Consider the following 1,101,314-nt stretch of genomic DNA (forward strand, 5'->3'; position numbering starts at 1 on the left):
AAAATTCAAAAAAAAAAAAAAAAAAAAAAAAAAAAAAAAAAAAAAAAAAGAAAATGAGGTTACAGACAGGCGCAGCAGCTCACACCTATAATCCCAGAGCTTTGGGAGGCCGAGGTGGAAGGATCACTTGACGCCTGGAGTTCAAGACTAGCCCAGGACAACATAGTGAGACACTGTCTCTACAAAAAAATAAAAATTAGCCAGGTATGGTGGCACATGCCTGTAGTCTTAACTACTCGGAGGGCTGAGACAGGACGATTGCTTGAGCCTAGGAGTTCAAGGTTACAGCGAGCTATGATCGCATCACTGCACTCCACCAAGTTTACAGTGAGCTATGATCGCATCACTGCACTCCAGCCTGCGTGGCAGAGTGAGACTTTGTCTCACAGAAGAAAGAAACAAAGAAAGAAATTGATATTGCAGGAGAAAAGCACAGGAAAGGAGATAGGATCCAGAGGACAAATGGAAGGGTTGGCCTTAGAAGCATGACACCTCCTCCACTATAGTAAGAGTGAGGCAGTGTTTGTGCGTACAGATACAGGTGGGTCAAGGAGGTGGTGGAGGAAAGATAAACTGATTCTCCTCTGCTAGCAGGGGAAAAAGAGCATAATCCTGGGGAGTAGAAAAGGTAGAGCATGGTGGACATTTAAGGAGGGAGCTAAAGGTGTGAAAGAGTTAGTCCAGAGAGTGAAAAGTGAATTTTCTACGAGTGTTGTAAAGCCCTCTGGCAGGGTCCACTTGATGACAAATTTAAACTGAGCTGGTCGGCATGGTGCACAATGTTCTTGCCGACATTCTTCTGTTTAGGTACAAGCAAAGGAGGAGTGAGAGGACAATCATATTTCACCAGGTTTGGGGTTTTGCCAAGTACAGTAAAGGGAAAGCAACAGGGGGATGTGGGATACAGGAAGGAGAGTGGCTAAGGCACAGAGTCGAGGGAGTTAAGGTTGGAACAGGTATTGTGGCTGCAGTAACACATCACTGGGCTCCACATAGATCCAAACCGCCTGCCAGGAGCCATTGGTGTGCCAACAGTTTTCTATCCCCCCCATAAAGGGAGCTCATTACTGATTTCTACTGGTTCCTGCCACATCCCAAATCCCCCTTCAGGCTTATACAAACAATTATGAGCCGAATGTTGGGCACCAAACTGGGAAGAGTCACTCCTGAGTACATACACTCTGCAGTTGAGTCTCAACACACGGCTTAGACCTAGGAGGCAGGTGGCGAGCAGAAAAGTACTCCAGACGTGCAGAGAGAAGACCTGGGTTTCAGTCAGTTACTGTAGCACTTGCCAGATGAGAAAGTTCTCTGAGGCCCCGAGCCTCTGCTCCCTCTCATCGTAACTCTTGCCTGGCCTAAATTACAGCTTCTTACACAGATCTGATGAGATGGTGAATATAAAACCATTTTCAAGGGTAAGGAATTATGGAGATGTGAAAAATTACATTGTTGTTATGATTCTGTAAGATGGCACCAAATGCAAATCTAAGGCATTTACTGGTTTGAGATTGATTTCAAATGTCAGCAAATATAGGTCACCATGGCTTATAAGCAATTTGCCTTAAAATTAGAAACTGATGAAATGCTTAAAATGAAAGGCAGTGCATTTCAAAACAGAGGCAATGAGGAGCAACTTTCTCTCCTTTTTGTGCAACATCCTACGAACCCGTGGCTCTCGCAGGCACAGGGTGCTGCTGCTATGGGCAGCCCAGTGCGTTTGAACAGCACAGGACTAGTGCTTGAGTCACTTTGCCGTCCTGAGTGAGTGACATTATTTTTGGATGCCTCAATTGTCTTCTCTCTAAAGTGGGAAAAATTGTACCTATTCAACTTATGGGGGTATCAAGAGTGGATTTTTTAAAAAGAAAAAGAAACCCTGAAAAGTACTTTTGGTTACTCCGAAAAGAGGTTGGTATAAATTTGAAGTGTCACTATTATTAAGTGTGAAGCAATCCTTCCCACCCCCATCATGTCCAAGGGCTACAATGTGAGCTGTGTGACAGGCTATTTTTAAATTCCCATCTCTGGAAGCATATGGTCCTGCACGGTGCCAAAAAGAGAAAAATGACCTGCTTCTGTGTGTTTGCTTGTTTGTTTTGATCTGATGGAACATTTTCTATGTTCCTGTTAAAGATCACCCTTTCTACTCTAAACTTAAAGGTGAGTGCTAAAGATTTTCTACAGCATGGTCTGAAACAGACTGTGGCCAACAGGACTTGCTTAGGCAATGATACAAGGCCATCCTAGGACAATAGTGTACACACACAGATCTTCTGTATTTGCTCTGTATCAATTAAAATATTTCAAAAATACTGGAGTGATTCCATTTTTTTTTCTCCAGTTTGATGGTAGTTTTGTTTGTTCAGTGGTAGCATTTTTAGATATGATGTATTTTTGCAAATATTAGAGCATTTATTTCATAAAATAAAACAGGACCCTTTGCTTTAATGTTACCTACCCCCAAAAGAAGTTGTGTCAGGGTTTTCCTGGTTGTTTATTATTTTTATTTCTTTTATTTTTATGATTTATTAATATCAACTGCTATTGACTGAAGCCCTTTTCTGCTCCAAATATATATAGTACATCCATCATAAGTTTAATTTTTGCTACACCCTTTAATTGACCTCACTTTACCCCCTATGCTGTGATACTTGGCAAGACTATTCTGAATCTTGTCAAACTTCCCACTCATTGGATTTGATTTCTGACACAAATCCCTGGAAAGATAGCCATCTGATCACTCAGAAAAGGAAAGAGATGAAAACATCTTTTTCACAGGTTTCATGGGACCTGACTTTTATGCAAAAGCAAAAATATTCCCCAGCTGAAGTAAATAAGGATCCCACAATCCTTTTTTCCTGTCTGTAAGGTCCAGGATCCAAGTCTTCTGTCTCTGTATCAAGTGATAGATAAAAATAGAATTGATGATGTTTCATGGCACTTATTCAATGAAAAAGGGACTTTTCAAAGGAGCACAGTGAGGAAGACAGGGTCTGCATCTGCAACTAAATGGCAGAATCGATAGCATGTAAGAGGAGTTTGTGTTCTGTGTGAACCTGGGGACCAATGAGAGAGCCCATCAGGAAAATTCACAAAAGCTCAAATAAAAAATTTGTGAATCTACAGACACACCCAACACTGGGAAGCTCATCCCCATTAGAGAGGTTCAGGAAGAGGACGATGAGCACTTCTGGGGATGTTGCTTCAGAAATTTTTAAATTGGCTACATGGGTGACGCAGTTACCTTTGTGGTCCTGTCTAGCTCTGATGATCTCTAATCCCATGGATCAGTTAGCAAATTCACATCCCTTTTGATAGACAGACAGATAGCCACTGTGAGACCACTTTGGGTTTTCAAGAATCTTCCAATGTACATATAAAAAGGCTCCCTATGTTTTTGTCCCTCCTGTCCAAATTAACTCAAATCCCAAAGTTGAGTCACCAAAAGAAAAGGAAGAGTAATATAACTTGTCCTCTCCCTGCACACAGAACTATCTTTCACTTAAAAGGAATTCTTTCTCCATCCCGTGGTCTGGTGCAGAACCACCTCATGTCAGCCAAACTCCTGCAGCAGCCCTCTTCCCTGCTGGGTTTCTCCAAAAGTTCATTATTTACATAGTTATTCCAAATTAGCATTTCGTCATCACCTATCATGGTCTAAAAACTGCTCTGTCTCTCCCTTACCTATAACTCTCCTCAGTTTTTAAATCCATACCTCCAGCCTGTCTGGGAGTTCTAACTCCACGTGGATTGGTCTATGCAAAGTCTCCTGAGAGAGCCCTACACTAGTAGACTCAGTGGTGCTGCATCCACGAAGACCTTCTTCATCTTCTCTGTCTACTTCACCACCTGGATGGAGCCTCACATCCTTCAGGAGACATTCCCAACTTCTACACTCCGTCGGTGATCTCCCCCTTCCCTACGCTCCTACAGTGCTCAGAGTCTTTAGTCATCATTTAAGTAGTAAATACTTCACCGCCTTGAGGTGTTTTATATATGTGTGTTTTTTAGGGATGTGTCTTGGTTTCATGACACTGGGCTGTATGTTCCTGGAGGATAGAGACTACCTCTTACATTTCTTTTGAAACCTTTTGGTGCTTAGCACACTGTTGGGCACAGAAGAGTAGTAACAATCATTCACACTCAAGACAAGCTTTAGAGTTTACAAAGCACTGCCACATGCCATTCATTGACTGCTCCCCAAAACTAGGTGAGGTTTGCACAGTAGATCATGAATAGTATCTTATGGGTGAGGAAACTGAGGTTCAAAGAGCTTGTTACACCTGCTAGTGCAACAGGTTTTCTAGTCCAGTGCTCTCCGCATAATAACTATTAAGTGGGTAAATAAAGAAAAGATCTTGCAGTTCAAAAATTTGTGTGTAGCCAAAGGAAAGTGGTCACGTATTTGGCAACTTCCCCATTGTGTTGATGTAGGCTGACCTCCAATGCAGGCCAAAAAATCCTCCTTGTACGGATAGGCTCAGTTTAACTGAACAATGGTACATGTCTCTTTGACTCTGGCCGTGTTCTGCTAATGAAATGAGATTCCAGTGAGAACCAAAAGTACTTCACGTGTTTCTATGGGAGCCTAGAAAAAGATCAGCGATCTCAGACCTTGTTTTGGGAAACCTCTGCGTCTGCCCATCTGGAGTCTTCCAGGAGCCTGTGACCAAGGCAGACAGAAAGGATAGGGCTGTGGAAGAGGCCTTAGGCCACCAATTGTCCTCCGAGTTCTTCACTTCTTTAACTATCAAATTCACCCAATCACATTTCAATAAATTTTAAAAGACTTTAAAAATGTGTTTCTGTTGCTCCAGAAATTACCTCTGAATTTTCTAGTATAAATGTCTGCCAGCTTTGTTCAGCCAAGTTCCTTTTCCCCCTCTTTTCTTTGACAATGAAAGCAGCTTTGGTGCCAATGCTCAGATCTGGCAGGTGTTTGATGACACATGTTCTGTGATAAATGTTTATTACATAAGTTCATTCAAGCTAGCTACCATAGCTTTTGAGGCATCATTGCTACTTATCATAAAATTGTCCTTGAAAACCAGAAGCCCAAGATAATCCCAAAAGATCTATTTTTTTTTTTCTTTCTTCTTTTAGGTTCTCTGTGTTCTCTCGACGTCTGGTGCAATGAAGAAGTCGGGAGAGGGTGCTTGAATCCTGACTCTGCCACAAGCTGGCTGTGTGACCCTAGGGAAGCCACTTCTCTGCTCTGAGCCTGAGCTGCTCATTTGTAAAATGAAGAGGTGGGAGCTGTGATTGCCAAGGTCTCTCTGATTTCTGACATGTCCTGATAGGAGGACAAACTGGTGGGGAAAAAAGCAATTTCAGTCAAGCAGAAACACATGCTTGCCTTTCCTCAACCAGAATGTGCTTTACATAACTGAATTTGCTTCCTTTCACACCGGCTCACCCTCCAGTCAGGAGCGAGGAGAGCGGCGCCGCCTGCACCAGCTTGGAGAGGGGGAGCAGCAGGTGCGGGTGCAGAAGGGGCACGCCGAGGAGGGCTGCGCTGCTGCGTAAAAGAGGGGCGGACACTACTAATTGCTTTGACTGCATCACACTTCTTATTTCTGTGATTATATTACATTAGAATGAAAGGGACCTTCAAGGTATTTAAAGTACAAAAACCTACAGGAGAACTACTAAGAAACTTCCAGTCCCATGATTATTCTAGATAAGACATTCAGAAGCCTTAATCCTGCAAATTAGATTTTATTTTTTGCACAAAAAGAAATAGGAAAAAAACTTGCATGCCAAGAATTTTTAAAATTACCACCTTGAAATTCTTTTCCCCCAAAACTTCCGGCTAGCCCATGTGAAACCATACTGTAGGTCTTTCCATGTGTTCAAGTTTGCACTAAAAACAAGCTCAACACACATACTTATTGTCTCCATTTTACAGGTGAGGAAACTGAGGTGCTAACAGGTCTAGCAGCTTGTCAGAGTATTCAAAGCAGAGGTGGCAAAGTTGAGAGTTAGCCCAGATCCCTTGCCTCCTGGTCCCAGACGCTCTCTGCCACTATGCTCTAAGGCATTCTGTCACACTGCCCCACAAGGAGCTTTTCACAGCCTCAGGAAAACAGGTGAGTGATCATCTCCAAGCCTGGATCAGGGGTTACATCTTTGCTCTCTAAAGAGCTAACATGGGCTGGGCGCGGTGGCTCACGCCTATAATCCTAGTACTCTGGGCAGCTGAGGTGGGAGGATTGTTTGAGCTCAGGAGTTCCAGACCAGCGTAAGCAAGAGCGAGACCCCATCTCTATTAAAAATAGAAAGAAATTATATGGACAGCTAAAAATGTATATAGAAAAACTAGCTGGGCATGGTGGCGCATGCCTGTAGTCCCAGCTACATGGGAGGCTGAGGCAGTAGGATTGCTTAAGCCCAGGAGTTTGAGGTTGCTGTGAGTTAGGCTGATGCCACGGCACTCTAGTCCAGGCAACAGAGGGAGACTGTGTCTCAAAAAAAAAAAAAAGAACTAATGTAGACTCGCAGACGATCAGAGCAGTCCAGTTCCCTAGATAGCATCTAAGCTTTTTCTCTCAGCCAAGTACCTCTCTGGTACTCTGTGGTATTCTGGGACAAGTTGGTGGCTAAATCAGCACTGAAATCCCTTCACTCCCACCTTCTACTATTCAAGAGCCTTTGTATTAAAAACCAAAGTGATTCAGAAGGTCAATCACTAAAGAGAAGATCAGGAGTTATTTTTTCCAGTTACTTAATAATCCTGCTGGCCAAGGTCGAACAGAGTTAACTTTGACCTCAGTTTCTTCAATGACTTCCATTAGATGACCTCACTAATATAAGATAGAGGGACTGAGGCAGGAAGAAATGTGACTGCCCATGAGTCATTCATTCTTGACCTTCGACATATTTTGAAAATGTATTGTGAAAGGCTTACCAATCAATAATTCCATCTCCAGGCAGTAGCGAGGCTGGGGCTTGTGCAAGAGGGGAAGCAGGGCATGAATGCTGTATCATCCAGGAGGCTCCAAATTTCTGCTGAGCGCAGGACCCTCAGCAGGACCGAGAGACACAAGGTCCCCATAAAAGTTTTTAAAGAAACAAAGTGAGGACAGAGGACAAAGGGGGAGTGAAAGTAGACTTTTTTCCTTGCATTGGATTAGTAAAGTAGGATCAGCAGCTAAGCATAGATGTTCTCAAACTAGCATGTCTGTTCTTTGCTTTCAAGGACTAAGACCAATGTTACACGCTGAACTGCTGCTGGACACCTCTTCTCTGTGCCCCAGACAGGAGCCTGCCCTCTAGGCATTGCAGTGTCCTAGGTGAAGGTACAGGGGAAGGAGCACAGAACAAGGGGGCTAAAGACCCAGCTTAAGCCCTGTCTGCCACTTGCTAGGCCTATGACCTAGAGTGGCCGCATCACCTGCCGGGTCTCCAGGCCTTCCTTTCTACCAAGGGCAGATGGCATCAAAGCTCAGAAGTGAGGAGGGATGTGAAACACTTTGCAAACTACACAAATGCAAGGGACTATTAGTAGAAACTCATCAAGCTGATTTTGCAAGGTCAGGTGGAAGGAGTCTCCCATTTAAGGACTGGCACTGGGGTATGACTTGTGTTTAGAGGCAAAATCAACCCCAAAAATGGTTCCATGCAGATAACAGAGGAGAATTTTCAAACTCTAGCTTATGCCAGTCACTGTTAGCTGTAAGCAGTGGTATGCTGGAAAATGTTTAACAACTGGTTCTGTGGTGGTGAGAAAGCCCTGAATTATAGGATTTGCTGATTTCTATGGTGTAAATATTTGCACCATGGCTGAATACTTGCTCATCCAAGGTATCATTGTGACATCAATAACCATGGAGTGAGGAAAAGATACCCACAACTGCCTCTCACCTGTAGGTGAGAGCACACTAATGGAAACTTTTATGAAGGCTTAGGTTGATATAACAAACTTTGGAAGCCTCCTTGATACATGGGACTCCAAGTTTTAACATACAGCCACAGAGTCCACTCTAATAATTCAGAAATGGGAATTTTTATTTTCTTGGACAATTATTGAGCCCTAAAATACAGTTCTAACATCCTAAGGAGCATTCTTCAACTTTCGAATCTGATGACTTAAGGATTCATCAGGCAAGGTGGAATGGAATACAGCATAAAAACGAAGTCAGAAAATCTCAGATCAGGTATTAGCAGCCCATCCATATGGCCTTGTACAAGTCACCTGCCTTCTCTGAGTCTCAGTTTCTCTGTCTATAAAATGGGAATGGCCCTGGCTTTGCCTGCCTCACGGGGCTTTTGTGAGAGCAAAGGAAATAATGCAAGTGAAAGAGTTTTGAGGACAGCAAAATCCTATTTGGATTTGAATTATTAATACTATTTTCTTCAAAAATTGATTGCTAGACATTAATGATCATGATACTTATCACCCTGTGCTGCACTGGGAAAGCCGTGCACAGGACCTTGCATTCTCTGTCGGGAGCACGAGCCCTTCTGCTGCGTCTGCTAAGCATAGCTGTGCTCAGGTGGGGTCTGCATGGCATGAAGTGAACAGACCCCGAGGCCTGTGGAGTAGCTCTATTGCGCCGGGTCTAGGTGCATCAGAAACTGCTTTTGGCCCCAAACCTTCATGCCGACTGACTTGTGGAGGTTTAAAACAAGATCCAGTCAAGCTCTGCCAATCTAGAGCTGTACTGTTACTCCCCGGAGGAGCTAGGCAATGGAGTCTGCTCAAAAATTTCCCCCAGCCAACTTTGAGACCACCTTTGAGGCTGGATCCTGTTGGAGGGACCTGGAAAATCTACATTATAAACAAGCACACCAGTTAATTCAGTTACAAGCAGAACTTGACCGAAAACTCTGTATGATGTGAAACTTGATGGAGTGGAACAAGGAAAGGATTCTCTATTGATTCTCTGCCAGGTACTTGATGGAAAGCAATACTTCTTGAGGGAAACCCTGGCTGTGCTCGGAGACACCCGTATAATCCACTTTCTGGTCGGGCTTCTTCCTTCCCTGAATATAATATCACTGCTTCTACCCACCCAACCACGTACGGGATGGCCAAGACGTACAGCTGTGCCGGGGCGGGCACACACAGCGCCAGCACTCACTGTCTGCCACCGGCTCCTACCAAAGGCCGGCACGGAGAGGTGATTTCAGAGAGGTTTATCTAAAGCACTGTCTAACCACCCACTCCTTCAGATATCCTAAAGGAAAAGTTCTGTCGATCAACACAGCACCCATTGTCCCTGTTCCACTAGTTAACGTTTCCTCAACTCGACCTTATTGCACCACGTGAACCAGTGTTCTTTCATCCACCCATTTAGTCAACAAATACTTATCAGCCTCCAACTATGTCAGGCACATATATAGAGCTATAAATCTAGAATGACTGAGATTACATGTCTGCCTTTAAGAAATTAATAGTCTGGGAGGATTCAGAAACTACACAAACAGTAACAGCATCACAAGGTAAGGACAGCTGAGATACATACAGGTGTTAGGGCATACAAAGAAGGGAAAACCTAACTATGGTGGCTGTTGGAAGGGGATCAGGAAAGCTTCCAAGAATAGCAGGGCACCAGGTTTGCAAAGGAGGAGGGATTTCTAGGCAGCAGTAATAGCCTGTGCAAAGCATGGAGGCAGGGTAGTGATGTGCACTGAGGGAACAAGTAGCCTGTGTTACTGGAACAGAGAATTTGTAAGGAGTGTGGCAGCAGATCAGGCTGGAAACTAAGCAGGTGAAAGTTCTCATCTGCTAGGCCATGAGTTTAGATTTCATCTCGAAGGCAATGGGCATCCTTTGGAAGATTTTCAAAAAGATTAGGTTCATATTCTTTATGGATGAGTTTCTAGAGAGGCAGTGTGGAGAACAGGTTGAAATAATAAGAAAACAAGAATCCATTGTGATAGTGAGAGATGATGGGGCCCAGAATTGAAGCAGAGGTGGTGAGGGTGGAAAAGAGAGGAAGGATTTCAAAGAAATTGAGGAGATAGATTCTCCAGAATTAATTGGATGTGTGCTAAAGATCAGGGGAGGGGCATGAACCAATTTCAGAAAGAAGTTAACAAGTGTACTTTGGAATATGTTCAGTTTGAGATGACTTTGGAATATCTAGGTGAAGAACTTTAGTTAGTAGTTAATATGCACCTGAAGTTCAAGACGGGATGAGATGGAAAGAACTTTCCTGCCTGCATTAGTTGTAAAACTCTCACTAAAGACATATTCATTAGTCTTGTAGGTTACTTAGTGATAAATTCCTTTTCCAAGTTAATACCAGAAAAAAAGTCTCTCAATCAGGACACTCCCTTCAATCAGAAAAAGAAAATTACATAAGTCATCATGTTTACTTTTTTACCTTGCCTGCCAGGAAGCTCATGCTCAATTACAATAACTATACTAAGCCTTACAACTCCACACATTTGCTTTTTTTTTTTTTTTACCATTTTCTTGGCTTTAACTTTTGATTTACAATTGAACATCATTAGTGTATGTCTTATATTGAAAACTGCATCAACTTCTCTCTGGAAATAAGAAGTCTGTATGATCACAAGGTTGGGCCCTATTTATTTCAAACATTTTTTAGGCTTCTAAGAAGAAGTTTTTCTTTACAATCTGTGAAAGTAACTGTTTTTCCCCAGTGAAAAGAAAGAAAACAAAAAAAATCCCTCTTTGGAAAGAGGATTGATCCTCAGGGACCAGTTAGAGGCAACGGAGCTAGAAGCTTATAGATTGCTGTAGAAAGCTAGAGCCATTGATGCAAAAAGAGTAACCAAAAAGATACGATGCACAAAACCTGAGCAGATGAGTTCCAACCCAGCCCCTTTCCTACTTCTCAGCCAAGTAGAACACTTTACTCTCACAATGAGGCAGGGCTCTAACAAAAATAGCATCATAGAGAGTTTGGGTAAATTCCTTTCAAGTTATTAAGGGATACCCTTAACCTTGGAGGAAAAAGGATATGTCATAATAATAGTAAGTTTTGTAATTTAGAAATGCCCTTACATCTGTTATCTACCTTCAGTGTTCTGACAGGCAGGTTAGCGTAGGAACTGCTATTATATTATTCACACTTTATAGGGCTACATATTCTTACATGATGTTACTTGGAGCCACTTTTAAAAAAAGAATACTAGGCTGGGCTTACTTCCTTTTACTAAGACCATTCACATTTATGAAAGTAGAATAACAAGGATAAAACGATGCTCCCTGATTTTCTCCCGGCTCTTCTAGAACACTTCCACCTCCATCAAAATATGTGACCCTCACAACCATCCTCTGAGGTAAGCTGGAGAGGATTTACCATCCCCATTTAATAGATATGAAAACTGAGGCTCAGAGAGGTGCACTAACAAGTTGTGCTCCCTCTTAGCTGCCTTTGTAGAGTAAAAGGGGGGGGGACAGTGAGACCCCGTGCTTCTAGATGTGCCCTCAAGGTGCCCAGCAGCGTGGAATCCTCTCAAGCTTTCAGAAGGGCCCTACTTCAGGCTTCACCAGTTCATTTACTGGCATAGTGAGATGCTAATGATAGAAATCACCAAATGGACAGTTTTAACTAATCTGACTTCCCCCTTCACAAATGAATGCAGCCACTTTGTCCCACAAAGCCAATAGCGGGTTAGAACCCCTTCTTTCTTTGTGATATAACTCACCTGCTTCGAGTTTCATCAGACAGAAGGCTCATGAGAAGCCAGGCAATAAAGCAGCAGTCTAAACAAATTTTTAAGGAAGCAATGAAATTAAGCACTTTGGGTCTTATAAGGCCAGGCTCAGAAGATCTTAGCCATGTGACCTCATGCAAGTCATTTTACCTATCTGAGTCTTACTTCCATCTGCAAATGGGTCAATAATAATCCCTGTCCTCACTCACTTTGTAGACTGGTTATGAAGCTCTAATATCATAGTTGGGTGTTACTAACACCTTGTGAATATGTTCTTGGAATGTGAGGGGCACTCAGTCCCATCCAAGCAGGAAATTCCAAACCTGTAACTCAAGAGGCAAAGAGGTACCATAGGAAAAGCATGGGTCTCATGGGACAGAAACTACTGGCTGTGGCACGTGCAGACACACCTGCATCGTACACAGCTACACAATGGCCCCTTCCACACACATCTAGGCTGACAAAAGTCACCAGAAAATACCATCAGAAACTCCTTTCAAAGAATCAATTAGTTTAATAATTTTATTCCCCAGAGAAGATAAAATTTACACACTTCCTGTAATCAATCAATCCCACAAACCTCTTGAAACTTTAGAGAATCTGAAAACTGCTAATACTCATTTTTTTAGAGGTGACAGACTAGAAATGGGAAGGAAACATTAGGATCTTTAATACATGTAAGTGAAAACATCATCTTGGTCTTTGAAGAGATGATGAACTCTCAGTTTCCCACTAGGAGACTAAAATTTTAAAATCATAGACAGTAGAGCCAGAAAACATTTTAGAGGCCAGTTTTCTAATTTATACCCCCTCCCCCATTTTACAGAAAAGGAAACTAAAACTCAGAGAGACGTGACCTGCTTCCAGTTATACTTCAAGGTAGAATCAGATAAAATCATGAGCTGTGCCGTCCCTGCATTTAACTCAGCACATGATTTGTGGAGCACCCACCAAATTCTTGCTGGGAAAACAGAGATTAATAAGCCACAGAATCCATTCTAGAGAAATTCAGAGTCCATTAGGGAGACAGACATATAGACAGATAATTCCAGCACAGATTGGTATGTGCTATTAATGATACAAAGTGCTATGGGAATACAGAATTCAGAGTGGCTAATTTTGCCTGAGGTTATCAGCAAAGGCTCCACCAAGGAGTGGGCACTTGGCTATATTGAGTGGAAGAGCATTCCACACAAAGGGAACAGAGTGAGCTAAAGCAAGTTTACAGGAGAGAACATAGCATGTGCAGAGAGCCCCACACGAATAGTTTGAAACAGCTGGAGGGTTTATAGAGGATGCCGCAGAATCATCTCAGGGGATGTCAGTAGGTTTCAGCTGCCATCCTCCACCTCATTTGGCATGCTCCTGAGGCTATGGCCTGTGTCCACCTAATGGGCCAGTACAACACCTGGCCAAGTGCCGATGGCATGGTGGTGCTTCATGAATTCCCTTTGAAGATGAGAGGATTGTGAGGGAGAAAAGAATTTGCCACTCAAGTGAGTCAACTGGAACGGAAGGTGTGTCCTGGCTCCTGAGGCCCAGCGCTTGGGCTGGTCAACCAGACAGCACGGTCACCTTCCCTGGGGGCATAGGGTTCTGCCTGGGAGCATCAAGTCTTTTTTCAGCAAGTCGTTCCTAAGCCACAACACTTCTGGCTCACTCCTTGCCTTTATAGTTCTACCAACATAATTGATCCCAGAGCTCGGTTTCTGCCATACCCCTTGGTTTCCTAGGGAGTGATGGTATATTCAGGCCTCCTTGGAGCCCCAGCACAGCCCAGGCCTCCTGGGGGATAGCACAGAGGGATATGTGACAGGCAGACATAAATAGTCCTGTTCTGCTGTAGTCATCTTTTTGGGTGCTCTGAGCTTCCTGTCCTGAGCTAAGATTTTCCTTTGGGGTTAGCTGAGGCACGGAAAAATAAACAAAGCTTTACAGTGACTCTCCCCGTTGGAAAGCTAAAAGCATTTCCAAGAAGCTGCTTTTTCCTACCTTCTGATGAGTGTGTCCAGGCTTCCCACGATCACACCCTTGTGAAGACTCTCTAAGGTGTGTATAGGGAGAGGAGAGACCTCCCTCAGGTGCCTGCTTACATATGCTAGGTCTACAAAATGCCAAAACAGTCAGGCAAATCATGGCAGGATTCATCGTGGCATCGGGGGAGGGGGTGGGGGGGGTGGAACAATCACCCCTGATACTCACCATTGAACAGCCCAAACAACCCTTAGTGACTAAGGTTTTTTCCACTTACACCTGGTTCTTTTGCTCTCACCGAACAATTGTGTTAGCATATGAGCTCCTTGAGTAAGCAAAATAGGTCCTTCACAGATTCTCTTGTAAGAACACATTCCTTAGCCTACTACAGATATTTAGAGTCAGGGAACATTTATTCACCTATCCTTTTCAAAACACACCTCCAAGCCATTTTCACCATGTAGGTGCTATGATCTGAAAAATCAAGTGTATGCAAAATCAGGCAGCTGATGGCTTGCGAGAGAATAAGCACTGGGCAATGAACAATATTAAAAGCAAGTCACAGATGCAGAGAATGCATTTACAATTTATGTAACTGACAAGGGATTAGTACCCAGAATATAGGAGACAAAAATTCTACATATCCATAAGAAGAAAAATATAGAAATACATTGTCAGACTACATCAACATGCAAAACTCAGAAAAGGAAATCATTCTTACACAAACGGAAAGATGCTCAACTTCACTAATAATCAAAGAAATGCAGATTAAAAAATTAAGAGATGCAATTCTATATCCATCAAATTGGCTAAATTTTAAGTCTGACAATATAAAGTATTTGACAATATAAAGCAACAACAAAATACATGCACACTGATGATAGGACTGTAAATGGATATAATCATTTCTGACAGAAATTGATAATATCTACTAAATTTGAGGATTAACATATCTTATGTCTTAGTAATTCCACTCTCAGATATACAGCCAAGAGAAGTCCCTGCATAAATATTCAAAGAACCTTGTACAGGGAGGTCTATTGCATCATTGCCTCTAAGAGAAAAAGCAATTTAAAAGTTCATTAGTAGGGAAATGCTCAATAAATTGTGAGGCATTCATACAAATGAAGCAATACTATATATTGTCTTGGACACACACTTATGGAATAAGTTTACCAAACATGAACAGGACAGAGACATACTATCTTTGGAATGGTAGGAAGGAAAAGGGCTGGGAAGAGTTGAGCTACAAAGGTACTCAGTTGGTTTTGGATTTGTTTGTTTACTTTTTTTTTTTTTTTGAGACAGAGTGTCCCTTTGTTGCCCTGGCTAGAGTGAGTGCCATGGCGTCAGCCTAGCTCACAGCAACCTCAAACTCCTGGGCTTAAGTGATCCTACTGCCTCAGCCTCCCGGGTAGCTGGGACTACAGGCATGTGCCACCATGCCCAGCTAATTTTTTCTGTATATATTTTAGTTGGCCAGATAATTTCTTTCTATTTTTAGTAGAGACGGGGTCTCGCTCTTGCTGAGGCTGGTCTCGAACTCCTGACCTCGAGCGATCCACCTGCCTCGGCCTCCCAGAGTGCTAGGATTACAGGCGTGAGCCACCGCGCCCGGCCTTTGTTTGTTTAGTTTTTTAAAAAGCAGAAACAAGTATAAAGAAATGTTAACATTCTTAAAAGTCAAAATGGTGAGGATATGAATGTAAAGGTCAGGAGAGGTTAGGTTTTGCCACAGTAACAAAAGCTCTGGATCTCAGTGGCTTAAAACAAAAACAATTTCTTTTTTGCTCACACATTGTGGCTTGGCAGAGAGCACTGCTTATCACTGTCACTCAGGGACTGAGGCTGACAGAGCAGTACCACATTTTAGCTGTGCCAGAGGGAGACAGTAATTACATGCTCCAGCATGGAAGTGACACAAGTCACCTCCTTCCACAATTAAGTGGCCAGGACTAATACATAGCTTTACCCTGCTCAAGGGGCCAAGAATTCTATCACATGCTCAGAAGTAGAAAGAACTAGAAATACTTAGTTAACAGCACAAAACTTTACTACAATGGGTGTTTGTTATAGTACTTGCCATTCTTTTTTCCATGTTTGAATTATGTTTCATATTTTAAAAAATGGAAAAGAAAAAGTCCTGGTTTTGGAAATAAGAAGGCTTGAAGTTCATTCTGAGAAATGGAAGATGAAAGAGGCCACGGTGGTAGACAGGGGTAGCGAGAGGCTGTCAGTCTCATTCCCAGGCCTGTCACCATGACCGCCATACCCATGTTGATGCTGCAATTACCCCTTCTTCAGAAATGGACCTCCACGTAAATGAGCCCAAGCAGGCTGACCTTCCTTGCTTTTGTTTATATCCACTGGGTCTGAGTAGGCAATAGGAAGCCTGATACAAAGAGATGTGATGCATAGAGCATGGATTACAAAGTCTAAAACGTAACTGAGTCCCAGGCCTGCAACTCACACTTCCTGTCACCTTGAGCAGCTTGCCATAGCTCCAGGGTCTATTTTCCTCATCTGTAAAATGGGTATAACAATAATATCTACATCTCTGAATAGTTGCAATAAACAGATGAAATATGTAAAGTGCTTTGTAACTGTAACGTGCTATACAGAAGGTCACTATTATTAATGATCTAAATTTCACTGCAAGGGAAGCCTCAAGCCAGATTTACATTTCTGGCCGACAATGACTCATACAACTTCCTTCACCAGAGCCACCTGGTTGACAAAATAGGCCCAGGCATCATTCTGTGGTCCAACCGCTTAAAGAATCTATTGACTTCCCCTTGTGAAAGTGAGTCTGGGAGCAGGGATTAAGCATTATTGCAGATTTCCCAGGGAAAATAAAGGCAGAGGGTACAGTTCTCATGAGCCTGGCCTGGCTGGGGAGATGTCCTAGGCCTAGACGGAAGCCTGAGTCCCCAGGCCCCATGGAACTTTTATTCTGGAAGAGCACAGAAGGGAGAGGGCAGCTCTTCCCCTCATTTCTCAGATGAAGACACTGAGGCCAGTCGAGACAAAAGAGATGGCCCTTCTCAAACGACAATAGATGGAGAATCAAGAGGCCTGGGATTTATCCTGGGGTCTTCTATTAACTCAAAATCACAGGGCAACCCCCTTTCTGCCAAATGCCTTACTTTCCTCATGGGTAATTAGGGAATTGAACCTGACCGCCATGGTTATTTCTGATGCCTGTTATCTTGAGGACACTCAATTCTATTAAATATGAAATGCAGTAGAATTCTCCTGAAAAGTGAGCTTTCCTGGTCCAGGTATTGACTTTACAGGTTTGGCTTTCAGGAATTATCTTCTTGTCTCTCTATGCGTGCCCTGAGTGACACTTATTTTCCTGCTAAAAGACAGTTTCTTGGTGTCTTGCTTGTTTTCTATTAGTCCTTAGAACTGCAATACTTTTGACTCTACCCTTAACGAATATTCCTACCTGCCAGTGTCACGTGCTCTGGGGGTGTGGCCAGAAGGCCTTCAGTGGACAGCAGAGAACACAGGACATAACTCCGAAAACAGCTCACAGGCATCTGAGTCTGTCCCCCAAGGTCACTCCCAGGGGATGCCCTGCATGGCAATATTGCTGCTGATAACATTTCCCCAGAGATCACAGGAAGCTGCACAACCAGATGCAAGGGTATGTCTGATCTGCCGACAACAGGTGCATCCTGCTCTGACAGGGGAAGCCAACTCCAAAGGAGGATCTCTCATGCCATGTTACCTGGGCCTTTGTCCCTGAGGCTGCCACAGGCCCCTCCCCAAAATTTTTCCTAACTCATTCTACCAGCAAGTCCCAGGAGCAGAGAAAAGACTAATGTCTCCACCCGTAATAATAAGAGGTGGTCGTCACACCTGCAAGGCACTCCTTAGTCTGTCTACAAAGCATTTTCATACCCATTAGCTCATTATGAAGAACTGAGAGGTGGCTGGGGAAAGGGTTATTCTCCCATGTGATAGATGAGGAAGTTCGTCTGAGGCCCAGAAAGGTTAAAGAACTTAAGGTCAGATCTTCTGATTCTAATTCCTGTTCTTTCCCCGTGGTACAACTAAAGTATTATCTTACTATAAAATTATATTCACGATCAAGCCAGAGGGCCAGTATTTAAATCACTCTCAAATATATAGGTACTCATCAGCTCACTTCTGCCCTCCAATTAGCAGTTTAGGAGGAGAAACCATTTCTGAAACCAAAACAGCATTTACATTGTGGTTTGTGTCGTATCTGGTTTCTAGAATCCAGGTCTTTAGAATCTTTGCAGCCCTTGTCCACTTTCACCCTCTAACTGGGTTTGTATTTTGATCAGTATAACTGGGGAAAGGAACGTGTAAAGCAAATGCTCACATGAACCCCACTGCTGTGCCGGTCGTTGTGCGTGTCCCCAACATCAGAATGTCTCCTTAAAGGGACTTGTGAGGCTGAAGGTTATAGCAGGAACATTTTCTTTACTGTTTCGAACCCTAATGATTCCCTATTGCTTAGAGGGGTCCATGGACTAGCAGCATCAGCTGCACCCCAGACCTACTACGTCAGAATCCATGTTTTATAAGATCCCCAGGGGTCAATGGCAGAGTCTTTTACCCACCCTGACTGAAGGCAACACTCACCAGTTCCACATCCTCACACTTCACATCTTGCCTTTCCTCCTGCAATTATTTCTTCCCTTGTTTGTCCCTGGACCAGATCCTGCCCATTCTTTAGTCTGGCTTAAAATACACCTTCTCCAAGAAGCCAAGCCAAATCTTCCCAGCAGGGAGTGATCTTTCCTTCCTCTAAATCCCAGTACCCCAGACCCTGCACTTTCTATCTTGGATTCTAATTTTTATGATCATGATGTATCTTCTTCTCTAAATTATGAGCTCTTCAACTTTAAGGTCTAGGTCTGATTCATTTCTGTATTTCCCAGAGCCACAAAATAGTTTGCAAAGTTCCTACTACAAATTAGTTCTCCAATACATTTGTCTATAATATTTCTTTCTGTCTCTAATTGAGGTATCCAGAGAGATTAGGAAATTCTGGTTACTGTTCTTGTCATTTTAGACAACCTTTACCATATATTATTATGATCTACACTTGGAAATATTTACCTAACATATTCAGTCACTGCCATCAAGCATACACACACAGACATTCTCCACTCCAAACACACACACACACACACACACACACTCAACTCTTTATTCCATTTGCTCTTTATGGTTAGAAAAGAAATTGGTCAGAATTTATTGAGAACGGGGCAGGGGAGAATAACTGCTATACACATTTTAGAATCTACCAAGAAAAAAACAAAAGTATTCAATCCTATGATCAAGAATGGAACATGGTATCCAGATCTCTAAGTCTCTATCAGGGTCTGCATTCGGGACAAGCAAAGGTCCCCTGGCCCTTGTTCAGTCGCTTAATGGAAAAGACTCCAAAGACAGAATGCCACTGGTGTTCTTCCAATTATAGAATCATCTGATTAGAATTACAGTAAATGCATAGCTCAGTTTGCATTGTCCTGAGGTGAACCGCACGCCAAGCCGCTCTGGTTGAAGCATCTGAGGGTACTGAGCTCTGAAAGTCCACTACCTCATCACGGTGGGGCACTCATGCAATGGCTGACTTGGAAAGGGGACAGATACAAGTTAGGACATTTCATTTCTGGGGACCCTGGAGCTCTGGGGGCCAAAGCTAGATGGATTATTTAATTAATGCTTGGGAGAAAAACTCAAATAGCACACACTCCAGACATTAAGCCAATCCAGACCTTTGGAAGGAAGGTCTGTCTGTGGGACTATTTTAGAACTAATTGTTCTAGTTTATTTCCAGCCTGTCAGCATTGAAGCTTGAGAGGTGGTCTATGAAGCATAAGTGTTTCCGATCAACGGGTAGTATTTTGGTCCATGGCCAAATGGGTTTGCTTGCTCTGTCTGGCTGTAGAAGAGCAAAGCAGGAATTCTGCAGAAGAATCACAAACCCATTCCTCCCCTTCTACCTAGTTCATTTACAGCTTGAGAATTGGGCCTCATTAGGGTGTTAGAACCAAATCTGACTGTTGTGTTATTATTGTTTCTAATTTAACTACCAGACTGTTAAACATTACTGCCCCAAACCCAGCCAGGGGGTGGGCAATGCACTTTGAAGCCACCAAGTCAAAAGTGCTATTGGATGAAACTCTGCTCTACTGGACCATGAAATGGGTTTTCAAAGGGACAGAGAATGACAGGCGTGCGAGCTGTGAGGAAAACTGTCTCACCAGAGTGGTAACATTCACAGTGGAACAAGAAGCACCACTATGTGATGGGAATCTGTCCAAGTTACCTGCAGAGCCACACCAAATCACAGACCAGGGGTCACTTTGGAGATTAGCTATGGAGCCTCTGTTTCCTCATCTACAAAATTGCATTAATACTGTGCACGATGAGACTTACACAATTGCACATTACTTTTTTTTAAAGGTAGCGCTGAGTTCTAGTGCTACGGCTTGCTAGCCGGGTGGCTTTCTGAGCCTATGCATCTTCATCCAGGCCTGCCTACCTCACAGGGTTATCGTGAGCAACCGAGGGAATGATGTGAATTGGGGTCGGCTGGGCTTCAAGTTGGGAGGATAAAGTCTACTTTCTTATTTTCTGAAGTCTTTAGTATAAGAGAGATCAGAAAGCCCCTCAATCCTAGGCTTTCTTAGAGCAGTAAGGTTTTTCCTGCTCTCCTTCCCTGGTCTGGACCAACGACAGGAATCAGAGATGTATGGCAATCAGGGGATATAATGTACAGGAATCAAATCTTTGAATGTGTACTATATACATACACACACACACACATCATTGTGAATACATCGAAAACAAAAAGCTTCCCAAGCAAACTCTTATCTGTCAGGGAAATTTCTTCTTAGTTAGAAGGCTATAAGGAAAGAGTAGGGGTGAAAGAGAAAGCTTCAATGACTGGTTGTTTGGACCAAACCAGTCTGCCCATCCCTAGCCCACTGCTCAGACCACACTGTCCATCAGCTTCACGAGGCCTGAGCTGGTTGAACGCTGCACTGCCTGTTTTATATGTCAAATTTAACAGTTCAGACCCACTGCGCCCTCATCAACAGAAAATCTTGAAACTATGTAGAAGTCACCCATGAAATGCTGGTACTGAAAATGTTGTGGAGAAAACTTATTTGCAGTTTGGGTTTAAGTGACAGGACATCAGCAAGAAAGAGAGAAAGCCCTTCCAGACAAGCATAGGCAAAGGTGGTCCAAAGCCAGGTTAAACGCTGCACAGGCTCCTCTTGTGAGGGCTTCAAGTTTTGGAAACACAGTACATCAGGGATACAAAGACTCAGAAATCATGGACCGACCACCTTGCTTTAGAGATGGGAAACAGGGCCTCAGACTGGGGAAGTGACCACATCCAAGGTCACAGGGCCCATGTGTGGCAGAACCAAGGCTAGAAACAAAAATGCTACACTCTAATTTCAGGACACTTGTTCCTACTTCATGCCGACACTCTGAGAACTGTCACGGGCCATCAAGCTTTCAGGGTTGGGAACTTATCGAATAACATGGAAACATTTTCTCATTTGTCTCTGAAGGTTGCAGAGTCTAAGCATTCTTAGGCACTTGTACAACAAACCGGAAAACCCTGCCAGGGCTTTGGCTCTCAGAAAGTGGCAGTTCAGTGCTGTGGAAATCTGGACTCTAGTCCCAGTTCAGACACTAATCCTTGTGTCTGATGTGCTTTGGCTCCAAACTGAAGCCCCTTTGTAACTGCAGGAAGAAAAAGGGTGCTATAAATTAAGGAAAAGGAAGGCAGCTTTCTCTTTTCAGGAGCGTCCCGAGGAGCACAGTGGTGGTGTCAGTGCCCTGTATCTATTCAAAGTCCGCTCTTCATTGAAAGAAACGTGGGTATGGAGATGAAAACCCACACCTGCCTTCTAGAGGCTGACAATACTAAGTCCTGGGCTGTGCGTGCATGTTTGATTAAAGCTCCAAAGCTCCTTTCTGACTTTAGATGTCAATTCCAAATTGTTAGTCTTTGAGTGAATGTCTATAGACAACTTGTATTTTGTGACTTCTTGTTAGAATCAGCGTTCTGAAAGAGACGTAGGGTGTGTGCTGTTCCACTCTACAGATGCAGACATGGCACACAAAGGTCCTAGTCACAGAGAAAAGCCCAGAAGTGGAAGTCACTGAAGACCCAAGACCAGGGCTCAGCAGCTGTTTCCCAAAACGAACACAAGGGCAGGGCCTCAGTAACTGAATTCAGGGCCGCGATGAGGAGCTGCCACCTTCCAGACCATCCTGCCCTGGCATTTACTAGAACGCTTGTTACATCATCTGTCTCCTCTTTGTTAGTGACATCCTTCTGGAGCAATATTCCCTGCACCTACCCTCCGTCTCTACCACTCCCTACACACACACACACACACACACACTCACACTCATGCACACGCACACGCACACACACTCTCACTCTGGATCTAAAAGCTCCTATTCATTTTCAGATTCAGCTTAAATGCTATTTCTTTTTTTTATTTTTATTTCAGGATATTATAAAGGTACAAACATTTTGGTTACATTTTATGTCTTTGCCTCACCCAAGTGAGGATTAGAGGCATGCCCTTTAAATGCTGTTTCTTCAAAGAAGCCCTTCCCAACACCATGCCCTTAAAACAGTTCCCTCTGTCCTGTGGTCTCTCACACCATCGTCCTTTCCTTTTTGACACGATCCAAGTTTGCAGACACCCATGGAATTGTGACCATCTGATGAGTCTCTGCCCTCCTTGATGCCGGTGACTGTCCCTGCTTTCTGGTCTCCCTCACACCCCGACACCAAGCCCAGCACTGTGTGCTGAGGAAGCAGGCAGGAAAGACCTGTGGGTCAACAGAGGGACAAACAAATATTCAAAAGTTCAGCCATTCATCTCCCGTTAGTAGGGCTTTAAAAGCTTGTTTCCAATACACGGCAACCACCCACCATCTGCCAACCCTTCCTACTCTCCGTACCTGACGTTTCCTGCACTTCCCCGCACAGGGTGCTTGTCACCCTTTCCTGCAGCTCTGGTTCTCCTGCCCAGGTTCTTTGTCGATCTTCAATGTCAGTCTAAAAGTAATTCTAAGATATCTTCCCTGAACTCTCCATAGAATATTTAATGCTCTGTCCTCTGTGCCACAGCATGCTGAGCTCAGTGTCATAGTGTGCCAGGGCGGGGACCCTGGGTTATTTACCTCCATGTCCCCCACGAGAGCCCCACTCACAGGTGGTGCTCAGAGAACACTGAGTGAGCAAATCAAAGGACCAAGAGTTTCCATGATGAAATGCTGAGCTTCTCCAAAGCAGGAACCCTCTATTCCACTCTGGCACAGTGCTCTGCACATAGCAGGTACTGAACTCTGAGTTGACTCTAATGCCATCGTCCTCCAGAGATGATGAAAGGAGGCAGAGTAATGCAGTGGAAATAGTGTGAGCTTTGAAATCCTTCAGCTATACCTGCTGTGTGACCTTGGAAAAATGGCTTAACCTCACTGAGCCCCATGTTCCCCCCCCCCACCCCAGAGGATAATGCCATTGTGCCAAGACTATTGTGACAGGGAGTAAAGTTGATGACTCTGGCATTTGCCTGGCACACAAGAGGTGCTCGGTCCACATCAGCTCCTTTTTCCCCTTCTTTCCTGGAGTCAGAGACTGACCAGCCTCACTCCTCCCTCTACCTCCTGGGCACCAAACGGTGGTGAAGGAATTGGAACCCAGAGTTGATGAGCCATCCCCTTCTCCCCATCTGGCCAGCAGATGGCAATACCTATGCCCAGTGGCTTCTGCCCAAACCCTTTCCAACCCAATGGAGGGGAAGGCGACAGGAATAGGCTCAAAGGATGACTCAGCTGCAGTGACTAAGTGGAGGAGGTGGTGGTGGTGGGAAGGGGGTGGGGGCTGCAGAGGAAATGAGTGAACACTATATCTGATGGGAGATGGCTCCAAGATAAAGGGATTTGGCCCTATAGGTTCCTGCCTCTGACACGGGGCACAGGAGCAGGCCTGAGTGCCTCCCCACAGCTCTCTCCTCTCACCTCGTGGTGAATGCCCTGCCTGCCCAGGGAGGCCCTTCCACAGCAAACGCTGGGTGTTCTGTCCTCTGGAGCCTTTCAGCCTAGACACTGGGACGCATCTGAATGCCACTTTGGACTGGTTTTTATAGTGTCCATATCACTGAAATCAGCACACATGAGTTCTAATACTGACAGCCACCTGTTTCCCAGCCTTGGCCTCTCTCCAGGACCCCAGGCTATCTTCCCCACCCACACTGCCACCTTGATATCCCCAAACAGTGCACATGCAGAGAGTTTAGAACTGAACACGTGATGACCCCCACTCGGCTCCTCTCCTGGCTGGCCCGGCCCATCGTCCACCCACACTCCCCATCACTCCAATATCACATCAATCCCAGTTCCTAAATTTCTCACACTCTCCTCTCCTTCCCCATTGCAGCTGGCTCTGGCCAGGCCTTCATCATCATCCACTGTGCCTATTTCTAGCACCTTCTAACTGGTCTCCCTGCCTCTGGTGTCTCCCCAGTCCATTTTCCAGACTGTGCACAGTATGTTCAAAACTCATTTCTCATCTCATCACTCTGCTTAACATCTTTTAAGGCTTTGCCTCTACAGGACAGTCTTACTCTTGTCCTCTATGGGACAGTCCTCCACTCCTTAGTCTGGTGTACAAAGCCCTCGTGCCCCAGCACCTCCCCACCTTCTGGTTTCTCCTGTTGACCCACCCTATAAACTCAGACGTCAGAGAACTGCCCCAGACTCCAGCCAGCCCTCCTTGCAGCACATCGTGATCTTCCCACCTCTGGATCTTTGAACAAGCCACTCGAACAAGCATGCAGTGCTCTGCCTTTCCAGATTTGGCTGGGATGTTATCTCTGCTGTGTGGCCCTCTCAGACAATAGGTGTGACCACCTATTGTCATTGTGACTTCTAGTTCTGGCATGTCTCTCTCCACTACATTGCAAGATCCTTGAAGGCAGATCTTTCCACAAATGTTTGTTAAATAAACAAAACATCAAAGACAGGCACAAAGCAATAAATAAAGCCACTTTTCCCCTCTGGTCTCCAGTATTTCCATCCATAAAATATGTGTCTGATCTAGGTACCTTACAACTCTAGCAGTCTCAGATTTTATACTGTATCATCCTTCAGATATATAGGTCACACTCTTGGCCCACTAATTAGTAGAAGATATCGCTGAGTTACTTTTCCCAAGGAGAGAATAGGACAGTGGGTCCACCCACACTGCACAATGGCTGATCTCAGAAGCTCCAGTGGAAGTTGCAAAACTGCTCGAAGCCAGTGCTCCACATAAAGACCCAAAACCCAGCATGCAGGCTACCTCAGACCAGAGCTCCTGGCCATGTTACCAGCACAACCGTGGGTACCATTCATCCACAGGGGTGCTCGTTTGCAGACACTCAGATGAGCATTGTCACAGTCCTCAGGCAGGCTCAGAGGGTGACACAGCCGTGCAAAGGAAGCCACCCACACAACCTCATCTCGCCTAGGTCATCATCTCCGTTATCCCTGCAACACCCAGCTCCACCCACACACTTACACACCCACAGGGTATCGGGTTGTCTGTCTGCAGATCTGGAGTTCTACATGTGGGACCACAGCATCCTTCAGCAGGTAGACCAGTGCATCTGACTGCGACGGCTCTCCTCCGATCTCTGCCATCAGCAGGCCCCTAACCGAGTAGCTTCTGCCAGTACTTCGGCAAGAAAAGACCTGACTTCACCTTCCAGCTTTCTCTGTAGAAATCATTTATCTTCTCTGAGCCTCAAATTTCTCAGCTATAAGATGGGACTAATGGCCCTGCCTACTACCTACCTTACATAGGTATTGCCAGCATTGAGCTGATTCGTGTGACTGTGCCTCATCCACACAGGCACAATGCAAGTCACGGGACTCACAGAAATAATACTATTGGTAGGCACTAGGCTCTGTCTCCAAGGAAGAGTACCTTTTCGTATAAAAAGGAACAAATCAAAATCAAATAATTATTGAGTGCACATAATGAGAAAGGGATTATCATGAACCAGAACTCTAACTACTACATAGCTGTATTAGATAGTGCTATAGTATAATATTTATATGTCTGAAGTCAAATGTTTCATGTTTTGGAGTTTTAATACACATGCATGTTAGTGCATTTCACATACTTGGAAATAGAAACAACATTGTCATATGTACACATGTGTGTGTGTGTGTGAATGTGTGTGTGTGTCTGCATTTGACAGAAAAAAACATTTGCCTAGGAGTCAGCAATGAAGCATAATGGAAGAAAAAGCATAAGTTTTGGAATGAAGCCCACATACCTAGATTCAAATCCTGACTGTTACTTATTAGCTTTTTGACTTGAGACAAATGTAATTTAATTTAATTTTATATTTTTTTGAGGTTTTTTATTGACATGTAATAGTTGTACATATTTTGGGGCTACATGTGATATTTTGATACCTGTACACAATGTATAATGATCAAATCAGGGAAATTGGGATATTCATCCCCTCAAATCTTTATCTTTTCTTTGTGTTGGGAACATTACAATTCTTCTCTTCTAGCCATTTGGAAATATACAATAAATTATTGCTAACTATAATTTCCCTACTGTACCATCAAATACTAGAACTTATTCCTTCTAACTATTTTGGGGGACAAATTTTAAATTCACTGAAGCTTCAATTTCTCAATTAAAAATGGAAATAATGGAACTTAGCTCGCAGGTCTGCTGTGCACATGACACAAAACCATGCACACGAAATACGGAACAGAGAGAGCTCAATAAACGTCACCGTCCCCTATTTTGTGTTCTCCGTCTCACCAACCCACTGTGTGACCTGGGGCAAGTTGCTCAGCCCCTTGGAGCATGTTGTCTCATCCGTAGAGTGAGAGAGTTGGATTTGATGATTCCATGGATTCCTTCCAGCCCCAGGATGCCATAGTATCATATATCGAACATCTATTTTATGCACGTACGTGGGTTTAAATCACGAGTGCAGCCAAGGGGCAGCCCCTTCAGCCTGGCATTTGCTCCATTTCCAAAGCGTTTCCTTTCTCCGAACGTGCCAGTTGCTCGCTCTCATATTTTCAATACAGGGCCCATTGATGACCACAAAAAGGAATGTCCAGTGCAGCTGCGGGTCCACTTGAGCCCTCCAAGCGAGCACTCTCAAGCCCGCTCTGTCTGTGAGCCCTGTGTTTTCAGAGCCTGTTGTTGCAGCGATGTCTGGAATCCTCAACACCTGCACGCCAGCTTCCTGGGCATTTCCACACACACCCCCTCGCCCCCTCCCTCATGTCCCATTTGCATCTGAAATGCAGCTGCTCTGGCCCTATTAGAGGGGAGCCAAATGGACAGGACGTCTCCTTGTTTGGTCTCCCTCCCCTGAGTCAAACTGAATCTGAAGCTCCTCTGTGCAAGGCCTTTTGTTGCCTCCTCATTATGTTTAAATGAGCCTCATCTGCAGGAGGATTTTTTTTTTTAATAAAATAAAATAAAACCACCACAAAAGACCAAAGCATATGACATCTGCTCTTTCGATGAAAGCTTTTTTTTGTCCTGAATTAAACTAAAAAAAGATTTTAAAAAAAGAAAGGAAAGAAAAGAAAGTAAAAAAAAAAAAAAAGAAGAATGGGGCTGGGCCTCATTTGTACCATTCCTCCAAAAAAATGAAACAAAATTAACGTACGCTGGAGGCAAAGGGGTGTAGAATGTACAACAAGAAAAAGAGGAGAGAAAAGGAGAAATAAAAGAGACACTTCCCACTTCTCCAGCAGTTTTTTGCCATCATTTCACACCCGGAATATTCAGACACTTAAGTGACCACTTATTTTGACAGAATGTTTCAATTTATATTCTTTGTGCCTATTTCATAGGAAAAATTGTTGAAAACTCTTCCCAGGCTTCCCTAGTAACCTCTATGTTTATGAAGTACCACAGGTGGGTCTGGCACAGGTGGTACCTGGAAAAGAATTTGAGAAATAATGATCTATGTGCTGATAACCCCCAAATCTTTATCTTCATTTTCTCTCTCATCTATAAACTAAAGCCCCCAACCTGGCTCACACGCTGAATTTTCCACCTGTCTGCCAACACCTGCTTCTTGCCCTATGTTTCCTTCTTGTTAAATGGCACCCAGTGACCCGGCCAAATTCCTGGGTATCATCCTCGACTGCTCCTTCCTCCTTAAGCATCCTGCATCCAACCCACTGCCAAGCCCTGTTCATGTTTCACCTAAACATCCCTCGATCCCTCCTCTTCTCTCCTTCCCCATGGCCACTGCCCATGGCCAGGCTGCCTTCACCTCTTGCTGGGCCTGTGTCTGGACGTGCCTCACCCAGCAGCCAGCGTTGCTGGTTATGGTCAGTTTTTGATCAAAATGCTTTCGGTTCTCATATAGAACCTAATCCCTCAACTTAGCCTCCCAGATGTTCAGGAACTGGCTCCTGCCTGCCACCCTTTCTAACTAATCCCCACTGCTACTCCAGCCCAAGAAAACATCCTTCACTCTTCTACCTGGCTTCCTGCTCTTTCACCTGGGGCCTTTGCCCATGCTGGTTTTTTTACCTGGAACACTCTTCTGACTCTGTGTCTAGGTTTCCTCTACTTGCACTTCAGATCTCAATTTAAACGCCACTCCTCCAGGAAGCCTTCCCTGACCACAACTATCTCTCATATCTCCCACCTGGGTTAGGTACCCGTCCATGCTATGTGATCTCAGGGCACTATGTGCTACCCCTCTCAGAGCACCTGCTTAATTTATTTTTATTGCTTGTTTAATATCCATCTTCTCTGCTGAAGACTTAATAACAGCCAGGTGAGCATCTGTCTTATTTCCTCTAATATTAACATGATTATAGTTCTTCAACTGATAAACCTCATTGCTCCTGCTTCTTCGATGAAAAGTCAACTTTTAGCAGAAAGCAAAAATGACCATATAGTTTTAAAATGAAATTTTTCCTCTGGGGTTTTAGGTGTATTTCAAAATAGCCCATAAGTCTAGACTAAGAAATTTAACCACGGCTTCAATTTCATTTCTAGGTCCCAGGCCCTGAGTGTCAAACTCTGGTGCAAATTCCAAAGATGAGACTCCTTCAGGTACAAAATTAACCTGATAAAGGGAGCTCCTTGCCTCTCTCCTGAAGCCCCTGAGACCATTCCCACCTGAAACTTTTCTTCTTCATCTTCTTCATTGTCCCTGATGTTTGCAAGTCTCCTATAGCAGCACATGGCAGAGAATGGGAGGTAGAGCAAGGGAGCCTACTAGCACTGACTGTTGATCATGTGCCAGGTACTCTGGGGACATTTGACATAATCTCTTCCAACAATTCTCCGAGGTAGACGCCATCTTCCTCCATTTGCCAATATGAAAACTGTGCAGGTAAAGGGACTGGCTGTGGTCACATTGCTGTAAATGGCAGAGCTGGCACATGAACTCAGATCCTCCAACTTAAATTGGCCAACACTTTGATTCTAGGCTCACACCTTTCAAGCAGTAGAAATCTCAAATGAGGAGTCTGGCATAGATCTGGAAGCTCTTTCCTACCCTGGGAACATTAGCAGCATTCTGCATAGCAGATACATAGGAAGAAAACAAAAAGGCAGCAGGACCAAAAAACTGGTTCCATTGGAAGGCACACAGAAGTGGAAAGAAACAGTTGGAAAACCAGGAGGTTTTCTCACCTTTTTCTAATGTTACCAGCTTAGTCATGTCTCCCAAGCAAGCATCATATTCTCCAAGGCAGAGCCTTAATCTTCTAGGAGTATCTTTCCATATTTCCTCATTCACTTAACTTCTTGAGGATCATATACCTTACTGCTAAGGGAACTGATTTGGAAAAAAAAAAAAAAAAACTTCCTGATTGAGAGCCCAATCATTTTTCTCTGGGCCAACATAATAACCTGAAAGTTCTATTTTGATGATAGATTTGCCAGTAGCTGCATGGCATGTCCTTTGTTTCTCTTTTGATCATCTCACATTCTTTCTATGGTTTCTTTCTTTGGGAAGTAGAGATGGAGCATGTTTGCAAAAACAAAAAAGTGAGATGGTTCCAACGAAAAACTCTTTTTCCACTAGATTTCTAGTTATAAATGAGTGAGAGAGATTGAATTTGTTTGTCATTAAAACCCCTTCACTTTGTAACAATCTGGATGGAACTGAAGATCATTCTTCTAAGTCAGCAGTCCCCAACCTTTTTGACACAAGGGACCATTTCCATGGAAGACAATTTTTCCACGGGCCAGGGAGGAGAGAATGGTTTGGGGATGATTCAAGTGCATTACATTTATTGTGCACTTTATTTCTATTATTATTACATTGTAATATATAACAAAATAATTATACCATTTTATATAATTATGATAATTATACCATAATTATACCATAGGTTGGGGACCCCTATTCTAAGTGAAGTATCACAAGAATGGAAAAATGAACACCATGGGTACTCATTATTAAATTGGAACTAATCAATCAACACTCATGTGCACATGCGATAGTAAAACTCAATGGAAATCAAGCAGGTGGGGGGGGAAGAGGGGATAGGTAAATTCACACCAACAGGCACAATGCACACTATTTGGACGTATAACTTTGACTCAAACTGCACAAAAGCAATTCATGTAAACAAAACACTTATACCCCCGTAATATTCTGAAATTTTAAAAAATCCCTTCATACACTGGAATTTTAAAATCTATTGCACATACAGAGCTGAGGTGGAAAATCTGGTGAGAGATCAATGCCCCTAACTGATTGATCTTCTAAACTCAATCCACTTTCCTGATAACCAGGTGGTTTAACTGTAAATGATACTCTTCTCCCATCCTGGGTTGAATCACATGGATTCTGGAGTGGCCAAAGAAGTGCAGAGAGAAGTGAAAGTGGTAGATTAATAACCAGTTGATGTTTACTGAGCATCGAGTGTCAGACATGGAAAAAATACTATTACACATGTGATTAAATTTAGTTTTAAAAGCTCTTGTAAGGTTTTAACCTCCATTTTACAGATAAGTCAATGTTTAGAGATACTCACTGGCTTTTCTGAAGACGTGTAACTCCTTTTCTTCTTTTACTCTTTTTATTCCCACCTTCTCCTAGGTTTCTGTGTCCACTCTGGAAGAAAGTTTTAGGCTGGAAAACAATCAGAGCCACAGGTTCTGAGAAAACACACCTGGAGAAATTCTAGGCTCTGGCATCCCAAGGTTTGTAGGGATGAAGTAAAGAGAAAGCTGAGCAGAAAGCAGAGGGCCCGGGCTGTGAGCCCTTTGAGAAAGGATTTGGAGAACAGTGCAGTTTTGCACTTAGTATCTTCTCCAGCCATTTCTGAACATCTCTTTTAACCTCTCCAAGGTTATTGAGACAATACGAAACTTCTAAAGAAAAAGTAGATGGTGTAGGAGTGAGTCTTCAACTGTTGACTTAATTGTTCTTTACAATTTACCTGGCTTGTTAAAGGCAGAGACAATGACTAACGGGGCTAAAGAAGAGATGCAGCAAAGGTGCGGCTACCCTTCATGTTCTTCATGGGTTGACAAACAGAGACTGTGTCTAATCCTTACTACATGAGCTAGTGAACTTTGAACAGAGGGGAAAAGGAAAAAACAAAAAACTCTCCATCTCAATTCCTTCCATACCCAATTGATACCCCAAAATCTCAAAGTGCAGTGTAAAACAAATATCAAAATGAATTCCATAGCTAGCTGTAGAATAATAGAGTAATGATGACAAGCCTATTTCCATTTTATGGCTGAGTAATTTGAAGTATTATGAAAGCCAATAGGTTGCCCATTCTTTCTTTCAATAAATATTAATTAAGCTCCTCCTATATACCCAGAACTTGATACCATGGTAAACAAAGCAGACATAGACATAAAGCTTATCGACCAGCACACGGAAATATATTCAAAATCACAAATTATAGTACATGATGAGGGAAGGTGTATAGGGTAGCATTAACAGAAGGAATGTGTAACTTGTAGAGGGTAGTGTGAGGAAACATAACAGAAGAAATGCATAACTTACATCGGTTGGTCAGTGAAGGCCTGTCGGATGAAATGAGCCTTACACCATGAGCCAGGAAGGGAGCAGAGAGGCCAGCAGGCAGCAGGGATGGCCTGTGTGAAGGCCCTGAGGCCAGAAGGCAGGTGGTCAGTGTAGCAAGGGGACAGGACAAAAGAATTAATGGGGAAGGCAGTGGGCAGTCTATGTAGGGCCTTCTAAATTGTGGGAAGAACTTTGAATTTTAACTATAGGAAGCCATCAATGTGTTTTAAATAGGAAAGAGATATACTTTGATTGCCATTTTTAAAAAATTTACCCCACTTATTGTGGAAAATGGATTGGATGAGAATGGGAAACTATTGCTGAAGTCCCTGTAAAAGATGATGAATAGAGCCTAGGAAAGCTTGAATCCTAGTTACCTTGACCCAAACCCCAAAAGCCTGTTTTTTAAAAAATTATTACTTATAATTTATAATCTAAAAAGTCTGTCATTTTATTAAACAGAGTCATATTTTTTTCAAATGTCTTATCAACTAAGATGAGCCAAAGTCTTTGGGGGTTGCTTCAGGGCAATGCAATTTCTAGATGGCATTCCTGGCCATCTTTTTCTACTTTCAAGGTTTTCCAAGAATTGTGGCTGGGAGGGGTAGTCATAATTGGGGAATAAATATATAGGTCATTTGCATCTAATTCTCCTACCCAGCCTCAACCTCATTACACAGCAGCAGCAACAAATGTCAGTGGCAGGAAGTACACAACAAGAAGAATTAACCACAATTTTTTTTCATCCAAACTTACACACAGAGTCACACACACATACAGTTGGTTTTAAGTGGGGTGAGGGGAGGTAGCCAGCCTTCTCACCTTTTTAACCAATAGGATCTCATGTCAGTCATCAAAACAACAGGCTTTAAGTCAGTTGACCTTTCATGATAGAGGGTTTTGTGGGGAGGAAAGAGAGGAAGAAGAGAAAAAAACTTGGGCTTTGTATCATTTGTCATTCTATAGTTGAACACTGAATCAGTCTTATGTTGCAGACACATTAATTTGATTAAGATACAATCCATGGGTCATTCAGGCATATAAAGTACTCTTGCTTAATTGTGAAATTAACAATAGAACAGGATAAATCATTACCAAACTGGAACTTATTCTGAGACTCATGGATTTTTTTCCCCACTCAATTCATTTTCTCATCTAAAATTGGTTTTGACACTTAGTTAAAGGAAAAACGTTGGCTAAGGAAACAGTACGTGGCACACCAGTGTTCAGCTCTCATGGCAATGAAGAGCTCATGCTCACTAGAACAGGAAATGCTGGTAGACCTATCTTACCAAAAGAACCCAAGAGTTCCCTCACCTCCAAAGTGTTCATAACCATCCCATGACTCACAGCACTGCAGGAAGCTACCCACTGCTTCAGAAAATCCACTCTGACATCCGAAGGCTGAGATTCTATAACAGTTTCCATTTCTGTTACAGAACTCCTTGCCTACTACCTTATTTCTTTTTAGTTTCAGCCTAATTTTCAGGCCCTGGCCAACTTTTAGTCAAAAAATATGTATTATATTCCAGGTACTGTGTTAAGTGATGAAAATATAAAAACAAAGATCTGATTCTGGATCTCAATAAGCTTCCCCTCTAGTTGGTCACTGGGTTATCTCCCTTCTTTGACGCCGTGGGAAACACCTGGCCACAGCTCAGTGCCTGGTGATGTGCCGTAGCAGTGTCAAGGGAAGCACTACAGAGACCTGTAAGAGAAAATTCGTCTGAGAGCAGGTGTGATTGGGTTGGCCTTAAACTCATTCAGGAGGAGCTGGCCATTCAAAGAAGGGAAGAGGAGACTATTCCCAACAGAGGGAACAGCATGAATCAAGGCAAGGAAATTCAGATATGCAAAGAGGGTGTGGCCATTATTTTGGGATGGCAAAAAGCAGGTGTTTCCTCATCTTGAGAGAAAGTATCAGTGACCAAATCTGGGAGAGTTGGACATTTATCCCAACAATATAGAAGAAGGAATTCTGGATTGGAATTCAGGAGACCCATTGCTTCTGTATCTGGCACACTGTGTGACCTTGAGCCGGTCATTTCACCTGCCTGCACCTCAGTATCCTCATCTGCAAAATGGAAATAAAGATCTCCTTCTCATTCACCTTTTAAGTCCTTTGAAGGGTCGAGTGGGATAATGCACATGATAAGTGTAACCCAGTTCAAGAAATGTCTAGCTTAAAATCCTTTTTGATAAGAGTATAAAGCACTGATATCAAATTGAAGAAGTTATTGGTATTAGTTTAAGTGGGAATTTGCATGATATATTCAGGGACCAGCAAGCCATCCAGTGGCAGAAGTGTAAGGGAGCATGACTAAGACTAGCTTGGAGAGACCCTTAAATATCTATGGATTTTATATCTCATTGGATTTAGAAACATGGTTTTAATGCATTACTCTATTCACCTGATGCATGAATAAAACTGGCCCATAAACAATATTCAAGGTAAAAAATAGGTCTGATCATCAAAACCACTTATTCCGTGCCCTTGCAAATGACCTTGATTATCATTATACCACAAGGTTTACTATCTGAGAATTTCTCAAGGCCACTGTTCAGATGAAAAATGTGGCAAAATGTGGCTCAGAAAATAAGACTTCGTAGTAGTCTCTGACAGTCCTTTCGGCCCTAATGTTTTTCAAACACCCCCCACACAGTGCTGTAGCCACACCCCAGAACACATAGCCATTTCTGATATGCCAGAGTCTAGGCCATCCTGCATGTGGCTCAGAGAGACTGGTGTTTATGTTCTGGCTGTGAATGTAGACTATACATTCCCTAGAGAGTTGGTGAGATGAGACAGGGACGTTTCTAGAAGGGCTTTCCTCTGGAACCCTTAGCGGTTTGGAGCAAATCAAGGAGTGAGAGAAGCAAATGCATCACCATTTTGAAGGGACGATTTAGCATCACATGACACCTAAGATCACAAGATAGTGAAAATAAGAAAATAACAAAGCAGTTTATTCTCCTCTTGCACCTTTATCCTGAGGGACTTAAAACATTTTATAGACATAGATGTATATATATTTTTTATTATCAGCAAGTTACTTTTCTTCCAGAACTTCAAACGTTCCCCTTCCCTCCTTTTTAAGAATAGTGAGCAGACCAAGTGAGAAGCCCTGTGAAAACCGCCATGTCTGTGGTGATCATTGCTTAGCGACAGAGCCAGAGCAGGCCTTGACATTTGTTCCATCCATCCCAGATGGCAGTTTCATCTCTTTGTTCCCCTGCTGTTACATGGAGAAAAAAAGACTGGACCACATGCAAGCCCAGAAGCACAGGTGGATGTGTCAGCTCTGCTCTGTGCCCCGGAGCAAATCAGTTTAAGTTTCTGGCTTTGGATCTCTTTTCACCATTATCCTCAACAAGTAGACATGACCTCTAATATCCCTTCCAGTTCTGATGCTTTGTAAAACTAGGATTTCCCCAGACTGAGTTCTATTAACTTAGCAAAGTCCAAGAGCCATGAAGAAAATCATAGCTAGTGCCTCTTCTTCCTCACCTCTAAAATGAGGACAACACTTACTTTGCAGAGTTGTTGGAAGGATCAGATAAAATAAATGCAAAGCTGCTAGTACAGTGCTTGGTATCCAGCAGGTGCCCCATAAATGGTTTCTTAAACCAAAACTAAAATATTTCCAGTATAAGCCTCTGCCAAATTGATCGTTTGTCTTCCTAGTTTCAAGCGTCTTCGTGGCTTGAGCATGTGGCCCCTGACTTACTGCTGGTCTCTATGAACTCTAAGTCCAATCATTAGAAAATTTTTAGGCTTTTATATTCCATGCAGAGGCCACACAGAAAGCCTGTGAAGTTTTCTGTGTCTTTTGGCTGGAACCTTGTGCCCCTAAGCACCAGTTTCCTCCAGGTGTCTGTGAATGACCCCAAGGAAGGCTTTTCCTAAGAACAACTATTTGGTCCATTGTGCTCAAGCCTGCAAATGCCTTCTTCACTCCTACAATTTCAGGAGAAAGGAACATAGGAGACTGCAGGTCTGAAGCCCTGAGTCAGCAGCACCATGTCCTTCAGTGTCCGCTTTGCCCAGTTGCCATCCGCCCAGGGTGACAGGCACTTGAGAATGGTAAGTCTTCATCAGCAACAGTGACGTCATTGCAGGCACTGCACAGGCTGGAAGCCCTAGAAATGTGCCTCACTTGCTCAGAGAGTCCTCATCCCCTGCAGAACCTAGAAAAAATCAGGAAATTCTACTTGCTTTTTCCTATTTAATGAGGTCAAACATTCTTAAGGAATGAAAAGTGCAGCCCCGGCCTAGCTTTTAATTAGCTCCCGGAGCCCTTGTTTCAAACTAGACTGGTTCCCAAAGCTATTCTCTCTCTGCTCTGAATGAGATGGAAATTCAATGGCATTTCCCTTTGTCAAGTCACAATAAGATGCTCCTCTGGCCCCCCAAGGTCACATGAGGAAAGGCACTTAGTAGCCAGACACTGCACTTTTTGACCCCAGGAGGACACCAAAAGTTAAAAAGCGCAGTCAGAACTCTAGTTTAGATCAAATTTGGTGTTGTTTTTGATAACCCAGTATGCGAACTTGGGCCAGTTTCTCCACATGTACAACGGAAAAACAATATGGACTTTAGAACCAAACAGACCTGGGATCAAATCCTGCCTTCTCATTTGAGTGCCTGGCAAAGTTAACTAAGCACTCACAGCTCTGGCCTTTCATTTGTAACACAGATATTGGTGCCTACCTTGTAGGATGACAAGAGAAACTAAATGAGATATTGTAGGTTAAGCATGATGGCCTGGACTTTAATAGATACTCAAAAACATTATTCCTCCACTTTCCTCTCTTCTGAAAAATAGAGTCAATCCTCACCCACCCCTGACTTTGCCTGTTTCACAGGGTTGAAGTAATGACCCAAAGAGATAATGATTCAATGGTTAGGAGCCTGAATTTTGTTGTCAGAGGCCAGGGTTCAAATCCCAGTCCTGCTCCCTCCTGGCTGTGTGACCATGGGCCAATTCCAGAGCCTCTCAGTTTCTTTGCACTGAAAGTGGGGATAATGTCAGTAGCTCTTCCATGGGGATTTTTGTAAGGACTAAACGAGATAGTATATCAAAAGCCCTTGCCTAGTGCCTGGCATAGGGTGAGTGTGCCATAAATTATTAGCTAACAACAGCAGCAACAACATCTGAGAGTGTGCTGTAAAATTTAAAAATCCTCTAAGATGTTCCTTTCAAATCATTTTTGGAAAGAATGTGCCAATGTTACCAGTGCTTATGTAAATGTAAGTAGTTATTATTTATGTAGGAGAGCATTACTGAGCATTATGCAGGAAGAGCAAGAGAACAAAGTAGACGAAGAAAAAAATTTACGATGGGCTCCAAAGGGGAAATAACCTCTCTCCCAGCAATATAAAAGCAGCCCCATATAACTCAGCTGTTCTGCCTGCAAAAAGTTACATCAATAGCTTCTCTGAAGAGAGAAAAAATGAAGGGAAAGGAATGGAAAAGAATAGAACCTCATTCTATTTCCTCTAAAATTAATCTTAAGGCTGTATTTATCCAACAGAATGTTACTAAACACCCACCCCACGAGAGTTGCAGGGACACAGCAGGCCTGGCTCTGCCCTCAGGGAATTTGCAGTCTAATGAGAACCTTACAACAAGTACATAAATAACTAATTAAAGGTAAAAAGTGAAGTGTCATGAATCATTACCATCATCATTATTAAAAGTCATTTTTATGTAGTTCCTTTTCTTTATTATACCATCTCTTATTCCAAAAAGAATTTTAGACAATTTATAACATAAAAGGAGTTATACACTGAAGTTTTAAAAAATAGAACTAGAAATTTAGATTAAAGCAAAAAGACATGGCAAAGGCTAATATAATTGTTGGATTGAGCATCAGATTCAACTGAGTTTCCTGGAAGTCAGGGCAAAATGGGAAACACATCATTATAATTTACTATTCCTTACACGTTCATGATCTCTTAAGCAATATACAGAAGCCCAATTCAGTAATCTTGCATTTTCTATTCAATCGAAAAACACAGAAGGCATGCATGTCTGTGTAATTTTAAGACATTCTGGTAGGCACTGATGATTATCAACATTTAAGGGCATTATTTTGGAAAAATCATCTGTATAATCACTGAAATATATTTATTGTTGTTTTTCACTTTTGTTGCTAACCCTTATGCAGAATGCCAGCTGTTTCACATCTTATATTTTATAAGAAAAAAATATATATAAGCTAAGACCTGAACAATCTTTTTATCATTAGGCTGGACCCACCAATTTTATTTTCAACAAGATTTCAGTGCTCCAGAGGACTTTGATCTGTCACAGGGCTCTTTTGGGTTAATTGCTGCTGTTCTCAAATCATCCCCATTTAAACAGGTAGGTGGGAGTGAGTAGAATTAGCCGATTGTACAGAGAATCAAAGCCACTAGCCTGTAGTGTACCTACTTCTGAAAATTACCATGAATTTTCCATGCCGCCGATTCAGCAAGGAGGGAAGGAAGCGACATCTTTACGATTCTGGGCTTGGGCGAGCTGTGGTGAAGAGCAGCTGCCATTGTTTTTTTGCTGGTTCTGGTCTATTGCGATGTCTTTTATAAACCTAGGAGAACTTGAATTTTAAAGCCTGTTTTAAAAAACCATGTTTTGCCTTTTTAAAATGTAATCCTTAAAATGCTCATGAGCTTGATAGAAAGAAAGGAAGAGAGAAAGAAAGAAAGAAAGAAAGAGAAAAAAAGAAAGAAAGAAAAGGAAAGAAAGAAAAGAAAAGAAAAGAAAAGAAAAGAAAAGAAAAGAAAAGAAAAGAAAAGAAAAGAAAAGAAAAAAAGAAAAAAAGAACAGACAAGCTAACAAGGTTCGGGAAGAGGCGCTAACCTGAAAGAAATAAAAAGAATTGCAAGGTGAGGAGGAGGGGGACGAGGACGCCCAGAAGGCAATGGCGTCTGATCATTTCCCTGTTCCAGGCCTTGCCGTGCCCCTGAGAGGGGGTTCGCACTCTTTGGCCAGTTGAGAGAGAGCCCTGGTCAGGCACAGGGCTGGACAGAGACCGGTAACACGTGCCAGCCAATACCGCACACATCTGTTTGATTTGGCATGCGCACGGGCCAGCTGCTGGCAGAGAATCAGAAGGGGCAGGTGGGAGTGTTGGGGAAGGGGGAAGGAAGGGAAAGGGGATTACTCACAGTTGTTCCATAAAGGGAAAAGGGGAGGAGGCCAGGGGGAATGAGGCTGATAGAGCCCCAAGGGCAGGCAGGGGCAGGAAGCCCACAGCTGTGGTGGTGGGCCTTGGTACTAATCACCCCCTGCAGCAGGTGAAGGTCCTGAGTCAAAGTGCTGAGGCACCAGGGCTGTGGCTTCAGTAGACATTCAGATCCTGGGCCAGATTTGGGCAGTGTCAGGAGTGACTTCTCACTCTCACTTGACCCATCTGCTATCCCCTGACAGGGAGCCTTTTAGGGATTGCAAACTAGCTACCAGGTTGCCTCTCTCTCTCTTTTCCCTACAAGATTAAACATTTGATTTCCTACCACAAATAATGCTTTTGTTTTTTCTTTCTAAGCTCACAAATACTTCACTTTCTTTAAGTCATTAAGATCCTCCCAACTATCTGGAGAGAATGTTGGAAGGAATAATCTTGCCCACTTAACAGAGGACTTAGGAGGTATAAGCAATATTCCTGGTCACCCAGCCCTGCCCATGGAAGAACAATTTGAGCAAATGCTGACTCTTCTACCCCAGTACTATTTGCTCTGCCAAAATTTGCTCTGGTCCAACATTGCAGCCTTATGCCAAGATGCTGAGTTGGTGAGTGGTGAATGTACATACCAGGGGAGAGCCATATTATTAGGTCATCTCAATGTGAAACCTTACACACGCATACTTTTGGTGTTCGCCGTTTATTCAACACTGTGTGCCAGAAACCAGACCCTTTCTAGGTGTCTATTCAGCTGTCCATTGCCTAAAGCAGTGGTCCCCAACCTTTTTGGCACCAGGAACTGGTTTCATAGAAGACAATTTTTCCACAGACCGGGGTGAGGGGGGGATGGTTTGGGATGATTCAAGTGCATTACATTTATTGTGCGGTCAAACCTCTCTGCTAATGATAATCTGTATTTGCAGCCGCTCCCCAGCACTAGCATCACGGCCTCAGCTCCTCAGATCAGCAGGCATTAGGTTCTTATAAGGAGCAAGCAACCCAGATCTCTCACATGCACAGTTTGCAGTAGGTTTCATGCTCTTATGAGGATCTAATGCCATCGCCCATCTGACAGGAGGTAGAGCTCAGGCAGTGATGTGAACAATGGGGAGTGGCTGTAAATACAGATAAAGCTTTTTTTTCTTGAGATAGTCTTGCTCTGTTGCCTGGGCTAGAGTGCTGTGGCGTCAGCCTAGCTCACAGCAACCTCAAACTCCTGGGCTCAAGTGATCCTCCTGCCTCAGCTCCCGAGTAGCTGGGACTAAAGGCATGTGCTACCCTGCCTGGCTAATTTTTTCTATACATATTTTTAGTTGTCCAGATAATTTCTTTCTATTTTTAATAGAGACGGGGTCTTGCTCTTGTTCAGGCTGGTCTCGAACTCCTGACTCGAGCAATCCTCCCGCCTCGGCCTCCCAGAGTGCTAGGATTACAGGCGTGAGCCACTGCGCCTGGCCCAGATGAAGTATACACATACCCATCCCCTTCCACTCATATATTGAAGGGGGAGGTGGGGATGGGTAAATTCACACCTAATGGGTGTGGTGCATGCTGCCTGGGGGATGGGCACATTTGTAGCTTTGACTCAGTGGTGGAAAGACAATTTATGTAGCCAAAGCATTTGTACCCCTATAATACTCTGAAAGAAAAAAAAGAAAATGGGGAAAAAAAAAAAAAAGCTTCGCTGGCTCGCCCACCGCTCACCGCCTGCTGTGTGGCCCCGGTTCCTAACAGGCCATGGACTGGTAACGGTGGAGTGGCTTGGGAGTTGGGGACTGCAGGCCAAAAGTGAATCAATTCAAGTCATTTCTACATGCTTAAAAATCACAAGCTAATCACTTCTGCTTCTAAAAAAGTTCTCTTCCCACTGTTGGCATCATATGTGACAAAATAGGAAGGACACCACATTGCAGCTGAGATTGATTATTGGTTCTACTCACCGGAACAGCAAGGTCTGTTTACTCTAGGACCCTTGCAGTACCCAGAGGGTCAAAAATCACATGCCATGGAATTACCAACATTAAGTCTAAAAAATCTACAAAAAAAAGGGACAATTTTGCATGGTTTGCCATAATAATATAGGTTCATGTTCAGAAGAGTGTCCAAGATTCAACACTCACCTCTGCCATTTATGAGTGGGGTAAGCTTTCCTCTGTATGACTTAACATGAGGAGAGTAACAGATCCTAGCTCACGAGGTTGTTGTAGTGAAAGAATTCACCTACATAATGCAACTGGCACAGATTTCCGCCGCTAGCACACAAGAATGCAAAGGGAGGTTTGTCCTTCGTAGACAGGGCATCTACAGTCACAGCTTCCCACTTCAATTTCCTATTGTTTTTTTTCCAATAATATTCTAATTTGCCCCACTTGTGCCACTGCAATTCTGCACATCTGAGACTTAAGAGATACAATTAAACTCTGCTATTCCAGAAAAGAACTTGAAAAACATAAGCTATCTACAGATAGCACATACCATGGAAGTTAAATCTGATTTTTTTTTAGCAACGTATTATTGCTTGGCTTCTTTTTCAAGACAGCTTCACATTCCTTGGGGCCTTTTAGGCTCCTCTCAATCCTGGGTCGTCTTGGTCCTCCACCTGGAAGGTGCTTTTACTGTAGTTTTCTTTAGCGTGATTCCTAGGCTTCTCTCTCTCCATATTCATCTCATCCTTAGGCTTTCGGTTCCCTCCAAGCTCTCGCACTGTTGCGTCCCTCTCCCAGTACCTAGCTCACCAGCATCTGCACGGGCACCATGCCCACCCAGCTCCTCCTGCATCCAACCCTCATGCCTTACACGGTGCCCAGCTGCACAACAGCCTCCACTCTGCCTTGGAATGATATTGGGTCATAAGCAATTTATTAATTAAGAACATATTTGCATTTTCAAATTAGCTTCCATAGGCTGTATTACAGTTTTGAAGTACTGTGGATACCATATTGACATAAAACACAGATATCCATAGTCATCCTACATGGATTCCTTCCCCAAAAGTCCCAACTGCCCCCACAGGACTTGCTCATTGATACCCTGACTGCTTGACACCTAGAGTCTCAGCTCTCTCCAGGAGAGAGGACCTTTGCTATCTTCAGTTGGAGGGCATTTAAGGAGTCAGGTTCAAGTTCATCCCTTTCTAACCTTGCACCCTGGGTCCAGTGATTCATCTTGTCCCCAATCCAGATTCTCTGACTTTTGAATCCATCCAGTGCCCTCATTCCTACAAAATTGTCAGACCCCCAGAGTTAAAGTGCACCACCAGCAGCTGCATAGCCGCCCATTTCAGAACAGAACTTGCTCCCAGCCTCCCCCTGGCCTGACGGTAGAATGGAAACAACTCCAGGTTGGAATTCTTACTCCACCACTTCGTACATGACTAGTCACTTTATCTCTCCAGGCCTCAATTTCCTCATCCATAAAATAGGAATAAAAATACCCTTGCAGAGATACTGGGAGAATTAGTGATAATGCAGACAGACTGTTTGACACACAGCATTGCTCTATGAGCAGGAGCTGTTTTTCTTGGGATGACCATTTACTACGGCTGTCTTAATGCTGGCTGCTGCCCAGCCTATCCACCCCTCACCTGTCCCCATGAGCTGGTGATGCTTTCTGCATAAGTTCCAGGTCCCCCTGCTCCTCCAAATACATCTGTTGTGTCTGTCCTGACTGCAGGCTGGCGGTGTGCTGGAGCTGCTGTGTACCAGTCACGAGAGCTGGTCCTTGGCACCTCTTTGACTCCATGTTCAATGACTGTGACATCGGTAGCTTGAAATCAGCCACAGTGGGAGCATCACACAGAAATTGGCAAACACCACAAATTAGGGCTTCCCTACTCACCCACCACCTGAGTCATTTGTTAAAATTTTACAAGCACATCAGTGCAGAACGTTTTTTATTTTCTAGGCCTTCTCTGGGTCTGATCATCTGACCTCAACACTCAAGTGCGGCCCTTTCAAGGGAAGACCTCAGAACTTTTCTTATGTACACAGACGGGCTCTGCATTTCAGTGAGTGAGCAGCTAAATCCATGCCAAAGTCTACAGAGCAACACTCTGCTTAGGAATGGAAACATTACACCAGGAAACAAAAAAGTCTAGCAAATATACATTAACCTCAGGATTAACCCTACCACTAATGAGATCAGCTCAGCACAACCAAAGTGGTTTCTTCCTGCTGAGCTCCCTCCTGGTGATGCAGGCTGAGGGGCCAAGGCCTTCACCTGAGCTCTCTGATGGAAATCTTCCAGACCCTGAATAGTATGTTCTCTGGGCCACTCCTTAAATGCCTCTAGCTTGGAAACATTGTGGTCCTGTAGCAAACAGGGTGTAGGACAAGAGGAATCCTTTATAGGTGGAAAAGGAAGCCCTCCCTTTCCTTGTTTGTGATGCAGGTTCTGAACCACATGAGTTTGCTAAGGCATAAGCATTTTGAGGGCTCCAATCTTGTTCCAGTTTGTGGCCTCTAGAGGACTGAACAAGTGCCCTGCCCCTCCATGGTGTTTAATTAAGGTTTGCTATACCACAGACCACATTTGGAGTATGTAATGGTTACTTTGTGCTTGGACATACTTATCTTTGGGGGTTACTTATCTTTGTAACCCCCTTGAAGAAAGACTCCATTAAGCAAATAAACAGGTGTGCCTGCATGCACATGGTGGGGCAGGAGGAGGGATGTCTTTCCTTGTGAGGAACCGTGTTCTCACAGATTTTAGACGGCAAGACATCATCTGGTGTCATGGAATCTATCTGCAGTGGATGTCGTGAATCTCCTTTTAGTAGTATTTTGTTTCTGACTGTACTTCAAAGGACTCCCCATAGTCCATTCTGGGGTCACACTCCATCCCCCTGGCCTTTAAGCCTTAGATACTCTTTTTCCTTTGAAGGATCTACAGATTCTACCCATTTTCCTCTCTTCATAATCGCAGACTGCCTACAGAATGCAAAACATTTCTCACTACCCCACATCCCCCTACATACCAAACCCTCAACCTGTCCCCCTAAAATAGGCACCTAGGGCATGTGTCTACTTTGATACCTCTTATGATCATCTTCATAGGGATAGCAACAGAAAATGAGGAATGTAGGAAGGGCACAAAAGTTCTAGAATATTGATCCAGTTTCAGACCTGGATCAATATTCTCCTTACCTAGGTCTCTGGCCCAGCTGAAATGTGAAATGCAAGCCCCTCATTCTAACAACCCTTTTCTGTCCCCTCTCTTGTCTTCAGGTCAATGTTTCTGATGTCATCAGGTACCACTGGTGAGCTCTTAATAATACTGTCAGATGTGAAGCAGTCAGGACCTTAATGGGGCACCTCATGGCTTATAAATCAGTCTCTCATCCATTATGTTGGTGAACCCCAGAACTGCCCCATGACCTAGGCGTCACTGTGCCTGCCATCCTTCAAATGAGCTAAGGAGACAGAGCTGGCAAAGTGCCTGCTAGGTGCCTGGGCACAGCCCACTGCATTTTTCTTCTCCCTGCTTTACCAAGGACATACAGCGGTTATGCATTGGTTACATGTGACCCTTAGAAAGAATCTGATTCAAGACATCTTTTTCAAGGAGAGGATCTCAATTGTGTCTTAACTCCATTTTATGAAGAAAAGCCACACGTACTTTTCCCCACTGGCAACAGCTTCACTCCTGGCTGATGACCAGATCTCTCCTCCCAGGGTGACACAGTGAGGTCAGGGAGCCTCAGACTGGACATCGGATGACCTCTTGCTGTACTTCTAAAATCGAGGTGTGAGCCAGGTCTGGATCAAGATGGAAAACCGCCATTATTCCAGGACTGGCATTTTATTTCTTACTTTGTCTTTGCATACTTTCTTTTCATGCCTTACTTCCAAGTTATCAAAGGCACAAGTGCTTCAAAACACAGAACTTCAGTCTCCCTTCATTTCTCCTCTTACCGTTCTAGTAAGAATTAACACCGGAGCATTTAGCTTCTTCAGATACAGATGCCTATTCTCCATTCTGTGTAGTCATAAGACAGAATTGATTCTGGAATGTTTATCAAGTCAAACTTTTCCCTGACTCATACTGACCTCTATAAATAGATGGCACTTCTCTTCCTATACATCAGGTGTCCCCTTCAGTACGTTGATGTCAGATAAGAGAATCAAGAGGACCAGTGGGCTATTCAGCTTAAGAGGTCATCTTATTAATTAATTGGATAGAAGATGAATTTATTCATTCAATGCACATTTACGAATCACTTAACCTGAACTCCTGTAGCACTTGAGATCCAGTAGCACGTACTTGTTACGAGTGTGCCATCCACACCTTCCAATCAGGTGGTGAGGCCCTTCAGAGGAAGCTGGTCTCACCGGGCCACTGCCGTCTAACTGCACTGGGCAACTCACTTCACTTCTCTGGGCCTTGGTCTTCTCGTTGTGGTGGGTGGGTAAAAAGAGCGCTCTAAACCACCGATTCACTGTCTTTCCATTCAATTCAGCAAATATGGGTTAAGCACAGAAGACAAGAGCTACCACTGAGGGAGGTCAATGAAGGAGGGATCAAGTGCTATTTAAGAGGATTCAGATAAGTGCTGAAGCTGGGTTAGGGTACATGGAAGTCCATCAGATAATTCTGTCTACATCGGTGCATATTTGAAAATACCCCTACTTAAAAAAAAATAAAAATAAGCAGAAGGAAATCTAGCAGGCTTCACACAGCAAGTCGCAGTGCAGCAGAATTAGAGCATGGGTAGGATTTCAGTGAGCTGACACTGGGTCAGGGGCCATTCCAGGCAGGAGCCAAGGCACAGAGACTGGAAAATACAACGTGTCCACCAGGAACTGGAGCAGTCACGGACGGCTGCAGCGCCGGGTGCGAGAGGGAGCAGCCGGAGACAGGCTGGAACGGCATTGCGGGGCCAGAGCCGAAGGGCCCAGAGAGGCACCGGGGGAGCCTGCGCCTAGCTCGGTCCGCCAGGGGAAGCGGCCTCATTGGTTAGCCTCGCGCGGGCCCTGCCGCTTCCCCGCCAGTCTGGGCGCAGGCTCAGAAGCAGGGCAGGTGGCAGAAACTGGCAGAGGAGGACTCTGGCAGCACCACCAGCACCAGGAAACAAGGTTTCCTGTAACTCAGACCCATGAATCAGCATTTCCTCTGTCAATAATACACAGCAAGAAATGCACCGGCCCGGGGGGGAATGGAAGAAAGGAAGGAATATTCCGTGACACAGCCGGGCTCTGCCCTCCTCTACCCTAGTGAAACACTCATAATAAGCTCCCAAACAACGATCGGGTTTCATAAGATTAGTTATCCTGAGAACCTCACAGTACCCCGTGAAGATTAAGGCCTGCAGAATACTCAGCTCTCTGGTCGCATTATGCGTTCCTGTTGCCAGGAGGATAAGATCGCTTTCTGAATTCTTTCATTACACGGTAACTAAACATTAGTAACAGTGTTCTATCCTTGCAGAGATTTGGGTAGATGTGTGACTTGCCTTTGAGTTTTGACACCTCTACGTTCAATGTTGTATCTGGTCCTCACGATAATCCTGTGAGGTACACAGGGAAAATCATTCCCATTGCGCAAGTGCAGACACCGAGGCAGGGAGATGAAATGCTTCTCTTCTGTCACATCTGCTTGGAAGAAACCGGAACTGGCCCCCAACTCTTTAAACTCCAGTGCAGGATTCTTTTCAAAGTCATATACTTTAGAGAAATATATATGTATTTTAATTTTAATTTCTTGTTTTAGAGACAGGATCTTCCTTTGTCACTCTAGGCTGGAATGCAGTGGTGTGATCATAGCTCATTGTAGCCTTGAACTCCTTGGGCTCAAGCAGTCTTTCCGCCTCAGACTCCCAGACTGCAGGGATTACAGGTGTGAGCCATGGTGCCTGGCCCTTGTATTTAAATATTTATATTTAATATATTTATATTTAATATATTTAATAATATTAAATTAGTTGATAAATTATTTAATATATTTAATTTATACTATTAAAATATACATTATATAAGTGTATATCTTACCTAAGACCAGAAAGAGTCTCATTCACTCCATCATTCCATTCATTCATTTATCACATATTTACTGACTGCCTACTGTATGTCAGGCTCTGTTCTAGACACATTCAGTAGGGAACAAAACAGACAAAATGCCCTGCCCTCTGAAAACTTACATTCTAATTGAGGAACTCAGACAATGAATACGATAAAAGAGGAAAATTCAGAGTATGTTAGAGAGTTACACGTGCTTTGGAGAATAAAGAAAGCAAGAACAGGCCGGGCACGGTGGCTCATGCCTGTAATCCTAGGCCTCTGGGAGGCTGAGGCGGGTGCATCGCTCGAGGTCAGGAGTTCGAGACCAACCTGAGTGAGACCCCGTCTGTATTAAAAATAGAAATAAATTTTTTGGACAACTAAAAATATATATAGAAAAAATTAGCCAGGCATGGTGGCGCATGCATGCCTATAGTCCCAGCTACTCGGGAGGCTGAGGCAGTAGGATCACTTAAGCCCAGGAGTTTGAGGTTGCTGCAAGCTAGGCTGATGCCACGGCACTCACTCCAGCCTGGGCAACAAAGTGAGACTGTGTCTCAAAAAAAAAAAAAGAAAAAAAAGAAAGCAAGAACAGGACATAAGGTGTTGGGAGAGGAGTGATGCAATTTTTCAAAGGGTGTTCAGGGAAAACCTCACTGAATATGTGACATTTAAGGCAAGACCTGGAGAGGTGAGCAGGCAAGCCATGTGGCTATATGGGATAGGAGGGTCAGCAAAAGAAACAGCAAGTGCAACAGCCCTGAGGCGGTACCTCCTGGCGTGTTCAAGGAAGAGTAAGTGATCAGGTGTGGCTGGGCTGGAGGGAGAGAGGAGGACAGGTTAAAGAAGTTGGAGGCAGAGACTGGGGGTTAGGCCATTATAAAGACCTGGAATTAGAGAATTTGTTATCATTTACTAAAAACCAAAAAAAACCAAAAAAAAACAAAAAAAAACAAAGCTAAAATAAAACAAGCCAAGAGTAAAATGCAAATAACAAAAACATGTAAGCAGAGGTTAAGACTGTTGAGGAAGACAAGGAAAGAAAAAGCAAAGGACACATGGAAGGTAAAACCAATGAGTGTCCGTGTTCTGTTCACTTGTGCTCTCCTCACTCTCTCAGATTTGGATCCAGGATCCGAACCCTCAAGCCAACTGCCATGGCCACTTTTGGAGGGAGCCACACAGGGCAAGGTCAGGAAGAGGAGCAACTTATCACCATAAGCCTGGGCCCGGCCCTAGGCCTTAGTCAAGTTCCTGTTTAGCTGGGCCACACGAGCTCATCCAGCCTCATCTTGCCTGGGCTACAGGCTGAAAGCAGAGGAAAACTATTCATCCTGAGCCCCTTACCCTAGGCAGTCCCTGGAACAATCACCCTCCAAGCACAGCCCATTTCCAAGCAACAGGCAAAGAAACCCCAGCAGAAGGAGGGAGACGGGTGAACATCCAAACTGTTAGCTCAGTCCATCCTGCAAAAGCTCGCTCACTCCCTAACGCAGGGGTCCATAATGTTCTTGCTTTGGACAGCCCTGACTCATCTTTGGGGTAGAGCGTGGGTATGGGCAAGGACAGGGGTATAAAGGTTGTGGTGGCTCCCTCACTTTGTGTTCCCCCACTTTGTGTTCCTTCTCTTTATTCATTCTATGAGCTTAACAGGCAAGCTCCTGTTCGAGTCATTCCCCTTACTGTCTCCACCAGCACCTCCCCGCCATCTTGGAGAGCTGTAGCAAATTTCTTTGTGTGACTTCTCCAAACTTTGACACTAGCATCAATGAGAGGGCAGTTCAGCCCCTCAAAGCCTTTTATGAATGTTTCTTTGATTTGCCTCCAGAAGTCTCTAAAATAGATCAGAACAGGACAGTGCTGTCCAGGTCATCAACGGACAGACACTGGGTGGAGAAGTCTCTCACCATTCTTTTCATCAAGTCAGTGAGCAAACAAAAGAGATGCTGTCATCAGAGTCACATGAACAACCCCAATCACCCGGGAGATACCATGATCAGGGTGGGGGAGCGAGGATGGCTGAAATGGCTCTTTGACTTATTTCTTTCATTCATGCCTTTTTCCCCGACTACCTGCCTCTGAAGCTCCGCCAGCCCCGCCGGCACCATCCTAGTTTGGTTCTCCTCTGAACGTTTTTGTTTTTTTTAAATTAAACTTTTTATTTTGAGGTAATTGTAGATTCATATGTAGCTGTAAGAAATAATATAGAGAGATCCTTCGTACCTTTTACTCAGTTTCTCCCAATGTTAATGTCTTACAAAACTATAGTACAAGATCATCATCGACATATTGACGTTCATGTAGTCAAGACACAGAATATTTCCATCACCACAAGGATCCCTCACATTGCCCTTTTATGGCCACATCCACTTTTCTCCTGCCCACACCCCTCCAGCATCTTGGCAACCGCTATTCTGTTCTATATTTGTAATTTTGTCAATTCAGGAATGTACTATATTTTAATAAATGGACCCAGACCATATGTAACCTTTTGAAATTGGCTCTGTACTATCAGGATAATTCCCACCAGGAGGTTCATCCAGGTTGTGTATGTATCAATAGTTGGTTCCTTTGTCGAGTAGTATTCCGTGAATGAACGTACCACGGTTTATTCACCCATTGAAGGACATCTGGGTTGTTTCCAGTTTGGGGCTATTATGAAGCAAGCTGCTATAAACATTCATGTATAGGATTTTTTTTTTTTGTTTTATTTTGTTTTTTGTTTGTTTGTTTGTTTGGAGGGTCTCTCTCTGTTGTCCCAGCTAGAGTGCAGTGGCATCATCATAACTAACTGAAACCTCAAACTCCTGGCCTCAAGCGATCCTCCTGCCTTAGCCTCCCAAGTAGCTGGGACTACAGGCATGCACCACAACACCCTTCTAATTTTTCTATTTTTTGTAGAGAGTGGGTCTCGCTCTTGCTCAGACTGGTCTCAAACTCCTGGCCTCAAGCAATCTTCCCGCCTCAGCCTCCCAAAGCACTAGGATTATAGGCACAAGCCACCATGCCCAACCTCATGTATAGCATTTTGTGTGATCACAAATCTTCATTTTTCTGGGATAAATGCTCAGCAGTACAGTTGTTGAGATATATGGTGATTACAGGTGTTCTTTTAAGACACTGTCGAACTATTTTCCAGAGAAGCTGTACCATTTTACATTCCCACCAGCAATATTAAGTGATCCAGATTCCCTGTATACTTTCCACCATATGGTGTTGTCACTATTTTTTTATATTTCAGCCATTCTGATAAGTGTGCAGTGATATCTCATATGTTCTTAATTTGCATTTCCCCGATCACTGATAATGTCGAACATCTTCCCATGTGTTTATTTTCCATCTGTACATATTCTTTGGTGGAATGCTTCTTCATATCTTTTGTTGATTTTAAATTGGATTGTTTGGTTTTTAACTGTTGAGTTTTGAGAGTTCTGTATCCATATGTTCTAGATATTAGTCCTTCACTAGATATATGATTTGCAAACATTTTCTTCCCCATCTGTAACTTTTCCTTTCTTCCTATTAATAGGGCCTTTCACAAAACAAAAAATTTTAATTGCGATTTATCATTTTTGTCATATTTATCATTTTCTTTTATGGATTATGCTTTTGGTATCAAGTCTAAGAACTCTTTGCTTAGGCCTAGATCATGGAGATTTCCTAAAAGTTTTTTGTTTCATATTTTATATTTCAGTCCATGATCTATTTTGAGTTAATTTTTTAGGCTTCTTTTTTTTTTACTTCAGAATATTACAGGGGTACAAATGTTTTGGTTACATGAATTGCTTTTGTACAGTTTGAGCCAAAGCTATAAGTTTGTCCATCATCCAGGTAATGTGCATTGTATTCATTAGGTGTGAATTTATCTATCCTCTCCTTCCCCTTCCCACCTGCTTGATTTCTGTTGAATTTTACTACCATATGTGCACATGAGTGTTGACCTATAAGTTTCAATTTAGTGGTGAGTTACGTATGGTTTTTGTTCTTCCATTCTTGTGATATTTCACTTAAAAGGATGGTCTCCATTTCCATCCAGATTGTTACAAAAGGTATTAGCTCACCATTTTTTTATGGCTGAGTAATACTCCATGGTATACATATACCACCTTTTATTGATCCACTCATTCATTGATGGGCACTTGGGTTGTTTCCATATCTTTGTGATTGTGAATTGTGCTGCTATAAACATTCGTGTGCAAGTGTCTTTTTTATAAAATGTATTTTTTTCCTTTGGATAAATACTGAGTAGTGGATTTGCTGAATCAAATGGTAGGTCTACTTTTAGTTCTTTGAGTAAATTTTATAATTTTTGTAACCTTAGATTTGAGGCTTAGGTTAAAGTTTTTGTGTTTGCTTATTATTTCTTTGCTGTTTACCTGGGGATGTCAAATTGCTCCAGTGCCATTTGTCAAAAAAGCTATCTTTACCCCATTAAATTGTTTCTGCATCTTCATCAAAATCTATGGGCACATTTGTATGTGTCTATTTCTGTGCTCTGTATTCTGTCCCGTTCATCTATATATGTCTTTCTCCCCTACAAATACTACACAGCGTTGATTATTGTAGCTATATAACAAGTCTAAAATCAAGTAGACAGATTCTTCCTACTTAATCCTTCTTTTTCAAAATTGTTTTAGCTATTCAAGTTCTTTTACCTTTCCATATAAATTTTAGAATAATCTTGTTGACATCTACTAAAAATCTTGCTATGATTTGGAGAGAAATTGTGATAAATCTGCATGTCAATTTAAGGAGAACTGACATCTTTACTATGGTGGTAGGCAGAATAATGACCCTTGAAAGATCTCCATGTTCTAATCCCTGGAGCCTGTGAATATGTTACTTTATACAGCAAAAGAGACTTTTCAGATATGGTGATTTGCTCTCCCCTCAGAGCCTTCATAAAGAACATACCCTGCCAATATTTTGATTTTAGCCATGTAAGATTCAATGAGACTTCAAAAATTTAAAACTTTAAGAAGATAACTTTGTTTTATTCTGAGCCACTAAGTTTGTGATAATTTGTTATAGCAGCAATAGGAAACTAATACAACTATGCTGAGTCCTCCCATCAATGACTAAAAATGGTGTGTCTCTCTATTCATTTAGATCTTCTTTGATTTCCTTCCTCAGCATTTTATAGTTGCAGTGCACAAGTCTTGTATTGTGTTAGATTTATACCTGAGTATTTCGTTTTTTGAGTGATGATAAGTGGTTCTGTACTTTTAAGTTCAATGTCCATGTATTAATTGCTAGTATGTAGAAATAGAATTGATTCATATATGTTTATTTTGCATCATGCAACCTAGCTGAACTCACTTATTAGTTCTAAGAGGTCTCTTTGGTGGATTCCTTAGATTTTCTGTGTAGATAACCATATCATCTACAAATTGAGGCAGTTATATATTTTTTTCCTGATCTTTATTCCTTTTATTTCTTTCTCTTGCCTAATTGCACTGGCTAGAACTTCCAACACTATGTTGAATAAGAGTGATAAGAGTGAATATCCTTGCCTCATTTCTTATCTTAGGGGGAAGAGATTCAGTCTTTCACCATTAAGTATAATACTAGCTAAAGGATTTTTATAGATACTCTTAATCAAGTTGAGAGCTCTCTATTCAATTTCTGAGCATTTTTACCACTAACAAGTGTTGAATTTTTTCTTCATTGACTGATATGATCATGTGGGTTTTTTTTCATTATACTGTTACTATAGTGGATTAACACTAATTTTTTTTTTAAATATTGAACTAGCCTTGCATCCATGAAATAAACCCTACTTGGTCATGGTACACAATTCCTTTTATAATTGCTGAATTATATTTGATATTTTCTTCTAATTGTTCCATTCTATTTTTAAAAATATTTTGCTTCTATATTCATGAGGGATATTAGTGTGTCATTTTCTTTATTCATACTGTGTTTGTCTGGTTTCAGATTTAGGGTAATACTATTTTCATAAAGTGAATTAAGGATTATTTCCTCCTGTATTCTAGGAGATGTGTGGAAGTGATGTTAACTCTCCTTTAAATGTTTGGAAGAATTCTTCAATGAAAACATCAGGGACTGGAGATTTCCTTTTTCAGAGTTTTTAAAATTATAAGTTCAATTTCCTTAATAATTACAGGTCTCTTCAAATTGTCTATTTTATACTAAATAAACTGTGGTAGTTTGTGTTTTGAGGAATTGGTTCATTTTATTTAAGTTGTCAAAATTTTGTGTGTAAAGTTGTTTGAGTATTCCCTTATTATCCTTTTGGTGATGCAAGCTCTATAGTGATATCCCCTGTTTTATTCTTGATATTGATAAGTTGTTTTTCCTTTCTCTCACTCTCTCTCATCTTGATAGAGGTTTGTCAATTTTATTGATTTTTTTAAGAACCAGCTCTTTGTTTCACTGATTTTTTTCTGATGTTTTCAGTTTTCTATGTCCTTGGTTTCTGTTATCTTTATCATTTTTTTCCTCCTGATTACTTTGGGCTTATTTTGCTTTACTTTTTCTTGTTTTCTTGAGGTAGGAATTTACATGATTGACATGAGACTCATTTAGTACTGTGAATCTCTCTCTCTCTCTCTCCACTTCTTTAGTTGTGTTCCACAAATTTGAAATGTATTCTCATTTTTCATTCAGTTCAATGTATTTTTTCATTAAGTTCAAGTGATTACGTTAAGTGATTTCACTTGAGACTTCTTTGACACATGGATTATTTAATCTGTGTTGTTTAGTTTCCTAGTGTTTGGAGATTTTCCTATCTTTCTGTTATTAATTTCTAACTTGATTTCATTTTGATCAGAGAACATATTCTGTATGTTTTCAATTATCTTAATATTTTGAGGTTTGTTTTATGGCCCAGAATGTGGTCTATATTGGTATATATTCTGTGGTGCTTGAAAAAAATGTGTATACAGCTGTTGTTGTATGCAGTGTTATATAAATGTGGATTAGATCTTGTTGGTTGATGGTAGTATTTAATTTTACATTCTTGATGATTTTCTGTCTAATTGTTCTATTAATTATTGAGACTAGGTTGTTAAAATCTCTAAATATAATTATAGATTTGTCTATTTTTTCTTTCAGTTTTATCAGTTCTTATTTAACATATTTTGCAGCATTGATGTATGATGCATTGACATTTAGGATTGCTATCTCTTCTGGATGGAGTTACCCCTTTACTATTACATAATTCCCTCACTGTCTCTGATAATTTTCTTTGCTCCAAATTCTACCTTATCTCATATTAATATAGCCATTTATGTCTTCTTTTGAGCACTGTTTGCAAGAAATATCTTTTTCTATCCTTTTACTTTCAAATCATTGCAACACTGAGGTGAATTTCTTATAGACAGCATATATTGGGTCCTGTCTTTTAATCTACTTTATCTGTCTGTCTTTTAATTGGTACATTTACGCTATTGACATTTAATATAATTATTGATATGCCAAAATTTATGTCTGCCATTTTATTTTTTGTTTTCTGTTTGTTCTCTCTAGGTTTTGTTACTCTGCTTTTTCTCTGCCCTTCCATAGTTTGCTTGAACATTTGTTAAATTTCCGTTTTAATTTATTTATGGTGTTTTTGAATACATCACTTTATAAAGCTTTTTAAATGGTTGTTGTAGGCAGTCTATTACATATACATGTCATGATATACTGGAATCATCATTTTATCCCTAAATATTTTAATATAATTATCTTAAATATTTTCTCTACATACATTTGGGACCATATCAGATAGTGTTATACTTTTTGCTTCAACAATCAAGTAAAATTTGAAAAACTCAAAAGGAAATATGAAGTCTTTTGCATTTGCTTATATTTTTCCTTACTGTGTTCTTTCTTCCCTTTTGATATTGCAAGGTTTCTTTTTTTATCACTTCTTTCTGTTCAAAGAACATCCATTAGCCATTCTTCTAGGGGTACTCTGCTGATGAAAAATCCTCTTAGTTTTTCTTTATTTGAGAATGTCTTGATTTCCCCTTCATTCCTAAAGGATATTATTGCTGGATATAGAATTCTGGATTGACAGTTAGTTCTTTTCTTTTATAACTTGAAAAATGTTATGCCACTTCCCTCCAGCCTACATGGTTTCCAACGAGAAATCTGCATTGCTTAAATTGCTTTTCCCCTGCAGGTAAGGTATCATTTTTCTCTGGCTGTTTTTGAATGATTTTGTTTGTCTTTAATTTTCATAAGTTTGGCTATGATATGTCTTGATTGAATTTTTTATTTTGTTTGAGGTTTACTCAGGTTTGTGAGTCCGTCTTTTGCCAAATCTGAGAAGTTTTCAGTTGGCTTTTTTGGACATTATTCTGTCAGAATATGGAGTGCCACCTTATTACTTCCAGGTGGAAGTAGAAATCCAAGTTCCACTTCAGCTTCTGTTGACACTTGCAGGGGGTGGCTTCTAACTGTTGCTCAGCAGGGGTGGGAATTCTGGCTTCCCAGCAGGCCTGCACTGATACCTCCTGGCCAGTAGGGGCAGGAATGCCTCATTGCTGTTCCCCACATGGTTTCACTGACACCACAGGGAAAATGGCCTCATTGCCACTGGGTGGTGAAGTTCGGACTCTCCACCAGACCTGCTTTCACACCATCCCAGTGGGGATGGAGAGAGGTGCCCCATTACTGCTGGGTGGGAGTGGAGGTCCAGGCTATCCATGTGGTCTCCACTTACACCACGGTGGTAAGGGAGGGTGTCTCATTACCACTTAGCAAGGATAAAAATCCTAGCCCCCTACTCATGTAATACCATCTCAGTGAGGGGAAGGGTTTGGGGCACGTCATTACAGCCTGGTGAGAGCAGAAATCGAGGTTTCCACTTGGCTTTTGCTAGCAGGGGTAAGAAACAGCTCACGGTACTTTGTGGCATTTGGCTAAGGTAGAATGTCTATCATCTAAAAGTTTTCTATCATGCCATGCTGCCCCTTTGGCTAAAGATGGTAGTCTTTTGTTGAGGCTTTCTTGTCTGCACCCATAGGCACTTCCAGTTTCTAGCTTCTTTAGCTTTAAGTCTTGGATATATGGGACACAAGAAAACTAGGGGAACTCACCATTATGTTGCTCCTTGGGTCTTGAGGTCCCTCGCTAGTCTGCCTCCTTCCCTCTACCTACCAGAATATTCTTATGTTTGTTTTATATGTAACATCCGGTGCTTTTAGTTGTACTTTGCAGAAGGTATAGAAAAAAGTATGTCTACTCCATCTTTCTAGAAGCAAAAGTCTCCACTGAACTTTTGAAATGGTCTTCTGACTGTATTTCTCACCCCAGTGTCTTGTCTTTGCAGATAATGTGTTATGCTCTCTTTAAAATACTGATAGACCATGTAAGTTTCTTTCTTTTCTAGAACTCTCATGAGTCCTTGTTGCTTCTGGAATAATATACAAATGTATCTGCCTGGTGTTTAAAGTCCTCATGATCTTTTTTTTTTTTTTTTTTTTTGAGGCAGAATCTCATTCTGTTGCCCCCAGGCTAGAGTGCTGTGGCGTCAGCCTAGCTCACAGCAACCTCAAACCCCTGGGCTCAAGCAATCCTACTACTTCAGCCTCCCAAGTAGCTGCAACTACAGGCATGTGCTACTATGCCCGGCTAATTTCTTTGTATTTTTTTAGTAGAGATGGGGTCTCGCTCTTGCTCAAGCTGGTCTTCAACTCCTAAACTCAAATGATCCGCCCACCTCAGCCTTCCAGAGTGCTAGGATTACAGGCGTGAGCCACTGCACCTGGCTCCTCATTATCTAACTCTTACTCAACTCTTCAATCTCTTACTCCTTCATTCCCCAAGCCCTGGAATCTCAGTGAATTGAATTCCTCTCTGGGATTCCCTGAAAATTCTTTGGACTTTCTTGCTGTCTCACCTTGCTATTGTTATTCTGTATACCTGGCATACCCCCCAAAATTCAGTTTTTTTCCTTCCCATTCAAGAGCCACTCAAAAACTGCAACCTATCTTTCCTACTTCCCTTTGAACTCTCATGACCTATATCATCTGGGGCACTTCTGTGGTGTAAACTGCTTACTGCTTGTGTAGAAGCTATATGTAAACATAAATCTATCACCGCTACTAAATTGTGAGCTCCCTGCAAGGTGAAGCACTCTATGATTCTTCTTTGCCTTCTCCATAGGCCCTGGCACAGGGTATGACACAAAATACATACACAAAAAGCATCTCAAGCATTAACTCACCTGGTTCCCCACATGATGGTCCATCCCAAAAATCTCCTTGACTTTGTATCTTCAGGTATTTAGGGAGCTATTTTCCGGGATTAGCTCTTAAGACAGACTTAGCATCTGAAGAGAGTGGGTTTCTTGAATAATTGGAGGGAAAGCATTACTCTCAACAACAAGCCAGATCTCTAGGGAAAGACTTCCTGTGGCTTTCTGAGCCATAAAGTCTGTCTCTTAAAACTACAGGTTGATTATGCAGTGATGGGACACAGACCGAGAACCAGAAATCTACTGATTTACAAAAATACCACCTCCCACCATCCAAATTAGTAGTTCAAATTCTTCTTAGCAGCACCATCCTAAATGGGGATATATTTAAAAAGCAGGGTAGGAAAGTGATCTCCATCTATTCTCAGCTCAGCAGGCATCTATATCCAACAATATCATTGAGATTGGCTTTACATCAAGAGTCCCAGGCTGGGAATGAATATTCTTCAGTGAATTCTCCCCCCATCACAAATCAGGAGAAGGTAGTATGGCTAGGAAGGGAGGCAGAGGTGAGAACAAGGAAAAGTGGAGGGAAGGGGAAAAGTTCTTCATTCTTATGACTGTCCCTAGCTACCACTTGGTGATTCCATTGTCCCCTCTTCGTCCGAGCCTCTTTGTTCCCCACCACATCTGCTGCTGTATCCTTTTATATGATCTTCCAGCCTGCATGTTTCTCTGTATCAATCTATGCTAAACACAAACACCAAAATGATCTCCCTAAGACTGAACTCTGATTGTATCATTGACATTTTCAAAGACATTTTCATCCCTTCCCTATTGCACAGCAATAATGTTTAGGTGCATTCACAGGTATACAAGGCCCTCTACATGTTATAATTTTGTCTCCCACCATCCCAGATACACCCAAGCAGGTGAAAGCAGAATGGGAAGAATATAGAATCTAAGTCAGACCTTAGCTGAACTCTAGCTCAGTCTCCTAATAGCATCATGATCTTGGGTAACATATCTAACTTCGATGAGCCTCGGTTTTCTTTAAAAATAATAATAACTCAAAGGGTTGTTGTGAGGAATAAGTGAGGTAGTGAGTAAATTGCATAGCACAGAATAGGTGCTGAATAAATGGTAGCTATTTTTATTATGCTAATGCGTGTTCAACAATTTCTTTATTGTCAGAACACTCCTGAGTCTCTTCTCAAGCCCAATGGCCCTGGCAAAGTTGCCAAATGCCCTTGGTATAGATTATACCATGGGGAAAAAGAACTAGCACAGGATGAAGGGTGGAGGAGAGGGAGCACCCACATGAGGTAAGCTGCCAGTTGTTAGAAAGAAATGATGAATGGAACTCTGAGAAAAATTGTATGAGGCACAGGTGAGAAAGCAGGTGCAGAAATTCAGAGTGGCCTGGCAGGGTATGGCAGTTTCAGGATCTGATTTTCTTCCCTTATCAGAACAAGCCCAGCCCATCTTTACACTCTGAGGAGAACACGTCTCCCATCTCTTCATACAGATGAATTGTCTGTATTTCTTTAATAAAAAGGACTTACTCAACTTCTATGTCCAGCACCAAGGAGAGGTTTGCACTGGGCAATTCAGCTTGGGGTTTAAATCTGAAGTAGATTTACTATGGCTTGTACAGCTATAACACCCATTATGTATGTGCGTTATTACAAGGGGCTCAAGGAAATAGTGTCAAGAGACCCACTTCATAAGTACGTTTATTATTATCTCCGCTGTTCAAGCTGCACAAAATAAATGTCTGGCATTTCCAGAAATTGCTATCGATTCAGAAGCAGATTTTACAAGGCCAATCAATAACAGTTTCCTCCTTCCCTCCTCCCTCGGTGTATATTTATTTGTGATCAAGCTTTCTTTCCTCCTGTGCTTTCTAGTGCTTATAATTGGTCCAGAATAAATGGATGATTTCATCTTTTTCCAGGAAAAAAAAGAGGGGATTAAAAAACTTGCTATTAAAAACATCTCTCTCCCTCATCCAAAAAACAAAGCTGTGTGTGAGAGAAAGAGATGGAGATGAAGATGGAGATAAATATAGATACAGACATAAACTGAATTCAGGCATGTCTGCCAGGCTGAGACCCTCAGCACATAAGCCACACTTTGTGGCCTCGTTTCTTTGTACTGAAGTCATGCTGTAATAGGAGATTAGGGGACCAGAAAGACCCCTTTTAGTCATGAGTTCTTCTATTATAATGCTTTTATATCTTTTAATGTCACTAACGGTCTAACAGAGGCTCAAATCAGGCCAGAGCTTCAAAGTTTACCAGCGCCCGCCCCCCCCTCCCCCAACTTACAGGTTAAAGCACAAAAGTTCAAGAAAGAAATATACATCTAAACTCAGGTTTCTTGCTTCCCTGTCCAAGACTTTTCCCTGCCACCCTAATACACCCACCAGGGTGCTTGATTACATGCCTGTCACTAGAGAGAATAGGTCTTCATAAGCATTTGTCATGAGGAACGTTGCTGTGGCAGACAGTGATGATGTCTCTTCCCCATTGCAACTCATGACATCCAACAGCTAGTCATTCACTCCCTGGCCTTTGTGAACAGAACATGGACTGACCTTCCTTGCCTCTTAAAGTCTATTGACTGCCTCCCCCCACCACCACTCCCATCTCACTGACTAGACATGGCCCTGAGCCACAGCCAGAGCAGAATGTCACCGGCCAGCAAATGGGTGTGGGAGCATGTGGGAACCAGGCCCAGCCAAAGCTGCTGGTCAGAAGTCTGTGCCCAGAAGAACAGTTTTCTCCTTGTTAAGGGTTGAATTGTCCGTTTACCCCTCATAGCCCTGCTGACTGGCACCTTGATTTTAGACTTCTGGCCTCCAGAGCTATGAGATAATAAATGTCTTTCGTGTAGGACACCCAGTTTGTGGGACTCTGTTACAGCAGCCCTAGCAAAGTAATACATCCCCCTTTCTCAACACTGATTGTTCAGGGGGCCCAGCACTAAGGAATCCAGAGCTTAGAGTCAGCAAAATGTTATAACTAGACTGGAGGCTCAGAAACCATCTTTGTTAACCCCATCCCATCAGGAGAAGGGTGAGGATAAACATGTAGCATATATATCCCCAACTTCCCAAACAAAACAAACTGTTTACAGCTGTGGAGAAAGTAAAATACTGCCCAAACTACATAAAATCAGTTGTCTATGTAGTAAAGCATAAGTTATGGTACAATTTTTTCTATGATGGGGTAAAGTTCACATATTTTTCACCGAGATAGCATATAAAAGTAAAGAAAACCCCTGAGTACCTTGGCAAAAATAATGCCATAGAACTTTTTTTTACTTATCTTTTCCTGGGCACACAGGAAGACTCTATTTCCCACTCTCCTTTGCAACAAGAATGGACCCTGTGACTAGTTCTGACCAATAGGCTATAAGTAGAAGTGATATAAGCAGAAACAAAAAAGAGTGGATGTAAGTCTTCCATGTTCTCTCTTCCTCTGTCATGGAGACTCTAGAAGTCCTAAGTTGAGATAGTGAAGCTGCAAAATTAAAGTAGGTTAGATCCTTAAGTCAGGATCCTTAGATCTTGACTGAAAGGGATCTGCCTTTGAGAACGAACTGTCCCTCAATGAAGTTTCTGTGAGAAAGAAATAGATTTCTATGAGGTTTAGGGAGAGTAATCTACCTTGACATTTTGGCCTAAATCAGCTGATGAAGGCCTCTCACCTTTGTGATCTGTATTTGACTAGTATGCTGTCAAAAAACAAATAAGCTGTTTGAAAAATATTAACCTGAAATTTCTCATGGCTCCTGTTTGCTTAGTTCACAGTCGTTGGTGGAACCACCCATCACAACTATGTTCATGTGATGCCTCCTGAAAAGAGATTGTGGACCCTTGATAAAGGAAGTATCTCTTTAGCACTCTTTTTTTTTTTAATTTTTTTTTATTCTTATTTCAGCATATTGTGGGGGTACAAAAGTTTAGGTTACCTATATTGCCCTTGCCCCCCCACCCCCTGAGTCAGAGCTTCAAATGTGTCCATCCCCTAGACAGTGCACATCGCACTCATTATGTAGGTGTACACTCATCCCCTCCCCCCACATCTGCCCGACACCCAATCAATGTTATTCCTAAATGTGCCCTTAGGTGATGATATACCTTAAACAGATACAAGTAGCATTCTTAACTAGTCCTCCTGTGGTAGCTTGGACCCTTACAGGAAGAGGGTGCTTCCTACCTCACAAGGCAGCCATTCTTGGCACAACTCTGATTGTTAGAAATTTATTCCTTACGACTACCTAAAATCAGACTCTCTGTTACTTTCACACATTGACCTTCCTAGTTCTACCCTCTGGAGTTCTGGAATAACAAAGAACAAGTCCATACATCTCCCAAACTTCTCTCCCCCAGACTGATGTTTTAATCAAAGAAGATTTTTTTCCCAGAAGCCTTGTTAATGAAGTTATCACTAATAAGTCAAATCCCAATAGAATGTAGGCCAAAGCATTGTCCCGATTATTTTGTTGTGTTAGGGTTTTATGGTATCAAAAAGTATTTCAAATAAATGGAATTCCACCTGGGGCCTAACATTCTTTCAGTTATAGAAAGATTTGCATCATAGCAATATTTGTTTTATTGGAATTTAACCTGCCATTGTGCTGCTGAGTGCCTGATTATGAATGTGGGAAATAGCTTTCTATCACCATAAACTCAGAAAAAAAATGACAGTGAAACACAGGCAAATAGATTATGATTGCATCGACCACCCTCTTCATAAGTTAATGGGCTGTCTAACCTATTCATGATTGCTGTCCCCCATAGGCTCTTGGAAGCAGATTGCCAAGGAGTTTGTTGAATTTGGCAAATTGATATACTAGGCTTGTTTGACTTCCCACTTCTATGAATGATTGCTAGGTATTTTAACAATACATGAATGTGCTTAGAACGCCTAATGGGGCATTAGTTAAGGTAAATAAGCAATTCAGTTGAGAATTGTAATGTTAACACAGAAGAAATCTACTTTCCTTTTTAATAGTGGATTCCCTTCATGTTTTAAGTGGAAAATTTTAAATGTATGCATACAAGTGAGGCTTCTGAGTCCTGTAATTCACATTTGATCACTGGGATTCCTACGGCAGAGATAACATACCATTGTACTTGAAAGACTAAAGGAATCAAATCAACATGAAGGCTAAAAAAAAAGGCATGAAAAAATTTAACCTTACTGTAACAATTTTTTTTATTTAAATTAGAATATCTGGTATTGGCATGGCTGGGCAAACACTTTTATATACTCCTTGTGGGAATTTAAATTGAGATAATCTTTCTAAAAGGCAATTTGGCAAATATTATCAAAAGCCTTTAAAGCATGCATACCATTTGACCCAGACCTAGTGATTTCAATTCTAGGAATTTATTCTAAGGAAATAATACTGGGTGTGTACAAAGATTTATTTACAAAGATGCTTACTGCAACATTATTTATAATAGGAGAAATTGGAAAAAACCAAATAACCAACAAACAATATTGACTTTTTAAAAAACATGATGCATTCATTTATGCAATGTTATATTATACAGGCCTTAAAAATTGTGTTATGGAAGAATTATTAACATGAAAAAATATTCACAATATACTGTTAAGTTTAAAAAGCAAGCTTCAAAACAGTATTTTCAGGAAACTAATTTTGTAAACACTCATATAAACATAGATTAAAGACATATCAGAGCTCAGCAGTTTTTATTTATGAAGGCTGGGACTATGGGTGGTTTTATTTCCTTCTTTATGTCCTCTGAATTTTTCTAGATGTTTTACAGTGAACACATAATATAGTTGGTGTACAAAAATATTATAATGAGATTTAATTTTATATGTAATAGATTCTGATTTTTCAAGATGCTGTTGTTACTAGGAAATCAGGGGATCCTCCTATTAAAATAAACCTTTTTTTTTTTTACATTTCTAACAAGTACAGAGACAAACATACCACATCTTTTAAAGCAAGTTTGAAGACCAATGGACAATTCTACAATTAGCCAAAATACTCAACTCAGTTTTACTGGAAATAAAGAGATGTGTATAATTTTTAAAGCTGAGAAGGGAATATTAGTATCACCACCCAAGAGCATTGAATGTGGAGTCACAACAACTACAATCAAGTTCTAACTCTAATATTAACTAGCAGGTGGCTTGAGCAAGTCTCTTAGTCCTTCCATGGGGCTCCCAGACTGGAAATACAGATACCTAGATATTTTTTAAAATAAGGGATATGAAAGGCCAATGCATATTTATCTAAAATATCATCAAGGCAGTTACATGTTATATGTTGCATAATTTTGAACCACCTCTAATCTAGAATTGTAATAACTAATAACCAATTTGGGTTGAAATGACACAAAGAAACTTATTTTCCTTTCCTTTCAGGATTTTTGTTTGACGTGTGTGAAATAAAACATACACACATGCACAAAGTGCGTAAGTCATAAACGTACAGCTCAACAAACTATCACAAAGTGAACCCCTGTGTTAGGCCCAACCAAGTGAAGAAATATAACATAGCCAGGGCCCCAGAAGGCCTGCACATGCTCTTTCCCAAACACATCTCCTTTCCCCCCTAGAGACAACACTCTCCTGACATCATTGTGATCATTTCCTTGACTTGCTTTATAGTTTTACCACCTAAGTATGCATCTCTGAACAATATAGTTTACTTGTATTTATTTTTGAATTTTATATAAATGAAATCATACAGGAAAAAGTTGCCATGAAAATGGCTGTAAAAAATATTTTGTAAAGTGTAACGTATATATGAGTAAATGGCTTTATTATCAATAATCCTATTATATGTGGATGTAGGCATTGAATTTCAACCTTCCAAAGCGTGTGGCTGATCTCACAAGTTCGATGTTAAGTCATTCCTAATCAGGTCTAGACCTTTTCACTCCTCCAGATGGTCAAAAAACACTCACGTACAGGGATCCATTGGGGCTCTGTATTTGTGACTTCTTCTGCCACCTGGATGGAAAAATACTCACCTGAGGCTGAGAGGGGTCTGTAAATACCTGCTTTGTTCATAAACTACCAGGCTTCCCTCTGCTGAGTGAGTTCCCCAGCTATTATCAAGGCTGTAAGGTCACATCTGGTTAATCGTTGGCTAGAAATCAATACACGCAGCGTGATGGGTTTTGATAAGAACTTATAATAAGCAAGTTCAAGTTCAAGAAACTGGCTGCCTTTTTGCTTTTGGATGTTGAAAAGAAAGTGCTGATCCCCTCACCCATTGGTAAAAACAGAGCACCATTCATGTTGCTGGCTAAATCAAGAACTACTTAATATTTTTTAATAGGTCCCCTTCCCTCTTTGGCCAATTCATTTTGTCCTTAGGCCCAACTATTCAAGCAACACTTAGAATTTTTTTCAATTGCAAGCTAATGCATCAGCCTATTCTCTGGTGTCACAAGGTCTCAGGGTTACAGCTACTCTTTGTCCCAGTTCTGGAACAGTCCTGCCGCTCTTTGATGTTAGTAGCTACCTTGTGAACTGATCCATGGGGCTCCCATTGCCTGAGGCTCAGTATCACTGTGGGTTTCCCAGCTGGCGTTTGGCCAATGCTTGCCGTTCCTCCTGTGCAACCACCCATGCACTTGTACACGAGCACATGCATGTGTGAATGGGTGGGTGTGTTCAAGCGTGTGTAGGCATACTGTCTGCTCATTCCACCAGCAGACAGCATTACCATGAACTGTAGCAATAACAGTAAGAATGCCTTTCATATAGTAAATGTTGGGTAAATAAGTGAACAAATGAGTAATGCTTCAACCAACTTTCTACCCCAACATGCCTCCTCTTTTCACAGCTGAGGCCATTTGAATTTCACCTTCAGGCTCAACACTGCGCCATTCCTAGGACCAATTCAGGACTTAGTCAAGTAGAATTTCAGAGGCTTTTGTCTGGTTCTCAAAAGATTCAGAATTTAGTGTACCTGGCCCATCTTCCCATGATGATGTTTCATCCAAATTCAGATCACTGCCTCGTTCCTCTCCCATAGACCTGTGTACTCTGGTTGGAGTATCAGGAGCTCTTGCTGCTCATCCTGGGGCCCTTGCTGACTATCTCCACTCCTGTAGAGACTGGACATCTCCCTTATAAATCCCAGTAGTTAGGACCCTGCTTCCTGACTTCTTGAGTTGCTTAGACCCTGCAAAAATCAACATTCATTGTCTCATCACTGGAAGATTTTATACTGAAACTTTATACTGATTCTGACCAACAGCCACTTTTCACCATACTGTCCACATACCACATGTATCCACTTGCACTTCTCATCCCACTAGCAATGAGGTCTGTCCCCAGATCATCATGTTCTGGGGCATCTCTAATTTCCAGTTCTACTCTTCTCCTGATCTTCCCTGTCCACTGCCTACTGAAAGGCCCTTCAATTTTTAAATTAAAGATAATAATACATTTTAAAAGTAGGGGACTTTCAAAGTAAGTAAATAAAAAGAAAACAATCATAAACTTTGTTAAAGTCTTAGAGCAAATGGAAAGACTCACCATATTCATGAATTGGAAGACTGGATATAGTTAAGATGTCAATTCTTTACAAATTGACAGAGAATTAATTACATTTCAATCAAAAATCCCCAGGAAGATTTTTTTAGATACAAAAAGCTGATTTTAAAGTTTATATGGAAAGAAAAAGAAACTAGAAACCAAAACAAATTTGAAAAAAAAAAAAATAAAGCTGGAGAATTCACTCTATCTGATTTCAAGACTACAAAGTAATTAGACAGTGTGGTATTGGCAAACCAATAGACAAACAGATTATTGAAACAGAACAGAGAGTTCATAAAAAGCCTTATATACATTGGCAAATTAATTTTTACAGAGACATAAAGGCAACTTAATTTATTTTCAAAAAATAATATTGAAACCACAGGATATTCATATGCAAATTTATGAACCAATTCAACCTAAACCTCACACCTTATGTAAAATGAACTCAAAATGGATCACAGATTTAAATATAAAATGTACAGTTATAAAACTTTTAGAAGAATAAATATGAGAAATCTTTATGACCTAGGGTTAATCAAAGATTTCTTAGCTATAACACTAAAAATACAATATGTAAAAGAAAAAATAATAAATTGACTGAACTTCATCAAAATTAAAAATCTTTTCTCTATGAAAGATACCATTAAGAGAATGAAAAGATAAAGACTGAGAGAATATAGATGCAAATCACATATCTAACAAAGGACTAGTATTTAGAATATACAAAAAACTCTCAGAACTCAACACTAAGAAAATACACAATCCAATTTTTCAAAATGTACAAGAGACATGAATAGACGTTACATCATAGAGGATATACAGATGGCAAATATTCACATAAAAATGCTCAACATCATTAGCCATTAGTAAATAAAATGAAAAGCCCAATTAGATATCACTACATACTTATAAGAATGGCTAAAATAAAAACTTTTTAAAATTGATAATAGCAAGTGCTGACAAAAATGCTGAGCAACTGGTATTCTTATGCATTCCTGATGGGTAAGAAAAAGGTAAAATACTCTGAAAACGGTTTGGTAGGTTCTTATAAAATAAAGCATACACTTACGATATGACTCAGTGAAACATATGTTTACACAAAAACCTATATGCAAATGTTTATAGCACCTCTATTCATAGTATTTCCAAAGTGGAAACAACTCAAATGTTCTTCAGCAGGTGAATGAATAAACAACTGTGGTACAACCACATAATTGAATAACTCCTCAACATAAAAAGAACTATTACTGCACATATCTCAAAGGTATTATGCTGAGGGAAAGAAGTTGTTTTTTAAAAGTTAGGTACCATATGGTCTCATTTATATGACATTCTTGAAAAGGTAAAACTATTGCAACAGAGAACATATTTGTGGTAGCTAGGGGTTAGAAGTAAAAGGAGGGTGTGATTCGAAAAGTCAGCACAAGATTTTTTTGAGGTGATGAAACTGTCTGTCCTGATTATTGTGGTGGTTACACAAATCTATACATAGCTAAAACCCATAAAACTATACTTTACACTATGTCAATTTTAAAACTAACACTAAAAAAATTTTAGCACACTTCACCTCAATTTTTTTCCATATGGATAAATATTAATAGGATCATTCTGTATTATATAATACTGAACCCATTTTAATGTTAAAATGTTATAAATAGCTTTCAAGGTAATTAAATATGCATTTGCATCTCAAATTTTAATGGTTGATTTGGGTTTCATTGAATGGATATAATGCACATTACATAAAGAATCTGGGCTGATAACTAGAATCTATAAAGAACTCAAGCAAATCAGCAAGAAACAATCAAACAGTCCCATTAAAAAGTGGTCAAAAGACATGAAAAGAAACTTTTCAAAAGAAGATAGACTAATGGCCAACAAATATATGAAAAAATGCTCCACATCTCTAATCATCAGGGAAATGCAAATCAAAACCACAATGAGATATCCTTTAACTCCAGTGAGAATGGCTTTTACCAAAAAGTTCCAAAATGACAAATGCTGGCATGCATGTGGAGAGAGAGGAACACTCATATGCTGTTGATGGGACTGCAAACTAATACTACCTATATGGAAAGTAGTATAGAGATACCTCAAAGAACTAAAAGTAGAACTACCATTTGATCCGGCAATCCCACTACTGAGTATTTACCCAAAGGAAAAAAAAAAGACATTCTATAAAAAAGACACCTGCACGCAAATGTTTATAGCAGCACAATTCACAATTGCAAAGATGTGAAACAATCCAAGTGCCCATCAATACATGAGTAGATTAATAAAAAGTGGTATATGTATACCATGGAGTTCTACTCAGCAATAAAAAAATGGTGAATGAATGCCACTTGTATTAACCTGGATGGAACTGGAGACCATTCTTCTAAGTGAAGTATTCACAAGAATGGGGAAACACAGCATGTACTCACCATTAAATTGGAACTAATTGATCAACACTTATGTGCACATATGGAAATAACATTCATCAGAAATCAAGCAGATTGGGGGTGGAGGGGATGGGTAACTTTACACATAATGGGTACAAGTCACCCTATCTGGGTGATGGGCACACTTATAACTTTGACTCAAACCTCAAATGGTACAAAGCAATGTATGTAACCAGAACATTTGTACCCCCATAATGTTCTGAAATTAAAAAAAAGAATCTCATGCTGTTGGGCATTTGGGTTGTTTCTAATTTTTTAATATTAGAAATGATGTGATAATCATTCTTGCAACTAAATATCTGCACAAATCTTTAATTTTACTTCTGAAAATTATTTAAAAGTGGACTTGCTGGGTTCAAAGTATGAACTTTCTTGAGGTTTTTGACATGTTTGTCAAAATGTCCTCCCGAAAAGGTGCGCTCTAATCTGAGCCCCCATCCACAGGAGGCAGCAAGAGTGCTCATTTCAGCATGTGCTCCCCACTAACATTCTGCTGTTATATTATGTGGGGTGAAAATTTCTTCAAAGCCCTTCCACATATCAAAGTAAGTGATATCATCTTTGAACAACAAAACAACCCACAGAGCCTAGCACACTGTCTGGCACATAGAAGGCACTGTTTAATATTTGCATTTATTTGTTGGTAAGAAGAAATGAATGACTGAGATTTTTCTTTGCCAATGAATTTTCCTATTTAAAGCTAAACTCTTTTAAGTTACTTAACTTTTCAAGCAACAATCAAAAATTCAGCACTAGAGCAGTGGTCCCTAAACATTTTTTTATCAAATCCCACCAATAAAAAAATTGAGCATTCACCCCAATACATTTATATTTTTATATTTCATATGTATATATTCCTGTCAATCTATACTTTAAAGAATAATAAACCTTAATTCTTTCTTCTTTGGGGTTAAAAATAAACATAAATAGAAGCTCTAATATTTCCTTTCCACTGTTCAGAAAATTGTCCTTTACATTCCCTGAAGTGAGGCACATTTTGCAGATTACTGCCCTAAGGAGCCTGGACACCAGAGTTCTGTGTTGGGCGCCATGAAGAATTTAGCAATAGATAACACAGTCCCTGCCCTTGGGATTTCATAGGCACTCTGGGAACAAATGCCATGAGAACTTCATAGATATCAGAGTCATGTGAAAGCCAGGATGGAGAGACTGATTCCTACTGGGGAAGCCAGGAGTCTTCAGGGAAGAGGGGGCCCTGGAGCATAAAACATAAACAGAATTTTGTGTTCTATACCCTGAGAAAAACCTTCTTTACCCCTGTTCTATTCCAGCCTCAGCAACGTTACAGGATGTCAGGGTGGGGAGGGCTGTTGAGTGAGGAAGAGGGTGTACACCTGCCATGTGTGGCTGTTGGTGGGTTTTTCTTCATGCTTTTTTTTTCCTGTTTGTTTAATGTGTATTTTTCCCTCCTAACTTCAAGACACAGTGACACACATTTCACTTTTTTCTTTTCTTTCTTTTTTTTTTTTTTTGAGACAGGTCTCACTCTCTTGCCCTGGCTACAGTTCAGTGACACCATCATAGCTCACTTCAACCTTCAACTCCTGGCCTCAGGCAGTCTTCCTGCCTCACCCTCCCCTAGTAGTTGGGACTATAAACGTGCACCACCACACCTGGCTAATTTTCCCATCTTCTCATTGAGATCTGGCCTCGCTCTGGCTCAGGGTGATCTCAAAGTCCTGGCCTCTAGCCATCCTGCCTCTGCCTCCCAGAGTGGTAGGATTATGGTTGTGAGCCTCACATTTCACTTTTAGCAAGAGAAGTGCCAGAGGAGTGTGAGGAAGAAGATGCCTCCGGCAAAGATGGCTAAACTGTGGCAGGTTAATGTCCAATGCTGCTTCCTTGTCTTCTTACTTTAAAATATAAGCATCACACCTTCCAAAGTAGGAACAAGTACATTTGATCTCCCAAGATCTTTTCCCTTTCTCTTACTCTGAGGTGCTCAGGAATAACTTTTTAAAAATTCATGCAAACATTAGATGCATAAGACTCCTTGAGTATTCCTAAAATTTGGCTCTGATCCTGTCACCACCCTGATTAACAGCTTCAATGAGTTGTTCCTGTCTACAGAATAAATCTCAAATTTCCCATGGTGGTATTCAAGACACTTCAAATTCTGGCCTTGTTTCTGTCTCCCACCAGACATACCAAACCACATGCTTCTCCCTACACACTGGCTTTATCTCCCATAACAGCTCAGCCAATTCCCTACCACCCTGCCCTTTCTAAGTCCCACTCACCTTCCCGTCCCAGTTCAAAAGTCCCAATCTCTGCGAAGACTCTACACTCCCATCTGCCACCCTCCCTGGCAGAATCAAGCTCATTCTCTTTTGAGTTTCAGTTATCATTCACTTCCCTACTATTGTACTTTTCTTAACCTGCCCTGAAACACAGTTGGCTGTGTCCATCCCTGTCTCTTGCTTAAGACTAAAGGTTTCTATGAATAGGGCAAAATGTTGAATTATCTCTTTCTGCATCACAGCATCTCATACCAATGAAAAGGAAGGATTGCCCAGCTGTCTCAGTAAGCTGAGGCAATTCTCACCTCATCTAGGAAGCTGTTTAAATTTTCCTAAGTTTCAAAGGTTTGCATCAAGCTGGAAGAACAGATTGGGTGGGATAAGGAGGCTTCCAAGTTTTGTTTTGACTTCTTGGATTTGACTAGCTTGTAGGACTTTCAAGTGGAGATGTCCAGGAGGTAAGTGGATATACACAGCTGGATATGAGAAAAGTGACAATTTAGTGTTCATCAGCAAACAGATGATAGGAAAAACTCTGAGAGTCTATGAGATTTCCCAGGCAGAATATAAAGTGAGAAGAAAAGTGCACCAGAGACAGAACCTTCAGGGGCACCAGTATTTGATAATCGTGGGAAGAAATGCCCACAAAGGAGACCAAGAAGCCATAATCAAAAAGATACCAAAAAACCCAGGGATTTGAAAATTTCAAAGAGGAAGAAAGTGGTAAACTGTAAAATGCTACAAAAGTCCAATAAAGTAATGGCTGAAAAGTGTTTCTAGACTTTGACAGTTGGAATGTGCTTCAGATTTCAATCGAAATAACTTCCGTTATGGTTAAGGGATGAATTGATGTTAAGCTAGAAAGAGGGCAACCCTTTCCAAAGCATGAATAAAATGAAAGAAGAGGAAGCATTTGCACGGGCCCAAGAGTTGAGTTTGTTTTTCTGTTACCATGAAAGAAATGTGAGCATGTTTTTAAGCTAAAGGAAAGGAATCAGTTGAGAAAAATATTGAAGATAGAAGAGAAAGAGAGACTCAAGGAACATATAAAATGGTTTATATATTGTGACCAAGTGAGATCTATCCCAAGAATACAAGATTGATTCAACATATGAAAATCAATGGTTTAACATATATTATTAGAATAAAGAAACAAACGATCATTTTAATATACACAGAATATCTAACACCATTTCATGATAAAAATACTCAACACACCAGGAATAAAAGAGAACTTCCTCAATCTGATAAAGAGCATCTATGAACACCCACAGCTAACATCATACTTAATGATCAAAGACTAAAAGCTTCCTCTTTAAGATGAGAAACAAGGCAAGAATGTCCATTCACTACTTCTGTTCAGTGTGTACTAGAGGTTTTTGCAAGAACAATTAGGCAGGACAAATAAGTAAAACACATTCATATTGGAAAAAAAGAAGAAAAACTATCTCTATTCACAGATGACATAATCTTGTATACAGAAAATCCTAAATAATTCACCAAAAACTATTAGAACCAATACAAAGTCCAACAAAGTAGCAGGATAAAAATTCAATATGTAAAAATCAATTATATTTTTATACACTAGCAATGAAAAACCCAAAAATGAAATTAAGAAAACAACTCCATTTACAATAACATCAAAAAGAATAAAATACTTATGAATAAATTTAACAAAAGTAGGATAAGACATGTACACTGAAAACTACAAAAAAGTGTTAAAAGAAATTAAAGAAGGACTAAGGAAATTAAAAGACATCCCATGTTCATGGATCAAAAGACTAAATATTAAAATGACAGTATTTTCAAAGCTGAATTAAAGTTACAATGTGATTCCTTTCAGAATCTCAGCTAGCTTTTTTGCAGAAATTGGCAATTGATCCTAAAATTCATATGGAAATGCAAAGGACCCAGAATAAGAAAAACAGTATTTAAAAAAAATAAAAACAAAATTAGAGGACTCACATGTCTAGACTTTAAAACTTACTGCAAAACCACAGTAATCATGACAGTATGTACTGGCATAAACTAGACTTACATATCAATGGAATAAAATTGAGAATTTAGAAATAAGCCCTTATCTTTATATTGAATTGATTTTTGTTTGTTTTTCATGCCTTTTAAAAAATCACTATGGGTATATAATAGTCATATATCTTTATAGGGTACATGTGATATTTTGACACACATATACAGTATGAATGAATCAAATCAGGGTAATTAGGATATCCATCACCTCAAACATTTATTATTTCTTTGTATTAGGAACATTCCAGTTCCACTCTTCTCATTATTTTAAAGTTTGCAATAACTTATTGTTAACTATACTCACTGTGTTTTGCTATGAAATATTAGATCTTGTTCATCCTATCTAACTATATTTTTGTATCCATTAAACATGCCCCCTCCCCACTACCCTTCCCAGCCTCTGGTAATCATAATTCTACCCTCTCTATATATATGAGATCAGTTGTTTTAAATATTTAGTTCTCACATATGAGTGAGGACATGTGTATACTCAATTGATTTTTGACAGTGTCAGGGAAATACGATGGAGGAAAGAATAATCTTTACAATGACTGGTGCTGGGACACCTGGATACCCACATGCAGAAAAAAAAAATAATTTAGAGAGATGTGGCTAACAATTCCATAATTTATACCATATACAGAAATTAACTTAAAAAGGATCATGGACATAAATGTAAGAGCAAAAGCTATAGAACTCTTAGAAGAAAACATAAGAGTAAATCTTTGTGATCTTGGCAATGATTTCTTAGGCTACCAAAAACATAAGTAACGATAACAAAAATTAATAAATTAGACCTCATCAATATTAAAAACTTCTGTGCTTTTAAAAGCACAAAAAAGTAAATGTAAAAAGAAAGTGAAAATGAAAAGACAATCAAGAAGGTGAAAAAGATAATCCACAGAATGGGAGAAAATATTTGCAAATCATATATCTGGTAATGGACTAGTATCCAGAATATATAAAAACACAACTCAATAATAAAAATACAAATAAGCCAATTTTTAAGTGGGAAAGCAAAGCATTTGAATAGACATTTTTCTAAAGGAGGTACACAAACAGAAAAAGATGTTCAGCATCTGCTATGGCTTGAATGTGTCCCCTAAAATTCATGTGTTGGAAACTTAATTCCCAATGCAATAATGTTGAGAGGTGGAACCTTTAAAAGGTAATTAGGTCATGAGGGCCCTGCCTTCATGGATAGATTAATGCTGTTATCACTGGAGTAGGGTCCTTATAAAGGATGAGTTCAGGCCCCTCTGTGTTCTCTCTCACCCCTGTGGTGCCTTTCTCCATGTTAATGCACAGCACAAAGGCCCTCACTGTATGCCAATCCCTCTCAATCTTGGAGTTTTTCTGCCTCTAGAACTGTGAGAAATAAATTTACTTTCTTTATAAGTTACCCAGTCTCTGGTATTCTGTTATAGCAGCACAAGATAGACTATGACAACATCAATAGTTACTAGGGAAATATAAATCAGAAACACAATGGGATACCATTTTACACCCATTAGGATGGGTATAAGCAAAAAGACAGATATTAACAAATGTTGGTAAGGATATGGAGAAATCAGAACCCATGCATTGCTGGTGGGAATGTAAAATGGTGTAGACACTTTAGGAAACCATTTGACAGTTCCTCAAAATGTTAAATATAGAGTTACCAAATGACCCAGCAATTTGACTCCTAGGTATATGCCCAAGAGAACAGAAAACATATGCCCACACAAAAATGTGTTCATGAATGTTTATAGTATCATTATTCATAAGAGCCACAGAGCGGAAACAATTCAAATGCCCACGAGCTGATAAACAATCAAACAGGATATAGTGGAATAATATTCATACATGAAAAGGAAGGAGGTAATGATATATGTCACAACACGGATAATCCTTGAAAACATTGTGCTAGTGCAAGAAGCCACTTACAAAAGACTACTTATTGTATGAGTCCTTTGATATGAAATGTTCAGAACAGGAAAAACTAAAAAAACAGAAAGTAAATAAGCGGTTGCCTAGAGCTGGGGGTGGGGCACGGGCAGGGAACAGGAATGCAGAATTACTTTTTAGTATGTGCCAGGTTTCATTTTGTGATGATGAAAATATTCTAGATTAGGTAGTGGTGATTAATGCAAGCTTCTAAAATATACTAAAAACATTATTTTATACTTCAAATGGGTGAGTTTCATGGTAGGTAAATTATATCTCAATAGAGCTACTATGAAAAAGTGAGAGCGAGGGACCAATCGATGGAATGAAGACCAGAGGACACAAGAAAGGCGAAACCTCCCTGTCAAGGAGGACTTGGCTTTGAATGGTTCTAAGACTGGGAGAAGGGAGAAAGGATGGATATGAAGGTAGGTTTGCAGGTGAGGGAGTGGAGGAGGCCTAGATTGAGGGAAGTACCTTAATTTTCTAGAAATTAAAAGTGATATTAACGGCTAGAAGCAAAGGGTTGGGAGTTATGTAGGGAACTTGAGGAAACAGATGATAATTAATAAAATTAGATGTAGCCCCTGAGGAAAATTGGGGAGGAAACGGCCTAAGAATAAAATGAAAGAAGGAAGCTGGCATTTGCTAAGCCCTTCTTTGCATGGCATCTGGCCCTCGGGCACAGTTTGTTCTCTTTTTCCTTCAGCACTTCAGTAATCTCCACAAGAGGCCTAAGAAGACAGTACTGCCAGTAAACTGTTCAAACAGACATGTCTGTAGGGGACCTCAGGGCTGCACGTGACTCTGTTTTCAACATCACTGGCCAAAGTGCAACAAGGTCATGTACTGCAAATATTTGAGATTAGAAAGATTCTTTCCTCTAAAACTTGCCATGAGATAGTTCTGCAAAATATAAATATTGGATCAGGGTGATTGACAGCAACTGAAAATTCAGACAGAGGCAGTACAGCCCAGGGGTGCTCTGGGGTCCCTGCAGTAGGAAAACCATGTCACCATCAAGACGACATGAAAGGCCTTCTTCCTACCTCGGGCTCAGGGGGCAGGGTGGGGTAACTTCTGCTTGGGTGCCCCTCTTAGCTCACTGCTGGGTAAGGAGAAAGCTTGGCTTCAGCCACCTCCACAACCCAGAGCATTCCTGCTCTGTGCCAGCTGGTAAGACAAATACTGTAATGTAAAGGAACACTTAGAACTGTTTGAAGCATGTTTAAGAACACACTGATGTCTCCAGGCAAAGAAGCCTATTATATAGTGTAGTAGGTTGCGTAACAGCCACCCAAATATAACAAGTCCTAATCCCTGGAATTTGTAAATGTTACATGTTTGGAAAAAGGGTCTTTGCAGATGCAATTAAATTAAGCATTTTGAGATGGGGAGATTCCCCCGGGTTAAACAGGAGTGCCTTGAATGCCATTCCGAGTGTCCTCATAAGATAAAGGCAAAGGAAGATAATGCAGACACATGCAGGAGAAAGGCGGTGTGAATGAAGACTGAGCAGAGGGAGAGGTGGATAATGGGCCAAAGATTGCCCGCGACCACCAGAGCTGGAGGAGGCCAAGAACAGATTTCCCCCTAGAGCCTCCAGAGGGAGCATGGCCCTGCCAACACCCTGATTTAAAATTTCTGGCCTCCAGAACTTTGAGAAAATACATTTCTGCTGTTTTAAGCCACCCAGTCTGTGGTAATTTTGTATCGCAACCCTAGGAAACTAATAGGCATGGCAACAATACGCTCCTTACTCTCACTAATCCTAAAAGTTCACCTGTGGAAAGTGAAAAGTCGAGGTAGAAAGGCTTATGAAGTTGAGGCAATGGGACTCTCATCTCAAGCCATCTGCCTCTTGTCAGGAGAGTTTCTACTTCCTTTCTAATGATTACTGCATACCCTAGCCCCTCACCACCACCCCAACCCTAAATACTACCTTAACAGGAACAGAAATAGTTAATCGGTTCTTGTAACTCTTGATGGAAAATTATATTCAAGTGTAAGAAAAACAGCCACTTTGGAGCCAGAACACACAGACTGAGCCCTGACCTACCACTTGCTGTACACCTTTGGCCTTGGATAGCTTATTTCACCCCTGGTCTACTCAACTGGAAAAATGGCAGTGATAATTCCAACCCCCCCCCCATAGAATGACTTTTTATGAAAATCAATCAAACAGATTAATGCCTGTGTTTTCATCTGGGTCATCTAGGCAAAATCCGATGCAAAGCCTATACTTCAATGCCTTCTGGGAGTGTCTAATCACAAGGAAGCAAGAGTGAGGGTGAAAGAGAAGGGAGGCAGAAGGAGGGGGAAGAAATGCAACAAGACAAGGACCACACTGGCCCCAGCACCACCAGGATGTGCACTCAGCAGCTGGGTCTTGTGAGACGTCTTCCTCCATGGAACTTCTGCCGTAGAGAACAGTCCAGGGTTGGAGCAGGGAGAGGCCAGAAGAAAGGTGAGGGTGTAATCGTCCCCTTCCGTCTGCCTCCTGCCTCTCACTGGTCAAACGTTACCTCTCCTGGATTTCTGTGGTACCACCTGGCTCCCCTGGGTAGCCCCCGGGGAAGTGACATCAAACTCATATCTGGTAGAGGGAGAAGAGCTGACGTGGTCCTGTCTGGTTGGTCCTGGGCACTGGGGCTGCTACTGTGACACTCCCATGCAGCAGGTGTGGTGGGGGCCGTGCCACACTCCGGCCCTTTTGTGAGCCGGGGGAGGGTAGCTGAGAGGGCTGGCGGTGGCAGGAGATGTCACCATGGCAGCATCCACCAGGGCGCTCCCGGGAGCCCGCTGAAGGCCCAGCCGAGCAAAGGGAGCAGCCCATAAACGGAGTCCAGTGCTTCATGTGAATCAGACTGGCGAGGCATCACCTGCTTTACAAATACTGCTTCACTTTGGCTACTTTTATTGCCTTCCGATCATTTTAACCTTTTTTTATTTTTAAAATTTTTACTATAAATGCAACCTACCATCATTTCAAAGAAAATGCTATTTTTTAGGCTAAGATTATATTTTTAATTTCTAAAAGTTCTACATGTTTTTGGTTTGTGTCACAAAACTTTAACTTTTGTTATCTCAAGCTGTTTAAGGGAATGACCCACCATTCTTTTAGGTGCACCAAGAATCCTTTGTTGGGATGTGGTTTGTCTCTACTTCAAGCACAAAAAGCAAATCTAATAAAAGGCTCTGGTGAGAAATTGGTTCTCACTGAGGAAATAAGGCAGCAGATTGGGGAAGCCACAGCCAGAGAGGGTTGTGTGTGTGTTGTCCTGTGAGATGGGGTTTTGTGAGCAGGCAGTAAGCGAGGAATGCGAGAGTGCCAGGGAGGCAGGATTAGGTAGCAAGAGAGGTTAAACACAGCGCAGCTGGTCTGGAGCTGGCATGACCATTCAGAATTGTCCTGGATTGAGGAAAGGGGGACAGGCCTTTGTACCCACGCATCGACTTGTCATGAAATGAGAACTGTGCCTAGAATGGACATGTTGCCTTGGGTAAGGCAGCTCCCTCCAGCCTAGGGCAGCTGCTGGGAAGAGACTCGGCTGTGATCCCCGTGGTACTGGACAACAGAAATGAGGTCCTTGATTCTGGGGTGGGGTTCAGAGAGCTGCATCGCAACATTGATGACAAATGTGCTCCTGTAGAGAGGGAGAAATGAGTAACATTGGCCTTTTCCCTCATCTTAGCTTTCTCTTCTGGGGCGATTCTTTTGCAAGGAAAGCTATGTTTACCATCTTCATAGCTTCACAAATAAGATAACTTTCAATCCCTTTCCTATCTCTCATTTCAAGGTATGGATTGAACACTTTCAGGTTTTCCAACATCCCTTACCTTTATCCAGTCCCAAGGAGGAGGAGTGCCACTCTGGTCAGTGGCAGCTGACAGCTTCTGGGCCACATGGTCCCAGTGAGTGGGCTCTGAGCCACTGAGGCTGCTTGTGGCCGCACATATGGACAAGTGGGTCCTTGGCCCCTCTCGTCTGACCTCTTGGCTCCTTGCAGTGATGGGCCCAGGGTCTGTCTTCAGAGGCAGGGCTGGCCTGCCACTCTACCTTGTCCAGCTTCTCTCTGGCTGGCTGGGAGAATAAGTCAGGTGGCCTGTACATTGCAGGCTCAGATGCCTGCAGTTCAGGGGTGGAATTGGGGGCCCCACCGTGACCTCATCTCCAAGCTGCCTTCTCTAGCAGTTTACCAAATGCATATTAGGGATTACCAAACAGCTGATAAAACTTTATATTAATCCTCATTGGACTAGTGATCTAAGTGTCTACTTTCACTTTTTTCAGCTTTTATTCATTTAGCAAATATTTATGAAGTATGTATTATGTGCCAGGCCCTGTGCTAAGTGCTAAAAAAGGAGAAATAAACAAGGTAAGATCCTTGCTTTTACAGAAGTTACACCTAACTAGGGGTGGAGAAACAATAAATAAATCAGCAAATAAAGAGACTGTGCTAGATCTTGGTAAGTGGTTAAAGGGGCTGATATAAGGAAGGACTGCAGGGTGGGTAGAGTGGGGTGTGAGACAGCTGGCTTAGACTGGGTGGTTCCCTGAGGAGGAGACATCTGAGCTAAGACTTTAATGTCCAGAAAGAGCCACACATGTGAAGAAGTGGGAGAAGTGTTCCCTACAGAGGTAGCAGCCAGTGCAAAGGCCCTGGGGTGGGGATAAGCATGGCAGGTTTAAGGAACAAAAAAATCAATGAACCTGGAGGACCATGGGCAACAGGGAAGGGGCAGAATATGAGATCAGAGAGAAAGCAGGGGTCAGATCAGGAGGGATTTATATAGACTCAATCACAGTATTTTTCAAACTATGCAAGGTATACTACTGGTGATATACAAATATTTGGAGTGATATATGTGCAAATATTTTTATTTGAATAATTATATATTTATTTTAGAGTATATTAGGGAAATGTAATTATCACATCAAAACCATCATTTCCCAGATATTACTATTCAGGTGAAACTAAATTAAATAGTGGATCATTTTAAAGAGAATATTAAGTCAATTACAGTACAGGTGTTATTCAGATATAGCCAAAATCTCAAAAGTGGTGTTTGCAGAACTGAAGTTTAGGAAAACTCTGCTTACCAATTAGAAACACGAGGGGGTGAAGATGCTCTGCCCTCCAGCCCCCGCCCATCATCTCACCTACTGCCCGTGCTGGCTGCTCAGGAGTGAGGGTTGGAAGAGTTGCCCTGGTGTGGCAGAGATGGGCTGCTTTCCCCCAAATGTCCCCACTCCCACTGTGCAGAGTGGTCTCCAAGGGCAGCAGACCAGCCAGGGACGGTACTTCCCAACCCATGTTCCTGTGAAGTGCGACCATAGGACTTGTCTCACCTATGGAAAGAGAGTGGAGGGGTAAGTGTCACTTCCAGATGGGGCTCTCTGTGCCTTCTCCACCTCTGTCCCCCCATTGGGCAGCAGGATCAGCAGGGCTCCCCTGCCCTGCCTGGAGGACAGCAGAGATCCAGGGAAGCAGGAACCCGGGACCCTGAATCACTGTGTGGAAGAAAACTGCCACCCACTGACTAAGGATTGTCACATACGGGAGAAATAAACCTCTTTGCGTTAGGTCACTGGCATTTGTGGTGTGTTTGCTACAGACGTTAGTCCACCCATATCTGGAAGTGTTGCCCTTTTGGAGACAACATATCCTAAGCATGTGGCAACTATGCCACATATAAATTGGTTGAGTTTAACTGGCAGAAAAGTAGTTGGAAGGGAGTTAGATATATGGTCTTTTTTCATATACTCAAAAGACATTTGGTATGTTCTGGGAGGGCCAATCCCTGGGAGTTACAAAAAGACAGTATTCATGGCTATGTGGAAGACAGTTTTGAAACAGGACAGGACTGCTCCCCTGCACAGGCATACATGAAGTGTTCAAATGAAGGCTGCAAGACTAGACAGACGAAAGCCACAGAAAGGACTCTGCATTGGCCAGAAGGGTGGCACCACAGCCTCTGAGAAGCCCCACACCTGCCTCCCCAGTTCTGAGTCTCTTTCATCTCCTGCCACTTGGGAAGGGTGGGGCAGGAAGGGGTCAGAGAGGGTTTGATGAGAAAGCCCGCCTTAACAGCTTTCTGTCTTTGAGATCTTCCCCTAAGGCACCTGCCCCTATAGCCTGGGATGCCCCAAGAGCATAGGCAAAGTGAGCTCAGTCACACTAAGAACCTCGGCTTCACAGGTCACAGGTCCTGAAGTCATTTCCTCCTGAAGAGCACAGAGCACAGCTCCACCCAGCAGATACAGTCTCCAGCATTAAGTTCTTTGCTCACCAATGCAGAGAATCCAGACAGAGACCTGAAGAGAAAGAAGCAGGCTTTCTGAGTCAGAGACAGGTGGCAGCCCAGCACAGGGACGCGCAGCTCTGAAAGATGATCTCGTCTGCCACGGACAGCCTGACTTTCCGAAAACAAGCAGGAGAGACTTGCACATGGCGACAGGGCCCCCAGGGGGATCTAGGCCAGGGCTCAGAGGTGCACTTGCCTTCAGGTGCAGGCAGAAATGAGTGAAGTGGGCCTAGAGTAAGGCAAGAAGAAACGGTGAGGACGGTGGCAAAATACAGTAGCACAACTAGAAGGCAAGAGAAAAAAAAAATGGAGAAGCCCTACCTTTTGCAAGAATTTCATTTGGGAATGAGAAGACAGAAGATCAAAGACGGGAAGATCTTCCTCAAAGTCATTCCGGTTTAGGGGCAGTGTAAGGATTAGAACTCAAACCTACTCTATCTAGTCAGTGCTTGGCCAGGAGAGGCAGGAAAGAGAGAAGGGTCATGAGAAATGGAGAGCAGCCACCCCAGAAGAGAGAGCCCCAGCTGGGGACTTGGGAAACTGGGATCCCATCCTGACTCTGCCAGCAACTCCTGGGCTTGGGCAGTAAGTACCTTGCACTTCTCTGGGCCACAGAGATAGTTGAGCGGGTGGCCCCAAACATCCCTTCCAATTCTGACATTTGCAGGATACTTGCAGGGAGAAATAGGAATTAGTATTTAGACCTTCCTTCTCTCACCCGCACCTCAATCAAACTCTAAGCCTTTGGAGTTTACCTTCTGCATATCCCTTGAGCTCATCCTCTCCTTTCCATCCTCTAACTGTGGCATAACCCTCATCCTCTCCCTCCAGATGGCTGCAAAGGCCTCCGGCCTCCTTCCTTCATGCTCTACCCATCTGATCCATCCTCAGCTGTGCAACATCAACAACAGAGTTGATGACAAGGTGCTCCTGCTTACAACCCTCAGTGGCTCCCCAGTGCCTTCTAGAATAAAACCCAAATACAGCACAGTATGTTAGGCCCTCAAAGAATTGGCCCAGCTTCATTTTCAGTTCTTTTCCAGCTCTCCTTTTCCAAATACTCCATGCCCCATTATACCAAACTCCTTGCCATTCCGTTAATATACTCCGAAGTTTGATAATTTGGTGCTTTTAACAGAGGCTGCTCCCTCGGCTTTGAATGCCCTGCCGTGCCTTTTGTACTTGATAGCAGTGAGAGGAGTAATCTGGCCCAGTATAGGTAATAAGGAGATGCGCTGTTTGTAGAAATTTTAAATCAATAATAAAACAGACTAAAATTTAGCCTTCTTTTTATTGTCACCTTGCGCTACAATTGCAAACATTGACAGTGATAAAAGGCTGCTCCCCACTGGAGCAGACCACTCAAACCATCACCTATTTGGAGTACCCTTGGAATGTAGAAGCCCCCCATTTAACCTTAAAAACCCAGCATGCTAGTGAAGACATTTCTTGACCCTCCAGCCTACCCTTTCTCTCTCCACTGGATTGCCTGTTTTCCTACTTTACACCTTTATTTCACTGTCCTTGTAATGCTACATTTTACTTCTGTTTATGAGTCTGTCCCTCCCAGTGGACAGTGAATTCCTTGACAACAGTGGCTATGGTATACCTATGTCTTCCTGAAACTTAGTACAGTGCCTGGGATGTAACAGGGGCACAGAAAATGTGTAGTAAGTGAATGAATGAGCCTACTTTGTGCTCTTCTGAACATTGATTTAGGCATGATGAATTTCCAAGTCACAGCCCAATTAAAAGCTCCAATTTATGTTTAAAATGTTGCTGCGGATCAAGGCATAATGATCTGGATGGAGGTGCTCTCCTTGCTGGGACGCCACAGGAAGGTGTTTGGGTGGTACTGAAATGACTCACTGCCCCAGCGGCTTAACAGGATTACCAAGGGGCTTACCTGGCTCAATGATGCATGGTGGGAGCCCCAGCGGTGCCAGCCAGGCCAGGAGCCCAAGCTGTTATCTGTGTGACTGTTTCCCTGGTGCCTGGGGACAGGAAATTAAAAGTCACGGCAGTCTACTTGCTAAGAAGAGAAACGTTCAAAAGAAACACACAGAGTGCCTTCCTCTCCTCATCCGATTTCATTTCCCTTTCCACCCCCAAGATCCCCGAAGGCCTGCCGAGAAGGGACTCGGATAAAATCGGAGCCATCTCCTCATCTTGCAGGTTGGAAAGCGGAGGTCCAGAGAGAGGCATGAACAACTCAAGGCCACACAGCTAGCAAGTGACAGAATTGAGAACCGGGTCTGCATATGTTCACTCCCTGTCCAGTGAGGCAGCTCCGTGACCTGGAACCACACAAGGAAGCACAGGGCAGAAGGCAGGGGGAGTGAGGCCACACCTGTTTATTTGTTTTTCCTTTCCTTTTCAACTGAAGTAAAATCCACATAACATAAAAGCAACCTTTTATGGTATACAGTCTACTGACATTTAGTCCATTCACATGTAGCACAACCAGCACCCTCTATCTGGTTCCATTTCATCACCCCAAGAGGAACCCCTGTACCCATGAGGCAGTCACTCCCCGTTTCCCCTCTCCTGAGACCAGCACCCACCCGCCTGCTTTCTGTCTGTGTGGATTGGCCTTTTCTAAGCATTTCGCACAAACGGAATCACAAATGGAGTCTGTGGCCTTTCGTGTCTGGCTGCTTTTGCTTCGCGTGATTTCAAGGTCCATCATGCTGTCATGTATCAGTGTTTCATTCCTTCTGATGGCTGATTAACATTCCGTTGTGTGTCTACGCCACATCTTGTCTGTCACACCTGGTTTTAACAAAGAGTCGGATGCTGGGGCAATAAGAAGTCCTGCCGCTTATTCAAGCTTTCCTCCCTCCGCACTCTTGAAGGCAGGCGCAGACTGAGGCTCAGTAATGTCTACTGGGTGGGCACTGATTGAACACCTGCCACGGGTAAAGCTTGCTGAGGCTCCCAGAGCAAACCTGGTAGCACGACGTGGAGAAGGATCATGCACTGAACCCAGTAGAGTCTGGGTTCTGGTTCTCGCTCATCAGTACTCAGCTGAGTGGCCTGAGGTAGGTTCTTCCCCTTCTCTGGGCCACAGTTCCTCACCTCTAAGCCAGGATAATAATGTCTGATGTCTTAATCCATTCAGGCTGCTCTAACAAACTACCACGGGCTGGGTGGTCTATTAACAACGTACATTTATTCCTCTCAGATACAACGGAAGCTAGAAGTCCAAGACCAAGGTGCCAGTACAGTCGGGTTCTGGTGAGGGCCATCTTCCAAGTTGCAGACTACCAACTTCTCCTTGTATCCTCATGTGGTGGAAAGAGGGTAAGAGAGCTCTGTGGGGCCTCTTTTATGAGATCATTAATCTTATCCATGGGGGCTCCATCCTCATAACCTCCCAGAGACCCCACCTCTTTATACCTTCACATAAATTTTGTGGGGGATGCAAACATTCAGACTGTTGCACCTGTCCACCCGACCATCAGTCAGGGCTACTAAGAGGTCTGAATGAGATACTACCTGCAAAACCCTGTAAACAACTCCTCATTATATGAGTTTTATCCCACTTAAAACCAAAAACTCTCCACTAGCCACTTACCTGTAAGGACATGGTTATTGATAGCAGATGGCAACATGAAGAAAGATTTTCTACCAGAATTTCTTTTAGGGAACAATACGAAGCTACTTGGGGTGAAATGCCTGGATGGGGGCAGCAGGGGCCTCAATATGGGGGAACTATTCTGAGAAGGCCAAGGGAAACCAGTTGCTGTTGCTCAGGGGAATGAGGTTGAGAAAGATGACAGGGGCAGAAAGGTAGCAAAGGGCCACGCAGTCTATGGGGGGACACTGCCTTGTGGCCCCCAGTTTTCAGTAAAGTTATGAGACTCACAAAGGTCCGGGTGCAAGTGGACTTTTGTGAAGACTGGGTAAGGGACTAGGCTGTGTTCGTGGGATGGATGCAGGGCAGAACCAGACAGCACACTCGGACAAGAGGCCGTGAAGCCTGAGCAAGTCGACGACATACACTATGGACACTCAGGGCAATTGTGCTGTGGATTTAAGGCTCTCACAAGGCTTGGCTTAGGGCTTGGGTCAAGTTTAATCAGCTCTCCAGGGGCCTCAGCTGACATTTGTGTTGCACATAATTAGACATCTGCCAGTGATGAGGGCCATGGTGTCTCTGCACTAACACAATGACTTGTACCTTTCAACGCCATGCGGCCCTCACTCGTACAGCCAAAGTACAAGAACTGGAATCTAGGGGCTGATTTGCTTTTTCTCCCAAGCAGTTGTGGGTTCAGAGGCCCTTATATGGCAGCCGCAAATAAATAACCTCTGTAAACGAGGCTGGCCCCTGGAATGGCCCGCGCATACATTCTACTGTCACCAGCCAAGAACTTGTGCAGCAACAGCCTCCCCCAGGACCTAGTAAACCTCTGCTCTTCTGCTCAGTTGCCAGGTGATATGCTAGTTACTGGCTTAGAGCACCACGCCAACGAGACCAGTATGAGGCTTAGAGCCCTGCCAGACACAGCTTTGTACCAGAGGAAGTGCTGCCCCTCACAAAGGGGTCCATACACTTCGGCCAAGTCAGTTCCCTGCTTGAATTTGGCCCTAAAGAAATCAACAAAAGCACAAAGCTAAATATCCTAAGATGTTCTTTACAAAATTATTCATAATGCTAAGCAGCTGGAGACATAAAATTCCAGCAATAGGTAAAAGGCAAAAAACTTACTGTGAATCACCACAATGGCATTTCTGCAGCCATAAAATAAAGATTGGAGCAATATGGCAAATGTGTATAATATTAAGTGAAAACATAGAACCCTAAATAGTATTCGTAACATGATTGCAGCTATGTAAAAATGTGCATTCTATATGGGCAAGAAGATGGGACAGTAGGAAAATAAAAAATATTGCAAAAGATAAAATATCCACAGGTGGCTTTTGCTTTAATATTGTCTTCTACATCATCCTTACTATTTCAGTAGGTCCAAACCTGTATCCTTCCAGCTGTTTATATGCATCTGTTTTCCACACCCAGTTAGATTTCATTCATCTGTCACTATCAAGATATTTATAGTTCTGTTTGAGCTGACTTGTCCCTACCTCACTTACCATGTAGGATCTTCTGTAAGTGAAACCCACATGATATTGGACAAGAGGTGGCTAAACAATAAAGTTCCAGGCTGCTTTTGCTTGGGAGATGTCTAATGATACTGTGCTGGAAGTGTCCTGGTGCTTGTAAATGGAGGACCCATTTTCGGTTTGGACTCTAATCAGGAGGAGACTCTTCCCACCTAAGAGGTTTTAAGACCTTCCAGGAAGACAACATGTGGGGACCAGAGCTTCCAGGACTTGTGAATCTTGATTCTGACTGAGAAAATGCACCTCCAACATGATCACGGGGCAAGGGAGTATGGAGTACTCCAGCATCGTCAGCGTGGGAAACCGTGCTCCAGCATGATCGGTGAGCAGCCACAGCATCCATGGAGCTGCCTGTCCCAGCGTAAAGAAGCACAGACTAAAAACTCCCTGTGATCAGTATGTCAGGGTCTAGAAAAACTGATGGGTGTCAAATCCAGATGAGGCCATGAGGAAGCAGAGGAATGTGGCCCAGAGAGGAGGATGCTACCATCTCCAGGACTTCCTCTAGCCACTTGGATGCCAGATATCCCCACCCACCCCCTCATCCTTCCTAATTGGCCCCAGAACTCATGGTACAGTCTCTGTTTGATTCATTTTATATGAGATTATTCAGGGGCTGGTATTTCCATATCATTCCAGAGAGTGAACTCAGGCATCCTCAGCTAATCTTCATCAACGGCCAGGCTAAAGACTGCCAGGGATCGCTCTGTAGATACCTGGACCAGGTGAGGTCTATCCAGCATCTAGAATCAGGGTTCAGCACCCTGAGCAGGAAAACCCAGGACAGCAACTTCCCTTAGAGAACTCTGTTTGAACAGGCTTGCTTCTTTCTGAATGTGCTACTTCTACTGGATGAGGAAAGCCCTTTGTAATAAATTCAGTAAAAACATCACAAAGGAGAAGGATACAAAAGAAAATAGCAACATGGCCTGCTTTGGGGGAGAACATCAGGACAGTTGGGGAAGAGTGAGAGGAAGACTTTTATTGTTTTCCCTTTATACCTTTTGACTTTTTAAACTACTCATTACCAAATCAAATAAATGGGTGAATAATGAATAGTTTGGTAAAATTAAATAAAATGAAAAACTGAAGAGCTTTGCCAATGCCATTTCCCTGAGTTGGAGACTGAGGCTGGCCAGCAGACAGTTTAGGTGATGGCAGTAAAAACCAAGGGCTACTGAGAAGACTTTTGCTTCACATAATAGGTGGCCAGCCATTAGGTAAGCGGGTTATTTGAAATTCACTCTTTAAAGATAATATCTCATCATAAAATGCTGTGTATTCCCTTAAAAGGGAAGAAATAAACTTACTGTCACCCGATACAAATTCAAGAGGAACCCTCACCATAACCTCTTGGAGGGACAGGGAAGTGGCCAGTTCCTCCATGACCAGAATCTATGGCCCCGTGGGTCAGCGTTTGCATTGTGAAGGAAGAAAAGTTTGGTGGGAAGCAAGGTTTGCTACCAAGATTCACCACATCACCTCTTCATGTTCAGCCTCTATGGCCATGAGGCAGGGGCCAGGTATGAGGAACAAGCTCCAGTCCTTCACAATCCTCTGCCGAGCTGGCCTTGCTGGGCAGTGGGACAGCCTGATGCCCAGAACCCAGGTCCAGAACACTGAGAGGACTTCATTGTTATGCTCCAGAGCACCTTGGGTCTTCCTCCAGGGCACAAAGTTATCCCTGCTCTCCTTCCAAGAGGGGTCCAAAGCACTCTGCAAAGGCCCCATGCCCCCTGGGCATGGTGGTGCCTTGGTAGGGATAGGAGTCCAAAAAGAAGGGACAGAAGCCATAGACGGGAGTGGAGGGGAGGCTACTGCTGTGTCATCAGCTCGAGATAGACAAGTGCAGGCGTGTGAGTGGTGGACGCCTTACAAAGGACAGGATCTCTGAGATGAGATGGCATCAAAGTGTCATTGCCTTTCAACCCTGGGTGCCTTTTGATAACCTCCCACCAAAAACAACTGAAGATTAGCTTCTTTAACCACATCTAAATAGTATGGCTAAGCCTCAAAGCAAAAAGAGAAGTGGACTAAAGTGGCCAGTCCTAATCCTCTTCTGGGGAAGAGTCGATGGTTGTTCAAAGAGCAGCAGTGCTCTAAGACCGAGCAGTGCTTGACTCTTGGGATCTAGGTGGCTTTCTGGAGAGCTAGGCCTCCATGCCTGGGAAGGGGGCCACGACCCACCCAGAGCTCTGCTTCAGGAAGTAGCATTTTTCTGACTTCAAGGAGATGGGAAAAAGGATGCCTCTCCCTCCTGCATCTGCTACCAGATCACAATTCCTAAATCTCTGCACAAGGCACACCTCTTTCAAGCTCAAAATCTTTCAGTGGCTTTTGTCTGTCAATAGCTTGCATCTCCTCTTCCCTCTGGCATTTGGTGCCCACAAAATGTGATGCTTGTTTTGCAACCACAGCCCCCTCCACTCCCAGTCTCACACACCTGGCTGTGCCCATCTCCCTCCAGGTGCCCAGGGAGCCCGGGATCTCCTACCACCACATCTTGCTCGTGCCAGTCCCCACTCACTAATCTCTCAAAATGTCACTTTTTGAATTCTTAGCTTTTCTCCTACTAGACCTTTACTAATTTACTCCTTTGGACACATAGTCAAGAGGAATTTATCCCTACTCTCACTTCTGAGAGCATTTTCTCTTTGTCATTCTTGGGGGCATTTAGATCATTGTGTGTCTGCTCTGGATGGTAAACTCCGTGGAAACAGATATTTCCTCCTGGTTTTTGTAACTTGCTTCTCTTTGTACCCTTGGGTGCTCCACAATGGTTGACACATTGGAGTGACCTGTAGATGTGGGATGGACTGACTTGAGGGACCGAGTTCATGGTCACTGGAGAAGCACCAGCTGGCGGAAGGTCCACCAAGCTTGCTGGAAAGGTGATCTCAGTTCTGGGTGGAGAGGTCCGCCGGCTGACCTGTTTGCTTGTAGCTCCAGGGCTTCGGGCATCTTTGTCTATGAATAGTCAAACCAAAAGGCCACACTAGGCACCTTTTTTGCTCCTACCTCCAATCTCAAGTTCAGGGAGATTCCTTAGGGATCAATGTTTTAAATCACCCCTCATCATATGCTGTAGAAAGGCCCTTCCTCCAGGAGCTGACTAATGCTTACTATCCTTTCCCAAGGAGCACTCTCTGTCGCTTTCTGGGCAGACTGTGTTTTTCCTCTGCACCCATCTCAGGCTCCCAGGCCCTCTGGCCTGCCTGGCACATCAAAGGTGTCTGAGGAGAGTCATCCTTCTCCTACGAGTGTTCCAGTGGCTCCTGCTCTCCCCACGGGAGGTGGAAAAGGCACCCACACCAGGCTTCTCCCTCCCACTCATCTCAGCTCCCTGCTTTTCTGCACTGGACAGTGCCCAGGGCTGGGAGCTCTGTGGTCACAAGGAGAAAAGAAGATATGAGGGCACAGGGTAGGGAAAGAGGCCAAACAGTGATCCCCTTACTCATACATTCTGCAAGAAAGAGAGAGAATTTGACCTGAACCTGTTTTCTGGATAATTCGGCCTCAAACAGCAACGAAGCCTGAGACTTTGCCAAGTCTTTGTTTTGTTTTGTTTTTTCCCCGTTTCCTCCAATCAGCCCAGGGCGACGGGGAGTGGGAGGGCCTGGAGGGAGTGGGGCCCGCGCACAGTGGGGCTGAGAGGGAATGCTGAGCCTGCAGAAGTGACCCATTGAGAGCTCCTGCGCACAGCGGAGGGGCAGCGGCACCCCAGCCTACTGCCACAAGGGCAGCTCTGTGCTGTGGGCACAGGGCTCCATCCCAGCCCCACTGGCTGGGAGAGAACAACATTTCCTTATAAGGCCCCGGCCGCCTTGCCAAGGCTGGATGGCTCCAACAGACTGTAGCTTTCCATTCTCCTCGCCGGCTCCAGTGCAGGCCTTGAATGTAGCCCTTGTTGTCAGGCCCCTCCCCTCCTCCACAGCCCCCCCCCATCCACCCACTTCCACTCCCTGCCAGAGCCAGCCCCACTGGAGCAGGATAAACAGCCCAGAGGCCTCTCCCACGCAGGGCCGGCCACGGCTCAGGCCTGCTGGAGGCAGCACAGGGTAGCAAAAAGAGCACTGGAGGCAGATTTTTGGGCCGGCCCTGAGGTTGCCTTACTAGCGAGTGTGCCTTCCATGAAGGTCCTTTCTTCATTTGAAAAACAGAGATCTAATTGCTATGGGGTCCAAATTCTTTGCATTGCATTCAATGCCCTTCCCGGTTAGGCTGCAGCCTGGCTTCGCAGTTTACCCTGTGTTCCGCATCCCCCAGGACGGATTCCCCCAAGCTCTTCGAAAGGCTCCGTGTCCATCCAGGCCTCTGCTGCTTCAGGTGTGTGGTTTTCTCCAGCTGGCATGGCCCCTGTTAATCTACCTAGGAAACTCATCCTGTGAGGCCCCAGCCTAGGCATGCCTTCCTCCCCTCCTCAGGAAAAATAAATCACTTCTTTCTCTTCTCTCTTCATCATTTCTATGTACCTCTCTTACAGCTTTTCTATTTTGCAATCGCAGTGATTTGTTTAGCTGCTTATTTCCTCCGTCAGGTGAGATCCTTGAGGCTCACATGGTCTTCTCTTTCTCTTTATGTCCCTGAGCTCTACCAAAGTGCCAGGCACATAATCAGTGCTTCATGAAAGATCACTGTGTAAATGCCTGAATATACAGTGTTAAGTTCAAAAGAGACTGTTGTGCAAATACTTCGAAAGTGCTGTGCACCTGTGAAGGGTACTACTGCATCATGCTGCCCTCCACCCCCAATTCTACCCTTTGTTATGCCACCACAAATCCTTTCCCTGTCTGTCCACTGCTATATCCTGAATTCTGGGCTCACTGCAACCCCTCAGGAGACTAACGTCTATCACAAAGCTGTTACTCATCCTTAGAATCCCAGTGTTGGGGGCTAAAAGGAATTTATTCAGTCATTTCCACACTGAAGGGTCCGCAGATGCCAAATGGCCACACAGTGATAAAATGGAGGGGCTCCCCAGTCCCCGGCCCTCTGCTTTTACCATTTATACGCACTAGGTTCCTATAGCATTCTCAGGAAAAGAAAAAAACTGCAGGCTTTCAAGGTTTGAAGCACACCGATTGGTCCAATCTCAACATTTGACAGTTCAAAAAAACTGAGTCCTATAAAAGAAAAGTGGCTTTCCTAACATCACATGAGTCAGCCACAAACCCAGGACCGTACCTGGGGTCCCTGACTCTCGCCACCAAAGCCCTTGCCCCAGTATGGCCGCCCTGCTTAGGGGAGAGCGATGATGGATGTAACTGCATATCTTGTCAAGCTCAATTCTTACGGGTCTGGGATGCCTCAAGTTCCAAATAAAGAATTGCAGTCTCTGCCAAAACAAATATTTCTGAAATGGGGATTCTGCAAATTATCAGGCCAATGACTTGCAAGCACAGCACAGTTAAGTACTGTAGTAAGACTGTCCCTCTCTTCTCCAGGGTCCCAGCAACAATTTTAAAGAAAAAAACTCTTGTCCCAGGATGAAATACCTTGTTCTCTATCCACATACTCAGTTTTTCAGAGATGATATTTGTAGAATGAAGCCCACAGTTGGTCATGAATACTATTTGCCACAGAGCCAAATTCAGGATATAAAGTGGTTCTGCCTTGGGCTCCATCCAAGAGGCTTTAGTTACTTGAATACCAAAAAGACCTTATTATAATGAGATTTCTGCCTTAGATGCCTAAGGGCAAGAAGCAAAAGGCATACTGGGGAAGGAGATAGAAGACTAAGCTCTAGTCTCAACTCCGATAGTTACTGCAAAACTTAAAACAAGTCAATCAGTTTTGTAGGCCTCAGTTTGGTTAACTATTAAATGGGAACGATGATTCCTTCATGACCATTTCCAAAGACAGTAAGAATTAGATCAACTGAGATCATGAATGTGAAGGTGCTTTATGAACAAAAACAAAAAAACACTATGTACCTAAATAAGGGCTAATTATGACTAGGCAGCTTTTCTCCCTTTGGGCCTGTTCTCAGTGCAGAAGAGAAGAAGCTTCCTTTTCCAGGCCCTGTAATGTTTGCTCCATCCCCAGCCCCCTCATGGCCACTGGCAGCCGCCATTGCTGATCACTTTCCAGGAAATCAAGGTGGGGTTGCTGCAAGGAGCCAGGGAGCAGACAAAGGGAGCCATTCTCTCACGCTACTCTCCTCCCCTTCCCTCCCAGGTACAGAGACCGGTTTGCCAGTGCCAGGCTCTGGGCTGAGTGAATTTGGGAAGTTGGTTCTCTTCACTGAGCCTCCATTTCCCAATATGTGAAATAAATGGGGAAATTGAACAGAATGATATTTAAGTTCAGGGGTAGCAATGTAATTTACTGCCAAAACAGAGACACTTTTTTTTTTTTGAGATAAGGTCTCGCTATGTAACCCAGGCTGGAGTGCAGTGGCTATTCACAGGTGCTATCCCACTACTGAGTTCTGACCTGCTCCATTTCCAACTTGGGCCAGTTCAACCCTCCTTAGGCAACCTGCTGGTGCCTGGCTCGTGGGAGGTCACCATGTTGATGCTAAACTTAGTGCAGACACCCGAGCCGCATAGCCCACTACCATGCAGAACTCCTGGACTCAAGCAATCCTATTGCCTCAGCCTCTGGAGAAGATGGAACTACAAGTGTGCAGCACCACATCCAGCCAAAGACACTTTTAAGAGTGAAAATACATATTAATTATTCACCAAGATGGTCACTGCAAACAGGACTGTCCCAGGGAAACCAGGACATATAAACATGTTATTAAGCCCTGTTTCAACCTAGATTATTACTGGGAAAGCAAAATGACCTTGAGGGAAAGAAATTTTAGTTCCCTCAGTGCCTTTTTGGCCACACTGAACTTTTGAGTGATTCTATAGGTTGTTTTTACATTGCTCTTAGTCACTAAGGACACACTCAATTAAGTTACATATATAAAAGAGTCTGCATATTATAGAGCATTTCTACTCTTTTGTCTTCTGCAACAGCCCTGTGAGACAAACATGGGCAGGTGTTAATCTCATTTTAAAGGTTAAAAAAAAAAAAGTCCTAGATAAAGTCAAGGACTTGCCCAAGGGCATGGAGCAAAGGGAAATAACGCCATGTCCTACCACTTAGGACTGTGTTTGTTCCACTGGGCCAAGTTAATAAGGGAGGCACTTAATTCACAAAAGCAGGCTGGCTTTATGCAAGTCACCTTTAATCCAGAAAGGTCCTTCTCCTTCCATGACAATAATACTCAAAGTATAGATATTTTTTTAGACCCCTACGTGAAAGTTGTCAGAATTAAAATGGAGTCGCTTATGTTAAAAACCCTGAAGAATAGAGCCAGGGAAGGCCATGAAGGGAGGATTCTCATGCAGGAATGCCTGAGAGCAAGAACTATCACAAAAGACTCTACAAAAACCACAACCTTGCACAAAGGTCTTTGCAACCTTGCAGAAAAAGATACTTCTGAGAGGACATCTGATGAGCAACGGCCTGTCCAACCTCCAGCTGGCACCACTCTTGTTATTAATCCTCATAGCCAATAATAATTATCTCAAAACAATTATGTAACCCTCCTCGCTTTTCTTTAAAATCCTTTGTCTTCCTTTACTGCTCTGAATACATACATAGCTTACTACGGCAAGCATATTCCCATTACAATGCCCTATTCCCAAATAAATATCATTTTCTTTTATAGAGCTTCTCTCTGTTATCCAGGTTGACACTCTAAACTTAAGGCTGACCAACACCCTAAGAATCAAGTAAATTTACAAGTGAGAAAACCAAGGCCCAGGGAGAATGTCTTGTCCAAGATTATGCAGCAAGACCCAGATCTAAGTAGAATTTAGATCCCCCAACTCCTCCTTGAGCACTCTTTTAATATTAACTGAACATAAATATACTTAGAAAAGTAAACATAATTTATATACCCTCACTCTCTTAAAAAAAACTCATAAATTATCATTTGATTTTCTAATGTTGTAGAACCCCGGGCTATTCCTTCCTTCCTTCCTTTAGCTTGGAGAAATGAGAGTTGAGGATATTTAAGTCTTAAGGCATTGCAACAGCCACTTATCATTTCTCTTCCCTGCACTTCCAGAGAAGATTAAATTAATGAAGTTTTCTAATGGGCAAAGCTCCCGTACTTCAAAATGTTTACTGAAATCCTGAGGGCAAAACCAAAGGGAGCTTTCCATGCAGGAATGAGCACTTGGAAAGTAAGAAGCCTTGGGTTTGAGTTCTGGTTCAACTACTTTTTTGCAGTACAAACCTGAATAAGTTATTTTCCCTGTCTGGACTTATTTTCTTCATCTGTAATATAAAAGAGTTGGATTAGGTAATGTCTAAAAATGCTTCCAGCTCTAACAGTCTATGAGTATCCAAACTATAAGCGCAGATGCTTTTGAGTGTAGGGCTGATCAAGTTCTTTTCTGTCCATTAATCTCACAGGAGTCACAGCCCAGGAGAGGTTTCATCATTAACGTCTCGCTGGTGGATGTTTCATGCCCCTTTGCTCTCTGCTTTTTTCCTGCTAATTAGCACAAGCAACTACCTGTGCCAGCTAAAAGAGGTACAGGGGCTAGTCAGGCTCTCCAGTACAAACCAGGGGTGTTGAGTTAAATCAGAGGCATTAACCAAGTTGCCTAATTGGCTGGCTCCTCATAAATTAAGACAGCACTGGCAAACATTGTGCAAAGCCTGATCAGTTATTTTCTAATTTATTACCCATGCAGAGATTACCACTGTAAATATTTCTCTAAGAAACTGTAACTACAAGGCAAAATAATGACTCCATAACATTCAGTGATGTCACTGTTTGAATCCAGATGTCTCTGAAGGTAGGGGAAAACTTTCCAAAAGACAAACAGGTATATAGCAATGTCCTGTTTCGAATACTGAGGACCAACAACCCGGCTTGTGATTCTTAGCTGAAGGCTCAGACTCATGATATTCATTATTTAAGTGGAAGGTGAAGTTGGTTAGAATCTAATTCCGCTCTTTCTACTTGCCCGGGACTGGACTCTCCCCGCTTTCTCCCCATACAGAAAGCTGCTAATCTGTGGAAACCCCACCCCATGCATTTTGTATAAGACAGACCGTTCCCACATGGCCACAGGCAATGGACATTCTGGACCCATCACTGTACCACATATCCTTGGCCACGATGAAGGGCTCAGGGATGAATATATGACCAAGTTGGAGCAATCCAAATCCTCATCAGGACTTTTCTGCTTTCAGAGAAGATAATTATTTTTCCCCATTAGGTTTACTTAGTTGGTAGAATGTGAATCTTGTAGGCAACTATCCTGCTGATACATGGAGAGAGCTGGAGAGAAGAAAACTTGAGGATGTTATTTGAGCCCCTGAATATAGCCAAGCTTAAAACAAGACTACTCTCAGAATTTCTGTTACTGAGCTACTAAATCATGTCTTTGGTTTAAGTGAGCTTGAGGTAGGCTCCTGTCATTTGTAACCAAAGGGGGTCCTGACACATATTAGCTTGTTATTAAATCTTCCAGAGGACCTTTGAATATCTGAGCTGAAATAACGTCTCATGTGTTTGAGTCCACTGTATGTGGACAGACTGAGAGGATCAGCTCAATGTTATCCAAAGAAGTTACAGGAGTAGAAGCCAGATCTCTGAATTAGTCTAAAAGGTCCCTCAGAGGTCACTGAATTCAATCCTCAAGTTGATTCTGCTTTTGACTCTATGGTGTGAAACACAGAGAAATTTAAACAGTCTCTTAACTTAGAGCATCATTCTTTTCAAGAGCCTTATAAACGCCACAACCCTGGGTCTCCCAAATGTGCTCTGATCATACATCCGTGTCATTCTTTTATTTTCCCACAGCACTTTCATTGCTGTTATAATTCCAGAGTAAAATGCCTATGTTCAAATCACATCCACTATTTACTTAAAAATTGCATGAACTTGAACAAATTAGTTGCATTATTGTGCATCAGTTTCTTCATCTACGACATTGAAGTGATAAAAACAGTGCTCATTCATAGAACTATTATATGCATTATTGAGAAAACCCTTGTAAAGCATGTAGCCCGATGCCTGGCGTTCAGCACTCAATAATTTTGATTATTGCTATTAGTTTGTTGATCTTTTCAAACATCACCAGAGACAAGGTGTTTGTAGATAAGAAAGTCACATGTACTCACCATCAAATTGGTTTCACTGATCGTCACCTAAGAACACATTTAGGAATAACATTGATCGGCTGTCGGGCAGATGTGGGTGAGGGAGGGGATGGGTGTATACATACATAATGAGTGCGATGCGCACCGTCTAGGGGATGGACACGTTTGAAGCTCTGACTCAGGGGGGTGGGGGGAAAAGGGCAATATACGTAACCTAAACTTTTGTACCCCCACAATATGCTGAAATAAGAATAAAAAAAAAGAAAGTCAAGGACCTGGGAAGATAAGGGACATGTCTAAGGCAACACGGCAGTTAGTGGAAGAACCAGAACCGGCTCCCAATTCACACGATTCTTACTTTAGAATGTATTCCAAAAACCAAGTGGTCATTTCAGAGTGTGTTCACTTGTTCATACATTCATTGTTTCTTCTGTCATTCTTTCATATACTCATTAATTCAGCAAATATTTCCTGAAAACCACAGGTCCCTTCCAGCCCTACCATCAGAGATCTGGGTTCCAGTCACAGCTCTGCATTAATTCCCTATTGAGGCCAAGAGCAAGTGAGTTCTCTCTGGGCATCAGTTTTTTCAAGAGACCAGACGAGATATCTCTGAGGCTCCTTCCACACCAAGCTGCCTTCTGGACTACATGCTAGGAGGACAAGATGCAGTCATGGCCCTTGCTCTAGAGGAGCCTGCAGTAGTTGCTCCACCATGCTGGAGTACAGCATACGTCACCCAAAAAAATCTTTTTTAATCAAATGAATTTGATGTCTTCCACACTCCAGGGATGGCAGGAAAGTCACTTCCCTGAATATTCTGGGGGGCCCTCTCCTGTCCCCCAGATGGGTGACCGTGCACAGGAACTACAAATAGAGTTGCACACTGGTGACCCTTGGGCCCAGTGAAATCTGTACAGTGTTTTCTTTCGCCCAAGGTGCTTTTTAAAAAATTTAAATTAACATTTAACAGCTGGGAAGTTTCTCATTAAAACTCAGCTTTCTAGCCTTTCTTAAAAAAGCATAAGATCTAGCAACACCAACCTGGAATATTGACAATGGCAACAAATATCTTACAGCTTTACTCTTTTAGAAGAAATATACTTTCCCCTTCTTAGACCTGAAAGTTTGGGTTTATCTTGAGGCAGACTACCTGAATTCAGGGGAAACGACCATTGTGGCTTTTCAATCATACAAATTTAAAAATTTTTGTTGGAGAAGGTAGGGGGGACTGAATGTTTTGTTATATGTATGTTATTTTATATATACTTATACACAACACATATATGTATATGTATGCACCACAAGATTCAGAAACTTAACTTTCTAAACTTAATGCAAAATATGTACTTAGGTATTTATTTTAGCCTAGCTAGGGCCCAACATGCTTTGATATTTCACTGGGAGAAATGTTTGGAGACCTAGCTAAATCCTTAATAAATGTCATCTTCCTTTCCCCTAAGGGCATTTGAGTTGGTGGCTCTGGTCCTTAATATGACATGCTGATAACATGGCTTACTAAAGAAAAAAGCCCTACTTTATGAAGTTTGCCAAATTCCATTTGTAAGCACTCCCACCGTGACCAAATTCAAGGATGGTTTAACAGTAGGCTTCCAACATTTCTGACATTTTAGCTGTTAGCTCTTGTAAGCCAGTACAGCAGACTCAGCATACCTGGCCTATCTAATTCCAGAACATGGGAGTATCACAATTTTATTACTTTTCTCTCACCCTGAACTCTATGAAGGAAACAGAAGAAATATGAAACATAAGCCCTGCCTGCCTTCAGGGGAATTTTGGTCTAGACCAGGAGACAAAGCTAATACAGTTGCAACAATCAGAGGGCCTTTAAGAAGAATCAGTGTTCTATCCGACATCTCTACTTAAATGTCTAATAATTATAGGAAGTTTATTAATCCAAAACAGGTTTCTTGGATTTTGTTTGAAAGCTGTACTGTAGTCCCCAAATCTTGCCATCCTAATAGATAACCTTCTACCCAGTTCTTGAGCTGAATGTTAGGAATTGCCCTTGATTCCTCTCTATTTCTCGACCCCCTTGTCCAATCCAGAAACAAATCCTGTGTGTCCACCTCCAGAATTTATCATGCACTTCCCTGCATCCCACTGCAACAACCCTAGTCTAAAATAGTCCCATTTACTCTCACCTAGAACATTTTTCTGCTTCCTTGTCCATTTCCTTACACTTTTCCAAAATGCAGCCAGAGGGGTCTTTTAAAAATATAAATTATTGGTCCCTGAACTCAGCATAAAATTCTAATTCCTCACCATGGCCTAAGGTGGTGTGATCTGATTCCTGCCCTCCTATCTTTGTCATGCACCTGCCCCTCCCCAGCCCCTCTTTTACCTCTCTCAAGCTTTCTAAACTCTCCCAGTTCTTCCCCATCATAGGGTCTCGAGCAGTTATTTCTTCTCTCTGCCCTAAGCAGTTGCCACAATTGGCTCCTTCTCATTCTTCCCATACCTGTTTAAATGTCACCTCCTCACAGAAACCTCCTCTGTCTACCTATCTAAAGTAGCTCTCCATTCCGACCAGTAACTCCCCATTCCATTGGCCTATTAATTATCAAATACATTGCTTACTTCTTTATGGTTTACACCTACACAGAAATTGTAAATTCCATGAGGGTAGAAACCTTTTGTGCCTTGATTTTGCTCTGTGTTTTATGACTAGCACAATACTTAATAAATAGTAGGCATTAGCTAAATATCTGTTAAATGAATGAACAAATAAGCAAATGAATGAATGCTAAAATTAAAGGTGAGGTAAAGAGATTTGACGTTTCAAAGTTCCCTTCTGGCTTTAACATTTTAGGAGCCTGTGACTTGAAAGTATAATTTTGTACTTACTGATGTGGGTCCAACTCTTATAGCGGAGGAGTACTCAGAGGGCAGGGAAATGAATGAAGGTGCCAGCATCCAGCTGTAGTCAGGAGGTACTCCCTGGAGAAAGTGCTAAATAGTTCCCTGGAGGAAGCCTTCAAATTACTTAGCAAAAGGCATTTACCATCTTGCAAAAAGTTTCACCCTAATCTTCATTTCAGTTGCCAACTACTTTTCTACATTTAAAATGTGGTTGTGTTGATAAAAACTTGATGGGCACACCTTTCAGGAACATCAAGCTTCCAGACTGCTTGATCCCTAAATGCCCTTGGGTATGTGTGTCTGCTGATTTCCATATTTCATTTAGCACAAGTAAAGAACGTGAAGAATTTGCCCGGAGGCATTGACCCCTAGGCTGGCTCCATATCTGAGGGAGGATCTGTTCCACACCTCAGAGAAGACCCACTGAGGACAGGAAGTGAGTCATCTGTGTTCTGCCGAAGACCTATCACAGGTTGGACTGTACTAAATGTGAAACGGATCAAGCTGGAACGAAATCATGACGTATTTGTTCCCTCCCACACTATGGGACATTTCAGAACCTTGGTATTTTGCCCCGAAACTTTCAGAGCTGGAGAGATCTTTAAAAATCACCTGTCTGACTCTCTTGTTCCATGGAGGGGAAACTGAGGCCCAGAGAAGACTAGTGCCTTGTCCAAGCTCACCCGGCACATGTGGAGCAGAGCCAGTATGAGATCCTTGTCCTGAATCCCAGTCAAATGTCCCATAGAAACATATATAATACCAGCAAGCTGATTTTTTAAAAATAAAATCTGTTGTATTCTTTTGTATAATCTTTATAAGCAATCTGATTATCTATTTACTGACTTTTTATAATTGAAAAATAAAGTTTTAGCAAATAATCTCTAGTAATATTAGGGTCCTGGGATATTTGAAAGGCATAGACTTAAAATGCTAAAAGAAATCATTACATGATGAAATATATAAGACGCTACGCCAACTTGTAACAAGAGGAGGTAAATGTTAATTTAACTACTAGTAAAGAGCTATTTACTCTTTGAAAAGTCATTTTAAAAGCAACCAAAAGAACTGATTATTCTCATTTTAAAATCTGTAGTTAAGATTTGGAGATGTTCACATGTGATTTTCACCAGCTTAAAGTTTATTTGAGATAGGAAAGCCATAGAAGGAAGCTATTAAACTGTTATACATGAAGTGCTGGAGACTAGTGAGGAACTATTAACTTAAAAAAAGAAAGAAAGGAGTGTATAGGAGATTTTTCATCTGTCAAATGATCATTTGGACCTTAGACAGTAACAGTGTTTCAAGACACAAATACATTTAAACGTCATGGTGCTTGACAGGCAAGCAGGCATCATTTGCCCAATTCCTTTACATCTAGTCTGAAAAAATGCAACGGGGTCTCTCATATTGTAGAAGAATTAGAAACAATACCTCACGCCTCACAGCTCCCTCCTTCACACTCCTGAATCTGTGTTCTCCACAGGTCTCTGGCATCGGAGAGAGTCTGAGCCCTTCTGCAGAGTTCATCCAGAAGCAGCTTTGGAAACTTAGACTAGTGGTCCTCAAACTTGCAGTGTCTAGGAGTCACCTGGGAGTACTTGCTAAAATGCAGATTCTTGGGCCCTCATCCAGAGCATCTAATTTCGTAATTCTGGCATAGCTTTTAAAAATCAGCACTTTAACAAGCACTCCCAGCTCATCCTGATGCAACGAGATGGTGGAACAAATGTACCCAAACTTTGCCAGCCTTAAGTAAATCTTCCTTTTCATCTCAATTTCCCTATTGGTAAAAGGAAAATATTGGACCCGGCTCATCTCTGAGGTTTCTTCCTCATTTGGGCAATGAAGATATTATGATTTGGGAACTGGCAGAGTCTCCGCCTTGCCTCTGGGTTGCCTTAGTAGCCCAAACAGGTCGTGTGCTCACAGAAGCATGTAACTCAAATACAGGCACTCCTTCCCACGGAGTTCAGTGTGCACAGTGGAGGGCTCAGAGCTTCCCAGCTGGTTGGTCCTCACTGCACACCATCCACAGTGTGCAGTCTGTGGCTTGTTCTCCTCTTCAGCAAGCGGGGTTCACAGCTGCGGGCCCTCAGATGGTGCTTCTCCAAGCCCTGTCTGTCCGCAGCAGGAATGTCTAGGGAGTGCTGGCTCCCTACCCCCTTGTTCTTGCCTCAGATCTAGAGCCTATGACACCCACTCCCTTGAGCCCGTTTGGAATGATGTTCCAATTTAATCAAATTGAATTACACATTTTAAAAAAAACAAAACATGAAAGAGAGTGAGCTCCTTAAAGATTAAAGACTCAAGGCAGAGGAGATTTATTTTTCTTTCTTAAGATATTCTAATGATTACATAAAGCAACTATAAAATTCCTCCTTAACATTTGTAGGTGTTAAAATTGGAGAGTCAACTGTTCCAGCCTGGCCCATAAAGGAGCCTGGAGCTGGTTCCCAGCCTCTGACTCCCCTAGGTATGGATCTTCTGGTTCCTTTCAACGCCCTAAAACCATGACCTGCCCTGGCCAGGCTCCTCCCCCTTGTAATCATCCATCTTTCCCTGCTGGGCTCACGTGTGCTCACCAGGCTCTCCCTAAGGTCAAAGACTTTCATAAATGCCTAATTGCTTCTGCATCTTCACTCTAGACCTTTTCTTTGACAGCTCCTTGTGCTCTGAATTTCAAGCTCTAGCAAGTTACTCAACTTTGTTTCTTCATCTTCCTCCAATACTTATACTTCCATATCCTTTGTTGAGTATAGAGGGTAAAGCTACTGACCAGAGCACAAAACAGACAGCAGGAAGAGAGGGTTTACAGGGGAAAAAACACAAATTGCCAAGCACTCTCAATTCTCCAAGTGTAGGGAGGTGGTGATCATTGGCTGAGAGAGCCTTGTCAAGTTGGTTCCGCTCTCACTGGCTGAGAACATACGCTACCCCTCCAATCCCAGTTGGAGCTAGTTATCATATAGTATGATGTATGATACGTTTCAAGGAAAAAAAGTCATAGAAATTAAGATTATTATGAATCAGTGCTGTTAAGTGGGATATGCTAGAGACTAACTTCTCTTTCCATTCTTTAAGAGACAAAGAGCTACTAGTCAGCAAGAGATATCCAGTGTTCCCTGAGCTAATATAATTTCAGACAAAGGCAAAGAAGCTTGACATGTTCATTTGCTTGTACAGCTTTAACGTTAACAAATGGACTACTTCTGTTATGCTTTTTGAAACTCTAAAACTATTTTGAAAATATGCCCTGATGGTTCTGCTATGAGCATTCATTCTCCTTCTGCTGGAAACAGTGCCCCCTTTTTCTTTAGGTACTAATACCAGCCTGCACTGCCACCCCCAGTCCCTTGACCTCACCCAGCTTCAGGGTTGGGCATGTGACCAAAGTCAACCAGAGTATCCTTCTCCTTTGTCTATAAGGACTGTTAATTAATAATGACCTTTGAGAGATAACCCTAGCACTCTTTAAAAGTTAGAGATAACATGATTTTTCACTTTCCCTGGGTTGTTGCCTGCCATGTTGCCACCAGGAGACGTAGGCTTCAGCACAGAGCTGACACAGAAGGAAGCAAAGATGAGCGATGGTGAGCAGAGGCTTGCTGACGGCAGCCCAGCACCTAGCCTGTCAAGCCAGAAGCCAACTTTGTCCCCAGTGATACTCCCTTCCCCCACCCGCTTTTTTTTTTTTTTTGCTGAAGTCAATTTCAGTTGGGCTTTTTCCACTTATAACCAAAGTAATTCTATTAATATCTAATCCCCTCCCACCTCATTATAACCTACGCAGATATCTGGCCTAAGAATCATTAACTAAGCACCAAGGAGATCATAGAAATGTATTTGTTAGATCTCTACAATCTAAGTCCGTATCTTGTTTAAATCTCAATCTCAAATTCCCCAAGTCACTGATTCATATTTATTGAGCACCTACTAAATACAAAACCCTGCCCTGGATCTATGGGAAGCCAGGATGCTCTGCCTGCCCCCAGCATCCTCCCAGACTGTTAAGGAAACTGAGACGAGGACATGGTTAATTATGAGACCACACAGAGAGAGGTAAGGGCCATCAGAGGGCTGCAGGGAGTGTGCCGTGACAGTCCAGAGGAGAGACAGAATCTCCCGGGTGAGACACTGAGAAGGCTTCAAAAAGGCGGGTTCGCTAGAGTTTGGCCTTGACGGCCTGAGTGAGTCACAGCTGAGCTACAACATTCTACCTCCTGGTCCAGTATCCAGCCGCTTAAACACAATGGGGGAGCAGTGCTGACAGAAGCCAGGCTCTGGAGGAGCACGACAGCTGCTGTTTGTTCCCAGGCCTCGCAAATGGATATGTGGGGTCTCATGTGGCAACTGGGTTCAGGCCACCCAAAGATGCACTGGGGCGTCGTAAGACCAGGGCTACCTGCCTGTGAATTCACCGTAGAGCAGCCAGGAACCACGACACATTCATAGACTGTCACAGAGTCACAGCACGTCAAAGCTCACAGGGGCCTTGAGGATTAATCAGCTTGCCCATTTGACAGACAAGGGCCTGGGAGCCTGAACAGATGAATGACTTATCCAAGGTCACTCCTGCAGTGTCATTCCCAGGGTCCCAGGCTCCAGGCCCCTGAGCCTGGCACTGAAATGAGATACAATCATTAGTTTGTTCGATTTCACCCCAGCAGGAATGAGAAGATTCTGGAATTATATTTTAATAGATGTTGCCTTTTATCTATTAATAGAAAACTTCCTGTGGCTTGTCTTGCTTCAGCATTTCCCTCTATTTTAAGTTGGGAATGAGCCTCTCTTGGGGCTGAGCCATGCAGGCCTGGAGGACTTTCACTGGCTCTTTAGCAACAACCAGCAGATGCACTAAGAAAGGCCTCACTGGGGGTGCATGCTGCCCTGAGCTGCTGGCCCCGGTGAAATGGGGGTGCTGGGGTGTGACGGCAGTGTGGAGATCCGGTCCCATTGCTTGCCAAACCTCCTCCAGAGTCTCTGTGATATAATAAATGGAGAAATAATTATTCCACATACACAGAGGATAGCAGGGCACACCTGGGTTGGAAGCCTTTTCCCAAAGCAGGAGAAGGATCCTAAGGTATGATGAAGAGGGACCCACCCTCTATTGTTATTATTTGCTAATAATCTTCTCTGTCTCTTGTGTAGTTTTTACCATTCACACCCATGTGAATTCCTCAACAACCTTGTGAAGCAGGCAAGACAGGGTTTTATGAATACTTGTCTCCCAGATAAAGTAACTGGGGCGCATAGACAGGAAGCGACCTGTCCCCTGTCTCTTATCTAAGAAGGGGCACAACTCAGGCAGGTAGAACCCAGACTGTCTCACTGGTGGCCAGAACTCATTTCACAACATCTAAGGGGTCTCTCTTGCCCCACTGCCAGTCCGGAACCACCACTATTGCCGACAAAGGATGAGAAGCCAGGGCCTTTGTGTGAGTGACAAGCACACTGAGGCGAGAGTTCCTTTATCCTGAGCTGTACCTGACACTCCCTGAGCCCTACCTGACACTCACAACAAAGCTGCTCCTTTTATAGCCCTCTGATATAGGTAGCAGGCCTGATTAGAGGCAGTGTTACATAGTGGAAATAAGCAATAGACATTGGATGGCACACGAATGCATTTGCTTACCCGTTAACTCAGTACGTAAATGTTGATTATGCCTCAGCTGTGGTGCTGAAGGCGGACATGAAACCACATCTAAGACATGGTCTCTGCGTCAGAGGAGCACACATTCCAATAGGGGAAGGCAGAGAGCTGTGCAGACAAATAAATGGCCACACACCATGACAAGAGCCAGAGTGCAGGTAGGTACGATGTGTCCTGGAAGCCCAGGGGAGGAGGATGTGACTAAGCCTCTTTCCCGTGGGATCAAGCTGTGAGCTTCTCAAGGGTAGCAGGGGCTGGCATAGCTCATCTTTCCCTCTCTATCAAACGCAACACCAGGAGTATTCGAGATCACCAGTCAGTGCTTGCTGAATCAATTCTCCTGGAGGAGTCATGAAAGGGTGTGCACTGCAGGTGACCTGGGCCATATGACTGAGTTTGCAAAGACCCCAAGCTACCTGTCCTGGGACAAGGACCCCAGCCATCAAAGCCTTCCCTTGGATCTGTGCTCAGAATCAGCAGGTCCTGAGGCCTCTCTCACCTGCCAGTTATCTTAAAAGGCAGAGTAAGATCAAAGCTCAGGGAACATCACAGTCACAGTAACCCTGCTCATCCATCAGGGCTTGAACACCTCACCTTGAACAAGGGAGATAAGAGAATAAAATAACGCCTGACACGGCCTTATCACCTGATAATACAACTTCAGTTTTTCCATTAAAATAACTGAGAGACAGAGTCCTATACTTGAGCTGATAAAGAGATCACAGGAAACAAAGCTATTAATTTTTATCTCTGCTGTGCAATAGCACATTTGAGTGAATACAATTTATCCAAGAGAGAAAATACTTCTCTGGCAGTGGAAGTTGGATATAAATTTTTTTCCCCTCCTAACTTTCATTCTCATGCCTTTTTCAGCACTAAACTCTAGTAATTTTTAGTCACAGACATATTAAACCCCGCGGATCTGGCTATGCTATCACCATTGCATCATGTTATAAAGCATTCTTTCTCTCCTTACTCTAACTCCATCCTTGGAGGATCTGGTACAGATATGTAAAATACAAGTTAAGGGACTCAAGCAAGTTAATTTCCTCTCCAGTCCTCAATATCCTTATCTTTGAAAGGAGGAGTTGGACAGCTTGTATCCATGATTGCTTCCAGCTTTAATACTCCAGGATCCCAAGACTGAAGGGGGCACAGATTGGGTCAGTTTTGATGACACAGGCAGTCTTTCTAAGCATGAGAGTTGCCAGATAACAGTAGAATCAGGTAACCCCTGTTCCTGCTCTAGGCCTCATGCTTCAGGGACCCACCTCTGGCCTTCCCCGCTGGGTGAGAAGTCCATGGGGCCACATGAACATGTGTACCTGGAACCCACCTCCTCTTTCCAGACCAAAATCTGGGGACCTGGGACCTAAAATTCTCTGTGTAAATGTTTCAAAGCCTGCTTCGAGGTCCTGGCCCATCTCTCCCCAGGTTTCTCATCCCCAGAGCAGATTACAGCCCCAGGGTTCACCCCCAAGACCAGGGGGTGGTCCAGAGGTAGAGAATGGGATTGATGCTCTACCTCCAAATCCCACTCTTTCCTGCCATCAGGAATACTTGGGTGGGAAAGATTAAGAAGCATTCATCTTTGGGGTGGCTACACCCACCAATGCAAGGCCACCAATGGTGTGTGCAGAGCCAGGGATGGAAGAGAGTGGGGTATGACTGGTAGCCCACATTTGTACTCTTACTTGGTTTGCAAGTGGAGGGGAGAGGACAACGCCATAGCACAACACGCCTGGAAGGGATCCTTGCTGGAGAAGGTAGTCAGAGGAACAGGAAGTCAGCAAGTGGCCAAGCCAAGGTGATGCTCTTCCTAAGAGGAGCTGTCTAATTGGGTAGTTCAAAGACCCCACAGGCAGACCCAGGCTCTTTTGCAAGCTTGTCTCAGACCTTACTTCTGCAGGAATTTAATTTGTATTTCAAATGTGAGTCTTAGCACCTTCTATGCTTGCTTCAGAATAAAGCTATCTCAGAATTGGTTTCCTCACAATTGATATCCTACCTATTTCTTTAAAAACAAACAAACAAAAGGCAAAAAAAAAAACAAAAAAACCTGGAGAAGACTTACAGTAAAATCACCAAGTGGTTAAATATACAGACCTGCTACTGTATGAAGGAAAGGTGATGATCAAGCCAGGAACCTCAGATTCACTTGCTAGTTAATATAAAAATAAAATAGCACTGAGCCTCCTGACTGCCATGGAAAAACAGAAAAGGGATGGGTTACTTTGTTTTGATTGTGTGATCAAAGGTACCACAATCCATTCTTCAGAGGAGACAACCTCTGGGCAAAAAATCTGAGGAAGAGTTTTATCACCTGCATCCTTTTATAAGGGGCAATGAGTAAATAAAGGACCAGATCTTCAGCACTGTTTTTTCAGACAACACAGAAACATTCTCCATGCAACTATTTATTATATTGACATTCAGTTTTAGTGTGCTACTTTATAATAAATTTATGTTTATTTTAATATAAAATTTATTTCTCCTAAATCTTCACTAAAATTGATATCTAAGAAATACTATGGCTTTGGGTATGCCCTAGAACTATCAAGTATTCAAATATTTGTAAAAATATGGCTTAGATAGTCTCTTATTTGTTCCTTATAATAAACTGATGGAGTAGGTATTACTCATTTTCATGAAAGGAAAATTGAAGAGTAGTGAGAATAAGTTTTCTAGTAGCACATGGGACCAGGATAGGCAATATTTGAATGAAACCCAGATCTACTAACCGCAAGGCCAGACTTTTTTCCTGGCTTTCATGATATTAATATTATCATTTAGGAAACAATCAAGGAGTGAGTTGGATGATCCAACTACAGTCTCTGGAGTTGCATTATTGAGGCACAGAGCCTATGATGACCAGATAAGTTAAGCCCACTGTGCCAGGTTTCCAAAGTCCTGACACATTCCACCCTGACATGCATAAATGTCTCTTAATTTATTAGTGGATTCCTCCATAGGATGAGTTACCCCATGCTCAAAGTTTTCTTTAGAATCAGCGTATACACCATCAACTATATGAGCCTGGGGCAGGAAAAAGGTGTCTCCTTTCCCAGCGTTGCCCAGCAAATGTCTGAAGCCATTATAACAGTGATGGCCAAATATTCTCTTCTCCATGAGGTAGATAATTGGTCCTGAGAGCCGTGTGAGGCAATGAGCAGGCTGCAATGCTAGAAGTCTGGTGACCTGGGTCCTGGCCCTGACTCTGCCAGGGGGTGGTTGTGGGAAAACCCCTTAACCCGTTGGAGCAGGGTGTGCCAGGGAATGAAAATGAGAGCTGCCCTCAGCCACCCTCCAAAGAAGATGGTGAGAAACAGTGAGATAATGTCTGGGAAGCCCTTTGAGCTCCTCAGAAGCAAGAGGCTACGTAAACACAAGGTGTTATTAGTTCCGATCCCACATCAGCCAAGGACATCACAGTTAAAGTTCCTGTAGAAACCTACTACTCACTGCCCCCACATAAGAGGACTGGCCTATACTTTGGCTTCTCATCCAGTTGAGTTTCCCAAGCTTTGGAAGAACTGTGGGGAGTCCATCATCTGGTTAAAGATGATAAGTATTGTTGAACTGAAGACTCATCTTAAAATTACAGACTCTCGGAGTGGAAAGGGATATTAGCAATCTGCCCTATGCTCTTTACATAGAGAAGAGGAAGCTGAGTCCAGAAAGTTTCATAAATAACTCACATTCCTCCAAGGCCTCACATTAGATAGGTGCTGGATAAGAAGATGACTAGGATCTAGCCTTTGACTTCACAGAACTACACCTGATAGGGGAAACAGGCACATTCACAATTTGTGTACAGTGTGATATGTGCATTATTGCAAAGTGCCACCAGGACCACTATGACAAAGCTGGAGCCTAAGCTGTCCTGTAGTTCTGTGTCCTTGGGTAAATCACTTTGACACTTTGAGACTTGGGAAAATGGAAACAGGAGAAATGACATCAACCTCTATCATTTTTATCGTGTTTGACAGCTGCCTACTAATTTTATAATCACTGGCTGATTTGATTCTTATAAGAAAGCAGGAAAGGAAACATCATGACTATCTCTCCACACTACAGAGGCAAAATCTAAGGCTTTGAGAGATGGAGTTCCAGGCACATGGCCCTGACCTGACTTCCAGGCAGGTCATCTGGAAAAAAACTAGGAAAGTGGCTGAACTCTGCTCCGCAATAGCCTGCCTCTCTATAGCTGAACAGCAGTGATCTCTAAGTTCCTCTAGCATTCAGGTTCTACAGATCCATAAATTTGTCAAAGGGTTGACAACTACCTGGTACTGAGTAGGCTCTTGATAAATATTTGTTGCAATTAGAAAACTCTGAAAGGAGCCAGCATTTTTCCCCCTTTAAACTCAGCTACAAATAAAGCATTTAATTCAAATGATTTAATATGTTTTAGTAAGACCTTGCAGTACTCTATATTTTAATATTTTAAATTATACAAATACAATGTGAATACATTCTTACTGTGAAGGAGTCAAATATTTAAAAGCAAGCATCCTCTTGACTGCCCCACTCCAACTGCAATCTCTGCCCTATTCCCTGCTAACTTCCACAGAGCCCCATTGCCTTCTCCCCATCCCACTTCCACTGCTATTAGTTTGGTATTATTTTAGACTTTTACTCTAGACAATGAATGTACGTGTATGTATAAATATTGCAGCCTGTTTTTTATGTAAATGGCCTAATGCTGTATATATTGTTCTACAATTTTTTTTTAACTTAACATGTGGTAGAGACCTAGCCATGCCAGCTGCCTTAGACATATCATATCCCCTAAATGGGCCTGGTATTCCACAGCGTCACCAGCCCACAGGTAAGACATTCCTTAGGAACGTAATTTCAGGTGGCTGCGATTGTTTTCTCTATTAAAAACGATGCTGCAATGAACATTCTTGCATGTGCCTTCTTAGAAACAAATTCCCAAAGTGCCATTAGTTTTTAATCTGAAACCAAAGATATTGTACCAATTTGCAGACCCACTCACAGAGTATGAGAGGATCTGTTTTCTTATACTCTTGCTAAAACTTGGTATCACCAACCCTTTCAAAATTTTTTTGTCAATCTGATTGTAAGATGAATATGAATTGTTCATGTTAATCTGCATTTTGAATACAAGGCTTCTCTTTAAAATGGGAAATGATAAAAAGTGTGGACACTTTTCCAGAGAGGCCATGGTACGTTGGAAAGATAAAGGTCTCTGAGGCGAAGGGCCTGGGTTACCACTTACAAGCTGAGTGGCCTCCAGCAAAGGGCCCACCTTTCTCAGCCTCATTCTCCTGTCTGTGGATGAGGACAGGCAGTACTCTGCCTTCATGCAAACTGTGAAGTAGTGCTGCATAAATGGATGGCTCTGTGAAGGTATTAGCTCTTACCTCACTTCTAGAAGATGATAAACCGATGTTCAGTGAGGAGGTTACATACTCCCAGAACAAGTGATCAGCAGCAGGATGCCATGTTACCTGAACCCAGGACCACCACTTCACCCAGGGAAAGGTTCCACTCTCTTCTGAGTTCATGTCTACTGTCATAGCTGCACTGAAGTATTTGCTAGAGAGCAAAGCACTCTCTACTTTGGGGAGATGGAAGATTGGATACACCAAACACACAATGAAATTTTCTATCAGACATAGAAGCACGGGAAAGGTGCAGAGGACTTTTTTCACTTTTTGGCAACAGAGCCTCATTTCCCCTTTCTAGTACCACCCCACTCTCAGTCCAGAGGGCCTGAGCGGGACCCATGCCCAGCCCTGGGTGGAGGACATGGCCCAGGCCTGGATCAGTCAGTGCAGTGCAATCTCCAGCCCCAGTAACTGGCTCGCAGCTCACAAGAGAGCACGTGATACGAGTGGTCAGTCAGAGTGAACCTTGAGATTTTTGCAGAGAAGCCGGGGACGGAGAACTTTCCTACTTCCCCATTGTACATTATCCTAAAATAATGTAGCCTGGAAGCTTCTGGAGGCCTTCTGCAGGAAAAGGAGAGCCTTAGAATGGAGGTAATATGAAAGGAAGAGGAGCTAAGAGATGGAGAGTGCAAAACCAGATCTCCAGAACAGTGCAGAGCCAGATGTCCCCCTGCTGTCTCAGCGGCACAAGCTAACACAGCGGCTCCCCGCTCCCCCACCACACACACACTGTGTCTGGCTGAGTCTGACCTTCTGTCACTCGTAATTACTGACACTAGTGGAACCACGTGTACATATGCACATTCGTGCTCAATGTTCCTTTCCACACACAGAAGGCAGCATCGTGGTACGGCAGAAGCCCAGGCCTGGAAGAGATGTAGATCTGTCACTGGCTTTGTCTTTTTGTGACTCAATTCCGCAGCTGTAAAGTGGGGGAGTTGGACAAGTAAACTCAGGACACCTTACTGCTCTGACACTCTCTGAATCAGTCAACCGCAACTCTTAGTGCTCCTGTGACCATTGAGATTGCCACATGCTGCCTCTTTGAAGTATTTCATTCATTATGGTAAAGGAGGGTATAAGTGGCCACCAACGGGGGGACCTGAAGAACACAAAACAATTAGGTTTTCTGTATCTCCAGCAGAATTGGCCCCAGAAGAGGGTCAGGCTTTGCAAAGACACAGAACATTTTTCCTGCTGGGCTCCTTGGGAAAAGGTCTCAGCATTATGGAGGATGTCTCTTGCTATTCACAGCTTGCCAGTGAGAACAGCCAAGAAGGAGAAGAGGTCACATGGCCAGGCCTGCTGCCAGCACAGAATGTTCTGGGCAGCTGACGGCTGGGCAGGGATGAGGACTGCCCCGTCCCCTGCTGAGGCTTCTCCTGTGAAAGGTGGGCCCAAGGGTTGCCAAAACGTATTCCACAACAGTGTCTAGAAAGGTCTCTATAAAGCAGATTCTGATCCGCCATTAATCAGTCACCTCTTCTGTAAGAAGTATTATGCCAAGCAATTTCAAATGCATTGTTATTTTAAACCTCACAAAAACCTTACTGTCCCCTAATATCACCTTCAGTTTATAGTTGTAGAAACTAAGCTCAATGAAGTGAAATTGCAGTAACTTGCCCAGGGTCACACAGCAACAGAGCCACAGTTAATTTCACTAAATGAGGACAACCTAAGGGCTTGCAAGGTAATTTAGCCTCCCCTCCTTCCCCTGCTCCTTTATGCTATGAACAGGAGCCACAAACAACAGGGATCATGAGTGTGTGCTCCAGTCACTTCTCACAGCTGCTTTCGTAAACACTCTAAGACAGAGTTTTCTGGCCATTTATGTGCATGTCACTGTCTTGACCAGCTTGGAGATCTTGGACATCAGGGCCCTGTGTGATCCAACAGTATGTTTCCCATAGTTCCTTGCACAAAATAGGAATGTGAAAAGCTGTCCCTCTCTCTGGCCAGCCAATGACCCTAGGAGAGGACTGGACCCAACTAAAAGTCAGAAACTGAATTGACGTAGGGCGCAAGCAAGCAGTGGAAGCACTAGGAATTCCAAGCCAGGTGGGAGACAATGGGGAAGGGAAGGAAATTAAAGAAATAAAATGTACAGGACCCACCTAAGTCATTCAGGTCAAAAAGTTTCCAAAAGATTACACAGCCAAAATAAACCCAAGTAGAGTGAATTGGACTTCAGAGCCAACAGTATATAGCTCCACTATGACCTTATCCCTGACCATTCAGTCTGGTGTGGATTGATAAGCATCATTCCTGCACTACAGCTCCAGTCTCACACATGGAAACTATAGCTGAGAGTCTCCATATGTGGTTCTCATTAACACAGCATGAAGCACACAGTAGACATTTAATAAATATTTTCCAAATTAACATTAAAAATTAAATTAATGTTTTTCCAAACTGCTATAAGCCTCACTAAGACAATATTTGTGAAAGAAGCTACTGACTCAGTGCCCACTGCTCTGAAAACCAGAATGCTGATTATATTATTGTTTGGGTGGAGAACCTCCCATATCAGGTATCTCTCTATATGTATCATAATACCTAGAAGAGTACTGTAGGACAATTGAATGGTCCCCATGCTCTACAATGAGAACTATATACACTCCATCATTTTGTAGGATATCCAATCAATCATTCATTCACTCAACAGTTATGGCATTGAAATCATATGGTCACCAAAACAGATATAGTGCCAGCAGTTGTGAAACTTACGATCTAGTAATCAGCTAATCACATAAATAAATGCAAAGTCACAATACAGTAAGTGCTCAGAAGTATATAGTGCTTTAAGAAGCCTGGCCCGGGAGGATCAAAGAAGCAGTGCATGAGTTGGCCAAAGAGGGAAAAAAACAGCAGACACAAGCCCCCCATGGAAGAAGTGTGGCAAGGAAGAGGATGTGTGAGGCCAATGTCACCGCATAGAGCAGGGAGCAAGTCTGTGGGTTAAGATACTGATGGAGGGCAGACCAGTCCAGGTTTGCAGGCTTTGGTAGGAATTCTCGTCTTTATTCTAAGAGCAATGAGAGTCATCTGCTCTGCTAGAGGAAATGAATAACTGGATGATGCTTCAGTTCTCTGTTGATCTAATCTGCGCCTCTGCTCAGGTTGTCACTTTGTTGTCCACCTTCTCTCTATGGGAGATGGGGCAAGGGAAAGTGTTTTAAGCTCTTGGGATGGAAAAAGTTATTTCCTTCTTGGAGTCTGAGCTGCAAATGGTATTGCTCCTTCCAGTGAACCATGACAATGCCACAGTAACAGGGTTTGATAACCCTCTGGCAGTAGAAGCTCAGGGCCTTAGCCTTAGTTACTTCATGTCCAATACACATAAACCAGCACTTTCTCATCTTTTGGATTATGTAGACCACATTTTAACCTGAAAAATATCATAGATCTACTACTTAATACTACTGATACTTTAGAAATTCTAAAGATATGATACCATTTACATTAGCACCAAAAAAGGAAAGAGAAATATTTAGGTATAAGTCTAACAAAACATGTGCATGATCTACATGAGGAAAACTGGAAAGCTCAGATGAAAGAAATCAAAGAAGAGCTAAACAAATTGAGAAATATTCCATGTACATGGATAAGAAAACTCAATATTGTCAATATGTCCGTTCTTCTAAACTTCAGATTTAACACAATCCCAATCAAAATCCCAGAAAGTTACTTTGCATATATCAATAAACTGATTCTAAAGTTTATATGGAAAGACAAAAGACCAAGAATGGTGACTGCAATATTAAAGTAGAACACAATCAGAGGGTTGACACTATCTAAGACTTACTATAAAGGTGTAGTAATCAAGACAATATGGGACTGGCAAAAATAGACAGAAATAAATCAATGGAACAGAGTATAGACCCCCAAAATAAACTGACACAAATATAGGCAACTTATCTTTGACAATAGAGCAAAGACAATGGAGAAAGGATAGTCTTTTTAACAAATAATACTAGAAAAATTGGACATCCACATACAAAAAAGTGAATCTAGACACCTTTTACAGAACACAAAACAAAAAAAAACCCCTCAAAATGGGTTATAGACCAAAATGTAAAACACAAATCTATAAAACTCTTAGAAGATAACATAGGAGAAAATCTAATGACCTTGGTTTTGGGGATGATATTTTAGAAATAATGCCAAAAGTGCAATTCATGGAAGAAAGAAGTGAAAATTAGACTTTATTAAAACTAAAAACTTCTACTCTCTGAACAACACTGTTGAAAGAATAAAAAGAAAAGTCATGGTGGAAGAAAATATTTGCAAAACACATATCTGATGAAGGATTATTATCCAAAATATGAAAAGAACTTTTAAAACTCAACAATGAGAAAACAAACAACCCAATTAAAAAATGGGCATAAGATCTGAACAGAGACCTCATGAAAGAAGATATACAGATGGCAAATAAATATATACAAGATGCAACACATCATATGTAATTAGGGAATTGAAAATTAAAACAACAATGACATATTACCACATATCTATTACAATACAGAAAACCCAAAATACTGACACCACCAAATGCTAATGAGGATGTGGAGCAACGGGAACTCTCATTCTTTGTTACTGAGAGTGCAAAATGAAATAGACACTTTAAAAGAGAATTTGGCAGTTTCTTACAAAATTAAACACACTTTTGAGATCGGAAACTGGCAAGCCCAATTCTTTAAAAACTTGCAAGACCCAAACCAAGGCCTCTGACAAAAACAGGAAAAGAGGATGCAGTAAAGAAACTTGGTTAAGACAAGTAAAAGCCAAGATAGTGACGTAAATGACCACTGCTTACCCTTGTAGCTCACTCTACCCTGCTTATAATGTATTGGCATACTAAAAGAAACTCCTGCCAGTGCCAGGACAGTTTACAATCACCAGAGAAACCCCAGAAGATACCTTATATGGTGTAAAAAGAAGAGGTGCTCTAAATTCCTGGAAATCTCTGCCCTTTTCCCAGAAAACCCATAAATAATCCACCCCTTATTTAGCATATAATCAAGAGGTAGCCATAAATAGAGTTTTCCAGCAATGTATAAATGCAACTCTGCCTATAGAGTGGCCTGCTTGCTGTTTATTTAATAGATGTTGCTTCCATTTCCAACTTAAAACTCATGTTCAAATTCTTTCCTGTACAAGGCCAAGAACCCTCTTGGCCTTCCAGCCAGACTCCAGTTTTGGGATCCACTGTCTGGTGTCACTGTTACCACACAATCCAGCAATCAGATTCCTTGGCATTTACCTAACTAAACTGAAAACCTTTGTCCACACAAAAACCTGTATATGAATGTTTATAACAGCCTTATTTATAACTGCTAAAACTTGGGAGGGACCAAGATGTCCTTCAATGGGAAGATGAATAAACAAACTGTGGTACAGCCATGTAATGGAACATTACTGAGCAACAAAAAGAAATAAGTTATCAATCCATGAAAAACCATGGAGGAAACTTAAATGCATATTGCTAAGTGAAAAAAGCCAACCTGAAAACACTACATACTGCATGATTCTAACTACATGACATTCTGGAAGAGGCAAAACTATGGAGACAGTAAAGAGATCAATGGTTTCGGGGAGAGAGAGAAGGATAAATTGGTAGAACACAAGGGATTCTAGGGCAGTGACGCTATTGTGTATGATGCTGGGACAGCAGATACATATCATCACACATTTGTCAAAACCATAGAATATACAACACAAACAGTAAACCCTAATTTAAACTATAGACTTTAGTTAATAATAATGTTATCAATATTGACTCATCAACTGTAACAAATGTGCCACAATACAAGAAGTTAATAATATGGGAAACTGGGGGGAGGAGGAAGAGAAGGGATGTAGGAGAACTCTGTACTGTCTGCTCAGTTTTTCTGTAAACCTAAAATTGCTCAAAAAAAAGTTAATTTAATTTAATTTTTACTTAATTAAAACATTTTTAATTAAAAACTGTAATGACTAATAAAATACATGGTGACTAAAAGCAACATAGCTTTAGTAGCATGGTTTTAAAAATTATATTTGACTCATCACAGTAGCATTTACATACACTTGAGAAATTCAGCATCTTGAGCACACATTTGGATTCATAAATCTCTTGCAATAACTCCACAGACTCAAAAGAATCCAGAGTTTGGGAATCACTGATGAGGGCTTCATAGGCTTTTGTTGCTTTAATGAATGAAGCACAAGTCCTTAGGAGATGAGAACACCAGCTGCAGGTCAGTGTTCAAATCTCTCTCTCGAAATTCTGGCGTCTGAAGTACCTTTCTCACTGGATAGAAGGGAAGATTAAGTGAGACACTATGTGTAAATGCATCTAACTAAATACCTTGTACATCACAGCTTCTCAGTAAATATTAAGCAAACCTGCATCTGGTGTTGCAAAGGAAATCAATTATCCAGTGCTGGACTGCACTGATTGGCATTCAGTATCTCTTCCACTTCGATCTATGCCTCAGGCCCCACCCCCTTTCTAACACTTTGGAACCTCATTTCTGTTGGGGGCCAAAAGTTTTGTCAGCATGTGACTGGGCATGGAAAAGAGCTCCCAATAGCAGTGGGAACGATCTTGCTGACACCCTACCTCCCCCACTTTCCCATGTGCCCTCAGACCTCATTTTGTTGTGAGCACCTGAAAATTGAGACTCACAGGCAAAACTTTGGTGGGTTCAATACATCTCAGTGTTGAAGAAGAACCTAAAAGCTGTCCTGTCCCTCCGTAGTGATAAAACAGCTGAAAAATTATTTGAAGATACTCCAAAATACAATGTTCTGAGATAATGAAAATATATATCTATTAAGTACAGCAAAACCTTTATTGCGTTTATTCATTCACAGTGTTTATTCATTTAGCTCCAACTGTGTGCAAGGCACAGACAGTGCTGGGTGCTGGGCTGGCTGACTCTGTGTAATAAAAATGTCCTTTTTCATGCTGATCCTTGTAACCTTGAGTACACATGGATCCAACCATTCCCACCTGCTCTACTGCTGGTCCTGGACCCTCTGCTTTCCCTATTTGTTGGAAATATCACTGATCTTACCTTTGTAATGGTGAAAGGCCTGGAAACAGAGTATCATGAGAAAAATTCAAGGAACTGAGGGGTTTTAGTTGGTCATGAGAAAACCCAGGAAGGACATAATCCTTGATTTCACAAATCTGAAGGACCGTTATAGGGAAGGAGGGTTTGATAATTTTTTAGTGTGGAATCAGGAACAAGAATTATAAACCATTTCTGGAAGCTACAGAGAAACTGATACCATCTCAGCCAGAGGAACGATTTTTTGAATAGGGAAACACTTATGGATATAAGATAGACTGCATCGGTATGTAGTGACTTCCCCATTACTGCGGTGTTCAGAGGTCGGATGATCAACAGACAAAGAGTTTGTAAATGAGATTCTTTCAGCAAACCTGGAAACAGGGGCACTGATCTTTATGATTTTACTGCTCACTCTAAATCTGTCTATGCGCATTGGCTGTATCCATTGATTTCGGCATTATGGATCAGTTATTTTTCCACCTCATAGCTGTGTTTACTCATCATTTAGAGTTTGCAAAGTGCTTTAATTTACATGATCCCATTAACTCCTCAGGACATCCTTTTGAGAAAATTAGTTCAATGATTATTATCCCCATTCTATGGTTGAGGGATCTAAAGAAAGAAAAGAGAGCAAATCAGTGATAAAGCCAAGGAAATGATCAGACTATGATGGGGTCTCACTCTTCCCACTGTGGAATCAGAGACCAAGCACATTCATCTTATTTTTAGAATGAAGAGCTAGAAAATATCACAATCCAGACAAGGGAGATATGTTTTCCAAAGGACTAAGAAGCTGTCACTGATGGACAGGATGTTTTCTCTGTAGCTAAGAGAACAGGAAGTAAGGAGTCTTTGAAATCAACAAACTTACTACTAGTGGGTCAGCTTCTGCACTCTGAGCAGCCTCCAGGATAAGATCAGGCTGAACATTGACCAGGTGTGAAGAAGATGAGGCCTTTGCCTTGGGGAAAAAGATAAGTAAAGGGGAGTTTGCAGTCTAGGAATAATGTTGAACTGAGAGAGAAAGTCCCAGAGGGTGCCTTGGGGAAAAAGATAAGGAAAGAGGAGGTTGCAGTCTAGGAATAATGTTGAACTGAGAAAGTCCCAGAGGGTGACCAGAAAATCAAGAACCACTTGTTTCTTTCTGTGCCAATGTTTTGCATCTAGAAATGCAGTCCAGCGACCCCCATAGAGAGTACAGATTGAGCAAACAGAGAACTCCTAAAGGCTGATGAAGGGATTAATTCTTCTGTAATAATCATGTTGTATTCTTCTCCAAGGTCTTTCATCTGTAGATCTCAGAAGGTTTTGCAAACATTAATTAAATGTTACAACATTCCTTTGAACTAAATATTATTACATCCATTTTTCAGATGAGAAAGCTGAGAGTCTAAGAGTCTTGCCTAAGGGCTACCCCACAAGATTCTTAGAGGCGTATCATCTCAAACCTGAACTGTGCAGAGCTCTGGGCCTCACAAGAAGGAAAAAACTAAGACAATCTTAAAGTGCTATCCCCAGGCTCTGAGAAAGAGAGATTGCTGAGGAGCATTACTTGCACTGGTCCACAAGGTCTAGAAGAACTCAGCAGGGCTTTTGTCTTGTCAAAGGGACCAGGCCCAAGAATCATAAGACCCAGAGATTAGACTTCATGAATCATTCCTAAGCCCCCTAGTAAGATGCCATCTCTCCTCTTCCAAGCTGTCAAACACCATTGTTATAATTTCTTTTATAGTCTACCTTGGATTATAATTATTTATGCTGGTATCTCGTTTTTCTCACAAGATTTACACTGTCCGTTTTCAGACAAGACTTACACTGTCGATTATGCTTGGTATATAGTATGAGGTCATAAGTAAATATGTTTTGAATTTGAAGTTGGTGGGAAAAAGAGCAGTACACAACTTCTAAAAGGTGGAAAGACCAAAGTTGATAACCTTTTTGTCCTCCCCGAAACAATAATAAGGCCTGCCTAAAGTCCATATTTGCAGGTCAATAAAGGTACTTCTGGGTTTTCGTCCCTGCAAAAATCTCTATTTTTACTCCAAATACTGATGTTCGGTTGGGATGTTCAAGCCTGGCCATAAGTTAGTGAAGCAGTTTCATGGAAAGCCACATGGGTGATAAGTATATATGGTAATAATAGATCTTTATATGAGTACCATATTTTACAAGTTTACAAAGCATTTTTATGAGCACTTGCAAATTTGATTCTATAAAGACACCATTATGTGGACAATAGAGATGTCATTATCTTAATTCATTGATGAGTTTCATCAAGGTTAAGTGACCTGTCCTGGGTCACACAACTACTAAATAACAGAACTAAGGCAGAAACCAAGAAACCTGGAGGAAGAGAAGAATGACCACTCTCTGTTTTCTACAGCCTCCTTTCTCTTCCCAGCCTTCCAAAACTGGGATATTCCTGTGCTTTCTTTTTTGCCCAGATTTGTTGCTTGCAATCTATGCACCAGTAGTGACCCCAGCAGGGTCCACACTAAAGCTCTTTTGGTCCTACTAAGCCCTCATCACCCTGTGGGCAGTACCTCTCCAGCTGGAAACACAGAGCTTACCTGAATCTTATTTGACTTTAAAGGAAAAGTTGAGCAGCAGGTGCAATTTTGCTCATTTAGAAACTGACTTTAGGAGAGACCAAAAAGAAGAAGGTCCCCATAAGAGATTTTGTTAGAAAATTTATTTGAATATCTTGGTGCAGTTGTCCAAATTCAAGGTGGACACATGGGAGAATTTGATTCCAGCCCCAGTGCCCCCAACCAACTGTGGGCCTTTGCTTTCATTCCATTGGTATTTAATGAGCATCTACTACATGATCAATACTGTGCTAGGTGCTAAGGACATAGAAATGAATAAGATTTGTTTCTTACTCTCAAAGAGCTAATAGTATATTAGACAAGATAAAGAAGCAAGCAGTTAACAGTGTGACGATGTAGTGCATGATTTATGGAGGTATAATGCTGCAGTGGGAGCCAGCGGTAGGTATCTAGTCTGAGACGTCTTCCCGGAGCCCAAGACCACCCCAGGATCAGGGCCCTTCTGAGCACAGGGCCCTGTTCTACTGCATGGTTCACACACCAGTGACACTGGCCCTGCCTAGGCATTCTCTGTGTTGCATAGTTTTTCTCTAGAAGGGAGTACAAATGCGAGTGGGCACCACAAAGTGGTGCAGAAATTGAGACACTCAGAGAGTTCACAGTGAGCTGAAGCTACCAGACAGGAGAAGCAATGAGACAGGAGAAAAGCTGAGCAAGGGAGTGAGCCGCCGCTGCAGAAAGAAGTCCTGGGATGAAGACAAGCTGAAGCTGCGCAGTGCCAGAGTGACCTGAGGAGCAGCAGTGGGCTTCCACATGGGGGGACGAGGGGACAGAATGGGGCGACTGTTTTCAAAATGGCAGCAAAATGTTCCCAGCAGCCTGAGGCCCAGCTTCACAGCCAGAGGCTTTCCTCACTCTTCGTTTCTCCATTAACATTCAACTCCCATAGCCTGAGGAAACAGCATCTCTCTGACTCTTGCAAACTGGATAAAATTAATCCAAATATATAAAGATGCTTCTAAATAGTTATAAAACATCACACTTCATGCAAGAGAAACTTTTAGCCAAAAGACTCCACTAGCAGCAAAAACAAAGACAAAATTAGTCATGCAGGTGGGTGAGGATGTGGGCATGGGCTACACTCTTGAGAGTGCTGTCTGCACTTTGCAGTGACACCCCCAAAAGCAGCATCATTGCACCCCCCCCCCCAGCCTCTGCCTACTTTTCAGACATTGCCTCTCCTAAAACAGGAAGCCTTGGTTACTTAATAATTGCATGGCAATAATTCAGAAGCTACACAACCCCATTCTCTGTTATTCCACAATGAGCTTTCCATGCTAAACCTTTGGGCCAATCAGCTTTCTAGTTCTCAATTCAGTAGAATGCCATCAATAATTAGAGATTAAACATCAGCAGTCTTTTTCCCTCTAATAACACTAATATTCCAGTTATCCGTAGGATAATTAACCTTCTTAACCCTAGGAAGCTTTCTTTGACACAATAGACAATTATCTCTGCTTAGTCACCTTTTTTAACTTCTAGTATTAATGTTAAGTTAGTCCTCCTGTACAGGACAGCGATAGCTGCTCCCTGTGACACTCTGTCAACCGCAAATTTCATATGACAGTCATTATCGTCCCCAGCATGCTTTCAGGAAGTTGCTTTCTTCTTGCTACTTGGCAGTCAAATATGAGTGAGAGAACTGCCAGGAAGCAAACTGCTAAGAAGCCTCTAAGGCAGATCAGATTTTCCTATCCAGTGTCCTGGTGAGGAGAGAAGGCAAATGACCTGGCCGAGGTCTTGGAGCAAGGTGAACACCCTCTCTTTCCTCTAGTATCTGGCCCACCCAACCACATTCTGAAACACAACATTACTTTGCTCGTTAATTGCCTCTACAACATTTGCTGAGTGCCCAAGATGTGCTGGTCCTCTGCTAAACGCCATCCGTCCAAACACGAGGAAGAGGAAAGCCAGTTCACCAATCAGGGCCTGATTCTCCTACGTGTGCTGCTAAAAGTGATTCTTTTGTCCATTCGTTCAGGAAATATCTAGCAGAGATTTATGTAGAGCCCTTTAAAACCTGCTTAACTCTCCCTTTTTCTACAAGCACCCCTCCAACCCACTCCCCAGGGGTATTCAGCTCTCCTTCAACAAAGAGCCTGTGTTGCCTTTTAAACTTCTGCCTTTCATTAGAGCTACTTGTGTGCTATAAAAAACATTTCTTACCCAACTTTGTATCGCCTGCAACAGTGCATGGTGCAAAGTAGATTCTTAATCAGGGTTTGTTGAATTAAATATATATCCATGATGTATGAGGCACGTAATAGAGGAGAGGTGGAATGACAATTATTAACTATGGTCATGGCTGTTACAGTGATGAGAATTACTGCAACAACAATAGCAAAAGTGATGTTTCCTAAGAGCTCTCCATGTCTGTGCATCAGCAAGAATGCAGGTAGTTGTGGTCCTTGTTCTCCTGGCTCTTCTAAGCAGAGTCATGTCCATCCTTTCATGTTTGGACAATCTTGCAAAGAGCTGTCACATCTATTCCATTATTTAAGCTCCTCAGCAAGCCAGTAAGAAAGGCACAGAAAGGATGCTTATTCAATTTTACCGTGGCCAACAGGGGAAGTGACTGCTCCAGATTCAAGAGTTAATGAGTAATAGAGCCTGTGTCAAACTCTCTATTCTTAGTTTGGGGCTCTTGGCATTGAACATACTAACACACAGTTATAAATCATAATAATTATAGAAACCCAAAATCGACAGAGCTGCAATTAAAGATGGCCTTGTTTTTACCTTCAAAAAATATTTTTGGTAACTTCCAAAACGTAGTTGATTTGTATAAATCTAAACTGGGCTATGCATTTGTTAATAGTCCTTAATAAACAGACTCAGTTGTACCATCATGCAAAGAACACAGGTGAGAAGGGTTTACCGAGGTTCATTTGCATTCAGTTATCAAAATAAAATATGAAAAGCACCTCACATGAGAAATCAGAACTTTTCAACACTGATATTTCACAGTTCAGTGATCCTTAATAATTCTAGAGAAACCAGTGCCCTTCCATATCTGTAACTGTTCTTTGCACACACTTATTAGTCAGAGAGAATGCTGATGGACAAATAAAAGCAAATTGCTACTGACATGCTATATTGGTTCAGGTTTATGATTTAACAGCTTGAGGACAATTTGTGGCTAAGTTTCTCATATTTGTCATGTCATGGCTGCAATCTATTTCAGTTTAGAGGAACTTTTTTGGTCAGTTTTACACTATGCAAAAAACAAAAACTGGCCATGCAAATAGAGATAAGCTACTACATTTTAAATAAAATTAGAAAATAACATTTATATCTTCTTAGAACCTGAAACCAGGTATATACTGGAGCAATCTTCTAATCACCACTTAATTATTTTTTTCCACTAGAATATGTTGAGATTGAGGTGCCTGCACCACTATCTATGTGTTTTGGTCCCATTTCCCTCTCATTTCCTATCCAGTTTAGAGGGATAAACTGGAGGAAAGTGGGAAAATAGGAATTGATAAGATAATTGTGGACTAGAATAAATTTCCCTATCATATATCTGTTAGATGTAGAATAATCTCCTTACCTAAAATGTCTCTATTCCAAATGTTCTCTCAGTGTAGGAAGCTTAAAAAGTGGGATACTCCTGGCTTCTCTGCACCCCTACCTGGGCCACTTGGAAGTGGGCCCATGGCCTGTGCACCTTCCTGTTTTCTGCCCTGTCCTCTCCTGAGCCAGCCTGCCCTCAGAGAATCTGCGTTCTCAGTTGTCCTTGATCCAGTGTAAACTAAGCAATCAGGTCCTTGAACATATGGGAGGCTTTTATCGGTCCAGCACTGCTGGTGACAGGTTGGGTAAGTCAAGGAAATCCTCTTGAGTTCAATATCAGGAAGCTCACTTGCCCAGGGATGTAAACCACCCTCGCCAGGAAGGTTAAGTGACACAACCATGGGACACAGAAGGTGGGGCAGCCACTTCTTCATCGGGCCCAAGGATCCACCAGCACCTAACATTGGCAACCCTGAGGTGTAGTAGGCACTCTCTGTACCTTTAGTGAATTAAAGGAAACGTCAGGACAAGAACCTCAGATGTCTCCGTTTCTGGCTGCTTAGCCCACTGCTGCCATGGCTACCAAGAAGCACAGTTCCGTGTGCTGCATACCATGTGCAGACCCTTGGCACCTTCCACACAGAAGGTTCCTGGCCCGCCCACCCTCCAGTGGAAGCCAGTACAGCTGGCAATGGAGCTGTCTCTCACACAAGGTTTCTTCCCCCATCTGAGGATCTCGCATTTACCACAAGCTTTCCCCTTCCCCTTTCTTTCACCACGTACCACACCGCTGAGGTAACGCCCCTCAAGCAATTTCTCTTTCTCGTGTAGAAACACATCCTCTCTGGTCCTCTTCCTCCTCGTCTCTTCTCCAGATCTTTTCCATTTACCATAGGGGGAAGCCTCTCCTCTTCCTTCCTTCTCCCTCACTGATGCTGTCATGAGCCCCAAACCACTTTCTCAGACTGACAACCCTAGGAGTAGTGCAAATGATACCTCAAGTGAAAGGTGAAGGAAGATTTTCACTTTGTGGTGAAATTGGACATTACAAAGAACCAGGTTCACCAGCCTGTCAAAGTCCTTGAAAATGCCCACATGTCACTCTGAGAAATTCTGCGAAAGCCTCAATCGATATCCTCACATTCTGTTTTTCTTGTACCAATATGCCAGGTAAAAACTCAAACAAAAATACCACCCTATATTTTAAATCACTACAGTATGTTTTACTATTTTTAACACAAACATACCATTCTTCAATTATATGATGGGGACCAGAAACCTTAGAGAGATGGGCTGAGGCTCCAGTTGCTATTTAAAGCATTATCTAACAAGCATACCCTGAGCCCCAAACCAACTCAAAAACCCCTGGACCCAACGCACAGGTAACTTGCTTTGTGATCCTTAGAGAATTCCTCAAGATGCTCAGTAGCTGGAGTTGAAAAATGGAAACATGCAGATTAATTATTTGGAACAATGTACCTCTTCTCAAAAAATGGTCATTTATTGAATTTGATCAAACAATTTTTATAAGGCGGAGTACTCATCCTCAAGGATTATAGTTTCACTTCAGGCACAGAGTTTCACCCTGATCCTAGGTATTCTCAGCCTTCCTCTTGGACCCTGGAGCCTGCTTATACCTGCCAGGCTCTCTGCATGCTTGTTCTCCCAGCTCTGTGGTCTGAGGAGTGGAACAGTACAGCTGCACCCTTGGGTATTGTGCACAGTGAGTCCCTTTATTGTTACACCTGTCATGCAACATGCAACAGGGCTAGGGACACAGTATGGGCTACAGAACAAAATTTTTTAGGAAAACTTACAAAGTGAAGGTCAGCAGGAGAAGGCCTATGGACCAATCTCTTTCTTTTCCATGGAGAGGCACACAAGAGCCAGGCCAGCCTATAGATTTGCCATGAGTATATGTTCCCTTTTTAAGAGTCACCCATAAGAGCATACTTATGTCAGGGAACAGTTGATTGCATGAGTGCCAAGCTGTCTGGCTTTCATATGCAAGTGGGCTTAGATGTTTACAGGAGTTACTTGGGAAAGCCAAGTATCTGATACCTGCAAACCTTGTGGATCATAGGAAGTTGGGTTCAGGAAGAGATCATCCTATCTGGGAAAGGAAGCCTCCTGCCAGGTCCCATTAGAAGCTGAATTTGGTGCAGCTCCTCCTGCTGGGAAGGGCGGGGGTAGAGGGGTGGTGGTGGTGGTGGTGGTTGGTCCCAAAGAGGCAATTGTCCAGGAAACCAAGAATGAGTTCCCAGAGACATATTTAGGCAATCATGCTTATTGCACCAGAGAAGGACACTGAAACTAGTCAAAAATGTGTCTGCAAATCAATCTAATTGTTTACTAGGTCCTGTGACTTCTCCTTTTTCAAAGTCACCTTTGAAAGTCACTGCATCTGTCCTTTCCTCTCCGTCTTCCTGGCCACTGCCCTCCCTCATGTGCTCATTATCTCTTGCTTGGCCTGCTGCACCCTCTCCTAACTGCTCTTCCTGCCTCTAACCTCCCCTAAAGCAACCTGTCTTGTGCACCATAGCAAGCCTGACACTTCTGAACTACAACCCTGACCCTGTTCCTTGTATCAGTCAGGATAGGTTAGGCTATGCTGCAGGAACAGACAACCCCAACATTACAGCAGCTTAAAACAGCTAGCGTTATGTTTTACTGTCACTGTACAGTCATTGTCTGGCATCTGGGGATTCAGCTCCCTGTCATTACTGTCCTCATTATGAGATACAGGCTGATGGACCAGCCCCTATTGGAAACATTGCTGAGGATTTGGAAGAGACAAAAGAGAGCTCTAGAGGGTCTCACACTGAGAATCAAATGTTTGCCTGGAAGTGGCAGATGCCACTTCTGCTCACAGTTCATTGGTCAGAACTGGTTCATGGCCCCACTCACAGGTGGCCAGGAAATACAATCCTGTCAGGTGTCCAGAAGATGGAGACCCAGAAATATTCAGTGAACAGCATTAATGACTATTATATTACCCCATTGCTTAAAAAGCAAGCAAAATAACCAAAAAACCTGATAACTTCCCATGTGTTCCAAGATAAAGCCAAAATTCAAATGCCGTGTCTTCCATGAAACCACCTGTGATTCTCCTAGCCAGAAACAACCTCTTCTCTACTCCATAACTTTATAATGACCCAATCTGTGCTCTTCATGGCACTTAACACAATTCGTCTTCTTTTAAAATGAATAAGATTTATAATTTAGTCATCAGGCTAAATAAAAGGGACTTAAGAGATCATCTCTAGTTCTTAAATCTTCCATCTACCACTGTCAAGTCTTCCGTAATCTGTTTGACAATCCACAGTTTGGGGAAAGTCACTACCTCTCAGGTAGCCCATTCTACCCTTTCAAACTTCAACATCTCTGATTATTTAAAAAGGAACAATAACACATTTTAAATCCTTCATCATATGAAACTAGTACCTACATGCCTCTTTTCCAAACAAGGAAACCAAGATACCATAAATAGAATAAGAAACTTTATCTTAAGTAGCACAGAAATTAGCAAAGAAAAGCTCTGGTTTAATTTATCTTGCTGTGTTGCTCAGAAGCTTCTCAGCTTTTGCGCAGTGATGTGGATAATCACTTAAGAGACCGAGAGGGATGGAAAGACACCAAGGCAACCACCCTGCCTTGTTTACCAGAGAACTCAAGGGTGCCTTTCACACAGCTGTGCTGAGTGGAAGTGTTTAGACAGAGGCTGTGTGGTCCTCGACAGATGTGTTGGTGCCGTGACTCACTGTCAGGCTGTCAACCTGAACTGCTGGGAACACCACACAATGTGCTCTGGGTGGGCCCTGAGCACAGCAGTGGAGGAGACCTGCAGAAGACTGTCCCTTGTTACCGAGCAAACAGGAGAACAAAATCCTACCAAGCACGTTACCGCGTAGCTTTACTGACTTCTGACAGCAAATAACACCGCCTCTGTCCAGAAACATCCTTAGAGTTTTCTGGTTCCTTCTTTAATTGTCCTGCAGACCAACACAGCTTTTGAAAAGAACACAGACTTTAGAATCATTGCCACTTACTCACTGTGTGACCCTGGACAAGTCACTTCAATTTCATGAGTCTCACCTATAAAATACGGCAAATAATACTTTCTCAGACTGTACGAAGGATCAGGTGGTAAGCAAAGAATGCCCTGCTATGACCTGGCTCAGTGAATTGTAGCTCCTCCTACGATTTATTTCCTTCTTTCAGCCCGGAGCAACCCAGCCCTTGACCACGACCTTGCACACCGGAGGCCCCAGAGCACAGGGGCTCTTCTGCAGGCGTTCTCTTCTCCACTGGGGGAGGAGGCCGTGGGTCCAGGGAACATACCCATCCAGAGTCATGCTCCACTTCTAGACCACTCTCCCTGAACCCAGGAGTCCAGAATTCCCTGCCACATGACCATGAGCCCACTGGTTTCTCCAGGTCTGTCCTGCAGAGGGAAAAACGTAATGCTAGTATGTGCACCTCTAGGCTGAGGGGCGGCTGTGCCCAGAGTGTAGGGGTGGGCTAGAGCAGGGATTGGGCTGTGGGTGGATCTTAGTAGTGAGGCTGGAGCCCACATGCATGCACGTGAGGTCCTTATGATGCAGAAGCAATCCTGGCTGGGGAAAGAAGGGGGTGAGCTACAAGCCAGGGCCTCATTTTATACACTCGCCCAGGCCTTCACAATTATTAGGGGCAGAATTTGTTCCTTCTCTTCCTTATTTCTAATCCTAACCTAATCTAATGTAATACCTGATTCTGAAGCTTCAGAACTTCTTTCCTTTCTATGGTTGAATAATATTCCATTGTAGGTATATACTACAATTTGTTTATCCATTCATTTGTTGATGGACATTGGTTTTTTTCCATCTTTTGACTGTAAATAATGCCACTGTGAACATTGATGTACAGTTATCACTTTGAGTCCCTGTTTTCAGATTTCTGAGGAAGACATCCAGGAGAGGAATTACTGGGTTATATGATAACTCTATGTTTTAACTTTTTGAGGAACCACAAAACTGTTTTCTGCATGGCTGAACAATTTTACATTCCCACCAGCAATATATGAGATTCCATTTTCTCCACATCCTCGCCAATACCTGTTATTTTCTAGTTTTGTTTGTTTGTTTTGTTTTGCTTTGTTTATTATAGCCGTTCTAGTGAGTGGGAAGCGGCACCACATTGTGGTTTTGATTTGCATTTCTCTAGTGACTGATGACGTTGAGCATTTTTTCACGTTTGTTGGCCATTTGTAGATCTCCCTTGGAGCGACGTCAAGGATGACCTTTAATGAGGTCATTGACATCCTGGGAAAAATGAAAGGGAAGGAATGCCAAGACTAGCTTGAAACTACCACTAACATCCAGGCTACTTCCATCCCACGTCTTGTCCTTGACCTGCTTCCTTGAGGCCGGGGTGGCAAGCTCCATACTAGGAGAATCACTCCAGGCATCTCCATGATTTACAGCTCACTATACAGCACTCAACACATGCAACCCCCTGCACACTCCTCCCTCCCTCTATACCCACACCCACATAAACACACCCCATTCTCATTTTCAGCCCCGGGATTCATAGAAACTGTGACCTGGATTCCCCTAATGCAACAGCCCAAACTCTCCATGTGTAGTCTGCTCCAGGGCCCCAAGAAAACTACTACACAGCAGTTTATACTGCATACTCCCCAAACGTTGGAATACCCAAGGTTAAGGAAGAAAGCCACACTCCACCCCATTCAGGTGGGCACTCCAGGCTCAACTCTGCTCTTTTCAATGTCTCCAAACACCACTTCTAGTACTGAGAAAGGAGCTATAGAGAGAAAATGATCAATGCACCTCCTCTATCCATTTATCATATGGGAAACTGAAGCTCAGAGGGTGACACACTCACCCAAGGGCACGGCCCAGTAGGGGTGTAAAGCGTGGGTTTTCAACTTCCCAGACTTCACTCTCATAGCACAATATGACAAAACAAATGTTTAGACACACTTATGTTTAGACCACCAATTCAGGCTATGATTTGAGTCTAGATCAGTTTATTCTATGCCTTGATTTTCTCATACAAAGTGAGGTGGACAATAACTGCTCTTCCTTTCCCCTAGGAGAACGAATGAAATTACATACACACACACACACACACATATTTGCTTAGACCTCACGGGAAGGCAGTAGCTATATAAATATATGTGTATGTTTGTACTTACACTTTTTTTCTTCATGACCTAGTTGAGGTGGAGAACCATTTTGGGACTAGGTGAAAACGGCACATACTAATTCTACCTGTTCCTTCCTGCTTGGTCTAGTCAAATATTCCCAGGTAAAATGAGTGCCTTTAACTCTAAAAACGGAAGCAGATTCTGATGCCAGGTGCATTGAAACCCCCCAAGGCCTGAGCCCAAGGCTCTGGGTCTGCCTTTGGGACTTACGTTGTGAAAGTGGCATGGGGGGGGGGTGGGGAAAGGGACATGGTGGCCTCCTAAGTTCTCCAGACTATCACTTAGAGACAGGGTTCAAGAACAGGCAGGCCACTCCACAGCTGATAGGAGACCTTGAATAAGTTACTCTCTTGCTCTGGGCCTCAGTTTTTCCCATCAGAAAAACGAAGGCATTGGGCTGGACTACCAAATTTCAATCTTTTTTAACATCAAAAATCATTCTTAAAAATAAAATGCCATGCTGATCCCCCATGTATAAAAGCAGACAAAAATGGAACGGCTCTGACTAAAGGTTCCCTCCCCCTCCCCACCTGGAACTACTTGCTCAGCCTCCAGCGCACTGGAGTGAAACTCTCCTAATTAAAATATTCTGTGATTCTATATCATGAGATTAACCAGTTGGATCTAGGAACAAAGCAAGAGGCTGAGTAGGGAAACAGGATGGCAGGGCCTTGTGGGGATGGAAAAGGGATGGGTGAGGACGAAGTGGGAAAAGGAGCGGCCTGACAGCTCTCAGACAGCAGCCCCATCTTTCACCTCAAAATCCCAAAGAGGAAATTGAGGCCAGACTGTCAAGATACAAACTTTGTAGCTTTCTGACCCAGGAAGTTTTGAAAATCATAATAAGGAAATGATTATAGAGTGCTTTGAGCTCCTCAGAGACAAGCAGTATTTAAAATACAAGGTGTTATTACCTCCACAGAGCTCTCTTTTGATTACCACTGTGCTTGAAAATGTGGGCAGACCACTTTTACTTTCAAAATTCAGGTGTTTAAAAAATATTCACATGTGCAGTACCTTAACTCAATCCTTATAAGCTCATTCTCAGCTTCCTTGTTCTGGGAGAATTTAAATGTTCAAAGAGATACTATACTAGCTTTATCAGCTAAATTGGCAGTGCCCCCATTAAAGACATCTATCCCCTCCAGCTAACTCTCTCTGCCCATTATTTGAAGGACTGTAAAATTAATAGCGAAACCAATATTGTATTTGGAATTTTAAATGCAAGTACCAAATATCATTCAACAGATGTACTAGGTAAAAACTTATCTCTAAAACACCCTGAATAAATCAGAGTACCCCTGAGCTAGTTGGTTCCTTAATACAGGATCTGTTGCTGAATCTCGGAAATCAACCAAAAAAAATTCAGTGTGTTTTTTCATCACTGAGTTGCTTGAGCACTCAGTTTGTCTTGGAAGAGCACAGGACTTGAAGTCATAAGATGTAGTTCAAGTCCTAATCGGACTGGTTGACCTTGGGGAATCATTTCACTTCTTCAGGGCTACATTTTCTTCTCTGTCATCTCCCTGGTCTACCTTTTTCACAGGGCTGCTCTAAGGATCAAATTCAAGTGATGGGCTGGGTGCAGTTGCTCACACCTATAGCCCCAGCATTTTGGAAGGCCCAAGATGGGAGGATCATTTGAGGCCAGGCATTTGAGACCAGCCTGGGCAACATAGCGAGACCCTGTTTCTACCAAAAAAAAACACCAAGTGATACAGAAAGTCCTGTACGACCTTGCATGAATGAAGGCTAAGAGCACAGTCTCTGAACGGGATCACACAGACCATGGTTCAAATCTCAGTACTGCTACTTACTAGCTATGTGACCTTAAACAAGTTGCTTATTTGCTCTGAAGCTTAGGTTTCTCATCAGAGAAATGAGGTTATTAATAGTATTTGTCTCATAGCATTGTTTTGAAAATTTAAAGCACAGAGCCTGGCCCATAGTCAAGGCTCAACTGGTATTGGCGTTTATTAAAAAGCTGTAACACTCCATGTGCCCAAGGGGTTATTGTTGTTTCTTCATAGTTCTGCTTTCAGAGCACGACAGAACTAAAGGTAACCATACATCTGTTGTCTCTGAATGGCCCAGGTACTCTCACTAGAACGAAAAGACAAAGGAAATACACTGTGGCCCAGAATGGGCTCCAGAGAAATCCAAAATGAGCTGTGGTCTAAAAACGACTTCTCTCCAAGCCTATTTTTAACTGGCTGTGAACTTCTCTAATACGCAAAGAGTGATGCTGGGCTCCCTGAATAGCTCCGCTGACGAGCTGCTGCCTGCTTCTGCTACTATGTGAATTTATGGAGTTCTGGTCTCACACTTCATTAAAGAAATATACGATGGTGCTGAGACAGGGGGCCAGACACCTATAACTCGTGTCCCAATCTCCCAGTTATAAATCCTAGTGCCTCATTCACTGAGTGAAGAGGAGTAACTGAAGAGATATTATCACTTGCTCCTTTGTCGTGGGCTCTCCATTTTAAATTGTTTGCAACAGACAACTTTATTAAGAGATCACCAAACAAAAGATCTGGCCAAAAACACACTCCCAAATCTGTTAGAAATGCTTTTAGTTGCAAGTAACAGAAAACTGAACTACAGTGGCTTAAACAAATGGAAGTTGATTTTTTTTCACTTAAAATATTCAGAGATAAATGATTGCTGGTGCTAGTTTAGAAGCTCAATAGAGTCACGACAACTCTATCAAGTTGGTAGTCACTGCACTTTCCCCTCATGTTTGCATTCTGCTGCAGCAGCTCCAGTCATCATACACACGTCATCTAGTAAAAAGAAAGAAGAAAGGGAAACAGTAGCACCCATGTCAGGGAATCAAAGTATTTCTGAGGATCCCTGCAGCAGTTTTACGCTTTTACCTCGCTGACTAGAATTGGGTCAAATGGCCACCCTTGTTTTGAAAGCAATTAGGAATAAAAAGATTGGAAACGAACATTGACCATACAGTAGACCCCATAAAAGTCTACTGTACTGAAGGAACAAAAGTGAATGATTAAATAATGACTACAGAAACCGATGAATGAATGTTCGACACAGAGACCTACTGTTTGACTCAGCTCACCTGTTATTTTTTTCCTGCTCCTCTATCCAGGTGTCATACATCCCCATCCCCGTGACAGCCCATCAGCATAGTCCCATAGCATTCATCTCCTATACTTGACTTCCTACTCTCTTGTCTATCTTCCTAACTAGGCAGCAAAGTGTGTGTCTTATTCATCACTGTATTCTCTATGCCTAGCACAGTGCCTGGAATATACCAGTTAATCTATAAATAATTGTTGCTTTATTTGTTGATAGGCTTTCAAGAAAAATTCCAGAAAATGTAAATGACTTATTGCCCAGTACATGCATATGTAAAGCCTTTCAATTCCTCTTTTGAGTTGGTCTATCTAAAAAAATTAGAATCAAAGTTATTTAGATGACATAACCAATTCAATTTGAGAGTATATTATTGTGATTTCTCTAATTTAAATCAAAGAATACATACAAATCATTTTTATTTTGTTAACTCTAAAGTATTACAGATTAATTTCAGCATATTAAATCTGTTCCTGATTCTGAAAGTCTTTGACATACACAAGGAGCAAAGTATCAAGACCAGAGAATTATGTTTAAAAAATCATAAGAGAAACACTATGTGTTGGGTGTTGGAGGAAGTAGGGTACTCAGTGACAGGGTAAGGGGTCTCTAAACTGGCTGTTGACTGACTTTTCTGTTTGCCTTGGAATGGCCCTGACTTCCTCTCTCCAATTCCTATTGACTCCACATTCAACCCCCAGTTTAGTGTCTCCATTGTGTCAGGCCATGGAAAGTAAGTAAGGTTTTGATGTACACATACACAATAGAAATGGCATGAGAAAAGTCATGACAACAGGAAGACCTAGAATCAGAATCATTATCTGGGATTAGAATACATGAGATTAGAGGGGGTGTGAAGGGAGAAAGAATGCTGGGAAATCAGGGAAATAATTTAAAAGGGCATTAAACTTGGGGCTAAAGTGTTTGGACTTCATTACTTGAGCAATGGGAAGCCATTTTTATGTGGAGAATCACATAAACCAAGCTGTCATTTTATAAACTTCCCTCTAGTAAATGTCATGAATGTAGAATGGAGAGATGAGGATTGAAAGATAGAGATCAGTTTAAAGGATTTGCAGTAACCTATGTAAGAGATGAAGCACATCTGAACCATGGTAGTGGGAGCACACTTGTGGCTAAGGAGTCTGATAAAAGGCACATTGTGATGTGAATATCAGATATGCAACTGGTCACTCTACCATGCAAGCAAACCAGACCAGCTGAAGTGCTGTCGGGGGCTGGGGACAGCAGCCTTAGTCATCTGTCCATGAAAAGGGGAGATATTTGTTGTCAATCTGACATGGTCTACACTTTTTTATTGGCCAGAGTTTAAGCCTCAGTTTTGAACTAGATGCTTCCTCTACTTTTCAATAACTCAAAAGAGGAATCTCCAGGGTGCCAATAATTAGTGTGACCAGTGCTCCCAGATCAGATAGTCACAATTCCTCTTAGGCAAGCTTAATTGTCATTTAATTCAGTGTTATTCTCTGAAAAAAAAATGAAGTTGAGATTAATGCACAGCCAAGCAACTCTGAATTAAGTGTTCTTTCAACAGTAGGAAGCACAAAGAAAATTACAATTATGCTTTGTCCAAGTAAATAGGATAAATTCACACTCATCCACTTTGAGGAAAATCAGTAACAAATGTTTCTTCCCAAGCCAGTTTTGTTCAGACCCCTCTGGGACATGGCTTCAACAGATGTTTACGAGTGTGGATTTGGGAAGATCCACTCTTTGTTGTTACTTGTTAGTGTTTTGCCGCCTTCTCTCCCCTCTCTCTGTGAGTAGAATGGTAAGTTAACTGCAATACTATAATATTCCTACCTCTCTTTCCTACGTTCCCACAGCATCAGCTTTAGACTGCCACTGTGAACCAGACTCTGATGCCAGAATCTGGTGGAAGGAAAGCCTTGGAACTCTTTCTGTGATGCTAATTTAGGTAAAGCATTCCTCCACTCCCGCTGTAAGGTAGGTCACCTGCCCATCACCTTCTCCACTTTCCTCTCCTCAGAGCAGCAGGAAAGGGAGAGGTCGTGGCTCTCCTCTGCTAGTTCTAGCTGAAGAGATCAGAAATGGCTTTGGAAGCTGAGGGGCGGCACAAAAAAAAAAAAAAGGCAAACTCCTGTCTTTGGAAGGATCCTCACAGGAAATGCAGCTTGACGCTTGACTTGGGAGTGTGCAGTTAATAATAAAGAGATGAAAGATGAGACAATCAGTCCCGTCTTCAGCTGCATTCTTCATCTCTAGACCCAGTTCCCTCCAGGGGCAACTCAGTACTGTCTTTTTTTCCCCCCTCAATTCTCTTTCTTCTCTCCCTGAAACACATCTCAGAAAGAGAAAGACTTCTAATGAGGGAAGACAAGCAAGACATTAGCTCCTAGCACCAATTTTAGCATGGGCAGTTGAAAGCATTCTAGTTAGTCACTGAACGCTACCTGCAGGGCCCATCTGCTCACCTTTTGAAATGTTTGGCCCTTGCTTTGAAACTTTTTTAAAAAAATATATAACCAAGAATTCTTTTTATCAAAAGCGCTCCCTTTGGCAGAGGCAAGAGATTGAACTGTCAGAATATTCCAAAGCCAAGCTTGCTCTAGGCAAAGGAAGGCAACACTGTTTCCTAAATTTACAGCTGTGTCATCCTCCATAGCATCTCATTCATTCATCATTCACACCCTGAATGCATGATACGTTCATAGGGTGGAGGTAGGGGAGGTAGAGAAACAGAGATGAATTGGTACAGTCCAGTCTTTTAAGAGTTTAGTCTAGATGGCAGAGAGACCACCACAAACCAATAACTTTAATACAAAATAGAAAGTGAATATGGCGTAGCCGCATCAGGGTCTGGGCTGAAGAGGTAAGAAAGCATTGCTATTAGAATCATTCATCAGCTTTTTAAAGATATGCTGAACTCCTCCTCTCATGAACTTCTTATTTAGAATTATTTTATTTCTTTGTTCGTTGTTTGGTTAATTGGTGGATGGGCAGGTGTGAGGAGCCTCAAGTCTCATTCTCTCTCTTTTCATACATATATTATATATATAAATATACATAATATAAAAGTATATATGAAGATAGCTATATATGGATAGATAGATGGAGGTGGATATAGCTCTGCAGATATTTCAATATATTATACAATATATATCTATTAAAATATTCAGGTGATACTGATATGATCAGGCGACCATGGAAACTAACTCAACTGATGTCTTCATTCATTCATTCATACAACAAATGTTTATAGAGTGCCTATAATGTGTCAGGCACTGTGTCCTGGCATACAATTGTGACCAAGAAAGAGATGGTCAATGTCCTTATGGAACTTATGCAAGAATTGACGGAGATAGACCTTAGCCAAATAATTATGCAAATAAATATACAAATACAAATAGAAGAGAAAATTTAAGGGAGTCTTAGGGGAGGAAGGGGAATTGTTCCCAGCTTAGGTATACAGGGAAGGGTATCAAAGAAGGTTTTATAGATAAAGTATCATATGTGCTCAATTTTGAAAGTCGTGTATGATTTAGATGTTGAGTTACAGTAGGGGAAGGGGACTCCATTCAAAGGGCACAGTGTGAACAAGGGCAGTGCAGCAGGAAAGCGCAGAGGATGGATGTGGCCTGAAGTAATGGGAGAGTCACTGAGCTTTCCTGGGTGGTGGAATTGCCAGCTACATTTCAGAAAGATTAGTTTGGCAGCATTGCAGGAAAGAAGAGGGAGGGACAGACAAGAGGAAGGTGGACCCTCGGGCAGCTACCAAAATATAAAACAGAAGAAGAGTAGTCTGTGGCAGTGGAGGTGACAAGAAGGAAATGGATATAAGAGGCATTGCTGTTTTATATAATAATATTCAGGATTGGACAATAACTAGATGGTGGGGGATGGGGTAGAGGAGTAGGTGGGAGAGGTAAGAATAAAAGATAATTCCAACATTTTTACCCTGAGAACACAGAAATAGAGACCCTGGTGATGGCAGGGGTAGCAGGGATGGATTTACAGAGAAATTCCAATAGGAAATACCAACCTAGATACTAAGAATGAGGAATCCACCTTATAGCCAACCCTCACCCTTGTTTTCTATCCCTTCTTCTCCCACCCCTACCCTCTGTGCTTAGCACTCTATATTGTGGATATTAGATTACAAATTACCATAATTTTTGATCAGTTGGAAAATTAATCCCAGACTATGATCAGCAAATTCATTTCCCATTAGGGGCCTGGTTAGCGGCGGGAAAGGACTCTGGCAACATTAGACACCCAACAAACAGCCAAGCACCTTCCACATGGCCACCCTGCCATTTACCAGTGGTGACCATAGGCAAGTCACTCCACCTCCCTAAGCTCAATTTCCTCATCTGGAAGAAATTAGGGATAACTAAATCTGTGCCACCTACCTCAACAGAGTGTCAAATGCTTCAGGAAGAATCCAGAAGAGAGAAGAGAAACTTGTGCCTGAACAAAGACAGTAGTAATCAAGGTGGTAGCTTTAAAAGACAGCTAAGTGGACAGGAATGCAGAAAGAAAGTGTTGGAAGATGAGTAAATGACATACAAAGGAGTGAATGAGAGTACATGCTTTTTCACTGTGTCACAAATGCAGACTTTGAGGCCAGAACTCAGATCCCTAAAAATCACTGTGTGTGTGAGAGAGAGAGAGAAAGCCCTTTTCTTCTATCTTCAAAAAATGACAGAAAGACCCTGTCATTATTTTGCTGGAGTCTGCTGGCTGTCTCCCAACATCTGGTCTCTTGTCTTTAGTAACTACCTTGGTTCTTGGCTGGACACAAAATGAGTCAGCTAAAAGACTGGGTCTCCTAGCTTCTCTTGCAACTTCGTGTGCCCATGTGACCAAGACGTGGTTAGTGAGAAATCAGCAGATATGTGTATGGCTTTCAGAATCTCTTCTTACCATACTGACCAAAGTAATTTTACAGATTTAATGCAATCCCCATCAAAATACCAATGTCATATTTCACCGATCTATAAAACATAAGACTAAGCTTCATTTGGAACTAAAAAAGAGTGTGAATAGCCAAGGCAATCTGACGCAAAAAGAACATGTCTGAAGGCATCACGTATCTGACTTCAAATTGTACTACAGTTATCTCTCTCTCTCTGTCTCTCTCTCTCTCTCTCTCTCTCTCTCTCTCTATATATATATATATATATATATATATCTTGCTATACATAAAATTAATTCAAGATGGACAAAAGACTTAAATGTAAGGCATGAAACCATAAAATTTCTAGAAGAAAATGTAGGAAAAACTTCCAGACATCGACCTAGGCAAAGAATCTATGATTAAGACCCCAAAAGCAAATACAGCAATAATAAAAATAAATAAATGGGACTTAATTAAATTAAAAGGCTTCTGTATAGTAAAGGAAGTCAGAGTCAATAGAAAACTTACAGAATGAAAGAAAATATTTGCAAACTGTACATCTGATAAAGGGATAATATCCAGAATCTATAAATAACTCAAACAAATCAGCAAGATGAAAGCAAACAACCCCGTGAAAAAGTGGGCAAAAGACATGAACAGAAGTTTTTCCAAAGAAGATAGACAAATGGTCAAGAAACATATGAAAAAATGCTCAACATCACTAACCATTAGGGAAATACAAATTAAAACAACAAAAATATACCACCTTACCCCTGTCTGAATGGCTATCATTAAAAAGTAAAACTCATGCCTGTAATCCCAGCACTTTGGGAGAATGGCTATCATTAAAAAGTAAAACTCATGCCTGTAATCCCAGCACTTTGGGAGGCTGAGGCAGGAGGATTGCTTGAGGCCAGGAGTTTGAGACCAGCTTGAGCAACAGCAAGATCCCATCTCTACAAAAAAATACAAAAATTAGCCAAGTGTGGTGGCCTGTACTTGTAGTACCAGCTATTTGGGAGGGTGAGAGAGGTGGATCACTGAAGCTCAGGAGTTTGTGGTTGCAGTGAGCTATGATGATGCCACTGCACTCCAGCTCAAGTCAAAAACAGAGTCAAGGCTGGACGCGGTGGCTCACACCTGTAATCCTAGCACTCTGGGAGGCCAGGGCAGGTGGATCGCTCGAGGTCAGGAGTTCGAGACCAGCCTGAGCAAGAGTGAGACCCCCGTCTCTACTAAAAATAGAAAGAAATTATCTGGCCAACTAAAATATATATAGAAAAAAAAATTAGCCGGGCATGGTGGGGCATGCCTGTAGTCCCAGCCTCTTGGGAGGCTGAGGCAGTAGGATCGCTTAAGCCGAGGACTTTGAGGTTGCTGTGAGCTAGGCTGACGCCACGGCACGCACTCTAGCCCGGGCAACAGAGCGAGACTCTGTCTCAAAAAAAAAAAAAAAAAAATAGAGTCAAAACACAATAGATACTGGTGTGGATGCAGAGAGATAGGAACGCTTATACACTGTTGTTGGGCCTGCAAATTAGCACAACCTCTATGGAAAACAGTATGGAGATTCCTCAAAAACATAAATATAGACCTACCATTCAACACAGCAATCCCACTCCTGGGTATCTACCCAAAGGAAAAGAAGTCATTTTGTTAAAAAGACACCTGCACTCGAATGTTTATCACAGCACAATTTACAATTGCAAAGATGTAGAATCAACCTAAATGCCCATCAGTTCATTAGTGGATCAAGAAAATGTGGTATGTATACATATACCATGGAATGTGGTATGTATACATATACCATGGAATACTACTCAGTCATGAAAATGAATGAAATAATGTCTTTTGTAGCAACTTGGATGGAACTAGAGACCGTTACCCTAAGTGAAGTATCTCAGGAATGGAAAACCAAATACCACATGTACTCTCTAATAATTGGGAGCTTAATGATGGGCACACACAGGCATAAAGAAATGTAAAGGACATTGAAAACCAAGAAGGGCAGAGGGTAGGAGAGTGTGAGAGGTAAAAACTTACATATGGGGCACAATGAACACTATTCTGGTGATGGACACACTAAAAGCCCCGACTTAAGCTTTATACAAGGCATCCATGTAACAAGAACATTTGTACTCCCTTAATATTTTGAAATTAAAAAAAAAAAAACAATATTGGGCCCCATATTTGGTTTTGTGCTTCTGGTGACCAGAGCAATGATGGCATAATAAATGATTATAAAATTTTCCTTATTCATGAGGAAAATAAAACCTGATTCAACTCAATTCCATTTTCCTTCTCTTTCATAAGGAGTAGTTCATAATTTTCTGTCTGAAGGTGACATGAGAGAAACAGATGTTTAACTATATTATTTAACAACTTAGGGACAACCATCCAAAGAACCTACGTTTCCTGTCACATTCCAGATTTCTGCTGGTGCATGATCAGATTTTCCTCACCACCTATCTTAATTCTATAAGCTGGCCTCTTCACTGTCTTATATTGAAATCATATATTTCCCTGTGTATGGTGATATTATTCTCCCATTTGATGAACAAATGAAAAATCTAACTTGTTTTTAAAGTCTAGTTCAAATTCTAAATCTTTGTACGAAGAAAGGAAACCTTTCTTAGAGAGAGATACTCTCTTCTTTTTATCCTTTCTTCTACTTAGACTGCAGATATAATGGTTGGAGCTCCAGCCGCCGTTTTGTACTTGAGGTGACCTTGCGAATGGAAGTCACGGTAGAGCGACAAGAGAAAAGGAACCTGAGTCTCTGGTCTATGGGGCTGTAGATACTTACCTCAGGCTGCTTATCTCAGATGGCTTTTAGTTTCTTATTGCTGCTCTGACAAATTGCCACAAATTTAGAGGCTTAAAACAACACTGCTATTTTTTTATCTTATAGTTCTAAAGACAGAAATCTGACAGAGATCTCACTGGGCTAAGGGTGTTAGCAGGTTGCATTCCTTTCTGGAGGCTACAGGGGAAAATACATTTCCTTGTTTACTCCAGCTTCTAAAAACTGCCCATATTCCTTGGATCATGGCCCTCTTCTTCTATCTTCAAAGCCAGAAACATAGAGACAATCTTTCTCATACTCTGGTTCTCTCTTCTGATTCTCTTTTTCACTTTTAAGGACCCTTGGGTTTACCTTGATCCCATCCAGATGAACCATGATAATTGCTCTATGTTAAAGCCAGTTTATAAACAAACTGAATTCCACCTTCTTCCTTAATTCCCCTTTGCCATGTACTCAACATATTCACAGGTTCTAGGGATTAAAACAAGGACATTTTGGTGAGGCTACTGTGGTGAGAAATAAACCTCTATCTCGTCTGAGCCATTAGTTTTCAGGTCTTTGTTGTTCACAGTTAAACCTAATCCCAGCTGCTATAATAATGCATTCTTATAACAGATCTTTGCTGAATACCTATGGTGGTGCCATTTGTGGTCTGATAACTGTGGATTATTCTGACACCTACAATCCTCCAGAGGCTGTGAGACCCACCTCGCACAACACCTGCCCACGTATCCCCATGTCCACAGTGAACTGACGTCATTAACTGCCACAGGAGCAAAGACTGTCCACCTGTGAACTGAAAACAACTCCCGCTCCCCGACACCTGCAGACTTGCCTCAGCACAGAGAAGAAAACTGAGGGCCAGACTCGAGAAGGAACTTACCCAAGGTCCCATAGCAAGTTCTTGGCATTGCCAAGACTAGAACGCAGGTCTCTGAATACCACTCCTGCATCATATTCTTCTTCTTTAGGCCACTCTGGGCTTTTCAAAGAAGGTTGCATTAGACACTTTCACAGCAGCGTGGTCCCAGGCACCCCAGTCACAAACCTTGGTACAGGCTGAAAACCATGTTCACCTCTATTACAATGTTTCTAGTGATACTAAATGCTTAAAACATCAGCTGGATTTTCTATATTTTCTTTCTATCTCTAGAATATGCATAGTAAAGTTTTCTGGTCTGTAGACTACTGATTTCCCTGCCTCTCACACCCTCACTCTCTATTTCTCATATTTGTTAAATGAGGACTTTTTAGGACTTAAAAACACTTACCAAGATAACACAGACATAAGGAGACCAAGTCAAGGAGACAGGCCTGAGAGTTCATGGATTCTAGTGCCATCTCTGACTTTGTCTTCATTTCTCTGAGTGTTAGCATTTCCATCTTTAAAATGGGGCAACAGCAAATGTACCTCAAAATAATTGCAAGGCACAGCTAATAAAATCCATTCTAAAGCACATCACCGCCATGCAAAGTGTCCTCTAACTGCTAATAATAAAGCACTGAGCAACTAGAAATTGTGCTTGCTCTGAGGCACACTCCCTAGTAATGCCGAGTGAAGGTGAGGAGAACTAGAACAAGCCCAGGACATAAAGCCAGAGGAAGACACCTGATGGGGCAGCCAGCCTAGCGCAGAAGTGTGCTGGAGAGCTAACGGGTCAGGAAGGCCTTGGCAGGGCATCGGCTGAAACCTCTCACTCTGTTCTTAAAGATCTGATTTCCCAAGTTCTTTTTGGAAACTCTTTATGCGTTACACATCTCAGATAGTTGGAAAGACTTCCCTTACGCAATTTAAGTCAGTTTTGCTTTGCTTCTGTCTGCAGAAGGAATGGAACAAGGCTATTCACACCAGCCCCCATATCCCTACACCTCCGCATCCCCACCCATACAGCAATATCCTTTCTTATGCCTGATGGCGGGTACTGAGATAGCTTTTCCGTAGCATCTCCCAGTGCTCCTTGCCCCAATTATTTATAAATGTAGTGGTTGTTGTTATTGTTTTTATTCAAGGGTTTTATGGTGAATTAAAATGCTACAGTCAATTTTAGAGCTGGATAGGATCTTTGAGATCACTTCTTCCAAACATCTATATTTGCACATGAGAAGGCTGAGGCTCCACTATATATGGTATCGCCAAGGTTACACATTATTGTGTTGAGACAACGGTAAAAAGAGGCCTAAGGAATTTTGACAATAATGTTTGACTAAATAATATTGAACTTATGCTAATGTCTAATTTTTTTATTCTCCACATAATACCTCCTGATATTTGTATGGTACGCTGATATTTATTTTGAGCATAAGCAGTCATCCTGCTTCTTGTATAATAGTTGTTTACTGTTCTTCTGTCAGAGATATCATTTTTCCTCAATTAAGCATAACCCTGCACATTTATACCAACTTCTTTAATTTAAGGGGTCATACTGAATTCTAATTCTACCTTATTTTCTCTAACAATTATGGAGCAGCTCCTATGAGCCAGACACTGTCACATAAGTACTTCATTTGATCCTCAAAACACCCGTATGTTGAGGATATTATTATCTTCATCTTAGAGGTGAAATAAAATGAGTCACAGGGCAGTTCAGTAGCAGACACAAGATAGTCCATCTGCTGAAGTCTAAGTCTTCTGATTTGTGCTCATGAAAGCAAATGACTTCTCTAATAGTATCAGCTATCCCACCTGATTTTCTTACAGCAGTAATTCAGGGAATGATGCTCCTTTTCCCATACCCTCATCGTGGACATAAATATTAAGTAGAATAATTAGCCAAGGCTGATACATAGAGATTGTCATATACTCATCAACTTGAAAGTAAATAACTTCAATGCTCCCCAAGATGTAGGTCAATGAGAAGAAAGTATGGCCTTTCCTTTTTGTATATGGCCACAGATGTGCAAGCAAGGCAGGAAATGATGAGGGCAGACGGAAGAGTCTGAACGGAGACGGAGCGCTCATTTCTAAGGGGGGGTCAAGAAAGATGTCGTGGAGAAGAGGCACGTGCCCAGGTTTCCATAAATGGTAGGGTTCAAAAGGGAAGACGTTTGGGGAAAGGCAGGTGAGCTAAAGGTTAAGAACAGGGGCCCAGAAGGAGGGAGGGTTTGTGGAAAGGGGTGAAATGACAAATACATGAAGGAACTGAGAGAGATTCTGTGTTTCCATGTGTCTTAAGGGTGATCATATCAAAGGTAGGCAAGAACTGTTCTGTGAAAGTAAGATTCCAAAAGTCAGATAATTGGGCCTAAAGTCACAGAGTCTGTCAGTGGGCAGAGAGCCAACACCAAGGCAGAGAATGAGACACAGCTTTTCTAACAATGGACCTGCTCACTGATGGCATAGGCTTTTCCTTGGAGAGTTGAGAAACTCATCAGGAAAAATATTCAGGAGGCCTGGAGACCTCATCCCCACGAGCTGGGTTACAGAAGGTGTTTCTGCACTTTGTTGGTTCTGGCTGAAATGAACTCCAAGGACTCTCCCATTTCTGAATTTCTAGGATTCCAAAAGTTTACCCCAAGAGAGACTGGATCTCCTCGGATGGCAGGACTCTGTGCCAACAATGCTCAGCCTCCACATGGAAGGGACATTTTTCAAAGCATCTTCCAACTGTGAGATTTCAGTGATTTGTGTTAAACTACACCGAGGGAGGGTTTTTTTGCAGCTTATATTTTTTTATCCCCCAAAAAATTCTTCAGGAAAAGTCTTATCTTCCTTCCAATATTTTATTAATGTTCACTTTCCTACATTTTTCTGATTGTTGCCCTATAGGTAAATTTTATGCTAAACATATTTGATTTGTTGTATTTTGATTGGATATACTCTGGGCAAAAATGTATTAAGTGTGCCAGTGTCAAGTGTTTAAACAACCACATAGAATCATTGAACTTTTGCAGCCTTTGTAATAGCTTTTATGACATATGCATGACCTTGTTTAATCCTCATGCAAGGCAGTGATGTAGACCTTGCCATCACTAACCTTAGAAGGAGGAAAGCAGGCTCACTGTAGGGTACAGCGAGTCTGAGGTCTGGTCCTGTGGGCCTCAGGCCCCCCTGTCAGCCTCCCATGGTGACTCGGGGCACTGTAGCATCGCCACAATTGTTAGAGGAAGAACCTAAGACATGGATGGGTCAATGGATTGGGCCTAGGGTTACAGAGTTCATTTGTAACAGGGCCAGATTAGCTTTGAATATATGGCCACAGAATCTTTACTTTTTGAAAGCCACCTTTAAGGCACCCCAAATCATGCATCTAGAAAGACCTGGAAGACATCATAGAATGACTTGTCCAAGCTCCTCACCCACAGTCGCTGAGTTACCATCTGTCACTCTGAGCACTACAATAGATTTTTTAGCATTAATAATACGCCAAAGAAGGAAAGCCAAGATCCATCTTCTCAAGAACATCTGTGCTCCTTACCTGCCCATCACACCTTGCTGGATTATTAAATATTGGCATCATCTTCCTAAGCATCTCATTTATGGTTTTTTTCCCCTCAGGTGAATATTGGGTAAACTTCTGCAATAAGAATAATAAGGAAAGTCAGTTAGATTAAAGTAACTAAAAACAAAAGAAAACAAACAAATTCTCCCTTCTAATCCCTTCTCGAAGATCTCCCAGGCTTCTATGTTTCAACAACGTGGCCTACTTCTGTGCCCCCAAAATATCCTGACTTTCCCACTTACAATCACTTATTCTCATCATTATCTCAGTGTGGAGTGCCCCCTTTCCCTATCCCTCATATATGAAGATTTACTGATCTTCTAAGGGCCAATTCACATGCCACTCTGTATGAAGCCTTTCCTAATTTTCCCAGTCAGGATGAATCCTTCCTTTCTCCAGCTCTTGTTTCATGAAGTCTTGTAAAGTGGATTTTTTTTTTATTACTTGTCTTTCCCCTACACAAGACTGTGACTTCTTAAGGACCCAAATCAAGTGGAATTCACGTGGGCTGGATGCACAGGCTCACAGTATGCACTTGGCATATGTTTATTGAATGAATAAAATTAACATCAAATGCCATTTCCCCTTTTTCCTTTTCTTATCAGACATTCAAAGATATTCAACGTCTCAAGTGTCTTCCTGCTTACAATCTGTACCTCCTTTTCTACAAATATTCCATAAAGGGTAAGCAAGCTGCTACTGTTATGAAACATTTGCCAGAGATTGCTAGAAATGGTGCATAGTTCACCAGTTCTATTAAATCATAAGGGTTTCCTTTCTTTTTTTCTTTTCTTAAATTACAATTCAGCATAATCTTTTCTCTCCTGTTAAGCACTAAGGAGAATGCTCATAAATCAGAAATCACTGAATATCAGACCCAGAAGAGAGAATCTAGTAATCTAGCCCCCCTTCCTTTTATTAAGCAACAGGGAAATTGAGCCTTAGAAAGAGTGAGTTACTTTCTCACAGTCAAATAGCAAGTTCCTAATGTGCTGAGACAAGGTTGAGATCTCTGATCTTTGCAGGGTGGTGCTGGGTCCAATCCTGATAATTTGTTCCAGGGTTTAATTTCTAAAACAGTGCTTGGCCCTGCCCCTTACTTCCTTCCAGCTGTGAATTCCTTTTCTTCATTTAAGCACTGGGCATCCTGGCTTTCTGATGCACCCTCAGTTACCTGATGTTCCCCAGCCCTCAGGGAGCAGTTCTGGCAGGTCTCAGCCTCCTGCTGCCCCTTGCTCTTTGCTGTGGCCATGCCCAAGTCAGACATGCTCTCTTCCCATGTCTCACCACCCACAGGCTCCCCTCACTCCAGCCTCTAGACCTGTGTTTCAGCTCTTCTGTTAACAGGGAAGTACTTTCACCATGCTTTAGATGCAGTAAATCATTTATTCATTGTAACAAACTTATGAGGTATATGTCAGTGTTGTCCCTCTTTGAGGGTCAGAGAGGCTAAGTCGTTTGCTCAGAACAACATGGCTTGTAAATAGCAGACCTGGCAGAATTTGTCATAAGGAATGGATATAGGAGAGGACTCCAGGTCTCCTGTCCCAAGGAGGCCCCTGAATTTTACATTCATTCCATTCTCTTAGGAGGTAACATCTATAGTTTCCAAACTCTTTTTTTTCTTGAATACGTTTGAGGAAATTAGTTTTTACCCTAGGGAGTCACTTCCTGGGGCAATAAAGTTTTGGAGAGTTGGGTCTTCTGGTTTGGAAATTTTTTTCCTGTTAAAAATGGCAAACAGAGTCATGATTTAAAACAAAAAAAATCTGTAAATGAGATATTCACATTTCCTCACTAGAAAAGTTCACCTTTTGGGTAGAGTACTTGATGGAAAATTCCAGTGGAGAAAGGAAAATTTCTCAAAGAATGGTGAGCAATCACAAAGAAGAATTTTGAAACAGACAGGACAGGCATTTGGTAACCTAGGGTATTTGTTACTGCAAATGCTAGGCCTTGCAGAAATAATAACTTCATAACAAATGAGTATATTAGTCAGACTTAAGAGGGATTTTGTACTGGCTTTGGGTATAGACTTTCACAAAGAAACAGTGTTTGATGACCTAGTTGCATTCTGCAATGGGCAAAGAAGCTGAAAGGTAGAAGAGAGCATTGTTGAATTAGAGGTATATATACTAGCTCTTAGAGTTTGAACATTCATTCCTCAATTGGGGAACATCTGCATTCCCGAGTTGGAAAATTCAGAAAGAAAGGAAGAAAGGCAAGAACAAAGGAAGGGAGGAGGGAAGAAGGGAAGGAGGAAGAAAAGAAGAAAGGGAGGGAGGAGAAGAAAATTGCTAAACACTATTTCTCTCTTCACTTCATTAAAAAATTCTCCACTACTATAAGGATCAATTCTATTTTCTTCTAGATTCCATTTTCCATCCATAATACTAACTCTGGTCTCAGATACACAAATAAACACATGAAAGTAACTCAGAGAGGGATTCACATGGAGAATTGCCCAAAAAATGTTTAGTGTGTTCATTTAGTTATGTGAGTTGCAGCTTACAAAACACCTGCACGGCGCTGTGCGCCTGGAGATTTCCTCATTCCGAGTGTGGCAGCACTGCACACCCTCCTGAGGCCAAGCAGAGAAGGTGGCACTGTGGCCCAGAGGCTCAGGGCTGGCCCTCTGTGAGCTCAGCTCCAGCCTCCCTGCATCCCACAGCAGAGGGCACTTTTCCTAGTGGAAGAGCTAGAAGGAATAGCTCCTCAGTGGAAAACAGGAGGTGAAATGTGTAACCAGTGGAAACACCACGCTGGCAGACAAGGGGCTGGACTGCAGTTTCTGCCACGCCATCCCTCATTTTGTGATCTTAGGCGATCACTCGTCTTCTCAGGAAAGTGAGGGGGCATGGTCAGAAGGGGCATGGCCTGAGATTCTCCTCTAACTCCAATGTTTAATGGTATTTGTGATTAAAGTTGCACATTCACTGTCTGTTTCTCTATCTATGATGTGGCCAGGTTGGACCAAATGACCTCTAAGTGTCCTTTAAGCTCTACAGACCTGTGGTTCTAGGACCAAATCAAGGCTCACTAAACTGTGTGAAAGGAGAGAGGCTGTGGTTCCCAGACTCACAAAGGATATCAGGTTGCTCCCAATGCCTTAGCTCAGGCTAAGGCATGAGATTCTCCAGTCCAGATCAGAGGGCAAAAGAGTGAGGCTCTTGGCCACTTGGGTGCAGAATGGGAGCTGCCCAGGCCATCATTTGCCCCCACAACACTTGCCTCCAGATCTGCTGCTCCAGCAGCCCTGATCATCAGAACATTGCAAGGGCATCACAAGAACTCAGGGTCCCTTCTGGGACCACTGAGGTCAAACTTCTTCTTCACACATTCCTGACAAAGAGTTTTCCAGACTCTGCCTGAAGGTAGCCTGTTCCATCTTTAGAGGACTTTACTATTGAGAAATATCTTGGGTGAAGGTACAGGCCAAGCTCTGTCTCCCTGTAACTTTTACCATTGGTCAAGTTCTTCCCTCTGACAAGTCTGCCTTCTCTTCCCTACACATTACCACCAGGCCTTTGGAGACATTTGGAGACAACAGGCAAGGCTTCTTAAGTCTTCTCCTGAATAAGGAACTCTAATTCTTCTGATGACGTGGTTTTCAGCCATCTTACTCTTCTGGCCTATAAATTCTCCAAATTGTTAAACACAACCTGGGTCTTGGAGGATAAAAGACTGAGGTTTCAGTGGTGTATCTACCAATGAGCTGTATTTTATCAACACAACTGAACTGAAGTTTTTAGGGTAAGTAAAATGTTGAACATAAAAAATCTATAAATGATAAAGTGCTGCATAAAAAAATTATTACTCCTACTACTACTGCGACTATATATTGCTACTAAAAATAACAATTACTACTATTAAATCAAGAATATAATCCAGGCCGGGCGTGGTGGCTCACGCCTGTAATCCTAGCTCTGGGAGGCCGAGGCGGGTGGATCGCTCGAGGTCAGGAGTTCGAGACCAGCCTGAGCAAGAGTGAGACCCCGTCTCTACCAAAAAAAAAAAAATAGAAAGAAATTATCTGGCCAACTAAAAATATATATACAAAAAAAATTAGCCGGGCATGGTGGCTCATGCCTGTAGTCCCAGCCTCTTGGGAGGCTGAGGCAGTAGGATCGCTTAAGCCCAGGAGTCTGAGGTTGCTGTGAGCTAGGCTGATGCCACGGCACTCACTCTAGCCCGGGCAACAAAGTGAGACTCTGTCTCAAAAAAAAAAAAAAAAAAAAAAAAAGAATATAATCCAGTTGTTTTCTAAGAGTACCGAATAGGAAAGGGAGATCTCTCTTGCTCTAGAAATTGCATTGCTAGGCATTCAGCCTAACCCCACTGCAGCCGTTTTGGTAGCCTATGTCTCAGAGTTGTTCATCCTGAGCTTACAGACAACTAAATACTGCAGCTTTATCACACATGCTGCTGTAAGCCTCGGTTTTTCCCAGTTCTTGTTATTGTAAAAGTTAAGAAATTTACGTTTGTCTCTGACATTTCATCTTGTTTGTTTTACCCTGTTCAGATACTTTTGGACTATGATTCAGCCATTAAAACCAGTGCTTTCCAATCCTGATTTCGTGTCAGAATCATTTTATAAAGTTTTTGAAATATTCCTCCTGATCCCCAATCTCAAAATTTTGATTCACCTATTTTAGGGTGGGACTCAGGAAGCTGTACCTAAAAACAAGCGTCTTAGGTGATTCTTATCAGTCAGCACACCAAGCTCTATCAGACTCCATTTGGAAATCCAGGCTATACCACAACCTCCTCTGTTCAGTTTCACCTGAACACTTGATAAACATGATTTTTTTTTTTTTTTAGGGAACTGCCTAGAGGATAGGAAGATATCTACATGAAAGGGCAGGCAAAGGCTCTCACACCTGTTAATGTTCTTTCACGAGTCATTTTCTTCCTTAGTCTCTAAAACAAGGTAGATACTGCAATGTATAGGTGAGCTTGCCATATGTGTTAGAGACGAGGTGTTTCAGAATCCCCTGTTTCTTTTCCTTCAGGCAGGGTCCTGTCTGCTCCTAGCAGAAGTGTGGAATCTGGCTAAAAAAGAACATCCAGACTCAGAGCCCAGAGAAGTCAACTGAGTAGACATGTGAGTAGAGACCTATTTACAGCCCCTAATTAGCCAACAACTCATCCTTTCATTTCACAGGGAAGCCCCAGAGAGATACATTTACTTGCCAAGTTCACTCAGTTTTGTCTAAGATGATCTGGGAAGATTCTTTCTGAACTAAAAGGATCCCTATGTCTTCCTTGTCCTGTTTCATACTTCGTTCATTCAGCACACTCACATACTGTGAATATTCTACGGGCTAGGTAAGCATTGTGTGGGGGTGGGGGGAGAAAGAAATAAGATACAGCTCTTTCTCTCATCTCCAAAGTCCAGTAAGACAAGACCTGGCCAGGCGCAGTAGCTCACACCTATAATCCTAGCACTTGGTTGTGGGGTCTAAGTGGGAGGATTGCTTGAGGCCAGGGGTTCAAGACTAGCCTGAGCAAGAGTGAGATCCCATCTCTACAAAAAATAGAAAAATTATCCAGGCATGGTGGTGTGTGCCTGTAGTCTCATCCACTCTAGAAGCTGAGGCAGGAGGATTGCTTGAGCCCCTGAGTTGGAGGTTGCAGTGAGCTACAATGTACTCCAGCCCAGGTGACAGATCAAGACCCTATCTCAAGAAAAAAAAAAAAGGACAAGACCTACATACAAATAATGACCCAAAATGGAAAAGGATGGATGCATGAAAGGTCAAGGAAAGGAAGAATATATGTCCTCATTCTAAGGAAAAGTGTTCTTTTAATCTCTCAGTTAAAAAAAGAACACTAATTTACAATGATAACCAAACAAAAAGAAAATATGTTTCATTAAATCCATGCCTGTGTCCATGTGATCCTTCAAATGTCTCCTCCTACAGTACAGGGACGCTGATGTCTTTTATTGTCTCAATAACACTTAGCATAATACCATGCACACTGAAAAACATCTCTACCCTCAACTTAAATCTTTGTATTCTTATGTTCTGGGCATATATGAGTACAATTGTTACAAAAGACCTTTCAAAATGTCTTAGCTCAGTGACTACTAGATTTCTTCGTATGTATCTGTGTTAAAAGGCTTTCCTTCACATTACTAAAGTTGTGGTCTAGTTCCTATATACCACTTAGACAAGAACCTCCTTGTTACATGAATCCGGAGATCACTCCTCTGGCCGGTTCAGCCCCTCCAGCCCTGCTCTAAGCCCCTGATTCATTGTTCTCAGAACTAGGCATTTCTGAAAACAAGATGCCATTTTATTTCTGGGGTCAGAGCTCAAATCTTTATTGCCTCTGGTGAAATGATATTCTGTTCTCTTTCCTCCATTTAAGTATATAACATGCCCTAAAGTATGTGCTAATTAATACATCTGTTTGTCTTACGGAGCAGTTGAAAAGCATCTATTTAAACTGTGATTCACATTTTCCCTTTCAGCCTGTCTGCAGATTTTTGTGCATGAGGAGCCTGATTGCACTACTATTTTAAAGAGCCAATTAAAAATTTCATTAAGTGATGCTGGTGTGTTTTAGTGCAGGTAATAGAAGTATACAGCTATACATGGCATTAACAAGCTGGAAGATACAACTGGATTTAATGGCAGAATTTATTTCTTCACCTTTCCAAAATAGTCTTCTGGAGAATAACTTCATGTCTTCACTGGAGGCAGGCAGCGGGCGCTCAGTCTGCGCAAAGCACTGTTAGGGTGCAAAGCAATAAGCTGTATATCTGTACTCAGAGAGTTCACCGACAAAGACTTTATGATCATCCCGTTAGAGAAAGAAGGGCTGGCTTGTAAGTTTGCCAAGTCTAAACTAAATGGCTTGAGACTGGCCAATCCCTTACTTGCTCCAAGGCTTCGAATCTTTGGAAAATGAAATGCAGATGGAGGAAACATTTGTGGTTCAAGCAGATTAGAGCACCTACACATGGGCCAGACTGTTCCTGATATGTGACCTTGACTGTAGATCCTGTCTTTCGTCCAAGCTCATTCTTTCAGTCTGCTCTATGATTACTTAGATACACAGAGGCTTTTTGACTTGCGATGGGGCTACATCCCAAAAACACAAGTCAAAATGCCTAACCTGCTACAGATCATAGCTTAGCCTAGCCTACCTTAAACATGCTCAGACACTTACATCAGCCCTACAGCTGGGTAAAATCATCTGGCAACACTGCACCCTGGAGAGTGTGAGTTGTTTACCCTCATGATCACGCGGCTGACTTCCACCGCCCAGTATCATAAGAGTGTATCCTACGGCTTTCTATTTAATGTGTATCGCTTTTACACCACCCTAAAGTAAAAAAATAATAAGTCAAACCATCCTAAGTCATGGACTGTTTGTAGCCCCCTCTCACACAAGATAACCAGAGTCTGTTTCTGTTGCTTGTTTGCAGTCAACAATCCTGATTGGTTCTAAAAAAGATGATTCCTCCCTTAGTAAGCTTGATATTAATACAAGCAATGATTGAAAGACATCCTTTACTTGGTTATGGAGAGATGACTATCATGATATGACTTTCTAACTAATTGCTGTGCAAGAATGGGGCAGGTTGCTGCATAAAAGCAATAAATTCCCAGTTGTTGGAAAAGTTGGAACAAAGAAGAATCAACCATTTGTCAGGAATGTGCCGGAGGGGATTCCTGGACTTGGCAGAATGAACTAGAATCTAGTCAACAGGTTTAATGAAAATGTTTTTCAAGTGCTAGAGATCAATGCTCTTTGTCCAGCTATGCCTCTTGGATGGCTGTGACTCACTGAAGACTCGTGGGCTGGAAGACTAGAGACTTGGGCTGTGCACCAGGGGCAAGGGCTGAGATTAGCCTCTGCCTCTGGTATTGAGACTAACTTCTTAAGTCTATTAATAGATCAATTATATGATTGTTTGTGAGAGGCAGCAAGCCCATTCTCAGAGATGAGTGGGTAATCTTCCCATAGCCATTTTGGTCTATTTTGAGGTGCTTTCTTTCCAAGTTGGTTCATTGTACATTGCCAAGCAATACCTTTTCACATAAAGAGCAAAATTTTTCTGTTCCTGGGGTTGAAATCTTTAATCAGTTAATCCACAAGGTAGCTAGTATTACACATAGACACACAGTTCCCGAGGTAGACTACACTAGTCCAAGATGATGTATGAGTTCGAAAGAGGATCCAAGAGGCACATTCTCACATCCAGCTCCAAAGGCTGGATGAAGTTATATGATCATGAGTGGACCTCTTTATTAGATTCTTTAACCATCTGTCAGGCTAAGTGCTTCCTTTTAAAGCTGAAAAACCAGAGGCCTGGAAGGACCGTGTCTTGCCCGACATCAGATCCTGAGTTGGGGTCTATGCTAGAATGACATCTCGTGACACCTAACTCTGTGCTCTTCCCTGCTGTCTCCTATCACATTCCCTGTCACCTCCAGCCCCACCTGGCAGGCTGCGATCTTTTCAGCAAAGGCTGAGTAGGGCTCTGCTCACACCCCCTCAGAGAGGTGTTTGTGATGCTCATGTGTGGGGGAAGCTCTCACAGCAGTTCCTGCTTATGCCAAAAACACCCTGGGAATAAATAAAGTTCCCCGTTCTAACACCTTCTACTCATACCAAGTATGCACTTGAAAAAAAAAAAGAGAGAGAGAGAAAAGAAAGAGTTTAAAAATAAAACTCACAGAGGTAGGGATTCTCTGCTATTGAAAGAAATTCCTTAACACACGTTACTTAGGTAATAATTTTTTTTTTTACTGATTCCATGGTATTTTTTTAGAGCTAGAAATAGGGCCTAAGAAGGAAGTGGTCCAAATTCCTTTATTTACAAGTGGGCAAACTGGAGATCAGAGCAGAGAAGTGAGTTTGGTCAACCCAGCGAGGTTTCTGTTGAATTAGAACACTGTTTTTCTTTCACAGGGGCTCTCTGAAGTGCTGAGGGTTTGCATGGGTGACACAGATTAAAGAATACTAATGCATCATTCTTTTGAACTCCATTAAAGAAACTGAGCTACTTGCACCAAAGCCTTCCTTTGGGGATGCTGGGGTGAAAGGGGTTGGCTTCAGGGTCAGCTAACCCCTTTTAGCAACATGACTTTGGACAAGGTAACCTCTTAGAGCTTTGGTTTACCTGTCTGCAAAACAGAGAAAATAAAACTAGTTGTCTTTTCAGTTGTCTGAGGATTAAAGAAATAACTTTTGCAAAGCGCCTAGCCTAGTGCCTGGCACAGCCTCAAGGACCAGTAGAAGTTCATTTCTTTTTCTGCTCCTTCCCCACCTCTCTTCTCCCTACCTTGGTATGTGTGAGAGCACTGAAATAGGAAAAACCAAGAGAAGTTTACTCCTCTTATTAAAGCCTGTCTCCCCAGTAGGAAAGGCACATGGCCAAGGATATTCAAGACCCTTGAAGACTCTACCATAAATGTTTTTGGTGAAATATTTGCACATGTGAAGGATTGATGAGTTTCAAGTGCCAGCCTACTGGGGCAGATCAAATGTTCTTTATGTTCCACAAGAGTCCTGAATAAAGGTTCTTTAATGTTAGGAGAAACAGTTGCAACAGAACTCCTCTTATTTATTTATTTTTCAGAGAGTCAATAAAAACAGTAATACTCACTTGAGACCAGGGATCTGAGCTTTTGTAAACTTCCTTACAGGAACCTCACATGTCAGATTATCCACTCTCTTAACCAGCCCAAGAGACCCATCTGCACCATTGTGGACACCTTCTGGGACAGGAGCTGCCAATGTGTGACAACAATTAGGTTTTTTGAAAAAAGGCTTTTTTTTTTTTTTTAACTTGAGTCACAATCTGCTCTTGCTACTTCCAATTTTGATCCTACTTCTATACCTCTGTAGTCACAAGGATGCATTTGTTCCTTTTTTATGGGTTCCTGATGGAAGAGAGCCATTGCTTTTCTAATATTAGGGCATAAGCATTTATACAAGAATATCAAAACATAGGCCATTTCACTCTCTAAAAATTAATCATGAATCTTGGTTTATGGTGATTATGACAAGTGGGCAATTATATATATATATTTTTAATAGTACATAATTTACCTGTGGTTTAGCTTTGACTCAACAGAGTTACAAGTTCCCAGACATCATTGGCAAGGGTGAAAGATCTGGGTTTAGAATCAGAAGACCTATGTTAGAGCTTTGCCCAGGCTGAGTGATCTCAAACAAGTAACTGAGCCCAGGTTTTTCCTATGCAGAAAATGAAGATTTAATGGAGTTCTAGAGATGGTGGTAAAGAGGTCTAGAAAACTGAATTTGTGTGTGTGTGTGAAGGAGGGGTTCATTAACTTTACTTTCTGTCTGTGAATGAATAGTATGAGCTATATAAGTGTCATTTCATGCATTTATAGCCAGTGGATGCTTTCTTCAACTGAAATCTTAATTGGATCTTCAGTGTCTAAAAATAGATAACATGGAACGTTGGGGTGATGGCCCCCAGATCATTTCCAATTCTGTAATGCCAAGTTTGAAAACTGCTGAATTTCCGGCCTTGGTCAGCTCTAACCATAATAGATACTGTACATTTGACCCATGAACAACATGGGGCTTTGAGGAACCAACCTCCTGCACAGTCAAAAATCCATGCATAACTTTTGATTCCCCCAAAACTTAAGTATAAACAGCCTGCTGTTGATTGGTTGACTGGAAACCTTACTGATAACATAAATAGTTGATTAATGCATATTTTATAAGTTATATATATTATATTCTGTATTCTAAAATAAAGTAAGCTAGAGAAAAGAAAATTTTATTAAGAAAATCATAAGGAAGAGAAAATATATTTACAATTCATTAAGTGGAAGTGAATCATGATAGAGGTCTTCATCTTCACTGTCTTCACATTGAGTAGGCTGAGGAGGAGGAGGAAGAAGAGGGAATGGTCTTGCTGTCTCGGGGGTGACAGGGGCAGAAGATGTAGAGGAGAGGCAGGCACACTTGGTGTAATTTTTATTGAAAAAAATCCATGTATAAATGAACACACAGTTCAAATCCATGTTATTCAAGAGTCAATTGTAGTTGAAAGTATTTGGTAAACTATAAACTGGATTCTAAATGTAAAGATTATTTTGAATCATTTTGAAAAGTTAATTTGCTACTGTTTTGGCCTGTTTTGTGCTGTTGAAACAGAATACATAAGGATTGGAAATTTATAAAGAAAAGAGGTTTTTTTAGCTCATAGTCCTGCAGGTTGTACGAGAAGCGCAGTGGAAGGTCAAAGGGGAAACTGACATGTGCAAAGAGGCAAAACCCAAGGGATGTCCTGGCTTTATAACAACCCACTCTCATGGGAACTAATCCATTCCTGCAAGAACTAACTTAGTGACGCCAGAGTGAGAACTCACTCAGTACCAGGAAAATGGAACCAAGCCATTATTGAGAGATCCGCCCCCATGACCCAAACATCTCCCACCAGGCCCCACCCCTCAACACCACCACACTGGGGATCCAATTTCAACATGAGTTTTCATGGGAACAAACAAACCATACCAAACCATAGCAATTACAAATTCTGAGTATGTAGTTGCTTCATTCCCACAAAAAGCTAGCATCTCCACAGTGAAAACTCTGTCCCCTGGAACCACCCATTGCATATTCTTTCTCTGTGGTGAGCTTGCTCCCACACTCTCATAGTGGCCACTTTCATTTCAGACTCCTTTTAAATGGCAAGGAGCCTTTAACAGCCCAAATACCTTCACTGAACCAAAGGGCAGATTTTTCTTTCAATGGCATGTACTAGGTGTGTCAGTCTTTGCTATGTAACAAACCCAAACAAAACTCCGGGACCTAAAATGGCTATTGATTAGCTCACAGTTCTTTTGGTCAATAATTTTGTCTGGGTACAGCTGGGTGGTCATTCTAATGAACCCACCCTGGGGCAGTCATGTAAGTACAGTCAATTGGCAGGTCAGCTTGGAGCTAATTGCTGCTGTCAGCTAGGCCATGTGTCTCCAGCATTTAGCAGGCTCTCTCAGCCTTTTTCACATGGATGTTCAGATGTGTACACAGCAGTAGAGGTTAAGAGCAGTAACTGCAAGGCTTCTTGAGGCCTATGCTCAGAGGTTACAAAATGTCACTTCTGCTATCTTCTATTGGTGAAAGCAGATCACAAGGCTGGCCCAGATTCAAAGAGCACGTAAGTAGATTCCACCTCTTTATGTGAGGAGTAGCAAAGTCACATTGCAGGGGTGTGTACTTACAGAAATGGGTGAGGTTATTGTGGCCATATTTGCAAACATGCTACTGTGCTAACCAATGCCAGTTTTTGCTTAAAGATATTACATTTGATTTTTCTTACTCCCTGATATTTAAACCCTGTACAGCATTTGAAAGATGCCGTTATGCAGTTTGGTAACCAAAATATATATGAGTTGTGAAGAAAGTGAAAATAAATCTGAGTCTTTCATTCATCTTTGCTAGTATAAAGCCAATCTCCTGCCCACAGCCACCTCATATCCAGCCTATGCACTCACTTGGCCTCACTCAACTGACGCTTCTTTTAGGATTCCAGTTTGTCATGTGCCACTGAGAAATGACCCAGGAAAGTTCTTCTCTAGGGACATGGTCAGGCCAATGAAGTCTTCAGAGGTTCAATGGCCTTGCTGCTTGTTAACAGTTATACAGTCCCTGAACGAAGTTTGCCACAGAGGGAAGAAAGTCTATTTATTATTTTATATATATTATTTTATATATATATTATTTATATTATATTTTATTATTTTGTATATATTATTTCTATAAAAGTATAAAAATAAAACAATGTATGGACTAGTATGGGTACTTTGTGAAGACCACAGACAGCTCTGATTTATTAAGCTAAGTCAATTAACTAAATCCCCTGAGCAGTTTGTGATACAAGTATATGCATGTGGTTGTGCTTCACATCAATAGAATTATGTGTATATGGTTTTATATACTCAATCAAACAGTTCCTGGTGCAGATCTCCGTAGGGGACAATAACAACTGACACACAGCACATACTAAGTGCCAGGCACTCCTAGTGCTTGTGCATGTTGACACAGTTAAGTTTACAGTAAGCCTATGAGTCAGGGACTATTGTATCTCATTTACACATTAAGTTCACAGGGGTAAAGTGACCTGTCAAAGCTCTAACTTATAAGTGGCAGAGCTGGGATGTGAACCCAGGTAGTCAGGTATGCCACTACCTTGGCTCTTAACCACTGTGTTCTATGGTCTTTCAAGGGATCTGTGACTTACGCATGTGGCTCTTGTCCTTAGCGCAGATGTCCCTGGCTCCACATATGAACTGTGAGGCTTTTTATAATCACAGATGCCCCTTAGATTCTGATTCAATTGGTCTAGGTGAAAATAGTAAAGGATATAAAACATGAACAGAAGAAATATGTAATAAAAATGTTAAAATATAATAAAAATGAAAAAGTAATAAAAAATAATAAATCATGTACAGGAAAAGTGCTGTGAGCATTCAGAGGGGAAAAGATATTTCTGGCTGGAGAGGTGCGGATTTAGAAAGACTTCATGGAGAAAGAAAAATGAGATTTGTACTTGGGCAATTGAGACAACGTATGGATACACAGAGTGATCACCTGTGGCTGAATGAAGAATATAGAGTGCCTCTGCCTGTGTCTACAAGGTACTGTTGACTGCTGGACTTTGTGCTGTAATCACAACAAAGTACAAGGAGCAAGCCTCTCTTGGTACTTCTTAACTACAACACATTTGAAAGTCAACTTGACAGTCATTGATATGAATTCCACATATACATGGAAATTATTCATAAACTGTAAAATTGGAAATAAATGTTAGTCGTTTGTGTGGTATATTATATGTTAGGTATTGTTCACAGTTTACAAGGTATTAACTATGTACCTAATAATCAATAAAATTTCCGCTGAATGTATTAAAAGTGGGTCATTTAATTGGAGCTGGAGATGTACACTGTGAAGAAAGTGGCATTTGCTGCGCTTAGGACTAGCGTGCGGGGGAAATGTAGCTGCTGACTGCTGTGGGGACAGGCTCCTTTGGAAGCTGGGATTGCTGAGTCATGTGGGCCCGGGCGCTGGCGGCTGGGAGAAAGGTTAATTGGGGACAGCTGTGGCTGCAAAAGGCGTGCCTCCACTTGAGAAGGTAAACAGTTCGGAGAGGAAGCCTTTGGCTTTAAGTTGTTCTAGAAAGAAAAAATAACACTGTAGGGGACTGGATGATGTGAGACAAGAGAGAATTAGATTGAGCACTCTGTAAATAACTAAGCATTATTAATCATTACGGTATTTTGACATAATAGCTAAAACATAACAACTGAAGTCCCCGAAAGCCAAAGCCAAACTTGGTTTCATCTTTTTTTTTAGAATTATAAAAGGCTAGATTTGGAAGGGGCCTTAGTGAGCTCTTAATCCAAATTTGTTTCTTTTAATTTTAGAGCAAACAGTTCTTCTGGAGCTGAGGAAGCAAGTTGCCTGAGGTAGGATAGTAAGTTGGTTTAAATAGAGACACAGCATGTTCTGTTGGTGTTTTGGATTTTTTAAAGAAACACTTAAGTATTTTCTTGATATTTCTATTGACAAAGCCTACAAAGTTATTGATACTTAAGCTTGCTTGCTGTATTAACCAAATGTAAAAGCAATGCCACATAGCTAGTAAAAGAGGAGAGAAGAAATGGCATGATGTTTCCATTCTCTTTTGGACCTGCCTTAGCCCCTAGGCCAAATTATTAGTCATTCTCTTAACAATCACCTATTGATGATTAATATAATCAAAATATTTTCAAAACACCAAAAGGCCTTGAAGAGTTCTCAGTACATCAAAGACATAACAGTATTACTACTACCACCATTATGATTACTACTATTGCTACTATGAGATATAAAGTGTTAAATACCTGAAGAGACATACAGAAAGTTGGAGGAGGGTTAGAATAGCAGTGATTCTAGCTATCAGGAAAGTCTTCATGGAGGAAGTGTTACCTGGACTGTCTTTAAAAGACTGTAGAATTTGTACCCATAGACATTTTGGGTAGCCAGGAGGGGTGGGTTTCCTAGGAAGCAAAGATACGGAGGTAGGAAAGCATGAGGAAGCTTTATCACAACACAGAGTGCAGGAAGAAATGGTTAGAGAGAATGCTAGAAAGGAAGGCTTAGGGACAATATCACACACAGGTTATAATTTGCTTTCTGGCTGAGGTATTCTCTTCACGGTAGAAAATGTTTAAAAATTTTAAGTTTATCTTTACACTCTATAATAATCAATTCATTCAAGAAAACATAAAAAAAATAGAGATTTCAAAAGAAATAATTTTTATCACTTAATAATTTCCTCTATTCCTTCTCAGTATTTTTCATAGACATAGATATTTTGATTTTTTTAACATTGTTCTAATCAGACTTCATTGAGTTTCTCAAACCTATGTTAAACCTTACATGAGAGATAAATCCTTCAAGAGAAATTTATGTCCAATTACAGGATTAGACTCATAAGACATAAAAAGGTTCAATGAAAGAGATAAAAGGGAAACATTTTTCCAGATGCTGCTGTGAGAGGGCACCAGTCTCTTCCTGTTCTTGCAGAGGCAGAGATTGGTTCAATAATGGGTCATCTTGATTGGTGGGTATGTTCCTTAAGGACCTCCTGACAAGGTGATGGCTCTCTGTGGACAGTTCACAGAGCAGTTTGCCTACCACATATATGTATCACCACTTACTTCCCCATTCTTGAGTTCTTCATTTTGGTTCCATTCTTGGTCCATAGAGTATGTCTTAAACCAGTGTATCTCAGACGGTAACATGCATGGGAATTACCTGGGGATCTGGTTAAAATGCAGGTTCTGATTCAGTAGATCTAGGTTGGGCTGGAGATTCTCCGTTTCTAACAAGCTTCTAGGTGCTGCTGCTGCTGCTGGTCCAGGGACCACACTCTGAGGAGCAAGGTCTTAGGGCACTTTCTTTTTCATACCTAATCTGTCTTTTTGTTGCTTTCACGTGAGTAAAACAAGTTAACTTGTTCATGGCCTTTCCCCACATCTCTTTATTCACTTTTGGTACTTTGTGATTGCTGAGAAAGCTGAGGCCAATGTAATTTTTATTACTTTCCATGTAAACAGTTTTTGCCATCTGGATGCTTAGAGGATATGGTGTTGTTTTGCTTTCCTCCACGCTTCAAACATTTCACCCTGATGGGTCGAAGTGTGAATAGCTTGTCTTTGATTTTGTCTTGAATGCAGTGGGCCTTCTGTCTTTCATGCTCAGGTAAAGCTGCAGCTCAGGAAAGTTTCTCTAATTATGCCCTCAACCATTGTTTTTGATCAATCATCCTGCTTTCTTCCTAAGGGCCTTCATAAATTCTCAGTTTGGATCTCTGACCCCTGTCTTACTTAGATCATTTTCTCTTTTTATTTAATTTCTTTTGTTTTTTCTCTATAATCTAGAAGAAATTCTCAAGTTGATTTGCTATATTATAGGCTAGATTTTTCCAGGTCATTTCTGCTTTTGGTTCTTGCCCCCGAAAGTGGATGTTAATTCTGCTGTTGCATTCTTAATTTCCTAAAATACTTTCCCATTTTATTCATTTCCCATTTTAGTTATCTAAAGTGTTGCCAGTTGTCTTTTTATGTTGGACTTTCTCTTTTATTATTTATTTATTTATTTTCAAAAGCAACTGTCTGTAAGCTTTTAGAAAATGCCAACAGTTTATTTATCATTTTCTTCTGGTTCCTCTAGCAAATCCTTTCTAGACGGTCTCCTTTTGTTTCAACAGGGTGATGTTTTCTGCTCCCTTGTTCTGTGAGTGTAATGGACAGTTCTCATTGTTTTTTAATCTCAGCATCTGAATCTATTCCCCCACCTCATGTCTTCCTATGTTTGGATAATCTCTCATCTTACGAAGCAAAGTTTGCCTTCTACATAGAAAATGAAAATGCCAAAAACTCAATTTCCCAGTCTTCCTTGCAATGTATGTATCTGCTCCAGGCATTGACTAAGATAAGTGGTTCAAGGAAGCAGAGCAGAACTGGACACCTCCAGTTTTCAGAGGCAGCACCCAGTGCTGGGGATGTTGGTGGTATGAGTAATGTCCATAACCAGCAGTTGCATTAACAGTGTCACCACTGGACCAGTTAATAGTTTCATTCCTGGTGCAGAGTCTCTGAACATGTTCTTTAGTCTCAATGTAGACTCTAGAAGCTACTGTACCTCTTTTAAATAAATTATTTCCTACTTATGTTATCAGAGTACAATTCACTCCTTACAACTGGGAATCCCACCTGATACAATCAATATTGTTTAACTAGACCCCATAATGCTCTTATTTTCTGCTTACTTTTCCTCAAATGAGTGATAATCTGCTACTCTTATATAGTGGACCTTGGATTCCACTCTGTACACTTGGGTCCTTTTCAAACCTGTTCTCAGAAGACAGCTGTATGTCATACTCCATTTCTGGTCCAATTCTTGGTGTCTTTAGGCCTTCATCTTGTGCAGGTCTGTTGGTTGAGGCTGAGATTTTTCTAGCTCTGAAAAAGTAAAAATAAAGGTCAAACAGGGAAACGAATAGTTAGTTACCCAGTACTCTGCCAGGTACAGACTTTGCCCAAGGCTCAGAATTTCTTCAATCAGCAAATTAAAAGATTAGATTCAGTGCACTACATGTCTACACACACATGTATATGCATGAAGGTTGACCCACAGGTGATGGGGTAGGCAAGCAGGGACAAGAGGCAGGGACAAAACTCATACAATGCCAGTCCCATGGCATAGAACAACCATCGTGGGCACAGCTCTGGGCAGCCCACCCCTTGCTCAAGAATTTTCTGTGACTTTAGATACAGTTAATGTCCAGGATACATTGCCTGCCACTCTGCCACACTCTGTTCCTTTCTCTGAATAATCTTCCTCTCCTTGATCCAAATTTTGTCAGTTCTGTTACCTCCTTATAAGCTCATCTTTTCTTATTCTCCTCACGATATGCTCAAGCCATAATGAACTATGTTTAATTCCTTTATTTCACTACCCTCTTACAATTTTGTCTTTGCGCGTGCTGTATTTTTTGCCTGGAGTACTCCTCATTGCCCTAAATTTCTTCACCTAACTAACACCTACTCTTCTTTAAATTCTCATTTTACCTATTATTTCTTTCTGCAAATCTCTCTGTCCCACTCCCAAAAACTTAGGGGCACCTCCAATGGGCCGCCATAATACTCTGAATCATCTTAACATACGTCACTCTATAGTAGTAATTCCTTGGCCACGTCTTATTCCCTGTTATATTCCCAGTATTTAGTCAAGTACCTGCTGTATAGTATGTACTTGAAAATATTTGTGAAAGAATATAAGAATAATTAAAAGTAATTCTTCCCCACTCTGAACTCCCATAGCACTTTAAAATACAATAACCATATACACTTTGTGTAAAGTCTTACATACAGCTCATTAGACTCTTTGTTCTATTAGAGTAGGATCCATAACTGCTTCAGGTAGGTATCAAGTTTAGGAGCTTCTGCATTAATAGGTGCTCAAGAAAGTTTACTTGAAGAAGTCCTTTGCTAGAGGGCTGCTGTCCCCAACCCCAACCCCAGTCCATGGCCTGTTAGGAACCGGGCCGCACTGCAGGAAGTAAGTGGCAGGTGAGTGAAGCTTTATCTGTATTTACAGCTGCTCCCCATCGCTCAGATCACCACCTGAGCTCCGCCCCCTGCCAGATCAGTGACGGCATTACATCCTCATAGGAGCCTGAACCCTACTGTAAACTGCACATGGGAGAGATCTAGGTTGCTCGCTCCTTATGAGAACCTAATGCCTGATGATCTGAGCTGGAGCTGAGGAGGTGATGCTAGCACCAAAGAACAGCTGCAAATACAGATTATCATTAGCAGAGAGGTTAACAATGTAATAATAATAGAAATCAAGTGCACAATAAATGTAATGTGCTTGAATTATCCAGAAACCATCCCCTCTCCCCCATCCATGGAAAAATTGTCTTCCATGAAACTGGTCTCTGGTGCCAAAAAGGTTGGGGACCACTGCTATAGGGTATCCAAAAATTCAATCATTCAAATTGGTCCAGTTTTGAGAGTGAAAGACAATGCTATTAAGAATTGGCCTGAGACAATGGGCAAAATTTGGGATTGTCCAGGGCAACTTGGCTATATGGTCACCCTATTTAGCCAGTAACACACCATTAACAGGTCATTAATGGTTGTTTTTTAAAGACTGAAGGTGCTGGGTCAGAGAGAGTTTCTTGCACTATACTCACTCTCTCAAAGGGCAAACTGAGTATGAAAGATTATCATCTCATAGTCACATACCAAGTGAGTTAGTGACAGGGATGGATAAAACACCCAGGATTCTTAATTTTCTTATGCTTCACCCCAATCAATGCTATTAATCTTTTGATTAAGTGGGCTGCATGCAATAGGAGACATTGCAGTTTAGATAATTTTTTTTGAACTGCGCTAATTAGCCATTATAAAATGGAAACAAAATCAAATCTGTTTCTTCTTCTTACCTCTGTAACAGTGATCAAACATAATCCTTTAAATATAATCAGAGGTAAGAATAAAATGTCAAAGCCTTGTGCTTTAAAGAATTCAATTGGAGATTCAGCCATCATTCCAATGCAGCAACTACTTTTCTTCCTTAAAGTAAAGCACTGAGAACTTTTAGACATCAGCTCAGTAATCCTCAACTTAAGAGCTTATTACTGGAAAGTTATTCACACTCTACTTGGGGAAATGAAGGCTCAATATATATTGAATTTAGGTTAGTTTGTGGTTTATAGTTCCATTCTTACCCATAAGTTAAGAAATTAAGGGTCAAACAGACCACAAGAGAACACTGGGGGTTAACTTTGAAAGCAATGGTGAAAATTTGAGTAGGGATAGGATAAGCAGTGTTAGGAATCATGAACTCCCATATCAATAGCTCCATACATTTGCACAGTGTTTACTGTTTGTAATGTACTTTCATATTCATTGTTTTATCTGATCTATGCCATAAAAATACAGAGAAAGGTGTGACAGGGATTAGGATCTTCATCCTGTAGATAAATGAATGAATGAATGAATCACTTAGGCTTAGGGAGAGAAAATGACTTGTTCAGCATCATACCTTTATCAGCAGAGCTGGGACTAGAACCTGAGTCTCCTGCCTTCCAGCCTGAGCATCCTTCCTGTGCTCAGTTATATGGTTGAGTGTTTCATCTCAACTACCTCTCCATGGGAGACCTAAAGAAATGTGACCAGTCCTGGTTGGAATTTACAAATGCCACCAAAACTATCCAAGCTGCTTACGTTTCTGCTCAGGAAATCCTGAAGCGTTCCAGTTCTTTCCCTGCCAGTCTTTTATGCCACGTGTCATAGGCAAAGAGGAATCTTGTAATCAATGCTAGATCTTGTAGCTAGAGCCCCCTCAGTGCCTCAATTTACAAGTGGTAGTCACCTGGGTGATCTGGAGCTAGAGGGGATGAGGATTGAAAAGTAAGATAATAAGGTAGTTTAGTGCTCCCTGAAAAATGAAGTAATACCATGTGCCTGACTGGGACTTTATAAGGTTCAAATGGAAGGTAAAAATACTGGCGCCTTTGGTTTAAAAAATCATTTTCAAGAGCCAGGCACAGTGGCATGTGCCTGTAATCTCAGCTACTTGGGAGGCTGAGGCAGGAGGATTACTTGAGGCCAGGAGTTCGAGACCAGTTTGGGTAACATAGCAAGATCTCATCTCAAAAAAAAAGAAAGTAAAATCATTTTGAACCACAAAAATGAATTACTGCCCTACTGTTCTCTATAGAGACCGATTTTTTTCAGGTTTGCTTATTTTATCATTGTGCTAATATTGTATATTTAAACCACATTTTGATTTTCCTGGTAAACATGCAGTGGTATCCCAACTAATGAAAGGGTTAGTGACTGAAATGAATGCATATAGTGGAAATTTTTGCTTGAAGTTATCTTTGAAAAATACTTAGGAAGGTGACACTTTGAAGCCCAACACAACTCTTTTTCCTACTGCTTTGGAACTAATCATTATTTATTAGTTGAGTACCAGAAGAAGCAACTGGCTTTTAACTGGGGGCCATGCTGAATAAAATAAACAATAGAATCAGCCAGGTAAGAGCACACACTATGAAACGCAGGCAAAGATTGTGAAATGTGGTCCAGTAGAGTCAGATCTTGCATTGTTACTCACCAGAACACTGGAGCAGAGGACCACCCATGCATTTAAATTGTTACTTCCCTTCTCTCTCTGCTCATATTTTGAATTTTAGGGCAGAATCAGCCAGACTTGACAATGGATTGGAGAGAAAAGTTAGAGAGAGGGAAGTCAAGAATGACCACAGCTTGTGACTGTGAGTTTGGTCTGCTATGAATGCAAACAGGTGTGGAGAAGTCAGGGCTGCGGTGAGTTCAGTTTTGAGCCATGCTGAGTTTGATGATTCACAAATAAAGACTGGATTACCTGTAGAGAATCTAATTTTAGTCCACAAACTCAAAAGCAAGATATAAAAATTTGAAAATTGTCTATATTTGGGAGTACACAATTAAAATTAAGTTTATTCTGCAAAGTAGAAGAAACTTAGTCTCATTCCATTTGAAGTCCATACTATCCCTTCTTTGGGAATGCACTAACATAAAATGTCTTTGCTAATTGGGTAAGTGAAGGCCCAAGGTTTAGAAATACGGGTAAAGATCTCATTAAATATTTCAAAATAATATTCCATCTAAAACGATTTAGCTTGGATTGCTGAGAAGATTCAACTATCAAACAAAGGATTACATCTTCCCAAGTATCTGAGGTTTTTTTGTCTTAAAAAAGTTTTATTGTCTCTGTCTTATTACAGACATGTAAGGACAACTTAGAAGTGATACATGTTTTTCATAAGAAAATTAGAAAATTTGGATAAGCAAATAAATAGAAGAAATAATCCTATCACTTAAAAACAACCACTTTTAAAACATTGAAGCACAATTTTTCAGATCCTTTTTTATACATCTATATTTTTTCTTCCACTTTAAAATATCATGTAACAAAGAAAAATGAAAATATAGTCCACACAGAAACTTGGACATGTTCATAGTAACATCATTCATAAAAGCCCCAATGTGGAAATAATTCAAATGTTCAGCAACTGATGAATGGATAAACAGGATATGGTATATCCATGCAATGGAATGTTATTTGGCCATAAAGAAGAAAAAAATATTAATACATTATGCTTTAACATAGTTGAATCTTGAAAACATGCTAAGTGAAAGAAACCAGACACAAAAATCCACACATTGCATGATTCCATTTATTTGAAATGTCCAGAATAGGCAAATCTTATAGATACAAAAAAAGTAGATTAGTAGTTCTTTGGGTCTGCAGGTAAGAATGAGTACTGACTATAAATAGGTGCAAGGTTTCTTTTTGGGCTGACGTAACTGTTCTAGTATTAGAATGCAGTGATGGTTATCCAAGTCCATAAATTTACTAAATTTACTAAAAACCCACTTGTATGCTTAAAATGAATGAATTTTATGGTATGTAAATTATACCTCAATTAAACTGTATATATATGAGATATATAGAGAGAATGTATATTTCTGTGTATATATAGAATATATATACATAGAGAATTATATAGCTATGTAGAAACAGACATATATTTATATATATATCATGAACTTCATTCTATTTATCTAAAACTGACCTAACATCTGCTGTGATGTCCAAGAAGTGTGTGAGACGGTGGATTGTAGCCATGAATGAGGCGAAGTGCATCCTAAAGCTTATGCCTAATACCCAGATCACCAAGAACTAGCAGACCTTCTTCAACAGCAGCACAACTCTGTGCAACTTTCTAAAGGAGCCAGGGAGGGCACCATATGAGGCCCTGGCCACAGACATCAAACCCTTGGACATCACCCTTTACCTCCTGCTGCTGCTGTGTGAAGACAAAAATGTGTGCTCCATGTCTGTGTTTTCCCAACAGGCCCTAGGGTGTGTCTCTAGGCTTATTGTTGCCCTCCTTTGACTCTGTCAGCATCAAAGGAGACTTGCAGCTGAAACAGTGGATCCAGTTCATGCAGGGGTCCACTGGGAGGTCTCAGCCGAGCTATCTCAACAGACCCCTCCCATTGGAGTTAGTATTATGTATTATCTTTGTGTTAAGATGTAGGGTAGGAATTGAGTCTATTTTTCTCCATACTGTATGCCAGGGTCTGATAATGCTTGTAGATGCTGTTAGAGCAAAAAAGGTGGCATAAACTGTCTGCCTTTGGATTTAAGCCTCTTTGGGATTAAAGCTCTTTCTACCAACATCTCCACTACTACAGACTGGCCCCCACTGTCAGACTGCACTATCTGACCTCTGAACATTCATAGGCTTCTGGGAATGGCCATAACTCTTCTGGATCCTATGCTTACCTGAGGTCAAAACAGCCAGCAGACTGGTATAGGGCATTGAGTTGGAATAGACCAAAATACATTCAGATGATCTGATCTTGTGATCTTGCAAAATGCAGTGATAACTGTATAGCCACTCGCTAAAAACTGGGTAAAAGTGTGCAGAAACCCATAGGGCAGATCCAACTCATCATTTGTCCACATTGGTTTGACTCGCTAAGCCAATGAAGAAAGTAAGTTGTGACCCCATTGTTTCCCTTAGGCAAAGACCTAGTAGTCAATAATGGGAGAAAACATTCATTTAGGGAGTCTGATGATATATTCTTTTTTTACATTGAGATCATTTTTTTCCCATTGTACAATGAGGTGTGAAGAACAGACAGTAAACAAACCTTTTGCAAACTGCTTTATTCTCTTTAATGCTGCATTTACTAAAAGCCTACTATTACTGTTCACCATGTTAAGTTTTCATCTCTTTTCAAAAGGCTGACGGTCATCCAGCCAGGTTAGAGTCACTGTCACCCAGAGGCCTTTGCATAATACACTAGTATTATAATCTTGGGAAGAGAAATATGTTCAATTATAAAACAGAATACATCAAATATTAAAACTGTCACTTGTGCTTAGTTCTTCCTGAAAAAAGTGTGACCTTAGCTATTTTTTAAGAATCTGTTTCATCTTTACAAAATAACCATTGCTTTAATTCCATGTCTATTCTTATAGCAGTACTATATCCTCAGATAATTTATAAAATGTGTGTATGCTAAATGTTAGAAGGCCTAAAACAGCACACACAGCCCACATTGTAGCAGATTACAAATATTAGTCCTCTCTCTTCCCCTTGCCCCTTCTGGAATCTGCCCAGAGTCATGGTTAAACTGTATACATATGTGTGTGTGTGTGTGTGTGTGTGTGTGTGTAAGATATATATGTACATATACAGAGAGACAATATACTTATGTATATATAGAACATATATGTATATATAGAAGATATATATTTATATGTATATATGGAAGATATATATCAAATATATATTTGTGTGTATATATAGAATATATACATATATAGAAAAGATTTATATAGATATATAGATACAGGTATATGTGTGTGTGTGTATGCATATATATATATCTCATGGACTTCTTTCTATTTATCTAAAACTGATCTAACATCTGCTGTGAGGCCCAAGGAGTGGGAGCCATAAATGTGGCAAAGTGCATCTTACAGTCTATTCCATATACCCAGAACATCAAGAACTAGCAGACCTTCCAGAGGAGGGCATCCATCGTGTTGCTTTTCTAGCCAATACTAAGGATAAGCTCCCTCACTCGCTTACTGGATAACAGTTGGTTATATGTGCCAGGTACTGCCTTGGCTGCTGGGGAAGGGAAATGAACAAGATATGAAGCCTATCGTAAAGGATGTATGAGACGAGGAGATCAAACACACCTGTGAAAAATTACATTGCAACAGGATAATCAAATGGATACCTTTCCTAGAAAACAGAAAAATTAATTTTATATCACCGGAGGGTGTGTGGAAGTAATGTGCCACAGGGAAGTGATTCCTTGAGAAGGGGCTGGCAGGACATGGAGAATCTGCATTTGTGGAGATGGGCGGGGGCAGGGGGGACACACATGGGTTTAGGAGGAGGAAATTAAATGGATAAATGGAAAAAAGCCCAGAGGTAGGAAATGAATGAATGAAGGAGTGTGTGTGTGTGTGTGTGTGTGTGTGTGTGTGTGTGTGTGTGTGTGTGTGTAGGAGCGGAGGAGGGGGTATTGGATGTTGAGTTGTAGTTAGAAAAGTCGATTAAGATTTGATCATGGAATGAGGAAGTGACAGCTGAGAGTTTGAACTTGGTTGATATTAGTGAACCTTTACAAGTTTTGGAGTATAATGCAGCATGCCATGATTTGGGGAAATGCATTTGGTCACTGGGCAGAATGCAGCATCAAATTGAAAAGCTAGGAGAGTGTTAGAGACCATCAAATCCAAGAACCTAATTATAAAAAAACTACAACCAGAGAGGAGTGACTTGCCAAGAGGTTGCACAGCAATTTTAGGGCAAGGCAAGGGGTAACCTTTCTCTCCTTTGTTCTTCCCCATGTGAGTCTTTTTTTTTTTTTTTTTTGAGACAGAGTCTTGCTCTGTTGCCTGGGCTAGAGTGCTGTAGGGTCAGCCTTGCTCACAGCAACCTCAAACTCCTAGGCTCAAGTGATCATTTTGACTCAGTCTCCCGAGTAGCTGGGACTACAGGCATGAGCCACCATGCCTGGCTAATTTTCTCTATATAGATTTTTAGTTGTCCGGCTAATTTCTTTCTATTTTTAGTAGAGACGGGGTCTTGCTCTTGCTCAGGCTGGTCTCGAACTCCTGACCTCAAGAGATCCTCCAGCCTTGGCCTCCCAGAGTACTAGGATTACAGGCATGAGCCACCGCTCCTGGCCCTCATGTGAGTCTTGATGCTACTTCAAAATGGCTGGGCTCCTCTGACTCTTCCTCTCCCTCCCATTGGTCTGCTTGCATCCAGGCATCATCGCTTGATGAAGTTACCTGATTTTATCTAAGCACTCAGCCCTATAGCTTCCTCATCTTTCTCTGTCTTTGACCAGGAACAAGAATTAAAACAAACCAAAAAACAAAAACAAAAACCAGTGGAATGCCCACAATGATCAAGGCAGGCACTATGTTAAGGACTCAGAGACAAATCAGATTCTGAGTTGGAGAGAAAGACATTGTAACTAACAGCAGGATCCAGGGACCTAGGGACAGAGGGTAAGCACAGAGTGACAGGAGCATTCTGTAGGGACAATGAGTAGATTGGAGGTGGCAGTAGGGATGGGAGGGCCTCCCAGAGGAGAATAAGATTAGTCTGAAGAGGTTGAGTAGAGGTTGTCAGGTGTATGGAGAAGGAAGAGGGTTCCCGACAGAAAGAGGAACTGTGTAAATGCAGGTAAGCATGGAGAGGTAAGATGTCCTTGGGAAACCACTAGAACTTCCACTGGCTGGAGTGTGGGGCCATGTTAGGCCTGGCAGACATGAGGCTGAAACAAGCAAGTAGGTGCCCAATTATGAAGGATTGTGCAAACCATACTAAGGAGCTTGGCCTGATAGGTTTTGAGCTGGCAAAGTTAACATCAGATTGGTATTTACCTTCCATCTTCCACAGCCCTCTTGCCTTATTATTTCTCTAACAACCTCCTCATAGCTTTTCCTCTTGGTCAGCTGCAGGAGATCATGAGTTCTTCACACCGGAGTGTTCAAACTGAGACCAGATGGCCACTCAACAGTGGCTGAGCGAGGTGCCAGGCTGCCTGGGCTCAGGGTGGAATCTTACCTTATCCATCCTCAGCTGAGTAAGAGCTCACTGAGCTCTTAACACAGAGCTAACACTTAACCCCCTGGGCTTTAGTTTCCTCATGGATAAAGTAGAGAAGTAATAACCTCAACTTGAAAGGGGTTTTGTGAGGGTTAAATGAATTACATATGAAAAATCCTGAAAATATTGCCTGGCATATCATAGGCATTTCAAAAAAAGAACTAGCATAAGCTACAACAAAGTCCATTGGGTACAGGACTGTAATGATGCAAAAGAAAGGTGGGACCACTGCCCAGCCTGCCCAAAAGTCTTCTGTGTCATCATTGGACCATCAAGTCCAGTCCAGAATGCTGCTGTTGGCCTTCAGGCCACCAGGGTGCCATTCTTGGACTAATGACCCCTACCCCTCAAGAAATTCTGTGCTTCTTTTAGTCTCTGAACTGGTAAACCAATATTTTTCTAGCACTGAGTCTGCAAATTTGTACAACCTTCCCATCTGGCCCAAGCCCCTGCACACAGCAAGTTTTAATAAGATGTTGAGAAAAGTAAGGGCACAGAAGGAACCAGAACAGCAAGTGAGAATGTGGCTTTTGGTTTGGATTAGCACTGATGACAACACAGTTGTGTTCAACAAGCATCGAATTTATGATTTTGTCACTTATACTCCTGGTGAGTGCCTCACAAGTCAAAAGTATCTTTTGTGATGGTTTATAGAATGCTTATGCTAACACCATGCTCACCTGAGCAATCCATAAATATTTCAGGAGAAACACAGTGATCTTCCTCAATACACTCATACAGCAGTTTCAACATAATTAGTAGCATTTTCTCGATCTAACACGGTACGTTTATAATGTGTATGATACAGGAAATGAATGACTCTAATTATACCTTATTAAATCTTATTAATCCTTATGAGAACCCTGTTATTCTTTATAAGTGGGTTACTGGAGAAAAAAATGCTGGTCAAGTCCTGCTATATCTGATGAGGATTGGGAGATCCATTCTTATTTCCTGTGATACTAGGATTTTTTCATATTCTGCAGTAGTACTCAGAACATGAGTATGTTGAAATATTTAAGATTGAGTGAATTGTGTTATAATGGGATCTGATCTTTTTAAAGCTCCAGAAAAAAATGTCTTTAAGGGCTCATATTTCCCATTTCAAACTATGTTAGTTGTGAAAAGAAAAATATTTCATTATTGTGTGGAATGGGTAGGTAATTGTGACCTTATCTCTCTGCTACTACATTCATATTTTTGTAGGTGTAAATGAGAAAGTTGAGAAGAACAGGGAGGTTAGGTAATTTGCGCCCAGAAATGTCTGAATTTAAAAACTCTGCACAAAGAAGGTGCTCAATAAATAAGTCCAATAACATGTGTTTTTTCATCTTTCCTGAATTCTTTATTAAAAGAATCCCATCTCTCGCTCTGGGAGGCTGAGGTGGGAGGATTGCTTTAAGTTAGGAGTTTGAGACCAGCCTGAGCAAGAGCAAGACTCCGTCTCTAAAAAAATACAAAAAATCAGCTGGGCATGGATGGACACACCTGTAGTCCCAGCTACTTGGAGGCTGAGGCAGGAGGATCACCTGAGCCCAGGAGTTTGAAGTTGCAGTGAGACATGATGATGCCACTACACTACGTTCTACCTGGGGAGATAGAGTGAGACCCCGTCTCAAAAAAAAAAAAAAAAAAAAATCTCACCCAAATTCAGCTTGGATAGAACCATGTTTTGGAGTTTGCATGAATAGGTAACTCATGCTCTGCTCTCAACATTCACCAACGGAATTCGGTCCTGTCAGAGGTCAGGGCCAGGTAGTTGAGTGGAAAGATAAAGAGATTAGTTAGGAGATCTGAATGGGGGAGTTGAGTTCAGGTGCTGGGGGAGTCAGTTATTTTGGGTTGGGCTAGTTATCTTTCCTGATTTTTTGCCTCGAATGAAAAAGAAGGACTATAGTTTGTCCTGTCTCACTCACTTGAAGATGTAATAAGCAGGTGAGAACTTGCTTTTACGAAGTGCCGAGGTGAGAGGTTATTATTTTAGATATTAATAGGATAGAAATACAATGAGATGAAGTCTCAGGTCTTGCAGTGCCTTCCAGGCAATGGCTGCTGCATATTATAAGCCCTTGGCACAGTAAATGGTGCTTCTCATCCTTGTTCACATTTACAAATGTCAGAGGAAAAAAATCCGACTCAAACCTTCCAAGAACAGGCTTGTCTTTATTCAAACCGGTTCACCCAGTTCGCAGAGCAAGCCTTCTGGGTTTGCAGGCAGAGGTGAGAAGCAAACGTTAAACTCCAGGGGTTCTATCTAAGCACAGGACAGAGGAAGTTGCCCTGAAGCAACTGACTGTCACAGCAATTCAGGGCTCACTGTCAACCAAAACCTTCCAGGAACTGGCTCCCGGGCCAAGAGAAGTAATCGCTGGTGGTCAGCGCTGCCCGCAGACGTCTAGTGAGGTTCAAGGCTCAGGCGGAAGTAGGGAGTGAGGGCCCTGCCTGGAGGCGGGAACCAGGCCGGGAGGCAGAGCACCCGGTCCCAGGTCCCGCTCCTGGAACTGCTGAGTGTGTTACCCTATACAAGTCATTTCCCTTCTGAGAGCTTCAGTTTTCTGACTCGGGAAGTGGACGGGTTGGAAGTTAGTCTTTGCGAGCTCTGACACCTTGTAAGTTTGGAGTCTTGCTGGGAACCCAGGGCGGGACTCACGAGGAAGATCTTGGAAGGGGATTCCATGGCAGGATCTCTTCCCTCAGGCTCAGCGCCCTCATTTGACGCCGTAAGAGTAGAGGTGCCCTTATTTCTCCAGCAGCCCTTCCACTCGGCCACTTCCTCCTACGTCTCCTTCCTCTTCCTCCAGCAGAGGCAAAGCCTCCACACCTCCCTCTTTCCCTTCCTCCTTCGCAAGCTCCCCGCATTCCCGCGTCTCCTCCGCTTCCTCCCAGGAAATGCAATGCCCTCTATGCGCCCACCTTTTGGCACAGCCACTGCCGGCTGCGGGTGTCCCCTCCCCCGCCAGGCGAGCTCAGCGCGGCGGCCCCGCGGGCACACGCCTTCCCATACCTTACATGGACAAATGCGTGCAGGCAAAGTCAGGAATTCAGGCCCCTGACGTCAGCCTCCAGCGCTCAGGGCACCGCACGGGAGACCGAGGGGAGGGGGTGGGGACGGTGGGGAGGAAGGAGGGGGGAAAGGCACCAACCAGCAGCCGCTCCAGCCCTGCCGAAGTTTCACTTTTTGTCTGTGGGTTCGCTCCCGGGTCCCGCGCGAGCTTTCCCGGGATAAGTAGCTTTAGCGAGCGGGGGAGAGCCAGGCACTGCAAGGTAAGGGTTGGCTGCACGGCACCCGGCGCGGGGCACTGGGCGCGGGCAGCGCGCTCGACGGGGCCAGTGCGGGGCGCTGGGCAGGGCCTGTCCGGGGCTGGGGACAATGGGAGGGGGAGTGCCCCGGCACCTCCTCCTCTGCCTCTGCCTCCGCCTCCGGCCGCCGCCGCCGCCGCTGCCCCGGCTGCCTCCTCCCCGAGGTATTGTTGCAAATCCTTCCTTCCCCCCACCCTCCGCCCGCGGGCGCCTCGGGAACCCCCGGCCCTCCCCGGGCGCGAGCACCTCCGGGGTGGCAGGAGCACAGGGTGTAGAGCGCAGGGCGCGCGCCCGGCCCGGGCCGCCAGGCCCGCGGTGCGGAAGTGCCGGCCGCGGCCCAATCACGGGGTGCACGCCATGGGGGAGGGGGACCCAGAGTTTTTCGGGAAGCATTGACTAGAGGCTGGGTGGGACCGGAGCCTTTCCCTGCGCGCCCCCTGCCCGGACTTTTCTGGGCGCCCAGGGGGCGGGGCCACGCCCATCCGCTTAGCGCTTTCGCGGAATCACAGTTGTCACAGTGGAGAGGGCCTAGGGACCCAGACATCCAAGTCCTTCCATTTTACAGTTCGGGTAACTGAGACCCAGAGAGAGGAAGGGTCTTCCCGGAAGTCATTTACTTGAGGCCAAGCTATAATTCAAATAGATGGCTCCGGACTTCTAGTTTCCTTTCCCTAAGAATTTCTCTAGTACCTACTGTGTGGCAGGCACTGTGCTGGGTGTGTTGGGCCTAGACTTTGCCCTCAAAGAGTGCTCAGTTGAACCTTGTCAAACTTGAGGCGGGTAGCAAGTGCTAAGTGCTGGGGACAAGGCACGGATAAAGTTTTAAGGGGGTGCAGGGGAAGGAGTTTGATTTTCTGGTCCCCAGAGAGGGACCAGAGATGTTCCTTTGGAGGGGCTGCACTCAATCAGGGATTTTGAAGCTTGCAGAGTTGTCTGAAGCCAGGCAGCAGCACGGAGGAAGGTCATCTCTTCGAGGGAACTGCAGACCAGAGAACACTAAATGGTGTGGGGAGTGGAGATGCAACTGTAAATGTTCTCATGTTGGAGGCATGGGGCTCGGGGGTGGGGTATTGTGACATGAGATGAGCTAATCAGAGGAGTTGTGCCTGGGTACTTGGACAGGGCAGTGTCTTTGGAACCTTGGAGTCCCAGGAGGACTGAACAATCTCTCTGGCTTCCCTTCCCTTAGCAGGAATCTGCTGCTTTCACTCCCCCAACACACACCAAGCAGCAAAAACTTAGGGTCCTCTCTGAGTTACTTTCCTAATACCGGACTCACTTAACTTTGTTTCCAATCTCTTTTCTCTTCCTACCCGCTCTTCCTTTTCTAAATCTCTTGCATCCCCAATAAAACTCATTTTCACTAAGGTGTTAGTGACTTAATGGCTTATCTCCCCCTGCAAAGATGCATTTTAGGAAAGCCTTTCAGTGCAGGGAGGGAAAGTGTGGAAAGGAAGGAGCACCTTTAGAAAACAGCTAATCCTTTCTCCTTTTCATCCTCCCTCACTCTTACAGATAGAAGAAAAGATAAAGGCCCCAGAAGATGGGTGCTTGTCTTGGAGCCTACAGTGAATAATGGTGGACTGTGAAGGGCTGGAACACCCAGTAGGGTTCTGTCTACCTCATCACCAGGTTTCCTCCTTGCAGAGTTTCTCCCAGCACCAGAGGACGTTAAAGTGTGCATTTTGTATTTAATTTTCGTAAGGCAGCTCCCAACTCCAACACACAGGCCTTTACAGTCTAGAATGTGGATTCTAGATGGGATTAGCTGTCTGAATGGTAGGGGTACAAGCCTGGGGCCTTGGGGTCAGGCAATCCCCCAGAGTCAGGATCCCTGTAAGCCGCATGGGCCTTGAGCTGGTTTTGGGTGGAGGCAGACGGAGGGGAAGCTGAGCTGTTGAGCTGATTGCTGTGGGTAGGACTGAGTAGGACCCTTCTTTGAGTGACATATTCTGGTAGAAAGGTGATCCTGCTGTGGGAGGTAAATAGTTCCCAGAAGTGGTGGGTGGGAGAAGAGGAGACTTGATTATGAAGGACCTTAAAAATGCCAGGCTAGGGAGTTTGGATATGACTTGAAGTTATCATTTGAAGGTTTTTGAGCAGGCTGGAACATGGTTTAGAGGGGAGGTACTGGCATTGGGAAGGCTCCTGGTGCCTGATTCCAATGAGAGAGGTGATAATTTGACCTAAGACGTTTATTATCCTTGGGTGTTTGTTCATTTGCTTGACATATGTTACTGAGTACCTGTTATGTGTCATTGGCAAATATGAAAATTTTATAGCAGTTTACTGTATTGAGACAAATAAGTCACTTGTCTCAATAAATAAATTTACATCAATTTGAAAATACTTTTTTTACATTTTAATATCACTGAAATCTGGTTGTCTTGTAATCATGGCTGTGTCATAGTTGAACAGATTTTTCATTCTAAGTTGACAATGGCACATCTTACAATCAGTGGTTTAAATTTGATAAAATGTGTTGATCATGTCCTTTATCAATGTACATTGCTTTGCACATCACAAAACACTTTCCCATCAGATATTCCATTTGAATCTCAAAGATCCCCTAAGAGTTAGGCCTGGGGATGCTTCCGTCTCCATTTTAACCCTTGCCCAAGGTCACATGGCTAATTAGAGATGTGCTCAAAATTTCAACCCAGAACTTTTGATTCTTGGTGATGACATGTAACTTTGCCCTGCTATGGATCTAGCAGGGGTTAATTGGGAATGGGGCAAGAGTCAGACTGGATTTGATTTTAAAATTATGGCTTAAGATGCTGGGATGATGATGGGGTTTTAGCCAAAGACAGAGTGTAACTAGTGGGAACTAGGAAGCCCCCTTAGCCCAGAGATTTGCTGCATTAAATAGAAATAAGACAGAGAGATAGAAAATGGCAGGTAACATGGTGAAACCAGAGGTTGGAGCCTGCTTACTGTGAAGAAACTGGCTAGGCCCTGGGAGCACAAAGATGGGGTGAACATGTTCCTGTCCTTGAGGAGCATACAGCGGTGTGTGTGTGTGTGTGTGTGCTGGACTTGGGGTTGGGGGCATCTCAGTGTATTAAGTGTTTTACAGGGGTGTGTGCAGGATTCCTCTGCACTGAGGAGGGCCAATCTCAGGGAAGCCATCACAGAGGGGTGATGTCTTAATTGAACTTGTAGGACTGAGTAGGAGTTGCCCAGGTGGAAGAAGGACAGGTGAGAGAAAGCCCTATTAGGCAAAGGCAGTGGCATATGCAGACGTAGGGAAGTAGACGGTTTATTCTTCAGGCTGTGTTTTGAATGGCCAGCGTGAAGGGGCTGTGGAAAATGGAGAAAGGGGAGGACATTTATTTTTTTTTATTAAGTAAAGTTTCAATTAATGGGTGACATAGGGGCCATTAAATGGTTCTCTAGAGATTCACAGGAGAACAAGGCTCTGGAATCATCTCTGAGGGATTAGATATTTGGGTGTTAATGCAGAAGGCACAGTAGCACTTTTAGTAACTTTTAATCTGAGTGAACCTGGGACTTTGACCCAGGGCAGTAATTAGAAGCTCAAAGCTGTGTATGTGCATTGGTGGGTGGGACTTTTCCTGGAATATGGCTTTGGAAGGCTGTGCCTTGCTAGAAGAAGCTTGCTAGAGGTGAGGAAGGGGGAGATAAAGTGGTGCCGCTGCATGCAGGAAACGAGTAGCTGGGTGGAAATCCGCTGGCTTGAAGGTGCATGTAAGGCGAGAACATGAGGGTTAGGGGAAGGGCGGAAGGAATTAAGTGTGTTGTGGGAATCCGCTATAGGCTTCCCAGAGGCTGGGAGGAAATGGCTGGTGCATTCCAAATGTTGGTCTCAGAAAGGAGATTGGTAGGTGGATGTGGTGGCTGCAGAGTTAGTGAGATTCATGCTTGGGAGCAGGTAAACTACACAATTGATGCTAAAAAATATTTATCTTCCTATCATTTTTTCTTAGAAATAATATAATTTTGAAACATTTTTGAGTGCTTACCATGTGTTTTCATAATTATTGTATTGATTCATTAAAGAAGGTTTTATGATCATCAGTTTCATTTTGCAGATGAGAAAATGAGTTTGGTGGAATAAGGTTGCACAACTGCTCAGTGACCTTTGAACTTCTGCCAGATTTATGGCCTCTTCACCACTCCTTTCTGTGTCCACAAACACGAACGGTTCAAATCAACATTGTTTTTCGGCGTTCTTCCCTGGAATATAATTCAGCCCACATTAAGTTGAGGATTTAGTTGGGTGAGCAGGCTTCTCAGTTCCACACTGGTGCTGTCCCAGCCCCTTCCTCTCTCTGAAGACACTACCATCTCCTCTCTCTTGGGCGTCTTCTCAACACAGACCTAACTAGAGAGAGCGGAGCCTCCTAGCAGCGAATCACCTGGCCCTCTCAACAGTGTCCCGCTCACAGTCCCCTGTGGTGGCCAGGAGCTGGTGCGTTCCTATAGAGAGGCAGCTGCAGCAATAAGGTAACAAAGTGGGTAGTGGTGGGAGAGTCTGGATCTCAGTCATTGCCCTTGGTCTTGTGGTTCCTGCACAGTGCTAGATATTCTCTGGGGTTGAACCAGACAGCTTCTGTTGGATCCTCCCCTCCTCTGGGTCATACTGATCCCTTCTGCCAAGAAAGCTTTCTGGCTCAGGATTCAGTGGGATCAACTGCAAGCGTTCCTATCACCTACCTACTTCAGGTGGGTCATTTGCATTTTGATGACTCAGAGATTAAGACATGAATGAGCTGCTTATTCTCTGATGAGAGAAGGTAGACCCTAGGAATGCCACCCAGCAAGTGAATAAGTCCTTGTCTTTCTGATCTTTGAATCCGTCTTATCTCTGGTGCCCTGAAGATGTTTAGTAGCTGTTTGTTAAGTGAATGAACAATGTTTATTGACACAATATAAGCAGGAATCAATCACCACTTCATCTTACATATTTGCTTGTCTGCTCCCTTCCACTTTAAAATAAGCTTCTTGGGGATTGTTAATGGCCATATTCCCAATGCCGAGGAGAGCGCCTGGCATGTTTTAGGTATTTCAGAAATATTTGCTAGATGAAGAGAGGGAGCGACTGCCACCGCAGGACAGCAGTCATGGGGGAGGGGGCTGTTTTTACTGTCCCAGAACCTTGTGGGCCTATAGAGTCCCAGGACTAGATTCAGAATCACTGTGCTGTAGCTGCCACAGATGGCGTCGGCAGTCCTACCTTCAGGGGAAGATTGGGGGACTGGGAGTGTAGTGTTGAGGGTTGCTGGATTAGCTATGCTATGAGTAATTGCAATTGCCACTGGTCTTTCACTTTTCAGGTGAAATACAGCCAGGTGGTTGTATTATCCTTGGACATTCCTCTGTTTTCTTAATCTATGCCTTTGCTTATGCTGTTTTCTCCACCTGGAGTTTCTAGTCTGTCTATGCCTGTTGTAAACCTACGATCCTTTAAGATCAAGATCAAAGTCTACCTTGTGCCATGAAGCAATTTCCAGATGCCTTGACCCTTCTGTTACACATATGTGTGTGATCACATACAACCCAATCTCTTGCATTAAGTACAGTACATGTGTACAATGTGATTATTGTATGCCAAATAGAAATGCTGGATACTGGTTTACAAAGAAAATTAAGATATAATAGGATCTGTCTTCAAAGAGTTTCATTCTAGCATAGGCAAGAGGCTAAAATAGAACATACTAAATAAATATACAGATAGAACATCCTAATAAAGTAATGAGTGAAGGGCTGATGGGAACACTAAGAAAGAAGTGAACAACTGCCTGGAAGAACTGGTGAAAAGAGGACATTTGGATCGGGTTTTGAGCAGTGAGTAGCAGTTCACATGGGGGACAGGGGTGGAAGAGCTTTCCAGGCAGAGGGAGCTTAGTATATGTGCATAGGCCTGAGGCCCAAGAGTGTTTAGGGGAACATAATGGTGTGTTTGGGGCTCACTGTGAGAGATGGGGCAGGCTAGGGAAGGTTTGATGGTAAAGGGCTGGCAGGCTGAGCTGGGAACAGTGGCAGAGGTGAAGAAGGACAGGAAGACTTTCATTACTTTTTGAGAGAAGGAGTCTGTCCTTATGGGGTTTGTGTTTCAGAGCACTCTGGTGGCAGAATGATAGCAGGTCAAGACCAGAGGCAGAGACCCAGTTTAGGAGGCTGCTGAAATGTTCCAGGGCAGGAGATACGGGCCTGTATCAGGTTAGCAGAGTAGAGAAGGAAAAATGGATTCCAGAAACTATATACTGTTAGCATAATATCAGGTAGTTTAGTTACTACTCTTGTCCTTCTAATTATTTGCCAGCTCATCAGTCTTGGCTGGAAAAAAAATTGTTTCAGGGACACCAAAGTTTGTGGTCAGTAGAAGCAGCAAGCTGCCAGCCAGCTCCTGCCTTATACACATGGGCTGGGGCCTTGTTGGTCGTAGTGATCTGATCTCTCATTGTACAGACAAGGAAATTGAGGCCCAGAAAAAGGGACAGACTTGCTCAACCACACCCTTGTCAGCTGAGCTGGAGTCGGGCCACAGGCCTTACTCCCAGGCCAGTCTTGTTCCCAGGTGTTTTTCATTTTTTGTTTCTGCTGCACCTGACACATTCGCTCCCCACTCCCCCCACCCCCCATCCCCAGGGGCTTTGCTTTGGAGAATTTGTAGACGGAATAGAACTTGAGATTATTGTATCTCAGGCTTGAACCTTGTACTTTGCACTTTGAAAACTGTGATTAAGCTGGTTCAGTTTGAGTGTGTGTGTGGTTGGGGGATTTATTTATGCCACTGCCATGAGTGCCTGCCACTGATGCTTGGCTGCAAGAACTAAGCTGTGACTCCATGCTAACTCCAAGGTTCCCTGCTTGTGACAACTCCCTGCCCCAGCTCCCCACGGTTCTCCTTTTATATTTACTTATGTTTGCTTGCCTAAAGGTTTTAGGCTGACAGTCTTAGATCCATTGCAAGGTAGCTCCTCGTTTCTTAATTCTTTCCCTCTTAAACCTGCCGATCACAACCCATCTCACAGAACCCATTAGTAATTCATGGCCTTCATAGCACTCTTAATGTGGCAAATGCATTTGACAATCTTTTTTATTACTTAGTTCTCAATTGCAATCCAAGAGATGGGTTGGCAAGATCAATCTTGTCTCGCAGATAGTGGGCAACAGTTGCGGGTGAAGAAACCTTTCCACTGGGGCACAGGGCCTAAGGGGCAGAGTGGGAATTTGACTCTTATCTCCAAAACTCCTGTCCTGCTTCTTTTGCAAGTGAGCATAATGGATGTGAATGTCCTTAGGAGGACCTTTACACAGGTGAGAAACTGTTATTATTATTTCATTAGTACTAATGAGTAGCATTAGCTGCCTGTGTCTGAGGCTTTGGGAGGCAAGATTGAAAATTGGATTTGGGACTGTGGAGCCCGAGGATCCGGGCTTCCCCATGCTGTATCACTTTGGCAGGACCGGTGGCTTTTGCTGTAGGGAAAACAAAGACCTGTGTTTGGGCCACCCACGAGTCCTGTGATCTTAAGCAAGTTCTGGAACATTCCTGAACCTCAATTACCTTTAAATAGAGATCATGTGATATATCACAATGCATGTGTAAGAACCAGGGGGATTTCTGTGACAGTGCTTTGTAAATGGTTGTATGTACATGTGGCCGATTCTGGTGCCTGGCAGGGCGTCTGGCACAGTGTGATGGTGCCTTACTCTGTTGGCAGGGATGGTGGGAGTTAGACCCAGATAACTCCTAGTTCAAGTCCTAGCTGTGCTGTGTAATAGAAGGTGGTCCCCTGGGGTGGTAACAGGCACTGTTTGGTTTCCTGGCTTACTCATTTTTAGACCTCTTATTAATGAGGGCACCACTGTTGAGCATAGTGTGCTCCATAAAGTGGGGTAAGTGCTGCAGACGTTCACAGGCATTTCCAGGCTATGCAGAGAAGAGGTTTGTCACCAGCGAATGGCTGTGCAGTGTCCTTTCTTCCACTGCGACCATCCTGTTCTCCCTTGGATTTTGTTTGTAGTATGTTTGCATCTTTTAGCCTGGTAGGATTTGCTGCTCTGAAGTAATTGCTTATGTTGTGACCTCACATCAGGGCGGGAGGGCTCCCTGTGGTTCCTACAGGAAGCTAGTGTCAAGGGTGGAGCCAGGTTTTCCTTGTAAACCTGTGGGAACCTTTCACGGGCAGGTAAGCACGAAGGTCAGGACAGGCCAGGGACACTGACTTAAAGAAGTGTGCTTTGGCCTCCCGCCACGCGGTGGGCATGCTTTTCCTGTGTAGCCCTTGTCAACGTTCCTTAGTTCCTCGGGCCATCACCCAGCAGTTTGGCTGCCGCCTTGCAGGGGACGTCAGGAGGCAGAGCTGTGGACATATTTACTACAAGTTGTTTCGCATTTTTAGGAGAACAGTTTTGCATGTCAAGGGATCTGTATCCTTGAAGTTAGCCTCAATATCCTCATCTGTAGAAATGGCTGTAGCAGCAGTACCTGCTTCCCAGGCAGAGTGACCATACTTTCTGGTTTACCCAGGACATCCCCATGTTATGCCTATGTCCCAATAGTATTAATAATGTGCCTTTTTACCTTCAGAGGTATTCTGATTAAGAAGATAAATTACACGGTCGCTCTACTTATAGGTGAGTATCGAGTGAGGCAGTGTAAGCAATGTGTGTAAGGCCAGCCCTAAGGTAAAGACTCAACAAACATCTACTGTTCTTGTTAGGGCAGGTGCTAGGTGCTCAAGAATTGTCTGAATTGTCTGTTGAATGAATTACCTTTATAAAATTAAAGTTTAAGGACATTGAAGGGGATGTCAAGATTGTAGACACTTAGTGTTTATTGAGGTTGGTAAAAACACGTTAATATATACCTACAATATAAGAAAGTGCCATGAGAGAGGTACAAATGAAAGACTCATGGACTGTGTGAGTCTGCTGGAGCTTGGACAGAAGCCTCTTGGAAGTGCTGGGCCCTGGGTTAAACATCGCAACTGCCGGCAGGGTGGGGAACCTGTGGCCTTAAGGTGAAATGTGGCCTTTTAGGTCCTTAAATGTGGCCTTTTGACTGAATCCAAATTTTACAGAACAAATCCTTTTATTAAAAAGGGTGCAGCAGAGAAAGAGGAAGCTTTTCTTGCTTCCTTTTGTGCTTAAAAACGAACAATCTTGAAATCAGGAGGCCACAGGTTCCCCGCCCCTGGCAGGCAGCCAAAATTGCTCTGGCTAGTGATAGTTAAGAAATAAGATTGAGTCTCTGCGTGTGTACTTTAGCTGGGTTCCTGAATCTATTATTTTACATCCAGTGGCTCATCTTGATAATGATCTCTAATTGTAACTGTGGAAGCCCAATGCTGTACTAAATTCTGTGCCAAGAGGTCACCAGAGTCACCTACACTTGTACTTCCTAATGAATTTCCACTGAAGATGGTTCTTATTTAGTTCCCAGGAAGAAAACAACTTGGTCGGCACCTGGAGCTTTTGTCTTGTTTGGTATGAGAACCAACCATTTTCAGGAACTGTAGTACGGAGTTGCCACCCAGAGGGTGGAGCATGCCCTGACTCATGGGGAAGGCGACTCTGTAGTGATCGAGCAGGTACATAACGTCTTTTCTTAGAATGAGGTGAAAGATAGGTCAGCGTTCCAGTAGCCAGTCATTTCCACCCTGGAAGTCTCTCTTCTTGGCCATATGCTAGCAGCCTCACCTGGAGAATATTAGGGTCCCAGTAGTGACAGCTGGACAGGACTCCAAATATACTTTTGTCCATCAATATGACACATTTAAGTATTTATGCATGTGTCAGGTGCACCTGTGAATGAATCAGTGAAAGTGGTGTCTGGGTTTTGGGGATGGAAACATGAATGTAGTGTGACCCTGCCTCCAGAAGGTCATGTAAACATTCAAGTCAGTATGTGCAAGTATGTGCAAAAAATATCTGATGGCTTTGATTGGATGGTGACTAACTGTAGGGACCTGGAGAAACTTCCCAGATGAAGAGACTGCCATTTGATTGGGCATGGAAGGACGAGTGGGAATTGGTGGGCTAAGGGAGGAGAGGATGTTTAAGTGGGGAAATCACATGGAGGTGAGGAAGTAGTGGTGCCTTGGAAATTGGAGTTATAGGGGTGGACTGCGTAGTAGCGAGCTGTGGAGATAAGGGCAAGAGGTGGCTTGAGGCCTGGATTGAGAAAGACCTTGATCGCTGTGTTGAGGAGCTGAGACTGCACTCTGAAAGGAACATCAAGTAGGACGGTGAGGCGATTGGATCTGCGCTTTGGGAAAATAATTAGTTAAGGGGTGCCGGATGGATTGAAGGGGAGGGTTCTAGAGATAGCAAGAGGCACGACAATAGCCCAGGCAAAGGGTAAAACAAAACTGAATTAGGATTGAGGCCATGGATATGAGAGATGATTCACAGGCAGAAAAGTTGCCTAATCTTCTCATTTTACATAAGAGGAAACCCAGGCCCTGAGAAGGTGACAGATGCCAAGTCTACAGCCTTGGTCCCAGCGTACCCCTGAGGTAATCTTGTCCTCTGCCCAGTGTCTTAGAAGGGTGACAGAATGAATGCATGGTTTTTGAGAGAACTGTTTGTGAAGGAAGATCTTCACTCTTTTTATCTTGTAAGGATTCCATGAAACCTCTTAATTCTGAGTGAGGTGGGATTGGCTCTTTCTGGAGTTACTGAGTTATCACTGGTGATATTCAAGCATGGCTGACTGGAACGGCACAGTGAAAATCCAGGCATTGGTTGAAAGCTTAACTAGAAGGTCTTTGAGGCCTGTCAACCCTGACCTTTTTTCTTTTTTCCTTTTTTTTAATTCCTGGGAATAGATACTTATAACAGTCTTATCTGGGAGTCTCTTATCCATCTGGCTCCTGAGGATCATTTTAGCCAAATTAGACAAAAGGCAGAGAAAGTTTGGGCTCTAAGCATGGTGAGCTGTAGTTCACTTAAGGTAGTGGTGGAATAACCATTCTGGTGCCAATAGATGATCACCCGCTCACCAGGCAGATCTCTGTGGCCCAGGCCAGTTTGCATGATCCTAATCAAAATGGAATCTTTCTGCCTGTTGCCATTTTTATAGGGCTTTACAGTTAGCCACATGTTGTCCTACAAATTATAGGTAAATTGTCTCAATAGTCCTGCAGGTAGCTATTATTATTGTCCAAGTATGACTGGTCAGGAACTTGAGGCTGGGAAGGGTTAAATGACTTGCCCAGGGCTGAAGCTATTTGGATGTTAAAACCAGGACTTGAGTTTTTCTGTTGGTGCAATACCATATTCCTCCTGTTCCCTCCCTGTGTACCTCTCTGAGTCAGGCTCTGGCTTTTGTTCATATTCATATCCCCGGCATCCACTGCAAATCCTGATATGTGATGAGAATTTAATAAATGTTTGCTGAATGAATATATGAATGAATTAATAATATAAATGAAGTAATAAATGACAACTTGAGTTTTAAGAATAAAACCTAACTGAGCACCTCCTTGGCACTTGGACTTTCCCTTGCAGTGGTTACCATTTTGTCCCTTGTATTCTCTGGTTATATCTCAGGGATATAGTAGAAACTGCCTGGGTGGTTTGGAGAGCCAGAAGGTTTGGATTCAAATCATGCTCTGCCATTTGTTAGCCACATAACCTTGTACTGGCTACTTAGCCTCTCTAAACCTCCAATTCCTCATCCATAAAAGGGGATGATGGTGTCTTTCACGTTACATGATTGTGGAAGGAATTCTATGGTCGGTGTAGTAAAGCCCTAAAGCCTGCCATGTAGTGCCACTGAAAACTGTTATTAATAATATCTCTGCTTGCTTTGTTGGGTTCTCTGTCAACCCATCAGCTGGTAAGGCAGCCAAGGTCTTTTCCCTTTTATTTCTGCACAGAGTATGACCCATAGTAGACATAAATGTTTATGGACTGGCTAAATAAGTTTTAAGTTCTTTCAAAGGAGAATTATAGGCACAAAAGTCCCAAATATTTCTATTACTGTTCATATCTGTTGCCATTCAGCCTCCAGAAAGACTGCTAATTTGCAGAGTTATTAGCAGTATATGAATCTACTTGTTTCTCTGTATCTTCACCAGAATTTAATTTTATGACTTGTATTTATCCTTGCTAAATTAATAGCAAGAAATAATATTTCATTATTGCTTTAATTTGCATTTCCTTAAGTACTAAAAAAATTTTCAAGTAGCAGTTTTGTGTTTGTGTGTCTCCTTATATGAATTATCAAATAACAATATTTAAAAATGGTTTGGGCTGGAGAAGCTTGATATAAAAGGACTAAAAATGTTTAGTTTTTTCAGTTGTTTAAACTTGATTCGTCCATTCATTCAGTGATGTCTACTAAGCACCTGCTATGTGTGAGACACTGTTCTGGGGTCTGCATATACTACAAAGAGAAGAAAATGAATAAAGTCAGTGATCTCCACTCTAACCTCCTTACTTAACATGTGTGGTAGCTGAGGCCCAGAAAACTGAGGTTAATTGCCTAGGGGTCACATGGCTTGTTCAGTAGCAGAGCCAACCATTTATTTGAACAGTAATGATTTCAAATGTTTTGCATCCATAGGCTTTTAAACCGTGGAGACATCCTGGAATTTTCAGTGTTGTCATGTTAAATATCTCTAAACTGTATCTGCATTGAAAAAGCAAAGTGCTGACTTTCGGTTTAGAAAATATGGTCACCTGGTTCTTCAGTTTTTTAAAATATAATTCCTTCCTAGACTTTTCTAGGGCTTAAATTTACATGCATTCTTAAATGAATAAACTTAATTTTAAAACAGGACCAGAAAACAAAAGAACCCCAATCCAAGCAGTTTGGACAAATTGTGAACCTTTTTCAACATGTTTTTGGTAAACGAGAAGGTCTGATGACATATTTCCCTATCAAATAAAATAGACAATTTAGATTTAATAAGGCAGTTATCTTCAGGTAATAAAATTTCAACTAACTTGCCATAACTATCTTGTTTAAAGTCAATTAAGAGCCTCATATTCTTCACTTGCTGGGTAAAATTTAATAGAACTTCGGTTTAGCATTTATTGCTTATTTAATTCAAAATTAAGTTAATCACCACAGTTGGTAACAACCACTGAGTATTTAATTAACATTCAGCAAACTATCTTATTAAGTCTAAATTAGATACAGACAGGTCTTGTTTATACCCATTAGTTTGCAAACACCATTTCCCCACCCCTCACCCCAAAGGGCCTTTGGTTTCCCATGGTTTTTCTTTTCCGATTTGTCATCTTCATTTTCTTCTGGTTGAGACCCAGCTCGGGCTAAGGAGGAAGAGACGAGACTGGAGTCCATCATGTTATGGAAGCTCTTGGCTTGGGGTATAGCTGAGAAACTTTTTCATTCCTTTCCATTCCATTCTATTCTATTCCATTTTTCAAGAATTATTGAGCACATTCTCTGTGTGAGGCATTCTTTTAAATACTGAGGAAGATAGAGAAGAGGTCATCTTGACATTTTGGGTTTTCTCATCTTAGAAATGAGATGATTGGTTCATCCATGGAACACATACTTACTGGCCTGCGGTGTGTAAGGCACTTTGCTGGGTGGCAGAGGTACACGAGGATTCATACACGGCCCCTGCTCTTATGGAGGACACACTGTCCAATGTGAGAGCTGCAAGGTGCTGCTGTAGGAGCAGAAGGTCCCTTAGAATGCTGTGATTCTGTGAAACAGTGTTTCCCAAAGTGCGAAGGCTGTTCTATGAGGAAAGGTTCCTCCTGTAACCCAGTAAGTTTGGAAAGTCCAAGTTAAACAAAATTAAATGAGTGTCTTTATCATGGGATTTTCTGGGTCATTAGTACACTAATGCACATGTGATCTCTCAGGATGTTTGTTTCTCAGAGTTATTTAATCATAGAACCCCTGTACCCCTCTCTCTCTTTTTCCCCAGAGCATTTTTTGGGCTTAGTGATCCAGTATGCTTTGGGGAAAGCTGCTGTGGGCCGTGGATCCTGCCCACCAGCCTCTCACAGCCCAGGAGGGGCACCCGGACATTCACCCTGTTGTAGCTATGACACAGAGAAGAATTCTACTTTGTTTGAAAGGTGTGCAGATAAAGTGGGTGATTTCAGACATAGGGACTTCTGGCTGGGGTGGAGGACATGAAATCAGGTCAGGCTTTTCTCCTAGAGGAGAGCTGGGCTTTGTGGGAGATAGACTTTGTATAAGCAGAGAGGCCTGGAGGGTTGCCAAAGAGTCACTGGGAACAGAACAACTATGAAATTCTGACATGACTGATTTGATGGAGACACTCTAACACAGTGACATAACTTAGGCCAATTTTCTTTATAGCCTGAAACCTGAAGAGGTAAGAGGCAGCGGACTTTTTGATGGAGAACTCCCTGCTTTGGGCTTTGTTCCAACTCAGTGACTGCAGAACTGATGGTTGATTCACTTCTGTAAGGCATTCTGACGCTTTGTCTGGGGCAGAGCCTCTGCCTCGTGAATCACAATCTCTTTTAAGAGTCAGTCTCTGCTCCTTCATGGACAGCTTCTTCCAGCCAGTGCAGTTTCCATTTACCCTGTCACATACCACTTCCTCCACCTTTCCTTGCCCCCTAGCTTCCCTTATTCTTGTGAATCACCTGTGTCTTCGTTTTTCATTCTTGTTCATCTGTATCATCCTTTTCATCTAAGGCAAGCTACCCTTTTAAATTCTTCCTGAAAAGACATCTACTTCATTTAAAATAATGCTGCCAGTTTTCTCTTCTCCAGAAAACATTAAGTTTTAACCTATGCTAAGCCAACATAAGTGGAAGTTAACCTGGATTGTTTGATCAGGCATGTATTTTTGAGCCTGACATTGTGAGAAAACAACTGCAATGAGCATAGTTCATGCCCACACATAGTAGGCATTCCATGAATATTGGTTCTCCAACACCCTGACTGCTTCTGGATTCATTTTCTTTCTATTGACTGTTGCTTCTTAGTCACATTTTCTTCTCTGCCACCCAAGCTTATCTCTTTTTAGTCTATGCTTTCACTGCTATGAGTTTTCTTTTCTCATTCCCCAGCTGGATAGCTTCCTCTCTCCTCATCTTTCTTCTTTCCAGCTCTGCCCCTGGATGGTATCCACTCCAGAACCTTCTAAAGACAAAAGGCTGCAGTGGAGGGGCAGATTAGGGGGTGGCGGTTTTGGCCAGCTGCAAATCTTTTTAAGAGACTGTTCTTCAGAACCATTTCTTTATTGAATAAATATTGTTCAATGAATGAGACCCTGGAGTCCTCAAGAAGTCCACAGTGGAGGTGAGAAGCTTATGGAGGAGCCTTGTTTTTGACACCTGATGGAAACCAGTCGATGAGGTACATTATAAATTGGAGAGGAGGGGTTTTTGCTTTCTAGGACTGGGCAATGCACTGTTAAGTTCTCGGCATGGATTCTTCAGGATCTAGGAAAACCAGTCACGTGGAAAGCTTAGCCTTTGTTCCGCAGACCTTGAAGAGGCAGCCTGCATGTTTCATTTCACTCTCTACCCAAACTGACACTTCAGGGATGAAAATGTCAGCAGGCAGCCAACAAGTGGCTGACTAGAGCCACATGATGTGGCTGGTGGTGCAACTCTTGAAGAATGATGTGCCAGAGAGGGCAGAGCTCAGTTAGGACAAGCCTAAGGATGTCGTTCAGAAGTTGAGGCCATCGCTAATGTCAGTGAAGTTTGATTCTGCTCCAGTAGAGAGTGTCAGAAGTTAGGAACTTGCCTTGAGAGTTCTTTTGTTTCCTCTTCTTTGTATTAAATATACTGCTCATCTTTCAGTCTTTGTGTTTAGTCCTTTCGATATTCCTAGTTAGATAGGGCTCTTTGAAAATCCCAGAAATATTTTGAAAGCCTTGGTCTAAACATGCAGCACTTAAGAGCATGAGCTCTGGAGTGCCACTGCCAGGATTTGTACCCAGGCCCTGCTGGTAATAGCTTGGCTTGTTACTCAGTCTTTCCAGGCCTCTGTTGCCCCACCCATAAGAATGAGACAATCACGTGTCTCATTGTTGTGAGGATTAAATGAGTTAATACGCACGAAGCCCTTAGCACAGAGCCTGGCACATGGTGAGTGTCCATTATGATGTGTCATCCTTGTGGAGGCACAAATGGTGATTTGGAAAAGATAGTAGAGATCATGTAGATGAGTGTTGTTTTTTTTTTTTTTGTTATTGTTGTCTTTTTAAATGAACCTTTAATTTTGGAATAATTCTAGGTTTATAGAAAGATTGTAAAATTGTACGGAGAATTTCCACATTTCCCTCACTCAGTTGCCCTCATTTTTGACATCTTCCATTTTTATAGAACATTTGCCAAAATAGGAAACTGACACTGGTACATTCCTGTGAACTAAACTCCCAGCTATTTGGATTTCACCACTTTCCCATGAACTTCCTCTTTATGTTCCAGGATCCAGCCCAGGGTACTACCTTGCATTTAGTTGCTGTATCTCCGTAGCTTAGAGTGGCTTTACAACTTCATTTTTTTTTAATATTCAGAGAAGGACTCTTTATAGAAAAGCCTCTTACAACCTGTGATGTCAAACAGTAAACTGGGGCGGCTGGGGTGACGTCGAGTGGGACAGGACCCACATTTCTGGCCCTCCTTGCTTTTGCTCCCTAAATGGGCTCTGGCAAGGCACGGCTTAAACATCACTACAGTCCAGTCTCCTTATTTTCAGGGGAGGGCACTGAGGTCCCCAAAAGTGAAGTGACAATGCCAGGGGAAGCTGGAAGCCCAGAGAAGGTCAAAATAGAATCTTAGAGATGCCTTGATCCTGCCCCTGTTGTTGAAAGAATCAGTGAGCAACAATCAGGGACTCCACCAAATCTGGGTTTGGATCCAGATTCTTCCACTTTTCTTCTCAGTTTTTCTTATCTGTAAAGTGGGTTCAGTGGTCAGTGGAATCTCACAGGACTTAACCCTCACAAAGTACCTCAGTTGTACCTTGTGAAAGTTAAGTAAGCCAAGATGCTCACTTTTAGCATAGCCCAGAACATAGTAGGTTTTCAATAAATGTTTGAAAAAAGAAGCCTTGAAAATTAGGAAACTTTGTCCTTGGAACTTACTTCAAGAAGACTGGGATAAGTTGATGCAAAACAAAGAACAGTCATTCCTAATGAAATCTGTGACACTCAGGAGTAGAACCAGTGTTTGAGTATCTGATAAAGAGGATATACTGTCTGTTTTTATTCTTGGAGGCTTTTATCATACAATACTACATTATGTTACAGTCTGACTTTCACACAAATTGGATCCCAAAACTTCTTACAGGAATTAAAAATATAAACTCGTGGGCAGTATGTGTTTTATAAATTACAGAAAACAGTAGTGTAAAGACACAGCATAGTGCGTGCAGTGAAGCCCGTGCAGGCTTCGATACCGGCGGAATGTGCGATGAGGCAGCTGGGAGGGATGAGCTGGGAGGCTGGATGAGGCGGCAGGTGCACAGTTCTGTCCTCAGTGCCAGGGGAGGTGGGGGAGGGACCGTCTTGGGGAGGCCGGGAGAGAGAGCTGAGCCCCAGAGAAGTAAGCCCTCTGAATATCTTTCCTATCCTGCCACCTACGGGGCCAGCTGACTTTTGGAACCTCACCTCCATTGTTTCCTTCACTCTCGCTTTGCCACAGCACTTTCTCGGTCTAGATTGCTCTTCTCTGCCATCGTCACCTGTTTGAATCCCAATTGATCTTCAAGGTCCAGCATATTAATGCCGCCTCTTCCATGAAGCAAGCCTAGATTTCTGCCCATCCACCCTAAGTAGGAAATAATCACTTCATCTTATGATGATCTCCATTGGTCTTTTATCTGTACAGCTTGCATGGCACCGAACACTGTTTACCTTCTGTTGTAGTTATCAACATGCCTATCTTATTTTGGGCTTTTAACTTCTTTAGGACATTTACTCTTGCCTGGAATTTGGCAGATACATAGTAAGCATCCATTGAATGGATATATGTATGGATGGGTGGATGGACAGGCTTGACATTACCGACACTAGACTCAGACTTGGTTTCTTTAAAGTAGAATTTTAATTTGCTTATCTCTATGTCTCCCAGGACCTGCTCTGAGAAGGTGCCCATTCGTTCATTCATTCATTCTATAGTAGCGTTTCAGGTACTATTTCATGGTTGCAGCAGTGAACAGTCCATTTGCTGATAGTCTGCACAGAGAAAGCTGTACTTTTGGGGATGTGTTTTTATACTTGTAAGGTTAATCTGGAATTTTTTTTTCTTTCGATATATAAGGGCCAAGCAAGAAATGGTTTGTTTCATTTATAAGTGTTCCTAGTGTACAGAGCAAATGCTGTCTCATTTCTTTAGCTGCTTTTGTACTAACAAGAGATCACTGGCTTAGAAAGGCCCCAGTTTGTCAGATTATATGGCAGTTCCTTACTCACTTGCCTCAGGGATAAACCCCCTTCCCAGTTTTTTTAAAAGGATAGTACCAAGATGCCACAATGCTCATGGCTGGGCTTCCTCATTCATGTTTCTACTTAAAAAAAAAAAATACAGTGACAGAATGCATACCACTGAGACGGTAAATGGAAAAAGAGGTGCAGTGGAGTATACTGTCTGTTTCTTGGGGCCTTTTGTATTAATCGCAGGAGGAGGTGTCAGACATGACCAGATGAGAGAGCCAGCTGACTTAAGTTCATGCCAGATCAAAATCAGAGTGGCAAAATTGGGAGGAGTCTGATGATGTTGAATTGAGGAAGCATAAGGTTCTCAGAATGATGGAGCTGGGAGCATCACAGGGATATCTAGTCTAGTGGTTCTGAAACTTGAAGGGGCATTAGAGTCATTTTGGAGGGTTTGTTTGCTGGGCTCCATACAGGAGATTCTGAGGCTGTAGGTCAGGTGGAGCCCATGAATTTGCATTTCTAAGAAGCTCACAGATGCTGCCAATAGTTCACCTGCTGGGATTTCTTTCTTTCTTTACTTTTTTATTTTTTAAAGATAGGGAAATGAGACCTGGAGATAGGTGGAGAGGACTTGCTTAGGGTCACACAGCCTGTCAGGTAAGCCAGAGTCAAAACCAGGCACTCTGACTCGTGGACTGTTCCACATTGCCACCAGAGATTGTCCTGGAATAATATTATTTTTAGTTCTACTGCAGAGCAATAACTGGGTTTTTCCCTGCTTTGCTTGATCTGGTTACAAACTTATTTTTCAAAGATTTCCATTTGGCTCTCTTCAACTGATTTTTTTAATTTAGTTAACCCACATTTATTGACCACTGCTGTGTGCTCAGAATTGCATTTAGACTAGAGGTGGCATAGCACTGTGGTAGTCTAAAAGCATGGGCCTCAACTAGTGAGAACTTGAGTAATTACTTACATTTTTTTTTTATCTGAACACAAAAGACAATCACACTTCCTAGGGGTGAAGGAAGGCACCTCAGTGCACATGCCACCTATAATCATTACTAAATAGAATAAGATGTGGTCCCCGCCTCTCATGCACTAAAGGCTCCTTGAGCAATGTGATGGAAAGAGACAGCTGGGATTTAGTGGAACAAATTTAAGGCTTGGAATTAGGAGAGCTGAGCTCAAGACCTAGTTTTGCCATGTCTTAGCTGTGTGATCTTGGACAAGTCACCTGCCCTCTCTGAGCTGTGATTTGAGGTGGGTACACTTAGCTTAGGCAATAGGAGAGCATTAGTGAGAAAGAGGAGGGATGGAAATTGGGAAGAGGTGGAGTTCTGCTTACCAGGTGCCAAGTTTTGGGCTGCTGGGTAATTAATTTGACTGAGGAGAAGGCACCCGTGGTTTCCAAGTGCGGGAAGAGTGAGGCTCTCAGATAGGGTATCAGGGCTTTGATGGTGCTCTAGGAGTTTATACGCTCTCTGTCACTTTATAGCCAGTCAGTGCTGGGTGAGTCCTCAGGGATTCAGCTCACTTTGCAGATGGGGAGAGTGAGGCAGCTGGAAGTCTGTCCCCAGTGAAGGCCACCACACGCCCACAGGGAGGTGCCTCTCCCACCCCTGTCCTCACGCTTCTCCTCCTTTCCCTCTGGCAGTCCCAGTTCCCTCCTCATGTGAGCCCCTGTTAGGCTGATGGCCCATGTTTCTCCATTTATCTGTTTTTTTTCTGTTGCCCAGGGACTGCTCTAAGCACCATGCTGGTTGCTGTCTACCATTTGCTTTTTTAAGATCTCAGAATCTCCCTTTCTTCAGATCACAGTGCCATACCCTCTCATTCTCCCATGTCTTCTGCCCACTGCATCAAACTGCTCTTCCCTGTTTGGATTTAAACCCATAATAATCATTTGTCTCTATGGTTCTTTTTTCTTTCTGTCATACTGTTGGTTAGTCAAAGTGAGAACCTATCAGATGTTCTGCTTTTTGCAAAAGGAAAGTCAGAGCCAACTGTGGAGCAGTGAAGGACACTTCTTGGCTCCTTATTTACGGTCTGCCATTCCAGGGACTGGGGACATAGAAGTGAACAAAGTCTCATTTGGGCCGTCTAGGTCTCTAGGAGGTTGTGGTCTACACAGGAAATAGACATGCAAACCAAGTTGGGGCGGCGGGTGTATTATCTTAATAGAGGTGTCTATGTATAGAGTGTGGAGGAAGTTTCCTAGCAGCAACAGCATGGTTGAGAGAGTCCCCCAGCATTGCAGATTGGAGGCTCTGTGGACATGCAGACACATTAGGCCAGAGAGAGAGATTTGGAAGGGTTTAATGTTAACGTAGGGCCTACCTGGCCACAATCCTCCTCATTCTTTATGAGTCCTAGAAGCCTGCTGCCCCCAAGGCTTTTGAATTTGCCACCTCTGAAGACCATGCATTGACTCTTCCATGGTGGCCTTTCTGTTGCCCCCTGTCTCCATAGTGGAGCTTCCCTGACTGGCTCATCCGCATACCTCTGAGCGGCAGCCTCTGTCATCACTCTGCGGCCTCCCCCCAGGCTGCTGTGTCCAGCTTTCCAGTTGATTTCCTGCTGTGGCCCCATTGCCACCTGAGAGCTGGGAGGGCTGTCTGACGCTGTCCCCTTGCTTCCCTGTGACTCCAGCACGCCACGTCTGGGACACACTTGTTTGCCTAGTGTATTCTCTGCACTCGTGTTCCCTCTCTTGCTCTCATATTTCCATTTAAAGCCCTCTGGAGAGGTCTGCCCCCTGCCAGCAGCATTCCTGCTAGCTTACTAGAACCCTGTGGCTTATGCTGCCAGGAATGCAGCTCGGAGTGGGCTTCAGCACAGCCTCTCTGCAGCCTCTCCTCTTTGCCAGGATTGTGCCGTCTGGCTGTGAGAAGTGACCCTCCTGGCCCTGTCTCACCTCAGAGTCAGTGACGCCACCAGTTAGTTTTCAGCGTCTCCCCACTCCCCGTGTGAGCTTTCCTTCATCTCCCTCCTCTTCCTCTCAGCCTCATCTGCCCTGGGTCCATTTGACAATGATACCTCGTTGTCCTTTGCTTGGCATCTCCACTTGCAAGCAACATAGAGGGTTGCTGGTTGGGTCTACTTTTAGGAGGAAGTCAGAATTGCCTGTTCGTGATGCTTGGACAGTGAGAATGTGTTGATTTGATTTACCAATTACTTTTATTTCCAGACACAAATATATGCATGGCCTGGTTAGAAGGAAATTAAGGAGAACCATTTTGTGAGTGGAAATGAGCGGAAGACACTTAGCTGTCCGCTCTCTTCCCGCTTTGCCCTCCGCAGGCTTTTGCGCTCCCCGACTCTGCTGTCATGAAGGGCATCTGGGAGAGCACGTCTCTCTTGGCTTCCCAGACGGCCTCCTGCCTTCCCACTCAGCGGCTCCTGTGGCCTGTGGGTAACGTCCTTCGTGGTGCACACCTGGGCCTTGCCTTCGTTTCCCGGATTTTCTCTGCTGTCCCCTGCCAGTCGTGCCCTGCGCTTTCCCTACCCCGAGTGCGTGACTGTCGTGCAGCCTGTGTGTCTCAGCACAGGTGTCCCTGCTGGCCCACGGGCCCTCCCTCTTCCTTTCTGTCTGGAGACGCCTGTGTATTCCTCAATGTACAGCACAGGCATCTCCTCCTTTCTGAACCTTCTCTTAATCCCTCAGGAATAATTAAAAGCAAAAACAAACCCAGATTGTATTATTTGTGGTATTTTTCTGTTATGAGTAGTATATACTTATCATAAAAAATTTCAAAAATACAGAACCATATAAAGAAGAAAATGAGAATTAATCGTAAGTCCACTATTTAGACACATTGTTCTTAATATTCTTTCTTTAGTAGTTCCTTTCTATATTTTTTGTGCATTTGCATTTTGCTCACTTGAAATCTTACTGTATATACAGTTTTATATTTTGCCATTTTATCAAACAGTAGAACATAAGCAGCTTCTCATGGCGTTAAGAATTCTTCATATATATAATTTTTAATGCCTGCATATTATTTCTTCTTAAGAATATAACATAATTCTAATTTTTCATCATTGTAAATAGCACTGTGATGAACATCCTTTTTACAAAATTCTTTATCTGCACCTGTGATTATTTTCTAAGATAGATTATTAGGGTGTTAAATTGCTTGCATAAAGGACAAGAACTTTTCTCACCTTTAATTTCAAAAATAACATGTGGTCACTGGAGGGAGTTAGGAACATATGAGAAAGCACAAAGAAGAAAATAGAAATCACCTGTAGCCACTTGCAAGGACCAATGCGAAATTTAATGTATTTGTATCTGTGTATCCTCTCTATCTTTCTACCCCAGCAGTTGTTAAACATTTTCCATAAAGGACCAGATGGTAAATATTGTAGGCTTTGCAGGCCACACATGGTCTCTGTCACCACTGCTACTATTTCTTATTCTTTTTCTTCTTCTTTTCCTTCCTCTCCCCAACCCCCTTCCTCCTCCTCCTCTTCCTCCTCCTCCTCCTCCTCTTTATTCGTCAAGATTCTTTTAACAGTATAAATATTATTCCTGGCTAGTAGGTTGTACAAATACAATTTTCCAACCTGATCCTAGCCTCAAAATGGGGCGATTCTATACATACTATTTTGTAATTCATAATTGTTCTCTTCCGCAACTTAACTACATCATTGTTCCTCAAGGTTTTCTGTTTTATGCTGCCCAACTATAATTAATGGCTTCCTCCTGGGATGCCCACGGCACATTGGCCGTGTCTCTGTTATAGAATTTAAAGCACATTTTTATTGTGAGCAATTGCTGAGATGTTTCTTTTTCATGTCTTACTCATCTCTGTCTTTCCAGCCTCAGCACATTTCCTGAGTGGTACTAAGTAGATGCTCAGCAAATTCGTGTGGCAAGATTGCCTTAGGCTGCAGGTTTACTCCTGGTATTCAGAATGCCTGTGTTCAGAACCCTGCTACTCAGGTGTGTTTCTTGGGCCAGCAGCATCAGTCTCACTTAGGACTTGTTAAAAATGCAGAATCTCAGCCCCAACTCAGAATCTGCATCTTAGCACATTCCTGAAGTGATTTGTATGCATGTGAAAGTTGGAGAAGCATCACTGTAGAGGTCACTTCTGCTTTATTTGTCATATACTTATTTACAGGCATCCCGGCTTCAGTCTTTCCATTGATAGGAACCTCCTGTGAATGGACTATGGGTAGTCACTAATTCGGGACTCAGCCTGGTAGACCAACAGTTTGTTTCACGTGTGGCACCAGTTGCCATCTTGCCTAGTGAAACCTGTGTGGCTGCTGTTGCTTTTGGCTTGGGATGGATGGGATAGTGGAAAGAGCATGCATTTAATTAGCACCTGCTGTGTGCAAGGCCCTGTGCCAAGCTCTTTACATATGTTCTTCCAAGGGTGAGGCATGATGGTCTTGGCTGAAGAGGCTGTAGGGAGCTTTCACTCCAGTGATTCTTAACCAGCTAAAGAATTTAAAAAATATTACATGCCCAGCCCCCAAACTGGTCCTGAGTAAGAATCTCTGAGAAGTAAGCCTGGGTCACAAGTACTTAGAAAAAATTCCTTCAGTGTTTCTGCTGGGCATTGCTGTTAAAGAACCAGTGGTCTAGGCGAGTATCCTATTGTACAGATGAGGAAAGTGAGGCCCAAAGAGATCAGTGAGCCTCCCAAGGTCACTTAGATTTTAATAGCACAGCCAGGACTAGATCTTGTGCCGTCTGCCTGATGAGACACTTTGTAGCCCCTGAGCTGCTCACCAGCCTGCGGTGTTGGGCTGGGAGTAGGGCTAGGTGAAGAGGTGGACCCCTTCGGAACTCTGAGCCTGATATATCACAGCGCTGCAAGTGACTTGGCAGCCAGGGGTGCAGAATGTGGACACTGAGTCATGGTGTATCCTTCCTTTTCCCTCTCCACCTTTGCCTTCCTTCCTGGTGCCTGTTTTTGGGGCTGTGATTGGAGAGTCTTAAGCAATGTTGGCAGCTCCAAGTGGACTGGTGTCCTCCTTCCCCTTTGCCGAGTCGTGGACAGCACCCTTAAAGGCAGGAGCAGAAGCAGCTATGTTTGTGCTATTATTTCACTGTCCAGACCTCAGTATCACGAATTTTAATGGGAACCCCATCAACCTCTTGCTTCTGGTTGTTCCCAGCCAGCAGCAAAGTGAATGGGACGTTGGCTGAAGCTTTGCAAAGACATCCCATGGAAGGCTTACAGACGTCATATAGAAGCCAAGGGTGTGATTGGCACTCTGATTACGTGGAAAACCGGAATGGAAACAGGAATAGAACTAATTACCGTGATAGCTGCCATTTATTGAGTGCTCACTGTGCCGGGCACTCTGCCTGCATCATTTCCTGTAATCCTGTACCAGTCATGAGGGAGGGGGCTGGGGAGGTTTGCTGATTTTCCCCAAGTGGCAAGCTGAGATGTGGACCCAGTTCTGCTTGATTTCAAAGTCCATGACCTTAACTATCATGCTACACTGCTTTTCCAGCTGGTTCTGTGCTCATCCCCTCTCACCTGCTACTCCTTGGGATTTAACCAAAAAGCCCACGGAGATGGCTTGAACTCAATATGGAAGGACACATGGTAAGAGATATAAAAAAAAATGGAGTGGACAGCATCAAGTGGTGGAAGATTTCTGGTCCTTGGAGGTATTCAGGTAGAGACTGTGGAACCTCTCTGTGGGAGATTGTCAGGTGGGAGATTTTACTAGCCATTATAATTCCCCTGGGATTCCAGCTCATCAGGGATTCTAAGATGTTGTCAATCTAATTGGATGATCGAGTCATAGAACAATAAAATGTACGTTGGGTAAAAATGTTTAGATGGGGCATTGGTGAGGTGCTAAAGTATTTGATTCTGCACTGCCTATTTTCAGCCCTGAGAGCCCTGCTGCTGTGGTTTCTGAGTGCCTGTCATGTGCCACACACTGTTTGGCTCTGGGGGTGCCCCAGATGCAAGAACTTTCCCACAAGGGAGGGAGAACATGCTCTCATTGAAAGATAAACTAGGCCAGGCACAGTGGCTCATGCCTGTAATCCTAGCACTCTGGGTGGCAGAGGATTGCTTGAGATCAGGAGTTCGAGACCAGCCTGAGCAAGAGCAAGACCCCATTTCTGCTAAAAATAGGAAATTAGCCAGGCGTCATGGTGCGCGTCTGTAGTCCCAGCTACTCGGGAGGCTGAGGCAGGAGGATCACTTGAGCCCAGGAGTTTGAGGTTGCTGTGAGCTAGGATGATGCCACTGCATTCTAGCCTGGACAGCAGAGTGAGACCCTATCAAAAAAAAAAAAAGATAAACTATATGGTGACAGAGAGTGTGGAAACTGGGTGTGTGTGTGCCTTAGGAGCTTACAAGAGGGATGAATTCAACAAGCAGGGAATTTTTTTTTTTTTGTTACTATTGGACTTGAACTGGGCTTTGAAGGCTCTATGGCTCTCCTTTAGGTTGTAGGAGAGTGGCCTTGAGTTACTACATTGAGCTGTGTGGTGGGAAAAGCAGATCCGTGCCCAGAGTGAGGAGCCTTGAATGATAAGGAGTTGAAGAGTGAGTCTCCTGGGCTTTTTCCTAAAGCCAGTAGGGCCCTGTTAGACCATGTTTGCAGGGTGGTACCTCCTCTAATTCGATAAGCATTTGTGACGCGGCCACTGTGGCTCGAGTGAGTGAGCAGAGCCGACCTCTGAGGGTGAGTAGGAGTTAGCCTGAAGAGAGGTTGGGCGGGGCTAACCAGGAAGGGGGACATGCATAGGTAAAGGTGAATGCAGTGTCATTACCCAGGTTTTGAAAGGCTCTAAAGGCTGAGATGGTGACAGCTAAGCTGTTGGACATTGTGAGAGAGAGTTATTAAACACAAGCACAAGTGCAGTGTGAAATTTTTGCACAGAGAAATGTTTGTGCATGGTCACTGGCCTATCTTCTTAGCTCTGTTTGCAGAGTTGCCTTCCTTCCCACTCCTTCCGATGGTAGAGGGAGAAAGGGCTTGGGTTTTAGAGCCAAAGAGGCCTGGTTTTGAATTCATGCTTGGTTACTTTACTGCTCTGTGACTTTTAGAAAGTTGTTTTTCCTCCCTGAGTTGCGGATTATTCATCTGTAAAACGGGGGGAAAGTATTCTTACCCTGTAGGGCACGGGCTGCAGGAGTCTGTGCTGGCACGTGGAAGGCACCCAGAAAATGTGAGGCACGAACATTAATCCTCTTTATCATCCTTATTCCATCCTCAGTGGATAACTCTCTTTTTTTTTAATATGCCCCACAGTTTGCTGACTTTGTGCCTTTACTCATGTAATTTCCACCTTCCAGAAAGCCACCTTTTCTTCACCACTTCAAATCATTTCCATTCGTTCAAATGAAGCCTCTGCATGGTTTCTGGGATGCTATCCCCTGGGATCGCAGTGGGCAGTGGCCTCCCCTCAGTCCTTCTCTCATGACGTGGCCCATTTTTTACCTAGTGCTGTATCTTAGTTCTGTTTACACCTGCCTGGCCTGTCAGCTCCCTGCGGTCAGGGTTAGGGTCCGATTCATCCCTACAGCACCGAGCACCATGCCTGGCACATAGTGGGTGCCTGGTAAATGGGTCTTAAGTGACTGAGAAAAAAAAGTGGTATTCCCCTGGCTTTAGAAATCTGAGAGAAGAAAAGGTGGTTTAGAGATGGAGTGCGAGGCCTGTGGGTTCCTATTTCCGCATTCAGGGTGCAGGTTGGGATTGCCCGGAGCCACAGTTCCTTGAGACTCACCACCTCAGGCCTAAAGCTGCCTCCTTTAATTACCTCCTTTCCAGGGAACAGGAGTCCTTGTTGTCTGCTGCCCAGAAGCTGCTAAATATAGCTCCAAGCCCCGGGCCTTGGTGTGCTTCTGGGCCACAGCAGTGCACAGTCTCAGCTGTCTGTTGATTTTGGGGTTTCCTCAGGGATTCTTTACATTTTCAAGTTTTCATAAGGGATTGCTTTTTGTTTTAAAGCCAGCCAAGAGACTTGAAGGGCACAGAGTGTTCAAAATTTTATAGGAGGGTGTTAGGAGAAGAGTTAAAGAGCTTGGGGACAAAAGGGGAAAAGGGAAGTTCTGAAAAGAGGATTAGGTGTCTTTAAAGGAGACCTCCTTCCGTGTTTAGTGATCTCTGAAAGAGTAACGTGTTGTAACAGTTTTCCTCCCAAAGCCCTTTCACATTTGACTTTTGTGACCCCTCTGGGTCATGCTATTTGCAGTTATTCCTTTTTAGCTTGAAATAATGTTTTCTCATTATGTTTTTAGTTTTAAAAAATGCTACAATACATGTTCATAGTAATAAAATAATACAGACATGTTTATAATAAAACAAGAATTTCTTACTCCATTGCTTCCTATCCCAATTTCATTCCCAACAATCAACCACTTGTGACCATTTTTTATTTTTAATTCTAGTGGGTACTATCATATCTCTAAACAATAGACTCCTATCTTTCTTTCTTGAGTTATTAGCTTTAGATATGCCTATTGACTTTCTTTTATGAGAGACAATCACTAGCTTATTTATTTCCTGTTGGTACTTCCCAGTCTCCTTCCCAATTTTCTTTTTAAATTTTTAATTAATTAATTAATTAAGTTTTAGAGACAGGGTCTTCCTCTGTTGCACAGCCTGGAGTGCAGTGGCCCAGTCATAGCTCATTATAACCTCACAGTCCTGGGGTCAAGCAATTCTCCTTTTTCAGCCTCCCAAGTAGCTAGGACTCTAGGTACATGCCACCATGCCTGGCTAGTTTTTCTTTTTTCTTTTTTGTAGAGATGGGGTCTTGCTATGTTCCCCCATAACATAGAGTTGAGGCTGTTCTCAAAATCTTGACCTCAAGCAGTCCTCCCATCTTGGCCTCCCTATGTGCTGAGATTATAGACATTAGGCACGGCATCTGGCCTCCTCCCCAATTTTTGGCAGTTATGTCACTACTTTTGTTCTCTGTGTTAGTTTTCTGTGTAAGTTTGTATAGCATGCATAAACCTCAACTTCTTACAATATCCACTTTTGACAGTTTCACTTCACCCACCATTTTATAAGATGAAGATTAACGTTAGAGTTTCTCTCCACCTGTCTGCTCCATATTTACCCTTCAACTTGTCAGTCACATTTTAGGTCACCTTTTTTGAGTCTCCAGGATTTATGATGGATAAGTGTACACATGCATATGCATATACTTTTGTATCATAATTATAACTAAGTCTTCTGTACTCTGTGGTTTGATTGTAAAAGTTGAAAAAATAATAACATTTACATTACGATTTCTAGGTAAGTATTGCTCAATACAGGGCTAAGTCATGCGCTGTGGTTTCATTTCCTTTTCTGGGGTTCTGAGGTCACCACCTTTAAGCCTCTCACAAGAGGCTGAACTTTCCCTAAGTGTCAAAAATCTTTCTAATTTTTTTCCAGTTCAAAATCACCCCAGGTTTTTATATGTTTTGTTTCTACAATAAATAAATAATAAATAAGCTTCTTGTTTATCATTAGTTTTTTTTCTTTACTTGGAGTTTGGGATTATATTGTTTTTGTTGGGAGAAGAAAATTAAGCATTTTCTACCATATCCCTTATGTCTTCTGTCTTTCTAATTGTTCCCTTGCCTGCTTGGAGTCTATTGTTTCTTCTTCAAGTTCCATCAACTTTTTCTCTTATTTTGGACTAGTTTATCCATGTTTGGGCCATTTCTTATGAAGCCTTTTTTTTTTTTTCCCCTGGAGTTTCTGATTGCCTCCTATATTTAAAACCTCTATGTCTTTATCGTACTTTCAAGTATTTCCTGGCTTTTATGGAGGAGTACTTCTGGACCTCCTGAGTCATGTCATTAGCTGTTAGTCATTGTTACTATTATCCAAAAGCAGATATATTACTAGAATATTATTTACCAATTTAAAAATACTAGGCAGTTTTGTTTGCTCTTTGCTTTTTCTCTACTGAATATTCATAAACATTCCTGATTATTTTATAATTTCCATATATTTCATGGCCACTGTTATTTCCTTGAATGGATATACTATGTTTTAAATTTAGCCATTTACATATTGTTAGATAGGAGTTATTTTCATTTATCTCCTCTTATAAATACCACTCTGCGTACAAAGCTTTTTTCATTAATTTATTTGAGTTCTTAGTAGAGGAAAAAACTGGAAACCTTGTGTCATCATCTTTGAGGACATGTTTTAATGGCTATACTTGTGTTGGCTTTTAGTAGAGATCACCTGACATTTCTTATTAAAAAACTTGTTTTTTTTTGGAAAGGAGCAGTAGGAATTGAGAGAGGAATACCACCTCTAGATCAGCACATTTAGTTTTCTTGGCAGCTCTGTGATGTTATATTGTGAATTATTGTAAGCCCGGTACTTCCCAGTAATCCACTGAGTATCACCCTCTTTAAAGGAGTGTTCTCCGGTCAGCCAGCACTCTATGACTTAGGCCCATGATGCTCTCATCACCTAAAAACTTTCTGTCATAATTTGTTGGCCAAGTATTATTCAGCATGGTCATCTCCAACCAGATCACCACCCTTACTCACCGGAATTTTTTCTCAGTGACTTTTAGAAAAATCAGATTCATTCTTAAAAATCAAAGAGGTAGTCCCATTGAGAATATTCTACAAGATCTACAACTGCTTCTACACATGGTATATAAGGAAGAAATTTGAGGAATGTCAGGTTATTAGAATCAATGGACTGCTGTGGAGAGATCTCTAGTCATGGGAGGCATAAGTTTTGATATATTGAAAAGGCTATCTTATTGTTTTATTGTCACTCTACCATATTGCATTACTTTATAGTAAGGAAATGTACTTTATATGTCAGTCTGGCAACATTTACTCTATAGTTATTTATGAAATCTTTATGACATAATTACACAAAAATGGGACTCTTATCTTTGAAAAGCTTAGCAATTAACTGATGAACACTGATCACACACTAAAGGATATATGTCCAGTTGGACTAAGGAGAAATCCTGAGCTTAATGGTGCACAGTGTCATTTTGGACAGCGGGTGATAATACTGTATTGGAGGTGATGTTGAGACACATAGATCCAGAATGTCACAGTTCAGAGAGGTTGTGGTCCAGTAGTCCTAGTTTAATTTGAGAAAAGGTGGGGCTGGATGGGAGGAGACTCACTCAAGTTCATATGAGTAGTTAATGGCAGAACCAAGTCTGGATTCCATACCTCCTTGCTAGTCCATTGCTCTCTTCTGATACCATCGCTTATAATTTAAAATTTTTGCAATTTTGTTTTTTGGTGTATAAACTGTACTTCAGGGGGATGGAAATTAGAGTAATTTTTATTCATATATTGAGAGGCAGAACATTTAGTGATGGAGAGAAAACATTTGCCTGGAATGGTATCAGGAAGAATTTGAATTCTGAGACATAAAGATGAGGGAAAGTGGTAGGCAGGCCAGGGCCCTATCTTAGAACATAATTGGGGCCGTGCTGTTGTTTCTAATCTTTGGGGAATTTGGAGGTTTATTTTTTGCCTAAGACACCTCTATTCTCTAGAACACAAATACCACATTTATAAAATAAGAGGGTTGGATCTGACAGGCTGAGCTTTATAGACCCTTCTGGTCTGAGTTCTATGGCCCCATGATTCTGGGTTATGTCCCATGTCCAAGATTACTTGGAAAAAAAAAGAAAAAGGACCTCACTGAATCAGTATGGGCATCACCTGCTTTGGTCTGGCTGGGAAGTAGGTCAGAGCTTGGCAGACATGAAAATGTGTTTGGCTCCAGCTGTGAGCCCTGCCAGGGACCCCTTTGTAGACACCTGCCTTAGAAAGGGTCTTCGGGAGGGGTTGATGCTGGTGGAGAAGAGTGTATTTGTGGCCCTGGATGCTGCAGGCAAGGAGGGGTGATTGATAGGAGAAGGAGCTGTTGGGGGTGGGTAATGAAGGATGCCTCACTGGGCACCGGTAGAAAAAGGAAAAGCAGGCATGTATTGAGTGCTTAGCTTGTGTGGAGCACTGGCTAATGTTCTTTTACCCCTCCCAAACTCGTTGGGCAGTAGGTGCCATTCTTTGGATTTTAAGGATGAGATTGAGGCTTAGAGAGGTTTAGTTACTTGTCCGTGGTTAGGCTGCTGGTAATTGAGGGAGGAGGGAGTCAATGCTGCCTCCAAATGGCTTCTTCTTTTCACAGTCACACCATGCTGTGCTCTGTTCCAGCTGCTGGAACATAGTGCTGGAGGAGACACGCAAAGTCCATGGCCTCATACTGCCTGCAGTCGAGGAGGCAAGACAGACAACAAACAAGTAAACAAATATGTATTTCAGAGAGTGAGGGGTGCTGCTAGCAGGAGAATGTGGCGGCATTAGGAGATAGGGAGTGACATAGTTGTACATTGTTTTTACATCCCAGCCTCTAAGATAGTGCGCTGCGATGTGCTGATCTGAGGAAACCAAACAGCTCTAGGCTGAGATTCTTGAGGTTAGAGTTTAGCCCCGGCCATGATATGGGCCAACTGTGTGACTCGGGGCAAGTCACCTCCCCCGTTGTTGTTAACACCAAGGAAAGTAAACCCTGTCCTTCTTATTTCACTAGATGATGACGGAAGGTGAATCAGTTTGATGTGCAACCATTTGTAAGACCTCAATTAGTTATAAAAATACAAGGAGCTGTTTTTAACAGCTTTGATTAACTTTTAAAGGGATACTTACATTTATTTACTGCCTTTTATGTGCTTTGAGGAAACAACTGTTTCTTTGTTTTTTTCCTGATTCCTAGAATGAGGGCCCCCTTTGCCATTCTCGGGAGAGTTTGGATTTGATCTGTGGGCATCAGAGCACCATTGGAGGTGTGGAGCAGAGAGCTGGCCTTTAGGTCATGCCACTGAAGGCAGGGGAGGAGGGACTGGACGGCAGCCGCACGCGGTCAGGGAGAGGGATTGTGTAACTGGGGGAGCTGGGAGTCAAACTGGATCTGACCCCACAGTTCCACCCAACAGGGCAGTCAGGTCCGTTGGTGAGCAAACACTCACTGAAGGCCTACTAGGTGCCAGGCTGGGGAGGGGGTGGCACAGGAGACATGGATCACTCCAGCAGTTGCTATGCGCTTGCTGTGTGCTGAGAGTTCTGGATGCCGGGGAGCCACGTGCTTCTGGATCTCAGAGCATCCTTCTCAGCAGTTAATGTCTATCCTTTTCCCAAAAGTATATAAATCAACATTAAGTTTAGTAGGTGAGTTATATATATAGACAGATGGTATTTAAATATACATAACACCTTTATTGAAGGAGCTCCTGCTCTGCCAGAGGGAGCCTTTTTGTGGCTAGATCATGGAGAGGTTCAAGGGGTCTAAGAGAGGGACTGGGAAGCCTCAGAATTGAAGCTGTTTGACAATGGGTAAGGAAACATCTAAATATTCTAACAATTCATGTTGCTATGTTTCCGTGTACTGGTCAATGTTGGTCTTGCATGTGGTTATACAACTATCTTATACTGTCATCAGTGTAATACTTGATGTGCACACAAGCCACAGAGAAGGAAATGATTGGTAAGGCTTCATGGGGTTGGTGATGTTTGAACTGGGTTTTATAAGATGAATAGGAGTTCGGTAAAGAACTTTCTAGGAAGAAGGGAGATCACAGGCAAGAGCACCAGTGTGTGCAACAGCACAGGACTTGACCAGACAGTTGAGGGGTTGGGGCTTAGGGGATTTTGTGCTCAGGTGATTGATTAACAGAGCAGGGAAAAATGGAGGAAGAGCAGCATGTCCATTTTATCCCTCCCACAGGGTAGAGAAAAGAGCTTGGCAGAAGGGTCAGGCCATTTTTATTCTTATTTTAAATAATAGCTACCCTGTGCCAGGTGCCAGGCAGTTGGCAAGCATTGTCTCGGATCTGCCAGTAACCCCATGAGATAGGAACTTTTACCCCTGACTTATTTTACAGATTAAGAAATCAGAACTCAGCATGTTTAAGTGACTTGCACAAAGTTACACAAAGGCAGGAATAGGATTTGAGCTCAGGTTGTCTGACTCTAAAGCTGGAATTTTCCACTCCTTCACTGTGTTGCCTCTCTAGCTTGTGAATTTGCAGTGACATCCATGAGGAACAGGGTCCTTTTCTGGCATAGAAATGTAACTTGCAACGAAAACTGGAAGTACCAGTATCCTCTTCTGCACAATGAAGACAAGAGTTCTTGCTCCAGGCATTGGCAGTGCTCAGGGAAGAGGGGGCCTTGAGTGCCGTGCCTTCCAGTACCTTCAGCAAGACCACCTTGGGGACATGATGTTTCAGTCGGCCTCTCCTTGCTGTGCCTAAGCCTTTTACTTGAAGTTTACTCTCGTGAAATAACCTACTGATGGTGACAGAATAGGCTGGTCACATGGATGCTGCATATTTTGGGTCTGTGACAGGGCTCTCTGAGTAAATCAATAACATGGTTCCTGGTTAAGATTTGGCCCGTCCTGTAGCTGGACTGGAGGGAGAGAATGTGCTGATCATGGTGAGGATAGCTGGTCGGTTTGTGTGCTCGTCATATTTCTCACTGTACAGTAATAAGTTGGTGTTCTGGTATCCCCCTTGTCCCAACAGGAAGAACAAGAAAAACGAAACCAGCTGAGAGGCAACGTAGCGTGGTGGTCAAGAGCACAGACCTTGCGCTAAACTGCCCGGACTCAGTTCCCAGCTCTGCCACTGTCTAGATCTGTCACTCTGTGTTTCAGTTTCCTTATCTGTAAAATGGGAATGATGATAATGGTAGCTACTTCGTAAGGTTGTTGGAGATGTTAAATGAGCTAATATTTATAACGTGTGAGGGAATTGCTTAGCATCTAACACTTGCTATAGAAGTGTGTTGTTAAACAACAACAAAATTTTACAAACGGGTCCTGCCTTCCACTGCCCTTTACCTGACATAATATGTTAGTGCATCCTGGTTTTTCTTGAAGACTGGGCAGGTGAGGGCACAAGTCTGACTTCTCCTGTGTGTGGTCAGGCACTGAAGGGGGACACATTCACATGTGTCGTCTGGTGGAGACTGGTTGTGATGACTGCTTTGCCATAAGAACTGGAAAATGTGTGGCTAAGAAATACCAAATGAAACAATGATTTTTTTTTTTTCTGTTACTAGAATAGAGTTTAGGTTAAATGGCACTTGCAGCTGAGTTTATCTTTTAAAATTTTTTCCTGGAGTTACAGTCTTTAACCTATGCATCAGTAGTTTTATCTGATTGGGACAGTCAGTGGTAGCTTTTTATTTGGCTTTAAAAAAATCATGGGTCACATAAAGGGAGAAGGCAAAATAATTGGATTCTGATCAACAGGGTTTAAAGCTCAGCTCCGCCATGCGATGTTGTGTGCCATGGGCAAGTCCCCACGGTGCACCCTTGGGCCTTCAGTTAGTTACTCTTCTTGTTCTTGCTGTTTCTTCCCCGATAAAGTTAGGGTGCTAGATGGCCAGAGGAGCTCCCTCTTCTCTGAGCGGCCCTCATTCTTGATCTGTTAGCCACGGTCTATTGAAGGAAGTTTTTTTTGTTTGTTTGTTTTTAATCAAGTCTGTCGATGGTGACTCTGTTCAGTAAAAGAAACAAATAGGTCATCTTGCTTTTTGCCTCTCCACTTGGTAATTGTGCCCCTAGGAAATTCTCATTTCAGCTTCACATCCTTTCTAATCTCCAAAATATTTCTATGCATCATACAAAATAAAAAGCAGAATGGAACCAAATAGTTATTACCACTTAGCTCCGAGATGTTGTTTGGGGTGGGGGAGCATTTTAACTGTTAGGCAGCAAGTGATGCCAGTCCCATACAGGACGCTTTCGGGGCCCCTTCTGTAGAGAGGCAGCTGAGCCTTCAACTGTACTGTCTCCCAGGCTCAGTCTGTCCTGCCCAACCCTTCTACAACTCTACTTCTTAGGCAAGCTTTATCCAGTTCTGCAAACCTCAGTATGATGACTCAGAGAAAACCTAGTTATTTTTCCCTAGGAACATCAGAGTGACCACAACTTCTGTGGTTTTTGAAGGGAGAAGGAAAGGAGAGTGATCGTGGGAGTTAAAATCCTGATGCTAGCATAGCCACTCAGAGTTTTATTTGTTCATGTATGTAGGCATGCATGTAGACATGATTGAAGTTTACATTACAAGCGCGTGTGGTATGTATTTACAATAGAAAGGCACTTCTGGGTTCCACCTTACTTCTGTGTAGTGTTTTTGCTATTGCATTTGAGTTTTACAATAAGCCTACAAGATATGTGGAGTTGGATTTATATACTCATTTTTTTTGGTAGGAAAAATTGAGGCTCACTCAGAGAAGTAAAGCGGCTTGCTTGAGATCTGTGTGAATGGTAGTTTTTCTGACTAGTGTTTGGCAGAGTTGTTTTTCCCTAAGAAAATTAGAGACTGACAACATTTGTGAGTTTTGAAGTAAGAGAGAAATTTTAGAAGTGGAAGTCATGCCATTGATACTAAGTTATACCAAGTCTCTACTTAATATAACACAAGTCCGGGAACTTAAAGTACTGTTAATAGAGGGAAAGAAGCCACGGAGAAGTCACTAAATTTCTCAATGAAATGGCAATACATCCACCCATCCTTCCATTCTCTATCTATCCATTCATTTTGTCATATTATTAAAAAAAATACACAGCTTGCCAGCTACCATGCTGAGCCATGATTCATTAAAGTTAAATTAGAATGACATGTGGCAGTTAAGGATTTAAAATGTGGTTAGTTCACATTGAGATGTGCCGTGAGAATAAAATACCAGATTTCAAAGTCTTAGTACTAAAAAAAAAAGTAAAATACCTTATTAATAAACTTTATTACATTCATTACTTCTTAAAATAATATTTTGGATGTATTGGGTTAAATAAAATATATTATTAAAATTAATCTCTCTTGTTTCCTCTTTTAAAAAATGTGCCTGTGAGGAAATTAACAATTCCATACCTGGCTTGCATTCTGTTTCTCTTGGACAGCACTGTTCTAGAAGCTTCTTGTCCAGTAGGGGAAGTAAGACTGCTTTTGTCTGACAGCATGCCACCCGACTTCTATCTTCTCTGCCTTTCCACTTGTCTCTGCTTCCTCACCTTCTTTTGGCTTCTTAAGCCATTTCGATCTGGTAGAAGCTGTTCTTGCCCAAGTCCTGGCCAAATTCATTTCTTTTTAGCATTGCTCCTTTCTGGCCTCTGAGGTCCTGACACTGTTGACCACTCTTACTGACCTGGCTTCCTTCATTTTCCCCTTACCTCTCTGGCCTTTCCCCTAGGTTCCTTTGTTGGCTCTTTCCTTCACATTCCATAAATGTACGTATTGCAGAGCTTTGGCTCATGACTCCTAGGTGGTTATCTCTGATTTGGAACTCCTGAGCACCAGACATGTGCTTAAGTTTTGTGAGACTCAGCGTGTCTTTTAGCATTGTCACCCTGGCCAGAAACATCACCATCTATCTGCTCAGTCACCTGAGACTCATGCTGGATGGTCCTCGGATTTATTGGGTCAGCCATGGTAACAACTCCCACCCAGCCCTCCACAGTGCAGGCCCTCAGCATCTTTCTCCTGGAGTGTTTCAATAATTCTCAACTGGCCTTCTTTTTCGCTTCCTACCCTCCTCCATTCCATTCTCTGTTCTTCCAGAGACATATTCCAAAAATGCAAATCTGTTCATGTTATGTCCTTGTTTTTAAAATCCTCCAATGATTTCCTCATTCAGTGTAAAATCCAAAAATCCTTTGCATGAACTAAAGAACAGGGATAGAAAGCTGCAGGGGGTGATTTGGCCCCTGGTGCTTTCTGTCCTCATCTCACTAATCTCAGCAACCCTGTGCTCCAGGAATATATCTGGGATTCTCTGTAGTCTCCATGACATAACACATGCTGTCCCGTTGTCTGGAACACCACTGCCCACCCTGTCAGTGTAGCTCCGACACACACATGCCTTTACGACTTTGCTCTGATACCACCTCTGTTTGCAATACGCCTCTGACTCCTGTTACCTCTGCTTCCTCCGTTTTAGGCTATTTCTTGAACTTGGCTGCATTTCCTAGGGGCAAGGGTTACTCCTTTCATTTCTGTGTCCTCAAGTCCGAAATAGGTACACAAGAGATATTTGTTGAACAAATAAATGCCAAATAATAACGGGTAGAGATAAGGCATTGTGGGAGTTGCAATATAAATTTTAGCCAGGTAGAGATGGGAATGGGTTGGGTCCTAGGAAAGGTGACATTTGAACTTGGCCTTCAATTCTGTATTGGGGTGGAAGTGTGCAGAGGGGACCCTTGTGGTCATCATCATTGTGCTGTGTTCTGTGGGACTTAAAGAAATGGAATACGCCCATCCCCTGGTCAATGCCATCATCACTAGAGTAAAACAAGGAGGGTAGCCTCAGGAGCACACTTGTGCTAGTGTCTGTCATTTGTTCCTGAGCTGGGCTATGTAACTCAGCAGAGCTTCTGTCCCCTAGCACACAGCTGACATGGCAGGCAGGCCGCCCTGTCCTTGCTTGTGAGCTGCCTTGGAGGAAACGATTGCAGAATGGTTGCTTGTATTTTCGTCTTTACCTCTCCTTCGGAGCTGCCTTTCTGGATAGCAGACAGGTGACCTCAGCAGCTAGAGACAGGAAAGAGCAAAATGAGTCATTTCAGGCCCTGATGAGGTGCATGAGGGACCCTTCTCAGGAATGAGGGTCAGGTGAGGTTGTGCTGTGCCTGGGGTGAGTTTTGCCTTGGGGCTCCAGGCAGCACTGGAGCAGAGCTGAGCTAATTTTACCCATAGGAGCTGACTGTGCTGAAGGGCAGGGCTTATGACATTGGTCTTATCATCCTGTGATGCCCAGAAAGCTCCCAAGGTACAACCCTGTTATGTCTGGGCTGTTTTTCCCCCTTCCAGTTAAATACATTTTTCCATTAGGCGTGCATATTGGGAAGCAGGATGCTGAGGTGCAAAGAGCCTTGGATTTACGTGGAAGGCTATAGACTTGGATTTGGATCCTGCCTCTACCCCTTGCTGATTAGCAGTCTGACCTTGAGGAACTTATATAATCTCAGAGTCTCAGTTTCCTCATTTGTAAAATAGGACTTGTACCTGTGTCCAAGATTGCTCCTAGATTTACACACTTGGTGACACTTAGCAAGCGATTATTATGTGCCAGTCAGGATTTTTGTTGCTTTATTCAGAGTGTTTCACCCAGTCTCCTAAACAAACCTGTGGGGAAGATGCTGTTGCTATCCCTGTTTTACAAATAAGGAAACAAATGCACAAGGAGGTTAGGCAGCTTGGCTCTGGCCACGAGTGAGTGGTGGCGGAACTGGAACTTTAAGCTAGGCCGGTAGCTCCAGGGACCACACTCTTAACTACTGTGGCTTCGTGCTTTGAAATGATACAATGAGGGGGAAATGGAAGCCGAGAGAGGTAGCATTGCCTCCTCATGTTTACTTGGTAGATACTGAGCAGACAGGGGCTGTTGGACCCTGTTGTCTATGTTATTTCTTTGTTTTCTCCATTAACTGTGCTGCCTTCCCAGAGCTGTTATTGTCACAGAACCTCCAACCCCCATCCACCACTCAGAGCTCTGGAGAAACCAGTGTCCACGAGAAACGTGGGCCATCAGTTGAGGAAGGCACGTCTGCATGGTCAGAGCAGGTACCAGCTGAAGGTAGAAGAAGGGGCTGGGCTTTGTTCCAGTTGCTTATTACTGTGTAACAGATTACCCCCAAACTCAGTGGCATACCACAACTGTTTATCATGCTCATGGGTTTTCTGGATCAGGAATTTGGACAGAACAAAGAGGGGATGGTGTCTCTACTCCACAACACCTGGGACTTGTAGACTGGGGCTAGAGGCATCTGGATGCTCATTTGCTCACGTATCAGCTGAGACCTTAACCAGGGCTGTTGGTCGGAATGTCTATATGTGGTCTTTCCAGCTGCCTGGACTTCCTCACAGCATGCTGGATATAAAGGGCAAGCCTTGAGAGGAAGAGAAGAGAGGGAAAGAGAGAGAGAGAGAGAGAGAGAGAGAGAGAGAGAGAGAGAGAGAGAGAACGAGCACTAGCAGGTGTCAGGTGGAAGCTGTCTCACTCCACTATGCTCCATTGGTTGGAGCAGTCCCAAACTCACTCAGGTTCAAGGGGCAGGGAAAGAGATGCCACATCTTAATGAGTGGTAAAATTCTAGAAGAGCATGTGGATATTCCTGGGGCCATTGTTGGAAAATACAATCTGCCACAGGATCCTTTTGGCTAAAGAGAGGAGGACAGGAGCAGACATTTCTGGAAGCCTGTGCTGTTGGGCTGTACAGAAGTAGATGGGCCAGGTATGTAGCCTGTGTGGTGCTGAGGGATTCAGTGGCAAATTTGCTAAATGAAGAGATCAATCCAGGAGATCTCAGGAAAGAGCCCGTAGTTATGGTATAACCATGTTTCATTTTATATAAATTAGAGTTTATACTGACTATAAACTAGTTTGTGTCATTCTGATTAGCTTGTTACACCTGTTAGCTATGTTATCTTGGAGTTATAGGTTTATTTGGCTCAGTATAGTGAAGTGAGTTATTTTTGTTCTTTAACAGAGGCAAGAGAGGTCTAGGTATATACAGACACAGGTCTGGGGCAGATAAAGAAATAGAATAATGAATGATCAGTTAATTGATCTATTTTTTTCCCTCCTGCATCTAACAGGCATAAGTCCAGGAAAGACATTCCATGTAATTTAATTGGAAATGAATTAATTCAAGGAAAGAAATGCTAACAAAATTGTTGGAAAGACTGGAGCAGTGGATCCAGAAGGCTATGTCTGGAGCTATTGGGTTTGAGAATTTATTCCAGAGCCACAATCCAGGGATAAGGAAGATGTGATTTGGAAGCCACTGCTATGACCTCTGAAACTTTTCTCAGCATCCTCATAGTTGGTGACTGGACACTGGATTACCAGATGGACTGGCCTTAGACTTTCATCATTTCATGGTATTACTTTCCAGTAGAAATGGCAGCAGGAAGACTTAGCTTCACTTCCACCTTCCACATCTCATTCAAATACACCTTATTGGTGGCATCTAATTTATTAGTTTTGAGGAAGTGTTAGAAATACAGTTTTAATGTCTGCTTCTGCCGTGCAGAAAGGCACTCTAGAGGGTGGACATGGACTCTGATTGAACCAACTGAGAGAATATGTCTGCCCCCAGTGCATTCATTCAGACATTCCCAGGAGCTATTACCCTGAAAACTTAATGTTTATAGTTAATTATAGTACTGTAATATAATTAATTACAACATAATTAATGTTTGTGTTTATTTATATAAAATTAATATACTTAATATCCTGAAAAAGCAGACCATTTGCCCACTCTCAGTTTTTGAAGTGAGTTCTCCTTAGTCTCGACAACAGCAGTTGATCTGTTATTTTCCAGTTCACTTCAATCTCTTCCCGGGAGTCATGGCCTAGGACAGTTGTCTTATTTACATAATTTGTTCACAAACATATTGAACACTTATTATGAGCCTGACCCTGAGCTTGATTTGGCAGTGAGGGGAGAGACAAGTCAGGGCTTCGTCCATTGGAGCCCACCCTGGGAACGGGAATAAGTCAAGTGCATCGTAAGAACAGTTCAAGGAAGATGGTGATCAGTGCCCTAAATAGCAGGCTGAGCAAATCCAGGGAAGAGAGGTTGTTCTTGCTGGGCGGTTTCATGTAGGGTGGCCATGGTCCAGTGATTCTCAGTGGTGACGTTTGAAAATGTGGCAGAGTGTTTTGTGTTGTCTCAGTGACTGAAGGCCAGGCTGCCACTGGCATTTCGTATTGAGGGCCAGGGACGCTAGATGTCTTGGAACGCATGAGACGCTAGAGATAAAGGGCTGTCTTTCTCCACAGGGCGATCACATTCCTGTTGAGAACTACCAGTGGGCTTGATGGATGTGCAGGGTGTGGAGAGTTGCTGCTGGGGCAGAGGGTAGCAGGCCACGCAGAGGGGACAAAGTGAACTGAGAGTTCAGTCTGAAGAAAGCAGAGTGTGTGACAAGTGGCAGTGGGAGAAAGCTTACAGTGGGAATAGAAGGTGAGTCCGAGTTATGGAGAAACTTGAGATATTAGGTAAAACAATTGGACTGTTGCCCTTGGGAAGCCACTTAAGATACCGGAGCAGGGTCTTGGAGAGCAGAGATTAGCCTCATGTCATTGCTGTGCCCCATGTAGACATTGGTAACGCATTTTGAATGAATGAATGCCCCAGACAAATTGTAGTTTACAGGATTGGACTAGTTGGTACCTGCATTTCGCCAGATCTAGGATCCTGTGGTCCTGGGAGAGCCCTTGCAGTCAGAGTACACAGAGAGGGCTCAGTGGCCGGCCACACAATACTGTCTCACATCCAGACGCGTGTTGTGGTCAGGTAGCAGCAGTACTTGGCGACACTGAAGAGAGATGTGAATGTCCTGAGAATCTTGAATGACCTCCCTTGTGGAGCTCACAGGCCGTGAGGCATGGAGGGAGCGTACTGTGCTGTCTGCATCAATGCTCTTGCATCTTGAGCTTATTAAAAATTGCCAGTCAAACCGGCGATTTGCTGACAATGTTCATGCGCTGTGACCGTGACTGCAGTTGTTCTCGGGGAGTGTCTTGTCTGCGTGGTGATGGCTGCTGCACGCATTCCCTGTGCTGTCCTGTAGGGTCATGGTGCCTGTTGACATTCAGGTCAGTCCCTTTTCCTTCTTTCTAGATGGGCTTTGGAGTTGGGAGGGGGAAGCTCAGGGTTGGAACTGACCAAACATACGTGAGATGTTAACTTGTTAGTTCCTCTCTGAAGTTTCATTTCTGAAGTCTTTCAGGGGGAGGGAATAGGGTGTGTAGGTATATGGGGTGATTTGAGAATCTTCACTTTATGGATGAAGAAACTGTGGTTCAGAGAAGGAAAGAGACTTGTCTGGAGTCATGTGGTGAGCTGGCTGTGCCACCAGCCCTGCACCTTTTGTAGCAGAGTTTAAATCGCACCCTCTCTCGGGGGAGAGTACAGTGTGCCAGGCTCTGGAGCCAAAGGCTTGCACATGGCTATAGGCGTAGCCACTTACTATAAAATGTGTAAAATGGGCATCCTGGTCATGTTTGATGGCAAGCATTTATAAAGCTCTGTTGATTACTAAGAGTTACAGAAGTATTTCTTCTTATCATGATATTTATGCTTATGGACTGGGAATCGGTGGGACCATCTGTAGAGAGAGGGTGGGTCAGTGAAGGTGTGATTGACTACACCCCAATCAAGAACACTCCCCAAAAGTTCACTTCCCTGCTGTGCAGTAAAGAGATTTTGCACTCAGATTTGCGGGTGTGGTACCAGGGCTGGGGGGAAGCATGAGCCAAATCTCAGGGTTGTGTGGAATGGGGGGTACACTCTTGCCTGGAGCCAGGGATTCATGTAGCAGTAGAATGGGAGACGTGGCTAGAAAGATGGGTTGGCACCCATCCTGAAGGCCCGGAGGCTGGCCTGAGGGCAGGTGGACATGATTTTTTGTGTGGTTCAGAGCCCTGGTGAGTGGTCAGCTGGGAAAGTCCCGATGAAATGCACCTTCAGGCTGTGCAGGGAACCTGTTGCAGTAACTTAGGTGAGCGGCAGGGAATCCTGAAATTGGGGCAGGGGCCTCAAGACAGGGAGATTCCCAAGTTTTGGGTAAATTCTAAGTTATTTTTTTGGTAGTGGGTCAACTTTTTATTTGAGGCTATAATAGAAATATTAATATTTTGTATAGGTGTAGAGTTGTGAAGTTGTCAAGAGTTTTTGTGTTTATTAACTCCTTTTTTCTATATAACAAATTTGGAAGATGGGATTGTTCTCACCCCCGTTTTGTGGGCAAAGAAATTGAGGCTCAAAGAGCAGATGGGATTTCTCAGGCCACTCAGTGGGTGGGTGTGGAAGCTGGGAGGGGGGATGCCAAGCCTAACACTTCCACCTGTGCCAATGACCTAGTGCAGTGGTTCTCTCGAACTCACTTTTCTCCACCTTCCATCGTCTTGCTTGTCATTCTCAGAAGTCTAAGATGGCCATGAGTTTCAGAGATTCCAGAGACAAACTGCAAGGTTTTCAAAGGTGAACTATAGAGAATCTGGGGCACAAAATGTGTTTCTCCCAGTAAGTCCTTATTGCTGTCATAGTGCTTGTTCAGGTTGAATATGCCCACGAGAGCAAGGAGGAAAGGAAATGAGCCTTTTGCTACTCATTGGGCATCTTCTTTGCCCTGAACACAGTGCTACCTGGTTTTCCATTTGTGGACTTAGGTAAATTTATGGATGGGGTGATCAGAATTCAGCACTTGTTGTGGCATTCTACTTACTAGTTTATTAAATTAGTTAATTTTCATAAATGCTTTAGTAGGTAGATAAACAATATTATTTTCCATTTTACAGATGAGAAAATTGAGGTTTAGAGAGATTAAATAACTTCCTTGAGAGAACATAGGTCCTAAATAGATTATAATCCAAGTTTTCTAATGTGAGACCTCTTTCTTCTTCTGCTACACCTATACCATATATTGCCTGTCTCATGGGTGAGAATGCAAAGCTGCTTGCTAAGAAGGTGCATCTCAGACCTTTGATGTTACTGGAGTCAGAGATAGAAGGTACTGTGAAGAGCTCAGGAGGCTGGTGGTTTTCAAGCTGTGCTCTCCTGAGCCTGGGAGACTCCAGGAGCGAGCAGCCTTGGGGTTGGGGTGCCTAGGAAGGTGAAAAGGAACAAACTAAACATCTTCAAAACATTCATTTAAAGGAAAACTTCTGCTGCTAAGAAAGAAAAAGTTGTAAAAGCACTGTAATAATCCCTCTTACTCACACTGAGGGACAAAGCCTACCGTAAGTTACAAGGTATAAGGGGTCTGAGACCTCCCAGCCTCCCAGCCCAGAGGTCCCTTAACTCCGGGGCACTTTGTTAGAAGTACCTTCTTTAACCCAAATTCCCATCTTGGTGGGACATGGCTTTTTCCTTTTTCAAGGAAATATTTAATCTGTCCAGCTCCCTCTGAGGTTTTTGGAGCACTGGCTGTAGGTTCAGGGCCATGCGGCCTCTGAGTAGCTACAGGACCTTTAGGAGGCTCCTTGCACAAGGTCCTTGACCTACATTTTCAACCTGTCTGTCTCCCCTTTGGACCCTGGGAACCTTGGGTTCAATTTCTGTGCAGAAAAGAGTTGAAATTACAGCCAGTATTGTGTTACCTCCCAGGCCCAACCTTCCAAGACACTGTCTAACTAAATACCTGTAAGTATTGAGTATCCACTATGTGCACAGGCTGAGAACAAGGGCAAGGTTCTTGATCCCAAGGGCCTGAAAGAGAGACAGAAACAAATAAAGAATTTTGTCAACTCTTTTTGCAGATAGTTTCATTTATTATGTGTGATTGTTATGCCTGCTAGTTATGTGAGGAGGATTTCATCTCATAGAAATGAGATTAAGAAAATCTGAGCAAGGGGAAAGAGGGCCAGAATTGGGGAGGGCAGTATAGAATTGCAAGGAGTTGAGTTTGCACTGTGAATTAGTTAATCCAGGCCTCTCACTACTTTTTCTTTAAGTGTTTATTTCCTCATTTGTAATATGGGAGTGAGACTGTCTAGCTCACAGAGTTGTTGCTGGGATTAAATGAGGTAATGCAGGTAATGTGCTTAGTATAATACCTGGCACAGAGTAAACACTCATTAAATTATAGTTGTTATTGTTGGTATTATTTGGCAATGAGGAGCCAAAGAGTCTATTTTCTTAACCTCATCAATGGTGTAATCAGAGCTTTGATTCTCAGAAAACAACAAACAAAACGAAAACCCTGCTTTTAGAAATAGAATCCAATCACCTTATCCGACAACATTTATCTTCAGTCTGCCTTTCTGAGTTACCTCTGTTTATTCCCACCCATTTGCCCACTTCTTGCACTAGTGGTCTACACCTTCTCTAACTAAACTTGCCTCTAACTTGCTGCTTCCTGGACATATCTTCTCATTGCCAGGGTTCAAATCCTTTTTGCTTGAAATGCCCTTTGCTCCTTCACCTGCACCACCTGCCCCACTTTTAATGCCTAGCCCCAAAGTCCAACCCATGCACTAAGAGGGATCCATGGAACTCATGGAGTTTACCACGTCTTGTCCTTCATTATGGTCATCCTCTTTCTTGCATGAGGCTTGTGAGCTCCTTGAGGCTGTCTGCATCTCACAGCCCTTTGCTGCATCATCCCTGGAGATTGAAGCACACACACATAGTGGGTGTTCACACATCTATGCAATAAATTAACTTAGTGCCTTTCTCAAAGGACATGATGAAGTGCCAACCAGAAAATAATCGACATTGAGCTGTGTGCTCATTAGCCTTGGGAGTGGATTTCTAGGGAAGATCTTACATCTCCATAAATGGCAGCAATGTCTGGGCTCTTTGCAGGAATTGAAGAGAATCCTGACAAGTTACGTGCTGGGAGAGGCCTGAAGGAAGCCAGACCAGCCCACTCTCAGCAGCCCGTGGGTCCCTCGCGACCTCCAGGTGATCTCCAGCAAGACCTCTGGTAAGCGAGCGAGCCTCATCTGCTGGCCCAGCCTGCTGGCCACTGCCAGGGCTGCCAGAACTCCAGGTGGAGCTTCTGTGGGCTGGGCTGGGAGGTTTAATGGGTTGGAAATTACTATCTTTTTGGTATCTGCAACTTGAAATATCTTGTGCCCTTGATTAATTCATGATTGGGAGCTCCTCAGTGCTCTTTGGTAAATAGCTCCTTACTGTATGTTTATTTCCCCACGGGCTTATTTGAGAGAGACTGGAGCCTGTGTTTCTAACAACCTCTCCAAGGAAAACATCGCAGGCCATGTTTCCGGAACTGAGAATCTCAGGGGGTCTTTCAAACATCCATCTCTGTTACCTCCTTTTGGCCCAGCATTTGCTTTAAGCTGAAAAGGGAGATTTTGTCTTGAGCCGTCCTGTAGACATATGTGACTTGGAGTTTGAAAATCTGACAGCTGCTGCTGGGCTTTGAACTGCAAGGGTGAGCAGCATATAGACATAACCCTGTAGAACAGCAAATCATTTCCTTTAATTCCCAGGGCCTTAATGTTTCTTTGTCTTGCGAATGACCTCACGCTTTCTGTATTTGTAATGGAATGCATAGTCATTTACAAGTAATCACACAGTAATCCCTTACACTTTTATAATGCCTTCCCTTTCCCAGAGGGCTTTCACTCTCATTATTTCATATGATCCTTGTAACTGCTCTGAGAGGTAGGCAGAGTGGTTATTTTAATCTCTAATTTACAGGTGTAGAAACGGAGGTTTAGAAAAGTTAAACAATTAGCCAGAAGTCAAACAGTATGGAGCAGAATTGGAACTGGAATCTCATGTAGTCTAAATCCTAAACCAGTGTTCCTTTTACTACTTACTGGTGGTGTGACCTTGAAATGTACTCAAGCTCTCTGAGCCTCAGTTTTCCTACCACTAAATTGGGTATAATGCTGCGTCCGGAAGGAGTTGTTGGAGGGACTAAAGGAGACTGTCTGGGAAAGCGTTTAGTAAAGAGTAAAGCACACTACTAATGGCAGGCATCATTGTTCTTACTACATGGACCTTGAATTCAAACAGCGCCATCAGAACTGTGAAAGAAAATGACATTTTTTTCTCTCTTTTTAAAAAGACACTGTGGTCCAGAATGGTGCTGAAGTTGTCAGGGATCACAAGCTCCCAGCCTTGTGATTAGCAAGTTGACCCTGCTGCCCTGCCTGCCAGCTGCTTTGTGATTCTGAGAATTGTGTTGACAGGACCCTCCTTTCCTACAGAGCTCTCTCTCTCAGTGTTCCTTGGAACAGCCTTGTATCCTGGAGACAGTTTTAGGTCTCCCAGGACTGGAGAGCAGGAGTGGGGACCCGGGAACGGGATCTGCATCCCTGAGCCTCCTCACCAAAGGGTAGGAGTGTGGTCTGGGAAGAGGGGTAGAGGCGGATGGAGAGCGGGCCTTGAAGGCCTGTCTTCTTTAGTTTCTCAATAAGCTAAAGAAGTCCATCTGCCTGGTATTTAATCGGGTATATCTTGTGATTCCACAAGGCCAGCAGTACATATGGTGAATGGATTGCTTAGCAGTAACACATTGGAAAAAACCAAAAAGAATGGATTTCAAGTTGGCAACAAATGCATTAGGAATCAGCAGTGTGATGTGGTCAGGAGAACAGTCAGAGTGATTGAGGGCTGAGATCTTGGAGAGCTTTGTTTCTATATACAGTCAGCCCTCCATGTCTATGAGTTCTGCATCTCTGTATTCAACCCACAACAGCTCAAAAAATATAAAAAAATAATAAAAATAACAATACGACAATTAAAAAATAATACAAATAAGAAAACAGTACACTGGTCAGATGCGGTGGCTTGTACCCGTAATCCCAGCTGCTGGGGAGACTGGGGTGGGAGGATCCCTTGTGTCCAGGAATTTGGGCTGCAGTGAGCTATGATCATGCCACTGCATTCCAGCCTGGGTGACAGAGCAAGACCCCATCCCGAGAAAAAACCAAAAACCAAAAACCAGAAAAACCCAACACAGTATAACAACTATTTATATAGCATCTACATTGTATTAGGTATTATAAGTAATCTAGAGATAATTTAAACTATATGGAAGAATGTAAGTAGGTTATATGCAAATACTACATGATTTTATATAAAGGACTTGAGCATCTGTGGATTTCAGTTTCCTTGAGGGTTCCTGGAACCCATCTCCCACGGATACTGAGGGATGGCTGTACATATTCACCTACAAAAATTTCAAGCCTATGAGTCAGACGTAGGTTGACACATGGTCCTTAGAAGCAGGATGAGGACAAGGGAGTTGAAGACCAGGGAGCCAGATTTTTGTTCCATATAAGGAAGAACTTTTGGGTGCAAAGTGGAATTAAACAGCTGCAGAAGACAATGATCTTTGCCTCACTGTAGACCTCAGGAATACCATTCGTGAATGGGGCAGGCAGTGGGCTCTGTGGCCTTTAGGGCCTTTTCTCATCTTGTGATCCCAGAGCCAATGGTTCTTAGTGGCCAGGAAGAAGAGAGGCACACATACATTAAGGAGGTGCAGAGTCCCTCTGTGTATGTAGAAACTGATCTCGAAGTGTCTTTTGCAAGATGGAGGGTAAATTTAAAGTCTCTCGTTCTGGTTTTCATATCCATCCCTGTGGCTCACCTTGGTTTTGAGAGTTTTCAGGACATCTCTTTTCCATGGAATATCTCTTTCCTCTGCTGAAATCCTCCTGGAAGGGGCGTTCTGACAGATGAGGACCATCCTTTTCCCCTCTTAGGCTTAACTTTGAGCCCCTAGGAGGGCCGCAGTGGGAACAGCTCTATGCTGAGTTCTGGTTCTGGCATGTGGTGGAAGGTTCTCTGATCTTGTGTTTCCTTATCTATTTTAGTAGTCACTATTATTTGTGTTAATTTATTAAACATGCAATAAATAAGAAATGTTTGCTTGTGGCATGCTTGTTAAAACATAAAATTGGTAAGCAAAATAAATGTGTAATGATTATTTGGATAGACCAAATAGAAGCAGCTTTTAGAGCATGTAGTTGAACAATTTCTGGATATCCACCCAATTTTGAATGAGAAAATGTAATCTACAGGAGGCAAACTGACTTGTCTAAAATCCTAATGAGTGACTGACTTGGGCTTGGGGCTTGGGGCCCCTCCTTCCCCTGAGCAGTACAGTTTGTAGCTTGAAGATTCCCTAGGGGTGAGAACAAACAGCCTGGTGCATGCTGGAAAGCCAGGAAATGGGTGATGATTCTGAAAAAAAGGCTCATCTGACCTCCAGAAAGCCTTTATAAGCAATAGTAGAACAACATCACACGAGGCATAGGACCACTGGGAAGCCAGGTATGGTACCTGGATTCCCTTCTCTGAGCAGACCCCTACCTCCTCACACCTCCACTTTCCCCAGTGTCAACTCTCTTTCTACTGCTCTGACTCAGTCTGCAGTCATTTCAGATCAGATTCATTCCTGATCGGCTTTACGGGTTCAACTGAGGCATCGCAGAACCTTAGGGTTGGAATTAATTTTACGAATTAAACTGAGAAGTTGACCCCTTGTCCCCCAACAAAAGCAATGTTCTTTTGATAGTCTGGTTTAGCTCTGAGTCTTCAAGCCTGGTGTCTGCCCCGTGAAGAACACACACAAAAGTAAGTTCCGGGGAGGACTCCCAGTCCAGGAGAGTCAGGGACTGGGGACCGAGGAGGGGAGTTGCTTTAGGACTCACATACCAGCATAGGAACCGTGAACTATATTCTTGGCAACCTTCTCAGGTTCATCCCGCCAAAATCCCTCCCCATCCCCCAAATTAATAGATTTCATAAATGTAGTTGTGTAGTTACATTCTGGATAGTCTCATTCCTAAGGTGGACTGAAAGCCTTTCAAACTTGTTACTTCCTTGTTTGGTTTGGGGAGGCTTTTTCTTTTCTTTTCCTTTTTTTTTTTTTTTAGTTCATATATTATATATATATATATATATTATTTCAGGACATTATGAGGGTACCAACATTTTGGTTATGGTTTGGGGAGGCTTTTTCCCGTAACAAGTCAGCGTAAGGAAGGGTTGGGACTCTACTTCTTTGGAAGTTAATAATTTACTCTGAGTAAGGAATTCTGTCTTAAGTGGGGCATGTTCTTCAAGTGCCAGAGAAGAGAAGGGTGATTTTTCTGACATCCTCCAGTCTGCTTCTCCATATTTGGAAATGTTTACCCACCACACTGATCTATTGGAAGAGAAGGAGGTGACTCAGGGTTTAGGAGAAGCAGGATTTGAATTCTTGTTTCCAGAAACAAAGTCGTCCCCCTCCCCCGCCCCCACCCTTCCTTCTCCATTCCTCTGCCCCTTGTTCTGGAAGCTGAGGAGAGAGTGTCTCAGTTCTGTTCCCCTCGAGCTTCGGGACCATCTCTTTGCTGTGTCCTGTAGTGGACTGTGGGCCTGCGACAGGGCGCGAGGGCCAGCGGAAGGCCAGCTGCCTGTGGGGCCGGACGTCCAGTGAGTACGTTGTCACTGCCAGACGAGTGGCATTTCTGCTCCGAGACTGGGGCTTCTGGCCTGTGGGTCGGCTTGCTTGCAGGGGATGGGACATGTTGCTGGGGGGTGCTGGTAGCTTTAATTTGTGGGTGTGGACAGTTGCTTTCCCAGGGGAGAACTTACAGTGAGATTGAGAGACAAGGTCTGTCTAAGGAAAAATTCTATTTGTTTGTAAAAAAAAAAAAAAAAAAAAAAAAATTTGGACAGATATGTCCTCCCACATGAGGCCAAGCTTGAGTTGGGTAGAAAGATAATTTGGGAGTGTTGTCATCTGTGTGATTGCGAGGGCTGCAGCAGCAAGCCAAAAGGGATGTTTGTGGACATTTGAGGAGGGGTGGTTTTAGCTTGAAAAACAGTTATGGTTGGACTTAAGGATATGCAAAATGTTGGTGTATAACATTTGTGTGGCATCCACAGTCTGGAATAAATACCTTACCTTATGTGCAGGATGTTATGTAGATTTGATGGATTGTCAGAGGTGGAAAGAGTCTCAGTGATTATTCTGTGTGTTGGTCTCATTTCACAGCATATAGCGGGCAGTGGAGGCCCAGGGAAGGTAGCTCACTTGTCCTGAAGACACATGGCTAAATAGGTATGATTGGAACCTGGATCTTCTCTCTCAGTTCATTCTCCTTCCACTGGACTTAAGCTGCCTCCTCTGTTGCAGATGAGGAAACTGGGAGCTGCTAGAATTGCCCACATTTGCTGATCTAGTCAGTGGGAAACTGAGGACTAGAACCTACTTCTAGTTCAGACTTATTTCCATCATGTTAAATAGGCTCAGATGCCTGGATTTTTTATTTTTAATTTAATTTTTTTCTCTTTTTCCTTCCTTAGTTTTTATTTATCTTTCCCTTCTTTTGGTCATATAAATGCTGTTTGAATGCAACCTTCTGCTCTGCATATCTTTTTCTTTTCTGAAAGGGGATAATAGCTTGTCCAGAAGGTGTAACTGAATAGTATAGACCTTTATTTCCATTTCATCTGTGGAAGTGAAAATTATGAACGGACTTTGAGAGAAATTGAGCAGGGATTTCTGTCTGTCTAAGCCTCTACCACTATTCTTGAAGCTGCAGGAATTCTGGAGTATTATTCTCATTCAAAGGTGAGCCCTGATTCTGACTAGATTTTAAACACATGCACACACACACACACACACACACACACACACACACACACACTTTTTTAGTCTGCTTTGATGTGACCAAGGCAGGACAGAGACCCAGAGATCACTACTCTATTACGTTGCCCCAGATGTTACATAGCCGTAATAAGTAACTTTGTAGTCTGCTCAGTTTCCAATCAACTTGAGGACCCGCTTCTCCAGCGCAGGGAAGAGCAGTGTTTTGGGGAAGTACTTTGATGCAGTGGCATTAGGTGGCAGATGTAACAGAGCGCAAGTGCTCTGACGCCTCCGTTTGTTCTGGCCGGTGTTGAAAGGAGAGGGAGGCAGCTCTCTAAGCAGCTCTGAAGTAACTAGGAAGAAGGAACTTGCACAGGACTCACTGGAAACTGCATACAACATGTCTCCCCCTCTGACCAGCCGTGGCTGGGCAGTGACTCTGGGCCCTCCCTGCTCGTGGGATGGGAGGAGAGTGCCTTGAAGAGTGAAAGCCTGGGAGTTTTTCCTGTGGTGCTGAGGGACGGGGGCACCAAGAGGCTAGAACTCATAATACCACTGTGAATGCTAATGCTGTTAATAGGGACAACCAACAGGACTTGGTCACTTGCTGAGTGCCAGGCCCTGGGGTAAACACTTTGCCTAAATTGCTGAGTCACTACTACAGCTGCCTTTGTGAGTAGGTACTATTTTTTATATTCTTTTAAATTATGCTGAAATATAACATATAGTTTACCATCTTAACCATTTTTAAGTGTATAGTTCAGTAGTATTGAGTACATTCACACTGTTGTGTAATGAATCTCCAGAACTCTTTTCATCTTGCAAAACTGAAACCCTATTCCCATAACCAACAACTGCACAGTCTTGCTTCCACCAGCCCCTGGCAACCACCATTCTACTTTTTGTCTCTGTAAATATGACCACACTAGGTACCTCCTCTAAGTGGAATCATACGATATGTGTCTTTTCGTGACTTGCTTATTTCACTAAACATGATGTCCTCAAGGTTCATCCATGTTACAGCATGTGTTGGAATTTCTCCTTTTTAAGGCTGAATAATATTCCATTGTAATGGATACACCACATTTTGCTTACCCATTTAGGTACTATTTTTTACGTTTATTTCATAGAAGAAGAACAACCTGAGGCTTCAAGGGGTTAAGTAACGTGCCCGGAGCCCCGCAATGGGTAGCAGACTGGTTTGAACCCAAGTGGTTTGATAACAGAGTGCATGTGATAAAAAGTAAGTAAATATTGGATTATGGTTGGCAAGAGAGTGACAAACCAGGGTGATTCTCAACTGCTAGTGACACCTCCTCACACACTGCTGTGGCATTTCAATAAAGCAGGTGTTCCAAAGGGCTGCACACATATGTTCCTTTGTTTTGTATTGGCCTCCGGGAAGCTCTGAGCCAAATTTGAAGCCCACCTCTAGCATATGGTCTGAGACTCGTGGCTCTTATTTTTTGTATCCCTTTCCCCTTTTCTTTAGCTTATTTTCCCATCTCCCTCCCCTTTTTCTCATTTAAAAAAAAATCATGTACTATTTGTCTCTTTCGTCAGATACTTCAGATCCTTTCTGGAACAAGGCAGAACGCGTAAACAAATGGCATGGTATCTAGTATTTTAGTTATTATTAGGTCTGTGGAATAGTGGGCAGAAGCTGGAGATGTGATTTTCTGACCTGACTCTGCTCCTGACTCAGCGTATCCCTCGGGCAAAGCCCGGTTCCTTTTTGCCTCTCTCTTTTCTCGACCGGAAGAGGAGGGTGCTGTTGATGACAGCCAACATTTAGTCTGTTCTGAGCCGTACACCGAGCACTCCCAACACTCTCACAAGGCTGGTGCTATTATCCCCATTTCATCTTTGAGAAAAGTAAGACCTAAGTGGGGAAGCTTGCCCAACCCCCCACAGCTCCTGAGTGCAAGCTTTACTGATCCATGTTTGTTGGACACCGAAGCCCAGGATGTTAGCCACGGTGCTGGGCTGCTTTCCCTTTAGAGAATCTGTCAGGTTTCTTCCATCTGTGGCATTTATTCATTTAATTTTAGTAAATCTTTATTGAGTTCCCACTTAGGTGCCATGCACTGTTCTGGGCACTATCCCAGTACTCCATTTAGAACGAAGAATAAGACACAGGGAGCAACGATCCATTGGAGCTTTGGTCTCATACGGGTGCGTGGAGGAGGCAGATAAGAAATCAGCAGGTAAATAGGAATTATAAGTAAGGTAGAGGAGGATGGCAAAGTGCACTCTGGCTGTGCGTGAGTGGAGGAAGAGCTCTGGGAGGTGATGTGTAAGTCAAGACATGAACTGAGTGATAGGGAGGCAGTCGTGTGAAAGTCAGGGGAAGAGCGTTGAAGGCAGTGGAGACGTCCATGCAAAAGGAGTTTGTTTGAGAAACAGAAGGAGCCTCCTGTGCTGGCAGGTTGCAGGCTACACGGGAAAGGCAGCAGAGAGAGCCAGCAGCGGCTAGGAGGTGTCAGTGAGCAAGAGACCTGAGCTGCTTAGACCTGAGCCCAGGAATGTGTTTTAGAAGCATCATTCTGGCTGCTGTCGGGGGAACTGGATTGTAAGGCCTGGGCAAGAGGAGAAGCTGGAAGGTTAGGAAGTGACTTTTGCCATAATCCCGGTGAGAGGGGGTGGTAACTTTGACCAGGGAGGCAGAAGTGGAGCAGCAGAGAAACGGGCAGGTTCAGGACACATATTGGAGTGATTGTCTCTAGGATATCAGGGGTGATTTCTTTTAGAGGAATGTCAAGCTAAATGCGCAGGAATCTGGGAGACACAGAGGAAGGTGAAGATATGGGCAGTGGAGGGTTACACAGATAAGTAACTGGAATTCCAGGACCAGGGAGTGTACTCCCCCCACCTTCCGCTTGGTTTCTAACCTTGAGCTTCTGGCCAATGAACAGAGGACAGTGGCTTCCTGCCTCTGACTTCCCGGCGGAGAGCTGTTGGAACGCCCCAAAATAAGCCCCGCAGAATGTGCAGTTTCCCTTTGCTCTCTCTGGGTATTTTTATAAAACATTCTTTCCCACCAAGAATAAGGAACATTCAGAGTAATGTTGACTTTATGGGCTGTATTTAACATACTGTTTTTTCTTGATGTGTTGTCTGTTCTTGCAGAGATTTCTGCCTCCTGTGAACTCCCTGGTGAGGAGCCTTCAACCCTCTTGTAAGATGGTTCTGGAAGGCCCAGTGGGAGGGCCCCTCAGTGGCTGGAGGACTGTGCTCCAAAGGCACCTACCAGCCCTCCTTTCTCATTCACATTTGAATTCACACTTGCTAGCTTTTGCTGGCTCTCTATAATTCCTCTTTTCAGGCTGGGCTTTCCTGCAAATACTCTGTTTTCCAGTGGAGAAACTGGGCTCTGAGAAGTAAGGTGATTTAGTCAATGTCCTGCAACAAGGTAGTGTCTGCAACAGGTTGAGAATCAGAATTCCTTACCAAGCCCTGTGCTGCAGCCACCAGGCCAGAGCGACCTCACACATAACCTCATCCTTCTGAGTATTTCATGGCAATCTTATACTACGATCAGCCTAAGCCCAGAGATGCTCAGAAATCATAAACTAAATCATCTAAAACTCATTCCTGAGGCTGCTTCACATACTCCTGCTCAAAGAGTTTGCAGTATATAGTTATCAGTTTTTTTAAAAAATCAATGTAACATCATCTCTTAAAAACAGTGTTTTGTTATTGCTCATTCGAGTTTCTTTTAAAATTTCTTTTATATTGCCCATTCATTTAGTCAACAAACATTTATTGAGTTCTTACTGTATGCCAGGCATTGTGCTAGGTGCTGGGGATTGATTCAAAGATAATTTGGAGGCGTATGGAAGGGGAGTGGATAATTACAGCGCAGTGAGATAAGTGCTATAATAGGGGGATATATAAAGAGCTAGAAATAGCACTATGAATAACATCTCCGAACAAATTGCCTTCTTTTTTTCTTTTGGATTATTCCCTTATGTATATTGCCCAAAGTGGGATTACTGGGTCATTTAAAAGATGAAAACAATTTGGCACAAAAAGATGTAATGACTTGCCTGGGGAATACAGCTCAATTTTCAACAGAGGAAAAGAAAATTGTTGACAACTCCAGATTTAGACCACCTCACTGGGAGAATTGGGCAGTTTTTATACTACTTTTTGTCAACATGGTGGCTTTCAGGGGAACAGCTACTCTAGACATGTTAGCCTGAATGTACAAACATGTGTCCTCATGTTTAATCTCACAAATTAATTGTTCTTACAAGAACTGAGCTATATAAGTATATGGTTTCCATTTTACAAATGAAGAAACTGTGCCCTTGTTAAAAGGAAGTGACTTTCTCAAGATTTCATAGTTAATACAGTATCCAAGAGTCAAGTGCAGTTCCTTTGATTTTAGGACTCCTGTCCTGTTCTCCATGCTGTGTTTGCCAGTTGAAAGTACTCATGCTCCAGCTGGGGCCTAGAATTTAATGAGCCATGGAAACTTTTCTCGAGGAGGTCGAGATCTATGAAGTAGGTGTAGACTTTCTTACCCCAAAGTCATAGCCAGGGAACAGTGTCCCCTCTGTACATTGACCTGAAAGGACCCAAGGCCCATTATTCCTGACTTGGCCCAGGTCCTGAAAGGCACAGCCTTCCCAGTGGAGCTCAGAATCCCACGTAAAGCTGAAACCATGCCCCAGCTCTGCTGTGAAACATTTATTTTCTAGTATTTAATGATGTTAAGCAAAAACTCCTGCCCCCAGTATCTAGGGCCTGTCATAACCAGATACCACTTGGGTCCACTGTGTGGACTTTCTCAATGCCCTTGCTCACTCATCCTTAAATCAGCCACATCCCCTGCCAATCCCCAGATATACCCTGCATTTGGTCACCTTCATGCCTTAGCTCATGCTGTTCCTTTTGCCTGAGATGACCTCTTCCATTTTCACCCATAGAACTCCTGCTCTTCTGCACAGAAACCACCTTCTGAAGGAAGTAATTCCTGATCACATCTGCTCCCAACTATCCACTTTTCCATACTAGAAGTGATCTCTCTGTTCTGCTCACACCACAGTTAGCGATGAGGCACTAGAGTACAAATGTATTGTACTTATGATGGTGGGATCGGAATTTGAATCCTGGCTGTCACATTTCCTGGCTGTCAGTTAACCATCTTGAACCTGAATTTCCTCCTTTGTCAAATGGGTATAAATGATAGAATATGTGCTCCCCCTGAAAGCTGTTCTGTTGACAGGGATAGTGTGAAAACTACCCAACTCTCCCAGTGAAATAGTCTATATTTGGAATTGTCAACAATTTTCTATTCTCCTGTTGTCATTACATATTTTTATGACATCATCCTATGTCATAGTGTGTTATAAAAATTTGCATTGTTATCTGTGCTTCTTTTGTGGTGCCCGTTCCTACCTTGTGTCTTATTTCTCCTTCTAGCTGGGGAGCTCTTTATAGGCAGGGAGTGCATTGTATTTTCCTAAGGCCTTGGACATGTGGAAACTGCTAAAAAGGCTCCTTTAAGGAAAAGGAGGATGCCATACAACTTGACTGGTGACATCAGTGCAGGCTCATTATTAATCAGATGCCCCAGCTGCAAGGTGCCGGGCCTGGCCCTCAGCTCTGTGATCTCTGTAGAGTAGACCTTTAGGTACATGCAGTCTGGTTCCTACTTCTTGAGAGACAGGAAAGAGTCTGTCTCAAGCCCATCTTCTTCTGAGTTAAGGATTTGGGTGGTGCTGGCACTTCCCTGAAGGCAGAATGGTAATCCTGCTTGGAACGTGAGATTGGTTTCTTGCCTAGGTCTTCCATGAGTCTGTTCTGTGGGTGAGAGTTTCAGACTTAGAGGAAAGGGTCACTGAGGGTAAGGGTTAGGGGCAACTCTGAGAGCTACCTTCCCCTCTGACTTCTCTGTGGGTGGGGCCTTCACCGGGAGCTCTCTTTTAAACAGACACTCCTACCTTTGCTATGCTTGGAAGCTGACCACCCAAGAAGATTTCATTTCTTAAGGGGATGGCATGGCTCTACCATTGAACTTTCTTTTGTGTTATTTCCCAAAATGCAGCACCTATGAGTTTCAGGATCCAAGTGGTTTAGCCTGGAACATAAGGTCCTCCATGTTCTAGCTGCAACATTCTTTTCCAGCCTCATGTCCCACCGTATCCCTCCACTTCTCTGTCCCTGGCTTCACCAGATTAGTCTCTTTCCCTGAGAACACCCTGAACTCATCCTCCTCAAGGTCTTTGCACGTCATGTTCCCTGGGGCTATTTTCCTCCTCCTCATACATGGAAATCCTCTTGGGTGTTCAGGCTTAGTTTAGAAGTCACATCTGTAGAGAACTTTCATATTCTTAGAATGATATTGCATGTACTTGTGCTTTTGCACGCTTTTCATTCTATCGTGTGTGTTCCAGCATGTCCCCAGTGAGGCTGTGAGCTCTTTCAGAGCTCTAGGCATGTCCAGCTCAGCACTTACATCTGCTAGGTCCACACACTGCCCTATCAAGGACAGGAGTTGCTAGTAAACCTCCATTTCTGAATGTAGAACATGTGACATCGTGTCAACTATCATTTGGGCCAGAGAAGCTTCAGAAGCCCATGCTAGGGTTTCCATGATTTTTTAGATCATAAACCCAGCCATTTGAATTCTGTTTTTGAATTGGCCTGATAACAGCTCATTGCTAACCCTTCTCAGGCCTGTTTTCCACATACCAGTAGATGTTTGCTTAGTGCCAGGGCTCTGAGCTTTGTATTTCACTTAAGAACATAACAGCAAGGTGGAATTCAGGAAGGCTTTACATGCTTCTAATATGAACATTGTTTTTTTGTTTTTGGTTTTTTTTTTAGTTTGAAAATGTAGGCATTTTTTATCTCAGAGCTCCCTGAAATGTGAAAATAGTGGAGTTTTAAAGGTATATTTCTGCCCCTAGCAGAATAACTGCCCGTGTTATAGTTGTAACTACAAATTACTAAAGCTTGTGTTATAGAGCTTGATTTTGAAAACCTGTGTTCAAATCCTGGCTTCACTACTTACCAGCCCCAAAACATTGGGCAGGTGCCTAGCCTCCCTCCCTGTTCCTCAGTTTCCTCAGTGTACAATAGGGAAATTTTTCTCATAGGGTTGATGGAAAATTTAAATAAAATTTTGGACATGAAATTGAAATTTTATTAGTGTGTATGTTTTAGAAACTGGATTTAGAGGCTATTTTTTAAATAGCAGTTCCAAGAAGTTTGCTTTTGAAGGAAAATTCTTAGTTGTGTAAGTTTTCAGGAAAGTGTTTTGTTTTATTTTTTAAGAGATAAAATAAATGAATTTATAGTCAGGGGATGCACAGTATCTAACAGACTTAGGAAACATACATGGCTTATAAGACTCATTTTTAGTCCAAATAAAATAGAATCACAGAGCCACAGCCTTTGAGAAGTAGAAATCTTGGAAGAGGGTGAACATGAATTAATGCATATTGTATGCAGACTTTGTGCAATACACACTGGATATGGAATCCTAGGAAATGATCACATATACCCTGTTAAGTAGGTGGTACTAGCCCTGTTTTGCAGACAGGCAATCTTGAGCTTAGAAAGGTTAAAATGAAAGTCCAATATCAAAGCTTTGACCTTCATACTGCATTCATGATGGCCCCTAGAAATCTCCTCTATTTACGGATGTGACAAGACCTGCTTTCACATTGTTGATTTTTCTATCCTCTCCCTCCAGGGGCAGCCACTAATTCAGGGCTAGATAAAGCAGTGGAAATCTGCAGTCTTGATGTCCTGTAACTTGTTTAATGAATCTAGATGAGTGTCTTGACGTTTCCTACCAAAAGTCTGCACATAAAATGTCTAAAGATTGGGCTCCTTTGACTGTATTCATTCATCAGCCTTTACTTCTTTTCTTGTCTTTTGGAGAGATATTTGCCATTGCTTATCTCTGCGTTTGAGGTCAGGAGTATACTTGAAGAGGGCTTTATATTCTCTTTTAAAACACACAAGTGGAAAATTAAATTCCTTGACTATTCCCACCATTTTCCTCTGCCATTTGTGGGCAACCATGTGGAGGAGGTGGCAGAGGGCTGGGAGTTTGGAGCTATGATTCTCATCTTGAATCTCTTGCTGACCGGAGAGGACTTCAGGGCAACTTTCCTTTCCCTTTTGGGGGCTTTGTATCTTCATTTTTAAAGAATGAGGGCACTGCTAGGTGATTCCTAAGATTTTAAAATTCTGCATGTTTTGTGGTGTCAAAACCATCAATTTTTGCTGAGCTGCGTAATCCTGTAGCTGTTTCTCTGATACTTTTCAATCTTTAGATTTAATCTATTCAACAATGTATAATTTTTTAAAGGGAAGCTTTTATAGACACTTCTGAAATATAAGGGTGTGGGGGGGGGATAAATGGATGTTAAAAAATAGAAAACAACCAATTAAATAGTATATAGCATGTAATTCTCCTTGGAAACTTACCACGAAATTGAGGAGCACTTTAACAACTGGTAATTTAAATTGCATTTGAACTTTGCTAATGGTTTGTTTGCATGGGAACTTCAATCATTTCGCAGCGGTTCTTTAGCAAAGCTGCTTGTTCTCTTTATGGAAAAGATGAAAAAAATTATTAAAAGAGAAGTTGCCTATGGAAAAGGGAGACCACTTTGATTTGTGCATGGGGAGAAGCTGGAGAGTCTGTGCGTGAGAGTCCCCCAGGGCCAAGGGTGGAGAGCTTTTCCTTCCAGTGAAGTCTGGAAATCTGGGAAGTCAGATGCTCTTTGCTGCTGTTGTAGAAACTGTTCTGATTTATATCTCTCTCTCTGCAAGAAGCTTTGCTTTCATGGGGCTGGGGGTGGGGGCTCTCTTTTTCTTTTCCATGGAATTGAACTGTCCACAGATGTGATGTTGGCCTCCTGACAATCCATTTCTCAGCAAGTTTGAAATTATGCCTCTCTCATTTCAGTAGAAATGGCTTTGAGAATTCTGAGGTCCTTGAATGCCACTAGCTCTCAGGAACTGTGTTGCTTTCCTGGGCTCATCTTAATTCTGTTCCATTTTCCCTACTTTATCTCTTTCTGCTGTTGGGATGTACTGAGTGAGCTTTGAGGCAGTTGTTCAGAGGCCTGGGTGTATCAGTCATGGTTTTGCTCTGGGTGTAGCTGGTTGTGTGACCAATGGCAAGTCCCTCTGCCCAGGGGTCTCAGTGTCCTATGTCAAGATAGGCAGTAACTGGATCTAGTGGAGCAACAACTGGACTGCCTGCCCCTACCGGTGGGCTCCTGGGGTGGCCATATCCCCACCCCCCACATGCCTGAATTCTCTTCCTGTCAGTTGGAAGAGTTGAGGTGGGTCATTTTAAAGCTCCCTCTCAACTTTCAGCTTATCAGGTATTTGAACACGGAGTGAGATATTACACACAAAATAATTGTAAGATTGGTTAAATATTTAAAATGACAACAATGAAAATGGGTGTGGTAGTTTCTGTGGTATGTGGATTTCTCCTGCATACACAAAGGACAAGTTTTATAACAGCCCACTGCCCTGGAATACTTGTCTGTTAAAATATACATTGTGTAATCCTTAGCAAAAAAGTAATAGTCCTTAATGAAATAAAACTTGTCATGAGGATTTTCCAGAAACTGTCAAAATTGTCCACCTCTCTGCCGCCCGCTGGGTTTCATTTTTCTGGCAAGGAAACTAAAGTTCAAAAAGGACATTAGATCCCATAGTTAGAAATTTGTCTCGAAACTCATATTCCTTTTCTCTTTTTATTTGGTATAGTTTAGATTTATCTGTTAATGTTTTTTTTCTTGCTTACAATGTATCTAATTGATTTATCTCTTTCACCTCCATTATTAAGATGAAGCTGTTCTCCCAGGAGAACTGAGGCACCAGCATTCTCTTTTCTTATTATTCTGAGACAAATTAGTGAAATAAAAGTGCCAGGAACCAACTGCCTGGGGGGTTGGTGGGGATAGAGGTAAGCCACTGGGGTTGTGGGTTTCAAGACTGGTGTGATTTTCAATGTGGCCCAGTCAGAGACTTTAGAATCCCGGGAAGTTCCGAAGCTGGTAGGACTCTAGAGATTCATAAGCAACTAACTGCCTTCTCCCGTTTTCCACAGGTGGGAAATTTGAGGCTCAGAGACAGAGCAGAAGACAGAATCTGGTCACCTGATTGCCAGTCCACTGCTGTTTTCATTTTTCCACTGGGCACTCATCAGAAGGAAGACATTTTTTCCTTACTTGGTGAGTCCTATCACAGAAAAGAAGACTTTTCTCCTTTAAAATCAATGTACATGTTATTTTAAGTTTTAAAAAATTAGTGGTTTCCATTTAAAGCCTGGGTACCCATAACTAGGATGGATTAAGAACTGGAGAAGAACCAAAATGTTCTTCCTTTTTCCTTGAGTTGATTTTATCAGCAATGGACAAGTTATAATAATGCCTTTGTGGCAAAGCAAAGGCAGGGAATAACTCTTAGAAGGTGGCAGGCAGAAACATTGGAAAAAAAGCTGGAGTATTGATTTCAGGTTGCCAATGATTGTATTGCTTCCTTCTTTCTCCTTTGTCATGGTGGGAAATGTTCTTGATATTGAAAGACCAAAATGGAAATGTCAGTGTTATGGGCATTTGTGAGGAAAGAAAACAATATTATTGAGTGTCTCTTGTTTATCCCTGTGCAAGGTGCTTCTTCTTTTGTGGTCTCATTTTATTTTCCCAACAGGCCTTTGAGGTAGGGGAAGCTAAATTTACTTAGGCAAAGGGTGTGAGCCTTTGTCTTAAAGGGCCTGCCAGAGCTTCATTGGGATCTGAGTGTGAATCTCGTGTGCTCAGAAAGGAGAATGGTGACCAGATAAGGAAAGCTGCCCCTTGTGTTTGGAGTACCTCTGTATTAGTGGGTACAGTAGAATATCATGTTCTTAAAGATGGGGTAGTAAAAAGATCAGTGGTGTGTGGAGATACCCTGGGCTGTGGTGAGATCTGAGGAGAGTTGCTGGGAGTTCTGGGAGAGGCTTCCATTTAGGGTCCTAGCACTGTGGTCTCTGTGCTGAAGCCAGTGCATACGTGCCCCGAGCATTGGCTTTACACCAAGTAATACACCTTGCCATGTCTGCAGTGCAGTTTTCCAAAACAGGGCAGATGCCGTTGTGATTAAAAAAACCTAACTTCATTTAAAACTGTGACTGAGTTTATAGTTGTGTTTTGTTACTCTGTCTTTTCTGAATCAATGTGCCTTAAAAGTACAACTGACTTTCTGTGCACCTTTTGATCTGTATAACATAAAAGGCTGAAAACCACTGGTTTGATGCTTAAACATTATAGTCTTAAAATGTCAAACATGGTCTGGAATATTTTCCCCCTCACATATAGTCTAAGTATTAAATGGGAATCTTTGTTACTTGCCCTACCTTTTTAATTTTCTCAGTGTTTAAAATTAAATTGTGATAAATATGAAGCTTTGCACTTGGGTTTAAAAAAAATCAAGTGTGCAATGACAGAATGGGACAGATTGCCTTAAGAGGAACAAGCTGGAAGAGACTCAGAAGTTTTTGTTGTTCATAAGCTAATTATGAGCCAGCAGTGGCTTTTGTCTTCTAAAATGCTGATGCAGCCTTAGCCTGCATTTAATGGAACATAGTATCTAGAACAAAGTGGGTGGGTGATCCTGCAACACCCGGAAACCGGCAGTGCAGACGTAGGGTGGGCTTCAGGCCTCCAGCTCTCCTTCTCTGCAGTGCTCCTCTTCTGCCCTCTTTTGTGTGTTGGCTTCATCCTCAGGATGTTTTACCTCACAGTCATGAGATGGCTGCCCACTGCGACCCAGACGATAGGCATCCTTCTTCCCATTTGGGAGTCAGAGAGCCTTGTTTGCCATATTCTCATAGGCTTGGGCTACTGTACATTTCTAAGCCAGTCACTGAGGCTAAGAGAATAGCATTATACTAATGTGTATGAATCAGAACTCTCCTAGAACTGAACTGGACACAATCCCACCTCATGGCAGCTACACAGTGAAGAAGACGTGGCTCCTCAAAGGAATATCTGGGTGCTATTAGGAAGGGGAGAGAGGACTAGAAGCTATGTGGTCAACCACAGGCCTTCTGAAAACCTCCTTACCCCCTGTCAGAGCCCCTCTAGAGTGTCAGACTTTAGTTCTTATTTCACCTTCTGAAAGGGACATTAGCCAGCTGGACTGTCTACACAGGGATGCTGTGAGGACCAGAAATGATGTCCCACCAAGAACTGTTACGAGAATGAGACTGGAGATGGCAGGGTGCGGGGGAACATGTGATCATGGCCTTCTAGAATATAAAACCCAGTCAGGGGAGGGGCAGCATCTCTCGTTCACATGTGCGTTTCCAGAGTCTTGTGGGGTCTCTGGCACGTAATAGGTGCACCATGCATTTTCATGGATAGAATAAATCTGAAGGTGGTGAGTGTCCGTTTGCCTGGGGGTGTTCTGTCAGGTGCTGGCTGACTCTCTGTTGGGGAGTTATAGGAATTCTGGCACAGATGAGGCTGCACTACATAGTTTGATGAGAATGAAACAAATGACTGGACAGAAAGAGGCTTTTGGGATCAGTATGGCTTAAGAAGTTTGTGAGTCCATAAAAAGGCAGTCAGAATGGCGGGATGGGGTACCAGAAGGCCTGCTGAGTATTAGATACGTGACCCTAGAAAAACATCCTTCTACCTTCATTTTCTTAATTTGAGAATTAGAAACAGTAGTCCTGCCTACCTCTCATGTTCATTTAGAGCAACTATGGTGTTAAGTGACAACCTGTTTTGTAAACTATAAAGTGTGATCCATACATGATAGGCTATTACAGTTGTTTTCTTCTTTAAAGGCTCATCCTGAGTATGAAGAAAAAGGCAGAGTTAGGCCAAGTAGTACATGTTCAGTGCGTGTCCTTCCTCCAAGCCGGCACCCCCGTCCTCCCCAGGACCGGATGGGCACCGACTTATCTTCAGTCTTGGGCAGCAGCTAGATCTGGAACCTTGCTTAATAATGATGGTTAAAGCGAAAATAGAATTGTATATTATTATTATTTTTCACATACATTTTTGCCTGAGGCAACAGGAGGTGGAGGGAGGTAAATTTGGAGACCTAGGAAGCTCAAAGCTTGAGACACTCCATAGAAGCTACAGTCTAGCCCACTTGGCTCCTTGCTTTGTTTGGTTAGATAATCACACCTTCTGCTCCAGGCGTTACTGACCCAGTGGGAGTCAGGAAGGAAATTATTTCCCTCTGTTGATACCCGTGTACAATTGTTGACTGTAACCAAGGGCTTTCAGTTTTAATATTTCCTCTTTGGTCCTCAGAAGTATCAGGTATTAGTCTCTGCCGGAAGCAAAGCATTGGTCATTTCCGTTAGAGGTGAATGTCTTGGCTGTCTACAATTAGGTGTTTTCTGGGCATGTATGACCATTCGCTTAGCTGGCTTTTATGTCATTTGCTTCAAAAATTACAAGAGGACTTGTTGGGTTGGAGCAGTGACTTATTCAGTCTCTGGAGATTCTGTGGCTCTTCATGTAACCCAGGGTCGTCTTGTTGGAGATATGTTTGCTATCCATGAAAGTAAAAGGTAGAGATAGATCTCAATACCTGTCTATCTCTTACTCTCTCTCTTTCTCTCTCTCTCTCAGACTAGATTAAAATAATCCAGGTCTGGGCATTGTATTAGTTGTCTACTGCTATGTAACAAATCACCCCAAACTTAGCTTAAATCAAGAAGCATTTACTATCTCACAGTTTCTGTAGGTCAGAAATTTAGGAAGAGCTTAGATGGATGCCTCAAGGTGTCTCATGAAGTTGCAGTGCAGGCGTTGCCGGACCTGCGGTCTCATCGGAAAGCTCAACTGGGCAAGATCCACTACCAAGCTCACTCACATGATTGTTGGCGGATTTAGTTCCCTGCAGGGGGTTGTACTGAGGGCTTCAGTTTCTTGCCATGCTGTCTTCTCCATAGGGCAGCTCACATGGCAGCTGGCTTCCCTCAGACCAAGTGAGCAAGAGAAGGTCCCCACGATGCAAGTCACTGTCTTTTTATTACCTGATCCTGGAAGTGACACACCATTCCCTCTGTCTCAGTTTCTTCACCAGAAGTGAGTCGCTAAATCCAGCCCACACTAAAGAGGAGGGAATACACAAGGGTGTAAATACCAGGGGTTGGAGTTATAGGGGCCACTTGGGGGTGCCTGTCATAGATACTCCAGGGGACATGGGAGCTGCTAAGGAGGGAGTGTGGGTTACCTTTTACTTGAAGACTTCTGAGGGAAAACTCCATTTAAAAATCTTTATATAAGCATTTATGTATAATACCACAGAATGCAAAATTGGCATAGCTTTTTAGAGGAAAAACACAAGTTTTCAATTAATGCTGTGCTCCCATACCTCTGTGTGTTTGCCCTCCTCAGCAGTTAGGGCTGCTTTAGTAGAAATGTCTAAAAGTTCTCACTTGAGCCCTTTGCTGTATAGGTGAAACCCCAAGACCAAGAAAGGGGGCACACTCTTCCGGGGCCACACAGCCAGTGGGTGGCCAGGGGACGAACCATACGTGTCTCCAAGAGCTTCCCTTCCATCTCCACACACAGACTCTGCTTCATAACGAGTCCATGCAACTTTTGGGCATGTTTTCTTTTCTTTTCTCAACTTCTCTCCTGTCCTGAAATAGATGATGGAAAATAGGTCAAAATTTGGAGTCTTGAACCTTGATTTTGCCCTTTTAGTTAAATTTCAGGGATCTGCATCTCCCGTTGGGTCATGCTGTGTCCTGAAAAGTTGCATAAATCATTATTACTTGGCTCAGACAGTGTGTCTCTGCACTTATGAATAACATTTGTATTAGGAAAAGAGAGCTGGTGCACAGCATTACCGTGAGATGGACAGGAACAGACACAAAGCCTCAGCCAGTACCTTCTGTCTGGCTGAAAGTTTCTTTTCTAGAGCATCCGTCTCTTCCCCCACCAAAGTAGTCTTTTTAAAAATCAAGCATGGCAGTTTGTTTTATAGAAGATGACAGGTTCTCTTCGAGTCCACCTTAACATTCCTAAAAAATTAGTGGAAATGGGATACTTGCAATTATGGTCGAGTTTATTAGCAGCCATGCAGCCAAACGAGGAAAGCACAGCTTTGGTCACTGAGGATGTCCCTGGCCAGAATGTGAATACTTCTTCCCCCTCCATGGTCCTTCTCAACTCTCGACATTTTTTTATACTTTTTGCTTTTAAAGTGATTCTAATCAGTTATATCATTTTTATTGAAAGTGCATAGAAGGAAATAGAGGTTTAGTTGGACGAAGGCAACATGGCAAAGCGGAATGTGGAGCAGGAAGACTACCACATATTAGCTGTGTAATCTTTAGTCACTTAATCAGTTTTAAAACCTGTTTCCACATCTTTAAAAAAATGGGGCAAATAGTGCCTACCTGAGTCTGTATTCACAAAGCAGTACAATGTAGATAAAGGGCCTACTGAGTGTGGTGCTCAGTATGTAGTTGGTGTACCTTAAGATGTTGGTTTCTGATCTCCTTGATAGTCTGTAACTCTTTGCTACACTCCACCCTTCCTTCTCTTCTTTGTTAGACTCTTGTGTCATGTCTTCACTGTCCGCTGTCCCCTCAGATTGGACCAGATCTGTAGCATTTACGTATCCGTCACCCCAGATTTCACGTTTCCTGAATGACTAATAGCCTTAACATTTGTAATTTTGCTCAATGGCTCCCCAAACATAAATACAATCATCATAATATGCTCATGTTTTCTGACATTTGGAAATATAGTAGCTCTGGGAACAAAATATTTATAAACTGTGTTTCACGAGGAAGACCTTTTGGGCATCACTACTGAAAATTGTTAGTTTTCATGGCCAGACTGTGAGTCCAGAGGGTGAGCTCCACTCAGGTGCAATCAGCGACCTCTTCCTCTGCCGGTGGAAGTGTCCATGGGACCTGCCCAGCTCTGACCTGCTTTGGGTTCTCTTTGACTTCTCTAGGATGAGATCACCTCCCTGTGTTTCAATGGCAACTGGCTTGAGTTATATCAGTTATTAAAAATGATCTAATATTTTCCTTTTAAATCTGGGGCCCTGGCTCATTCTATGATTAAGCTAGTGATTTATTTATAATATGGTACGAGACGGCTGCAGTCACTCTATGATGTAATCTAAGAATGACATGAAAACAAAATAGGCTTTTACATAATGAAAGGGTTCCTGTAATGCAGTTTATAGCAAGGGTTTTTTTTCCCCATTGAGAATGGAGATGTATCCTTTACTTTCCCTTCCTTTCCTTTATCTTCTTTTCCCATTTATGAGACTTAAGGCCTTTAAGTTAATTTTTTTTTTTTAAATCAGCATTTACAACTCCACAGAGTCTCTGGTTTACTCTTTGAATCTTGTCTTCTTTGTCCTCTTCCCCCACTGCCACCCACCATGGTCTCTATTGTATGTAGCTACTGTTCAGCCCCCACTCAGCACTCAACAGGCCTCACCATTTCTTTGCTTATGCTGTTTCTTCTACTGGGAATGCTCCCCTGATCCTGAATTTTCTTCTGCTAAGGACAGATATACTGCACAGGTTCCTACAGATAGTATCCTTTTGCAGGCCAGCTCATGTGCACCACTTCCTCCAAGCATTCTGTGGAGCTTCTACCCCTTAACTATACTCCTCAGAGCACTTTCTACAATAGCATTCCCTTACTGCAAGGAATACCCACAGACTATCAGAGGTAGAGGGGGAGAAGTGACTTAGGGGAATGGGAGAGGGGACCTTTGTATTTCCAGGTCTGTTCCTAACACTGGCACCTGGGCAAGTCATGGCTTATCTTTGGGGTTCTGTTTTCCTCATCTGAGGAATGAATGGTTTGGATTTCATTTCACATGGCCAAAAGGTATATTCAGGTTCTGTACTGAGAAGGATTCTGAGGCTACATCCTGACCGAGTTCATGATCACTTAGCATTATTGCTATGGGTGTGGATAGGGAGGAAAGGGTGAAGGCATACGAGAGGTCTCTTGGCTGCTTGAAGTAGATGATTAAAAGATTTCTTTTTGTTTTACTTCTCAGATGCTTTGATTTACAGACTCGAAATGTCATGCTCAGGGTCACAAAGCACATTAAGATCTAGAACCCAATTCTCAGAAATAGAGATGGTTAAAAGTTACACATTCTAACCTCGCATTCATCCATGTAGGCTGGCTGTGGGAGTTGAGAAGCTGGAATAAGAAAAACTAGAAGGTCCATGACTTACTGGAGGTAGAAGACTCCTCAAATTCTGTATGTGTTTGAGGTTGGGTAGGGTCAAGGGATAGTTTTCACCTCTGTCTTCTTTGCTTCCAAGGAGTTATAATGTCCACACTATTCTAATTTATGTCTAAGATGGCAATTCAAATTCAAGGTCAGAAAGGGAGGTGACCCTTCCAGGGTCTTAACTGGATCAGCCTTACCCCGTGAATCCATTAGATCTCCTGTTCCCCTCCCTCACACCCCAGACAAAGTGCTTAGCTCTCAGCAAAGAGCCAAATTGCCTGAGTGGTAGGTTAGCTCAGCAACCAGCTTGTGGAACAGTGGGGAAGGATAGAGAAGGAAAAGGAAGAGAGGGCATTTTAGGATGGTTGAAGGCACCAAAAACCAGAGCCTTGGAAAGGGATAAAGAAGGAACTGGAAGTGGTTAATGTGAAGAAGAGAGAAACAGGATGGAGGGGAGAGCAGAGCAGGTGTTGCTCTCCTGGGACTGTGCCACAGAAGGGACACAAACTCACTCCTTGTGACTTCAGAAAGAGTTCTGGGAGCAATAGATAGAAACAACAGAAGGTAGTGTGAGATACAACTTTTTAATACTAAGAGCAATCCACAAATGGAATGTGCTTTTCAGGGGATTGAAGTTCTCCATCATTGTAGGTGGTTCGGTAGGGGCTGACGCCAATAGGTATTTTGTCGAGGAAATAAGAAGTTGTACTCCATGACCTGTAAGGTCCTCCCTGTCTTGAGAGTCTGGAGTTTTTTGAAGATGTGTTTTGTGTGCATTTAAATAATTCCGATTTTAAAATGAAGGTTTTATGAAGGAAAGTGATTCTTCTTTCTCCATGGTCTTGGCACACGTAAATGCTGACTTATCTTGGGCAATCTCTTCTCCCACTTAGCATTGATGAAGGAAAGGAGGCTAACTGAGGATGCATTAGTATTTTGTATACTGACTATATTTTTGAGGGTTGTTTCTTTGCTTCTCTTCAACATAGTTCTAGAGAATTCTGTTCTTTACGCCTCTTCCAACTGCCTCCCCACCCGTTGTCAATGATTTCCTTTCTCTACTACCCAAGTGCTTTGCTTATACATTCAGTAAAGCATTTGTGCCACTTCACTCTGTCATATAAGCAGAATTTCTAGATTATAGAAGTTCCTGGAGGGCATGAATTCTGTCTCATTCCATATGAGATCCTTGGTACCTAGTATAGTGGTTTGCATATAATAACAATGATGACTTATTAACTTAGCACCTATTTATTGAGCACCTATTATGTGCTAGACACTATTCCAGGTGATAGGAATAGAACAAACTATAAAAAAATCAGTGGAATCAATGAGTAAATGTATAATATTTAAATTGTGATCTATATTAAGAAGAACAATAAAGCAGGTTAAGGGTGTGAAGGGTGGACATGGTACAAATTTAAGATCATTGGTTTGAGAAGGTCCTGCTGATAAAAGTGTACTTAAGTGGAGACCTGAATGAAATGAGGCAGTGAGCTGGAGATATGTGGGTAGGGGGCAGGAGAAAGAGTGTCTCACACTGAGCAAAAACAATCGCAAAGGGCCTGAGCTTGAAGCATGCTTGGTATACACCAGGAAAGTGAGGAGTCCAGTGTGGCTGGAATGAACAGTGTAGGAGAGGTCTCACATGCTAAATAAAAATAATTGTGACAAGAGATACAGGCATACCTCAGATATTGCAGGTTTGGTTCCAGACCACTGCAATAAAACAAATATTGCAATAGAGTTAGTCACAAGTTTTTGGTTCTCAGTGCATATAAATGTTATGTTTATACTATATTATAGTCTATTAAGTTTGCAATAGCATTATGTCTAAAAACCAATGTACATACCTTGGTTAAAAATACTTTATTGGTAAAAAATGCTATTGGTCATCTGAGCCTTCAGCGAGTTGTAATCTTTTTGCTGATGGAGGGTCTTGCCTCAGTGTTGATGGCTGCCGACTGATCCATATGGTGGTTGCGGGAGACTGAGGGGTCTGTGGCAATTTCTTAAGATAAGACAACAATGAAATTTGCTGCGTCGATTGACTTTTCCTTTATGAAAGATTTCCCTGTAACATGCCATGCTATTTAATAGCATTTTACCTACAGTAGAACTTCTTTGAAAATTGAAGTCAGTCCTCTCAAACCCTGTTACTGCTTTATCTGCTAAGAGTAAGTAATATTCCAGAACCTTTGCTGTCATTTCAAATGTTCACAGCATCTTCACCAGGAGTAGATTCTATCTCAAGAAACCACTTTCTTTGCTCATCCATGAGAAGCAACTTCTCATCCATTCAAATTTAAGCATGTAATTGTAGTAATCCAGGCACGTCTTCAGGCTTCACTTCTAATTCTAGGTCTCTTGCTATTTCCACATCTGCAGTTACTTCCTCCACTGAAGTCTTGAACTCCTCAAAGTCATCCATGACTGTTAGGATCAACTTTTTCCAAAATTCTGTTAATGTTGATATTTTAACCTCCTCCCACGAATCAAAAATGTTCTTAGTGGCATCCAGAATAGTGAATGCTTTCCAAAAGGTTTTCAATTTATTTTGTCCAGATTCATCAAAGGAATTACCATCCATGGCAGCTATAGCCTTACAAAAGGTATTTCTTAAATAAACAGACTTGAAGGTTGAAATTACTCCTTTACCCATGGGCTACAGAATGGCTGTTGTGTTAGCAGGCATGGAAACGTTAATCTCCTTGTACATGTCCATCCACAACTCTTGGGTGACCAGGTACATTGTCAAAAAGCAGTAATCTTTTAAAAGAAACCTCTTTTTCTGAGCAGTAGGTGACAGTGGGCTTAAAATATTCAGTCAACCATGCTGTAAACAGATGTGTTGTCATCCAGTCTTTGTTGTTCCATTTATAGAGCATAGGCAGAATAGGTTGAGCATAATTCTAAGGGCCTTAGGATTTTCAAAATGGTACATTGGCTTCCACTTAAAGTTACCAGCTACAAGCTTCTACCAAGAGTTGGCCTGTCCTTTGAAGCTTTGAACCTAGGCATTGACTCTTTTTTCTTGCTGTGAAAGTCCTTCTTTCAATATAAGCCTGTTTCATCTACATTGAAAATCTGTTGTTTAGTGCTTGCCTTCAATAATTATCTTCGCTTTATTTTCTGGATAACTTGCTGCGGCTTCTCCACCATCACTTAATGCTTCATCTTGCACTTTATGTTATGGAGTCATCTTCTTTCTTTAAACCTCATGAACCAAACTCTGCTAGCTTCAAACTGTTCTTCTGCAGCTTCCTCACCTCTCTCAGCCTTCACAGAATTGAAAAGAGTTAGGGCCTTGCTCTGGATTAGGCTTTGGCTTAAGTGAATGTTGTGGCTGGTTTGATCCATCCAAATCATTAAAACTTGCGCCATATCAGCAACAAGGTTGTTTTACTTTCTTTCTCATTGTTTGTGTGTTCACTGGAGTAACATTTTCAATTTCCTTCAAGAACTTTTCCTTTGCATTCACAACTTTGCTAACTGTTTGGCACAAGAGGACTAGCTTTTGGCCTAGCTCAGCTTTTGACATGCCTTCCTTATTAAGCTTAATCATTTCTAGCTTTTGATATAATGTGAGAGATGTGCTACTCCTTCTTTCACTGGAACACTTAGAGGCCATTGCAGGATTACTGATTGGCCTAATTTCAATATTATAGTTTCTCAGGGAATAGGGAGATGCGGGGGTGGCGGGGTGGGGAAGAGGGAGGGAGAGAGACACTGGGAATGGCCAGTGGAGCCATCAGAATACAGACAACATTTATCATTTATGGAATAAGTTTAACATCTTATATGGGTGTGGTTTGTGTTGCCCCAAAACAATTACAGTAGTCACATCCAAGATCATGGATCACAGATCACCATAACAGATATTATAATAATAATGAACTAGTTACATTGCAAGGAGTGCCAAAATGTGACACAAAGACACGAAGTGAACACATGCTGTTGGGAAAAGGCTGCCTATAGACTTGCTTAATGCAGGGTTGCCATAAAGCTTCCATTTGTGAAAACACAGTATCTGCAAAGTACAATAATGTGACGTGCGATAAAATGAGGTATGCCTGTATTTGTTAATCACACAATGAAGATGCTCAGAAAAAATGTGCCTTTGTGACTTAAAGAATCCATAGAAATCTAACAAAAGAATGACAAAAGTTATTTCTGTTTTTCAGCTTTAAGACACAGGGCAGTAGATCAGGAGCTGGGGCGGTAGCAACGGACAACTCAGAAAAAGTCGATTTGTGAAGGGTCCTGGTTTCCCTCCCACCTGTAGTCCTCTGTGGGGGAGGGCCATCCCTTCAGGTTCTCTGCTCTTACAGCAGGCACACCTGCAGGGATGCTAGGGCCCTGGGTGCAGATGGGCAATTGCATGCCTAATCACCCATTCAGGCACCCACTTATTTGTTTTCCACATGCAAATATGGGTTTTTTGCAGATGGATTTAATATAGTTGTTGCTTCCTCATTTTATTTAAAAGAAAACAAATGGTTAACCATGTCAGTTGAGGGTAGCAAATAGAAACGTGAGTATTATGGTCTTTGCCGCTCGTGTTGATTACACGGCTGACAGCGATCCCAGGCAAATCAGTCTTTTCTGTGCTCAGTTTTGTTTTTACTTTATATCACCCTTTCTTACTAGCATTATTGATTAAAAAGTTTTAAAGAGGGATATCGTATTACTTTCCCTAAATTATTTTCTCAATATTTCAGGCTCTATATTTTTATTGCATGGTTTTCACTTTTACCTTTTCAGTTTCTGAACTTGGGGCGGGCCCGCTGTCCAAAAAAGGGCTTTATGGAGTCTCCAAAAGCCATTGGCAGGTGGTGTCTGCAACTTCCTTAGCCTGGAAATAAACAAATAAACAAGCACAAATTAGAAGTATTTGCTCTTATTAACGTGCTATTATTATTGATTACGCAAGCTCATGCAAAAAGTCACTTTCATTTATCTCGGAGGCCATAGGTAAACACCAATACCAACCAGCGAGAGTGCTTTGGTGGGTGTTTGCTTTTATTTCTAATACAATTTTAAAGCGCTAGAGTAGGATATCAAAATTGGTAGATACTTTGAAATTTATTTTCTTCCAAACACCTCACTTTACAGTTAGGGAAACTTTAGGCCCAGAGAGGTAAAATGACTTGTTCAAGGGCTCAGAGAGCAGGAAGTAGAGCCTGAACTTGAGCAGCTGGAACTCTGGCATTGCTGGCCCCAGCCCATGGAGCTGGCAGATGCTACCCCATGGCCGGGGGTGACGGAGAGACTGCTGGAGCCTGCAGGGGATCTCATCTCAAGGTGGGGTTTGTGTGTAAATGGTCTGTGTGTCTTGTTTTCCTTTCATAAACTAATTTCAAAATCCTTTTGGTATCCTTTTAGGTAAAGAAGTAGTGAGGGAGAATGTGGGTAGGAATTCCTTGCAGTTTGCCTGACAAAGTCATTGGCTGGTTAAGAGTCAGAGTTGGAGTAAGTCTGTGTGCATGAGAGAGAGGGAGAGAGACAGAGAGAGAGAGAGAGAGAGAGAGAGAGAGAGAGAGAGAGAGAGAGAGAGAGAGAGAGAGAGATGAACAAAGACGGAGAGCTCAGACCAGACCATTTGATAATTGTAACTTCGTAGGCACAGAATTTCTGAGCTGGGAGGAAGTCTAAAGCTTACCGAATTTAACTGCTTTATTTTATAGGAAGGAAACTGATGCACCCATTATAGTCGAGAACTTTGCTCAAGATCGTTCAACTTTAATTGAGTAGTTAAGACTAGCAATATCCTTGGATAGAAACTTGTATTTGGAAAAGTATAATCATAACTATCAAATCATATTTACTAGTTAGCCAATAAGGCTGCTCAGGTGAGGTGAAGCATCTACCTTCTCTGGGATTCTTCCCTCAGACATAGTTTTGGCAGAAGGAGCACAGCCAGGGCCATGGGGCTCCAAGTGCAGGCCCTGTCTGTCCTTGCAGGTATGAGCAGACACAGAGGCAGAGATCCGATAAAGGCTTAACTAATGCACCTTCCCTTTGGCTATATTAAAAATAATCCTCTGAAAAATTTAGGTTTGGAGATCAAGGCCAGTCAGGTAACATTTTGTAGATCTTTTATATGTCTTAAATATAGTATCCTTTTTACTTTTAAATATAAAACATTTAAATGTTATTGAGTATGTATGCAAAGTCCAAAGTGATATTTTTGGAGGTGGCATGACAGCGAGAACGTCCACATGTGTGAAATGGGCAAAGTTTTGTCAGGAAAGTATTAAGAGAGGGTTAATGTTTTGTGTAGTGGCTGTGAGAATGATCAATGGTCGTGGGGATAGCCTGATCCTCTCAGAGTAGAGCGTGGTGGGTGTAGAAAGGGCTACTGATCCAGCGTGAGTTCAACCTGCTGTGTCTGTTATCGGTGCCGGCCTCTTTGCAGCCGTTCACCCTGCAGTACATGCCGCACATTTCTCCAGCTGATACTAAGTGGCTCGATACACACACTTCTCTGCAGTGTGCTGGCTGGTCCCAGACACCGACGGCAGCCTCCGTGTCCATGTCAGACACGCTGTGATAGGGATCTAAGTGTCTGCCTACTCGTCCCCATGGTTTTCTCTTCTCCTCCTTGTAGTCCCCACCCACCTTTCCCTTTGGGGAAAAAGAAGTCATCAGAATTGTTTGAAGGTTCATTTATGTTGATTTGCTTGTATTTTGAAACTAATTTGTTTCCTGCTCCTGTCTGCAACTGATGATCCACTTTATGTGAGACCGCACGATGACATATTTGAGTTGGCCCTCTGATTTCTTTTTTACTTTTCCTCAAAGATAAAGGATATCCTTCTTTCCTCAGACTTCCAGCTTTCTCATCTACATGGACGACCTATGTTTGCAGAATCTTTAGAGTTACTGACTTTGTTAGAACCACTAATATAGAAGCAATTCAGATGATAGAATCCTATTGACTTGCTTTTCTAGAAACAATTTATTTTCCCTACAGCTTCAAGGAGCAAGGGTGGATTATAGGGCATTCTGAAAATAAGAAGAAGATGCCAAATGAGTTGTGATCTCCAGCTAGGCATGTGGATAAAAGGCCTTTATTCCCAGTGACTTCTCTGCTCATTGGAAAACTTTGGGCTGGTAGATTTCATGATTCTGATGCTGTACGTCCTCTCGAGTTACAGTGGGTGATGAGGTTGAATTGCGGGGTGGAGGATGCCCTTCTTTTGGGCTAATGGATGTTAAGGAGACATGCTCTCCTTTGGCATTAAGACAGATCGTTTTTTTCAGTTGGATAATATTTAAGGAATCCACCAAATCTCTAACCTAGAGAACATAAGAAATGCAGAGCTTTTGGAGGGTCAGCCTTAACACAGGTTAAGTTTTAGCATAGCTGGTGGCTAAACTTGGTGATTTCTACTGGATTTGTTCAACAGATTTCTTACTTATAGGCACAGGCCTTCTTCTTATCCTCTCCACCCCCAACGCCTTTTGGGCGGTGTCTCTATTTCATTATTCTTGCATTCTATATGATATTATTGAAAAAACAGAAAAACACATATTGAACAGGAGAGCTGAGCTCTGACCCGCTCTGCCATAGCCACCTATGGAACCATTAATATTTGCAAACATTTTCATTCATTCAGCAAATGACTCTTGCGTAGCAAGTACTGGAGGTACAAAACTACCTAAGACAGTTGTTTTTTTTTTTTGAAGAGCTGGAGTGCAGTGGCACAATCATAGCTCACTGTAACCTTGAACTTCTGGGCTCAAGCAATGCTTCCACCTCAGCCTCCTGAAAAGCCGGGACTATAGGCATGCACCACCATGCCCTGCTAATTTTTTTTTCATCTTTTGGAGAATGGGGTTTTGCTATGTTTCCCAGGCTGGTCTCGAACTTCTGGCCTGAAGTGATCTTTGTGCCTTGGCCTACGTGTGTTGAGATTACAGGTGTGTGCCACGGTGCCTGGCCAAGACACACTGCTTACAGTTAGGGGTAGAGAGCTTAGTACACAAATAGAACATGAAGTCACTTCTCCTTTCTGGGCCTTTATTTTACATTAGTGAGAGCCAGAATTGGGCTAGATCATCGCCAAGGTCCCTTCTTGTGCTAACATGTAATCATTCATACAAAAAAATTATTAAACATCCAATAATCACATATCTAACTAAAAATTGGCAAATATTTTCTCTTTTTCCTTAGTTTATAGGGGATGATACTGAAGACGAATGAGGCAATGTCTAAAAAATGCTTTAATAAGCAACTTGGAGAAAGATATTATATAAGTTTGAGGCATTATTATTAATGAAAAATGAAAACAAGGGCTGATGTTTTTAGAGAGAGAACAGATGGTTCCTTTGTTTAGAATTTGAGTATAAAGGAGAGAGGAAAAAAAAGATACTTGCCATATTGTTTAGGCCCTCAATGTGAGTAACTTTAAAATGCCAAAACAATCTGGTTAGGAAAGTCCCATAGATTCAAAATAGCTCCTACATTGATCAAACTATAATTAATGTAACAAAAAAATGACAGTAAGAAAAATACTAATAAGAAATGCCACAGCGACAGTTGATACAACCTAACAAAAACTCCCATTTTTGCATCAGCTCTGGAAACTTAGTTTTTCCTGTCTTCAGGAGTTATGTATGCCACACCGGGGAACAAATTAATGAGAACTGATTTAAAACTGTGTCTCTTTCTAAAGTTCCCCCCAACCCCCGAAGTTATTTTAGTTTCCCATGACTCATAAAGGAAATCTTCAGGATTCACAAGAAATTTGCACTTCTCTCCCACCTTTGCTGTTGGGTACTAATAGGAAAATGGTGTGATTGGGGGCAATTTAATTAGGGAGCAAACCTCTAGGGGAGTTGGAGTGGTGTGGCAGAAGGCCAGATCTGGGAAGGGCTTTTTAGAAGCTTGCGTGAAGAGTTGTGAAATGGTCTCTTTCTCTCTCTTTATGTCTTCATTTCTTATGATCTGTCTCTACAATACACTAGTTAATTAATGTTATCGTTCTGGCATGTTACCCCTTTGCCATCGTGGGTTTATCGCTTTTGAGTCTGCAAAAAAACATGGGCTGTAAGAATGAGACCATAGATCACCAAGCTGGCAGCGTTGAGCAAAAGGTGCTAGACCCTTAGTTCAGGTGCTGTGTGACCTGTGGCGTGACCAAACAGGGTGACCTTAGTCTCCTTAGGTCTCAGTTTCTTCACTGTGGAAAGAGGAGATTAACCAGAATGTTCGTTCTGACATTAATCTGAGTTCAGATCAGGTTGAACTGGAGGAAGGCTGAGAATGGCTTTTAATTTGGGAGTGTTTAAAAGCAAACATGCCCCCTCAAGACAGCAAGAACGAGAAGTTCTCATTGCTGCAGTGGGAGCCTCTTGCTGAATGGGTTCTCTGCAGTGCGGCGTAGCTGGGCACGGTGAGCTCATTCACAGACCGGGAGAGGCAGGGTGGGCTTGGGGAGAGTCACTGGTCTAGCACTCGGTTTTGAGTTCTGGGTTCCGGTCCTACTTCTGCTGATAACCACGTGAGGCCTCAGAAGACCTACCTCTAAGGTTTCTTTCGAGTCGACTCGCTGGTTGGTCTGTGGTTCATCCAAGCAATTAGGACACACTCTACCGTTCCTGCAAGGCCACGCCTTTGCTCAGAAGACTCCCTGGGGACGCTCTCACCGTGTGCTGCGCTTGTCTCTGTCAGACGCTTAACTCATCCTCCCTCGTATCAGAGTCAGAAGTGTCACGATGTGTTGCAGAGGCGTCCCTTCCATGTCATCTCTGCTAAGCTACCCTCTTGTCTGCGGAAACCACTCTTTTAAAGCACCTCTCTTTCAGCTTAACCACACTGAATGGTGTTGACTCAGTAGTGTGTGTTTCTCACGTGCCCTGGACTGTGGACCTCAGCCGTGTCCTGGTCCTTTCTGAAGTCTGGGACCTGTACAGCAGTACCTGGCACAGGGTAGGTTTTCAGTAAATGTCAGGTGCATGAATGTGAGTGGTGACACGAGTTCCTTGAGGGCACAGACAATGTCTAGTGGCTTCCTGTCTTCCTTGGAATGTCCCACCTGGGGCTTTCAATGCAGCATGTGATCCACTGCTGTTCACGTGTGTGGAGAGAGGTGGAGACGGATCTGGGGCAGGAAAGCACATTCACGTAAATGCTGCTTTGTTTGGTCACATTCAACATCTTCGAGGAACTGGGCTGACGAAGTTCACAGAGCATGGCGGGTCTCCGATGGAGTGCCACGGGGTGGGAGGAAACCGCTCTTCCTCATGCCCTCACAGTCACATCTGGGCTCCCTCGGCTGGCTGCACCACTGACGACTTGGTCTCTCATCCTTGGTCTGTTGCTAGTGATTTTTGTTTTCTTCTTTGCACTCATCATTCATGGCTTGAATTAGGGTAAATTGGTGGCATAATTCTGCCTCATTTGATTTTAAATAGTTTGTGGGCAGGGATGGTGTTTTCTACTTCTGTTCCCCACGGGTCCTGGGCCAGAGCCATTCACAGAGAAAATGCTCAGTAAATGTTTGTTGACCTAAATTTCATTCCACCCCCTTTGCTCTCCTACTGCCTTTCCACCTCCTCTTAGGAGCCAACTTGTACAATAATGCTGCCCATGCAATAAAGACCGCAAAATAAACTTAATAAAATAGCAAAGTGTGCTTCCTCCGTCTACTCCCACATTTTTTCTTTTTAGATCAAAATAACTTTGCATTTGGGTGTGCCCTGCCTTAAAAAAAAATCTTATAATGACAAATACATCCTGCTACTGCTTTCCTTTGTCCACGAATTCTTCTTGTTTTGTTAGGAAGATAAAAAGATTTTAGTTTCTTGACTACAATTGTTGAAGCATATTTTCAAAGTTTTTAACTTTATTTCTTGGCTTATACCATAAAATATATGAAATGATGTGATGATTTTTCTAATGGAGAAACAACTTAGATTATCCCTTGGATGTTCTACCTGCTTCTTAATTGTTTTGTCATTTTAGGCACTTAAAAAAAAAAAATCTCTGTCTATTCCTTTATCTTTAAAATGAGGTTATTGAACAAGATGCTCCCTACAACTTTTTTTTTTTCTATTAACATTAAATCCATGGTACCTGAGGACTTTGGGAACAGAGAGATATTTCTAGGTGTCTATTTCATTTTTCTGCCCTTTAAGTGGAATAATAACCCATAAACCCCTGTAATTATTAGCGTCAATAACTTTCAGAAGCCTTTAGGAAGCAGACACCCTGCAATTTATTTTGCTAATTTGTTTGTGATTAACATCTTCTGCCCCTTCTCGTATCCCAAGCTCAGTGTTTTGATATTTAATTATAGGGAATTCTTTCCCCTCCATAAATGATATACCAATTGTATTTCATTTCTCTTATCTGAAATCTCTGCTGACTTTCCACATCTTAATTTAAGTAGTCTAAATAGGGCATGAGATCTTAAATATTCTTTCCAGTTCCTACATTTGCTACTGAGGAATAAAGTTTTCCCTGGAAAAGGGTGAGAGCCTGAGAGCTCCCCAAAGGGCAGGGGCCTCAAATATACCCACTTTTTCCTAGCATGTGACATAGATGAGACACAAAGTAGGGGCTCAGATACTTACTTAATAGAATCAATTGAATTCTTTAATTCTCACAAAATTATCCTTCCTATCAATACTTTGTAGATGCGGAAATGGAGGCATAGTCACACTCAATAGCTTGCTCAAAGTTCCTAATCCATTAAGTGACTTAATAATTTATAGACATCTAAGACTTTTCTTTCATTCTGTGGCCTCAGACCAGAGGTTATGGGATTTCAGCCTCCTTTGCTAGAGATTGGTGAAGTAAGGTCTGGAGAGGGGACCCTGGCTGTCTCAAGTGACCTTGATGAACTAGAAAGGAACTCTATTCAGCCCATACTTAAAAGCTTGACATGTGAATGTGGAGACCTGAATGTGACTGAGCTCAGATCACTTGAGTCTTCTGATCCTCACTTGACCCATCTATGAAATGGTGTAATGAACGCTTTTCTGTATGAAGGCAAGGGGTTGTCCAGACAATCTCTGGGAAACTCTTCTTACCCTGGGATCTATGGTGCTGTGAGCAGTACAACCCACAGCCAAGGTACTAGTTGTCAGGTGCTTTGGAAAAAAGGTCGAAACTATTTTTAGAGGCTTAATCTCTTTATAGACTAGTTGATAGGAGAGCAGTACTTTTGAAAAGTTAAGGAATAGTTTTATACACTGCTTAAACAAGTTGATAAAACTAATATTCACACATGCAAAGTACTGTAAAACTTATTAATAATTTTTTCTAGACTGGTGAAATTGGTTTGTTATTTTTGCCATCTTTTGTAGAAATTGAGCAAGGGTGAGAAATAAAATGATGGCACCAATGTCAATATAAGGACACTGTCAAGCAGCAGACAGCTGAAGCTTTTCCTAACTTAGGGGCTGCAAAGGAATCTAAAATCTTCTAGTCCAGTGGTTTGCAAACTTTGCTACCTATTAAAATTTTCAGAGGAACTTTAAAAAACTGCTTGGTCCCTAAAATAAAATGCTCATCTGAATCACAATGTCTGTGGGTGGGACCTGAGTTTCAGTGTATTTTAAAGCTCTCCAGGGTTTAGCACCATTGATCTATTCTTGATTTTTGATACATGTCTTTGATAGTATCTTGGTTGACATCTTGCTAGGTGGGCTGCACTTCTGGGCTGTCACCTCCCTGACACCCAAATGAAAACTGCTGGATGACGAAGAAATTCACTCAGATAAGATGAACACAATGCAAACCCTTGAAAAGACTTATGATCCTTGAAATAAATGTTGGACAAAGAAAGAAAAGGGTTAACATTTTTTACATTGGCGTAAGTTTTCTTTTTATGCTTCTAAGAACGTTTAAAAATGACAAGGAACATATTTCATTGCATTAATTGTTCAAGTTCTTTTAAAAGTATGTGCAATAAAATACCATTTAAGATAACTGACCTTTATATTTTAATGCTTTTTGGAAGGGAATAATACCTAGTATTCAGCTGCAGTATAACTTTTAATTATATATATATATATATATATATATATATATATATATATATATTCAGTCAGCAGAGACTGTTTTGGAATCAGAGGGCTGAGGGTTATTCTGCCTTCCCCGATATTTTCCCTGTTTCGGTTTAAACATCAGGTTCTATTCAGTTGATGTTTCTTGACCTCATAATGTCTAACCTGCATATCTTTTTTTATTTCTTCTCCAAACTTATCCAAGAAGGAGACTTCAAGGCCTAACTCATTAATTTTTCTTTCTGCAGGGATGTTTAGGTGTGTAGTGGGAAGCAGCACAAGTGACCTAATCCTTATTTTGACAAGGAAGAAAGCACCTTCCCCCCACCCTCAATCCATTTGGTGATCTTTAACCCCAAAGGCCACTGCTAATAGATTTTAAAAAATTGATGCTAGCTATTATGTTGTTGGATATAGCTCATCTTCCAACTCTAAACTTGTTCTTTCTAGAAGGGAAAAAGTACTCAGGTTGCAACCATAGTGAACTGGAATTTCAGAGGCTTGAATCGACCTACAAATCTTGTAATTGTAGCTCTAGTTATATATCCACTGTGGTCTTGGATATGTGAGGTGTTGTCTACCTCCAGGAGTTTTAGAAGAAATTATAGACTCTTTTTCCATATTAAGAAATTCAAATATAAAAAATTCTTTGTGTAGCTCTGAAATATATGTATTTTATATACATTTATATACATAAATATATGGAATGAAATAGCATGGACTTTATTAATTATTTTCAAATCCTTTTAGAAAATAGAGCTAATTCTCAATTACTACATTTTTTCTTTTTTCTTGATGGTTATTTCCTTTCTACTTTTTATTATAAATGATTTCAACTTATAAAAAAGTTGCAAAATAAACATAGTCCGAGTAATACGCATAGTTTCACCCAGATTCATCTATTGTTAATATTTTATCTTGTTAGCTTTATCATATTCTCTTCTTCTCTCACCTTTCGATATTTGTATGTATATATGTATATGTTTATACACACATATGTTTAATTGTTTTCTGAAGTATTTGAAGTTGCATACATCATGGCCCTCTACCCCTAAATACAGTGCATATTTCCTAAGAATAAGGAGAATACAGATAGTTTCATCATTTTCACAGTATGGTTATCCACTTTAACACTTTAATACTTTAGTCTACTGCCTGTGTCCTTTGTCAAGTGGCTCAGTTATGTTCTCGATAGCATTTCTTTCCCTTCAGTGTACAGTCCAGCCTAGGGTCAGGCTGGGCATTTAGTTGTCATGTTTCTTTAGTCTCCTTTAATCTGGAACATTTCCATGGCCTTTCTTTATCTTTTATGACTTTAACATTTTTTTATAATACAGTACCCTTCCCCCTTTAAAAACATAAATTCCTCATTTTGTATGACTCCATTGTTTCTTCATGTTTAGATTCAGTTATGCACTCCCTGAAAGAATATTACATAGATGGTGTGTGTCCTCCTTAGGCATCACCTCTGGAGGTGCGTGCTGTCCATCTGCCCCTCACCAGTGATGTTAATTTGATTACCTGGTCAAGGTGTTGTCCAATTTCTCCATTGTAGAGTTATTTTTTCCTTTACAATTATTAAGCAATCCATGGGGAGATACTTTACTCTTGCTCCTCATCAAAATATTCTCTAAATTCTTGCCTAAACTAGTTTTTACTATGATGGCTGAAAAATTAGGATTTTCCCTATTTATCATTCATTTTGCATTTATCAATCAGCATTCTGCGTTCTACTCTGCACAGGAGTCCCTTCCTTTTCCCCTCTCCCTCTTCCCTCTTCTCTTCCTTTCTCTCTTTCTAATTTAGGTTATAGACTTCCAGATTCCTGTTTCAATCTTTCATCACTCATTCCTGCTATGTAATTATTTGGGTTCTCAAATTGCCCCAAATTTGGCCAGTGGGAGCCCCTTCAAGCTGGCTCCTGTGTCCTTCGGACATGTCACCATCATTTTTGTTGTTGTTAGCACTTATTTAACTGCTGGAATAAAAAGATGTTATAATTTTTTATTGTATCTTTTCTGTCCCAGCTCTGAAGCCAGCCATTTCTTTGCTATGTCCTCATTCTTTTTCAGTGGAGAATGGTGTTAGAGACCAATATCTGAGTGCTAGGTGTGCTCATTGCTTCTGTGGTGTCTTCGCTTGTAGGCCCTTTCAGTGGCCACAGCCAGGAAGTTTTATGCATAAAAGTATTTATATGTGTAAAAAAACAACTACATGTATACATGCCTGTAAATATACTGATGTGTATACATATATGTATGCAGAAATAATAATTGTCCATATTATTTACTACACAAAACAAACCTGTGAAAAAGTGTTCAGGATTTGTTTGTGCTACCCCTCTCTCAATTTTAACCCCCCCCTGCCCCTCAAGACTGAGGGTGTATTGCCAAACACTGTTCAGGAATTACCTGGATTACTTATTTTTGCTTTATGTCTCTTCCATCTATCTCCCAATGTCATTATATTGTTTATTTATAATACAATTGGGTTCAATTGCTTCAGTTTGCTTTCAATTTTAGTCTCTTTCCTTCCCATCCTAGTTGGTTTAATTTTATTTTTTGAATATGTAAAATATTAACATGCTTCTAAAAGCCAAAACTATACTAAAAGATATATTCAAAGAAGTGCCACTCTTGTCAGTATTTGTTCCAGCCTGTTATTCCCTATACCTCTTTTTGGTAACCAACCCCATTGTGCTCTTTTGTACTTTGCTTTTTAAAATTCTTTTTTTCTTTCTTTTTGTTTCTCCACTACCCTCTCTCCTTTTCTTTTTTTTCCTCTTTCCCTCCCTTTTTCCTCTATCCCTTCCTTCTTGGCTTCCCCTCCTTTCTCTCAACCAATCTGCTATGCTTGAACAGTGGGGTAGTTTCCTGCAATGAGTAACATTATGCATATGTAGTTTTATGTCATTAGAGGTATATCTTCAGGTTATATTCCTAAAAATGGGAATATTGGGCAAAGAGTAAATGTTTTGTTAGGGTTTTTGTCCTGCCAAATTCCTCTTCATGGAAATGTGCTACCAGCATCCTCAACCACAGAGTGTCTGTCAAGGTTGTTAATTGTTGATGATATGATGGGTAACAAATGGTATCTCAGTATAGTTTTAATTTACACATATATTATTATGAATGTACTTAGACATTTTTTATGTGTTTAAAGTCATTATTTATTAATTTTATGAGTTCCATTTTTTGTGAATTTTCTGTTCATGTCTTTTGCCCATTTTTTTTCTATTGGATTTTTGCTCTTTTTTTCCCCCTTTAATTAAAAAATTCTTTGGAAACTAGGTATATGAGCCCTTATCCATGAAATATGTTACAAATATTTCTCCCAATTTGTTATTTTTCTTTTGACATTGACTACAGTGTTTTTTCTTTTTTGTCATATAAAATTTTTATATTTATATAGTCAAATTTAAGAATCATTTCTTTGATTGCCTCTGGACTTTGTTCATAGTTAGAAAGCATTTCTTAACACCCATATTTGCTCATGTTATCTTCCAATGCCTGTATAGTTTCATTTTTCAAATTTAGATCTCTGATTCATCTGCAGTTTATTCTTGTGTATGATGTGATGAATGGATCTAATTTGACCTTTTTCCAATGGTTATCTAGTGTCCCAGGACTATTTAGATAAACATATGTTTTCATACTGCCCTGTCATTTGAGATTGGGGGTTACTTTTTAACCTACACCATGACTAGGTGTGAAGGAGCATGAATGATGGTGTACAATGGACAGGGTGATTAAAGGAAAATGAGGTCCTGGTTAGATAAAGACTGAAACTTGATTAGAACTTATATCTTTTGATTTCAGCTGAGAACTCTTTGACAAGCCAGCCTCTCTGGTCCATTTCTTTTGTCAATAAATTGATTAATGTATTTAACAGAAAAGAGGGGTTAGAGTTTTTCCGTGCTTTCCCTCTTCTTAGTAAAACCTATAAACGCCCCTCTTTCCAGAAATAGATTATGAGAACTTGCCTGCATACAATTTCGTGAGCACCTGTGGCTCTGTGTCTGTTGTCTCTAGTTCCTGGTCACATGCTGATCACTCACTGTGCCCTCTTCTGAAAACTGCCCATGTTTCAGTGATGCCTCTGCTTGTAGGCCGTAGCTATAATGATGAGAAGTGAACTTGGGAAGTTTTGCACTAAGTAAAGTTGTGTTGCATGAGTCTTTACCTTTGTACTTCCAGAGTCTTACTCAGGGCTCTCTGTGCACATGGTTTTTGCCCAATAAATGCCTGATGAATTTAAGTGACTAGACATTAAACTAGAACAGAGTCTGCCCACTTGTTCTTAAGAAGTTAAACTCTGCAAGTGATGTATTCCAAAACTACAAAAGAAGGTGAAAGCCAAAACAGATGAAGCTGTCCTTATATGGGTAGGAAGAATTCAGTAAGATTTTACTACTTCAACAGGTGTTGCCTATAGTGATTTGGAACTGTGTCACTTCTGAGACGGGGCCTCACTTGATCATGTGGTCTGCACATTTTGCAACTGGTCCTTAATCATTTTATGCCTGGAACTTCGCACCCCCTTTAAAAACACCAAATCAGCATTTTAGTGGTGGGATGGGGAAGAAACTGGCTTGCATTAGTCAGATGTGTAAGGCAGGCAGTGATAAACTCAATCTCACTTTCATACATGTCTGGGAGAAAGAGCTTTTCCTTAATTGGCTTGCCTGCGTCTTTGCCCTGCTTGGGATGGTGCAAAAGTGGAATTGGTTGTGAATGTCATTGTATGGTGAAGGAGAATCAGAACAAAGGGGTTGGAAGATCTAAAGGAGAACATTTCCAATTCTATAGGCATCTTCCTCTTTGGGATACCAACAACGCCCTGCCTGCCAGACATGGTGGGTAGAATTCCTCCAACGCCTATCCTCAGGTGAAAGATGTGGCCTGTGTGACTGAATGATGAGCATCGCCAGGGCAACTGTTACCAAAGTGTGGCCACCTCCTGCAGTGCAGCCTCCTAGCAGGACTTCAGACAGAAACTGACACGTAAACATTTAGATCCCTCCTCTTTCCCAGCCATGCTTACCAGTTACTGAAGTACCGAAGTATCTTTTGTCGCTCTGTGGTAGTGGCTAAACACAGGTAAATCCTATACCCTGACTTACTCCTACCTCATGACAGGGACGTTATAAAATGTTTGAGTCCCTTGCTTAAGTATTATTCCTTCTTGATGGGTCTTGGTGGAGATTTGGAAAACATCTTGGTGGCTTCAACATAAAGTTGTGAACCATTTTATAATTGGTTGCTCTCATCTGCTCTGTGGCTTCATCTTGGAAAAGGAACAGAGAGGACACCGAATACCATATCTTCCAAAGACTGTGCTAGATGCTTTCACTAGATATCTCATACAGTGCTTTCAACACCCACTCAAAATATTGGTGCCGTCCCATTTTACAGATGAGGAAACTGCGGCTCAGAGACCTTATGTTACTCTCCCAGGTCAGAGCTAGTGGTCACAGAACTGAGACTCAAAACCAGGTCTGCACAGCCATGAAATTCGTACTTTTCTTGTATGCTCTGACATCTGACACATCATGTCAGAACATCACCCTTTTTCTAATCTTGTCCCTAGATTCTGGGCAAGCAGCCTCAGTTTGGGACTTGGTTGTCCTGTGAAGCCTTTTCTGATCTCTGGCTGCACCACTCCATCCCCTCGTCCCTGCCCATATACTCCGAACACTATAATGGTTGGTTGTGTACGTGTTTGTCTCCAGTGCCGATATGTGTGTTCTTCTAGATGTCTTAGTATAGTCTTTAATTGATAACAGGCTTTTGATACATAGGTTGAAAATTCTAGTTTTTGCTGCGTGTTATGTTTCCATGCTGACACTAAAAATCTAGGCATGCCTTCTTAGAATTATTAGGCAACCCAATTTTTAAGCATACATGGACTTTGGTTTTTTTTGTTTTTTTTTTTTTTTTAATATTTGGCCAAAAGCTGCTCTTTGAGTTAGACCTCTGCTTTATCCCTTGGAAGCGAAAAATTGCCAAATGCTTACCTCATTAACATTTTGGACATCTCTGAATTTATTAAGGATTAATAATTGTGTGTAAGATCAATGATGTTAATATCACATTGGTTACTATTATATGAGTGTAAAAATGTTAGTGATGAACAAACATGTATTTCAAATTTTTTAATATCCAGATATGTACTTTCAAATATAGGTAACACTTTACAAGTAGTTTGGATTGAAAAATCTTAAAGTGCTTTATACTTTGAGATCCTACCAATCAGTTGAAATATAAAGAAACATATTATTATAAGAGTATAATGCTACAGTATTCAGTGATGATTGTGAAAGCTGTTAATGTTACGGGTTAAATAATTATTAAGAACTTTGAAATAAATAAGTAGAGAAATTAATTGATAATATAAATATGAGATTAGTTAAATCTTAGTAGAGTTTATTAGCTACATAACTTTGGGAGGAACAACGTATCTTTTTGGCTAATAAGTATTTATAAGATATAAATTGTAATCGAATCATTATAGGATTAGATTACATAGTAATTATAATTATTATAGGCATGTTTGTTGAATGCATTTATAATACTAAATAGAATGACCATTAAGAACTATTTTTAATATTTAGTTATTTAATTTTATTTAAGGCCATGAATATTTCAAGAAAAGGCCTATTTAAGAATTTTTCATATTTTCTGAAAATAAAACTAGTATATCTACATTGTCCCTTCAACATTTCATGATCCTGACAACTTCCCAAATCATGTATAGCAACATCAATGATAAATTATCTTTGACACAGAGAAATTTTGTATCTATTTTTGTTTCCCAGAAGTTCAGATGGTGGTGATAATAGATTTTAGCCTCAGCTTTGGCTTAATATTGATTTTAACATTCAGTCTTTTGGTACTTGGCCCAAATGGGTAATGGGTGCAAATCTTTTATCAGTAGATCTTTGTACATTTGCACAGGAAGGTACAAATGCATATAGGTGAATGTTTCAAGATCAAACTGGAATGAGCCCCACACATTTATCTACTATTAATTTGTTTACAAATTGTTTCCATGGTCACCATCCACTATGTCTCCAGTAATCCTGGAGGAAGTTGGGGAGTAGCATTCCATTAGAAAGAGGGAACCCACAGCTGCGAGGAATGATGGGCATTAGTTGCCTGAGGTTCCAAGATAGAGGGAGGTGGAACCTGACCCTCTGACCCCATCTCCAGATTCTATGCCCAGTGCTCTGAATCCCAGGCTTGGCTCTAGAACTGTCCATGACACACATATACCAATATACTTAATTTTCATTCTGCCTGTCTTATGAAAAGAAGTTTTGGTAAACTCATTTATTAGGGTTGTGTTATATTAATAGTTTTATTCTGACTGCTGATGACTTCTTGAGGACAGGCATGTTCTGATGAGCCTTGTGGCCCCGGGCAATCCTTGGTGTCCTCTGTTTCCTGCAAAGTGAGAGTGATGTTCATGTCACTTCTTGAAGCCACCTTTCAGCTTTGCCATTCTGTCGTTTGATAAGGACTGGATAGACGAGAGGCAAGATTTAACAACTGTTGAAGTCCAAGCCAGTTTGTATTTGCTGAAAGATAACTGAGGGGACATAAATTGACATGTAGGTTTAAACAAGCTGGTTTTTAGTTAACATTGGAAGTGTGAATACTACTTCTTCCTGGTTTATGAGATATGAAATTGGTTGTCTACTTCATATATTTCTTATTTCTGTTCTCAGTTCACGGTTTGGTCATGGAATGCAATTTTGAAAATGACTTCAGATTGGTTTATTTGGTCAATAATCATAGTAGTATTTGCTGTTGTTTATTGAGTACCTAAAGTAGGTACATATGTCATTCCTAATCTTAGAAGAAAAATGACATGTAAGACATATTCTGTTTCCCAGTTTGCACATAAGAGGACTGGGGCTCAGAGAGATTAAAGGACTTGCTTAAGTCTACTGAGACAGTGGCAGAGCCAGGATCAGGTGCTGGTTTGCCTGACTGTGAAGCCTGTATCCTACCTACACCCCACGCTGCCACAGCATTGAAGGTTGGAAACTGGGTCCCACGCATTCCTCCTTTCCTCTGCACTTTTACAGTGGTCAGTAAAACTTGACATGGGCCAGTGCTAGCCCCTAGTGCCAAAATGTCCCTGACACATGTTCTGAGGCTTATGACACTCCCGTGTGGCATCTGCTAACAGGCCCAGGGGGCCCAGACACCCCCACTGCAAAGAGGTTATCCCAGACTCCCCAACCAGGAAAAGAGACCTTGAAAAGGAACCAGTTTGTGATGAGGGGTGACTGTGATGCTTGAACTGAACAGTCAGTTCTCATTTATTTGACTTCTGACTTCCCTCTGAGCATTTTATCCAATCTTCCTGCAGTGACTCTCAACCCTAGCTGCACATTAAAATCACCTGGGGAGCTTTTCATTCATAACCATGTCTGCCACCATCCTTCCCACCACCCAGAAATTCTGAACGGAATGGGCTGGTGTGGGGCCCTGGCTATCAGCATTAAAAAAAAAAAAAAAAAATGCTTCAGGGAGGAGAACCACTGCTTTAGGGCAGAAAGCCTGCTGTTCACTCTTTTGTTGGTGCAATATATGGTATACATTTTTTCTGACTTCAATAAACCCTCAGTGTTATGATGCATCTATTCCATTGAAGGGTAGGATTTACGCACCAAGAACATTCATGTTTTTTGAAGTGGCCTAGACTGTGGAGAGGATGTTACAGCAATGGACACAGATGCTGAATTTAGTGGCCCCAAAGGAGAGGGATGAACCGCCTTGGACTGGATTATTGGGACCAACCAAAAGACAAAGCTGTGGCTTTTGCCATCATCCCTCCTAGTCTGTTCCTCCGCTCCCCACGCGAGATTTTCTGAATCAAAGGAGTGTATTTTCTAGTTGTGGAGTATTCATAATTGCTTCTAATGATTTTATTGCAGAACATATTATGGTTTGTTTATGCTAGCTTGGATATTTGTTTGTAGTCTCTTTAATTTTTGCTTCCTAATTTAATTCACCATCCCTTATAAAAGAATGGCTTCAATTGAGATCATCGCTCTGGCACACAGTGTGCATCCAGAGACATTCTGCCTTACTCCTGTGCAAATGCACCCAACTCCTCAATGTGGCAGTCGGTGTTCACTCTGCACCTGACACCAGTCTTTCTCGCTAGAATTAAGGCCACTCTTTCCTGTCCCTGGGCTACAGCCAGCTGAACTATCCCCTGGCCTGGGATCTGCCCCATCCTGCCTTTGTGCCCGTGTCTTATCCTGCTGAAACATTAACTCTGCCCTGAAGCTGTCTGTCATTCCAGCAGCCAGAAATAATCTTTCCTTTCCTAGAACCTCCATACTGCTTTGAGCAGGAATGCTTTTAGAACTTATCACATTGTACCTCGAGCTGTTCTTATTTATGTGTGTGTATAATTCTTTCCTTCTACTACTGTAAGCTTCTGGAGGGTGGGGCAGCCTCTGCTTAATTTTGGTATCTCCTGCTGTGCCAAGAATATTGGAGGCTTTCCCTAAATGTTTTTGAGTAAATGTGTTAATTTTTGTTCAGTTCAGCAGTTGTACAAAGTTAACATCCTGAGCTGTTGGTAGGTTTGGTGAACATTTGGAGAGGCCTACTGTGATGGAGTGAAATCCGGTGACCTAGTTATAGAATATCCCCTGCAGGCTCACTGGTAAGGAAGGCTCATGTTCAAACTCTGTGAAAGGAGAGCCTGGCTTATTTATGGAGGTGGTTGTTTACGTGTCTTTAAATGACCCTCTTTAAAATAATAAAATAAAAGCAACATACTCTAGTAGAAAATTCAGAAAATGTAGATCAGGGTTAAAGAAGGTTAAAGAAGAAAATAAAAATCACCTCCAGTACGTCCATGTAGTATTCATAAAACCTGCCCTATTTTAACAATACATGATAATGTGGGGTACCCTGTACTTGGAGAAAGGAATTTGCCTCTTTGTATTTTTAATAACTGGTGATAAGGCCAGTGTCCCCAGTGGGTGGGCTGCTGCTGCTGTTATTATTATTATTATCACTGAAAGTAAATCAAAATAAATATTGTCACAATTGGTATAGCCCCAAGAAGGACCCTACGGCTGCACTATGATTAACTATCTTATATTTACAAAGTGCTTGCTTGTCTTTTTTTAGCAACTGTGCCTCAACAACAGCTGTTTGAGGAAAGCCACATCACAGATGAAATTGGTGGAACCAAAGTTTGAAAAGAGAGTCTTTCTGGAGTACGGTGGTGATGTTCTGGTGTGGGGGCCAGGTGACAGGTCTCACTGAGGGTCTGGAGAGGGCAGGGACTGCCACCCCTTTCTGGTGGAAAATGTCTCCTGTGTTAACTCGGAGGCTCTTGCTCCTTTACAGCAAGGTGCTCTGAAGCTTGCAGCAGCCTCTGGACCTTAGGGTCTCTGTCCACCCCCCCCACCTCCCACAGTGTATCATGTTTATGTCGGTCATGGCCAAGATACGCAGTAAAATTTGTGTTTTTAAAACATACTTGGCCAAGTGCATGGGGCTGGTGGGTGCTTTTTTATTTTTTCTTGTTTTTTAGGTTTTTATCTTTTTCCTTTTATTTTTAAAGTTTTACTATTTTAAAAATGTCTTCCAAGCATTAAAGAGTATTTGAAAAAAGCAGAAACAAAGAAGAAAATAATAATTTTCCCAAATCTATTTCATAGCAATAATTCTTGTTAAAGTTTTAGAAAGTACCTTTTAAAGTCTCTCACAGTCCCACTACACACACACACACACACACAGGCACGTGCAAACACACAACCTTTACGTGAAGGACTATGTTAACAATTTACATGAATTGCTGCAGGCTTCTGTGATTTACTTTTACATTTAGCAACCTGACTTGAAAAAAGTTTTATGTCAATATATATTAATACATCTATGTCATCTTTTTAACAGCTGCTGATTTTCTCTGAGACTCATAAAGTCCCATTTTTTAAAAGACTGGCAGTCATATTTAGAATTATGTGTGCACATATATCTATCTTCATGATTAAAAAAGCACATTCTTTAGACATAATTGAATATTATCTGCATTTACTACTGTAGCAGTTCTTGGAAGGGTTGTTTGTGGTTCTTCGAAGGGTTGCTTCTTAACTTAGAAAGTATTGACTGAATGTTTGGAACACAGCAGGCACTTGCGAGGTGCTGGGTGGGCAATGCAGCTGGGGTGGGCAATGCACAGGCTGCTGCTCTGCCCTCTTGGGACTCCCAGCCTGGCGGGCAGCGGACGCACCATGAAGCCAGTCTGTGTTGTGCAGGGGCTCAGGGCAGCACCGACTTGATGATGGTCATCTCCATACTGTTTCTCATTTATAAAAATGAGAAGACTGCATCTCACATTGCCGGTGAGCTGCTTCAGTCTCCTGCTATTTTCTGTCAGGCATCATTCTGGGTATTATTAAAATTAATAATAAAATTGATATTGAAAATAATGTTTTTTTAAATGGTGAAAGTAATATGTGCTCTTGTATAAGTTTCAAATGTGCAGGAAAATATATAAAGAAAATGAAATTCACCCGTAATCCCACCCCTTACAGGTTACTACTGTGACATTTTATTTATGGAAGTCTATTTTGCTATATGACCCCAGGTTTTAAAATCTTAACTTACCTTCTGTAACCTAGTTTTCAGCTCTACTTTATATAACATTTTTTAAAGGATTCAAGATTTAAAAAAAATCCTGTCTCACTCAAAGTGCACTTGTATATTTTTTGACACCCCCTCATCATACACATACACACACACACACACACACACACACACACACACACACACAAGAAAAATCACTCTAGTTAAGAATCAATCTCTCACTTGACACTTAGGAAAACTGAGGCCTAGAACTTGTCCCAAGTTACGTTAAAAAAAGTGGCAGTCTGTGCTCGAACCCAGGTCTGCTGAATTCTTGCCTAGTGCTTTTTCCGTTCTACAGTGATAGCTCCTTACTAGGTCATAGAAGCAGTGGCAGAGGGAGAAAAGGAAAAACACGTCAGTTCTAAAGAGTGCAGTTTTTTTTCTGTGTCCTTTAGCTGAGCTATTTTTGTGACTATTCAGTACATGTACAATGCTGCCTCTTGGAGCGTTCTGGCTAGACTAAGAGGCCATTCACTGCCTGCTGCAGCCATGCCATCCCTCTGTGGAATCCTTTGCCCGGAAACCAGATGGGAACAAACTATTCCAATATAAAAATCAAATTTCAGAGTCTGAGTGTACACAGAGAAAAATTACTGCACATCCTATTGGACTATGTACATAACAATGAACAGTGATTTATGAGCATGTGATGGGACAAAGGGTAGGGGGTGATGTTGGGGTTGATTTATCACTTAGTCTCTAATCCATTCACAAACTCCAATCAGACTTAAGCACAAATGCTAAATTATTCATTCTCCCTAAATCTGACCCTGTTATTCTCCTCCTCAAAACCTTCTGTTATTTCCTTTTGCATATAGAAGAGAGCAGGGACTCCTCCATCTGGCATTTAAGGCTTTCTGTGGTTTGTCCTTCCAGATATTGGTATACTATGGAGAGGTAGTAATGTGTCAGTTAAGAGCTAGACCCTGCAGTCAGACTGCTCCATCACCAACCAGCACTTTACCTGGGCAGGCCACTGCACCTCCCTGTTCTTCATTTTCCTCATCTGTGAAATGGGAATAGGGTTGTTATGAGGATTACATGAATTAATGTTTTTAAAGGGCTTAAGGGCTAAAGGGCTAGCTCATAATCCATCACTTAGAAAATGCTGTATTAGTTTATTAAATAAGTATCTTTCCAACCCACCGCTGATAGCATTTTCCTTTGCGCTAGACTTCTAGTCATTCCTGAGACAGTCCTCTCCTTTTCCTACCTGCATGCAGCTGTCACCTTCACCTTGAACCGTTGGCTCTCTCATTTCTGCCTGCCCAACTCTTACTCATCTTTTAAGTCCATGCACAAATGCATCTTTATCCATTTCATTCTTCACTTATCCGTGTATTCGTTCATTCCTTTAACAGACTTTCATGGAGGGTCTGCTTTGTGCCAGGTGCATTGTCTAGGAGGCCTTCCACAATTCTCTGAGCTGGGGGAGGTCTATTGTGTGTCCTGTCATTGACATCACTGTACAGCTTGTGATAGGCTTGTTTGCTCGCCCCTCCTAGAATGTAAGCTTGCGGAGAGTAGCGTACTTATTTGTAGGTGCTTATTAAGCTTTATTTAAAATAAATACATGAATAAATAAATTAATGAGCTGCCTTTTGTAGGTATTTATTACCTTCTAATAAAGGCAAGAACAATAGGAATGAACATTAGGGGTGTGTATGTGTGTGTGTGTGTGTGTGTGTGTGTGTGTTTGTGAAAGAGAGAAAGAGAGAGATTTGGGATGGGAAGAAGGATAAGGCTTGGTCTGAGGGCAAAGAACCAATTCGAGGTTGAAGCAAGGCAAGGAGGAGACAGGGATGAGAGGAGGGCTGCGGAAGTCGAGGGAAACAGGATGAGAGTAGGTTATTTTCTGGACCATAAAGCATTCACTCCAAGAAATGTTTTTCCTTAAGTGGTATAAAATGTGAAGTAAAATGTGGGTCTCAGTTTTCCTTTTCCTCTTCAGGAGGTTTGAGCTGATTTTTAAAGGAGGTGGGGGAGGGAAGTGGGATTTGGAGAAAGAAAGTGAAAATTGTTTTCTGAAACTCTTTTTTCCAAATAACTCTCTGTAGAGAAAGTTCAGAGGGGAAGGCCTGCCAAAGCTGACCAGCAGCACACAGGCCAGCTCATCTTTCTTTAGTCATTGTCCTGGTCACTTCCCCACCCCTGTTCTCCACCCCCAAACACCCTTTCCTTCCTCCTTTCCCTTCTTCTTTCCTTCCTCCTTTCTTTTCCCCTTCGCTTTCCCTTTCCCTCTCCCCTCTCCTCTTCTTTCCTTTCCTTCTCACTTTTTTTCGTTTTCTTTTCTTTTCTTTTTTCTTTCCTTTCCTTTTCTTTTTTCTTTTCATTTTCTTTTCTTTTTTCCTTTCCTTTCTTTTTCTTTTCTCTCTTTCTCCTTTCTTGCTTTTCTTTTCCTTCTTTTCTTTCCTCTCCCTCCCTCCCTCCCTCCCTCCCTCCCTCCCTCCTTCCTTCCTTCCTTCCTTCCTTCCTTCCTTCCTTCCTTCCTTCCTTCCTTCCTTCCTTCCTTCCTTCCTTCCTTCCTTCGTTCCTTCCTTCCTTTCTTCCTTCCTAACATATTAGTATTACAAGCAAGTAGCTGGGGGAAATATAAAAGCAAAACAACACACAAAATAAGCCGACGAGTTCAACCCACAATTATTTTCCAGGTCATAAAAATGATGTGTTTTAGACTTATTTACCTGCTCACCTCATCCGTTTTCCACTGGAAGCCTTCTGCTCCTGCCACCTCCCTAATTTAGTCCCCCAACCTTCCACCCACTTGCTGCCTCAAAGCAAGAGAGGAGAACTCAACACCACAGGATTTGAAGAAGAGAGAAGGGCAGCTTTCAAAAGCTGACTCTAGAGGTTTAGCATGAATTAAATTCCTGGACTTTTCCTTCTATAGATTTTTCAGCTGTTTGGGTTTTTGTTTTTAATGTTTCTTGAGTTTACCCTAAAGACATGTTTCTGTGAAAGGCACAAAAGTTCAGCTATGGGCGTGCAATTACTGAGTGCCTGTGTGTGGAGGCTTTGGGGGAAGCTGAGATGGTAAAAGAGGACTTCTGTCTGCAGAGCTCCTGTTTGTGCGTGTGCTCATGCTGTGGGTGCCATGGGGAGACTGATGTCTGGGGAGGGGAGAGAGGGCAGCTGTCCAGGGGGTAGGTAAATAGGTGTGCCGACAGCTGACAATACCTGGGGGCAGGCTGTAAAGTGATCAGTGCCAGAGTTAGGAGCACTGTTGGTGGGGGAAGGCACAAGGTGTTCTGTTTGTGCCACTGGGGAGGGCTTTGCTGGGCGTGTGTGTTGTTCTAGACCTTGTGAGACGGCTGGGACTTTAATAAACAAAGAAGAGAGATATGACAAAGGGAATAGCAGAGACATGAAAGTATATAGATGGATTGGGAGTGGGAGGCAGAGTCTGGGTGGTGTATGGAGGTGAGACATCTGTACTAAATCATAGAAGTCTCCAGTGCCCCGCTGCAGCATTTGGGGCTTTTTTTCTGTTAGCAGCAGAAAGCTATTGTGGGCTTTGGAGAAAGGCTGTGATAGGATTACTTTGGGTGTGTGTGCGCGTGTGCGGTGTGTGTGTGTGTGTGTGTGTGTGTGTGTGTGTGTATGTGTTGTTTTGCTTTTACTTTTTAAATTTTAGAGTCTTTTTAGGAACTGTTAAGCAACCTTAACTCCGGGAAGAGTGCACTGCCTGTCTTTGCTTGTCTTCTCTTCTCTGTTCCCGCCTGTCCCGGCTCCTTCTCATCCCTCTCCTACCTCTGATAATGAAGTGCGGTAGCCGTGCAGGCTCCTAGGAGCTAATGTGGATATCTGAGCCCTCCGTGTGTGTGTGTGTGTTCTTCTTATCCTCCCCCCTCCTTTCTCTTCCTCCTCTTCTGTCTCTATCACCACCCCCAGCAGCAGCAGCAGCACTCCCCTCCCTAAAATAAATAAACCAGTCGCTCCAAAAGGTTCCAGGCACATTAGTCACATATCCCAGAAGTTTAATACAGAATTATTTTGACAGCGAGAACAAGAAGTGTTTTCTAGTTGAACGCACAGAACTTGCTTATTCCAACTGGGCTTTCTGCCGCACAGACAGATGATATGTTTTTTAGATGGATTGGCTGTACCGCGCAGGAGACTGTGACGCTTCCCTTGGATACATAACAAACTGCTCACTACCAAAAGTGGCTGGGAGAAGATGGGAAACGAGAGGGAAAGAGAAAGGGAGAAAGAGAACGAGAGAGAAGTGAAATCAAGTTCTTATTGTGAACATAACTTTCTCACTAATAGCTTCCATAAACTTTCTCTGTGTTTATTTATTTATTTGGCTGCTCCGGAGCCGGGAAGTCCTTTTTTAAACTCGGGCTTATGCATGTTCTAAAAGATGAGGACAGATCGAGTTATTGCCATGCGGGTGGCTCTCCAAGCATTTCAGTTGAATAGCTCTTCCAGAAATATTTCTTGACTCACTTATTTAGCACTTTCTATTGTCGTTACTGAGCAGATTAAAGAATCCTCCCTGCCCTTTTGCCAGACTATTCTAGAGTCGATGCGGATCTGCTTATCCCTATTTGGCAGACAGAAAGATGGAGGAATGAAAAGCTGAGGTTCATTGTTGCCCGTGAGGGATTTTGACCTGAGGGGCCACGGTAGCATCGGTAGAGTCAGGTTAAAAATAAAGGTGCATGCTCTCCTCTTTCCCACTTTGCTTTTCTCCTTTAGGGTCTTACCTCTAAGCAGGAAGATCTTTCCTGAGCAACAGGTCACCCCGGGGGGAAGACCCAGAGGTGAATGTTGTGGAGAGAAGTGAGGGAGTTAGTTCCTGGGGCACCTGCTCCTTTGGGCTCCCATAATCCTTTGCTTGTTGCATCTCAAATCCTTCTAGGGACTTCCAGCCTTTTGAGGCTGAGCTGCACTGCTCTAATTGCAGTGCACGCTCTCCGAAACTCTCTTATTCTTTTCTGATTGTCTCTTACTCGCCCCTCATTCCCAGGCCTTCCTCTGGGAAACCTTTGTCAGTCCAGGTACTAATTGGCTGTGAGACCTTCGACAGTAAATTCTTTGGGCCTCAGTGTTTTCAGATGTTTCTCCTTTGTGGAATCTCTCTTTAAACCTCCCACAAAATGTGATGTGGAATCCCAATATGTAAAATAACCAAAATGTAGTTAAATGGTGGTGCTGTTGTTAAATGGTGGAAGATCTAATAGGCTTCTACCCAGGGCCAAGTTATCTCTGCAGAACTCTGCGCCTCTATGAGACCTGCTTTGAAAACCACTGCATTGGAGGCACTTCAAGGTTCCTTGCAGCCCCGATGACCTGCGGTCTGCCTTCTTTACGCTTTCTGCCTCTTTGTACATCTTTTTTTAAACATTTTTTATTTTTAATTATTATGGGTACTCTTTGTACATCTTTCAAAGTAGGTAAAATGTCACTTGTATAGATCAGGAAACTAGGCCCAGTAGGAGACTCGACCTCTGCTGGTTTCTGGGCATAGGCTTTGATGAAGGCCCTTTAGCTTGCTCACTTTAGGTGATTCTGTTCAGTGAGGACAGTTGGCTCCCAGTGCTCCCCTGGCCTCCATCCCTAAGCCTGGGTTTGCATGTCGGGGCAACCCAGGGCTAGCACTTCAGTGTCATTCATTATGCTGAGCTGCGCGGTGGTCTCAGTACAGCCTTGCCACCGCTGTTGTGGGGCTGGCACTGTAGCTACTGTCTTAGGAACATTTGTGAGAGGACTGACATGGCATTCAAACTATTTCTATGGAATTTTTTTTTAAAGGGCTGTGTTTACTTTTTAAGAGGAAGGTAGAACATGGGCCATTTCTCATTCTGCCACTTATATTTATTCAGCACCTACATTCATGCGAGACTCCACTATTCTTCTAGAAGGTTCTGAACTTTATGATCATACTTTACATTTTCACATTGCAAGGCAATTTCTAAAGAGCTTTTCTCAGCTAAGATCTCATTTAAGCCTCACAACCACTCCGAGGCACAGGAGACTCAAGGAGATTATACACGTACGCCCAAGTTCACAGTTAGGTTGAGAAGAATCGTGGGGATTTGAACCTTAGGTTTGTTGACTTATGCTGTTGTACCAAACCATTCATTCTCCTTGTAGCAGGAATTAAGAGTAATTATGCTATTGACATATACTGGCCCATTAAGTGCTTACTTATATGTCAAACACTGCTATGTGAATACTTCGTAAAAAGCCCATTTAATCTTTCCAACAACGCTATAAGGTAGAAATAATTATGTTCAGTTTGCAGATGCATGACTAGAGATACAGAGAGGATGAATAACTTGCTCAAGGTTCTACTTCACACAATTGATAAGCGTTGGATTCTAATTAGGACAGCCTGCCTCCAGGGGCCTTTCACTATAGGATATGATCTTTGCCCATCCTCAGTCCTGACTAAGGAGACAAAGAATACACTCTTTGTGGGTGACCACATGCTACAGCGAATACTATAGACCTTTAAGGGTTTACCGATGGCTGCCTTCTCTCTTTGTTGTTGGAGACCATAATGGCTTTTTGCAGTCCCTTCTGTTTCCTTGTGAGATTTTATGTGCTCCATGTTGAAATGATGAATCTTCCTTCCTACTGAACTGTGTGCCATTGGGCAAGTCATTTCTATTCCTGGGACACTGGTTTCCCCTTCTATCAAAATAGCTATCCTTTCCTGCTTGGACCATTCTGTCCTTCTAAGTTTTACATGTCTGGGGAATGTGCGTATTGAATCCTCTTTGTATGATTTCTTTCAAAAATACTGTATGGAATTATAAATACTTAATTTCTTGTTTAAAATTGCAATGACAATCGCAGGTTATCCCTGCTTTCAAAAAGATTTTCTTTTTCTAAAATGCAACTTGTAAAAGTTTGAAAGTCAGACACCACATGAGGAAATAACTGAGCTGTATCAAGAAAGACAAATGTTGAATACATGTTCTGATTGGCTAGGTGGTTGTGCCCTGTATGTGTGTGTGTGTGTGTGTGTGTGTGTGTGTGTGTGTGTGTGTGGTGTGTCAGTTTTTTTCTAATGCTTATGTTAGAACAACCCTTGCCCCTAAACACACAAGACGTGCCTGTACACACATAGACACACACACACGATTCTTGAAAAAGAAAGCCTCTTACCCTCTTACATTTGTTAAACTTGCCACTTTCTGCTCAGAATCTGCTTCACTTACCTCTGGGAGAGCAAAAGAAAAATCTTTCTCTTCTTTCCAAGTTTAGGGTGTGAATCAATTCTCCCTGCCTTTTGCATTTCAGTAAATGTTTCCTAGATGGATTCATCGGGTTTCCAGTAAAGACAAACAGGTCAGACACCAGATTACATTCATACCCGGGGCCTGAGTTCTGTGACCCAGGCATCAGAGCTCAGCACCATATATGGCGAAAAGAGGACCAGGAGATGGAATGGAGGGAGAATGCCAGACATACAATGCATTCCTAAGAAATGTGCATTCGTAACTGGCAAAACAGGACCCTTGTTAGTTTCCATCTTATGCAGAACATGAACTGTGAAGTTTTAAGAAAGAAGCCAATGTTCCAGGCATCTGCCACAGCAACAGTTTATTTTCCCTTTTCTTTTCGGTCACATGTCGGTTTAATTTGGAGTCAGTGTTCAAGTCAGTGATAGCATGGGATGAGGGCTAAGAAATTGTTCTTGTAGTCAGCAGATGTGGATTCTCCGCCCAATTCCACTGCCATCCAGCTGTGAAGCTCTCTGTGGCCTGTTTTTTTCAATGGCAGAGTGGCAGGGTTGGATTTGATGATCTCTGAGATCTCTTCTATTTCTGTTTTCTTTGGTTCTAATTTTGCCTGAGATTTTCCAGTTCCTGTGGAATTCCCCACAGAAAGTATTTTCTAATTCTTCCAAATACTTTCTGTGGTTTGAACTTAAAATTACAAAATAAATTCCGATTTTGAATTTTTCTTTGTGATTTCCTTAAATATGTTTTGGACACATTATTAGCCTTCACTTGGCAGATAATGTATTGCTTCCTGTAGAGATAAATGCATTTCCTGCATCTTCATGGTCTTCTTCCACTGGTTCCTCTTGTTGGAGAAGAAATGGGGGTATTCCCAACACATAATTGGTGCAGGAACAGGTGTGTACTTCACAAAGGCAGGCTTTTCATGGCCGTCTTAGCTGTCTCCATCTCTTATGCATTCAGCCTTCTCTGTGGGAGAAGTGGGAAGCAGGAGGCAGATCCTACAGCTTCCTCACACCTTAAGGTATAGAACTAGGGATGTGAAGCTGAGGTGTTGGTTTCCCAGTCAGTAATCGGATGAGTCACTTGGCTGTCACAGATGTTAGAAAGGTTAAGAAAAAATAGAATTGCAAAACTCTGGCCCTAGCGTGGACTACAGTCACTTCTACTTTGAGACAAGGCATGATTTTAAATGTTCCTCTTTATCTTTATGGGTACTGTAGTCGATTGTCCATGGACTACAGCAGTCTTGTTGCAAAAGTTTGTAGTTGTTCCCTTCTTTCGGAGAGGGTTTGAGCTAAAGCTGACCTCTCCCCTTTCTCTTTTAAGAGCATGACACAGAGTTTCTCAGGGAAATAAAGTAAGGTTCCTTAGTTCCCTGAGAAAATATTCCAGTGCTTAGGCTTTAATGTTTTGATAGCAGCTTATGTCCCAAGCTGGTACACGCTGAGTGACTGTGGAAAGTTACTGCTGTGAGGAAGCCACAGTGGTTTAGCAGGCACCCGTGAGTGAGTCCCCTCTGCCTTGCTGAGGATGAAGAACCAGGGACAACTCTTCAGAAACTCAGACTCTGCTTTTCCTTGCAACTGATGGCACCTTTTCTGGAAGCTGGCTACAGCACAGCCACCGTGTCGTGGGGAGGAAGAGGTGGAGAGGGATGACTACTCATAAAGCAGAGGGGTCGCTCCAGAGAGTGTGGAAATTAAAAGGTCTGTGTTCCAATGACAACTTTGCCACAAGCTTGCTCTGTGACTAGGTCAAGATGCTTTGCATTTTGGGGCCTTCATTTCTCTATCTGGCAGGTGGAAGTGCTGGTGGGCCTTGAAGACCTCTTTTAGTTCTTAAAGCATGAATTTAATACATTTCCAGTTTGTCTCTTCATGTTGCATATTGCTGCTACTTGGTAGCCATGGTGATAGGGGGCTTATCAACTTGCACAAACTTCTGACCGTGCCATCACCCGCTTCGATGGCAAACAGAACAAAAACAAAATCCTCCCTTCGTGGGTGCCTGCTCACCATAATATTAGGTCCGCATTCTTTGATGTTGCATGCCACTCCTTTCCCAGTCTAGTTCCAACTGACAGTTCTCGTTTTGGGGAAGCATTTGCTTCCACGTGTGGCGTTCACCTTTACTTTGAGCTCTCTGTGAGCCCTTTGGAGCTGCAGAGGTAGGTGTGTATATAAAAAGAGGAAGCCGTACATAATGACGTGGGGCAGAGTCAGGGGTCAGGAGTGGAACTGAGAAGAATGAATCAGGAGTCTGGGGTTCTGTGACAGGCTCTACAAATAGTTTACGGGAAGATTTAGGGACAGTGAGCACAATGCATCCTCTGCTTTAGTAAAAAGCATAAATTTTAATGGTTACAAATGCCTGGTGCTATTATAAGAAAACCACAGGAAAGACCAATCATATAAACAGTAATAATTTATTGACCATGACTAATCCTTTGGGGAGTATGATATGTGACTTAGGCTTATAAGGGCTTTTCAGTGGACTAACCCTTTTCACACCCATTAACCCATCAGATCTTTCTAGCAGGTCCATGAGGGTGGCAGGCTAAGGAACACAACCCGCATTTTACTAATGAGCTAAGTGATGCTCAGATAAGTGAAGAGGCTGTCCAGTGTCACCTGGTGAACAGATGGCATAACGGAGACTTGTTCAGTGCTTTTATGCCTGCATCCTGTTTCCTGCCTTTTGAGGCTTCACTCTAGTCCATAAAACAGGATAAAAACACACATTCACCCTCTTCCCTCTCCAACCAGAGCATGGCAGAGGATGCTATTTAATTAGTCGTGAATCACGTGAGCCATAATGTTTGGTGACTCAGTCTTGGTGATTGGCGGGGTACTATGTCAGTCAGTTTACTTTCATAGCTGAATTATCAACTAGGGCACCATTCTGGGAGGTGGAATTGAGGATTTCTTATTCTTCATTCATGCATGTGTACTTTCATTTATTTAAGGCAACAAAGAACTAATTATTGAACATTTACTATGTGCCAGGCTTTGTACTAGGTGCTGATCTGTACAAGTGAACCATAAACTGAGGGTGGAAAAGGACTTGAAGATTCATGGGGAATCCCCACCTCCCCTTTCATCCTCTGATATTCTTGCCGGGTGATAAGTCCAACTTGACTATTTTATGAGATGTCTTATAGTACAGTGTAATTGTTCTTAAGGCTGTAAACTTCAGTGTTTAGACATACACAAAACTATTTGTGACTTCCATCAATACTAATTTATGAAGCTATTAAGTGGCTTTATGGAAGCTAAGTTTTCCTCTTAAATTTATGTTTTCTTCTTAGAGTAAGTTTCTTGGGTTGGCTGTCTGGTCTCCCTTTCTCTTTCTCTCTCTCTTTCTAAAAGGGAGATTAACTCTTATTTGTCCTAAATTTTCCTCTTATATGATTTGAGGCTTCCTAACTTAATAATGGAAATTGAAAATTAGGGAAGTAAGCCCATTCTATATTCTTTCCTTTTGATTCTATTTTTCATAGTGGAATTATATCTATACAATTGCTAAAATTTTGAGTCCTGTAGAAACATGCTATATGTTTCTGCATGTGGTATTTGTAACCTATTTATGCTTTTCTAGAAACACAAAGGGGACCATAAAGGTCCTCTCAAATAGTCCTAGGCTTATAAATTCCTTGAGGGCAAGAGCTGTGTCAAATTTATTTCTGTATCTCCTCCTGCTACAACTCTAAAGACCTAACCTAGTGCCAGGTGCCCTTGGTAAATGCATGTTGGGTTAAATTGGATTTCTCACTCTTACTGCTCCCTCTGCCCATTTTTCAATTCGTCCATTTACTGGGGAGGAGGACTTTGGACCTGTCAAGTGTGATCAATAAGCAGCTCATGGGATTTGCCATCCTCCACTAGGGCTTTAGCTGTACTTAGATTTAAGAATGCTGAGGAACTAATAAAAAGCAATTCCAAAGCACTCTGCCGATAGAAAGTGCTCATGTCTGATAAATAATAACAGTCTCTCAAGATTAGGCACAGCTACTGAAAGAAAGAATTAATGGTAGACCTTATGGTTGAAGAGTGCACTGGTTGAGACTGACTGCTGTCACCATTTTGTAATTAGCAGCTTCACCTCCAAGTCTCTGTATATTTCCCATTAGGGGCAAAGTTTACTTTCTGAACTAGCTAGGAATTAATCCTTCTAATTATTATTAGGACACTGAAGGAATACCATGAATATGACCAGCAAGCCTTCTAAGCAAGACTTTAATTCAGGGCTTACATTCAGTCTTTCTAGATCCTGTCTTCTTCCCCAACTGCCATGAAGGAGCCAATAGTCACTTCTGTTTTAGTTCTAGAACATGTAGTAGTCTTAAGAGGTGGAAATAGGCACCTTTTGTCAAAGGAGACAGTGGAATGGCCAGGGTCCCTCCAGGCTTTGGACCATCAGTTTCAGAGTAAAATATCATTTGGCTGTACATAGTGCATTTCTCCAGATTTCCTGCCTGTTTCCAGAGAGAGGCCCTGCTTTTCCTCTTGGGCTTTCATTGAGGGAATGGCCTTCCTTTCTTTTGTCCTGGGATGTGGGTCCATTCAAATTTGGTAAATAAATGGCGACTGCCCACTAGGAGCCATGAACTGCATTTTTCACTTGTGTTATCTCACCTTATTAAAGCAAGCAGAGAGAAGCATAAATAGAATCTTGCTAGTCTTCTGGATTACTTTAAAAGCCTCTTCTCAGCAATGGGAATCCACTCTAACTGGGCATTATTCATTTAGTCTGCAAATGTTTACGAAGCGCCTACTATCTTCCAGGAACTTTTCTAGGTGCTGGTTAGTGAACAAAACAAAGTCTGCTGGAGCTAACATTTGAAAGATTTTAACAGAAGTATGATTTAAAAAATGACCTGACAAAAAGTGTTCTTTAAAAAAATAGATAACAAAAAACACACAGCAGCTCTTTCATTCTGGCCTTTCCTCCTACTTTCTCTTGTCTCCCATTTTTTTCCCTCTGCGTAACCTGACTCAACACCCTTTACTCTCTTACCCTGCCTTACCAAGGAATGTATATTTTCTTCTCATTCTCTTCTCTGTCTCCTTGTGTCTGCTTGTGCGTTTCATGTGGTGGTGATGCAGATGCAGCTTATTGCTGGCTTGACCCCAGCTTCATATTCATCCCCAGCTGTTCTCTTGCCCCTGCTTCCTCTCCAGGGGTGGTGTGGTAGGTAGATGCCCATGCTGCAAATCAGGGGACCTGAGGGAAGAGTGGCCAGTGGCCCTGGGGACTTTGAGGGTCCATCTAGCAGGACTGCACCATCAAGATTCCTCTGAAGAAATGGGTGTGGCCCCAAAAGCTATAGCATGGCTGCCTAGGTGCTCCAGCATATTGTCAGCTCAACGGGACTTCTCTCAGGAGACCCTCTTTGATTCTCTCCTCTCCATTTTTATAATGCAGCTATCCCAGAAGAGGCTGGTCTTAGCCTGTTTTCATTGCCATAAAGAAATACCTGAGGCTAGATAATTCATAAAGAAAAGAAGTTTATTTGGCTCATGGTTCTGCAGGCTGTACCGGAAGCATGGCTGCAGCATCAGCTCCTGGTGAGGGTCTCAGGCTGCCTCCACTCATGGGGGAAGGTGAAGGGGAGCCGGCATGCAGAGATCACATGTCCAGAGCAGAAGCAGGAGAGAAGATGGAGGAAGTGACAGGCTCTTTTCAACAACCAGTTCTAACAGGACATAAGAGAACTCACTCATTCCCAGGAGAATGGCACCCAGCCATTCATGGGGGATCTGGACCCATGACCTAAACTCCTCCCACCAAGCCCTACTGCCAACATTGGGGATCAAATTTCAACATGAGGTTTGGATGGTCAAACATCCAAGTTATAGCAAGGTGCTCAGTAAATTTTAGTTCCCTTCTCTATCCTGAAATCTTAGGTCTCTTAATCTGCACTTGAGTTAATAGAACTTAATAATAATTAACAATAAATAATGAGAACTTGTTTAATAATAAGACTTAATAATGGAACTTTCTCTTTAATTCCATGGTTATTGTACCAATTTTTTAATCTCCTTAGGAGGTATGGATGGTGTCCATGTGTGTTAAATGAACTGGGTATGGGGGAAACATTTTCCTCCTATGAAAACTTGTTTCTTGCTTTGGGATAGGGATCTTGGAGCTACATTTAACATTCATTAGATTTCAGTGGCTCATGTGCAGAGAGCTGACCTCTGTATTGACTGAGTGGTTGGATCATGCTGCCCGCGGATTTCCACTAAAGTCTGAGGTTTGCAGGTGCCTGACTATCCCTGGGCAATTTTCATTGACCTTAAACTAGATATTTGGAAATGGGGCCAGTGATGACTCCTTAGTAGAGACAAGGCAGGGCTTATGGGGGAAAAAATCTTTTCTTCTCTGTTTCCATGACTTAAGACCTCTAACTTCATGCTTTTCTTTTTGCCTTTGTTCTTATGCTGGATTCCAGCCCCCAGCCTCTCTTTAGATCATGCATGGTTAGCGTGATAATTTACATTTATTACACACGTACAATGTGCCAGGCACTGGGTAAATTGCTTCCCATACCTCATTTCATTTAATCCTCTAAGCCAGCCTGTACAGTAGGTATAGTTATCTATCTTGGATGGATGAAGTATTGATGGATTAGAGAGGTTTAAGTAACTCACCCAAGGTCACACAACTTGTAATGGCAGGGTAAGGTTTAGAAACTAAATCTCTCTGACATGAGCTTTTGATTCCATATTTACCCTAAATCATCCCTGGTTTCTTCTCCTGCCCTTCTCTCCTCACTTGGTTTGGAGTGAGTTCTCGTGTGCAGACAAGGACAGCGTAGGTGGCTGGAAGGAGTACTCTGTCCTCACCTCTGCCTCCCATGGCACCTGTAGCCAGAGCCCTCCCCTGTGTGCTGGGCTCTTCAGACCTCTCAGATTCTGAATTGGCTTTCAAGGCTGAATTTGCTGATAAGCACCTTCTAATGGGTTGTTTTTCATGGTTTACTTGTTTTATCACAAACGAGGGACAGCTTGACATTTGCTTTTCTGTCAGTGGTCTGAGGATGTGCACAGAGCTGCTCGATTCAGATCTCCTCTCAACGTTTCTCTACACTTAGCAAAGACTCTATGACCATGTTTCTGCATATCTATCACAATGCAGTATGTTATAATAAGATCTAGAGACCATTCTTGGGAATGCGGGAGTAGTCTAAGAAAGGGAAGTGAGGCCAGGCGTGGTGGCTCATGCCTGTAATCCTAGCACTCTGGGAGGCCGAGGCGGGTGGATCGCTCGAGGTCAGGAGTTCGAGACCAGCCTGAGCAAGAGCGAGACCCCGTCTCTACTAAAAACAGAAAGAAATTATCTGGACAACTAAAAATATATATAGAAAAAATTAGCCGGGCATGGTGGTGCATGCCTGTAGTCCCAGCTACTCGGGAGGCTGAGGCAGGAGGATTGCTTAAGCCCAGGAGTTTGAGGTTGCTGTGAGCTAGGCTGACGCCATGGCACTCACTCTAGCCCGGGCAACAAAAACAAAGTGAGACTGTGTCTCAAAAAAAAAAAAAAAAAAAAAAGAAAGGGAAGTGAGGTGAAGAGAGGAGTGGCCTTTGCCTCTTCTGGTGGGTAATGGTGGAGGCAGTGAGTGTATCACGCCACAGCCCAGCCCTAGCCCACTTGAAATCATCACGCTCCCCAGGGAACTGCCTCAGCCTTGGGGCACTTATATTATTGGTGCTTAGCATTTTTGTATTACTTTACATTTGCAAAGTGATTTCCAGTAATTTATTAGCTGTTCTTGCTTTTAATAGCCCCTGGAGGTACGTTTGATCGTCAGCCTTCTGAGAATGTAAATGTGTAGAGAAGGCATCAGATATATTTGGATCTGGGATCAGAATTGTGACCTCCTGGGATGAGGCCATTTGGGGTCACTGCCTAACATGGATTAGTAGGAGATCAAGTGGTCTTAACGTCAGCTCCCAGAGTCTCTAAGGCGGAGGTAGGATGACTGCAGCTATTTGAGGAAATGGCATAGAAGCCATTATCAAAAGAGCTGGATTCCAGTCCTCATGCTGCTGCTGACCAGCTTTTTTGACCTTGAGCAGCTGCTGTTCCTGCCTACATCTCAGATTCACCCCCTGGGAAAGCAGAGGGCCCTGTAGATCCCACATTGTGTTAAATATAATTCTGTGACTTTGGACTCCTTCTCCGGAACCCCTTGGGCATCAGTGAATTATATGACAGGGAACATGGCTGTAGATCTAAGCCATTAGGGAACCTGCATTAAAAAGGTGCTCACCTTCCTTTTTCTAGGATCAAGGACTAACTGACAATGATACGCCTTCAGATTCATTTTAAGACGCACACAATTCTCATTCACTATAAAACTGAGAGAGTGAGTGGAGCTGTTAGAGGAACGTCAGACTGGAGCCAAGACCATCAATTCTGTATCTTATGGGTGTTGTAGAAAGTAATTAGCAGGCTTGATTATCTCACTGGTTCAACACACGTTTTAGGGATGTGATGTAATGCGAGGAAACATTTAGTTGTCAGATTTTAGGGCTGTATCAAATTTATTCTTGCAGGAAAAGTCTAGTTGTCCTGGCAACCTGAAATTGATTTTCTTTTTGCTCTTGTCAGCTGGAACTGGTCCCCTTTGAATCATTCCTCTAATTTAATATAGAGAACTGTGTGTCCCCACCTGGTGACCGAATCGTTCTTAATGACAGGTAACTCCAGCAAATGGTTCCTCTTTCCTCTGTGAGCCAGAAGCTATAGTTTATTACTGCTTTCACCCTGTGTTGTTCTCTTTGTGGTTATTTATTTGTCTGAGGAGTCAGGTGTAGATGTAAAGTGGCATTCAATTAATTAAGAGTTTAATCAGGCCTGTAGAGCAGTGATGTAATTGGCAGCCAATCATGGCTTTTCATTTTCAGTTACCTCCTGGACATGGGTGGGGATTAGAATGGGCTCCAAAGAGGAAGTCCTTTTGTGAGGATGCCTAGCATTTTTTGTAACCTGGGGAGGGTGATGTAATGGCCCAGATGACTGAGAGAGAGCTGCGTGGCTGCTTTCTGCCTCAGCCAGTCGTCTCTATCAAGGTAGGAGTGACCGACCAAGGGTGGAATCGACATCATCGAGAAGAAATTGATGAGGAGGTTGTGAGAGAGCAAATCACTTTGCATAGATGATCGCAAAGCTTGTGGACCACACATTCTGCATCTCTTGATACAGAGGAGAATGTCTGATGGGGAACTGCTGCCAATAATTTTGAGGAAACCTGGAAATCAGCAGAAATGCCAGAAAGTGAAGAGATTAGGAAATAGATATTAGTTATCAAAAAAACAGGTATCCGGAGTCTACAGTCTGCTGACTTCATCGTGATCCCTGGCACAATGGTAGACTGACTTATTAGACAGGTGATTTGTGAGTCTTTGAAAGGAAGTAGCGTTCACTGGGAGCCAGAATAGGGTCACTTAGTCATTTCCCTCTTTATTTGGATTAACCATCTGGCGGATTACTATGATAACACCAGCACAGTGTAGGGAATGCAGGCTTTGGAGTTGGAATGTCTGAGTGTAAATCCAGGATCCTCTGCTTTGTAGCCACATGACCTTATGCAAGTTGTTTAATTTTTGTGACTCAGCTTCCTCCTCTGTAAAATAGGGCTAACGGGAGGACTAACAAAGGAGTTTTTTGAAAGCTGAATGAAGTAATGCATTTGCAGTGCTTAGAACAGTAATTTGCACATATATTAAGCATTTAATCAGTGGTGTTCTCGTCACTATTTGTAGGAAGACATTTGAATTTAGTAAAGCATTTAAATGTCTTTATATATTTATGGACAAGATGGAGACATGTAAACTGGATTATGAAATAGTCAGTGGATCAATTTACAGGTCCATGAACAAATATACACTTATTAGTAATGTGGGTTGAGAAAGCATGTACTTGCTGATGGGAGAAGCTCAAAAGTCATATCTCAAGGATTAGGATGCAGGAAGAATTGTGACCATTTGGAAATTTACCAAACCCCCTCCCACTGCCGTATCCTTTTTTCTCCCAAGAAGTAACTATCATTAACAGTTTGGTTTGTGTCTAGTTTTCTCCCCAACATTTATATGCCTATAAATGTATGCTCAATTTTTGCTTTCGAAGCCTCACAAGTTATTTATATAAAATTTGAATCCTTTGTTCTTTCATAAAATATCACAACTACCAACACCGAAATAGTTACTTGGAGCTGAAGTAACACGTTTGACCTATATATAATCATCCTTCTATCCATAGACGGAGTGGAATCTGTAATGTTTTCCCTTTTCTGTCTCACCATGGCCCTTGGGAGACATTTCTTCCTTCCTTCCTTTGTATCTTTCTTGCTTGTCCCTCCCCTCCCCTCCCTTGTCTTAACCTTCCTTTGTCTTCTGTTTCCATCCATTCCCTTCTGTTCCTCTCTCCCTTGCTATCTATCTTCCTACCTTTCTTCCTTTCTTTATTATATTTTTAAAGTCTTGTCCTTAGCCCGACTTAGGTGTCAGTGACCAGGCATTTACGTGATGTTATGGGCCCTTGAAGAAGCAGGCTTCAGCTACCCAGTCCCAGCTTTGAATTGTCAGATCTCCACCACCATACTTTCTTGGGCCTCTTTCTGTGCATTTAGTACTGGAGGTTGTGATAACATTGTGCAGCCTCAAGAGGCCATGATGGGGCAGGAGTGATGTATAGTTAGTTGTGTAGTTCCTTGACCCAAATGCAGGGTGATAGGAGGTTGACTTGTGCATACCTGTTCATCTCCTTTGGCGGTTGGGGACAAGTCTTTACATTGGTGGGGTGCCCCCAAGAGCAGTGAGCCCAGAGCCCCTGTCATGAGACTTGCAGTGTGCTTTCTTGGCCTGCCAGCATCTCTGACATATCCCTGCTTGGATCTCTCTGACTGTAGGCAACCTTTCCACCTTCCCCTGACTCCTCCCAATCCACCCCGTGTTCATACTCCTTGTCCCACGTGGAGAGCCATCCCTCATGGCCATATCTGCCAGTCAGCATCCTTCATGCCCATCTCAAATTCCACCTTATCAGAAACATCAGCTTTCCTGCTTGGAATCAGTCCCTCCCTTGCTCCATTCCCATCACATTGTTTGTACTTTCAGAAACACTTTCCCCCACATTGTAGTTGATGGGCAATATCTGTTTGTGCCTTTGGAGGCTAGCTAGTGGCTGGCATTTGTAGGTACTCTGTAACTGTTAAATTGAATTACTGAAGAGGCCTGAGGGGTTGGGAGGTTAAATACAGTTAACCTAGGGAACTAGAAGGGCCCCTGGGAACTGACTTTAGAAACATAGCTTTTATGTGCAGCTATCAGCTTTTCCCCAGGCTGCTTCTTAATCCTGTTTCTCTACAGGCAGAGGGAAAGGTGGTGTTTGCTTAAGAAGCTGGTGGCATTCCCAGTGAAGTCGGGTCAGAATGTGCCATCTCTCCTCCAGCTCTCAAGTACTTACAGTACCAACACTTCTTCATTGGAAAAGCTTAGCTCTTAGAGAGGAGAAAGTGGTTTACGTGATGACCTCTGAATTTCTGACTCTGATTATTAATCTTCTTGAAGAAGACTTTGCAGTTGTCCCTGTTACAAGGAAGGCAGACATACCAACGTGCTGCATTTGTGAAACTGAATGAAATTCCAGCTTCGTTTTATGACTCTGACCTTTGGGAACAGTCCAGGGTCAGACTGCTCACATGACATGCTTGATAAATCCACTTTCTGCCAGCGCTGCTGGGATCTCAACTAGATTGCTGCTTGTGAAACACCTTTTCCTGACTTTCAGTTCAGATTCTGCGTGTACTACTGAATGCTGCTTCCAGTGAGTCATAAAGATAAAAATCCTTTATGTTTAAATTGCTGCAGATAGAAAACGTAGGTAGAAAGAGGATGCATGGTGCAGAGGAAAGAGAAAAAGGGCAAGGCCAGTCTCTCATCTGCTACATACTTGTTTGACATGGGGCCTTAGTTTTTAGATCTGTAAAATAGGGACACTAATAATTATTATATAAGGAAGGGCTGTTATGTAAGTCAACTGAAGTTATTTAGGTAGAGCAGCTAGCACAGCACCTGATACTGTTCAACAGTAGAGTTTCCCAAATGAAGTTACATAGACTTGGCTTGTGAGCCCGGGCTCCAGTAGCTGCTTGAAGTCGATGATTTACATAACTTCAGTGAGACTGAGTTACTAATCCTATCTAAGCTCCAGGTTAAATGGTTTTAATTTGGGGTTAAATATACCTTGCATGCTAAATTGTAAAGATTAGAGAATATTGATAAAGGCCTAATATAGTAGTGTTTCTCCGTTTCTGGCCTGAGGATTGATATGTTTATTGGGGTGGCACGCCTCAGAGGTGTTGACTGAAGTTCTCCTCTATGGCCATGTTGCCTTCCTGTGTCCTGCTAATAGTTTCTCTTTAGAAATCAAACTCATAAAATAGTTATGGACATGTTGATTTTAGAAAGATACAAACATGCATAGAGAGGAGCAGCCAGTTTGGTGGAGGGTGTTTTCAGATCTTTCAAATGAAGAGCTGTTGAATATCTGGCAGTATTTTACTCAGAGAAAGATGGGGTGGGAAAGGAAGGTTAAGATTGGTGACGTGGAGATGAGTTAGTGCTCACCCAAGGTAGAAGTGCCCAGGCTTAATCTAGGACACTGAAAGGTGGGGCTGGAGAGGAGGGGCTGGCAGGAAGGGGGCAGAAGAAAGGAGATGGGATCCAGGAGGTGCAAGGCAGAGATGGAGAGTTGAAGTCAGAGCCTCTGGATGCAGAGCCTGGAGACACTGATTGAACTACTAGGAGGTAGCTGTGGTGTTTTGCAGGGTAAGAAAGACAGGGGCTCTCTGTAGCCACCATCCTGCTGGTTAAAAGAAGGGATAGTCTGAGGTATGTGTACATGTGTGTATGGGCACCCACATGTGTGCATGTGCGCGTGAGTGTGTACTGGTGACAGGACTACAGAGAACAGGGACTTACCCAGGGCCACACAGCTAGCAAACACCTTTCATTTGATTACAATGCTGAGTTTAGTAATGACTGCGAGTGACAGAAATGGGCAGGGGGAGCGTGTAGGGAAAGGGCCTCAGCCCCATTTCCTGCCCTCTCAGGCAGGTAGTGAGTAGGAGTTTTAAGTTTCGCTGTTTGATAGCATCACCTCCTCTGCTTTCCCAGAAATTATTCCTCGAAGTATGACTTGAATCGTTCCTCTGTTGGGAGATGTCTCAGTTCAGAGCTGACTTTCTGCTCTGGTTGTTTACTAAAAAATGGTAGCACTGGCAATTCAGAGGGTGCGTAATCAAGTGAAGAAAACCCAAACACACAGGGCGTGTGGGATCAGGGGCCCTGGATGTGAGTCCTGGCCTTGCTTTTAGAGACCTATGTGAACTGGGCAAGTGAATCAACTTCTTAGTGCCTGAGCTTTTCCCCCTTTGAATTGGAGGGGAATGATAAATTTGTTGTGATAGTGCTTTGCAAATTGCAATGTTGGTTATAGTATAATAAAGATAAAGGGGTATATGGACTTGGATTTTGTTTCTGTATGTGTGAAGCTGTAGAGGGAGGTGGTGAATCAGTCAGCTCCCAAGGGTTGTGCGCATCTCTAACATTATGGTAATGCCAGCAGTCTTCTCTTTTGGTGGGGTGGGGTGTCCTGGAACAGTGTGGTTAATGAATGTAGAATCTATTAACTCCTTATTTCTACTCTGCCTGGTGCAAAGCAGCAGCACCAGCAACCTCCCTTCCCCCAACCCCCACCCCTGACAGCTATGGGAACAGTGTCACTTAGGTCTGAAAATTTCCTAGCTTGCTATCTTGTCCTGGGATAAGGTCTTCATTTCTTTTTCCGTAAAATGGGGATAATAATAAGCCCAATTTTGCCCATGTCGTGAGCATTAGCTGAAGAAAGCAATAAGAAGACTCTTTGTAGGTTATACTGGACTCTGTATTTTTGCAGCCCATTTTCTCTTTTTTCTCCTTCTGCTAGTGGCCGAGGGACCTCTTTAGTCTTGAAAAGACCCACTTGTGCAGAGGAAGGGGGAGCTTATAGAGGGAAGTGACTTTCCAACGGCCTTGGAGTGAATTGGAATCCTGAGATCTGTGCCCAGCTTTGTCACATATGTTAAATTCCACTATTTGGTGTGAGCCTGATTTGCCCATACCTAAGACTTTCCGAGGGGGAGACAGAAACTTCTGGAAACTCTCTGAAGTCTTAAAGTGGGGTGGGAGAAGTCTCCTGGGCTGTGCCGCTGTGGGTATGGAGGCTCCTGTTCCCCTCTCCCTGTGTTGAGCAGTGAATTGTTCCTTGGGTATTTGGGTTTTGAATGAGTCCACATGCATGTGACCCAGGGGACCTTGTGGTATGCTTGGCAGCATGCTGGCATTAGTCAGAAGGCAAACCTGCCCGTCTTGACCCCAGAACCCACTTACTCTACGTGGATGAGAAAGTCCTCTCTGATCCTCAGTTTCCTAGTTTACAGTAGCTTCTGGAGAACAGTGTTTTCTCTCGTACTGCTTTATGGGGTTGGTATGGAAATCAAAGGAGAGAAAAACTCGTTTTTTAAATGCTATTTCAGTATTCAGATATCATTAGTTTCTGCCATATAAATGGGCAGCTGACTTCTTTGCTTCCTTCCCATGTAAGTGTATTAATACTACAAAAGATGACCAGCTAACTCTCTTCTCTGAAGATAGTTGGTAAATGGGCCAATCTGTTTTTACTTGCTGTCTGAGGTCACTGAATTTAAGCTTGGACCATTTCAAATGTAGATGGAGGATGTGTATTTCAAATGTATATTGAGGATACGTGGTGAGATGTGACCATGTAAATCAAAGCACAAATTCAAGAATCTTAGGTTTCCATCAGCCTCATATCTACCTTAGCTCATAATATTCAGTTCTTCACAGACACTGGGGTTGCCCCTCCCCCTTAAATGCAACCCACGGAGAACTGTTTGCCATGGAGCCTTAATCACTGGGCTCCAGAAGGTCTCTATTTAAGAAACTGAGGTCTGGCAAGGTCACACGTTGAGGAAATGGCAAAATCAAGACTAGAAGCCAGCTCTTTGGATTCTCAATCCCCTGCTCTTTCTGACACATCACTCTTCCCTCCTGTCAGGTGAAGAGAGAAGCCAGATGGTTTGACAAATGGTTCTTGTTGCTGTCAAATTTGCCTTCTCTTTCTGCTCAGACAGACAGTTCTTACCTTCCCTTTTTGGGGGGGAAGGGGAGGTGGGGTGAGGAGAGAAGGAGGGAGGTAGATGAAAGAAAAAAAGAATCATTTTATTGCCTGATTCTTTATGTGGTAGAGATGGCCAATAAGTTCTTGTTTCTTTGGCAAGAAGCAAAGCAAAGGCAATGAGTAATCGTCACCTTGAATTTAAAGCACACAGAGGCCTAGAAATGGCAGGCTGTATAAGGAGACAACATTGATTTCATATATATTTGTCTTAAAAAAAACATGTTTAAGATGCCATATCCATAAATACTAATAAGGCTGTCTGATTCCAATTTTCAGGTGAGATTAGCATTTTATTGAGTATTTTATTTGTCAGATTCAATACTGGATGTACCATCCTCCCAGGCTTATTAGCATAATTGCTGTGCTTAAGCAACAATAAAAAAATCAGCAGTAAAATAGCAGTTAGTGCAGGCAATTTGTTATCAAAAGCTTTTACTTAAGGACAGCTCTAGCCTGTATTTATTAGCAAGTTAGGGTTATAATTTATTTTTATTTTGAAATACAAGAGAGGGGGAAAGATTTTGCTTTTCTGTTTTGGAAATAATAGAGAAATTAGAAAGCATTGCCTCTCTGGAAAATTGTCTGCATCCCTTCTTGCTTTGCAGAAAGCAGGAAGAACAAACAGGTAGTAGTGTCTCTAGATGTTTTTACAGACATTTCCACCACACTTTCAGATCTCTTTTGTTGCTTAAATCTCAGACCAGTTCTGTGAGATCTCCATTCTTAGAAATGGAAAACTGAAATGACATGCTACAGAAGAGGCAGTTGAGTGGCAGAGCCAAGATGCAAGAAATATTCTTGCGGCCTCCAGTCTTGTCTCAGCATTGCTACCCTTCGTGCTGTTACCCAGAACTCCTGGTGTGGGTGCTGTTTCTCCTGTGCGTGTTTTTTAGCCTTGCCTTTTTGCATATGTGTATGTGCAGACATACACAGACATATGTATATATGCATATCTGCAGACACATTCACATGTCTATACACATATGGGTTCATCTGTACACACATACCTATGCATGTATATTTTTCTCTAAAATTTAATCGTAAACTCTTGCATTTGTTTTTCTTTTGGTGCCCTAGTTGGAGCAATTCTGCCACATGAGTTTCTCTTGACACCAAATGTCCTCTGTTCCTTGCCTTTAAAATCAATCTCTCTGTTTCTACCTAGAGACTGACTCAGGAAAGCACTTGTGATTACCGTCTGTGAAGGACCTAATGCAAAATAAATGATTTTATAAGTAATATGGCAGTCTTTGTAGAGAAGACAGAGATAAGATTTAAAAATGTGGAGATTGAGAAATCATTTTTCTTTCTTTATTTCTTGAGAAAGTGTCAGAAATAAATAAGAACATTAAATTGATGCTTTTTAGTGGGTTTTAGGCTTCAATTATGGGTAATAATTTTCAAATTGGAGATAAAATTTTGAGTGAAAATGGACAACAGAAGCTCCTAAACTTTGAGAGAAGTTATTTTAGCATCTTAGATTTTCTTTTCTCAGTAAATTCAGAGAAAGATCATGTAAGCATTGACTCTGAACATCTCTAAAATGCAAGACTCTGTTCTGGCTACTGTGAGGTTCCACACTAGTTCACACAGGGCTGTGAGACATGTTTAGACTATTAGAGAGGATATTAACAATAAATTAATAATGTTTTGTTTTAGACCAGCTATTATAGGACAGAAACTCTGGTATGATTTTTTTCTTACGTCATTTGAATTTCATGCTTCATTCAATTATTCATTGAATAAATATTTATTGAGCACTTATTATATAACCAGTCCCTGTTGTATTTTATATGTATCATCTCATTTAATTTTTATAATTGTCCTGTGAGATAGTGGCAGATACTGTTATCATTGTTCTCTTCATTTAGATGAGGAAACTGAGGCATAACGAGGCTAAGTAGCTTGTCTAAGTCACACAGCTGGTAAGTAGCAGAACTGCTTGGTCTCCCTGTCCTCCAAACACATGTTCTTTTCACTGTACTACGTGGCAAAAAATGAATAAGTGAATAGATAGGTAGATAGTGCTAATGATGATTTGAGAATGTCAGAACCCATGCAGAACCTGAATGTTTATAAAAAGTATAGAACTTGAAACTGGACAGATGTTCAAATCCTATGTTTCTCAGTGTTTATAAAAACCTTAATTAAATGACCTCCTAGGATTTTAGTGTCTTCCTTTGAATTAAGGATAATAAAATCTCTCTTAGAAAATGTAATATGAGAGCCTCCAAAGGTACTTGGTTATTTGGGTATTCAGTCCATCTTGGAAGTGCCTATCAACAGAACGTTTTGTGCACTGGTTAGGGATAGCAGCCAAAGCCACATTACCTGGGTTTAAATCCATTCTGCCACATAATATCATATGACCTTGGGCAGACAACTTTATCTCTTGTGCCTCAGTTTTCTCATCTGTAAAATGGACTTACATCATAGGGTTGTGGTGAGGATTAAATACGTTAGAATATGTGAAGCATGTAGAACAATGCCTGGCACACCTCAAGCCGTGTACCAGTGTTTGCTTTGCCTATTCTGCTGTACCACAGTGATGAAGGACAGGTACACAGTGAACAGTTTAGGACTGGTTAGCATCTTGGCCCATTCACTCAGGGACAGTGAACAAGTTTAGCCTAGAACATAGGAGTTGTATTATATTTACACAGCCACTAATGACCTTGGAAAACTTCTTGGCCTCCCTGCCCTTGACCTTCGCTTATCTGCAGTTGGTGGCTGAGAGAGTAAATTTCAGGTGATGGAGGGCCTGGGGAATGGAGTGCGTCCACATCCTTGATAATCTTCCCTGGTGGAAAGTTGGCATGTGGCTGCCTAGGGTCTGTTTGCTGGTCAAAGGTGACCTGTGGGGTGATATTTTTTCTGTGTCTTCCTGGCAAGTTCTGCCTTTCCTCAGTCTGTACGTGCCTGGGTCCTGTCCTCCAAGCTGTCTTCCATTCCCCTTCTCTCTAGAAAGCGTTGATATAATACGGCCACCTCTTCCTTGGATCGTTTCTCTAGCACCAGAAGGAAGTGGGTGGGAATTTTGGCATGTCACTTTTTGAAAGGTAATACATTCTAACATATGTATTTCACCTACCTTCAAAGAGTAAGAATACACTGAAAGACACTCAATTTTAAAGATGTGTTGCTGATGTGAGCTCTAAGATGAAAGGTTCTTCAGGATCTTGTGCTTTCTTGGACTTGTTGTCCTCAACAATAATTATTTTTACAAAGCATGTGTGTGCACACGTGTGTGAAGCTTCCTAGAATTGGTAGTGTTAATTTGGGGGTATTTCTTTGGCCCGCTTGAAATAGGAACAGAAAAGCAAAAGTGTTCTTTCATGTCATTAAAAATATCTTTATAGGAAAGGACATTAAGATGATACCTTATAGTATGTGGGGGCCTTTGTAGTTTTCAAAGCACTTAAATTCACATTTTCTTATGTGTGTCTTACAGCATCCCTGTGAGGTAGACAAGGCATGGCTTATCATTATTTCTTTTTTAGATATACTGTAACTGAAGTTCAGAGAGGTGAAGTGAGTTTTCTTAAAGCAGTGATGGATGAAAACCCAGAACATTGGAGTCTGGGGTGGTTTTTGCTCCACCACCCTGATTTGAGTGTAGTGAGATCATTCTTACCAAATCCTGTCCAGGTTATATAGACTTGTAATATATCTTAAAAATACTCTCTTTTACTTTTCTTGTTTAAAAAGATAAGATAAAAAGTTAGCTATGATTTGATACTAACTTGTTTCTCCCCAAGTATAAACAGTGATGAATCTCTAGGACCTGCCGTTAAACCAGCATGTGCTTTTCAAAAATCAAATGTCAAAGTATTTCCTGAACCTTGCTTTAATGAACAAGAGAAGTGAAGGTAAAATTCCTTTTTTGCATGAGGTAATTAGGAAACAGGATGTGCAAAGTTGCTATATGAATTTAAAGAGGAACACTTGTACTGATGTACAAACTGGATGGGCACATTACAGAGGGTTTCATGCTGGTAGAAATTTTAAGTAAAATAAATTCTCATTAAGCATATCAATTATTTTTGGTTTGCTTGAAAACCTAATCTGTTTCATGAATTCAATCTAAGGAAGTCTCTATCTCTACACTCCAAAAAACAGAAACATGACTCAGACATCTAGTTCTGATTGCAAAGTGCCTTTATCTGGAAGCCCAGCATGTCCTCAGAATTGGAACAGAGGAATGGAAGATGCACTTAAGCGTCCTAATGACTCAGGAGTCTGCCCTGTGCTTGCTTAGAAGGCGGGAAGGATTAAATTCTCTTTGGCAAATGCCTTTGAGTCTCTTAGACACATGGCATCAAATAAGCCCATTGCTGTATTATTAGTGTCATGTACCAGAGTATGGGGTGGGTGACATATGTTTTGGAAACCTATTTCTTTCCTTCACACCACATGGTTTCTTAGTTGGCAACTTCTCGGTGAATTGCCAGCTTCCTTACAGTGTTTTGAAATACCTGCTTTAGAAGGAGGCAGAAAGTTTTTCTTTTAGAACAGATGAGCCCCTAGACCCCCTGACTTTCCATCTTTGATGGTTTTCTTTGAGGTCTCCATTGTCTGGTAATTGCATTAGTGTGATTTATGCCACAAATGCAGATAAACTTGTGCTTTTTCAGGACATACATAGCTATAGATTTTCTATCCCCACGGAAGTCCATGCAACATCTGTGTTTCCCATGTAATAATTAGCTCCAAGTCTACAATCAAGGTTAGAAATGAAATCACTTCCATGGCAAGTGAGTTGTAACAAATGGCAGATTCCCTCCTCTGAGTTTCTCTCACATTCTTAATTCTGTTTAATCTGGCATTGACTTATTCTGTGTGTGTTTCTTCTGCTAGATTTTGAACTCCTGGAGGACTGGTGTCATATCTTATTAATTACCATTGTAGTCCATGGTGCCTTGTAAGTGTTTATTGCTAAGTGGTTGGGTTTCATATCTAAAGAAGCTGAAAAGGTAGTTTTCCTTGAGAGAGAAATGGTTTTGAGGGTTGAGCCTTCAGTGTGTGCCCAGTCTGCCTGCTTGGAGCACTGTGTCCTAACTTAGGGAGCCCAAAGTCTAGTTGTCATGTCAGCGAGAGTGCCTCGTCACCTGAAACGATGCACTTACGAACCATCCTGACGAGTTCTGCCTGTAGAATGGCTTAGGTCACCAAGCTCTGGCATGTCTTCTTTCCTTTCAGAATTCCCGGACATAGCCCTCACTTTCTTCACACCTGTGATGGGATAATCACGAAGGGGTCATTGAAGGAATAAGCAAAACATTTGCCAAATTGAGAGCTAGCTAATTTGGTAGATGGAGGTCTATTTTTTTAAAAAGTAGATTGCTGAATGAATAAGCAAAATGTGGTATAACCATAAAATGGAATATTGGTAGGCAACAAAGAGGAATAAAGTACTGATACATGCTGATACAACATGGGTGAACCTTGAATTCATTATGGTAAGTGAAAGAAGCTAGTTACAGAAGATCATATGTTGTATGATTCCTTTTATATGAAAAGTCCACAACAGGCAAATCTATAGAGTCTATAGAGACAGAAAGTAGATTAGTGGTTGCTGGCAGGGTTGGAGTGGGGGATAGGGAGTGATTGCTAATGAATATGAGTTTCTTTTTGGGTCGCTTAATATCTTAAATTATATTGTACTGATTGTTGTTCAACCTTGTGAATGTACTAAAAACAGAGCTGTATACTTTAAATGGGTGAATTGTATTGCATGTGAATTATATCTCAATAAAGCTGTTAAAAAAAAAGTAGATTGCCCTTCAATCTACAGTTCCTGAGGGTTGCTTCAGGGGTTCAAAAAGTACCAAGTTTTTAACTCATCTTGATTTGTTTTGGGCAAAGAAGTCATGTATACCTAACAATGATGAACACACTTAAGAAAAAACTGGTAACACTAGAGCCACTGAACTTGAAATATGTTTCCATCTAACTTTATGCACAATTTTTTTCAGGAGCTTTAAAAATTTATACTTCCTGAAATGTTGATTAGTGAGATATCCAATAAGAAATAACAGGGTTCTGACAGCCCTGATTGTATAAATAGGCGTTTGGGATTGTGTTCATGGTTTGCTTGTCAGCACTAGAGAAATGTGTGATTATGTTGAATGATGGTTAATTTCCTTACCCACCCATTTTAAAAATAAAGATGTACGGCTGGGAGACAGGTGCCCAGAGAAAAAAAAGAGACCTGCAGCTTTGATAATGAACCCCAGAAAGAAACTAGAAGGAACAAGTTCCTATTTAGGAGTTGGCATTTGAGTCCTGCCTGGTTTCTGGCTATAGCTGATGGGTTGGAGAACAGTGGCTAGCATCTCACAAAGGATTTTTCATTTACTGTTGTTTTGTGTTTAAGTCTAGGCAGCTTTTCTCCCCTCCTCCTTCAAGGTCATTGTCTCACCCTCTCTGATTCACTTATTGTGTCAACAGAGTTAAAAGAGCAGCCAGTGGACATGCGTAGAGGCTGGAGGAGAGTTGTGCTTTCTAGCTCTGTATTTGAACAGTTCATACACAAACAGTTCTCTTTGATTAAATATCCGGTGAAACCAATTCACATGAACTCCAATTAAACTTTAATGAACACGTGGGTGTATTAATATCAGCTGAGTAATGCAGGCTGCACAGATTCCAGTAAGTGACTCACTTCTCTGAGCACTCATTCCCCATGCACAGTTAGAGTTACTAGAAAGCTTCCAGCTATATTTGAGTGGATCTGGTCTGGGCCTTGTAATTCGAGCAATCTTCAAAGCTTGTTATTCATCTAGTGACAAAACCATAGTCATCCAGACCTCTGTTTTCAGAGCGAGTATTGGGTATGGGGAGACTTGTTCACATTGAGCAATTAGGCCCTTTGTGGAGCAGTGACCATTTGGATTTTTATTTTCTCCATCTTCCTGTTTTGTTTTTTTTCTTTCAATTTTATTTCAGAATATTACGTGGATACAAACGTTTTGGTTACATAAATTGCTTTTGTACTGTTTGAGTTAAAGTTATAAGTATGCCCATCCTCTAGACAGTATGCATTGTAGCCGTTAGGTATGAATTTCCCTATCCTCTCCTCCCCCCTCCCACCTGCTTGATTTCTGATGAGTGTTATTTCCATATGTACACATAAGTGTTGATTGATTAGTTCCAATTTAATGGTGAGTACATGTGGTGTTTGTTTTTCCATTCTTGTGATACTGCACTTAGAAGAATGGTCTCCAATTCCATCCAGGTTAATACAAGAGGTATTAGGTCATTATTTTTTTCTGGCTGAGTAGTACTCCATGGTATACATATACCACATTTTATTAATCTACACATTTTATTAATCTACTTATGTTTGTTTGTTTTGTTTTTAAGTAGGAATTCTTTTTGTCCTTAAATCCAGGGTCAGTGTAGGTGAAGGTCAAGGCAGTGAAGGTAGAACACTCAGTTTTGAATTGCACATAACCTCTCTGAGCTTCACTTCCATCCACATCTGCTGGTCGGCCTCAGTCTCTGAACTCCCCTACACTGGAAGCAGCAAGGCGTGCTTGGAATGAGGAGCCTTTTTGAGCACAGACCCTGTTCCATCTAGAGATTGTTGACTGGACCTAATTCCTAGGAAGGATTAAACAAGAGAATAAATATAATGCTCTTAGTTTCATGCCTGGCACATAATAAGCACTCAGTAAATGTTTGTTAATTTCATCCAGTGGGGGAGGGATGGGAAGGAGGATTTGGACATGAATGGGGCTTGGTCCCTGAAGATTCAAAAACTCAGAGTCTTTTAGAGATTTAGCTTAAAATTGTCTGTGTAATTACAGAGTGATGACGAGCAAAAGCTTGAAAGAGATGAAAATAAGTGAAGATTTAAGAATTGGAGAAATGCCAGAGGTTGGCTGCATCTGAGAAGGCTAGGGGTTAGGGTAGGTAGTTCTAGGCTGATTAAAGAGTGTGCGCAAAAGCGGAGGCATGGGTGTACTCAGGCACAGGGTACTTACTGCCCATTTAGCGTGGTTAGAACAGAAGATACGCTGGGGATTGAGGGGGCTAAGTGACACTGCATTTAGCCTCTGCCTTAGTCCCCAAGCCTCATTCCCAGCTCCATTTGCTGTTCTGTCTCCTGTCCATTTGTACCCCTCTGGAAACCAGGTGAAACGAAGGCAGGAGTCAGGTAGAGGGCAATAATGTCTAGGTTGTGGAATGGACTTTAGATCTGTTAGTTTAGTGGGCTTGCTAACATAGCACCCCTGAATGAAATTTACCCTCTTCCTCTCGGATAACTCCTGCACATGACAACTATCCCATAGGGGACTGTGCCTGTAAAACTCTGAACCCAAGGAGCAGGGAGTAAGTCCCAAAGACTGGGAGGAAGCAGCTAAGTTTCCCATGGCCAGTTCCTTCTCCAAGCTCTGTAATTGGGTAACTCACCTGCCTCACCCCTGAGGACAAGAGGGGTGGAGGCAGGCCAACAAGGAAAGGGGGAAAAAAAAAAAAAACAAGGGAGAAAGGAGATGTTCTGCCAGTGCCAGCCTCAACATAGTTCCTTTAGGGGAAAAAGAGGCAGGCTGGAATGGTAGGACAGGCCCAGATCATGGAAGTGAGGAACCAGGGGCAGTTTTCTGAACAGGGAATGATGTAATCCATTCTGTAATTCAGGCTGGTTAATCTACTTATGCAACACCAATTGAAGGACACACTTAGATAACTCACATTGGAGTCAACAGATCTTGCATAATGCTGTCAAGGTCCGTGATGCAATAATCAGCCCCTACTTCAGAAATAACAACGACCCCTCAGTGCCAAACGTTGGACATTACTTGCAAATCTTAGACTCTGTCTTCCTCCCAGACATCGTGAAGAGAATGTCATAGGATAAAAAAAACCCAAGGTGTAAAGGCATAAATTCCATAATAATACCATAGGTGGGAGGATCTAATAAAGTAAATAAATTCTATCTTTGAAATTTTGAATATAGCAGAAAGGATTTTTGCAAATCAGGAATTAAATACATTCATGGTACAACCTAGGAACTATATGTTGCTTATAGAAAACAAAGGATTGCCTATTAGGTTTTAAAAACGTGAGCCAATAGTTTATTTAGTGATTGGAGGTAGGTATTTCATTATTTAACAGTGAAACTTACTGAACAACTGCTGCCTAGGTCATTAATTAAAATCTGTTATTTTCATTTTACTCATGAAATAATAAACAAATACAAAGGTCATTATCCAAGGACACTGGGGCTAGGTTTCATTAGCTAGTTAAATCCTTTGTTTCATAGTGGGGATTTAATACTGAAGTGAAACAATAGGATTTGTATATAGAGATTTACAAGACAACTGAATTGGATTTGGTTTTGACCTTCTGAAGAATCTGGTAGATACGCTTACTTAAACTCTCTACCTTGTTTTGGCTGAAGAGGTTTGTTTTAGAAATTCACTAGTCATGATGGATTATACATCTTTGAATTGGGAGCCTATGCCAGATTTCTTCCAGTTCAAGGTTTCTTTGGAGCCTGTCATGTTTCCACAATAATTAATTTATTGAGGATATGTTCATCTATGTTTACCTACTGTTATCTTTTTTTCAAGACTGAATGTATTGTTATAGATTAGTTGGTTAGTCTTCCTGAGGTGAATACCCTTTGCAAACCAATTCTTCCAAATCCAAATCCTGCCCACATTTCCCAGTTTGCCTCACTCCAAGGCTCCTAAATGGATCTTCTTTTCTAGAGATCTTGGGCAGACAACACTGCTCTTCTCTTGGGAACAGTTTTCTGTTTCCTTGTCCAGAGAGGACACTACACTGTTATCCTAGCCACTCTCTTGTCCCCTTCCCTTTGTCCACCATAAGCTTGATTGTCTTAGGGACACTAGCCCAGCTACCCTGTTTCTTTCCTTACCTTTGGGTTGTCTTAAATATCAGTGTTGATGATTGCCCCCAATAGTTATCTCCTAAATTTGTGGATAAAATTAACTTAGGTAGGTTTTACCAGCATTCAGTCCACATTGCATTCCTAAATCTTTGGGTGTCAACTAGAGTGTTTGTATTTTGAACATCTTCTCAGGTAATTCTGACGAGCACTTCTTCTCAAAACCTACTGATAACAGTTGCTTATGGTGTGTAGTGCTAAAGTGAAAGCTGTTAAAAAGACATTTAATCAGGATGAGAAAGATACACTCAGGGCATGAAAAGAGCAAGATGGTCACAAAAAGGTGTGGTCCCTGCTGAAGAGGAAGCTAGATGATGCTATTAGGGAACAGAAGCTCAAGGTCCTGACCATCTGCTTCTTTTATACCCAGGCTGATTCCCATAATGAATATTTATTCTGCTCAGCAGTAGTTTCCTTGTTCCTACATACATGTGCTGTGGGTTCTATTCTAGAAGTTTCCATGGGTGGGGGAGAGGACTGAGGTAAGGAGTTTTTAGCTCAGCTCCACTAATGATAAGGACAATCTTGAGATTCTGTCTTATCTACAGGCTTCAACCTTTCCATAAAGACCCAACTTCTCTTCTTGTCCCCAGGTCCTAAGCAGGTCCTGTATACATTCTCTACATGGTTAATCTTACACCATTAGTGGTGCACCAGGTTTTGTCAGAATCAGTTAACTCTTTAGCAGAAAACCCCTGGGGTGGAAGGGAGGCCAGCTTTCCTTCACACGGCATTGGACTCTCCCTGGGCTTTTTTGTGTGTGCTGTGTGGACCATTTTATAACATTTCAGTCATATCTTCCTTATTTTAAAACTACAGAATTGATCTTACCAACTTACTGGGGAACACATCATCAGTAAATTCTAATGGAAAAACCTGTCTGCTGAATGGGACAGGAAAGCGTCACAGCAATACTGGTGAGTCATCCCAAGACCAGCCAAATTTGAGCTGTGTTGCTTCTTCGATGCTGACTCTAATTCTCCCTCAGATTTTGTCGTCTTTAGCAGCTTTTGAATCTTCATCTCTGATTCCCTTTGTAGGTCAGAGTGTGTCTTTTTAAAAATTTTGCCTGGACACCCCCTTAATAGCTTGGACCAGTCCTGTTAAGGTAGTTAGTTGTGTGAATTTATGAAAGTAGCAACATAGGAAAATTTGAAGTTGTGGAACAGAGTCTCTCTCTCCCACTGTGAGGTATGGTATTAAGGGTAGGCTATATGTTTTTTGTTTATAATGAGCATGTTTGAACTCTGGGGTGAGAGGGAAGTAGAACAGTTTTGGATCTCTTTTAGGAAAAAAAAGAAAACCAAAACTCCTTTCCTGAGAAAAACAAATGGGCACTACAAAGAATGCAATAGGGCCCCAGGAAGCTTTGTGTGGGTCTGCCTGTCTCACATTCTGCTTTGTGAGCTTGGCTGCTCTGCCTTCCACGGGGTCCTCATCAAACCTATTTCTTTGAGTTTTCAATGGATCAGATGAGTTCATGCAAATGAAAATACTCTTTAAACAGAAAAATATCTATTTGTTATCTTAACATGGGGACTTGTGTTATTCCTAAAATAAAACAAACCTTTCTTTTTGAATTATAAAACTTATACAGACTCATTTTAAAAAATTAAAATGCACTAAAGGGTGAGAAAAATTCAGTCATGCATAAGTCCATCTAGAGAAACCACTGTTTTAGTTTTCTCAAGTAACTATTCTTTTTTAAAGGGGGATTGTGTTTCATCTGTGTATACATGTATAAATATAGACAGTTTTATTCAGTTTTCTTTACATAATATCATATTGTAAACATCTTTCCATGTCATTTAACATTCTTCAAAATATAAACTTCAATCACTGCGTAATACTGCATTATGTGATATATTTGCATGCATTGTGATATATTTGACCATTATTTCCATAATTAAGTGCTAGCCGCTTACCAAGAAGGGAAGTGCTTTAAAATAAGATAAGGACACTTAGCCATTTTTCTTTCTTTCTTTCTTTTTTTTTTACAGTAGAGAAATTTGAAGTATTTTATTTCATCTTAAAATAGTATGTGTTGGGCTGGAGTTTAGCAGTACCTTTAGTGAAGATCCCAATCAAGGTAAAGTTAGACCTGTAGAGTTATTAATTTAGAGAAAATTCTGACCATAACAAAATATATTAGCCCAAGATTTCTTAATTAATATAATATTAATTAAAGAAACATTTAAAAATAGTTTGGTTAGTCTCATGAATGTGCTGCATTAGGTAAGTTGCCTTACGTTTTCTGGAAGACTTTTCTTTTTCTCTTTTTAGAAGGATGCAATAGGTTTGCTTTGCCCAAAGTGTTAATTTTCTGTTGCTGGACATATGCATAATACAAGAGTTAATACATTTTTGGATATGATGACATAATGATAAAAGAAACATTTGAATATTTTCAAAAGTGGAGATTTAAGGAGTAGTAGGCTATGAGAAGGGATTTTCTAATATTTCAATCCTAAGGTTGATATTTTTGTTATGGATTTATCCCTTTCTCTCTCTTTATGCATTTCTATGTGTCTGTTCAGCATCTTGTCTTCCACATTTTCCTGAGTTCCATCCTCCTATCTGTCCATACATGTATTTTTGTACACCCACCTATCCTCCCTCCTGGCTCCTTATCCAGTCATCCATCTAACTAACCATCTCTGGCTATTACCCTGTCTCACTTGTGTCTCTTCATATACCATTCATATCTGCCTGTTCGCTGCCCATCCACGTGTATCTGCTGACCATCTATCTGTAAAGTGAAGGCAGACTTCTGATGGGAGCATATGAATTTCTTTGTTGCATTTTACACTGAAGATCACAGGGGCCAAAGATCACAAGAACCAGAAAGTGAAAATGACTAAAACTCAGCCATATTTGTTTCTCTTCAAAATCAGGAAAAATGTTCAGAACTGACCTGATTACCTATTCTATAATGGTTATCAGGATGTTCTTAATGTAATGCTTTTTAGAGAATATTATTATTTCAACTAGTATTTTACTAGGAGTCAGTTACCAGGACATAGAATAAACAAGAGCTGTTGTATAGCTTCCGAGTAGTAAGTTAAGAAATGAAAAGAGTTTTCATAAGGTCAGACTAAGGAAGAGTCAGACATACAAATGGCATTCTCTCCAAATTTATTGACTTTATAAAAAACCATACTGTAACATTTTCAGGGAGTTTGGATACGTCATAATGAAGGTATTTTTTAGATGTAGGGGTAGCATTTGGTATTGGACAAAATGGAGGGAAAATAACCAATTATTATTGAAAGCCAATTTTCTCCTTATTCGAAGAAAGTTTCTCTGCACTTACTAATTCTCACAGCAGCCCTGTAATGTAAATCTGACTATTTGCATTCATTAGATGAGAAGCAGAGACTCAGAGAGGCTAAAGGATTTGTCCAAATTTACCTGGCTAGTGAGTGGCATAGCTTTTGTGGAATAGAGACTTATTGACTCTAAAACTGTTACTCTCTGCAGTAAACCACATGGAAACCATGCAGAAGACTTACTTATAAAACCTTAGCTATGTATCAGCTCTCCCCTTTAAATTTTATGGTAACTCAGCCTCCTGCAAATAGTGCTCTTTCCAGTTCTTTTCTTGGGAGAAGAGAAGGTTTTTATATGAACAAGATAAAGAAGACAGCTCTTAGGATATGGATATGGATCAAATTTATAAACTTAACTTTGGTATTTGACAGAATGGGTTTTTCCTCACATGCTGCTTGCCATGTGTTTGTGTTTAACCTAATCCGAGTCTTACAGTTGATCCAAAAGACACAGAGGTCTCTTCCACGAGATGCATCTTATGAAGGCAAACAAACCAATGAAATACACTAACTCTTCCCAAACTTTTGTAAGCTCTAAAAAGCCAGAAAAGACTGCTATAGTAATATATTTTGCCAGACTAGCTGTAATGATCACAAATGGGCCCGAAATAGCAATGACTTCTGAAATCACAGCAAATTCATTTAGTTCTTAACTTTTCCATAGGTTTGAAAGCTTGCTCCCTCCCGTTTTATCATGCTAAACTGTAGTTGCTAACAACATTCTATTCTGGGTGGGAATTAGCTTTGGCATAATTAAGAATGAAGATGGAGACAAGTAAAAGAAGCTCTGCTATAGGACTTGCCTTATATTTTATTCTTACTTTTAATCTTCATTTTATCCTTTAAGCACTTATTAATTATCTACTGGCATTGTGCTATATGGGAAGGATACACTAGAACAGGGGTCAGCAAACTTTTTCTGTAAAGGAATAGATAGTAAATATTTCAGCATTTGTGATCCATAAGGTCTCTGTTGCAGCTACTTACTCTTCTCTCAGACAATATGTAAAATACTGAAGACTCTGGCACAGACAATATGTAAACAATTGAGCATGGATATGTTCCAATAAGAAGTTATTTACAAAAAAAATATACAGCAAGCTGGATTTGGTCTGTGGGCCAGAGTTTGGCAGCACCTGTACTAGACTGTCCAGAAAAAGAGAGACCGTTGTCTTGTTCATTGCTGTGCTGCCAGTGCCGAGAGCAGTGCCTGGTGTGTGATAGGTTCCTAATAAATATTTGTTGAATGAATGAACTCATAAATGAATGAATGAAACAGACTCCTCTAATCTCTAAGAGCTCACAGTCTAATAGAGTATATAGGAAATATATGTATATAATTTATGTAATTAAAGAAAGTACAAGGACTATGGGAGGTGCAAGGTACTTTCCTGGGAGGAAGGGTCATGGAATCAGGTAGTATCTGAGTTGTATCCTGAAGGATAGGTAAGTATATGTCACCAGCCAGAGACAGGAGGAACACTGCAGGCAGAAGAAACACACAAAAGGGAAAGAAGCAGGACATTTGTGGTGAAAAATGAGTAGATCGGATGTTCTAATATCAAGAGTTTCCTGACTTGCCTGATCTTCAAAATTACTTGTTATTAAAAATAGATTCCCAGTATCCTCCCTGGAGATTTTGATTTTGTAATGCAAGTTTGGCCAGTAATAATTTACAAAATAAATATTTGAAAAAGAGTATAACTTTGGACAGATATACTGGGACCATTTGTAATGGGAAATTAAGTTCTCAACTCTTCTTACAAACAGGACCAGGATCAACCAATGGTTGCTGGACCTTTAATTACCTTGTACTTTCCATGCCATAGAATGGAGGAAGAGCCCTGGTGAAAATCTACCCTACTTACCTGCCTGCCATCATGTGTGCCCTATGGATATTGTAAGGGTACTCCAGCCTTCATGATAAAATGGCATGTAATTTAACCAGTAAATTATAGTCACATAAATGATAATGAAAATATCAAATTCTGTGAAGCTGTTAGGTTTGTTGTTTTTGAATCTCTTGGTTGACAAATGTCTAAGAGGTCAAATGGATTCAAATGGCACATAGAAAGTTTGCATTCTATTGCTGTACCTCCAGTTCAGAGGATATTTTAATTCAATGCTCAGATTTGTTTGTAGACTGTGATTACTGGAAGGTCTATGTAGTCTAAGTCTCCTCTTTAATGACGGGAGGCACACTGAAGAGGTAGTTATTGACTTGCTCAAGTTCTATCACCAAATTATCGGCAGAACCAGGAGTTCTGCAAATGTTAAGTTACTTAATTTAGTTTTCTTTGCATAGTACCATGCCACTTTTATCAATACATTTCCTCATTTGCATAATTTCTCTCTCTTTTGAATTTCATAGCCTTTTTTCCATACCTCTTCTATGCTGCTTATCATAAAGTTATAGCTTAATGCCTTATCCTGGACCAATAACCCACTGTTATCCCAAATAAATGCTGAGTCTGTTTCCCTGGAGAGCTTAACATATTTCCTGGCACTTAGCATGTGTTCAGCAAATAATTGTAGACTTGAAATATCTTGAGCATCTTTTCTTTTCTCATGTGTTTTGACTCAAGTTCCTTTGCAGTTACATTGTCAGAGAAGTCAAGCTCTTCCAGAATTGCTAAAATACAAAGATACTTTCTTTTAAGCTTCCTTGAAAAAAAAAGTTGAATTCCCTATTATGGCTGAGACCTTTCTTAACAGCTCTTCTGATAGTTAAATGTCAGCAACTTCAAAAAAGAAATGTCAGTAAGTTATCAGGGAAAGAAATTGCGTATTTATTTGGGTGGAAATATTTTAATTGACCAGTTAAATAAAGACTGATAGCAAAACGCTGAGAAATTTCATAGCTTGCACATTTCTTTCAATTGCCAGAACTTTTTTTGTTTGTATCTCTTAGAAGACTTCATTTTTTGTTTCTTCTGCATTTTGGTTGTATATGTGCCTTGTCTCTCCCAGCAGATGGTGAGTTCTTTGAGTCAAAGCACTTTAAAAAAAATAATCTCTGCATCCACACAAAACCTAGCTATGTAGGTGCTAAATACTAAATATATATTTACTTAAAGAAGCATTGTTAGAAGATGGTCAGTCTCACCTTGAATTCATTCTTATTTTGGAGCCCTCAACTCAACAGCCATTTCACCAAACATCTGACTTTGTGCCCTTCTTTGAGCTCAGTGTTGGCAGTGGGCATGGATTGGGGCAGGAATATAAGAGTGAGTAAAACATAGTTATTTGTCTCAGGGAATTCTATTGTTTGGTGGGAAGGTCGATATACAAAACAAATATAATGTGATGTAGCAATCTGCAGTAGGTACAAATACCTGTGTTAGAATCTGGAGGCAGATTAAATCCAACAAAGTGAAACCAGAGAGACTTCAGCAAAGAATTAATATTTGAGATGAGCTTTCTTATGTCTTGGAATCCATTTCAGTTCTTGTTTTTGATCTTTCTCAACACATGTCACACACGCACACATGCTGCACACGCACACATGCACACAATGTGATTTTTTTTCTTTTTGTAATCTATAGATTTAAGAGTAGAACTGTGTTTATGTGGGATAAAAGGAAGAGAGGAACAGGTTTCATTGTATAATCTGAAGGTTTCTAAAAGTCTGAAAGACACAGCTACTTGAAATCATTGGGATGGACGTTGTCAATAGCGACACAAGCACGGAGTGCCTTGCACATCGGGAGACATTTACTGTTCTAAACTCCTGGTGTTCTATTCCAAGGATTTTTCCATCTACTTGTTGTTTTCCTCAATAGTTTAACTACATAAAATATTCCCCTTGGTTGGAGGGAGCATAGTATGGTGGAATAAGTTTAGACTTTGAAGTCAAACAGTTCTGTTTCTGTCCTAACTTTGCCATTTATTATGTATATGACTGAAGACTGTTGTTTGTCTTTTCCAAGGTTGTCTCCTCACCCTTGCAAATGGTGATAATGGAAGGTACCTCATAGAACTGTGGAATTCAAAGAGCTAATGTTTGCAAAGTTCCTATTTCAGTGTCCAGGACCTGGTAGGCCATACACCTACCTACAGAGCCAGGCAAGTTTAACCTTTTCCTACTTTAGAGTCTTGGGTACAGGAAATATTTTGTTCTCCTCTTTCCTGTAGGGAAGGTAATGGTACAAGTGTGCTGATGAAATACAACTGGTCCTGGGCCACAGTCTGGGCATGGTTTTGGGGAGAGAGCTGCAGGGTGTGCTGAGAGAGGTGGGAGCTCAAGAGGGCATCCTCTCTGAAAGAGGTGGCAGCTGCTTGACACTAGCCAATTGTTGCCACATGGGGATGCATTATTGCCAGATTTTTATGTAAAATCTTTGTTTTTTTTAAAATGTTGGCAGCTCTTTCAAGTATTTCTCATGGAAGGAGAAAAGTGCAACTTATGATCTCACTCAGTAGCATCAACTTTGGCTCAAAACAACAACAAAGCATGTTATAAGTCCACACTGTACATGGTAAACGAAACTCATCTAAAGACCAGATTTGGCCTGCAGCCCTTCAGCTTACATCTTCTGTGTGTATTTTTAGCTGGTAGAGATAACAGAAAATGATGGCAAACAGTTACTGAGTCCTTTTCATGTGCTAGACACTCTGCTATGTTTTATATATATCATTTAATTCTCACAATAACCCAAAGAAGCATGTCTTACTATTATTATCCCGTTTTACAGATACAGGCACTGAGGCTCAGAGAAATTAAGTATCTTTCCTGAGGTCACATGGATGATATGTGACAGGTGGGTTTCAAACCAAGGGCTCTTCTCCTTTAAAACCTTGCTTACTAGTGGGTCTCAATCCTGGTGGTATGTTAGAATTACTGGAGTGCCCTTAAAAACACTTGCCTAAGCCCATCCCCAGACTGATTAAATCAGAATATCTGAGGGTGGGACTCAGGCATAGGTTTTTTTTTTTTTTTTTGGAAAACTTCAAATCAATGGTTATAACTAGAAGTGATATGGAATATACTTCTATCTCCACATCAGTCACTCCCTATCTCCTGTATGCTATTTTATTTTTAAACATTTATTGCTTTCTGAAAATTATATGTTCATTTACCTGTTTGTGAATTTTCCACTTTTACCACTGGGATATAAGCGCTATGAGTGCAAGGATTTAGTCTTTTTAAGTTTTTTGCTCTATCTCTACCTTCTAGGTCAGTGCCTAGCACACAGTAGGTTTTAGGTGCTCAGTAAATATTTATTTGAATGAATAATTGGTGCTCCATGGCAAGGAGCTTACAGTCTAGTGAGGGCAACAGATAATATGTACTTGGTCCTATGAGATAAGCTGATAACAGTGATGTTCAAGATGACTTCATTAACACTTGGAATATTGCCACTTACTTCTTAGACTTAGTTAGGATAAATTGTCTCAACATGTATTGACTGGACTGTGGAGCATTTTTGATCTCCTGCAGTGCTAGACTGGATCCATTCTGTGTTGTGTGTGTGTGTGTGTGTGTGTGTGTGTGTGTGTGTAATTTATCTAATAGGTGACACATTTATGTTACCTCTATTTGGACACAATTTTTCAGTGAGACATCTAGGGATTGCAAGTGGGACATTCTAAGTTTTGTTACCCAAGTGTCAGACACTGGAAAAAATTCGGAATTGATGATAGAGGTTTACTCAGTCTACAGGGAATTCAGATATTTTCTTCTCTTTTTCTAGGAAAGCCAACTTGTTGGTCACTGCCCACACCATGTACAGTGGTAGTTCTCAGCCCTTATCCAGCCAAGATTTTTGTGATGGGTGATGTTCATCTAACAGCGTACTAGGGTTGTGATGGAGGGAAGGGAGGATGTGGTTGAGTGGAATAACTGAAAAACTGTCTATAACTCTGCCTTTAGCTCCTCCACTTAAGAAAATGAATGTGAATGTGAATGACAATATCATAGGAATAACCTTGAAAGGGTGTTAGTTTCTAAGTCAAAACAAATCATTTGGACCTTTAGGATTTTAACAATTACTGGTAACAAATTCTTGTGACACATCTGGGAACTGATGGACCTTGATGATGGTGGAGATATTTAGCTGTTGATATGGTGTGGGCATTGGACAATCAGAACCAACCCTGATAAAAGCAGCAGTGCCGTCAAGTATGCCCCGATTGTCAGGCTTGCTGGTGGAGTCACAGTGTGTCATGATGAAGCAGCTAAGAGCCAGTGATATACAAATTATTGAGGGAAACAAACAAAAAATCCAGGTTGCTCTTCTTAGGCAGAGTAGAGAGTGGAAAGAGCCCTTGCTCTAGAATGATAAAATGTGGGTTGAGGACTTGGTGTTGCTACTTATTGCACTGGGAGACTCCAGGGCAAATCATTTTTCCTTTCTGAGACTAAGTTTCTTTTCATATATGGGGAGGAAAGTAATTTTTGTACTTAGGAAGGAACTTTCAACAGGAGGCACTGTAGCCAAGGTAAAGGTGATGGCTAAGGGCATGATGACAGTGAGGGTTTTTATCTTGTTGGGGACTAATTGATGATCCCTGATTTCTCTATTTAAATTTAGCCAGAAATATAGGTTGAGAGGTCTTTGGGGTAAAGAGGGAGGACCTGGCATTCTTCTTTGTTTTCCCAGTACAGTTGTGTCCTGTGGAGTGCACAGACAAAATGTGAGCAGTCTCTTTCATAGTTGAGATTGTGTAACCCAGTAAACTGGGACTAAATGGCTTTGTGCCCATATGATATTCATGAAAAGTGCCATGTGTGATGTGGCCTGGTTGTTTTGAAAATGGGCTGATTTTGACAAAGGGGAAAAATCGGGATTCATTTACTGTAAATTGCAAGTAAGAAACAACAGAAAGTTGAATATTAGAAGAACTTGGCTATCGCAAAAACCACATACTTTCACATCAGTAAAACATGGAGTTCTGATCTGAGTGAAATGTGAAACTTCTTGCAGACCACAGAGAGTAAAAAGGAGTACTGTTGTTTCATTATTAATACCATTATCCTTATTTCTTTAAATGAGAATCAATAGCAACCATAACAATCTTTCTCAAAGACCAAAAACAGAAAGAAAGAAAAATTAAACAAAACAAATACCCAAAAACCTCACCACCACCACCACCACCACCACCACTGCCAATAAAACCCGGAGCTCTGAGGATGCATCATCTTTAACCATCCATTGTTAAGTCATTGGGTTTTGGAGGAAGGGGTTCCATATTTCTTTCTATCAAAATAGAATCTTCATTAGACCTTCCTTTCTTCCTTCCCTTCCTCCCTTTTATTCTCTTTCTTTTCTTTCTTTCTCTCCTCTTCTGGAAGATTGACAAAGTTGGCCTATTGGTGTACTAAAGAAGGGTGATTTTATCCCCTGATGTCTGTGATAATACGAGACTGATGACTTCGTGTATTCTGTGGCCATTCCTGTTCACAAGGAGAGACAGGCCAGGGATGCCAGGTTGATGAGAGTGCTATAGGTCCTTTGTAGTGAGAAGCTAGCTCTCTGGAAGTAAAACAAGATAAACTTTAAGTATGTATAGGCAGTGGAGTTGAGGGAAAGATGTCCATTCCTTGCTGACCTGTAAAATATTGTGGTGTAAAAGTCTGCTGAATTCAATGGATTTGAATTTTCATCCCTTTAGCCAGCCACTTACCTATAGATGGCCTCCACTGTGAAAGGTGGGAGCTGAAGTAGATGTTTTCTAGTCATTGTTCTGACTGGCATTTAGAATTTGGGATTATTTATTCAACTCTTGCTTCCTGAGAAATTGGGGTATTATGGCAATGGGAAGGGAACTGAGGCCAGAGTAGTGGGGTAGGTGTTGGATAGAATATGTGTGGTTCAGCAGAACATTATTATAGTTATTATAATTATTATTTTAAGAAGAGTCCTTATAATAAAGGAAGTTTTTACCATTTATTGAACATATATTCCTGGCCAGACCTGGGACTAAATGCTTTATTACATGTTGTTTTATTTAATTTTCGCAACAACCTGTTGAAGTTTAAGTTTTAGCTTTTTGTTTCCAGATGTGGAAACTGAGGTGCTGAGAGAATAAAGAGCTTGCAAAAAGTCAAAGCTATTAAGTAGCTGCATTAGGCTTTATAACCTGGTATCTTTGTCGTGCTCATTCTGCTATGCCACATTAAATTGCAGAGTTGGAAAGTTGCAGGCTGTCTTTCTGGCTTCCCTGCCCTGCATTCACCATTCTTGTTGATGTGTTACTGTCCAGCCTTCCTTTAAGCAAAACTAACAACTAATTTGAATAAGCAACACAAAAATATACTACAAAATATAGCATAAAATTCAAAAGCATGCAAAGACAAATAAATCTATTACCTCATCTCTCTGCTTCTCCCACCCAAACTCAAATTCTTTTATCAGTTCTTAATATACCCTTACAGAAATAAACTGAATATAAAAAAGTATACATCTATATTTATATTGCTTTATATTCCAGTGTGTATAAATATTTATACAAAGGGTAGCATATTATACACATTATTTTGCATCTTGATTTTTTTGTATAGTCATATGATTAGCTAGGTGACCATTTCTGTATCAGTATCTTATATTTGGTATGTTGTAATTTTAATTTGCATTTTTATTATTATTAGTGACTTTGAACATCATTTTCAATGTGCTGTACCCATTTGTAATTCCATTGTGTGAACTTTGTTTTGCTTCTTTTTCTATTGGATTGTTGAACTTTTGCTTATAGATTTATTATAATTAAGAAAATTAACCCTTATTCTGTGATAGGAGTTGTAATACCCCACCATTTTGTACTTGTCTTCTTTTACTTGCAGAGTAAAATGAAAGTTTTACACAGTTAGTACAGTTTTTCTAATTTTATGGTTTTTATGGTTTGGTATGACACTAAGAAATGCCTTCCTCACTTTGTGATTATTGAAATTTTTTTTTCAATTTTTCTTTTAGTTATTTTATCCTCTGCCTTCCTCTCCCTCCCTCCCCCCTTTCTCTCTCTCTAATATTTGAGCCATTGACATTTTATTTTGGTAAAATATGTGAGGTAAGGATCTATTTTGATATTATTCCAGATCTACCTTTCCAAACACTATTTACTGGGGAGTCCACCTTTTTTCCACACTGTTTTGAAAAGCTACCTTTATTATACATTAACACATTAACTACCATGTGAGTTGTATTTAACTCATGCTAGCTTTGAGCCCGGGGTCTCATGAAGCACATGTAACTCACACATCCCTTTACCTTGGGAGGCATGTGAACTATTTTTCAAGTTGCATATAGCTCATGCACAGAAAACAATAAAAAATAACAAATTTTTCATTAAATTAGGAAGGATCATTTTGTTTTCAAAGTTTTTATTCTATTTTTGTAATAAAACACTGTGGCCCCAAGGAAAATTATTTTTTTCTAATGTGGTAGTCAATGTGTTATAATCCTTAATAATTAAATATTTAATACTTAAATACTTAGGAATTTTAATCGATTTTTGGACTTTCTGCTCTATTCTTCTGTCATTTCATGTATCATTATTATGCTTTCAATTATTGTAGCTTTATAATATGTTTTATTACCTGGTAGGGTTACTCACTCTCATTAGTTACCCTTTTTTCAGAAAATTTCTGGATTTTAGTGTTTATTTTTTCATGAATATTAGAATTAACTTGATTACGTCTAAAAATAATGTTCTGTTGATATATTTATGGGAATTACTCTAAGGTTATTCCCTAACAGTATGCATTGTAAAGTTGTTAATTCTTTTTTTTTCAAACTCTAATGCCTTGACATTTGTTGAAGTCTTCTTTTATGTCCCCTGGAACTTTAAAATTTTTCTTCATGTAGCCCATGCATATTTTATACTAGTTTATTTTGCTAGATACTTTCTGTGTTTTCTAGTGGATGAAATTATTTCTTATGCCATCTAATGTGTGTGGGTATAGGGACTTGATTTCAGTATACTGATTTTCTACTCACCCACTTTACTGAATTGCCTCATTATTTGAATAATTTTAGATACATATCTTTGAGTGTCTAGTTAAGTAATCATATCATCTGCCGATAACTATAATTTGTCTTTTTCTTTCTAATTTTTACAACTGATAGCTTTCTTTTAATGATTTTCTACTATCTTCAGAATAGCAGTGTTTGAATGAATGTCCTTCTCTCGTTCCTGACTTCAATGGGAATGCTTATAATGTTCCCTACTAATAGTGAGGTGGCTTTTGATTTGAGAAATGTATTGTATATGCATCCTTATTGAGAGATTTTTTAAATTGAAACTGGTTGTTAAATGCTTATCTAATTCTTTTTTTAGAAACTATGGAATTATTCATAGATTCTAAGAAAATATCTTAGAGTTTTCTCTTTTGTCCTATAAATGTGGTATAACATATGAATAAAATTTTCAAATATGAAATCATGTTAGTATTCCTGGTGAAATAATATCTACTTGGTCAGAGTTTATATATTATATATTTTTAGTGTAGTTGGATCCTAGAGGTCAATAATATATTAATTTCAATTCAATTTTCATAAGTGAGATTATTTGAAAAATCTGTGTGTGTGAGTGTATTAGCATTGTCAAGTTTTAGTGTCAATGTTATGCTTAAATCATCATAAAAATAATAAGCAAACTACTTTGATCTAGTGTCTTTTCTAGAGGGGTGGGGGTGTTTGCTTTTTATAAACTTCTTATATTTCTTTTATTATAGTTAGACTAATTAGCTTTTATATCTCTTCTCAGGTTAGTTTTGTTAAATTACAGTTGTTTAGGAAAGTCACCGATTTAAAATTCATTTGCAACTAATTTCTTGTGATTATTTTCATTTCCTCTGTATTTATGGTTATTTTTCACATTGTTATTTAAAGTTTTGTGCTCTATCTCTCCATCCCTCTTTCTGATTAGTTTATTAAAGTGTTATTTATTATTTATATGAAAAACAGCTTTTGCATTTATTTATTGTCTCTACCATTTTGTAATTCTTGATTTTTTTTTCTTTAAAATCTTCAATAATATCTTCTGCTTTGTCTAGGTTTATTTTGTCCTTTTTCTCATTATTTGAGCTTGACTTATTACCCCCATATTTTTATTTGGGCTTTTTTATTAATATATATGAGGTATAAATTTTCCTCTAACAATTGCTTTAGCTATATGCCTTCTATCTTGTTAAAGGGTGTTTTTGACCTTATTTTTAGTTATTTGGCTATGTACAGCTCTTAAAGTGCCAGATCCCATGGGACCTAAGCCTCATAGAAACAAGAACCTTGTCTGTTTATTCATTTTAGGCCTGCTGTCCTGCCTGTTACATATTTCTTAAGTACATTAGCAGGTGCTTAAGAAATATTTTTGTATAAATATAAGAATCCCCGTGAAGTAATTTTGGAATTTATGGCTGGTTCACTCCTGTTGTGCTACTTTATCTCTGCTTTCTTTGGATATTCTCTTTAGGTATCCATTCCTGTGGAGGGATAAGAAAATATTAGACATGCTTCAAATTTACATTTAGGCAATTAGAGCCTGGTATTCATAGATTTATTTCTAAAGTCTGTTAATATAATTTTTCTCAAATCAAGTAAACTTTAGTAAAAAAAAAAATAAAGACTTCCTAAAGATTAGCCCAAGAGAAAACTTATTTGTATAGAATTAGAATGTTGGAGCTAATGGGATCACAGAGGTCTTATGGTGCCCATGATTTTTATGATTGTGGACACTTTGTTTAAGCTAAATCTTGCACGGAGCCCCAAGGCCCGTATGCAAAATGATAAACCTGCTCTCATGCAGGGGAAGGTACAAAGCCAGGGGAAGCCCAAACCCCTGCTGCTGGCCACTTTTCCTTCTGACCTCCTCCCATATCTCATTTGAAAACTAGTAGTTTTAGTACAAAAACTCTCAATTTTCAGATGAGAATGAAAACAAAAATGCAAAGAAGGCAAATGAGTCATTCAAAGTTACTGAGTGAATTAAAAGTATAATGTGGGACTACAACTCCGCCTTTGTGTCTGTGCAGCTAGTGGTATTTCCAGGTTCCCAGGGAGCCTCCTGTCCCTTGCTCCACTGTGCATTTTTAGATGGACCTGATATTTGACTACCTCCCTTGGCAGGCCCAACAATCCTTGCTAAAGCACAGACTGTGTATTTGCTGATCCCTGAGGGGAAAGCTGTGATTCAGGCTCTGAAGTCTAAGAATTGCAGACTTAGTTTCTAGTCTCCTGAAGAGACTGCTAATCTGGGTGCCAATGGTGTTTCTGCTACACGGACACCTGCCCACACAGCATGATTAGAAATTATAATGATGACGACGATGAGTCTTCCAGGACACCCACGTTCTTTGCAAGATATTTCTGCTAATCGTTTCTACCAGAATCAGTTGGAGAACTTTTTTTTAAAGTTTTTTTCTCCCTTTCTAAGTCAACTAAAAATGCTGGTCTAATTCAGATGTAGATTAAAGACTTGTGCTTGCCATTGCTGGTATGTCGTTTTTCCTACGGGGGTTCTAGGACCTTGGGTGCATGGTGTAATGGAAAGCATGCCAGGCCAGGTATGAGGTTTGGATTCAAGCTTCCGCAGTGCTAAAAATTTCCTGTGTGGCCTTGGTAAATGTTACTTCCTATCTCTGTGACTTTGCTTCCCCTTCTGTTAAATGGGCATCCAAGTTTGTTATACTCAATTTATTAGAGTTGTGAGAATCAGATGGAGGTGCTGGGTAAGGAAATGCTTCCTTATCCACGCTATAAATGAAGAGGATTGTTATTAAAATTATTTTTGCATTATGGCTATCTTAGCCCATTAAGGTTATATTTAGTGTGGTAAAATCAGGCAGTGTAGGTGTGAGAGCTGGGAAGGTAGATTGTTGTAGTAATCCGGTGTTGGGATGGGTCAGGGCAGAGAAAGGACCAAAATAATGTCTGAAGTGCTGTCTTAAGGGGCTCCACCTTGAACTGCTGTCTTGAACTGGGGAAAAAATAAAGCTCCAAGGGGATGGAGCCCAGGGAAGAAAGAGGATCTCAGGAACTGGAAGTCTCAATGGAGAAGTGAAAGAGGTGGGAGAAGAATAGGAGGCTGGAGTGAAGGCATGTGTTGGTGGAGGCAATAAGAGGCAATTAGAAAAATGCCAGCACTGTCTTTGGACCTGTGTATCTGGAGTGTGGGAGGAGAGGCAGACACAAATAGAGAGGCTGTAGGGAAAACAGCATCCTCAGAGAAGAGCCTTCTCCAAAAAAAAAACCCCTCCAAATGCCCTCCAGGGACGGTAGAAGCTGGTTTCAAAGCTCCTTAGGGCCAGGAAGATGCTTTTCTTACTTGTTTTTGCATCCTGCTCTTTAACTTGGTTCTTTGCTCACAATACTTCTTTAAAAAAATTATTTTAGGCCTTTCTTTTAAATTTAAGGCCTGAATACCCAATGAAACGTTTAGGAGGTGTTCTGATAAGAAACAGCTAACTTGGGCAATTCCATTTCTCTTTTTGGTTCACTATTTCCTCATCTGAAAAATGTTGGGCTCCGTGACGTGGTTTCTGTGACAGTACCTTTGTTGCAGGGGAAACGTTTTTCTAAAACTAGGATTAAATAAAAAGACTCAGTGAATATGTGGATATTTTTGTGATAGTAATGAGGTTTTGGGAATAAAGTAAAATGCTTTCCAAAGCCTTTTTTTTTTTTTTTTTAAGCGGAAGACTTCAGTTTGTAAACTCAGCTCAGATAATTTGAGCAGAATTCTTCCTTCCTTCCTTCCTTCTACCTACCTACTTATGCATGGATGGTGGTGGGATTTAATATTTCTTTTTTGGTCTTTGGTTGGTTTGATAAACCAAGTAAACTGTGTTGAAGAAAAACTGACTTCTGAAGGAAAAATTTGAAAGAAAAATATGATTCTTTGAAATGGAGTTTTCCCAAGCTAGGTTATATAGTTTCAGAGACACTTGAGATGAGGATTAAAAAGTCCAGACACACTGAATCTCCAAAACCCCCTGTGAATGTATTGGTTAAGCTGCTTTCCTTCTCAGAAGCACAGATGGGGGACAGGCTTTCTTTCAGTAAGACAGGGCCAGTGTAATCTTTGAAACCTTCAAATGCAGTTTGGGAAGATGGTTTCTATACAGCGCCAGTCCAAATAGGAAACCAAAAATTACAACAATTAGCAAAAATGTGGGTTTTTGACTTACCAATTTCTTGTTTAGCAAAGTTGGCCTTCTCATTCTATTCATTCATTTATTTATTCATTCGTTCATTCTTTATTTTTAAAAAACTTTAATTCAGCTGATTTCTTGCTTCCAGTGAACCTTTTAATTAATCAAATGCATTTCAAATGCTTTTAATTTATTAAAACAACAAGACCTGAGACATCACTTTGTATGATATCTTTTATTGTAGTTCAGTGTTGTCAGCTCTTTTCCTGATGGAGCTTTGGTTTGGCTGGAAGCTGTTAAAGGGTATTCATTCCCCAGTAATGTTTACCTGTTGATGCTGGTGAGTTAAAATAGCAGTACAGAGAGTTTCTGTGTGCCCTTCGCCCAGCTTCCCATGATGTTAACATCTTGCATAACCAAAATATGTTTAAGCTAAGGAATTATCATTGGTATAACATGATTAGTGAAACCATATATTTTATTCAAATTTCCCCAGTTTTTCCACTGATGACGTTTTTTTTTTTTTTTAAATTCCAGGATCCAGTTTAGAATACTTCTCTGCATTTAGTCGTCATGCTTTCTTTGTCTGCTCCTGTCTATAAGTGTTTCTCAGCCTTTCCCTGTTTTACATGACTTTGATACTTCTTAAGTGTAATGGTCAGGAATTTTGTAGAATGTCTCTCAATTTGTATTTGTCTGATGCTTTCACATGATTAGACTGGGGTTGTAGATTTCTGGCAATACCACCTCAGAGGTGGTGGAGTGCCCTTCTCATTGCTTCATTTCATAAAGTGAGCATTGGTATGTGATATCAAGGTAAGTTATTACTGGTGGTGTTAACATTGATGGTGGCCAGTTTTGCTTTGTTTTTTGTTTTAATGGAAGACCAGTTGTCTGGAACTATTAACAATCCGACACCATTGCAAATTAGTGGTAACAGTCACTGACTAGTCCTCACACTACCATCTTCATTATAAGGGAAAGCCAAAACTCCCAAAGCACGTGGATCCCAAAGCACAATCAGAAGATGTGGTTTAGATTTGAGGACCATGTTGGGATTTTCTATAACCTGCCCTCCAGTCTCAACTCTGGGGTTCACTGGAGGGGTGAGTTGAGTTACAGTGCTGGTTTTGTGTATACTTACCCAGTAAACGACACAGGGATTGGGGACCTGCCTCAGAAATCAAATCTCCAATAGAAAGGAGAAAACTAGAGAAAGCAGGAAGGAGTGAGAGGTGGACTTCACCCATTCATCCCACTGATTTTGGGCAATGATATTTGCCCTTGGTAACTATGGCTCACTGGAGGTCAACCACACACCAGTCAGGTAATATCATCCCTCCAACTATGAGACAGGAAGAAGTGATGGAGAGAGAGCTATGTTTCCCTTGAAAAGGGCATAGAATTTTTCTTTCCATAGATAGAGACTAAAAGTTGAGGAGGGGAGAGGGTCTCTTACCTCTTTCTTTCAGGAACTTCATGCATTGATGCATCGCACTTACCGAATTGTTACTTATTCTCTGCTCTTCTCAGAAAATGCACAGAGGGTTGGGAAGAGGAAGTATTGTTGACTAGAGCTAGAAAAGGAACCTTGTTTCAAGCCACAAAAGGTTCAAAGATAGAATCTCAAGTCCTCTCTGTAGTGATATTAGTAGAAAAGGTATCCCAGTGGGTATAATGTCAGCTGTCATTTAATTGGTAGTAATCCATGGTCTGTTTAGTTTTCCTCATTCTCACATTTGAGATGGAGCTGTTTCCCCTCTCTGGCATTTGCTATCACAGTGTTCTGCAGTCTCTTGGTCCTGAGGTATAGGGTTGAAGGAAACTCTTTGCAATATTGGGAGAGCTGGGTCTGCCTGTGGGAGTACTTGTATCTCAATAAATATTGTAAAACATGGCTTCTTGTCTCCAACAAATGTTTTACTCTGTTTACAACTATGAGGTGAAGGTTGAGGAGAGTCTGGAGACATGCTGTCCCAATACGATAGCCACTAGCCACATGTAGCTATTCAACATTTGAAATGTGGCTAGTGCCCCATGTTGAAAGGATAATACTTTGGATATATTTGTAAAATAAATTTATATTTACTATTCTTTTTAAATGTGGCTACTTGAAAATTTAAAATTATGTATGTGGCTCATATTATATTTCTATTGGATGGTGCTGGGTTAGAGCCTGGGAAGAATATGGAGCATAGTAAATTGACCTTGTGTTCTCCTCTGAGTTCCAATAATATTGGCATTAAAAGGAAAAGCTTCAACAGTCATAATTTTCATTAGAAAAAGTCTAATTCAGAAGAATTGGCTTATTTTATATTATTGCTTGGACTGGAGAAGAACCTGACATTTGGTATTTTCATAATTGAGAACATAACTTGCTGACTTAAAAAAAATCACAACATTTTGTGCTTGGCCTTAGGTACCAGACTTTGAGCTCTTTGCACAAAGGGATTGTGTCTTTTTCTCTTTCTACCATCCTTTCCCCCACCAAACCACACACTAACTAGCACATAGAAGGTGGTTAACTGGCATTTGTTGAAAAACAAAATAACTTTAAAATAGAGAAAACTTTGTGAAACTACACTATATTTATGGTTGGAAGAGAGAAATATTCACCTTTACGAGGCAACCCATTTTAAGACAGACAGCAAAAGTAGAGAACATTGATCCAAGTGTTTATTTACTTATTGATTTAATTACTGTTCTCATCAGGTATTCCTGTCAGCTCTGCTTATGATAAGGAATCTTTCAAATGGCTCAGTCTCACCGCCCTCTGGGTAAAGGGAGACAGAAAAGGATGCTTCTTACATATAATAATCTGCACTTTGCTCAGATATTCTATCTGAGGACCTGAAGACTGGGTTATTCTTATTTTTCCTGTGGTTTGATCCTTTTCAACGTCTAACTGTACTATGGAGGATGTAAGAATAGTAATGGAAAAGCAAGCTTGGGCTATATTACTTTTCCTTTGGTGATTTTATTTTATAATACTTCTTAATGAGCAGGAGTCTCTGTGAACACATGGCTTCAAGGCCATCAGTCTTGCATTATGTCCATTCTCCTGATTCTTCCTCCTTCAGGGCACGCCCTGGGGAGCAGCTTTCTGTGATGTTGTTATTTTGTCAGAGCCCTGTGCTGGGAAATGCAAGAGCCTCTGTGATTCCAAGTTAGGCGTGGTACAGTCTCCAACTGATTTCTGAAACCAGCTATAGTCAAGAATGTGCTGAGGCAACTGTCATATGATCTATGATAGCTTTGTTGCTTACTATTGTTTTTTAGTTGTATACAGCCTGATTTCTAAGTAATATTTGAAGCATTAATTCTCTCATAGAAGAGAATGGAAGGTTGTGGGTGCTCTTGGAGGTGTACAGCCGTAGTGATAAGAAAAGTATTGGCCTTGAAGTCAGAAAGCCTAAGCTATTTTCCAATTGTATGACCCTAAACAAGTAACTTACCATCTGTGAGCATTAATTTCTCCATCTGTTCAACTTAGTATCTGCTTCACAGGGCTGTCATATGTTCACGTATGCAGGGTACCTATTCTCAGGGCCCAATACTTAGACTGTATAAACACTAAATGAATTGGTTTTCTCACATGTCATGTGATGTTGCTGGTGATTGGCCAGTAGCCATCTTCTGCCCTTACTTTGGAGGTGGGGGAGAAGGGCATTAGCGTGATTGTGTGGTAAAATCCACTTTAATTCTAGCTGTGAGAAAAAGAGCAGTGCAAATGTGGCGAGCAATTGCTTCTAAAGAGCCTGGACTCAAGCACTTGATGGATTTGTGCTGGCTTCCCGGTAGACTCATCTCTGTCCTGCCCGCACAGCACAATTAATAGTTATTACTCGAAAAGGAACAAATAAAAAAGAGAGAGAGAGAGCAGGCACAAAAACATCTTCCTGAAGACGGTCTCCTTTGTCAGGCTGGTTAGCCATACCTGTGAATCATCTTGGGAAAGCACAGTGTGGGTGATGAGAAGGAAGACGCTGTGGCTCATTTCTCACCCACTTCCTGGGCTGGGGAAATGGCTAAGCTCATCTTGCTTATCTGCTGAAGCCTTGTCAATATCTACTACCGTTCACCATGCTTCTTCACAAATGAGGCCTCTTTCTCACATCCTCACTCCAAACACATCATTATGCAAAGAGCCAGTTACTTTATACACAAAAATTTGCAAGGCAAAAGCAAAACAAAGTCGAGAGGCTCAATGTGGGGCTGTGGAAAAGCACTGGGATAGGAGTACAGAGACGTGAGTCTGAGCGTGAGCACACTGAATGCCCATGAAACTCTCAAGCCACCTTTGTGATGTGGATATGAATGAAATCAGTCATGGTTCTGCTACAGACTAGCCACCTGATCTTAGGTACTTCACTCCTAAGTTACTGCATTCTATGGATTAAGTTTACCCTGTTTCGTAGTCTTCCAGCTTAGACAGAGTGGAAGGGAACCCTGACTGTGAGGATGAATGCCCCAAGTGAGCATCTTACTCTCCTATTGATTCAACTTCTTAGGCAGAATGGAAGTGAAGGTCATGGATTTTAGGGTTTGTTCCTCGCTTCGAATTCAGCTGAAGCAGGAGTGATTCTGGACAAGGTACATAGTGTTTCTGAGTATCAGTTTGCCATTTGTTAAATAGGAATAGACTTATTGTCAGATCTGGAAATAGTACATGTTGCAAAGTGCTTAGCCTAGAATAAGCTCTTAATAAATGATTGTTGTTGTTATCATTACCTGTAACCATAATCATTTTCCCTAGCCCTATTTTATAGAGATAGATTGCGACTACATGAAATATTAGTTGTAAAAGTGATTTGTACCAGGTAGATAGAAACGATGTAGTTCTATCTATATAGTGAACAATGTCATTAAAGAAAACTTAGAATTGATTCTACCATCTTCTTTTTTATTTCTGCTCATAGATTATTCATCCTCAATCTTGAGTAATTTCATTTTTGCTGTATCTCTTGAATTTTTCCTCTTGTCTGTATTTTACCTATTATTATGCTAAGCCAAACTTTCACCACCTCCTGCTCTGCTGGTGTTCCTGACTCTCTTAGAGCCTGGTTCTCAAAGTGTTATTCATAGAGCAGCAGCATCACCTGGGAGCTTGCTAGAAATGCAGTACTTCAAGCCCTACCGAGATCTCCTGAATCACTGGTCATGTTCCCATTGTATTATAGCCTCCATTCAACTCATTTTTACCACCACTCTTGCTCAGAATACATGCTTGGCCAGTGTGTGTATGTTCTGCCTCCAGAGTATTTCCTTACGCTCTCATCTCCTCCTTTTTGACCCATCTAAATCCAAGCTACCATCCATTGGCTTGACTACGGCAATAAATAGAGTCTCTGAAATGGTCTTTCCCTGTGGCCTTTTTCCATACCACATGGAGAGATCCTGAAATTGTTGATTGGGTAATATCATACACACACTTCCCCAAACCATACAGTGGCTTCTGTGTTATCTACAAAGCATCCCGACTTATGATGGTTCAACCTTATCATAAGGCAAGGAACATCTGGACCTATGATGGTTTGACTTCTGATTTTTCCACTTTAGGTTGGGTTTATCTGGACATAACCCTATTAAAATTCAAGGAGCATGTATAGAAACATTTGAAAGACCCTTTCATGGCCTCCAAAACCCTGTGAAGTGGTTCTCTGTCCTCTCCTTTATCTTATACCCATCATCACTTTCCATGATAAGCTATAGGCACACTGGCCTTCCTTTAGCCCTGTGTATAAGCCAAGTTTGTTCCTACCTGATCTTCCCCTGATTATATACAAAGCTGGTTTGAAGTCATCCTTCAGGGCTCAGCTCAAATGTCATCTCATTACCTAGATCTTCCCTATTCTTTAGCTAAATTGACATACCTCTCCTGTATTGTTTTCTTCCATTATCTTACTTTATATTCTTCATATCACTTGTGGTTCTCTAAAAGCATGGTTAGTATGCATTTATTTTCTTTATATACATTGCAAACTTTTGATCAGAGATATCTTAGTTATAATAATGGTGAAAATTTGCAGAGTGCTTGCTATAAGCCAGGCACCGTGTATGTTAAATTAAATAATTTAATGAACCATTTCATTTGGATTATTTCATTTATAATATTATATTTCTCTTTAATGGATTATTTATTTATATTTGTACCTTAGGATGTCAGCTTCTTGAGGGCAGGGGCCGTGTCTTTTTGTTTCATCTATATCTCCAGCCTGTAGAAGATTCCCTGGCGTAGGAATCTTTGCTCATGAAATGTTTGCTTAAGAAATGAATGGATGATAGAAGATTATCATTTGGGAACAGGTCTACATAAAAAGAAAGGACAAAGAGTCTCTCTCATCTTCATATATATATCATATATATATCCCAAAGGAAAATATCCTGAAGTTTTTCTTATCTTTGGTCTAAGAGAGGGAAGTAGGTGTTGGATTCTGATTTAGGATTTTCTCTAGTGGCCCTGGATACAGGGCAGATCCCGGAATTCATCTGACCATTTTGTGACAGAGGTTCTTGAGTGGTACCTTAATGGTAACAAGTTCTTTCTAAAGCCTTAAGTTTAGCATTTCACGTGGTTGGAAATGCCAGCCTTCCGACTTTTACGTTCTTTGTGCGCACGTCGGTGATGTGCGTGTGTGAACCTTGTATTATTATGGACTCAGCCAGCAGTAACCATGGTGAGTAGACCTATCACACAGCATTTTTCTGAGTCAGTTTAAAATGCTGACAATTAAATATACCGTACTCTTTTAAGCAATCCATCAGTCTCTCTTGTTGTCATGGTGACTGGAGTATATTTAGAAATGTGACAAGTACACTGAGTTCAATTGCACTTTTGCCAAAACATAGTTTTGCAGCTAAAATTGAATTTCCTGATTGAAGATCCAAGTGCTGTTAAGGGGGCATGATCGTTTCTATACATTATTCTGGAAGTATAACTTACATCATTCTATTAAATCAGCAGTTACAGTATTATCAGGCTAGTCAGGTATTGATACTTAAAGTGGTTGTACTTAAAGTTGATGAAATAAAGTGAAATAAAGGTGGCATCATTCTTTTTCCATTAAAAGTGAAATTGAACCTCACCAATATAGCTAGTTTAATGATTAATTCCCTTATGTATTTATGAAGAAATTGTAGGTAAGTGTGCACATGTCCGTTCCTCAGGATTATATTTCTAATTTAAAGGAATTTATCAAGGGGATCCTCCCGTCTTTATTTCCTGCTGTAATCCAATCTCTTCTATATGAAGGCATCCTTTTTTCTTTTGATTCTTGATTCTTTAGATTAATACAAACATTCTTATTTTTCTTCAACCTCAATTTTTCTGGATTTTAAATGAAGTAAAGAGATACAATGAACATGACTATTTTGTCCAAACAAAGGAAAAGTAAAAATCTTCTCTCTGTCTAATCAGGAACTTGGTTTGAACCCTCACTTCCTGGTCATCCTCTGTCCTGTTAGAGTGCTGGGAACAATACTGGGTGTGAACTGCTTGCTTATTTGACACATAAAGTTTAGGAACTTGTGTGGTGGTTGGGTCATGATTACATTCCTGACCAAAGACTGATTCTTCTGCTCTTGAGGTGAGAGACCAGTACTCCTGGATACCTTTCTTCTGTTTTTATCTAACTGAATGAGTATGCAGCTGGGATAGATTTTGAGCCCCTGACAATACATCTTTAGACTGTCTTTATCTCTTTCATGAACATTTCAAACAGTCTTTTTTGGTAAGAGCCATCTTAGCTACTATAACAATGGGTAAGATTTACTGAGTGTTTACTGTATTCTCGCTGCTGGGTATAGTAAGCTCTTTAATGGATCATTTTATTGGGTGTACACAATAATCTCATTCTTACTTTACATTAAAGAGGTTTTTAGAGATTTTGTATTTTGACCAAGAGAACACCCTGAGTAGCAGTGGAGTCTGATCCAGGGGCTGTGTGAACCAGTGCCTGCTGCATGGAAGGCACACAGTGAATACTTTTGGACTAACCAATGGCCTTCTCCATGGTGAGACCACACAGATGTTTCAGTGGTTCCAGAGGCTCACTGAAATGGTGGTTACATAAAGACAAACGGGTAGCAGAATCTGAAAGCAGAGGTGAGCCACTCTTTGTCTTTCCTAAAGGTTTAGAACCAAAGGAGATTACTGCTGGGTAGGAGGGAGTATAAGTCCCTTCTAGTCCAGTGGTTTCATCTCTGGACTCTTTTACACTCTTAAAAATGAGCTTTTGTTTATGGAATTTTTATCTAGTGATATTTACTGTATTAGAAATTGAATCCGAGAAATAAAGGTTTTTAATGAAAAATATTTGTATAAAAAATAAGAATATTTTGAAAACAAAAAAATTTAGTGAGAAAGGTGTTAATAGTAGCTGGATTCTATGCTTAATGTATTGTGATATATTATTTTGAATAAAATTTATGAAGAAAATCCAGTCTCACACAGCTGTGTAGTTGAAAAAGGAAGGAAAAAAGGAAGTAATTGTGGATTTTTTTTCTTTGATATTATACCAAAACTTGACAGTTACTTTTAAATTTTTTTTTTTTATTTCAGCATACTACCAGGGTACAAATGTTTAGGTTACGTGTATTGCCTTTGCCTGACCCAAGTCAGAGCTTCAAGTGTGTCCATCCCCCAGACAGTGCACACCGCACCCATTAGGTGTGAACATACTCATCCCCTACTCCCACATCCCACCTGCCCAACACCCGATGAATGTTATTACTATATGTGCACGTCAGTCTTAACTTTTCAGTTATGACAGTTATATTAATGAACTCTTTATACTCTGTTGTATTTAAATTAATGAGTCTAGTATTCACTTTGAATGGATCTTCTATGATTTTGTAACATCATGCATTGGTTATTTAGAAAATATGGGTTCACTGAGTTATGTAGATCTTCTAAACATTGACATATTTCATTCTATGATATAAAAGAGTCATATTTATTAATAATACCACTAATTTAACCAAAAAGTATTTGAAGTATTAGATATCAAGTGCACAGTAGAAGTAAGATTTTCAAAATTCTGATTTTTACTTTAAAACTTGAATTTATTATTGGCAACAAATTCTGTTAGTTGTTTTCCTGGAAGTGATAGGCTCTCTTGGTTTATTTTTGAGAAAATGTCTGGTGAAACCCAAATTTTTAATGAGCCATAGTTTATTATTAAATATGAACATTAAATAAAGATGATGTTTCCTGATAAAGAATGGTTAGCAGCTTACAGTTTAAACAATCACACAAGTGCATTTCTTAAGAGGAGACAATCATTGTAGCTTGGTATTAAGCAGAATTGCTTCATGGGTACTTCCAATTTCGTCACACAGAATATCAAAAAGATGCATACTCAAGGTTTGAGATTTAGTAAAAGTAATAATTTCCAATGCATTCAGGAGAGTCTTAAGTGAAACCAGTCCCCTATTCTGCTTTGCTGTACGTGGCTTATGGTGAAAAATACAGTGACTGTCACTACAGTTTGGTGCCACTGCTTTGATTCACCTTAAGACTCCACTAGTTTTTAACCCACTATTGCTTTTGCACCTTGGTGCAAATGCCAACACAGTGAAAAAGGCTCATTAGATAGTATTGTTATGAAAATAGTCTTGAACTCTTGGACTCCTGGAAAGGTCTAGGGGAGTCTTACACACTTGTAGATCGCACATCAAGAGCCACAGATTGAATCCAGTCTTCTCATTTTACTGGAGTGGAGAGTGGGAATAGACCTGCCCAAGGTGGCAGCATGAGTTAATGGCAGAGCTGGAACAAGAACCCCGTTGTTAGTGAATTTTTCTTTCTTTTTCCTTAATTTCTTATTTCAGTTTCAGGAATTTCAATGCAAAGGTTTTTGAACTTCTTTCTCAGAGATGGTGATGACAAATATACATAGGTTGATTATCTCTTATCCTAAATGCTTGGGACCAGAAGTGTTTCAGATTTTAGATTTTTCCAGATTTTGGATTTTTCCAGATTTTGGAATATTTACATTATTCGTATTGGTTGTGCATCCCTAATCCAAAAGTCCAAAATCCAAAATGTTCCAATGAGATTTGAATGTCATGTCTGTACTCAAAAATTTTTGGATTTTGGAGCATTTGAATTTCAGACTTTTGGATTAGGGCTGCTCAACCTGTATAATTATAGAACCTTTTGGGAATAATTCCATTTTTTAGTATTAAACCTTTTACATGTTTTGCCTACTCTTCAGTCACCACTACTTTCTCTTCTGCTTTTCAATAGTAACCACTCACTCCTGCCTCTATAAACAGAAGTTGCTTTATCCTTGCCAAGACTGAGAGGGAAGTTAAAGGAACAGTTGACTGCTTGTTCATTTTCCGGATAAGATAGAATTCCAGCTTTGAGCGAAAAAAAGAATCAGTGAGTTTGGGTTGAAGGACCCACTTCTTTCTTTACCTAAATTAAATTACTTAAAAGTTACAGGAAAGAAAATTGCACACAAAACTGTCATTTTTTATATCACTACAAGTCATTTTACTGGACAATGCCAACCCCCACCCTTCAATTATTCTCTATTAAAGTTTCTCTCTCTTTCTCTCCTCCCTCCTTCCTTCCTCTTCTTTCCTGTAGGAAGGAGGTTGCCCGTAAAAGTTGCTCTTAACTTTGATTTTAATTATAGTGATATTTTATGTGATCTGTTTTCTTCAGTACAAACTAGTCCAGACTGTGAGACTGTATTGAAGAATGCTGAGAAAATCAATAAAATTGGACCCAGATATTACATGTCCTTTTAAATATATCTCTTCTCTTTTAGAGTAGCTTTTGTTGGGAGCTAGGGATTACAGGCGATGCTATGTGAACATACATGTCTGGTAAACTGTGAAAGGAGGCTTGCAGACTCTCAAATCTATTGCTATCTCATTTTCAAATGAATTGGATATTCTTTTCTAGGATCTCATTTTTTCTTGCTTTTCATCCAACATTTGATTGCCTTCCCATAGCTATGAGCTTTTTGAGTCAAATCTTGTTTATTATTTTTTTCTGATTTCTCCTTTCATATCTTTCTTGGCCCAAAGTGTTATTTGATTTGACCTTAGGTTACCCTTGTGAATTAGCTCTTCCCCAATCCTAGACCTTTGGTGACTTACTTTTCTTTCCACAAAACTGATATTTCTTGCCTTTTCTGTTCCCTACAAATCATTTAGTCTTCTTGTTCTTTTTTCCTTAGACTTCTAGTTATTGTCCTTTCTAGCCACTTATTAGGCTTACGAATTGCTTTGTAATAGCTAGTTGAAGTTTTCAAAATACGGGTTTTATTTCTCCTTGTCTAAGCTTCCTGAGAATGGGGCTATTTCATGCTTGGTGTATAATGGGGGGAGGTGGACTTCAGGAGGTGATGATAGTGATGGGGAATGGCTGTAAATACTGATGAAGCTCACCTCCTGCTCTGTCTCCTACCCCATCCCTTTTTAATCTATCCAGCTAGTCTACATCTTTCAAGTGGGGAATTTCATCTGTTTGCATTCAAAGTTGTTGTTGATAGGTGAAGACTTACTTTTGTAATTTTGCTAATTGTTTTCTGGTCATTTTGCATATCATTTGTTTCTTCTTCTCTTATTGTTTATCATTGTGGTTTAGTAGTTTTTTGTAGTGATAAGATTTGATTTTTTTTCTTTTTCTTCTTTGTGTATTTGCTCTACCAGTGAGTTTTATATTTTTGTGTGTTTTCATGATATTGATTATCATCATTTTACTACCAGGAGTAGGTCTCCTTTAGGCATTTCTTGTAAGTCTGGTCTAGTGGTGTTGAATTCTCTTAGGTTTTGCTTATCTGGAATATACTTTATTTCTCCCTCATTTCTGAAGGCTGGCTTTGCTGGGTATGGTATTCTTGGCTAGCCACTTTTTCCTTTGAGCACTTTGAATATATAATTTCATTCTTTTCTGGCCTAAAAGATTTCTATGGAAAATTTTCTGTTAATCTAATGAAGATTCCTTTGTATGTGTCTTGACACTTTTCTCTTGCTGGTTTTAGAATTCTGTTTTTTACTTTGACAATTTGATTGTAATGTGCCTTGGGGAGGACTTTTTATGTTGAATCTATGTGAAGATTTTTGAGCTTCCTGGATCTGGTTGTCCATATCTCTCCCCAGACTTCAGAATTTTTCAGCTATTATTTCATTAAATAGTTTTTTTAATGCCATTTCCCTTCTCTTCACCTTCCAGAAGTTCCTTGGTACAAATATTTGTTTCTTAATGGTGTCCCTTAAGCCTTGTAGGATTTTTTCACTCTTTTTCATTCTTTCTCTGACTATAATTTCAAATGACTTACCTTCAAGTACAATGATTCTTTATTCTGCTTGATCAAGTGTGCTGCTGAAGTTCTCTATTATATTTTTTATTTATTGAATTTCTTACCTTCAAGATTTTTGTTTGGTTCTTTTTTATGATTTTTATTTCTGTTGAATTTTTTATTTATATCATGAATAGGTTTTCTGATTTAGTTGAATTATCTCTTTGTATTTTCTTATATCTCATTGAGTTTCCTTAAGATCATTATTTTGAATTCCATTTCTGTCAATTCATGGATTTTCTTTCATTAGAGTCTGTCAGTATAGACTTATGTTCCTTTGGTGGTGTTATATTTCTTGCTTTTTCATTTTTCTTGTGTCCCTGAGTTGATTTCTGTGCATCTAATGGAACAATCAACTCTTTCAACTTTTCTAGAGTGGATTTTGTATGAAAAAACCTTCACTTGCAGTTGGGTTTTAGTGTTGTGGTTGGGAAGGGTGTGGTTACTCTCTTTCTGGTTAGGTACAGTGGTATAGTCTCTGTTCAGCTTCTTCAGCTGTGTTCAATATCTGAAATAACTGTGGGCACCTCAGTGGCCTAAGCTGTAGAAGTTTGTGGCAGTGTTTCTGGTGGTATAGGTTATTAACATCCTCAGTGTCGAGAGCTTTGAGGGGTCCTCCGATTCTCATTTTCCTCAGCATGGGGAGACTTAGCTAAGAGGATGCCTCTTTGACTGTTTTTCTTTTTTTTTGAGACAGAGTCTCACTTTGTTGCCCAGGCTAGAGTGAGTGCCATGGTGTCAGCCTAGCTCACAGCAACCTCAAACTCCTGGGCTTAAGCAATCCTACTGCCTCAGCCTCCCAAGTACCTGGGACTACAGGCATGCACCACCGTGCCTGGCTAATTTTTTCTATATATATTTTTAGTTGGCCAGATTATTTCTTTCTATTTTTAGTAGAGACAGGGTCTCGCTCAGGCTGGTCTTGAACTCCTGACCTCGAACAATCCACCCTCCTTGGCCTCCCAGAGGACTAGGATTACAGGCGTGAGCCACCGCGCCCGGCCCCTAAGAGGATGCCTCTTGCTGTTAGTTCTGACACGGGCTACAGATAGCTGTAGTAGTGCTGGGTCCCAGGTACAGGTCCTCAGAGCAGCTGTGAGGCCAGCGTCCTAGGTCCAGGGTCTTGCTAATCTATAGTGGCACCTGGGTCTTGGGCTGCATGTTCACTCTATATCAGGTTTGGATGTAGGTTTCCCACAGAGCCAGGATCTGTGGCTGAGAGGCACCCTTCTAGCAGCTCAGGTCTAGCTGATTCTGCCTCTGGGGAGTAGACACAGCACTGGCCCAATTCCAGGGTAAAAGGAGTGCTTGGAGGTTTTTGCCTAGTGAGTGGGATATGGCTGCAATTGGGAAACAGCCAATTGGGCTCAGTGGCAACTTGAGCCCTGGGGGATGAGGCACTGTGTAGCAGTGATTCTGGACCCTGGGAAGGTAGGGCTCATCAGTACCCTACACTCTGTGAGGCCAGGTGCAGCAGCAGCAGTATCCCAGAATGGCAAAGCACAGCTGTCATTTGGGCCCTGGTGAGGCAGGGAAACAGCACAGCAATGACTACCCACTGCGGGGAGAGGGGTGTCTCAGCAACTCTGACACTAGGGGCTTAGACCAGCTCCAGGGAAGCAGGGTATTAGAATTATTTGGTCTATAGGGCAGAGTAGCTCAACTCAGCCACTGCTCTATTTTCCTAGGATGTAGGGTATCATAGCTGCTCAGCTATGGGATGCACAGCTGCTCAGTTCAGCCAGGGTACCAATTCCTGGGGGATAATATGTCACTTCAGCTTAGGCCTGGGGGGCAGGTATGATGTTCTAGGTGGCCCAGGCACCGTTTTCCTGGGATGTAGGGTGCCACTTCAGCTTAAGTTCTGGGGTGGTCAACTGCTCTTAGTGCCCATGGTACTGTTTTCCCAGAAGGCACGGTACCCGCTTCAGCTCCAGTCTGAAGGATGGGGATGGGTAGGTAGGGTGACTCCACCTCCATTTGGTACCATACAGAAGAGTGTAACAGCTGCTCACAGCTTGGCTTGGGGATATTGGGCCACTGAGCTGGGATGGTTCAGCTACTTACCCCTGAAACAAGACACACTCCAGCCATAGTTCCCCTTCCAAGATGGTGTGATGCAGTAGCTGTGCAGGCTACAGGGGACAGGGCACAGTATTGGCTTTTTCTTTGGGGGAGCACAGCTATGTGGACTTCTATGAGGACTGCAGCTGACCCCAGGGCTGAGATCTGTAGGTGTCCAAGGTGCCGATGGGGCTTGCTTGGATCCTCTTGCTCACCATCTTGCCATAGGGAGCAGTTCCTCCTGGTTGCCAGCTAATCTCAGCTGGAAGATGGGGTGAGTAAGGTCTGGTGTTTCTTTCCATTCTCTCCATGGCTATCTTGAATTTCTCTGCTAACCATGGTTTCTATTACTCCCCTGATATACCTTCTGGTGCTCTCTGTTAGTTATTTTCATTAAAATGTAGTTGTTGATTGTTGTTCTAGCTGTCTTTGTGAGGGGGATGTGCACTGGGGCTTGTTGGCGACTTTGCCAACACCACTCTTAGAGTACTTATCTTTCAAAGTCCAGTGCTGGAGATTTTTAAGCTTCTTTCAATTCTCAGGATTACTAATGTCTCTCATTTCATTTCTAGATTATAAGTTTCATTGATAGAACCCTTATAAATATCACATTAAGAAGTTAAGCATTACCTTTATGCCAAAGCAATTTACTTTTAAAAAATCTGATTAATTTCAACACAATCAGCCAGGATGTCAGAAGATTTCAGTGCTTCTGATAGATGCTGACAGGTGAGGAAATTAAAATCAGGGAGGGAAGCAATTAAATACTGGCAAACATTACTTTAATGAGACAACCAAATCATTCATAAGCTATGGAATATCTTATATTCTTGATGAGTATCTTAGGGTAGTGGGAGAGAGTGTGCATTTAAAATTGTGTGTGTTATAGAGGGTGGTTGAGTCTAGGAGATTCCCTGGTTGTCATCTCATGCCTTTGGCCTAATCTAAGATTTCAGTTTCTTCTGGGAACAGATTTCTATGTTTAAAACATTGTTTAATTTAAACTTAATATAAGTAATCCTTTTTCTACCACCTCCACTGCCATGTGAAACTTACGAAAATGCATAAAATCTAGACAAAATAATCTTTTGACTTTGCATAGTGGTTTTAAGATAATAATTGTCAAGACCTATGAAGATAAAAGCTTGATAATGTATATATTTTATACAACTTCTAATAAAAAGATTTGGGAATTATAGCACTAAGACCAGAACTCAGGTTCTCAATCCCCATTCCATGGTTCTTTTCAAAACAGTGCCTCCTACTCAGAAGGAACATCTGGGATGACAGGGCTAAAGAATTACCAATTTACTGGCTTAGTGGAAGTTTTTGTAGGATACTGTTATATTGCTCATTTGTACTATAACACTTACAAAATATCAAGTATTATGAGTTATCTTTATACTGGTCCAATGCTATTTAGTCAGAACTTTTGTTCGTAATATTAGGATCATCATCCTAGGGTTATGTTGCTTTTAATTTGTCTTGGGGTGCAGGGGTAGATTCAAAGGATACCAAGGTTTGTGACAAATCTGTTGAAACAGGTCTTTCTGTTCTCTTAATTTCCCAGGTTCTTCCATTCCCTTCTGCTTTTTTCTTACTCCTTATTATTGCTTATCTCTTTTTTTCTTGGCTTCATTTATTCTGTTCCTGTTCTTTTCCCAAAATACAGTAGAAATTATTAATATCTTATAGAAGTCTCCATTAGGTTTAACGAGTCTTGGTTTGCATATATTCTAATTAATAGGTTGAAGTTTTGCAAGTTTGAGGTGGATTATACAGATTTCTTTATTTTTGGCTAAAATTGCTTCTGGGAGTGAGGACATTTTTTGTGGGGAGAGGATGGATGGTTGACAAAGGATGTAGATATGCCAGGTTCTGGGTCAGCAGTTGTAAAATATACAAAGGCAGCCAAGGATAGCTGGCTTCATTACCAAGAGGTTAGAGTGGGATCTGTCAGTTGTCCCAGATGTCTTTATGGGTTTATGGAGACCTCCACTACGTTGTGAAATACCCAGGAGCTACTGAGGACACATGACACTCAAACAATGTGAAGAGGGCTGATGAATTTAAGCTAGAAAGCTTCAGCTTTTCTGTTACTTAAAATGAGGCTTATTGATGAAGGATTCTTCACAAAAACTCACTGGTGCAGACTTCTGTTGTTTATGTGGCTTGTGTTTCAACACTTTGCCCAAGGATGTTGCATCTCTGAAACTTCACTGGGGAGCTCTGAGAAAGTGTTCATGGCAACCCTGCACTGAACACTCCTTTTACCTCAGCTTAGTAACATGTTACCTTCTGGTTAGACCACAGATGTGAAGTCTCCTCTTTCTCCTTTCACTTGCTAGTGAAGTAGAGCTCAGGACTATAATACATGTGCTTTAGTGCTTTAACAATTGAATTTTCTATGTTATGGACTGGTTTTCCCTTTTCTGAAGTTGTAAAGTTACTCTCTACAAATAGCATGTTCTCAGTTGGGAAGCTAAGTCATGTAGTAGAAGGGTGTTTACTGATTTTGGTATCAAGATAGAATGTTAAATTTTTATTTGCTCCATGTTAACCATGTGATCTCTGAGGTTTGGTTTCCATATTTCTAAAATTGAGGTAATAAGCTCTCAATGGAGTTATTAATGATGATGATTGAAGACATTATGATCATATAATTTTTCCAAACTTTAAAGTATAATGTTAAAAGGTGATTAATGTTTTGAATTTAGTGGCAGATGACGAGGTTCTTGCAGGGCATCTTATTAACCAAGCTCTTTTCTTAATCTGTTTTGAATTCTTTACGAAAATGGAACATTTTAAGAAAACTTCCCAGAAGTCATACTTCTCAATAAAGCTGTCCATTTTATAATATTAAAACAAATTCCCTTTGTCAGATTGGAAGCTCCATGTCTCTGAACCTAAGGCACAAACTTTAAAATGATACTTTAGGTCTTTCACCTAAAGCAGTATGTCTTTTGCTTTTTAGGGGTTGAGGGCTATTTGATTTTTTTTTTATCTTGAGCACTTGTCTTTTGAAATAAAAATTCTTTGTGTTGTTTGTTGTGAGGTGAGATCATGTGAAATCGACATAGATGAATACTGTGGTGTTTTAGAACTATGAAACATAGGTCAAAGAAATACCCCATCCAGAGATATTCTCTAGCATTTCATGCTTATAAAGTTATCTTTTAATCAGATAAATATGGACTCATGGGAAGAAATACCATTATACGTATCTATAGATATGGGATAATGGAGGAAAATGTTCTAAAAAAGTTGAACTTAGGACAGCTTTGGCCATGAAGTGTATATTATAATCTTCATTTACATATGAGGAAATTGACACTCAGTTTAAATAATTGCCTAAGGCCATTGGTAAGAGGAAGACAAGTCTGACAGGTTCTAAATCCCATGTGCTTTTCCCACTTCCTCATGTCAAACAAATAGCTGGTTTTACTTTGTTATTCTCTCCCCACCAAATCATGTGAATCAAGTCAATGAAATGTTGTTTTTCCCAACTTAATAACCTGGGAGAAACTAAGGTAGAAAGGAAAGATTACTGGCTCAGCAGACAGAGCCCCTGATTCCAAACTTGTGCTCCGTCATGTACTGTACTGTGTAGTCTTGGGCAAGTTACTTGCTTTTCCTGAACTTCAGTTTCAACACCTTTAAAATAAGGACAATAATAACCATTTTACATGGTGTTTGTGAAATTAGTCATAAGAGATGTGTTAGTTTTCTTCCCATCCTTCCTGTCCCTCTGTGAGCTTCTGTTTGTTCACCTAGGAAGTGAGTAGAATAATCTCTTCTTGCTTCTTCATTGGGCTGTGCGGTGAAATGAATATGCAAGTGTTTTGCAAAACAAGAATCCACTATATATAGGAATAAAATAAGTTATAATTATTAAGGAATAAACATAGGCTTCGTGCCTGGGAGTAACTTTTACCTATTACATTTGCAGATACTAGTGTGGCAGTTGGCTGAACTGTGTCCACTGACCGTTCCAAGAGCCAGCTGTCTGAGGTAAGGGAGGATCAGCGTCTTCATGTTTATGGAACGCTAATAGGCATCTGAGCTGATACTGTGTAAGGCTGATTTTATCTCCAATAGAAGAAATTTAAGAGTACTTCATGAACAACAAAACCTAAAAAATGGCCGAGACAGTGAGCTTTCTTCCTTTTTTTAAATTTTGTCTCCTTGATTTAATTTCACTTTCAATTCCTCGCCATTAAGGTTCAATATCAAAAGCAAAAAAATCAGGGCTATACCAAAGATTCAGATTTAATGAATATCTCAGTGTCCATGAAATGCTATGTACTAGAATGTTCTTACCCATTGTTTTATTGTATTCCCAGCTAGTGCGTGGCAGGAGGGCTTTTTACCTAGTTCCCTGGCCCTTGATTGAGTGCATTTTTCACTCCACTATGCTGTCAGAGTTACCTGGCTCTGAAGGGGCCAAACATTACTAGTTGGGTCAGTCACTGCCTCTTAGCTGCCGAATAAATCATCTCAAAAAGATATAACCAAGGCTGCAATAAAAAAATCCTAAGGACATAGAAAATTAGTTAGAATCATTGAAACCCTGGGCCCACAGTATCTGTGTGCCATTTTACTTGCAGACGAATGTGAAGGAGATCAGCCTTTGGCAGAAGAATACATTCATCTTAAGTTTGTCTAGAAAACAGGATAATGGAAAAAAAACTTTAAAGGAAGCATCATAGTTGTAAAATTTTCAAAATGTGATTTTTTTCACTTGCAGTGAATTTGCTGATATCTGTACCTCCTAGGGAGCTCTTCTGTGTTCTATGTAATCTTTTATAAATCTGAACCAAAGAGAGGGGAAGTAGGGAATATGGTGTTCCTAACTGTTGGTCTTGTGGGATAGTAACTTTGTAGAAGATTTGATAACACTATTTAAAGTGCTGTAAACATTTGTTCTGCTGCTATTTTGTTAATTCCTTTGGTATATTACATTGGTGATCTTTTTTTTTTTTTTTTTGAGACAGAGTCTCACTTTGTTGCCCGGGCTAGAGTGAGTGCCGTGGCATCAGCCTAGCTCACAGCAACCTCAAACTCCTGGGCTTAAGTGATCCTACTGTCTCAGCCTCCCAAGTAGCTGGGACTACAGGCATGCGCCACCATGCCTGGCTAATTTTTTTTCTCTATATATTTTTAGCTATCCAGATAATTTCTTTCTATTTTTAGTAGAGACAGTGGTCTCGCTCTTGCTTAGGCTGGTCTCGAACTCCTGACCTCGAGCGATCCACCCGCCTCGGCCTCCCAGAGTGCTAGGATTACAGGCGTGAGCCACCGCGCCCGGCCTTACATTGATGATCTTGAACTGAAAACATGACTTTAGTTGCACAGACCTTTGAAAAAAATGAAGTTGATTAGTATTGCCCCATATTTGTAGGACTTAGATGATTTAGAAATTGAGTGGAAATTATGGTGTTAGGTTAACATGATTTTCAAAGCTAATATTTATTATATATAAAAAATAAGGACAGATTATGTACATACAAGGTCAGTTTTGTATGGACTATGAACTCTAATAATTAAATCAGGCATAGAGTTATTTAGATTTTCTTTTCATTCCTACAGAAGAAAGCACTGTTTTTTTTTTTTCTTAAAAGAAAAAGCTAGCAAAAAATACAGGAAAGGTGTCTGCGTGTCTTTATTCTCTCTCTAGTCCATAAAATGCCTATGCAAAAACTTCTTTCTAATATATTATTTTTATGGATAAATATATCAGAAATTAATGTACTGTAGATATCTACATCATAGTTTTTGGTAGCTCTGTGAGGCAGAGATCTAACTTGTTCATTTAGAAACTGCAATTATCATACTCACCTTCCCCCAGATGTCAGTTGTTAAATATTAATAGAATAAGCTTTGAAAAGTAGTTAACTGTGCCCCCCTTCCCCACGGAAACCCATCTCGAAACTACAACCGGGAGTTCTAAGCAAGCCTTGAAAGTTTACAAAAAAATTACTCTTGAGAAAAATGAATTCTCTCTCTTCCTTCCTTCCTTCCTTTCTCTCTCTCTCTCTCTCTCTCTCTCTCTCTCTCTCTCTCTCTCTCTCTCTCTCTCCCTCTCCCTCCCTCCCTCCCTCTCTCTCTCTCTCTCTGTCTCTCCACCCTCCCTTCCCCTCTCCCCTCTTGCTCTCCCCATCCCTCTCTCTCTCTCTTTCTCCCCACAACCCCTCCTCTGTATTTTGGAGGTGGGGGCTAGTGGGAGGGAAGGATAGAAACTTCTCTAATAACCTTTGGAAGGTGGAGAAGTGAATATTCTGGGGGCATGCTGTAGAAATTTAAAATAATCTTGTGGTAATAATTGGTATCAGTGGCAGTAATGAAGAAAGAATAACAGTTTAAATAAATAATTAGACTTGACAGTAGATGTGTCAACAGGTACCCACTTAATGAGTGTAATCATTGTTTTTCTCTGCTTTTAATGTTGATCCACCGACTGCGGTGTGTTCCTTGTTCCATTTCCAAACCAAATCTATTTAAAGCTGCACTTCATGGGATCTGAAACAGTATACCCTGTTTACTATTTAGAGCTGATACCTAATGTTCTTTAATAGGCAAGATCTGTACTTGAACAAGAACAGGCTTCTGGCCTCCTGTAGACCGTTGATTATCCCTGTTTTCCACAGGGTGATTCATTAGCAAGGATGAATAATACCCAATTAATTCTCCTGGACTTGTCTGTATTGCCAGAGTGAATTGTTTATTATAATTTGGTGGAAATAGTCCTTGTCTGCCTTAAATAAAATTAATCAGTTACTGTTTTTTGAAACGGAGTTAGAGGCAGCAGTTATAAGTGAAATTATTCCTTTAATTACCTGGGTAGAATCTCATTGTTTTGGGGAGTGAAGCAATGTGTTGTATGGTAAGTGAGCCAAAAGCCAGGAGAATCTAATTCTCATCCCAGTGCTGATGCCAACAGGCTGTGTCACCTTGGGCAAATCACCTTCCTCTGTGAGGTCTGTTTGAGCATCTGACAACAAACAAAGTTGCACCAATTGATCATGGGATTACTTTTAGTTAAATGTTCTATTACCTATGATTTTATTTCCTGGCCAGTCCCTTTTCCTTCCTGCTGCCATACTTCCAAAATCATAGGAAATCCTATGACTCTACTACAGAGTCAATGTGTGAACATAGTTATTCTTCTGCTCTGCTTTGGCTTCTTTTACATACCAGAAGAGAAGTTAGTAATTTGGATTATATGTGCTATATAACTGGGCATTTACACGTTGGTCGTCTCTTACCCCCAGCAACTTGCAATTTCTGATCAGAAAAGGAAAAAGTAAATCCATCTTCCCCCATGTTACTCTATGCTATGACACTGTTCCATGATCTGGGCCTTATTTTTAGAGAATTTGGTAAACTTACTCCCTATTAAAACTATTGGGAAGAGATAGATTCTCCTTCTGTTATTTTACTTTTCCAGAGTGAATCACTGGACTTGTAAAGAGAGGTCAAAATGTCAAACCCAGAGAGGACTGTAAGAATCAAAATAACCAAATTCTCTTATTTCAGAGATGGAGCTTTTGGGATCGGGGAGGGAATCTGGTTTGTGTAGGGGGTTGGTGACTGATCCTAGACTAGAATTCTTTCTTCTAACTCCATAGTTGTACCTTTGTTTAAGCAGAGAAATCTTTTTGTAGAAACTGTCTTTTCCCAATATTTTTTAAAAGGCCATTGTCTTTCCAGCAAAACAATTTCAGTGTCAGTGCAGGGATGTGAGATGTCTTTAATGCATACATAGACTCCAGGTGTCTCCATTAATTCCATGAGGTACATGAAGCAGTGGCACAGAGGGTTCTGGCTGGCTGCTGCATGTTATGTTTGTTAGGACACTGGATTCTTTGCAGTCCTTCCTGGAAGAGGTTATTTCACTCTGAGATCATCACTCTTTCCTCCACCCGCCTCCTGCCCTTTTCTGATCCAGTGAATTATAGGAAGCTGAGGATGAGTTCCTAGCTGTCTGTTTACTGCACATAGTTTGGGAACATTAATAAAGAGAAGACAGATGTGGGATTAATAAGCAAGAGGACAGTAAATTAATAGCCAACACAGTGAAATCTAGTTCAAGGCCTGCAGTTCCCAATTGCTGGGCTACTCAAGATTAATAGCAGTGTCTTTCATTCTTTCAGACCCCTTTCTCTGCCTTGTGGGACTGGGCTGGGACTGAGAAACAGCTGGTGTAATCTTTGCCAAAACCAAACTCATGTTTACATGGGACTTCCATGTGGAGAGAAGAGGGTAGTAATTATCTATCAAATAGAAGATAAGTAGAGACCACTGGATCTAAACACTTACCTTGAACTTCATAGTACAGAGCTTCGGAGAGTGGAAATCATTTTACTGGGTCTGAGGTTCAAATCCTGCTAATTTATTAATTTGCTGTGGCTTTAGTGAATGCATGATCTTCCTCTGAGCCACAGTTTCTCCATCTGTGAGGTGGGAGGAGGAGGGTGGAATAGATGATGTCAAAGGTTGTCCCAACTCTGATTTTCATGGGTCTCAGATTTGCTCCAGGTCCCGTAGCAAGTTTGCAGCCAAGCCAGGTGTTGAATTCAGAGCCCCTTTATCTGGTGTGGGTGGTCATCATTGTAACTTCCACTACCCATGATTTCTAAACAGTATGTTTGTATCTGTCTGTCAACCTTGATTGATTAAATAACCTTGTTCTTTTTCATTGGACAGGTCCCTTTCAATCAAATGACTTGCCTAAGGCAGTTTATCTGAATGTGTACGTGTGCAAGGGTGCACATGTGAACATGTGTTCGGGGTAGGGGTGAGGGTTATGAAATTTTGGAAACTCAGATGAATCGATGAAATAGCTGGAAATCCACATCCATAAAGAATGCTATCTAAAATTTCAGGAGGTTTGTAGAGGCACTGAAGGTTATACATGAGTTAAGCAAAAGATGGTGTTCTGTGTGGGAAGTATGAGATGATATTTGGGTGACGTATTTTTTTTTGCTGTTGAATTTTCCCATAGTTCCCACTGTTCCTCTCTGAGTGTTAGACTCATTTATCAGCATGACTCTGGATATTTAGATGTCTCAAACCATTGAGTGATATTTTATTATTGAAACTCTTATTCTGCTTGCTTTATTCATTTATTTATTCATTCACTTAAATGCACTTTTAACTCAGAATCTGCTAAATGCTAAACATTTGAATACATTGTTTTATTTAATCTTATAAAATAGAAAAATTATTTTTTCCCATGTTTTGTATGAAGAAACAGCTCAGAGAGGTTGAGTAATTTGCCCAGAGTTGTACAGCTAATAAATACAAGTCTGAATTTAAATCCAGATCTACTCTAGAATGTCTGAATACCTCCAGATATAACAGTGAAAATGAATAGGGACAAGGAAAGAAGTTCATAGACCATAGGAATCCCTGATAGGAAATGGTAAATGGGCCCCAGAGGAGTGTAGAGAATGTGTGCTATGGGAGTTCAGAGAGGGACAAGATCACACATCCTGAATCACTTATATGATAATTCATTAATTACGTGCTTATCTGGGTCCTTAAAGGAGAATAAAAATGTAAGTGTTTTCTCATTTTTTAAAAACTTCTATCAGGTTAGTGGTCTCAACATCTTCATTTTATGAGCGAGATGATAAGGAGAACCCAGGTCATAGGGCCCTGATCATACTGAGTTATTGACTGAATTGGAATTTCAATGCTTTGGGGAATCTGTTTGCTTTTTTTTTTTTTCCCTGTTATATTGAGCGTGGGACTTTTGACAGAGATAACTTCTGACCATGCACAGATCAGCACAAATGCAGATGTGAGCAGCTAGAACTTGGATCCTGCCAAGCTGTAATGACTGCCACATGTGTGAAGCTAAAACTTAGTGCTCAGCGACCCACTGAGTATATGTGGGAACCAGAGGACTGAAAGCCAGTGTCAGAGATGGAGGAGGAGGCCTCAGAGTTTGTCAGGAGCGACGCCTCCACCTTACAGATGGGGAAATGGAGGCTCATAGAAGGGGCATGGCTTAATAAAATTCAAGCAGCAGGTTAATGGCTCCCTGGGAATAATGGCAAAATAAGAACTAGGCTTTATACCAGCATTCTACAGTAATAGCTACTTATATTTTTTGTCTTCCATTGGCTTATACTCACACTGATAGGCTTGACAGGTAGATGTACCTGGATTTGAAGCTCAGGATTATTGGCCACGTGGCCTTGGATATTTGAGTCTCAGGTTTCTTGTCTGTGAAATGGAAATCATAGTCCTCCTCACAGGACTGTTGTGAGGATAAACGAAATACCATTGTGTCAATATGATTAATAATCCTCATCACAACCCCATGAGACAGGCACTTGCCTTGTTTTTATAGATTCTATTCCCTCACTTCATCTTGATACTTTCTAGGTCCTTACTGCTCAAAGTCTGGTCTGAGGACCAGCAGCAGCAGCATTACAGGGAGCTTGTTAGAAATGCAAATCTCAGGCCATACTCTAAACCTTCTGAGTTGGAATCTTTATTTTAACAAGATCCCCAGGTAGTTCATTAGCGTTTGAAAAACATTCTTCTAGGCTCTAGACCAATTTCAAGGCGATTGGCCCTGACCTGCTGGCACCCTGCCAGCATTCTTGGGCTTGCTATACCATGGCTGGGATAGCGGGAGGGGACCCCGTGAAGTCCCTCCCTGGGAATACTGGAAGATCGGGTTGAAGGGATCCAGCAGGCTTTATCTTTTCAACACCCTCCATTTCCTCAGAAGTACTATTCACACGGGGTCAAACCGGGATTGGATGCTAAGTCTTTCTGATCCCAAAGTCCATGTTCTTTTCATTAAACCACGGTGTCTCAGTCAAGAGGAATGCTGGGTTGTGTGTGTGATAACTCTGCATTCCCCATAGTGTGAATATTTCCACACTGGCTGTTTTACTCTATTTCTCAATTCCTAGAGGGGGAGAATTAAAAAAAAAAAAAATTTAAAAAGCATGAGTTGAAAGCCAGGATCCCGCAGCTTAATCAGTTATTTTCGTTTTTTAATGAGGGTGACTATTGTGAAATAAGTAATTATTAATTACTCAAAACTAATGAAATATTTTAGTTTCCTTGCTAAAAAAGCATATGGAAGCTAAAAGAAAGCATATGGGTGTTTTTCGGGAAGCATATTGGTGAATGGACAAATTATGGTGGTGCCAATATGCCTTTGCTGTCTGGCTGGGGCCATCGCTACGTGTGCTGGCATCTGAGTCCTTGTGGGATAAGAGGGTTTTTTAAATTCGCATTTGATACGTGTGGTGGGATGCCTCTGCAGTCACACAGCTCCGTCTCATAGTTCTTTCTGCCATGTGTTCACTCGGACAGTGCTGGTTGAGTGTCTCCTCAGTGTAAAACCTCTGCTATAAGTAGCTGTGTGGCTCTTCCTTTCCAGGTTTCTCAGCCTCTGCAGCAGACTGGGCCTGCCCGGCTGATAGCAGGTCTTTGCACTGTAACAGTTTACCACTCGGGTAACAGCAGTACCCGAAAAGGCAGCAGAACTGGGACCTGCTTGCTCCATGAGGGACTCTGTGTGAGGCCCTTGGCCAGCCTTTGAATCCCTGCACTGCACATTTCTTACTTGTGAAATTGGAATCATTCCAGTGTTCCTTAGCTCACAGGCATGACTGTTTATCTAATCTGTAGTCCATGGCCTTTGCACCTCCTCTCCTTTCTTTTATCTTTCTTCCCCTTTGCTATACGTTCAGTCAGTCTGGTAAAAAGCTTGATGGCTTTGGAGGTGGTTGAAATGATTTTGGCTGCCTTGGGGACTGCACACGTCTAGGCTTATAATGATCAGAAGCAACACGGTATATTTTACAAGATAATTGGCTGAGTGTCAGAAAACGCAAGGTCCATACCAACCTGACTTAGTAAGCATTTACGTAGCACCTACAAGCAAGGTAGCATGCTAAGAAATTGAAGGAAGGAGCTGGCTGGTCTGTGGAGGCGAGTTTGATCCAGGGCCAGTCAAGACTCACTGTGATGTGTGAGCCCAGTAATTGTATTTTGGGAGAGACAGAATTTGGAGAACTCTTTCTTCTTGGAGGTTTCTTACAGAGCCAGCTGTTGGAGTTGGTTTTGAAAGCTGATTGACTGGACTTTGATATTACAGGGATTTGAAGAATAAATTTCTGGTAGGCAAGAATCAGCTTGAGGCCGGACCCCAAATTATCAGGCATGTCCGAAGAACTGAGCATAGGTCACAGGAATATGTAATTGAGAGAAATCACTTCTTTTCTGATGAACCTCAGACTCTTCATCTGCAAAATGTGAGCTTTGGGCAAGATGGTTTTCAAGAAGCCTCAAGAAGTTGGAATTCTACAAAGTCTCTTATCCCACAGCCAGATGAGCCACTTAGTTAAACTCTGGTAGTTGAATAGTGGCCATGGAGCAAGGCCTTGCCTAGGTATCCTGCCTTTGCTTCAGTGGTCTTCCTACTGTCCACATGGCATTACAATGGCAGGTAGGTGGGGGGTCGTTACTGTTCTAGCCTTTAATGTATGAAATGGGGAATGTTAAAATGATCTAAAGCATGAAACAAATAGGAAATTTAACCATCCAGATACCAATGACCCTTCTCCCTCAAAAGACCAGCTTTTGCGAAAGCTACCCCCTTTCATTTTGCATGTGTGGACCTTGCTTTCCTGCCTGAAAGGACAGCACATATCGCTCCTCCTGGCAAAGTCTTCCCTGTCCATCCCTTGGCTGTGGAATCCAGTCTCAGCGTTGGACGTTTTTTATTATTAAACTTTATTAAAATTTTCATGTTTCCTCTCCTCTCCTGTTTCCCCTTCCTCTCTCACACATACTATAAGGGCTCTGAATCGAAGGATTACTTTCTGCTTTTCTCACTTCCCTGTAGCTCCTGGCACAGTGCCCTAGACATAGTGCTCAGTAAAGAAGCACATGGCCGTGTTCTTCAACAGTTTTTCCCTCTGCTTAGGACTTGTTTCTGAGATGGATATGAGACTCATAGGCTTAAAGAATGTCAGAACTGGAAAGGAACTTAAAAACAATCTGTCTACTCCAGGCTGCATCCCAGAGAAGAAATGACGTACTCTAACTTACCTGCCTAGTTTGTGGCAGGTCTGAGAATGCCACCCACATTTGATCAGGCACCAGAGTGATGGTTGGCACCTGAGTCCCTGCTTAGCTTTCGATAGCCTTGGCTGGAGTCCTTCTTTCTATGAAGACAATTAGGAATAAAGGTGGTACAGGTGGCACTGTTGCTGTATTAAACAGATGGAAAGAAGCAGACATTCATTGGTGTCTAATGTGTGACAGGCCCTTTGACAGGTGTGTTTTCACATAGTTTAGCTGGGTCAGTCATTGAAAGCTAGAATTCCCATCCCTACATGAGGGAGACATGTTGTTTGTAACAGAACATTTAGCAAAAGCCCTTTCCTCTAAGCTCTGAAAGGCAATCGATAGTGGATAGATGCCTCCTTCCTGGAACTTGGGTCTAGGGCTCTGCAGAGTGGCATGCATGACTATTCTAAGGGGCACAAATTTTGTGATTAAAATTGGGGTAGAGGGCTTGTGGCCACCTGAGTATACCAGAGGACTGAACTCTCCTACTCCCTTCCCCACACATACATATTTGACTCTTTGGAGAGCTGGGACTTGGGTGCCTCATTCTTTAGTGTTTGTAGTATTACCTTTTACTAGCTCTTGTTATATCTTATTCCCTCCTCTCCCCTAGCTAGCCCTGACCCCGATGAGTATCTTTTCCTCCTTCCAGATCATTTTTCTTCTATTTCTTTTGCTTCTCCCCCTTTCTCTTTCTCCTGAGTTCACCCTGGGTGGCCTAAGGTCTTGAAAGCTCTCTGATGGCAGAGTTCTCTGTACTGGACTGTGAAAACGCTGGCAGGGAAGACGATACACAAATCTGTTAAATACACAGTAAAAATAGCTTATGATCTATGGGACTCGGTATTAAGCAAGATGATATTAACGAGGTTTGAGTGCCTTTCTGAAATGTGGCAGCTGCACACGCATATTGGCTGCTTTCCTCCCTACCTCTGGCAGCTTGCGAGCGGTGTTGCCATGACACTCCTTGGGCTCTGTTTAGATCAGCTATTTTCTGAAGGAGTCCCTGACCTTCCCCACAATAGAAACCGTTGATGTGGTCATGTCAGTGCCTCTTCAGGAGCTGTGTGACTGGTGAGCCCCCAGTTGTCACTTGGAAACTGTTGGGAACTGTAGGTCAGACACAGACACTGAACGTTTAAGAGCAGGAAGGGCTTTTAAATACCTGCTCCTCTACTCTTGTTTGATGTGTGAGGACACTGAGGCCCATTGTCTGGCAGCGACTTGTTCAAGGTCGCAGAGTGAAGTACAGATGAGGCTGGGACAGCAACTCAGGACTTTTGTTTCCCAGCTTCGTGTCGTTCCAACTGTGCCACACTGATCGCTGCCTGGGTGCCCTCTGCAGCCTGTGGGAGACTGTGGGTGGACCAGACCTGGGGAGAGTGCTGTCCTTAGGAGGGGGCAGAGAAGGAGAAGAAAGGGAGAGTAGCTCAGTGTGGAGGAAAGCATGAGAAAATGGGGGAGGAAGATGCTCAGAGGAGATGGCTGAGGTGCCACTCAGCAGTGGCCATCCTCAGAGACGCTTCTGGGTAGAACTTTCTCATCAGACTCCACAGATTGGTTCATTGAGAAGTGAGTGCTTAAAGGGGCAGGGAAAAAATAACGCCAAGTTCTCTGAACCCTTTCCTGACCTCACACAAGACCTCACCTAAATCTTTCATAAGAGCTATTCTTTGTTAGTACCATACCGTTTTTGTAATTTATTATATAATGTCAAGTATTTTTCCAGTAGTTCATATGTGAAATGCTGTCTCCACCACAAGATTACAGGGTCCTTGGGGACAGAAATTGTGACTTAAATGGACCTGCCTTCTTTCCTCTTTGTTTCCCTCCCTGCCTTTTGATTAGGCACCTGACAGAGACCTAAACATATGGGACGAACATCTAGTAAATTTTTGTTGAGTTGAACTTAGTTGAATTCTGATGACCTCTTACATTTTTTTTTTATTAATTACTGGTGAAAGTTGGCAAATGGTGATTTTGTGGAACAGTGTTCTTACCAATTTAGATTCTGTCAAAAATTCTTGTATGTTTTAATTTTTATAAAACTCAATGTGCTGTTTATTATTATCTTCATTTTACAACGAAGAAACAGAAGTCAAGTAACTTCTCAAATTTACCTCAAGGAAAAAGTGATGAAGATTTGATTTGCATCTAAATCTTGATTTATCTAAATTTTAATGTTACTTCTTCTCTTGCCCAGTATTTACCAGAGTGGTCTTGCTCCATTGACAGTGGTTTAGCCTTCTATCGAGGAGTTTCCAACCTTTTCATATTGTAACCTACTCCTTAATAGTTTTGGAAAAGAAATTATGAGGCCTCAGGTTCAAATAGTAGTATGCTTTGGGCAACCCTTTCACTGAATTTTTTTTTTTTCGGTAAGCCAATGGGAAAATACTGTGTTTCTGTCTTCTTTAATTTTCTAAATTTGAAATAAGCTTTGTAATAGTTTGTAAGACTTCTTTGACTTTTAACAAATTGAGTTCATGTAGAATATTGGGGGAAAAGGTTCTCTTCTCTAAATGAATTGCCCGATTTAGCTAAGAACAAAACCAGACTACTTTTTTTGGTTACAAAAGAACACAGGAATTTTTGAGTGCTATCACTAAAACCCAGATTTTGTTTGATACTATGTTTTGTTTCCTCAATATTTGTTATATTCATTAGATGATATCCATTATGCTTTCCTCACTTTTATAGGATTTAGATGAGTTTGATTGATAACATTCTGCATCCTTTCTGAAAAACCACAAATATGGAGCAGTCTTCTTTTTTTGTGTATGTACTCAGAAAGAATACCATTGCCTAACTTAGCTACAGAGACAAAGCTGACTTGTAGTGAGTATATTATCTTGTTATATATAGCTTTTATGTTTCCTTTTTGTTTCCTTTCCAGGTGTTCAAAGAGGAGGATGAGTTGAATAATAATGGTATAATGTTTAGAAAGTTGAATACATAAGACAAATATGTGTATGGGTCTATTTCTATATTTTGTATGTGTATGTGTCTGTAATGAGCTTATAGTTTTTAATAACATTTTATATATTTTGAAAGCATACAGTAACTTTGGAATTACCAAAGAAAAACTGAAATGAAAACTTGGGTGTTTGGAAGTAGGGATGGATATTTTATCTTTTGGGTTTTTTTTTCCCCTTAGAGTTACAGATAAAGTTAAAAGTTAGAAAATTGAATTATGTGGTGTTAGATGGAAACCAAACACTATTTTTATACTTTCTTTCATAAGAAAGTTTGCCTTGGGAATATAAGCACTCTTGAAAACTTTCTAAATTTCTTCAGCCCCCATTGATACTCATACTTTGCTTAATTCAATTGAATCAGTTTACTATGAACATTGTCCTTGGGGATGTTAATTACTGTGATTGATGCACAAAAAAAAAAAAAGAAAGAAAGAAAGAAAAAGGAAGAAAAAGAAAGCATTGCTTTGCATCTTTCTTGCTTCAAATGTTTCTGCTTTGCTTCAGAATTTTGTTTGTATGTGTCTCTTTCCTCAAGTAGATTGGGAGCACCCTGAAGACATTATAGGTATTTTATATGTGTTTGTGACAAGGATTTTGTGAACTCAGGTGTAGTAACTTAATACAACCCTTTAACAATGTTTTGCTGGGAGTTCACAGGTTTATTCAGAATTTCTTTAGAAATCATCCCATTACTCTTGAAATCTCTCTGCTTCATAGACTTTCTGTGAAATGAAGAAAGTCCATCTGCCTACTTGTCATAGAAATGGGTAGTTTAGGAGTGAAATAGCCTGTTTACATAGTGTTCCAAACTGTCACTGTAGGAAAGGTTTCTTATATTATAAAATGTTACAGAGCTAGAAAAAATATACACATGTAATATATAGAGTGTGTGTGTATACATATATATATATATATATATATATATATATGATCTGTTCCTTGTCACAATATTTAACCCAAAGTGCTATTTACAGTAATGAATCAAAATGTCAGTCTTAAAAATATGAAGTGTCAAAGTGTTCCCACGTTGCGGAAAAGTTTGATGTGACAGTTTGTTAATCATATGACTATTATATCAAATGTGTCTCACAATGTTTTTTGCTCAGCTCTCTCTCCTGTAGGCTCCTCACACTTTTTTAGTGAATTTCTAGTTTAATTTACTAACCCAAGGAGTACATCAGGTTACGTGTCTCCCACACCTCACACAAAAGCTGCTGTGTTTTTCTGTACTTAAAACTGAATGGATTTCACATTATTTTAGAGTGGTTTGATTTTGTGCCTGACACATTTATGTATAATATCTGAAAAAAAAATTTCTCTACTGTAATTTTGCTGTTTTCACTGCAGAACCCTTACATGAAACTTTAACTTATAGAATGGATGTTTGTGTTTCTCCAAGCTGAGTTTCCCAGGGTATCATTTAGACAGCTTGTGTCCACTCTTTGACCTTGCGCACATTTTAAAATTTTGCTTGGCACATTTTTTATGTTAACTTCTTCATTCTACAAAAAGGGCAGAATCTTAGAACATAAATATTATATGTTTGGGAAAAGGCAACATGGTTTCTTTTAGGAGAATTTATGACTATGCTACCTACGAGTTTTATGTTTGTGGATCACACTTAATCTCTGTGCCTCAGTTTCCTCTGAAGAATCTTTTGAGAGTGAAATTAGGTCAGTGAATTTTTAAACTTATGCTTTAAGGAGCCCTAGGGTTCTGGGTAGATGTGAAGTTGGAGTGCCGGATGGGCAATGAGGACTCTAGGTCCTTCAAACCAAGCAGCTTTGCTACTGATTTATTAAAGTTTACAGTTTTATAAACTATTTCACTTAAATAAAAGGGCCCATAGCAATAACCATAACCTACATGCCTGTTGGTAACTGCTGTCCTAGTTGGTCAAGAGTCAGCCTTCTCTCACTCTGTGGCTTATTTCCCATGAGTTTTCAACAGGCAACCATGCTCGCATATCTTGGCTAATCTGGCCTCCGCGGAAGTTCTTTTGGTGGCAAAGGATTCTCCATACTGAGATTTGAGATAAGGTCTACTAACTGAGACCCCATCTGTATCTGATTTTAATCTTTGCATCATTTTAGTTTTAATAAACTTACTTTCCAGTTTAGCAAATTTTCCAGTCAGCAAAGACCATTGTTTAGACCAAGTACAGACAGAGGAAGGTATAGATGCTTTGGCTGGTGTTCACTTCGGCAGCACATATACCAGATGCTTTGGCTGATATTTCTTCTGCTTCTGGTCAAGGATATGAATTTTACTCCTTTAAAGCTAATGAGTTTGGGGAGGACTGTAGATACCCGCAACTTGAAATTTTAATCCATTCAATTAATTCATTTAATTCATTCTCAATTCTGCCCTCTCCTCCCTATACGTGTGCAGCCACCACCACCATGACCCACTTTGCACGGCATATCCCTGTGTATGTCCCCAGATATCATGGAGCAGGAAAATAAAAGATTGTGAATTACAAATCACAGCAGAGACTGTAAGAATGACAAATGATCAAGGGGCATGAAGTAGTAAACACTTGTTAACAAAAAGCCTTTATATAGCAACATAACAAAATCAAATTGGAGAAAATATTCTCCATGGATAAAAAAAAAGTCCTAAAAATGAGAAAGAGGATGAATGGCTATTTTGCTGGATGCTGAAGCATCATTTCCAGCATTCCTCTGGACTCAAATTATGGAATTAGTTTGATTTACCTCTTTTAATAGCTTGAAATCCAGAAAGGAGAGATTGGTTAAGTCTATAGTTTTGTGAATGACACCGATCTTTTCCTTGGAGTGAAATGCTCCTCTGATAACAAATCTCATAAAAACTGAGTGAGCTCAGAAACAGTAGCTGGGTGCCAAGTTAGGAATATTTTTTTAAAGTCACATATCAGCTACTGAGGATGCATATTGATCTATGGGGTTGGACCATCCAAATTCCACGTAGAGGAGAATTATACAAAACTCAGGAATGATTCCTTGTTCATTCCCTGAGAAATTGGTGAGATGAGGCAAAACATTGTAAAGAAATGTGCAACTCTAAAAATATAGTTGTAAATAAAACAGAAAGCATTCTGCATATAGTTTTGTCCAAAGTAGAACAGTATAATGGATCATTTGGCTGGAGAGTATGACATATGAAAATAAACTAAAAAACAGCATGTTAGCTATCTTGTTTGTTTATTTTACTTTTGTATCAACTCCCTTCTGCCTTCCTTTTCTCCTTGCTACAGTGTAAGGATCTTGAATTCACGGCCTTGTTTGTCTTGTTGCCCTCTGTTTTCTAGGTTCCTGGAGTCACACCTGGCTCATCTGTGAGCTCAATAAATATTTATTGAATGGATCAGCAATTTTGAAAGATAGCATATTGAGGGGAAAAATATGACATAAATCAGAAAAATTCTGACATGGCCACTTCTAAACTCCCTGGGACTTTTACTAAATGCTTATTGAGTTAGGCACTATTCTGAGTATTTGCATCATTAACTCCCTTATTTCTTTCAACCAACCTTTGAGGAAGGTACTATTAGCATTTCATAGATGAAAAATTGAGAACCAGAGATAGTCTATATTTACCCAAGGTCACTTAGTTCGTAATAGCTAAAGCCAGGATTTGAACTCAGGTATCTGGCTCCTGCAGCTGCTCTCTTAACTAATAAGCTCTGTTATCTCTACGCAATGAGTTTTATTCTACCTGCCTATTCTACCTTCCAGCAGATTGTGAAGCTGAAACAAGATGATAGGTGTGAAAGTATTAGGGAATGGGTAAACCAACTGGTAAAGATGAGACAACACACAGATAATTATAATTTAAAGTAGAAAGGAGAAACTTGCAGAGAAAGTTCAGAGAAGAAAAAAGAGTGATCCCTTCTACCTGGGATGGATGTAGGGTAGGGGCCAAGAAGGGTTTCGTGGGGGAAGTGACATTTGGGCTGGCCTTGAATGAGTGGAATCTTGATAAAGGGGGATGTTTTCTAAGCACATGGAATGAACAATGGAAGATGTACCAGTCTAATGCTGGTCAGTTGAGCAGATCCTTTCCAAATCAATATGCATTGAGGGATGGGGAGGAGAAGGGGATTGTGGGAGGAGAAGAAACCATGGAAAGGGTTCTGAATAGGAAAATGAAAGCATAACAAAAGCATCTTTATAGTCCTTCTGGAGGTCAACTCTGGGGACATCTGTGCCTTACCTTTATCATGCTTTAACCCATCAGTTTTTTTTTTGATGCATCTTCCATAAACACTAGTCCAAGGAGGTACCGCTCCACAGAGTTGCCACATAAGGCTGGAAAATGCTGCATCCTTTGGCGCCCTCTTAGGCGCTGACCATGTACATCAGCAGGCACACTCTTAGGAAGTCCTGTGAGACAGCAATCTTCTTGCTTTCTTTGACTCTTGAACTTGTTTGTTCTTTGGGCAAATACCAGTTAACATCCTTTACAAGACATACTCAGGAGACCTTGTGCAGCCAACCAGGTGGACTGATGTGTGTCCACTTTCCAACAAGTTGTACTTCCGTTGAACACAGATCATTTCAGAGCAGAACTTGATCCACCTCAGGACAGCCAAAAGTTTTATTTTGAAAGACATTAGAGTGTGATTGCCTATAGAAATTATGTATCATTTAGAAAGCAAGCTATGTCCCAGATGACAAACTTGAGGAGCTGCAGATCCTCTGACAAAGTAGGAGTGAGGAGCAGGAAGTGAAGGAGGCTCAGTTCTCAAAATGGGATGGTGTCCGAGAGTGGTAGTTACCAGCCACAAGAGCTCCCCTAGCAGCTGCCCTGAGACCACGTTAGGAGGAATCATGGTTAAAGTCGGCAGCTGATCCACTAGCTGCAGAAAGGGCTCGATGGCCTTTTCTTTCTTTCACCCTGCATTTTCCTGAAAGGGAAAGTGAGGCAGTGGACGGTACTGAGTGCCTGTTCCACACTGGGCAGGTTGTTAGGAGTGGTCATGTCAAATTACCTCATCTAATCCCCTCAACTGTCTGACTGGGCCAGGATTATTAAGCTTTTCTTTATTGATTAGGATGTTGAATCCAAGGGGCCTCACTGGTGCTGAATAGGTCATGTTGTTTTACATCTTGGAACTTTCCCTTGTTCCTCCCCTGCTTGTCTATCTGGTCAACTGGTATTCCTCCAGCTTCTAGATAAAGTTCTCCTCTGAAGAGCCTCTGAACCCCTGTGACTCTGGTCCCGAACTTCATGATGATACTCATATTTCCTGTGTTTACATGTCTTTCTCCCCTTCAGATCCAAAACTCAGGTCTGGGTGGCTCTAGATTTCATGTGCTTTGCGTTGTGCTGCTCGGCCTGCATCCAGCCTTCTCAGTGTGACCTCTCCACCGTGTGACCTCTCCACAGTGTGACTTCTCCACAGTGTGACCTCTCTCCAGTGTGACCTCTCTCCAGTGTGACCTCTCCACAGCATGAGACCTCTGCACAGTGTGACCTCATCATAGCTTTTTAGACCCAGTCCCTCTTCAGCCCATTGTTCTAGACCTGCTTCACTGACATATTTTGAGTTTTCTCAACTCTGGGCCTCTTTATTTTTAATGTCACTTTTTCCCTTCCTGGTACATATCTGTTCCCTTGTTGCTATTTGCTGAGGTCCTACCTTAGCTTTCAAGTAACACTTTTCAGACGTGGTATGCCTTGAAATTAGGGTAGGAAATTAGGGTAGGAATCCCACCCTCAGAGGTTATGGTTCAGTAAGCCTGAGGTGCTGCAGGAAAATTTGTATTTCTATTGCTCTTCTAGATGATGCTGAAACTGTTGTTTTGTGGCCTTACTTTGATTAGTACTGCTTTAAATTACAATGAAAGCCCCATGTTTTCCTGGAAATTTTACGAGCTATCTTATTCCAAAGTGATTCTGTCCCTCCCTCCCTCCCTTCCTTTCCTCTTTCTTTACTTTGTTTCTCCCTTCCCCTTCCTTTCCTTTCCCTTCTCTGCTTCTGCCCCTCTTCTTCTTTCCTTCCTTTCTCCCTCCCTGCTCCCCACCCTCTCTTTCATCTCATAGAGTCCACCGGATGCCCTGTCTGAATTTCATTCTTATGAGTCTCAGGGGCTCCATCTTCAACTTCCTGTGCCTTGTAAACACTTTAGATAAGAGAGACAACTTTGTATAAATGAACAAAAGTCTGGATGAAAAATCTCAAATCCTGAATCACATCTAGCTGTGTGTCCTTGAGAAATCACATCTCAGGGACTTGAGTTTCCTTATCTCTAAAATGATTATTCCACTGCCTTCTACTGCAGAGGCTCATGGAAAAGATCAAATGAGATAGTGGATATATAAAGTGCTATGCAAATGCAGTGATGTTGATAGTCAACTGTCAGTGTTTTGTTTGTTTCTGTGCAGTTAACTCATTTGCTTTATCATTAATGAGGAGGCACAAAAGAAATGCTGTTTGTTTTCAATGAGATGTAGAGTGGTAGGTGGGCCTGAAGGGATGCTGAGATTTCAGGAAAGCTCTTTTAGGCTCCTGGAAAGGATTCTCACACCACTAGTTGTGCGTGTAGGTCAGAAGAGCAGTGTCACATTTGTACTGTAATTTTCCTCCAGGTAGAGCATGATAAAGATTTTGAATATTGCTTCATATTTTGAATGTCTCATGTAAACTTGAGAAAAGCAATGAAATAGTGGTAGTGGTTGCCATTTCACGTGGATTTGTAGGGTGACTGTTATGGGTAAATTTATAAATGCTTAAAATTATGTTTTCGATAACAAGAATACCTATGACAGGAAGTGTCTTCTATGTTTTCTTAAGAAAGTGTATCTATTCCTCAAGTATTTATTCTGCAAAGCCGTGGCCTGCCACCAAAAAATAAAAAATATGGCCACACATACTTCATTCTCTCCTGGAGGTTACAGTTCAGTGGGGGACATTAACATGTAAATAATTAGCTGTGGTACAAAGCAAAACTTACTAGGTGATGAAGGAGAGGTGAGGCCAGCCGGCTGTGGGAACCTGGAGGAGGGTTTCCTGTTGGGTGTGAGTATGAGGGAGGGTCTTCCTGAAGGAGGCGGCGTGTGAGCACACCTGTGACTGAAAGGGTTTTAGCAAGTGAACTTTAGGGTGGGAACATGCTGGATGAAGGGACAGTGTGCTAATACTTAGGCAGTTAAAGTGTTTTATAGCTGAGGTTATGGAGAAAGTAATGCATAGAAACATGAGAATGTCTTCTTTGAAGATCCTCTTTTGATATTCTGGCCCATCTGACTATGCTTATTTTACTTCCTTTTGTACATTTGTTCCCTTTGTTGCTGGATATTTCTTTTGCCACTTTCCTCCTGAGGTTTTCTTCCCCAGCCGTTACCCTCTTTCTCCTGCCGAGTTGGCTCTCCCTCACTGCCATCCTCCTTTGGATGTCCTCTTTCTCTTGTCCCTAAATATTTTAAAATCCCCCTCCATCCTTGACTCCTTAGCTCTTGTTTTGATTTGCAGCTTTAAAGATAGCTTCTCTTTTATTTCCCTGTATTGATTAGATCGACGTGTTTACAATATGTACATACTGGTTTTCTCTTCCCTGGGCTCTGAATCATCAAGCCTGTAATGCCAAGACTAGTCAGTACTTCTATTTGTATAGTGCCTATTGTGGATGAGAGGAGATAAGGTCACAGTCAAAGAAAATGAGTTGTTAAAATCTGTTGGAACGAAACATCAGGTGCCAGGCTTGTCTGAGAATGTAATGTAGACTACATTCTTGTGGCCAGCATGTCACAAGCTTTTGATGTTCAGAGCCTTACATTTTGATACTTATAATAACGTAATATAAGTTTATATCCACTGAATCCAGACAATTTCACCATCCACTACATTATTAATTCCAGATGGGAAAATTCATTAGGGCTCAAATTTTGTTTGAGGCCCAACTGTTTCTTAAATTATTATTACAATTATTATCTATTTATTTTTTTACAACTGATGGGAAGGGAAATTTAACAGCTGTGTGATTAGCAGGGCATGAAATTAAAAATGTTTTGCACAGACTCAAGAGGTTGTTTACTACAGAAGTCCTCATCTGAGAATTAAGTATCATTAAGATTGGCCACAAGGTGATCTCTTTCATCATTCAAGTTAGGTTTTCACACCCAGTTCTTTGCTGAAAAACCTTTAACCTTTGGAAGGAAAATGCCCATGGACTCATCACAGAGGTAGCACCAGCATTTCTAATGTTAACAGTCAGGGTAACAACCACACTTCCATCACTCACAAAATAACAGTACAATGTGACGTTCAGCCTCATTGCTCTCAGGGAAGAATACGTTCCAATTTGAGAAGGTCAGGAAAATTAGAAAGGGCTGCAGACTGATTAGTGGCTTCAGTCTTTCCTTCTCAAACTCCAGGAGTTTCCTGTTTCCATGAAGGCAGGCTCAGACCCCTAGAGCATTTTCCTTGACATTTCCTTACATTTTCCCATATGTTTCGGGCCTTTTACTTCTTGGGTTCTTTTGCAAATGCTCTCCTTCCATTGGGTTCTAGAGAGTGCCACGTCCTTCCTCTTTTGGGCAGCTTATTGGCAGTATTCTGCAGAAGCAGTAGAGCATGATGGTCAAGCTCATTAGCTGGAGTGTCTTTGCTGGGGTTTGAAGCCAGTTCTGTTTGCTTGGGCCAGTTACACGAACTCTCTGCAATACACTAGCCTCATCATCCCCTTATCTAGTGGGGCTAATGACAGTACTTACCTCAAGGATGACTTTAGGGATTAAGAGTTAATACCAGAAGATGTCTAAAGCTCTGCCTGACTCATGGTTTTTGCTCAGTTAATGTTAGCTATCTCCATTCTTTTAAGTCAATATATGACTCTGTGTTCAAAGGTCTTAATTTCATGTTTTGCTTTCATTGACTTGCTTATTTAACTTCCATACTGTATTCCTTTATCTGTCCTTGTCTTATTGTCTTTAATAGAGTCTTTCTTGTAAGGCACTTATGTACATACTTGCCTTAATTCATTCTTTAGACAAATTTCATCTTTATTTGTTGGATTTAACCAGACACACAACCTCTGCCCTTAAGGGGTTTGTTTTTGGGGAGAATGGGGTTGGTGACAATTAATGCGAAAAATCTTTCACTGGAGATAGACATGCAGAACACTCAGAAACATAGTTAAGGGATTTGTGGTTGTTAGAGGAGAGAGACATGGTTTTGGTTTGGATTGGAGGTGAGTGTGGAGAAAATTAAGGAAGCCTTTCTGGAGAGGAGAGATTTGATGTTACAGCTACACAGCTGGGTAGAATTTGACCTGGCAGAAAAGAGGAAAAGACTTCCCACCTGAGTGAAGGGTGTGACATGAACTTGTTTTTTGTTTTCCTTCTGCTGCCCTCTGGCAGTCATCCAGCCCCTTGGGAGAGCTTTTATTGTAGGTGGGACCCAGGTTCCAGCACCAGTAATTGTGAGTGAGTCTTTATCATCTCCATGCCTTGTATATAAGGTGGACAGAGGAGCAATCTCCTGGTTTATTCTAATGAATACCTTTTAAAGGGGGCTTGCTTTTTTGTCTGAATGAGAGGGAGGAAGAGTAGGAGTGATAAAGGCAGCAAATGTTGGATGTTTATAGAGAGATTATAAAGAATTCTCTTTGAGTACTCAATAGAGGTCTAATAAAAGGCTGTTGAGTTCTCTTTATTTTTTCCGCCTCTCTCTCAGATGAGTTTTAAGGATAATAGAAGTGCTTTTGATTTTTTCTTTATATCTATATCTCACTTTTCTGTCCTTGTCTTTTCCTTTTCAAACCACTGTTGTCCTCTGCTATTAAAAAATAAATCTGGGTAGGTTTAGGCAAGAGGATATTTCCTGGAATGGATTATATGCTGGGCAGTAAATCGGAGTGTTTAAATACTTTTCCTGTAGAAGGTCATTATGACAAGTTGGGATGCCATCAGCAACCCTGCGGTAGATGGTGAGTGTGCTTCAACATCGTGTCTTCCCTGCCTCAGCTCTCTGCCTCGTCAAATTGGTTTTAAATTTACTGTCACTTTTAGCAAATGACCTGATGAAGCACGATAATGTGCAGCATGTTGATGGCCAAACATTACATGCCATGGTTGCAAAATAACAAGACTGGAGTTTTAGCCTACACCCTAGAACCTGTAACTGCAAGTGGTAGAGTAATTCAAGCAGCAGTCTTTGTGGAGGTGGGATTCAAACACAGAGAGCAGTTGTTCCTAAGTTGCTGCCATTTTGCTCGAAACATCTTGAAAATGTCTTTTATTTTTTTTGTCTGTGAAGCTATTTTTTATTTTGTTTTTATATTTAAAAATGAACTTTTGTACCCCCATAATAAGCTGAAATTAAAAAAAAAAATAAAAATAAATGTTTTCCAGCTGTTTTGAGAAATAGTTGACAAATAAAAGTTGTATAATAGTGAAGGTGTATAGCATATTTTGATATGCATATGCATTGTGAAATGATTACCACAATCAAGCTAATTAACATATTCATCATCTCACATAGTTACCTTTTTGTGGGTGTGGTGAGAACATGTAAGATCTACTCTCAACAAATTTCAAGTATGTAATACAGTATTAACTGTGGTCACCATACTCTTGTACATTAGATCTCCAGAATTATTCATCTTGCATCACTGAATCTTTGTACCCTTTGACCAATATTGCCTCATCCCTCCCCACCCCTAGGCCCTGATAACCATTCTCAGCTTCTATGATTTTGCCTTTTTTAGATTCTATATTTAACTGGGGCCATGTAGTATTTATCTTTCTGTGCCTGGCTTATTGTACTTAGCATGATTTCCTCCAGGTTCATCCATCTTGTCATAAATGACAGAATTTCTTTTTTATGACTGAATAGTATTCTTTTGTATATATATACGACATTTTCTTTATCCATTCATCTGTCAATGGCCATTTAGGTTGATTCCATATCTTGGCTATTGTGTAATGCTGTAATGAACATGGAGTGCCGATATCTCTTTGAGATACTAATTGTATTTTAGTGGTGAGTCTGGTGCTGGGGTCCACGGGAAAGGGAGTGCTCACTTCAGTCTCCTTCCTTCATCTGGAGGTATCTTTCCCAGTGTTGTGCCGAGAGATGTGCTGAAGGGTAATGTGGGTAATGTAGAACTGCTTTTCCTACTCTCGTCAATGTCTTTACTTATTTCTGTGTTTCACCTGGTTGCTATAATTTCTCTCACCTGAATTCCTTAACTCTTTTGAAGGCATTTTTTTTTTTTTTTGTATGGATAGCTGTTCAGTTGATGTCTCTGTGAGGGAACAAGTGTTATAAACTGCTGTGTGTCATCTTGCTAATGTAACTCTGCCTTGGAATTGTCTTCAGAGATAATGATGAGACACCCCCCAAAATCATAGAATCGTGAGATGGGAGAGCAGGAAATCTTTTCACCTCATAAGTATGTAAGAAAACTGAGACTCTGCAACAAATATTGACATGTACTGTAGGGTTTTTCAGTTAGATAGGGGCAGCATCAGCTCTCATTTCCTTGTTGGCTCTCTACCTGATACCTTTTCATTGTCTCTTTGCCTTAAGGATTATTGATTCTTAGGTAAGCCTGTGAATAATTAGAAAGAGGGAGAGAGAGGGAAGAAATTCTGTTTAGTATTGCCTATTATCACAGAATATATCTGTAGCAGAGGGAGAACCCTGCCTTTCTGGAGTGGAATTCCTTCTACATTCCAAGAAAGTCTTAAGAAATAGAAGTCACTTTGTCAAAGTTTAGTTGGTAATTGTCACATCTATTACGAAATAGATCTGGTGTAGATAAAAATAGAGTTAAATATACTAGTTAATATATAAATCTAGTGTAGATAAAAATAGAGTTAAACATATAAGTTCCTAACTGGATTGTAGAACTTAACTTTCAAGGGTAAGTGTGCTGCTGTCAAGTATTAAGCTATGTCCTTGTCATAATCAGTTGTTATATTCATAGCAGCCTTTCCTAAAATGTGCTCCATAGGTCCACAAATGCTCAAACCAGTTTGGGAATCTTTTGCTATTATGTCCAACCATTTTGGAGCTTCTCCATGCATCTTTAGCAAGTTTAACTCTGAGAAGCCTTATAGGCAAAAATAATAACCACAGTTTTCTTTTCTGTTATATTAAATTCAGATTTTGTCTAATTTATTTTATAATAGAACTATTTTGTGGATGATTTCCTGAACTTGTGTTCTGCAGACCATTCTTTGGATAGCATGACTTTATTGTTCAAATTCTTAAGGTTCACATCTGTCATCTTATAATAATCTTGTGTGAAATATAAAGTCATTTGGGCTAAACTGTAGACCTCCATCTGCCCTCCCTTCTCCACAGGAGAAATTACAGGTTTATCTGAGGATCAAACAGTTTTCAAATGAAATGTTGTTAGGAGGAAAAAAAGTCTTTTAGAGACTAATAATTGCAGAAAGAAGATAGTGTTATACCAGCCAAACCAATTTTGTGAATTAGAGCTTTAAATCAGACAGTTGTTCCTGAAAATAGCTTGTTTTTAAGCAAAACTTTGTTGGCTTTTGGTGGTACACTTTTTACCATCAAAGGCATGAATATGGGTGATTTTAAACTGTGACATATTTCTTGCATTCAAAACCAGGGCTTATGGAGGAAACAACACTTTCTTTAACTTTTCAGAAACAGTTGGCTTGACTATCATGGCATTTTTTTCTTGCTTGTTTAGGATATTAGCCTTTTATTAAACTGGAATGGCCCTTGGAGATCTTGTCCAAGCCCACACTTGACAGATGTGTAAATAGAGCCCTATAAAGATTTAGAGACTTTTCCAAGTCTCTTTGTTAGTGACAAAACCAGAACTAAAATACCTGTTCAATGCCTCTTTTTTTTTTCCTTACATGTACATTCTGTTAGAAAGGCATTAACTGTTTAGATAGTAGGTAGGTAGGTAGGTAGATAACAGATAAGAGCCCATGATTACAAACTCTTTTATGCTCAAGATAAGAAGACCCTCTATTGGACCTTGGGTGTCTTCTTTTCAGAAGAACTTCACCTACCTTAGGCCAGTCCTTTGATACAGTTCACTTGAAAAATTGATTCACCTTAAAGAAAGAGGTATGTGTGAAAGAAGGTCATGCCCCTCATTTTATCTGTCTGTCTTATTTCAGGCAGACAGATTCACTGTATCAAGGTGGTATTTAAGAACTGGCTCATCACCAAGCACTTGAGAGATATTGCTTAGTTATAAATCATCATGTGGTTATCCTCCTGCACCCAGTTTTAGCCTTCTTTCTTCATTGCCTATGTCTAAAGCTGGGGGACCATTTCACTCCATAGACAGAAAGTAAGGTCAGATCCAAGGAAGATATTTTTTCTGCTAGGTTTAACCCAGTTGTAGCAAAATCAAAATAGAATTCTCATGCCTCTGATATTCTTACTTTAGGTAGAAGGATTTAATAGGTTAGTGATCATAGGAGAGGCCTATTATTTAAATTCCCCAACAAAAAAATTACTGTGGAATTTGTAGTCTGGTATTAGCTATATCTGTGGTATAGCATCATGCGAAGGGAAGTATATGAAACTCCGTAATGGAAGATCCGGGTTCTGGGCTGCACTTCTCTGCTGACTAACAGTGGGATCCTAGGGAATTAAAGGAATGTTTCAAAGCCTCATTTGGCCCAGTGTCTTCATTTGGGTTTGGGGAGTCATGATTCCTGTCTTGTCAACCTCCTGGGGTTGTTGTGAGGATTAAATGAAATAATGGATATGAAAATTAGGCTTTGTAAACTGCAGCACACACTATAAATATGTGTAAGGCATTGTTATTATCAATAATAATGGCAAACACACACTGCTGCCTTTGAGCCAGGTACTATTTTAAGCACTTTCTATCTGTTAGCTCACTTAATTCTGAGGACAGCTCTACTTTGTCAATGAATAGCTGGGCATCCTGAATCAGCAGGTCTGGCCTCTCACCTGGATCAGCTGGAGATACACTCTTTGTTCCTGGGCACATCCCTTCCCTTCCCAGCTTGAGTTTTACTCTTTGTAGAACAATCACTTAGACTCAGATTGGATGTTAGGGTCCTTCTGTTCTGGTATTTGTGATTCTGTTAGGCAGTCTTTTGGCTCCCACGGGCCCAGCCACGGATTATTAACCAGAGCTCACATTTCGCTGAGAATTATCATCATCTTCATTTTACAAATAAGGGCACAAACAGAGAGCGCTCATGTAAGTTTTCCAAGGCTGCACAGCCTTTAAGTGGGGGAGCTGGGATTGATGCCTCACTCCTGTGTTCCAGAATGACGGCAGCTAGATAGATTTGGGTAACTCTCCAGCGATCCCAGGTGTGTTGACAGAATCCTCATCTAATCAGCATCATGATTATCATTTAGGTCTTTAGGTTTTCAGTTGTTGTTATCATTAACTCCACGATTAGATTTCCAGCTTCTTGATTGCAGGGTGTTTTGTGCTGGAATGTGTGTTCCCAGTGTCTTGCACAGGGTTTGACACAGGGATAGAGTCCCACTGCATGTGCACTTTGTTTTCTGCCCGTTCTTTCGATCCTCGGAACCCCTCAGGGAGGTCTGCTGTTGGCACTGGCCAAAACTGTGTTTGGCAGGATGGCTTTTTCACATTGCCTCCCACGGGGCTGGGAAAGCCATTTGAGGAGGCTGCTGTGGCGCGGATATGGACAAGCTTCTCCACAGGGGAAACACGTTTCAAGTTGTGGCCTGTTAGTTTTCTATATAACATGTGGAATCTGATTTTTCTCAGGGCTGCGTCACTTTACCAGTGTCTTCTGGCTGCTTGAGCTTTGTTTTTTGCTTTGACATTAGTTTATCTTTCTAAAGACCTGCTTTTATTAGGGTCTGCTTGTATACAACACAGGATTTGTGGCCCAATTAATTACATCTGGGAAAGAGACACACCACTGAAATTGGAGACAATTAACTCTTGGAGCCCAGGGAAACTGACATAAATATTAGACCATGGACATTTTCGACCTCTGACTCTGCCTGCCTTCTCCACAGGGTGCTGTTCCAAGATGTATTATTGGGATCAGCTTTCTTGGAGGGTTACCTTTAACTATTAACCCACTCAGTACATTTATTTTACCATTAACCCACCATGAATAGCCTTTCCAATCCCCATTGAATGACTCACTAGGGAGTTCATTGATTCATACATTTTTATGTGAATTATTTGATATTATCTACATGTTAGGCACTGAACCAGGCAACATAGGGGATACCAAAATGGATTAGACACAATCCCTGCTTTTAGGATCTAATACTTTTGAAGAGGGGAGATTTATTAATTTATTCAACAAGTAGTTCATGATTTCCCACCATGACCAGGTATCGGGCACTTCGTTGAACTGTCGGTACTTGGCAGATACAAGCCCTCTCATCACAGGGCTTTTGGTCTAGGGAAGAAAAACATCACATGAATAATTTTAGGTGCCACAGAGGACAGGTACTGATTGTTGTGAGAATTTTAAACTGTTTTTTTTTTTTTTTTTTTTTGGCCTAGTTGGGGGAAAGTATGTTTCTCCAAGGGAGTGGAGTTAGCCAGGTGAAGGTAGGAACAAGGTAGTTTTAGTTGTAGCTACCTCTCATATAAGATAGAAAGTGGTTGGTGCCCAGCTCAAAGGCTGTGGAAATTGAAAGGAGGAAGAATTTTTTAAAAATTGGTTTGCTGACAGACTCCTTCCAGTATATTCTCTTGTTGTTCCTGTCTTGAAATGATGGGTTTTAGTAGTACATGACTTGTAATTGTAAATTGGTATAAGAAAAATGTCTGTTTTCCCTTACCACCTAAATCTTTTAAAATAATTTACTATATTTCATATGTATATATAACCTCCTTGGATCGAATTAGTAAGAAAACTGCTTTTCATGTTATTATTAGATAATATGAAAATAAAAAAAATCCTAAATATGAAGCCTTGAGCTTCCTGCTGGAATCTGGGAGTGTCTTGTAACAAATGGTTTCAGACCTATCATTTTCATTCCACATGTATTTATTTATTTATTGAGTGCCTTTCCTGTGTTAATTACTACATTAGACTGTTGGAGGTGAGAGGGGAAGGGTGCAGGTGAGGCCACTGCTTACAGCTGTTCCAGCTGTTCTTGCTTGAAGGCAGGAGGGCAAGTGGGGCTAAAATTCCACCTTCCACTTGCCAGGCCAAGGTGAGGTCTGTTTTTTTTCTAATTTGCACAAAGGAACCTAATGGTTAACAGAGGCCTGAGTATAGGAATATATGGCACAGGTTTTTTTCTCTGAAAGCACTCCTAGTTTACCTGGTGAGGCAGACATGAGAATAAACATGAAATGTGTTAGCCAGAGGTACAAATAACATTCTGAGGGGGCTTGATTGAAGTATTTTAACTACAGCAGGATGGGGAGAACCAATTTATACAATATTTGACGAGTTTAGTAGGATGGGCAAGTTTCCTTCTTTAATGATAGTTTTTCTGGATATAATTCAATTTATTGATTTAATAAAAGTATGCAAGTCTATGAATTTTAATGTAGTCACAGAGTTGCACAACCATCACCAAAATCAATTTTAGAATATCTCTATCACCTGAAAAGAAACCTCAAATTCGTAAGCGTTCACTCCTGATTTTTCCCAAATCTCCTTTCCCTCAGTCCTAAGGAGCCACTATTCTACTTTTTACTCTGTGAAGTTGCCCATTCTGGACGTGTTATATAAATGGAATCATACGCTATGTGGTTTTTTTGTGGCTGGTTTCTTCTACTTAGCACAATGTTTTCAAGATTCATCCATATTGTAGCATGATGAATAGGTTTTTGAATGGTGGAGAATGGAAGGAGGTTCACCCTGAAGTGATACATTAGGGTGAGCTAGGAGAATAACCTTTATAAGAAACTATGGGCTATGTTTGAAAGGTGAAAGTAGACTATTAGGTCTTCAGAATAGGGTGATGGGGAAATGAAGTTGGAAATTTAATTTGGGAGCTGATCATGGAGATTATGAATGTTTGGACTTCTGGGATGATGTTTTTGAGAGGGGAATGATATGACATGATGGGTATAATCTGAAGAAAAATTGATAATTAAAGCTGTAAGGTCACCAGGTTGGTAGTGGGGAGCCAGGTGTGAAACCAAGAACACCTAACTCCCAAGGACTTTCCTCCTATGCCACTGCCTCTTACTTTTTATGTTTATTAGCTGGAGTAAGTAAAAAAACACACATGATTTTTCTGTTAAAATTATTTTTTAAACTATTAGAAGCATGAGAAAAAAACTCTACAGGTTGTAGTTATACATATGGTTTCTTAGGCGCTTGGCATGACGCAGCATTTTCACGGTACAGCCCACTCTGTGTGTTTTATTGTGCTGTGAGGAAACGGGCCCTCTTCTAGCCCATCTATCTGCCTCTACAGTACCCTCTAACCTGCTGTTTTGGATACAGAATCTTTCCTTGTTTTGGTTTCCTTTGGACTCATGGCCTTGAGTATGTTCCTTATATTCATTTGACAGATTCCTCCCAATCAAATGGAAGCCACAGGTGTTGGCTATCCTTGGGATAGTTGGCCTGTGTTTGCATCTCTTGCAGTCAAGAGAAATCTCTCATTGCTTGTTTCTGAGCTCTTCATATCATAGGATTTTGCCAGCAGAGGGATTTTAGAGATTATGTGGTTCAAGGGTCATTGAGTTAAGGGTTAGGGGCCCATGAGCCTTCTGAAATTGTTTACATAATTCTCTATATTTGTGTGGAGGTGTATTTTCCCCAATAAGATTCTCAAATGGGTTGTGTCCCTCAAAGCAGGAAGAATAACTTATCTACTAATAACATTGAATGTTGAACATGTATTGAGTATTTACACTATGCCATGTATAGTAATCCTTGTAAACACCTTGTGTTATCTCATTCAGTCTTTATAGATCATCCTCGTGGATTAGGAAACTGAGTCATGCAGCAGTTAAGTTGACTTGCTCAAGGTCACAGAGCTAGTAAGCAGAACCTAGATTCAGACTCTGCTCTCCAATGCCATTCTTCACGTCATTCTGCATTCTTAACTTCCATGCCCTTGGCACTAGATGCTAGAGTTGATTGACTCTCCTTTAACAAATGGGTAGAAGAGGCCCAGAGAGAAGCGAAACATGTCCATGATGTTGCTATGGTTAAAGACACATAGCTGTCAATATGTGACAATAATGCAAACACACTGAAAGTCAGATAAGAGGCTTTAACATATGATTTCTAAATTAAAATTTAAAACTCCTTTTTGACCTTTGCTTATGCCACTGATCCTTGTCTTCTTGCTTTTCTTCTTCTTCTTATCTCCTTCTCCTTTTCTGTCCTCTTTTCCCCCTCCTTTCTTTTCTCAACAAGAGTTATCGAGCCTTCACCTTATCCAGACCAAAGATAGCATTATTGGTAATTGAGTGTTTTAATGTTACTAAAATGGTTTTATGGTGAGGGGACCTGGGGACTATTCTGCTCCTTATTCTGCTCCTCTGTGGTCAATGTCTCTGTGCCCTGGAAGGTTTTCAATGGAGATGTCACACTTCAATCAACATTGAGGGAAAGCAAAGTGCCTGACGCCAATGCTTTATCCTGGTACATAGGAATAGGGACCCTTATTTCTGGTTTTGGAGCATGGTTGGTATCATTCATTGAAATAGGCAATTACAAAGGAAGCTTCACTTTTATATGGGTGTGGGGTAGGAGGAGAGTTTTTTGAGCTTTTCAGTTTTGAGACTTTTGGAAGTAAATTACTGTGTGTTTAAGGCTGGAGTTTAGAAGAAAAGTCCAGACTAGAGTTGGGAGCAGTAGATGAGGTGCCTCAGGGAACTTTTGAAGAGAGAGAGAGAGAGAGAGAGAGAGAGAGAAAACAAGCCCTTCTTTCTCCATTCCTTCCATTCCTTCTAGGTTTTGGCACCTATCTCAAGTTCCATTTGCCCGGAGAGCCCTTTTTAATCATTCCTAACTTAGGCAGTGTCCACTGGTCTCTGAAGTCCTGTAAGTCTACTTTTGCTACTTATTCATGTGCTTGCTTAGGTCAGCTGCATTTACTAAAAGAAGGGAGGGGTAACAATACAGTGGGAATCATATTTATCTAGAAAGCAGTAGACCTGTGCTTTGAGGTTATGCTTTGTCATTTGCTATTTGTGTGGCTGATTGATTGATTTTCTCTCAGCATCAAATGCTAAGTTTATAAAATGGAATTAATAATAATGTCTGCCCTATCTCACAGAATTGGCGTTCACTTTTTAACTATGAATAATGGATGTGAAAGCTCTTTAAAAGACATTTCACATATAGACTCAAACTAAAGGGCTGGAAAAAGATGTTTCATGCAAATGAAAACCAAAAGCAAGCCGGAGTAGCTATATTTACATCAGATAAAACAAACTTTAAGTCAAAACAGTAAAAAAAGACAAAGAAGGTCACCATATAGTGGTAAAGGGATCAATCCAACAATAGGATGAAACATTTCTAAATATATATGCACCCAACACTGGAGTATCCAGATTTATTAAGCAAATATTACTATCTCTAAAGAGAGAGATGGACTCCAGTACAATAACAGTGGGGGAAATTCAACATCAGACAGATCATCTAGACAGAAAATCCACAAAGGAACATTGGATTTAAACTAGACTCTAGACCAAATGAACCTAACACACATTTGTAGAACATTTTATCTGATAACTGCAGAGCATATATTCTTATCAGCACATGGAATATTCTTCAGAATATACCATATGTTATGCCACAAAACAAGCCTGAATAAATTGTAAAAAATCATAATTACATCAAATATGTTCTCAGACCACAATGGAATAAAACTAGAAGTCAATAAGAGGAACTTTGTAAAATATACACGTACATGGAAATTAAATAACATGGTCCTGAATGGCCAATGGATCAATGAAAAAATTAAGATGGAGGTAAAAATATTTTTTCAAATAAATGAAAATGAAAGATAACATACCAAAACCTGTGGGATATGATACAACAAAAGCAGTGGTAAGAGGGAAGTTTATAGTAATCAATGCCTACATCAAAAAAGTAGAAAGATTTCAAATAAACAACATAATGATACAGCTCAAGGAACTAGAAAAGCTAGTGCAAATCAAACTCAAAACTAGCAGAAGGAAAGAAGTGATAAAAATAAGAGCAGAACTTAACAAAATGGAGAATAAAAAAATAATACAAAGGATCCATGAAACAAAAAGTTGGTTCTTTGAGAACATAAACAAAATTGATAGACCTCTACCTAGATTAACCAAGAAAAGACCCAAATAAAGAAAATCAGAAATAAAAAATGAAATATCACAATTGATACCACAGAAATACAAAAGATTACCAGAGACTATTATAAATAAGTATATGCTCACAACCTAGAAAACCTAGAGGAAATGGATAAGTTCCTGGAAACATACAACCTGCCAAGATTCAATCGGGAAGAAATAGAAAACCTGGAGTGACCAATGACAAGTAGTGAGATTGAAACAATAACAAAAAGTCTTCCAACAAAGAGAAACCCAAGATTCTTAGCTGAATTCTACCAAATATAAAAAGAACTGATACCAGTCCTTCTCCTGAAACTATTGCAAAAAATTGAAGGATCTCTTCCCAACTCATTCAATCAGGCCAGTATCACCTTGATACCCAAATCAGACAAGGACAGAACAAAAGTAGAAAACTACCTGACAATATCTCTGATGAACAGCGATACAAAAATCCTGAAAAAAAAAACAAAAAACTAGCAAACCAAGTACAACAGCACATCAAGAAGATAATATACCATGACCAAATGGGATTTATACCAGGATGCAAGGATGGTTCAACATACGTAAGTCAATAAATGTGGTACATCATATCAGTAGATTAAAGGACAAAAACCATATGATCATCTCAACAGATGTAGAAGCATTAGATAAAATTCAACATCCCTTCATGTTAAAAATTCTCAATGAAAGAGTAATAGAAGGAACTTACTTTAAAATAATAAAGGCCATATATGATAGACTCATAGCTAATGGGGAAAAGCTGAAATTTTTGTTTTCTCTAAAATCTGGAACAAGACAAGGATGCCTGCTTTCACCACTTCTATTCAATATAGTACTGGAAGTCCTAGCCAGAGCATTCTGACAAGAGAAAGAAATAAAAAGCATCCAAATTGGAAAAGAAGAAATCAAATTGTCCCTCTTTGCTGATGATATTATCTTTTATCTAGAAAAACCTAAAGTCTCCTCCAAAAAACTCATAGATTTTATAAATTCAGTAAAATTGCAGCATACAAAATCAATATACAAAAATCAGTATCATTTCTGTACACTAATAATGAGCTAGCTGAGAAAGAAATCAAGAAGGCAATCCCATTTACAGTAGTTACAAAAAATATCTATGAATAAATTTAACCAAGGAGGTGAAAGATCTCTACAAAGAAAACTGTAAAACACTGATGAAAGAAATTGAAGAGGACACAAATGGATGGAAAGACATCTCATGCTCATGGACTGGAGGAGTTAATATCACTTAAATGACACACTGCCCAACACAATCTGCAGGTTCAATGCAATCTCTATCAAAATACCAATGTCATTTTTCACAGAATTAGAAAAACATAATTCTGAGATTTGTATGGAATTATAAAAGAGCCTGAAGAGTGAAAGCAATCCTCAGCAAAAAGAGCAAAGCTGGAGGTATGAGACTACCTGACTTCAAAATATATTACAAGGCTATAGTAACTAAAACAGCATAATATTGGTATAAAAACAGATACATAAATATGTGGAACAGAATAGAAAGTCCAGAGATAAATCCATGTTTTATAGCCAAATGATTTTTGATAAATATACTGAGAACATATACTGGAGAAAGGATACCCTTTTCAATAAGTGGTGCTGGGAAAGTTGATATCCATATGCAGAGAAATGAAACTGGATCCCTATCTCTCCCCACATACAAAACCAACTCAAATTGGGTTAAAGACTTAAACATAACACCCCAAATTATAAAACTATTAGAAAAAAACAGGGAAAACACATTAAGACATTGATCTAGGCAAAGATTTCATGGCTATGACCTTAAAAGTACAGACAACTTTAACAAAAATAGATAAATGGAACTATATTAAAATGCTTCTACACATCAAAGGAAACAATCAACAGAATGAAGAGATAACTTGTTAAATGGGAGAATATATTTAGAAACTACTTATTTGACAAGGGCCTAATATCCAGAAAATACAAACAACTCAACAGTTAAGAAAACAAATAATCACGTTAAAAGGGGGATGCGAAGGACATGAATAGACATTTCTCAAAAGAAGACATTCAAATGGCCAAAAGGTATATGAGAAAATACTCAGCATCACTAAGCATTAGGGAAATGGAATTCAAAACCACAATGAGATATCATCTTACCCCAGTTAGTATGGCTACTATTAATAAGACAAAAAATAGATGATAGTGAGGATGTGGAGAAAAGGGAACTCTTAGGCACTGTTGGTGGGGATGTAAATCTATACCACCACTATTGAAAACAGTATGGAGATTCCTCAGAAAACTAAAAATAGAACTACTATATGATCCAGTAATCCCACTACTGGATATTTATCCAAAGCAAAGGAAATCTATATATCAAAGGGATGCATACACTCCCATGTTTATCACAGCACTATTCACAATAGCAAATACACAGAATCAGCTTAAATGCCCATCAGTGGAGGAATGGATAAAGAAAATGTGATATATATACACAATGGAATACTATTCAGTTATTAAAAAAGGAATGAAATCATGTCATTTGCAGATGTGGAGGGAACTGGAGATCCTTATGTTAAGTAGCATAGGCCAGGCCCAGAAAGATAGATGCCTCATTTTCTCACTCATATGTGGGAGCTAAAACACTGATCCCATGAAGGTAGAGAATAGAATGATAGATCCCAGAGGCTGGGAAGCTTGTGTACATAGGAGTTGGGGATAAAGAGAGGTTGGTTAGTGGGTACAAACATACAGTTAAATAGAACGAAGCCCCAGTATTCAATAGCAGAGTAGGGTGACTACAGTTAGCAACAATGTATTACATATTTCAAAGTAGCTAGAAAAAAGGACTTGAAATGTTACCAACACATAGAAACCTTAAATACTCAAGGTGATGAATGCCCAAATACCCTGACATGATCATTACACATTTTATACATGTGACAAATACTCACATATACCCCATAAGAATGTAAAATATTTTGCATCAATAAATAATAATAAATGAATAAAAATAAAAGTAGTCTTTAAAATAAACTACCGTTTTCCACATTCACACATAGTAGTTATTATATTTGTTTCTACTCTGGCTAAATTGTGAGCTTTTTTGGATTTATATGCACTTTTTTAGCCACCTCAGTGCCTAGAACAATGCTATGTGTATTAGACGTTTATATGCACAATTCTAATTATAGTTTCATTTCTTCTGTCTTCTTTTTCTTTCTTCTGGTGACAACAATTTTTGATGAGTTTTCCTCAGAAGTTAGTTAGGTGTTGACATCTCCTTTAAAGAGCTTATTCTTTGACTTTCCTGGTCTATGCTCTTGCATCCTATCTCCCTCCTCCCGCTATCTAAGGCCCCGGTCTCCTAATATAATACTTTGCCCCAGCAATGATGACTTTAGTGTTTCTGCTGACACTTAAAACCCTGTTAGGGATAGAGGTCCAATCGCATCACAGAAACTAAGGCCCAGAGAGGTTTGTTCTATATCTGCTTCAAGTCAACATGGGTGTTGGTTTATGAGCAATGCCCATTCAATGCTTTTCACTGAGGCTTATTGGTGTTTAACTTCTACGTTTTGCCTTTAATTTTCTTTTCTTTTTTTTTTTTTTTAGTTTTCAGGATGAAATTACTGAATTTTCTCACAAGTTAAAATTTTATATGGATTCTATTTTTGAATCCAATTCAATTCTTTTCTAGCTCAATTTGCCCTCCCTCTCTTTTTAACCCTGTTATGGTATATTTGTTCCTAGACATAATTAGGGATGACACCAGACACAGAACATATTTTGATGTGTATCAGTGGAAGATTTAGTATGTTTATTTTATTATGTTGACTATAGACACTTTGGACATGTATAGTTAATTTTAATTGACATTTTGTTAATATGGTTCTCAATTTTCTTTGCTTTTTTCTTACCTCCTTTAGCATAGTGTGTCATGAATAAGTGCACATTTTATTTAATAAAATGTATAAAATATGTTTATGTATTTACAGTTTCTTTGGGACTTTTAATTACACAATATTAAAATAACAATAATGTAAATTTTCAAAAAGAATGAAGAAGACTACTGCCTACAGTCTCACTTTCTGGACAGCTCACCTCTTCTTATTTTTTCTTCTTCCCTTTTAGCCAGTTCTTACTCAAATATGGATTTTGACATTGCTTCAGTTATAATGTGTGCAGAATATTTTACTTTACTCCTTCCACTTAACATCATTTCTAAATTTTGGTGTTGCTACAGATTTTAATTTATTTCAAAATTTTATTATATATTATTGTTTTTGTTATTTTATTTCCACTAGATTTATATTTAAGATAGAGTGTCAGAAATGAGATGTTTGGGTCAAATGACATTTACATTTTGGCTCTTAGAATAATTACCAGCATTTCATTTCCAAAGAGACATTAATCATTTATACCACCTCCAGCAAAGTATTTTCATTTATCAGAACATGTTTACTTGTACATTCTCCACAGAAGAGATAACTATGTATTATTGTATGATTTACTTCTGCTAATATAATATTCAACATGTTTCAAATGGTACTTCATTGTGTTAATTCTTATCATCTCTGACCATTAGGAGGATTCTTTTTCCGTGTGCTTTTTCCTAACTTTATGTATCATGTTATGAAGTATAAATTCATGTCCTTGCCCATTTGATCTATTTGGTTTATGACTTTTTTCTGTATTTGGGATCCAAAATATTTATTAGTCCTGTCTGATGTATTTGTTGCCAACGTTTTTTCCAAGTCTGTTTGCTTTTTTGGCTATGGTAGTGTGTGTGTGTGTGTGTGTGTGTGTGTGTGTGTGTGTGTGTGTGTGTGTATGAGTGCATGCACACATGTGTATGTGTATTAATATATTTATACAGACATACACATTCAACATGCTTTATATAGTTATGGGGATAGTCTCACTTGGCAGATGAGGCTGCCCTGATGATCCAGGTGCTTACAAAGGGAATCAAACTATCTTAAATTGTTAAGATATTAAAAAGAAATTTCAGAAGTCCGAGGGTCGTTTCCATGATGCAGTTGAAGGGCCAGAGAGATGATCATGCCCTACTTAGTGTATCTTGCTTCTGCTTCCTCTATGTTTACCCTAAAGATCAAGATGTTCTTAGAATAATTGGCAGACAGCCTCAGACCAGTACCCAGTCTTTCTTGCTGAGACTTTGCCTCTCCTTGGCATGGCTACACACACCTAACCCTATTCTCTTTAAGGATCTAGTTGCTTACTTATTTTAGATAATACATCCTTTTATAGCTTAGCTTAAATGTAATTGCTTCCTATCTATCCACCCTGAGTGAGAACTAGTTTCTTTCCATGAACTCCTTACCTTTCTATAGCATATTAGTTATAGCTGCTTTATTGAAACTTCCACTTTTTACCTTGTACCAGACTTATTTATAAATTTTAAACATCTCTGTTAAGACAGATACTTTCATTCATTTTATATTGATACAGGACTTGCTGGATGATTGAGTAAGCATGAGATAGAGTGAGGGAGGAAGTCAGGGCTCAGTTCCACCCTCCCTGAGACAGAGCTGAGAAGAGTTAGCAGCGCTGGTGGTGGTTGGACCCCAGGGCGGATGGGCTCAGTGTGGCCCCACAGTGGAAGGGTTTGCTGTGCTTTCTGAACTTACATAAGAAACAGACACTGAAATTTCACAAACAATTAAGTGTGTTATAGAACACTATCTGAGATAAAAGTAGCTGCCATTCCCTACAGACTTCTCTGTCTCTCTCTACAAAGAAGCAAGTGTTTAATCTATTTCAGCAAATGTTGAGACCCCTTTCTTTACCAGGCACTGTGTAAGATGCTTTATTACTAAAAAAGGTGATTAAGGTGTAGTTTCTGCCTTCGAGGAGCTGTTTGTACATCTGATGAAGAAGACAGACATTTCAACAGGAAGGTTCTAATACCGGCTAGGCTGGAACCTTTTCAACCTTTAGACACAAAGCGTATTAGGAATATGTGAAAAGAAAAGATTAATCTGAGTGGGGACTCTCATGAAGTTGCCAGTATACTCATCTCTTATTAGGTATTTAACCCCAGAATTCTTTCTCTCTGCTAAGGTGATTCTTTTTTTTTTTTGTATTTCAAAATTTACCTGCCTTCTGCCTCACCCCAGCACATCGTCCTTTCATTTTAATTTATCACTATTTGAATAACACCACAGGGGAGTGAAAGATTTATTCTTTTTTCAAAAGGTGAAGAAAAAAAAAGGTGTGAGGGATGATTGATGTGTAGTTCAACACTGAGAAAGCCCTAGGAATTAGGAAGAAAGTTCTGTAGTGTATCAGGAAATAAGAAACTCTCTCACTGATTGCTGGAAGTGGTTGCTCAGATTCTTGGCAAGTGTGCCTTCAGTAGGTAATACGTAAATCATGGCGCATGTACTCAAACACACATACACACACACACACACACATACAATCTCTCTCTGTCTTATTAACTATTTATTCTTGACTGTCTTTTGGTTGGTTTCTTTTACCTTGTTCCTTTTTTAAATATTACCTCCACCAGGACCTAATTACAACCCCTCAAAATTCATATTTCATCAGAACAGATGTGAGCTCCCAATGTTATCTTTAGGTATTACAAAATATTAGAAACTAATTATAGTTATCCATTGTGTAAACAGGTATACGAACCTATACTGACTGCCAAAGTTGTTGTCAGATTGCAGTGAGAAAAGTCTAGGAAATATTTCCCATTAGCTTTTAAATGTTGCACACATTTTCTCCCCAAGAGCGATAATAATGCACACTGAGACTTTTTAAGTTCTAAAGTAAATGTCCAAAGCCAGTTTACCTTTATATTACGTTAATGTTTAACTTAGCCATTAAATTATGAGGAAAGAACTATTTCAAAAAGACATACGTTGATGATGTCCACTACTCTGTTAAATAGTCATATTTAGAAGAGAAGTTTAATTTAAACTCCGGCACATCAGTTCATTTTATAGGATTTTAAAAGCAGTTCCTGTCTTAGAAGGGTAATTGAACATTGGCATTTTCAATTACTTATTTATAACATATGAAAACATTATAAAGATCCCAGAGTTGGTTTACCTTTCAAAAAATGAGACTATAAAATGCTACATAGGAAAGAATACTATATGCTATGTCTGGAGACCTGGGTTCAAGTCATAGGTCTGCCTGTTACTTTTTCTGTGGGACTTATAATAAGTCCTTTCACATTGCTGAGTCTAATTTTCCCACTTTTAATAACAAAGGAATTACAAACCTTAGATCTGGAAGGAACCTAAGAATTGGCCCCCTCTTTGTATAAGTAAAGTTGGAATATGGTATTAAGTTCAGAACATGTAGTTGGAAAAAAAATGTTACCCATAAATCCACCTCTGGATACAGGTATAATCTATCATTTTTGTGTATGCCTTTCCAGTCTTTAGCTATTAGCATAAATTACCCATAGTGCTGTATCTCTTGAATTCATACATTAAACATTTTTCATATTGCTGCATATTCTTAAATGATTATAATTATAATATCTGCTTAATTTCATTGAGTGGTTATGCCTTATCTAAATTATTCTATTATTTAAAAATTTTCTTATGATTAACATTTCTGCATAAATATAGCTTAGTTCCTCAATAATCTTGTCTATTGTCTATTGATACTTCTGCACAAAAACAGTAAGTTGAGGACCTGTGATGGAGACCATCTGGTCCTCATACTCTAGAATATTTACTACTTGGTTGTTTACAGAAAAAGTATGAGGACCTCAGGTCTAAACTTAAAAAGTTACTGTTTCCAGTTTACCATAGATATGATAAATCTCTTCTTTTTTTTCCTTAGGCCTTTTGCTAGATACATGATATCTTAGGGTTGAGATGTCAGGGTCAGAGGTTAACATTTTTATGGTTATTCACATCTACTGATGACTTGTTTTCTAAAAGGGATATTTTTGTAACTTTAGCAGGAATCTGTGAGTGAGTCAGTATCCTTCCCAATCATGCTAGCATTAAATATGTTCTTTTTTGGTATTACCATTTATCTGGTTATTGTGAGGTTAAATGTGCCTCCGCATGCCTCATTTCCAGTTATGTTTTTTATATAGCATTTGAAAATGAATGCTTTGCAATCTTCAGGATCCCATTCACAGCAAAACAAAGAATAAACATTTTAAAGAGGATTGTACATGCCCTTTAAAAGAGATTCTAGAACATTTTTCAGTCATATGAAGGACCCTTTAAATAAGGAGACATACCTTACTCCTAAATAGGTATATAGATATTGTTAAGTAGTTACTTTCCCCTACATTTTATATAATCTCTGCACAACTCTTAGGTCAATTATTCTTGAATTTTAAGAAAAAAATTCTAAAATTGTCCTGATAATAAATAGCCAAAATAGCTATGAAAAATTTGAAAAATAAGAGTAATGAGGAATAGGTACAACCCAGCCAGATACTAAAGTGAATTATAAGGTGACCGTAATTGAAGTAGTGAAGTGTTGGTGGTAGAATAGATGGGGGACCTCTGCAGTGATAAAACCCACCCAGAAACAAAGCAACTGCTTGTGCAATTTAATATGCAATAAGAGATCCACCTTGAAACATTCTAAAAAGGAAGGATTATTCTAATGGCATTGGGATAATTGGTGGGTGTTAATGAAAGAGTTATATCATGAATATGTATCATAAGCCTTCATATAAATTAAAGGTCATGTTAAAAATACTAGCAAAAGGCCTAAGGAAAAAAAGAAGACATTTATCATATCTATATGCCGGGCATGGTGGCTCACGCCTGTAATCCTAGCACTCTGGGAGGCCGAGGCGGGTGGATCGCTCGAGCTCAGGAGTTCGAGACCAGCCTGAGCAACAGCGAGACCCCATCTCTACTAAAAATAGAAAGAAATTATCTGGCCGACTAAAATATGTATAGAAAAAATTAGCCGGGCATGGTGGCGCATGCCTGTAGTCCCAGCTCCTCGGGAGGCTGAGGCAGTAGGATTGCTTAAGCCCAGGAGTTTGAGGTTGCTGTGAGCTAGGCTGATGCCACGGCACTCACTCTAGCCAGGGCAACAAAGTGGCACTCTGTCTCAAAAAAAAAAAAAAAAAAGAAGAAGACATTTATCATATCTATAGTAAACTGGAAACAGTAACTACTTAAGTTTAGACCTGAGGTCCTCAAACTTTTTCTGTAAATGGCCAAGTAGTAAATATTCTAGACTATGTAGGCCAGATGGTCTCCATCCTAGGTCCTCAACTCATTGTTTTTGTGCAAAAGTATCAATAGACAATATGTCATACAGCTCATAAATAAATAAATAGAGAATATGTCTGTTTATATGAAGAATCATAATATTGTGAGTGTTAATTTTCCCACACATCTGGGCCCACAGTGAATTTTATGAATCTTTTAATTTTTGGGCAGATTACACAAAAAAGTAGTATCTCTTTGGCTATTTTAATTTATATTTTTCTGACTATTATTGAAGGAGTGTGTGTGTGTGTGTGTGTGTGGGTGTGTGTGTGTGTTTGGTATATTTGTCTGTCTATGAGGTCTCCTCTTCTGTGGAGCATAGGTAGGGTTAATTTATCTCACTTATTTCACCTCCCTGTCACCTAATGTCCCAAAGCCCCGAAGACCTCTGTTGTATGTCAGCCCAATACAGACTAATGGGTCATCATTTTGCTTCATGAATTATAACACTTTCAGTGCCTTTGTGCCATAGGGCCTGGGACTTGATTTTCAGCCCAGTTCTTACCTGTTTGCTTGCCTGGCTACCTGCCAATAGACTGAGGATGGGGGATACTTTGCCTCTCTCTGTCTTGAGTAGTCTGGGTTGTGGTTTACCTACTGCTTAGTCTTTCTGCACTTTCTCTTGGGATTCTTAGAGTTAGTTGTTGCCTGAATCTTATCTCAACTTGCCTATGCCTTTTGGATCTTGAAATCCAGCTGTAGATGAGATCTGCCATTGCATTTCTGTCCATCCAGGTGAGCAAACCTAGAGCTTGGCCTCACTCTCCCCAACTGTGCTGCTTTTGAAGAACCATCAGCATTAGGTTTCATTTACTCTTGAGTTATGATAGTAATTTCTGTTTTCCAAAAGATAGAACTGAGACAGTGGTGAAGTCACTTGCACCAAAATTTCACAGAGGACACACAATATGAGATTCCTGTTATTACTGAGGTAGAAATGTCATTTTCTTGGAGTCGTGTCTCGATGCCCTTGGTGAGCTGCGGTAGCCGGGCCCACTCCCCTGCCCGCATCTCCATCGTTGTGTGCTGTGGGAACTTAGACAATTATGACACAGCCAAGCTGGTTTCTCTTCTCTTTTGGACGTCGTTGTTTGTCACCATTCTCATCATCATTTCTTTCCCCAGATTATAAAATTGTAAAATCACTCACATTTTCTTTTGCTGTCTGGGCTTAAGAAATACCATTTCTAGCTTTCCTTTGAAATTCCTTTATGGATAATCTCCCTTCCTTTGTGTATTGCTCTGCTGTGAGGCAAGCAGAGCAGGAATTGTTGTTTCCATTTTGCAGACAGAAATTAAGGCCCAGTGAGGTCTGGAAGCCCTTGGCCCACAGCCGCTGTTGGATTAGAGGTAATGCCGGGTCCCTCTTGCTGGTTTTCTTCCTGTCCACAAAACTCCTTCTATTTTATGAGTTTCAGGGATTTTCTTGTCTGAGACATAAAGAAATTAGTGACTTTTCTTGAGAGATTTAAGCATTACTACATTTGTCTAATAATTCTTTTACTCCATCTGTTGGTCTGAGTACTTTAAGTGTAGCCAGTACATATAAACATTCTTTCTTTCTTCTCTTCAGCTATAGAGGTAGAAATTTTCAAGGAAGATAGAGACTCTGAAGAAGTTGTTTGTTCTCTGCTAGTCTTAACAATCACTGCAACCACATTTTTGGATTTTTCTCCCCAAGGTTTTCTAGCTGTAGGTTGCCACAAAGCATTTGGGGGTCACTGATTCCTGTTTTTTTTTTTTTTTTTTTTTAACTGTATTAAGCCTGTGTGTTAGGTGACCTTTGTGTTTTGACCTTCAGATTTAGGGAACTGAAAATTTAGGAAGTTTTGTTAGGACTTAAATCCAAGTAAATTCCCTCATGAGTACAAAGACTCATTTGTGGAGGTGTGGAATGTTAGAGATTAAGGGACTTTCATTCATTTGGTCCCCCTGTTTAGAAAACACGGCAGTGAGTGATGGAGCTGAGGGGAGAATGTCAAGATCAGATAAAATTAGGCTCTGTCCTGGTTTCTCCACATCCCTCAGTTCTGGAGCTGTGGCTCGCCTTTTCCCACTAGACGGGGAGCTCTGAGAGGGCTGGCATTGTGTGCTCCGCGCCTGGCTCTTCTCCCTGGTGGTGGTCAGAGTGCTTTGCATGGGCACTCAGGATACATTTGCATGGTAAATGATTTGAACTGGTCTCTTGTTGATAAAATATCATTATTGCTTTTTGGAAACTTAAGTTGTAAGATTCTTGAGTGGGGTTTAGTAAGGGTTTATTACGGGGAACAAACCACTCTAGGTATTTTAAGGGGGAGGGATTTAATACAGGGAGTTAGTTGCTTTGAAATTATTGGAAGGACTGTATGGAGCAGGCTCTAGGCTGAGTCTCCAGTAATGAATCCCAGAACCACACAAGGCCACTCCATTTTCTACAGTCAGGAAAGAGGAACATAATGAAACTGCCATGAGACTTTTGAGTTCAAGAATGCATCACTGTACTTGTGAACCAGAGATCAAGAAGCTGTGATTAGGAAGGTAGTAACTGGATAGTGAGACTTCGAGTCTATTTAGGTACTCCTCTGTCTCAGCTGCTTCTTGACAACCACCAAGCTGAAGACTGAATATGAGAATGTGGATGCAGAAAAATCGCATGCCTCTATGACTATGCTTCCAACAGAAAACAGGCCAAATATCAGGCTCACAGCTTTCATCTTACCTTTGCCTTCCAAATCTTGAGCCAGTTACATGTATTTTTGCAGAATTTCTTTGGGAGTCAAACCTTACCTACAAGACAGGCTCTGTGGCATGGCAAGTTTGAATGTTGATCCACCATATCCAACACAGTAAGGGTTATGGTTTTCACATTTTGGACACATCTTCCATAAGGCTGTGTGTGTAGTAGATATTAAATTGAGGCTGGAGTAACAATTATATTCTATTAGATCGCTACTTCTCAGTGTAGCTAATTATATAACAGAATGACATGCAACAGTTTTACTTTAGGGGATCCCTAAGGGAAATTCCTACTTATCAGAAAAATGCCATAAGGAGGGAAGACCCTGAGCTAAGAGAGTATTCTAAGCTGTTTTGGTTTCAAACATCTTGGAAAGTACTACAGGGAGATATGCAATATTATAGCAGTGCTTACCATGTCTGGGGGGAGTTCCATCTTGAGGAAATGTTGTCAACTTTCCATCCTGTGGCTATGCTATCTCCCCCCTGCCCTAAAGATACATTTAAAATTTGCAATTTAAATGATTGTAAAATAGTTTGTTTAAAATAAATTAAATAGACCTATGAACAATAGGCCTGCATTGGATTCTTCTGACTTTTCCCTTAACTCTTTGTGTAACCTATTTAGAAAGGTAAAATGATTGTTAGTAATCCCTTCCTTTACCCTGGTACCCTATGGAATACATTTTAGATATATGTTTTTTCCTGTTCCAAATTAAGAATAAGGCAGCTAGTACTTGTAACCAAGAATATATTATAAGATCACTGGTTATGTTAATGGGAATAATGGACAGGGAGGTCAGGTGGTAACAATATAATTGAAATAAATAGTCTGATTTTCTTAGAAAAGATGATGTTTTTTGCTTCAGGAGAAAAAGGCTGAGTGAATGTTAGTTGATAATAGCTTCTGCTAGATTTCTGTTATATCTTGCTTTTCTCAATTCCTGCAGAGTCATTTTAGTACATTCTTTCCTTCTTACAAAGGAGCACAAGCTTCTAGAGCAGGGAAGCCCCCAATGGCTCCTCTATTTCTTACTGCTAATTGTTCTGCCCTCTTAGTATCTATCTGCAGCAATGAACTCAAAGTATGAGAGGCCTTTAGCCATATGGAACTTTTGGGAGAGGACTCGACTGTACTCAGGATTCACTTGGACTATGTGACCCAAACCTCATTATTACATTGTCATAAGTAGGTGGCTGTGTGAGTTATCATCTAAACTAGGACAGTTTTGAAAAGAGGCACTGTTAATAATTATACCAAAACAGCAGGCAAAAATTAGATGTATGGTCATCCTAGTTATAAAGAACCATGGAGAATGGTGTTTGAAATGTGAGCTAAAATGATTTAAAACCAGAGTTTAACTCTTTGTATTCTCAAATTTTTAAGTTTACTTTTCCTTTTATATAATAATAATTTGCTGAGCACTGATGATGGGGTAGACTGTATCAGGCACTAAGAAAATAAAGGTAAGGAAGATAGCATCTTTGTTTTTTATTCACTCACAGTTTTATGCTATTATTTTAGGGCTTTCAGTTTGGCTCAAAGCATACTAGGCAGCCTAGGATAATATTGCAATTTATGTTTCCTCCCAACTTAAAGTATATTTTGCCAAAGTATGAAGATTTAAATGCCTGGGTAACTTTTACCAATTTGTTAATTTTATACTTGGGATCATGTTTAAAATTTACCATGGATGAACCATTTTTTGCTGGAGAAAAGTTTGAAAACTACTGGTTTGGATTTAAAATTTTGTTCTAAAATTGTCAGGCTAGTTGAAAAAAATGAAGAGATAGATTTATTTAACATGAAACACATAAAGATGTAAATTGAGTAGAAAACAAATAAATGACCTTAAATATCTGCAGGGCTGCCATGTTTTAGAGGTTTTGTGATTTCAGAGAGCTAAGGTAGGACCAATGGGGGTCCTTATGAGATTACAGATTTTGGCTACAGAGAATGTTCTAGCAGTCATAACTTTTCTGCTATGGAAGGGGCTGCCTTGTGAGGTAATGATTTCCTTGTCATTGGACATGTACCAGTGAACTCACAGATGGTGGGTGAGCTTGAACATGAGCTACACAATAGAAATATCTTCATTAACAGTTTCATGCTTCAAGGACATTAAAATTTTGTATTGATCAATATTGGATCATTGGCTACTACTTTAAAAATATCTGGTATGTATATGTGCGTGTATTTCCCCAGAATATTAGCCAGTGGAGTACATTCTTCATGTATTTCACTTTTTCGTAGTGGTCAATAATGTGGAAGGTACTATAGCAGTACTCTCATTGAGAGCAATTTGAAAGGGAATAACATCGACTGATGTGATTCTGAAACTGATCTGAAACAGCCTGGTTTGTTTTTACTCAGCTACCGTTGGTCAGTGCTTCACCAGATTGTCTCTGTTTCAAAATCTTGAAATAAAAGTGGAACAACTTCCAAAATGACTTAAGAAAAAGGTCACCAGATGAAAATGGTTTCAACTGTTTTGCTATTAAACATGAAATTGCAAAACTAGCCTTTCTTACATAATTTGAACTTGTAACACATTCTAATGAGAAGCTTGTCTGTTTTTCATACCATTTCAAATACTGAGAAATAATTTCTCTAAGGTCTTGGATTGGTGTCAGATGGAAATTATTATTCTAGAGCATATAATGCACAAAGTTGAATCTCTTTATTTTCTAAAACTGTATATCATAATCCTTAAAGACTGAAAATTTACATCCCATCCCCCACTATATTTTTTCCATTACCTGGGCATGTAAATATTTTAATTTAGCAATATGCTTATGTTTTTACATTAGAATAACATAAATTTGGGGTTTTTAACATAAATTTAAGATGACATGTAATTAGAGAAACACAAATTACCTGGAAACTTTAATTTATAGTAATAATATCTAAATTCAATAATATTAATTTAAATGGTCCAAACTCAATGCAGAAGCTCTAAGCTAGTTTACAAACAGTGGTTGTGGCATAGGATACAAACAGCACCGTTGATAGGTGACAGTTTTTTGAACAATATGGTATTCAAAAGGGTGAAGTATAATAGTTAACTCCACATCTTGTTGCTATGATTACTCTTAGCAGGTTATGTGGCCTGAATAACCATTGCTTCACAGAATTATATGCAAGATTATCAGATGTAAGTATGGCCTGAGATTCGTCAATAGTGGACTCATATTCACTGAAGAAAAAAATTAAGTATTCCTACCTTTTAGGTTATAAATAAAATTGCATTTTTTTCTGTTATCCTCTTCATTTTTATTGGGGTATCAAAATAAATTTTCAATACCAGAAAAATGCAAACAAAATTATTAAAAAATTAAAAGTAATTAAAACATCCTTCAAGTGGTAGTAAAATTCCATGGCCTGTCTAATGGGCATGACCGACTTGTAAACAGATAACTAACCAGAGTGTTTACGTGTTTTAATACAAGTTTGCACAAGCTGTTAGGAGGACACACATAAGTGGGGAGCAATTACCTTGCAGACCTACCCACTTATTGGTAGGTTTAGAAATAGAAGATTCCAGATAATCACCAAAGAGATTGTCAGGCCTCATTACAGATTATATTGGTGATTTTTCCCACCATCACTTTTTCATCCTGATGGAGGGGCACGACATTTAGGAACTAGGCACTTAGCATCTCATCTTTATAAATCCAGATTTACACTTTCAAAAGTATATTCACAGAGCTCAGAAGGGCTCAGGCTATTGTTGCCTTTTTCTCTTGGCCTTGTACAGAAAAGCAGTCTGGTAGAATGAAAGACTTAGAAGAAACCTCCTTAAGAACACATTTTTTGCAAGCACAGTGCACACTACAGACTGGCCATACTGTTATAGAACATAAGGTATTCTGGGGTGTGATTTTTGGAGATCATCTTGTTAATTGCTTATTATTTTAGAGCCAGAGAAACTGAGGCCCGGAGATTTAAAAAAAAGAAAAAAGAAGCATGTTCTTGATCACTTAGCCAAGTGGGACCATTGCTATTACATGTGACCTAGAGTGCAAGGTTGGGGTCACATGTTTTCTGTGCTAATTTTCAATGGCATTGTCACTAATTCTCTTGGAAGAAAAATTATTTACTCCTATGTCCACTTAAATGCTTTTACCCACTCTATCTAGTTATAATCCAACAATTAATACAGTTATTATTTTGTGTAGTGAAATCTTCCCACTGCAAATGCTCTTTGGAGGTTTGAATCCAGCCTCTGATATATTCTAGCTGGTCTGTTACATTGGATAAGCCATTTCAGGTTCTGTAAATCTTGGTTTTTGAATACTCAAATTAGAAGAAACAAGTTAGTCCCTAAGATTTTTTCTAGCTGGGACTCTTGATGACCTCTTGGCTCTTGAGTGGCCTGTCCTGGCTGTTGTCAACATGTCTTGTTTTTTTCCAGGATGGATAGAAGTTTTGGCAAACAAAAGCCCAGTTAGTTAGTATTTGTTCTGTACTCTCCTTAACCTTCTCCTGGGAGTGCTGGTCTTCCAGTGCTATTGTTTCCCTGTCAGGGTTGATTGTTTCCTTTTGTAGTGGCATTGTGAGTCTGAAGTGAAAGTGCAGTGTGGAGGCAGTCACTGTTCTGTCTCACTTCTTTATCAGAGACAATGTTTACTTGTCTGGACCTGCTGCTTCTCTTTCTTGCTGCTGCTTGGTTCATTTGGGATCCTGAAATGCAGCTGGGTTTTTCTTGTCACTCACAGTATTGCCAGGGACAAGTAGTGCACCACTAGCATTAATGTTTTGTTGATCCTAACTCTGTGTAAGGCAGGTTGGCATTTAATGTGTCTATCCCCATCGTACTTCCCTTCACTCTACATTCCCTGGTCTACGGGGCTTATAGGAGCTAAAACATAGTTTTGTAAAAAACCTCAACTCTTAGACTTACGGGAGCCTCATGGAACATGAGAGTTAGAGGGAATGGTAGTGGGTGTCTAATCTTTAATTTCCAGATAGGGAGAGGCACTGAGGTTCAGAGGTCAAGGGACTGAAGTCATAGAACCAATTAGTGACTGGGCTAGAAATTATGCCCGAGTGCTCTGCATCTAAGTCTAGTGCCTTTTCCGGTATTTCCAAGTGTCTCTCGGATAGCCTATATAAAGGCTTGGCATTTCTGTAGTGTTGTTCTCTCATTACCCCTTCTGAGCAATGCCAGCTGTCCATACAGAGAGTGGGGCACTTAGCCAGTGCTGGGCCAGAGCTGTCTGTTAGGAGAAGTTGAGTGAATGCATTGACATTTACAGCCCGTCGTAGATCCTGCTTTGCCCTTCCCGCTCTATCTGACCTGAAGCTTTAGAGGAAGAGCGATTACATTTGCTGTTCAACTAACAATTGTGTGTAATTTTCAGCCTGCCTTATTCCTCAGTGCTGTCTTCCCACGCTTTCATCACATGCCACAGCATATCTGCTTCGCAATTATGCCAGTAGGGACTTACCTACACCATTTAGAAAAGGTTGGCCTAAAGTACTTATTTACTTGTGCATAATAAATCTTGATTGATACCTTGGTAATCTCTTAGATCAGCCCAAGAATCCCTCCCACAATGGGGAGGATTGAAGACTCAGGGAAATGGGTGACAAAAAAAAGAGAGAACAAAAAAAGGGGATCATGCTTCCTCACTGATGAGCTAAGAGATTCATGGGTAATTTGCAATCTCTATGCCTGCCTTTTGCTTGGTGTGGGCTAGTTCAACAGTTAGGGTCTTTCACAGACTCATAAAAGTATGTGAGCAGAGTTGTCATTAGCATTCATCTAATTCCGTCACTGCATTTTTAGGAAAAAACACTGGCTCCAAGAGAATACAAAAGTCACACTATAAGCTCATGGGAGAGCTAAGATTGGAAGCTGGCCCTGAATTCTGAAGATCAGGTTAAAACAGTACAATAACATGTATTAATAGAAAAAGTTGGATAGCTGTAGCCCCGAGAGGGAAGCATGTTATACTGTTTAAGTAAATGATTAAGAAAGCAGTTTTGAAATTCCAGTAGGGTACTGACTTTTATTTAAGAGGAAAGTTAAAAAAAAGAAAACCTTCAAAGTTATGGGAAAGTATTATTGAAATCGTAACTACTTGTTTAAATGAAGAAAATGTTGCTAAGGGGCGTGAATCCTAAATTTTAGTCTGTCGTCAGCCACTTCAGATGCTTAGGTTACAGAGCACTTCAACCTCTCAATTCTTCTGCCACTAAAATATTGGTGTTAATATCTGTCCCTTTCTTCAGTATCATTCATTTATTCAGCAAACACCAAAAGCCAAGCCTCGGTTTAGTTGCCAAGGGAGATTTAGGGACTAATGCAATGTGATTTAAAGAATAACATAACTACTCTAAGTCAGTTATTCTAAAGCCTTGAATCAATATATACATGAAGATCTCCATGTACATTTATTATGCAGATAGTTTTGAGAACCACTACTTCAAGCTTGTAGCACTGGATATTAGATAATACCATGTAATGATTGGTTGTTTGTTTTTAAATTTCGGTGTTTTTATATAAATGTTTATAGAAGAGTAGAATATAGATTTTAGGGAACAAAAGAAAAAAGAAAAATATGGCCAAACACTACATAGTTCTACTTTGTGCATAACAGTAACTTGGCATTCACATGGTATATTTAGAGAAGCTGAGTGGCTTTGTTAGTATTAACTGTCACCTTACCTGTAGCTGTAAGTTTTCCCACCTGTAGAGAGAAGATCTTCCTCATCTTATCTTTTGTAATCGTTTGTATTCTCTTGTGCCTTGATTAGTTTGGTCTATTGACTGTTGGCATCATTGCTTTGTGATCTTCTGGCTCATTATGGTTAGGTTTGAGGGAACAGAATAGAGAAGACATTATGGCAAATGAGATCCAAGAGCTAGGAATGGAGATAATAAGAGCAAAAACTACTTTTGTGAAGTAGTAATCTTCTTTTGATTGTGGTATGTTCTTTTTTCCTCCAGATAGGGAGGTAGTACAACATTGAAGACCATGGATTTGGGGCCACAGTTCTGTGTCCAAGCTTCAGCTTTGCTATCTGTTTGCAGAAAAGATCCTTGAGCAAGATATTCAACCTCCTGCAGCATTACTTTCCTGATTTACTAAATGTGGATAACGATAGCGCTACCTCACATGGCAGTCAGGATGACTCTGGCCATTAGAAAATTGCTTGACCTATAGTAAGCCCTCAGTAAACACTTGCTCTTTACTGTCAGTCTGTGGCTTTCTTGTACCTGCAGGACAGTTAGTGGGAGAAGACAGAAGAGCAGCAGAGAAGGTGATAAGTGAAACCTCTTAGGGTCTTCCTAATTGCCTTGCATTTGACACAGTTCCTGAAAGAGCAGTGCTTAGGGTGCAGCAGCTCGCTGATTCCCTTCTGCAGTGGGCATCTTGCTTAGAGGAAGGCCGTTTCTCTTGCTTCGCTCTCTTCTGATGCTGTTTGCATATTTTCAGAGCCTCTGTGGAGATCTGATCCTCCCTTCCACTTCTTGCTTTCATGATGATTATAAGCTTAGAGTGAAACCTGTCTAGAGCCAGAGGAAGTAAAAGCAGGGTAAGTCTTGGACCAGCAACAACAGTTCTCACCACTCTTCATCTTTGTGTTTACGTTGTGTCTCTCTGAGAAGCTGAGAGACCCCAACGGACGTGCTGGTTCATCCATTTGCTATCTTGTGAGGTTTCATCAAACCCACTTATCAAAAAGAACGGCTGTAATTAAGATTTTAGAGAAAGAAAGCTCTGTAGAATATTAGAGCTTATTGGGACTTTATAGGTATTCATTTGGCAAATGAGTATCTTCTCTTTAAAGATCACACTGGAATAGCTGAGACTAGAACTGAGGCCACAGAGACTCTGTGTTTATATTGTTGCATTTGTCACCTGCTTTGGATCCATCTTACATGATTTAGTTTTTCTTATGTTGAGTTTTCCCTCGTTAGATTTCTGTTCAAAGATACAATTTCCAGCTTCTTATCTCTGTATATAGTATCTTTAAAAAGCAGAAGTGATTTTATCATTTAAACCTTTTCCTCAGCTAGTCTCCTGAGTCCCTCATTTCAGTCCAGCTGGTCTGCTCCCTGTCCCAGAGAAATGCCTTGCTTCACCTCTGAGCTTACAGTATTATTTCTTGTCATTGTCCCTGTTGCTTCAGTTTTCTTTCAGAGTCAGTCAACTTTCAAAGTCATCCTGGGTAAGGGCTACGTCTGCCAAGCCTGTGCTAGCCCTTGTGACATACCCCGATATTATTCATGTGCTTTCTGTGCTCTCTTTCCCGTTTCAAATATATAAATATTTCTTCCTCTGATAGGCTTTATGCTCCTTGAGTAAGGGATGAGAATCTGATTCATCTGGAGCTCTAGTACCAGGCAAACAAATTCATTCGTTCATTCATTAAATTAACAGACATTTTTGTTGAGTGGCTATAATGTACTAGGCTCTGGGATTATTAAATGATAAGTATTTTTGTTCTCAAGGATTTAAAAGTTTAGTTTGGGATTCAGACAAGAAGACAGGTAAAGTAACACATGGCGAGTGTGTGACAGCAGTATGCTAGGTGCTGTGGAAGGGTAGTAAAAGGGTACACTTGAACAGGAGGATAGAGTACATGACTTATGCCTTTATGAACGGGTAGGAAGTAATTCTCAAGATCTAAATGATGCATAAAAAATCATTTTTAACCAAAAGGTAGCTAGCTAGAAAAGGAGCAAAGATCAAAGCTAGAGGAAATGGATGAATTTCCAGCAGAATATAAATGCTGCAAAATGACCTCAGAGGAAGTAGAAAACTACAATTATAATAGAAGTTATTAGAAGTATGATTAATGTTTGCTAAAAGAAGATATCATATCTAGATGACTTTACACTGAATTTTAATACACCTTTAAAGATCAGATAATTCCAATGTCTAACCTAGATAGTAGAAAATGATGCAGAATGCTCATGTCAAAACCAAATGATGATAAGAAAAATAAGCAGTGGAAAAAAGGCTGTAAAGTTGATCTTATGACTATATATACAAAAATTCTAAATAAAATAGCATAGTTAATTCATCAGTATACCAAAACACTATGACTATGACTGAGTAGGATTTATTTTAGGAATGCAAAGATGGTTCAATATCTGGAAATCTATCAACATGATTCATTACTCCACCAAATTAAGGGAGGGAAAAGAAGATGATCATATCAGTGAATGCTACAGATGCTGTAGAAAGGCATGACTGACTAAAGGAGAGCAGCATTCATTCATTCACCCATTCCCCCATGAGATATATTTTTAAGCGTTTCCTGGCTAGGCATTGTGCTGGTATAGGGACACTACCCAGGAGCTTTCAATTTATTGGGGCATATAGGCAGGTGACTAAATAGCTTTCATTGGGACTGTTATCAGAAAAGTACTAGAAGAGCCTAGAAAAGAAATTAAGCTATTCTTCTTAGAGAGAGTTAAGGAAATGTTCACAGAGTCAGAGGCATTTGAGCTGGGGCAATATATTAATAAAAACATAGGGGTTAGTAGAAAATACAGGGAGAGAAATGACATTGTTCATGATGAGCACGGATTAAGAATCATGAAAGTTTATTATAAATCCTGGTACTGGTGTCATGGGTCACTGTTGACAAGCAGAAGAATGGCAAGAAAAGGTGCTTAAAAAGGTCATCTGCAAACAGATAATTGGGCAGAAGATGGCCCTTGCAGGAGGTGGATCTAGAGGTGCCTTCTTCGGGAAGGCAATGTCAGCATAATTTATGATGTTAGACATAACTAAAATGATGATGGAATCAGTGATTTGCACATTTATGCTTAAGTTTTCATTTTTATACTGTTTCAGGGTTGCCTGTTCCTACATATCTATGGCATATCTGAAAAAGCCAAGGTGCCACAATCAGTAACTTGGAATTGTTCTGTGCATATGCATCTTTCCTTTAGAAATCACTACATCCTATATCAACCCATTTTTTAAAGTTTCTAATTTTGAATAACTTTAGATATACAGAAAAGTTACAAGGACAGTTTTAACCCATTTTGAAATTGTACAATTAAGATTTCTACTACAAATATGCACAGTGCATTGAAACTTTCAAACCTTAATTTGATCCCACTCAGTCCACACTTATATTCACTTTAGTCATGCTGAAAGCAAAATAGTCAGTTATCCCCATTTAGTAGAAGACAAAGCCTCAATTAAAAACAAAAAGACAAGCACCTGAATTCATTTGCTAGGATTTTGTTGAGAATTTATGCATCTATATTCATAAGGGATAAATGGTCTGTAGTTTTCTTTTTTTGTTGTGTCCTTTCCTGGTTTTGGTATCAGGGTGATGTTGGCTTCATAAAACGTGTTGGGGAAGATTCCTTCCTTCTTGATGTTGTGGAATAATTTCTGCAGGATAGGTACCAGGTCTTCTTTGTAGGTCTGGTAAAATTTGGGTGTGAAACCATTTGGTCCGGGATTTTTTTTTTAGAAAGGTTTTTTATTGCTGCTGCAATTTTGGTACTTGATATTGATCTGTTCAGGAGTTCTATTTTTTCCTGATTGAGCCTAGGGAGGCTTTGCGTTTCTAAGAATTTGTCCGTTTCCTCCATGTTTTCAAGTTTATGTGCACAGAAGTGCTTATAGTATTCATGGATGATATTTTGTATTTCTCAGGTATCAGTTGTAATTTCTCCTTTTTCATTCCTGATTGAGCTTATTAGAGTCTTTTCTTTTCTTCTTCTCATTAATCTAGCAAGAGGCATGTCATTTTCATTTATTTTTTTCACACAACCAACTTGTCTTATTAATCTTCCATATAGTTTTTTTATTGTCAGTTTCATTTAGTTCTGCTCTGATCTTTGTTATTTCTTTTCTTCTGCTGGGTTTGGGGTTGGTTTGCTCATCCTTTTCCAGTTATTTGAGATGATTCATTAGATTGTTGATTTGTGATCTTTCTGACCTTTGGATGCAGGCATTTATGAATATAAATTGTCCTCTCAGGACTGCTTTAGCTCTGTCCCACATATTTTGATAACTTGTGTCTCCTTTATCATTTAGTTCAAAGAATCTTTTGATTTCCGTCTTAATTTCCTCCTTAACCCAATAATCATTCAGCAGAAGGTTGTTTAGTTTCCATGACTTTGTGTAGAGATGGGAGTTTCTGTTGGAGTTGATTTCTAATTTTATTCCACTGTGGTCTAAGAAGATGAAAAAATGTTCAACATCTGTAATAATCAGGGAAATGCAAATCAAAACCACAATGAGATATTACTTAACTCCAGTGAGAATGGCTTTTATCAAAAAGTACCAAAACAATAAATGTTGGCATGGATGCGGAGAGATAGGAACACTCATACACTGCTGGTGGGACTGCAAACTAGTACAACCTCTGTGGAAAGCAATATGGAGATACCTTAAACAGATGCAAGTAGACCTACCATTCGATCTGGCAATTCCATTGCTGGACATCTATGCAAAGGAAAAAAAGACATTCTATAAAAAAGACATCTGCACTCAAATGTTTATAGCAGCGCAATTCACAATTGCAAAGATGTGGAAACAACCCAAGTGCCCATCAATACATCAGTGGATTAATAAAATGTGGTATATGTATACCATGGAGTTCTACTCAGCCACAAAAAACAATGGTGATATATCACCTCTTATATTATCTTGGATAGAGCTGGAGCCCATTCTACTAAGTGAAGTATCACAAGAATGGAAAAACAAGCGCCACAGGTACTCACCATCAAATTGGTATTAACTGATCAACACTTATGTGCATATATAGTAATAACATTCATTGGGTGTCTGCCAGGTGGGGGGAGAGGGGGGTTGGGTATATTGACACTTAATGGGTGCGGTGCACACCGTCTGGGGAATGGACATGCTTGAAGCTCTGACTCGGGTGAGGCAAAGACAATATATGTAACCTAAACATTTGTCTTTTGTACCCTTGTGATATGCTGAAATTAAAAAAAAAAAAAAGCCAAATTTGGTGTTTTTCAACCCTGAAAGGTGGGCTTGATTTTGGTATTTAGGAAAAAATGTTCTCAAGTGATTCCAAATTTGCAGCCAGATTTAAAAACCGTGAGTAAAAGAGACATTCATTGTTTATTTTTCTATATTGGTTTTGTGCTAGGTCTTGATGGTGGTTTAGAGATGTGTAAAATATGGTCCCTCCTCTTTTAAGGAACTCACAGCTTAGTAAGTGTGTATGCATATGTGTGTGTGTATGTGTGTATGTGTGTAAGTAAAAGGTAAAAGGTGCATACGCATATGTAAAAGGTGCAGGGGAAAACAAGGAGAAGAAGGTCCCTGTAACCCTAGTGAAAAGCAGATATCATCACTGGCTTCAAAAACATGTGTCCTGATTCCCAGTTTTTAGAGTCTATCATTGATTCATATTATCCTCTTCTGTTGAGAAAACTACATCTCCAACTCTTTTCCTCCTTGCAAGATGGTCATATAATTCCCAATGACTTTGTCTGAGAATAGAGGCATTTCTTTCTTTTCACTTTGCACAGCACTTTATGGTACATAAAGCATTTTAATATTGCCTTATTGGTTGTCATAAAAACTCTGAGCCTTAAGGAGGGCTAGGTTTTTTAGTCTTAATTTTAAAGTGGAAATATCTGAGCACTAGAGAAGGTGCCAGTCAGGGTCATGCCACTCATTCCCAGCGTGGACAGATCTCTCCCTCTACCTTGCCTTTCTATTGCTATGCTGTGTGTTGAGGCCTTTATTTTTTTCCTGCATTTCCAGTGCTCTTTGTCTTTATAGACATCTGGAGATAATCATGTAGCCCTCTTAATTAATTCAGTTCAATTAATAAATTACTAGGTGGATTTGGGGCTGGGGGCAAGTGCAGGGTGCCTTCCGGGCCTCCCCGTACTGGAGAGCTCTTGCAATCAGGCTTGGAGAGCCCTCCTCAGCGGCAGTCTGTGAGGCTCATCCCCAGCAGGCAGGCTGCCTGGAGGGTGTGATCAGCTTACCCCAGCAGAGGAAACAGCATTTTTCTTTCTTCAAATAGTGTATGCAATTTGATCAGAACAGCATCCGGGCTGTGCCAGTTGCCCTCCTCCTAGTTAAAGTAAGTTTTTCATAAAGGTTCAAGATGGTGTCAGCTCAGCATAGCTCTTGATGGGCATTTCTTTGTTGTGGAGGGATGACCTGTGCCTTGCAGGTGTTGAATATTCTATCCTCTGGCCCTAAATGCCAGTAATTGTCTCAAGCATTGTGGCAACCAATGTCCCCCTCTTCCCCATTTCGAAGTGCTCCTTGGTGGGGAGTAGAGCTGCTCCTACAGATGGGTCATTTTAAAGTGTCCTGCCATGTACCTATTATGCTCCTGTTTCCAAAAGTAATTTTTGGTAGTTCCTTAATGCCTGCAGACTAAATTTAAATTCCTCAAGTGTGCATGATGAATTGTCTGGGCTTTGGTTCCATCCCACATTTTAGTTCTTTTGCTAGATACTTTCTCTTATTCCCTCTTCAGCCACACTAAACATAAGTGCAGTGTAGTTTTCTGCCTACATAACTGTGCTTACCTTGTTTAGGCCCAACCTCTACTTAGAACTCAAGGCTCAGTCTATCTGTCACCTCATCATTGAAGTCTTGTTAGTTTTGTTCCCACCAAGAAGTGAGCTCTTTTTCTGCATCCCAGCAACACTTTTGTATTTTGAACCTCATTTAGGTAACTTAACGCCTCATTTAGGTATAACCGTTTAACTGGTTTTAATAGAATATTAATAAAATAGAAGATTTTATCCAACCTTCTACCATAGAAACTTTTTCAAGTTAGGAATCATTGCTTATTCATATCTATTTCTCCAAGAGTCCTTTTCCTCTTCCTCCTCCTCCTCCCCCTCCTCCTGATGAATCTTCTTCCTCTTCTGTTTTCCTTCTTCCATTTTCTTTCATCCTTCTTGTTTTCCTTCATGCTCTGGAAAGAATCTCTGGAAAGAATCCAGAGAGCTTTATCAAGATTCATCAAGTATCACCTTCAGTTTTGTATTTCTACAAAAATATTGTTTGTTTCTTTTGAATTGCAGATTCCAACAATGTCTCACCCATCTTGGCTGCCACCCAAAAGCACTGGCGAGCCCCTTGGCCATGTGCCTGCACGGATGGAGACAACTCATTCCTTCGGGACCCCCAGCATTTCAGTGTCTACACAGCAGCCACCCAAGAAGTTTGCACCAGTAGTTGCTCCAAAACCCAAATACAACCCATACAAGCAACCTGGAGGTGAGGGTAAGTTCTGGGATTTCAGAGTTTCGTGCCCAGAGCGAGAAAGTTGAATGTAATAGAGGTGGCTTATAGTATAGAGTTGTGCTAGAAAAATGTAGCTCACAGATTCAGTGTGATTATCATAGTGTATGGACTATCAAAGGTTAAGCGGTCCCCAGAAATCATCTAGGCCACCCTCTCATTTAGGAACAAAGAGATTAAAACCAGATAGGGACATATGTCTGTGGTTACGCAATGAAGTAGGGTTAGAGCCCAAATTAAAAATCTGGCCTCTTTAGTCTTAGCTCAGCGCCCTCGTACTGCATTTTCCTCTACCTCTAGTCCATTCTCTTGTAAAGATGTGTCTCCCACCCAGTGGTTTCTTCCTCTTGCCAATAGACCACAGTCCCAGAATGCTGCCAAGCAACAATCCAATCAGAAACCCCTTCAAAGTGAACATAATAAAGTGCCTGGAATTAATTTTTATTTTTTTACCTTCTCTGGCCATTTTCTTCCCTTAGGCTGCTGTAGGATAAAGTTGTCTGGAGGGTTCTGGAGACGTACATTTGTTGAAGCTTATAGAAAAAATCTGAGTGAAGCCTAGTTTCAGGGGTTTTAAAAACAATATATTCAGCTTACATCAAATGGAGTTTGAAGTTCTACGTGAGCTCGGCATCTCACATGCATGTGTGTGTACACACTCACACATTACACCTCACAGGCGGTGTGAATGATGCCATAGTCTTTGGTTGAAGAGTTTTCCTGCTATTACCACTGTCAGCAGCTCATTCAAACCCATGAAAGAATAACTTATAACTAACAAACAACACATTAGCCTTCTGGGAGCTGAGCGAGAAGAGGCAGTGAAAGGAGATCCAGCTCTTCTTTCTCTGTTTTCTGCTCCTGTTATTACCATAGCTTCTCCAGGATGTTTCCAGTTGCTTCTTAGATGACATCAGTATGTTTGTTTATTAATACTACCTGAGACTACTTCATGCTCTGTGATATAGTTCAGTCCTTCTTTTTTCTTCTGAATCATCTCCTGCTCCCAGTAAACACTTTATTACTAGTATCTTAGGACCCAAATTATGAGTATCTCAGGACTGATGTCAGAAGCCTAGTCCAGATGTCTAGCTTGTGTAAGGTGACTGGACACTTAGGCCAGTGGTAGGGAAGGTTACGCATCATCAGCACACATGACTGAGCTGTGGATCTTTGGATATCCTTTCCCTAGAAAGGGCAACACCAAGACCATTAGAAAGCTTCTCTGGAAAAACAATAAATGAAGCCCTTGGTGCTATGCTAATCTCCATAGCAGTGCTTGAAGTTTTATTGCCCTTGAAGGAGACTGCATCTTTGCAATTAATCAAGGACTTAGTGAACTGGCTTTCTTTGGCTCATCATTCTTTTAGTGATTGCAGGGTTTGGGAATGGGATCTGGAGGAGAATTCCTCTCAACAGGGACAGGAGGAGCCATGTGTTGGCTTCCTCATTTATGTTTTCAAGGTGTCCCTATGTCAGCTTACTAGGGGCCTTGTTATTTTGTCTTCTAATTTTGGGGGAGAGCTAAAATGGACTTCTGTTTAATATCGAGGGAAAGTAAAGACATGGTCAGTTATGGAGTAGGAGGCAAAGATATGAGGAAGTCACTTCGTAGGTGTGACAATTGGTATATGCTGAGTGTTAGGGTGATGGCAGGTCCTATATTAAGTGGGCTAATAAATGGCATGCATGAGGTGGGGAGAAGCAAAGTGTATGATGGCCTCCCTTCAGACCCCGTCACTCTCAGTGCTATGAATCACAGTGAGTGAGCCTGGCGATGACGCCCCTGCTGTGAGAGGTCCTGCCTGTCTGTGTGTGGCTGTCTTACTCTCCAGGGACACTGGAGTAAACTCTCACTTGTTTGCATGCCCTGCAGCTCACACTTCTTGGCCTCTTCTCAACATGCCATCCCATGTACTTCTGTTTTCTGTCAAAATTCTATTTGTATCACTTTCTCCAAAATGTCTAGATCAGCAGTAATCACTCCTTCCCTGGGTGTCCACATACATCTTATTCTATGACTGCCAAATTTCTACAACTTTTTAAAATCACTCCTGCTCGTGTTCTTTTACATGTTACACATGAGTGTATGCCAGGCCCTATGTTTTTTCATTATTATTTTATTGCCTTCCCATATAATCCTATGAAGTGTTTTTTTTCCCCCATAAGTAAATGGAAACTTAGAAGAGGTGACATTCTCTGTGATTCTGTGGCTAGTAAATTTGTAAACGGAGGCTGTTGTTCATATCCAGCATGCGATGCTACTTGCCCTTCTATTCACGGCACTTGTGGCACCAAGCCCTGTATTACGGTGATTCTTTCCTACTTCCCTTATAAGAATATAAGCTTTGCCTCCCATTGAAGCAACAAGACATGGTTTCTCACTCGTCCTTATGTTCCTTGGAGCTCTTGTTGTGCTACTGTGTTTTTAGTAGGAATGGTTGCATATGGTCAAATGTATGTCTGTGTGTTCTTATGTATGTTTATGTATTTGGAGGGATGGCAGATGCTGGCTGGGTGAGTGCGCTGCTCGGTAATACTTCCCTTGCAATAAGGAGTTTGGAATATGGCATCTTCATGTCGAGCATCTCAGCCTTTTGTTTTCTGAAGTTTTGGTTCTTTCTTGCCATTCTGCCAGTCTTTCTCTCTCTCTCTGTCTCTCTCTAATATAACCTTTCCTGAATTTGAAAAAAAAGGTATTTCCCTTTAATATATACATGCTAAAGACAAATATGGGGAATCATATATATTTAGCCTTCTTTTTAAAATAGAAGCTACATATCTTCGTCTGCTGTGTATTATAACACTGGATATTTGTTGGAAGTGTAGGATTTGCTTTTACTTTATATTTAATTTAAATGTTATAGGTGCATTCTCTGTTACTCTAAACATTTTTATAATTCATGTTATATTTTGTTTAAATTTTTATATATTTTAAGAGTTTATATCTTTTTTTAAGTTTTATTTATTTATTTATTTATTTTGTTGTTGTTTATCTAGAATGTTCCTGAAATCCCAAGATAGCAGGTAGCTCAGGTTTTGCTTACAGGGTGGATTGGTGATCCCAGCTCATGTTTCTTATGCCTCAGCTCATGCTTTCTTTGCTTTCAGTTAATGCTTGTCCCCCTGTTTCCAGCTCCTAAAAATGTTTCAATCCATTGCTTAAAAGTTGACCACCAAGAAGCTCAATCCCGAAGACAGAAAGTTAGAACTAACAGAAATCACACAGTACAGCTGTTTCTGGTGTAAATGTGAAAGCTTCAGCCTCGAGAGTGTTTAGTTCTTTACTCGGAGATGAATATTCTGCTCAGAGCAGAATTAGCACCAAACCTCAAGTCCTTTCTAACTCTAGAGTTATCCAGAACCTTGCACTATAAGTGACAACTGTTCTTTACGACCTCATAACCTCATTATGCATCACATACAATTCTTATCATAGTGTGCCTTTTAATAGAGTTGCTTGTGTATGCACCTGTCTCCTCCAGTAGACCCTGAACTTTTGGAGGCAGAAGCTGCCTGACTGATTTCTTTATCCACAGCAGCACCCAGCAGGATCTCTGACACATGGGCACTCAGTGGTGTTTGTAGAGCTGAATAGGTAAACATAGCAATGCACACTTGCTTATACAGGCACACATTCTCTAGGTTCTCAGCTCCTGCTTAGACTCTGTGGTTCTGCAGTTTCAACCTACATATTTGAATTGCTGTTACTCTCCTGTACCCGTATTTTGAGCTTTTTAGTGTGAGATTTGTTTGACCACTGCTACCTTGAAGTTACCAATTACATTTCTCACCTTGCTATTATGTATATGATCGCTAGGGTTTGCTTTCTCATTTTTAAATTCTGACTGTGAAAGTAGAAAAGTACCCAGATGTTGTACGTATCAACTTGTAATTTTGTGATACCCATATTTATAATTTTCTTTTATGAGATATTCTGCTAATAAACTCTTTCTAAAGGGCTTTGTCACACTTAAAAGTGGGGCGTGTTTTTTCCCCATTTAGTAGCTCTTTAGGCCTCAAGGTCCTTTTATATGACTTTCATTGTTCTCATACTTTTCATTGATTTTATAACAACTGGTCTTTCCACAGCTAATTTAGAATACCCCTATGTTTCCAAATGTTTTTCTTATGTCCAGTACTGTAAGCTTATGAACCCATATCTATTTTTTATTAAGTTTTGTCTTCCTAGAGATTTTACAGTGTTAACTATTTCATTTTTGTGAAATGATTTTGATATGTATTTATGATTTTTTCCCATAAACTTCTATTCAGCTGATGAGAACAATAAGATAGTGCAATTTTTCTGTGGGTCTTTAAAGTCCCAGCCTTTAGCATTGTTTGTCCTGTAATCTTGGTGCTCTCTCTGCTTCAAATTAAAAAACAAAAAACAAACCCAGCAAAATAAACAAAAACCTCCAAAACAACAAAAACAAGAAAACCAAACCTTAGACTTTGATGCCAGAACAGAGTGTAGTTCTTTTTCTGTTTTTGGTAGATAGCAAAGTAAGTAAATTTTCCAACTTTGCTAATATACTATTTTCTTGAGATGGTTTTTGAAATTATTCTGCTATTACACTCTAGAAATTAGCTTCTCAGTCTCTCTCCCTGTCTCTTTCTTCCAGTTGTTTGGCCGAATGACATTTGGTAATGCTTTTTATCCATCATTACAGTAGATAATCATTCAGAACGATTTGTGAAGTTTTCAATTTTGTGAAGTTGGAGTAGTCTTGTGGCCTAGAATTCACTTTCTCCAGCCTCTGAAATTCCTTTTAAAAACATTTTTATGTTAGGTCTTTGAAAAAGTAAATCCACTGGGTACCAGTTCAAGGTGATTCTTTTGGTATAACCCCTTTATATTGGTATAACCCCTTATAGTTTATTTAGCACTTCCATATTCATTGTTTTTTAATTTTCAGAAAATAATTCTTACTGTAGCTCTGTGAGGCAGATAGAAATTATCTTATTGCCATTTTAATGTCTGGTAAACTACCGAAAGTGAAATAGCTTATTAAAGAATCATGCAGCTAGTAAAAATAGAAGGGAACCTTCATATCTAGGGCTCTTAATGATTTTAAAGAGTTCTATTTATTGGAGGTAGGATTAGACATCTTATATCTTTTCTGACTCCATTATTTTATTATTTCATGATTCTTCTTTGAAATTAATTTCAAAGTGGTGACCTTTCCCGCAAACTATTCCTACATGTATTACCCAGTACACTTCTATATAACATAAAAAAGGGCTGTGTTTTCCACCTTTGCCTACACTGTTTCACTTAGACTTGTCAAGGTAGATCAGAATAGGTAAGATGAATTTTATTGAAAAGGGGGTCCTAAGCCTGGATGACTTTTTTTGCTCCAGCTTTTTGTGCTTTATGCTACTCTGAGGTTATTAATGCATTGCATGGAGGAGGAATAGTTATAAATGATTGCTAATATACCTAAGAGTTTGGAGCTGAACTGGTCCAGAGCCCAGGTTTCCTAAATGCACTCATTCCACTATACCACCACTGTTCACAGGAATAGGCAAGTTTGGAGTTTGGTTCCTAGAAATTGACTAGTCCTGGGTTATTGATACTTGGTAGAGAATTAGCCATTAGTGATGTCAGTTATGTATTCTGGTTAGGAAGGACATATTTGTTTTCTTAACAGATAACCACTAACGTGAGGGAAATGAGTGGCCATCTATGGCAATATATTTAAAGGAATCATTTAGACTGGATTTTCCCCACCATTTTTATTTTAAACATATAGGCCAATTTGGTGCTACTTCTCTTTTTACTGTTAGGAAAACCTTTTTCTTTTTTAAACCTGGAGTAATTAGTGGTAGAAAACAGTTTCATTTAAATATTTAGACTCACAGTGTGCTTTTCTGTCTCTGGCGTCCTGTAGTCTTTGTTCCTCACGCAAAGAGAATCTTGCCTGTGACTCTAGAGGTACAAATGGGAAACATCTTCTTTTGGTAGCCCTGGCAGTCTTGTTAAATTACCAGCAATCACAGAAGAGCAGTTGCAACATCTCAGACATTTGTTATAATTATGCATGGTGTGCCACGAGGATAGTCACAAGTTCACTGAAACACCAGGGATTCTAATGAAACCTGGGTTTGACTGGCCTCCTCCTTCTCTGGATCGGAGTAAGCATCTTGAGCCTCATCCATCACTGTGGAGTGCAGTACACGAGTTTTAATTTTCAGGTCCTCAGGGAAGAAAGGACAAGCTGTTACTTCATTAAAGGATCAGATATTAATTGTATTAATTTGATCATTACATTGCATTTTTTAGCAGAGAAAATAATTTGCCATTCTTGGGGAGACATCAGGTCTTACCAAATATATGTAGACCTTATCAATGCTTGAGAGTGCCAGGGTCGAACACTGGCCTGAAGATCAGGGCATTTATCTTCAAGCCTTAGTTTTACCACTTGGTCTTGGGCATGATGCTTCTCTATTACAGTCTCCTGAATTTATTAAATTAGCTGGCAATATTTATTATCTTACAAGAGTGTTTTGAGGACCAAATGTAATGATAAGTGTAAAAATGTTTTCAAGCTGTAAAATACCATACAACTTTAAGAGTGACTATTGTATATTTATTCAACAGTTATTTATTTAAAACAGATTTTGTGCCAAACACTCTTCTAGGGGCTGACGTAATGGCAATGTGCAAAACACAGACTAATCTATTCCCTCTTAGAATATATTTTCTTGCTATAATAAAAATAGCTTATTGTTATTAATAAGTTAATATTGTTAAAATTATAAAATAGCATTTGCTGAATAAATGTATTTTATGACTTTATGCACTTTATTATTAATAAGTATTTCAAATTACAAAACAAATACTATAGTATAGGTCAAGCATTACTAATCTGAAATCTGAAGTGCTCCAAAATCCATAACTTTTTGAGCACTGGCATAATACTCATAGGAAATGCCCATTGGAGCATTTTGGATTTCAGATTTGTGGATTAAGATCCTCAACTGGTAGGTATATGCAAAATCTGAAATTCACAGCACCTCTAGTTCCAAACATTTTGAATAAGGATACTCATACTAATAAATGTATACTATTATAAACATAATTTTTACTAATAATGCTATCCATATATATACTGATAAATATCATTAGCTTCTAATAACAGTGATAGGAGTCACAGTGTCTCAATACTATATGAATTATAAAATTCTAGAACCAGGTTCATCAATACTCAGGAGCAATTAAAAAGGCATCTAAGAATTCATATTTAAGAGTCTTCCTATGTATGTGGTGAGTGTGGAAAAGTCTTCACTAGCAAAAGAAATCTTCAGCATCAAAGAATCCATGCTGGAGAGAAATCCTGAGAGTGTAGCAAGTATGCCAAAGCCTTTCAGACTTCTTCCCAGCTAGTTCATGTTGAGTGTGTCCACTCTGGAGAGAAGCTTATGCTGGACTTTTGTTGTTTTGGCCTCCCAGAATGTCCTTTTTATTGGTAATAGTGCACTCAGTTTCCTTTTAGATTTCATTATCCACTCAGGAGTGGAGTGTGTGACACAGGCCTGGCTCAGCCTCAGATTCTTCCCTCAAGCCACAGTTTAGAGTTCAAATGTTGGTAGTTGACCCAAGGTGGTCCAATAAGAGTCCTAGGACTTGGCAAGAACAAGAGCTAATAGGAAAAAAATACTCTTTCTCATTTTTTGCCCCCATTGGTTTTAAAGCTTGAGAGGAACTCCTAGATTTTCATGGAGGCTATGAATAAAGTCAACACAGCAAAAGATATCTGAGAGTTGAAGAGCAATCAAATGTTGAAGATATTATTTGAACAGCCTCATTAAACCATGTCTGAAGCTAGGGGAAAAAAATCCCTTCATTTCAATCCCTTCATTTCCTAGATAAGAGTAGTTAATTCACAAATGCATTTTAGGGAGGTAGAGGGTCTTTGTCCAAGAATGCTGTAAATAACAAATGAAAATTGTTGATGCAGGCAGGGGTTATTATCCCAGTTTTAGAGACTCAGGGTGTAGCTTGTTCAGTATTGCAGAATAGTAAGGGATAAAACTAAGCCTTGATCATTTGGATTCCTTCCATGATTGCCACAATTTTGTGTCATGGATGTGCTTTGGGTGACTTGTTTAGAAGCCACAGTGAGAGAACTAATATACCTGAACAAACCGGATTAGATGTTTTAGAACAAGAAGATGTTCATATATTGTTGACAGAAATCTCTTTTATTTTGTAATGTGTCATCCTAGTTAATTGCTGAAATGAACTCCTTACTAAGGTGATGGGTTCCTTATCCTGGTATGGTTCAAAAACAATGCTTAATGTTGACTTTTGTGGTGAATTGTACTTTAATTGTCTTTATTTTAAAATTATATAAATATACAATGCTATGGTCACTCTATAATTTAAATGTGAACAGAGCTTACTTTTTAAATAATAATAATATAGAGGGAGCCACAAAGAGATATCACCATACACCTATTAGATAATCTAAACTAAAAATTTGTACCATATCCTGGCAAGGATGTGGAGAAATGATCTCTCACCTTACTGTAGGAATGTGTAAAATGGTATAGCCACTCTGGAAAAATCTTGGGCAGTGTTTTATAAAAGTAAACATGTATTAACCATGACTCATATGACTCAGCAGTTGCACCCTTTGGCATTTAATCCAGAGAAATGAAAAGTTATGTTCACATAAAAACCTGTACACGAATGTTCATAGCAACTTTTTTTTCATAATGAAAATACACTGGAAACACCCCAAATTTCTTTCAGTGAGCAAATATTTAGGCAGACTCTGGTGCATCTATACAATGGAATAATACAACTCAGCAATAGAGAAGAATGAACTATTGATACATGCAACAACCTGAATTGACTTTAAAAGTATTATACTTAGTGAACAAATAAGTTAGTCTCAAGAGGTTACATATGTCGCATGATTCCATTTATAAGACATTCTTGAGATGAGAAAACACTAGAGATAGAGAAAAATTAGTGGTTGCTAGGGGACATAGATGGGGTAGGAGTGGGGCAGAGAGTGGGTGGGTGTTCATGCCAAGAGAAAACAACAAGAGTCCTTTCGTAGTGGTAAAACAGTTCTGTATCTTGATTGGAGTGGTGGTGACATGAATCTTTAGATGGGATAAAATTAAATAGAACTATATACACACACAAATGAATGCAGGTAAAAAAAATGGTGAAAACTGAATAAGGCCTAGTTAATAGTAACTTAATAATGTCAGTTTTTGGGTAATGCATTATAACTATATGAGATGTTACCACTGGGAGAAGCTAGGTAAAGCATCCATGGGACTCTGTACTATTTTTGCAGCTTTCTGAGTCTATATTTCAAAATTTAAAGTTTGATAATGGTAAGATAAAGAAATACATTTAGATTTTTTAATGTTTTCTTCTCCTACCCAAAGTGCCATCTTACATGCAATCGGAATTGCCCGCACCATATCTTTTAAGATCACTTGTATAATGTATGGTTTAAAACAGTGGTTTTCAAAGCTTTCCAAAGTCATCAGAAAGACTTGGAAAATATTTTTTAAAAAAGTGTTAGGTCCTATCTCAGTACTATACAATTAGAGTCTCAGGGCATGGGCCCCAGCAATCTGCATTAAAACAAAACAAAATAAAATGTTAATAAAATTCTGCAGGTAATTGTGAATGATGCTCAACCAAAATTTAGGAACTACTCCTTTATTTCAGGGACCAGTGATTTAATAATGTCATTTGACTCTCCCAAGTCCAGTGGGTATACTCTTTCTTCCTTGGTTAATGACAGTAACTTTTCAAGCCTTAAGCATCTTTTGTTATGTGAGCAGTGTAGAGATTCAGAGATCCAAAACTTCCTTCATGTTGCTATTCTTTTCCCTCTGAGGTTTCATCATAGAAACCAGTTTTTTTTTGCATATGCTGTCCCAAGGAACTTTATTTGGGATCCAAAAACAGAAGAAAGAAAATTTAAAAGAACAACAAACATTGATTCTTCTAGAATGTCCCAGCAATACCCAAGTTTCTGCACTACAGAGTATTTGCTATTGTGTTACTTCATGTAGCAACACCTGAAATGTTAGCCAATTTGGGTCATGGCAGGCCTATGTAAATTATCTATAAATGGATTCATTATGGATATTATAAAAATAAAACTGACACCTGAGCCTTTGGGCAAATATGCCATATAAAGAAACCATACCCCAGAACAACGATTGACCTAAGGAGCTATAAAAAAAAAACCAAAAAAACATAACATGGTGTTTATCTTCCTTCCTTAAAATTTCTGCAGTCGGAGACAGGATGGCTGAGGAGAACGCCTGGGGCAGAGGAGTACACATAGCTGGGATGTGGCACCTGACCCTCCTAGCACTTTGCCCTTCCAGCATTTTCCCTTATTACTCAGTCTTTACATTGTTCTGTACTTTGTCATCAAACAGAATAGATGGAATGCTAGTCAAGATAGGCATATAGCAGGTACCCCACACCCATAAAGTTACATTATGTAAATTTAGTGCCATAAAAGTACATCTTATAGGAGGAATTGGAGAAAGCTTCACAGAGGAGGGGACATCTGAGTCTTGGAGAATGAGTTAGTTGTTTACCAGGCAGGAAAGGGTAGTGAACAGCATGACATGCCAAGCAAAGGGAAAAGCATGTGCAAAGAGAATGACGCCCATCGTGACCCTTGTAATTTTGGCAGCCCTTTGCTTATGTCCTCAGGCAGTGCATGTGGGCTCCCAGAAGTAGCTTTGCAGTATGGACAGAGTGACTTCACTATGGGTAGACCCAACCATCTACTATGCTCTGAAACTTACCTCTAGGAATATCTCCAGGAAGTTGGGTAGCTACAGAGAGGAAAGACCAAGAAATAAGAACATACCTATCTTACCATATCATGGGCAAGAAGCACCTTCCTGGAGGTCTTGGCCAGAAGTATCATTGCTATATCTCCTCAGTGATCTGTTATGCTTTAGAATGAAATGTTTCTGTTCATACAAATGCTAAGGCAAAAATGAAGAGGCAAAAAGCAATTCTTTTTCTTCATTCTCCTGAAACTATTTCAAGACAGCCTTTTTACCTAGTCAAACACACATCCGTAAGAATGTGAGAGGTGAGCCAACCAAAACATTTTTTTGTTCTGTTTTGCTTTCTTACTTGTCCATACTTTAGGGTGATCCTGAGAAAACAGGAAGCAATGAAAGAAGGATTTTATTATGAAATATTCATTACAACTTGCAATTTTAAATATGTGTGTGAGTGTGCATGCATCTGAACACTTTAGAACACTTTCTTATATAATATCTAGTTCTATCACCCCAATGTCCTATAACATTATTACTGTTCCTACATTATTGTGGTTCCTAAAGACAAATGAAATATCCAAGATTCAGAGGACCCACGATGAGGCTAATAAATGGAGAAGCCACATTTGACCAAACTTTAGTATTTTTCCTTAATTATTGGTAATGTAAAACAACTATTGTACCATAATCATTGATTATATTATAGTTATTACTAAAACAATTTATCTGGTAGAATAGTGTCTTAGGGACATGAAAAACTTTTTAGTGAATTTATTAGTGTCCACTGTATTTGGACTCTACTTTGCTTTATTGCTACCCAGTCTTTTCAGCTACACTGTAAAAGATAGTTATCATCACCCTCAATCTGGAGAGTATAATATATGGAAAGTGAAATAACGATAGTGCAAAGCTGGGATTTGAACCCTTGGCTTCTAACTCCAAATCTATAGCTTTTCCTCAGCATAACACTACATCTCATGTTAATGCTATTATTATATTTTTATTAAAAGAAAAATTTTCTCATCATTATTTTCCAAGTCATTACTATTCAAAGCTGTTTGAAAATTGACACCATCCAAATAATGTGTGAAAATTGCTTAGAATCACCTGTGCATGGTTGTGTATGATGTATGAAAATATAAAGCAAAGTAATCTCAAGAATCATTACCAAGGAGACATTATTTCAGAAAGCCTTTGCAATAACTATTTGAAATCTTCATTAATTCAGGTGAATTATGTCATCTTGCTTAAATGTGTTAGTTATCACTGATAATTTTATTGACATTAAAATGAAATCAAAATGACATTTTAATTTGCCATTATTTTTGTTATTGATCTGTTCATATATGTTATAATGACTTTAGTTTTATTAAATGCTTCCTCTATAAAAATTACTTGCTGAGAAGGAAATCTCCAGGTGCTATGAGGTGTACCTAGAAACCTCACCATTTGAGGTAACAGTGAAATGTCATACATGCACACCCAATGTGGTCCCAGTAGACAGATTTTACTTTTTCATATCTTGATTTCTGCATTTACTTCAGTTCTTCTACTGGGGCCAATTTAGATCCATTCCATGCCAGTTTTATTGATCAGGGGTCTATAGTAGATGAGAAAAAGTAAAAACACATCTTAGCCCTTAAGCAGTTTATATTTTCATTAGAAATTTGACATATGAAAATGACCAGTTACCTAACAATATAAAGCTGTAATATAAGGCTTCTATTTGTGAAGTGACTCTTTGATTACTCTATCAGACGACTCAGAAGAGTTTACTTGGGAGGCCAAGACAGTGTTGGAAGGCTACAAAGAGGAAAGACGTAGGGGAGGCAGAGGTTAAGCACATAGACTTTGTCATTAGACAGATCTAGGTGTAGGTCTTGCTTTTACTCTTTAATTCTCTGGGGATTTGGGCTTACTAGGATCAGTAACTACCTAAGCTCTCTCAATTTGTTTTTAACTTTAAAATAGAGTTATATGTATCTTAAATGAAGTAATAAATTGGTGTAGCATCTGGTACAAAATAATGATTAATTCAATGGAAGCTACCATCATTATTATCACTATTATTATTATTATTATTTAAATTACAACATGAGCATTAGCTCTTGGGGTCATATTCATGTTTTTTTTAATTTGTAGATTTTTAATCATAATATTTCAATATAGCTCATGCTAGCCATTTAAAAAATAATCTTAGTTTTATCTTTTTTTGTAGTATTACTATGTATTTAATGATTGACATTTTAGAATTGGCTTGTCTTATGTTTGTCCTTGGTAGAATTATGACATGTTGATACGTCCTTTTTAGAATTTGCATAACACCTTTCTCAGAAAGAACTCTACTTGAACTCTATCAATGTAAATACTATATTTATAGTGTAGTATCTCTTTGAGAAGTAGTATTTTTATTACTGAACTATAACTACAGTTAACAATGTAGGTGAATATGTTATAAAGTAAATTAGTAATTTTTGTTTTTTAAAATTTGTAGTTTTACAAAATATCAAATTATACAGTGAAATTTTGGGGATTATTAGCTACATAATCTCAGAAAAAATAATTTAGTTAGGGATTTTATTTTGGGTGCTATTCATTTCTGGGATTCATATTTAGGATTCAACCAGTCTCCTGAAGTTCTATTTAAACTTAGTCCATGTGTATGTCTTTTTCAGGGAAAGTGTTCATAACATTATCAGACCCTCAGAAAGAGTGTTAACTCACTCATTAAGGAAGATAACACCCCCTGTCTAAGGGGTCACGAGTCTCCCAAGCAAATTATATTGGTGCCACTCAAATAAAAAACAGGTTTTCATTTTTTCTCTCACCCAATTTAGTGGGCAGTGTCTGAAGAGATATCTGAGTATGTGATTATGCTCCTGGGGAATGTTCTAATAACCACATTAGAGAGTACAGTGTATATACAATTTAATGTATATTATGTATACACAATTATTTCATGATATATGGTTTCTAGCATTAATATATATTCCTTGTTTATCTACACAACAAATATTTGCACAGCCTCTGGGCTGTGCATATGTAAGGCAGGGCATGAAGGTGAATAGGGCTTGGAATCTTTTTGCTGAGAGGGATGGGATCCCCATTTTATAGTTGAGGAGATCGAGGCTCAGTGATGAGATTGCTTGGACCAGGTCCTGTAGGTAGAAGGTAGTCTAGAGGAGATTAAAGCATAACTTTTCTAAACCAAAATTGAGTTCTTTAAATTGCAACATGCTTTCTGTTGCTTAGCATGTAACTATTACCCATACATTTTTATTTATTTTTCTTTTTTTGTGAATTTAAAATGTCATATTTGTTCTGCTTCCATTATTGCAGTTTTGAATGATGATTCATCAGTGCAGTGGCCTATTTTAGTGAACCACAATAGCTTGGGTAGAAAGAAAAAAGATCTAACATACTCAGGAATGGAAAGCAGCCATCTTTTTATAGCTAAAATTGCAAACATCTGGCAATTACTCTATTCTACCTCCCTTCAAAAAAGAAGAATCATCCCTTCAACTGGGGCCTGCTGCTGTGTTTAATCAAGGCCGTCTGCAAGCCTTAAGGAGCAATAGGTTTTGATTCGAGGAGTCCATTGCCTAACCCAGTTGGCCAGTCTCTTCAGAAAATACACCATTTAATGCTCCCCATATGCTACTGTGCTTTATAATCATAATAATGGTAATATGGCAATTAATAACGATAGAAAACCTCCTTTTGCTTTTCTGCCTGGGTAATTTGTGGTAGCTCTTATGGCAGCTTTTTATATCTTGAAAGTTAATTGTTTGGGTCAAGATTGCCTCTCCCCATACTCTTAAGCTTTTTCTATGTCTTAACAACAGATTCAAATATCAATGTAACCCGTAATTACCAACTTTATTTTATTATAAACTGGTCTAGAGTAAAATGGTGAAGGAACAAATCAATTTCTTTTTAGGGCCTAACAGTGACCTTGTACTAAAAAAGCAGTCCATGCCCTTGGTGCCCCACCCTTATTTCTTATGGTGATAATTGTTTGTGAAACTAGTTCTTCCCTCAATGGCCAAAGTCGACTCTGTTGGCAGGGGAAGTGAGAAAGACTGGTGGTTTACAATAAATGCTGAGAGTCAGAACTTCTCCATTTTTCTCATGGGGATAATACCAGCTTTTACTCTGACCTTGACCAATGCATTTACCTTTCTATTCCCCATTTACCTTTCTCTTCCTCTGGGCCTCTGCAGGATAGAGGTGGGCCTTTCCCTTCCCAGGTTGTGCCAACATTATTACCACTGTTCCCTTTTGTTGTAGGGTATCTTGGTCAGTAGTCATCAGTAATTGATAAGGAACAGAAAAGAAGTAGTAGGAAAAAAAATCAAGGTTCAATGGCATGGTTTTCAAAAACAACCTCAGGTACTAAAAATAGGTTGTTCTCTAGTGTTAGCAGATTATGATACTTGGAAATCATAGATATTCAGTGGGAGCCTTTAGGCTTATTTTATATGCCTGCCTTTTGCTTTTATGCCTTTGGTAGGACTATGTTCAGTACCCAAAGCCATAGCTTTTGCCTTGATATAAAAATTTTACTAGGCTGTCTTTCCTGTCAGTCTTACCAAAATCCCAGTGAATTTTGCAAACTTCTCATTAAACTAAATGCAGTTTTGGGAGAGGTGAGATTGTGACTAGGGAATTTCCTGGTTAAAAAAAGAGAAATAAAGAAAAAGAAGAAGAAGAAGTCTTAACAATCTAAAATGCGTGCTTTATTCCATACAGCTATTCCATGCAGAGCTGGGTAGAGTATGATCTCTGGAATCTCAAAATGAGTGTGTTCTGTTTTGTCTGTCTCTATCCAGTTGGATGGTTCTGATCTTTCTCCTGCACACGCATATCTTTGAAAGTTCACTGCTTTGTCATAGCCAGTGTTCTAACCCATGGGCTTTTGGTGATCCTGCTAATGTAGAAAAGGTTATGCCAGTGTGCCTTACCATGTTTTCCTTTTCCTTTGGGGCTGGCAATCTACAAGCTTTCTAGAATACAGTCCGTGTTGTATTGCAGAGGTCTTTGAATGTCTATAGTGGTTCTCTACCCTCTTAACACTAAAAAGAATCACCTGGGAAGCCTTCAAAAAATGTCAAGACTTGAGTTTCACCCTCAGATATTCTAATATAATTGGTCTGGGATAGGCAATATTTTTTCCAACAATCAATTTTCAGAAGTCCTAAGGTAGGTCAATCTCTCTCACCTGATACTTGAATTTCTACTCAAGTTTCTGACAAGGTGTTTTTCGGGATTATTTTGAATATTTCTAGTGCAAGAAACTGAAACAGCCCTTTCTGGCTTTGGTGGGCAGTTCTGATTTTTTGTTTGTCTTCATTTTTATATGAATTCTGCCTTTATAACATGTGGGCTTATCTCTTAGTCTTATAAATTTATAATTTGTACCCATGGAGTTAGTTATTACTTAAAATTGTAAGCATGTACCCTCCAAAATGAAAACAAAAATTCTAACAATCTCATCACATCTCCTTATCAGATAGGACCTCTCTCTTCTCCATTTTTGATTTATAAATCTCTGGGAAAGGAGCAATGAAGAAGAAACAGACAAAGAAATAAAGCAGGTACTTACTATAGTGAGGCAACACTACAGTTAACTTATCAACTAGACTGTTTGACTTGAAGGGGTGGAACTCTATGCTTTGCACCATTAAATTGACAGTGCCTAACATATAGCCAAGGCATAGAAGAAGCATTTAATGATTAGTCAATAAATAAATAATAATTAGGTTTATTAAGGTAATTCAATTCAAACTAAATATGGAAACTTGATATTCTTAAATGTAACAATACTTTAGAAAATACAGTGAATGTAAATGCCTTTGGTAGAGAGAATAAACTTTAAAATACCTAAGCACAAATTTATTACGAGATGTGTGTGTTATATATCCTAACAACAATGACAAAACCAAAATAATGACTCAAACTTCTCTGGAAGGACATAAGGCTTAATAGTAACAGTCCTCTAGGTGCAGATATGTACTGTTAGGTAATCTTAAATTAGCTTTGGCTTTACTGTATGGTGGAAGTGGGAGCATATTTTATTCATATTGTCACTCATGTTACTTTTTGATTGAAGTTATTTCCTCATGTTTAAGTGAGGCCTGCTGCTTCCCAAATCTACCTGCTCGCCCTTACAGATGGCAAAGAACAAGGCTAATTCCTCTTCCTTATGTGAGCCCTTCAGGCCTTTCAAAATAGAGATACGTCCCTCACTCTAACTTGCCTTCTTCCCTTTAAGCTGAACAGTTCCACTGCAGGGTCCCTAACACTTCGATTATTTAATCTAGTCTCTTCTGGAAGTCCTCATTTGTGAGGACGCAGAACTGAACATAATGCTATTGAATGCAGAGAATGGCAGTGTTCTCCCAGAGAATTCCTTTTTCTAAACAAATGTGCAAGTGCCAAGAAGCACCTTTACATTCTTCAACACAGTTCATTAGGCTCACTTATAGAACTTTTCTACGTGGTATCATTATGGATGAGTATTTTAAAATTATGTGTGTATATTTGAAAGTACCATCTCCTTTATCATAAATGGAAAAGAATACTGAGTCTCTGAGGGTAGGAGAGTCAAAAAATGAATTTAAACCTTTCTGTGATTAGATTAAGTACTTGATTAGGACAAACAGGGCTTCTTTATAGTTGAATAAACAAATTGGAAAACTTAGAGTTCAGAATAAGTAATATTAAAGACAAAACTAAGATTAACAAAATTATCAGAATTACTTATGTGATTGATTTTTTTAGACAACTTTCTCTGGCTTATGTTGTTCATGGGTTTAAGCCCTTTAAGTTTATTCTTTTATTTTTTTAAAAGAAAGTGGAATAATATGCTACTTTCCCTCTGTCTATACCAATAATTTGTTATTTGGGTACACTACCACTATCTGGCTGTAGTGTGACTGAAGTATTGGTTGATTGGAAGTGAACAAAACTCTTTCAACTCAACCTGTACAATCAAAGTGATGAAGTAGCAGCAGTCATTGTACTTCTTATACTTACCTTTGTGATTTATTATACCATGTGTTTGTTTAGAATGTAAATAACATGCAATTAGTGTAATAGATGCAGATGAGTCAGCATCCGTAGACATCTGGAGAGGGTGCACTGGCAAGATTATCTCCTAAAGCTTCTGAAAATCTGTGGCAACCTGAGAGGGCATAGGCATAACTCAAAGCCCAGTAGGTAAGGCCAAGTTCAATAAAACTGAAAGCACGTTTACACTATCACTTTAAGTCTCCCCCCCTACTGCCCCCCACAACCTGTCCCAGATTTAGATACTTTTTGGTACGTAAATTTTGTTTGTTCTAATTCATTGAACCATTACATAATTATGTTTTTTTTTTCTCTTAGGTTTCTAGGCTTCCAAATAATTTTATTCTTTCAGAAAGCTACTTCTCTTAAATATAGGGCTTTTTGAGGCATCCTCTTTTGCTAATGGTGATTTTATAGTATTCCCATGCAGCTCATCCCATGCAGTTTGGTCTATATTGAATATAGCCTAGATAAAAATTAACCTGTGTGACAATGTTGTTAGTTCTAGACTGAAATTGCCATCTGGAATTACTACCTCTTACCCTGGAAGGTTGAGGATATATCTTAGAACTTGTGCCCATTTTGAGGACTACCAAGAAATTTTCATTCTCTGGAACAGCTGCCAGGAGACATGTTGGTAATAGACCAGTGCATTAGTTAGGTGTGTCGTTGGAAGCAGAGGAAGAAGGACAAACCTAGAGTTACCGAGGGAATGGAAGGACCAAAGCTGTGCGGTTAGAAGCTGGGCACCATGTAAGATAGAAGCACCCTTCAGCCATTCTGCCTTGAAAAATAAATCCAACCCTAGGAGCACTTATTTATTTCCCAGACAGAGTATAAAGAGTCTTGATTTCTAGTTAATCGCTAGTATCCATCCTAAAGTTTGACTTTGTTCTGAATATAATCACAGAATTATGCACGGATATTCAATTGAAAAGGAAGAACAAAAAGTCTTGCCAGAATAAAGCTAATTTTACCTTGGGCACACTGAAAAGTAGGTGGCAGCCAATCAAAAAGGCAACCACTGAACATGACAAGAGCTAACTGGAGGGACGTGTGGTGGAATGGAAAGGACACTGCCCGCTTACGGCCCACGTGAATCAACAAGCTACCCTGGGTTAGTTTCCCCAATTGTAAAATAACGTGATTGAACAACATTATCTCTTCACTTCCTTCCTACTCTAAAATTGTATGAAAGTATGATTCAGCCACAAAAATTGCATAAAATTGGTTACTCCTGAAAGGCGTGGAGTGAAATTGTTCCCATGGTATGTTGTAAATTTAGTTGGGTTGTGAAATGGGTCATAGGCTCCCCATTGTGTACACCCTCAGCATTTTCCTCTAACAACCTCATGCTTTTTCCCATTCTAGGTGAATATCCTCAAATATTCTTTTCTCTACACCTGAGCAAAATATATGTTCACGTTCTTAAGCGCATACATTGTGTGATAGAGCTAACATTTAATTTGTTCCTACTATACGCCAGATATCTGATGTATCATCTTTCTAGTATTATTTGAAATTTGGTACTAATATTTCCATTTTTCAAATAATGAAATTGAAGCTCAGAGAGATAATAGATAAGTTGCCTAAGGTACCATGGCTTATAAATAATGGATCTTTGATTTGAATGCAGCTGTCTCTAAATTTGAATTCTATGATCTTTCTACTGTATTTTGTATGCTGACTTCCAAAGTCTATACAAGAAATATTTCTTAAACGTGCACATACTGAGACACAAATGTCTACCTATATGTATATCTATATAAACATATCTAGGTAGCTAGCTATCAAAAGGAGAGAGGTCTGAATCTTTGATAAAAGTATGTGAAAATGGAGCCTTGCCAGAAGGACCTCATTTAAAAATAGAAGTCAGAGCCTTGAGCAGAATGCATAAAGCTTTAATGATAAAAGTTTAGATTCAATCAGGGGAGGATTTGGGGTACATATGCTATAGGTAATTATATGTGACTTTGGCTTTGCTGTAAGAAGAGTTTTAAATAAAAGCTCTACCAGATTACGCTTGTGGTGGGTAAGAGGACAGAAGAGAGAAATGAATGAATGCCTGGCTGGATCTTTTAAGTAGTACAACGGATATATTAATAATCATATTAATAATAGCAACAAGGGATGATACACTGAATGGAAATCCAGAATCTTTGTTACTTTCTTGCATTTACTTTTGTTGTTGCTTAAATTTCTGTTCTGTTTTGAGGGCATTAGAACCTTTAAAATTAAACCTGTAACTTTTTCCTTTTCCTTTTCCTGAAATGTGTGGGTGGGAAGATTGGATAACAGCCTTAAGGGATGGGAAGGAAAACTTTATTTGAACACTCATTCATTTATTCATTCAGCAAACATCTATTGAGCACCTAGGACATTCCAGGTATTCTGCCAAGAGCTGTGTAGGATTAGAAATAAACAAGGGGTCGTCTTTGCCTTGGCTGTGTATACCAGAAAAGGGTGGGGACTGGGGAACTCTAAGAAGCTATTTAAAGGTTCCCTTGCAGCCTTATCCTTATCTGAGATGAACTCAGAACACTTTTTGGTCTACTTATTTATCTATAAAATCAAAGAAAAATCATATTAAGAATAAGGAGGTAGTATGGAGCCTTTAATGAAATGTATTTTTATTTGAGTATTGGCTGCTAAATGCTGGATAGTTGATATATCACAACCACCATTTCCAAGAAAGATGAGGAAATCCTTTGACCCTGTGTGAAAAAGAACTTAGGAAATCTTGATCTGACAGTTGAGAGAGGGTTAAGGAAGTCCATCGTTTTGTAACCAGGCACAGTGATCTTGTGTGAGCCATGTCAGGATGTTGTCTGCATGCCGTCTTTGCTGATCACAGTAATCGGGTCATAAGAGAAAGAGAAGTAATAGAGTGTCTCTTAGCAACCAACCCCAGGAGAAAGAGAAAATTACTCAAACCCAGCCAGGCCATCCAGCCCGGGAAGTAGAACGAAAAAAAATATTTTGAAAGTCTACCAAAAGAGCTCAGGGATGTGACTCTTATATGTGCTGGCTTCTGTAGGCTGGTTTGGGCCTCTCCCTTTTTATCATGAGAAAGAGAGAAGATGGAGGGAGGAGGGACGGAGGCAGAGAAAGACAGAGAAAGAAAGGAGAAAGGCAAAAATGAGTAAATTTTAAAAAAACTCCAAAAAAAACCACCCTGAAACCTTTTATTTCTCTGTCTTTCTTCCTCCCTCTTTTGGTGTTTTTTTGTTTTGTTTTCATTTTCGTTTTTTAACTTAGAAAGAGAGAGAAAGAGGCAAAGGGTGGATAGGAACAAAAGAAGAACTTGTCTCCTAAACCTGGAACTTGGCCGTCCAGAGCATGGGGGAGAGGGGGTGTGGTGGTGTAACTTCACTGTGGACAGTATTTCTAGTTGCGATCTGGAGCTCCTCAGAGTCATAGGAATGTGAAGCCTAGAAGTGATATGGTTAAGTGTTTGCTCTAAGATCTGCTTTTGCCTTCGCTCTCAGTTCTATAGCTATTATTATAATATTTATCACTATAGACTTTGGTCTATGGGTAGTGACTTTCAAAATTTTTTTGACACAAATGGCAATAAGAAGTAAATTTTACTGACAATTACAATTAATATATTGACAGTTACATATATATGTATATATAAGTATGAAAGAAAATTTCACTTAATATATGCTCTTACTTTATGTGATGCACACTCAGGTTTTCTATTCTGTTTCATTTTGAAAAATTATTTTGGAAACTAAATTAATTTTCTGACCCTTTAATGAATTGCTTTCTACCATTTGAAAAACACTAGTCTTGGATCAGCACTTGCTTTCCATTTTAATTTTATTAAAGTGGTGCCAAATAACAAGTTCAGTCATGGTGAAGCGTTCTTGTCCAGTCTGTGATGTTCAGAGTAACAGCTATTTAGACTAAATATTTTCTTGTCATCTGTCAAGGAGGTGTATCCTCAGATCCCATCCTGGCTTGGAATTTAGGTAAATAAACCTGAGGTAATTCCCCTTGGACTGTCAGTAGTGTAGGAAGGTGCCGTAGGGTTGCCAAGAAGCCCTGGGCTCGACTCTGGAGATGTGGCTACACTTGATCACCTCCTCTTCTCACTTTGAACCCCTTAGATAATGATAGATTGAATTAGATAATGTCATAATTTCCTTCTGGCTGTAACATCTTGGAATTTATTGCTTGAAGGGGCCTTAGAAATCACCTAGTCTAATTTCTTTATTTCCAAGATTCAGTTCTAAACAAAGAACACTGACAGACACCCTACTTCCTTTAAGGATCTGTGTTAGGAACAAATGTACAGAAAAGATTGAATGCTAGTTCCTAACTTCAAAAAGCTCAGTTCAGTATAGGAGTATACCATGTGCATATATAAAAATAATTTTAAAAAAGACACATTTTGTTCAGCACTGCAGTTGGAGTAGAAATAAAATATCAAAACTCAGAAAAAGGATAATTTAATCTGACTGGGAAGATAATGGCTGAAGGCTCCACTAGTATGAAATGAGGAAGCATTTCTGTTGGACTTTGAGGGTAGAAAAAGATTCATAAATGGAAAGATTGATGATGGTAGGACATTCCAGGTAGACTAAATGTTGTGAGTAATGGAAGCATGCAGTGTTATTTACATTCTTTGAGTTATGTTTTTTTGGCTTCATTGAACTCACCAAGGTTGACTTTTTACCCATAAATATTCCTATATTTTATAGCTATTTTTCTTCCCAGCTAACATGATTCCTTAATACTGACCCATTGCCCATTGCCTATGATGAGGTGTAGTTTGATTAAGTGTCTGCACAGTACTACCTGCTGCATAGAGACACAGGTTTATATAAACACAAAGTGTTATTTAATTTTTTCCCAGGGGCAGGGATGAAACAAATAAGGAAATACAAATCAATACCTGTTGTCTTTCCAGAACAAATAGTGCTTGAATCTGTTTCTTTTTCTTTTCTTTTTCTTCATGTAGAACTTTAGTTTGATTTCACCTTTCAGTAGTTTATAAACCATGGAAATAACTCCTTTTATTGGGAATATTAGAAATGGCATTCTCCATGATGTCACTTTTTGTACCAGATTGAGATTTGTTCAATCAGTTAAGGGAGACAAGTGCAAAAACTAGAATTAATCTGAGAATGTTTTGTGTGTGATTTTGCTGCCATTTTGTGCCTTTTCCTTGAGAAGCCTTCAGGCTCTTACATATCTCACTCAACCTTCCAATTCCTGTTGTCCTAATGAGACAAAAGGGGATATTGCTCTCTTGAAGTTCATTCCCTGACCTGGTTTCTTGCCTTGGATCTCTTCTAGAGCAACATTCCCACAGACTGAACTCTCCTTCTTCCTCTGTCCTAACCCTAATATTAACAGTGACAGGAGCCAATAAAATCCCTTAATATTATATGGTATTTTACATTCACAGCACGCATTCACAGCCATTACTTTATTTGATCCTCAGAACTCTTCTTTGATATGTAAATGGAGAGAGTTACTCTTTCCATTTTATAGATGACTAAGCTGAAGTGTCCAGCTGGGGGAGGAGGATGGGGATAGAATGTCACCCAGAATGACTGGCTGTAAAGTTGTGGTATCAAGACCAGAATAACAGGCCTCCTGACTCCTGGCCTAAGGGAAGTAAGATGGGTCATTGAAGGTCATGGCTGGTATACAATTCACAGTATTTGTTTTCATACATTTCATTTTAGATGAAAAAACTGAGGCTAAGAGAAATGGAGTGACTAGTATGTAGGAAGTAAATACACAGAACCAGATCTTTGATTCCCAGGTTTTATACTTCCCAGCTTCTCTGTTCTGATCATAACAATGGACAGTGTAGGCATTATTTGAGAAACGTGTATGTATTTCATAAATAACTCCTACTTACTTTTATATCTTCTATATAAAAGTAGTGTTTTTTTAAATGTGTGTTTACTTAGGACCCAATATTTGTCTAGCACTGTTAATTGCCTTGGGAAAAAAATAACAACAAAAACTTAAGATCTGGGATTTCTGTTTGAAAGTTTCAAAAGTGCTTTTGGTGAGATTTAGAAAATAAAGAACCAATTGGAAAATAAATCAGTGCTTAGTGCTAGGCCCAGACTTTAAGTTCAGTAGGAATTTTGAGAAAGAATACATAGTTTTAGGCCTATATAGGCAAAAGTAGGTGGGTTTTGAAAGTTGAGTAGGTATAGATTGGCTGGGGGTGGAAGATGGGGATAGGATGCTTGGCTTGAATAGAGACCTGTGACTCTGCCGGCAGGAGGACAGGTTGTGCACGGTGCAGCAGGTTCATAGGTGCAATAGGGGTGATCAGAGGGAGCAGAGAGGGAAGGAGTAAAGACTCCACCAGTTTTTCAGCCTAGAGCCTAGGACCAGTGTGAGTTAAGGATGTAAACCCTTGGAATTAAGGACCGCACTTCCTTTAGCCATTTGTACAGATTCTTGCATGGTAATAATTAGAAATTAAGATGATGATCTTTAATGTGAACAACCTTCCTAAATAACACTTGATACTGCTGATAAATGAAACTTAGGCACAGTGCTTTTTCTGTGGGATTCAGGCTTAAATAGATCTAGGAGGATACTAGAACTTCCATTCCAAAGTACCTGCATTTGTATGATATGCTAAGTAATACTTTGTGTATCCTTCAAAAGGAAAAGTTCCTGCTATTAGGATAATTTGATATGCACTTGATGATTTCTCGTATGTTTCAATCAAATAAATCCTTATTGGATTTTTTTTTCTTTATGGACTTTAGGTAAATTTAATGATTTTTCCATATATTTACATACGTACACAAATAATTTTATAAGAACTGATTTAAAATATAAACCTACAATTCTCAATCCTGTCTCTCTAACATATCAACTCCTTTTTTTTAGAGACAGGTTTTGCTTTGTCACCCAGGCTGCAGAGCAGTGGCCTGGTCATAGCTCACTGCAACTTCAAATTCCTGGGCTCAAGTGATCTTCCCACCTCAGGATCCCAAGTAGCTGGGACTACAGCTGTGCACTGTCATATCGGGCTAATTTTTAAAAATTTCTTGCAGAGATGGGGTCTCACTATGTTGCCCAGGCTGGTCTCAAATTTCTGGGCTCAAGCCATCTGCCCACTTTGGCCTCTCAAAGGGCTAGGATGACAGTCATGAGGCACCACACTGGCTCATCAACTCCGTTTTCTCTGTAGCCTTTTAGTCTTTACCAATATATATCTATAGTTTTTATAGTATATAATCAAGGATAGACATGTTTGCATTATTTTCATTTAATATTATAGAATAAGAATTCTTCCAATAATATTTAGCAAAGGCATTGTAGTCCTTGGAATGAGCATACCAGAATTTATTTAACTATTACCGTATTACTGGTCGTGTGTGTTGCTTTTAGTGTTTTCCTGTTACACACATGCACACAATATAATATACACACACACAATATAACATACGCACACATATACATACACACAAAAATATATAATCTCATTCAGTCCTCACAATAATCTTATAAAATGGTGCTATCATTAATTTCCATTTGATGAATGAGGAAACTGAGGCCCCAAGGAGTGAAATAACTTGGATTGAGTCACATAGCTGTGAAGTAGTGGAACCCAGGCAACCTGGCTCCAGAGCTTGTATGTGTAGCAACTATACTATGCTTCCAGTTTATGAGCTGATGAAATTATAGAGGCAGACATGACATACCTTTAGAGTAGGACTAGAATCTCTCCGGTTTTTATACATATTAAATGGACCTCAGGTTCTTTACACTTCCTGAGGCTACAGAACAGAACTAATCTCTTAGCCCTCATTTCAGTATAACTTATAAACAGGGTAAAGAGAATTAGTTACAATGGTGAGCAGAGGTTTGGGCATTTATTATAGTTCTTACCTCTTTTATTTAGTTTTTTGTTTTTTAGGAAATATGAAACTGCCACATAGTAGGTACCCATTAAATACTTGTTAATTTAAGATTTAAAGCAAGGAATAAATACATAAATGGATCATTTAGTGTACATGTCTATTTCTTGGAGGTCTAATTGTATCTTTAGAACTGTGGTTCAACTGCAATTAGTCCAGATTATGTATGATCATTCTGTTAAAGCAAAAATCTTATTGTGGGATTAAAAGATAACTCTGCAAACTGTGAAAGGATGCTGTGTTGCTGTTTAACTAGTTTCAAAATGTATTAGTTTGATGTATTGTTGTCTTTTTCTGATCACAAAAGGGGAGTGGTCTCCCCTAAAGTTTGTGATTAAGTCACCGGCCACCTTTTCTATTTTGGTAGTTGTGGTAATTGATGTTTCCTGGAAATTTTCCCCCTGTTCTATTAATACTGTCAAAGGGGGTTACAGCCATGACTCACTCCAGGAAGTCCACAATCATTCGCTTCCTCAATCTCACCAAACAGTCCCCATGTACAAAATCAACGACTTCTGCAAATGAGTTACTTTATAGCTGTTAAGAACATTCTAGAAAATACAGTGTTTGTGGTTCACTCTGTACTTCCTGCCAGGGTGGGAAATAAAACAAAAGTTCATGTTTTGCTTCTTGGTAGTCTTGAAATCATTGGCCAGTTAGGTAGCTAGTGTGGTTTCATTAAAAAGAACTTTTACCTGCTGTCTAACAAAAGTCCCTTGACATTCACCTTTGCAAAGTTATACCTGGGGACAGGCGCTTTAGTAGTCCCAAGCTGGAGTTCATGAACTCCAGTATAGTCAATATTTCTTAATGGTGTACAACTGGCTTTATGTTTTTGTATTTGTTCTTTGCTCATTTTTTATTGATTAATGAACACATAATTCATTCAGCACCTAACTTCACATGTCTTGGCACTGCTGTGCACTAGACACATCCTAGGCACAGTACAGACATAGCACTTGACCTTGGGAAGCCTCCAGTCTAGTCAGTGTGAACTATATTACTGAGTTAACCACAGGGAAAACAAATTCAGAGAAAATACATAGGCTGTGGGCTTGTCCTAAAGGAGTCAAGCCCCAACTGACGTGTAAAATTGTGCAGAATAAGGTTATTCGCCTTAATTCTGTAATTTATTTTGCCTGGAGTTCATCTCATCTGTCCCCCTGCCATATATATATAAACTCAGAGATGGAACTTAACTGTGCATTTCTTGTGGTACTTAAAATATTCTACTTTGGATTATAGTAATTTATATTCATATCTTAGCTTCTTTGCAAGTTCTTTGAGTAGAACCAGTGTGTGACTCATCTCTGGATCAGAGATGTCTTCCTTTCTACTTTTCCCTTCCCCAACCCTCCTTGTCTCCTAGTATAGTGTCAGATAAATGATAGCTGTTTGATATGCTCAGTTGATGCTAGCTGTGTGATCTTAGACAAGTGAGTGAACTTTGCTGAGTCTCAGTATCCTCTTCTGTAAAAAAGAGGATAATAACTGTTCCTACTTCCCAGGTTGTTATGAAGCTTAAGTATTAAATTTAAAATTCTTTAGTATTGACTGGCACTTAGTAAGCACTTACTAAATGTTATCATTAATAAATGATCTTACTGCTATTTATAAAGCAGTAGCTTTTCCTTCTAAGATTTTCTTATAGTCCTATATGATTGATAGAGAAGAGACATATAGTACAGGATGTCACATCAACTTTCTTTATATAGGAAACCAGATGTAAATATACTATTTCAGTTGAATACATTTCATATTCTTATATGACTGCTGACAAAACATTAAGTAAAAATTATGCTACTATTTCCCTTAGATGTCAATTCGTGGTAGCATTAAAGTCACGGAATCTCCCCTGATACTTATTGCTGATACCAGTTCTACCAGAGGTTATGTTAATCAGTATCATCACCTAGTGGTGCAGCTTGACCTTTGGGGTTTGACTCCAGTTCTTTGTCTTCTCTGTGAATAGAGGAGTCAGAGTGATTTTTTTATCCCCTTACCCCTCTCTCACATCTTCTGCTGGCATTGAAAACTGTGTAAAGAAGGGTAACAGAGTGACTGAAAAAATGCTGTGATGGCAAAGAAAATCGTAATATACTGAGAAATCCAGTGCACTCTCTCTCAACATGTATATGTGTATGAATATATGTATATATGTCTCTATATATGCCAGATATTTAGGTTGATGTATTTTTGTATACAAACAATATGCACTTTTCCAAATGTGTTTATACTATACCGTCATTGACTTCTTTAACATCAACCCTTGTGGTTGACACTGTAGAGACACTGGTCTCAATTTTACCAGTGGGGAAGTTCAGGGTCACCAACTACTGTACCTCTCTATCAGGGATTGAGTCCAGATTTTCAAAGTCCTAGGCAATTACAATCTTTCACCAGAATATGTATGTGTGTGTATCAGAAAATATCAGGAGATAATTTGAAAGCATAGAGCATTCACTTTTTCTTATGTTGCTTAAGTTTCAAGTAAAAATAAAACTGTAGTGGATCTGTAATTTGTCATCATTTAGGGGCCTTCATACTCCTCTTCTTAATTTTTATCACAGTTGCCTCTGTCTGTGTTCTGGTAACTGGCCCCTGGAAGGTGTAATTTAGAGTTGAATGGGATGTTCTCAAATCACCCTAAACTTAGCCATTACAGTACTCATTGCAGTTTCTAATTGTGTATGTGTGTAATTATTTATTCACTGCCTTCCTCTCAGATGCAACTGTAAACACCATGAGGGTATCATTGTACCATAGGGGTCTAGCACAATGCCTAGAAGGCAATGGGTACTTAATAATAACTGCTTAATGAATGAATGAATGAATTATTAAGTGAATTGAACACAGATTTTTAAAATCCAGAATGTCAGGGCTAAAGAACGCCTTTTAAGTATTTAAATTCAACTTACGGAAGTGCTGCTAAAAATATCTGTGTTCCAATCAGATATTGATGCTTTGGAGTTTATAGAGGCAAAAAAGACATGATTTCCATCCTCAAAAATGCTAATAATTTAATGGGAAAGGGGCATTTAAAATATGAAGAATGAATTATAACAGAGTTCTAGGCAATGCCTGTTAGGAACAGCAGAGACAGATACTACTTGTAATCACCAGGCAAAGCTTCCTGGAGATGTATTTCATCTGGATCTTCAGTAACGTGGATCTTCCATGGATGGGAACAACGTGAGGAAAGGAGTGAACGGACCAGTGGGGATGAATAACCAGGTCATAATTGAGGGACGGTGGGAGTTGTGAGTCCTGATGTCGGGGCTCAGAGAGACTATGCCAAGTTAGCACCAAGTGAGCTGTGTTTATTTTACTTTTACCTTTTTTGTCAATTACTACAGTCTTTAATCGTTCCTCATAACTATCCATGCCCCCTCTCCCTTACCCTTCTCTCCCTGTGTCTTTCTTGCCAAAATCTGATACTTAGATAGTGGATGGCTTGTTGCAAAAACTGACATTGTTTGTGTATTCACGTGACAGATTGGTGGCCTGGGCAACAACATACTTTCTATAATCCGTAGCCTAAAGCCAAGTGAGGTGTGACCTTGGTACTTCCTCAAGTAGGTTTCTTTTGCTTTTCTCGTTGAGATTGTTATGTGGCCATGGGTTCACTTCATACCTTCATTGTGAAGAGGTCCTGAGAATGTCAACCGGCTCCGTAAAGGAGCAGAGCAATCTGGGTAACATGGAGGACTCTGACTGTGTCCAGGGGCCTCCTTGCATAATAACACATTGAAAGAGTTTATGTGTCTATTTGTAAAATCACTTTAGAGATGATAAAAAGCACTGTAAGAAACATACATTTTTCTTCTGTTTCAGAAGGTAGGATAGAGGCAGATGAACAAGTTGATGAAGATGTATTTGTGATCATTTCTCTCAGAACTTGATTTTCATGACTTGAACTTTGTTTTCTGTGCTGTTATTACCAATGCCCATGCACAAAGGTGCATATAATACTTTCAAAAAGGAATTTCCATGCTAGGACTCTATTTAACAGTTCATTCATTTACCACTATCTACAACTACAAAAATGACAATTCCTGTTTGTTATTGAAATTAATGCAAGCAAATTGAAAGAGCAGAGGCAGGTTCTTGCCTGTGTAGCTGCAATTTAATGCCATACTGTGTAGTGGAAAAGTACTGGCTGGCTCTGAGGCCTGACTTCATCCCTTGAAGGCCCTGTGGCATGGGAGAGGTCACTCATCCTGTTGAACCCCGGTTCTCCATTTATCAAATGTGGATGGAAAGTATTGGCATGCATTTACTTCTCCTTCAAGTGCTTTATTGTGTAGAAGTATATTGTAAATTGTTAGTGCTGAATGAATATGAAGGGCTGTTCTCATCTTGCTCTCTGGCTAAGGGAAAATGGTAGGATGAATCTCAAGTACCTTTCTTTGCTGTTTTGGCCCTAGTAGCTTCCAAACTTCTTTTGCTGATGTTGCTGACTAGTGATGCCAAATCTCCGTTTTGTATCAATCCTCCCCTGTCTTTAAGATGGAAACAAATGCTCCAATTACAGGTCTACCATGTGTATGACAGAAAAGAATCATGTTGCCATCAGAACCTTAATTTATCAATCTTACTTAAAATTTTAAATTTGCAAGCTTAATATTATTCATTAACAAAGTGTTTTTTCATGCCTTAGTTTTTCTCCAGGGAACAAAAGGAAATGGCTCGCGCTAGTACTTCTAATAAGCTCTCATTCAGCAAAGGATGGTGTGCCCTTAATTTTGTCAGCATGTGTATAAAAAATGTACTTTAAGTAGAGATGCTTCACTCTGAAAATGCAGTGCATAATTTTCAAATACGCCTTTGGATCTGCCTCAAACCTGCTCAGAAGCTGTGTTTTTCTTCCCTTCATTAAAATGTTTCAACCTGGAAGTTTCATCTTTAGTATTTCACTTCTTATGAAGAGAACAACTAAATAATTTCAATACTTTATAATGATGACATATTTTTGTTCTGTACAGCACTGATATGGTTGAGCTGTATTCTTTTCCTAATAATACAAATAATATTTGTATGTATGGATTTGTATCTATGCATGTATATGTTGAAAGGATAAGAGATACAGAGATAAAGTTTGAGAAATGAAAATGTAAATATGAACCAGAAAGTCTTACAACTTTAGCTATGCATTTAAATCTTGAACTTGAAAGCAAAAAGTATGTCTGCCTCTTTGCTTATATATTAAATAGGAAAACATATCTGTTAGACCTGAACTAGATTGTTCTCAGGATTTTGTGAAAGAAAAGATACAAGCATAAATTTATTATAGAAAAGAAAAAAATTCATTCGTTTAGTTTTTCATTCATTCAAGTAATGTTTGAGAACTCTTCATATACCAGGTACTGTTTTAGGACCAAGAATAAGCAATGATCAAAGGCTTTGGCTTCCTGAATTTTACATTATAAAGGTGGAGGAAGATTACAAACAAATAAACGTATAATGATTCCTGTTGTGAAAATTACATGAACACTCATATGCGTGTGCACACAGACATCCTCAACATACACAGCAGGGTAAGGAGATGTGGAGTTCCTGGGCATTTGTCATATAGAACAGATATAATGATTTCCTATCAGTTTCGTCATTTTAAGGGCCTGTCTTCTTAGAATGAGTTATTTTATTTGCTTTTACCATGTCCTATTTAGCACAGAAGTTTTTTCCATTTTTGCACCTAATGCTTTTGTACCTCATTTTTTTTTTTTTTTTGGTAAAAAGAGCTTTTTCCTGGTCTTTTTGAAGTCTGTGGCCTTACACATGTGTTTCATGCTTAATAATTTCAGGGCAGTCTTGTCTCCAATGATTAGCTTATAGGGCTTGTGTGGGGACTCCGCTGGGATGACTAGAAGCAGCCCCCTTTACAACACACTGGCATTGCCCATCATTTGAAGGGAGCACACAGGCCCAGCTTCACTTTGCCACTCAAATCTCACGTGGCCTTTAAGAACCAGTGAAAGCAGAAGGTGGTGTTTGGCTTTCAGTTTTTCTTAAATATGTCTCTTTCTGCCGCTCTCCAGACTCTGTGCCAGTTGGACGGTCAGGGTCAAAATATCACGAAACTGACCATAGATCACCTCTGCCTTTTCTTTATAAAAGCATCATTTTGGCGACGGTGGCTGACATTTAACTTCTCTCTCTTTACCTTCTGAACTGACTGGTTTTACAATGCCATCAAAAAGTTTCTGTGGGTTTTATTTTTGTTGTTGTTTTGGTTGCATTTATTTTCATTCATTTTTAAATAATCTACTCCCATTCTACTTTTCTATCCTTATTTCTCAGAATTTTGTTAATTTTTCACTGACTGATTAAAATGCTGTGCTTGTTCCAAGACTTGCCAGCTTCTCTTTGATGCATTGCCCTCCGTGCTGTTCTCCAAGTCCCAGATCAGCTCTGCCTTCTCCAGGGACCCTTTGCTTGCTGACATGGCAGTGGAGTGCGGTTGTCTGGAGTGTGAGTGGACAGTGATGGTTTTCATGGCTCCATTGCCTTTTCCCCATGTCCTTTTTAGCCCTAAGTCTGATTTCTAAGCTTTCTAGAAATTTGCTTTTACTATAGAATTACTATTTTTCTCATTTTTATGGTTATTTTCTCAAGTGCAAGTGCTGGTAACCACAGGACTAGTGAGAGGAGTTGGTGTCTCTCCCTTGGCAGTTGGCTTTTTAAAGAGGTTTTCTGAAGTGTTGGGGCTTCAAAAAGTCTGACATGGGAGTTGTGGCCTGAGTGGTCTAATTCTTTGATTCTTTTGGATAGAGAAGCTTGGAAAGTCTTGAGAAAAACCTCAGAGATCATCTATGCTGTCAACCTTGGCTATACCTTGGGGGAAATTTAAAAAAAAAAAATACAAATGCCAGGGCCCCACTCTCCAGAAACTCTGATCTCATTGTTCTGCAGTGGGTCTGCACTTTAGTAGTTTATAAAAGTTTCCCATATGATTTTGTAAAACCAGGGTTGAGAACTACTAGATTTTCCAGGGAAAAAATTAGGTTTAAAGCAAAAGTGATTTTTGCAGGCTTCTGTAGCAGTATGACTATAGAGTAGGGACAAAAACACGTGGCCATGTGGCTCCTGGTTTACAATCATGCTCTTTCTACTGTATTTACTACCATTTACTCTCATTTGATTGCGTCAAGTTTCTGGGTAGCAGAGATAATTCCCGAACCGGAACCACACAGGAAAGTAGACTGGTGATTGTTCAGTGCTCAAGCTCTTTAATTTGCAAGCTGTTGGCTCAAGATCTAAGGGGAATCTGTATAACCGGGTCTCCATAGAGTTCCAAGGAGAGATTCATAGGATTTGGCTTTTTAGGTTTTGTACTTGAAAATGTGGGATGTGCTCATCAAGGGTATTATTTGTGGTATGTTGAAAAAGATTGACCTTGTTGGCAGATGTCTTGGGTTCAAGTTAGGATTCTGTCTTTATGAGGCTTGGGAACTGGGACAAACTCTTTTTCTTTTGAGTTTTGTCTCACCCTGTCTGTATAATGGAGATAATATTCTCATTTCCCTGGGTTGTTAGGAGAATTACTTGAGATGACTTATGTGAAAACTGGCACATGATATTTTAATAAATGTTAATTGAATTTGAAGTATGGCAGGTCTTTCTAACATTTCCTACGACAACCAAGATAGGACTAAATATTAATATGTGGCCCTATCAGAAGGGTGGTTTCCATCAATTTTGTCTAGGACATTCAATAGGACTTCGGTGGTAGACTGTGGACAAATCTCACTTCCTGAAATTCATGTGACGTGTGCTACAAATGGGAGGAAACTAGTGAGTCTGTATGGCAAATGCTAGTCCTTTCCTACAACATCTGTATCAAAAACACGTTTTCCACTCTTTCATAGTATACCTGTGGCTTTTTATGTTCCTAAAAATCTGAGTTCTAGAAACATGCATTTCTGAAAAACCTGGTAATTTAACTGGTTCTGTCTTCTATCTAGAACTTGCAGCCAGAAATAAATGGCTGTATAAACTTAGCTTGCATGTACAAAGTGATAAGTGGCTTGTTACTCCCTGAAGCCCGTTTATTTGCTGGGTAGAACCAAGTGTTGGAGACATGTCTTTTTATTACACTGAGTTCTGCCTCCTGCGGCAACACTGAGCAACTCTGGTATTTTTTTCCACTTGAGAGCCTTTCTTAGTTAAAGATTATAATAAGGTAGCAAAAAATAGAAACTAACTCACACCAGTCAAGTGAAGCTTGGTTTATTGTATGTTAAAAAAATCCTAAAAAGGATGAAAGCAATCACAGTAACTCTGGGGTCCTTGGATCTGGGAGTTTTGAGACTTTTACTTTATTGCCCTTCCATCCACGAGACTCCATGAACATCTCTGTTCTTTCCCCTTCATGTACACCAGATCCATTGGGCTGAGTTGACTGTATGCCCCCAAGCATGGTAGATTTCTCTAATTAGAAATTATAGAAATTACTTGAAAACTCTCTGTCTTATTTTTGTTTTTGATTTTCTTTCATTTATTTTCTTTGCCTTATCCTTACTCCTCCTTTCAGTTTCCCTTCCACCTCATAGAGTCCTGCTCTGGTGTGCTTGGAATAGTCCTGATATATGCATGAATTTTTAGAAATATATAGTATTGTTTTAATTTCCATAATAATCATGCCTAACATTTATCAGCCACTTCCCACATGCTAAGCTCTGTTCCAAGTCCTTTAAATGTCTTAACTACAATAATCCTGACAACAAACTCCATGAGGCAGGAACTTTTATTTTATGTGTTTTATAAATTAGAAAACTGAGGCATAAAGAACTTTCCCAAGGTCACATAGCTGGTGAGTTAGTAGCTGAACCAGGATTAAAATCAGGCAATCTGACTGTATCTCTCACTCTGGGCACTTTGCTCTTTTGCCTATAGATCATGTTTCTGTGTGGTAAATCTGGTCCTATTTCTTACCTTTTCTTGCTGTGGTTGTGGCTCAGTGTAGTCTTTTTGGGGGGAGTTTCAAAATTAAGCAATGTTTATATTATTAATTGTAATACATAGATAACATTTCTAGAAAATTTATGTTATGTCAGGCATTATTTGTGTGAGTTAGATTGTTTAATTTGAATAGTTCTAAGTCACTGGTATTAATTTTTTTTTTTTTTTTTACAGATGAAAACACAATTACATACTCTGGCAAAGAGGTCAAATGTGTGAAATACATTTCTTCACATACACAAATGCTGCTCAATGAGCATATAATGGTCAGGACCTCTGCAGTATCTTCAATATATACCCTCTACCAAATGGGAACCACCCTTCTACTATGACTAATGAGTTTAAACATTTATATTAATTTAAATTTTTCCATATGATCATTACAGCCTTTTAGAAATCTATTTACATTGCAGCTCCTCTAAGAAATTTACTACTTAGAACACTGCAGAGTATTCCAGAGTGTATATCCACTCTATTTTGTTGATACATTTCTCCATCGATATACCTCAAAGTGAGGCAGTCATATACCTCCAACTGCCTGCTTCCACAAGCACACTGTCTTGAACACCTTTCTGCAAGTGTTCTTACGGATGGACAGAAGTTAGCTCAGGGCTGTGGCTAACAGTGGGGTACTTGATCACTGTGCATTTTGATACTCAGTTTCACTAGTTTCTTCCAAATTTTTTTTACATAAAGACTATACTAGGGTCCATTCCCCCTGATAAAGCATTAGGATTCTTGTTTTCTCCATGCCATACCCAGCACATGGTATTATATGACTTTATCATTTTTGCTAATATGGATGGTTATAGAGTGGTTTCTGCTTCTGTTCTGTACACCTGCAGTCCCCAGCCCCTGGGCCACAGACTGGTACTGGTCTGTGGCCTGTTAGGAACTGGGCCGCACTGCAGGAGGTGAGCAATGAATGAGTGAGGGAGGGAAGCTTCATCTGTATTTACAGCCGCTCCCCATTGCTTGCATCCCTGCATAAGCTCCACCTCCTGTCAGATTTACGGCGACATTAGATTCTCATAGGAGTGCAGTCCCTACTGTAAACCGCACATGCGAGGGATCTAGGTTGCATGCTCCTTATGAAAATCTAATGCCTGATGATCTGAGGTGGAGCTGAGGAGGTGATGCTCGCGCTGGGAAACGGCTGCAAATACAGATTATCAGTTAGCAAGGAGGTTTGACTGCACAATAAATGTAATGCACTTGAATCATCCTGAAACCATCCCTCCCGCCCCCCTGGTCTGTGGAAAAATTGTCTTCCATGACTCTGGTCCCTGGCGCTAAGAATGGTGGGGACTGCTGCTGTATATGATAAGCTGACTCAGTCTCTCAAAATTACTAGGGAGAAAAGTCATTTGTCTCATAAGGATGAAATGGCCATTTTTGGTCAAATAGATCTCTAGAATTTTGGTCATAGAGAGGCATACTGCCTGTTCAGTGGGGTTTGTGAGTGGGAACAAAATCTCTTCAGAATGTGGTGTTGCCAGGGAAGGCCATTTTACTGATGTTACTGAAGTGTCCTTTTTTCATTTATTGTGTGACAACTGTATTCTAGAAGCTTTTCAGATACTTGGGAACAAAATTTTGAACAAAATAGATATGTCCTTTCATCTCTTGGAACCTCTAGTCTAGTCGTGGGGATAGATGTTAATCAAATATTCAGGCAAACATGTAATTACAAACCATAACGAGTGCTGCGAAGGAAAAGCAGAAGAGCTATGGTACATAGCAGGGGTATGGCATATAATAGGATCTATGTACATTTATTTGATGCAAGTGTATTTTGGGGATGCTGACGGTCAGAAAAGTTATGAGACAAGGTAAAGTGATAGAAGGAATAGTCAGTGAGAATAATCTGTGCAGAGACCCAGAGGCAAGAGGAAATCTGACCTTCAAGGGATGAAAAGACCAAAGTGGTTTTGAGGACTTTTATTCATGTGTTTAACATATTTTTATTCAGTGCTCACTATAAGCCAGGATATGGCAGTGAACAAGAGATGGCAGGAGTGGGCGACTGAGATGAGGCTGGAAAAATGGGTGAGGGTCTCTATCATGCACTCATCCCCCTTGGGTTTTCTCTAAGACAAACAGCCTATGTTCCAAGAATCATTCTGCTAGTGATCTGGTTTCAGATCTCTTTTAACCTTCCGTTTACCCCTCTCTGAAGGTGCTGCAATTTGCCCGACACCCAGTTTGTCTGAGAGCTCAGTAACTGAGTAAAAGTTTTTAAGTTTTACCATCAAGGAGAGATGTATTTTTGACATTCCGTAGTTATCAGTGAATATTCTTCTCCTTGTTCTTCTCTTTTGCTATAAGCTGAGCAATACATTATGTGTTGTTCAAGGGCAGATAGTCTGTGCAGAACTGCTTTAAAAGCAGATAGCATTTGGGCTTTAAGTCTGTTTGGCTGACTGATACCCACAAACTCTTGTTTCTTTTTTCCCCAGAAAGGCCTCACTTGCCACGTGACAAAGCAGGCTATCGTCTGATCACTCAATATTGTCAGCTAAAATGCTTAACAGTTCTTTAAGAATTTATTACTTTGGGGTTGGTGTGGTGGCTCATGCCTATAATCCTAGCACTCTGGGAGGCCGAGTCGGGAGGATTGCTTGAGGTCAGCAGTTCGAGACCAGCCTGAGCAAGGTTGAGACCCTGTCTGTACAAAGATAGAAAAATTAGCTGGGCATTGTGGTGCACGCGTGCAGTCCCAGCTACTCAGGAGGCTGAGGCAGGACAGTCGCTTGAGCCTGGGAGTTGGAGGTTTAGCGGGCTGTGATGACACCACTGTACTGTAGCCTGGATGACAGAGTGAGACTGTCTCAAAAAAAATTTATTACTTTTGTTGTTGTTGTTGTTGAGGAGTGTTAGAGTCCTCTCCTTTTCCGTGAAGTGACATATATTGAAAGGGAAATACAACAAATACGAAAAGGACCTTGGACAATTTCCACCCACTACTCATTTCCAGGCCTTATAACTTAATGTTTTACATCTACCGGTTTTGCCCCCTACTTTTGAAGTCTTGAGAAGAGAATGGCTGGTGTTGAGGAGAGATTTGGTTATTGGCCTCTGCTTCATTTTCTGAGGAATAAAGTGGCCATATCGTATAATGCAGATAGTATATGTCATGGGACTGAGAACACAACCTGGGTTTTCCTTAGCTGTGTCCTATGAAGAACCTCTGTTTTGTCATATCTAATTCACTCTTTAAATATCTTACATCTCTCTTATTAACTCTCCCACCCCCGATTCTGTTCCTTTCTTGATCCTACATTCCAAAGTCACTTCTGAAGTTAAGTCAGCTTGCGTAGCCACACACGAGCACCTGGTTCTCATTTGCGTGAAGTAGCCTGAAGAAAGTAGATTCCTTCTTAGGGTGGGCCAACCTCTCTTGGGTTCTTTGGTTTCATCTCCTGGTCCTCCTCCAGCATCTATTTCTGACATTGCCTGGTCACATCAGTTCTCCTTGACTCTTCTTTCTTCCCTCCTCAGGTGAAGAGATCCAACCTGTTCTATTTCCCCATTATTTTGCCATCTGGGCATTGAGCCCCCTCGATATTTTGGCTTTTTCCTAGGTTAGACCCTTAATGGACTCCGGAACTCCTTATCTCCAGGACCTGGGTGACTAATTATTCTGCACCTTGCACTCAGTTCCTTCTGTAATATTGACCTAATCCTATTAATGGTCTATTAAAATTTTGAATGAGTCTACAATGCCTGTGGGAATAAGTCCCAATCCAGCAGGGAACTGTGATCCCTTGCTAATTAGAGCTCCTTGTTTCAACTCAGCTGAAGTTGCTTCCCTTTCACACCCTTTGTGCTGGCCAGATTAGACCACCTGCTAATTCTCTGAAGACACACTGTGCTTTCCTTCATCCGTGCCTTCACTTAAATGGTTCTCTTTGTCTAGAGTACACTTTCAACTTTTCTACTTCCACAAATCTATTTTTCAGTATTTATCAAAATAGTACCTTCTCTGTTAAGTCCCACCTGATTCTTTAGCTGAAAGTTATTTTGATATCTTCTGAGTTTCTATTACCCTTTATGTGCATTTCTGTTATGTTTCTTAGCAGATGAAAAGACAGGGCTTTGTTTAAATATTAGTAACCAGGCCACAAAAATAGCAAGTAGAACCGTGGAGATTCTAACTCACATTTTAACCTAAAATGCCATATTCTTTCCACCATGCTACATTCTTCATATTGTGCATATTTCTACCTTACATAGTGTAGTTAAAGGCACGGTACTAGAAAAATGTTTAACTTTTTTGTATGCTTAGTATAATATAGTCTAGTCACTGTTTCACATATTTTGAGTTTATTTAATTTGATTGTCATAAAATTTCTGTAAGGCATGTAATCATATTATTTCCACATTACACATGAGAGATGAGGAAAGGTTGTGCAACTTGCCCAAGGTTTTGCAGCTGGCAGGTGACAGCCAGGACACTACCCCAGGCAGTGTAGCCTCACAGCCTAGGCTTGCCATGCAATGCTTTAGATAATCAGGAGCTAACAGTGTAAACCCAAGCCACTGACATAAATTTAGAATTATGGGCCATGATATTCCTCGGTAACTTTTGTCAATGGAAAACCAATATGTCTCACTGATACAGGTTTCAGGATTTGAATATTTTTAAGGATTTCCATGTTGTGGACTTTTGGAATTTATAATTTGAGATAAACTTTCCTGCTTGGAAAGAATTCAGGTATAAAATGGTAATTGGTATTATTTGAAAACAATTCCAGTTGTATGTATTCATTATACATAAGGATTGACTATAATTGCTTATCTTATGTTCTAGAAGGTATTCATGATGTTATTGGAAAACCACCGTACTTTAGTAGTGAGCATTTGGAGAGGTATCCTTTATATAAGTACAATGACAGAAATTGTTAATACCTGTTTTCATGTTTGTCTTTATAAGATCTGAGGTAGAACAGAGTCAGAGTTCTGGGGCCAGAAGATTAGAGTGGGAGATAGTTTAGTAGATAACACAGATGCTACTTTGTCAAGTTGGATGGTTTCAGGGCAGTTTACAAAGACAAAATTTTTAGTTGAGAGGCTAATGAAATCTCAAGGCCATTATTCATAATAATGTTTAGGGACTTTCAAAGTGCTAACACAAAAAGCACCAACAAGGAGGGAAGAAGAAAGTACTGACCAGATACATTGCCTTCTATTCCTAAAAAGAGTCTTAAAAGATTTATGTAAAATGCAATCTCTGCATACCCAGGAGAATGTGATTTTCTTGAAGCTGAAGACTAGGTTTTACACATCCTTGATGATATCATTTAATTAATACTTGAAGTGAATAAAACACATTCAGAAGAAGAGTAGTGATATTCTTTATTTTCTTGATTGGTGAAGTAATTGATAATCATATATGAGATTTGCATCAGCAGAATTTTATCAATCACTTGCTTTATGCAAGACATAGATCATGGTTAAAAACAGAAGGTCTGGGTGCTTGATTTGAAAGAGAGCTCTTTATCATGATATACTGCCTAGAGAATGAGAAGGGCAATGTTGGTGAATTTTTTAGGGCAAAAAGTGAATGTGACCAACTCTTGATATTGTAAAACTAGCTCTCAGTGCTTAACCTATGAAGGACATATTAGTTTTATCCAGAATTTTGCAGGGATATTTTTACTTAGGGGACAAAGAGAACTACAGTTATCAAATATGTTTGTGAAAAAGTGAATCTTTTTTTTTTTAAAGGCTCATTCCATCATTCGGCATTTACTGACACTATGTAAGAAACTCTGTATTATGTATAAGTATTATCTGGGGAAACTTTTCAGTTGTGCATGTATGTGTATTCACATGTGCTTGTTGGATCTCAGTGTAAAATACATTTCTTTTTCTAGTCATGGTCAAAAATGTTTGAAAAACTGCTAAAGGGACATAGCAGTTTGCACTAGCATGGAGCTTATAGTGAAGTAGGTATAATTATAACATAAGATAAAAAGTGGTAATGCTGTAAGAGAGACACAGATATCTTACTATATGAATGCAATGGAAAAAATTGAATAAAGACATCAGCAAAGGCTTAGTGGAGGAGATGACTTTTGGGCTGGACTTTGAGCATTTGCTTAATTCTGTATGGGGTTTGGGGTAGAGGAGTCAGGATGAGGATTAGTGTATGTAGATATGTTTAAAGGTGTGGAAACATTCCATGATATTTGAAAGAAGCATTGCATTTTTTTGACTACTGAAGAAAATGCGAGCACCTTGAGCAAATAAGGAAGTGAAACAAATGGAGCTGGGCATTAGGAAATATGCCTGTTGATTTATGGGAAAAGGAGCTAAGCTCTAAGAGTGCAAGGAAGAAAAGTACGTGGAGTGACATGATAATAGTCTATAATTACTTTGAGATTGCTAGACATTAAGATCTTTTCCTATTCTACAAATTCCCCTTTTTAAACTTGCCATCTTGATATACAGTTAAAATAATGCAATTTTTAAGAATTTGTAGTACACAGGAAAAAAACTTACTGGGATACTGGGACTTTTGGGTTTCAGTCAATTCCAATTACATCTTGTTTTTTAAAGAGAGGAAAATCCATTAAAATGCTATAAAAATAATAAAGAAAATGCTAGAATTTGTCTAGGAAGAGTTTCCCTGTTGAGAGTGGTTTACTAGCTCTTCATTGTGATGGGTCTAAGCCCATGAAATGCTCCCATGTTTAGAATCACATTGTTTACCTATCAGTTCTCCCAACACTTGCACTCCTCAGGGGTATGATTTGAGAATTAAAACTGGGTAGTGTTCTCCTTATCCTTTGAGGTCACTGGATTGATACTGTACAAATAATAATGGTCTTATTAATTATAGTAATGTGTAGCATATTGGTATTAAACTATGAGCTGATATATGGAGCAGCAGATATTGTATTTTTAGTTCATTTCCTTAGGCAAATTCAAATGTTGTACTTACACAGTTACCTCAGGCATTCACAATTTATATTTCTATTGCAAACAGTTTCCCACGAATATGAACCACAGTGGTACTGTTAGTTTTGCATACCATAGGCACCTTTTTAAGCTTCTGAAGAGACTGAAGGAGAACTTAGATATGGGGTAAATTGTGTATGTGTATAAAAGATTCAGTAGGAATTTAAGGCACTTCCATCCCACATGAAACATTAAATATGTTATCTGAGATTCTCTTGAAGATGGACTTTTTCTTGATTCTGAAGAGTTCTCTACCTTTATGTTTTATGAAACAAAATGAGGGTGGTGCATTTTAACTAATAAAGCAGGTAAACAGAGTTAAATTGCATTATCTTTCTTAGCCTGAGAATAGTGGTTGTTGCTATTATAACTTTTAAAGATATATACTTTTAAATTTTTGAACAGTTTTTTTGTGGAAAATTTCAAACATAAGTGTTCCTTTCTCTTTGTATCCACAGCAGCATCTGTAGTTTGGGGACTTTTTGATAAAAGCCATTCTCATTGGGGTTAGGTGATATCTCATTGTGATTTTGATTTGCATTTCTGTGATGATTAGTGACACTGAACATTTTTTTTATTGGCCATTAGTCTTTTCTTTTGAAAAGCTTCTGTTCATGTCTTTTGCCCACTTTTTAATGGGGTTGTTTGGTTTTTTCCTTGCTGATTTGTTTGCGTTCCTTGTAGATTCTAGTTATAAGCCTTTTATCAGATGTATAGCATGCAAATATATTCTCCCATTCTGTAGGTTGTCTATTTGCTCTGTTGATTGTTTCCTTGGCTGTGCAGAAGCTTTTTAATTTAATCAAGTCCCATTTATTTATCTTTGTTGTTGCTTTGATTGCCCTTGGGGTCTTCTTCATAAATTCTTTGTGTAGGCTGATATCTAGAAGAGTTTTTCCAACATTTTCTTCTAGAATTCTATGGTTTCATGTCTTAGATTTAAGTCTGTTATCCCTCTTGATTTAAATTTTGTCAATGTTAAGAGATATGGAATCTGTTTCAGTCTTCTACTTGTGGCTATCTAATTTTCCCAGGACCATTTATTGAATAGGGATTCTTTTCCCTGGTTTATATTGCCGTCTACTTTATGAAAGATCAGCTGGCAATATGTGGATGGTTTTACATCTGGGTTCTCTGTTCTGTTCTATTGATCTATGTCTCTATTTTTGTACCAGTGCCATGCTGTTTTTGTTATTATACCCTTGTATTATAGTATAGCTTAAAGCACGGTAAAGTGATTTCCTCCAGATTTGTTCCTTTTGCTTAAGGTTGCTTTGGTTGTTCAGGTTCTTTTCTGATTCCAAACGAAGTGTAGAATTATTTTTTTCTAGATCTTCAAAAAATGCTATTTTGACCTAATAGATACTGGTGTGGATATGGAGAGAAAGGAACACTTATACACTGTTGGTGGGACTGCAAACTAGTACAACCTCTGTGGAAAATAGTATGGAGATGTCCAAAAGAACTAAAAGTAGACCTACCATTTGATTCAGGAATTCCACTACTGGGTATTTACCCAAAGGGGAAAAAAAATCATTTTATCAAAAAGACACTTGCACTGGAACGTTTATTGCAGCACAATTCATAATTGCAAAGATATGGAATCAACCCAAGTGCCCATCAGTTCATGAGTGGATTAATAAAATGTGGAATATGTACACCATGAAGTACTATTCAGCCATAAAAAATGAATTAGTACCTTTTGCAACAATCTGTATGGAACTAGAGGCCATCCTCCTAAGTGAAGTATCACAAGAATGGAAAAACAAATAGCACATGTACTCACTATTAAATTGGAACTAACTGATGACCACTCATGTAAATAGACGGAAGTAAAACTCAATGGAAATCATGAGGGGGGAGGAGGGGACAGGTGAAATCATACCTAACAGGTACAATGTACACTATCTGAGTGATGGGTACCCTTATAACTTTGACTTAAGCTATACAAAAGCAATCCATGTAACCAAAACATTCTGAAATGTACTCCTGTAAAATTCAGAAATTTAAAAATAAAAACATAAAATTTAAAAAAATTTCAAACAAATGCAGAAGTAACAAGGGTACTATAACGTACCTCCATGAATATATTATCCATCTTCAGCAATGACTGGCTGATGGCCTGTCTTGTTTCACCTATATACCTATTCTTTCTCCTCACCTTTCATTATTTTGAAGATAATCTCAGATATTAGGTAATGTAGTCACTACTGTAAATTTTACTCTTTATTAGGTGTATTGAAAATATTTCTTTCAATCTTAAAGAATATGGTAAGAGAGCTCTTTTGCAAGGTATTTATTGGATTCTGTGGCTTTTACATGAGTATGGGAGTGGCTACTGTTTAATGGAAAAGAACATTAAAGAATGCAGTCTTGTTTTTGCCTATTTTCCTATTTTCTGGAAGTAGGCTTGGCTTTGAGGTATGATATAGCATTGTTATTGGATAAGGGTTTAAACTCTGCTTGACTTCTTTGGTTGGGAGAGGCCCTAAGTTGGTCTGAGTTTGTTATATTTATCTAGTCAGGTAAACTAAGTTAACATTAATGATCCTTTTATACTGAACCCTAAACACCTGGTATTCTTAAATTATCTAGAATATTACTTAGTATTTTATTTATGGCAGAGTCGTGGTCTTAATGTTAAAGGCACTGTTAAGTAAATCTACTGAAATAAGCCCACGTTTATTATGGCTGATACTTTATTATACTGATTTCTCCCATTCCCCAAGTCTAGGGAGAGGGTCTGTGTGTACCAAGCATAGTATGTGTTTGTTTTTAACCAGATTATCCGGAAAATGTAACCTGGGGCAAAAGCTTATGTGTGTATTGCACGAACAGACCCAGGGAAGCAGGAGAGAGGAAAACGGAAAAGACAAGGCAGGAGGGAGAGCACATAGAGAGGGGTACGTTGCTGAGCTGTCCACAACTTCCTGACAAGTGCAGCTGAGTGCTCGGTTTCACAGCACATCTTCACAAAGGCCTCACTCATGAACTAGAGTATCTCAGGATAGTCCATTAATAGGAGGGAGGGGAAAATATTTATATACTGGTTTCTGATTCCAGTTGCTCAAAGTACATGTTTTCTATTCAGTAATGGCTTTTCCAGGAAACCTGTTTTATTAGTACTTTCATTTTCCAAAATAATCCTCTTATGTATGGTTTTACTTTTTAAAATGAAAACTATGGAAAAGAAAATTCTCAGAATTCATTGTCATGGGTACTTATCTAGTCTAATGGGACTCTAAGGAAGAGATAGGCTTTTTCAATATTCTATATCAAACCTAGTTCTAAACTTTAATATCTGATTATTACCAATAGAATGAAATCATGGGCATACTTGTTTTCCTCTTAGTAGTATATGTTGATTATTCATTTGGGATCCTTTATTTTGAGATCAAAAGAATGTCCTGGTTATATGCCCATGTTTTGTCTTAGTCAGCAGTATCTCACGTCTCTTTCTTATATTCACACATCTTTTGCTTGAAATTGGAATGTCCACATTCAAGGAAATATTTTTGAAAAGATGGTTGACAATTTCATAGCATCAGGTTGATGAAGTTATTTCCCATACATTGAGTAAATTAGTCAATTAAGTAAAAATTCTAGCTGTAGCTTTGTCCACCTTATGATAAAGATTTTTTTGGAAAACAATTGCCTCAGTTTATAGACATCTTCCTATTCATCAATAATAATACCAACTTTCTTGGATATGTCAGCGTTTCCTGGTTTTGGGTCTGAATTAGATCCATAAACAAAAGATGCAGAGGTCTTAACACTTGATGTGGTTAGAGTACAGACATCAAAACTATTCAGAGGTCTTCTCGTAAATTATCTGTGTGCCCTTGAGAATGGCACTTCTGCTTCAGATTCTTTTTCATCCATACTCCCTAAATATCCTCTCTGCTTTGGCCTTTGAAGACTTTAAATGACTGATTTTGGAATTAAACATTGCATCCTGGAGAGATTTGGACTTGAATACCAAGCTTCATTCCTAGAAGAATACTTGACTTATTCCAGGGCCAGTTACTGTTGGAACAGCATTCTCCTTTATCTTTTGCTGCCTGCATTATCTGCACTGATTTTATTCCTAGGGCAGGGGAATGGAATTCCGCCTTCTTCATTTATGACTTATAAAGTATGGTGTAATTTTAAGAAATAGCATTCTTAGTTCCTGAAGGCGTATGTATAGGTTTAATTTGTCACATCTGAACTTTTATTTTGAAAGAACATTGGTAAAGTGTTGAAAACCAGGAACGGGAGTGAGGTGATAAAGAGCCAATTGGTGATGTCTGAAATTGTATAATTTGTATTATTTTCCTTGGATAAACTTGATATGAATCAGCAGTATAAAGCTGGGAGTGTTCATTAATGGAGCAGAGTTAGCCTCATGGTTCAATTCACTGTCCATCAGCCAGACCTCACCTAGGAGGCTTGGTGTTCAATTCTGGTTAGTCCACTGTAAAGAGATATTGTCATCAAGAGGAGACCAGATGAGAGAGAGAGAGCGCACGCGGCAGAGAGTGAGCACTTGATACCATGTCTTATGAGAAACCGTTGAAGGAAATTGTAGTGTGACTTCGAGAAGACAGTAATCAGCAGTTCCAGAGTGAGACTGGAGGACTCCAGAGGATGGAAATAAGCCAGGACACTAGAACTTACAGAGAGGGGGATTTCAATTCAATATCGGAAAACAGTTTCTGACAGCGTGATCTGAAGATAGAATGGGCTGCCCTAGGGCGGGGTGAGCTCCTTTCCACTAGAAGATTTTTGAGCCTTAGCCTAGTGACCCCTGAGGACAGCAAAATGTACAAGAGTCAATTTGTGGTTTAACTAGTTTACTTTCCTTCCATCTAAAAGACTTTTTTTTGATGTCCTCCTAAACACTATTTCCTTCTCATAGTCCTCTTAAAATAAATAAATATACAATGACATTTGATGAAGGAAAATATAAGCCATACCCTCATCACTCAATAATGCACATATATTATGGCTCCTTCCAGTATTTTTAGCCTTTTATAAAATATACATAGAGAAAAATGCACAAATCATAAATGTACAGTTGAATAATTTTTCCAATTTTCATACTTTTGTATAAAAAATGCCCAGATCAACAAACAGAACCTCAACAGTCACCCAGACTACACCATCTCCCCAAGAAAACCATCATCATGATTTCTAATAGCATAGATTAGTTTTGCCTATTCTTGTACTTTATATAAAATAACTGTACAATATTTTTAAGTATTTTTAATCTGTGGTTTTCAGGTTTTTTTTGAGTTAGGTTTAAATAGCTCTGTTCTTATTGTAAATAGATTTTTATATATGCTTGGTTTTATAATGTAAAGTTATTATAAGCAAAATTTTAATGAGTACGTAATCAATATTCTAACATTGGAAATTTAGGTTGTTTTCAGTTTATCACTATTAAAGTCTTTGGGCCTGTAGCTTCCCCATTCCCTCCACCCCATTTCTCTACTCTTACTCTTCTCAGTATTTCAGATTGATTTCCATATGTGGAATTAGTAGATCAAATGGTACAATCCATTTTTAAAGCTTTGTATTCATTTTACCAAATTGTATTCAAAAGTTAACCAAATTATGCTTGCATTAGTAATGCACAGTAGTGCCTATGTCACCATATGCTCATAATTTTTTAATAATATGGTAATTTTATGTGAATATTTTTATTGGATTATTAATAAGGCTACGTTTTTCACATATTTGTAAACCAGTTATATATTTGGCACATATAATCATCCACTGTGCTAAATTCTCTTTAAACGTTACCTCTTTTTTTTTAAATGAAGTTTTAAAATATATATTATTATTGTCATTCTCCTTTTTCAGATGGGGAAACTGAGAAGCAAAGATACTAAGTAATATGCTCAATGAAGTGAAGCTAATTAGTAGCATATTTGGATTTTCTTCCCAAATACTGTGCTCTTCAGCCTGGTCTTCTACTGCCTTTCCCATGTATATCCTTTGTTTTGAATTTTTAAAAAATAGTTTGTATATTATTGTGTTAGCAGGTTTAGCCAATTTACATGAGGTTCATATGTGTGTGTATGTGTGTCTTATCTTTTTCGGTGTTTATTCTTAATTTTCTCCCAGTTTGGAAGCATATACAATTTAGTTTTAATTTTTTTAAATTCTATTTTTAATCAAACTGGAACTCACTTTGGTCAAAGTTGAGGATCTAAATTGATTTTTAAAATGATTTACTTGTTTTGCCAATTTCATTTAATGAATGATCTTACTTTACTCATTAATTTGTGGTATCTCTTTTACTATACATTTAATATATATGCATGCATGTTTTGTTTCATTAATGTCTGACTATCCTGTGCAAATAACCCCTCAGTTCATTTTAGATCTCTTAGCCATCTTTGCAATATCTTAAAAAGAAAGAAGACTTGTAAGAGTCCAATTCTGCCTTACTTAATTTTTTTTAAATGTTCTCCACTGTGTCAGAAAATATGAGCAGTGTGTTATCTAGTCATGACTAGGATAGGGCCTGAGTAGAAACTTTACCAGCTATACAGCCCTTTTGTTCATCTACTTTTTGATGAGATGGAGAATGGGCATGTAAACAGCTTTTATTCATTGCCTGTTCTGTACAAGGCTGTCCGGAGAAATCCTTGCATCCTTTATGCACTTTGGTCATCATAACATCCTCATGAAGCATCCATTGCAGAGCCAGCACTGGCACCTGGGACTTCTATGTTGCTTTTTACTTGTCATTATACTGATGCATACTAAGAAAACTGCGTCCAATCACAGTCCCTCATTTTTAAGTGGGCTCAAAACAGTATCAGAGTTGGAGTTTTAAAAAATAGTAAAGCATGATTCTTTACCCCAAAGGTATTATGACTCTATTTAAATAAATGGAAATGCTGGTATATGTTCATATTTCCAGCTTTTAATCTACAGCCTTTAGTCAGGTGTAAGTTATTTGTCATTGAAATATTGAAAAAAAATCTTCAAAATTTGGATTTCTTGCTTTTAAAGCAGAATATTTCGAGGAGTATGGGGAGTGGAATGGACCATCTTAAATATAATATGACTTAATTTGTGACGCCTGATATGGTAGCTATAGCCCCATATGGCCATTTAAATTTGAATATAAGTCTAAATTAATTAAATTAAATAAAATATAAAAAATTAGTCTCTCATCCACTTGCCACATTTCAAGTGCTCTAGCCATACATGGCAAGTATTGGGACAATATGAACTGTTTCCCAAACTGCAGAAATTGCTATTGTACAGTGTTGGTCTAAATGATTCTACAAAGGGAAGATTTAGGAAAAAGGAAGATTAATTATTAAGGTATACCTTATTGGCTTCTATAAGTTTTAGTACAAAGAACCCTTCTTTGAAAATATTGATGAAACATTGAGATATGGTTTAAGTAAATTTATAGACATTAATCAACAGTGTAGCAAGATGGATATATCATTGACTGTAAGGATAGATCAATATTTATTGTACCTATTTCATAACTGAAAGGATTAAGAAGCACAACCCAACACCTAAAATACCGGAGAAACAAAGGCTGCAGGTGTTTGAATGAATTTTTGGAAGTTCTTCTGTTTTTAGAAACATGTGGTCTTCTCACATTTATACCCCTGTTGGTTTGGGGTGAACTGCTGTTCTGAGTCCTTTATATGTAAGGGACACTTAAGTTGAGACTTTTTGAATTCCACACACTGGTCTAATTTCAGATCCAACTTGAAGTTGAAAAGCATTACTATGAAAATAAACAAACAATAAAAAACACACAATAAACTAGAACCCAAGAGCGATTCCATGGTCTTTTACCAAATTAGGATAATATGGACTCAGAAGATATGATATGATATAATATGCTCTTGGAATTTATTTGTTATTTTAAGAATGTCCCTGAATGAAATTGAGGTAAAAATAAAACCGGGAGTAAATCTCCCCATTTAGCCACAGATAGAAATGAAACCTAGTTGAATTCCGTTTCTGGAGTACTGCACTTTCATTTTCATCTATTGGTATGCAGGATCTGGTATTTGGGTTTTGACTATGATGAGTGAGTGGGGATTAATATGAGAAATTCCACAATGAATAAGTTGGAACCATTTGGTGTTATGTCCAAGAAAGCTCACATGTCCTAGTTAAGGCTGTGTGAAGTGAACTGGACACTCCTAATGTGGTGGGCCCAGAGATTGAGTTTAATCCTCTGGTGTGACTGCTTTCACAAGTCTTTTCAGGAGCCTAAGTACCATGAAATACTCCCACAAAAGCCTTCATTCCAAAGAATGTGTGTGTCGGCTCATGTCAAGAGCTCTTAGTGTACAACAATGTGCTTAAAGCCACAATCTAATAAACAAACAGATAATCTAGTTCAGTTTTGTCTAAGTAATATAATGTCTCTATCAAACTATTTCCTGCACCTTTAGCTCTATTCAGAAAGAAAGAGTTCTGGGTGGGAACATATGTATATTTTCTCTTAATAGGAGGCCATGTAGCTCCTGTGACTGGATGTCTTGTTTTTCTCTTCTGGGTAGCTCTAGTTGTTTATGGTGGGAATTTTCCGTCTTGGTAATTTGGTATTTTACTTGGTTTTTATTGTAAAGCATAGAAATGTATACACCTTAATTTAAGAAATGTTGTTGCATCACCTCCATCTCAGTTAACAAGGGCTAGGCCAGAAAGTTCCCACTTGTTTTCAAGCCTTTTTGCCAGACTTTGACCTACGCATTAGGTCAAAGGGAATAGTCTATTTCTATGAAGCAAGTTTAGGGATTCCTGATGGGGTCGGGGTGGGAGGGGAGGTGAGGATTTGCAAGGATCCAGACCCTAGCTACTCCCCTTTAGACTGCTGGGTAAGTACTCATTTGTCCTGTTGAGAATCATGGTCCAATAGTGGGTAGAATCTCACTTTTAGGGAATTTCTGAATATTAAAACCTTCATTTTCAATGTGGCAACAAAATGTTGGGGTCAGGGTAAGTCATTAGTACTGTCCACATTATAAGTTGCTGTTTGCTTGATCTTGTCTGGAGAATTATATTTATGTAATATGCTTGGTAAGTGCCTACTTACAGTTAGGATAACTGCCCTGTCGTGGCATCCTGGGGCATTTTCTGACTGTACCCATTAAAAACAAGCCTGAGTCTTTTATTGCCATTAATTGGCCCTAGTGCTTGGAGTCATGGAACCATAAACTGTCACTGTTGGAAAGGCCTTTAAAGACCATTAAGTGGGCTTCTCGGATTAATAAAGCTCGAATGTTCTTTATAGTATTCATGTGAGTGGTCTTCTTGCCTCTACGTGAACACTTCCAGTTATTAATATTTGGCACTCGCAATTCTCAAACCAAGGATTTTCTATTTAGCTTTTACTTTTAAGTCTCAGGATGTATAAATACAGTTATGCTCTATTCATGTATCTTTGTTAATATGTGAAACTTCATATATTTGCATATTATATAAATTCATATATTTTCTAAACAAAGTTATAATTTTTATTTCTATCTCATAATAACAGTGGAGGCTCACGGTTTTTTTATGTCTTTTAGTCTCAGTTATATTTTTGTCTGAAGAACTAAATATACTTAAATAAAATGGTTTCTATCATCTCAGAATATATATCTATATATATGTATATATTCTATGTAAAGCTCCAACTTTTTGTTAAGTCAAACATTCACTTTTTTCAGTGTGATAGATTTTATCACCCCCATTTCTAAGGCATTTTCTTGAAGATCATTGCAAAAACTTTGTAGTAACCTTTTCCCTCTGTTTATAAGGTTAAATAGATGAAGTAACTTCTTCTAGCCCTTAGCTCTAGTGCTTCTGAACTTGGGCAGACTCTTGATCTTTCTGAGGCATAGTTTCCTTATCCGTAAAGTAGAGCTAAGAAAAATATCCTACGGAGAGAATATATAACTAGTTTAGCTGAAATTCTAACTCAAACTTATTTCCTGGAATTCCTCAACCTAATATCTAATATAACATTTTTTCTTAAACATGGGTGGCAGGATTATAGTTACAAAAAGAAAAGAATAATATGTGTGGAACAATATAGAACAATTTAAAATAATATATTTAAATTTTTTAAAAAAATGCTGAAATATGAAGAAATGCTCATAAAATTATGTGAGTCCAGAAAACATGTACCATGAATATGAGAGCTTTCACTCTTGCCTAGACTTGTCCCTGTACTGAACATCTTTTTCTGAGGTTTACAGCACTGTATGTGTTCTTCCTTTCTTCATGTCATGTTTTGGGAGGCAGAATACTGATCCCCAAAGATGTCCACATCCTAATCTCTGGAACATGAGCACATGTTAGGTTACATAGCAAAGGGAAATTAATGATGCAGAAGGACTTAAGGTTGCTAATTAGCTAACCTAAGATAGTGAGATTATCCTGGAGTATAGGGATGGACCCAGTCTTATCACAAGGGTCATTACAAGTGGAAGAGGAAGACAGCAGTGGTCTTTGGGGTGATGAGATATGAGAAAAAAACTCAACATGCCTTTGCTGGCTTTGAAGATGAAGGAAGGGGCCACAAGCCAAGGAATGAGGCAGGCCCTAGGAGCTGGAAAAGACAAGAAGATGGATTCTCTGTAGAAATTCCAGAAAGGAATGCATCTCTGCCAACACATTGATTTTAGTCCATGGATACTCATGTCAGATTTCGATATAGAACTTGTAAGATACGAAATTTCTGTTTTTTTTGACAACGAAGTTTGTATTAATTTGTTTCCGATAGAAAACTAATATATACAATTTAATATTGAAATTATCCGTGTATATGTCTGTTCTCCCTTCTAGATAATGAATTCCCCAAGGGTAACAATGCTGTCTTAAAAAATCATCTTAGTATAGTTCCACATTAAAGCAACATAAAATGTCCTGTCAAACACTAGAACTGATATTTTCTAGGTGTTACCATGCCTGGCACTGTCCTAGGTATTTTGCTTTGAAAATTTTATTTCCTTCCTGGGAACACTGTTTAACCTTACTGAATCTTAATTTTCTCATCTGTAATGTGAGTTCTTGGACTAGATCAGGTTTGGCAAACTTTTCTGTAATTCCAGGTATTACATATTTTAGGCTTTGTAGGCCATATGATTTTTGTCACACTATTCAGTTATTCCAATGGAATGCAAAAGCAGCCGTAGACAATAAGTAAGTGAATGACTGGGCCTGTGTTCTAATAAAACTTTATTTATAAAAATGGGCCATAGTCTGGATTGGGGCATTTGGTTTTTGTTTGCTGACCCCTGAACTAGCAGACCTCCTTAATCTGTTCTGATTCCCTTGTAATCTGATTATTTTGTGAGTTTATGAAGTTGTACCATTAATTTCAGTTAAGCCAAGGAAGTGCTATAGGACTTGAAGAGGTGATTAAAGTGATGGGTTGGGTCTGTTTATAAGAAGCAGCACAATATTGCAGACTCAAGTGCCAGGAAGGCAATTGCCACCATGTCCTTGGCAAATGGACTTGGGACAAATGCTCTTTAGGATGAGACATAAGGATATCCCTGAATGCCAAGGCTGAGATCACTGAACTTGAAACTCAGAGAACTGGAACTACTGTTGGAGGAATAAAAAGGAGCAATAAATCCATTGCACTCTGGAATGAGAGATCTTCCGAGGCGGCTGGCCAAATGAAGCAGGAGGAGGGAACGACTTCCTCACTCAGCTAAATTATGTCTTTGGGCAGGCAGAGCAGGTCTGCTAAAATAACAAGGTGCCTGAACTTCTGCCCAGAACACGTCACCGAATTTTGCAACTTGGGACAGTCTTCCATCACATGACAGGAGGGAGTGAAGAAAGCAGAGTGAATGAAATACAAGCAATTTCATTTTTTTTTTTTGAGTGCCTTCTTAGAGACAATACTTGATTTGTCTCTAAGAAGTGAGCCCCTTACTTTTTGAAGTCTCTATTCTAATTCAAAAACCATAAGTTCTTGGATCATGGCCAGTCAATAGATTTTGGGGGTCTTTTGAATATTGCCATTGATGTGGGACTTAACCATTGTAGGTAGGGAAGGGTTTATAGATCAAAGTGGGCAAAGAAGAGCCTTTCTAGAACTAAACAAGGGACACTGGGATATATTTGTTGGTCTGATTGCCTATTGGTGGCAGTTGTTATTGTTTTGACTTTGCTGTATCACTAAATTTAGTGATAAATCCACTGAGGACAAAACTGCCCTCTTTACTTGGTTTGTTACAATAGCTTGTTTATGTCTTGCAAATTGCTCAAGAACAGTTTGTCCATTAAGAAAAAAAAGTGACCTAGTAATACTCCCATACCCAGGGAAATGTCGGGTTAATCAGTTGCACAAGGGCTTGACGTGCCAAGTCAGTACTGCCTCAGGGCTCCTTATGTGGTTCCTTTCCAAGATTTCTAAACATTCCGGGGAGAACACAATATTTGTTTATTTGGCTGCTAGGACTTCATTTTGGTATTGTTTTAGTTATGGTCATATGCTTGCTTTCTTGCTCGCTCTCTCTGCCTTTACCTCTAACTCTTTGGAACCATGAGGTGCTAAAACCACGTTAAACATATAGCATGTACTCAGTAAATACTTAATAACATTTTGTATTTGAATTTCTAAATGTTTGTGAAAATAGTGTTTATAGTTAACTTATATAAAGAATCATCTCATAGTAAAAACAATTTATATTTATTTAGGACTTATAGGTTTAAATATATTTTTAAATTTATTGACCTTGGTCTACACAACCCTGGGCAGTTTAAAAGACAAGTGCTATAGACTCTCATTTTAAAGACAAAAACATTGTGACTCAGAAGTTTCATGATTTTCCCAAGTTCACACATCTAGTAAATGATTCAGGTGTGATGAGAAGTGAAATATTTTAATACCTCAGGGCTATTTCTTTTATGTATCTAAGTCACCTAACTGCAGCACTGATCAAGTTAAGAGGGTATTCCTTTGGTAGAGATCTTCCCTGTGGGATGTTCAGTTGAATCTCTTCTCTCTCCACCCCACCCCCTACACACACATACTGCATATACACACACAATTTTGAGATTGGTAGCCACTCAGTTTCTCAGGTTCTTCCTTTAAAGAGTAATTTATTTGGCTAGTATTCATTGGCATAGTTGTCAAGAATTCATGCATGTACCCATGCAGCAAATATTTTTCCAATTCTCCGTCTCAACTCTATGAGGCACTGCAAGAGGTGCTGTTGGGGTAAAATGATGAATCATACCTGATGTCTTCCGTCAAGGAGCCCACAGTACAGTGAGGTAAATGGCTCATAGCTTTTCCACAAGATACATCATGATGAGTGCTCTAGAAGTGCTATATAGAAGGTGGGAAGATACCTTTGTCTGGAGGAAGCCAAGGACAGCTGAGTAGGCTCAGTAGGTGACCTGGACCTCCAAGAATAGCTTGGGTTCAGATATGAAGAAATGGTTGAAGGAAACGTCCTAATAGAGAGAAAGGTGTGAGCAAATTCTTGTGGTCCAGGAAGCAAGGTGAAGCATTCCAGCAGATAAACTGGGTGTGTGGCTTAGCAAAAGTGAGCATTCTGAAAAGTAAAACTTGCAGAGCTGCTGTTTGCAGTAGGAATTTCAAAGGATGCATGCCCACCACTGCATTCCAGAGAGAGGGTGTATGGTGAACAGAGATTGTCAAGTTTCTCTGCATTTCCTAACAGGAGTCCAACCCTATAGGATTCCTGGTGTGCAGAACAAGGTCCTATCAAGTCTTGGGAAGCCCAGAGCAGGCCTTTATGAAGCCTGCAATACTCCCAAACCATAACTTTCCCAAACTCTGGCATAATTGGCATAGAATCAATTGGATACATATGTGAGGGTTTATTAGGATTTATTTCTAGTCTCTCTATTCTATTTCATTGGTCTGCATGTCTGTCTTTATGCCATACCACGCTGTTTTGGTTACTGTAGCTTTGGCAGTAAGTTGTGAAATCAGGAAGTCAGAGCTTTTGCATTTGTCAAGATTGCTTTGGCTATTTGAAAGGGAGGCAGGTATGGAAGTTTTTAATCTGGCAACAGTTGTATAAGATGTGTTGGAAAAAACTAGACTAGGAAGAATGGAGACCATGTAGGCTATTTCTTTAGGCTAGATACGAAATAACTATGCATCAGGTATTTTGGTGGCCATGGGGGTGGAGAACAGTAAATGAATTGGAAAAAATTGGTATAATTTAATATCGCTTGCTTATATTCAGAGTGAGTGGGTAAGACAAAAAGGAAAGGGGTTTTGCAGCCTTTGTGATTGGAAGAATTGTGATGATGTAAATAGAAAAAATGGGGGACCTGAGTTCAGCGGGTCTGTGGGTTAGCATATCTGAATTCAGATTTGAACACTGAGCTGTAGGTTCAGCTGGTGATGCTCGAAATCAATGATTGCCATGATTATTCTGGGTGTTATGTTGCTTATAAATGGTATATTCATTTAGAATTGCTTTTTTAATGTAATGCATCTATGGTTACCATGGTGGCAGGAGCCCGATATGGGAAAGTGGTTGGGGACAGCAGCAAAAATCAGGATTTGGTTGATGGCAGCTTCATGAAACTTCTGTGCCTTGCCTTAGCTAAGAGTAAACAGGGTGCTACACTGCTGTTGACATGTGTTTTATTTTGAAGTGACTATTATTGCTAGGGTCTGAAATCCTTAGCCTTGATCTCTTGGAGGCTAATGTTCCTGTTCTCCAGCTGAGAGAGACTAATTCACCATCTTGTGTTGTAAACACTCACTCATTTTAACTGATTACACCTCCAATGATTCTCAAATCACTAAAATTACTAATTGCTATTCCTTACACATCAAAGAGTGAATCCTGAATAATTAACCCCAAATAAAATTAGATGAATTGGCCCTTTTAATTAGAGTCCCTGCTGCTGTTTGTTCTGAGCTTCCTTTTCTTACTGTTAAGAGACTTTTAGAATGATTAAAACTGTTTAAGACTTAAACAGCCAGTGACCTTTTAATACAATATAAATCCATGAAAGCAATATTTCAGCTAGCAGGTGGTGAAGTAAATTTTTAGAGCAAGTACCTGTCAGCTACAGTATTCCTTTGGAAAAAAAAAATACATGCCAAAAAACAACCACCTTGAAATGAAATGTCTCTATTTGATTATTTTTAAAGCATGTGTGCATTTGCTGAGCTTCAGACTTGATGAAATAAATGGCAGGGTTGAAGGAGAGTGAGTAATGGCTGGCATCATTTTATATAAATAGTAACAAGAATTTTTCAGTGAGAAGAATTTGAAGTCATTTGTGCATAAAAGATGAAGACTAGAGAAATCACAGAAGGCCCCTAGGCTCATATAACCATTCTTGTCTTTGGGGATTCTCTTGAAGTAAGGGAATGGGCCCCAATATTGGGGAAAAGGAAGGTTGATGGGATTTCATTGCTGTTGGATGTCAACCTAGGATTACAGGTCTATCCATGCTTTCAGCCTGGATTTTGTTGAAGATATTTCACGTGTTCCTGTTCATCTATTCCAAGTCTCCTAAATAGTAAGAACCTCTTTTCTTCATATCTTCTGAAGTTGTAGGGATAGAGCAGGTTTCCTCTTCATTCCCAAGAAGTCTCAGTTTCTCACATGAAATCTTCCCTGTCCTGTGGTAAATGTGTCATCAGCTAGAACTCTGGAGTCACAGTGGGTTTCTTGGTGCGGGTTTTACACTGTTGGCTGTTTCTTTTTACCACACTGATGAAGAATTTCTCCATCTATGAAGTAAAGTTACTGGACTAGTTCAATGACTTTTTTCCCTTAAAATTTAAAAATAAATTTTGATTTCTCATTCTGAAATAATTTCAGACTTTGTACAATGGTTGGAAAATAATATAAAAGATTCTCATTTAGTCTTTACCCAGTTTCCCCAAACATGGACATCTTATATAACCACAGTAGAGTTACAAATCCAGGTGATTAAATTGATTAAACTGACACAATACTAGTTGCTAATATATAGGCCTTACTTAGATTTCATCAGTTGTCCTGCTAATACTTCTTTTCTGGTCTAGAATCCTATCTATCCAGAATCACATGTTGCATTTAGTTGCCTTGACACCTTAGTATCTTTAATTTCTGATAGTTGCTCAGTCTTATTTTATTTTGCATGGAGGTCAATGACTCTTAACCAGGGCTACACACCAGAATTATGCAGGGAGCTTTACAAGCTACTTGTGTCTGGGTCTCAAATCCAGAGATTCAGAATAAAGAATTCTAAAGTGGGGTCTGGATATATATAGTAGATGAAAGTGCCCCAGGAGATTCTGGTGCACACCCTTGGTTAAAAGTCAAATATGTTTCAACACCTCAAGTGCAAACATTTTGAGCTTCTGTCTGTGTAGTAGCTGTTCATCCCCTTCCCCCATTTCTCTGCTCTTTTTCAATTTCCATCTCTCCTTTATGGGATTAGATCTGACTCTCCAACATTCCTGGAGGATTTGAAGGAGTTTCTAAATACCCTATGGGATATACATACTGTTAAGACCTATCAACATATCTTTTATTGCAGAAGTAAGATCAAATACAGCATGGATGGTTGCAATGTTTCTGTAGGTTAGGGTGTCCCCATAACCATATGGTGACTTAGGGATGAGGACCCAATTCCTGTACTTTGAAGACATACTCTCAGTAAGATTTTTGGGAAAACAAACAAAAAACCTCCAACTAGGTGGCTACTTTAATGCTTATGTTATTAACTGTGCAGCTATTAGCATCATGGAGAACCTATGACTCACCGCTATAAAAGTACTATAGGGTTGAAGTACTATTCTGTATTAACCTTATATCAGTAATTGGAAAGGGGCAAAGTTAACCATGGCAAAAGTATGTGTGTTCATTCTATCAGAGTTCAATCCAATTTCATATATATTTTATACTAATAATTTATAGTAATAACAATGTGTTCTATATGCTCTGTGTGAAGATTAGTAAAACAGAGAGCCTGCCCTCAAGGAGCTCTTAGTCTAGTAGGGGAAACCAATAGATATGCAATTAAACAAAGAGCAGAAAATTTGCTCTAATAGAGCTGAATCAGGAAGGAACAGTATACTGTCATTGGAGATTAGCAGTCGTGAAATAAGTTAAATGACCTATTTAAAGTATTTTTGTTGTGAAACCACATTCCCTCAGGAACTATGAGCATCTTTGGAGATAAGGTAAGCTTCTGGCCTCAGTGGCTACAAGGTGATATCCCATCCCTATGGGGAAGGGGTATTTTTGGAATATTCTGTCAGCATACTGATATTTGTTCACTAGCTTCTTTTTTTTTAGTGGTAAATTAAGATTTTTTTGTTTCCCTGGGATATTACCTCATTCTCTGTCCACATGAATTTTTTATTCCATTTTTAATCTGAGATAATTTAACATTTTAGTATTGGGGCTGAAGATATCTCAATAGTTGGCAGATTGATGCATTAAACTCAACTTACCGCCCTATTTATTTTGAACACCCGTCTTTGAAAGTCAAACTATATGATATGGTTTGTTTTTTAACAGTAATTATTATGATTTTTAAAGACAAATGACACTTGGTGGAGTCAAAAGTGCTATTTGGTTCTAGTCCATTTGCAGAGCCAGACTGTCCTAACTTATTATTTAAAATTCATTCAGTGTTTTCAACTGAAAAATTGAATTTATTATCCAACAAATGGAAAACACTGTGTGATTGAGATAAAAGCATATACATACAATGTGCTTAAATGCAATATACTAAGGTGTTTTACTGTGGTACAGAGCATTTATTTGCAATTGAATGACTGGACTCTTGAACTCACTAAAGTCCCAGACATAATTTTGTATTAGCTAAATATGGGGTAAGACTGTCCAGTTAAAAATCTTGAAGAGGTCATCTACTTTGAAGATAATAATTCTTTTAATTTGAGAATCTCAAAAGGCATTTCAAGCCAAGTTATTTAGACAGATGACAGAGACATTAAATTTTGGTTTGGGCAAATATAGCGATGTGTTAAAATTAAACATGGTAAGTGTACATTTATTTCTTTGAGGAATCTCCATACTGTCTTCTGTAGAGGTTGTACTAATTTGCAGTCTCACCAATAGTTTTAAGTGTTTCTTTTTTTCTGCATCCACATCAGCATCTATTGTTTTTAGACTTTTTAATAATGGCCATTCTGATAGGGGTAAGGTGATATCTCATTGTGGTTTTAATTTGCATTTCCCTGGTGATTAGTGGTGCTGAACATTTTTTCATATGTTTGCTGGCCATTTGTCTATCTTCTTTTGAAAAAATTCTGTTCATGTCTTTTACCCACTTTTTCATGGGGTCATTTGTTTTTTTTGTGTGTTGATTTGTTTGAGTTTTTTGTAGATTCTGGATATTAGCCCTTTATTGGATATATGGTTTAAGAATATTTTCTCCCATTCTGTAGGTTGTCTGTTTATTCTGTTGATTATTTCCTTTGCTGTGCAGAAGCTTTTTAATTTAGTCAAGTCCCATTTGTTTATTTTTTTTATGCTGTATTTGCCTTTGGGGTCTTAGTCATAAATTCTTTCCCTAGGCTGATGTCTAGAAGAGTTTTTTGTATGTTTTTTTCTAGAATTTTTATGGTTTCATGCCTTACATTTAAGTCTTTTATCCATCTTGAATTAATTTTTGTGTATGGTGAGAGATAGGGGTCCTGTTTGATGCCTTTACATGTGGCTGTCCAGTTTTCTGAGCACCATTTATTGAATAGGGCTTCCTTTCCCCAGTGTGTGGTGTTGTCTCTTTGGTCAATGATTACTTACTTGTAGGTAGATGGTTTTATTTCTGGGTTTTCTATTCTATTCCGTTGGTCGATGTCTCTGCTTTTATACCAGTACTATTTAATCCAGAAATCCTACTATTGAGTATCTACCCCAAGAAAAAGTTGTCATTTGATCAAGAAGACACCTGCATTTGAATGTTTATCACAGCACAATTCACAATTTCAAAGATGTGGAATCAAACTAGGTGCCCATCAATTCATGAGTGGATAAAGAAAATGTGGTAAGGGTGTATGTGTATGTATAGTATATATACACACATATATACATATATACCATGGAATACTACTCGGCCATGTAAAGGAATGAGATAATATCTTTTGCAGCAACTTGAATGGAACTGGAGATCATTATTGTAAGGGAATTATCTCAGGAAGGGAAAACAGAGCACCACACACTGGTGCTCTAATAATTGGGAGCCAAGCGATTGGCACATATGGGCACAAAGAGATGTGAAGAACATTGGAAACCAAGAAGGGCAGAGGGTGGGAGGGATAAAAATTTACCTAGCAGGTACAGTGAACACTATTCTGGTGGTGGGCACACTAGAAGCCCTGACTTAAGCATTATACTAGGCATCCATGTAAAAAAAAAATTTGTATCCCCTTAATATTTTGAAATTTAAAAAAAATTTAAAAAATTACAGGTTTGAGTAGATTTTGTGATCCATTTAAAAGTATCTTGTGTTTGATTTTTTAAAAGTTCACACCTGTAATACACATCTATTGTATAACAATTAAGCCAAAAGGAGAGAAAACGAAAAACAGTACATATCATCTCATGAGCTATGGGCAACCTCTGTTAACATACAGAGGAAAGTGGAACTGTATTATAAGCACTATTTAGTAGCCTGCTTTTTTTCCTCGAATGGTAATATATCAGAAACAGTTTATCATATTCTTCCTCTAGATACTCTAATACTTACTTTCTCAGTAGATTTAAGTCTTTGCCTAAATACTACCTTGGTGAGGCTTCTCCCAATCCTTTTCTTTAAAATTGCAACATCTCACCACCACCCAAGCAATCCTGTACCATTCTTTGCCCCGTATTTCTTTTTCTTTTCTTTTTTTTTTTTTTTTTGAGGCAGAGTCTCACTCTGTTGCCCGGCTAGAGTGAGAGCCGTGGCATTATCCTAGCTCACAGCAACCTCAAACTGCTGGACTCAAGCGATCCTTCTGCCTCAGCCTCCCGAGTAGCTGGGACTACAGGCATGTGCCACCATGCCTGGCTAATTTTTTCTATATATATATTTTTAGCTGTCCATATAATTTCTTTCTATTTTTAGTAGAGACGGGGTCTCGCTCTTGCTCAGGCTGGTCTCGAACTCCTGAGCTCAAACAATCTGCCCGCCTCGGCCTCCCAGAGTGCTAGGATTACAGGCATGAGCCACCGTGCCCGGCCAGCCCTGTATTTCTTTAGAGTACTTTTCACCATTTGATATTTAGCAAGTTTTGTTTATTTTCCTAAGGCTTGTTCTTCATTTAGAGTGTAAGTTCTATGAGGGCAGTACATTTTATTTCTTTCATTTATTTACTTATCTGTTCCCCTCCCCCCAGGGTCTAGAATAATGCCTGACACATAGAAAGCACTCGGTATATAAATAGATTTCATATATAGAATAACTTCATCATTTTGATAACTTACAATTTTCTGGTGTGTGATTGACTGCAGTTTATTTTTCAACCAATACCATATTGATGAACTTTGTGATTTTTTTTTATTATATTGCTTTGTGATGAAGATTCCTTTATGTGCTTCTCTGTATACTCTGCAGTTACTTCTTTGGTAGGATAGTTTATTAAAGTATTATTGCTGAATTAAAGTTTATAAATATCTTTAAGGCTTTTGATTCCTTTTACCAAATTTTCTTGAGAAAAGTTTTATCTAATTGCTCTTCTACTCATGTTAGTGGCATACGAGAGTGTTAGTTTTCCTGCCTGGTACCATCGTCAATTCTGTGTTTCATCAATATTTTTAATGTTACTCCTTCCTTTTAAATGATATTGTTTGTTAGAAAATTAAGTATTATCACAATTAACAATTTATTTTTTAACAACAGAAAATTAAAATGAAGAAAAATAGGTTAAGTCTTCTAATGTATAATAAGAACCTGGAATCTAAAGATGTCTAGCATGAGAACTATTGATAAAAAAAAAATTAAAGTTACTTGGTCAAGGTCACATATCTTCTCATTTACAGAGGAGGATGTGACATTTACGGGGAGAGTATGTTGTTGCTATTCTGATGACAATGAGGACAGGGAACCAGGAATGCCCATGCCTTGCCTTAATAATTATCATTTCTCCCAGAATTTTCTCAAAGGAACTGCACACTCAAGAAGAGGAGCAAAATGGGAATTCAGGCACTGCTTCATTAATAGCTCCACCAGTGCTCTCTCTCCCTCGGGGACAGAGGTCTGTGATCACACTCAGATGGTGGATAGGCTTTGGCTCTAGGAATAAGCAGGATTTTTATCCCATCCCCTCCTCCTACTACCATATCTTGTGAGCCAGCCATACTCAATGAGCTGTAGCCGCTGAAGGACCTGGGTTGACATTCTGATCCTCTTCTTTAGTGTCAAGAAGAATGTTCCAGACAACAGCCGGTCTATCCTGGGAGCTCCATGCTGTAAAGGTCTGAAGCAGAAAGTATAAGAAAGAGACCCCCTGGGTGCTGCTTTCCAAAACTGAGACCCTTACAGTAGTAGCTGTATGAGTCAAATTAGCAGCCACTCCTAAGTCAGAGAAAAGAGCAGAGTGGGATAAGAAAAGAGCTTGAAAGGGCTTCATTTCTAATAGAAACAACATGTTAAGCAAATCATGGCAATGCCTTCACATTGTTAGTTGCAACCAGTGTATAATAAGTAGATTGAGAAAGGTGAGCAATGAGGCATTAAATAGGACTTAGCCTCAGTTGTTCTTGTGGCCTGTGCCATAGCCCAACATTTTCTGGTGGTTCTTAAAACCATACTCGGCTGAACATTTGAAAATTACATATTTCTAGGCACTGAACGTTTCTCTGTTTTTTGTTTATGTGCTATTTTAAAATTATAAATGGGTAAAATAATGACAGGTTAAATATTTGTAAAATTAAGAATAAGTTCCCTTCTATTCTTATTTTCCAGTTGCAAAATTCAGCTTCTTAGAGGTAATTTGGTATTGCCAATTTCTTAGGAATCCATTTAGAAGATATTCCATTATAATACATATTTATGTGTATATACATTATTACACAAATGATAACATTATTCATGCTGTCCTAAGCCTTGAAGGATTCATTTTGACATATTTCATCCAAGGTACTTTCTGGTGCAATTTTCTTGGTGGCACATGTATTTTCATGCAAACTGAAGGTAGAGTTGAAGGTGAAATTGTAAGTAAAGTCTTCACTTACTTAGTTACATACTGCGTTGCTTCTAGCCTATGAGGAGAATGCTGCAGCTGTGATAGAACTGCATTGCCTTCTCACTGGTTCTCTTTACCTAGCCTTGTTCAGAGAGCTTGCTCTCTTCCAGTGAATGGTCAAGTTTAGACTGAGTTGCCCTTTTGTGCATAAGTGAAAAGAAAGAATTGTCATAATTATGTAGTGCAGACATTGTCCAAGTCACTTACATAGAATTTAGCTCACTGATGTTCAAACTGAAGGTTGAGACCCACTTCTGGGTCACAATCAATTTAGTGGGGCACAACAAATTTTACCGTTTTGAAAATAAATATAATAAAATGTCTAGGTGTTTACATATAGTAAGCATAGTTTTATGAAACTCCTTTGTCTGGTATGCATGTACTTGTATTTGCCCAAATAGAGGTATTGTGTCATAATTTATTATAAAAGATACTTCTCTACTCTGGGTTGTGGTCAAAAAAGTTTCAAAGTTACTCTGTTCGCTGCTTTGATCCACAGAATGACACCATGCAGTAGATATTGTTATCCTTTTTTAATAGGTGAGGACAACTGAATCTGAGTTAGCATTGTTTTACCTGAAGTACAAGGTAGAGCTGGGGTTTGTATTTTATGTTTTGGTGCTTAAAGTTTTGTACTATTTTCTCTCAGACATATTTCTTTTCTCTATTAGTTATTATTAATGGAAATGAATTCTTAAAGCTATGACTTGGTAACCATGACTAAAATTTTTTCACCTTGTGTGTGTGTGATCCAACCCAATCTCTCCTCATAATTTATATTGTTATTAATTTCAGAAAGCCTTTAGTGATTTTGTACTTACCTTAAGGTTTAGATTTTCCTCAAAGAACCATGAATTCTCCATACAACCAAGAGCTTCCATCTAGAAGGCACTCTGAAGTCATGCTACTCCAGGCGAAGCCCACCATCCCTTGGGAGCCTGCTAGAGATGCAGAATCCCAGGCCCCAACCCAGACCTACTGGATCAGAGTCTGCATTTTATCCAGATCTCCTGGTGATTTTAACACTGCCATTTGAGAAGTACTAGTCAGAGACATAGGACATTTTCTCTGTAACATTCATTGAGCAGTTGAATGGCTTTTTATTTTTCAGTCACTGAACTGCATTTACTGAGAAAGTATTGTGGCCCATGCCTTGTGCCAGGTGGTGGGGATAAAGAGATAAATCATGAGTGGGTTCTACTTGTAAGAAGCTTCAGTTCTAACTAGGAGACAGTGACCGCCACACATAAATGCAATAACATAGTATAGGTGCTGTGAGAGAACTGGATAGGAAGCACAAAAGCGGGCTGCTATCAAAACCTCTCGGTATGTGTGTAGGTAGGTTTTATGTGGTGAATCATTTGGGTTGATATGGACCAAATCAAGTGAGGTCCTTCTTAGCTTCTCTCCAAGGTAAAGTGAGAATTCCCTTCTAGCTCTGTATTTCATTAGCTGTGTAACTCGAGTAAACCATTTTACATGGAGATTGAGACATGCATGTATTTTGTGTGGAGGTAGGCTTTGGACAGTGAGGGAAGGGGGATATGGAGTGAACCAGACTTGCAGGCAAGCATCTGTGGCCACGCTTCCCCTCTTCTAAAACTTAGATTTTATCCTAGATTTGATGTATTACTGCCGATTACCTGATGGTGTTTTTTTTTTTTTCCCTTGACTTATCTGTGTGATTGATTCAAAACCCCTATAGGTAACAGAATCTGGGAGTTGAACTGGGATTTCCCGTGCAAGAGTGGACAGGGCATGCACTAATGTGGAGGTCTGCAGCCTAGCGTTGCTAGCGGGAAGGTGTCCTAGCTAATTTCTCCAGGTGCTTTTCTGCAAAAGAGTCACCACATAAGCATCTAAGCTCCTTGCTGTTTCATTATTTTCAAAAATTTACTGAAATGGAAAGGATCTCCACCCCCTCCCCCGACTCTCATATATACATGTTTTGTTATTTTCCCATCTTCCTTAAACATGTAAATTCTGCCTCATGTCTAAAGCTGAACTTAGAAGCATTTTCTCTTGTTTACTTATATATTAAAATGATGAGGTATAAGTGAGAATTCTTATAACTTTTAGTCTGATTTAGAATAGTTGTTAAGAGTTTTTACTTCCAGCTATCCCGATGATATAACTTTTAGTCTGATTTAGAATAGTTGTTAAGAGTTTTTACTTCCAGCTATCCCGATGAGTTTATGCTTAACTCCAAGGGGCCCATTTTCTTTCCTTTTATCACATTTGTATCTTTTCTAGACAATTATCCATCCCTCTATGTCTTTTGAAAAGACTCAAGAACGCAGTATAAGAAGGCTTTGATGGTTGTGCTTGAAAAACTGAAAACTTTGGTCTGGGTTAGTAATTGATCTAAAGAAAGCAGATAATTATTATTAATCATGAGGGCTTTTAAAAATCTGCCTAATTTTGCCTGCAATGTAGAGTCTATGTTGTTTTCAAGTTATTTCTTTAAAGAAATACATCCCATTTTTCTTTTCTGTTCCTTTTCATGTTCTCAGGATTGTCATCAGCCTGTGTCTTGCTATGTTTAAGTTCTATTAGAGAAACAGAGTAAAGAAGGATGTAGTTGGAAAGGACAGAATGTTGTACCTTTTATTCTAAGATTAATTAGCTGGAACATTTTGAACTGTTCATGTGGCTTTTGTGGGCCTGTTTGATAACATGATCTCCAAGGTTTTGTTCAGTTCTGATTCTGTCTGATGTTCTGACAATTCTCTATGACATAACAGGATCTGAGGAAGTGTAAGAGGGTGCTCAGAAGTCCTCTTTTAAAGTGGGTATGAAAAAGACATAGGTCCAGACAGAATTTTAAACCTGAAAATCAGCTGTGAACTAGAGTTTGGTAGTCATGTCTTCAGTAACCTAACCGCCCTTTGCCTTACCACTTAGGATCTCATTGTGAGCATGCTTCTCATACGTTATAACTCTGAAAGCCAGAAAAGAACTTGGTGACAGTTGTCTTTACTTAACAGGTTTTAAATATTTTTTCTTGCAGTCTGTGGCTAAATGAGATTTTCTCAATCCTGGCTGTACATTAGAATCACCTGGGATTGATTGAGTCATTCTTTCATTCCTCCTTCCCCCATCACCTGGATTTAAAAGGAGTACTGGTGCCTGACCCCTCCGCCTCACTCCTTTTCTTCTGTCCTGGAGATTCTGATAGAGTTGGTGCGAGGTGGAATTTGGGCCTCAGCATTTTTGGGTAAGCTTCCTTGGTGATTCTAGTGTGCAGCCAATGTTTGAAAGTACTGAATGAAGTTAATAAAGGTTTATGAGACTTATAACCCTGGTAAGGAAATGGACAAAGTATGTCTCTAGATTTGTGTACCCAGGAGAAGTAAAAATTTTTCCATATGATATAAGTTATTGAATTTAACTAATCCTTTAGACCTAATAATATGGTACTTTGCTTAGTGCTGTGGTTCTCAATGTGTGATTCCAGACACAATAACATCAGAATCACCTGGAAACTCATTAGAAATGCAAATTATTGGGCCTTGCCCCAGACCTACTGAATCAGACTCTCTGGAGTTGGGACCCAATAATCTGTATTTTAACAAGACCTTACAGAGAGTCTGATGAACTCTAAAGTTTGAGAACTGTAAGCATAGAGGGTTGTTGTATGAATGAGAGGTAGTGTATGAAATCTTAACATGCTGCCTGGCATTGTGAGCGTACTCTAGAGATAGTGTGCTTGACTGCTTAGTAATCTGCATTTGGAAGGAGCTAGACTTGAGAGCAGTTAGCTACTTTTCCAATTCTAAGACTTATTTACAAGGCGAATGGAGGCCAACTTAACCATTTCAAAGGTGTATCAGAACAACCAAACCAATTTGCCCTCCTTCCACTGTGCCCATCCTTCAAATCTTAAACTCTTCTTTTTCTGAAGACTGAAGTTGTGCTGTTTTAATACTATCCAAAAGCAACTCATTTAATGATGGAGATAAATGATGGAGATTGGTGTCCTACCATTAAGTGCTGAATGACTGAAATGCAAGGAAAAGCTACTTATTCATAAATAGAAAAGACCACTTCCCCAACACATCAAAAACAATATTTTTAAAAGGAAAAGGACAAGTAGAGAAAAGGTTTAAAGACGGAAATTTCTGTTTTCCCAGTAGAATTTCTTGCAAAGACTATTTAAAAATAGTCCATACCATGAACCATACAGCTCTTGGATATATATGTCTATAACTCTGATCTTAGAAATTAGGTGCACTCTTTCAACAATCTAACTACAGTGTGCTGTTCTTGTTGGTCTGAAATGTTGGAGTTTCTTGGTATCCCATAGTCTTCTCATTTCCTGCTGTGATTGCATATAGATTTCTAAATTGGATGTTTCTTATTCCTGTTTCTCCTAATCTTTCCTGCACATACTTTTATTTATTTTTTTATTTTTAAAATTTTTTTAGATCCCCCCCCACACATACTTTTAGAGTAGCCTTTAGTAAATCATATTGTAACTAAGTGTTCTTTTCTCTGAAATCCTTGATGGATTTCCTACTGCATGCATGCTAAAATTCAAACCCCTTGCCAGATGTGCAACATACTTAAAAAGCTTATTTTCATCACCTCTCTAATTTTTGTCTCACTAGTCTTATTTTACATTCTTGTGTTTTTGCTGTTATGACTTACTCCTTATTCTCTATGACCTGAGCTTTTTGACCTCTATGTCTGTGTTCCCCTGTCTTTCTAACTAGAGTGAGCTTGCTCTCTGCATCATAATACTTCAAGGCAATTATATGGTCTGGTAAACCTTCCCTGTACCTCCACCTGGACATAAGCTTTACTTTGTCTTAATTTCCAGAAGTTTGTACATCTTCATAAATTGCATCTTGTATTGTCCTTACTTGTGTACACATTTTTCCTCCTCTATTTGATTGAGAATGTATTGAGGGTAAGCACCAAGTCTTATATTAATATAATTTAGTAACCCCATCCCCCAACCCAAGTTCATTCCCTGCTCTTCCTTAATGTATTCGACCCCTCTAGACTAGCTTTTATGCCACTTTTAAATAACAAATCTGATGCTCTTTCTTCTGAAAGTTAAGGCTACCAATTAAACTGAGGAGAACTAAGATAGGGAATAATTGCTTTACAAGGCAAAAAAATTACATGTCAAAGCCAATTATGAAGGACTAAAATGCCAGCAAATACACCTTTTTTAACAGTACTGTAAAATTGCATCCCTATTAACTTAATGTGTGCATTTCCTTTCTGCAGGTGATTTTCTTCCACCCCCACCTCCACCTCTAGATGATACCAGTGCCCTCCCATCTGGCTCTGGAAACTTCCCTCCTCCACCACCCCTTGATGAAGGTGCTTTCAAAGTGCAGGTAAGAGCTGCAGTTGAAGTCATGTTTATAAGTCATGCTAGGAAGCTCGTGAATTTGGTGATTGTTTCTGTGGTGGATAAACAATTAGATTGTTTCTCTGATTATCCAGAGCCTGTAGAGAGCTTTACAACTTACAAAGACCTAAGGTACTTTAATGCAAAATGGCCAACTCAAGCTTCTCAGAGTTCTGCTGGCTTAATCCTCTGAAGCCCTGGAAATCCTTTTACCTACTAATTTTGTGTCAAAACCCCAAGCCATTTTTTTAAAATTTCAGTGTATTAAGAGGGTAAAAATGTTTAGGTTGCATATATTGCCTTTGCCCCACCCCAGTCAGAGCTTCAAGCATGTCCATTCCCCAGATGGTGCACACCGCACCCATTAGGTGTGAATATACCCATTCCCTCCTTCCTCCTCCCACCTGCCCAACATCTGATGAATGTTACTACCATATGTGCTCATAAGTGTTGATTAGTTAATACCAATTTGATGGTGAATACATGTGGTGATTGTTTTTCCATTCTTGTGGTACTTCACTTAGTAGAATGGGCTCCAGCTTTATCCAGGAGAATACAAGAGGTGCTAGATCACCGTTGTTTTTTGTGGCTGAGTAGAATTCCATGGTATACATATACCACATTTTATTAAGAATGCCATTTGAGAAGTCATTATTTTTTTGTTATCCTGGGGGAACACGACCATGTCTTCTTAATTGCCTTTGTTCTCTCTCTGCAAACATTATATTTGAAATGAATAAGGCTGACATTTTAAGGCTCTGCTCGGTTACTGTAGGTCCTCTTGGTCAGCAACATTTTCCTAGCAAAAGCAACATCAAAAATCCTTAGAGTTTTCTATTCTGGGTAATTTCAAGGATGCACATTGTAGATATGTACCAATTAAATAAAACTTTTGTGTTCTAGAGATTGGTGATTGTAAATTAACTCAGGGGTGGAGTCAGAAGTGACATTAGAAGTAGTTCTCAGACTGTGTATTCATTAGGTGACTGTTGACCAACGGCCACCTTTTAGACTGAAGAACTCATTCATGTCAGGAAGAAAAACTAATAAAGTCCTGGAATTATTGTTATATTTTTAGGTGTGATTATGTTAGTATAGACATATGAAAGAAAAAAGAGTATTTTTTTTCTTTTAGAGACACAAAAGTATTTGTGGGTAAAATGAAATGATGTCTGGTATTTGTTTCAAAATAATGAGGTTAAAAAACTACTGAGTGAGAATGTAGGTGACAAAAGGTTAGTTATGAGTTGGTAACTGTTGGGTGCATGGAGGTTTATTCTAATATTCTGTCTATCTTTGTATGTGTTTAAAATTTCTCATAAGTGTAAAAGAGGAAAAGCCACAGGAAATATCTGCTTAAATAATTCAATCTATTGTCTGACTTTCTATCTCCTAAATTTTGGGTTGGAGAAGATAAAGGAAGAAATGATTCATTCAGCAAATATTCTGTCTGTGGATGGGTATTATTCGAGCACTAGGAATTTTATAGCAAAAACACAGACCCTGTTCTGCTGTCATGGAATGTACAAGTTTATGGACCTAGTGGAAGTAAACAAAATATTAATATACACATTACTAAGGACATTAGAATGGATGTGCACTATGGCCAGGGAAACAGGGAATGGGATATGGCTTACGTAGAGTGGGCAGAGTCACTAATGTCTCACTAAGAAAGTGACACTTAAAGACTTGAAGAAGGAGATGAGGGAATGGCCATATGATCTTGGGGTATGTATTTCCATATAGTAGATGCTAAGAAAGAGAAGAAGCTTTACATATTATTGATCTGCTGAAATTATAATAGTAAGTTCAAGTTTTAACCACTAAGTTCCAATTCAGCTTAGAGTCTAGATCTTTTAAAGGCTATTAATCTTTTTTTTTTTGTCTTTCATATATGTCACAAATTTCCTGCATTTTATTTTGCTGTAATTTAATAAAATCAAAGATCAGGTGCCAACAATGAACAAGAATACTACAATGTTTATATTTATTTTATGCAATAGAATTTTAGCACATAAAATTAATGTGATTGATTTGCCTTATTTTAGTCATTTTAATAAAAAATTAAAAAGAAAAAACCCTTAGGGTTTTCTTTTTATATACCTTTGCTCTTATTTTGTTGAGGTTGGTTTTTTTTGTATATTGTTTAACATGAGCAACTAAAAAATTCCCTCTATTTTCTCCCTTGGATTGTTGTGGGAACTATTTTGTTGCATTTTAAATCTTTAATTCTCAAAAGGTTGTTTGAACTAGTTATAGAAGACTTGTATTTGAAAGGTAGTTATGCAGCTTTTTCTAGTTATGTGATCTTGAGTGAACCACACTGTCTAGCCCCAGTTTCCTCATAATTAAAAACCAGGTGAACATACCTACCTCTTATGATTAAATGAAATATAGATGGATTTGAAAGTGTAAACTGAAAGGGCTGTATGGATATTTTGATGTTATAGTATTACTATGTAAAAGCAATAATAAGGCTTTGCCAATGGGTTCCATTAAAAAAATCAAACATGGAGCTTTCATAAAATTATAAAGTCTTTTTCTGCATGGACCTTATTCTGGTAAATGCACTCAAACCATGGCTTTGTTTTTGAAGAGGAAGGAAATAAACAAAAAGCCTGTTACCATGTTGGCTAATGTTCCCTGTAAAACAGAAGGGAGGAGGATAAAAAATAAAGTTAGCCAAATGGAAAGGGACAAATCTGGTAGGGAGTGGCATGTTATTTTTGAGACTCTTCGTATGGAAGATTGTTGATGAGTTCAAAAGGAAATGGACATGCCCTTCTCTTGTGTGGTAGAGACTTGCAGGTGATAGTGGCTTGGCCCTGCTTTGGCCATATTTGCACCTCCTTTAGATACGAGCTTAATGTAGCCTAGAGTAGTATGATCACTGCAGAAAATTTTGCTCTTTTTCCTCTTAGCCATGGTGAAACCTTATGTTGCCAAGTCCAAATTATAGCTGGTAAATGTGTGTTTTTATGTAGAAGTCTGTTTGTTTCTAGCCAGATTTTCAGGTCAGAGCCAAAAGAATGTCTACTAAATGTGACTATAAGAATTGTAAGATTTTTCAGAGCTGAGAGGTACCCTGGAGCCGAGCATCTAGTTGCAGCCCTTTTGAGTACATGCTAAATGAATTAATTTCCTTTTATTGGAAAAGGGGAAACTGAGACCCAAGGAGTTGTAGATCCTGTAGTTTTGAGAGGACTCCTACTGCATTTGACAAATTTTAACTCCTGGACTTGACCTTCTTCCCACTGTCCCAGATGGCCTGTGCACTTGATTTTGCTTTAGTCCTCTATTGGATTGTAAGGCTCTGAGACTCAGAGTAGGGGTTACATGCTTTTATCTGGAAGGACCAGGTGCTGCCAGAGCTTTGCTTGGCTCTCTGAATTTTTGATATGTGCTATAAACTTTTTTTTCTTTACAAAGGAAAATAAATATTTGGTGTCAAGGATTCTGGTTTTGACAATCCTCATTTTTATCGCAGAAGGTGAGTCTTGAATACAAAGGAAAGATTTGGTTTGCTTTTCTATCAGAATCAATTTGACCTCAGTGCCTGTGACATTTGGAGTGACCCTGTAGCAACCACTTTATTCATTCCTTTGTTCTTCATTCACTCCATGTAAATTGAATACCTTCTCTAAGCAGATACCTATGTTAGGGATTATAGCCTTAGAATTTGACATCGTTAGTCTGGTTCTCTGAGTTTCAACCTTGGGACTGTCAGCTTTGTTCTGACCTGATGCCACAGTTGGCATTTTCTTTCTCTTTTCAGCCAGCTCATGGGCAGGTATATAATAGTGCTTATTGTAGTTACAAGCAGGGAAAATGTCTCGTAGAATTTCTGGTTTACAAGTGAATTAGAGATTATATATCAAGTCCCTTTCTGTCGTTTGAATCTTGTACTTCTTTTTTCAATTTAACAAAATGTTTATAGGTAACTATAATATGTGAGGCAATGTTGAAGGATAAAAAATGGATCAAATACAGTACTTAGAATCATGTTTGGGAGATGCATGTAAACAGTCTTTAAATTAAGGTGTTTTGTGATAAATTACACTGTAGTCACCATGCTTTTAGCAGAAGCACAAAGTCCTATGTTAGTGGTGGAAGGTGAAGGAAATAAATGAACTGTGATTGGGGGATGCATAAAGGATTCTTGGAAACAATTTCAGCTGAACTGAACTTTGATGGCTGGGTAGGTCCTTAATTTTCAAATAGGAGAATGGAGTTTTCAGCAAGAAAGTAAGAAAAATAAAACCATACAGGAGGGAAACCACAAACTAAGTGTGATAGAACTTGAATTTCCAGCCGTGGAATTTACCCTTTGTTCTGAAACCGTTGACAATTCGTTGCAGATGTTTTTATTATTTTAAATATAAGAATGAACACCCCCAGGTCTGTTATTGGATGCCAAGTGGTACTGTTAACATACTATAAGGCAAAATATGTTGCACTTGCAGGAAACTCCATGCAAACAATTCTGAGTTGTCTGGTAAACTTCCCTGAGATCCTTGGGGACTTACCTGCTGATATTTGATGGCTTCGAGTTTATGTATTCAATGTTTAACTTCCTCTTCTTACAACATCTTTGCTTGACTTTTCTCCATGACCTCCAGTTGACAACTCTAACTATACTTCTCTCGCTGTGGCCCTGCCACGTAGCTTGCTTTTAGTTGGTTGCTATCCAGTGGAGTATGGCTATGTGTGCTAGTGTAACCCTGGGCCCTTCACCTAGGCAAACAGACTCATTTTGTCCATTGCTGATTACTCCAAATGTTAAAAATTTCTTTTTCTTATTGAACTGAAATTTTTCCCTTTATGAATTTTTCACACTGATTTCCTTCCTACCCTCTTAAAAAATGATGCCAAGTTAGAAGAATGGTCAGTTCAGGAGAGAGATAGGTGCCCTCTGCTTCAAGGAGTTAATAAATCTACTGAAAGAGGTGACTTTTCTAATGAGAAAGTGAGAACAGAGTAACATAAGCTATGCCCAGAGTTAGTGAAAAGAGGAGAAAAAGAGAAACTTCTGAAATCATTTGCTTTAAAGTCAGCTTCCAAAAGCTCCTAAGCAAACTCAGTCCTATTCTTGTGAAAATAATTCAATTCAAAGCTCATAAATGTGCATGGTCAATGGCAGCTTATCATCATTTTCCCACTTACCCATTGTATATATTTCATTTAACAATGATAATTTGAAAATCTGGTGAAGGTTTAGCAGGACTGGCCCTGGGATTTGTGTCTTGTGATTCTGTCTAGTACTAACATGGCCACAGGTCTGGAATGACAGGATTTTACCTCTAGACATAAAGAACTCAGCCCACAGCCATGGCGACATTCATTCATGAACTCACAGAAATTGGAAGCTGGACTGGCTTTATATGGTTTGAACATACTGTATCTTGGAGATCATTCCTTCTGCTGCCTGTTAGTGTGATGTGAAAGGAGGAGGCTGGGCATAAAAGAAGATCCTGGCTACTGAGGTTAAGAGTGGAAGTAGTGGACAGTATTGTCAGAGCAAAACCAAAACAGCAAAACTTTAGTGCACTCTGAAGTGCTTATCTGTTCAGTAGGATGAGAATACAAGGATACCTTGATCCATGAAAACACACCAAAGGGTGACTGAGATGCTTGTTTCTTATTGGCCTTTGCCTCACTCCTTTTGGGTCAGCACTCCCTAGTTGATCTGTAGGTTGTTTGTGACCCTGACAGCAACAGTAGCAGCAGCAGCAGCAGCTTGCCTTTCAATTATCACCTACTTTTATGGTCCATATATGTAGGTCAGTGTGTGTTTAGCAAGGCTGGGTAGGTTCTTAGGCATGTTGTTGGCTCTGGTTAATGTGACTTTCTAGAAGTGAATGTCAAAGTTTTCCTGTTTTCTTTTTGTTCTGAGTCATCCTCTGGTTATCCAGATGGAAGAGAGGGAAATTTTTTGGTGTCTGGACTTGTAAAAATGTCTTTGACAGTAGCAGACCTAGAGTCGGCAGGGAGTATTCCATTGTTTCATTTAGCATCTGGGACCGTTTTCCATGGAATGGCATAGTTTCTCCTCCTTATTTTTTAAGAATTTATTTAAAGAAGTAAACCCTTTCCTTTCCCCCGAGACTGATAGTGGAGTATGTGTGCACATGCATACACCCACCTACTCACCTTATCAACCCTCTATCACTACCATCACGACTTTGAAATAATCTAGGACAACTCCTTCATGCTTTCTGTAGTAAAAAATTTGTTAACTGCTGGACAAAAAAAAGTCTTATGGGGAAACTGGTTGTGGTCACTTCTGCTATATGTAGGGATGACTGATGAGGTTAGCTTTGCTTTAGCTCCTGAGTTTCTGTGTAGGGAGTAATTTACTATGCTTGCATATTACAGAAAATTTCCTTTGCTCAAATGAAACTGCAGTTGGTTCTTTCTGAGTCATTGGAAGTTTTTATCCCATTTTTGTCTCTCCCATCAAGAATCTTAGTGGTTTCTTCAAAGCTGAAATGTATTTATTGTTTTTTTTAACTTACAAAAAAAAAGTAATGTGCATTTTTCTACTTATATGAATGTAATGTAAACAAATAAAATCATATAAAGTATTTTCAAATATGTTTCTGTGTGAAGGCAGCTATAATCTGCATTTATACCTCCACCCCCGTTGAATACACCAAATGAAGCTTGCACTTTCTTCTCCTCCTTTCTTCATCCCAAGCATTATTAAAACCATTTGGAGAATGTGCTGTAATAGTTTTAACTTTATAGCAAATCTCTTTTAGGATTTGTTTCTTTCATTAAATTGTGCAAACACATTATTAATAGTTAAACTATAATTTTTACTTGCTTATTGTACTGTTTTTTGTTTGGTTGGTTTTTTCTTATATTCATAATCCTGTTATATTTTTTTTTCTGCCACATATTTCATCACTGCATAGTTTATAAGAAGGCTATGTGGGTGATGTATTTCTTGAGTCTTTGTATATCTGAAAATGACTTGTTTCTGCCTTCATATTTGATTAAGAATTTGACTGCAAGCTGAGTCGAATTTCCTTTACCTCAATATTGTAAAAAGATTTACACACTGTCATTTAGTATCATTTAGTATTTAGTGCTGCAGATGAAAAATCAGATGCCAGTCTGATTCTTTTTCCGATCTAGTAACTCTTCCTTGTTTGGCCTATAAGCTTTATTTGTAGGATTCAGCAGTCTTACTACACTGTGTCTAGAAACAGTTCCCTTCACACTCACCCGACCATTCCTACCCAGCTTTCAGTGATTCCGTTTGATTTGAAGAAGGGGGATTTTTTTTAGCTAAGGGGGATTTTTGGGGGAGTATTAATTTGGAAAAAGCATTTTAATATTTCATTTGCCTTTTTTCTTCTTTATGGACTCCTACGCCATGGCATTGGATTTTTTTCTCTGTCATTCATATTGCTTTTCTTTTTGCAATAGTTCCACAGTATGGAAGAATTCCTATTACTTGCTTTCTTTCTTTATTTTTAATTGTTGTGGTGATAGTCTGCTTTTGACTGATAAATGTGATATCCACCTGAATTTGGGGAGAATATTCAGTAGGGGGTGGCTCTGGGTCTGTTACTCGGGGTGACTTAGATAGCCTGCACTTTAGATAACTTTATCTTTTGTCTAAATCATGAATATATAGTTCTTTAAAAAGCTGAGTGACCATAGGGTATATGCATCCAGTCTTCACGCAGTCTGTGTAATAGGGGAACAGGCCAGCAGAACTGAGTCGCCCTAATTAGATGCACAGGCCAAGAGCTGATCACCAAGTTTCACACCAGCCCTGGAGGATGTTGCTTTGGGGAGCCACAGGCAGGCGGGAAAGCCCCTACTTCCCTTGCCCTGCATATACGCCAAGTGAGGGCAGCAGGAGCTGCGGCCAGCCCTTTGGTGTGGCGGTCTCCGGTGGAGTTCTCAAGCCCTCTGAGTTTCCTCCCTCAGTTTTCCCCAGCCATGACTCTGCTTCTCAATGACTGTCACCAGGAGTGTTGGCGATTGTGGCAGAGTACTTTCTGTTAAAAAGGATAGACTCATTATGTCATTTCACTGCTCTTTTGGCTTGCTTTCATTATATACCCCACACCTCCCTTCCAAAGAACCTTCTCCTGCCCCCTCACCCTTTTTGTTCTGGCACCTTGAAGTCAGCTCAGGTTCTGGTACCTTTTGCTGTTCATTTCAGCCCCACTCTTCTGCCTGTGAGGACTTCCTCACAGAAAAGTGCTCCCTGATTACATCATCTAAGCCAAGGATGGTTTTAGGGACAGCAGCACGATGGTTCACAATGCAAGTGCTAGTTCCAGACCTCCGGGGTTCACGCCTGGCTCCCTGCTCATTAGCTGCATGACTGCGGCTGTGCTGTTTAGCCTTTCTTAGCCCCAGTTAATCCTCTGTAAAATGGGCCTAATTATTGTGCCTACCTCTTTGGATTGTTGTAACATTTCAAAGAGTTAATACACATAGGGAATGTTGTGTGTGACTGACTCATGCTAAGACTCAGTAAGTGCAGTTACTGTTGTGACATTCTGGGCTCGCTGGCCTCTGTGCTGGGATCTGCTGCAGTTGGCACTGCCATGTGATTTGTACCACCCACCTCCCCAAAGTTCGCCGTGACCCCATCCCTTACTCTTACATGCTTGGGGATTTTACGCATTTTTGGAAAAAAAAAATACTCCCACAGATTTCCTCTGTAAAATGAATGATTGAATTAAATAATCAGGTAGGTCTCTTAACAGCTGTAAAATTCAATGCCTTGGTAATAAAATATCATTTCATTATAATTTCATGGTGTTTACAATTTGTAGAATACATTATAACAGCACAAATATAATGTAACACATGAAAAGAAAAATCGAGGCTCAAAGTTGAGGCAGTTTGTTTGGGATTTGACAAGTACCATGGAAGCAGTGATTTATTTTTAAATAGACAAAAACGAAAAGGCATTTTGGGGACTTTTTATAAATGAGTGAAGGCAGATCCTCTTAAATCCTCAAAAAGCAACTCAAGTCATCAACAATATGTGTTGATGGCTAGTGGCCAGGGACCACCAAGGTAGCTTTCTTTGTAATTCTTTAGTGGAAATAAGCGCATCTTCCATCCCAGCCTCCAGCATATTATCTAACAAACCCCTCACAGATTGTACCATGTACTTCTTATCCATGGATTTGGTAAGTTAGCCCTGTTGGGCTCACAAATCCTTTAGTTCTTTTGTAATTTACATAATCCACTCAACATGGGCACAAAACAACTTGTTCTGAAAGAAGCAGCAAAAGAGGGAGCAGAGGATGCCAGGACCAGAAACCTAGGGCATTAACTCATACTTCATTTCCAAATATAGTACTTTGAAATTCTAATGTTTTAGGAAGGGCTTTTTTTTTTTCTTTGCATAGCTGATTTTACTTGATCCATTGAAAAGTCAAGTGTTTTTGCACTCTTACTAGATAACTTAAAAAGTATTATTGCATGCAGTACTTATAACAGCCCTTGAGGGGTTAAGCTGTTATCTTATTATCATTATTTTATCATTAACTTTTGTTAGTTTGACCTGCCCAAGGCCTCCTATCCTACAAATTCTAAAATTGATTTTTTTTTAAATAAAAGGCTTTCAAATGCTTTATCTCACTTGAGCCTTTAAAAAACTTCTGAAAAGGGAGGGTTAGGAATATTTCTCCATCTTGTACTAGTGAGGAGACTGAAGTGCAGAGAGGTTAAGCACCGTTCCAGGTTTCCATGGTACTAAGTGGCGCAGGTAAGGATCAAGCCTGGTAACTTTTTGAGACGTGCCAACCTATTAATATTTCTCCCTCTCTCTTTTGCACTCATTGCTTTGTTACTCTTTTTTTTAATATTCCTTTTCAGTTAAGGAAAGAAAGCAGCAGTTGTCACTTTCCTTTCCTAGTACTTTCATTATTTGCTCTTACGAGTTCTGTTGGAGAATTCTCTATTGCAATGTTGTTTTCGGCCTCTTTTTTTTTTTTTTTTTAAATTGTCTAGATTTCTGCAGATTGGAAGAAGGTGCTTTGCTGTTAAAATATAGAAAACTGTTTATAGACCTTTAAAATGGAATTATTTCCATATTTTTAATTTATTTTTATATGTCTCTTACCAATAAAATTTAGTAAAGATGTCAATCTTTATTACTGTAAAAAAATAAGTAAAATTGGGGCTACCTAGTGGAAAAAAATGTTTATGGCAGTTTTTTAAAAAATGAGGATAGGGATTATACATGAAAGAGAGGTTTCACATTATAAGAAATATGCCTTTTCTGTAATTTTTTGAAATAAAGGATTTAGTTTATGAGAGGGAAGAAACTAAGGAAAAAATATCTTCCTTCCGTGATAGTTTCTATCATTCCCTTTAGTGCTTAAAGAAATGTGATCTGTCCTATAACCACCTCCTCTTCTGAACTGTAGATGACACATAAAGATATGTGATTTGGGGCAGATTAAGCCTTAGAGCCAAATCGCAGTTGCTATAGCCATAGAAATAGTACGATAGTATGATAATCCTATACCTCCTGTCTCCTGGTTTGTGTTAACAGGCAGATGAAAATAAACCAACGATAGCAATCCTAATTCAGTAAAGGATTTATCTTAAAAGTATAATTTTGTGACATTATTTTAGCATCCTTGAGCTTTAATTCTTTTCATTAGCAATTATATCATCCTCATATTTAGAGCAAGGAATAATTGCATGGCTTTTAAATGGAGTATTTGCTAGTATGGTGTATATTGAAAAGAAAATGACAGACTACTCCTGAACAGAGATTTATTCAAACCGTAACTGACTACACTATGTGCACTTCAGAGTCAAAGTCCTGTGTCAGAACTTCAGACAGTACCTGGCTGGCTCAGAGTTAGGTATTTCGTGAAGAGATGATCAAACAATTGAATAGAAAATACCCCAGCCAGAAGAGTATTTCACTGTGCACATTCAGAAGACTTCATCATTTTTATTATCAATTTAAATCAAACTATTTTATAAGCGGAGATGTGCCTAGAGGATTGTTTTCATTTCCTTTTAGTTCATTGAAAGTCAGACAGTGTCACTTTAGTAATTCCCTTCTGACCCAGTGGGTATAGAAACCAGTTTTGGGCCATGGCAACTACATGGAAGTGTTTTTGTAGAGTTACAGATTCATTAAATGAGACCCCCACTCCACCCAGTCCCACTCTACTGTTTTTCTCTCTGTAATGGGGATTTAAGCAACAGTCCAAACATGGACTAACTTATTTCAGTTCTACAGAAATGGCTCTTGTATGGGTTTACCACCTCCTCTCCTCCCCCTACAACCATTCTTTTTCTGGTATCTTCTACCTCTTTTGAGCAGGTGAAACTCTTGGTGATTTGAACCTCCTTTTTTTTTTTTTTCCAATTTTTAAAACTGTAGTAAAACACATATAAAGCTTACTATCTTAAACATTTTTAAATCTACAATTCAGTGGCATTAAGTGCATTCATATTGCTGTGCGACCATCACCAACATCCGTTTTCAGAGCTCATTTCATCTTGCAAAATTGAAACTCAATGCCCATTAAACAGTAACTCCTCATTCCTCTCTTACCCGGCCCTGCTAATCAGCATTCTACATTCTGTCTCTATGATTTTTAACTCTACAAGTACACTTTATAATCATACAGTACTTGTCTTTTTGTGACTGGCTTATTTCACTTAGCATGATGTCCTTGAGGTTCATTCATGTCTTAACACGTGAGAATTTCCAAATTTTCTAAGTCTAAGTAATATTCCATTGGATGTATGTACCACATTTTGCTTATCCATTCATCTGTTGATGAACACATGGGTTGCTTCCCTATTTTAGCTACTTTAAATAATGCTGCTGTGAACATGGATATATAAATAATTTCTTAAGACCATGCTTGCAGTTCTTTTGAGTATATACCCAGAAGTGAATTGCTGGATCACAGGGTAATTCTATTTTTAATTTTTTGAGGAACCACCATGCTGTTTTCCACAGCAGATGTACCATTTTACATTTCCACCAACAGTGCACGAGGGTTCAGATTTCTCCCCGTGCTCACCAACACTTATTTTCTGTTTTTTTAAATTTAATTTAATTTTAATATAGTAACCATTCTAATGGATGTGAGATGGTATCTATTTGTAGTTTTGGTTTGCATTTCCCTAATGATTAGTAATGTTAAGCATCTTTTTATGTGATTATTGGCTATTTGGATATCTTACTTGGGGAAAATGTCTATTCAGGTTCTTAATCCATTTTTGAATTGAACTTTTATTTTTTGAGTTTTATGAGTTCTCTATATATTCTAAATATGAATCCCTTACCAGATTTGATTCACAAATACTTTCTCCCATTTTGTAGATAGCCTTTTTACACTGTTGGTAGCATTTTTTGTTTTCACATTTTTACAGAATGCAGCTTTTCTATTTTTTCTTGTGTTGTCTGTGCCCTTGGTATCATATTAAAAAATTCATTACCAAATCCAGGGTCATGAAGATTTTTCCCTGTGCTTTATTCTAAGAGTTTTATAGTTTTAGGTCTTACCTTTAGGTCATGGATCCATTTTTCTGGGAATGTCTTAATTTGTCCTTCACTTCTAAAGGAATGTTTTGCCAGATATAAGATTCTTGGTTGACAGTTTTTTTTTTTTTTTTCTTTTAGCATTTTGAATATATCAGCTCCCTGTCTTTGGCATCCAGAATTTCTGATGAAAATATGAGGATAATCTTATCAAGGATTCCTTGTATTTCATGACTCACATCTTTTGCTGCTTTTAAAATTTTCTCTTTGTCCTTGCCTTTTGAAAGTTAGAATGTAAGGTGTGTAAGTATTTGTCTCTTGGAGTTCATCTTTCTTGGACTTTTTTGAGCTCCTTTGATGTTTATATTCATGTCTTGCATTAAATTTGAGGAGTTTTTGGCCATTATTTCTTCAAATATTCTCTTTCCCTTCTCTCTTTTATGCTTTTGGAAATCCCACAATGCATAATTTCGTATACTTGATGGTGTCCCACAGGTTCCTTGGCTTTGTTCACCTGACTTAAATCTTTTTCCTTTTTATTCCTTAGACTCATTAATTTACATTGACCCATCTTCAAGTTTGCTGATTCTTTCTTTTCCCTGCTCAAATCGCCTTTGATTTTCTCTAGTGAATTTTTCATATTGGTTCTTGTACTTTTCATTTCCAGAATTGCTTTTTGGTTTCTTTTTAAGTTTTTTTCTCTTTTGATATTTTTATTTTGTTCATAAATAATTTTCTTGTATTTTTCCTCACCTTCCTTTAGATCTTTGAGATCTTTGAGACAATAATTTTAAAGTCTTTGTCAAGAAGATCCACCATCGGTTATATTTTAGGTAGTTTCTGCTGGGATTTTGGTTTTGGTTTTGGTTTGAATAGGCAATACTATCCTGTTTCTTTATATGTCTGCTGATTTTTTTTTTAATTGTTGAAAAGTATACATTTGAATCTATTAATGTGGCAACTCTGGAAATCAGATCATCTCCCTTCTCCAGGGTTTGCTGTTTTATGGGGTTTTTATTAATTACTTTTTTTGTTCTTTGGATTATTGTTTTTTGTCTTTATGCTGAGTATCAGCCTTAGGTACAAACTTAAGGTATTGGGTATTTTCTGAGCCTACACATTCACCTGGGTATAAGTGGTGACTTTCTAATTTCCTCCATGTATGTGATTGCTTTTGAATGTCCTAGTCATCAATGTCTGCTTCTCAAAATGAGAAAAAGAGAAAAATAAAGGGAGGACAAAAATTATTGGCCCTTTAACTACCCTGGAAGTCACTTCAGCTACAGTGGAAGGTGCAACATCAATGTCATCTGCCTCTTTTTCTTCATGCCTGTGATTAGAATCAGCAATCAGTGCTCATTGCACAGATCCTTGATATTTGGAAGACTATGTCCTTTTTGGCCACTCTGGGTCATGTAAGCAACAGGAAACCTGTTCCAGGAACATGTGATAGTTGCCTGCCAAGGGACTGAGAGGTGGGGGATGGGTAGCTACTACTGTGTTAAGAGCTGAAATTGACCTAAATTAACCACAGTTTACCAATTTACCACCCAAGGCTTCCTCCAGAAGTTGGAAACTAATAGAATCCAAATTTCCAAAATAGTTAACTCATAGAGATTCTGCCAGTGCAATGGTTGTCTAGGTGCATAGATAGATTTCTGGTGCATTCTACTCTGCCTCCTTCCCGGAATCCCTTTCTCCTCCCTTGATTTTCAGTGAACAGAACTTTCTTGATTCATCTGCTATATATGCAGCTATTCATTTCTCTCTTCATTACCAGATCTTCTTCCTCCTTTTTTCCTGTTTTTAAATTTAGGTGCCCATTCAGAGTTCTCCTTTTGTTCTGCCTTTTCTCAGTAGAAGTCACAACTATAATGGAGTCAACTTTGATCTTTGTTTCTCTAATAATTTGAACTGCTTATGACTCTTGGCATTGTCTTTTCCCTTGACTATTGTTTTATTTATCTGTTGGATCTTTCCATTGGGAAAACCTTCTGTCTCTTCACATTCAATATGTCCCAAATTCTGTTCATCATCTTACTCCAAGACTTACATTCTGATGCCACCATACTTTCTAGTCTCCCGAACCCTAAACTTGGTGGTCATTGATGATACATCTTGCTTTTTGTGTATATCCATCACCAAAGTCTGACACTTTTTGGCTCAAAAATGACTCTCAGGTTCACTCTAATCTCTTTATTTTTCTGCCCATCATCCTAATTTATTTCTTCTCTGTATTACAATTGACTGATTGCCTTGATTCTGTCTTTTTCATATTCCAGCTGTGTATCCATAACCAATTAGTGTTCAAAAAATGTTATTTTCTTCCTATGGCTTTTTATTGCCTGCCACATTGAATTTCTTCTCTTGGTTGGTTTTTCCGAGTACTCCATGACCTACCTCACCCTATACAGCACACCTTATTTCCCACTGTGCTTCTTGTACAATCTCTGCTCTTTGAGGCTGATATCCTCATTGTCAGCTTCATATGTCAGGTTAATTTTTCTTGTGTCTTTCTTGCTACCTGCAGCATCCTCATCTTTCAATGGATCAGTAATCCTTCCCATTTCTGAAAGCCTAACTGAATTTCTACTTTTTTCCTCATGTGTGTCTGATATATTTGAATCATCCTAATGTCTTGATTCTCAGTATCCTCACTCTTTTGACTGGGTAGCATGGGGTAGTGACATGTGCTCAGGGTTTAGTGCCTGGAGGCCCTGCTCTGTTTCTTACCTCTGAATTTCTCATTTTTACATGCAAAATGGAATATTAGTAACAGTTTCTTAGAAAGTTATTTTGAGGATTATTTAAGATAATGAGTATCAGGTATCCAACAATTTCTTGTTCATAGTAAAGGCTACTATGAGTCAGTTAGTGGATAAATTAGTTAAGACTGATTTTTCTGCCACTTAATATATTTCTCTTTGTGGACTGATGTAATCATTTCATGTACATTAATCTTACCACCAAACTATATTTCATAAAGCCAGAATCATAAAATCACATGGGGGCATCTGTAGAAATCATTTAAAGTCATAAATCATGGCACACCAGATTTGAAACGGTTTCAATCCATCTGATGTTTCTTCTGATGAGGAAACTGGAGGCCAAATTCCTTAAGTGAACTGTTCAAGGTGACACAGTTATTAGGAAAGCTGGCACCAGCCACAATTGGTGGTTTCTTGACTCCTGGGCCTATAACATTTCCATTACTTTCTTGTTCATTTGCGTAAAGGCTGGATCACAGGTCAGAATTATTATTCCATTGTGAGAACACAGAGTAGATGCTTGGTTGATATTTGTGGATTGATTGATTCATTCTTTCTTTGACTTGGCAATAGGAATTCTCTAGGAAAGGACTATGGAATATGGGCTATACTTGTCACCCTTTTGATGCTTTTGATGCTGCTGTAAGCATGCAGAGAGTTCAATGTGTACTGCTTCTGTGCCCTGACTCAGGGTGATGGGGAAGGGAAATGGGAGAGGAAGTTATATACATCTTGAGCAAATCAAGCTTTTCTATTTTTAGTCATTGCTACTGTTTGGAAAGTACAGCCCCTTTTCATGGCAGTCTGGCATGTGTTTCCTTAGTGGCATTTAAAAAGGCAAAAAAATAAATATAGGAATTTTTTTATAGTGAAAATAGTTACTAAATGAAATCACGTAAGTTTCCCCTTTTTTTCTTGATGAAACCTCAAACCCACTAGGCACAGATTCCTCAACCTCAACTATGCATGTCAAGGGCTCATGCAGAATAGGAGACCAGAGTCAGCAAAACCTAGTAGAGCAAGATATGCTCTGATGTCCCAGAGAAACAGGGCCCAGGGAAGGCATAGGGAGGAAATGGGGATGTTCCTTCAGATTCAGTGGACATCTTGGCCAACTACTGGCTTGTTGCCCCCTGGAAAAAGCCGAACCTTGACCTCGGCAGAGAGACAACCAGCCCTTTGCTTAAGAACTTCCTTCTGCCTGAGTTTCTTTCCTTGGTAAAAGTTTCCCTGAATGTCTTACAGCTATTTCTTCAGTTCAAATAAATGATTTTCTTCTCTTTAGTAGTTATAATGGCATTTTGGGGGAAGGTTCTAATGTAAGGCTCTATCAGTAATCATTAAGGAGTGATAAAGAGCCTTATGATAGTAAATAAAATGATCTGAGATGGATTACTGTAATGCAGTGGTACTTGACTGGTTAGAAATGGCAGTGGTAGAATGGCTTGGAGTCAACTTCAGAGGTCCATTGAGGCAGATAAGGGCCTGAACTTAGGTGTTAGCCATCACCATGGAGAAGGGAGCTAGAGTCAAAAGCAATTTGGAAAGTGGGCTTCATGGGAATGAGAGGAGTCCAGGATGCTTTGCAGGATTCTGAGTTTCTTCAGGAGAACTGTATTTGCTTCCTGTCCCAGCCTTTGCCAAATAGGAAGATTGCCTGAAAAATCAGAACTCTTAGGCAAGTATGATGTGAACATTACTAGAGGAAATGTTGGTACCAATGAGCAAATATTGCCCTTCTTAATGAGAGGGACTCTACAGTCTCCAGACGTAAACAGCTCCGCCTAGATAAAATTATAGCAGTAGGGTGAGAATAATGCATTGCTGTAATTAATGCTAATTTGTAGATGTTGCTGTATTGTTGTCATTGTTTTTTAATTGAATATGTATTAAGCTCCAACAGGGTGCTATGAATAATGCCAACTTATAGTTGATTTATCAGAACACTCAGAAGATTTTATAAACGCCAATAAATAGAAACTCACAGCACCCCTTCAAGGTGGTAAATGTCTTTGCCATTTCTACAAATGAGTAGCAGTGAAGTAGATTGTGTTTGCTCTGTTGGCACTGTGGGTGAGAAAACAGAACTGTCGGATGAGAGAAAAGTATTTTCCTTGTCTCCGGGAATTGGGTTAGAATGCATCAGTAAAGAATTATCTTTAAATGTGTTCAGAGTTGTGGGATTTTAATTAAATTGTTCCAGTTATTGTTAACACTTGGATTAGCAACTGGGAACCAAATTCTAGGCCAGCAGATTTCAAATTCAGTGTAGAAAAGAATTGGGGAGGGCTGAAGCCTTTTAAAATGCAGATTACTAGGCTCTGCCCTCAAGAGTTTAGATTTAATAAATCTGCAAGGGGCCTAAAAATGTCCCCTTTTAATGGACATATGAGGTGCTTCTGTCCTCAGAGGAGGTTCAGCTTCCCTTTTGTACTACAGTCTTTCCTTATTTTAGGATCTGTCTTTGGCCCCCAAACTCTAGCTTTACCCTGAGACCAAGACTTTTTATTTAATAGCTATAGGGTCTCCTAGAACTCACCTAGTACAATCCTGTAATCCTCTCTTTTGTAGAAAACACCACCAACAAACATTTACAGAAGGCCTACTATATGCTTAGCATTCTAATGGACATGTGATTCCTAGTACCTTATGTCATCTGGACTTCAAAATGTCCCTGTGTGGTTTGTATTATTATTCCCCTGTTCAGAAGAGGAAACTATTATGAGAGTATGTGTCTTGGTCAGACATCACACCAATTTTAATCCTTTTGATTTAAATTTGATGAGGCCTAGATTTCACTTTAAGTTTGAACAACAGTTGGGGAGCTTTGCAGCACTGAGAGAGTTTGCAGTCGGCAGTAGAGCTTCTAGACCTGGTCTAAGTGGAGTATGTCATAAAGGACAAAGTTCACATTGGAATGGGGGAGAGATGGGAAGGAAAGCTGGAAGTGACTGTTTGAGCTTTTCATTATTTCTTATTATTTTCATTATTTGTCTTATTTCTTTAATACAGACTAGGCCCTGAACTGTTGCTGAGTAAATAGTAGACATTTGATTATCACTTGACTCTGAATATTCTATGCAAAAGGAAACATTTCTTAGGAAAGCCTGAAATGAGGCATCAGCAGAATTCTGGAGTAGAGAAAAGGTTTTCAGGTTGAGACAAGAATAGTGAGGCTTGAGACAACATCATTTCTTGCTTCCTTTAGACTTTTTCAGGCTCCACCTAGCAAAATAAGTCTTGTCATAGCAGCCTGTTAAATTGTATTTCAGAGGTCTCAGTCAAAGATGTTTATGTGCTGTGCTTGAATTACATTTATTTCTTGTTTTGTGGATTCATATCTGTTCCTGATAAAGGTTAGGTCAGTAGCTTTCTGATTTGGTCTTCTACTCACTTTTTGTCAATGGCAAAATTTTCATAAAAATAGGAATTCCTGTTGGGAGTGTTGTTAATGAAAATTGTCTGTGCACTGCCTAAAATATATGTGATTCATGCCATGTGTTTGTTCCCACATCAACACTAAGTCCCAAGATACAATTACTGCTGCCCACTCTCTCCTTCGTCATGGCGACTGTGTTTATCCTCTAGATATCTACATCTTGGATGATAGCCAAGCTCCTTATCTGCCTAGGTTTGCACACCTGGGTGATCTCACCACAGCTAACACTTTTAAGCCTGATCTTACTCTGCTTTTACCTAAAAGGACACTTGTGTTTGCCAAGCGCTCTTGCACATTGCAGTGTTCCTCCTATATTGTTATGCTCACGTGGTAAATATCTTCGGTATTTCTTCTCCATCCAAGGTCTTCTCAATTCTCACTGTATCCCTGCAGCTCTCTGATTTCTCTATTTACCTGCTCTTTTTCCTTCCTCTCTCTTACTGTTTTACCCTAACATTTTACATTTCATACACTTACCTGCCTGCATTCTGCCCTCTAATATGGTTATTTGTGGATAAACTAGCCTTTCTAATGCAATTATAAGCATTTGGAGCACAGAAAACCACAGATTTTTCCTCCCTTCTTTCTTTCCTCCCTTCCTTCTTTCCTTTTCTGTCCTTTATGTTAATGTGTCTTGAATATTTGATAAATATTTATGGAAAGTAAATGAAAACTACCTTAAATGGGGAAGTAGGAGGCAAAAATGAGTGTTGGAGCTTGGCTTTGTAACTGTAGTGTGTATCTAATTTTTGGTAACCTCATAGGTCCATATAATCTCAGTTTGATGCTGGAAGGCAAGACCTTTCCCCTTCTGTATTTTCTTCCTAATGTTATGCAAAGTGCAAGAGCTTTGGAGCAAAATGTTTGAGTCCCAAATTCCAATTCTTCCATTTACTACCTGAGTGACCCTAGAAAGGTCTCATTTTCTTTCTGACCCTTGGTATCTTCTTTTGTAAAGTAGGAATAATAATATGTATTAATCTATAGGATTTCTGAGAGGACCTAATGAAATAATGTGTATGAACATGCCTTTTGACACTTGGGCACTTCTCCATTGATAATGACAGTGTAGTGGGAGCTGTTCTCCTCCCATGTCCCCAGTGGTGACTGTGTCCCAGGCTGTGTGCAGTGGATTGGGAAGCTGGCTAGCAGCGCTGCTGGCTATAGGATATTTCCCAGAACTGCCTTGGAACAGGAATTTCAATCGAGATAAAATGATGATCAGATTTAGGATGCTTATTAGAGAGCTGATGCATCTTTTATTGCTAGAAAATATGATTCCTGCCATTTTAGATAATTTCCCTTGTATCTTAGCCTTTGAGATAAGACATAATACGTGTTTTGCCTTCTCCTTCCTGCCTGCTGGGATGCTGCCACTTCTGCCCATCTTTGTCCCTTCACATTAATCAGCTAGTGGCTCTCAAAACAATGTAACTGAATGTACTTCCTCTATAGAGTTGTTATCAGTGACCTGATTTTTGAGATGGGTATTTCAGATTGTATTTTGTTAGTATCTGCTCTATAGTTTCTGTATTTTCAACTATCAAAATTACACACTAAATAGAAACAGAGAATTTGGGTTCCAGTAAATGACTATAAATGGGAACAAAAAGAACAACAAAAACAAAGAAAATTTTAAGCTCCTTATAATGTCAGATAGGTTCCATTTATGTAACTGTGTAAAGAGGACAACATTTTTAAAATAGAAGAAAACACAGGAAGTAAGCCTACAACCTTCACTTTGCTGTTAAGAAAACAGAGGCTTAGAAAGGGACAGTGATTTGCCCAGGGTCACGCTACTGAATCGTGGCAGAACTGGGACAAAATGCCCAGGCTAGTGTTGCTCTGCTCCCTGTGCTTACGTGTCCACCTCCTTGTTCACTACAGAGAATTCTGAGGTTGCACTGCGTAGGTAATAAGTATCTTGTCTGACTTTTCTGTTTGTTTTCAAAGTCTTGTTGACTTTTCTAGGTCAACATTCCTAAATATTCCGTCATGTTCTGACATTAGTGCACTTGTAAGTTTCTTAGGAGAAAACTACTATATTATCATCTTTGACTTGACAGCACAGTTTGAGTGGGAGGACCAGGACCAGGAAGCTTTGATTCAGGTCTCCATGCCCCACTGTTGTCACCTGGCTGATAGACCAGTAGTAAATCACTTAAGCTTTCTGGTTCTTTTTTCCCTTTTTGGCAGGATCATGGGATCTTAATAGATGCTAGCAGAGGTTCTTCCTTTCTCCGGTGTTTATGAATCTAAGTATCTTCATCCATTTTTAAATCCCCCTTCCTGGAACTTCTGTTGTACTTGCTCTTTGCACCTCTGTGCCAGTACAGCATTTGGAACTGGCTTGAGGGTACACTTTTCTCCTCTGTCATTTGTTGATCTTGTCCCACCTGTGAAACTGAACATCCTTGTACAATGCCTGTGCTCCTCTTTTCTACAAAGTTTACTCATCTGGAGGATCGAGTGAGAGGAACTTTCCTGTTTATTTCCTAGGTTCTTAAGATCAGTTAAAATAATGTATGAGATATCACTTTGCAGAAGATATTTTACAGTATAAGGTGTTATGGTCTTAGTCCTATTTTAACACCTTCACTGAACTGTGATCCCAGGCAAACAAAATCACCTCTGCAGGGGGATTTTATTATCTTTAAATGAAAATGTTGGAATAGCTACTTAAATTTCTCTTCTAGTTCTAATATTTGATAAGCCTGAGTTCCCTTTTCTATGGTAATCATCTATAGTCGATTATCTTGCACTTTCCCAAACATCCTGATCAATGGTGCTTGGCAGATAGAATCACAACCACAGATATTTGAAGGAATTTCCCATCCTCTGTCCGTTTCCGTGGTATGTCCCTTTGCTTTATAGCTCTGGCTGCATGACATGGAATACAGAACATGAGAACTGAACACTTTTTCTTGGATTCCAATTTTGGTAACATTTTCAGAGGTCATGAAAGGGTTCAAGAAAAATAAAATGTCAAAATGATGAGCCAATGTATAAAGCTAACATCAGATTTCTAAGTATTTGTACGTTGAGGAGTGTGAGGCGGTGACTCTTGAAATTTATCATGCCCCAAGTCATTAGACCTGTGTGATCAAAATGCAGAATAAGAAACTACCTTCCATGAGGTATTAAAACACTATGAATAGCTAAATTACCTGGCGTCTTCTATTTTCTACTGTGAACTGCAATGGGGACCAAAATGTTTTAGTCAGTCTGTTTAATTCATAGGTTCAAACAATTTTTGTGCATCCCACCCATTCCCCTTGCTAAAATATGAAAGTTTTTTTAATGAAAAACTGTTTTTTCCTCTAACTTTAAAAATTTTTGCCTACTCTTTGTATTATTTCATTTTTTTTTTACATTTTTTTAATTCTTATTTCAGCATATTGTGGGGGTACAAAAGTTTAGGTTACATATATTTCCCTTGCCCTCCCTCCCCGAGTCAGAGCTTCAAACGTGTCCATCCCCTAGACAGTACGCATCACACTCATTATGTATGTATACACCCATCCCCTCGCCCCCCCACATCTGCCCAACACCCGATCAATGTTATTCCTGAATGTGCTCTTAGGTGTTGATCAGTGAAATGTATTATTTCATGCTAATTGTGTTATGTAAAGATTCCTGGGAGAAGCCTATGATCTAGATGATTTTATGGATATCTTCATAGATACTTTAAATGGGTATATTTCCCTTTTTATGCACATACACCACATGCATGCACACACACACACACACACACACACACACACACACGAGTGCAGAAAAGGCAGCTTGGCATAGTGTTTGCTAAACTATGTCTGTGTACGTCCTGGCAAGGTGGCTCTCGAGGATCCTGTTTCTTTATCTATAGCTTGCCTAGATAATCTGCAGCAGTGGTTTTCAAACTATCTTTTATAAAAGTGCTTCAGGGAACATTACTGGGGTAGATGGGGATGATCCAGTAGGTGGAACCCTAGGCCTCCCCTACTTGTACACAGATTAAAGCAACTCTGTTTTTATATGTTTCATATAATGAGGTTCTATGCATGATGCCATTTTCGCCAGGGGATTCTGCTGCTTAAAAAGAATGTGCCAAATGTCTATTTTACTGTCAGATAATAAGTGCTGTCGTAACTATTCTTATGATTTTTTTTTCTTTTTTGATGGATAATATGTGTATTTTTCCATATTATCATATAACTATTCTCATGCAAATCGACCTTTATTTTAATTGTAAGCAGATGCTTTAAGAATATATTATCAAGATTTTTTATTTTATAAGAGAATTGGGTAAAAATAATTCAATGAATAGGTAAATACAGGGATAAGTGAAGGATTTTTGTTGCTTTTGTTTTTGTTTTTTGCTTTCTTATCTAAGTAGAGCAGTGAATAATGAGACTGCTTGTGCATACTCAAGTACAGACTACTTTTATGATGCCCTGCCCTTACTTATAACCGAGTTGGCTTAAACTCTGAGTTCACTTAAACTCTGAGTTGACTTTAAACTGAGTTGACTTAACTGGTGGGTTTGGTCTGATTGCTGGTGGACAGCAAAGATAGTGGCAGGCAAGTTGTAAAATGTCATTATAGATTCATATAATATTAGAGGTTAAAAAAATAAAAGAGGACCTGGGAGGTTCATATCCTCATTTTACAGAGGTAAAAGTTGAGTTCAGAAAGACAAAGTGACTGCTTGATGGTGTCACAGCTGACTTGGCTTCCTGCTGTCATCTCCGTGAATGAGTGGGTCTTGTGTTGGCCACTTCAGTAGGTCTGATTGTGTGAAACAGAGACTCCCTTGGAGTATCTTCAAATCATGGCATTTATCTTAAGGGTCCTTATGGATGAGATCTGGCACTAGAAGGCTCAGGGTCATGTCAGATCTGTGGCTAAACTCTTACCATCTTTTATTCACATTCTTTTTTTCTCCTTTCTTTCCTCTTTTCCCTGTTCATTTGCTTCTCAATTATTTGCATGTCTATTGTTCTTTCTCCAGTGATGGGCTTTCTATCTCTTTATATGTCCTGATTATTAATAATTAGCCATGAATATTATCCTTTTGGTTGGTCATGGCCATAGCTCATCCTTGTGGCAGTTTTGTTACATGTTTTTTAGTTCAGATTTATAAGGTGAAGAGATTTATTTGCCTAGCTCATCTTTTTGTCATAGACCAAAGGTTAGGTTCACCAGCCTGTTTGTGAACCCTTGTTCAAGTGCCTCGCCTTGGTTCTGTGGCTTCGGTGTTCTTAAACGGAGTCACATGGTCCAAAACATGGTTGTTTTGGCAAGAAGGCAGGGGGCAGGAGATGTGGGTTGGCCAAACATTATCAAGTCTGGGTGTGTTAGGGCTGAAAGGGATAAAATGATTGGGAATATGAAAGAAATAAAAATTGAAGAATTTATCAAGCCTAGCGTTTAGATTTTACCTTGACATGTTTTGCTTTAAGTATACTAGAACCATGAGAAACTTTGTCTTCTGTTGTTACAATATTTCTTGTTTATTCAATGCCACGTTCCCAGTTGTCAAGCTAGTATTCATTCTACTGTACTTCGAATTGTGAAATGTTTTCTCTTTTATGAATGCTCTTGTATTCACTCTAAATGTGGCTTTTGAGGCACTTTTCCCCAGTTCCCTTAACCTATGGAGTACATGATGTTCTTAGATAATAATAAGATTCAAGTTTGGGTCCGGTTTTGCATGTTAGAAAAGTTTAATTGTGCTTCTATCACCATTAGATAATAAGCTTCTTAGGGAAGGGGACTGCCTATGTTTTTAAATCTCTGTCTCCTCCACATGGTTTTACACAATCTCAAAGAACATTGTGTGTTGAATATCTTTTGGCAAAGGTGCAAGTAATATTATCCAGTAGACTATAAGCATCTTGAGGGTGGAGATCATGCCTTCCTTCGACTTCAAACTACTTAGCACAAACTATTTCATAGGACAACATGGGAGGGAGAAAAGCCATCCACACAAATCAACAGTGAGAGTTCCCCTATGACCATTGGTATCATGGAGATTTAGACAAAGAAGAGTCGGTTATCAAATCAATAGGGTTATCAGCAATGTCTTCATGGAAAGGGTACATTTGAGGAGCTACACATAAGTAGGTTTTTGGAAGGGTAAGCACTTCAATTAAATGAGTGGGGAAGAAGATGCACATCTCAACATGAGCTAAGGCATTTTTTTTTGTGCTAACTTCTAACATTTTTGGTCTCATTTTATGAAGTGCCATTTCTATTAGATAAAATAGATTATATTTGCTGTAATTCTCACCACTGAATACTGCCTGTCTCGGCCTTACCAGAATCCTCTGATGAGCCTGCTTATATAGCATGGGAGATTCTATTAAGTGGCAATGGTACTGTCTCCATTTTTGTTTTTATCTAAATTTTTCATACTACTATTTGGATTGTCTATTGGTATTTTCATGCCACCATTAACCAAATGGCATAACATAGGTTGTTTTTAGATTAAAAAAACTATAAATTCACTGTGCACACACACATGCACACCCACTCCTATACCCCTGTACATATGTTCTTAAATATTCACTGTGTTAGAAATCCACTTAGAACCATTTTCCTCAGACCAGCACCGTTGTTATCTCCTGACAACTTGTTATTAATAGAAATGTCTCACCTCAGACCTAGAGAATCAGAAACCCTGGCAGGTAGAGCCTGATAATCTATGTTCTAACAAGTCCTCCAGGTGGCTCTATATAGTCTAAGATTTGAAAACCACTGATCAAGCACTGTGTTCTTCATAGTTAATTCCTGGCACTATTACACATGTTAAGATGCACAGAAGCCCCATCTGCTGAAGCCTCCCGCCACCCACCCTCCGTAGCTCTTATTTTTACCTTTGATCAAAATACTTTTGAAAGTAACCTACTCAATTGACAGTCAACCAAAGCATTTATTTTGAGACTGTGGTCAAAGTAATAATTAAGCAGCTAACATTTATTGAATACTAATTATGTGAACACTTGACATGTATGAACTCATTTAATTTTTACAACTGTGTGAGGAACCCAGAGAGCTCTGATAAATTGTTTAAGCCCACAAAGCCAGCAAGTGGCAGACCCAGGCATCAAATCCCTACAGACTGACTCCAAAGCCTTTACCACTATTCTTTTTGTGTTAGGGGTGCTTTGAGAGAATGCTTTAATAAAAGTGATCACAAACAAATAAAACAAACATTGATTGTATCCTCAGTTTCATCAAAGATAGATAAGTGATTGATCAACAGATTAGATACTTAGGTTTGTTGTTTATAAAGATTACACTTTTTAAATTCCTTTTGTTATCACCATCTTTTTTTCCACTTATATTAGAAATAAGGGAGTAATGAACTTTACTGACAATAATAGAAAAAAAACAAACAGTGGAATTCATGTTGCATTATTAACACATTGACGGCCACACTAGAAAAAAAAGAAATTTTCCCTGGGGCCACGGTGTTTTATTATGAAAATAGAATAAAAACTTTGAAAACAAAATGATCCTTTCTAATTTAATGAAAATTTTGTGTTTTTGTATTTTTTCCTGTGGGTGAGTTATATTCAACTTGAAAAATAGTTCATGTGACTCTCAAGGTGAAGAGACATGTGAGTTACATATGCTTCATGAGGCCCTGGTGCAAGGCTAGCCTGAGTTAAATATAGCTCACATGGCAGTTATTGAAAAGAAAATAAAAATTGAATATGAAGATAATGTACTGTTTTGTGTTACTAGACTCCCAGGTTTCCCTAAGTTAAGATAGCTTTATATCCCTGAGCCACCAGGGAAAGCTTTTCTTTTTCTAATGAATCACAAAGGGAAGCCCAAACTTGGGTGGGGTCTGGGAGCTCCTTTGTGTTCCATTTGGGGTCAGCCCTAAGGAATTTCTAGAGCTTTGTGAAGCATAACTGAAAAATAACTGATTTAGTACATTGAAGATAGTTTTCTCTAAGGATTATTTGGTTCCCTTCTCAGGTCTGTTATGTAACAGTTATATACAAATGTTGGCTTTTCAGATTCTTCTTCTGTGATGTGTCAGTATAATTGTTTGGCCACCTCACAGACGATGGAAGTTGTTGATGATTAAGGTCAGGGTCTCTAGTTCTAGAATATAAGCTCCCTAGGGCAGAGACTGGTTCTTAATAAACTTGACTGTTCCCATTGAACTTTTGTTTCCCTTAACAGCCTGAACAAAACCTCCCTTTTTAGTAATTTTGGTTTGATCATTAGGTTCCTGATGTTTTTTTCATAGCTCAAGACATTACAGTTAGTTCTGCTCCCCTACCTCAAAACTGAAATGAGTACTTAACAAGTAAATTGTTACTATGCTAGGCAAGATCCATTTGTTTTCATTCATCAATAATGAATGCTCTCCCCGTTTCATAACCACTAAAGCCATAATCAGTTCAGGCAAGGATCATCTATGGATGCTAAAACCATTGGGTGAAAGGTTTTTGACATGCAGAATACTAACAGCATTTCAAAAGTATGACCTCATAGTTGATTTATTAATTTCTAAAGGAAGAGGACACTTTTACAACGGTGAAATTTGGTAGACGCTACTTTAATCAAGGCATCAAACTTGGCATCACCAAATAGGGGCCAAACCGACATCATAAGCTTCCTGACGTGATACAACGGGAGGGACATTGCATCATGAATGTAATATTCCTGCCAAACTTGTTTAAGCTGAATCTAATCATTAAATAAAACCAGATTGCCGAACTTTTGTGAGACACCTGGCCTGAATTCTTTCAAAAGTCAGCTTCATAAAAAACGAAAAATAGACTGGGAGCCTACTCTAAATTAAAAGAGACTAAAAAGGCATGTCACTTCAATGTGTTATCTTTGAGTCGAGTTTAGATAGAAATTCACAACAATAGATAAAAAGACATTGCTGGTACCACTAGTGAAATTTCCGCATGTGTACATGTAAGACAATATTGCACCCATGTTAAATTTCTTGAGTATAATAATATTATTGAGAAATTAGGAGTTCTTAGGAGGTACAAGCTAAGATACACATTGGTGTTCTATACCATCTTACAAATGGTTTAATTGGAACAGCAAATGGAATTTATGTAGACAGTGTGGTGAAATGTTGGCCATTAGTGAATCTAGATGAAGAGTGTGTGAATGGAGTTCATTTTACTGCTTGTACAACTTTTCTGTGAGTTTAAATTTTTCAAAATAAACGTTTGGATATAAAGAAGGATGAAGATAAATAGAAATGAATGCCGTTTCATAGCTCTTTATTAGTAGTCGTTCTTTGTCATTTGTAGTTAGTAGCTTAGTGATAGTTGGGCTAAAATATTACCCATGTAAAGTCTTAACAGTGGCCTGACTTTATTTCACTCACATACTATGCATTTTGCTTCTGGGATCTTGTTCCATGAACTTACAGTGAGGGAGTCATCAGCCTGTAATTCTACTGGCAGCACTGAGAATTATGATTTTCCAAGTCATAATAAGCCCCAACTGTGGTTTGGTGAGCTTTTATCACATATATATTTGTAGAATGAATAGAAATACATTTATATCATCGTATGACTGGTTTATTCATGGGGGTTTGGTGGTTGTTAGTAAAAGAATGCAGTCATTGGATACTTTTTGTGTCCTACCTGCCATCGTCTTATCCCACCTTCGTATACCAGTCCTTGCTACAGTGACCAGCTGTACACAGGCATGACCTGCTAGCACCTGGCCTCAGCTGCAATATCTTTCACTCATTTTCTGTCCTGGGCATTCTCTGCCACCATCCTACTTCTTGACACAGATATGAGAGAGTATAAAACCCCATAGGCAACCTGAAATGGCTAGAAAGCTGGAGCCTTAGTACAAATATCTACTCCCCCATCCCTCAGGTGGAACAGTCTGAGGCATATTTTACAGGACTCCTTGGAGGACTCCTAGGAGGACGGAGTCCTAGTTGCCCACGTTGCTGACCAGCTCAATATAACACCTTTGAGTTGGCTTTCTTTTCTTCTCTGCTTAACTCTTCATAGTCCCTCAGTACTGTTTCTTGGGATTGGTTCCCATAATAAATGACCAACATGTAAACTTTTGTCATGGGCATTCCTTTTTTTGGCACAACCTAGGCTAAGGCAACAAAATCTTTGGAATCTTTCTAGTTATGGTTGAAGAGTGTGGGGGTTGTCATTATTACAATGACCACTTTATAAAAGTTTGCACAGGATCTGGAAAAGTCTTTAGGCAAAGAGTCAGGAGAACCTTCCTTGTTGTTTGGCCTTGGGCAGATCATTTAACTATCTGGTAACTGGCAAAGCTACAGTGATAGTTAAAAAGAAAACATGTTGGTAAGTCTGTAGGATTCTTCTATCTGGTTATAGGACTGTTGTTCCTGGTATCCAGTAGAAGGTGCCAGGAATAGCAAGATAGCCCTTATATCTAAAGGTACAAAGAGAGTAAATGAGAATACCAAGAGAAGGACTGGTGGTAGGACTTGGGGCGGGGCATTGGAGACATGAGAGTGACACAGAGTCCCATTCTAATTCCTAATGAGGATTGAAATGTAGAAACAAAGCTATTATCACATTTACATGACTGCCACCTCATGTTGCCCTGTTGTCTGGTTTTTGTGCAAAATTCCACAGCGTCAGGCTGGAACTTGTTAATAAATTACATCAACCTAATAGGAGAAACTGAAAATGGGGAGCAGTCCCAACTTAGAGGGAAGGGAGAGTAGGGAGGCTGGAAACCAACTGAAGTTTTACAAGTACAGGCTGGTTGTTCACCATAATTACTTGTTTCATTGTACAGCTCAAGGTAATTCTGTGACTTTTGAGTCTTAGTGGTTACATACTGCAGTGACTTAGGGCATAGGCAGTTGATATACTTTCTGCTACAGTAAAGTACAGATGTTGAAGAGCTGATTAAATCCCGTCTCTTTACCAATACCCCAAGGGAACACTTAATGAATGATGCTTCCCTTAAGAAGAATAATTAACAATAGCTGTATTATTCATATTAATTTATAGTTACTGGTTGCTATAATTAATGCTATTTATGAAAATCATCATAATTATAGCATTTTACAATTTACAAAGTATTTTCCCATCCATTTTCTTATCTGAATCTTGTAATATCCCTCTGGCTTAGGTGGGGCAGGTGATGTTCTCTTCATTTTATAGATGAGGAAACTATGGCCCAGGGAAAAATTTAATCAGACTCCAGTCCACCACACTTGCCAATATATTATGCTGTCTATGAGTATGTGGAGATATACTTATGAAATTCATGTTTATTATATTTTATGTCCGCACACAAGAGAATCAAGTTCACTTGGTTCTCAGTTGCCTTCCATAGCAATAGTGTCCTACCTTTCCTGGTTATGACCCTTTACCCAGAATTTTCACATGAAGTTTAAATGTTAGAGAGATCTTTTTCTTAATAGTACCAAAATATTTCATAGTTATTAATGCCCTTTGAGATAAAGATGAGATCACCTGTGATAGAGGGATTAGACCCACTGGCTTTGGAGAGTTTAATCAGACTGGAAATTCAGACTCTGAGAAGATAATCAGGCTGTCATATCACTGTTTTTCTATTTTTGGCTGTGGCAAGGAAAATATCTCAATTTCACAAGGCCATCCTTTAAATCTAGGCCATGTAGCCTGATATACACATAAACACATGTGTAGACATGTATGCATACAAGTGTGTGCACACTGAGCCTGTTTGGTTCTTTTTAAATACCATATCCTAGAGCATTTGCTGCTTCCTCTTGTACATCTGGCTGCTTTTACCCAAAGACCTCGGTATGAAAAAGATTATTGGCTGGACCTGTGCCAGAGCCTGTCATTATTCATTCATTTATTTATTCAAAAAATACTCATTAAACACTTACATGGGTCAGGCTCTAAACAAGATTCTAGGAAAACAGGAACAAAACAGACAAAATTCTTGCTCTCATGAAGCCTACATGTTCTAGGGGACAGACTGACAGTAAACAGACAAATATACATAAAAGGTATTGTTAGATGGTGGGAGATAGTTTTAGAAAAATATACAAAACAGGGTGAGGAAATAGGGTAACAAGGAAGGGCATAACATTATGTCCAGAATGAGACTATCACGAGGCTGCTCTAGATGATGTGAAATGTGAAATCTGTATTTAACGTGAGCTCTCAAACAAGGAAGCCCACTGTCCTGTGAGGTGTGGATGGTTATCTAGATTTGGCTTCAAAGGCCTGGGCCACAGCTTCATAAGCTTTTGATGTTAACAGTGTACCTGGGATAGTCAGGTCCAGGAGGAAGTAAGTCATGCTGGCTAAATTCATAAGAGACTGACCAACACAATACACCAGATCCCATTAAGTTGCTTTTGTGTGGAGACATTTTAAATAAGTTCCAGGACTCAGGGAAGGTGGCTTGGTCAGCAACCTACTAGGACAAAAGGAGCTAGTTTTCTTAATAGGCAATGCCACTACGCATTATGCCTGACATCGCATAGTCACTAAAAGGATGGATTTACTTCAAGGGTTGTAAGATTTAATGCTGGCCTATCAGGACACTCTAGTTGTTGTTGTTGTTTGCTGTTATTGTTGTTGCTGCTGCAGATATTCTAGTTTCCTGGCTAATGCTTTATCTAAACTCATGCAGACACTAGATACTATCTTGGTATTTAACCTTCTTAGACAAGTCCAATCGAGTTGATCAGATTATAGTAACTTTCTACTGTTTCATTCCTATTGAGTTTTGCTGAAGATATACTTAGATCTCTTGATGGAGTTTTAAGAGACACTCACATCACACCTACATGATCATTCTTATATTGTCACTTCAAAATCTTATTTTCACTTCACCCTGCCTCCAAATCCTAGGGCAGCCTCACTTTATATTTCCTTGCTCTGAACTCTAGGCAGTTTGCTGGTTTTTCCCAAACCTTCTCATAATTCCTGGCAAAGCCCCGTGGCAATGTTACTGCCCTATACTCTCCTCTTATTGATTCTGAGTGCAGGTAAACAGGCATTGACTTACGAACTCCATAGGTCCTGACTTCATCATCAGTGCTCACTGCCACTTGCTTCCTCTGCAGCCCTTTGGCCAGAACCCTGAGAGGTCTCTTTCTAGTTCATGTTTTAGGAGCATTGCTTGGGTCTTGCCGTCTCCCTCTCACACATGCACTCCTAATAATACCGACTGATCCCAGACGCCCAGGCACTCTCATGTCTTCAAATGCTGACTCCTCTCTCTGGACTGTCGGTTTCCCTTCCTTGCCCCTTGCTGCTCCAATAAAATGTCATCATTCTTGGCAATGGTTTCTGAACACAAACAGCTTGTGAGATCTCTTCAGTTGCTTTTGCCTCTTAAGTGCGGGGATGGAGGCATTTATTTTCTTGCATTCTCCTCCAAAAAAAAAAGAAAAATGCTTCTAAATAAATGTGTCTGGAGGAAAATCACCTTATATTTTTCAGTTTCCTTGTCTGTCAAAAAGAGATAATTTTACCCCCAGTCTATCTCACTGAGATTTTATAAAAGCTGAAAAATAAATGAGGGGCAGAAAAACTTAGACAAAGCCATAAGATAACCTGAGAAATTTGCACTTATAACAATATCAGTGGAAATTTCCTTTCTTAACATGTATGTGTTGCTCCAAGCAGGGAAATCCGGGAGGCAAGACCCTGGAGGAGAGACGCTCCAGCCTGGATGCCGAGATCGACTCCTTGACCAGCATTTTGGCCGACCTTGAGTGCAGCTCCCCCTACAAGCCTCGGCCCCCCCAGGTTAGTATTGCCCATAATGTCTGTCAACAGGGAACACCACCAGTATTCCACTGTTATCTGAAAGAACAAGCTCCATCTTACTGCCTTTAATTCTTTTTGATCTTGTCAGAGCCAATGGTCTAAGTTGTCTTTTTATTTAATATCAACATGTGTTAGTTCACTGGCAGAAATTTGTTAAACTGACTTTATGAGTACTTCATTGAAAATCACACAGTGTTATATAAAATATTATAAAAATGTAAATCTCTTCTTATTCCATTGCCCTTTTCTTTTTCTAGCTTTGCCTATATGGATGGATATTTTATTACATTTTGTGAACTATCTTCACAAATATGATTTAGCTTGGCTATGGGAGGCTAAGGTGAGGGGCAATGTCTTTTGTAACGAAATTCCGTATGTTGGAGATTGAGGTAATTTCTGTTTTTTTTAGTCATTGCTGTAAGTAATGCTGCAAGGGTCATATTTGTGTATATTTTCTTTGGAGCTATTTCCCAGCCTCAGACGCCTAAGAGTGGGTTTCCTACAATAAGGAGTAAGACCACTTTATTTACTTTTCTTTACAAAGGTTGTGAATAGCTTATACTGGCACCAACAATTTGAGTACATCCGTTTCTCCTCAAATTCACTAGAATTTTGTGATAGCAGTTAATCTGTGTTTTTTTAGGTGCAAATGGTGCCTTGTTATCGGTTTTCCCTTTGCATTTTTACTCACTTTGGAGCTTGGCTATTTTTCTCCATCTTTGCTTATTATCTGAATTTCTGAAGCCTATCTTCCTCTGCTAGTGATCGTTCCCTGCCTCTCTGAAGTCTTGAGAGGGTTGTGGTAAATCTGTTCAGGGGTTCCAAGTCCTCAGAAAACAGCCATCAGAACTAGATGCAAACAAACATTGGACAAGCACTATTGTCCTTGTGTTTGATTCTTGCGTGACGTTTGCTTGCTAAATGACAGTGCGCACAACACTCTGAGTCCCTTTCCAATTCTTGAACGGCAGCTGCTATATTAACAATGGTTTCTTGCACGAATTAAAAACCAGTCATGCTTCTCTGCTGTCAGTCATTTCTACAGTTAGCTGCACATAAGGTTGCAGTGCTTTCCTCTTTAGATACATTCCCATTACCTCTTCTAAACATATAATGGGATTGTCAGCTATGTGGGGGTACAAGGCAAAACATACTAGAGCTTAGCTGTTCCTTAGCTATCTATGCTCTTGGCTCCACCAGTCCTGTCAGCAGTAAAAATGTACTTCATTTCTATAAATATATACTGAGCTGCTGGTATATAGCAGGCACTGTGGTCTTTTCAGGGAACTGATAGGAGCAGAAAAGTGGATGGTTAAAAGGAAGAGAAATAGGACTCAGTTGTCATCTTCCAATAGTCCATATTATAGAAATTAAACCATGGCCCATATTGCAGAAATACAAGGCAGAAGAGTGCTACATTCTTTGAAGGTCGCAGAACCTGAGAATTCTTCTCAGAAGACTTTTATGTTCAGCTGGAGGGATGGGTGGGATAATGTGGAAGACAAGAGGGGAAAATAGCCTGAGCCACAGGGTAGCAAGCTCCAGGCTGCATTTAGAGAACTGTAAGCAATTCGGTGGCTGCAGATGAAGCCACTGAATGCTTGAAGTGGACTATAGGTATGGACGATTTCCTACTGACGGTGTGTGGGCAAGTTTGAATGTTAGATTAAGACTTTAGCCTGTTTTTTGTAGATTATGGGATTATTTCAAGGTTCTCAAGCAAGGGAAAGCTAAAATTCATTATGAAAAAGGAACATAGGAAACAAGATCAACTCTAGAAAGATGCAGGAGAATGGGCCCAGGTAAGAGAAATATTCCCCAGCAAACCATGCTTCCTTCATAGTTTCTGACCATTGTGTGATGTTCAGCAGTTTTCCAATTTCACTCAAACAAATTCATCAAGCCTAGTTTCTGAAGACAGCAAGGCTACTGACTTTGCTGCTGGACTTCACTGTATTATGCCCAAATACTTCCATGCATTCTTCCTCCTATCTATCTATCTATCCATCCATCCATCCATCTATTTAGCTTATTGTGTCCTCTCCTAAATTCTTATAGCCTAATATATACCGAGGAGATCATGCTTTGAGGTTTTTGCTTAATGTAGTCTTCATTTTTTAAGGCCATGTGTCTACACATGCCTCCCATAAACTACTGCATTTTAACAGGTTTATTCAGTAGCTACATTTTGTTTGAGCAATCATTCTGAGCACACAGATTCATAATCACCAGTGTTTGGACAGTACTGATTATGAAACACTTTCACATCTATTCTTACTTGATTGAGATAAAGATATCTCAACTCTGAGATGTACACATGGTGTGGTTATTTCATGGATGAGGAAACTAAGACTCACCAAGAAGAGAGAGGTAATTTGTTTCTGGCCACATGACTACTGTGTGTACTTTGGGTTTGTGCACTTTGAGTTTGTGCACTGTGTGCACTTTGACTACAAGTGCACTTTGGGTTTAGGGCTGGGCTTGATTTTAAGTTGACACTTCAGGTGTGTCAAGTTTTGTTTTGATGTTTTTACTACTGACAAAAACTATAACATCAGTCATATGAGTGACAGTGGTCCCTTGAGTATGGCTTTCCTGTAAAAAGAAAAACATTCAGAAGGTTAAGAAAGAATTATGATGGCCCTTAAGTAAAATAAGTTCATAATTAGAGTAAAATCTACTTTCGTTGTGCCTCCTCCATTCAGAAATGAAAGGATGATCATTCTAATTCTTCCCCATTATTCTAATTTAGGAAAGCAAGAGTTAATTGGGAAATAGACCTCATCCTTCTGAATTATCTTTACTCCGGTGGAGTGGAGTTAGATGTGGTAGTATTTATTGGTTACGATAATTATATGCTGTGAGAACAATAATCACACACTTAAAATATCAAAAATAGGTGCCAAGAGAAGATGTCTACAGTAGACTGTGTTGTGTTGTAATTAAAAGGTACTTGAAAAGTCCTAGAAATGTAGACTGTTAATGCCCAACTTTGATGTTTACATTTTTTATCCAAAGCAAATTTCAAAACCTATTGAGTCACCTGAATACTTAAAGTAGGCTAGTAGGTCTGTGAATTCTCATTAATCAAGCATGCATTGTGTGCTTTCCTGAAGCTACCCCTTAATCATTTTGTAAGGCTGCTTTGACTCATGGGTTTAGGGAAAGGGATATGTATATGGAATGTTGGTACAGTAAGCGGTTCCAGGGAGCTCCGTCTACACACAACTGTGAAAAATGTCTGAGCTCTTGAAAATGGTTTTACTAAAGCATTTTCTACCTTGTATTCAAAGGAGCATTTTTCACTCCCATATTTCCTGACTTTAGTTCTGTTCACTTATTTATCCATATGTTGATTTGGGATTATGTGGCTTAATTCCACATGTTCATCCATTCATTCCTTCATTCACTTGACATTTGTGGAGATCCTACTATGGATTAATTATTGGGGACATAGAGGTTAGTATCAACATGTCCTTGCTGTGGAGTAATTCTTAATCCTACAAAAGAGATAAGCATATATACAATCCAAAGGGAAACAAAATAAGGGCTTCGATGTGCTAGTTATCAAGTGACTCACCATGTGTTGACATTGCTGGAAGATAAAAAAGAATGTCAACATTATACCTTACACCTTTCAGTTTCAGGGAGGACTGCATAGAACGGGTAGCATTTGAGGTCACTTGGCCTCACGTGTTATGGGAAGGGCATGGGTTTCAAGGTGCAAGAGTAACAGGAATGAGAAAGTCAAGAAATGTTGAAAGCGAATACCTTGTTTGAAGAATAAGCCAGTTTAATAGAGTATGAGAAGGGTAAAGGGGAATGACAGATGAAAAAAATCAAATGTACTTAGTACCTAAGTAGCCCTCTTTATGCCCAAGGGCTCTCAGTGTAAGAAGAAACTTAGAGAAGATAGCTACAGTATTTCTGGCTGCAGTGGATTTGAGGGTAACACCTTTAGCATATGCAAGGTTTGTAAATATATATTCATGACACTGCATAGATTTATGCAATTAAACTACCTTAGTGTTTGAAACTAAAATTTCCAAACATTTAAAAATGTATGTAGTAGGGAATAGTTTTAGAAGAATACATGTGAGAAGTTTGGAGGTGATCCTGGGGTGAATTGCAGATCCACTGTGATCACAGACCATTGGAGCTTGAGTGAGCCTTCCAGGTCATGTAGCCAAAGTCTTACTTTACTGAAAAAATGTTTTTGACCAGAGAGGAAAGAACATCATTCACTAATGCTCAGGTGCAGTCTTAGTGATTCTTTTTCTTTTCCCTGAACCATGACCTAATAGTTCTCTGTGATGATAGTAGCAACCAAGGGATAGTTTGGTTCCCTTTAGTATCACAATTGGTTTATTCCAAAATGTCTCTCTTTTATGGAAATTTCTTTAAAGTATGCCTTGGATACATTAAAAAGGATTAAATATATCAAAAGCATACCACTAAGGTGAATAGAAAATTTATGACAGTATGGCATCCTTAAGCTAATGGGTATATAAACCTCACACATTGGGTGTCATTTGTTAGTCTAAGTACAGTGTAGACTCTTTGGAGAAGCTACCCAGGGGGTTGGACTGAAATTCTGTCTATTTCTATGAATATGAGGGATCAATCATGGACTTGTGATTTTTTTCCCTTCCCTTAACAGAGCCAGAGGTAGAATGCTGGTCTTTTAATTCCTGGTGCAAGGCTATCTTTCCTTCTCCACACTGAATTTGGTAGGGTTGGAGCTGGTACCTGGGTGACTTGGAAGAATTTTCAATTACCTTGTATTAATATTTCATGGTAACTGGGGGCATAGTAATTTTTTAATCAAGTTGCTTTTGAATTGATGAAATGGGATTTCACTACCCTCATTTAGACTAGTGTGATACTGTGAAATAAGAAAAAAAATATATATATATGTCTATGCCTCTGGTTTCTGATACAGTGTTCTTAAAACCTTTGTAATTTCCTAAGTGGTAGGGGTGCTAGGAACATCTTTTGTTCTAATATTATTTTGTCATTGATTCCAGTTCCTGACACAGAGCCCCTACATCCGTTGGAATTTCCTGAGTGATAGAAGCATCTTCTGTTCTAATGAGGGGAACCCTGATGGGCTCCTAGACTCAGACTGTTCACCAGAAAGACCAAGCTATGGTTAGAAGCTTGGAACTTTTATCTCCACCCCCATCTTCTGGGGACAGGTGAGGGGCTGGAGATTGAATTAATGATAGATCGTGCCTATGTTTTGAAGCCTCTATGAAAATTTCTAAAGGATGGAGTTAAGAGAGTTTCCCGGTTGGTGAACACATCCATATGCCAGGAAGGTGGTGGTGTACCCCATCTCCATGGTGACAGAAGCTTCTGTGCTCAGGACCCTTCCAGACCTAGCCCTATAGATCTCTTCATCTGGCTGTTCATCTGTATCCTTTATCATGTCCTTTATAATAGACTGGTAAATGTAAGTGTTTCCGTGAGTTCTGGGAGCCATTCTAGCAAATCATCAAACCCATGGAAGGGATCACAGGAATCCCTAATTTGTAGACAAGTTGGACAGAAATGTGGGTAACTTGATAACCCCCTACTTGTGATTAGATAACCCAGTGACCCCTTACTTGTGATTAATGTCTTAAGTGGGGCAGTTAAGACTGAGCCCTTAACCTGTGGAGTCCTTAGTAACTCCAGGTTGGTAGCGTCAGAATAGAATTGAGCTGTAGGACATCTATGTGGAGGCAGAGAATTGGTTGATATGTGAGCAAATCCCACACATTCAGTGTCAGAAGTGAAGTATTCTGTGAGTCGTATACAGAAAACAAGTGAGTTTTTCCTCTTCAACTTATATGAAAAAATTTGGAGAGACTTTGAGGCTAGGAACAGAGTGGAGTGTAGTGATAGCCTAGTTTCCAAGTTTGCCATTGGAAGGAACACTGTCTCCTCAGCTGCATGTGATCACCTTTCTGCAAAGAGCTCAGTCAGAGCTTCTTTTTCATTATTTCCAACCGAGCAAGGTAACTACAATCCATTCCCCTTTTGCAGAGATACAATACTGTTCTAGAGCTATAAGAAATAAGATGTTGGCTTACAGTAACAGTTCACATAATCCTTCCCATTTCATTTTGGGATTGTTACCTTGTGTCTGGAGTTTGCTTTAAAGTTTCAGGACTTTGAGGGTGTGGGGCTGATCCTTTCTGAATGCTGTTTATCCTATAACTGGCATATTTAACTTCTTCACTTAAAACATTTAAAAATTATTGCAATTTCTTAGTCTGTTTAGAAACTGAGTACTTAAATGCTGTATGGTCATTCAGACATGTTTTTAATTGCAATCCCAACGCTCCCATGCTGGATTCCTTTGATAGAGCAATAATCTATGAGGCAACCTGAGAAATTATTTCAGACGTGTGTGTTGTATTGAAGGCTTTTCATTAGGAATTCATGTGGCCTTAGGGCTTGGATGCAGTGTAATCAGGGTGGAGTCTTCTGGTGCCCGGGATCTTCTATTCTCTTGTGCTCTGTGTTCTAGCTTGCAAAAGCCATGAGCAGCTGCAGGGGAGATTAATTAGTAATTAAATTTTTAATATTTCATATTATTCAGTGCAACCCAAACATGTAGGCTACTGAGAGATGAAAGCTATAACATGCTGATACTGTGTGATGAAACACAGAGTGTCCCTGCAGACTAAGGACTTTGCTGTTTTTTGACTAGGCTTCTTGGAATTGAGATAGGAAGTGGGTGTTACTTTGTTGAAAAAGAGAATAGGTATGGATAGTGTCATCTTCCTCTTCCCGTATTCTCCTGGGGAAAATTTAGGAGCCATCCATGATTTGCCAAAAAATGGATTTGTCTACATATTTGCATTGTCTGCTTAGTAATAACTTTCTTTGAGAGCTATGGTACAAGTTGAAACATTGTAGAAACCTCATGTATAAGATATGGAATACAGTAAAATAAAGTGTGCAAAATATCATTTTAAAAGAAAAAGGGATCTAATTTTTTGCAATGCCCATGTTTTGTTTATAGGATCTGGGTCATTTTGAATTAGTCTGTACCTGCCAGAAAACTTCAACAGTTAAACAACAATGAGGTGGGGGGAGAGGAGTGGTTAGCTGACTCAGAGTTGCATGCCACGGCTTTTATGATGGGCAATTAATTTTTAGATTGTGTATAATTGCATTTCAATAACATTTATACCTCCTCTTTCTGTTTTAGAAGATGTATTTATGTCATTTGTGACAAGCATAATCAAAGTTAGCTTTAAATAAACTTTGTTTTGAGTGCCACAAAAAGAAACATTTTTAGAGTGAAAATTTAGCCTGAATATCTACCTTACATTACATCTCTACAAAACTTTCATACAAAAATGTCCATTTCTCATGGCCCAGTGTAAGAGTCTGCTCTGACTGTATGCTAGCTCCTAGCAGTGATGGGGAAGAGAGCCCTGGAGTGCTCCTTCTGCTGAAGCCTGTGAGGGATGTCTTCTGTTCTACTCCAGCCACGGGCCTGTGGCAGCTCTTAACTGGGATTTGTGTGGTAGACCTTGAGGAGTCCTTGGCTCAGAGATGATTGTGTTACAATACATGGAACCATTCAATCCAGGCATTGGTTTCAAAAGAAGCAAACAAAGCTTCCTGTTGAGTATCTCTCTTTTACAACAGCTTCATAGTGGAAATAATTAACCCTATGTCTATGCAGAAGCACACATCATATTTATGAAATTAAAGAGCGTTCTCGTCAGGACTGGTTTCTCTATTTCTTTCTTCCTCTCCCACTGTTTAAATATCTATTCTGGTAGTAGCCTTGGTCTGAAACCCCATGGCCCTTTTCTTTCTTAACTGAAAAAGCAAATAAACAACAAAATACAAATCTAGCTATTTTTTTTTACTCAAGATGGCTTGATTTAACCATGGCAAATACATAGGGTTGTTGTGTTTTAAGAGAAAAAAAATCATATCTCAGATAATCTATAGTTGTTGTTTTGTCCATTTTGACTCCCATTTCTTTATATGCTTTATAGCCAAACTAAAGTACAATGATGATAAGGATGGTCTCTAGACAGAAGGTTGGAGGTGGTTAATAACCAGTCCTACATATCACCATTTGTCATGGTGAGTAACTGGTCTGCCCTCCACACAAAATATCACATCGGAATTTAACTGCTAAGATTCTTTTCACACTGTGGAAAAATTACCAGGAAAGTTAAACACTACCTTTCAGTGCATATATTAATTATAAATATAAAACTTCATGTGTCATAATTTGAGCATACATATTTTCTTATAAAACCATAAATTGGAATTGTGTTGAAATAAAGGATACAAATTGGTCAGATGCTGCTTTTGAGCCAGCATTTACAGTTTTCATTTATAAATGCAGATAAAGTCATTTGTAAATTTTTGAATTTGTCTCTCTGCTTTGGACCCCAGGCCACACCCAAATATGCACCTAAACTATATTGTCGTATTGAGGTTAAAGACCATAGAAGAAGATTGGATTTAGTTTCATTGCACTGAATCACAAACTACTCAAATGTAAACTTAAAATTCTGGAAGTTTTACCTCACAGAGTATACTTTACAGAGATAATATCAAAGTATAAAATGCCTTAAGCTTGAATAGCAAAGAAATAAGTGTGATAAATACCAGACTATGAAGTCCCTGAGGTAAGATTATCATTTGTTTTCCGGCACATAAGAGGCACACAAATTTATGTTTGCTGAATAAATAAATTAATGTTAACATCTAGACATCTCCACTCTAGAAATATGCTAAAAAGTCCAATTTGGAATTGACATGGAGTTAATGTATGACAAAGTTATAGCTGCTTTCTGATTTTTCTATAATGAACATATATTTGCATTAATAAAAAATAAGTGAAGCTGAGGTGAATGATTTCTTTGCAAAAAGCAACATAATGATACTTGTTCATCTAAGATTTTCAGTTTTACCCCTATGTTGCCTTATATCATTTGAAGGCAATGCACTTTGTTGAGAAGATGATGTTATCATAAGTTGTAATTCACACTAAGCCCATTCTCTTATTATTAGGGTAACATAAGAAATAAGCATCAAGTCTTTTTCTGTATCCTCTACAGACCCGATGAAACAGAGGACTGCTATGTTACTTTCTTTTTTTTTTTTTTTGAGACAGAGTCTTGCTCTGTTGCCTGGGCTAGAGTGCCGTGGTGTCAGCCTCGCTCACAGCAACCTCAAACTCCTGGGCTCAAGCGATCCTTCTGCCTCAGCCTCCCGAGTAGCTGGGACTACAGGCATGCGCCACCATGCCTGGCTAATTTTTCTATATATATTTTAGCTGTCCATATAATTTCTTTCTATTTTTAGTAGAGACGGGGGTCTCACTCTTGCTCAGGCTGGTCTTGAACTCCTGAGCTCAAACAATCCGCCCGCCTTGGCCTCCCAGAGTGCTAGGATTACAGGCATGAGCCACCACGCCCGGCCCTATGTTACTTTCTTGAACAAAGATCAATATGATAAATTCTTTGATATAGTAACAGGAGATACAAAGTTACCTGACTGATGAAACGATATATGCTTTCTTTTTTTAGGAAAAAAAAAACGCCTGAAGAATTATTTATTATATGATTCTTTTGCTTTGACTGCTAGGAAGCTCTGATTCATTAGAGGAAACCTCTAAGATTCATCTCCTCCTTCCTTTACCAAGTTATTTCTGATACCTCTTGACCCAGTATTCGAAATGTGCTAAGTATATGCCAATTATAAACCATTTCAAAATGAATAATTGCCTAAATCTAAGTCATACTTTTCAAATGAAGATAAATTTTGTGTGTATACACATGTATGTACACATATATGTGAATATCTTTAAAAATATATAAACTTCAGACTTTTTGTTTAAGAGAGTATTGAAATTCTAAATGGATTCTTAGCTTATATTGATGGTAAATAATGGATCCATTAAAGTAACATATTCTGCTTGTGTAAATAAAATATAAGATTTAAAGTGGGTTAGAGAGCTAGAATATTTATTTGTTCCCTTTTAAGAAATGTGATGTTTTAGAAAGCTTGAAGCACTTATAGTCAGATGTGTGAGCCCATAACCTGAATCATTTGTGAAGTGTCTTGAACTCTTTCTAATTTCATCTTGATATTATGCTGCTTATATGAAAATACTGGAAAATGTTACTTCTTAGATACTGCTAGAGGTGCTAAGCTTCTTAGCACTAAGGAATCTCCTTGGCTCTCTCCACCACCCAGCCAACACAGAGTTATGTTTTATTTCCCTAATGGCCAGCTCATGTTAACTTGATGCTTACCAAGACAGTCAAAGCCAAGAAAAACAATTTTTATAAACAGCATCCTGATTGACTTAATATTCTATGTAATACTAATTTTAGAGCTCCTATTCTCATCAGCCAGTCTAGCATAGCTAAAGTTATGATGTTTAACTTTGTTTATGGGAAAGCTTACTTTTATAGTCACTTGTGGATCAGACCTCACAACCAGCAAGGGGGCAGGGGTGGAGGAAGGAGAAGGGGAAATCAGGGTGGTCTGTTTGCAGCTGTGCTAGCACAAGTTTCCTGGAGTAACTTCTGAGGGAAGGTTGTGGATAGAGATATATCATTCAGAGTCATCAGCTTTCTACTACTATTGATCATATTACATGAGTGGAAGATAAAGAAACAGTAGAATTTATGGCTGAAGAGATGGAAAAACAAGGCTGATCTGTATCTTGAAAACTGTGACTAGTTAAGGGTGACTTGTTGAGAAGGGAGATGGGATTCAAGAAGATGGCCATTGTGTATGTATTTCACAGAGCTATTTGGATTCTTTCTCTTTATTCATTGTTTGACTTATTTGCTCATGTATTCCTTTATTCACTATTACTTTAACATAAGTCTCTGTTGGATTGTTGGAAGACATTAAAGAAGACCTAAATACATGGAAACACATCTTGTGTTCATTGCTTAGAAGATGTAATGTTGTTAAGTGGCATACTCCCCAATTTGATCTATAGATTCAAATCAATCCCTGTCAGAATCCCATCTGGTTTCTTTGTAGGAATTGACTAGCTGATCCTAAAATTCATACGACATTCAGTAGACCCACAATTTCCAAAGCAATCTAAAAAGATGAGGAAAGCTGGAGGATTCACACTTCCCAATTTCAAAACTTACTACAAAGCCATAGGAATCAAGCAGTGTGGTACTGGCATAATATAGACATATAGATCAAGAGAATAGAATTGAAAGTCTAGAAATAAACCATTATGTTTATGGTCTATTGATATTCAACAAGGTGCCAAGACATTTAAATGAGGAAAGAATTGTTTTTTTCAACAAATGATGATGGCACAATTGGATACCTATATTCAAAAAGAGTGGAGTTGAACCCCTACCCCATATCATATGAAAAAATATATTCATTAACTCAAAATGGATCAAAGACATAAATGTAAAAGCTAAAACTATAAAACTTTTAGAAGAAAACATAGGGGTAATGTTCATGACCTTGGATTAGTTGGTGGTTTCTTAGACATGACACCAAAGCACAGAAAACTAAATAAAAAATGGATAATTTGGACTTTATCAAAGTTAAATATTTTTATGCTTCAAAGAACACCATCAAAAAAGTGAAGGGGCAACCCATGGATTTTGCAAATCATATATCTGTTAAAGGACTTATGTCTAGAATATATTTAGATTCTTAGAACTCAATAAGAACAAAACAAAAGCCCCAATAGATAATGGACAAGGGATCTGAACAGATATTTCTCCAAAGATATACAAGTGGGTAATAAGCATAGAGAAAGATGATGGACATCTTTAGTCATCATGGAAATGCAAATCAAAACCACAATAAGATACCACTTCACACACACTAAGATGGGTGTAATAAAAAAGACAGACAATAACAGGTGTTGGCAATGAAGTAGAGAAATTAGAACCATCTACATTGCTGGTGGATTGTAAAATGGTGTAGCCATTTTAGAAACAATCTGGCAAATTCTTGAAAAGATGAAACGTAGTTATCCCATGACCAAGCAATTCTATTCCTATGTATATATCCAAGAGAATTAAAACATACGGCAACACAAAAACCTGTACATGAATGTTCACAGCAAAATTATTCATCATAGCCCCAAAGTGGGAACAACCTAAATATCCATCAGTTAATGAATAGGCAAACAAATGTGGTATATCCATAAAATTGAATATTATTCAGCCATAAAAAGAAACAAAGCTCTGATACATGCTACAATGTAGATGATCTTGAAAACATTGTTGTATATAAGAAGGCAGACATAAAATACCACATGTTTTATGATTCCATTTATATGAATAGGCAAATCCACAGACTCAGAAAGATTAGTTGTTGCCAATGGCAGGAGGTAGGGGAAAATAGGGAGTGACTACTAATGGGTATAGGATTTCTTTTGGGAATGCTTAAAATATTCTGGATTTAGATAATGATATTGCTTCACAATTCCTTCAACATACTAAGAACAAATAAATTTTGAATTTTAAAGTGTAGATTTTATGGTGTGTGAATTCTATCTCAACTAAAAACTTTAAAAAAAATGTTCTGTGCTGAGCAATTTGCCTGTACTACATAGATGGCATTGGGAATGGCCCCCACTCTAAGGAAGCTAACTGGCTTTTGGGGGGAAACAGCAAACTAACAATTATAGTTATGAGTATACATCCTAAGGAACATGAACATTTAGGTTGCTGCCTTAACAGGAAGAGGGAGAAATCTGCCTGGTTGATCATGGAAGCTGTTGGTGCCTCTTATCCTTACTTAGATAGGAATCATCTACAGGAAGGATCAGACTTCTATGCAGCTCAAGAAAGCAGAACGAAGATTAGTATTTAGAAGCTGAGGAAGGCAGTCAGCAATATAAGGTCAATATTTTTTTTTAACAGAAATGGTGGTTAGCATTCAGTGCAGGCTGCCTTAGAAGATGGCAAGTTTACCTTCATAGGAGTCATTTGAAATGACACTCTGGCATTTACCAGGTTAATTATTTAAACTCTTTAAAACTCAATGTTCTGAGTTGATAACACATCTCAGAGTTGACATGAGGACCACATGGAATGATAAATGTGTTTTATATGAGAATACACTGTCTTGTACATAATAAACACTGTTATTACTGATCCTCTCACCACCATCATCATTATCAAATGAATTTTGGCAGAAATGCCGGGAAAGGAATTCAGGCAACAGATGGAAGAATTGATTTGAATGATGCTAGAATTTCGTGGTACTCTCATTCTTGGTTACAGAACTCCAAGAACTCTCATTCTTGGAGTTTTCTGTTCCCTGATATAAAACTTGGAAAAAAGAAAAGGACAGAAGACCTTCATTCTGTTCCAAGCCCCCACATTGACTATTTCTGTGCCTAAGGCAAACTATTCAACCTCAGTCATAGCTTTGCACAATTTTCCCTATCTGGTATAGATGTTACATTTATTGAAATAGTCACTGATAAGACCCTCCAATGACTTTGGAAGACAGCCCCTGTGAATATCAATAGAACTCTACTGAACACTGAGAAGGGTTGTGGATGAAACATTGCCAGGGTCATGCGGGAGACTTTACTTCCTCAGCTTTTCACAGACCAAGCCATCGCTTAAAAACAAACAACTTGATTAGACCTCTAGATATAGTAATTAAAGATCACTTAAGAGGTCCAAAACATTCATGATTGGCCAGGACATCTAGTAGAGTCACTACCCCTTTCTGAGTTTGTTTCAATTAGTTTGTAATATGGACTTCTGGAAGTAGGTGATCTCTCATGTCCATTCTAGCTTAAATTGGTATGACTTTTGTCCTGTATTAAAGAAAAACTACATTGATATACTTTTCTGTGCTTATGTTATTTTGCTATATAAGATCTTGTTTTAAGATTGGGGTTGGAGTTTATAGGAGTTGTTACATGCACCCAGAGGAAAGTATCTACAAATTAAAAGACCAAGTTCCTGTTCTTCAAGATAATTTGAACCCCAATTCATTGTGTTCAGGATAATTTGGAACTAAACTTGTAGAGTTTAGGGTTACTCAAGAGGCAGTATATTGTAGTAATTAAAATCATGGATTTTAGGACCATACTACCCTGGCTTCACATCCCAGCTCTATCACTTTCTAACTGTGTGGCCTGGGATAAGTCACTGAAACTTTCTGTGCCTCAGTTTTTCATCTCTATAATGAAGATAATTATAGTATCTATTTCCCAGGATTGTAAGGAGGACTAAATGAGTTACCATGTATAAAACACTTAAAACAGTGTTTGGCATATAGTTAGCACTATATGCATTAGCAGATCTTATTGGGAGCCGGATTCTTATTCTTAAATTGTCTGACTTATTGCTTCTATGTAAAATGATCGATTTATAAATTTGGTCTGTAATATCCTATCCAACTCTCTGAAACAGATTATCTCCCTCATTTAAACTGGGCATCATTCTTATGATATCCCAGGACATCGAGCTATTCTTGTGCTTTGCCCAGCCCCTTTGGTTATGTCCATGGTTTCTAATGTACAGACTCAATAACCAGAGCTAGAGCTAGAGCCATAATCAGTCTTGTCCTGTTGACACATGCGGAAATTGTCAGCATCTCTTTCTGTGGATTACCAGGTAATGCCTTTGGTAAGTGAACAAGGTTCACTTAAAAATAAAAATCATGTTTCATAGATTATGAACTTGTCACAATTTACTAAACCTATCATTGACCTCTCGGTGTAAATTATTCTTATTATACCTCACCTGCCCAGAGACTAAAGCATGAAGCAATGGTTAAATTTATTGCTCATCAGGATACCCTGGAGAGCTTATTAAATTGCATTGCTAGGCTCCACCCCTTTTGTCTGATTCAGTATGTTTGGAATAGGGCTCAATAATTTGTATTTCTAAGAAGTTCCCAAATGTTGCTGTTGTGTGGACCATACTTTGTGAATCCTTGAAAGCTTCTTATCAAATGTTTGTAAGCAGCACCCCCTTCCTCCTTTCTCTCATCTCTATAGCTGCATACCCCTAAGGCTTGCTCTGGTGTTAACCACAGACACTAGTTTTATGTCTTCATTTTCTAGAGGAAGAAACTGTAGCTCAGAGAATTGTCTTTCCCTGGTTACATAGTACATTGACATAATCTAGAAAATGCCGTTTTTAAAAAAAAATTGGGAATGATTTATACTTGCAATTCTTTTTTTTAATTTTTAAATTATTATTATTAGTAATTGACAAACAATGCATAGATTTATGATGTAGAACATGATGCCTCATTATGTATACATTGTGGAATGGCTAAGTCAAGCTAATTAAAATATGCATTACCTTACATATATTTTTTATGGTGAGAACACTTCAAATCTCTCTTAACAATTGTATAGTACACTTGCATCAGCAATTCTTGACTAAGCATTTAGATTTAGAAAACTGAATTCTGATTCCAGCTCTGCCATGTTTAGAAGCATCAATGTCAATTGTTTTATCGCTGAACCACATTTCCTTTGTCCATGGTATTAATACCTACTCTGCTCATCATATATGGTTTTGTGAGAAGTAAATGACATGCTGTGCATTAAAGTGCTTTGTAAACTATGAAGTGCTATACAAATATTATTTTTCATACTCATCCCAGTTATCAGATGCAGTATCTTGTTAAACATAATCTATTTTATGATAGGCACATCCTTCTCCTGCTCAGCTAGGATAAATATTGACTTTTCTAACTGTTTTCAGGGAGGAAATAGTGTATTATAAACTACTTGCCTTTTGTACAGAATCTTTTTATTTCTTTCCTATGTTGCTTTCTCTCCTAATCTCCTGTTTTTGAAGTAAACAATTAGAGGCTTCTCATTTGGCCATTTTTGCATCTAAACACTTTCATATTATGTGAGATGTGATCATACACATACTCATATATTATGAATTTTCTCCTAGTATCCTTTTATGTAAGATACCCTACAAGTCACATTTATTAAGAATGAAATAAGTGAGTTGCTGTTTTGCCAGAAATGCATGTTTTTTGACATTTGGCATTGGGAAGAGAATTGGGTTGAACCAAGAGCAACAAATTCTTTCCCAGTTGTGCAACCAACAAGTTGTGTTAGGTCAGTTCCTCTGTCTAAGCCCCAGGTACCCATTTGTAAATGGGGCTACTTCTTTTTCATTCCTTCCATTCTCAAGGTATAAGATCTTAGAGTGATAAGGCAACTTTTAGATGATGTCCCTCACATTCCTGAGGAAGCCTGGACAGAGTGTCCCCATTGACCTGGCTGTATTCTGGTAAGACATATTCCTGTTCATGCCTCAGGTCTGACCGCTGTTTGCATCCCTGCCTGATGCAGTAAATTAAGCTCCTCCATGGCTTTCTTTTGGGCTATGACTGGTCTTCACTGGGACCCTCTGGATTCCTTAGAGCTTGTGTTTCTGTTAGTATGATTGGAAGTGGAAGACGATCGGGAAGTTGTGGGGTAGAGAGGTGTTCATATTTTTTGTGAGTTTCTCCCTTCATTGATCTTCAGAGGATCTCCCTATTAATGCATAAGAAGTATTAATTCTCTTTTGCAATGAATTGTTTAAAAACCAAGTGGCTTAAAATACATATTTTCTCATAGTCCTTTGAAAGTCAGGAGTCTGGGGACAGCTTAGCTGGATTATCAACATATGGTTTCTTATGGAGCTTCAGCTAAGGTGTTGTCCCACAGTCTGCATCTAGAAGCTCAACAGGAGAAGAATCTGCTTCCATGTTCAAGTAGTTTGGGGCATGGTTTGGTTTCTTCCAGACTGTTGGCCTAAGGGCCTTAGCTTCTAGCTGGCTGTTGGCCAGGGACTGCCCTCAGTTTCTTGTCAAGTGGGCTCTCCACATGGCAGCCCATTCCATCAAAGCATGGGAGCTGAGCAGATAGCAGGCGGAGTCTGATCACAAGATGGAAGGTATTATCATTTGTAACCTAATCATGGAAGTGACATCCCGTCATATGTACCATATTCTGTTGGTTAGAAGTAAGTGACTAGGATTAGTCCATACTCAGGGAGAGGGCATTATGCAAGGGTGTGAATACCAGGATATGGGAATACTGGGAGATCTTATAAACCTGCCTACCACAGAAAAGAGTGAGGTAAACTTCCTGTTCACAGTGATTTAGTACAAATATGAGTTTATTTGTAGCATCTGGTAGTCAGGAAGCAGAGGAGGCAGGTGGGATATCATGAGAAAAATAGAAGCTACATGGAATAAGAAGTAATGAAAGGTGCTAACGGATGTAAGAAGAACTCCAGATTATCAGAATGTTAGGTCTGAGTGTGGTTTTAGAGATCTTTTGATGTAACCACCTCATTTTCTCAAAGATTCCAAGGCTTGTAGAGGGCCTTGCTCAGGCCAGAGATTGTGGACAAACCAAGAGTTAGAACAAAGTCCTGAAACTCCTTACTTAGTACAGATTGTCAGCTTGATATAATGGACATAGCTCTGGATTTGGAGTAAAAAGATTTGGCTTTGAAACTTTTGATTTGCCTGTAAATGGCTGTGTAGTCTTGATCTAGGTAGAAGTAAAGGAAGCTGGAGATACGCTTACCCAGTCTGTAGCATTAAGCTATCATTGTTGTATTTATGTGTCATGAACACATTAGTTCTTATTTGTGAAAGTTCTTTGTAGACTAGAAAGGCCTCTGGAAAAAAAATTATGCTTTTATTTATTTTAGTTAATAATGTATACTTTAAGGTAAAGCAAGCTCTCCCATTTGACATAAAGGATGAATACCAGTTTGTATGAATATAATTTTATCTGTATTTGTATCAGTCATCTATTGCTACTTGATGTACTTCCCCCAAACTTAGTAATGTTTACTCACAAATCTGCAATTTTGGTTGTATTCCATGAGGATAGCTTATCTCTGGGCTGTGAAATCAGCTCAGGTGGCTTCACTTGGGTACAGAGGATTCTCTTTCAAGATGCATGACTCATGGCCGACAGGTTGGTGCTGGGAGCATGACTGCCATTGTGCATCGAGACCTTGGTTTTGCTCCATGTTGGTCTTACCACAGGCTTCTAGGACCTTCTCACAGCATGGTGGCTGAGTTCCAATACCAAACATCACATGAGAGAAAAGTGGAAATGCATGCATTTTTATGACCTAGTCTGAGAACTCACATATAGTATTCCTTCCACTGTACAGTTTTGGTTGAGATCCACCTGGGTTCAAGGACAAAGGACTGGACTCTACCTTTTGATGGGGTTGTAGAAAAACATGTGTGCAAGAGATACTGTTGTGGCCATCTTTGGAAAGTGCAACCTGCCATTATATTATACTGTATTGCACTGAATCATTTTCTTAAATCATTATAATGGTTTATGCTGTATTTGTTTCCATTTGCTGAGTACTTACTGTCTGCCAGACATGCAAATTCTGATTAAAGTTTATGTAGTTCTCACAATAACCCTGTTAGGGTTGAGAAAACCAAGGCATGAAGATCTTAAGTAACTTGCCTAAGGTCAAACCAGCTCATAAGTGGCAGAGTTCAAATTCAAACCCAGGCAATTTAATTTTGGAGCCCATACTTTTATCCCCTTTGTCAGATTGTTTTCATGTTTTTATTTATGTCTGTATCTCCGATCATATCTTTACCATTCTCTTACCCATCACCACTCCCATCCCCATGTCTGTACCTTGAGAAGGGAAGATAGAGACTTGGAGAGCAGACTGGATGGGGAGGAATTACTTGTGGGAGAAGTATTAACGTTACCTTTGAGAGTGATGGGTCTGAACCTGTCCCTGGATGCTCTGTGGCCAATTCCAGAGGGCACAATAAAAGAAACAACATTTCACTGGTTCCACACAGAGTTTACAGTGGTCAGAATGATTTTGTCATTAATTTAGTAAGACATATGGTAGTCTGGGAAAATCCAGGGAAGGTAGCTGAGCAAGTAGAGATATTTAAAACAAAAAAGAAAATGAGAAATGGGGGCCAATATTGTAAGACTCTTGAAAATGAGGTGCATCTATTCTTGTTCCAGAAAAGTTCAGCTATCTGGTGTTTCATCTGGTGATTTATTCAATTGATTATCCCTTCCATATAGGGATTTTTTTTTATCAGAATCAAGACTACAAATTGAGAAAAGCCACAGTCACTTATGTGTTAGTTTGTATTGATTATTAAAATACACTTATTCATTTAATGAACCAACAATTTTCAAGTTCCTACTGTATGCATGGCATTGCAGATTAGAATCTAGGGGAACAGTTCCAACCCTTTCTCACTCCACCAGGGACTTTTAATGTAGGAAACAGATATATAAACCCATAATGACAGGAATATATGGTAAATATGATAATGAATATATGAACAAGGTTCTACAAACTCATAGAGGAAGGTACTCCAGTACTCTCCTAGAGAGGTCAGAGGAGGCTTTTCAGAGATTTAAGCATATATATTGTATGTCCTGGAAATGTTCCGTCTGGTTGGAGCTCAGGAAATGTAGCGCAAGTGACATGAGATAAGCCTGGAAAGGAAGCCATGTAGATATGTTTCTGCAAGTTCATTCCCTCCTTCCTTCCTGTCTGCCTTATATGCACAGTGATGACTCAGTGCCAGGAATCTCAGGCAACAAGCAACAAACACGCATAACATAAATTCCTCTATAATCCATCTATTTGTCCTCAGTGCAAAACCTCAATGCTAGTAACTCATCTGAAAACTGTCAAGATAGGGGGCTAGAAGGTCCTGTGTCCCCTTAGGGTAAAATCATACCCACCATAAGTCACTTAGGTCCTCCAGGATTAGCCTTCTTGCTTCCAGTGTCCCTTTTTTGTAAAGCCACTGGGCCTGTCTTTAACAGTATCATGTGGTAACATTCATGATTTGTAAGTGCTTTACTGCATACAAAACACATGTACAATACACTGTCTCTTTTGTAACTTAGCATTTGTGAATTAGTTGTCCACCCATCTGATAATATGATGAAATTGTAGCCCAGAAATGTGAAATGTCTTGCCTTAATCCCACAAAAACAAAACCAGAGAATCCCATCCTGATATTTCTATCTTCTTTTTGCAATTCCCAATGTATTTCTGGTATAGCAGTCATCCACTGTAGCTGGGAACTGTGTTCACATTAATTTAGCAGGAAGCTCCGTATATGAAATGGCTAACGTGGAACAGTTCCAGCTGAAATGTGGAGCTGAGGCTCTGCTGCGTGGCTGAGCTCTTGCTCGTTCTAGAGGCTACTTTGATTCCTTTGCATCTCCAGTGTTGTGAAAACCACTCCACTGCACAGAGCTACTCTGCATGTCTTACGGTGGGGACATCGCACCGTACTTTCCTCTATGTCTGACCATTAGGAGAGACCTATGATCATTTTGCTGTCTGGAGTGGGAAGAGACCCACTGTCAGTGTGGGGTCAAGCATGGCATTCTCCCACTGATCCCCATATGAGTTCCTGTGAGTCAAAGCTTAAGCCTATGAGAAAATAGAAGAGAGAGTAAAAGAACCAGAAGATGATGAAGGTAATATGTTGCAGTGGACAAACTATGTGAATTCTTATTCTAGTTCTGCCCCTAACTCGCTGTTCGATTTTTAGCAGGCAAGCTACTTCACTTCTCTTGTGCCAGTGTTTTCATTTATAAACTAAGGATTTGGACTCCAAGGTCTCTCAAGTTCTGATAGAAAACATTTTATGAAAGTTGCATTCCTTTAGGAAGACACAAAGGTTGGCCCACCTCAGACCCCAACAGGAGGATCAACTCTTGTTTCAGACTCCCTTTCATGACCTCTTATGCTAGATGTTTTAAAGGTATCATATTCCATGGATTGAGAGAGCTTGACCTGTTGAGTTGTGCAAGTTATCGCCGTGCAGGCATTCAAGTGTTTACTTTCTTTTTATCTATAAATCGGTTCATTGGGTTCAAACATTTCATTAGATTTCCTGCCTTATTTTGCAGGGATATTTTGAATATGGGGATAATAAATTTAGAAATTCATGGGATGTAGAAGAAGAAGAAGAGCAAAGACAGAAAAGGAGGAATGTCATGAGTGTTAAAATTGTCAGCCCCTGTGTTTCTTGTCCCAGAAGAATCAGGATATATTTGGTTTGGATTTAAACCAAAGGAAGAGCAGCAAGGCAGGAACTGGGAGAGGACACAGAGGGTAGTGATAGCAAAATCCTTGGTAAAAGGCTGTGTTTCCAGTTTCCTCTGTCCAACACTACAAGGTGGGAAGGGTCCTTGGAGGTCTTCTGCATCCAGCCCCTTGATCTTACAAAGGGCAGCAAGGCCTGGGTGGGCGATTGACTAGACCACTCACATTTCTCCTGCACATCTCTCTCATAGGGTAGTTCATAGAGAACGGACTCCAAAAGGAAGCAGTGGGTGTAGGTACCAGGTGGCTCGAAATGGCTGTAGTATTGGTTTGGCCTCCTTCTTTGGTCCATTTGAATAATCACCAACAGTTGCTTGGCATCAGGGCTCAGACCCAGTTCAGAAGAAACCAAGACTCCCACAGGAAAGACAGGAAAAGAAACCCATGGGCCCCATGTTTCAATAGCCATAGGTGCCACTGTTATTCTTGAAATATATTTATTTTTAGAGGCATCAAATTTATGAAAATAATTTTGAGATGTTCCAATAAAAAGTAGTTTCCCATGTAAGCCAGATGTTGGTGGACAGTTTAAGAGAAGTCTGTATTTCTTTGTTTTGGTTTACTACTTATCAATCATTTTATTTATTCATTTATTTTTGTCCTGGAACATATTAAGATATGAATGCTGTGCTGGAATACATCATCTCCCCCTGTGTATTAAAGCTCCATATTATTTTTAAAAATGGCCCCAGAAACATATAAATTGATGAGTCCTCACTGGTGCTTCTACTTGTCCAAATCTTTTTTTCTGGTACCATTGAGCCACTGTCTAAGTGGATAAAAGGATGTTAGCTTGACTAATAGCCGAGAGACCTGCAAATGGTGAGCTTTTTAAAAGAATTTTTGGTAGCTCAGAGCCTGGCTACCAGTTAATTCTGCTTTAGAATCATGTTCTGGCTTTACTGTGAAGGCTCCATCATTTTGCGTTATCTTACTGTCCCCGTAGTACAGGATCTAAGATGCAGAAAAGAGTGATAAACCCAGTAAGTGTAAATTCGCTTTCCCTGAGACTGGGTAGCACAGAGGCCTCCACAACCACTGGTTTCTCTCTTTACGAGAGAACTGAGATTTTCATTAAAAATAAAGTATACACTCTTATGCTACCCTCACACTCTTTTTTAAAATGGGTAAGAAACAATAAATATGTGCAAGCTAATACATCTATTCGCATTCCCGGTTCTACAGTTTCTGACAATAAAAGGTTTTAGTTGGTATTATTGAAATATTAGTACTAAACAATTTCTACTTTTGTAAAAAGTAGAGTTGGTGACCTCTGTTGCTATATTTATGCCACCAATGTGCACACTGGTGATGAGGCTTTCCCTTTGTATAGGTCTCAGATGATGCAATATTTTGGCAAGGTCCTTTTATGCTAAGAGAAAAATGATGCTCTTTTGGTATTAATGTGACCACGATACTTCAAAGACAATCTTACTTTAACAGCATTGTCGCAGACCCCGTATTTGACATGCTCCACAAGTTTTTAATTGAGCAAACCCCCTCTGTAATAAATAGCAATTATTGCAAAATTTTAAAAGCATAGTTCAAACGAGTGCAATAAGAAAGGAAATAATGCAACAGCTAGCAATGCAACACTTTTTGAAATATCAAGCAAGTCTTTGGATATTAACCACAGTGACCATACTCTGAGCACTTACTTATTTTAGGTAAATCTTAGTAAAGCAAGAATTGGCTGGTTCTTTTCACTTACTGGCTTCAGGTTACTGGTTAGTTGACTAGAAAGGCTGTTGGTAGACGTGATAGGATACATAAATGGGCTCTAGGAAAGAATCAGTACCTTATCTTTGCCAGCTTCTAGCGGCTGCCCATATTCCTTGGCTCGTGGACTCTTTGTCTTCAAAGCCAGTGAGTTTGCATTTCTCTGACCATTCTTCCATAGCCCTGTCTCCCTCTGACCACAGCTGGGAAAAGTTCTCTGCCTTTAAAGGCTTGTGTGATTAGATTAGGCCTGCCTGGACAATTCAAGATGCTCTTCCTGTCTCAAAATCTTTAACCTTAATCACAGGTACAAAGTCCCTTTTGTCAAGTTAAGTGACATATTCCAGGTTCCAGGAATTAGAGTGTGGACATTTGGGGGGGGGCGGATATTATTCTTTTTATCATAGTCTGTTCATAGGAATGTAAATAATTTCATAATATTGGTGGTTAGTGGGTGAGGTTGTGGGAAGAGATGAAATAGTTTGTCGTGAAGTACGTTTTGTGCTTTATGTAAAGCATTCTGAAGTTACCCTGATGGCAGTGGGGAGCTATTCAATTCTTTTTAGTGCAAAGACATTTAATATATAATAAAGTCAAATTACTGAAGTGAGTAGCTCCATGGGACCCAACAATCCTTCCTGTCTATTTCTGTGGGAAAATGAAGACTATTTTTTGATGCAATATACTTGAGACACATTTTAGTGCCATTAATTTTCATATCATTAATTTTCATATCTCTTTTATCATGTTATTTTCTACCCTCTTCTCCTACTTGTTTTTTCTTGAGCCTGAGAGAATGCCATTCTTGGTTTACTACTTGTTGGGTAAAAAGTTCAGGTAGGCCTTCATTGGGCAAAGGTATCTTTAATTTTGAAAACTGGAACTTGGTAGCAGGTAGGGTATACTTAGGAGGACAAAGAACCTGTTCCCTTGAAACAACAGCACAGTGAGGTCATGCTTCCTGGAGTTAACATAACCTGAGTGCGGAGGTGGATGACTTCTTCATATATTCAGCCCAGGAGCAATACTCAGTTTTATGTGGAATCTCCAAAAAATAGATCTAGGAAGTCTAATGAAAGAATTGGCCCTGTTTCCCAGTGCTTTTAACATAAGAGTGGGCAGTTAACTTGTGTGCTTGTTCAAGAATGATTTGTAATGTAGAAGAGGAACTGGGGAAGGGAAGGAGCCTAGCAAATTGAAAGATTCTCCTGATGGAACAAGGAAATTGAGATTTATTGTTCAGTCAGTTCCAATTACACTGTCGTGTGGTAGAGAACAGCAGCTAAACAGGATGTTGGCTTGTAACACCATCAAGGTGGAATCAACCTCAAAGGAGATGGTGTCAGAGCGGTGTTCAATGCCTGAGCTTCTACCGAGTGAGTCACTTGTGTGAAAATGTCTTGACGCAGGTAGAATTGAGGTGCCCACATTATATCTGATCACAGAAATGTTAATACAGAATAGCAAGCTGACTTTGATCTTCATGGGATTGCAGGCTGGGGAATAAGTAGGGGGGTGTATTTTTAAAGGTCATCTCCACTACTTATGAGAAAACGGAGTATCACATCCCATGCACTGTGAGACTACATATCAAGAATAGGAAATAAGTACATTTGAAGGAAAACTGCAAGTTGTTTTTCATGTGTGAATTTGATGCTTTAAAAAAACCAATTTTTTCTGGAAGAATTTAGCATCCTGAAAACTTGTTCCTTCTGTGTTGTAGTTGATAATATCTAACACTCATTGTGGTACATGGAGAGGAAGAATTTTCTATCCCCTAGATAGAATTTGTTATGTGTTAATGATGTGACATAATTTTTCAGAAAAGCCACCGTTTCAAATGTGACTTCTTTCCTAACTTGCAAATAGAGTTGACAACAATGAAATATGTCCTGTAAACAAACCTAGAAGGATTATCTTTTGAATGAGTTGTAGTTGAATTCATACCAAACCCCAGATTGCCAGCGATCTGAGGTGATTTGTTTAGTTACGTAGGTGAAGGAAGAGAATCCACAAAGGTGAGGCTGCCTGTCTGAAGTCATGCAGCAGAGCAGTGGCACTGCCAAGGCTGGAACCATCGTCACCTGACTCTAGTTACTCTCTTTCTAGTCCAGCACAGCTGCCTCCCAAGTTTAATAGTCTATGACTCACAGTCCAAATCTATGGTGACATATAATATTTTACTTTGATTCCAAATCAACAAGCCACTTTTAGAAGTGCTTACACTGCTACATTACTTTTTATGCTATTGGACTCTCAAGTTAAGTCTTATTTCTAGAACTCCAATAAGAGTAACCAGAGGAGTCACTTATTTGTTATTATGACATATTTATTGAACACTTGTTGGGTGGCAATCTCTCTTCTAGAGGGTGAGGACACAGCTATGAATAAAATTAAATGTATTTCCCAAAAGAGTTCATATTCCTTTTGGCAAGGCATAATAAGCAGGCAAACATTTAAGTCTGGTTAAGTGCTATAGAGAAAAATAAAGCTGGATAAGGGGCGAAGTCCTCAGGTCTGGGTGGAGTGGTAGTTACTATTCTACATAAAGCAGTTAGGGAAAGCCTTAGGAGGAGGAGATATTTAGCAGAGACCTCAAGGAGATGTGGCAATGAGCTGTGCAGATATTGGGGATAACCAAGCAGAGGAAAGCACAACTGTGAAAGCCCTGAGGGAGATTGTGACTGGCAACTGGAGTCTTTAAGAAAGAATAAAGTAGCCACAGGTGCCTGCAGCCAAGTGATCCTAATGGGAGTGAGAAAAGATAAGGTAAGGGAAGTATCAGGGGCCTCCATGATTACATAAGTCCTGCTAGGTCATTGTAAGGACTCTAATCCTTTCTTTGAGTGAGATGGAGAGCATTTGGAGTCATGTGATCAGACTTGGCAGCTTTGTGGAGAATAAATTGTAGGCTACAGTGGTAATCCAAACCAGAAGTGATCATCCAAACTAGAAATGATCATTCAACCTCAAAATGATGGTTGGACTCGGCGGGTGTGATAGATATTGTGGAAGGTGATAAGAAGTAATGGAATTCTGGATATATTTCAGTGGTAAAATCAGCAAGTTTTGTGAACAGATTGGATGTGGAATATGAGAGGAAAAGAAGAGTCAAGATTGTCTCCTAGGTTTTTAGCCTGAGCAATGAGAAGAATGGACCTGCTATTTAGTGAGATATCAGGAGACGGCATGAGAAGTTATTTTGTTTTTGTTATTGTTGTTTTGAGGGGAAAGGAGAAAAGATGATTAGGAATTTGGCTTTGGATATGTTATATTTGAGCTGTCTTTTAGAGTTCCAGGTAGTGGTTAAGTAGACAGTTGAGTATTTGAGTTTAAGGTTCAAGGGTAAGGTCTGGACTTGATATAGACTTAGGAATCAGCAGATACAAATGTAAAACCTTGAGACTGGGTCACATCACCTAAGGTGATGGATTAAGCCCAGGGGCCAACATTTTGATGTTATGGAGAAAAAGAAGAACCATTAAAGGTTATGTGGAACAAGGGGCATTGAGGTAGGAGGAGAGCCAAGAGGCAGTGATGTCCAACAAACAAAGTGGAAGATAAGCTTCCAGAGTGAGTGAGTGATCAAGGTGTCTGCACTGTTGAGTCTAATGTCGTGAGGATTAAAATTGAACTGCTGGATTTAGATCTTTGATGGGGTTGTTTTGACAAGAATAGTTCTCGTCACTCTTCCGAGCTGTTTGCTCACACTTAACTTTAGTTTCATTTGTCAGGGTGGAGGCCACACTAAATAATGGCTAAATGGAAAGGCACTGGAGTTACACTGTCTGGGGTCGAACCCTAGTTTCATATTTACTAGCTTTTTGAGTTTGGACAAGTTAATTAACCTTTCTCCATGCTTCAGTTTCTTCTTTCGAAAGGAAGGAAATTTTTTTTTCTGTCTCATAGGGTTATTGGGAGGATCGCATGAGTCGAACACTTGGCACAGTATCTGTCACACAGTAAGGGACTGATCATTGTTAGCTCTAATGATTAGGTATGAAATAATCACTACAATTAACAAAAGTACACCTGCCTTATATTTTCTTCTTATCCTGAAAATCATGCAGACTCTCTCTAGAGTTGTACTTAAGTGGATTGTACTATTTTCTGTTCTGTTTTGGGTTTTTTTCAGCTTTGTTTTGGTTTTATGATCCATTTTTACATCATTATATGAGTTGACCACATTGTGATTTAATTACTTCCCAGTAGTTCTCCTCAAGATTGTGAGCTCTCTAAGAAACCGTATCTTGCTCATATCTCAGAACTTAATGCAAGGTTTGACACTTTTGACACCTCAGGTTTTTGGCAATTAAATTGATTTTGGAATACCCTGGTGCTTTATTGGTGTATCACCTGCAGGGACATTCCGGTACTCAATGTAGTAATGATGGGATGGACTCTTAATTACTAGAATTTCCTATAAATGAATTTTAATTTCTTAAAATAAAGTTTAGTGTCTTTTAAATCTGTATGCCTTTCCTCTAGAGGTTATTTCTCACCTTTTAAGCAATCCTGAGCTTTATTTATTTTAGTTTTTATTTTTCTTTTTTGAGACAGAGTCTCACTCTATTGCCTGGGCTAGAGTGCCGTGTTGTCAGCCCAGCTCACAGCAACCTCAACCTTCTGGACTCAAGCTATTCTCTTGCCTCAGTCTCCCGAGTAGCTGGAACTATAGACAGTCACCACCATGCCCAGTGAATTTTTTTCTATTTTTAGTACGAATGGGGTCTCGCTCTTGCTCAGGCTGGTCTCGAACTCCTGAGCTCAAGTGATCCTCCTGCCCCAGCCTCCCAGAGTGCTAGGATTACAGGCATAAGCTACTGTGCTGGCCTGAGCTTTATTGTTGACTTTTGAAGTTAGTGGTCTCACCCCATGGTGGATACTTCTGTGGAGAATTCCATCCCTTTCTATTTCTTGGACCTAGAACTTAAAATGGGCTCTTATTTTGAATTCTTCCTATTCATATTTCTAGAGGCTCAAATAATGGTACCTTTAACAGCTTCAGAAGTGCCTTCATGAGTTAGAAAAAATATATATTGGTTGGATGTTTGTTTCCTTTATCTTCTGTGAAGTATATGAATAAAGGTAACTATTTACAAACCTGAAATATAGCAAAACTCTGTTTATTAGATTCTTGAAAAGCAGTTTTGCAAATCTAAATCCAGCATTGGGCAAGGAGGAGTACATTAAGCAACAACTCCAGTAATGAGTGGTGTATTTTAAGAGCTGTGTCCATGGACAGAATGAGACATCACGAGCAAATATCTGTTGCAGTTCCTGTGCCAACTCATAAATGGCAGCAGCTGATTCTTGCCTTTCTCACATAGTTATAGTCTAGGTGGTGAAAGTAATACTTTCAACTCCTCAGTTTGCTTTGTGAGGTGTCAAAGTTTCTAGTGAAAAAGCTATACGCATACTTCCCACCTGTCCGCTCTCTCCTTGCAACATTCTGTGTAGCCTGTGCCACAACCACAGGACATTGGCTAACAAGTTTTTCTGCATAAGGGTGAGAGGCAAGAAGAATGTCAGGGAAACAGAGGTTGTATAAGTCAAATTCTATGGTTGCTAATGTCATAATTTATTCAAGATATTATCAAGTCCCCAGAATGTGCATATGAATGTTCTAGTGCTCTCTTTTCTGTGAGTATAATGAGCATTGAGAGGGCCGAGTTTGAGTATAAATATCAAATAAGTATAGAGGAGTGAAGTGACTTGTCCAAGATCCCACCCAACAGAGAATGGATATAATCAATATTTTTTAGTAGAAAGCATGCCGGGGTGTGTGTACATCTGCTTGTTTACTCCCATGTAGACACTTGGAGCAATACTGTCTCCTGCCCAACCAGTAAGTTCCTTGTCTGTCTCTGAGTTCTTTGTTCCTTCTACAGAAACAGGATTCTTTCCCTTAAACTCACTCCTCAATTTTGTGAAAACTGATATATAACTAGGATGGAAACCCATGTATTCATATCATATCCTCCCCCTCACTGTGCTATATTTTATTGAACTTTTATCCTCTCTTTTATGCCTCTTCGATGGGCTAGGTAATTTTTCTGCTCTTAGTCTTTTCCCTGTTAGTATCATCTACCTGTAATGCCATTCATCACCATCTATCTACCTGCCACTCTCACCCTTCGCTCTTAGGTTGAAACCTGCCTCTTTCCCCATTTAAGGTGATGTACACATTACTTCGGGCACTTGTCACCTTTATACCCTATTACTTTTATGGTCAACTGTGTATACTTCACCTCCTTGACTAGACTGGAAACGTTAATTGTAGGGAGTGTGTTGTGTGTGCTTCCATTTCTGGGTTTTCCACTACATCTAACACTGTGGTACTTGGCATGGGTTAGACACTCAACAGATGTTTACTGAACAAACGAAGACAAATGGTAAAAAAATCAAACCCGCAACATTCTTTAAAAAAGAATTCAGTGAATAGAGTTACCAGGACTGTCAGGCCATAGTTATTTTGCCATTTTTACCTCCCACTTGCTATCCTAAATAAAAGACGAATAAAACCACAGATTTCCAAAAGGTCAAAAGATGAATCTGAAGAACAATGAGGTTGCCCTGATTATATTTGATTACATTTCTGTCTGCTGAGAGACATGTGTATATGACTCAGCTTTTGTCCGAGCAGCAGTGCTTTTGTTCTATTCTGAATCCACGGGGGGGAGGAAGATGAGTTTTTGATAAAACAAAGATCTTGGCTTTTTGTCTCAAATGGAGGATAGCAAGGTATTATAGAGATTAGGAAACACAATGTCTGGATTCTAGTGCCTACTCTGCTTCTGTCCCTGTCTAGTTATATGACCTTGAACATGTCCGTTCCTCTGTCTGGGCCTTAGTCTCCCCAGATATAACGTGAGGGAGCTGAGGTACTTAATTGTCAGTGCCTCTTCTAGTCAAGCACTAGAATGGAATTCTAGGTTGGCATTGAGGAATAATTCCTTTTGATGACATACGGCTCAACCTTCCGCTCCTAATTGGCCTATCATCATGATCACAAGCACCTGATTATTCACACATTTTTGAATATATGAATTGTATAAGGCTTTTCGGTGATGGTGAAAATTGGGTCCTAAATATTCTATCAGATGTGTTTGTAATGTAACCTGTTCAGAATCTCATTAGAGTGTAAAATGATATGTGAAATATGCACCCAGTGAGAAAGACTTAGAACATTATGATAGGGAGTAATACAATGTGATTTTTATGAGCTAAAGATGATGGTGCAGTAAGAGCTGCAGTTATATGGAGCCTGGCACTGGAGTATGCTGTACTGTGTCCAGAAAGGAAAACCATGGAGAATGTTTTCCTTCTCATTGTTGTATTTCTATGTTCACAGAATAAACTGTTTCACTCAGAATGGGAACACATGGCTTGATATTAGTCCCTCTGCTCAAGTCATGTTGACTCCTCACCACTCCAGTTATATTTACATTTTATGCATATTTTATTATTCTTTTACCACACCAGTGCCACAAAGGGAAATTGTATTACTTTAAAAATGTTCCCCAGAATCCTCTTATTTCTCATCAGAGAAAATAAAAACATTTATCGCACATAAACTCATTTCAGAAAGTGTGAATGTAACACTGAAACCACTTTTTTCTTTGAATGTCGGTTGTCCACACAACAGCTTTCCTGACCTCCTACCTCCAGGGCTTCCAGACCCTTCTGCCTGCTGGGCTGGTAGGTGGACTGGGGCCATCTACCTGGCAAAGTGGAAAGAGCTGCTATTCTCACTCAGATATCTGGGGCCTTGATTCTGGTTCTACCACTAAGCAGCTCTGTGGGTGCTGGGAGGATATTTCACTTCTCCGGATCCTAATCTCCTCAATGGTAAGAGAGAGATAATTATATTCACTTCTTGATATGGCTAGAAAAATGAGAGTGTATGCACAGAGAAACTCTAACACAGAGAGGCTGACACCTAGTAGGCGTAGGTTTACTTCCCCTTCTGTAGATGGTCCGAGGTCTCTGAAGCATCTCGGTTTATTCACTGGTTTACTTCTTTGCTATGCTACTACCAAAGGGTCTTCCACTGTACTCATATGGAGAGAAAAATGGTCTGTAGTCATCATTCAGGATCCCATTCAATTGAGTGAGGCCTCAGATCACTACTCAGCAATCTCTGCATCACTGTGATGTCAGTTTTCATCTGTTTCTCATGCTACTGTTGTTTCATAGTCTCCTGCATAACATAGTATAGGAGAAAGAGTCCTGAAGTGGGACCCAGCAGCCCTGGCTCCCTGTCCTAACTCTCAGATTAACCTGTTCTTTGGCCCATGGTATGTTCTTCTACATATTTAAATGACAATCCTATCCCGTAGGTCTTGCGAGAGCTACATAGATTGTTCAGGTCCATTAACTTATGCATTAGTTTACTGGATATTCAAGTGTTAAAACCCATCTTCTTTTGTGTTCCCTTCCTTTTCTGGAATTCACAGTTTATGTGTTCTCACCATCACCCCTTAAATAGTAACCAGATAACATTTCTGAGCCTGGCTGATCTACAGGCCCTTTGAAGGCTGGTCTTCTTTCTTGAAAATAATTCAATGTATTCACCTAATATCTTAGATTTGTAAAGTATCTTCATTTATTCATCGGAATCAAAGTCTCTCAATTGAAGATGAGGATTCTTATCCACATTTTAGAGATGAAGAAATGGGCTGAGAAACAAAATGATTTGCTCAAAAGTCGTATGGTAGGCTGCACGGCCTAGATTTCAAGCAGCATCTTTCTCCCAGACCTAGGTCCTGGCCTGAATGCGAATGTGACTCCCAATCCAAGTTAGAATGTCTGTGCACTCATTATTCCCTAAGCAAATCTAGCTTTTCTTGCATAAAAATCAAATGGGATTTTCAAATATTTTTTAAGCCTATAGGACCTGTGTTCCCCTCATTTTCTAGTATATTTTAAACTTTAAATTCCTTGGTAATCTCAGAGAACATTTCACTCCAGTGTAAAAATTCACCATTACCATTGGATTCTTCTACAGAGCTTGGTAGTGAACATTGTTTTCATTGTGATTGTTGAGAGAAGTCCACTCAATACCTGAATGCATAATACATTATCTCGCATATTGTCATAGTAGACAGTCACTGTAAAGGAAAGTACATTTGTTTAAATAAGCAGCCTTGATTTTTTCTCTCCTGTCTTTAATGGAATTCCATCCTGTACTTACTAACCCACTGAGCTTGTCAGTACACATCCCTGTCATTTCTCAAAAATGTACAGAAATGGCACGGTGTAGAAGGAGCACTGGACAGAAAGTCATGAGAGCAGATTCCAAACCCTTCTCTTCCTCCGAGTATTTGACTTTGGCAAATCACTTTTCTTCTCTGAGAATCCAGTTCACCTTTTATAAAGCATCGAACTAGACCATTTCTAAGGTTCTTTTCAACTCTGTTTGATAAATTCTTCAGCATATTCTACTTCCTAATTTATTAGATTACTATTCTTCAATTTTTTTTTTAATTTTTCAAGGAAATAGTTACTGCATACAAGGTTAAGAGACTTTACTTATTCCACAGATATTTATTGAGCACTGACTGTGAAATACAATTAAAGTATAATAGAAGTTTGGAAGTTGAGAAGTGGGCAGCTTGCACCAAATTTGGAGGGTCTCTACAGTATGTACTGTACGTGCTCATGTGCGTGCACACACACACACACACACACACACACACACACACACACACACATACACAGTTCTTTCTATGGTCTCCTGACCACCAGTTGCTCTTTACTTCAGCCAGCAGAGAGATAAACTGCCAAGATTAAGTAGATTTGTACATTTGAATAGGAACTCCATAAAAAATGGGGAAAATCAAGTGTACCAGCATGTTTGGTTAATATGAGTATCGTTTTCAGTTGTAACAGTTTACCTCCCCTGTTGGCTTTGACTTCCTGTAGGGCAAGACTTTTGATATATTCATTCTTGTATTTCCATCAAGCATGGTTTCACCATAGTTGGTGCTTGGTAGCAGATGCTTGCTTATTGGGCTAAATTGCTGCCTGTCTTAATCAGGCCTAGGGGGGAAGGGGGATTTTTATATGTGTGTGTGTGTGTGTGTGTGTTTGTGGTGTGTGTGTATGAAATAACTAAGAGAGGTGTTTTTTGCGTGTTTTATTTTTTTATTGTTTTTTATGAGCTACCAATAACAAAATGAAACTGCAGCGAAAGAATTGACAGCCTGGATCTGTAATCTGCCTGACCTGACAATTAAAAGAACGTATTACTGTGTCAGCCTGCCAGATGGATCTTCTCCTTGAAATGTAACGTGCAGCGCTTCTGAATGTGATTCAAGTGCAAGCTTCCTTTTCTCTCTCCTTCATGTTTGTTGAGTTTGAGAAAGAAGCAGTTTTATTTGAACTAAACCCACTCATTTCAAGTGTGTTTAATGACAGCAGTATGTGACAGATAAAATAAAATCCTACGGCCTCATTCGATGTTTGTTTTAATTTCAGACCTTAGAAAGGAGACAGTGAGGATAAAACAGTGTGGTTCAAACAGAGGAGTTGAAAACAAATGATCTATTATCACAAACTTAGCAATTTTTCTCCAGGGAAATTTGGGAGGTCATATAATAGGAACAATAGTAAAAGTAATAGTTGAGATTTATAGAGTGCCCAGTCATATGAAGAGTGGCTTTATGTTCACTATCACATCAAGTCTGTGAATTTGCCTAATGAGAAACTATCATCTTTGTATCACACACAAGGTTTGATGAGTTGCACCCAGCACCACTTCTTACATGACAGAACTGGGCTTCATGCCTGGTCCTGTTGATTTCAAATCCATGACTCTTGCTCTTCTCTGTGCTGGCTCCCCGGTCAGCCGTGTATGCAGTACATTGGAACACATAGCAAGCATCCTGTGCTTTAATTTTATTGAAACATAGATATACTTGGAGTATGCAAATAAGTTATCAGAGCAGATTCCAGCAATCAGAAGTGTATGGAGTAGAACGTAAAAGCCTTCCCTCGCTACCCACTTTAATGCTCCTCTCCCAACTGCCACTCTTTTGCCAAAGAGTAATCACCATTGTCTTTTTGTTATGCATCTTTCCAACACGTTTGTATATGTATATGTTTACATACATGTATATCTATATATAAATGTGGTATCATAACAGTATCTATTTTCTCCAGTTCATTCCTTTCTTCTAGATCTTTACATACCTGTAAAGGGGATATTATTTTTAACACTTGTGTAGTGTACCATCATTTAACTTAATCTATATTGGTGGGTTTCAGCTTTTCTTTATTATAAACAACATTAAAACGAGCTTCCTTGCATATGTACCTTTGTATGGATATGTATTTGGATTCTACATGTGAATCTATAATTGGAATTTCTTGGGGTTTTTTTGAGGTTTATCAGAAGTCAGTATGGACCACCATCACAAATGTTAGAATTCTCATTTTAGCTTATGTTACCAGCCTGAGCTTCTTCTGCTTAGTTGTTTGGGGATGTGTTGTTCAGACCAATCCAGACACTTCTCCAAACAGACACTTGTGGCCAGGAGAGTAAATGTTAGGGAGGTTATTTTCCATGGCACTGTGGTTTGGATACAGGCATTCACCGTGGAAGAAGAGTAGGGTATTCTTGTGACAGTTTTGTTTACTTAAAACAGCCACCACTCTTTGCTGAGATAGAATAAGGTACTTAGCGCAATAAAAATATCTACCATAATTTAAAAATGCAAATGTAGGAATGCACTAAAAAATACCTTTAGCTTATTTTTTGTTAAGAAACAAGTGTTATGCATAATTAGGCTTTAAAAATATATAATTGAATTTTCTATACTGATTATATGATATGAAGGTTCAGAGAGTCAATTCCATGTCCCGAGCCATCCTGCCTCTTTCCACCATTCATTCGTAGCTGGTCATATTGAAGGTAATTAATAGAGGATAAAATCTGGAGATTTAGGTTTGTAAGAGAATAGAGCTAATTTGAATAGCTTGTATGATATTGTACATTGCAGAAGAGCATCCACGTGGATTATTCCTAAGGCACAGATAATGTGTTGTTGTGCTTTGTAAGCAGAGAGACACAAAATAAACTCTCTCATCCTTCTATTTTATTTTATTTATTTTTTCATTCTGTTAATAGGCTTAGTCATTTTTTCAACCATAATATACTAGTCTGGGCCAGAGTCTTGTTTGTCTAAGTTCTCTTAGAATAAAGAAATTGTTTCTTGAGTATGTTTTAGTTAGGTTCTTTCAGGTTGCAGGAAGCCAAAACGTGCTTAAAGTTACCTCAAATGACTTTAGATGAGGAGAATTTATGGTAAGTATACAAAGAGAAGGAAAGTTGTCCCAAAACCATGTCAGCAACTAGACAACCAAGCTTCATGGAGACCTGGAATATCATTACGGACATAACAGCGGCTGATTTTATTGTCCCTCAGAAGTAAACATCCAGTGTTTCCTTGTCTGGTGGATCTCAGTTGGACAAGGACTTAGCTTCCTTCAGTTTTTCCTTCTATTCCTATTGCTGCTCCGGTTAGTGACTCTGTTTAGTCTTCTTCTGGCCACCAGGATGTTCCTTATGTTATGTCCTTTGCTGCCTTGGGGCTCCTTCATACCACTCTGTGTGTCTCTTGTTTTTGCTCCATTTTACCTCTGCTGCCAGCTCTTTACATTTGGGCATATGCTTATACTCAAATGCCTGAAGCAAAAGGACCGTTACTGGAGCTGGTTCTTCTCCAGTTCAAACTGGGTAGGAATTCCTCCTCTGGTCCTCTGGTCTGGTTTTGTTTCAATCTCTGATCCAATTAGTTGTGGCCAGAGTTCAGAATTACCTGTTACAAAGCTGTGGCAATGTATCTTTTTTATTTGTATATTTTCATGGGGTGCAGTTGCAATTTTAGTACATTGACAGATGGCATTGTAGTGAAGTCTAGGCCTTCAGTGCACCCATCACTGAAGCCACACACACTGTACCCACCAAGCCACCTCCCATTATCCACCCTCATTCCTCCTTCCACCCCTCTGAATCTCCCTTTTCCATCAGCGCATGCTCTGTTTGCATGTGTACACATTATTTAACTCCCACTTATAAGTGAGAACATGCAGTATTTGTCTTTCTGGGTCTGAGTTGGTTCACTTAAGATAATGGCCTCCAGTTCCATCCATGTTACTGCAAAATACATGATTTATTTCTTTTTTATAGCTGAATAGTATTCCATTGTGTATATAAACCAAATATTCTTTATCCAAACCTGTGTTGATAGACACATTGATCCATATCTTTGCTATTATGAATAGTTCAATAAACATATGACTGCAAGTGTCTTTTTTATAGATTGATCTCTTTTCTTTTGATTAGATACACAGTAATGGGATTACTGGATCATATGGTAGTTCTATTTTCAGTTCCTTGAGAAATCTCCATACTGTTTTCTATAGAGGTTGCACTAAGTACCATGTTCCACTAGTACTTAGTTTTCACTCTGGTTTTAAAACTGTTTATCTGTAAAACAATAATCTATATTCCCACCAACAGTGCATAAGAGGTCCCTTTTCTCTGCCTCCTCACCAACATCTGTTATTTTTTGTCTTTTTAATAAGAGCCATTGTGACTGTTGTAAAATGATGTCTCACTGTAGTTTTAATTTGCATTTCTCTGATGATTTTTGATGTTGGACATTTTCTCATATGCTTGTTGACTATTAGTCTTTTGAAAAATGTGAATGTGGTAGAGAGAACATTTTATGTATTTCTATATCATAGTGAGAAATTATGAATTCAGGGTGAACCATATATCTGAGGCTAGAACTTCACTGAATTCAGATGTTTCCAAGTTATCAAGTTCTGTAACTTAGAGATCTGCTTCTCTCACTTTCTGACTGCCTCTCACCGTGGACTCCAGATCCATGTTCCACTAGTACTTAGTTTTCACTATAGTTTTAAAACTGTTTATCTATAAAGCTATATAGATTTCTTATAAGCAGAATTAACACAGCAGTGGGCGCATTAGAAAGCACTTGTAAGATATTATTAGGCTTTGATAACTTTTAAGAGGCCTTATTCTGTTTCTGTCCATTAAGAGCTAACATTTCTAGGAGTTTTTAAAAATTCTCAATAGGATTTTTGCTTGTTCATAAATACATTGTCAAGTGCATGGTGTATCTTATTGTGGCAAAGAAATTTAAAGAACAAAATAGAATAAAAGATTTGATAGTAAAATAATAAAAACCCTCAATATTTGATGACTCAAAAGGGACCTTTACTATATACTTCAAGATGATTTTTATGCACATGTTCTATTGGAAAATGTGTAGAAGTTCCTTACTCACAAATGTTCAAACTATTGTCAGTGTGAACTGGGAGGTTTGCCAGGCTATGCAAGTCCTCTCTACCTGCCTGCCACAAAGAGATGAAGGATTGTACAGCGTCACATAGGTCTTAGAATTTTGGAACAGCTTTTAGTTCTTAACCTGTGTGTGAGGGGAAAAGAAGCTTTCATAGTATAGTTAATAGGAATTTTCATATCATAGGAACATGGGCTAACAAAATTTAACTCTATATTCCCAGTAACTTTTCAACTATCCAATGTCTTTGATGAGGAAAAATTAGAAAATTATATAATTGTGTTTTTCAGTCTTCTCTTGCATGATTATAAGACAATAGAAAAGTACTTACATCTTGATTCCTTTTCCTAATAACTATGTTAGAATTCTACATGTGATCTGGAATATCACGTCTTGAATTTTATTTGTGGGGGCAGGATTCAGCAAACCAGTTTTCTGTGCTTAGAGGTGATTTTATATAAAAAAGAACTTTTTTTTTTTGAAAATGAGCATTGATAGCAACTGTGTTGTCTTTTCTATGTCATATTCCATATGTTAGTTGTATTAATATTATCTATTTCTTATCACCTCTCCAAAAAACCTCAGTTTTTCTTTTTTAAAAAAAACTGTCTACTACAATTAACCCAAGCACTCTATTCAATTATCAAGTCTTAGTCAAATCACAATCACGTCCCTAATGGTGTCATATGTGTTGCTTTTGGTCCTCTTCCTCCTTTTTCCCTCCAACACTCATACCATACCCCGAGATGTTTCTGCTTGGTTCAGAAAGCCATGTGCTCTCACTATGTAAATTTTACCAAAATTACCAATAATCATATTCAGGAAGCTGACAATAATATATGCTTGCGTCATGTCATTTCTAATACCATGCTATGGGATATGATACCAAGGTAGATCTCCATTTGGTTTTTAATTAGTCAGCAACACTTACACCCACTGAGCTCAGAGCAAGGCTTGGAGGGTGGAGAAGTTGGAGAAAGGTTATCTACAAACAAATACACTGTCATCTCCAAAATAGCTTAAGGTATCTTTATGAATACAGAAAACAGATAAATGAAAGAAGTAAGAAAACTTAAAACCAAAATCCAAATGAGTACAAATTGGTCTTGTATAAACCGAGTTATATAAATGCAAAGAGAATGCAAATTATAAAAACTTGAAGTGTTTAAAACTGCTGTCTTTCTACTTTTATTTTCATAAGACTTTGCCATGAGAATTCTTAGAGCTCAGAACATCATACACTTCAGCGAGGAAACTTTATGGGTTCAATTGTATCATTTAGAGAAAGAAATCTAACTCTTGGTATTTTATGGGCTTCTGAGAGTTTAAACTATAAAGTTTTATGAGTCTGTGTTAATCTTTTCTCATCATCATTAAATCTTGTTATATAACCTTGAACAAGTTACTTAACCTCTCTGTGCCTCAATTTCCATATCTTTAAAATGGGAATGATAATAGGACCTAATAGGATAGTTAAGAGTATTAAATGTATAATACTGTATTATTTCTATTTTATGAAGCATCTTTTTTCCACAGTTTAATTTCTTGAAGATTGAAATGCATTCTATAGTTGATATGATAAGAAACCATTATGATATGGATTGACTAATACCAGTTATTTCTTTCTCAGCGATCAAAAAAAAAATAATGATGCATCTTATAACCAAAGAAGTGTAGAGTGCTTAGAATAGATGCTGTCACACAATTGATCTTACAGATACTGTTATCATTATTGTCTGAGTACCATATTTGTGGTTTGTAAAACCTTTGCCCTGATCTCATTGCTTCTACATTATGAGGCCAATATGGCTTGTAATTCTAGTCTTTATTTGAGTAAATAGAGCCTGGAAAACTTGTCACAGATCAAATAACTGCTAAGTGAAAGACCTGGGTCATGAACTTATGTTTTTATTTACTCTTCATTTATTGCACCTTTAGTGAGTCCTACCGTGTTGTGTGAACTCTGGGTGCTACTGATAAGGCAATAACAACTCAGGCAGATGAGGGTTTTTTCTTAAACTGACCCTAGTTGGAGCAGAGGTTAAGGGTATATTAAGACATCAACAATAAGGCAGCAAACAAATTCATGTAGTGAAACAGGAAAAAAGGTATAGATGGGAGGTATCTGGCATGATGTTTGCTAGGAAGGGCATGCAAGTCTTCTTTGAGGAGTTGACTTCTGAAGTGACACCTCAAGGTCAGTTTGCAGTATCTTTATATTGAGAAGTTACACTTGCAGTGCCTGTACCTGAGGCAGGAATGAACTTGGGCCTTTTAAGGACCTGGAATGAGCCAGGGGAAGCCAGAGGGATAGATGCATGCAGTCAGTCCTAAGAGAGGAAGATAAATAGCTGTGATTTTAGGCTTCAAATAGCAGATGCTGAGTTTTGTCTTGGGAGCAAAAGATTTGGGTATTCTCTAACACAACTTATAAGCTTGTGTGTTTTAGGTGCTTTAGAGAAATCCTTGCATTCTGGAGAGAGATGTGAGCATGTGGATTGTTTTATCCTCTTTACTAAATGAATACAATGAAGGGCAAAGATATGAAATAATATCCTCTAGTTAGTTTTCTAATGGCATATGGTGCTAGTGATAGCTAGTTGAGTCACATACCTACTCCTAAGTGTCAATTTTGTAGAGTTTTTTAAAGTTTAAAATCTTCCAAATGGAAATTTCCAATACTACTAATCTTAAGCAGCAACTCTTCATACTCTGGGGAATTGTTCCATAAAAGAAATCATTAGTGATTTTTTTCTACGTCTGTGGTTCTTTGATATTGCCTCTTTTGACATCAGCTGTTTAGAAATATCAATTCTGTCTTGAAATAGCCCATCAAATAATGACTCATATCAAGCTAAGAGTTTATTTATGCCTCTTCTCATGCATATCAACACCTGTTTAATCTGAGTATATAAAAAACTGGTGATCTATTTATTTCCAAGTATAGCTTTCATCACCAGTAGTTGGTGCTTGCATAGTCCGTGGTACTCATAACTAAATCTGACTTCAGTAATGGTAAGAATCTTTCTAAATTAGACATAATTAATGATATTGATTAGAGAAAACGCATTCTTTGGGGGTCTTACCTGGATGATTTGGGATAATTCACTTGTTTTACTATATCCAGTTCCTCATTTATGAAGTGTGGATGTTGAAACACATGAATCTTTTAGCCGTATGATTTATGATGTCACTATCAATTTACCTACCAACGAAGTTTATACAAATTGATCATTTGTAGAAAGTGGTTCAGTGGCTCAGAACCTGGCATAAAATTTTAGCAAACATAATTGAGTATCTTGTAGGTACCAGGCTCCGCAATGGGAACACAAGCATATAAGACCTCTGTTCAGCACCTGAGAGGTTAAACTATACTGAAAATGATAGACTGGTAATGCAGATAAAAACAAAAACAAACAAAAAAAACCAGCTTTTTGAGATATAATTTATTATACTTACCTTTCAATTCACTAACTCAAAATATTTTTAAAGGAGATGATCAATACATTCTTTCAGCAAATATTTATTGGGCACCTGACATGTGCCAGAGATTTTTTTGGTGCTAGGGATATAGAGATTGACAAAAACAGTTCTATAAAACCTAACCCATCAGAAAATGTACATCAACAGACAATTTTCTATATGGTGCTATATACATCAATATTCAGGGCCAGCAAAGGGTACTCTGGAAACACATTGGAAGGACAAAGCAAGCCTAGTCTTGGAATACCTAAACAGGTTTCTGAGAGATAGTCATTTCTAACCAGAGATCTGTGTACAGCCACCTCACCCTGAATGTACCTGATTTTGTCTAGACAGAGATCTAACAACCCTGTAAGAGTTTGCTAGGTTGACAGCATGGGGAAAATAGAGAGGGGAGAGTTTTTCTGAAAGAGGAAAGAAAATATGCCAAGGCTCACAGATGAGACATAGGTAATGTGCAGTAACTCAGTATTGTTAGGATGTTCAAGACTTTGTGAGAAGGACATTTGCTGCTGGGCCTGAAGGGTGAAGAGTCTGTGAAGATGTGCTTCAGTAGAGATGCATACCTCTCATTATGAGGTCACAGAGAAGGATGAGGTCAGCTAGAGGATGTGACATTTGAGTTGGGTCACAAAGGATGCATAGGAGTTTTTTGAAGCAGGCCACAGTTAATCTAGTCAGAAGGAATAGAAATTGTAAAAGAAGGACATGCATAAAGGAATAGTGTTCTCACCTGGGTGAGGAACTTGAAGTATCTGGAAAATGGAGTAAGTAGCATAGAGAAGGATTATTAGCCAAAACAGTACATTGGTGAGGGTTGGGAGAGCAGCTTATAATTGGATTCGATGCGATGCAATGACTTTATATATTGTGCACACTATCCTGTGGGCAGCTGGGAGCAGTAGGGGGCAGCAGTTTGGGAGAATGGATTATTGAAGTTTTTGAGAAGAAATGAGAAGTGTACTTTAGAGAGATAACTCCGGAAAGCTAGGAGTATGTGTTGTGTAGGATAGTGCTTATCTAGCCCGAATTTTATATAGAATTCTATCTATATATTTGACCCTGTGCAGCAATAGCTAATTATTTCTGATATTAAGGAATTATAGTTAAATAAAAGATATGGACTGATAACCAATGTCTATTGAGAAACTACTGTATAACTTTCATATATTAATTCATTTGAGTCTCTCAGTAACCCAATGTGATAGGCTGTTATTTCCCCCTATTTTACGAATGAGGAAATTGTGACCCAGGAAGGTGTGTGTAACTCACCGATGGAGTATGTGGCAGAGCTGAAGTTTGACCTAAGGCATTCTGGCTCTGAAGCAGAAGTATGTGAATTAATGGCTCAAGGCACAATTGAAAATACTGATGGTCACTGTGTTAGTGAAGACGGATATTGGGCCAAGCGTTCTTGTTTGTTTTAGTTTACAATTCAATGATTTGTAATTTATTTATAGTGCTGTGCAATCATTACTTCAATTTAATTTTAGAACATTTAGAAATCTCATGCTCATTTGCTTCCCATACTCACCCCAACCCCAGATAACCTTAAATCTACCATTAGTGATAATCAGTTAGTAAATGAATGGTGACTTCATTTTAATGGCAGTTTGTTTTTGAGTAGTAGCAATCTGATAGCCTTACTAATTCAAGAGTATAACATAGTTTGTTTGAACTTTTAATTTCTAGCTTCTGGATGCAATTAGTGTACTCTAGTCATAATTTGGGGCAGAGAAGGATAAACGTGCCAGGCCCTGTGTTAGTCATTGGTCACACACACATGACTAAGACTGACCCAGGCCCCACCCTGGAGTTCTTTTCCTGTCTTGTAGAGGGAGGCAGACACATAGATACACTATAGAACAGCATTAGAGAATGAAATTCTTCTGGAAATACTGATATATTTGGTGAAGGGCTTATGTTAAACTTCTTTCTGCTGGAAGCCACTGAATTGTTTTTAAAAATTTAGTATGTATGAAGCATTTGGAATGCTTGGCATTTTGAGAATAAAATCCACATCAATTTAAAATAAAATAAAACTTTCCATCCAGAATAGAGTAGTAATTGCCAAACATAAAATAGCCCAGCTGTGGAGTGGCTTAAAGGACAATTGGTCTCAGGCAGATAGGGCACTGCTACGTAAATAACGGTAATGCCTGAATTAGTGTACCTATCTGGTAGCACATATATCTGAAATGGCTTAAAATAAAAATTGAAAATGCACCAGATTTAATAAATCTTAGCATTTCTTTCTCTTATTCTCTCAGTGCCTAGTTAAAAATAAAATCTGCCTGCTTCATTTTCCTGTGTGCTAGCTAGTAGGATTAACTGGCGTTCTCAACAGCAAAGCAATAGATACAGTAGACGACACTGTGTGGTGGTTGAAAGCCCGGTAGAGATAATTATACAGTCACTCCCACTATATTACTCTTCAAAGAAACTGAGCCTAATATTCTCCTCCTAAGCCATTTAACCAACTTCTAAAAAAAAGTGTAAGATATTATTTAGAGAATGAAATAGCTACTGTATATAATCAGGAGGGAGAATTATAGCAAATTACGATACTCATTTGATAAGTATATAAAGAGCTATGCTTAAAGCTTTGTATTGTACTTTCTAAGTAATTGTTCGGTTTTGCTAACTGTCCTTAAAAAGAAGAAGAGATAAAGAACTGCTAAAAAAAAAAAAAAAAAAAACATCAATTGTTATACTTGTTCAGTAAGGTTCTCCCTCTGGGCAAAGATTAAATCTACTAATTTCATGCTCCATGAGGATCAAGCACACATTTGGCCTCCAGATGTTTAATAATGGTGATTTCTTTTCCTTTCCAACATTGATGTTCATGTATAGACACCAATATGAGACCAAATGCAATAAAAGTATATTTTAAGATCTACAACATATATGTGCTGGTAGGTAAAGATGTTCTGCATCTGTGTTCCCTGTACATATATCCCAGTATTTTCAAAAGATAGAACTATATGCAAATCTTTCTAATACCTCTTTCTAGGATCATCAAAAAAGAGTCCCCAAAATCTAAATTGTCTACATATTTCAAAAATGAGCTGGCAGTAATATTAGGGCCAATTTCCCTTTGGTTTACTTTAAACAAAATAAACAGCCCAGTGTGTAAACTTTATGAGACTTAAGTGTTTTGAGCCCTTTTTCTAGAGTTTGTGATTCTTGTGTCCCCACCATCAAAAAATAAATAAATACAAAATTAAAAGCTAAACTAATTGCTGTTAGGAGAAGCCATATAGCATATTGCTGAGAGTGTTTACCCTAAAGATGTCAGCTGCCTTAGATGGAGGACCCTGTATCCTCCACTTGATAGCTGTGTAACATTCAGCAAGCTTCCAAGTCTCTCCATGCCTCAGTTCCTGACTTCACAATGGTTGTAATAATACAGGACCTACCTCATATAGTTGTGAGGTGTGAATCAGTAATGTACATACATCAGTAAAGCACTGTCTCTCTCTCTCTCTGTCTCTCTCTGTCTCTGTCTTGTACTTTTATTCTAAGAACCATATTTATTCACATACTTAACATTTCTAATTATTGTTAGTTAGGTCACAATCATGATGTGATTGTCATTGTCTACACATGGAAATCAAAACTTGCTGACTGTTGAGGTCAATGGCTTAGAAGAAAATCCTGGAGACAATAGTGGACACCTCTCTTTATCATGACTTTTGAGAGCCCAGTGGACAGTTTTATGGGGAAAAATATAGAACTCTTATGATTTTCACTTAAAAAGTGATTCAGATGTTTGAACTATAAATGTACAGGAACTTTAAGAATGCTCTCATTTGTTTCACTTAAATTTTTCTTTGTATATGTGCAGAGAGGTGAAACATGATGAAAAACCTATTTGTAATTAATTTTAAGTCATTTGTCTTAACAAATATAAATATTCTAATAACAACATACTATGTCATAATTTAAATGGCAGTAATTTTGCTTCCAGTGGTGTAATAGCTAATGGTGCATTTTATAAACAGTGGCATCTTTGATTTGATGAGATATTATAGTAAGCACTTAGTATATGTTAGAGTTTTCGTTAGTATTTGGGTTAATGTTGGTAGGTACATTATCAGAGTTAAGGCTCCTAAAGCTTTTGAATCTGAGTGCACTGACAGAATATTTTGGATTTACCAAACATCTAGAGAACTGGACTTACCTACGTTCATTTAGTAAATAATGCACTACATTGGGCTGAAATTCATGTCTGCTAACTACCTATACCCTTCCCTTTTCATTTGATTGTGAGGATTAAATTGAATGAGAGAAGTGAAAGCACTTTGTAAACCAACGAAAAAGTATCAGTCAGGAGAGTCCAGGTAATGCTGTGGTAACAAATACTCTCCAAACCCCAGTGCTTAAAACAAGGTTTTATTTCTTACTCATGCTGCTTGCTCATCACAGGTCAGAAAGAGATCTTTGCAGGCTGATTGCACCATCTCAGACATTGCCAACCTCCATCCCAGAGTAAAAGAGCTCTGAGGGTCTTCAGCTGGCAATTACATCCTCTGGCCTGGATATAACATGTGTCACTTCTGCTCACAGCTCATTAGCCAAAACTATTCATATGGCTCCACCTAAGCATACGGGTGCTGAAAAGCAGAGAGCTGGAAATATTTGGAAAGCAGCATCAATGACTACAGCAAAGTTATAATAATAACAATGGTTAGCAATCATTGAGTGCTTCCTATGTACCAGGCACTGTTTTAAGTGCTTTCCATGGGTGGAGTTCTTGAGTCCTCGTGAAGGCAGATATGCCATGACCCCCATTGTACAGATAAGAAACCAAGGCACAAAGAGGTAGAATAACCTGCACGGAAGAGGCAGATTAAAAATTTTGCCTTGATGTGTGCCTCAGACTATAATGGATTCAAATGCATTTTTTTGGACTGTAAAAGGAAAATACAAATAGGATTGAGAATTCTTCTGTTCTGAAAAACCAGAGAGGGGTTCAGGTGATTCTTAAGGCTCCCTAAAATTTCACCTGGATCAGCCTACAATGACCTTCAAAATAGGTGACTGTTGTGTTTCTTCTGCTGCTTCATCTTCAGAAGCCAGAGGCCCTCTCCTGGCCAGCACACTGACCTACCTGGTAGCTCAGCAGAGAGGTATTGTCCCCTACATAGGGCTGCCAGGGTTTCAGTGAATACTCTCCACCTTTGACTTATTTAAACTTCCTATTTTGGAAATTTTCCAACATATGTAAAAGAAGAGCATAGTGATCACAGTATACTCAATTATCAATGATCAATACACAATTATCAATGCATGCCCAGTATTGTTTGATTTCACTTTGCAAGGTAATCTGGCTGCTTGTCAAACAGAGCTGTGACCACAGGCTGCATTCCTTGGGTTTGCGGGACACAGGGCTACCAAAACTGAAAGCCAGTGACCGAAGGAGGGTCAGAGAGGACATGTGGAGGACAGGATTGAAGAGCTTCAACTGGAAAAGAGGACATCAGTAATCGATATTGTGGACAAGTTTTCAAGCGGAAGATAAATGATGTGACAGTATTCAATCATTCCTGGGACGTTCTTGCAATGTGAGGTGGGGAGGGGAGGAGAAATATGTTGTTAATGTGTGTCAGAATTATTACCCTTCTCCCTAGCCAGAACTGTCATCTGGCCTGCTCTGGAGGTACGTAATAAACTGAGTGAGACATCTGAGGTCTGTTGTGGGAAGGCAACCCCAGAGCCTGCCTTCCAGGCCCTCCCGCCAGGCCAAGAAGCGGCTGAGCTAGGTAGAAAGCATGCCTGCAGCACCCTGGGTCACTTAACCTCCCTGTCTCTTTTTGAAAGACGCGTATTTGAAAGACGCGTATAATAACCGCCTGGGCGCCTCACAGATCTATTATAGCATTTAATTAACAAATGTTCCTCAAGCGCTTTGAGCTCCCTGTTTGGATGGATGTGACTGAAATGTGAAATACCTTTCACTTCCTTATTTATTGCTCCAGCGAACACGCTATATGCTGGCACCATTTATCTTCATTTTAATTTTATCTCCCACAAATATAGGCATTAATTTAAATCACATACAGAACATAACAGTTTTTATAGAGGCAAACTTATTCCAGTGTGCTGCATTTTAATATCGCACTTTACCATCTTTTCTCACTTGATTCAAGAATAGTATCTCTTCCTGCCTCAGCATTTAATCTTAGGACAACAGAAACTTTTTTCGTGTGTGCATGTTCTTGCTCTCAAACTTTATCTTCTCACTGCTTTGCTGTTTGTTGCCTGAAAGTTGTTGTTGTATGAGTGTGAGCATAGGTGTGTATTAGTAGTTCTATTTTCCCTTTGCCAGTTTAATTTCCTGGTGGAGGGGGGGAGGGAACTCGGCATGATGGATTTTACAGCTGAGAGTAATACTTACTTGACTTCAGATATCTTTTCTAACAGCAATAGACAGGACAAAAGCGATTCTCCACTCCTGAAATCTATACATGAAAGACTCTTTTAAGGTGCTCATCTTTTTCCCCCTCCTTTTCTCATTCAAAGGGGGGAAATTTCCCTTTTTCTTGATCACTGCTACTTTTGCAGCAGATGAGTCTTTCCCCTGGGGGGAAACGTGCTAAATGGGCCTGCTGTATTTATGGCTCTGAAGTGTTCCAGTTAGCTGTTACACCCTAAGCAAGGACAGTTCCCCATCCTTAATTTGTGGCCTGAAAAGCTGTGGCCCTCCTCAATTGAGATTTGCCAAATTGCCTCTGACAGGACAGCATATTCCCGGAAGCCAGGACCACGGAGGCCAGAATGACACGAGCACTACCGTGAAACAGCAAGGTTGGAAAAGCCATTTTAGGCTCTTTTCAGAAGCTTTCAGAATGTTTTCCCGCCAAATTTGTAAATTAAAAAGAGAATAAAGTTATTTTTCTAGATTTCCAGGCCTCTGACTATCTAGCTTTAGGGACATTTGTCAAAGTCTTATTTATTTATTTTACATTCCGTTGGGGTTTAAAATGTACCCATTAATGTTTAAATTATCTGTTTTATTCTTGTAACAATCCTATGAGACAAGGTACCATTATTATGTTCATTTTACAGAGGAGGCAAGGGAGAAATTCAATAATGTTTCTGAAACCAAAAGTCTAGTACGTGGCAGGGCTGAAATTTTGAATCCAGTCACCCTTAACTAATGTGCTTTTGATATAGTTCTCTTCAGCATGAATTCTTGACCTCTTATTTGATGCTGACTCTTCCCGAACTCTTAGTCTTTGTGCTACTAGGTGGATTTTATCTGTGGCAAGAACACGGTTACCCTGGAAACTCACTAGCTAGAATGGCAATCCAATTATAGCACCACCGCTCTGTTTTTATTAAATTAGCGTTGCTGATGACGTTGATTTCTTGATTGAAGGATGCTGAGAAATGGGTTCTCACCAGTTGTTCTTGCCTCAACTATTTGAGTCATTCTCGTTATTCTACTAAGCCAAATGAAAACAATGCCTCTGTGTGATTGACTGGTTTGGGAGAATAAAATGGGATTATCTTTTTGGATCATGAGTTTTCAGCAGTGGCTGGAGATGCATGGAAGTGCAAGGAAAGAAGCCTGACTAGATTCGGCCTGTCCCCTGAGTGCCTTACACTCCCAGGCCCCTGGGTCTGCTGATTTAGAGCCCTGCTCTGGGCTACTGAGACTGATGTTCTCTTTCAGTGGTTCTTATTTCACTTCAGTCTGTTGGTTTAAACCCAGACTTGGTTCGGGAAAGGGTGCAGCTTTTTGGTGTTCTTTGGTCCTTCACAGACTTCTGGTGGGCCAAGAATTTGCTTGGCCAGTTGGTGAGTTTCCTTTACACAGAATTTAAACAGAATTGAATTAAGATAGCCAGTGCTCAGCAGCACCAGCTGAGTGGCACCAGCTTGGAGGAAGGACATTCTTTATGCTAGCGGGTTGTGGGCTCACTCCCCTAGGTGGTAAATGGTAGGCTGGTAGAGTGTGGAGTTGGTTTCCTCACAACACACACACACACCATGCCAGGCACGTTACCCATTATCTCTGTTAATTTCATTAGCTCTATTATTATCCATTTTATAGAGGTGGGTAAAGGTAAAGCGAGAAGAAATGCTTTGCTCACTTGCAGGGTTATTCATGGATGGTTTTTGAGTACAGGATTCCTAACTTGCAGTCCAGTGTTTATTTTTTATTGGTTTGTTTGTTTTTAACAAGATGATGTCTCCAAGTCTGTCTTCTGTATCCTAGAAAATAAAACAAGGATTAAAATCACTGAATCTGAATTCTTGAGGTTCTAACATCAGAACTATTTTTGTCTTACAAAATATTATGCACATATTCTATCCAGAATGGCAATAATCAGGGAAGAGAAGGGGCTACATCTTACTATATGTCCTGGTGGGTGATATTTCCATTACTTTCTCTGACACCAGTGAGCAGATTTCCAGAAGCTGTAGTTCAAAATGGTGAAGAGAATTGCATATCTTCAGAAAACATTGTACATTCTGTGTTAGCTTCTCTACCTTAATTATTGTAAGACGTTCGAGTCCTGGCTCCACTATTTACTAGGTCAGTGACCTTAACCAGTATAGTTATCTTAGAGCCTCATTTCCCCTTGGGAAACATGGAACAGTAGCAATATTAGTAATAATGCCGAATTGTTGTGATGAGATGACTGAGAAGCATTTAGTAAGCTGCACAGTGGTAATCTCCTGTAAGGCGAGAGTTATTCTTGTGATGACGTAGCTCTCTCACATTCCCTTCTTTTCCTGCCCCTGTACTTTCTAGCTCTATAAGACTTAATCTGGAACTATCTTTGATATTCCTTATATATAATTATAGGGTCTTGGATTTATGTAATAAAAATCTTAATTCTGTTCTTACATCCCTGACAGTAGCAAATTCTTCTCTAATTTTCTCTTATGTGAAATGAGAAAAAAAAAAAACTCTAGTTACTTCTATATCTAATGTATTAATATTTTCCTCTTAGATATAAATCTATATATTATCTGAACTGTGCATATATTTTCATATGCATATAAGTGCATATGCATATTTTTAAAAATCTAAAGGGAAATATACACTAACAGTTATTTCTAGGATTTGGGGAGATAGGCTTCCTTCTATACTTCTCTACATATCTTTAAAGTTTCTATAATGAGTCTACTTTGCCTTTGTTTTACATATATATTATAATTAATATAAATATTTTATAATATGTATTTTAATAAAATTTATGTAAGTGTACATAGGCATATACATACACAAATAGTATATTTTGCAAAGTAAAAAAACTTTAGCAATAAATATCTTAAAGAAAGATTAAAAATTTTTAATATTTTTCCTCCTTGCCTCCATCCTGTTCTCCTCCTCCCTTCCTCCTTTCCTCTTTTCCTCTTTTCCTTTTCTCTCTTTCTTTCTCCTTCTTTCCCTCCCTCCCTCCCATCTTTTCTTCTTTCCAGAAATTTACTATCCAGCATCTTTTACAGGAAAAATTGTGAAACCTAGATCTTAAATATAGTATAGTAGAAAAAAGATGAGATCTTGAAAGAAGATGGCTTATCCTTGCCTCTATATATCATTGACCCAGTATTTGAACCTATCTCAAAACAAAGATATAATTATGATTTTTAATATCACTTTCAATGTTTGATAAATAGAGTGACCTTCCTTTCCTACTACCTTGGCAAGAGAGACTAGAACACTTGAACACAAGTCTGGTGGTTGTAGCAGCCCCTTCCAAGTTAAGTGACCATTATGTCCCTCCCCTCCCCTGCCCTTCCCTTCCCTGCCCTTCCTTGCCCCTTCTCTTTTTCTTTTCAAGTTGTTTATAAGATCTTCATTGATTGGCTTCCAAGCAGCCAGGAGTTTTGGTCCCTAATAGCTAAATCTCATATACTTTATTTTCTTTTCTTTCCAGATGTCTGTGGGCATGCATCATTTTATTCCCCCTTCCTGGGACTACCCCTGCTATATTTATACTTCTTTCCTTTGTATAATATTTTCCTCCTCAATCTATGTTATGCTATTAAGTCTAGCTATTATAATTTTAATTTAATCCAGAGTGAAGGGGGCAGGTTTTTTGTGTGTCTCTGAATTTTTAAAGGGGAAATATTTCTCAGTTTAAGGAGATAATTTTCGTAGCTTATCCTCTCACTTTTTTCTCTTTTTTCAATTTGATCTGTCCCAGTGAGGAGACCACATTTAGTACTTGCTAGTTGAGACTTCTGTTCTACGATTCTGAGTTAGTTCCTCATCTGGCCCTCTTTCCCTGTGGTGTACTGAGTCACAATGTGATCACCAGCTGCAGGTGCTGCCACTGCACATAACTCACTGGCTAGGAGGGTAGCCAAGGGTCAGCCTTAGAAGCACTTTCAAGAAAAGGTGAAGACCCTTTCCCCACTCTGAGCATCTTTCAGTGGTTTAGTTTAGCTGGTATTAATGATATAAATGTTCATTCCTAAGCCTGTCTCAGTTCCAGCCCAGATGGAGTTTTGATTTTAGAAAATCATTCAGTGAAATGTATTTCCTGTGCCTGGTAGTCGGTGATCACTTACCAAAAAAAAGAGGGGGTGATGGGAAAATAAAAATAAACTTATGATAATTCACATACACCTAACCTTTACCGAGTGAGTAATACCAAAAAGGGAATGAAGCAGGCTTTGCTGACCAGCATTTGCGAATGGATTCCAGGAATATGGCTAGAGTTGCCAAAACCATCTCTGAATCCTGCCAAAAGTATCCCATGGGATTTTGCTAAGGGTGGGGAAAGCAAGGGATATGGAGATATGTATGTGAACGTGTTTTAAAACTTTCTTACCCAATAGTGTTAGCAGGAAGAACACTGGAAAAAAGCTAAGAAACCTGCATTCTAGTCCTGGTTCCACTCGATCTCCATGACACTGGAAACGTTACCTATCTTCTTTGGAACTTAAATTATCATTTGTAAAATAAAGTGTCATACTAAAATCTTAAATCATTAATATTCTGCAATGCAAATTATTCCAAAACATCAAGATCATACATGTTCATCATGTATCTGTATTAACAAGATTAAACTAAAATTAAAAAAACAATAAAAGCAATCACATTAAAAATTTTTTTAAATATAATATTTCCACTTAGTCAAGATCTAAGTTTATTAACAATTCTAGATCTCATTATACTTGAAAAAACCCCAGTGAGTTAAGAGCCCCGCTATAAACCCTGGTTTATATAAACCATAATACTACAATGCAACAACTGATTTGACAAGCTACCAGGAGCTATCTTAACCAAAAGTAACACTATTTTGTCATATTTTCCATGAGGGTAATACTCTTGAAATTTAAGTATTTTTCTCAGTAGATTCCTTCTTTCCCAATGAAAAAACATGACCCCAAACATTTAGTATTTAATTATAATTTTAGGCAGATATAATCTATAAGGGATTTATAGATTATATAGACTGCTATAAAATCTGGGACCTCTGCCTCCTCAGTCATTTGTTTTTCTCTACCTTTTGTTGGCCTCTTTCTGATTTTAATTACCTCATTGTCTGTGTAGAGTACTAAGACATTTTCGGTAGCTTTCTGTGTTGTCTCATTGATTTCCCTCTCATGGGATAGCTGATACATTCTAAGGAAGTCAGGAAGTCCCCATCTTATTGAAAACCCTTAGGAAGTTGTATCCCTGGTGTTCTCAGCTTATAGTAGGGAGACATGCTGCTTCAGTAGCAACCTTACAGGGTTTTTTGTTGTTTTTTTTTTTTTTAGGGTAGAAATCATTATGTAGCAAGAGTGGTCTACATGTTAGTCTTGTAGCAACATCTGCATGTCTTATAAAAGGTTTTTTTCCTACCATAAGTCAAAGATCAGCTTGTTTGACTGATGATGCCTAGGGAAGGTGTTGCCAGTATGACAGAACCAGTAGAAGGTATATATTAAGAGTTTAATTGTAGGGAAGTAGCTTGTGTGATTGTGATTGTGTGGGCTGATTAGGCAATCTAACACCCATAGAGTAGGCCATTAGGAAAGGCAAGCTGGAACTCTGTGGCATGGGCTGGAGCTGCTTTCCATGAGCAGAATTTCTTTTTTAAGGAGTCCTGAGCTGTGTTCCCAAGACCTTTCAACTGATTGAATCAGGCCCACCCACATCGTCTAGGATACTATCCTGTTACTTAAAGTCAACTGATTAGGGACTTTAATCACATTTACAACATAGCTTCACAACCACATCTAGATTAGTGTTTGATTGAATATTTGGGGACTATAGCCTAGCAAAACTGACATACAAAAGTGACAATCACAGAAGGGTGGCAGTTTTTCACGAAAGATAAACCTATAGTTTAGAAGCAATGGACCCATAAAGGCAAGAAACAGGAAAGTCAGAAAAGATGCAAAGGAACCGTGAGAATGCCAGCATTGTCATCGGGAATGGTGTCTGGAAGTGATGATAGCCCCAGGGAACAGTAAATGTGGACAAACTAGCATTCTACCTTGGGCACACTGGGACTTGAACTGCCCTCACCACCCTGTTCTGGGAACAGAACTATTGCATGTCAAATAATCCTTTGTTAACACAAAGTTCTAAGTTACAAACAGCAGAGTTGACTACAGTCTCTCTCTTGCATTCTTTACTTGCAATTTAGTACTTTGTTTATATTCTGCTTTGAGGTTAAGGGCATTTGACTAAAATACTCTTTCCTCCACATTGCTGTCATGTGTTAATCTCCTGGTTGTGACGTTCATTCGCTGACCACAGGACAAAGGGCTCACTCTCTCCAGCACTATCCAGGCTTTCAGTCCTGTCTGGAGCATTCAGGGCCCAACTCACTGGCCACCTCAACCCCTTTCCCTCCCACCTCATGGGACTCGTATTTTCATCCATCTGCAGCCTCCACAGCCCCTGATTATACCCCACCAATATTGCTTGGCTATGTTTTACCTCCTTCATCATAAAATTAAAACCAAAACCTCCCTGTAAACACAACCCCGTGTTCTTCCGGCTCTCTCTCACTCAGGAAACTCCTACTCTACCCTTCTCAGCATATTTACCTTCTGTTATCTTCATTTCTGTTTCCCCATCAGTCCTTGTCTGTATTTCTTTTCTTATTGAATTTAGAGTCTGTGGTTCAATACTTCGGCCCACTCTTCCACGCTTGACCGTCTTTCAGTAGGATTTTTCTCAGAATTTCACTTTATGTACCTGTCCCTGTTTATTCCATTGGTACACTCTGGCCATCTTGTCACCTTTTAATGTTGCACACGACACTCTTGGTTTTCTGAACAATTCCATTTTGGGGATCTGCTTAGCTCCTCTTCTTCTGCCTCTCCTTAAATGTTTTTCTTTGGTGGAGGTGGTGGTCGTGGGATGTCTTTCCTAGGACTTGTTCTTGTTTCATTTCTCACAAGTAATTTGGAGACTCTTTCACTCCTGTGGCCTCAACTACCAGTTCTGTAATGTATTTATATAAATCTGTTCCAGTAAGCTTTCTTGCACTTTAGATTCAGATGTTACTATCTTCTTATCAGCCAGTTGCATTTGTATATACCACAGAAATCTCAGCTACAACATGTTCAAAATAAATTCATCAACTTCTGCCTGGAAGTCCATCTACTCTTTTATTGTTTTAGTATGTGGTATCATCCTCTAACGAGTTTCCCAAGCCAAAAGTCTGGGTTTATTATTTCTAGACTCTTATCTTTGTGCCAGTGTCAGTTTTGTCTCCTAAATATCTCACAGATCTTTCTACTTTTGTTCCTAAAATGCAAATCTGACTGTATTACTCCCCTGTCTAATATCTTACCTCTTTGGCTCAGTAGTATAACACAATGATTAAGAAAACAGGCTCTGAAATTAAATAGAAATGAGTTTGTATCTCACTGATAAGCTATGTGATCTTGGACAAATAACTTTTTTTGGTTCGTTCCTCATATGTAAAATGGGAATGCTAATAGCAGTTTTCTTTTTAGATGTGGTATGCCTCCTTGGAGGCTTCTCATATTCCTGCTCCTCTGATGCTCCTTGCTATAGCCTCTCACTGCCTTTTCTCAGATCCCCAAAGGCGTTGAGCTGCCGTTGGACAGTCAATTACTGTTCTCTCTGCCTGGAACATTCACACCCCAGCACTTTAGTGGCATGTCCCAACATAGATGCCATTTCCCTTGAGAGATGTTCAGCAGCCACCGCTGGTATAGTTTATATGTCCTTGCTATGTTTGCCTATGCCTTTCTCCTTGAACTTCCTAATCCCCTCATCTTCTACCCTTTAAATGATCATTCACTTGCTGCCTGCTTCTTTCAAGTGATCACCCCTCTCCACCCATTGTAAGTTCCATGAGGCCTTGACCATCTGCCTTGACCATCTTGTTAAGCTTCCAGTTTCTGCTGCCCAGAGCTCAGCACAGTGTCTGGCAAAGACTGGATGCTCAGTAGATGTTTGAAGGGTGTTTAAAACAGGACCATTTCACTAGTGCACATACGTTTCCAACAAAGTGATCACATCTTTTCTTCTGTAGGAGAAAACATATCATAAAATACAGTTCTCCTCATCTCTCTGCTTCTAGACAGAGAACTGTTTACACAATCAAATCAAGTGGTATTTTACAAGGAGGGAAAGCCCCAGGACAAGTCCCTTCTCTTGACCACAAAGTTCTTATGTTTTCTGTCTTTCCTCTTGAAATCTTGGTTTCAGCAAAACAACAGTTCTATCCCATCCCCCCTTTGCCTCATAATTCTACAAATGTAGTATAGTAATGTCTACGTATTAAATCCCCAATCGAGTACAGTGTTAGGCCTGGGTGGGAGGCAAACAACAGGCCTATTTTTTGCATTACTTGTTAGAAAATTTCTAGGTATATAACTGACAAACATTCATGGAGAGCTGCTTCACTTTTCTGTCAAGGTTTTGGGTTTTTTTTTTTAACAGTTCTGCACGTTGAAAGAAAGTTCACAATTTTTGAAAGGAAACGTGGCCCTTTTTATTAGCTCCTTTTACCTCATGCTGAGTCATGGATGAGAGAGAATTTGTAGGCGGGTGAGCTGAAGGAAAAGTAATACTGTCATTTACACTTGCAGGCTGTTATGCTTTCCAGAAAACTTTTTCCGTAGGTTGCGAAAGTGATTAATCTGCTGTTAAAGCTGACAAAGGAGGTTCTCTGATAAGAGAAAGAATTAAATGAGGGATTTTTTCTTTAGAAAATAAGCTCTTCTTTCCTGTTTTAGATTGAAAAAAAAAAGTTTAAATGTTGTTTTTTAAATTTGGTCTGTGTGTGTATGTGTGTGAATTTAGCCGTGACTTAAAACTGTCACAGGACATTTTCTATTTAAATTATGTCTTTTTATTTATTGGCATGGCACAGTCTTCATATTTTATATCTAAATTATTCATTTCTACATCCTGTTCCCTGACTTTTATTTTTTCTTTCATTTTTCTCTATTTGGGCCTTACTTTTCAATACTTTGAACATCATTTTACTTCTCATCCCCAATCTCTTCAAACAACCTCTTTTTTAAACATTAAAACTGGTAAAGATGTTCTAAGTTCCCTCAGTGATAGAAATTCCTTCCTCCCTGAAAAATTCCATTCATGTAACATTTTGATAAAATTTTAAAAACCTGGACAAAAATTGTTTAGTATAATTGGAATGAAACATCACTGCCTGAAGGGTCTAGAAATGTTTTACTTTATTTTTTTGTTTAAAAAACTACTTTGAGATGTAAAGCTTTTCCACTGAGGACTAGCAAGCGTACATGGAATTCGATCTTCTCTCCTAACTCATATTTCAGCTGGCAACTTAAAGGGACAAATAAATAAATCACATGGCATAACCTAACTTTTTTATAATTCTTCAGAGAACCGGTGGTGACTCATTTAGAGAATTCAGAGTCCTCAAAACTGTAGAATAACATGTTAAAGCTTATTAAGCTTGTTGCACTTAGCATTTTAGTGCCTCGTTTTTATAACAGGTTAGCATGGGTTGTTAAAACGCACTATATTAACCCTCTTCCTTTTATATTTTTCTGCTTCTAAGTCTCACCATTTTATGTTGGGATATGTTAGGTTAATTTGCTTTTTTTTCTTCTTCCCCCTCCTTGTTTTGAAGGCTAACGTCTAAGCTTGAGCCATTTCCTTGGCAACTGAATGGATTCATGGGGAGTAGAGAGGAAGGGATTTTATTCACAGCTCTGACAGCACTTCCCCTCAGTAAGAGAGGGAAGACACAAAGAGTAATGGCCCCTCCTCTAACTGAATGGGCCAGCCAAGGGGACTTGCCAGTCTTCTTTCAGTCCTAAAGTTCACATATACATACTGCCTTTGCCCCTGAGCTACAAATTCAGGTTTTAAAATTCTGAAGTTGAGAATGTCAAAACCATTTACAATTGATAACCTGCTAATTATCAGTGTATATTTATATGGGTATTTCATAAGGAAAAAATAGAAAGAATGTAAATGTATTTGTTTTATATGAGAATTGCCAAGATTATTTGTTTCTTTATCGAATGTGTATGCAAGATATGTAAACACACATGTAAACATATACCTCTATATTTATGTATACATACAAATTTATATAGAGAGCAGCATTTTTAGGTAACACTGTTGTACAATCTCTTCATCCACCTTCAAGGTGGATGCGTCCATCTTCTATGCTATGCTATAGCATAGAGTCTTCATCTTGAAATAAAATATTACAGTTTTTGGGGGGAGAGGGTCTCTTCGGGGCTGGATGAGGTGTTAAGATCTTTTGCATTATACTTTTAAGTAGAACAAGGTAATTGCTGTCTAATGAACTGGTTATATCAGATTTGTTCCTGTTTTCATAGAAAGATGGAATAACTTCTAAACTAGAAGAAAAAATCCTCTTTTGTTATTGTTTTTACTGTTACTGAGATTAGCTGTCTTAATTTAAGTTGACTGTGATGTTTTTAAGTTGGGAACATTTTGATTTGGCATTTTTAAGAGGAAAAGGTTCTATACATATTATTGGAGAGTCTTTTTCTTAACTAAATGCCAGCAAGAAAATTTAAACCAAAAAGTAGTCATGAAACAATGGTAATGAGATATGATTATGGTTTAGTGGGAGAAAAAAAGCCCTACAGGGAACAGTTCCAGTGCAGTAAATTATGAAATGTTACTAAATAGGTCTCATTAGTCTACCATGGACTATGTTTAATTGACCTTAGAAAGGAATCTGGAAAACTTTGGGAAGTATATATAAGACAACTTGATATTAAACTAATAAAAGTGATTAGAGTATCTGTTTTAATAATTAGAAATAGTTGTGAACGAGAGTCCACAAGACAGCACCCACTTCACTAATACATGCTTATAGAAAAGCTGTTTGTAAGAAAAATGAACCTGTGGAATGCTGAGAAATTTAATATATGACAGTTAACCATGAGTTTCTCCTCTTATTCTAGATATTTTCAACAAAATATAATGGACCTTAAATGTTGTTTTAAAAAATCTTGCCTCTGTATTGAAGACAAGAGCAAAAGAGGGCATTTGTAGTGATTGTTTATTTTCATGTTGTTACACTACACGGTCTACAAAACCAGAGTGCCAGATGCTAAATTTTATCAACAGAATGCATCTTTAATTAAATATCATATTTGCAATACAATTAATAATGTGGTCTGTTTCCATAACTTTGTTAAGAAATTACCATAATTTTTGTATAATAGCCTAATAAAAAGGCAGTGTGTTTTGAAACAGGCTTTCCTAAAGCGGTTACGGGCCAGAATTATCTGATACAATGTGCTTAGAACTTTAAACTAGTAAGGAATCTTATAGGATCTGGTATTATTTTGCTTCCTTTAAAATAAAATAGGATTTTTGTTTTTCAGTGAGCTCACTCTTTTAAGAGGTTTTGGGAATACTTTGGGAATAAGAGGTTTTGGGAGCATTCTGCTCCCCTGTCCTCTACCTCTTTTTAAAAACCCCAAGTAATACAAAAAATGGTAATTCCAAGTATACGGTACATTGGGCTGTGATGGTTCTTAATGAAAGGAAGGTCATGCTTCTGGTTCTGTGGTCACCGTTGATGTTGTTTTAATTTTCACAATGTGTTAACATGATAATTAAATTCCCCTAGCCGTCCCTGTGAGGAAAGAATTTTAAATTGAACTATACATGGGGAAAAAATTTTTATATTGAAAAATATTATCTTTTCATGTGAGATCATATGTGGATATGGAATAGCCATATACAACTCTGGACGATAGAGCTTTAGTAAAATAACATTTTGCAGGCTGCCTTTTTCAAGACTGTTTGAAATGTCACCCTCAGCTAAACAGAAATAATTTGCATCAGTGATGTGTGTGTCCTTACTCTTAATGAAACAGCAGTCCATCTCTTCAGAAGGTAATTGCTGTCCCTACAATGTATTTTTTTTAACACTAAGTCTCCTCCCCGCCCTTCTTTTGCCCTGATATTTGTCCCTTAATTCTATTATATTAGTTGGCAACTAAAATTAAGGGCAGATATTACCCTTTGCAGTCTGTCCTGGTCTAATTTTGCAGTCTTGTTTCATGTACTTGCTTTTATGTAACGTAGTGGCAGTTAACAGGACAACTTGGGAGCTGCAAAGTCTAGTTTCAGATAACAACCTGAATTCTGCCACCTTGGACAAGTTACCCAAGCTCACAGACCTCAGTTCCCTCATCTATAAAATGAAGATAATAATAGGCTCTTCCTCAGTTACATGTAAAGCATTTAGATAAAGACTGGCACATAATATATATTAGTTATTATTAAATTCCTGCCACGTTGGTTGTGCTCCATGTATGCCCTAGCCTTTTGTCTGTGTCTCTGTTCAAATTATTTGCCAGAAACAGGATGTGCCCACAAACACTCAGTCATCTTTCTGTTCTGGTTCTACCCATCCCACAAGATGGGGCTCAGAGAGCCACTGTCTGACTGGCAGATTGGGAATAATCTATCTGAAACCTAAATACACTTCTCTGTGTTATTTAGCGTTCTCAGTTGTACATTATAGCTATTCACAAATATATTTTCCCTATTTCCTGATGTGTGAACTCCACAGTGATTTCCTGTGATAAATTTCTCCCTACGCCAAAGTACATGGTGGCTTGTGATGCTGCTGTGCTCCTTAATAAGCCATGGAGAGAGCTCGGAGGACTTTGTTTTGTATCTTGGGTACCAACTCAGCCATAGTAAAATAAAGTGCCAAGCAGACTACTGAGGCCCCTGAGTATAGGCCTTAGTTCCTGGATGTCATTTCTGGACCCACCCTGAGCCAGAAGGAAACCTATTTCCCTGAAGGGAAGGATCCAATCCTGGCAGGATTCACCACCTGCTGACTAAAGAACCCTTGGGCTTTGAATAAATATCAGAGGTAGCCTGGCAACAGTCATCACTGGCTTTGGGTGAGACTGGTCTGGCTTAAGTTGTGACCTGGCACAGGAGGGAGTGCCCATGTCACTCCTCCCCCAACTCCAGGAGCCCAGCACAGAGAGTGAGGGAAGAGAGTGAGAGACTTTGCCCGGTAATATAGGGAATTCTTTTGAATCTTACCCAAGCTCACCGAGGTGGTACCACCAGGAAGATCACAGCATTACTGGCCTTGGGGCACCCCCAGTGCTGATATGGTTGCAGTGACCAAAAAATTACAACACTCAATTCCTTTTGAATACCTGGAAAGCCTCCTCAAGAAGGATGAGTTAAAACAAGCCCAGACTATGAAGGTTAAAGTAAACACCTAACTCTTCAATGTGCAGACATTGACGAACATTCACAAGCATCAAGAACATCCACAAAGACATGACCTCATCAAATGAACTAAATAAGGTACCAGTAACCAATCCAGGAGTGATAGAGATAGGTGACCTTTCAGACAAAGAATTCAAAAGAGCTGCCCTGGAGAAGCTCAATGAACTTCAAAACAACACTAAGAAGGAATTCAGAAACCTATCAGAGAAATTTAACAACAAGATTGAAATAATAAAAGTCAAGCAGAAATTCTAGAGCTTGAGAATTCAGTTGACAAACTGAGAAATGCATCAGAGTCTCTCAACAGCAGAATTGACCAAGCAGAAAAAGTTAATGAACTTGAAAACAGGCTATATGAAAATACACAGAAGAGAAAAAAGAATAAAGAATAAATAAGAATGAAGCATGCCTACGAGATCTAGAAAATATCCTCAAAAGAGCAAATCTAAGAGTTATTGGCTTTAAAGAGGAGGTAGAGAGAGAGATTGGGGTAAAAAGTTTATTCAAAGAAATAATAAATGAGAACTTCCCAAACCTATAGAAAGATAGCAATATTCAGGTACAAGAAGATCACAGAACACCAAGCAGATTTAACCCAAACAAGGCCACCTTAAAGCATTTAATTATCAAGCTCCCAAAGGTCACTGATAAAGAATAGGTCCTAATAGAAGCAACATAAAATAAAAAAATAACATATAAGGGAGCTCCAGTACATCTGGCAGCAGACTTGTCAATGGAAACCTTACAGTCCAGAAGAGAGTAGCAGGACATATTCAAAGGGCTAAAGGAAAAAAAACCTTAATCCTAGAATACTATGTCCTACAAAAATATCCTTCAAACATAAGGGAGAAATAAAGACCCAGACAAACAAAAGCTAAGGGATTTCATCAACAGCAGACCTGTCCTACAAGAAATGCTAAAAGGAGCTCCCCAATCTGAAAGAAAATGACATTAATGAATAATTAGAAATCTTCTGAAGGTATAAAACTTATTGGTAAAAGTAAGGATAGAAATATAGAATACTTTATTGCTATAATTACAATGTATTATAAAAACTTAAAGACAAATTGAAGAGACAACCCATAGAATGGGAGAAAATATTTGTAAACATCTGATAAGGGATTAATCACTAGAATATATAAGGAGCTCCAACAACTCGATAGGAAAAAAAAATCAAATAATTTGATTAACAAATAGGCAAAGGATCTGAACAGACATTTCTCAAAAAAGGACCTGCAGATGGCCGGTACATGGTATATGAAAAAATGCTCAATATCATTAGTCATCAGAGAAATAAAAATCAAAACTACAATGAAATATCATCTCACCCCAGTTACAATTGCTTTTATCAAAAAGATAGGCAATAGCTAATGCTGGGGAGGATGTGGAGAAAGGGGAACTCTCATACACTCTCGGTGGGAATGTAAATTAGTGCAAACACTGTGGAGAACAGTATGTAGGTTCCTCAAAAAACTAAAAATAGAACAACCATATGAGCCAGCAATCCCACTGCTGGGTATATATCCAAAGGATAGGAATTCAGTATTGAATTCAGCTATCTGCATTCCCATGTTTACTGCAACATTATTCATAATAGCCAAGATATGGAATCAACCTGAGTGTCCACCAGTGGATGAATGGATAAAGAAATTGTGGTACATATACATACATGATGGAATGTAATAAAGCCACGAAAAAGGGAGAAATCCTGCCATTGGACAACATGGATAGAACCAGAAAACATTATGTTAAGTAAAATAAGCCAAGCACAGAAAGATAAATCTCACATGTTCTCACTCATATGTGAGAGATAAATATTAAAAACAGTTGATCTCTTGGTGACAGAGAGAATGATGGTTACCAGAGGTGGGAAATGTAACAGGGAGTGGGGAATAGAGTGGGGATATTTAATGGATGCAAAAATATCGTTAGAGTGAACAATATTTGGTAATACAACAAAGGGACTATAATCAATGATAAGTTAGGGTATACTTCAAAATAACTAAAAGAGCAGAATTGGAATGTTGCTAACACAAAGAAATGTTAAATACCTGAGGTTGTGTATATCCCAATTACACTGATTTGATTAATTCACATTGTGTGCCTGTATCTAAACATCACATGTACCTATAAACATATACAACTATTATGTACCCAGAATAACTAAAGATAAAAAAACCAGGGAGGGATGATTTTTAATATCTGTATTTATTATTTATCATTTGATACACTTTTGAGTGTACATGATAGTCCTTATTTCTGCATTAAACCTACCACTTCTGGACATTGGCAGAGATCTGAAAATTAAAAGGAACCAAAATAAGAAATACATTTAGTCTATTTAAGCAATATGTAAGTTCCTCTTGTTGAGTTTCCTCCCTCATTTAGCTCTCAAGTTTTGCAAAAGAATGACAAATTCCTTATTTAAAATAAAATGAAACCAGATCTGTTACTTCTGTCATATGAATGGCATTCTTCATTACAAATAATTAGATAAATAGAATATTTACAAGCATATGGTTTATGCACATGGATACTATCTTTATTAAAACCATGGAAGAAACTCTTAGTGCCTGCATGATTTTTTTTTTCATGTTTATGTGGGTTAAAGACCAGTAGTTACATTCTGAAAACTCTAATGCTAGAGTGTCTTTAAAAAGATTATACCCTGAAATAAAGTTTTAACACCCTATATCCCATAATAAAAGTTATGTTGCATTATTTCTTTACCACTGAAAACTTGTGAGGCTCAAAGTAATTTAATTTTTATACGTTAAATCTACTTACTTGCCATATTTTAAAAACAAGTCATGAAATATGATGGTTTCACAAATTTTATTTTGGAATATTTTATTATTGGATTTTTTAAACTGTAGATTAATTTAAAAAGCAAATTTTGAACTAAAAACATGAAATGTGTAGCTCCATTTGAAAAGATGGAGCTTTTACTGTTGTTCCTAGCATTTTTGCTTGATTTTGTTTCTGTTTTGCTTTTTGTTATTGCAGTTGTTTTGTTATGAGGCATTGTCGTGTGATTTTTGTTTCTGTTGCACAGCACAGCACTCTTTACATAGACTTAAATAACCTTCCTTGTTCTTCAGTGCTGAATGACAGTTCATTTATTCTAGGGTGGTAATTGCAATATCACACACCCTGGTAAGCAATGTAAAAAAAATGAAGCAGTTAAAAAGTATGGTTTGTTTCATAATAGTATTGTAGGTTGTGTTTCCTTTTATAGTTTTTCTTGTTTACATATAGAACATCTAGGAATAATCTACATTTGCTTTAATATCTGTTAAGGCAAATATATATATTTTTTTTAAATAGACGTATCATTGTAAAAATGTATTTCACTTTACTGTTTATTATAGGACAAACCACATTGCAAGCAAGAAGACAAACAGTTAACTGCCACCTGACCTCTGATTGGGGAATAATAGAGAGTGGTGAGGAATGTGGCAAGCTTGAGGGCTCATCTGCTCCCTGGATTTAACCTAGGTCCAGTGTTGCTAGATCACTGGAATTGAGTTCTACTTAAGTCGCCCAGATCTCTAAAGACCTTCAATTAGGAGATTCAGCACCACTGGAAAACTGAGTCAGTTTAGCGCATTTTTTAAGAAAGCCCAAATGATGGTCCTTTCTGGCCCCAAATCCCTGGTTTCAGTTGAACTATTTAATACTTAGACAAAGTCTAGTAAGTATGTGGAATAAAGACAGTATAGTTCCAAGTATTTTATTGTTGTTGTTCTATTTCCCGCTTCCCTCTGAGGGTTTATATAGGAATCTCCATATACAGACGATAACTTCTGCAAGCAGAGGCAAGATTATGCCTTTGAATTAGGTCGCATGGACACCTACGTTGTCCTTTTTGCACAAAATTGTGTAGGTCCTCTGTTAAGACATGTACCAGTGCCCAAATGAAAGAAACAAATCACCCTCTCTCGAAGAATCCAGACTACTAAATGTGAATAATGTCAACTTAATAATTAGGCAGAATTTAGGCCTTTAGTTTTAACATAGCCTTATTCTGTTATTTTATTTCTCTACTTTTGTTCTGACACAAGAGTTTAGTAGTTTTCTTAACAAAGACCACTTCAAGCATATTTTCTGGGTTTCCATCAAATTAGCCATACCGGTGGATCTCATTTGCTCCATACATCTTCATGTTAGGAAATTGTACAAAGTAAAAGATGCTAGAAAAAGATATGCTGGGACAGAATTTCTGCAAGTATAAGCTCTGTAGTTAATGCTCTAGGAGCCTTTTCCTTTCAAACCCTATTCCGAATTAGGGCCTCCTCCTCATACCTTGCCTGGATCATTGCAGTAGTTTCTTGGCTGGTTCCCTTCATACCCTTCATAAACATATGGCTGCCAGATTAATTTTTCCTCAACATTGCCCTGATCCTGTAATTCTAACACTGACTTCCTGACAATCTACCTGTTACTCAGACAGAAGGAATGTGATGATAATAGTGCTAATCACAACAATAACAAATGACTGCTTTTAGATGTCCCATCTCAAATATCAATTGTCTTGAGACAACAAAACTTTTGGAATTCAATATCAGGGGGTTTAACTGTGTGGTATTTGGCATGGGTCTGAATTACATGTATATTCTGTGGCTGATTGAAAGAAGATTATCTGATATACATGAGAAATGAGTAGGTGGGGAGTTGACATTTTGTTAGAAGTGCATGCCTGACATTTTGATATACCATTGCACCTCCTCAAATGTTTGTTATCAGTAACAAACCACATTGTGAAGAGAGCATAGCAAAATTCAGGACACTGGGAAAAATCTTAATGCTTTTCATCCTGGTCTTGGTTTTGCAATTAAATGTGTAATCTCCTATGTAATTAGGAGATTATTGCCTTGGAGTGTATGTTTCTGTTAAAGCAGATTGACTACTTGGTTACCACACTCTAAACAGCTTTTTAAAAGAATTTTTAAATTTATCATAGATCTATGATATAATGTTCAATGAAAAAATAAGATATAAAACTGCATATAAACAGGGTTCACATTTAAACACTAATATCCATACCAAACACACACATGCACACATACATACATGCAGATACAAATATACATATACATAAACGCATAGACATAAAGAGCTTGGGAATAAGGTTAACAAAATTTGACAGCTATCACTACAGTTTTGAATTATGAGTGTTTTTTATTTTCTTTATTAATTTTGTTAATACTTCCCATGTTTTCTACAATGACTGTCATTGTTGTAATGAGTAAACTATATCTTAGATGAGGGCATATCATTTTGTTTAAATTTCATTAAAAATCATTAAGACACAGGAATAAATACAAAGTTAAACCATCTTTTTATAATATTAAAATATCTTCTTGAATAGTTCTGTTTTCTACCATTCCATGAACAGCATCCACGGGAAATTGTACAGTTTGCTTATTTTTTTTAACTTTAAATTTTTTTTTAATTGCTTTCTTCTGGGCCACTGAGTGAAGAAATCTAGCAATAGAATGAAAACCTCTATAGATTACACCTCTGATGCCTGGGCTCATTTGTGGTGTTTCTTTTTTCTTTTTCTTTTTTTTTTTTCTATTATATATTTCCCTTTTCTCACCTAATGATGTAGCTGATGCTGTTTATTATGTCCTTATATTTCTATAATGCCAATTATCCTAGAATCCACAGGGTCTCTCTCTCTCTCTCTCTCTCTCTCACACACACACACACACACACACACACACACACAGATTAAATAGGGAAAATATGAAAATGGGGAATAACTTCATACTTAATTATATTCATTTATTCATTGCTCAAAGATGTTTTGATGCCTTACTGTGGCTTGATCTTTGTGCTACCTGGTTCTAATGTTCTAAGTGTTATGAAGGGCTGGAGAGAGGAATATTAGAATAAAACATAGTCCCTAACTCCTGAGTATTATAGTTTAGAACAATGTTTCTCAAACTTGAGAATGCATAAGAATTACCTAGGTCATAACATTTGTCTGATACATATATAAGAAAAAGCAGGCTAGTTGAAAATGTTTTTTAATTCAGCTGCCTTTGTGAAGTATGAAGCATTTTTAGCCAGTACCTTAAAGGGGAAGGAGTTGAGTCACAAAGACAGGAATATGCCTCAAGCCATCCAGTAGTTGAGAGTAGAATGAAGGACTCTGGTCCTCCATCTCTTAAGCCAGTGCTCTTTGGCTGGCTGGAACTCAACTCTATGTTTAAAAAAGAATAGGTTGCAGTGGAGCACTGTGTTCAAAACAGACTTTGTCAGACTTCTGGAAATCTGAGAAATTTCCTCTAGTTTTCTGCCTGTTTCCCTAACTATACTTGAATTCACTGACGCCAGTTAACCGTCACTTTTTACCCAGTAGCTGACAAAATCCCTGGTAATTAGAAAGTGGTCAGTATATGGTCAATGACTATATGAAAAAAACCACTTTTCAAGAAGAAATTCTTAAGTCATAAATTTAGAGTCAGCTAAACATCTCATTTCTTTGTCTTGGGATGGTTTAGTAAAATGCAATGTGTTCTCTGAAAATAAAAGATATTTGGAGATATGATTGTTTTTCTCTGTAAATAAAGCTACATTGTTTTAAATATAAGTAACATGCTCATTTTATAAAAGACAATGAAGGAAGAAAAAAGAGCAAAATATCTGCCTTCCTACTACCCATACTTACCACTCATAGTTTTGTTTTGTTTTGTTTTTCTTATTCACATATTGGACTTTAATCATGCTATATGTACAAGTTTATATCCTGTTATTTTCTTATAATGTTATATAGCATAAGGGGATTAAAACTTCCTGTAACATATACAGATCAAGAGGTTTATAAAAATAATGAAAACAGTGTCAGAGTAATATAGGTCTCAGTTTACATGCCATTCCAAGGACCTCAAGTATCAGAATTTATCTGAGCTCAAAGGCATCTCTTAGATACCTTAAGCTACCTGGAATCTTTGAATTCTTTCAATCAAATCCCTTCATTTTATAAAAAGGAAATTGAGACCCAAAGAACAATATAAGTGAATTTGTTTGGACCCAGGATTTTCAGACCTCATTGTCCCAATTTCAAATTGTGTCCCAAAGAATATTTGTCTTTGAATTTGTTAATGTTTGCTATTCTAAAAAGAAAGAGAGGGACAAACTAATTCTTTTTACGTTTAGAAGGAAGTTCCACTAGAGTAATGAATCCCAAATGATTGAACTCTGTCAGCCATTTGTTTCCCCAGCTGATGAGGATTTTCAGCGGTTGTGCTGAACCCTTGACCTTGGCCTACCCAGCATGCCCTCACTCTCCCACAGAGCTTGGTCACTTTGCGCCGTGGTGAAAATAATGGTGCTCTTTCCTATAAGCCATCCTCAGATTTCCAGCTTAACAATGTGTGTCTAGAAAAGAGAAAACACAAATTCTTTACCATCCCAGATTCTGGGACATTTACATGATCTAAAATATCAAGTAGGCTTTATCAACGAAGCTTTCAGAAATATAAATACACAAAATAGCAAGTAGTGTTTTGTGGAGCCATTCAGACAAGGGCTTTTGTTGCTCCCATCAAATTGCAAAACATGTTGCCAATTGCCCCTCACCTCTGAGGTTATGCTCAATCTTATTTTTTAAGTAGTTCCCCAGGAAATCAAGAAAGGAGCTACCTTAACTGTGTACTCAGTGATTGAGTGACAAAGACAGGCATGAGAGAGACCTTTGCTTCCAGATCACCCTTCCTTTGCCTCACCCTTTTCAGGACACATCAACTACCAGAAATGAATCTACCCCATGTGGTCATTGCAGGATTTATCTGGGCATTTGCTGAACCTGCTCGCAATTTATTTTTATTTCTTCCGATAGACGTGGATTTGGCACAGGAGAGTGAATTCTTTCTGGAACAGCAGATGTGCCTGGTACACTCGTTTGCTGTAACCATTTGTGCTGTGGTTTAAAAAAAATTTTTTTAAGAGTGTAGAATTGTTGAGGGGGGAGGGTTTAAAAACCAGAGGCATTTTAGCGATTATGCAAAGTTAAAATGTGAGTAATTTTGCTGCAGTTACTCATGATGTGCTTTCATAGCTTGTTTTACAAGGATAAAGGGATGTGTACAGGTTTGGTGAATAGAGCTCTTATTTGTCCCTAATAGTCTCTCTTTATGAAAACATTTCCTACCCTTCCTCCTACTCTGTGGCAAAAGTGCTCTCTCCATAGAAATTATACCCTTCTGTGATTCAGTCCTTTTATCCATCTACAATAAGTGGACAGACAGCCTCCATTTCTGAGAACAATTACGTTAAGAAAAAAAACTTTTTTCCACTATATACTACATAATGTAGCCGATGTACATTCAAATCGTAATAATACAGTACTCGTTTCAAAATGAGCATGTTCTCTGCAAAAAGAAAAAACTCAGCAAACAGCTAGTGACTTTGCTATAAGCTTAATGTGCTCTAAATATGGTGTCCTTTCAATATTTTATTTGAAATGTTTGCTAGGTCTTAGCAAAATTTGCTCATGGAATTCTCTGAGGACTGTAACACACTAACTATTCCTTTTTTACTTTCTTTCAGTCACCCAAATTCCTTTTGAAATATGGGAATGAGGGTCTGTTTGTTTCCACTGAAGCAAATATAGCCACTTGCTCACACTGGTGGCTTCCCTTACTGAATTCCACTACTATTTTGGAAACCCCTGTATGAAAACAGAGCAACCCAACTTGTCCCCATTTGAGCCTTGTTGGTGATTTCCATCCACTGCTGTCTGGTGTCCATAAGCTGAGGTCCACTTTTGTTTTTGAAAAACAAAACTGGGTTTGTTACGTTGTTGTAGGCTTATTAGTAAGCCTGGTCATTCTGGTGTAATGGTAGGAAGACTGGTTTTAAGAGTCTGAAAAATTGAGTTCTAATGCTTACCCTTTCAAGACTTTGTTGTTTTGGGCAGATTTTTCCTGACACCTGTTTCCTTGAGGAGAAGGTTGAAATTTATGACCTTCAAATTTCATTCAGCTCTCATAACTCATGATTCTGTTAAGAATATTATTTGTTTCAGTTATGCATAAACAAATCTATTTCTTCCTTCTCAAAAATTTCTTTGTACAATTTCTGCCCCAAATAACTCTTTTCAGACCCTGGTATCAAAGGTGGTCATATTTTAATTTCTATCATTGACGTGCTAATTCTAGCAATGAGAAACCTCTACAGAACTTTGGGGGTTTCCTCAGAGAAGAAATCTCACCAATTTTATTCATCTTTTGTCTTTTTATGGCTTCTGAGTAGAAGTAATTGACTGGAATAGTTGGTCTGATATAGTAGTTGATTATAACCAAAACTATTGAACCACACTCACATTTCCTGTTAACCTACAGCTAAAAAACCCAAAATGCATAAACTAACTGAATTTTTTAAATTACATTGAATTAAAGAACTTTTTATCATATTTAAATACTTCTTAGATGAATGGTTAAGAGTTTGGCTTCACAAAGCTGACGGGGAATAGGAAGAGTGTGGGGAAGTTGTAATTTAGCCAACTATTGCCATTATTGTTTTATTTATTAACTCTCTATATATATGTATATATTGGAATATATATATATTTTGATACATATGTATATTCCGATAACACCTTATTGAAAAAACTTTCATTCATTGGGCAAAAACTTATGGAGAATCTACTTGCTAGACCCTCAAAATAGAATGTTGAACTGGAAAGACAAAGTCCCAGCCCACATGGAGCTTATAGGGGAAGAGAACATTAAAGAAGTAATTGCAAAACAATAGACAGGGGTTATCATACGGGGAATGCAGTCTGTTAAAGAGACACTAGTGGTGAGCACCTTAACTAGTCTTGGAGGATCTGGGCTGGCTTCCCAGAAGTGTCATTTCATTTGAAATCTGGAGGATGAATAGTTAGGAGTTGGGAGGTGGTAGCATGTTGGAAAATGTTTTAAGTCAGGGTAACCACAGGATAGCTGGAGCATTGAATCCCATATAGAGGGAAGGCAGAGAGGATGCTAAAAACCCAAACAGTTCTATCAGGAAAGAATTTGTACTTCATCATAAGAGCAATGACAGAAGGTCTGGAAGATTTTTAAAAAGACAGTGATCAGAGTTGGGTTTTAAATATCTGGTTGCAGGATAGAGTGTGTACTAGGGGACATTAAGTGGTCAGTTTCTTAAAAAGACACATACAATTTTATTTGTGTATATTCATTTATTTATTGCAGTAAACTAGGTCCCTTATGATAGTGGACTGGACTAGGGCACCGATAAGTTAATAGTGAGAACTGGAAACATCGCAAATAATTAGTAGAAAGAATCAACAATCTTTCCAATACCAAGGGAAGAAAAAAAATAGTATGACCATATTTATAACATTCAGTCACATTGCTAAAGTCTTTGAGGTACCTACCAATCTTAAAAAATATCTGATTTACATAGTTCCTGTCAAAATACATATGCACTCTTAGTTTACTTTATAGACTGTTATTTTGAATTCATGTTTCCTTGCTTTCCAGTTGCATGACATTCTGTTAGATCAATGTACCATGATTCCCTCAACCATCCTCTAATTTTTTTATTTAATGTAAATAGTTAATGTAAGTTGTGACCATTTTAATAGTTCTTCATTGCAAGTTTGCTCACCAATAGAATTATTCCAACTTCCAGTGCTACCAGTCATATAAAAATGCACCTGTACTAGTCTCTCTAGGATTAGGTTTTATTATTTTTTGACTAATTGGCTCAACTTTCAGTATTTTTCACTAAACCCATGGCCTGATTGGAGAAAAGTACCTGGGCCCTTGAGGGGATGATTCAGTGAATGAGGTCACTTGCTGTACAAATAGTCTCTTCTCTCACTAGATTATAGAACACACTCAGATTGAGTTAACCCTCATCACAATGGCACCTTATCCAGTGCCAGACACATGCATGCTAAGGACTAAGTGTACTGTATGGGTATTTATATACCAATATACATGCTAGGGACTAAGTGTACTCCATGGGTATTTATATAAACAGGAGCCTTGGAGGCCTCTCAAGTTCAAAACTGATGACATTTCATCTCATTTAAAAGTTATTTGGGTGGAAGAGGGGCCAAATACTTGCTTTTATCATGATGACATGCTAATTTCATGAACATGTGAGTGCAGATCCTCACCTGCATTATTGTTTATCTGCTTAATAGTTAGAGAATAGAAAATGAAGACTTTCAAGGGAGCATATAGGTGCTCCAATTGACTTGATTTTATATTTGAGATAACAACCTTACATACTGGCATTGGTGTCTTCTAGGACAAAAACTATTCTGGAGTACCACACCAGACCATATTGTTTGTGCTATTTCTGCCTTTGAAGCTATTAAGAATAACCCATCTCTAGCTATAGTATGTTTGCAGAGCACAGTGCTGTGAAATGAATAAGTACTGATAGATTGCAGAGAAGTAAGATATTTATGTCTGCATCTCTCTGACAAGAACTCTATGGGGGACTGAAGATATATGGGTGTGAGTGTGGTTTGTGTATTCATCAAGGACTAAAAGTATTAGTAGTATGTCTATATTGGCAGCAATGTTTTGAATTCAGTGCTACCAATTAAAATCATGTGATTTTTATTTTAAGCATAATGTTTGTGATCGTTTTAATTCATCACCGTGTGTCAGCTACTGTTTGTGAGTTTGCTTTCTTCTTTAATGTTGAAAGTACAGAAAAATACAAAGATGAAAACAAAACTTTTTCTTAATTGCATCATATAATGCAAAATTTTAACCTTTTAGAATTTTAACCCATTTTTAATTTTCTGCTATATTTTCTTTATTTCTATGTGTGTACACATATGCATTGGAATACCACAATATTTTGGGGGGTGTTTGGTTTTTTAAATAATGTATATATCTCTTATATATTTGTTATTGTAAATATATATTCATATATATAAATAATAACATAATTCTTATGTAAGAAATATATAGAGATATATATTATCTCTATATAATATGTATTTCATCCTTTGATTAAAAAATAATGTGTGATTGTAGTAGAAACTTAGGAAAATAGGAAATGTATCCAGAACACCCAAAAATCACTCCCTTAAAATAACCACTGTTATCACTTTGGTAATAAATCCTTCTAGCTATTATGTATGTATATGTGAGGTATAGATGCCTATATTGACTGACAGATATAAAACAATGTTTTCTAACCTGACTTTTTTTTTTTCTTTTTTTTTTTTTGAGACACAGTCTCGCTCTGTCGCCCAGGCTAGAGTGCTGTAGCGTCAGCCTAGTTCACAGCAACCTCAAACTCCTGGGCTCAAGTGAGCCTTCTGCCTCAGCCTCCCAAATAGCTAGGACTGTAGGCATGAGCCACCATGCCTGGCTAATTTTTTCTAGTATTAGTTGTCCGGCTAATTTTTCTTTCTCTTTTTAGTAGAGCTGGGGTTTCATTCTTGCTCAGGCTGGTCTTGAACTCCTGACCTCAAGCAATCCTGCCTTGGCCTCCTGGGGTGCTAGGATTGCTAAACTGACTTTAAAACATATAAAATTATTGATACTTTTTTATTATTTACTTTTTATCATTTTTTTAATGTAGAGTTCAGTGGCATTAAGTACATTTACATTGTTGGGCAGCCATCTCCACCATCTATCTCCAGAACTTTATCTTCTCAAACTGAAATGCCATACCCATTAAACAGTAACTCCGTTCTTCCTACTCCCAGCCCCCGACAATCACCATTCCACTTTCTATCTTTATTGATTTGAGTATTCTAGATACCTCATATAATTGAAATCATATGGTATTTGTCCTTTTGCAACTGTCTTATTTCGCTTAGCATAATGTCTTCAAGGTTCTTCTATGTTGTAACATGTCAGAATTTCCTTTTTTAAAGCTGAATAATATTCAACTGTATGTAAATACCACGTTTTCTTTATGCATTCATTGATCAGTGGACACTTGGGTTGCTTCCTCCTTTTGGCTATTGTGAATAAGGCTGCTATAAACATAAGAACATGAGTCTACAAATATCTGCATCGCAAACATGAATGTACAAATATCTTCATCCCTGCTTTTAGTTCTTTCAGGTATATATTCAGAAGTAGAATTGCTGGATTATTGATGTGTTTTAAAATATTTTCATTGCATAGTTTTTAATGGCTGTATAGTGTTTCATTGTATGAATATACCATAATTTATTTAAATAATTCCCATGTATTGACTGTTTAAATTTCTTATAACCTTTCACTTTATAAAAGTGCATCACCATGAATGTTTCCTGAAATTAAACATTTATGCCATCTCTGACCCTTTTGTGTGTTTGGAACCTGTGGCCTTGGGGCCACATGTGGCCTTCTGGATCCTTGAGTGTAGCCTTTTGACTGAATCCAAATTTTACAAAAAAAAAATCCTTTTAATAAAGAGATTTGTTCTGTGCAGTTTGGATTCCATCTAGGGGCCACACTTGGAGATCTGGAGAGCGACATGTGGCCTTGAGACCGCAGGTTCCCCGCCCTTTTGTTACATATCACCAAATTACCCCATGAATAGATCACCCATAAGGATTTTATAGAAACAAACATTAATTTAGTTCCTAAATTGAATTATAATATTGTCCTTTGAAGACAGCTGGAGTAACCCCATCCCATCCCTCATAGCCCCCAGCTCCAGGTAAGACACCCTATTGAGCTTTACCGATACCAAAATGTGCCTCTGAACTCTGGTTTTAACTGAGAATCATCTACCACTCTCCTTTTGAATTTCCAGATTTCACTTTTTTGAGTGGGTTTGTCTATAAAAATTTGCATTTAAAAAGCTCTAAATGAATCCTGTTGTGTAGCCAGATTTGAGAAGTACTTCTCTAAATGTATAGTAGCATGTTCATCTATTGCACTCTTAATCTGTTAGGTTGTTTTCCAGCTTGTGGGGTCATCTATCAAATAGACAGTGCAGGTGGCTTAGTTAGGTGAGGAATGAAGCTGTGGGTACTGAACCCTGAATCATAAACGATAATTTGCAAGACGACTCAAGGAAGCAAAATTAAGTTATTCCTCTGTTCAGGGCTAGGAAAAAACGATGAAGTAATTCTTGTGTTAAGTCAAAAACAAGTAGTAAATGAGGCATTTTATTATAGCTAAAAATAGGTTAGCTGTGTTTGTGTGTTTCCTCATTGTACAAACTGAGAAACCAATTCTATTTATTTATCCAGCCATTATTTATTAAGTACTTACCTGGTACAAATGCTTGATAATGAGATCAAGCTCTTATTGGGCATTAAAATCCTGAATATTTTAAGTGTTCAGAATCTACTCTTGGACTCACTGGGTTTTTGAATGTCAGTATATCTTCTTTGGTAGAGGAAGAGTATTAAAAGAGCAAGCAACATGTGGGTGCCCCTCAGCCTTGTGTCTCGACCAGTGCAGCTAACCTTTTGTCTGGGTTAGATAGAAATATTTTTATTTGAAGAAATAGACTACTTATTTAAAAAGCGGAAGGAGAAAAATAACTGAGTAGTCTTCACTCCTTCACTGTTCAGATGAAGAGCCAGTCTAGACAAGTAATGTGGCTTTTCCAATGTCACTCAACTTTAAACAGTGTCAAAGCTGGATTTTTTTTTTCCTAGATCTCTAGAGTTTTAGTGCACAACCCTTCAATTGCATTGGTCACCCTCCATGGTGATATTTCCATCTGCCAGTGTCCATAACTTAGAACAGAAGTTGCAAAGTGCACCTCACACACTACATTTGGTCTGCAGAAATTCTTTGCTTTCTTTTTAGTATCTATTAAAAACACACACACACACACACACACACACACACACACCCTCACACAAAGCTTTAACGTCAGAAGAGGAACACTAGATCTATATTCCACGTGGCACCAATCAGCAGCATGGTACAGCTGCTGCCTTTTGACAGGGTCTGCACTCTTCAGTTTACCAAATCCACGTCACTATTTTTACCCAGTTACCAACACTGAGGATTGTTTACTGTCTGTCCTGCTAGTTACTTAGTTGTTTTTCTTCTAGGAGAGAAATACTTTTCTGTATCTACATCTTGATCATGTGTCTCTACAAAGTAGGAAAACTGGAGATAGACTGGGGAGGCCTCTTGTGTTTTTTTTTTTTTTTAGCATGTGACCCATTTCACTGTTTCATTACCTGAGAGAGATAGATGGTTTTTAAAACCCCAAAATATGGAGCCAGACTACCTGGGTTTGAATCCTGGATCTGCCTCCTACTAGTTGTGTATCCTTGGGCAGTTACTTAATCTCTCTGTGCTTACGTATCTTCTTCTGGAAAATAGGGACAATAGGTTTCTGCCTCAAGAATAGTTGTGAGGGCCGGGCGCGGTGGCTCACGCCTGTAATCCCAGCACTCTGGGAAGCCGAGGTGGGTGGATCGCTCAAGGTCAGGAGTTCCAGACCAGCCTGAGCAACAGCAAGACCCCATCTCTACTAAAAATAGAAAGAAATTATCTGGCCAACTAAAATATATATAGAAAAAATTAGCTGGGCATGGTGGCACATGCCTGTAGTCCCAGCTACTCAGGAGGCTGAGACAGTAGGATCGCTTGAGCCCAGGAGTTTGAGGTTGCTGTGAGCTAGGCTGACGCCACGGCACTCACTCTAGCCAGGGCAACAAAGCGACACTCGGTCTCAAAAAAAAAAAAAAAAAAACAGTCAAGAATAGTTGTGAGGATTATATATAAAATATGTTCAACACAAAATGTTTACACAAAGTAAATGCTATATAAATGTTTCCTGTTATCATGCATTTTTTGTTATCAATAGGTATTTTAGTTAGTGTTTCCTGGCGTAGGGGTAACCAGACAAATGGATAGTTGATAAAAAACATTTCATCAGGTCTTTTCAAATAACTGTAAATAGTTGTCATGAAAGCATAATTGAAATTGAAATATTCATAATCCTAATCTTGTAACAAGTTAACTATTCCTTTTCCATATTTTTCCTATTCCTTGTCCATATGGAAATAATACTTTATGTAGCTTCAATTGTGTTGTACAAATGATTGATTTCACATTGTGTTTTTCATTTAACATTTCATTTAACATTTTAAGCAGCTTTTGATTTCATTGTATAGCTAGAATTAAAATTTGATGAAGGAGTTTTTAGTCTTGTATTGCTGTTTAAGTGTAGACCTGTAACTTTTGTCTACTTTGCCTTTGTTACCTTAAGAAATTTTCTAAGTAGAAATCATTTTTGCTTGACATCATATTTTGCCCAAAATACTGAATAACAAAATCTTCTGAGCACCGTGACTATGATTTCTTTTGTCTTATTGTGGCTTGAGTAACTAAGCTCAGTGCCTGACACATGGCAGACTTTCAATAAATTTTTATTGAATAAATAATTTGGATTGATTTTCTGGGATTTGTGGTATTATGATTACTTGGCAGTAAATTCAAAATGTATTTTGTTTCAGTACATGTTGTTAAAAATTATTTTAAAATGCATTAGTCTCTTTCCTTTCTTAGTAAGTTTATTTAAAACTTGTCTGTTAACTATTTCTAGAGGGGATTTGAGTCAACATCAGGTAGAAATTACATGTATAGTTTGACCATTGAAATAAAAATTAACACCTCAAATGCTTTTTGGAAAAATAATAGTATCAATACATTCCAAAAATAAATTCATTAAACAATTTAGAGGGAGAGACTAATGAGATTATTATAATTAAGCATGCATTGAATTTATCACCGTTTCTTGATTGTCAAGTCTATATGGGAAATGAGATAGTTATTTTGCATGGTTAGTTATAATCTGACAAAATAAATATGTTTATTTTGGGATACTAACATTCATTTATTTATCATCAAATACTTGTTAAATGCCAACTATTTGTTATAATGATTAAGCCATTGGGGAAGCAGCAGTGAATGAAAAGGACATTCCCTACCCCTATAGAAGCAGACATATATAAGTGTGATATGTGCACACAGGGAGAAGTAAAGAGCTCTCACTCTGCTGGAGGATTCAAGCAAAGGTTCTCTGAAGAACTTGACACTCAGGTCGAGACTTATAGGATTCCTAGAAATTAACTGGACACAGAATTTAGAGATGATTGGAAAGTATGTGGGTATAATCTCTGAGATGTAAGAGAGCTTGGCACGTGGGACATGAAGGAAGGTCAATGTAAGAGAGTGGCATGACATGTCACTCAAGGGGAACTAGAAGAGGAAGATTTGAGTTCATCATTGTTAAAAGACTTTTAAGCAGAAAAGGAATGTGAGTCAATTTGCATTTGAAAGAAATCACTCTGGCTGTCAAATGAAGGATTCATTGAAGGAGAACAATAGTAGAAACTGGGAGACCAGTTTGGATGCTGTTGGAGAATTCTTGGTGAAAAAAAAAAGTGGCATCTTAGAATAGGTTTGCAGCAGTAGAAATGGTGAAACGTGGACATATTTGAGAACTTTGAAATTCCTTATTTAGGGAATAGGATCAGCAGGAGTTAGTACTTGAATGGGAAATGAGAGAGGCTCAGGAATGACTCCCAGTGTTCTCATTTGAGCATCAACTGGGTGGATGAGAAAACCAGATGAAAAGCAGGGTCAGGAAAGATGATAAAAACAGTTTTTAATATGTTGAGTCTGAAGAGCATGTGAGACATCCAAGTAGACACATGCAATAGTTGAGTATTTGGGCCTATTATTCTAAATACAGATGAATATTGTAGACAGAAATTCAGAGAGTCCTCACAACATAGAAGGTATATCAAGTTGTGGGCATGGTCCTGGAGACAGTGAACAGAGAAAGAGAGAGAAGGAATGAGGTCCAGTGTCAGATAAAGGGGATCATTTTTCATGGGCAATTGAGCAATGTTGTTGGCTATAGTCATCAGTAGCAATTTCACATAAAAATTTTAAAAAGTACTTAATTGTCTTAATATAAAATTCTATCTGATGCAAATATGTAGCTTTCTGGTAATGTAGGTTGATCCAGAGAGAAAGATCAAAAAATTTCCGGGGACATTTGGTTAACATTTTACTTTCAGTGGTTCTCAATTGGAGAATAAACCACCTACTGACCAAAGGGAGATGAATGGAGCCCTTTTTTTATTGTCACAATGAGTATGAGACACTATTATCATTTAACGGGTTGGAAGCAAAGCACATTATGGTCAAACCCAAGATGATGATAGTACTCCATTGAAAGACACTGATAGACTGTGGCTTGCAGATTGTAAAGTCCCAGCTGCCTGCCAAGGAGGGTCACCGGTCCTCTCTAGGTTCTGTCCTCTGTAGTACTCTCTTTTTCCTGGTTTCAGTAACTGCTCTGTTGCCTGGGGCCTACAGGAGATGATGTCTCTGCCTCTGCCAGCCCTGGCTTATTGCTTTGTACCTTGTGGCTCCTCTATACCTATACAGAGCTGTGTATATCATGCCTGTATAAATCAACTTTTGAGTGTGCTGTCATTTTTGTTGGGATCCTGACTCTCATAGCTATCTTTTACACATATTTGTCACAAATATAGCTTCCTAGGGATCTTGTAATTCTATATTTAGTTCCCTGTTAAGTTACAGGAAGTTGTTGGATAGTTATCTGTTTATTCCTTTTTTTTTTTTTTTTGATCCTAGTCTTTTAGAGGCAAACTTGTCATTTATGTTTGTAATTTAAGCAGCCTGGATGTTTATGTCTTAGTGGAGTTGCCTTTCCCTTCTGCTTGAAGGTGGTCCCAGTAGGACCAAATAGAAACAGATATAGTTTCCTCATTAAACAATTTATTTAAAAACATATGTGCTCAAGATTTTACTAAAGAAATAACTAAGTTATGACTCCAATTTTCTGTAACAGATCATGGAAAAGGCAGTTTGAACCTAGAAGAAAATTTAAGGTCATATTTTTCTAGTCAACCACGTCAGTCATAAAGTCAGTGTAGATGGAATTGAATGAAAGAGGGAATAAAACTTTGCTTTTCTTTGATGACTCAAGATCAGCAGAAACCCAGAGTTCCTATTTTGAACACTTTACAAACCCAACTATAAATGGAGACAGTGACTGAGCAACTGGGCTAATGATAGGCATGCTCTCTGCTGCAGCTGTAAAGTCTGCCCTCAAAAGCAGATACTTAAAAATTCACATACTTTGAAATTAAAAACCGGTAGCATTCATAAAGTAAACACAAAAGAATTAATGTAGATCTGGCTTCTTAGTAGCAACTTTTTCCACAAATTTCTCTTTCCCTCTTTCTTGGCAAACGCATACACACACACACACACACACACACACACACACACACACACGCACACAATTTTAGCATTCCTAAAGCCTTTGAATTAAAGCATCAGTGCATAATTTCAGGAGCCATTGCTTTCTTCTAGGAAATATCTCACTAATAAGAGCTCTCTTTGTGGGACGAGAAGACTTCCCTCAACTTTATTATGAATTCTTTTGTGTACATGCTGGCATGTTTGTGAATATTTTACATATCGTAACTATGTGTTTGAAAATAGCATATTTAGCTATATATATTTTTTCGTTTGCAATTTTACATGCTTTACCGCATTGGAAGTGGAAGGGGTAAAGAACAGGAATTATTTTAAAGCATATTTATTTATGTTCTTCATGATTAAAGAACACTGTGCCAACATTCTCCTGGCCCACATATTCAATTAAATACATAGTGAATCTTTTCTACTTACTGAATTATTTGGTGCTTCCAAGCATTTATTTTTGGCATTTCATTTGATCTTTGTTTTTACAGGAATTTTTGAAGTTTTGTCATGATTTAACATTTTTATTTTGAAAATCAAGCACATTTAAAAATTACTCTGCTGCAGCTGTAAAATTTGCCCCAAAAACAGATACTTCAAAATTCACATATTTTGAAAATAAAAATACAGATATATAAAATCTATAGATACAGATTATTTTTCTATTATTTATATATATATAAATCTACTGATATAGTCATCTATAAATACAGATATATGTATATCTATCTATATATATAGCTATATAATTTTCTGAGACTTTAATCTCTGTAGCAGTCCTTGTTATATGGTATTAGTCATTTTCTAAGTGTCTTCAACAGGTACAGCTCTGTTAGGTTAATGGGGAAGGGTAGGATCCTAGGATGGAGAGTGTATGTCTCCTTGTCCCCCAGGAGTTTATAGTCTGTGGAGGAGCTAATGCCTAATAACTGTTGAGTTGGATGTCTGCATTACCAATCAGAATTGGCTGTGGCCATGAGACAAGAAAAGACAAGGTATACCTCTTGTATATCTGCTCTCTGTTCCAACAGGCTCTCAATTTCCCTTTTACTCAAGTCAAAATAGCACATTACATTTCTCTAACTTGCTACTCTGTAACAGATTTTTAAGTATATAATACATTGTTGTTGACTATAGGTCGATGTTGAATAGCAGGCATGTAGAGCTTATTCATCTTGCTTGACTAAAACTTTATGCCCACTGATCAGTAACTCCCCATTTCATCCTCCTCCCAGCCCATGGCAACCACCATTTCACTCTTTGATTCTATGAATTTGACTATTTTAGATACCCTCACATAGCAGAATCATGTGGTATTTGTCCTTCTGGGACTGGCTTACTTCACGTAGCATAACATCCTCAGGGTTCATCTATGTTGTTGCATATTGTAGAATTTCCTTCTTTTTTAAAGCTGGAATAGTATTCTGGTATTTCCTGTATGCATATGGCAAGCATGTACTTTATCCATTCTTCTATCAATAAACATGTAAGTTGTTTTTATATCTTGTCTATTATGATTAGTGCTTTAGTGAACATAGGTGTGCTAATATCTCTGTGAGATTTTGATTTCAATTTTTGGGGGGTAAATGCCCAGTAAATGAGATTACTAGATTCTATGGTAGTTCTATTTTTTTAATTTTTTGAGGAACCTTCATATTGTTTTCCATAGCAGTTGCACTATTTTGCATTCCCCCCAACAGTGTGCTAGGATTCCAACATCCAAGCCAAAACTTGTTATCTTTTATGGTTTTTTTATATGTATAGCTATCCTGATAGCTGTGAGGTGATAGCTTATTGTAGTTTTGATTTGCATTTCCTTATGATTAGTAAAGTTGAACATATTTCTATATACTTGTTGGCCTTTTGCATGTCGTCTTTGGAGAAATGTCTATTTAAGTCCTTAGCCCAGATTTTTAACCAGTTATTAGTCTTTTATTACTATTTGAGATCATAAATATTTTTGTTATTAACCCCTTATATCATATGTGATTTGCAAATATTTTCTCCCATTCTACAGATTGTCTTTTCACTCTGTTGATTGTTTCCATTGTTGTATGGAGCATTTTAGTTTGATATAGTCCCACTTGTTTATTGTTGTTTTCTATTGTCTGTGTTTTTGATATCATTATCCATGAGATCATTTCCAAGACCAATGTCATGAAGCTTTTTTTCTCTGTCTTCTTTTAGAAGTTTCAGTTTCAAGTCTTGTGACTTTTACATCTTTAAGTCTTTAATCCATGTTTAGTTCATGGTGTAAGATAAGGGCCCAGTTCCATTGTTTTACTTGTGGCTATCTAGTTTTTCCAACACCATTTGTTGAAGAGACTCTTCTTTCCCATTGTGTTTTCCTGGCATCCTTGTCAAAAATCAATCGACTGTATACACATGGATTGATTTCTGGGCTCTCTATTGGTTCTATTGGTCTGTATGTCTGTTTTTATGCCAATGCCATATTGTTTTGATTACTGTAGCTTTAAAATATATTTTGATATCAAGAGTTTTAATGCCTCCAGCTTTATACTTCTTTCTCAAGATTGATTTGGCTATTCATGGTCTTTTGTGGCTCCATATGAATTTTAGAATTGTTTTCTATTTCTGTAAAACATGACATTTGGGAATTTTGATAGGGATTACACTGAATCTATAGATCACTTTGTATAGGATGGACATTTTTAACAATATTAAGTCTTCTAATCCATGAGCACAAATGACTTTCCATTTGTTTGTGTCTTAATTTCTTTCATCAATGTTTTGTAGTTTTTAGTACATGTGTCTTCTCTTCCTTAGATAAGCTTGATGTTTTATTCTTTTTGATGCTATTGTAAAGGGAATTATTTTCTTAATTTCCTTTTTCAGTTGTTCATTGGTAGTCCACAGAAACAACTGATTTTTGTATTAGTCTGTGAACTCTTTGAAGGCAAGACCTTGCCTTATTTGTATTTTACATATTAATACATAAATAATAATTAGCACTATTTGATCATTCATGTATGTTTATTTTGTTTCATTGGCAGTAATCTTTGTCTTCTTTTATTTTCTATTCTACTTTAGGGCTCTACTGCTTCAACAGCCTCTCCTCCAGTTTCTACCCCAGTCACAGGACACAAGAGAATGGTCATCCCAAACCAACCTCCTCTAACGGCAACCAAAAAGTCTACATTGAAACCGCAGCCTGCAGCCCAGGCTGGACCCATACCCGTGGCTCCAATTGGAACACTCAAACCCCAACCTCAGCCAGTCCCAGCCTCCTACACCACGGCATCCACCTCTTCAAGACCTACCTTCAACGTGCAAGTGAAGTCAGCCCAGCCTAGCCCTAATTACATGGCTGCCCCTTTACCAGGACAAATTTATGGCTCGGGGCCCCAGGGCTATAACACTCAATCAGTTCCTGTCTCTGGGCAGTATCCCCCTCTTTCAACCCGGGGAGGCAAAGATTATGCATATATTCCACCACCAGGACTTCAGCCTGATCCTGGGTATGGGTATGCTCCCAACCAAGGACGCCATTATGAAGCCTATGGTGCAGCGGGGCCTGGCTATGGGGGCAGAAATGACTCTGATCCTACCTATGGTCAACAAGGTCACCCAAATACCTGGAAGCAGGAACCAGGGTATACTCCTCCTGGAGTAGGGAATCAGAACCCTGCTGCGATGTATCCAGCCTCTGGTCCCAAGAAGACCTATATCACAGATCCTGTTTCAGCCCCCTGTGCCCCACCACTGCAACCAAAGGTAAGAAACTCATTAACATAGTGATGGGAATAACGAGGGTGCCTGTCTTAGTCTGCCATCCCAGAAAGCAAAACCTAGGGCAAAAGTGTATATGCTACTTTTTTCTTTAGCAAATACAATCTCAGGGAAACAAGAGTGAAGCATGAAAGGAGAAAGATTCTATTTGCAAATATGTTGCCAGTATGACTACTGTTTAGTACCAAGTGCTCAATTTTGAAGGATTGCCCAATCTTGAAGGATCATCTTCCAAAAGTCCATATGAACCATAGAATTTCAGGAGAATCAGTTCTGAGGGAGAAAGGGAAAATAACTGACTTTCCAACTCTTGCCTCCTGTTGGTCAGCGCTTCCCTATATGGCACAGGAACTTCCTCCACACTTTGCATTTGCTTGGACACTAAATAGGTCTATGGTATCTCATGCCTCAGCAGGAACAGGAATCTATAGGTAAGAGGTGTGCAGGGCAAACTTGAGGGGAACTACTGTCAGGCTGTGCCCATGTGAAAGTGGCAAGAACTTAAGCAATACTGGTAGCACAGCGGTTGCTGGGGCAGAACAAGTGGTCAAGGACCCAGGAGACAGGTGAGGCTAAGCAAGGCTGAGGTAATACAGACACTGGGCTAGTTTTCTTTGGCACAGGACTACAGTATAATGGGGCTTGTTTGTTCACATTACCGATCTTCTAGGTTTAACTCTATTAAGTGAGGTTTAAAAATTCTTTATGAGTGACAGTTGTTGTTGTTTTCTTTTTCGGTTGTTTGACTTAATTGTCAGTATGTGTGCCTTTTAAGTGAGCATACTCAGTTACTTCCTCTGAATAGGTAAGATATAATATTACACGTAACTACTCACTATAACTTGGATTTTTCATTAGTACCGAAACCAACACAATGTTGTTTCCTCCCACCATCGTGAGAGGAATCAATGAGAATTGCTTGGAAGGGGTGAGATGGCGAAACTGAGCCAATTTCTAGCCATTTGTGTTGGGAGAGAGCCCTCCTTTCCTTTTTACTAGAGCTATGAGAGATCAGAAAATTGAGAGCCTTTGATTAGCTAGAAGATGAATGATAATTTGGGGAGATGGATTAGGTAAAAGGGTAGACTGTGTTTTTTTAATCTTTTCTATGTTTTTGACAAGATTGTCAATTTTCAGAAAGATCTATTCATATTCGCCAGTGTAAAAAGAAATTTCCTGATAAGGTATTTACTAAACCATTATTCTCACATGAGAGTATCTGCTCTGTTAATGGTTATCCCAAATGGATTAAAGATTCCTTAGAGGAACAGAGCCCTCTCCAACAGATGGGACCTGTGAGGAGCCGAAGGAATCCATGAGCCTTATGTATGACCATTACATGAATGTGGGCCAGCCATGACCATTTTCCAATATGAAGATTCCAAGTTAAAATTTTAAATGATTTTAAACATTATTTTTTGTTTCTAAAGTCTCTTTATGAAAAGAAATGTTATTAAGGTTTTTTGTTTGTTACTTAAATAAGGTTTGTCCCAAATAGTCAAGCTGGACCACCTGTTCCCTTTGTTAACATCATGGTATGTTTGCATCATTTCCTGGCCCCCAAAGCAACTGGTTCAGAGAAATTGAGATTATTCAACCATACCACACTTCTTTTTACAACTACAACAAATTCCCCATGGAAGATTACAATAAAAAATAAGACTTTAGATTGGGACAGTTGCTGTTAGCATTTAAGCTCAAATATGTATACAACTTTGCTCTGCCCAAAGCAGGCTGACTGAAGGAAAGGAGATGGTGTCAGAGTTGTTAGTGGAGCCTGTCACCCCACTTGGGGTACCAGACATGAGAGAAAACAAAAGTGTGTCTAGTTGGAGGGAATACTCTGGTGAGAGGGACTGAGCCAGTCTTCAAGTGTTCTGTTTTCCCATTATGTCACTTGGCACTCTGGACAGTCCCTCTTCAGCATTTGGAACCAATCCATTGGTGGGGGAAAAACAATCAGCACCCACTGTCAGAGCTGGATCTAAGATGTTGGGTCCAGCCCCATCACTAGCGTTTGGTCTGTCCCCAACAACCTACTCAGGATGGGTAGAATGAATTTTTATTAACCATTCACCAGAAAACGTGAAACTTTATAACTTTATTTTGTTTCTTGTTTGAATAAGATAGTTATTCAAGATGATTTATTACATTATTACCTATTTTGGATATCAGTGGATTTCATGTCATTTTTTTAAAAAAAATTGATATATTTGTTTTTCAACAGTGTCATGTGTTTTCACATCATATTTGATTGTGCATTTTAAAAATGAAAATCAAATCATGTACTTTTTACTGTGATTATTAAGAAGAGTGCTTAGAGGTTGATATTTAGCCATCTGTGCTTTGGGAAAGGAGAAAGAGGCTCATGACACTACAGATAAATTCTGTGTGTGTTGTGGAGGCCTTGGCTGATGAAGAGGTGGGCTCCTTCACAGTTGGCCTTTGAGCAGAACACTGCGGTATTCAACTGCACCTGTGCACAGAGGATCTTTTTGTCCATATATTGACTGTTTGGCTTAGTGTTATGACTATTGGCTTGAGAAATGAGCTCCAAATTCTTATCCTAGTTTTTCTCTTGACATTCCTCCTTCAGTTTGAGGAAGACCTCTAGACCTCTTTATGTCACTTTTCCAACCTCGGTAAAGTGGAATGTCATCTTCACTAATTAATGATTGCAAAGGCCTTGGAAATTTCCAAGGGCTGAATAATTGCCAAATGAGGATTATGCAACTTTTCCACTGGCTTTCATTTATTTCTAGTTTTTTGGTCACTGATGGAAAACTCATCTTCATGCCTTAAAACAATTATACTTTATTACATTGACAATTTTTTAAGAGTTTGGCATTTAAGCCATTAAGAAAAAAGTCTAAAGTGATGAAAGACATAAATCCCTCTTATATCTGAGATGAACTTTTTAAAGTTTCCCATATCATAGAATAGCATAAAAAAAGAGTGAAGAAGGAGGAGAAAGGAAAGAAAGAAAAGGAAGAAATGAAGAAAGTAAAAAAAAAAAAAAAAAAATTAGAGGCCAGACATGGTGGCTCACACCTGTAATCCTAGCACTCTGGGAGGCCAAGGCGGAAGGATTGTTGGAGGTCAGGAGTTCGAGACCAGCCTGAGCAAGAGCAAGACCCCATCTCTACTAAAAATAGAAAGAAATTAGCTGGACAACTAAAAATATATTGAAAAAATTAGGCTGGCATGGTGGCGTGTGCCTGTAGTCCCAGCTACTTGGGAGGCTGAGGTAGAAGGATTGCTTGAGCCCAGGAGATTGAGGTTGCTGTGAGCTAGGCTGATGACACAGCACTCTAGCCAGGGCAACAGAGTGAGAATCTGTCTCAAAAAAAAAAAAAAATTAGAACCTGCAAAGTTTAAGTGGATTATGATTATATCTGTGTTCCTGTAATATGCTGAGCAGTGAATTTCCATGCTACAGTGGGCCATAATCTGTCTCCTGTATCATCTGAGCTGAATTTCTTGAGAAATATTGTTATACTAAGTCTGTATAAGAAAGAACTGTTTTCACTGGTAATCCTCTTACAGACGCAGTGGAATCTTTTCTCTTTGCTGATTTATAAAAGGTAATGTTAACTGCACGTTGCTGTGTAGTTCACAGAACTCTTGTCCGGCGCATTGTCTTTTCATCCCTGTGAGATGGGTTGTGGATTTTCTCTAATATTCAGATAAGGTGCCTCAGCTTGACAGCACCAGAGCCAGGACCTGGAGGCAGAACATGACTCCCAGGTGTAAAAATTAGTGGCCAGGCAACTTTAGCACCCACTTCTTATCATCAAACCTAGTCTGTGTCAGCCTCTGTTCTATTAAAGGGACAAATATTTGCCACATAGTGTGTGAAAGCACTGGTGCTCTGCAGCCCAGAAAAGTTGGAGAGTCCCATGCCACCTGGTTTGGAGGTTAGATTAAATTCTGAAATCATCTGATACTAAAATTTCTTTGAAAAATCCTTCAGGAAGATGAGAATTTGAAGATCAGCTACCCATCTCTCAGTGAATCTAACACAAAGTTTTTCTTCTCTAGCATTAGAAAAGGTCACTGCTCTTCATTTGAGTTTTGAGTGTGGGGGTATGTTATGGTTCAGAGAACAGAGTAGAGATAATAAACTGCTGGGGTCAGTGTGGCAGGGACTCCCAGACCTGTAATTTCTGTTAACATTAAGAAAGTATTTGAGAATGTTGATATAGTAGCATTTTGAACATTCCAGCAATATCAGAATGTTTAAGTGTCTTTTAATTTTAGGAAAGAGAAGGACATATATAGTGGATGTACTGCAAAGAATCGCTAGCATTTTGGAGAGAATTATTAATATCTTTATGGTAATCCTTGTGCTAAATGTCTCTCATGTCTGGGATCAGAGAAGCAAAAAAGAAGAGATGTTTAGGGTGGGCAGAGGGAAGGATGCAGATGCATGCCTCAGGTCAATTGCTAATACCTGAACATGTGTGAAGAAGATGAAAATGGAAGAGATTGTGGAGGAGGCCAGTGACAGTAATTCCTCTTTGTACAAGACTTTTCAGTTTTCAAAGCACTTTGTGAATCTCACAAAATGTACGAGCATTAAGCCCCAGGTAGAGGTTTCTATCTCTCTTTTACAGATGAGGGTTCAAAAGCTCAGTGATGAGAGTCACTCATTTAAGGTCATGGAAGAGCCACAACTCCAATTCAGGTCTTCTGAAGATTATCTCTATGCTTTACCGGTGGCAAACCACTGAATCTTGGCATGCTTTGGTGTTTGGAGAGGAGGAGCTCCGCAGCAGCACCATCGAATGTGGCTCTGCTGTGACCCCTGGTACACGTGGATATGTATGTAAGCGGGCTTAGGCAGTCGTCCTGCAGTGGGGATGAGATCAGCTGTTGGAGGGGAAACACCTGTTAAATCCCTGCCTGGCACCCAGGCTTAGTGCCTTGCAGCTACACTTCCTCGTCCCCATCACCCAGACACAATTTGTCCCGAGGTTCTTTCTACTGTTACAAAGTCTCAAATCTATTTCTTTATCTAAATCCCACTTAGTACAGAATTCATTTGTCCTCATTTCTCACCTGAACCGTTGAAATGGCCTCTTAGTTAATGTCTCTTCCTTTAGCCATCTCCACACCCGCATATCCTACCCATAATACCAGATTAATCTTCTATAGCTCAGCTCCAGCCTTGTCATTAATTGCCTTTTTCAAAAAACTTAACAAGTTCCTACCCAGTTAGGGAATACATTGAAACCTCAGACTGGCTTTCCAGTTTTATCAACTCCTTTGAGCATTCCGGCTCTCAGCCTCTAAATTAGATTTTTAGCTAATTCTCATCTCTATGGTTTTGTTCACCAAGCTCCTCCTTCCTGGAATGCCTCCCCAGTCCTCCCACAAATAAATAAAATATTTGCACATCCAAAATAATTAAAAATATTTATTAGAGGTGGCCCATTAAGATTCAGTTAAAGTGTTCATTTCTCTCATGAAACGTTCTCCTCTTCCTAAAATTTAGTTGTACATTATTTCATCCTCTTTTTGAATAGTTTTACACTCTTACTATACTAGAATCATTTGTGTACCTGTGTCCCACCAATCTATGCCCTAGCATATATTATACTGTAACTTTTAGGGGATTGAGATTGTGTCTGAACAACCCTGTGTCCCCTGGAGTACGTAACATGGTACTTAATACAGTCCTGGTTAATGAATATGCTTGAAGGAACTCTCCTTGTCCACCTAAAATTAAAAAGTAAGTCTTATTTTAGAATTTAGCAGGTTGTTCAGCAAAACACCAAAACGGAAACCTATTCTACCAAATCAACTTAGTTGCCTCAGTAACACAAGCATTATCACGTCAGTAACTCACTATTCAAAGTAGCTAGATAATTTCTCAGCTTTGCTATTGTTCTAATACTCTAAATGTCTTAGTATTTTTTAAAGAGCAGGTGTTTTTAGTTTTGGTGAAGTTTAATTTATCAATTTCATCTTCTATAGTTTGTACTTTTTGTTGTATTAGATATTCCTGCCCCTTGTGCTCACAAAGCATTTATTTTATGCTTTCTTTCTTCCTTTCTTTTTTTTTTTTTTCCTTGTTTTATTTTAAAGACAGGGTGTGTTGCCCAGGCTAGAGTGTAGTAGCATCGTTATAGCTCACTGCAGCCTCTCAAACTCCTGGTTTCAAACAATTTTCCTGCCTCAGCCTCCCAAGTAGCTTGGACAACAGGCTTAAGCCACCATACCTAGCCCCATTGTATGTTTTTTTTAAAGATGTTTTACGTTATAAATTTAGGTTTATAATTCACTTCAAGTTCATTTTTGTGTATGGTGTAAGATGTGTCAACATTTATTTTATTTTCCCCATTGGAATATTTCAGTTTTTCCTATACAGCTTGTTGAAGATGTTTTCTCTCGTTCAATTACCTGGATGCCTTTGACAAAAAGCAATTGACCATATATATTTGGGTCTATCTAGACTCTATTCTATTCTATTAATTTATAAATCTCTCCTTAGGCCAATGCCATACTATCTTCATCACTGACTTTTGTAGTAGGTTTTGAAATCAGGCAGTGTGAGTTTTCCATCTTTGTTCTCTTTCAAAAGTGTTTTGACTATTCTAAGGCCTTTTCATTTCCATATAAATTTTAGCATGAAAATTTAGCTTGTTGATTTCCACAAAATAGCCAGCTGTGATTTTGGTTGAGATTGTGTTGAATCTATAGATCATTTTGAAAAGAGCTGATACCTTAACAATATTGAGTTTTCCAATGCGTGAACATAGTGTTTCTCTTTATTTATGTCTTCACTAATTCTCTCGACTGTGTATCATAGTTTTGAACATACCTTGGTAAATTTATCTATAAGCATTTCCTATTTTTGAATGCTATTGTGAATGTTATTTTTTAATTTCAATTTGGAATCATTTGTTATTGGTATATAGAAATACAATTGATTTTTGTATGATGACCTTGTATCCTGTGACCTTGTTAAATTTAAGTGTTCTATTAACTTCTTTTTTTTTCTTTTTTTTGAGACAGAGTCTCATTCTGTTGCCTGGGCTAGAGTGCCATGGCATCAGCCTACCTCACAGCAACCTCAAACTCCTGGGCTCAAACAATCCTCCTGCCTCAGCCTCCCAAGTAGCTGGGACTACAGGCACACACCACTATGCCCTGCTAATTTTTTTTCTATATATATTTTTAGTTGTCCACATAATTTCTTTCTATTTTTAGTAGAGACGGAGTCTCGCTCTTGCTCAGGCTGGTCTCGAACTCCTGAGCTCAAGGGATCCTCCTGCCTCGGCCTCCCAGATTGCTAGGATTACAGGCGTGAGCCACCACGCCCTGCCTATTAACTTCTTTAATAAGACTCCTTAGACTTTTCTACCTGATCATTTCATATGCAAACAAATTATTGATTCAGTTGCTTATTTCCTTTAAGGATAAGAGTCTATGCATGAACTTCCTGTATTTAAAAGATTTGCTTCCTGATTGAAGAAGAAACACTATGCTACAAATCTGAAGGATGTAAAATGGAAACTCTCCACTCTCCTAGACTAGCCTATTAAAACTATCAGACACAGAAGTAAATTTCAGAATCATTAGGTCATAACCCCTTAAATTTACAGATGAGAAAACTGAGGTCTGAAAAGTTATAATCACTTAAGAGTTATACAATCAGTGAGTGACACATTTGAGTGGAAAATGATCTCTTCTTTATTGACCACAGTTCTTCTCTACATTGGTTAAGAATAGTTCAAGACAGATGAGGTCAGAAGTAAATAAGCTTTAAAAGGTGTAATAATAGCTATTGCTAAAATGTTTTTATCTCCTATCTTTAGGACTCTATCACCAGTTTCGTAAGCCAACAGTGATGGCTCCTATTCTAGTGCTCCTCGTTCTGTCTGACAGCTTCTCCAGACTTCTTCATAGGCTCTATGTTATTTTGACTCAGTCCATAATCTCTCCCTCCTGGTTTAAAAGTGATCAGGATGGATGTATTATACTAATATATGAAGAAATATCTGTGAATATTATTTATTCATTTTATTTATCTAATCTTTTTCATAGATTTATTTAGTTGTTTAAAAATATCCCAGGTCTGTAATCTTTTTGTAAAGTTAAATAAATCATTTAAACAGATGATTCAGGCAATATGCAATGCTTTGTGTTTAGAGCGAGAGAACTTCAATTTACTGGTGTTTTGTCTTATTTAAGTTCTGTAACAAAACAACTGCCTGACTTCTTGATTCCTCTGGGAACCTCGTTTCCGTGTTGGCCAGCCGCACACAATCCTTTGGTCCTATTTCAGAGGAGAGACTACAGTTGTTCTCTTCCCCAGCAAACAAAAACAAATTAACCATCACTGATGTATAATTAGTGCTGAATATTAAAACTTTGAAATATTTTACACAGAGAGTATTAGGAAGTATCTTATAGTGAAAGTAAAATATTTTAACTAGTACAGTACCCAAAGTGCCATCGTCCAATAAACAATGCTTTACTTGTTTTGGTTTTTTTATTTTCTGGAATATAGAAAACCCAACTTTTAGAAATACTCTTAGCAAATAACATAGCGATTGCTTTATTTCATCCTTGGAATTCAGGGAATGTTCTTCAAAAAGTACAACTTGATTACTTTTACAAGGTTGCTAACTTAAAATTACATTTTTAAAATATGTGATGGTAACATTTAACATTTTTACAGTCTCTTATCAAATTTACAAAACACTTTATTATGGGGAAAACTCTGTAAGATGTTTGGAGGTAACTTGTCTAGTATCCTACTGATACCAAATGCTCGAGAGAGGATGAGAATTTCAGTCTTCCGACTGCTGGCCCCATGTTCTTTTCACTCTATGGCGCTTGCCTCCTTTCATAGTTGTATGTGTTTATATGTGTTAGCTCATTGTACAGTTATCCACACATAAAATATTCCTTGGGCCCAGCAGTTTAGAGAATAAACTGTATTTGGAGGACATAACATATATTTAACATTATTTGAAACCCAAGATTCAATACACATTGTTATCAAGAGTTAAATTGTTGAAATTATGTATACCCTGAACCTAAATTCAAAATAATAGGCCCTCTTTTATTCAGTCTTTATAAGTATTTGGTATACTTATATTTTCTCAAATATGGACTTCTTCTTTGTTTTCATTCACACTAGAGATTACTGAGAAAAAGGAAAGATAAGGTTTAGGTGTGCTAGTTGTGCTCTTTATGGATCTATCGGTGGTTAGCTATCATTTGTTTTTCATGGTTCATACATGCAATCTTTAACATAAATCTGAACAAAGTTACTATAGATGATATTCATAGTTTTTACCAGAGGAAACCCCATTTTTAATCCTGCACCCATCCCATCCAAATGACACAAAATGTTAAAGTAGGTTACCTAGGAGACAACTGATGCTGGCAGTCTCTGCAGGGACAGAAAAATGAGAACTGGAGAGAAGTTGAGGAAGGCAACCTGGGGAATATGGATGAGGACCCAGCACACTACGGGCCATGGGCCAAATGTCACTTGCTACCTGGTTTTGTACATAATGTTTGGTTGAAATACAGCTATACTCACTTGTTTGTTATCTATGGCTGCTTTCACACTGCAACAGTAGAGCTGAGAAGGTGCAACAGAGACTGTATGGCCTGCAAGGTTCAAAACATTTTCTCTATGTCCCTTTACAGAAAAAGGGAGTTGACCCCTTATCTAAAATATAGGAAGGACTTGAATCTTGAATCTTTAGCTGGACGTTGTTGCAACAATCAGTGGAAATTTTCAGGGAAGGAAGAGCTAAATATCAAAATCAAAATTTAACCTACTATTTGCAGAATGGGTTCTGTATCCCTCCTGTTTCTCTCGGCCTGCTAAACTCCTGTTTAACCTTCAAGAGCCACCTCTAATATTAACTCCTGGGAGAGGCTTGAGCAATCACACTATCCGCACATGTTATTAGTTTGCCTTTCCTCTGAATTTTCTCATGACATTTTTTCGTTCCTTTGCTATAACATGCAAATCATTGGATATTTTTAAATATATAATAAATTTATTGAGAAAAATTACATATAATAGAATTCATCTGTTTTAAATGTACAATTAAATTATTTTTACTATATCCACAGTATTTTTAATATATATTTGTAATATAGCATATGCACAACCATCATCACAATCAATTTCCTTATCCCAGAAAGAAACTCCATACCCATTAGCAGTCACTTTTCATTTTCCTCAAACCCTTCAACCCTAGATAAACACTAATCTAATTTCTGTATCTCCAGATTACTAATTTTGGACATCTGTGACCATATTCTTAGCATATGTTCAAGTTCCATCCATGTTGTAGCATGTATCAGTACTTCATTCTTTTTTATTGCTGGATAATATCCCATTATATGGCTATATCACATTATATGTATCCTTTCACCAGCTGATGGACAGTTGAGGCTTTCCTACCTTTTCACTATTATAAATAATGCTTTTATCAATATTTGAATACAGGTTGTTGTGTGGACATATGTTCTTGGGTATATACCTAGCAGTGAAATTGCTAAGGTCATACAGTACTTTGATGCTCAACATTTTGAGAAACTGCTGGACTCCTTTCCAAAGGCGCTACACCATTTCACTTTCCAGTATATGAGGGTCCCACTTTCTCTATATCCTCCTATCCCATTTGATTTTAATCATGTTGTGTATCTATCCCCCAAGTAGCAATTTGTGTTCCTCAAATGTTTATTTGAGGAACATCTATTTCAGTTTTGTTTCTTGTATGCCTAACATAGTACCTTGCATGTATCTGGCACTCTTGAATAAATGAATGAATCAATCCATCAATCAATAAGTGAAATGACATTTATTGAGTTGACTGTGATCCACATACAGTTCCTATGACCAAGAGTTGTTTATGTGGGTTTTTAATAGGTGTGTTTTTAGGGATGTTCTATTTTTGATTCCAGCTATGTTCTTGGTCCTCTCTACCATCAGATCCTAGTTTGTGTTACCAATCGATTAATCTTCATTTAGATGCAATCTGTTTTAATCACTGAGGCTAATTTTTCAGCCTATATCATCGTAGTTTTCTTTTCCTTTGGTGTGGTCAGTTTGCGATGCTTTTGTCTCTGTCCAGGAGAGCATGATGCTATATGTAAGCTTCTGAAGCTGGTTTCATCATTGAGGGTCATTGATGGAAATAGCACTTCCTGATGGAAATGCCACCTCCTGATCTCACACCCACCCTTGGTTGCTCCTCCTGCGTACCCTTGTCCTTCCAATAGCGGTGATTCTGCTCTTCTAGGAGCTAGGTCTACAACCTGAGTCATCCTTGACTCTTCCCTTTCCCTCACACAGTAAATGTTTTCATCTGTACCTGTGAGAGTATCTAAACTCTAATTATTCTCACCACCCCCACTGTCCTTGCCCTGACCAAGCCCCTTCCTGTCTCTGCTGGGTTATCACCCTTCCTTCTGCCGCTTTGGTGCTTTTCCCTTGTGCTTCTTTTCTTTAGCCTGTTCTCAGCACAGAGTGATCCTATAAAAGTCATATTATTTCACTTTCCTGCTCAAAACCCTCCAATGGCTTTCAGTCTCAGATTAAGAAAAGCCAGGACTATGCTTACAAAGCCTGTTTGTCATGCATTAACCCCGTGACCTCCTCCACCCCTGCCCTCTTCACTCTCCCCCTGCCACACCATATTCAGGCACACTCCTGTTTCAGGGCCTTGGCTTTGCTACACTCTCTGCCTAGAATGGTTTTCCCCAGATATCCATATGGCTCGTTCTGTCATCTCCTACAGGACTTCACTCAAATGTTACTTAGTTAGAGACGTCTTCCCTGATCACCCAATCTAAAATACTTCTCCATCCCAAAGTCCCTATCCACCTTTGCTGCCTCATTTTCCCCTGTAATATTTACCACCATCTAACATATTATGTATTTTAATCATTTGTTCTTCTCCCCAAGGATGTAAGTATCACAAGAGCAGGAATTTTTGCCTGGTTTGTTAATGGCTATATAATAAACACTGCTCGGCAAGTAGTAAGTCCTCAGCAAAGATGTGTTAATAAATGAATGAACAAGTGCTGATTTCAGAATCATCCCCTCTGAAAATGGTTTATCTACATAGCTCTGCAATGTTGTAACAGTGGCTTTTGCCATCGGGAAAGGGTACAAAGCCCTGAGATTCTTCCATGTAAGACATCCGCTCCATATATGATTGCCCCAAGCTTTATGTTCTCCCTTTCTGCACCTTTCACGACTTAAGCTTCCCAGCCCTCCCTTTAGCCCCATGTGTTGTCTACTTTGATAGTGCCTACATAAAAGAAAAAGCCTGGTAATTAAAATCAAATCTAAGTTCAAGTTCCAAACTAAAAGGAAAATTGTAGCTTTAGGTGTGATGGCAGATGTGTAGATACTTTTTCACTATAAAATGCCACACCTAAGGAGGGATTATTGTTAAATTTTGGGAGGCTTAGACTAAAGACAGACTAAAATTTTAAATGATAGATGGTCCTGTTCAGTGTTCTAAAGCTAAGCATATTAACACTTACTAATACTGCTTTTGTCATGTATTTTGCTACATAACCTTCTCAGTAACACTTCCAAGCAGATAATGGTATGATTTTCATTTTTTCAGATTAAAAACTGATACTTGGAGAGGTGAAGTAGTTCCCCCAACTCAGACACTCTTTCCTTTATGAAATTTCATGAATATAAACAGTTAAGTAGTAAAGCAAAAGGGGTCAATTTTATTGAATGCTAACACATGACTTCATTTGTTCATTCATTAAAAAATTATTCAACCCCTAGTTTTTGGTGCTAGGGTTAGAGTCAGAAGCAGGATAAAATTACTTTTGTCTTAAAGCTTATATTCCAGTAGTGTATTTAAAAGAGAGGCAATAAGACATAATTTGGGATAGTGATACTCTGAATAACATAAAAGGAGGATTTTAATGTGGGATAGAGAGTAGTGATTTAGACAGCCTACCCAGGGAAGCTCTTTGAAGAGCTGACATTTGAGCCAACACCTGAATAATGTAAAAGAGCCAACTCTTCTAAGATGTGAGTGAACAATATTCCAAGCAGAGGACAAGGGTGAGTCCTCTGACCCTGGCATTTACAGGAATAGAAGGAAATCTGGGGTGGCTGGAACATCACTGGTGGAAGAGAATGGAATAAAATGATGCAGGAGAGCTAAGCAGGGTCCTCCTCTTCTGGGCCATGGTAAGGATGTTGTCTTTCATTCTAAGTGATATGGAAATCCACTGAAGTGTTTTTAGCGAAGGAGTAATAGGCTCTGATTTTGTCATAAGACGATCCCAGCAACTGAGTAAGACTGGAATTGGTGTTGAAAGATTGGTTATGCTCCAGTGTTTCTGTGGTTTCCCTTAAAACTATTGAACTTTCTTATTGTAAGTAGAAGAACTTTTATATTAAGAAATATAAAAGTATGGGTCACTTCAATGCCACAGAGTTTATATGTCTAAATTCCTATAGCTGCATATTTAAGCAGACTCTCAGCATTTAGCTCTAGGGATAGTAGACGGGTATGGTTGTTGAATGAGAAGTGAAAATATAAAATATATACCACTTACTCTCTCACAAATAGAAGGAAATATTTTCCCAAGACAAGCAGTAATGGAAATAATAATGGTTCAAGAGTTGCATGTTTTATAAAAATCTTAAAATTTTAATTACTTTCCCAAAGAAGATATGGTATAACACCACTTTTTTAATGGCACTTGAGCAGTTAAAAACTGAATACTCTAAAATCAGGGATGGCCAGGCGCAGTGGCACGTGCCTGTAGCTCCAGCTACTCAGGAGGCTGAGGCAGGAGAATTGCTTGAGCCCAGCGGTTCGAGGCCATAGAGGGCTGTGATCTTGCCTGCAAGTAGTCTCTGCACCTAAGCCTGGGCAACATAGCAAGACCTCATCTCTTCAAAAAAACAGAAGACAAAATAAAGTCAGGGGTGGTGTGGGCCTGGCTGAGACATTAAGGTTTTACCTGTTTCCATCCTGTGATGGGGTCAGTAGGTTAACAGGAGCATCCCTGGAAGCAGCCACGATTCCTGCTGGGCTTCTCTAGTCACCACCCTGATGGCAGGATAGCCACTGAAAGGCAGATAATGGCATCTGTTCTTCCTGTCCACACCAACTGTCACTTACCTTGACCTGTATTCTTCTCTTCAGCTTGATTTCTTTTCAGTCTCTTCTCTCTACCCTTTCCAAGTTATCCCTTTGCCTCAAAATGACTTCTGCAATACCTTGAATTCTCTTTGTGTAAATAGCCCAAAATATGTATCAACAGGGAGCTTTATTTCTAGCACTAATATTGGGACACCTCAAGGGCTTTCTGCGTAGCTCATGAGCTCTTTACAAAGTAATTCTGTCTAGTCAGGATGTATGCACTTTCACCGCAATGTTTATGCCATTAGCACAGTCAAGCATGTATGAGTTTTTTAGTAATTTTTAATAAAAATATTGGACAGATATGTGGTTTTAGTTATATTAATCCTTACCAATGTTACTATATTGCTGCATAGGACTTTTATGTTTAGTATTAATTTCAATAAATGCCTAACGCTTATCATCTAGATGCTTCTTTTCTGGATGTCAACACAAATACGATGACGAAAAAAAACTTAGCTCATCTTCAAAAAGTTTAAATCTAATAAAGGAAATCGGTTATGTATCATGGGCAACGTTAACACTCAGATTCCTTTTCAGTAGTACGAAGTATTAGTTTTGTAAAGAGATAGCGTCACACTTTTTAAGGGAATAGAGCATTTCCCCCCATAATCAGATATGTATGGACAAATAAATAAAACTAAAATTGCAAAAGTGCAAAAAGAAAGGCCTTCTCAAAAGTAAATGCTAGAAAACACCCAAGATAAGTTATTATTTCTCTAAGTGATGACTTCATTTGCATTGGCTCATTTAGTCCTCTCAGAAAGTCTATAAAGATACTATTAATATCTTGATTTTTTACTGAGTGGGAAAATGAGAAAGAGAAGGATAAAGTTTCTTACCCAAGACCATATGCCCAAGCTCTTACCTATTATACTACACTGCCTCTTTGTAAAACTATATGAAAAAAATTCTCACTGACGTGCAACAACCCAGCTATAAACCTGAAATCAAGTTCTCTTGATCTTGAGTAGATCCTATATGTTAAGCTACTGAGGATCCCTCTTCTTGACATGAGACCACTGGGTAATTGGCTGCCAGAAAAGTTTCCTGGCTGTTTTTCTAATAGAAGACTTCAGATCATCTCTTCATTTTTCATCTGCCCACCTACCTTGGCCAAGCACTCATGAATCAACTAGCAGGGTGAGGGGTGTGATTTGTGGGCTATCGAATAGAATTAAGCAGAATGTCATAGTGGAAAATCTAGCCAATAACTTGAACCTCAGAAAGGAAAGTGCTGCTGAGCTCTGAGAGATGCAAGGCAAGCTGAAGACCTCCTCAGCCCCAGTGTACTGCGTGAGCACAATCTATCCCAGGGAGAAGAAAAGACATGTTGCAAAACCAACAATGACTGGTTTTTCAAAAGCACTATCATTTCGCCCAAATGTGAACTGCTTGCCAAATGCCAGGAGTAACATAATTTTGTACCTTTGCATGAAAAAAAATATTTTTTGAGAAAGGATCTCACTCTGTTGCCTGGGCTAGAGTGCATTGGCATTATCATAGCTCACTGCAGACTCAAACTCCTGAGCTCACATGATTTCCCTGCCTCAGCCTCCCCAGTAGCTGGGACTACAGGCATGTACCAATACATCCTGCTATTTTTTCTTTTTTTTTTTTTGTAGAAAGGGGGTCTCACCATGTAGCTCAGGCTGGTCTCTAGTGATCCTCCCACGTTGGCCTCCCAAAATGCTGGGATTATAGGCATGAGCCACCATGCTTGGCCAGCAAGAAAAATTTATGTCATTGAAGAGCTAATCAGAAAAGGATAAAGGAAAAAGGAAATGTTAAAATAAGCTGTAAAATCCAGCCCATTTATATCTGAAGTTTAGAGTCAGTCTAACAAAATGAATGTTCCATTTACTAATCACATTTGCCATTGATTCAAAACAAACCTAGCTTGAGAGAGGATTAAATAAATATCCAAAAACTGTCATTCCTGAAGCCTTTGGGTAGAACATTGAGTTGCATTCCTGCAGGAGAAGTGCCAAGTGAGTAAGCCTAGGCCAACTTTGTTTAGAAAGCCTTATTTGGGAGAACCATGGAAGTATGAACCTGATCACGTGAAAAGCTCAGAGCTGTTCAGCCTTCTGTGGCAGTTCTATGAGTTCTAGTAGTTCAGACTATTAATAGAGAGTCAAGCACAAGTATGCTGCCTGCTTCCCTCCTTCCTTTCTCTGCCTTCCTTTCTTTTTCTCCCTCTTTCTCTCTGTTTTTTAACCACATGATTTTTATTAATATTGACGAAGGACCCTTTCCTTTAACATGAGAATCATTTGTTTCCATGTCCCCTTATTCTTAGTGTTAGCATTTCCTATTAAAAAAACAGAAGTCTCGTTTTCTATTTGGAATTACAAAGCCATACAGAAATCCTAAAAATTAAAGCATAACTTGCTCAATAATCTTCTGGAACATAATAGTCCCAAAATATTTGCACAATGATGGGGAATTTACAGATTTTTTATACTTTCAGAGACTAAATAAATGTGTTACCTCTACTTTTCCAAGATACCGTCTTGCCCATTCAGAAGAAATTTAAAACCCAGAGAATGACTGTCCAGAGGCTCACTGTATAGGTAGAACTTTACAATTCTTAAACCTCTAGTTTAGGGAGATTGAAAACAATTTTATGTCTGCATTGATGAGTACTTTATCATTGTCTTTTTAAAAACAACAGTAAACATTTTAATACAATACATTTTCATGCCCATTTGTCTCATTTGATCTTCAAAAACCCTCACTGAGATGATCAGAGTATGAATAATTATCCCCTTTTATAGATGACACATTTCAAAGACGTCAAGTCACTCCCCCAATTTGACACACCGTATAGATCATAGAATCTTTATCCCTTGTCTATAAAATTAGCAATATGAAATGTGTGGATCTTGAGATCACAATTTCAAACTTTTCTGCTTACAGAATGCCCCCTTGCAGTTGCTTAACATTTCTGTTGAAAGATAGGCAATTCATGAAACAGAAAACTGAATAAAAGGCTTGGGTTGATACTTAGGTATTCTTTAGTATTCCACCTGAGAAAAATCTGTATACAGTGACTCTGTCTACTCATAATATGTTGCCCATGTTTCAGAAGCCAAGTAAAGATCTTGATTAAATGATTCAATTCTGTTAAACATTTGGTAGTTACTAAAGTATGAATGGCTGTCTAAGTGGAAAGCATTTGTAAAGAAGTATGTACAAAAAGTAAGAATCTCTGACAAAATGGCATTGGCCTTAGCTATTATAGCTAATATACTCAATAGTGAATAGTAAGATTAATTTATGTGTGTATGTGTTGAGATATGGCCAGATTATGTGGGACCTGAAGTTGGAAGCTTATTAAGAACCTCTTTGATAAATACAAAATTATGAACAGAAAACTATTGTGTTAGTTTGGTGGAGCTACTATAACAAAGCACAGTCAGCCCTCTGTATTTGAGGATTCTACAGTGTCCAGTTCAATCAACCACTGATGGAAAATTTTTAGGAAAAAAAATTAAAAATAATAACACAATAATAGAAAATAATACAAATAAAAATATAGTATAATAACTACTTACATAGCATCTACATTGTATTAGATATTATAAGTAATCTAGAGGTGATTACTTACAATACCTATGAGAAGACGTGCATAGGTTATATCCAAACACCACACCATTTTATATAAGGGACTTGAGCATCCGTGGTGTTTGGTATCTGAGGGAGCTCCTGGAACCAATCCCCTGCAAATACTGCGAGACAGCTCTACCACAGACTGCCACAGAGTGGCTGACTTAAATAACAGAATTTTTTTTTCTCGCAATTCTGGAGGCGAAAAGTCTGATATCAAGGTACTGACAGGGCTGGTTTCTTCTAAGACCTCTCTCCGCCTTCTCGCTGTGTCCTCCCATGTTCTCTCCTCTGCTTGTCTGTGTCCTGGTCTCCTCTTCTTATAAGGACAGTACCAGTCATATTGGATTAAGGTCCACCGTAGTGATCTCATTTTAATTTAATTACCTCTTTAGAGGTCCTTTCTCCAAGTACAGTCATATTCTGAGTTACTTGGGGTTAGGACTTCAGCATATTAATGTGGAAGGGGATATAACTCAACCCATAAGAATTGTATAAGAAAATGAGTATTTATTTCCAATGAGAAAAGCACATTCAACACATTTTAAGTTAATAAAAGCTGTGAAATACCTTAAAAAATCACAAAATGTAAAAGAAAATTATTATCAATTAAATACCTGATTACTTTTTTCTTTTTACATTTTATGGCTGCATGTTCACTGATTGCCTCTCCATACAACCTAATTTTGTAACATTTTCTACAGAGAGAATAGAAAGATAATTTTAGTCTTCCAGCATAGGTGACAGAAATTCATTACTATTATTACTATTAAAAGTTTAGAAATCTACCTTTAATCTGCACAACTTTTCATTGGTAATGACATGTAAAATTTGAGATGATTGTCAAATTTGGGGAAACTGCTATCAAGTGTCTTTTATTTGTGAGCTGTTAAAAAACTTGTACTGATAATGCAGGCTCATAAGCTGATAGATTCTACTGTGTGTAATTCGCATCAAAACAGAAAATCAAGTCAGCAGTGCATTTTTAGTTGCCTCCAGTACATTATTAAGCACATTTCTGTAAAAGAACATATCTCCTTTTACATCATTGACAACCGAGTAGTCCTCCATGTGTATTCTTTTACACATCTGACTATTTGTAGAATTTTCATCAGAATTAACTTTTGTCTCCATGCATTATACCCTGCTTCTTTCCTCTAGCAACCCAATTTCCATGCTGGGTGTTGTAGGACACATTCATGTCGCGGGACTTCTGGCCTTACACATCTGAGTCAGAGCTGGGGAGTAGTGGGGTGGGGCTGTTAGAAGTATTGCAGGAAATCATTGACACACAGTGACGACTGGTGATGACTTCAGCACACACCACAGTGACTGCAGACCACGTAAACTTATCCCACTACACTCAGCAAAATGGATTCCCTACTCAACTTTCCCTAACCAAATCCCCAAATTGCCATAACTGTTCTAACAGCCCCACAGGAACGTATGACAGAGGGCAGTCAGAGTGGAAAGGCAGCAGGGAACACACTTCTTGGGCCCCTTCCAGGACCTTAGAAGGGGCCAGTGCAAATGAGGTCCCATGAAGCTTCATTTCCTCCCTTGTCAATGCATGTGGTTTAAAAGTATTTCTTCTACTCTGGGTACTTGCTTAGAAATAGTTATTCGTCCCCTTCATTCCTCCCTCTATCTCTTCTTCAAACATTTATTTAGTAATATATACCATATTCCAAACCCCATGTTGAAGGATAAAACACACATGATGATGTCTACAGCACAAGGTAGAAAGTGATGGGTAGGCTGGGCATGGTGGCTCACACCTGTAATCCTAGCACTCTGGGAGGCAGAGGTGGGAGGAGCACTTGAGCTCAGGAGCTTAAGTTTATGATGAGCTATGACAAAGCCATTGCACTCCAGCCTAGGTGACAGAGGGAGACTCTATCTCAAAAAAAAAAAAAAAAAAAGCAAAACAAGGAAAAGAAAAGAAAAGATGGGTAACCAAAGCAATTAAAGATAAAATCTAGATATGCAGATGATTTATGGGTCACGTTCAGCTGAGTGTCCAGGGGAAACTTTATGAGGAAGTAGCATTTTATCTGACCTAAAGGGTGGCTGGGATTGGGGTTGGGGAGATGAGGAGAGGAAAAGGCATTCCAGAGGGTGGATGCTGCGTATGGTGGTACTTGTACTAGGCACGTTCTGTGTCTGCGGCATTTATAGGTTTTTCGGCTACTTAGCCAAGGCAATAGCAAAACAAATGAACGAAAGGAAACCTTAGTTTGGTGGCCACCTCAGTTTTTTGAATTTCTTTCAGAAGTTTATGCCTGCCTCTTTTAGGGCTCAGGGCTCAGAACATCCAACCCTATTTCTGTTCTGACACCTCATAAGTAGTTTTCTGTGACAACATCTGAAGGAATTAAGCTCTATCCAATTCATCAGAGGTTGAGCTTAAGTCAACTCATTCATTAAGACCCCGTGTTTCAATACTAACACCTATGGACAAATGGAATTTATTCCTCAGTGATATTTAGTAGCTTTTTTGAAGCTCTACTTTTGACTTGCTCCTTTTTTTTCTTTCTGGCTCTCAGCTCTCCCCCAGTTTTGTTTTCATTATCTTCTTTCCCATCCCCCACTTGCTCCCATGTGTTGTTTGTTTATTCTGGTGACTCTTCTCTCTTCCACAGAAGACATTGTAAGCATGGCCTTCTTCCTGAGCTCTCCTTGGCCCAGAGGGAGAAGGATCTAATAGAGTGTCTCACTTACATGCAGTCTGAAGCAAGTGGTTGGCCCAGCCTCACCCAGTGTGACGCTGTGACAGAACCAGTAGGGATGTTTGAATGTTCACTCTTTGCATGATTCTTCCAAGTTGTATGGATCTGTTGTTTATTTTAATCTTTGTGAACAAGGTATGTTGTCTCCAATGTACTGGATTTTGAGCCACTTGAGGACAGAGAACTGCATAGTAAAATATACTAGATACACTGGTAGTATCCAGACACAGCCAGTCTAAACGGAACCCAGACAGGTCACCTCCCACTTCACTGCTAAAACACAGTTCTCTACTCTGACCATGTAAATGCTGTTGTATTCATTTTGTCATGGCTTCCATCACGGTTGTTACTGTCCTTTTAGGAGCAAGGGCATTGATGACCAGTTGCTGACATTACTGGCATTGTAAGGAATAACGGTGGCAGATAGCATCCCTGTGAGCAGTAAGAATATAACCCTATGATAAGAATGGCTATCTGTGTACTGGGTTCTTTGGAGTAATATTATAATAAGAAAGACTACACAAAGACTGGTTCTCTATTTACAGTGAATGAACACTCTCATCTTAAACACATTTAGATCCTGTATACTTTTGCTCCCCAGGGTGACTTTTCCAGGTAACATATTCTAATTCCATGGGTACAATAAAATAAAGTCAGATGGAATGAGGAGGAGCAAGCCAACAAGAGAATCCATCACTCTTTTGACAAATGCAGGTAAATGCAGTCACAATATTTACAAGTAATGTGGCAGAGATACGACTGAAAAGTACATCTGTGTATCATTCAGACAGTCATTCTTCAAACTATTTATCCCAGGTCCATCTTTGAGTGATGCCTCTTCAGTATGTTACATAATATAATATAGTGCTTTTTCTTTTTACTCTTCTGCTTTTGGTCATAGGAATTAATTTGAAGGCTTTTAACTTTCCAATCTCATCTTTTGCTTTGTTTTAGACGTGGCTTACTCTGCCATAGAACTATCAGATAAACTGCATGGTTTGATTAGACCAGAACTTCACTACCTACTTCAGTCAGTCAGTCTAGCAGTTCAGCACAAGATATGTTTTTAAGGGTATCTGTACAAAAGGCTGAATGAAAATGTTCCATAAAAGTGTAGTTACATAAACCTTAATAAAAAGAAAGTACCAGGAAGCACTTAGTGTCTCAAAAATTCTGAAATTAAAGCTTTCTTCATTTTTGTTTCTTGTCTCGGCTATTCAAGGGACCATCCTGATATTTTCTTAGCCAAGTTCAACTTTAGCATTGGAAGGGAGTTTATTTTTCTCATTTGTTCCACAGACATTTATTGAGTGCTTACTACATACCAGGTCCTGTCCTAGGTGTTGCAGATACAGAGACAGAGAAGACACAGTCCCTGACCTCAAAAGTTTCAGTCTGAAAATAAATAGGTGAGGAGACTATGTCCTGGAGTCACTTGCTCGAGGTCCTTAGAGGATAGAACAGGGACTGGAAAGAGATCTCCTAGCCCACCCTCCAGTTCTGGTTCTCCTTAACCACTCTAGTTCCCTAACCTGGGATGTCGCAGAAGAGTTACAGCTTGGTTGAAATAATTCTTGTTCCAGGTTGCAAACTCATGGATTCCGTGTTTAAACTCTATATTTAAAATGCGTATGTTGTGTTCAATATTAATTTCCTAAATATTTGGAAGGAGAGGGATGAGATTTCTGACGTTTCTAGGCTTTCAGCTGCCTCTGATCCCACATCTGGGATGTTAGAAATGTTCTACTTTATGATAGTACTTCCTGGAAGCAGTTTAGAAAACTTGTGGTTGCATCTAGATAAACACTGAGAGTCTGGATGTGTCTCTAAATCCCCTTCATTTAAATTGTGGAGCATAAATCTCACAAGACAGCTTGTTCTCAAGAGGTTACCAGTAGGTTTGGTTCTAGTCTCCCCACAAATATTATGAGAACAGGCTTTGTCAGATTATTTTGACATGCTCAAACAGCACTGTGAACCTTGTGAGAGCTGGATGTGTGTGTCTGAGGGAAATACAGACAACGCTACTTGAATTTCTTAGTAGGCTCTGCTTTGCATGTGTAAGGGATGGGAATTGACTCAATAAATCAGCATCCCACATACATTTCTTGATATATCAAAATCTGGAAGTTTTGATCTTTGGAATTTGATACAGCGAGACACCACCGGGTGTCCAAGGGTGTGGGAGAATGATGTGTTCTTCAGTTGAAATAATTAACATTAATTCCCTAACTTTGCATCTCCCAAAGGGCACAATAAGCACTCAACGAGTATTTATTGAAGTGAACTCTAATTCCCGATTTGAGTTCAGTGTGGGAGGAACTTTAGTGACCGGCCTGATTAACACATGAAGTGCTGTGGGATACAGGAAAGAGAACTAGGCTGGGGCCAGAGTCCTGACTATATGGAGAAGCTGCTTGCAAGTCATGAACTCTCTGGGGGAGGGAAGGTTGTTTTTTTGTTTCTTTGTTTGTTTTGTTTTATTTTGTTTTGGGGACACAATTTGTCTCTACAGCCACCTGCTCCACCCAGTGGAGGTCTAGATCTTTGAAATGAACGTTGAATGGAAGAGATGGAGAACTATACCCCTAATGATGTCCCGTGAAAGTCACCTTAAAGAATGAAAATCCAGCCCATGCAATATGAATATCTCTTTTATAGTAGAGATTATTTCTACGGCGTATACTTTCCGGTAGCAAGATTCTCATTGCTTTACCGTGTACCGTGTATCTCTTTTGGACAATTCCTTTTTTTTTTTTACTTGACTAAGTCAGAATGACAGTAACTGTCAGCAGACCGGAGAAACAGCTATCATCTTAAGTCAAAGACAAGTTTGCATGTCTATACCATGGCAAAGATTATTGATAACACAGGTTTTGTTTTGTTTTTCTAATCACAACTTCCCACATAGAAATTACTCTTCTTTTGTATTATTCCCAAGAAAATAAAGTCTAATGCCATAAGTGTGCTCTTTTAGAAGCAGTAGAACATGCTATAAAATCATGTGAGTGCACACTCATTCTCATCCCAATTTATTCTAAATGAGAATCTGAAATGAGTGTTCCAAATCTCACCAGTCTCAAGGGGGGAGGGTATATTTGCAGAGGATTTTTCTCAGTAGATTAAATCTAAAGAAGTAATTAAGACTCCACATTTCTGATGTGCAGGAAACAGTATTATGCATTTCCCTTGGATGAGAATAAGTAAAGAGGATAAAGGAAGACGCTCAAATTGCAGTCTGTGTGACCTGTTTTTGAATAAACATCATCATATTCCACAGTCAATTATTTCCAAAGTACAGTGTGTTCTCCAGCCAGAAAGAGAGAGTTGAGAGACTATCAGTTAGAAGTGGTTTGAAAACAGGACACATGCATTGTAATGTACATCATTCTATTGTCCTCTCAATAATTTTATATAATTCAGGAGAGAGTAATGGGAAGGATTATACGGATTTTTTATGTGATTTCGTAAATATCGAATTGCAGTCATCAATTTTCCAAGCACAGCAAGGAAAACAAAATGAGGTATGTTATGTTCAGCACAGTAATAGGGCTTCTAATACCAAAGGAAAAACAAGTCATTAGTTACAACTATTGAATGGAAGTGGTCTAATTGGAGCAGCAGGATAAGTATCCCATTTTATTATGGCTTCGTTATATGTTTTTCAAGACTCTTTGGCTTGCTATTAAAATTATTTTCTGCAGCAGCACTGTGAGGGCTCAGAATCCAGGAGTGTAACTATTATTTTCTTTTCTTTTTTCTTTTTGGAGTAAAGTTGTCAGCAAATGAAGGTTTCAGATGGGTTAAATACAGACACAGTACTTCTGTTAATTCATGGGGGACCAGGCAACTTCCCACAATAGCTGTGACATTCGGCCTGTTCTGATAGATAGAAACCCCCTTCTTTCTGTGTGGCCTGCGATTTGAATCCAGATGCCTTTGATCCTCAGCGTCTCGCCTGACTGGTTGCTGGATAGAGCGGCCCTGATCATTCATTCTCCAAAGAAGGCCTATTAACATCAGAAGCAAACCACATCCTTGCTTTTACAGCAGTTAAAGTTGATAATTATTGGTGATACTGGCATCTCCCCACTCTTACTTTCATATTCATAAGCTTGAAGTGGTATTTTCAAAAAAGCTAGCATCCCCACTTTCTAAGGGAATAGAGAATTTCCCCCTATGTTAAACCCTGAGGCTCACTGCAGAACTCCACTAGTAGAGTACCCTCTTTCTCACTAAGCCAAAAATCTTCACAAATTATTTATTTCCCATTTTAGACATTGGACAGTGACTCAGTGTGCCCTGGAAATATTATCACTGTGTTAATTTTCTTGTGTGGCTCAGCTTAATGTTAGAGAAATGGGTAGTTACAAGTCCAGACACTATAAAGATGAAGCTAAATATTATTCTAAAAATAGGCTGTTTGGTTAACGTTTGGTAGTCAACAACTTTCCTGCAGCCACACACAGCGCCAGACTAAGAAATGAAACAAATATCTTCATGCAGTGCTTGGTAAAGTTACCCTTTAGGAGATTAACCTTTTAAATATTAAGAATTCAGAGTATGTTGGCTCTATCTCCGAGACTTGTTATATGGCATGGTGGCATCTTTAACTCAAGGGATCCACCGTTGGGAGGAAATGTCATACTTGTGGGTAATAGATGACATAAAAGTGACCTGAGGATTGAGTGTCAGCTTAAAAAGTGCCAAAATGTCAAAAGCACTTAGAGTCCCTGACCACTAAAAATATTTTCTTCTAACTTGGGTATAAGAAGAAGGGTTTGAGACGTAGGAATAGATGAGAGGGAAATTTTTATAGTATATTTTAACATATACTACTGTATATACTCCTTTTAGGACTATAAATGTTAAGAACCAGAAGTCAAGTATCCATTAGTCTAGCCCAGACATTTTAGAGGAGGAAATCTAAGTTTCAAAGACTGAAAGTGTTCCAAGGGCCACACAGCTAGGTTGTGGCAAATATTAGAGAACTTACTTAAGTTACTTTAGTGTGTTTTTACTCTTCTATTTATCCCGAGACCAGGGTAGTTTAGGCTCCAAGACTGTCACTTCTTCACCTTTCTTATGCTACTAGATTCAATTAAGTAAGTAATGAACCTAAAGATGCATCAGTTGAGAATACTGTCTCACCACTGGATGACTTGAGAGAGAATATCACATTACTGAAGACATATTATAAAAATTTGAGAAGGTATCTCTGTGAAGCATTCTGATATTCTTACCAGAAACGAAATGTTAGTAGTTGTGGATTCCTCCAAAAGGAGCTAAATTTCCTTGAATACAGTTTAGATAGAGTAAGAGCAACCTAGAAGAATAAAAATGATGCCCCCTGTCCTATAGCCATGCAGCTTGGTATTCTGGCAGACCGTGGGAAACCTAAGCCATCACTTTAAAACGCCCAATATTTTTGCAGTAAATGAATTCAATACTTATTTTCTAAGTGTCTTCTATGTGCCAGGCTTTGTGTTTGGGGATATAAGAAGCAATCAGATTGTTTTCCTTGAGTAACTTGCAGTCTCTTGGGAAGAACCCAATGGTAACCCAAGTAACTATAACACAAGGTAGACAATGGTCCCAGGGTAGATATTTTCAACTGATGAATGATGAGGTTTATAAATTTGGAAAGGAGAGCTTTATTTTTCATAAAGGGTTACAAGCTGCAGGTGGCCATTCTGGAAGTGTGGCCCCAGCCAGAAGCCAGAAACAAGCACTTTGACAGAGGGGTAAAGGGAACAGGAATTTATTCTGAGTGGAATGGCTGAATATATGCATTTAATAAACTATGGGAGGAGTCATGAATATTTTGAAAGGAGAAACATGTACATGCACCATTGAGCTTCATACCGTTTCATGGATCCAATGTTCAAAAAATGGCAGAGTGCTCATGTTCTGAGGGTGGAGTTTTCTGCCCTCTGACATGAAAAGGTGAAACATAGGACACAAAAACCTTCTGTGTGCAGCCTCCATAGACTCCATGGTCAGTGGTCTCTTATCAGGAAGAAATGCTTCTCCATTATTGTGTTGAAACCACAACAAAGGGAGAGAAGCAGCATTAGGCAGTTGATTGAAATCAGCAGAGGAGCAAGTCTTTCAAAAGGGCTGGGTTCAGTTTAGGCTGCAGCGAAGATAAGCCTAATGGTGGTTAGGGAGGGAGCGGGTATAAGGAGATGTGTTGACCTCCCATCCCATCATGGCTGGGATTTTAGTGTTTAAGGTTTCTCTGGGGTCTACTTGGCCAAGAGGGGTTCCTTCCAGTGAGTTGGAGAGCTTAAAACTTTATTTCTCAAAATAGATAAAAATCCTTGATATATAAAAGAAGGCAGAATTATGCCTGACTGGAAATTTCAGAGAAATTTTCATAAGCAAAGATCAGCAGCATCATTCAATATCCCTGAAGTACTTAATTATACAGCAGTATTAGAAATGGGAAATAAAATTTAGAACATATCTACCATTAAGTCTCTCATGATCTTCATACTTTATAAAAGGATAAAAAAATAGCTTATTCTATATTCCAGAGCAATTTCTGGAGGAAAAAACATGTTCAAGCTAGACTTTAATAAATAGAGAGGATTCACATAAAAGAGGAATTAGAGCATCCTGGTTTATAGGAACAAAAGGAGCTAAGGCAGGAGCACTGGGAATGTACTTCACAAATTTGGGATTAATGAGTATCAGGTTTAGCTAGAACAAAGGGTTCTAGGGAAAGAACTAAACAAACATTGATGGGATGAATTAGTTTCATCTTATTCAAAGTCTTAAATATTAACGTAAGAATTTTGAACACCCTAGTGGACCTCAGGTGAACGTTGTACCTCTGATCACCAGATAGTAATAAATTGATCTGGGAAGTGATGCCCTCCTTAGATTAGAAGAACCCTTGAATTAATTCCAACTTTGGAGGCTCCTCACTATATCAAAGAAGAGTATTCTCAACAAAGCTGATCTGCATGCTAAAGATGTTTCTCTCTCTTCCTCTACCTGCAATTATCTTATTATTTATTCTTAGGTTTCTTTTTAAGTTCTAAAATAGAATTCTATGATTGAGCCTTGAAAAATAGTGTATTTTTATGATGTGGAAGGCAAAAAAGTTTTTTGTTATCAGAAAGGAAGAAGAGAAGAAAGAATCTCTATGCTGAGAGGAAATGACCAAAAATCACATAAATTTATTAATGCAACAAAAGGACAATCAGTTCTTCCAAACCTGATATTTGTTGCAAGTATTCATTACAAGGTATTTGTGGCCTGGTGCAGGGTCCAGTGAAGGAAGGGACAGGAAAAAAGGTTTTAGTATAAACTTTGAAATCAGGCACAACTGGGCTGAAAAGTTGGCCCTGTCTGCTATTAACTGTGTGACCTTAAGTGAGTTACCAAATCTCTCTAAACTTCAGCTTTCTTGTTTGCCAAATTGTCTAGTGACATCTATGTATAGAATTGAGGTAAAGAATAAATGACAAAATATATGTAAACAGTTCTGGAAAAGAGTGTATACTTAATAAATGGTTACTTCTATTATTATAATTGTTATTTCCAGTGCTGTGATGCTTATTACCTTCCCAAGCAAATCATCCCACCTTGCAGCATTTTTATTGTCTCCATTTTATTAATGAGGCAACTGAGACCCATAGAAGTAAGGTCGCCCACAGAGGTAAGGATGTCCAGATAGGATCACCCACGGCAAACTGGTATGTTATGGGGCACAAGCTCAAAACCACTGTTACCTTGCTATATTTAGCTTGCTTATTATTTGCTTTCTGCACCTACATCCCACAGAATTGGAGCATTACCAGATCTGAAATGTTCCTTAGAAATCACCTCCTCTGATGCTCCCATTTGGCGGGAGAAGGTCCAAAAGTTTCTGAGCTAGGAACGAAACACCAAATCTCTTTATATCATATTGTGCTGAGGCTTAGATGCATAAGCCCAACACATCATCAGGAAGCTATAAAAGGAACAAACACAGTCTTTGGAATCATTGCAATCGCAGTGCAAATGTCATTGCCACTTCCTCGGCTTTTGTGTCTAGCTAGGTTGCCTCCCCTCCCTGAGCCTTACTGTGACTTTGTGCCAAGCAGGGTGTTGCTGTTTATTAAGCTAGATAATGTGCCAATGCCTGGCCTAACAGTTGGCCCCTAATGGATGTTCAACTAATATTTACTTCCTTTCGTCCACTCACCCTTCCTCTTACACAATTGGGACTCCTGTTTTGAACTGTTCGCATCTACTCTGGATTTCCATGCGTAACGTCACTTGCAGGAGAGAGTGGAGGGGAGCACAGTTCTATCCTCCACCCTCCATCCCCCACAACTATGGCTCTGGGACCATCCTCTGCAGGACGCTGCCCACCTTGGGATGCCAGCAGCAGTCCTCGCACAGTGCTCACTGTGTCAAGGGACCTGGCTTGATCTGCGGAGGAGCACCTGCTGTGGGAGGTGGAAAGCTCCTGCTTCATTGGGAGATAGGGCTTCATGAATTGGTCTTTCATTAGTAACAAAATATTTACCAGGAGGGACTGTAAACAGAGGAGAAGACTTGATTCACTTGCTCCTTTTCTCTCGCCCTCTCTTGGGTTTTGTGTGAATTAGTGTGTTTACACCTCATGACACAGCTGGTACTGATGCCTTCCAAGGTTAAGAGAAGCCTTTCCCTGCCATGCCCCGTGGTCCCTCTTAGACACCTTTAAGACACAATAAAAGGGGTGTGGATGTGAGACAGGGAGTCCATTCGCATTAGTCGTGATTGTTGTGGGGACCTCAGAATGAGCATCACCTACACCCTGTCTGCATGGGTTTACGAGAGACCATCTGAGCACCTAAGCTTACCTCAAACACATTCTTTCAAGACAAGGGTCACTGCTGGTCGTTTCCCTAATATATCACCACTGTCCTGACCTGATCCTTCTCTGCTCTATCCTGGCTATCCTAACGTATTTTTCTCTTCTCAAAACATGTTACTCTTTCATAATTAAAGAAGGGGCAGCACTGGGTGAAGGAAGCTGTAGAATGTGGTCAGCACAGCATGTAGGGCCTGTGGTCACAGATATGACTTCAGTTAAAGTTTTGATTTGTAAATCTGGAGCAATTACATTAGACCTCTTTTACTCTGCTTGTTGTGAATGAGAAAGTGCTTGCTGGATAATAGAGCACTATATAAATAGGAAAATTTTTATTAAACCTTCCTCATGTTTCATTAATAAATTAGTGCTTTGTATTATGGTAATACTGTAGTTGATCTGAGCACGTGATGTAGTCAACTTTAGGTTAAACTTTACCTAACCATTAATTGGAAAAAATTAGCTATTTTGTGATTCTGCAGTCTTTGCATACTACACACAAAAAATGGTGAGTTCTTTACCACCACAAGCATAGGCTTCCAAAGGATGGAGCTTTATTCCCACTCCTACACATGATGAGCTTAGACCCTTGAGAATCCACTGAGCTCACGGAGGTTTATATAATGCTGAATCAGGATGGGAAGTTAGGTCCTGGCTAGTGCTGATGACTGGCCTATGAGGTTTTCCTTTTCAGATGGTGAATAGTTACCAAGGGAGACTGGAGGGGAACCATGAGCTGTTCGTCTGTAGCCTGTACTCAGCTCCTACAAAGACAGCACCTTTGGCCCACTGCAGTAAAAGCCTGGCCCTCTGTCTCCCGGTCACTCCTTCCTCCATTCCTTCTGCTGCTGTCTCTAGCCCTCATACTTCTAGAGTCACTTTTTGCACAGTACCTTTATTTTAAATAAATAATACCCTCATTTGGGTATTTGTTTCCGGTATCCCTGGGGCTGGGTAATTTCTCCAGAGTTTAGTGATGACTCTGATGCTCAAGCACCAAGAAAATTTCCCCTTGATGTGGATCTGGCACGGGAGGTTTATTTTTTCCCGTTTCTATTTTATTGTTGGCCAGTTTGGGACAGCATGTTGCTAGGTTGTATTGGTTTCTTAGCTCTTGTAACCAAGCTAAGATGCACATGTCAAAAAATATTTTTTCTTCCTCTCTAAAAAGGTTTTCCCTCTTTTCTGTAGTGTTTTAGGAGAGGAAAAGTGTTTGCTTGATTCTAATTCTGGCATATGAAGTGTTTGCTACAAAATGTTTTTATCACAGTGCTATCTTGTCAGAGTGCTATCGTCATTGTCATTTTTGGTTTAATAGCAGGAATGTTCTATTTGTACAAAGAATATTCCATATTTTAAGTAAATTCAACAAAGGAAATTTCATATGCAAAAAATATATAGATAGTGAGAAGCTAATTAGTTTATCATTTCTCAAAACCCTAAAGTTAAAATAGCTTTAAGTTTCCAATACGTCATTCTCTGACAGTACCATTTACAGGTAAAGGATGATGCTTAACCCAGATTATTGTTACATTGTAACTACCCAAGCAAAAAAGAAAGATGTATCCTTAGAGGAAAAGCATAGTACTTTTGTCAGAGTGGCCTCCAGGTTTGGGGTGACAGCCGTGGCACTGAGATTTAATGCTCCTTTAATTTCAGAAGTTGCAACGACCAGTCCTAATCTCAGTCTCCCCTATGGAGACTGAACTTGACCATGGTAGAACTCAGAGCTCCTGCAGTGAAACCAGCCCCCTTCCCTGTGGAAAGTGATAACCACAGGTGAAATTGTGAGCTAGATAAAGACTATCTTTGTAGTCCCAAAGTGGCAGGAAAATACCCACATTCTTTTGCCAGGCATCCAAAATCCTTTAGTCCTCAAATAATTATGAAGGTTTTCAGTATATCAGGCCTTGCAGTGAGCCATAGAAGAAATGAAGTGGAGTCTGAGACAGAGATGAAACCACTGTAATTCCTGAGTCAGCTATGATTCCTGTCTTCAAAAGCCTCATGATTGAGGAAGGGAGAAAAATGTATAAGTAACAAATTCCAACTTCCTAAACTTGTTCGTAAACAAGGTATCAAGGAAGCACATAGAAGGCTTTGATGAATTAATTCTTCCTGAGGTAATTTGTCTGAACTACCTAATTATTAATTAGACTTCCACCTTGTCCTGTTTCTATATCTCTATCATTATTTAGAATTTATAGCTACATCTATCTATCTTTCTGGAGTTCCCGCGTAATAGTATGTTTCAGATTAGGCTAGGTTTCTCACTTGATAACACAGACTGTCTGGTACTTTGAGTCCGTCTATCCGTTCATTCTACAAATGTTTATGTCCCCTATATGACAGGCATTTTGTCGTATCCTCAGTATAGAATTCAGTTAGGAAGTAGCATGTAACTTAATAATGGAGACAGAAACAGCTGAGGAAATGTTATGGATCCATAAAGGGGTTAAAGAAAAAGCCATGCAGAGTTTTTGAAGGTGATGCCATTATTACCATAAACTCAGGGAGTCCATGCTGAGAATGGTGCTGGTGAGCCAGAATCATGTCTACTCATCATCTATTCTGTTTCACCCTGTGTCAGACATTGTGCTGGCATAAAGGGGGAACATATCATCTTTGATATCCTGAGACATTGTTTTTAACCCTCAGTGCTTCTCATAGTGATTGGAGCTGTGCTTGTGCCCATCAGAGCTAAGGGATGTACACACGGGCTCCACTGCTTGTCTTTTCTGTTATCTTCTGTCCTTGTGGTTGGGTTTCAATGGACATATACCAAGTGCTGTCATAAGGTGAAAGATTAAAAATCAGGATACATGACATTGTCACAAGCTTTAAGCATTTGGTTGCAACTTAAAATTGATTGTCAGAGGAATAGAGCATTTGATGCTTAGCATTTCACATTATCTGAGTGACTTGGAACTATTAGAAATAGGAGAAAAGAGCTGGGTGTGGTGGCTCACACCTATAGTCCCAGCAACTCAGGAGGCTGAGGTGGGAGGATCGCTTGAGCCCAGGAGTTCAAGGCTTCAGTGAGCTATGATCATGCCACTGTACTCCAGCCTGTGTACTATATCATCCTTGTGCTGTTGCACAAGACCCCATCTCTTTAAAAAAAAAAAAAAAAAAAAAAAACGGAACACAAAATAGGAGAAAAGGGGATTTGTGTAAGGGTCAGCAAACCCTTAGGCCAAATCCATTCCACCTCTATGTTAATAAATAAAGTTTTACTGGAACTCAGTCATGCCCATTTGTTTATATGCAACAGTCTATAGCTTTTTTTGTCTCTAGTTTCAAGAGACCAAATGGCCCACAAACTCTATAGTATTTAGTCTTTGTGTCTTTATGGAAAAAGTTTGCCCATCTGTGAAAAGGAATTAATTCCTGAAGGAGAACAAAGAAAAAAATTAGTGGCCTTAGTCATATTTTTCTATTTATAACATGTAGTTCTGAAACTCACAGTCAGTAAAATTCAGAACCATTAAAAAGAAAAAAAAAGAGGAATAAAACCTGGGCTAAGATAATAGACAAATTCATAGAATGTAGTCCATCCTCTTCTTCAACATACTTGTTCTGAGGATATTGTATGCTTTAGGAATTTCTGCCAGATGCTGACATATTCAGAAAAATATAACACAATCTGCCTTCCATGAGCTCCTGATCTGTTGGTGGAAGTGGATATACAAATTAGCAAATGTTTTTCCCAGTGATAGATGCTATGTATGAGATACAGAGTAAAGAGGCAGAGAAGCAGTATAGAGCAGGAATGGAGTGACCTGGCATTTTGGAAATCTGGGAAAGATATCACAGTGGAGTTGAAATTTGACCTGTGTCTGAAAGGATGAGCCCTGATAGATGGGCAAGGGTAGAAACACATATTTTATTTCTGGAAACTTCAACTCTGTCTTGAAATAATTTGGTGTGTTAATAATGGCATCACAGTTTATAAAGTACTATCTCATCCATTATCTCTTTCCTATCTAAAATGGAGGTTTGTTATTATCTCTATTTTGTTAAGAAAAAAGCTTGATAAGGGCAGTTAGTTGTATTGTTCAAGGTTCTACTGCTTATAAACAGTAACTGTCCTGACCCTGACTCTAAAGCCACAGGACTGTCCTCTTAAGTCAGACTTCCTGGCCTAAGTCTACACACATTTCCTGGACTTGTAATTGGTCTGAAATACAGGAGAAAAGGCCCTTTGACTTTGCCTGCACTAGAGTAACCTGCCTTATTTCACACATTGCCAAGAAGTGTTTTTTTGAAAGTGTTATTATTGCACATAGGGCTGCCCTCATTAGACTATTGTAGAACTCTCTTATTCTCAATTTTCCTTAGGAATTTCTCTATTTTCTGTCTTCTTTTCCCCCCTCCTTGTTGCTGATACCAGACCATAGACCCTCTACCACCAGTAGTGTTCCCTCATCATGTGGTTCCCTCCTTCACTAGTGGAATTTTGGTAAGAGGGAGATGAATCTGTTTAAATGCAACATCCTCTGGTATTTGAGAGAAGGGAAAGGGGCCCCAAGTCGCACCATTCACCAAGCCCCATTATTCACAATGCTCATAGCTACAGACCTCCATCGCTTATGCCCACTCCTTACCAAGTCTTATCCAGATGCCTCTTCTACATTTATGTGTTCAATTTTCTTTCTAGATCCCTAGCTTCAAATGTTCAAGCTCTTCACCCCCAGAAATTTCCATTTTCACCTTGGTTCTCTGTTTTGGGCCATGGAAGTCTCTAACACTGGTTTGAAAGCATGTTTCTTTTTCTATTGCCCCTCCAGCAGCAGAGGAGGTATTGTTTCTACGGCCAATCGTTGCCTCAACAAGAGTGGTTTTGAGAAAATAATTTGAAGCTTTCAATATGTTTTCTTTTAGCAAGAAGTACAAAAGCATAGAGGTTAAGAGATGGGCCCTGGAATTAGACTGTCAGGATTCTGATATTACTGCTTCACTTACTAGCTTTCAACATTGAGCACCTCTCCCAGCCTCTCTGGGCATCATCTGTAAAAGGGATTATAATAGGACTTCCCTCATTTGGCTGTTGTAAGGATTAAATGAGTACATGTAAAGCTCTTAAAACAGTTTCTGGCTATGTAAGTTTTAGTTATTATTATTATTACTTTTGTACTTGAACTTGTCATACCATTTCTCTATTTTGGGTTCAAAATTGTGGTTGACATAATTATGGGTTTTAATAGAATTTTTGGATTAGCCTGTGAACATAACATGCAATTATAGCACTGTTTTTATGAGTGAATGAATTCCTGAGTTCCAAACAGATGTGTTACAAAGAAACTTTTGGACTGAAGTCATTCATCTATAAGAGATGGTCCAATTTGGAGCAGGAGACTGATGGTGAAAGATAATTGAAAATCTGCAAATATTTTTACTAAATGCACTGTCCTTTTGAGTTTGCATTCATAGGCATTTCTCATGTACCTGCCCCTGTGTAACCAATCAAGGTCATGTATATTGCTCTCAGTATGAAGTTTATAAGGTACATTTATTTTCCTTGTTGGTTTTTGTTTCTTTGCATTTTGACCTTTTCTATTTTCTCATTTATTAAACAAGAAATGAGAGTCTCTAAACAGAAGATTGGGTAGCATCTGCTTACGGGTCTTAGATGTACAAATGATAGATCTTTAATTGGTTGTGCTGTTATACCTGTCCTCAAGTTTGCTAACTGGAGCACAGTTAGTGATTTGCCACCATTGCCAGTGCTTGGTAGAATGGGGTGAGGGATCACTATGCCAGCATCCCCTGTCCTCTATGAGCTCAGTCTCAATGAAGGTATTTCATTTGCTTTATCAAATGTCCATGACCCCTATTTTATACTTTGGAAATAAACATCATGAAAGATTTTCTACAGACCCCATTATTGTCTGGAACTAGGAAAGGTACTGTGGTGTATGCAAAGATAAATCCAATTGATTTGCACTAATACACAAATGGGTATAGAAAACAAAGTATACAAAGTGCCATGAAGAGGGAAAATGTTATTTAGGAATTAAGAAATTCAGAAGGAAAGTGATGTTGATTGGATCTTGTCAACTGAGCTTGGGTAATCAGTGACCTCAGGCTAAGGAATATTAGGAAAGGGACCTTTCTGATAGAGGAAAGAACATGAGTAAACAGGGAGGTAGAGAATTATAGAGATTAAATCTGTTAGAATGGCTCAAAAATGGTACATCTTACTAATTTAGCCACATTTTACTTCAGCATTCCCACATACTTTAGGGTGAAAATCAACAAAACTCTTAAAATGCAGATGATTAAACTCTTTCTCTGTCTGGTGTGTGTGTGTGTGTGTGTGTGTGTGCGTGCACATACACACACACTCCACACATCTCCAGAAATCAATGACAATACAATTGGAGCAATCTTCCACAATTTTCTCCAAATAACTGCATGCTTAAGCACTGCACTCAGCAAAATGATGAAGTCCATCAATATTTCTCAGTCCTGCTGAGTTTCTGTGTGGTTCCCAGTAGCTTAGCCAGTCTCTTCCTGGATAAGTAGTTGAAGATTGCAAATTCTGCATCTGCAAGTACAAAGATCCCTTTGCAAGTAAATTTAAGGCAACTCTACCCAGCAGAGCCTCTAGTGAGTCAGAAATTAGGAAGATAGCTTCAACTTGGTTACACCGAGCAGGGAGGAAACAATCCTAATCATACGCGGGAAATTGACCAGTAGAATAATGTAATCTGGGAGTTTCATAGAGTTGGACCAGCAAATTAAATAATTTCTATGGAAAAAAGTATATATACGTGTGTGTGTGTGTGTGTGTGTGTGTGTGTGTGTGTGTGTGTGTGTGTGTGTAAGATAGAATGGTGCATATATGTAAGTTGGAAGTCAACTATGAATAGAAGATACAAAATGAACTGTTTTTAGGCTCATGTTTTATTTTGCAATAAAGGGTATGATGTTCTATTCCTTTAGCCTAAACTGATCTATTTGCATGTTCTAGTCACCTGAATATTGATGTGGGTCTAAAATAGGCCCCTGTTCTTTTATTAACTACAAAACAAGAAATTGCCCAGATGATATTCCTAGCAGCACCTAGAAAAGAGACCAGAGTTTGATCAATAAGTGCTATTAGGTTCAAGATGAGGACAGGGACCTCAGAAAAGGATAGAATGATCCTGGTAGCCATCAAAGAGGAAATGAAACATAAGGTAAGTTTTAGAAAATGAGTAAGATAAAATCTGCAGACAGAATTAAGAGAGGTTGCTTAATAAATATCACAGTATAACGATGAGTGGAAGGTGCATGGATGAAGGATAGATCATTAGCTCGATGACAGGAAAGCTAAAATATAGCTGTCTGAAAGAAGACTCCATTGCTTTTGAAAATAGTGTGATTACCATCCCTGGAGAGAATGGAATGCTACAGTGTGGATTCACTCATCAAATAAAGCCGAACTTGTGGGTTGAATAGGTCACCATGGAGGGTGTTTCCAACCTTAAAATTCAAAAAGTCTAGTAGTTCAAATGAGTTCAAAGGATAGGGGAAGATATCTACCAGGAATTAGGGAGAATTGGTCCATGTGCAAGTTTATTTAAATTAGATAATCCTGACATTGTTTTGAACTTTTTAGTCAAAACCTACCATATGCATATGCAGCTTTTAACGATGACTTCAATGCTCCCTTATACAAATAGCATTCAGCAAAAACCTTGTATTTAGAAAACAGTTTGATTTTTAAGAAGAAGGCCCATGCCCAGGAGTACCCAGGCGCTGCCAGACCTCAAAGTGAGGGTCCTGAAGACAAACCTGAGTGCCTCCTTCCACTTGCTATGCTTGCAAATATTGGCTGCCTTAGAGAGCTCGCAGTCTGTGACAGCAAGTTGGTTTCATTTCTTAAAGTTGATCTTCAAAGCCGTGAAGCAATCGCAAACTGTTTGAGATCCCAAATCAAAGAACAGATTGTGTAGACTCAAAAAAAGCAAACAAACAATTACATTTAAAAACAAAGTGTTGGAAAAAACCAGCAACAACCTTTTTGCTCACCTGCCAAGGCCTTGTGGCTAAGCTTCTGTTTTTGCCAAATTATAGCAATCACATCAGACAGTGTCCTTCTTGTACTACTGACAGGTGAACCATTTCTGGTGGTTAAATCTGGAGGAGTTTTAGACCCCTTGCTCTTAACATGACTTTTCCACTGGCTAGATTTCTGACTGTGAGCAAATCACACTCCTGTTCTCCATTTGGAATGAAGCGTCTAAGAACCTGCCCACTTGAGGAAATGATAGTGAATAACAACGAACATTGACATTGTGCATTCACCTGGAGCATGCCTCAGGGTGGGGGTGGTAGGGGCCTCACAATAGCTCTGTGAAATAGATGAGGAAACAGGATTAGAGAAGGAACCTGCTCAAGGTCACAGGACCACTAAATTATGATATGAGAATTTAAGCCCAAGCTTTCCAGTATCACTTGCTCTTTCTACCACATGATCCTCCTACTAGCTAACCACTCATTCAATAGCTCTGGAAAAGGAGATTCTGTTACCTCCTTTGAAGATAATACTTGATCCCTACTTTCTCACAGGGATTTCCAAATAGAGTCCACATTGGCCTATTTCCATGGAATATTTTGCAAGTCTTTAAGTATTTTATTAATTGCTGAATTGTTTGGGGGGGTTAAGGTGTCTGATGATATCACATCTGAATTCAATTATTTTATCCTCTTTCCCCTCCAATGTGCACATTCTCCTTAATACTGCAGGGATGTTTAAGTTCCCAAAAGCTGTCAAGGTATGTATATCCAAAAGCAGAGAGTACAAGACATTTATTACAGTTGTTTTCCTGAATAAGATCTGAATAAGAAACAATATAAAAAAGCAAAGAATTGTGTGACTGTCATCACAACTTTAATTTCAAAATTTTTGCCCTTATGTTATTTGCTGTACTTGTCTTTGCTCAATATTATAAATCATTGATCACAGGCTGGTATAAATTTAGCTTTATCACTAGTTTTCTGTATTTTATATGCTCTTTTCATTTTGGTTCTGTCAGTATGTTACTCACAAATTTATCTTTGAACAGCTTTCCATGACTATGGGATTAGCACAATATTCATGGACTGTTTTTTGTGTTTGTTTTTGTTTTTTCCTTTCAAGTTTTTTTACCCAATATTCCTTCATGATCTCCCTAGTTTATCCAATCCAAATAAAGAGCTGGTCCCCAAGTGTACTAACCCATTCCATTCATCCCTCTGCTTTTAATAAAATTGTCCCTCTTTAGAGAATGCCTTTTTGAAAAAAATGTAAAGTGGCTAAGCTCAAAAACACCATGTTTATGATACCTTCATTGATTCCTCCAGATGGGAATAATAATTTCTTTCTTTGCTTGTGCGCGGTACTTTATTGGCCTTCTCTTGTAGCACTGTGAGAAGTGGGTACTGTCAACTGAAAAGTGGCATATAAATGTAACAGTGCAGCTTAGATGTGTGCTGTCTTCATATCCCTATTAACCTTTGTATTCCTCGACTGCTTTGGGTTAGCTCATATTTTTTGTTTATTAATCAACATAGTAACTATGATGATGAATGAGTAACCAATGTTTTTGTCATTGAAACATATGAATAAATGTTCCATACTTCTGAAGTTATTTTTAATTAAACTATTATATGCTACTAGCTTAACAAACTGGTAGGACTAATCAGTGTAAAACAAACAATATCTCTTTCCTGACCTTCCCCTCTTTACTCACTGAATCCTACTTTACAAAAGACACTCTTAGCTACTTCTCCTTGGCATTTGCATAGCTCCATGTTTCAAAAAATGCATGTTTTCTATCTTTGGGTTCATGAATCTTAGACATTATCTGTGGGTTAATAAATATGCTGTCCATATGTATTTTTGACTTTTTAGAGACTTCTACTTTAAGAAATGTTTGCCCATCTCTCTCCAAAATTAGGAAACTGAACTTTCACTAGACATTATCTTCAAGTCCTCTCAGTATTCCAGGAGGTGTGACAGTCAGGTCATTTTTGCTAGCTTTCTTGCTGGCCTGCTGACCTGGTGTTTTAGGTTGATTATTTTTGCCTTTGAGCCAAAAGAGTTTAATTGATGATGCTCCAAAGACCCATTTCCACATAGCACTTAGGTTTGAAAGTTGCAAGAGTAGATATAGTGAAATAATGATAGACTGACTTGAAGATTTTTAATGTCCTTTCAGGAAATACAAGGTGCTCTTAGTGACCACAGAGCTGGCAGTTTACCCTACATCTCAACTTCATATTTCCAAATATAGTCTAGATGCTTAATAAGTGTTAACAAATAGCAGTGTAACTTGATGGATTCTTTATAGTATAAAATAACCTGTAAGCTATCAGGGATATTTATTTCTTCAGCATTAGATTATCTCTGTATGATGTATTTTTTGTCTCCCCAGAACTTACTGATCATTGAATACAGGTGATTGAATTATTATAATTGAAATCAGGAGACCTAGACTCAGCTGCTTACTAGCAAGGCAATCTTTATATGTTACATCTTTTTTCAGAACCTCAGTTTTGGACCTATACAATAGGATTCCTAATCTTTGCTTGGAATCTTTTTTGTGTAACCATCAAGTAAGTGAGTATATGTAGTTATCTGTGTCTTTCACAAGTTGCTAAAACAGGATTCTTGGGTGGCCTTAAATATATTCTTTTGCCATTTATTTGTTCAACAAATGTTTCTTTGATTGTTTTCCAAAGTTAGATTTATACAAAATAAGAGTCTGGCAGGCAAGCAGATGAGTTGGTAGCTTGGGGTTAGGTTCCACCAGAGCACAAAAGTGCAGCCAGAGTCTTGCTCCTTGTTCCCCATGGATTGCTACAGATTCCTGCTCTGTCTCATAGTCTGGCAAGAGTTTGCACCATCAGCTTTTCGCATGAAACCCATTGCATGGATAAATATTTGATTAATTTATTCAGTTTTCATTTTATATTAAGGGTTCTGCTTGTGGATTGGATCCTACACACACCACATATGATTTTGCAATCCATTTGGCCTCCACCTTTAATCCTTATTGTTCTCAATTCATTTCCCCTGCATTCTTCATCTCTTACTCAAATGGCTTTCATTTTACATGTAGCAGGAATTAGCTTAGTCTTCACTACATTGGTTGGATCATTTAAAGCAGAAGGATGTGAGAATAAGTGAAGTGGAATAGCACATAGCACAACTCGCATATTTGTGCATTTGTCTACATGATTTTTGTTTAAATTCTCAACTTCCTTACTTCTTCCTCTGTCCTTGTGATGTGTGAAGATGCTTCTAAGACCACCAATCACAGGATTGTCACCGTTTCCCCAGTTTTATTTCCCTACAATGAATGCAGCAACATGATATTTGTTCTATTTTTGCACATGCAAACAAAAAAACCTAAGATCTTTGAAGCCAATTCTTTAAGGAAGGTGCTTCAACCTGCCAAAAAGCCAAACCATTCAATAATGTGTACATGCTTTAAAGTATGCGGAGCATTTGTGTGTCCATTATTTCATTCTCATGCTCACAAAAACTCCTTTCATTTAGGTATTTGGTCTCATTTTGTAGGTCTGTAAATTGATTGTTAGAGGGATTGTTGAACAGCTAGTTAAAATTGAAACTAAAAATCAAATTCATGATTTCTGTCTTAAAATCCTCCTTCTTTCAACTATTTTCGGCTTCAATACTAAGCATCATAGGACTTCTTGTCATTTCCAACATGAACTGGTTTTCGAAAGAGGTGTGTGTGTGTGGAGGGGGTGTGTTTTAAATAAACTTTATTTTAAAGAGCGGTTTTAGGTTCACAGTAAAACTGAGCAGATAGTAGTAGAGTTACCATGTACTCCTTGCCCCCACAAATGCACAGCTTCCCCACTGTCAACATTCTCTACCAGAGTGACACATTTGTTAAAATTAATGTACCTATGTTGACACATCATTATCACCCAAAGTCCATAGTTTACATTTGGGTTGACTCTTGGTGTTGGAAATTTTATGGATTTTGACAAATGTATAATAATATTATCCACCATTATAGTATCATACAGAATCCTTTCACTGCCCTAAAATGCTTCGTGCTCTGCCTATTCATCCTTCCCTCCCTTTAAATTCTGGTAACCGCTGAACTTTTTACTGTCTCAGTAGTTTTGATGTACCAGAATCATGTAGTTAGATTTTCAGATTGGCTTCTTGCACCGAATAATATACTTTCAAGGTTCTTCCATGTCCTTTCATAGCTTGATAGCTCATTTCTTTTTAATATTGGATAATATTTCATTTTATGGATGTACCACAGTTTATCCATTCACCTACTGAAGGATATCTTGGTGGTTTCCAAGTTTTGGCAATTATGAATAAAGCTGCTACAAACATCCATGTGCAGGTTTTGTGTGGACATAAATTTTCAGCTCATTTGGGTAAATACCAAAGAATGCGATTGCTGGATCATATGGTAAGAGTATGTTTAGTTTTATAAAAAAAACTGCCAAACTGTCTTCCAAAGTAGCTGTACCATTTTGCGTTCCCACCTGCAAGGAATGAGAGTTCCTGTTGTTCCCAGCCAACATTTCGTTGTCAGCGTCAATGTTGTCAGTGTTTTGGATTTTGGCTATTCTGATAGACTTGTAGTGGTATATCATTGTTGTTTCAATTTATAATTCCCTGATGATGTATGATGTTGAGCACCTTGTCATATACTTATTTGCCATCTATATATCTTCTTTGGTGAGGTATCTTTTGCCTATTTTTAAGGGGCAGTTTGTTTTTTCGTATTGTTAAATTTTAAGAGTTCTTTTTTATTTTTTAGATAACAGTTCTTTATCAGATGTGTTTTTGCAAATATTTTCTCTCAGTATGTTGCTTGTCTACTCATACTGTTGACAAAGGTGTGTTTTTGACCAATCATATTTGCTCCAATGTACCCTCCCCAATTTATAGCATATCTTGAAATAGGGTTAAAAGTCTAACTAAAGGGAAGCTGATTTTTCTTAGAGAATTATTTTTTCCTTTTTCTTTCTTCCATATAGTAGGCAGAAGCCTTGGAAGGATAAAAAGATTATCCTGATGTTCAGTGAGTGCTTAATTTTTTTTAACCCTAAAGTAAAAGTTTTGACTATTATTACAACGCACATGCAAACACATGCTAACATTTCAACATCTGCTATTAGTGTGGCCAGAAAAAGAGAGAAGAGAGAGAAAGGAAAAGAAGGGAGAATTGTTGGTTCAATCCTGTCCTTATGCAAAACAATAAAAAAAATTTAAATAATTTCTCTCAGTTATGCAGACATGGTGCTTGTTTATTTCTTCCTAAACTGTAAACTCCCTAAGAGGAAAGGATTCATCCTATAGAACTTAAAAGTGCTCTGCAGGAAGTAGGCATTTAAACAGTGTTTCTTGAATTAAACTTCCTAGCCTTTTTTTTTTTTTTTTTTTTTTTTTTTTTTTTTGAGACAGAGTCTTGCTTTGTTGCCCAGGCTAGAGTGAGTGCCATGGCGTCAGCCCAGCTCACAGCAACCTCAAACTCCTGGGCTTAAGCGATCCTACTGCCTCAGCCTCCCGAGTAGCTGGGACTACAGGCATGCACCACCATGCTCGGCTAATTTTTTCTATATATATTTTAGTTGGCCAGATTATTTCTTTCTATTTTTAGTAGAGACGGAGTCTCGCTGTTACTCAGGCTGGTCTCGAACTCCTGACCTCGAGCGATCCACCCGCCTCGGCCTCGCAGAGTGCTAGGATTACAGGTGTGAGCCACCACGCCCGGCCTAAACTCCCTAGCCTTATTTATCCCTAAGTGGAATGACATCATTGGGCTTCAAAACTATCTTTACCTTAATGGGCTCAATTGGCACAAATAGTTTGGGAGAGTCAGAGAGATCATAGGTACTATAGACTTCTCTGCATTTCAGTTCTTTCCTTACATGCATTTGGAAATCCTTCCTGGTGTTGAGGCCGTGTAAGTGACTGAGGCCTGATAGATCAATTGGGATTTGTTTCATTTGTGTTGATTTTTATTCTTAAGAAAAGCATAGTAGAAAAGCCAGCTTAATGAGATAAGAAATAGTGGAAAATACTTTGGAAATTGCATTTACTATTTAAATTTAAAGATTAATATTATTGGAGCTGGTAATAATTAACATCTTATTAAATACACAGCTTAATTACATAAAGGGCTTCTTACTGCCTCTCCTCTGCCCCTTTTCCTCTGCATCCCCTCACAGAACAGGCACAAAAGGGAAAACTCTTTAGGGATGTGTGAATCAGCATATTGCCTATATCTAATTTATCTTTGTGCAGTGCACACATTCCTGAATTTCTCAAAGGCATGTGACTTTCAAGAAATCTTTAAAAATGTAAATAACATGAGAAAGCCCCTGATGAATTGCAAATGCGCTGCATTATTCTCCGTGTCAGAGTGATACAAAGAAAAGCTCAGATCCCCTGCTGTATTACCTGTGTCGCGTGTTACATTAATAAACATCAGTCAGCTTGCAAGAATGGTGTGTTATCTGAATTTAATGAACTTCTGAACTGAATGGTATGCATCTAATTGACAAAGTGTCATCAAACAGAACAGAAGAGAGTACAAGTCCCCTGAAAAACCAAAGGGAGAGAAGAAACAAAAGGGGAGAAAAAAACACGGGACAAGCTGTGGGGCGAAGGTCCCTGGAAGGCATCTCTGTGCAGAGGTGCGCCTGTGCGGTGACCCGCATGTGTGTGGACGCCCTCCAACCGCTTCATGTGAGATGCCTCGGATCTGATTAAAGGGCCCCGGTGCCTCTGGCTTTTAGAATTTATTTTTCCTTTAATTGCACTATACAAACTCAAAAAAGGGGTGGGGGAGTGTCACATCAAAGATAATCCACAGTGAAGATTTCAAGCTGTTAGGTAAATGAAATGTTTCCACAAGAGGGTTTAATTTTTGCCTTCAAAATCTCCTGGGACCAATAAATTAAAGATAAACTCTTTCAAACCAGTTTTTGCCATTCTCTTCAGCACCCCATTTTATCCTATTAAGCATCAAGCACATTGCTACTTAACACTGCAGCAAGTAGGGTGGCTATTATAGCTGGCATGTATACACATGACATATACCGTGCATATTTTCAGAGCACAATGCTGATACCATTTTCTGACACAATAAAGAAGGCTACAGTAAGTGGAAAAATACAAAATGTTGCTACTTGTGTCTTCAGGACTATATTTTCAGGATGTAATTGGGGTGAATGGTCTTATAAGGTGTGGTAATGAAATTGGATGTAGAATTTACACTATTTAACGTAACCCGATAAGCACACTAAATCTATTACAAGTTGTGTATTACAAGTTGCCACATGTCATAATTGGACAGCCACAGTTAGGGTAGAGAAGGAACATTGTGGTTTCAGGTGCCAATTAGCCTCTGAGCATTTTCAGGTCCTTGAGCTAGAAGTGATAGTCTCCCTTCTAAATTCCAGTTGCTCTTTGTCATATACCTTCAATGAAAGTTTTAATCTTCTCCTTCATACTAAAGTTATTTGTCTATATGTCTTAGCACCCCTCTTAGAGATAAAACTCTGTGAAGATATGTTTCTTACTGACTTATTTTGGGATGCTGCTCAGTGCATAAAACCTAGAAAGTGTCCCATAACCTTGTTTGACTAAATGAACAGTCACACATGGTGTTTCAAGTTGACCTATTTCTCTGTCAAAAGACATCTGTTCTTATTAAAACAACTGTGAAGTTCAAGTCTTGTATATTCTAATACTTTCATATAGTCAGTGGCCTGAAAAAACAATTTTTAAAAATTATACTTACCCTTAGCATTTTCCTAAGTGTAATATTTAGTTTGAGGAGGTGTGGATTTTGTGTGTGTGTGTGTGAGTGTGTGTGAGTGAGAGAGAGAGAGACAGAGAGAGAGAGAGATCATGCAAGAGAGAGCGAGATAGAAGATACTCATTTGCTCAACTCTCTAGTTATGTGAAATAATAAGAATACTTAAATAATTTTGAGACTATCAGTATCTTCTGTTTGTGTTCTGAGTGAGTGAATTTTTAAAATCAAATATTTTTCATGTGATAAGTATAGAAATATTACCAGATATCAAAATTAGGGAGAACTCGGGAGTCAGGGCGTAGCCTGTTGTTTTTCAACTGGTGCTACTGACATTTAGGGCAAGAGAGTTCCTCATTGTGTAGGAATGTCCTGTGCATGGCAGAACATGAGCATGCCTGGTCTCCACCCTTTAAATGCCAGTAGCACCTTGCCCCTCCACACACACAGTGAATTAAGTCCCTTAGAGCTATGGTCCCCAACCCCTGGACCACAGAGCTCTGCTACCCTGCCCTGCCCTCCCCAACCCCCAGTCCATGGAAAAATTGTCTTCCATGAAACTTAGGAATGGGGTGGGCACAGCAGAAGGTCAGCGGTGGGCAAGAGAGCACCACCTCCATCACTGCCTAAGCTCCGCCTCCAGCCCCCCATCCGTGGAAAAATTGTCTTCCATGAAACTGGTTCCTGGTGTCAGAAAGGTTGAGGACTGCTGCCTTAGAGGAAGGCATCTCGTTATTGCCCACATCTTTTGAGAACCACTATCTAGATTTGTAGTGCAATAAGATGGTGTATTATTAAAAGTTGCCTGAGAACCATGTGCTGTTTTTATTATTCCTCTATCCCCTCTCATATTTGGCTTTTGCCACCATGTGCCCTGTTTGACCTATAGTTTTAACAGAATGGAACATAGGCGAATATTGTTGTAGGTAAAGTATATGCTACTTTTCTGTGTTGAATGGGCTACAGACATTCAGTGTGATGTAGCACCCAAAATATTGTTAATTTTCAGAAAATGTAAAATTTCCAGACAATCTAAAGGATAGCATTTTATGATAAAGGAAAGAAGGGTTCTAATAAATTACTTTATCATAGTTTCTACTGTTATAATTCTTATAAGTAGTCATTGTTTTATCAGAAAATGATAATTTCCTCTCTGAACATAGCTAACATGTTCTTTTGTTCCTGAATACAGTTTTAAAAATATGTGTCTTGAGGCCAACTTGTCTTTTCCTTTGTAATATTGATTCATTTTGTTGAAGAAGTAAGTGGCAAATTATAAATTTTGCATTTTAGGGAAATTTTGTATTTCGTTCATAATTTTATCTTAGCCTTTGCCTTATTTGTCAGGATTTGATTCATCCTATAATTGTACAATTAATGGTTTAGCAGAAATGTAGTCATTTACATTTGTCCCTCTAAGATTTCATCATTCTTATTAATATATCTAATCACTTAGTCTCAGAATGCCAATTTTTCCAGACACTGTTTTTAAGTACTGGCCAATGCATTGATAAGTAGATGAATAAGTGCCTTCACTCAAGAAGCTTGCGAACTAAGAATAATAATATTAATAGCTATTATTATTTCTGTGGCATTTTATAACTTAACAAGCAAAATTGCATGGTCCTATTTGTAGTCAAGACACCTGAGAACATGTTCTTACTTCACTGTTTCGTAAGTTATGACTTGATCTCCTTCTATCCAATGACTCTCTGAGGTATTATATTATCATTTCATACTTACAGGTGTGGAACTTGAAGGGCCAGAAAGGTTCACACAGACATCCTTGGTCAAATGAGTTGACATACAGTCTCTTCAAGGCCACATGGCTTATTAGGAAGAATAGGAAACTCTAACTCTAGGGTGGAATTCTGCCTCAGTGCATATTCTCTGGCTATGTAAACATAGGTAAGATGCTTAATTCTGAACACATTGTATCCTTCTTTGGGAAATTGAACATACCTTACAGGTCTCTTTAGAACAATGATTTTTCAGCAGGAAAGAGGGAAACAAGGGCCCTTCATTTATTCACCAGTCATTCAACAAATATTTCTGAATGTCTACTATGTGCCAGTCACTCTTGTAGGCACTGGAATTCAGTAGTGAATGCAGTAATCACAATTCCTGCCGTCTGGGTGCTTGCATGCTGCTTGTGTTATCCAGGAAAGAGAGGAGGTGATTTTCAAAGGTAACAGAACCTAATACCATGCTGAAATCCTAAAACCTCCACCCTGCTCTCTTCCACCCACTCATCCTTGTTGGGGAAACCTTGCCTTAGAGGAAGGAACTCTTTCTAGTGGTTATGTGTTACATCTGTGCTGTATACACACATAGAAAAAGCAATGATAAAAGTTTTCATCTCTTAAGGCTTTCTTAAGATTTTAAGATTGACGTACATTCTTATTTGTGAGTGAACAAAAATAAATTTTGCACTGATTATATAGGATTCCTTTAAAACCCATGCAGTCTTTTGAAATGAAAATTAGAGGTCATCAAGACCTGTCCATTTTTTCAGGAAAGGAAATAGGCTCAGGCACAAGACGGAAGGACATGAGCCCTAAACACCTTGGCAGGTGTTTTACATAGGTTCTTTTTTGACACCTCCACCCTCACAACTCTGTATGGTAGTTATAGGTAAGCACATCTTCCATATGTAGCAATTGAGGCTCAGAGATGCTATGGGGCTAATTATTAGAAGAGCTAAAATTAGAATTTAGGGCTTCCAACCTCACCATCCAGGGTTTGTTGTTTTTTTCCTCCTGGAACACATATCCTTTGTGACCTGTTGAACAAGACTGAGTTAGTCCACTGTGTTAACTGGGGAAGTTTTTATAGCTTTTTTCTGTCTTATTTTTTAATGACAACGTAAAACATGTACAAGAATCTGAAAAGAAAGGTTCTCAGAAATGTGTGCAGCTCCTTTTTCAAAGAAAAGATAGACTTCTCTTGATGAAGTCTTGACAGTGGCAAATTTAGACAGGAACTGAAAGCAAAACAGCCTACTCAAGGTTAGACAGTGACTCGAGTCATTTCATGCACTTAAACAATATTTAGGATGACCCTATGTAAACTCACATTATCACTTAAAAGCCAGTATAAAAATACTACCCATCTGCTGTGCTAGTCCTGCTGTTGCTTGCCACATTTCTCTGACAAGCTGTTACCTCAGTATATAGAGAGAGTATACATTTTGGAATCCGGAGTTTGAGTTTGAAAAAAAAAAAATGGTATCTGGTACATATGGACTAGATTCTGTTCTTCCAAATGTAGATTTGTAACCTCATTTATTCTTAAAGATGATGTGTTAAATTAGTTTTTTTTTTTACTCTGAAGATTGAAGCTCTTATAATTTTATGCCTGGACATGAACAATGTACAATAGGAAATCATTTAGTTTACACCCGCCATATGATATGCAGAGTGGGTGTTGGGAGGTGTTTATAGCAAACACTATAACTAAGTTCTAAGCTGCTCTCTGGAAACTATGTAACTTTTCAAATATTAAAGATTGCAAGATATGTGAGTGCAGTATGTGTAATTGCTTCCAAACAAGTAATTTTTCATGCTAAAGGACTCTAATGCCATAATTTCCAGTGGCATTGAAACAGCCAAGATGTAATCTACGTCCTTAATAGGTACTTAAGCGTAAGAGGCAAGATTGGAAGTCAGATCCTCAGGCTTCATTCTTCTCTCTCTGCTGCGTGAATCTGTGGATAAAGCCTGTAGCTAGGAATTACAATCTGGCACAGAAGTGCAAGATCACTGAGTGATTTGCTGTTTTTCCACAGGACAATTACTTCTTTTTCTGCAAATTTCCTAGGAAATATTCAAAAGTAAAAAATGATGGGAACAGTGGTATATGATCTTCCTTGTTATTATTATTAATACTGTCTCCAAGATATTTCTGGGAATTCTTTTTGGTGCATATAACCTAGTACGTAAGTCAAAAACTGACATTTTATTCATTCTTTCATTCCACAAATATTTATTGAATGATCATTATTTGTAAGATCTTAGGCTACAAGCTTTGTCAAATATAAACATGAGTCTATCAGAATCTTAAAGTCATATGCAGACTAGTAGAGAAGGAGCCTGTGAAAATATATTTTTAGGAAAATTGAGAAGGGAAGTCAGGAAGTTTTTGAGATTGGGTAGAAACAATAGGATCATGACACTGACGAGGACATTTTAAATTCCATTCTTATGAACCCTGAGACTGGCAATAGTCTCACCCACGCAGAGCATGCAGCATTTAAAGTCAGATTATTAAAGTTAAAAAACATGCTCTAAATCTTCCAAAATTCTTTATTTCCAGATGGGAAAAGCAAGAGTCTGGGTGAGAGCAAGGGTTTTGCCAGTGGTCACATAGATGTTAAACATTATTTAATAAGAAAGAAAAACAGGTTTTTTATCACTCAAGCCAATAGTTTTTTCACTCTTTTACTTTTGTATTAGTGTCCACTGTTACTCAAGGCTACTTCAGGCCAGCAGTTGAGGTTTGAACCAATTTCAGATGAGGGCATTTTTGAGACAGGGATCTCATGTTGAACTAAACTCACCTTCATGATGGCACACACGTTACTTCCTCTTCCCCTGTATAATTTTGCTATTGGATTTAACACATGTGGTTGGTGCTAAAGCTTTGACCACAGGCACATTTAAGGATTATACTTATTTTTGGATATAGCCTCCTTTGCCTCCAAAGGAGGGGTGGTGGGGAAAAAATGAAGTCAAGGGATTCTAAACTGTCACATCTCATGGTCACAGGATTTTTGATTTGGTCGGTACCATGATTAATGCTGTCCCCATTGCCATCCTAAGTCTCCCGTAATTTTCTTCCATTGTCTTTTTGGCTTTGAGTCCCACTGCTCCTTCTTGGCAGTTGCAGGTTTCTAATCTAATAGACCAATCTCAGTTTCCCCCACACATTCCACGTAAGTTGTCTTTTCTCCACATATTTGTTTATGCACTTTAGCTCTGGCTGGATTGTTTTCTCTACATCCTAAAATCCTTCCAATTTTTGAGTTTCAGATCTAGTACCACCCAGCCTAAAATGGCTCTGCCTCTTTTATGTCATTCGTTAAAGTCTACCTGGGATTATAGTTATTATACTGACACTAGGTATTAAGAACTTGAAAAGAGAAACAGTTTGTATTCATATGTACTATCCCTACAGGACCAGCATTGCCTCTTTCACTTAATAAATATATGAGGAATAAATTATTTTGTCATATTATCCCTTGTCTTTTAAAAGTTTCACCAGTCCCTTTGCAACAAAATTAAAGTTTATAAAAAGTTAACATCTAGATGTGTTGGCAGAGTTGTCAGCATTTCCTTTGGTTTATCAAATTTCAATATTTATTGAAATTGGAAAAAATCAGCCATGTTTTTAATGAAAAGTACAAATCCAGTTGATGGATGCCTTCCCCTCCCGCTTTCCCTCACTACATCAATAGGAAGATTACATCTAAATGTGATAAAAGGAGACAAATTTTTGTTAATGTTAAGAGACAGTCCATTGCCCCCTTTGCCCACGAAGTTGTGAATTCTGACAATCAAGAGGCAGTTACATATGTTATTTTTGTGCATGTGAAAAAAGCTGCTTATTTCTCTGCTGTTTCTTATTTTCATTTTAAAATATAACCGACGTGGAGTGACCCCTTCCCTTCTACAAGAGGCAAGTCTGTCTTAGACAAGTTACTGTGATAGGCCCCCACACTGAATGCAGGTATAGAAGCCTCCAGGCCCAGAATACCTGTAATACCAGAGGTAGCATTTGAGTGTAATGCTAGTTATTTAACCATAAATGACAACTCTGAACATTGTGCTCTTTTTGCATCATTTGCTACATTTGTAGGACATCTAATTATGAAGAAAATAAGTCTTCTTCGGTGGTGTCTAGTAACGCTGCCACAGAAGAGCAAGAAGACATTCTGTATCAATCATCGTTTCAATAGAAGTGCTTGAAAATCCTCCATTAATCTCCGTTTTTGCATTTTGAATGCTTTCCTGCTCACACTTTAGGTATCAAGGGACTGAACGAGTTTGAACTGACTGTACAAGAATTTAAGTAAGAACTGGGAGGAGCAGAAATGAGGAAGCTATTTGCATTCCTGGAAGGCAGAACTCACATTTATAATCTTTCTTGATATTGAGGCAGTCCGCCTTCCAACTGCTTTTCATAATGAACTCTTTGGCTTTAAATTTTTAGTTGTTATAAAAGTTGTTATTTAAAAAACAAAAGTCACCCAATGCAGAAGTACATGAAAAAAAGTGGAAGTGCACCTATGCCCCCATTCATTCCCCAAGGCTTCCCTTGGTAAGTTTGGTGCATTGTCTTCTCATTTTGTCTTGGTTTTTTAATGCAACTTTTTTGATTAGTTTGTTGCTGTTGTTGTTGTTGTTATTGAATGGAGTTAGGAAGAGCTAGAGGATCTGATTAAAAGTGCTATTTATCTTTACCCCTTCCTCACTTTTGGTGCATGTATGTCTGTGGGGCAAGGAGAGCATGATTTTATATGCATTATTTCGTTTCTATTTGCTGCTACCAGTTTGCTCCCTAGCCCTGGGTGAAGGCTGCCCCTGCAGGCAGGAGTGGGATAGCTGTCTGTGCCCTGCCTATCTCCATGCCTTTGAAGATTGGTGCTTTCACTGCTCTTGAATCACCTTTCTTTCCACAGGCTTGTTCCTTTGTCTCCACTGCTTTGACAGTACCTTTTAGAGTTGCTTCAAGAACTGCTGCTAAAACAATAGCATGTTTTCTCTTCTAAAGGTCTGGCCCTTGGGAGGAGAGGAACTAGAAGAATTGAGTCAATACACTTTATGATTCACTTTGTACTTCATTATATCAAATTTAACTTTTATATCCAAGGATAAAACTGAGATGCTGTTTGTTTGTTCTGTTTTGTTCTGCTTCCATTTAGCACTCATTTACTGAGAATCCCCAAGCCATCTTAAGTTCTATTTGGGTCACTTATAAGGATGTAACATGGTCTGTCTGTTCAACTACGGGGAAGAAAAAAAACATTGAAAACTTTCTTATCAGCAATAAGTATGCTTCAGGGGAGTACAAAGAAAACAACCCTTGGAAGTTCAAGTAAAAGAAAGGGTATTTCTAGCCTGGTAGAAGTTCAATGTGAGCTGGGCAAATCTATAATAAAAAAGTGTCCTCTTTTCTTAACTCTGAGGTCCCCTGTGAGCCTGGTCAATTTACATCATCTCTTGAGTAACTGAGGGCTCTACATGTGGAAGAAACCAACCAAACAAACAAACGGAAATAAACAACCATAGAATAATGCCAAAAAAAATGAGGATGGTATTCACCCATATCAACATCAGGATAAATTATTAAATATTTATAAAACTGTTTTGAGAGTATATAGTCTCTATAATTAATGTACGTAACACTTTATACTTCCCACAAATGTTCTGGATTCTGTGGACCTTCCTGCCCTATAGTGGCAGTGGACCAAGTTGCTCCTTCCCCATTTTGAGGACATGATGTGAAAACTTAACATGTCTTGTGAAACTGGAATGAGGGGGTGGGAAGATTTATTGGTGGAGTAACTACAAAGAGGCAAGTTGGAATATGAGCAGGACATATACCCAATCTCTTAAGGAAAGTTGGAGCATAGGCCGGGCGCGGTGGCTCACGCCTGTAATCCTAGCACTCTGGGAGGCCGAGGCGGGTGGATCGCTCGAGGTCAGGAGTTCAAGACCAGCCTGAGCAAGAGTGAGACCCCGTCTCTACTAAAAATAGAAAGAAATTATCTGGCCAACTAAAATATATATAGAAAAAAATTAGCCGGGCATGGTGGCGCATGCCTGTAGTCCCAGCTACTCGGGAGGCTGAGGCAGTAGGATTGCTTGAGCCCAGGAGTTTGAGGTTGCTGTGAGCTAGGCTGACGCCACGGCACTCACTCTATCCAGGGCAACAAAGTGACACTCTGTCTCAAAAAAAAAAAAAAAAAAAAGAAAGTTGGAGCATCTCTCTCTTTTCTCTCTCTCCCTCTCTGTCTCATAATCTTTTTATTTTCTTTTTTGTCTTACTCTTACCTTCAAAGAAGATTAAATGAGACTCAGTCTTTCCAGGAGATGACTAATGAAATATGCGCCTTGGGTCATTGGCATCTCATTCCTGTACAATGTAGGGAAGAACATTCCCAACCCTTTATAGGCACGTAGCATTCACTAGGCATGTCATAACAAACACAGCAGTTTTCTGGAATATATTACTGAGCTCTTAGTTTGCTAAATTTGCCTAAAATCCTCCTACCTATTGAGTTGCCCTCTTCTGAACTAGATATACTTGGTTAAGTGTTCATTTAGTACACTCTGGGCTACTAGGGATGTAATAGTTTTACAAAAAAATCCAGTTGGAAACTTTATAACTCAATTTTGACTCAATGGAGCTTCTACCTTTGAAGTTTTTAATAATATTTCCTCCTACTATTCTTCTAATCAGTGATTCCCATCTTCATTTCTGTGAACACTTAGGGTAAATTTTCACCATTTTGTGCTTAATTCTTTTCCGTCTGTCTTCTCACTTTCCATTCATAGCAGGAATGGCTTGGCTCTCCTCCCTTTTCCAGTCTGCCTTGGGTACACAGTTATGCATTTAAATCTTGTAGCACACCACAGTATAATTTAGATCAGGAAACTTTTCATTTGTAAACCTCAGTTGGTTTTGTTAACACTGTTGTGCCCAAACTCTAGCTGAATTAACTTCATCCCATGCTACTAGTAAAGAATAGAAGAGTAACATATGAGTACCTACTTTACAGCAATCATTGGCTAGGCTTCTTCATGTGCCGTTTATCATGTAATCGTCATGATAACCTTGCAAGGTGAGGATTACCATCTCATTTTGCAATGTGGAATCGAAAGCCCAGAGATACTAAATACCTTGCCTATGGATAAGTGGCAAAACTGAGCTTTGAACTCAAGCATCTCTGACTTCAAAGTCTATCCTCTTTCCACCTCATGGAAAGTCTATACAGAAGATCAAGTGATGGAACCTTCAAAGATTGTTGATGTATTTATAACTTCAAAGTTTATAAACCCAAAACATGCATACTGTCTTAGCATCTAGTAGAGTATAAATCAAATATTAGTATTGTGTTGTATAAGTTATTGGCAAAATTACTTTTAGGTGCCATTCTGATACTGGCCTGTTTAGAATAATTATGATTACGAGCCCATGAGGAGTAATCCAGAAATATTTCTACATGCCAGCATTAGGCTCAGTTGTTTGTATAATGCAAAAGGAGAAGAACAGCCCTGCTGGTGGTAAATGAAAAGATGGAAGAATTGAACAATTAAATAACAAATGTTCAGATGTGTGGTACTGATCAGATTCATTTGTAGAGATGAGACAGTATGTTAAGCCAGTGTGGGCTGTGGTTTATCGAGCGGGCTTTACAGAGGGAGTGAGGTGAGTCATAACCAGTCCTGAGGTACAACAAAATCTGCACACGTAGCCTGGATCTTCATTTCATCATCTGGCTCCTTTGCCTGTTCAAAAAGTAGACCAAACACACTCTCACACACACACATACACACACACAGAAAGGAATGAAAAAAAAAAAAAGAAAGAAAGAAAGGAGGGGCGGGGAGAGAGAGAGAGATCCTCTCAATAGCTCTTAGCATATTAGAGAAATAGCTTCAAGTCTACCTCTACGGATGGTTTGTGTTTGTATATGAAGGACAACACATCAAGTGGTGGTGGTGGTAAAATTCTCATTCTACTTCAACCATTGAGTTATTGGATAGACTTAGACAAGTCATGTAATGTCTCAGGCCCCAAGTGTCCTCCTGGAATTGTAGGGATTGGACTGGATGATCATAGAGTTCTATAGCAACTCTAACATTAATAATTCTAAAGTTCTTAGCAAGCTTTGATTATTGAACATTTGCATTACATAGGCATACATTAACCAATTTATTATGCATCAGAAGAGGCATGCTTTTTTTGGTCAAAAATGTTGAGGCCTGATCTTGTTATGGAAAACACCCTGGATTCATGTATTAGAATTCTTAATTTGCAGGTTTTTCTTGTACTTTAATGTCTCTACTGCTGGGATCCTCTTTTCTACATTGGGAGCCAATTCTAAGTTTTGATGATTAGAGTCCCCTTTTTGATTAACGAGAAAGAATACTGGCAGTGAAGGATTACTAGTCTCTAAACCAAAATTTATTTAAGATAATATCTTAAAGAGGAAAACATTAGAGGATACAAATGTTTTTGCTACTTGGATAACTTTTATAATGCTTACGTGAGGACTGTAAGTGTGGCCATCACCCGAATAGTGTTCATTGTACCTGTTAGGTAGGTTGTAACCCTTCCCCTCCTCCCTGCTCCCCTTAAGTTCCTTCTTATTCAGAGAATGAAAGCCCCTCTCTTGCATTTTAAGAGCAATGTGGCCTGATAGTTGCTTATACTGAAGGTAGAAAATGACAATAAAGCAGGCAGACTCTAATTGAAAAAATAGGTAGCAATCATTACCATATTCTAGTGGAATCCAATTCTTGAAGATGTGTTTATTTGTGGAATAATCTAGATAAAATCACACCTTACACATATTTAGAGGATACACCAAAATGCTGAAACAGCTACATTTTCTTTGGGTATACACCTAAATAAAGAAAAGCTTTTACCAGCTCCCAGTTAAGTGTTTTCAGTTGTCCACTGTGTGTGTCCTCACTTCTTAGATGATTTAGGTAGGTACAGGATAGGCCATTAGCACTGAAGTTGAGGACAAGTTTGAGCTTCAGATCAGGATTAATGCATCACACAAAAACCTCTGAGTTTTCTAAACCTGTGCAAGGGTTATATTTTAAAGGATTAAAAAAACAACAACAAGAAGACAGAGTGTTTTCTTCATTCTTTACTTGAATGTCTTTGTACTTGACAAAGGTAAAAATATGCATTCTGTTTTAAATAAACCATGCCAGAATAAAGAGTAAAATCTACATCAACACCTAAAGTTCTTTCCTTTTAAAAATTTCTTTAATTTCAAAATATTAAGGGGATATCAATGTTTCTGCTACATAGATAGCTTTTATAATACTTAAGTCAGGGCTATAAGTGTGCCCATCACCCTAATAGTGTTTATTGTACCTGTTAGGTAGGTTTTAACCCTTCTCCTCCCTACTCCTCTAAAGTACTTTTTTGTTCAGAAAATGAAAGCCCCTCTCTTGCATTTTAAGAGCAAGGTAGACTAATAGATGCTTATACTGAAGGTGGAAAATGACAGTAAAGCAGGCAGGCTGTAAGGCAGCCTCCAATTATCCCTACATCATGGTATCTGTACCTTTGTGTTATTCTCCCTTTGAGTGTGGACCTATGACTAAATTACTTACTTACATCTAACCAATAGAAACAGCAAAGATGAGAAGTTGTATGTGATTATGTTACATAAGACTGTAACGTTTATTCTGCGAGGGGCTCTTTCCCTCCCTGACTCTGAAGACACAGGCTGCCATGTGTGAGCTGCCACATGGAGGGGGCTGTGTGGGAAGGAGCCGAGGACAGCCAGTAGCTGGCAAGCAGCTGAGGCCTCCAGTTTAGCAGTCTGCAAGGAACTGAATGTTGTCAGCAACCACATAAACTTGAAAGCAGAGGCTTCCCCAGTCAAACCTCAGGTGAGACTGCAGCCCCAGCCAACAGTTTGCTTGTAGCCTGTGAGATCCTGGGTCAGAGAACGCAGCTCAGCCGTGTGTGTACTCACGACCTACAGAAGTTATAGGATACTAAATGCATTTCGTTTTGCTCACTACATTTTTATTGTTATGCAGCAATAGGTTGCTAATACAATTATGTTATTTTTAGAATCTACTCTTTTCTTCATCTTTCATTGTCTACATAAAAGTTACTAAGTGAATGTGGCTTGTTGCTCCCATCCTCAAAATCGTTAAGGGCATTTTATTTAAGACTTGATTTATCTGTGGCTTTGTGTAGGTCATAAATTTGCTCCCTAGTTTCTAGTATCTCTTCAAGAGAGATGCTCTCATACTCTGCTTATAAGGAAGTTGAATATAGTTGAAAATCATTGATAAATACTTGTTGAATACAGTGTAATTACATGAAGATGATTTTCTTTAAGAGCTACTTTTAAATCTTCCTGTTTTTATGTCATAGATAGTATATCAGAACTTCTGCTGGGAAATGGAAGAGCAGGAGATCATTCTATGAGCTATTCTGTCATTTGCATGCTAGTGAACTTAAGTAAAACCACATCTTTATTAAGAGGACTTTTAAAATGAAGCAGCTATCTTACAAAGCCACTTTTCCACCTAAAGAATGTTATGGAAATACAGCAACAGCCCAAACTGGCCACCATCATCAAATGATGAATGTGTGTAAGGTGCTTATGCCAGCACTGCCTCTTTCACATCCCCCAGCTCTAGGTGACCCCCTGGTGTAGTTGGCTCAAAAACAAGGTCTTGATAATTTGGAAGTGACAAGGACTCTGATACTCTGAAACAAGTTGTAGCCCTGGAGCAGCCCAAACATGATCCCAGAGTAGTCTTGCTACTTCTGACTTAAGTGAGAAATTGTCAGACCCTCAACTGTGTTCTCTAGCATTTCTTCAGTCACCTAACCATCTGGAAGATGCGTAGCTATCTTGGAAGTTTTCTAGAAAGAGCATTTCATTCTTCTTTCTTTATAAGTCCTAACACATTGCTCTGTAGTTAGTTTCTGTTCCCATATCAGCAAAGCACCTCTTTGAAGACTCAGTTTCCCTCATGTTGCTGTCTTAACAACAGGCTTTCCTCAGTTCTGAATGAATGAGTGAAAGAATGAATCAATGAGTGGATAAATATGCTTAAATATTAGTGTAACAAAACAATCTCTTCTTCCCGTGGGGGACATTACATTTTGGTGTAGCTATGTATAGCTCAGATTTACTTTTAAAGGTTAGGAATTTGGTTAAACTATTCATAAAACATTTCTGAATGGGTCACCAGAAAGAATAACTTAACCAGGAAAGTATTGATTATTTCCTGGTATCAGAATATATCATATACTTCTGCCTTACCTAGTGAGTAGACAACTCGTGAAGGTTATGAGAAATTGCCCAAGGACACATAGCGTAGAAATGACAGGAAAAAGATGAAAATCCTAGTCTTTCTGATTCCAAACTTTATACTCTTTACATTAAACTCACACATGTATGCATACATACATAACATGTATTTGTATATGCACACATTCACACATATATTCAGCTGTGAACAGTTTTTGTGTACCTACTGTGTCCCATGTACTGTGTTAGATATGATGAGGGACATACACATGAATAAGACCTAGAATTTGTTCTTATAGGGAAAAAGAAACTTAAATAGGTTAAATTCAGAGTCTTGTGGGAAGAAAGAAAAGATACACAAAAAGAAGGCCAGACTCAAATGAGTAAAATTAGATTGTAAATCTGCAGGTATAGGTAGGTAACCTGACCTTTCTAAGAACTGTTTCCTCATGTGAAGAATGGGGGTTCATTATGTCTGCTTTATACATTGGTTGAGAAGATTAGATGAGAAAACATGTGAAGTTACTGGCATTTGACAGGCAATCCATGTTAGAATACCAACATGAGCTTTTGGCTATCTTTAGAGGCACTGGTGAAGAAGTGTTGGACTAAGGAAGCAGTAGTTCTGGGCAAGAGAGTAATGTGGACTTGGAACTCTGGGGACCTGGCCGCTAGTCGCACAACAGGCCTTGTCACTTTGGGCCAACAACTGCATGCAGGGCCACCGTGGACTCCTCAGTTGTGAAATGGAGATCTCTGGAAGGCCCACCTCACAGGGAGGGTAGGAGAAAGGCACAGGTGTGGTTGTGAATGTGAAAAATCCATGGGAAATTTCACTCATTTTTTTTTTTTTTTACTATCAAGAATATAACAGGAGCCACTTTCTTTATGACCATATCCTTTCACCTGTTATTAAAATCACTGTATTCCTTTTACCATTAGTATGGCCAAAACAGCCAACCAAATGAACACTTTAGTCTTTGTCATGATCCTGCCATATTTTGCCAAAACTTAGAATATACTCTAAGCATGTGTATGTGCAACTAGTGTTGAAAATATTTGGCTGCTATGACGAACTGTTGGATTTGGTTGTACTCATGAATGTGTCATATAGATGCTGTGTGTGGTCACTTTGTACCTTACGTCTGACTTTTCCACAAAGCTCAGGCTTTCTCCTCCATCAGAGACAAAATTAATGATGATAATAATAAACAAGTTTAAAGATTTTGGATGAGCACCTTACTAAAATGCGTATTTCTCTCCTTTGTTATGGGGCCATTCTGAGCATTTGACACCTCTATGACCCAAGGTCTTCATGACTATCTATTATTATGCTCTGCTGAAACTCAGTAATTTTTCTCTCCTGCCCCTCAGGCTGTCACTGTGCTGCCTTTCACAGTCTTTCCCCATCACCCTCTAATGTCCATTGGTTCTAATCTCCTCTGGTATGAGGAAGAAACAGCAAAATGCTCATTAGAGTTGTTGGTGAATAAGAGTCAACAGCATTAAATAGTGACCCAAAGGAGCGTCCATTAGAGGAGCAAAATATTTTATCCTGGCTTTCTTTTAAATTGCTATTTTACAAACACAGAGCTGCTGCTTCTCTTCCTTTCTCTTCTCCTTCTCCTTTAATCATCTTCTTTTCCTTTTCTTTCTAACTCTCAGGGAAATCTGGAAATGTGGGCTATGACTTCATATGCTCTTTCTTACCCTCTGCTGGGATTTTGTTCTTAAATTGTAACAATTAGAGTGTTTCTAAATTGGATCACTTCAGATTGTCTCAGTTCTCTGTGACTTTAAGAACAAGCTGATTTGAAGCCACATACTGTTGGCAGCTCTCATCCATTTATTTGGACTATCAAGCAAGAATGCTCACAATCTTTCAAATGAAAGAAGACATCTTTATTTCCAGTTCACACTCTTCATAATAAGAAGGGTATTTGAAATGAAGCCAAAAAGCATAACTTACTTCTCTAACTTCACATTTTATATGCCTGCAGTAGTGGGAGAACATTTCCTTACTGCCCCACCTTACTCTCAAATCAGTAGCAGAAAATGACAGTGATGCATTCAGACTCAACAGCAAAAAGAGAAAATAATAATAATTTGATTAGATTTATGGAAAAGGCTTCAGCTTTCCTAAAAGTCTATCTTTAGGAAGTAACTAGTTCTGCATATCCAATAGAGGAAGATGACTTACTATTTTACTTAGAAATTATCTTTGAAAGGATCATTGTGCTATTGTTAGCAAAAAGGAACCTCTATAATAGTCACCAAAACCTTTGAAATTTGGGAAAGTCTTGTTTCAATTTCGTTAAGACCAGACTTGGGGGCTGGAGCACTGAGTGTCCCTGTATTGGTGAGGACTTTCTGTTACAGAGTAAATGGAGCTGGGAACATCAATGGGATAAATGGGATGGCAGCCCCTCTGTGGGGGAGCTAACAGATCTCCTGCTGTAGCTTCCCAGGTGTCTTTCCCTTATGTACACTGGGCGCCACCCAGTGTCACAAGTCCTTGTTAGGAACACTGTCTTTTGTGCTCCTTCCTTTCTGCCTGCCCCTGGCTCTGCATTTCCCACTCCCCTCTGGGTCACCTCCAGAAGGCTCTCCCTGGGCCTTTCCCCTGCCCCCAAATGGGAAATGGCATCTCTGTTTAAAAATTTCCATAGCATTTAACCTTCTCTTCTCTGAGATGGCCTTTGTCACATTGTACCAAGGGTGAAGATATTCAATGCCTTATCTTTAGGCCATTTATAAGCTCCCTGAGAGCAGGATCTGCTTCTAATGTATTTACTTCCCTTATGGAACTGCATCCTAATACAGTTCTCAAAGTATGGTCTTAACTAGTATTTATGGAAAGAAAAAAGGGATGCGGGGAGAAAAGGAAGAAGAGAGAAAGGGAGGGAAGAAATATTACAACTACAGAAAGTCTATGTCTAGGGCCCTAATGTAATAATGTTAAATAATACTTTTGACTTTTATGCTATTTTACTGTACACAAAATTCTGTCACATGTATTTTCATATGCATCATTATCCTAATATTGTGTGCCTGAATCATATGTATGTATCTATTTGATGTGTGTGTGTGTATTGCTTGTCTCACGCATGCACACACATGCAAATCAAAATTCTATGAGAACAGGGACTTTGTTGTGTTCACTACTGTGTCCCAAGCTCCTTGAACAGTGCCTGGCAAGGAGGAAGAGCTCAGTAAATATTTGTAAGACGAATGAAGAAATTCCCTCATTTGGTCTTCACTATAATCCTGTGACATGAATACAGTATCCATACTATAGCCTCCTCTTTTGCGGATAGCAAAACTGAGACCTTGAGACCTGTTCAAGCTGGCGTAGCTAGTTATTAGCCAAGCCAAAATTTGAATTCAGGTTTTCTATTTCCATATTCTTTCCTTTCTGTCTTCTGGGAATTTGCTATATTAATAGCAAAGCAAGAAATGTCACACAAAGAAAAATTGTTTCCAAATTTAAATTCATGATGCATATGCAAGAAATTACTGACTTTTCAATCCAATGGTAACACAGATTGTGTGATTTTTAGGAGGAAAAGTCTTTCTTTTATATCCTCTTGCCTTTATTAGCATATGTGTCAGTGCACACACACACACGCACACACACACACCATGCAGCTCTCACCTTGTACTTTTCCAGTCTCTTGTTAATTGCTTTCCTAGGCTCTCCCTGCCCTGACCATCCCAGGTGCCTGTCAGGACTGTTGCTCGGTCAGGCTGAGGCCAAATGACATGCAGTGGCATTTGTTATGGTTACTTTGGCCAGTGCATAGGGCCTGAGGGAAGCGGGAGAGCAGGCATTTCAGGAGTAGACCAGGCTGGGTTGTTGTAAAAAGTTTATATTCACCCTAATTGTAGCTCACGTTGGCAAGCAGAGTAAATATCCATGCAAATTACTAAGTTCTACCTAATGTCCAAGGATGTCGATAATCACCCTGAAATCCAAATGAAATATCATCTTTTACTAACACAGAAGCCAGGCAACCACATGCAGTCTCTCCCCATCACTGGAGACAGATTTGGCACATACTCATCAGCCAGGAAAGGGCAACCCTTGAGGCCCTGATGCGCAGGGAAGCTGGGGACACGTGCATCATACTTGGCAGCAACGTAGAGGTGTGGCAACAGTCACTTTCTATTCTCAGGCGCCTCTCGTTTTCTCCCTTTATCTTAAAACAAGATGACTACAAAGGAGAATAAGGTATGCAGTGATCAAGGATCCTAAATTAAAGTACAAGGGAAAATGAGCATTAGTTTTTCATCTAAAGCCCATGTGGGTAGGAATGAGTCAGTGAAAAACTGTACGGGGGGGTGGGGATCTTAAGTCACATATTACGTTACAGACTCTGCAGCAAAGACCCAGGAACCTCCAGGCCTTATTTTTAAATTCGTTTAGACGGAGCATAATGAGGTAAAGGGAGGTCTATACAAATTCACACGTCTCAGTCTCCATTTGACTGTGACTCAGGCTGCGGGACATGAACTTGGACTAGTCAGTGGTAGGAGAACTCACTTTTCCCCCTTTCCTTCCTCCTGAGTGACTCAGAAGACTCACTGGAGAACCATGTTGCCTCTTTTACTGGAATTTTGTTTTGAGGAAGTACTGATTTCACCCCCTGTACTTGGTCTGCTGAGGTGGACTATTGGGATTTCCCACCAGTCCACAACTTGAAGTTTCTATTTTCACATTTTGACTGCCGGTTCTGTATTTGGTTAAAATCCTGCTTTCTGCCTGGTTTCCTAGGGAAGCAGTTTATGAGAGCTCCTGTGTCCACTTGCCTTGTTTGCCTGGGTTTTTGACTATGTACCCTTCTCATTTCCTAATCTGACAGGAAGGCATAGGGCCCCAAATGAGGGAAAACCCCTTGAAACTTGTTAAGGAGTTTATGAAAGTGACTGGTCAGTTAGGAAATCTGAGCTGTGGGAGGTGGTGAGGCAGGTGGTATGTGTTTGTGCCTTTCCAGTTGTCTGTACATTTACAGCCTACTGTAATAAGAAAGCCAGTGTAAGTGCACAGTCGAAGGGTCAAGAAATCTTATTCTACAGATGCAAAGATAGTACACATACAGTATAAACACAGGCACAAGCATCCCTGCAAAGACCTTCCAGTCTGCACTGACATAGTTGAAGGAACACTAGACTTGTGAAGTCAAGAAAGCTGAGTTGTATCCTTTTAATCCCAGGTTGGATCTTCTTATCAATAAGAGAACCTCATATTATTTTTGAATTTGAACCCCTTGTGCTGAAGATTCTGCAGTCAAATTGCATTTCATTTTTATATTATTTATTTATTCATTCATTCATTTAGAGACAGGGACTCACTTTGTCACCCAGATTGGAGTACAGTGGCACAATCATAGCTCACTGCAATCTCAGACTGCTGAGCTCAAGTGATCCTCCTGCCTTAGCCTCCCAAGTAGCTAGGACTGTAGGCATGTGCCACCACACTGGGGTGTTTTGTTTTGTAGAAATAAGGAGGGGGTCTTGCTATGTTGCCCAGGCCGGTCTCAAACTCCTGGCCTTAAGCTGTCCTCCCACTTCAGCCTCCCAAGTCACTGGAATTATAGGCAAACTACATTTTTAAAGTAAATATGCATTCATTTTTTCAAGTTTTTATACTCCAAGGCACATATGCATCGGCCAACCAGAACTGACATAACCAATCTCATTGTACTGTATTGATATTCTGTTAAAAAAAAAACCAGTCTAATCCCAAGTAAATGCTTATATATGTTTAGGCTTTTAAAAATATGAAACCAACCCCCAAAGTTCCTTTCATTACACATTTATCATGGACACACCAGGCTTCATTCAGGTTGAGAACCATTAACCTGGACAATGTCTAAAATATTTTTTCAGAGTCTTAGTTGCTAAATTCTCTCTTGAACACTTTTAGGGATAAAAAGCTGGCAGAGACAAAGAAGAAAGTGTGTTTTTTTACATTATGAAACACATACGTTTACCTTGTCCATGGAGTTATGTCAGTGGATCTAATGCTGGTTAGGTTCTTCCATATTCCAAAGATAGTTCTTTGTTTCAGAAGTCATAGATGAGCCAGGTCCTTCACTGCGGCTCGTGGATAAAGACTGGCTGGAGAGAGAGGCTGTCCAAGTCTCACATTGGGACACTGTCACATACCTTGTGTTGGAAACAGAGCCCTCAGCAAATAGAATCTGTTGTTTCATTTAATTACTTTTCAAGATGCCATTACCAGAAATTTTTATGTAAATACATATTTTATTCCCTGAGGCTTGTTAATATGAGACCAAAATTATACAACACTGAAAGGAAAACAAAATTTTCTTTTTGCTAGTTCTCTCTGTGTATTATTAGGAACATGGTATAGGATGACAACGGTGCTCAAACTTAGCCAAAGGCTCTTTCTTTGGTATTCAGTTTGCAGAGTTAATGAAACAAACAATGTGCTAAAAGCATATAACTACACTACTGGCTAGTCAATAATTGATGTCTCTGAAGAGATAGCTATTTATTTATGAAGTACTTACATGGGCTTTATTAATCCATGTCATCCTTAAAATGGCCCTTTGAAGTGCAGGTACTGTGATTATCTCCATTTTGCAGTGAGGAAGCTGAGGCACAAGAGGGCAAGTAATGTGCCCAGGGTCCCATAGTTGATAGTAGTGGGGCCAGGCAGTGGGCGCCGGTGTGTGTGCTTTTAACCACGATGCTATGCTCCAAGGGAGCAAGAGAAGGAGGAAATGGCTTTGGGCCCAATGGATTAATGAACAAGACATCTAAACTAGGATTCAAAGACTAGTAGAGTTGACCCAACAGAGGGTGTTTAGGACTGGCTGGCTGTGAGCATTCATAGCATTGAGCATAGCATGAGACATGGCCTCAGGGTGGAAATGTTCTCTGTGGTTGTGATTAGAGAATGTAAGTGGCCAGGTCTGATATTGGGAGTACAGGAAAGTGGAAGATAAGATTGAAAACAAAGTTTGGTGCCAAAATATGAGGGGCTTTGAGAGTAATGTCAAAGAGTCTATTGACCTCAACCCGTTTGTCTAAGTGGGGCCAGTAGGTAATGATAGGTCTGAGACCACCACAGCAAGAAGAGCATGCCTTGTGTCCACAGCAGCACTTGATCTGAGGTCAGGAAGCTAACCGCTAAGTTTGCTGTCCTAAGAGAACACCCTCAAATACATAAAACCGGGTTAGAGGCAGGATTATTTCCCTGAGAATTATTCATCCTTCTGTTGATGAAGGAAACTTCCCAAATTCAACCATTTGCTTTTGCATGACATGGTGTTCCATTGGAGACAATGAATCCCAAGTTGTATACAGTCTTTCCCAGCTCCCTTGAACAACTTTCTCTACTTTTTTAAAAGAAAATAATGTCTGGTTTATCCCTGCCTATTAAGGAATGTTCGCACATTGACAGTCACATTCTTCCTCCATCATGGTGAAGACAGTCCTGACCTAATGTGTCTGAAGATAGGCTTTGGAGTCAGGCAGCCTTAGGCCAGAGTGGTGTCATGCATTGTTCACCCCACTAATCCTAGATTTTCTCATCTGTATAATGGGGATATTAACTGTACTTGCCTCACAGGGATTTTCAGATTATTAAATGCTAATAATCCACGTAAAATACATAGCCCGGGGCCCTGCACAAAATAAAAACCCCATAAATGAAGCCATTAATATTATCAATAATATTATGAAGTATTGAGGATGAATTTTGTCAGTCAATGTTCATGGCTCTTCCTGTGACTGATTTTGTTTTATGTAGCCACAGGCCTATACCAAAGGCAATGGTGATTATGTAGCCACAGGCCTATACCAAAGGCACAAAAAGTTCTAGGCTCCTTTGAACTAAGGCCGGTGGCTTCAACTTGCTACTCTTACCCTAATAGCTGTTTCTGGGAAGAAATCTAATGAACGTTTTGTATGCTGGGTAAATGAACCATACCCCAAGGAAATGCCAGACAGTAAAAAAGAAAGAGAAGTTAACACTTCGTGTGATTCCCTATGTTTGACTAGCAGTTGTTCTTGTCCCCAGTTGCCGATTAGAATTATCTGCAGAACACTCCAACCATATAACTTCCTGGGCCTCAACCCAAGAGGTACTAAATTAATTGGTCTTGTGGGGGGAATCACTGTTGGATTTTAAGTTCCCCAGGTGATTCTGGTGGGCAGCCAGGATTAAGAACCTATGGCTTAGGTAGCGGATGGACAAACCGAGGGAAGATACGGGAAAGCTCTGACGGCGACCACAGGAAGAATCGACATAAAACAAGGGCTCAGTAAGTCTGCATCTAGATGAATCTTTTCTTCTGCTGTGTTTCTTATCTCTCTGTGGCATTTGCAGGCAGCACAATTAAAAATAAGAGGGAGGATCTCAACATCAAGGATGTGAAAGCTGCTTCTAATCTTCAAAAAGATATTAGGCAGGAACTTTAAGACTTTGCTTGGTATACATGTGCTCCGGTGAAACATATGTACTGATTGAGAGCCTCAATGTCAGCTCTTTCTGAAAGGACAGAGAATGTCTTAGCTGTACTTGCTGTCAAAATAATAAAGAAATTCTGTGGCTTTCTTGAGTCTCTTTCATACACCTGGTTACAGCTTATCTCATTTCTCTATGCTCTCTCATTTCCAATTTCCAAGTTATGAGAGATCATCTTGTTCATTTTCAGCTGCCTCATTTTACAGATAAATAAACCAAGAGATGCCTGAGGACTCACAGTATGATAGAGGCAGATTTCCTATCTCCCTGTCAAGACACCATAGTCTGTTCTAATGCTGGGTTCAAAAATGGAAGGGATAAATTTGGAGTGTCCCCCTCTTTCATACTGACCCCTTCTGATTTCTTGACCAGAGCTCTGGGTATTTCCATGCCATCCTGATTCACCAGGTGTCATATTTTCAAGGATGCCTGAAGTTTCTTTTTTTTTTGAAAACATAGTTCTTACCTTAACAGCCCCAGTCACTCTGGCAGAAGAGTCGTGACCTTGCTGAGAGCCCCTGCATGCCAAACAAGACTTAATTTTTCCTAAGTACTTGGGAAGAGAAAAACAATAATCTATATGATGGGCTTTTGGCCTAAACCCATATCCTTTAGGAGAATATGGAAGTTGGCATAGCTCATATTCTGATTTAAAGAAAAATGTTTTGTTATGATGTCATTTGTCTAATTAATAGTAAAAGAGGATTGAATTTTCCCTATGCAATGTCATCTGGCCTTTTAGATTTTAGAGTGAAATGGCCTGAATCAATTGTCTTGGTGAAGCCTCCCTGATGCCTTCAGTTGGATAAATCTGCCCTTGGAATTCACAAGGCATTATACTCATGCCTCTCATATCCCACATATATCCCTTCTTGGATTTTTGTTGTTGTTTTTGTTCATTCAGTGAACATTTGCACACACCACTTGTGTGCAGAGGCAGTTGGAGGATGGCTGGTGCACAGAGGATGTGGAAGGGGATGGTAGAAGATGAGACTATGAAGGCAGGGCCATAAAGAACTGTGTAAGTAATACTCAGAGGATTGACAAAGAGGAGCCAGCAGAGGTTCGTGAGGACAGGGGAATAATATAATTAGATTTGTATTTTATAAAGGAAAAACATGTGAATATGGCTTATCTATTCAACAAACACTTACTGAGGGCCTTTTGCATGGCAGACACCATGCTTGGTGCTGAAGATATAAGAAAAAATTAAAAATGGTCCTTGCCCTCAAGGAGCTCACAGTCTATTGAGTTGCCTTTCTGACTTTCCCACTAGATTGTGAGCTCCTGGAGGGCAGGCACTTTTGTTCATCTGAGAAAGAGTGTAAATTTCAGGGTTAAACCTGGATTACAATCCCAGCTCTATTATTTCTACTATATCCACCCCATTTAACTGATCTGTAAACTGGGGCTAATAGCACCTACCTCATCAGGGACAGATTAAATGAGAGAAGGATGAGATGCAGTTGACTCAGCAGGAGTCTGTGTATGCTGTTTCTCTCTATACCACAGTGCCTGGCAATCAGTACACCTCTGCTGCCTGGGGAGAGCCTGTCTGTGGTGCCTCTGGGTTGGGGAGATTGCAGCCTGGGGTGGCCTGTACCATAGCCAGCAGATCCCGCTCAGCTTAGTCAGTGATCTAGTCACTTACTCCAGGCTGTGAACTGTCAAGGCCAGAGTTGGGTTCTGGACTCTAAATCCCAGGCATGCACCTTGCAAAAGTCAGAACCAAAGTCAAAAGAAAATGACGAAATTTCCTCTCTGGCCAAAATGCTATTATTTCACCAAGGGCAACAAATCTTCTTGGCAGGAGAAGTTTATTTGCTTGTGCTTGTGTAATCAATCGTATTTGCAAGTGATGGAGTCCTTCTCACAGTTGCTTAAAGAGAAGGTGTTAACCACTATCTATTCTCTACTTTTATGAGATCAACTTTTTTAGATTCCTCACATGAGTGAGATCATGCAGTATTTGTCTTTCTGTGCCTGGCTTATTTCACTTAATATAATGTCCTCCAGGTTTGTTTGGCATTTCATTGTTTTCAGAGAATTTTCACAATTCATTCTCTGACTTCTCCCTTATTCCTAATGAAGTCTCTCTGAGGTCCATGTGGTAGGAATTATAGGAATTAGTACCCTTCACTATGTTCACTGAATCAGGATGTGAGGGTGGGGGATTGAGACCCATGAAAGTGAAGTGACTTGTCCAAAGTCAGTTCACTGTGTTTACCTGCTTATAAGAGGTTTGCTACTGTTATCAGAGAAAGTGTGTGAAAAATATTCATACTTTTTGTTTGGCTAACATGTGATGGTATATCAGGAGTTCTGAGCTCATTTTTTGGCTCACTTGAGTGACCTTAGGAAATTCAGAATGGGATTTTTAAGACTGACATGCTTCTCTAACTGTGAAATCACTGTGTCTGTTCCCCTGACTTTGATTACAATGTAAACCTATTCCATCATAAACACTGTCTTTTATTCAAGACATTGCCAATATTTACATAAGACAAACTCTTAAGGATTTACATGATGCTCTCAAGGGAGGTCATCTTCTAACCGACCTTGTAAAGTGTAGAGAGAACCTACCTAGTGCAGAATAGTCAGGTGAGATGTAGAGCGATTATGTGACATAGTAGGTCATTGGACTAGTGTGTGGCAGACTTGGGGCTTAAACCCAAGGCCTCTGGCTTCTGAGCCCAGTGTTTGTTGCACTACATGACACTCCAGTCTCATGATCTGATCCACTTGCTATTTGCTCTAGGTTAGGCTTTTCCTTTGGAAGGCAGAGCTCGGTAAACCTAAATCCATAAACCTCTAAGTGTACTATAGTAGTGTTAGCACGAAGTATCTGTTGAAGTGAAAAATATGTTGTTTCAAAGAGTCTGCCCCACTTATTTAAAGAGAAGTTTTTATTTATTTTCCAGTTTTCTCTCATTTTCCTAATGTTTTCAAAAACACATTCAGTGTTCCTTTAATCTACAAGTTGGAATGGAGAGGTTGGCCTAATTTCTTTGTTCCCTTCAAGCACAAGCAATAACACATTTTAAAGGATGATAAATAGCTGTGTAAAATGTAGATGGGTTCTATAAATACTTGCCAAAATCCCTATAGTCCAAACCAAGTGGAATGAGAGAATAGTCAAGGTGTTCTCTCCTTCCACTTCAGTCTCCCTCTTCTCGAGGTAGTTTGATAGTTCAAAACAGAAATGCTCAAGCCATACAGACCTGGAGTTGAGTCTTGCTCTACCTGTAGTACCTGTTAGACTTTAGTAAACTTCTCAACTTTCATCAACCTTTGTTTCTTGATTTGTAGAAGGAGGCTAACACTATTATATATAGTTTTTAGAACATTCATTTAGTACAATGCTTATAGATTTTAAGTAGGTAATTATAGTAACCTCTTATCACTGTTTTTATCTTCATCTAAGACTTTCTTTCTCCATTTAATATGCTTCTATCCATATATTTCTCTAGGGAGAAAGAGTGTCAGCTGCACCTTAGTGTCAGCTTATGCTACCATGTCATGGAGTATTTTGCATTTCTAAGTTTGTCCTTACCTTTATAATCAAAGTGCTGACTTGTAGTATCTGCCACCTGTGTCTGCTCAGTAAATACAATTTGAATTAAAAATTGTTTAATTTTTGGTTATGATTGCAATATAACAACATAGCCAAAAGTTTGGAAAGTAAAGAAGGAAAAACAAATAGATACTGACAATGCCACACTTGTGCTACTCCAGGTGGCATAGTGGCTAAGGCCATGGACTATAGAGTCAAGCTTGAATCCTGGCTGCAACACCTTGAGTGCTCTACTTACACCTCTGTGCTTCCGTATCCTTATCGCTGAATGAGGACGATAAAGGTAACTGCTTAATCAGGATGCAGAGAGGATGAGGTACATTTGAAGCAGTCTGAGTATGACTGGCTCAGTATATCTTAGCTGTAATGATGAAAAGGAGGATAATGACAGTGAGGATGATGATGATTTGTGTGTCCCCTTTATGCATATGGCCATTCACAAATTGCTTGAGTAGTGTTACTTCTCCTGCTCCCTTTGTTTGTTGTAAGAAACATGTGCATTAGAAGATTGAAGATGATTATGCCCATTTGAAGAAACTGGGCGCAGAGAGGTGAAACAATTATCTGAATAGCATCCAGCAAGTTTTTGGCAAAGAGGAACCTAGAACTCGTTAACAAGCAAGCTTCTCTGTATTTATTTTCTATATACTTTTATTGTTGGAAAAGGACATTCTTGACTCCTAGTTGCTATGTAAGATTGTGGATTAAGTTACCGAGACAATAAAGCACACTGAGTTCTTTCAGTCTGGCTTTTATGATAACGCTGGCTTTGTGTGGTGGTCCCTTATATCCACTGAAATGTAGGTGCTTAAGGAGTGGATGGAAAGTAGTCCTGGAAACTCACAGCTAAGCTCTTATGTAAAGACAGCACATAAAAAATACTTTTCATAACTCAATGAAACCTGTTCAAAATCCAGTTTCTCTCAGGATGCTCACCTCTCATGTGTCAGCATAGGCTTTGCAGCAAAACCCTGGGGCATCCATATTTCTCCACCCCAGCATTCCTCCAAGCATTGAGTTGTTAGCATCAGAAATCACCACAGCCACTTTGATCCTCATTTTCTTCAGCCTCTCATTAAAGCAATCACTTTTTAAGATCACCGGCAAGAAGCAAACATTTTAGTGAGTAATGTTTGCCTGAGTCTGGAACAGCTGACCTGTGCCAGGGTCCTGAGTGATCTGCAGATTTCTCTCTCCATGCAGCCTCATATATGGGTGACTTTACCAGCAGACAATTTCCTCACCTTCGCTAAAATATCACTGACATCTTCATGTACAGGACAGACAATGAAACAAACAGAAAAGAACATAGAAGGACATAATATCTGGAGACCACTTACATTTGTATTTACCTGACCACTTACATTTGTATTTACCTGAAAGGAAAGATGCTAACTTGTTCACCTGACTCACTTGCATGTACCTCTTCAGGACTTCACCTGGAATATTGTTCTTGCTACATCTCTGGATGTGCAAATTCCACCTTTGTCCAAGACCTACTTCAAATGCTACCTTCTCCTGTGAGTGTCCCTTCATCTCCTCACTGCAACCATCTTCTTTTTCTGTGTGTTCTGATAGCACAGGATTAAAACGTTTTACTTTGGATTGACAGACATTTCTGTATGTCTTATATTTCCTATCATATCTCCTAGAGGGAAGGACCCACTTCTCATTAATCTCTTTAGCATAGCACTTACTAGGCACTTGGTAAATGCACTTTGAATAAATTTATTATTTACAGTCATCTCCTTTGTTATATTTAGTTTTGGTGTTGATTAGAAGCTTGTTAGGTTGCATCTAACAAGTGAAACGATGTTATTCTTCACATGCTTGATGTACTGTATGTAACATCTAGTTACTTATTCTTCTCCAAAAGACTCTATATTCAAGCAGCCCTGGAGGCAGAGTGAATGCGTTAAGCATTGTCAGGACAGTTGAATGCTAAATGACCTGGGTCAGTCACTACGTTACATTTGATTAAGAAAAAAAAAAGCCAATAATAACTTGTTTTCTACCTATTACTCAGGATATTTAGAATGATAAAGATAGTGAAGCATGTCAAGTTTTTGATGATAGTTATGGTGGTATGATAATAATACCTTGTATATTCATGACAATTACATCAAAACGATTTTATTCAGATTAGGGTGACACTTTGAATCCTATTCTTCCTGGTTTTGATTTTTAGTTGCTAGAACTTGGGAAGCAATTTCTAGAACCAATGTGGTTGAATACAAATCCTGGCTCCTTCTCATACAAGCTCGGTAACCTTCAGCAAGTTATTTAGCTTTGCTGTGTCTCAATTTCCTCATCTGTAAAGTGAGGCGGCAGAAGTACTTATCTCATTGGAGCATTTGAAAAGTTACAGGAGAGAAGGCATGTAAAGAGTATTGACTCCAGAAATATTATTCTTGTAGCCCCCAGACATTGAATAAGACCCCAGATCAAGAAAATTTTCTAAATTTAACAGGGGTATTTCTCTCTGAAAGGCATGTTAACAGGAAAGAGTGGTTGAGATGAAAGGGGAGAGGAGAGATTGAGTCCAGCTTAACTAGGGCTTTGACCTTACCTGTATCAACAAGAAGCCCATGAGGGCTTCAGAGACTGAGTAGAAACGCCCTTTGTGAGTCGAGGAAAAGGAAACTTGCACAGGGATGGCACCAGCACAGCCTGACAGAATTCTCTGTGGACTACATCTGTTTGTGCCAGCTGTTGTCAGTCTGTGTAGGCTCGCCGAGAATAACAGTAATGATTTTCACTTTATAGCAACTTCCATCTCAGGATCTCAGAATGCTGCATAAATGTAGATTAGGGCTCCGAAATTTTTTTTTGCCAAGAATGAGCATTACTTTACAGGGCATCAAGAATACATCACTGTTCTGAGTGAATTTTTCATGGTGGAAAGAGGACTAAACTAGGTTTGAATTAGATCTGCTTTCCTGATCTGAGCTTTCTTCTTGATTTTGTCCCTCGTCTTCTAGGTGACCTTGAACAACTCAGTTTCCCTCCTTACCTCGCAGTTTTCTCATCATAAATGAAGGGATTCATATACCCCTAAATGATCTCCAGTGTCTTTTCAGTTTCTGAAATTCACAGAGTACAGGGGATCTAGGTTTGCCTCCCACATTTAGAAAGGCCTGAGTCTTTTAGAATAAAATATTTTCTTAGCATTTTACCCATGGTTAGGCAAGAACCCAGCAGGAAAAACATTTTTACTTTGGTCACTAGAAAATGACACTACTCTTTAGCTTTTCATATGAAAGAATACTAGTGTATTTTACATGTTTTTCCCTTTGCCCACCTCTAAGTACAATGCTATGTATTATTTTCCTTGACTATTTTAAGATTTAGCATTAGCTCTCCAGGTTATGAGACTGTTAAAGGAAATAGTCTTTTGAAGAGCAGTTAGTTCTACTACTTTTGCTGAATCAAGTGAATGAGTGAAGACATCAAAAATGGGCATGTCTTCCAAAGTCTTATACTCAGACCATCTGCATCAGCATTACCTGGGGTGCCTGTTATGTCCTTAGTTGCCATCTTTGTGCACAAAGGGAATATATCATAAAAAAATAGTGTTTGTCCCTAAGAAAGGTCTCTTTGATAGTTCAGGGCTTTGTAAGTATACGATTAAATTCCTCAACAAATAAGTAGCTGGGTTATACAATCCCACTGAAAAATGCAGATGAGTTGAGAGGCTGAGGCACTTTTGTTGTGGTTAAGCATCACTTTTTGGAGTTGACAACTGGATTCAGATCCCAGGTTCTCCAGTTACTATCAAGGTAATCTTTGTGGTTCAGTTTTCTCGTTTGTAAAATCAGAATGGCAACCACCGGATAGGTTTCTCTGCTGATTAAATAAGTTATTTAATATAAAATATTTTGAACACTGGCACCTGCTAGGCATTCAGTATATCTTAATTATTTTTACTCTCATTAATTATAAATCAATAGATATATAAATTAAATAGTGATGTATTTCTACCTGTCGGAGTTTGGAAAGAGATAAGAAATTCCTTCAGTAGGATTACTATCAAAATGAATCATGGTTGATGATTGATTAGAAATATTAAATGCTGCTGGTCTTTAGATTCAGTATCAGAGCATGATCTTTCTTCCCCTTCTGCTGTAGTGCTGATGAATGACACTGAGTCATTCATATTCTCTCATCCACCTTCCTGCCACATTTGAAAGGCATCCATAGCTCATATTTGACAGACTGTGTGTGAGCATTTAATACAAATAATCATGAGCCCCTGTCAAATATTAGCACATGCCATGTATCATCTTAGGTATTACTCACAATGGCTCTCAAATGCAGGCATCCATCCCCTCTCCCCTGCCTACTTCCAAAACCCCATTTACAGATGAGGAATCTAATGCTAATTTAAAAAAAAAAACTTGTGAAATGTTATACAAATCGAGAGGTATAACTTGGTATTTGAACCGGCTTGTTCTGCCTCCGAAGCCCACACTTTCTCCATTACACCACAATCAATGTTTCTGAAAGTAGAAAGGGGCCACATTGGTCTCCAAACTCTAGTATAATTAGCATTAATGCCTTAATCAGTGAGGTTGACTGTCTTGATTAACCTTTATGATAGATCATGTAAGTTTCATATTTCTAAATGAATAGATAGAAGCAGCTTTAAATTTGTAGAAAAACACTGAGCTGGGATCAGAAGACTCATGTTTTAACTCCTGGCTCTGCTACTTAATATAGGTATGATTTTAGCAAAGTCACTTAGCATAGTCTCTTAACAAACCACTAACTTGGTTTGTTTCTTTATCCAAAAAAGACAGTGTCATGCTTTAGAAAGTATTAAATAATATAGCATATATGAATATTGTATCTAGGTGTCTTGTTGACTGTAAAAGAGCATAGAAAGGCAAAGAGTTTTTAATCCCATGATGAGAATTCTGTCTCAGCCCCTCTGAATTCTGTCCCAAGTCCTAATTCAAGCCCCTTATTCTCTCTGCATGTAATCAGCCCACTGTAATCTCTTTCTCTGAATCCGTATGATCCATTGATACACTTGTATATTATTCATACAGCATGGCCCATCTTTAAGGGTAATATTAATTTCTTAATCTTTGCAGGCAGTAAATGGTTTGCCTGAGCAATCTTATTTAACTTGGGAAATAAATTCTATTGACCCCATTTTATGTTTGAAGCAACTAACATTTAGTAAAATTACACATCTTGCCCTGGGTCATACAGTTATTAGTGGATGTGGGATTTGAACCCAAATAAGCAGACCCAGAGCCTTTACTCTTAAGCATCTAAGCCACAATGTTTACCATCAACATTCAATTTTTTGCTTTGTTCTTTTATTTCTTCCTCATATGCCTTGATTTCCTGACTGGATTGTAAATTTCTTGAACTAGGTGCATCTCACTCATTTTGATGACTGCCTTAGTGCCTAATTAATTACTAGTATTTGTGGATAATTTAATATAGATTTAATCATAAGCTACTGGTTTTCTGCACTGATTGAATACCCTAGAAACAAGGACTTTTGACTTCTTCCTCTTCTTTGTCTGACTAGAAGCTAAATAATCTTCCCACCACGTTGACCTACCTTGATTTCATTTTCACAGGTCAAGCAAAAAACCTTTTCTCTGTTATTTTCACTTAGGCACTTTGCCTGCCTCCCTGCTGAGGCCCAGAAATCCAGTGAGATCAGTGTGTCTGTCAGAAGGTAGGATTGCTTGCCTTGTTGGCCTAGGGTGGCATTGTTATTGAGCAAAACACATACCCTTTCTCTACATCAGAGGTACCTTGGATTGCAGAGCAAGAACCCCTCTGACTCAAATGAAAACCACCTTGTGTTAGATGAAATATGGGGAAGTAACCATTTGTTTGCTGGTTTGCATTTCCCACGAAAAACTCAAAAACAGAAATTTACCTCAGCCATGGAAAGTGATGTGCCAAGTGTCATATTTGCATATTAAAACCGAAAACTGATTTGCATGTTATTTCAGTGTCTTGTGTCACGTTCAGGCTTCTGTCAAGCCCACTGGATAGAAACAGCTTGTACAGTAGGAAAGTGTTTCTGTGAATATCAGACTGAAAATCTAGGTGCCTACTTTTTATCAACAACTTGTCCACACTTGGGGTTTTCCATTCTCTCCTGGCTTCATACCTGAAAATACTAACAAGACTGGAACCCTATGTTTTATGAAGTATGTTTCTTGTTATTTCCTAAGAGTCATTCATTTTTATTATATTTATTTAGATAATTTTAAAATTATTTTTAAAAACCTTAAATTTCTCATAATCCCACCATCCTGACATAAGCCTTGTTAAAATTTTGGTATATTTACTTCTAGTATCTGTTTTTTAATACTTACATAGACACATACACTGGCATTCTTGCATATGTGTTTTTATATATTTCTAATTATCAGATGTACCATTTTACTATCTTCCCATTTTTTTAACATTATGATGGCAAGAATTATGGCACAATCCAGATAACTAATAATAAGGGATTGGCAAAACTCCATTTTGAACAGACAGTGAGTGATTTAGAAACACAGTCAGGGCTGGACCCCTGGTAAAGCAAAAATTATGGTATCTTTTTGTTAGAGTTTTATTAAAACTGTAGCTTCTGACTGAAGATAGCTTTTCTATGGGACAATGCATAGAAAGCTGTACATTGTGGTAAAACCTTTCTTCCCAACATTGGAGCAACCAGTGATTAGTCTGTTGCATTGTTCTAGGCAACAAAATAAAGATGAAATGTTTTCTCAGGGGAAGTCACTGCCAGGCACTAGTGGGGCACAGCAAAGGCCAACACGAGGTTTAGTTTGAAAACACAACCTTGAACAACGGTTCATTCCATTCATCAAACTTTTATGTCGTGAGTCTTATTGAGGTGAAGCCAACTAATGGAAATAGTATCTTGTAATTCTCTTGTCTTTGTTATATCAAATCCCATATACATAACATACATAAAGCCTAATTAATGGAAAAAACTACATATAGGTTTTAGTCATAGTATTGTGGAAATAACTTCTTTTAGCCTCCTGTAGAGCAAATTGAGAGACATCTTGCTTTCCCCTTTAAGAAGGGCCCCCTTGGAGGTGTAGAGGGAAGGGGCAGTGAAAGAGAACTGTGAGTTAGATGGGCAAGTGATCTTTGACCTGGCTTCTCCCTGACCCTGCAGATCTGGGGCTCACGCTAGCTACTCGCCTTTCTTACTTCTTGCCTACCAGGCCGAACAGCATCAGTGGTTGTACCTTGTCTTCCTGGAGTTCATCCAGGTAGGAAAGCATAGGGATGGCTGCTCTGCTCTGAAGAGCCAAACATGAGCTTTACTTTGTTTGTTGGTGCCAAAGGCGAGGATATAGAAGTGTTCACAATTTGGAGAGCCAGCAAACCATACATTCACCAAATGTCAGGTACTTCAAGATTTATAGTTAAAAAGTACTCAGAGTAATTACATCCCTCACTGCAACAACAATTAATGTGAAATCCAGGTATACTACGCTAAAGTACTTTATCAGCAGATAGGAAAGTGGAGAGTAACTGGAGAGATCTTACTTTGCAAACATGCTACTACCAAGAGGAAAGTCATCCTTTTTAGTGGTTTCTAAGCTGTCCCTCCTGATAATTATAACTGCCATTTATTTGATATTGAATATTTTACAAGCTTCTTTATATGAATTAGATATTATAATCCTCTGGTTTGTATATGAGAAAATCAATAATGAAAAAAGAAATTCTCAGGGAACTGAAGTAGTATGCTAGACATCAGGCCTAAGAGCTGGGATGCTCTAAGCCCAGGCATTCTTGAGCCTACCTGGACACATGGGGACTGAGAGAGGAGTGTGTAGAGCGAGGCCACTGTACCTCAGCTCAGCCTAGATTGTCATAAAGCCCCGGTGTGCAAACAGCAGCACCCCTGTTGTTGGATGGCCAGGCTTTTCCCTTGCTGCAGCAGCTCTTCCAGCAACTACTCTGCAATTTAGAATCATCAGCCCTTGGCTACGACTCTCAATTTGGCTTAAGAAAGGTGATTTAAAGGCATTAATGCATGGTGTGAGAAAGGAAATAGGAAAGAGCAGAGGTTGTAAGAAAACTTTCAAGCTTTTGAAAGTTGAAGACTGGAATGGATTTTAAAGCTAGACTCAAACTTTTAAAGTGAAAATGTCTGGGTAGTCTTTGTGTCCTTACTATTTATTCTTCAAGAAAACAGAACATAACAATAGAACCAAGAGTACACTTTTCTACTCCCATGGAGCTGTGAGGAATGTTCATGTATAGGTTTTTCATTTCTGCCAGATAGTCACCTTTCCTCCTTACTTCTCTTTGGCCATTGCTTTTAACCTGAAATAGAATAGGTGTCCAGCAAATCACTTGTAGAACCAAGAGCACACTTTTCTACTCCCATGGAGCTGTGACGAATGTTCATGCATAGGTTTTTCATTGCTGCCAGATAGTCACCTTTCCTCCTTACTTCTCTTTGGCCATTGCTTTTAACCTGAAATAGAATAGGTGTCCAGCAAATCACTTGTCCCTGGCCAGAAAGGTGCTCCTTCCATTTAAACAGTGAGATGTTGAGAGTATAGTATGATAATTCAGGGAGAATTAAAAAGAAGGAACAGCCACAGGAAATTGCAAACTGCAAACTTGACACAGCTAAATAGGGAAAAAAAAGAACAAAAATATCAGAAATATATTTTTTCTGGCAGGCTTTCAGCTCTAAAGCAGGGCTAATTCTACCTTTTGAAAAGATGATAATTTCAATGTTTCTTTTTTTCAAGAACACATAATTGAAGTTATTTTCCCTCTGAGCAAAGGAACCTCTTATACATCATTACAAATGGACGAGAAAAATGAGCAGCTCTGGTACCCAGAGTGATAGAGTATTCATTATCATGTAGTCTTCTTGAATATCTTGGCTCTTTTTTCCCGATGTTTTATCTGCCTGAGCAGTGCTTTTCTGGTGAGGTTCAGATTTGCACTAAGTTCAAGTTATCTAGTACTATGTAACTAGCAAATCAACAGCAGGTAAGGACTCAAGGGAGGAAAATGACCACACCAAGGTCAGTATCCAAGTAACTAGGGAAACTGACACAGTGATGGAGAGTGAGTGGCCATTTTCTAAAATGGGTCATTAACACACACATTTAAACAGCTAAATTGTGGTAACAAAGATTCAAGGTGTTGGGGGTTCTCCTGAGTGGCATTTACACATCATTGCATGCTATTTTCTATGCTTCCCTTTTTCTTTAGAAAGGAAGATGGAATTTTTCCTTCTCTACCCAAGAAAGGGGCAGGTGTAGGATAAGGTGGTTAACCTTTACATGTTCTTGATTTCATGCCCCAGTGTAGTGAAAGTTCAGTAGGCTGCACAAACGCTGTGACCTGCCAACTGCTTACTCAGATTCAGAATGCTGAATGAAGTTCTGGATGTTTCAGCGGATGCTGACAAGTGGCTTAAGTCCTCTTACAAATGGAAATCTCTGTAATAATGAGGTTTCCACTTACTCAGTATGTGTCTGTTTTTATAGACTACAAAGGATCTGTAAATATGAATATCTGTGATTTCACTCTAAAGATTGGTAATGATGTATGCCCTGCTACATATTATGGGCACAAAAAAAATGAAAGAATAGAATCAAAGGAATCTTTCAAAATAACATTTTACACATAAAGAAACTGAGGCTTAGGAAATGGAAATGATTTGAGTAAAACCACTGGACAAGTTAAAGGCAGAACTAAGATTAAAGAGATTCTAAATAGTCAGGTCTTCTATACTTACAGGTTTCTATGTAAGAATGTATAAAACACTTCAAACACCATGAAGTGTTACGTAAATATGATGGCTATTGTTATTTGTGTTAATCTGGCAGAATTTCCTTGTTCATCAAGGATTCTATCCATGTGTATTTTGTTTCAGAAACAAGTCCTTATTATCTCACAGTCCCATCCATAAGGTTTGTCAGGGACCTAGATGCAAATGTGGCTTCATAGTAAGTCTTCCCTTGAATGACAGTCACCTGGGCCCCTAACAAGAGAAGAGCAATGACAAAGAATTAATTGCAGATACGTGGATGCTTTTCTTCTGAGAAAAAAATCTTTATTGTAGAAAAAGGAAAATACTGAAACATACAAACAGAATATAAACCACTCACTTTCCCACAACTTTCAACCATTAACCTTTGAGCATATTTCTTTCCAGTCTCCCTAACTGTAACATCGTGGGGCAAGCCAGCCTGGTTAGTGGATGGCTTTCCTCCACGTGGTAATCTTCCTCCTCCTTGTGCCTCACATGGCCATATCTAACTGCAAAGGAGCATGGGAAATAATAGTCTAGCTATGTGCCCAGAAAGACAAGGAAACAGATTTTGGTGAGCAGTTAGCAGTCTCTTCTATGCTTAGTAAATATTATAGTTATTTTTAAGCTAATATTTTAATATTAGCTGTCAAATTGCTCAGAAATGTCATGATGTCTGGTTGCATCTTTTAAAGTGTCATTGACCTTGGTGTTTGAAGATGTTTGCCAATATGCTTATTTCAGAAGTATGATTTTAACAAAGTCAGCTCTCATTTTAAAATCTCCTAATGACTTTCTGTTACCTAAAACAAAGTCTAGGCATTGTCCAAATCCCACTACTCTTACCTCATCCTCACTCCGTTTCTCCTCTATTTCTTAACAGTCTTTCAGATATACATGTTCTTTTTTATATATCGTACTTAGAATGTCTTTCTTTTCTTTGCTTTTCTTTCTTTCTTTCCCACTTTCTGTTCTTTCATTCTTGCTTTCTTATTCTGGTGAAATCCAGTTTATCCTTCAGTATCAAACTAAAAGGTCATCTCTTTCTGGCAGCCTTCTTCCATCTCAGAGCACTGAATTTAGACCTGCATTTTAGTGCTTACATTTTGTCGTAATGGCCTATTTTCATGTCTCTGTATTCCTAAACTATGAGTTGTCAGAGGCAGGAACTCTGAATTATTTGACTTTATAATTATAGTTCTTGGCACCTGGCAATCCCTTAGGAAGGTTATGTTAAGAAAATCTTGAAGGAGTCCTCTAAAATCTATTACTCGATAATTCACCTGTGGATTACATCATGTTATTTTCTCTTTACTAAGAGGTTCAGGCATTTCAGAAAACATACATATCAGTGATTAATGTTGATACTTGTAAGAAAGCCTTTTTTTAAGGAAAGCCCCGAAGCTTTGTTTATATTTGTTTCACAGTGCCTTTGTTTTGCTATTTAGCAGCAAACCTTTACTCTGAAAAAATCTTTGCTTAGATAATAGACTCAGTAGATTAAAATCCAAATTAGAGAATCATAGCCCTAGACAGGCTTGAAGAAATGATATCGGAACCTTAAGATGCATTGACGTTGAGCAGAAATGCGCCTGACCCATCCCATCCCAGTTTCAGTGTTTGTGCCATTTTTAAGCAGTGGTACTTCACACGAGATGGCCCACCTGTCTTCTTGAGCCTCAGCTTTCTCACCCATGAAATAGGGTTACATATTATACAGAGCCATTGTGTAGACATTTGAGATCCTATATATGTGAACGCAAGCACCTTGAAAAGGGTCATGCAAATATAAGGAATTATTATGCCACAGTGAATTATGCCACTGATGCTATTCACATTTCTGCTTTTGAAGAAATAAAAAACGTAATAATGCAAATCATCCCCTTACAACACCCACCACCACACATTTTCAATTGTGTTTTATTACCCATACGCTGTGCTAGAAGTTGTGTATTAAAAAACAATTTGGACACAGCTGTTAATTTTTCTTAGGACTACTGGGACAGAGAAATTAGGGGGGATCTCTGTTTATCAGAGTGAGAGTAATACTAAAATCCTACTTACAGAACTTGAACACTGAACGTCCCAGGCTGTCTCCTTTGCTGTGAGAGAGAACTCTTAACTGAGGAACCTTGTGTTTTGGCCCTTATGTATTCCACAGGTGTTAAGTACCACTGGGGGAGGCAGTTTTGTAGCCAAATAAAGTTCAGAAACACTCTGAGAAATTATCTTTTGGGGTCTTTTCCTCATAAGAAATACCAGGAATCCACAATTAGCATTATATACAAGAGTTAGGATCTAAAAGAAAAGAGCCTTTCCAAATTTGTTATTTCAGAAACAGTATGGCAAGTAAATAGGAAGGAGTATTTAGAGAATAAAAAGAATGATACATTTTTCTCAATCTGTGAAATACTGACAAGGTAAGCACTTTGAAATTAGACTTCTTCTTGAAACGTAAGTGCTATGGATAGAATCTAAATTTCTGGCTTAGATTTATAAAGGAGAGACTCGGTCTTCTTGCTGCCTTTGTGTTGAAAGGGAGGCAGACATTAGGCTCAGACAATGATAAATTATGTCCATTCTCTAAGGGTCCCCCCTAAGACTAAAAACAGGAATTAATCAGGTTTTCTTCAATAGTTGTTTGGCTTAATTAAAACAGGTAGCACCAATATTAGAGGTAATATTTTATATTTTCTAGCACTTTCTCTATGGGAAGCAATGTTTGATTGGAAAAAAAATGCATGAAATTTAGAGTCAGGTGACACCATATTTTGGGCTCAAGCTCTCCTTCTATTGCAAGCCTGGCTGGAAAAAAGGTATAGGTCACTTTCCCATCTCATTTTCAATTTTGTTACCTGAACTGGGATAATCCCCTCCCTCAGAGGCAGGTTGGGAGATTCAAAGAGAGCCTCTTTGTTATAATGGCCTGAAAGCAGTTAAGCTCTGTTTAGCATGAGATGCAGGTTATCTCCCTTTAAATTCTCACAGACCTATAAGGTGGCACTGGGAAGCCCATTGTATGGAAGGGAATGCGCAGTTATGAAAGGTTAACAGACTCACCCAAGGATGCCAAGTGAATGTTATAGGCAGATCTCTGTCTCCAGCCATAATGATACTGCCATGTCATATATTCCTTTAATATACACAAATATATTAAGATAAACTCCCCATCTCTCATTCCAGTCTCATAGCTCTCCCCTCCATCCTCCTCCACTCCAGAGAGAACTTTCTCAACTGATTAGATCACTCCCCTGCTAAAAATCCCTACTATGGTTTCTATTGCCTGGTTGTTTCTAAGTGAGAACATGCAGATATGTTCCCTGTGGTCAGTGAAGTCCTTGAAATTGTAAGTACATTTTGTGTGCATTTTTATGGATGCCGTTTTTATTTTGTCAAAAGGGATTTAGTTCATCAGATTTTGAGAGTTGTGCAAGGTGTCACCCAAGGCCTAGAGCCCTAGCTCGTAGAGAAGCCCTAACCATCTCAGTATAGCATGGCAGTGATCATTAGCTGGCCCTTCCTGTCTTTCTGTTTCTCCAGACTTGAACACTGAACCACTTGTAGTTTTTTGCACTCACACCAAACTGCTTCTCAACTCTGACCTTCTGCTCCTCTGAGAGTCCTCCACTTCCCTGGGTTAGAAGCCTCTCCAGGAGTTTGGCAGTATCCAGCACATCTTTATCACTTGAAATCATTACGTAAAAAAAAAAGTTATATTTCATGAATTACAAAAGTAGAACTACATACTATAAAATAAAAAACAAATTTAGAAAGCCCCCTAGGATCCTATGCCCCAGAGATAATCTCCTTTAACATTTTAGTATATGTCTTTTTCAAACTTTTTTCCTATGCCTATATAGATCTATAAATAATTAAACTGTACTTATTTTTACCAAAATGAGACCATCACTTAGATATCCTGTTCTGCAACCGGATTTGTTAATGTGTGGACATGTCTTGGTCATCTTTGTACGCTTGTACTTAGAGATTTACAATGTATATACTTATCATTTTCTACTTAGGTGATTCCTTTGATAGTTGCATTGTTATTTTTTGTTCCTCCTCTCCAATACAGTTCCTGTGACCAGTCCTGGTCATATAATTTTATGTACTTGTATGAGTATTTCTTGGAAGTGGATAGCCTGTGTATAATTTAAAGTTTAATAATACTGGCAAAATCACTTATCCAATGTTCATGTCTATATAAACACCTTCCAATAATATACTATGCTTTTTATACTTAATCATTTTGTCATATTTCCTACCCCCACTACTCTCCATCCTCTGTGTCTAATACATCTTTGTATCCCTCTCTGGTGCTTTGCTTGCAGAGGGTATACAAAATAGACACTGTAAGAACAAGTGAATAAACTAATAAGCAGAAGAATAAAGGAATAATTCAATAGCACCTTTAATCTTCACACCAACCCTATACTGCAGGTGATGTTCACAGTTTAGAGGAGGCCCTAAGTTTAGCCTTTAATGTTTATTGGATAAATGAGTAAGTCTAGAATGGGCTTTTGTCCTGAACTTTACCATAACTACACCCTTCTCTGATCTTTCTGGGTCTCAATTTCCCTATTTTACAAGGAGGAAATTAACTAATGATTCTTTAGATCTGCACATACAGCTTGATTTTTTGTTTCTGTAACTTGACCATATGCCATAGTTCATTCACTGCTTTCCAATCTCTAAACCAAATTATTGAAAAACGAAATAACATCTCAGGGTAAGGTTACTGACCAACATAAAAGATTCTTGGCCTTTTCAGCCTACTGTGTGTTATACTCCAACTTTCTGTGCATTATAGGAAACCAAAAAATGGAAAAGTATTATATAGAAAAGGCCAAATAGGTACCAATCAGCATTCTTACCTATGTGCAGAAGGTATTTCATGCCTTAGACGTCACACAAATCATTGATACCCATCGTGGAGTTGTTGAAATGCATGTTGATAGTAAGAATTATAACATTTGCACAGGATTTGTATTTTACAGGATTTTCACATCCAAGAACTCATTTGGTGTACTGCAGATAATGGGAAAATGAATATGCAGCTTTTAGTTTTGTCGAACTCATTCTCATAAACATTCTGAAAAGAGAAACTTTTGCCCAACTATTTTAAGGATGCATAAACATCAAGGCAAGAACATTTTCAATCGACCACCCATTAGCCGTGGTGGATATCATCATCATTTCTAAACTTTTCATGATAGTATTTTTATTTTATAACACTGATGTTGGGTGTGATATTGGACATGGTAAAGTCACAGGCAAAGGAAAATATAACAAATCCTCTTTTATTTACATAGCACAAAGCTACTTTACATCTAGTATCTGACCTTTCTTCTTTCTCTACGCACGTGGGTTCTTCATTATCTTAAGTACTCTCTCAACTGATGCTTGATTCTCTCACATTGATATACTTCTGGTGTACTCACCTGTTTAAACATCCACCCAATGTCAATGCTACTTATCCTCATTTGAAATCTGGCTTTTTGCTGTGCTGGGGAAAAAAATTACTCAACTTCCTTAACTGGAACGAAAGAACCGGAACCAAAAGGTTGACTTTCTGGACCCTAGTACCTGATAAGACTCATCTCATATCCGATGCTAAACTTTGTATGTAGTCCCAGAAATCCACAACTGCCAGGATCTCCTTATGCTACCTGACTTTTCTTACCTCAATGTGAGAAACTTTGACCTGTACGTTTCCACTTCTGTAGCTGAATAAGTCCTAGTCTGCTCTGCTGCCTCTCTTTAGGGTGTCTTTCTCTGAGGCTGTGTGAGAGGTCCCTCTGTATACCCTGACTGTACACTATCTACACCCGTTTTTTTCTTTAGTTATTAATATGCCTGTATCTCCCACTTGACTGTAAGGTCTATAAGGGAGAAAGACTCATTTTTAAAAAAATCCGTTTTATAAATATACAACGGTATATAGTGATTACTTAGCAATTGTTAAACAAAATAGATTCTGACTGTTGTAAACAGCGGTTTCTAAAGCCTGATAGATGACTCATCTAGATAAGGGAAGCAAATAAAGAGATGTGTCCAAGTTGGCCACCAAATAAGTGATAAAGCTAATTCTAAAACCCAGGTCTCCTTACAGCCATATCCAGTGTTTTTCCTCTCCAATGCAAAACACTGCTTGTTCAGGTTGATTGCTTGGTTGATGATTTAGGTTGCAATTAAAGGACTATGTGTTTTCTGCCTTTCAGGGTGGACACTCAGGGTCAGTGGGGCCTTCTTCATTCCGCCCAGAAGATGAGCTCGAGCACCTGACCAAAAAGATGCTGTATGATATGGAAAATCCACCTGCTGATGAATACTTTGGTGAGTGGGGTCTAGAGCTGACTTCCAGAGAAAATGTCCTATACTGATTTCTTCACTTAGTAATTAGAAATATTATCAGCTCTACTGTAAAGTATTTGAGTCTGCATGCTTGAGAACTGGTATGCAATTGCACACAACTCAGTGTGGGAATTGCACTGGGAGATTGCCATAAATGTGGTATCAGTTTAGCTTGTACTAAAATCTCAGTAGTCCTTAGAGTTTCTTCAGATACCAATTTGTTTTTAAGACAAGTTTTTTAAGATAATTTATTAGCTTCCCATTAGGCAGAAATAGGGTTATTATATATGTTCAGGTTTCTCACTGGTCTAACGATTCGTATAAAAATGTAGAATTGGGCATTGTTTAAATTATTTACTCTGAATCCTTTTTCTGAGTTCAGGAAATGATATTCCTTCTAGTCCATTAGTGTAATGCAAATTTATGAATTATATGCCATTCGTGAGGTGCTGTGGACACATAACCTGTTCTTAGTAAGGTTGTAATTGTTCAAAAGATATAAGACAAACACACAAATATTAATAATTACTAGCCTAGGTAGAAGTGACAAGAGGCCTAAGAAGGCTTTAGGTCAACAGTTGTAAATTTTAAAGGCTCTATTTATCAGGAACATTAGGAATACTTTATGAAAGTATTGGTGGCACTTGAACTTAAACCCTTTAAACAAGAATCTTTCAAATTTTCTGTGGTGAAAGACCATTTTCCTCCCAATCTTTTGGAAACCAATATTTTTGTAGAGTACAATTAAAATCAATTACTAGGAAAATAAAAAGCACAAATGGAAGACCAAGTTTTGTCATTATTAGATTTAACAGATAACAAATTACTCTTTTAAATTGATACATTAATACTTGTTTCTAAATACTCATTCTCTATTTCTGTACTTGTCTCATCACGTGGTGGTAAACAATTCTTAGACATCCGTGCACTGACCACTTTTTGAGTAGCACTGATGTAAGGACATGCAGAGAAAGGACATTTGGGGATCACTATGAGTAAAGGCACAGAGGTGGAAAGGTTGCACAGGGCTTTTGCCTCTTCAGATATTTCCTATTTCAATGCCTTCTCTTTTGCTTCCTACTTGGGAATATGTAATGACAGGTACACTGAAGGTGCTGGTCCAACACCACACAGTAAATGAAGTAGGAGGTAGTATATGTGAAAAAACACGGTGTTTATTTGTATGCAGGTGGCAGTGCAGTTTAACTAAGACAGCACAGGGATAGGTATAAAGAAGTCTGGTTCTGGTCTCTTACATGCCCCTCACTATCTTCACAATACTGACACATCCCTCATCTGCCTGAGTTCCATTTCCCACCTTGGTAAAGCAAAGGTGGAGAGCAAACGTTCTCTAGCATTTCTTGCGACACTGGCTAATTCAATATAAAAACAGCATTAATCCAAAGAATTATAACGATGAAGCTAAACATAAATTGATGGCTATTGACACAAATGCATGGAGAATAGCAAAACAAAGTAAAACAAAAACAAAAATTCACAAAGCTCTCTGGTTATATTAAAATATACTAAAAGTATATCATGCTCTTATCACTACAGTTGGAAGAGGGTTTAAAATGGGATCTAAGATAAACTTTTTTTTAAAAAAGCATGTTAAAAGTAAAAAATAAGGTCTCTGTGTTAGGATATGTTAAAAATGAAAAGCTAACTTATCAAGTATATATGTTTTAAATATTATAGCAACAAATACATACAATAAAGATAATTGAACACAGATGGTAATTGTTTTAATGAATATATATTGAGCACTCTAGGAAACATATGAATTATCTTTGCCTTCAAGAACTGTCCTAGCTCTACAACTTGCTAGCTTAGAAAACTTGAACAAATTACTTACTCTCTTAAACCTTCATTTTTGTTTTGTATTATCTATACTATGAAAATAATAACTAGCTTATACTGTTATTGTGAGGAATAAGTGAAATATTTATAGGAAGCACTTAGCCAGGTTCTTGGCATGTAGAATATACTCAATATTCAAAGTTCTCCTTTGCTCTTGGGGTTTATGGTTTATTTAAGAAAATAAGATATGCCCATTAAAAATCCATTAATAATGCTTTATTTAAATTTAAGTTTCTAGCAACAATAGAACATATGTCACCAATGGGTAAATAATCATGGCCAAATGGGGATTATACTAACCATTTGAGAAAATTTGGGAAAATTATTTTTATTGAGTGCTTATGATATGGTAGCACTATTTTATGGACTTCACAGGAATTAACTCATTTCATCCTTATAGAAAAACATAACCCTGTAAAGTCAATGCTATTATCATTTCCAGATTAAAAAATTAAGGCACAGAAATGGTTAATTTGCCCAATATCAACAGCTAATAATTTTCAGGACTGGAATAGAATCTAGGTTTATACATTTAAACACCACACTGTAAACGCTGAGGAGAGCTAGTTAGGCTACATATTTAGGCAAGGGTTTGTGAAGGAGATTAGCTTTGGACAGATTCATAAGGGATGGATTTTATCTTCTGCATAGATAGAATAAACAAAATAAAAATTGAGGATAGGATTATTCAAGAAAGATTTACTTTATGTGAAAAACATCTAAGTGCCTGTTATGTGCTGCCTAGTCTGCTAGGTGGCGTTGGGGGCAGACATGAGTCTTACCTTTCAACGTTCTGATAGTCTAACAGGGGACATGTACAGAGTTACGATGTTTTATCTGTCATAACACAAACAGAACATGACAAATTTAAGGTCCAGCCAGTATTCTTTAAGAATTCAGAAAAAGGAGAGAGAAAATCCAAAGGCAAGAATGGAAAACTGTACAGGAAGTAGTTAGCCCTTGAGTAAGTGTTTTAAATTATGCTAATTGAGATTTGGAAGCAGGAAAATAGTAGAGAAGTGAGGCCATTTTCTATGAGGAAGCTTTCAACATGACAGGAAATAAAACTATTAAAGTGAAATACCCATGTGGGAAGTAGGAAATATTGGGAAATAAGTTGGAGAAGTAGATTAGGACCAGTCTGGAGAAGACTTTTAATGCCTGGCTGAAGGCTAAGGACTTTATCTTTTAAAATGAGCCCTTGCATGTTGAGATCAAATGGCATGGAAACTGTTCTGTGGATAGTGGTTAAAAATATGGGCTCCAATGCCAGAATATATTGGTTTGAATGCCAGCTCTACCTCTTACTGGGAAGGTAAAGTCAGGAGACAAAAGAACATAACTGTCATTTACTGTTCCAAGCTTTAAACATGTCCCAAGCACCTTCTCTGTGACTGCCACTGTGCTAGGGGTGAGGGACACCCAGATGCAGAGGCTCTGCCCTCACAGGGCTCACAGGTTCCTAGGAAAGACAGGAGAGGCACACGTTTTCAGTGCAGATAACAGCACTGTGCTGGGTCTTATTGAAGCACTATGTGAACATAGAAGACAGGGTCAATTAAATCTGCCTGAAGATGAAAAGAAAGATTACGTAGCAGCATGTTTGCATCAGGAGGGCTTGACCCAAAATAGATGGATGAAATCCATCAGAATTTTACCTTAGGCTTATTTGGACTGAAAATAGCATTGCCAAGCACCACCCTAAAAGAACATCTTTCTCTTGCAATACCATCCCCAGCCCTGGCTAAACCCCATCACCTACCCTCTTTTTTCCATCACATTACCTATTTAATGCTAGAATTTTCATTGAAACTACAGTTGATTTGCTGAGGGTAATTAAGTGCTTCCATGTCAAAGATTTTCTACTAGACTAAATGCTGTACCAGGAAGTGAGAGGAAGCAAAATATAAATAAATGATGTCAACAGAGTAAGCTCCCTGTGGTCATGATGCCTTCCTTCCATGCCACCCACTTTGTTTCCCCTTAAGTAGAAAGATTCATAAATATATTGTTACTGTTGTTGTTCTTTCTTTATGGAGCCCCTCATCACTCTTAACAGTTTTATTTCTATTTCATTATAATTATGGTAGGCTTAAAAGTATGGGGAAGGGTACCAAGAGATCACCTCACAGATGACTTAAGTACAAAGGAGAAAAAGGTACCTTTACAATGGAGGGAGGTCTGCTGGAAGCCTTCTAAATCCAAGTGATGAAATTTAGCATCCCAGTAATGGGAAAAACTGACATGTGCCAACTTGTAGGATGTACACAGCATCACCTAGATAATATTCTTGCTAAAATATTTAACCTCAATCCAATCATAAGGCAATAAAAAGAAATCCAGATGATGGGACATTCTTCAAGACAACCATCCTGAATTCTTTAAAATTGTCAGTGTTATAAAACACTATTCTACAGTAAATGGGATTAAAGAGACATGCCATTCAAATGCATGTCATGAGTCTTGGACATGCTGGATCAAAAAAATAGCTATAAAGGATTTGGGGAAAGTTAAAGAAATCTTAATATGAACTATATATTAGATAATACATTAACATTAATTTCTTCAGTATATTAATGGTATTGTGGTTATGTAGGAAAATATCATTATTTTAGAAGCATCCTTTTGAACAATATGGTGAAGTGTGATATCTACAACTTACTTTGAAACAGTGATAGATGATTGATAGACAGATGGATGTTAGATAGATGATTAATAGATATAGATAAAGAGAGATAGAAATAAATGTTGTGGAGAGGGCAGAATTGCCTCACGTTAAAACAGCTAGAGATGCTATAACTGCAACAGCTACAAGGACATCCATTCTCCCTGAGAAGGTACTGAAGCCTGCCACAAGTGAATTATCTCATGAATTCTTCTTAGGGTGGGAGAAGGAGAGAGTGTGACATTCCTACCCTACTAAACTTGACTGTTTCAGTGACTAAAGTGGGTCTTTGAAATTTCCCATTATTGTATATCTGTTTCCTTTTTTTTCACCAGGCACATACTCTTTCTATTGCTGGTAAGATGAGAACCATTGTGGTAGTGATGACAAAAGCTGGCATTTACCTAAAGCTCTGCAAGTTTGAAAAGCCCAGTTACAACCACAGTATGACTGACAGATGTGGCAATGATGTCTTTATTTTTTCGCATGGGGAAACAGAGATTCAGAGAGGCTCAATGAATTATTCAAGGTCACATAGCTAATACGAATAATTTCAGGATTTGGACTCTCTCTTCTGATCTCATGTCCATTTGGATTCATTACTCACTACTGAAAAGTATATGCTGTTTCTGTCTTATGTCATCTTTTCCCTTCTGAAGTCATGATCTTAAAGTGAAAGGTGGGCCACTTCTGCCCAAGGCCATATGTTTTATCGTCTGGACTCCAGTATTGCTGATGATACATTTCAACTAACTTTAACATCCTGAATTAATTGATGTGACACTAAACATAGGCTTTTTTCATGGCTCAGACACATATGTTAGAAAGGCAGCATACCTTATACCTCCCTACCAACCACGTTAGCTGATTAGAATTCTACTATTGACCTTGGGGAAAGGCAAATCACTAATAGCCACAGTTCTTCTTGTTCTCTCAAATCAGCTCTTGATAAAATATTACAAGCAGAAACCCTCAACTGCATCTCCGTTGGGTATTTTTTTAAAAAATGATTTCATCTGCAGAAGTACTAGTTTTAGTGGTTCTATGTCCTCCCTTGTCCATCTTAATCAAAAATTGTAACATTCCAGTATTAGATAAATGCCACAGAGGATGAACCATGATACAGCAGTTGGATGAGTCCACATCTTTGAAGGGAAGATAAAGTTTCTATGTTGTGAGCATTTGCCATCTACTTGGACTTGTTTGGGCTATAGAAGATTTCCTTAGCATGCCTGTGTGTCTTTCCGTGGATAATGGTGTCATTGAGTGGGCCTCTAAACACTACCCTGTAGGGGAAAGGGAGGAAACATAGTAGATGGTTGGAGAAGGAAAACATTCTTACCTAGTTCAATTAACCAGGCAGTGGGTCTTTAGCCCAGTTCATCTGGAGCAAGCCTTGGTTCAAGTGCTTGCATCTTAGAGCAACTTGTTTTCCTGGACAACTAGAAAAATGTTTATACTCGAGGAGTTCCAGTGATAGATGCTTAGAAAGAATAAGGGAGTGATGAACTATAAGTTATTATAATTTCAGGCAAATTCAGAACTTTAAATAGGAGAGAGAGAATTTTTAAATTGACTATTAAAATGAATGGGAGAGAAAGGTATCATTGCCAGCAAATTGAGAAGCTTTCAGGCCTAGTTGCCAGCTCTGACTCTTGTCTTTTTCAGGCAGTTTGGAAGGGCAAATATAAAGGCAAGTTGAGTCTGTGTCTAGATAACCTTGAGACTTTGAAATTATCCAAGAGTTTCCCATGTTGGTTAATACATTCAGAGGCTCTAAGTTTTGCTTTCAGTCATTTTGAAAGAGAAAGCGTGTTTGTATGTGAAGCATTCCATGTGTTTATATCTGTGACCATGACATGATCTCTTCTCTAAATAATAATGTTCTGGCCAAGCAGACCCTAAGACTGAAGTCAACACTATTGGAATACTGCATCTCTGGAAATGGATATTATAATATATCTGAGGATGGGCTAAAAATATCTGACAGTATATTTTTAAGCATGAAGCTGTAATTATCTTGACATTGTTTATATGATGTTGTCTTATTCTTTCTTTTAAAAAAATTGAAGTGTGTGAGTCTTAAAATTGTTTAGTGAGCTATTTGCAGAATCACTATGCCTTCAGAACAGTACTAGGTAAATTCTCTTCACGGAACTTGGCATTTATCTAAGAGAATTTTTTGTTTTTTCTCTGACAATTGTCAGTGGAGGATGTTGAGAATTTTTGCACAAAAGCAGGAGTTTATTCTAATGGAACTAGGCTTTAGTCTTTCAGAGGATAGTTAGACAGAAGTAGAAGGCATGAGGCAGCAGGAACCTGATATACGGTAAGTCTTGAGAGGAGAAAGGCATGAATGGGCATGTGCTATCATCACTCTATTGATAACACCAGATTGCCATATTTGGTGCCTAGCTATCTTCTCAATTGAGATCAAAATGGAGAGCCAATGAAGCTTCATTAGTAGAAACAGTGCACAAAACAACAGGGATGATGGTACATCTCATTTCTATGGCAGCTGCCTCTAGTACAATTGGAACCTGAGGCCTTAAGGATCTTGTTTTCACAAATAAATGACCTAATTACTTGAAAACCCAAAAACCACAATGGAAGAAAAGTTAGAAAATGAGTGGTTTAGAGAAAAAGTTGTATTGATTTGGGGAAAAAAATGAGTTTCTTGGTTTTGTTTCTTTCTAACTTTTTGTTTAAGGTATCTTTGAGTTGTAGGAATAAAGTTTTCTAGTGAATGACACATATTAGATATATTTTCTTTTGTGGTAGTAACTTCTGATAATAAGTTTGTTCAGAGTACTGTATGTTTACAGCATTAAATAAATAATAGTGCTAAGCATTTTATGTGTTTCATCTTAGCGCATGTTAATGTTTAATTAATTTGGCTAGTGTGTTTTTAAGCATTGATTTGTAATCCTAGACTTAGAGGGAAGAATATGATCTTAGAAAGTATTTAGGACAACCCTTCATTTTCTAGAAAACTGAATTCCAAATGATTCATAAAAGGCCGTACAACTGAGTGTTTCAAACTCTATGGCCAAAGTTTTCTTTCTAAATTAAAGAATAGAAATTAGTCTTCAATGGCAGGAAGAGGGAATGTCAGAGCTATTCACAAACGTGAAGAATTGGATTGGGCCTACTATATTTGTGAACTAAAACCTTACATACACTTTATTCAAACTTAGATAAGAACACATTGTCTTTGCAGAAGAATGAAACTAGACCCTATCTCTCAACATGCATAAAAATTAACTCATGATGTATCAAAGACTTAAATGTAAGACCTGAAACAATAAAAACTCTAGAAGAAAACTTAGGAAAAACTCTACTGGACATTGGCCTAGGCAAAGAATTCATGACTAACACCCCAAATGCAAATGCAAAAAAATAAATAAATGGGAATTAATTAATCTAAAAAGCTTCTACATAGCAAAAGAAATAATCAGCAGAGTAAATAGACAACCTTCAGAATAGGAAAAAATATTCACAAACTATATATCTGACAAAGGAGTAATATCCAGAATCTATAAGGAACTCAAATTCTTTCTCAGCAAGAAAATAAAACCATTAAAAATTGGGCAAACGGCACAACAACATGAACAGACATTTCTCAAAAGAAGATAGCAATTGGCCAAAAAAAATATGAAAAAATGTTCAAAATCACTAATCATCAGGGAAATGCAAATTAAAACCACAATGAGATACCTACCACCTTATCCCAATCAGAATGGCCATTATTAAAAAGTCAAAAAACAATATATGTTAGTGAGGACACAGTAAAAAGAAAACACTTGTACATTGTTGGTGGGAATGTAAGTTAGTACAACCTCTATGGAAAGCAGTGTGGAGATTTCCCAAAGAACTGAAAGTAGATCTACCATTTGATCCAGAAATTCTACTACTGAGGAGCTACTCAAAGGAAAAGAAGTCATTATATAAAAATGATACCATACTCATGTGTTTATTGTGGTACAATTAACAAATACAAAGATATGGAACCAACCTAAATACCCATTGACTGATGAGTGAATAAAGAAAATGTGGTATATATATTCCATGGAAATAAAAAACTCAGCCATAAAAAGGAATGAAATAATCCTTTGTAGCAACTTGAATGGAACTGGAGGCCATAATATTAAGTGAAGTAATTTGGGAATGTAAAACCAAATATCACATGTTCTCATTTATAAGTGAGAGTTAAGCTATGGGTATGCATGGTCATATACTGTCAGGGACTCAAAAGGGAAAAAGTGGGAGAGGGTGAGGAATGTAAAACTCCCTGTCAGGTGCCTTAAACACTATTTAGGTGACAGGTATGCTAAAACCCAGACACCACCACTATACAATTAATCTATGTAACAAAAAAATCACATGTACCCCTAAATCTATAGAAATGGGAAATAATAATAGTAGAATAAAATAAGTAACTTCTTAGGAACTATGTATATATATTTTCCTGCACTCCTTAATTTTCCAATACAAAAGAACCGAAGAGATTCCCACTATCTTTTTTTCTCATTGTCTTCATCAAATTTACTTACTTGTAATATTGATCATCTATCTCCTCCACCAGAATGTTAGTCTGTGCAAGGGTAACAATTTTTGTTTAGTTCACTGTTATATACCTAACATTGTTCTTAGAACAATGCCTGGCACACGGGAGATACTTAATATTTGTTTAATGAAATGCTGAACTAAATAAATGAAAATTGTGAGCAGACATTCATGTTCCTTATGACAGGACATAGTATATAGTAAGCTACAGAGAAAAAATACTTCATTCATTTAAAAGATATTTATTTAGCACCTTATAGAATTATAAAATGTTAGAGCTGGAGGAAATCTTAAGAGAATATCTAGGAAAACTTCTTTATATTTAGAGATGATAAAACAGAGTATGTTTTCTAGGATCATAAACTAGTTAGTGACAGAGCCATGGATTATAATGCAGACTTTCTCATTCCTTTTGTTAATTACCTAAGGGCACTAGAGAATATATAAAGTAGAGTAAGATATGGTTGCTGCATTCATTGAACTTAAATTTAAATTGGATTGATGCCCTTGGACTTGATCTTTTTTGCACATGGCTTTTGTGAAATTTAAAAATTGGATTGTCAATGGAAAGGTTACATGGTTAAGGTTTAATTTTTTAAGTATGAGATCACACTTTCCCCCACCCTAGCTTTCCTCTGTAGTCCTTGGTTCCCAGGACAGTCTCTTACTTCTACAATTTTCTTCTATTCTAATTGGATCAGATGGACAGAGTATCACATTGAAAGAAACATCCTTTTTGTTTATTTACTTGGGTTCTCCATGGCAACCAGTACTGAAAGGTAGTCCACTTAAACCAGGCCTCTTCAAGGCCATGAACCACCACCCAGGATCAGTGTTTCATACCATCTTGATGCAAACAGCAGACACCTACTCATTCAATTACAGTGATATAGAGGTCACTGTTTCTATATCAGAAGAATGAAAAGAAAAGTAGAAAAGAGATTCCTACTTCATAATTGAGCCTCCTTTGCCTATTAACTGTGGAAGCAAACTTGAAATTCTGGAAGAGGAAGCACTAGTGGGGTACGCATTGTCTGCGGCAAAAGGAAATTCTTGGTCGTTTGTCTCTGGGTGTGGACTGAGATGTGGCTAGAGCTGAGACCTGAGTGAGCCTGCAAGTGCTAATTATGCATTTTCTGATATTAACACACAAGCACACTTGACTGTGAACTCCCTTTCCCCTCCAAACCACCTTCTCTCCCCCCACCTGCACTTTCCCCACAACTTTCTCTAAAACACACAGATAATCATCTCCTTCCAGACTTTGAAGTGACATTAGGATTGTCAGAAGGCATAATTAATTGACTGTCAGCAAAACCATTGTTTGAACATCTGTGGAGTTCTGCTTGGTAGGCATCTGTTGTACTTTTAATTGAATGGATTCATTCTTCTACAAATATTTATTGAGAGCCTACTACACACCAATTATTATAGTATGTGCTATGGGCAATAATGGAAATGAAGTCATATGATGACCAAGGAGAGAAGGCATGTGTTAAATCTTCCAGTGCCAAGGGCTTTGATGGAGAACCGATTTCACAACTGGCAGTGGAAAATCCATTCTTTTCCACCCAGGTTCAGGAAATTTTGCCACTGTACCAGCTGACCTATGCCATACAAAATGCTCAAAAAGCCCATGTGAAGAGATACCTGTTGCTGGGGTGTAAAGACTGGTTGGCAATGCACTGTATGTGGTTAGAGTTCCCAGCAAAAACAGCTAAATGCTTTGAAAGAAAAATAAGCCAAAAATATCCAAGCCAAAAAAGAAAAAAAGAAAAAAAAACAGGAAATCCCAGAAGCAGGTTCAAGTTAATGACCTTATCCCAATTTTCTTCCTAACTTTGACTCTGATGTCAGTCACGTTGCATGTACTTCTTCCAGATTCACTATAGTACTGCACAGCTCTGACTCAATCCTCATTTGGTTCTCTGACAATCAAACCTTCAATTTGCTTGAGTACTGGACAGGGCTCTACTCCTACCTGGCAATGAACAGCATTTGTTAAGATTCAGCAAGAGCGAACACAGACCCTGAACAACAGTTTCTTGCTGAAAGAGCCTAAGATACAGTGGAGGAAGTAATGGAAAAGAGAGTATTTAACTCCACTGACTCTCTCTTTCTTTCCAGTTTAGCCTTAGGGTCACAGAAGTTAGCAGGGCACTTAGAAATCATCTAGTTTGAAAGCTTTCTATTCTTTAGTTGTTAGAGGACATTTTCATAATTTTTGTCATATACATAAACTATCCATACTATTATTTGCCTAATATTTTTATTTAAATCAATTAACTTTTTAACCTACTTTGTCTTCATCCATGTCAAAAATATCCATTTGATTTTGTGGGTTGAAGTACTAGTTGCTTTTTTCCCCTAAAAGACATTAAACTAAACATCATATTTAAATTTAAAAATGTTAATCTATGAACCAGCTAATGTTTTAAATATTGAGAAATGTGGATGTCATTCAACAAGAAGATGAATTGGTAGAATACCATGGTGAAATCATATCCTCAAGGCTACCCATTGAATTAAGTTTTATAAAATATACATTTATTTGCCCCACAGAGTCATCACGTTAGTTTGAGAGGTATTAATAGTATAGTAAAGATCCAAAGGCATTCTGGACTTGATACTGTCTCGTTGACTCACTGTGACATCTTAAGCCAGTCTCTTTTCCATGGGTCTCATTTCTCACATTAGGAGATTAGACGACATGATTTGTAGTGATCCTTTTGGCTTCTTCATTTCTTTGCCTCAAACACTTTTCATCTATTTTCCTCTATACACCATTAAAACATTAAGTGGGTAGGAAAAACAGCTGTTCCATGTAAAATTACAATACTGCTCTCTTCAGAGTTCCAGAGAATTGGAAAAGAAACCCAAGAGTTATTTCTCCCAGATAATTGTATGCTCTGCTTGGTACTATTCCCCATTTCCTGAGGTTTATGAGAAGGTTCACTGCATTGTAAGTCCCCATTAATAAAAATAAAATAGGATGTAGGATATGGTAAAGAACGACATATACTAGTGTTGGGTGCACTAGTAGCATCACTCTGGTTAAGGATTTTCCTGGGTCAATAATGGTATTCACTACTGGTATTTGGCATGCATAGGTGGTACTAATATTGGTAACTGTTAATGTGACAATGGGCTTTAATGTAGATGATGCACCACTGTCATGAAAATGAATAACACATCCTTTTCAGATGGCACAGAAAAGTGAGGACTAGACTTGGAGTCAGGAAATCCAAGTGTAAGTCCTTTATCTTCTATGTGTGACATTGGTGACATTTGACATTTGTGCTATGCTTAGAATAATTTGTTATTCATTATTGAGAATGATTCTCTTAGCAGTCTTTGAGATTAGAGTTATTTTGCCAGAAAAACTAATGTATCTGAGAACAGGTCAAGAGATAGAACCTAATTCTTAATTTAAAGTTTCTCGTTTAAATTAGCTCTTTTATAGAACTTTTTAACCTTCCTGAGTTTCAGTTATTTTGCTTATTTAAAAAGATTTTTATTGCTATCTATTTTATATGCTCATTATAGAGATTAAGTTAAATAAGTAGACATTAAAGTGTTTTCTAAGCCATAACAAAACACCAAAAATTAAGATGTTACTATTGCCTCCTGGTGCAGCATCTGCCTTTGATTTATGCCATTTATGATTAGTGTGTAATAATCATTTCTCTGAATTTTTAATGTGCTTGTCTCTATTTCTATTAACACTTTGTGTTTTCTTATGTTTTCTTGTAATTGGAATATCATTAGAAAATACAAAAAGTGTTTTTTAGTCATTGTGTGTGAGAAAGCAACACACCAAGGTATACCACATTGTTCTCATTTGCTGAGCAAACTACTCTTGTTTTTTTAATGTGGAATGCGGAAAAACTAATTGAAAAGAGACAGAATGAATTTTGACTCAGATTGTACAGGATGAATCATAACCCACTTTCTCATCTGAGATGTGAAGAAAAAAAAATTTAAAGGAAACCAACTACCACACGGATTTACTGTCAGCATCAGCATAATCAATACAGAGTGTTTTTCAACAGAACAAAGAGTACATTTATACTAGGCTGAGAATTGGAGACAGTAGGAAACCTAGTTAATTTTTTCTTTATAATAGTCTACTGAAACTGTCACTTTATGCCTTGGTTAAAGCATTCTAATCAACAGAGTTTTGGACCCATCAGCAATTGTTGCCCAAACCATTCAGAAATGTACCTATGATCTCTATTGAGCAATTCTAGTCTGATCAGAGATGGGACCCTCCATTGAACATCTGGTCCCAGTGTCATTTTGTCAGGTGTTATGGAACAGGGGACAGGGCCAGGGCGGAATCGCTCCTTCCCTGAACAGAACTTATTTGGATTTATTGATGGGAATGATTAAAGAAAAATACTTTGTCCTACTTGATTCTAGACTTCAGATGTTTAATCTACTTATTTGTGAATGTAGCTTAAAAAAAGATTCTATGCAAATAAAGAGGCACTATCACCTACTCTAGGGCATCGTCTCCAAGTTCTAAGTTCAGAATTAATTTCTTTCTAATTCTTGTCACTGAGGTATTTTATTCATAACTTTTATGGCCTTTATTTCTCTCATGTGTATGTATGTGTGTGTTTATAGAGCTCCTACTCTACTGTAAGATTACTGAGAAGAGGGACCACATCTTCCTTATCTTACTCTTTCCCTCTTCCCCAAACAGCAAAATGAGGACACAGAGCTAGATGATTTTTCAAATCTCCCTGTACCACACCACCAAGACTTTTGCTTACAGTGGGAGTTCTAGCCTGATTTGATCCTAAATCTGTTTAAAATAAGATTAGCATATGTTGACCACTTACTATGTACTATGAGTTTTACATACATTACTCATATCTTGACTATAACCCTATGAGGTAGGTACTGTTATTTTACAGATGAGGAAACTGAAAGGAAGAGAGTTGAAATACTTTTCCCAGAGTCTAGCAGTTGGAGTTGCAATTTGAACCCAGAACCAGTCTCTTAACCCCTGCAGGTACTATGCCTATGACTGACTATAGCTTGCAGAAGATTAGCTAACCAAGGCCTGGTGAAAGATTAGACCCACAGGATCTGTGCTCATCACATAGTTTTTCTGCCAAATCCTATTCTATTTTTCCGTCTGCTTCTCCCAGAGGATGTTTTTAGTATGACTTAATCTCCTTGAAGGGTCCCACAACTGACCAGGCAGCAGTGAGAAATCTAGGTGCACTACCTCTTTGCGCTATAGCAGATGTCTGCAGGGACAGCGTATTGGCTCCCCAGCAAGGGTAATGCTGCCCAGCCAGACTGCTCAGTCTGAATGATACAAGGCAATTACTGAATGTGATATGCTTTGTTAATAGCCCTTGAGATGGAGAATGCATCTCCATTCCTCTGTCCCCTCTTGGACTTGAAACCTGGTTATTGTGATTTTTACAATATCTTTGTCCAGAAGCCCCCTTGTCCCTAAAATGTTTCTCAGTCCAGTGCTGCCTTCTTTCATGTATGGCAATAGTTTTAATTTTTAATGATCCATCACAGTGACATCTTCTCGTCTAGTGAGCCTTAGACAAGCCAAGTCCAGTCTCACTGCCAAGGTGGAAATGAGAAAGAACAAGGAAAGGGAACTCATCTTGAAAATAAGGTCACACTCTATTGACATTTCATCAGGCAAAAGAGTTCAGTGCAATAGCTAGCAATTGGCCCACTCAGTCGGAAGTTGATGCTATTTTAGGCCATCAGCGGGAGTGTCAAAGTATCTGTGAATTTTGGCATTTTATTTCATTAAGTTGGTTCAGGAAGCCAGACACTGATTAACTGATTCTTCAACTTAGTTCCCACTCCTAATTTTGGATGTGTGGGATCTTTAGGCAGCTGTTGTGACACCTTTCTTCTAAAGAAAACTTTTCTTGTGCCTCTAAAGCAATCCTGGGAACAGTCGACCCCATGTCCTACTATCCTGGAACCTCCCGTGCGCTACATCTCTGGTCACAGGTGGCATGGGGATACTGTTGCTTCTGGTTCTCCTCAGGCAGATTGAGGAAATACAAATCAAGTGCGTGCATCCAGTCGCCATTCAGAGTTTATCTGTAGTAGCAGCATTCTCACTGACGCATTAGGCTCAAGATGGACTTTCATTTGGAGATCACATAAGAAGATATCTATGAAAAGAATGGCCTCAGCATTGCAGTCACTTTTAAAGTCAAGAGATGCCCTAGACAGGCCACACAATTTGTGTAGGTAAGACTAGGAAAATTCTAAACTTTGTGTTGTTGGGAAGGGTATGGGATCTGATTTTATTTATAAACATGCTTTAAATAAGGATAAAGATTTCTAGATAGGAAATTTATGTTGTTCTTTGTTCATTCATTTATTCAGTCATTTTTGAAGGCCTGCTACATGCCAAGCAATTGTGCTAAGCATTTCCATTAAATATTAGTCCACAAAATAGAGACAGATGTGCTTACAAATAATTACAACATGATGAATATATTACTGGAGTTCGGTGACACTATGGGAGGAAAGAAGTTAGAACAGCTTACTATGATTAGAAAAGTAGGGGAAGGTTTTCTAACATAGATGATGTTGGGACTGAATGTTAGGGGACTTTTTCAGGAAAACTTTGAATTCATGGGCGTTTCAGACAAAAAAAAATTAGTAGGAAAAAAGGTATAGACATCAACAGAAAACAGTGCAGTATGACTAGAGAATAGGATATGAGAAGGAGAAATGAGACTAAAAGGATGATCAGTGGTCAGATCAAAGGGCTTTTTGTTTCCTACAAACGAATCTAGAGTCTGACCTGAAGGTGCTGAGCATCCATGAACAGTTTAAGCAAAGGTACAAGATATCAGTTCAAGATCATTCTGGATACTATTGGGGGGAGTGTTGTTGAACAGGAGAAAATTTGGTAGGTAGAGATCAGCCTCATGCCATTTGTAACAGTCTAAGAGAAATAAGGGCCTGAGGGAAGGCAGTCATGTTTTGATAAGTTAGAAGAGTTGAGGAGGAAGGGTGTTCAGAAGAGAGCAAGAGGGATGGATTAAGGCTTATTCCTGGGTTTCTATCTTGGGTGGATAATGATATCATTAAGTGAGGTGAGAAAAACAGAAAAAGTTCTGTAATTATGGTGCCATCAGGCCACAGAGATCCTCCCTATTGGGAAGCAATAGTTTAGTCCCATTCATCAATACTAATTGACCACCTGCTATGTGCATGCATTGTTCTAGGCATTGGACACAGCAGCAGTGAATAAAGCAGACAAAAAGTCTCTGTTATAGGGCTTACATTCTAGTGAAGAGAGGAAGACAACACATAAGTAAGTAAAATATATAGCATGTCAGTGGTATATCCTATGGAGAAAATTATGCAGGAGAAGGGGAATAGTGAGTGATACAGTGGTGGGGGCTGGGAGTAACACAGTGAATAGTGTAATGAATGTGATTGTGAGGTCTTTAATGTCGGTGAAATATAGTCTGCCCTAATTTTGTTTCTTTTCCATTTTTTGTTTTATAAATTATTATTTCTCCTAGAAAAGGAAATAAATAGCAATACCAACATAAAGATTAATAAGCACATATATGCATACATAATAGTTTGTGTTGCCAATATAACACATGCCAGGAAGAACAAAAGAAAACAGAAGCTAAAACGGTAAATATCAACAACAAACAGAACCTTTCTCAGACATGAGAAAAAGCTGGATAGTTTGAATTAGAAAGTAACAAAGGAACCTTAGATTTAATCCAAATCTCTTCATTTAGACAGAAAAACCTTAGACCTAGCAAGGAAGCTGATAATTCAAGGACACCCAGCTAAATCTAAAATTCAGGTTTCCTGACAACCTGTCTAGGGATCCTACCCTTTTCATGATCCCAGAGAGGTACAAAGCTTGGGATTTGGGTTGTGGCAGCATGGGTCTAAATTTCCACTTTGCCACAGTGACCTTGAGCAAGTTTCACATCTGTTGGCACCTTACTCATTTGCAAAGTAAGGATGGTTATAATATTTGTGATAGTGGTTTTGGAGGATTAAATTAGTTAATAATACATGTAAATTACCTTCAGATGTGCCTGACACACATCATGTTCAGTAAATGTTCACTGCATTGTTGCAATACCAAGGGTATTAGAACATCATGGTGTAGGTTACTTAGGCTTTGAGTGTTTGAGCATAAGCCCAAAACCAATCTCTGATGATAACCACATGTAAGATCTTCTGAAATTTCTAGTAAAGATGTTGAAATATTAACTGTTTCTTTTTAGGTTATTGAATAACTGTGAAACATACTGAAATAACTTAGGTATTTATTTCATTCACAGAAGTTTTGGACGATCCAGTCTAGAAGACAATTATCTGAAATTCTACACCAAAAGTGGAACCCTAACCTTTAAAGACAGGGACACTTATTCAAATATGTACATCTAGCACAAATTGGCCTGGTAGTTGTTAACAGCCATTTGTTGAGTGCTATCTATGTACCAAGCACCGTGCTGAACCCTTTTCATAGCTGATCTCACGTAATCCTCACAACAGGTAGGCATTCATATCTAGATTTTACAGATGAAAAATGAAAGTTTTAGGGCAGTTCAGTTCCTTGCCCAAGGTTACATTGGTATCAAGAGACACAGCCTCAATCTTCATAAACTAGGTCGTCTGTGTTTGGTCAGCAAATACGTGTTTTTAAAGAGGATACTTTTCTCAGCTAGTTACTGTATTTGGCAATTAGTCTGCATTTTACACTACTGTTCTTTCTGTACCATTCCTATAACTCATTCATAGAATTATACAATCATAGATGGTTGAGGTTGGAGGAAACCTGTGTTTCCTGGTTCTCAGCACGAACACTAAGAATCACTCAGGGGAACTTTATCACTACGCAAACCTACACACCCACACACACCTATCTTGTACATACTACTGACATAACCCTAGACCTACTGAGAAAATATCCTCAGTCTGAGAAAATTTAGCAGATGGAGTATCGTATTCCCCAGGTATAATGGGAGGACAAAAAAAAAAAAAAAAGTTGAGAATTACTGGATCTAATCCAATCTTCTCAACTTACAGACAAGAAAACAGAACCAGAAAGTGGCAATAACATTCCAAAGATTTTTTAATGCCATTTATGGCATATCTACATAAGAACTTGGGTCTTCTAACTTTCAGTGTTAAGTGATTTTTTTGTGTGTTTATTCCTCAAAACTGCCTTCTTAGAATGTACAATGTTCTTTTTGATGGTTCTAGAGGAATACCAGGCCAAAGGAAGGGGGAGTGGTTAACATGCCTGGGATCCTATGGCAAATCAGTTGGTCAGGAGAGAATAAGTTCATTATATTATACTGGTCTATACCTATTTATTCATTTGGTTCTGGTTAAGTCACAGCTCATCAATATGGAATGCACATTTTCGTAATAGTAGATTTGTGGGTTGCATAGCTTTTTTGTGTCTGTTTTCAATTTCTGTTCCTTTGATAACTGAACAAATAACAGAGATGATGAAACCCAATGAGAGAATTATCTCCTAGATTTTCTGTGATCTCTCTTCTCTAGTGAATTGGTAGGTCTAGTAATGACACAGTAGATTATTATAAGGTTATTTGGTTTGTTTGTTAAGTAAATATTTATGGAGAGTTTACTGTGACCGTCACTGACCTAGGTGGGGTGAATCTAAGTTGCTATAAATCCTTTCTGTGAAAAAATGTACTATGAATAAATTTGGAGCTCTTTGCCCCCAAGAAATTCACAGACTGCTAGAAGTTAAGGAATCAAAAATATATGATAATCCTTTTTCCATGTGACAAATGTGATAAAGGAGCTTTGAACATATGGTTATGAGAGAGAATGTCTAGGGGGAGCTGGGAAAAACAGGGAGATTAAGAGTTGATATCTGAGTCAAGTCTTTAAGAAAGAATAGAATTTCTCCAAATAGAGAAAGAGAAGAATAGATGTTAGATATAAAAGAAACAGCATATGCAAAAGTACGGAGGTAGGAAAGCATGGCATGTCTGCAACAGAAAGACATATTTGCAAACTTCATAACAGAACTTCTCTGGAACTCAGGCAATGTTGAGCTGAGGGAGCAGTGGTGGGACATGGAAGGATAAAGACTGGGGTCTGATGATGAAAGATATTGTGTGATAAGTCATAGAAAAGATCCTTTGGAATGTTTTTCTGTGCGAAATGGGAAGTTATTACTCTTGTCAAATAGTGGGTAACATCAGATTAGTGATTTATTAAAGAAAAACAAAGAGGTAACTATTTCTGTTGCATATAACACCTGGATAACTTTATAAAGCCACTTCACAGGGGTTGGTAGGGCTGGAAAATTTATGAGACTAGATTTAAGGGACTTGTGGGATGAGAAAAATGGTATTGCTCTCTTTTTTCTCATTCAGTTCAAAACAGGAAGTGCCTAGGTATGCAGAAATGCAAATCAGATCAACTATATTTTTGGTGTGTTTTGTGTGTATTCAGATTTTCGTGTATCATGTGAACAATCCACCAGACTCAACTGAAAGAGGACTATCAGGTTTTAAAACTACATATAGATTTAAAGATTACTTGCAACTTTCCAAAAATAAGCAGATCTCCAGAAAATCATTGTGTATGTGTACATGTGTGTTTTATTTGTGCTGGTTCCACCTTCAGGGAGAAAACATTTCAAGGTCCTGATGCCTACTTAAAAGTTTTTATGTGTTTAGAGTGGAAAGTATCTTGGAAATCATCTAATTCTGTCATTTTTTTGATGAAGAAAATGATGCCCAGTGAGAACAGGAATTTAAGCCACAGCCACCAAATGGCAGTGCCAAGGCTAAACCTTGGTTTTTTTCATTAACCCTGGAAACCTCATTTTCTTTGTGTATCACTTATTTACACAGTGGTAGTTGTGAATTGAGTGAATTATCCCAAGTTAAAAGATATCTTGGTACTCACTTATAACTGGAGTTGAACTAAGAGGAGAATACTTGGGAAATTTGTAAGGAAGCATGAATGAATTTATTATTTATCATATGTAACCTTAGTTCAAATCATCTCTCACAAGGGGTGGGGGAAGAGGATGTGTGAGCAAGACAGAAAAATACCATAGGCCTTCTTCTCCCGTCTTCATTCTCAAATTGGTTTGATATGATATGAGATGGAAGTTTATCAACTATAAAGGATTGTGTCAGTATTAGTTTATGATACCTGTATTCTAGTTTCTATTGCTATGATAATAAATTACCATAAATGTAGGGCTTAAAGTAACACACATTTATTATCTTATAGTTCTGTAGGTCAGAAGTTCAGCATAGGTCTCACAGGGCTATAATCAAGGTGTTGGCAAGGCTGCATTCCTCTCCGTAGGTTCTAGGGGATAATCCTCCTTGCCTTTTCCATCTCCTAGAGGCTGCTTACAGTCCTTGACTTGTAGTCTCCTTCTTCCATCTTCAAAGCCTGCAACATGGCAGCATCTCTAACCGTATTTCCACAGTCATGTCTCTCTCTGACCACAACTGGGAAGTGTTCTCCAATATTTAAGGCTCACCTAGATAATGTCGATAATCTATCTTAAAACTCTTAACATAATCATATCTGCTTTTTTGTCATATACAGTAACATAGTCACAGGTTTCAAACATTTGTTCCTCATTGTCTTTGGGAGACAATTATGCTGTCTACCATAGTGCCCTTCTGATAAATTTCCAGTGGTCTTCTAGGGTTAACAATGCCAGGCTGGTCCTTGGGACATGCATGGAGGGGCCCCAGTAAGTCTGTTTATTAAGAGGCCCAACTTTTCCTGTAGATTCTAATCTGGGAGTAAAGGAAATCTTGAGATTTCACTATACTTTTTTATCATGCTGATACTTCCACTATGGGAAAGGTCATTCTGTCTTAACAACCACAAGATCCTAGAGTGTCTAGAATAAGTTTACTTATTCCCAAGTAGGCTCAATCTTTTTGATGAAGCATCTAAGCTCATAAATTATTATAATCCCATCTGTAAATTTTCTTGACATTGGTCATTTTGTCTAATCCTTTACTTGGTGCATCTAGGCTCCTCCTTTCCATCTTTTCTTCCTTCATTCATTATTTCTTTTTTCCCTCCTTCCCTATCTTCCTTTCTTTTCTTCTTTTCATCTACAGAGAAGTAAAGGAAGAAATGAAGGAGATGAGGGAAAAATAAATATGTTAAAAAGTATATGGGTAAAGAAAAGATGTCAGGTGGAAAGGTTGTTCATGCTCACCCCATCCTAATCTTAGGTAATTTATGAAACAGTCTTGTTTTTTGAGAATAGGTAACTCAGGAGTTGAAGAACCAAGTAGTAGAAAGCTTCATGGAAGACACTAAAGGGAATTAAGGAATTTTGTGACCAATGCTATGGTAAATGACATGTTCACCAAAACAGGGGTTCTTTTTGAATTAGGAAAAAAAAAAAAACATTGGTTCCCAAGTGAAAATGTTCTAACAGTGAGAACCAGGTCAGGCACAACTCAGAGACAAATAAAGTTATTCTAAAATCTAGATAGGAGAAGAAATAAGGGAATATGTTCTTAGTCTTAAGGATATACTTGCATTTACATGCCAGAATTCCCTCTTCCATGAACTGCTGTGTACAGTACATTGTCACGTTAATGTTAACTATGAAAATTAGATAATAGTCATAAAAGAATATCTTAATGAAAGGAGAATTGACAAAAATTTTTAAGGTAGCTGATTCATGTTTGTTTTTCATAAAATGAAAACAAAAATGCATCTCCTACAGTATTGTGGTAACTATAAACTATTAAAGTTGCAAAAGTTCTTTTTTCTGATCCTCTTCATTCTGTAATCTCACCTTAGGTGTAATTTATTTTCTCTTACTTGGGCCACAGAGAAAAGTTGGACCAGTACTATTAATACTTTGACAATTGGTATCAAAGTAGGAGAATCCCGTGTGGAAGTCAAACAGTGAAAAAGTGCTGGAACTGGCTGTTTGTAACCACTGCCTGCCAATAATGCCCACATTTGAACTTTGTTACCTCAGGGGTAACTACCTTGACAGTAATCTAAGTTTTAATCCAAGTCACATGAGACTGTGTGTGGGTAAAGTCTAAAGGGAACATTCCTTTATTTCTGTGCTACAGAATGACTATTCTCAACCTGCCTTAGGAATTTTATTTTCCTTCACCAAAAACGTGTGTGTATACATATATACTGTACATATACATGCTAGTATGCTTCACTTAAAATAAAAAGCCTCTATAGAAAAACCAAAGAATTCTTTAATACTTATGAAAAGTAATTTACTGTCTGTACTGAGATCAATTTTTGAAATTAGCCCTCCAACAAAGAATTCTTTCCCTTTATTAGAATTGTTTCATGTACTTTAACAATTATTTGTAGTTTCCTTTTCCTTTTTTGATAACTTTATTCCAAGATAATTCAGGTTTTTTTCAGTTTTTTTGTTGTTTTTTGTTTGTTTGCTTGCTTGTTTACCATTGGGGAGTTTTTCTGTTTCTATTTGTGTGGTTATTCCTAGTATGAAAGGAAACTCTTGACTTTTGCTTACTTATATCCAAACAACTTACTGAATTGTTATTTTTTTATTTTAATAGATTTAGGGGGTACAAATTGAATTCTGTTACAGGTATATCTTGTATAGTGGTAGAGTCTGGGCTTTTAGTGTACCCATCACCTGAATGGTATTCATCATACCCCATAGGTAATTTTTCAGACTTCACCTCCTGCCACCTTCCCTCCTTGTGAGTCTCCAATGTCCATTATACCATTCTGTATGCTCTTGTGTAGCCATAGTTCAGCTCCTACTTACAAGTGAGAACATGTGGCATTTATTTTTCTGTTCCTGAGTCTCACTTAGGATAATGACCTCCAGTTCCATTCAAGTTGCTGCAAAAGACATTATTTCATTCTTTCTTATCACTGAGTAGTAATATGTACCACACTTTATCTACTTATCAGTTGATGGATACTTAGGTTGAATCCATATCTTGTCAATTGTGAACTGTGCTGTGATAAACATATGAATATAGGTATCTTTTAGATATAATAATTTCTCTTCCTCTGCATAGCTACCCAATAGATTGCAGGATTGAATGGTAGATCTATTTTTAGTTCTTTGAGAAATCTCCATACTCATCTCTATAGAGTTGTATTAATTTATATTCCCCAAAACAATGTAAGTGTTCCTTTTTTACCATATACTTGCCAACATCTATTGTTTTTGACTTTTTAATAATGGCCGTTCTAATTGGAGTAAGATGGTATCTTATTATGGTTTTAATTTACATGTCTCTGATGATTAGTGATGCTGAGAATCTTTTCTTATGGCCATTTGTATAGCTCTTTTTTTGAGAAATGTCTATTCATGTCATTTGCCCACTTTTTAATGGAGTTGTTTTTTTCTTGCTGAGTTGTTTGAGCTCCTTATAGATTCTGGATACTAGTCCTTTGTCAGACACATAATTTGCAGATATTGTCTCCCATTCTGCAGGTTTCTGTTTACTCTTTTGATTATTTCTTTTGCTGTGTAGAAGCTTTTCACTTTAATTAAGTTCCATTTGTCTATTTTTATTTTCATTGCATTTGCTTTTGAGATCTTATTCAAAAATAATTCTTTGCTCCTAGGCCAATGTCCAGAAGAGTATTTTGTAGGTTTTCTTATAGGATTTTTATTATATCCGGTCTTACATTTAAGTCTTTAACAAACTTATATTAACAAACTTTTCAATTTCTCCAGTGATTATTAGACTGCTGAAGTTTTTTTTTTTGTTATTGTTATTTTGTTTTGTTTTACTTCTATTGGAATTCATCTGGTTGTTTATATTAATATTTACTAAAAAAACATGCATTTCATCAAGATTTTCAACTGGGTTAGCATTTCAACTGTGTAGGTATATTACTCACATAATTTTTAAAATATCTTTGTTATCTGTATTTATATATATTTACATTTATTTTCATTTTTATTTATTTAATTTTTAGACAGAGTCCAACTCTGTTGCCCAGGCTAGAGGAGCTCAAGCTGTCCTCCTGCCTCAGCGTTATATCTCCCTTTTTACTTTGATTATTTTTTTCTTTTCCCCCACCCTGCCTTAGTTTAGCTTTCCTAAGGTATGTCTGTGTGTGTGTGCATGTGTGTGTGTGTGCGTGTATGTGTGTGTGTGTGTGTGTGTGTGTGTGTGTGGAGTTTGCTTGCTTTCTAACTTATTACGTTTAATACTTAGCCTTATAAATTTCTACATTCTAATTTGATTTAGTTTATTTAGTTATTCATTTTTGTAGTACCTTATTCTGAATGTCTTCTTTGTTTAATAATGAAAGCATTTAAATTTATACATACCTCCCTTTGACTTTATCTGCATTCCATGGATTTTGATATCTTTTTTAATTTATTAAAATATTTTATAATTCAGTTCTTCCATTTAAGAAGTATTTAGAAATTTATTTCTAAATTATTTTTATCCTTGTTATTAATTCCAACTTTTTTAAATTGAAAGAAGTTAAGCCTTAAAATTTATTACTGACATGTGAATTCCTGACTGAGCATTATGAAACTTGTTTAAATTGCTGAATTTAGTATTTTGTCAGCTGGGAACACTAAATACCCCAACTTAACTTGATATTTGTAAAGCTCAGAGCAGCATTGGGGTTCCTGTACACTTTGGCAATTGCCCCATGGCTAATTTGGCCAACTTCCAATTCTTCGGGGCAAGACAAAGAGTTGTCTCATTGCCACCTGCTATTAACTAAATGCTTAGGATTCAGTGACTTAGGGGTGACTGGGAGACATGGGAATGGATTATTGTGGCAGCCTGTAGAACCTCCTTCCCTGGGGAATTTTGAGAACAGCAAAGAACCATCTGTCTGGGGTGGCTTTAAGAGCAGCCCTGCCTGAAGGCAGGTGCATGGATTAGATGACCTGTGAAGATTGTCATCCCTCCCAGTGACTTCAGTGGAAAGGATGCATTTGATGAATTTGAAAAGAGTCCAGGAGGAACACTGATAGGTTTGGGAGCATATGGTCAAGAGCCTGAGGGTGCTGAATCCTGCTTGAAATTGGAGCCACTCATTGTCACCCCATGCCCTGAATTCCAGAATACCATACTCTACATGTGAACCCAGCAGTCACTTATTACACCCTTGGAAATTATATGCAGATGTGGTTCAAATTGGAGTAGTTCAAATCTTTGTTGATCATAAACAGAATTTTTTTTTAACAGATAGCTCAACTGATCTATACCTAGACATTAAAACACACTGTTGAACATGATTCTTTTGGTTAAGCCAGGTCTGCCTGTATAATACAAAATGCAGTGACCCCAAGGTTAAACTTTTTAACCTTGTTCCTCATAGGTTGTTCTGTGTTTGTTACAGGCAATTAAATAGCTTGATTAATCTTTCAGAAGAGCTGTCCTAATTATATCAACAATAGCTTTATTATAGGTACTTAAATGAATTAGTTAAGTCACATTTATTGTGATCTAATTCTCACCGTATATAATGTAATAATATTTTTTAAAGTTATAGAGAAAGGGCAATGTTCCCCAAATATTTTCATAATGATATGCCATACATAAATAGTAGAGTGACTAACACTGAAAATTGTTGTGTGTCTAAACAAGTGACAAAGTGACAGGCAGAAAAGGTAGACATGGGAGAGGCCAACTAATCCATAGTTAGAGGGATTATGATTTAGGGAAGGCTTCATGGACAAAGTAGTGTGGATGAGCAGAATGTGGGGTGTGGATTAATTAGAAGAGGTAGACAAGACCAATCACAAACCTCTCCTAAAAAGTTAAACTATTTTAAAACTAAGCTTTGTGGCCTATCAAAAAAAAGTAGGGCTTTCAGGAAAAAATAGACCCTTAACTCAAATGATGTACATGATCCAGATAGGTTTAAAAAATTCAATGTTTAAAAACTAACAACTTAAAAAAAACCTAGGGTGAAATATAAATATTGATCTGATCTGATATTTAAAAACTTTTCTTTATGCTTTATAACTATAAAACAATAAAGAACAGTCACAAAAGAAATTATCAATAGATTTGACAATAAAAATGTTAAAGTGTATATAAATGTCAGAGACAAAATAAAGAAACAAATGGGAATTATATTTGCAATGATATAAGCAAAGCTGTTTGTATGAAAATTTTCATGCAAATATCCCAGTAGGGTTAGATGAGGGCTATAAATCATTCTTAAAGAGATAAATACAAATGGATAATTAACTTAAAAGAATTTCATTCACACTAGTACGAAATGAAAATTAAATTAACAGAAATCTAATTTTTCACCTATGAAATTAGCAGAGATTTAGGAAAAGAACTACTCTCATTTGCAACTGGCAAGAGTGTAAATTGGCCCAACACTTCTAGAAAATTATTTTGCAGTGTTCCTCATGAACTTTAAATGTCTCATACATCTCAATCCAGACAGATGGATAGATGGATCAGTCTATCAATTAATAGATAGATTTATAGATAAATGGATAGAGATATATATCTATATATATAAAAATATGTATATATATCTGTCTGCATCCTAAAGAAATATACATTGGAACAATATCCACTTATGAAAATGTTCGCTGACATACCACTTACGATGACAGATAGAAAGGGCATCTGTTGAGTAAAATATTATAAATCCCAAATGATGAGATATTATCAAAAAACTATATTTAAACAATTTAAATGATTTGGGAAAATATCTGTGGGGAAAAGCACAGGTTAAATTTGCATATTCAGTATTATCAAATTTACATAAAAATATGGATAGAGAGTCTCAAAAGCACATTAAAATGTAAACAGCAGATTATATATAATTTTAATTTTTTTCTATAATTTTCCTTAATTTTCAAATTCTCTACAATGAACATGTGTTATTTTTATAATTACAAAAGAATTTTTGAAAAATATGTACATAGAACTAACTAGCGAAATAGGAATGTTTGAAATACCAAGGAAGGAACGTTGTGACCGGTGTAGTGAAGACATCCCTGGATCAAAAGCTGGGAAACCTCTATTCTACTTCTGGCTCTGTCACTGAGAAATGGGGAGATTTGTGGAGGTTTTGTCTTCTGGCCCAAAGATTCCATAAGCCAACATTTTACCAAAGAGCCCTTCCTAGTGTACCCATGGGCCTGTAAACCTGGGCAGACAGGTTAGCAGCCCATATAGTAAATTTCCTGTGGGTGAATTGCAGACCCCCTTATTGATCACCCTTATTTTTTCACTCTTCTGGAGGAGCTGAGAAATCTGCTGATGCCGTCTCTGCTTCCCATTTGTCCTCAGCTGTGAGGTAAAGGAAGCAACTATTCCAGCAGTGCTTTTCTGGTCTCAAGCACTTCTAGACTCAGATACCACTTCAACGCCAGACTGAATTTTGGCCAATTTTGGCTATGGCTTGTAGCTGAATTTATCAGTTATGGATTTTTGAAATATCTAGTGGCCCTAGGGAAAGTGGCAGTGTCCTCTCGGTAAAGAACTATGGAACCTTTAGTCCAGCTTTTCAAACCCTGTGATTCAAATTGTAATGGTAATTATCATAGGACACCCTTAGATGAGAACAATCTGTGCTACTTAAATGGTCTACAGTATAACCTTTCTTTTCACCTCTTTCTCAGCTCCATCCTACCTTGTTCTAGAATATGGCTTATTCCACTTAACCTGCTCTCATCTGCTTTCTATTTTCCAGACATATATTGAAATATCTTGGTGATTATAACCTTCTTCTCTCACATACTTCCACCCTTACACTTTTTGCTGTTACTTATTATTTTTGGTCCTGATGATATATTTTCATTTCAGTAAAGTCTTAAAGTACAATTGTGTTCTTAGTCCACCATCCTGAACCAGAAGTCCACTATTTCATTATCAGGAAATACAATTTTATAGCAAATGAGTCTCCAGAAGTGTTATTTTCAGATGATAGGAAATGGTCATGTAGTCAATCTATAAACCCCCTAGCAATAACAATAACAATAAAGATAGTATTTATGGACCTGGTAGGTACTATCCAAAGCTCTTTATATGTACTGACTTGTATAATTCCTTTAGCAACTCTGATATAGTAGATTCTATTATATCTACAGATGAGGTAATTTATGCCCAGATAGGTCAGGTGACTTGCCAAAGGTCACAGGGCTGTAAGTGACAGAGCCAGATTTTAAAGGCAAAGAATGTGCCTTCAGAAACCTTGCTCCTAATTGTTCTTAAAATAGAGTGAGATGGCTTAGGAGGCCAGATGGAGACTCTTATTCTATGCTAGTAGTAAATTTAAAGCTCTTTAATTTACTCTGATGATACTTACATAGTTTCAATGGATTCTCATTTCCAAACATATTCACATGATAAAAGTGTAGGCTGCTTTCATTCATAGATATAAATAGTCTCTTAGTTGCTACAGCCAACCTTTTTGGTGTCCCCTTACTCTTAACTTTGAACATTTAATTGGATCCCTCATGCTATGTATATTTGATTTTTAAAAGTTATAGAAGTTACATTGACTTTATTCCTTTATTTGACATCAGCAAGACATAATTCCTATAAGCCAATTAATGATGTACCTTTCAACTCTGACTATGAGAACATTAGCTGGCATAAATATCAGACTCCTTTCTTGTAAAGACTCACTGTCCTATGTTTTTTAAAAATAAAAATCATCTAAAAAAGGATGGCTTGCCATTGCATATACTGATATAAAGTCTTTCAATATCAGGCATTGCTTGGGATCCTCATGGAGTACATAGACAAATGAGCACAGTTCCTGCTGTAAACATTCCTCAAGATCTTGTAGGTGGATTAGACAATTACATAAAATGCCTTTAGCACAAAATGAATTATCGTGATTGCCTGAAAAGAGTTAAGATCTCTACAATACTTTGAAGCAGGAAGAAGTTATATATCCTCTGGGTGTACAAAGAAAGGCTTCATGAACAACCCAATAGAAAAATGAGCCAAAGTTTTAAACAGGCAATTCACAGCGGGGAAAACATTGCAATATTCATTAGAAAGAGAAAAGGAAGGAAGGGAGGAACCCAGGGAAGAAAAAAGGGAGGAAAGGACTGATATCTTGTTTGGCTTCTTGGAGAAGGCAGCGTTTGAGATGGTCCTTGAATATAGAGTATGATTGTGATTGGTGAAAATGAGTTGCACAGCATCCAAAATGTAGAAATAACGCAAGCACAAACACATACACTGAAAAACATAAAGCAGTTAGGAAACAGAAGTCCAAGGCTCTTGCTGGTTCTTAGATGTATAAGGGTCACATTTTATTGTTCTATAATGGAGGGCTTTTAATTTCAAGTGATGAGTGAATGAATAATTCTAAATATTTTATTAATATTTATTAATATTAATAATTCTGAATATTTTATTCCATAGTGTTAGAAAAATTACATTCCCTTTTATAAGGAGTGCTTTATACTTTAGGTGAAATTCTAAGGAAACTGAGGAAAGGTTATAAGATAAATCTAAAAGTTCTTAAAAACTGGTTTCCTTCTGGGATAATGGGCTTGTAACTGAAGATGAGAAGTAGTTATTTACAAATACCTTTGATAAACGAACTTTGCATTGATATCATAGTGTTATCTGTGAGCTTCCTAAAGACCAGAATTTACAATGGCTCTTTGAGTAGCAGTCATTCTATCTTTATTTCCTGCTAAAGGCCAGAATTTGAAATGAGCCTTTATGTGTGCTTGATAGTAACACAGTTTGACTAACAACAGTGCCACTTTATAATAATCTTTTAAAGTTACTTCTTAGGCCTTCTGACCCTCATGTTTTGTGAAGGTAAGTGATCAATGACTATCATTCATTGGCTCTCATTGTCTTGATTTTGTTAGTACTAAGGAGTTATAAATAATCTTGAGTTTGTTGATACTAAGGTGTTACAAAAAGTTTGCCTTTTGCTTCTCAAACTGAATGTCCACAGAAATCAGCAGTAGTGTCATCCACGTATATCCAAGGCCAAAATGTATCTGTTTATGTAGTAATAGACTTTATAAGGCAAGAAGGAATCCAGATTGTCTATTGAGAGAAAATGTGGGTATTAACATAAGCATCATCAAGTCAATTACTCTGGTGCTCTAGTTTACTAAATGGTGCTTTTGTAATAGGGACCATGTTGCCTGATGGGCTCTGAGCTTTAATGTTCTCATAATAATGCCAATGAATAAAGGTATCTACCTGTGGACTTTAGTGCATAATCTCTCTAACATTTTAAGACTGTAAGAAAGTAATGTGTTTTATGCTCTGTTATATTCATATTTTCTAGTAGAGCATACCTATCCAAGCCCAATATCCTACATCAATTTTAATAAAGAGAAATTACATTTAATTGTATCTCTATCGTTTCACATTAATCCATTATGAATACTTTATTCCATAGCATTAGAAAAATTACATTCACCTATTAGTGAAGAACAGTCTTTTATAAGGAATCTTTATACTTTAGGACCTCATAACGTATTTTAAATATTTCAGGCTCAATAAATGGTAAGAAATGAAAAATAAGCCTGAACCCGTAGAGTTAAGGACCATTTAGAAGTCTTTTGTCTTCAGGTGGTGATCATACACTTAAACTTATTTGAAGCACTCAGCAGTTTATAAAATTCATATCTTTCTGGAGTGATCCATGAGAGATGACTTCATCATAATGAAACACTTAAATTTGATTCTTGTGAATTGGAAAATGATTGTAATCTTTCCCCCACCAGGAAAAATAGAGGGCGTTTTTTTGTTTGTTTAATATCAAAAACCAGGCATTAATTCTGATAAAATGTAAAATCTCTCTGCTGATCCTCTGCCTGTTCCAGTTCTTCATGAACATGCACAATTATTATTTTTAGCAAATAAACAAATTTGAAGCAAAACATCAATTTGATATGATATATACACATGCCCTTCTGGAGAAAATAAATTAAAAGACATCAAGTGATTTCCTTGGTATCACCATCTCCTCCCCTCAAAAAAAAAAAATTAAAACACTAGTTTTTAATGTCTTCAGAAAGCAAATGAGTAAAAGAAGCATGGTGTTTTCCCAAACTTGCTATGTAAACTAAAATCAAGAAATTTACGGAAAAAAAATGCAATAGAAATTTGTTTAGTACATTTGGGTCTGCTGAGCTAATCAAAATGTACTATGATTGGGGAATCCCAATTGTGAGAGAGACAGGGAGAGAAATATTACATGATAAATTGGATTTCATAAAAAACTCTGAAACTTGTTTTTTAAAAGACACCATTAAAAAATGAAATAGCAAGCCTCATACAAGGAGAAAATATGTGCAATATATATGTATCTGACAAAGGTCTGGTGTCCAGAATATAGAAGGATTTCTTACAACTCAATAAGGAGAAAAGAATGTGATTTTAAAATAGGCAAAAGATTTGAACAGATATTTCTTTAAAGAAAACATGCAAATAACCAATAAGCAAATGAAAAAATGCTCAAAATCTTTGGCCATTAGAGAAACAAAAAAAAAACTCTGTGAGGTACTTCTATATATGGATTAGAATGGATAGATAAGTTAGAAGATTTAATAGATTGACAATACCCAGTATTAACTATTATAGAAGGTAGAGCAACTGGAATTCTTATATAGTGCTGGCGAGTATCATATATTGCTGGGGAGGATGTAAAGTACAGCCACTTTGGAAAACAGTTTGGTAGTATCTTAAAAAATTAAGCATTCATTCGACATGTGACCCAGAAATTCTCCTAGATATTAGCCCAGAGAAAATGAAAAGTTTTTTTTCCATACAAAGAGTTGTACACAAAGTTGATAGCAGCTTCATTTATAATAGCCAAAACTGGGAACAATCTAAATGCCCATCAATAGGTGAAAGGATAAATTGTGCTATTTTTTACATTTATTTTTATTTTTATCTGTTTATTTGTGTTTTTTTAATTTCAGAATATCACGGGGGTACAAATGTTTTGTTTACATAATTTGCTTTTGTACAGTTTGAGTCAAAGTTATAAGTGTTTCTATCACCCACTGTGCATTGTACCTACTAGGTGTGAATTTACCTATCCCCTCCGCCCTGTCCCACCTGCCTGATTTCCCTTGAGTTTTGCTTCTAAATGTGCACATAAGTGTTGATCGATTAGTTCCAATTTAGTATTGAGTACATGTGGTATTTGTTTTTCCATTCTTGTGATACTTCACTTAGAAGAATGGCCTCCAGTTCCATCCAAGTTGTTACAAAAGATATTGGTTCACCATTTTTTTTATGGCTGAGTAGGAGTCCCACCATTTGATCCAACAATCCCACTACTAGGTATTTATCCAAAGGAAAAAAAGCCATTTTATAAAAAAGACACTTGTACTCAAATCTTTATAGCAGCACAGTTCACAATTGCAAAGATGTGGAAATTATACTATATTTATACAATGGAATACAACTCATCAGTTATAAGAAAATTAACTAATATGCACAACAATGTGGAAAAAACCTTACAAACATGATGCTGAGCAAAAGGAGCCAGAGCCTTCCTCCAAAGAGTACCTACTATATAATTCCATTTTTATAAAATCTTAGAAAAGATAAAGCTAATCTGTAATGTCAGAAAACAATAGTCTTCTAAGGCTAAATCTTAGAAAAGATAAAGCTAATCTGTAATGTCAGAAAACAATAGTCTTCTAAGGCTGAGGGCAGGGAAAGGATTGACTATAATGGGGCACAAGGGAATTTTTGGAGTGATGGAAATGTTCTAGAGCTTGATCATGGTAGTAGTTATAAAGGCCTGTACATTTATTAAAATTGATCCAAATGTACACTTAAAATGGGTTTATTTATTATATGTAGATTTTACCTCAATAAAATAAATAAGGAAATGTATATTTCACCAATTTTTATTTGAAATATGGCCAAGGCATATTTGAGTGATGGCTGTCAGCCTTGTGTTTGGTGCAAATCATAGTGAGTAATGTTGTAATGGATCCTCTACTAGTTCCAGTTTGGGTTTCTTTAAAGGAGAGCAAGAAGGAAAGACATTTGTGAAACAATGTGGGTATAGAATGCTTTGAGATTTTTATGTTTTTTTCCCCACTAATATTTTAAAGTTTGCTTATCCATACCTAATTGAAATTTACCCTCTTTTTCTAAGTGAAATGTCTTTATGGAACTTTTTCAAAACATTCTACTTAGATTTTATTCTAAGATATTGAAATATTGTTGTACTTTTTAATTAATTTACATAATAATTGATTAAATAGTACAATTATAGTAACAAGTTAAAATGACATGAGCAGGTTTGGGACCAAATACAGGTGGCTCTGGTAGCAGGTGTAGCAGGAGGCACACAGGTGAGGGAACATTTGAAATAGAATTGAGGCCATGTTCCACTTCATATTGTGCTGAGGTTAGGTGTGTCCGTCCAGAGGAAGTGGTTCCTTAGGGCTGCAAGGCAAAAGTATGCAGACATACTCAAGAGTAGCAGAGTAGCCCGGAACACCAGCCAAGCCACAAGCTCCTTTCTGTGTGTGTTACAGATAAAATTGAGAGGTTAATCCAAGGAGTCTAGGGCACATTGTCTCAACTATATCTCTCTGACCAATCAACCAACCAATGAAGTATACATGTAGGAGTGACTTATCATGGAGTTGCAGAGATAGAAAGAACTTTAAAAAGGCATTGTACTTCACCTTCCCATGAAGCTTACATTCCAGCTGCAGAATTCCCATCCACTCTGCTTGAACATCTTCGAATATTAGGAAGCCCTTGGCAGTGATGAAGAGGAGAACATTCAGAACAGAAAGAAAACTAATCACAAAATAAGCAATAAATAGGCAAGTGATAAGAAGCCAGTTTCCCCACCATCATTTGTTGTTTTGGGACTTGTTGATAAAAGCCATTCTCACTGGAGTTAGGCGATATCTCACTGTGGTTTTGATTTGCATTTCCCCTGACGATTAGAGGTGTTGAGCATTTTTTCATGTGTTTGTTGGCCATTAGTCTATCTTCTTTTGAAAAGCTTCTGTTCATCTTTTGCCTACTTTTCAATGGGTGGTTTGATTTTTTTCTTGCTGATTTGTTTGAGTTCTTTATAGATTCTAGTTATCAGCCCTTTATCAGATGTATAGCATGCAAATATTTTCTCCCATTCTGTAGGTTGTCTGTTTGCTCTAATGACTGTTTCCTTAGCTGTGCAGAAACATTATCCTCATTTACCCTCATTTTGGTTCATAAATCATTGAAGCCTAGATTTTGCTTTGAAATCTGGTCTGGCCAGTCTTTGGTTTTGTGTGTGTCTTCTCTCTCCTTATAGTTTGATGACTTCTTAGGCTGTGAGGGGCATCCACATACTAATAGAAAGTGGACAATACCAAACGTGTTCAAAAATCTTGGTGAGTTTAATATTTTACTTGCAGCTAACAAACCAAAGCTCCTCATAAATGCACACAAACACACACATACTTTTCTGTACTTACATAAAATGTTCTACTTATCTTTCGTAGTCTGATTCTACTGTCTCTCTTCTAAAGTTTTATTTGATCAGGCTCCCTCTCTCAATCTGACCCCATCTCTAGAAAAAATGAATTGCTTTCTTGAATAACTCCTATGGTATTTCCATATGGCTCTTTAATAGCCTTCATTATGTTATGTTATAATTATATATGTCCATGTGTTCTAGGGAAGGCAGGTATCAGGTGTCACGGTAGCTGTTTATTTTAAATGTTTAATCTATCATGAGTCTTAAAAATTAGTAGTAGTTAGCTGCTCAATAAATGTTAAATTGAATTATTTTCAGTCTTATAGGAAATTACTTGAGTTATTCCTCTTCATTTGTGAATTTTGACAATCCTATATTAAAAGTTGCATTTAGAATATGAGTTCCATGAGGGTAATGGGCACATCTGTCTTAGTGCTGTATCTGCTATGTTGGAACATGAGTAGGTACTCAGTAAACATTTTCTAAAAGCATAACTTTAATGAATCTTCTGCCTTGTAAGGAGTCTTTAGAACAGGAATGGATATAAAATTGATCTCTAATATCTTTGTAAACTTCTTAAGTCAGTAAATTTCTTATATAAACTTTTTTATTAAATAAGTTGATGAATTCCTCAGAATAAAGCTGATGATATATAGATGAAACAAGACAGAGGGATTCTAGGCAATCGCTCCTCCCCTTCATTCTTCTTCCTATTCCCCACCAATAGAGCAAGATCCTCAAAATTCTTAGGGTTCTTTGGAGCATATTTTGAAAGTCTCTAATTTTGGTTCATACTCAAATTTACAAAAGAGGAAACTGAGGGTCCATGGTGATTAAATGACCTTTCCAAGGTTACACAGCTATATATGGTATGGCCAACCCATGTCTTCTGACTCTTAATTCCATTGCTCTTCCAACTACCATTCATGTCCCCATTTTGCTGTATTTCATGGACAGCATCTTTTTTTTTATTTCAGAATATTACAGGGTACCAATGTTTTGGTTACATGGAATGGATAGCATCTTAAACATTGAAATTTTTTTTCTTTAATAAAGATCTTCCCTTTTCTTTAAAGTACACCATCACTCCCAGTGGTACCACGTGTGCCAAGGTAAATTATTCCTCAGTGTTCACAGACCATCATCACAGCACTCTGTAGTCATACTGCAGCCTCATTCTGTGTGCATATATAGTTCCTTTAATTTTTCTGTACAAGTCAGTCTCTCCAGCCCCTTAATCACGTGTGCCATTCTCTCTGTAGTGCCTATAAGAGAACAGTTTGAGTATATTCCAGATGGAAAAAAATAACCCCAACATGTTGTAACAGGGGGGAAGAAAACAAACTGTGTAGATGAAAGGAACAATCTACAGGTTAATTAGTAGTATGGCCACAAATATGTGCAAAGTTTTGTTTCAGAAATAAAGCAAGCTGTATTTCTTGTAACTATCTCTTCTTTGAACTTAACAGAATGCTGATAATGCCAAGCTATGTTTACAGTCCACATTTTTGCTAAAGACCTTCAACTTTGCACTCCCCCTGTGTGGTATCTCTTGCCCAAGACAGAACTTCAAATAAAAGCACAGAGCAGTACCTGATGCAAGAGCCCATTACTGAACTTACCTGCTATAACACAGTTGCTGTGGATTTATATGGTTTCTGAGAGCTCCCTGTATGTTTTAGTAAGGAAGAGCTCTTGACTTATCTCACTAGTTATTAGGAACTTGAGTATTAGTCATCTTGTAAAAATTAAATGTGTTTACTGAATATGATAATCTAAATATGGAAACTATGTTAGTACAAGAGGAATCACCCAGAAATATTCCACTGGCATAAATAGAACATTTCTACTTGCCCAGTTTTCTCATTTGTTTTATTTCAAACAAATGAAATAAAACACATTGTTTCATTTGTGTTTCAACACATTTGGGGTCTTGAAAGTCTACCCTCAAATCACCATTGAGTAGATTTTCTTTACCTTAAGTCAGCCTTAATCTAAATTTAGTTTGTGTGTTCATCTTAAAAATTTTATGTTGGAATGCAAAACTGAAGATTGAGAAGGTCCTTAGGAAAACACTTCATTCAGTGCATTCATGTTATGGAAGGGAGATACAGAGAGAAAATATGGTTAGCCCAGGTACATGGCTTCCTAGGCAGTGTTCCATTTTTCCAAACTCTCATGTCATCCAGAAAGTGCATCTTCAGTCCCAACCAAACCCTTCCTATAGAATTCTCTGTGCCTTTCTTCTGTTGCTCTGATTATCTCACAAGTCTATGATTTCTTGCTCAGAAGTTATGAGGGCTAGTGGATTTTAGTGGAATGGAATTTAAACTTTTCTACTTTAAAACTCAGTGATTCTGCTAATCTGAAGGTGGCAAAGAAGAGTGACTATTTATTTTCTCTCTCACACAAAGCAGGATTGTGAAGGGACTTATTCTCTGAATGAAAGAAGAGAGGAGAAAAGTAGGAACATTCTCATGTTTTATTCAGATGTTAACAAAGAAAATTGAGAAGTGTGTTTCCTTAAAATTGACACCATTTTTATCCCAAACATTCTGGTAAGTGATAGCAGATGACTGTGCAAGCTTCTGTAGAGAAAGAGGAGTTTTTCCAGGAGCACAGTCCCGGTGAGAAGCATTACCTAAAAGTAATGCACTAATTGCTTTCAATCTTGCATATTTTCACATACTGTGTACATACATATGTGTATTAATAACTGTTCCCTAGACGTCACTTCAGCACTCAAAGAGCTCAGTGTTGCTATGCAAGGGCTAGAGATGGAATCAGATGCAGACTGCAGTTTAGCGATGAGGATTTTACAGAGATGCAAGAATGGAAATGGCCTGAAGTTGTGAGACTTAATGCCCATGGGTCTCTGAGCTCTGATGTCACATCATGCGTCAAGTATTCATGGCATCCATCTGCCCACTCCACTGAGAATGTATACAGCACTGCCAGTATTTGTAAGGCACTAACTTATTAAAAACCAATCTACTCATATGAATCTTGCATTCTACCATGTGGATTTTCCTTAGAATATAATCTGTGGATAGAAGCCCCAGACATATAAGTATATTCTACTGTACTTTGCATGTGATTTATATCAGTATTCATAAGAAAGTTTGTTTTACAGCAATACATTTTAGAGGAATTCCCTACATTTTGCTGATACATATATATTTATATGTGTATGTATATGTATACCTCCCAGTAATACTTTGAGGTACCTAGGGCTGAGATTACTATTCCTGTTCCACCTATGGCTCAAATGGATGAACTAACTTGCCCAAGTCACAGAGGATATATATGGTACAGCTAGAGTCAAAACCCAACTCTTGGCTGGGCATGGTGGCTCACGCTGTAATCCTAGCACTCTGGGAGGCTGAGTTGGGAGGATCACTTGAGCTCAGGAGTTCAAGAGCAGCCTGAGCAAGAACAAGACCCCATCTCTACCAGACAGATAGATAGATAGAAAAAATTAGCCAGGCATGGTGGCATATGCCTGTAGTCCCAGCTACTTAGGAAGCTGAGGCAAGAGGATTGCTTTAGCCCAGGAGTTGGAGGTTGCAATGAGCTATGATGATGTCACTGTACTCTACCTGGGGCAACAGAGTGAGACTCTGTCTTAGAAAAAAGAATCTAATTCTTCTATCCACAAATTTACCACATATCTCACTTGAGTAGTTTGTATTCTTAAAAAAAAAAAGAAAAGAAAAGAAAGAAAGAAAAGAAACTGGAAACTTTCCCTCATATGACTGTTATAAATAACACCTGTGTATAAAACAATCAGTTTATACCAGCTGTGATCAAACAGGGACCAGAGCTTTATCTTATTTGGCTCCTATGCACCTTGCAGGACCTGCTACCTCACATCCTGCTGCCATTCCTTTGATTTTCAGAGCACACAGATGTTCAACCAGTGTTTCAGAGAGAAATAGTTCCAATGGTAATGGAGTTAACCTTGTTCTGGAATCATGCAGGAGTCATCTTGTAGACCTTGAAGGTCCAACACAATACTCCCATTTACAATGAGATTTTACCATCATGTGGAGGGAGAAATTCCTCATGCTCAGGCAACAGCGCCTACTAGTGGGAAGAAACTAATATTTAAGGTAGGATACCTGGGAGATAGTTTTGGGCAGCCCGAAAAAGTACTATACTGAGAGCCCAAAAGCCTGGATTCAGGTCTCATCTCTGATGATGGCTTGCTACAAGATCTTACCAAGTCACTGTCTCTTCCTTCATCTTTGTTTTTACATCTGGAAATAAGGAGTCTTGACTGGATGCTTTGTATATTTTCTGTATATCTTGGGACTCTTTAAATCATCTTAACGATATATTATGGGCATTTTGGCACTAAATGGAGAAACAAAAGCCCAAGTAAGACTACTTGGCTTCCCAAGGAAATGGTGTCAGGTGAGAATATCGCCCATGTCTAGGTTCAGTGCCATGTGTGCAGGTATTAATAATGTGGTCCAGCCTAAGGGTCACTAGACTGGGCTTGCATTACAACTCTGCTGCCTAGTTCTCAAGCCATGCACAAAGTTATTATCTATAGGTTAACTGATCTATTAAAAGAGGATAATAGTCTAACTGAGCTTTTAGTTATTACAAGATTCAAATGAGGATATAGAAATTAGGAAGTTCTATGTGAACTTGCAGGATTATTTTCAATCTTCGTATGTCAGAAATTTGGAAAAAATGATGTTAGTTATATTATAATTTTCATTTTTCTCTTTTTGGTTTCTATTCTAAATTTGTATCCTCCACAGAGGCAGGTACTGTAAGGTAGAAATCTTTCGGTAGTCACATATTGTCTTAGTCTGTTCTGCGCTGTTATAACAGAATACCTGAGACTGAGTTATTTATGAAGAAAAACATTATTTTCTTATATTTCTGGATGCTGGGGACTCCAAGATCAAGCCATCAGCAGGTTCGGTTGTCTGGTGAGGGCTGCTGTCTGCTTCCAGGGTGGCGCCTTGTGCTGCATCTTCACATGGCAGAGACGGAAGGCCAAGCTATCAGAATGCTGCACGAAGCCCCTTTTGTAAGCCTTAATTCCATTCGTGAGGGAGAAGCCCTCATGGCCTGATCACCTCTTGAAGGCCTTACTTCTATTAGTATCATATTGGCTATCCCTGAATTGTGGAAGGGACACATTCAAACCACAGCAAACATCTTGTCTGATATGATCACTGGAGAAAACTACATGTGAAATACTGGTTCCTTTGCATAAAAGTTTAAGTATATATATTTATAGTTAATATATATAAACTGTTATTCACATGATCTGTTTAGTTAACACTCTGATTTCCTGTTTTATTCTTTTGTGAAACAGGAAGGTAAGAGGACATTTTAGAAAACGTAATGCCCTGTACAAAATGAGTCAGAGTTCTCCAACTGCAAACTGTGGCCCCCATTTATGTCTTGTGTCAATAAGATTATTGCATGTTCTGTACGTGGATTCCACCTCATACGGAACATATTCTTTTTCCTGAGCTCAGTTTGTTGGGTTGATACAAATTTAGATGATCTTATATCACACATTGAACTCTTAACTAGTTCTATAGGCCATTAAACCTTTTCAAGTTTCAGTTTTTTCATTGTTAAAATGAAGATGATTATAACCCCTGCTTTACTGCCTTCAAAGATTATTGAGGGATCAAATGCATTGATAAATAAGATAAAATACCATATAAATGTAAAGGATGCTTATTGACATCATAGGGGGAAGATTATGGTATTGCTGGGTGCTGAAATACAATAGCTTTAGAAGCACCCTTTTGGGTTACCTCATTATTAGGTTTGCTCTCACATAACCAGAATAAATTTGGAGATTTCCTGCCACAAAAGCTAAAAGTAACTGGGCAAATTTAACCTTTGATTGGAGCTAAGGGAAGTACAAATTCCCATGAGAGGTGCCGTGGAGTAGATTCAAACCATAAGTCAAAAATAATTGTTGCAATAGTGGTTGTAACAGTACTAGTAAATATTGATTTTTCTTTTAACAGATCAATCCACAAAATGAATTTTAAATACAGAATAATAGATTAAGAGTGGGAATATGAAAATGTCCATGTGTAGAAATTAACTCAAAGAGAAATCTTGCTTTGGCCAAAAGAGATACTGACGTTCTCATCACGGATGTTCTAAGATTTATACAAGCTTCCTGCCAGGCCACATGTTTGTAGGAATTTTGGATTTTTAAAGTCATAAGCCAGTGTGGAAGACTGGCTAGGTGGGTAGGTTCTAAAGCCAGACTGCCCAAGGCTCAGTTCCCGTGTTAATGTTTACCTCTGTGGCTGTAGGCAAGGTATTAATTCTCTCTAAGCCACCTTTTGTCAACTATGATGGAGATAATGATAGACCCTACATCACAGGGTTGTTGGCAGGATTACATGTGATAATACATTTAAATACTTACAATAATACCTGGCACATAATAAGTGCTGAATAAATATTGACTACAATCATCACTCTGGGGTCTCCAAATTTTTGTAGGGTTAGGATTGAAATTTTTAGCACTAAATTCTATTAATAAAATATCAATAAATATAAATCTTATATAACTGCCTCGGAGATGCAGCTACCTCTGCTTTCCACGTGATGACTATCATCTTGAGAATGTCGTCCAAAGCATACTTGTTTCTGGTTCTAGTTGTTATGAGCTTTTCCTTTTGAGTTTGTCCTATACCTCCTGTAGGTGGAGGGAGAAAGAAGTAGGGCTCATGCTGGGCACTCTCTAGATGTTACCGTCCACTGAACTTCATGGCCAGGTAGTTAAGGCAGTTACTATTATCTCCTTACAGAGGCTTAGGAAAGGTGACCACAGTGCTTGGCACAGAATAGAAAGTAAGGGCATCTGTTGAGGAGTTGACACCATGGCTGGATAGATAACTAAGACCTGTCTAGTGAGATCATCTACTCAGCTGCTTGTTTTCTGAGAAAAAGCTCAGAAGATTTAGGACATTTGTCTGTGCTGCCCATAGCTATAACAAAGGCAGGTATCACAACCCTTATTTACTTTATGTGGTGTTATATATGACTTTGTTTAAAGGGTACTATGTATTTTATCCAGAACTACAAAGTAATGTTTTTTGTTTGGTTTGGTGGCAGTAGGAGTGGTGGTGGTATTTTTGTTCTGTTTTTTATTTTTTGTATTTGTTTTTGCTGCTTTTTCTGAGGGTGGAAGTTGTCAGAAAGTTTTTGTCATGACTACTGTGTATGTGTATGTTATTAGTTTAACTGAAGGTTGGGAGCAGGGTAAATAGTGCCCAACTCAATGCCTCTGTCTCCCAATATTAAAGTCGTAGTTTCCTAGGATGTAGCTCCTGGGAGATTAGGCAGTAGCCATCACCACCTTCTAATACTCCAAGACAAACTACTCTTTGTAGAACACGTAAGTGCACCATCCTTTGTATGACAGAGGTTCTAAAATCCACTGCATTAGAGTCACCTGGAGAACCTGTAAAATCGTTATTTCAAGGCCCTGGCCAAAGAAAACAATCTCTGGAGATTGGGGCTTGGGTATCAGTGCTTAAAAAAAAAAAAATCCTGATGGGAAGCCGGACTTTAAGGGTCAAAACTCAGGGTCTGCTATGAAGGCCCCTCACCTGTTCTGATCTCCCTACCTGTGGCATGACTTTCACTAAAATCTCCTGACACTTGGGGGGTTGGAGAAGTGATGCCGTCCTGGACCTTCTTCTGTCCCTGAGACTGGGAATGGGCCCTACTCCTAAGCAATGCTGATAACAGCAGAGTTATGAGTGAATAATATTCATAGAATAACATGTGCTGATTAAGAATATAGGGTTTAGAAGTCAGACTTGGTTCCAGTCTTAGCCCCACTGCATTCTGCCTTTGAGACTTTGGCTGGGTGGCTTAACCTCAGGATTCATAGCTACAAAATAAGAATAATAGATAGAGGTTGATAGGTCCAGGTAAGAGAATGTATGTGAAGTGCTTAAGGCAGTGCTCGGCACAGAGAAAAATACATAATAATTTCCTATTTTTCATTAAGCTCCTTCACAATGCATATATTTAATTAGTGAAACATGCTTGCTGTTGCAAACTTATGTGGGACTCCCCCTCCCTACTTACCTCCTCACCTGAAGGTCTAACCTAAGCAAATGTCTATCTATAAATGAATCAGGTTGTGGTTAGACTGCACACTAACTTCCCTTTATCAGGAGATCACTCAGCCTTCACTTCATCTCATCTGGTTTGTTGCCTAAGCCTTTGTCCACCTGTTCCTGAACATCTCTTCCTGGCAACTTTGGGGTTTTGCTTTGTGTGTATGTGTGCACATTTTGTGTGTTTTACCTTAGCTTAACTTCTGTTTTTGGACTAATATGTTTCTTAATTGGACTGTCTCTGAAAGTGTTCCCACTGGTCCTAGTGCTGTGGCAGTCATTGCTCCTCTTCCTGTTGTATGTGTTAGTATGTGTGTGAGTGAGTGTGTGTGTGTGTGTGTGTGTGTGTAGAGGGAAAAGAAAAAGAGAGGGAAACAGCCATCCATAGCTGCCTTTCCCCTCTCATCAACGTACCCACTGAATCTGCAGGCTTCTCTGTGGGGAGTGTCTAAGCAATAATATGGTGAAATTGTACAACAAAGTCACATATATACAAGCAGAGTAACAGGATCGTATGTGTCCTACAGTCCAGCTTTTAAGATATGATAGGGATACCAGTATTCACAGAGCTAAATGGCACTAACCACAGGAGACTAGTTATTGCTACATTATTTAAAGACAGAGTCCAAGAAAACAGTGAAAACTCAGTTTGATGTGTGATGTGCTACGTGATAGCTCACCTTAAATGGCTATCAGTTGACATCCACCGTGGAATCTGTATTGTCTAAGGCCATACAGCAGTGCCATATGATAAATTCATTGACAATACAAAATAAGCCTGTTCTATTGGAGTGCTTCCAATTAATGTAAGTGAACTACTTTCTCTGGCTCAATGCTACCAAAATATTTTATGAGAAGATTTAGCTGATTCTGTTCATGCATGTTTTCGATGGGTAGAAAGCCATTGAAAACTTTTTAAGCTAAAACATAAAGATAGCATTAGGGAGATTGGTGAAAAGCAGCATATATTATGATGTCATAGAAATTTCTTTTTTCCAGGCAACTCATGGTTGAGCAGTCTGTCCCCAAACTGTTTTGCATGCAAATAAAGGCTGTTTAGGTAATACTTGTGAGCTTTTATTCTCACAGGCAGTACAGAAATAGGTACCCCCTGGTACAGTGGCTCAACTTTAACAATAGAATCACCTGGAGGGCTTTTAAAATTTCACTCCTGTGACACCTCAGACCAATGAAATCAGAATCTCTGGAGCTGGGATGCAGGGACCAGTATTTTTTTTGTTAAGTTCCTCAAATGTCTGCAATATACAGGGGAGATTGAAAATCACTGACCTAGAACATAAACAGTTGAAGAAAGAGGTTGTCTATTATTATAGGCATTAATGCTACAGGATCCCACGAAGTAAAAGCTTTGGTGATTAGAAAATGCCATCATCCTAGAACCTTCAGTGAATGTCACATGGGCCTATCACATACAAGATGCAAATTGGTTCTATTATCTTTTTGTGCCTTCAGTAGAAGATAATTTTTGAATCATCTTAATGGAGACTGTGCTTCAAGAAAATAACTCTAGTGGCCACATGTAGCATAAATTAGAGCAGGCTTTGTTTCTAGGAATACTTTACCATCATTTCACTACCCATATATAATGTTATTGATTCAACTTTTAGAACAGGACTTTTTTCAGAATACATTGAAGAAGGTGCTTATTGAGAAAACTGATATATCATATAATAGGCATATAGAGCTTTAATTCATTATAGTATTTAAAAATACATTATTTTGCTTATGCCTAAAATGTCCATTATAAGCCAAGTAGCCAGGAGGACATGGAGACTTGATATCTGCATAAATTTGCTACTTTACTTCTGATGTTGAGAAATGTGCAAGTTTAGAAATATGTCTTCTCCAGTCACCATGGCATCAGCTCTCAAAATGGCTATGGACATTTTTGGTCCCACCTCAAAAACAAGCAGCATTTGCAAAAGAGGGTCTGTGGCCTATTGTATTAATCAGGGAGTGATCGTGGATAAAAGCATTTTAAAATAAAAAGTGTACTTTTACCTTATAAGGGAAATAAGTTTGCATGCCCGAAAGAGAAAAAAAATTTATGAAAACCCGCATTCCACTATTCTACCTCCCTTGTTCGACCTGTTGATTTGCCTGGAATGCCACTCTCCACCCGTGCCGTTCCGAAAAGTGACTTGTTCAAATTCTAACCTTTCAGACTTAGCTCAATTACCAAAACTTCTGTAAAGCCTTTCTGTTTGTAAGAGGAAGTAAATTAGCGATATCAGAACAATCAGGAAGCCATTGCAATGGCCTGTGAAAGATAACAAAACCTCACGTAGGTAGTAGGCGTGTGGTGGAAACCAGGTGTTTCAGAGACATTGCTGAGGTTGCTGTAGATGGGAGAGCAGAGTAAAGGGTATGAAGACTCCATAGCTGGCTCCACTGTCAATGTAAAGCTATATCTATATATAAAATAAGTAATAATATATAAACAAGTTCTTTTGTGTGAACGGGTTTAGTAGTCCTAAGTCACTGACTAAATTCCCCATAGGCTGTCCAGTCCTCTGTCATTGGCTCTTCTGATTTACTGTCCTAAGTGTTGTCAACAAGCTCCTCACACCAGCCCTGGTCTTAGCTCCAGCTTCTTGCTGGCCCCCGATCAACTGTTTGCTTCATGCTCTGATGCCTCAAAGTTTGGTACCATTCCCCTGGTTTTTCTTGTTGAAAAGTACTGATATACTTGTCTAAAACATGGGCATTAAGATTGTGGTATGCTTTTAACAATGTGTAGTGTAAGTTTCTCTGGAGGCAAAGATACACTATGCTTAAGTAACTTTCTTTCCATTCTGAATGCCTCCCTAAAAGGCATAGTTTGTAAATTTTTGTTAATGTGTAAAGGGAACATTCGGGCACCTTATCTGTCCTGCTGATGTGTAGGGCTATTTTTATTTTTTGTTCTTCGCTCTTTTTTCTGTGCTTGTGATTTTAAAGGTGCCAGACTGGCTGCCCTCGAGGCTGGTGTCCCAATTTATCCCAAGAATAGGAAAAATATGGGATGCAGCAGAGCTGGTCATGTCTGGGTCCAGCATATTAGGCTGACCCAATCTGGAAGAATATTCTCCAAAACATAAAGGAGAAGATGGCTCCTTCTGAATACAGTCTATCTGTTTTCCTAGCTGGGAAGACAAAACCATGTTGTGCCATCACCAAGCCACTGTAGTGGTTTTGGATGCAATAAGCCACAACCACTCTTTCGAAAAACTAGAGTGTTTTTTTCTCACTTCCATCTTCACCTCTCAGAATTCCATGGTTTAAGGTTAGTCTCGAATGCCTCTTTCTCCACAAAACCTTTCCTGAGCCTCTTCAGATGTGATTTTCCTTCTACATTTCCATAGCACTTTTTTTCTTGAAAGACATGTTGCACGGTTTGTCATGTGACTTTTGAATGTATATAGTCTTGGAATGACTGTAAAAGACACTGACGTCAAATCCATTTCTGTATATCACACAGAAGCAAAATATAGTCCTGGGTAAAGAGTAGATACTTGGAATGTCTGTTGAATAGATTGAAAATGTCAAAGCTTATCTTTTCATCATGCCCTTTAGGGCTCTTCTCTGACCTTCCCCTCTAAATTAGTGATGGAAATTTGCTCCCAAATCCTCATGGGTAACTATCAAACTCTCCATAAACCATGTAGGTTTAGGCTCTTGGAGTCCACATATTACATTTGAGGCAACTGTGGTATGGATCAAAATTGCTACCTTTAGCTGCCTAGTAGACTACCATGACCAGAACTACTTTTTTGCAAAGTATGGTCTATATCCCTGGTAGTCCCTGGTACCCGAGCTCATGAGTTTGCATGACATCTAGAAAAGGAAGGAATAATACAGAAAAATAATTTCGTTGACCTGAATTTAACAAATTTGAAATATAAAATTACAGTTTTCATAGAAATCCAGTATGTTCTTGATAATCACATGGATTGATGATCCACTTACTTCTAATCCCTAATGTTTTCTGTAATGAAATGTCAAAAGGTGGCATGAAGATCTCAGAATTGTAGCATTATTTTCAAACATAGCATAGTCTTTTTTTGTTATTTTGGTTTTTTTCAGAATAATCACAAAAATAGTACCATATGAAATAATTTTGTTACTACAGGCATGGAAAGTCCAAAATTTTAAAGGCATCTTTTATCTTATAATAAAAACAGGTACAAACTAACTCCTGGATAAAAGTTTGTAAGACCAGCCACAAAGCTTACTCTAAACATTATACCAAATTTTTTATCAAATGTTAGCAATATGGTATCAAGGCTTCTTAATAATATCAACTATAGTGGAGATAGCATATTTTCTAAGAGTTTAACTATTTCCAGCACTTCATATTTTTTATGATATATACTTCGGGTCATATTTAAAAGATATATTCAAATCCTGCAATAGAATATAAAAAAAATACTTTCCAGAGCCAAATGTAACCACAGAGTATTAGAAATATATTTGTCTTTTTCTCTCAAGTTGAAATATTTAGCCCTCCATTTTTGAGTGTGAAATGGCTGTCGATCCAATGTGATGGAGTGCTGAAAGCAGTCTTCAATGAGAAATCTCTCCATAATGCTCCCGAATGTCAGATCTGTGTTAATCCTGATGCACACAACCAGGAATAGCCAATATAGTGTAGTGATTAAGAGCATAGATACTAAAGCTACACTGCTTGGGCATCTATGCTCTTAACCATTTTTAAGTTAGTTAATCATTTTTGTGACTCAATTTCCTCATTTGTAAAATAGGAATAATAACAGTACCTATGCATGGGCTGTTGTGAATATGAAATGAGTGAATATATATAAAGCCCCTAGAAAAATGCCTGACATATGTGATATACTAGGCTTGCTATAACTTATCTGTCAAAGCCTGCAGATTCTTGCTGACATCCTTAGTGTCCTAAAATTATTCTTTAGGATGTTTTTAATTGAGTAGAAACAAAGAATAAGAAAGGAAACTAGATGTGGATCTGACCTCTGGCTCAAGATTGCCATGATGGAGCCAGATAGAGATACAGATTGCAGCCAGCGTAACACTGACATGTTTGTCTTAAATTACATTTTATTGTTATAATTTAAAACTTAATTGAGTCTTTAAAAATTTCAACCTGAGGTCCATAAGTGGGCCAAATGCCCCATAATCAATTGAAGAATGCTGGAGCTTTGCAGAACAGTGTGAACAATGACAACTAGGGCCGTGAAAGACTCAAAACCCTGCAGTGTGTGGAACCATTGCAGGATTTGGGATGTTCGAACTAGGAACAGACTTGGAGGCAATGCTAACTGAATGAATTTGGTATCTTAAAATGTGTCAAGTCCAAGAAATGAGATTTGTTTCATGAGGCCCCAGAAAACAGAACAGAACTATCACGTCAAGTGAGGGAGAATCACGGCTGAATATGAGAGAGAAGTTTTTAGCAGTCCAAGCAGTCACAAAATAAAAGGGACTACCTTGTGATCTGCCTGTCACTGAGGGCTGGCTGCAGAGATCTTACAACCAGGGCTTTTGTGAAAGGAATTGAAGTTTGAGTTTGGACCCAGTTCCCTCACATCATAACTGGATGCATAGAATCTTTGAAGAAGATTATGGACTGTTTTATAGATTGTGCCTTCCACTCCACGCATCCTAAATCACGTTCTTTTTATACTTGCCTATGAGATTCGAGGGACCTGAGTTCTACTGTTTGTTACTTTCTGTAAGACCTTAGGCTAAGAGAGCGAATGTCCTCAAATTATTCATGTAAAGACCCCACTGTGCTGGTCACATAGAGGCTAGTGGTGTCTGTACTGGTGATCTTGCTAGTGGTAGGGAGGGCATAGTGGTGGTTGTGTTGCTGCTGCTAACATTATGAATCTACATTGTCTTCTTAGAAGGACTGAAGTCTTCCTTGATTTGTTCTTAACAGTCAACCCACTTGTTCTTGCAGGCCGCTGTGCTCGCTGTGGAGAAAATGTAGTTGGGGAAGGTACAGGATGCACTGCCATGGATCAGGTCTTCCACGTGAATTGTTTTACCTGCATCATCTGCAACAACAAGCTCCGAGGGCAGCCCTTCTATGCTGTGGAGAAGAAAGCCTACTGTGAGCCCTGCTACATTGTAAGTTCCAGATTTGTTCCTGAGGTGCTTTGCAAAGATGTCTGCTTTGGCCAAATGCCAGTCACTCCAGATAGAATGTAGCCATCAAATCTTTTTTCTCCTCAGACTTCAAAATGTGTGTGTGTGTGTGTGTGTGTGTGTGTGTAAATTAGCATATTGTAATTTTTTCTGCATATAGCCCCATTCATATGAGGCCAGAACAATATACTGGGGCTGGCACTGCCATGCAGTTAGCTGGGAAGATCATCAACCTGTGGCTTTCAAGCATGTATGTACAACCTAGTGTATTCTTCCCTGGAGCATCAGACTTCCCAAGTAGCTGAGTCACACCTCTTGTTATTAGATCTCACCCTGCATTTCAAGTCCCAGTATTTTCTGGGAAACTTTGCAGGATCTCTGGACATGTCAGTGTTTTTCCAAACTACTGGACCCTTTGAATCACCTTTTATCTACCCGGAATGTTGCTTACCTCTCCTATCCAGCAGGCTTTCAATTGTGCAAAGAAATCCTTTATCATAGAGCATCTTAAAGAGAAATGAATAGTAATGCTGACTGAGCTAATAATTCTTTTCTTTTACTAAAGAATACAATGACTATATTTTAATGATACAGCTGAGTGGCTAAAATATAAGTCACATTATCTTAGCTTTTTTAAGGCTACTTAATCTACATATTAAGCTATTCTCTAATAGTGCAATTTGACAAATTAATACAAACTTTTTATCTAATGTAAGTTTTTTGGTATCCTTCTGCATGATTTTAATCTCTCTGTTTAACACATGTTAGTGGAAAAAGTAGTACTTTCTTGCAAACCCAGAAAAGGGTCTGACCCTCAGTGCCCAGGGATTTCAACATAAACGAAGCCTTGGGTACAAGATATTGAGAGTCATACATAGCTTTACAGATTCCTAAGGTTCGAGTTTATTGAAGAAGTTTCTGGCTTGGCTGATATTTTCCCATAACATGACAGCTCTAGCTCATTTTATCCCTGGGGTCTGTGGCACAGATCTGAAAGTTCTTCAAGGTTAAAAGCTTGGGATTAAATATAGTTTTACATCTCCTAGGTTCAATTTTATTTCATTTTCTTCCCAAAGGCAACTTAAACACATGTGGCGTCATTATAAAGCCATACAATTTTAGAGCTGGAGAAAAGTCTTAAGATTATTTGCCTAACTTCTCTCTTCCATAGTGAGAATACAGAGATGTGGAGAGGAGGAAAGTAACTTTGTATGCTCTATCATCAGCCAGTTATTCATACTCCTAATCCCATAGTCTTTGCAAATGCCACATGGTTTTAGTTTTTCCAAAACATAAAGACAAACACAATAATGTCCTATTGATCTGGAATGAGCATTTATATATAAGGGAAAGTCTCGTAAACAAAAGCTTACCTCTTTAGGACATAAAAATATTTCAACCAGCCTGGGCAATATAGCAAGACCCCATCTCTACAAAAAATAAAATAAGCCAGGCATGGTGGCACATGCCTATAGTTCAGCCACTTGGCAGGCAGGAGGATCACTTGAGCCCAGGAATTTGAGGTGGCAGTGAGCTATGATTATGGCACTGCACTCCAGCCTGATCCTGCCAAAAAAAAAAAAAAAAGAATATTTCAAATATAACCCTTTGAAATCTTTATTAAAAAGAGAAAGGCATTATATAATCCCCTGCCTTTTTAAACAGACTATATAGACAGTCATTCACAATGGCTTAGGGCCACCACTATGAAATTATTTATTGCTATCAGCTCTAGGATGGTGATGTTGTTAGTCTGTGGAGGCACCTAAGGCTGTTTGTCCTCACATTAAGTAACACTGAGTAACACAAACTGCTGTGCTTTTTATAGTTCTTGTTTCAATTTTTCATCCCTTTTTTGACTACATTGTTGATTCTTGCTACTTTAGTGATGCCCCCATGGTGGCCTTCTTTAGTTATCCTTTTTATCCCTTATGAGCAAGAAACCATATAGACAATATTGAGAAACAATATAATAGGGTGGGAAGAACATGAGTTTGAATTTGGTTCTATCTCTGAATGTTTTGTCTCCTTAGGAAACTTACTTGATCTTTCTAAGCCTCAGTTTCCTCATCTATATAATGGGGATGATTATTGTATTTCCCACAAAGCCTCATGAAAAAGAAATGAGGCAATCTTTGTAAAGTGCACTTGGCCTTGTTCAAGAAACAGTAGTGTAGTAAATGTTATTCTGGTATTAACTTTAACAAGATTTCTGGGCCTATTTAATATTTTTGAATGTGAGAACCTTACACACGTGCAGTGAAATGCACTGGGCTTTAGGAAATGATGGTAACCTCTCAGATGTACCCCTCTGCCATTTTTAAATGTTTGCTTGCTTTCCCTAGTGGGTAATAAGACTGAAGAAAGTCTAATCTGACTAAATAATGGGTTTCTACAGTGTGTGGGCTCAAGTTTCAATCTCCATTCCAAGCGTAAGATCTTTGTGATGATTCTTTAGGATGCCAGCCCATTCTGTTTGGTTTCCTGTTACTATACTATGCTTACGACAAGGAAAACTAGCTGGGAGATATTTAATTGCATACATACTTGAAGGAGCTGGATGAATTCAAATAATGGGAATTCTTACTGTCCTTTTTGACTTCTTTCCTTCATAAGAACCTTTAGTGAAGACTTTTCTTTAATGAGATATAGCCATGGTGACTCTAAAATATAATTTAATTCTTATCAGGATTTAATTAAGCTTTACTCAAAGACCCTTGTTCAGTACTGATTCCATAGTTCAGCACAGCCCTCAAGCTGTCAGATGGGTATATTAGCACTTCAATTTCTTCTGAACTTTCATAAGTCCAATAAGTTCCACACTAGAAATACATAAAGGGTGGGGAAACTGGGAGAATAAAATAAAATGACTTTGTTTTGAAGATGTATGAAGGATAACTCTAGAATATTATGTCTTTCTTGGAACCAAAGGCACTTTCTATGTGATCCAACAAAATTGCTTTATGTTACATTTTTGGAAACAGGTATCTAGAAGGCATTCCATACAGAGCAGAGAAAACCTAGCCCTTGGGCATCAGTTAGTGTATCTTTTTTTTTTTTCCATTGATGGAATCTGAATATTGAAGACAAGTTAATTATTTCTGTGTAAGGACCACCCATGCTTGATACTGAGTCAAGGAATGAGATCAGTCTAATATAAGTTAAATTTAATTCTGCCTAAATTAGTTGTTAATAAACTTAAGATCCTATTTAAGCTAAATATTTACATAATTTTGAGGGTAGATGTACTCATAATGTCTGCAGCTTTGGTTCAATAGTTACTAAAATTTTCCTATGGTCTCTCAAACTCTAATCCTTGTATGTTAGTAGCTATGATTGAACAAGTTTGATTTAGTATAGCATCGTAATTCTCTTAATCATTTTACACATGTTTTGTTTTCTATTTTTTATTTTTCAACCTAATGTAAATATGTATATAGTTTTCCATTGTTAATAATCTTCATGTTTAGATTTTTAGGTGTTTAGTTTTACGTTGTGTTTGTTTGCATACTTCATTTTAAAACCATTTGCCCATTCAAAAGGTATGGGGTATTTTCTAATCTTTTAGTAATATAAATAACCTGCCTTTAGAAAGCTGAGTATTTTTTTTATTTTGAATTACATTTTTAGCATAAATTCATGGATTTATGTTACCAAGTCAAGTTTAAGGTAATTTGGAGAACTTTTGCTTTACCTTGTTAGATTACTTCAGAAAGATTTTTCTCATTTATAGAACCACCAGCAATAATGAAACCATATGCTAAACTGTAACCTATCCCCTGTGGGAGAGGTTTATTTATCTTTATTTTGAACCAATTTAAGAAGTGCCTTATGTCATAGTTATTTTAATTTGTTTGTATAATTATTAGCAAAATCAACAAAATGGTTTTCTACTTTGCTGATATATCTTTTGAAAGCTTAGTTTTGATTATTCTTATAGATTTGAATAAATGAACAAAGTTAAGATCACTAAAACTTTCTCGGAAAGTAAAGTGATATTTTTTCTAATCCTAAATCTCCTGATGTCACCTTGGGTAAGTCATTTAGCTGCTGAGTGCCGATGTTCAAATTTATTAGAGAGAGAGCTTAATTTCTTCCCTATCTTCAAAGATAAGGAATGAACAAGTGTGATGTTTTGTATATGATGAAATTATTTACTAATATGAAGAGCTTAATCTAATTAATAACATTTTTTATCATTGCTTTTCTCCCTTAGCATAATACGATACAATATAGAAACCCTCTAAATTTGAGGCAATTTCCTGACTGTAGTTGCTATGGAAATACCAAAATAAATAGATGTCATAGAAGGAATATGAGTACATAATACGAGAAGAAGAGGTTGGTGCTTTGCTTAAGATTTTTATGTCAGTATGAGTATGAAGGGCAGAAAAATGAGTTCTGCTTATGTGTCCTTCTGCCCTTAATAAGACAGGCTTACTCATAGATTTAGCAAAAGAATTGCTGTTTTCTTCCTAGCATTGCCAAGGATCCTGGGTCTAGGGACACAACACATCAGAAATTCTCAGCAAAAGTCTGTTTACGAAATGGCAGCCAAGGATCCTCCCCTAAACCAGGGCTCTTACTCAGAGTGGATGGAATCCAACTCCTAACACTCCAACAGTAGAAGTTGGTACAGACATTTTTATTAGTGTTGAAATCCAAGTGATTAAAGGGCCTCTGGAAATAGGAGGCCAACTCCACGGGAGACTAAACATTTTAAGGTACCTGAACTTGGCACATTAGTGACCAACACACTAGCAGCCTTTTGCTCCCTTATGTCACTAAATGGCTACAGTTAAGACATCCTAACTTTTCAGCCTACATTAAAAGGGAGGTTTTTGTACCTCTGCAGGAAAGCTGTCTTTTTATATGCTCAATTCCTCTTAATAAAATGTTTTAAAAAGCACTTATGGCCAGTGCTTTATGTAGGTGTTGGAAAAGGAACCAAGTCTCTTTTCTTAATTGCTTCTTTCACCTCCAAGGAGTGTTTGTCCTTTCCTCTTGGCTCTCTTTCTCTGTCACAACACAGACACACACACACACACACACACACACACACACACACACACACACACTTCTTCTTGATGTTTTATCATCATTTCACCAGAACTTTCCCAGGAAGGAGAAAAAAATGGTTCCAGAAAAAGAAAAATTTGTAAAGCACCCTCTTGAGAGGCTAGCCATGCTCCCTACTAGGAATAGTTATCTCTTCTGTTGGTGCAGTCCCTTACATTTTACAATGCTACTGAGAATCTGTTACTACAGTTATCATACCTATTAGAGCTCCCCGAAATAGTCAGTGGGGGAGATAATTAATCCCATTTTGATGTTTTCAAAGAAAATAACAAAACAAAAGACTACAGTTTTTCTAACTTGCACTTTATTGCTGGGTCCATGCTACCAATCTGCAGTTAATGTTCAACTTCTAAAGACATAAAGATCCTGACAGATCCCCACTACCCACATGTAAAATCATCTGTAATTATAGCTTTCTTGTTCCAAGATTTTAATTGATAACCGCCTGAATCATGCCTTCCAGTATTATAGAACCTAAAATGCTGAAATTAACAGATTAAAAACCATAAGCCCCTGTCTTGTCTTGAGCTTTTTCATGTTGCTCTTCCTGAAATGCCTCAAGGAAAGGCATTATAAGGCAACAAAAAATTTATAGTTAAAATATTCACAGTAACAACTAACATTTGTTTAGAGCATTAACTTTTACAAAGTTAAAGTCTTAGAAGCTGACATCTTGCTCAGTGCCACGGAGCATGAGTGTCAGAGCTAGGACTTAGGACTTGACCCAGGCCTTTGCTTTTCAAGTCCAGCTCTTTCCACATATCCAAGAGAAATCACTGGGAATCTCATTTGTTGTTGCTAGGTTTCCTTTTTTCTAATTAATTTTTCCTCTATTACCATTTCTTCATAATGTCAAGTTTTCAAAAAGAAAATTAACCCAAACTCTGAATTTTATGGCTGTGTCTTTCATCTTATTTTTAGATATGTTAGAGAAATATTGAACTCAGTATAGTCTTTCTTATGGTAGTAATTATTTCAGAAAACCTAAATTTTTCAGCAGTATTTGCTCATTAGAGAAAAATTAGAAGATAAAAGAAAAAATGTATGTAATTCTTTCATCTAAATATGATAACAGTTCACTTTTTACTGCACAATTATTTTCTACTTCCATGTACCTATGGGTATGGATATATGTATATAAATGTAATCATACAGATGTATCCACATGCATACAGATGTATGTATAGTTACACACACACACACACACACACACACACACACACACACCAGGATCATATCATAAATACTAATTAGTAACTTGCTTTTGTTACACAACAATATATAAAACTGTACAGTCTATAAAAATAGTCTCTTTTAAATATTCCATGGGCATTGACAAATAATATGTATCACCTGTATATATTTCTGAAAAGGGACTCAAATATCCCAACAGACAGATAAACTAATCAACATAAAGTGTACCGGCGAGCCAGAGCAAATAAAATGGTGGTAAGCAATGAAGTAATAAAACTAGTGATTCAAAATAAGGAAGTAGGCAAAGATGTAATAGTAAATTCAGACCAAAAGAAAATAGTATTAATAACCTGCTAACTACAATAATACTAGAAGACAGAGTACAGTTCAAAACAAAACTATCAAATAGGGCAAAGAACATTATTGTATTGATAAACATCACAGTTCTCAATGAAGAAAAGTCTGAACCTGTCTTCATTAAATATAATTACATTGCAATGTGTAATAGAAAAATACTGATGAAATATGAGATAAAATGGTAAAACCATATTCTTTATGAAGCTTTAACACATTTCTTTTCGTCTTTGACAAATCACTAAAAGGAATTAAATAATATATTCAATAAGATTGGTTTAATAAAAAATGGACACTGATCTATACAACCAAAGAGTTTCTATCATCTTCCTCAATCTCCATGGAAGATTTAGAAAAATACATACCATATGAAGTCTAATAGGAAATTGTGGACAGTTCCTATTTTGGTTGGCAGAGTTACACATAGCTGTGCAGTGGAACAAGAAATGTATAAATAGATAAATGAATAAACACATTGTTAGGTTAAAGAATGCTTAGAAAGTGGTGATGATGATAACACTTCATAGACATGAGAATGAGATGTAGCCAAAGTTGAATTCCAAGTAATAATGGTATCATTAAGTGCAACAAAAAAGAGTGCAAATCTATTAACTTATAAAGCTAGAAAATGACAAGATAAACAACCTAAATGAAGAAGAAATTCATTAAAATAAAATGCCTTTGATAAATTGAAAAATACTAGAATTTCTAGGTCCAGGAAATGAATTTTTGAAAAGAACAATAAAATAAACATCTGATGACGATAATTAAGAAAGAAATCACAGGAAATTAGGAGTGGAAAAGAAGCTCTTAGCATAGGTATAGAAGACATTTTAAAGTTACTACACTTAACATTTTATGTGAGAGGCTATTTTCTGTGCAAATCTAAAATACAAGTGAGAGAAATGTGAATAACTTCATAAACATGGAGGAAATGCAGAACTACTACTTGAGAAACATCCAGAAAATTTCAATAATAGGATTTTTCAGATTTTCAAAGAGCAAGTGATTCCTGTGCTATTTCAACTTTCAGAGCCTAGCAAAAAAAGAAAAACTTCCCCAATCATTTTATAAAGCCAGCATGATCCCAATAATAATACCACACCTAAGTTACCCCAAGAAGGAAACTCTTTCACAAATGCAGAAATCCTAAATGAAATATTAGCAATTGAATACCACATAATAAAACATTCCAATTAGTCCATTTGTAATGTTAGGACAATATTGGAAATCTTTTAACATAATTCATTATATTGGTATATCCAATTTTTAAAAAAAACTAGTCATCTCCTTAGATATTTTTCTTTAAAAGTGAATTTAATAAAATTTATCACATATTCTTGTTGAAAAACAAAAACAGTGGCTATAACACAAAACACAAGCTCTAAGCTCTAAGTAATATATGCATTTCAATTATGTCATATTTCTAACATATAAAGATGTTTAACATAATGATAAAGGTGCATGTACTCATTATCCAATTTAAGAAATAAAACATTAAAAATTCATTTGAAATCCCTTAGGTTCTCCTCCCTGATCACATTCTCAAAACTCCCATACAGAGATAGCTGCTATTCTAAATTTGTTTTTTATCATATCCATGCATTTCTTTATATTTTAATACATATCTCTAAACAATATATAGTGTTGTTTCCATATAGTATTTCTTAATTTTAAATAAATGGCTTATGTCATTTATATTTTTCTGAGACTTTTCCACTCAAAAATTTAAGACTGGTATATACAGATATTTACAAATGATTATTCTTCTAGAAAACCTAAAAAATTCTAAAATATTAGAATGATGAAATTGAGTAAGCTAACAAAATAAAAATTATAATCTTAGATTTAGAAAATATAACAGGAAAAAGTTCATACACAGAAGCAATAAAAATTATAAAATATCTAGGTAAAACTTTAAAAAGTATAAATGATCTAAGTGAGGAATGCTATAAAAATTCATATGAGTAATTAACTAATGAACAAAATGATTTTAGGAAATGCTTTGGAAAGCAATGTTTTCATGGGGGATTGAATAGTTAAACTACAGTGTTCTTTGCTAAGGGTATTTATGTAGCTTTTTTCCCCCCAAATAGCCCATATCCTTTTGCTAACTTTGATTTCTGCTCACCGCATCCCTGAGGCTTCAAGGCAGTACTTACTAGTAAGGAAAGTGAGGCATACACTCCTAAGTCAATGCTCAGAACAGCGAAGAGGCCTAGGTGAGCATAACCTTTTCTTCCCACTTCAATCTCAAACGATATTAACCTGTGTTGTCATAAAATTAGAATGCTTTTTAAGGGCCAGGAGGAACCTTAGAAATTTAATAACTTCATTTTGTACCTGAGAAAACTAAAGCCCAAGAAAGTTGGCTGATTTGCCAGGGGTTATATGGTTTATTAATGGCAGAGGCAGGACTAGAAAACATGAGTCTTGATGATGCCTTCAAATAACTGCTTTCTTTGGGACTGGCTTGAAGGATTTAAATCAAATGTGGCTACAGGTTCAGAGAAACATCCCTAGAAAATGCTGGAATCGGTAGATTTTGGTTGGAGAGTATAGAAATAGGACAGTGTCTGCTTCAACCCTAACCAGAAGGAAGGGTCTCAGATTTCCAGGTTAAATACCTCTGAAACTTTATGCTAGAACCTTCCCACTGCCCTAGTTTGTTTATTTTTAAATCAAGCATGAACTCACCACTAGATGTATGCCAGAGTCTGGATGAATGTCAGCATCAGGCCACTGTAATAATGGTTTAAGATTATTTAATCCCATTACTTATACACTTCATTAGGCTGAGTGAATTGTTGGCAGTGATTCAGTAAACTTCCTTCTTTAGAGATAAAAGGATGGAAAGAAAACAGGGAAGGAGTCTATTCCTTGTTTTCTTTCCTATTTATCGTACAACTCTTAATGGATAAAGGAATGATAATTGCCCTGCTGTAGCATGGGATCTACATTAGCAGGGTCTTCTAAATTGCTCTGCACTCTCAGAAGGAAGAAATGGAAAGAAATGTCTATAACCTTATTTTTTCTATTAGAAGAAAAAGGGTTAGGGCAGAGGGAGGAGAGAGAGAGAAAAAGAGAGAGAGACAGAGAAAGAATGCTATAAAATCAATCTTAAAAATATACCTAGGTCCTAGGTAAGATATTCAGTCTTTCACTTAGGGGGCCCTAGTACAAGGTAGCAAATAATTTTAAAGAAAGAATATAAAATTTAAAGTCAAACCTGGTTCACACCCAGCTTGACCAGCTGCTATTCTACATTCACCTCATTTCCTTTAGCTTCAGTTTGCCCACAGTTACAATGAAAGTACTATTTCTTACCTCACATGGTTATATGGCTAAGTGTGTATTCAGAGAGGACAGGACTGAGCAAAAATCAGTGTGGGGGCTGTGAGTAGTAATAACTACACCAAGGCCTAACCCCAGGGACATGCATACATAGCAAATCTGCAAGGGAGAATTTTGCCTAACTTGAGTCACCAAAGGACAGCTGTAAGTCAGCATTTCAGTCTCTGGAAGGTTACCTGCACGCTGCTGGTTAGAGCTCATGGAGTCTGATGGATGGCAAGTCATGACACCCTGGAAGATTGGTTTTCCCAAAATGTGTCAGAGGTCATCTGCTTTGGAATCACCCTCAAGTCTTCATCAAAGAAGTAAAGTTCTGGACCCTTCCCCAGAATTTCTTCACAAGGAAATAGGAACTTTGCATCTTTCATAAGACTTTTGGGGTGGTGGGCAATGGGAGGGTGGGTTCTTACACATATTGAAGTTTGAGGTCCATGTATCTGTACTTCCAGCCCAGCCCATACAAGCAAGAAGTGGCCTCAAATACTATTTCATTCTTATCTTCCATCCTCTCTCCTACACATTCTTCTTATAATGCTTGACCAAAGGGGACTCTTCTCCTGGACATTGGTATCTGTGGTTTACCTATGCCCATGCTATAGTCTACCTGGTGCTTTTTCCTATCTCCATCCTTTAAAGATCTGTATCAACCAGCCTTAAAAAGCTTTCCTGAAACTTCCCCACTTACATGTGGCCTTTCCTGAACATGCAAGGTTTTTGTTTTTATTTCTCTCAAAGGATCTAACCTTACTATGCTGGTAGTATAAAGTCACTGGAGTCCTTGACATACTCCTTTACTGATATGGACCCCCTAAAGAGTGTATGTGTGAGAGGGGTGAAAGGCCACACGTGATTCATCTTTGTCTTTCCATAATGCTTATCACAATAGCACAATAGTGCTATTGCTGCTTTGATAGTCATGGGGCCTTGGAGGGGGACCTCGTGTCACTCTAGATGCCAATGTCTCCTCACAGTCTTTGGCTCACATGTTCTTTGCCTGCCCTTTGGTGCACCTTGGACTTGAGACCCTGGGTGTGTATAAGAAGGAAAGATGAGAACTTGGCTCTAGAAGCCTATGAGCAGAGTCATTGCTGAAATGTAAATATAAAAGACTGAAGGGAAAGATGTGAGAGTGAAGCCAGCTGTCTGGCTTCCAGCTGTAGAATTATAAGAGCTGTTGCGCTCAAGGTCAAACACACAGGCTCGCCTGTGAAAATGGCCAGGGAGTTTGAGTGGAACATCTCTGATGTTCTGATGATTTTGAATGGGACATGATAATTCCTTCCCACAGCCAGGACCTACTTAAAATAAATTAATAAGTAAATAAAGTCTACTTCCTAGATCTCTTCTTTTGCTCACCTCTGTAGAGGAAGGGGTATCAGCTGAGGCTGACGTCATCGTTACAGCAAGGCAGGTGTTCCTTTTGAACACTTTGCAGTGACAAGGGCCTGGTATATTGTAGGTCTTAAAAGAATATATTTTTTTTTAAGTTGGAGATCATTTAGTAATTCAGTCTCCCACATTTACAGTATGGGGAAGGAAATAAGATGCCAAGTGGATAGATATACTGGTCATTCTTTAAGCAACCTGAAAATCATAAACACACATCTGTGATGGCTTTTTAAAATCTATCCACTATTTTTGAAAAGATATTAACCGTCTTCCACAGAAGTTATTTTTACTTTATGGACTCTTCACTAATGCTAAAAGATACTTGAAGCAACTTATATTAATAAAGTTCATGCACTATGTTAGTTAAAATAAAACTGAACCTTCTAAAATATATTTCTGGTTAGGTAAAGAATCTAAATAAATTCCATTTGTTTAGCATACCACAAATACAAATGGTTTTTCCACAAAATGGAAAGTACAAAATATGTTGGGGCCTCACAGGAAAGAACTGAGGGGAAGGGAGTTTAGGAGTATTTGGGGGGAAAGGAGGAATTCAACAAGAAAGTCTTCATGGAGGAAGAGGTCTGTATCCATGTGTCATATGGTAAATCTTACTTTCTTTTAATGACACATGGTCATTCTTTTTCTACCCCCAACAGACAAGTAGGAACTGTTATTATTCCTTTTTACAAATTAACAAAATCAAAGCTTAGAGAACCAAGGGCTTTGGAAAATGAGGTATTAGTGTAGGATTAAAGTAGAAGTTTGAGCTCCTGCACTCTAAATCTTAGCATCTACCTTGCCCTTAAATAAATGCATGCTAACAGATGGCCTGTCATCAGATAGGGATTTTTTTGTTTTGTTTTGTTTTTAATCAGCAAGGCTCATTTTTACAGCTCTTAAGTCCCACCCAGTTTGGTTACCACTGTTCTGAGAATCCTTTCCTTTGCCCTTCCAGCTGAAGAAAAGCAAGCACTTCTCTCTATATATTTTCAGAGCTTTTATCTTTGCCTTTGTTTTAATCGTTCACCTTTGTTTTAACCCTTTACCATTTCCACTTTATATTGGTAGATAATCTCACACTTGGATACGTAGACTGTGAGCTCTTTTAGGAGCAAGCTCATTTTTTCTGTTGTTCTTTGTGTCTTTTTTCACTACCCACCTCCATCTTTTCCTCCACGTTTCTCAAAATAGTGCCCAAAGCAATACCTCTCACCCTGGGGAATATTTAGTACATTTTTTAAAAATGAATATATTAGTCAGCTTGGACTGCCATAAGAGAAAAACCATAGACTGGATGGCTTAAACAACAGAACTTTACTTTCTCACAGTTCTGGAGGCTGGAAGTCCAAGAGGAGGGTGCCAGTATGCTGGGGTTCTGGTGAGGACTTTCTCCCTGGCTTTCTGGGGAGCACCTCATTGGGTCCTCACACGGTGTGTATGTGTGTTGGGAGGTGGAGAGCAAGCCCTCTGGGGTCTTATAAGGGTGATCCCATCATGAGGGTTCCACTTTTATGACCTCATCTAAACCTAATTACCTCCTAAAGGACCCATCTCTCACTTTTTGGGTTAGGGCTTTAACAAATGAATTTAGAAGGGGACACAATTTAGTCCATAGCAATGAATTAGACCTTTGGCCATAGATCTGTTAGTGCTTCACAAGCACTAATTGATGAAGTAGAGATTAGAATATCCCGTGTTTCTAGGTATAGAATCTACATATCTAGTTATTTCACAGGAGTACATTGAGCTTTTATTGCCTTTATAGGATTTTGCTAGATACTCAGTAGGGCCTGTAAAACACTGTACAGCCCAGGTGCATTTTCCTTTAAGGATACATTTAACCTGCTAGATGTCATCTCATTTTTAAGACCAAAGAAAAAAAGAAAAAGGACTTGGTTTTTTAGATTATTGTACATTCCTATTAGATCATTAGGAAATGGGCACAAGTGACAGGAAGCCAAACTGGCCTGAGTCTGGCTGGGCAGTGTCTGTGGGTCCAGCAAAGCTGCCAGAATAACGATGTGTTCTCCCATAAAGTGCTTTTTGTCAAAGTCTCTTTTGGAATTAACTCCTCATGCACAAATCAATAAACTTCACCAACTTGCCAATGTAATTAAGAGGTGGCAGGTTAAGCATTACTGTTAAGTTCAAAGTAAGACAAAATGAAGAAGGTTGTTTTTGTGTAATTGTATAATACTATCAGATTTTTCTCAAGGTTGTTTCTGAGTTCTTACAGAGGAGAATCCTTGGGGAAAGTGAGTGTTTAAACATAATGCATCTTGCATATTTTTAACTGACGAGTGAACTATTTGCCAATTTTAGGAGACACTGAATGAACTCCTTCTGTGTGCAGAAGACTATGCTCAATGTTAAGGGGGGGGGGACAAAGCAGCAAGCAGCATGAGACTTCTGCATGCTCTCCAAGAGCCCTCAGATGACTGAGAGTGTCAGACGTGCAAACAGATATAAGGCAAAGTAATCCAATTTACTTGTGAGAGAGATTCAGGCAGTTGTGAGATCTCAGAGGAAAAAGCATATCTGTCCGAGAGTGAGGGGGAGAAGGGGACCCCCCTGAAATAAAGGCCTCCCAAGGGATGCAACATTTGAGCAGGGCCTTGGGAGTAGAGTAGGATTTCATACAGGGAAAAGAATTAATCAGGATTCCAGTTTCTAAACAATTATTTTCCATGTCGAACTCGATTACAACTTCTAGGATTAAAGGAAAAGAAATAAGTAAGGTCAGTAAGGATTTATTGAGCATTGGTTATTTGTATATTATTCTGCAAAAAAATTGGGGGTGGAAAAGTTTAAAAAAAAATCTTCCGATTCCCAGGATTTTTTGCATAAGTAACAGATAGTCTGAGACTCTTCACCTTCCTCTGATGGCATCTTTACAAAGGCCAAAGTCCTTTGTCCCCGATACAAGAAAGCCATGTCGGTGCTGCCTTTCCTTTCTGATAAGGTGGATGCTTAAACGCTAGGAAGGAAGCGCTAAGTACTGCTGGACAGTTTAAGTTCATTACGCTGGTAGAATTGAGTGGAAGTCAATCTACATGTCATTAAGGCTGGGAAGAACTTTGAAATTTCTCCAACCTAAACTCCTCTTTTTACAGATTAGTAAACTGAGGCCCAGTAAAAGTGTAGTATTTCTAGGTAAAAGAGAGCCATGTGAATTTTCTAAATCATATAACAATCAGTTTATTATTTGGTATTTATATTACATTTACATGGAAGAGAATGATTAGGCCTTTTCACGAAAGAATAACTTGATTCTTAATTCCCTGAGTTACTTTTGGGTGGTATTAGGCAACTTCACTTAATAATCTACCTGTTCTCCAGCTATGTTAATTATATATCCTTTAGCATTTACCACCTGTACCAATCACTTGGCATACTAATACCTTATACTTAAATGCATATACTCAAAGTACTTTTAGAGTTGTTTTTCATTTGATGTTCACAACGATCCCACAAAGCAGGAGTTATTGCTAGATATGAGAGAACTGAGGTTCTCATACAGATAAGAAACTGAAACAGGGCTCAGATGTCCATTTTCTAACTGTTAGTCTAATTTTCTTACCTCTGCATCATGGTTGCCTGCCTAAATGGTCTTCAGTCCATTGAGTCCATCCAATAAATATTAACTGAGCATTGTCTATATTTCAAATAGTATAGTGACCATTGAGGGTACAAAATTGAAAACGACAGTCACCAGTCTTTGGGACACTCACTGTTTGAATGATATAGACAACCAAACGGATAGATGGGAATTTGGAATAAGTGTCATAATTGGTGTATGAGCTGTCTTTGGAGTTTTGGGGGAGGGATGGCAAAAGATTGAGGTGTTTATCTAATCATGTCAGGCTTCTGTGTTCCCAACTAGATTATAAATGTCTTACGATGCCTTTTGTCTCTTTGCATCCCCTGAGGCTCCTCAAAGAGGCCTCACACTCCACCTGCATTCTGTCAATACTTGATGAGACAGATGATTTTTTTCCACTCTGGAGAGATTTTCTGTTGACCCTTGGGTACAATAGGTTTTGTTTTGGTTTTTGTTTTTGTTTTGAAAAAGAGTCTTGCTTTGTCGCTCGGGCTAGAGTGCCGTGGCATCAGCAACCTCAAACTCCTAGGCTCAAGTGATTCTCCTGCTTCAGTCTCCCAAGTAGCTGGGACTACAAGTGCACATCACCAAGCCTGGCTAATTTTTTTCTATTTTTAGTAGAAACGAGTCTCCCTCTTGCTCAGGTTGGTCTCAAACCCCTGACCTCAAGCGATCCTCCTGCCTCGGCCTCCCAGAGTACTAGGATTACAGGCGTGAGCTCCCCTGCCCAACCAGGTATAATAGATTTTAATTTATGAATTTTAGTTAGCCTTTTAAATTTCATTTTAAGAAAAATAAATAACTTTCAAATAAAATTGAGTAGTTAGTCAAAGCAGTAATGAAATTCTGTTTTAACCAGCTAATGCTCACCCATGATTGCAGTTTAGAGGGTTGTACTTGTATGTACTGTCCTCTTCTGAAGTCAGTGAATTGTTACTTTCAATAGGGGCTGTTAACACATCAAAATAGTGTTTAATCAGGATAAAATAATCTTCATTATTTCCAAGTATCTTATCATTACTGTTTCATTGATATTTTAAGCAATATCAAATATTCCAACTGTTTTCCACCAGGAGGGGATGGATTTCAGTGCAATTCAGTGGCAAAGAACAGCCATGTTTTCAAAATTATGGGGACATTTGTCCTCATAGTAAAGTTGTGATTAAATTTCTGAATTGCACAAGCTTGGAATTCTGCTGCTGGATGCTTGCATTCTGTATTGCTTTATTTTGGTAATATATTACAAATGGAATATTTCCCAGCTTATTTGTATACATTTTATCATTTCTGAAATCTTATTTACTGGCAAGCTTTTAAATATTAATTCTCAAATATACAAAAAATAAAGTGAAAATGAGGTTTTTTCTCTCATTTCTAAAAAGAGCTTTCTTTCCTTTAATCATTAAATTTCCAAGGTGTAATTCATCCAATTCTGCTGTAGATAGGAGTTCATTGTAAAGATTCTCAGTGAGCAGCATCTCCGGCAGAAGTGGTCTTTTCGGTTCAGTTTCCCAACATGTCCTAAAAATTTTAGTGTACACAGTGAATTGTAAGGTAAATGAATAAATCAGGCTTGCTGATCACCAAGACACACACCCATGTAGACATACAAACACAAGCACAGACTCATGCCAACGCCAGGAACTCTACAATAAAACAAAGCTCCATGTACTCTGATATAAAAATGTATGCCTGCCATAAAATTATTTTTTGAATAGTATTACAGAAATTTATAAACAGACACTATAGCTCTAATTTATCAACCAAATAATTTAAATGGGACAAGAAAAAAGAAACTGTAATTTAAAGATTTTTGAGTGTGGTGCTTGTAACAGTGTGTGTGTGTGTGCGGGTAGGGATGTATTGAATTTGAGAGTAATTTATGGAAAGTGCTGCCAGCCTGTATTTCAAATGCTACACAATTTGAATTTAAACTACTCAATGGGATCATTAAGATTATTATGCATGTTTTCCAAAGAGTTTGAATTCCAATGACAACTTCGGGGGAAAAAAAAAAAGATGCCATTTAGAAACTGAAGAATGTTACTGCACTTATAGAAATTCATGCAGTTTGAAGTAATTTGTCCCCTCCCCTTCTGAAAAAGTACCTGATAATAGTGTGCTTGAGAGATAGGGATGTTGGAGAAATTGCATGTCGCAGATACATTCCCTTGATGACTAAAACTGGATTGTAAAGCAGACTTTATGGACATGGATTATTTCATTTAGTACAATTTGACAGTAGAAGATCATGAAGGGATATGTATCAATGTGGGACTGAAGCACAGATCTGATGATGGCAGAGGCTCACTGAGCAGTACATGAAAGGCCTCTTCAAGCTCATCACGTGTACTATTTGGTTCCCTTTCTATGGGTGGGTCTTGGAATATGGAGGCCTTCTTTCATTTTTTTACCAGTTAGCCAAGTGAACAATTATAAAGGAAACAAACAGAAGGGTGGCTTACTTGTTTTTCAAAAGGAGTTTTTTGGTAATGGATTTTGCAAAGTGCTTTTGCAATGGATTTACCATTGTATTTTTTTTTTTAATAAGCATAGTTCCAGTGATGGGAAATTTACCAGCTTTCAAGATAACTCTCATTATATTCTCTGAAAGTTATAAAGTTACTTCTTATTTTGGAAAAAAGTATATTTCCTTTCGACATCTACTCATTGGTCCACAGAGAAGTCAGCTAATACATCATGTACTTGACAGCCGTTTAGGTATTTGAAGAAAGTTCTCAAGTCCATCTGAATCTTCTGTTCTGGCTAGATTCTAGTTCTTACATACATTTCCTGTCTGTCCTGGTATCAAGGCCTCTCACAGCCTGACCACTTTCTTCTGCATTGGTCCAGCATGTCAGTATCATTCTTCTGATGTAGTGCGTACAATTTCCGTTGGCTTAAATAAAGAAATTTTTACCTAATAGGCCATGTAGAACTTCATTTAAAAAAATAAGCAAATAAGGTCCGGGCGCGGTGGCTCACGCCTGTAATCCTAGCACTCTGGGAGGCCAAGGTGGGCGGATCGTTTGAGCTTGGGAGTTTGAGACCAGCCTGAGCAAGAGCGAGACCCTGTCTCTACTAAACATAGAAAGAAATTATACGGACAGCTAAAAATATATATAGAAAAATTAGCCAGGCATGGTGGCACATGCCTGTAGTCCCAGCTACTCGGGAGGCTGAGGCAGGAGGATTGCCTGAGCCCAGGAGTCTGAGGTTGCTGTGAGCAAGGCTGATGCCATGGCACTCTAGCCCGGGCAACAGAGTGAGACTCTGTCTCAAAAAATAAATAAATAAATAAATAAGCAAATAAGAACAACAAAATAAGAAATTCCTGAGTTATATTACATTTTAAAGTTGAAGAAAAATTTTATAACCCATTTCCTAATTCTAGTGGAGTAAAGTGAGGTTGCATATCAGGCCTTGTTCTCCTCAGTCTATTTTAAGCAGAAGTGAAATGAGATATGTACTATTTTCTAACTTATATTAAAATGTATATTTCATCTCCATCCAGGAGTAACTTACTCATTTTTTTACATCGTTAGTACTCAGAACTATCTTGGTATAGGTAGTGTTGATTGATTAATTCTTGAATTAAGAAACAATGATAACTATTTGATGCTCTCCTGTCTATCAAACATTTTCAACCCAAATTTGAGCCTGATGAACAGATATCATCTTTTTTATGTGAAAACAATATATGAGGAAATGAAGGCTCGGGGAGATTAAAGGACTTGCTGCAGAACACGGAGCTGATCAGAGCATTTGAATGTAAAGCACTGTGGCTCTAAATCTTGTCATTTAGACTTTAGCATCAGTAAGTTATCTTCCTATCACTTCTTAGATTCTGCCTGGAGAGGACATAATTGTAAATGGCTTGAGAGGAGGGGGAGTTCTGATTTCTATACCCCTGTCAAAGGTGCTAATCAGATTCAAGGACTCAGTAAATTTGAAATCAAACCTTTGGGTCTAGGAGCTCTGAGAGCAGGATTTCTTTGGAGCATTGCAGTCTCTTGGTATCCAAAATGATTCTATAATAACCTGTGAGAATGAGTAGTCTGTGAGGGTCAGACCTGAGGCAGCAAATGGAACCCTGTTAAGGGTTCCTAACAGGAGGCTCACTTTGTGTCCAAATCCAGAAGCACAAGTGGGAGAAATGACACTTCGGGAAAAAGGGTGACATTCCCAACAGAATCAGCTGTGGAGTCAGGGACGGAGCTCAAGCTCAGGGCTCCCAGTCTCTAGCCAGCAGGACGCGGTCCTATAGAAGCCCAGGTTTATGCTCAGTCTGGACTTTTAGTGAAAGTCTACTGCTTCTCCTTGTTTCTCCCTTCTGGAAAAAAACTTCCTTTCTGCCTTCTTGTGTGTGTAACCATCGCTCCACACTCATCCCACCTCAGGAGTCCCCCCCCCCACATTCCCATCATACCATTCTGCTTCTAGATCCTTAATCTTTATCAGATGGAGCCTACTGTCCCTTTCAGAAGGCTCCAGAAAATTTACATATTTGATCAAGTGTTTCCATTACGACAGCTCTTTCCAGTAATCCCAGTACTGGGCAGCTGATTCCAGTAATGGAAGAGACACTTTCAGCTGTTAAGCAATGGATCACACTTTCAAAGGAGATTGAGCAATCTCTGCGTCAAGTTGTATTTAGAGCATGAATCTGGATGCCAAAAGGCCCTTCTGGATTCAGATACCAGCACTGGAAAGCTTTTGGGTAAAAGGGCAGTTAGACTACTCTTGTGTGTATTCTTTGGGCAGAACCCATTGGAAAAAGTAAACAGAGTTTTCAGGATTTTTGTTATGTAAAAGGGCTATAACAGTACTTACAGAGGTTTTGTGAATATCAAATAAAATTATGTTTGGGATAGTGGCTAGAGTCATATGTGGGACATAACCCTCAGCAATATGTACTACATTAAAAGAAAGGTAGATACATGAGATATCCAGCATCCTACCACTAGAAGGAAAGGGGCAGAGACTGGATGAGCACTTCTTAGGGATGCTGTGGACAGTACTTTTGTCAAGGACAAGGGGTAGAGAAAATTACCTAATGGTTTTTCCAACATGAAAGTGAAACACAGATAAAGGCCCTCTTTGTACATGGATCTCTTCATATGCTTGCACCAACGGCCCATATGGTATATCCTGTTTCCTTGTAAGAGTATCATAGTTACTCAATATTTCCTGGATGGAAACAATATGGTAATACTAGTCACTGCTTTTTACAGTTAAAGGAAACTTGGCTTCATCTGCAATTGCAAATTCATATCAGAAAATATCAACATCCAAAAATCCAAACTCAATATCTCATGACATTCAGGACCATCTTTGCCATTTGGCTCTGTCTCCACATACCTGAAGGCTACAAGGCAGTGTACTGAACTGAGCCTTTGAATTGAAGAGACTAAATTTGAATACAGATTCTGCCACTTTCTACTTTGTGACCTGGATCAAGATTCTTTGGTTCCCTAAAGCAAGGATTTCTTTTCTATAAAAGGAGGTTAATAAAAGGATGTACTTATCATGTTGAGCTATTGAGAAGGTTAAACAAGTTCATGTGGGTTAAGTGCCTAACACCATGCCTGTCTCCTAATATATGTGTAATAAATGCTAGCTATTTTTACTGAGATTCACCCTGAAGACACCTATCATATCATACCTTCTCTGGCAAATAGATTATAAATGCAATTTTTTGCCCCTCTCTCCTGACACACCCTCCTGGCAGTATTCTAATCTGGATGAACACAATCTCTTGTCTTCTGCTTGTCAAAACAGCTAAATGTTGATGGAGTAAAACACACAGCCAGGCACATTGATAGCATTATAAGTTGTGACCAACCTTGACCTGGGCATCAACCCCACCCACAGCCAACATTCTTACACTTGCGCTCAACTGTTTCATGCATTCTCCACTCTACTCTGATTTCTATCTCTCATCCCTGGTCCCTCCTTCTCAAGGGATAACCTTGCCTCATTCTTTGCAGTAAAAATGGGAGCTGCCATAAGAAACTCCCTCAGCTTCTCCTATCAAATTTGTGCCCATTCTCCCTGCCAATTTGGTCTACACATATCTCTGATCCTTTCTTCCCCTTTCAGGCCCCTCCCTGCATAGATCATCCATTCTTTATCCTACATCTTCTGCCTTTACCTCTCAACTGGATTCTTCCCATCAGTGTGCATTTGTGCCCTAGCATGTCCCATATTTTCCCTCCATTGACTCCACAGCTCCCTCTGAGAAGTTCTGCCCCCATTCCCTGCCCTAGCATTCTGTCTTCCCTCCTGCCTGGCCCCTATTCTTGTGACTCCTATGTTGGCTGCCCTGCCTGAGACATCAGTGACTTCCACGTTGCCAAAAAACATAGGTCTGTATCAGTGTTCATTTAACATGATATCTTGGCAGTGGGAGGGGGGGGTCTTCATCCTTAAAAAACTCTCCTCACAACTTCCTTGGCACTCCCACCCTCCTGGTTTTTTAGTTATCTACTTCTCAGTTTCCTCTGCTGTCTTGTGCCCTTGGATGGCCCCTACATTATGCAGTTTTCCGGGGCTCCTTTTCTTCCTCAGTTGTCTCTCTAGTCACTCTCATACCTTCCCAAGCTTTTAAGTACCATCAATATGCTGACATTTCTTAAATAGATACCATGATGGTATTATTACTGTTTTTTATCTTAGCCATTCTGATAGGTTTGTAGGGGTAACTCACTATAGTTTTAATTTGTATTTCCCTAATGGCTAATGATGTTAACATCAGTGTGAGAAAGGATGTGGAGAAACTGTATCACTCATACTTTGCTGGTGAGACTGTATTCTAAAATGGTACTACTCTGGAGAATAGTTTGGGAATTTCGTTTAAAACTAATCCTGCAACTACCTATGACCCAGCCATTGCACTCCTGGGCATTTATCCCAGAGAAATGAAGACTTGAGTTTACTCAAAAATTGGTTTCTGGTAGCTATATTTGTAATAGCCCCAGCCTGGAAACAACTCAGATGTCCTTCCACAGGTGAAATGGTTAAACTGTGGTACATGCTTACCCTGGAATATTATTCAGCAATAAAAAGGAAGAAATCGTTGGTACACACAATTTGCATAATCTCAAGAGAATTCTGCTGAATGGGAAAGGCCAATCCCCAAAAGTTATGTACTGTATGATTCCATATATAACAATCTCAAAATGACATTGTAACATGGAGAGCAGATTAGTGGTTGTCAGGGGTTAGGGGCTAGGGATGGGGAGCAGATGTGATTATAAAAGGCCAACAGTAAGGATCACTGTGGGGATGGAACTACTCTGGATCTTGGCCAAGATGACAGATATGTGGATCTATACATGTGGTGAAATTGCATAAATCAAATACACACATGTGTGCACACACACATACACAGACAAATGAGTACAAGTGAAACTTGGGAAATCTAAATAAGATTGGTGGATTGTATTAATGTAATATCTGGCTGTCATACTGTAGTTTCACAATGTTATTAGAGGAAACTGGATATAGGGTACATAGGTCTCTCTATATTATTTCTTTCAACTTCATGTGAATCTACAATTATCAGAAAAATTTAAAATTTAATTTGTAAAAAGGCATTTTTATACTTAAAAATTCCTACATTAACTGAAAAAATCAATTAATAAAATATTAATTAAAAATGAAAATTATAAACCCTTCCACAACTTTGCATCTCTTTTCCCGCTGCCCCCCCCCCCACACACACACACACGCACGCATCTAAGCTTCATTTTCTCTGTTCTACTCACAGTTCAGCTCCCTGCAGTCTGGTTTCTCTCCTCATCTCCCCACTTACACCACACTCCTCAGCATCACCAGTGACCTCTTTGATGCTAAGTACATGGAAGGCTTTTCAGTCCTTATCTTTCTTGAGCCCTTGCAGCATTTAAAGATGTTGACACTATCTTTTCTTGAAATATTTTTTTCATTTAACTTCTATAACACCATACACTCTGGGTTTTCTTCCTACCACTATACACAACTTTCCACTCTTTTTAATAGATTTCCCTTTGTTTCTTCATCTCTTAAATTCAGTATTTTTCCTAGGTTCTGCCCTAATCCCTCTTCTGGTCTCAATCTACACTCCTGAGTGATTTCATCTGCTCCCATGACAACAAATATCATCTGTGTGCTGAAAACTCTCTGGGCAAGATCTGTAGCCCAGATCTCTCTGTGAGCTCCAGACTATATTATCTGTCAGCTTAGCAGACAGTCTTGTAAATAGGCTCATAGGGCCACAAATGCAACACTTTCAAACAGAACCCAGGGTTTCCCCTTTTAAATCTGGCTCCTCTCCGTGTTCCTATTCAGTGAGTGGCACTGCCTGGATGCTCTAACCAAAGATGTGGAGCTGTCCTGGATTCAGTCTCTCGTCTTACCCACTCATTATATAATACTATTGCTTCCTTTATCACTTTCTTCGTTTATCTGGCAAGTTCCTTCAAAGTCCTTCAGTGACTTTTCATTACCTTGAAGAAAAAGTTCATACTCCTTGGACTAGCATATGCAAAGCCCGTAGCCACATGTGCATGTGCATGCAACTTGGAAGCAGGGAGAGTGTCTCTTACATCTGGGGCTGTCAGATACTTTTCCTTCATGGAATGCTTACCTTTCCTACTTTTGTCCCCATCACCTAGCCAAGAATTTTTCCTCCTTCAGGCCTCAAATTAGACATCACTTTTCCCTCAAGAGTACATGACATTTTTGTACCTTATCCTCCCCAGCATCCTGTGATAGAAACTTCTGTTTTACCCCATCTTAGCATTTAGAAGATTGTATTTAAATTACCTATTTATTTCTCATGTACCCATTAGCTATAAATTTTCCCTAAGGACAGGAATGACATCTTGTTCCTCAATGCATCCTCTAGTAAGCGCTTAATAAATGTTTCCCAACAGCAGAGTTGTACTGAATTGAACAAAGATAGCATTGCTGACTACAAAACCCTGTGTGTAAACACCAAAAGGGAGGCCATGGCATAAATGGTCTCCATTTACATGGCTAAATGGTTCCAGTTCCTACAACCCTGCTGCACAGCACTTGATTTCTAAACCTTTTTAGTCATTTCCTCTGAATCTTGCCCAGCACTCTGTTCATTTTTTTTTTTTTAACTTCTCTCCATCTCTCCCACATTGTATAGACCAGAATGAATCAGGGTCTAGCCAGTGCTGACTGCAAGTGTTGCATCATCGGTCTTTGGAGCCCCTTCTCAATTTTGGTGGCTGCTACTGTGCTTGCTGACTCCATCCCAGCAGACCTTGCTGATCCCCCCAGTCTGTGGCCACACTAACCTTAGTTGTCATTTGACCTAATGTGTTACCCCATCTGTAGTGAGTCTTTTTTTGTGATTGTTTGTTAACAGTTATTGTAACATGTCTGATTCAGTGGCAAGTACATTGAGCTGAAAATCAGGAAAGCTGGGCCCACCTGGCTCAGTCACTGGCTAGGGGCCGGCCTTGAGCAATTGGTCATGCCTGTCCATTCAATTTGCAAAGAGCTACCCATGCTCCTTTCAAAGGGTCTTTTATTTAATGACAGCAAGCACTTATCTCATTCTGTCCCACTGTGTGGCCAGGTTATGCATGTGCAATGATTCAAAACACCCAGGTAAAAAAAACTTTATGAAATAAAAAATCTTGTGTCTATAGTGTTTTACAGCTTTTAATGTGCTTTCACATACATTATCCATTTAATCCTCATATATTTGGAAAATGAGGCTCTGTGGCTTATTCATGTGTATGTGAATAGTAAACAGTGAAGCCAGTAATTTAGATTATAAAGATCTCATATAAGTTTATTTTAAAAGAACCATCCATTAGACAAAAAGAATGAAGATATCAATAAGCAAACATAGAAGAGGAAACACAAATACTTAATGAATCCATGAAAAGATGTTCAACCTTCTTTTATTTAAAGATATGCAGTTTAAGGTACCATTTTTTTTTCCTTCTAAGACTGGACAGGATCTACAAGTTTGATACTTAGTATTGGCAAAGGTATGGGAAGGCAGGTGCTTTCATGCTTTTGATTGGCATGCAAATTGATACAACCTTTTAGAAACAAAAGTTGGTGTTATCTTGCAAAATTTTAAATGTGTACATATTTTTGACTCTGTAATTCAATTTCAAACAGGAATGTACTATAGATATATTTGCCAAGGGCACAGAAATATCTATTCCAGAGTATACATTGCAACATTGTTTGTAATAGCATAGACTAGTAAAATAAAATAAGGCAAATGCATACAATAATAACATGGAGACTATCAGAAAAATGAGGCAAATCTATATATACCATTAAAGATACCCAAGAAAAAGTATTTTAAGAAAAAACAAGGTGTAGTACATAAAGTATCTCATTTGTGTTTAAAGAAAAACTTTGAAGATAGGTGTTTATGTGTGGAGGTCTATATATGTGTGTTTGTGGGTGTGCACACATGCGTGCTTATATTGGCATATAAAAACTTTAGAAATACTCAACTTTGTGGTGGTTAGCTCTGCGAAGAAGTTTTACTTTTCATTTTATACTCTTCTGCAACCAATTGAATTTTAAATAAATAAATATGTGTGTGTTGTGTGTTTTAAAAAGTTGGCACGCAGCTTAGAATTCAGCTTTTCTTATTGCAGTCAGCTACAGTATTTTTCATTGCTTTGCTGAACTTAATTGACCCAAGCAGAAAAATGTTAAGGAAAAAAAAGCACTTTAGAAGCTTTGGGTGTATGCAACATTTAAAGTTAAAAAAAAAAATAGTACTCCACTGAGTAAGTCAGAATCCTTGTCCTCTGTCCCAAAACATAATGGACAAGCAGGTGACTTTCTTTGACGTTGCTTGTACCTTGTAGTCTGTCAGCAATCATGGAATGTAGGCCTCAGAGTAGAAGGGCCCCTAGAGGCCACCCATCACCTCTTGGCAATGCCCTGATTCCATAGTCGAGGTCCCGCATCTAGGAGAAATGCATGCATACCCACTCTGTGCTCTGTCCGGCTCTTCTGCCACCTGGATTCTTGCACTTGCCTCCTATTCCAAAATAGCTTCCTAAAGGAAGAGTGAGTGATCTTTCTGAAATTTAAACTTCTTCGTGTTACTTGCCTATTTAAAACCCTCAGTGGATTCCTCTTCACACTGCTCCCTCTCCTTAATTGTCTGTATGTAAAAGCTAATCTTCTTAAAATGTTTTAATATGCCCTTGTTTATGTGATCGTTTATCACTGGCCTTGAGTGATGCATGTTCTGAGTGAATAAACACAGCAATACAGATGGCCGAAATAAAACACTTTTGTATCTCTCCAGCCTCATCTTTTTGCTCTACACTCAACCACATCGAACTACTTTCAGTTCTCCAAGCGCACCGTGATTGATCTATCCATATCCATACCTTTGTGCATAATCTTTTGCTACCTAGAACACTCCTTGGGCTGTTGCCTGGCCAGCACATTGCCGTCCTTCAGGTCTCAGCTGATTTTTCACTTCTTCCATGGAGCCCTCTCTGACTTCCCAAGCTGTTTTGTCCTGCTCACGTGTACTGCTCATTGCACTCTGCGGGTTTCCAACTTCATAGCATCTGTTATTTTTCAGTATGGATTTTGGTTTTGCTTGCTAGTGTCCTATTCCTTGAGGACAGGGAAAGTTTCTGTCCACCTGTTGTTTTGAGGACACTATTACATCACCTACCATCCCCTGGTGCCTGACACATAGTAGATGCTCTATTAGTGTGTACGGAATGAATGACCTTTAGCAAGTAAGTGGCTAAGACAAGACAGACCCTACGGTCTTCCAAACCCAGCCAAGTGCCCTGCTTTTGCTCCTATACCAGGCTTTCTTACCACTGCCTTCCCCTGCTTCTGTTCTGTCAGCCCAAGCATTGTGTATAGCCTATTGGGTATATCCTATTCTCAGAGTCTGTAGGACAGGAGTTAACAATTTGATGCCCTTTAAGATTTTGTGTAACAGGGAAAGGACAAAACACCTGGAACAGTTCCTGCTTTGAGAAATGTTTTCCATCTTTTCTAGTTTAAGCTGCAATCAGATGGCTTCAGCATGTGCCAGTCAACATTTATAACTTCTGGGAGCAGCACCGTCACCTCCCCTTCCTCCCACCTAATGTAAGCTCACTGCCTCCCCCTCAGTTTGTGCTGGACGTTGCCAGTTTTGCTGCTGATGAGAAGCGGGGACCAAAATCCTTCCTTTCTATTTAGGATTCCAGTAAAATCTGTCGTGGCAGCATTTTAGAATTGCCCCTTCCCTCTTCTTTTAAAGGGCTGCTGTTCAGCTGGCAGAAGCAGCCTCTCTGGTGCAGCAGGAACCATCTAAAAGCCCACAGATTTCTTCTGGGAGTAAACAAACCTGGCTGATTGTTAGACAAAGGAGAAATAGCAAAAAGCAAGTGAGGAGACATTAATTTGTTCCTTCTCTTTCCCCACTCACTCATAATGTGTATTGAAATCAGAAGTAAAGAAAATAAAATCAGAGTTCCTCTGCTCAGTCACCCCACCCTGATAATAAGACTTTTGGGATACTGTGAGGCACCGCATCTGAGGATCAGCTGTATGGACAGTAGAAAGTAAAGGTGATGCTTTACTGTAGTGCGTTTAATTTAAAACCTCTTCACTCCTTGGCATAAGGAAAGATTTTTTTAAAGAAGAGTAGAAGCGACAGAATCTTAAATCTTGCACAGAGGGGAAGAAGTCAGGGCTGTGGACTGCAAGTGAGCGTGCCTCTAGTCCCTCTGGTGGGCACTGGTCCACATCACAGGAGCCCAGCTGTGCTGGCTGTTGGCTTCAGAGGGGCTGGCAGACAGCACTTACAGGCACAGAGAAGTTACTTTATAAATCTAGAAGGAAGAGATTATAAAGATGACCAGTTAAGCAAGTCTGCCTTTGCCATTGTAGTAGTGGCAAAATTGAGGCCCATATCATAGATCTAACCAGTCATTTCAGTGATGTTCTGAAGCAAGAGTAACCATCAGCCTGCCCTGTAAGCAAAGCCTACTCCTAGGGGGGCATATGTGCTTTATTGATTAGCAAAGGGGTGTCCAGGGCCTTTGGAAGCTATCCCCTCCCCATAGGATAAGTGGGCAGCTTTTCTACCCACCCCCATCCAACTGGGTTCCCTATCAGTGAAAGTACCTTCAAGAAGCCGCACTCTTAGGTGCTGGGGCCAGTATTGTATGTGTTGGGATAGAGCTGGAAGCAAGGCACATTTGTCCCTGCCCTCATAGAGCTCACATTCCCATGTTTGTAAGGGGGTTTGGGCTTCTCATGTATGCCACATAAACCGCAAAATATGTGTAGTGGTTTGTTTGTTTGTTTGTTTGGCAGTACATGAGTCCTTGCCTTAGTTTACCTCCAGCCAGGCTTTGCTCACCGAGACTCCTCATTAGCCTCCAACTTAAGGTGCTTGGATAATGGGCAGAAGCCATAACAAGAAAATATGCTTTTCTTCGGGCAATGAATTCAGTCCTATTTTAGGTGTTTTGAGCAGGTATCTTTGTAAACAATGTTATATTTTATTCCCTGCAGTACAGTACTCATACATGGATAATTTATATTGATAGTTGACAGTTACACAGAGGTATATCTGACTGTTTCTCAACTCTGGCTACATATTAGAATCACCAGGAGAATGTTGTTATTGTTGTTGTTTTAATTCTCATACCCAGATACCCACCCCAGAACAATAAAATCAGAACCTCTAAAAGTGAGGCCTGGACATTGGCAATTTATTATTATTTCAAATGGTTTAATAATAAATATTACATAAAAGTATGTGTTTTAACAGCTTATTTGTAGGGAAGATAACTCTCCAGTCCCTAAGTATCATCAGCATAAAAGGTGAATGTTGATTTTTTTCTCAGATTTTCTGGCATATTCTGTAACTGCAGTTTAAGCGACTCTGAGTGTGTGTCCCACCCCCTGTCCTGCTCCTAATTTATATTTAGCTGGATTCATGTTAGAAGGCAAGGAGGGGCAAATAAAAGACAGTGACCTTTTCAAACTCATTTCTTTGTGTTAGAAAAAATAATTCATTGCTCTTGAAGCTTGGGAATATTGCAGAAAAATATATATATATATACGAAAAATTTAAAAAAATGTTTAAAAAGAAAAATAGGCCAGGCGTGGTGGCTCACGCCTGTAATCCTAGCACTCTGGGAGGCCGAGGCAGGTGGATCGCTTGAGGTCAGGAGTTTGAGACCAGCCTGAGCAAGAGTGAGACCCCGTCTCTACTAAAAATAGAAAGAAATTATCTGGCCAACTAAAAATATATATAGAAAAAATTAGCCGGGCATGGTGACGCATGCCTGTAGTCCCAGCTACTCGGGAGGCTGAGGCAGTGGGATCGCTTAAGCCCAGGAGTTTGAGGTTGCTGTGAGCTAGGCTGATGCCACACCACTCACTCTAGCCTGGGCAACAGAGTGAGACTCTGTCTCAAAAAAAAAAGAAAAAAAGAAACAAGAAAAATAATTCATTGAAAGAAACCATACAGGAGATTTGGGGTTCAACACAAGAAAGATTTTGTAACAGTTAATACAGGCTGAGAAGGGCCACTCAAGGGGTCTCCGTGCACTCTCACTAATACACGTGTAAAGCTGAGGCTGTGGGTGACCTCCCATGACAAGGGCTGGTTTCTGCGTTCGATGGGAGCCAGACAAAATGTCCCCAAGATCATGTCCAGCCCGGGGAATCTACAGCCACAGAAGCGGTGGAGCAGTAGGACTGGGTAGAAAGCCATGTGAGAAGTAGATTTGATTATCTACTCTTGTGCTTTCACCTGAAGTGTTATCAGGAAAGGTAATTTTAAAAATAAGTACTATTTTCTTGATGTCTTACCTATGTGTTAGTTAGGGCAATGTAATGTTAACTGTTGCAGTAAGCAAACCCCCAGATCTCAGTGATTTGACACAATAGAAGTTTATTTCTGATAAAATCCCACTGGGTGTTTCCATGTCGGGAGTCAGGGATTCAGGCTTATTCCATCCGCTGACCCTCCCACTCTGTAGCACCTCAGGGTCCTGTGCTGGATTCTGTGCCTCTGGAGAAGAAAGAGCACTGAGAAGCTCCTGACATGGTGCTGGGGATGGTTATGAGTTTCCAGACTCATAAATGTAACACAGTGTGTTTTCTGCCATATTCCAGTGGACGAGACTCAGTCACTTAGATACAATAACAAGAAATACTCAGAAATCTGGCCACACTATGTGCCCCCAAAGAAGAGGATGTTGTTTGATGCACATCTAGCTCTTGCCTCTGCCAGACTTTTATCATCAGCAGCAGCATAACTCAGTTTGAATCAGCATATTTTCATGGAATTTTCCAAGTCAAATTTTGTGGTTATACAGTAACAAAGTATGTAAAAGATACTTCCTTACATTGCATAACCTATTTTTATTCCTATATATGTTTTCTATAATATATTGTTCTGATTTGAATTAATGGCTAAAAAATAAATTCAATTTGCCCCAACTAGATAATTTAACCTCTAACTCCTCCATGCTGACATTTGGGGAGGTATACCTTATTTTTGAGGAAGAAAATGTTTATTCAGTTATTCAGCAGATCCCAGTTGGGAGCCTGCGACACACCAGGTATTGGAGATTCAGTGGTGAGCAAACACAGACAGGTGGCCTGCCCTCAGGAAGTTTCTGTTTTCTTGAGGGAGATGGAAAGAGTGTTTTCAAAGAAAAGAGTATTGCCCTAAGAGAACTAAAACCAAGGAACCTGACCTAGACTGAGAGATCAAGACAGGCATTCCTGAGGAAGTGAGACTTCACTGAGCTGTGAGGAATGAGTAGGAGTTTAGACATCTCAGGCAATGGAGCAGGATGATTTGAGGAAATGAAAGGCGGCCAGTGTGGTGAAAGCTCAGAGTCTGAGGGAGAGGCGTGATGCAAGACGAGTTTTGAGAGATAGACCATAAAGGACTTCGGCCTTGGTAAGAGTCTTGGCCTTTCTCCCAAAAGGAAAGGAAAGCCCAGCCATTTCATTACTTTTTACACCACTCATCCATTACAGGATTTTCCTGAAAGGTCTTTGGCAATAGGGAGATAGGGGAGCAACATCATGAGTAAGTGAATGGCAGAACCTTTTCCCTAAGTGCTGTGGTTTTTAGCCACTCACCATGAATTCCACATCTCTCAGCTCTCCTCATGATTTCCTAATGCTAAAAGTAAGATGAGCTTGAGAGAAACATGGCTTAGTTAAGAACACCCTGAAGATTGAAAGGTATTTCCTTTCCCCGGTGTGAGCCCCATCTGCATTTTCTAGTGCATGATATAGTAGAAAGACACGCTGAATTTGGGGCCTCATTTCCAGGCCTTTACTCCGCTAGCCAATTCCAGCTTATCAACAACTTTCTATTTCAGCCTCTGATTTCCTAGGCCAGGATACTTCCCACTTTGCTGCACAGATCCTGTTGTCATTCTCTCTTCCTCATAATCTTAAAAATATCCCTTCTGATTGAAACCGGTATCTTATTCTTCATCCCCTTTCCTACCCACTGAAATGACTTTTCTTTTCCTTCTAAAACTTGAACTACTTTTAAAGTTGGAGCTCAAGACTTCCCTCTCCACAAAATCTGCCCTAACAACAAATGTGTTGATTTTATTTTCCTCCCAATGATTCGAATAGCCGTTTGAGGGAATTGTCTTCAGCTAGTTTTTGTTGTTGTTGTCATTGTTGCTGTTTGAAACACAGACCTAACACTGGGCTCTAGGCTGATGATTGTGGGCTTTGGTGACAAAGCAGGGGAGGACAGAAATCAGCAGGGCATGAAGTCTGTCTTTGTCATAGATTTGCTAGAAAGCTACAGTCAAGCAATTAAAGTGTTCTGTGCTAAGTTTCTTAATTCACAGGTCAAGGTAGTAACGCATCCCATGCAAGAGGGTTCAGGTGATGATTGAAGTAGTGGTAAGGCAATTTGCAGTTATCCAGTCCATCCTGTCTGTGCTGCCTAATGAATGTTTATTGTTACAGACTAAAATCGCTGAACCTTCTAGACTTCTAGGTAGAGAAGAGTTGGAGAAATCAAAGCCTTGCATCTAACCCATATCTTGCATTTGATCTCATCTCACTTCACACATCCTGCACTCCAGCCATACTGACCTGCTTTGTGTTCTCCAAAAAGTCCCAACCTTTTTCTGAGCCTCTGCTTTTCCTCATTCAGTGCCCTGCATTGAAACGCCTTTCCCACATCTTTATGTCTAAATCTTACATGGCCAGTTCCAATGCCATCTCATCCCTGAAGATTCTCTTTGTCTCCAGAGTTAGAATAATCACTACCCCCTCTGCTCACTTTTTGGCAGAAATTATCTTAATTTATATACTTATACATTTATGTGTGTGTGTCTTATATTCCCTATAAAAGCAGCTTTTGAGAGAAGGGCCTATGGCTTATCTTTTTATTTGTGTTTCCTAGAGCTCCTTCTAGTGGGAAAAAAGGCTTTGAGGTCAGTAAGAATCAAGCTCAAATTGAACTCTATGAGGAAAACATTTATTTATCAATTTGAGCAAGTTTCTTTACTACTCAGAACCTCCTACATTTTTCACCAGGAGAGTGGGAATATCTTGTTGGTAAGGAATAAATGAAAAAATGCACAAGAGAACTCCTGGTGTCGGAATCGGACCTCATGGTTAGATACTCAGGAAAAACACTTTATATCCTTCATATGTTTACATGTCTCTCATTGGTATTTAATGTTTGCATGGCATATAAAATATAAATAATAATGATAATTTTAATAGTGAATAATTATGTGGTGCATTTCATCCTATGGGATAGATATTCTAATCCATTTTATTTAATAGAGGAAAAAACTAAAACTTGGAGAGGTTTAATAATTTGTCCAAGTTGGCACAGATATTAGGGAGAACTCAAGTACCTATACTCTTGATACTGCTTTCTTGATACTTTCTCAATATTCATGTATCACTTAATAGACAGTGCAACTCATAAATCTAGCTGTCTCCAGGAACACAGTAAAGTCTGTTCACTCACCCAGACGTTCAAAAATAAATCTCAGTTCTTCCCTATGCTGCTTTCTCTCCAGGCTAAACATCCCAAGTTCATTTTATCTTTCCTCACAGGTCAGATTCTCAGCTTTCTCCCATGTTTGTCTTGGTTGCTGTGCCCTGGACAGGTTCCAACTCTTTTTTGTACCTCTTAAAGTATAGGGTATGGTTGCTTAGATATTACTGAGTGAGGAAGGAGAAAAAAGATGATATAGTTCCTGGTGTCTAGGAATACTTTAGTGAGACCTTAATGTAGACACATGTTGCCTTGGTCAAACACTCATAGCAAGTTGGGAAGCTCCAGCTGGAAGATGCCGAATAGAAATAAGGGACTGATTGATGCCTAAGAAAAGTTTTGCTCTCTATGAAGCTTCTGTTTAGATTTTATGTTTCGATTTTATGAACTCTGTCACTTGCTGGTAAATTTTCTTGCTTGGTTTCTTAAAATACAGCTGCAGTTTGGGTTCCACCCTCTTCACTTAAAAGGGTGATTAACTATTTGTGAGGAATAATTATTTAATTGCCAGTTCAGCTACATGTATGTAGTTGTTTTGTTTCTTACTTCTTCAGTGTAAGCCAAGTCTTCTCAATAATAAAAATAATCCAGAATTAGTCAGCTGCCTTTTAACAGGTTTTCATTCAGTCTACCACAGCAGGAAGGTTCCAATTTTGCAGTATCACTTTAGCTTAAAAAATAGATAAATAAAAGCTCCCACTCAGCCAGTTAGATAACTCTCACAGCATTTCCTGTAACTGATAGTAAAGTCTTTACTTCATTTTGAACATTTTACTCTATCTTTGGATAACAATTTAACCAGAAAAAATTATTGCTCTTTTAATACCCATTTGACCTTTATATTCACGATGGATACAAAACCACTTAAAATTTAAAGCTCTCTTTTTATAGACTTGTATGCTGATCCACTTTTTCTCAGAGATATTTTTTGCGAGAATTGTTGAAGCCTGAGATGGGAGCACTGCAAACTTCCAGGCTTCATCATTCACTGCTTCTCATTTCCCTGTCCTCTTTGCCCTATTAATTATTTTAACAGTGTCTTGCTGTTTTAAGGAAGTTCCTTTTTAATTATTGAATTTCTTTTTTTTACCACCATAGAAATATTTCATGTTTTCTGTACTCAGAATTTATAAGTGCTTAACTTTCCATAAAGTGTGTCTGCTACATTAAATTTTATAGGCTTCATCAGCAAAGAGGTACATAAGTGGGTTCGCAATAGTGTCTTGCACTTAAAGTGTAAACTTAGATTTAAGTTTCCTCATTCAAGCAACTTATTTGTAGAGAGGCAGCGTACTATACAGTACAGTGCTCTTGTTGGTTTTTTAATTTTTATTATAAAAGTAATTCATCTTCTAGTAAAAAAATCAAATTGTGCAGAAATATCTAAGAGTGAAATTCTTTTCAGCTCCTCTCTCTAGAGGAAGCCATTGTTAGCAGTCTGTGTATCTACTTCCAGAATTTTTTATGCATTGTAAACATATATATGTGCATATGCATATATATATATACACTAGTATACATATTGTTCTGCATCTTGCTTCTGTTTTTTTTCCTAACAATATATGCTTGATATCTTTCTGAAAATGATAGTGCATATGACTCTTAGTCTTTTTAATGATGTCATAGAATTCTATAGGATGCATGAACCATAACCTCCCTTAGTCATTTTCCTACTGATGAATATTTATGTTGTTTCCATTTTTTGCCATTAAATGCAAATATCTTTGTGCAATTCTCTTCATAAAATTTTGAGACTTTCCGCAAGATAGATCTTTTTTTCTTTCTTTTTTTTTTTTTTTTTTGTTGCCCGGGCTAGAGTGCCATGGCGTCAGCCTAGCTCACAGCAACCTCAAACTCCCAAGCTCAAGTGATCCTACTGCCTCAGCCACCCGAGTAGCTGGGACTACAGGCATGTGCCACCATGTCTGGCTAACTTTATATATATATATATATATATATATATATATATATATATATATATGTCCATAAATTTCTGTCTTTTTTATTTCAGCTTATTATGGCAGCTTATTATGGGGGTACAAAAGTTCAGGTTATATGTATTGCCCATGTCCCGCCCATTCCCCCAAGACAGAGCTTCAAGCGTGTCCATTCCCCAGACAGTGCGCCTGGCACTCACCATGTAGTTATACCCCCATCCCCTCCCCCCACCCCCCACCTCCCAGAGTCAGCACCTTCAAACATGACCATTCCCCAGGGTCTCACTCTTGCTCAGGCTGGTCTCGAACTCCTGAGCTCAAACGATCCGCCCGCCTCGGCCTCTCAGAGTGCTAGGTTAGGATAGATCTTTAAAATGGGTTTGCTGAGTAATGTCCATTTCCATGTTTATACCTGCTGAAATAGCCCTTCAAAGAGTGGGCCTTAGTTCATTCTTCTCAATGGTGTGTAAGAGATACCCCGTGCTCTCACTAACCTTAATCATGTTCCCTCCTTTAAATTTTTGCCAAAAAGACTGGCTAAAAATGGAATCTCATTGTTTTAATTTGTATTTTTATGATCTTTTATGGATTTAGCATCATTTCCCATGCTTAGTAACCACTTGCCCATTCGTGTCTTTTGTGCATTTTTTGGTTGGGTTATTCATATTTTTCTTATTGGTATATCACATGGTATGAGTTTTAACCCTTTGTCAATGGTTACTTTGAAACTGATCCACAGATCCTTTGGGGTTTCTTGGAGAAGTGGCCTGGCTGTCAGGGCTCTCTGTGACCTACCATCTCCCCTTCCTGTTCTCCAACCACACACAAACACTAATCAAACAGAGTGGCCTAATTTTTACCTGCATTTCATGTTGAGGTTTGGGCTCGAGATTAAACAAAGGCTCCTGGGTCTAACAAGATATCTAAAAAACATTGCTATGGGACGAAGAACCCTATATTTGTCCTAAAGTAATGTGTCGCAGGCTCTGCTATTGAGCATTTTCAAATAAGAAGAGCCCTTAGAGATTAAATGTTAAATTTGTATTTTATTATAAGCACCCATATAATTAATATAAACCATACAGTTAATATATGTTGATACACATAAAATACTGACATGAATACCGTAATGAATTTTATAATGCCTTAATACTAATATGTATTTTATTCTTTACAATAGCTTCTGCATATATTTGAAAACTAGTGGTACACATATATCTAAGCAATGCTCAGGGCTTATTTATCATTATTATTATTACTTTGGTGTTTATTTATATATTGTCTATCACTTTATTTAGTCTGTAGATGATATGTTCATGTAAGGACTCTGCTAACTCAAGGCCTAGCAAGTATCTATTGCCCATGGTTGTGAGTAGCTGAATTGAGCTAAGATTTCTATTCCGTAAGTGAAGAGTGAATCTTTGTCAGTACTAAGCTAGTTAATAGCAAAGTGGTACCCAGATCCTTAGTGTCTTGACTCCTAGTGTACTTTTCCCCACTTCAACATTCTTTGATGGTGACCTTAGGCAGAGCATCTTAACTGCTCTGAGCTTCATTTTATTCTTTTCTCTTTCAATGACAGTAATAATTCATGTATTGATGTCCTGAGGAGGTTAGAGTTGGATAGATAATGACTGCTCTTAATTTTGTGCATAACATAATATCTTACAAAATTGTGAGGAATTATCCAAGTATCTATTGCTCTTCATCAGGGTGTTAAAAGGAGTGCTAGTTTGGACAGCAACTGTACTAATTAAATGTTTTGATTTTTAGCATATTCCCATATCATGTAGACCAGTGTTGATATTTTATCTCTAGTCTCTTCTGAAATAAGCTTGCTTTTTCCCAGTTTCATAATTTAGATTTGAAAGAAAAAAATATATACCCATGGCTCTCTTTCTTTCATTCTCTCTGAAATAGAGTGAAGTCCTGACTCTAAATGGTTAAGGGAGCAGCCTCAGGCCTTCTTTTGAATGCTCCTTTCTGTGTAAGTTAGGATCAATTACTTTTAAGTGGTGAGATTTAACTCTTCATTCTAATTTTCCAAATCAGTGATAGAAATGCAAGTTATTTTTTCTATTGATGCCAAGTATGTAATATTAAACCAGCTAAATTCAACTTAAGAAACATTTATTAACTACCATTTTGCTCAAAGCAAGGAACTAAGATGGTCTAGTGGAACTACTTTATTTTATATATAAAGAACTAAATCTCAGAAAAGGGAAAAGACTATCACATGACACCCAATGTGTGTGTTTTAAGAAAATATAGTAATTTTTGAATGCATAGTACATATAGATTTTATGAATCATAAATGTATACTTGGCTAAATTATCACAAAGTGAACACACTCTCATGATCACCACCCTAAGAAGAGAAGAAACATTAGCAGGGCATTACTCAGAATCTCCCTTCATGTCAACCCAACTTTATTCCTTTCTTGCTTTTCAAAGGTGACCGCTATCCTGCCTTATAATACCACATATTAGATTTAACTACTTTAGTTATATATAGTTTGATGTAGTTTTCTTTTGTTCCATACTGTTTGTAAGATTCTTCTAAAATTTTAGGTGTAGCCATAGTATATATTTTTTTTCTTCTAGAAGTTTTATAATTTTAGGTTTTACTGTTAGGTCTTTGATTAATTTTGAACTAATTTTTATATAAGGTAATTAACTTTTGGATCAAGGTTCTTTTTTTTTCCCCCATAGGGATGACCGGTTGTTCTAGTATCATTTATTATAATTTAACCTTATGTGGGTTGTGAACCACGTAAACAATATAGACTATATAAACCACGTGTGGGTCTGTTTCTGGATTCTCTGTTCTGTTCATCAATCTATATGTCTGTCCATTCTCCAGGCCCCACATTTTCTGGACAACTGTCATTTTGCAGTAAATCTTAAATCAGGCAGTATGATTTGTTCTGCTTTTTCAAAGTTGTTTTGACTATCTAGTTACTTGGCTTTTTCATATAAATTTTAGAATCAGTTTGTCAATTTTTACAACAAAATCCTGCTGGGAGTTTGATTGGAATTGTGTTGAATCGATGGATCACTCTAGGGAGAAATGACATCTTTACAATGAGTCTTTAAGTTCCTGAATACAGCAGCATATATGTTCATTTATTTAGTTAATTTCTTTAATCACTGTTTTGTAGTTTTCAGCATAGAAATCTTGTACATGTTTTGTGAGATTTATAATGAAACATTTCATGGTTTAAGATGCTTTAGTAAATGGGACTTTTTTTAAAAAATTTAATTTTCAACTATTTATTGCTACTATATTGCTATAAGATTAATCTTTGTATATTGACCCTGTATGCTGTAACCTTGTTAAACTCGTTAATTTTGGAAGCTTTTTTTTTAATTTTTGAGGTTTAATGAAAACAAATCATGTTTTTCTCATTAAAAATGAAAAATTGTCTCTATGTCATTACAGCTTCATTTCATTCTTTTGAATCCACGCCTTCTTTGTTTCTTATCTCATGGCACTGGCTAGGACCTCCAGGTAGATGTTGAATAGAAGTGGTGACAGTGAACATTTTTACCTTGCTCTCAATCTTAGGGAAAAGCATTAAGTCTTTTGCCATTAAGTATAATGTTAGATGCAGGGTTATTATAGATGGTCTTTATCAAGTTGAGAAAATTCCTAGTTTTCCTAGTTCTCTGAGTTTTAATCTTGAAATGGTGTTGAATTTTGTCAAAGGCTTTTCAACATCAGTTAATATGACAATGAGATTTTTCTTCTACAGCATGTTGATATGGTGGATGATATTAATTTTTAAATGTTTTATCAGCCTTGCATTTCCATGATAAACCCCACTTGTTTATGTTGTACCAATCGTTTTATGTATTGCTAGGGATAGTAGTTTGTTGAAGATTTTTATATCTATGTCATGAGGGATATTGAACTGTAGTTTTTCTTTTTTGTAATGTGTTTAACTGGATTTGGTGTCAGGGTAATGTTGGCCTCATAAAGAGTTTATATGTGTTCCCTCCTCTAGTATACTCTGGGAGAATTTGTATAAAATTGGTGTTATTCTTTAAATATTTTGTAGAATTTGCCAGTGAAGTCATCTGAACCTGGAATTTTGTTTCCAGAAGACTTTTATCTACAAATTTAATTTATTCTTAAGTGACCTTTGATACTTTGCATCTCTTAAATACTTGATCAATTTAATCTAAGTGGCTGAATTTATAGGCATATTGGTTTTTTGTAGTATTTCTTAATATCATTTTAATCTCAGTAATTGCTATGGTAGTGTTTCCCTTCTCATTCATGATATTTATAGCCTTTCATTTCCTTTTTCCTCCTTGGTCAGTCTGGATAGAATTTGTCAATTTTATTGTTACTTTTGCAGAAGAATTAGCTTTTTGTTCCTCTGATATTTTCTGTATTGTTTTTCTGCTCAATTTTATTGATTTCTGCTCTTTATTATTTTACTCCTTTTGCTTGCCTTGACTTTAGTTTGCTCTTCTTTTTCTATTTCCCTAAAGTTGAAGATTCTGTTGTTAATGTAAGATCTTTTGTCTTTTCTAATGTAAACATTTAATTAATAAGCACTACTTAAGCTGCATCCTACATATTTTGATATGCTGTTTTCATTTTTATTCAAGATATTTTCTAATTTCCCTTGTGATTTCCTTTTCATCCATGGTTTACTTAGAAGTATGTTATTTAATTTCTAAACATTTGGTTATTTTTTCTATGCTTTTCTGTTGTTTACTCCTAGTTTATTATTTTCTTATGGTTTATGAACATACTTTTTGTAACTTCAATTCATTTAAATTTGTTTTGTTTGTTAGATTTTTTTTTTTTTTTTTACATCCAGGAAATATTTCCATGTTAGATTTTCTTTCTTTATGTGCCACAATATAGTCTATCTTGGTGAATGCTCTTTGCACATCAAAAGTATGTGTAGTCTACTGTTGTTGAGTAAAATGTCCTATAAATGTCAATTAGGTTAAATTACCTGATAGTATTGGGCAAGTTTTCTCTATTCTTCCTGATTTTCTATCTACTTTTTCTGTCAATTCCTGAGAAACGGATACTGAAACCCCTTAGTATAAGTGTAGATTTGTCTATTTCTTCTTTCAGTTTTATGGTTTTTGTTTGTTTGTTTTAATGAATTTTGAAGCCATGCTGTTAAGGTATATACATTAGGATTATTATGTTTTCTTAATTCCAGAAATGATCCCTTTATTATTACATAATAATTGTTACATAATAATTATAATAATTATTATTACATAATTACATAATAATATTTATTACATAATAATATTTTCTTTAACTTTGAAAATATTCTTGCTCTGAACTCTATTTTATCTGATATTAATAAGCTTTCTTTGATTAGTTTACATGATATTCCTTTTTCTAGATTTTTGTTTTTATTCTATCAATGTCTATATATTTGAAGTGGCTTACTTTTAGACAGAAAATAGGTCTTGCTTTTTTATCCAATCTGGCAATCTGTATTTTAATTTGTGTGTTTAGACTATTTACATTTGATGTGATTATTGATTTGGTTGGATTAAAATTTATCATCTTGCTAGCTTTTTTTACTTTTCCATCTGTCCTGTTTTTCTCTTTCCGCTGTTCTTTGGAACGAGTATTTTTCACAATTCCATTTTACTTACACTATTTGTTATTATTTACACTCTTGATTTTAATGGTAGTGTTAGCCTTTGATTTGCAATTTGTATTTTTCACAATTCCATTTTACTTACAGTATTTGTTTATTATATGTACTCTTGATTTTATTGATAGTGTTGCCCTTTGATTTGCAATTTGCAAATATAAATAGACTGTTTACATTTGATGTGATTATTCATATGGTTGAATTAAAATTTATCGTCTTGCTAGCTTTTTTTACTTTTCCATCTGTCCTATTTTTCTCTTTCTGCTGTTCTTTGGAATGAGTATTTTTCACAATTCCATTTTACTTACACTATTTGTTTATCATTTATACTTTTGATTTTAATGACAGTGTTGCCCTTTGATTTGCAATATACATCTTTAATTAATCAGAGTCTACTCTCAAATAATATGATACCGCCTTCTGAGTAGTCTCAGGACTTCATGATGGTTACTCCAAATTTCCATGCCATCTTTTGTGATTTTGTCATTCTTTTAACTTTTAGATATGCTGTAAACATGCAGCACATTACACATTAATGCTAATATTGCTTTCGACTGTTACCTTTTAGAGAAATGAAATATAATGGAAAAATAATTTATTTAGGCTTTTTAGGAACTCCTTATTATTTTGTATAAACCCATCTTTCTGTCTGCTATCATATTCCTTCTGCCTAAAGAACTTTCTTTCATTTCTTGTAGTGTATGTCTGCTGGAAATGAATTCCCTCTCAATTCTGTTTGTCTGCAACAGTTTTTAATTCTTCTTCATTTTGAAAAATATTTGTACTGAGTAGAGAATTGTGTTGACAGTTTTTTCCTTTCATCACTTTTAAAATGTCACTCCATTTTTTTCTCACATGCATAGTTTCTGACAAGAAGTCTGCTGTCAATTTCTTCTTGCTTTCTATTCAGTGTGAATTTTTGTTTTCTGACTGATTACGAGATATTTTTCTTTGTCTTTTTTTTAACAGTTTGAAAATATGTTATTGAGACTTTTAATTTTGGTTTTCCGGTTTCAGTTTTGTTTCTGCATGTATCCTGCTTGGCAATTCCTATTTCTTGGATCTTGCATCTTTTTGTTTGTCCTTAACTTCAGAAAATAGCCATGATATCTTCACATTTTTGATAATTTGTTGCCTTATTTTTTTACTCTTTTCCTTGTTTAGTTCTAACTATATGCATACTTAATATTTTTCTGTAGTTCTTGGATGCTGTATTCTGGTTTTTTGGTTTTTTTTTTCTGTTTGCATGATTTCTATTGACCTATATTTAACTTACTCATTATTGCCCTACTATTATTAAGGATACTCATGAGTCTATTGAAAGCATTTTTCTTCTCTGTTAGTATGTTTTTCATTTCTGCAGTTCCATTTTATTCTCAAAGACAGAATAGGACACAGTCTCCTGTGATATAGTCTTTACATCTCTGTGTATGTTTTCTTCCTTTTTTTCTAGAGCCTTTAACATAAATCATAGTTATTTTAAATTTCCTATTTAATAGGTCCAACATCTGTCTTCTTTCTGAGTCTGTTTCTGTTGGTTGCTATATCTCTTGACAATGTATTGTTGTTTTTACTTCTTTGCATGCCTTGTAAGTTTGTATTGAAAGCCAGACATTTTGTATAGGATAGCGGAGACTTAGGCAAATATTTTATACTTAGAAATGAACATGCCTTTTCTTCTGGTATGCCTTTAGTGTGGGGTGTTTGTGTCAGTTTAGTCAGGAGTTGACCTTGATTTAATTTTTTGTTGTTATTGTTATGGTTCCCTTTAATACACCATAGGTGTCAGATTTCTCTAATGTTACTTATTCTGGTTCATGGTTATCCTTTGTGCCACTGGCCCAGGCCCTAATGTTGCTTTTTCTTCATGGTAGGGAGTGGTTTGCCAAATGATTTTCTCAGTGTCTGCACCACCTCTGATTTAGATATTCTCTTGTGCCTGCAATTCAAAAACATTCTCTCTTTTATCTGTCTCCCAACACTAGATTGCTATTACTTTTTACTTGATGCTGATGAGCCAAGGGGATGTTCTCTGTCCTTTTTCAACCTCAGTTTTAGGGAGGCATTGTGTCTCTAGGTCTCAGAATCAGAGTGTTTCAAAGATTCTGCCTCTCCTCTAGAACTAAAGTCATTTTATGTTTCTTACCCCTAGCTTCAGTGAATATTCACTGGTGCCCTAAGAGCCACAAGAGTCACTGCCCTTTTCCCAGGGTTTAAGACCTTTGTTCCAAAGGAAAGATATGGAAGAATATTAAGCCTTCTCCACAGATACTGCTGCTGCTGTTCCCCTCCCCAAGCCTATACCACAACAGACACACTTCATCAGGCCTCCTACCCTATCCCAAGTCTTTCTTGTGAGCGTCTGGTGAGATCTATGGAGAAAAGCATGAATTGAATTCCCCTTCTATGTACAGCACCCAAGGGTTCTATGTTTTTATACTAATCTACAACCAATCTTTTGCATTTTGTTAATAATTTTATGTGATTTTTTTTTTGTTACCAATAGTATGGCATTCAAAGGCATCTACCTCAAGTAATCAAGTGCTCCCATTTTGTCTTTCCTCAGAAGCAGTTGTCTTTCCTCAGATTTCAGGTTACCCCCATGCTCCACAATTTTGTTTTCTGCAGTTCCAGTTACCCACAGTCAATGATAGTCCAAAAATGAGTACTTTATAATATGATATTAAAAGAGAGAGAGAGAGAGACCACATTCACATAACTATTATTATAGTACACTGTTATAATTATTTTATTTTATTATTAGTTATTGCTGTAACTCTATTTCTGTGCCTAATTTATAAATTAAACATTATCATAGATATGTATATATATGAAAACCATAGTATGCAGAGAGTTAGCTTCTATTTACAGTGGCAAGCATCCACTGGGGATCTTGGAACATATCCGTCATGCATAAAGGGGCACTGTTGTAGTTGATTTCTCTGCAGTCTTAGTTCTCTGATGAATTCAAAAATAGTTGTGGATTTGCCAAATGTCTGGCATTTTGTTGTTGTTGTTTCATGGGTTGGAGCAGTGTTCCTTCCAACTTTCTTTTATACAGAAGCCATATTCAATTCTGTATAATTTTCCATTGAATGAAAAATACTATAACTTTTCCATTCTATTGGTGAGAGGAATTTGGATTATTTAGAGTTGGGTCCATTACTACAAAGAATGCTTCTAGAGCACATGTCTTTTGGTACACGTACATAAAATATATCTCAAAGGCATAGATATAGGAGTGGAATTGGAGAGTTGAAGAATATATGTATATATACATATATGTAAAATATGACATATGTTAAATATATATAATTTTGGTAAATTATTTTCAGAAAAATTTTTGGTGAAGTATAACTTATTGAAAACTATACTCATCTTTAGTGACCACAGGACATCATTTAGAGTATAATGTAATAGAGCTATGGATATTCACATCACCAAACATTCACTAAAAACCTGTTATGTAATAGATACTTAGGAAATGAAAGGTGAAGGGAAAGTTACTGCCATTAAGGAGCTTGAAAGAATATGATCAAATACTGTGCCAAAAAGAAAAAAAGAGTGGGGAGAGAGAAATCACATCATGACTGGGGAAATATCAATATAAGCATATTGGAGAAACTGTCATTTGAAACTGACTTTTAAGTATAGCAGTGTAGATAGTAGCTAAGAACTGGGATCTAGAGATTTAGGCTTAAATCCTGTCTCTGCCCTTCCTGGCTGGGTAAAACTCAGTTATCTTTTCTCTAAAATGTGAATAATGGGAATACCAGCATAATTGAAATAATGCAGCATCATGCACATTTTACATGCTAAATAAATATTAACTGCCATGATTATCATCATCATCCTCATTACCCTACTGTTATCATCCTACATTAGTTTTATCTTAGAATCATCTTTAGTGATTTCCTAAAACTTAATCATTATGATAGAAAAGATACCTATGGCATTGTTTTGTAGAAATTACTGGGATATCTGGGTCTTTTGGTCTGGAAGAAATAATATTAGAACCATTCATTAAAGAGTGGTGGACTCTTATGGATCACTGGGTCCAAACCTCCCACTTACAGATGAGAAAACTGAGATCTACGGAAGGGAAGGGACTTGCCCAGGGTTGAACTCTGCTGACGTATGTACATATTGAACTCTCTCAGCTACACTGAAAGCTCTGAGTATTAGAACATTGTCTTATCCATCTCTTTATTCCCCACAAAACATTGTGCTAGTGTACTAAGTGGATCTTTGTAGAAATATGGAAAGAATTCTTATCCTCTTACATTCCTCCTGGCCTGTTCCAAGGTCAAGATTGAGCAAGTTTGTAGATAGTCCGTAAATATGTTTTATTTTCAAAATCAAGTGTAGTTTATATAGAAGATACGCTAGGTAACAGTTAATAAAGTAAAATCTGGAGAATTCTGGTAACTCTGTTTTTCCTCTGAGCATTTCAGCTACAAAATTCTTCTCCTCCATGATGCTTCCCAATTCCTTTTATTGGTGTTTGTAATGCCAGTGGGCAAACGGAATGCTTTGTGCAACCAAAGAATTCTGAAAGCGTACTTCTTGCAGCTAGCATAAACCTCTAATTCCACAATGGTAGCGGTGGTGGATTTTTACCCAATGTTTTAATGATGAATGTAATTAGAACATAAAAAGATCTAAATGCATATTTTGAAGGAATTTGCAAAAATGACTAGGAGGACTGAAAAGAGCACAATTCAGTTTGTTTCTTTAGCATCTGTGTTTATTTTTCCCCTTCTCTTGTGCATATTGAGGATTTTTTAAAGATTATATTTTAAAAACCAAATAAATAGTTTCCAAAATGTTCACTGATGGGGTAGATTAGTGTGCTCTTTGTAGATGTGATTATTAAATAATTCAAAGGACTAACCCTGGAATGACATTCTTTCTCTTATTCATTGGTAATTTTTGAGATTTTCTCCACGCCCAGGAGCTAATTATATTCTCTCTCTCTCTCTCTCTCTCTCTCTCTCTCTCTCTCTCTCACACACACACATGCTTTGGTATATTATATCTAAGAAATTTTACTTCAGACATCTAACATTCCAGGTATAGGTTTGATTTGGTAAAAAAAAAAAAATGCTTACTTCATGTATCCTTTATTCTCTCTTTAAAAAGTATCAATGAGGGCAGGGAAAGAGGAGGGGTGTGGACTCAAACTAATAAAAGAATTGATAGGTGATTATGAATAAAACATAGCTTCTGAATCTACCACTCACTCAGTGTGAAGTTTTCTTTTGTTGTCCCCAATTTCTGGAGCCAGTCCTACAACATGTCTACCTCTGAGTTTAGAGTTTATAGACTCATGCTACACAGATATATACAGAATTCATGAATTGAATTTGGAAGGAAATGGTCTTTGAATAATAGAAATATACCTTATACACATTCTCATATATACACGAAGCTATTAGTCTCCAGTGAGATTAACAAATACCTTAGCTATTTAATTGCTGTCATAACCATTTATTCAATCACTCATGTCCCTCTGGGTTCTTCAGTAATATCACTTAATGCATGCTTTATTCTGTGCCAGTTATTGTGGTGAACATTTTGCATGAATGATCTTATTTAATCATCAGTAATCTATTATATAAGCACCATTATTATTCTCGTTTAGTTGATACTGAAGTAGAAAAGAAGGTTACCATAAATTAAAAGGCTTAGTAGGGAGTGATAAAATTTTATTCCACATAGTGTCTCCAGAACATGAATTCTTAATCAGTACTCACATGTTTATTCATTCAACGTATCATTGAATGCCTACTGTGTGTTAGGCAGAGTTCTAGGTCCTCTTCTAGTTGCATTATTTTTTTGGCTAGATAACACTAGACACCATGCAAGGCTACACTCTGCCCCCTTGGAACTGCCAGGCTTCACAAAATTAATGCTGTTGCTTAGTTCAGGGACCCACTGGAGCAAATTTAGCTTATTTTAAAGAAATTTCCGGGGAAATTGCTTAACAAGGCATTCATTTAGTGCATCTAAATATCATGTTAATAGATGCTAAATGGCCTTGAGGTGGTCTATCTCTCTCATTTAGTGGATGAGAAGGTGGCCCAAAAATATACACTAAGATAGTAGCTAAGAAAAAAATGCTACAATAAGGAGGCAGCTTGGGAGAAATTTTACAACTTCCTTTCACTAGTATCATTATATGGCACTGGCTCAATTCAAAAGTCAAGGTGAAGATAATTAGTATACCAGGAGTAAATTTTAATCTCCCTCCCCCTTTCCTTGCCATATGACAATCTACTCTCTTATGGAAATGGCTTTGGGTTAGAGCATTAAGTTTTTCTATTCACTTGAATAATTGAAATTCTACCCAAGAGCCCTTTCACTTGGATTCCATATATTTTCTTTCAGATAAACTGAACGGCTTCCTCCAGGTCAAGTAGAATTAAAATTCCATTTGTTGTTCTTCAAACTTTTTTCTCTTCCTTTGTAGAGTCAGATTCATTCTGGCTTGGATGAGAGTTTTTGTACATGTGTGTATTCACCATTCTCTCTCATTCAGACACACACACACACACACACACACACATGCACTTAAATGCAGACTGTTTTGCAAGCTCTCAGAAGATACAAACAATGGGTGATTCATCTGTCACCCACCGTGGGAAAACAGACCTCTCATTGCTTAATTCTTTCAGTCTTGAGAGGCAATATTACAAAGTGATTAGAGACAGGACCCCAAAGATATTTTTGCCCATGTGCTGTGGAGCACTGGGCAAGTTGCTTTACCCCTCTCCAAGACTCAGTGAGTGCTCTTATCTGTAAAATGGGAACAATGATAAGATGTCCTCCTCCCTTGGGGTAATTGTTGATTAAATGAGAAAACACATGTCATGCAATCAGCTCAGTGCCTCTCACATAAGAGCTTAATAAACAGTAGTAGTTATTTTAGCCAACATGCACTGAACATCTATTAAGATCCAGGCACTAAATAAGTATTTGTTCAACGGAATTGACTAGAACTTAGTGCCCCTAACACTTGACTCTAATATCTACCATATGGATAACAGCGTTATACCATTTGGATTTAGCTCCAAAGCCAATCCTATCCCCTTATATTGGAGCCAGCCCCTAGGCCACCTGGATAACTTTTCTGGCATTTCAGTGAACACACAGACACAATGCAGGCATCATTAGATGTTCCAGATTTTATATCTATTTCTAAGAGTATTTTGTAAAGAGAACCAAGATGATCAAGGACTATGGAGCCAGATATAGGTTTGTTTTTCAAGCACTTCAACTTAGATTAATTTCCTTTCTGGCTGATGTTGATTAAAATAATATAAGTCTGGGCTTAAGATTCTATCTCTGAATGAGACACAATAATATGTGATTCTAACTGCCTTTAAAAAGAAAAAGGGGGAAGAAGGAGTAATTGACTCTCATGCTCAGGCTAGAACTCCACAATGGATTTGTTCAAAAAAAAAATTATTTTCATGGTTGTATGTGTCGGTTTAGATTTTCTGTTGTTGTGTGTGTTTTGAAAGAAGACTTCAGATAATCGCTGTGATTTTCCAAGCAGCTGGTCTTCTACTGGCATTGTTACAGGGTCAGTCTATTTCCCTTTAATCTGACCATAATGTTATAAAACGCTGGCTGTTTCCTTGGCAACTGTTCCGGGTAGACTGGCTGCTTTCTCTACCTCAAGCCAATGCTGGACTGCTGGCAGGCTCCTGCAGGCCACAGGGAAGCAGATTTCCTTACAGAGGGTCTTTTTGCATCAGCAAATCACTTGTTGTGTTGTCATTCTGTTGAGAAAGAATCCAAAAGTAAATTTCATAAGAAAAAAATATCATTCTACCTCATGCTCATATGATTTTTTTTGTTTTCTTTTTTCTGAAGTTTCTTGCCACTTTTGGCCTTGTCTTCAAATGAGATGATTGATATGAAATCAGAAACTATAATTGATAAACTATGAAATACTTTGTAGATACTTTTCTACCTGACCGTCATTGCTTTTACTCTCATTATCTAAGCCTGATTCCAGATACCTCCTTCTCATCTTCTGGGAAGTTTTTCTGACTTGCTCTCCAAATTCTGCTTCTTTACTTAGGTAGAGCTTATACCTCTCTCCATATATATTACAATCAAGTCCATCCTCTTAATAAAACCTTTGCTGAGATCTCTCTTATTGGCTCTCCCCCTTTTCTGACATCCTCTGCCATTTAGATTTAGTGCCAAACAAATTAATGTTTTCATTTACTTGGGATTCAACAGAACTTGAAGGGATTTGGGAATCCAAGACCAAGTTATATGAAATCGTCCTAAATACTATAAAAATCTTATATAACCCCCAATACTCAGCATAGTGCTAAGCACCTAATAGGTATATAAAAATACTGCAATAATCTGGATTATGGATACAAAAGTATTGCAATACTCTGGATTACTTACTGATAACAACCTCTTCATTGGTAAAGGAAAAGCTACTTTTGGTCTTCTTTCTTCTCCCGCAAGACTAAGCAGTACAAAGCAAGCAGTACCCTGGTGTTTCTTTGCCTCTTTGATTGTTGCATGGAAACAGTATTTGTAAATAATTAAGAGGGAAAATTTTGGCTCCTTAAAAGACAGGATTATTTTCAAATAAGTTTGAAAGGAACTTGATCAGAAGCCAACACAATGTTATCAGGCAAATGGATCCATTTTATGTCATCTCTTCATTATGGCTTGTACGAATGCCCTATGTTAAGGGCAGTGGTGGCTGGAGCAGTGGTGTTGCAGTGGAATCTTGTGCAGTTCATCCTCTACTCATCTCCTGTCAGCACTTGCCCTGTTTTCACAGAGCCTTTGATGCAGACTCTGGTATACGGTGGGCAATGACCTGCCAGATGACCTCTCTGAACAAGATCTAGTTTGAGCCAATATATAGTTCTGAATAAATGGAAAATCCATTTTCAGATTTTAAAAGGGCTGTTAAAGCACTTAGTTCTGTATTATAGAGATACACAAATAAGCATAACAAACTGGATGCCTCTTCTGCAGCTGTTTCAATTAGGATGCCAGGTTTTCTGATCCTTCCTGCTCCTGGCAATGCATCTCTTTTCTGCAGCATATCACACCTTCTTCCGTTTTACGAGTATTTTTGCTGCTACAGCCACTCCCCACCCCAAAACAAAACCCAGCCCTGTTAGAATTTTTGTGGGCTGTGGGATGGAGGGTAGTCCGCTTGAATTTGAAATGGTTTCAACTTTACTTTGTATATAGAACAAAAATGAAAAACCAGATCCCGTGTTTGTCTCAAAACTAAAATTTCAAAACCTAACCTGAAGCGGAGAAACAGATACTACTGGCTCACTTCAAAGGAAACAGCAAGAGAATCACCTTCAGACACCTGTTTATTTAAAAGTTTACATTTTTATTCTTCCTTATGATTCTTAACTTAGTGTCTTCAGTGGGCTATAAATGTGGTAGAGATCATAATTCGATGCACATCAAATAATGTTCAGAGTGCAGGCATGAGTAGAATCTCTTGGTGCACTAGAAATCATGTAATCACCCCTTAATTGAACAACCAGACACAAATGACACCCCAGCAAGGGAAATGACTTGCTCAAGACACCACAGCAAGTTCATGGCTTTCTGGACTGATTCCAAGTGTCATAACTTCTAATTAATGCTCTTTTTATTTTTATAGTATAGCTACCAGTGCTTTTTATAAATAATAATGTACAACGTTTGTAACCAGAACTATTTAACAGTTGATAATAGTATGTGTCTTCATTGTAATGATTTTCAAGTTCTTCTGAGTGCTATAAAAGTTTCTATTACTATCATCTCTCAAGATATTTCCTACCTTGAATTTCTCAGCAATTGCCAGAGTTTCATAGTTCTATGTCAGTTGGACAGGTGTTAATCCAAAGCCTTGCAAAAATATAAAGTAGTATGAGAAACACTCTCTTATTAATCTTCATCTAAATTCTTAACGATATATATGCGAGAGACAGCTTGGTAGCATGGGCAGAGTTTAGACTGCAGTTCTCCTGCCCAGGGTTTAAATCCTTGCTTTATCGCTTCCTAGCAACATGGGGTTGGGCAAATTGCTTAACCTCGGTGAGGCTCAGTTTCTTCAAATAAAAAATAGGGTAAATCTTTCCCTTGCAGAGTTGTCACTATTGGATTATATATGTGAAGTACCTGACTCCTTGCAAACCTATAATATATGCCAGTTTCCTTTTCAGCCTTTTACTTTCAGATCTGTTTTTACCTTAGCTTGGGCTGTTGGAAGAAAAAAAGAAATAATTTGTCATGAAGATAATTGTCTGATAATTGTCATGAGAATTCAGTTAATAATAATTTAATGATTTGTTTTCCCTTATCTCTAAAGAATTGCAACATATATGGGGTGTGGGGGTGTGTGAGGGTATAATTTATGAAGTTTTTTGCCATCTCTTTTATTCTTCTGTGACTATTTGATTAGTCAGGTCTTAAAATTCCAAGTACTTAAAAAATATCTGAATACCTATTGTATGCCTTGATGTAGAGGCTACAGAATCCACACTACAGGGTCCCATCCTCTGGGTGTTTATAAAAGGAAGAAAAAACTTCAGTAGTTTGTAAAAATAATAGTAATAATAACAATAATAATAAAATTTGACCTTGAAGGATGTTATAATAGAAATTTAAATTGGGTAAGGAAAGAATTTATTCTGATTAGGTAATCAGGGAATATTTTTTGGATAAGGTGGGAGATGGGTCTTAAAGACTGAGTAGGATCTTTGACAGATGGTGTTGGGTGGGAAGGTGAAGAAAGAATGAAGAGATTGAGCCAAGGGTTAGAGGTGGAAAAGATGAACACATGGGTGGTGATGACTCAGCCAGTGGGGCAGGAATGCAAAGGACAGAATTAAGAAATAAGGGCTGGTTCATGGAAGGTCTTTGAATGACAGACTTGCCTTTTGGTGGTCAGGGGAAGGTTTGTGCGTCCTGGAATAGCATGCCCAAATCTTTATGTCAAGCAACTAACTATCAAGCCATCAATTTAAAAACTAAAGAGATTAAATTGGAAAAAAATATATATTTGGCCATCTAATCTGAAAAAGAATATTTGTGCCCTAACTTGAAGCAAACTAGAGGTTTCAGAGCGTCACAGAGTGTCTGTGACTTCAGCTACACATGGATCGTTCACAAGACTCTGAAGTTATTTTCACTGTTGTGTAATAGGGTTAGTTTTGTTTTTAGCATATTCTCCCAAGGAAGTGTGGTAATCACATTTCTAAAGCCATCACAGTAAGTGTTGTTAACAGTAAATTATTGCTTATGTGCTAAAGGTTAAGAAAAAGTTTCCCCCTTAGAACTTATTTACTGTACTTCCTGGTATGTTTTGCTGTCCTGCAAACTTGTATATGTGTGCACGTGTGTGTGTGTGTGTGTGTGTGTGTGTGTGTGTGTGTGTGTGTGTTTTCAATTGAGGAAAGACCAGAGGAACCACCAGCTGAAAATTTCAAGCTATTTTGAGTCAAATATTTATAAATTTACTTCTGAAGTTATCACTAAAAAGAAAAAGTATGGGTGTGTCTTTTTGTTTGTATCTGTGTGAATCTGTGTATGCTCATTTCTGTAAAAGGAAGAGAGCAGTTCTCAAAAGTTCATATCAGTATTCTTCCCTAAATACCTACTTTCCTATCTGCAGATGTGAAATATCATTCTTTGTGTTTGTTTCTCCCCATGACCAACATATCCCCAAATTAATTTCCTAAATCTGTCCTATCTACAAATTAGAAAGTACTTAACTGAGAAATTAACTTCTGTGTTACAGATATATGGAAGTTTAATGAAAAGGATATGCATTTTCATTTTTCATGTTCTTGAATAATCCTTTGTATTGTAAGTAAATACCATGTTACCTATAGTAAGTCCAGACCACTTAGCTGAGTTCACCACTGAAATGTTTTTGTAAAACTGAAATTTAACATTTTACCTTTGGCTTTTATAAGAATTTAGTATAAGAAACTTCTATAAGAAAATGTGGCTCTGTATTTTCTATGAAACTGTTAAGAAATATGCTTTCCACCAAGTCAATGTCATCTTTTATATGTACGAGATAATTTCCCCTTAGAATTTAGTTCTAGGCTTCTTTAACAGAAATTATTTTTTTACTTCATATTTTCCTTCTTTGTCCTGATTACCAGCAAGCACAAGCCAAAATTTTGGCTTGCATTAAATTAACCATCATGTTTAGGTTTCTGGTACAGCCCTCTCTTCAGCTCTTCTCTGTAGTCTTTGATTTTTTTTTTTTTTCCAGATTTTAGTTGGTTCACAACAATCCTAATGAATGTTGACTTTTAGTTATAATGCAAATCAAACCTTTTGAAAGTATGTATTTAAAATAAGTAAAGCATATGGTTGAAAAGAAACATTTTTAAAATAGTGGTTCTCAATTGTAAACATTTAGAATGATCTGAGTACTTTTAAAACTCGGATACGCAAGTGTCCCCTCAGACCACTTAAATCAGAACATCGAGGAGTAGATCCCAGACATCAGTAGTTTTTAAAGCTCCTCAAGTAATTCCAATGTTGAGATCCATTATTTTAAATATTTTTCATTATGGTCATCATTTTCACAGAAACACATTTCTAAAAGGATAAAAAATTTCAAATCTCTTCTAATCCTGTAATTCACTATGAATCACTATAAACATTTTAAAATAGCTAACTTGTTTATCTTTTTCCTTTGCTTTTTCCTGCTTTCTTTATTTTTAAATAAAATAGCAATAATATGTATTTATATGTATATTAAATATATTCATATATTATTAATATATAAATATATGTATTTATGCTTAAATATTTTACATACATGTACATATTTATGTGTCATTTGAGTATAATATGTGTTTATTTTTATTCCAATTCTATTTTATTCTTAGAGACATTTTCCCGTATATTCCCAGGAATATTTTCTAAGAACTTGATTTTTAATACTTATATGACATTTATTCTCATGGTGTCACAATTATTTACTCATTCTTCTTTTCTTACACATTAAGGTTTCAGGAAACATCCTTAAACAACTTTTGGAGCACTAATCCAATTTTTGCCTTGAGAATAAATTGTGGTCTGTTGATTTGTTTCTGAATTTTGTCTATGAGAAGGAAAGTAGTAGCCCTTTAAGATGCTGTATGCTGATGTCTCATTTCTCTAGCGTATGAAGGAATGGTTATTTTCTGCTCTTCCTAAAGACTCAGAACATAACAGAGTACTGTTAGGGTTTTACATGCTTTTTTTAATAAAGCATCTTGCTGTGTTGCCCATGCTTGTCTCAAACTCCTGGGATCAAGCAGTTCTCCTGCCTCGGCCTCCTGAATAGCTGGGACTATAGACATGTACCACCACAACCAGCCTGGGGTATAGAATTATTAAACCTCGGCATTGAAAGGGTCTACTAATTGACTAAGTTATCTTGGAAATGATTGGGTCTACTTCCTCTTCTGAGAGAGGAATGACAGATGGGTCGCGAAATGATGAGTAGGACTCTTTTAGGTGAAGTGAGGCAATATTGGGGAATATGGCATAAGACTGCTCTCTTTTCAGATTTGAAAAGTTGCACTAGTTGGGCTAGGAGAAGTGACCGTGGATTTAGAGGATCAAGACATCAAGAAGGTCTGAGACAAACTCTAGGAGAAGTGGAAAGAGTGTAGGTTGATGAGAGCACTGAAGTTGCACTGACATTTGGGTCACCTCAGTGTGCCATGGCATCTGTTTTAAATGATGCTGGGAAAGTCAAGCAGAAATAAGACCTCTCTTTCACACTTTAAGTTCCACACTGAGTGGTGGGGAAAGAGTGTGCTGGAGGCCCTCACTCTTCATCACTGTGATGCCCTGCTCATCTGACCCAGCCTTATAAATATTTCTTTCTGTTCGTACTCCCTTACCCATTCTGATGCATAGATCATTTTTTAGGCTGTGTGAACAGGACAAAGCTGCTTGTTGTGCCTGGGACATAGTGGGCATTCAGTAGATGTTTGTTGAATGAAAGAAGCAGGCACAATCACAGCTTTCCCTTCTGGTGATCTGCTTTATGATACAATTTCTAGGAATGCATTGTGTCTAAAATTGGGCACCATATGCACAGGAAATTCTTTCTTATGTTAGTATGAAATCCCTCCAAAGTAAATCTCCCTTCATAGTGTTTTTTGTTGTTGTTTATTTGTTGTCTTTTAATACAGAAAACTATAAACCTCATATGAGGGTAGCTTTTTGGGGAGGGAGAACAGTCCTGCAAAAAAAAGCCTGGGCATGGGCTAGAAGACATTTCTTTTTTTGTGGAGATAAACTGGACATTTTATTATTCAATTACTTCCGTCCAAGAATCCTATTGAAAACCCCAGCCAGTCTGTGAGCCAGCGAGGAGCAAGAGGGGATAATAATCAAGGTAATGTGGCACAGAGGTGTGAAATTTCTGAGACTTTCTAGATAGAAGAGATGGGTGAAAATAAATGTCTTCAGGATCAGTAAACAGCTTTTTCCTAGTAGCCAGAGAGACAGTGTCACTGACTTTGCCCAAGCTGGGCCTTTGTCCTTAGAAGGATCCCTTCCTAATGCCATCTAGGCTTGGGGGGTTTGGATGGCTGCACTGTGGTTTATCTCGCTGTTTCAACAGAAAGTCCATCCGGGCTTCAGTGTAAATCTTGTTTTAAGGAGAGTTCACCCAGGGATATTAAATAAAAGGGGATATGGGTGGAAACTTGGCATTCCAGTTTGGAAACATTTTTTATTGGGTACAGATTGGGATGGGGGGTAGGAAAAAAACAAACACAATTTCTATGTTGTAAATGTTAATAAAAAAAGAACCAGTAAAACAAATTAAAATGTTTTGTTTTATTGAGGCTTTTTCACATTCCCGTGTTGCCAGAATAGTGTTGGATTTTATGACAATCTATAACTGCTTGAGTGTGGAAAGACAAAGAACAAATGGAGTTAAATAAAGTCAGAGACTAGCAGAACCAAGATGTAGAATTGTAAGTGGTCAGTAGATCAAGATTCAAATGGAGGTTTTTTAGCATGATTTTTATTAGTCCAAAAAGATTGTGAAATTAATAATAAAATTTAATGCATACAGGATTCTCAAATTATGTATTTAACTTACCAAATCTGGTGTTAGGCATAAACTTTTATATTCTGCGCTATTATCCTTCAAATCTCTCTGACTCACTTTTATTGTTGTTACTGTTGCTGATTCTTAAAACTGTTAGATCTTAAATATATGCCACTACCTAAGTCATTAATTTTAAGGAGAAGATAGGAGGTTAGCAGCTGTGATTTCAGTTTTGTGGGTTATTTAAATTTTTTATTTTAAATTATTATGAGTACATAATAGTTGTATATCTTTATAGGGTGCATGTGATGTTTCAATACAGACACACAATATGAATTAATCAAATCAGGGAATCCATCACCTCAGGCATTTAATACTTCTTTGTGTTAGGAGCATTCCAATCCCAATAACTATTTTAGTTATTTTAAAGTATACCCCAACTTATTGTTGATTATAGTCACTTTGTTGTGCTATCAAATATTGTTCATTCTATCTAACTATCTAACTATATTTTTACACCCACTAACCATCCCCACTTAATGTCCCCCACCATCCCCACTATCCTTCCCAAACTCTGGTAACCGTCATTCTATTCTCTGTCTCCATGAGATCAATTATTTTTAATATTTAGCTCCCACATATGACTGAGAATAGGGGAGATTTGTCTTTTTGTCCTTGAGCAGCTGTGATTTGACTCATGAAAATCTATTTGTCTTATACTTTCATCTTAAAAATGTGTATTTAAGTAGAAGGAGAATCAGAAAAACAAATAAGAGAATTATATTGTAATTCTGCCTCTACCCTATCTGGTTTTTTATTTTGATTTTGAGCTAGTAATTTACCCTCTATAACCCCAGTGTTGTCCTCTGAAAAGTGTGTTCACTCATTTAGGTGATATGAGGTTTTCAGGAGATGACTGCTGGTAGGAGTAGAATGAAGATGCAGGTGTACATGATCTAGCACTGGCCTGTCCTAGATGTTAGTCACTAGCCGGTGACTTATTAAATAAGCTGATGTGACTTATTTAAATTTAAGCTAATTAAAATGAAATAAAATTTAAAATTCAGCTCCTTAGTCACACTAGCCACATTTCAAATGCTCAGCAATCACACATGGCTAGAGGCTACTGTATTGGACAGTACAGAATAACTATTCTATAATTGCAGAGAATTCTGTTGGACAGCACTGACCCAGAATGATAGCTCCTTTCAGAGGTCTGGGAATTGGTCTTGGAGTTTGGGTGGTATCTCTTTAGTTCGTTCATGAGCCGCTGGGAACAGGGCAGAATCCTCAAAGAACTCTGGCCCTCCTTGACCACATGCAAGATCGTCAACCTGGCATGCACGAGGGAGTGGTTATTTTGTGCTGAATATGTCAGCTGCATCACCACAGATGTGGAATCAGTGGACTCACTTATTCTGAATTCCGTCAGAATTGTTTTTAAGTGCCATATGTCCAGTGCCATCTCTGGGACATTTATCTGGCTTCATCTAAGTCCCAGTGTGAAACCTCACAGTCTCCTTCATAAATTTAGCCATCAAAGCCCAAGGTGATGATGACATACTGAGCTTTAGAATCCTAAAGTAGGGTGAGAGAGTGTTTCTGGGAATGAGGAATGAGGGGACATCTGAGAGTCATGCTGCTATTATAGATCAGCAGAAATTCATCTTAAGTGACCAGGAACAGCTGCATAATGGGCAGAAAACATTCTCCCCTTCTGCTTATGGTTTGCTACGCCACCACATTCCATGTGCTTGTCTGATTTTGAAAGTTCTTTATGAACTATAAAACCATATACCAAAGTTAGTATTGATTATTAATGTCATAATTGTTTTTTAATTACATTATGATAAAGTCTTAGGGTGATGACCATCTATGCTGCCTTTGTCTCTACATAGGTGCAGCAGTCCTGGCCTTTCTCTGTGTGTGTGTACACGCATGTGTGCACACGCGCACATGTGTGTATAGCGGGCAGTATCAGAGGGTGGAGGTGAAAGAAGTTCTCACAGTGCAGAAGTTCAGAAGGAGGCACTGTGAAGGTTCCAGAGCATTGAGATTAAGTAGTTCTGACGGCAGCATACAGTCAACTCAAGGGTTGGGTGAATATCCCACAAGGACAGGGCTCAACCCAAGTGGCTCATGCTCTCCAGAGACAGAACACGTATATCTGATGTATGAATCTAATGAAGAAACATTGCTGTCATCCTCAGTTTGGCAGGCAGCAGGGCTCTGAGAGAGAAAGAATAATGAAATTCATATGTCTCTGCCCTGGAAGATGCAAGGGGCACTTAGAAGGCTTGTCTGCCTGCCTGGGGTCCACACAGTCTTTAGCTGACTGCTTCCTTTGCAAACCTTTGCCACAGGTACCCTGAGAAGGACATGTAGACACAAACTTCAACATATGTTTTCTTTTTTGCCAGATGCTTAAGATTTAAGGGCCTTGGAAATCTCTGCTTTTACCTTGACTGAGGCAGAAATGTCCTGTTCCCATGCTGTTGATGTTGACAAAAGTAGGACACGTTTTCTTTCCATGTGCTGCCAAACTCTCAAGCAGAATGTACAAGATGTTTTCTGGTTGCCAAGGATACCTGGTGACATAATCATACCTAGCCTTTCTTGCCACTTTCCACCCCCTCAGCCTCTCCCCTCACCCTGCGCTCCCCTGGGTCTTTATGTGCTGCTCTCTGTAGAGTACAGCTCGTACTCTATAGCCTGACACTTATTTTGATTCAGGAGCAGCTGCCAGAGGGTGAATGGCAGAGAATACATACAAACACTTGCAAACTCTCCAGTGGACAGGTTACTTCTTGAGAAAGAGCAGCTTTTTTGCCTTCTTATGTGCTAAAGTTTTTGCCATTTGAAAATGGATCCAATTTATGTTTGATTTGGGTAGGGGGGCTAACAAAATACTCTCTGCTCTCTGCAGGTTTACTCATAGGAGATGTATTGCCATCTTCAGTGTGGATTCTTGCCCCATTAGCTTTCAGCAGTAATTAATTGAAGGTATTATCTGGAAAAATCTATTATTACTACATGGTCAGTACATCTTAGAGACATTTTAATAGTCTGAAGACTGTATGCAAAGAGGAACGTGGCTTAATGTGCAATGCAGAATAGCAGTATCTAGCAAGTAACCTCTAGATATCTCAAATTGACACTCTAGGCCCTCCCTAGTCTGACTTCTTAATCTGTTTCCTCTAACTCCCTTCATACTCCCCTCACATTAGCCATAAGTTTTCCCATTACTCTCTTTGCTCACCTTGTGTCTGCCTGGAATTGCCTACCCACCACCAACCACTACCACCAGAATAGCATGTGGCCTATTCTTTAAGACCCAACTCAGATAACTCTTCCTCTGAAAGGCATTCCCCTAATTAATTATCTTGACTGAAAGTAAGATAATTTCAGTCCCCCACTCTCATCTTTGTACCTCTCTTTATTCATTTTTAATCACTTTCTAACTTGTGTTGTTATTTAGTTGAATATCTCATCTGTACCACTAGATGTTAAATTCTATGATGATGGCCGGGTCCTATTTTATCTCCCCCACTCCCTCCTTGGTTAGGCTTAGGACACTTCCTCACACACTGTAGCTGTTTAAAGAATTCTTATTGAAAAGGTGAATGAATAAATGGCAGAAACCACATGTAGAATGCTGGTATAAGCAGTTCCCTTGACTGGGGGATACTGAAAAGAGACTGATTATATAGGAGATTCGAACCATTTTGACACTAATGGAACGGAATATTAGAATTGGCAAGAACTTCAAAGCAATCTAGATGCTACTTCCCTACCCAGACCACTTTCCTTTTCATATGACGAAACCAAGACTTAGAGGTGACTGTCCCGGATCACATAATGAATGAATAATAGAGCCAGGACTTTTACCCCAGATCTGGCAACCAACCCAGCATATTCTTGTGAAATAAGGTTAGAATAATAATGAGATTATACTGGTAATATACTGTTACCCAGACACATGATTTTGGGAAGGCAGTTTTCCACCCCACAGCACATGACCCCATACATTTATTTTCCTGTTAATATAAATAGCACAGACAAAATAACAACTTTAGAGGAAAACATGAGTATGTGCATCATGTGGTGATTCTACACAGCAGAATCAGAAACCCAAGGAAGGCAATAAGTAATACTCCATTTCATCCTTGGTAAAAGACTTAGCGACTGAAATTCAGACTGGCAAGTCATTGACAGCATGAAAAGAACTGGGAGTTGAAGCTGGCCAGCATTCCCCCAACCGGGAGAGGAGCAGAGAGGAGGAAAACATTGGGAGTCCTGTACCCCAGTAGTAGAAAGAGATGAGAGGAGGAGCCAAATGGTAGGGTGGGGGAAAGATTCCTTTTCCCAACTATGTGCCAGAGCATTACAAGAGTGAATTCAGAGCTTTCTGTGTGTTCTGAGCTGAGTGCCTGCTGGAATGTGGACTGTAAATCTCTTATCATCCTCTTCACTGACCCACAAACAACCCCTGCTCCTCCCAACTGCTTCACGACCACCTGCTTTTTGGTCTTTCTTTATATTTATATACATAACTTTCCATTCTCATACCTTCTTCTGTGTCTACCTTTTTATGGTGCATCTCATCCCTCTTCTAAATATTTCCATCTGATCATGTTTCTGCCTAATGTTGAGACCCACTATAGGATAAAGTGATCTCTTAATATTTATTTATCTGCTCAACAGATACTGTTGAGCACATACTATGTCCTAGGCATCATTCTAGTTGAGGATACAGCAGTGAACAAAACAGACAAAAATTCTTTTCTTGCCCTTATGGAGTTTGCATCCTAGTGGGGAGAAAACAAATTAAAAAACTGGAAAGTAATGTAGCATATTGGAAGATAATATGTGCTGGGAAAGAAATAAGCCAGAAGGGAAAAGGGAGTGCTGGGGGAGAAGGGACTAAGGGTCTCAGCTCGAGTCAGGCAGCCTGGGCTGGAATTAGAACCCCAGCTCCATCCTTCCCGGTCATGTGACCTGGGCAGGTTAATAGAACCCACTGAGCCTCAGTGTCCTCATCTGTATGTCAAGGATCATCAAGAATCATAAGGGAAACTGGTTATCTCCTTGGGTTATTGCAGGGATTCAATGAAATGATAAATGTAACATGGTAAACACAGGGCATGTCCTCTACAAACACTTAATGATTATTAGTTTTTATTATTATTTAATAATATAATATGTTATATTTTTATACTATTTGTAATATATAGTGTGTATATATTTTTTATTTCAGCATATTATGGGGGTACAAATGTTTAGGTTACATATATTGCCTTTTCCCCACCTGAATCAGAGCTTCAAGTGTGTCCATTCCCCAGACCGTGTGCACTGCACCCCTTTCGTGTGTATATACCCATCCCCTCTCCCCCCCACCTGCCTGACACCCGATGAATGTTATTACTATATGTACACATAAGTGTTGATCAGTTAGTACCAATTTAATGGTGAGTATACGTGGTGCTTGTTTCTCCATTCTGGTGATACTTCACTTAGTAGAATGGGCTCCAGCTCTATCCACATGATATACAAGAGGTGCTAGATCACCACTGGTTTTTGTGGCTGAGTAGAACTCCATGGTGTACATATACCACATTTTATAAAGACATCTGCACTCGAATGATTATAGCAGCACAATTCACAATTGTGTATATATGTTATGTATATAATAGTATTATTATCTAACTTTGTGCCTCTAGTATTCCATTCTTCTCAAAGTGTCTATATTGTTGTCTGTCTCTCTGTCCTACTAGACTGTGAACTTCTGAAGGCAAGGACCACATCTTGTTTATCTCTGAATCCTCCAGAGTGCCCAACACATACAAGATTTTGTTTGCTTGCTGAATGTGAAACAAATGGGTTACTCTTTTTCTAGGCATAGTAATCTTATGTTTACTTAGATTTTAGAAACCTTCTCTAGTTCCTGTCATTCTTGTATCACATCTAAAGAAGAGCTACATTCTCTCCACCTCCTATCCCCACCTTCCAATCACCATACCGTCCAGCCTCTTACAGAATGCCAAACTAATGGTCCTTGTCCCACTGACGTGCCCACCCCTCTGTCCCTTTATGGAAGCTTTTCACAGATCATTTTACTGTAGATCCAACCAGTTCCTGGAGCCTTGTTCTACTTTCACGCAATTTTACCCATTTCTGTCCAGTGGGAGTCACCCACTCCCCTCTCAAAACCCCCATACATGCTGCATACCCCTAATAATAATACTCTTATACAACTGTTTGGCACTTTCCAGTTGAAGACCCCATTTCATACATTTTCTCATTTGATATTTACAACCACTGCGTAAGATACAAACTTCAGAAATTACCAGCTTCGTGTTACTAGTAAGGAAACAGAAGCTCAGAGAGGTAAAATGAAAAATCCAAGTGTATGTGACTAAAGATGACAGAGTTGATACCTGAAATCCTATTATCTAAAGAAATATATGTACTGGGTTTGAAAAAAATTCATGTTTGGCAGTTGGATGACCCAAATTCTCACCCAAGCTTTGCTATTTACTCACCATATGAACCTGAAAAGTGCCATGAAGCCTCAGTTTTCACTTCTGTGAAATAAAGTAACTCTTGCCCTCCCTGACTCACAGGAACAGTTTGAAGATTAAAAGATACATTGTGAAAGTTTAGAAAGTGTAAGTCATCATGCATAAATGTACCGGGTATGAAATGAGCTCTGTGAAAATATAATGGCTGATGGTTTCCCTGTGTGAAGGATGGAAATGGACATTGTATGTAATTTCCACACACACCGCAAACCAAAAGCTCTTTAGAATGTTCAAGCAGGAGTAAGGTTTTACGCTCATTGTAAAGGATATGGAATTCAAGAACTCATTTTTAATGATTGAAACTTATAGGCTGAAAAAAGAATATACACAACCCCAGGCATCTAAATGTTATTTTTGAAAAATAGAATACCCCCTAACAGATAAACATACTTGAAAAGCAGTGAAGAAGGTTATGTTTCTGGGCAACTTTTTATACACTGAGCAAACCCCAGAGGTCTCTACATCTACCTGTAAAACTCAGTGATGCTAAAAATTGGCATGTAGATTTGTCTTATTATTATACATGGTAAAAAGCTCAGCATTACGGATTGAGTTTACGGTGAGCTGCAGAAACCCATTCACATTCTGTGGTTATCCTGGATTGTTGTTGAGCTGACCATTGCTTTACAAATTATCCTTTGGGACTTGGAAATATTGAAATTGTACAGAGATTTTCATGAAATCTCAATTTTATAGTGTTTTATATTTTATAAAAAAATAGGTGTTCAATAGAGTTATGGAAAATGAAATTAAGTAATATTTACAGCAAAGATCTATGGCCTGAATTAGAAAAGTAATTGTGGGTGGATGCTGAGAGTTCTCTGTCATCATTCCGTTATGCTCCACTATCTGAATGTGCGTTACTGCCTCAGAACAATTAAAGGAGGATTTCATTGAGATGGTGCCAAATATGTGTCTCCTAGATTTTGATGAGGCTCCAGTACATGAACAGGTGTAGTATTTATTCTGAGAGATTGGAAGGGCAAGTTGGAAAGGACTTTAAATATTCTATGTAGATACTTGTGGAGGACAGGCTGTAGGGTGACCTCCCATGAATCCCACCTCTGATTTCATACCTTTGTGTGATCCCCTCTCCTTGTGTGCAAGTGGGCCTGCAACTTCTTCTAATCAATAGAAGACCACAAAGGTATTAGGGTATGACTTGCCATGATTACGTTATGTTATATAAGGGTCCGTCTCAGCAAACTAGAGAGACTCTCCTTGAAAGCTTGAGATAGTAAGTGGCCGTGCAGGAGAAGCTCATAAGACAGGGAACTGTGAGCAACCCCTAGAACCTAAGGACAACCTCCACCTGACAGCCAACAAAAAGTTAGGGCCCTGAGTCATATGCAAGGAAATGAGTTCTACCAACAATCTGAATGAGCTTGGAAACAGGATCTTCCCCAATAAATCCTCCAGATGAGAATGCATCTCAACCAACACCTTGATTTCAGCCTGCAAGTCTCTGAGTAGAGGACCCAGCTAAGTAATGCCCGGACTCTTAGAAACCGTGAGATAATAAAAGTGTATTGTTTTAAGCTACAAAGATTGTTAGGCAGCAATCAAAAGCTTTACTGTTTTCTAAACAGATACTGTTTAGAAAAGCCTTCCACCTAATAAAGAAGTCCCCTATACAGTTTTCCAAGTAGATGGTTATCAAGACTGTACTTAACCATCCTCTGTGGCGGGGAGCTACCATTTCACAGGGCAGCCCATTTTTACGTTAAACAGGCTTGCATGTTGTCAAGTTCAACTCTACTTTTCAGAGCAGTCTAGGACATACCACAGATTCCCAGGTAGCTGGTGAAGGGTCCCTGGTTCTCTTGGCCCTGGACCATCCCAAGTGGTTTTCAGTCTGCCTCATCCATGAAAAGAGGACTGGAGGGGAATGCATGTGACAGGTCCATCACACTGGATCTTTTGCTCCCGGTTTCACCACTTGGCAGCAATGTAAACTCTCACCCAGTTAAATAACTTAATGAGCCCTGCTCTGCGTACTTTCCTCACAGAGTTGTGACAATCAAGTGAGATAGTGTCTATGAATGTGTGTGTTGGCTGTAAATCAGCAAGTGATTGCAAATGATTATTATTATTAAAATAATAGTCATTCATCCGTAAATATTTGTCAAAGCCGGTCCACACTGATGGAGACAGGCTCTCCAGGGAAGCTGCCGATGCAAAGATAAGGAGGAGACCAGCCCCGGTTTGGAATTGCATCACTGATTCTGAATTCCCAGCAGTGCATTTCAGGTCTTGCTTCAGGAATTTGTTTTTTGTTTTGTTTGGTAGGAACAAGAAGCCCCTAGAGCCAGTTATGTTGTCATCAAACTTAGTTGCTAATTAGGCACCAAAGCAAACCTGTGGCAGTGAGACAGAGTTGAAACTTGAATTTCGTTCCACAGGTGGAGGGTTGGATCCTAGAGGCAGTGTATATCCTTGGCTATTTTTATGCTTCTCCCTGCAAGAAGGTTTAAGAGAATCTGGGTAAAGCAATTAGCGTCCCACTGTCTGCAGGCAAAACTGGTTTGGACATGTTTCCCTGTTCTTGAAGGGCTATAGGAACCTTGGCAGTTTAAGATTTCACTAAGTAAAATGTCTTCACTTACAAATGTAGCCACTTTGCACTCTCAATCAGCCCCTAATTCGTTCATTTTCTTTAGATTTCTTCCTGCCTTCATGAACCACCAAGAATTAGATTAGTTCCCAGCAGCCCAAGAAATTATAAGGATGTTTAATCTATCCATTCAAGAATGTTGGAGCAAGTCACTGTTAATTCTTTTAGCATAGACTATTTACATGTTTTTGATTCACCTCATTTTGAAGAGAGAAATATATAATATTTTCATACATGTATTTTTCAGGGTGTATTTTATATATCTGTTTATATTATACCACTCACATCACTATTAAAACTATCCCTATTTTATTGTAGGTTTATTTTGCATCATTCAGAAAGATCAAGACCAAGATCCCATTATTAAACCAAAAACCCTACATAAACCCTTCCATTTAAAAACTTAGATTAGAAAATTTTCACAGTCATCCAGCTGTCTCTGTAAACTTTATAAGTTGTCTCTGTGGGAAAATTGTTCCACAATTTTCTTTTTTATCTTCGGTCTGAGTTTTTACCTTTCTCTGTATATACGCTGTTTTCTTGCCATCATGATAATACATGCTGTTTTGATTATCAGGTGGCAGGAACATACAGAAATGTGCTGTCAGTGCTGCATTTTACATCTTCATTTTCCATCAAACCTAGTTTTTGTCCATGATTTCAGGATTTGTTTGTGGTTTGTTTTTGGTTTTTTGGTTTTTGTTTGGTTTTGGTTTTAGTTTTCTAATCTAGGCCTGAGGTCCAGTGCTAATTTGAATGCTAGTGGTTTTGAGCCTGGTTCCTTGAAATTCCCTTGGCTGACTATCTCAGAGGTTCATACGTGGTGCTACCAGCCTTCCCCACCAAGGAAGTTACCTACTTCTTTGTCTTTGATGTTTTTCTCCACCCAACCACAATATACCACTGGAAACTATCCATTCAATTCCTCAGTTTCCCCCACTAGGTGGTGAGCTCTTGCAATGCAGAGAACCTGTTTGTCTTATTCATCATTATAACCCCAATGCCTAGCACATGGCCTTGAAGAAAGCTGATGTTCCTTAACTGTTTATTTTCTAAATTAATTCATTTCTTAGGTTCCATTTTCTATGGACCAGATAATGCAATCCTAGATTTTGTCATAGCATCTGAGATACCAAGTATGAGGATTTAGAAAATCAGGGAAATTCCATGTCAGCAGTGCCAATGTACAGATGGATTGTGTCCCTGTGATTCAGAAACGAATGAGTATTACAGTTTATATAGCGCGACAGAATTCATGCAGCCTTCCCATTTTACAGATAAGGTGAAGGAGCCCTGAGAAGAGGACCTGCAACACTAATGTCCTAGAAATAGTTTGTGGTAGAACTAACTCCAGGTTTAGTATATTTTCCTTTCTGCTTGTTCTCATTTGATCACAGACACATATACCAATTATTTGCATCCTTAAACTAGCCCACAAGGAGGTAAACTTAATCCAGTGTTGGATAAAATAATTATTCACATGGTCCTGACACTGTTAAAGAATATGCTATGGGGCAAGTGAGAACTAGGGCAAGACACATGTTAGGGCTGCCACAGGATGGCATCCAGTGGCCTTTAGTGGAAACAAGAAAGAACCTCCCCTACGGAGAGAAAAGGCTCCACCTTGATATCCATGGATGGATGCGTGGGCAGGGTGGCTGTGCCCATGCTTATGTAACAGGGAAGGTATTCATAAATAAGGCAGCAGTTCTTGAATCAAAGACAAGCCTTCTGCCCACTCTTCATAGGCAAAGACACAGTAGTTCATATTGAAGGGAAGCCATTATAATTGTCTCAGATGTGCGTCTTGTTCCTGTGTAATTCTTTGTATTTTTGGTGAGGAAGCCAGGGCTTTATTATATATCTTCTAAACACCTGTCAGCCTGCATTTAGAACAAATGCTTTCAGGCAGTTTTGCCTTTTATTTCAGATAAATGTTATATATTGCTTCTGTCCAGAACTGCAAGATCACGTTAGGTTTTTCAAAACTCCAGAAAATGTTTATTCTAATTTTCTTTAAAGAAGAAGACAGCAAAGAAAAATGTATCTACTGCCAGCCTACTGTTTTGATGTCTCTTTGTGCGAGCTTTGGCTTCCTCACGTCTTGAGCCTCAAACTCTTTGATGTTGTCTCTTTAAGCATAAAATAAAAGATTATTCTCTTTAGTCTACAGGCTTGGAGGTAGGCATACATGAAGCATTCCTGTGTGTTCACATTTATATAGCAATAACTGATGCCCGTCTTAGGCTGTCAATTTGCCCTAGCCTTATATAATAAGCATTTGGTGCTCTATGACTTTTCAGTTTTGTCAGCTTTCCAATGGAGTTCCCTCTTATTGTTTCTGTGTGAGCAACTTGCCAAGGGTAGCACCCATGGTCTGATTCTTCACTCTATCCCTGCAGGGCTTTTAGTTATGCTCTGCACACAATAGAGGCTCAATGCATGAATGAATGCATGGGTGAATTTTCCAGTTTGATGCCATGGGCTGCTTTATTCCATTAGATGCACCACCCAGGTTTTCATAACATGTTTAATTGGTACATATTATTATCACTTTTTAATACTCCATAAGTGTTTTATGTTACTTTCAGTCAGTAGAGCCCAAATAAACAGAAATTAAAATATTTCCAAGTACAGAGTTAATATTTTCAACATCATCTCACAAATAACATTGAGTCCCTGAGACTCAGTTCCTGGGTTTCATGGCCATGCTTGGTTGCCTAACTTTGTGTTCATGTGGCATAAAATCCTGAACTATCAGAGCTACATGGGCTTTTAGACACCCTATCTAAATCCTTATCATTTACACATGAGGAAGCTGACATATTTGCTTCATTTATTGTTAGTGAATGCATTAGGGGTATGAGCTGTCCTTAATCAAGATGATGTATGTATATTCCCAATATTTTTTTTTTTTTTCATAAAAATGTAACATTGCTCTGCTTTTTTACTTTTCCTAGACTGGCTGATTCTAGGGATGGAGAAGAGTTAAGGAGAAATCTGGATTTTCTTCTTAATTTCCAGTATTGCTATTCTTATTGACAGGCCAGACCTTTGTCCTTTGTGTTCATAGCTAAATTGGGATTGTTTTTGATCAGGGGAAAAGAACTATAGTCACCCTTATCACCAACTGAGAAATTCAGTCTATTCTGCTGGCCTTGTTTATATCTTTTCATGTAAATCTTGAAATTGCCCCTATTTCACGTTTGATGGCCAGTGACTAAGTATTAAAGCCATCATTTGCTTTTTCTAAGCCTGAAGCCCTGCTTTCCAGAATCCTTTCCACCTTTGAGATCCTTCTAAATATCATCATAACTTTGAGAAAAAGAAACTTAACAAGGAAGAATTAGGAAATATAAAGGGTCATTGCCCGAGAGTCAAGAAAGGGAGGCAGAATGGTAATGAAATGAAGAGAGCCCTTGCTTTGGTTTTTTTGTTGTTGTTTTCTGTTTTGTTTTATTTTGTTTATAGGGTCTGCATCAGAATCCTGGCAGTGTGTGCCTTTTAGTTTTAGGTAGTTCAAGAGCCCTGGAAGTCTGTCTCTCTCTGTCTAGTGTGGAAAAGTGTGGAAAAGTGTGGAACAGCTTTGGGCCATAGATTGCTGCATGCCAACTTGACATATGAAAATGTGTATTATAAAAATGCTGTGTCTCGTGGTTCCTATTCTGAGTCTTGTTTGGTCGGGTAGCTTCCGATTAATAACAATCTCCAAATGCTGGCTAATATTTGTTTAGCATTTTATGGCTTATGAAGTACTTTGTTATTTTATCATTCTATTATTGATAATATTATTTAATATTTTCTATTACTACAGTAAATGTTCTATTTTTTACTTTACCATTCTATTACACTATTACTATTTCTCAGATGTATTGTGATCTATGTTTTATAAGTGAAAAAAGAGATTTTAGGAGGATAAAGAACTGCAGATGTAAGTTAGCTTCCAAATGGAAGGATTCATGTGTACATTTTGAAATTCCTAAACGCAGTTCTTTCCATGAAGGCTATGGTGGCCCTGAACATTTGACATTATCAGAGTCATTTAAAAAGGCTTGGCACATACAGCTCCTGGCTCTTCAGTGTCTCCTCTTTCTTTCAGAATACTCTAGAACAAACTTCGCTTCCTGAAAATATACAGCCTTAGGATAGAAGCAGCTCCATTTCATGCTAGTGGTTTTCATTTCCCATTTGAAAATTCAAAGTATAATTTCTTGTAAGACTTTGGAAGCTGAAGCCAGAGGATAGGAGTCACAATTTGTAGTGGTATCTTCCACACTGCTGTCTTCTTACAACGTGATGAGAATCACCAAAGAAGGTGTCTTTTACCCAAAATTCTCCAGGAAAGAGAACCTCGACTATACCTACAAGTAGGGAAAGGCATTTAAGCTACACAACGCCACTTTGAAACTGGCCTACAGTCTGGTGTATAAACAGGGAAACATTTTTATTGGTGCTTTAATAGAGTCTTATCTAAATATCTGAAAGCTCACTGCAAGCGTCAGTTGTTACCCTGGGTTAGATTTCAAGGCCCACAGCTCCCTTATGATGTCAACAAGGATAACTGATGTTTATTCTGTAGTTAGAGCCCCTCAAAGCTTCAGCAAACATTTTGCACATCACTTCTAGGACTAGCAGTAAATGTGGTAATCACTGCAAGACTGAGCTAACACATCTGCACAAGAGTTGTTTATCTGAGTAAACAGCAAGGCGGTGGGGAGCAGGGGTGGACCATAGGATTGAGTCAGACAGACCAGAATACAAAAGTCAGCTTGACCACTTAAATGTTGTACAGCCTATGCACGGTAAGTTACTTAACTTTTCTGAAGTTTAGTTTCAGTAGCCCCAAATAGTAAATTATAAATTGCTGCTTTACATGTCAGATGTAAAAATTCACCAATCAAGTTATTTAGGGTAAATGGTATTATTCCAGTCCTACTTTCTAGAATACTCAGAAACACAAAGGTTTATCATTGAGGAGATAGTTTTTTCCAGACTCCTGTTTTCCTGTTCCCTCATAGTCCAAGAATCCAAGATTTCCTTCTTCCTTTTTCTAGCTATTCATAGAGGCAGGGAGTGACATGTTCAGATCTTTGTTCTATCCCTTTTCCATTGAGGAAACTTGAGAGAGAGTTGGGTTCACTGGAAGCTATGTATACCTACATACAGCCACATCGTCCTCCTAGACCTAAAGGACCAGATGTTGAAAATGTGAAAGGAAGCATGTTGCAAATCCCAAGGCTAGGGGAAAGTATTACATCGTCCCTTATAATGGTGCATCCTGTGCATTGGTAGAGGGCTGGACTTTGGCATCCACCAGCTTATTTAGTTCTTTCAACCCCACAAATGGACATTATTATCCTCATTTTATAGATGAAGAAACTACCGGTGAAGTGACTTGCCTGTGATATGAAATTGCATGAGTCACTACTACTATCCCAGCCTATTCTGAAATCCAGCAACATCCTTTTCCACTTCCAGCCTTATTTCTGGCTCCCTCTGGCCTGCAGAGCAAGCTCAGGCTCGGTTTGCACGAAAGGTGCGGCCATCTGATGTGGCAGGCATCGAAACCACTTGGGAAAATGGTGCTTTGCTTGGAACTTGCTTTCCTTTCTCTCAAGATCCAAAGCAGCGGTTGCTGTGGGCTGTGTGTCATCGGGCTGTGTCTGGCCATGGCAGGAGAATTGAAAGAGCACCAGGGCTATAGTTACACTGTAGGCCCTTCATTAAGACCAGCCTATCAATAAGATGTGTTCATGAGTCACAATCTTTGTGAAGTCTTTATGTCAGCCACATGGAAGACATTAGAAAAACAATCTCTATAATTTGTACCTCTCTGTCCTTGGTATTCTTGGTCATAGTGCTTTAGGAAGTTGAATGTCTGAAGGTGGATTAAGTTAAAGGCATCTCTCAAGCCCAGAGGACAGTGTGATGCAGTGAAAACAGCTCATCCTGAAAACTTAGAAAACTAAATTCTACTCCTTTCTCTTCTGGTAAAGTCATCTGCCCTTTCTGAATCTGTTTTCTCCACTGCCCAGTTATGTGTTTGAACCAGATGACTTCAAGTATCCCTTCCTCCTCTGAAATTGCACCTTAAGCTTTTCTATGTAAGGAGTTAATCAGAAGAGCTGCGGATTTCATTATAAAAAAGTTTAAGTTTTGAATAGGAGGTATTTGAAGTGGGAGAGAAATAGATCATACCTTTATAATGATGTCCATCTTTAAAAAAAAAAAAGCAAAATTTTCATTTGTTTGCACTTAGAGAATTAGAACATTTCCTAGCTAGGATATTTTTCTTTGTTAAATGGACTATAGAATTAATGTTTTTTTCTATTTGTATTTATTTATTTTATATTTATTTATATGTTCATATATTACAACAACATGTCTATTTATAATATTTTTAATATCATTGTTTTCTTGCATTTTTCTCATTTTTAATTGAGGCATAATTTACATGTAAAAAAATACTCAGATCATGAATATTCAATGTGATGAGATTTGGCAATTGTATATGTTAATATCACCCCAGAAAGTTCTCTCATGAGGCAACAATTTTCTGACCTCTGTCACCATAAATTATTACTGTCCTTTTAATTCAAATAAGTGGAATCATACTGTATTTATTTTTTATATGAATTCTTTATTTAATATGAAGTTTTTTGAGATTCATCCATTCATTTCTGTTCTTGTATCAGCAGTCTGTTCCTTTTTGTTGGTTAATATTCCATGAATATACTGTATTCCATGAATATACCATATTCTACAAATATACTACAATTAGTTTATCCATTCTTCTCATTTTTATTTTATCATGAATTTATATAAGCAAAAAACATGGAAATACATTTACTGAATCTTTGGGTCAAATCCATCTTCTGTCAGTACCAAGGGCTCAGGGTATTTGAGGGCCCTCACCCCAGTCTGGACCATTAGGCATATACTTTTGCTTCTCTTAGGAGTCATTTACTCTTCCACTGTTTCTGCAAGTGTCGTGTACAAGTGGGAAAAGCACTGGCCCAAGAGTGAAGACACCCAAGTTCAATGGCAGCTCTGCCTTAGCTTGACAGCGTAACTGGCTACTTGGTCACTAGGCCTCAGTTTCTTCATCAGTTAAATGGTCTGGTTGGACTGGACACTGAGCTTTTTCATCTCTGGCCTCCTGTAGTCCTTCCAGAATCCCTCCTCTGGGCTTTCGATACCTCATTCTTCTCAGTTGCTCCTGCAATCCCTCTCTTTTGCATTTCTGTGAGGAAGTATCCAAGGCATTAAATTATTTGCAATATATCTGGTCCTTCTTCCTCTCCCAGACCCTACACTTCCTTTTTCTAGACTTGGAGCCTAAAGAAAAAATGTAGTCTAAAGAGCTTGCTCTAAGATGATTTCCCTAAAATGTGTCAGTCCTTAAAATTATATAGTTTCTCAAGTTCTTTGGATATTATTAATTTGCAAAGATAACTATAGATAGCATACTTTATCTTACCTTTTCTCATACTTCAAAACTACATTATGGATTTGTTCTTTTTGTCTCACTCCCTTGTTTAACCATCGTCTTTCGTGGTACCATCTAAACTATTGACTTATTTTCTTTCCTTCTGATTTGTAATAGAAGTTGTATAACCTGAGTTGAGGCACTAGATAAAGTGCTGGCATACCTATATTTCAGCCAGTCCTTGGTTAATATTATTCATTTGGCAATGTCTATTTTACTTTAGGACTAAACTTATTTAATACTTTCTATCCTTCTCTTCACAATACATGGAGAAAATGTCTTTGAAACACAATTTTCCCCCCTATGGGAAATGCTTTCTATGGATTTTTCTTTATTTTAAAGATAAACTTTGTTTCACTTTAAGAAGCAAAGTATCTGTCCCTAGCATGAAAAAAAGAAAAAAACTGGAGGGATTTGAACAGTGAAGAATGTTTTTCTAGCTTAAGTCAATAATACACAATAGTTTTTTTGGATACCAAGGGAATTTAGAGGTTAGCATATTTACCCATATATTAGTGAAAAATTCAAAATTCCATCTCTAAGTAAAAATGGATTTAGGAAGTGTTCACCATTTTTATTGTCCATCTTTTTTGACACATTCTTTGCTATAGAGTAGAGTAGAAAGAACATGGACTTAGGAACTCAGAAAGACTGAGATTTTAATATTGGCCTAGCTATGTTCTAGCTGAATATCACTAGGCAGATCCCTTAACCTCTTTTAGCTTTAGTCATTTTATCGATAAATTGGGAATAATAATATCTATTTTTAAGGCTGTATTGAGGATCTTAGATAATACATATAAAATTCATGACACATAAGGTATGAACCAATAAATGTACTAATTAGGAGTTGTCATTTCTGCTGCTTCTCATTATAACATCAAAATTAGTTCCTCTAATATTTACTGAAGCTCAAAGCTTTAAACTCTTAACTTTGGAGCTTCCAAAATGAAGTGTGAACTTCATTTTCACACTCACAGGCCCTGAGACCTTTCAATATTGCCTTATATTTTACCAAATTGTGATTATATCCAGAAAAACATACTTTAAAGCCGTGGTGCCTGTCACTTGCCAGGGAAGGACCCAGAGGGGCATAATTAGGATGTTTATTAAGTGGCCACAGTACTATATTGCAAGAAAATGGCCTTTGTAGGGGAGCTGTGTCTCAAGATTCTGCAGCGGAGGCTCAGACAGCCCCAGGGTCAGACAGCCCCAGAAGCTGGAAACCCGCTCCAGCCCCTGTCACTGGAAGGTGGAGTTGAGGGCTGGGTAAAAGGTTTGAAAGCGATTACAAATTCAGTGGGCTTAAGGGAAGATTATTGAGTTACAAAAAAATCCACACAACAAAGTGAATTTTCACTTGCAGGAGACACATTATTTATCTAGAATTTTAGAATGAGCTTCTCTTCAGGTAACTGTTTAGAGTGTCTGTGATTTGTTTTCCTTGACGGAATGTGAGTGAGTGAGAAGCATATCTAAACAGGTCTCAGCCAGTTTCTTTCCTAAATCTCCTCCGGTGTAGATGCTGTGTACCCTTGACAAGGAGAACACTGTTAATGGAAACTGTACACTGTGGAACTCCTAGCACAGACATGGGAATTGGGAGCTCTTAGGTCTGTTGTTGCTTCCAAAGGCTGACTCTGTGACCTTGGGGCAAGTTGGTTCACAAACAAGGTGAAGGAGATCATATCTGCCAGGGACTGAGAGCTCACCTGAGAAAGCTGCTACATGACTACAAAGTGTTTATTATTGTTGCTTAGCTCAGATAAGGAAAACACTTATAATTACTGCCCAGACTTCTAGACTTACCCTTTGTGTTCTAAGCCTACTTTCCCCTGTGAAGTCTAGTCTCCCCTAAACCAGATGAGGATTCGCCCTTAACCTCAACAAAATTAACTCTTTGCATTCATGCTTTATTTAGTCACTTGTTAGTCAAGGAACACGTATTGTGCACCTACTGTTCGTGCCAGACACTGTGCTAAGTAGAGGAGGCAAAAGATGAGGAAGTCTTGGTCCCATCTCAAAATATGGTGGAGACAAACATGTACCCAAAGCTGGAACACAGTGTAATGCATGCCACAGAGTATACTGCAAAAACTTTATGGGTGAAGAAAGAAGGATTAACCAGTTCTGCCTGAAAGGGACTAATTCAGGGAAGACTTCAGAGAAGAGGGCATGTATGATTGGAGTCTGGAGTCGTTCAGTCAGAGATACAAGTGAGAAGAAGAGTAATATGAGGAAAGGTGCCAAGGAGGACCAAGTGTAGGATATGGTCAGAGAACTACAAGTAATCTGATTTGGCTGGAAGGTAGGCATCCAAAGTGTAGGTCAAAGTTATGAAAAGTTCTTACCATGCTAAAAAACTGGATTTCTCCTATAGGCATAGGGGGATCTGTTTATAGGCAAGAAAGAGATATGATCCTGTCTGTGTTTTAGAAATATGCCCTGGCAGAGTAGCAAAGGTGATCAACTAGAATAGGACAGAGGTCACACACTGGCTGCTCTCAGGCCAGATGACTGCAGGTATATCTAGTTGGATATTCAAAAGATTTTTGAAAAAATTTTAAACTAGTTGCAAACATTTAAAATTTGGGAGAATTAAAATAAAAATCTAGGTTTCCAGCTTCTGTAAAAATTAGAGTTCACAAGTTTTGCCTGGCAAGAGTCAGCTATTGCTGAGAAGCATCTTCCACTTTGACTTGGAGCAAGCATTCTGCCATCTGCCTTTCTGGTTCTTGTGTTTGAGCATGAAATTCCTGGGGCAAAGCAAACCTGATGTCAGAAGGATCACTGATGATGATGTTGCAGTTGTGCTATCAGGAATAATGAGAACCTGATCTAGGGTAGAAGCCATGAGGATTGAGAGGAGGGCCAGGATGGATTTACTGATTTTTTATATGTGTTGGGGGTGAGCGAGATGGAGAAGTCAAAGAAGACTCCATTGTTGTTATTTTGGATAAGTGGGTAGGATTCCCATACAGTCAGAAACCCAGCAAGAGACAGGGCTTTGTAAAGACGGCAGAATATTGAGTGTGGACCTTTGTAGTTGAAGGCTTTGAAAAATATGAGTAAGACTGTTGAAAATATATTTGTAGGTCAGTGACATAGTTGGTTAGAAAATATCATGCTAAAATAAGAAAGGTTATCATTGTGAACTGAGCACTTGTAAAATTGTTTTTCAATGTCTCTCACACTTTATCATAAACTCTAACAAGTTGTTAGGCAAATATCTGTTCTTGAATCCAGGCAAACAAGTAAGGAAATGGGGATGTTTGAAATCCCTAGGGTGGGTTTAAATGATAGTAGACAATTGGAAAAGTAAAAACAGACCTTCCTTAGTTCAGTCGATGTGAAATAAATGGGTAATATTAGAATGCAGATTTAAAATAAGTGATAGCTATTGTGCAGAATTTCTTTAGGGGAAAAATTAATATAAAACGTGAAGCAGAGACAAGACCAGGATAAGGGAAGTGAGGCTTCTGGGGAACCACATTAAGGAGAGACTCCCTCTCGGGCACTTGCAAGACCCTGACAGTGTGCACCTCCTATGTGTTGCTCCCTGTGTGTGTTGCTTGCCATGGCCTTGTCCTAGCCCTGAGTTTTTGCAAAAAATAATGTTATAAATGTTTATGATCATAAATGATAAAATGTTATGCTCCATCCCATGAAATTCCTTGGATGTAATTACAGTAGTCAACTGACATATATGATCTTATCTCATTCATACATATGTACCAACTATGAGGTGATACAGGCAGAACAAGCTCTGGGCTGATACTTGTGGGAACCATCAAAGCCTCAAACCTTGTCTCATGTGTCTCCAGGTGGGGCTGAGCTAACTCTGGCTCCATTGATAGGCAATTGCTTTCAGCTGTTTACACCAACACATCATGTGGAATGCGGTTCCTCTCTGCAGTGGCTCCACTGATACTGATGTAGCACTCTTACTGACTTTCAGAGGCCAGTCATCATTAGGACAGCATGCCAAGATGCTGGAGAAAGGAGGTTGTTTGAAATATTTTTCTCACTGGAGTCTTTTCCTTATGAAGCCATTCAGTCATAGAGAAGGTGAGGCCTGAAATGGATCTTAGGTAGGCATCATCTAGTCCAACCTCTTTGATACAAAAATATAAAAACTGAGGCACAGAAAAGGGGAGTAAAGTGACACATCACAAAGTAAATGTGTTAGTTAGGATTAGGTTCAGCTGGAGTGACAGAAAATAGAAAGTAACAGTGGTTAAGCAGAACAATGTTTATTTCCCTCTCACTGGAGGAAAGAGAAGGTCCAGAATGATGGCAGGCAGGAGCAGTCTCCTGCTCTCTCTGCTGCCAGGCTCAGCACGTGCCTGCCACGAGTGTGGGAGGCAACTGCTCCTGTATTCCAGTGGACCAAGGACAGGGGGACCCTTTCCCTCTGAAGACACTTCATTCCACCTTTGGCCCTTTGGCCAAAACAGAGTCTCATAGCTGCAAGGAAGGCTGGGAAATGTATTTATTCCGGGCAGCCATGTATTTACTTAACTACAGTTTGGAGGTTCTAAAGAAGGAAGGGAATAGACAGTGAATGGGAACAATTACCAAGGCCTACCACAGCAATCAGTGGACTAGTATCCTATCTCCTGACTGTACCATAGAATGTTCTTTCTACTATACCATAGATTTTCAATTCTCATAAAGATGTGATCTTTAATTAAGAAGCCTAAAAGAATACTTTGAATATGAATAGATTTACCATTTTATATGTCCACACTAGATGGAATATTTTCCCTTTGCTGAAGAAATTTTTATTTTTATTAATCTGTAGATCATGTAGATAGGAGTCAGGCTCACCTAAGTTTAATTCCTGTCTACCAACTTATGACTTTGGGTCCATATGGATCAAAAATCTATGCTTTGGTCTCTTCATCTCTAAAATAGTGACAATATATAGAGGTAACAGAATTGGGTAATAAATAAATAAATAAATAAATAAAAATTTTTTAAAAATACTCACAATATTTTCACCTTGGGGTTATTTTAAGAATTAATTAGAACAATATTCGTGAATGAGCCTACCACAGTGCTTAGTACTGAATAGGTATCAAGTGCTACAAATATCAGTTCCTTTCTCCTTTCCCTTCACTTCCTTTTGGCCCTTAGGTCCTCTAACCCCAAAACAACTGAAGTTTCTCATATGGTAATTGAAAGAAATCTAAATCTTTGACAAAATTATTTTCCACATATTAATAGCAGACCTGTCAAGATGCATAGTCTGTTAATCTTGAAAGATCAGGAGGGTCTGACACAAGCAGAAACCTTTTCTAAAGTTATAGATGCCTGAGCCTCAAACCCAGAAATACTAATGAAATAGGTCTAGAGGGTCATTCGTTTTTGAATGAAATCTTTGGTTTTTGATATGTCGTTGTCTTGTAGGCAGATCAATAGGGTGATAGACTGGAGTAGAGAAAAATGGGGAAGCTGAGAGGCCAGTCGGAGCCTATTGTGATTATTTAAGTGAGAGATGATAGAATAATATGGTAGAGTAATGGAGGGACTTAAAATATTTTCAGTGGGCAAAATGCATAGGACTTTGTACCTGATGAGATGTAGGAGAAGCAAAGTTGATAAATCTTTCAACAGGAGGCTGAGGCGGGAGGATCGCTTGAGCTCAAGAGTTCGAGACCAGCCTGAGCAAGAGCGAGACTCCGTCTTTACTAAAAATAGAAAGAAATGATCTGGACAGCTAAAAATATATAGAAAAAAATTAGCTGGGCATGGTGGCACATGCCTGTAGTCCCAGCTACTCGGGAGGCTGAGGCAGAAGGATTGCTTGAGCCCAGGAGTTTGAGGTTGCTGTGAGCTTGACGCCACGGCACTCTAACCCAGGCACCAGAGGGAGACTCTATCTCAAAAACAAAAATCTTTCAACAGTAGCAAAACTGTAGCTTTTGAAGTTTATCTGACCTAAACTTACTGCTTTGAGGTGAAGGACAGAAGAAATTATAATATATAAAATATCATTGCTAATATCTGGAAAATTCTCAAATGTCTGGAACAATGAGCCAAATCTAACAAGATAAAATCTAAGAGGAATAAAGTCCTATTCTTAGCTTTAAAAATTAACCATAGAAGTACATGATACGAGTGTCATTTAACTTGATAACTACGTTATTTAAAAAGCAAGAAAACCAAAAAGACTATAGGGAGACAATTTGACCACAAAATTAATAATGATAATAATATGGGACCACAGGAAAGTAAATACAATCTTGGACTGCACTCAAATGAAGAGTAATATACAGAACAGGAGAAGCTCTAGTACCTGGACTGCTGTGTTCAGTTTTGGGGCCCACATGTCCAGGCAACCTGGACAAACTAGAACTTACGCAGAGGAGGATGGTGGGAGAATAAGATGACAAAAATATCTCATAAGGAATCCAGGTGTTTATCCCAATAAAGAGGAGACTAAGGAAAGGCAGTATGTTCAATATTCTTTAGGGATGTAATGTAGAAAAGGCAACAGATTTATGCATAGAGGACAGAAGTTAGGGCTAATGGGGTAGAAGGTATTTACACTGAAATAAGAATGCCCTAACAATTAGACCTACCAGTAGAATGGACATCTTCCAAGAGAGTCTGCTATAAGCAGTCTCAGGGCTGGACAAGCACTCACTGACTGGGGATGTTATAGAGGGAATTTATGGATCAGATTGACTAGAGTAGATATAACTCCTAAGGTCCTCCTCATTCTAACATCACTCCATGATTCTGTGTGAAATTCTAACTCCTCAATTATTTCCTTGTACCATTAGAGAAATAATTTCTCCTTATTAATTGAGAGCCACAAAAAAAGAAAAAAAGAATAGTACTGGATACTTTTGAAGAAAAGGAATTCTATACACATATTCTTATACCAATGTATTCTCATGCTAATACAGGAATAAACAATAGCTTATATAATTTGAAAACCACAGTGCCATTTGTATGGACAAGGAAGGTCTATTTTGTATTATACTCTTTGGTTTGGCCATTATTGTTGCCCAATATGCCTAGCATTTTGAATATACCTAACTAGCTTCATGAAGTTATAGTGTATTAATTTTAAGTGGCTATGTCCAAAATTTAATATTCATTCATTCAAGTATTCAACAAACAACCTCTTACTGTATTTTATGTACCATCTTCAGTGCTAGAAACATAAAGAAAAAAATGTTTTTTTATCCTCATCTTTGAAAAGCTCAGGATCAAATATGAAAACTGTGCTTCTGTTTCAATTACTATAGCTATATACCCAATCACTCCAAAATTTAGTGGCTGAAAAGAAAAATCATGATTTATTATCTCTCACAGTAGAGTGGGTCAGAAATTTGATAGCATCTAAAGTGGACAATTCTAGCTTGAGATCTTTTTAAGTGGTTTCTGGGCTGAGGTGTTGCAAAGGTTTCTTCTCCTACAGCTGGTCCAAGAATTTTCAAACAGCTGGTCTGGAACAACTGGGGCTCTTCAAGCCTCTCCCTCTGTCTACATGAGGTCTGTAGCATGGTAGCTCTGGAATAACCCAACATCTTGCATGCCAATTGCAGTGGTTTGATTGTGTATTTCAAAGTTTAAGTGTTGGAAACTCAATTTCCAATGCAACAATGTTGGGAGGTAGGCCTAATAAGAGGTGATTAGGTCCTGAGGGCTCTACCCTCATAAATCGATTAGTGTCATTAGCATATGTGTGGGTTAGTTATCTTGAGAGTGAGTTGTTATAGGAAAAAAAAACAAAAACAAGTTCAAATCCCCCTTGCTCTCTCACTCTCACCTTCTCTTGCCATTCTATCTTCGGCCATGAGACAATATAGCACTGAAGGTGAAAGGCCTCACCAGATGCTGACATTATGCTGTTGGACTGCCCAGCCTCCAGAACCATGAGACACATAAAGTTCTATTGTTTATAAATTACCTAGCCTGTGGTATTCTCTTATAGCAGCACAAAACAGACTAAGACAACAGCTCAGGGCTCCAAAAGTCTGTATTTCAAGAAAAATACAATATTACGTTTTATGATTAGCATCAGGAGTCATGCAGCATCACTGCTACAGCCTTCCATTGGCCAAGCAGTCACAAAAATCTCTCAGAACTTCACGTCTCACTGATGGACTATTAGTATCACATTTTGGGATGGGATACATCTTGGTGTGGCCATCTTTGGAAATTACAGTTTGCCATAGAATATGATCAGATAACACTATTATATGCAGGGTTCCTGCTGTAAAGAAGGTATGAACAGTGGTGTGAAAGAACGGAAGAGGAGGAAAATGACTAATAAAAGAGATAACATTCACACATCCTGGGCCCTAAAAGTTGAGGCATTTAACTTGTTCAGAAAAAATGTTCAAGGCAGAGTTGGAAGTGGATGGAAGGGCATTCAAGAACAAGGAGCATAAAGTGTTAAAAAGCCTGGGTTGATAGGAATGAAGACTGAGTTTTGGGGGTCAGTAATGGGATAGGCACCTGGAAAGGGCAGGTAGGACAATATCCTGAAGGGCCTTGATCATCAAGGTAAAAACGTTTGGCCTTGGGAAGCAGTGACTGTCTTTCAAGCACAGGAATGTAGAATGATCCTCTTCAGTGATCTCTTTCATCTACATTCTTTTCTGCTTTGATAGTAAACATATCATCTCTGTTAAAGTTTACTTCCTAGCTTAAACTGAACACAGACTCCAAACCATTGAATCCCTTGCATTTTTTTTTTTTTTACCCACCACAAACAACTCTAGGATGGCATGCATTTGAACAAACCAAAAGTGATTTCACTTTTCTAATTTTCAGAGCTTTTTGGCTAAATGCAGAGTGAGAAATTCATACCTTTTTCAAGCAGTGTGGGTTCTTTCTCCCAATTTCTCTCATCCATCTGGTTCTCTGGAGGTCTTGGAATCCAGGAACGTGTTAGTTCACTGTGCTATAATCCAAAAAAGACTGCTAAACTGTGAAAGAAAATTTGCATTCCAGAAACACTGAGTTATTCCACCACCCTTTTGCAGCAGCAAGGAGAAAACATCTGTATTTTCTGTCTCCTTTGTCTTTCATCAGTTATAGAATAGAAAACCCTGTACTCCCTGTCTGCGCTTTTCATACCTAGTTAATATAAATCGCTTTTGGCAGGGTGGGGGAGGAACCGAAGCATGGAATTATTTTATTTCTAGTGTCAGAAAACATTATAGCCAAGATACAGTTTAAGAGAAACAAATCACTTCATCAGCTTCCCTTTGAGCTCTTCATGAAATTCCATTCTGGCTAATGGGTTCTGGAGCTGAGTATTTGACATACACATCAGCAGTGCTTTGTTCAGAAAGAAACCACAGTTGCAGCCATTATATTGGCATGTCTTTATGGCCTCTCTAAGCTATGGTACTGTCTTTTGTCTTCCACTGGCAGAAATATAATCAGAAGGCCTTGTTCTCAATAGAAGCCAAATGATTGCCAAATCTGCTCAACTGATCTCTGGAGAATCAAAGTTAGCCCATGGCCCTCTGGCTGTTCTCTTTGCCTCTCCCAGGAGGTGGAGGCTTAAAGTTTTCCCCTTCTTTTGAAAGAGGATCGAGTTTGGTTCCAATAAGCTTTTCTGTCATCCCCAGGAATACAAGCAGAAAGACCTTCCCTGACCCTGGTTGTTGGCTCTGACCACCTGTGGTTTGCTATAATTTAGGAAGTCATTGTAATTCGTAGAGCCAGGTAGAAAATAAACATCTTGGCAGGGCTGAGTTTCAGGCAGCTCTGAAGGGAACCAACGCATGAGTAGAATGATATTGGGAACATTTCTAGTCTCTGCTTGCAGATCTTAATTCTAATAGATGATTCATAATGGTTTAATTCTGATTTGGAATGTGCAGGCAGGCAGTCATTACTATGTATACACATCACTGAAAACATCGTCACTTGGGCACAGGTTTTAGATTTCCCCTGGATGGCTCAGTTACCCATGGTAGACAAATACTGTAAGTAAAAAGAGCACTGTCCTACTTAGTATGTTGTGTGATTAACTTCAGATTGTTTATATTCCTAGAGAAATTTGTAGCACTAATTTTTTTTTTTGAGAAATATACTCTTGCTAAGATAGAATCAAAGAACCTAAGAGTTGAAAGAGACCTTAGGTTATTTCATGCCATTTATTTTTTTTATTCAACAAATACTTATTGATTGCCTGTTATGTCTTGAACACTGCTCCAGAGAATGTGACCAGACTAGTGCAGAGATAATAAGTATGGCAGCAACAAAATAGATGAGGTGATTTCAGATGGTGATAAAGACTGTGAAGACAGTAACAGGGTAATGAGATAGAGTCTGCCTCAAGAGAGGGGACTGCTTACACGGGGTGGTGCAGAAGGCCGTCTGAGGATGGGGATGAAAGTTTGGGTGTGTCTATGAGAATAGATGCTATTGGATGAATCTTTAAAGTATTTGCAAATGATCATTCATTTACTTCATAAAATATTTATTGAGCTCCTTCTGTGTGCCAGGCATCATTCTCAAAACTGGCGATGAAGCTGTGAACAAGACAAAGAATGCTACCCTACTGAAGCTTTTTATCAGTCCTCAAATCCGTCGGAGTTTCAAGGGGCCAAGAAGTCTATTAACTTAAATCCTTTATTTTATTATATTTTTATTTTAATTTTTGGCTTTGTATTTACCATACTACCTGATACTTTATTTTTATTTATTTATTTTTAGACAGTCTCATTCTATTGCCCAGGCTGAAGTGCAGTGTTGTCGTCATAGCTCGCTGCAACCTCAAACTCCTGAGCTCAGGTTATCCTCCTGCCTCAGCCTCCAGAATAGCTGGGACTACAGGAACAAGCCACCACACCTGGCTAATTTTTCTATTTTTTGTAGAGACAGGATCTCGATCTTGCTCAGGCTGGTCTTGAACTCCTGGCCTCAAGCAATCCTCCCGCCGTGGCCTTCCAGAATACTAGGATTACAGGCATGAGCCACCATGTCCACGCTTAAATCCCTAATTTTATTGGTGAAGGAATTTAGGCCCAGAAAAAAAAATGCTTTTCACAGGACTCACTGCTGGTCTCTGGCCTTGGCAAGGCTAGAATACAGCCGTTGGCTTCTGGTTCATTTCTCGTTTGTCACCAGACCATACAGGGTCTCCATAAACATCTATTCCAACAATTTTAGTTTCAAGTAGTGCTGGGATTAGTTAACATTGTGACCCAAAGATAACTTTTTTTATTTTCCCATCAAGGCCTCTGTGTACTCTAAAGATAACATAATTGAGGGTTGTCAAGATGGTGTTTCACAGGCACAGGCACCAGGGGCTTAGCTGGGCCTTCATTATAGTTAATTCAAGAAAATGGACCCTGCCAAGTATATGCAAACTAAACAGCATAGACCATAGACTTCTCTGTATGCATCCTAAATGCATGGTATGTAACTGCTCCATCACTTAATGGGTCTTCTAGGTATGTAAACTAAAACATATATATACATATATATGTGTGTGTGTGTGTATATATACAAAAAAAAAAAACAAGAAGAATACTCTTGGAAACAAAACAGGGAGGAAAGAAAAAAATCTGTATTTTCTTAAATTCAGTATTCAAAGGATCGTGGGTACCTGTGTGTGTATGACTGTTGACTTCTCTCCAATAGTAAGAGTAATGGAAAATAGGTTCAGTTGATTAGTCAGAGACTGATGAACCAAGACTTTAGGGTCAGTCCTTACTTGGAGTAATTCTTCCCAGCGAAAAGAGCTTTATAAAAATATCTTTACATCTCTTTACATTCTTAGAGAATACTTCTCACATTTCTTATCTCATTTAATTCTCACATTTCTGAAAGGTACATAGGGCAGAATATCTAGTTTCTCATTCTATAGATGAGAAAATTGACAGTCAATAGTTTATAAAATTTTGTTCAAGGTGCTGTAAAATTCCAGCTACTCTGAAAAATGACTACCTTGGTGAAACTGGTCTGAGTGTCTATTAACAACATCTATTTACAGATTGCTGTTAGCAGGAGTCATAGAAGCTGGACCTAAGACATCATAATGTGAAGCTTTGGATAGGATTAGCTCCCCTGAGTTCTTCACCAGGGGGACGCTATATTTATCAGCGTGCAATAATCTTATTTTAACAATGGCAAAACCCAAGTAATGTAATACACTCATCCTAATGATTTTTCATTGGCAATGTAAATAATTGTGTTAATTGTGTCATATCCTTGTTAACAAGGATCAGTACACCAAAGAGAAGTTTTGGCACTCTGCAAAGGGCCTCGTGAGGGGCTGAGAAAAGAGTACTGCTTAGAAACCGTGTCATCTGGGTCCTGAACTCAGCTCTTTCACAAAATAGTATGCAATAGCAGGCAGATCAACTTCCCTGAATGCAATGTCCTAGTATATAAGGTGAGGACTGGACAAGATGGTTTAAGAAATTTTTTCATGCTCTATGAAACTATGTATTTATGAGAGGCTGTGGGACAGTAGCATGCTAAAGATTAATAACTGCATTCAGTGTAATTGCCATTATACGGAATAGATAGATATCTGAGAAACTTAATTGGAAAACAGTGTAAAATAGAAGAAAGGGCTTTTGTCTCTGGACTTAGAAAACGCAGGTTCAAATCCTGACCACATTTATAGTCACATGGCACATAATGGGGATAAGAATTCCACCATTCCACCTACTATACCAGATTGTTGTGGAGTTTAAATGAGGTCCTGTTTGTGTGTACACTTAGTAAACTTCAAGTATTTTACCAAGTCAAGGTGTCAGGGTTTTGTTTTTGGTACATAAAAGAACATAAATTACTTTTATGAAGAACTAAGAAGTTTAGGGACTTGAGGTATAATAAGGTTTACACAGAAGAACAGCTTTTTCACAAAACTCTCGGGAAAGCAGGGGGAAGTCACTTAGGAATCCAGAAGGCATTTATGCTATGACATTATCCAGTTATCTCAGACTATTATATACAGAATTCCTTAGATAATCCATTTAAGGGAATAAAGGAGAGATATAAAATATAGGAGAATTGATGGCAAAGGAAAAAAATCTATAGAAATATAGTGCTTAAATATAGTAATTTAATTAAATGATCCAGGGATGCCAAGTTAATTGAATATATGTCCCAACTCCTTACAATGCATATAGGGAAATTATATAAAACTAACATTTCTTGTGTAGCCAGGCACCGGGTACTTGCTTTCATATGTGTGAACTCATTTAATCCTCACAACATATCCATCTCGTTTAGTAGATAAGGATACCAAAGGCAGGGGTCAAAACAATTGCCTAGACTTTTGAACCCAGGTCACTTTTAAATAATTTATCACTAACTCTCTTGTTGTATATGGCATACCTTCTGCTCTGATTCCTAAGTTAATAAGTTCTGGCTGGGCGCGGTGGCTCACGCCTGTAATCCTGGCACTTTGGGAGGCCAAGCCGGGCGGATCGTTTGAGCTCAGGAGTTCCAGACCAGCCTGAGCACGAGCAATACCCCGTCTCTACTGAAAATAGAAAGAAATTATATGGACAGCTAAAAATATATAGAGAAAAAAAATTAGCTGGGCATGGTGGCACATGCCTGTAGTCCCAGCTACTCAGGAGGCTGAGCCAGTAGGATCGCTTGAGCCCAGGGGTTTGAGGTTGCTGTGAGCTAGGCTGACGCCACGGCACTCTAGCCAGGGCAACAGAGTGAGACTCTGTCTCAAAAAAAAAAAAAAAAATCCTAACATGACTGTACCTTGAAAATGTTGTAAAGGCAAATCTATGATTTGATTTAGCTTGGAAGGAAAGGAATTCTCTTCTTTCTTCCCCACACAGGATAGTCTCAAAGGAGTTTTCTGATATGTTCATTTTGCCCCTGACATGAAGGTCTGACACACAGTCATCAAATTTTACTCCCCTTTCTTTTCCTTACCCCACATTTCCTAAAGATCATGAAGCATTCAAGAGAAGAGCTTTGGAAGACTCAGCATGACACATGGGTTGCACATTTTAAGGTGAAACACCACCTCTCTAGGCATTAAGATCTAGATAAAGTAAATGTCCTATAATCGAGATTTTATTTTCTGATTTACTAAAGCTCAGATCACAATCCAAACCATAGTTCTTAAGAATAAATAAATAACAGGGCATAATTTACTTTGTAAAGAATATAATTTATGGGCCAGGCGCTTTGGCTTATACCTGTAATCCTAGCACGTTAGGAGGCTGAGGTGGGAGGATCACTTGAGGCCAGGAGTTTGAGACCAGCCTAGGCAACATAGCAAGACCCTGTCTCTACAAAAATAAGAAAATTAGCCAGATGTGGTAGCACACACCTATAGTCTCAGCTACTCCGGAGGCTGAGCTAGGAGAATTGCTTGAGCCCAGGAGTTTAAGGTTGCAGTGAGCACTCAAGCCAGACTGACGGAGCAGACCCTGTCTCCAAAAAAGAAAAAAATGTGATTTATGTCTCATGAAAAAATTGAATAAAATGGCCTAATTGCCCTGATCTTTTTTGTCCTTTCTGTTGGCTTTTTATTCCTTTGATTTTAGGACATATTTCTTAATTTTAAAGCCAGTTTGTTTAGTCCAAATATAAACAAATTTTTTTTCCAAATTCTATACTAATAGTAATACACACATCTTGTTTGTGCTGCTTTGACACATGGATGTCCGTCTGGCAGTGTTGAGTTCCCCTTCACTAGTGCTGCCCAAGACACAGATTTTGTTACAATATTCCTCCTGTGAAATGAATTTTGTTTCAATGAAGGCTTAGCTGAGACTCCTCTCAAAGAGGATTAGATAATGAAGAACTCTTGTTATATTACAACATTAATTCCAAAAAATGTTAAAACAAGCTTTCTTTTAAGCACTAGCGCAAATCCCACCTAGAATAGATTCCCAGAGTCATCAACCAGCACTACTCTGCCCACTCTCACCATTCATACGTAATTACTCTCTTCTCTTTGTTCCCACCATACATTACTCATGTCTCATTAATAGCAATTTGTTGTACCCTTTAACTTGAATCAGTTATTTATAGATGTGTCTACCTCTCTCCCCCTACATTGGGAACCTCTGAGGACAATGATGGCATCTTTGTCTTCTCTCTTCCTCTGTACCTGCGGGCTGTTAAACACTTGATTCACTCTTAGCTTTCTGCAATACTACTGTAAGTGGGGAGGCAGCTCTTATTTCTCTTCAGAGAAGCATATGAATAGTTTGTTTAAAGGGGATTTATAAGAAAGCTGCGGTAATACAGGCACTAATTGCAAAAAGTTGTTTTCAAAAAGGTTGGCAGAAGTGAACAAAAAATGTTGAAATTCTTTTACTGCATTTTCAGTTATGAGTTTCGTGGCTGTCATCGTGGCGGGACAGTCATGACATCAAAAGAAAATACATTTTAGAGATATGATGTCATCTAATAAATTGTTTCAAAACTTTTTCTATCAGGAAAAATTAAATCTTTCATCTGTAAAAGAGAAATTTTGATTCTCATTAAAAAAATCAGTCATGAGGATGGTATGACAAAAGACTTGCTATTATTTTCAGTCTGTTGTGAAACACATATTAGATACAGATGCAAATATACATTTGCATTAAGGTAGATATATAGGTAAAGGACATTTGGAAAGAGCAAGGAAATTTTTCTTAAGAAATACATGCCTCACAAGGGGGCAGAGCTGTTGGAAGGGTTTGCACTGTGGGCTCCTTAGAACTACCACAGTAAAGTGCTATCTTTAGCTGCAAAGCAAACCCGAAAGTACTACCATCATTTAGAAGGCCTTCTTGATTAGCAGAATCAAGATATAGGATAAGTTTTTATTCCATAATTAAATTAGGTACTATAATTATTTGAGTTCAAATAATGGCACTAGCATTTTAAGAGAGATTTGCTGAGTCATAGCCCTGCTCTCTTTTTACTGTCCCACATTGCCGCTCTGTTGGGACCACCTGCACTTGAGCTGTGCTCCCCGACCTTCCAGCATTTTTCACATCACAGTTCATGTGGAAAATGATGGCATTCAGTCCGCACAGTGGAATAAGTGCATGAGGCTTCTCCTGGCCCAACGTGACCACTCAGGGGCTCTGGAAACCTCTGGCCCCTCCTTTTCCCTCCCAAATACGGTACACCTGGAAACCACCTGTGGCACACCATGTCTTAGCCTGCCAGGTGAGAAGGTCTGGACCAGAGAATTGTTTTGCATGGTTAAATAAAATAATTTTATTTCATATAAAATATATACCCAGAGTTTATTAATTCATCTACTAATAAATGTTTGTAAAGCATCACTTTTATGCAAGCATATTGTTATAGATGCCCGAGATCCAACAATGAATTTTCTCTTATCCTGTAGGAGTTTGGGAGACAAACTGTTTTAATATCTTGTTAACTAAATAAAATAATAAGGTTTATAATTTAGAAAAGGAGTGATTTATTTCTTGTTTATAGCCCACTGCAGTGACCCTTTTGGCAAGCTGGGAAACAGGGCCACAAGCCAGCAACATGTGCTTCTAGGGAGAGGCAAAAGGAAGAGGATTTTATACTGAGCAGAGTGGCTGAATATAATATTAAACTAGCTATAGGAGGAGTCACAAATATTTATGAAAAGAGATCTATGCACCTACACAATGGGGCTTTCTGTCCTTTCATGGGGTCCATGTTTAAAAATGGCCACGCTTTATGTCAAAAAGGTGAAAGAAGGACATGAAAACCCTCTTTGCACATGTTCTATGAACTGTTAAAAGCACTTCATGGTTGATGATATTTTATCAGAAAAGAACTGGTCTGGCCCTCAGGAAATAAAGCCTGATGGTTAGCAAGGGAGGGGTGAAATGATGCGTGTCTGACCTCCCATCATCATGGCTGGGAACTCAGTTTTAAGTTCTCTGGGGTCTCCTTGGCTGAGAGGACTCAGTTTAGTAGCGGGGAGTTAGGATTTTATTTTCCTCTCTTTATTTGTTTGCGTGTGACTTGCAGGTAATAAGCCTGACTGCCTTCGGTTTGCAACATTGAGTGTGTCTACTGAAATATAGAATAGGTATTGTGTGATGTAGCAGGGGGTTCTCCATTGGACAGGGAATTAGGAGACCTCTATTCTCACTCCACATCTGCCACTAGCTGTGTTCGTTATCTATACCTTAGTTTCTTGAATCTGGTAGTTGCAGGTGAATCATGGTTTTCAAACAGTTCAATGTGGATCCCCCACGGGCTCCCTCCTCACACACTCTTCATCCAGAAGTGACTTGAGGCTCTCTTGGATGTGCTTCCTTGAAAAATTATTTCTCTGAAAAAAAGATTATGCAAGAGGGAGGCAAGTAAGGAGAGTTGAAAACTCCTGGACTAGAGTAATCTCTAAGGACTTTTCAAGATCTAATATTTTCTAACTCTCTTTTTTTATCTTTTGTTCTTATCTCAACAAGACCAAGACTATATCTAGAACATGAGTTGTCTGTCACCTGTTATCTTTCCAAGAGTCTTTCCTGTTTCCTAATATTGCTTTTGTACCTAAAAAAGATAAAGATGAATATAAGATCACATTTTAATTTTATAAAATGAAAATTTTAACATTTCTAAATGGCAACAATTACTTTATAGTCTTATAAATCTTCAAATACTTATGCTTCTTGATTTTAAATATTCAACATTGAGCATGTATATACACCTATGCAATGTGTACCTTATGGTAATATACTTACTTTCTTAACATCTCACTAGTAGTTAATGTTTGTTAGATATATGCTTCATTTATATTCAGATGATTCTTACATCTTTTCTGCCTATGAGTTAGAAGTTATCTATACAATATCCAAGGATAGAAAAAATGCAACCACATTGTATCTCTGACTTAAAAACAGTTGCATTTGGGAGTTTTATGTACAAAGTTTGTGACTAAATTTTTATTTTCACATAACTTTTTCTTTTTAACCACACTGTATTGCCATCATTTCAGAAACGTATATAAGCTGTGCCTTTTAGCAACTGATTAATGTCTTGCTTTTATCTGCTACTCTTTCATCTTCTCACTTTAACCATACTTTCATTGAAGTAACTACCTAAAACAATTTCTATGAAAAATAAAATCCTCAAATAGTGCTTGGTGCAAAAAGAATAAAATCTAGATTCTTCACTCAGCTTAGGCCAAAAGGCCTTCCCCAGCTGGCTGCCAATTACCCCCTGTGTGTTCCAGACTACTTGGGCCGGGACCGGGATGATTACTCTTGTGCATGCTGTAATGTGCTGCCCAGATCTCTGTTCAGGACTGAGGTGCTCACTCCCCTCGCTGCTGACAGTTCATAGTTGAGTCTCTCTGTGGTAATTACCCTCAACTAAAAAGAACCTCTCCCTCAAGGTCACACCTCCTTCTTGGTGGCAGCCAGTATCTACTGGCTGGTACATGCAGGTATACAAAGGCCCAATCCTCAAGCTTCCAGGAAGGACAACCCTGCAGAGGCATCCCAGTTGCAGGGTTCTCCTGGAGCCTTTGTCGTAGCTGCATCCTGGTTCAACCCCTCCCTCTGCCCAGGTATTTCCTGCATTTTCCCACAGGTGAACATTGCAGGTGTTCTTCTCAGTAACTTCCTGTGTGCAAATCTCTGTTTCAGAATTTGTTTCCTAGGAAAAACAACCTCAGACAATGGCTTCATGGGGACAGGGAGGAGAGATCACAGTTTAGTCATAGAGGCTGACATAAACCACTAAATCTAGTGCATTGTATTCAGTGTCACAGGGGAAGCATCATACAATTCTGTGGGACTGGAAGAAACAACTTATGTTGCTCGGAATATAACAGAGAGAGAAATAGGAAAGATTTCTCAGAAGAGGTGACCATTTGAGCTTCACTTTGAAGAATGAATGAGTAGACATTCTATTCACAGAGTAGGGAGTGACGTACTCTGGGCTTGTAAAAGAATGTTGCTTATTGAAGATGTTGCACAAATCTCAGTGTGGCAGCTGGAAGATGGAGTGCATGGTGGGGGGTGGGGACAGTGGTGAAGTTGGGTCAGGAATCAGGCCACAAAGCACTGTCCTGGTCTTTAAGGTTTTTAAACTGGAGTGTGCTCTTTCCTCCTTACTCCCCATCCATCAATCATGGCAACCCTATTAAACATACAAAATGTGATTCACATAGACATATTTGAGGACATCCCTCTTTCACTTATATGCTTGAAGACTTTCTGTTTTCTTCAAAACTATTTTATCAACCATTTCATTTTAATCTACTTCAGGAAAGCCTAATATTTATAAGAAGACTGTATCTTTTTTGTATGGCTTTAAAATAATCATAAGATGCCACAAAAATCTGCCTCTGTAGTACCTGAAATTCTACCATTAGCAATTTCTGGAATTATAAGCGGGAAGACATAGAAAAGGTAATATAGTCCAGGTTTCTAACAGATGAACCCCTCTTTCAAAACTCTGATAAGGGATTATCCAGTTGTTAATAGTATATTTCTGATAATGGAAACAGTCACTCTTTCCTATTGTTGATATAGCACAGAGTAATAAAATTGCAGAGTTTGAATGAATTGTCATTTTACAGGTGAGAAAACTGAGGTCTAGAAATAAGAAATTATTCACCCAAGATCATACAGTAGATATTGACGAAACCAGAAGGATAATTCATATTCTTTATCTAGCAACTTTTCCTCTCCATGCCTACATAATGAATTCCTCAGATCCCTCTCTGAATTATTGGGAATCAGGAAATTGGGGTATCAGTTCCACCTCTGCCCCTCATGAGCTCCAGGTCTCAGGTCCAATTGATCAGTTCTCCAGATCTATTTGTGCACCTGTGCAATGAGAGCCTGGATTAGGCTCTCCTAATCCAGCACCCTCCTCCCTGACACTGTGAGTTTCTCTCCTTTCTCTAAGAGCAGGTGTGCCCAGGGGACTAGTGGGCCAGCTGGAGACAGGAAAGAAGCGGGGATGCAGTTAAGGGAGTTGGCTAGTGAAGCCTACTGTGTCCTCCTCCATCATTCGCTAGCCCAGGATGCCAGTCAACTGCGTTCTCAGGACCCTTATTTTCTGATTTGGGTGCATTTTGCAATAGGCTGATTTTAGACATATTTTATTCTTTTTTCCACTGTAGCAGAAATGTTTGGATTACCTGTCATTTGCACAGAACTTCTATAGACCATAAAGTCTTTCCATTACAACTGACTAAACCTTATATGTTGCTGCGAGTTTTGAGTAAATGAGCTGAATCTTGTAGCCAAGCCCCAGTGCAAACAAAAACATTTTCTGGTCAAGCATTTTCTGGTTGTTCAACTCCATTACAGGGCTGGCTTAAAAAAAAAAAAAAAGAGTTAAAACCACGGAAGAGCAAAACACAAGCCTTGGAAAGACAATTTCCAGCCACATTAGCTCAGATTGTCAGGGGAGAAAAGAAGCAGGCCCTCATTCTCCAGACCATCGTCATCTCCAGACTCTTGTCCTATGCTCTTCTGCTATTTTAATTTCACCACTTCAAAATGGGGGAAAAAAATAGGTTAACAGTTTCCATGAGTTTAGACTGTGACCAGAGGCATACTAAGCAATTTCAGAAGCTCGGCAACCGCAGCTTTGAGGAAAGGATGATGATAGATTTACCAATTCATCTTGGGATGGATTCCAGAGTTAAGGAAGTCAAGCCAACACTGTGCTGCCAGGGGGGGATGTAAACAATATTCCTTCATTCATTCTTTTTGCACACATTCATCCCAGGCTTATTTTTATTCCAGACAGTATACAGGGTGCAGTATGGGACAGAGGAAATATATTTTTAAGGCACAGGCCCTCCCCTTAATGAAATTAACAGTTTAGTAGAGGAAACAGACATATGCACAAATAATTTTAATAAAATGCACACTGTAAGCATTGCAAGCAAAGTAAATATAGCGTTCAGTAATGGAAGACAAAGAAACAGTTAATTCTACATGGGGCCATCAAAGCTTCACTGGGGAATTGCCTTCTGGTCTGTACCTTGAAAGGTCGGTCAAAATAGCAAATTGCAATACATTTAGTCATTAGCCAAGACAAAGAATTAGGGAAGTTTTCCGTAGGCTTGAAGAAGAGTGAGAAATCTGGGATGTTAGGAGAAGCTGAGCCTAGAAAGGAGGGTTGGATACCATGTAAGGAATTAGCACTTTTTACATTATGGAGGAACCATTAAGTTTTTGTTATCAGGAAAGGTACTCAGTCACATCTGTGTTTTGGAAAGTAAATCAGAAGTCGTTTTGGGACAAGGGGAGTATCATAAGAGAAGAGATGCAAACAAGGGAGCCAATTCAGGGGCCATTGCTATAGGTCAGACATGAGGACACTAGTTACCTACATACAGGCACTTTTTTCTTCATAGCCATTCAGGATTCTCCTAACAAGAGGGAAGTTACTCCTTAATTTCCACATTCCATCCAGTTCTGCATCTTCCTAATGAGATCCACATCCCAGGTTTATGCCTGTCTGTAAACTCAATGAGTCAGTTCAGATATCTCAACTGCAATATAGCATTTTACATGTGAAACATGGTGGTTTGGTAAGAGCGTGGGATTCTATGGAAGGGTTAACAGCCAATCTTTCTGAGTCCTGACTCACTAAAAGTGGTCTTTCTTTTAGGAGGTGGCCTGTATTTTTAAAGCTCAGCATATTTTTAAAGCCAGATAAATTGGCTTTCTTAATTCACTTTTCAAAACCAGACCCCTTCTGGGTTCAACATTTCTATCAAGAGTTTACAAACCCTCAACTTGGAAATGGTGTTTGAATCAAGGTTTTAAAGGGTCAGAAGCCTCGTTGATTATGCCGAGCTCTGATCTGGGTTCTGTAGCTAGCATGCTGCCTCGGTCATCAGACCACTCTCTAAATTAGGGGCCTTGGTGACCCCACTAGGTCTTTGATGATGAATCAAGTTTTAGAAATAATAGTGAAGCTTTCTCCAAATGGAGAACCTGGGTAGTATAGTTCAGGGGTCAACAAACTAAAACCATGAGCCAAATCCAGCACATTGACTATTTTTGTAAATAGTTTTACTGGATGCCCATTTGTTTACATGCTGTCTCTGGCTGCCTCTGAACTACAACAAAATTGAGTTATTATGACAAAGCCAGAAATATTTACTATATGGGCCTTGACAAAAAAGTTTGCCATCACCTTTGTTATAGGAAACAATGGAAGGAACAAGGGTAGCAGTCAGAAAACATGCGTTCTAAATCCTGGATTTTCCATCTACTACCTGGGTGATCTTAGAAAAGCTACTTGACCCATCGAATTGTGTTTCCTTCTCTCTGTACTGCAGAGTACACTCTGCCTTCCTCTGAGTACTGTGATGAGCACGTGAGCCAATGTGTTTTTAAAAATGCTTGTCACACAGCATGGAGCCCGTCAAGCCTCTCAGTGTGATGTTGTTTTTCTTTGCTTTCTCAGAATACTCTGGAGCAGTGCAACGTGTGTTCCAAGCCCATCATGGAGCGGATTCTCCGAGCCACTGGGAAGGCCTATCACCCTCACTGCTTCACCTGCGTGATGTGCCACCGCAGCCTGGATGGGATCCCGTTCACTGTGGATGCCGGCGGCCTCATTCACTGCATCGAGGACTTCCACAAGTAGGCAGCCTACTCTCCTTCCTCCAGCCTGCCAGTCCTCTTGGAGGCTGTTGTTATTCCTTGGCATCGGGGCCATGCATTCTTCTCTCTGAGCTATAGAATCTCAGGATTTAGTGGGACCTTTAAAAGAGCAAATGTATCCCCTCATTCAAATACAGGCATTAATATCAGGTGGTCATCCAGCCCAATCTCTGCTTCCCTGGGGCTTCTCCATGGCATCTTTAGGTGGCTCCAGTTGTGACAAAGTTGACTCAACTGTAGAGTATTATATTAGAAAGAGGCAGGATCCTGGCCTAAACCTGAACAAGATACGTGACATTTGGCAAATGGGTCAACTTCTCTGAGCTCTTCAATTTAGTCATTCAAAAACCCTCTCCTAAAGTTCTCTCAGCTGTGACAACTCAGGGTTCTCTCAAAAGCTAACCTCTGCATTCCTGCATATATATAGGAGGTTGTGATAGACAGACACAGAAAACAATCCAGTTTCTTTTACTACTGCAAGCCTCACACATATTCAGAGGCAGTCATGCCATTGTCACTATATTCACACACTTCCCTAGTCTTTTCCTCCACCCAGGTCTTCTCTTCCTCAGGTGTTTTTCTAACGACATTAATGATGCAAATTGTGCAATGTTTTGAGGAGGATTAGAAAGTAGAGCCTCGAGATTAAGGCCAGTTATGTCCCCACTTCCTCGTTTCTCTCATTGGTTGGTCCCTCTTTCTTCTGTGATAGCTGGAGTTTCCAAGAAAATTATACAGTTTTGTATTTTGCTCATTTTGATTTGGCCAGTTGGTTAGTTGGTAATTGGTTGATAACATTTGCTACGTACTTCTAAGAACTGTATTAAAGCTATAGATGTGATTTGTGATGAGTAGGCTCGAAGGTTTTCCAGCTTGTGTTTGCTAGGCAGTGGCTTTGAGGGCAGCCTCTGAGGCTGTCAAGGACAGGAAGCTCGCATTGCTCACCCCTTTGGATACCTGTTCTACGACCTCCAAATATATGGTCTTGTGGGTTAATCTTCACCTCTCTGTTGATTGTCAACAACCAGGAAGTACTTGCCACAAGCACTTTGCAGATCTGGGACTCATATTTTAAAAATGAAATTCCTCACCACTTTCCAAGTAGCAAAGAAAGGGAAAACCTCACTAAAAGACATGAGACTGAATGAATTTTGAAAGACCCAGAGGCAGAAATTTTCAACCTGAATTAGACAAGGAAGGGCTTACTTTTAAAGGGCAATCACAACATAAATTGTACTTCACATTATTGATATTTTACCTTGTAATTATACATGAAAAAAGAAAAAGTAAAAAAACCCTGCCTCTATTTAAGGGAAGTGAAAAGATACCAATGGGAAGTAGGTTCTGTCACTGTTTCTCTCCTTACCCTAATCCAAGAAAGATGGATAGATATAATCAGAGCACACATGTTTCTTTTGCTGGAAAAGACTGATATATTACACCCCTCAATTAAAATAGGAAATCAATTCTGACAAATGTAAGTTTATATCTGTGCCATTTATCTTTCATTTCTAGGAGTGGGGAGCATAATTAGAGACTTGCAACTTGTGACATAAGTGTGCGGGTCTGAAGGCTCCAGAAAAGCAGACTTGAGCAACTAAAGAGAAAAAAAAATTAACCCCCCAGCTACCCCCGTCCCTAGTTCAATGCATGTTAAAACATAAATTATTCTTTAAGAATGATGTCTTCATGATTGGCAGTTATGTACAGGGAGAAGCTTCTTGATCTTTTCCCATTTCTCAAAGGAAAAGAAGAGAATGCTTTGTAGAACTCTTAGTTTTGAGCCTTAAAATTACTAGAACACAAAGCAGCCAGAAGTCCAGCACAGGATGGGCTCTGGAAGGCCAAGGAGAGGGTAGCTAAAAGGATACAGCCTTTTTCTCCAGACAGATTTTTGGGGTTTTGTTTTTGGTCGTTCTGAATAGGTCTTCCTTTGTGGGCTTTTAGGAAATCTATTGCAATGCAATTCAACTGACATCTATAAGGAACCCTCTGTGTGCCAGTTACTGTGCTATATGTCGAAGAAGAGAGATACAAGGAGAGAAATTGCACAGATATATATAGAGAAGTCTCTGTCAGCAAGTAGCTTGCCAGGACGAGGGCAGAGAAAATGTGCAGACATAAGGCAAAAAGGGCTGAATGCCATGAGGCCGGCACAGGTAAGGTCTTGTGCTGTCAGAATCAGAAGAGATCACTTGCCTCTGCAATCAGGGTAGGCTTCGTGGAAGGAGAATTTGGAGAGTGTTTTAAGTGTGAAACAAGGAGATTCCTGGCAGAGGAAATAAATCAGCCAAAGAGCAAGGGCACAGAGTTAGGATGGGGTTCTTCCATGCCAGGAAGGTTTGCTTTGCTGTAACTAGGGCAGCCTGGGAGTGCAGGTTACCTGAAGGTACAGGAGACCCATGAGAAGGGATTTATCTCACCTACTTAGTCTGTCTTTTAAACCACTGCTTCCCAAACTTTCCCATGCCTACTGTTCACTGAGGGATCTTGTTAAACTTCATTTTCTAATTCAGATCTGGGATGGGGCGTGAGATTCTGTATTTCTGATAAGCTCCCAGGTGGCCTTGGACTGCACTTGGAGTAACAAGCTTCTGAAGTACTGTGTTTGAGGCCTTGTTAATGGGCCATCCCCTACATCAGCAGTCCCCAACCTTTTCTGGCACCAGGGACCGTTTTCATGGAAGACAGTTTTTTCACTGCTGGGGAGGTGGGGGATGGTTTTGGGATGATTCAAGCTCATTACATTTATTGTGTACTTTATTTCTATTATTATTACATTATAATAGATAATGAAATAATCATACAACTCACCACAGGTTGGGGACCCCTTCCATACATAACCACCTTTGGTCAAAGTTGGTGCACATCCTCCAGCCTACTGGACACGAACTCCTTCACAGATGCCATTTCAGACAACTGCCATAAACTCAGTTCCCTGCAGACTAACTGCCTCCTGCCCCAACACACACATACACACTTCCCCACTTTACCTAAATGGCTATTTTTAGAGACCCAACTCAATTACATTTCCTCGAAGAAGACTTCTCTGATCTCAGTTCCTCCCTATTACCATGTTTGAATCCACATCTCCGTCTCTGTGTTTGTGTTTTATACAGTTTTGTAAATGTGCCGTAGATAGCACTCACCGCCATCTGAACTCCTTCTCAGTCTGTGCTGGAGTCCCCACTTTGTCCTGTATTCCTAGTGCCAGTACAATGAGAAAGCCCAGAAAAGCGGGTTTATTTAACTGACTCTTCCAGTGTGTTGAGGCTTTATTCTACTATCTGTGCTTTCTTATCAGGGATATTACCCTTGTTCATTTGTTTAATCAGCATCCATTCGTTGATTGCCACAAATGTGCCGGGATAGAAATTGACTAAGAAGATCCCTCTCTGAGCCTTGGCTCCCTTGGCTGTAAAGTAGAAATGAAAAAAGTACGTCCCCGTAATGCTGCTGTCAGTAGAAAATAACGTCAAGTGTGTAAAGCGCTTAACAGGGCTTGGCACATAATAAGCACTCAATAAATGGTGGCTTTAATCATCAGAAGTGTTTTTATCAAATTTATTAGCTTTATTATTATCCGCTTAGTAAACTAAGCCTTGAAAAAGACCACCTGTGATTTTGAACCCTCTTTGAATTGCTGTCCTAGGACCACCATGGAGACTGTGGAAACACCTCTTGTCTCTTCGCTTTGCTTTTTCCCATCATGAAAATGAGGCTAATTGGTAGGAAAGAATCATTACTCAGCAAGAATACAGTTTGTCTTTTCAAAAGGGAAGAACCTTGAGATTGAACATAAAGTCCAAATAACATCTTTTTTTATAGAGAAATATGGCGGATACTTCACTTCATTAAATATAGCCCAAATTTATTTTTTTCTGCACCAGTTACGGTGGTTGTTCCTGGACTCTCAGAGATAGAACAAAGTCCCGTCCTTTGGAAGCTTACAGTTTAACAGTTCACTGGTCTCCAACCCTATGCAAATAATTGCTACCAAAATAGGAAAATTCAGTGAAAGAATTTTTATCCAAGAGGAGTAAGTCATTCTACTTGGGGAAATTGGGGAACGCTTATGGATATGTTGATAAGCAAAACACACTTCTGCACACACAGAGTATGGGGAAACTCTGTGAGGGCCATTGATCCCAGAAGCCTGCTTATTTCACCATTGATGACCCAGATTTAAAAATAATCAGGTAGTCCAAAGCAATTTGTTGCCACTGAATATAAACTTCTTGCATAAAATACCAATTATAACAACTCTGATTACTGCTCTGGTGGTACCATGATCCTTTTAATTTTTCTTTCATGGCAATCAATTTATCTGCTGCTTAATTCATATTTATTTAGATTGCAGCCATACAGATGCCTTTTGGGTGCTGCCAGGAAAATTAATATGTACATATAGAGCATAATGTATGTAAAAATGCTTTGACAACCATGAAGTGCTCTACAAAGTATTAGATTACTATCATTATTTCTTTTTAAGTCTCACTACAAATAGATAAATTTTAACATCATTAATCTTAAAACCATTACTATGAAAAAACTGAGTGGCACAGTCTGTTCTTCTTTCTTTTAATCTCTTCAGTTCTTATCCATGTCCATTTCAAATCATGTCTCATTTGGCACCTTCACAATACTACCTCTAATTTCCAGAAGATACAGATGGATACGTGACCTATATATGCGGCCCATTAATCTGTCATGAGAAAAAAAAGGTTAGGGACCATTGGTCCTATTAAGAAATACTCAGAAATTAAGAAATATTAAAATTCTTTACCAGCAGCCTCAAAAACATATGCAGATGTGTATGTATGTGTTCATATACACATACCTTCTAACAGTGCTAAAATTCTTTAAAGAATAAAGAACTTGACAGCTCTTTTACTTTTTCTTTCTGTTTAACACAACAAAAATATAGGAAATGCCCACTTGGCCTTTGTAACTTTGGTGTAGTGTGTATTTAAACTCACTAACCTCTGCCCTTTTAAAAAGCTACGTATTTCTTATCAGTTCCTAGAATTCAAGACACACTTCCAAGAAAGAGGCTCTAAAAAGTGAAAGCAAGGCAACCTCAGAATTTTTGTCTAGGACCTGAGGAAGGCATACAAAAGCCTAGAAGCAAAAGTCAGAAACTAGTAGGAGTGGGATAGACCTTTGTTCTCCCCTCTGGCCAGCTACATGGAAGCCGGGGTTTGTATTCAGAATCTATCCAAAGGTGAAGTCTGTATACCACATCCGGTGTGATAAAAAGCTCCTAGATGTTCTTTGTTCCTAAACAGTTCACACACTCACCCTCACCTCGCCAGATAGCGCATTTACCATCTAGAGCAGCAGCCCCACCCTTTTTGGCACCAAGGACCGGTTTCACGGAAGACAGTTTTTCCACAGACGGGAGTTGGGGGAGATGGTGGAGCTCTGCGTCCCGGTCCCTAACTGACCACAGATGGCTAGGGGTGGAGGGAGGGGAGTGGACCTCAGATCTAGAGAACCTCAACAGCCCGGAGTCTAAGTCCCTCATTTTACAGATGAGGAAGCAGATCCACCGACTCTTGGTTTCTACCTTTCCTTTTTACCTCTGTGTCTCCCCTCTTTGTTGGTGCCTATGTTCAGTACCTAACCAGCACTCTGTCTCCATTTTCAGGAAGTTTGCCCCCCGATGTTCTGTGTGCAAGGAGCCTATCATGCCAGCCCCCGGCCAGGAGGAGACTGTCCGTATCGTGGCACTGGATCGCGATTTCCACGTTCACTGCTACCGGTGTGAGGTCTGGTCGAGTCCCTGCCCTGCCAGTCTGTGGCAGGCACTGAACTGCCCGTTAATGCGTGGTTTTCTTAAACATAGCAACTTTTAAATGTGAAAAAGGCCTTAGTGCCTGTGGTCATAGGACTTGAGTTTTAGATTTGACATTGGCATTTTATATAAGTGACATTGGATAAGTCACTTTACCTCTCTCAGTCTCACCTGTAAAAAAAGGATTCAAATTCTTAACTCTCCCAAATATGGCTATGAGACTAAAATACAAAATTGCATATTAAAGGACATTGTAAATTGCAAACTACTAACTTACTGAGAAATGGTAGTATTATTATTATCCTGAATCTTTAACTTTGACTCTGATACTTTGGTTAACTACTCCCATGGGGCGGAGATACCATTGTCACCCACTGAGAAGGCTAGGAATTCATTCATTTCAGAGCGGTTGGAATTTCTTGTTCAAAGTCATGGAGATTAATTTTTTGATTAGTAAGCACTGACTGAGTGCTAAAAACAAGGGGTCAGATGGCTGCTAAGGGCTATAGGAGAGCCATGCACAAGGTGCTATGAGAATACACCAAACAAACCTATAATCCAGGCTGGAAGTGACAAGGAACGCTTCTCAGAGGAAGTCAGCTAAAACTTAAGGGACATGTTGCCATTAAGACAAAGGAAAGCAAGTCTTTCCCCCTACCATTTGGGTATCAAAAGGTACCACATTTAGATAATGAATTTAAAATGTTTTCTTATCTGGGTTCTGTAAGTTGCCCAGACCCCCTCCTTTGAAGCAGTTTTCCTGTTTTCTACCGGCGCTTAGGAGTACCGTACTTTTCAACCCCTTTGTCTAGCTGTGAGGGATAATATGCACTTCCTTAGGACCGCATCCTGATGGCATTGGTCTAGGACACCTTCCCAGGACACAGGCTGGCAGGGCTGTGAGGGCTGCCCTGGCTCTCTGAGACTACATCCATTTCGTTCACTGCCTTAGCAATAATTGACCATCTGTTTTATGTAGTGTGCTTTGTTTTGCCCTAGAGCCCAAGTTGCATGCCTCTCTCTAGCCTTAACATAAGAACAGATAATAAAAATTACCAGCTTTTACCCAGGGTTTTATGACTAGGGAAGCAAAGAGAACAACAATGTCCAATCATCATCTTTAAAATGACCCAAATAGTAAGTGTGTAAAGAGCTAATAGATATTTTAGAGATTTTACTGATGGAGAAACTAAGGCTGAAAGAAGAAAGCCTCCCAACATTCCTCACATGCTTGATATACATACCAATACCAGTAGGCTTGGACTTTTAATGGTTTTGGCTTTTGTGCTAAGAGTTGCATCAAATGTGCCTTCCCTCTTCCTGAATTAAATGGTAGCTGTACAAATTAGGTTTGCTTTAAAATGCTGAGAATTTTTTTAGAAACAAAACTATAAAACGGGAAGAACACTGAATTAGAAGAGAGCAGACCACTGTTCTAGTCCTGCCATGGACTCTGTAGACACTGAAAAGATCACTTCCCTCTCTGTTTCCTGCCCTTCCCCATGGAGGAGGCTGGACCCTGCCGGCAAGGCTCCTTTTCGAAAGCTCTTTATGTTCACAGCCTGATGGTTCCAGGGCTGTGGGTAACTCTGGGCTCCAGGTGTCCAGATGACTGTAGAGATTCACTCATTAAAGCCTTAAAACTATACTATGAAATCTCCTTCTTTCTTTTTATTGTGATGGAGATCTTTTGTTTAGTGCCATTGCTCAGTTTAACAAATGTCCCTAGAGCTGCGGCATAGCTGCAGGTTCTTTTTGGTAAAGCCAAACTTCCTGTGGAGCATAACCATTGTTTTCTGGGCAACGCCCTGTTTGAATTTCAATTTCATTATATGTCAAATGCAGACAGGAGCTTCACCGACCTCTTTGCCACAGTGGTAGACAACAGAGGTGAGGTTAGCAGCAGGTGTGGCCTTTTAGAGTTTGTACTAAAGTTAGCAAGGACACACACCACAAGATGAAGTACTATATATTTATTTTCCAAAGAAACTTCCATTTTCTCCAAAGACAATGGCCAGCATTTAACTGTTATATAACATTTTCCGAAATGGACCCTTGGAGGTACTGTCCACAGTAGTGTAATCCTTTACAGTTATGCAATTCTTCGCATTTTTTCAAAGTACACTCACATCCATTATCCCCTTTGATCCTCCCTACAGCTTGGTAAAGTAGAAAATGCAGGAATTATTTTCAGAGTGGCACTCAGCCTGTGTGCAGTGACACAGGCTGGATCAAGCTAAGGGTGGTGCCCAGAGGCCTGTCTCCCAGTCTAGCACTCATTGCACCATGCTATCTCCTTTAGAAAATACAACAAACCATCTTTCCCCACAGACTTTAGGATTTCACTGTCTTAACTACAATTGGAGTAAATATGTAGCACCCTTTGGTGACTTTTTTGCTTGTCAGAAATCACTCTACCTTTGCTTTTACCCAGAAATGGCCAAAAAATTCCATTCCTGAACCTGTACATTCCTTTTGAGAGATCCTTAAACTAATGATAGAGGGTAAAGATGAATTAGCGGTTAGGAATCTATTTTTATTTTCTCTCCTTGTTGTAATTTGGGTGGGAAAGCAAACCACTATGTGGGAGCCTAGACTTGTGGATTCTCCTTTTCCTGTACCTGTATTTCATTATAGGTACCCTTAGGGAGGTCATTTTACTCCATTTGTATTTGTGTCCCCAATCTCTAATTCAGTTTAATTCAAGATATACTATTAATATGTTATATAGTGGGGGGAAGGGATGCGGTGATTGGTGGAACATAAGCAGGAAAGATAGTGGGCATACATCGCCACTAGAGTAGAAAGCAAGAATTTGCTCTTCACATATGTACTTTACATATTCACTTACATTGTTTCCATCTGTCTTCTTTTTTCTAGGATTGCGGTGGCCTCCTGTCTGAAGGAGATAACCAAGGCTGCTACCCGCTGGATGGGCACATCCTTTGCAAGACCTGCAATTCTGCCCGCATCAGGGTGTTGACCGCCAAGGCGAGCACTGACCTTTAGATTCAGTCACCTGTTCAGCTAGTTAGTGGATGGTGCTGAGAAGAACGAAACACAAGGAAAACCTAAGAAAAGAAATAGGAAAATAGAGGAAAGGCAATCAAACTATGGGATGATCTCAGTTCTTCATCTGCTATTAACCTTTCATTAGAAACACATAAATTATGAGGTTTTTTTTTTTTTAAAAGTTCTTACCAAATACACATTTCACATTTAATCATGTAGGACCTTGATGGGCCTTTGTTCCCAAGGACTTCCACATTTTTGCACAGATTATGCTCCATCCCATTCACTTCTGCATTCCTGTAACTTTTAATCCCTATGTTTGTCTCACTTTTCATCTGGTTGAATGGCTTTTTTTAGTGTGGTATTTGCTGTCACACAGTTTTTCCTGGGTGAGTCTGCCAGCTCACAGGTGCTTTTAGCCTTGATGTCTCCATCCCATCATTTCCACGTTGCCTGTGATCATAAAGGATAGCCATTCTTTTGCTATGTATTGAAAACTATATTTTTCTGTTTCTCTATGAGTGGTAACTCATGCCCCTTGGGGGAAAAGTACACGATTTCTTTGTTAGGCTATAAAGAATTTAAGTTGTAAGTTGCGTAAGTTAAAACAAGCACAAATTTAATTTGTAACCATCCAAATTCAGAATCTGTAGTGACCAGTGGTCAGGGCTCATTTGAAAATAGTTATTGGTCCATGGCTAATAAATGGTGAAAGAGAACTAAGCTTTAATCTTTTTTAAAGCAATTATAGGTGGGATATGCTGAAAAAAGCGTTTTGGGGTATGTTTAAAAAGTTCATTATTATATCACAATGTTACCTTAAGATTTTCCTCTTCCACAGTAACTTGACATCATAATACAAACTTGATTTCCTCTAGAATATAACATTTCCAATATAGTCCCACTTTTCCTCTTAGAAATATTGTCATTTTTTTTTTCTAACAGCCAATACAACTATCAAAATTAACTTTTTCTCTAGAGGAAGATAGCTGTAAAAAACAGTTCAAATTCTATTCTTTTCTTTTCTTTTCCCCAGGCCCAAGTCCCTTTTGCCTGACAACTCCAAATCAGTACATATATAAAATAAAATTGTGCAGTTTTGTTTAGTTTACTTATAAAAGAGAGGAAAGCTTGAAAAGATTGTGAAAGCACAGTTTCATTATTCTCATAATCCTTCTGCAACTCAAATTACATATTGCAGGAGACATTTTCATATCATCAATGTGACATTTACACCACACTTTCAAAGACAATCACTGAAAAAAAATTGTCTTTCTGGAGCTAAAAATATGCAGAGTCTCTGCCTGGAATCTTTATTCAAATTCTTTATTAGCCAGTGAAACACTTGCTTGCCAACTGTGGAACCATACTTATTAAGTTCTAACATGTTTCATTTAAGGAGAGACACCTAGCTTAGTAGTGGCAAGTTGCCATTTTGTAAACTAATTAAGTATTTTGGACTGAGATTTCTTAAACCTTTCTTCAAATCTTCTACAAGTATATACTTTTAAATTATGGAGTATTTTAAATATACAAAAAAGTATAAATAATAATATAATGAATCCCTGTATACCTAGCAGCCGTTTTAAGAAATCAGATATAACAAATGTAATTCCATCACCCTGTGTACCTTTCCCTTATTCCACGAATATCTTTTTCATGATTATGAAGTAATAGTTTCCTAGTCTGATTTTTTTTTCATTTTTAATTTTAACGTCCATAAAAGAAATGCAAAATTATTGGTATATGTTTTAATCACAACCCATACCTCAGGAATTCCAATTAAATTTATTTTACTTGAATAGGAATAATCATAAAAGTGATTCTTTTTTTAACAAGAAATTCTTATACCTATGGTCACTACAGCTCATCTAAGTTAATTTGTAGATCATTTGCTTTTGTCACTAGTTTTGTATTAGAACCACCAAAGTTATAGATTATAAGAGCCTCTTTTGACCGTTGTCTTTTTCTTACCTTGCTTCTCTTACCTTTGATCTTATATTTCTCATAATGTGAAACATAATTACATTCACTTAGGGTCAGCATGTGAGTTTTAGGATACAATAGCAACTGTGTCTCTGAATTCCTATCTTCCAACTTAAAGGCCAGATCATGCTGATGACCTCAAGGAACACTGACTATTACACAATAGAGGTGATAATATAATCTGAATTGATTCGGTAACATGTTTTCTATGAAATACTTGGGTAAAATTCTCTTTAGGCCAAAGCAGAGAGTCCAATTTATTGAGGGATAGATTTTTATCTCATAAAGCGATCATATTATTATAAATTTTGCCAAAAGGAGAAGAATTTATGCAATATTTATACTATAAAAATGCAGTAGCATTCTACTTGCTTGTTACATTTAATTCCTCATGTAACTGAATGTTTACATGCCAAAAGAAAAAGTTATAAGAAAATACTGTCACAAACCCATCACTGTGGCATTGCCAGCAGAATACTGCTTGCTTACAGTCTTTATAGTGCATTCTTATCACATAACCTCAGACTATCTTTACCAAAGATTTTTAAAGTAAATCTCTTTTTAATATAGACTTATGCATTTATAATAATGAATGTGCACACATACATATGCAGAAATATTTAGATTTAGATTTTTTTTCTTTCATAAGGTATAATAAGGAAAGGATCCTACCATATTTTATTCCAGGATTTCTTGAATATATGATTTATATTGCTTTCTTGTCTTTTCTATTAATCATTTGATTTAAACAATGCCAAGTCACTCTTTACTGTTTTAGTTATATGAAATTTTGCCTATAACAGAGTTATAAAGATCATATTACCTTAATGATTATAATCATATTGTCTTTTGATACATTGTATTATCATTCAAATACATAAATAATAGAAAGATATCATAGAGTCTATAACAAAGTTTGTAAAAAACATACTGGTTTTAAAAAATTGTCAAGAATATAAATATTTGGTATTCTGTGTAACAAGACATGGAAAAGGAAAAAAAACCCACTAGGTCACGGGCTCTGCAGACCATTTCAAAATAAGAGTTCTTAATTGTTTGGGTCCTCAGATCATGCCAATTCAACATGGAGTCTCACTGGCAAACAAAATTGCCTTTAAAATTCGAAAATAAGTCATGTGTCCCAGCATAAGACATTAGGTTGTGAGATGCTGACATCTCTGCAGCTCAGAGTTGTGGGTTCTTTTTCTTGCCATTGTTGTTTCTGTAGGCATAACTTCTCTGATCAAAATTACTTTATTAGGAACATGCTGATTAATGAGGTGGACATATCAACACCATCATTGTTTTCTATGAAACATTCTGCAAAGATGTTTATGGTGAAGTTTAAAGGACATAAAACTCTAACTACAGTTAAACAACTATTTATATTTGGGTCCAGAGGAAGAAAGAGAGTGCTTTTTCCATGAGGCTTTAGTAGAGTTAACGGAATATAACAGGATTCTAAAAACACAACTTCCAAACATTTTCCTAGTTAGTACAAATCCTATTAATGTGAACCAGCTGGGAATAACAGTGTTATTTCTATTTGATATGGTTTGGGCTTCTCTTGTCAAATATTTGTCAGCTGTCCCCTGATCCCTCCATTATCGTGTTTTGAAGGGTGTTGGGGAAATTATGGCAGCTGCTAGGGAGATCAGGGAAACACTGATATAACCTCACAGCCTCTCGCCATTCCTCTTGGCTTGAAAAGGCTTTATTTTTTCATATGCATTTCTAGAAATATTGCTATTCTACCTTAGTATTTCACATTTGTAGTTTAAACAAGCGATTGTCCATCTGTTGCCTAGAGCTATAGTACATGTGTGTTATGAATGAAATATGACAGCATGTTCCATACCCCTGCTTTAGCCATCTGTACGAAACCAGCAAACTGAAAAAGATATACCTCTACAAAATGTGCCTCAAGTCCATTTCCTGGTATCTCTCGTTTGATGCACGCTCATGGCAGACAACCAGAGAGCGGCATATATTTGTGCCTTATTTTTAAAGACTCTATTTACACTACTATGAATATTTTACTGAAGAGTCAATAACACAAATAATAACTCCCAAATCTCAAAGATATTCTCATCAAGAAGTTAAACAAAACCCAGAAAAGTCTGAACTTTTCATCTTAATGTATTCTAATGGTATTTCTTTTCTCCTTGTCTTGGGACTATCTCATAGGTCCCTAAGTTAGTAAACCATTCTTATGCCAGAAGGTGATATATTGGATGTTGTTAGTGTTTATGATTTGATCTTACTCTGGTTGTAGTCAGATAATAAAGACAGAGACTTCAACCTGAGCTTCTAACACCCATGCTGCATATCAATTTTTTAATTGCTTTAGATTTGGTTGTTTTTTTAACAATAGAAAAAGTTGGACATTTTGGTTCTGAGTGAGGAATTAATATGGGGCAGCCATAAACATTTCAGGTCAAGTTATTTACTTGACAGGTAACAAGGATGAAACTTTTCTCATGAGGCTGTTGTTGGATTAGAATAGCTTTATTTCAAACATGTAGAAAGTTATCTGAGACTGGGACTTAGGATTCTTCCTCTCTTTCTCCCTCCCTTCCTTTCTCCCTGCTTCTTCTTGTCTTCCTTCCTTCCTTTCTTACCTTCTTCTCTGCTTTCCTTACTTCATTTATTCTTTCCATCCTACTTATTAATGCTATGGTGCTTGGACTTTTTATAAATTAAATAGATGCATTATGATCTTCATGGGATAATGATCATACTAAAGGGGGGGTTACCAGAAAATATTTGTGGCATTCTTAAAATCTTCCTTTAAAAGGGCATATTTTTCAGGTTGTGTTTATTCAGAAAGTGAAGTGAGATCATAGTGTTTCTGTTTTATTTTAATAAATTTTCATTAGGACTCAGATCATAGAAATTTTTGGCAAATTTAGTTGTGACTTATATAGTTTTCCCAGCTATATGCAAAGTGATTTTTCTAAGACCAGATTAAGATCTTTTTAAATAAAGCATTTTGACCACAGAACAACCATATTTTTAATGGTGACATATTATTTTATTCCATTGGAACTTGATAATTTTCTTTATGACAAGGAAAAACTATTATAATATCTTTCAGAATTTTAACACAAATCAGCACTTAGCCCATGATAATAATATTAAATCCTAATAGTTGAATCACATTTAGCAGTAGGTCAGCACCAGAGTTTTTCTTGGAACCCAGATTGCAGGCATATTTCCCCTTCAATACAGAAAAGAAAGACACTGATTCCTTTATTTTACTTCCCTGGCCCATGTGCAAAAAGTTGTAAACTCTAATTTAGTTACAACATGCATGTGCCTTGTTTTATGGAGAAAGACGAATTTTTATTAAACTGATTGACCTTTTCCCCTTGACGTTACAAAAAAATTACTAAAATTTTACAATTTATTTCTGATTGTTATTTACAGCAATCTCTAACCATACTAATAAATATCTTTATTTTTAGCCTTTGTTAAAAATAAAAATTAACATTCTATAAACACTTATATATACTGGGGGTGGGGAGACTCTGCAGCTAGTTCTTTTGCAATACTTCAAGATGCTGGAGTTGAGCCTTCCCTGCTACATGGCTTTGTTAATTTTTCCAAGATATTCATCCACTTATGGACAAAAGAAGACTTTATTCATTTAACTTTGGTAGACATTTACCTGACATACCCAAACAGAAACCTTATTCAACAGCCACAAATGTATTCAACTTGGCACTGAATGTACCATCTAAATTGAGTTCTCAACCCTAGGAGTAGAATGTTCTACCAAGAATGAAACAAGTGACATCATGTCATCTTATGTTCTATACCAGTGGGGAGAGTTACAGTTGACCCCAAACACTAGTAGTATTCCTAGATAAATATAGAATCATGGGCCTTTTTAAAGCTCTGCATCTCCTCTGTTGTTATTTTCCTGACAGATTATCATCCCAAATCCTCTTAATTTTGCCCTATATGTAGTTCTGCTCACAGCATTCAATTCTAGCTCTATAGCTACATAAAGCAAGTATAATGTCTAAATCTTTGCCTCTTTAGGTCTAGTATCATAAATTATTTCTACTTTTCTTCACTTATTGATGCAGTGTCAAATCCCATCATTTTTTTGCTTTTTCATTCAACAGTGGACCCAAAAATATTTTCTGATTTTCAATCTGCTCAATGAAACTTAGCAATCACTTTGGGTCAGGCTAGGTGAAAACACTTTCTTTAGGGTTGAAAGTAAATGTAATTGAAATTACCTAAAGGAAATTTCCCCCAAGGACTCATACCCAGAAGGGTGAAAGCTAGATAAGAATAGATCTCCCAAGTGTGCAGACAGTTCCTCTTACTTTGTGTTCTGTACTGTTTTTGATGTTGCCAAAGTCAATGTCATTCTTAAAAGAGGATGTAAGTTAATGCATATGCCACCCATGAGATTCCCACTTCTTGTGTCAATTCATAGTCTATTCAGCCTTTTCTGTTTATCCTTCTTTTCTCAAAAATAGGATTCTTCCTGTCCATGTTTCCATACTGAATTTGGGAAAGGAATTCTGGACACATTACAGGTTGATTGGTTTTATGATTCACTTCCATTCATTTTGTGCTCAAACGTTTGTGCCTAAAGATGTTGCACTTTAGACAAAGTAAGCATCTTCCTCTGTGATCAATTAGGTACTATCCTTAGAAATCCATATTTTCTCTTTCTTTTTGTCCTCTCAACATCCTTATCCCTCACTCATCTCCTCAGTTTAATAATGACCAACTAATCACTGTAAGAGAATCAACCCTAACTAACCAATTCAGGACAACTACAATAAGATCAAACAGGTTCAATCTGTACTTACTCTATAGGAAGGAATATGACATCAGGAAGAGTAGTTTTTCCCAGTGGCATCAATAAGGCTTCATGGAGGGCATGAAATTTGATAAGAAATCTTGAGCTGATTCATTGACTTGATTTGGAAGTTGAGGGAGAGTTTTTAAGGCATAACAGGAAAACACAGGCTATATTCAGAGAACACATTCGGTGTTGGCCAAAATATTACAGATTCTGGAATTTCCTCCTTAACAGAAGAAACAGCTTCCAGATATTAATATTTAGGGTCAATGGCAAGGAAAAGGCACAGAGGAAGGCTAAATTGTTACTTGCTTTTCCATCTTTTTATAATCACATTTTGTTCCATGCTCCCCCGACTTTAAAACAGAACCAGCCTTTGGGGCTTATCTTCTCCCTGGTGCCGTGCAAAACTACCTTGTAGTACATAATAAAATGTTACTTCCTCCATTTGCCTTCCATATATATTTAGTTTGTTTTGGGACAATACATCCCTTAAAAAAAAAAATTTAGCCTCTAGCTCAAGATTATAAAATTCTTTAAATGTCTCTAGAAGTAGTCTGAAGGATTTTCTGAGTGTCAGACATTAGAGTTTATGAGTTTTTTGTTGATGGTTGTGCTTTCTTATTCAGAAGACAAACTGTTCTGACAACTGTTATATCGTTTCATGCCTTCCCCTAGTAACTAACCCATGAACTATACTTTCCATTTATCTGAGCTGCTGATAATGACCTTTAAAATGTTGGGAAATGACAGTGTATAATCTCCATCTGTAACAAGGAAAAAGTCAAAAGCAAAAGATAGTGGTACTTTAAAAACTCATTAGTTCTGGTCAGTTTTTGTATGCAACGGGTATCATTCTTGAAGGAAAGGGTTATATTATGCTATAGTTTTTATGCAGAAATGTATAAATTCTTTCACTGTTGTCCTGGACTACTACTGAGTATTCCTTAGTTTGGGAGAGGACAATGATTGTGGCTTTTTCTACCCCAGCTTTGAATTATAGAGCCATCTATGCAGAACCTGCCATCATCTCCTGGGCAGGACCTAGGGGTGGCTTTCTGAGCTCTAAACTAATATTTACTATCCTAGCACTCTGGGAGGCCAAGGTGGGAGGATAGCTCAAGGTCAGGAGTTTGAGACTAGCCTGAGCAAGAGCGAGACCCTGTCTCTACTAAAAATAAAAAGAAATGATCTGGACAGCTAAAAATATATAGAAAAAATTAGCCGGGCATGGTGGTATGTGGCTGTAGTCCCAACTATTTGGGAGGCTGAGGCAGAAGGATTGCTTGAGCCTAGGAGTTTGAGGTTGCTGTGAGGTAGGCTGATGCCACGGCACTCTAGCCCAGGCAACAGAGCAAGACTCTGTCTCCAAAAAAAAAAAAGATTAAAATAGTAATTACTAAGGGAGCTTACAAACTGCTTTCACACATAAGGCATCCCTGAGAAGAAGGCTATTAATTAGCCCTATCCTAGAAGAGAAAGTGGAGGCTCAGAATCCTTAAGTGACTTGCCCAAAGCAATTCAACTGGTAAGTGGCAGATCTGGAGATGTACCCATTTCTCGCAAGTCCAGTACTCTCTCCAGGTAGCCACTATCAGGCCGAAATACCGCAGAGGACAGTATATGATTCCCACAGACTACCAGGCTCCCACCCTTGTTGAAAGTCATCCAGGAGAATTCACACAGACCATTTGGCTAAGTGGCAAATCCATGTGTGCACTGTGGTGTTTGGGATCATTTAGAGTTTGCACACATCGTTGTCATCTTGTGGGAAACCACCAGGTATTCTGTCTGATGGGTACTGTGATGAAGTTGGTGGTGAAAGGCCACCAACGAGAACAAACAACTGGCACTGTGAAACACATTGCAGCAAATTTCCCCAGAGAGACTTGGTTTATATTCCATTAACTGAACACCTCTCTGGAACTGTCAGGTTCAGAATATCAACTGAGACCATATCATTTGGAATTCATTGGCATGCAGAGGTGACTTGATCTTAAGACAAACCTCTCTCCTGTGGGCCACAATGTCTTCCACAGAAGCAGAAATTGCTGAAGGTAAACAATGCATATAAGTCTTTCTCTCAGCTCACATTTACTGAAAGCACTCCAAGTATATATTGCTGCAACTGACATTTCTGATCCAACCAACCCACGACCTAAAAATGTCTGTGAGCAAATGCTATGGGACTGATGGCATTTCTGAGATTTGGTCTTTGCCATTTGATAGACTGGGCTTCCCAGGCTGCTGTAGTTTTGTGATTTGTGTATCCTCATTACAAGGAGTTTGGTACCATGTTATTTCATACTACCTACTTGGAAGCCTCCGTGTGTATTCTAGAAGTTGCTCTATATAGCAGTTCAACAACTGGGTGTTCCTTCTCTTGAGCTGTGTCTCTTAGGAAGCTGTGCATTTGGGGATATACTCTTCACCTTTCATTTATTCTCATTTCTCTCTTCTAGTTGTTTGCTGTGAATTAAAATCTATGAAGTGATTGAACAAATATCTTTTCTGCACATTAAATCTCCTGCATTACATCTAGGAAACCTTTAAAATGTTCTTACCTAGTAAGTTTTCTAAGGCATTTTCCCCCACTAAGGTGATGTGTCATCCATCAAGCTAGTATGGTCACTCATGTGCTTGTTCCCTGAGATTAATGACAGCCAAGCGAAGTAACTAACGGCTCCTCACCCCTTTGTGTGAGGGGATGAGTCCTTACACCTGAGGCATATAGAAGACACCAGCAGGACTATTAGAGTGGTGGCCTTGGTTGATATGGAACATTCAAAGTCTAGAAAGGTGCCTACCTTCCTGGGAGGTTTGATGAATGTTATGGCCAATGGAGTGGAAAATGATTCTTGTAGAGTAAATGGAGTACCCTCACCCCAGGAATGGAAAAATAGAAGAAATATTCTGAGCACTTCTCAGCATTACCTATGTGAGTAGACCTTAGTAGAGACCCAGTTGGGTGGAACCGGTGATATCTTGTTAGAGGGAATAAAAGGACAATAAGATAGTGTGTGTAAAAAAGCAGCCCTTTAAAAAAAAATAAAATCTGAATTTTCAAATACCTTTATAAATCAGCCACAAACACTAATTCATCTTTACATAGTGTATTAAAAAAACCAAAAAAAAAAAAAAGTTCTTATTTCACTCTGTGCAATACAGTCCCCCATATTTAGGGAAAATAAAATTGTGTTTTCTTTAAAACATATACACACAGACACATCTTCCATCCAAGAAAGCTGATCCTTCAAAAAACAAATCTTATTTTAAAACGCTTGAGGTTTTTTTTAGGCCAGGAAATTAATAAATCCTAGACCTGACCCATTTTTGTAACTGCTGAAAAGGAAAAGAAAAAGCTATTTAAATTTTATATAGATCCATTTATGTCTTAAATATGCCAAAGCAATTGAGGTGGGGGTGGAAAGTAAGGCATTTATCTCCCTTGCTTGAGTCCCTCATTATAGTTCTACCTGTGGGGAAAGGATGAAGAATTCTTCCTGGACCATTATTGTTGATTCACTGTTTTGCCACTTTGTACGGTGCCTACTTTACTTTATACTGAGGCATAGGAGTGATAGTTGCTTTCTTGATTTCATTTCTCCCACCAAGAGGGAGTAAATATTAAGTCTGAGTACTTTTCTTACCAAATTATTTAACTCCATTTCTGAACTAATTTGAGAAATGCAAAATGGGAAGAGCTTGCTTTTCCTAGATAAGTTTCTGATTTTTTATTCTTTCTTGGGAGACTTAAGTATAGAAAACAATCCAGTTCCTTCTCATCTCTCTTTCTTTTTCGGTGACAACGATGCTCACATAGTAATTGTAAACCAGAAATGGGAGAATTTGCCAGGTTATGATGTATCTGCCCCATGTGTCTCATTCCTTGAATCACAGACTTGAGAGGAATGGGGATTTTTATAATTTAAATGCCAACAATAGGCATGGCTTCATATTTTAACTTTCACATAATAAAAGAGGTAATATTTAGGAAGTTTGCATTTCATTAATTCTCTATACTTTCTGCTTAGTTCTTAGAAGAATGTCAAGTGCATCAGCATATCAGGGTTATATTGCCACAAATAGTTCGAGTGCCTTGTATCTCCCTAGCTAGATAGTGCATTGAAACTAGCGTGGGCTGCTGTGCCATCCTTCTGGCTCAGCTGAAGTCTCAACTGAGGTATCTCCTTTATGAAAGAGATTCAGGACCCTAGAAACTCAATCTAGTCATCAATATTTTACAGTGAAGTAGTAGCAAAATCATTTTTAAATGATTTTCTTCCTTTTACTACCCATTTATCCTCTTGGGAAAGCTGATGAGCAAATTATCCAAGACTTTTTTCTTTATTAAACAAAGTCAGAATATTTCCCCTCTAAAAACCTGAATTATGCCCTCATTCTTTTTCAGGAAACATATTAAAGAGCAAACAGAATTAAAGATGACACTTGATTGTCTGATTCTTTGGCATGAATAAAATTACCTTGTGGTTTAATGTGCCTTAAGCAAGAACTTAAACTTAGATGTAAAACTTTTACAGCTGGATGTAGCATTGAACGTTTATATGTTATCTATGCAATGAACTACTTTTCTTGGTTCTCTTTTATCTTTACACCTACACCTTTATCATTACTCTAAGAAATGTGGGGTTTCTCTTTCTCTACTGCTAAGTAAGGGAATATGTGCAATTATGAGACATACAAAAAAAGGAAAGGGAAAGAACTTTCTAAGTAGCAAATCTGTGTCATGAGGGAGACGTGACACGAAGATGCAGGGCCTGAGGATAGTAATCTTCCCTGAGCCACACACACAAGCTTTTATTTCGTGGCTTCTCTCCTTCTGTGCCGTCACCTTTGAGAAAAACGATTGCACCTTCTCCAAGTCTGCCTTTTTAACAGCTACAGTTGAGTTGGCAAGACTTCCCCAGCTCTGAATATAGCCATTTGCCGACTCTGGCCTCTTTGCGAGACTGACTCAAATCTGTGATCTTCTGTTCAGCATACACATCAGCAAAGTGAGAAGATGAGCACTAAATATAGGCTCTATTAACTTTACTTTTAGATTTACTGCCTTCAAAAAGTGCCTATTCTGAGAAACATAAACGTTATTCCTACATATGTATGTACACACGGTACCCAGAGTCGTACTGTGCAGCTTTCAGAAACATACCATCAGAAGGAGTAGGTGCTGCAATAAGGAAACCTTGCCAAACGGAAGAAAGTCACTCACTTCCAGTATCCCCTCTCAAGTGGCTACCGTGAAACGGGCTGCGAACATACTCCCTGAGCATTCCTTGCTGATACAGCTCCTTTATATTTATATCCTGCTGGATGGTGGCATATTGCTGAGGTTTCCTGTACTCTGTTTCAAGGGAATATATTCTTTATGGAATTGGAACATTTAGTCAGGAAAAAAAAATGTTGAAGAGAATTAATAGAGCCATGGTCTGTATTAGGATGTGTGTCATATGTTTGTTTTATAAACTAAGCATTGGTGGGTTTACAGTGTTAGAGTGTCAACACATTTCTTCTCCTTTTATCTCTCAGGCTAACATCAGAAAAAAAACTGAAGTCTTGGCTGTGGGGAATGGAGGCTCAGGGGGCCAAATGTCCTTGCCAGATCCTCAGAGCATTTTTACTTTGACTCCTAAAAATAGTAGTACGTGTCACTTGATGACTTTTGTTTCCATAGTTCCGTCACTGACAGAAGAACTGTAGATACTGCTGATGGAGCAGCAGCATAGCCCAGAATACTGGATTCTGACCGAGTGGTAGCAATAGGAGAAGGCCCGGGTCAACAGGACGAGGTAGACAGTACATGATTGTGGGAGAAGAGTTGAAGGGAGGACGTGCTTCCAAAAATGATCGTTCTCAATGTGTCGTCTGACTCAACCAGCTGGCAGATTACACTTGCCAAGCTGCTGCCTTTCCTTCTAAGTCAGTTGGCTCCATATTCACTTGAATATGCCTCTCTTTGGGGAGAGTGAGATACCTCCACTTACCCTTTATCCAAGGAAGCTCTTGGTGTCCTCTTGGTCACGGCGTTGTCTCCTACCCTACCCAGTTCCACCAAATGGAAGGAAAGGGGGCCAAGCTATGGAAGACGGATTTCATGCCATTGCAGTCAGCCACCATTCTGTTTTCCATGTGAGCAGCCCCGTTACATAAACTAGGGTGAGAGTAGAGCAGATCGCCGGTTCGTAATTTCAACAGTGTGACCCTTCTGCTTTAGTCGTCGTCGTTGTATGAAACCAGTTGACTCTGGAGAAAGAGTGATACTTCTCACTAAAAATCTGTTCTTCCTGTTCATGTTCCTTTGCTGTTTTTACCTTATCCCATTTCAACACTAGTCATTTTTTTTTTTTTTTTTACTTTTTAGAGAATCAGACTTTAGTGCTAGATAAGAGTTCAAACATTTCTGTGTGATGTCATAAGGACATTGGGATACAGAGATTTTTCTTCTTAGAAACAAATGGCCTGGGGAAGATGCAACGTGGCTTTGCTCTGGGTTCCAATCTGCTGGTCATGACCATGAGAGAGAGTTTTATGTAAAGATTAAATGGCGTTTACAAGTGGTAGACCCAGGACGAGGGGGAGAGAGCGAGAAGATAGGTTTTCTCTGTGCTAAATGTGGCTACTAAGAATGTCTCCTAGCTAAGCACAGTCACAGCCCCACCATGATCAGCTGCTGGTCTGAATAACATTCCCTGACTTAGGGAAAGGCACACAGAAACATACAGGGAATACGTCTTTTTTCATATGTATCATACCGACAGAGCCATGGTATTCCTAAAATATAGGTTTTTCTTTGTTGTTTTATTCTTAGCAAATTGCATTTATCCACTACATTATGAACCATCACTGGCATATCCAAAATAGCACACATGGTTCATTATGAAAATAAGAGAATAAAACCTGTTATAAGCAAGTGATTTGGGTACTTTCTTTTGTGTTTATGCATTATCCAACTATATTAAAACATGTTTCTATTTACCCTCTATCAGTTTTTTCTATCAATTATGTTTTTCCAATGCTCTATAAGAATAAATATGAAAATTATATTTCTTTTTTTCTGTAAAAGAACTGCAATTACTTTATTATATTTAGAAATCAAATAAACTTCTTATTACATTTACTTGCCTATGTGTGGAATTCTTTTTGAGTTGGATAATCTCTGTTTTCTTTTCTTCTAACCCCCTTTACTGTGATTCATTTTTTACATCATTTGCTTTCCATATGGTCTTCTGGAAAAGGGAACGTCGCTCAGAACAAACATGATGCCACAGAGTATGATGGTACCCACTCTTCTCCACTGTGAGTATGGAAGAACTTAAAATCAGCTATGTTCTAAAATGACTTGACCACTCTGTGTCTTGATCTTGCAATAAAGAATTTTCCCTTTTTAAAGCTGAATCCAGGTAAATGGGTCCCTTGGGTTCCATGCTCATCAGAAGTAACTGGCTTTTTCACACTTTTATTCTATCTGTACTATGCATACTTTTTTAAACATTGAGAATCTGCTCTGTACTAGGCACCTAGAGGGATACAGATAAAAATCACACATAGTTCCTTTCAAGGGGTCTACAGTCTAGCTGAGCTAATAGATATGGATACAAATAATTATGAGAAAAGGTAAGGAAGAACCAGACACAGAGGAAAGTAACTTGGCATTTTCAAAATATTTCACTGTTACAGCACTTTAAATAATCCTGTGTTTATTAATATTTTATCCTCATTTTATAGATGAAAATTCTGAGGGTGAGAGAAAGTTAATAACCCAAGATCAACATTCATTCACTAAACCCTTTGTTTCTTTTTTTTTAAGTAACAGGTCTGCAGGTGAACCAAATCTCCTGGCACCCCTTCCTCTACTCCTAAGAATGATTAGAACTAGAGCATAGGGGAGATGCCTTCCATGAAAGAATCAAGAGAAACTCTTCTCTTTCCCACTTATCTCTCTAGTGCCACGTTTCAGCCTACTAATGCTGGGACCCTTGAGAACTACAGGTGGGAGAACTTTGTATGAAAAACCACTATTTTAAAGCCTCCAGACACAAGATACATCTTTTAACAAACAAATGGTAGGTAAATCACTGGGACTCGCAGTACTCATAAATTCTTGCTAGAAAGTTGTTAACAAAGTTGTAAAATATTATCTTGTCTTCCCTTCCTCTATTCTTATACAAAGAAGAACATACAAGATGTAATCTTTTCTTCCTCTATTTTTCTCAAATTACTCACTCTGTGTTCTTTGCCCATCCTTCTGCTCTCTCTATTCTAACACTGCATATTCATTTATTCCTACTCAGAATATGAGGACTAGAAAGGCCCTGAGAGATCATTTACTCTGACTTTGTGAAGGATTGCTAAGTCCCAGAGATGTGAAGGGATTTACCCAAGATCATAAAATAATTTAATGGCAGGGCTGGATCGTGAGTCCTGACATCCTAACTCTCAGTCCATTGCTACTATACAGATGATTTGAATAATGTAGGAGAGAGTGGAAGAAGAGTTCTATTTATAATTTCCATTTCTAGAAAAAGACATTTAGAAATGAACAAAAACTAAATGTGTAGTATCCATGGACTCTAATGACAAGAAATTCTAGAAGAAATTCTATATTTCAGGAAGAAAGAAACCAAGAAGGAATATCAATCAATGCTGCAACAGTAATGGTGAGGAAAAAAATGGCAACCATATAGTTAAATCTAAACAGACTGTAGTATAAAACAGTTTCTAAGTTGAGGGGGTAAAAAACATTGAGCTAAAATACTGTAAAATAGTGGAATGTAGGCCCAGAGTGCAATGACTGGAGTTAAATTTTTGTAAGATTTTTGTAGATTTGGGAGAAGAGTAGTGTTATTGATTAACTTTACATTTTTAAGTTACATATGTATGTGAATATTTCAATGGCCACCATCTAAAAGAAAGTCAGTATATAACTGCAAAATCAATAGAGAGGAGAAATGGAATGGGGGGAAGGCAGGGATAAATAAAACAATTTTTTTAAAGGAGAGAAAAACAAGAAAAGGAACAGATACAAAGCATATAATAGCATAAGTTCATAAATTCTAGTAATTAAAATATATATAAATGGATTAAAATTCTACCATTAAAAGATATAAATTCTTAAACTGGATTACAACATAATCCAGCTGTATGCTATTTATAAGAAACAGCTAAAATATAAGTCAGAGAAAGGTCAAAGTAAAAGGATGGGTATTTTATCTGTAACTATGAACCAACACAAAACTAAATTTTCATAGCTAAATTAGTATCAAAGCAAACCTTAAGACAAAAAGAATTATTAGAGGGACATTGCTTATTGATAAGAAGGGTCAATACTCTAAGAGAAGACAAATCTAAACTTGTATGCACCTAATGATATTACTTTAAAACAGGGATTTGATTAAACTAAAAAGCTTTTGCACAGCTAAGGAAATAACAGAGCAAATAAACAACTGACAGAATGGGAGAAAATATTCTCAAGCTATACATCTGATAAAGGGCTAATAACCAGAATCTACAAAGAACTCAATCAAATTAAGAAAAAAATAAGCCCATTAAAAAATGGGCAAAAGACATGAATAGAAGTTTTTCAAAAGAAGATAGACAAATGGTCAATAAACATAAAAAAATGTTCCATGTCACTAATCATTAGGGAAATGCAAATTAAAACCACAATGAGATATCACCTTACCCCTGTTAGAATGGGTTTTATTAAAAAGTCCAAAAACAATAAATGTTGGCATGGATGCACAGAAAAAGGAATGCTTATACAATGTTGGTGGGACTACATTTTTTACAACCTCTATGGAAAACACTATGGAGATTCCTCAAAGAAATAAAAAATAGACCTAAAAAATAAAAGAATAAAAAAATAAGAAATAAAAAATTGATCCAGCAATCCCACTTCTGGGTATCTACCCAAAGGCAAAGATGTCTTTTTATCAAAAAGACAACTGCACTCGAATATTTAATGCAGTACGATTCACAATTGCAAAGATGTGGAATCAACCCAACTGCCCATCAGTTCATGAGTAGATTAACAAAATGTGGTATATGTATGTGGAGTACTACTCAGCCATAAAGAAGGATAAATTAATGCCTTTTGCCACAATTTGGATGGAACTGGAGACCATTATCCTAAGTGAAGAATGTAAAGAATGGAAAAATAAACACCACATGTACTCACTATTAAATTGGAATTAACCAATGAGCACACATGTGCACAGAGGGAAGTAAAACTCAGTGAAAATCAAGCAGGAGAGAGGATGGAGGAGGAGAGAGACAAAAACCTACCTAACAGGTACAATGAACACTATTTAGGTGATGGGCACACTGATAGCCTTGACTCAAGCAATACAAAAGCCATGCATGTAACCAAAAACATTGGTACCCCCTTAATATTTTGAAATTAAAAAATGGAAAAGCAACATTTACAGAACTCAAAAAATCCATAAATCTACTCTCAGAGAAGGATATTTTAATACAACTCTCTCAACAAGTATTCAAGTTATGAAACAAAAACAAAATCACTAAAGATATAGAAGATTTAAACATTATTAAAAGGCTTTATTTTAATGAATACATAAGAATCTTCATGTTCACCAGATGAAAAATAAGTTTTTGTTTGTTTTTCTTTAAGTACACATGAGCAGTTTACTAAAACTGACCTAGGCCAATTGTCAACAAAGTTTAAAGCATCTTTCATACAGACCAAATGTTTTGATCATGTTAAGATTTAATGCAAATTAACAACCAAAGGCATTTTTTAAAAAAAAATTTACTTTTGGAAATTTTAAAACCATCCTTAAAATGGCTTACTTCAAAGAAGAAATCATAACATAAGAACTGAACAGTAATGAAAGTCCTACATAGTAATACTTGTAGGAGTCAGTTCAAATGGTTCCTAGAGGGAATGTAAATCTTTAAGTGGTTATGTTAAAAATAAAATGAAAATCAATGAACTACTCATCCAACTTAGGTTAGTGAAAGAATGGAATAAAGATCCAAAATATAAAGAGGGAAATGAAAATATGAAAGAACTGAGATTAATAGCATATAAAACAAGGATATAATAGAATTTCAAAGCAGTAAAGTCTAAATTTGGCATTTTGAAAAAGTGATAGAATTTACAAATTTCTGGGAAAATTTATTAAGGAAAAAGTAAGGCACAAATAAACAATATTTAACATAGACACAGCAGATTTTTGAAATAGAACAGCATGAGCAATTTCATGTGATTAATTTTAAAATGTAGGTAAAATGGAAATAGGCCTGGAATATTGGATCTTAACAAAAGTGAAACAAAAAAATAGACAACCTGAATAATCCAATAAAATTAAATAAATTGTATTAGTACTTTTAAATCTTTCCAAAAAATAATGACTGGGAGAGAGTTTGAGAGGGGCTTATGGGATATATTTTGGGTTGGGAATGTTCTGTTGATTAGGGTGCTATGATTGTATTTAGTTTTTGAAAAAGCATTCAGCAAGGTACTTATGATTTGTGTATTATATATATATTCCACTTCAATGGATAATTGTTTTTATTTATAAAAATACCCAGGGTCATGATCTTAAATGTGAATTCTACAGTTCATTTAAGTTAGAATTACTATAGAAAAAAAGTGAACACTTCCCAACATAATCTATAAGGCAAGTGGCCAATCTTATTCATGAATATATAGATTGAAAACTTACAAACTACTGAAAGACCAAACACAGTAATAAAGTAAAAAGAAAAAGAATACAACTCAAATAATTTTGGTGTATCCCAGGAATACAAGAAAGTGTCATAAAATAAAACATTTATGATGAAAAAACACCCTTAGCATACTAAGAGTAGAAAGAAATTTCCTTAGCTGGATAAAGACTATCAATGCAAAAATCACTCCACTAGTGAAACATTAAAAGTAATTATTTTAAATCATAAACAAGAGAAAGGTGCCCACTGTCACTTCTACTTTGTAATGAAGACTCTAATCAGTGTAGCTATAAGAGCAACATGAATGAAATATAGCAAAATGATTTAATCATACAGTATTACTATAAAGAAAACTATATAAAAACTCAATATGTAAAGAATTGGTATTAAAAAGTTTAGTAAATTTGCTAGATATAACATTAATATACCCAAAAAATCCATTAATAGAAAAAATGTATGTAAAGTACCTCACAATATCTTTTTATAAAAGGATAAGACATTAATGAAGAAACTCATAAAACTTGATTGAAAGATATTAAAGTGGACATAAGTAAATGGAAAGTTATCATGTTCAGAGATAGGAAAATAACATCTTAAAAATGTAAATTTTTCCTAAGTTGATCCATAGATTTAATGGAATTTTAATTTAAATTTCACCAGAATTTTTCATGGACTTTGACAAGCTAATTCTAAAGTTTATGTGGAAATACAAATGCAAAAATACTGAAGACTTTTTTAAGAAAAAAATTGATAATTTTTTTTAATTAAGTAAGACTGTCTATAAAACTATAGTAACTAAGACAGTGTATTATTTGTATAAAAAAAAACAAATGTAGAAATGGACCACAGTTGAGAATCCTGGAAAAAAATCATCCATTTATGGTCACTTAACATGTGACATGGATGATATTGCAGATCACTGAAATAATTGGTTTTTTCATGTGGAAAAAAATAACATCCAATGCCTACCTCATGTAAGCAAAACTTTAAGACCAATTTAAAAAATCTTTATGATCTTTAGGTTATAAAAGATTTCTTGAACAAAATACAAACTGTGAATGCTACAGCTGAAAGAATGGACAGTTTATACTCCATTAAAATTAAGAAATTTGGCTAATCAAAAGATTCATAATATCTTCAATCTTGGAAAAGCTATTTGCCACACACAAAGGATGACTAACGAAAATACATAAAGAATTCCTAAGAAAAAGAAAATTCAATATAAAAATAGGCACAAGAACAGGCATTTCATCAAAGAGGAAACATACATGGGCAATTAACATATGAAAGAACAATTAAGTTAGCCATTCAGGAAACACAAATTAAAACCAATGAAAGTTACCATTTATACCAACCAGATCAGCAAAAATTTAAAGTCTGATAATGCCAAATATTGGAGATGATATGGAGCAATGGGTATGTATATAAATACTTGTGGTCAAACCAGTTAAAATAACATTGTAAAAATATATATATAAATGTGTGTGTATATAATATAATATATACTTATTAAGTATGAAATGTCTGATTTCCTTAAGCATTATACTAAGTTTGGCAATTGATATCTCTGACATTTCACTTTGGCACTTCTTGTTCTATTTTTATTGTGAAGGTACATCCTCAATCTTGCAAACACACATTTTGGCTTGTGATTATCTTTCAAATTTTTTTTTTAGAGCAATTTTTGTGAAACCATGGATAAGTCAAAAATTCATGTTATTTTCAAATATGCATTCTGTGTCGTGGAACCAATGCAATGTAGACAGCTCAAAATACAAATGAAGTGTTTGGGAAGGATGTTGCTAATGAACACAGTATGGCAATGGTTTGAGAAGTTCCATTCTGGTGATTTTAATCTTGAAAATGAGCTACATGGGCAACCTGGCACCAATGATGAGCTGAAAGCTGTAGTGGAAGCGAATCCATCTCAACCTATGCATGAATTAGCAGCAAGGTTTGACGTTACTATTCCAACAATATTGGACCATTTGAAACAAATTGGCAAGGGAAAGAAGCTGGATAGATGGGTTCCGTATGAATTGAATGAGCATCAGAAGAGAAATCATCTCGAAGCTTACCTTTCTTTGCTGTCACGACATAAAGGTGAATATTTCTGCACTGTATTGTTATGTGTGGTGAAAAATGGATTCTTTTTGACAATCACAAGCATTTGGCATAATGGTTGGATAAAGATGAAATGCGGAAACATGGTCCAAAATCGAAGATTCATCAAAAAAAGCTAATGGTGTCTGGTGGTCCAGTGCTGCTATTATCCACTACGGCTTCATGAAACCTGGTCAATCCATTATAGCGGATGTCTACTGCAACCAACTGGATGATGAAGTCTTCACTGCTTTCTTTATTGAAACTGATTCCTCCTTCTTTTGAGTTCCCATTACAGGGCAAACTATCACACCACCATTCCTCAGTTGTGCACATGTCTTCATACAAAAACATTTGTCATGATTCCTTAGGATCATGACAATTGCCACAAACAAGATTCCTGAATTCAGGTCAGAGAGCTTCGCTCCCTCCCAAAGAGGAAGAAGGAAGAAACAAACATGGGATGGTCATGTCAACAAATTCTGCACGTCCATTGGGTCCCCCAGGGACCAAACCTCAATTTTGTCCCAGGTTCCTCTCTCTCATCCCCACATCCTGTCCTTTCTTTCCCCTTAATATGCATCTCCTTCACTTGGTCCACACTGCCCTAGTCCTGCCTTTCATTCCTCTAGGAAATCATTCCAGAGTCCTTGCTTATCTCCCAGGCTCAGTCTTTCTGACCTTATCCCCTCAATGCCATCTCTAATCCATCCTCCACTGTGGCCAGCCTGGTATTTCCAAACTACAAATTGGACCCCACTGTCACCTGGATCTTAACCTTTACTGTCTCTCCATCACCACTAAGACACAATCAAAATTCCTCAGCATGACCTTGAAGTCTTCAGGTTATCTTTCCAGCCTTATCTATTTTTACTTCTCCCCAACACATCTGCCGTAAATCACATCCCATTCTCAAACAGAACAGGCCTTCCTAGTATTTCTGTGTTTAGACTGCTCCTTCCCCTTCCTGTCTGGCACCTCCTAAGAACTGAAAGGACTCTTGGCACATAATGACTCTGTTTGAACCCCTGCTCTGAAAGACTGGACCAACCCCAGCATGGCTTCTGGCAGCAGAAGGCTGTATCCCTGGGAAGATTTAGTTCACCTTTAAGTTCCTGTCTCGAAAAATTAATGGCTGTAAAAGGAATTTATCATTTGTTCTAGCCAAGACCTGACAGTAGGCCCTTGTCCCCATCTTTCTTAGAGCTTACAAAAGCTTACAACTGTAAATCCCTTCTCTGCCCCTTTGAAATGTCATGTATGTATCTCCTGCGACCCAGGGGTGTCTTTCTCAAGGACCTGAAAGCCACTCCTTTGAAATGTAATCAGCAGGAAGGATAGAGTCTTGGTCTCCTGTCCCTGTACAAAGAAAGAATCCTGGGCAGCAAACACTGACCAGCTCTGTAACCTGATTTTTATAGTTTTTCATTCCCCTGACTCTGCTTGAGCTCATGCTCCATCCCCACACCCTCATTCTCCCCCACTCAGTAAGTAAGACCTCTTTTCACCACTTTAATGTCTGGCTCTGTTTATCTTTGACACTACTCACACTCTAACATCCAGCCCCCATGTGATCTCCTCAAAGAAATCTCTTCTCTTCGGCCTCCACAATGAGGTTTGTCACTTGAATGTATGCCCTTGCAACTTTGAACACACATGTCCTAGGATGGTGATGTGAAACTAAAATTTACTTTTCTTCTGGTCAAACTTTCATGTAGACTAAAACCCTGAAGGCTTAAATTGTGTTTTACTCATCTCTGTATGCGTCGTGCCAGGTATATAGCAGACTTGAATAAGTGCGTATCAAATGGAGAACTGAATGAATGAGTGAATGAGTGCCTCTGTGTGGGATGGTAAGGGTTAAGATGTGCTTTCTCTCTAGAGTTGTCCCCAAAAGCAATAGGGACAGAGCAGGAGGAAGGCAATTATACTTCTCCCAGAGGAGGAAGATAGACCAGTGTAGACTTGTCCTTTATTGTCTCTGAGATATTTTCCACTCCATTTTTCCCTCCCCAGATCTTTCTTAGTTTGTATGTAAAATATTTTTCCTTTGGGGGCAATGAAGAACTTTTATATTCTTTATTGTAATGGGGGCAAAGAAGGACTCAAATCCCTTCAAATGCCAGACAAAATTTGCTAACTGAAAGGGCTTCATCTTGGCCATAACCATATGAAAATGTGTGATGTCAAGCCAACCTAAATTATCCCATTGTTTTCAAGTGTGACTAAATACTGACTAATATTACTTCCTCTGGCACTTTTTTTTTTTTTTTGACTCAGTACAATGGACGAGTTCCAGGCTGTTGTTATACTTTGCTGTCTGGACAGAATGACTTCCTGCACATCATAACCACTTGAGACAGAGAAAAAAGTGGAAACAAGAAAAAACCCAAAGCTCCCAAGAGTAACCTTAAGTTTAGCAATGGCTTTTTGGTTTTGGATTTTGTTGTTTTTGTTGTTCTAGGTTATTCACATAAGCAATAAAGAGTACTGAAACCCAAGCTGGAAGAAACCTTGCCCTCGTTGCCCAGTGAGGAGCCAACACTTACTTCCCTGCCTATCCTGAGACTTGCAGTGTTACCACGACAGCTGCCAAGTGGCTCAGGCTGGATGCAAACACTCTCCTTCCTTCAAATACAAGTCCTCACACCTTTGGGCTGTCAGCAGTTTCTTCTGCCTCCCCATAAACTATTCTTTTTAGTTCTATTTTCTGGGAAACATGGTGTTTGCAGAGTAAAGAGATTCAGAGCCTTATTCCATGTGGACTAAATCACTAGAGACATGACTGCTCTCAGAGAGAAAATAGAGAAGTGAGCAGGACCAAAGCTTTGGGGATGTCTTCAGAGAGTGCAAATGAAGGACACTATTCAAAGGTCCCTTTGGAAGATCAGATATAAGTCCTTTCTCCCAGTCCGTGGCAAATGATAGATAACCAAAATTGTCTGATCCAAGCCTTTCAGGCTAAATGGAGTCCCAATACTTTCTCCGTGCCTTCTCTCCTTCTAAAACCTTGGGAGACAGCAGCCCCTGTCTCACCCAGCCCCTTCTAGCTTCAGTCTCTACTAGCTTCCACCATGAGGCTTTATTCTGAACAGTCAGCAGCCTCATCTTCCCTTTTCCCCCAACAAATCTGGTGGCAGCAGGGATCAAGTGTTCCAAACTACACTCAGAGAAAGCCTGCTATCTCTGGGCAAAGGGGAAAATCTCCCCTCTCGAAGAGATTTTGCTCCTTTCATTGGGAGACAGAGCATTCACAAGGAAGCAGAGTACCCCTCTGAAAACCAACCAAAGCCCCTTTCAACTGTGGGATTCACTTTTCTCAAGGTGTGAGTCATTTCTATAACCTGTGAGCTTCCACCAGTTTTAGGGTCAAAGACAAAGCCAGCCCCCACAAGCCCTTTTAGCTCCCTGAGAATTAGGCAAAAGGATTCATTACACGGCGAAGATGATTGGCTTCTTCTTTTCAACTGCAATTGGTGGCCCAGAAACCACAGCCATCAAATGCAGAGGCTTTGCTAAATCATCATTATTTCAGCTACTAATTAGGTCTAATGTTCACAGCAGAGGAGTCTGTGGGGGCAATAAACCACTTCTCCAAATGATTACACTCCCAAGCAAACACACTTTGATTACCACAAGAACCATTCCCTCGCAAAGGCTTTCCGAGACAATGAACACTACTCCCCACAAATGTAGGCTCTGTAGCCTGGAGCTCTGGCTGTGCATGGGCACCCTGTCTCTTCTGGCCGTCCCCCTTGCTCTGCCTCTTTGGTTATGGCAAGATACCTCAGGGGGGGCCACATAAGTGACAAAGTCAACACTGCCTGAATGCTCAGGCCATCTAGCAAGCAAATCATCTGCTACTTCTGGGATGTTGGGTCCCCCGTCCCTTAGTCCCAGTTTAAAGGAGTAGGGTTAGAGAAAGGGACTGTCGTGGCAAGGAAACCTGAGGCAATTTTGCATGAGCTATAGCTCATAGCAATAATATTGACATTTACTCCAGATTTTTTCCAGAAGTGCTTAATGTGCCTTTATTAGCCTGTTTGAATCTTTCTGTAATGTATACATCAATCAAAACATCACATTGTACCCCATAAATATAGTTATCATTTGTCAATTAAAAATAAATTAATTTTAAAACTTACACAATATCCGTGTGGTCATTGAAAAAAATAGAAAATACAAACAAGCAGAATCCTTTGCATTGTAGAATGTTTAGTAGCATCCCTGCCTCTACCCACTAGATGCCATTAACATACCCTCCCCCTATTTTGCACAACAAATAATGTCACCAGATATTGTCAAATGCCACCTAGGAACAAAATCACTCTCACTGAGAACCATTGCTCTATAGATAAACTGCAATACATTTTCCTGGGTTTTGTCCTCCAAATATAAAAGTGACTACACATTTAAAAATGGAGTTGTAGTATATATATTGTTTTGTATTTTTGTTTTTTACTTAACCATGTATCCCAAATGTTTTTCCTTAACCATATCCTGAACATGTTGATACCTTAATGGCTCCATTGTGCTCCAATGCACAGTTGTACCATAGTTTATTTAACCCTCAATTTTTGGACATTGAGATTATTTCCAAGGGTAGTAAGAGCATTAAAACAACAACAAAATTATTGTTCCTCTTTTGCCTTCTAAAATGGGAAATAAGTCCTTAGACTGCATCCTTCCATTTACAGAGATCATGGAGGGAGCCAGATAGAGCGCGATCTTAAGTTGAGACATGTTGACCTTTCTGTGCTGTTAATGGGTAAGACTCTGAGTAGAACGTGTTCATGAGTCTGTTAGGGTGGGGTAGAGTTGAGGAGTAAAGAGCCAGATGAACTGGAAAAATATAAGCAAAGACAAATAGTTTAGGGATGAGTAGCCAAGAAGGAGGCTGAGAATGAAGAACCCTGGAAAACAAAAAGAGGAGTTGATGAAGAGAGGTTTAGAAGGGAGGGAGGAGGCACCAAATAGGGTAGTTGTCTGCTGGGATGCAGGGTAGATGTCTGCTCTCCATTGCCCAAACTCTCAGTAAAAGGTGACCATGCTCCTTACTGTGGCCAGGGTACCTGGAAGGGTAAAGGGTATTTGGGGCGGGTTGCAGGGTGATATATTGCAGAAAAGGGACAGCAGGGGCAGGTAAAAATACAGACTGGGATTAGAGAAACAGAATTTGGAGGCAGAGGCAATTAGGAAAACAAGAATCACTAGAGATATTGGGATTTGGGTCACAGGGTTTTCACAGTATTTGAGAAGATTGGCTGAGCCAATCTTGTTTAAATACTAAAGCCCAAAATGACCTCAGCAGAATAAAGGATTTAAGGAATACCTAGTCAGGAGAGACTTAAATTACACTTTTTTTTTTTTTGGCTCTTACAAACAACACTACATTGAATATCATTATAGTTAAATATTTACAGACATCCTTAATTTGTTTTAGCCAGCATTTTAGGAATGGCATTGCTGGGTCCAAGGGAATGCACACTCTTAAGGCTTCTTGTCAAAAATTTGACAAGAAAGTTTTAATAATAATTTACCATTTTATGATACAGTCAACAGTATGAAAGTTCCTTTCCCCCTATCATTTCACCAACATTGGCATATGTTCTTCCCATTTTCAGGAGCGATAAATGAGGCTTGCCCATGTTCACAAAGTAGCAGAACTAGAGCGAGAGCTCCACGTCTTCAGCTCTTCTTTATCTAGCAATACCATGATGTGTCTTTTATCAGAACTGGGGTATGTAACCTTTAGAACAGTGGTTCACAACCTTTTAGGCACCAGTGGAAAAATTGCCTTCCATGAAACCAGTCCCTGGAAGACATTTTTTTCCACTGGTGGGGGTGCGGGGGATGGGGAAGCAGAGCTCAGCCCAACGATGGGGAGGGGAGCGGCTGTATATACTTGCTTGCCCACCGCCCACCTCCTGCTGTGCACCTCTCCCGTTCCTAAGTTTCATGGAAGACAATTTTTTCATGGGAGGGGGACCATGGGGGGGGGGCGGCAGGGGGTGGGGCATGGGGATTGCAGCTTTAGAAGACTCAGCCAGCATCAGTCCTGATCTTTTCACTCCTCTGCTTAACCTCAATGATGTTAGTCTAAAGTCCAAACTCTTTCAGTGGCTTGGAAAGCCCTTCATAATCTAGTTCCTGCTTGCCTCTCCATCCTTTCCCTACCTTGATTTTAAGCTCCTACCATTTCTTTAAGTTCCTGAATGTACTTTGCTCACTCTTGCCTCAGGGCCTTTGCACTTGCTTTTTCCTCTCCCCACCCATCTTTGCTTGGGTAACTTCTGCTTATCCTTCAGATTGAACTTAAACATCAATTTCTTTGTGACCTTTACATTCTGGGTGATGTGCTCCTATCACTCCCATGTGCTTCTACAGCACTTTTTACTTCCCCATGATAGTACTTTTGAACTGTGTTGTAATTTTGTCTAATGTTCTGACTTCCCCATTAATCTTTAAGCAACATAGGACAAGATCCATGTTTATAAAATCTGAGATCAGATCTTGCTGAGTGGTGCTTGCCCCTTTAGACTAGACAGGTGCATTCCAGGTAATTGGAAACCCAGCCACTTCTGAGGGTTTTATAACCAACCCGCTTCACTTATCCAGTGTTCCTTGTTTGGCATCTGTAGGCATCTGTGTACACAATCTCTGCCATAGACAAACACATTTCCCTTTAATCTCAGAAAGAACTTTCCAAAATTGAGTTGCCCAACAATGGGGGAGGCCTTCTCTTTCTTTATGTTGTAACATGATCTTTTGCACATGCTTCTTAGTAACACTCAGTCCTCCCAATGTGACTGGGAGGTGCCAGAGGGTAGGAATGAGCTGTACTCCCAACCAGGGCACCTCACATGTGCCAGGTGGTCTCTGAGTGTGTGCAGTGCCAAATTGAACTAAACGACTGTCTTGGCAATAGACAACTTTCCAAGACTCAACAACTTGCTTACATCCCAGCCAAAGGCTCGCCGCTCTGAGGCAAATGTCACTGTGGAGTTGTCTTAATGAGAAGGCATGCTTGCTTCTCTTCTGGGGGAGTTTCCTAGAGCGATGCTCTTAGAAACTCCTTGGCAGGAATCCTGAGCCAGGCTTGGCATTGACAGCGTCCTCCTGCTGGCATTAACAAGCCTCTTATTTAAATGTAAATGAGCTCTCAGTGCCAGTTTGTGAGCGAAACACTTCGCTTGTGTTAAACCAGAGCTGGGAATGCTACAACACACCAAATGTCGGCTTGGTTTCCACTTCCCCACCACATCCGTAGTTCTCAGTGTAGCTCTCTTTGCCTTGTCTTCTAGATCTGCAGAATTGCGAGTCCTCAGAAAACAGAGAGAATTCATGGAGTCCAGGGTCCTATTTATAGCCCCAAATCTGCTTCGATATGACCTTCAACAAGTTACATAGAGAAGAAAAAAAATTGGAGTGTCATTAAATTAGTAGCAGTACTACATCACATCTCAGTCAATTAAGGGATCTTGAAGGCCCCTCAGGCCCAGCAGAGGGTCTGAGCCATGTCTTCTGGTTTGCTGGCTGTGTCAGTCCAACTTTCCCCAGGAGCCTACCTGTACCATACATGCTCTGATCCTTGTGCATACTCTTTATTTTCTCCTGGCTCAGTTCTGTTTTCACTCAAATAGACGTCATTTGGTGATGTTGCCCAATGTCTGGTCCTGCTTAGCTATCTGTTTCCCCACTCAGTTTCCCTGCCCCTATTGTTCATGTTTTATCCAATTTCTTGTTTTGGGATTTCCCTCTTTATTTCAGATCTTCCTGGAGTTGACTTGTGCTCCTCTGATATTTGGATTCTAGCCATCTCTCTCCCAGACACACCAATGGCCAGTGTATTTACAGCACATATTACACTAGATGCTGGATTGTTTGTTTTTTGCATGTCTGACATAACTTGACTATGTGTGCATCTTCAGGTTAAGGCTGGGTCTTGTCCTTGTTGGTAGCCCCTAGTTCCTGGCCCAAATCCTAATGAATGAATAAAGGAAGGAGTGGAGGAAAGATTGAGAAACTCTATTTCTCCCTAGGATATTGCTACAAGAGGCCAAGTAGGGAGAAAAAATATATATCTGCTGTCTGCAAGCTAGAGACCCAGGAGAGCCAGTAGTGTAACTCGGTCTGAGTCCAAGGTCCCAAGAATTAGAAGCTCTGATGTCCAAGGGCAGGAGAAGATAGATGTCCCAACCCAAGAAGAGAGAACTGACCCTTGTTCTTCTTTTTTGTTCTGTGTGGGCCCTCAGCAGATTGGATGATACCTGCCCACATTGGGAAGGGCAGATCTTCTTTATTCAGTCTATTGACTCAAATACTACTCTCTTTCAGAATACCGGAGACTGGGCAATTTATAAAGAACAGAAATTTATTTCTCATATTTCTGGAGTCTGGGAAGTCCAAGATCAAGGGGCCAGCCTCTGTTGAGGGCTGCTCTCTGCTTTCAAGATGGCACCTTGAACACAAGGAATGCTGTGTCCTCACATGGCAGAAGTCATAAGGGAAAAGAAGGGATGAACTCCTTCCATCAAGCCCTCTTGTAAGGGCCCCTAATTCCATTCATGAGGGCAGAGCCCTCACGGCCTAATCACTTCTTAAAAGTCCCATCTCTTAGTACTATCACATTAGCAATACTTGAATTGTGAAGGGAACACACTCAAACTATAGCACAATATTTTCCAGCTACCTGGGCATTCCTTAGCTCAGTCAAATTGACACAAAATTAACCATCATAACAAGTGTTCATTTTGGTAAAGTTCACAGCATCAAAACCATTGGGTTAGCCTGTAGGAGGATGTGCAATAAACATTAAACATGTATTTTGAGGGCCTTCCACGAAAAGCATAATAGGCTGCATTCAGTGGGAGATGCAAAATGATATAAAGGAAGTCCCTGAGTGATAAGAGGTAGCTTTTCCTGGGACACTTTGGGTCCAGCAAAAATGCCTTTGTTTCAAGGCAGAACATTGTCATCAGCTTTACTATCTGAGTATCTAAGTTTCTGGGCTGCCTCAGTCCAGTGACTGATGAAAAGAACATTTTTCATGGCCAGGCCCAGACCAAAATGGTACAGTCACCACTTGTCACTCCCCTAGGCCAGTCCCCATCAGTGCCCCTTCCTGGTCTTTGGCTGGTAGCTTGTGCTGGGAAAGATGACTCAGAGTACCAATGGTGCCAGCTGCCTCTAACTGGTCCTTACAGGTTTAGACTCCTATGAAGAGAAGGGTTTGAGATGGAAGGATCTGTTGCATTTGCACAAGCCTTTGGGAGAATGATGCAGAGAACAGAGGACATAAGGCATGAGGGAGGAAGGAAATTCTTCTCTTTCTTTTTCAGGAAATTAGTGATAGTCTTGCACCCGGCAGACTGGAAACATTGAAAGCAGAGGCCTTGACCCCAAACCGATGTCCTCACAATGGTGGCTGAAAGCAGTGAGATTTCTGCACTGATTCTGCAGGAATCAGGTATGAACAAGAGGAAGAAAGGTAGAAGCAAAAGAACAGTACAAATGAGTTGTGGTTTTTGCTGACATTCTGCTTTGTGGGTGAATCTCCTCTTTAGAGACTCTTAGGGGGAGCTAATTTCTGGAAACTGAGCTAGTAGGGGGTTGCCTTATTAAAATTTCAGTTAAAAAAAAAGAAGCCCTTGGGTGTTTTGGGTTTGTTTTTTGTTTTTGTTTTGGGTAGTCAGTCACACACTAGTAATGCCTGAGGTATTTTGGTTCTATTTCAATTATGATCCAATTTCAAAAGGAAAAGAAGAACATCGTGGAAAGAGTCCTGGGTTCTTTCTCTGGAGTCAGGAAACCTGGTGTTTAGTTCCAGCTCAGTTTCTAACATAAAGCGTGAAACTGAGTAAATTTTTTCCCTTGGGAACTCAGTTTTCCCATCTGTAAAATGAGGCAATTGGGCTACCTAAGCCCTAAGAAGAATGTATTGGAGAAGAGCAGAGTAGAAACCAAATTTCCATTAATCATTCATTTAGCAAATATTAAGTGGCTGCTCTATATCACACGATGTGCTGGGCTCTGCAGGTAGAATGGTGAGGAAGAGAAGACGGAAGGCCTCCCCCTAGAGACGGTCCATCAAGCAGGTGACACAGCCATGAATTACAGAATAAAAATAAAGATAAAATTAGAATTGTGATAATGATATGAAACTGGGAAAAACGGCTCTTTGGGAATATAGGTAGAAAGATTTCAGGAAATCTAAACCACACATGTATTTCGTAGTTCAATAAAGCAAGGGTACAGAAGGTGGCACAGGAGGGAGAGAAAGCCTATGCGTGTAAGTATCCACTTACACATGCAGTAAAAGATGAAATTGGGGTGAGGAAAAGGTAGGGCCTCATCATAAGGAAAGAAAATGATGTCACATAAGCCAAGAAAGAAGGGAGTTTTAAGAATTAAGTAGTCCAGAAAAAACCTAATGGAAAGAAGTGTGTTTTGTTTATCTTCTTTGTTTATCTGTTTCCCCACACTGAAGGCAACTAGCAGAAAGCCTGGTACAGAGCAAGTGCTCCTTGTATGTTTGTGGAATAAATCGATTTTTCTCAACTACGCAAAGAAAAAAAAGGAAACTTAGAAGGGCTACATGGATTGTACAAGGTCACAGCCTGTTGGTAGCTAGAGACAAGATTGAAATCCAACTTTAAAATCAAACAGCATTTTGGGCCGGGCATGGTGGCTCACGCCTGTAATCTTAGCACTCTGGGAGGCCAAGGTGGAAGGATCGCTCAAGGTCAGGAGTTCGAGACCAACCTGAGCAAGAGCGAGACTCCGTCTCTACTAAAAATAGAAAGAAATGATCTGGACAGCTAAAAATATATATAGAAAAAAATTAGCCAGGCATGGTGGCACATACCTGTAGTCCCAGCTACTCAGAAGGCTGAGGCAGAAGGATTGCTTGAGCCCAGGAGTTTGAGGTTGCTGTGAGCTAGGCTGATGCCATGGCACTCACTCTAGCCTGGGCAACAGAGCGAGACTCTGTCTCAAAACAAAAAAGAAATCAAACACCATTTTAAAACAAAGTTGATTTTAGGACTGCAACTGCAGAACTTATTCCTAAGCAACAATTTCTGCTCCCACATAGGGACCAAGAAGAAAGAAACACTAGAAAGACAGTGCTCCAAGAGGCATGCATATCACACCTGTGCGTGCATACATACATATCCTGTTTTTCTCATGACTCTTCAGCTAATTAATTCATGTTACCATCATTGCCTTGTTCACAGAGACAGAGGAGAACAAGGACCTTGGCTGAGACAGTCTCTCTTTCCTGTGGTGCACTTTTTCCTCCTCTTAATGCCCCTTAAAGGGGCATTGGAGAAATGAGGTCTGGAAGGCTGACAGCTGAGCAGTCATCAGATTTACAACAGCAGTAGGTCAGAGGCTAAGTGGAAACTATGTAGATGTAGAACATAGTCTTCCTTGAAATATTATCTTCCTCTGTGAAATGGACATACAAAGTGATCTATTGTTCCTCAGTTTTCTTTATTTAAGGTTTCTGCATTACTTTCTAAGAGCAAAAACTCTACGCAAGATGCTACAAACATTTGTCAGGCACTGCTGGGCTGATGGCAGTTGATCTGGTGAAGGAGCTGAGTGTTTCTGCAGATGAGAGGAGGAGGAGCGTAGAGGACGCTCCTATGAGAGGTTCGAGTGCAGCTAAGACTCAGGATGCTTCATTAGACTTTGACCTGAGCACTTGAATTAAATAAATGGATTCTACATCGGTAACATTCATACCTGGAAGAAGAATTCAATATAGCCTGATGCCCATTTCATGTTCCTGGAATAGCCCATGCATCTTGTACTTTTCAAGATCATAGACAAAGCACCCTTGATCTGAGAGCCTAAAAATCAGCCCCGTAGTTAGTTCATACCTCAACTGTATTCTTCACTTGCCTTTGTGGAACAACTTAGCATTTTCTTATCTGTGAATTTCTCTCTCTCTCTCTCTCTGTCTCTCTCTCTCTTTCAGAAATGTGGACATCTGTGATGTGAGAGTGTTGATTTGAAGCTTGGCTGAGTTCATCCTAGGATGGGGATGTCTGAAGAGGACTGGAACATCTAAGGTGGTAGGCCAGCAGGTGACTACTTGCAGTGGTGGCCCAGAAACCTGCTGGAAAGAAAGCTTTCTCAAGGAAGAGAGTGGAGACACCTAATAAAGGCCCACAGAAAATGGATCATGTTCAAAGGAGAGGGATTATTCATTCTTGGAGTGCTGTACTTATTTGTCTTTGAACTGCTTTCTGCCTTAACTCATGCCAACACTCAGGAAAATGGATGCTTATAATAAATCTGTAACCATGGTTCCATTAAAGTCTGTAAGGTTTAGGAGCACCAGGCAGCTCCAAGTTGGGGCCATGGAACATCCTACTATGCAAAGGTAGAAGGAGACAGCACAAAGTAGCTCTGATGCTTTGAGGGTACAACCATGAGTAGTGTCTTCACCTTTGACAGCTTATATGTACTTGAACATAGGACGGAAGCATGGAAGGTTTTGCTTCAATTTAGTGCCAGAATCAACTGAAGGAACTGGAAAGACTAATATAAAATATCTCAAATGATGAATGACAGGTTGCTATACACAAGAGCATATGTAAGTCACCTTGACAGGCTTCTCAGAAATGGTTGGAGAGAAATTTTGGGGGATTGTAGATGTACAAGTGTGGATAAAGACAAGAAAAGGACTATTTCGGGACTAAAATAATGGCCACATAATTACTTTCAGGCTAGTATGGTATATGAAAAACAGGGAATTTGTTTGTTATGATTATTATTAATACATGTAAAACCTTTAGTATAGTACTTAGCATATAATAATTAGTCACTAAGTGTTACATAATATCATAAAAATGTCTAATACTGACACATAAACATGGTAAATATGTTGATTACTTTGTCTACAACTGTAAGACACTATCTTATTTAGGAACTATTATCTTGTCTGCATTTTAAATTTTTCATATTTTTATATATATATACAATATATATATAATAGTATATTATTTATATTCCATGATATAATTACTTATTAATTATATATATTTATGGTAGTTCTTGTATGATAACTATTTTGGGTAATATGTGGAAAGCAGAAGGGAAGAAAAAATATTTTTAAATGTGTGCAGAGAATATCTTTAATATACTGGGAAGGTTTATACTCCACTACATTCCTCCAATGTATTCAGAAATATCGCTGGACAGATTCAGAAAGATTTCTAACATCTTCCCTTCTGTTTCCCAAAACAGTCATCATATGAGAACTACCATTTACTGTGGCCACAGCCACATTACTTAGTCTTTCCAAGCCTCAGTTTCTTCTCCTGTAAAATAAAGATAATGATATCAGACCCCACTACTTTATAGGATTGTTAGAAAGATTAAAATTAAATAGCGAATGTGAAAAGTTCTTTGAAAACTATAGATTAATACAAATGCAAAGTATCATTACCACTGTTAGAGAAAGGGTATTTGTTGATTGTAGCTTAGAAATTTAGTATTACGGGAATTTGCTGCTTCCTTTCCTCCGGGGGTTGTTCTTCCCTTGTTGCCTTGTTCTCATCAGTCTGACTAGGTCACCATTTAAAATCTGACAACTGAAGCTCCATTCCTTGCACGTTCTCCTAAAGCAGATGTCCTTGAGCTGGGGCCCAGAATTGTGAAGTGTATGATACATTCTCAGAGTGGGAGAGCACAGTGTTTCCAGAAAGTCTTGAGAATTAGGCTTTTCCTCCTATTTTTAATTTTTGTCAGTTTTAGCATGTTTTTCTGGCTAAGTAAAAGGCCTCAGTTTCAGTCCTGCCACTGTGTGACCCCAAATGAGTCACTTCCTAACTTGGTTGCCTCAAGTTCCTCAACTGCAAATTCCTGGCCCTCCACTCACAGACACCAGAACCGCTCCACATCTACCTGTGTTATACATAGGGCTGGCTTTACATAAGACTTCACGAAGGAAGTTACATTGCTAATGCCTCTAAACTATCTGGGCTAGATCCTTTTTTATAAACCACAGATGATCTCTGATACTGTTGGTCCTTATGTGTAGATTCTATGATCTCTTCCTGGGAAAGTCATCTAGTCCACCATAACATAGTGGCCATTATGCATTTTTAAGTAACAGAATTATGAAATAATGGCTGTATAAGTACCCATGTGAATTCCTGTCAATGGTTCTCACATCATGTGCTTAGAATGATTTCAGTCTGACTGAACCTTGCCAAGACAAATTCAGGAAAAGCTCTGCTTTCCCTGCAAATATTAAGATGTGTCAACCTCAAAGGGTTGCTTAAGCTTTCTATTTTACTCAAAGTCTGGCATCAAATCCATTTAGCTTTGTGGTGCTTATCTATTAAAGACATTTGGCAGATATTTCTAGCCACGTGGCAAAGGCATAGTTCATCCCAGAACATGCAGAATTTGGGATAATGAGAAGTGGCCTCCTTATTAGTGCCCACGCCTAAGAGATGTCTTATCTTCCAGGGGAAGACAAAGCAAATGAAATATTGGTAAAGGCAGTATTCCATCCCACTTTGAATAGTTCTAGGGCCCTTCCAGATTTTATTTTGTGTGAAAAAACCCAGGGAGTCATGAGGCCCAATCCTTTGCATTCGGTCTAAACTTGACAATGATTTTCTCTAACAGTCTCCGAGAACTCATTGCTTTGGGGCAGAATGCAATGCTGTTTGTGTTAATGAAGTGTATAGCAGTCATGCTGAAGGAGGAAGAGCAGGATCTTCAATGTTAGCCCATCTGGGCTCCTTCTCCTTGGGGCAAAGGCAAGCCTTTGCAAATGGACTAGTAGCTGTTAGTCTTTCTTTCATGCTACTAAAGGAAAATAACCACACTCAGAATTGTGGAATTTTGCCATTGGAAATGACCTAAGAGATCAAATTGTTCAACTTTTACCAGCACCTAGAATTCCCTCCAAAGCATCTCTTCTAAAAGTTGCTGAGCCATTGCTTGATTATCTCCAGTAACAGGAAACTTACCTCCTGTTGAGCTGTACGGTTGAATAGGTCTATTACAAAATCTTTTTTACTTTTTTGCTGGGCTATAATTGACTTATAATTTCTGCCTACTGATTCTAGTTACATTCTAGCCACACAGAAGAAGTCAGTTCAACAAATCTGCCCATGTGCCATTCTCCCCATGGCAACTCTTCCTCAATCTGAACACTGTGTACATTCCCTCTTAGGGAAGAAACTGAATCTTTCATTCACCCCCTGCAGTATTCTAGACAGTTTAAATCATTATCCCCCATCATCCTACTATTATCCTATGGGGCTGGAATTTTGCAACATTTGTTTGTGGAATTCTGTAAGACCACGCAATTTGGAGGTGGCAGGTCAGGAATTCAGGAACAGCCCAGGAAAGCTCAGGTATGATGCTTTCCATCATTTTCTGCTACCTCCCAGCACAATGGCAAGCCCTCTACAAGTAATACCTTTCAGGTGTTGTGAACTTTAACCAAGACTGAAACTGAGCCAGAGGATCTTTATGTGGCCACCTATGTCCTTAGTCTTCTCTGTTGTCACTTTCACCTTTATATACAAATAAAATATCAATGCCCCATCCCTTCACATTGCAAGAAACCCAATATTTTGCAGGATTTTAGGGAAAGGTTACCTCTTCTGCTTGCCAAGTGACATTTCACTCTCCAAACTCCTGCTTCAGCTTGTCTCCAGTCTCCGCTGGCTTCCTTGTCACCAGTTCTGATGCATGTTGTCAACTTCCCACACCTTTTCATTTGGATCATGGAATCAGCAGTTCACCTCTGACCTGTTCACTCCCTCTTGCTCCACTGACACAAAGCTGTTGTTTAACAGTCTTTATGTAAGAATTGGATGATGGAAGGGACAAAGAATAGGAAACACCTTAAAAGTGCATATCAGACATCACCGATGTTGTGGTTTGTGGGCATTCACCATCCAAGACAGTTCCTTGCTGGTGGGCTCTTTCTCCATACTCTACCCTTTCTAAACAGAGTGCCTTCTCTAATCTCATCACCAAAACTCTCACCTTTTCAACATTCAAGGGAAACTAGAAACAGTCTTTTCATATGCATCTATTCTAGGAATCTCTAGCTAAGGAAGAGACCACTGGACATTATTATACAAAGTAATTTATCTCTTCATTGGTTTAACTCACCCTCCCAGAAGGATCTTGGCCCCTGCCTTGCATAATAACCAAAATGCTGATTAAAGTGTTTCCCAAACAAAAGAGCAGCTTCGCTCAAAGAATTCTACCTTTCTCCCTGGCAGAGAAAATATTTGCAGCCAGCATAAAAAAAAAAAGAATGGAAAGGTAACTCATTGTTATTCAGGAGATTGTAAGACTATCCACCCTCAGAACAGCAAATTCTAATATTACAATCAAGAGTGCTTTCTGAAACAGGCAATAAGGAGAGTTCATTTGATTTCAAAAGTACACAGGACTCTCAGTCCGGTTGAAAATCAATACAGGTTGAGGATCCCTTATCTGAAATGCTTGGGACCAGAATTGTTTCACACTTCAGACTTATAAGGATTTTGAAATATTTGCATATATATAATGTGGTATCTTGGGGATGGGACACAAGGCTAAATGCAAAAGTTACTTATGTTTTATATACACCTTATTTGCACAGCCTGAAGGTAACTCTATATAATATTTTTAATAATGTTGTGCAGGAAACAAAGTTTTGACTGTGTTTTGACTGCAAATGACCACAGGAAGTCAAATGTGAAATTTTCTACTTGTGGCATCATGTCAGTGTTCAAAAACTTGTGAATTCGGAGAATTTTGGATTTCAAATTTTCAGATTAGGAATGCTCAACCTATACTCTGTCTGTCATATTTCTACCTTAAAACAAAGAAAACTAGAGAAGATATCTAGTATTAAAGTGGTGATCTTGACTGCTTTCCTTGCCAGAGATCCTAAAATGTTAAGATTACCTCCAAAATCTGAAGATCTATGTAGGAGCAAAAAGTATTACCTTTCCCTTCCTATCATAAGGGTCACAGCTGACACTCCAACAGCAAAAGATAGGGTAATAAGAGAAAAATATAACATTTATTTAATAATGGTTTTTCATGACATGGAAAACTTCAGAAACAAAGACTCAAAGACCAAGGGAAAACTCTCTATTTTTATGCTCGGGCTCAATGAAGAATGGACAGCCATGCAGAACTGTGACTGGACAAAATGGTGTGACCTAATGGTAACAGACTGAGGGGAAACCCAGCAAGGCCTGTCTGTTCAGATTCTTCTTGGCCTCGCTGTGTGGCATTCCTTTTCTCCAAGGATAGCACAGGACACCTGTCACGTTAGGGTCTTCAAGGGGGAAGAAAGAAGGTCAGAGAGTGACCTTTCTAAGATGTATGGCTTTCTTTGGGGAGGAGGAGTTCTAGTTTCTATGACCCACCTTGGAGGAGAGGAATTTTGGTTTCTAGGAATTGCTCTGGGGGGAGAAAGACGGGCAGGAGACAGGGGGATGGGAGGAGGTCATACAGACCTTGCTTCTCAGGCCCCTCCAATCTCCTTCAGTTCAAAATACTGAGCACACCAAGGTGCCACACTTTGGGGTATTGTGTTTCTGAGCCCCAATGTTGAGCAGAAGGCAGAAAACTCAGATACAAAATGCTGCTTCCAGACCTGCTGAGAGGGTTCCAGTTCCGAGCTGTGCTGCTGCTCTCCCAGGCAGCAATCACTTCCTGGCAATATATTCAAGAGACAGTTAAAAAAATATCTCTTCTCCATTTACTGCTTTAGAAACAGAATCCACTGCCTAATTGAGAATCCTTTCTGCCTAATTACCCCATTCCCATTTTTTTTAAGCAGCAGAGTTGCTGTGGAATTATGTACTGTATAATTTCATCATTTGGCAATATGTAAATCAGGAGAAGAAAGGAAGAGGGAGAGAGCAGCAACAGAGGGGTGATCATCTCTTTGAATTTCCACGTGAAGGGATGGGCAGTGAGGCATGTGTAGGCAAGGAAAGAGGCCCAGGCCACACGGCAGAGCTGGGTGAGTTCCAGTTCCCCCACTTGAGTAACTGTACTCGTAGGCAGATAAGGTCTTCCTGAGCCTCACTTTTCCCTTCCGTCAAATTTTTCACATGTACTCCCAGCACCTAGCACAGCTCCTGGCTCTCAGTAAAGTCTTGATAATTAACTGGTGAATGAACAAAGAAGTACCTGGTTTGCCTCCCTCATTGAGTTGTTAACAGCGTGGAATTACAGGATGACTATAAAAATATTTAATAAACTCTAAAATATTGAGTATATATAGAGTGCCGTGTGCACTAAAGGAGAAAATGCTGTTTAATACCAAAAGAACAGAAAACACCTTTTTCTTGCCTTGGTCGTCATCTTTAGAAGACAAAACAATAGTGTCTGTGCCAGTGTCTGTCACAGATGAAGTCACTTCTAATTCCATGGCTGTCCTGATACATTTTACAGATGAGAAAATGGTGTGGACACGAGCTCATCTTTTTGAGAGGTTAGGGAAAGTCAAGTCCTGTACCTTATATTCCCTGGAAGCTATCAGATCTGGGGCTCTTAAGGTAGGTCCAGCCCTGGGAGCACCTTCCAGGTTTACCTTTGGGTGCCCTTCAGACTCTCCCTGAGTGGGCAGGGTGACAAGGACCCAGCCTGTCTCCCAGCCCACCTGTGCATGTAGAGGACTCTCATGGAGAGGAGCACACACCCTCAGGCTGTCACACCCATTCCTCAAGCATTGTTGGCGTCAATTCCCCAGGCTCCTGAATGTCTTGCTGTGGACCTTGCTCTGAGGGGCCCAGGATTGTACCCTTCTCCACTGTCTGAGAGAAGGGGCTTTTCTTATTCCTTTCACCCCATCAGTTCAGGCTTTCCCTATCAGGTCTAGGGGAAGGCAAACCTGGCGTAACCCTTTCTAAAGTAAAAAGTGGAGTTTTGATTTCCCCTGTTTCTTCACGAGACACTGGGTATGACTCCATGAACTAGAATCAGGAGCGCTGGGAAGTTGCTTTCTCTTCTAGGCCTCAGTTTTTCTACCTCTTTGCAAAACAGTAGGTGATACCTAGGTATTCTTCTACCATAACATTCCCTCCTTGTGTGACCAGAGTCCCTGGGCCTGATAGCCCAGTGTTATTGACACAGTTGGGCTGATCTCGCATTGGCAGAGAGAAGAATTAAATGGCCCAGTGAATACACCTGCTTATGCCAGCATGGGAGCCTTAGCAACTGCAGACCGGAGAATTTTCCTTACAAATACTGTTTCTCATACAGGAGAGAAATTTACCTTACTCATGGCTAAGACACAGTGAAGTTTAGTGAGAACAGGACTGGGGATCACAAGACCTGGAGTGGAACACTGCCTTGGCCAAGCCCAAGCTGTGTGGACTCAGGCAATACACCTTACCCCTCTAAATTTCAAGTTTCCTCACCTGTAAAATAAGGATAATAATAACTTCCCATAAGTGGTTGTAGAATCAAGTTAGGAAAGACATTGTAAATTATAGTCCTCACCAAAAACAAGAAGTGTTATTGACACCAATTTTTAAAAGGCTTGAGAACCCATTAGGTCACCAACTAACTGCATACTAAAGCACCATTATGGTAATGATGGGGCCTTACATTTATATTTCATCTCAGACTTCCCAAGGGCAACAGAGGCATACAGAATGAAATGTTGTACAGTTAGTAGAGATAGAACTTTCTTAGATATTATCTTTCTTACGCTCCAACCTCAACAAATATTTAGTATCTAGAATATGGCAAACACAAATTATAGGGCTACTGATATGAACCAGACAGGCAGAGTCCCTGCTCATAGTCTGTTTGTATTCTAGTAGGGGCAGCACATAAACAAACACACAGATAATTTCCTATACTCTGTTGTTATAACAAATAAAAAATAGGGTGATGGAGGGTGCTTTCATACCTTGGGAGGTCAGTAAAGGCCTCTCTGAGCAGGTGACATTGGACTTGAAATTAAAATGATGAGAAGTAGTCATGGAAAATGGTGGCCACAGGGCTAATCAGAAATCAACCCAGGCCTAGCATCCAGGACTCAGGACTTCCTGTGCTGTTCTACTGACCCATGTTGTTTTTCCCCCTGAATTCTGAGTCCACATATCTGTTCAGTTAACCCAGATTTACCTGCTTCTGGCCCAGATCCTCTTCTTTCCACAGTTTAATGTGTCTTCTCTTCTCCCATCCCAGAGCCAAGGCTGAGCTGTCCTTGAGCTCTCATTGCATATTTGTTCAACATAATCCTATCCCAAGCCTCATAATTACAAGCCTTTCTGCTGTAAGTCACACGTTATCGACACAACTGAGTTGAGTTTTGATCATGTGAAAGATATTCAAGGAAGATACTTTGGAAGTTTAGTAAGAGGTAACCCTTCCAATGAGAACATCACACAAAGTCTATTAAAGGATGAGTGAAGAGAGAAGGGGATAACATATTTTTATTCATTCATTCTGAATTTATGAAACACTGAAGGTATATACAGCATTATGTATGGTGCTATTGGACTCACAGAAATAAATCAAGCAGAATCTGTGCTCTCAAGAAATTCCTAGTTTGGTGAGAAAGAGAGCCTTAAAAATATAGATGATTATAATAGAAAGCAATAGATACTACAGGCAGAGAATCATAAAAGACATACAAACAATATAGTAGGGAAAGAGTATTATTTCCATGGAGGTGAACCATGGAAGCCTTCCCAGAGGAAGTGGCATTTGGGTTAAGCCTTGATAAGAAGGAGGAAAGAGTAATCTAAGTAGAAGGAAAGGCAAATAAATGATAGCGGCAGGAAAGTAGAAGGAGGACTTGGTTCTTCTTCTACTGCATAGGAAGGGGAGTAAGCCAAGCCCCTCCAGAGCTGTGTTTCCTTACCCTCTCCTCTCTGCCCTCTGCTCACAGGCCTGAGACCCATACATGGTATCTTTGATCACGGGTGCACAGAGGCCCTTGCTTCTTTGAAGACAGCACCCACAATAATTCCCTCATTCTACACGTAGAAATATCGTGTCAGGGAATCACTCATCTGGCGGTAGTGGTGGGTCCTAGTGTAATGCATCTTTCAGTCTTGAGAACTAGAATTTCTGCCACATGTTGACAGTTCTGAGCAACTCATTGAAGAAAGTTATGTGAGCTGTGGCCCTTATCCTAAAAAAGGAGTGGCAGCCAGATGAAAGGGGTCCTGATCTCTCAGTTAAGGTCCATCACCAGGTTTGTCCTCTAAGGTTCTGAAACTCTATCGACCTGCTGGCATCTCCACCTAGATGCCCTCTAGGCACCTTGGCATCAATAGATGTCCTAAACTGAACTCATCTCCTTTCTTCTCCAAACTGGCTCCTTTTCCCATATATATTTTGGCTAATTGTCCATCTAATTAGAAACTGATGCAAAAGTATCAATTCAAGTTATTGGATTTATATCTTTGGCTCTTCCAGGTTTTTTACCTTCGATAAAAAAATGAGTGGCCTGGGTACTCCTAGGATGAGCAATTACTATAGGGTTTAGGGGTCCCAGTGGGCATCTGAACACTGAGAAAGCTGGATCTTGGCGCTGACTCTTATTGACTGTCAGCATTTGTCTTTTCTCTACCTCTTCTGTAAATGTGAATATGCATTAATAATTAGAAAGTGCCATACCAAGATCAGGTAATACTAAAAGAGACACTGGAAGATTTTAGGGCTTGCAATAAGAAAGGTATGCACCCACTACTCTATTATCATGGAACTCTGAGCTAGCCCCTCCTCCTCTGTCCCTAGCAATGTCAGAGCAGGACAGCGGGTAGCAGTGGGGGTTGTTGTGCAGATCAAAGAAGATAATGTGCCATGTGCCTTTGGAATTATGAGAGCTTGGTTCTAATCAAGCTCTGTCTGCCCCTTATGCCTTAGGTCATGAATGCCCAAGTGCTTCCCTTTCTGAGCCTCAGCTTTATCACCTGAGAAAAAGTTCTGCTACTATAAAACAAAGCAAATATTACAAATAAACAAATGCCAGTAATAAAACCACTGGATTAGACTATTTCTAAAGAACTTTCTGGTAGGTAATAAGTTAAAAATACCTAAGAAATTGATAGGCTCAATACAAAATGCCATCCTACAGTCAAGTCACACTCACTTACTAGTTAGTGGGCAGTATAAGCAAATCTGTGGAGGAAACGAAATATTAGAAGCTCAGGTTCACATCTTACCCACCGACAAGGGGCAGAGGACAGGACTGGGAGACCTGGCCGTGAGCTCTGAGTCTAACCTTGGGCAAGACTGGGCCTTACTCTCCTCCTCAGCGAACCGAAGGGCGTGGACTCAATGTTCTCTGAGGCAGTTTTCTGTGCAAAAGACCGTGCATCTCACTTCTCTGAATAACTTCTAATGAGTCCCGGGCACAGGGAAGCAGGCCGGCCTCCTGTGTGTGCTGAGACGCGCCTGCTTAGAGCAGATGGAGTGTGTCTATCATGGCGGCGGCGTAACCAGTCTGGTCACTTCAGATGTCTCTCCAATTAACACTCACGGCGGCGGCCAACTGCTCAGGCAGCAGAACATGCTGGTGGAGAAGATGGCGGGGATGCCTGGGCCTGCTGCCACGCCTATTATCTAAGCCTCGCCCGAGCAGCGGAGCAGCGGGAGGGGCCCGCCCGGCTCCACAGTGTGTGGGAAGTGGGAGGAGGGGGGTAAAATGGGAGGTGAGATGTGTGCGGAGAGATTTCTTTAGCTCTGGAGTCCTAGAAAGCTGGAAATGGAAAATGCTCATTGAGGAGTGGCCCTTACTATGTCCTTAGATTTCACTGTCCTCGTCTTCGCTCTCGTTGGGCCTGACGCGGGAAGGGACACCATCACCCCTTGCTTCTGAACGCCCCAGTGATTGCCTTGCCTCGCATTTTTTTTCTCTCCAAATCATGCCCTGCAAGACAGCCAGACTGAGAGTTCTAAAATACATATGTGAGTATATGATTTCCTTGCATTTCAGTGTTTTCCCATTGCCTTCAGGGAAAAAAAAAATCCAAACCCTATAGCATAACATACACAAGCCCCTGGAGATCTGATTTGCCTAATCTCTTACTTCCCCTTCCCTTCCATCCCACGATGTCTAGTCGTTGGAGAATTGAAATTCCTCCAACCCACCAAACTCCATCCGTATTCTTTCTTCTGCCTTCCTTCCCCTCTTTGTCTGGCAAAGAGGTGCTCAGCCTTTAAAACTTAACTTAGATGTCATCTCTTCTGGGACACACTCCAGGACCACCCTCTCTGCATTCCCTTAATAGCTGGGTAATTGTGATCAGAGCATTTGCCACACTACAAGGTGAATTTTCAGAGGGATAAGAAAGTGTCTCATTTATCTCTTTAGGTATTTACACGAGAAGCAAAACTGACCTTGACGTCTGACACCCCACTGCTCTCTAGAGTTTGTGTCCCCAGTGTGGCTTTCACACACTCCCACGGCCAAGGGGAGCCAGGCCCTCCAGAGCAGGCCCGCAGGAAATGTTGGTTGCGTGAAGGAATCCCCTGAGTGTACACAAGAAGAAACAGGCCTGACTCATCTGAGCCCACATGGAGAGGGATTCCTCTCCTGACTCCTAGTCCAGTGCTCATTCCACTACCTTAATCTTCTCAGGCGGCTTCAACAAGTCCTCCTCTTGTATGCAGAGTGCTCTCACTGGATGGTGTGTGTGTACAAAGGGAATCCTCAGTTCACTCTGGGCTTGCCACATCTCCAAACTCTTGTGAGTTCCTGGACTTGTGGGCAGGGTATTGAGATGTGCAGCACAGTCGGGGAGCAATGGTAGAAGAACTAAGCCATTTAAAACACGTCAAGAAGCCCAAGGCTTGGCAAGGGTGGGAGGTGTGTAGTGTAAAAACAAATAACAATTCTGAGCCATATGTTCTGTTTCAGGTAGGGGTGATATCTGTGGATCTCACTGGCCAGGCAATAGCAAAGAGCCTCCCAAAACTTTCACTCCCAAGCACGTAGAAAATCCCTGCCTGTGTTGTTCTTGGGAGGGAAGGTTTGGCTATGAGCAGTTTTTCCTGAAAAATCAAAACAACTCCTCTTCAGAGTGGGCCTGGGAGCTGGGCATGCTTCCCTAAGCCTGGGTGTGAGTGTGAAGGTTTCTGGAGTCGAGGGGGGCATCTGAAGGTCAAGCTGCAGGGAATCCAAACCTCTGCGCCTGGTTTACAGCTTGGGGCCTCAGGTCTCCTCCCGCTCAGCCCACAAGAACCCCCCAATTTCCTTCTCTGTGAGCCAGTACTCCTCAGAGCTGAGAAATGAGATCTAAGCAGTGGCTTTTTCTGGGCTTATGTATGGATTTTTCCCAGAGAGGATGGCAAGAAGAAACAGAAGTGGTTCTTGAAAATGTGGGCAAGAGAGCATTGTGGCAAGTACGAGGCTGCAGTACTGCTTGGAGATCGTCCAGCTGACACTCTTATTTGTGTTTTCTTCTTTCTTTCCTTTTATTTTTTATTCTTTTCTCCCCCCTTTCTTTTTATTCTTTTTCTTGTTGTGGTTTCCAGATAAAATCTTATATAAAAACCCAACGTATTAAACTTAAAAAGAGAACTGCTCCAGGTGATTGTGGGTGGGGAGTTCTGAGTTTCCTTCCTGTAGGATCCCTGCAGGGGCCTGTGAGCCCTTCCTCGGATCCCTGGACTTCCCAGACAGCAGTTTGGATGCTCTGCTGTGATCCAGCAGCCTTATTTTGCACGTGGAGTAACGGAGGCCTAGGGTGGTGATGGGGTTTATTAAAAGTCAAATATGGCTGGGTGTGGCTGCTCAAGCCTGTAATTCCAGCACTGTGGGAGGCTGGGGCAGTTGGATGGCTTGAAGCTAGTAGTTGGAGACCAGCCTGAGCAAGAGTGAGACCCTGTCTCTACAAAAAGTAGAAAAATCAGCTGGGTGTGGTGGTGTGTGCCTGTAGTCCCAGCTACTCAGGAGGCTGAGGCAGGAGGATCGCTTGAGTCCAGGAGTTTGAGGTTGCAGTGAGCTATGATGATGTCACTGCACTCTAGCCTGAGCAACAGACTGAGACTCTGTCTCCCAAAAAAAAAAAAAGTCAAACGGGAAAATAAGGAAGGACTTGGAGCTTATGGGGACCCTCTTGGCTTTCTAGGCTTCCTTCTGGTAACCTGTATTAGAATCTGTGTGGGCCCTATAAAGGCTTAGCCTTGCCCTAGGTTCCACAGATGGAAAATCCTGTTTTTATTAAGGAAAAAGTCAGCTAGAATTTAAGAAGCCCAGAGTCAGTATCTCTAGGAAATCAGCACCAAGTCAGCCTGGCTGTTCACCACCTTTGGATCAGGTGCTGTGGTGCCTCTCCCTGCACTTAGAACCAATCCTACTGCTCCTTTGCCCCAGGCCCAGCCTTTATAAACTCTTTTGGATTGGGGTCCTGTCTTCTTGCTGATATATTTGACTTTCTTCTACTCTTCTCCATCCTTCCTTGGCCTGGCCTGCCCCTGGCCCTGGCCCAGGTATGGGGATGTGTACCTGCTCCTAGGCCCCCTGACCTGGATCACTGCCTGAATCTCTATTCACTTGCTTCCATGCTCTGCTCGCTACCCAGGGTCCTGCTAGGACTTCCTGACGTGGTGCCTGGCCTGGCTGCCTTCTCCCTCTGCCTAGACATGTGTTCTCCTGACAAGGTGCTTGGGTCCATCAGCCTGGGCTTCCTCCAGCCTTTGGAGGAGGCAGTGTGGAGGTGAAAGGGGTTGACTGAACTTGAGAACTGCAATCTGGCCATCTAGCCACTCTAAACTACACTTCCAAAACCCAGCCCTGCCACCTGGGAGCTACTGGATTTCATGTCAGAAGAATTTGACAGGACCCTGTTTAGCAATGAGCTCTTCTGCCAGACCGAGGAGAGCTAGAAAGAGAGATCCAAGGGCATATTTCCGTATTGCAACCATCCAACCAAGCTCAACCATGTTCCCTTTAACAATCAGATCTTTCCCTCTCCTGGGGCCCTACTAGATCTACAAATTCTCTCTGAAACAACTCCAGTCCAGGTTTGTGCCCAGAACCTTCTAAGGAACCTTGAACTCTGAGGCCTGAAATACTGTGACTGTTCCTTTTCTGCCCCATCACTGTGGCCTTCACCTTGCTGAGAGGCCAGATCCAGCCCATTTCTAGCCCGAGGGAGGCTTTCCATAGTCTGCACATACTGACCCATCCAGGACACCTGCTTGCCCAGGTTGTATCCAGCTGCCCCTTCGGAATATAGATACCCTCCAGCCCACTGCCACAAGCCAGGGGAAGCCAACCTACCTCCTCCCTGGAAGATGCTAGCACAAAAGGAGCCTAAGCAGTAGCTACTGCCTGTCCTCCTCTAAGCGGGTCCCCTCATACTCACAGCCCTCTAACAGCCCATCCCCAGCAGTGCCAGACCCCACAAGATGGGCCCAGGCCCGGGCATTCTTCTGCAGCTCAGGGCCAGAATCGGTCTATGGGCCCAAGTTGCTATAGCTGCAAAGTGTGACTCTCTGGAGCCCAGACCAGGAAGCCCCAGGCCATGGTTAGAGGGGCCAGAGGAGGTTGTGAGCAACAAGAACCCCTGAAGCCCAGAGTGGTAGCTTGAGGGCCCAGCGCTCCCCTGAAGCACAGATGTAAGAGGTGGCACTTCCTGGGGGGCGTAAGGGCAGAGCAATTGGTCAAGCCTGTGGGAGCATCCACCCCCACTACCAGAGAGGAGTATGTTCCACTTGGGACCCTAGTCTTGATTCCAGATCCAGAGATACAGTGAAATCCCCACCTTAAAGGTACCGTAGAGCCAATATCCCCTAATCTTGAACTGGAACCTATATTCTCAAGGCCTGAGGCAGGTAGAACAAAATCTGAGACAAAGCTCACAGAGAGCCTGCGAGCCAGAGAGTATGTAATAGCTGCTTCACCTCCACAATGACAGCCCTTTCTCCCACATCTGCCCCGACCAGAAACCAAGAGCTGACCCTTTTTGGAACCTATCGCAGGTATACCCCATCCAGGAAACCAGGATGCTCTCAGATGAGACCGTGCCTGGCTGTGCTCACTGAGCCTGAGTGAGGTTGAGGTGGGTGTGCCACCCGCAGAGGGTTCTTTTCCTTAGGAAGATCCTGGAGATGTGTCCTGGGTATAACAGTTTCCAGGAAGGGCCTGCTTTAAGAATGAAGAAGCCAGAAACAGACTTGAGAAGACAAAACTTGTCACCTTCTCCCCCCAGGCACTACTGTTACATGGTTGGAGACCACCCTCTGGAAACCTCTAGAACCTCTCTGGAGAGTAAGGGCTTTAGAGGGAGGGAGAATGGTGATCTGTCAACCCTACTCTGCCCCAGCCTAGCCTGGAGCTCCGGTTCTGACACCCACATCGAGTGGCCACCCAGGGCCAGGAGCTCAACAGAGGAGACCTGGACATAGGAGATGGTCTCTCTCAGCCCTAAGCTTCATCGTGGGAATGGGACGATAACATCACTTCCTCACAAGGTTGTCGAGGGGCAGTTTCCTCAGAAGCCATAGGCTCTCGATGCCAATGTTCTGAATCTGACACTGAAGGTTAAGCCTGGGGAGAGAGCATAGGTTTCACAGAGTCAGTACAACTGTCTTCCAGGTCCTCAGGTGGGGGGTAGGCCTGGAAAGCCCCTCTGGGTTGCTTTTAAAGACTACATCTATGTGATACATTCTATTCCAGAGCAACGTGCTGGATTTTAACAACCTGGACAGAAGGCAGGAGGCCAGAATTCCTCCCCTAGGTCTGCCCCGAAGTTGCTGAGTTAGCTGCTTTGTGACTCAAAGTTCCAGACCAGGGAGAAAAACCAATTTCTTCTCCTCTTTCCAACTCAATTTATGATAACAAAAATCTTTCAAAATGTACAGAGACTTGTAGTTTCTAAACCTTCTTCATACCTAGGATCTCCTTCGATTTTCACAGTAACCCTACGAGGTTGGCAACGCAGGATTTTGTCCTTCTCTTGTGGGGGAGTGGCAGTTGGCTCATTCGGGTACCCACGACCCCTAGGCAGCAGAGGCAGACCCAGAGTACTAATCTCCTGCTTGCATGCAGTGTTCCTTGTCTCTCTTCTTTGATTTCAAATTTAGACATTGATCTTGAACTTTTGCTGCATTTGTGTCATTTTCAGTGCAGCAGGCCATTCACATTGAGCATCGGTGATTAGGCTAGTCGGAAGTCATGCGTGCATGCCCTGGTAGAGCAGCCTGGAGGGACCCTCCCTCCTTCCCTCTGCATGGACAGTGCTGCCCAGGGATCCGGAGGCCTGAGACTCAGCCTGGACAGGAGGATCTGGGGAGTGGTCTGGGGCCATGGCATATACTCTGGGAGTAGGTTCATGAGAGAATTGATAGAAAGAGGGTCTAGAAAGCCACCTAGAAAGAAAGAACATTGAGCATGTGGAAGGGGATTGGATTTCCTGTTGGTATTTATTTATTTCTTCCATTTTTACCTTTTGTTGTTCCAAGCTACAAGTAGAATGAAAGGAAGGGCTCTTGCTAGAGGCTTTTCGTCCTTTGTTTATACAACCCACATACCACAAGTGGCAAAGAACATAAACTTACTGATTTGTAAAACATACTTAATATTTAGATTTTTATTAAAGTAATACATACATATGGTTAAAACAGGTGCAGAAATAATGGCTTTGTTCTCCCCCACGGGTGGTTTTCAGTTTTCAGGTGGGAAAGGTACCATTTTCAGGTAGAAGGGCTGAGCAAAGGCTACAGTTTGGATTAGGCTGACTCCACCCCAAAGTCAAATACGCCACAAGGCATTTAACAAAGGCAACAGTTTTCCAATTCGTGCCCTTCCTACCACCTCACAGGCAGTGACTATCATTCTTGCTCTAGTTTTATTGTGATTATCTTCACACCTCTTAATAGTATGATGATTAATATTATTATTTCTTATTTTATTTACCTTACTCAATAGTAAATATGCATTAAGTACCTTCTATGTGCCAAGCTCTGTTCCAGGCACTGGAAAGTTTATATTGCCAATTAATGAGTGACTAAAATAGATGAGGCTTTAGCTCAGTTAGAACGATTCCTCCTCTGAGTACTCTGAGCACAGTTATATCCCTCATTTCATTTTCAAAGGAGATAATGGAAAGAAGGAGGCAGTTTATTGGGCAGAGTGAAGGTAATAGGAAGAAGGAGAGATTTAGAGAGTTAGGACATAGGTTATTTCTTGAAGGCAGGGAACTTGGATAAAAAAATTGAAAGTAAGTTTCTGAAATGTCATTAGAGGCCTAGGGGACCATGGACACCGGAACACTCTGAAGTGGGCGATTCCACAGCACTAAGACACCTAAAGTGCGCCCAGCCAAAGATGGCTGGGGTGGCACAGAAACACACAGAGGGTCTGACAAGGACACCCAGGGGCCTGCAAGACTTACCCTCGAGGCGGCTCCTGAGACCTTTGGCAAGGACTGGGAAAAGAGAACCCAGGGTTTGAGGGGTCCTGGACTTGAAATCCAAGTCTAGCACTTAATAGTTCTTTGTTTCGTTGCCTCCCTAGACCTCAGTGTTCTTATCTGTAAATTGGCAATGAGTCTAGCTATGTCAATATGAAAATGAAATCATGTATTGATGTGCCAACTATAAAGTACTATAAAGTGAATTATTATTATTAGAGAGAATATGCAAAGAATGCCTGAATGAGATTCTATTCATTGTGCCTTATTAATTTTTTTTCTAAAAATCAATGATTCCTTCTCTAATTTATCACTATAATAACTCTTATTCATATTCTGGATAATAAGAGAAATCACAGTCCTGCTTTCTGGTGGAATGATTCCTTTAGTTAAATAAAGCTCCAAGTGCTTAAAGCTGAGTTTTCCCTCTGGCTCTCAGAAATCGATGGCTTGTACTACCTTGTAGTTCCTGTGAGGAAAGTTCATTGGCTGGTTTAGCCTTTAGAGGTGGTCTGTTTAAAAGTTAAAATAATTTTATTTTGTACAGTCACAAAATAATTTCTCTCTGTTGTGTAAGAATCGCAATATAAACAAACCGAAATGGATTAAAAGCTTCCTGTTGCCAGGAACTGTGTTAATGAAGGACAATTAAGAGATGAATATGACCTTCACCCTGCCAGTTAGGGCTCATTCTGGTGAAAGAGGAAGACACACACACGAAATTTAATGCAAGAGGATAAAGGATCAATTCTAAAAGAGAAGAATTATTTTGTACAATGGAAGATGTAAGGAAGAATAGATTATTTCTGAATTGGGGGTATATGGGACATATATATAAAAAAGGTACAGTTTAAACAGTCTTGAAAACTTACTAGAACTTTCACGGAGTTAGAGGAGGAGGGGCCTGCCTGAGCTATGGAGAGCTTAGAGCATTTTGAGGGAAGAGAAAAGGTCTGAAGTCTGGTGGTGGAGAGTAATGGAGAAGTGGTCTGGAGCTGGACAATAGAGGAGGACCCTTGAGGCCCAGCTAAGGTTTGGTTTTATTCTGTAGACAAAAGAGCCTTTGGAGATGTCACAGGAAATTAGATCAGAGTGCAGTTTTTGCGAGAAAAGTGAATCAGTCATAAGCAAATGTAGACACAGCGCTTTCCTTTCCTGCTTTACAGTGGGATGGTTTCAGGGGAGGAAAAACTGAGCAAAGGCTTCTGGAATGGATCTGAGTAACTCCTCCCAGAAAACTGCTCCTGACCTTCTGTAAATACCCAATTACCTGACCCTTTCCCCAGTTACCTAACCAGTAAAATCAAATCAACCACTGTTATGTAATAGTTCTAACTTTAATAGACATTTTTCAGTTTACATGTATGTTGTTCTTCCTCAAATCATAAATAACTGCACGATGTGTGTGAACTTTCCAAAGGTAGTTTAGGTGGGGAAAAAATAAAAACGTTTAGTTAACAATCTTCTCAGAAGCTGAATCATTACAATGTATGACAGAAAAGCACTTTTGAGAGATTAAAGAAACTAATTAGAATATGTATTTTCTAGGAAGCCATTCCATATTAATAGGGGGGAAAGCCTATGTGTCAACTCTCAGAATATAAAGCTGAAAGAACCCTGTGAGTTTATATGCATAACCACAGGCAGCCCTGTGGCATGGTAGGTAACACAATGCTTTTAGTGTCACACTGCCTGCGTTAAATCTTGGTTCCACCCTTGTGAGCTATGTGACTTCAGGTAAGTACTTTATCTCACTGAGCTTTAGCTCACTCACCTATAATGTGCAGATGAAAACAGGTTCCTATCTCAGAGCTGTTGGGAGGACTAAGTGAGTCAATGTAAGTAAAGCTCTTTGAATAGTGCCTGCTATATTATAAATGCTATAAGGCATTAGCTATTACTATTATTATTTTTTAAATTATCATTTCTTTTCTCTGCTATGTGAGGAAGGAAGGAACCCAAATATGCTTGGGGACTTACTATGTAACATTTTTATAGTTAATATCTAATTTAATTTCATAATGATAATAACTTTTGATAGGTTGCTATTATTGGGCAAATTATATTGATAAGGAAATTGTGAGGAGTTAGGTGACCTTGTTGGGATCACCCAGTCAGGAGAGGCCCACTGAACCCAAGGTGATCTGGCCCCAAGTTCCCAGCTAGCATAATGAAATCCCTTATATTGAGATTATTCTAGGCAAGGCTGGTTGATCCAGTTTTCTCTGATCAGTTTGGCTATGCCTTATAGATTATCAATGGTGGGAATAAATCTACTGTCTTCTATTTTATTTGCTATAATATAAGCAGTACAAGTAGCTTTAACAGACTGGAGATGCTGAGTTGTGTTCTATAGATATGATTCATTGTTGGTTCCACTGGAGACTGAGACAGAGACAGACAGAAAGCAGCCCAAGAAGGCTAGTGACAGCTTCTTACCAATATGTCATGACCCTAAGGGAAAGCAGAGCAGCAAGTGATGTTCAAGAAAATCCACTTGACAGGTTTAAGTCAGTGAATGATTATAGTCTCTTACGTGTGGAGAGCTTAATAGTCACAAAACCCTTCCCCATATACACATGTTATCTACTCCTCATAACAACCTGGGGTTACTCAGACAAGGACCATCCCTGGTTTTGGCAGTTGCAACCGAGGCTCAGGAAAACCAAGAGGCCTGTAAGTGGCAGAGCAGGTTTTGAACTTGGGCCTTTTCTCATCTAATTTTTCTCTCTCCCATGGAAAGGAAAAGAATATTATGGATTATTCACATCAAAGACAAGGTCAATTTCTTTGACATGGAGCTGAAAATCATGGGCATCCTTTAGAGGTTGGGGAGGGTGCTGTTGTCCTGTTCTGGGACTGTTTGCCTTACAGTAATATTTTTGCTCCTATAAAAAGGCTCAAACTAAACACTTTGGAGTACTAAAAAGAACAAAGGCTTATCTTGATTGTAAGTTATTAGGGCAGGATTACCTTCACCTCAGAGGTAGTTAAGTTCTCCACTGGGATCAGAGTGTGGGTCAGGGTTAAAAATCACTTCACATCTCACATCTGACCCCGTTGTATTCCTGTGATTCTTTGATTCAAGTAGGAAGTAATTCTAGGAACTTCTAACCTTGAGTGCTTGTTCGTAGTAAAAGATTCATTCTTGGCGTATCTATAAGGGGCCAGTCTTGCCAAAGCAGGTCTCCTGAAGGAAGCAGCTGGTTGCGTTCTCATCCTGTCTTTGTTTTTCTCTTTCAAGATAAAACTCTTGGAGAGCTGAGTATGTCTACCACTCCTGACCCTGGATGACTGGTGAGAAACAATGTTCTCTCCATCAATTGTCATGGTCAAGTAACACTGTGGCATTCTATACCTTGGGAAATTCTTTCACACCAATCTGGCACTTGACTGGATCTGCTTATTATTTAAGTTCAGAAACAATTAAGGGTATAATTTTTCTATCAGCCAAAGCTAAAGTTTCTACTTTTAGGAGAATTTTTTCTAGCTCTGTGTAAGAAGATTCCCTCCCCGCCCCAACAAGTCCATCATTCCTTAATGGGGACATAAGGTTCAACATGGCCAGAGAGAACTTAGCTTTGGCTACTTGGAGCTTGGGGTGGGAGAGAGTAAAGGGCTGGGGAGCTCAGGTTTCATGCACTGGGTAGCAGGGCACAGCAGGAGAGGTGGTGGAGAAGGTCTTCAAATTACAGAGGTGATTTTCCAGGATCCAAGAATGATGCCTACATTTGTGACAACAATCCAATGACATGCAGAACATGCCTCTGCTACCCAGTGCCCAGCAAAGGAGGCAGGTATAAGGTCCTAGCAGCCTGGAAGATTCTGAAATCCTTCTTCTGAGACCATTGTCTGAGGCACAAGCTGACAAGCTGATTTATTCAGTAGGAAAAATGGAAGTGGTTTGTCCCAGGGCATTCTCGGGACTCTGAGTTGGCCAACCAGCTCCAGCAGCCCATTCTGGGCAGGTACCACTTAAATCCACACCTTAGTCCTGATTTCTCTCTTCCTGCTGCAGGGTTCCCACTGATGGCTCTTCCGTACCTCAAATACCAGATGTCCACACCCAACTCTACTACTTCCATCCCAAAGTCTTCCTCCTTTTGCTGTGTTTGCAATCTCTGCTCACAGCTCCACCCCCTTCACCCATCCTCCCAGATAGACACTTGAGGATTATTGCTGAATTCTCCTTCTCCTTTCTCCTTGCACACAATTCTATCCATCATTCTGTAGTCTGTGATCTTTTCATTCTGAACACAGCTGCCCTGCCTGACCCTTCCCATTGCTTTTTGCATGGATCACCTTTGCAGCCTTCTAATACCTCTCTCCAGTCTCTCTTTCCACCCATCAGTCCTTCATGGACCTTCTTGAGACACTTTTCTAATGCCAAGCTCTGGTAATCTTATCTCTGTTCCTCAAAAATCATGGGTGGTTTCCACTGCTATTTCTTGGCACATCCTCTGTGGTAAGCACTGGTGTGATCTCTGTGACCATTTCAGTCACTTCTATCTGCACTTTCCTCTTCTTTGCTTCTGGTTGTGTTCATCTATCCTCCTGAAATTCTCTTCTCATATATCTCTCTTTGTCAAAATATTTTTCAAGGTCCTGCTCAAATCCAACTTACTTTGTAAAGATACATCCATTTATTCAAAAAACAACTTAAAATATTTACTATGCACCCCGATGTATCAGGCACCATAGTGGGTACTGACAAGATAGCCATGAACAAAATAGACACTGTTGCTCATAGTCTATTGCAGGAGTAACCTTTAAACAAATAAACACACAAATAAAGATTAAAAGTGAGGTGTCCCACACACCTTACAGAGATCCAGTCTCTGTATCTTCAAGACTTGGCGTAGTGCTAATGACACAGTAGGAACCCAGGAAAAATGTGGAATTAAGTATCCAGGAGCGTGTGCTTGTGTGGTAACAAGATGAACTGGACTTCCCATTGGAACACTCATTACAAATGCCCTAAAACAGTCTCTACTCTTTTTCTGTAGGTCATCGTGGAGACCAAGGTATCTCTCAACAAGCATCCTGCAGAGACTGTAAGAGCACACACCCAATCCTCCATCCCATTCCCCTAGATGCTTGGGCACAAACCATCCCCCTGGGATAGCAGACTTTCTTCCAGTTTCAAGTCGTTTGACCATGTTCTAGTCTGAGCTAATTTTGTAAGTCAAATTGCTTAAGAATGAATATGAAATCTTTGACTGAAGCCCAAATATATAAATACCCATCACATTTCCTTCCTCCCCAATTTTGCAATCATCCAAAAAAGCTGTTCATGTTGTCCAGCATAATTAGTTATTTATACATTCTCATGTGGTCCATTGTTCAGAATTAAATTGTCTGGTATACAGAATTTCTCTTGCAAGGCTTGTTTTGCCATTTTACTGCTGTTTGGAAGCTGTTTGTAAATATGTCCTTGTGGAACCTTTTGGGATATGTCTGAACATACCCCAGATTGTGGGGGGAGTAAGCCAGTCCATGTAAGCAAATATGCCCTCTGAAGGTCTCAGACCATCACCCGCTTGCTAAAACAAAGGTTACCAAGAATCCTTTCCTTGAAGACCCAGGGGAATTAGAATGAACATAAAAATAGTCACAAAAAGGTAGAAGTGGAAATCATCTCAGAAATCTAGTCACTAGGTTCTAAGGTCTCCATATTGCCCAAGAGGAAGCTAGTCCCCAGAAAAGGGAAATGAAAGGGACTGGTCCACAGCCTCTTGTGGGTTAGTAGCAGAGCCAGGCCCAAACCTTCCTCAGCTGACTCAATGCCATTTCTACTAAACCACTGAGTGCACCAGTACAGGACTGCCCCTAGGTATTTCTGGGCTTGTTACTATTTGCCCCTGAACTAGACGGTCCTAGACTGCTACGCTCTGGGCCCTTGTGCCTATATTTTATAGCTCTTTGGTTTCCTACCAACTGGCTTGGCAGCCCACTATTACTGATGTGTGTTGCCGACATGCAACAATTCTGCTCGCCTGTCTGTCATGCTGTGGTCAGAGATTCCAGATGGTCCTCCAATTTAATGTAAAATGAGGCTTGTTTCTGAATGAGGGTCAGAAGAACTCTGCTTCATGGAAGACATCCATAAGTTTTATGACCCAGAATATGGTTTATCTTGGTGCATGTTCCATGTGCACTTGAAAAGAAAGAGGATTCTGCTGTTGGGCAGAGTGTTCTATAAATGCCTGTTAGATTCAGCGGTTGATGGTGTTGTTCAGTTCTATATTCTGGCTGGTTTTACACCCATGAATTTTAGTTTGTAGACTCTGTAACATTAGCTTTGATTGTTCAGAAGCACTTTTATGTTCTCTTTCCATACGAGAGTACAAGATCATGATTATTATCTTGAAGTGGGACTTTTTGGCCAACCAGGTTAGGGGTCAGCAGTTGGGCATTTCTAGAATGGTTGGCCAGATGGTGTGATTTGAAGGATCCAGAAATTCTCTTTCCAACACACATCTGTGGGCTGTCAGTGTATAACCTGCTACAAAGGTCTTATATGAATTCTCACTGGAGTAAAACCTGTTATTATACCTGGGAAATAGCAGATCAGCCAGCCAACATCATAACATACAAAACTCATTATCTTCCCATGTTATTATGCATAAAGTCCCCAGATTTTCTACAATGACTACATATTAGTATTAATAAAATTTATTAGATTTTAAATCTATTTACTACTTTATATTTTTATTTTAAATTATTAAATATGTAGCCATACAGAAAAGATATAACAGATGTCATGTACTCACCATCAGAATTAACAGATGCTAACATTTTGCTATATTTGGCTTCAGATCTCTTTTTTCTTAAAAGATATTAAACATAACACACAGAGTTAAAGCCCCCACCTTCCATTTCCTCTTGCTCCTTCCTTCTTCCCCTCCCACCCTCTTCAGAGGAAACCACTATCCTGAATTTGGTGGAAGATATTATTTCCATGAATGTTTTTGTACTTTCACTCCAAGCAAATATATCCATAGCAATTTATGGCCAAGGCTGTTTCATGGTATTTATTATTTTTTTATAATCAGAGGAGAAAAAAGATTCATCTGTCATGTTCAGAAGTCCTAGATCCTTTGTCATTTCAATTGCTTCTGACTGGATTTTGCTTTAATCCTGGCTTTTATGTTCTTCTGGTGATCTACTTAACCAGGTTTATTTCTTCCTACCTAAAGTCCTTATTTTGCCAGAAATGGTAGCTTGGACTCTGCTCCCAAAATGTGGCCTTTCAGAGACTGTGATCTGCCTGCCTTAGGCATTGCCCACCCCAAATCCTTGTCCTCTGGCCTCTAGTTAGTTCAACCCACCAGGCTCCTGTACCTGGATCTGTGAATACATGTAGCTGCTCTTGTCACACTTCACCTGTCTGGCTAAGCATTCCAGCACTGGTAAACAAGTTCACTGCACAGCCTGCCTTACCTGTTCTGCTTGGATCTTTCATGTTTTGAACCCAAACCCATAAGAGGACACATCAGAGGAAAGCTGAAACTGGAATGGTAGAGGCTGATGAGTATGGTGATGATGACTGATAATAGTTAATATTCTCGAGAAATATCAAAATGGTAAAGATCTAAGGTGTAACACTTACTAATACATTCGAAATGTGTTCTTCAAAATAATAGTAAATGCTGTTTATGGAGCATTTACTGTATGTAAAGTGCTGTGCTAGGAACTTTGTATCTCATTTATTCTTTAAAAAATTCTATAGTTTATAGATAAGAAAGCTGAGGCATACAGAAGTAGTGTGCTATTATGGAAAAATCATGGGATTTAGAATAAGACAGATTTGGTTTCAAAGTCTAGCACTACTGCTTGCAACTTATACTGCTTGAAACCAGTTTCTTAACTCTTCTGAGTCTGGCACAAAACGGGCTTGGCAATGATGGCTATTGTTATTATAGAAGGTCTGGGTTCTTTCCCAAGGTTACATAGCTAATATACAGTAGAACTGGGATTTAAATCCAGGTCTGCTCCTTTCAAAGCTACCCTCTTTTCAGGAAAATGTGAGTTCTCCATTAAAGGAGGTGTCATGGTGTATAGAAAGAGCACTAGCCTTCAAATTAGAAGTATTCATCCTGTTCTGTTCTCCCTCACCGGTGATCTGGATGACCTTGAACAAGTCATTTCCTCTTTCTTTTTCCTCTGTTTTCTCCTTTATAATATGAAGGGGTTGAATTAGATAAACTCTGTTTGTTCTGTTTGTTCCACCCCAGCACTCTGTGCCTCTGTTCAAGAAACACTGCACCAAATTGCTTTCCCAAGTGGAATGAAGAAAGACAATGACATCGATATTTTAAAGAAGGTCAGGATAGGACAGTGGGCAAAGCTTCTATCAGCTGCTTGTCCCAAATCCTTAACAACTGAAACCAGTTGGATCTCTTTTCTTCTTCCCAACTCGAGCCTGGAAGGGATCTAGGTCATAAAAGGCTTTAGAAGACAACAAAACCAGTTGCCCAAACTCATAGCTTTCTTGAGCAAGTTTCTTTTCTTCTCTCTCTCTCTTTCTTTCCTTCTCTCCTTCTTTTCTTTTCTTTTCTTTTTCCTTTTTTATAAAGGGAGGACTGAAACCAGAAGATGGCTAATTAAAATAACTAAGAGACAGAGAGTTATAGAAGGGATTTTTTTTTGGCTCCAGGTTTCATTTTTTCCCTTTCTCCCGGTTCTTTCTGGTTTTATTTTCTAAAAAGACAGTACATATGTTTGAGGGATCATGACATAAGTCCTGCATTCCTGTTTAGTGAATTTTAAACTCTTCTACATTACCCTGGGGCCACCTGTTTGCTGAAGTTTAAGGTAGGCGTGACTAACTTGGAGAATCCTTTGACCACTTTTGGACCACTTTGGGAGTCATTTTGAAGGCTTTGGGATCACAGAAGAATTCATTTGCTCATTGAGTCTTTATTGCACTTCTACTATGTGCCAGTCACTGTGGTAAGCCCTGGGGCTATGTAAGGAAGGAAAGACTCCCATGCCCAGCTCTCGTGGAGCTTATAGGCCAATATAAAAGATGAAACACAAAAGCAAATATACAATTATGAAATCTGAGAGGTGCTGCAAAGGAGCTATGAAACTACCCTAATTTCTGCCATTTCAGATCGGACCCAGAGAAACATTTCTCCAGTCTGTCTCTACTCCCAATACATGCGACTCTTCAGTTTGACTGCGAATCATCATCCCAAGACTGTCCTTACCACATCTGCCCTCCATTTCATTAGTGAGAATCACATGGCCCTCCTGGGCTTGCCCTGGCTTTCCGGGACATCTGGCCTCCTTCTTCCCCAGGGTCTGCTTTCTCATTCTTTTCTGCCCATTCTCTGCCAGGGGTATGTGCTTCTGAATGCTGGCAAGCTGGCAGCTCTCTACTCCCTTTCCACTCCTGCTTTGGGGTTTTTGCTCTTGTCGATCTCTCTACCGGGAATTTCTCTCACCTCCATCTCCACTTGTCCAAATTCTCCCAGGCCCTGTTCATGCTCCTTTACCCTCACTGCAGCCTCCTGAGCTCCTGCCCCCACCTTGAGGGATCTGCTTTCCCTGCCCTGATTGATGCCTCATGGCATTTGCTTTATTGTGCCAATCAAAGCATTCCTCACCCTCTGCCTAGTGTGACAGAGTTGTGTGTCTGACCCAGGCTCTTACCTCCTTATCTGCACCTTGAAGCCATGGATATTATTCATTTCTGTATCTCAAATATAAGCAGGCACAGTTAGCACACAACTGTTGTTGAATCAGTACCCCAATAATAAAGTTAATAATAATGCATGTGAACAATCTTACAGAGAGTGTTCATACATATACACACACACATATATATATACACATACCAATTTAATTTAATTCTTAGAATAACCCAATGTGAGAGGAACTATTATAATCCCATTTTACAGATGAGAAAAAATAATATTTACTGAGTGCTGACTCTCTAGTCATAGTGCTAAGCATCATGCTAGGAAGTTTCTACATATTACATTATTCAATCCTCATCCAATTCTGATAAATACAATAGCCATCTGTACTAATCATTTACTCTGTGCTAGGCACTATTTCTAGCCATTTACGTCTATTAACTACTTTAATTCATACATCAATACTATAATGTAGGTACTATCATTATCCTTATTTTATACATGAAGAAATTGAGGCATATGGAGGTTAAAAAACTTATCCAAGTCTCATAGCTGCATTCAGATCCCAGATTAGGTAGCTTAATTGTAGAAACAGCCATTCATATGAGTACTCCCCTTTTTTCCTGACTCAGCACTGCCAGTCCTGCTCAGGACGATCTTAATGAGGCATAATCATGCCCATTTTACAGATGAGAAAACAGAGACCTACAGAGGCAAACTAACTTGTCAATATTGTACTAGTCAGTGCAAAGCCTAGGCTTGTAAGTGCAAAGCCCATGTTCTAAGCTACTTACCTATCTGTTTTATCAGAGAAACATGACTATGACCAGCCTAGGTATACAAAACTCTGAAAGTTTTATGATTCTTTAACATTTCTGGGTGTCTGCTATGCTCAGTGCATTGAGACTGGACTTTGTTATGTTGGGCAGGGTGGGGACTTACAAAGACTAAGAAACAGTCTTTGCTTCCAAGAGGCAAATAATAAACTATCCTTCACACCTATCCCCTCTCGCTTCTTTTTTCAGCATGTTACTTGATGCTGCCCCTTTAACCATTGGCCCTATCTTGAGGTGACAGGAATAGCCAGGAGGGACACAAGCAAAAAGTTAAGTCCAAAGTGGTGAGCAAAGATGAGGGGATGTGGGTAGGTCCAGGTGGCAAGTGGGATTGGCCTTGTTGTTTGAAGTTGGATGCAGTGACTGGGTTTGGAGTCTTCTGTTTTCCGAGAAGATAGCAGCCCTCCAGGTTCAGTTGAATACTGTGGAGTAGCATGGGAGTGGTGGCCTCAGACCTACGGGGAAAGGAGGCCAGTGGCCGGAGTGGAGAAGCCCTGGTCAGTTACAGCAATCCCTTTCTATTACTGAGTGGATTTCCACTCCGCCTTGCAGGAGTACTGGACATAGCCCACGAAGCGGGCAGCAGCCTTGGTTTTGGCTCCCAAGTTGGCTACTCATCAGCAGATGATTGTGAGCAAGTGACTTCCTCCCTCTAAGCCTCTACTTCTATAGGGATTCCATTAAATGGAACGGACTTTTCACTGTGCTTGTGTGGACTGGAATGGGTCATCATGTTCATGAAAATACTGGGCTGTGAGCTCTAGGGGCATGTGAGATGCTGACGGGAAGAAACGTCTAGGTTTTGCCCCCTCTGTAGTTCCTCCTAACAAGATTATGCTGACAGAGGGTGCATTGGATTGACTCACACGTAACTGAAATGCGCATAGTTGTTGAGGTTACCCAGTTTATAGGCTTGAGCCATTAAACTTAACAATGAGAAGCGGCCCGTTTTAGCAAGTTTTCTGTGTGGGAGTGGGCGGGGGTGGGGATTGGGAAGGTAGATGCTGAACCAGGAAAGGAGAATGCTCATATGTGAAAGATCCATGCCTGGAAATTACTGGCGTTGAAGTGAGACCTGGTAAGGTAAACGGAGAGGCTGTCAGGAGCCCGGGGCTTTACTTCAGCTAACACTTTCGCGCCATGTGCTTTGGGGCACATCCCAACGCCTCTCCTGGCCTCAGTTTCTCCATTTGTAAAACAAGATACTACCTTCCAACAGCTTGTAAAGACCTGGGACCCCTGTGATCCACGGGGAGATTTCTGAGGACGGAAGTGAAAGAGGTGAGAAAAGCCCCCTTGTCTGTGTCCTGGCCCAGGTCCCAGGGCTCAAGTCCTCATAAACCAAATCTGGAATCTACCACTGGAGAGAGCCAGAGGATTCGTGTACGTCAGCAAGTGTGCGTGCGTGACAGAGGGCTTTTAAATGGATCACTTTGTATCTAGCAGGGCAGCACCTGCTCCTCAGCCTGCAACGGCAGCGCGAGCAACACGATCATTCAAAAGCGGCCGCTTTCCATTCACGTCTATAATTAGCGCGCAGGCTGCAGTACCGGCTCGGGCTGCGGAGGTGGGGGCGGGGCGGCCTCGGGGGCGGGGCCACGCCCTAGCCCCGCCCCCTTCCAATGCTGCTCTCTCCTTTCCCGGCGAGAGTCTCCGGCGGTCCCCTCCCCCTCCCGGGCTTGGCTTTCAGCGTCCCAGGATTCCTGGACGACAGGACTCGGCGTCCCCTCACTCTGGAGTCACTCTTGTGCTGCACATAAGCACCTAGAAGGGTGGATTTCCAGGAGGGCAGCTATATTTAGAGTGGCATCCTCTTCTCCGCCCCGAAGGCTCCGGCGTCCCGCCCTCTCTCCTCCCCACCCCGCTCCCCGCCGCCCCTCCCAGCCACCTCTCCCTCTTTGTCGCATTACATAGTAATCTGAGATGCACTGGATGAGCTCCAGGGAACAGAATGTACTTGGCAGATACGCGGGGCTTGATGTCTGCAAAATGTCGGAAACGCAGCCAAGAGCTGCTAACTGGGTCATTAACCTCCAAAAGCAAAGCGAGGACTGTAAGGCCCACTCCGACTCCCTTCATCTCGCCAATAAAAGTGCCTCAGTGTGAAGGGAAGAAAAAGTCCAAGGTTGGCTGCTTTGATTTCTAGGCACCAAAGGCAGGCGCGTCTCCTCCTCCTGGCCCGGGCCCTAACCCCTCTGGGCGAGCTCCTGCGCCGCATCGGAGTTTACAAGTGGCCTTTGAAAGGCCCAGCAACTGCGCAGGGCCACACTCAGGCCTCTCTGCGGACGCTCCCCTGCAGCCCTTCCCTACCGCACAGCTCGACCCATTTCCTTGGGTAGAGGAGGAGTTAGAGGCGTTTGAGATAGGGGGTAGAGGTGAAGGGAGGAGGTTCTAGGTCCTTCACCTACAGTGAAGGATCTTGCCATCCCTCTCCTCCTCTCTCTCTTCTCCCCCCCGCCCCCTTTTTTCCACTCTTTGTCCTTTCCTACTTTCTTAGGCCAGGCTCAGGCTGTGAGATAGGTGCACGAATACATGGCCATGGCTTCACTCCAGGAGAGTTGACTTCAACTTGCAGCTCTGTCACTGGCTACATGACCTTGGGTGAGTCACTCATTTCTCTGCTCTTTAATTCCCTACTTCTTAATTGTTTACCTAATAAGACCTTTCCACTGTACATCACAAAATAGTGAGGCCCAAATGAGACAGTCTCTCCCTAACACCTAGACTTTCACCCCTCTGAAAGCCCCAAGATTCAAAGTTCCTCTGGATTTGTGTGTACTCCTGGAAAATAGGAATTTTAAGTGGTCTCACCAGGAAGCTTCAGAGGTTTGAGTAGTCACAAGGGGATAACCCCTAAAATCCACCCCCTTCTGTTGTCCGATTGCCAAAAACAGACACTTCCCCCTAATGTCCAAGCCCACTTCTCTAGTGGCTAGAGAGAGAAAGTGCTGGGTACCGAAACCAGAAGAGGTGGTACAGTTCCTCAAATCAAACTCCCTTCCCCATTGGAGGTGAGACGGTCGCTCAGCCTGGTGAAACTGGCAGCAGCCTATGAGATGTGGGTCTGAGCAGTCTCAACAAAAATGTGGGACGAGGAAACCTGAATTGTGGAACCACAGTTTTGAAAGGAGGGCAGCTTGTCCCTGGTGGTGTCTAGAAAATTAAAACCAAGCTCAACCTGGCATCAGCACCTTTCCTGCCTCATCTCTCCTTGGTCTTCCTACACCTTCCGCTGTAGCCATATCAGATCACTCTGCCTCTTCACCCTGCGTGGAGGCCTCATGTTCCTCTGCCACTGGGCTATGGCAAAAGCTTTTTAAAAAAATCTTATTTATTTTTTATTATTTTTTGAGACAGGGTCTCACTTGTTGCCTGGGCCAGAGTACAGTGGTGTTATCATAGCTCACTGCAACCTCAAACTCCTGGGCTCAAGCAATCCTCCTGTCTCAGCCTCCCAAGTAGTTGGGACTACAGGTGTGAGTCACCATGCCCAGCTAAGTTTTTTTCTATTTGTAGTAGAGATGTCTTCTTGCTATGTTGCTCAGGCTGATCTCAAAGTCCCGCCCTCAAGCGATCCTCCTGCTTTGGCCTCTCAAAGTTCTGGGATTACAGGTGTGAGCCATCACTCCCTGCCAAAAAGTCTTTTTAAATCATCTGAATTTGATGACCTCTATTTGGCCTTTCTTTGCTACACGTTCAAATTCTTTACATCCCTCAAAACTCAGCTTAAATGCTAAATCTCCTATCTAGATGTGATCTCTTTCAACTCTTCCTTGGGACTTTTTCATAATATCTCAATATACCCAGCCAGCCTTGGGTTATACCACCTTTGTGTTTGATAGATCTCTCTTACACAGTGAAGGTTTCTCTATGGATACAGATTCTTTGTTTTTGATCTCAACTCTGATGGCTGAGGTGACCACACATCCTGATTTGCCTTCCCAGTTTCTGTTTTTTATCCTGGTGCAATTAATTATTCACCCTAAAGTGTTCTGGTTTGGATAACAAGTTATATGGTCGGCTTACTGACAGTCTCTATCCAAGTACCTGGCACATTAGCAGGGGCTTGGTAAATGTGGTGAACTGCCTTGAAGAACCTCTAAGAGCTGTTTCTTACCCAGTTTCCTGAGGATCTCAGCCCAACCCTTTTCACCCCTCCTCTGGCAGCATGCTACCATTTGTTCCTCTTCACTTCCCTGGGAAAGGACTGCAGAGGGACCTATTATCACTTTCTTTTTGACAAGACTTGCCAGGATTTCAAAATGCTCTGACCCAACAATAAGGCACTTAACACAACCTTTCCCCTTCTTCTCGGCCCCCAAACAGTAGGACAGCCACTGGATATCGGAAATAAATATCATACCCTAGAGAGGGTCCAACCCTTGCCTGTGGGATGTGTCATTTCCAACCTCAACTGGATTTTTGGCTTTGCCCAATTTCCTTGACAGTCCAGCCCTTCAGAATTACCTTTATTTACGTAGTGGCCTTAGGAGAAGTTCACGCCTTGGAAAGTTCAAAGCTCCTTTATTATAAAATATGTAGTTAACATTCTAGGTTCTGTTCAGAGGTTATGAAAGATAAGGTTCCTTGCCCTTTTACATAATAAAAAACTTACTCAAAAGTCAGCCTGTTGGGGTGTTTGTTGACTTTTTACAGAAGATATCAAGCATTTGGAAATAACAGCAGGCAAGACGCTTGGCCTCGTGAATAGAGCACCAGCTCCAGCGTCAGGAAGCCTGGGTCGTCTTCTCCTCCTCTGACTCACTGCTTGCTGGAGGATGAATCATATGCCCTTTCTCGGCATCGGGTCTCACTTCCTCCATCTCCCCTATAAAATGGACGTATTTGCCTTTTCTACCACACAGGAGGGGGCTGAGGCTTTAAGATTCCTTGCTAATTACACATGCAAAAATTATTAAAAGGAAAAATAAGCTGTGTTTTGACTCTCTGGAGAGGCACACATTGGGGGAGTGTGAGGCCATTTTGTGATGCTGCTTTAGTTTTAGAAACTCCAGTTCACTGCGAACAGCCTCCCAGAAGCTGGAAATGGGTGGGAGAATCCATCTCAAGAAGGAGGTGGGAGTGAGTCTGGTCTGTCGGAGTGGGAGCGGGAGTCGTAGGAAGAGATTCCAGCCAGCAGTCAAGAAGCGGCACGTGGAGCCAGGAATGAAAAGCAAACAGGGCTGTTCTATGGAGGGCTTCGACGCCAGGCTGGGGTGTTTGGACTCCCCTGAGGGCTGTGGGAGATCAACGGAGGAGACCGAGCATGAGCATGGCGTGATGTGCACCGTGTTTCAGTGAGACACGTCTGTTTAATGGAGGGGCAGGAGCTGGAGCTGGGGTCTGTCAGCCACTAAGCAAACAGTGACTCCCCTCTCTCTGAGCTTCAGTTTCTATCTCTGTCAAATAAATGAGTTAAGCCCTGAATTGTACTAATGTGCTGTGACTCTACAGTAAAGACCATGAGGAAAGAGCTTGTGTGTGTTTGGGTGGGAGGAAGGGGTGGGAATGAGACAATTGCCTTGTTAGACACAAAGCCAAGCCCAACAAGCTTGTTCTTCAGGGAGGAAGCCTGACCAGTCTCAGGATCTCAGGCAGGTCTTAAAGGACTCCCTGGGTATCTTTGTTTAGGCCACAGCACAGCACATCTGCACTGCAAGGCCTGGCCAGTGACCCCTGTCTAGACTTGTCTGCTATCTACTTCCTAGTCCAGCTGAGACCGCTGATATTTGAAAAGATTGCATTGGGGTTCATGCTAATCAGCTGTTCCTCAAGATGTTTCAGATCTCTCCCTCTTCTGTATTAGATTTCCAGGAAGCCTTACCCCAATGAGGACCACATGGCTTGGTGGCCTCAGAACTCTGCCTCAGAAGGACAATTTGGTAGTGTATCTTTGACATTCACCAAGGTTTACTATAAGATCGGCATGTAGAATGTTCTTTATTATAATGGTGCAATCAGGATAGTGTCTGAGTTACTTAATGGCCTTTATGTAAAGACTCAGAAATTTCTTCAGTGAACTCCCATAGTAAAAAGGAAAATATCATTAAAAAATTGGGGGTGTTACTTTTGGGTTTGCAATAGTTTCCTTAGGGTTGGGGATAATTGCATCTTGTTTTATAGTTGGGTTTAAAAATACTTGTACATTTTATTGTAAGTTTCCTCAAATAGTTTTTCAGGTAGGTTTATGTAAATAAGTAAATCGATAAATAAATGTTCAGTTAGATTCAAGTCAGTGTGTGAAGTGAAGAAATAAATCATAAGACCACTTATGAATAGTGACCTGACTGAAGCCTTCCTAAGACCTTATTTTAAGCAAAAGATCTAAATTTCAGAGCATCACAGGTAAAAGCAGCTTCCACTGAGACTATTGATTTAGTGCTTCTACATTTGAGGTGCAGTTTTGTGTGAGAAGGGCTGAAGGGATTGTGATTATCTCTAAGCAGTACAAGAACACAGTGATAAGTGGGAGAAAAATCTAAATAGTTCTGGTAGAGTGACGGGGATTAGCAAGGGAGGGGGTTTGATAATGGAAGTTACATTTAACCTGTAAGGACAGCATAATCCAGGTTTATTCTACCAATTACTGTGTAGCCTCGAGATCTACATCTCAGCATTCACTAAATGATAGGGAAGAGCAGTAGAGCTCTGAAATTTCTCCAAGTGCTCATGTCCTATTTGCTGAGAAGCCAGAGTCTACATTGATTGGCTGATCAAACTTCATCATTCCACCTTGGAGTCCGTAAATCAGCTAAGAAACCAATGCCTTCTTTCTTACCCTTGGCCCCCATACCACACCCCAACTGCTGATGGATAAAAGGCGTGTATAGATTGAAGGTGGGATATGGCTGGAAGTCTCTGAGGACAAGCTCTTCTACCCCCTGAAGGACATGTCTGTTCACTAAAGAATGACTGAATGAGTGGTCAGCTACCCTTAACCTGTCTTTCTTAGATTCCCTAAGGAAAAAATTAAATTATAATTCTAAAATGCTAGAAACTCATAGACTCAGACTATAAAATGTGAAATGAATCTGACAGATTACATGGGTCAGTTCCCATAGTTGATAGACAAGGAAACTGAGGTTTAAAGATATTTACCCAAGAAACCTGGCCAAAGACACAAACAGAGCCAAGAAGTCTTGGAGCCAGGGATGTAGTCCAGATCTCCACTGCTCCTTGGGGCTCCCCCCCCTTCTTTTTCCTTTTTGCTACAAGTTGGAGCTTGGTCCCTAGGTTGCAATGGATAAATCTTTTGCTAGGTGACCCAGTTGCTAAGCTTTGCTGACATCATTCTTGGGCTCAAAAACCTTTGTGGATTTCTGCTATCCACTCCTAGTACAGTCATCACTCAGCATCCAGGGGGCTTTCATTCCAAAATACCCTGTGGATACCAAAATCCATGAATGCTCAAGTCTCTTACATAGATGTGTAGTATTTGCATATAACCTACGTGCATCCTCCTATATACTGTAAATCATCCCTCGATTATTCATAATACCCAATACAATGGAAATGCTATGTAAATAGTTGTTATACTATATTATTTAGGGAATAATGACAAGAAAAAAAAGTCTGCACATGTTCAGTACAGATGCAACCATCCATTTTTTTCCAAATATTTTTTATCTGCAGTTGGATGAAACCACAGACCCAGAACCCATGGATAAAGAGGGACGATTGTCCATTTTGTGTCATTATTTGGGCTCATGATATCCGTGATATCTGCCACCACTTTTTAAAAAACTGAATTCCCTTCTGGATGATGAAGTAGGGGGAAGTAGATAGGTGATCTTGCTTAGCATATTTTGGCTATCTCTGACATAAACCTACCTTGGCTAACCTTTTCTAATTTCTCAGGCCTCAGTAGCTCTTCTGTGCAATTGCCCAGATGTCATATTTCTTAACTTATTTTCTATTTCTTGAGAATCAGTTAGTCATTTTTTTCTCAGTAATGGGCAGAGAGGTACAGCTGGAAAACATGGTCTTCAGCAGAGTTTAACTAGAATAGGAACAGAATTCTATAAGGCAATGCACGGACCAATGAGCTGTTTTTTAGGTCAGCGCTGAAGGACTCACCAAGCCAGCCTGCTGGTGGAGGCTGAGCTTGTCCTCCCAGAGTTTCCCACAGCCGTCCTCAATCCCGCTCCAAGAGCGCCCTCTGCTGGATGAGAGCGGGACCCAACATCCTCAGCCATCTTGGAAGTGGGGCCAACTGGAACTCTGAAAGGACGAAAAGGAAAATTGAGGTCTCTTTGAGAGATGGATTCCCACCCTGGGCAGTTCTGAACGACCACTTTTTAAATACCAGTCCCAAATAAGATGGATCCAGTCCATGATGTCCTCTGCCTTCCATTTCTCATACCCTCCATTTCAATTTCTTTGGTAGCTTCTGCCTAAAAGGTCATCATATGATGAAAAAATAGGATTTAAAGAAGAGAAATGTAGTCCAGTGAAATGGGCATAAAATTAGAAATTCTACCTTATAATTGCTGGTTTACAAAGAGTAATTTCTTGGAATAACTCAATTTTTAAGTTCAAATTTGTATTACTCCTTTGTAAAAACCCTCACCTGCTATTCATTGCCTACTAAATTAAGTCAACATTCTCTACTTAGTATTCAAGGTATATTTGTAAATTCATGTTACATTATTTAGTTTGCATTTCATTTATCAAAGCTAATCATATGCTCATTTTAAACAAGAACTTTATCCTGATCCACTTTATAGGAAAAGAAAATGTATTGAAATTTTTAAAAGCATATTTGAATATCAAAGTCATATGTTTCACAGTAAAAATCAGGCTCAGAAAACAATCTACTTATAATTTTGAACAAGGATAAGAGTCTGCTTAAGCAATTAGCTTTTTGAACAGAAACAATTGATAGTTTGAATTCTATCTTTAGTGCTGATGTTAGTCCTAACATGGTGTTTAGGATTAAGACAGGGTGAAACTTACCTGACATAAAAAATTTGGAGGGGTTGATAACCTTTGAAATATCATGTAAATAAAGGAAGAGGCAGCAGCTAGGAATATACTTATTGAATAAACATAGTAATACGGTAACCACTAGAATTATGCCAAAAAATTGAAGAGTAAAGCTGGATGAAAACTTAGAGAGAAGATTCCATCATCTTTATAACTCAGATGGTGAAATGAGACCTAGGAAGAATAATTTTCCCAAAGGTTCATGATCAGTTATTAGTGGAGCCTGAATTGGAATCTGAGTCATCCAGTTGTCAATCTAGAGCTCTTACCGCTAGAAAACACAACCTTTGGTTAACTGCCTTTCCTACAATGGCATAAAAAGGGATGCATAGGTAAGCAGCCCCAGTGTGCCATTGGAAACTGCTGCCTAAAGCTCTATGAAATTAAAAAGAGTTTTCCTAACTCAGACTCTGTCCCATTTCACTGTATCCTTAAGAGATTGAAAAATGGGGCATTCAGATCCTTTCCCCACGCTGACCCATCATTCTGTTTACACGTGGGCCGGCCAGATGTTAGAGAAAAAAACAAACATTTGCAGCTGTTATCAGGGGTAGGGTGGAACTCATGACGTTCCCAAGTCTTGATCCAACACATCAGAACACATTTGATTTTTACTGCTCGCTTGAAGTTTACTGCCTTCAGCTCCCTTCTACAAAGCCTGAATTTCCGCCATTTCATATCAAAGCCTCCACTGAGAGATACCAAGGGCTTCTTGAGCTAACTTTGGCCCATCATCACAGTGGCCCAGGTGACCAAGGCAGCTACTGCTCCATTATGACTTTGGAGGCCCCTTTTTCCTCATCCTCTGCTCCCACTCCTTGATGAAAGATCAGGGGTTCTGTCTAGCAGGTAGAGGCCAGGATGGGCACTAGGGGAGAGACAGTGTATCTTCGTGAGAAGAACATGGGCTCTTGGGTTATGTATAACCCAATTTAATCCTGGCCCAGACATTCACTGGGTATGTGATTGTGAGTTAGTTACTTAAGTTGTAGCTTTATTATCCTTGGTTATTTGTTGAACTATTTATTGAAAGAGGGAATCTAGTCCTGGACTCCTGTTTTACAGATGTAGACACTGAGACATGAACTGATGCTTGCTCAAAAGAGCAGATATCTTACCCAGAGGGTAATGATTAACAGGGTCAATGATTAACATTTTCTACTAAAATACTACAAATAAGAGAGAGATTGAAATTACATTCAAGAAATCTAAATTAGATATAAAGAATTTCCTTGGAAGAGAGGGTTTTGAAACCTCTGTTTCTTAGAAAACTTTAGTAATATAATAAAATCTCACATGTTGAAAGAGTTTGAATGGCACTCTTTGCCAGGATAGATGACCTCTCTGGTTTCCTCCCAGTTAAAAAAAAAAAAAATCCAAGACTTGGGTTCCTTCTTATAAGAGGAGTAATGTAAAAAGTCTGACCCCTAGTGGTCATTGTCTCTGTGTTGGACGGAAGGGGAGAAGGCTGAGAAAATGAGGATAACCCAGACTTTGTTTTTGGAATTAGAAACGAACCTTAGAAATTTCCTAGTCAAATTCTCTAATTTATGAACAAGGCAATGGAACTTAGACTAAGTGAATATAAATGTTTGCCCAACATGGGCGACTTTGTAGTAACACTTAGTATGGAACTCAGGGCCTTTTGCTGGTGCTCTGGGTCCAACATTCAATCCCTTCATCTTCCCAAAGTCTCACATCGGGAATCAGCCCCCTGTGGACATAGAGCAGATATACACTGATTCTGCTTTCGGGGTACAGGGATTCAGTCCTTATTCTCTCTTTCTCTTTTGTGTTGAGGAGCATTTGATTGTTCAGTAGATGTAACCTTCACTTAACCAACTTAAGTCCTCCGTTCTCTTTGTATAACATTCTGACTGATGCCCACAGCATGCTGGATGCTGTCTCGTGTCCCGATGCTCTTCTTCTCTCATGAGTCGAGTTCTATGCTTACCAATGACCAGTTGATTTTTTTTTACCACAAACCTGATTATGACACTCATATTAGTTAATGCAATTACATAAATTAAACATTACTCAAACAGATGAAATATGAGTGTGCAAATAAAGAGACTTGTTTCAATAAAAATTAAGTTGATTTCTTTGGAAAGGCTCAAGGGGGATGAGTTGCTAAAAAAAAAAATGCTCCAAACTTAGTTTGTGATTGAGAAAACTAGGGTTAAAAGCTGGAAGAATTCTGCAAGTTTTTGAAGTTTTCTTCCACTAAAAACAAAACAAAATAAAGCAAAAGTAAAACACCTGAAATTGGAAATAATAGAGGATACATTATGGATGTGGTTTATTCAAGAAAAATAAGATGGAACTCTGGAAATGGAAAATACATGCTTCAAGAAAGGCCTTGGCCCTACCTACTGGCAAATGAATCTCTTAGGTTAAAATATATGTTTTTGTATATTCCCAGATTTAACAAAATTTTCTGATTAGCTGACACTAAACTTGAGGTCCAGGAGACTGATTTACTTAATGCCTCCTGAATGCTAATCTCTTGAGGATTTGGTCTTTTAAAAGTTCCCGTATGTTCTCTCTTTATTCCTGTAAGTCTGCTTTTTGAAGGCACTTCTCCCACATCCTTTCCCCCTTGACAGTAAGTAAGCTTTGCCTCAGAGCCACACACCAAGAATTCAGCTTTTAAATACACTGTTAATGTTTGTTCATCTTAGCAAACTAGTCATATCCACTTAAAATCCAGAACTAGGTTCAGTGCTCAATGTTTTAAGATTTCAGCAGTGTAGGGCCGTATGTGGTCACTATCAATATTACACCTTCCATTTTCAACGTGTAAGAGCCACAAATATGGACACACACATTGCCCTGGACTCATATTCTAGGGGATGCATGTTATAGAAACAACACGGCTGTGTAAAGATGCTCATTGCATGCAGCACAATTCACAATTGCAAAGATGTGGAATCAACCCAAATGCCCATCAATTCATGAGTGGATTAATGAAATATGGTATATGTACACCATGGAGTACTACTCAGCCATAAAAAAGGTTTAATACCTTTTGCCACAGCCTGGATGGAGCTGGAAACTATCCTTCTAAGTGAAGTATTGCAAGAATGGAAAAACAAATACCACATGTACTCACTATTAAATTGGAACCAACTGATCAGTACTCATGTGCACAGATGGAAGTAAAACTCAATGGAAATCATGCAGCTGAGAGCAGGGAGGAGAGGATGAGTGAAATTTCTGACGGGTATAATGTACACTATCTGGGTGATGGGTACCTTATAACTTTGACTCAAGCAGTACAAAAGCAATCCATGTAACCACAACATTTGTACCCCAATAATATTCTGAAATTAAAAAAAGAAAGCATATCAATAGTTGCCTGGTGTGGGGGTGAGGGGTAGGAATTGAATGGAAAGGGGCATGAGGGGTAATGGACATTTTTATATTTTGGGTAATAGTCATGTTTTATATTTTGATTGTGGTGGTAGTTATATGGGTGTACATACTTGTCAGACTTCATTGACCTGTAGACTGATAATGTGTGCATTTTATTGTACATAAATTATACTTCAATAAATTTGATATTTTAAAAATATGTGCTTTTATACACCCAATCAAATGGCTAAAACTGAAAAGATTGCCAACACCAAATGTTGGTGAGGATGTCATGTTTGACAGCTGTTAATGTGGACAATACATTGCCGGTGGGAGTGTAAGATGGCACAACCACTTTGGAAAACTGTCGGTTTCTCATAAAGTTAAACATATGTCTATTCTGTGACCCAGAAATTCCACCCTGAAGTATTTTCTCAAGAGAAATAAAAACATATGTGCACACAAACACAAAGATGTTCATTGCAGCATTACATATGATAGCAAATATATTAAAAGCTACCTAAATATTTAGCAACAAGGTAATCATTTTATTGTGATATTTTGGCTGAATATCATTTGATAGTTACTGCTGGTTGTTTATGCAGTCATAAAATGATAATTATGAATTTTAGCAATTAGAAAAATTGCTAGTAATTAAGGGAAGAAAGAAAAGTAAAAAATGGAATAACCCTCGTGATTGCAAACATAGTAAATGAATGTATGAATTTGATGAACTGGGGAAGATTTGGGGTTTCTACCTTTTGCCAATTTTTCATTTATGTTTCATTCTTTCAGTGATTATAAAATCCCACGTTAAGCAATGATTCACTAGTTTTTCTACCTTGGTATCTCGGGAGGCCTTTAAATGTCTGGGGTTTGACATAAAGTTGCCTAAACCACAGAATCACCCTCCAGAGGAGTCAAGATTAGGGAAGAGCTGACTTGATTATAGATGGGCTGGGTGGGAAAGTGCCTTGGAGGTCCTTTTAATGGGTTATACCACTTGCCAGCAATCAGACTTTGAATAAGTTACTTGTCCACCTTATGCCTCAGCTTACTCACCCTGAAAATGGGATAATAAAAGTATTTATGCCTGAGGTTTGTTGTGAGGTTTAAGTGATAGAAATACAGTCCAAGGCACAGAGTAAGCTCTTAATAAATATTAGTTATTAATGATGAAAGTTAGTGGCTGAGCCAAAGCTAGAATTCAGGTTTTCTGACTTCCTTACTCTGGGGCTATTTCTATCACAGTACAATGCAGATCTTTCATTTTGATCCAACCTAGAATCCTTTAGTTTGAAAAGTGCTGGGTAAGAAAAAGGCTATTCTAGGCAGAGCTTGGGGCTCATGCCTGTAATCCTAGCATTCTGGGAGGCCGAGGTGGGAGAATTGCTTGAAGTCAGGAGTTCAAGACCAGTCTGAACAAGAGTGAGACCCCGTCTCTACCAAAAATAGGAAAAATTAGCCTCTACCAAATATAGAAAAAATTAGCTGGGTGTGGTGGTGAGTGCCTGTAGTCCCAGCTACTTGGGAGGCTGAGGCAAGGGGATTGCTTGAGCCCAGGAGTTTGGGGCTGCTGTGAGCTGTGATGATGCCACTGTACTCTACCCAGGGCGAGAGAGTGAGACTCTATCTCAAAAAAGAAAAAAAAAAAAAGGCTATTCCAATAATACAGAGAATACTGTGACTCTACATAAGGTGACCAGCAGTATACTCTATAGCCAGGACTACATATTAAAACAGTCAGGGATGTTATAAGAAAACGGTACTTACTGAACTGAAAACATGCCTTAAATAAGGCAGAACTGGGCTCAAGCACCGCAACTGTGTATGTCCTGCTTGAGTTCTTGCTCTGCACTTGCTTTTACGAACCTCAGTTTTCTTACTGGATAAATAAACATAATCCTTCTTGTGCAGAGGTAATGTGAGTTGTGGCATGTAAAGTGAAATACAATTCAAAGTAGTGATTTTATTTTTAAAAATTATTTTATTAACAACAACAATAAAAAACCCTTAAAGCTTGGCTGGTGGCATGCGCCTGTAGTCCCAGCTACTTGGGAGGCTGTAATGGGAAGATCACTTGAGCCCAGGAGTAAATTAGTACAGCCACTGTGGAAAACAGTGCAGGGATTTTTCCAAAAACTACAAATAGAACTACCATATGATCCAGCAATCCCACTACCGGGAATTTATCCAAAGGAAAGGAAATCATTATATCAAGGAGACATCTGCACCGCATGTTTATTGCAACATTATTCCCAATAGCCAAAATATGGAATCAATCTATGTTTCCAACAACAGATGAATGGATAAAGAAAATGTGGTCTATAAACACCATGGAATACTATTTGGCCATAAAAAAGAATGAAATCCTGTCATTTGTGGCAACCTGGATGGAACGGAAGACATTATGTTAAGTGAAATAAGCCAGGAACAGAAAGTTAAACATTGCATGTTCTCACTCATATGTGCAAGCTAAAAAAAGTTGATCTTATAAAGTTTAAAAAAAAAAGTAGAGCAGAAAATACTAGAGGCTGAGAAGGATGGGGGAAGGAAGGGATAGAAAGAGATTTGTTAAAGGATACAAAATTACAGCTAGATAAGAAGAATAAGCTATAGCATTCTGTACCACTGTAGGACGGCTATAGTTAACACTAATGTATTATATAGTTTCAAATACCTAGAAGGAGGATATTGAATGTTCCCAACACAAAGAAATGATAAGTATTTAAGATGATGGGTATGCTAATTACCCTGATAACCTCACTATATATTACATGTATCAAAACATCACTATGTACTCCATGAATATGTAAAATTATGATTTTTCAATTTAAAAAGTAAGTTTTAAAAACTTGCATAGTATATTCTATGTGTCTGGCATTATTCCAAGGGATTTACAAAAATTAATTCATTGAATGAATCTTCAGAGCACTCCTTCGAGGTAGGTACTATCACCATCCTTGCTTCACTCAGGGAGGCACAGGAAAGTCGAATAACTTACCCAACATCACACAGCTGGTAAGTGGTGGAGCTGAGCTTTGAACCTAGGCAGTCAGGCTACAAAGTCCATGCACAGCCCTGTGCTGCTTTAGCATCACTGAAACTGCTTTTTCCTAAAAGTAAAGAAACATAGATTCTAGGGTCTGTTCTCTTTCCTTACAAGGTCCAATTCAATTTAGTTCAGTCTAATCCAATCCAATTCAGTTTAATTCATCGCAATTTGAGAAATACTTTTTAAGATGTTAGGTTTGTGTCATCAGCCACTGTACTCAGCACTGTGAGAGCTACCAGAGAGAAGTAGGACCCAAGAAACTTGTGTTTTGATGGGAAGGGTAACTCACAGATAAAAATGATGGTAGCATATGGAATGGATGAGGCAGTCTCAAGGAAAAATGTCAGATCTGGAACTGTGAGTGTCAGAAGAGGCTTTGGAAAGTCTTTCCTCTGTACTGTTCATTGAATGAAAACTGGCCCATTCAGGAGGGCAGACAGGGGTCTCCTGGAACCAGAGTCTGGGTAGGGGAAAAGTTAAAACATAGATACTCTGGACCCCTGAAAGGACGAGGGTCTTAGACTGGGCTTGTGTCTCCAATAGTGAGACCATTGTCCTTTCTCCAATTCCAGCTGGTGTGGCCAGCAGCCTTGAGCTGCTGTTGTAAGCTAAGGCGAAGTCATATGAGTGGCCCGGTATGTGTGATTCTCTGTCCTCCCTCTGTACTAAGCATTCCAATGAAAACCTATGTATTGGTGTGACATTTTCTATCGTTTGACCATTAAAAGAGAGAGTTTGTAGAAATCACCTTGAACAACGTCTGGCCCACAGTCAGTGTGCATAAGGTGGCAGATATTACCCTAAACCTTTGGAATCTGACCATGTTCCCATGGTTCCCTCTGAGAGAGAGAGGTCATCAAGTGGCCAACAAGCCTGACTGTAGATGACAATCATTTGTTTCTTTTAGGGAGCTCTCTCTCCCTGTTTCAAGATGAAAATTGGGACAAATCAGGCTACACATTCACGATCATGCTCCTGCTTGTCCAGTGGTCACACTGTATGGAATTTGAGTATTCCCCATGGGTAAACTGCTCCCTTATGCAACACCTTTGACATTACGCTATTAAAAAGGCTTGCATATTAAAATTTGAGGCATGTGTAAGTACCTCATAATTAACTGCTGTCTATTTAACTAGACAACCCTAGTGAGTTAATTTGATGTCTGTTATGAGACTTAATAATTGTCAGTGATTTTTAAAAACAATTTACTGGTATAATCATTAACTACTCCTAGATTATCTTGTCAAATTGATAATTAAATGGCTCAAAAATTCATTGCAGAGTCAGTATATTAATAGGAATGTAATTAAGTAATGTTTACTTATGTAATCTAGAGTTTATTACCTGTATGCTTTTTTTTTTTTCTATACTTATTAAATCTTCCTAGGGGCCTCTTCAGAATCAATAGAAAACCAAGAGTCAATAAATATCTTATTAGATCCAAATAAGCCACCTAATTGAGTGACTGAAATAAATATGTATTCTCTATATATGGGGAGAAGGAGGAGAGATAATTTCTATTTCATTCAGGATTATTTCTGAGCAAAGTTCTTGCCCTTCCTTCTTCCATTTCCTCCTGCATCCCCTTTTTCTTCTTCCTTCCTTCCTTCTTTCCTTTCTTCCTTCTTTTCTTCCTTTCCTTCATTCCTTCTTTCCTTCCTTCCTTCTTTCTTTTCTTTCTCTCTTTCTCTCTTTCTTTCTATCTACCTTCTGTTTCTTTTTCTCCCTCCCCTCTTCCCTTCCTTTTGTGGTGAAAGAAAGGAAAGAGGTTTTCAGGGCTTTTCTCTCCGTCTTTCATCAAACATTTAAGTGCCTATTATGTGCCAGTCATTGTGTAAGACACGGAGGGCATATAAGTCATGGTTCGGGTCTCATGTCGTAAAACAGAGAGACCTGTAAGAAATCGCAGGACAACATGATTAATGTGCCCCTAGAGGTATGTATGAAGTGTTAAGGGAACACAGAGGAAGAAACAACTATCTGTACTGGTAGTCAGGGAAAATTTATCAGAGGAGGTAACTTTTTGACTCACCAGAGAATAGGAGGTAGGAGTTTGCCAGAGAGGAAAAGTTGGAGGGGGACATTCATGGTGGGGGGAATAAGGTGTGCAGCAGCCCGGAAACAGAGAAGAACATGAACCATGCAGCAGTGAGATGGAAAAGGATGCATTTTAAACTACTGAGTGTTATGATCAAAGCCGTGGTTTTCAAAGGATAACAATGGATGACAGAGTAGGGATTTCAGTAGTACTCACTTTATATAGTTATGATATCTAGTGGTATGCTCTGATACCCTCCAGTTCTCAAGATATCTATTCAAATTACAGTCTTCCTGGCCCTGCCCTTCCCCACCCTCTTCTGGTGATCATCACAAGCTCAGGATTTTACAACTTGCACAGGGTTCGGCTCTGTTGTCACTGTAAAAAATTTATACTTGTCAGGTGACATATTCAGATTTTGAGTTTGATAACTAGGATTACAATACATTTCAAACTGGGCCTCCTAAAAAGAAGAAAACATAGTTCGATACTCAAGGGCAACAGAAATCAAATTTAAGGATGTTTGGTTATCTGAACAATCCTGGATTAAATTTATTAATAGAAGGGAATGGGCCTTAAATTAATGACTTTGTGAGTTTTCAAGCCTCTATCTAGAATCCAGATGTTTATAAACTTCTTATCCTTCATGACTACTGAGACACACAGAGTCAGTTGTAATACTTTTTGCTTTTTGTCCCTTTCCAAGTGTCAATCATCACAAAAGTCACTGCTGCCTGGAGTTACTCCTGGCTAGATGGTTGGGTGTCTTTTGGTGAGGAAGAAAAAGAGGGGGAAAAGGCGGAGATAACACTACATTCTGGTATTTAAAATTATATTTATACTGTGCAAGTATAAATGCATTCAGAGTCTCTGAAGACTTTTTCATGATGCTTAGAAGTGAATTTCATGTCCTAATGCTATTGTTAAGCTCAGGCCCCTGGAAGAATCTGCTTGGAAGGCTCTCCTTGCCCCTGTACAGTGTGTTTCCGATACTCATGGTGTCTCCCCATGCCAGGCCTTCTTAAGTGACGTGAACTGTGACCGACAATGTTGTAAAATGACCAAAATGATCACATGAGACAAGGTCAGGGGCAATCAAAGTCAATGGCTAAGTAATTCCGAAGGTACAAAATTCTCTAAACTCTGAGCCTGAAAGTGCTTAGACGTAAGTGACAAAAGATGCTATAAATACAATGTAGTTTTATGTTAAAAAAAAAAAGTATATGTTTGTGGAAAGCAGAACTTCAACACCTCCCCTCTGAGATCTCACGGAGAGTAATTCAGTTTGTCAGAGCTTTGGAGCAAAGTGCTAGGTGACATGCTCGTGATGCTTGGTGTTAGTGAAGCCTGGACATGAGTCTGACGACCTTCCACTTACCAAGTAAATGACTCGAGACCAGCAGCCTTCTTTCTCAGGGCCTCAGTTTCTTCATGTATAAAATGGGGATAATAGTCCCAGGCTCACCCATCTCACTCCACTGCTGGGAGTCTCAAATGAGACCATGAATGTGAAACACCTTGTCAACAAGTCATAAAGTCTTACATAAATGTAAGGGGTAGTATTAGGATTAGATCTAAAAGCCTGAAAATATTTCAGAGGAAACTATTCAAGAATTCAAGGCATATAATTGAGTTAGGTGGTGTCTTATCCATCAAATCCTGGGTCCCAGGTACTGATCAATAAACAAACAGATTTCTATTCTCTGAGAGGGGTTGTTCCTCCTAGGGGCTCCCCCATGGAGGCAGTTATTGTAGTTGGCTGTTGACCTGTCTGCATCCTCAGTTAGTCTGTAAGCTCTGTGAGATTAAGGGCCATGCCTACTGTGGCAGGATAGAATGGTGGTTAAATGTGCAGGATTTAGGGCCAGTCCTAACCCCTGGCTTTGTCACTTATCCACTGTGTGGCTTTGGGCAAAATATGGAACCTCTTCAAGTCTTAGTTTTCTCAACCGTGATATGAAGATAATAAATATGCCTACCTCATAGTGATTTTTTTTTTTTTTATGGAGACAGGGTCTCACTCTGTCACCCAGGCTACAGTGCAGTGGCATCAGCCTAGCTCACAGCAACCTCAAACTCCTGGGCTCAAGTGATCCTTCTGCCTCAGCCTCCCAAGTAGCTGGGACTACAGTTCACCATGCCTGGTTAATTTTTTCTATTTTTAGTAGAAGTGGGGTCTTGCTCTTGCTCAGGCTGATCTTGAACTTCTGACCTCAAGCAATCCTCCTGCCTGGGCCTCCCAGAGAGCTAGGCTTACAGGTGTGAGCCACTGCACCTGGTTGTGATGTTTACGTGTCAAATCTGGAAAGTAGAAAGTGCTCAGGGAATGCTGGCTTTTTAAAATTATTATTGCTGCTGTTGTTCCTTTTATCTCTCTAGTGCTTAGAACAATGTTTAGCACATAATAGTTATTCAATGAATAGATAATGAAAGAATGCAAAAGGAAGTCTCTATCCCAGCAGATACTTATCCTGGGATTAATGAATCCTAAGGATTAGGAGAAAACGGAAAAGAATTAGATTATGTGGGCTGGGGTTGTAAAACTTGGGCCTATTTCCATTTTTTGTCTTTACCAATAACAAAAACACCTCTACTATACTGGCAATTTACAATATTGGCATAGCAAAGAATGACAAAACCTTTTTAAGGCGAGTATCTTACTATGTTCCCAACTTTGTGGGGAAGGTATTATTATACTACCCACTTAATAGATAAAGAATTGAGGTTCAGAGAGGGGAAATATCCTGCCCAACTGTCACACATCTGGTAAACAGAGGTGCTGAAATTAGAACTTTGGTTTTTTGGCTCATTGCTCTTCCCTCTCCCTGGGGACAGACTCAGGGCTAATTCACCCCAGGATGGAGTTTCTGATACTGGCAGTGGAGAGCATTCTGTAGAAGAGCCTGGTTTGTCTTCCTGATTACAACAACCAAAATAAGGGGTATAGACTCCTAGATTTCTAGATTTCTTACAGCAATTCATTAAGAATCTCTTACCTATGAGTTTAGCTAACCCCTTGTGAAGCTTATTAGCTCAGTCTGTACTTTGGTTTTGAATCCTATTTTCCTTGGCATATGAAGTGTGTATCACCTTCATCATTCTGGGTTTTCCCCGATGAGAGCTAAGCTGATACAACTAGTCCCTGCTCTGAAGATGCAAATCAGAAGCCTTGGAGGTCTTTGAACCTAGATTCTTAAGGAAAACTAGACAAAGAAGTGTAATTACACCATTGCTCAACTTCATAGATCCTTCAGATTGCCTGAAGACAAAAGCATTTCTCTCAATAATTCTGAAACCACCGATAATTTCCTCTGAGAAATTACCAGCAGATTGCAAAACCAGCATAGTTATCCACTACCTGACCTTTTCTCCCGTCCCATTTCTTGTACCTCTCTGCCTATTTTTGACAATATTATCTCCAGTTCCTCTTCAGATCAGACGTTACTCTGGTCCTTCTACATCTCCATCCTGGCCTTCTCTAGTAGCGTCGTCGTAGCCTCTTCCTTCTCTGCCTTATAATTTCAGACATTTCCCCAAGTCTAAGCCGGTGGTCCTCTGTTTCTTCTTCTCTCTTTCTCTCACTTCTCATATGCATACTCAGTACCACAGCTTTTGTGCCAGGTACTGGGTATACAAAGGCAAATAAAACACAGTGTCTAACCTCAAGGAACCCACAGTCTGGTAGAGGGGAGATGGATGGATGAAAAAAGACCTCTACATTTAGTGAACTGTTGTGCTTTGATAGGAATAGTTGGGACTTGAGTGGAGGGAGAAGTACTGTGAAGGATAAAGGACAGAAAAATTTCTATGACTTTTTTTCAGGGGTGCCTTAGCAGATGAATAGGCACTCCCCATTTGGACAAGGAAAGGAGGGACATTTGAAATAAGAACACAGCTTGTACAAAGAAACCAAGGGAAGAAACTTTGAGTTTTATTTATCTTGCAATGTTGTGAGCATTGGCAATGATGTATGTAAACAGAGCCTGGCATTTGGTAGATAATCAATGAATGGCTAATAAAAATAACAATTTCCCTTTTCCTACCAACCTTGTTTTCTTTCTTTGTAAAAAGATGGGATTGAAGTAGGAAATTTTTAAAAATCCTTTCCAGATCTGACATCCCAAGATGCCTTAAAATCCTCTGGGGAAATTTAACAATAGTGCAATGCCTTCTCCAAGCCTCAGCACTCTCTCCCCTCCAAATACACAAATCACTTACTCTAAGGGACCATCAATTTTACTGACAAACAAATGTTGCCTCACTAGGTATGTCTCATCATTGTATGAACTGTCTGGTTTTGTACTGTCTAACTTTATACCTGGGCTCAGCTGGTCTCTTGTACTTGATTGTAAAATCCCTGAAACAAGGAAGGGTGGCCACTGCCACCAAATTCAGAACAGGAAAATGGGATTCCAGTTCTGGCACAGGTACCTGCTGTCTACCAGAGCTTGGGTATATTTGTTAATCAACATTTTCTCATTTATTAAATAGAAAGCATGATAATGGCTACTTTGTGGAATTGTTATGATGTTTAAATGAGATCATGCATATGATGCTACTTTGTAAACTATAAAACATAGTTTTAATATGTTTAATAAAGATAGGAATTTTATATTGCATTTATTTCTGTATCTGTATTAATCAGGACTCTTGTTTGCAGCTAACAGGAACCCAACTCAAAGTAATCTAAGTGAAAAAACACATTTGGGGCATATAACTGAATAATTGCTACAGGTATCAAATAAGAAAATTGGAACTGGCTGGGCACAGTGGCTCATACTTGTCATTCCAGCATTTTGGGAGGCTGAGGCAGGAGGATCACTTGAGACCAGGAGTTCAAGGTTACAGTGAGCTATGATCGCACCACCGCCCTCCAGCCTGGGTGACAGAACAAGATCCTGTTTTGAAAAAAAAATCAGAACTGTGGTTGTCTTCTATCAGTTTGTTTTCCTCTATGTTGACCACTCTATTGAGCATCTCTTTTCCTGGTATCTCTCAGTAGCGGGAGGCTTATATCATGTCAGTTTAAGAGGCTTAATCTAAAGTTTTTTTTTTTTCCCCAAAGTAATTTTGGCAAAAATCCCCAAATCAACTCTCAGTGTACTGAAATGGACATGTGCCTATCTATAATTTGGTAATGGGTGGCCATTGAGGTTACACATGCTGATGGGCCAAGCCTGGGTCTATTCCATCGCTTGGAAGAGTAAGGGCAGTTCCTCATAAACCACATGGGTTGAGAGTGGGAGGGGCAGTTCCCTAAAGGAATATGAGAGATGTCAGAATATGAGAAATTAGGTGCCAGACAGGCCCACACTACGGCACCCACCACAGCCTTATCAATCAAAGCCTCAGGAACTGAAAAGGGCAGATGCCCTGCATGGCTGCGGCGTGACACACACGTCGGGATGATGCTGTGATGAATCACAACCTGCATCTTGTGAGGCAAATCAATGCACTCAACAACAAATGTGAAAGCAGACAAATTGTGGAAAGTTCCAAAACAGGGATATTCATAGGGCATATATTGGGAGTCCAACCAACGTTTAATTGCTTCAATGTTGATTTCAAACTGGCCTAAAGTTTTCTTCTACTGGCATTGGTGAGCATGAGAGTGAGAGGAACAGAGAAAGTTCTGAGACCATATTTTTAAACAAAGTCTTTTAAAATAAAACATTCATTCATTTGAATACCTGTCTAAAATCGGGAGGGCCTCTGACGGGTTCGCCCCAGGACAAGCTGAGTGCAATGGAGCCAGGCTGCCAGGAGGCAGGAAAGGGCAGAGCCGCAGCCACAGGAGTGCATTGTCTCCTGCCAGCTGGGGCCGCTTCCTCCTCCCTCCAGCCTCCAGGCAGCGAGGCCTTGGCCTTGGGTGTCTTTTCTGGAGGGCATGGTTGGGGGCTTATCTGGGTGTCCATGTCCAGTCCAAGCTTTGGTGGCAGCTGGCTATGTTAGTGGCTGTCCCTGGGCAGAACTTAGTGAGAGACTCAGGAAATGTCAGAAATGGCCTCTGACTTTCTGCTGCTGCTACATTGGGAAAATGGACTAGGCTAAGGGACTAAATTGGGTCTTATAGCTCTCCTTTCTCCTCCTCCCCAACCCCACCTTCGTCCCTAAGTTCCTTCCCCACCAGCTTTTCCTCCTTTCTCCTTCTCCCTTTCGCCCCTTCTCCGAGTATGAAATCCCCCCGAGGACAGTGTTCATATCTTTATTATGGACACAGCCCCAGCTGGGGGCAGATATCCAGAAAAAAAAAGTACATATCCTGCCTTTAAACTTTTATTGTACAAGGAGCATCGTCTCTGGCCATAAGCCCAAGAAAGGCAGTAGTGACCGCCCCCACCCCCATGCCCACCCGGTACATCTGGTAGTTTGGGAGTTCAGAGGCAGGAGAAGTAACTTCTGCTGGGGGTTCAGGAGATGCTTCCTGAGGGAGGTTTCATTTGAGATGGATCTTGAAGGCCATCTATTGGAAAAGCAAAATTATCCTGGAAAATGAGCAAAGAACACAGGCACAGCCAAAGAAGGGCTCAAGCTTTGTATACCAATGTCTACATTGTTTGTTGATGGCTTTTCACTCAGAACTTGATTAACTTTAGTTTACACAAACTGCTAATAAACTTGGCTACTTACAGATGTAGATGATACCAAACCCAGCATATATGAGACCAAACCAGCACACGTAGAATAAGGGGCTGCTACAGGCAAGCCTACTGAAAACGGAGTGAAGCACAAGGTTGATGGTTTGATAAGAAGATGGGAGACAGGAAACAAAATGAAAAAAAAACCCTGCCACAAATCCTCAATAACTGAAACACTACAGCAATCTGGATTGAGTGTGGAGTCAAATGGTCCTTTAAATTTAGAGTCCTTTAGAATGTCATCCTACATTATAGTTCAGTGAAGAAAGTGACAGCCTATAGTTCCCCCCCACCAAAAGGCTAAATTATATTTTCTATGCTTTGCTTTAAAAGATAGACAAATGTGTAATCGATTTTAAAAAGAGTTCCATCACAATTGAGTTACAATAAAGTTTGTATTAAAAGCATAAACCTTCAGCATTTGGAATGCTTCACACCAGAGAAGGAATAATTTGGTTTGACTTTAAATAAATCTGAAAGTTCTGTGGATCATTTCATGTGATATACTCTCTTCCAAACTCCTTATCATCTCTGTGCTTCCTCATTCCTAAGGTCTATTTTGTTCTTTCCTGTCTGTGCTTTCAGCAGCCCTACCACCCACCGTCTGCACACTGAGCCCTGGGGAGCTGGCACCTCTTTGCTAGTGTTTCCAAAATGGCAGAGAGGGCCAGTGGGAGACACTCTGGAGCAGGGGCTGAGAACTTGGGCATTGGTCTTGATGTCCGACCTAAGAGCTGGAAATTTTAGAAAAGTCACTTCCCCTCTCTGAGCCTCTGTTTTTCCCATTTGGAAAATAAGAATAATAACCCTTATTCATGGAGTTGTTGTGAAAACCAAAGACATTAATGAATGTGAGCATGCTTGGTAAATGGGGCCATGGCTCCATTCTCAGCCCACACAGGGCATTTACAAATACCCCTCCCCTAGCTATCACTTACATACGCATCTGTCTCCCTTACTTGTTTGTTCATTTATTTGAGGCTGTGTTTTCCTTGTTTTTTTTTTTTTTTTCTTTGGTGTCTCCATACAGAAAGGCTGTCCTAAAGGGCTCTGCAGATCATGTGCATTACACAACCCTGGGGGAAGGACACTTCATACAGACTATGATGTGCAAAGGGTCCTCTAAGTTTGTATGATGCGGAGGCCCTGACCAAAGTGCCTAGCATGCTGTTGTCTCTGTATATATTAAATATTAGTGATTTATTTTCTAGCCTTAATATTTAACCCTTGTCATGGGGCACAAAATATTTTTGTATACTGTCCCTGAATGGAAACTTTCCTGCTCTATAATTCAGCTCCAGGGCCAGTTTGCAATTTCTCATTTTGTCTTTGACTGGACTGCACTGGTCATAGCCTTGGGAGAATCTTCCCAGCCACCGAGGTCTTCTGTGAAGAGGGGCTTTGGGCTACCAGGATTTCAAAGTAAATATAGGCAAAATAATTGGCAAGCCTGGTGTTTAGAATTTGGTGTTTTAATCCCCAAATCTTTGAAAATAGGGATATCTCAAAAGTCAGGCTTGAACGTGGTGGTGAGGAAGGGAGAAATCACAGCGTATTTCTCCTGCCCCCTGCTCATTCCACTCCAATCATTATGAAGATTTCACAGCATCTGTGAAGTATTGTAGTCCAGCTGCTATTTGTTTCTTGATGAGCTTCAGTTTCTGCATCTGCAGACTGAGACTAATCCTACCCACTTCCCAGGGTTGCTGAAGAGTGAAATGTGAGGCCCCATGTATGCATCCAGGCAGAGGAGCCCAACCTCTGTTAGGTGCTAACAAAACGATGGGTGAATCTAAAACCACAGGGACAAGGAGCTGACCTCTTCCACCCTCCAGCAATGCTTTCTATTGTTGGGTGGCTCTGACATAGAACTCTCTGCCTCACAATGAGAGAAAAATCTATCTCTATGAAACTTCCACCTAGGAGACACCTGGGCGAGGATGAGATGTCTTCTCATTTTCCTGGCCTCCTCACTCAGTCCCTTAGTGAGGACAGACAGCAGAGGGCCACTGTGGTCAGAAAGCCGAGGAGCCAGACAAGGCTCTGTGGTTACGCACTTATTTATTTTCTTATTTATTACTTTTGCAGCTCACATTTTTACAATCATGTTATTTTGTGGTTTATTTGCAAAAGGCATTGTGAGCCAAGTTTGCTTCAAATGTGCTCTGAGATGGAAAAAGGGTTGTGTAGAGGACCCAGTGAGAGGGAAGAGGAAGGCAGGAGAGTAGTTGCAAAAACATTATGTAATTGATATATCTGTTATTGCTCCTTTCTTTGTAATTAGGCTACTCAAGGCAGATGGAGAAATGGAAACTGAGAAAGCACAATAGGCTCATGTGTAGCCTGAACAGACTCTGCTGCCTCAGAAGTGAAATGCAGAAGGGGCCCACTGGGGACTTGGGGAGGAGAACCTGGGAGAAAGCTTTGCTCCTGCTTAACCGCCCCCAAGCACCAAGACGGCATCTTCTGAAAGACTTTGGGAGGGAGTACAGGTTGGCTAGAGAGAAAGAAGTGATGGATAACGAATTAATCTATAAATATTATTAGGGAGTTTATCATAAATTCATTTTTGAAGATTTTTAATAAAAACAAAAACCTGGTTTTCAGAGATTAGCTGAAATGAGTCCCAAGAGAAGCTTTGACAGAAGCTGCTTTTCCTTTTAACTCCCTATTCTTCCTTTCTCACCACCCTCCCACCCCTAGGCAATGGTAGATTCCTGAGAGAACTCCCTGTTGTTGGTGAAGCCCATTTTGACTGTGTTCAAGTTTGTTCTTGTATTATTCCATCTGGTGGCTCCCTAAACCACTTTCCTTTTTTACTCTCCTTGTAAATATTTACATAAGAAGGTTCTTGCAACGGCAGGATCCTATATTGGTGGATTGGCGCAAAGCAGAGTCTTGATGTGTTTTATTCCTTTTACGAACAATTTGGTTAAGTGGATTCCCTCCCAGCTCATTAAAAAAAAATCCTTTCATTTTAATAACATCATCAGAACTAAATAGCATCAGAGGGAAAAATAAGTTTGCAATGTACAGCCTCGAGTAGCAATCTCTGAACCGTTGTTAATGGTTGATGCAAGAACTGGTGATTGTAGTTAATGGCTAGAATGCAGTATGCATTTAAAGGCCTCATCTCACTAGACAGAACAAGAATCTGTGGTGTTTTCTGGGTCAGCCGGATGGATAAGAGATCAGATAACTGGACCAGGAGATCAAGGCTTGGTTCCCAAACCTCAGACACCAGCTCAACTTGCCTCCCTCCCTGAGGCACTATCTTTGTTTACTTTCTCTTCTTTGCCCTCTCTCCTGGTCAAGTTCATACTTGCCCACAGCTTTAACTGATGCCTCTCTATAGGTAACAGTCAAACCTCTGTCTTTAGCTTTGCCCTCTCTGCTGAGCTCCAGTTGTGCTGGGGGTACAGACGTGGACAAGACAAAAAAAAAAAAAAATAGAATTTCCACCTGCTGTCATGGAAGACAATGCACATCAAAAATTCAAAAATGAATGACAAAACAACATAGTACATGTGACCATAGAGGGAAAACAGGGGAAGTCACAGGCTTTTTTACCTTTTGATGCTCCCGAGACCTGCAGCATGATGCTGCCATATTCATTTTTCTGAAGATGCCACTTTTCTACTCAGATGCCATCAGGGCCCCTCACTATTACTCATCTCATCATTCATATATTCTTGTGCTTCTCTTCACACCATGCTGTTTATTGTCTCCATGCTCTGGCTAGTGGGGTTCCTTCTTCCTGAAGCACCCTCTTTTCACCTCACTACACCGAGCCATTCTTCACTTGGTTAATTGAGGAGACACCTTGATTAATACAAATGTCAACACTTCGAGGAAGACCTCTCCACTCTTCACAGATGCCTTTCATAACATGCTCACCAGCTTCTCCGTCTCCTTATCCCACCCATTAGGTAACTCTTCACTCTTCACACCTCTAGGAGAGCATCATAGCATTTGATACTGATTAATCTGGCTGTGAACTTTTGGCTCTTTGACACTAGCCTTGACCTAAACTTGGTGTTTGAAGCAGGTCTTCCTTGAGTGAAAGCCAGGGCTTTCCCTAACACACAGTCTTTGGTTTGGCTACTCCCTTTGCTCTTTGTCACTCTTGCCTGAAAGTAGAGACTGTCTCTTTAACATTGAGTCTTCAGAAACTTCTATTGACCTGGGTTCTTTGGTCATTACTGGGTTGTGCTAGATTTAAAACATGCAGAAGAGACAGTTTCCATATGACCATTTATTAGTAGTATGTGACCTAGAGTAAAAGGACATTGCGTTATAAAGCAGCATCTTCGTAAGAAGTATTACTGTTCTATGTTCCTTCTTTCTCTTTGTCCAATTTGCAGATGGGAAAGACAAGGTATAAAGAACTGTAATTTGTACATGTTATAATGAATTAGAGCAGATGATAGGAACATTAGAAATCAGGTTTTATGAACGCAAACTTTGATATTGATCACTTGGATTTTCATGGCTGCAATGAAAATTGATTAGGGGTGTGATATTTTGTCCAGTTAGTTTACTACTTTTTGATTCCTTCACGTTTAGTGCCCCCTCACCCACCCTTTCTTTAAAAAATAGACTGACATTCCTGTGACTGCAGAATAGCAGCTGTGGGAGGCATTGTGTAGCACAAGAGAGCTGCCCAAGGCTGCTGGTAGCACCTGATGCGGCTGGGCTGAAGATGGGTCGGGGTTCTGAGACACTGCACACTCTTCCTACTGGAAGGACAGACATCATTTGGGAAACAATCAAGAAAAAGTTTTTGAGACACAGAGTCCCATTCATGGTGGGAGAGATTGAAACGGGCTGTTTTCCTTCTTAAGGCTTGGCTCAGTCTGCAAGGATGCTATTTAACGCAATCCAGGACTGATTATATTGTTGATCATGTTTCAAAACCCCTGCCCTTTAAACAAGTTCCCAGAATAAATTGAGTGTAATTGTGGGAAGTTTAACTTTTTTTTTTTTTAAAGTCTTGTTATATTTTGAGATTTGAGGGAGAGAATGAATGGAAACCTGCACGAGGACTGAAAAATCAAAGAGGGTGGGGGGTGAGAAGAATAGAGCTGAAAAAGACTAGAATTCTGGGTCAGAAACTCTTGCTGAATGAGTCATCCCACAGGACAAATAAAACCTCACTCATCACTGTGTCTTCCTTCTCTGTAGCGAGAGAAGCAAACAGTGGGGCCCTGGAAAAACATCAGCAACTTCTTGTAGCATCTGTAGGTGGGGAAGGTTTCCAAGCCACAGAGAGGGCTGTGAACGCAGTTACTGGGGCTCCAGTTTTTCTCAGCCAAATAGGAAGAACCTCCAAATTGACCTTGGAAAAACATACTCAATGAAGGAAAAAATATGGTAAGCTCTCCCTGTGTATTTGTGTTAAGAGATTTTTTAAAAAAAGAAACAAATACATTGCTTTCCAGTTTTCCATGGAAAGAGTTTGAATGCTCTCATTTTCGCAGTGGTAGAGTCCTCAGAGTGGGATTGGAAAGGCATAGAGAGGACTTAAGCTTTGCCCCTGTCTCATGAATACAAGGCCATCCGCATAGTACGTCTGTATTCATACTAAAAAGCCTGGGGGGAGAGCATTCTTGCCACTCCTTTCAGCAAAGATGAAAATTAGCATTTTTATGAAGAACATAAACTCTCTGCATATCAAAGATGCACTTTTATTACTCCGAAACTGGCTCCGGTAAGCATCCCACAAACGTTTGGCTCTCTCCGTTCCAGGAGGAGGCCAATTAAAACACAGTCGGTCTAACTGCCAGTCCCTCCCCACCCGTCAGTGGGGCAACAACAATACCGAGATGGCAGCGTTGGCGCTCTCAAAAGCGGCTTTTCAGTTATTGGGCACCTGGAAGGAAAATGATGGTTTCTTGGCTTTCCTCACAAAAACAAAAATTCAAAAACAAACAAAACAAAACAAAAAACAAAAAACCCCTCAAGCCTTATTTTGCTTGTCCCTCCTCATTCTAGTTCTGAATTGCTTGGTTCAGACGGACGATTTAACCTGCCACCAGTTGTGTCAGCTGTTCTCCCCGTTCTCCCACCTCGGGAACAACAAGGCTCAAGGGAGAGGGGCAGTTGGCTGTGTTTTGGTGGCGCCAGCATACTTTTACAAGCTGCGATTACCCTCTGGAAAGCAGCCCGTGCCGGTGGGCTGCTCTGTGTAGCAGAGGCTCACAGCTGCGCTGTCCTCCTGTGGCCACCAACCGATCGTGTTGTTTCTTCAGGTATTGTCTGACGTGACCAGTGGTTTTCCAATTATAGAAGGACTCTCTATCATGGCATGGGGCAGAAAGTGGAAAAGACAGTGTCTGGCTGCTTTTGGAGCCAGAGGCAACAGGCCAGGATTTACCTCACTCATTTGGTTCTACTCGTCAGCCAAATGAGTCTTGCTAAAATATTTAGTCTCCATCTACACAATAAACAATTTTGAACTGGATTCAGATTCAAGACTCAATTTCCTGTTCAATGGAAATGACACCAAGCGCAGGTACGTAAATGATGCTCAGTAAACATCTCTTGAATGAAGAAATTAATATGCCAAGACTTAGGGAGGGAGTACTTTCTGCCAAATGACTTTTGATACAATTTCATAGTATTTTCCTAGTGTACCTCTGTCTATTTCCCTCCATTTTTCTGATGTGATGCAATTCATTCTTGTGATTGCTGTACTAACATTACCTCTGACAATGAGTCTTCCAGATTTCAGACAAAGCGTAGATTGTCTTCATATATAAACAGTTATTGTAATGTTTGGAAGAGCAACAGTTTTCATGCTTTTAACAAATGAGAGAATACCTGTCAAAACTAACTCAAACAAGTGAGACTTATTAATAAAACTTACAAAACAAGATGTTTGGAGATTAGTAGTTCTGGGGGTGGACCAGTAACTCATGAATGTCAAAGGTTAAGATCAATGTCCCTGGGATTTCTTTTTCTTTCTTTCATGCTTTCAAGATGGCTGCTGCAGTTCCGGACCATTATGTCTTTGTGGAATAATATCTAAAGCACAACAGAAGAGACTTTTTAAAAAAAACCTAAAAGACTTACCCTTGTATCTCATTTCCCATAACTGGGTCATATGCAACGTAAAAACAAATTGCCGTGATTGACTAGACCATTGTCTTAGTTTGCTAGAACTGTCATAACAAAGTACCACAGACTAGGTGACTTAAACAGCAGAAATTTATTTTCTCCTGATTCAGGATGCCAGAAGTGCAAGATCAAGATGTCAGTAAGGTTGGCTTCTTCTGAGATCTCTCTTCTTGGCTTGTAGGTGGTGGTCTTCTCCCTATCTCTCCTCATACGATCTTTTCTCTATGTATGTCTGTGTCCTAATCTCTTCTTATAAGGACACCAGTCATATTGAATTAGGACCCATCCTAATGACTTCATTTTAACTTGATTACCTTTTTAAATACTTTATCTCCACATACGGTCATGTTCTGAGGTAATAGGGTTTACGACTTCAACACATGAATTCTGGTGGTGGCGGGGAATGCCCAGTTCAGCCCTAAACACCCATCATAATCAATCCTCTGAGATGCAGCATATTGCTGCTCAGGTAACACTGTTCTCTCCTAGTTAACAAGAGAGAGAAAGGAGTGACTGTCACATATATCCTCACTTATTAATATTATTATTTTTAATGTAATGATTATTGAGATGCCTTCATTTCCTCAAATGTGATCTCTTTTGAAGAGGACAATATGAGAAATGATTCAGAGAAGCTAAAGATTAGGATAATGGTAACCTCTTGGTCTCCAGATATGTCCCTTGACATGGGGACAGCCATATCCAGTGAGAGCATATTCTTTTGTAGCAAGTGTATGGCAAGGGAAATAAATGGATGTTCTTAATAAATGGCATGAGAATTTCTCTTAAGGAAGAAAATGTCTTGGTTTAAGAAATTCTTGACACTTGCTTAGTGGGGAAGTAATACAGAGGTCATAGGTCATGGGCTACCAAGAGTCAAGGAAAAAAAAAACACCAAAAGAGAAGACTAAACACCTTTGAATGAACCATGAGCATAAATTTGGTACTGTAGAGAGACAAGTGAAGGGGTAATGTGAAAATATGAGATATTAGAAGAGGGTACAAGGCTGAAGACCTTGGGAGAAAAGTGGACAGTGACAATACCTGGCTGTGGGAGAATCAAAGGGCTTTCTAGAGTGAAGTGTGGTGTTCAATTTGAATATAATTTTGCTGATGTGATGCTGTGCTCTCCCCAGCCACCTTCCTTTGATGTCTTACTGACTATGCACCTATGTCAAAAGAGTAGAGTTTTGGGGGAGGAGATGGGCTACAAAAGCAGTGGCTATGCCATGAACAGAACAGATGATCCGTAAGTAGAACCAATTCAGGCAAACTGGATTTCAGAAACACATTTATCTGAGAGTATAAGCACTCCCTACTCTTACCTCCGGGTTCAAATGGAAACCTGAAAGAGACTGTGTCAATTTTCATGTGACACTGAAAGGGATTTGGGAGTGAGGATGTGTTTGACTTAATCGTATCTACGCTTTAAGAGACAGGGTGACCCCAGATATTATCTAGGTTACATATATATTGTAACATCCTTACTTTTTAGAAATAACAGTTAATCCTCACATTAGATTTTGAATGATATTTTAATGTTTCTCCATCTATTATTCTGTATTTTTTAAGTCTTCAGCTTTTATCACATATGACTATTGTAATCTGGGGAAAATAGTGCACACTTTAAAAAATAACATTTTATTTAAAATTTTTATTTCAGGATCATATTTATTTCAAGATAATTTTAAGTTGATGTGCAGTTGTAAGAAATAATATAGAGAGATCTGGTGTACCCATTATGCAAATTCTACCTAGAGTAACATCTTGCAAAATTATAGTACAATGTCACATCCAGGATATTAACTTTGATACCTTCAGGATACAGAACGTATCATCACAACACAGATCCATTGTGCTTCCCTTTTAGCTTCACCCTCTTCCTTCCCATGACATTACCTCTTTAGCCCACTATCTTCCTCCTCTTCTTCTAACCCTCCAGCGGCACAAATGTTAGATCTTTTCTTATATTTCCATGGTCCCTGAGACTTTGTTCATTTTTTCTCAGTCTGTTTTTTCTCTACTGTTTAGATTGGGTGATTTCTAATGTTCTTAAAGTTGGCTAATTATTATGTCCCCTTCATTTTGCTGTTGAACCCATCACTGAGTTTTTTGTTTCAGTTGTTGTGTTTTTAATTTCTAATATTTCCATTTGGTTCTTTAAAAATATTTTCTATTTCTTTCTGAGACCTTCTATTTCTTTCTGGGACTTTCTGGTTTTTCATTTTCTTCAACTGTGTTCATAATTGTTCACTGAAGAATTTTTATGGTGGCTGCTTTTCATGATTTGTCAGATAATTTTAACGTCACTGCCATCTCAGTGTTGGCATCTATTGATTATCTTTTTTTATTCAGTTCAAGATCTTCCTGGTACTTGGCATGGGTATTTTATTATTGAAATCTGGTCATTTAGTGTATTATGTTATAAAAAACTGAATATTATTCAAATCTTCTGTTTTAGCTTGCTTTTTCTGACACCATTTCGGTAGGGAAAGAGAAAGGCACCGTCTCGTTACCATTTGGTCCTCCATCAATACAAAACACAATGGGCTCCTCCTTAATGCTGAGTCGAGTTGAGAATTCCAGCTTCCTACTATTATCCTCTGCTGATACCTGCTTGGCTGGGAGAGGCAAGAGTGCTAGGTTTCTGCTGTCTCTGTGGCCTCCATTTACCTCACTGGATGGTGGTGGTCTAGGTACCACGGTAATGGTCTAGGTACCATGAGGTGTGGTGAAAGTCCTACCTCTTCCCTGGGCCTCTTCTGATATGACCACAGAGGAGCACTGCATTTCTGCTTAGTAAGTATGGAAGTCTAGGATCCTCAGGGGATGGGAGACATTGTCACTTCCCTGTGGGAATAAAAGTCCCAGCTCTTGCCTTGGTCTTCTCAGACACTTGTTTTGCAGGGGGCTAGGTGAGGGTGGAACAAGTGAGACTCCCCACTTGGTTTTTGCTGGTGTAAGTGAAATGGGCACAAGTGTTTTTCTATGAAATTTAGGTGCAGTAGAGTGGTTATTGTCAAAAGTATTTTGTCTTGCTAGACTGCCCCTTTCCTGTCCCGTTGTCTAGAGAGAGCAGGCTTCATTTATTTTTTGTCTGGACCCATTGGCATTTCCAGGTTTCCATCTTCTACATTGCAAAGGTTAAGTTATGTGAGATGAAAAGAAAAGCTAGAGAGTGCATCACTGTGTTGTCTCTTGGATCCTAAGCTCCCTAGATTGTCTACCTTCTTCTCTTTACCTTTCAGAAAAGGTGTTTGTTTTATGTATACTGTCCAAGTATTTTAGGTGTACTTAGCAGGAGGAATAGGGAAAAAAACAATGACTCCATATTCCATAAGTAAAAGTTTCTAACTTTGATTTTTAAATAACATTAGAGTTAATAAAAGTTGCAAAAATAGTATAAGGAATTTCTGAATATATTTTATCTATAGTGCCCCCAAATGGTTAACATTTTATCATTTTTGCTTGATATTCCTTCCTTCCTTCTTTCTTTCTCTCTTGCTTTTTCTTTCTTTCTTTCTAATTTCATTGAACCGTCTGTAAGTAAGTTGCAAACTCTAACAACTTTAGTGTGTATATTCAAAAAATAAGGATATTCTTATAAGCATATTGTAACATAACCATGGTACAATTATCAAAATCAGGAAATTAATGTTGATTCAATATTATTTAATCTTATAGATATTGTTCAAATTTCACCATCTGTCCCACATATTTTTTATAGAAAAAGAAAAAAAATTAACTCAAACACTTTGCAGGGAAATATGTCCCCTCATGTAAGACCCTGGAATTTGCTGTATTATTTCATAGGGGATTCAATCAATTCCCTGATTCATTCTCAATCTCTCTCTCTTGCTCTCACGCTCTTATTCTCTCTCTACCAACACCACCCTGATCCTTGACCTTTGAAAGTACTTTATAATCATCCAGTCTAGAATCTCTCTACCTGGATCTAATTCGATCTTTACCTGTACCAGCCTTTGTTAGAAAAGGAAAACAGAGTCATGTTAAGTAATGCAGGAATAATAAAGTTTAATATAGAAGTCAGGGATTACCTGGGAGACAGATCAAGAAGGATATATCCAAAATATCAGAAACCCTGTAATGAGTAGTTACAAAATTCATCAGGAAACTGCTGCAATCCTTGAGTCTCAGGGAAAGCTCCCAACCATCTTAGTTAACTGAGTAACTTGTTTCTGGTCACCTATGTGGCTGCTTTGATATCCCAAGTCACTTTTGCCTTCTAAAATCTCATGTGAATTCTTTTTATTGGAAGACTCTAATCAGGAAATATATAGCAGAAGGAATTCTGAGAAGTTTAGTTAAAAGGCTTCTAGTTGATCCAAGTTTTCCCGATGATGGAGTGGAACCCTAAAATAGGAGAGATAATGGACAGAAAAACATCCAGTTGGCCCAGGAAACCTGTCTTTCCAGAAAATTACTCAGATAGTTAGAAATACTATTGCTAACAGAATTGCTAAATTCTGCCACTGGCCCCATGATAGAGATAACTGTTCCTCCCTTTCTCACCAGATTGTTGAATTTGGTTTTCTTATCACTTTCCCCAGTGGATTTACCATGAGATACTACCTAAAGAGGACATCTATCTATACTCTCATTCTTGTTGGAAACTCTTTATTTTTCTGTATCAATTAATTGGTTTTATTTGGGTTTACCATGATTTCCTATGACCTTGATTCCACTCTTGGCCACAGTTTATTGTTCCACAGATGACATTATTCAAATTGGTCTAAACCATTTATTGGTCTAAAAGTAGGTCCCTAATCAGACTAGGCAATTGGAATTATTTATAGGATTTCTTGAAATTTAATTGAGAAAGAGAATTAGCCTTTCCTTGGAGTAATTGGCATAAAATATAAGAACTTTTGATAGCCATGTTTCCTATTACCTAGAAAGAGGGAAGGTATGGTCGTGTTCAAGTCCCTGATTTTATTTGTTTAAAAGTCCAGCATCATTCCTCCTCTCCCCAAGGTTTACTTACTCAACTCTTGTTTTGTTTATGTGAATCAATTATCATTCTCTCTCAATCTCTCTCTCTCTCCTTTACTAGACTAGTTCAAGTCAGATTTCTGTCACTTGAAAGCTTATATTATTTGTATATGTCTAGTTTATTACATTGGAACAAGTACAGTATCACTCACATTTGTGACACTTTCCAAATCACTTATTTTGGAAAGTGGTCATTTGTCCTACTCACAAACATTACCTTCATATTTCCTGGTGAGGTCTTTCAACAATCAAGGCTGATGCTTTATGTTTGAGTGCTAGTGGTCTATGTTGTAAATACCTTGTATGTACTTTTATATATTTTATTCAATATGTCTCCTATTAATCAATGTGGTAAACACTTTTGTACACAATTTAAAGATGAGAAAAAAAAAAGGACACTTCAGAGAACTTATGTTATATCTCCCAGGTCATCCAAAAAGTGAGATTTGAGTTCAGAAATTTAGCTTTCTCATAAAGCACTTTTGTATGAATTAGGAAAAGGTATCCTGCTGTTGGGCACCAGGCATAGCCCTGCACCAGGAAGCACAGCTTGGTGAACAAAGCACGGACTAGATTTCAGAATATACTTGTCTTCACCAGATGGTTGTTTTTGTGTAGAGAAAAACCTTGGCAACCATTACATGGCACCTGGCAGAATTGAAGTCTTTGAGTTAATTTTAACTTTTGATATTAAATTCACTGAGTTTTTTCATTCAGACAGGTTGCGACTATTTTTTATTTCTAAAAATAGCTCAATTTTATAATATATCTAGCATAAAAAAAGACTATATCAGCCTGTATAGAGTAGGTTATGCTTTGGTAACAAATAACACCAACATCTTAGTAATTGTTCATAACAACATTTTATTTAGTGCTCATTCAGATTCTATTGAAAGTCTAGATGTTTTCTAGGACAACTGTACCCCATGTACTGACTCAGTAGCTTAGGTTGCTTAGATATTATTGATACATGCTTCTACAATTCCTGTGGCAGGGGAAGAGCCAAAGTAGAGGTTCATGCATCTGCAGTTAAATGCTCCCACTCACATTTGATGGCCAAATGGAGTCACTGGTCATTCTCAACTTCAAGAGGCTGATTAGTGCAACCTTCCATGCACTCAGAAGTAGAAAATACTTAGATATTGGTGAGCAATAGAAATGGTTATCATAAGGACCCCATAGTCCTATGGACATATGACTATTCAGTTGAAGTTAATGATTAAGGCAGGTAAGTGTGATGCCCACACAGGCTTAGATCAGAACTTATGAGTCAGTGCTAAGGAAAATATCCTCTCTCTCTCTCTCTTACTGTTTCTCTCTCTCTCTCTGTTATTATTTTGACTATGAAATTTAAGAAAGTCAAACATAAATAACACTATTGATTTATATTCTGCCCAGCATTTTAAGTAAGCTATTTGTCCTTTATATAATACCTCCTCTGAATTAGAAGTCTAGTGTTGAAGCTAATAGTAGAGTGATGTTTATGCAACAGTCTACTGCACAGGGTTGCTGTGAACCTCAAGTAAAATAATGGTTACGAAAGAACTAGGTATACTGTAATATGTTTAGCAAATATTTTAAAGTGTTATTATTGTTTTTCTCTTTGAACTTCCACTAGGAGCATCTCTGGATGCCTTTTCGGCTGAAATCTCATTGGGTGATTTTTCAGAGGGCAAAACCCCCCATTTCCAGACAACCTAAAAGCCTCCCTTATAAGCATTTATCCAATGAAAGACCTAGTTAAGTGTGGTAGCATGGAATAGGCCTGGGGTAGAAGGTAAGGGTGCTCAGGACAAGTCAGTGATAAGAATGTGGCTCAGATGGAAAAATAAGGCAGCCTATAGTATAAATGTGAGCCTGCTGAGGTCTGCTGTGTGATTTTCTTTAATAATGGAGTAGGGAGGTGTTAATGAGCATGACACAGGGCACACAGCCATCAAGTGAATTAGTCATAGCTTGATTCTTTTATGTGCCTTGTCTAATGGCAAACATTACCCAGCAATCACAGCAGCAGCACTCTCAGATGGAGCAGAAGGTGTGGAAGGGAGTAATGAGGCTGCCTAAAAACTGTTTTACAGAGCCCTGCACCAATTCACAACAGATAATAGAACTCAGAGCCAGACAGATAATAGAAGCGACAGCCATTTATTGCTAAGAGACTGTCTGAATATTTGTGCATAAAACAGCCCACTCCAAGTTCTTTAATCACATTTCCTGAGAAAGAGTGGCAAAAACGAAAGCCACGTGGCAGGATGCTTCCATTAGTGTGTTCTAAAGGAGTATAAAGAAGAGGAATGAGTAGATACGAAGAAAAAGAATACTGACAAAGACTGCAGATCAGAAGCAGCTTCTGGCTGTTTGAATCCAGCAAATTGGGACGTCTTCTCCTTGTGACTAGGAAGGGGTATTAGAAAACGATTTTATCCTGGGGTCATTTGATATTCAGGATTGTTGAAAAGTATCTTAGCTTACCATTCTTTTTTGGCTTGTGAAAGAGCATAGCTCACCCAGATTCCATTCTCTCTTACTTTGTACCTAGACTTTGGCACTTTTTTAGTATTGTGGATAGTCAGTGGGAACACGTGTTTGGTAAAGGTCTAGGGGATGGTATTCATAGTTTTCTATAAGTTTTTATAAAGCCCAACAATCTTATCTTTTGCCAAAAAGGTCCCCCAAAGGACCTAAAAGGGAACATGATTGTATCACAAGGTATTTCCTAATATAATGTGAAATTTGGAAACCTTGTTTTTCAATGTTTTCCCCCTGGCAATTGTGTTCAGTTATGGTGCCACATTTGAAGAGGGATATTAACGAGATGAAGTGCATTCAAAATAAGATGTGTGAAATGTCACTGGAATATAAAACCATATCATTTAAAAATGGTTGGAGGGCACAGAGAAGAATTCAACATGAGGAGGATAGTGAGTGGGTAGCTTGACAATAGTATTCAAATTTCTTCCTGTGAAAAGGAATTGGATATGTTCTATAGGACTTTAGGGAGTAAAAAATAATGAATAAATCAGAGTGAAAGTAGGTCCCTTAACCTGATTATAGGGAACGATTCAGCAGTGATTAGAGCTGTCAAAAAACTGAATGGACTGCCTAGAGGAGTAATGAGCTCCCTGTCAGTGAATGTGTTAAAGCACAAGCCAAGTAACCACTCGTGGTGGATATTATAGAGAAAAATTAAGAGGGAGAGTTGGCCTAATTGATGTGATAACCACTTGAACCTACAGTGTCTGTGATTTTACTCAGGTCCTCAGGGAGGTTCTTGCTGCATTGTAACCTGGGTCCCAGAGATGAGCAAGGATGGAAAAATGGGATTCTTACAGGCTGTGTTTGAAATGTTTTTTCTCATCTTCTGAATCAGAAAAATGTCAGTGTTTATATTATTATGACTATAAAATCAAGGTTTATTGTTGAGAAAAATAGTAAATTATGATTGCTGGAGTTTTTGTATGGTTCTTTGTTTTTCCCAGTAGTTAATAGTTGCCTTGTTTATTAATTTTCTTCATTTTTATGTACACATAACTAATTAATCCCCCAATGCTCTAACAGTTTTATAAAGTATTCTGCATTATTATTTTATACATGGCCAAATGCACTAGGTATTCCATCAAGTGCACATGTAACAATTTAGTACCCAATTGTTAGTTGTGTATCCAACATCCATTCTCCCTTTCTCTTTTGCTAATGGAAGCCTGATACTTGTTCAGGGTAGCGATATGAGTAGCTTTCACAATTCATTTTCTAGCCTTTCTTGCAGCACTTACTGTCCATAAGATACTAGTAGATGTCTACTGGGGATTTGGGGGAAAGCTTCTTTCCTGTTAAAGACACTGCCTATTCCTCCTCCTTACCACTTCTCCACATGCTCTTTTTTCTCCTTCTTCCCCTTCTCTTCTTCCTTTTTCTCCTTTATATCTTCTTCCTTCTTGTCTGCTTATGCAAATTTCAGATGAAGCACTGAGCAACCTTTATACAACATGAGGCAACCATACGAATAAAGATTTAAGAAACAGAAGGTTAGAGAGAGATTGGCATATTAATGACATTGTGAAACCCATTCTAGTACTTATCTTCAGATCTCACTTAAGTGTGGTAATATATCTATTTGATTGAGTAACTTTTGTCAGGTTTCTAAGATATTCAGCCACATATAACCCTAGCTGATACCAATCACATTTCAAATCAGTGAATTTCTCAATACATCATGTTAGGACATGTGCTTAGCCATTTGGGAAAAAATAAAGTGGAATCTTTATCTCACTTTTCACACCAAAATTAATTCTAGACGAACTAATAATATAAAAGTTAAGAAAAGAGAAACCATTAAAGTTTTAGAAAAACATACAACATTTTATAAAATACTGTCTTGCGTTATGGTAGGCTTGCCCTCGAATTATTGAAACTTCCAAAATAAAATGATCACTAAATTTAACCATATTGCAATTAAAAATTTCTATACAGATCTCCAAATAAGGGAAATGATTAATTGGTAGGAAAATGGAGGCCACACTCAAGCAGAGGGATAATCACCTTAATATATAAAGAGCTGTTCAATAACAACAAGAAGTCTTTCTCAGACTAGAAGAAAAATTGGCAAAGGAAACAGACAAGTCCAAGAATAAAGTAAGACATTTGAAGAAAGACTTTCATAAAACAGAGCCTTTTGTTATTTATTTGTTAAATAAATAAAATAAACAAAACAAAAAGGAACTTGAGGAAAGTAGACATAATGGAAGAAGCCAATTAAAACTTATAAAAAACATCCACAGTGAGATGAGAGAAAAATAGAACAGCCTGCAAATAAAAATAGTGTTCTTGTTTGTTTCAAAACAAGCAAGAGCAACTGGAGAATAAAAAAGAGCTTTTGGGAATTTAAAAATATGATAATAAAAATGTCTGAAGAGTATTTGGAATACAAAATTCAAACATAACCAGGAAATTAGAATAAAAACACAGATAGTCAATAGAGAGAAAAAAGAAGAAAATCTTAAGACCAAATGATGAGCTCCAGCATCCAACTACTAGGAAGTCCAAGGAAGACCAGAGTAAACAGTGAAGAAGAAATTATCCAAGTGGTAATTTTTTAAAATCTCCTAGTTCCAAAGGACTTGACTTTTCAAATTGAAAGTACACACATTATGACTAACATAATGAGAGAAAAAAAAGCCCGGAATACCATGGATGAACAGAAGTGTTCTAAAAGCAACCAGAAGAGAGAAAATGCCATATATAAAATATCAGAAATCAAAATGTCATGTCCATCTATTCCTATGTATTATTATATTATATTATATTATATTATATTATATTATATTATATTATTTATTATATGATTATATTATTTTATTTAATCTAGAAAAGATGTTGAAATTTTATCAAATACTTTTTCTGCTGAAATTGGGTCTTAAACTATGAGAAGATAGCCTTGTTTTTGCCTGTTGACTATGACCAATTTGACCACAAGGGGCACTTGGTACTGGAGGGCAGGTAAATTGGCATAAATTCTATTTTCATTGTTGGAAAAACAGCTCAAAGTCATTGAGGTCCATCAGTGCCAGTTTGAAGTGCTTTTTAATTCAAATTATTTATGTTTTTCTCCCTCTTTCCCTCTCTCTATTCGTTTTTTCCTGTGGCAAACACCTTCACAGTTTGGCACAGGTAAGAGAATTCTAGGCTGAGAAGTATCAATTCTGTTCTCTTCTGTGTCACTTCTCCCCTGGGGCTCTCTCATTGTAATCACTGACTCCATCAGGTGGTCCCCTTTAAATACTCTCTTACTTTCTGTACAGTTCAGCAAATTATTCCTGGAATTTTTAAATACATCATACTCTGAGGAAAGCCACAGGGAGTCAAAGATAAGAAAAATAAAATTTTTTCTTACAAAAGGCAGTGTAAAGTTCTAATATTATGAAGTGACCAACTGTCCCAAAGGGTTACTGGGATGTGGGGATTTCAGTTTTAAAATGAGGACAGTCTCAGGTAAATTGAGTTGGTCCCACTCAACCTGACTCAACTAGCTCACTGTCTAAGATATCTACCCTTTAGCCTCAAAGAATCACCACAACCTCTCAGGTTCCTAAAAAGAGTTGTCATCTCTACAGCTCCTGAAACCATGTCCAGAAAGGCATATCTGAACAACTACAGCCAAGGAGCTAACTCCTGTGTATCTCAATGACTATACCATCAAGGATGAAGAGGGAGACTTTCTCCTCTGCAGCTCACCTGTGCTTCCTCCCTCAAACTACTCCCCATGCCCCAGACCATAATTTCTGATTCTAGTTTGAGACATATGATTCTTCCCCAACTGGCTTTACCCTAGAGGTGGACCTTTTCTCTGCATCCTGGAATTTAATTTTACCCTAAGGGGTGAATTAAAAAATTCATATTTATTCATCAATTCACTCATTTTTCAAGTAAAAATATTTGGATTTCTTACTCAGGGCCAAGTACTATTTCAGCTTCTGGGAATTTGGTGGTAAAAGAGGCAATGTTCTTGCTGCCATGGAACTTACATTCTCATGGGAGTAGACCACTAACAAACAAACAATAAGTATGAAAGTAATATAATTTAGATGTGAACAAAATCAAATGGTGTGATGGAATAAAGGATAATGGGGTGTATTTTAAACTGAGTATTAAGGAAAGACTTTGTAAGGAAATGTAATGTGAGTTGTAGCTGGAAATGTGAGGAGGAGCCATTCTTGAGAAGATTTAGGGGAAAGAAGAATGAGTATATAAAGTCCCCAAACAGGAAGGAGCTGGACTCATTTAAGAACATGTAGAAGGCCAGTATGGTTGGAACACAGAAAACAAGTGTGGTATTATATGATGTTAGAAAAGTTCAAAGGAACCAGAGCATGCTAGGATTTTGTAGATCATAGCAAAAAATTTGGGTGAAGACACTAGACGGTTTTGAGGAAAAGAGTGATGTGGTCTGGGTTACATTAAAAATATAAATCTTTTTTCCATCAGTGGTTGGGTGGATAAAGAAAATGTGGTATATACATCAAAAAGTGTACAGTTCGACCATTAAAAAGAATGAAAGCAGGCTAGGGCCAAGATGGCAGAACAGAAGCAGCCTGTAGAGACTGCTCTCATGGAGAGGATTGAAAGTAGCAAGTAGATATTCACCTTTGGATTGATTGTCCAAGAGAGCATTAGAAATCAACAGAGAGGGGACAGGAGACACCCAAAGTGAAGGAGAGGGAAGTGGGGCAACCTGCTTGGCAGGATCGGAGGTACTCAGGGAAGGCACCTGCAATGTGGGAAAGGGACAGAGGAGAGAATCCTCGGGCTCCACACTTCCCCCACCAGTGCAGCAGGTCTCCAGACAGATACAGGGAGCTGCCTGGAGACTGTGCAGCTGCATTTCTCTAGAGAAAAGGCACAGTGGGATCTCACTGGCTCCTGAACCATGGGTGATATAGCTGGTATAATTCTAAGGTCCTAGCCCCAGAGCACTGCATTTACCTGGGGGTCAGCTCCATTGCAGCTGCCTCCCCATTCCCCCTACTGGGCTGGGGAGGGAATGGGGAGGCTAGCCCTGTGATCAGGTGCTATATGCCTCTGCTGCCACCAGGGGACCTGGGTGGAGCAAGCACCCATGGACCTGGTGCCTGCTGCTACCACCTAGGTAGCCCCTCCTAGCCACAGCTACTGTGGGACCTCAGGTGGAGCACACACCCATAGCCCCTGGCAACTCTGCCAATGTCTGGGTAGTGCAGGCACTACAGCTACTACCTGGATAGCATTGCAATGATGGACCTGGCCAGGGTGAATATCCATGCCATTGCCTCCACTGCCAGCAAACCTGGGTGGGATGAGTGCTCACAGCCCTGGAACCTGCTGCTGCTGCCTAGGTAGCCCTGCCTAGTCATTACTGCTACCACTACTGGGAGACCCAGGTAGAGCAAACCCCTATTGCTACCTGTCTCTGTGGAGAGGGACCAGTCCTGTCCACATCCAATCTTTTAGCAGCAGCTTGGGGACAAATCCAACACCTACGTGCATATCTCCCAACATGTGCTTGGACTGTGAAAACCACAGGGAATGGGGAGACACAAGAGAGCATCAGTGTACAGGCTCACAGTACATCGGTCCCTCTCCTGCCTGGTCAATCTGCCAGAGCAGGACTCAAGCACACCATCCAGGGACTTCTCCCTCTCTTCATAAGGTAACAGTTGTACTGCAAAGCTATCTGTTTTCAGTTGATAGAAGAGGTTTCAGATGAGAAGAAACCAGCATAAGGACTCTGGCAACATGAAAGAAAAAGCTGTTTTGACACCCCCAGAGGATCACATTAGCTCTTCAACAATGGACTTCAACCAAAAGGAAATTGCTGAAATTTCAGATAGGGTATTCAGAATATGGATGGCAAGTAATATCAATGGGATTGATGAGAAAGTTGAAAACCAACCCAAAGAAATAAAAAAAATAATTCAGGACACGAATGAAAAATTCACTAAAGGGATAGATAATCTAACAGAACTTCTAGAAATCAAAGTGTCATTTAGGATATTTCAAAATACAGTGGAAAGTTTTAACCACAAACCAGATCAAACAGAAGAAAGAATTTCAGAGCTTGAAGACGAGGCTTTCAAATTAACCCAGTCAGTCAAATATGAAGAAAAAAGTTTCAAGAAGAATAAAACATCTCTTCAAGAAACAAGGGATTATGTAAGGTGGACAAATATAAGAATTGTAGGTATCCCTGTGGGAGAAGAAGAAAAAGCAGAATGTTCAATAGCACAGTAGGGTGACACTTAACAAAAATTTATTATAATTTCAAAATAGCTAGAAGAGATGAATGTTCCCAACACAAGGAAATAATAAATGTTTGAGGTGATGAATAGCCTAATTACCTTGCTTTGACTATTACACATTGTATGCATATAACAAAATATCACATGTACTACATAAATATGTACAATTATATGTATCAATAAAAATATAAATCTTTTTTGGCTATTGTGTAGGAAAGATCATAGGAGGCAAGGGTTAAGATAGTGAGACCAATTAGGGAGGTGCTGTGGTTGTTTGGGTGAATGTAAGAGCTGGCTTGTTCTAGAGTGGAGGCATTGGAGTAGGGAAGTGGTTGGATTTGGGACATGTTTTGATGGTGAAGATAACCGGACTTGGTGTTGGGTTTGGTGGGGTGGGAGTGAGGGAAAGAGAATAAGTCTCCTGGACTTTTGGTGAGAGCCAATAACAGCTGTTGTGTCTAAACACTATTCATTCATTGATCATAGCACTCAGAGAATGCCTATAACAAGAGCTACAGAAAAGAGACTATTCTAAAGTGAACAAAGCATTTCTCTAAAGTATTTAATATTTCTCCACCACAATATGGACAATATGCAAAGTGGTTGGGAGTGGTGGCTTTGAGCCACACTGCTTGACTTTGTATTCCATCCCTCCACATACTAACTATGGGTCTAGGTCAAATTAACTTCTTCCCTCCCCTTTCCCTCATGGAGGATAATAAGTAATACATACTTCAAGGCTGTTTTGAGGATTATATAAATTAACACATGGAAAACACTTAGAAAAATGTCTAGCAAGAAATGATAGCTATTATATTTATTAAATATTTTTAATGGCTATACAATATTCTATTATATGAATGTATTAATAGAATTCATATAACAGTTTATATAATTGATCCCCCTTTGGATATTTAGATTATTTCTAATATTCTTCATTAGCTATAGTTCTACAATGAACACTTTCATGTACATAGATATTTTTCCATTATCATGATTATTTATTTAGGATACATTTCTATAGGTTGGATTTGCTGGCTCAATAATCTGGAAAAGGAACAATTTAAGGCTTTTGCTACTTAGTGCCAAATGTTACACCAATTTATACTCCCACTAGCTAAGTATGCCCTTATGCCTTAGAAAAATTTGTATATTATCATAAAAGAAAAAATAAGACATTTATCAGTTTGATAGGAAAAAATAATTTATCCTTATTAATTAAATTGACTTTAAAAATTATTGAATAGACTGAAAGTTTTATGTAAAATTTAGCCATTGGCCATTTTTCGTTCAGAGTATTTGGATTTTTTTTCTTTTTAATTTGTATTCTTAACAGCTCTTTACCTACTACATACGCTTCAGTTTAATTTAGTTTATCAGTTGGTGGTGGCTGTTGGATTTAATTTGTATATCTTTTATTATATTGCATCTGCCTTCTTCACCTTGATATCATATAAATATTTTAATATTAACCATATTTTAAAGGACTAATTAAGCTAGAATTCATTTCAGTGTATGGTGTTAGTTTAATATATGGGTTTTTATTTTCCAAAAGAGTTAAATAACTGATCCATATCCTTTATTAAACTCTTGAATCTTTTGTTCTCCTTTAATTTATTAAACAAAATGCCTACCCTAAAAATTATTAAGGTATAACTACAGAAATTTGTATGTAAGTATGCAGATGGATGGATTTTAATGTATGAAATTATTATACATACTTGGCTCTGTTTTTGAGTTTTCTCTTGTTTCATTTACCCATCCCTGTGTCTTATACCAGCTGTGATTTAAATAATTGTAGCTCTTTAAGCTCATTTAATATTTGGATATGTAAGTCCTCCAAATTATTCCTCATTTCAAAATAACATTGGAGTTTTGGCTGAAATCAAGCTAAATAGAAAAATAGATTTTTGGGAATATTAACAACATAAAACACCAAATCTTCCCAACCAGGGACATATATTCATTCACTCAAGAGTTAAGTTCAGCAATTTTTGAGTTAAAATATTTAAGCTATAAAGAGAAGTGACCAAATCACACCAAAAATAAAACAAAGAAATAACAACAAAACATTTTTTTCCTAGAGGAGATTTGACCTTTTTTCCTAGTCTGTTCCAGCTGCTGTAACAAAATACCATAGGCTGGGTGACTTATAAACAACAAACATTTATTTCTGTAGGCTGGGAAATCCAACATCAATGTTCTGGCAAATTCAGTGTCTGGTGAGGACACCTTCCTCACAGACTGCGCCCTTACTCACTTCAGAACTGTGTCTTTGCTTGGAGGAAAGGCAAGCAGGCTTCCTGGAGTCTCTTTTACACGGGCACTAATCTTATTCCTTAGGGCTCCAACCTCATAATCTAATCACCTCCCAAAGGCCTCACCTCCTCATACCATCACCCTGGGGATTAGGTTTCAACATATAAATTTTGGAGGACACAAATATTCAGACCATTACATCTTTGATTTATTGAAAGATGCTGAAGCTAAGATGAGCTCAATGGCTGGGGACCCTTTCTGACTATAAGGATTGGAAATACAGAAATAACAATAATGCATTACCTCTATGTTTTGCTGTTTTACTTATTCAAGTGCTTTTTATTTTAATCCACTATCACTTAACCTTCCTAGTATACCTTGGACGACAGTAGGCAAGTTGCTAAAAGGTCCATTTTATAGAAGAGGAATTAAGTTGACAGAGTCCAAGTTGCCCTGGGTGGCACAGCCAGTTGATGCAGCTCTTGCGCAAGACTAGATCTTTTGAATTCTAGAGCTGGCTCCACAACACTTCGCAGCCTGGAAGGTTCTGGTTGTGAAGAAAAGGATGAGCCTAGGTTGAAGCTCATTAAGTATGCAATACTCTGCCTTGTGTACCCAAACCATCCTGACGCAGATACTTGGATATTTGCTCTGCGTTCTTTCTTTACCTCTTCCTTTTTCTCCACAACAGAGACCAGAGTTCTTGTGGGGTTTTTTCTTGTTACTTTCCCCTTCTAAAGCCTGTTCTTGTGAAAAGAATTGATATATCTATAAATTTCACAAGATCTTTCTTATATTTTGGCTGTTGACAGATCTGAAGTCTAAATCATGGGGACAGAAATGTGATACTGCAGGCACCAGAGAGCTCGGCTAGAAAGGTAATATTTTAATCAGGGTAAATTTTTCAGTTTCTTGATTCATACCATATAGATAGGGCTTGCTTATTCTGCCTGGTCACTGGACAGATTCCATATAACATAAGAACTTACAAAGATGGAAGAACTCTTATAGACAGGGCTTACATCCATTTTATGGATGGGGAACTGAAAACCTGCTTTGTTCAAAGTCACCCCATGTATTTTTGATTTTTGTTTTACTGAAAGATAATGCAGGTAAGTCCTAGCTCAGGGACTCATGACCTGTGGAAGGCTGAGTTCTCTAGGAAGCAGAAGCTGATACAGAGATTAGCTTGCCTGATGTTTACTAGGGAGCGGCCTTGGGAGAAATGCCTGTGGGAGGGAGTGGGGACAGGAGTGAGCATAGGAAGAAGCAGAGCTGTGATAGGGGAACTCAGTGCCTGGTAACTTCAACCTACATGACAAGGAGCTCTGGAGATAAAATGGCCCATCAGAATTGTCTCAGTTTGCCACAGCCATGTCAGTGTAGCCCAGCCTATACAAGTCCTTGGATGTGTGCCACACTAGGAAGGGAGTCACCTTTGGCCAGACAACTCTGCACCTGAGGCCATCCCTGAAGGACTGACAGCTGAAGACTATGACAGTAATTTTAGCAGCTGGGGCAACAAGACCTTCCTTGAAGGGGGAGCAAGGTTGTGCCTCTCCATGTTTATCACAAGAGCCTTGCTGAATGTGAGGATTGGAAATTGTGTCCAGTGCTGTCAGCACACAAGTGGGAAAACTTGGAATTGAAATCAGGATTCTCTGACTTCAATCCCCTGTCTTTATCATTCTCTTCTGCTGCTAGAGTCCAAACTCATTCTTAGGAGTTTGTGATTTGGAGTTATTTATGATTCTTACATAGGAGCTGTTGAACTGTGTAGAGTCTTGCTCAACTGGTTGGCTCAATCTATTTGTCTTTATGCTCAACCACCACAACAAAAAAATTTAAGTCTATCCCTGAAGGTTTAACAGCTCCAGCTATAGAACAGAATACTTAATACCACGCTCTCCAAATGCCTCTCTAAACTCTATAACTTTAAAGAAAATCTGCTCACTCCATTCTCCCTGGAGCTGTGTGTTGATAAATGACTATCCCAAGGAGTTTTACGAATCTACATCTTTTATGTCTGCAGACATGACTCTTCATCTAATGAATATTGAAATGAAATTCTCCAGTACAATAGAGGATTTGAGGACATTAGTAGGACCTTGCTCTGAGCCAATGCTGGCTTCACCTGCAACTTGAACTCAGGCATTATTTCTACCTGCCCACTATATTGACCTGTCAATGTCTTATTTATTTTTTAAGTACTTGTTCAAAGGTCCAAGAGGATGGAATGATTTAATACATGAAAAATATTTAACCACATCTAGCATATATACAAGAACTCAATAAATATTAGCTATTAATATTTTAATGGCTTTTGAATCTTCAAAATGAAGACTGACATATAGGTCCTACAGCTCAACCCTGTAGGTGGGTTTAAGGTACAACAACATTTTTTTCTCACAAGCCATTGTCACTGGCAGCTGTGGTTTCAAACAGTAATTATGTTTGGTACTATTATACTTACTACTTGGTCTACACCAAGTCCCATGCACTAGTGTTCAGGTAGTGACACAGAAAGGGAGAGAATGAGAGAAAGTGAGAGTGCCAAAGTCATCCACAAGGCCCTGAGTCACAGGGCTCCAGGGTTAAAATGGACTGGGAGATCATCTAGCCCCACTGGCTCCTATAGCACCTCCAACCAGTAGACCCCATGCCTCCGTGACACTCCCTCCCCCAAATGGCAAAGTGGTCTCTCCCATCTCTGAAAAACTGTGTTAAAACCTTCTTAATTTGGAACAGAATGTAACTTCGAACTTTCACCTAGGGTTCCAGTTTTGTTCTCTGGGACTATATAGCACAAGCTTAGTCTCTCTTTTTTAAGACTGCTCTTCAAATTTCTTAGCGATGTACTGTAGCTGATTCTGATCATTCTGGAGTCCAGTTATAGAGCTCTGCCTTGTATATTGACTGACTTCAAAGGCCAGTTGTATTGTACAGTCTCCTGCTTCATCTTTGGTGGGCAGGTATGAACTAGAGATTTAGTATGATCCTTAGATGGGTGACATCACAGTTTTCTATTGTATATTGGTATGAGGAGTCCTTCCTTGTTTCTTCTACTTACCCAAGTGCTACCTTTTAAAGACCCTTTGTGTGTGCCAGAGGGTACCATGACTCAATATTTACATGCAGTTCTTTTTCCAAGTTGTTCTTGTTATAATATTCTTACAGATACCCATAGCTGTACGCCTAATGCTTGCCCTCTCTTCTCTGGGGGTGAAGGGAGGATTATACCATAGGGCTCAGTATCCAGGAATGAATGTTACCATATGGCTCTTGCCCCTGATTAAATCTGCTCTGGTTTTTGTCTGAGTAAAATTTGGTGAAAATGAATATTATAAGTGAAGCCTAAAATGATAACTGATGCTGCTGAAGACAGGTTCTTTGGATGCATGTGAGCATTAGGCTTTCTTTTTTTTTTTTTTTATTTCAGCTCATCATGGGGGTACATAAGTTTAGGTCATATACATTGTCCATGTCCCGCCCATCCCCCCGAGTCAGAGTCCCAAGCGCTTTAAGTTCATTTTAATATTTTTTCTTTTTTGGAAATGGTAATGGTTCAGAATTGCAAACAATGTTAACAAAAGTAAACTGAAAATCTAATTCCCACCCCTATTCCTATTCATTCTGTTTTCCCTTGCTCGTTGTGTTTATGCTTCTCGTGTTTATTTTTGAAATGACATGCAAATATAAATTCATATTCTTATTTCTCCCTCTTTTACATTACTGGTTTAGTTACGGCAGAAACCAGCAATGTTCACCAACATTCATGTTCTCTTCTATCTAAATAAGACTCTTTGAATGTGGGTACTTGCACGAAGAACTGACAAAAAGCAAATAGATCATAAGCCTTCCAAATTTTCTAGTGCATTTTATTATCAAAGAAACTGTGATCCAGGATTGAAAATGATATTCCATTTTCTTTAGGCCCTCATATTTGCATCAGTGGGAACTTGGCTATGAAATTTGAACTGCACCAAAAGACCACAAGCGTTCACTTCGATGTGGCCACCGAGGATAGTGGACAAGAAAGAGCCCCCTAGAAATGGAGCCAGTGGTCATAGAAATAAACAACAAGAAACTCCTCCCAAGAGCTGCTTCAGTGTCTAGTCAATTGATTTCCCCAACTCCCTCCCATTTTAGTAGGAGGCCTTCAAAATGCCCTCTCAGTGGAATTTGGAAATTGACGTGGACCAATAACTTGTGCATAGCTTCCATTCTTCCCTTTTCTGAATGAATATTTCTACTTCGGTTAATGCTTTCTTATTCTACCACCATATATTGCATGTAGCTCACAGATCACTAGACCCTAAGGAGATATATTAAGATCAGACATATCTGATCAGAGGACTGACTCAAACATTCTGGACTTTGAGTTTGGTACAGTGACTGAATGAGACTATTTTTATCCTTTCCAGCATGTTGAAAAAAGAGTGTAATGGAAGTTTGATGACAAGAATGGTACACTATGGTGGAAGGTGCTAGTGCTTTTTCATACTGATTTATCTTCTTCCTTAGTGTACAGTTAAACGATTTTTTTATTTTTCATTTTGGTTAAAGGTGACCACATGACTAAGTTCTGACCAAAGAAATAAGAACAGAAGTGACGTGCCCACTTCCAGGCTTGGCCCATAAAATCCTTCTTCAAGTGATCCTTTCTCTCTGCAGTCACTCTCTGGCTGAAGGCAGAGGACTCCAAGGACTTAGAGGAGAGGAGAGTTACAAGATAGCATAGATTCCTGAATGACTGCATGGAGTGGAACCCTTCACAAACTTGTTCTTCAGACCTCCTTTTGAGACAGTTGGCAAAGCATCTTCCTCTTCTTCTAGTAATTATCTCCTCCTCTCCCCCAAATACCTGTTCAGCCACCAGTGCTTAGCACAAGTATGTGCACCCTCAGAAGCTTTCTCTACCTATCCCAACACATACTGCTCACTTTTTAGCCAACACTTCCTAGAATGTTTTAAAGTCTGTTTCAGAATTTACATATATTCTCACTTGTTAGGTGATAAGCTGCTTGAACTCATAGACAATGTGTTTTTCTTCTTGTATCTCCTCAATGCCCGGGAAAACAAAATATAAAGTGGGTGCTCAGTACATCTTTGTTAATCCATTCACTAATTTCCTGGTGAAACAGATAAGAGGCGATTGGGAAGCTTGAATGATGTTTCTCTAAATCAGACTCTGAGTCTGGATTTTGGCCCAATCTAGAGCTCTCCAGGGGTGTTTTCAGTATCTTCCAAGAAAAAAATCTAAATCAAGAGACAGTTATCTATCATTTTTACTGATGAGTTAGTGAAAGTTGAGTATCTACTAATCCATAAAATCCAGCTGACAGCTTTGATTTTGTTGACTTTTAAGCATTAATGAATCTGTACAAAAGAGAAATTAAGGGGTTATGTTCCATTATTTAAAGTAGTTAACAAATGTGTTTTTGGACATGTATCCTTGGCTGAGCAGATTCAGTTTGAGTTGAGAAGGAAATTCCCTTTATGCATTGTCTTTTTTGAAAGGAGTCATTTAATTTTCCTCCACCTTGGGGATATTTTCATTGCTTCTAAAAGGCTAATGGTGGAAGGAATATATAATCAAATTATTAGTTAACCAATTAATTAAGTTTATTCAGCATTAATTGAGCAACTGTGAAAGGCACTATACTAATACGATGAAGCACCTAACTGTGAATGGAAGCAAGTGCATGAGGGACAGAATCCTGGATGAAGAGCAGCAGCAATGGCATTAGTAGTGGTAGTAGTAATGTAGCTGCCATTATTAAGCACCTATTAATGCCAGGATCATTAATCATTTAATCTCTAATTCTCAAAATAACCATGAACAGTAAGTATTCTGATATTCATATTTTTATAGTTAAAGAAATAAAAATTCTGAGAGGTTGAGTGACTTGCTGGAGATTAGAAAACTACCAAGTAAATCTGAATACAGCTCTTTCTCAAGCCATAGGCAACTTTCCCCTCACTAAACACACTTTCTTGTGGTCACAGGATCTGGGTTCCAATCTAGATTTTGCCTCTTAATGCTTGTTGAGTCTCAGTTTTTTCATCTTCACATCAGGACGATGATCATCGTGGCTCAACCCATCTCCCAGGGGAATGTTTTAGTCAAAGGGACTAGGGGATGTGAAAGGGTTTGTGTAGAACATGTAACATAATAGTGAGAAAAATAATGATGCAATACAGGTATAGAGAAGGAGCTGGAGGTGTCTACAGTGACAGACCCCCTCCGTGGGGATATCAGGATGGTAATAAACATTTGTGGACGTGAGATCTTGGGGAGCAGCCATGGCTTCTGCTCTGAAAGAATGGCTCTATTCAGCAGCAGGAACAGGCAGAGGAGAACCATTCTGAAGCAACAATCTTTCCTCTGGCAAGCAAATATACTCTGGCAACTGCAATGGAGTTCTAAAGACCACTGGCATTAGAATCCTTGAAGTCCAGTTAAAAGAATGTAGTAATTGCTTTATATGCCTTAGAGACTCTAAATCAAGAGTGAGAAAACTTTAGCCTGTGGGCTAAGTGCCTGCTTTTATAAATAAAGTTTTATTGTAATACAGCCAGGCACATTTTTTACATATTTCCTATGGCTTCTTTTTTGCATAGTTGCAACAGAGACTGTATGGCCTGCAAAGTCTAAAATATTTATAATCTGGCCCTTTGAGAAAATGTTTAAGGTGTTCTGCTTTAAATGGAGATAGAAAACATCAGTTAAATAATAATCATGCTAAGTATGTCTCTGCATGTATGTAAGTAGGGGGAGGGGAGGCTGGGGTGAAAAAAGTGGGTGCCGTCTACTTTATCCATGGTTGATGGAATCCAGCTTGTTGGCAGTTACTCACTAGGAGAGGCAGCACACTGTGATTAGTGGTTCACAAGTTTGGCTGCATATTGGAATCACCTGGGGATCTTTTAAAACTCTTCATGCACAGGTTATACCTGAGACCTATTAAATCAGAATCTCCTGGAATATGATTGGACATCAGTAATTATTAAAGCTTTGCAGGTGATTCCAATGTGCAGCCAAGGTTGCAAATCATTATCATTGTGGAAATAACCCTGGCTTAGATTTCTGAAATATAGTTCATAGCCCAAGATCTGGTACTATTTTATTCTAACTAAATAGTGGAATGTCTCAATTAGTTGCTCTTCTATGCTTTTTACCTTCTAAAACAAGAATTACTATCTTTCTTGGGCTGGGAGGATGCCAGAGGATGTCTTTATAGTTCTAAAGTAATAGCATTCTTAATTTGGATTTGCTTTTTTTCTGTAAGAGATTATACTTGTTCCATGCACAATGGATTGCAGAGTTTATGGACTCTGGAAGACATCAAATGGGTATGGAAAAGGAAACAGCCATTGGGCTAGTACATTTGGAATTTAAGATGTGCTAAGTAAAACAAAACAGAGCAAAATATAAGGTCTGTTTGAATAGAATCCTTAAGCATTACTTTGTATTGCCCTCCAGTAGAGTAAGGCATGGACATCTCAATACTTTTTCTTATCTCTGTAAGACCTTTTAACTCTTCCTGGATTTAGAGTGACTGGATCAGCAAAAGTGGTTAAGAGAAGGGTGTGGGAATAAACTAGAAATTTTGCTATTTGGCTTTGTGCTGTGGCTTTCTGTTTGGTATTGCAGGACTAATCATTTAGACCAGCACAGAGTAGGGCCACTAAATCAGTGAACATATTCTGGTTAGTGATTAGCAGCCTGGTCTAGCCTTACCTACCCTTTCATGGCCCACTGGCTAGCTAACAGGGCTAGAGAGTTCAAATTTTGGGTGTGTTTTCTGAAGGCATGATTAAAATCCAAGGATATTCATTAGGGTTGTGGCAGGATTGTAGAGCACTTAATCCTATTATTAATAACTCAGCTCCCATTAACATGGTTAATTTATTTGACTGGTCTGAGGGAAAGGCTATTGGCCTTGTGAATGTAAATGATGCTGAAGAGGAGGGGTGTTATACTAGACGAAGGAGCAGAGTCTGAATGATGCTAATTGGGGAAGGCAACTCTATTGAGACCCTATAAGGAGGAACCTGGGAGACTAGATACCTAAGTATTCTACTCAGTGAGAGTTTCTTTCTTTTTTTTTTTCCTAGTATTTTTCATCAGAAAAAATTTGGAAATGCAGAGAAACATAAAAAAATAAAACCACAAGTAAACTGAAATCATTCTGTAACCTTATCTCCTAACTATTAACAGTTTTTAGTCCTTTGTTTCTGTCAATTTATAAATGCAAAACTCTTTCCCAATAGAAATAAATACAACATTTATTTCTAATACTTACCTATAGTGTTGCCCTATGACTCTCAGATGGTCAAGTGCAACAATTCTCAACTAGTTTGCTGATGTGCTTTCTCTGAGGTGCTGATGAAATGTCAGCAGCATGTTAAACTAAATTGTGGTATGACTGAGTTTACACATGCCAATGGTTGACATCTCTCCTGAAATAAAGGGAAAATCAAGGAGTAACTTGCTGACACTGAGAGGAAACAGGCATGGCATAATCAGGTGTTGCTTGCTCTCTGGAATGTTCTCTAGAACATGAAAGAATGTTGTCTTTCAAACATCTCAGAAGGCACCACCAGATCAGTTGACAAATCTACAATTAATAATAACACCATGCTGAACAATGATCCAGAAATAGTGGAATAACTGCTCATGATTTTTAAACATTGAGAGACACTGTTCTTCCTCAAAACTGATTGCATTGTCATTAATAATGATTTTATTCAAAGTTCTTTTTTAAAAAATTATTTAGTTCCTTTCTGGTAAATCACCAAAATTTGAGTCATAGGACTCAAAAAGTCATTGAACATAAGAATTGAGAATCCTTACCCTAAAAAGCAGGCAAGAATGTATCAGTCAGCTCAGGCTGTCATAACAAAATAGCATAGACTGGGTGGCTTAAACAACAGAATTTTTTTCCTCACAAATCTGGAGGCTGAAAGTCCAAGATTAGGGGGCCAATAGGGTTGGGTTTCTGATGAGGCTTCTCTTTCTGGCTTGTGAACTGCCACCTCCTCACTTTATCCTCATGTGGCCTTTCCTCTGTGCAGAGAGAGAGAGAGAGAGAGAGAGAGAGAGAGAGAGAGAGAGAGATATCTCTGGTGTTTCTTCTTTTTGTCCCATCAGATTAGGGATCCATCACCCTTGTGACCTTATTTAATCTTTGTCTCCTGGGTAGAGTGCCGTGGCATCAGCCTAGCTCACAGCAACCTCAAACTCCTGGGCTCAAGAGATCCTCCTGCTTCACCCTTCCGAGTACCTGGAACTACAGGCGTGCACCACACCCAGCTAATTTTTTCTATTTTTAGTAGAGATGGGGTCTCACTCTTGCTCAGGCTGGTCTGAACTCCTGAGCTTAAGTGATCCTCCTGCCTTCACCTCCCAGAGTGCTAGGATTACAGGCATGAGCTACCGCACCGAGCCCTCATTTAATCTTAAACCTCTTTAAAAGACTTGTCTCCAAATACTGTCACTTTGGGGGTTAGAATGTTTTAAAATTTTTTTTGTTTTTGTTTTTTTGACACAGGGTCTTGCTAAGAGATTAGGGTTTTGACGTGTGAATTTTGGGGGCATGCAATTCAATTCATAACAGGGAGCAAGTGATTTTTTCACATTGGAGGATGGGTGAGGTTTATATTAGCCCTGGTATTGGAAAGGCTTTCCCTTATGATGTGAACAAGACCATGGAGACAGAAAAATCAAAACCACATTTTGGAAATGGCAAGTAGGATTGAAGTTTAGCTGGAGAATAAGGTTTGTGGAAGGAGAGATGTAGAAAATTAGGTTGAAAAGAGAGGTTGAGGCAAAGCTGTGGAGCCTTGGAGGAGCAGAATGGGGATGTATTGCTTGATTTGGGAGGATAGCAAAGAGACACTAAAGAGTTTTAAGCTGCGGAGTGACATAGGCCAGTACTGCACTACACACAGGTTACGCTGGCCCAGGATGGGTGGGAAGATGGGAGGGCAGGCGCCCAGTTGAGAGGCAGCAGGGTGTGGTTGTGAAGAGCATTGACTTCACAGCCAGGCTGTCTGGGCTTAAGCTTAACTTGTGCCACTTGTATAGCTGGGTAGCTTTAGAAAAATTTGCTTTTCTGGGCTTTTGATGGACTGGTGAAATTATTAAGAGCATTAGACAAGTCCATATCTGTAAGGTGCTTAGAAAAATACCTGACATGCAATACTGTGAAACTGTTTGCTTATGTAGCAAAGGTGGGAAAGCACTAGAGAAAAATTCCAAATCAACACTTTTTTTTTCCTTGACCAAACTTAAAAGTCTTTCACTTAATGACTCCTGTGGTTTCTACGACATTTATACCTTAGGTCTACTTTTGTAAACAATTAGATTTTAACTCAGCCTGCCTCACTCTGCCTTTCTGCACTCTGCCAAAAGAAACCAAAACACCCCACAAGTATTCCGAATGCCTACAAGCAATCAATAAATCCTTTGCTTCTAAGGGATGCAGCTGCTCTAAAAGTTTACATCTGGACTAAGTAAGGTATGTAAATAGAAAGTCAGAACTATGCTAAAAATCTCATTTTTCTGGCATTCATTTGAACAACCACACTGTAATGAACCAAAACACTATAAAGTCTGCATAGGAATATAAACACATGCATGGTGCATGCAAGACAAGACCACAGGGGCAATATTATTGTGATTAAAAATATTGCTAGGTTGAATTTCTTCACCAGGTTTTCAAAGCCATACAGAATCATGTTTTTATATATCCATGCAGCTCAGTGGATGGTATTTGGATTCAGTTTGAGTTAGTCTGTGTTTTGGATGAATTATGTAAAATCCCCAAATCATATGTTTTGTAAACATAAAAAAGGAAGTGATTCCAATGGATGGCAAAAGTTGTTCCAAATTGGAAAAATGGAAAATCAGTGCCAGATGGAGGCGTGTTGGAAGGCTTAGAAGCACTAGCATTGTGAGCAGTGAGCTTGCATCCTCTCTCATGCCTTGAAGTGAAGGAACACCTTACTTCTGATTCCAGGGAACTGAAACAGGGGTCATTGTCTTGTTCATTCATTTATTCATTATTTCATCAAGAATTTAGTATTGAGAACTTACTTTGTGCCCAGGCTAGTGTTTTTTAGGAAACTCATATTCTAGTGAGTTGTAGGAAGATACAACTAGAAGGAGCCTTTGATTACACAATTCAAACCCATGACTTTACAGATGGAAAACTGAAGCCTAACTCCAATAAATTATAGCATCAGGACTAGGCTTCAGGTTCTCTGACCCCATTTCCAGTACCCTATTTGCCACCTAATACTGGTACTTGAGAAAGACTCTTGGGCATTCTTTAAGTTGCTCACTGTGCAAAGGTAGAGAGTACAGTGAGAGGCCAGATAAGCCGTTGAAGTGACCGATGGTGTCACTCAACTATCTCTTTTCCAGGGTGGTAGGGTCACTTTCTACTGCCCTGGGGCATGCATTGCTTATGTGTCCCTTGGTAGTAAGTGGAGGCAGAAGAAGGATTAGGAACATGGTTCTGTCACATCTGGGATCTTCACACATTATGGACAACAGCTGAAAAAGCAAGGGACTTTGAGTGCAAGGAGATCTAGACTTCAATCCCTTGATAGCAATTTCAAGCTGTTTGTAATTACCTGCACCTTTGCTTGCAAGCGTCAGTTTTTTCTAAATCTGTAAATTGGGCACGCTAATATTTCTTACTGCAGCATCATTGCTCTGATGTACTAGGGACAAGGTGTTGAGCACACTGTCCGAGAATGGTAGGCCCAATAAATGGTAGTTACATGATCATCATCTCTTTAAACAGTGAAGTGCTAAATGAATAGTAGTAACTTATTATTACCATGTGTGTTAGGGTACAACATAGTTCTTGCCCTCAAGGAGCTTCCCATACAGCAAGTGAGGCGGACAAATGCACAAATAGCTTGCCTACAGAGCAGATTATAATACGCATTTTAATGAAAACATGAAGCATCTTGGAATAGAGGAGCAAGGCAGGCTAATTTAACTTTGTCTCTGTCCCCAATCATGGTCTGTTTCCTATTGAAGATAGAATTGAATAAGTGTTTTCAATAAAAAAAAAAGTAATTTGGTGGGTTGGATGAGAGAATTTATTTTAGGTGAAGTGAACAGTTTGGAAAGAGGTTCAATAAAAATTGAGCCTTTTTTTCTACTCTGAAATTGTTAATATGATAATGTCTGCTATCCTGTGCTAAGGGAGCCAGAGAAAATAATACCTTTTTATTGAAATTTAAATTGGTTCAACCGGGAAGGAGAAATCAGCCTGTGAGATGTGACTTCCACAGCTGAAAACAGGCACCTGGAAATGTGGATCATTTAGAGGTGCAGTGTTTTATGATGCTGTTAGTTCTGATAAAAAGATCAGGGAATAAACAGTATCGAATGTCAATGTTCACATTCCATGTGAACTAACATCAATAGAGATGCATAGGGCTTTAACATAATTAATGCCAACCTGTCGTTGGCAGAGGTGCTGTCGTTGATTGTATAACAGACAAAAGCAATTCAATAGGATTTTCCCCAGCAGGCCCACGCAATCTTAATTAATGGGTTAATGGTTTTAGCAACAATGAAAAGATAATATAGTATAAGCCTTCACAAATGACTTGCAAGCTGGATTCTAAATTTAAGAAAGATATTTTTATGTAACTGGGTCAGAGAGTAGAAACCAGGGGAGTTTCTTCTCCTTTCCTGTGCTCTTTTATCTGAGTCCTCCTGATGTTCTTTGTGCTTCATTTAAGAAGTCATAAGATCTGGGTTCAAGTCTTGGGTCTTATTCTCTAGATGTAGGAGACTTTATTTTCATTGTCCTTATCAGTTTCTCTGTCATAAAATGAGGGAATTGAGGGAGATGGTTATTGAGGTTTCTAGGTAGGTTTGCCAAATTTAGTAAAAGACAAAAACAAAAGCAAAAGAAAACTCAGTTAAACTGAAATTCACGTTTACCTGGGCATCTTGTATTTATTAGGCAATACTGCCTCTGAGGTGTCATACTTGTTTCTTACATAATTTAAATAGTCTTTGGAATCAGCAATCAAAGTGTCAACTTTTTCTTTTCCCTAATTAATCTGGATTAGATAATTTGGCTTTGTGTTAAAGCCAAATTAACTTTCCCATTCCTCCAACAATTATTTCCAATTAAAGTTACTAAAAATAAAATGGAGGCAATTCCATTACATGGGGAGAAAGTGACAAGAGGGGCTGGAAGTGTTCCTCACATCCTGACCCCTACCCCAGGGAGCAGTGGACAACCTGTTCTAGAAAGATGAAGAAAGGGTCAAGACAGATCATCATCTGTGATGATTATTAACTCATTGAACGCACTCATCAATCCTATGCATTATTTTCCATTATCATCATCATCCCATTTTACAGATGAGAAAAGTGAGGCACAGAAATGTTGAATAAGTTGTCTAAGACCACATAGCCAGTAAAAGACAAAGCCTGCACCTGAACTCAGACCATCTAACTCCAGTGTCTGTGCCCCGACCCCAATATTAAAGTATTCTTATCTCATCATCACAGCCACCAATATAACACTGATTACTGGAGGAAATATTTAATAAAACATAAAACGGGATACTGAAACTGTGTAAAGTTGAAAAATCAGTAAGACAATTCCTATCTATTAATACTTTACAGGATATGTGGTGCCCATACACATTATATTTATATATGTGTGTGTATATGTATGATTGATGTATATATTTATGCATTTAAATCAAGCCTATTTTCTATAGATGTGCATATCTCTGGAACTCAAGACATGCAAGATTTTGTGATAAGTGAAGGTTTTTCTCTAGGTCTTCCTCTCTATATTCCTTACTTTGTTGGCTTTTCCCTTTTTGCTGTGGCTGTCACATAAAGACAAATTCAGTGCTTCATTTAGCAAACTTTTGCTGAGTAAATATGGTGTCCTAGGCACTGTTTTAGATCCATGAAATACAAATAGGTACAAGACAGGTCTCTTTAATAATACTGTTGGTGATTGACTCTGGAGATCGAGAGAAGAAATTTCAGGCAACTTTTACTTGGGAAATGGGGAGGCAAAGAATACATATAATACATAAAAACGTGTTTTTTGAACAAAGACTTTGAAAGGACTCTTGGAAGGACTATCTCAACAAAAAAGTATCAATAAGAATGATAAAAATAAGCAATAATAAGAAAATAATAGAGTTTAAGAAATAAAGATACATTAGTGAGAATGTAGGTCCAGCTAAGTTTGTAAAACTGATGCAAAGTAACAATTTAAATAAGGTGTGGTCAGTAGAATAACCTCTCCTTCCTCGGTATGTTCATATCTTAATGTCTGGACTCCATGAATATGTTACCTTACATGGCAAAAGGAACTTTGCAGATGTGATTAAGTTATAGATTTTAAGACAAGAAAATTATTAATACCATGGACTATCTGACTGGGCCCAATGTAATCACAAAGGTCCTTATAAGAGGGAGGGAGGGAGGACAGTCAGAGTCAGAAGGAGATGTGACAACTGAAGTGGAAGTTGGAGTGATGCAAGGAAGGGGCCTTGACCAGAGAAATGCAGGTGACTTCTATGTTGGAAAAGGTGAGGAAATAGATCCTTCCCTAGGGCCTCCAGAAAGAATGCAGCCCTGCCTACACCTTGAAGTTAGGACTTGTGACCTCCAAAACTGCATGAAAATAAATTTAAGTTTTTTAAGCCACTAATATCATGGTAATTTGTTACAGGAGCAATATAAAATTAATGTATGTGGGTTGAGTTATTTCTCTCTCATATATAAACCAAGTGGTAGGTGGTCTAGAGCTGGTGTGAGAGTTTTACTCCACCAGTTGCCAAGAATTCCTGTTTCTATCTTGTTAATCTCACCTCATAAAGGTGTTGCTTTCATCTGTGGTCCCAAATGTCCTATAACCACACACGTTTCGAGCAGCCAGATGAAGGAAGAGGGAAAGAAAGGTCACATTCATCTCTCTTCTCTTTTAGGAAATGTTTCAGGAATTGCACACATCACTTCTCACATATCTTTGACCAGAACTTTATCATGGGGCCATGCTGCAAGGAAGGCTGGGAAATGTAGTCTTTGCATGGTTGTGCACCAAACTAAAAAGGGGCTCAGTTACTACAGGAAAGAAGGAGAATGGCTATTGGAGACAACTAAGCAAGTAACTTAGCAAAGTCATTACCCCTTTTAATAAAAGAAAAGAGGCATAAAGTAATCCATGCTATGATACAAATAAGGGTTGGGGACAGGCAAGGGGAGATAAGGAATACACAATAACATTGTCTGGTTGATGGAAAATAGATATTGATTAGCTTTTAAAATACTGATGATTTAAATGTAGGTACATGTCTTAATAATTTGAGAATAACCCTAGGGTATTAAAAATAGAATGCATAACTTCCAAGCAACCAGAAGAAAATTTGATCTAGCCAGTGAAATTTATATTGAGAGGAAAAAAGGAGATAAATAGAAGATTTCTGAGTAGGAAACAAAACAAAACATGTGGTAGAAGTTTGTTCTAGCAAAGTAATAATTATAATAAATGGATTATACTCACCTAACAAAAGCAGACTTTTTCATATTGAATTAAAATCCACCCTTATATTATCTACAGAAGCTACATTTAAACAAAAATTTGCAGACAGATTAAAAATAAAGACATAAAAATAATACTAGACAAATATGATCACATAGTAGGTCAGAATAAAAATTTCAAAATTGACCAAATTAGAAATGGAGATATATTATCATTATGGAAAACAAAGATGTAATATATTGGTATCATAAACAATGTATCAATGCATATAAAAATACATAAAGCAACAACTAACAGAACTGTGGTTGAATAAAGACAAATCAATAGCTGAGTTTCAGAGTCCTTGAAAACTGTTAGTTAAAACAGATAAAAAATAGGCAAAGACCTAAAAGATTTGAACAATGGCATTTAGAAAGAAATTTGGTGCTTTAAAAATATATCTGTAAGAATAAAAATTAAAGAAGCTTTCCACTGAAGAAGCTATAAAAACAGAAAGAGCATAATACCATCCCAAATGAAAAAAAAAAAGAAAATAAAGACAAGATAAAATTAATGAAATAAGAAACAATAACACTATATATACATGAGGATAAACAAGTTTGAGTTCTTCTTTGAAAGACTGAAAAAGATATACAGGTACTTTGGTAATACTGGTTATAGTAATCAATAAAAAAAAAGAGAAAAAGTTAAAAATTAGCAAAATACATAATAAAAAGGGTGATGTAAAATGGCTATAAATATAATACATAGATGTAATGTATAATTACAAATGCAATGGAAATTATAAAGATGGTGTTACTGGCTGTTGAACTCCTCGGTTCTTATCTTTTTGTTACCGAAAGTTCAGCACTTGTCCCTGAGGCCACATCATAAGAAGGACAAGAGGTTTGAATAGAAGGAAAGAGAAGTTTATTATAATAATTTAATTTGCCAGCAGATGAGGAGGCTGGCAGACTCCCATCTCAAAGTACCAACGTCCTGGCTTTGAGGAGAAATACAGAACTTTAAAGGGGAGGTTTTTAGCTTCAGGCTATTGCTGTTCAACTATAGTTAATGGATCTGCTTCATCCCATCTTTGGCTAAGACAATCTCATGACCTCCACCTGGACATTCCCTTGAGCCATTTCCCATGGTAAAGGAAAAAGGACACTCTCCTATTCCTCCTGACCACTGACCTTGGGAAGGGGTATAAGTTTTAATTTCCAAAAGGTCACTCCCATGCCCCTCCTGACCACTGGCCTTAGGCAGGTATGTAGGTTTTAATTTCTGAAAAGAGTGAGAGAAGTTTTAGAGAGACAACAAACATTTTTACCCTTTTTCATTCCCCGTGTTACACTCTCACAATTGAAGAAAGAAAGCAAGGGACAGTTTTGAAGCAGCAAGCAGCAAAGTTTATTAAAGTGAAAGTTTACCCTTAAAGGGGTTAAGAGCAGACACACATCCCAGCAGACAGTGGCCCCGGGATTCTGTGTCTGGCCTTTTCTTTTTCCCTTTTTCTCTTGTGTGGCCCCTCTTCCTTTGTGATGTTGTCTCTTCTCTTTTTGTTCTTGACCAATGGGAATGTTGTCTCCTTCCTGCTGTTGGGGCAGGGGCCTAATCTTATATGGTTAGGCCCTGATGTATTGTGGTGTTCAAAGCCCACTGGGGTTGGGGGGCAATAATGTATAGTGCCCTGTGTTGTTCCTGTTATGTTTCTTGTGATAGCTGCAGTTATCCTTATCTTTGTTATTGTTACAGTATGTTCTCTTACTTAGTGTCTCATTTATTTAGGCTGCTTGCTTTCATATTTTCTCCATGCACGTCTTACTTTTCTTAAACTAACATTCTGTGACATGTGTGGTTACCCTTGTCTTGCAGTGTGTTTTCTTAGTATCCTGCTTATTTACACGGCCTGTTCTGTATTTCCTCTGCTCATGTCTCACTTTCCTGCCTACACTAACAATAGCAAATACTTTTAATATCTATAAACTAACAAATGTGGAGGGAATAGAATAATTTAAAAAATTCAAGAATCAGCAGAAGAAATGGAATATTTGAAAGGTCCAAAAATCATAAAAGAAACTGAAATGGTTATCAGAAAAGTCCCCATCTTTACTCCTATCCCCTTCCCACCAAAATCCCAGGCCCAAATGCTTTATAAGTGACTTCTAAAAAACAAACAAATCAAATAATTTAAGAAACAATCCTTTTCTTATACAAGTTGTCCTAGGCAACAGAATAATAAAAGAGGCCTAGGTGCCTAAATCATTTTCTGAGGCTAGTGATTTTTTGACTGGATAAAAATATTGTCTATAAAAAACTATAGAAAAATTTTATTTATAAGTATATATGTGAATATCCTAAGGAAATCATTAGATCAAAAATTACATTATTTTAAAAAACCACAAACCATCATGATCATGTATAATTTATCTCAGTAATACAAGGAGGTTTTTTAGTTTAGAAAATCTAACAATGTAATGATATTAATTTACTAAGGAAACAGGTCATATGCTTAATTCAATATAGGTAGAGAAATTAATGAATTATATTTAATTCCTGTTTGTAATACAATGGCATAGAAGAGAACCTTAGTAACCACTCAAAGGCCACATATGAAAAACTTCTAACAAACATCTTTTTAAAAGAAGAAATTTTAGATATATTTTCTGTAAGACAAGGAAGGCTTATGTCACCACTACTGGTTAACCTAGTACTAGTAAACATAACAAATATATTATAATACAACAAGAAACACAATGAAGTATCTATATTAGAAGGGAAAAGAGTTTCAGGTGATTTGATCATTTATGGAAACTAAGATAATCTTCTACACTATTTGGTGTAGAACTAATAAGTGTAGTTCTGGATAAAAGATCATCTTAAAGCAACTACTAATTCTTACCAGTAACAAATAAGTAAAATATATTCATTGTTTACAATAAATCAGCAAAACTTTAAGATATAAATATATTAACCTAATAAAAAGTATACAAGATGATTTTAGAGAAATGAGCATATCAAAAGGAATATAAGAAGATCTAAATGTAGCAATAAGCTATATTCATGGACGGGACAACTTAACATTTTAAAGATATCAAATTTTCCTAAATTAAATAAATAATGCATAGAATTTGAATCAAAACTTCTGCATAGAAACTTGAAATACTGGGTCTAATTATATTTTGAAAAATAAAATTCCAAGAATAAATGAAAATTTTGAAAAAGAAGAGAAGAGAATATTTTCTCTACCCTATGTTATATAACCGTAAAAGAAAACAATGTGGCCTGCCACATGAACAGGCAAATAAAACAATGGGGCAGGTTAAAGAACCATAAACTGTCCCATATGGAATATGGTATAAAGTTAAGGTGACTATTCCAATTTGCCTGAGAAAGTTCTGCTGCATTTATGCCTATTGGCCTAGCAAAATTACAAATAATGCTCCCTTTCACTCTCAAATCTCTCTAGTTTGGAATATAAATTATATGATGTCCTTATATATAATAGACTGATTTTTATACATAATGATTTTTATATATAATCAATTGGTTTTTATATATAATGATTATTTATAATTGATTGAAAAATCAGTGAAGAAAAGATGGAATTTTTAAGCATATAGTACTGACAAAACTGGCTTAAAAATAGAGAAAAAATGTACTAAAGACATCCACTAACTGGAATATCTTCTATTTGCATTGCTTAAAGATTGAGAACATAGCAATTAAGAAAGAAGATGCAATTTGTACATTTAGAATTGACAAATTAGGTTATGTATTCGAATATAATTTGAAAACAAAAATTGTCATATATTTGTAACAACCATCATCTGGCACGTTTCTTAACTTTCTTAATAATTAATTTTAATTCCTAATGCTGCTTTTTACCTTCTTTTTATGAAAGCACTTCTTTACACAAAAAAAAGAGAAAAAATGAAATTTGATAAGATTTCTAATGAATTAATAATGGATTAAACATTAGGATATAAAATGTAAAGATAATGTAAATGTAAAGATAAATTATAAACTAGTAAAAAAAATGTTGGAAAACACCTTCATGACTTTGGAGCAGGAAATGATTTCTTGAACACTACCCAAAAAGTTAAAAATATAATAGGAAAAATGGATGGATCTGACTACATAATAATTAAGAATTCATGTTCATTGAAGGGCACTGTAGATAAAGGTAACAGATGGAAGACAGACTGGGAGAAGATAATTACAACATTTAAAACTGACAAGGGATTAATATCTGGAATAATTAAGCAATTCCTGCAAATCAACAAGGAAAAGAGAGGAATTGGCAAAAAATATGACTAGGCAATTCACAGAAGGGGAAATTACCCAAATTACCTACATGTTTATGAAGACATCCCCAACATCACATGTAATCAGAAAGATATAAATTAAAACCACAAGGAAGCTCATTTTATACCCATCAGACTGGTAAAAATTAGAAAGTCAGATGGTACCATTGTTGGCACAGATGTGAGAAAGTGAGAATCCTCATGCACTGCTGGTGGTAGTGTAAACTGGTGAGCCATTCTGGAGGGCAATCTGTCAGGAAGTTAAGTATATGTATACCCCACGACCAAGAAATTCCTCTGTTGGATTTATACCCTAGAGAAACTCATGCAGGGCCATAGGGAACATATACAAGGATAGTCAGAGCACTATAGTTTGGGTAGGGAGGTATTGCTCTATGGAAACATTCAGAGAGAAACAGAGCATAGTAAAACCATAGCTGGAACTCTGTTTGCTGCAGGTTTATATTCTTTGCTGAATATAAGAAGAATTTGGTAAAGAAGAAAGCAATAATGTCTTCCATTCTGCCTCAGTCCTAGGGCATTATCAAAGCCCAGATATACCTCTGTCCTAAGCATGTGTCCAAAACTTTCAGTGCCCTGTTGTGAAACTCTTCTGGGAAGTTAAATTCATGAAAGGTGTTAGGAATTCAATGGAGCATTGAAAAAAGTGGGCGTTTTCACCGGATGAGGGCAATACCTAACCTAAAGGGGAAAAGGATAGAATATAGATTTCAGTGACAGCCAAATAAGAGAAATCCAAGACATCACTGAGTGCAGACATTTGAATGCTCCAGTAGAAGTTTGGAGATCTCTTCGAATCTTTCCCTTTGTGCTGTGAAAAGAAAACAACTCTATAAGGGAATATGGCAGTGAAAACACGTACTGAGAGCCACAAAGTTTTTGCAATTTTAGCAGAACTCCAGTTTTGAACACCAGATTATTAAGAGAGAATGTGCACTTGTTATACTGTCATTTCCTGAAAGCCAGAAAAATAGGTGAAGCCTGTCCTGATTCAGATGGCACCTCAGAAAGGAAATCATTCTACCTCCCTTTGATTTTTTTGACTTTTCAAAGAATTAAAAAATGTTAGAGCTGGAGGTGGCCTCCAAAGCTAACTAATGCAACTCTAGCCTCCTATGGAATTCTCTTTACAAACACCCATTCCCTGATATATTAACCTCAAGAATCTGCTGGAACCAAGCCATGAATCCATTACTTTAAGACACATCACCCCATCCTCAAGAGAGCCATGTAAATTCTTCCTAATAGAGGCCATGACTGTAAAGCTGCCTCCCTGCCACCCTGGGGCCAGGTTATAACTCTCAGACCTAGCCTCCCTCGGTGAAACTCACAAGTTGGAGATGTCATTCTTTATAAATCTTGTCTTCTCCTGGATGTCCTCATTGTGGTAGATGAATTAAATGAATTAATTTTAATGAGAATTAAATAGACTTTTCTCTCCCTGTAGAAATTCAAGAAAACAATGATACACTGGACTTCTAACCCCTCTCTAACCATGCCCCCTATTATTTTTGGGTATTGCCAGAGGTATACCTTATATATTAACAAGTAAGCCCCCTCAGTCTTGGTTGCCAGTGTCTATTTCTTCACAGTTGCTGCTGCTGGTGCTCCCCATGCATGGTGCCAAGAGAGTTATACCAAGGGTTCTGTCTTCTCTTGCTTTCCAAATACTATCTCAGGCCACTGCTTTGCTTCCTGCTGTGGCTAGGGATCTTGGCATTTCTCAGTAGAAGCACAATACCATTCTGCCCACTGTTAAGAGCACTGCTGTGTGTGCCTGCTAAAGCTGGTACGACCCCTGGTCGAGGTGCTACTTCTGCTGGCATCTTCCACAATGGGGAAAATCCCTTTCTCCCACCCTTGTGGCCTTGTCTGCTACACTGGTCTCAGAAAGTGGTATCGCCCCTTACTCCCAAAGCCTTCAAGAGATAACTGGTGAAAACACCCTGTTCAGGTTGTTTTCTTTCCCTGTGAGTTGTGCACAAATTCCTAGGGACTGAGCTGGATAGTGGCCTCCAAAGAAGACATTGGGTGGTCGTCAATATCATTCCTCCTCTCAAGCTCAGAGGCAGTTTTCAGGCGTGCCTGCCTGGGCTGTGTCAGCTATTCCTTAGATGGACTCATCTCCCAGAGGCTCTTCAGGTCTGTTCAGTCCTGGTCACTCCTTCCACAGGTCTTCTGGGCTTCCCCTGACTTGTTTCAATTCTAGGCTGAGAGCAGCTGAAGCTTGAACCAAGGCCCCTTTGTATTTTATCTGGATAACATCACAGCTCTAGATATGAGGGAAGAAAACTTCATCAGGGAACACTTGGAGTGCAGGTTATCCACAGCCATTTAGCACTTCACTAGGCTCCTCCATTTCCTCTCCCCTTCCTTCCCCGACTTCTTTGCTCCCCTCTCACTTAGTTAGGGAGGAGCCCACCTGCCCCTAGAAATAGGATCATTTCACAAGCTGGATTCTCACTTAGCGTGGTCATTGCATTCCTTAAACTCACTGCTAGGCCCAAGATGATAAAAAGCTGCTTGAGTTATCCAGGGAACAGGAAAAATGCATTTTTGTTGCTAAGAATTTGAACTTTCAAATCAGGTTCAAATCCTGACTCTTTCCCTCTCTAGCTGTATGATTTGGGAAAATGGTTTTACTACTCCTAGCTTCAGTTTTCTTATTTGTAAAATGAGAATAGTCATAGTATCTACTTGATAGGACTATTGTGAGGATTAAGTAAGTAATACATGTCACATAGCAATTCAATGTGTGGGAGATATTGTTACTAACTAGAGAACAGACCAAAACCACACACATCAAAGCCACCACGTGGCTTCAGTTCCCACCTCCAAGTGGGAAGATGGAAGGAAGCTTCCTAGGCTCATCCCTGTACTCAAGGTGCTGGGCAATTTTCCACCCTATTCCCTGGTGGTGGGGCCCTTTGCTGGCAAAAGAGAGTGTATTTTTTTTTTTTTTTGGCGACCTCAGCTTACTCTTTGATCTGCTTTCAAATGGGGTGAAGGTTTGAGGGAAAACCTAACAGATTCTGAATCTGCCCTGCACAGGGCCCTCAGATTCACATTCTGAACTGTCTGTTGCTGCAGGACTGTTTACTTCCACTTGATCCTTAATATAAAACATAAAACCAGACACAAATCCCAGACCTCACCCGACAATTTTCATTCTGATGTAAAAATCAACTTTTCTTGTCCCAACCTTGGGAACCTTCTGGGTTGTTAATACCAACTTTAGAGGCATGTTTCTGAAACAGTGAGATGCTCATAAACAAATGTTGAAGGGACTTGACTTATCTGCTGAATATCAATCAGGTCTGGTTAAGTCCTTAAGGGGACTTAAGCATGGAAAAATTAAAATATGCTCATCTTTAGGAATTAAAAAAATCTTAAATCATAAAATAAATCTTAGAAAGTCAAAGGAAAATGGACTTTCCCCCATGATGACAACTTTAATGTCTCTTTTTGAACAATCAAGAATAATTTTTTTCTAATTTTACCTTTTTTGGTTGCATTTGTTTTTTTAGTATCTTAAGCATGTGTTTTATCCCCCTCTTGGGTCATCCAGAGCTGTTAGACTTATAAGAAGTCAAAGGTAAATAATAATGTTGGTAATATTTTTCATCTAAAAGATGTTTAATAATTTATAGATTGTTTAGATATTTGTTACATCTCAAAAATCTCACACCAATCCTGGCCCATTAGGGGTTTTCAATAAATGCTTTTTGAGTGAGGAGCAAAGAGGAAGATGTGATATCGCAGATTAGCAACAAGAGTGGTGGAGAGGTTATGGAGATCACTGGGCTGGCAGGTGTCGGAGCTGGGCCTCACCCCCAGGTCTTCTGACTGCTTCTTTATACTGATTCTTAGCTGCTTGGGCATCCTTGGTGATGCCTGGTAAAAATGAACTCATTCATGCTCGCAGAAATATGTGCTACAAAATAGAAAGCTAAATAGTTTCTTTAGGCATTAGATAAAGCATCACATGATAACAAATAATCTCCTAAGGCTGGGAGGAACCTTACTTTACTGATGAGGAAACTGAGGTCCACGCAGGTGCAGAGCTACATGCATGAGGCTCATGGAGACTCACTAACAGAGCTGGCACTGAAACCCTGAGCTCAGCCCAAAGACCTACAGAAAGGAGACAGCTGAAATAAGTGGAAGGGACCTGATGCCTGTCACCATTTGTAACCAGAGGCACTGACCTTACTGTTCATCCATTGTTTATTCTCCAAATATTTTATAAAGCAAAGGAGAATACTGTGGCATCTACTAATCATAAGGCCTTTCTACTTTCACCTAGCTTCTTAAGGTGAGGTCACAATTAAATGGCTCCTGTTCAGAAGACAGAGGTAAAACCCAAATCAAGAGATAAGATAACTCGGAAGCACAAAATACCAACTTAAACATAGGGCCTCGTGGTGTCTGAGTTTGAATGAAAATAAAATTCTCTCTTTCAGGGAACAAGAAGAAGATACAGATTAGAGTACATAAATTTAAGGGGTGCTGAAAAACTCCTGATATTAGAAATTAGGGGTGTCAGGTTGTGGGGAGGCTTCTAACTTCCACTGACTTTCTTTGTGACCTTGTGCAAGAAATTTCTTTCTGAGCCTCAGTGTTTCCACCCACAAAAATGACAAGGTTGAACTACATATCATGCAGGCCCTTTATGGGATTTGACCTTCTATGATGTTGTGGTCTCTTTATTTTTCATATTTTCACCTCAGTTAGAAGAACAAGTTGTTGATTTACTAAGAAGCAGACTGTCTTCAAAGCCAATCCTCTGTTTAACTCCGTTACAATTTTTTGGGCGACAACTGCCTCCAGGGATTGGCTTGTGTATATTGAGAGCATGCCATTCCCCACCTCAATTTAGGCACTGCGGTGGCACTGTAATTCTATGACGCCCACTCTTTTGAATTGAAGAAGGGCACGGTGACATTGGCATTTCTGTTTGGGGCTAGTGGTTGAATCACTCCTTAAAACTAGTACTTGGGTTGTGATCCAAAGATGGCTACTAATTGGAGCCAAAAGTTTCCGCAAGTATGTAATTAAGAGAAGTGACTTTCGTTCCCAGAGAAGAGAGCTGGGTCTCTTGAAACATTGAGGTCTATGAATGAAGAGGGGCATCTACAGCATTTGAGCTCTACCCAATAGTGGGACTAACACAAGGAACTTGATTTTTTTCATGTCTCATATTTCCATCTGATGATCCAATATCAATGTTTCACTGTCTGTGTCTTCTACGGGCACAAGGTAGATATTCAGTAAATGTTTGATAAATAAATGAATAAATGAATATTGATCTCGCAAATCAGTTCATTTCTTCAAAGAATTAGTGGTAAAAGAGAGAGAGCGAGCGAGAGTGAGAAGACATACTGAAATTAATAAATACAAGGTAATCTGTGATTTGTGCTATAATGGAAGTCAAGTGTCACAGAGCTGGAGAAATTATATGGGGCATCATGAAAAAGGAAAAACTTTGAGCTGAGGTATGTTTTTAATGTGAGAGGATGGCAAACCCAGGTTAAGAAGAGCATGAGCCAAGGCAGAGAGAAGCTGTTGTGTACAGAAAAAAACAATGGTCTAGGATGCATGAAGGGGGTCAGATGTTTGAGAAAAGTCAGTTGGTGGTCTTTTGGGGGAGAGATTTGAATGACAGAATTTTTGAACTTTTATAGAAAAAGGAAATTCACTGAATATTTTTGATCAGTACAAAGGATTAAAGTTAATTCATTTAAACCTATAATATTAATAGTAGAATATGAAACGGCCATAGTATTATATATTTTCTGACAAAGTGTGATTTGCTTTTCTGAGAGTGTAATGCTCATCCTGGGTGAAGAAAATGAACTATTTCAGGCTATCAGAGTATTCATTAATATTCCTGGAAAATTACCAAATAAAACTGCTACCCTGGAAGATCTAATTTATCTAGCATAAGCAGAAATGTACCTTAGAGAGTTTATATAACTGTGCTCTTCATGGGTTAGGTTCTATTTTTAATCAATGCTCATATATATTTTTTAAAACATTAAACTATAATAAACATCCTGAATGGCAAACATGATATTTCAGTCCTGAGAACATCAAAGGACTGACGAAACAAATAATGGTTTTATTTTCAGCATTAATACAGTCTAATTGCTAACTGAATAGCACTCTATTGCAAGAATTATAGTATATTCATCTATATCCATGTCCAATTTTCCATTTCATCTACATTGGTGAATGAATTCTGTAATTACTAGTTAACATTAGTTGAAAAGAATGACTATAAGTTTCAAAATATATTCTCCTAAGTAGTAAAATCAGTGTTTATACATTTTGTGTTCTAATGCAAGTGGAAGAGATGGCAGCTTTTGGAACTGGAGGCTTGAATTCAATTTTAACTCTGTCAGTTATTAGCAGTGAAACTGAAACAGGTTACTTGATTTCTCTAAACCTCAGCTTCTTAATCTGTAAAGTGGGAAAATGTCTTTGCACAGTGCACATATAGGTATTTTTCCACAGTACAGAGTAACTATCTGCTAAACCATTAGCTATTTTAATCATTATCATTGCTATTAACATCATATACTTTTCTTAGATTGTATATGTGCACAGTACAAAATTATCTATAGTATAACTGGAACAATGTTGGGCTCTTGGATATATTTGGATCACAGCATCATAGCCTAGGACTGGTAGCTGAGGACATTTGCATGCTGCAGAGGCTTGGCATTCGGGCAGGCTGTGGTCTACATTCAAGGGTTTAATATCCCCACCAAGCTCAGGCGGGGATTGGTGCCAGAAAAAGAAGGCTAATTAAAAGGATGGGAAAAAGAAAGGGAAAACCCAGCAGCAGGAAGGTACTGCTCAAAGTCAGGAAAAAGGCAGGATTTAGAGTGCAGGGCCTCAGTAAAGGGGAACAGCTCCTGGAAATGAGATTCCAGGAGCTCAGTAGACTTCTGGGGTTTTAGCTAAGAGGTAGGGTGTGAGGACCAGGAAGTTGGGGGAAACCAAGGAAAAGTCCAGCTGAATCTTGGTTGGGGGCAAATGGTTCTTCCTGTGCACACTGAATTTTTAGGTCAAAACAACAGAATTTAATTTCAGGGTCCACTGTTTGACAGACAGAGATTGTTCGCAAACCTTTTGTTCTTCTTAGGCACTGAGGTACACCCAGCCTGTGTGGACTCAGAGGACAAAAAGCCAGTTCAGTAAGACTTGTCATCAGATCTCCTTCTCAGGACTGCTGCAAAGATCCAGTGATTAAGTAGGTGAGGCAGACCTAATGCCATTTCTCTAGGAGGTATCTAGGAAAACTTTTCTGGCCTGAGTTGTAGGGAATAATTATGCAGAAAATTCTTTAAGTCAAAATGCAGCAGGGAAATACAGTGAAAGAGGAATGATTCATCTGACAAACCAAACCAGAGAAAATTAAATGATTACATAGCAGAAACATCAGAACAGAGTATTTAAGACTTATTTCTAAAAGATTTACTCATTTCTTTTCTTTTTTTTAAGTTTTAACATTAAAGATATTTTCCAATACATTGTTCCTATAGGGAAAATTGCCCAGGAAAGACAATTTTTATTTTATGGTTATCGCTCAACTCTTTTGACTTTCCCCCCACCACCAACTCATAGCACCACCACCAAAAACTGATGTAAAAACACATGAGTCCTCACTGAACACAGAGGGAAAGAGGAAAACAACTGAGACCAGAAAATCCTTTGTTTAAGTGGAGAAAAATGCTAGAATCCAAGCAGCTTTAATTTGTTCCAAAAATACAGGTATGAATCTTTCTGCCAAGGCCAAGTAGATAAGGAAGACTGCTATAAAAATTGCAAAAATTGTTAAATCTCTTACTTTGGTAAGAGATTTAACATATATATTACCAAGATATTAATGCAATTATTATTTTTATTTTTAATATATATAGGCATAGCTTGGAGATAATGTGAATTGGGCATAGCTTGGAGATAATGTGAATTGGTTGTATATATTACCAAGATATTAATGCAATTATTATTTTTATTTTTAATATATATAGGCATAGCTTGGAGATAATGTGAATTGGGTTTAATATATATAGGCATAGCTTGGAGATAATGTGAATTGGGTTGTAGATCACCACAAGAAAGCAAATATCACAATAAAGTGAGTCAAACAATATTTTTGGTTTTCCAGTGCATATAAAAGTTACATTTATACTATGCTGTGGTTTATTAAGTGTGCAATAGCATTATGTCTAAGAAATGTACATACTTTAATTTAAAAATACTTTATTCCTAAAAAATGCTAATGATCATATGAGCCTTCAGCAAGTCACAATCTTTTTGCTGGTAGAGGGTCTTGCCTCAATGTTGATGGCTGCTGACTTATCAGATGGCGGTTGCTGAAAGGTGGGGTGGCTGTGGCAATTTCTTAAAATAAGACAACAATGAAATTTGCCACACAGACGAACTCTTCTTTTAATGAAAGATTTCTCTGTAGCATGCTGTTTGATAGCATTTTGCCCACGGTAGAACTTGAAAATTGGAGTCAATCCTCTCAAACACTGCAGAGGCTTTATCCACTAAGTTTGTAGAATATTCTAAATTGTTTCTTGTCATTTCAAAAATGTTCACAGCATCTTTACTAGGAGTAGATTTCATCTCAGAAAACCACTTTCTCTGCTCATTCATAACAAGTAAGTCCTCATCTGTTAAAATTTTATCATGGGATTGCAGTAATTCAGTCACATCTTTGTGCTGAGCTTCTAATCTAGTTCTCTTGCTATTTCCACCATACCTACAGTTCTGAACCCCTCAAAGTTATCCGTGAGGGTTGGAATTAACATCTTCCAAACTCCTATTAATAATGATATTTTACCTCCTCCCATGAATCATGAATGTTCTTAATGGCATCTAGAATGGCAAATCCTTTTCAGAAGGTTTTCAATTTACTTTATGCAGATCCATCAGAAGAATCACTATTGATGGCACCTATAGCCTTATGAAATGTATTTCTTAAATAATGTGTTGATAGTCAAAATCCTTGATCCATGGGTTGCAGAATGGATGTTGTGTTAACAGGCATGAAAAACAACATTGATATTCTTGTGTATTTCCATCAAAGCTTTTGAATAGCTAGGCACATTGTCAATGAGCAGCAATATTTTCAAAAGAGTCTTCCCTCCTCCAGCAGTAGGTCTCAACAATGGGCTTAAAATATAGTAAACAATGCTGTAAAAAAGTGTTCTGTCCCCCAGGCTTTGTTCCATTTCTAGAGCACAGGCTGAATAGATTTAACATAATTCTTGAGGGCTCTAGAGTTTTCAGAAAGATAAATGGGTGTTGGCTGCAACTTAAAGTCATCAGCTGCATTAGTTTCTAACAAGAGATTCAGCCTGTCCTTTGAACATTTGAAGCCAGGCATTGACTTCTCTTTAGCTATAAAAGTCCTAGGTGGCATCTTTTTTTTTTTTCAATATAAGGTTATTTCACCTACCTTGAACATCTGTTGTTCACTGTAGCTACCTCCGTCAATTATCTTAGCTAGATCTTATGGAGAATATGCTGCAGCTTCTCCATCAGCACTTGCTGCTTCACCTTGCACTTTTGTGTTATGGGGATGGTTTTTTCTTAAATTTCATGAACCAATTGCTGTTACCTTCAAACTTTTCTTCTGCAGCTTTCTCACCTATTTCAGGGTTCATAGAATTGAAACGAGTTAGGGCCTTCCTCTGGATTAGGTTTTGGTTTAAGGGAATGTTGTGGCTGGTTAGATCTTCTATCCATACTAAAACATTCTCCATATCAGTAATAAAGCTATTTTGCTTTCATATAATTCATGTGTTAACTGGAGTAGCATTTTTAATTTCTTTCAACAAAATTTTCTATGCATTCACAACTTGATTTACTGTCTGGTGCAGGACATCTACCTTTCAGCCTATCTTGGCTTTTGACATGTCTTTCTCATGAGCTTAATCATTTCTAGCTTTTGATTTAACATGAGAGATATGTGATTCTTCTCCTTGAACACTTAGAGGTTATTGTAGGGTTATTAATTGGCTTAATTTAAATATTGTTGTGTCTCAGGGGACAGGAAGGCTTGAGGAAAGGGAGAGAGCTAGGGGAATGACTAGCTGGTGGAACAGTCAGAACACACATAATATTTATCAGTTAAGTTTGATGTCTTATCCAGGCGTGATTTGTGGTGCCCCAAAACAATTACAATAGTAACATCAAAGATCACTGATCACAGATCACCATAACAGATATAATATAATGATACTGAAAAATTTCAAATATTACAAGAGTACCTAAAATGTGACACAGAGACATGAAGTGAGCACATGCTGTTGGAAAAATGGTACCGATAGACTTGCGACTTGCATGCTGCAAGGTTGCCACAAATTTCAATATGTAGAAAGTGCACTATTTGTGAAGCGCAACAAACCAAAGCACAATGAAACAAGATATGCCTGTATATGTGCCCTAAGGGAACTATTTTTTCAAATGAAATGTTACCTGGATTTAGTTATATAGTTTCTCTGGACTAAATTAGAAGTTTTTTGTATGGATACTCGGGCCAGAAATAGAAGGTACTTTTCCAAGGTTACCAGTTAGCTAGGGGAAGAGGTCTCCTGACACCCAGTCTAAAGGTATCACTGCTTTTCTCCTAGTGTTATCTCATATTCCATCGTCTTCTTTCTCAAAACCTTCCAATGTTCCCTGCTTAGGTTAAGGTTCTCAGCAATAGACACTGAGGCAAGAATCCATGTGAAATTGAGTGTAAGGAAGTGTTCCCAGGAATAGCTGGGAGGACCCTCGGGAAGTGGAACCAGAAAGGAGAAGAGGGCAGTGTACCCTACCAACCAGAGGCCTTGGAGGGCAACTCAGGCTCAGCTTCACAGGGGATCCTTGGGGTGAGGGGAGGGAGGCCCACAGAGTTGTTCCAACCAGGGTGCAGGACAGCCAGAGCATTTATATTCCTCATCCATCAGTCATTTGTTAAGAGGCACGCCCCTTCTCCTGACCAGGGCCAGGAGAGGGATGGGAGGATGTAAAGTACCAGGCACTTCGGATTCTCCACTTGTGCAAGCAAGCAGTTCTGGCCATTTGAGAACCATCCTCCCAACAAAGAGATGGCAGGTGCTGGTTGTCAGGAGTTAAATTTCAACCAAAGCTGGTGTTCATAGAATTGGCAATGAGATCCAAGAGCTTATGTCTGGAGTCCTGGCACTGTCCCCTACGGGCCCCCTTCAGCCACAGAGGGTGACATACCACACACTTTATGGCCTGGCTCCAACACTGCTTGTGCATGTGCTGTCTCTTCTTCCCGCAGTGGCCTTCCCTTTGCTTTCCACTTGCCCTTCCCACTCTGTTTCAGTGTCACTTCTTATGTGAGGATGTCTCCACTGTCACTGTTTCTCTCTCCACTGGCTCCCAGAGTGCTTGGTGCCTACTTATGTTGTATAATCAGATGTATTTGTTCTCTGCTGTTTGTTCACTCTCTCATTTACATACAACTCCTTCCAGGCAGAGTGCTGGGCCTAATAAATAGGCCTCAGTAAATGAATAACTGAATGAAAAGAACTTCAAAGTTGTCTCCTAGCTGAAGGAATCTCTCTGTGATTACACCACTTTCCTTTGAGTTATAATCATTTATATGCATGTGCTAATTCCCCTGCTAGTTTATAAGTTTCTTGAGGTCAAGAATCACGTTGCATTCCTCCTGAAAAGGCCTTGTATGGGTTTTTGAACATGGTAGGGGCTCAGACAATGATAATTGGAGTAGTTGAAACAACCTCTCAGCGCTGGGAGATGAACAGCTTGAACGCAATCCTGGAGCAGGGTGGGGCTTTCAGCTTTTACTCTTGTTCACACCTACTCCTTTGGGGCTACACTGTCTTAGGCTACTAATCAAAATGATGGCCGAACCTTTGGAAAGCATCAACACTATGTGAATATTGAAGATGATATACGATCCCAAATGTCTGAGATTCTTTTCTCCCACTCAACCTCTACTCTTCCAACTGCATCTTGAGATTTTTTTCCCTGCCCCAGGGGGATAATTTCTAAAGTATAAGAATTAATCACTCTTGCTTCCCCCTTGAAGCATTGCTAAATTAATGGCTTGACATCACATCTATCATGCTTTCTCTAAGCTCTCTAAGGCCCGTTAGGATTGGGGAGTTGCTGGGAACACGGTACAAACTAAGTAAGAAAATCTTCCTTGGGAATCAGTGAGCGAATCCAAAAATGTTTCATACTAGCGGCATTTGAGGCCCTGGGCTTATTACCATTTGTGTTGCCAGCACATGTTGTATGCCTCAGCCATGGGATGCTTGCTCGTGTTTGCATTGGTACCCTATTTCTTTGGGTCTAAATCATTAAAGTGCAAAATATTCCCTCTGGGCTGTAACATGAAAAAGAAGATTTTTGGATTGGAAATCATTTTGTAAACCTCCAACAATTTTATTTTGTCTAGACACAAGGCAATAAAAAGAAGAAAAATCATCAGAGACGATAATAAGAAGACACACGCAAGAGGATGTGTTTCCTGCAGAGCCATGATTGTATTTTTTTTTTTTTAACACATTCTGTGACCTCCTTTCTACAACCCCATCATCTTCTGAAAATTCTTCAACCACTCTTCAGTGTTAGACTGCTAGCCCAGGGGAGAAAGTGTTAATAGCTGTGGACAAACTTCTCACTGAAACAAAAAAGTTAAATAAAACACCAGAAGAAAATGACCCACTAATAGAAGACAAGAGGGCATTATTGTCACTTCTGAAACACAGTTCATATTTCTATCATATATAGATATAAATATATATAGCACATATATATTGTATGTTTATATACATTGTTATACTGTATGTCAACATGCAATATATGTATGTCAGAAATTTTTTTCTGGACCACTATGGTCTTCCTCTGCACTATGTGTTAATTGAAGCCAATTTGGGTTGGGCTATTAATTACCTACAGAGTGATTTTTGAACCCATAGACTGCCAGCAAGGAAGGGGCCTTAAAGATCATCTATTACAACCCCACCCACACATCCAATTCAGGAAGAGTGAGGCCCCAGAGATAGCAAGTAATTTGAATATTTATTTGAGCCAAGGGTTTAGCTCAGCACCCTGGGATTTTTCCATCACCCCATGTTTTGCTCTACTTGAAGCCATCTCTGACAAGTTATCAATAGATTCCCTTCTGTGTAAACAAAGAGTGTAATCTTGGGACACAGAAGGTCTCCACAATATAGTTTGACCTCGACTGAAATAGTAATAGTTAGTGGAAAGTGAAAAAGTTAGTTGGTTTTCATAACATGGCACTGAACACATAACCTAACTGATTATCTTTTGTTCTTTATTATTTGTGACTGTGTATCTCCCCCTTTGTGGGGCCCACAAAGCAAAACCATTGGATCCATGGATTTAGAAGGGTCAAGGCACTGTTAAGATTAATATAGTCTCCACAAATAAGGTTGCTAACAAAGAGGCATGCATCATGAAATTGTTTTAAGAAAAATAATCCTTAATGCTAGTTTCTTAAAGCTGATGCTTCCTTGGGAAAGCAGTAGGTTATCTGCAGTGGTGATTTACCCAGTATGTGACTAACTTACAACAGCTGTATTTAAAATACACACGCAGCCTTTATCCCTGAGGCTGGAGAAGAGATGTGTGATTTATGTTTTTGTTGTTCAGGCTGAATTGAGGGAATGGAGCACAAAATATATTAACTACAAAGCATACTCAAAAGCACTGAGGTAGTTCCACATGCACAGAGACCAGTTCACAAGGAAGATCAAACTCTCACTGAGGAAGTCTCATTTAGACTGTGTTCTTCCTATAAACATATTTAGTTTTGCCCCTCTAAGTACACACTTGTAGCTCCAGTAGCCATTAGGGTGTCCCAGGGCAGATATGAACCAGTTCTAACTCCATCACTTGCTAGCTCTGTGCTTTTGGGTGAGTTATTTAACCTCTTTGAGCCTCGGCTTTCTAATATCTAAAATATGGATAATAGTATTATCTAATTCACAAGATTGTTGTTAGGAATACATGAGATATCCCCAAGTGCCTAACCAAGTAAGACAGTAAGAATAACTATTATTTACTGAGCACTTTTCTATGTGCTAGGCATAGTTCTGAGTACTTCATGCAGGTTAACTCAATTGAACACTTAGAAAAAAATCTGTGAGATAGATAATATTTTTGTTTCAATTTTACACATGAGGAAGTTGAGGCATAGAGTGGTTGATTAATTTGCCCAACATCACATATCCAGTAGCTATGTCACTGGGATTCAAGCCTTGACAGTCTGTCTCCAAAGGCAATGTTTTTACACATTAGCTACTATCATTATGGCATTCTTAGAACAATATATAAGGGCGAATTAGGTTATTTTTGTAAATTGTACTTAAAGTAACTAATAATTTAACAAAATTTCACTGGTGAAGAGAGACTATTCCAGCATCAGGAAGAGGAGAGGGTCAGAGGAGTTAGTAGGTTGAACAGGGCTGGGTAAGCAGGATGTTCCAGCTCAGTATCTTTGGGGAGTACGAGGGGTTCGAGTTGCCAGGATCTGAAGTCAGAGTCACAGAATTCAGGAAATGATGCAAGAGAATTGCCAGGTCATGGAGAGTCTTGTGACAAGGAATTGTGATAAGGAGCCAAATATTATCCTACAACTGAAGAAGAGTCAAGGAGAGGTGAGAAATGAAGAGGAGAGGCTGGGTCCCAGTTCTGTCATTTGAACCCCTGGATCCATCAGTGGCTGAAGTTTTCCCTTGAACTTCCTAGTTATGTAAGTTAATGCTTTTCTTTGTATGCTTGTGCTAGTTTGAGTTGGATTTTTATCATTTTCAAGGTAAAGAATCTTGACAGGCACAATCGGTTAGAAGACTATATTATTTTGGGTATGAAAATGTGAATGCATGATTTAGATTAGTGGTGGATTAGATAAAAAGGAGACCACAAATTAGAGAATTAGTTAGTGAGTATAAGGGGTTGATGGAGCCCTGGGAAATTCTTTTGGGAAATTACCTCTCCTATTTCATGTACAGTCTTAGAAAGGCTGTTAATCTAAGAGCTCTGCCTTCTTTTGGCCAAGGGATGTATCTTTGAAAAATATAGGCAAAGAGGCCCTTTCTTCTGGTAATTTGAGTCTCAATAGTGTGATTCAGGGTGAAAAAAATGTTTCCTATCTATTCATTTTGGAAACAAGTCTGAGTAGGCTCTCAGGATATTCCTGAAACTTCTGCTGTCACCTGCTTAATCTGCCCCTCCTCAAGTCTGTGAGTGATCCCTCTTCTTACAATAAGGTCTCTTTTTTTAAATTTTAGTTAGTCAATTAGTTTTGCTTATAGTCAATGATCCTAAGGGAAATTGACTCTGACCCAGGAAGTGAGATGTTGCAAGTGACCAACCAAACATAGAACTATCTGTGTTGCATGAAAGGCAGAGAGGGCATCTTTTCTCTTTTGGGAAGAATGCAATACTTTTCATGATGTCAGAGTCTGCTGGCTATTTCTTGTAGCCTTCAGCAAAGCTTTATAATAAAGAGGACAGCTAAGATTAATGCTGGCCCATTGGTGAAAAAGAATGATATCTTGCCAAGATGACATAGATTCTGTTTCTCCCTGCTAAGCATAACTACAAGCCCTATAAAATAATGTAAGAGGCAACCAAAAGAAGAGCTATGAAAGGTGGTAAGAAGGTGGCAAACTAGTTTAGGACCTCAGGACTGGAGGAAAAACATAGTGGCAAGATACCTATATACCCCTACCAAACAGAAAACTGAGATCCAGACCCAGAATTCCCTGACCTTCAACCTAGCAATAGAAGACAGTCCAGGTAGGCTCATTTCTTCTCTCATAACATCGGGTAAGCCTGGTACCACCAGCAGGGGGAATTGACCTGGAGCCCCTCCAGCAAAAATAAGAGAGGGAAAATGTTCTTCTTTCTTGCTGGGCTTGAACATTTCCTCCCTTGCTCAGAGACACTGGGGTAGGTGTTTTGTATCAGCAAGAAGAACTGAGCCAAAAGTAGAGGCCTATCCTGAAAAGTTTCTTTGACCCTAAGGATCTGAGATTCTCTTTCCCCGAAGAGAGATACTGAGGGAATTTGGGAGCACTGGAAGGGGGATCTATACTCCACTGACAGGAGAGATCCTACCACAACCCAGGTGACTTCCCTGTGCTCATAGGCCTGAGATTCCCCTCTCCCACCAGGAGATACCAAGGGGCCCAAGTGGATATAATCCTCTCACCATTTCAGGCAGTACTAGCAGGGACCAGTGGAAGTACCAGTAGCTTCACATACTAACCAAGACCAAACAGACCAAAATATTAATAGTGTCAAAAAGCCTCTGAAAATGACTGGAATCATAGACCAGAAAAGTTGACCAGGACCCACCTGCATGCAAAATGTAAACAGAGTGATAAAATAAAAAATTAAAATATTAGTAGGAATAGACTCTCCTAATAAATAGACACAGTGTTGAGAATACAATAATAAATCATCTGTCATTCCAAGAATTAAGAAAATCACAACTCGAATGAGAAAAGACAATTGACACCACTACAGTGAATCAGATGTAAGAATTATCTGTCAAGGATTTTAAAGCAGCCACATAAAAATGATTCAACAATCAGTTACAAACTCTCTTGAAACAAATGACAAAAATAGAAAACCTCAGCAAAGAAGTAGAATTTATAAAAAAGAACCAATGGAAATTATAGAACTGGAAAAATAGAACATCACACATCAAAAACTTATTGGATGGGCTCAATAATAGCAGGGAAGTTACAGAGAATAGAATCAATGAACTTGAGGTTACACAAATAGGATTAACTCAAGGTGAACAACAGGGAGAAAATAGACTGAATAAAAGAACAAAGCCTCAGGGGTCTGTATAACAATAACAAAAGAGCCAAGATTCCTATCATTAGAGTTCCAGAGGAAAGAAAAAGAGAATGAAGTTTAAAGAATATTTGAAGAAGTAATAGCTGAAAAACTTCTCAAATTTAGCAAAACAAAAACAAACCCACAACAAACAAACAAGAAAACAACAACCAAACAAGAAAACAACAAGAACCTACAGACTCAAAAAACTGAGTAAACTCAAACAGAATTGCCCAGAATCTATACCAAGACATATCACAATTAACTTCTGAAAACTGAACACATGAAGAATCTTGATTTTGACAGCAGCCAGAAATAAGTGACATATTACTTATAGGGGAATACTAATTTGATTTATGATAGAATTCTCATCTAAAGTAATGGAAATCAGCAGGAAAAGGCACAGCATTTTTCAAGTGGTAACAGAAAGAACTGTCAACTGCACATTCTTTATCCAGTGAAACTAGCCTTTAGGAATGAATAGAAAATAAGGCCATTCGCTGATAAAAGTAAACTAGGGTAATTTGTTGCTAGAAATCTTACCCTTAAATATTGGCTAAAGAATGTTCTTCAATAAGAAAGGAAATGCTAACAAAAATATTGGAATATCAGGAGGAAAGAAGAAACAATAAAAAGAACAGAAATATGAGTACATACAATAGACTGTCCCCATGAGTTTTATAAATCATAGTTGATGATTGAAACTAATAGTCTTATACCATTTGACACTCAGGACAAAGATATTTAAAAGTGGAAAAGATAAAGAGACCTATAGTAAAGGGATATCTCCATACCTGAAATGTTGATACCAGTAGAATGTGATAAGCCACATATGTATGCTTTAATATCCCCCCAAACTACCACAAAAACTATGCAAAGAAATACACTCAAAAACACTATAAATAAATCAAAATGGAATCATAAACAATGTTCATGTAACCTATAGGAAGGCAAGAAAAGAGAAACGGAGGAACAAGAATGAGAGGAAACAGAATAAATAAGAAAATGGCATGCTTAAGTACCAACATATCAATAATTGTCTTAAATGTAAATGGTCTAAACACACAAATCAAAGGCAAAGATTGGCAAAATAAGAAAAAAAAAATGACCCAACTATATACTGTTTACAAGAAATTCACTTCAATGTCAATGACATAGGTAGAATGAATAGAAAAGAATGGAAAAAAATTCCTATGCAAACATTAAGCAAAAAAGCAGGAGTGGGTGTATTAATAACTGATAAAGCAGAACTTGGAGCAAAGTAAATTTCTAGAGAAAAAGGCACATTACCTAATAATAAAAAGATCAATCCACTGGGAAGATGTAGTGATTCTAAATGTGTGCACACCGAACAACAGAGCCTCAAGATACATAAAGCAAAAACTGGTAGAGCTGCAAGGAGAAACAGACAAATCAACCATTATAATTCAATACTTAAACATCCCCTCTCAGCAAACAATGGAACTCATAGACAGAAAATCTGAGAGTGTATAAAATATATGAACTGCACAATTAACTACCAACAGTATATAATTGACATGTATTAAAAAGCTCCACCCAATACACCCATTCAGTAAGGTATGACATATCATGGGCCATAGAATAGACCTAACAAATTTACATGAATTGAAATCATACAGTGCATGTTCTCTGACCACAGTGAAATCAAACTAGAAATAAATAATGGGAAGTCTATAGAAAAATCTCTGAATATGTGGAAATTAAGTTATACACTTCTAAATATTTCATTGGTCAAAAAGAAAATCTCAACAGAAATTTTAAAATATGTAGAACCAAACTAAATTGAAAATATAATGTATCAAAATATATAGGATGCATTTTATTTTTTATTTTTATTTTTTTATTTCAGCTCATCATGGGGGTACATAAGTTCAGGTCATATACATTGTCCATGTCCCAACCATCCCCCCGAGTCAGAGTCCCAAGCGTGTCCATTCTCATTCTCCAGACAGTGCGCTTGGCACTCATCATGTAGTCATACCTCCATCCCCTCCCCCCCCACCTCCCAGGGTCTGCACCTTCAAGCATGACCATTCCCCAGAGGGTGTGCAACACACTCATCATGTAGGCATACACCCATCCCCTTCCCCCACCCCCCATCCCAGTCTGATATCCAATTGGTATCCTTCCCCGATGTACATTTAGGTGATGATCAGGGAAACCAGTTTTCTGGTGAGTACATGTGATGCTTGTTTTTCCATTCTTTGGATACTTCACTTAATATAATGGGTTCCAGCTCTCTCCAGGAGAACCAAAGAGATGTCGTATCATCGTTATTTCTTATAGCTGAGTAGTACTCCATGGTATGCATATACCACAGTTTACTAATCCATTCGTGGATTGATGGGCACTTGGGTTGTTTCCACATCTTTGCGATTGTGAATTGTGCTGCTATAAACATTTGGGTACAGGTGTCTTTGTTAAAGAATGACTTTTGTTCTTCTGGGTATATGCCCAATAATGGGATTGCTGGATCAAATGGTAGCATTTAAACCAGTTCTGAGAAGGAAATTTATAGCACTAAATGCTTACATTAGAAACAATGTGTTTTGGAGGTCCCTAAGACCACTCCTGGTTTGATGATTCATTAGAAGGACTACCAAAACTTAGAAGTCACTAAACTCATGGTGATGGTTTGTTACATTGAAAGAGTCCCAAGAAAAATCAGTGATGGGAAAAGGTGCATGGGGCATAGTCTGGAGGAAACCAGGCACAAGCTTCCAAGAATATTCTTCTAGTGGAGTCACATAGGATACAATTATTTCCTCCAGGAATAAATTGTGACAGCATATGTAAAGTGTTGTCTACTAGAGAGACTTACCTAAGCTTAGGAGTTCAAGGTTTTTGTTATGAGTTAGTTACATAGGCATATTGTGCCTGTATGACCGATTGTATTTTCTAAAGCCCTAGGCCCTCAGGGGAAAGGCAGTTGTTCATCATAAATCACATTATTTGAACAAACTATCTAGAAATACTGCCACAGTGTGGTTCAAGATCCCAAATGTTTAAAAGATTATTGGTAGTTAGAACATTCCAAGGTCTTAGTTCCCAGGAACTGGCTAATGTCTTATAAAACAGGCCTTTTTTGCGAATGTGCAAAGTTTGAATAGCTCAGGCATGCCGAGTTAACTCTTTCCTGCACACAAGGAAAGACTGCAAATCAAAATCTAAATTATTATCCCAAGTCATTAGGAAAAGAAGAGCAAAATAAGTCTAAAACAAACAGAAGGAAGAAAATAATAAAAATTGGAGCAGTAGTCAATAAAATTTAAAATAAACAATAGATAAAATCAATGAAACCAAAAGCTTCTTGAAAAAAGTCAATAAAATTAAAAAACATCCAGCAATACTGATAAAAATAAAAAGTGAGAAGACATCACCAATATAAAAAATGAGATAAAGGCTATCATGACAGATCCTGCAGCCATTAAAATATAGTTGGAATCATGCAGTACAGCCTTTCAGATTGGTTTCTTTCTCTTGGAAAAGTAAATTTAAAGTTTTTCTGTTTTTATTCTTGGTGATGACATTCCATTGTATGGAAGTAGCATGGTATTTTTTTTGAGAAATTAACAACTGAGGTTTTTAAAATTTTTTTATTATATTTTTGCATCCAGGTTCATGAAAGACACTGGCCTATAGTTTTCTTTTATTGTAATGTCTTTACCAGGTTTTGGTATTAGGATGATGCTGATCTTATTGAGTATGTTAAGAAGTATTTTTTTGCTTTTATCTTCTGGAAGATATTATAGATAATTAATATAATTTACTTCTTAAATGTATGGACCTGTTGCTTTCTCTTTTGAAAGGTTATTATTGATTTTATTTCTTTAATAGACATAGGCTTATTCAGATTGTCTATTTCCTCTTGTGTCAGTTTTGGCAGATTGTGTCCTTCAAAAAATTGGTCTATTTCATCTAGATTATGAAATTTGTGGGCACAGAGTTGTTCATTATATTCCTATATTATCCTTTTAATGTCCATGTCATCTGTAGTGATATTCCCACTTTACTTTCTGATGTTAGTAATTTGTGTCATCTTTATCTCTTTTTCTAAAATTGACATTATTAGAGGTTTATCAATTTTATCAATATTTTCCAAGAGCCAGATTTTGGTTTTGTTGATTTTTTTCTATTTCCTGTTTTTAATTTCATTGATTTCTAATTTATATTATTTTTTCTTCTATTTACTTTGGATTTCATTTGCTATAATTTTCTTAAGTTTCTTAAGATGAAAGCTTAAATTATTGATTTTAGACCTTTCTTCTTTTCTAATAAATGCATTCAAGCTATAAATTTGTCTCTAATCACTGCTTTTGCTGAATTTCATAGATTTTGATAAGTTGTGCCAAAATGAACTTTGACAAACATTGAAAAGCAATTCAGTGGAGGAACTATAGCCTTCTCAAAAAATGGTGCTGGAACAATTGGATATCTACAGACAAAAATTAAACCTCAACCTAACTCTTACACCTTATACAAAAATTAAGCCAACATAAATCATAACTTCAATGTAAAATGTAAAACCATAAAACTTTTTTTAAAAAATAGGAGAAAATCTTAAGGATACAAGGTTAGGCAAAGAGTTCTTAAAATTATCACCAAATGTGTTATCCATAAAAAGAAAAATTGGGCTTCATCAAAATTTGAAACTTTTGCTCTGAGAAAGACTCTATCCAGAGAATGAAAAAACAAGCTACACACTAGGAGAAAATATTTTCAAACCACATATTGAATAAAAGACTAGTATCTAAAAGATATAAAGAATTTTAAAATTTGACAGTAACAAACAATCCTATTAGAAAACAGGCAAAATAGATGAACAGACATTTTACCAAAGAGGATACATAAATGACAAATTAAACACATGAAAAGATGTTCAACATTATATTGGCCATTAGGAAAATGCAAATTAAAACAACAATGAGATATCACTGCATCTCTATGGCTAACAAACATATGAAAAAATTTTCAGCATCTCTAATCATCAGGGAAATGCAAATCGAAACCACAATAGGATACCACTTAACCCCAGTGAGAACGGCCTTTATCAAAAAGTCCCAAAACAATACATGTTGGCATGGATGCAGAGAAACAGGAACACTCATACACTGCTGGTGGGACTGTAAACTAGTGCAACCCCTATGGAAAACAATATGGAGATACCTTAAACAGATTCAAGTAGACCTACCATTCAATCCAGCAATCCCATTATTGGGCATCTACCCAGAAGAACAAAAATCATTCTATAAAAAAGACACCTGCACCTGAATGTTTATAGCAGCACAATTCACAATTGCAAAGATGTGGAAACACCCAAGTGCCCATCAATTCACGAATGGATTAGTAAATTGTGGTATATGTATACCATGGAGTATTACTCAGCTATAAGAAATAACGGTGATACGACATCTCCTGGAGAGAGTTGGAACCCATTATATTAAGTGAAGTATCCCAAGAATGGAAAAGCAAGCATCACATGTACTCACCAGAAAATTGGTTTCCCTGATCATCACCTAAAGGCACATTGGGGAATGATACCAACTGGATATCAGACTGAGGCGGGGGGTGGGGGGGGAGGGGGGGAGGGGATGGGTGTATGCCTACATGATGAGTGCGTTGCGCACCGTCTGGGGAATGGTCATGCTTGAAGGTGCTGACTTGGGGAAGTAGGGGGTGGGGGGAGGGGATGGAGGCATGACTACATGGTGAGTGCCAGGCGCACTGTCTGGGGAATGGACACGCTTGAGGCTCTGACTCAGGGGGATGGACAGGACATGGGCAATATATATAACCTGAGCTATTGTACCCCCATAATAAGCTGAAACAAAAAAAAAAAAAAGAAAAGAAAATAGGGAGAATAAATACTAAATACTAGGAGGATGTGGAGAAAAACTGGATCATGTATACATCACTGGTGAGAATGTAAAATGTTACTGCTACTTTTGAAAAGAATTCGGGACTTTCTTAAAATACTAAAGGTGCAACTACCATATGACCCAGCAATCGTTCTCCTGGGCATTTATTCAGAGAAATGAAGACTTATGTTTACACAAAACTTTTACAGGAATATTTAGAGATGCTTTTTTAATAATAGCTCAAACTAGAAACAACTCAGATGTCACTCAATGGGTGAATGGTTAAATAAATTGTTACATCCATATCATGGACTACTGCTCAGCAATAAAAAGCATCCAAACTATTCATATATGCAACAGTCTGGGTTAATCTCTAGAGAATTATGATGAATAAAGAAAAAATCTTATTCTAGAAGTTATACTGTATATTTCCATGTAAATAACTTTCTTGAATTGACATAATTACAGAAATGGATAACAGATTAGTGGTTACCAGGGGTTAAGGAATGAGTGGGCTAACAGGCAGTAGGTATAGCCAAAAGGGAAACATGAGATTCTTGTGTTAATGGAAATGTTCTGTATCTTGACTGCATCAATGTCAACATCCTGGCTGAGGTATTGTACTATACTTTTGTAAAACCTTACCATTGGCAGAAACTAGGCAGAGGGTATATGGTATCTCTCTTTATTATTTTTTATAATTGTATATGAAGACACAATGATCTAAAACTAAAATGGTTAATTAACAATACCAACTAAACATGCAACTACTATATGACCCAGAAATCTCAGTCTTGGGCATTTATTCCAAAGAAATTAAAACTTATTATCCCACAGAACCTGTACACATATTCATAGCAGCTTTCTTCATAATAGTCCCCATCTGGAAATAGCCTAGATGTTCTTCAACAAGTAAGCAGTCAAACAAACCAGGGAACAAACATACCATAGAATACTACTCAGCAACAAAAAGGGAAAAACAATAAGAGATACGCACAACAACTTGGAAAAATTTCTGTTGAATTATGTTGAGAGAAATAATTTCAAAAGTTACATATTATATGATTTGATTTATATAACACTTATGAAATGAAAAAAAAATATAAGTGGAGAACAAATTAGTGGTTGCCAGTGAATAGGGATGGAGGAGGGATAGGCAGGAGAGAGGTGGGTTTCATTATAAAATGTCAACACAACAAGACCTTTGATGATGGAACGGTTCAGTACCTCATCTGTGGTGGGGGGCACATGAACATATACATGTAATAAAATTGGGCATAACTAAATATACACATACAAACACATAATCTATTCTAAAATTGGATAGAATTAAATATACACACAAAATGAGTACAAGTAAAACTGGCGATACTTAAGATTGATAAGTTGTATGTATGTCAATATTGTAACTGTGATATTACAAGGGAACTAGGCAAAGTACCCTAGGGATATCTGTATAATTTCTCACAACTGCATGTGAATCTACAATGATCTCAATATAAATTTAAATCAAAATAACACATAGTAAAAAAGACAGAGCAAAAGAATGATAATACACTTTTGCTAAGAAAGTTATTTGTGCATTAGCTTGAAATCTAAGATAGCTGAGCACCCAGATATTTCAGAAGCTTACATTGTTGAAAAGCAGCTATTCTTCTCAATTTAAAGTTAGTGGAAACAAATGTAATCACCCAAGAACACAGCAGAAGCTTAAGTTAGGGCTTGGGAGACGTTTGAATCCCTGGGTGGCCATAGTTTTAAACTGGCCTTTGATTGGCCAAAACAGAGGCAGGCCATGAAGCTGAGAGGTGAGGAGATGAAGAAAGGCCTGTTGCTAGGAATCAGAAATGTCCAGATCAGTTTCTGGGTTCAAATATGGTGACTTGACAAGACTTCTGGCCCTGTTATTTGCCCCAGGAATTGCTTGAAAGCCAAAAAAGGTAGTGCTTTTGAAAGAGTTCAGTGGAAGCCCCCAGATCAGATACCCAAAGCAGACTGTAGTCACCAGGTCAGGGAATCCTGAATGTTCCTGTTCAGCAGTGGTGATATGTGCTGAGGACCAGCCACCACCATATGTGGTTCCAATTTCCCCCTTTTTCAAATGGGAATTTACAGCTAACTCTGGACATTTTTGTTAAATGAGCTAATAAATTTCTATTTTCTGAAACAATTTTTAGTTCCATTTAATGTCACTTGCAATTGAAGAGATTCTTAGAAAACACATTGTTCATTCATTTTAAACTTAGCAGTGTATGAGTTATATGTATGTACTCACAGAAGTAAAACAATGCAGAGGCATTTATCCACACAGAGACTCAGGGATGTCCACATACATGCACGAAGGCACAAACCTCTACGTATAAGCCCCAGTATGCATCTGTGCGCGCACACATGAACTAAAAGAGGCAAGCACACAGGTACAGAAAAAGTCATTCACAGAGGCATATGTGTGTGCATACAGAGTAATCTCTTTAGCAAAAGTACTATTATGAGTCATCCTCTGCCTGACACCTTCGGGCATGTCATTAGCCTGAGGGTATTCAAAGGCAGAGATGATGCACTTATTGCAATAAATTAATGAACAGAGCTCCATTTTTTTTGATCTTCAAAAGATGACGTAGGATTATGATATAATGAAGGTTTATAAGGTTCAAAATCTGCTAATTACCTTGCTTGTTCAATTCAATGCAGGTTTGGTTCTCACAGATACAATCAGGTCTTAGATCTCTATGAAGGAGTCTCCATGGAGCTGGGTCGGGCAGGCTGCACACTGTTACAGCCTGGTGTCTTCTCTCTACTTGTTGGCATTTGTATGGAGAATGCAACTAAGTCTCAATTAGCTGAGAAGTAGTGATCGAGGAATGTGAAATGTTGGCCACATCCGGCCTGTCAGGCAGACTGGATAGCGATAAAGGGGGAAAAAAAGGAACATTTAATATTTTCACTGAACTTGACTCTAAAATATATGGAGGAGGAGGAATAATCAATGGGCCCATCACTTGAAGATTTCCTTCCTTTAATCAATGTCTTGAAGAAATTTAACGTTGATTATAATACTTTATCTACAGACTATCTTTCAGAACTGTCAGTTGTCCTACACTGTCCTCTATAACTGTTATCCCCCTTACTCTAGTTCAGGATCCAATCTAGAGTCACGAACTGCATTTAGGTGTCACGTTGCTTTACTTTCCTTTAATTGGGAACAGATATTCAGCTGTTCTTTGTTTTTCATGTCATTGATCATTTTGAAAAATAAAGGTAAGCTCTTTTAAAGATTGTTCTACAATGTGGGTTTTCTGATGTTTCTTCAGGATAAAATGCAGATTACTTCTTTAAGGCTTGTGTACTCCACAAGTGATGTTGTGTCCTTCCTCGGGCTTCACATTCAGACGCACACAACGTTGTTTGCCCTTCATTGGCATCGTTAATTTTGACCACTTGGTTGTAAGTGTTCATTCAGTGTCTTCGCTTTTTTCCTTTTTAAATTTGTAAGTATTTTGTAATGATATACTTTTGGACTTTATAAGTTTTTTGTTCCTTATAAAACTACCTTCCTCTACCCAAGATCCATTGATTGGTTGTTGCCGATCTATCTATCTAATCTATCTATCTACTATTTGTCTATCTACGTGTATACTATGAGTAGGGGATTCTTATTATATTTGACTGGTTATATTCTACAACAGTTCTTATTAATTTCCATACTCAAATTTTCCCAGGTATTAAAGTGAGAGCCACTTCAAGCACGCTTCTGTGTATTATTACATGCTCCCCAAATTTTTAAGGTACTTTCTTACTCTCTGACACAATAAGATAATGTTCTGCCCTTACAGGTTCTCTGCCCCAATTCTTAAATTAGCCATTTCTGCGAGGAAAACTGGTTTCTTTAACGGGCATGGCATTTAGAAATTGAGATCTGGACACTAAATGTGTTCATTGCTATGGGAGTGCATTCTTTTCTTGCTGTTGTTTTGTTTTGTTTTTGTGGGTTTTTTTTTTTTTTTTTTGAGATAGGGTCTCATTCTGTCGCCCAGGCTGGAGCACAGTGGTGCAATCATAACTCACTGTAACCTTGCACTTCTGGGCTCAAGCAGTGCTCCTGCCTCAGCCTCCCAAGTAGCTAGGAGTACAGGCATGTGTCACCAGGCCGGACTGTCTAATTAAGAAAGTGGTTTTTGTAGGTATGGGGTCTAACTCTGTTGCCCAGGCTATACTCTAACTCCTGGATTCTTGTGATCCTCCTGCCTTAGCCCCCAAAAGTGCTGTGCTTACAAGCATGAGCCACTGTGCCTGGCTAGGGGTGCATTGTTTTAAGATCTTTCAGTAGACAGATGTAGGAAATATATCCATATGCACACATACACACACACATGCATATATATTTGTGTATGGAACCATGAATTTATATTGGTTGGATTGCATTCCAACCTTATAGGGTTCTTTCTTGCCTCCCTGTATTCCATATTCATATTCCCTTCTTCCAAGAAGAACCCTGGTTCCCAGTGATATCCATATATTTACTGTTTTCTTCAGTCCCATAACACATACACACACACCCACAGACACACAAACACAATTCTTTCAGTATTACTACACTAGTAGCACTATGAAAAACCAAGAAGTATTCAAAATGCTTTTTTGGAGTTATTTTTTTAGATGAAAGGTATATAGATGAAATATAGAATTAATGTTACTTGAATAGTTCTTTTTCATTCCTGTTTAGTGTGGTTATGTTATTTATTTGAAATACTCTTATGTTTATTTGTTTCTGTTTGTACTTAAGCTTTAGTGTTTCCTTTCTTATGCTTGTTGATTTAATTTTGTTTTGACTATGTAGATCATTAACATGATTCCATACATCAAAACAGTACAAGTATGCTCATAGAAGTGTCATATTCTCCCCTATCCTTTACACTTCCTGTAGGTAAGCAATTCTATTATTTTTTTTTGCTTTATCCTTTCAATATTTCTTTTAGGAAAAATAAGCACAGATATGTTTTATTTTTCCTTCTTTCTCATTATATACATAGAAGTAATATCTGTGATTCTATTTATACTGAAGAAGTAGTTTATACAAGGGCTGTCTGGAAAGTATCCAGCCATGTAACCGTTCTCGTTATATTGACAATGGCTGGATGCTTTCCAGACAGCCCCTGTATGTTACCAATATTCTCTTATGTTCCTTGCTTTTTACAGTAATTAATATGTCTTGGAAATTATTCCACATTATTTCATATCTCTGACCCTTATTTTTGTATGATAGCTTAATGGGAATTCAAATTGTGAATCAACAATTTCCTTAAGCACTTTAAATATTCCACCCTAGTTTTGGAAATCATTGATGTTGATTAGACGTCTGCCATCAGTATAACTGTTGTTATTTCTAGAATTTGGCTTTTTTCTTTGTCTTTGAAGTTTTGCAGATTCATTAAGATGGGCTGTGGTATAGATTTGTCTATCAATTTGTATTGGCTTTTGGAGTGTTTTATATTCTGAAGAATTATTTTATTTTTTAATTTTGAAAACTTCTTTGATATTTCATTTGATTTTCCTCCATTCTCTTCATTTGGAACAGGAGTTAGATATATGTTAGAGTTTATTTTCCATGGTTCTTCACAGAGGTTGTAGTAGTTTACGTTCCCGTTAAGTGTATAAGCATTCCCTTTTCACTACATCTGCGCCTAAATCTATTGTTCTTTGACTTTTCATTAATGGCCATTCTGACAGGGTTATGGTGGTATCTCATTGTGGTTTTGATTTGCATTTCCCTGATGATTAGTGACATTGAACATTTTTTCATATATTTGTTGACTATCTTTTTTTGAAAAAAGTCTGTTCATGTCTTTTGTTCACTTTTTCATGGGATTATTTGACTTTTTTCTTGTTGATTTGTTTGAGTGTGTAGATTGTGGATATTAGTCCTTTGTTGGATGCATAGTTTGCACATATTTATTCCCATTATGTAGATTGTCTATTTACTCTGTTGGTTATTTCCTTTGCTGTGCAGAAACTTTTTAATTTAACTAAGTCCCATTTATTTATTTTTGTTATTGCTGTATTTGCCTTTAGGGTCTTAATCATAAATCCTTTGCCTAGGCCAATGTTCTAAAGAGATTTTCCTACATTTTCTTTGAGATTTCTTATGGTTTCAGGTTTTATATTTAGATCTTTAATTCATATTGAATTAATTTTTGCATATGGTGAGAGACAGAGATCCAGCTTCTTTCTTCTGCATGTGGCTATCCAATTTTCCCAGCACCATTTATTGAATAGGGTGTCGTTTCTGCAGTGTATCTTTTTAACCGCTTTGTTGAAAATCAGTTGGTTGTAGCTTTATGGCTTTATTTCTGGATGCTTTATTCTGTTCCACTGGTCTGTGTCTACGTTTATACCAGTACCATGCTGTTTTGGTTACTATTGCCTTATAGTACAATTTGAAGTCAGGTAATGTGATGCCTCTAGATATGATCTTTTTATTTATCATTGCTTTAGCTATTGGGCTCTTTTTTGTTTCCATACAAAATTTAGGATTTTTGTCTAGCTCTAAAAATGCCATTGGTATTTTGGAATTGCATGGAATCTGTAAATCACTCTGGGCAGTATGTACATTGTAACAATGTTGATTCTTCCAATCCATGAGCATGAAATATTTCTCCATTTGTTTGTATCAGCTATGATTTCTTTCTTCAGTGTTTTATAATTCTCCTTATAGAGATCTTTCACCTTTTTGATTAAGTATATTTCTAGATATTTCATTTTCTTTGCAGCTATTATAAATGGCATTGCGTTCCATTTTTTTATTTCAGCATATTATGGGGGTACAAAAGTTTAGGTTACATATATTGCCCTTGCCCCCTTCCCTGCTCCCCAGCATTGTGTTCTTGATTCAATTTTCATCCTGTTTCAGTGTATAGAAATGCTACTGATTTGTGTACATTAATTTTGTAACCCAAGACTTTACTGAATTTTAATTCTAGAAGTCTTTTGGAGGAGTCTTTAGGGTTTCTAGATATAAGATCATATCAATGGCAAACAGGGATAGCCTGAACTCCTCTTTCCCAATTTGGATGCCCTTTATTGATTTATCTTGCCTGAGTTCTCTGGCTAGAACTTCCAGGACTACGTTGAATAGAAGTGGTGACAGTGGGCATCTTTGTCTTGTTTCAGATCTTAGGGAGAATGCTTTCAACTTTTCCCCATTCAGTGTGAGGTTTGCTGTGGATTTGTCATATATGGTTTTTATCATTTTGAGGTATGTTCCTTCTGCACCTAGTTTGTGATGGGTTTTTATCATGAAGAGATGATCGATTTTATAGATGCTTTTTCTGCATCTATTGAGATGATCATATAGTTTTTGTGTTTAATTCTGTTTATGTGGAGAATCACATTTATTGATTTGAGTATGTTGCACTATCTTTGGATCCCTGGAATGAAACCTACTTGATTGTGGTGATTATCTTTGTGATGTGCTTTTGGATCCAGTTTGCTAGTACTTTGTTGAGGGTTTTTGCATCTATGTTCATGAAGGATATTGGTCGACAGTTTTCTTTTTTTGTTGTATCATTCCCTGGCTTTGGTATCAGGATGACACTGGCTTGCACTGAGAGCTTGTAACACAGCTGCTCTCCTGCATTGCCATGTTCCCCCTGTGATTGTCACAGTCCAAACCAGTGCTGGAGGATATTTGTGTAGAATGGTGGGTTGGTCCCCAGGCCACTGATGGAAGCTCAGGTGAATCATGCTGGCAGGAGCTCCTGTCCTGCACAGGTCTGGCAGCAGCAGCAGCAGCTATAGTCCTGGCATAGGTGCTTATCACTCCTAGGTCCATCAGTGGCAGCTTTACCCCAGTGGCAGCAGTGGTGGCTATGCTGTCTAGATGGTGGTGACAGATACTGGAGGCCATACATCTGCTCTGCTTGGGTCCCTTGATGATGGGGATGGGCCCACAGCACCCAATCACAGGGCATGCAGAAGTATCTGGCCTCTATGCTCTCTCCCCAGTTCAGCAGGGGCAATGATGAGGCAGCTGCAGTGGAGCTGATCCCTGCATAGACAGAACACTCTGGGGCTGAGAGCTCAAAATGGCATCAGTTGCAGTGATCCAAGATCAGAAGCCGGCAGAACCCTGCTGTGCCTCCTTTCTGGAGCAGTGCTGCTACATGGTCTCCAAGTAGCTGTCTGTATCAGTCCCGAGGCCTGCAGTGGTAGAGGGGCCCTCTTTCAGCTTGAGTTGCAGTTTTCATGGGTGGCAGTGTGGAGCCCCGAGGTTATCTCCTCTGTGCCTTTCCCACATGTGGGTTCTGTTCCCCAGGTACCCCCCGATCCAGCTCAGTGAGTCACTCCACTACAGTCTCCTTCACTTTGGGTGTCTCCAGTCACTTCTCTCTTGATTCACAATTCTTTCTTCAAGACAATTCATCCATAGGTGAACATCCACCTACAACTCTCCATCTTCTCATTGAAGGGATGTGCAGGCTGTTTCCAGTCCACCAGCTTGGCCCCTGAGACTGCCTCTTAATATTAATTTTACAAGGAATGAATTCATGTTCTGAGTTTTGACTTCATTGGTTGTCTTTCTTCATTCTTGATTTTTTTCCCCATCAGTATTAGAATTTAGGCATATGGGCCCATTTCAAGTCAGAGAAATTATTTTCATCTCTTTAATCCCTGGCCGATAGTTTTGCATTTTTGTAGGAATTTCAAACTACCTCCCCTATATCTCCAGTCCTGAGCACAATTTTATAATGGCATTTTGGGGATTTAGCTTTATGGTGATTTTAGAGACAATGGATTGCCTAGCTCAGTTTCAGACTAGGTTGTGTTTTTTGTAGTTCTACTTCCTTGGGTCCATAGCTTCCTATAGCCTCAGGGATAAAATTGGCAACCTACTTATTTTCTGTTACTTTTAATGCATGGAGATACCCCCATACATAGCAAATCCATAAGCTCAAGAAGTGAGCCTAGTTTTGTTCACTCACCTTTCATGGAATATTTTCATCCCATTATCCTATAACTGCCACTTCTGGTTTATAGCTTTGAAGGCCAGCAGCTTCTTTATTCAACTCCTCTTTTCAATATATACTTTTTAATGTTTCTACATATAAGAACATGTTTATTTTCTTTAACCCCAATTTTTAGATGAAGATATTAAGATGAAATCATTTGTCTAAAGCCACATGATTATTGAATGGTAGGGCTGGGACTTACATTCAGGTATTCTTGTCATCTGATTCCATAAATTTTCAGTGGCTCTGAGGCAGCCTTCCTGTTGTCTTTTGTTTGTCCATTTAGCATTTTTCCAAGCATCTAATAAGTTTGGACTTTCTTTTCTAATTTACATTGTAAATGAGAGCACTTTTCCTCTCTAAATGCATGATGATATTGTGGAAGGGTTACTGGGCTGTACATAAAATTCTCTGAGTTCTGTTCCTGGCTTGGAAATTAGTTATCTCTGGCCCTCAGATTTCTCTTCTAAACATTCAATGATTTCACTTAGATGAGCTCTAAGTTCCTTTTCAGTGGTAATGGTCTGTGAGTGCGCCTCTAGTTTTCCCCATTCTCATCAGGCTTTAGATTGCTGATTGAATATCACATTGTCAAAATATGTGTATTATCTGTCATTGAGACTGTTCTTTATAAAAAATACTCCATATAAAAACAGTATGGGCTTGTCGCCATGAGCAGATGGTTAGTAAGTAGTTTAATGTTTCCATATGGGACATTGTTGTTAAGCCTTGGGCTTAATGGTCTCTCCTTCCCCCTTTTTAAATGCATAGATCATTACTGGAAGTGATAAAATAATGTAACTAAAAATTAAAACATGCCCAATAATTTCCAGGATTACACTTATGGGCCACCTAGGCAAATCTATTACTGTTTATATTGGGAATGATTGATGAATGCCTGAACTCTCAAGTAAATAGTTAAATATTGTCACAATAAATCAGATTTAAAAAGAAGTCATATCATTACATGCAGAAAAATGGGCAAACATTTCAAAATATATATATATGAATAGCCAGCAAGCACATGAGAAAGTAATTATTCAGAATTAAAACCACAGTGACAAAAAGTATAAAGGGCAAAAATCAAGAAGACTGACAGCACTAAATGCCAGGGACTATGTGGAGCAACTGGAACTTTCATACATTGCCAGTATGAGTAGAAAATGGTGAGTAACTGTGGGAAAGTGTCCTGTAGTTTTTCATGAAGTTAAACATTGATATACCCCATGACTGAGTAGTTTCTACTCCTAGGTGTTTGGTAGGAGTAGATATATGAAAACATAAGTCTACATTTTTAAACATAAAGTTAAACATTGATGTACCCCATGACTGAAAAGTGCTACTCCTTAGGTATTTACTAGATAAGACATATGAAAACATAAGTCCACAAAAGACTTAAATAACAATTTTTTAGAAGTCTTATTAATAAAAGTTAAAATCTGGTAACAATGCAAATGTCCATCACAGGATAATAAAAAATTACAGTATATTAATTTAATGGAATAGTACTTAGCAACAAAAAGTAATGAGCTATTCTTACATATAACAACATGAGTGGATCTCAAAACATATTAAATCAAAGAAGCTTGATGCAACAAAAATATACGCCATTTGATTCTATTCAGTGTCCAAGAATAGGCAAAACTAATCTATGGTGATAGGAATTAGAAAGTTACTGCCTCTGTGGAAAATATTTACTGGAAATGGACAGAAGGAACTTTTTGGGGTGATGAAGATATTTAATATTTTCTTTGAGTGGTTACTCATGTGTATAAAATTATCAAAATTCATTGAACTGAGCATTAACAATTTGTATATTTTCTTATATGTTAATTATACCTTAATTAAAAAGTACTATAGAGAAATTGATATATTCTAAGCTCTGAACTCAGTCATAGATTATATTTATAGCTAGGAAATATTCACATCTCATACTTTTCAAGAACTCAGTATAAATTAGATTTTTATTAATCTGCTTTGAAATGCAAAGAATCTCTTTCTTACCAGAATATTTTTGTTTAGGTGGAGAACTGAGAAATTGCACTGTCAGATTTGCACCATACAGAACCCAATGTGTAGTGGCTTAAATTTAATGTAGTGTATCTGAAGTAAAGTCAATGCCTCTTTCCAGAAAAGGTGGTAATAGAGCCATTCACTGATTATTGTGCCTTGAAGAGCTCTGTTGGTCTCTTTAGTGTTTCTCCTAAAACCCCTCTCCTTGAAAATGTATTTCTATAGTTAGAATGTCCTGAAGATGCATTCTACATTTCTTATACACCTCCTATCAAATGAGGGGAGGAGGGGAAAACTGGAATTGGCAATGAAAGTTCTTAGCTAGCCCTGACTAGAGTGCAGTCAAAACTTCTTTATCTTACTAAGTTCTGTAAGCTCTTTACCTGCCATATAAATTTGGGGTTGTACAAAGCATGGTGATCTGGTGGAGACAGGTATATTATGCTGTATTATGTAGTTAGGAAAGCGTGGCTTTCTTGGCCCCACAACACACTAGCTATGTCACTTTAAACAAAGTTTCAATGTTTTTGAGTCTATGTTTTTATTTATTTTTGTACAATAATATGTGATTTGTGATAATGCTATCTACAAAAAACGGTTTGTATTTATAACTTAAGTAAAGCAGTAGTGTGGTGTTAGGTACACAGTAGATAACTGTAGTTCTCACTGTCAGGCTGAACTGTTACTGCTTGTTTACTTGTTTGCATCCCCCACTAAATTGTAAGCTCCTCAAGGGCAGAGACCATGATTTCTTTCTTTCTATCTCTCTCTCTCTCTCTCTCTCTATATATATATCTATGTATATATGTGTGTATATATATGTATATATGTGTGTATATATGTATATATGTGTGTGTATGCACACACACATATTTTTACCAGCTCTCAGCATAGTTTAATGATTAAAGCTGAATGAACAATTTTTTTTCATTTTTGTGATCTCTTCCCATTATGAATGCATTATCAATATACTAACAATTTAAAATAAGATTATTTTGAGACATGCAAAAACACATAATAATTTAAACAGGATTCTTGGTCTTAAAAACGCTTTTTATTTCTCTTGGCTTTGATTGACATTCTGCACTCCCCATATTCCAGTAGTATAATATGCAATTACTGCAGGAAAAAAAATAAACCAGTCAATCTTTATTGATCTTCTGGACATGAACTTAGTCCTCTAAGCACATATCTAAGACCTCATCTATGATACCAAACTATTTAAATATGAAATGGTAGGTGTTTTCTGTGGCATTTACCTGGCTCTTAACCACGTACTAGTTTCTGTTGGTGCTTGACTTGCTTGTGAATGTCCAAGGTTCTAACTGCTCTGTACCTGACATTCTTTTGTGCTCTTCCTCCAAATTCCAACACTTGATGTAATGTGGTTGCATGTATATTGTATAGCTAAGTAGACATCTGTTGAATGAATGAATATCTGAGAAAAAATTATTGTATAATTCCAAGCAGTATATAACACAGGGCTGCATTATATTGTAAAGGACAAAGACTGTTAGACCTAGAAAGGATGTTGAAGGTTACCTCGTCCACCCTTCCTTAAGTCTGGACAGAGAACAGAAACCATGCTAGATCTTTAAATAGAGGGAGTTTTAATATAGGGAACTGGTCATATCTGTAATAGAAGAGCTAAGAAACCAAACAGGGGGTAGTCCAAACAAGGTGGGCAACCCAGAGAACAAGGACCACCCCTAGACTGGAGAGATCAAAGAGTGGAAGTATTGTTTCCAGAGCTCAGAAGCTGGGACAGTCCACTGTAGCTGGAGCCATGGAGCAGAACTAGCCATTGCTAGAGGCACTACAAAGAAACAGAAATAGGAAAAGATAAACATTGGCTTGTCTTTCTCTTCCTCTTGAATCTTTTTTCATGCTTTGCTGGGGCCAAAGACATCTAAAAGCTAGAGGGTAAGGGAGTTTAGTTCCCCAGTGGTGATACAGAGAGGACAAGGGAAGGAGGAGATGGATCTGAGAGCAACTGGCAGTTGACCAGCATAGGCTCCTAAAGAAAGAGGGGCATGGGCTAAGTCTTGAAGGATAAGCTGAATTTCGGGACTTGAAGGGGAAAGAATGAGGCATTTGGGAAAATAGGACTCATATAAGCAAAAAGAAAGTGATATTAGGCATATTGTGGGGAGGCCACCTGGGTAGATTAGGAAGTACATGTTGAGCAGTACTAGAATTAACTAGGTAAACTGGGTTAGATCATGACTGCTTGTGCTTTGAAAATAAGACTGACTCAGGACTGCAAAGCCAGAAATAGGAATCATTAAAGGCATTTGAGTGAAGGAGTCTGGGCAAGGGCATGCAGGGTGGCTTAGAGGGAGAAGAGACCAGAGGCAGGGAAGCCACAAAGGAAGCCACTGTAATAATTTACATGTGGGCCAGCAAGAGTGTTGTCAAGGTACTGGCAACAAGTATAGAGAGAAATAAGTGGATTTAATTGTTTAGCAAAACTTCACATTATAGGAGGTGAAGATGAAGTATGGGTTAAAAATAATGCCAATTTTTCAGCCTGGATGACTCGAAGAATAAGAGTGTGATTGAAATGGGCTGGTGACTGAAGATGGCAAGATATGAACAGACAAGTCGAGGAAAACGATGAAGATATACTGCCGGAACTTATTTGAAAGAATAGAAGTAGTGATGTGGTTTTAGAGATCCTCAGCAGGCTGTGAGAATGAATGAGGAAAAAAAAATCCACGGGGAGAGGGATTGCTGTGAGCCAAGGACTAACCCTGGGTAATGTCTAAAAAGAAGCAAGGGGCAAAAGGAGGAAGGGGAGTCAGTGAAGGGGACAGATCAGCAGAGCAGTTAAAGGTGTAGAAAGACGGTTAGAATTTCGAGAAAGAAAGTGAAAAGACAAGTTCGGGCAGGATGGGGAGGCAACACTATGCAGGGACAGGAAATATGGTTCAGTTGGCAAGGTGTGTTCACATAATGGGCAATCCAAAATTTGTGCTCAAATGAAAGAATAGAAGAAAAAACCACAATTTGTTCATAAGTATTAAATGTCACACAAAACTTGATAAAAATACAGACCAGGAAAATACCTTACAAGGTTCACTTTGCATCATTTAGCAACAAAGATTATCTCTCTATTCTCAACTTTCCTCAAAACATAATGGTATGTTTCTTTCCATTAAGCAATAACCAAAAACACACACAAACACACACTCTTAATATAACTATCTTCTCTTACACTGTTTCTGTCCTTCTGAAAACTATGTGCCACAATTAATGATGTCATATTTTTGCAGGTTCCCTTGGTTGTAATTTTATATTGATGAAACTGTCTTTTTGCCTTATTATTTTTATGTCTTTAAATTCCAGAGGTTGGAATTTTCCTGAGATTAATGCAGGTTCAGCTCATTTCTGTTTTGCAATCAAAAGAGATTTCAGAGGAGCTTAAACTCACTAATAAAGAGTTGGAGGCCATTTGATAATAAGCTATCTACCTGGCCTCAGCTCAGTGGACAACAGTGGACCACGAATCTCTCTGAGGAGGAACCTGTCAGTAATGACTGAGGGAACCACCGAAGTAAACACATGAAACGGTGTGTGTTCTCAGCATGTAAACATGGCCCGCAGGTAAGTATGTGCGCTGGAAAGGCATGCTATTTGAAATGAGAGGACCCAAGTCCTTGCTTGGCTTTCCCATCCCTTGGCTGCATGATTTTGGACCGATCATGAATTAACCTCTCCAGGCCTCACATGGCTTTTGGGAAGATTAACCAAGAGAAGATGAAAGTGTAGAACATGATGCTTAGTTTAATGTAAACTTTGACTTTTCTTCTTTAATATGCTTTATCCAGGAGGACAAAAACCTAGAAGAATGTTAGGCATCTTGACAGACGCCAATCAACAGTTGGTAAATTCTGTCTCCTAACTCCTTAAGGCTATAGGCAGTCATCTGGGCTCCATCTGTATACATGTCTGTTAATGGAGTCCCTTACTGATTCCACGTCAAGATTTCTGACATTCTACACTGGAGCAACAAAGGCACTCTCAGGTGTCTTGCCATTCACTACGATTTGGTTGGACAAATCCTGTTTCAAACTTTACAATTTTCCTTGAATTTCTTGAGCTCAGAGAGGTAAATTCCAGTGGTTAGAACTTTTGTAAAAGTTTTGTAGCAGCCATAAACTGTGAATGACACTTAAAAAGGGCAGCAAATTGATCCAAGTATAGCAGAATATTTGACTGCTTATAATATCCCCGCTGCATTTATACATGCACACTCACACGTACACACACACACAGACACACACACACACAGAAGATATTTACCTGTGTTTGTGTCCAGTCACATGCATAGGAGATTTTGTTTTGTACCTGGGGGAAGAGAGATGGGGTTTGGGTGGTGCCAGAGTCTGGGAAAAAGGACAAGAAAAAAGGAGAAGATGTCCTGGCTCATTTCTCCTATTTTTCCATTGACTGGGTTTGAGTGCCTATAATTAGGGGGGCTCTGGGGCATGGCTGGGTGTGGAAGCTGGCAGGCCTGTTTAAAAAATATTTTGTGAGATTCTTGGCACAAGCAGAGCCACTGGGGCCCAGGTAACCAAGGGTGACACTGAGCTGGGGAGGAGGCACTTCTCGCTGGTGCTGCACGGAAGCCAGCAAAGCCTTGGGGCTGGAGGCCTGGAAACTTTGAGGACTCGGCTTGGGCGTTGGGCTGCTAACAATGGGTGGAGCAGCTGTGGTGAGGCTCCTCCTGGGGGTGTGTGGGCAACAGAGGCGACCTAGCAGAACCCAGAGGAGAGCGAGGGCCAAAGTCGATGCCTCATGGTCACAGTAGCCTATTGGGTAGTTCCTGGGCCTGGTGCATGGTCTGCCTAAGGCCCTCAGGAACAACTGGAGCAGAGGTTGGGTATTGCCTTGGGCAAGTCATCTTTCCTCTTTAGATCTAAGTCTTCCGTCGGGGAAATGAGGATTTGGGATTTGATCTCAAAGATCCCTCCTAGATCTAACATTATTAACCTCCTATGTTTATTATTCTATTGTCAGTTAATTAAACAAAATATTTTCCAAGTACCTATACTAAGTTTCTATTGCCAAATTCTAAACATGGAATTATAAGCATATTATATGTTACCTGTGATGCCTGGTAGGTCCAGCTTAAAATCCTATTTTTGTCATTCAGGGCTCTGTGATCCTCAGCTTCCTCATATACATGATGAAGATGGTAACACCTCCTGCCAAGGATGTTAAAAACAAAACATGCAGTACATTGAAAGTATAGCAGGTGCTCAGTGAATGGTGCAGACTACTATTATTAATTAGTTATTCTAATAATGGACACTATCAACCTATAAATAAAAATGTGACTTTGTAAAATGTGCCAATAGAAATACCAGTAAGTATGAGCTTGTCAAGAGGACTTACAAATCGAAAGTTTTCTGCTCAGGATATATTCTATCATAAAAGTAAGGAGACATCCTCTTAAAATGTATTGTTTTCCTTTAGCTGTTTCATTACTCATGTTCACTTCAGAATTCCTCTCTGCCTGTCATTCCTCATGTTTCCCTTCCCCTGGCAAGAATCTGAAGAAAGTTCAAGGGTCGTCTCTACCTTTGCAACTCAAAATTTTCAACCTAATTAAAGTAACTGCTCAATTTGGTTAAATATAACTTCTTTCATTCCTAATCCGCCCCTAGGGAAAAGTATTCCTTAACTAAGGTTCATCTCTTACTCTGCATTTCTCTCATAGTTGTCATTGCCCCTCCATCCCCGTCAGAGAGGTGTGATGGGGCCTAAACTGATACTGGTCTGATAAAGCTATGTTTTCTCTGTATCATTTAAATATATATCACCTTATCTGATGCCAAGAGAACAGGGAATTTAGTAAGTCTACACAGTTGCTACAAATAGTTACAACACTTGACCTTCCCCAAATGTTTCAGCAGAGACTTTGCATCCTTGTAGAAAGGCAACCATATTTTTGTCATTTCTATCACCTCATAAATAGTAGCTGCTTAATAAAACATGTTAAATAATAGCAACAGAAAGTATACCCACATATTTTATCAAGTACAGATGCAAATATTTTTCTCACGTGACTTACAACAATCCTGTAAGAAAAATATGATTATGTTGTTTAACAAATGAGGACACACAGAATGATTTTGTCCAATTTCATATAAATGATAAAGTAGTACAGCCTGGACTCAAAAAAACCAAACCAAACCAAACCAAACCAAAACAAAACAAAAAACCCAGGTACTGGGCTCTGTTACCAAGTGGGGCATATGTATATTTTTATAGTCCTATAGGTGGGGTGGGGTGGAGGATACTTAATACTGGAAGGAGTTTAAGATCTGTCAATGAGCTATTCTGCTTAAGCTATTCCTTCATTTGAAGACATGTAATTCATGTCTCATATTATTTGAATGCCTCCAAAGGAAAAGATGGTTGGTGGGGATTGGGACATGGTTTGCATTAATGTTTGGATCTGGTGTGTGTGTGTGAGTATGTGTTTACTATGGAGTTCCGGTAACTGGATGTTGCAGCCAGACTAGTGTTTCCTTCCTTAATGGGAGATGGTTTTGATCTGGTTTATTCTTTTCTGGGAGAGGCCCAATACACGGTCCTCTCTCAACAAGGACAGGTAACTAACTTCCTCAGCCTACTCAAGGGGCATCTGGAAAGTAGGCACAGGATAGATCAATAAAAGTAAACATTTATATTGAGATTGCAACTTTGTTTCCAGCTTAAAGATAGCATTGGCTGCTTTATAATTGAAAAAATTTTACTTCCCAGAAACAAGTGACCTGATCCATAATGAAAAGTTTAAAGGTAGAAATATCGTTACTTTTAGGAAATTAATTGAATATAGAAATCCACACTTGGGGATAAGGTTTATTGCATTTATTTTGCTTTTAATAAAATAAGAATCATGAAATTATGAAATTAAGTGTTCAGCCACTTAGTAAGTGAAGATTTGTTCCTTGGGTTGAGTTGAATAAGGTGGGTTTATATGGTAGCATTTTCACCATCAATTTGGCATTCAGAGTCCACCATGATCTATTTCCAAATTATATTTTTATCTTATCTCTTTAAAACCTTCAAATGGAGAAAATGGTCTTTCACAGGTGTTCCTTGTGCTTTCCTGTTTCTGGAAAAATGTTGCTCCATCAGCTTGCAACAACTTTCTTCATCTCCATGTATACAAATTCTACACTTTCTCTGGGGTTAGCTCTAATGCCCTGAAGCTGATCTCTTATCTCTCCAGCTGCAAGCAGTCTTCTCTCCTGAATATTCCTATGACTTACACCAATATCATTCTTCCTTCTGTTGTTATTTGTGTCATTTTCCTCTTATCAAATAGTAGGCTATTTGGAGAAGGGGCTGTATTTGATTCAAGTTCACTCCAGTATTGCTGTAGTAAGACCAAATTCTGCTGCAGGAAAACTAGGTGCTGAGCACATCTTCCTTTAGTGTATAAGAATCACTGCTTTATGAGAAACATTTATATTCTGTTTCTTGTATTTTACCTAGTAGAGAGCAGATTTTAAAGAATGTAAATACTTGTAATTGTTGCACTGTATGGCATTTTTCATAGAGTCTAGCACATAATACATATTCTAAATATTTGCTGAATGAATTAATGAATGAGAACAGCAATGGTGTTGAACTGCACATTTTAAACTTAATACTGAGGAAGAATTCCTCTCTGAATCTATAGAATTTGTGTCCTGACTTCTATATTTTCAACTTCCCTCTGCTGTTCTGACACTGGAGGTCAGAAATAAGCTGTCTGAAAAGCTCGGAATTAAGTTGTGAATTTTACAGTTTTTCAGGGTATCACCTATGAAGTTGTCTTGATATAGAAAATTTGTTTCTTCTTCATTGGTTACCAAAAGAGGAAAAGAAATCAAGACAGATAACATATACTGAGAAAATATGCGAGATTTTGTTAGATACTTATAAGAACATTTTAATGCGTACAATAAATCAAAGCCATGGTGTAAGGGCCCCAGTATTTTGGCTCTAACAAAGAAAGGTCATGGGCCAGGCATGGTGGCTCCCACCTGTAATCCTAACACTTTAGGAAGCCAAGGCAGGAGGATTGCTTGAAGCCAGGAGTTTGAGACCAGCCTGAGCAAGAGCAAGACTCTGTCTCCACAAAAAAATAGAAAAATTAGCTGGGTGTCGTGGCATGTACCTATAGTCCCAGCTACTAGGGAGGCTGAGGCAGGAGGATTGCTCAAGCCTAGGAGTTTGAAAATTTGAGGCTGCAGTGAGCTATGATGATGCCACTACACTCTAGCTACAGAGCTAGACCCTGTTTCAGAAAAAAAAAAAAAAAAAAGGTAAAGGTCATTTTCCTTTACTTTGACCTCAAATGTTAGGGTTGCTTCCCAAAATACCAAGATTATTTCATTTATTTACAAATGCACTTAAACTATTAAGAAAATGTCTATATATTTTCATCCCATTCCCTATATCCAACCTATATTCAGACAATATTTGTGACCCATGGATGAGAGGTGAGGAAGATAGGAATGAAAGACTTTAAAGATCCTCTCAAATAGTGAATAAAGGCTTGAACCTGAATTAGAAGGGCAGATTATTGTCACTTACTTGCTGTGACAATTGAGTAAATAATATCCCGTTTTTGGACATCAAACTCTTTTTTAAAGTAGGTTATTGAATTAAATTACCACTGAGTTCTCTCTAAACCCTAACACACACACACATTCTATCTATCTATCTAATAACTTTATATTATAAAAGGTATAATTAAACTTTTTGATTTAGGATTCTTAAATTTGTATTCATAAGTCCAACTGAGTGATTTTGACACTAACATTTTATGGTTTGATATCAGGATTCACTAGTGTCATAGAACAAATGGAAAGCTGTCCATTAAAAATACTTTGGCATATTTCGTTAAAGATTAAGTAGAATTTATCCATAAAATCTATCTGGGATTGGTTTATTAAAAAGATTTCTGATTATTGTTTCAATGTTCTCTTCTGATTACTGGCTATTTAGATTTTTCAATACTATTCTGGAGTCTATGTGGTAATTTATACTTTCCCACGATATTATGTTACCCATTTTGTCTAGATTTCTGAATTTACTGGCATAACTTATAAATAATATTCTCTTAACACTTTCAAAATCTCCTCCATATTGGTGTCTTAGTCTGTTCTCTGTTGCTTATAACAGAATACCTGAAATTGGGTAATTTACAAAGAAAAGGAATTTATTTCTTATAGTTATGGAGGCTAAGAAGTCCAAGATTCCATTATTCCATTAATCTATTGAATGACTCAATCACCTCTTAAAAGATCTACCTCTCACTGATACCATGTTGGGGATTAAGTTTCAACATGAGTTGTGGAGAGGACAAACAATCAAAGCATAGCGGGGAAGGGGGAGGGAACTAAAAAAAAAAAAACAAAGCATAGCAATTAGTAATATACTTTTTGCTTTGTTTTTCATATGGTTTTGTCTTCTCTCCTTCTTTACAAGATTTTCCAGGAGTTCATCTATTTTATTGTTTTTTTTTTCCCCAAAGAAACAGCTTTTGGGGTTATTGACTAACCCTAAAATTTATCATTTTTATTTTATTAATATTTATTTTCTATTTATTAATTTCTTTTTCTGCAGTCTTTGAATTTACTTCATTGTTATTTTATAGTATTTTTAATTGGATTCATAGTCATTTTATTTTCAATATTTCTTGTTTGATAGTAAATGCATTTTTTTTTTTTTTTTTTTTTTTTTTTTTTGAGACAGAGTCTCACTTTGTTGCCCGGGCTAGAGTGAGTGCCGTGGCATCAGCCTAGCTCACAGCAACCTCAGACTCCTGGGCTTAAGCGATCCTACTGCCTCAGCCTCCCGTAGTAAATGCATTTTAAAACATACAGATTCCTCTGAATATTACTTTGCTACATTGGCTACATCCCACAAATTTTGACATAAATTCTCATTGTCATTCATTTCTACATTTATTTTGTTCACAAGTAATATTTAAAAGAATGTAGTAATATTTTCAAATGGATTATCTCTTTTTAGAGAGAATGGCTACCCTTTGCTGTTAATTTCTAACTTTATTGCTATAAGATCAGAAACTCTGATCTACATATAATCTTTACTTTATAGAATTTTCTACCATTTCTTTGTAGGCAGATAATAGGTCATTTTTTGTGGATATGCCAAGTGTTTGGAAATAATATAAATTGTTAGTCAAATTATTCAGATCCTTACTTGCTTTTGGTCTACATAGAAGTCAATTATTGAGAAAAATGTATTAAAATCCTTTACTAAGTTTTCGCTTTATCATGTTTTTTTCTTTAGATATTTTGAATCTGCTAATTTGGCACATAGAAGGTTAATTAATGTCAGCTTTATTTTCTTGATTAATTGTATCTTTTATCAGTTTATACTATTTCTATTTGATATTTTAAAAAACTTTTCACCTTGAATTATGCTTTTTATATAAACATTATTATAACTGCTATTTTCAACATTTACCTGGTGTATCTTTTAAATGTTTTTATTTTCAACTTCTCTGGATATTTTTGTTTTAGGTGTGTCTTTTGTAAATAACATATAGCTAAGCATTATTTTTCTTTGACAGATCTTATTAGCCTTTGACTTTTTTTTTTTTTTTTTTGAGACAGACTCTGGCTCTGTTGCCCGGGCTAGAGTGCCCTGGCGTCAAGCTCACAGCAACCTCAAACTCCTGGGCTTAAGCAATCCTTTTTCCTCAGCCTCCTGAGTAGCTGGGACTACAAGCATGTGCCACCATGCCCGGCTAATTTTTTTTCTATATATATTTTTAGCTGTCCAGCTCATTTCTTTCTATTTTTAGTAGAGACGGTGTCTCGCTCTTGCTCAGGCTGGTCTCGAACTTCTGACCTCGAGTGAGCCTCCCGCCTCGGCCTCCCAGAGTTCTAGGATTATATGCGTGAGCCACCATACCCGGCCACCTTTGACTTATAATGGGGAAATTTATTCCAAACTTGTTTGCTTTGATTAATGCCATTTTTGCAATTGTTTCTTCCATTTTATTTTATGTTTCCTATTTATGAAGAGAAGCAGTATGGCAGAGTGTTACAAGACTTGGCTTGGAAGCCCAGTTCTGCCTTACTAGATGTTTGACACTGGTTAAGTTACACAGATTTTCTGTGCCTCAGTTTCTTCATCAATTAAGTGAGAATGATTATAATCATGCTTAACTCACTGACTTGTGGTAGAGATTATAGAAATTATTATATATAAAATATCTAAAACTTGCCTGAAATAGAGTATGAAATACATGTCAGGTATTATTATTATTATTCTCTCCACTTGTATTTGTTCAGTTAATCAAGATTTCCCACCTCTTTCTTTCTTCCTCTAGTGTTTTAAAAATGATGCACTTAATTTTTATTCTTCCAGCAATTAGTTTTTATATGTGACATATACATTTTTCAAATCAACTTTATTGAAGTGCAAATTGTATATATTATATATCAAGTATCATTTGTATACAATATAATATCATTTTAAGTATATATTTTGATGAATTTTGACAAATTTATATAACCATTTAATCACCACAATTGAGATATATATAGAACATTTCCATCACAGAATAATAGCTTGTATCATTTCCCATACAATAACCTCCCCACCCTCCTCCTTTCTCCAGCCTCTTGTTAATCATTGATATGGTCTCTGCCACTATGTGTTAAATTTGTATTTTCTAGAGTTTCATATAAACAGAATCACATAGCATGCAGTCTTTGTGACATATGTATTTAAACACACTTTGCTATTATTATCTAAAGTAATTCAATAGCTCCATCCGCCCCTAAACAAGATAAGAAGCTTAGTAGTTTTTCTCCCCCTTCCCCTCTGCCACCTTTCATTTTGAGATGATGTGAGATTTTAGGTGTAAATATTTAGAGATTATGCATCAAGAGTTATTTATCAATCTATGCTTTCTACTTCATTTATTCATCGCTGTTTCTTGTATCTTATGTGTTATTTTCTTTTTACTTTACACAATTTTTTCAGGTATTTTCAAATATATAGATAGAGGTTTGTTCCTACAGGGCATGAGGGTGGTAACATTTCTGAATCTTCGCAATGCTCAATATGCCTTTCTCTTCTTCTCCTGTTTGCCTGGTAGTTTAGATGCTAGATGTAGGATTCTAAGAAATTTTTTTTTCTTTATTTTCTTCTAATGTGGAGTTTTGCCAACAAGAGCCCAGATGTACTACTAAAGGAGACCTAACTCAGCTGGGTCTTTCAACTCACTAATTTTCAATCCAGCCATATCTATTTCTGCTTTACAGTTCATCAATAACTTTTCTTCTCAATAATCAAAGTTTCAAATGCCAAGCCCACTGGTTTGGGGCTTCTCTAATAGGACTGGGCACAGAAATCACCTGTTGGTTGTGTGTTAAATGGCAGATTCTGTTTTGTTCATTTTCGGCTGAGGTCTGAGATTCTGTGCTTCTAACAAGCTCCCAGGTGATAGTGACGCTGCCAGTCTGTGGATCACACTTTAAGCAGCAAGGCCCTCGCTACTGCTTCTTCATGGATGTGATACCCTTTTTAATCATTCTGGAGATATTAATTATTAATCTTACATTTCTTCCTTTGTATACTCTATTATCTCTGTTTTCTTGAGTTTTCAATACTTGTATCTGTTAAGTTTGTGGCTTCTCACTTCTGGTATTGATTTCCCTCAAATGTTTTTCTTCTTCTTCTTCTTTTTAAAATTCTTGGTTGTCAGAGTTACCTGTTGTTTATTTGCTCCTGCAACTGTACGTGAGGGCCAGGTGTGCTGCTCAGAGTGCACTGTGAGCCAGTGTGGGGATTCTGCACCCACCTGTCTAACTTCGGAGCTGACACTGCTTTTGTCGATGGGCAATACCACAGCAACCAACGGCTTATCACAAACTAGGGGTTAGAGATGACCAGCATAGCTGCTGCTGCTGCTGCTCATAATAAAAATAACAGCCCAATTAACATTTTTGAGTGCCTACTGCATGCACGGCACTGTTCTAAGTGCTGTACATGTATTAACTTGTTTAATGGATGCATCTTGTCAAAGACGTTTTTAAAAATCTAAACCACTCTGTGTTTAGTGCTTGCTAATTAGCTCAAATTGGTAAACACAATTTATCTTTATTTTAGTCATATCCTCTTTGCTTTCTTCACTTCTTTGGGTAAATGGAAGGATGCGAAAGATACAGACATTCGTCTAGATGAAATAGCCCAAATATTCCACCATAATTGGATAATACCCAGGAGCCAAACCCTGCATAATGGAAAGAGAATGAAGAAAAAGTAAAGTGAATGAGAGAGGAAGAAAAGAAGAAATAAAGAGAGGTTGAGAGAGGAGGTGAATAAAGAAATAATGGAAAAGGGGAAGGATAAAATTAGTGGAGGTAAAACTTGCACAGTAGTGGGGAATTCAGCTGCATTTTGCTTGGGTTTATTTTTTGACCTTCTTTAAATGCTTTCAAATCTCTGCAAACAAGAAGATTAATTGAGTAGCCTTCAACATTCGGAGAGAGCCCCGGCTGTGGTGACCTTACAGATCTGACCCAGGAGAACAGGAGGAATATTAATTTTGGCTTCCAAAGAGGTGGATTTTCATAAATTTATTGGAGAGACTTCTTGTTCTGTGTTGTATGGATTGTTTTTGTGAGCTGAATAAAATGGTTTCTTATTTTGTGGGCTTGCAGAGGTTTTTATTAGAAATATTTATTTAGACACCAAAGAAGCCATTTAAATCTTGGAACCTGATTTGAATTTGCAGCTTAATGTGATCTTTCATGTCAGGGATTTTTCCTTTCATTTTCAGAATGTGGACAGACAATGGAAAGACAGGTGAAACCATCTGTATTTTGGGCTCAGGCCACTAATTTCCAATATGTTGGGTTCTGGGAAATTTTGAAGCTCACACTCCTAAAAATGTTTCCCACTATTTTCAAAAGCATTTGTTGTGCAAAGGAAACACAGTCCTGATTTTCCACACTTATAAAATCTGTTTCTTTAGAGTTTACCGTGCATCCACAGACCTTTCTTACAGTCTTTAATTAAGATCAGGCAATATTATTCTGGGTAAAGAAAGCAGCCTAACAGAAAGGACATGGTCAGAGCAGCCCTTGGGACATCAACCTTGTTTGAGTCTATCTCTATTTTTAATCAATTGTTCATTTTCCAGTGTGTCACTCGAATCTCACTAGAAATACAGCCCCTGAACACACTGAGTTTCTACCACGGTTCTTGCTCTAGGCTTGAACCCCAGGACACAAAGATAATTCCATGAAATTCCTGAGTTCAGAGACCATCAGTGCCCTATGGGGGACATTTTTGGAATAGAGTGCTGCAGTATCTCATATGTACTGTAACAGGGTTACGTGCAGGGTGTCATAAGAGCTAAGTGCAGAGGGGGCCTCACTCAGCCCAAGTAAAGCCAGGACTGGACAGACTTTACATAGGAGGCCACATTCCACCTCAATCTCACAGGATGAATAGGTGTTTTCCAGTAAAATTATGTTTTTCTTACACTTCCTCAAACACTCCGTAACTGTCCCCTCCTTCTCCTCATTCCACACTCCTCTGCATCCCCACTGTTAAAGCCTTGCTTCTGAGCAAAAAAATAATCTATTCAAAATGCTTGGAGATTCCCATTAAACGGTGCTTCAGGATGTTGACCAGACTGCTCTAAGTCCTTGAGCTTGGAGTTCGACTCACTGTTTATCCTGCTGAAATCCCTCCACCTCCTCACTGACTCTGGGTTGCATCTTAAGTTTGCATCACTTGTTCTATACAGCTCTGTGAGCTAAGGCACTCAAGTTCACCCCAGAGTAATTAATTTTTTCTCAGTGCCACTTCTGTTGGCAGCCAATCCCCCAAAGAGGAAATGTCTTAAATTGGGGAAATTTGAGACATGTTGGGTAGTGCTGAATATCTGGCATGTCAGTGCTGATGGGGGAGGTGGCAGAGCTACATACCGCCCCTTCTTAAGGGTGACAATTCCCTTGCTGTCATCCATCACCGAAGCCTGCCTCCTTGCTCTGGTTGAGGCAGGGAGCAGGTTCATCCATCCTGGAGGAGCAGGATGCATGACCTTAGGAAATGATTGGCATCAGTTTTGCAGAGGCTCCCTCAGTTCCAGGGCATCATATCAGTCTTGTGTCATGAGTATTGATTGCAGCCTTCCTTACAGAGAGTCTGGCACACAACTAGGGTACCAATGCAATTCTTCTGGCCCTGCCTGCTGAGAGAGGGAGATGACAGAGAAGCCGTGTGAAGGTGAAACAGAGACTTGATCTTCAGTGGCTGCTCTCTTATTTGTTCTGGGTGCCTAAGAGGCTCTGCAATGAAACAGGACACTTTTTAACTTTCAATTGCTGGTCCAGGTCCAGGAGAGGCTACCTGCTAGGGGCAGATTTGGGTACCAAAGACTAGCAAGATTTCTAAGGGTGGGCAGAGGGAGAGTGGGGAGTCACAGGCCAGAGCATAGATAATGTGTGGCATATTCAAAATTGTTTCTTGGCAGCGTGTCTCTTCCTTACGCTTACACTCAGAATATCTCATCAGACGTTTATGGAACATCTTTGTTGTGACAGGCACTGTGCTTGGGGTTGGGGATCCAGAGGCAAATAGAACAGACTTGCTGCCCTTCAGGAGCCCTTGCATTTGTGAATTAATGGTCTGTATTCAAGGTATCCATTCTTTAAAATCTCTTAAATTTCTCCCATCTTCTCCATCCTCTCTGGAAAGCCTCACCAACTTCAGGTGGAGCTCCTCTCTACTCTGCCCTTCGGATAGTATGTCATAGTCAGATGGGTTTCTCTGTCCCAAGAGTCTTGTCCATGAGGCTGTGGGGACCAGAACAGCATCTTTTCATCTCGGAGTCCCCACTGCTCCTGTTGGGGAGCAGGTGTTAAGATGCTTCAAAGGTTGCATCTCAAGACCTGTGTCCATCTCCCCTTATTCATTCAGTGTTTTCTCAGGTTGAGACAGAGGAATCTCAGCCGGGTCTGACTTCAGAAGAAACTGCCTGGTTAAGGAGACCTTGGAGCCGGGAGAGGGGAGTTTGGTGAGCTCTGCCTTTGACTTGTGCTTGACATGAATCATCTCAATTCTCTTGGGCTCTATCAGCTTTGTCCACAAAATTTTCTTGCATATACTGTGGGATATGGGGATAATAAGGCAGAGCAAACCCCATTCATGGCACAGTCATTATTTTATATGCAGATTCATCTGGGAAGCATTTCTTGAACTCCAGCTGTTTAAGACGCTTCTCCCAGGAGGCCTTTTGTGCTGGATCTCAGTGGCATCTAATGGAACGTTTGTTCTTTGCTTAGTACACCCTCTGCTCTCCTGTCCTGGGCTCTTCCCCCTGCCTGGCAGGCACCAGCCCCACCTATCCCCACGGCTTCTTTGATTTTGTTTTCTGGATGCTCAGTTTCTATTCAGACTTCTTGATTATTGCCTCTTCTGTGAAGACTTTTCTAGCTGCTCTTCCTTCCACTTGAGTAGAGCCCTGGCAGCACTTCATCTCTTCTCTCCTGCGGCACTCCTGTGCTCTTAGAGCGGCGATGGAGCTGCATGGCTTATCTTCCTGCTAGACTGTGAGCTCCGTAAGAGCTGGACTCCTCGTAGTGTCTGGCACTGGCTGATGTATGTTTCCTGCCTTCTTAGAATAGTCTACAGCAGCAATGACACTCAAACATTTTGGCCTCAGAACTCCTTTGTGTGCTTTAAAATTATATTAAGGATGCCAAAGAGCTTTCCCTTATGTGCGTTGTCTATTTATGTTTACTGTATTAGAAATTAAAACTGAGAAATTTAAAAAATCCATTAGTTCACATATTTTCCAAAAGAAAAAGTAGTATTATTTTATATTTTTGCAAATCTCTTTAAAGTTTGGCTTAAATAAAGATGTAGATTTTCTTATCTCCTTTTATATTCAATTCATAATGTATGTTGAGTTAAAGTAGATGAAGAAAATTCTGCCTTATACAGATTACATAGTGGGAAAAGTCTGGAATATTTTAATAGTGTTTTTAGATAATTGTAGACATTTTTTTTTGCCACTACATTGAAATTCAATAAGTGGTAGTTTCTTAAGGATTAATTGTATTGTAGAATCTGGAAATATATAAATGAATGTTTTGTACTCAGGAAAATCCACTGTTCCATCTTGCATTTTAAGTGGGCATTTTCCCCATGCATGGTTTTGTAACACCATGCATTGGTCATTTGGAAAGTATTGGTTCACTGACTTCTGCCAATCTTTCAAATGTTGGAATATTTCATTCCAAAATTCAAATTATCATGTTTCAATATCAACACTGATAAAATCAGAAAAGTTTTAAGTATTTGGGGCTGTTAAGTTCATGGTGGTGGATACAACTTTTCTATCATTTTAATTTTTGACTGAAAGCTTGAATTTTATGATTGGCAAAAGTATTATTGGTTTTGTCCTTGAAGTGGCAGTTTCACTTCCTTCATTACTGGGAAAATGTAGGCAAAATACTCAGGTTTGAATAACCACAGTTTGTCTGTCAGTCATTCTTCTAGGTAAATATAATGTTCCAAGAAAAAAAGTGATTGATATAGTTTACATCTCAATTGCATAACTACTTTTTCTGGAGACAACTATTATATTTCAGTAAACAGCAGAAGTCTTTATGCACATTTCCCATTTTGTCATGAAACATAAAAAGATGTGTATTCAAGGTTCTAAATTAATAAAATAAATAATAATTTTAATTTCTTCTTTAAGGGCTTGCTAAAGAGAAATCTACTTTTAAAAAAATTGTCCTTGATTGCAGTGAAGAATATTGTCTGATTTGTTTTCACTGACTTGATACATGCTAAGGCCCCCCAAATTTTACCTGCTCTTGTTTTTATACATCAGTGCAAATGGCAACAGAGTGAAAATGACAAATAATATATATTTTGAAAATAATTTGACCTTGTGGATTCCCTGAAAGGGTCTTAGAGATGCCTGGGGTCCTTCGATCACACTTCAAGAACTACTGACCTACAGAATTGGTTTCTGAGTTTGGTCCCCTTAAAGTAGTCATCTTTCCTCACTAAGGGTAAGAAGACCCATTTGTACTAGATCTATACTAAAGATTTGGGGAGAGAGACAGAATTTTCTCTTTGATCTCTCTTCTTTCTGCAGTCTCATTCTGTTGTTGGTTTAGACATCATATCCTTTGATTCAACTGGGGACAGCGACCTATTCAGAGATCCACAGAGCTAAGACTGACTGACTGATCAGGTACCTGATGCACAGGGTAGAAAGAAAGAGGAAAAGAGTGGGATGAAGGAAAAGTACAAGACAAAACAAGGTTCAAAGAGAGAAAAATAGAATTAAAGAGAGAGGAACTAAGGAGGGGAGAGCAAAAAGGAAAAAAATGAAGAAAAAGAGGAACAATATGGGTAAAGAAAAAAAGACCAGAGGATGGGGGCTCCCAGGGCAGGAGGGCATGATGTAATCGGTTAGAAAGGCTGGAAATCAGGAGATCTGGGTTCAGCAGGCCATATCTAGCTTCAATCCTTGCAAGAGTCAACATCCTCCCTGGGCCTCACATTTTTTCTTCTGCAAAATGAGATTGAGAGGGTAGAAGACAGTATTGGATGCAGACAAGAATGTCCACCAGTGGGCTTCTAGAGTCTCTGCACTCCTGAAATCATGAGTAAAATGTTGTGTTGATCATGGGTGTTTTCCTAGGTCAGGAAGTGGGTTGTTTTCATAAATGACCCAAAGGTCTCTTTGCCAAACTAGATGAAGAACCACTGTCTTGGGTGGTTTATGATCTTTTTTAGCCTTAAAACTTTGTGATTCTTGCATGGAAGAGGACCTTGAAAACTGATACTAAAATAGTGTCCTGGCCTTTCACTACCTTTGACCCTGAACAAAATTCAACATGACGTCTCTGGCCTCTATAATAATTTGTTTTTTCCTGTGTAGAAAAAAAAGGAACAGCAACCCTGGGGGTCCCGAACCCTTGTCACACTGTAGCTCCCAGCAGCTAGAACAGGTGGGAAATCAGAACTTCTGGGGACCACCCTGTCCAGCTGCTGCCCTTGGTGTGCATGCAAACAGAAATGGCTTTACCTTGCATTCCAGAGCTCCAGCTCCTCTGGTCTCAGCTTGTTGACTTGGTCCCAGAGAAGGAACAAAGCTATCCAAGTCCAATGAATGACCGGCAGTGGAAAACCAGTGCTGCTGTCTGCTGGCAAGCAGGGCAACCGACACCACACTCGGTCAGCTCCCCCCAAGTGCGCTTTCCTTCCCCCGCCATGACTGGCTTTGGCAGGCGCTGCCAGGCCTGAGAACGCAGGAAGTTTTGGGTCACAGTGACCTCTAGTTGTTGATGCCAGATGAAATATGCCCTGGAGGTTCTCCAGGGTCACATGGTGTGTGGAGCAAGAGAAGGCAGGGCTGCTCTTGCGCTGACAAAGTGGATTTTGGCTCCAAAACGGCACCCCCTAGGGAATAGGAGGGGTTGTGGGTGGGAAGGGGGCAGGCTAGGCCATAGTGTGAGAATGGACAAAGGGAGAATCAGTCTTGCTTTTTACATCCCCTTTAGCCTTCCAGGAAGCTGCTTGCTCCTGAAGGTGGAGGCATCCCCCCAAATCTGTGACACAGAAATTTGAGGAAAGTTTCTGTGTGTTTTAGTTGTTTATGTGGCAGGAGTGGTGGATTTCTAGCTCTACACACGCTGGGTCTCTTAACTGGATAAAAGCTATGTATTAAGTGGGGCTTGACTTAGAGCTCTCAGTAGCTCAACCACTCAAAATGGAAAGAAAGTCAACCACAGATGCTCAGAGGAGGGGCTGCTACCTCCAGAAGCAGACTGCTCCTCAGCTCCTATCTGGAGAAACAGTAATATTCTCCTTTTCCATCCTGATGAAATCTTTGTCATCTTGTTTCTACGTGTTGGGTTATCTAGTCCTGTTCCCCTGTTCTTCTGAATCCCAAACTCCTAGAGAAGGTTCAGCTGTTCCCAAGTGAGGTCTCCACCAGAAGTCCAATAGTAGACACTTACCTTTTATCCCACCTAGGACCATGGTGCCTGAATACGATCTCCATGGCTTGGCCTGGGCAGAAAGAAGGGGCTTGCCTACATTCACTTTCAAGAATCAGGAACTAAGGCCTGAAATAGAAGCAGCTGAGAAGACGCCAAGTCAGAAACAAGATCCAGCTGGAGGAGGTCAAGCCTGATAAGCAGACTGACTCCAGGCTTGACAAAGACATCAGGCCCCAGGAATTGGGCTGGAACAGCAAGGAGTGTTGTTGCCAAAGAGAGACGATTGTAAGGTAGGTGGGCTCCAGCCTTCCATCCCACACCAGCTTCAGTGGAAACCTTGCCAGTTTTCCCCCATTCTCCACTGAAGCCCGTATTGCCTCAGCTTCATTGAAATGGACATAGGAAGGTTATGTCTGAGAATCTAGACTCGGGAAAGGTATATTTTGGGGAAATGAAACACATCATTCAAGGCCCAGCTTCAATTTTACTTCCTTCAGGAATCCTTGCCAAATCACTCTGTGGGTCTTGGCTCTCCCCATCCACCCTACTCTGGGACAGTCCATACCTTGGTTCTAGTACACACCTCAAACTGTCAGATAGTGAGTTATTTGGAAATGGTAGTGACTAAAATTTGTATGGTGTGTCTTCGTTTGCAGTTTATTGCTTTTGCAAATATTAACTCAGTTGCTCTCTTCTCGGTAATGACCCTGAGAAATAGCTAGAATAGCTATTGGGAGTTTGCTTTATTTAAAGGCAGGGTGGTGCAGAAAGCACAGAGCTTGGCTCCATCAGATTAGGGTTTGAACATGAGATTTATTATTGGCTGACTATGTGAGCTTGGACAGCCTTCTTGACCAGTTCAGGCAGCAGTTGGCACCACCAAGAGAGCTCTGTGCCCTCTCATCCGCCAGTGGAGCCACTGTGGCTTCCACCGCAAGTCAAGTTTTTGGTAAAAGAAAATTCTGCCCTGCACATCGAGAAAAAAATTATTTTGGAGGCATCTTATTTTCACAACATACTGTTTAAAACCCTGAGCAAATGCCATGGTTTTCTAGCATCAAAACAACTTTATCCCACAGTTTCTTTTGGAAATTTGAAGGCTTTATACTCTGCCAGGCTTCACATCCCAGCTCTCCTTGGCAACTGTGCCCTTCGGTCATTACTGCTTCTCTGGCACATCCCTGCGTTTCTATTCTGCTTCGATTCCTCTCCCCTTCCCCTCCTGCATCCTACCCCTTTCAACTCTTTGCATTGTATGTTTGGAGCTGGCCTGTTTGTGTCAGCAAAATCCCATATTTTTAGTCTCTTTATAGAATACTTTCCCTATCTTCTGCCCTAACTGAAACCTGGTCTCCCTGTGGGTTACCACTTTTCTGGAAGTCCTCTTACATGGACTTCTAACACAGGTTTCTTAAGTCTTACCCTAAAGTTGGAGCAATATGACTTCTTTCTATACCCCACATTGCTACTTCCCAAACATTGTTCATCCTCCAATTTCCTGTTTCTCTTTTTAAAGTTTATATTTACTTTTTTAGAGATGGGAGTCTTCATATGTTGCCCAGGCTGGTCTTGAACTCCTGGCCTTAAGTGATCTTCCCAGTTCTCTTGTCTCAGCCTCCTAAGTAGCTGGGACTGCAGGCACACACCACCATGCCCGGCTCAATTCTCTATTTCTCTTAAAGAAACATGGCATTTGGCTAAACCATCCCAAGTCCTTCCACGTTTCACACCCACCCTCCCTATCAACCACGGACCACTTAATCTCTCTCCACATTCATTGAAGATTTATGCACACAATTTGCAGATTTTCCTCTTTCCTTAAGGCCTACCCTTATTGATCTAGGTGATCAATATCCAGAGGACTATTCAATTCCTTGATTTTCACAAACTTCAGGATCTCATTCTCTGACCACAAGCCTTGATCATTCCATCTCTCACCCACTTCATCTGTTCTCTGTTATCTTCTAGATTTCTTGCTCTGTCTGTATCCACCTCCTTCAACCTAACATTATTTTTGTTTCTATTTCAAGTTAATAATAATTATAGCAAATGTTAAATGTTTCTTGAGGACTCATTCTTTGCCATCCTGCATGATCAGATTTTTACATACATCTTTTTAGTTGTTCCATAAAACCTTAGGAGGTAGGTGGTATTACTGGTCTCATTTTGCACATGAGGAAACTGAGAAATAGAGGTATATAAAAGACTTTTTAAATTAAGCAGCTGTTAATAATCACCTGAGCTGAGATTTGAACTCAGATATGCTACCATGTCTCTACTCTCTCTACCTCTTAACAGTCTTTGTTTTTGGAGTTTCGACCTCAGTCTTCATTCCTTCTCATCCTGCACATTTTTTTCCAAATGGCCTGGTCATCTGCTTCTATATTCAGTTAATACCCTATTCTGTAATTCAGGCTAGGAGATTAGAAATCCAGCCAGAGTTATTATTTTAAAAAATCATTTCCCCTGGCCTCCTTTTTGTCTCAGTTTTCTCATCTGCAAAATCAGAATAATGATACACCTACCTCCTGGGCTTGTATGTAGTCATCAGATGTATGTAAAAAGGTGATCTACCTTCATAACCATCTGCTTATTCTCCTTCTACCTGTCCACTGGAATGTCCCACAGGTGTCCCACACTCAACATGTACCAAACTTCACTTACCATGCCCCAAATGCTGCAATATTGGTGACTGTCCCCTTTTCATCTTGCAAATTTCCCTATGGACAAATTTTCTCTCTTTCTTGGCCCTACATATAACCTATCTCCAAGTTGGATCCTGTTGATTCTAGTGTGTAAGTTGACCCTATTGCTTAAATTCAGGTCCTCATCACTTCACATCTGAACAATTGCTGTGTTTTTCTACCTGGAATCCCTTCCCCTACTTTTTATATCTCTGAGAGATCATTTAAGAAAGAATCAAATGAGGTCTATTCTACCCTGCTTAGGATTGTTCCATGTTTCTCCAAACCCTGCAGGGCAAAGTTTACATTCCTTAGTATATTAAGCCTTCTTTTTGACACCTTTTTGCTTCCCTGCTTCATCATGTTTCTTGCCACTTTTCCGCTAGATATAGGGGAAAATGCCACTTTCATAGCATTTATTTTGCCCCAGTAATGGGAAACTATATATAGTCCCTAAAATGCCAGGATTTCCCAAAGCTCATTGCATTTGTAAATGCTGACTTTTCTATCCATCCCTTTTTGCTCTGGCTAACTCTCCCTTGTGCTGAAAGACTCAGCTTAGGAGTCATTTTTTGCAGAATTATATATATTTTTCCTGATGCCCATAGTTTAATTTGGTGGTCCCTCTGAGTTTCTGAGGTTTGTGTATTTCTGCTAATCAATTAACACTGCACACCATGGTTCTCAACTTCACTTTGCCTCCAAACACCGGCAGTGGTCCCCAACCTTTTTGGCATCAGGTACTGTTTTCATGGAAGACAATTTTTCCACAGACTGGGGAGTGGGGAATGGTTTTGGGACGATTCAAGTGCATTACATTTATTGTGCACTTTATTTCTATTATCATTACATTGTAATATATAATGAAATAATTGTACAACTCACCATAGGTCGGGAAACCCTGACCTAGAGCCAGGGTTGGCAAACTGAGCCTGGGGATCAAATTCAGCCTGCCACCTGTTTTGGTAAATAAAGTTTTATTGGAACACAGATATCCCCATTTGGTTAAGTATTCTCCATGGCTGCCTTTGTACTATAAGAGCACAGTTTAATCACTGTGACAGAGTCTATGTATTCCAAAAGCCAAAATATTTACTATCTGGCCCTTTGAAGAAAATGTTTTCAGTCCCCTGACCTTGCATCAATATGGTTCATCGTTACAACAGAATTCTTTGTTCAAGATGCCTAGGTGCTGAGGGAGAAAGTAGATCAAAGTCTTGTGGGGGTGGAGTGGCAAGGGAAAAGCATGGTTGGATTCAGTCAAAAGGCCACACTTAAGGACCTAAAAGGCCACATGAGGCCTTAAGGCCGCAGGTTCCCCACCCCTGCTACAGATCATGTTCTCACCCCACACCACTGATAATCATTCCATGTGTTCTTATGAAACACCTCTTACATAAGACAGAGACTGTGTTTGATTTTTATCTTTATTTAAAATAAACAAGCAAGCAAAAAAAAAAAAACAAGTAAAAGCAGGAATAATTTTTTGAAGGATATTGGAATATACTCCTAGAGTCTAAGGAAGGGGTAAACATCCAGTCCTTGGGCAAGGCACAATGGTGAAGCAGAGATATGACTGCCATCAGGATCCAGTCTCTGCCTTGTGTCTCTGTTGTTTATCACTGTGTCAGCTTCATTTTTCCCTTTCACTATGGACTTCCTCCAGCTGGCAAAACTCGTGGCCCATCACAGTCCTGAGTTTTTCATTTTATAGTTTTCAGTCATTGGTAAGACCTTATCCTGACTGGCTCTTAGTCTCAAATTCCAAAATACTAAGTCAGTTTGCCATTACTGTCGTCAAGGAATAGGGGTTAGGTAAGAAAATAAAAATTTTAGTGATACTTATAGACTAGATGTAGGGGAAGATCGAAGAAGAAAAGGGGTGCTGTTCCCAGGAGAAGGGAGAGCTAGACAGACAAAGCAACAAGTCCCCCTACAGTAAGCTCCTAGTAGATGGCCCATAGTAGCGCTTAGGCAGTACCTAGTTAATGTATGTTAATTCAGTAAATGAATACAGAAATTAACCTCTTTGAGTCTCTTCTTCCTTTTTGAGATAAGAATAGCATCTACCTCACAGTTTGGGTTGAGGATAAAGCACTAACTACAGTTAAATGCTATTAAATTCTCTCTAAATATCCTACTCCTTATCTGGGTTGGAATTTGAAAGGGAAATAAATTAAGGGAGAATTTATCATAGCATATTACCTTTTAAAATTCTTATTAGTATGATTTTCTAATACAATCTCTATCAAATTTTATGTTCTAATTATAAGTCAACATAAATATTAACCCAGGACTCTCACTTGGCTCAGGCTGAGTTGCCGCATTCCCTAGGGGAAACTCTAGAGTATCGCAGAACAAAGCCTTCTTTGCACCTATATTGATATGTTCAAAAGACTAACAGAAACTTGAGGCTAAGAACCCCTGGCCTACTGGATCAACGTCTATGATTTCATGAGTTAAGTTCAAGCTTCCCTGTTCACCAAACTAGCTCCCACAACAGACACCTGAACTATTGATTCTTGTATTTTCTTGAATGTGCCTTCCTATTCTGGATATCTTTGCTCTTTGTCTCAAATTAAAATGCCTTCCTCTGCCCTTTTTACCTTCACCTACATGACTCCTCAACCCTCAGTATCTAATCTGGCTCTATTACCTTCCTGACCCATCCCCATCTGCTTCAAGAAATCATAAGTCAAACTTTTCCCCAAACCTGGTACAGAACATTTCTGCTCAAGCCAGCTACCTGAGGCTGTTACTTCCTACCCTAACTCACCAAACTGCTTCCTCTAAAGTCATGCTGGACAATGCTAAAGATTTCTCATGAATAAAAATTTCTCTCATGGAAAAGTGGTTTGTAGAAACCACTGATAGTTTACAAATTTCTCCGTAACTCTCTGATGTTGGTGTCATTAAGACTATCTCACTCCTGATCAGAATTTCAGTCTCCCAAATGATTAAAAATTTTGGGAGATGAAATTTTCCTTTTACAGCAAATAGTGTCTAAGATCATTCTGTTAAGGAAGCATTTTCAATGGCAAGTCTCAGTGCTGGAAGGGACTTAAAAGGTTACATTGGTCCTGAAAAGCACCTGAGTCTCTAAGTGTCCCTAAGTGGTGATCTAATCTGTACTTAAATTTATGGTTATTTGTGACTTTTAGAAGAATACCTGTTTTTTTCACCCTGCCAAATTAGACATCTTCCACTGTTAGTCACTTCCGTCTTGTACATTGAGAGACATTGTTCCCTCTTACAAACTTCAACTGTAGTGAGCCTCTCTGCTATCCGTTAGGGAGAGTCAAGTCCCTCTTCTCCATGTGACAGCTTGAGTAGCTTTGTAGGGTCAAGAGAGTGTCTCCTTCATTTTCTCTTTTCCAGCCTCAACCGCCTTAGTAGCTTCAACTGTTGGTTTTAGGTCTGCTTTGCCTTTCTCAGAATATATTCTGGACTATCAATTTTCTTTTTAAAATTCTTAATTTCAACAAGCTGGTTTTCTCTTTGAAGCCTACAGAATAGAGGATGTCCAAAATGTTCTTTGCACATCATAATAACTAAGTATGGAGAGATTAGGAATTTTCTTTGAATATAGTGACTTTTTAAATTAGAAACATTTGTTGAGGGTAGAAGTTTAGCCTAAATAAAAACTAGTGTGTCAATATTCACAAATATTTTGGTCTGTTCTCAAAAGCATTACAAGATTGTCATCATGGTCACCTGAACAAAAAACACCAATACTCATCCTGGCCTTTTTCTGGTGCCTTGAAGATATCAACCTTTTTTCACCTCAAGGCCTTTGCATGGGTTTTTTCCTTTTCTGGGAATATTCTCTGCAACCCCATCCCTTCAAATTTTGGCCAACCAACTCTTCATGCTTCACATCTCTGAGAAACTTACCCCCACCCCAGCCCCACTTTAGTCCTAATCTAAATCAGGTCACTTGTCATAACTGTTCAATCTGCCTTTACCATTGAAAGGAAATATCATAGAATCATAAGGTCTTATGCTAAAAGGAGATTTTCAGGCCATTTAGACCAATTCCCTTATTTTTCCTTATGGCAAATATCACATTTTAAATAGTATCTTTAGTCATATGATTATTTAGTGCCCATCTTCTCCACTAGATTGTAAAGTCCAGGAAAGTTGAATTCTGTCTGCTTTGTTTACTGAGGAATCCCCAGTGCTTGGCAGAGAGCCTGGTTTGTGTTGGGTGTTCGCATAATATTTTCTAGATGGATGAATGAATGATTATTACAGCATACTGTTTACTTTTTTCCTTGCTTACATTTGTATATGACCTTGTAGTTTTCATGTCCTCACCATTTTAGGTAGGGAAGAGTAATTATTGTTACCCCAATTTCCAGCTGATGAAGCTAAGTTTCAGAGAAAAGAAGAGACTAGAACAATCAGGCAAAGTGTTAACAATTGGTAAAACTGCCTAAAGGGTACATGGGTGTCTTTTTTACTATTCTTCCATCTTTTCTTACAATTTTGAAACTGTTTCCTACAAAAAGTGAATTCATATAAAAAAAGAAGAAGAGATTAACATAAACTTACATAGCTGGTGATGTGTGGAGCTGCACTCAGAGCTGGGGCTATGTATTTGCTCTTAGTCTAGTGTTTGTTCTTTTCCATTAGTAATTTTAAAAAACGGTGCACATAATGTGATTTTTTTAATCTTGGAAAAAAATAGTATCTGTTTCCTGGAAGGATCTAGTTAAAACACAATCCCCTGACTTTTTTTTTAAATAGAATTTATTTTTTAGAGCAGTTTTAGGTTCATAGCAAAATTGAGCAGAAGGTACAGTGATAGCTCCCTTACCTCCTGCAATCCCCTGACCTTTATGACTTGATTTCTTTCAGTGACCTTTGTCTAGGTGAGTGTGAAGGGAGGAGCTCACCAATTTCATCCCATTTCATTGGATACCTCAGGTCTTCAGACAGGCAACATGTAATATATATCGATTGCCAAACTTAGAAAACTGTTTCTTCATTTGAACTCAGTTACTGTATTTTCTTATGAGAGAAATTGGTCAAAATGAAAATATTAGCTTTGTCAAACCATTGGCTTTAAAAATTAATAATTTTCTCAAGAATACCTTTTGCTTCATAATATGTCTATTACAAGTTATGTCCTTTTCTCCTATTGATTCACCTCACTTTACTAGTCATCACCTTTACAATAACACATAGACATGAAAGCAATGCAGTATCATTCCCTTATAGAAATTTCACACTTTAGTCTTTTATTCCCACTGAGTCATACTGATCTTCTTTCATTATTTCAAATTGGCGAGGTCTGTTGTTCCTTCACCTGCATTCAGAAAACCACAGGATCCCAGTACAGTCATATAGCACAAACATGCTTTAAATGAAATATTGTGTATATCACTGTAAGTATTTTGCTGAATTGATATATAAATTTTAAAACATTCTGTAATTTTTAGCCTATCTCTGATTTAGCTCTCAGGGTATACAATTCCTGAAAATGGTATCATTTATTTTCATTTCTCTAGGGAATCATCCAGGCTTTGATTCATTCTGGAAAAAAAAATTGTTATCATGTAGTGGTTTATTTTCTTCCTCTCTTGACATAAAGCAAATATCATAGGGACTTATGGTAACAGAAGATTTTATAGGCTATTTAGACCAATTCCCTTTGAATCCCATCTGCAGTATGACGTGCAAGGTCCTCTATTTGCTACTTGGATACATTGTATAATGGGGAAGTCGCCACCTCACTTGTACTATATGTACTCAGGGCTAAACCAGGTTGGTTGCCTATCCAATTAAATATGTTTCCTTTAACCCACTAGCATATATGGGGCTTCATTTACATGTGAACAGTATGACAAAGCTTCCCTCAATCCTGGACATCTGGAGAGTGTGCTCTGCAATTGGAGCCAATCTGTGATTGTTTAGACTGTCTAGTAGCAAGGCAGGCTGACTTCGTTTGGAGCTGGAGGCAGGGGCAAGCTGACAGCAGCTTGTAGAACATGGAGATTCCTGGCTAGCTGCTTGCTAGAAAGAAAACATTTTAAGTGAACTTAGGTTTCCAGATGTCCCCCTCAAAAGTACATAATTGCCATTGGGGAAGATTATAAAAGGAGAATATGCAAAGTGTGAATTAATTACTCTTTTTCACTGATTATTTTTTACTTAACATTTGGCAGTACAATTTCCATAAATTTTATGTTTTAGAATCTGTTTTCTTTTTTTTTTGCTTCAGAACAACTGTACAGAATGCTGATAGACCCACAACTTTTTTTGGTATGATTTATGCACATTCTTTTTCACTTAGTTCACACATGCATGCACTAAAAGTTTTTTCTACTTTCTGAAGAATAACATAATTTTATAACATAATAACATAATTTCAACAATGTCAAATTGATAACCAGCATTTATGGTACTTTATAAAATGGGATAGTTTGCTCAGGTATTTCTATCTTCCTGTAATGGAAACTGCAATAAAGGTAGCACCTTTAAAAATTTTTATCAGGTGAGGTGGAGCTACATTGTAAGATATCAATCTGTTTTTCTACCAGTGTTTCCCTCTTGCTTTGCTCTCCCTGCCCCCTGTAGTTAACTCTGTGCTCCATCGCCTCCTGGGAGGCAGGGGAAGGGCTGAACTCAGAAATAGCCTGCTTGTCTGTTTGTCACAAAAAAGTCTAAGCCCTCAGGGGAATTTAGAGAGTTTTGTGGAGAAGGTAAAAGGTTGCTATTTAAGGGTCTAGACAAAGTATTTTGGCCAGAAGCAAGCAGAGAAGAGAGAGAGGAGAGGAGAAGGGCCGAGGGGAGAGGAGAGAAGAGGCAGAAGGGATGAATCAGATGAATCAGAGAGCTCTGTTTTCCAGAAAGAAGGATCCTGCCTCTGTTTTACAGCAGTGCTGATGGAGCAGCAGCAAGATCCTAAAGAGGAAATGACTGCCAAGCGCATGTAGTACAATGTGAAAATTGATACCAGACTGCTGCCTGATAAGAGTGACATGGAAATAATGCAGAGTCGCCACATATAATGGGCCATGCAGCCCAGGACCATAGATGCAGCAACTGTGTGGACCTATGCCTATGGATTCCTTGAAACCTGTACTCTGACCTGGCTGGCACAGTTAATGGCATAAATTTGGGAGAAGTAGAGATGAAGGATAATTCTCAGGAAGAATTGAAAATATGTTTCAACCACCCGAGCAGAATAGAAACTCAGGAAAAAATGTTTACATTGAATTACATAAAATAAATGGGTATAATACGCCTAAGTGTGTAGACACACTTGCTTACAATCAATAGCTATTTTTCTTTTTTTTTCCCACTTCAAAAAATTAGGAAAATTTACATACAGTAAAATTCTCTTTCAGTACACAATTCTGTGAGTTTTGGCAAACATTTAGTCTTATAACCACCACCACAGTCAAGATAAAACATTTCTCTCACTTCCCCAAATTCCCCAGTGCTTCTTTGTAATCCCTCTCTCCTGGCAACCATTGATCTGTTTTTACCCCTATAGTTTTGGCTCTGCAAGAATGTCATATCAATGAAATCATACAATATGAGGCCTTTTACGTCTTGCTTCTTTAACTTAGAATAATGCATTTGTAATTTTTCCATTTTGTTTTGTGTATCGGTAGTTTGCACCTTTCTATTTCTGAGTAGTATTTGATTGTATGTATGTACCACAGTTGTTTCCACTTGTTGGTGATTGCAAATAAAGCTGCTATAAATATCAACATACAGGATTTTTGTGTGAATGTAGGTTTTCATTTCACTTGGGTAAATACCTAGGAGTGGGATTGCTGCATTGTGTGGTATATGTTTAACTTGATCAGATACTGCCAAATAGATTTCCAAGGTAGCTGTAAGATTGCATTCTAATCAGAAATGTATAAGGAGTTCTAGTTGCTCCACTTTGTGTTGTCATTTAAAAAAAATTTGCCATTCTAAGCATGTAATGGTATACCATTGTGTTTTTACCATAAGTGGCTTATTTGCGATTTTTATATTTATGATGAATTATCTGTTCAGATGTTTTGTCCACTTTTAAATTGTTTTTTTTATTTAAATGCTGAATTTTTGGCGTTTTTTATATATTCTGTTTACAAGTCCTTAATTGGAAACATCATTCAGAAATAATTTCTGCCAGTCTGTGCCTTGTATCATCCTCCTATCAGTGTCTTTTGAAAAGCAAAAGTTCTTGTACTTCATAAAGTACAATATATTTTTTAGCTTAGACTTTTGATGTCATATCTTAGAACTCTTTGCTTATTCCAAATGTTCCCCCCCTCCTTTTTTCTTTTAGAAGTTTTATAGTTTTTACACAGAAATTTTAGAGTCTTAGGTCTATGCTCCATTTTGAGTTAAATATTGTATGAGGTACAAAATATGAAAAAAAAGGTACAAAGTATGGATCTAGGTTTCTTTATGTTTTGTGCAAATGGTCATCCAATTATTCCAGTAATATTTGTTGAAAAGATTACCCTTTATTTATTGAATTGAGTTTGCACCATTATTGAAATTCAGTTTTCCATGTGTGAATCTGATTTTAGATTCTCTATTGTGTTCCATTGATCTACGTATCTAACCTTTCTCTAATACCAACTATTTTGACTATTATAGCTTAATGGTAAGCATGGAAATTAAATAGTATGAGTCTTCCAACTTTGTTTTTTTTTTCAAAATTGTTTCAGCCTTTCTTGTTTCTTTGCCTTTCTCTGTAAATTTTAGAATCAGCTTTTCAATTAAAAAAAAAAATCCTAATGGGATTTTGGCTGGAATTGCATTGAATCTATAGGTCAATTTGGGGAAAAATAACATGCTAGCAATGTTGAGTCATCTGATGAACATAGTATACATCTCCCTTTCTCTAAGTCTATAATTTCATTCATCAATATTTTGTAATTTTCAGTTTAAAATCTTGCAGATGTTTTGTAAGATTTATTCATAAATACTTCAGGCTTTTTGCTGCTATTGTGAGTAATACTTTAAAATTTTCAATTTTTAAGTGTTCATTGCTAGTATAGACAGTCTCTGACTTATGATGATTCAAGTTAGGATTTTTCAACTGTATGATGGGTTTATCAAGATGTAACCCCATCATAAGTTGGGGAGCTCCTTATGACTTATGATAGGCTTATGGTTTCTACTGAATGCATATCACTGTCACACCACTGTATTATCAAAAAATCTTAAGTTGAGCCATTGTAAGTTAGGGACCATCTGCTATGTTGCCAGCATCAAATGCATTTTTGACTTATGATATTTTCAGTTTATGATGGGCTTATCAGGATGTAACTTCATCATAAGTCAAGGAGCACCTGTATGCAGAAATATGATTGAACATGTATTTTCCACCCTTGCTAAACTGACTTTTTAGTCTTACTAGCTTTTTTCAAGTACATTTTTGAGATTTTCTCTTTTGGCAATCATGTTACCTGTGCATAGAGACTATTTTATTTCTCCTTTTCCTCTCTGTATGCTTTTTCTCTTGCCTTGTTGCACTGGCTTGGGCTTTTCAGTACAATGTTGAATTGAAATAGCTTGAACATTCTTGTCTTGCTCCTGGTCTTAGAGGGGAAACATTAAGTCTTTCATCATTTAGTATTTTGCAAGCTTAACTCTTTTGGGGCACCCTTTATTAGGTTGTGAAAGTTTTCTTTTATTCCTAATGTGCTGAGAGTTTTTATCAGAGATGAATATTAGATTTTGTCAAAGGCTTTCTTTGTATCTATTGAGATGATCATTTGTTTTTCCCTCCTTATTCTATTGATCTAAAGATTTACATTGACTGAAATTTGAATGTTGAACTGGCCTTGCAGTTTTGAGATCAACTCCACTTGGAGTTGTACTACACTTTTTCTATGTTATTGGATTCTATTTGCTAGTACTTCAAGGACATTTTTGCATCTATGTTCATGAGAGATATTTGTCTATAATTTTTCTTTCTTTATTATTTGCTTGATGTGGTTTTGGTATCAAGGTAATGCTGGCCTCATAAAATTAGTTGAAAAGTATTCTTTCCTCTTCCATGTTCTTGAAGAATTTGTGTAAAATTGGTATTATTTCTTGGTTTGGAATTATTGTTTCATAACGAAAAGAAAGTTCAGATATGTAATTCTGTTAAAAAACTTCACTTTACCTGGCAGGCAGCTAAAGTACTAAAACCCCCTTATTACGTGAAGGAGGTTCTATGAAGATAATTTTACTGTAGGGTGTTTTGAGGCTAACTAGTGAATTACAGGTCCAACGGCACCAGCTCTAGAGCAAACTTTGTGGAGTTTAAAGGTAAGGAAACCCATTTCTTGGTCACAATTCTTGTGCCAGGTTGTTTCTCAAATGAATCAGAGCTTGAGCAAAGAGAAAAGTGTTGTTTATTGCCTCCCACCATAGACATCAACATATTGGTGCATGGGCTGGGAACCTTGAGAAATAGTTCTAAGTGCTCATATTTGGAGACTGCAATCCAATAAAAATTGAGCCTTTCACGGTAGCTAGGGAAATAGGTATAGGCTTTGATACTTTGGTAGGCCAAGCTTTATTAGGTATTTGACCTTGGTGATTGGCAGTGGCTTCTGTTTTGTCCTTGTAGCTGGATTTTCACTGGTAGAGACCTTTATGGCTCACCTTGGCTGAGGAAGGCATAAATTTATCCCATGCGGTTGTGCTTTATCATGCCGGCCTCTAAAGTATTGGGGTCAAGTGGTTGGCCAGTGGCTTCTTTGCACTATGTCTTCTGCCAGGACTGCAGGCCTGGACTTTAATACCACAAAAACTAAAACTGAGTTCCGTAAACTTACAGTAAGCATTAGATCAATCTGCCTAAATTCTGTTACTCTTTATCTTGTTTGGAATGGTATTCAGTTTTATGGCCAAGGAGACACATAAAAATAAAGTCTGAATCTTATTATCATCCCTCTCTTCCTTTGGGAGACTTCCTTGGGTTGCTTATCTCTTTTAATCTACTAATAACTAAAACAAATGTCTTTTAAAAGTCCTTCTCAGGGAAATGCAAATCAAACCACAATGAAATACCCTATCACACCCACTAGAACAGCTACTATCAAAAACAGAACATAACAACTGTTAGCAAGGATGTGGAGAACTTGGAGCCCTTGTGCACTGTTGGTGGAAATATAAAATAGTCCAGTTACTATGGACGACATTATGGCAGTTCCTCAAAAAAATTCAGCAGTTCCACTTCTGGATATGTACCCCAAAGAATTGAAATCAAGGTCTCAAAGAAATATTTTTACATCTATGGTCATAGCAGCATTATTTACAGTACCCTAAAGGTGAAAGCAACACAGTGTCCATTGATAGATAGATAGGTAAACAATACGTGGTGGATATATATATATATATATATATATATATATATATATATATATATAACAGAACAGTATTCAGCCTTAAAAAGAAATGGTATTCCGACATGTGCTACAACAAGCATGAGCATTAATGACATAATGTTGAGTGAAATAAGCCAGTCACAAAAAGACAAGCCCTGTGCAATTCCATTCTGTGAGGCACCTAGGGCAGTTACACTCATAGAAACACAGAGCGGAATGGTGGCAGACAGGGTGGGGAAAGGGATGAATGGGGAATTGTTTAATGGGTATAGAATTTCAGTCTTCAAGATGAAGAGTTCTGGAGATTGGTTGTACAATAACATGAATGTGCTTAACACTACTGAGCTGTATACTTAAAAGTGGCAAAGGTGATAAATTTTATGTTAAGTATATTTTACCACAGTTCAAAATAAAACTAATAAAAATACTAAAAAAAATCCTTCTCAAAGAGAAGTTAGATTTGGCTGTATCCCTTTTGCTTTGCGTATCAGTTTGTCTGTCTTCTAAAATCTCAAATTTTGCCTTAAGGAACTCTTTCTCGAGGTTAAACAGTCTTGCTTCCTTTACCTGAGGTAACATTTAATATAAATACTTTATTGGGAGGTATAATCTCATGGGAGGGAGAGTGAGGGAAAAGAGGGCAAAGAGGAAAAGAAGGCAAGCAAATGTAAGGCGGCACATTACTGAGCTGGCCACATGTTCGTAAAAAATCATGCGTGGTTGCCCAATCATGCAGGTCCCATCTGGAAGGAGGAGGGGAGATAAATTTATTTGTGAGCTTCTTCCCACTACCTGTCACTCAGAGTCTTAAACTTCTCATTATAAAGAGTTTAGTCTCTTATATTTCTAGGTCGTAGTACCCCACTACTCAAAAGGGATAGTCCCTGGGGAAGCCAGATCTCATGCCCTGTGGCTTGGCATTTCATCCAAGTCCAGAAGTGGTAGAAGAAACCACACCCTTGTGGGTCTGATTGGGCCCTGTCCTAGGATCTGACTGCTGGAGCTGCCCTGGCTCCAGCCACAGCAGGCACAATGGAGGCCGTGTGAGCAGACGAAGAGGTATTGGGGTGGCAGTGGCACCCAGAGCACTCCATGAGCAAGTGGCCAAGTGGGAGACAAGTGGGCATAATTAGACTTGAGGAGGCATAGTAACTGTGCCCCAAAGTGAGACATACTAAAGGAAAATATAGTAAGTCAGTAAGAGATAGTGTCCAGGCTTGGTATAGATGTTGATCTGATGGAACAACATGTTCAAAATGTGAATATCCAGTGCTGGGAGATGTGGGACTGACCAGATTTAATTGAAAACAAATACAACTGGAAAACACAGAACTCATAATTTTATAAGTTTCACTTTGGGGGATTTTCTATATTAGTAAGTGTAAGTAACTCTAGCTGTAACAAACTGACTCCCAAATATCAGCATCTACCAGGGACAGTGATGATAACCACTAAACTATGTTAAGAATGCATAGTTAAAACAGGTTGTGGAGGCTGCCTCTCAATCCAGTGCTCAACACAGGCTCAAAGTGGAACCAGAAGGTTTTAGAGGTTTAATATGCTGAATGAAAGAAAACAAACAAACAAAGTATGACCTGATGACTGGGGCTGTCACCACCAAAATTTCTAAACTTTGAAGACAGGCAAGAAAGATGCTCTCAGAAGTTGAAAGTATGCCCAAGTGAGTTCCTCCACCTGCAGTTATGGTAGGTATATTTGTTTTAATTAATCTAATGATAAAGTATTTTATTCTCACCAAGTTTAAGTTCCAAATTGTATTAGGTCATTAAACGTGAAACATCCAATTTCAAATCAAAAGTTTAGTTTTATTATATCTCAAACAAGAAGCAGTACAATTGATCAAAGCATATACCTAAAGCTATCAACACAGTTTTGCCATCTTAATAGTAGTTTGTTTATGCCAGCAGCAAAGAAGCCTGGAGAGTGAGTGGCAATAAAATCACGAAAGGTGTTTTCCACAGCTTGTTGAGAACCGAATATTTTTCCTTGCAAGAAGTGGTCCAAAGCCTGGAAGAAATGGTAGGAACTTGGTGCAAGGTCTGGTGAATACGATAGATGACAGAGTGTTTCCAAGTCCAACCTCTGTGGTTTGAACAGCGATTTTTGTGTGACACGTGATTGAGCATTGTCTTGCAAGAGGATTGGCCTCTGTCTATTGACTAAACTTGGCTGCTTAATCACGAGCATCCTCATCATTTCATTCAATTGGTTGCAGTGACATCTGCTGTAATGGATTGACCAGGTTTCATGAAGCTGTAGTGGATAATACCAGTGCTGGACTACCAGACAGCATTAGCTTTTTTGGATAAATATTCAGTTTTGGACTGTGTTTTGGCACTTCATCTTTATCCAACCGTTATGCTGAATGCTGGCAATTGTCAAAAGGAATCCATTTTTCATCACACGTAATGATACGGTATAGAAATGGTTCGCCTTTATGTCATGACAGCAAAGAAAGTCAAGCTTTGAGATCATTTCTCTTCTGACACTTGTTTAATTCATGCAGAACCCATGTATCCAGCTTCTTTACCTTGCCCATTTCTTTCGAATGGTCCGATATTGTTGGAATAGTAACATAAAACGTTGCTGCCAATTCACATGTAGGTTGTCATGGATTCGCTTCTACTACAGCTTTCAGCTCATCATTATCCACCTTGGTCTCAGGTCACCTACATGGCTCATTCTCAATGTTAAAATCACCAGAATGGAACTTTTCAAACCATCGATGTACTATGCCTTCATTAGCCACATTATTCACAAATACTTCATTGATGTTTCGAGCTGTCTATACTACATTGGTTCCACAACAGAACTCATGTTTGAAAATAACTCAAATTTTTGACTTATCCATGATTTCAAAAAAATTGCTCTGAAAAACATTTGAAAAATAATCACAAGCCAAATTATGCATTTGAAAGAATGAGGATGTACCTTCACAATAAACATAAAACAGGAAGTGTCAAAGTGAAATATAACAGATATCAACTGTCAAACATATTTCTTAAGGAAATTAGACATTTCATACTCAATAACCTAAATAGATTCTGGGCAAAGAGACTGGCAAAGTGGAAAAGCCAGAAGATGTGGATATTGTTTTTTCTCTACTCTCCTTCACTCAGATATCCTGGCACCATCTGCCTGCATCATAGCAATAGCTACGTATTTGTGTATGTTACAAATCTTGAGATCTAGGAGCATCATTTTAACTGGGATAGCTGATCTAGAAAGCTGGGGATTTGCTGTGGTGGTGGTGTTGTGTGTGTGTTAATATTTTGAGGTTATGAAGCAGGCATTGTGATAACCTTTGTATCTCTCAACTTGCTGGTTTCTTTAACTAGTGGGACCTAAGAGAGGCTTGATTGGATTAATTTAATTTGGAAAGTGTTTAAGGAACTGCTCCTATTCTGTTGGTGGAGAGGTCAGCCTGGGGGTGACCCAGGCTCCACTTGTGACCCTCTGGCTGAAAAGAGAAGAAGAATGAGGGAAGATTTTGTTTCTTGGCACATAACTTACAATGGGAAAGAACATTAATCTTCAGACCTTCAAATTCTCCTTGAAAATTTAATAATGGGATGAAATTCTTAGTGTTCAAATCCAGAACATTTTAATGTTGCTTTTTTTTAGTATCTTTACTCTGACATTTGATCTCATTGTCCCTGTATATATTGGATGATGGGAATGGGAATAATTAAGAATAACAAGAGGACATTTGGTTTACAGTATGAATTACTGTTCTTCATTTGAGTATTTTATAGGCAAAAGCTGAACTGCCCATCTTGGTTCCAGGAGGATATACAGAGGAATATGTTGGTTTATTGGGGAGAACTATCTCTTTTTTTTTTTTTTTTTTTTGAGACAGAGTCTCACTTTGTTGCCCCAGCTAGAGTGAGTGCCGTGGCGTCAGCCTAGCTCACAGCAACCTCAAACTCCTGGGGTTAAGCGATCCTTCTGCCTCAGCCTCCCGAGTAGCTTGGGACTACAGGCATGTGCCACCATGCCTGGCTAATTTTTTCTATGTATATTTTTAGTTGTCCAGATAATTTTTATTTCCATTTTTAGTAGAGACGGGGTCTCACTCAGGCTGGTCTCGAACTCCTGACCTTGAGCGATCCACCCGCCTCGGCCTCCCAGAGGGCTAGGATTACAGGCGTGAGCCACCGCGCCCGGCAAGGGGAGAACTATCTCATGAAGATGGGAGCTGCATTACTCCCAAGCTGGTCTCTTCCTCCAAGGGGAACAGCCAATGTACCTCTAGGTGGCATGTAATGGAGATCATAAAAATGGTTACAAATCTTTCCCATGTCGTAAGTGTGATAATAAAAAATGTTGAATTTGAGTTTCATGCCACGTTGTGATTTAGCTCGGATAGGGGTTGCTATTCTCAGTTTCTAAAAGACAAAAGTAAGACACAGGAGTAAGAATTTGCCCAAAGTCATGTATCAACTTTTTGCTCTGTAAACTATTTTTCAATTATATTCCTAAACAAGAATATGAAATAGGAGACAGACTGGGAACAGAGACCTTAAAACAGGATTTGAATCAGCATGGGCACATGTTTGAAGATGTAAAATTCTATTGCATGTTCAGATATAAAATTCTGCTGCATGTTGTATTTATACTTTTAATAAAATGTACATTTATAGGGTACCATATGTACAATGAGTATTCAGGAGTCCTGCTAAACACATAGTAGTGAACTAAGCATTGAGAAGTATACTGAGACAGCGACCTGTCCTTGTCTACAAGAGCTCACATGGTGTAGCTGGAGTCATAAGATGAAGACAGCTATGACACAAGATCACAGATGTTCAGTGCTGGAGAATAACGCCCAAAGCTCTACAGGTGTTCTGATTATACAGAACGAGTACTTTTAAGTTGGGGTGATCAGAACATAGAACAAGTTCTGTGAAAGAAGTGACATTCAAGTTTGCCTTGAAAGTTATCTCTCTTTCCAAAGTTAATCCTGCTGAAGCTTTCTTATTCCCCTCCACATGGGATTCTTCAGTGTGGTCATCAGTTGCTGATGGTGTTTAATCTCCCTGTTTTAATTACTCCAATTTAGCTGACACTTTCTTTCCCTTATTAATTAATTAATTAATTCACTCATTCATTCAACAAATATGATTTTGAGGATCTAAATGGCATTAGGAGATGGGGATACAACCACAACCACCATAGCTACAACCACAATGAGTCAGTCTTTTTGTCAACCAGTTTAGAGTTTATTGAGGATTACTGATTTTTTTTATTTTAATTTTAATTTTTTTTAATTTCAGCTCATTATGGGGGTACAAAAGTCCAGGTTATATATATATTGCCCATGCCCCCTCATCCCCCCGAGTCTGAGCTTCAAGCATGTCCATTCCCTAGACAGTGCTCATTGCACTCATCACATAGGTATGCACCCATCCCCTCCCCCCCATCCCCCCAGTCAAAACTTCAAGCGTGACCATTCCCCAGACAGCGCTCATTGCACTCATCAAGTAGGGATGGGTGTATACCTACTTGAGGATTACTGATTTAAAAAAATACACTTATAATACCACGTGGCAGGTGCTACGAGAAAGATATATGGTGTAGCGTGCTTTGAATTCACATAAAAGGGACACCCCTCCAAGGGACTTTGGAGGCCAGGAAAGTTTTCCAGAGAAAAGTGATATCTAGGATTAGCCCTGAAAGATGAATGAGGGTTGACTGGCTAAATAAAGCTGAAGGGATGAACTATAAAAAGGGTTCAGGAAATTTTATCTAAATTATAGTTGAAAGGCAAATCTGGTAAATTTCAGTGATGTGGGTCAAGTGATTTCAGTGTTTTGAAAATCTTCTAAATTTCTCCTCAAAGTCACACACTCCATTTAAGCCCAGGTCTTGTTAGTATCTCTGCGGTTTCAAAGGATGTGGAAGGAATGGGAAAACTTAGATGAATAGTAAAACATTTTGTTCAAATAAAAATAAAGGACACTTGTGGGAAAGTGAAAGGTAAATTATTAGATTGAACAGTACTGCATTGAGCAAAAATCTTTTGTCCCATAATGAGGTAGGTAATGATAAAGACATAGATCTATTAATTTTTATTTTCTTAGAGGATGGAACTAAAAGATTTATAGGAAGGGTTTAATTATGAATGGATTTTTCCAGGTAAGCAGATAAAATGAGAGTTTGTAGATCTCAGAGCCTAAAAAAACCTCTTTAAATAGGGTTGATAATCTGATTTAGTTATCAGTCCCTGTGGCAGAGACAGTGCCCTGGGCTCACCACACTACTTCTTCTACCTGGATTCTCCAGAAGACTATATTTCTCAGCCTTCCTGAGGTTAAATTAGTGCTGAGTTGTATGTGACTGAATTTTGACCAATGGAATGTGAGCAGAAGACATTTAAGCCACTTCTACGCTTGGCGCTTAAAAATATCTCATATATTCCATAACCCCTTTTCTTTTCATGATAAATATGAAAGACAATATGACATTTTTTATAGCTAAAAAGCAGAAGCAACTTGAATCTTTAAATCATAGCTTAGAAGAACCACTGAGGAGAACCAATCTATATCAGACTGTAATTAAACAAGAAGTAAATGTTTGTTGTGCTAAGCCACTGTTATTTCTGGAATCACTTGTTCTACAAGCAGAGCCTGGCCTACCCCAACAAATGCACTCCTCCTCCTAGAGATTTTCCCATGCCCTCCTTTGGACTTGATGGGGGCCACTTGTGACAATAAGGCTTACAACTCATTGGACACAGGAAGTGAGGAATCAGGAATCAAGAAAAGCTTTTCTGTTTTTTGGTTTGTGTGGAAAATGTGGTGGATTGAGACAGAATTTTTCAAAATAGGCCTACTAAAGAGGAACAGATTCAAAGGTTAAAGGTAGGAGATTAAATTTGGACGTGTTATGTTGAAAAGATATTTAGCCTTATATCAGGAATGATCATATAAATATCTTTGAAGGAAAGCGTTGTGGCCTTAAAGGTTTAATTCTCTGTAGTATCTTGTATCTATACTTCATTTCTATCTGTTGGTGTGTTGGTTCCTTCAGCTGAATTCTGGAGGGAAATTTTCTGACTGAGTCAGTTAATTCCTCTCAGAGCTGTGAAGATGCTTATTATTATTATTTGTGTGTGTGCCTGGAATTGCCTTGAGTTGTCCACATACTCACATGAAATCCAGGTAGCTTGTTTAAATCACAATAGAACATTTATGCTGCTGCTTTTCTTCGCTTTCCCTCCAACAGCTACATCTTCCTGAATGTTTTTATGCAGCATGCTCTCGCTCTTTTAAAAGATATTTCTCATTAGGTAGGTTTTAAAAGCCAACACCAAACGTTACATCCAAGTTTGTTACACAAGCAGTTTGGAAGGTCAGAATGATCTCTGCAAGATGCATACCAGAAGCTAACTCAATTTTTGATTTCCCCAAACGACTTTTCTTGTGAAATCTGGTTTTTACATCTCCCTATGCTTTTCCCTAATGGCCTGCTTTTATATTTCAAAATACAACCAGGACAAAGCATTTTGGAAAAGTTAATGGTTTTTATTTTTCTTTGAAATCTCTTAGATTATTCCTTGGTATTTCTTCCTAGAAGAGTATTTTGCATAGCGTGGGTACTAAATGAGAATTTGTTGACTGATTTAAAGATCTTAGTTAGTTTAAGCTGGAGGGAAACTTCGGGATCGTTTAGTCCTACACTGTCTTTTCATAGTTGAGGAAATGAAAGCCCAGAGAATTTAAATGTCTTGGCCAAGGTCACAAGATTAGGCTCAGACTGCTGCTATTACTAATGATGCTGATCCTTTAATTATGGGCATAAGTCATCAGTTTCACAAAGCTATCATTTATCTCATTTGATCCTTACAATAACTATGCGAGGTAAGAAATGAAGAGATTATCGATCCTTTTTGTTTTTTAACAAATGAAAAAATTGAAGCCCAGAAAAACCAATCAAATAATTAGATTATTTTGCTCGTTTATTATACAAATATTGAGTAAACTTTTGTTATGTGCCAGGCACTGTTCTAGTTGTGTTCTAAAAGCAGACAAAGGCTCTGTCCTCCTTTTGTCAGGGAGAATGAGAGAGAAAACATTATAATAAATAATAGCTGAATTAAGTGGGCTTGCCTCCTGACTCCAATCCACTGGTGTTTTTCTCTCCATCTCTGCTAATTAATTAAAACAAATGAACTTTCTAGTGGATTGATTAATTCTCCTTTACCAAAGAGAAATCACCCCCTTAAAGAATTTATCCTGTAAAGAATGCAAAGCATTTTAGATGCAGCAATAAAAAGAGGGCTTCAGAGAGTTATATAATTTTATGTGCTCCAGAGAATATGGAGAAACATTAGTACATGTTCCCTTTCTCTCCAGCTTTGAGATTTATTATTGGTCTGTTACGATAATAATAACTGAATATTGGCGCAAGAAATATATTTGATTCAGTGGGTAACATTTGACAGCCTTAACTTGTGAAATGTAGAAAAGTTCTTATAGGAAGCTCCAGCAGAATATGTAACACACAAGAAGGTATTCAGGCAACAGAAAAATAAAATCAAAGGAACCTGCTACCCAATCTGTTTCATTAAATATGAAAATTAAAATGCCTTAACAAAATGCTTTCTCTTCCTCTCTCCTCCCAACTAACAAAAGCTTTAGTAGGCAGCCTGAAATTGCTCATCAAGGAAAAAGACCAGATTCACATTTTAAATGGCTTCTTCTGAATGAAGCAATTAATGCTAAAAGGAACATGTTGTCTCCTCAGCATTTATAAGGTAAAACATCTATTGTACTTGCTGGCACTCTATCAAGCCTGTCCTTGGCCTAAGTGAGTAGAGAAATGGCTTGCTGCATGTGCTCTTGACCTCTGGTAATCAGGAGGATTTGGCTGATGAACTTGACAGAAGCGATTCTCCCTTGGACTGGGAATGTGTCTGGGAAGTACACTCCTGAGTCTCTCTCACTCAGACCCTGACTTGCTGGCCTAGCAGGCCCATCACGGCTGGCATCTCCCCCATTTGCAAACTGAAGACATTACTAATCTATGATTGGTTAGGATTTGAAATGCATTAGAGTCATGCAACAGAGTATTGTCTTTACTTAATTGTGTTCTGATTATTCAGCTTTTTCAAAAACATTACCTCCTTAAAGATACTTATTGTTCGCTTACTCACTAACTCACACATTTATTCAGAGCACATTAATTAATGAGTTCCAATGTGTCGGAGGCAGTTTTAGGAAGGCTCTGGAGTGAGTATACAGAATAAGACACGGTGCTTGTCTTCAAGGAGCCTCAGTATAGTGGACGGGGGCTGGCATGGAGATTTCTTATGACAACACAACATGGTCGCTTAGAAAAGAGGCTTGTGCAGAGTGCAATGGGAGGTCAGAGGGGGTGGCAAGGGCTTTTCCCTGTACAGTGAATTAAAGCGATGGCTTGCAAACTGCACTCTCAGGGCCCTGGAGGACAGGGAAGGCAGGACCCATGGATTACCAGGAGGGTTTAGATTACTCTTTTCTCCTTGGAGGCCCTTAAGTGAAGGACTTTCTCTTTTGTTTCATATATACATATTATGAGGTTTTTTTTTAGAACAAAAGGTTTTATATATAATACAAATTATCTTTATTAACACATTTAATATTATAATAATCTTGGCAGCAGGAGGCAATGTTCTCCCCATTTTATGAATAAGGAAGCTATTTATCTTACAAAAACATTTCTTATTTTATGGTCAGTGCTAAAAATGGTAAACCTTATTTTTTCCTCCATAAAACCAAACTACTGAAATATTTTCACATTTGATTTGGGAAGGTCAGCAACTGGCACGGAGTAAGGTAAATGTTGGTTGAATGAGTGAATGATGGCAGAGAGTGAACCTGTCTTTGTAAACCATGTTAAAGAAATCCTAACATTTAGTTTATTAGCCTGAAAGTTAAATAAACTTTCTACCAAAACAATAATAGATATTGCACTGAGATCCTAAGTGACTCACTTTAATCTCTTCTACTTTCAGTTTAGTAGGTGATTTTTAGGTCTCCATCCACTCTAAATGTTTCCTTATACTTCTTGCTTTCCAATCTTGGATAATAATGAAATATTTTGTTTAATTATTTAATTTCTAGACAGCTACACAAAGAAGTTTGCTTATACTCAAACAATAAGTTTTTTTTTAAACATTTACTTTATGTAATAATGTGACATAATGGGGGGAGAGGAACCGTATTCTAGAGTCAGAGAATGTGGTACAAATCCTTGCTGTGCTGCAAACTATATGTGTATCCTTGAGCAAGTTTATTTCCTTCTCTTGGTTTCAGCTTTCTCAGGTTTAAAATGGGGATACTAATCCCAGCTAACCTCCCTTATTGTTTTTGAGGATCAAAAGAAGTAATCTAATTGAAATTGCACAGTGAACTGTACAGTGCTACATAAATGAAGGTGCTTATCATTCGCTGAGCCCTGGACCTGTCAGACCATATGATCTTCTTCCAGGGTTGTTTGTTTCTAGTTGATTAATTCCTCTTCTCCCCACCCATTTTGAGATCCTGAGAGGTGAAAGATTAGCAAAGAAATAAAAAGCTACAGCTTTCATGTAAACAACTCCTCCCACAATTAATTCCTCTTTGGTCCCTCTTTTCATATGTCTTCTTAATCATAAGGCACAAATGAAGCATCCCTTTCCAGCCTCATATTAGAATTCTGACAGCTTAAGAGCCTCAGATCTCAGAAAAAACCATTCTCTTCTTTTGCAGAATTTTTCATGTCAGACTTATTTTTTTCATTGAGAGATTCATTGCCTAGTAAGAAAATGAATCTGCAGGGATTTTTTCTGGTATTTAACATATTTTGTCTTATCTTTAAAATGTCCTTAATGATCAGAAAAAAAATGCTTCTGTGAGAACATCACCTTGATGGCATTCCATCTTTACTGTCTTGTATCAGATTAACTTTCCTGACAACGCGCAAAGCAGAGTTCTCCCTGCCAGCACCATAAGCACTGCTGATGCCTGGAACAATGCTGGGCTCTTTCCCTTAGTTCACAGCATCATTATAGATAATAAAAATTCTGGAAGCAGGACTTTACCGGCAATTTTGGTTTTGGGGATGATGCATAAGACAGAGAAAAGTCCATCTGGGGCTAAGAGGTGCTGACACTGGAAAAACTCCTTGTTCCATATAAAATAAGTCAATTTGACTCAAAAGACACATGGAGGGTACAGCCATACTCTTGTATGGTGGCCTGACCTTTGTCTCGTATTAAAAAAAAATACCATTCTGCTTTCAGACAGAACTTGAAGGTTATGCTTCTTTGAAAGAATCTGGTCATAGAAGCCAGATAGATTTGAGTCCTAGTTTTGCCATTTACTAGCTGGACATCAATAAAACTGACCACTGGTTAGTTATAATGTGGGAATAAAAATAACTGCCTTATCAGTCCCCTGGTGTGTTGTAAGGATTAAGTGAGAATTCCTTGAGGTATATGATGTTTTCTGATTTTAAAGCATTTCACATGGGAAATGGAAGGTATGTGTCCAAGAGCATGGGTTTTGGGAGCCACAGTATATGTTTAAATCCTATTTCCATTATTTTATGCCTCTGTGACCTCATATAAATTTGCTTAAACTTGCTGAGCTTAGGTTTCCTCACCTTCCAAATGAGAATTGAACTACCAAAAGTAGTCCAGGAGCATCAGAAGGATTAAATGATACACATGACATGTTTAGCTTGGTGCCTGGTGTGTGGTATAAACTCTCTAAGCTATTGCTGGTTGTATCTAATTTGATTCCTACCAAACATTGTGAGGAAAGATGAGCAGCTCTTATTCTTGTGGTTTCCATTATGAAATAATTCATAACCAGAAGCACAGAAAGGTGAAGTATGTTACTCTACTATAAAAGAGTAGATTAAGGGTTTGAATCTAGTTTCTGGACTTAAATCCAGTAGGAATAGCCTATTAAACAACATGTAAATTTAGAGCTTGTGACTTCTGTTAGTCAGTATAAAACTGCATCCTCCCTTTGAGGCAGGATCTTTCCTAAAGATGGCCTGGGTTAAAAGATGCCCTGAGATTTCACGCTGTTGATTCATGGAAAGCCCCTTAAAGCCTATTACTGCTCACTCTGGAGTCCTTGGAGTCTGGCACATGCCCTACAGAAGATCCTTGATAATATTTTTTCTTTTTTTTAGATATGGGGCCTTGCTCTGTTGCCCGGGCTGGAGTGTAGTGGCTTGATCACAGCTCACTGTAACCTCGAAGTTGTGGGGTTACAGTGAGCCTCCTCCCATCCCAGCCTCCCAGACAACTAAGACTACAGGCATGCACCACCATGCCTGGCTAATTTATCTTTTTTTTTTTTTGCAGAGATGGGGTCTCATTTGTTGCCCAGGCTGGTCTTGAACTCCTGGGCTCAAGTGATCCTTTTGCTTCAGCCTCCCAAAGTGCTGGGATTATAGGCATGAACCACTGCACCCTTCCCTCTTGATAATATTTCTGATAACCTTCAAGGTGAGGAAAATTAATGGTGAACATCTCAACCAAAAGAGAAAATTATAATACCCATGGGAAGTTGTTTTCAGTAGCCAGGAAAGCATTGGCACCATAAAACTGTTACTAAGATGCTTGTTTCATCAGAAACTGGGGTCCCAAGAGGCAGAATGTCAGAACTGGAAGGATCTTAGAGATCATCTAGGTGATGACAGGTGAATAAATGAAAGCTATTGATGAAAGTTAAAATTGTTCCTGCCACGGTATGTACTGTTACTGGTATGCCAAGTTAGTGGTCAGTCTGAACCAGTACTTGGGTCTCTGAGCTCCCACTTTAGGAAGTATCACCTTTGCTTTAGAGGCACTATAGGAAATCTGGATGTGAACACAACACAATATTTGCCCTTGAGGCCAAAAAAGGAGATAAAATATGAATACACATGGCTATAATCCCAGGTAAAACTCAGATCTTGTGAAAGCAATGTGGAGATTCAGAGAAAAACAAATCATACTTGGTTTGGAGAATCAGGAGGAAAATTCACAAAAGAGGTGGATTTTGAGTGGAAACTTGAGGTCCAGATACTATAAAAGAGAAATAAGAAGTACATGCGGTGAATGGCCTGGAGCAAACAGATGATCATTTCCTCATGAGGTAGAGTCTAAGTTATTTGTCTTTCCTGAGCCTCACCAGGAAAGTAAGTACAGGCACAGTTCCCTACAGGGTTAGCTGGTCTATGTGAAAGTTTTGTGCTCAAATTCTCCCTTTTCTTTTCTCTCATTCCCTCCCCAAAACCATACCATACAGTCCCAAGAGGTAGGCTGGTACTTTGGACTACTAGGACCACATTAGAGGTTGTTGATCGTTCTGATTTTTCATCAACCCTTAAAAATCTTCTCAACAGTCATATTATTGAGCTGTTGTAAGGGGTGAGAAATAAAAATACCCTAAGAAATTGCAAATAAAATTTGCACAATTGTAAGATGAGTCAGAAGGAGAAAATTCCTTTGAGTCATGCACTCTCCATGAACTCTGAGGGAGTCTTCTGGTTGCCAACCTTTGTGCCTCTCTCCTGGAGCATGGGCTGCCACGGCGCTTGGGTGGAATCCTTGTACCAGAATTGCCAGCACCATGCAGAGATGGGCAGAAGGGGGAAGGAAGAGAGGTCTTAAAGAAAAAGAGCATTAGAAGTTGCATGGAGGTAGGATTTAGCAAATAAAAATATAGGACATCCAGTTAAATTTGAATTTCAGATAAACAAAAAAAATTGTTTAAGTGTAAGTTTGTCTTAACTATTACATGGGACATATTTACACTAAAAAAGTTGATGTTTATCTGAAATTCAAATTGAACTGAGGTCTTGTATTTGTATCTGGCAACCCTAGGTATATGGGACAGGAAAGGCCAAGGGGTTCAATAGTAAATAGAAAATATTTTTAAAAAATAATTTGTAGTTTTCTAAGTGTCCTCATATTTCTTATCTCATTTTGACCTCACATCAACAAAAAATAAGTACTGGTCCTTTAATTTTAGAGATGAACGGTGAGGTGCAGGGAGCATAGATGACTTACCTGGGGACACGCCGCTGGTAGGTGGCCCTACTGGCACTTAAACTCAGTTACTTATTTAAACTTCTTATTTTGAGATAATTTTAGACTTACAAAAAAATTACAGAAGGTTCCTGTATACCCTTCACCCACTGTCCCTAATGTTAACATCTTATACACCCATTGAACCATGATAAAGCTAAGAAATTTATCTTCGTACAGTATTATTCACTGAAGTACAGACTTTATTCATCCTTCACCGATTTTCCCACCAATGTCCCTTCTCATTCCAATTCAAAGTCCCACATTACTTTTAGTTGCCAGCTCTTCTTCCATTTGAAATACTTCCTAAGTTTTTCCTTGTCTTTCATGACTGTGACATTTTTGAAGAACACTGATTAGTTATTTTGTAGAATGTCCTTCAGTTTGGTTTGCCTGATGTTTTCTTAGTACCAATTGAAGGTATTGAGGAGGATGTCACAACAGGGCATATTTTCAGGTGTATTATGTTGATGTATATTACTGGCAACATTAGCCTTGATCACTTGGTTAAAATGACATCTGCTGGGTTTTTCCACATAAATTTATTATTTTCCCCTTTGTGATTACTAAATATTTTGAGAAGAAATACTTTGAGACTATAAAAATATCCTGTTTCTCCATCACTAATTTTAGCATCTGTTGGTGGATTTTGCTTGCTGCCATTGTTATTGTGAAGTTCTCATGGTCATTTTCTATTTTCCTCATATCCTCTACATTTATTAATTGCAATTCTTCTGTAGGAAAGAGTTGTTGCTTCACCTCTTATTTAAGCTCAGTTATTTCATTAATAATTTCAAGTCTATTGCTTTTTTCACCAAAGCATGGATGAAGAAAAATGTGTAAAAATTGGGCTACTGTATAGCTATGATTCTTTCAAGTGCACAGTGCAAAGAGCATGGAAATAATTTTGTTTATTTTACTAATATTGACTACATGCTTACATCTATACAGGGCATTGTATGAGGTACTGTGAAGGAAAGAAATGCACAAAAAAAATTCCAAGGAGGCTGATAAATCAAAGATAAATACTTAAGGCACTCTTTTAAGAGGGATAATGAAACATCTCAGCTGAATATTGAACCGATAAATGAGGACACCAATGATTATGGCAATGATAGGTGAGTCACAATGCAGTTATCAAGCCCTCATGGCAACCTCAGCTCTGAGTAGTATAGAACATCCTTAAGCAGATGATCATGATGTACGTGCAGATCTTGGCACCTTTGTGTGTAGGATTAGAAGCATCATGGCCTCTTGTAATTTATAGAAAGAAAGACTCAAGTAGAAGATGACAGTTTTGACTGCCTTTAGGACCCATGATTCCCTCTTGCTTGGGATCAATCATGAGGCTCCAGAGAATTCAAACATTGGTCCTGATTAAGGCAATGGGGAATTAACTTATATACAGTACCCAGAAAAATTTAACTTCTATTCTTGGTGCTTTCTTTCTTAACTGATCTGGAATAGATCTTACAGGCATAATCTCAGTAACCCAAATATCACGAGAGGAAATGGGCTGGCATGGTCAAAACCATAGCCTATTATTTTAAATAGTATTAACAGTTAATCAAACTGAACAGCAGCAAAGAGAACACCGATATAGTCCCTTGGTGTGAAGTGTTAATGGGATGCAACTAGAAACAAATGTGGATTTTGCTTCATGGGTGAGTGGTCTATTATCAAGGAATCATTTCATATGCACACAGAACATGAATTGCTTAGGACACACCCATGATGCATGCTGATGTGAAGAGTACCAGTCTCACTGCACTAGTATCATAAAAAAGTCCTCCTAACAGTAGAGTTTATTCCAGCTATCACAGCCTTTCATTTACATTCTTATTCAAATGTAGGTACTAATCTGAGTTTGAGATGCAGGGAATAACCTGCATTTTAGAGATGAGGAAACTAGGTTCAGGACCATGTGTCATTTTTGTTAACAATGGTGGATTATGAGCTTGGACCCAAAACTTTTGGTTATGAGATATGTGCTTTTTACCTTATGCTATGTTCCCACTAGTCAGTGAAATTCTTAAACTTCTTCACAACTGTGAGTAGAGTGACCTTATGTCTTACTTTACTCAGAAGAGCTCAGATTTACTGTGTCTTGTTGCAGCATAATTATCAATAGTATGACTTTCCACTCTTAAAAATGTTCTCAGTTAGAACAGAGACTATAGGGCTGAAGGAAACTCCCACTTGGGCTTCAATCTTTAAATTGATGCTAAGAAAATATCTAATAAATTACTTGTATACATTATAAAAATATAATGTTATTTAAGATAATATTCTTAAAATATATTATGATACATTCTAATGTTGGAGAGATATATATGTATATATGCAATGGCCTAGAAAAAAACTAATAAAAGGCAAAATTATAATAAATTTTATCCTAACTGAATATATGTGTATGGTTATATCTAGGTAATAATTTTACTAGTGTTTTTGTTTTCTTTTTAAAAAATATGTTATTGAATCTCCAAATGGTCCACAATGAGTGTGTGCAAGATTTATAGCCAAGCATCATTTTAAAGTCTTTCATTCATAAGGAGTTACTTTCAACATAAGAATATGAAATCTCCATCTTGAAGAAAACAAGACTGTATAGATAAGAGTCTACAACATAATAATAATTCTTCTCGCAAATAGAACTTTATATTACCAAGCACGTTCTGACCATATTTTCTCATTTAAACTTCATAAGAATGTTCAGTCGGTAAATGAGTCCCCCATTTTGTGGGTGAAGCCAAAGTACCAATACAGAGTGAATGAGGCAGAGGTGGGACCTCTGAGGTTGTCTTTGTTGAGGCCCTTCACCATCAACCCTTATTCTTAGTGTATATTGGCTTTCAAAGCTAACAGTGAGACACAAACTTATAACCGGAGGCTAATTCCTTTGATTGTGCTAATTGTCTTTCATCTTCTTGAGTAGGAAAAGGAGAGCATAATAGTGCCATAATATAACACACAAGAAATGAAGAGAAGCTTTGCTTTTATTTAAAGGAAACATTTAGCCAGTTGTTAATTTCTGTCTCAAGCCCTTCAGAAGAACCCTAACTAGGATTTGCTATGACTGTGCTGTGTAAGTCATGCCAACTTGCTTTTCCCCTCTAGTCCTCAGTTTCTCCATCTGAAAAATGGAAACTTTTACCTAGATCATTCCCGTGGTTCTCTCTGGCTCTGATGGTGTGTGATTTCCATGATTCTGAGCTTCTGGAGAAAAAGCAAATTCCAAAGCTGTATTCCAGAACCGCCCTGTCTAACTTGGGCTCTACTTTTCTTTGCATTTGGAGCAAGCCCAAAAACAAGGTCATTTTTGCAGACATCTCGAGGTTGTGCTCCAATGTCCTCATTAAATAACAGGAGCCCAGACTGGCAGGCCCAAGGGAATATTCAATCAAAGAGAAAAGGGCCAAGTCATTACCAGAACCCTACCATCAGAGCTGTAAACACAAGCATTCATTGGCGAGCTTTAGTTGAAAGTGTGTTTAATTGTATGCTCTCTCTCTTCTTACACTGGTTCCGTTTGTCAAATGTGTATGACCCTTTCAATAAGTCACCAGAGGCAGGAAGGGAGAGAGAGAGAGAAAGAAAATTACAACTGTAAATAGGTTCTGAACAGTGAAAGATCAAAACAAACAGCCTCTGGCTTTACTGAATGAGTCACCGTTGTAGCCAGACTGCAAAAACAAGAGTGTCTTCTCTACTTAGCGGCAGTCTTCCTGTCTGGAAAGGAAACACCCTCTGATTGGAGATATTGGCCATTTTGCAGACTTCAAAGCAACTTAGGCAACTGAAAAGTCAATAGGGAGAACAGGTAAAACAATTTTCCCAAGTGTTTGGAGAAACAGCTACTCAACTCCAATATGAAGCTGCATGGGAATACTTTCATCTTTAGCCAAAGATGGTTTGGGATTTTTTTCTTTTTTAAATTTTTTACTGTGGTGGTCTTTAGTTCTAGAGTAGTGTATTTATTTCCTCAAATAACATAAATTATTTTTTCTGGATGAGGCTTGGTTTCCAGGTGCTGAGCTGACTACTGTGAGGGATGGAGAGGCAGTTGACTTGAGGGCCATCTACTGAGGAGGTGGGATGAGCACACGTATCACAGTACAATCAAAGGGACTATGAGCTGGAAACAGGAACAAACATGAGGCCATGACAGTGTGAAGAAAACAGAGGTGGGTCTTGATGAATGGTCTGCCAGCTGAGAGACTTGTGGAGAAAGGCCTATGGATATTCAGGATTTAGCAATGAGTCTAGTTTAGTTTGAAATGTAATGTACAAATAAGGGAGCAGAAAAATATTATTGTTTTTTTTTTTTTTTTTTCTTTTTGAGACAGAGTCTCGCTCTGTTGCCCGGGCTAAAGTTTTGTGGCATCAGTCTAGTTCACTGCAACCTCAAACACCTGGGCTCAAGCGATCCTCCTGCCTCAGCCTCCCAAGTAGCTGGGACTACAGGCACATGCCACCACACCCAGCTAATTTTTTCTATTTTTAGTAGAGACAGGATCTCACTCTTGCTCAGCCTGGTCTTGAACTCCTGACCTCAAGTGATCCTCCCACCTTCACCTCCCAGAATGCCAGGATTATAGGCATGAGCTACCACGCCTGGCCGGAAGAAATATAATTGCAAAGAGAGACTGGAACCAGATCCCAAAGGGGTTGGAATGCCAGGGTACGTACCCTATGTGCAGTGGAGAGAGGGAGGGAAGACCAGTGAGTATGAGAAGACAATAATGATAACCCTGGGGAGAAAAAGACAAAAGAGAAGCAATACCAGGAAGAGCAGTTAGAAGACTCTTGCCACAGTTCAGGAAAGAAATGAAGTGTGGCCCCTCACCTAGAGCATCCCCTCTGGAGTTAGAGAGGAGAGGACCTGCAGGAGAGGGTGCAGTTAATACATCTGCATTTCTGATCTAGTCAGTAAGGATAGCAATATAAAAATGCTCTCCATCACAGAAGGGTCTAGTGTAGTTAAAGTCTCTGAGCTGAGGTGTCTGGGACCCTGAAGACTGTGCCAATTCAAGTTGACACAGTAAAGCAAGACTGCTTACTTTGTAGAAATATGGGAGCAGATAGCATTAGCTGGACTACTCACACCCTAGGCTTTCATTGCTGCTTGGAATTTTGAATGTTACAGGTTGACTGTTCAACTCATATTTTATTTCCGGCTTATGATTTCTTTCCAGCCAAGGTCCCAGGTCTTGGTCTCTAGGACGTAGTGATTCCTGGAAGGAAGAGCTCTTACCTATCTGGTGGCTCTGCCCTTGCTGAGTATCTGACCTTGGGTAAATCACCTGCCCTCTCTGGGCCTTAGTTTCTTCATCTGCAAAATGAGCATGTCACGTTGTTCAGTGTCCAGGGTCCTTCCCAGTTCCAACTGTTTAGGATGTATGTTTAGAATAAATAGTATTCACACTAATGTCATCTTTCACAAAACAAACGTATCTCATTGGACCCTTCCGACAGTCCTAAAAATAAGCAGTGTAGGTGTCATTATTTTAAACACATTTACGTATGTGTTAGTAGAGCCACATAGAAGATAACTAATTTTCACAAGGACATGCAATGATTTAACGATCTAGTCAGGACTAGAATCTCGACCACCTGACTCCCGGCCCAGTGATCTCTCCACTGTACCAGGCTGCCTAGAAAAGGTCAGTGAATTACATTGCAGGGAATGCATTCAGTTTTTCATGATTGTTCTGGGATAATTGTGTTTTCATTGTTTCTTCTGAGTGAGGCCAGGGCAGCAGAAGGTGAATCATTTTACCGGGATCACTGAAAATTTTACGGTGGTTAAATACATTTCTTAAAGAAACCACTTCTTTTCATTGGGATGTGTGCAAATGTTGAGCTCCCTTTGTGGTCAGTACTTCCATGACCAGTTGCAGGTTGTTCACTTGGATGTGGTTAGCAGAGACCAGACCATCTACACTCTTTAGCATGGGTCCCTCTGACCACAAAAATCACAGAAGCTCTACGCCAAAAGGGACCTCAGGGCTCATCCAATCCAGTGACCTTCCCAGGGCTTGACCTCTTCCACAGCAGGTTTAATGCCTGTCCAGACCTGTACTGTCAAGTGTCTCTTGCCTTCTGTATATGCTTGCCTCACAGTCAGCTCATATTCAACAGGACTGAAGTTTCAAAACCCATGTTACGTTTTATAAATACTTCCCTTTTATCCTCAAATTGCATTGCCATCTATTTCATGCAATGAGCCAAAACCTGGTCTTTTTACACCCATACCTCCTCTACATTTAGTCAGTCCTGGTTATGCTCGCTCTAAAATCTCTCTACATCCATCCTCTTTTGTGCTCACTTTCACTGTTCCCCTTCATTGTTGCCTCCTAATTGATTTCTCAGAGCCTTTGACGGACAAATATACATTTTATATTTCTAAGGGAATATATGATGCATTTCCTAAACTTAGTGACTATGGAACATTTTTTTTTCCCCAGAGCATCTTCTGGGAAATGCTGGTCTAGCCTTTCCAGATGAATTGTAGTCCCCTATCATTGTCACATCTGTCCACCCCTCTTTGTCACTGAACTTGTTATTTCCTCTGCTTAGAATGCCCTTCTTCCTGACTCTTGCCATCTGGGGAAACCTACGCATGTTTCACAGCCCAATTCAAATGTCTTCTACTCGCCGAAGCTTTCTTTGATTTCACATCTCAGTGTACCAGCATAACCCCTGAATTGTTGCAATATTGTGTACTTGAGTCTATTATAATATTTAAATTATATTCTAGTTGGGTGTGTTTATGTCTATTCCCCCATGAATTCTAAGCTCTTTAAGGGATAGGGACTGTAGGTTACTCAGCTCTCTGTCACTAGAGTCTAGAATGTTGACTCTGTCTTCTTTCACTTCCTTCAACATGAATTAGCTTATGGTTGATGCGTAATGAACATCATGCAATAAATGAGCTTACAGTTGTAGCACAGTGGCCTCCAGCTTTTTCACTTTCCCCACTACTATGTGGGAACTGGTGGAATGTATATGGGAACCAGTGGAATGTATATGGGAACCAGTGAGGGATATGCTGGGACATGGGAACATTGTTTTAGAAAGGCAGATGGGACAAGTACATTAGCAATTACAGTACAGGGTCCTTATGGGAGAGGATTCTGGGAAAAGAGAGCCATTTTTAGAGAAGAGATACTAGGGAAGATTCCTGAAGCTTCAGTATCAACATCTTACCTTTATTGAGCACTCACTCTCTGCAGGGCATTGTGCTAGGAGCTGTGAAGATGTGTGAACCCTCAAGAAGCTTCTAGTTAATAGGTTTGCTAAACACTCCTGGTTCCTATTAACAAAAACCAAATCTGTTAGCTGGACAACAAAGAGAAATTTATTTTAAGAATATGGAGGTTTCAGAAGGCAAGGGCAAGGAAGCAGCTAGATCTTGAACTGAGTAGGAATCAGGGAATGAAGAACCATAGGGAACCCAAGAAGTGGTCCTACTTTTGGCTGTTCTATTCTTTTCTGTGCATCTGTTTTAATCTTTCTTCTTTCTGTAGCCAGTATTGTTAGTGTTTCCTGCTATTTGTGATTTGGAAAGCTGCTTCAAGAGTGTGGCCAGCACGGAATATCACATCTGGCTGAGTTATCTCGGACACATCATTTCTCCTGATTCTCCCGTCTACGAGATGAGAGATTTGACTGGTTCAGACATCAACTGTGATAGTCTATTTTGACAAGTTCTGCCTTAAGTCATTTTTCAGACTTGGTGAGATTATAGATAAATATAAAACATCTTAGGAAATAATGACTCCTTGGGGAAATTCTTTTTCAACTCTAGATTCCAATGCCCTTGGCCAGCCAATAAAATTTGTTTTGTTATAGCAAGTAAGCATAACATTCCTCTTTTACATGTAACCCTTTTCTACCTAGGGACATTCCAGGCCTCTCTAATCTAATACATGCTGCCTTCTCCCCTCTTTATCACTGTTAAAATAGTGGATCACTTCTCTTCCCTGCCTCCCATTTGCATTGCAACCCTGGGCCACACCAGGGTTATTATGCATAGTTGAAATATATTTGCCAAAGCATCTCTCAGTATTCTAAAATAGTTAAGTAACTCTTCAGTTCAGAGACAGTCCATGCATTCCCCATCTATGCAATAATTAAGCTTCCCTGTGTATAGCACTGCAGAATATACAGAGTGTTTATGTCTATTACCTTATTTGATCTCCACAACAATCATTCAGGCCTCAATGATCTTTATTGATTACCTTATTTGGTCTCCACAATGATCATTCAGGCCAAAAATATACCAGGTGCTGGGATAGGTGTATGGATACAATTTTGAATAAAATAGACATGATCGCTATCCTTATGGAACTGACAGTACAGGAGGCAGAGTTTGTATTTTCATTCCTATTTAAGAGACAAAGAGACTAAGGTGAAATGATTTGTCCCAGTTAGGTAGTAAAGCTAGGACTCAAACCTGGGCTTCCCATTCCCAATCCAGGAATCTAATTTTGCTACCATCTGCCTTGCAACCTTTGGGAAATCCCTGAGCACTTTCTAGAAGTTAACTGAAAAAAAAATTAGTTAATGCAATGAAAATGTCAAAGTGGCAAATAGAGAAGCCAAAAATATCAAAATTAAGAAAGCAACAAAACAGCTTCTGAAAACCCAAGAGTGTGTGTTTGTGTTGGGGTGGGAGGGGGAGCTCCCAAACCAAAACGACTAACAACAGCAACAGCCAGTTAAAAACAAAATCAAAAACAAAAGATTTTTTTCCCTTCAAATCTATATCTGATCAGGGTGTCCTTAAATTGTACAAAGCAGTGTTTAATATGAGCATCCAGGTCCTGCTGGGAGCAGAACTCTACATCTGTGTCTTCACACAGCTCTTGTTGGCTGGCTGTGCTGGACTCAGATGTGAACAGGCTGTAGCTTTGCCTCTTGCCTTTTGAAGGGTAATCTTTTCAGGGGGTCCCAGTAGGGTGCCAAGTGGGAATAGGGTGAGCGGAAAGGGAGAGAGAGGAGGCCTCTTTTAATAAGAAAGTTCTCTATGTCCACAACAACTTATGCCTGCTTCTGTCAAGTGGACACCCTCCTCCCTTCTTATATCTCTGTATGTAGCAAGCGTAGGCCTTGGTTGGTGGATGGGTAGAAAGAAAGATGTTGTCTTTCTTTTCCTGAGCTATAATAACAGATCTTCTAAAGTTAAGTGAAATGGGCATTTATGTTTGTCTCTGTGCCCCTCCTTTAGACTGGAAGAAGTAGCCATAGGGTACCTAATTCTATAGATAGTGCACAAAAACCAAGGGGAAAGAAGAAATGTGCTTTCTTAGACATTCATTAAGGGTTTGAATAAGACACGGTCCCTGTGTCCCTGTCTCAAGAGGAGAGAGACATATATGTAAGGCATAATCCCATTATGATATGATAAGTGGCTTGTACAAGTTTTGTGAAAGCCCAGGGGAGAAAGTGACGATCCATCTAAGTGAGTACATCAGAGATGGATCCTGAAGGTAGGAGTTTGCTCAATAGAAAAGTGTAGTTGGAGTTCAGGAGAGGAGGAGAGGCAAGAAAGAAAATGTCATGTAAGCAAAGGCTTAGAGGTACGAAAGTGCGCGGTGTGTTCAGGGAGTGTTTGATGGACTACTGATTATGTTTCTGGTAACAAAACACTTTGTGTAGTGAGATAAAATCAATGATCTCTTGGGTTATAAGGTAGGGGAAGCTACTTTCACAACTGACCAACTAATGTCACTGGCTTAAGAGTGTAGACTTTTATTTCTCACTTACTTCATAGACCAATACAGGTTGGCAGGGGGTTATGATCCAGGCAGGCATTCAGAAGCCCAGGTTCCTTCTATCTTGTGGTTCTGTCCTCCTGTAGTTCCTCGAGTCTTTGCCACTTAGCTGATGGATAGGGAAAGAGTGAAGATCATGCATGCATAGGAAGCTTAAATGTGAGGCCTGGAAGTTGTGTACTTCACTCCTGCTCATGTGCCTTTGGCTAGAACCTAGCCACATGGCCACACTTAACTGTAAGGCATCCTGGGAATTGGAGTTTAAGGGGAGAACACATATTGTTGAGCATAATTGTGTCTACCACAGCTTGGAATCTGGAGAACAGGAGGATGGAAAGAATGAGGGCTTTATGAATACATGATTGGACTTGGTGGAAAACTTCTGGCTTCCCCAGGGTTGGGGGGAACGTGATAAAGGAGTCAGGCAGTGCTCTGGAGGGAGATCCTGGTGGCCAGAATCCTCAGAAGAAAGAAGATGAATGATTTCAACTGAAAGGTGCTTATACCCAGACAAAAAAAGAGTCTGCTTCAGCCATGAGAAAATGGACAAGAAATCATTCCAGCTCAGTTCTTAAAATGGGACCAAAAAGAAACTCAGCCAAGTAGACAATTTACAGCCTCGACATTTATAGAGCATCGTGTGGTTTACTGTATGCTCACACACAAAGTTCTCAGCTGATCCTAACAATAATCCTAGGAGGAGGACCTGGTTGCAATTTATTATGCCCACTTTAGAAGTGGAGAAATCTAAGCTCAGAGAGGTTAAATGACTTGCCCAGGGCTGCACAGCAAGTAAGAGATGAATCTACAACCCAAACACACATTGTATTCTTTCCGTAATTTGCAGATCATCCTCTGCATGGAGAGGTGCTGACCACAGTTCGGGAAGTTGAACCAGATCCAGCTCTGGACATGAGGCCAGGATTCTGGGGAAGTTCTGCTCAATCACCCACCCTTCTGTCTGCCTGAGTTTTGGAATCAGCGAACCAACTCCTCGTTCAGAGAGCATGTACATGTTAGCTGTCAAATAGCGCGTGCAGCATCTGACAACCCTAATATCACTGTTTGTATTATCAGACAATTACCAGCCGAGCTCGTATTCATAATTTGACTAACAACTCGCGACAATGATTATTTTTCCTTTTCTGGCAAAACAAATATAGCAGCATTTTCTTTTCAGCATCAGCGCTGATGCTCCTTGGCATTCTATCAGCTGAAGGATTTTTTTTTTTTTTCAAAAAAAAAAAAAAAATGTTAGTCGTACTCCCCCACATCTCGCTAACTTTACAGGCCCCCATGGCATCTGTGTGCAGTGAACTGAGCTGTTGAGACTAAATGTAATTTGCAATCAAGCTTCTGTTAACATGGAAATGTACCGGCTGGTCTGCTGCAATATGGGTTCTCATTCTGTCTAGCATATGGTTGCATTAAATCCAGTCTCCAGAATGTCTCTTGTTACCACATTGTCAATCCGTGCAGAGCAGAGAACCCTAAAAAACCACTAAAGGAACATATTTTTGGAATTGGCTCTTCTACTGGATCTTGACAAGAGCTGTCCAAAGACATACTTGGTTACTTGAAATGAACTAGCCCTGTCAGATCTATGCACACATACACACAGAGACACACAGTAAACTTGAAAACTGGTTTGATGCTCTGTAGTCACAAGCATAGGAATTACACTGGAAGACAAAGAAAAAGGAGAAGGTAAAGGACTCACTTCATTGGTTACATTTGAGAATGTTTTATTTGTTTTTCCTTGGTATCTCAATATTCAAGGAGTTCCAAATATTAGAGCTGGGACTTTAGCAGTATTTGCAGCTAAAAGCACAGGATTTTGAGTCGGATGGACTTGGGCTTGAATCCCGAATCAAATCAATCCCTCCCTAACTTGGTGACCTTGGGCACATTCTGAAGCTGTGTGTGCGTCAGTTACTTCATCTGTGAAATGGAGGGTAATAAGGTACTTGCACAATGTAGGGCATTATAGGCGATTAAATGCCTAAGCACAGCAGCTGCCTCAATAAATCATTGCCGTTAGTATTAATTCCTTCTCTCTCACGATCCCCATTCCAAAATCTGATGATTAAATACCTCCCACAGCATCACCCACTATCACTCTTCTCTGTCTTGCACCCCCTCTGGTGTCCAGAATGTGTCTCTTCTGAGCCACCCATTCTCTTCTGTACAACTCCGTTAAACAATTTTTCTTCATGCTGAATACAAATCCCACTTCCACCTCGGGCCTTTCTTCTGGGACACGCAGAAAAAGCCTAATTGAGTGACAGTTCTTCAGGTATATAAAAGGGTGATCATGCACTCTGTATGCACTCTCTATTTTCATTCAGCATCTCTCAGTCCTTCAACTCCTTTGGCCTCTCCTCTCAAACTAGCCTGGGTATGTCCACGCTGCTCCTGACGTCAGCAGCCCAAGCGGAGCACAGTGCCGCTGGCCTGGTCCTCCCTGGTGATGAGTGAGAATTTGCCTAATTACTTTAACAGAGCTTGAAAGTGTACCTATTTGTTCACACGTACAATGAGCTTTATAAAGTAGACTTTCAATTGAAAACTTCAGAAATAGCAGTTTTCAATAAATCAATTCACACTTTAAATTCGAGGTGGGGGAGAGGAGCTCCATGCCTACAGGTCTCTGCATTATGTTGTGGGAAAAAAAAACCTTTTTTCAAGGCAGTAACTTTCCTCATTATGCATCTATTCTGTAAATCTGAAGTTCCATAGGTTTTATTGAATATGCTGTAAGCGGGAAACACATGCACAAGAGGTGTATGAGATACCAAAGTAATGGGATGCAATATACCCCAATATATGAAAAATACTTTGAGAAGTCAGGAAAAAATGGGGGGAAAAAGCTCTCTAGTTATTCATTTGTTTAAAACTGTTTGTGTGTCAGACACAGTGTTAGGCATCAGGGACGTGTCTAACAAGCTGTTCCTGCCACCAAGAATCTCAAACACAGGTGAAAGTCAATTAAGATCAAAACTTATGTGCACCTATAGTAGTAACATTCATCCGGTGTTGGGCAGGTGGGACGGGGAGAAGGGGATGGGTATGTACACAACTAATGGGTGCGGTGCACACCGTCTAGGGGATGAACAATTTGTAACTGACTTGGTGGGGCAAAGGCAATATATGCAACCTAAACATTTGTTCCCCTGTAATATCCTGAAAGAAAAAAAAAGAGAAAGAAGATATAAGGTGACGTGATCTACAGTAGTGGGTCTTGAGCAGCTCAAAATCCAGAGATGGGGATAAACATGTAAGCAAATAAGTGCATTACAAGAAAGTAAATGTTATGTTCAAAAATCGAACAAAGTGTTCTGAGCAGTGTAAGGAGAGAATCTGTTCAACAAATATTTATTGAGCACCCAGTATGTGCTGGATCTACAATGAAGAACAAAACGAATACTCCTTGAAATTTATCAAAGTTATACTGAAGTATTTGTGTGTGTGGACTTTAATCAAGTAGACATACTATGTATATTTATTTATTACTTAAAAACTGAGATACGTGTTATGAAGAGAGAAAACAGGATTCTAGTAGAAAATTAGATGGGGCCCTAATTTAGAAGTGGGCGGGATACCAAGGAATGGTTCTCCAAGTTGCATTGAAGTGGAGACCTGAGAGATGAGTGGCAATGAGAATGAGGAAGACGGAGGGAAGAGTGTGCGCAAAGACCTGAATGGCACCAAGCCTGGACAGTTTGAGGAACTGGGGAAAGCAGAGTGACAAGAAAGGGAGGGGTTCAGGACAGCCTTTGCCGAACAGGTGTCCCCACTAAGGAGGGTGTATTATGTGCAGAGGAGACTGGCCATCTCAGACAGGAGGGACAGCACCCAGAGAGGGGTGGAGGCCTGAGAGGACACATCCAGGTCTGAGAGAAGCTACACCCCTGTTCCCTGTGTGTGGATGGGAGGGGTGGCCGGGAATGGAGAGGGAGACTGGGCCAGATAAAAATGGCTTTGGAAACTAAGTTAAGGGATTGATTGTTGCTGAAGTCTCCACAGAAGAACTGAAGATATGCTGAATAGTCTTTTAATTTTTTTAACCTATCTCCCAAACTCATGGGTAAGCTTTAAGGGGAGGGTGGAGGGATGCCTTCCCTGGATCCCGCCTCCCACCCTCACCTTTAATTATGGTGGGTTAAAGGAAATTCTGTCTCCTCCTTGCCTCTTTGTTCCCAGCTCTGATTCACCATCTGTGGAGGCTTTTGCTTTGCCATTCTCCACACCTCGTTGCAGTGACATGGTGCTACAGTCCCTGGATGTGAGTGAAGACCACGGCAACTCCAACGTCACCCTGCATGGGACTTGCAACCTGCTCCTGCATTCTGACAGGAAGGTCTCACCAAAGGTGTGAAGGATGAATCACCCCATGACGCAGACTGTTTGCGGCTGCCAGTTGGACATCCCTTATTGAGATCTCAGAAATCAGAGGCTCGTTAGACTGTTTAGCCCAGCGCTCAGGCTCAGCAGAGAAACTCATTATTTCTATTCAATTAGAGAAACCGAACACTTCCAAACCTACTTTACTGTCAGCCTACTTCCCACCACCGCATTAATATATATATATTAATGTATATATATATATATATATATATTTTAAATCTTTTGCCTTTAATGTGGCAGTGGTTTTCTCAATTCATTCGGCATGAGAACATCATAGATTTAAGCTAGTTAGCTAGAAAACAAGTAGAACAATTATACAAGCAGTAGTCATGATTCTTTGAACCAATATCCTTTGGTATTACTAAATATGAGATTTTTAAAACTGAATTTTCTGTGTACAAGCTAGACAAAATCAGCTATTCAGGTTTAGTCCTATAATATTGCAATTATTAAGACCATTCTTGTTTTCTATAGCATTTTACAGTTTTTAAAAAGCTTTTACATCCATCAGATTTTTCTCACAAAATGCTAAAACAAAGTAGGGGCAGGTGGTATTATCTACATTCTACAGATAAGGGTATTGGGTCTGAGAGCAGTCAAAGGGCTTCTCAGCATGACGACTGTATGTTTCAACGTTGACAATGAGGACAGAGATTTCAGGCCCAAGTGGCTTGAGATACTGTCTGTCAATAACAAATAGGGATGTTGGGAGGAGAAGCTGGTTCTCTGAAAAAGATTACAAATTCAGTTTAGGATGTGCTGAGTTGTAGACGATGGAGACCTAGGAGCTGGATGAGTATCTCTATGGCTTTGTCTCTGCTGCTCCCATACTGCATCAGCACTGTCTGCTCCACCTGGTGGAGGTCAACATTTTTCCTTTGTCAGAACCTTTTCAAGTTAGCCTGAGAGCAAAATTATGAAGGAGTCTCTTAATCTATCCTAAACATACTCTTGGAATCCCTTGGTGCTCTACTTAGGCTGACCCCAACCCAGATTTAGGTTCAAGTAACACTGATTTGATAACATGCTTTCATATCCTTTCCTTTGATTCCCACAGTACTTCTGTGAGATTTGAATTCTTGTCTCTCCTTATCATTTAGGAAATGGGACGCCATTAAGGTGTGAGACTTACCCAAAGGCCAGCAGCTAATGCTGCAGTCCTGGGGGCTTGAATCTGGAGCCTCTGTCTCCGACACCATGACTTATTCCACTGTTTTCAGTGCAGCTTCCTCTAGCCCTTTATGTTCCTCTTCCCTTTCCTCTCTGTGTGGCTGTCCTACGTGCAGTCAGGAATCTTCAGCAACTCTTCCCACACTCTTCTGCCCAGATCTGCTTTCTAGAAAGGTTCTCATATCAGTCATACATGTTTTAGTAGGAATTTAAAGATATGGGTTTTTTCTCTCCAGGGTATACATATTTTCATTATTGTCTTTTCCCTGTTCCCTATAACGAATACTTCTTGAGCCCTTACTATGCTCCTGGCACTGGGAATACAGTGATGAACAGTAAGAATCGCCTTTGCCCTCCTGGATTTAATATACCTGTGGCCAGAAAGCTTTGTTTCCTGTAAGCAGACTTCCGGAATCCACGTAACTTCTAGGTAAGTAATGATTTGCTCCTGCAAGTTTAAGATATTTTTAACCTTTAATTGTGAGTTTAGAAATATTTAGCCAAATACTCTTCCAGGTAATGTATAGGCAATGAAGATGAAAAGATACATGAAATAGTGATGTAACTTCACACTTTGATAACAGAAAGGCAAGTGGTTCTGCTGTGAAACTGAGCATTAAAATATAGTGGGGGTGTGAGTGGGGGTGTTTGTCCATAGGGCTGGGAACAGATAATATTTTGATGGGTTCACAGGGGTTTCCCCTTTAAATCAAGGAAATTATTTGCATCATGTCATAGGACTAAACAGTGAAGCCAGGAAATTGTATGAGTTTTATCTTGATTCTTGCTGAAATTTTGGAACAGATCATTACACAACTGATTTGTGTGCATTTTGAAGAATAGGCACTGATGACCAGAAGCTAATGCTAGTTTATCGTAAACAAGTCATGCTAGACACACCCCATTTCCCTTTCTTATCATGCTACTCAACTGGTAAATCAGCGGCATGAGGAAGTTTTAGCAATAGACTCAACATGACCTCTTGTGAGTTGACTGTACATAAGAGGGTGAAATTCGAGCAGAGTCATGTCTCATTCACGGGTTTCATGGATGGGTGAACAAAAATGGCTCTTGAGGGTTGCTGGCAGCTCCATGTAATCTAGAAGGAGGTTTCCGGTGAGGAATATAAGCCTTTTTGTTGTTGTTGTTCAATGTTTTTTATTAATGATTTGAAATGTTATCTAGAAGAGGGAATGCCCAAATTTACAGATGGCACCAAATTAAATAAAAAGCAAATACCACAGACTAGTATAAAGGGGCGGCATGTCATAGTAAATAGAAGAACTCTGGCCTTAGAGGAAGAATGGGCTGACCTTGCCTCTGGTCTCTGATACCTAACAGCAAGGTAACACTGAACAGGGGCTTAATCTCTCTGAGTTCAGTCTCATCACCTCTATAATAGCAATAGGGTTGTTTGTATTTTCAGATCAATATGAGAATTTAAACAGAAGTGTGCCAAGGCCTAGTATCATGCTTGGCACATATTTTCAATAAATTAATAGTAATAATAAAAATATTACTATCTAAAATGATCTAGAGCTTCCAGAACACAGGACTGGAATTAACACAATGAAGCAAATTGGAACTTAAATGTATGGGGATGATATTGTGGGTATAAGGACTAAATTTGCAACACTCAAGCTTCTAAGAAGTACTTAGCACGTGTCAGACACTTAAGAATATGTGTTAATGATGGCTTAATTAGTTGTGCATGTTTGAAAATAATAAAATACAAAAGAGGGTCTTATATTGATATTATATCTGTCTCATGTCTTCATATATATAAAGGGCTGCCTTGTTGAAGAGAATATGAATATATTTATTCTGCATTGTTCTAAAGAATAAAACTTAAAATTGGTGGTTGTTAAAAGGAAAGAAAATTTGGATGATATTAGAATACTTTCTGCAGCAGTCAGAGCTTTCTATATGGGTCTGTGCGGCTTGTGGGACAGGAGACCCTTCGTCACATCAGCTGATTTTTCTCGTACTGAGTGAAATGCCGGCAGCACTGGTTGCATGAGGGATGCATTAAGGCTTTGTTTATGCACCACAATCACTGAATATCAGTTTTGTGTTGGGCACTGAGTTAAGTACTGGTGGCCAAAGTATAAAGATGTGACCCCCACCTTCAGTTAGATCACAGGCAAGAAAATAAGGAGCCCCTAAGTCTCTTTGAGAAAACTGAGGGAAGACTTGAAGGATTAGTACAGGATTAGTACCAGGCAGAAGGGTATTCCATGCAGAGAGAACAGCCAGTGTCATGACTAGGAGTATGAGACATCATAATGCCTTCTCAAAAAGACAACTGTTGGTGGAGTAGACATTGCCAGGAAGGCAAGAATTAGATCATGGAGTGCCGGAGGCTCAGGCTCCTTCCCTCTGTATCTTTTGTGTCTCATGCATACCTATGTTAGAGCACCAATTCCACGGTATTGTAACTGCTTGTGGGCCAGTCTCCTCAAAACACTGTGAGCTCTTTGAGGACAGAGACCGTGCTTAACACATCCTTGTATCTCCACAGACTACCTTGAGCTTGCCACAGCTTATAGACTTAGTAAATCCTAGTCAATGAAATAATAAGTAGATGAAAGGAATACATATCTCATGTAAAGGATGGGTCATGGTATGATTTATGAAGAGGTTTTGGATTCTTAGAAGTTTCTGAAGCTGTGCTGAACGTAAAACCAAGAATTACTTCTAGGGATCTATGCCCTCTCCAGCGAACTTCTGCAAATGCTAGTGCAAATAATAATTGCTAATGTTATGTAGTACACTGTACACAGGTTCTGTGCTAAACACTTTACATGCCTTATTTAATCTGCACAGCATCTTTCTCAGGTATGTTTATATTTTTCCCATTTTATAGAGGAGGAATCTAAGATTTGAAGAGGCTAAGTAACTCACCTAAGATCATAGTTAGGATGTGGCAGGGCCAGAAGTTTAACCCAGGTCTGTTTGACCCCAGAGCCTGTGTCTTAACTACTACATTATCCATGGGATGAGGAGGAGGGCAGAGTTATCCGGTGAGTCTTATCTCCAGGGTGGACCCTTGAAACTCTCCTAGAACTAAAAGAGACTCATTTGATTAATAAAAGTTGAGCTCTCCAAAACCTTCTGGGCTCATATTCTATTACAACCTCTACTCTAACAATGGAGAAAGAAAAAGTCCATAAGAATAGGACAAGTTTTTGGTAGCTGGGGCATTGTGGATGCTGGTGGATACAACAGCTTTCTACATGCAGTACTACTATACCTGCAGTTGCAACACATGGTTAGAGAACAGAGGAGGTTACAAAACAGCAATGGGGAGAGGCAGAAAAAAAGTGGAAACTTGAGACCACTTTTCCTTTTGGACTTTTTTTAGTCTTTTCATTTGGACTGGGATGTCTCCCATTTGGAAACCCTTTTGCTTCTGAGTTCTAGAGCCCAGCACAGGTAAAGAGGCTCGGGGTTCTACACTTAGGTGTACCTCTAAGCTCTAGCCTGGAAGAGAGGGAAAGATGATCTGTAGGTCTCCTGGCCTGACAAGTAAAATACTCTTCAGTGGGGAAGGAGGTTGGAACCCAGGGAAGACACTGGCTTCAATAGTACGCCTGAAACATTTGGCTGACATTTGCTTGTTGCTTGGATCTGGCAGATGGGGGTGGGCAGGAGGTTAAGGAACCTCAACAGATGCCACAAATCAGTGGGTGTTGGTGGCCATTCTTCCTAAGTGCTGAAAAGATGGTCACCTTGTGCTTGTGAAGGCCAAATTCAAATCCACGTTCCTCTGTCTTGGAACAGAGAACAGTATAATCCTTTCAGTCTTTGGGAGGAATGATGTTTTCATAAAGGGGCAGCATATAGGGAATACAATGGCTGCCCAAAGTTCTGGTTTTAGGTTTGAATTCTACTGCCCAGTCAAAACTCCTGGTGTCAGTAGAGATCTGTTTGCAAGGACAAAAAGATGAAAGGCAACTTGCTATAAAATCTATAAAACCCTTCCCGGCCTTCTAGATTGGTAAGGGAAAAATGTCCACACACTGCCATCTGGTGGCTAGTACTTGTCACTGAAGTTTTAATGGGAAAGTTTACTCAATGAATTTAGAGGGGGTCAGGCATTCTGCCAGCCCCTTCCAAAGAAGTAATGTTCAAAATGCAGTTCCTGGCCTTGAGGGGCTCACAGTCTAATGGTAAAAAATAACATGTTAACAAATAATTATAACTTGATAAATAGCATTTTAGAAAAGGTACCAAATGTTATTAAAGCAGAGGACCTCTCTCTGGGGCTTAGGGAAGACTGTCTTTGAGCTGGGTCTTGAAGAATGCCTGGTAGTTAACCCTGTGGGAGGAGGAGTCATCCCTGTGGTGTCTGTTAAGCATCTCTTTCTGTCACCCAATGTATTAATTAACATTTAGAATCCACAGCAATTCACAGATCGTCTGTGATGGAGTTATGAGAAGAGACCTTTTGGTCTTAGAAAGGGGATGAAAATTATTGCTTTCATTCCAAGAAATGCACTTTGGGAAAATATTCGAGAGTCTTTTGATGAGTGGTTGAATTATCAAGATCTGCTGGACTTTCTGTTCCGTGTAGCCTCTGGATGGCATTTGCTACAGGAGAGATTTCAGTTCAAGAATTGATGAAGAGTGACTGGTACCCTGTTGGGCAAAGGCCATCTTGTTCCAGTCCATGTGGTTATCTTCTGCCCACTTCAGATCCACACTTTCAGATGCAAAACACAAATTCCACCCACCAAACAGCATTTCCTCTTACTCTTTTTCATGCTCCTTGTCTTTACTCACGCCTTGCCCACTCTCTCTGCACGACGGGGTCAGTTTGCTCGCACTTTCCCACACTCACTTCTCTGTTTCAAGCCTGTGTCCGGAACTGCCTCCTTCTTGCCATCTGTCAGCTGACATCGCCACATCTTTCCAAGCAGAACCCCCACTTTTTCTTGGAGGCCTTCACAAAAAAGATGTTAACTTTCACTCATCGACTTTCCCAGTACATGATTATGTACACAGTGTTTTCCACATGGTTAAATAACTACTTTAGCATCGACTCTTGCTTGCATTACTTAGGTTAATTGTTATTTTCCTGAGGGCACGCTGACCAGTGTCCTTTTATGTACGCAGTGCCAAATTCAATAAACATTAACCAAGTGAATATCACACTTTAGAGCTAATGGGTTGGGGCTGTTCTGTGTTTTAGAGAAAATGGTAATGGAAACCAGCCTACTGGCTTTGATGAAGAGCAGCAGGCAGAAGTGTTCTTTGAACACTGGTAGACTTTGCATGGATGTCTACTGTTCACCTCCCTCATTCATTTGTAACTGTTCGTTTCTGTGCTTCTCTCCCTTCATAAAACTGGGATCTCCATGAAAGAAGGGAACTACAGTGTTTGGTTGGGACCTACCTCACAGTGCATGATCAATAACTACTTTTTCAATGATTTCACATACAGTTATAAGGACTCATCTGGATACTGAAGACATTTAGGACCTCAGGAAAGTTTCCCCCAAATCAGATGGTCACACTTTTTTCTGGAATCATTCTGAATAAAAGTTGGTGAGGTGGTGAACACAATGCTGGGACATTCATGGGCTGCGTGGTGCTTTTCAGCTAGCTCCCCAGCTCCCTGCAGGCGGAGGTGAGTGGATGCTGATGGAGAGAGCGGGGGCTGGATGATGTCACGGCATCTCTACTACAGCTCTGGCTCTCCCAGTTCCTGGATGTGTGTTCTGGGTAAGACCTCAGTTTTCCCATCTGCAAAAAGAGGTAATTGACTCTCCAGGATCTTCTGTCTCTGACAATGCCTTGGCTTTCTTTGGTTTTGTCAGGCCTACCAGAAGAGCTCCAATATTTGTATGATTGATTAAAACTGCTGAGTAATTTTCAATCAATAAAAATCCAGTGCTGGCTCTTATTTTCTTCTAAAGGTGTCTGTGCAAATACCTGTGCAAACAATTCAGATGGCAAGCACACCTCCAAAGTGAGTCCCTTAGCAGTGCTTGTCCTTGGGGTTTCAGTAAGCTCAGGCATTCAGAAAAGCAAGTGGGTTTTGCATACATAGGATACTGTATTATTAGAAACTCACCAATATAGAAAAAGCTGATGTGATTTGGGAGATGGAGCTGATATCCCAGCAACAGCCTTCTTACTTCATAATCTAAGATTATGTGCTAAGCATATTGGACACATATTTTGGAGACACAAATTTGACCCTAAATATAGCGAAAACTGTGGTATTGCAAAGGGCTTTTGAATAGAGTATTACTTTGTGCTTGGTTACTGAGAGTGTTAAACTCCTTTGGTTCTGAGAAAGAAAAACCCACTCAAGTTAAATCAAGTAATGTAAGATTTATTTTAAGGATACACACACGTGGAAACAAGCTTCTCTGGCTTTACTGGAAGCCAGGCAAACCTTAACCCTCAGGCTCCACAGCACCTGAAATGGGAATGTGGTCTGGATCCAACTGCTGTGCTTCGGTTGGTCTTCTCTAGGTGTTGCTGGAGCCAGAGCACACGGCTCTTGTTCCTGTTCTTCACCTTCAGTGTGACTCAACTACGCTGTCAGTCTCTGCTTCCCTTAGGATCTATTCTTTTCATACTACTAAACTGTACCATTTGCTCCATATTACAAAATCGGTAGAGACATAATCTGATTTCTATGGTTAATTATCATAACTCTTGTCATTTGAGTCACTCTGTAGTTGCTGATTATCCTATATTTTGGCAATCCCTGGGCCATGGGCACTTTCTGGTCCAATCAGCTTTGGCCAGAAGCAGGTACTAACATATAAACCTGGTTATCTCTAAGCTAGAGGGAACTTAGACCTTCAAGGGAAGAACACACATGGACAGTTTCCTTTACACAGGGGTGTGTGGCGGTGGGACAGTCATGGCTGCTCCACTAGGAATGTTTCATTTCATGAATAGAAAACCTAAGAGAGTAGGATTGGTGCTTTCCATCATTTGCACAGCTATCTTATGAAAGTGGTATCAGGTGTTTCTTAGTTCATGTTAAAGGAAAGGAATAGGAGAAAGAAGCATGAAATATACAGGGGAAAAAAATTGAGTTAAATAAAACATTTTTCTGACCATCAGAGTACAATATAGATGGGGTGGGAAGTTAGATCAGATAGTGAGTTTGCCATTGCCAGACTTTTACAAATATAATTATTACTACTTATTGAGCATCATTACAACTTACCAAGTACTGGCTGATATTTTTTAAATAAATATTTTATTTCTCATAATCCGTTATCAGTTGAAATCTGTCTTAATACAGGTTCCCCAGAAGTAGAAACTGAGAAGGGATTCAGGTCAATGGTTTATTGAGTCCATGCTCTTAAGAAACAGCTCCAAGAGAATGAGGAAAGCAGGATAGGGAAGGGAAGAGCTGATCGCTAGTGGTAATCTCGCTAAGATATATACTTGTTCTGTTTCAGAGGAAGTCTGGAGTGTAATTCACACTGGGGAGTTGTCCCAACCTGAGGCAAAGGATCTGGGCTTTTTGATCCCTGTATTAGTCAGTCCTTGCATGTGTTGGGGGAGGGGTGGTATGACTCCCCAGGTGTCTCTAGTTGAAACAGCTCCCATCAACCCAAAGCAATTCTTCCAAGATCAAGTCTGTAAGCCATTAGCTGCAGCACCTGTAGTGGCTGGACGGCATGTATCCCACTTGGCAAATAAGATCTGAGTGAAACACCAGCAGCATCTATTATAGACTCCCTCTGAGTCTACTACAGGGAGCTTTCTGCAGGCACAAGAAACACTTGCTAGTGTAGGCAAAAAGCGGAACTGATTAGAAGAAACAGAGGGCTGACTGATCTGAGGAGAGGCAGGAGGACCCGATTGGGACTATGGGCAGAAGCCAAGACAGTCTCAGAGGACTAAAAGGACTCTCAGTACAGTGAGGGTCTTCAAGTCATAATTGTCTGGCCATGACAGTGTCATGACTGGATGCCACTAGTCATCACCGCAGCCACCCCCTCTAAATGAATTCTCATTGTCTTTCCAAAGCCAGTCCTTTGGGTGGAAAGAAGCACCTGTTTGATCAAATCTACATCACATGTTCATCACTTTTGAATGCTTAGAAGCAAAGAGGGAATGAGGGAGCTCTTTTTTCATGGATGGAAGGAAAGTGTTGCATCTCACCGATACCTCGCATCATGATATATTCTTCAGAAATAAGAAAGAGTTTGATGCTGAACAGCACAACCTGAAGGATGGCCAAAATGCCTCCTGGAAAGCTTGCAAAGTGCATATTAATACCCTCATTTCATGATTATGGAAACTGAGGCTAGAGAAGAAAATTCATTCATTGATTCAGAGAGGTTAAGTACCCTTATTCATTTATTCATCAAATATTTGTTGAGTGTCTACTATGTACTAAGAGTGTCCCAGGCATAGAGAACAGCAAGTGAAAAGTGCTCTGAGGCATGGGTGCACCTGGCACACTCAAGGACCCACACTGGGGTCAGTGTGGTTGGGACAGAGTGAGCAAGGGGGCACAGCAGGAGGAGGTGAGAGCCTGGGGGTTTCTGGGACTGGATCATGGGGGCCTTGGAGGCCTTAATGTGCTTTTGAGCAGGGAATTGACATGACTGGATTTACCCTTCTGAGGTTGGAAGGATGGGCAGAAGCAGGGAAACTGGTTAGGAGGTTACTGCAATAAACTAGGTGGGTGATAGTGGAGGCTGGGATTAGGGTGATAGCTGTGGAGGTGCTGAAATATAATAAGATTTTGTCTATGTAGCAGGTGGAATAGCGGCCCCCAAACGTGTCCACTTCCTAATCCCTGGAACCTTGTAAAGCAAAGGAGACTTTGCAGATGTGGTTAAAGATCTTCAGATGGAGAGATTATTCTGGGTTATCTGGGTGGTCCCAAGGTAATCCCAAGGGTCCTTCTAAGAGGGAAGCAGTATAATTAGAAAGAGAGAAGGTGATTATTCACAGCAGCCAAGACATGGAATCAACCTAAGTCTCTCTCGACAGATAAATGGATAAAGAAAACCTGGAGGACATTATGCTAAGTGAAATAAGCCAGACACAGAAAGACAAATACTACCTGATCTAATTTATATGTAGAATCTAAAAACGTGGCACTCATAGAAGCAGAGTAAAATTTGGTTAACAAGGTTTTTTTGGGCAGTGGTTGGGGAAATGTGATGTTTATCAAAGGGTACAAAATTTTGGCTATGCAGAATGAATATGTTCTGGAAATTTAATGTACAGCATGGTGACCATAATTAACAATGCTGTATTGTATACTTGAAATGTGCTAAGAGAATAGATCTTAAATGCTCTCACCATCAAAAAAAAGTAACTATGTGAACTGATGGATGTGTTAGCTTGATTATGGTCATCATTTCACAGTGCAAACCTATATGAAGACATCAACACTACACACCTTGAATTTATACGATGTTTATTTGTCAATTGTATCTCAACAAAGCTGGAAAAGATTAAAAAAAGAAAGAGAGAAGCTCATGTGAGGATGGAAGAAGCAGAGAGAGAGAGAGGAAAGATGCGATGCTTCTGGCTTTGGTGATGGAAGAAGGGGCCACAATCCAGAACATGGTCAGCTTGTGGAAGCGGGAAAAATCAATGGCAAGGGTTCCTTCCAAGATCCTCCGGAATAAATGCAGCCTTGCAGAATTCTGACCTCCAGAACTGTAAGATAAAAAAAAATCTGTGTTGTTTTAAGCCACTGTTTTGGGGGTGATTTTATATAGTGGCAAGAGGAAAGGAATACATGCTATGGAGTTAGGGCCAACAATGTTTACTGATGAACTGGATGCAGAGTGTGAAAGAGAGTTGGGCATAACGTTACAAGTTTGTGAGGGAGCAACTGGAAAGATGGAGTGCCTTTTACTGCAGCGGGGAAGACCCGCTGGGGATGACATTGAGTCCAACTTCATCTGGACATGCCTTTTCCACTATGACTGTGCCAAGAGGCTGAGCCAGACAACATTCATGGGAGAAGCACTCAACGTGGCTCGTTTGGTGGGTGTTTCCACTGCCCTCACCCTTCCCCAAATCTCCTTGCAGAGTTTACAGCTTCTCTGTGTCAGTACTTTCTCGCTGTTCTCTGACGGCAGCAGGCAGCACAGAGCTGAATAAGATTAGACACATATATTTTATTTTAAGGCACAGCTGAGAAAACATTTAGGAAATAAAAGTTGTTTTGATGCAAACTGTATTATCTGGAGGCTTGTTGATGATCTGTCTATGGGGTTCTCAGGCTGAGGGATAGATTCCTTGTCCTGATAATCACTGGGACAGTCACTTACGACCACTACACTTCTTTTGTTGTCCCCAGCCAGTGACAAGAGTCATACTATTGTAGTGAAAAAAAGCTAGGCCAGGGAGTTAGAGCACTTGATTCTGACTTTGGCTCTGCTACTCACCAGCTGTCTCTCTCTTTCTCTCTCTTTTTGAGATAGGATCTCGCGGGCTGTCACCCACGGGCTGGAATGCAGTGGTGTGATCATAGCTCACTGCAGCCTGAAACTCTGGGGCTCAGTCAATCCTCCCACCTTAATTTCCCAAGTAGCTGGGATGACAGGTGTGCACCACCTTTCCTGGTTAATTTTTTTAAAAATTTTTTTATAGGGATAGAGGTCTCGCTATGTTGCCCAGGATGGTCTCAAACTCCTGTCCTTGAGCGATCCTCCTGCCTGAGCCTCCCAAAGTGTTGGGATTACAGGTGTGAGCAACTGTGCCTGGCCTACTCTCCCTTTTTGAGCTTCAGCCTCCCCATCTATAAATTGAGGGTGGTAGAGCCAATGTTTTTCAAGAGCTCTTGGGCCTGGTTCTCTGGCATCAGTTGTGTGTCTTCGAAGCTTGACTGAGTGTTCAGCCATCCAGGTGTCAGCACTGTTCTGTCTCAGGTCCCGAGGAGCAGGTACTGACCTAATTCTCCTGTCTTGTCTTCCCTGCTATCCTACTGGGCTTTATTCTAACCCTAGATTTGTCATTGCTCGGGCTGCAGCTAGAGACCTTGCTTCTATTCCAACTGGTCCATGACTCACATGTTCACGGGACTGAACAGTGAGGACAGACTCCATTTGATAGAATCCAAGGCAGATGGTCACACTTCCTTTCCAGACTGAACATCAAATGCCAGGAACTCGGTGAGGGGCACCCTCCTTCTGACTCGGAGCTCTGCAAGGCAGACACACAGGCGAGATTCCGGCCACCTTCTGTTCTGGTTTGCCTAATGATGTTTTTGGAGAAAGGCAAGGAAGAAGAGAAAAGGAAAAGAAGGAAGTGATTAGTCTGTTAAGAGAGTGGAATAGGCATCCTTGACCCTCTGGGAAGAAGTTTCCATGAAAATAAAATACAAAACAAAGCACTGCACTGTTGCGTCCCGGGAGGATGGCAAATCTGCTTGTGAATGCCCTCCCTGTCTTCCTCCCTGCACCAGGCTGATGAGTTGGAACCCACTGGACCTATGTGACAGGAGTTCTCATAAGTTCTGCTGTTCCTTCTCCTTTCTGGCTGTAGCAAAGCTGACCTGCTTAATAGCGTCAAAGCCTGAATTACTGGCACCGTGTACTGTGCTATGTATGTTGTAGATATTAGTAAAGACTTGAATAAATCAGCAAGTGGATGAAAGGGACATAATCTATTTACTGTGGCACTTCATATATGTTACATCATTTCTTTCTCTTTTTTTTTTTGGTTCTCAGGGGCCACATTTATAAAACAAAGACTCTGGCCAAACCTTTTATAGACAAAAAAATATTGAATGTCAACATCATATTCATATGCCATTATCATCGGTGGGTCCCTGAAACCATCTCAGACAGGAAATAGTAACCATCATTAATTTCCTGGCTTTCAAACTGTTCTTACCCCATTTTTCTCACTTAGTCCCCAAAACAGTCCTGTGGACTAGGTTTCACTATCATTCCCTTTGGACAGCTGGGGGAACTGAAAGGTTCAGAGATCTAAACATTCTAGTAACTTCCAATGAGAAAAGCAGGCATTGCTGTTCTTAAAATGTCCTCACACTCCCACAACCACAGAGCTTCAGTAGTTTCAGCCCATGTTGTTCAGTTTGTCTCAATCCTGACAAACTTTTTCTTCACCTCACAGTTCTGTTGTCTTTTATTCATGCTCCCTCTTCTGAGGAATAAAACCAAATTACTCTCATTTTCACTACAGATATTTTGCTCACTTCTCTGAAGCTATCCTCAAAAGCACACTTTCTATCCCAAGGGCTCATCAAGTATTTTTTCTTTTTGCCCAAGACAAAGGCAATTCTCTTCTTAAGAAGTATTATTGTGAAAACTGTTGAGATAATAATGTTTATTGTCTCCAGAATTTTCTTCTGAGTAGCAGGTAGTTATTCTCATGATGGCAAAAATGTGCTCCTCTCACATCGCATTGACACCCTGCTTCCCCGAGGCCGTGTCATTCTGTGCTCACAACTTTTTGTCTCAATGCGAAATCATAGTAAATTATAGAAAAATGTTCAAAATGGTAATTTGTCTGAGCCATGCACATAAAAAAAGATAAAATTTCTTTCCAGCCTTTAAAATAAAGAAATATACAAGGGCAGCCCCAATGCTGAGAATTACAACAGGTTTCATAAGAGTCTCAGGAAGATGGCGTATTCCACCAGGTGGAGGTGGCATTTCAGGTAGAGGGCATGGGATGGGTAAGGGCAAAGAGGCATAAATAAGCACGGTGTGCCAAGGAATAATGAGGGGGAAAAGAGGGAAAGTGAAAGTTGTTTCCGGAGGAGTAAGTTGGGAAGAGGGAGAAACGTAGTTGTAACCCCTGTCCTGGTGATGTCGTGGAACTGACAGGAGGCTGAGTGTAGGTGAGAGATGGGAAAGCCTTCATGAACTATGGAGCACAACATTAGCATAAGGCAGCAGCATTTGTTCATGCGAAGGTGTTATTTTGTATCCTTGTTGTTACTGCTAGCAACCTATGAGTCCCAAACAGGAGTGATTGGATTCAGCGGCTGGTGTGGTTTAATTATTTGGCACGTTGTCCTTGGTGTTAGGAGTGCCATGTGGGATGGGAGATGAGAAATTGGGCATCTGTTTTACTCAGGTACCAGAGCTTCATACCCACAGCCCTGGGATAACGTCTCTTGAGGTAGATGATATTTTGATGGGGTGTTTTTGTGGGGGGAGGATTATGATCTGCAAAGATTCATGGTCATCAGTCTAAATGAGCATTTCAAAGGAGTGTGTGGGGTGGTCTTCTCAGAGACTGGCACTCTGATATTAATGTCATAATAAACTCTGAAATTCAAATTCCAGAGGAAAGCCTCTGTGGTGGCTGGGTGGGTGGCTGAGTGGAGGGGTCAACTGAATGCTAACATGGAAATGGGCAGAGCTGTTAGCCTGAGCTGAGATGGGGCTTCAGGATGTCAGTTAGCACCTCTTGGCAAATTGGTTATGAGTTGAATCTTCTGAAAGAGAAGGTTACGACTCAATAAAAGAATCCTAGTCAATCAGCAGGTTGACTCTGGAGATTTGACTGGGTAATGTCTTCTCCATGGTGGGAAGGTGATCCCACATGGAAATCCAGAGGGGGCACCACACAAGTGCTTGCAGATTGATTAAGATAATCTTTGGTTGGGGGAAATGTGACAGAACTTGGTGTTCAGTAAAGCTGTTCTCTAATTAGAAATCTTGAGATCAGTCATGTATTGTGTGCTGTTGTAATTTTCTTTATTTCCATTTAGGTTTTTCTCAGCGTTTAGTAAATTTCATTTGGAATGTGTTAGCTGGTCTCAGTTGTGTTAAGGAAAACAAGGAGAAAGATTATGTTTACCTTGAGCTGAGAGGTAATGAGGAAAAGTGTTACTCTCCCATCCCCTCCCACTTTCCAAGGGATGAGAGATGGGGACTAACCTTGGTGGCAGCAACAGGAATCAAAATATAAGAATTCCAGGGAAAGGCAAAGCTCAGAGGGGAGCGGTGGGGTGTTGGCGTTGCCCTACCTTGTTCACCTGCCAGACCTGTTTCTAAGGATACTTTTCTCTGGGAGGTGTAGATTCAGATTATCAAATGGAAAATTCTTATTGTGTTCTTCATATTCAAAGTAGTAATTAATTCCTTCCTTCCATGGTGTGTGTGTGTGTGTGTGTGTGGTTTCTTGTTTGTTTTGGGGAATCTCTTTAATGTACCATGTGTGGCTAGAGTCTATGAAGAGGCAACGAAGCATGATTGAAAGGGTGCCTCTTAAAGGTCTGGGTTGGATTTTGGGCTTTGCACCACTGCATGACCTTGGACACATCATTGAACTTCATTTTCTCTGCATGTATTGAGATTGGTAATGGCCACCTCATGGGAAGGTTAGGACAATTTGGGATAATGTGTATAATGTACCTTTTAATTGGTACATGATAGGCATTTATTTGGGAAGTATAAGCTTTGTTGTTACTATTTTTTATGCCATATCACTGCTGAGGTGATCGAGTGCCGGATCATCGTTGGAGACAGGGCTGCAGGGAATGGGCATGGCCTCTCTCACTTGTCCTGTGTTGGGGGAAGTACTAGGCTGGAGGAAACAGCTGTAGAATGGGACTGTCTCTGTGACCTTGGGGCAAGTTATTCACTTGTTTCTCCTCTGTTTCTTCTGCCATCAAATGAAGGGATATTGTAAAAACCAAACAATTCAAATGATTCAATATATTAAGTGTTTATCAGAGTGCTCGCCCACTAGCTTAATAAATGGTAAGTTCTTCCTTTCATTCTTCTTGTCCACATCTCCCTGCTTCTCTGAGCAACCACTTTTTTCAAGTGCCAAAACCATACAAAATATTCTGTTCTTTAGGCCCAAAAGCTTGTCAGCAGAGTCTAAAGGCAATGATTTTGCCTGCACTTTTATCCAGTTTTTTATCCTTTATCCGCTCCATTTTATACTATTCCATGAAATGTTTGCTAAATGACTATAATATGCCAGTGATGACAGGACTTTAGGTGATTGATGTGACAGTTCTTGCTCTCAAAGTGCTCTCAGACTAGTCAGGGGAAGACATGGTCTAGACACAACTGTAAGACAGATACTGTATGTGGTGTAGAAAAGATAAAAGGATATGGAGGGTCAGGTGAAGGCAGGCAGCTTCTGCATGGAGGAGGGTTGAAGAGAATGGAGAAAGCTTCATGGAACAGGTGACTTTGGGGGCTGTGAAGACTTTCTCTAAGGGGAGGTGATGGGCAGGGACTCCAGGAAGAGGGATCATTCTGAGAAAAGGCATGGGTGTAGCAGCCTATGAGACATATTTGGGGAATGATGACAGTTTAGTTTGGCTGGAATATATGATATGCCAAAAGAAATAATGGGGAATAAGGGTGAGGTGTTATTGTTAAGAATCTCTAATGACAGGATAATAATTTTGTACTCAGTTTGATTTGCAACGAGGAAACATTGAGAGATTTTTTTTTAAGCAGAGGGTAGGTAAGATGACAACCAAGATATGATAAGTTGCTATCAGAATTTGGAAGTGGTGGGGTTCAATAGCCAGACAATGACATTTATCTGGATCTTTTATGGCCCATATGGAAGAGAGAAAGACAGCATTCCAAGTTCCAAATCGAGAGGACAGTAAAGATAAAAACACAAAGGTGGGAAAGCCTAGCTGATCATTTGAAACTAGATTAACCCAGGCTGCTCTGAACATAAGATACAAGCAGGGAAATTTGGAGAGATAAAAAAACTCTCCCTGTACCCAGTTTTCCCACTTATAAATTGACAATAATATATAGGACCTTCCTTACAGGGTTGTTGTGGAGATTAAATGATTAGTTGTAAGGTGTTAACAGCAGTTTCTGGCACAATGTAAGCACTACATTAGTATTAGTTTAATAATTAGAAATAAATAAAGATAAGACACTAGTTGATGCAACACAGGATTCTTAATAGTTTTTCTCTGAGTGACTGCTTCTTGCTGAGGCATTGATTCATTTTGATAACACTTAGCTTTAGTTGGTATTTTAAATCAAATTTTGGTGTGTGTTAGCTCAAGTTATCTGTGTTACGATTCAAGACAAAGCTGTGATCAACACTGACACTATTCAGCTAAGCTGGAGACCTTTGAGATTATCGAGCTTCTTCAGTAAGGAAAAAGTTTTGCACCTTACCTTCAGTTTATGATTATTTCATAGCCAGTTGTTTTGGTTATTATGATAATTTATCAGTTTTAGGCTTAAAACCCTAACATTTATAGAAGATAAACAACTTCTTTAATAAAATTATAAGAGTTCCCTGGGGCAACAAGGTACAGTGAAAAGAAAATATTGGACTGAAGTTAAAACTCGGTATATGACTTTGGGACAGCCACTTTTCTCTGTGCCTTTGTTTCTTAAAATATAAAATTGAAGCATTGTATTTCTGTGTGTTTTATTGGAGCCTCCCTACAACTTCTTAATAATTAAGCATTATGTGCACCTCCAATCCCAAGTAGCAGTGGAGTTGCTGTAGTTGAACTGGGATAAGCCTGTTTGGCTCTACCTTCTTGGGCTCTGTTTGTCCCTCCTGGCAACCCCAGACACACCTTGGTGGCACCTCCACCTAGACTCAGACTGAAAACAACTGGATAAGATTGTACTTTTAGCTAATAGCCTGTGATTTCAAAAAATATACATTTTTTTGAATAAGGTGAAGCTTTTTGCATAACAAACATATAATACATACATACATTTACTTGTATTTTACACACATTGGATGATTTTGCTATTTGAATGGACCCCATGGTAAAATGAAAGATTCTTTTGTAATACAAACAATTGTTCTTCCATGTCTTTGTTTTCTAAATTCTGTGTTGTACTCCTTTTCTTGAAGTGGGACACTTTTGGCTTGAAGTACAATTGTGAAAACCTAGGACACTAGATTTTTTGTTCGGTTTCTACTTTTTGGGTAGCTGCCTTTGTCATTCCTTTTACCTCTTTTTAAAAATTGAGATAAACTGAAAAAGAAAAATAAAGCTTCTGTTTAAAAAAAGGTATCTGAAATTTCACAGAGTATGTTGGCATCACAGCATTCCATGAATATTTAATCATCATCATCAAGACAGGAGGTTGGAGAAAAAAATCAGGTTGTGATATTTGGGAACAGCAGGTGTGGGAAGGAGGGTGTTGACACCCTCTGAAAACGGATATGGCATGTTGTGTGGCAGGTTCCCTCTGCAGCTCCCATGTCACCTGGGGTCCAAAACATGCTTGAAGAAAGCTCTGTGGAGCTAAAGCTTGTCCTCACTGGCCTCACACCCTTTGCGTGGCGGAGTATCCCTGGAAATGGGGATGGAGTTTACTAAACTTCTTCCCTTTGCACAAGCCTGCAGGATTTCTCTTTGGTGAGACTGTAAAATGCAGCTAGCTCTCATCCCCATCCTTGAAGATTTTTTCCCCCTGTTAACTGTTGTTAAGCAAGAAACTCTTTCACGTATAATAAGTCAGTGAGAGTATATCCAACTGTGAGAATTTGGAATGGAGACTACTGATTCTTGTATCATACGATGAAGAGCAATGTAAAAATAAAAGGGTCGTGGGTCACCTATGTACAAATTACTTACCTTCTAACCTTATCACACCCTTCATCCTGCCTACTGCCCAATGTTCCAGACACACAGGTTTCATTGCTGCCTCCTTGAAGCAGGACTGATTCACTCTATAAGGTCTTGCCCCTGGGTTTTTGTACAGGCTACTCTGGGATAGAGTTTTTGTAATGATTATCACAGTAGATTGAACAAATGTAACATTCTGGTTCTCAAGTGTTTATGTACATAACAGCCATCTGGCAAGGTTTGCTAACATGGACATTCCTAAGATTTCTCCCAGAGATTGTAATCTAGTAAATCAAGGAGGCCTAGGAATGTGTATTTTTAACATGTGGTTCTCAGGAAAAGGTCTAGGGACCTACACATCAAATGCTGTCTTCAGGGTGAGGGGCTGTCTTTCTGAACCTTAGAACTGAAGGATTCCCTGGCATGAAGGTCCAGGCTGAGAATGGAGTCATAATGTCCAAACTATGAGCCTGACTTTGATTCAGGTGGTCACAGGTTGTTACTAATGTGCAAAATTCCTTACGCTACAGGAGCAGAAGCGTAAGTGTGACTGGTCAGGGACTAAGACAGACATGAGGAAGACCGCCTCTCCCCAGGTGATTTGGGCTCTCTGCAAAACTGGTCACAGTTCACAGGAACTCATCACGTGTCAGGACAGAATCACCAAGTACAGTCACTAACACATAATACAGATGAAAATTAAGTACAAACTTCTTAGCCAAATATTCCGGACCCTCAGTAATATGGTCTTGGCCTTAGAATCCAACATTCTCCTTTATTCTTCAGACATCCAAGCAGAACAGAACATTCAATGTCTTCAAATGTAAATTCAAGTGACTGTGTTTGTAGGTATGTGCTATAGCAGCTTCCTCTCTGGGTCACCTCCCATGGTCAGAGCTCAACTGAATTGAGCTGCTTTGTTGCTTTCATCATTTGATTATTTTGCCATGTCAACTTATGTTCTAGAATATAATCTTACCCTGAAAGATCAGCCCTTAATTCACAACACTGATATGAAGGTGCTAATAGTTAGACACTTAGGAGCATAGAATGCTAACCCTGGAAGAGACCTCACTTTGAGCACATCCAAGTCTCTTCATTTTGGCGACAGGGAAGCCAAAGGCCAGAGAGAGAAACTTGCCCAACAGTATACTTGCCCACGTACACCCAGAGAGCTAGTGAACAAGCTGAGTAACTCCTCATGCCTACGCACAAATGCGTAATACCTTTTATCCTAACCAGAGTCCCTCATACTTTCCTTGGTGTCTTAGTGTTTCAAAAGCTTGTCTTATTTGCATTGCAATTTATCATAAGCTCTTTATTTGCATGTTTAAATTTTGTCAAGGTTCTTTTCCCTTCTTTGATTTCTTCCCTGCTGAGACATGTGAAATGACTCAGGCTGTTAGCAGAAGAACTTCGGGTGAGAGAAAAGAACCAATGGTAATTTAATTTCATCTTATTGTGGTTTTAAAATATCAGGGTCATCTTCAATTTAATTCGATCATATATATGGAGCATCAGAACCCGCTGGTTACTGCACAGGGTTGGGTGACAGAAGAGTCATTTCCTCCCCTGTGGGTGCCAAAGAGGTAGAAAGGTGAAGTCATTCATGAGAGAATTAATGCCAAGAAGAGATGGAAACTGGCTCGCCGTGTGAACTGGAGTCAGTCTATTGTCCAGTCTGGAGTGGTGTTTCTCCCTGGTGAAGGGGGACTGTGATAGCTGGCTGAGTCTGCTCTGAGATCCCAGCTAGCTCTGTGACATTGAGAGGTGACTGGATGGTTTCCACATGCGCTCCAGCGTAACCCACACTTCCTCCTGAGCCCTGTGAGCAGGGCGGAGCCCAGGTGCTTAGCAGGAAGGGTGAGCCACACCCTGGGCATGAGTCAGACCCCCAGTCCACCCAAGATGGGGAGGGTTGATAGGGGTGGGGCCTGTGGCAAGTTTCATGTCCTCCCACCTTGTCTTGTCTTTGCTTTTACATTTGTAAGGGAGGGAATTCTAAGGTAAGGATTTGCCTTGTTGGGGAGCCCTTCTCCCTGCCATTAATGGCTGGCAAAACTGCACCATTGTCTTCTTCTTGCTGGTCTTCGTAGTTCTCTGTTGCTTTCAGGTATAAGAGTAGGGACAGGACTGGCTACATAGTTTGCAAGGCCCAGAACAAAATGAAAATGCAGGCCGCGTGTTCAAAAATTATTAAGAGTTTCAAGACGGTGACAGCAGAACAAAACCAAGCATGGAGCCCTTCTATGTGCAGAATCATGTGCAAGTGTACAGACTGCACACCCATGAAGCCACGCTGGGTGGGAGTGGGTCAAGGATGAAGAGTGAGGAGAGGCCCCACTAAGCCAGCTGATGGCCAGACCACCGTCTCCAACCAAAGCCAGAAATGACAAGAATTCTTCCCCATCTGCACTGAATGCGAAAAATGGTGCAACTGTTACTGCAGCTTGATACCAGGAAAATCTCAGACTGTTGCCCTTCAATTCTGTGACTGTCAAGGGAAGACCTTATTTTGCAAAGGACAGGCAGAGGCCAAGATAGGAGAGGTGATCTGCTGAAGGTTACACAGCTCATTAGTGACAGAATGGGAACGAAACCTCAGGCCTTCTAATACCCGTGCCAGTGCCCTTTCTAGCTCTCAGTGAAACAGAGTAACAATGAAATTGTTCTCTTTCATTGTGGATAAAATTGGAACTTGGGAGTAAGAGTGAGATGCAGGAAGGGAAATGAGATAAATGATAATTGAATGAAGAAAACACAACAGTTTAGAAAGCCAAAGCAGTTTGTCTGCGTCCTATCTGATGCACAACATACAGCAAAGCAGACAAATGTCTGTGCAGCAAAACAAAACTGGAAGAAGCAGATATTTTCAAATAAAATATGCATATTTCCAACCAGCCTTGAGCTCATCTGATAAGGGACAGATTGTCCAGAGTAAATAGAGAGAGGAAAAAAGATGCTTTGGACTGAATTTAGTCCCCTGTCAAAAGCAGAGGGGGCTTATTGTTTCTTCCTCTCTGAAATATCACCTCTCTAGCTGCAAGGCTCCACAGGGCTGTGAAAGAAAACAGAATAGTTCATATATTAGTTCATTTATTCATTCACCTACCCATCAAATATCTCCTGGGTACCTACTATTGGCATTTCACTGTGCTATATCCTAAGAAGAATGTTTCAGACATGACCCCCACTTTCAAAGAGGGTAGACAATATGTATCAGGGAGGAAAACTAACCATAACAGAGTGCAATATCCATGATGTATGCTGTGTACTATTAGAACTCAAGAGAAGGGGAAATTCATACTGCTTCATTCCTGTTTGCTTGAAAAACGACTGCCCAGTATCTATTCCTTATCACTGAGCTCCCCTTTCCCAAAAGACTCCTGGGGAGAGGGCTGTATCTTGGGAGTTGGGATATAGGATTCTCGCAGATAGTACCTTTGTACCCTCAGTGATGCATGTCTGTGTGCTGATTTTTCCTGGCGTGATCCTGTAGGGGGAAGAACTGGAGATGAGGTGGCTCTGGTTCCTACCTAATCAGCGTCCATGCCACTTTGCTTCCTCCTGCCCATCTGCCGCCCCAGGCAGGATGGAAGAGGACAGCCCTGCTGAGGCCAGAGAGAGCTAGCCTGTGTGATCCTGGGTGTCACTTTGCCCCCATGTGAAAAATGACAGGAAGGAAGGAGGTCTGACAAACTAGTATGACCCAAGTAGGTAACAACCTAGGTTCTTCCTCTGACACTAGAATTGAATGAGAGGAGGAAGGAGAATAATTTGTAAAGACTGTCATGGAAGAAAGAGAAGGGACAAGACGTCAAGGGAAATAATCTCCAAAGGCCAGCCTAATAAAATTACCCTGTGATTTTCCGCCCCTTGGACAGTGGACATGTCATCCACCGGGAGATCTGTGTATAGCTTCTGATACAACTGGAAATACTAGACATAAGGTGAATTCCCACGTACAGCCGTATGTTCCATAATAATAGTGCTTCATATTCACATCAATACTTAGAATTTACAAAGCTCTGATCATCTCATTTTCTCTCGAAACAGCCCAGACAGGCGGGTGGAATCTGTGTCATAATTTCCATTGCACAGAAGAGGCAACTGAGGCATGGGGAAAACTAAGGTACTTGTCACTGATCACGGTGAGTGGCAAAATAGTGACCAGAGCTGAGGTTTTCCACGTGGCATTCTTTCTACTGCTTGTATTCCTCCTGGATGTGTTGTGTTTCCTGCCCCAGTTACGGTAGGCTGCAGTGTGACGGGAGCTCAGCATGAGCTGGGAGAAGCGTTCGGCGGCCGCTGGAAACCTAACGGTGATTAGATATCTGCCATGTGAACAAGCGGTGTCTTTTCACAGAGTCTCTTGCCCTTTAAGACAGCAGTGCATTGGTTGGTCCCACTCTCAAGAGACCAGGCTGGGATCTGGCATCTTTCCTCTCCTCCCCCGTTTTTTGCCCCCTCCCTGAGCCATCATAAAGACACTTGGAGCCAAGTGGGAACAGTATTTGCCTCGCAATTACTTCTAATTGCTCGGTAGTTTTGTGGTGTCTAAGTGGTGTGACCTAGATACCAGTTCTGTGAAATTCTCTTTTCAGCCTGGGGTCTGTATTAGGGAGGGCATACATAAATCAGCTTTCACACAAACAGCGGCTGAGGCCAACTCACGGATAACATTCATATCCCACTCTACCGTCGTGCTGGTCGAGATCCTAGCTCTCTGTAACCACCCAGATCCGATGCTGCTTCTTTCTCTGTGCAGCCTGCCTGGAACAGCTGCCGCCTCTGGGTGACCAAAGTACTCGTTCTGATCCCATCTGGGGTGCTCACCATTTTCTACATGCCATAATGTTAATTCGCTGACATATTTTATCTTCTTGAACTCCTTATGCTAGAGACTGTGTTGAGTTCATTTTTCTATCCTGATCTACTTGGAGAACTGAGAAAGGCCAATGTGACTGACAGCTCAGTTAACTACTTATTGAATGAGCATAAATTCAATAAGGCCCCAGCATTGCAGAAGCATGTAAAACAACTGTTTGTTCACTATGACCTCTCCTGGGTGGCCTTAGGTGAGTTGCCAGTTTGTAGCTTATTTCCCACGGAATCTCTTCTTGACCTCAGTATGCCTGCAACTGCATACAACATTTTTTTGAGGGGTGAGTGTCAGTTATTTTTCTTTTAAATGAATAGAATCCAAACGGGCTAGTTTCTCACTGCACCCCAGTTTCTCCAGCCGTCCAAGAAATACAATCTGACTTGGCCAGAGTCTGCTGAATGGAAGAGAGAATTTAGGATAGAAAATTGAAATTAATTATACACATCCAGCACTTTGCTTTCTGTCCTCTCTTTTCTTCCAACAATCCACCTACTTGTATAGCTCATACTTTATTTTATACCAACTGTCTCTATAGAACACACTTATTTGGGTTTCAGAATGCATTTATTAAGACTAAATTTCATTTTTTAGTGCTGTTGCTCTGTCAAGTCTTACCCTATGTTCCTTCTCATATGCTTCCTTTAAAATTCTACCCACATTTCTGCATCTCTGAAGATGGAATGATAGCTCCAATTTACAGATGTCCAAAAAAAAAAAAAAAAAAAAAAAAGAAAAGAAAAGAAAACACTCAGAAAGGTAAAAATATGACTTGCCATAGGTTCCAAAACCACTGAAGGACAAGTCAGAATTTATTAGGCAGATGTTACTTGATCATCATTCATTCAATATGTATTTATTTCTTACTTACTACATGCTGGGCATTGTGAGGGAGATATGGGAGAAGAACATGTATTCATTTTATTGTTGAATGAACATACATGGATTATGTCCTCAATATTGTGAAGGTATGTTCACAAGGGGCCCACCTTCCAGTGAGGGGACACACATACACATAGACAACAATGTCATGTGACAAATTCTCTTATAGAAATACTGACTGTGTGTGTACATGTGTTTGTTTTAATAGAGATATTCTGCCCTACAGGTCTTCAACATTTATGATACAAAAGTGATGGTGATGTTTAAAATCACAAATATCCAATAAATCAAGTCATGATAAAGAATATTAGTAATAGGAGTACAGGCTTCAGGCGTAATCTTTATTACAGCTACGTGGAAGCATGCAGGTGCCATGGGGGAATAAAGAGAAGGCTGAGGCTGCTCCTGTTCACTCTGGTCAGATGTCACTTATAGAGGAAGTTGGTAGAAAAATCCAGGACTTCTTGAGGGAGAGGACAGGAGAGAGGTGTGTCATTGCAAAACAAGAAAGGTCCCACCCACAAACCCAATTCTCTGCCTCTGACAGGTTGAGTTCCACCCTGTAAACACCCTCAGTCCTTTCATCTGACCCTTTGTTGGAGAGTGAGAACGTAACCATCAGCCCACTTGGTGAAGTGAGATTCAGACTGCTTGGGGTGACAGCACAAGGACACTCGCTTGCTTGTCTTCATCTGAGCCCACCACACCTCAACTGGCCAAGACCTGTGGTCTGACCCCATTTGTCCAGGAAGAGAAAGAAGAGCCTTGAGGACTGGCCACAGCCTAGTCAGGTAAGATCAGGTGGCTTGTCACTTTTTCTGCAATGAGATGGGGTGTTTGTCTAGGAGCTGATTGCTCCTGTCCCCTCAGCTGTGTTTCTGGTCACCTCTGCCACTGACTTACAATTTGATCTAAATGTGTATGTTTGCATGACCATGTGAAATTCCTTTGTTCTTCTTTACTGCCTAGAGTTGATATGGTTTACAGACCAGTATTTTCAGCCTCTAAAGTCACTTGATATATTTATCTATATATTGATTTTGATCTTAACTGCTCTCTAAAGTGTGGTAGGATAGATATAATTTTCTCCATTTGCTGGCTTAGTGAACTGAGGCATGTTCAATTGAAGTGCTTTGCTCAAGTTTGATCAGCAGGCTAAAGCCAAGATTAGATTTGATTCCTCCTTCTTTTTCTCTCCATTATGCCACCTAGAAGGTCATATCTTATCCCAAAAAGCCAAGAGAAGTGAAAGGGTCATTCCTGAACTGTCAATTGGCAAACAAAAGGAGATTATTTCTTTGCAAGCAGGTTGGGAGAATATGTTGGAATTCATCTGATAGAGATTCTATAAAGATGTATAGGCTCCATCAAATAGGGCTGTTTTTAGAGAACAAATGAGAGTATGTATGTAAAGGGGACATTTAAACTGAACGGTGATTTGCAAATGTGAGAGAGATGACTACACCGAGCCTGAAACATGCTCTGGATCTCTGCATGTGAAGGTTTTAACTCAGGGCTGAATGACACTCTCCTAATGTCAGCAGCAGCATTAGGAGGCACAGACCACAGAGGCCCTGGGGAAATATGTTAGCTTTTCAGTTGTACTGTGCAATACGGAAAAGCAAATCTCAATGGGGGGGACCACCCTCAAATCCTTTCAAACTGACTCCTGCAATTTCCTCTCTTATGACAGCTATCATCACACCTCATTGTTCTACAGTTTTAAGAAAATTTCATCTTCAGTGATTATGTAGTTTACTTTTTAAGATGCTAATTTTAGCTATAATTTTCCCTTTCATGCTCAAAAGGTTATATCATTCTTAGTTGTGGAAGGAAATGTTTCCTCTGTGTGAGTGCATGTGTGTGTGTGTGTGTACGTGTGTGTCTGTTTGAGTTTATTATGACAGTGTTAATATTCATCCCTGCGGGCCCACCACAATGCAGTGGGTTGCAATGCTACATAATCTTTGACAGACTTCTGTGTATTCTTAGTGTCTTTCTGGCTTTAAGGGTCTTGAAGAAGTCACCTAATCAATCAACTTATTTCAAAGAGCAAAACTGAGGTCCAGAAAGATGAAGTTACATGACAAGGTCACGTAGCCGTTAATCACTGGAGCTGTAAGTCAAATGTGGGTCTCTTACTCTTTCGATGCCCACAACATGTAGTGAATGGTGCCAGGTGTCCCAAAGCTGAAGCATTAGCTATGCCATTTGGGGAGCTGTACTCAGATGTCCTTTAAGATTCCTTCTAATTAAAAGTTTTAGGACACTTTGACCTTTGCTTTAGCATCCAGTGCAGATGTCATCATAACCTGTGGTGTAGGGGGATTTACCAGAGACGCCTCTTTCCTTATTGACTTGTTTCTTGTGGAATATGTGTTTTAGCCAAATTGTGGAAATGCTCCTTAGGTGAAGGGTGGGGAGATGGGCAGGAAGTAGTGGTATACTCATTTTCTTTAGCCAATATAGATTTTTTTTACTTTCTAGGATCCCTCTAAAGAAGTGTCACTCAGTTCAATAGTTTCAAAACTTATAGTGCCAGCTGATTTTTTTATTCAGCATTGTAGAGTCTAATGGCAGGATCATGTCTGAGGATTCATTTAATCCAGATGTTGCACACCAGCAGCCCCAGGTGAATACATCAGACAGATGAGTTTTGTTTGTGCTGCAGTGTTCAACAAAATGGAGCCAGTTGCAAGTATTTAATATTCAAGAAATTTCTTTTAAAAATCAAGATAATTCATTTTTCAGGAAGATCAAGAATTCTGGTAATACTAAATCCAAATTCCCCCACAGGTAACACATCTGCTGTGTCTGGGCAATCTCTGCCTCCTGTAGATTGAACATGTATTTCCTAGTCCTCTGCAGCATTCATGGTACCTGATTTACACTAGTGGATATTTGAGTTTGTTACGTCTGATCTCTTTCAACTTCTCAGGTGCTGAGATTCCCTTAAATCACTTTCTTTCAAGGAAAACCTAGTTCTACATAATGATAGGCCAGGTCACAGATCAATGTCACCAGGGAGAAGATGAAGTTAATTATTTGTCCTTAACTTTTCATTATCTAAGAGGTAGGAGGAGATATGATTACTTCAGCAGAACATAGCACTAGCCTTGATACCTACACAGGATATTTTCTTGAGTTAGATACCAAGAATCAGTGACTTGAATGCTTAAGTATTGAGCAAGCTGACACTGCTCCAGCATGATCTCCAGGCGCCTACATGAGAATAAGAAGGAAAGTTGACACTTGCAGAGTGTTCCTCTTTGCTCAACAGATCAATGACATAAAAATAAGAGAATAAATTATGATGTATGATAGCACATGGACAGAAACACAATGCTCTGCTTCCAAAGAATACAGAACAAATTGCTAAAATCTGGGAAACTAGCCTAATGATATGTTTTCTATCATTCATTTCACCAATGTAACAGTAAACTGTTGATCACTTATGGTGTATACAATCTGAAGCTTGGGGATTTAGGGATGAAGAGTAGTGATCCTTCCCCACAGGGGCTTGCCATCTAGTGTTGAAAATGTGTATACAAATAGCTACTGCAACACAAGACAAAATACGATAAATGCTGCAAGAAGAAGAAAGCAAATGTTGTGGTTTCACTGAATGAAAAGAGATATATGGCAACCAGGTAAGGTGCCATCAGAGATGGTTGTATGGAAGAAATGGTTGTAAGGAAGGAAGTCCCATCGGACTTTGGACAGATAGAGGTGAGAAGAGTTTTCAGCAAGAGAAGAGTTGAAGCAAACTCACAAGCCAGTACTGTATGAAGTACATTTGAGGGATAGAAAGCATTCACTGTGGCTACGCATAGGGCCAGTGAGACCAAAGTGGAAAGAGGGTGGGAATCTGGGTCTGAATCAGATGCTGGGTGCCGAGTGTCAGGCTGAGGGCTTCAGATCAGGCACAACGTGGTGGACTTGGTGAGCATCCCAGCTATTGACCAGACATCAGTTCCAGCACCGGGCTTCTAAGGTCATAATTTGGAAATGATAGAACATCTGTGTAGGCATACCTTAGCTCTGTTTTAAGTTTTTAAGGAAAATTAACAGTAAAAAAAATTGGATTGCTATTATCTTTAATACTTCTTTTGTTTCAATGCCGGTAGTGTCCATGTTTCTTTCTTCACTAGTTCTCTTGCAGAAATGTCATTATTGAATACAAGCCAGGCACGGTAGTGTGCACCTGTACTCCCAGCTACAAGTAAAGCTTTGCAACTTGGATGGAACTGGAGACCATTATCCTAAGGGAAGTATCTCAGGAATGGAAAACCAAACACCACATGTCCTCACTAATAAGTGGGAGCTAATAAATGGATACACACAGGCACAAAACAGTATAAAGGACATGAGAAACCAAGAAGGGGAGAGGATAGGGTGTGTGTGGGATAAAAACTTACCTGTTGGGTACAATGAACACTATTCTGGTGATGGGCACACCAAAAACCCTGGCTTAAGCATCATATAAGGTATTTATGTAACAAAAACACTTGTATCCCTTAATTAATATTTTGAAATAAAAAAATAGAAAAAAGGAAAAAATAGGATTGAGTGCTCCTAAATACAGTGGATAGAGTCATATGCTAAGTGAGGAAGGCAAGGTGGTACTATACAGTAGAATTAGAAAGGAGGATGAAAATATTTTTAAAATACATTAAGCAACTTATAGGGATTACTTTTTAAAAATATGGCAAATAACTGCCCTGCTCCCCCCCCCTCCCCGCCCAAGGAAGCCTATTCCTCTAGGCTGTCTGAAAGTTAGAAAAGTGATGTTATACAAGTTAAGTTTTTCTTAATTTGTGAAATGTTGAGAGTTATTTTTAGTTTCTAAACTCCGTCCTTTAGTCTGGGAAGCAATCGCTCCATAAAGAATGATTATAAAATGTTCCTGGATGTCCTGGCCTTGGATTCTTCCATAATAAACATTGCTGAAAATATATCATAAATAAATCAATGGTCCATTGTGGCTCACCCCATTCCTGGTGGGTTGAAGGGAAGGTTCTGGTCTTACAAAGGGCTACCCTGGTCACCAGAGCAATGTTTACACAACTCCAAACCCTATGGTACTTGGTAAATAACCAAACTTTTTTTATTTTCATGGACATGGTTGGCTCAGAGTCGTTTTGACACTTACATCTGAAAGGTCTGTGCTTCAAGGGAGGTAGGTAGGTGACATGACACAGAGTAAAATGGACATCTCAACAAGATTCATTCACTTAAAATTATTTATCAAATGTCTGTTCAATTCAAACATCTGTTCATGTTTCATTCGTTCAAAACTATTTATTGAGTGTCTGTTCTAGGTTTTGGAAAGAAGGTACTAGCTTTTCTACAACTTCATAAGCAGTTCTGGTAACAGCAGCAGTGAACACAAAGAGTAATCTCTGCCTTCAAGGAGCTTACATTTATAGTGAGACAGACAGAAAATAAACAAAATCAATCAGTAAAACATATAATATATGAGATGTAGAGAAGAATAGGACAGGGAAAGGGGATAGGAAATTGTGAATAGCTGAGCTTTTGGAGAGGGTACCTAGGGAGGAATAAGGCATTATTTGAGTGAAGCCCCTAAGGACATGAGTCAGCCAGGCAATAATGGGGGAAACGGCTTTCCAGGCAGCAGGAACAGCAAGTGCAGAGGCCGTGAGGCAAGAGCATGCCTGCTTGGCACCTTTGAAGATTAAAGTATGGATCGAACTGAACAGAAAAATTTTTGTGTTTTTGGAGATGAAGTTAGAAAGATGATGGTGGAGTGAGGGCAGGGAGCAGTGAGAATGCAGGAGCCTGTAAGGTACAATAAGGACTTGGGTTTTTACTCTGAATGAAATAAGAGCCATTTGCAGATTTGGGCAGAGGAGTGACATGGTCTGATTTATATTTCAAAAGGTTGTTTCTGTCTGTGTGTTGAGAGTAGATGGCAGTGAAGTGGGGAGAGGGAAGGCAGAAGCAGGGAGATTCCCTAGGGAGTCGTCACTGTCATCCAGATGAGTGATGTGGAAGCCTGGACAAACAAGGAGTTGTGGAGGTGTCCAGAATGTTTGGATTCTGCTGGTTGATTGATTGAATGGGGAGAAGTCAAGGATGTCTCCACAATTTTGCCTGAGCAACTGGTAAGAAGGAATGTCCTTTATCTAAGATGGAGAAGATTGTGAGATGAACAGATTTCTGAAAGAATATTAGGAGCTTACTTATGAACAGGTTAAGTTTGAAATGTCATGTAGGGTGTTGATATATGAATCTGGAATTCAGTGAAGACATGTGAGCTGAAAATAAAAAATGTGAGTCATCAGTATGTATATGGTATTTATAGCAACAAAGTTAAATGAGTTAATCAAAGGAGTTAGTATAGACAGAAGGGAGGAGAGGCTTCTGTGCTGATTTCTGGGATTCTGTAATGTTTTGGTGTTGGGAAGGTGAGGGGAGCCCAGTCAGTGGTACAACGAAGAGGAAAGAGGATGGTAGGATTGGTCCCATGCCAGCAGAGAGGAGTATTTTATCACTAGAATTTTTTAGAATATTCAGCACATTGTAATAATAAGAATTTTTCATTTACGTTTTCTGTAGGAAATGCACCCCCTTACTGTCTACACCTGTAGTCCCCAATCCCCAGGCCGTGAACTGGTACCGGTCTGTGGCCTGTTTGGGACCAGGTGTCAGAGCTCCACTGCCTTGTACCCCCCTACTCCCATCTGTGGAAAACTGTCTCCCAGGAAACTTAGGAAATGGGGAGGTGTGCACAGCAGGAGGTGAGTGGTGGGCGAGCAAGCGAAGCTTCATCTGTATTTACAGCCAATCCCCATTGCTCACATCACTGCCTGAGCTCTGGCTCCCCTCCTCCATCAATGGAAGAATTGTCTTCCATGAAACCAGTCCTGGTACTGAAAACGTTGGGGACCGCAGGTCTACATCATTGAGCAGACACTTTTTATCACTCTCTCTTCCCTCTACTCTCCTTTGGTTCCACTGGAACCAAGAAAGGAGATGGAAGAAGAGCAGCTGGAGTGGCAAGTGAACACCAGGTTAGCACGGTGTGTCTGGGAGCCTAGGGAAGGGGCCTTTCAAGGAGGAGAAAGTGGTCAGATGGGATAAATGCTGCCGAGAGGTGGAGTTAGATGATGTCTGAGAACTGTACATGTAGAATGTGCTATGAAGAATCAGAGATGGTGAATAATAATCGTCCTTTCAAGGAACTTATTTGTGAAAGGAAACAGAAAATGGGCTACTACAGAAAAGGAAAGAGGGTGGCTTTTTTTTTAATTGGGAGAAAGATGATAGAAATATGCTCTCACAGAGATTGTAACTTGATTGATGCACACAGATACAGCATTTTATTTTATCTTTTCTACAACCCTGTGAAGTGATTGTGGTAAGGGTTATCATCTTACATGTTTTCAGGTAAGGAAAATAAGGCTCAGGGGTTTGAAGTCAACTGCCCAAAATCACACAACAAATTACTAGCAAATGGGACTTAAATCTGGGTTCTGTAAGTTGAGTTCACTGCCTTACTCTATCCAGATAATTCAGGAGATCACTTGTAGCTTTACAACTTTCTATAAAATGTTCACTTAGCCATTGTTTAAGGATCTTTTATAAATCTCAGAGAACTCTCAATTCCCAACAATGTCTCCTGAATTGAAGGTACTTTTACATCAAATGCAGGATGTTTGGAGCAGTGAAAAGGAACTAGAATTCAGTGTCTGAATCAATGGAAACAATGAAAACAAACAATATTTGGAAAGATTCTTCTAAGTAGCGTCAACACAAGGCTTCAAGTTGAACTATCTGCATAGCTGGAGGATGGGAACACAGTTTCTCATGCCTTTACTCTCGGTCTGATGCTCACATCAATATTTTCCTCTAGCAATGCATTTGTGTCTACTTACTGACATCTATGATGCCTCCTTATGCTCTCTGATGTTTCTGTCCACTTGAGGTTCATACACAATTAAGGTTCTTTCTGTTTTCATGGAGCTCCAATCATACATTTCTGGGTCTCCAACTCTACTTGGTTCCCAACTGGGAAATTGCTACTCCTTATGAGTAGGGATACACATATTATTTTGACCCAGCTCTGCATGTCCAGAAGAGAAAGCTTTGCACACCATTTGTCACTTCCCCAGTGGTGGCCCTCCTCTCCCATCACTAATAGCACCAAAAGTCAACTTCCTAGAGTGAAATATAACCATTGTCTTTCAGCAGCAATTTGTAGTGAATCTTCGGTGTCTCTCTAGGGATTTGTGTAGTGGAAGAGCTCCTTGATCCACAGGTATCCAGATAGCTCAGCGTGACTCTCTACAGTGCCTCTAGAATTCTCCTATTGCACTTTGTCCTGATTTTTGTCTAGTGCCTTATCTGGCCATCTTGTAATTATTTGCAGATCTGATTCTTTCACAGACAATGCACTCCTCAAGGGCAGGGACTGTATTTACAGGTTTCCTTTACTCTCCCCCTCTCTCTTTTCCTCTAGCATAGTGCTTGGCCCAGAGATGTTTTCCTCCAAATGTGTTTGAATTAATGCATTAAATGAGGCATTCTTTTATGCCATTTAGAGTTGCACTTGGGAGGTTAATCTATCACATGGGAAAAAAGTGGAGTACCCACATTCAAGACATTCTTATATGTAGAATTAATTAATTATTCAAATAAAATCTATAGCTTTGGAAGCCAACTGGTATGGTTTGTTTTGCTTTTTAGTTAGGAATACATGACCTTGTATAATTGGTGTGTCCATTTTGAAAATTTTATATATTCATTACTCATGCTATAACCTTCAATAGTAACAGTATAATCATTAACATCTGTTGATATCATCAACATTTGTTTAATTGTTAATATATTTAATAAATAGAGAACTATTGCTGATCAGTAAGACAAAGAAGATGAAACTAATAAAAACATCATGCATACACATCCCAACTTTTCAATCTCACAACTTAAAAAAATGGTCCAAATTAAAACAAATATCGGTCTAATTTTTTTTAAACCATTAATTGAAAATTTAAAAAAAAAAAATTTATAAAACCCTCTGCTGACCTGCAGGAAAATGAGCCATCATATATTCTACTGAAACTTAAATTGGTAGAACATTTCAGGGGGAAGGGAGACATTGGCCATATATACCAAGAACCATAAATCCACATACGCTTTGACCCAGCATTTCCACTTCTAGAAATTTATACTGAGAAAGAAATTAAGGCTTATGAAAAGTTTTACCAACGAGGACCTTCAGTGTATAGCCATTATAAAAGCAAGTAAAAAGGAAGCAACATGAATAACTAACAATAGGGGTTAAATAATAGAACCCTGCACAGCTGCTACTATGTTGTTGCAGGAATTTATTTATTTATTTCCAGCTTTATTTAAGTATAAATGACACATAAAATTATATATATTTGTGGTATTCAATTTGATATATGTAATACATTGTGAAATGATTACCACAATCAAGTTAATTAACATAACCATCACCTCAGTTATAATTTTTTTTTATTTGTGGTGAGAACATGCAAGATCAACTCTTTTAGCACTTTTCAAGTGAGAAAGTTATTTACTAACTAAGTAGTATAGCAACTATTACTACTAGTGAAAAATAGGGGTTTGGGGTCAGAGTGACCTTTGATCGATTTAGAGCACTCTCACTAATCACGTGACCCTGCTCAAGTTCCTTAACCTTTTGCACTTGTTTCCTAACCTGTAGAATGAGGGTAATTATCGTACCTGAACCACAGGTCTATGATGAGCTTGAAATAATCCAATGTAGGTAAAGCCAAGTGCCAACACATGTAAGTGCTTTGTAAGTGTTGCCACCATTGTCAACATTAGCATCCTTTTGCATGTCAAGTGTAAAAGGCAGTTTGGGAAACAATATGTACAGTATAAGTTAATTTTTGAAGTAGAAAAATAATATTATGAACATTTGTAGGAAAACTCTTAAAGGGCATACATAAAACTTATTTACTTTCGTTTTCTCTGCATTGTGGGTTTAAGGAAAAATTTCCTTCTTTTGCTTTTATGTGCAGTCTATAACATAATAAGAAAAATTAAATCAGGCCAAATAATCATTAACACCCATCCCTATAAAGGAACATTTACCAATGCAGTAGTTATTTCCTATGTTATCACTATTATCCTCACCGAGGCCTCTCTGTACCATGTCATCAAGGACATATATCCTGTGGTTGACAGTGTTAGGCTGATTACCTTCATGTTCCTCTTACTCCTTGGCCCTTGTCCTTCTGCCATCCCCCATATGGTATACGTCATACACATTTATTAAGCATCTATTCTGCTCAGAACGCTCAGTGTTAGCAGTGAACATGAGATCAAAGCAGCACAAAGAATAGTTTCTTACCCAAAGGAGCTTGTAGTTCCCATGGGAGTAAAAGGTGCTTACCTTAGAGTGCCTGTATTGTTTCAACTTGTTAAGGAGGTAGGTCTATCTCCACTGGGTTTTGGTGGTTAGGGAAAGCTTTTTTAAGAAGGTAGAAATGAACTGGCCAAATATCCCTATATGTTGGACTTTAAAAACCAAATGTAATTCTATGTACGACAAGTACAGTGATGTCTGACCTGGATGCAGCCCTGCCAAGCTCCTTGTGTCGCTGTTACCTTTGGAAGGTTTTCTCTTATGATTGCTTGTCTACCTGTCACCTTCAGGAGTGTCAGCTTTTTATTCTTATATTCCAATCAATTTTTTTTGTACCCATAGCCTTACAACCCTGACTTATATTCACTTGGTTCACCTCTTACAAACAATATTTTTTAACATTGTTTCCCTCAACCATAAGGACAATGTACACTCAATACAAAGAATACTAGAACATTTAGAAAAGTGTAAAAAAGAAAATAAAAATCATCCATGAGCCAGTCATGCAGAGATAATATTCATAACATTCTGGTGTACATGTTTCCTATGCATGTGTGAGTGATTTTTATATAATATTTTATAAATTGCATTTTGTTTCATCATAATATATCTTTTGGTGTCAATTAATCTGTCTACTGGGTTATTCTATAACATCTTTTACAGCCTTCTCTTCCCAAAGATAAGCCCTTTTTAACACTTCAATATGTTAATTTCTAGTATTTTTCTTTGCTTATTTGTATATACTTTTGAAAATAAAACCATAGGGTATGTGTATTTTAGGACTCTACTTTTTCATATAGCATTATTTTGTAATTTTTTCTTTCTTTTCTTTTTTTCTTTTTCTGAGACAGAGTCTTGCTCTGTTGCCCTGGTTAGAGTGCAGTGGCATCATTGTAGCTCACTGCAACCTCAAACTCCTGGGCTCAAGTGATCCTCTTGCCTCAGCCTCCCAAGTAGCTGGGACTATAAGCACATGCCACCACACCTGGATAATTTTTCTATTTTTTGTAAAGACAGGGTCTGGTCTGCTTAGGCTGGTCTCAAACTCCTGAGCTCAAGTGATCCTCTTGCCTTTGCCTCTCAGAGTGCTAGGATTATTGGCATGAGCCACTGTGCCTGGCCTGTAATTTTTATCTGTCATTTAATTGTCTTCAAAAATACGATTTCCAAAGTTTGCACTATATTCCACAATGGATTTGTATACATAGCATGATACAATAAGTACATTTAATTTTAAACCTTTCCAACTTAAAATTGATACTTAAATCATTATCCCCTCTACTGGGGTCTAAGCTCCATAGAAGAAGATCTATTTTTATTTATCTTTGAATTGTAGTTGCATAGTCAATATACAATAATAAAATCCTTGTTCTTTGTGGGATGGACACTAAATGGAAGCTTTTACTACATAAAGGAATCCAGGAAACTATGGCTGAGTTATTTCAGAGACTGGAGAAGAGGTGATGACCCACAGGGTTCTGGTTGGTAGGGGTGGGTGGGAAATTTTACTTGGATTGACCAGGTCTAGCTGAACAAATTCCAAGGCTAGGAAGGCTGGTCCTCTCTGAAGTGCCGATTTCATTGGTTGGAGGGAACAGCTAATAAAACCAGACAGGAAGTTCCTACTATTCAATGTTTCTTTCTTGTTGAATTAAAAAACAAAAACAAAACTAGTACTTTGTTCTTAATGATTTCTTATCCTTGGTGCCTTAAAGATGAAACTTTCTATAAACATATATTCATGGACTAGAAAGTCTTGATTTGTAGTGGGATAAAGGTGTTAAAAATAAATATATTCTAGTTCTTTTATTTTTGTTACTTTGGTATTTGTCCTGCTTTCTGAATAATTTCTTGGTTCTCTACCTTAATTTAGAATTGGGCTCCACGCCAGGCCTTAGTGAAGTCCTGGACTGGCAGAGTTGGAGGGAAACCTGGGGGCCACATAGTTCAGTACTCTCCTAGTACATATGAAAACAAAAACAAAAACAAACAAACAAAAAAACAGTGCCCAGGGAGGAAAAATGGCTTTATATCTGATCCCAGGTTTCCTAACTCCTACTGCTTCAGAGATTCTCCACCATCGCTAGATTTCATATGCTCTGCTTACAATTGTTCAAATTCCAAAAGTAGAACTACTATTTGATTCAGCAATTCCACTACTGGGTATTTACCCAAAGGAAAAAAAGACATTCTATAAAAAAGACACTTGCACTCAAATGTTTATAGCAGCACAATTCACAATTGAAAAGAGATGGAAACAACCCAAGTGTCCATCAATACATAAGCGGATTAATAAATGTATATGTATATGTATATGTATACCATGGAGTGCTACCCAGCCATAAAAAATGGTGAATTAATACCTCTTGATTTAACCTGGATGGAACTGGAGACCATTCTTTTAAGTGAAGTATCACAAGAACTGAAAAACAAACACCACAAGTACTCACCATTAAATTGGAAGTAATCAATCAACACTTATGTGCACATATGGAAATGACCATTCAGTGGAAATCAAACAGGTAGGGGGGGAGGAGGGGAGGGGTAAATTCACACCTAACAGGTACAATGCACACTATCTGGGGGATGAGCATACTTACAACTTTGACTCAAACGGAACAAAAGCAATTTATGTAACCAAAACATTTGTAACCCCATAATATTCTGAAATTAAAAAAAATTGTTCAAATTCCTCTAACATAGATTCAGTATATTGTTAGACTTTTTCTAGCCTTCATTTAAACTATGTTTTGAAATCCTACTATATTTTAGGTACTGTGCTAGGCCTTTAGATTCATTAGTTCATCTAATTCTTACACTGTCTCATAAGGTATATATTGGATACATTTCACATTTGACAAAACTGAATAAGGAATTTAAATTGCCACCTGACCTTAGGCAGCTGGTAAGTTACAGAGCTTGGACACAAGCCCAGGTCTCTCCAACTCCAAAGCTTTCTCTACCATGCCAGTCTATTTCCTGATAAAGATATTGATTGCATGAAATGAATCAACTTATGTCTTTACTGCTCCTTGTCCCATTATCTTGTGAAAGGTTTGGCTTAATTAATTCTCCAAACATTTGTGTCTTTGAGTCATAGGTGAGTGATCTTGATATATCATCCACAAAGTTGTGTTTAAATCAAAAGTAAAGACATCTTTCAGGCTTTAATGGAGGAAGCTAAGTTGTCTGGCTTAGCCACACCTACTGATTGGCTGAACTCCCAAACAGAATAAAAGTTCAATAACTAAAAACAAACTAGAATTGAAGTTTTGAAAAAGTCAAAGAAATAAAGTTAAATCATAAAGAATAAAACCTTCTTCAATACAATATAGGTAATGCCACCCCTGTAAGATAAAGGCATTTCAGGGAGAAATGCTGACATCAGAAGATTCATTGAAGAGTTAGAAGGCACGAAGGACCTTTAAGGATATGTGTTAGGATATGGATTCCTTTTGGCCAAGTGTCTTCCTTTGGCCTCTTCTCAGAGAAAGGAGGGTTATGCTATGACTTCTAACCCATTTGGAATAATCAAGGAAGAAAGAAGGAAAGTATTCCACTCTGTTTCAGATCAGCATTTTTGAGCCCGGCTCATGTTAAGGACCAAGGTCTAGGTCAAGTCAGTGTGGAATCATCTCTGTGGACAGGCCCCCTTTACTATCCTCTCTCCCAGGCCCCTGTTTAAAATGAGGTCACTGCTACCTCTTCCTCCTCCACATCACTAGCTACGACATTTTGCTACGAAGACTACAATTTCTGCCAGGCCACTCTGTCCAGGCCATCTGTAACTAAGTGCTTTGTTCTCATATCTGTTCATTGGAAGTGTGTTGGACTTATCTCTAAAACAAACATTCCTCTCTCCCTTTCCCTCATATATTTTGCATAACAGGTTTGTGACTTCTTGGCCTGCATAGTAGTTTCATAATTTCTTATGAGATAAGCCTTGCCCAACAGACACTGTCTGTTTCCATCTCTCAAAACTTCTTTTGATTTTATTTCTTGTATGCAGCTTTTGCATATCAGTGAACAGATAAAAGTCATTTCCCAATAACCCAACTATCTGTACACAGGAAATAATCTCTATTTGGGTATTAATGTTAGGCTTCTTCTGACTTTAATTTTTGAGGATTTTCCAAAGAACACACTTTGATATATTTTCTGCATGAAACTGAATTTTTCTTTCCCTTGATGGTTGTTGCTGGAGAAAGAGAAGCCAATGATGAAAATGTGGGTACTTAGAAAAAAACTTTTAAAATTTGTCAATATTTTTACTAGAAAAAATACTTTTTTCTTATTTGACACTTTTTATAGCATTTTTGTTGTAGAATATTGAAAAATATAAATAAGAAAAAAATATATAATCCCAGTGCTCAAAGAAAACCAATTTGAACATTTTGGTGGATATTCTTGTAAACTTTCTTTTCTACATGTTTATATTCTATTTTTATAAATCTAAGATCATGCTATGTGCAATTTCCTATTTTATAGTGTGATTTAAGAAAAAAATATATATATACCATGGATGTCTTTCTATTATATTTGTACAATGTTAGTTATAATAGTTGTGTAATATTCTACCTAAACTACAAGTAGATCATTTCTAATTTTTTGCTATTATAAATAATGATAAATAAAATAGTACTGATATCTTTAAAAGAGCATTGGCATAAGGGATATACTTGGATTTGCCACTGGAAGACGATGAGTTGAAAATCTAACTAGAGCTATCACCTATTTCAAATGATCTTTCTCTCTTTAATATGTTCGAATATACAAAAATATAACAAATATGCCAAAACAGGTTATAATGATGTACTAGGTAGTTCCATTTATGTCATGAGACATAAATCTGCAGTTAGGAAGCATTATTAGTAAACCAAGGTAACAATCTTGGAGATGCCTATGCTGGATGGGATGTTGAACTAGCACATATGAGGTTCCTCCTAAATTGAAGAATCTGTATTTGATCATTTCCAAAAGGAGAGTTAGTTTTAGCTACTCTCTGTGGCATTTTCTAATAAGTTTATCCACTGGTTAGGCTTTGGTGGGAGAATTACAGAAATTCACAAACACTATGGCATTTGGAAACTGACATTGCGTATTTTAGGTGGGATGCAAGAGAAGTAATGAATAATATTAAGTAGAAATTGTATTGAGTATTGTAGATTGCCCCCATCCCATTTAAAAAGGAAGATAGACTTCTGTCATAGTTAACAGGGAATATATTTTTGAGACATGTCAAACATTTTGGTGATCTCTTTAAGCACTGTGCAGTGTCACCAATGAAGTTCTTTTATGCAGAGATGCTGCCAAACAGAAATGCTGTGAATTAAATCACTTTTGGTGAGACCTATATGAATAGAAAAGCTCTAAGGAATGATCAAACTTATCCATTCATTTAAATTTCTCCATACATAGGTAGGACATACTATATAAGCCACAGATGCTCTCTCATTGCTTTTATGTTCTAAAGGGATACTTTAGCGGCAGGTATTGACATAGTAAGTATGTGTACAAGCGTCATGGGCAGCATCAAATTCTGGCCCTGTGAGCATCAGTTTATATCTGTTCCCCTGGTACAGGTGGAACAATTGCCTTCTGGGAAGATTTGGCACATCTGTGGTCTAAACACATTGCCTCTTCTCCCTGTCACTGCTCGCATCTTGCCAATAGTTTTGACTTCATCAAGACAGAAATCAGCCTTCCCTAAAAGCATTCAGCAGCCTCACTTTCCCCTTGGCATCCTTCAGGAACTGCCAACAACCTCTGCACAGATATCATTTTATTGCTTCCTGCTTCTATGATAATAATGCTAATGGCTCTTCAAAAGATCCAAGATCAAGGCACTCCATCATTTACAAAGTATTTTCACAACTTTTTCCATTTGATCTTCACAAAAATCATGTAGAGCAAGCAGGGCAGACATCAATATGTATATTTATATGGATAAAGAAGTTGAGAGGTATTATCATGACATGCGTGTGGGCTTAATATATAAAGATGGCATTACTGACCACACTTCATAATGAGTAGTCGGGTTGATCTTTCCCTGGTCCATACTTTTACTCCCCTCTTTTTCACTTTGTGATTGAAGTCATACATTACAGAAAGGCTGACCAAAACCAAACATCATCCCTTCCTAATAGGCTAGTCTTGAGATATGCATTCACAGAAACAAGGAAATGTGAATATCACAGGTAGGCATTTTAATTTTCTCAGGATATTTATTGTCTATTTTTGCTATTTTGGGTCATTGATTTAACAATAGTTATAGCAGGTCACACATAAATACATATCTATCCTATCCTTATTTTCTAATATTCTGGCCATTTTATGTATATATGTGCCTACATAATTATGTTTTCTATACACATATTTTTATTGTTTTGTTTTCTTACTGAAATATAGAAAAAGAATAAGTAATTTGAGACAGATGTTATTCTTCATCTGTCTCTAACTGCCTTCAGCAAACAAATATAAAACTTTTTTTAAAATTTTCTTTCTTTAACATTCTGAATTGTCCAATTTTCTTAAATCATTTTAGAATGAACTGGAATGTCATTCTTAAAACAGAACTACTTTCCTCTCTTCATACTTGTGCTCTGACCTTCATTATTTTAATGAGAGCTACTCCTATTGCTCTAGCTCTCTTGCCATTTCTTTCTCTCTGGGTGGAGCTTTCTGAACCCATTAAATCTTCTTGGCATCTTGTAGAACCAGGCTAAATTCCAGGTGTTAATATCCTTAGCTAGGTGGAGTGGAAATGGGTCAATATAGCCTTAGAATCATATTATCTTAACACCTTTTATCTAATTATTAACCTAATTTGGTATCTTGTTTAGTATTCAGTATTTTAGGAGCTTAATGTATAGTTCATTATTAAAACACAAGATGAGAAATTAACAGTGTCTATTTTTAAGACACTAAGCTTTCCTTTCTGGTCTTATTCCACCCCTTTTGAAGGCCTACTCATGAATATTTGCCATTGGTTTAAGATAAGCCTCTCCTTTATTCCTTTTGTCTCTAGACCTGCTCTCAGGAAAGACTCTGAAAGTTGTCATTTACCCCCCAGGGTGGTTTCAGGCAGAGGCGAGTGTTTCCTTACAATGTCTGTCTCTTTTGGTGCAGACATCTTCTGTGAAATACATCGTAACTGAACACACTGCTGCACACAGGTTTACACCTTCTGTGGGTATCCAAGAGGGACAAATCAGGGCATGGTTCCTTCCTCGCCAAGCTCACAATCTTCTCATGGAGCTCAAGCACAAGCAGTGATTAGAAAACTGGTTAATAGAAGATCATGGTGCCTGGAGACCACAGGAAAATTACAGTTTTAAGTTGTCATTCATGTTAGTCCATTGGAAACTGGTAAATTTGGAGCCAGGTTTACATGAAAGAATTTTAAATCTTCTCTTGTCAGGTCTGGTTCCATAAGACCTGAGGAGAGACTTTCTTGGCTAAATCCCCCTCGCATTTTCTGTCATGGATGCTCCACATAGGAATGATATGTATTAGTGATTCATTTGTTCAGCTAATGCATAATGAATGCTTTTTATATGCACTACTTGGTGCTAAAGATACCATAGTAAACAAAACCCTGTCCCTATCATCAAAAATCTCCCATACTAGTGAAGAGAATATGAAAGTTAAGGCAAGATAACCAGCAGCTCTAATGCAGTATGATAAGTGCTCAACAGGGACAAGCAGAGCCTACAAGGAGAAACAATGGAGGGGCACCTAACTCATGGGGTGAAATTGATCAGGGAAGACTCTAGCTGCTCTCTGAGCTGAGACAAGAGGGTAGAGGGAGTTATCGGGTAACGGGTGAGAAGGAACTTGGTGAATTTGTGGGACTAAAGGTAAAGCAGTATGACTGAAACAGAATGTGAGTGCTGTGCTGTCAGGGGAGCAGGGATGATGGGAGAAGAAAAAGGAAGTGAGAGACTTGGTGAGACATGGGCCTCTGCAGGTTAGTAGGGGTTCACATCATGAAAGTCTTCCCATCCATGCTCAGGAGTTCAGATTTTATTCAGAATGCAGTGGGGACCCCTGAAGCTTTAGCGGGCAGTGACATGACCTAATTTGTATTTTAGGAAGATTTGTCTTCCTGCTGTGCACTGCAATAAATTGAAGCAAGTAAAATTGGAGGGACACCAGTTAGAAGGCCTTTATAATGACCTTCAAAAGATGATCTAAAGCCTGTGGCATCAGAAATGGAGCAAAGTAGAGAATTCAGTAGACATTAAGGATTAAAAGTTACAGGTCTAAGTGTTTGCTTGGTAAGAATTGGGCAAGAAGAAGGAATCAGGAAGGTTTCTGGGCTGGGAGCAATTTTATAGCTGTGATCTCATTCACAGATATTGTAATAAGGAGGAACAAGTTTATGGGGGATGTAAGAAAATGAACAGTTCATCTTTAGATATGATGAGTTGAAAGATCCTGTGAGTCGACTAAGGTAAAGTGTCTAACTGACAGTTGTATAGATGGATTGGTAACTTGGGAGAGAGATCTGAGTGGAGATGCAGGTGTGGGAGTCACAAATTTATAGATTGTGGTTAAATGATGAGAATGCAGGCTATTGCTAAAAGAGAACATCTAGAGTGCGCTTTGATAAACATCAGCATATTAGAAACAGTTTTCCATGAAGGAAACTATAAGCCATATACAAAGATATAGAAAGAAAACAACTGAGAATCTGGAGTTCTAAAGAAGAGAAGAAAATGAGAATTTCAAGAAGGATGATGCAACAATCCACAGTGTTGAAGAGCTCAAAGAAAATAAAGAGTGGAAAGTATCTACTGTTTTCAGTCACAAGAACTTTGTTTAAAAAGATATGCTGGGACCCAAAAAGCAGATTTCTGAAAGTTAAGGTGTGAATGTGATACAATGAAGCAGAGAATGAAGTGGAGAATGAACCAAGAGTGGACACTTTTTTTTTTTTTTTTGAGAAGCTTAGTCATGAGAAACAAGAGATCTATTAATCATTCTTATGCTTTCTAAGGTCAGACAAAATAAATGTGGTCTTTTTATCCTGTAAGCCTTTAGACATCTGAAGAGAGTGATCGATGTCCTATACATTCTTTCTTTTCTCAATTGAATTTCTCCAGTTCCCTCTATTGTTCCTTATGAGATATAGTTAGTGGTCCCTCACCATCCATGTGATAAACTCTTTAGATAGGAGAAAGGTCATGTCACAAGTCATGGGTCAAAATTACTAGTCTGATAATTGAAATGGAAGAGGGAAAATTTGAAAAGCATCTGCTAATACTATAAAGTGTATTGTTAATTCACTTAACAAGCATTTAACTATGCGTCTGATACGTCTGATAGATGCTTCCCTTCACAGAGGAAAATGATGGTTTGAGAGCGACTTTCAGTGGTGTCTTCAGGATAGCTTCTCAAAGCCTGATTTTATGGTGACAGGAGAGAGTTAACCTCAGGTTCATGGAGAAAGGATTCATCATGGATAGCAAGTTTCTCTCTCTTCCTTCAATCTCTCTCTCTCTCCTTCAATCTCTCTCTCTTTCACTCTCTTTCTCTTCTTTTATTATTTTTAATTGCCACATAATTGTACATATTTATGGAGTACAATGTGATTTTCCATACATGTACACAATTTATAATGATCAAATTAGGGTAACAGCATACCCATCATCTCAAATTTTATCATTTCCGTGTGTTGGGAACATTCAAAATCTACTTTTCTAGCTATTCAAAAATATACAATAAATTGTTATTGATTACAGTCACCCGATAATTCTGTAGAACATTAGAACTTACTCCTCCTATCTAGCTGTAATTTTTTTATCTGTTAACCAACATTTGCCTCCTCTTCCCTGCCCCATTCCTTGCCTCTATTAGCCACTATTCTACTCTCTTCTTCTATGAGGTCAACTTTTTTACCTTCCACATATGAGTGAGAACATGCGGTACTTATCTTTCCCTGCCTGGCTTATTTCATTTAACATAATGTACTTCAAGCTCTTCCATGTTGCCATGAATGATAGCACTTTATTCTTTTTATGTCAAAATAGTATTACATTGTGTATATATATATTCCATTTTATTTATCCATTCATCTGTTGATGAACACTTAGTTGATTCTATATCTTGACTATGGTGAATAGTGCTGAGATAAACATGGGAGTGCAGATAAACATCTTTAGACTGAAACAGGATCTGCACTTTTCACCATTATTTTAAGAATCATTTGATTCATCAGCTGGGAATCGAAAATGGTTCTGGTAGACTAATCTATGTTTAGGCCCAGGTAACTGGACATTTCCAAGAAGTATGTCGCAGAACTTTTGAAATAACCATTATGTTAAGAATTATTTGTCATTTCTTATAGCACTTTTCACCATAATAGTAATATGGTTTGTCGCTACATCCTTAAGCCTAAGATAGTTTTTGCAGACAAAACTATGCTAAGGCCCAGCTAACTTGGTATTTCCAATACTTGATACTAGAGCCTTTGAAAAAACCATTATTTTAAGTATTATTCCACCATAGTTTCACCATTATTTTAAGAATGGTAGCACTTTTCACCGTTACTTTAAGAAACCTTTGTTGGAGTTGATTTTTGTGAAGTGTGGAAAGTGCAGGTCCTCTGTCAGTCCTGTGTTTGATTTGATTATTGCCAAAGAAGAAAATTGTGCATTTTTGTGAGAGGTGAAAAGTGCGGATCCTGTTTCTGTCTTATTTTCTTTCTTTAGATATATACCCAGTAGTGGGATTGCTGAATTATATGATATTTCTATTTTTAGGTTTTTGAGGAAACTCCATACTGTTTTTTATAATGGCTGTACTGCATTCCCACTAACAGTATATAAGGGTTCATCTTTCTCTACATCCTTGACAGCATTTGTTATTTTTTGTCTTTTTGATAGTAGCCATTCTAACTGGGATAAAATGATTTTTCATTGTAGTTTTGATTTACATTTACCTGATAATTACTGATGTTGAGCATTTTCTCATATACCTGTTGACCATTTATATGTCTTCTTTTGAGAGATGTCTATTCAGCTAATTTGCCCATTTTTAAATTGGATTATTTGTTTGTCTTGCTTTAACTGTTGAGTTGTTTGAGTTCCTTGTATATTCTGGTTACTAATCCCTTGTCAGATGAATAGTTTGAAAATATTTTCTCCCATTTGTGTAGGTTGGTTGTTTCCTTTGCTGTGTAGAAACTTTTTAGTTTGATATAATCCATTTGTCTATTTTTGCTTTTGTTGCTTGTGCATTTGAGGTCTTCCCTATAAAATCTTTACCCACGATAATGTCCTCAGGTGTTTCCCCTGTGCTTTCTTTTAGTAGTTTTATAGTTTCAGGTCTTATATTTCAGTCTTTAATCCATTTTAAGTGGATTTTTGTGTTTAGTGAGAGAGAGTGGTATAGTTTTATTTTTCTGTATATGAATATACAGTTTTCCCAGTGCCATTTATTGAAGAGATTGTCAAATCTTTAATGAATGTTCTTGACACCTTTGTTGAAAATCAATTGGATATAAATATATGGATTTATTTCTTGGTTCTCTATTCTGTTCCATTGGTTTTTGTGTCTGTTTTTATGCAAGTATCATGCTGTCTTGGTTACTATAGCTATGTAGTATATTTTGCAGTTGGGTAGTATGATGCCTCCAGCTTTGTTCTTATTGCATGAGATTCCTTGGACTATTCATAGTTTTTTTAGGTCTATATTAATTTTAAGATTTTTCTCTATTTCTGAGAAAAATATCATTAATATTTTGATAGAGACTTCATTGAATCTGTATATTGCTTTTGGTAGTATGATCAGTTTCAAAATAATAATTCTTCCAATCCAAAAACATGGTATGTCCTTCTATTTTTTTGTGTCCTCTTCAATTTCTTTCATCAGTGCTTTACAGTTTTCATTATAGAGATCTTTCATCTTATTGGTTAAATTTATTCCCAGCAACTTAATTTTTTTGTAGCTGTTGTAAATGGGATTGCCTTCTTGGTTTCTGTTTCGGCTAGTTCATTTTCTTATATTGAAAATGCTACTGATTTTCGTATGTTGATTTAATATTCTGCAACTTTACTGCAACTTTTTAATTTGTCAGTTCTAAGAGTTTTTGTTGGAGTTTTTGGGAGTTTTTTATATAAAGGATAATTTTGTCTAAAAATGGGGATAATTTGATTTCCTTCTTTCTAATTTGGATGCCCTTTATTTCTTTCTCTTGCCTAATTGCTATGGCTAGGACTGACAATATAATGTTAAATAGAAGTGGTTAAAGTAGGCATCCTTGTCTTGTTTTAGATCTTAGAGGAAAAGCATTCAACCTTTTCTTATTCAGTATGATATTTGGTGTGGGTCTATCATATCTAGTCTTTATTCTGTTGAGTTACATTCCTTCTATACCTAACTTGTTGAGTTTTTATCATGAAGGGCTGTTGAATTTTATCAAATGCTCTTTTGCATCTATTGTGATGATTGTATGGTTTTTCTTATTCATTCTGTTGATGTGATGTATCATGTTTATTGATTTGCATATGTTGAACCACCCTTGCATCCCTGGGATAAATCCCACTTGATTTTTGTGAATGATTATCTTAACATGCTACTGGATTCTCTTTGCTAGTATTTTGTTGAGGATTTTTGCACCTATGTTCATTAGGGATGTTGGCCTATAGTTTTCTTTTCTTCTTGTGTTATTGTCTGGTTTTGGTATCAGGATAATGTTGGCTTATAGAATGAGTTTGGAAGAATTCCATCCTCTTTAGTTTTCAGGAAGGGTTTGAAAAGAATTGGAATTAGGTCTTCTTTAAATGTTTGGTAGAATACTGCAGTGAAGCCATTGGATCCTAGGATTTTCTTTGCTGGGAGACTTTATTACAGATCCAATCTCTTTACTCACAGTTGGTCTATTCAGGTTTTCTATTTCTTCTTGGCTCAATCTTGGTAGCTTATGTGTGTCCAGAAATTTATCCATTTCTACTAGATTTTCTAATATTTTGACATATAGTTATTTGTAATAGTCTCTAATAATCCTTTATGTTTCTATGGTATCAATTATAATATTTCCTTTTTTGTTTCTGATTTTACTTATTTGGATCTTTTCTCTATTTTTCTTGGTTAGCCTAATAAATGATTTGTTGACTTTATCTATCTTTTCAAATGGCCAACTTTTAATTTTGCTGGTCTTTTGAGTTTTTTATCCTTAATTCTGTTTACTTCTGCTCTGATCATTATCATTTCTTCTTTTCTACTAATTTTGGGTTTGGTTTCTTCTTGCTCTCCTAGTTCCTTGAGATACACTAATAGGTTGTTTATTTGAAACAGTTCTACTTCATTGATCCAGGCATTTATTGCTATAAACGTTCCTCTTTATACTGTTTTTAAAGTTTTCCATAGGTTTTGTTATGTTGTATTTCTAGTTTCATCTGTTTTAAGAAATTTTAAAATTTTCATCTTAATTTCTTTATTGATCCAGTGGTCATTCAGGAGCATGTTGTTTTATTTCCATGCATTTCTATAATTTTGAAAATTTCTTTTGTTATTGATTTCTAATTTTATTCCATTGTTCTCAAAAAAGATACTTGCTACGATTTCAATTCTTTTAAATTAGTTGAGAATTGTTTTGTTGCCTAACGTGGTCTGTCCTAGAGACTATTCTATGTGCTAATAAAAAGAATGTGTATTCTGTAGTTGCTGAATTTCATGTTCTATAAATGTCCATTTGATCTAAAGTGCAGTTTAAATCCTATGTTTCTTTGTTAATTTTGTATCCAGATGATCTGTGCAATGCTGACAGTGAGGTGATGAAGTCATCAACTATTATTGTTTTGGAGACTACCTCTCCCTTTAGAACTAATAATATTTGCTTTGTATAGCTAAGTGTTCCAGTGTTGGATGCACAGATATTTATAATTGCTATATCCTCTTGATGGACTGACCCCTTTATCATTATATAATGACCTTTGTCTCTTTTTACAGTTTTTGACTTAAATTCCATTTTAGCTGATATAAGTATAGCTACTCCTGATTGTTTTTGGTTTCTGTTTGCATGGAAGATGTTGTTCTATCCCTTTGCTTTCAGTCTATGTGTGTCGTTACAGGTGAGGTGAGTTTCTTTTAGGCAATATATATTTGTGTCATTTTTCTTTTTTATTCATTCAGCCAGTCTATATCTTTTTAGTGAAGAATTTAGTCTGTTTACATTCAAGGTTATTATTGGCATGTGAAGATTTATTGCTATTATTTAGTTAATTGTTCTCTGATTGTTTTGTATACCCTCTATTTCTTTCTTCTTTTATTGTTCGTCATTGTGGTTTGGTGGTTTTCTCTAGGGATAAGCTTGTTTCTTTTTTCTTTTTCCTTTGTCTGTCTGTTCTACTAGTGAGTTTTATACTTTTGTGTGTTTTCATGATAGTGATTATCATCTTTTTGTTTCTAGATGTAGAACTCCCTTGAGCATTTTTTTCTAAGGCTCATCCAGTGATGATAAATTACCTCCATTTTTGCTTGTCTGCAAAATACTTTATTTCTCCCTTATTTTTGAAGAATAGCTTTTCTGAGTACAATACTCTTGGCTGGCCAGTTTTTCATTTTATTTAATAGCATTTTGAATATATCATCCCACTCACCTGGTCTGTAAGATTTCCATACCTAGCTCAGGCCTGGGGACATGACTTTTCTGGGAAGCTCAGGCATCATATCCCTGTGATGCAGGGCACTACTTCAGTTTAGGCACCAGGGAGGTGTGACTGCTCTGAGTGGCCAAGGCACTGTTTCCCAAAAGGCAGAGTGCTGCTTTAGCTCTGGCCTGAGGTGGCAAAGGGAGTGGCAGGTGAAGTGGCTCCACCTCTGCTTGACCCCATGGGGAAGACTGTAACAGCTGCTCACAGCTCAGCATGGGGACATCAGGCCACTGGGCTGGGGTGGTTCAGCAGCAGCTTAACCTCAGGGATGAAGGGAAGCCATGGCTACTTGACCCAGAGTGAGACATATTCCAGCTATAGGTCCAATTCCAAGACAGTGCAGTGCAATAGCTGTACAGGCCACAGGGGACAGGGCAGTGTCAGTTCTTTCATTAGGGGGAGCACTGCTATGTGGATTCAGGCAGCTCTCTCAACTGGGCTCAGTGCCTGTAGGGATTGCAGGGGACACCATGGTTGAGGTCTGTTGGTGTCCAAGGTATTGATGGGCCTTCTTACCTCCTTGCCATAAGGAGAAATTCCTCCTTGTTTCCAGCTGATTGTGGTTAAGGGATGGGGTAGTGGATGTCTGGTATCTCTTTCTCTATGTGGCCGCCTGTGTTTCTGTGCTCACAAGGGCTTCTGTCACTCCAGTGCATTCTCTCAGTTATTTTTATTTAAATGCAATTGTTTACTTATTGCTCTGGCTGTCTTTGTGAGGGGGAATAAGTACTAAGAGCTTCTAGTTGGCTCTTTTGCTATTGTCACCTTGCTCTGAGAGCAGGCTTCTTTAGCTCCATAGACGAGCTACAAATTCCTGAGAATTCAAGGCAGTTTGGACAGAAAAGGGGAGACTGAAATTCTGGTGCATCCTCTAATTTGCTTTGTGACCTGAGGTAAGTCACTTTTCTGCTTCCATCTGAGGATCTGATTTATTATTTATAAAATAAGGGTGTTGAGTTAAATGATACATACAATGTCTGGCAGTACTGGAATTCTGTCATGTGAAACCAAAAGGGTACCAGTAGTATGCTATTTCTTGACCTGTGTGATGGTTACATGGGTATATTTATTTGTTGATAATTCATTGAGCTATATATTTATGATTTTTGAGTGCATGTAATACTTCAATAAAAATGTTTATTGATAAAAACTTCATTAATATAATAAAGGCTGTAGTTTTCAAATGAAGGAGAAAATATTGTCATCAGCATTTGCATTAATACCCTTCCCTGAATTTTATGAAATCTATGTAAAAAAAGTCACAATTGGCTTAACAGGAAACCCAGGCATTAGGCTGACTTCCTTAAACGAAGCTCCCAGGCAGGAACATCTGGTTCTGGAACGCTTGTTATTTTTCTTGCTTGACACCAGGATTAATGCTGGGAAGGTAGTAATCTCAGTAGGCACTAATCTGCACACTACTCTAAAATGTCCCAATAACTGGGACAAAGGTTTATTCTGGTTTCTAATAGCCACTATCTAGTTTCTGAATTTGCAGATTCAAAATGGGATTTTGTTTAGTTTGGAGAGAGAAAAAAAAGAAGCTGCTGTAGGTCTCAGTTGTTGGCCTTGGATGATTCTTTTAATCCCTCTGCTCCTTTCTTTTTCACTTGTATATGGAGAAAATACTCAAGTCCTTACAGACTTTCTGAAGTACATGATCAGAGCCAACATCTTTAGCCTGGTCAGTTCCTCTCATGTTGATTGTTCTTTTTTTTTTTCTCTCTCTCTCTCTCTTCTGTGTGTGTGTTGGTGGGGGTGGGGAGGGATGATTTATCCTGAATTATTCCCCTCTCCAGAATAACAACACTTTTCTGTCCCATTCCTGCCCCTCACTGTTCATGGTCAGGCTGATTGCAAAGTAGGACACTTTTACCACTGCCTGAGATAAGTCTTTTAACTTTATGCCTGGCTTACAAAATGGTTTCATTCTACTTTTCAGACATTTCCTGCCAACTCTCTCTAACTCACAAACTCTTGTATGGGTTTATATTAATAGCAACCTCTAGAATTGATCTTGGTGGGGAAACTCCATTATTTGGTGGGGGCTGTGAAAAGGGAACCTGAGAGACGAGGATATGTGTGTGAAATAGATATGTATTTTATACACCAAACAAACATACACAAAAACAAGGAAGAATTTGCTATTCTAAAAAGAGAGAAGTGAGAAATAGAAGGGTGGTACAATGTTGCACTATACACAATGTGACTCACCTCTTCATGGACTCTCTAAATCTTTAATGAAGTTGTTAACCCCATGAAATTCTTAAGGCAATTGGTATATTGACAGTGCCAAGCCCAGACTCTGCATGTGGGTTGAGAGTGAGAGGTGGGTGGAGGGGTGATGGTAGACAGAAGGGAAGACAGAGGACTTTCTCAGAAGAGAATTTCAGACTCTCATCCCATCAGAGAGTAGTAGTTTTCATCAAGTGTAACCAGCTCTTCAAGGGGTGGGAGCTGGGAGTGGGCAGCTGACATCTCGGTTACATATCATATTACCTGCCATTTTTGGAACACACCCTCCTCTCACACCTCACATATTTGCCTGGAATGTATTCCACCTAGCCTAATAGGCTCCGAGATGCCTTTCTCCACACCTGCAACTTCCCACACTCTCATTCTCCTCTGTCCACCTACTGCTGTTACTCCCATCTTCTGTTTCTATGGTGTTTTGTGCACGTACTCCTATCATGGCTCTATCACAAAAGGCTGTGATTATCTGTGTATGCTTCTGTCACCTCTATTAGATGATGAGCTTCTGTGGATTAAAGACTATGGTATAAATTTCTATGTGTGCCTGTGTGAGAGTGAGTACTTGTGTGTACAGAAGATGTTTCTGTTCATGCCTTCACATAGAACTTCACTACTCAGTCCACTGTGTATGAGGTGATGTGCAAATGAAGATGAAACAGATATAAACCATGCCCTTCAGATCTCAGATAGTGCAGAGAAATAAGAAGGGTATCCATGTGTCAATTCAAGAAACTTAGACTTAGTGCCTACTCTGTATCATGTTCATACCAAGTGCTGGACCATAAAGACCAGTGAAGCATGATTTCTTCTCCAGAGTTGCTCATAGTCCACATGTGAAGATGGGAAAGTAAATGGTGATTGTAGAACAGTGTTAGTGCCACAGCAATCAGAAACTTGAGTGCTATGATACTCAGACCAGGTGAGTGGTGCAAGTGTTCATAGAAATATGTAAGAAAATTAATCTCAAGGGATCTATAATCTCACAAAATTCTATGCTCAATATCCTTGTCTTTATCAACTCTTTTCCTTATATATTTTTGAGGAAACCCCTCTGAAAATCAATATCTTATGTAAGAAGCTCATCAGAGCTCTGAGTTCATTCCTTCTTACGTGCAAGAATAGTTATTGAGGCTTTAGCATGTCTCTGGCCCTGGCCTGGGTGAGATGCCCAACTCTCCACTGTTAGCGTCCCCAGCAGCTATGGTCAATGTGGATTTTCATTTCAGTTAGATGGAAGTCAGAGGACAACACCCCAGAATATCCACAGTGAGCACCCAAGTTCATGATTGTCATCATAATCCTGTTTCTCTGAGCCCATAGAATTTGAATGATACAAGAACTAATTTGCTCAGTTGGAGTCATACAATGAAGATGAGATGGGGAAAACCATATATGAACAACCTTTATAGGCTTAAATCTACCATATTCTGGGCACTGAAGAAAAATTAATCAAATCATATAGAGTCATTGAGCTGGAAGGAATCTTAAGGATAGTTTAGTCCAATAGCTTTCGAACTTGAACACTTTTTCCCCCAAAGTGAAACCTTCAGAATAAATCCAGTAACAGTTAAGTGAATCTGCTTTGACTGAAATGGGTTTGGTGACTAGAAGCCCCATCTGCTCCCTCCTCAGATGACCTCAAGAGCAGTTTACAAGAGCAAAACTTTAAACTCTAAAGTCTAGCTTCCCATTTTGTAGATGAAAACCAGCAGTGCAGAGAGAGGAAGGAAGGAAGTGATTTGCCTGAGGGTGAGAGTGAGAGTGGAGACCCATTTTTCTTGGCCTCACCCTTTGTTCTGCCTCACGCTCCTCTTTGTGTCTGCTGCCCAGTGAAAGCCCTGACAGTGGAACAGGGGGCCCTACCTGGCCCAGGAGGAGCTGGGAGGGAAGAGACCCTTCATCACCTCAACTTTCCCCCAGGACACAGAGCAGCCCTGCTGGCACATTATCACTAGTGTACAAAATGTGAAATTGTCAAGAATTGTTTGCCAATTTTCTTATCTCAGCTGGCACAGAAGCAGGTTTGTTGGAGAGTTACGAGGTGTTAGAGTATTGTTGTTTATCCACCGCACATCCCTCGGCTGTTCTCACAGAGACTCAGGAAAGGCTGCACACATAAATTCACATAAATTACCTTTACAAAATGTCAAAATTAAAAGTAGATTTTTATTTTGGGGATGTGCCTTGAGAGTGTTAACCCCTTCATGTGGGTGGAGTTGTCACCATCACTAAGCACAGCTAATGTCACTGAATGCAACACAGGCCACGGAACCAACTGCCACCCTCTCTTCCTACCCCCAGCCCAACTGCAAAAGAATAATAGTCCTTCTTAACAAGCCATAGATTTTTCCAAGTTCCTAGTCTGTCCACAGATACTTCTCTGGATACAAGATTTTTAATCTGTTGCTGTCTATAATTTCATTCTTTATTGTCTTTATTTGACCATTTTCACTTAACTGAGAGTTCAGAGGAGACACAGAGGAGACAACCCTTCTGGATCTCAGTTTCCTCATTTGTAAAAGATGGTCTGAATGTTTGTATACCCTCTAAAATTCATGTAGAAACGTATTCCCCTATGCAACAGCAGTAAGAGGCAGGGCCTTTAGGAGATGATTAGGCCGTGAGTGCTCTGCCTTCATGAATGGGAATAGTGCCTTATAAAGGGGCTGGAAGGAACTGGCTAGATCCCTTTTACCCATTCCATTCCTACCATGTGAGGAGAAAAGCATTCATTGCCTCCAGAAGATACAATGTTCAAGGCGCCATCTTGAAAGTAGAGACTGGGTCTTCACCAGACAGTGTGTCTGCTGGTGACTTGATCAGAGGCCTGGGACTACCCGGCCTCCCAAACTGTGAGAAAGAAATTTCTAATGTTTATGTATTACCCAGTCTTAGGTATTTTGCTATAGCAGTCCCAATGGACTAAGCCAGTAGAGGTTAGAATAGATGAGTGCTGATCAGGCAGCCTGTCTTCCCAAGGACCCTGAGAGGTAGTAATGGGGCTCCTCAAGTAGCTGTTGGTACTTCAAAAGCTTTGTGGATATCACAGACACCTGCAATAGGGTTTAAAAATCCATGTGGCTTGTAGAGGTATCAGAAGACAGGCAGATAAACTGAAGAAAATAAGAGCATGACTGGCTGTGTAGGCTGCCAGGGAGCCGGAGAGGGCAAGGAAGCAAGAAGGACTTCCAGAAAACTAGTTGGAAACATGGGAAGCACAGTGCTGAGGAAACGGAGAATAGTGTGGCCCTTGAGAAGAGATTCACCATGACATAGTCCTGAGAGAAGCCAAGCACCTCTGTGTGATGCCAATCCTGTTTTGTTGATGTGAACCATGATACTTTTTGTTATACTTAAACTGTACTTTATTGAACTTTTGCAAAAGAAAAAAAGTACACATTCTCCCCTTTCTTTGCCTCTGATTGCAAACTAAGTGTGGCTGGCTATGCCTTTCAAGCTGATTAGAAGTTTTCATGGTAGCTATTTATCCATTTCTCTGAAAAACAAATATTTATGTGAGGGCCAATTATGCTGGTTCTGTCTTTGATTTAAAAAAAATAAAAAGAATCATTTTAAGTTTATGCAGTTTTTCCATAGGACAGTATGTGGTGGACTAGAATCCTCAGAGAGAAAGATTTGAAAGCCCTGGACTGGGTGGAAGTTTCTGGCTGTGATGGCCTAGAATGGGAAGGGAAAATTAAGTGGGAAATGTGAGGAGTAGGATATGGATTTGAGTCGGGACCACATTATGATCTCCATAGTCCCCAAACCCTTTTGCCTTTGCATTGTAATAAAGTCAACATTAAAACATGTTTCTATAATTTACAATAGTTCAATATTATATGATTTTCTTTTTTAGGCAAAATTTAACAGGTTTTTGGTGCCCTACAAATTTCAATTTTTTTATGGTGTGAGAAAAAAAAATAAAGCATTTCTTTGATCCTAAAAGTTAATTGTTTTCTTCTGATTTTAAAATAAAGTAAAATATTTCATGGGCTTCTAAACGTTTGGAGGACGACAGGCACTGTACTTCCTGTGCCTTAAGGATCAGCCAGCCTGGTTCGAGGTGAAGGAGAAAGGCTTCAGCCTGCAGCACGGATTGTGGGGCTGCTGCTGTCGGGAAGCTGGGGATTGGTCAGCCTCACCGGAGCTGTATCTCTGATCCCAGAGCTGATCAGCCTCAGACTTTTGGCAAAAGTGCCTCCAGTTTGCCAATGCCTAACTTTGATGGCTGCTTCTCCGCCTCTTTTCTAAATGTTGCAATTCAAAGTACAGGAAAGAACAGTGAACTAGAGTCCAGAAGACTGGAGCTCTGATTGCCTGTTTTGATCCTGTGTAGCTGAGTGGCCCTGGGTAAGTCCTTCGTCTTAGTGTGACCTCTTCCAGTATTTGCAAAATGAAAATGTTGGACTATACAATAGCTTCTAAGCTATAATTTGTGTCCTATATGCTTTTGAAATATTCTTAGAAAAAGTCCCAGGGAGATAGATGAAGTCATGTATAATTGGAAAGAGTTACACTTAGATGAGGATCTGGAAATAAATTATTTACTGCAATACTATATTTAAATTCAGCTTGTAATTTTCTGGCAACTTATAAATATAGAGTTCTTTAGTATGACCAAAGGAAAGACAGTGCTTCTTTAGAGGTTTATTTGGCATTTATTTATACTTAAAAAAATGAAGATAAAAGTAGCACTAATGGGATGTGTTATTTTAAAAAAGCAAAAATTCACTAATAATTCAACTACCTCAGTAAACCTAAATATTTTTCTTTTAGTCTTTACCAATGAAAAATGTATGGAAATGCCCATTACCAGATAAAGTATTTTTGTTTTCTGCTTTTTTTAATCCATGCTGCCATGATGTTTGTCTATGTTATTTTAAATGTCTTCACAATATCAGTTGGATTTACTTAGCAATTCCTTGACCATTAGATGTTTAGTTTGTTTCCGATTTTTCATTACTACCTAAAAAAGCAATTGATATTATAATCTTTTGTCTTCTTTGGAATAATTTTTATAGCGTGAATTTACCAGAATGAGAAGATTAGGTTAAATAGTACGGACATCATGTGTGTTTTCTAAGCCAGGGATCTTTGCTTCCCTAGGAAATTGTGCTGATTTTACTCTCTTGGGTACTAAATGCTAAGATAAACTTACTGGGGAAATCTTACAGAACAATAATCTTTTTCAGTTCCAAAAGGTTCTCTATGGGTCTGTTGCGAGGCATAATTTATCCATGAATAAACAATGGAACATTTGATTTTGGCTGGATTTGTTACTGGTATTAATATGCTTTTAGTATTTCAGTGTATATAGTCTATTTATGCAGAGATAGAAAGACACTTTTTATTGAATAGGGAATAAACAAATTACCTGGCCAGAGGTGATGAGGGATGGAGTAGAATGCTTAGATGTACGGCACTCCTCTCATATCCAGGAGGTTGTTGAGGAAGTTACATTCATTCTCGTTCCAAATGTCCCAATGACTGGAACAGAGCTAGAATCATTCTGGGTTGGGATGGCTGGGCTCAATTTCCCCACTATTTATGGCTGTGAGAATTTAAATGGAGCTGAGAGCTTCCTTCTTTCCTGGATCTCAAACAGCTTGGTCTCAGAGTGCTGAGCTTCCCCAAGTGTTTCCAGAGAAGACAGCCTGAGGGAGAGGAAGTGGTGCTAATTAAATCCTCCCTCTGTTTTCCAGGCACAGGAGCCTTTCGCAGATGTCTGTTGTTAGGCGTGTGTTCACAGAGTGCACAAATACAGAAGCAGGCTTTCCTTCCCAATGGCACAGGTTACAGGGAACTTTAGAAATGCATTGCCTTCCAACACCCAGTGTAACAGAGGTGGCAGACCTGCATAAATAGAGCATGTAGCTGCCAGGGAGGCCAAAATACCTCCCCAATCAATCTCTCTCTCTCTCTCTTTTTCTCCTCTCATTCTCTCTCTCTCTCTCTCTCTCTCTCTCACACACACACACACACACACACAATTTCTTCTGCTTCTCCATGCCTTGTTTTCTCACAGATCAATCTCTGCCTTTTGGACACCTAACTTTTAAAAATTACCTGAAAACTCAGGGAAGCCCTTTCTGTTCTAAGGTGACATGACATCACGGTGGGCATGCTGGACTCAAAGCATGATTGGGAGTTCCTGTGCTACTACAACTATCCAAGTGGCCTCTAGGTGGGTCCCATCCACTCTGTGATCCTCAGGAAGACAGTGATGGAGTAAATAACTCTCTCAGGTTGGTGGCAAGATTAGATGATATAAAACATAATGCAAACTGCATAAGGCTTTCCATTTGCAAGTTCCCTTAATCAATGTTTTCTTCTACATTCAAATCCCCCAGGGTGACTCTATATATATCCACATTTTCCTGAGACAGTCCAGTTTACTTCTATCATCCTGGCATAAATGCTAATAGCACCCTTTTCATGCCAAAATATGCAGGTTTAGATAATAAATTATGTGATCATATCATTTTTACCTCTCTTGGATACTCTAGTTAATCCCAATTTCAAGAATGGAAACTTGCTGGGATTAGGGGCTTTTTCCCACCTCTTGATGTTTCACAAGAACCAAGGAAATCAAATTAAAACCACCTTTAAGAACATGGAGACAAATCTGAGAATAACATAGCATTCCCAGCTACATGATAAAACTGGGCATGAAACTCTCTTATGTAGCATTGGTAACATGCTCACTGTAGAGAATACTGACTACCTGCTTCAGCTTGAAAGTGGTGGCCTGATTTAGATGCACATTTCACTGGGCTAGCTCATGCATTCTAAATTGTTTTGTTTTGCTTTATATGTACAAAATAGAAACTGATTTATTGTTTATATTTATTTTAAATCATATATAATTGCCAGCATCCAGACATAAGAAAACAAACAAAAAAATAAAATAAAAATCACCTATAATGCTGTCATTTAGAAATAAATATTGTTAATATTTTATTTTACTTCTTTTCAGGGGTCTTCTAACTTGTGTTTTACCATACATGTGTATATACATATATAAGTACATTTATATACATATTGCAAGTACATTTTTAACTTTCTTTTTTCTCTTTCTGAATTATTTTAATAAATTTGAATAACATTCATAACATTTGTAAATTACTTTTTTGCATTAATAATATATTTTGGACATTTTTAACGATAAAAATATACACATGTATTTTTAATGACAACATTGTATTTCACTGTATGATGTAACATATTTTATTTAGCCACTTTCTTACTGATGGACACTTAGTTTCACTGTGACTTTTTGGTATTAGACACAATGTTGTGAGTATCTAATGTTGCTGTTAATATTATATACAATGTTTTTCTATTAGAACATAAAGTTATATATTTTTTTATTAGACACAATGTTGTGATGAACAGCTTTGTGTGTGTGTGTGTGTGTGTGTGTGTGTGTGTGTGTATGTCTTTGAGTATTTGGCTAAATTATTTCCTTAGAATAAATTTTTACAATTGGAATTTTTCAGTTTAAAAATACGCTCAGCTCTAAGTGCTCTTGTGTCCTATTATTACTCAAGA

General features: G+C 39.3%; 1 protein-coding gene and 4 long non-coding RNA genes across 17 annotated transcripts in view; 3 read left to right on the plus strand and 2 right to left on the minus strand.

Annotated features, from left to right (window-relative positions):
- Positions 1-13,710, minus strand: part of LOC123641935 — a 19,389-nt gene extending 5,679 nt beyond the window's left edge. The window contains exons 1-2 of the long non-coding RNA XR_006736375.1: positions 13,630-13,710; positions 4,828-5,312 (exon numbers count right to left, since the gene is read on the minus strand). This is a non-coding gene — a long non-coding RNA (uncharacterized LOC123641935). The remainder of the gene's footprint in view (positions 1-4,827; positions 5,313-13,629) is intronic.
- Positions 13,711-81,026: 67,316 nt separating this feature from the next.
- LOC123630379 lies at positions 81,027-100,283 on the plus strand. 3 transcript variants are annotated; one of them, XR_006732662.1, is made up of 3 exons: positions 81,027-81,122; positions 83,722-83,840; positions 100,153-100,283. It is a non-coding gene; the product is annotated as an uncharacterized LOC123630379 (long non-coding RNA). The 3 variants fall into 3 exon arrangements; XR_006732661.1 differs by lacking the exon at positions 100,153-100,283 and adding an exon at positions 98,992-99,499; XR_006732663.1 differs by lacking the exon at positions 100,153-100,283 and adding an exon at positions 85,642-86,700.
- Positions 100,284-116,017: 15,734 nt separating this feature from the next.
- On the minus strand, positions 116,018-154,046 carry LOC123641940. Its single transcript, XR_006736376.1, has 3 exons — positions 153,991-154,046; positions 144,342-144,440; positions 116,018-116,034 (listed from the first exon to the last, which is right to left on the minus strand). It is a non-coding gene; the product is annotated as an uncharacterized LOC123641940 (long non-coding RNA).
- Positions 154,047-173,642: 19,596 nt separating this feature from the next.
- On the plus strand, positions 173,643-822,408 carry LOC123630380 (LIM domain containing preferred translocation partner in lipoma). Of its 11 annotated transcripts, none has more exons than XM_045539905.1 (13): positions 173,643-174,396; positions 220,086-220,206; positions 235,940-236,063; positions 335,877-335,938; positions 394,180-394,381; positions 463,508-463,620; positions 495,960-496,085; positions 578,716-579,399; positions 665,681-665,795; positions 714,412-714,581; positions 809,314-809,492; positions 815,164-815,284; positions 818,191-822,408. In XM_045539905.1, exons 5-13 carry the CDS (start codon positions 394,189-394,191, stop codon positions 818,317-818,319), a joined length of 1,830 nt encoding a protein of 609 aa, XP_045395861.1. In that variant the 5' UTR covers positions 173,643-174,396; positions 220,086-220,206; positions 235,940-236,063; positions 335,877-335,938; positions 394,180-394,188; the 3' UTR covers positions 818,320-822,408. The 11 variants fall into 11 exon arrangements, with proteins under 11 accessions (XP_045395861.1, XP_045395870.1, XP_045395872.1 ...); XM_045539914.1 differs by having other exon boundaries at positions 495,963-496,085; XM_045539916.1 differs by having other exon boundaries at positions 394,180-394,375.
- A 49,195-nt stretch (positions 822,409-871,603) lies between these two features.
- On the plus strand, positions 871,604-930,019 carry LOC123641947. Its single transcript, XR_006736377.1, has 3 exons — positions 871,604-871,626; positions 873,336-873,383; positions 929,978-930,019. It is a non-coding gene; the product is annotated as an uncharacterized LOC123641947 (long non-coding RNA).
- The last annotated feature ends 171,295 nt before the right edge of the window (positions 930,020-1,101,314 follow it).

Source organism: Lemur catta, chromosome 1 (genome assembly GCF_020740605.2).
Source record: "Lemur catta isolate mLemCat1 chromosome 1, mLemCat1.pri, whole genome shotgun sequence".
Lineage (NCBI taxonomy): Eukaryota > Metazoa > Chordata > Mammalia > Primates > Lemuridae > Lemur > Lemur catta.

What these genes read in the sequence shown, in the direction of transcription:
- LOC123630380 (XM_045539905.1), top strand. Translation starts at nt 394,189, where the DNA reads ATGTCTCACCCATCTTGGCTGCCACCCAAAAGCACTGGCGAGCCCCTT. An exon ending in ACAAGCCTCGGCCCCCCCAG is followed by an intron (nt 496,086 to 578,715) that starts GTTAGTATTGCC and finishes ATTCTACTTTAG; the next exon opens with GGCTCTACTGCTTCAACAGC. An exon ending in TTCACTGCTACCGGTGTGAG is followed by an intron (nt 815,285 to 818,190) that starts GTCTGGTCGAGT and finishes TCTTTTTTCTAG; the next exon opens with GATTGCGGTGGCCTCCTGTC.